The 1,153,433-nt window shown below is 41.3% G+C and overlaps 3 protein-coding genes across 3 annotated transcripts in view; 2 read left to right on the top strand and 1 right to left on the bottom strand.

The window, feature by feature from the left end:
- The window catches only part of GRIK2 (glutamate ionotropic receptor kainate type subunit 2), a 591,009-nt gene extending 535,053 nt beyond the window's left edge, over positions 1-55,956 (bottom strand). The window contains exon 1 of the mRNA XM_065402064.1: positions 55,842-55,956. Within this exon, the coding sequence (XP_065258136.1) occupies positions 55,842-55,956 (115 nt within the window). The remainder of the gene's footprint in view (positions 1-55,841) is intronic.
- Positions 55,957-302,296: 246,340 nt separating this feature from the next.
- On the top strand, positions 302,297-827,822 carry ASCC3 (activating signal cointegrator 1 complex subunit 3). Its single transcript, XM_065400559.1, has 42 exons — positions 302,297-302,335; positions 322,344-322,494; positions 337,750-337,900; positions 343,695-344,278; positions 381,502-381,622; positions 390,241-390,448; positions 391,081-391,222; positions 391,857-391,982; positions 436,043-436,243; positions 436,703-436,843; positions 500,617-500,781; positions 547,776-547,952; positions 553,284-553,355; positions 607,989-608,123; positions 669,217-669,408; positions 669,722-669,946; positions 683,296-683,415; positions 687,129-687,293; positions 688,107-688,193; positions 689,010-689,186; positions 691,940-692,165; positions 695,967-696,121; positions 699,578-699,676; positions 700,271-700,439; positions 708,012-708,232; positions 717,165-717,250; positions 719,030-719,196; positions 719,320-719,465; positions 719,585-719,705; positions 721,553-721,695; positions 732,847-732,984; positions 733,077-733,197; positions 738,620-738,752; positions 741,598-741,723; positions 752,377-752,488; positions 752,896-753,030; positions 792,467-792,691; positions 814,992-815,143; positions 821,059-821,221; positions 825,325-825,534; positions 827,403-827,578; positions 827,675-827,822. Exons 2-42 carry the CDS (start codon positions 322,405-322,407, stop codon positions 827,820-827,822), a joined length of 6,651 nt encoding a protein of 2,216 aa, XP_065256631.1. The 5' UTR covers positions 302,297-302,335; positions 322,344-322,404.
- A 38,323-nt stretch (positions 827,823-866,145) lies between these two features.
- Positions 866,146-923,533, top strand: SIM1 (SIM bHLH transcription factor 1). Its single transcript, XM_065401746.1, has 11 exons — positions 866,146-866,320; positions 877,895-877,977; positions 879,200-879,289; positions 879,575-879,683; positions 879,805-879,890; positions 881,106-881,305; positions 881,415-881,521; positions 882,556-882,703; positions 908,404-908,569; positions 916,306-916,711; positions 922,803-923,533. The coding sequence occupies exons 1-11, from the start codon at positions 866,146-866,148 to the stop codon at positions 923,531-923,533; spliced, it is 2,301 nt and encodes a 766-aa protein (XP_065257818.1).
- Positions 923,534-1,153,433: the final 229,900 nt, after the last annotated feature.

Genomic DNA, 1,153,433 nt, shown 5'->3' with positions numbered 1-1,153,433 from the left:
GTTTAAGCATTGGCCTGCTAAACTCAGGGTTGTGAGTTCAATCCTTGAGGGGGCCACTTAGGGATCTGGGGCAAAATCAGTACTTGGTCCTGCTAGTGAAGGCAGGGGGCTGGACTCGATGACCTTTCAAGGTCCCTTCCAGTTCTAGGAGATAGGATATCTCCATTAATTTAATTTATTTATTTATAATTTATAGGGCTCTGGTAGCCGCTACTGCCCCGGGCCCTTTAAATCATCCCCGGAGCCTGCCGGAGCCCTGGGGTAGTGGCGGCGGGGCTCAGGCAGCGATTTAAAGGGCCAGGGGCTCAGCCACCCCTACTGCCCTGGGCCCTTTAACTTGCCACCGGAGCACCGCCGCTGCTACCCCAGGACTCTGGGGACAATTTAAAGGGCCCGGGACGGTAGCAGCAGCCGGAGCCCCGGGCCCTTTAAATCATCGCCCGAGCCCCCGGCTGCCGCTGCTAACCCGGGGATCTGGCAGCTTGGCTCAGGTGTCCTTTTAAAGGGCTCGGGGCTCCCACTGCTACTACCCTCCGGGGCCCTTTAAATCGCCACCTGAACCCCGCCACTGGAGCCCTGGGGTAGCAGTGGCGGGGCTCTGGCGGTGATTTAAAGGGCTGGGGGATTTAAAGGCCCTGCCTCTTCCGGTAGAGGCCATGCCTCTTCCGGTTGAGGCCCCGCCCCTCCTAAGGACTCCAGAGTACCGGTAAGTCCTTTAAGTTACTTTCACCCCTGGCTATGACTCTTCATAGAGAAGTTCAAAGAAAAGAGAAGGCAACTGGATATGATCTTGGTGGACCTGGAGAAGGCATAGGATCATATAAGCAAGAAAACTAGTTTGGTGGAATTTGCAATTGCCAGGTATGCCAGAAGAATATGTCCATCTTATCCAGGATGTGTATGATGGAGTGACTACTCAAAACTAAATGGGGCTAGAGTAGAGAATTTCTAGTAAATACTGGCCTACATCAGGGGCTAGGGTTGAGCTCCTTTTTGTTGGCAGTGGTCATGAATGTGATAAGTGAGAATATATGAAGTGAGCAGCCTTGATATATTCTGTTTGCTGATGACTTAGTGATATATGCAGAAGATTGTGAGACCCTGCAAGCAAACTTTGAACAGTGGCAACATAGTTTGAGCAATCTGGGTTTAGAGTCAATGTTGGTAAGACACATACAGTGACAACTGAGGGAGGAGGACTCACCATAAAGGATATGTGATGGTGCCATTCACCTCCTGAACGACTCCTATCATCTGGGTTTTGTGCTGCAATCTTTTCTTCCCTGCTCTTAGTGCCCCCTGTATGTTGCTGACCTCACTAGGTGGATCTTTAGTGGCTCATCTCACTGGCCAGGTCAAATTGTCCAAAAAATTTACTTCTGCCAGGGTAGCTAACAGTTCAACAAACTGTCTGCCCTCATCAGGGTCTTCAGCCATGTCTCTGGGCCATTTGAATACAGCCATTCACTCAGGCTTCTAAAGAAGCCTTGTCCCCATCTCAGGGCTTAGACCACTTTGCCAGTGACCAGTGAGGGAACTTGGGCCCATCCCAGGGACCCTATAAACAGCAGCCACATACCGCTCCCTTCAACCAGTTGTTGCTGCATTCCCTGGGTCTCTTCCCGCCTGGTCCCTTTACTTTCACCTGTTACCTCAGGGTTACAGTTCTCAGGTCCTCTCGCTCCCAGGGCCAGTAAATGTAGCCCATCAAACACCTCTGGCCAGAATGGAGCACCCTTCCTTGCCCCTCTGGTCCCACCCAGGAACTGACCTGCTCAGGCCCCAAAACTCCATTTATCTAAGATTTTTTGGTTCTGATTGGCTGCCTTCATGAGGCCTCTCTAGGCAGGCCTGGAGTACCCCACTCCATTACTCCTTCCTGGGGTAGGATATAGTAGGACTACAGGGCCTCCAGCAGAAAGCCACAAAGAGCCAGGTATAACCTATCACAGGATATCACAAGCAACGAGTTTTGAAGATTGAAAGAATTTAAATACCTAGGATCAATGGTTGCTGACAGTGGTACCATCCTGAGTGATGCCCAACATTATAACAAAGCTGCATGGTTTAAATAGGTGGGGGGGTTGTTTCCAATTCTCCATGACAAAGAAATGGCAATAAAATTAAAAGGTAGAATGTATAAAACTGTAAGTTGACCCATATTAATGTATGGAACCAAGAGTTGGCTAGCCACAAGAAAGGAAATCAGTATGCTCTCCACCATGGAAATGGAGATGTTGAGATTATCAAATGATTAGACATTCCATGATAGGAAACAAAAAGAGGTGGGTAAGGGGCTAATCTGGGTTGCTCCAACTGAAGACAAGTTGAGGGAGGACAGGCTATATTGGTATGGCAATATCCAGCTGAGCCTGAAGTGTTATATCAGTATGATGACTCTTTTAATGGATTGTAGGCCGAAGATGACCAAGGAGGAGACCAAAGATTTTTTACATGGACCAGATATCAGCAGATCTCAGAGAAACTAATCTATATGATACCTTGGTGTACCATCATGAGTTTGGAAGAAGGCTATAAAAGTCACCAACCCCAAATAGGGAAGTAGCAAGAAAGAAAAAGAAGATACATATCAAGTTACTCCCAAAATGCTGCAGTTAAAATAAGATATTGAAAACTTTTATTCCTAACAATGCTTCTAAGGAAACATTAGGTAGTTGGACAGGACAGACCATGCCCACCCATGGAAATTCTAGGCTCCATTAAAATCTTTCTGCTGGTCACTATTGGTTTATAGTGGCCTTCTCTCTGTTTTATCATTGTAAATCAGCAGAACAATAGACCTATTACTGTTCCTGGTTGCCAACACTAGGAACAAGTTAAAATCTTTCACTAAGCTCCAACGGGCCCATTGTGCCTATTATTTGAATGTTTTTATTTTATGCAATAAGGTTATATTACTGATTTATAGTAAATTATCATTATTTCAACATACACCTCTACCCCGATATAACACGACCCGATATAACACAAATTTGGATATAACGCGGTAAAGCAGCGCTCCGGGGGGGCGGGACTGCGCACTCCGGCAGATCAAAGCAAGTTCGATATAACGCGGTTTCACCTATAACGCGGAAAGATTTTTTGGCTCCCGAGGACAGCATTATATCTGGGTAGAGGTGTACCTTGTTTTTAGACTAAGAGGTGATGCATTAAATATTATGGGGAAGGAGACAGTCTCATCACCAACAGATGGGTCGTCTTTCTGCATCTCCAGCTTGGGTGAAGTTTTACTTCTATATTTAAACTGCTTTTAACCAGCTCATACAAATCACTGAAACGCACATGCTTAAAGTACTCCTGTTACGCTTGAAGTAAAAATTAAGCCATAAAATGGACTCATTTGAAAGATCGGAGCTTCAAAGAACAATGTTCCAAGACATCATCTTGCTCATCTCCCTGAGATTTCTCTTCAGAACTTCTCCAAGTGACTCTTCTCCAAAATTGATTTTATGCAGCTTACTCTCTCTACCGTGGGGAAGAATCTTGAAGATTTCTCTTTTAAAAGTTACTAACTTGAAGGGCCATACTGTTGATAAACTGAATTTGAAGAATGCTTAGGAATCTCAGAAAATGACCAATGAACTAAAAATGCTTAAGAGAGCACTCACAGAGTATAGCCTAATTTAAGATCACTGGGTGGATGCATGCTCGGGGTAGAGAGGAAGGGACATGCACCACACATCTGAGAATTTTTCAGATGCAAAATATCCATTTCTCCTTTCCCCATCAACATACACAAAGAGTATTTTCAGGAAAAAAAACATGCTTCCTAAGGACAAATATAGAAGAGGTGAATGCATGATCCATGGAGAGGAGTTACAAGGTTAGATTTATATGGAATAGAAGGCTGTGCTTTAATTGTTTCATTATCAGAGATCTAGAGAAATGCAGAGAAGCTTGGCAGCATCTAGCCAAAAAGATTGTACCTATTTTTAAAGGTGATCCAGGAAACTACAGGCCCATTAATTGGACCTCAATTGTATGCAAGGTCTTGGATCAAATTTTGAAAGAGAAAATAGTTAAGGACAGAGAGGTAAACAGTAGTTGGGATAAAATACAACAAGGTTTTACAAAAGATAGATCATGCCAGACCAACTGATCTCTTTATTTGAAAAGATAACTGATTTTTACAAGATCCTAGGATGCATCAGGCAAACTATTTCCAGTAGAGATAGAGAAGTGTTATTGCCATTATACAAGGCAGCAATGAGAGCTCATCTGGACTACTGTGTGCAATTCTGGTCTCCCATGTTTAAGAAAGATGAATTCAAACTGGAGAAGGGCTACTAGGATGATCTGAGTAATGGAAAACCTACCTTATGAGAGGAGACTCAAGGACCTTGGCTTGTTTAGCCTAACCAAAAGAAGGCTGAGTGGAGATATAATTACTCTCTATAAATACATCAGAGGGATAAATACCAGGGAAGGAGAAGAGTTATATAAGTTAAATGCCATTGTTGACACAAGAACAAATGGATATAAACTGCCCATCAACAAGTTTACACTTGAAATTAGATGAAGGTTACTAACCATCAGAGGAGTGAAGGTCTGGAACAGCCTTCCAAGGGGAGTAGTGGGAGCAAAAAACCTAACTGGCTTCAAGACTGAGCTTGATACATTTATGGAGTGGGTGGTATGAGGAGACTGCCCATAAAGGCACGTGGCCCATCTGTAACTACTAGTAGCAAAACTCCCCAACAGCTGGAGATCAGCATTAGATGGGGAGGGCTCTGAGTTACTACAGAGAATTCTTTCGCTGGTGTCTGGCTAGTGAGTCTTGCTGACATGCTCAGGGTTCAACTGATGGCCATATTTGGAGCTGGGAAGGAATTTTCCCCCAGGTCAGACTGGCAGAGACCCTAGCGGGGTTTTGCCTTCCTCTACAGCATGGGGCACAGGTCACTTGCAGGTTTAAACTAGTGTCAATGGTGGATTCTCTGTAACTTAAAGTATTCAGATCATGATTTGCGGACTTCAGTAACTCAGTCAGAGGTTAGGGGTCTATTGCAGGACTGGGTGGGTGAGGTTCTGTGGCCTGCAATGTGCAGGAGGTCAGTCTAGATCATCACAATTGTTCCTTTTGGTTTTAAAGTCTATGAATCTATAAGTAAATTAAATATGGCATAGAATATTTCTGACCTTGTGGATAAGCAGATCTAAGTTTATTATAGTTTGATCTATAGACATGAGGAAGGGGGAGAACCTGGTTGGATACAATCAGAACATTTCTCTCTCCCCTCCCTTACACATCTATTGCCCAACACTCAAGCCAAACCATTTTAAAGAAAAATCAGTAAGCTTTTTTCCCTGTATTTTGTGTCACCCCCCACACAATCTCTCTTTTTCAGCCAGGTCAAGAAGTGGAACTGTTCAATTATCACAACAAAGGCTGTTCCCTTTGTGTGCCAAGTCTAATCAGAAGTATCCGTTTCCAGAGATATAACAACAACAACAACAAAGCAAGGTCCTGTTCTCATGAGAATTCCAGGCCAACTTTGTAGAAGAGGTTCAGTATATAGGGCCTGATCCTGCAAGACTCTGAGTGCCTTCCACTTCTACTGAAGCAAATGGGAGTTGGGGACAGTCAGGATCCTGCAAGAGGCATCTCACAACGTCAGGCCCAGAGTTTACATAGCATCTGGACTTCAGGCTGTTTATCCTTTGGTTTGCCCAACACTAGTATATACAGCTGTCACAATTAAAAATAAACATTATTATATTATTAATTATTATCATTATTGTTATTCTTATTTATTATTTACTATTTATCACTCTATAGTATCTGAGATATTTCCCTTTACTTAGGACAGGAAGTAAAAAAAGCCTCACAAATTATCGCTATGTATTTTTAAGAGTTACCACTGTACAGAGTTCTACGGTGGTTCTGTTCTTGATTTTTTTAAAATGAGCACTTTCTTACCGAGTTCTCTAAGCTTTCCAGCCTAGATCCATGAGATCCAAATATGTAAAATACCAATATACCACAGCCGTATGATTTCATTACACATCACCACGGATTAAGACTCAGAGGAACTAGGAGCCCTGGAAGAAAATGTATTTATTTATTGCAGTTAAGAAAAATCTTTCCAAAGACACTAAACTCCTTTTCTTTTCTCCTTTAATTGTCCACTCAGAACAGTGAGTTATTAGGATAGCACAAGGAGCAGCTTAGATTTGGCAGGTTTTCCCTCTAGCTTGGAAAGCCTCAGGCAAGCATGGGTAGTCCCAGTTTGCTCAACTCTGCTGCAGTTCATTATGCATTTTAACCAGGTTATATCACTGAAAACATTTTCCTCTCTGATCCAGTTCCTAAAATCTGTGTTTCTTACAGCAAGATGTCTACTTATGTTTGGGACATGCACTTCATTATTGGCCTATCTAGTTTACTTCAGCTTCTGGCAGGTTTACAGGCATGACTAAAATATATTCTTAAGCCTTTCATAAATAAATAATTAAGTTTGGCTGTACTAAAAAAAGCAAGTGTTTTCCTGGCTTTTCTTCTTGTACAGACTTCAATTATTTATGCACTGTTGTTTTCCATTCACATTCTCTTTTTTGCTGGTTCAGAAACAATTTTTTTTAAACATATATGTCATTTACATAAAATTTAAAATGGATGATGCTTCCAAAACTACATTACTAAGGATTAGTTGCTGTTATTAGAAAAAGATCAGTGTAAAGTATCTGGTCTGATGTGAGTTGTTTAGACATCTAACACTAAACTCTTTTACATCACAACTCAAGGGATGGAGGCTTTCAGTAAAATTATCAGCATGTGATTCTAAAAGGAATGAGTAGGTTTAACAAAGGTTATCTTGCAATTACTTGTATTCTGAAGCAATAAGATGAAGTGTTAGTGGTACTTAAGTAAAATATCTGTGTGATGAAAGGACCACATTTCCATGAGAGTTTTGAAGGTGACAAGTGAATTAGAACTTCATTTAAAATTACTTTCACCCACACAGTGCAACCTTAATGAATATAAAACAGGAAAATATATTACAGTACAAAGACTTTCTCTTCTCTTTCATACACACTCAATTTACACGTTTGAGATTTCTCTTTTATGGTGCTTTACTACCCAAACTTGATTAAGTTCTAAATTGCAAAAATACACCACGTCCACATATGTAAAAAATATAACTGGTGAACAACTACCCCATTCCTCCTTTATTAATAACCGTTCCCAGTTCCTCAGACTTCACTTGTGGTCCCCCAATTTCTGAGTCAAAAACAACTGGACAGAAATAAACAATACTGTTCCAAAGAGATAGTAATGTCTATAGCTGTTCCAAGGGGTAGAGAGAACCTTAGAATTCTTTTCATTTTTGCAACCTGCAATTACTGGCATTCAAATTCTCCTGCTAAGGGCAGGAATGTGGATTATAGTATTCTCCTAACTCCTGCTGAACTGGAATAAAAGGATTTTCCCTGCACCTTCATTCTCCACCCCCTTATTTATTTTTCATAAACTAATTGGTTCCAATAGGACTGAGTCACTGTTTAACCAACTGAAACCTAACTGGTATCAGAATCAACATTGACTTTGCCAACCAAAGTTATCTTTTCAGGTATTCTCAGTTGAGATGGTATTCTTCTGCAGCATCATATTATATCACTGCAATTGGTGATACAATATAAGTAATACTGGCAATATAAAAAGTAAAAAATTGCATCTGAACATAGTAACATTTCACAGTCAACTATCTAACAATCCTAGTCATCTATTTGGGAGATCAGAGTAGATGATCACAAGGCCCTTCTGGCCTTGCAATCTATGAATTCCATTAGGCAAGGGAAAGGTGCAATTTTTTGTAATCAGTGCCTCTCTTAGTGTATTTCCTGCATTTTTATTAAAGGTGATTCTACAGAATTAAGCCCAGATCCTGAAAACACTTCTGCTCTTGCTTAACTCTCTGCATGAGAGTGGTCCCATTGAATTAAATGGGACTACTCAAACACGATCAGGGCCCTCCCTATTCACTCATTAACTTTATTTGTTGTTTTGTAACAGCTGTGATTGGGCCCTATCCTACTCTTCCTATTCACTAAAATGGGAGTTTTGCTTGAGTAAAGAGTGGAGGACTGAATCCTTTAAACTGTGAAGTGTATATTTCTCTTATCTCAACAGATGTCCACCATATATGCCAAGAGGAAATTTCATTGCAGATCATATAAATGAGGCATTTAAATCAGTCACCTTTCTTATCCTCTACATGTGATGGAATATATCTGTGTCCACTATTGTAATAATTTTTGTTCATAGTATGCCTTATGAGGTATCATTTGAAAACTCATAGTTTGCTGGTCGTTATTATCCTGGTAAAATATGTGTGGCCACATTCTGTAAAGTTATAAGATTCCACTGTATGGTGTTACTAATACAAGTTCCAAGCTGGGGAACAGTCAAACCAGTTCCTCAGCGACAAAGGGCAAGCTGACGACTCAGCCAGGTATAAACAGGCCAATGGGCCATTACCTGCTAAGTGGCCATTCTTAGCAAAGAAACAGCATGAGGTTCCTGTGCCATAGAGTCTGCCTTTCACCATGCTCTCAGCTGGAAATGCTTCTCAAAGGGGGTTAGAAGACTATAAAAGGGAAGGGGAGACACCCCCAGAGACTCCCTCTATATGCATCCGAAGAAGTGGGTTGTAGCCCACGAAAGCTTATGCTCTAATAAATTTGTTAGTCTCTAAGGTGCCACAAGTACTCCTCCTCCTCCTCTTTCTCTCTGTTCATCAATTCACTGCACCAGAAGAAACAAAGGAAGCAGCCATTAACTAGAAGAAGGGGTCCTGGCCTAAGAAGTTTGGCCAGTAAGACTACTTGAGAGCAAGTGGTGAGAAAAACTGCTTTGAATTGTTGAATTGAGTTTAAGTTAGGCATTAGTTGTGTTTTATCTTTATTTTTCTTGTAATCATTTCTGACTTTTATGCCTCGTTACTTGTATTCACTTAAAATCTATTTCTTTGTAGTTAACAAACATGTTTTATTGTTTTACCTAACTCTGTGTGTTTAAATTGAAGTGATTGGGAAACCCCATTTGGGATAATAAAATGTGTGCATATTATTTCCATTGATGAAATACCAGACCTATATACATTTGTATTGTCTAGGAGAGGGCTGGGCACTACAGGACACACATTTCTGAGGGGAAAATCTAGGTATGGGGATGTTTGGAATGTATAACTCAGGCTGGTAAGAGCCAAGGTGCAGCACACACAGAGACATAGCTGGGAGTGACTTACATGCTGGAGGCTCTTAGTGGGCAGTAGAGAATGGAGGCTATAGCAACAAGCCACTGTAAAGGGCACCCCAGTTTAGAGGGTAGGGATGACACAGCTATTCTTTAGTGTATGATACACTATAACAGATGTGAAGCAGATTATTTCAGGATGACAACAACATTATATTCTTTTAATATGTTCTTGTTTCCTATATTAAGAAATTCAATACATTATTTTCCTTCACCTAGATATACTGTTGTTCAATGGATGATAAAAACTGAATGGATGAATCTGGATACATTTATAGATAAAAGCCTTTTCCAACAAATAAAGGGGGTCCAATAGGCAATTCTAAGGACTATTATTTGGAGGAATCTGGGCAATAATTGTCTATAATGCTTGTCACATTTCAGATGAAAAAAGGAAATACTGTCTACCATTTCACAAAGTCTCATCCCCTCTCCACCAACACAGGATTTTTCTCAACACAAACTATCTTAATGTTCAACAAGATGAAAGTTAATTACTGACACAAATTAAATTACAAGTAAAAAAAAAGAGAGAAAAATATGATCTAAAATAGGAATCTACAGTGGATGCCATTAAGAATTCAACATTCTCTATTCTTGATACTTGCAATAACCTTGGTGTCTTCCTATCCTTAAGACGGGAGATACTATCGTATCACAAACATAGTTGTTGAGCTCTTTAAGGTATGTACTGAATATAACTTTCTTCAACGGAGTCATGGAACACTGTATAATTTGGATCCCATCTTGCCTGCCCTGAGATTTCAACAAGACAAATATATTTCTTGTTGGAGAGTCCATTATTAGTTCCTATAGATGATTTCTTTGAGGAAATTAAGCCATGAACAGTGAAAATTGAAGATTCACTACAGGCGGATAATACCTGCTGTTCATAGATTGCACGCAAATTCAAACAGTAGGAGGTCGCCTTATCTCTCAATATGAAATTATCACAAAACATTGATATCATGTTCATCCAGTAGTAGGGACAGAATGTCAAATCAAAAGTTCATTCCGTTTATTTGCAACACTACCCACAAGTGTTAAAGTTACATATTGCTATGTGTAATATGTCACACACAAAAAATCTATATAGTATCAACATGGTATACAACAGACTCAGTTTGTAGTTTATTCTCCCATGAATACAGATGTAGAACTGCCTTTGAGACTAATGGGAATTATGCATGTATATCAAAAGAAGAACAGACCAACTTAAGTGAGTAGCAGCACCTGTTCCTACACAGCTAAGAGTTCTCTGGTGCCAAAGCATCATCAAAGCTTAAACTTATGCTCATGCTCCGAGCATACTAGTCTACATAGAGAGGTATTTTGTTGTTGTTGTTGTTCTTGTTAAAAAAATAATGAACAACTTTGCTATAATCCATATTTTAAAGTATCTGACATGTTAATGTGATACCATAAGTATTTCTACAGTACAGAAGCTTAATAGTTTGATGTCCAACTGAAATCAAGTCCATGTAAACCAATACATATAAAGTAAATTAATTTAACTTTAAGTATAATAAAATTATTTTCAAGTTCAAAACCTGACATTCCCTGATACTGTAAAGATCATACATTGACAGTTTTGCAAATGTTTTGGTCTACCATTTTGCAAATGTTTTGGTCTACCATTTTGAAGTACTAATGACATGGCACAAAATCAAAGAAAATGATTCAACATATACACACGCACAAAAGACAGGTGATTTAACATTTTGCTTTCTAAATCAGGTGTATATCTTTATGCTGCTAAATTGGAAAGTATTTCCATATTATTTTCAAACTGCCAGGTCAGGGTTAAGGAACATTCAGTGAAGAGAAACGTGTATGTCAACTGCCTCTGGTAGGCCTGATATATGGAATAACTGAGGCCTTCAGTTTTCAGGGCTGTCACTAAGGTAACTTTCCCTAAGAGTACATTAAATTCATAAATAATTAAAAATAAAAAAAATAAAGTGTAGTTGGATTCCTTTTTAGTTAATTCTTATTTTGATTTTTAACTATTTAGGTGCCATATAAATGTGTATGTTATGTGACAGACCCAGACCAGTGGGGTACAGGAGTCTGGTAGAGGGCAAATATACTGGTCACTGGATGAGTAGTTTTCTGTTCCCTGAGTGACCAGAGAAGGGGCTGCACTAGAGTAATCAGGAACCTGCTAGAACCAGTTAAGGCAGGCAGGCTAATTAGGACACCTGGCGCCAATTGAGAAGAAGCTGCTAGAATCAATTAAGGCAGGCTAATCAGGGCACCTGGGTTTTAAAAGGAGCTCACTTCAGTTTGTGGGGCGAGTGTGAGGAGCTGGGAGCAAGAGGCGCAAGGAGCTGAGAGTGAGTGGGTGTGCTGCTGGAGGACTGAGGAGCACAAGTGTTATCAGACACCAGGAGGAAGGTCCTGTGGTGAGAATAAGGAAGGTGTTTGGAGGAGACCATGGGGAAGTAGCCCAGGGAGTTGTAGCTGTCATGCAGCTGTTACAGGAGGCACTATAGACAGCTGCAGTCCACAGGGCCCTGGGCTGGAACCCGGAGTAGAGGGCGGGCCCGGGTTCCCCCCAAACCTCCCAATTGACCTGGACTGTGGGTTCTTCCAGAGGGGAAGGTCTCTGGGCTGTTTCCCAACCCACATGGTGAATCTCTGAGACAAGAAAATCCGCCAATAAGCGCAGGACCCACCAAGATAGAGGAGGAACTTTGTCACAGTTATTAATCCATAACAACAAACAAAATCCAGATTTAACCTAGCCACAGGCTTTTAGACAAGTCCATATATTACTAAATACAGAGGCTTTACTTCAGGCAGTATACATTCAGCAAGAGATTCGAAATCCTGGGATTCACAACACCCTGTATCCAAACCAGAGTAAGCTCAAAGTGGAAACTATGTCCTACCTGTGAAGGTGTAAAAACAATATTAAAAACATCTCCCACCCAGTTCCTGGCCGGAACTTGTTTTAATGCTGGAAATGTTGATGTATACACCTTATTACATTTCCAATTATATTTTCTTGAAATTGTACATTATCCGCATTGAGTTTTATTAAACAGGAAAATGGAATCATACCCGGAATACATTTACAAAAGTGGAAAAGTGACTTGGAAAAGAGCAAAATAATTCCTCCGCCCCCTGCAAGGTCACTGGCAAATGTATTTAACTCTTAATAATGAAACAATAAATGGTTTTTACCACCAAAAAGCACAGAAATATGTGCCTTGTACTTTACTTCTTCCATGGAATGAATCATCAGGAGTCAAAATGAGATACCCCTAAAACCTCACCCTTTGAATAGTCCCATTGGATTTCATTACTTGTGAAATAAGATACCAATCAATATAAGTAGACTATCACAATATGGCCTAGAGTTTTAGCCAAGTAGTCCAGTTAGCTAATGTAATGCCAATATTTAAAAAGGGCTCTAGAGGTGATCCCGGCAATTACAGACCGGTAAGTCTAACATCGGTACCGGGCAAATTAGTCGAAACAATAGTTAAGAATAAAATTGTCAGACACATAGAAAAACATAAACTGTTGAGCAATAGTCAACATGGTTTCTGTAAAGGGAAATCGTGTCTTACTAATCTATTACAGTTCTTTGAAGGGGTCAACAAACATGTGGACAAGGGGGATCCAGTGGACATAGTGTACTTAGATTTCCAGAAAGCCTTTGACAAGATCCCTCACCAAAGGCTCTTACGTAAATTAAGTTGTCAAGGGATAAAAGGGAAGGTCCTTTCATGGATTGAGAACTGGTTAAAAGACCGGGAACAAAGGGTAGGAATTAATGGTAAATTCTCAGAATGGAGAGGGGTAACTAGTGGTGTTCCCCAAGGGTCAGTCCTCGGACCAATCCTATTCAACTTATTTATAAATGATCTGGAGAAAGGGGTAAACAGTGAGGTGGCAAAGTTTGCAGATGATACTAAACTGCTCAAGATAGTTAAGACCAAAGCAGACTGTGATGAACTTCAAAAAGATCTCACAAAACTAAGTGATTGGGCAACAAAATGGCAAATGAAATTTAATGTGGATAAATGTAAAGTAATGCACATTGGAAAAAATAACCCCAACTATACATACAATATGATGGGGGCTAATTTAGCTACAACAAGTCAGGAAAAAGATCTTGGAGTCATCGTGGATAGTTCTCTGAAGATGTCCGCGCAGTGTGCAGAGGCGGTCAAAAAAGCAAACAGGATGTTAGGGATCATTAAAAAGGGGATAGAGAATAAGACTGAGAATATATTATTGCCCTTATATAAATCGATGGTGCGCCCACATCTCGAATACTGCGTACAGATGTGGTCTCCTCATCTAAAAAGAGATATACTGGCACTAGAAAAGGTTCAGAAAAGGGCAACTAAAATGATTAGGGGTTTGGAACGGGTCCCATATGAGGAGAGATTAAAGAGGCTAGGACTCTTCAGCTTGGAAAAGAGGAGACTAAGGGGGGATATGATAGAGGTATATAAAATCTTGAGTGATGTGGAGAAAGTGGATAAGGAAAAGTTATTTACTTATTCCCATAATACAAGAACTAGGGGTCACCAAATGAAATTAATAGGCAGCAGGTTTAAAACAAATACAAGGAAGTTCTTCTTCATGCAGCGCACAGTCATCTTGTGGAACTCCTTACCTGAGGAGGTTGTGAAGGCTAGGACTATAACAGCATTTAAAAGAGAACTGGATAAATTCATGGTGGTTAAGTCCATTAATGGCTATTAGCCAGGATGGGTAAGGAATGGTGTCCCTAGCCTCTGTTTGTCAGAGACTGGAGATAGATGGCAGGAGAGAGATCACTTGATCATTGCCTGTTGGTCCACTCCCTCTGGGGCACCTGGCATTGGCCGCTGTCAGTAGACAGGATACTGGGCTAGATGGACCTTTGGTCTGACCCGGTACGGCCGTTCTTATGTTCTTATGTTCTTATGATGGTAAAAACTCAAAAGAGAAAGATTTTGCATTACGTCTTTCTTTCAGGTGAGCAGAAAATGGAACAGCCTTCCTCACAATCATGCACCACTTTCACTGTTAATCCCCATCCATAATTTAGAAGCACAGAGGAGAACAAAAATGTAGAGTAATCACACAAAAGTTAATTGGACATTAAATGTTTAGTTGGGAACAAAGATGTAATGAAGGCTTGGATGGAATAAGAGGGTCTTATTTTATCCACTTAACCATGGAGTGTACAATATCTTTTATAGTGATCATGATTCATCTAAAGTAATAGTGAAACATCTGCTACTAACATGCACTTTGTTTTTAGCTTACTTCTGCTACTGTTTGATGGATAGCACACCTTCCCTCATTAATGCTTTTGTGATAAAAAGGGAGGAGGAAGACATTTATTTTATAGATGTGTAAAAATATATCACATATATATTAATTGGGCAATTGCCAAATTAGCTAGAAGGTCTGTGCCTATATTTCATATTCCAAACCCAAGAAATGTTTAGCACATATACTAGAAAGTGGCAATTAAACCGCAGGGCTGTCTTTTCTCACTTTAGCAGTAATATATCAAGCTAGCCTAAATCAGCAAGACTGATGTGATTTTGTGTGCCTTTAAAGAGGCCTGATTTTCAGTAGGCAAACACTCAGCACTTTCTCGTAAACAGTCCCCCTTTAAGGTGCCCCAAGTTGGACACTCATAATCGCTAGTCCCCTTAAAAATGTAGATCACACATATTTATCTCTTTATACTCATATAAAACAAGCCAAGGACAAGAGAGATGAGCAAAACAAAAAATAAAACCTAATGATAAAGTCATGTCTAATACTTCATATCTCCTCACTGAGCCTGAAATTATATATTTACTTCCAGATAGCATATCAAATATAGGAAAACAGTACTCTACAATTAATGGATAATAAATCTTGACTTTCTGTAAATAGTGAAAGGTGAATCCTGATAACTTCTTAAGTTCTCTTTGGTTTGGATCCTTCTCTAAATTCCCTAAATCTTTAAAGTCAGCAAAATTGGGATATAAATCTCAGCCTTTCTCAAGGTATTCGGATCAAAACACAAACATACCAAAGTACACAGTAATAAATGGCACTTGTAACTGCACACTGTACCATGCCAGGACACTGGCTGAAAAGCGAGTAGCAAAGAGCATCAGCTATTCAATCATTAACATCACTTCTACCCTGTGTTTTCTTGGAAGGTCTTTGTGAAAGAGTTCACTCACCACAGGTGTCCCCTTGCGGCTAGATGTGAGCATAGCAGGCATCCCCTGTGGACAGCCACTCTGGCCCTGCGATGGTCTTCTCACGACTCAGCCCCTCAGCTAGGTCATGTTTTTATGTCCACCCCTTTTGAGATATATAAAAGAGTCTGGCAAAGGATAGGCCTAAAGTCATGTGAAGGGCTCCAAGCCTCCGCTGAGCCAAGGTCTCAGGGTCTTGACCATTCTGGCTGCAGGATCTTCTCTTGCCTAGATTCCCTGTCAGTGGTAGACTTTCCACCTTCTGTCTCATCTAGGCATTGGTTGAAGAATCTGGACTCACACTCTCCACCAGTTTCCAATCCAAAATGCCCTGTGGTAGGCAGAGAAGGTCTAAAGCCAAAGCTGTGGTACCACTGCTTCCCTGAATTCCTTACCAGTCTTCTACCAAAGGAGAGTAAAAAGACATTAAACCAAAATAAATCAAAGATAAATCTCAGACCTTTTCTCCTCAACAGATCTGGTAGAGTCCCACTTACCAGAGGTCCCAAGCACCTGGACCTCACACAATGCTCCCTCCAGTGAGCTAAGAATTCACCTCTACTGACTGGCTTCTCCTACATGCTTTGAGTGTTCAGCAGGAAGGGAGCTGTTAAAGTAGCTCTTTAACCCCTTCCTTTCCAGTGCAGGGTTTGTACATCCCATCACTGTCTCCCATCAAAGTGCTGAGTAGGCCTGACCCCACTTTGTTCATAAGATTTGATAAGAACACAGTACTTTGGAGCAATACAATGCAAATAGAAACTCAAACATCATGCAAACTATCTTCACCATACTTTAGGCAGGTTTTATAATACTTTTGGGTATCAGTCAGAATAGCCATCTTGTTCACTGACAACAAAAATATGAGTGGTGGTGGGGAGGGTTGGATTTTTTTTTTTTTTAGTCAGGATTGCACTTCACGTTTATGAAAACCAGTGTGTGTCTTTGTCTCCCACTACTGGTTGGTCCACCTAAAAGAATAAGAGATTACTTCAGTGGCCAGCTAGAGGAATTACTATTTTAGTGCCAGTGGTATAGGTTCACCCCTGAATGTCTTGAGTATAAATCCTATTGATAACCCAAGCTGATTAATTATTACAAAAAGTGGTACCTGAACAGGTATTTGAATGCTGGCAGATGCTCAGGATTAGCTTCCTCCAAGAGAATTTAGTGTATAAATCACAGGAAAAGTGTGTGGCACTTCCCCCTATAAAGGCTGCTCCACTGAGGATAACAGACTTCTACTACTAACAGATAATACAATTACTCCCTTGATTTAAGTAGACATTTGTGTTGTGGCATCTGGCTTCAAACCATGCTCATAACTCAGGTCAGGGACCATTAAACAGAAAAACCAAATTACCTCTTACCTCATTTGCATATAAAAACCTTTATGACAAACTAACAATACAGAAAGGTCTCAAAATTTAAAAATGGCTAAAGTAAGAAAAGCTACTCACAAGAGACCAGTCTGCATTTAAATCTTTTCACTTTCGCATTTTATCACTCTCAAGTTTGCACAAAGAAAGTGAGATTTTCTCTTTGCTGTAAGATCAGCATTTGGTATTTTCAGGTCTTGTTTGCAGAGGACATTTTCATTTTAAAATTTTATTTATGTTTTTTAAACAAACAACTGGATAGACATAATTTTCCTTTAACATTGATATAACTCCATTGACTTCAACGAAGTTATTCCTGGTTCACATCTGTGTAAATGAAAAAATCCAACTATATTATAAGCAGAAACATTATAATATACAACTTCTAATTTTGGTTAGTTCAGAAGACCATTTCTCAGATCCCTTCCCCAAAGAGAAAAATCTCTTCTCTCTGAACAACTTGTAATGGATGTTGGGTAAGTGGTTAAGGTGGGCAGGAAATTAGGATAGAGAAATGCTAATATTACTAAGCAGCCCATAATGTCCAATACAAACATTTCAGTGGTAAAGCTTTAGAAATAAATCACTCAAAATAAAATAACAAGAAAGTAATGTTGCAAAATATATTTAAATATTTAATCCCACCTACATATAAAATGTTTATTATTTCACAGTCACTCTGATGACTGATCTAAGATCTTTGAAAAAGCAGGTTAATTCTTAACTGGTACTGAGAAATGTAAAAACTATCATGCAATCAGTTTAATATTTGTTTCAGAAGATTAATTGCAGAGGACATTTTCAAGTCCTCTAAGAAACTAAAATTGGAATCTGAACTTGAAAACAACAAATATTTTTTTCTAGTACTTGCAGATTGGGAATTTCATTTCGGTTTCAAAGATCACATGGACCTTTATGTCATTCTGGATTATTGTCAGCCTTAAATGTGTACATTGCAAACACTATAGCTATTCACTTGTATAGAACATTTCAGAATAACCTTGTAGAGAGCAGTAAAAACTCCAGGGATACTGGGAGGAAGCTTTTATTGTTAAATAAATGCATATAATCTGGTCTGGACTGAGCATCAGAAGGATGCTGGAAATTTTATTTCTCTTATAATTACAGGATGTGCAACACAGAACGTTATCGTCCATAGGTTCCATTTTATATTTTAGTACATATCTAGAATGAAGTCCAAGGTTTCCCAAAATGGCTTTCAATATGGCAGAAGCAAAGGGAATGTGATACTTTTATCTATAGTTTTACCTAAGAATACAGTACAGTGAATCTGAGCAGCTGATGTATATTTTACTATTTATTAATTTAGCATGTGCATAGTCATCTAGCCAAGCGATGGCATCTTCAGTGGCATGAACCTAGTTAGCAGGCATTCATCAACAATATGCGTCATCGTCTGTGTTGTGTCGCAGCTGCACAAAGAGCTATCACAAAGGCCCCAGCGATACTGATTGGCTGCACAAAGACCTTGCCTAGACTGGAACCTGTTCAACAGGAACCATTGGCTATCGGCGAGGTCAAAACCAGGCAAGCAAATTGTGGGGTCGGTGACGAGGGGCTGGTTGGGGATAATTACAGATATCCATTCCTCGCGACAGAATGTTTCTGCCCTAACATCCTGGCGTGGCGGATTTTACTCATCCCTAAAATCTACAATTGGAAATTCTGTCTCCGAACAAGGCATGAAATTGATTAGTATATTGTCAATGTTTAGTGTAACAAATCCCTTAAATAATAATGTAGGACATTTTATGCTAGGTGGAAAACTTTTAAAGATTTTCTGAACCCAAATATGAGAAACAACATAATTTTTCCTTAACTCCCTCATGCGTTTATATGCTGACCTGAGGAAGAGCTCTGTGTAAGCTTGTGTCTCTCACCAACAGAAGTTGGTGCAATAAAAGATATTACTTCTCCCACCTTCTTGCTCATGTGTTTATAAGTAAGTTTTACACCAGAGGTGATTATACTTGTTGCTTCCAGTTTTGGTTCCTAGATTTCTTTTCTTTGGATTTTGTGTTGCATAATTTTATAAGATTTATTTATATGGTATTTTTATGTAGGTCAGATTCAGCTCAGTGGCTGAAAGTCCACCATGAAAACCAGACCTTCCTAGCATCAGTCACTAAAAGAATGGGCAATCTGGGCTGGGCCAGCTCAGTGCATCTCTGATTCTGTGTATCTCACATGGAGTCTCTCCCATAGCCAGAACTTAAATATGCTTCCCCTGTTGGAATCCCCAGTACAGTGGAGTGGCAGCACCACTGACTACTCTCCTCTAGGTAGGGTGACCAGACAGCAAGTGTGAAAAATCGTGACAGGAGGTGGGGATAATAGGGGTCTATATAAGAAAAAGACTCAAAAATCAGGACTGTCCCTATAAAATCGGGACATCTGGTCACCCTACCTCTAGGAATGAATTACATCTTCAGTGCAGCTGGCCCATAGTAAAAGGAAAAATTCAACTTGCACATCCCCACCTCACCGGCGTGAAACTTGCCCACTATACTGTAATTTTAGCTATGGGCATTTGATCAAAATTCTGCTGTTTAATATTGAAAGAGACAAAGAATTAATGTTCACAATGACAGTCTAATATATGGGTTTTGTCAAGGGTTTCATCATTTTTAAGACAGCATGATTCTGATTAATCTCTTTTTTACTTTGTATACCTATTGTATGGGGTGAAAAGTAGAGGAAAATGTGACTGCAGCTGCTAACATTCATCTTCAAGAAACATGCTAATGAGACAAAAAGGAGACAAACCAAATCATAACACACACACCTAACCCAACAGGAATTTCTAAAAAAAAAAAAAAGCAGTAAAAACAGTGACTATGCCACACTTGTTAACAGACACCAGTCATATTCAATTGCTGCCAACATTCTGGCATTCCTTACAGTAACACCACAAGTGTAACTCTTCATGCCTGACAGTGACTCAACCATTGATCAGCAACACAACAAGAACAGAACCTTGAACTTGGCAATCAGATGAAATTTCAGAGACAACCTGCATGGAACACAAACGAACAGGTCAAAACATCTAACAGAAATATAGACATGACACTAACAGCATGAATGTAATGTTCAATCAACTAACACACCCTGGATCTAATAAATGTAATGTTTTGTTTCCTCTGGGTGACCTTTTAAGTTTCAATTTTTAGCACCAACCTATGAGATAAGTTCCATGGAAGGCTAGAGAAGTATTTTACAAATATTACAATCCAACTTTAAATACTAAACATTTTACACCTCCTCCACTAACTTCAATTTGCATGTTAATTTTACAAAGTAGCTTGAAGAAATTGCCAAAACACTGTCTTTAAACAAAGAAATTATAGAAGAACATGCTTATGAAAGCATTTACATTCTATTTATGCTGTAACTTTTTTTATTGTTCTTTCAGTTTAAAACAAAAACAAAAACCATGCCCTGGATTTTATTTCTTCAGCCTGCAACCACAGGCTGTTAGGTATCTAGTCATTCTGTGAAGAATGACTAGATACCTAACTAAATGCATGTATTCCCAGAGCAGAACACCCTCATTTCCCACCATTACCCTTATGCATCAAAAGTGACACAGATACAAAATATACACCTATAAAGTATTTTTTAATACGAGATGAGAAATGCATCTTCTAGGAGGCAAGAAAGCTATTACAGAGCTCTTCAGGAATGAGGAAGGCTTGAAGCAGGTATTTAAGAATTTAGAAGTACCATTATCTTTAAAGGGAGAGTTTGCTTTTAAATAGAATAGATGCAGCCTAAGCTCTCAGGTGGCCTAAGTTTCTGTTGCAAAGCATCTGTAGGCAAGGTGGTTCTGAGGCTCAGCATGGGGAATCCTGCCAATTGGCTCAGCATGCATCCTGAAATCATGTGCATTTTGATGTGTTTGGGGAGGAGTCATAATCACAGAGTTTGAGATGCAAGCTGAACACTCAGGGACTGATTATCAGAACACAAGAAGCCCAAGGGCATATGTAAATATGTGAGTGCAGCTACATGTTTTGTTTGAGCAGTTATTGTGAGTAGACATGTAAATCAGGAATTTTCATATACAAATGGTCAGTTACATACAAATTTGAACATTTGTCAGTGCACATTCATATCTTGCATATCTGATGTTTTGAAAGTCAGGTCCATAGGGATACATCCTGCTGTTGATATCAGCAGGGTAGGGATGTTCTGATTAAGTAAGGATGGCAGGATTGGAAACTAAAAGAAGGGGGGAAGATGAGTTTGTAAAAGCAGCTTTCTGATCTGTGCTGGGAGCAAGGATCTCCCAGAATAGATCAGGGAGACTTGCAGCCAGGGAACTTCCACTGACACCACTGGAAGTGATGCATTCACCTGTCAAGGCAGAAATGGGAGTCTTGCTGGGAGCTGTGTTGGCTGCTGTTAAAAACATTTGTCTTATTTCAAAATCAATATAGCTGCATAAATGTTTTAATCGTAAAGAAAAGTAGTTTAAGTTAATTTCATTTTGCTGGATCTGCTGCAAAACTCAGTTTCTCTTAAAAGGATTTCCCGCTCTGACTGGCAGGTACAGAGGGCTCTGTTACCTGCAATAGACCCACCACGGCTGTGCACCACAGGGGAGACAGAATGTGGATGCACAGGGGGATTTTACATCCTGTGTTCCAGGGAGCCCCGCTCCAGAGTGCCTCTCTCAGGGGGAGCATGGGGAAACAAGTGTTGTTGGCATGGGGGAGGCAAAAGGGATTGCCAGTGACATACACTACTGCATGGATTCACAGACCTAACAGATTCCCCACACATTAGGGGCGTTCGTGGCTGCAGAGTGGCTGCAGAGCTAGCTGCTCATCTGATCCACTCCAAGCCATTAGAGTGAGGGAGCATGGATTTTTTTTCACATTAGTCCTCCTTAGATCTTCAGGATTTACTTGGGCTTAGCATAGCAAGAAAAAAGGGGCAGAATTTAGCATAAAAGAAATAGCCCCTACTCTAGGTCCCAGGGCAACCAACCATTCAGTACTGAGACAATAATAGTGCACACTACTTCAACCAGGCTTGATGGCATAAAACCCCTAATATGTAGTTGCAGGAAAAGGAAATGAGTGATTGTCTCCAAAGAGTAGTTAAAGGGGAACATAATATGAATAGATCAAAAGTTCCTTTAAGAGATGCTAGGCCAATTCTGCCCTCATTTCCAGTGGTGCTATTGCCATGTCTTCAGTGAGGTGGCATCAGTATAAATGAAGACAGAAATTTGACCGATTGAACATATGCATTCATTTCTAAATATAGAAAAGACTGTTCATATTTTTCCTTATTTACTGGTAAATTGTAATTTTCTAATCCAGTGTTACAGTTTACTTACACATAGTGTAGTCAGTGTGGAAAGGATCCACCCTCCCCACTTTGGTGGCTTGGAATGAGTCAAAAAATGTGCACTTAGCTCATCTGCAGCCACTACTACTTTTAATGGACTAGAGACCCTCTGCACTGTGAATGTATAGGGCATGTGTGAGGTGTGTGCATCCAATCAGCAGTATATGTCACTAGTAATCTGCTTTCCCTCCACCACAGAATGCACACAAATATTCTTTTAATTGATAATGAAACAAACCATGTTGATTTTAGAACTCTATAACAAAAATGACCTTAGCTCTAAGTCTATGTTCTTTGGTTCTACCTAGTTTCATTATATAATTATTTCAAAGAGGTAATTATAACCAAGTCATTTTCAGGCCTGTTTTCCTAAAAGATATTCATCAATGATATTAAGTATTCTGCATTTCTTTTATCAATGTAGTAATAGTGTTTAGAATATTGATTCAGAATATGTGCTCATGTTCCAAAGCTTTTATGCATTAAATTCAATATCTGACTTAATGATTCTAACTAAAACTCATTGGATCATATTATCTCATTTACAGCCATACGGTACCATTGATGGTGATTTTACCTATTAGCATAAATGAGGACAGAATTTGGCCCACTGACCTTAGAAGAGAGAGTCTTGTTTAAAAGGGAAACATTGATGTCTAATTCTAAATGCTGAATACATTAAGGTTAGTGTATTATTTATAAGGTTTCAAATCTTATGCTAGACTTCCTTGTGCATTATAATAGCGAAATGGTGTCTAACAACTATCAGAATTGGAATATTTGAAAAGATATTCATACTATCAAGGTGGTAAGATCAAGAACGTATAAAGTAATTAATGTCATAGGTTAGGAATTACAAGGACACACACCTATAATAATAAACACTTCAGAACACTTTTCATTGCAATTAACAGCCACTTTGATAAACTAATTATTTTGCTATTTTGATTTTATATAATAACATACCTGATTATTTTCTTTTATAAAATAAGATATATGTAGCCATACTTGCAAGACAATGCATCTCATTTTAACATGCTGTAGACTTGCTATTCTAAACTCTAATTTGCACAGGTGTATTCTTAGCACTCAAATTAAATCTTACTCCCTCTGGAGGCATTTATTTTAGTCCAGTACTTGCCATATCTGTAGGACATAGGGCTTGATCCAAAGCTCACTGAAGTCAATATGAGTCTTTCCATTGATTTCAGTGGGCATTAGATCAGGATCATAATATGTAGTTATGTATGCCTCTGAATCATCAGTAGATAGATTGAAATTTAGATACAAAATAATGGAAATTTATATATAAAATCTAAAATGAAAGGATATTAAGATTCTAGAATAAACAAAAAACCAAAGACATTTGCAGGATCAGATTATGTTCTTTTTTAAACCTGTACAAATCCAGACTAATTTAACTTCAGTGGAGTACTGCATATATACACCAGTGTAATTGTCAGCAGAATTTGTCCCATAGTTAGTTCTGCTGTAACAAGTTGTGACACACACAATATATTTTGTCCATTACACAGGCACAACAATTAATATCGCCTCCTCTCAGAGCATGTAATAAATGTTTTGAAGGCAGAGTTTGTATTTTTAAAATATTACAGATCAACTCCAGCCATAGAATTTGGACCCATATTTCAGGAGTACCTGGTATTTGGATTACAGTTTGACCCATTATGGAGATAGGCTCAAACTGAACATTTGGATTTGGATTGAGGTCCTGAATTCAAACCCCTCCAAATTGGGTCCATCTTTAATTAACCTGATTTGATTATACAAAGATGGATTATCCCGCAATAGAGGAAAGGAGTGTAAGCTTTAACTCAATCACACCAACATACGTTTTATCGTCTTTTGAATCCATATAAACTTTGATTACGAGTGTTAAGAGACCTTCTCTTGTTCTTTTGTTTTGTTGTTTGACAGTACATAAAATGGTGTTATTTTACACTGTAACATGATGTGGCATCTCAAAAATGTAAGTAAAACCTTTTTCTCCCAAGTTAATACTCACACTAAGCCAAATCCTGGAGCCTTTATTTAGTTTTACTATGGTCCTAGATTCATAAATTCAAAGGCCATTGTGATCATCTAATCTTACCTCCTGTATAACACCGGCCATAGAACTTCCCCAAAATAATTCCTAGAATGTATCTTTTAGAAAAACATCCAATCTTGATTTTAAAATTGCCCATGATGGAGAATCCACCACGACACTTGGTAAATTGTTCCAGTGGTTAATTACTCTCACTGTTAAAAATGTATATCTTATTTCCAATCTGAATTTGTCTAGCTTCAACTTCCAGCTATTAGATCATGTTATACCTTTCTCTTCTAGATTGAAGAGCCCATTATCAAGTATCTGTTCCCTATGTAGATACTTACAGACTATAATCAAGTCATCCCTTAACTTGACCTTCTTTAATCTAAATACCTTGAGCTCCGGAGTCTGACACTATAAGGCCGGTTTTCTTATCCTTTAATCACCACTCTTGTGACTCTTCTCTGAACTCTCTCCAATTTAACAACATCTTTCTTGAATTGTAGACACTAAAACTGGACAAAGTATTCCAGCAGCAGTCACACCAGTGACAAATACCAAAATAAAATATCCTCTCCACTCCTACTTGAGATTTTCCTGTTTAAGAATCCGAGGATCACATTAGCCCTTTTGGCTACAGTGGTGCACTGGAAACTCACATTCAGTTGATTATGCATCCTAGCCCCCAACTTTTTTTTCAGAATCACTGCTTCCCAGGACAGTCTCTCCCTCCTGCCCCCCCTCCCTGAAGTATGGCCTACATTCTTTGTTCCTAGATTCACATTTAGCCATATGAAAACACATATTGTTTGCTTGCACCCAGCTTACCAAGCGATCCAGATCATTCTGTGTCAGTGACCTGTTCTCTTAATTATTTACCACTCCCCCAATTTTTGTGCCATCTGGAAACTTTATCAATAATGATTTTTTGTTTGCTTCCAGATCATTGATAAAAATGTTAAATAACATATGACCAAGAAGTGAGCCCTGCGGAATCTCACTGGAAATGCACCCACTCAATGATTCCCCATTTACAATTACATTTTGCGACTCATCAGTGAGCCATCTTGTAATCCATTTAACATGTGCCATGATAATTTTAAATTGTTCTAGATTTTTAATCAAAATGCTGTGTGGTGCCAAGTCAAATGCCTTACAGAAGTCCAAGTATATTACATCAACACTATTACCTTAATCAACCAAACTTGTAATCTCATCTAAAAAAGGTATCAAGTTAGTTTGACAGTACACCTCTACCCCGATATAACGTGACCCGATATAAAACGAATTCTCATATTACGTTGTAAAGCAGCGCTCTGGGGAAATGCTCGAGGCCAAAGCAAGTTTGATATAACACAGTTTCACCTATAACTGTAGGGATATAAAAGAAGGTACTAACAGTGATTCCCCCAAGTGACAGTGACCCCCTCATAATTTGTCCCCCACACTTTAAAATCCAACAGTTTCACCAAGTACAAAAATCTCTTGGGTCTTCTGTTAAAACTTGTAAGCTACTGTCTGTAGAAACCATTGATTGTATCTATCCTGTGAAAGATACTTTATTACTTTGTAAAACTTACAAACAAGTTAATTGACTTTGTTCTTGAAGTAATTGATACAATGTAAACAAACACTATAAGCCCTTAAGTGACTTTCACTTCATTGTAATAGCAAGGGCTCCTAGGACAGACCCCCACCCTCTGTGATTAAAGGGCCGGGAGTCTCAAATGAATTAGCACACACCCTGAAAGTGGTGGAGACAGTAAATTAAAATATGGTTAAGATATGGAATGTATGCTGATGAATGCTTGATATACATGAATGGTTAGGGAGGTGCCAGCCTAGAAAGGGAGTATCCATCGGCCGAAGAATGTGTCAAGTAGGACCACCAGACAACCCCTTGAGGGTAAACTGGGATCCATCCCATCACCTGGAAGGATGAGAAACACAAACTTTGGACAGTGTGGAGCCACCAGGAATGTGCCACTTTGGACAGGAATGTGCCATCTGCTGATTGAGTCAGCAACAGCAGGATGAAACAGCTCCCATAGACTAACATAGGAATTAATTCCTATAAGAATGGACTCTAAAGACTGATGACTTTGAGTCTCTGGTTCTGCTGCCAACCTCCAGGAGCATCAGGTGCACCTGACACAGACTCGGCTCCATCCTCATGACCAAGATATCTGGCCAGTAACTTGGCATGAGCAACTTCTAGGCTGGTAACTATAACACCTATACAGAACTTGAATGAATGATCGTGTGAATGAATCTCTCTCTCTCTATATATATATATATATATGTGTGTGTGTGTGTGTGTGTGTGTGTGTATAAGAAATAAGTAGTCAAACAACGTTATTTACTTTTATCTTTTGCTTTATCAGTATATTTACAATAAATGTGGCATCTTTGCCTTATCCCTCTTAATAAGATCCTGCTGGTTTTTATTCTATTGGTATAACATAACGCGGTAAGATTTTTTGGCTCCCAAGGACAGCATTATATCGGGGCAGAGGTGTATCTATTTTCCATAAACCCATGCTGATTGTCATTAATTATATTAACCTCCTTTAAATCTTTTTAATTGAGTCCCATATCAGTCACTCCATTATCTTGCCCAGGATTGATGTCAGACTAACAGGCCTATAATTACCTGGATCATCCCATTTACCCTTACTAATATTGGCACAACATTATCTGTCTTCCAGTCTTCTGGAACTTCCCTGGTGTATCAATTATTAAAAATCAACATTAATGATCAATCAGCTCTTTTTAACTCTTGGATGCTGACTTTAAAATGTCTAACTTTTAGTAGCTGCTGTTTAACATCCTCCTGAGATACTACTGGAATTGAAAGAGTATTATAGTTAGCATATGATATTGCTACATCATCTGCAAATACATAATACAAATATTTATTGAACACTTCTGCCTTTTCTGCATTATTATTGATAATTGTGCCATTTCTATCTAGTAATGGACCAATACCATTCTTGGGATTCTTTTTGTTTCTAATATATTTTTAAAACTTGTTAGTATTTTCCTTAACTCCACTGGCCATAGATTTTTCCTTATGTCCCCTGGTTCCCTTACCGATTTTCTACAGTTCATAGTTTTTTTATTTATATTCATTACTAATTCTATTCTTATCTAGGCAAATTCCTATTGATTTCAATAGGAGATTATCTATGCAAGGCCTGGGTAAAAACTGAGGCTCTGATCTTAGAAATAGTTACCTATGCACTGGTTAATCCTCTGCCAAGTCAAATTGACTTTAACTGTAGCAGTTACCCATTGGGGAACAGTTAGTTACACACATGTAACTGCAAGAGAGGGGCTGGAGTAAGAATCTAACTTTCTATGGGTCCATCATGGGCCATTTTGTAGGCAATACATATCCTTTTATTGTTGACAAATAATGTAGCTGCCTTAAACATTTTGTTTTAGAGATAAATGTTTTAAGGCAGATGCTTCAGGGCTTCCTCAGAAAGAGTCTTTAAATGCCTGTTGTTGTTTTTTTGTTTCCATTACAGGAAGTGATCCTTCCCAAAATCCCCTAAATATTTAATTATGGCTACTTGAGAAATTTGTAAATATACTGATTTTTCGTTAAACATATTGCTGACTATGAAATTGAAAGCTCCATGCAAGAATTGTAATGCATAAAACAGATGTATTTCCCCTTTATCCATAATTATATCTGTTCAAAATATAAAAATATGCCTTTTCCCTGCACTGTTTTCAATCAAAATGTTTAACTGTACCAATGTAAATAATGTGTTTGTAGTAGGCCACTGTGTAGCAAATTTCAAATGAATTCAACATTTAAAATGTATCATTGCTAATAAGACAATGAAACCATTTGCTATTAGACAAAGTTAATAGTGACTATCAATTTAGGCTATATGCCTGACAGTTCAAATATATTTTCTGGCCACATAACAGGTTTGCAAGTCATAAATGGTTTCACATTTCTCTAAACCATACTAAGAGCATAACATGAATATTTTAAGCAGCTTAGCTTTGATTTAAATATATTTGCTCAGGATATGCTGGCAGAAACCCAAAATGCAGTGTAATACCCTCAAAGCTGGCAATCCCAGACTCAATTTAAGAAAGCAGATAATATGGACTGGCAGCATTAAAGCAAATAAAGTCAATTAACTCATTTTTTTCTTAATTTGTTTTCTCTAGCTTGAAATTGCAAAGGATGGATAAGGCTGGGGGATTAATGAAGAAAGAAATTAATGGAAAGGGAATAAAAACAAGAACAACAATAAAAAGGAATAAGGAATTCTAACAGCTATTATTTATTACTCAGCTGTTACTAACGAGTTGCATAGTAATACTCATCTATTTAAGGTCACCCCAAAACAGAAAGGAAACAACTCTCATGGAAACTTGTAGATATGTCAGTACCATATTCTAAGAAGCAACATGCTAAACTGAAAACCTTCACTTTCTCTTTTAAAAAAAGAAATACTCTGAATCATTTCATATTTACTGTAAATGTTATATTTACTGTAAATACCCAGTCTGCCAAATTATTTCTTCTCCAGCTTCCCCTCATACAAAGCAGTTTAATTCAATCCATTGTTAAATCAATTATGCAGGCTGCTGTATTTTGAGTACATTGAGATGTTGGCACTTAGGTGTTCCAAGATGGGATAGCAGTGAAACAGCCAAAATGGGTTGCTGAATACTAACACATTTTGCAATGAAAACAACTGGTTTGCATTATTCAGTTATTGCTGGAAGGTATTTCAATTTTTGATGCCTAGAATTCACTCAGCTTAAGAGTTGAAAAAACAAGTACCTTTTATGTTACACTCACCACACTTCCACTGGAGATGTTCATGAAAAAGTACTATTGAGTAGTAGTAACTTTACAATGTTTATTGATCTCATGTTTTGAAAGTAACCTTTTATTTTTAAGTAACAGTATTACTGAAGGTCAATAGCCTTTAATTTTTCTGCCAGAGCATGTTATACTTCGTGTCAGTTACACAGTGGGTTTTTTCCATTCTGAAGTATTTTAACATATGGAGAACCATATATTTTGCTTCTACATCTATATGCTTTGATTTGATGTATATGCTTCAAAATAACATTTATTTTTAGCATAAATATTAATTTTGTAGGAAACAAAAGTCTACACATTATCTATTTTGGTTAACAGGGATTTCTTTATATCATTTTTTTATAAAATACATTGTTGCAAACTTGTAATGAAAATCGTAAACTCTTTTCCCTTTCTGAAAGTGGTGAAATACTTTTAATCCATTATTATAGGATTCAAACGTAAAGCAAAATTGTCTAAAACTACACAGACATTTTGTTAACTGAAGCCATCTCTCATATGCTCTAGGCTCTCAGATAGTATGGTGATAAGAGCCATATAAGTACTTACATAGCTTGCAAGCTGTCTGGATTTAAGCAGGAATATGAGTCTTGCATCACAGTTTGATTTACAGTAGTGGAGTAAGTCCAGGTGTCCAGCATAATATTGTAGTGCTGAGAATCTATGTTTGAGCCTCAGTATCTGTATTCCTTCTTGGGCTGTGTGGCTGAGCATCAGGGACGTAGTGCTTGCAGCTCTTATAATGGCATGCTTTGCAACAGGAACACTTTCTGTCCATTTGATGACGTGAGATGATGTACCCTAAGCAAGGCTCATGTCTGGTCCCATGATTGTGGGAATGAACCAGGGGACGCTTATGTTAGAGGATGCGAATATTCTCCTGTTAGGCAACACAACTCCTCGAGAGAGGTTTGGAATAAGGAGCAGCAGGTTTACGGTTATCATCCCAGCTGCCACAATTCCAGGACAGCAGACATAGACTAGTTCCATCATTTCAAGTCTATCCAGACCATAAAGAGAGACTCCAAAATTAAGGCAAATCCTCAGGGAAAACAGATATCATTGGGGCTGGAAAAGCATAGAATTGGCCACTAACAACCACTAACAGCCAATGAAAATATTAATTACAGTATATTTAAATACTATCAAACCTATGCATTTAGGATTACATTGTCCCTCTGTGCAACAAAAACCTAAGTAAGGGAGAAGGTACTGCAACTCCCACTGACTTCCTTTGTAAGGGCATAATTTTGACAACCAGCAGAATGCCTTACATTTTTATGCCACTACCAGTAACTGGAATGTCAATTAATTTGCTCATTGCTGAAATCAGCTAAGCTAGCCAGTAGGCCTTTGCAGGAACTTTAGCATAACTAAGACAAGTCAGAGGGGAGGGGGAGGGTCACAGAGCAACTGTGAGAAGTGAACATGACCCTGGGTCTTTCCTGATAAGCTTGCTTTTGAAGTTTCCAGGGTATGTGTTTTTGAAAAACAGGAAGTCTGGCTATATCTTTAGGACTGCTGTTATGGGGAAATGCAGCTGCAAGACTAACAGCTCAAAATTGCTTGCCTGACTTTTTTTTTTAAGTGACATGAGGTTTTTTGTAACACCTGCTTCTTGCTCAATGGTTGGTTTTGATTGGTAAGCTACGTATCACTTGTAAGGATAAAAGGGAAAAGGGGGCCTGGGTCAAGTAAACTCTTCTGTGAACCCATCTTAAGGTCCCCACCAGCAGCCAAAAGGCTCACCACTGAAAATATGTCATTGGCCATTCCAGACCACTGGATAGTTGAATAGTTACCTTTGGGGTAACTATTGATTTGGGGAGATCTATAACTACTGCATTTGTATCTGCTTGAAACTAAATACAGTAGAAGCTTTAAGTAAAAGCACTCCTGTGGGGGTGCTGGAGACTAATAAAGTAAAGGCTTTAAGTGAAAGCACTTTTGTTTGTGCCAACCATCTATCAGACAGACGTGCTGTGTCTCCAATGATTTATTTCCTGACACTGCCTCACAAAGAGTAAGTTACCAAGAGCTTTGGGTTCAGAAAACCCCAGGTAACAACGTGGGCACTGCAGAGACTCAGTACCCTTGAAAATCAGGCCAAAGGCACACAATTCAGCAAAGTACTTAATCACCTACTTAAGTCCTATTACTTCCTGTGACATCTTGCTCAGGTCACTCAGCACTGTGAGACATTGTGTTACCATTCTGCCCCAGCAAGAGCAAGCATTGCTGCTGCTCAGCTCTGTGTCATCTCCCTGTCTCATCAGTGTGTTGCCTGGCCAGCAAACTCTTGAGGACTCTGCCAGTCCAAACCTTGCCTTGCAGATAACATTCAGTGAATGCCAATTCCCAAGTTCCCCAGAGTCGTCTCCCTGCAGTGTCCAGTCCCTTCCACTGGACGCTCACAGAAATTATTAAGTTTGCTGTCTCTAAAAAGACAGAGAACACACCAACCTATCTTAGCTGAAGACTCACACTTCACTTTAATATAACAGCACTGAGATGGTTTTGTAACAAAACAAGAATAAGTTTATCAGCCAAGAACAGAGGTTTAAATGATTTTGAGCAAGAGTAAAAGAGATATGAAAGGTTATAAATAAAACAAACAAAACACACTTTCTAGTGACTAAAACTTAACTTCAGTGAGTTATAATCTTCGTCTAAGCAGGTTTCTTACCTACAGTTAGTGCTCAGAGATCTCAACCCCTTTTTTGGAAGGATCCACCTTTCTCAAATTTTAAGAGCTCTGGCCTTCTGTGCCCCTCAGGTGATAGATGCCAAAATGGCTTTTTGCTTCCACTTATACTTCCCAAAACTCACTGTTTTGTTCCCAGAGTCAGGATGACTACCTGCTATTCTTTGCTTCCTGATGACTTCTGATCCCCCTGATGATTCGTATGTAAATAGGGCTTCCGTTTTTTCAATTCCATAATGCTTAATTTACAAGGGAAATTACCTTCCCTCCTGTCTGAGAGAAAAACTGCATCCCCCTTTGGTCACAAACTTTAAAAGCATAATATCACTGAGTATCCATAATTCCCAATGATATTAATCTCCAATGTGTCACCAGCTTTTATAAAAGAATGTACTCAATACACTTTTATAATACATTAATACTGTATACAATCAGTTGATTCAATTGTATACAATCAGCTTACCCTTTGGGGTTCAGACCCCCCTGTTCTCCCCTTGGAGTATCTGGACCATGGTTCTCACACTTCTTGTCTCCTGTAACACAATTCTTTCTCTTGTTGGGTGAGATTCAAACCTTATGTGCCCCACTGACTTCACTTGAACTATACAAAGGATTAATTTGGCCCACTGTGTCTAGTGACTGTAAAATGAGAGGAATAAGTCTAATTTATGCTCAAGTTTTCATAAAACAGTCATGTTGTGGGAGAATAGAATAGATATAACTGTCTCAGAAGGGCTAATTATGCCTATTGGCCAAATTAATTTCTATGGTAAAAGGGAGTAACTTTAATTAAATTAATAGAAGTAAACACATATACATCAGATCTGAATTTGTCGAGTTCTGATTTTATCCTTGCACTTTTTGGCTGATGTGCATTCCTCTCCCTGTGTACATATAATTCAGCTCATCCTACAGACAAGCATTCCAGTGGCAGAATTCTGCATTTGTATTTTTAGAATTAGATATTTAGTGTGCTAATGTAGATAATCTCAGCTACCATCTACTTTAACATTTTGATTTGCCAAAAGATTATTCAAGGCACAAACATAGGTTGATTGCTTATTCCTGTTTAAAACTATTTTTTGTTAAATTCCCTTAAAATATTTAGATCAAACTAATATTTACAGATCAAAAAGAATCACAAGAATAAATACTGGAAGGGATTTCAAATTACCCAGTTAAGTAAATCCATATCACATGTCATTACTTTTCCTGACTCCATAATACAAGGTGAAGAATTAATCCTTAAGCACTTTTGTACATTACTTAAAAGATATAATTGTTGCACAATTAAATCAAAATTCTCCTGGCATTGACTCTCGGAGAAGATGTGTGCTGTGTGTTGACCTTTCTGTTTACTGCTCTTTACTCAGTTATAAAATCCCCTGAGAGAAGGCTGCCTGCCTTTGAGGTAATTGCAGCAAAAATATACTCAGAAGTGTGATAGAAACCTGGTCTACTGCTATTCAAAGATATCATATAATATCATATAAAAAGAAAGTGTTACAGTAAAAGCTTTGTTTCCTCATGTTGGGGGAATGAGGGGTGCCAGTAAGTCAAAAATTCCGGTTAACTAAGAGGGAGGAAGTTTGGGTGCGGGAGGGGGCTCAGGACTGTGGGTTGGGGTGTGAGGCGTGGGCTCTGGGAGGGAGTTTGGGTGCTGGAGGGGGCTCGGGGCAGGGGGTTGGGCAGCAGGAGGGGTTTTGGGGTGCCAGATCCGAGCAGCGCTCACCTTGGGCAGCTCCCGGAAAGCAGCAACATGTCCCCGCTGCTCTTAGGTGGAGGCACAGCCATGGGGATTTGCGCACTGCCTCCTCTTTCAGGCACCACCCCTGCAGCTCCCAGCCAATGGGAGCTGTGGAGCCAGCGCTCGGGGTGGGGGCAGTGCATGGAGCCCCCATGGCCATTACTCCACCTAGGAGCAGCAAGGACATGTCGCTACTTCCGGGGAGCCATGTAGAGCCAGGTAGGTAGCCTATCGGCCCTGGGCCAATCGGACTTTTAATGGATATCAGAAATGCCAGTTTCTAGAGCTTGCCAGTTGGTAAAGTGCAAGATAACACAGCTTTTACTGTATTTGTAACAGTCACTCCAATAACTTTTTCAGACTACTCTAGGACAACAGTAAGTTGGTCTAAGTTGTGGCTGTGCCTGGGCAGGAATACAAAGAGCCCCCAAGCACATGCTTACAGGAGGGAGACACTCAATAGACTCAGTGTTCCCTTGAGCGCTTAGGATATTTGGCCAGCCAATGGTCATGGAGAAGTATGTCCATTGAGGCAGGAGCCATGACCACTGCCCCATCCCACCCACCATGTTCCAGCTGGAATAGAGTATCGGGGGTGAGGCAGCATTCATTGCTCCTCTTAAAAGCAGAAATAGTAGAAGACAGGAATGAGGCTGCCTGTGACATTCTACCTGGATTTGTTCTGCTAAGGCAGATTTTGCAAGGGGCCAGCACTCAGCCATAATGGTGATAATTCTGATCTTGGCATAAAGCAATGAAAATCGGGACTAGCTCATTTTAAATCAGTGGAGTAACACTGGTGTAAAGGCACTGAGTTTACTCAGAATCAGGCCCTATCTCTGTACTTTCTTTACCCCACATGGCTGCAAAAGAGAGAAATTAACACATTGCATTTAGTTTCTCTAGACCAAAATAGACAGATATAACAATATTACCACCATTACTACAATGCAGTAGTAACACCTAGCTCTTATATAGCACTTGTTATCCATAGAGTCCAAAGCACTTTACAAAGAGGTCAGTATCACCATTTTACAGACATGAAACGGAGGCATAGTGATGTAAGTGACTTACCCAGCAGAGCCAGGAATAGAATGCAGGTTTTCTGGGTCCTAATGCACTGCGCTATACAGAGCCCCCAGTATCACTTTATTGTTTAGGCTCCAAAGCCTCAATCCTGCAAGGTGCTGAGCACCCTCAATTCCTATTGACTGCAAAAGGAAATGAAGGTGCTCAGTACTCCATAGGATTGAGCCCCAGTTGATCCAGGTACTCAGGCCTGTACCTAACCAAGTATGTGCATAGTCCTATTGAATTCAATATGAGCACTGGAATAGATCCACTGTGGAGACCTGGGTGCTATTCCTGGTTTTGCCATTGGCCTGCTGGATAACCTTGGCTAAGTCACTTCACCTCCCTATGCCACAGTTTCCCTATCTGTACAATGGGGATAATGACCTCTTCTGTTAAAGTGCTTTGGGATCTACTGGTGAAATATGCTATATAATATTAATACCTATTTTTATAAAGTGCTTTTCATCAGTAAGAGTTAGATATTATTATTAATGTGACTACTCATGCTCAGAGTTAGGCATGTGATTAATTACTTCGCAGAATCAAAGTCAGTGCATTACACACAAAATACTCATGCTGCATGCTCTTATCTGATTTATGGGAAATATAGATTTATTTCATCCATGAAGTTTGGATGAAATAAAAAAAAATCTTTAAAGTCAAAATACAACAGCACCACTTCCCTCCTGAAATGGCGAAGTATTATTTTAACTTTCCATCCTGGGTAAAGATTAAAAGGTTTATACAAGGCACCCACTTATTACAAGGTAAATAGAATATAATTAACTTATACGGTGAAAAGAATAAAAACACAAATTCAGTGTGTCAATTTCTGAAACAAATGACTGTTGTTGAATAATGAAAATAAGGAATGGCAGCCATTTCCTTTAAAATGGATGTATGAAGGCAGTAAACATGTTTTCATAATTTATACAGTGAAGCAGAAATTACATGTGTGATTTAGAAATAAAATTTCAAGATCTCAAAAGATGCTTTGGTCATTTGAGCAGGAAGTAGGCAAATGTTGCTTGAATATTCAAAGCAAATGTAGATTTCACTTGTTATCCAGATGGCTTGATTGTGTGGTAAAAGGCTAAAATGTATTGTGATTCATCAATAATAAATTATTAATACTTTCCATTTTGCTACATTCACAGAACCTCAGTAAAATGGCTGTCCCTCTTTCCTTTAATGTAATCTTTCATTGTGTTATAAATTGTTAATTGGGAAGAGGAAGCAAAGCAAAGGGGGAGAAATAGTTTATGACCTTCTTCAAAAGAAAAATAATTGAACCTTAAAACCTAGAAGCAATATGCCAGTTTATGAGTAGCTATATTTTCCTCTTCAAATATTAAAAGAACTGCATGCAAAAGATAACCCATATTATCCTGTTATGAAGTACAAATAAATCTGTTTAAACTAGTCAAATAAAAAAGAACAATTCTGCTAAGAACTATAGCCTTCTTACTACGGTTTTAGCTAATCATATTATTTTGAAATTCTGAGCAACAAATGATTAGACTAGCTATATATATTCCCATCATGTTATGCAATCTTAATAGCAGGATAGATTATTTAAAATAGTCACTCTAACCACTGGGTTGATAGAATCTCTCTATTCTCTGAATCTTGTGCAGCTAATGGCACACCTTTACCTGATGCATAATATCACAAAATAAAACTGTTTTTATTACAATTCTACAGAATTAGCCTTAGGTCAGGAAGTTTCTTTCCTTCATGATTTTTTGTTTTAAAAATTGTGACAAACGTGTAAATAAACAATCAAGTCTACATAGCCCTTAGTGTCAGACTCAGACCCGTAGATACTTAGAGATGTAGAAAAGCTATGGTGGAACATGATAATCACAAAGTCAGGGTTCCCCAAATGAAGGTTGCTAGCTGGATGAAAACACAGAATTACCAAGGAAGAAGTGGGAATGTAAGAATTTATGATATCCTTACAGGTACTGAAGAAAAAGAGACTGTGGATTTTATTGAAAAGTGACTTGATGTTACAGGTGACAAAGAGTCCTGTGGCACCTTATAGACTAACAGAAGTATTGGAGCATAAGCTTTCATGGGTGAATACCCACTTTGTCAGACACATGTAGGTATTCACCCACGAAAGCTTATGCTCCAATACGTCTGTTAGTCTATAAGATGCCACAAAACTCTTTGTCGCTTTTTACAGATCCAGACTAACACGGCTACCCCTCTGATACTTGATGTTACAGAAATCCACCCAAAGCCAATTCCTGGGAACCGCATCCAACAATGAAATTATTATGGCTTTATAATGGCCGCAAGATGAAGAGTAGATTTTGGGCACATCTAAAGTAAAAAGAGACAACAAACATCAAGGATAAAGATAATGATCTTTCCAGACGCAAATCTTAAGACACAAAATATAATAGAGGAATCAGTCGAACCTACAAAGGGATCTTGATGATCTTAATATATCAGTATCAGCTTTATACCCACCAAAGCTGTGAGTGCTTCATAAGAATAAAACATTCTTTGGTTTGCTCTCTTGGCAAAATCTAGCAGGGTGTATCTACGTAGAAACTTGAATACTGCTCCAGCATTAATTTGGGTTTTGGTATATATAAAAGAGCTACCAAGCTTCCCCTCTCTCTTCTCCTCCCGCACTACAAATGATTGACAGACAACGATAGATGATAGTGGAGCATATTGCTAAGATTTTCTCTTTTCTAAATAAATTTCTTGCTCTCTTAACTCATTACATGTGACATCATTAGACTTTCATTGGTTAAAATGTGATAATAATCTTCGGCAAAGTGCATTCCTGAACATACAAAATGACCAATAATTACTGAAAATTAAACATCGTTACCTTATGTGTCAGTGCCAAAGCAGGCCTCAGACTGTTTACTAAAATAATCCAAAGTAGTGACTTCTCGTTCTGATGCAGAAATCTTTCCAGTAGTGATCCAACAATGTACTGTGTTGTAAAGGTGCACAAACTTCCTGTGATAGCCCTTTCTTTACATACCTTTCTCATTTCTTGTACCATTTCTCAACAGGTTTTTGACATCCTAAACAAGAGAAATGCTCATATAATTTATAGATTCCTAAGGGTCAATATTCTTATGATAGTGATGCAGATAAAGAACTTGCTTAATTTTTTTGGCCCTCTAAAGCTGATATTTTAGAATCACATTAGCTTCAATTTCTCTGTCAACCATTTTAACAATTCTTATTACATTTCTAGATGCTTCCATCATGTCTGGTAAGTTTTAATTGTGGTATCATGCTCCAAGAAATTTCAATCTGACAATAGCTAATACCACAGGATCCTTTTGCTAGACTTCTTGAAATTCACCTATAATTAATCTTTGTAGAGTTGCATCATTCAGTTCACAAGCAGCTATACAGTAGTAGTAAAGTTAATTGTACTTTTCCAGTTTATTGGGTCTGGAGGGAAATGTTTCCAGAATTGGCACATGAAGAATTTTGGCATTCTGATAAAAAAATATTTATCTTTCTTGCTCATGCAGTGTTTACAATCAGTGTCTACATACACTGTGCGTAATAAGGCACCAGCATCCCCATGAATTCCCCTGTGAAGATGCTAAATGATGAAATAACACTGTTTTACTTTGTGCAACCAGTGAGCCAATTGTCCTTCAGGGCTTTAGGGTTTCAATAGCTGCTGTAGAGCTGTGTGATCATTTTGAGTAATAAACTTTCTCCTATAGAGGTAATGATGAAAGTGATCTATTGATCTTACAATGGCCAGTCGTTCTTTTCTTGTGACACAATAATGTTTCTCAGCAGCAGAGAGAGTTTAATTATAATATAAAACTCCTCTCTCTCTAGCTTCTGTGCTCCTAAAATAGTACTGTTCCCATTCCTAAATCACTAGCATTAGTGTCCAGAAGGAAAGCTGTCTTTTTAGGATGGGTAAGCTAAGATTGGTCCTATTAGTAGTGTCACTTTCAGCTACTGGAAGCCCCTTTCACATTCTTCAATATAGTTAAATAGATGTCCCTTTTCAGGAAACTGGTGGAAGAAATTGACACTATTTGCAAAATTATGGAACAAACTTGTAATATTAGAAATATTGTTGCCCCAATCCATGCACATCCTTTAGGCTGGTAAATGCATCATTTTGGGCTTTAATCTCAGATGATTTATCAAGCGAAATGGATCAGGCCTGTGAAGTATTTTAATTGGAAACCTCTATCAAAACACCCAGATTTATTAGGCAACACTGTCCCTTTTGCAAGGACATTGAAATAATGTGCTAACAAGATGTTATGGGTGCACTGTGTTCCTAGGGATTTTCAGATGACATTTAAAACAGAGCTGTTGTGTTGACCGCTGTGGTCACTGAAGATCTCATGTCAATCTTTTCAAAATTAGGCAGATTAACTCTGGTATCTTGTCCTTGTTCCAGATCTAAGTATCTGGTGCAAGGGAATTTCTTCCTATCCTATTCTTAGCTCATTATTTGCTGCATCTTCCATTGTATACTCAAGATCCCAAATGCATTCACCTCTGATGTTGGCAACCAAAACCCCTGAGTGCTTTCTGTCATGCCAGCATTTATTTTTGCTTACTGTGGAGCCTATTCACCATTCATTGTTTCTTGCATTATCTAAATGCACTGTCTCTGGCATTTGACTTTTAAATTCTCTTTTTATATAACATCTTTCATCCCAAAGGGTCCCCAAATATGTCACAGGCTATACACAAGGATAACATTACATCTACTTCCCCTGCTTTCATAAGTCCCTAGTAAAAGCATAGTAGTTCCCTGACCCATGGGGGCAGGTATCATAGGCTTTACATGCAAAGTAAAATTGGCAGACTTGAGAATTTGATCATGTATATTGTAGCTCAGTCTCAAATCTCTGTCTCCTAGCTCTTCCCCAACACCCTTGATCCTCAAGATTTGAATGATTTTTTTAAAGTGGGGGCTTTGGCCCTAGATTCATCTCTCCTCTAGTCCTGGTGTGTTTTTGACAAGCTCCATCTCCTAAACATTTCTTAATAGTTTTTATGTGTGTTTGTGTGCTTCTTATTCACAGGACAACTATAATTAGCTTTTCTTTCTGACAGCATTTCATTTAGAACTGTTCTCCTTTCTTCGTGTGTAATTTGCATTTATTCTCTCACTTGATTTCTGCTGACTTTCATACTGTCTTTCATATGGCCCTGAATGGTTATTTCCACCGAGACTGTGAAAATACTGATGAGGTCCTCACGATGCTGTAGCAGAACAGTTTCTGCTACCTTCACAACTTTTTTGTTATCCTATTTTCACACCTGTTGTCATGAAACAGATATATAGTCCCATAAGTCTTTTCATGAAGACTCAAAGGTTTAGCGTTGCGCAGTTCTTCCTTTTCTTCCAACTAATATTTTAAAGAATACTCAGACAAATGGGAGTTATTTTGTTCTGCATAAAGGTTGCAGGATCAGGAACATATTTGCGCATGCACATAGGCATGAGCATACATGACTATTGCCAACTAGTGCCTATCCTCAGTTTATAGAGATGCTATGTTGCTCTGTAGTGGTTGCCTGCAGCCAACAATTAAAATAAAAAGCCCAACTAAAGCTAATACAAACTGTTAAGGGAGTGTCTCCTTTATCTCAAGTGGTAGAGACCTGTAGTTTTTGGAATAAATAAATCCAGCATTCTATTCATGTTTTTTAGTGTATATTTTGTTGTTTAGGTCTATGGTATTTTTACACCAGACTGAGTAGATAGTCAGAACTGGCAATATCTATGATTCAGATGGTCTAAGTAGCTTTTAATTCTTTGTTGTTATGGCTGGTTCTTGCTGGCTATAGTAAAGCAACGAAGCAGATACAGAATGAAGGAGGCACAGTGAAATGTTCTACAGTACTTAACATGAAAACACAGTATATTTTTACCTTAACCTCCAATAAAAACAACATTTAACTAACAGTAAGGGTCTGCCCGAAGGTCACAAAAACCTAGACATTCATAACTAAGCTTCAGACCTCCAGTGTCTAGACACAAGAGGTCACAACTGGGTGATGCTGGAGATGATGTCCTGTTGTGACTAGATAATGTTGGTTTGATCCCTAAATGAGCTTTTCCTTGCTTTGGTAGGTTTAAGACAGACCTTTTAATGTCTTTTTAATGCCGTTTTGTTGAATTATTTTTTTCTAATTCATAGCACAGATCTCATACTAAGTTTACTGCAATGAATGATTGACTTTGCCAGGATCTGAAAACATAAACTTTATTAAGAGTAATATTATACATTTTTGTAGTGCTTTTCAACCTCAAGGATCCCAAAGCAATATATAAACGATATGTTTATCATTGAATATAATTGAAATCCAGCCACATGCATCTCCCAGAGCTCCCCAGCACACCGGCGTAGCATGTACAGTGCTGCGTCCCTTTGTGAAGTGCAGCATACTCTCCTGTACACCAGTCCTGGCTCCCTCCATTCAGGGGATACAATAATGCCTGTCCCTTACATGGACAAGGGTGAGAGAAGACTGCATATGGCCTTAATTAGCAGGGCTATGTACCATTATGTTTAAACCTGCAAAAGTCAGTTATGGAAAAACCTGACCAGTAGGAAAGTTTTCTCCTAACTCCCAAAGGTTGGCCTAGGCTGAATAGCACAATAATTTATATCAACTCCAAAGCTCTCCATGTTTTAATCTTTAAAATAACAACTCTGGATAGAAATAGAAATATTAAATCCTATTTTGAATCCTGATAAACCCTTGGCCTCAATGATATATTGTGGCAATGAGTTCCACACTCTAGTGTGCATTAATTGTGTACGAAAAGCATTTCCTTTTTATCAGTTTTAAATTTGCCAGTCTTCAGTTTCATTGAATGTCCTCTTGCATTGAATGTTCCCAATTTACCTTCTCTATACAATTCAATATTTTGTGTACTTTTATCATGTTTCCCCTTATTAATTTTCTTTCTGAGATAAAGAGTTCCCTATCATTATACTCTCTCTTCATATAAGATTTTTTTTTATTATCACTAATCATGGTCATCAACCTTTTTATAAGTGATCATCATCATTAAGGTCTTAAAACTGATCTACATTCTGTTACACCAGCAATGCTCTCAGAACATCATCAAATTGATTCCAGAATTTTTTGAAAACTTTGTGACCAGAGTGGGTTAACCAGTGGCCATTTTCAGGCACATTTAAGGATCTCAGTGGAAAATCAGGCACCAAAAAGTGTCTCAAATTATGCACCGAATAACTGAGGTGTCCAAAATCAGGTCACTTTTAAAATCTTTACCATTTTTTCTTATTTGTACCAAAGAAAGGTTCTTCATATAATCTACCAGCCAAATTCTAATCTCAGTTACACCAGTGTAAATTAAACATAATTTTAGTGAAGTAGATGGAATTACTCTGCTTACATGCTGATATAAACTAAGAACAGAATTTGGCTGTACATGTCTGCTTAATTCAACTTGTCATATACAGTAATTTTTCAGGTGCCAATTTCAGGAGATGTGATACAGACAAAGTATTTGAAGTTCAGTTTGATTTGTTTGAATGACAGTGACAGGGTGACAGTAACTGACTAGTTTTTGTGTTAATCAGGAATGCTTACATTTTTATGTACTTCTTGACAGAAAGACAAATAAAAAGTGTTTATGGGTCCTCCTTTGCATGCCACCAAAAAGTGATATGCATGAATAGAGGAAAAGGTTTTTTTCAGACATTACAGAGAAAGGGGGACTTTTGTGAAGATACTAGGTCATGAAAATGCTAAACAGCGTAGAACAGATAAAAATCAGAGAAGTAATAATGCTACAAATTAGCTTCCCTAAGGTTCTGAGTCCTGATATTGGTCCTTGTTAAGTGCTATAACGTGCAGCGAAAAGAATGAATTATTTATATAATACTTTAACTTATTCTATGAATTTCTTAAAGACTCCAGGAGAAGAATATGATTATCTTTCTATTGCTGAGATGAGCAGAATGTATCTGATAGCCAGTTGAGTATGTGTGTTGCAGTTAAGAAATGTAAAGCCTAAATGTAACAGATATAAAAATGTTAATTACTTTTAAAGAACAAATAATCTTGCTGATTTTAGGTAAAGAGATGCTTATATTATAAAAAATATATATATTTCTTAACATTCTCACATATGGTTTTTGCTTTTCTCCTTGAGTTACAGACAATGTGGAATTCTGGAGCTGTAAAATTTCATGTAGAGATTTCCTGCCCTATAGGATAAATTTCATTGAATAACACAGAGTTCTTGCTTTAAAAGACACTCTCTTGCTACAGACAATGTGGTATTTTAAGGCTCCATGACTATATTAGTCACTTTCATTTTACATACTACAGGAAGTGTCTGATTACATATGAGTTATTGTCAGTAAAACCAGTTGCATTTATTACTACTGTGAGACCAATTCTAAAGCAACAGGCATAACCTTTCCAATTAATGTAATAAAGATGAAATCACTAAGAACCAAACCATTACCAACCATTCTCCGAAGCTTTCCCACCCAATATTTTAAGGTTTCGCTCCATGACTTTAATGTTCTTTTTTATGGTGTATTAGTTAACAATACCAATGGCTAGAAATTAAAGCCAGACAAATTCAAATTAGAAATAAGGTACTTTTTTTAAAAAGGGAGGGTGATTAACCAATGGAACAAATTACCAAGGGGAGTGATGGATTCCTCATCCCATGAAATCTTCAGATCAAGACTGAATGCCTTTTTGGAAGAGATGCTTTAGTCAAACACAAGCTATTGGGCTCAATACAGGGGTAACTGTATGAAATTTTATGGCCTGTGTTATACAGGTCACACTAGATGATCTAATGGTCCCTTCTGGCCTTAAAAATCTATAAAATTATTAATAAATTGTCATTTATTACAACAGAAACACTGAATGTTTCTTGGCTAAGTATCTGTTTTGGTTAATGCTCACTGTATACTATTTACTTTTGTTTCACAAACTTTAGTGCACAAATGAGCTATATAATGCTTAGATAGACTTACAGAAAGCATGAAAGCACAATCCAACCTTTTGCATTTTTGTTTCCTTATATATAAATAGGACCCACATACAGATCTCATGATATTACAAATAAACAGAAACAAAAAAACACAGTCCTTTAGCCTCACAAATATATAAAATTAAATTCTACCAGTATAAGGTCTCACACTACTTTAAAATACCATCTGATCCAAAGGGAAACCCCTGATCTATGCTGGTGTGAGACCAGAATCGGGTCCATAGTCCATACAGCCAATGAAGAAGACTAACAAAGATAACTGGCAGAGTTAATTAGCAAATTTTGATCTCAGCTACACTGGTATAAATCCCATGACTCCTAAGGGATCCCCAATCTGCACAAATATTTTGTTAAATGAGTAAGACAGAGATAAGATGAGAAAGAGACTAATTAAAAGGGATCACAATTCATGTCCATACCTCCTACAATCTTCAGTGAAATAGTCCCTGTTGTAATACTGTTTCCTGATAGGAAAGAATTTACCGTAAAGATAGATGGCAAAGGAAAATGACCAGAGGAAATTGCCAGACTGATGGCAGAGGAAATTGACCAAGTTTGGGGGTATTGTTATTTGAAGTGGGAGCTGGGAGAAAGCCCACAAGTGCCAAAGAACAGTCAGGTTGGACAAAAAAATCTTTCTACTTGGGTCGTTAATGATACCAAAGTTTCAATCTCTGTATCCAGAAAAAGGTAGGGCAGAAAATACTGCTGAACTGGAGGGACAGACTGATATCATAGACATTAATTCTGGAAAAGGAATAGGGTCTGACTCTGGAATTCAATAAAAAATGCCAAAAATGAAAAGTACAAGTGTATTTTTAGGAATTAAACCACAATACAGCATGCTTTTTTCAGGAGATATATATTTCTTGCACAAGGCCCAATCTGACTCTTTTTTTACACAGGCAAAACACCCAGTGAAATTAATGTGAGTTATGCCTTTCCAAAAAATGCACAAATCACACCCAAACTGTTGATTAATTAGATAAGTAATAATAAGTTTGTATAATTCTTTCAAGATAAAAGTGCTACATATTATTACATTACAGATGTTGGAAATTCTGAACACTGACACAGAGTTGCAAAGGCAAGCACACACAAGCGCATGCATACTGTTAAACATGTCTAATTATGTATATTAGTAATTGATGTGTACTTACAAATGAAGTGTTTCTGTGCACACATGACCATTTATATGCCCTGGTCATGGAGGGGAGGGGGGCAAACCAGATATTTGTGTTCAAAGCTTTGGCCATGCAACTGTATACATTTGGTTGCAAATGCCTACCTTTAAAATATGGATGTGTGTGTGTGTGCGCGTGCGCTTGTGTGTGTGTGCATGCATGCGTGTGTGTATACTACACATGTAATAAAAAGATATAATATAAATGTACACAAATTCAGTAAACACAGCTGCTGAGTGGATACTAAGTCCATGGAAGTCTGTGGGCCAAATTCAGCAGTATTGTATTCAGTGGTGTAAATCACGTATCAGGAATAAATTGGTCATAAAACAGTTATAGTGGGGGTAGTGGCAAAGAAGCAAAACTTACACTGACTTAGCATTTAGTGACTGTGTAAAACATGCACCAAGGCGGCAGAAGGAGTATGCAGCAAGATAAACAACTGACAGGAGAATATAAAATAGAGCAACATACTCTCTGCTCCAAACACACACAGAGTCCAATCCTCAGCTGGTGTAAACAAGCATAGCTCCATTTACTTCAAAGGAACTATATCAATCAATTTACACTTATGCCTACACTATCCCCAACATTGCCAGGCAAAGTCGAGACCTGGAGTGAACAGGTGCAATTTTCATCGACTTTGGTCTCACAGTACTAATGTGGTTTCTCAGAATCACTAAGTGCCATAGCAGTGTAATTTACACTCATTTTAAAACTATCTTACAATTTGCAGGTCTGATTCTGATTTCATTTACTCTGATGTAAATCAGGAGTAATCCCACAAAACTGAATGCAGTTACACTCATGTAAAAACAGTGAAAGTAAAATCAGAATCAGAGCCTACCTATAATATATACTGCAAATTAGGTTACTGCTAAATTTGGTCCATAAAATGCAATTGTGAATTATGGATAAATTAAAAGGTGCACCCAATTGATAGTTACACCTATAGCTATGGCATGAAAATAAGACACACTAAAGTGACCCCAGCAGCACTGAGCTATCTCACACAGCTAAAGAAAATGTATTTCTATAATAATCTAGACAAGGTGCTTGCTACTGATGGATGATGCAAAGTTAATTATGAATATAAATCAGTATCCCCCCCCCATTAAAATAACCAGTTTTTCTAGTTACGGTACTCCAATCTGAATAGTTCAGGCAGAAGTTAAAATTATCTTAACAATACAGTTGATTACTTGCGAAAAAAATGATGAAGGCCTCAATAAATATGAACACAATGGGCTGTGGACTTCACACATTTCTTGTTAAAGTAATGTGGATACTTGATTATTTTTATTATGGTATGTTCTATAGCCATACCATAATTGTGTTACTTTAAACTAGCAGTATAAATATAGACATATATCAGTTATAAACTATAGCAGAACCATAAAAGCCCAAATGGATGGCAACTTCAATTACAAGTATATCCTTAATAAATATACAGTACTTGAATTATTCCCTATTAGAGTGTATATACATGAGTGAATATTTTAATAACAGTATTTTGAATACACCAGCAGTCAGTTTATTATAAAGACAGCTTTAAAGAAAGCATTGTTTTTGTATAAACACAGGATAATATCTTCTTTGAAAATCAAGATTACATGCTGTCCAAACATCATTTTCTCAGTATGGCCTAATCATTGACTTCAGTTGGAGCTTTGCCATAGAGTTAGGCCCCAGTTCATCAAGGCTCTTAAACACATGCTTAAGACTATTCTTATTCAGCACTTATGTATGTGTTTAGCTTTAACCACATACATAAATTCCACTGAAATCAGTGGGATTTATTATGCATTTAAAATTAGGCATATACTTAAGTGCTTTGCTTATTAGGGACAGTTTGCTGAACTAGGGCCTTAACCAAAACAGGACTTCATTTTATAGGCCGAGTTTGACAGTCCTTCCTCAGCTGCATAGTCCTACTGACTTCAGGGGGACTATATATATATAGGCTTCAGAATCAGGTCCTTACCCAGTAATCTCAATTAGTCCAGTAAATGGCAGGTTCTAATTTGCTTGTCACATTCAAATGTATTGTTATACTGAAAGGAATAAATATTAATTATATCACTGGGGAGTAGGGAAGAGCAAGTTTATAAATCCAGGGCCTGATCCTGCAATCACTTACTACCAGGTGTAGTGCTTACTATCATTAGTAGTCCTATTGGTATTTTTGCAAGTTAAAGGTCTCAGCTCAATTTTTTTCAGCCTTTAATTTAAAGACAAGGCTGTTGAACGTTCAAAAAAATCTATCTTTTTCTTTAAAATGTTTTTCCCCCTTAGGGAGTTTGAGGTAAGTAGGTGTAACAAAAACAAATAGCTTTAAATATTCTGATATAAAAATCACGTATTCTCTCATTCAGATTTCATTTTTTTCCATATAGCTGATGTCATAAACTGATTAGTTTTCCAGTCATCCATGGAGTTTCTCATGAAAGTTAGGAAGCCCAAGACCTTGCAAAAAAGAAGTAAAAAATATTTTTAATTTTTTGTAAACAACAAAGGAGAGGGGGAAAAGACACAATCCCACTTTTCTTTCCTTTGCAGTTCATCTTTAAGATTATTTTGTGACCATGTAAGACATATTGCTGCTTACTGCTGTAATCTGTGTAAAAGTACAAATCAGTCATCTGATCCTGTAATCTTTATTCACATACATTGATGTCAGTTGCATTATTTGTGTAATAAATTATTGCAGAATGGGCCTAATAAATTGTTTCCATAACAGCAAAAAGGTGGGGGAGGAGGAAATTTAATATTTATATTATATAATAAATGACAAAAACACATATTTGGAAAATGTGTTGTGCCCTCGATGTAAAGTGCATGTGTCCCTAAGTTGTTTTAGTAACCATAATAAGTAATAAAATCTTCCTTTAAGCAGTGGTTTTCATCCCAAAAAATTTAAAAACATGTAAAAAGCAGGATTTGCTTCACCTACCTTTTAAATGCAATCACCTCTGTGGTGAAATGCAACAAGTTTAACAGAGTTCAGGAATAAGAATAGGAGTACTTGTGGCACCTTACAGACTAACAAATTTATTTGAGCATAAGCTTTCATGGGCTACAGCCCACTTCATCAGATGCATAGTATGGAACATATAGTAAGAAGACATATATACATACAGAGAACATGAAAAGGTGAAAGTTGCCATACCAACTCTAAGAGGCTAATTAATTAAGATGAGCTATTATCAGCAGGAGAAAAAAAAATTTGTAGTGATAATCAAGATGGCCCATTCCAGGCAGTTGACAAGAAGGTGTGAGGATACTTAACATGGGGAAATAGATTCAATTTGTGTAATGACCCAGCCACTCCCAGTCTCTATTCAAGCCCAAGTTAATGGTATCTAGTTTGCAAATTAATTCTAGTTCACCATTTTTCTCGTTGGAGTCTGTTTTTGAAGCTTTTCTGTTGCAAAATTGCCACCTTTAAGTCTGTTACTGAGTGACCAGAGAGGTTGAAGTGTTCTCCTACTGGTTTTTGAATGTTATGATTCCTGATGTCAGATTTGTGTCCATTTATTCTTTTGCGTAGAGACTGTCCGGTTTGGCCAATGTACAGGAATGAACATGAAGAATATCAAAGTAGCAAACTGGAGGAGAATTGTTGTGGGCAGAATGTGGTTAACCAAACTAGACAGCTGCTGCTTATAAAAATTTGAAATCTTGTTGACCCAATAAATGAAATGAGCTTTCTGTTGTGTGGATGCTGACATGGTGTTCTCTACAAAGATCACAGTATAGTTACATGCTGAACTACCCCTCAGCTTGCTACAGACATCCAGTTATGGGTCTGACATTATGCAGTGAGAAATGCAGCTACTGTATGTTCATTTAAACCAAACTAACCAGGAAGAAAAAGCTCTGCGCCTTTTGAAACATCTGGAAATTTCTCTCCCAAGCCTATGAGATTCACTTGGAATACATGGGTCAGAATGGATTCCCAAAAATCTCTACAGAAGAGTGAAGGCTTACCCAAGAAGAATTCTTAGGTAATCCTGGATGCAAAACTACCTTACTATTTACTTGCAGATTTTGATCCAAGTGTGCCTTTTGGATGAGATGTAAAAGTGCCTTTGGCAACTTTAAGATCCATGGAACACATTGAATGGGAGGCATGATGTCTTGGTCACGTTCAAATACTTGTATTCCAATTCCAGCCTAAATAAAATCTCCCCATTAATTCAATTGAATAAGATAGTCTTCTTCATTTTCTGCCCTGAACTGCTGTTACTGTATGCTGTTAAAATATCACCTTGGTCAATGCAGAGGTGGCTGCACTCCAGTGACAGACAAAGTGATCACTACATATAATGTAATTTTTAAATGCAATGATTGCAAAATGCTTTGAATTTTTTTAAATTAAATTTGTTTTACAAACATAACACTATTATTAACATTATTGTTACTATACATTATCATATCACAAAGAATCCAAAACAACTAAATAGTCAAAACAATACAGGGAATTTGCAAGCACCTTAACATCACACTGGCCTCTGATTCCCAAAGTTTCAGTTCAAATGTGACCGAATAATGTTATGTTGTGCATTGTTTAATCTAATCTTCTAACATGCATTACAGCACATTTATAATAAGATTATTCAGCCAACATGAATTTGCCTTGCAGATTGGAGAGTATGAAAATAAGGTACTTTCTAGTTTCTCCTTTGCATTATTCACTGAACATATAATAATAGTTTCAGTAGAAGAGATTAAGGGAAGGAAAGATTAAAACTCTGAAAAAATAATGTATGTAAATCTAAATATGAGACATCAGACTTGCAGTTGTTTGCATTGACTGCAAAACATTTGTTAGTTTCTGATGGGAGTGGGTTTTCTCCTTGTTAAAAGGAAAATCCTTAGTATTCACATTTAGAAAAGACAAGTAAATCTCTTTTTCTCTGGTTTCTTATCTCCAGTAACAGAAACCATTTCACTCATCAACCACATTTACATTGAAAGCATTACTTGAACTTTCCATGCCTTCCAAAGATCAGTAACAGTCAATAAAAAAGTAAGTTATACTTCTGATCACTTGATTCATGGGACAGTTGTGTGCAAATCCTTGTACGAGTGTGCTTGGTTCTAAACAGTGGAGTAAAGGGATCCAGGGATGTTCCAAAAGCTCAGCATAGAAGAGAGCTTACTTAACCTGCATTCAATCTTGATAATGTAATAATGAGTCTTTTAAAAGGATAATTTTAATTCCCCTATCTACAGCAATAAAGACTGTGTGCAGCTAATCTCGTTTGCCCTTTCAATTAAACTTGTTCAGGACGTTCTATTTAGTCAGCACCCTGAATGGGTCATTAAAATTCTTGTTCTGTAAGAGTTGTGTGCAGTGCACTGTTGTTTTTAAATTCCATTAAATCCAAATGGTCTTTATCGCCCCATGACCACTGCGACTTCAATCAGCCAGTTTAATTACCTTACAAAATTGTCAGCAGAAGCAGCAAAGACAAACAGGAAGGGCTGTGACGTTATCAAATTGAAATCTTCCTCTGTGCTGTTTAATCTGGACCAGTCAATAACAATGCTTCTCACCTCCTTCCTTTCTTCCCGAGGCTCTTAACCTTACTCTTCCTCCAAAGATTGCTGCTGCTGTTGTTATGTTTAAGACAGATTTTGAATACCTCGCTCTGAGGACTTTAATACACATTGAAGGCTCCTTGCCCTTGGCAAGTAAAATTTTCACGAGCTCCCAATAAACAAAGAAATACAGCAGTCCAGAATCTTTAAGGGTTGCTGAACCCGACAGCTCTTTTCCAGATTTCACCATTTCCCTGATCTGAAGACAGATAACACCCCCCCACACACACACACACATACACACACACACACGTGCACACGCATAGATTAAGTACATGTCGAAAGATGGGTAAATAGAATAGATCCTTCCAACTCGGTCTGACTTTACCTTCCCAGTTTGAGGATTGCAATAGCAATGTACAGTACAGTCATGTCGTCGGAAGAGGAATCAAATGGAAAGAAACTCCACACTCGAGATGCCTAACACAGAGTACAAAGCAGTAAAACACTATTGCCCGAGAGGTATAAATGTATGTCTGGGGAGCCTGCAAACTATATGATCCCAGTGTCCAGAAAGCCAGCTTTCCCTGTATGCTACCTAGTGTCTTTGCTAGTTTTAACGATGGTCTGGCAAAACGGTCGGTAATACATAGTTGGCCATCCGCGATGGCATTGGGAGCTAATTCCAGTTTCTGGCCACGTAGTGTCTTATTTATTCTGGCGCGTGGTAAAAGTTTCTATGAAAAGAGACTCATTTGGCTCAGTGGGAATGAACATAACGAAGCAATAACGGAGATGAAGCCCAAATGCCAAATCTTCATTGAAGAAGCCCCTGCTGTGCAGTAATTCCTGTCACTGGGAGCCATTAGAAAAGAGACCAAAAATAAGGTGAGTTTTCCTTCTTATTTTTAAGACAATAAAACCACTTTCAATTGTTTTCTGGACATATTTCCCCCAATTTGATGAAGGGCAAACAGGCAAATGTAACACTTGAAGGAGCTGATAAGGGAACGGATCAATATTCCCTATGCTTTCCCGGTCTCAGTTTAGTTGCTTTTCAGAGTTCAACCTGAAGTTCTGACAGTTCCTAGTTCTACCGCATTCCCTTAGAGAGAGAGTTGGACCTTCCTTTGCTTTTGCACCCACAGGGGAAAGAATTTGTGCCATTAAGTTTAGAAGAGTAACTAACCACAATATTCAGCTAACTCTCCCCATAGGCTTGAAATCTGTTTTTATTGGAGACATCCACAACATCTGAGCAACAAAAGGTCACTTTCTATAGGGAGTTGTAGTCCTGATTCTAAGCCTTCCTTTCTTTTGTGTATGTAGAAGTGGCATTTTGTGATTTCATTTTCTTGTAGGTTTGTTTTTACACTGATATTGAAAATAAAGAGGAGAGAGAGGGAGTGACATAAAGTCAAGGGACTAGTCATGGTTCAGAGCTTTGTATCTTCAATATACATTCACGGACAGTGCTTGTAATTAGGGGAAATGTAAATTAATCCCAAGTGACCAAATTCTAGCCAGTTGTCAGGCTGATGATGTCTGGCTTCAGATTCCTGCTCTTAAATATAGGAAGGGCCTAGCATGAATTAGAAATCCTGAAAGGTGCGATTTAAATAAGATGGGGCATTTTAAAATGCTCAAAACATCTAAAATAGGTTATTTGAAGTAGCCAAAGGTTTTTAAATGTTCCATTATCCCATACTACACTGAAGAGTGTTACTGTTATTATATACTGTATATAGTTTTCGTATTTAACCTCTTAGCACTAACAGTACTTGCTGAGCGCTGCTTTTACACCAGGATTTCTGCTACCTCCTAGCTCCTTTGTCCTGTTTTGTTTTGTTAGAACCAGAGGACTCTGATTCTTAAACACTGCTTGTTTCTGATCAGCTTGTGGTGCTTTGAAGAGGGGACCCGGGGAGGTGAATGTGCACTAGGAAAATATCGTGGACATTTAAAAAATCAGTAGTAGATGCATCTAAACTCAGCACCAGCCGAAGTTGCTTATCTTGGTCCTGAAACGCTTTGGTCTGGGGCTCTCACTAACGCAGTAACCCCACTCTTGCGGGAAAGTAGGCTGCTGTGAGCAAACAAATACAGGTAAATATAGTGATGGAAAGACCATCGTGTGTGGCGGTGAGGGCGGGCTAATTTACGGAGTGGCTTAATGATGTGCATAGAGGTGTGTTTGTTTCAGGTTATGGGACTGCTTTTCTTATAAATCAACAGCACATTTAAAAAGTGATTCACGGACCGACTTACCTTTGCATTTCTGCTTTTGTGCAACTCCAAGAGCTAAGGTATGGATTTCTGCCAGGGTTAGACTTAACACAGCGGGGACAACAGTGATGCAAATGATAAGACACCGTCCTGGCCTCTCCTTTTATTCTAAGTCTAGAACCTCGTGTTATAATCACAATAATATTTTCAGTGCCTCGCCTTAATTCTCTTTCAAATCCTTGACTACCGTGGGTGCAAGCCTCGTGCCTATTGTTTTCCGGGCTTGTGTATAGGAAAGTATTCGGGAACTGCAAGGAGAGAGTTGGCTGTATGCCATTTACAAGGGATCGCTTTATTGCTGTGCCAAAATATCAGCTGGTCCTGCTCCAGCAACAGGAGTCAGAAATCCACACAGACATTTTTCCTGCAACTGGACTGGGTGGGTAAAGACTAGGTTGACTTAATGTTACTAGAGAGTTAGTTATGGTAGCACATCAGCCTTTCCTGGGTTCGATCCAAAGCACGTGGGTAAAAATGAGTCTGCCTATGACAAATAACCCGGGCGTTCGGCTTTCCTGTGCTGTTGCTGAAAGGTAGCTTGAAGAGAGAGAGAGAGAGAGGCTGACAGGACAGGCCGGCTAGTCTCAACAATGGCACAGCAGTGGGAAGGACAATGCGACTCCATGGTGGGTTCATTTGCACAGGAGGAATGAGGGGGCTGGAGCTCTGGCAAGCTACAAGATCTCCCCTGTTGCCATAGCGCTGCTAGCTGCGAAGGATAAGCGGGGGCTGGCAGGCTGCCTTTAAAAGGGAATCTTCTGCGCTCCTGCCTAGACCCAGGAAGAACTCCCATGGGCAACAACAGACGACCCATCAGTTCAGTAGCAAGGACATTTCGGAGTGGCATGTAGCACGCTGGGAACTGGGGCCGGGGAGGGAGAAGGCGGGGAGAGGGGGGCGCGATATGATTACCACTTGAAATCATTCATATTTTCAGTACACAATTGTTATTCCCGGCTTCCCCCAGCCAAATGATCTAACCCTCCTGGGAATGCACAGCCCTTCTCTTACATTAAGAATAAGAGCAGTTTTACTCCTGGACTAAATTAAAAGCTAAACTCGATCACAATGAGAGACATGCAACAGGCCACTCTGACAAGCAAAAAGAAGCCCTTTCCCTCCCTCCCAGGACTCCACGCGAGAAATAAACAAAAATAACTTTGCCGCCCCTCCCCCAACCCGCAGAGACCGAGAGGAAAGGCGACTTTTTAAGCACGGAAAGGCACCAAATGGTTCCGAAGTGTCTTTCTAGTTTGTTGCAACAAACCAGTGTGAACACCAACCATCAGAGTCTAACCCCAAAACCGAGATTTATGTCCCGGAGACAGACCGGGAAAGGAAGTTAGTCTAGAAAAACACACTACATGCCGCCAAGTGGCAGCCCTTTGGGAAAGGAACCCAATAAAAACCCCGCTGTGACCTTAAGATTCTTATTTTTCTAATATAAAAACACAGGTTGGTCAATGATATTCTAATAAGTGTTCCAGCCTCATAATTCAACACTGATGCTGTTACTGACGAGGACAGCTTGAATTAACCCACAGATCAGCGTTTGGCAATGGTGGGGATGGAAGGGTGCTTGTTTTCATAGCTACCTCTGACAGTAATTCAAACGCATAGATACCAACGCTCAGCAACAATTGTGAACCTGTTTCGGGTACAGACGGATAACTGAGCAGCGCCAGACGACATTCAGTCATTGCATGATTGCACTGCAATGGCAACGGAGCCGATTCAATGCAAAATAAACCCCGCGATGATATATGGACCTGTTTAGCCGTGTCCAAAGAAACAAGCATTCCTGAAGATGGTTGCTAAGAGCAACGGGCCTTAAGCACCACCTTTAGACCAGATGAAAGCAGAAGAAAGTACACTAGGAATTCAACACAGGAGATCAATAACAACCCGTCGCCTTTTTAATCATTACCAGCCTTCCATTCAACATGAAAATGATTTTTTTAAAGAAATGCAAGACCTACCCAAGCAAATGAGAGCTGTTAATGGCTCCTGCAATTGCTACAGTGTAAACAATGCAGATACAGAAAAGGAAAAGCAGCATTTTCTTTTGCATAGGTAACAAGCTGGCACACAGGATGCCGCTTGCTTGGCACCGCAACTTTTCCAACGCGTGTACAATATGAGAGAGTAAGTCACAAACACTAAGGTAGTACCACTTAGGCTGGCGATTGAATTGATCAGTGCTCTTCGCAATTCTCACCACCTTAACTCTTATCTACTTTGCAGAACTTTTCATGCCCAGCTCTGCCCCAAAGGCAGTAAACAACATGAGCTTCGAGCTGTTGTTGAATATTCCTCTTGCTTCTGCTCCCCTAACCAACCCTATATGTGGGAGGCTTTCTAACAGAAATTTCACACCCGGTTTTTAATACTAGTTTCCACGAGACGCTGAGGGTTTCTTTGATCTGGGAAACCGCTATGCTTGCTTTCACTGAAATTTTCACTGATCTGCCTATGACATCTCTCAGTCTCTTTGTCTTACAGGGGAAATAATTACCAAGTCACTTTCCTTGATGAGTGGAGCTTTTCTGAAATGTGTCATAGCCCTGCATCGATGCCTCTTTGGTATCCCACTAACTGTTGATAAAGAATCTGTTCTACTACAGCGGAATCACCACTAAAGTAAACTAAAAGATCTTTCAAGAACAACAGAACTGAAGGTCTCTTCCAGGGTCACATTAATATTGAATCTGCCCTGAAGCTCCGACTGGAAAAGCTGGAGGTCGAAACTTACCAACTAGTCGTCAGATTTTTAACTAATCAACAGCTATTTTAGCCGCGTTTCCTACTGCTATGGAAACAAAAAAGGCACAGCACGAGGAAGCCACACAAGCTCTGATCACCCCGCAGAGCTTCCGGGAAGCACGTTTGCCAGTCATTTCCCCCTATTATTATTTATTACTATCATCGGCGACACAAAAACAAACATTAGTTTAGCCATGCGGACACAAAATAAAGAGGGTCTTCGGTAACTGACTCCAATAGTATCCCCCAGAGCCTCGTCTCTCTCCCCGCTCCCCATCTATTGACATAATTGTGCATATAACTATTCAGCCTGAAATACACAATGTAAAGTGCGGGGGAAATCTTACCAAATCTTAATACATGTGTAGTTCCTTGAGAATATCCAATCCACAGTAAGCAAAGAAGGAGTCTAATGGTGCATCTGAAGACTGGATTAGTTAGAATCGGGGAAATAATCTTCATGGTGTTTCTATGCACACACGCGCTGCCTTACTTCCCCCTTATAAGCGTCAGGTTCCCCGGTAGGGTAAGAATGAGGATACGTAGACTGTTAGCCCTCAGACACGATCACGGCATGGTCACAGAGAGAGGAGAGAGTCTACGCTTCCCAAACCCATTAGCAATCCCTGCATGTTCTTCATTCACTGCGCCAAGGAGCAACCTTCAACTGCAAGGAATGGTGGGACATCCATGTTAGTCGGGGGAGAATCCTTGCGAAATCCAAACACACACAATGTCCAGCCGGGTAAACCTGGGAGGCAAGAAAGGAGGCAAATCAATAAGTAATCCAGCTCGAGAAATCGCTGAGCTATCGCCACATAGCGAGAGTCAACGAGCTCCAGGCGTTTTAGTGGCGAAGCTTTTGCTGTGCTCCCATTCTACTGCACTGCTGCACAGCTTCTGACGTGAAGCCAAGATTAAGTGAGAAAAATTGAGATAGCTCTTCGCTTCTTAAGGCTGTCTGCCAGGCAGCCTTCCCAATTTCTGCCATGCAACCGACCCGATCGCCTCGCGTTGTTGAAAAATGAGCTCCGTTTTATTTACGTGCGTACAATTATTATTTGTGTTTATTTTCAACAATAGCTATTTTCCTGCAAAGGGGCAGCTATGGTGTACGTGCGCGCGCGGTTCTATCAAAATCAGCTCATGAATTTTAACAGCTGACTAGCAAGGTGGAAATCACTTAGCCTCGGAGTTCTGAAAGAGGAGGTATTACAAGGGGGGACAGTATGTCATGAAGGGTATCAGTATCAGGCTAAGGCTTAGGCTAAAAAGGTCCCAATAGTTTAATTCGCTTTCTATTACTTATGTACATTTAATGCTATTAATGTAAACGTGATGACTTGTATACTGACTATCTTTTGGCAACTTGTAGCGGACTCTGATCACCGAACATCCAAGCTTTAGCAAAGTACAGAACAATTTTGCAGTGTTCAAAAAATAAATCAATCTAATGCTGAATTGAAAGTCCTACATATTCATTTCGCTCAGTTTGCTTGAAACGACCGTGCTATTTGAAAGAGAGGATGTGTGGATTTACATGTTTCATGTTCTACACTCCAAAATGCCTCTCTATCTTTGGCACTAAACTCTCTTTCACTGTGGTTTTATTAAGGTTCTGCTTTTTATACTTGCATAGCGAGACCTATGGTTAAAATGGGACCGTAGTCTAAACACATATAATAGTCCACTATCCTTAGTAAGTATAACAGTACTTGGTAGTTTGCTTCTGGGACATTTAGTCTGCATTCTGAAACAGCTCTGGACTTTTTTCTTTTCTTTTCCTAATGTATTCCATATAAAGGTGCACTCATTCTCGGCAACATTTCAGATTTTCCTTGGTAATACAATCAAGATCCTTTAAATTGTGTATTCGCTCCTATGTGCATTCATTAAAACACATTGGTCGAGAATGGACAGCAATTTTAAAAAAAAATCTGAAAATGAAGCTTTCACTGAAGCTATTTGAGGTTTTTTATTATAGATATTAAAAGACCATTCCTAGTACCCCACAAGGAAAATGAATGCAGATTAATCTGTATTCTGCTTGGGGTCTGCCCTCTCTTTATTGCCGAAGAAAATCTCAGTGAGAGAGATTTTTATCACAGATGAAGACAGCATAGACTTGGCTTTACAGAACATCAGACTGAAGAAACACATTCTTGGATCTATCAGGAGAGTAGCAACACAGACGTGAGGTATAGTTAATTCTTAATAATGCTCTGCATACTTTAGACATGCAGAATAAGTGATATTAAAATTGAAATTGCCTATAATCTAGAGACCATGTGTTCCTAAAAGCGTTAACAATTCACAATAACTTTCTACCCTTATGGGTTACTGATTTTCTCTGACCATATCTTCTTCAGATATTGTAAAAATGCTGATGAAAAGAAATTTATATTCTGCGAGGGGATTATTAAACATTACTGATTTCTGGTCTTTAAAATGGAGGCATAACTGCAGTGTCAAAAATAAGTATCATGAATGGCTAGTTCTGCAGTCTAGCAGGCAATTCAATCAAATGATTTGACTATTGGAGTACTCTAAAAAGAACACCTAGTGCTAAAAGCAAGGATATCTAGCGACTCCTTCAGTTCCCATTTAGAATCTCTCTCAGGAAAATGTGCAGTTTGAGGTGCTCTTTCATGTATTTGCTATTTCATTTACTCTGATCTACTTGTTCATATCTTATCTTGGTCCAAGGAGGAATAAAACTGACCTGCGTCGTAACTGTGCATTCTTAATTTTGCTACAGTGATGAATTAGCGGAGGTTAGGCATCTTCAAATGCTCACTGTGTTGCGAATTATCAGAATGTAGCACTGTTTATAGACTGAACTTTTAAAAAGCATGGAAAATTATAAGATTCATTGTCTTCTTTTGCAAATGTAGCGCATTAATAAAGAAATGAAAATAAACTATTTTAACCATCTGTTATCCAAACTTATTTTCTACACTACCTGGATAAATATGCAGCTACCTGTAATAAAAGACTAACAAAATTCCCAATTTGCCAAGGCTCTTATACAAGCACTGAAACTTCAAAACCATCTATTATAAATGGCTTTTAAAATTAAATGTTCAATATTCTACATTCCAAAACCTGTGCACATGCATGACACTCAAATTAACTTTCTTTTCACCCTCAATAACCGTCCAACACTAACCTGACAGCACTCACCACCATGGACAGCGACTGGACCAGTCCAGCTGAAATACAGTGGCGATAGGAGGGCTGCATTCCCTTTTCAGCACCACGGAGAGCACCACTCCTTAAGCATCATTGCTCTTGAGCTATATTACCTAAGCCGTGTGTCATTTTAAGTGTCAAAATACATTTCCCCCCTCCAATGGTTTCCCAATACAGAAAGGGAATTAATGTATTTTATTCACACTTTTAAAGATGCACTCTATTCTTTACTATGTTGGCTGGACTGTGTTTTTATTGGTATTTCACAGGGTTGCCTTAAGTATCTCCTTTATTATGTCCTACCACACATTTCTCTAGTATCTTATGAAAATATCTTTTTCTCAAGGAAGATTGTGGTTAACTCAGAATTCTTACATGGCGCCCTTACTTTTTGGTAAGGAATGTCTTGCAAGCCACCAAATATTTAGAACTCGGTGGAAAAAAAATGCCTACATTTGATGGCTAAAAACTATTTATAAAACATATAATTAGCTAAAGCCTCAACTCCACCACGTCCAGATTCCCATCTGTTAAGAGGATTTCAGTTTCCCTTTATTAAACACCTTTTAAAACCCTTTTTTTCTCTTCTAAAATATTTTAGGATGAAAACTGAAAAGTGCCATAGCACCCCTCATTGCATTTTCCTTCCCAGTATTGTACACATCTAAAGGATTTACACGGCTAATTATACAGTATTTTACTGAGGGAGCTGATCTTGTCTTTTCAATGTTTGTCAACCCTGCTACTCAATTCTTTTCGGATATAGGGCTAGCTGAAGCTGGTGTCCACTGGGATCCTATCCTCCACATACCAATAATCTGCCACAATAAGGTTGAAATATTCAGTTTCCTGTTATAAATCTTGATTTGTTCTTCAACTTCACCGCCTGGTAGCTACATGTTTTTAGTGTCCAGGGCCAGCGCACAGGTGAAGCAGATATGAAAATTCATGTTTCAGCTACAAAAAAAAATCTAAGTAGACATTGCATAGGTTCATTAAAAACTATGCTGGGTATTAAAAGCCTACTGATTGTGTGTTATGTGTGTTCCCTGTGTATACAATGATCTTATGTAAATAATGTTTCTTTAGGAAAAGGGGGATTCCTTTAAATTATCCATTTAAACGATTACCTTAAGCGATTACATATAAATGATTACCTTTTATACAAAGTCTTTCTTCTTCAGAGCATATTTTATGTCCTTTACTTATACTAAAAGTTAATCTAGTTCCACTTAGCTGCCACCTGCTGGGTTATACATTTTTACCACGACAATTTAAGACAATTCTTTCTATTATCAGGTCATAGCTACATATCTAAGAACTGACCACAGAGCTTGTATCATGGGCCTTACATCACTTAACTTCCTGATTGTTTCCCTCCTAAGGATAACAGAAAGAAATGTAGAATCGGCATATGACATATGGTCCTTGACTCTTTGTTCCTTGGACATTTTTCGGTGAATCGTTGCAAACGCCTCAGACTTGTCGGCCACCAAAGTCCTCCTGCTGTTGCAATCTGGTGAGAGGAAAGCAGTAGCCTCCTGCAACACCTGACCAACCCCACCAGATCTGTACACAGAAGTTTTGCAGATTTGCTGACAAATCAGTAACCTGATCCACCCCTTTAAACGTTTGCCAAAGTACTAAAATGAATGTTGATGTTATCAGTTAAAAACACATTGTGGCCCACTTGCACTCCACTCCCACAAGCTATAAAAACGGTAGGTCCCCCTTGTCTGTTATTAGCTTAGTCCAGATTTATAACCAAGTTTCCGCTGCGCCGATGATTAATGACATTTTAAGATGGTAATTAATTTTTTTAGCTGCTGGAGAGACGTGCATCCTAATTAACGAACTGAGTATGTGATAGATTTACTTGTTCAGGCACTTTTGGACTTCACAGCAATGCACTCCTTGGCATATTTTTAAGCAGCAAAAGCAAACATTTATGGCTTTACCCATACATCAGCTTTCTCCCCCTGTTACTGTGGGGGGAGGAGGGAGGTATCTGGGAAAGGTGGGGAAAGGATTTTTCTTTATTCCACCAAGTTTCTAAGAAAAAACGGAAGGGAGCTTTTTCATTTGAACGCATTCCTTCCTTTTCACTGCACACGCTGTATTAGCAGTCACGACTACATGATACCGAAAGGAATGTTTCCCATTGAATACAGAGAGCCTCAGACACTAGCCAGGTTAACAATGGATGGCTTCTCAAAGAATGAATGTGGAATTTCATCTTTGATCAATAACGACAGGACTGTCTATCATAGAGTAGACGGTTGGTTGTATAATGTAGTAAATGACTGGACGGAGGAAGGGAGGAGAGAAGGGGGATGAGACATCAGACGAAGTACAGACTATTGTCCACCAAGATCTCTCACTATTAAGTTAGAGCACATGTCTCATCCTTTCTCCTCATATGGCTAGTTTTCTAAGGAAGGCGACTTGATGTATTTTTAAGACAAAATCGTGACCCCGGAGAAGGAAGTAAGCAGGGTCACAAGAGGAGACTACACCCCTCAAGCTTTTGAGGCTAATTCGGATTCTGCCCTGGCATATCGTGACTATATAGCGCCGGAGAACCAAAGCAACAGATATCCCCTAACCTGGGGGACTGGGTTTGCCAGCTGGATGACTGATAACTAGACAGTCCGTAGGAATCTGGGAGACAGCAGTGCCCAGCTCAGCCAGCTGCAAGCCGGTCTGGATTTGTTCAAAGAAACCCCGACAGTGCCACTTACAACAAACCATGCCAGGTGCAATCACCAGCCCGGCGGCTCTCAGGTGCCATCTCTCCCGCCCCCTTCTGCTCGCCCCCTTCCAAAGAGAGCAGGAGAAATAACCAAGCACGACACTCAAAGAGGCGCGAGCCCCTAGAGCGGCCGGGGTCCTGCCCCGGAGTGGAGTTCTTACCTTGCGCTGCGGACAGGTGCTCGGCGGGGCTGGCCGTGTGCACGGGGCAGGCAGAACCCGGGACTGATGCTGCCCACAAAGTAGCGCAGCAGTTGGCCGGGCTGTGGGAGCGAGGTGCAGCCGGCGCGCGGAGCTCGAGTGAAAGCAGCGGCGGCAGCTGCAGCCCAGCAAAGAGACACGCCTCCTGCCGGGAGCTCTGCACAGCGCCCTTTAAAGGCACAGAGCTCCTTTTCCTGCTCCACCGCCGCCGGGCCCCGAAGCGCCCCACACACACCGCTCACACCCCCAGCCGAGCCTGCCTCAAGCACAAGCCAGGCGGGTGGCTGCTTGTGACCCTGCTCTTTTGGCCCAGTCCCTCCCCCGCAGGCACGTGCAAGCTATGCTGCAGACACCTCCTGGGACAGAGCTCTGCTCTCGCAGCTGGGGCCAAAGGCAGCCGCGAGCCGGATGCCACATTTTGGCTTGGGGGCACCGCAGAACCATAAAGCCGACCCCGTTCACAAGGGAGATTATACCACACGTCGGGCTTGGAACCGCCAAGATTTGAACCGCTGCCAAAGGGAAAGGAGAAGGTGGGGAAGAATCAGGGGGTTGAAGAACTAAGGAACTCAAGCTGTCCTTCTGTGCAAAATACCAGCAGGGAAGCTGAGTTACCTATAGCCTGTTGTGGGAATAGGATCTGCATTTATTCTTCAAGAGCAGCTGTCTTGGGGTTTAGGAAGGTATTAACATGTACAAATCTAGTTCCCTTTGGCAACATCCCTATTGCTGCCACATGAGGGATTCCTCTTGCCCTCCCTGCTTGAATTCCCAGTTCTAAAAGCGGGAAGGAGCTGAGTTCTAGCACTCCCCCCTCCCGCTCCGCAGGAGCTGAGGCCCAGCACAGTGAGAATGTAAGGGGCGTGGAGGCGAATTTCTCGGGCGGGAACAAAGATACAGAGGCTAGAAGAGTGAACTGGGATGTTAAAGGCCATATTACTGGAAAGGAAGAAACAAAAAGAACAGCTAATGGGAAGGTCTGATCAAACATCTACTATCTCCCTCTCTGACTTGCTCTCTAACGCGACCTGACCCGTAACATTACCGGAGTTCGCTTCTGATATGTCTAAAGCTCAGAAATTAACTGTAGAAACAAAGGAGCCTTTCCGACTTGCCCAGTCAGCAAGCCCGAGCCCTGTCCTGCTTTAAAGCAGCGCTGCAGGAATCCCATGCCTTCTGCTCTCGCCTGTTCAGGTCGCTATGCAGCATTACAAGAGTTTCCCATTCTCCCTCTGTTTTCTGCCTCCCACTTGAGACCTGCGTGGAAGTATTACAGGAATTCTCCTGCTTTTCTAGCTGTAGCTTCCCCCTGCGTTCTTGATTTCCAGCTCAGCTATGCCTGGAAGCTTTAGAGGAATTCCCCAGCTCTCCTATCTCCCACTGGGTTCTGCTTCCTACCTGGGGTGCAACCTGCAGTATTACAGATGTTGCCCCGCACCAAGTGCTGCTTACACCCCAAAAAGAGCTGCTTAAAAATTGCAAAAACTTAATCTCCAGCTGCAATCAATGAGATGGTTTCCAGGGGGCGGTGGGACCTCAAAGTGCATCAAAGAGTTAGTTTTTGGGAGCTGAAAAGCTCCTGTAATTAAGTAAACAGCAGACTTCTTGTGCAGAGTAAATAAATAGTCAATGATTCCATTGTGCAGCAAAAAGCCGGCAGTACAGACGCGCGACTGACTCGCTGCGATTGGGCTCGGGTTGCTGTGACTTGCAGCTTAATCGGCCCCACAGTACACAGCTTAATTACTTGCTGCACACTTCCATGGCCGACAGAAAATTCATTAGCCGCTTAATTTGCCCGAGGCTGTAATAGCGATAACTTGTACACAGACCAAATACACTCGCGTAGGAAACCACTCGTATTAACCGTACGAGGATAAAAGAGGTTGGGGATGAGGGGTGACCAGAAACGGGGAGATCAGGTTTGGCAGAGCTCCCCGTGGGGTGGGTTAGCGGAGAAGCTGAAGACATTGGAACCCTGAGGTCAAAGAGAAAGGAACCCGGAGACACTGACGAGATCAATTAAAAGATCTCCACGACAATGCAAACTGCAGCAAAAATGCCTGGGGGTCAACACTTCAAATCAACGAGGGGCTGGGGGGGGGTCATGTTAAATCAATAGAAAAATTAATATTTTGATCTCAAATGACTTGATGGTTCAACCTACTTTGGTTTATTATTTATGATTAATTATAATCTAGAATCTTATCTCAAAATATTGGCTAAGAAGTGCATATAAATATGTGACTCTGGTATATGTTTTTGGGAGGAGAAAAGGGGAGAGGTATAAAGGTAATGTGGCATTTCAGTCCTTAAAAGGACATTCCAAATTGACAATGGGTAGTATACAGGTCAGTTTCACCTCTATTGTTTCTTTGCAGAGAGATTGGTTACTTCACATCTCCTTTTATTACCCAGGATGAATTAATATGCCCAAGAGATCTATCTCCTGCCCTTTCCACAGCCCAGCAATACCTTTCCCTAAATCTGTCCCCCCCATGAGACATGAAATATCAGATTCCCAAAAGCCTAGGTAATATTATTAACACTTATCATCCAGAGATCTTAAAGTACTTTACAAAGATGTCATTATCAGCATTTTCCAAATGGGGAAAGTTGGGATGGGAAAAGTTAAGTGACCTGCACAAAGTCACACATCAAGTCAGTGGCAGACTGGAAAGAGAACCAGGGTCTCCTTAGTGCCAAGTCTTTGCATACTCCAAAGTGGCATACCTTTCCATCTAGCTAAAATTCCTATTGAAGTAGTAGTTGTATTAGGGAAACAATGGGCATCGGCAATATGGAGAGACTCCGAAGGGTTATCAGGAAACCGTAGCTCAAAGTTATCAAAGAAAGCTAGGTAATGGCATAAATCATAGCATATAGAATCATGGGCAAAAATTCATTAAGCAGAGCTCATTGAAACTTTTCAAAATTTGACTTCAGAATTTCAAATTCTGACACCAGACCCTCCCCATCCCCCCCAAAACAGGATGACTTTTTCACACACTAAAATCTGATTTTTTTTACTTGCTACAAAGCAGTTAAAATTGAATTTTTGAAGTTTTGACTAAAATTATAGATTTAAACAAAATGGATGATTTTGGCAAATATTTACATAAAAATGTTTTCTATTGTTTGTCCAGTTCTGCTGTTAAGAACTTTGAATGGAATTACATGGACTCCCACATAGCTATGTCCTATTGCATTAATCATAAAATAGTACTACTCCCCTCACATAGAAAAGTACTGTAGTTACTCATCATAAAGTGCACAATGTATTGTATACTTTTTTATCCCTGATATACATTTTTTAAATATTACAATTCCCACTGACTTCATCTAGAGTGTGAAGGGTGCACTGGAAGACAATGTCAAGAGTCTTGCTTGGTTGAATATTCAACACACTAATGTCATTTTCCTTCTTTCTCCTTTAATGCCACTGTAAACCTTGAAAGGTTCATGATCCCTCAAATAGGTTTTCTTGGAAGTTTGTGGACAGAGTTTAACCTAGTCAGGATAAGAGTCACAAGAGACTGGCAAGAACAGCCATTTTGGAGGAGTTCTGATTGATCTCAGAGGGCTGACAAGGCGGTGAGGATTATAGATCCAGTGTAATGATTGATGAATCTAGGGTGACCAGACAGCAAATGTGAAAAATCGGGATGGGGGTGGGGGGTAATAGGAGCCTATATAAGAAAAAGACCCAAAAATCAGGACTGTCCCTATAAAATCAGGACATCTGATCACCCTCGATGAATCAAATGCAGGGATTAAATTCAGGACTTCTGGATGTAACAGCATAGGCTTCCACTTGAGCTAAAGGACCAAGTCCATTAGCTCAGGACCAGTAGCAGACTCAAATCTCCATACTTGGTCTAGCTACTAGAGAGAACAAAGAGACATATTGTGTTAGTGTGGCTACACATTCCATCTCAACACAGAAATTCCTCGCAAGCTTCAGAGACCTACAATTGTTCAAGTCCCTGTATGAGCCACCACTTGTAATACTTGAAATGACACTCCTGGTCAGGTTGTGTACAAGGACTAATCCCTGGGCCTCGGTACAAAACATGTGTCTATACAGCTTCAGCTAACAAAACAGGTAATTTAGCTTAGATGCAATAGCAGTCTCATAAGTCTCCAGACATGAGCTAACCACTAGAAGGGGACAATAAGCCACATTGTGTTAGCATGGGTTATACCAGGAGAGTACTAATGCAGAATTGAATTTGTAATTGATTTTGTTTATGTCCATTTGTTATATGGTACTGTTAATTTAAAAAAAAATTCTGCCTGACCACCTGATATCTTCCCTCATTTATTGCTATAACTTAATTGTAACAGATGGCATCAAAAGAGTTTTAGTAAAGCATTAATATATTTAACGTGTCCAGAAGAGATGGCAGTTCTCTTGGAAATTCATATGTTTGGGTCATTATATGATTTAGGTACTGGCTGTCTGGGAACATGCTTCTCTTCCCTTGCACTGTCAAGGCAGATAAGTTCATCAGATAAGCTTACACTAAAGTTCCTATATCTGAATGTCTGGGGCAGGACCTTTCCAGCAGAGGGCCCATAATTCTAGAAAAAGAAATGCTTATTTACCATAACTGTGGTTCTTCTAGATATGATGCAGATGTGTATTCCAAATAGGTGTGGGCACACCCCGCATGCTGAAGTTGGAGACTTTTGCCTAGCAGTACCCATAGCGAGGCGGCACTCACTCCTCATTCCTGTAGCCCCTCCCCTGGCTATATAAGGCGGTGCTGCCCCATCCCCCTTCAGTGCCTTTGCACTGAATGGCCAGGGGAAGACTCCATCGCAGAGGGAACAAAGGGTGGGTCTTTGTTCTTGCGAGCCTTACTCAGGTATACTCCAAGGTCCGCTTCTGGTGGGGGGTACTGCTTGTGAGTCACCTACTTGGAATACACATCTGCATCACATTTAGAGGAACCACAGTTACAACAAGTAACCATCTTCAAGTAGATGCAGATGTGAATTCCAAGTAGGTGACTCACAAGCAGTACCCCCCACAAGAAGCGGAGCTCGGAGTGTACCTGAGTAAGGATCGCAAGACCAATCTTCCGACATTAGCATCTGCTCTGGGAGAAACAGTGACTGCATAATGGTCCATAAATGTATGTATAAATTACCATGTGGCCACCATACAAATGTCCAATATGGGAATATTGAGGAAGTCTACTGACATTGCCTGTGCTCTCATCAAAGGAGGCATAACTGACAGTATCTCATATGCAGTCTTGATACAAGATGTTATCCATCTAGAGATGGTCTGTGCAGAGACTGCTTGTCCCTTCATGGGATCCACATATGATACGAACAGGTGAGGTGAAGCATGAAACCGTTCAGCCCTGTTCAGATAAAAGGCTAGACCAGGGATCGGAAACCTTTGGCACGCAGCTCACCAGGGTAAGCTCCCTGGCAGGCCGGGCCGGTTTATTTACCTGCCCCATCCACAAGTTCGGCCGATTGCGGCTCCCACTGGCCATGGTTCGCTGCTCCAGGCCAATGGGGGCGGCAGAAAGCGGCGGCCAGCACATCCCTCTGCCTGCGCCGCTTCCCGCTGCCCCCATTGGCCTGGGATGGTGAACCACGGCCAGTGGGGAGCCGCGATCGGCCGAACCTGCGGACGCGGCAGGTAAACAAACCGGCCCGGCCTGCCAGGGGGCTTACCCTGGCGGGCCGTGTGCCAAAGGTTGCTGATCTCTGGGTTAGACAGTATCTAACAGATGGAAGTGTTGCTCCTCTGGGGAGGAATGCAGCTTGGGGAATAATACAGGCTAGTACATTGCCTGTTTCAGAGACCACTTTGGAAACAAACTTCAGGTGTGTTCAGAGCGTTACCTTGTCCTTGGAGAACTGCATGTAAGGAGGCTCTGCCATCAGGGCCTGCAACTCACCCACCCTCCTGGCATAAGTCATGTCTATCAAGAATGCAATTTTCTGAGACAGGAAGGGCAGCAGACAGGAAGCAAGGTGTTGAATGAAGGCCCCATAACAGCTGCTAAAACCGTGTTCAGTTCCCACAGATCAGCTCTCAGACCAGAGAATGCAGGCAGAGAAGTCCTTTCAGAAATCTCATCACCATGACACTGGAAAAAAACAGTTTCCCTTGGATACAGGGATGAAATGCCGATATTGCTGCCAAGTGCACTTTCAGCAAACTAAGCGCCAAGCTCAGTTCCTGAAGTTGTAGCATGTACTTCAAGGTGTCCTGGATGGAAGTCCAAGCCAGATGGGCCCCTTGTATCCCTGTACAAGCACAAAATAGTGCTTCTCCAAGTGCTTGGCCACTGGCGTTACTGAGGCCAGCATACTCCAAAAGTCTCTTGCGGGTTCAAGGTTCATTAATTGGGAGGGCCATACTCCCTGGGACAGAGGGTTGGAGAATGTTCACAAGTTTATGGGTATTCTCCTGAAGAAACTCTGCTTGAAAACTGAGGGATGTGGCCACCCAATGTAAAAGGTCCTGGTACACACTGAAGTCCTCTGAGATGGAAAGGGAGGATGACCCAGACAGCACTGCATCATCCGGGGACTAGGACAAGGCTGTTGGCTGAAACATAGATGGGTCCTGCTCCTGCAGTAGCATCTCCAGACAAGGAAACTCCGGCAACTTCACAGGAAGAGGAATCGTGAGTGCCTGGGCTTGCAGCCAATCCACAGCTGCCAGTGCTGCATGAGCAAATGATCTTGCCTTTGACTTGGAAGATGAGTGAGACCTCTGGGAGCGGGGAGCTTCCCATTGAGCCCAAGGGGGCCACTGGTATGGGTAAGGCATTAGTGGCAAGAAGGTGCCAGGCCAGGGGTCAGCCTCAGGGAACATGCTTACCTTAGTAGCCATAGTGGTTTTCCAGTGGTCTTTGGACCTCCTCTGGAGAAGTGGAGCAGGAGGACAAGGATCCCAACTCTGAAATAGAGGAGTCCTGTGACCTCGGAGACATGGGGGGGGGGGGCAACCCTAGAGGGGGCCAACAGGCGATTCAACTCCTCTGTGGCCCAGAACGAGGTTGGAATCAGCATTCCTGATGTAGTCAGAGCCACTGGTGCTCAATATGTTGGTGCCACAGGCAGGGTCAGTCCCGGTGCAAAAAGTGGTACCAGAGCACCTGAATGCCTCAACATTGACAATTGTGTCAGTGCCAAGGAAGGGTCTGGTACCAAAGACCCCTGTACTGGCTCCAGTGCTGCATCCATGCCAACCACCGGGAGGGGTGCTTCCTGTTGTGGTGTGGAAGAGCCTGAAATTTTGATGGCATGCTCCAACTTGGGGGGCACTGCAGATGCCAGCCGTGCAAAGTCTTGGATCATTGGTCAAGATGTGACCAAAAGGCAGATTAGGTCCACTGCAGCCCGGTATACTGATGCCACAGACTTAATCAGTACTGACATTGCTCCAGTTGATACCAAACTCAACAGACACCAAAACTGGAGTCGACAGTATGGGATTTCTGCCCTCTCTACCCTGTACCGAGGGAGAGTCAGAGGTACCCTCACCATCCCACATGCCCAAACCAGTCCCATGCCAATCGGCATTCTTCTTAGGGGAGGCAGAACAGTCACTCCAGAATCTGGAGTATTCACAATTTGTCTTGTGAGATCTCTTCTTTGGTGCCAACAATGGAGAATGGCTCCTGTGCCTCTTTGAAGAGGCCCCTGCTCCAGAAAGAGAGGCAGCAGAACTTTCTGAGCCTGAGCACAATCTGTGGCCTGGGGAAGGCCTTGGTACCGGGTCAGGCCACATGGCCTATTCAAGCAGGTGCTGCTTGAGGCAAAGGTCCCCTGCCACCTGAGTCCTCTTCTTGAACAATCTGCAAATCAAACAGTGCTTTTAAGGTGGGCTTTGCCAAGACAGAGTAAGCACCACATATGGGGGTCACTATTGGAAATTGCCACTCCACACAAAGGACAATGCTTGAACTCCAGTGAGGGCATCACCAGAGAGCACTATATAACTTTTTTTTAAACTAACACTAGCTAACTAAACTAACTATTATCTATATACAGGAGCTAGGCTAAGAGAATGAATTTGAGGTTGTGAAACAACAACCACACAGAGCTCCGACTTCAGCCGACGGGCAGTGACAAGAAACTGAGGGAGGTCAGGGCAGGATCTTGTTCAGACCCACCCTTAAATACTCTATAATCTATTTTGCGAGGAACCTACATTTTAGTTATTGAATAATGACTATGTTTAATACCCTGGTTCCAATGAGGCTCCCTTCCCAGAAAATATTCTTTTTGAAAGACAGTGAAGAAAATCAGTTACTTGGGAATATGGCTCTCTACAGATTTAAAGGATGTGTATTAACATAACTTGGCAACTGGCAAAGGTTAAGGAAGGCAACAACTTCCTGTCAGCATCTGTAATGCCCCAATCCTATAACCAGTCCTTCATGGATGGCCACATAAAGGCCCACTGAAGTGAATGGAGCAATGAATCAGTGCCAGGATCAGGGCCTAAATTTATACCTGGCCCCAAAGACAACCATGATGGGCACGTGTTTAAAAACGTTTTAAAAAATGAAACAAGTAAGTCTTAAAAACACAAATCAATAATATAATGACTAATGGGAACACAGATTCTGGACATCAGACAAAAAACAGGAAAACTGCCCTTTTACAGGACACTTGACAAAATTTAACAACTTGTAGTAAAACATAAAACTGCAACTGGTGAGAAAATTATTTATCAAGTGTAAGGTTTTTCTTGGAATTTAATTTAATAAATTGACAGTATGTAGATTAAAAAGTATCTCCAAAGTAAGATGATGACAAACAGAGGAGGAAATCTGGATCCAAAATATTAGAGTGCATTTTTAATAATGAACAGTCCAAAATACAGAACCTTTGGTTTTAATTTGCCATTGGCATAGTGTTCCAATAAAATTCAAACTCTAATAATAATTAATGTACAATTGTAACAGGTTTCTTGGATCACTGCTCAACTTTTGCCCATCTCACTCAGAATACCCATACTAAAAGATTAACAGTAATAAAGCATCAGTGAACTGCATCAATTGTTTATATAGTTGATCAGATTAAATTAGTTGTATACTTAACATAATCTCTCCAGATTTTGGAGACCGTGGGTTTGTTGACCACATTTACAATATGTAACGGGATTTTTTAAGTGGATGGAAGTAATTTATGCTCTGAGAATTTATAGACATTATTGTCAGGGGGAAAAGACACTAGAGAGACAATTTATGTTATACATTGTTCCAGATGTCTAAACTTGAAGTAATAATATGAGCATGATTGATAGTTGATATGTTTGTGTTTAATGTAGTGGTAAGAATGGCAGTCTATGCCCACATTGTGACATCTTCAATATCCAGCCTTCCCAAGTAAGCCATTTGTTATATATTCATATCAATTACCATTCATCCCTCCCCTCTCCCTTGGACTTAGAAATCACCAAGAAGCAGTTGTCAGGATCCAGATATATGGCATCACACATCACAAACATAGTTACAGTGTTCAAAGTCAAGCACTAGGTATTAGCTACTCATAAAGCACAACTGTCAAGAACAGGACCTTTCAACTGACTTTTAGTTCTCAAAGTCAAAAGGTGAAATTCACCCTGTGCAGAGAGCTGGCACAAGGTCTATGTACCATTTAAGTCTCATTAAAGATTTTGAAACTAGACTGAAGTGAAATTCAAGTGGTGCATAGACCTTGTGTTGAATTTTGCACAGGAATGAATTCCACCCAAAGTGAGCATAAATTTCTAATCTACCTTGATAATTATTTTACCTAGGCTATCCAAAGTAAATTTTGGTTCATTTCAGTAGGGCAAGGAAATTACACAACTAATTGAACCTAAGCAGTTTATCAGTTATGTAAAGTTTTCCTAGTATGAGAAAATATTCCTAAATCCATGTTCCTCCTCAATATGTTTTTTATTTATACAGAAAATCATATAACGTGACATTACATTTAAAAAAATAATCATGTTTTTTCTTAGTAAGTGATGTAATATGGAAAAATAAAACATTTTAATTAGGTCATGAAAACTCCTATTTATTCAATATGTTTTCACGTTTTCTTAAGCATTTTTAAGTTGTCCTTGGCTTCCTTCATCTCTCTAATGTCTCACTTATTTGCTGATTGAAGGAATAGAAGATTCCATTTTATTTGGATTTTTTGGTGCTCCAATAGAAAAGAAACCCCCAAATGTCTGAGTTTCAGGGGAAATATCTACACCATTGAAATTAATTAGACAACTATATGCTTAAAGTTAAACATGTATTTACATGCATTTCAGCAATGTATGGACATTTTTATCTGAAAAGTATTTCAATGCTCTAACAGAGGCTGGATGTGTGGACCACATTTCAAAGACAATGTTTGTCTGGCTATGTACCAGTTTTGGCCAGGCTTGAAAATGACCTAGTTATCTTGATTATTTATGTCCTCATATTGTCAAAGGTTTCATTTTTCAGAATAACTTTCTAAAGCAGCAGCATGGGCGAAGGGCCAAGAAAGGAATTTTTTAATGGGTCAGTAGTAATGTAAATACTGCTGAACTTGAAGTTTTAATCTTTGACAAAACCTGTTTAATTGTTTTAAACACACAGACACACAAGACACACACACACACACCATTAATACTTATGACATTTTGAAATTCTTTTAATCCTGATTATTCCCATCAGAAGAGCAGATCCATCAGAAGAGCAGATACGGATACAAATTTTGACTATTTAATTGTTTTTCCCCTCTAAAAAAGCAATCTAAGGACAGAGATGCAAATACATCCCTTTTGTAAAACTCCATTTCAGGATGAATTTGCCCCACTGTCCCAAAGAGAAAGTAACTTAAATTTTTGACCCAAGAAAGAGAAATGAATAAGGTGATAAGAAAAAACTATGATTTTCCATTGGCTCTTGGGGCAGGGAGGAGGAATCTTGCTAAGAGTATAATGTGGAACAAGATTCTTTTGAGACCCGGTGAGGGAGTTACAGGTGAGTGAGGAAAACCAGACCAGGCCTGTGAAATTTTGAAGATGGCAATAAAAGATGAGATAACCCCATTGTGCTATCAAGGGAACTATTCTATTCAGGTTCTTATACGACACTCATCACCTTAGTATTTGAAGATGAACACCAAAGCATTCTTATTAACCCTTCCACTGAGAAATGGGAGGAGAGAGATTCACTACTCAAAACTTGACAGACAGAAGCAGAGTTACAGGTCAGCAATTTATTTTATATGTTTTCCTGTTTTCCCCCGCTCTCAAAGGCTGAGGTTGTAATTAGCTCTTCCTCTGCACAAGAAGAACTAGACACAGCTTCACTCAGAACTTAATAGTAGCCCAAAAGAGGTTGTTCAAGAGCGAAAAAAAGGCACTCTTGTCTCATGCCACAAAGACTGAAACTGTCACCCAAACTTAGATCCTCTCCCTGTGGTAAAGAAAGATATTGCCATTAGACCTATTAATCCTAGCAGAGTCATATTTGGTAGGGATTGGGGAGATTGAAAGATGGAGAATAAAAACTGAGGTTAGCCTGGTTTACACTTTTAAAGCAATTTTAAACTTGTAAAAAAAAATGGTAAAATAACACCAAACCCTGTGTTATAAGTTATGGAAACAGTTGCAGAGAATATCATTGGTATGTTAGCAAGAACATAACCATGACTAACATTCATCTAGCATGCACCATATGCAAAGTAGTTTGACACCCTCTAATGAAGGGCATTGTGAGCTGGTCTGTCAGTGCATCAGTGCCCCCTCTGGCAAAGCGGAGCTTTGCACCTGAGTTAACAGTCTGGCAGGGCTGTCAGTCAGTTACAAAATATCCCCTATGTTCTTAAGTCCTAGGGAAATTTAGGCCTGCCCACTCCACTGGCTTCCAGCTCATGGCCCTTGAGCTAGCCAGGCAAAATCAGGACTCGACGACTCCAGCTGTAACCTGAGCTCCTTCCTACCTCCTCTGGTTCCTGTAGGCTCTTCAGTCTGTTGGCTGGTTGCCCTTCTTATGGTACTGTCTCTGAGTGGCTTTTCAGCAGCTTGCTGGCAGGAATTTCCTTCTCCAGCCTGTTCACTTCTCTACCACCTGCCCGCCCCTCTGCTTTCCAGCTCTTTTACCCTCCCCGCTGCTGTGAGGCTGCCAATCAGCATTAGCTGTCAGTAGCGGCATTTACCCCTTAGTAGTTGCTGGGTGAGCATGGGGTATATTCACCCCATGACAGACTTACCCCCTTTGGACAGAAGTGGGAACATTCTCTGCAGAAGCAGTGATCCCCCTTTTCTGTATAAGATGTCTGCATTCTTTTTGTGACCGGGACAGTGTTCTACTGAGAAGGAATACAGTTGTAGGCTGAGGTACCACCTCATTGTCCATGCATTTGTTCAGCCATTTTAGTGGAGCATGGTTGGTCACCAACATAATGTGGTTGCCTAGTAGAAAATAGCTTAGTGTCCGGATAGACCAGTTCACCACAAGGCACTCCTTTTCAATTATTACATATGCTTTCTGTAGGGGGAGTAACTAACAGCTTAAGTATAATACCACATGTTCTTCACCGTCATGTTCTTGGGATAGTACTAGCCTATGGTGACTTTACAGGCATCTGTCTGGAGCATGAAGGGCCTCTCAAAGTCAGGGGTTCATAGTACCGGTTGGCCACACAGATACTCTTTAATTTTTTGGAAGGCCTCCTGGCTTTTGGTAGTCCATTTCACTTTCCAGGATCCCAAGGCTTGGGGTGCCACCAGCATTGTGAACATAACCTCACATTTTCTGTAATAGTAGACTAGACCCAGAAACAACCAGACTTATTTTTTGGGGTCAGGAGTCAGATAGTCTCTCAGAGCTTGTACTTTGTCAACTAGGGGTTTGACCATTCTGCCCCACAGCAGGTACCCCAGATATCATGTCTCCTTTTTCTCCGATCGTAAACTTGGCAGGGTTTGTGGTTGACCCAGCAGCCTTTAAGGAACATAGAACAGCAATCACCTTCTGTACATGTGTCTCCCAGTCCTGACTGAAAATCACCATGTCATCTAAATAAGCATCTGCATAATCATTATGGGGCCACAGGATCTTTCCCATTAGGTATTGAAAGGTGGCCACTGCACCCTGTAAATTGAAGGGCATGACTCCGAACTCACAGTCCCCACAGTGCAGAGAAAGCGAGCTTTTCCCAAGATGCTCTTGTTAGGGCGGCATCTGCCAGTGCCCATTGGTCAGATCTAAAGTTGTTATATACTGCACTTATTCCAGACACACAAGGAGGTCATCTACTCAAGGCACTGAGTAGGCATCAAACCTTGAGATTTCATTTACCTTGCACAAACCTATGCAAAACCTGACTGAGCTATCGGACTTGGGAACCAGGACTATTGGACTATGCCATGCACTTTGAGACTCTAGAATGACCCCTAGCTTCCACATCTTCTCTAACTTCTCTTTGACTATCACTTTCATCTTCTTCAGTATGGGCCATATGGCCTCTCTTGTCACCTTCCCTGGCTTGGTTTTGATGTGGTGGAATATCAATTTGATGTGCTGGCAGTTTGGCCTGGCACTTCCAAGAGGACATCCTTGAACTCGTGGATCAGGAAGTTGGCCCATCTATTTTGCCTGGGGGGTCAAGTGTTCCCCCAGCTGTACTTTTGAATCAACAACCGACAATCCTATCTGTGATCCTAACTCTGGTTCATAGGGGTATGGTGCTATTAGGAGTCCTTCTTTAGCTATCCATGGTTTTAACAATTTGACTTGATAGTTCTGTTTTTCCTTTTTTCTGGTCTGGCTGATAATTCACTGGACCGACACAGTGGATAATCTTGTATGGGTCCTGCCATTTGGACATCAATTTTGACCCAGAACTGGGTAATAATACTAAAATGCAGTCTCCCGGTCCAAACTCTTTAATCTGGTCCCCTTCTTGTAGTTCCATTCCTGGGCTGCTTGACACCTTTGTGGGTTTTGTTTTGTGAACTCTTGCAGAGCCTCCAGTCAGTCCTCTAGCTATAGAACACACTGCACCATGTTGGGTGTTGTATTGGCTTGTTCTTCCCAGCCTTCCTTCACTGGGCTGAGTATTCCCCTTGGTTGCCATTCATAGAGGAGTTTGAAAGTTGAGAAGCCTGTCAAGGTTTGTGTGGCTTCTCGTACTGAGAATAGAAGGGGGAAAGAGTGTCTCCCAGTGCCAGAGGTCGGTCTTCATGAATCATTTGAGCAATCTCTTCAGGGAACCAAGCCATCTGTGTGTGGATGATATAAGGAGGTGCAAAAGTTCTTGATTCGTAGTAAACCACACACCACCTTCATCAGCCTGGAGATGAATTTTGCACCATGGTCCATCAGGAACTCCTCGGGTAGTGCTACTCTTGCAAATACTTTTAACAATTCCGTTGCTATCACTGGGGCCATAGTGTTTTGTAGGGGAACCACTCCAGGGTAGTGGATTGCATAGTCAATGACAACCAGTATATACAAGTAGCTGGCAGAGCTCTTATCTGTGGGTCCTACAAGGTCTACTCCCTATCCACTCAAATAGAACTTCCACTAGTGGAAGGGGAACCAGTGGGGCTGCTTGTACCCATTTAGGGGCTACCCACTGGCAGTCAGGGTAGGAAGCACAATAATCTTTTACTTCTTTGTGAACTCCTGACCAAAAGAAGCAGGGTATCAGACACGCAAGGGTTTTCTCCCAACCCACATGGCCTGCCATCAGTATCTCATCAGCTAGCTTGAGTATTTCCTGCCTGAATATGTGGGGTACAAGGAGATGTGTATATTGTTCCCCCCTCCAGGGTACCTCGCACCTGGCGATAGAGTAGGTCTCCCCATAGCTCAAAATGAGGCACGTGGGTCGCCAGTTCAGGCCTCACCACTTCCACATCTCTGAGAGATGTGCCTTCTTCATAAACGCTCCAGAAAGAATCCTCCCTTTACAGTTTGACCCGCAAGTTGGATGATCCCAACAGCCTTCCCATATCTACTGGGTCTTGTTCAGGGTTCAGATCACTAGGAGTGCCCATTCCAGTGGAGTTGTCTGATTCACTGAGGCAACAACTCCTGCCTCATTTACGTAAATCCCACCCCTCATGTCCAGTGGCACATTTCTTGTCTGGTCCAATGTGCCTTCGTCTGGGATAGAAAGAGGTCTTCATCCTTGAAGGGAATGTTCAGCTTCTTTAGTCATCCTCAACATGGTTTGTAGCAGTGTCTTAAAGTGGGGCCAGTCCCATCACAACAGAACTGTGTATGGCAGATTACGTGGTATACCTACCATGGGATGGCCTGTTTGTCCACCTGCCATTAGACAGACTTTAATACAGGGATAATCCCTCACGTCCTTGTGGAGGCATGTCAGTGACACCGTGCCTTCTGAATGGACCTCAGCCTCCCTCAGAAGGTCTTCTCTCACTAGGGTCTGTTCGCAAGTTGAATCCACGGGGCTAGTGGCTCTAGGTTGTTGATGTGCACCTATAGTGGTTAATTTCAGGCTGCCTGGTATTTGGTCAAGGCTGGGGAAGGCCTCGCTGGCCCCAAAATTACACTCCATGGTCGGGCAATCTTTTTTTGATGTGCCCTTCTTGGACCCATTTAAAACAGATCAATCACCCTTTCCAGTGAACCCTCAAATGGTGGGATACTCGGGGCTTCAACCTGGCATGGCCCCCAAGTTCTGGCCTTCAGAGAATGGGTTGGAGAGTAAGCTAGGACCAGCATGAGGTCTTATCTGTCAGAGGTGAGGCTGGTCTCCATCCTGTGGCCTCAGAATAGCCATTCCCCCTTTGGTTAGCCCTCATTGACTTAGGAGAGACAAGCTCTGTCCTCCTAGGCCAGGTTGGTGGGGCGTCAGCCTCAAAATAGTTTTCAGCTAGCCTCACTGCTTCTTCCAGAGCCTCTGGTCGGTGTCTCTGTACCCATTCACACACAGGAGTGGGGAGAGCCCAGAGGAAGTGCTCAAAGACAACCATGTCAGCTATCTACCTGCTCGTCCTGGGCTCAGGCCTCATCCACTTCCAGACAACATCCTTGAGCCTGTGCGCCAGAGCTTGAGAGGCCAAATGGACAGGCTGAATTGTTGCCCTCTGAAACAGTGATGTCAAATCTCTTCACTTAATTGCAGCTGATCAAATATGACTGCCTTCACCATTGGATAGTCAAAGGCAGACTCTGGGCCCTATTAGCAGCTTGTGATTCTCCAGTCAAAAGAGGTGCTAAGCAGATGGCCCGTGTCTTGGGGTCCCAGCAGGCATGGGTGGCAAGACATTTGAAGGCCACCCAGAAAGGCCTCTGGGTTATCATCTGGTCCCATCATGGACAACACAGGGTTTCCAGACCAACTTGTCCCATCGACCCTAGCTCCAGGCGGGGATATGGGGGGGGGGGGTGTGGAGCCATCTAAGTGGGTGCCCAAATCAGTATGTCTAGCTGCTGTTGCTGAGTGGCTATTATGTCCAACATCCGCTGGCTCTGTTGTTGAGCCATGGCCTAGGCCTCCTGCTTTGCCACTTGCACCTTGTGTTGCCATTGCCATGTCTGTAACAACTATAGTGTCAAGGTCTGCATCTTTGGTTGCTGCTCCTGTGCCGCTGCTTGCTAGTCTAAGGTAGTGGCCTACTGTTAAACTAGCAACTGGAACGCTTCCTCCATCTTAAGCCTTGCATATCGGTGTTATGGTTCTGTGGGGGCAAGGGCACAGCAAGATTCCCACTTCTGGTACCACATGTGAGCTGGTGCGTCAGTGCAATAGTGCCCCTTCTGGCCAGGCAGAGTGTTGCACCTGAGTTCACTCAACCTGGCAGGTCTGTCAGTCAGTTCCTGGTACCCAGGGGGTCTAAAAAAAACCCTCTGTTCTTAAGTCGCTCAGGGGGTTGGTAGCCTGTCCACTCCACTGGGTTCCAGCTCAGGGCCCTTAAGCTAGCCAGGCAGAATCAGGACTCAACAACTCCGGCTATGCTCTGAGCTCCTTTCTACCTCCCCTGGTTTCTGTAGCCTCTTCAGTCTCTTGATCTGGTCATCCCTTCTTAGGGTGCTGTCTCTGAGTGGCCTTTCAGCAGCTTGCTGGCAGGAGTTCCCTTCTCCAGACTAATAGGGCTTACTCTTAAATAGAAAAAGAATTTAACAAGATGACCCTGGAATGCCTACGTCCTGATTCACCATTGCACTACACTTATGTAAAGTAATTTATACCAATGCAAAGTGTGAGGATAATATGCTGTTGTTGTGATTTACTAGCATTTTGTACCCACTTTGTACTGCTCTAAATGACGACACAAAGTGCAAGACAAAGGAGAACCAACCCCCTGGAATCTGAGGACAACCCCCAGAAACAGAATCATTCTTTGTCAGAAACAACATCCAGTCTAGACACAGGCTGAAAAGCATGACAGCTTCCCAGATTTACCAGAAGCAACAACATCCAGTTTAGACACAGGTGAAAAGCATGACAGCTTCCCAGATTTACCAGAAGCAACAGAGCATGACCCCTCTCACATCCATCCTTTCTTCCAATATCCACTTGCTTTGTCTTAGTATCATATGGCTGCATCTCCTGCTCCAGGCTCAACATTCTCTTAAGTCCTTTGGTAAGAGTACATAATTCAGACATATGTAGAAACAAACCTGAAAGCAAGCATTTATAATAGGGATAGGGGAGGAGACAGCATATCATATCCAGACTACTACTTAAAAGTCTGATACTTCATTTTTGTCCATTCTTTCTTCCTGATCAAGACACACATCCAAGTAGGAAGAAGAGGAAATTATGATGTTCCACTCTTTCCTGCTCCATTAGCAGATCTCTTATAATTAAAGTAGATCAAAATGGAAAAAAAGAGGAAAGAGGATGTACTGAGATGTTATTTGAGATAGAATCAAGCCAATTCAGAAACAAAGTGGCATGAAAAATGGCTTACATCTGCAATAATTTCTCAGTGATCACCATACATAAGCATGGCAATCAGTTAAAAAGTAGCAGGGACTCTTGAATGTTTGCTCTAACTCATTTATTTTCATTTGGAAATCTGCAAATTTCCACAAATAATCACAAACTTTCATGTAACTCCCTGCATTTTACAATAGATAATACTGTGAGTCAGATGGTTAGAGAAGGTTCAGGTTTTTAAGAAGTCGGTTGTCCCCCAGGTCTTGGATATATAACAATGGAGATAATAGCTTCATGTAGATTTGCCTATGGCAGGGGAAAGCCAGAGGAGCCGTTGCCTTATACCAGGGATCAGCAACCGTTGGCCCGTCGCGGCCCGCCAGGGTAAGCACCCTGGCGGGCCAGGCCGGTTTGTTTACCTGCCGCGTCCGCAGGTTCGGCCGATCGCAGATCCCACTGGCCAAGGTTCGCCGCTCCCACTGGCCGAGGTTCGCCGCTCCAGGCCAATGGGGGTTGCGGGAAGTGGCAGCTAGAACATCCCTCGGCCCGTGCTGCTTCCCGCAGCCCCCATTAGCCTGCAGCCGCGAACCGCGGCCAGTGGGAGCCGCGATCGGCCGAACCTGCGGACACGGCAGGTAAACAAACCGGCCCAGCCGCCAGGGTGCTTACTCTGGTGAGCCGCGTGCCAAAGGTTGCCGATCCCTGCCTTATACTGTCTTAAAATGGCTGATCCATAATAAACAGAAGACCAGAACAGGTGGGGAATAAATCACCTATATGGTACGGATATGAAACTGAGAGAAGCATCTGCTGAGGTTAATGACATCAAGTTTTTTTCAGTAGAGAAACCTAGTATGCAAAATGAGATCAATTGCTACTCCACCCTTCTATACAACCCTTGCAAAGCAGGTAAACTGCAGTGAATATTTGCAAAGACATAGTATTTCTAATATTGCACTTCAGGCAACTATCAGTTGAAATTTTCCAATTGTGTGTGTCTACAAACATGGAAGCCTCTTATTACATGTATGTGGCTGGTAGTTTCAAAAGTACCTGATTGATCTGGGAGCATAAATCCCATGGATCCAACCTATTATCATAAAATCATAGAAATCTAGGTCTGGAAGAGATCTCAAGAAGTCATCAGGTCCAGCCACCTACACTGAGGCAGGACCAAGTAACCTCGACCATCCCTAACAGGTGTTTATCCAACCTGTTCTTTAAAACAGTCAATGACAGGGATTCCACAATCTCCCTTGGAAGCCTATTTCAGAGCTTAACTACCATTATAGTTAGGAAGTTTTTTCTAATATCTAACCTAAATCTCCCTTGCTGCATATTAAGTCCATTACTTCTTGTCCTACCTTTAGTCGACATGGATCACAACTGATACTGTCCTTTTTATAACAGCCCTTAACCTATTTGAAGACTATCAGGTCCCCCTCAGTCATCTTTTCTCAAGTCTAAATATGCCCAGCTGTTTAATATTACCTTGTAGGTCATTATCATTTTTGTTTCTCTCCTCTGGACTCTCTCCAATTTGTCCACATCTTTCCTAAAGTGTGGTGCCCACAACTGGACACACTACTCAAGGTGAGGCATCATCAGTGCCAAGTAGAGCAGGACAATTATTGTCCGGGTCTTGTATACAACACTCCTGTTAATATATCCCAGAATGATATTACCCTTTTGGGAAGTTCATTATATTGTTGACTTGTATTCAATTTGTGGTCCATTATAACCCCCAGATTCTTTTCAGCAGTACTACCACCTAGCCAGTGAGAGCCCATTTTGTAGTTGTGCATTTGATTTTTCCTTCCTCAGTGAAGTACTTTGCACTTATCTTTATTGAATTTCACCTTGGTGAATTCAGACCAATTCTCCAATTTCCAAGGTCATTTTGAATTCTAATCCTATCCTCCAAAGTGCTAGCAACTCCTCCTATCTACATTGGTGTCATCTGCAAATTTTATAAGTATACTCTCCACTCCATTATCCAAGTAGTTTAATGAAAATATTGAATAGTACCTGACCCAGGACTGACTCCTGTGGGACCCCACTAGATATGCCCTCTCAGTTTGACAGCTGCCATAAGTGCAAGAGAGAGAGAGAGAGAGAGATTTTGACAGAAAACCATTGATAACTACTCTTTGAATGTAGTCTTTCAATAGTTGTGCACCCATCTTATAGTAATTTCATTAAGACTGCATTTCCCTAGTTTGCTTATGAGATTGTCATGAGGAACTGCGTCAAAAGCCTTACTAAAATCAGGATCTATCATGTCTACTGCTTCTCCCTATCCACTAAGCTAGCAGCCCTGTCAAAGATGGAAATTAGGCTGGTTTGGCAATATTTGTTCTTAACAAATTCATGCTGGTTATTCCTTATCACCCCATTATCCTACAAAAGTGTGTATGTGATTATTTAAATGAACAAATAAGGATGATATGTGACAAAGTGTGATATGTCTAAGAAAGTGTGAAAAATTCAGTGTGTGTATCTATGTCATTTCATCTGCTGCTGTGCAAAGTTGCTTCTTGATCTCACTTTCACCTCCTAGATTTTGTATGCTTCTTGAAGGATGAATATTTTTGTAACTTCATGTGTTCAGTTATTTTTAGAGCTGTTTGGAACCTTTCTGGCTAAATTAAATTTTGCTGAAGTGTACTTTTTCATGTTTTGCAGAGATGTGTTGGTTTTGACTGAGTTTTTGTCAGGAAGATGTCTTGGGTCCAGGATTCTCTGGGTCACTTCTGAGCAGAGACAGTGTAAGAGACCTGAATGAAAAAGCCCAGCTTTTCAATCTTAAAATGGACATTTTGACATATTCCATTTTGTGAAAACATCTGAAAGGTTTTGGTTTTATTCCAATGCAGAATTAAAACAATTTTCAAAACATCAAAAGTTTCCACATAAAAAGCTTGTCATCCTCTGGGCAGCTCTTTGTATTTCTCAGATACTCTTTTATTGGCCACCAAGATTCTACATTCAAGTTATTTCTTTGTCTATGAAAATGTACTCACTGTAAATGCTCTCTTAGGCTGCTTTCTGTTAGCATGTTTAGTATAACAGGTTGAGGTAATTTTATACATTTAAAGTGAAGTCGGGGATTTAACTACATAAGCCACATTTGTCAAATTTGGGTGCCTAAAGTTAGATTCCTGAATCCACACTTAGATACCTAAATAAAAGTGCCTGATTTTCAGTGGTGATGAGCATTTAGACCTCTAATTGACTTCAGTGGGATTAGGAATGCCCAGCACTTCTGAAAATCAGGCCATCTATCCAATCTAATCTATCTATCTATCTAAGAATCTTATATAGCCCCCATTACTGTAGTATCTGAGAACCTCACAATCTTTAATGTATTTACCCTATCAAAATTCCTGTGAGATAGGGAACTATTATTATTATTCCTATTTCCAGATGGGGAATTGAAGCACAGAGAGACTAAGTGGTCACATTAGAAGTCAGTGACAGAGCAGGGAACTAAAACGGGTTTCCTGAGTCCCAGGCTTCCACAGAAACCTAGACCATCCTTCCTCATATTTGGATGATAAACACAGATTTGTGAACTTATTTGTGTATCTGAAGAACAAGAAAGTTGCTATATTTTTGTCATGAGTCTGGTTCATGTAAAACATGAAATATATTTGGAAACTGCAATTACCTAAACATAGCAGAAAGTTACATAACGCCAGTTGTCTACGCACAATTCAAAACTCTGTGTCATGTCATGGGTGTAATCATTAGCAGGATGGGTGGAAGAATAAAGGTCATAACTTCTTAATCTTTCATCCTGCAGGAGGAATTAATGGTTGGGAGACAAACAGAACAGGGCTCGCATGTGTATTTTTGATGTGTATTTTAGATAAGGGTGGGCTTTTGAAGGATTTATTTAAAAAACTATATGTCTGAAGATCCACGCATTTAAGGCTAAAGATGAATACTCAGATTGTGCATCTAAGGGTATGTCTACACTACAGGATTAATCCGAATTTATATAATTCGAATTTAGGAAACCGATTTTATAAATTCGAATGTATTCGGCCACACTAGGCACCATTAATTCGGTGGTGTGCGTCCAAGCTACCATAGTAGCATCGATTTCCAGAGCGTTGCATTGTGGGTAGCTTTTACATAGCTATCCCATAGTTCCCGCAGTCTCCACCCCCCTTGGAATTCTGGGTTGAGACCCCAGTGCATGATGGGGCAAAAAACATTGTCGCAGGTAGTTCTGGGTACAGCCTCCCCCTCCCTCCCTGAAAGCAACGGCAGACAACCATTTCGCGCCTTTTTTCCTGAGTGAACTCTGCAGACTCCATTCTGCATCAAGCATGGATCCCGTTGTGCTCCAGAACGCAGTCTTGAACATTATAAACACCTCGCGCTTTCTCGTGGAGTTTATGCTTACACAGGACCAGAAAAAAGAGGCGAGGAGGAGGAGGCGGCGATTGCAGCGCAGCGACCAGCGTGATGAGGACATGGACACGGACACAGAATTCTCTGAGACCGCGGGCCCCGGTGCTTTGGAGATTATGATGTTAATGGGCCAGGTTATAGGCTTGGAATGCCGATTCTGGGCCCGGGAAACAAGCACAGACTGGTGGGACCGCATAGTGTTGCAGGTGTGGGACGATTCCCAGTGGCTGAGAAACTTTCGCATGCGTAAGGGCACTTTCATGGAACTTTGTGACTTGCTTTCCCCTGCCCTGAAGCGCCAGAATACCAAGATGAGAGCAGCCCTCACAGTTGAGAAGCGAGTGGCGATAGCCCTGTGGAAGCTTGCAACGCCAGACAGCTACCGGTCAGTCGGGAATCAATTTGGAGTGGGCAAATCTACTGTGGGGGCTGCTGTGATGCAAGTAGCCAAAGCAATCACGGAGGTGCTGCTACGAAAGGTAGTGACTCTGGGAAATGTGCAGGTCATAGTGGATGGCTTTGCTGCAATGGGATTCCCTAACTGTGGTGGGGCAATAGATGGAACCCATATTCCTATCTTGGCACCGGAGCACCAGGGTACCCAGTACATAAACCGCAAGGGGTACTTCTCAATGGTGCTGCAAGCACTTGTGGATCACAAGGGACGTTTCACCAACATCCATGTGGGCTGGCCGGGAAGGGTTCATGACGCTCGCGTCTTCAGGAACACCAATCTGTTTAAACGGCTGCAGCAAGGGACTTACTTTCCGGACCAGAAAATAACCGTGGGGGATGTTGAAATGCCAATTGTTATTCTTGGGGACCCAGCCTACCCCTTAATGCCATGGCTCATGAAGCCATACACAGGCAGCCTGGACAGGAGTCAGGAGTTGTTCAACTACAGGCTGAGCAAGTGCAGAATGGTGGTAGAATGTGCATTTGGCCGTTTAAAAGGTCGCTGGCGATCCTTATTGACTCGCTCAGACCTCAGCCAAACCAATATCCCCATTGTTATTACTGCTTGCTGTGTGCTTCACAATCTCTGTGAGAGCAAGGGGGAGACCTTTATGGCAGGGTGGGAGGCTGAGGCAAATCGCCTGGCTGCTGATTACTCGCAGCCAGACACCAGGGCGATTAGAAGAGCACACGATGAAGCGCTGCGCATTAGGGAAGCTTTGAAAACCAGTTTCATGACTGGCCAGGCTACAGTGTGAAATTTATGTTTGTTTATCCTTCCTGAAAACCCACCCCCTTTATTGACTCATTCTCTGTAAGGAACCCACCCCCCCCCTTCCCCCAGCTTGCTTTCAAAGGAAATAAAGTCACCATTGTTTAAAAATCATTTATTCTTTATTAATTGATTATAAAAAGAGGGAGAGAACCTGAGTGGGGTTTGGGAGGAGGATCAGCGGGAAGGAAAAGCCCAGTAAAAAAAGGTTAAGAAAATGGCAGCCTTTTGCTTGGGCTGTCCACTGGGGTGGAATGGGAGGGTGTACGGAGCCTCCCCCCCCCCCCCCCCCCCGTGTTCTTAAACGTCTGGGTGAGGAGGCTATGGAACATGGTGAGGAGGTAGGGGGGTTATACAGGGGCTGTAGCGGCACAGAACCTGAGTGGGGTTTGGGAGGAGGATCTGCGGGAAGGAAAAGCCCAGTAAAAAAAGGTTAAAAAAATGGCAGCCTTTTGCTTGGGCTGTCCACTGGGGTGGAATGGGAGGGTGTACGGAGCCTCCCCCCCCCATGTTCTTACACGTCTGGGTGTGGAGGCTATGGAACATGGTGAGGAGGTAGGGGGGTTATACAGGGGCTGTAGCGGCACTCTGTTCTCCAGCAGCCGTTCCTGAAGCTCCACCAGACGCCGGAGCATGTCTGTTTGCTCACGCAGCAGCCCCAGCGTTGCTTCCCGACTCCTCTGATCTTCCTGCCGCCACCTCTCATCTCGAGCGTCTCTCCTCTCCTCACGTTGGTCCCTTCTGTCCTCACGTTGGTCCCTCATGTCCTCACGTTGGTCCCTCCTGTCCTCACGGTCACTGGCTTCTTTCCTATACTTGCAAACCGTCTCCTTCCACTCATTCAGATGAGCTCTTTCATTCCTGGTGGATTGCATGATTTCGGAAAACATCTCTTCTCTCGTCTTTTTTTTACGACGCCTTATCTGGGATAGCCTTCGGGAAGGAGGAGGGAGGCTTGAAACATTTGCACCTGCTGGAGGGAGTGAAAAAAGGAGAGAATTTTTTTAAAAGATACATTTTTCAGAACAATGCTTATACTCTTTCACGGTGTATACTATTCACATTACATAGCACATGTGATTTCTGTGCAAGGTCGCATTTTGCCTCTTAATATTGAGTGCCTGTGGCTTTGCTGCTAGAGATCACAGACGCAGGTCCGGGCAACAGAATTCACCTTGCATGCTGCCATGGTAAGCCACTGTCTTTAGGCTTCTGCGCCCTGCTTTCCCACATACCAAGCAAAGCCCGTTGTGCTGCAGTTTTCCTGTTAGCTTGTTTTCTGCTGCTGAAGGTTAACACCCCCCCCCCATCCAATTCTCTGGGATGAGTGCTTTCTCCCTCCCCCCACCGCGTGGCTGGTATCAGGGAAGATCCCTGCAGGAACCAAACTAACAACCCCCCCCCCCCCCGCCATGAATTCTCTGGGATGAGTGCTTTCTCCCTCCCCCCACCGCGTGGCTGGTATCAGGGAAGATCCCTGCAGGAACCAAACTAACACCACCCCCCCACCACCCGCCATGAATTCTCTGGGATGAGTGCTTTCTCCCTCCCCCCACCGCGTGGCTGGTATCAGGGAAGATCCCTGCAGGAACCAAACTAACAACCCCCCCACCCCCACCCGCCATGAATTCTCTGGGATGAGTGCTTTCTCCCTCCCCCCACCGCGTGGCTGGTATCAGGGAAGATCCCTGCAGGAACCAAACTAACAACACCCCCCCCCACCCGCCATGAATTCTCTGGGATGAGTGCTTTCTCCCTCCCCCACCGCGTGGCTGGTATCAGGGAAGATCCCTGCAGGAACCAAACTAACACCCCCCCCCCACCCGCCATGAATTCTCTGGGATGAGTGCTTTCTCCCTCCCCCCACCACGTGGCTGGTATCAGGGAAGATCCCTGCTAGCAAAACGCGAAAAGCTCTGGGCCAATCCTCCCCCCCCCCCCCTTTGCACTTGGCTAAATGCAGGGAAGGATTTCTTTTCAGCCACAGGCAAACAGCCCAGTAGGAACGGCCATCTCTGTCCCCTTAATTAAATTCCCTTATTTCAACCAGGTTACCCTAAGCGATATCAGTCTCCTGAGGATTACACAGCAAGATAAAGAACGGATGTTGCTTGAATGCCAGCAAACACCGGGACCATACGCTGCCAGGCTCTGTCAGGCAATGATACCAGATTACTTGCTACTAGCATGGCGTGGTCAAGTGTCCTACCATGGAGGACGGAATAAGGCTGCACTGCCCAGAAACCTTGTGGCAAGGCTTTTGGAGTACCTCCAGGAGAGCTTCATGGAGATGTCCCTGGAGGATTTCCGCTCCATCCCCAGACATGTTAACAGACTTTTCCAGTAGCTGTACTGGCTGCGAATGCATCCCAAGTGCTCAGGGCAAATTAATCATTAAAAATGCTTGCTTTTAAACCATGTTTTATATTTTAAAAGGTAAACTCACCTGAGGTCCCTTCCATGGGGTCATGGTCTTGGGTGCTGGCTTGGGAGGCTTGGGAGGGTACTTCAGTCAGGGTGAGAAACAGATCCTGGCTGTTGGGGAGAACGGAGAGCTGGGTGCTCTCTGCCAGCTCGTCCTCCTCCTCCTCCTCTTCCCCTTCCACGGAATCATCAGGTGTACCTGATGAGATTATCCCCAGCTCGGAATCCACAGTCAGAGGTGGGGTAGTGGTGGCGGCCCCCCCTAGAAATGCATTTAGCTCAGCGTAGAAGCGGCATGTCCGCGGCTCTGACCCGGAGCGACCGTTTGCCTCCTTTGCTTTTTGATAGGCTTGTCTGAGCTCCTTGACTTTCACGCGGCACTGATCTGTGTCCCTATTGTGGCCTCTCTCCATCATGCCCTTGGAAATTTTTTCATAAGTTTTGGCATTTCGTCTTTTCGAACGCAGTTCTGCTAGCACTGAATCCTCTCCCCATATAGAGATCAAATCCAGTACCTCCTGTACGGTCCATGCTGGTGCTCTTTTTCGATTATCAGCCTGCATGGTTACCTGTGCTGATGAGCTCTCTGTGGTCACCTGTGCTCTCCACGCTGTGCAAACAGGAAATGAAATTCAAATGTTCCCGGGGCTTTTCCTGTCCACCTGGCCAGTGCATGCGAGTTCAGATTGCTGGCCAGAGCGGTCACAATGGTGCACTGTGGGATAGCTCCTGGAGGCCAATAACATCGAATTGCGGCCACACTAACCTTAATTCGGATTAACAATACCGATTTTGACGCTACTCCTCTCGTCGAGGAGGAGTACAGAAATCGAATTAAAGGGCCCTTTAATTCGAATTAACTGGCTTCGTTGTGTGGACGGGTCAAGCGTTAATTCGAATTAAGGCAGCTAAATCCGAATTAAAGTCGTAGTGTAGACCAGGCCTAAAAATCTATGCAAGGATTCTTTAGAGATGTGATTTTATAATCTTCATCAATACACTAATGAAATATTTTTAAAGCAAATTTTAAATTAAGGTCCTGTAGACTAACATGTTCTGAGTAAATATTACAGTAATGCACAACTGTTTTTGTCAGTAAATTCAGAAAATGACAGTATATACCTGGGGGTTGGCAAATGCCTATTAAATTGCTTCATTACCACTTGAATGGCTCTTTATCAGTTTCAATGTTGAACTAATAGGTCTGGCAGGCTGGAAGGCTTTTTCACTTTTAAGTACTAGGTCCCCTCCGGAGGAAGACTCACCAGGCTGCAGCAGCCAGCAGTGGTAGGAGCCTGCAGGAAGGGTCAGAACAGGGCTAGGAAGAGGCACTAAGACCTAGGGTGCCCTATGCAGCTGCCTATGCTGTGTATGCCTAAGGACGGCCTTGCCCTGAGGTCTGATTTGCAAAAGTGCTGAGAACTCACAGCTGCAACTGAAGTCAATGGGAGCTGTGCTTGAAAACATGAAGTGTGGTATAATGCTAAGAACTCTAGAAAATCAAGTCCTAGTTATCTCAAACTAGGCACACAAAATAGGTTGGACCCTTTTGACCTCAATCTCTCTGTGACCCCCCCACACACACAGGTTCCCCTCCTTTCTGTGACATATCCTCGTTTTCCTACACCTCTGCCATGAAAAGTATTAATATTTTCTGTGGGGGGAAAATCACAGCCCATGTCCTCACAGGAGGGTGTTGTGGAAATTCATTAATATTCATGAAGTATTTGGATGCTACAGTGAGGAGTGCAACAGAAAATCCCATGAGGAAATCAACAATTCTGTCTTCTGTCTCCCCTCCTGTACCCGCCCCCTTTCTCCCCTCCCGCACTGGCTCCTAGTCTCAGTTTTCTTGTCCAGCCAGTCCAATTCTCTCCTTGCTCGCAGCTCCTTGTCCAATCTGTGTCCCCAACAACCAACAGGTTTCCCAGTCCCCCCCCCCCACCACCCTGATTTCTCTCACCAGTTTCCAGTTCCAAGCTTCTTACTCAGTTAGTCTCAGCCTCCCCTCCCCACAACCCTGGCTGCAAGTCCCTGCCTCCCCTTCTTCCCAGGCCCCAGACCTAGTCTCCTTGCCTAGCCAATCCCAGTTTCTCTTCCCCCATTCCAGTCCCAGTCTCACCAGGCTTCTTGTCCCAATCTGCTCCTTTCCCCCTTCCGTGTTCCGCCTTTGGTTTCCTGTGCATCCAGATCTGAAGTCTTCCTTCTCCATGCTGCCTGGGTGCCAACAGGGGTGGTCACTGGGAGACAGACTCTCAGTTCTGGGGCCTGACTCTAGCCTAGCCCAAAGGAGCTAGCAGCAGCTATTACAGGGAAAGTCGGGCTTTGCCCATGTTTCCCTGGGTTAGAATAAGCCTGCTCAGTCAGTCTGAGGGGATGGATCTGGTCAGATGTAGGAGTTGTGTAGGGATGGAGCATGTTCAGTGAGGATGGAATCTTCAGAAACTAACTGCTAAATTAAAGAACTCTGACCTGAACATGTGCAAATGGTGAGTTTTCAAAGGCTTATAACTTGGCCAGACTTAGATATGCTTTTTGCCATCCAGACATAAAAGCTACTCACCACCACCATTAAATTTCAAGTACTTGCCCCAAAGAATGAGGGGGTGCTTCAAAGTAAAGGTCAGCAGAATACTTTAGCATGGGTTAAAAAACATATTTTCTCCTAGCTTCATTTATGGAAATGATTAAAAATAGTTTTGGCTGAAATAAAATACAATAAAAATAAATCCAGCCTGAGGCAGATGACCATCATGGAAAATTTTAGTCCAAATGATTACAGTTTGGCAAATTTATATGCAACTGAAAGCAGAGTCTTATAATGGAAAGTATCAGGCAACCTTAATAGGTGGCACTACCAGCCCTGCCCATAATAAATATTTTTGTTGTAATGTTTTAAAGAAAGGCAGACAAACTTGGATAGCTAAGCGTTTTTAAATTAAGTACTAAGAGTCTTTAAATCATGGAATGGAAGAAGTTTTCTCTCTGGTTTTTTGGTTGGTCATTGCATGATATACACAGCCTATATAGCAAGAAAACCTACAGTTATGAGATCCTTGCAATGCCTTCACCTAAGTAAGTAAATCAAGGCATCCTGCACTATGAACCTCTTTGCTTATATGGTTTATAATCTTTATTTTAAAAGTACAGTGTAATATCTTGTTACAGGGTTATGTCAAATTGTACATTAAAAAGGAATGTCGGTAATGTCAGTTTTTATATGAACATTGCAGTATAGTTAAGTCTGTACCACATTTAATCTGTTTATATATCCATTTTTCTATTATCAACATGTCTGCTTGGTGTATTTTTGTTGTACTGTATTTGTTTTCAGTGTGGTTAAATTGCTAATGACATTTTATTGCCGTGAAATTTATCAGGGTACCAGTGCTGTGACAGCTTTTGAGATAAATTCTGCAAGACTCAATTTATTCAAAAATATTACTAAAAAGTGGTTTACAATTAGAGAAGTGCTTTAAAAAATCATCATAATGTAAAACCCCCTTTAAATTAAAAGTCTCCTCATGCCTTAACTTGCAATAATTTTGCAACTTGAGGTACCATCACATAGTATAGTAACTCCAAAACAAAAAAAAACTTAAGCGCCCAGTGCTGCAGTCCTATTCTAATACAATTTAATGGAAAACAAAATGACCAAATAAGACTGCTGAAAGTTTTTGAAAATTGATATTTTGTGTCAATTCAAACCTCTGCCTTATAATAGTCAACTATCAAAAATGTAGTACTATGGTATTCATAATGTGCATTCTTTCTGCAATGGCAGCTATTATGACTACCTATAATCCCTGTGATGGGGTAGTAATTAGAACAATACAAAAAAAAATCATGAATGTGCTCCAATGCCAGGTCAGAATAAGATATAGATGAATTAGTTTGACCACCAGGCAGTTTGGATCATTACTACTTATTTGACTGTTACCAGATGAGTTGTTTGCAGACTGCAACATCAGATATGGCAAGTCACTGTATCTTCACACTGAAGTGCTCTACACATTTTCAGAAAATAACACTCAAGAAAATAATCACAACATTTTATAACATAAGTACAGTTTGTTCTATTTACAGCTTATGCAGACCTGCCTCTGGGAGGGCTTGCAGGATTAGGTTTTACATTAGCAAACCCATCAGTCATGTTAACTATAGCTTCTATGGAGTATTTAGTTTTTAAAGGGTTGCTTGTAAAATCTTCCATGAGTTCCTGTGCTTTTCATAGGGAAAATCAAGATAAAATTTATTGCAGAGCAGCAGGCTTATGTGTAATAACTTGGTGTTTTAGTACTGTTTCTATTGGAGATGTGTCCACATCACAAGAGCACAGTTAGTGGGAGAGTTGTGCCTTAGACACCTTTTAGTCCATCTTTAGTGCACCCCTCAGGTGATGGGCCTGGCTTCCTGAACCTCACTCTGGGGGGAACCACATGGTCTAACAAGGCTTAGACTGATTCTCTGGGCTTCAGCCTCCTGGTTCCCAACCGTGGTAACCCAACAGGCCCACTGGTGTACGGCACCTGTAAGCTCTTAACCACTGGAAGCCTGTGACAGTGGCTGACTAGTGACTCAAAAACAGCTTCTTCAGAACAAAGCATTATTTATTCTTTAACCCAAAAGTACATAGCATGCAGAGCAAAGGGCTAACACAACACAGTCCCATAGACATGTTTCTCCTTACCTAGCTCTAAATCTTTCCTTGAAAGCATCTGTAAATTCCTCAGGGGTGGGGGAATTGGGTTGTCAGACAGAAGTTGACATTCAGATTGACTGAAACACAGAGACAGAGAGAGCATGCCATGAGCAAGGAAGGATGCCTACGATGGTGGTTAGCTGGACTGAGAGGAATTTACAAATGCTTTCAAGGAAAGATTAAGATTTAGGGAAATAGGTGTACAGGACTCTTATCATAGTGTCTTATCTTTGTCACTGTTTAGTTTCCTGTTGGTTTCTCCCTTATAGCCTCCTTTGATTTAACTCTGCATTCAGGTAGGATAATGTCACATAGGTAACCTGAATAAAAATACTACACAGCTCTCTCCTGCACCACACACACAATACATTTGTTGGCACTCTCCACAGAGAGACCAAGTATTGCTGAGGCAATGGTGCTGGCCCATCTTTTACCCCCAGAAGCAGTTCCTCCACATCAGGAGTAAGGCACACTGAAAGAGCAGTTTGAGGAATCTTGCACTGCACCTGCCTCCATTCTACTTAGTCTTCAGAAGAGAAGAATGAGGGGGGATTTGATAGCTGCTTTCAACTACCTGAAAGGGGGTTCCAAAGAGGATGGATCTAGACTGTTCTCAGTGGTACTAGATGACAGAACAAGGAGTAATGGTCTCAAGTTGCAGTGGGGGAGGTTTAGGTTGGATATTAGGAAAAACTTTTTCACTAGGAGGGTGGTGAAGTACTGGAATGGGTTACCTAGGGAGGTGGTGGAATCTCCTTCCTTAGAGGTTTTTAATGTCAGGCCCTGGCTGGGATGATTTAGTTGGGGACTGGTCCTGCTTTGAGCAGGGGGTTGGACTAGATGACCTCCTGAGGTCCCTTCCAACCCTGATAGTCTATGATTCTATGAAGTATCAGAGGGGTAGCCGTGTTAGTCTGGATCTGTAAAAAGCAACAGAGAGTCCTGTGGCACCTTTAAGACTAACAGATGTATTGGAGCATAAGCTTTCGTGGGTGAATGCAACATCCGACGAAGTGGGCATTCACCCACGAAAGCTTATGCTCCAATACATCTGTTAGTCTTAAAGGTGCCACAGGACTCTCTGTTGCTTTTTATGATTCTATGATACTCTTATGTCCATAAATAGCAGAGCAGGATCCAAACCAAAATACCAGGTTGAGGTTACATAGGCTTTATTCTCCTCTCATTTTTACCAGTGTAATCAGGAGTAACTCCAAGGCACCAGTGAAGTTTTACACTGATGTAAATTCAGTGTGAGAGGAGAATCAGACCTCATCTCTCTGTAATTTACTAAATCACTTAGATTTATTTTAATAGCACTTCTCCAAAGCTCTAAGTGCTTGTAAAAACAACAAAATATATAACACTAAAATCAATAGCATAGTACACAAATTTACCCATCTTTTCCCAAACTACCCCCATTTTTCCAATAAAGCATCTATGAAATCCAATCATCATAAAATAACCTCCCCAAACCCAATACCACACCTCAACAGGAAATGTCTGAGAAAATAGACTGGTTTTCTAGCATGTCCCAAATGTCACCAAATCCAGGGTCTATCAGACCAAGGAAAGAAAGTGAGTTCCAGAGGTAAGGACACCAGCGAGAGGATGCCTTGCCATCATCTCCCTCCTTCTTAAACTTCTGGAGTGAGTTTGAGCACCTCCACTGAAGATAATTGCATGACACCACATAGGCAATGAAATGTGGTAGGTCCCAAGCCACTTAGGCTTTTTAAAAGGTCAAAACCAACACCTTAAATTCTTCCAGAAACTAATGGAACAAGGGGTAAGCTATGGCACACTGGTGAAACATGCTCATTGTGTGACTTTTCACAAACAGGCAACCACATTTTGCATGAGCTTAAATTTTCTAAAACTCCCCAATGGTTTGCCTTCACTGCCAGTTAACTCAGGCCATAACTCAAGTGTTGCCCCTAGTTTCTATATAATAATATGATAGGAAGAAAGAATCCGGACAGGCAAATTGAGGTCCATTATCAGTAATAAGTCTCTGGAATTCAATGCAGGACAAACAGCGTTTTGCAACAACCAATAACAGAGGTTCTGTTGATGTATATAAGGGAACTCTTTCTCAATAACCTGAATTATCATCAACCATCAGAAGATATACTTGATTTCTCACTATGTATAAACTCATGCCCACCTTGTTCCACAGCTGATCAGATATTTTGTGCCTCATGAGTTGATTTGTTAGGAATTCATTGCAGGTACTGCAGTGCCTTATAAAATCTTTGACCTCTTTGTTCATGTTTGGCCAGCATAGGACACTTCTGGCCTAGTCATGTGTCAGTACCAATGACTCTAGCCTATGCCTTCTAGCATGTCTTTGGGTAATATGACCCCATTGCCTTTATAAATGACACCATATTGTACTTCAGTTGTTTCTCTTTATGTCCAGTACTCCTGAATTATCTTAAATATCTGGAGATATTTAAGAGTAGATTAGATAAATGTCTATCAGGGATGGTCTAGACAGTATTTGGTCCTGCCATGCGGGCAGGGGACTGGACTCGATGACCTCTCGAGGTCCCTTCCAGTCCTAGAATCTATGAATCTATGAATACTAAGTGGCACCTTTTTCTTCCTCTCTGGCCATCCAGTCATAACAACCGTTTTGAGTGCTAGAAGCACAATGTCTATTTGGGTAGGTTTTTGTATCTGCAAAAGCCACCTATGTGTCACAAAAAGGAATTCTGCCTGGTTGATGTGTTCAACTTCTTGATGAAGCTTCTTTCCCTTTGGCATATGTTGAGGATTTCATAATCCAGGACCTCAGCAGTCATTTTTATTTGGGCACTACTGCTCTGGACAAAATATCTGCAATAAACATCAGAGACTCTTTTGTACTATACATCCAAGCAATATTTTTGATTTTCTATTACAATTCTTTGGAAGTGTTTTGGGGTTGACAACAAAGACTTTTTGAAGATGGATTCCAGAAGTTTGTGGTCTGTGTCCACATGGATATGTTCCCATCCCAGGAGACACTGTTCAAACTTGGTGCATGCAAAATCAATGACTAAACATTCTTCCTCTGTTTGAGCATAATTTTGCGCTGTTATAGTGTCCTATAGGCAAAATTCTACAGGCTGATTATTCTTCAATAATGCTGCTCCTAATCCAAATTCAATGACATTACACTGAATTATCACAGGTCCCTTTCCACTGCAATATTTCAGGACTGAGTGGAATAGAGGTGAGGGGACAAGAGCTACAAGTACTAAGTGCCTGATCCAAATCCCCTTGTAGTCAACAGAAATAGTCTTTTGACTTTAATGGGCTTTGGAGCAGGCCCCAAATGAGGCTGCAATACAAGGCATCTCTGGTGGGAGGTTGACCTGGGGGAGGATTCTTTCCCTGCAACCCTTTGAGTAGCACTTTGTGCATGGCCCATATTCTTGGGCAGCATGATGGTTCCAGGATTTATCCCCAAAGGAATTGTCAGCATTCAAGTATTTAGTGCTTATGGGGTTTCTGTGAGCTTGGTACATTTCTAAAATGAAAAAAAATACACAAAATAAAATTCATCTAAAACAAAAAAAAGTTCAGTTGAGAGATGGCATGCTGATGAGATTCAAACAGCTGATTAAACGTCTCAGATGCAGAATTTATGTTGAGTGACACAATCATTCTATACAGAAATGGAATGTACATTCAGTGCAATTTTCCTAACATGACCCCGTAGTGATTCTACTCAAGCTGAGAAGGGAGGCAGTTGGTTTAAAAACAACAGCATGAGTAGGTCAGTATTGGTTTGCTGCTCAGTGTCCCCTGCTAATAAACATACAAGAGCCACAATAGAAAACCTGACTGTCTGGGCCCCCATATACAATGTTCAAGTTATGGTTTTAAAAGAAGGTAGCAGGAGAGTTGGATGATATTTTTTCAGTTAAATTTATTTGTCAAAAAATGCATTTTTTTGGTCAAAAAAAAACTATTTGCAAACTCAGGTTGAATTCAGCCAATAGGTTCAGCTGAATAAAAATGGAGGACAATAGATTCTGAAATGTTGCAACTTTTTCAGTTCAATATTTTCTAAATGAAACATACTGACTTTTGGTTGTGAAATGATATTTCATTTTGAAATGTAAGTGATGCTTAAAAAAAAATCACAAAATAAAGACTATCCCTCCAATCTGAAAATATTTCATTCTGGGTCAAATGTAACATTTCATTTAACCCAAATTTAAAAAAATGACTTTTCATTTTGCCAAGAAAAAAAGAATAGTTGTTCTTTTGGGTCAACCCAAAATTCAATTTTTTTTTAAAGTAACAGGACCATGTCTTACGACTTTTTATTTTGATGTTAACTTCTAAATCAATTATTCACCCAGCTCTTAGCCAAGCAGAATTCCTTTGTGTGACACACAGGTAGCTTTTACAGATACAGAGAACTAATCATAGAGACACTGTGCTTATAGCACTCAAAATAGATATTATGTCTGGACGGCCAGAAAGGAAGGAAAATGTGCCACTTAGTATTAGGAAGGAGTGGTAATTATGTCAATCAAATAGTCAAAGAATTAAAATAAAAGGAAGAAGAGGAAGTTATTTATCCTATGGACTAACTAAGAGATGAACAGCTTTTAAGAATCATGCTGAGTTTATCAAACCAAAGAAAATAGAGTGTGGTAGAGCCATATATACAGTAGCAGGGTATTAATTCAAATCTTAATATTAAATTCAAAGAACAGCAGATCAAAGAACTGTGTAAACAAATCTGGTACAGTTCTTCTCCTTATAATAGGTTTGTCTGGATTAGTTATTGGCAAACCTCGAAGGTTTGGAAGTTCAGCTCTGATATGCCTCCTAAATTTTAGATACTTAGCTAAATTTGTCCGAACACTTTGAGAACCCATAGTAAAAACAATGTGATATAGAGGTAATGGTAAGTGATTGGTTTTATTTCCCAGACCCACTCAAAGGAGATGGGCCTGAATTACAAAAGGATTTCTCTCACATAGAAGTAGCTACTGACTCAAATGACTACTGTTTCAGGAAACCTGTCCTTCCATCTCTTACAATCTTCAGAGGGACCTCCAACTTCCTCCCTCCATTGCCCTCATCAACATAGGTTTCATCTCCACCTTCCTAACTATCACTATCTCTCCTCTACTTTTCACAAGCTGAAAGGTTTGATGTTTCTTATAACTACTGAGACAAGTAAGAGTCAACTTCAGCTCTGTGATCCATATTGCATTTCTCTGTTCCAGTATCATGAGTCTGTAGAGAAATCAGCTCTCCTATTGCTGTAAATAGGAATTTCATGCAAATATATAGCGGGATATTGCCGTCAGGATCTAGAGTGTGGAGCTTAAAGCAAAGTTTTGTTCTGGGAATTCACATTTTGGGCCATATCCTCAGTGGTTTCAATCAGTTTAATTTAAATCAGTTTAATGGTACTATGCCAATTTACACTAGCTTATGGTCTGGCCTGTCATTTTCAGGACCGCATGCACCTAACGTCCATTTGCCAGTAGTTATCACATTTATAACAGTAGTTATCTTAGCCTACAAAAGGGGGAGTACTCCTGTAGCACTATGTACTAACTTCTGGCAAATACTGACTTCTCCATGGTGACCTCAGCAAATAGCAGCAGGGTTTAAATCTCTGACTAGAATAAAACATTCTGAACTTTGAGGAATAATTACATTCCTAGCCAGAAAAAAAAAAAAGCAAAGCAGCTTTGTTTAATCCAGTGATAAATCTATGGGTGAAAAAAATGGAAAGTTTCAAAGTGTGGCTAACACAGTATGTGAGCAGCCAAATGTGTGATGCTTAGGGCCAATTACAAATATATTCAATACACTGTCTGTTTGGACTGACAAAAAATTAGATGAAGTAGAAAATGAACTATAAGAACTGGGTATTTCATTTCTCAAAATTAACACTCTTGGAGGCATACGCATATCTCACTTTCACACTGATGGAATGCACCAGTAGCTTCCAGCAGCAAATGACATAGTACATATCAAACAAAGGAACTGTACACTTCAGCTATTTCTTTAAAAGAAGAACCCTTTATAAATATTACGCTATTGTAAATTTAACTGTTATTGAGACAGCACCAGATGTAGATTTATCCTAGAGGATTTTATGTGTTTTGCAGCAGCATGTCTCATAAAAACTGCAATAAATATGCTAATTTTTAATGTCTTTATAGTTTAGTTTCATATTTTATCAACATATAAAACAAAGATTAAATATATATGGATATTATATTCTTGGATATTGAGAATATCCAGCTTAATATTTCAGTAAGGGGTGCACAATTAATTATCATTTGTTATTTAGAATGCCCAAGTCTTTGGCCACTAGATGCTATTATCAAGGGACATTAGTGGAATTGATCTGATATGAGGTTTTCACCTTCACTTTAATCTTTTGGCACCAGTTGTTCTGGATCATCTGTGAATAGCTTTGCATGAAGGCATTTAGCATTCATGCTTAGTGCTGAGAAATCCTGATTCAATGGCCGAGGGTTAAGAAGTGACAGAATATTTAACAGAGGTGGAAGGGTGATGTACAGAGGTGTTCTGTTTATCTTTCTAATTATTGGCCATCTGAGGAGGCAAATGCAACTTTGACCTTTCAGGTGAACCAAAATGCAAAGTATTACATGGATGTAATTAACACCCACCATACACTTTCACAAACAGGTGGCAGGAAATGTCAGGCACAGCGTGTTCGTAAACCTTACCTACTAAGGCCAAACTTCAACTTTGCGATGCCTGAAATTTGTGACAAAGTTACTAATATGCATAGATATTTACACATTACACTAAAAAAGTAAACCTTTACAATCATAGTATTTGCTTGTCCCTTTATTTGCCTTGATAGTTGAATAGAAATCACTTGTTGGATGAGCTCATCAGTAATAAAATCAAAAGTCGAAGGCATTCACATTGCTATTTTACAGAAGTAACAGTCATGAAGCTGTTATTGCTTTGTGGAGACCAACATCAGGAGTCTCAACCTAACATGTATGCGTTATAAGTTCATTTCTCAACTGTTTGCAAAACTGCTGGACAGAGGCTACTGGGTGTGCTGTGAGTGCCTGACTCTGCTGCACCAGCCAACCACTGCCTCAGGGCGACAACAAGGCCAAAAATGTCCATATTTTGAACACCATTTCTGCACATTTTATCTCTCTGAGGTTATCACTCTTGGATGCTCTGTGTCTGATGGTGTGGATATGGGCATACAGGAGCTTTGCAGCATTTGGCATATAATCTCTGCCTACGACAACAGGAGCAGCCAGGTGATAAACACTGCTTCAGTTTATAGAAGCACCGAATCATTGTTATTTGGTCCCTCTCCCTGACGTGAAACCTTTGTTTAAGCCACATCTTTCTACCTCCCTCCATCCTATTTCTGCATTCCACCCCCACTCACCATCCTCATCTTACTCCAGTTACACTTGCTTACACTGGCTCAGAATTCCATATGGACAGATGTTTTTCCCCTTAGCCCCAAATACTTCACTTTACACTGACATGATATTTCAATAAGAAACACATTCAAGATTGTAACCCACTCTGATACTACAGTAATGGGGGTCATGTTTATATAAGGCCTAATCTACATACAAATTTTGTACTGGCCCAAAAAAAATAATAATCACACCCTTAACTAAAATAGTTATACTGATGCAACTCATAGTATGGATAAATTATAAAAGTGCCTTATAGCAGTATAGCTTACTCTCCTTCCCATATGGGAATAAACTACCCTGGTATAAGCACTTTTACACTAGTATAACTGCTGTGACAGACCCAGACCAGTGGGGTACAGGAGTCTGGTAGAGGGCAAATATACTGGTCACTGGATGAGCAGTTTTCTGTTCCCTGAGTGACCAGAGCAGGGGCTGCACTAGAATAATCAGGAACCTGCTAGAACCAATTAAGACAGGCAGGATAATTAAGACACCTGGAGCCAATTAAGAAACTGCTAGAATCAATTAGGACAGGTTAGCTAATCAGGGCACCTGAGTTTAAAAAGGACCTCACTTCAGTTTGTGGTGTGCATGCGAGGAGCTGGGAGCAAGAGGCATGAGGAGCTGAGAGTGAGAAGACATATTGCTGGAAGACTGAGGAATACAAGCATTATCAAACACCAGGAGAAAGGTCCTGTGGTGAGGATAAAGAAGGTGTTGGGAGGAGGCTATGGGGAAGTAGCCCAGGAGGCACTCTGGACAGCTGCAGTCCACAGGGCCCTGGGCTGGAACCCGGAGTAGAGGGTGGGCCCGAGTTCCCCCCAAACCTCCCAACTCCTGATCAGACACAGGAGGAATTGACTTGGACTGTGGCTTCTACCAGAGGGGAAGGTCTCTGGGTTGTTTCCCGACCCACATGGTGAATCTGTGAGGCGAGAAAATCCGCCAATAAGCGCAGGACCCACCAAGGTAGAGGAGGAACTTTGTCACACTGCATCCACACTAGGAGGGTTGTACTGCTTAAAATACACCAATCTATTTAAAGCAGTTCAGCTTTCGTTAGGTAAATAGTTAAAATACGCTTAACACAAAATTGTGCCATCTTCTGTGCTGAACCTTGTGTGCCAGTGGAGGTTCCCACTAACAGCATGCTCAATGGGGACTGGAGAGGATTGCTGCAGCGCAAAAGGTGCATATGATGGCAGAAGCTAGGATAGACTCAAGCTAGGATAGACTCACTATAAAATCTGAGCTCATTTTAGCCCTCCACTACCCAGCCACAACTGCCATTGATTGCATTCAATCCCCATGAACCAAAGTTAGAGAGAAAGAGAGTGTATATACAAGACACATACACACACACACACACCCCTCTTGATTCATGGGGATTTAATGCTATGACTATGAAGTTTGGTTGCCAGACAGTACAAGCTTCTACATAGGAGGCATCTGTTAACATTTGCTACAAATAAAGCTTTTAAAATTCAGGTACCTCTACCAATCATGGAACTCCACTTGGAAAAAATAAAAAGTAACACTGACACATGAACAGGAATACTACATTCTGGGAAGTGCTACATTTTGATTGTAAAATTTCCCTTTGTGCAAACAGAATCTAAATGCAGACAATAGCACAGGCATGGGTTTAAAGGACACCCTTATTTGGAAAAGTAACCCAAAAAATGGCATCATTGTGCTTCTATGGTTATTGTGTGCCAGTGACTCCAAATCAAATTTGCTCAAATTACCAATAAAAAGATATTTTCCCCACAACTATCAACCCTGAAAACTCACCCTAGGATCTGAAAATCAAACTGTGTTCTTTCCTGCTCACACATCTTTACCAGTTACAATGACCCTTCTGATTTATATACCCTACTGACTTATATTCGGGTGTAGTTAAGGTGCAACCAAAGTATACACTTTACTACAAATGAACAACTTTGATAAGTATTGATTTAGAGGCATTAAACATGGAATCCTACAATGAGATTATTTTAAACAGTCTCCTTTCAGAGTACAAACACATTTTAAAGGGACAAATGTTGATGAGATAAAATCTTAAAGAAAAAACTTAAAAACATCTGAAAGAGAGACATATGAAGAGGGATTTGGGGATTTTTTAACTGACGGCTGATCACTAACTAAAAAGAGTTTTAGTGACTCCAGTTTAAGGAGTCTTTTCTTCCCCATCCTCTTCTTGTTGCCATGACATACCCATTACATTAGGATTTAAATGACATTTAAAATGGGTTTATTTTAACAATTCATTAGTTTACTGTGGTAATCGAAGGAATTAATTTTAACTGTTAATTGCTCCCAGGAGATTTCCATCATACTTTAAATCTGGGCCCATGATTAAGTTCTTATTAAGAATAAATATTCATTTAATGTATGTATATGTATGGGAAATAGTTTGAGGTAGAACAGGTCGGGAAGTTAGGAAAAACCCTTCAACCTCATTTTTAAATTGTTTGGACTTTAAAGAAGTAACTGGTGGAGTTAAGTTGCTAGGCAGTGTTCCCTCTAAGCTGCATGCCTGCGAGGCCACACAACAATCCGTCAAGTTGTGCGCACTTGATTATTACAGCCGTGCACATCCTCAGCGACGGTGACTTGTGTTCAGGTGCCCCTCCCCCCGATGCTCTGCTGCTGCGCTGCTCCTGCCTTCTACCTTGGAGCCCCTGGCCAGCTGGTCCTGGGAGCCTCCTGCTTGCTGTGCAGAGCAGGGAGGAGGGGGGATGCTGATGTCAGGGTGTCCGCCTCTCTCTGCCTACAAATGTACCTCTCTCTGCAGAGCGGTGTGGGGGGGAGAGGGGACAGAGCTCAGGAGGAAGATGGAGATGCTGGTGGCTGCTGCTGTGTCTGAACAAGCTTTCAGACTGGTGAGTACTGCTTGGCTTAAAGTAACAGTGCACATTCTCTCATACACTTCCCCTGCACAAACACAGTCTCTCACACACATACACACTCTGTCTCTCAAACACACATACACATGCACACTCTGTCTCTCACATACACACTGTCTCTCTCTCTCTCTCTCACACACACACACACACACACACACACACACACTCTCTCTCTCTCTTTCACACTCACTTCCCAACACATACTTGTATTATTGGTGTTACTTCTTGGTACTTCCTGCAATGCTCATATATTCTCTGTAATTTTATTCTTTTAATGTGCTGTTATTGTAGTTTTTTAACTGGTCTATACTGAAACTTTAGTACTAATACTGTGCAGCCTCTCAGTATTGTAATAGCATTTTATTATTAAATATGTATTCAATATTATTTGACTACTCTGAATATATTGATATCTACAGAAATATAGGCCCAGATTTTCAAAAGAGCTCAGCACTCCGAGTGCACTCATCATGATGAGCTCTTCTACAAACCTCACCACCTACTTTTGTACCTAACTGGGAGCTGTGCTCTTTTGCAAATCAGGCCATGGAGAACAGATAATAAATACAACATTTCATAAGGACCAGAAAGAACCATCCAGCTTGACGTAATGGTTAGCTTAGCTTTAGAAAAAAATGCTATAATTTCTCTTAGTTGCCTATTACCAAGCATTCTCTTTGAGAATATGTTTGCTCCTACAAGCGGGAATATTTCCAACACTACATTCTCATGCTGATTCTTTTTTTAGCTCCCCAAAATCCCCACAATGTTTCAAGTATGAAACTGGCAGGTAAACCACAACAAGACACCACAAAATGAGAAAAGAACAAACAGGTATTTTGTGTACAGCATTGTCATTTATCAAATGTTTTAGATACAGTCACAATGGACTAAATCATCCATTCCCGCAAACAACACACATACAAAACACAGCAAGAAATCTGGCCCTAAGCCACTTTCCAATTCCATAGATGGCTATTTGTGGGATAAGGAGTTTCTATATAATACTTCACTGTGCACATGTCTATACGATAGTTATTCTTATTTTCATTTCCTTTTTAAAATCACAAAACCATTGATCAACAGAGGGTCCTGTGAAGACTAACAGAAGTATTGGAGCATAAGCTTTCGTGGGTGAATGCCCACTAAATACTAAACTTACTTGCGTCTGATGAAGTGGGCATTCACCCACGAAAGCTTATGCTCCAATACTTCTGTTAGTCTTAAAGGTGCCACAGGACCCTCTGTTGCTTTTTACAGATTCAGACTAACACGGCTACCCCTCTGATACTTAAAACCAATGATGTAATTGTGTTTCTATTAAATGAAACCTCTGAAAAATAATCTTGTTATCAAATTAACTTTTAGGACACAATCTGCTTCAAGCCAAAGGGACAAAACACCAAGGAGAAGTGTATATTTTAACATAGAGTGATAATTGAATCCCCATGGACTAAAGAATATCACTTAGAAGCCTGCACAATATGAGAGGCTAAAAGCTTTTCATTAGGCTCTTACTCAACAGTGGTGAAAATATAATGTAAAAGACTCACAGCTACAGCTGAATGATTAGTTTTAACTTCTAACACAATGAAGTTACAATTAGACTAAATTAGTTTAACTGCTTGTTCATTAGCCTTCAACAGAAATGTGGATACAAAATTACTCCAAGTATTTTCAAGCAGATCTTTAATTAGTGATTGGCAAGATGTTTATCTAGTTCAAAATACAGGCATATACAACAGTTTACATGGCCAAAGTGTATAAACTTTTGTATAATCTCAGTTGTTCTGCTAGGAAATTAAGATTTCATGTGGTCAAAATACCCAAGTTATATTAATAAAATTAGCTCTCTTCTATCTTGATCTTCAAAGTTTAACACAACAGTATTGCCACGTTTTTATTTAGATAGATTAGTAATACCTAACATGTAGTAGCACTGTGTGGACCACCCACTCTCATGAATGTTAGCTATTATAATATTAAGCAAACAACATTTGTAACTGTGTATTTCCATGCATCAAGAGAAATTATGTACTAGTCTAAATTTTCTGTTAGACTAAGACAAACTTCAATAATAAAAGGACAAAAATAAAGTCCCTATGAGAGAGGAGTGTGTGGGCCGCCACATTACTAGGCTACACTCATAATGAACAAAACCCACCTGCTGTTTCTGTAAGCAGGAAGTGTTCTCCAGAATGTAAAGGTGCAGTATACAGAAAACAAAGGCATCACATTCCCATGGATGTACCTATCACAGAGTCAGATACTTTGCCCCCACTGAATTCAATGGCAAAACTCCCATTAACTTCAAGGGATCCAGGATTTCACTCTGGGTATGCACAAAAGCCAAGTCAGTTCTTCAGTGCTACTTCCTCCACTGGTTCCACCTACTTCACAGATTTCCTCAAAAATGTGGAAGAGGAGTCTGATCTGGCAAACAGCTGCAGTTAAGACTTAGGTGCAGAGTTCAAACTATGGGAAACCACTGGAGGCCTTATCCTGCATTCTTTGAACATTCTGGGGAGTGAGGGCCTGCTCCTGTTGCCATTGAAGTCAGTGATGTTTGAGGCATGCAAAGAATGCAGCTTTCAGCCACTGATGTTTCTAACAAGTAAGGAAATAAAAGAAAGCAAAAGTAGAAATAAAATCAGAAGCCAAATAGTGCCAAGATATTTTGGAAAAGTTCCGTAGTAAACCTAACCCATTAGGATTGGTTCTTTATGTTGGTGATTATTCAGAGCCAAATGAAGGTTTTACTCAAGCTAAACTCCCATTGGGAGTCTTACCTGAGTAAGAATTACAGGATTTGGTCATAGGTAGGTGTTGACTTTTAGCTTCTCGTTGTATATGCAGCCTCTCTCTCCATTTTGAATTTCTTAAGCCCCATCTTTTATTTCAATAGTATGAAGTTAATAAAGCAATAAGCATTTCAGAAATTATGATACTTAAATCCATTTGTGTATTTTTATAGTGTAATGCATCCTGGGGATAGTGAGTTATGACTCAAGCTACACCATGCTTTACACTAAAATGCTGGCTTGTAGAAAAGAACATACATTGTGTTTTAAAATATGACAAGTTGATTTCTCTTTCACTCATTCTGAAAGTGTTTTTAAGTGCTGGATAGGAGCAATCTCTCACAGAAAAGCCCACGGAGTAATACTGAATATATCAAATAAGAAATCAGAATCCAGCAGCATTTATTAGCTTCCCTTCCAGCATAGTGAATTAGAACCGTCTAGCTTGAAGTGTCCATGCAGTCCACAACCATCTCCAATACAACTCTATACCATTGTGCAAACTGCAGGCTTGAGGCCTGATCCAAGGCCTGCTGAGGTCAATGAGAGTTTTCCCACTGATTTAAAGGGCTTTGGATGAGGCATTTGATGCACAGTCAGTAGAGAAATTCAGTAAAATATAGCAAATGATGACTGCCAAAATGTATTAAATTATCAGAAAGCTTTAGGTTAAGCAGAAATATGCCCATGGCTCCTGTAATACTAGCTTATTATGGTAGCCTCCAAGGCTATCCTGCAGCAGAAACTGTTCCTTAAATAAAGTATACTTTATTCTTGTTTGATGGTAACCTTAATCTCAGTTATCTGAGCGACTGCCACAGCATTTATTTCCTTGTGCATTAGTTCAGATTCAAAGCTTAACTCACTGCTGTCAAACTTGCCCCACATTTATGTTCATTCTGTGCAAATACTGTATTCGGGTTTCACTTGCATAAATACTCACAGGACGTGATGCAGTTCCCATTGAAGTCAGTTGGAGTCTTTTACTTGACTTTATAGGAGTTGGATCAGTCCCATAGAGAGCTAATGCAAACTTGCTCATTCAAATATTTGCACCAAAAGTGATTTATGTTATGTGGTATAGGAGAACGCTTAACACAGCAAGAGGACGGGATTCCCCAAAGCACCAATGAGAGCTATGCTGCAGAGGAAATTAAACAGACAAGGATCTAACAATACCTTTAGCTGTAGGACTGTGTATGCACATGCAACTTTTTTGTGCCCATGACTTTCATGAAGACAGAAAATTACTATCAGCACATTCAATCCACTTGGCATGTTATTCTATATAGGATGTTTGAGACACTGTTTAACAAAGCTTGAGGACAGTGTTCCCAATACACACCACCCCAAGACAGAGTCTGAGAAGGATCTGATTAGATAGTTCACAACTAAGATTCAACATAAATAAAGTTAAACTGAATTTTAACTTTGTACCCAGGCAATAAATCTTACACTGGTCTAGTTTTACTAGGAATAATGCCTCAGACAATGCCTGACTAAACCAGCAAGGAAAAATGTTCTAAAATTCACTAACACTGATTATCAGCTACATCTCCCTAAGTGGCTGCCTCTCCCCAAGAAATTCAAAGATCCAGTATTTTCATCAAGGCCTCCTCCTGACTGTAAGTTACTCTCATCCAATCAAGTTGTGATAGACAAATCTGCCTCTGTAATTAATCCTAGGAAAGCCACCATTGAAAGGTTAGCCCAGTAGAATGCACTACCAATAACAATTGCCTTCCCTGTTGTCTTATATGAAGTCCCATACAACAGCTAGAGAAGAAATCACAGCTGAAGGTGAACTGTTCATTTTAGAACTAGAATCACACTTCACTTTAGAACTAGTTTTTTTCCATTCTGCTCCATTTAAGTTACTGTTGGAACATGGGCACCTTTACCTTAGGAGAGTATAAACTGGGCCTTCTCTTGATCCAGGAGTCCAGAAGAAGTCACCAACCAAGATGCTGAAAGATGCCATCTTGGAATCACCTGTGGGCCTGGGAATGTTGCTGGTTTATAGACTCCTACAGCCCACAAGGTGGCAGAAATGCAGTATTGCAGATTCCTATGCAGTTGAATGGGGAAACTACAAAACATTGGTTCATGTCTGTTTTTATTTTTCTATCTTTGAATGGCTGGTGTTAACCCATGTTGGATAGTGGAGATTAGCTTCATCTGGATAAAACCGAACAATCACATGCACAAAAATATGACAAAAACCAGGCACTATTAGGGAAGCAAGGCAAGGGAAACTGAATGGAAAAGGTAGAGAGGGTAGGTTGGCAAAAGCTAAAGGGAGGTGGAGATCTAGTAAGAGTTTCTCTCCATTGGTTATGTAAAGGCATTTGGGCCAGAGCTCTCAACCAAACTTGGTCCTTGGAACCAGTAATTGTTACCTGAACTGATGTGCAGTAGTAAAACTATATTGTTTTTAAGATATAAAGGAGTCTCTGTCCTCTTTACCCGTGCTGCACAAGTGATTCCAAAATCCACAGTTCTGACTTCCCAGCTGTAATGTGAGAGAGGAAACAGAAATGATACTATGTGACTTGTGTGATCAATCACAACTAACCAGCACAACTCAAATTTAACATTAATACTAGATATTCAGAGTGAACTGATCACAATGCACAGTAAAAAAAAAATACTTTAAAGAAAATTTGAATCTACTGGGAGATGAGACTGCTCAGTACCCATCAGGAGGTACTCAACACTACGCAGGATATAGCTCATAAAATCCAACTAAACCTGAAGCTGAATAAATAGAGGTCAACAATAACAAAACACACACACACAGAGGAAAATCTGACAAGGGAGAGAGAATTTAAGTTAAGGGATGGAAGATGATATTACCTCATTGGACACCTGATGCCTGGTTGCTCACTCCTCCCAGCCACAAAATGAATTCTGTGTTCATGTGGATGTGCTCAAGATGAAGAACAGGGTGTTACTGAGGGGGGAAAGAGAACAACAAAACAAAACAAACAGGCTAGAATGAAGCCTCTGGCCCCTACTTAGTTTCTGCTTTTGGATGAAGATGTAAGACCCTTGTCTTACACCTAGATCAGAATCATAGAGCTTGTCTACACTAACTGGGGGATCGACGAGCAGCGATCAATGCATCAGTGGTAGATTTAGCAGTGAAAACCTGCTAAATTGACTGCAGATCGCTCTCCCGTTGACTCCTGTACTCCACCGGATTGAGAAGAGAAGGGATTGAGAAGAGTAGGGAGAGTCGACAGGAGAGCGTGTCCTGTCGACATCCCGTAGTGTGGACCCCGTGGTTAGTAGCTAAGCTACATTGATTTGAGTTATGTTATTCACGTAACTCAAATTGCGTAGCTTAGATCGAATTTCCCCTGTGGTGTAGACAAGGCCATAGAAAGTGTAAGAGATCCTATGCCCTGATACAGTGAGCTGCGAACTGCAGAAATAATTGTTGTGAAAGTTGTTGTCTTGTAAATCAGAGGATTATGGAGCTTCATTAATAGGTAACCCAACATATCTTTCATTTATAACAGATGCATAGGACAAATATGCAAATATTTAACATTTTGAGGTCCTGATCTTTTCAAGTCACCTTAGTCCCACTGTTTGAGATATTTTTAATGATTCTGGCAATAGATGAAGAAAAAGTAATGTTCTTCTAGAAAATACTTCCTGTTACAAGCGAGAGGCCCAAAGGAAATGAAGTGCCTTCCATTTGAAAATAAAATAATAACATAATAGTAAATAATAAATAATAATAAAGTGTTGTGAAATTCCTAGTGTAGGGGACACTTTTCCAGAAATTATCAAATGTGCTACTCCTGTTTTTGTACTCCAATATGAATGGTTGAAAAAATACTGATAGAAGCAGGAATAGCAGCAGGAACTCTGACTTAAAATAAATTTTAAGAGTATCAAAATGTATATCTATTCTACTCTTGAAGCCTCCTGTGATGCTGACAGAGCAAGTGCCAGCTCATGCCAAGGCCACTGGGCCTCATTCACCACTGCCAAATGCATACCCATGTGACTGTTCATCTGTTAATATTGTTAAAATAGATATCAGAGTTATAAGAATACATTTAGTGTTTAGACTTTATGGAATGCTTGTAGGATGCTGCATGTATTAGTATCACTTTTAATCGTTGCATTCCATGTTATAAGGTAAAGTTTAAGTGTTTGCTCTGTGACTATACAATTTTTTGTTAACACGGTAAACCCCTGCAGTCAGGGAAGAAGCATTACTAAGTGTGAAATACTCGTTTACCACAATAAATGTTATCTCCTCCTAAACAAATGAAGGCCTAGAGACACCAGACAAGCCATTGTGGAACATCAGTAGACAAAAGACTTTGTTGATTGCTTCCCCCACACTCCTGAAGAAGGTACCTGCACAAGTCCTCGTCCCATCACAGCTTGAACGCTGGGAGATAGGAATATAAATGCCTGTTAAGGAGAAATTGTTATCCCTATGTTGCTTGAACTTTGTGGGGTGAAGATTTCTAAGCATAAGGAAAGGGTCTCCAGCTGTTTAGCTTGGGTTAGCCCTAAATGAAATATAGAGCTTGCATATTATAGCAGTTACTATCATCTTTAGGAACCTAAAACTGTATCTCATTTCTGTGTGTATATTTACCTGCTTTAACCTTGTGAATAACTCTTATTGCTTTTTCTTAGTTAATAAATCTTTAGTTAGTACTGTAGGTTTTGTTACAGGCATTGTGTTTGGTTTGAGATCTGAGGTACACTTGACCGGGGGTAAGTGACTGGTCCTTTTGGATTGAGAGTAAACTGCATATTGTTGTGATTTTTGGTGTAAGGGAACATCTATCATAAAGATAGGTTTGCCTGAGTAGCAAGATAGACCAGAGTATCCAAAGGGACTGTCTGTGACTTCCTGTTAAGGCTGTTATAGTGCTTTAGGAGGTCACATTTGTTACTTGGTTGATAAACTCTAATGATAGAACATACAACAAGTTTGGGGTTTGTGCCCTGTTCCTTGACAATCTATCCTAAGGTTGGCACTCACACTTGTGAGCCACTCAACACAGCTTCACATTCCCCATGAGAAAAAATAAAATAAAGAGGAAAAACTCAGTCAGCTGGATTCTCCTCTAACACTACCTTTATTCCACTATATAGCTATTGACTTCAGTGAGATTGCTCCTAATTCACAGCGGTGTAAGTGAGAGTTGGGAGCAGACTCAAGGCAAGGCTATATAAAAACTAGGGCAGAGCAGGGGCCTGGTGGTTATGAAAGACAATGACTAGAAACAGGTACTGGCCTCTGCTTTACATAAAGCAACCATTAAGTTGCCCTAACTACAAATTGAGCTTCACCTAGAGAAAAGGGCCAAGGGCATGTCAAAGGGAAAAGGGCATAGTGTGCTGACTGTCCTTGTCTGCCAAAATAGTCCTTGGGGTCCCAATGTACTCCAGAGAAAGTTAGAGGAACCTTGAGACTGCTCTAAGTTATACTAGGGGACATTTGGCCCTGGTAGCCCTAGGAATCAGGAGATCGCAAAGTTGATGTACAGCTGAGTAAAACTGGGCCAGACCCCAGGACAGGGACTGTTGTCTTCATCCAGAATATCACTGTGATATGAGTTACATCAACTTTATTTAAAATAATCAGTAAATTGTCTGGAAAGCAAACAGGCAACAAAAGTTATTTAGATTACCATGAGTAAACAAAGAAGCAAGCAACCTAATTAGAACAAGATATAATGCATTTAAAGTACTATTGTTCCATAGTTTTTATAAGTAAAAAAAACCAGAATATTGCTGCACAGTACCTTTTAGTCATTACTTTGAAGCATTAAAATACAGCACGATTTAAAATATTTTCTGTGTTAACTATAGTTTTACCAGCCAGCAAAATTAAAAGTGAATTGTTTCTATAAATGTGGCACAATTTGTATTTTTCTTAAATGAAATTGCTAGCTACTCACAGCACAGGAACACTGTGAAACTATTGACTGATAACTATACACTGATTTCTCAGTCATGCAATCCCCTGACTAGTTAAGGCATCTGATTTGTACAATAACTGCATGATTATTAATCAATAACCAAAAAGGATGAAAAAGTATCTAATCAGAAAATTTGTGGGGGCTATTCTTAACCAATAACTCACTATCATAGTACAAATCCTCCTCCTTGATTGGCTACTGCCCTCAGAACTCCCCATCCACCTGCCCACAATAAATATTGTCACCTCAGCTCTGCTACCCCTACTCTATCGCAGCAGCTGACCCCTATGAAATGCACTTTAATTCTAAAAAAATGATAATAACTTTCTCATGGGGAGGGAGAGGAGCAGACAGCCAGGGCTGGCTCCAGGCACTAGCATTCCAAGCAGGTCCTTGGGGCGGCAATCTGCAAGGGGCGGCAGTCCGTGTCTTTTTGCCGCCTCAAGCAGCATGCCGAATTGTTGCCGCGGATGGCGGGGGCAGTCCGTGTGCTGTTAGAGCGGCATGCGCATTTCCACGGCGGTGGCAATTCGGCGGCAGCAATTCGGTGGCTTCTGTCTTCTGGCTGAAGACAAGCTGCCACCGAATTGCTGCCACCGCAGAAATGCGCGTGCCGCCCTAAGGGCACACGGACTGCCCCCACCATCCACTGCGGCAATTCGGCGCGCTGCTTGGGGCGGCAAAAACAGTACAGCCGGCCCTGCAGACAGCCTTGTTCTAGAAACAAGGAAGAGTAGGGATTGAAATATTGAGAAGGGTGGAAGGTGGGGAAAGAGGGTCAGAAGTTGAAGCATTTGTGTTTGAGTAGGTATTTGTATGGGTCATTACGAGAATAGTAGTCAGTCAGAACAGAGGGACTGATAGCAGAAAATCAAAGCTCAGGGAGATGAGGACAGAAATTAAGAATTTAAATATTATAATTATGACAATTTGAAGAGGCTCTGTTAAGTGTAGCTCAGTTTATAGCCCGAGAACTTGTTTAGCTTAATATATCTTGTAAACTGGAAATAACTATAAGATACTTATATATTGATATGATTTACCAAGAGGGTATTATCTGAATGATGGCACATAAGAAACCACTGTTCTCCTTAGTTTCAGTAGTGTGAGAGTAAGAAACTATGTAATTAAAATAAAATTGTAGTTTTTAATCAGTGAAACCCAATGATGTTGGAAAGTATACTACAGTTAAAGGGAAGAGATAGCAATGAGGAGGGGAGTAAAAGGAGAATGGTAAAAGGTGGTGGAGAAAGTAGCTTTTCCTTTATTGCACTGTGGACTTTCTCCTACGGCACCCCAATGAAAAGCAAGTGGTATATGGCCTGATGGCATGTTGGAATCCTTAAGCAACACAAGACATCTGGCATCTAGGTGTTTGATTTTTGTATTTGCCAGCTAGCTAGCAGACACATTTTTCTGAAGTGGATTCACACACTAATTCTTCATCACAAGCTTATTGCTTTATCTTCTTGGTTCATCTTCGCACTTCTACTGTGAGTCATAAATAGATACTATACCCTGCCTTGCAGCTATGTATGAGGTTGCTTTTGTTGAAGTTAGCTGACTACTCATCATTGTGTTTCTCCAAATGTAATTCCCTACAGTTTATTTAGGTTTTGCTCATTGAATGATTTATTGAGCAGAGGAGGGCTTTTTGGACTTTTGCACAATAAAGGTTCAAACCTACAGTCAAAGAGATCTTACTCAAGTCCCTATTTTATAATAAATCTCTAAACACTTTTAGGATTGCTTAACTTTTACTAAATTTTTGCATACCACAAATATAGGAGAAAAAGGTGGTGATGCTGGTAATTCAGGTTGCATAAGACTTCCCATTATAAGACCCTGTTTTCAGTAGCTTATAAATTTAGTCAAACTCTAACTGTGTGGGTTGAAATTTTTCATGGTGAGTGTCTGCTTTAGAATTATTATTATTTTAAGTTTCAGCATAAGCAGTTCAGCCATTTTCATAGCAAGAGTAGGGAAAAATATTGTACTGCCATGTTAAAAAATGTCTTACCACAATCTATTCTGTGCACTGAATGTAGCAGGGGACTTGTGGAAAAAATAGTATGTGATCATGTAAATAAAGACTGTATCATATTGCATATATATGTACAAGGGGAACAAATTAAGGCTGCATAGGCAACCTTAATATTGGCATTTCGAGTGCTTGACTTTACACCTTTAATGTTCTTTTAACATAGTCCTTTTATATTTTGTTTGTAATGTATTTATAAATCTAAAATTGCAGACCTTAGGACTGCAGATTCAGTCTCACTAGCATATGGGTGGTTTTTAAAAAATGTACATATATTTTGTGAATCTTATTCAGTTTACTATTCATCTGATAGTGTAGGTGTTAATGTGTTGGCTTCTCAAGTAGAGCCAAGTTAAGTAACTAAAGGTATATCTACACTGCAAATAGATACCTACAGCTGGCCTATGCCAGCTGACTCCAGCTCACAGGGCTTGAACTAGGGGGCTGTTTAATTGCTGTATAGATGTTGGGGCTTGGGCTGGAGCCTGGGCTATAGGACCCTACAAGATAATAAGGTGATAAGTAACAGCATTGATTTGTCAACAACAAATCATGTCAAACCAACCCAACAGCTTTCATTGACAGGATAACAAGCCCTGTGGCTAGGGAGGAAGTGATAGATTTCATATATCTTGACTTTAGTAAAGCTTTTGATACTGTTTCACATGACCTTCTCATAACAAACTAGGGAAATACTACCTAGATGGAGTTACTATAATGCATAACTGGTTGGAAAACCATTCCCAGAGAATAGTTATCAGTGGTTCACAGTCAAGCTGGAAGGACATATATAGTCATAGCCTAAGGCCCCAATCTTGCAAAGACTAAAGAACTGCTTGACTTTATACACATGAATCATCACATGCATAAAGTTAAACATGTGCCCAAGTCTTTGAATGGACCTCTTAGGCATCTCTAGCTCTCTCTGTCTGTCTTGAGCTGAGTACTAGACTTACTTTGGGGTAAGGGGAGATGCTTGCTGTGAGAAGCCCATTTAACTTGATTTACTGGACTCTGGATACAGCAGACCTTTTGCCTTCATGTATCTCAAGTCGAAAGCTTCTGTTTTGCCTCGCCTCTGTTTAAATGACATCCCATATGCAGTTATTCAAATTAGATCTAAATGACAACAATTTATCCTATGGTAATTTGAATAATAAAATATATATGGAGATGTCATAGGACAATTATGCAAACACTAATAATTTATGATCATTACATGATTGAATATTATTAAAGATGTTTTTACATTATGCATGCACTAAGTTAGATGATTACTCAAAAAATGTTTAAAAACCAATCATCTAAGCACCAGCTGGTGTTAAATTAAAGGTAACACAATAGGGTGGGAGATTGTAAGACTCTATGTATCTGTTGGCTTATCCAAGGTGCTGAAATCCTGCATTAGATTCAGGGTAATTACTGAAGAAGCATGCTGGAAGGTGGATTGCTCCAAACAAAAAATAAAAGGGATTGGAATTTCTTCATTAGTCAAAGAAACTGCTGTGAAGAATCCCAAGGAAAAACCAGGCTTAGGGAGAAATCTTAGACTGAGGTTCATGATGTGTTATTGCTTTTGAGTCGCTGAGAAAGCAAAACTTCAGGAAGGGAATGAGTTTAGATATGAACTCAAGGTCTGTGTGCTATGTTATGGAAAGGGACACAGCCTGTTCACAGATGGCAAAAAAAATATTAAAGCAATAGAAAAATGTTTGAGACCTAACACTGAAAGAAGATTCAACTTCAAACCCATGAGAGAAATATTCACATCATAAAAGATAATTATTGGTTTGGAAAATAAACTAAATGATCTAAAATACAGACCATACTTCAATCTTTTTGATTGATTATTATTCTCACCTATTTGCATAGCCCAATATTTTTTGTTTAGGATCAAAAACTGCGGAAAACAGGAAGAAAATGAGGTGCACAGGGGTCTCCACCCCAGAAAGGAATAAAGAAGAAATTCTCTGGATTTTAAAACATTTTTTTAGTTGTAGTCAACCATTGATTTCTTGGTCTGATTTCTGTCTAGTAGAGAAGGAGTATAATACTGAAAAATTGACTGTTAATATTTTATCCAAAAATATACGACAAAATATATATTTTACAAAATGAAACAGGTAACAAAGTAGCAGATAAAGGAGATTTTATATTAACACTACTTACCATTTTAAAAGTGCTTTTCATCTTCAAAGAGCTCCATTAACATTAACTAATTATTGAAGCTTTTGATAAAGGCTTTTGATGAAGTACCTTACATTTGGTTATTAAGGAAGCTTGATAAATGCTCAGTGAAAAGCAAAGACTGTTCAAGGATTATAGACTGCCTATGAGACAGGACACTAAGATTAGGGATAAGGGCCAATTTGCATTGTGGGAAGAGGTTAACAATGGGATCTGCTAGAAGATGTATAATTAGACCAGCATTGTTCAATACCATCTTGTCTGGAGGAGACCAATGCATTTTGAGGATATGCAAGAAAAAATCCAATACATTATTTCGTAAAGAATTCCAAAGGTTTTGGGTTATTGGATCACAAGAATATTTTATTGCTCATGTCTAAAGAGGTTAAATAGCAGATGAATGTAATCTCCAACAAGACTGCCTTCTAGATACCCCTCTTGTGTAAAGAAAAAAAGAGTGTTCCTCTCCTGAGATTGAACTAAGAGGGACAGTGCAGATGCCTGCTCCAAGAGACTGAGTGAACTAAATTGAGAACAGGGAAGTAATATACCTCATGTGACAGATTCTCATGTTAACTGAGTTTACATTAACAAGGTTATTAATTGTGTGAAGTATTTCTTTGCACTGTAGGATTGTTTGACTTTGTGAATTATTGTAATATCTGAAGGGAAACACATAGGCTAATGGTCACAAAGCCTGCCCTGCACAGATTAGGAGAGGATGCAATAAAATCCCGGCCATCTCATCTGAGATATTCTCTCGGGATACTTCTGTGAAGATCATAGATTAGGAAGAAAGTGGAAGGCTGTTTATGACAAATACATTTATTTGGTGGGCTGTAGGCTACTGAAATGACAATGAGGTTAGTCATGACCTGTGATGAGTCCAAGGAACTCTAGAAATAATGTAACAAGGCAAGGAAAGCAAGCAACCCAATGATAGACAAAAGTGAACTTAATGTACAAGGAACACTATTATACTTGCACATAGAGACATATCCTGAATGTAAATGTAACAAAAGATGTAGGAGTCATTACTATACATCTTTTAAATATGCACAGGGGTCAAAATTTAAACAAAGCATTATGGAGACAGAGAATAATATAAATATATTGGTGCCTTTATACAAATCAATTGCATACTCTTCTCTTGAATATCATGTTTTGTTTTTATTACCTTCTGTCAAAAGGGAACACAGCCAACATTAAAGGTCAAGAGAAATGGAACAAAAATGATTGGAGAGATGAGGGGATTACCATTCAGAATATGGTAAAAAAATAATGAAGGCTTTCAATCTGTATGATTCAAAGCATAATTTCTTCACTGCCTTCACCGACAGAAATTTCACAGAGGGACAGTTGTACTCTGGGAATTTTTACTTTCCTCTAAAGCATCTGAATGGTATATACCATGTCAGAAACAGGCTATCAGATGGGATGGACTTCCTTGTTCCACTACAGCACTTTTTGTGCTACAATATTAATATCTCCAGAATTTACTTCTGGGTTCAAGCTTGCCTTGGGGCATGAAAAGAAATTAAGTGTTTGGTACTTAGGACTGGTTGGCCATTGGATTGAAAATAGGGTGCTGAGTTTTTCATGTCCTTGTTATTGGTTCAAACCAGACCAGCTAACCAATGGCCTATGGGAATTGTATCCTGTGCCTGACTCCAACGCATGCTATCCATTTTTTCTTCATTACTGCTATCTATATTTAATAGATTAAATATATAATGCAGATTAAAACTGATCTGAACCATAGCTAGAAAAATTCATATGAGAAGGGACTACGTGGGGCTTTATCTCTCTATTTCCCTTGATTGTGCTGACACTTATAAACTAATGAGCTATTTCTATTCTTCCTCCCTCCACTGAAGACCTTCCATAGACTCCTTTTGGTAATATACTTACCATAAAATGATAACTAGGAGGGAAAAAGCAACAGCTAAAAAAAGATGACTAAATCCTTTACCTCTATTAGTTTTTGTTTGTTTAATTTTCAGGGAGTGGAAGCGAGGAGTAATCAGGAAAGTAGTGAAGTTTCCTGAGATGTGAAGACATGGGTTAGAGGAGCTGAAGAAGCAGGTCCAGCTATGGGCAAGGGAAAAGAGGTTGCCTTGACCTGGAGCTTCAAAGAAGAACTGAAGCTTCATCGGGAATCAGGAGATGAGGCCACTATCAGGAAGAAACGGGAGACGCAGCTCAAAAGAGGAGGAAAATATTTATGTCAGGCAAATGATGAGCAGGAGAAATGATCCAAGGTGGGAGGATGATACAGAGAGAGGAGAAGAGCTTGACTAGCGAGCGAGATTGTGAAATCCAATTGCTGCAGTATGAGAAAGCTACAACCCTTTCCTTACAGAGCAGAAGTGGCATTTCAGGTTTACAGAGCTAATAACTTTGTTTCTAATGTGCTGGAAAATCTCCAGCTACAATATTGGTTGTCATATTTAAGTATAATAGCTATTTACAGAAGTAGGACGCGGTTCACAAGCCTGCTACAGCTGCTCTGCACCATTCTAGAAACACAAAGCAGCCATATACATGGATCAACTCTCCTAGTAAGTGGAGTTTACACATTCTTTGCATCACTGGAGAAGTGGAAAGCACCTGGATCGTCCTGGTGAATCTGGTTCTTAGGTTCTCCAACAGTTGTGCTACCTAGCACTCTCTGGGCCTGATTTTCCTCTCACCTAAATTGCTGTAAATGAGGAGCAACTCAATTAAAGTCAATGGAGGTAGGCTCATGTAAAACTAATGCAATCAAAAATAATCAAGCCCCAAACACATCAAAATCACATTTTAATCACTCTCTAGGGAGTAGTAAAATAATATGTATTATAATGGTCTAAGGACTATATATTAGTTTAAGGAGATAATGTATTGTTTAAGTTTGGTTATCATATCTGAAGTTAGCTACTATCTATTTTCTCCCCTTTTCTAAGTTTCTGAGTTGTCAAACAGAAATGTGTATTGCTGAGCTTCATTCTTTACTCAGTAGGGTGTTTGGTGAGGAAGGTTTGTTTCTGTCATCTCTGGGCCAGACACTCTGAACAGACTTTTCTAAATAGCCAGACTTAGCCTTCCAGAGGTTGGTGGAGTGCTATCTGCATGTGTGTGATATGTAAACTACTTCCTTTTGTCTTGGCAATGAGTACACGCTACACAAAATTTGTGCTGGAGAGCTGAGAGGGTGTTTGTCTACTTTTCATCAAGCAGTTTCAATATGCAGAGATCCATTATGCAGCATGATGGAGATTGGACTGTGGGGAACTAGAGAAGTAATTTATCTGATTTTTATAAGACCACAGAAATAATGGTTCATTAAACCCTCAGCATGGGCTTAGGATAGAAGGTCAGCGACACCACCATACATCCTTCCCCTACTGGGGTTTAAATACCATTTTGCATGTATTTTTATAAGACAAAAGTTTCTGGGTAGTTGCATAATAAAGACAAGGATAAATGGCAAATTCTGTGTGTGCGCACACCCCCCCCCCCCAAGAGCTTACAGATTAAAGAGAAACAGAGACTTCTGGTGACCACTGCTGTGAATTCTGACAGCACAATATTATGGTGCTTGTCTTAAGACTAAAAGGATATTTAAATATCTTGTGGAAGAGGGTGGAGCAAGGTGGGTTTGTGGGTGAAAAGATCTTGTTTCCTTAGCCTTCAACTCCTAAAAACACCTTTTTGGAAATTGCAATTTTTGATCAAAACTGCAACTAAAAATATCTAAAAATAAAAAAAGCCATCAATACAAAGCTTCTCCAAAAATCAGCAGCCTGAATGGAAGGGACTATTTTTCATAACTGATGCAGGGGCCTGCATACCCCAGCACTCCTCAAACAGTGTCTGGTAATAACATCCAATATTTGCTAGCAGAATTTGGTATTGGTAGAAAGTAGTCATAACCTATTTGAGTGGCCAAAGACTCCCAAAGAAGACTCTTAGAGTTATTTCCTCAAAAGTATTCAGGCACCTAACATCCATTCAAATCAATTTGGCACCTAAATACCTTTGAGCGTCTAAGCCCACGTGTCACGTGAAAATTCCATGGAACATCAGAGCAGACACTAGCACAAGCTGCAAGTCATCTTAAGGAGCAAAGAAGACAAATAATTCAACTCGATACACTATATAAAAGCATTTGCTTTATCGCTATGCTAGATCAGGACTCTGGTGAGGGACTTCAGCTTTACGCATGGCTTATGAGATTCGTATCATTCTGTTTCTTTGAGAGCTACTCACTAGAAACTTTGAAAAATGCCTGTTTACTGTGTAGCGTTTGAAGAAAACACAGTAGCAATTATAATAATTTTTCAGCAAACAAAACAAATGCTTATTACAGTATTGCTGCACAACTTGGAAAAGTAAAATTAAAAAGTTTTAAAAATTTTCATTTTGAGCTCTATTATGTCAAAAGCTACTTCACTGGCAATAACCTCTTTTTCAGTTAAAATTATTTTCATTCAGTATTTCTAGTTATGGAAAATCTATTTTACAATATAGTGTTATTATGGTGCAATTTAATAAAATGCTAATGTGATTAAACCAGTTACATATATAATTTGTAATTTTATAGGACAAAATCATTATGATTATTGTTCTTGGTAATTACAAATGTTAATTATATTTGAAGTTACCATAAAAACTTGAAGCTCAAAAAACAACAAATAACTATGCAATTTTTCTGCTAGCATGCCAGCAAAGTAGTTTCCTTATAGTACCAGCCAATTTCAAATCCGTTAACAAGTTCGGTATAGACAATATACTATATTTTCCAAAGGCATAAATGAGATTACATAGCACTCTTTATAAACCAGAAAAAAATAATTTGCTCAGGTTTGATTTATAAATCAATTTTACTGTACAATTTCCTAGTTTTCTATGCTTTATATATGCAAAGGAACTAAATCTTAGTAAATTAGCTCTAACATTGGTAATGTGAACTGAATATAGCATACAGGCAAAAGAAAATATATTCATTCATTTTATTATAGAAAAATCACAGGATAAAAATATTTGAATTATGTAGGTGATGGTAGAACATCAATTTTTCAGATGTCTCATATATACATGATATCTTATTGAACATTTGCTTATGAATGGTAACTGTGTTCTTAGAGTATTAGATCTGCAGTATGTATACTTCAAGAGTTGTCTTGGTAGGAATAACATGTCCTCAAGATGTAGCTTCCTCATGTTTGTTGGTACAATACCAGCTGAAACAGAAAATGTAAATGTTCTTGAAAAAAAATGCATACACAGCAGCACTAGAGAAGATTAAGTATTTAACAGATGGCTAGTTCTGTAGAGATGTTTTAACAGATGGTTGGCATGAAGGTCTGAAAAAATAAAGGCCATTTGCTAGAGTTTGGTAGTTAGATTCTTACTGAACAAGAGTTTTCTATGTTCCCATGAAGCCAGTAGATTGCATGGCTGCTGTACTGTTAGAATTTGAAAGTATGTCATTTGAATGATATAATTCTGGCACTGTCCAAATCCCCGTGAAAGAGTAAAAATTATGGTATCCATTCCATCTTCTGCTTTTGTGGCCAAAATGGAACCCATATCTGCATCTGCTTGCTGAGGGTGCTGCTTCAAGAATATGCTCCTTTCTTCCTCAACTCTCATGGAAGTCCTCTGTGGGCAAGAAGGAAACAAAATGCTGGAGGACAAACGTGATCCATCCAAACAGACAAACTCCACACTCTTCTGAGATATGTTCCTGGGGCACCATGACTGGGGTTGTTCATAGCAGCTATGCTGTCCAAAGCCACATACGGATAGACTTCAGTTTGAAAGCCCCTTGCATCCATAAGATCCTCTATGATCTGAAGATTTGAGTGGGCCAGATCTTCTGCCACTGCCACAACCCACACAAATGGGAAGAATTAGATGGACACACTGAACAGTTAAAACACAATGAGTTTGTATTCTTCTATTCCTTCTGCAGACCCTCAAGGAGGTTATTGCTGTGTGGAACATAGAGCCCAATCCTCCACTCTTTACTTGGCAAAATTCCCTTTGAAGTTGATGGAAGTTTTGTCTAAATAAAGTTTGCACTAATGTGCCCTTAACAACTGTTGGGTGACAGAAGTAGAGTGGTGAGTCTATTTCAGCCTGGATAAATGTGATGACCAATGTAACAGAAATGGAAAATTATTTATCCAAAAACACCTATCAGTTAGCACTTGATCCTGCCCTGTTGACAAGGGTTTTGCCATTGACTTCAATCAGAGAACAACCAAGCCTTATTTACAGCTGCAGTTAAGAAGTCCAGTTACTAAACACTTGATCCACGCAATTTTGATTACTTGCTGGTCTTGTTAACCAGTTATCCAAGGATATAGTAACAGTAACTTCAGGTAGTAGGTATTTCCAATCTGACCTTGCTCTCTCTAAGAAAAACCTGCACACTGACTTTGCTTCCTGTCCACGGGGTTTTGAAAGTTATTGCTTTTTCATTTGTGTCTGAGACACAGGAAGTTTTCAGTAATCACTGCTTCATTCTTAAGGGAGATAGACGCTTTACAGTTGTGGGAGGTTTAAGTAATTTTGACAGACAACTTAACCAAAGGAAGGTAAAGAAACATTATGTGGCAGGTGAAAGATTGATGAAGGTGATTAAGGAAAACTCTTTTAGACCTAATGTAATGGGCAAGATAACAAGGGCTCATTTCATTATATGATTTGAGTATGGAGATCCAGGTGGATCCACATGGACAATCCAATTCCAAATGATATTTCTTCATGAATGCTAATGTGTTCTCTCCAATGATTTATTGTTTACAATAGAGTCAGACAGTGAGGATGACATAATTGATGAGATCTTTGATTTTTTTTTTTTAGCCAACAATAAATTACCATTCAAATGGTAGAAATGTGGTGACCTAGTAACACATCTTATACTTACACAATGAAATGTAATTATGGACCATGATAATTAATGAGAGATAGGATCTTGCTGTATGAAATATACCAGAGATAGAATTAGTGTTTGCACATACAATAAAATATTTGGTTTTGTTTGTAGCATTATTAAAATTACAGTAACGTATGGAATCTGAAATAAAAATCATCCTATAATACATGTATTGTTTTTAAATACATATGAAGAAGGAAGGGCACATTTTCACAACATATAACTTGAAAATGTTGCTTTCTCTTAGTCAGGAAAGGACATCCTTTGCATACTGTTGTAGTTAGCCAATGTCAAACTATGACAATCAATTTAAAAAACACTAAAATAACAGACAAGCAGTATATGGACAGCACAGAGTGAAGGTATAATGGCAGTACAGTGGTTTTACAAATACTAAAGAAGCAGAGATTTGAAAAAGACCTGCAACAATGAGTCTCACTCTCCCAGATATTGGTACTGTGTGTATGGAGGCTGCAGACAGAGAGAGATTAACCACAAATAAGACTCTAAAACAAGAAATCAGAGAATGCTACAATAACATTGCATGTAAGCGATGAGGTTTAAGATGAAGCTCAAAACTACAAGCATGGGAAGAATGATAAATACAATATTTTCCAAAGAAACGTCTGAGGAGGGTGTTTCTAGTCAAATTTAAAAAGTTTAAATCAAGTTATTACCATCATCTCAGAACCATTATAATCCAAAATACATAGGATTAGATTCCGCTACCCTTACTCCCATTGATTCCAAGGCCAGAATGAGAATTGTAATAATCTAGTCTGTATAATACAGGACAGAGAACTTCACAAATACTCCCACTGAATGAGCTCCCTCTATGCCCATACTTATGATTATGCATGTGAGTAGTTCCTTTGACTTCGATGGTTGAACATGTGCATAAGTGTTTCCAGGATCAGAGTCTAAAATAATAGTTACTATGAGTAAGGTTACCAGGATGTGACCCACAGTGATATTTTTAATACATTCAATAGTCAAAGGGCTTATGATCTTTGAGCGCATTTTTCATCAAAATTTAATAGTACCAATGTTAATTATAAAGCACTCCTTGCTGAGGCACTGAGCACTCTGCTACAAAATAAAAACATTAAAATATGATCAAACCATAATAAAAATTAAAAAACCTTACTGTTACTTCATTTCATATGAAACTAATATTATACATAAACTACAGAAAAGCACCTTTTAGATGATGATCTCTAAGTGCTTTAGAAATAAGGAATGACTGAAGTCTCACAAACCCCTGTAAGGTACGGAGGCCACTATTAGACTCAGTAAGTTATATACTCAGGCCCTTTTTTACTCACACCCTTCTAGTACAGGGTATGCACAATGTGCAGAGTACAGAGAAAAAGATACCTTGTGTTTTAAATTCACTACCTTTCCAAGCAAATAGACAAAATGGTGTCATGAAAGTTGCAAGTAATGAGTTCTTCAGCTCTCCTGAGCTTCTGGCAAGCTATCAATGGATGAATAGCAAGATAACTTAAGTAGCCCTTGAAAACTACATGTCCAAAATGGAAAAAAAATAGTGTTTTCCCAACACATTTCATTTTGTCTATTTCCCTCTCTTAGGAGAAGCTGGATTGGAGTAGGCAATGGGTCTCAATGTTTCATAAAAATAATCGTACTGTTACTTCATTCCACTGAAAATAAAAGAAAGTGTATGTAACAATATGAATAATATACAACACTAACATTTTAAAGCACCTTGAATCTGAGAACCTTAAAGTGCTTTACAAATATTTACTACAAAGAGGGGGCTGAAGTAACAACTTGCCACTCTGATGACAGTGATTGTAAGTGAAGCACACTGAAGCAGGGATTTGTGTTCTTATTTCTTAAGGTAAAGGAAGGATTGCTCAAACAAAACTTTCCCTCTCTCTCTCTCTCTAGGTTTCAAGACCATTAGAGATGCTTTGTAATAATATTGAAGCTGAAAAAATCTCACATACGCACAAAATCAAAGGAATCAATTAAAAAGAATAGAATCATAGAAATGTATGTCTTGAAGGGATCTTGAGAGGTCATCTAGTCCACGCTCCCCCACTCCCAAAGTAGGAGTTGGGACCAACTATGCATAGACTATCCCTGACAGCTGTTTATCTAACCAGTTCATAAAACCTCTAGTGACAGCGATTCCACAACCTCCCTTGGAAGCCTATTCCATTATTGAACTATCCTTAGAGTTAGAAAGTTATTCCTAATATCTAACCTAAATCTCCCTTGCTTCAGATTAAGCCCATTACTTCTTGCCATGGCGAACAATTGATCACCAACTTCTTTATAATGGCCCATAACATAACATATTCAGACTGTTCTCAGGTTCCCCGCTCAGTCTTCTTTCCTCAAGGCTAAACATGCCCAGGTTTTTTACATTTCTTCATAGGTCCGGTTTTCTAAACTTTTTAATCTTTCTGTTTTTCTCAGAAGGCGGCACGCGAGCTAATTTTCAGTGGCACTCACACTGCCCAGGTCCTGGCCACTTGTCCGGGGGGCTCTGCATTTTAATTTAATTTTAAATGAAGCTTCTTAAACATTTTAAAAACCTTATTTACTTTACATACAACAATAGTTTAGTTATATATTATAGACTTGTAGAAAGAGACCTTATAAAAATTTTTAAATGTATGACTGGCATGCGAAACCTTAAATTAGAATGAATAAATGAAGATTCGGCACACCACTTCTGAAAGGTTGCCGACCCCTGGTCTATAATATCTGTAAGATATAATGCCTGTTGAAACCCGTTGCTCTGTTCATCCTGAATTCAAAAATATTATTAGTCATGAATGAAAAAGTTTACAAGTTCAAGCTTCCCCATTTTAGTGTCTAATTGGCTGATTCAATAAGAACCCAATGCAATGATTCAATGCAAAATCCTCACAAAAAGGGAGGGAAGGCCCTAGCTTCAGCTCCCTTTGATTAATTACTATGTGTATGCCCCCCCCCCTCGCCCCCATGTGCAGGGTCTCGATAAGCAACCCTAAACCGCCTATGAAGTCTGGATCCTCATGTGGATGTGGCTGTCCAGAGGGCAAGGGGCAGGACCTAAGGAGCAGGGCTCAGGAGAGGTGGCAGGCATACAGTGATGAGGTCAGAGTTAGAAGTCAGAGGCTGAATTCATCTCTGTATGGTGTAGGGTCCATAACAGATGGATGTGAGTAGAGAGCAGTTGGTGCCCTGCTCCTTACACCTAAGCACTGCCAAAACTGAGGGCTGCCCCAATTTGCACCCCAGTTGCCATGGCTCTTATGGGCCTTACCACAAGCAGGTAATAGAAAGTCATGTGGCCACATGACTGACATCCCCTGCCAGACCCTCGGCATGACCTCTGCTCGAGGGACTCTGCATCAAGGGAGTCTCATATCACCTCTTTGTGACCATGTTGCACAGCCATCAGAGGCACAAAGTGGCCACAGCATAGGGATGATTTCCTCCCTTCCCAGCCTGCAGTCCTGACTCTCAGACTCTACTGTAAACCATTAGAAAGCACTCCCTCCCTTAATACAATGTGACATAGAAACAACTGAAGATTGAGGGGGGTTTGTTTTCTGACCTGCTGCATATGATACTCGATCCAATCTATTTTATTCTCTTGTCACTACATATGAAGCTCTAGGGAGACCCCATTGGCTGTTCTTGCTACTTACAGTACTTTACCCATAATTCTGCCAGTGCGCATCTCACTGTGTGAAATTGATTCTGATGAGCAGAAATTTTAGACCATCAATGAATTAAAAATGAAGGAACAGTAAGAATATTACTACCAGGTATAAAGAAACAGTCAAAGTTGTAATTAAAATATGATACAATTTATTGCAACCAATGCAAGCCCAAAAATGTACAAATGCAATACGAATTTATATTGTGACATTTCATAAAATTTATTCACACAACAGGATTCCTGTCCAGAGAGGTGACATTTTCTAGAGACAAGAGCATCAAAAATCATCAGAAAGTAGCCTGTCCCAAACAAAAAGGGGAAATGATGAAATGGAGACGATGTATCATATTTTTAATTTGGATATTATGAGCTACATCCACAAAGGGAATTTAGACTTAGCATTGCAGCACCTAATGTTTAGGTGCCCTGCCGCCTAGTGGAATCCATGGCCCTGAGTCAGGCATCCATGCTCCCTATGCAATGTATGGAGAAAGTTAGGCACCTAAGAAGAGATTCACAAAAAGCCAGCAAGCTGATCTCGGAGCCACCTAAGCTAGCCAGTAGAAAATGCTGAACAGAGGGGTATGTCCACAGCCCCCTCTCAGGCTATGTCTACACTACCCCCCAGTGTTGGCAGCATGTGGGGTATGTGTATCTACATGCCACCATGAAAAAAAAAAAGCTGTGTCCACACTGCAGTGTGTTGTTACACGTCAGTGAAAGGCATACTATGAGCAGGTAGGGCCCCCAAGTGAAGAAGGCAGGGGAACACCTAGTCTGAGTATCCCACCAGCGCTTAGGTGCCTAGCTACTCAGTGGTGTCAGGACTTAAGAAGCTTTGTGAATGCCTGCCACTAGAAATTTAGGCAGCTACAGGGTTAGGTGGTCAATGAGCAGGGGTTTTGAGGATCTAAATTTTGGACTAAGGTGCTTAAAGAGTGGCAGTTAGGACCAAATCCACCAAGGGATTTTAGGCACCTGTCTTCCTCCATGAAGCAAAGAAAAGGTTGACTTTAAGACTGGCGATTTTATTTTCTAAGTGGTGATGAATTCTCCTGTCACATCAACAGATGAGTGTTCAGCTAGTATCGACTTAAGTTCTGGGTTTATTTGTTTTTATGACTTCTCACATGGAGCAAGTCCAATCCTGAATTTTCAAATGCAGTTCATGTCTTGCAAGTGTAATTGTTGTTGAGGGGACGGTTTTAGGCATAAGCCTTATGAAGTACTCTTTTCTTATGCCTAAAACCGTCCCCTCAACAACACTCATCTGTTGATGTGACAGGAGAATTGTTTTGGACTAAGGTGCTTAAAGAGTGGCAGTTAGGACCAAATGGGGAGGAGGGATAGCTCAGTGGTTTGAGCGTTGGCCTGCTAAACCCAGGGTTGTGAGTTCAATCCTTGAGGGGGCCGTTTGGGGATTTAGTTGGGGATTGATCCTGCTTTGAGCAGGGGGTTGGACTAGATGATCTCCTGAGGTCCCTTCCAACCCTAATAATCTATGATTCCTATTAAGAACGCCACTCCTCATGGCACAGAGCTCTCCATCTGGATCTGTCCAGTGCAACAAGTTCCCAGGGTTTAATGTCTATTTTCATATATTCATATAACCAACTGACCAAAGTCCTATGTTGATGGGGAAGTGGCGACGGGGACTGGCAGAGGATGCTGCGGGCAGTCCTTAGTAACAACTCTGCACACATGCAGCTTCAGAGTGATGGTCATTCTCCATTCATCAGGGCAGATTTGGAGTTCATATCCTCCTGAGGTGACAGAGCCGGCCTTTTTAGGCACAGCACTGCTCTCGCAATCCAGGGAAAGGGGATTGAAAAAGAACCCTAAACACAGCTTGACTTTTACACACAGGTCAGGCTACCACTCCTGGCTGGTCATCAACTCAGCGGCCAAAATAAAACAGATTCACAGACTGACATTTAGGTCGTGGAACATCAGCATTCTTGACAATAACCAAAGACCAGAACAAAGGGCAGCCCTTATTGCCGAAACATTGAAGAAGTATAACATAAACATTGCTGCTCTCAGTAAAACCAGACTTGCTGATAAGTCCCACTTTGAGGAGCTGGGAACAGCCTACACCTACTACTGAATTGGCAAGCCTAAGGACGAGTCGAGACAGTTGGGGGTCAGGTTCACCACACGGTCTGACATTGCCCGCAAGCTTGACACGCTCCCCAAGAGAGTCAATGACAGACTTATAGTGCTCCGCATAAACTTGTCCAGAGACCAGTACGCCACCATTATCAGCGCCTACACACCAACAATGATTTATACAGATGAGATCAAGAAGGCACTTTATGAAGATCTCAGCAGGGTTATCACAGGGATGCCACACCAGGACAAAGTCATTGTCCTTGGAGATTTTAATGCTCATGTGGGAGCTGACTCTGAGACGTGGAAGCGGGTACTAGACTATCATAGCATTGGAAGGTCAAACTCAAATGGCCAGCTGTTTGTCTCCAAGTGTGCCGAGTTCAATTTCACTATTACCAACACAGTCTTCCAACAAGCCAGTAAATATATAATATATTTTGTAAGTACAGTCCTGAAAAATACTAAAATGAAGAGGATAATTGTTGAAACATATTGGATTGATTGTGCCTCTATGTAAAAAGAATGTCTGGTAGAATACATTTCCAGTGCTTGTCCACTAAACCATTCAATCTAGCTCCAAAAACTGTGTTAAACTATATGCTTGGATAATCATTTAAGTTACACAGCGTACAGATCTGAAATATCTGTGGAAAGTCACCCTAACTTATGTTCTTATCAAAGAGTGGACAGTTAATATGATCAAGCAAGTCTCATTTAGTTATTTCAGAAAAAGAATTTTAAAAAGGCCATTTCGGTGATAGGGTACAAACTTTAAAGCAATAGTAGGAGGAGCTTTTAGTGAAGCTGTTACAAATTACAAAGCAAGCTAGTATCCAGCACATAAAACAAATAATTTATTAAAGCAGATTCCACCAGTGAGAAGACTTGTTCCAATGGCACTTCAGGATCAAGCTGCTTAGGTGGCACTTCAGAGAGCAGCTGCTGACACAGTGCTTTGGAACTAGCAATAATTTAAAGAGAGTAATGCAACATGGGCATGGTTTATGATTTCAGAATCCCTTGCCAGAATCAAAATAACAAGCTAGTTTTGAACTATGCTGTTATGTCATCTATATATTTGGGAGAAAAAACATTTCAGATAAGGACATCATCATCCAATATATTATATATATTACACATGCACACACATGTAAAAATCAGAAACATGCACAAAATAGAAGGTGAACGTTTGTTACACTGATTAGTGACCCACATCATTTTCAAAAAGGTAAGAAATTATGTGAGGCAGAAGGGACTCTTAAAAAAGACTGATATAAAAGTGTCAGGGATTTTTCTAATATACCTAAAGATATAAATGTAGACTGCTACCATTTGAATTATTATTCAACTCTGACTGGCAAAATCATGATGAATTACAAGGGACCAACTAAAATACTTTTCATAGTTTATATGAACCTTTTAATTTATGTGCTATGCATGTGCTCTCCTCTGTAGTCTTAAGCTAGCAGGGTTATCACTGTTATAAAAATTCAGAACACTTTAATTACTCTAAAGATTTACAATTAAAGTTCAAGGTTATGAATCTGCTTTGATGTTCCTAGTTACGAGTTCTCTCTAAATGGCTGCATTATTCCAAAAGGAAAAATCCTACTTCCAGCATTATCAATTTATTTTCTGTAATTTCAGTTAATTTGGATTTAGTCTAGGTACAATTTAACAAATTCTTTGGATAATTAGTAATCTGCCCAGTAGAAATTCTGGAATTACACACTTACAACTCTGCAATAACCATTATACGGGATAGACCCAATCCTCCTCCCATTGAAACTTTGCCATGAAAGTCAACTGAAACAGGAGTAGGTCCTGTTAAAATATATATCCTAAAGCAACAATACAATGGCAACATTGGAAATGTTACTGAACATCGCTTAAAGGCTAAAGTAAGCATGACTATTTCATGCTCTAAGTAGCAACATGTGAACCAGTCTAATATAATAAGAACCTATAAACAAAACCAGAGGAGTTTCTGAAACCTGAAGAATTCAGTCCAGTTTATTTTGGAATGGAAGTGGATATACCGAAAGACTGCTCTTCAGGTATTTCTGGCCTGGGCCATATCAAAACCTTTGAAGACTGAAAAAAGTCTTCTGAGAACACCTGATCTTAAGAGATTTAAAGGCCAATTTCCTGATCAAACTGGCTGGCATACTGCATATTCAGATAATGCTTTTAGTTCTCATCCTATGAATTTTCTATACAGAGTGATAAGGGAAAGAATTTTTTAAAATTCTTTAAACATAATTTCACTGATTAAAAATAGGATATTAAACTTGCTAGTAAGATAATTAACTCCTTTTTACATCTTCAGTGTATATTCTCTAATCATTACTGCGTAATTCACTTTAAAATACAAAGCCTGTCCCTGCCAGCCTTACTTACCCAATTGCCACAAATGTTAGTCATATGATGTACTGTCCTCAGAGAAATCTTCAGTCCTGTGGAGGGTCAGCCACTTGGCCCCAATGGCAATATTCACATGAGTAAGTCCAGCAGAATTTGACATAGAATACAAAGATTTTCTGTCCACCAAACCAACCAATCAACTGTAGAATGATGGAAATCTTTAATCTAAAGCATAGTTATTTTAAATTAAGAGGTGAGTAGGATATGACAGTTCTTGGTGGCATAAAAAATAAGCTTGCTTACTTCTTTTTTCTCTTTACCAATAGTTGGCATAGACCTAGGTCACAGACCTGGTTGAGCTCCCCCTGCTGGACACGTACCAGGCAACTGTATGTTTGGATCCACACACTGGATACTGCATATTTCTAAGTGTATTCTGAGTCTGAACAGTGTCCAGGTACTGTCTCTGGCCTCTAGTCTCATTCCCTGGGAGCAGAATCTCTGCTTGGTATCCTTTCCTGGAAGTGAGATCCAACAATCCAGTTGCCCTAGATCCCAAGACCAGTGATGACTCCCACTCCCTCAAGTCTCCCCAGTAGCTGAAGCATACCCTACCCCAAAACTCTACCCTTGTGAGTATTCTGATTTACAGCTTAACCCTTTGGGGACATGTGACAGTTGAAGCCAGGAACTCAGAGGCTTTGCAAAGTAACTTCGTATGAAGTGGAAATCCATCAACTTCATGGAAAAAAAACTCATGCAGATACAGAGAGACATCATCTTCCTTTCCAAATTTCACCACACGGCTACCCTTCTTAAACTCACACACACTTCATTCTCAGAGGAAAATTAAAGACTTGAAGATCCAGGCAAAACCAACAAAACATGTATGCAAGAACCCTCTCTCCAGCGTTCTCTCCACTCAGAGCCCTTTAGGCTTTTGGTCAGTCCTTGCAGAGTCCCCAAGCCCTCCTTTCCTCCTGCTCAGCCTTCAAGTTCAAGTTCTCTCTAACTTGTTCAGGTCCAGTAGTCAAATGGTTCCCCTAGCTCAGTGGTTCTCAAACTTTTGTAGTGGTGACCCCTTTCATACAGCAAGCCTCTGATTGCAAACCCCCCCCCCCTTGTAAATTAAAAACACTTTTTAAAATATTTAACACTATTATAAATGCTGGAGGTGAAACGGGGTTTGGGATGGTGGCTGACAGCTCGTGACCCCTCAGGTAATAACTTCAGGACCCTCTGAGAGGTCACGACCCCCAGTTTGAGAACCCCTGCCCTAGCTCATATAGCAGGTGTTTTTTTCATTGCAGCTTCTAACACCCTTTCCTTTGTCCCCCTTTTCTGTAAGGAGAATTTCTATTGCTCCAACCTCCCTGCATATACTCGTTCAAACTGGATTCTCCAGAGTAACAAATCAAGAAAGGACTTTTGGATAAATTGCCTGAGTTCATACTGACTCAGGGCCTTCTGTCTGAGCCAGTAAATGGACAGGGCCTCTGGTCCAAGGGGTGGCCCCAATCCTCTGTAAGAGTTGGAAAGACTTTGGCCCACTGAGGCCCTGTAAGACAAGTGGGGGAGCTCTGGTAAGCGGTTAGTGTGTGTTTTGGAATATTTATTTATTTTTCTCTGTAATGCTTTTACCCGAAGAATAAATATGTTTGATTTGTAAGAGCTGTGTGCTAACTTATAACTGTGGTCATAGCCTATGGAAAGAAAGCAAAGTGAGGACACCGGCCTGTTTAGGGAGTCTGCCTTGAGGGGATATCACAGTGCAAAGTAGGGAACTGGGCAACCTTAGAATCCCCCTTCAGGAAGGAATGAGACACGGGAGAGGAGGGAGAGAGGTAATGGCTGCATGTCCTTGATGGAACGCAGAAGGGGAATACAGCTGCAGTTCCCCTAAAACTGACACAGATCACCTAGAATAACCAGTTTCCTTCATCTTGGACAATCTATTTAACATATTGATTTTGCCTGGTAGAAAAATGATTCTGTGTTAATGACTTTTTTGATAGAATGTGTGAGATGTAACATGGTCCTTGTCAGCAAATGGCTTATTCAATACACAAAGGGATAGTTATACACAGATTCATAAAATCATTCAGAATTGCTAAGCTGTATATGGACAGATTTCCCTATCATAGTCATATCCTATCCTGGATTATTAAACATTTGACTTAAAATGTCTCAATATATAGTCATCTGTAGAACAAAAAAAGTATAATTAAAATTGTGCTGTATGTAGCTATTTAACTGTTCTGAGCTTATTGTGTGTTGTACCTTTAAATTTCTAGGAATCTGCTGTCTACAGAGTCACCTACCATTGTGCGACGCAGCCTGTTACATAATGTGCTCTCTCAGGGAGACATTACTTGTTTTATTATTTTCTTTAATATGAGAATAAATACAGATCATTCAGGCTGAAAGTGGATAGTTCTATATATGAAAAAAAATGAGGAGTTATCTGTATAGAAGATAGATAAAATGGCATTTGCAGCCATTGAATTCAATAGCAGCAAATTCTTATTTTGAATGAGGAAAAGATTTTTGGTCAGGCTAACTACATCAGCCACAACCATGTAAGAGCTGAGTGCGGAGGGTGCAGCCTTATTGATGGATTAGTGATTGATTGATTAATATTAATTATGGATTAATTTCTTAGACCACAGTGATCAATAAAGGTTCAGTCTCCCTGACAGGTGTTTATCCAACCTGTTCTTAAAACCCTCCAATGATGGGGATTCCACAACCTCCAGTGCTTAACTATCCTTATAATTAGAAGGTTTTCCTAAAATCTAACTAACTGGTGTATCTACCCTGCACTGATCTAGCTAGGACGGACCATACTATGTTGGCTGAAGAGGCTATGCCCTGTCGCCCCTGCTGGACATGCTCCAACTGGAGAAAGGATATAAAAGGAAGCAGCTCAGCTCAGGCTGGCTGAGGACGAGAGCAGCCACATGTTGCAGGTTCCTGTCAGGGAATTGCTGGAGCTTCAGACGGCGGAGGCTGAACGGGCTGAATCAACGGCAGAACCCACACCAACCATGGAGTAGGAGAAGGGAGACAGAAGGCCCCCCCCCCCCCCCAGGGGAACTGATGAAGCCAGAAATAGGGGTAGGAAGTGGCTCAGGGAACATGACTGTTGAATCAGGAACCTGAGCCTAAAACAAAGATTACTGGTTTCACAGGGCCCTGGGATGGAACCCAGTGGAGTAGGGTGGACCCGGTCCTCTTACACCAACCTCAACTACCGCTGGATGCAGGCACTGCACAAGGGGTGAGGCACGACTGCCCAGAAGGCAGCCTTAAAGACTCTGGCAGATAGGCCACACTACCATGAAAACAGGAGGTGGCCCTACCGACTTTTGCCACTCAAGCTGTCACTTCCCAATGTTGGGGTCTTCCTCCACTCGCCCTGTGATAGGGTGAATCTACCCCATGACCTATATCTTCCTTGCTGCAGATTAAGCTAATTACTTCTTGTCCTACCTTCAGCGGACATGAAGAACAAGTGATCACCATCCTCTTTCTAAGAGCCCTTAACATGTTAGACTGGTTCCCCCTCAAGTCTTTTCTCAAGACTAAACATGCCCACTTTTTTTAGCCTTTCGTCCAATGTCTCCCTCCCTGTGCATCTGCACAATCAAGATCAAAATCTGGTCTATTTTTTTTTTTAATAAAGAGTTTTTATTGTAGAATTGATATCTGTACTGGAAACAAAGGAAAAACAGGACCATTAGTATCTTCCCACTGTAGCAAATCCTGAAAAAATCTCACCATTTTACATCTTGAAACAAAATTGTATTATTTTAGTCACCTGGCATATGGATATCGTTCATTTTAAGCCTATAGACTTATTTTCCAATACACTCTCAGTTTCATGGACTCCACTTTTCATGCAATTTAAATGAGGACTCAGGATTAGTTTCTTGTTTAAATTATGCAAACCATTATTCACCTATCTGAAATACACATCTCTGGTTAGGGAAGAGTGCATTACTGGACAAAAATTGACTCATTTTCAGTGTATTCACCTCTAAAGCAGGGGCTCCCAAACTTGGTTTGCAGCTTGCTCAGGGTAAGCCCCTGGTGGACTGTGAGACACTTTTTTTACCTGAGCGTCCACAGGTACGGCCGATCACAGCTCTCAGTGGCCATGGTGGGCTGGGCCACCACTTCCCACAGCTCCCATTGGCCGGGAACGGCGAACCACAGCCACTGGGAGCTGTGAGTGGCTGTACCTGGATGGACACTCAGGTAAAAAAAGTGACTCGCAGTCTGCCAGGGGCTTACCCTGAACAAGCTGCAAACCAAGTTTGGGAACTCCTGCTCTAAAGAAAACCACAAGAAACTAGGAAATGCTTCATCATTTAGAGTTATGGCAGGGAATATCTTGTTTATCCAGTCCTTGTTTTCACATTGCTTTATGCTCCTCTTACTAATCAACAGCAAAATATTTCTGTAGCAAAAAAAGCTCCTCTGGACTAGCACAGGATAAAATTTTGCTTCCATTTTGAGAAATTAAATCAGTTCCTCACAACCCAAAGTACTTTAAACTAAAACCTTGTAAGCCCTTTAAAAATATTATTTAAAAATCAAACCAATACACCTTCCACCGTTTACTGTTCCAGGCCAATGGGGGGTGTAGGAAGCGGCAGCTAGCACGTCCCCTGGCCCGCCACTTCCCGCAGCCCCCATTGGCCTGGAATGGCGAAACGCAGCCAGTGGGAACTGTGATTGGCCAAACCCGTGGACGGCTGCAGGTAAACAAACCGTCCTGGCCCGCCAGCGGATTTCCCTGATGGGCTGCATGCCAAAGATTGTCGATCCCCCATCTAGTCTGACCTCCTGCACATTGCAGGCCACAGAACCTCACCTACTCCTGTAACAGACCCCTAAACTCTGTTACTGAAGTCCTCAAATCATGATTTAAAGACTTCAAGTTACAGAGAATCTGCCACTTGCACTAGTTTAAACCTGCAAGTGACCCATGCCTCATGCTACAGAGGAAGGTGATAAACCCCTAGCATCTCTACCAATCTGACCTGGGGGGGAAAATTCCTTCCTGACCCAAAATATGGCAATCAGTTAGACCTTGAGCATGTAGGCAAGACCCACCAGCCAGACACCTGGGAAAGAATTCTCTGTAGTGACTCAGAGTCCTCCCTATCTAGTGTCCCATCACCAGCCACTGGAGATATTTGCTGCTAGCAGTCACAGATCAGCTACATGCCATTGTAGGCAATCTCATCATACTATCCCCTCCATAAACTTACCAAACTCAGTCTTAAAGCCGATTAGGTTTTTTGCTGCCACTGCTCCCCTTGGAAGGCTGTTCCAGAACTTCACTCCTCTGATGGCTAGAAACCATCTAATTTCAAGCCTAAACTTGTTGATGCCCAGTTTATATCCATTTGTTCTTGTGTTCACATTGGTACTTAACTTAAATAACTCCTCTCCCTCCCTGGTATTTATCCCTCTGATCTATTTATAGAGAGCAATAATATCTTCCCCTCAGCCTTCTTTTAGTTAGGCTAAACAAGCCAAGCTCTTTAAGTCTTTCTTCCCCTTCTCCTAAAGGTTTTTTCTTCAAATTCCATTGGCCAAATTCTCAGTTGGTGTAATCTGGCATAAATCCACTTAATTCAATGGAAGTACACCAGTTTACTTGAGCTGAGGACCTGGTTCCATGTTCTCATCATCAGTACTCTAATTAGAAAAGACATGTTTATTTATTTATAAGGTCCACCTATCAAGGAACTACAATGTACTCTCCTCCCATGGAAACACCCTTAGAAGTGGGCCCAGACACTCCATAAAATTTATCTCATGGCATTTCTTTCATATTATCCCAGTGGGGGCAGATCCCAACCCCACGGATCCACAGAGAAAGGAAACCCAAGACTGATGGTGGGTCAACCCTTCTGCTGCTTCCCTTACCTAGCTTACCCCAGATGCATTGGATAGGCAGTCCTTACCTATGCTAAATCCCTCTCTGAAGGGAGTACAGGTTTTAAGTCATAGTTAATGCTGCTTTCAAAAACATTAAAATAGCTGAAGTTATTCAACTGGTATCCTGCTACCATAGGAGTGGAACATACTGTGGAGAGTAGCTTAACTGCCTTCCACCCAAACCTCACTTAGCCTTCTCCCTGCTGGGTACCCACAGAGGTGTTTTCATAGGATCAGGAGTAGGTGGGATTTTCCCCCCCACAGGTATCACTCCCTTCCATCACAGCCATCAGATTCAAGAGGTAGCAGGTTCAAGGACTTCTTCTGTTGAGTCATTCTGAAGTCATGTGCTTGAAACCTGTACAGAGGAAGAGAATTTTTTCATGTTCCTGTTAGCAGATACAAGTTTTCTTCAGCCATGAAGTAAGAAGGGCTGGAGACTCTCCGAGGCAGAGGGAAGTAGGAGGTTGGACAAAGGGGCCCTACAGAAAAATCTCTATGAATAGCTAAGACTGAGGGGAAATGTTTTGTTATTATTTGAATTACACTGAAGCCAAACCCCAGGAATGGGCTACATTTGGAGCACAATCAGGTTGCCTATCCTTTGTGTGGGTGGGAGTACCCTGCTTACACCCACTTTTTGCTGATATGGTGGATGTATACTATAAAAAAAGTCAGTTAACACACACACACACAATCATTGCCCCAAAAGAACCTTGAAAAATCCATAAAAGCCTGAGTGAACAGAAAGGCCTTTAAGCATGCTCTAAAGTTTAACAAATCCTGTTAGGCCAACAGGGGAATTAAGTTCTAGACGTGAGAGCCCCTCATCAAGAATGCCTTTACTTCTGTACCCAAACATTTAAATCTGGGAACCATTAGCTTTGAGCACCATAGATCATTTCAGGTGTCAGTTTAGAACACTAGGCTGTCATGGATGCCTCATCACCACCACCACATGGGTCTCCAGCCTCACCAATCATCTCTTGGGAGGATAGCCAGACTCAAAAAGTGCTGCTGCAAGTGTGGGAATACTCTCACTGTACAGGGGACAACTAGGAGTGTAGGGACTGCCAGCCCCTCACCCATTTGACCAAGCAGAAGCCCAAGAGAACCCTCAGGAGAGATGAGCGGTCACCCAACATGGCCTCTAGATTCCCCCAATGCAAAACAAATGGAAATTACTCAATCTCTGTAAGGGTTTGGATCTGTGTCAACAAAAATTTGGTCAATAGTACCAAAGGAATTTGACAAACTTAAAAAAGCAGCCTGGACAACGCGGAGCCAAATTCACCCTTAATGTATCTCATTTGACTGTAGGGGGTTTGCACCAGTAATAGAGTTGGCCCTTGTCTTGTCTTTTTCCTTTCCAGGAGAAATCATCAACCAATGAAACTTGTGTTGTGTCTGTATCATATCCAGCTCTCTGTACTCCATCCAAGTCTAAAACTATCATTTATTTTTATACATGTACATAGCACTACATCTTGAATGAGATGTGTCTAACATAAAAGAGCTCCTGCAATGAAAAGCCTACATTAACTCAACTTCTCCAGCTTGTAGGAATCAAGTGTACCCTTTCCATTCTTACCCAAATACAAAGACATGCCGTATACATGCACTTAAGAAAACAAGCATCTCCCAAGAGGGTTTTACACAAAACCTCTTCACATGGATGAGAAAAGAAAGATACATATATATTCTCCTTCCAAGGCTGAGATTGAGATGAATTTATTTTTTACACTAAAGCTGTATCGAACTGCAACACAACAGTAAATCTTTCTAAATCTCATTCTACTCCAGACTCAGATTCAGCACAAAGGGATTACAGTTTGTACAGTGGTAGCAGGTGAGATAACCACAGAAACATAAGTTTGTCACAATATACAGTAAAGGGGCATGCTGCTTTAAGATGCTTTGTCACTTAGAATTTTCCAGGCTGTGGCATGAGAGATGCTAAGGCAACCAAATGGATGATTCAGGCTTAGTTGATCTTGCAGAAAGTGTAGTTCTCATATGAAAGTAAACAGTGAAGTAAATACAGTACAACTATTAAGCTACTGTACACAGCCTTTTATGAAGATTCTAGTGGTCTACTGGATGCATCATAAGTGGTGTTGACCTATACTAATTCTCCAGACTGGTGCTGAGCTCTCTAACAGCTGATTCAATCTTTACTGTAGGATGTCAGCTACCCCATCTGCTATATTTCTTCAGTTTCACTTACCCTCCTTTGGTATATAAACAAATTAGTTTTTATATCCACAAAAGGGCATATTCTGAGATTCTGACATTAATACTGTCCCAGGCATGTTGCTTCTGCTTCCAGGTACAATATACGTGTCAAATGCTTGTCGGTCTTTGGTATAATCTTGTTTTGCATTAATGCTAGACAAGATAATACATTAGCTTTTTGCTCCCAACAATCACAAAGTGATTTAAAAATACTAAATGATTCCAAATCAAAACTCTAAGATAGAGCAAAGTTTGCATGTTTCTTAAACCAGAAGAACCACATTAGAAAAGCTTTGTTAGCAAACAAACAGGTTTTGGAAAGCCAGGAAATTTGGAGTTAAAATTCCATAAAGCTCTGATTCCATAAGTGGTAAAATATTTGAGATCTAGAACTGAGGCTGGGGAGAGCAGCTTTCTCAACTCCTTTCTAGGTGGCATGTTTCCCAAAGTCATCTCTCAGGTTCTGTCTTCTTAATCCTTTCATACTGAGAGTTTGAAAGGAGTAGAAGCAAGATGAAATGTCTCAGACCCTTTCTGCATTGGGGTTTGATGACCAATATAACTACTTGGGTGGAATCTGTTTTAAAATGCACTAATGCAGCATGCCTACACTGGGATGAACTCTGGGCCCCTGGAAATCAGTGATTTCATTGACTTCACTGGAGCTATGATTTCACCCTAGGGCTTTGCACTCATGCAGCCAAATTGGAGGCTACAATGCTAGTATAGACAAAGCTTTAGTTACTGCTGTGATTCTAACAATTTTCCCAGGAGCCGGCGAACAGGGCTGCTAACAGGGAAGTTTGAGTGGGAGTTCCATTGGAGGAGAAGGTATCTGTATTTGCGTCTGTCTTTGTAGTGCTTGTATGTGTAGAGGCCTGTAGGGGCAGCGTGCTGGGAGGGCAGCTGAGCCCTGATTAGGGGGCAGAGCTTGGCTGATTAGGGGGCCTATAAAAGTGGCCACCCAGCCAGGCAGCGGCACAGGAGCCGGTGAACAGGGCTGCTAACAGGGGAGTTTGAGTGGGAGTTTACAGGGGGAGGTGGAAGGGGAGGCAGGAGGGCGTGGTGCCCCATGTGCTGTGTTCCCCCAGGTGCAGAGGGCACAGGTGAGCAGGCGAGCACAGACAACAGCAGCCATGAGCCAAGCAGCAGGGGACACAATGCAGATGAGTGCATGTGGCAGCTGCGGTATGTACATGGTCCTAGCGGGGGTGCCTGAACAGAGGTATGTCTGCATGAAGTGCCGCCTAATAGAGCTGCTGGAAGAAAAGATCCGAGGTGTGGAGATGCAGGTAGATACCCTGGTAGAGTTTAGAATGGGGTTCGAGCAGCTGATGGAGCAAAGGCAAGGAGTGGCAGAAGGGGAATGCTCAGGGGTACAGGTGGAAGCAGGGGGAAAGGCCTGTGAGGGGGGAATGCCGGGGGGAGAACAAGGGCAGTGGAAGCATGTGACCCTGAGAAGCAGGCCAAGGAAAAGGAGGGCCAGTGAAGGAGAAATAGAGCTCAGGAACAGGTTTGGGTGTTTGGAAAATGAGGAAGGGGTGCAGCAGGTGGTAACTGAAGGGGGGAGGGTGAGGAAGAAGAGAAGAGCGGCTAGTCCCATAGAAAGAGGGGAGGAGTTGATGGAGACAGCACCAAATCTGGACCCCGGGAGGATACAGGATGGCATAAGGGGAATTACAAGGGAAAATAGGAATGGATAGGGGTTGCAACTAGAGGGAACAGGGGATAGATTAGTAGATCGCACTGTCACCAGGCAAAGGCAGGTTTACGTGATTGGGGACTCCTTACTGAGGAGGTTAGACAGGCCTGTGACCAGGGCGGACCCAGAGAACAGAAGGGTGTGCTGTCTACCGGGCGCTAAGATACGGGATGTGGACCTGCGGTTGAAAAGGATCCTAAAAGTAGCAGGTAAGAACCCCTTGATCATCCTTCACGTAGGAACAAATGACACGGCTAGGTTCTCGCTGGAGAGAATCAAGGGAGATTATGCTAGGCTGGGGAAGACACGTAAGGAAATTGAGGCTCAGATCATCTTCAGTGGGATTCTGCCTGTTCCTAGAGAAGGGCAGCAAAGGGGTGACAGGATTGTGATGATAAATAGTTGGCTAAGGGAGTGGTGCTATAAAGAGGGCTTTGGGATGTATGGCCACTGGGAGGCTTTTGGGGACAGAAAAACTGTTCTCACAGGACGGACTTCACCTAAGTAGGGAAGGAAATAGACTTCTGGGAGGGAGGCTGGCTCATCTCATCAAAAGAGCTTTAAACTAGGAATTTGGGGGAGACGGTTGGGAGATGTCCAGTTAATCTCCACACCAGATTATAACATTGAGAGGGAGGTCGATGAGATAAGAACAGATACAGCCGGGGGGAAGAGATTGGACATAAGGAAGAGGGGGGGCATGGATACTAGACTAATAGGTCATACTGACGGGACGATGTCCGTACCAAATTGGATAACAAATGGGAGAGAGGCCAAACGGCATAAATTAAGATGTTTATACACCAATGCGAGAAGCCTAGGTAACAAAATGGAGGAATTGGAGCTCCTGGTCCGAGAAATGAAACCGGATATCGTAGGAATAACCGAAACGTGGTGGAATGGTAGTCATGACTGGAGTACAGGTATGGAAGGGTATGTGCTGTTTAGGAAAGACCGGAACAAAGGTAAAGGTGGGGGAGTAGCATTGTATGTCAACAATGAGGTAAACAGTAAAGAAATAATAAGTGATGGAATGGATAAGACGGAGTCTGTCTGGGCAATACTCACACTGGGTAAAAGAACTACTCGAGCCTCCCCTGGGATAGTGCTTGGGGTGTGCTATAGACCGCCGGGATCTAGCCTGGATATGGACAGAGAACTCTTTAATGTTTTTAGGGAAGTAAATACTAATAGGAACTGTGTAATCATGCAAAAATAACAGGAGTACTTGTGGCACCTTAGAGACTAACAAATTTATTAGAGCATAAGCTTTCGTGGGCTACAACCCACTTCTTCGGATGTTTCCGAAGAAGTGGGTTGTAGCCCACGAAAGCTTATGCTCTAATAAATTTGTTAGTCTCTAAGGTGCCACAAGTACTCCTGTTATTTTTGCGGATACAGACTAACACGGCTGCTACTCTGAAACCTGTGTAATCATGGGAGACTTTAACTTCCCGGATATAGATTGGGGAACAAATGCTAGTAACAATAATAGGGCTCAGATTTTCCTAGATGTGATAGCTGATGAATTCCTTCATCAAGTAGTTGCTGAACCGACGAGGGGGGATGCCATTTTAGATTTGGTTTTGGTGAGTAGTGAGGACCTCGTTGAGGAAATGGTTGTAGGGGACAACCTAGGCTCGAGTGATCATGAGCTAATTTGGTTTAAACTAAATGGAAGGATTAACAAAATTAAATCGGAGACTAAGGTTTACGATTTCAAAAGGGCTAACTTTAATAAATTAAGGCGACTAGTTAGGGAAGTAGATTGGACTAACATATTTATGGATCTAAAAGCGGAAGGCGCCTGGGATTATTTCAAATTGAAGTTGCAGGAGCTGTTGGAGGCCTGTATCCCAAGAAAGGGAAAACGGTTCGTAGGCAGGAGATTTAGACCGAGCTGGATGAGCGAGCGTCTCAGACGGGTGATTAAGAAAAAACAGAAAGCGTACAAACAGTGGAAGAGGGGAGGGATCAGCAAAGAAACCTACCTTATTGAGGTCAGAGAATGTAGAGATGGAGTGAGAAAGGCCAAAAGCCGTGTAGAGTTGGACCTTGCGAGGGGAATTAAAACCAATAGTAAGAGGTTTTATAGCCATATAAATAGGAAGAAAACAAAGAAAGAAGAAGTGGGACCGCTTAAAACTGTAGATGGAGTGGAGATTAAGGATAATCTAGGCATGGCACAATATCTAAACGAATATTTTGCATCGGTCTTTAATGAGGCTAATGAAGGATTTAGGAATAGTGGCAGCGTGACGGATGGGAATAAAGGAGGGGGGGTTGACATTACCGTATCCGAGGTAGAAGCCAAACTCGAACAGCTTAACGGGACTAAATCGGGCGGACCGGATGATCTTCATCCGAGAATATTAAAGGAACTGGCGCGAGAAATTGCAAGCCCGTTAGCGATAATTTTTAATGAATCTGTAAACTCGGGGGTGGTACCGTTGGACTGGAGAATAGCTAATGTGGTTCCTGTTTTCAAGAAGGGGAAAAAAAGTGACCCGGGTAACTACAGGCCTGTTAGTTTAACATCTGTAATATGCAAGGTCTTGGAAAAAATTTTGAAGGAGAAAGTAGTTAAGGACCTTGAGGTCAATGGCAATTGGGACAAATTACAACATGGTTTTACGAAAGGCAGATCGTGCCAAACCAACCTGATCTCCTTCTTTGAGAAAGTAACAGATTTTTTAGATAAAGGAAATGCGGTGGATCTAATATACCTCGATTTCAGTAAAGCGTTTGATACGGTACCGCATGAGGAATTACTGGTTAAATTGGGAAAGATGGGGATCGATATGAAAATCCAGAGGTGGATAAAGAACTGGTTAAAGGGGAGACTGCAGCGGGTCGTACTGAAAGGTGAACTGTCAGGTTGGAGGGAGGTTACCAGTGGAGTTCCTCAAGGTTCGGTTTTGGGTCCGATTTTATTTAATCTATTTATTACTGACCTCGGAACCGAATGTAGGAGTGAGCTGATAAAGTTTGCGGATGATACAAAGTTGGGAGGTATTGCCAATTCGGAGAAGGATCGGGATATCCTGCAGGGAGATTTGGATGACCTTGTAAACTGGAGTAATAGTAATAGGATGAAATTTAATAGTGAGAAGTGTAAGGTTATGCATTTAGGGATGACTAACAAGAATTTTAGTTATAAGCTGGGGACACATCGGTTGGAAGTAACGGAAGAGGAGAAGGACCTCGGAGTCCTGGTTGATCGCAGGATGACTGAGTCGGCAATGTGACGTGGCTGTGAAAAAAGCTAATGCGGTCCTGGGATGCATTAGGTGAGGTATTTCTAGTAGGGATAAGGAGGTGCTGGTTCCGTTATACAAGGCACTGGTGAGACCTCATTTGGAGTACTGTGTGCAGTTCTGGTCTCTCATGTTTAAAAAGGATGAATACAAACTGGAACGGGTACAGAGAAGGGCCACTAGGATGATCCGAGGAATGGAAAACCTGTCGTATGAAAGGAGACTCGAGGAGCTCGGTTTGTTCATCTTAACCAAAAGAAGGCTGAGGGGGGATATGATTGCTCTCTTTAAATATATCAGAGGGATAAATACCAGGGAGGGAGAGGAATTATTTCAGCTCAGTACTAATGTGGACACGAGAACAAATGGATATAAACTGGCTGTCGGGAAGTTTAGGCTTGAAATTAGACGAAGGTTTCTAACCATCAGAGGGGTGAAGTTCTGGAACAGAACTTCCGAGGGAAACAGTGGGGGCGAAAGACCTCTCTGGCTTTAAGATTAAGCTTGATAAGTTTATGGAGGGGATGGTTTGATGGGATAACGTGATTTTAGTCAATAGGTCAATAACGTGCCATCGCTGGTAATTAGTAATAATGGTCAATGATGGGATATTAAAAGTTACTACAGAGAACTTTTTTCCGGAGGGTCTGGCTGGAGAATCTTGCCCACATGCTCGGGGTTCAGCTGATCGCCATATTTGGGGTCGGGAAGGAATTTTCCTCCAGGGTAGATTGGCAGAGGCCCTGGAGGTTTTTCGCCTTCCTCCGCAGCATGTGGCAGGGGTCGCTTGCTGGAGGATTCTCTGCGACTTGAAGTCTTTAAATCATGATTTGGGGACTTCAACAGCTGAGTCAAGGGAGAGAATTATTCCAAGAGTGGGTGGGTCAGCTTTTGTGGCCTGCATCATGCGGGAGGTCAGACTAGATGATCATAATGGTCCCTTCTGACCTTAAAGTCTATGAGTCTATCTAAAGGAAAGTGCACAAAAGGTGGAGGTTTCTCCACCTGTCTCCTTGGTGCACGGCTGGATACAGAAGGAGCATTAGTCATGGACTAGAGTGAAGTCTCTGGTCTAACAGTTGAAGACAAAGGGTTGTAACTCAAATTAACTGCCAGTTAACAAGATTGTAACTAACACAATTGTAAATGCTAGTGTAGTGAGTCCATAAACGTGTGTGCTAGGAGACAAATATTTGTTCCTGGCCATGGTGAAGAACTACAACTATGGCATGTCTAGAGCCTTATGGTGAGCCATAACCAAGAACAAATATTTGTGTTTTGGAACAAATATTTGCGGAGCATCTATATTAACACCTATAATTATGTTAATTGATTCAAGTTAATTTTTTTTAAATCTTGTCCCCCACAAAAGAAGGCCCATAGACACCAGTCAAGTGATACCAATCAACTCTGGGTTTTTGGGAACCAGGGCGCAGTATCAAGCCTGTCGGACTCATGAAAGACACCCACTCCCCCAGCAGTCTCTGCTTGAACCAAAGCCAATCAGAGAAAAGGCTTGCAGAGAGCAGTGAAGGGTGTTGGGAGACACACCTAGACCCCTCCTGAGAAGGGTGGCAAGATTAAGACATCTCCATTAGTATACAGAATAGAGAACAGAGAACCGCACTGAATTCTGGGACCAGAAAAGCGGGGAAGCACTGCATCATGGGGGATCTCTGCTCCAGATGCTAATGAACCTACACCTGCACACTCCCAGCTCAGCAGTTATCAGACCAATTCTAGTAATGAATCCTTGATTGATATCCAAAATAGTGAAGCCACCTAATTGCATTGTGAGCTCCCTGGAAGAAACCACCACCCATAGCCAAGAGTGATCAGCTCCTATGACATCTTCATCATATGGACCCACGGAAAGGAGGCCCTTGAAGAATTCCACCTGGACTTCAACAATTTCCACCCCACCATCAACCTCAGCCTGGACCAGTCCACACAAGAGATCCACTTCCTGGACACTACAGTGCAAATAAGATGGTCACATAAACACCACCCTATACCGGAAACCTACTGACCGCTATACGTACCTATGTGCCTCCAGCTTCCATCCAAGACACATCACACGATCCATTGTCTACAGCCAAGTCCTAAGATACAACCGAATTTGCTCCAACCCCTCAGACAGAGACAAACACCTACAAGATCTTTATCAAGCATTCTTAAAACTACAATACCCACCTGGGGAAGTGAGGAAACAGATTGACAGAGCAAGACGGGTACCCAGAAATCACCTACTACAGGACAGGCCCAACAAGGACAATAACAGAACACCACTGGCCATCACATACAGCCCCCAGCTAAAAACTCTCCAGCGCATTATCCACGATCTACAACCTATCCTGGAAAATGATCCCTCACTCTCACAGACCTTGGGAGGCAGGCCGGTCCTCGCTTACAGACAACCCCCCAACCTGAAGCAAATACTCACCAGCAACTACACACCACACCACAGAAAAACCAACCCAGGAACCAATCCCTGTAGCAAACCTCATTGCCTGCTCTGTCCCCATATCTACTCTGGCGACACCATCAGAGGACCCAACCACATCAGCCACACCATCAAGGGCTCATTCACCTGCACATCTACTAATGTTATATATGCCATCATGTGCCAGCAATGCCCCTCTGCCATGTACATTGGCCAAACCGGACAGTCCCTCCGCAAAAGAATAAATGGACACAAATCGGACACCAGGAATGGTAACATACAAAAGCCAGTAAGTGAACACTTCAATCTCCCTGGTCATTCTATTACAGATTTAAAAGTCACTATCATTGAACAAAAAAACTTCAGAAACAGACTTCAAAGAGAAACAGCAGAACTAAAATTCATTTGCAAATTTAACACCATTAATCTGGGCTTGAATAGGGACTGGGAGTGGCTGGCTCATTACAGAAGCAGCTTTTCCTCTCCTGGAATTAACACCTCCTCATCTATTATTGGGAGTGGACTACATCCACCCTGATTGAATTGGCCCTGTCAACACTGATTCTCCACTTGCGAAGTAACTCCCTGCTCTCCATGTGTCAGTATATAATGCCTGCATCTGTAACTTTCACTCTATGCATCTGAAGAAGTGAGGTTTTTACCCACGAAAGCTTATGCCCAAATAAATCTGTTAGTCTTTAAGGTGCCACCAGACTCCTTGTTGTTGTTGTAGATACAGACTAACACGGCTACCCCCTGATACTCAGCTCCTATTGTCTAGCCTAAAGAAAACCCTTGAGTCATCAGTTTACCCTTAAACAAATCTAGTGTTCTCCCTTGAACCATTGTTGTTTCTCTACAAAAACCCCTACCTATGTTCAAGTAAGTGTTCTGATGCATGGACTCAAACTCTGCATCAGTTCCATCTCCTGACTGATCATGCTGGGGGGCTCTGCCTGTCTCCAGGACTCAAGACCTTGAGCTACCACCATCACCTGGGAACCCCGACCAGTTCAAGCCTCATGGAGTGGGTGAGATCCCTCTCTCGGTTTTCTTTTTTACCTCAGGTATTAACCTTTAATAATGTAACTGTTATGTTTGTTTAGCCCTCCTTGTGTAGTTATCACTATTATTCAATAAATAACTTTTATGGTTAAGCTGGTTGCATTTCTCTCTCGGAACTTTACTCTTTTGTGTTTTTAGCTTGCCCATTTTTACTTTGCAGCAAAACTACCTAAAGATCCCTGTAGCGTCCAAAAATACTGTGGGGTTTGCTCATCAAGTGGGTTACTACCAGTACAATTGTGATGTGAAAGTGGGGATAGGGACGTGCTGAACCTGTGACATACGAGGGTGACAGCTTGGAAGTGCTGTTCGACCCAGCTTGCTCAGGCTTACTCTATTCCAGTGTAGTACTTGTGGCATATAAGGGTTGCAGCTTGAAAGTGCTGCCTGGCCCAGCCTAACGAGCCCAGGGGCATATAAGGGTGACAGCTTGCAAGTGCTGCTTGACCCAGTCCGCTCAGACTTGCTCTGTGTGTGTGTGTGTGTGTGCGCGCGCGCGCACACGCATCTGGTTCTGGGGCTGGAGGAACCCAGCCCTGGGGAACCTAGGTCCTGCAGGATAGCTCCATTGGGAGGGGACTTGCAGAAGGGAGGAGTAGAGCTGCATATGAACACACAAGTAACATAAGCAATACATTGATAGAATTACAGAAACATACCCCCACCCCAAAAGAGTAGCCCTAATAAATAAGCATACTCCAAAGTAACGGGCAAATCTGAAAACAAATGCCATTGTGCAACATTTGTGGAGAAAAGACTGTTGATTGTTTTCCTCATGCCCCTGCACAAGTCTTCATCCCATCAAAGCTTGAATGCTGGGGAAAGGAATAAAAATGCCTGTTTAAGAGAAATTGTTATCTCTATGCTGTTTGAACTCTGAGGGGAGAAGATTTCTAAGTATAAGCAAGGGGTCCACAGCTGCTTAGCTTGGATAAGCCCTAAAGGACATATAAAGCTTGATAACAGCCACTATCATCTTTAGGAACCTAAGACTGTATCGTGTGTGTGTGTGTGTGTGTGTGTTTATTTACTGTAACCTCGAGAAATGACTAATTTCTTTTTCCTAATTAATAAGCCTTTAGTTGGTTTATTATAGGATTGGCTACTAGCTTTGTCTTTGGTGTGAGATCTAAAGTGCAACTGACCTGGGGTAAGTGACTGGTCCTTTGGGACTGGAAGTAACTTGAAAACTGATGTAATTGTTGGTGTAAGGGACCATCTATCACAAAGGCAAGCTTCCCTGCATGGCAAAATATCACAGACAGTCCTCTTGGGCACTCTAACTTCATTTTAAAACTGATATAGTGCTTAAGGAGTTCACCCACGATACTTGGTTGGTGAAATCTAAGTATAGAACACACAACCGATTTGGGGGTTGTGCCCTGGTTTGTGGTAGTCTGCCCTAAGGTTAGTACACATGTTCATGAGTCACTCCAGACAGCTTGACACTAATTTTCTTTCAGTAAGCGTGCTATGGCCAGATATGATGGGTCTGTCTGGGTTCCCTCATTTGTGTATTTTGGGAAGCATGTAGAAGGTCCCTGGGGTGGGTTTGTGAGGGACAAAGTTGTTGAGTTTCCCTTGGGGTTGATTGGAGAAGGATTTGATGATATCCTGGGTGAATTGTGGTGTGGGGTCTTCTTTGAGCTCTTTATAGTAGGTGGTGTTGGAGAGTTGTTGGTTGGCCTCACTAATGTTGCCATTGCAGTTGAGGAATACAATGGCTCCCCCTTTGTCTGCTGGTTTGATCACTACCTGGTGGTTGGATTTCAGGGACTGTACAGCTGTCTTCTCCCAGCAGTGGAGAGATTGTGGTGGATGTGATGTTTGTTAAGGATTTCATAGTCAGTTTTTTTTCCTGACTCAATCATTGTAATGATCAAGAGTGTGATTTTGTCCGTTATGGGGTGTTCAGCCAGACAACTATGTATAAAACCCACAGATCACCACACATACCTTCACAGATCCAGCAATCACCCCATGTACACCAAGAAATCTGTTATCTGCAGCCAGGCACTCAGTTACCACACAATATGCTCCAGGGAGAAAGTCCGGGATATACACCTCAAACACACTTAAAACTGTTCACCAAACAAGGACACTCCACCAGAGAAGTAAATCACATCATGGAATTGGACATCCAAATACACCAAGATAACATGCTTTAGTACAGAAATAAATCCCCCTCCAACCTCACACCTCTAGTTGGCACCTACCACCACACACTGAAACCCACATAGGTGTATCAAGCAAATAATTACAACCCATACTCAATGGGGACCACATCCAGAAAGAAATATTGCCTGAACCCCCTCTTGTGGCCTTAAAACAACCCTCCAACCTCATCGTCAGAAGGAAGATGCCCACAGACCAGGACACCAATTCAAATTCAAAGCAGCACCAAACCCTGCCAAAACAACATATGCAAAACCTGCAGATATATCTCTACTGCTACTGTGATCAACACCTCTCACAACACACCTTTCAAGATCCATGGGTCGTACACATGCCTATCGCAACATGTGGTATACCGCATCCAGTGCACTAAATGCCCCAACAACTATATGGGTGAAACCAGACAGTTACTATGATCTTGAATGAACTCACACAGGAAACTGATAAGACAAAAACAATGTAGGTGAACACTTTTCACAGAACAATTACTCCATATCTGACCTCTCAGTCTTCATCCTCAAAGGAAACCTGCACAACACCTTCAAAAGATGAGCCTGGGAGTTTAAATTCATAACTTTGCTAGATACCAAAAATCATGGACCGAATAGAGACACTGGGTTTCTGACTTATAACAATCTATAACTCACTAACTCCCACAACCCCCAGCTTTCCCTCAACACCTCTCCAGTCATGGGGAGGATGAATGAGCCATTTTACCTTGAATGGTCCCTTGATACATATATTAACTACTTGTGCTAAAACACTCTGTTCTACCTTGTGTTTAGTTATGACACTCTGAAGGTATGTCTACACAGCAAAGAAAAACCCATGGCTTGCCATGCCAGCTGATTCAGGCTTGCAGGGCTCAGGCTACAGGTCTGTTTTATCTCTGTGTAGATTTCTGGGCCCTAACTCTGGAAGCCTCCCCCAGCAGGGTCAAACCCCAGGCTTGGCCTGGAAGTCTACACAGCAAAGAAACAGCTCTGCAGCCCAAGCCCCGCAAGCCTAAGGACATGTCTATACGTTCAGCACTGCAATGGCTCTGCTGTACCGATACAGCTGCACCGCTGCAGCATATCTGGTGAAGATGCTCTATGCTGATGGGAGAGCACTCTCCTTTCAGCTGAAGGATTTAAAAAAAAATAAATAAATAACCATAAGCATAAGCTATGTTGGTGAGGAAAGCTCTCCCACCGACATAGCACTGTGTATATGAATGCTTATCTTGGTGTAACTTACGTCACTCAGGGGGGTGTCACCATGCCTCGTGGGTCACAGCTGAGGATGCCAGATTCAAGATGAACTGCTGAGAAATAGGGCAGACACACCCCAAACTGGTGATTATTCTACCATCAGATATACCAAGCCAGTAGCAAAAGTAAACTTCTGTCGCACCACACTGGTTAACAAGTCAAAACTGCAGTCTCCTGAAGCATTCCAGCCCTTGCTTTACCACCCAGACACTAGACTTTATGATGAGTGGTTATTTAAAACCAATTTCCTCAAACAAAGGGTCCTTCTAATCCCAAGAGATCAGCCACATAGCCAGGTCAATATATAACTCAGCTCTTACACGATAACCACACTGTTGCCAATCCTTTAGTATCCAGTATCTAAAGGTTTATTTATAAAAGAGAAAATAAAAAGTTACAATGGTCAAAGAAATCAAATACATACAATCATTGCAAAGTTCTTGGATCAGGTTTGTAGCAGTGATGTTTCAGACTGCTGGCTTGTAAAGTCTCTGGTAACTTCCAAAAGACTGGAAGGTCCTCAGTCCATTGATCGAAATGCTACCTTTAGTATAAGTCCATAGTCCAGACATCAGAGCAGGAAAGAGGCCAAATGGAGATGCGTCCAGGGTCCTTTATACCTTTTCCCATGTGGAGGGAATGCTCTCACGGGTCTTAGTTTGTGGAAAATTACAGGCACAACATGGAGTCCAGGGTCACATGAGCAAGTCACATTCCCTTGCATGCTTGGATGGCTCATAGGAGCAGCATTTACCCATATTTTGGCTAAAGCATCCATAGGAAGACTCACTGGGCGGGGACAAGCTTCTTCTATGACCCATCGTGTTCTTTAATAGGCCATCAACTTGAATGGTCCATTCACAATGTGCTGGCTGGATTAGATGTAAATTACATTCTGGATGTTGCCCCAGAAGCAAACATTTGAAATACTGGTACACATTCAATATTCATAACTTTAGACACAAAGATAATACATACATACAAACAGGATAATCACATTTGATAGATTGTAACTTTTCCATTGATGCCTTCTTACATGACATACTTTGTAAAAGATTTGCTGCAACTGTTTAACAGTGGCAATATTAATTATATAAATGGTCATATTTCAATCATACATCATAGGGGCTGGAATATTCACACTCCTGAGTGAAATAAGTTTTGCAGACAGTCTATGTCTACACTAAAGCTTAAGTCAGCTTGCACAAGTCAGTCTCAGCTGTAGACATACCTTGAGTGCCTTTCCCAGACCTGAAGAGCTCTGTACGTTCGAAAGCTTATCTATCTCACCAACAGAAGTTGGTCCAACAAACAATATTACCTCACACACCTTATCATTTTCTCAGTAGTTACTTCAGATTATGGCAGGTACTGTTTATAAAGTCAAGATTTTCTAACACTTCTAATGTTGACATTTTGATGCCCAGTATTCCTGCAGTACTAATCACTTTCCTGCTGGTTCTCTTTTCTTTACAAATAAGATCATACTCTGGCTAGTATATTAGCCTAGGAGATAAGAGCCCTAAATCACACAATTATTAAATAAACACACTTTAAATTCCCACTGGCATCAAATGGAAGTTGGGATGAGCAAGATACATAGGCTAGAGCCTGAAGAGAGAGAGTCACAATGGCTTTCTTGGCTTGCTTTTGTTGCTTTAAATGCTTTTTATAAATATTTGAGAAAAATACTCTTATGAGTGAAATTAACAATGGTCCAAAATTCACAAGGCATTTCCTTGGGGTGGTGAGCATTCTTGAATTATATTCCCCAGGCAGGGTCTGGAGGAACAAGGGGAAGCAGGACAAGCTAGTAGGCACATCTGAACTCTTGGGTCCACTACAAAATTTATCCATTGCTTGGAAAGAATGTCAGCCATAGGAGCAGCCGAACTAATGTAAAACATTATTGAACTGCAGATGTAAAGCAGGACTAACTATGTTCTACACCGTGAAATGCTTATCCATGCTTTCTGAAATTGTGCTTAACATATTTGCTGGCCTTGTCCACACTTAGTTAAATCATTCCAGCACCTGTTCAGCTGCACTTGTGGTTGACACTAGTTGCCAGCATCCGGTAACTTTTCTAGTGTATACAAAAATAGAAACTTAAAGCATGGAAAAATACCAGTTCATTGCATTGCAGTGAACATTGTTATTTGAAGAGAAACAGAGTTCTATTGTGTTGTAAATACGATTAAACACTGCCAGATCAAGCAAATCACTTGTTAATGGGGCTATTGTCTGTTTTGTAAAGTAATGTGGGTAGTTACCACATGCATCATCAAAGCCATTTATAACCATTCATCAGCATTAACTGTCATTGTGGTTTTAGAAGCAATAGTTAAAGATATATATATATATATATATATATATATATATAAATAAATAAATAAAAGGCAGGAATTTCAAGCTCTGATCAGTTCACTTCTGATGTTTATTGTGTACACAGTTGCAACTACTGTATTGTTGCTTTGGAACTCAATTGAAATAATGGCCTGAAAGATGAACAGGACTATAATGATACTACCACAGAAATTGAAGATCTTTAAAAGCTTGAATAATTATGCCATAAAGCTATATTATGTAGCTGCTACTTGAAACATCTGTACAATTGTGAAGGCCAAGGCCAAAATTCTACTTCAGTGTCAGTAAGGATGCTGTTATGAGTGTGTGTGTCGGGGGGGAGGGGGAGAGAGGAAGATAACAGGTTGAATAGAAGTGTGAGGAAAAAAAGAAACCCTTCTGCTTGTATTTCATTGTGAGACAGAAAAAGGAGAATGTTCGGTATTAGTGAACAAGCCAAAATATTTGCTAAGATGTGCCTTGAAATTTACCTTTGTAAAAATTAAGCTTGAATTGTGACTAGCAGTACTTGCTGGCCATTCTGAACAGGAATTCCTAGCAAGGACCTTTATTTTGGCTCCCTGAAGGGAGAGACCCCATAGTTTCAATGTGTAGGCTCAGATAATTTGGCAGTTTTCTACATATAGCTGCTTCATGGACCTCTAAAAGATACAGTAAGATCTAATATACACTCCTAACTCTGAAAAGAATTTATTGTGATTTACTAACCAAATACAATCCTACATTATGCACATAGTTTTGATCAGTACAAATAATACAGAATTATAAGTGTAATCAGGAGCATTTCCAGTAGGCAGCCGTAAGTATTTAATAAGATTTTAGCAGTAAGAAAGAATCATAATAGCTCCTCGTGGTAAAAAGTAGTAAATAGTGACATATCTCATGTAGAGGTGGTCAACAAAGAGAAAAGCATTTTGACAAAAATATCAACAAATTTGAAATAGGTTTAATTCAATAGGTTTTTGAGAAGGCATGCTATTTTTTTCTCCCCGTTTATCTTACTTTTCACCAATTTTTTTGACATTTTGTCACTGAAAAAAGAAAGTCAGAAAGAAAAACAAACAAAGGGGTAAAAGGAAAAACTGAAAATTCTGAGTTTCATCAAAAGTACTATTTTCAAAAAGAGGCCATTTCTGACCAAAATAACGTCATTAAAATTTTTCTACATTCGTAGTTCGAAACATTGGTACCATGACCCCATGTACTCTCTGGCAAGCTAGACATAAATTTGCAGCAAGGTCCCAGGATTCTGCATAGCTCTAGCAAAAATTCTGACTCAGTTGAAAATAAATTTTCAAAACTGAGGTTTATTTTAATTAAACATTAAAACAGAAACTACAGTCAATAAAGTAGCTCCTGCATTATTTATTTTTATATTAAATTCAATTTATTGTCAGCTGTGGCACATTCTCAGTTTTCAATATGCCACAAATTTTTGTACTGACAATATCTAAATTGATATCAAGTTTCAGAGTTAGCACAGTACTGAGATGATTGGGCAAGTTCATACCTCTTAGAGTGATTGAGGCTGTCTGCAGACTTGTGCAAATATCATTGTCAGTTGTCAACGTTCTCAAGGTTATCTTTGCAAGCATAAGGACTAGAAACATTTTTTTTTAAATAAAGGGTTAAATTATGGAGCATGATTTTACTGGAAGAGGCGAATTCTACTGTTGCAGAATCCTGATTATAGCTTAGTAGAGTGTTACTATAGTGTTTAGGAACATGACTAAACAATAGTGTGTTTTATATGAAGGAAGGGTAATCAACGGGTCCTCTGCTATTAATGACTAAAAGAAGGAAGTGGACAGGAAGTTGTCAAAATTTGCAGATGACAAACTTATTTTAGTGAACATATGAAGAAAGTTTGAGAAAATCCTGATGACTTTCAACACCATGAGGATTGAGCAGCAAGAGGAAAAATTACATTTAATTTTGGTAATGGATAAATGTTTATATGGATGGGCTGTAGAGATAAGCAAAAATGGAGATGATGTGGGATTTGGTTTTGCAAAGTTGCATTGACCCATAGTGTCAATGTAGACTGGGGTTTCAGATAATTAGTTCTGGGTTTATCCCCTTGTAGTTAAAAAATTGTCAGGTGAGATTTTGTTTAAAAAAAAAAAAAAAAAAAAAAGCATAATGGCATCCCCAATCAAGATTATAGTTTCCAGAAACTACTACAATGCAAATAAATAAAATTAATATTATTAATCTCCAAAATACAGTTCTCATGAGTCTGGAAACAGACAACCTTAAACACTGGGATATTATCTATGATCTAACCAGATATGTTAAAATAGTTTATAAACTATTTGATAATGCCCATTTATTTCATTTGAAAATCTCAGCAGGTACCCATCTGCATTTTTAGGCACCTGAATATCTTTAAAAGTCTGGTCCTGTGTCATTGAAAGTCAACATCATTTTGGCTCCTAAATCACTTAGGTCCAGGTTTTCCAAGGTATTTAGCTGCCTAAATATGCAGGTAGGGACCTAGTAGGATTTTCAAGTATGGTTAAGCAGGTTAGGTACCTGCACAAAGCTCCTATCTCCATCTTTATGTTCCTAAATATCTTTCAAAAGCACCTAAAGGCCAGATTTTCAAAGTGCCAACTCTGACAGCTCAGTTAAAACCTCAGGGTAGTGTACAAAAGCACTCTAAAAACCAACACAATATTAGGCAGTAGAAGCAATAGAAAATTCTAAAAACATTGTGCTAGTGTTATCCTTACTTTACTGCCACATTGTCCCTGAAGTGTGTAAATAGGAAACCAGAGCTCCCACAATCAGGTAGACTCAATTATCAATGGCACATTCCTTATGTGGAATATTATATACATTTCATTACTTTATGGACAACTTTTTGATAATTATCCACTTCAGGTTTCCTTGCACCTACCTCTGAAGCATCTGGCATTGGACACTATCAGAGATGGAATATTAGACTAGATAAGTTGCTGGTGATAAATGATAATGATAATTTCTCTGTTCTTCAATATTATACATTTTGTATAATATAAATATTCTTATTACTCCTGTACTAGGAACTTGCTTCACTTCTCTTCCTAACCTTCTATTTCTCTTATTATTACAAATATATTTAATTTATATTGATTTTTTAAACTAATAAATATTTAGCAAGAGCTACACATTGGAGAGACCTATACTGATCAAATATACTTTAACAGCCCCAGAGAAGCCATTGCTGTTTATCAAGTCACTATATGAACTTAAAGTTTCTAAGTAGGTCATGACACAAGAGACTGTGTTGGCTAAAGAGAGCTGTTATAATTTAATCAGATCTGGACTCCTCTGGAGTTATAACCTATGACAGGAATCTGAGTTTTTTTTCTAAATCCCTGCTTGTGTGTTTCTCTAACACATATGCAACACATTAAAAAAAAACACAACCAAAAAACGGAAATTGCAGTTGTTACCCAATAATCCATGAAGATAATCGTGTATTCACTTGGTAATTTGGAGGAATCCGTAAATATAACAAGTACAAGTACATATAACAAAGCAGAATTTCCAAAAATAAAGTCAAATAAAGTATTCTTTTTTTTTAATATTATTCTAGCTCAAATATTGTTGTATGCAATGTTGTTGAAGCAGTGATGGTCTCAGAATTAGGGTGACAAGGTAGGTGAGGTAATATCTTTTATGGGACCAACTTCTGTTGGTGAGAGAGACAAGTTTTTGAAAAAGCTCACCAACAGAAGTTGGTCCCATAAAAGATATTAGTTCACCCACCTTGTCACTCTAGCTCAAATAGACAGTCATGTACATATAAATAATGCTAGTGGTCTGATGGAAACTTGTAGGAAGTAAGGAAATTTGGAGCTAGGACAGCAAGAGTCAAGGGTGATACTGTCCTTAATAAGCAACAGAGTCCTGTGACACCTTTAAGACTAACAGATGTATTGGAGCATAAGCTTTCGTGGGTGAATACCCACTTCATCAGACGCATGTAATGCACTGTCCTTAATGCACCTCATTGTCCCCACATACTGAATCATGCACTCATCTCAGACAATAAGGCAAGAAAGCCTGATCTTGCATTTCTTACTTAGGCAAAACTCCCATTGACTGTAGGATTGTGGAATTAAGCCCAGAGAATTGGCCTGCATTTTTATCCTTACCTATGTTTCTTTGCTTTGTGATTTGCATTAGGTCAGATCCTTTTTATTTCCTGACTGCAATTTTCTCAGATTGCTGTATAGCTACTGTTTTCTCACAATCACTATGCCTAGAAGATACTGTACACAGCTGGGATTAGATGAAGGTATTCTTTAAAACTAACTCTTAATCATAGTTTGGTTCCTTAAAGTGATGGAAGGAAAATCTAATGAACAAATCTGTATGCTAGACTGTATGACAGGTAGAGATAAAGCAAAGCTTTTGGTTATCAAAAAGTAAAGTAGAAAGCCCTAGTGCTTAAGAGAAATGAGCTGAAATTTGCTGTCTGTAGGCGCTACAGCAAATGCTAAGGTATGGATGACAGGTTCCATTTTCACTTTCTGCTTGCAAAAGATTGATGACAAGTGCTATATGAAAGAAAGAAAAATTGTACCAATCCTAGATATGTGCACAGTGTATCTGGATGGCTCCCTGAAAAAAGGTTTAACTTATTCTCCTGATACCTAACAATGCATTATGACTCTACCAGGTGATCAAAGAGCACAACTCTAATCAGCATTACAAAGGGTAAGAGATAATGAGGACCCAGTTTCCATGGTAGTGTTTCTGACACGATGGTCTGAAACACTACCATGGAATTCAACCGTATATGTTTAGATGTAGGGTGAAAAACTGAAATCACTTCTATCTACAGAATTTCCATATTAGAAGGTGACCATATTTTCCATATAGTTTTACAAGTGTAATTGTACTATAATCCATGCAAGTATTCATTGCTTTATGAATTCCATATATTTAAAAATCCTAATAAGGCACAGATCCCACCTCCACGTGAGCTCCTGGGGTGGCAGTATGAAGGACTCTGAAAGGGGATGGGCCACAGGACCCACCACTCCCTAGAGGAGAGACCCTAGGAATGCAGAACAGCTGATCAGAAGTGTTGGAAGGAGGAGTCATACTCCTTAGACACAAATACATACCCCCGCCTGCCGTGGATCTCTAGCGTCCAGCCCAGCTACTTGGGCTTGACACTAAGGAGAGAATTTCTTTACATTTTCAATAATATAGTTTTCCTATCCCCATACAATTGCTACTAACTTTAGCTTCAGGAAAATATTCTAAATTCCACAATCTTTTCTAATTCCCTTTTGGACTGACTTGACTTTCATATCCAAAGGATTAAAAAAATCACTGGGCCACTTATGAGACCCTGACACTGTAAAGAGGGATAAGGAAAGAGCAAAGCTGTTAAACCTACTTTACAGTTGGCTGCCCCTCTCTGTAATGGGGTGAACTAAACCCCAAAATCTGAAAGCCCTGGATTTTGGATCCAGATTTTATTTATATATATATAGCTATATAGATTTGCATATATAATTGCAGATTTTAATTATTAAACTTATGGGTACAACCTTCTGTTCCAGAGAACTATTAGCTTACCTGCTTTGCACTCTTGATACTAGGAAGTATTTGCAAATGGCTTAGGCTCAATTTTTGGTTCTGATTAATAATTTTAACCCCAAGAAGCCATTTTCTATAGCAGGGATCGGCAAGCTTTGGCACACGGCCCACTTGGTGGGCCGGGCTGGTTTGTTTACCTGCCGCATCCACAGGTTCTGCTGATCGTGGCTCCCACTGGCCGCAGTTCGCTGCTCCAGGCCAATGAGGGCTGTGGGAAGTGGCACGGGCCGAGGGATGTGCTGGTGATTTGATACACTCACCAAATCCCACGTTCCTCTAAGCCCCCTGAGTCTGGGCAGTAACTAGTCACTCTTCCTAACTTTCAGAGTAGCAGCCGTGTTAGTCTGTATCCGCAAAAAGAACAGAACAGGAGTACTTGTGGCACCTTAGAGACTAACAAATTTATTTGAGCATAAGCTTTCGTGGGCTACAGTCCACTTCATTGGATGCATAGAATGGAATATATAGTAAAGAGATATATATACATACAGAGAACATGAAAAGGTGGGAGTTGTCCTACCAACTCTGAGAGGCCAATTAAGTAAGAGGGAAAAAAACTTTTGAAGTGATAATCAAGATAGCCCAGTACAGACAGTTTGATAAGAAGTGTGAGAGTACTTACATGGGGAGATAGATTCAATGTTTGTAATGGCTCAGCCATTCCCAGTCTCTATTTAAGCCTAAATTGATTGTATGTTCCATTCTATGCATCCGAAGAAGTGGGCTGTAGCCCACGAAAGCTTATGCTCAAATAAATTTGTTAGTCTCTAAGGTGCCACAAGTACTCCTGTTCTTCTTCTTAACTTTGGATCTCTCCCAACGGGTATTAATGAACATCTCATGATTCTATGTCTTAGGCTTAGTAACCAGTATGCCGTGGTCATCAGTGCGTATGCTCCCCACTTGACAATGATGAAGACAACAAGGAGCACTTTTACTGTGCTCTTGATGCAATCCTAACTGCCACAGCCAAGGAAGACAAGCTGAACCTCATGGGCGACTTCAATGCAAGAGTTGGGCGACTCATAGAACTCTGGAGAGGCACCATTGGGAAAGAAGGGTTGGGAAAAGTCAACTCGATTTGCTTATCACAAATACCATCTTTAGACAGAGGGACAAACATAAGACCACTTTGAAACACCCACATTCTGGACAATGGCATCTTCTTTTATTATGTTCCTGCCTCATTCCACTCATATAGCACATGTTATAACAGGCATTCCAGAACTACTCTTGGGGTTGGAAATCGGTGGGGGGCACAATTTATACTTGCACCTCTTGATGGGCATGCAAGGCCCTGATGTAGGGACAATATTGCTCTGAAAATCTAACCTTTGAATCCTATGACAAAGTTATGGCAAATATTCAAGAAAAATGTTCAACCCATATTTTGATGAGCCTTTAGGGACTGGATACTCTCTTTAAATGCCATGGCCAGATGATACTTTGGGTAAAATGGTCAGTGATAGTTTGGAGAATATGTCTGTGTCGAATTATGAATTCCATTTTGCCATTTATAATTGTAATCTTCATTGTGGATAGAGCATCTATTTTTATAGTAGCAGCTTGACACCTTGTGCACAGACTATGTCTGAGATGCTGTGACAAAGCAATTACGGGCCATCAACATTGTTCCAGTATGGAAGAGTGATTCAATGTTCCACCAGCACAGCTTTAGATTTTAAATGCAGCAAAGAGTCCTGTGGCACCTTATAGACTAACAGACGACGAAGTGGGTATTAACCCATGAAAGCTCATGCTCCAATACGTCTGTTAGTCTATAAGGTGCCACAGGACTCTTTGCTGCATTTACAGATCCAGACTAACACGGCTACCCCTCTGATACTTAGATTTTAAATGTCTTTCTGTACAGAAGGCTGGCTGGGGAAAGGAGCTGCAGTTCCTCAGCAACAGCACATAGGCAGAAATGGGACAGAGATGGGCTTAAAACGTGGCTGCTTCTCAAGTAGGAGGCTATTCCAACACCATTTGCAGAAGACCAGGTCAAGCAGGCAGGAAGAGCTGCCTGGTCTGAGGACTTGAACCAAACCCAGGACTCCCAGGGATGGTGAAGACACACTAAAGGAGATTGTGCTTAGTACAGGAATTTTTTGTTTTCCATAGATCTGTAACTCTACTGGTTGTTTAAGAGTAAAAGTGTTTGTGGTTAAGACATTTCTTTGCTAGGCCTGTGTTTTCCTTGTTTTACTGCTACATTGTCCCTGAAAGCAGTAACTAGATGGCTAGCAATTTTGTTCTTGATGGCAAAACCAATCCTATTAATACACCTCTCTTCAGATGACTTTCCTTTCCAGAAGAAGGTATAGCCACCTCCATCTTCTTTCAGTTGGCCTTCATCTGCCTGATGGATCTCATTTAGGGCAGCAATATCGATGTCATATCTTGCAAGTTCTCTAGCTATTACTGCACTTCTTTCAGGACAGTCACCGCCCAGGGAATCCATAAGATTGCGAACATTCCAAGTGGCAGACTTCATTACTTTGAATCATATGTTCTGACCGTAGGTAAAGTGATCCTGCTGGACATGTTGAAGACATCCTTCTGGAATCCCAATGTGGTTTCAGACCATCTTGAGGCACCACCGACATGATTTTTGTTGCACGACAGATCCAAGAGAAGTATAGAGAAGAACACCAGTCATTGTTTATGGCATGTATTGACCTAACTAAGGCCTTTGATTCCACCAGTCCTGAAGCATTATGAAATGTTCTGTCTAGGTTTGGTTGTCCATTGAAGTTAATTCATGTTCTCAGACTACTTCATGGCCATCAGGAAGTTTAGACTTGAAATTAGAAGGGGTTTCTAACCATCAGAGGAATGAAGTTCTGGAATAGCCCTCCAAGGGGAGCAGTGGAGGTAAGAGACATATCTGGCTTCAAGACTAAGCTTGATACGTTTATGGAGGGAATGATATGATGGGATAGCCTAATTTTGGCAATTAATTGATCTTTGACTATTAGCAGTAAATATGCCCAATGGCCTGTGATGGAATGCTAGATAGGGATCCGAGTTACTACAGAGAATTCTTTCTTGGGTGTCTGGCTGGTGAGTCTTGCCCACATAATCAGGTTTTAGCTGATCGCCATATTTGGGGTTAGGAAGGAAATTTTCCTCCAGGGCAGATTGGCAGAGGCCCTGGGTTTTTTTTGCCTTCCTCTGCAGCATGAGGCACAGGTCACTTGCTGGAGGATTCTCTGCACCTTGAAATCTTTAGGATTGAGGACTTCAAGTTGAGGACTTCAGTAGCTCAGACATAGGTCAGGGGTTTGTTACGGGAGTGGGTGGGTGAGATTCTGTGGCCTGCGTTGTGCAGGAGGTCAGACTAGAAGATCCTTCTGACCTTAAAGTCTATGAGTCTATGAGACCACAACTGTCCTCTGTAATGGGTTGGAGATGGACCTGTTCACCATCCGTATTGGTGTTAAGTTCCCCAACTCTTTTTGCCATCTATCTTGCCGTGATCTTGTTTATTATTCATGACAGCCTCTCTTTTGGAATTGAGATTGAGTATCATGTGGGTGGCAAGTTCTTCAACTTGCGGTGTCTTCATTCTAAAACTAAGGTCACCAGGACTTCCATTACTGACCTTGAGTATGCTGATGACTGTGCCACCCTCACGCACACCAAGGCTGACTCGAAATCCATCCTATATCTTTTCTCAGGTGCCTATCGTAGCCTGGGATTTTCCCTCAACATTGGGAAAACTAAGGTGCTCCACCAGCCTGCCCCAGCACAAGTTGCCCCCCTCCCCTTCTCCCACAAATTATCATCAGTGATGAACTCCTGGAAAACATTGAGCATTTCCTTTACCTTGGTAGCCACCTCTCCCAGACAGCCAATCTTGATGGGGAGATCAAACATAGGATCCATTGTGCCAGTGCATCCTTCAGAAAGTTGCTTCATCATGTCTTTATTGGCAGAGATCTACAGATGGAAACTAAGATTCTGGTTTACAATACAGTAGTGATCCCCACTCTTTCTTTATGGGTGAGAGACATGGGTGACATACCAAAGCTTATCTTAAGCATCTGGAATGGTACCCACCAGCACTGTCTTAGGAAGATTCTCCATATCAGATGGGCAGATCATTGCACCAATGCCAGCATTCTCTCTGTAGTTAATATCACCAATGTTGAGGCGAAGATTATGAAACAGCAACTTTGCTGGGCTGGCCATTCATAGAATCATAGAATATCAGGGTTGGAAGGGACCTCAGAAGGTCATCTAGTCCAACCCCCTGCTCAAAGCAGGACCAATCCCCAGACAGATTCTTGCCCCAGATCCCTAAATGGCCCCCTCAAGGATTGAACTCACAACCCTGGGTTTAACAGGCCAATGAAGTAAGTTCTCTTTTCTCAGCTTAATCATGGTAAGAGGATTTGCAGGGACAGAGGAAATGCTACAAGGACACCCTGAAAGTGTATCTTAAGAAGGGAGGCATTGACCCCACAAATTGGGAAGAGCTGGCTGGCAGTAGACTGCAATGGCGTGGCATCATGCATCAAGCCTCAGCCTGTTTTGAAGAGAATCACCTTGCTCAAGAATCTGAGAAATGGCAGAGGAGGAAGGAAAAGGCGTACAGCATCCTGGCCAGCAGTTGTGCTCTCTCCAAGCAACCACCTGTCATTTATGTGGCAAAACCTGTAGAGCATGGATTGGAGTCCTCAGCCATCTTGAGCCTCATCAATGGCTTCGCCCTCCCTCCGCCCCTCCAGCAGACATCATCTTCATATTGAGGGATAGCTCACAACTGGATCAGACCGATGGTCCATCTATCCCAGTATCCTGTCTTCCAACAGTAACCAATGTCAGGTGCTTCAGAGGGAATGAACAGAAAGACAATTATTGAGTGATCCATCCATCCTATGTCGTCCAGTCTCAGCTTCTGGCAGTCAAAGGTTAAAGATATCCAGAGCATGGGATTGCATCCCTGACCATCTTGGCTAATAGCAGTTGACAGACCTATCCTCCATGAACTTATCTAATTCTTTTTTGAACCCCCTTATAGTTTTGGCCTTCACAACATCCATGTTTTTATAGACCTCTGTCATATTCCCCTCCTCAGTCACCTCTTTTCAAAGTCCAAGTCTTTTTAATCCCTCCTCATATGGAAGCTGTTCCATACCCTTAATCATTTTTGTTGTTGCTGTTCTCACCAAAGTTAATTGTCATGGGCCAATTTGTGATTGACTTGAACAGGGATAGAATGAGCCAAGAAACCTCTTCCCACAGCATGCCCCAGGTAGGACCAGTTACAACTGGAATCAGTTCCCTCAGGGGAGCATAAAGCTCCTTCCATCTACACCCAGGTTGCAGATTGCCATGTGCACTCCCAATCCTCACCAGCCAGCAAAGCAGGGAAGTTACTTTGATTCTGCCAGTCCTCCCATTCTATATGATGCAGCCTGCATGGTCCCCCTCTGTCATGGGCTGCTTGGGAAAGGACTTGTGCCTCCTAAGGCATTCTGTATACAGCTCAGCTCTCTGGACATGCTTTGCCTAGAAGAGCTTGTGAGACTCCTGATCTGTTGTATAAATAACATAGACTTGATATGTGATTATCCTCTGCTTGGGTGGTAGGGGTTTGACTCTAATATCCAGGGATAGGAAGACAAAGATCACAACTTTTGAGGTACCATAACCACCTCACAAATAAGGCAAAGCACCCACAATGGATCACACACACACACACATTACTTTTTATGTGTTTTGTTGCATCCTTATGTATACAGAAGATAAAATGATTCCAAACACAAAACTGTGCCTGCATTAGAAATATGCCATACATATATAGATTGTAAGACTAGAAGGGACCATTGGGATCATTTAGTCTGACTTCCTGTCTAACACAAGCCATAGAACTTCCCCCAAAAAATTCCTTTTTAACTACAGCATTTTTTTTTTTTTAATTCCAACCTCAATTTAAAAATAGCCAGTGATGGAGAATCCACCACAAACTTTGGTAAATCATTGTAATAGTTAATTACCCTCACTGCTAAACATTTACATTTTATTTCCAGTCTGAATTTATGTAGTTTCAGCTTCCAGCCATTGCACTGTTATATCTTTCTCTGCTAGATTGAATCGCCCATTATTATATATTTAGTCTATATTTGGGGAACAATCAAGTCACCCTTTAACTTTCCCTTTGTAAAGCTAAATAGATAGGCTCAAGGAGTTCAATCACCACAAGTCATGTTTTCTCATCCTTTAATCATCCTCATGGCTCTTCTCTGACCCCTCTCCAAATAGCAATAACCTTCTTGAATTGTCAACACCAAAACTGGACACGGTATTCCAGCAGCAGTCACGCCAGTGGCAAATACCAAGGGAAAGCAATCACTCCATTCCTACTTGAGATTCCCCTCTTTATGCATCCAAGGCTTGCGTTAGCCCTTTTGGTTACAGTCTAACACTGAAAACTAAGGTTCAGCTGTTTATCCACTGTGACCCCATATCTTTTTCAGAATCACTGCTTCTAGAATCTTGCATCTTGTATATGTCTTATGGGAAATGCATGTGAATAAGTAAATATAAGGAGATATACCTATCTCATAGAACTGGAAGGGACCCTGAAAGGTCATCGAGTCCAGCCCCCTGCTTTCACTAGCAGGACCAAGTACTGATTTTTACCCTAGATCCTTAAGTGGCCCCCTCAAGGACTGAATTCACAACCCTGGGTTTGGCAGACCAATGCACAAACCACTGAGCTATCCCTCCCCCCTGTGTCTACAGTAATTATTTAAGAAAAGGGGTGGGCGGAGAGGAGGCCCAGGGGGCAGGAAATGAATTTTCCATGATTGGTTGGGACAGACTCAGAGAATTTATTGATCATCTTGTCTAAGGCATATGTGGAAATAAGGGAATAACATGTTGCATGAAGCAGAATTGGGGTTTGGCCCTTTGTACTCTGCATCTTCTGCAGAAGCGTGAGAAGATAATGAAAAATTATCCAACATTTTAATTATAAATGTTTCCCCCAAAAGAGCACCTATTACATTGATTTTTGTATGTGACTTTTGCATTAAAAAGCTGTACTAAAAAGAACCAAGTTTTAATGCTTGGTAATTCCAGAACAATATAATAAACTTCCTATCAAGTTTAGTCAAACAGATAAACAGCAGATCTACTTTGCAAATTTGGCTTGAGTCACTACCACAACTCTCAGTACAGTATCTGTTTAGGCAACACACACCAGACTGTAATAACCTGCTCCAAGGAATGATAAAAATGTGAGTGGGGGGCGAAGGAGGGGGGAAATCAGTGAAACTCTATGACATTTTAAAACATTTCTTATAGTGAAAAGAAATTCTCAAACTAGAAACTTTCAGAAATATATTTACGTGATCAGAAGTAACTAAAACAGGAAACTCTAGATATTAATTTAACATGAGAAAAATCTTCAAAACAATTTCATAAGGAACTTTGCAGGAGAACACCTAGAGAAGTACAGATTATGGAGTGCAAGCATGGATTCTGCAGGTGATTGTCATGCTTATCTAGCCTGTTGGTGTTCTTTGAAGATGTTGCTGCTAAGAGATAAGGGGAATTTAGTGGACATAATATACAGAGACTTTCAAAAGTATTTGACAAGGTTGCACACCAGGGATTAATGGGTAAGGTAAAGAGCCATGGAATAAGGGGTAAAATGGGATACTGGATAAAAAACTGGTTTGAGACTAAAGTTTAAAGTAGAGCTATAGATGGAAACTTTTTCCAGTTGGAAAGAGATTTGCAATGAGTCAGTTTTAGGAGTGTGCGTAAATTTAGAACTACACAATTTTTATGTGGTTTACAGTACCCTAACTACCAAGATTCTAGAGGATACTAAAGGCAGAAACAAAACAAATAATAAGAAAAAATTCACCAAGCTTTGAAAGGGTTAGACCAGCGTAGCAGATAAGCAAATGAAGTTCAATTGAGAAAAAAGTTCAATAATTTAAAAAGGAATCAGAAAGCAACATGAGAATATCCTAAATCATGCAGCACACCCACTGGGAAAAGTTAACAGGGCAAAAGTAATTGAAAATATAAATAGATGTGGGTGAGGGGGGAGAAAAGCAAACAAGATAATGCTACCACCACTGTAGATTTTATTACCAGTGGAATAGAATACAACATTACAGTGCTTATACTGTTGCTGTATAAGGTACTTGCCAGTGTCCTTCTGGAGTTCTGTACATTGTCATCGTAGTAGAAGAAGGATATCAGTACCTTGTAGGAGTTCATGCTTAAGACAACAACAATTACAGCAGGTCAGGAAAAATATGCAGGAAGGGAATTGTTTTTGTTCTTAGTGAAGAAATAAGGACTTCGAGGCGAATACTTGTTTTCAAAATTCAAAAAAGGATTGACAGAGATGGGGAGGTGAGAAGTACATTTTTACACCACCAAAGAGGTTAATAAACTAGGGAACTGTTGCCATATAAGCCTACGAGCTTCCAGCATCCCTCACAATTATGTCAGGGAGCCAAGCAATATATTTGGCTTTGAGCATATTAAACTTATATAGGAGGTGCCCTACAAGAAATGGAAATATGTCTAGGGCATGACCTATAAAAATATAAAAAATAGCTGCTTAAGGTTGTTTTTGTGCTTGTTATTTCAGTCGTCAGAGCCAATTACAAATTAAGAGATAACTGAAACCACAAGAAATGAATACGTTTTGCAGATTCATAGGCTATTCTGCCTGCAAAGAGCAAAACAAAATCATTGGTTAAAAAAAAAAAAGTGTTACACAGCTAATCATAGTATTGTCTTTATTGTTTAGCAGACCAAAATGTTATGAGCTCTTGTAAGTACTGGTATGTTAAGTTGGAAGCTTGAATCCTATGTTGTCCAGATCATGAAACACAAGGGATAACATTTGATGGTGAATGGATGGTGCTAATTATGCAAATAACCGCAAACTGTAGAAAGAGGTAGACAAGCAGTCTATAAAAACTGTATACTTGTAAACCATTCCAGACTAGTATGAGCTGACTGGCCTGGACCCTAGATTGGTGACTATCATTTTTCTGCATCCTGCAGAAAACATTATTTTTAGTTAGAGCAATCTGGTTTAATAAACCCAATAGAGCTTGGGTAGCTGATGTCTCATTAGATTATTAATAATCTAACCTGAACCCATTATTACAGAACAATCTAAAAACTAGGAACCTGAAAGCACATGGGAAAAAGTAGACAGAAGAAGTTGATGTTAAAAGGTACTACATGTAAAGAATTAGTCCCAGGGAAAAATCATTGAATCAAAAAAAAAAAAAAAAAAAAAGCAACACCTAGTTTCTGGAGAAGAAAGGGATTGAAGGGATATAATGATAGAGAAGAATGGTGATATTAAGGCCTTGTGTACACTGGGGATTTTTGCCACTGTATGCTTGGTGTGCATGGAGTGTACCAGGTTAAACTATGACTTTTACTGGTGAAGCTTCCTCCAGTTAACTATGACAGTATCTGAAAACCCAATTGTAGACAAGATAAACACACACACCACAAGTTGGGTCAGTTGGCTTGTAGCTGTTCTTAAATTTATTGTGTTCCACTGCTTGGGTTTGTTTGTTTTTTTCCCCCCTTCTGCATTTGCCAACCATTTCCTGTTTCAGCTACTAGCTGTGTAAAGAAGTTCTTTGATTCCAGGAGGCACAAGTTCCTGGCACAAATTACTTTACTTGTAATGGGACATGCTGATGCCAAAGTGCTAACTGCTGCAGAAAACCTGAAATAATTTTGCAAAAGTTAAGTTGTAAAAGGAAGGGAACGCTGGCAAATCTCTTCAAATTTTCCTTTGTACTCAAAACTTGCATTGTAATTGTAAAATCAAGAATCATTTTGGCTGCCACCTGTTGTACTTTAAATTTCTCCTGTGTCCTTTCAATGATCAGAATGGTCCAGAAGTATTGCAAATATGATCATAGTAGCATTTTATAAGCCAAGAAGTGTAAGGAAAAATAGAATTTAGCCTATACAACGTATAAAAAATCATCATTTGCGATCTTTATTTATATCATAAATTCATTGTATGCCTCTGACTTGGTAGGTTTGAAATTCATTCAGCTCATACTTTGCTTCTATAACTAATATAAATATTGGCTTACACCCCAAATTTTATGGCATTCTACACAATGCATTCAGCTGCTATTTGTATAGAAATGGTTTATAGTCCAAAACACAAATTTTAAGTCAAAGAAAACTCCATGTCATAATGTGCTCAGAAAAGTGACTCCATGTAAATGACATTTTAGGACTACTTATTTATTTCTCACAATGATTTCTATATTGAATTTGTTTAGTTAACATGTGAAAGGTTTTTGTCTTTTAAATTGACGGTATAGAAACAACCTAGCATCTGAAAAAAGTCGCACTGTTCTTTGTCAATTACAGCATCGTTTCCAGCAATAATGATGTTCCAATTAACATTTAGCTGATGATATATATGTGAGGCACAATAAAACCCAGCTCATTCATCTATAGGTCTGTTGACTAACGTGAACAGACATGCCTTTTCAGGCCACTGAGGCCAAATTGTTGAGTAAAAAGGAGTCACCTTTATATATGGTCACTTTTCTAATCATAGCTATAGTTCAGTATTATATCTCCAGTAGAAATTGATGAAATACACATTTTATTTTAACATTAACTGAGAATTTAGCACACTAGATTAGATAATTGTACTATCAAAAGTCTGGAATCCTGCAAACAACAGTGATCAATACACAATGCTTCAGAAGAAGGAAACAAATGGGGGTGGGCCGTGCTCTGTAAAAGACAGATGTCAGTATGTCTGCCCATAGTTTGTCATTTGATAAGGTGCCAGTAGAGATGGCTGAAACACAAGATTCGTGGTTGTGGGATATGTTGCCTTTTTTGAAGTTTTGGATTGTTATGGATCAGAAGGAATCCACCCCCCCCCCCTCCCCCCCAAATTTCCCATAAATTGGAAATCCTAAAGAAAAAAGTGTTTCAGAAACACTAACTGTAACAGGGTTATCACCCACCTCTCACAAGCGCCCCCTCTGGTTGGGTGTGTCTGCAGTCTTTAAACCAGTTCAGCCCTGGTATGGAGTTGTATCCCCAGGACTTCCTCCCTGGAGACACTATCTTCCTATGGTCCTCCCAGGGCTCAGTCCCTACTCAGTCCTCGCAGCCAACTAGGAGCTTCTTCATTGCTCCCCTGGTCCCTGCAAGCAGACTGTCTTTGGCTCACTCCCAGCAGCCAGCCAGGAACCTCTCACTCCCCCAGTCCCTGCCAGCAGACATAGCTCTCCATAATCCTGCTACTCTTCTATCCAGGCGCACAGTCCTTTCTTCTCCAGCTCTAAGCAGCAACTAACTACTGCTCTGTTCTGCAGCTCCTTTTTATAGGATCCTCCTGGCCCCTGATTGGGCATTCCAGCAGCCCCTCTGGTTGGTTGCTTCCTCACAACCACTCTAGGCCTCTTGGAGGACCTCTCCACTGCTTCTTTCCTGGGATGGGTGTGGCAGAACTCTGAGGCCTCCAGCAGGGGGCCTTTGGGCATAGTCCATCACACTAACACTTGCTGTTTCTGAAACAAAATCTGCTTTCTGGTTGTTGGGTGAAATTTAGTCTTGTCAGAAATTAGCAGCAGTGAAATGGACAAGAATCAATTTTAGTCAACTGCTTGCAGGATCTGTGACTGCAGTGCAGCCCTGCCACATGAATTGCCCTGGAACAAGGACCCCAGGGCTTCCAGACTCCCAGGCCAGCTAGCTCCCCAGGTTATCTGATTTGTGAGGCTGTCTGCATGTCTGTTGACCCTGGGAGCCTGTCCCAAGACTTCCAGGCATCTGGGTCTGCAGCCTCTGGCATGGCTGGCTGGCCCAGAGCCATGGATCCTGGAAGACTGGGCACCTCAGCACAGCAGGACTGCTTCAGAGCCATGGCCCTGATAATCTGGGCTCCTCAGCAGTCCAACAAGCTAGCAGGTTTCCCATAGAACCCTGCCTCTGATTCACCAACAGTTCAAACACAAAGTGCTTTTGCAAAGCATTTCAGATGCTACATGTTGGTATTTTTCCCAATGAAATTGTTTCCTCAGAAAATTTCTGAATTCCAGCTACCTCTAGGTGTGAGTAGATAGAAACATAGAACTGGAAGGGACCTCGAGAGGTCATCTAGTCCAGTCCCCTGCACTCAAGGCACGACTAAGTATTATCTAGACCATTCCTGACAGGTGTTTGTCCAACCTGCTCTTAAAAATCCCCAATGATGGAGATTCCACAACCTCTCTAGGCAATTTATTCCATTGCTTAACCACTCTGACAGTTAGGAAGTTTTTCCGAATGTCTAACCTAAACCACCCTTGCCGCAATTTAAGCCCATTGCTTCTTGCCCTATCCTCAGAGGTTCAGAAGAACAATTTTTCTCCCTCTTCCTTGTAACAACCTTTTATGTACTTGAAAACTGTTATCATGTCCCCTCTCAGTCTTCTCCAGACTAAACAAACCCAGTTTTTTCAATCTTCCCTCATAGGCCATGTTTTCTAGACCTTTAATCATAAAATTAAAGCAAGGATAATACTAAAATTAAACAAGGATAATACTAATCTTTTAATAAAATGCCTTAAAAGAATAATATAGTTTTAAAAAAAGTTACTTTAGAAATCCTGGAAATCCAAAGCTCAGTCTCCACTTAAAAATGTGAAAGTGGAAAACCTTGGAATGTACAGTTATCAGCAAAAATCTGTAATTTGGCCCCCATTTCACATGAGAGCAACCAAAAAATTAGAGACAATCTGGCCCAGGTGGGACACACAGGTTCACTTAATCCAGACTCGAAAACAAACAAACATTTTACTGAGCTCCCTTGATCTTACCTCTAACAAGGCCACATTTCATACAAGTGATTTGCTCAGAAAGGAGACTTCTGTCTCTCTTTTTCAGGTGGTTTTGTATTGCAGCTTCTCAACTTGCTACCCTGGTCTCACTGCTTTCTGCCTAGATCCTGGACAGGCTGTCAGGGGTCAATTCTACATCTAATTTAAACCTCCTAAAACTTGAGCCCTAAATAATGACATTTGCATGGTAAGAGTACCGAGAGTGTGGTGGGCCAGGAACACATTTAGGCCATAGCCTGAAAAGACTTGTGTCACACAAACATAGTTTTGACTTTAATTTGGACTACTCACATACTTTAAGTCTCAAGAGGATAAAGGCTTTAGTATCAAAGGGCAGGTCTACACTACCCGCCTGAATCAGCGGGTAGAAATCGATCTCTCGGGGATCGAATTATCGCGTCTCGTCGGGACGCGACAATTGATCCCCGAATCGACGCTTCTACTCCACCAGCGGAGGTAGGAGTAAGCGCCATCGACGGAGGAGCCGCGGAGGTTGATTTGCCGCCGTCCTCACAGCGGGGTAAGTTGGCTCCGATACATCGAATTCAGCTACGCGAGCGTATCTTAAATCGACCCCCCCTCCCCAGTAGTGAGGACGTAGCCAAAGACAGACAGATATAAACTCAGTATACTGTATAACACATTTACTATACTCCATGTGAAAACAGTACAAATACAATGGCTCTTTCAGATGTAAGAGACCCACAAGTTATTGCTGCAGAATTCTTAGAGCCCCGATGAAAAAATAAAACATCTTTAATAAAAATGGTCAGACAAAATCCATCAACAAAAAAGGTTATATCTGACAAAGTGCTAGATATGATTGCAGATCAGTGGTGGTACTGGAGAAATGTTAAGGGTTTGGGGGTAACCTTAGATGTGCATCTCCAAACTCTCCAGTGTTTGGTGGGGATTTTGGTTTTAAGTGGAAACCTCAAATTTTGGATTTCCCAGCTTTCCAGCTTTGTGTTCATGTTGCTGTTTAATCTGCTTTGTTTTTTAAATGGCAAAATTATTTTCTGGCATTTTTCAGAAAGGCTAGGGCTATGTCTTAATTTCATTTTAATGGACTTTTCTCCCCCTTTTGGCCTGTTATATGTACTATTCTGCTCACAGCCCTTTACAGAAAACATTTCAGAAAAGATTTTTCACTTTGAGTGCACAGTAATGCTTCCTGCGCCTTTACCAACAGAGACATTATCATTAGTGCTCAAACAGTGAAGCTTTAAAAGCTATCAAGCCCCTACATGGAGAAAAAAAACAACATTTATGAAACTTGCCTCCTGCATTTCAATTCTGCCGGCGCCCACTCAAGGAATGATTCATCTTGGCAGAATGCTTTTTGAGGAACATCAAATAACAGACTGCGGGTGGTCCCCCAGATAACCTCTTCTTTAAGGGATGTGGATAAGACTGATAGTTTTTGTTAATGAAGAAAAAAAATCTTTTCTTTTGGGAAGATAGAGATCCACACACACCATTCCCTTCAATTATGGACAACTTCCCTCCTGATTGAAGAAACCTGCTAGATTTCACTTTAACTGATAGAGAGGTTTTTTGTTTGCAGAGTCCTTTAGCTGCTCAGAAACTGTTAAACATTTGTTTTGATCTCCCAGGAAAACAATCCTATCAAGTAAATTCTATGGAGGATTCTCTCCCTAGTCAAAAATTGCTCTAGATTTATTCAGTACCAATAGGAAGAACATTTAGGAACTGATTTTCTCTGGAAATATGGTCAGTTTTCAGTAACAGTCTTTTTGAAGTAATGTTAAAAGTGTATCGGTTCACGTGCAATACAAATAATATTGCAGGCAGCGGCTACAGAAGTGGCTGTTTAAGGACACCACCCTTGTTGGCTTTTTTTGGTACAATATCTATCTAAATTTCTTTTCTTTTTAATTTCAGCAAAATGATATTCAATTTTTTTTTAAAGGAAAGTTCCGTTCCTTATTTTCTGATCTCCCGCATCAGTCCTGATGTGGTGGCAAAGGCAGAATATTAGCCAATCACTTCATAGTGTTCTGACATCTCTTATGCAGCAGGTGGGGTCTGTTTCAAGTTAAGAGAAAAAAGTATTATGATCATTTTGTACAAAAATGAAAGCCAAAGATACTTGAGTTGGTATTTAATTCATTTTCAAGGAATGTCACAGACTGCATGATGGAAAGAGATCTTCAAAAAGGCAGCTCAGAACAAATGGGGATGCATAAATCAGACCACTAAAATAATTAACAAAATTTAAAGAGTAATAAAAGTGGTAAAAATACCAAATGAAACACAGATTTATTGTTATAACTTGTGTTTTAGATCAAACCAGAGCCCATAAATGGAGTTAATAGGCACTATAGATGAATCTAGCTTGGCATGGAGTTGGAATAATTGGCAAGGACAAAAGAAATCTTTAAAGGTGATGGGCTGATAACAGCAGACACTTAAGCCTTTGATCCTCTTCCTCAACCAAAGACTTGAAATGGCTTCTTTAAAAAGTGTGCGCGCACGCGCATACACGCTTCCTGCTTATTGTTCCCTATTCCTATATCTATTTGTCTCCTAGTTTCTGATCCCTGAACTCAGTGTTCCAGGTCCACACATGGCATTGGGAGTATGCAGTTACTCAGGGCCTGCTGCTACATATCTGCCATTTTGATTGCTATTATGTTTTGTTGCTGACTTAACTGGTTCATGATTATTACATGTTTTGCTTGACCACATACCTGCATGTCTTGCTTCAATTTCCTTGTGTTTTGGGATTGCTGTTTTGGAGCTCATCAGAATGTAACATACACCATATCCCCTGACACAGTACTTAAGGATTTAAATATTGAAATAAGGAAATTCACTCCAGGCCTGAAGTTGGCCACAGGAGATAACTCTTCAGTTCTATTCTTTGGTTGTTTGTGAGATTTTGGTGGTTCATTATATATTAATGTCTGTAAAGAGCTTGGAGAGATTCTTAGGTTACCATTAAGTCTTCATCTACACTACAAGTATACCCATATTTCTCCAGCCAGATCATGATACTCTTTTCTGACCCAGTTACAACAAACATAGCTGACTTGTGTGCATATGCCAGCATTTTCACAACCCAGTCATGTTGGTGTGTGCATACTACCATGCTGCCTAACCATGGTTGGGGAAGTCTGGATAGCTATTCCATACTGGCTTAGAGTGCTCAGAGGACTTGACTACAGCACAGCACCAGCAGCTAATGGAGCAATGCACTGTGGGATCTGAGACTGTCCGCAGAAGTTTCCATTGAGTTTCTCCACCTTCTGAAATAAAAAATTTTCTCCAATACATTCCAAGAACTTGAATAATCTGTGCCCTGCTGTATTATTTTCCCAACAGACGACTGGGTAGTTGAAGTCTCCCATCACCACCAAGTTTGGATGATTTTGTTAGTTGTTTAAAAAAAAGCCTCATCCACCTCTTCTTCCTGGCTAGGTAGTTTGTAGTAGATCCCTACCATGACATCATCATTGTTTTTTACCCCTTTTATCCTTACCCAGAGACTTTCAACAAGTCTGTCTCCCTATTTCCATCTTAACCTTGGTCCAAGTGCATACATTTTTAATATACAAGGCAATACCCCCTCCCTTTTTCCCCTGCCTGTCCTTCCTGAGTAAACTGTACCCTTCTGTACCAATATTCCACTCATGCACATTATCCCACCAAATCTGTGATGCCAACTATGTCATAGTTGTGTTTATTAACTAGCATTTCAAGTTCTTCTTGCTTATTCCCTATACTTCTCGCATTAGTTTACAGACATCTAAGATACTGATTTGATTTCCCCCTATGTCCCCCCCAGATTCCAACCCTTCTCCCAGGTCTCCATGTTTTGGACTTACCTGTGGGCTTTTGTCATCTGCCCTGTCGAACCTAGTTTAAAACCCTCCTCACTAGGTTAACCAGTCTGTATCCAAATATGCTCTTCCCCTTCCTCAATAGGTAGACCCCATCTCTGCTTAGCAGTCCTTCTTCCCAGAACAGCATCCCACGATCAAGGAAACCGAAGCCGTCCTGGCAACACCATCCTCGCAGCCAGACATTCATCTCCAGGATGCATCTGTCTCTACCTGGGCCCCTACCTTTGACTGGAAGGATCCAAGAGAACACCACTTGCACCCCAACTCCTTAACCCTTATTCCCAGAGTCCTGTAGTCGTGATCTGCTCGGGGTCACACCCATTGGTGCCCACATGAATGAGTAGCATGGGGTAGTAGTCAGAGGGCCAGATGATCCTCGGCAATCCTTAAGTAAGGTCTCAAATACAGGCCCCTGGCAGGCAGCATACTTCCCAGGATGCCATACAATACAAATATTAGTGTAAATTTTAATAAACACTTGAAAACTTACAGTCACAGATCCTTGTAGATAAATCATGTCTCCATGATCTCCCAGGGTATATGTGTACTGCAGTTGGGACCGTGCCTCCCTGCACAAGTAGACAGACTTGTGCTAGGTTGAGCTAGCATGCTAAAAATAGCAGTGTGGACATTAAGGCTCTGGTGAAGGCTCAGGCTACCCACCCAAGCTCAGATCCAAAAAATTGGGTGGAGTTGAAACCAATGCTGCCACCTGACCTACAGTGTCCACAGTGCTATTTTTATATATATTTATAATTTTTTATTAATTTTTCCAACTACAACATATACCAAAATACCAGATTCATCATAATACACAAAATAAAGAAAACAGGATTAGGATAAAGGGAAGGGAGAGGAAGCAACAGATTTATATTCGGGGTCTACATTAATCATAGCTGTCTAAAAGGTCAGCCAAATTGCTCTGAAGTTTTTGGATGTTCCCCTTCTGTGGAATGCCAGTCATTCATTAGCTGCACGTTCAGCCATATCACTGAGTCAGGCATCAAGGACTGGCAGGGCTCAACACACGTCTATTTTTAGCACACTAGTCCGGTCTGTTTACCCAGACTGGAAGGCTCATTCCCAGCTCCAGTGTAGATATGCCCACCAGTTTTTCAGAGCTGTTTATCTTTTACTAAATTATTTGAATAACCAGTACATATTTCCAACATCTGGGTTGGACTGTGGGTAGAACTTGAAGAACCACAACCTTCTGCACATTGGCAGAATGCAACCAATATATACCCCAATATATGTGGCCAAAATTAAGGATATTTTGTCACAAAATGGGTTGCTTAGTTATTTCATTATTGTGCATGGCTTCTCAACAAAGGAGTATTCTCAAAATGGAAGATTCAGTCTACATTTTTAAATTTGTGTACCTACATCCACATATAAATGCCTAAATCCAAGTGGCCTGATTTTCAGAAGTGCTGAGCCCCCGGAACTCCCACTGAAGTCAGAGGGGAAAAAATCAATCCACTTTTATCCAAGTGCCTAAGGGTGAATTTAGATGCCAGAGTTTGAAAATGTTGGCCACACACATTCATATTTAATGCAGGGTTGTTGTTGTTTTTTTCAAATTAAAAAAATGTTTTGATACTGTTATAAAATTGTCCTGCTCTGTCATGTATATCACTATGTTGGACTGATAGAAAAGGAGCAACATTTTATTATTTATTTAAATTTATAACAAAGAGGGGAAAGCATCTATGCTGGATGCTAGGTGCCTGTGAGCTCATTTTGAAAAATGCAAGATCACAAAAAATAAATACAGAAAACCAGCTGCTTCCTTAAAACCAGAAATATACCAAACAGATTTGAAATCAAGCAATATTCTGACAATACCCTACAGAGTCATTATGCCTCTTCTTCCCAAAAGCTTGCGTAAAAAAATGGCCTTATGGTGTACCCTGAAGCTCAACAGATCTTGCTTATTTTGGAACAAGTAAGGGGAGTGAATTTGAGAAGTTGAAGGTTCAAGTGGATCACACTATCTTATATTAAGGACGGTCCAGTTCAAGTGACTCCACTGCCCTCAACTTCATAAATATGGCCTAGGGAGACAGATAGCCTCTCAAATAGGTTGTTCCGCGATTGTCTTACAGTTTTGTAGGTCAATGCTACCACCTTAAACTCAACCAAGATCAGAGCACTGGTGACATGTACTCCTGGAGAGATATATTCTGCTTACCAAGTAGGCCACCCCATTCTGCATGAGCTTTTTAACCAAACCAGCCTCATTTTGGGAGTCACCCATACATCCTTTTGGAGCACTGCCATCTGTAGCATCCCAGACACATGATGTTGCACTTAAGCACATTTAGGGTTTCTGTAAATTCCCAATTAGCATCACTCAAGTGCTTCAGCCCATTTCCCCAAAGTTAAATGCAAATGGCTGTGGCTGTAAAATTTCACACTGTTTTTTGTTGCTAAGTTGAATGTTTTATTTAAAGCTTGATTATGAGCTACTGCTGAGATGCCAATCAGAAATGCACTATACCAGGAGGACACACACAACAACTATGAAAACAAAAATGAATACCTACTTTCTTTAATATCATTAGTTGGCTGTAAAACCGTTTCTTAGATTTTTTCCACTTTATTCCTGAGTGCTCATATCATCAATATTCAGGTATGTTACTTTATGACACCAATCCACAATTTTCTTTTTAAGCTTGTTGCTTCTACAGGTAGCGTCTACAAACAGTTTTTAAAATGCTATGATGGAATAGAATAATGTATAATTGTATTAACAAATATTCTTCAATGAATGCTTAAGTAAAAGTACTGTTGTACATACACAGTTATAGGAGTCTGATTTCCCCTTCTTTCTTGAAAATAACTTTAATTGCTTTGAGGGAATGGGATCTCTAAGTATTCAGTATTCTATGCAGCAGCCCTCACCACTGATATATCTCAGCATTGTTCCAAAAGTGAATTAAAGCAACATGCCTAGTATCTGTCATGTGTGGGGTTTTTTCTCTATTTCCCTCTCCACGGGAAATTTGTGTGTTGAATTATTTAAAAAATTTAATATATGTACATTGTGTGATAGCCACACACATTATTATACATGTGAATTGCACTGAAAGAGGGAAACAGACTAGAGCCCAGGTGGTGGAAATTTTGGGGTGAAGCTGATCAACTATACCCTAAAATAAGTGTGTAATTCTTATGATATACCCATGTGGGAGACACAAAAAATACCAAACTTTGATTCCATCATAGCATCAATAAAATCTTGAACAAAAGATTTGTTTTGAGTAGTGGCTAGCTTTGTTCATACTATGAACAGTGTTGCTCAGTTAATAAAGCACTGGATCGGGACTCAGGATAGGAGACCTGGGTTCTGTACTTGGCCCTGCCACTGGTCTGCTGTGAGACCTTGGGCAAGTCACTTCTCCTTTCAGGCCTCCATTTCCCCTTGTGCACTTCATATGCCTTGTCTATCATGATTATAACCTCTTTGGGGCAGGAACCATCTCTTACTAAAATTTTGTACAATAGATAGTACAATGAAGCCACATATCCCGTTGGGAACTGTAGGTGCTACAATACTAATACTAAATAATAATTACTGGCTGTATCCATTCTGTGGATGATTAGAGCTCCTCTTATTATGAGGAAATTGATCATTTTCAGAGGGGAAAAAATCACTTGGATTTGACTCAGACTGTCTGCTACCATGAAAGCAAAACAATGTTGTATGAGGACAAATGCTAGGTCTTCTCTATTTCTATTTCAGTCAACTGTGGTCTCTGAAATACTGAAGGTGCTGGAAAAGTTTCATACCATAAACTGAAAGGTATTCAGTGCCTCTTGTGAGGTGCTGAGTGTTCTCAAGTGCCATTGACTAAAAATCATTTACTGCAATGGGAGCTAAAAGAATTCAGCACCTTACAGGAAGCCATTCAGCATCTCGTAGAACTGGACTATAAGACTGTGAAGTGTTTATGGCCAAGGAACATGCATGACACTTTGTATAGCACCATACACAGTAAGTTTACAGAACTTCCATAAATATTAATCATACTGCATAATGAAATTACTTTAATCTGAAAACTTCATATTCTTGGTCCAGGTGCAGAAGAGAATTACTTTGGAAAATTTGAAGAAAATTGGCTCAGCCATTTGTGAGGCATAAGGTAATGAGAATTTAACATTTCTGTCTTTTTGCAAAAAGTTAACCTTTTCTGATCACTCATAACTCAAAAAGGACTGGTTTTGATTTCAGGCTAGACAAATCCAGTTTGTCTACAACAGCTAGGATGACCTTTTTTGCTCCCTCTCATTTAAAGAAAATATTGATTTGTTCAGCAGTGAAAATAGAACAGACATCTACTGCATATTATGCAAAGAATAAAGGACACAGAATGATGATGTCTGCATACAAAACACAGGAATCAAGTAAAAAACGTACAGGTTCAAAAGAGTAGCAAAGACAACATAATGGTGACATATATCAGTTTAATTAAGGAGTGATCATAAAGTGGAAGAGAAACTTTCAAGTGTTCTCATTTAGCAACTGTAATGGCTGGGGCGTAGGCAGCAGGGACAATAATGTCCACTGGGCGGGGGTTGAAAGCAGGAGTCAAGACTAGTTACCAAGATGCGTCAGGAGACAGGTACCAAGGTCAAACCAGGCTGGGGTTGAAGGCAGGAATCAGTTGCAAGATAGGGCAAAAGATGAGGTCTGCAGTAGTAGCAAGCTAGAATCTACATTGTTGCTCAGACAGCTCCCTGAGGCAACTCCCTGGTTTAAATATTTGGTGTGGAGAGTTCTGTCACTCTGGTCAGTTCAGACAGTACTTCCTACAGTGCCTAACACTCCAGCAATTGTTGGATGCTACTTTGCCAGGCCCACTGGTGTTATGAAGGCATCAATCATCCAAGATGCCATAACCCTGCATTCTAGACCTGTGGATCCTTACAGTGGCATGCTGTTATCCCATTAACATTTAAGTCAATAGACAGAATTGGTTCCCAGCAAAATGTTTCTAAGTTGTTATAATCAGGATTGCTATTAAGCAGAATCTACTGTATTATTACGGTTTCTTATACAGATAAAGGGTCATGAAGAAATCTTGTGCCTGTCCTCCTTAATGATATTCTTTTTCTAATGAGACTACATTGAGAACATGAAGTAATCCAAGTTTTGAAAGCTGGCCGGTTTGTCAAATTTCCAGTATTTCGTAATATTTGTTTTGGCTGCCAATAAAGCCAGATGTATAAATTTCCTGAAGCATGTGTTGTGTGCAAGCTCATTTATACCTTGAAACAGGCACAAGAGACAGGAAGGAATGATGGTAGAACTCAGAATCTGACTGACAGCACAGGCAACAACATTCAATACAAGTCCAGTTCTGGTCCCATTAAAGTTATTGAGAATTTGGCTGTTGACTTTAATAGGCACAGGAATGGACCCTAGATGAGGCCATACCACAGCTCCTGAAAAAAAGGGCCATTTTATATTTTGAACATTTGCACAACTTATAATGAAATGAGGTTGTTTTCACTGGATTATAATATGTGCAGATAATAGTTTATCACATTGTGCCCCATTCAATAGCTGAAACAAGTTTTCTCATTTCCTGCCTAAAGTGTTTACTGTATTTCAGCACCTCACAATATAGGTCAGGTCAGGTCCAATTACGCAAGTCTCTTTTTTCCTAGCCACTATTTTGATCTGGTAGCTAAGCTTAACCCCCATCCTCTCCTCCACCTCCACCCACTTTTGCTACATATGAAGCTATAGAAAAGACTTTTCAAACACTGTCATATTAGAATTATGTCCAGAGTTACAGCTAGTGTTTTGTCAAATGTGGTGACCAAAATGTGTCACAACTGGTCATAAAGGGATAGACCCTTTGCAGAAAGACTAATCTTTACTTCCCTGTAAATTATTTGATCTTTGCTCCTCGTTTTATATATATGCTGTTAAGATGCCAGGGTAAACCTTGAGGGCCACCCAGTCTTCTTTTTTTTGTTTTTATTAGAAGATTTGCCCATCACCCAATCCCATATTTATACCCTCTCCCTCAGAGCCCCTTGTCACAATGATCTTGCTTCACTCAGGTCAAATAGAATATACTTCAGAGTCTCTTAATGCTACTACCTGGAGCAGCTGCTCAATCCACCAAGGCAATCTCTGCATTCAGATATGAGTTTTCCCATACCTTTCAAGCCAATCACCTGAAGTTGAAGTGGCCTTGCATTTAGGACCCTCTCTCAGCTCCCCACTACTCCTCTCCCCTCTCCAGCCTGCTGATATCTCTGCACAATAAAACTTCATAATTTCACTCTCCCCTTGTGCTGTAGCTCTGGAGAAGAGCAGAGATTAGCTGGGTTCCCCTGAACTCTGGCTCCAAGGGATAGTGAGACATTAGTGATTAGTTTAATTTTGAAAACCTGTTGTGTGAAGAGTACAGCAGTGAGGGACACAGGCAGATTCAAAGTGGGGAAGAAGTAAAAAAGAAGAGGCAATGGAGGGGGCTAGTTACCTTCAACCTTCTCTCAGCTTTCTAGCACTTCAGGAATGCCCTAGTTCTTCATTATAAAATCATGACTGGTGTTATAAAATCATGACTGGTGTGGAGAAAGTAAATAAGGAAGTGTTATTTACTCCTTCTCATAACACAAGAACTAAGAATCACCAAATGAAATTAATAGGCAGCAGGTTTAAAACAAACAAAAAGAAGTATTTTTTCATACAACGCACAGTTAACCTGTGGAACTCCTTGCCAGAGGATGTTGTGAAGGCCAAGACTATAACAGGGTTCAAAAAAGAACTAAGTAAGTTCATGGAGGATAAGTCCATCAATGGCTATGAGCCAGGATGGGCAGAGATGGTGTCCCTAGCCTCTGTTTGCCAGAAGCTGGGAATGGACGACAGGGGATGGCTCACTTCATTCCCTCTGGTGAACGTGGCATTGGCCACTGTTGGAAGACAGGATACTGAGCTAGATGGACCTTTGGTCTGACCAGTATGACCATGCTTATGTTCTTCTGTTCATTCACTTCTGCCCTTAGTACTCTGCTTTGCCTGAAACACATGGCCAGAGCAAGGAGCCAAGCCTTCAGCAAGGAAGAGCTCTGCATAACACATACACACCTATTTAGCTCTCAATTCAGACCATCTGTTCCAGATGGAGTGAGAAATGCTTATGAGAGGAGTAACTGGGGAAGAAAAGTACAGGCAGTAAATGGCTCTCCCATAGCATTGCCAGGGTGAGGTGGGTGAGAAAAGGGAGATCTGGGCAGGACTGGAAGTGGGAGGCAAAGTAGAAAACCAAATCCAAATTCTCCAGTATAGAGCAAGTCTCCTTCAGTTCTATGGCTGAAATTTAGGCCCTTTGAATTCCCTCCTGCAAAGGACTCAGCACATTTTTTTTTTTACCAGTGCTCCCATCCCTTGCTGGCCAAGGGACCAAGACCAGACCCAAATAGCTAAACCCAGATCTGATAAGATGAATCCCCTTTGAGTGTCAAACTTAGGGGCCAGTCCTGAACCACTCTCATCAATGAGAGATCTGCTATTGACTTCACTGTGAGCAGGATCTCACATTTACTTTGTATTGAACCCCTCCTTCTGCACTCACTCTGTCACATGTAATCTGTCCACTCATCCTCAATTATCTTCTCCACACAACCTTTCCATCCTGCTTTTTCCTCCCTGGCTCCCATCCTCCCACACCGGTTATCACTTCCATCTCTGCCTCCTCACTCCCACTTATACATGGATGCTGCCCACCTCCAAGGATACCAATCTACCCCTACTATCTAAGATACTTATAGAGCACCTATCTGAGCACATAATCTTTTAGAGTATTTCTCCTCACAACATCCCTGCTAGTATCATCTCCTGGGTGAGTGCCCTAATCACTGGGCCATAGGATATTCTGATGTAGGCCTTCCTCAGTCTCTCCTGTTGAAGTCGTTCTACTTTGTATTAAATAATTAAATATTAATTGGGCCAGATACAGAGTGAGAATGACTCTTCAACCCACAGGTTAGAGAATGTCCCTGAGAGTTGGGGTATCCCTGTTCAAATCCCATCTCCTCATCAGACAGAGGGAGGAATTGAGCTGGGCCTCCCATATCCAATCCAAGTTATAAAGGGGAGGTTGCCTCCACCCCACCCTCCCTTGGCTGTTTTGTGTGGATAGACATGCTCAGACCACACCTACTGGATCAGACCTGCAGGCTAGTTAGGTAGGGCAACACCTCCAGCTGGTTTGAGGATCATGCTGGGGCTTAGGTGTGAGGTAGGCATCTAGATGCCTGCCTGAGGCAGCAATGCTGTCAGGGTTCCCTCCCCACTCTGAACTCTGGGGTACAGATGTGAGGACCCGCATGAAAGAACCTCTAAGCTTATATTCTACCAGCTTAGGTTAAAACTTCCCCATGGTACAATTCTTGTCCTTGGACGGTATTGCTGCCACCACCAGGTGGAGTCCCTATTTCACCAAAATATTCCCCCAAATCCCTTCACCCCCTTTCCTGGGGAGGCTTGAGAATAATGTGAGTACTGACCAGACCCTTTGTCTTTAGGACACTGAAAATCAATCAGGTTCTTAAAGGAAGAACTTTATTTAACGAAAAAGTAAAAGAATCACACCTGCAAAAATCAGGATGGAAGGTAACTTTACAGGGTAATAACAAGATTTAAAACACAGAGGCTCAGCTTCAAAGTTACAAAAAACAGGAATAAAACTCCCTCTTAGCATAGGGGAAATTCACAAACTAAAACAAAAGATAATCTAATGCATTTCCTTGCCCTTACTTACAATTTTTGTAATCTTAGATGGATCATTTCAGGTATGTTTTCAGGAGATATTTTACCTGCCAGGTCTCTCTCTCCGTCTGGAGAGGGAACAAACAAAGAGAGCCCAAACAAAACCTTTCCCCCACCCTGCCAGATTTGAAAGTATCTTCTTTTCCTTATTGGTCCTTTTGGTCAGGTGCCAACGATGTTATTTGAGCTTCTTAACCCCTTACAGGTAAAGTGATTTAGAACAGCTTCCCAGGAGGGATTCTATGTTACCCTTATCTCTATGTTTATGACAAATGCACATGCCCAGAGGCAGAAATTTAGATGCCAAGGGACCTTTTTCAGCAAAAAGTTGTGCATCAGCTGAGTGTGTGTGCGTGGGGGGGGGGGGAGGGCGGGTTGTGGATTACAGTAACTCCAGCCAGGATTTAGGCATCTAAGTAACTTGCAAGAGGTCACCCAGGAAGTCTGTAGCAGAACAGACACCTAAACCTACATCTACTGAATCCCAGACTAATGTTCTAATCCCAGGACCATTCTTTCTCTCCGCTTCCTCTTTATTACTTAAACTGGGATGGACCAACCGCCTCCTTTTCTCCACACAAACCTGGTAGTTTGAATACTTGTGGCAGAGACAGCACAGCATGCATCCATGCATGCCTAAAATGTGTCACTCCTGATGTAGGAGAGTTATTAAGTAAGGGAAGGAGTTCCTTTGGGTTGAAAGGTGACATTATTTTATATTTGCTTGCCATTGTACTGGAGGTTTTGATTGTTGGTTGCTGAGGTTTTGTAATTTGCATAAATAAAGTTCCTTAATGTTTGCACAGCAGTTGTTTGATGTAAAATAGTAATAGTCAAAGGGCATTGATTTCCTGAAAGCTATATGTGCTTTCAGAGAATATTGCAGTGAAATTGTTATATTTATTTATACCTTAGCATCTGCTGACCTTGAAAAATATTTTTAAGATATGCATTTTAAATAAAGTTATATGTTGTTACCACAATTACTATTTTCCCTTCTTTACATTTATTGTCTTCCACAAATAAATGTTTCCTTCTGATTTTTAGGTGTCGTCTCGTGAGTATATATGCGAGAAGAATGCCATACATGCATTACAGACTAGAAAGATCTCTCTACCTACTGCTTCCCAAATCCTGCTCTATCAGCATCATGCACTGGAATAATCTTGCCAGGGTGTCACTGTGAACCAAGGTAAAATCATGATATGGATATGCACAGCCACCACAGTCATTTTGAATCCCAGATAAGATTTAAACTGATAGCACTGACAACAGAATTTTTCTGCAAGAAGATATAATATTCAGGGCATAACTGGAATCTGGGTTATATTTTGTTAACTGTGTTCAATTTACTGATGATATGTCCCTTTTATGAATTCCATTTGTATTTTTAAGGATCCTGTGCCACTGTACTTGTTACCGTTGTGTGTAATGGAGTGTGTATGATTTATAGGACAGAATATTTATACTGTCTCATTGTTGGTATGCAGAGCAGAGTACCAAAAGAAAAGAGGGCTGATGTATGTATGGCGTATAAGAGAGACAGAGAAAGAAAGGGAAAACACTACTGCCTGCCTGAAAAGAGAAGGTGGATGTTCCTGCACAAACTGTTATTTTGTATAGTATTTTCTGATAGCTAAATATGCAAGTCTGTATTGGTACTATGTTACTCGAGCAAATCCATCCAACACAAGATCTATAAAACTTACCTTGTCTATATAACGACAGTATATTAGTGCCCTATAATCATTACTTATACAGTGTCATAAAGGTATATGCCCCTTTACAGTCAAATATAAGACAAAGTCTCCACACTGACTAGTTTACAACCTATGGCCCCAATCCCATAACCTGATGAATGTAAATGAACCCTGCCTCTATGTGGAAACCCATTAACTTCAGTACAAGTCCACATGGAAATAAGGTTCCACACACCAGATTGCAGGTTTGAGGAAGGGAGTATGAGGAATCCAGCAATAGGATCACGAGGCTGCTTCTATTAGTAATGCAGGCATCTTGAGAATTCCATAATGGGTTAATGCTTTTTTACTGAGGTAAGACTAGGACTTACAGGTTTCATGGAAAAAGTGTGTTTTAATGAGAGATTAAAGCAGAAAGAAAGTGAAGACAGGGAGGGACTGGGTCAGGCAGAGGGTTTTAAGCACAGCGTGTCAGCTAGAAGAAGGCACAGGGATGGGAATGGGAGAAGGAAACAAAGATGGTTGGGTTGAGTGAAACAAAGCAAGTGAGAGGAAATAGAAGGACGTGAGAACACCGAAGCTGATAAGAGCTATGTTGTAAAGACAAGAATGAAGAATATAAATAAGCATTTATAGAGTGTTGTATCTCTCTAACTTGCTAAATCTATGTTAAATGCACAGCTCTTGCCACTGGTCCAAAGAAGACATGGGGATTCATCTTGACAGGTGCTTAAAGGTGACCCCTTATGCTACAGTCAGAACAATCAACAACCATTTGCTTCCAGAAAGAGGGGTCAGCTGTAAGACTGAAGATACCGATACCATAGGAAGGAAACAAATATCTTCGGGATGATACCTCACAGAAAATATTCCAGAACAGCTTGTTTCCCTTTTAACTATATGCTATGTGGGAATGTATCCAAAAATTCACCTGATGACATCTCCCATACTCACTATCTGAATGTCATTGGGGACAGATATTTGATTCTAAGAAAGAGTTTTACAATTTTTCATTTCATCAGTGTTTTCATATATGAATTTTATTACATATCCAAATTTTGAATATATTGAAAATGTTGCCAATTGCAGCCCAAGACCCGAGGTCAGAAGATGATTCCCCCCCCCCCCCCCCGCCACAACTGTTCCATCTGACCCTTTATTTGCAATGAAAATTAAAGCTGAAATATATTTGAGAATCCTCATGCACATAGATAACGCACAAGTTCTGTTGCGTAAGTAGCTTATTTGTGACTAAGCCCTCATGCACTAATGTTTGGTCACTTTCCAAAGGTCGTAGGCCTGTTATGACACCCTAGGTCTATACTGCACAAGTACAGCATATCCTCTGGAAGTCCCAGACTCCATGACTTCAGCAAGACCACAGTGTTGTATCCACCAAGCAAAGTATTAACAACTTCAACAGAACTTTATTTACAATGGAAGTCTCTTTTCCAAGCTGTAGCTGCACACTCTGTAACTCTCCCAGTCTCCTCAACTCCTCCCCCCTCCTTCCTGTTTCCTGTCCTTTCAGACTCCCAACAGCCAGTGCTCCCAGTTCTAATAATCACATGCAGCATATAAACACCACATTCCCTCCTCTCTTAAGAAACTTTCCAAATTAAAATAAACATTGTTGTTCTAACCACAGGAACAAATATGAAACAAGACACTATACTGTTGGCAGGAATATTACACTGTAAACACTGTAGATACTACATAACATAGTCTTTAGTCCAGGCAGGTGGTCGTCTGAGTCTGACAGGCTGTCTCTCAAGTCCCGGTTCCAGTGCAATGTCTTGTTGTGTTGGTTCTACAGTGAAGTCATCCAATGCAGACTGGGTGTTGGCATAATCTCCTCTTGGTGCATAGGCAGGTGCAAGATAAGAAGCATTCCATACCCGCCCATCAGAAAGTCGATAGGTGTAAGGTCCCTTCTTCTCCATGATTTTAAGAGGAGCTGTGAATTTATGGTCCCCTTTGCGTAAGAGTCCAGGTTTTCGTATTCTAACAAAGGAACCACACTCAAACTTTGGTTCCTTAGCACCCCGCCGTTTGTCTGTGAAAGCCTTAGACTTTGCTTGGTTCTGTTCAACTGTCTTTCTCACATCATCCTTGTGTGGGGCATCAGGTCGTGCCTTTAACAATCCAGCAATGTTCAGTTTAGTAGTCATCTGTTTCCCATGAAGTAACTCTGCGGGTGATCTTTGCATTGTGGCATGTCGTGTAGCCCGGTATGCTTGCAAGAAATCAGTAGTGAAGGGTATCCACAATCGCCCTTCCAGTTTAGCTGTTTGTAAACTCTCTTTCAAACTTCTGTTAAACCGTTCGATTTCCCCATTGGCTTGAGGGTAATATAGGGATGACCTCCTGTGTAAAATGTTCCTCTCTGCTAGAAAAGTTTCAAACTCCAGGGAAGTAAATTGACTACCATTATCTGAAACCAGTTCTTTGGGGTTACCTTCCTGGCTAAAAACTGAAGAGAGGAACTTAATTACTATAGCAGAATAAATTTGCGATGTAAACACCACCTCAGGCCATTTGCTGAAATAGTCTATTAAAGTGATGGCATAATGATAGTCAAGTGGAGCAGTATCAAAGGGTCCTACAATGTCAATCGCCACTTTTTCCCATGCAGCTTCAGGAAGAGGAACAGGCTGTAATGGAGGGGTACATGTCACTGCTATCTTATCATGCATTTGGCAAGTGACACAGGATTTTATGAGTGCTTCAGTTTGAGAGTCCATCCCTGGCCACCAATACAGATCCCGTAGTCGTTGTTTGGTTCTGACAATTCCTTGATGAGTATCGTGTGCCAGGTGTATGAGTTTTGACTGTAATTCTTCTGGCACAAGTAGCCAGTGTGTACCTCGTAGCACACAGCCACCGAGCAAAGAAAGTTCATCCCGAACTCTAAAATAAGGCAGCAAAACTGGGTCAAGGTTTTTAGGGTTACTGGGCCATCTCTTTGTCAGAAATTCCCGTAATTTTTGTTGAATTGGACACGCTGAACAAGCAGCTTGAAATTGTTCTCTTGTAACTGCAGTAAGAGTGCTTGTAATAAGCGCAACTACTACATCCTCATCCTCCGGTGGACCATCTGGTGAAGGCAAAGGCAGGCGAGAAAGGCAATCAGCTACCATATTTTTGTTTCCAGGCTTATATTCCAGTTCATAATTGAAAGAGAGTAGTCTTGCAGACCATCTAGCAATACGATATCCTGCTCTTCCCAGTCCTTTTGTGATGAGCAACGTTGTCAAAGGGCTGTGGTCTGTGCACAACTTGAACGTGTGGCCCCACAGGTAAGATCTCCATTTTTCAGTAGCCCAGACACAAGCAAGTGCTTCTTTTTCAACTGTAGAATATTTTCTCTCAGCATTACTTAGTGTCCTTGAAGCAAATGCAACAGTCCTCTCTGTGTTGTCCTCATGAAGTTGTGTGAGGACAGCCCCAAGTCCATAATCAGAAGCATCAGTAGTTACAATTGTGGGCAATGCGGGACTGAATAATGCAAGTACTGGACTATGTACAATCAAGTCTTTCACCCTTTCGAAACTAACTTGTGCATCCGTTGTCCACACTAAGGTTGAACTTCTCCATAGTAATTCTCGTAACGGTTCAATGACAGAAGCATAATTGGGAATGAATTTTGCATACCAGGAGGTATGACCCAAGAAGGAACGTAAGGTTTGCAAATCTGTTGGAGGAGGAGCATTTGAAATTGCCAGGATATGATCTGGATCAGGTTTTAGTCCAGCCTGTGAAATTGTATGCCCCAGAAAGGAGAGTTCAGTTTGTCTAAATTTGCATTTGGACCTATTGAGCTTGAGGCCTGCTTTGCTGATGCAGTTTAGTACAGACTGCAGATTATTGTCATGCTCCTCAGTAGTATTTCCAAACACAATAATATCATCCAAATAGCACTGAACTCCATGTTGATTCTTCAGAATCAATGACATCATTTTTTGAAAGGCACTTGGGGCTGATGCGAGACCATATGGAACACGTTTAAAACGAAATAGTCCCTCATGTGTAATAAATGCTGTGAGGTCTCTGCTATCTTCATGCAACATAACCTGGTGGTATGAACTCTGCAAATCAAGAGTAGAAAACATCTTTGCTCCACGGAGTTCTGCAAATACTTCTTCTATGTGAGGAAGAGGATGGGTGTCAATCACAATAGCTTTATTTGGCTCCCTTAAGTCCACACAAAGGCGAATGTCTCCACCCTTCTTCTGCGTCACTACTATAGGGGAAACCCATTCCGAGAAGTTAATCTCTTCAATAATATCCTTTTGAACAAGTTTTCTAAGTTCTTCTGAAACAGCTTCCCTGACTGAAAATGGTAAGCGCCGTAATTTCTGTCGTACAGGCAACACATTATTCCGCATTTTAACTTTATGCAGAAACCCATAAGCACAGCCAAGTTTCTCCTCAATCTGGAGTTGGGTCCCAGCTGAAACTGGTGTGTGTACTGCAAGAGTGCTTTGCTGAGGAAGATCAATTCATCCATTAACTACCCTGAGATTTAAAGCAGCTAATAAATCTCTGCCAAGGATAGGAGTGCCTTTGTGAACAATGTAGAATTCCGCAGTTACACAGCGATCACCAAAAGTAACTATTGCTGGCAAGCAGCCATGTACTGGAATATGGTTTTTCAAATAGCATACCAAGTGAAGTTTGGGTTCAGTAAGAGGCACATCTTTAAAGTAATGCAAATAGATGGAATCAGGTAATATAGATACTGCTGAGCCAGTGTCCAACATTAGCTGAATAGAGTGTGATTTGCCTGAGGGTATGGCAGAAACATTTACAGTGCACTTTATCTGTTCTGGAATATGTGCAGTAGTGATTTTGTCTACACTCAGCACAGTAACATCTGGTATTGTAACTGCATGCACCTGTTGATTGAACTGGCTACTGCGACATACTTTAGCAAAATGCCCAATCTTTTTGCAATGATTGCACTGAGCTATTTTTGCTGGACATCCTGTGTAGCTTGCAAGATGTTGTGGGGATCCACAGCGAAAGCATGCTTTTACTGTATTTTGCATTTGCTGATTCAGTGGCTTTTTATTAGTTTTCCTTTTGCAATTGTTTGTCTGCAGTGATAGTGAACTTTTCTGCAAAGGAGTCACAGCCTGGACTGGGCCTCCTGTACCCTGGCTCATTATTTTGGCTTCAGCTGTAGCTGACTCAGTCTGAGTAGCAATGGTTATTGCTTTTTCTAGTGTAAGTTGTCGTTCTAGAAGTAAGCGTTCTCTTACATGAAGCATTGTTGTTTTCTCAATGAGCTGGTCTCTAATCATCTCATCTGCCATATTCCCAAATTCACAAGTTACAATCAGACTCCTCAGGGAAGCCATATACTGCATTATAGTCTCCCCTGGTTTCTGCTCACGCTGGCGAAATCTGTAGCGATTAGCTACTACATTCACTTTTGGCACAAAAAAGTTCTTTAATGCAGTGAGTGCAGTCTCATATTTATCATCTGTAAGGGGAAAAGTGTAAAATATACGCTGCCCTTCTGCTCCAAGGCAATGGATTAGCAGAGCACGCTTTCTTACTTCAGAAATCTCTGTAGCACTGATTGCAAGCAATTAAGTCTCAAACATACGGATCCAGGCAGTAAAAGCAATTGGAGGCTCACCTGGGCTTTGCAGAAAGGGTGCAGGTGGGTTCAGAGGCAGAAGATCCATCCTCGTCGCCAAAATGTCGTATCCACCAAGCAAAGCATTAACAACTTCAACAGAACTTTATTTACAGTGGAAGTCTCTTTTCCAAGCTGTAGCTGCACACTCTGTAACTCTCCCAGCCTCCTCAACTCCTCCCCCCTCCTTCCTGTTTCCTGTCCTTTTAAACACCACACACAGATGTATTCATAATTATAGGTTAGATGCTATCTGAACTGTTTGTCTAATGGACACACCAATATTTGTTGTACAGCTAGATTAGAGAATATTTATTTCAAGTTTACAAATGCTTGTTTAATCAGAACCCAAAATCATCATCTGAAATTTGGCTCAGCTCTATTTTCTCTTTGATGACCGTCGGCCAGCTGGGGATCAGTGTCAATAAAGTATTTTGCTGTGTTAAAATCTCTTTAATAAGGAGGAGGAAGTGATTATTACACCATTCCAAGTGATGTGCCATTTTGCATCTGTTCCTTCTTGTTCAGATCATTCACCCCACAGTAGTTAGTGTCAGTGGTTAAAAGAACAGATGAGAAAACTGAACTATTTGAAACTATGATCTACCAAATGCTGTCTCCCATCATAAATTGTTCCGTTTATTTTCATCTCATACAGTTCTTCTGATTATTCAAGATGACACAAGCTCCCCCAGTGGTCTCCCATACATGCTGACTAGGAAAAGTGACATGGGTTTAGCCCTAGTGATGAGAACGAGTAGCTGCTTATCTTAACACTTAAAGCTCCACTGTATAACGGGTGTCATTTGCTAGGGGGCAGTTCACCAAAGCCAACTTTTCATAGATCCATATGCTCCATTATGTCTTCCACTTTTTGTCCCTTACTCCCAGACTTAGCAGGATATAATATTTGGAATCTCCCATTGTGGTCGATGTATGAGAGTCAATTTGTTTCAATGCATCTTCTTGTGTGACTGTAAACCGATGAGGAATCTGCAGATGCATCCACACATCAGCAGACATGGCTGCATGTTTTTGCCACAGCCTGCTTTCTTTGCTCATGCTTCTTGTTGGCTATTTCTGTTCTGCTATTCTTGGTGGTTTTAACCGCAGACCAACAGGTCTGCCAGCATCCTGATCTGTCAGCAGCAGCAGCTTCCTTTGTGTTCAGGTCAACTTGGCAAGCATTTAGGTGAACTTTAAGAGTGTTCATTGGCCTCCCTGCATATGTGCTCCCGTTTTCAACTGTCCATATAATATGGCTTTGGGAGTCACATATCATCCATCCATACAAGGTGACCTGCCCAGCAAAGTTGCACCTGTACGATTAGGGATTCAATGCTAGTCATGCAGCACTGGTCCAGGACTTCAGTGTGGGATATCCTGTCTGACCATTTGATGTTACAGATGAGATGCAGACAGTGCATGTGAAAATGCTCCAGTTATTTTAAGTGCCTGCTATAGAGAGTGTCCATGTTTCACAGCTGTAAGGAAGAGTGCTTAACACGACTGCAAAATAGACACTAATCTTGGTGGGAAGCAACATGACTCTCACATTCCACAAGTGGTGACAGAGTAGACATTAGGCAGAATTAGCTTTAGAAATGTACTGCATGATTTCATCATCAAACATGGCATTATTAGATAAAGTGCTGTCAAGACAGCAAAATTTTTCTACTGCATTAAGCAGTGTGTCATTTCAGGGGCAGAATTCACTTTTCCTGGAGAAGGCAGTAAACTACCTTGGTTTTCTTGCAGCTGTTAGGGAGTTCAAATCAAGACAAGCAGTCAATTAGATGCTGCATGTCTTAGATCGTATGTGCCTCAAGTGCATATCAAAGAAGAATTCCCTGATGAGCAAGTTGATCACTTGAGTGCAAGTATGAAGATGCTGGAGACTGAAGATGCTGCCATCTGTGCAGAATTGCATGTAAATATCCCAGTTGCAGTCTTTGAAGGAATCTAACAGCATATCACCAAAGAGAATGGTAAATAGTGTCAGTGCAAGCACACCGCCTTGCTTAACACCATTTGTGACAGAGAATGATGAAGCACAATTTTCTCTAACCAGCATGACATCATGGAATGAACACACAGTGGTGATGAATTTATGTGGTCACCCAACTTTGTGCAAGATCTGCCAAAGACCCTCATGACTAGTAGTGTTGAAGGCCTTCGTCATGTCTGCAAACCCTATGTAGAGGTCATGATTTTGTTCCTAACACTTTTCCTATATTTGGCAAGCAGAAACAATCATATCCACTGTTCTGTGTCCCATACGAAAGCCACACTGACTCTCTGAGATGTTGCTGTCAGTGATGGTGGAGAATCTATTGAGCAAGACATGCCAAAATCTTCTCAATAATGGAAAGAAGCAAAATACCACAATAATTATTGGAGACTACTCGGTCCCCTTCGCATTTGTATATATGGATAACTGAGGCATCCTTGAAGTCTTAAGGCATGATCTCGTTCTCCCAGATGATGTTGAACACCCGCATGAGCATTCAAGACATGCAATAACCACCATATTTACAGACTTCTGGGGTATTCCATGTAAGCCAGGTTGGTGTGAGCATTTCAAACATTATATGTGCTTATATTATAGCAGGATAGAATATAATTACATATAATATTTGATATGCTCAGATAACTTTCCCTCCCCTCCCTCCAATTTTTTCTGAAATTATGCCCCTGCTGGATAAGAATAAGTGGATCCCATCTAATAAAACCCTGGTGTAATAGGGTCCTTTGTGGACTGGATATCCTTGGAGTTAACACCCACCTAGTTGTGGGGGAAGTGGTAGGGCAGCCCGGGCCCACCCACTCCACCAGACTCCGAACCAGAGCCCTAGTGAGGTCAGCAGTGTTTGGTCTCCAAGAGGGCCCTCTGACCTACCCTCCCAGGGACAACTCCTACCACTGCCTTCCTCCCTCAGCTTCCAGTCCCAGAGAAGTAAAAAATGAAAATGAAACCAAACTGTCAGCCCCAGTCAGAATCAACAGACAGTCCTGTTCCCTCAGGGAGGCTTCTCCAGCCCCTTTTGTCAGCAGCCTTCAGGGTAGGTCTGTCCTCCTCCCCAGCCTCCCTCTTCTGAGCTGGGTTTCTCCCTTTTCAACCCTGTCTCCAATTAGCTCATGTTCTGCAGCATTGGAGAGGTGGGGCTACCTGGGCCCAGTACTCTTCTTTCATAGAATCATAGAATATTAAGGTTGGAAGAGACCTCAGGAGGTCATCTAGTCCAATCCCCTGCTCAAAGCAGGACCAACACCAACTAAATCATCCCAGCCAAAGCTTTGCCAAGCCGGGCCTTAAAAACCTCTAAGGATGAAGATTCCACCACCTCCCTAGGAAACCCATTCCAGTGCTTCACCACCCTCCTAATGAAATAGCGTTTCCTAATATCCAACCTAGACCTCCCCCACTGCAACTTGAGACCATTGCTTCTTGTTCTGTCTCCTGCCAACACTGAGAACAGCCTAGCTCCATCCTCTTTGGAACCCCCCTTCAGGTAATTGAAGGCTGCTATCAAATCCCCCCTCACTCATCTCTTTTGCAGACTAAATAACCCCAGTTCCCTCAGCCTCTCCTTGTAAGTCATGTGCCCTAGCCCCCTAATCATTTTCGTTGCCCTCCGCTGGACTCTCCAGTTTGTCCACATCCCTTCTGTAGTGGGGGGACCAAAACTGGACACAATACTCCAGGTATGTCCTCACCAGTGCCGAATAGAGGGGAATAATCACTTCCCTCGATCTGCTGGCAATGCTCCTACTAATACAGACCAATATGCCATTGGCCTTCTTGGCAACGAGGGCACACTGCTGACTCATATCCTGCTTTTTGTCCACTGTAATCCCCAGATCCTTTTCTGCAGAACTGCTGCTTAGCCAGTCGGTCCCCAGCCTTTAGAAGTGCATGGGATTCTTCCTTCCTCGGTGCAGGACTCTGCACTTGTCCTTGTTGAACCTCATCAGATTTCTTTTGGCCCAATCCTCCAATTTGTTTAGGTCACTCTGGACCCTATACCTACCCTCCAGCATATCTACCTCTCCCCCCATTTTAGTGTCATCTGCAAACTTGCTGACAGTGCAATTAATCCCATCATCCAGATCATTGATAAAGATATTGAACAAAACCGGCCCCCGGTACCAACCTCTGGGGCACTCCGCTTGATACAAGCTGCCAACTAGACATCGAGCCATTGATCACTACCCATTGAGCCTGACAATCTAGCCAGCTTTCTATTCACCTTATAGTCCATTCATCCAATCCATACTTTTTTAACTTGCTGGCAAGAATACTGTGGGAGACCGTATCTTGCAAAAGTCAAGATATATCACATCCACTGCTTTCCACATATCCACAGAGCCAGTTATCTCATCATAGAAGGCAATCAGGTTGGTCAGGCATGACTTGCCCTTGGTGAATCCATGTTGACTGTTCCTGATCACCTTCCTCTCCTCCAAGTGCTTCAAAATGGATTCCTTGAGGACCTGCTCCATGATTTTGCCAGAAACTGAAGTGAGGCTGACCGGTCTGTAGTTCTCTGGGTTCTCTTTCTTCCCTTCTTAAAATATGGGCACTATATCTGCCTTTTTTCAATTGTCCGGGACCTCCCCCGATTGCCACGAATTTTCAAAGATAATGGCCAATGGCTCTGCAATCACATCAGCCAACTCCCTCAGTACCCTTGGATGCATTAGATCTGGACCCATGGACTTGTGCACGTCCAGCTTTTCTAAATAGTCCTTAACCTGTTCTTTCACCACTGAGGGCTGCTCATCTCCTCCCCATACTGTATTGCATAGTACAGCAGTCTGGGAGCTGCCTTGTCTATGAAGACCGAGGCAAAAAAAGCATGTGTACTTCAGCTTTTTCCACATCATCTGTCGCTATGTTGCCTCCCCCATTCAGTAAGGGTCCCACACTTTCCCTGACCTTCTTCTTGTTGCTAACATACCTGTAGAAACCCTTCTTGTTACCCTTCACATCCCTTGATAGCTGCAACTCCAGTTGTGCCTTGGCCTTCCTGATTACACCCCTGCATGCTCGAGCAATATTTTTATACTCCTCCCTAGTCATCTGTCCAAATTTCCACTTTTTGTGAGCTTCCTTTTTGAGTTTAAACTCACTTAAGATTTCACTGTTAAGCCAAGCTGGTCGCCTGCCATATTTGCTATTTTTTCTGCACTTCAAGATGGTTTGATCCTGCGCCTTCAATGAGGCTTCTTTAAAATACAGTCAGCTTTCCTGGACTCCTCCCCACCTCATATTAGCTTCCCAGAGGATCCTGCCCATCAGTTCCCTAAGGGAGTCTAAGTCTGCTTTTCTGAAGTCCCATGTCTGTATTTTGCTACTTTCCTTTCTTCATTTTGTGAGGATCCTTTAATGCTTTCCACCCCAGTGTGGGGCTTGTATACAGCATCACACCTGGACACTTATGCTAAATCATATACAGGCCAGCAGGACCTCACACTAAATGGTTTCAAAGACTGTTGGTACATCCAACAATGCTAGCATGGGCATTTGACTTTCATCTATACCAATGAGGAGATCGTCCATCAGAATGACAGCCATATTTTCCATGCCACTTCCAGGCCTAAAGTCAGACTGGAAGTGATCCAAGATGTTGTAGGGTGTAAGATGCTGCTGAAGTTGGCCCAAAGGAATCAGAGTGGAAAACAGTGGAAGATTCTAGGACCCTATATGTGGACTCTGATATTGAACCCTGCTGCATCTGTCCCAGTTGGTTAGAAACAGGAACAACAGGTTGAATGAGCAGGAACAGTAAAGAGAACCTCACATTCCCATGACAAAGAACAATCATTCTATTCAGGTTCTGACACCACACCCATCGCCATGGCATCTGAGTGTCAAACTATTATTCATTAGCAGATGTCTGACAGGGTTGAAAGAACAAGACCAAGCCCCATATCTTCAGCATGGGTTGGGGCTACTATAAGGCAATTTAAAGTAAAATAAAAAAAATGATACTGAGCAAATACACTCATGTTCACTATTTGTTCTGTTCACTTCTACTGTCCATACACGTCCATTTGATTTTCCACTACACTTCCCCTTTTGTCAAATGATTTGATATATATCAGCTGCTCCAATCACATCACAGTCACTTCATTTCACAATGCAACACAGCATGATGTAATGGAGCGTAAACAATTCTACTCTGTGTGGCTGTACAAAGAAGTTCTATAGTAATTTTCAAAGTGGGGCTGAATGACTTCCAAAGTATCCATCTATCCTTTCTGTTTGTTTCTCTAAAGCCATCCATCAGAGAGATATCCTCCCCATCCCCAGAAGGAGAGGACAAGACACTCTTCTCCTGCCCTAAGCAGCTGTAATAGAGTGAAATAGTAGTGGTTTTCCACTGGACTGAATTATATAGTCATCTGAATCTAAACAAAGAGGTTCTAAAGAGTTTCAATAATGTGTCTTGAATGACATACAAAGTGTTATTTAGCAAATGTATTTTTAAAATTGTTTTTCCAGACACATGCCATCAATTGCTGGGGTAAGAGCGAGGAAAAGAGGAAAACAGCTATATTCACATACAGGCAGCTGTACAAGGCATGTGAAATAAGACTGTGTAACTGGGCTGAATTATTTAATTGTTTGCTAGACACTGGACCAAATTCAGACCTGGTGTAAATAGGCAAACTGAAATGGATGGCAGTTTGGATCCCTTTTACACAAGGGTTGAATTTGACCCATTGTATGCATTAGGTCTTTGGAGCTGTTCAATTCAAGAATGTTGTCATTGTTGTTGGAGCTGTTCAATTCAAGAATGTTGTCATTGTGTTGAATGTAAATTTGTGGGTGTGTTTTGGATGAAATATTCCATGAGTCAATAGCGTTATTCAGACAAAATAGTAATCAATCATGCCTGGGTGAAGGAACTTGAATGGCCAACACAGTCACCACTTGAGAAGTCTGTCAAAGATAACATTAATATCCAATTGTATTTTCAGCAACAGATTCTATCCTTTCTCTTACCACTGCAAAGGTTTTTTATTACAGATCCAAAGCTTAGCATGCCCCATAACATTAACCTACTTTTCTTTAAATGTACTTTTAATGTAATAGTTGCATAATAATTCCCTTCTTTCAGCAAAGCCAGCCTCATTTTTAACTAACTCCACCCCTTCTACACATATCACTCTTCAAAACCACAGAAATAAGATTGAAACAATTGCACATAAGGAGTGAAGGGCTCCTTAGGGAATGTAAATGTATAAAAATATCACATACAATAGGTGGATTTTGAGTGTAAATGGTGTCTAAATGGTTTGTGAATCAACTCTTACTATATGAAGTCACAATGCTAGCTCTGCTAACGCAAAGTTAATGGTTGACTGATCTAAGCAGGTGTATGTGTGTTAATATCTGTTGTAGTTTCTGTACTGCTTTGTACTGACTGCTGTGGTTTCTGTACCATATTCCATTATTAATTTTATTTGCTTATATTTTGAATGATATCTTTTTACTCTCCTTTAAAAGACCAGTTTTTGCTTTCACCTCCTCATTAGCTGGAATAATATAAAAATGTATTTAAGGAAAGTAAAACTTCAAAAAAAGTCACTTTTTGAACTCTTTCCAATCTCTTCACTTTTCAAGAGAAACCAAACCCATACATTTAAAGTATTTCCATTAAAATTCTACCCCACAAATTTTATATCACTTTTATAATAATATTTGTGCAGGATATTTCAGAATGGTAGGGTTACTTGAACATAAATACATACAAATATATTTATATAAGGTCTTGTCCCACTGCTAGAACAGTACAATAAAATGCAATATATATATATATATATATATATAAACTTCCAGAGTGAAACCATGTGAAAAACATGGAAACTGATTACACTGAGTCCATGAAAAATTAAAGCATTGCAGGTGGAAATGCATAAAAGTTTTATGATGGTTCAGATTAAGGAAATATATGACAACTGCTCTCAGTAAGCTGATCATTTAAATGAGATAAAATGGTAAGAATAGGTAAACTTAGTTCTGTCGATGGAAAAAGCTATTTGCTAGCAGGGTACTGGACATGAGGTATTGTAGAAGTAAATGGAACTGTTGGTAGAACATTTGTATCCTAATACGCAGCAGGCTCTCTCACTGATCCATAGTGGTACTTAGAGCCAAATAACAGGGAGAAAAAAATTACAAAAAATTGGCTATGATTATCTGTGCACTGAAACAAGAATTGTGGAAGGCTGTCTTTGTTTATAGGGGTAACTTTTGAGAATACATAGGGACTTATGAACAAAGTTCCTATTTTCATAAACAATACTAAATTGATATTCATCATGCCAGACATGAATAAAGAAAAAACTAGGTGGGTGAGGTAATAACTTTTATTGGACTAATTTCTGTTAGTGAAAGAGACAAGCTTTTGAGCTCCTCCAAACTCACTAGATTCCTTATTCTGGTCTGAAGATGAGCTCTGTGGATCTTGAAAGCTTGTCTCTTTCACCAGCAAATGTTGGTCCAATAAAAGATTATCTCATTCACCTTGTCTTTCTCATATCCTGGGACCAAAAGGATTACAACACTGCAAACAACAATAAATAAAGAAGTTGGGCAGCTGCTCCTCCCCCTTAAAAAAATGACAACTAGTATCATATGCACTCTGGCAACCAAATTTGATCCTATCTTCTAAGTCTTTGAAGAGTCCAATTTAGAAGAAAGTCAGTAGAAGCAGAGGTGTTGAGCTAGCATCTTCAGCCAAAAGATCACCAAGCTAAACTGTTGACCAATCAGACACACTGACATAAGGATATGTCACCAGGCTGAAGAAATGCTGATTGAGGATTGTGTGAGTCAAACCAACAGGTGAAGAGCCATATGAACAGGAGGAGAGACCAAAGAATGTTGGGGAAAAGAAGTTTGTGGGTCAGAGAGAGAGAGAGAGAGAGAGAGAGAGGGAAGAAACAAGTGTGTGAGAAGATGAAAGAAAACTAATAGAACAGGAAGGAGGAAAAGAACAAATGGGAAAGCAAAACAGAAGGGTGAAAATGAGGAGAAGGAAACAAACGGGGCAAATATAAGGAAGATAAAACCTGGAGAAGCCCAAGGGGAAAACAAATGGGCTAACCAAGGAAACAACAGTCATAAGAAAAGGGACAGATTACACTAAAGTGGGAGACAATAAAGTGAGAAAAATACAATAGATCGGGGGAAGCAACGGAAAAGAAAACAGAGTAAGGAGAATGTACCGGAGAGACAGTAGATTAGAATGAAGATTTATTAAAAACAGAACCCAATGTGTTAATTATATAAACCATGGCAATCATTTCCCAAAATTCTAGACTAACCTTGGCCTTTGTACTGTTTAAGGGTTTTCCATTTTTTTTATACTGAGACACTGGATACTTATGCTATTATTAGTGTCCACTGTCCTAATACTTAGATAGTAAAATTATTGCCCAAACAACTACAAAAATCAAAGTCCATGAAACTAGTGCTCAGCTCCTCGCAGGATCAGATCCTTAATCTCCTTGTAGTTAGATATGTGTAAACCAATCTGCTTTTTTAATTTGATTCACTGATGAGAGTTCAAACTCACTAGATTCCCTCACAAAATTATGCTTGATAGTGGAGATTCTGAAGATTGTCATTGACATCAATGCAGCAGCAGTAATCTCAAGATTTTATACCATCCTGTAAATAGTACCTGAAATAGTAAGTCCAAAGTGCTACATAGCCAGTTGAATAAAAACCTTCTGGCATATTCAATACATGACTAAAACAATTGGTTTTATATGTTCCCTGAAATGTCACTTTGAATCATGCAGTAATCATTCAGGATGTACATTCATTTAGACATGAACCATATCAATAGAGATCTAGATTCTTAATATAGGGTAACTTATCAGAATTCTGTCCATAATGATAAGTACAAAATTCAGTACAAAATGGTTGGACTTTTACCTAATTATTTACAGAAGTCCAATAGCACTGTCAATTGTATTTTAAAATAGAAAGGTTCTGTGGGTGCATGTCTGGGATAAAAATCAGTTCTACAACCACAAACAGTATTGATATAATTCAGCTTGGTATGTCTGTCCCCCTTGTTAAAAGCAATGAGTCACCTCTTACAGGGTTGTGGATACTTGTTCTTGCTAATGAAGACACCATGCCTTACCAAGGTTTGAATCACCCAGTGTTCAATCCATGGTTAACAGTTTGTTTTCTCCTCATTCATCACCTTGAAGAACAACCAAAAATGAGGTTATGACTGTTTCATCTAACCTTGAAGTGACAAGGGCAGCATTAACAATTTAATCTCCTTAAGGAGCTGCGCCACTAATCATTTAGCTTGATATATGGGAAATTCTATCTCAAACACAAAAAAGTCTCAGAGTTTTTATATTGATTGCCAAGTAACACTTTTAAAAAGAGAGCTTTACCTGGTTGAATTAGCCATCCCTTTGGTGGAAAAGCTGGATAGTCTAAATAAGGGAGTTTAAATTCCTCATAGTAGCTTTACCTTATTAAAGAGGCATATTCTCCTCAGTTTCTTTATAAAAGAAGCTAATCTCAGACTCATTGAAATCTTTCAGAGCTTTTAAGATACAGTAAATTGCCACTGGAATTAATATGTACCAAATCTTTAAGACAGGAAACACAAAGTCAACGGAATGCATAGAAGAAAGTCAGTAGAAGTAGAGGTGGATTTTTCTCCACATTTAAAGGTTCCTTTGTATGAGAATACCAGGTATCCTTTTCATGATCATCTGTTACTGGGTATTTGATGGACATTTTCCTTAAATTATTATGGTCATGATACATTTATGACTGAAAAATCAGAAAATAAGAGATCATGCATCAATCTGACCAACTACATAAGAACATAACATAAGAACAAAAGAATGGCCGTACCGGGTCAGACCAAAGGTCTATCTAGCCCAGTATCCTGTCTACCGACAGTGGCCAATGCCAGGTGCCCCAGAGGGAGTGGACCAACAGGCAATGATCAAGTGATCTCTCTCCTGCCATCCATCTCCATCCTCTGACAAACAGAGGCTAGGGACACCATTCCTTACCCATCCTGGCTAATAGCCATTAATGGACTTAACCACCATGAATTTATCCAGTTCTCTTTTAAACGCTGTTATAGTCCTAGCCTTCACAACCTCCTCAGGTAAGGAGTTCCACAAGTTGACTGTGCGCTGCGTGAAGAAGAACTTCCTTGTATTTGTTTTAAACCTGCTGCCTATTAATTTCATTTGGTGACCCCTAGTTCTTGTATTATGGGAATAAGTAAATAACTTTTCCTTATCCACTTTCTCCACATCACTCATGATTTTATATACCTCTATCATATCCCACCTTAGTCTCCTCTTTTCCAAGCTGAAGAGTCCTAGCCTCTTTAATCTCTCCTCATATGGGACCCGTTCCAAACCCCTAATCATTTTAGTTGCCCTTTTCTGAAACTTTTCTAGTGCCAGTATATCTTTTTTTAGATGAAGAGACTACATCTGTATGCAGTATTCGAGATGTGGGCGTACCATCGATTTATATAAGGGCAATAATATATTCTCAGTCTTATTCTCTATCCCCTTTTTAATTATCCCTAACATCCTGTTTGCTTTTTTGACCACCTCTGCACACTGCGCGGACATCTTCAGAGAACTATCCACGATGACTCCAAGAACTTTTTCCTGACTTGTTGTAGCTAAATTAGCCCCCATCATATTGTATGTATAGTTGGGGTTATTTTTTCCAATGTGCATTACTTTACATTTATCCACATTAAATTTCATTTGCCATTTTGTTGCCCAATCACTTAGTTTTGTGAGATCTTTTTGAAGTTCATCACAGTCTGCTTTGGTCTTAACTATCTTGAGCAGTTTAGTATCATCTGCAAACTTTGCCACCTCACTGTTTACCCCTTTCTCCAGATCATTTATAAATAAGTTGAATAGGATTGGTCCGAGGACTGACCCTTGGGGAACACCACTAGTTACCCCTCTCCATTCTGAGAATTTACCATTAATTCCTACCCTTTGTTCCCGGTCTTTTAACCAGTTCTCAATCCATGAAAGGACCTTCCCTTTTATCCCATGACAACTTACTTTACTTGAGAGCCTTTGGTGAGGGATCTTGTCAAAGGCTTTCTGGAAATCTAAGTACACTATGTCCACTGGATCCCCCTTGTCCACATGTTTGTTGACCCCTTCAAAGAACTCTAATAGATTAGAAAGACACGATTTCCCTTTACAGAAACCATGTTGACTATTGCTCAACAGTTTATGTTTTTCTATGTGTCTGACAATTTTATTCTTAACTATTGTTTCGACTAATTTGCCCAGTACCGACGTTAGACTTACTGGTCTGTAATTGCCGGGATCACCTCTAGAGCCCTTTTTAAATATTGGCGTTAAATTAGCTAACTTCCAGTCATTGGGTACAGAAGCCAATTTAAAGGACAGGTTACAAACCTTAGTTAATAGTTCCACAACTTCACATTTGAGTTCTTTCAGAACTCTTGGGTGAAGTCACTGGTCCCGGTGACTTGTTAATGTTAAGTTTATCAATTAATTCAAAAACCTCCTCTAGTGACACTTCAATCTGTGAAGTTCCTCTGATTTGTCCCCTACAAAAGCCGGCTCAGGTTTGGGAATCTCCCTAACATCCTCAGCCGTGAAGACTGAAGAAAAGAATCCATTTAGTTTCTCCGCAATGACTATCGTCTTTAAGCGCTCCTTTTGTATCTCGATCATCAAGGGGCCCCACTGGTTGTTTAGCAGGCTTCCTGCTTCTGATATACTTAAAAAACATGTTATTACCTTTGGAGTTTTTGGCTAGCCGTTCTTCAAACTCCTCTTTGGCTTTTCTTATTACATTCTTGCACTTAATTTGGCAGTGTTTATGCTCCTTTCTATTTGCCTCACTAGGATTTGACTTCCACTTTTTAAAGGAAGTCTTTTTATCTCTCACTGCTTCTTTTACATGGTTGTTAAGCCACGGTGGCTCTTTTTTAGTTCTTTTACTGTGTTTCTTAATTTGGGGTATACATTGAAGTTGGGCCTCTATTATGGTGTCTTTAAAAAGCGCCCATGCAGCTTGCAGGGATTTCACTTTAGTCACTATACTTTTTAACTTCTGTTTAACTAACCCCCTGATTTTTGCATAGTTCCCCCTTTTGAAATTAAATGCCACAGTGTTGGGCTGTTGAGATGTTCTTCCCACCAGAGGGATGTTGAATGCTATTGTATTATGGTCACTATTTCCAAGCGGTCCTGTTACAGTTACCTTTTGGACCAGCTTCTGCGCTCCACTCAGGACTAAATCTAGAGTTGCCTCGCCCCTTGTGGGTTCCCGTACCAGCTGCTCCATGAAGCAGTCATTTAAAGTATCGAGAAATTTTATCTCTGCATTTCATCCTGAAGTGAAATGTTCCCAGTCAATATGGGGATAATTGAAGTCCCCCACTATTATTGGGTTCTTAATTTTGATAGCCTCTCTAATTTCCCTTAGCATTTCATCATCACTATCATTGTCCTGGTCAGGTGGTCTATAATAGATCCCTAATGTTATATTCTTATTAGAGCATGAAATTTCTATCCATAGAGATTCTATGGAACATGTGGATTCACTTAAGTTTTTTACTTCATTTGATTCTACATTTTCTTTCACATATAGTGCCACTCCCCCCCCCCTGCATGACCTGTTCTGTCCTTCCGATATATTTTGTACCCCGGAATGATTGTGTCCCATTGATTGCTCTCAGTCCACCAGGTTTCTGTGATGCCTATTATATCAATATCCTCCTTTATCAGGAGGCACTCTAGTTCACCCATCTTATTATTTAGACTTCTAGCATTTGTGTACAAGCACTTTAAAAACTTGTCACTGTTTATTTGTCTGCCCTTTTCTGATGTGTTAGATTCTTTTTTATGTGAATGTTTATCATCTGATCTGGCCCTTACATTATCCTCCTCCATCCTCTGCTCCTGACTATAACCTATAACTATTGATGCTAAACTCAACCCCCTACTCTTCTACTCCTCCCACAAGTATGCTAACACTTTCTTCCAAACCAGACAGGAATGCCGTCCCTGCAACATTCTGAAAGGCTACTTCCTATCTCCGCCTCCGAAATCCTTCACAAGATCTATTTCTACCATATGACACAAGAAATTGGCCAATATTTAACAGCAACAATGAATCTGAGACAGGTGGCTGAAGGGTCACTGGAGAAACAATATGTGTTTGTTTATGTAATTAATGAAAAACAAAAGTTAAAAATAGTAAGCGTATACAATGTATACAGAGATTGTATTAGAAGTGGAGCTGGTAGCACCACCTAATACAAGGGTCAGCAACCTTTGGCACGCGGCCCATCAGGGTAACCCACTGGCGGGACGCAAGACATTTTGTTCACATTGACCATCCGCAGACACACTCCCCCACAGCTCCCAGTGGCTGCGGTTCGCCATTCCGGGCCAATGGGAGCTGCAGGAAGTAGTAGCCAGCACGTCCCTGCGGCCCGCGCCGCTTCCCTCAGCTCCCATTGGCTGGGAACAGCGAACCGCAGCTACTGGGAGCTGCAGTGGGCCGTGCCTGCAGATGATTAACGTAAACAAAATGTCTCATGTCCCGCCAGTGGGTTACCCTGATGGGCCACGTGCCGAAGGTTGCTGACCCCTGACCTAATATTAAAGTTGGCCAACACTTCCCATTATAAGACTGTTTCCATATGCTTATAACTTTACCAAACTTTTATTGTTTTGACTCAAATTTTCTAAGCAAGGTGTCTCCTTCAGGCTCATTTTTAATTTTTTTTTTTTTTTTTTTTTTTTTTTTTTGCGGAGTGGGATGGATGAGGACAAGGGAGAATTTCAGCCAAAACAATTCAGCCATTTCCAAAAACAAAGCTAAGGAAAATAACGTTTTTCAGTGTTAAAATCTTGTGACCTTTTCTTTAGAAAGCTCTAGTGCTCTTGTGCTTTGGAACAGGGACTTGAAATTTAGCAGGAGGGTGGCCTATGTGTCAGGAATGTGCATTTTGTTGTCCCACATGTTGGCCACATTTGGCCAAGTTATAAGCTGATGAAAAATTGCAATTCAGACATGCTTGATAGAGACTTGCAAGCGTTTAACAGCTAAATTCTCTGAAGATTCTATCCTAACTGAGCATTCTCAAGCCTCTCACAGCTCTAGTGCTGGCCCGACACCAACCCACAGAGTGAATACTGGGGAGTTGGGGAGACTGGGACTGGTTTGAGACTAGTACTTACAAGACAGAGAAACTGGGACTGAGGTGAGGAGCCAGTGGTGCAAGAGAGACAGGGACAAGTTGGAGGGGATGAGCCGGTGCAGCTTTGCTACCACCACCACCTCTTGCTGTTGCTGCATTGCTGTGTCCTTGGTCTGGTCAGATCCTGTCCAGTTTCACAGCACCACAACCACCTAATACAGCTATTAGTAATCACTCCATTAGAACTTCCTGCATATGGGATCACCTTTGCTTCTATCTCTCTTACCACACTGCCCTTAGCCACAATACCGTGTTCTGAGGTTCCACCACCTAGCGATTTCATCTTAGTGATTTCATTAGGTGGTGGGGAACCTCACTGCAGCTGCTCTCTATGGGCTGTCTTTCACCACAACCCCTGTCTCCACATCAGGTCTAAGGCTCAGTTCATAGACCAGCTTATCAGTTTTCAGAGTAGCAGCCGTGTTAGTCTGTATCCGCAAAAAGAACAGGAGTACTTGTGGCATCTTAGAGACTAACAAATTTATTTGAGCATAAGCTTTCATGGGCTACAGTCCACTTCATCGGATGCATAGAATGAAACATATAGTAAAGAGATATATATACATACAGAGAACATGAAAGGGTGGGAGTTGTCCTACCAACTCTAAGAGGCTAATTAATTAAGAGAAAACACTTTTGTAGTGATAATCAAGATAGCCCATTACAGACAGTTTGACAAGAGGTGTGAGAATACTTAACATGGGGAAATAGATTCAATGTATGTAATGGCTCAGCCATTCTCAGTCTCAATTCATCTAGATATTTGCCTAGTTTTACAACAGGCTACATAAAAAGCACTAGCAAACTAAAATTTCATACAGACAATGATTTGTTGATACTGCTCTATATACTATACACTGAAATGTAAGTACAATCTTTATATTCCAATTTATTTGTTTTATAATTTTATTGTAACAATGAGAAAGCAATATTTCAATAATAGTGTGCTGTGACATTTTTGTATTTTTATGTCTAATTTTGTAAGCAAGTAGTTTTTAAGTGAGGTGAAATTTGGGGTACACAAGACAAATCAGACTCCTGAAAGGGATATAGTAATCTGGAAAGGTTGAGAGCCACTGCTCTAAGAAGCTTGGTTGAGGGAAAATGGGTTACTGTGTAGTCATGCTGCTGTGGGAGATCCTCCAACTACAAGGATCTTTATAAGGGGCATGCCCTGACTCTAGTAGAGAGGAGGCTAAAGAGCTCTTCTGGACTCAGCAAGCACTAACCAGACACACCTGTAAGGCTTGCTCTGCCTCGAAGTGGGGAAGCTTAAAAAGGGAAAGCCTGTCTCAGGAAGGGGTGGTGAACAGGAAGAAGATTGCTGTACCTCAGAGACTGCTGATCACAGAGACAGATCACCCAAGAGGGAGACAGTTGCAGGCCTCAACACCCGTTTCCGCTTCCATGGAACTGCTGCAACTTTCCAACAGCTTATGAATAGAATCCTTAGCCCACACCATCAGTATGCTGCATCCTATCTAGATGACATTGTCGTCTGCAGTCCTACTTGGGAAGATCACCTGCAACACTTAAAGGCAGTGTTAAAGGCCCTCAAAGATGGCGGTCTTATGGCCAACCCTGCAAAATGTAGACTAGCCGTGACTGAAGTCACCTATTTGGGGTACTGCATAGGCAGCGGCCTCAGGAAACCAGTGGTCCACAAGTTACAGGCCCTAACATCATGCCCAATTCCCCAGATGAAGAGTCAAGCGAGGCATTTTCTCAGCATGGCAGGGTATTACTGAAGGTTTATCCCCAGTTTTGCCTCAATCACAGCCCCTCCCCTTCATAGACCTCATACAAGGTAACAACTCCAAAAATATCTGATGGGATGAGAAATGTGGGGAACCTTTAGTGAACTGAAAGCATGACTATGCCTGACGCCCATGCTTTTCAGCCCCGATTTTTCCCATGAATTCATACTTCACACGGATGCCTCAGAAGTCTGACTTGGTGCCATGTTCTCACAAAACTTCATAGGAGAAAAACATCCAATTCTGTACCTCCGTAGGAAGCTATTCCCTAGAGAAAAGGCCTACTCAATTATTGAAAAGGAGGCACTAGTGACCAAGTGGACCATCAATTCCCTTGATCACAGATCATGATCTCCTACACTAGATCCATACCCTGAAAGCCATGAACCTATGTATAATGTGATGGTGCCTTGCACTTCAATCTTATTGTTTCAGAGTGCAACACCGGGTGGGAAAGGACCATACTAATGCCAATTTCTTTTCACAGGAAATCAGAGATGGAGACAACCTGCCCCAGGACTGCCTTTCCAACTTGAGGGTTGGGGTTTGTGAAGGGGCACACCTTGACTCTTGTAGAGAGGAGACTAATGAGCTCTTCTGGACTCAACCAGCATTAACCAAGCCCACCTGTAAGGCTTGCTCTGCCCGGAGGGGAAAAACTTAAAAAGGAACAGTCTAGAACAGGAAGAAAACTGTTGACCATAGAGACAGATCAGCCGAGAGAGAGACAGTTGCAGGCTTCACCACCCCTGAGACTGCATAGATGAGGTATAAAGTGAGGTGACCCAGGAGGAGGGGGCTGGAGGACTGGCAAAATTTCCAGTGGGAAGCCTCTCAGAGCAGATGCGGGTCATCAAAAATGGTCATGAAGACTTGAAGGAAGGCATCCAAGTCCAGGAGCACTGAGATGTTCTGCTCCAAGAGTGGGGAGGCCCAATCAAGAGCTTCTCCAGAGAGCAGTCTGACCAGTAGCCCCACCTTAGTCTGGTCTGTGGGGATGGAGCAGGAAGAGCAGCCTGCATTGGTTCAGAAACCCCAGAATTCTACCTATTCCCATTAAAGCGTTTGGGCAGTGGCACTGCAGGGGCTAATTCAGACAATGAATGGTCTGTTTGGGCACATAATGTCTCCGCTTCAGCATGCCATCTGCTTCCATAGGGTCTGTGCACCACCCGAGCCTGCAACCGGACTAATTGCTCTCACAGGTGTCTGTACTTTGCATGCACACTGCATAGCTTGGGTCTGTAGTGTGACGTATGCATGCATCTGAGCAATATATAAATTTTGGCAGCTGTATGATGACATAACTTGTGTCTACCAAAGTTTGTAGCATGCATAGATACAGCCTTATTTTTGTCCAATCTAAGGTAAAATGTCCAAAGTGATGATACTTTTTTCTAAATTTATCCCACACACTAACAGATAGGAATCATGGGGCTGAAAGGATCCTTGAGTTCATCAAATCCAGCTCCCTAAGGCAGGACCAAGTAACCTGTCAGGGATGGTCTAGGTCGTTTGTCCAATCTGTTCTTAAAAACCTCCAATGATGGGAGATTCCACAACCTCCCTTGGAAGCCTATCCTAGTGCTTAAGTATCCATATAGGTAGGTATTAGGGAAAACTTTCTAACTAAGTCTCCCTTGCTGCATATTAAGTCCATTATTTCTTGTCCTATCTTCAGTGGACAAGATCAACAATTGATCTTTATCCTCTTTATAACAGCCCTTAACATATGTGATAACTTATCTGGTCCACCTACCCACCCCAGTCTTTTCTCAGGACTAAACATGCCCAGGTTTTTTAAACCTTTTATCATTTTTGTTGCTCTCCTCTGGACTCTCTCCAATTTGTCCACATCTTTCCTAAAGTGTGGTGCCCAGAATTGGACACAATATTCCAGCTGAGGCCTTACCAGTGCTGAAAAGAGGGCCAATTAGCTCCAGTGTCTTACATACAACACTCCTGTCAATATACCCCAGAATGATATTAGCCTTTTTCTGTCTGAAATAGTTAGACTTCCTGGAACCAGAACTCCATCATATTGTTGACTCGTATTCAATTTGTGGTCCACTACAACCCCCAGATCCTTTTAGTAGTACTACCACCTACCCAACTATTCCCCATTTTGTAGTTGTGCATTTGAATTTTCTTTCCTAACTGAAGTACTTTGCCCTTGATTTTTAGTGAATTTCACCTTGTTTATTTCAGACCAATTCTCCAGTTTATCAAGGTCATTTTAAATTCTAATCTTGTCCTCCAAAGTGCTTGCTACCCCTCCCAGCTTGGTGTCATCTGCAAATTTTATAAGCAGACCCTCCACTCCGTTATGCAAGTTATTAATGAAAATATTGACTGGTACCAGACCTAGGACTGATCCCTGTGGAACCCCACTAAACACCCAGTTTGACAGCAAACCATTGATAACTACTCTTTGAGTATGGTCTTTCAACTAGTTGTTTACCCACTTTATAATAATTTTTCAAATCATTGAAGAGCTCCTGCTAGAAAGAATAATAAGAGGTCAAAATTGTTCTCTTTCCTTCACATTGGGAGAGTTTGCAGTTGTGCCTTTAATATTGCCTCCTTGAAGAACTGTCATCTCTCCACAACTCCTTTATTTCTTTAATTTTCTTCCCATGGGACTTTACTTACCAGTTTTCTGTGTGTGTTAAAGTCTGCTTTTTTGAAGTCCATTGTTCTTATTCTGCTGTTTTCACTTCTTCCTTTCCTTAGAACTGTGTTTCTCAAACTGGGGTCGCCGCTTGTGTAGGGAAAGCCCCTGGCAGGCCGGGCCGGTTTGTTTACCTGCCCCGTTTGCAGGTCCAGCCGACCGCGGTTCCCACTGGCCGCGATTTGCTGCTCCGGGCCAATGGGGGCTGCTGGAAGCGGCGTGGGCTGAGGGACATACTGGCCGCCGCTTTCAGCAGCTCCCATTGGCCTGCAGCGGCGATCCGCAGCCACTGGGAGCCGCAATCGGCCGGACCTGCGGATGGGGCAGGTAAACAAACCGGCCCGGCCCGCCAGGGGCTTTCCCTACACAAGCGGCGACCCCAGTTTGAGAAACACTGCCTTAGAATCACGAAATCTGTCATTTCATGATCACTTTCACCCAGATTGCCTTCCCCCATCAGATTTGTAAGCAGTTCCTCCCTGTTGGTCAGAATCAAGTCTAAAATGGCTGACCACCTGGTTACTTCCTCCACTTTCCAAAACAAAAATTTGTTCCGAATACATTCCAAGAACTTATTAGAAATGTTGTGTTTTGCCTATTACTTTTCCAGTAGGTGTCTGGGTAGTTAGAGTCCCCCACTGCTAGCAGGTCTTGTATTTTAGATATTTCTGTTTGTTCTGGAAATGCCTCATCCACCTCCTCTTCCTGATTTGGTGGAATATAATAGACATCACCATGACATCACCCCTATTTTCCTTCCTCTTTTATGTGAGGATGGAAAGTAAGTTTTCCCTCTCTTAATCCTGTTGCTTCCTTGTTCTACCATGGCAAAATAATGCTGCTCCATTGACATTTCAGATATTCCTAGATATATATTTGTTGCTTTTGCCTGAATCCCTCACACTTGTATCATATAGGGATGGTTTAGTCAATCTGAAATAGTTAGACTTCCTGAAACCACAATCAAGTATTTAAAGCTCATTGAAACTGATGCAGTGTAAGCCTTGCCTACACTTACAGACTGATTCTCATTTACACTAAGGCCTCATCACACCATCTGGCAACATAAAGGGACATTGAAATGGATATAAATTACATGCCAGTGTGATGTAAAGAGACCTTAGTGTCAGTGAGTCAGGATCTGGATTTTTTTTAAACTACTGGTTTAGTTGTCCCAGTGCAAACCCTAGCATAGATGTAGTTTACACCAGTGCAATGCAGTTTGTACTGGTGCAGCTTAGAGCTTGCACAGACAAGGCCTTGGAATAGTTCAGCAATATTATTTAATATGAAATATACAGCAAGAGGGAAACTGCTACTAATTGATTACTTATTTGTAAAAATAAATGAGGAAAGTATAGCATACTTTGTTTTAATGAACAGTCATGTCATTAATTCCTTACTTATCTTGTTCAGTAATAAACTGATAATAGTTTACTAAAAAATTAAAACAGAAAATTTCTTAATTGTTTAAGGATTTCAGATAAAAAACTGAGAATATCAAAGACTGGAGAACGAAGGAGGAGTAGTGAGTACTGATCAATCAGTTGTTTGTGCAGCACTTTGAAGATGTGACACTGTAAAAAGTACTAATTATTACAGGGAATATAATTAGTTATGTAGTAGTTGCACAGCCAACCATTTTGTACCAACCAGTAGATGTTATACCATATTGTTAATAGCAGAAGTAGCACGTTGGGGTAATATGTTGCCATGGATTTGCACTTGCTTCCACCATTTATTTACTGTGAAATATTCTCCAGGATACAGGAGCTTTTCCTGAACACAATGTAAAGTTTTGGAAGATGAACTAGCATGTATTGAGTTCCAGTATGTGTTGATATCAGTACTGGAAATCAAACATAACAGTCAACATACAACACAGCTCAGTATTTTTATTATTAAATGTAGCAAGCTGAATACAAGTAGTATTACATATGAAAAGTAATTATTAAAAGTAATTATTTTAAGTTAATACTTCATTTTTCCTAGCTATTCACTAAATACATTTATACTGACAAATATAAATTTAGTCATCTTAGATGGAAAACATATTGACTTCAATTTAACTATATTCTGTCATACCCCACTATCACTATGTAGTTTAAAACTGTTTTTCTTGAAACTCACTGATTCATTCAATACAATGCAGTGTATTATAATATTCACAATGCTCGGCCGTCTTTTAAACTGGCCTTCAACAAGAATTACACTGCTTTAAAGTGTTATTTTTGGAAAGTTCTACTCATTAACTATATCTGTTGCAAAATATACAACAGTGAATGGCACCTTCTACTCACAATGCTCAGTTGAGATGATCATGTAAACATTTATGCATCTGTAAGGATCATATTTAAATGATCATCAATTAAATTTAATTACAGTATGTCAGATGGTATTAAAAATATTTAAAGTAATAGATTATCTTTTATTACAAAGTAATAAATATGTCTATATACAAAATTGCCTGAATTATATTATTAAAAGTCTAATCTAGAAAATGAAACAATAGATTTTAATAAGGGATTGATGATATTATAACCACATGAAGTATATGAAAAGATCTAGCATAGCCTCAGTATATACTCAGTACCAATTCACAAGCCTGTGCAAACACAATATAAAATAGACACTATCTTAGGTTACAATGTTATGAAATATTGCTATATCCTGGAATATCATTGGGTGAAGTTCAGAGGTAATGTAAGATACACATCAGTTAATCAGTGTGAATAATTTTTTTTAATTGATGTAATATGTATACTGAGGATGGCAAGGGGTTAATTTGGTCTGTCCCACCCTGCCCTCTCTCTCTCCCCCTCCCAGCCTCACCCTCACCCCATCTCATCCTCACATAATGTAATCTCACATCAAAAAGCACGTAGAGCCAGAATCACATGCCTAGCCAACTCTTTGTGGACAATGAGTAAGGCTAAGATTTTTGTCACAGATATTTTTTAGTAAAAGTCACAGACAGGTGACGGCCAACAATGAAAAATTCATGGAAGCCTGTGACCTATCCCTGACTTTTATTTAAAATATCCATCACAAAGTGGGGAGCCTGGGCATCTGCCCATGGTCTGGGAGTTCCAGGGGCCCCCACCACCCATGGGGGCTAGAAGCTCCATGGTCCCCCTCCACTCGCAGCTCCAAGTAGCAGGGGTCCCCCCTGCCACTTGCAGTGGCTGGGAGCAGTGGGTGGTCCACCTGCTGCCCACAGCTGGCCGGGAGCTGTGGGGGTACCCTGTAGCTCCTGGCCTCTGCAGGCAGCAGGGGACCCTGCAGCTCCCAGCCAGCGCTGGCTGAAGTCACGGATTCAGTGACCTTTGTGACTAAATGGCAGCCTTAACATTGAGCACATGCTCCACAGGCCACAGATTAGAACCCAATATGTTTTAAAAAAAATTCCTCCCAATGGCAAGTTACTTTATTCTATGTACAGTACTAATTTCTTACATCTTTTGACTACAAGAGAATGGATGGATGTCCCTGTACTCATCTTGGCAAATGATCATATTACCCCCACTCAAGCCCAAGAAAAGGTTTTCCTCACTTTGACTCATTCTCAATTTGTCATAACCTAACAGTCCACATAGTACTGTAAAAGTATTACAATAGGATTGAGTGTATTGGGAGTCACAGTAAAGGTGTCTTCAATAGGGCAGGCTTGCAAAGGAAGTAGATTTTTTTTAAAGAGACTTTTCACTTGCAGTTTATCCCTCTTCTTCCCCTGGCTGGTTTTGTGCAGTGACCTCAACTAGCAAACCACTTCAGCAATCTTGTCAATCTATTATGAACTCTTTGGAGTGGAGGCTTTCTTTTATTGTGTATTGGTACCAGTATCTACTATGATGGGGTTCTGATTTCAGGCAGGACTTTTAGGCACTCATGTATTACAAATAATTGAAGTAAGCATATGGTCTGAATGAACTCTCTGCTGCCATCTATTGAGGAACTGAAAGAAAAGACCTCATGAACAGACTTTATTTGTCTTGACATATATGCTTTGCCAAGGTGACCAATTCTGGCTGTTTTGGGTTAAAATTCACTGAAATCTTGGATACAGTAATGAAATGTTGTTATCCTTACTGTATGTCTAAAGGGCAACAGAATTGTACTTAATATGACCTAACTGAGTGTGTTGGGGTATGGAAGGGTTAAGTGAAGACCTGGGTAACCGCTATCATGGTAATAGGGAGTAAGGCACAGGCAAGCACTATTTCTTCGCTTGATAAATAAAGTTGCAATCCTTTTCCCTTCCATTCTGCCTCTTAAGGATAGATAAGCATTGTAGCTGCATAAGGAATATGGTTGTCTGAAGGATAACAGCCTTTGTGTGAAGAAGTATCTCCCCCCTCCCTTCCTCTCCCAGCTACATAAATGAGCTTGAGGTCATGGCCCCTTCCTCCCTCCCATGTGAACTGCTGATTAAGGGAACTTGTGGCTACAATTACTGCAAAGAAATGTATCTTCAAGGTAAAAATGTCTGTATAATATGTTTAATGCTGTAAACAGGGGCGGGTATAATTATATTCAGTATATAGCTATTAATATTCATTATATGGGCATTCATATTATTAAATAAGGGTTTGGGGGATGTTGAAGTAAATGTGGGTATTTACATATTAACTTAGATAAAAGAGTGTGATGTGATTAACTCGGGGCTTACTTGACAATTGGGTCGAGGGGAACAAATATCACAATAAAGAAGTCCATTCACTCAATCCGCCTCTGGGTCCTCCTGCTCCTTCTTTCCATCTCTAACAGAGTGGTCACCATAACATTAGTCTCACTTGCTAAGCATGTGGTAGCGATCCAAAACCAAAGGAGGTGGGAGACAAGTGTTTATATCTGGTGGGTAGTGTTGGATGGTAGCAGCTGGCAAAGCAGCAGCGGTAATAGTGGTACAGGTTTCACTTCCATTAGAAGCTGAAGATGAACCCACCTGATGTACCCCTGGACTTTGGGACTTGTCTGACCTCCAACAACAAACCATTAGTGATATTCAGCAGAGGGAAAGGGGACAAGATGTACTGAAGAGACATTTGCCTGTTGGACTTTCATACTGCAAGGTGGGAAACTGAGGCAAAGGGCACTGCCTAACATACTGTGGGAGAGAGTTTGCATAGTTTTGCATTATTGTTTGTTTTCCCAGATTAATGTTGTGCTCCCTTTCCCCTGAATAAAAGTTTTCTTTTTGTTATGCACAGACTCAGTGCTTACTAGCAGGGACATACTGTCTATTAGAGGTGTTCAGGGGAGGTATTTACTTTTTGCAGGTTTCTGGGTTGGGGCTAGAGCAGGTTCTCTCTTGTTATTTTAAGAGAAATCCCTCGATATTGAACCCAGCCCTTACTGCTACCAACACCATCTGACAGAAAGGTTGTATTAACAATAATTAGTGTGAATATATTTCTGTGTTCCTCCATTGTAAAATGGAAAACAGTGTTGCTACACAACCATTGGTGAGACAGTGAGTTGACCCCTCATCAGTCTATTGGTGAGACAGTGAGTTGACCCCTCATCTCACCTTTCCACATGGTGGGACTGGTATTCAGCCAGAAAGCCACTTGCTCTCCCAGCTGGCTACATCCACTCTCAATGTAAAATGTTATGACCACTGACCTAGATTATTAGTTGTCACTAATTGAGGAAAGAGGGACTGTGAGAGGTTAGTGAGTGAGCAAACAAAATGAATTAACATCTTTCAGCAGGAGGGACCAACTCCAGGCATCCTTACCTATAACCAGAAAAACACTGAACATCACCTCTCTAATTTCAGGATAACCCAAGCCCAAAATCCTGAATACATTTTGGACATGAGGCCCAAACTCCAGGCTCATCAGATGGTAGCTATAGAAAACACAATTCTGTCCAGAAAACTGAAAAACTGCTACTGAATGAGAGGACGTATCCTTGATGTGCCAAAACATCCCTGTCCTGACACTTGGTCAACCAGTTAAGTAGTCCCTAAGTGCTCAGACCAGACAGATCAGTGATTTGACTGCTCTTCCCTGGGGTTAGTTTTAAAGCATATAAAGTGGTTCTCCATATTAAAAAAAAAAAATCCAATGTGTTTCTTAAATCTGCCCAAACTCTTACCTGAAATTGTCATGTTCTGCTCTCTACTCCGTACTCCCCACCAAAACGAGAGGAAACCATCCTAAAAGGTGAAATGGGACAGAACTCACTTGAAGCTAGGCATAGATTCTGACCAATGTCCACATTAGCAAAGGAAACAGGAGTTTATGGTTTACCTGTAATCCAGATATCTACTCCTTGTGCCAGCCTTCTTCCATTCTGTGAGTAACAAAGCTGCTCACTGGATAAGAGTGAGCAGTAACTGTTATTTATTTATGAATTAGACTGACATGGTGTTTTACAGAGTAAGACGTGTTCCCTGCCCTGAAGCATTTATACAAGACAAAGTGAAATGCCACCAACTAAACGGCAATGGAGAAAGGAAACAAATCGTGTGTCACCAAAGCCACCATAAAGCTCTGGATTTGGTCCTCCAGTATCAGCCAAACACACCTGCCAATCTTCTCCTGGAAGAAATGTGTTAATTATTGCATCAGCCACATTCCATTTTCTCTGACCGATGGAATAACCTATCATATATCATTCATTTACCAAGGTCTCTGTGAAACCAACATCTGCCTCAACCTTATCCTGAAGGTACTAGCAATATACCTATTAATAACAGATCCATGAACTCTGAAACAAATGTACTGTAACAAGCACTGCAGAACAAATATGCATAACAGATGCACAGCCTCTGGGGACTTAGACATGTGATGATAGTCAATATGTACAACATAAGGCTTATCTTTTCTCCCACCAAAAAAAAAAAAATCACTATTTTGTTCTTGAGATTAACGGTCTATACTGTATCATAACCAGAATGGGAAACAATTAAACAAGTATATCCCATGTTGCTCATAGGACCACACATGTAGTGATTTCCATTTGTAGCATACCCAGGAAAGACTGACTAGATTGCAGGTCACAGAAGGATAAATTCACACACCACTAGATAACTCCTCTGATGTCACAGGAGCTACATCAGGGATGGGTTTTGTTCAGAATGTTTAAAATACTTGTTTTTGAAAGTGTGTGTCCTTTTTAAAAAAAACCCCACAAATACATTAAGAGTGGTATGATCAAAATTACTCGATAGCTGATTACATCTCATGAATTTACATTGTCATTAACAGAAATAATCACAGACAACTAACAACATTTAGGTGATTGACTATATTGCAAAGAAAAATAAAACATTCCACTAATTGCATGCACAATACAGCATGTATTGGATTTCAGTAATTTTGGAGTGTTTTTCTTATTTGTAATTCATGTGATAAAATGCACACATTTTTCATTAGTTATAAGGTCCATAAAATGCAACTTTTGATGAAATACTCTTGCACAACTTTAGCAGGTTTTCTATCAGGAGAATCAAAGATATCAGTGAACTCATCAGGCTTGGAAAAATGAAGATTAAATGCTCTATTTCTTGTGGATGAGGTAGGTCTTGGTTCATAATCCATGAGTCTATTAAAACCTTATGACAAAGAAAATCAAACAAGTCTCAAACCCTTCCTCAATTGTGTAGAATTATGGAAGTATGCATTATAAAAATTAAGATATCAGCATGCCCCTCAGCCTATTTCTGTAAAGCTCAGCATTTAATCATTTATTTTGATAGCGCTTTACCAGCAGAAAACAGTATAGACTGTCTTCGGTTCAGATTCTTATACCACTGTAGTATCTGAGCACCTCCCAGGAGTGTACTGAACAAAATAACTAACATCTGACAAGTGTGGTTCATTCTTTCTTACCTTCTATACCTGTCCCCACCCCAGGAAAAATTGTATGAGGTACTTTTTTTTAATTTCCATTTTTAAAAATAGCGCCATATATTGTATTTATACTATGCTATGTGTACCTGCACCCTCACTTTACAGACACAAACACCCAGATATCACCTCATCAAGAATTTTAAATAGTTAATATCTTCATGGCCCAGGGATATACTAACATCTGCATAGGTTGTGAATGGCCTGAGTCCCTACCCTACCCCCAATACCACACATGCTGTATTAATGTTCAAAGCACACACACAAACCTGTCTCCACCTGGGTTTTTCCTTTACTCTTACTTGAACAACTAACACATTTTAGCCTGAGCTTCCTCATAAGCTGGATACTTCTAGGGTTATTCCTTACAAACCCTGCTCTCACACCTCTTACTCTCTCTCTCTTGTCTTGTACTCTCCACCTTTTATCATCCTGAGGCCTGGTCTACACTACGAGTTTAGGTTGACTTTAGCCGTGTTAAATCGAATTAAGCCTGGACACGTTCACACGACGAAGCCCTTTCTTTCGACTTAAAGGGCCCTTTAAACCGGTTTCTGTACTCCACCTCCGACGAGGGGATTAGCGATAAAATCGGCCTTAGGGGGTCGGAATTGGGGTAGTGTGGACAGAATTTGACGTTATTGGCCTCCGGGAGCTATCCCACAGTGCTTCATTGTGACCGCTCTGGACAGCACTCTCAACTCAGATGCACTGGCCAGGTAGACAGGAAAAGCCCCACAAACGTTTGAATTTCATTTCCTGTTTGCTCAGTGTGGAGAGCACAGGTGACCACGTAGAGCTCATCAGCACAGGTAACCGTGATGGAGTCCCAGGATCGCAAAAGAGCTCCAGCATGGACAGAACGGGAAGTACGGGATCTGCTCGCCATATGGGGAGATGAATCAGTGCTGGCCGAACTCCGAAGCAGTAAACGAAATGGCAAAATATTAGAAAAGGTCTCCAAGGCCATGAAGGAAAGAGGCCATAACAGGGACGCACAGCAGTGCCGCGTGAAAATTAAGGAGCTAAGGCAAGCCTACCACAAAGCCAGAGAAGCAAACGGAAGGTCCAGGGCTGAGCCGCAAACATGCCGCTTCTACGCGGAGCTGCATGCCATTCTAGGGGGTGCAGCCACCACTACCCCAACCGTGTGCTATGACTCCCTCACTGGAGAAACACACAGGGAAGAGGGTTCGGAAGAGGAGGATGGAGGAAATGTAGATAGCTCACAGCCGCAAGGAAGCGGAGAAACCGGTTTCCCCAACAGCCAGGATATGTTTGTCACCCTGGATCTGGAACCACTAACCCCCGAACTCACCGAAGACCCTGAGGGCACACAGGGGACCTCTGGTGAGTGTACCTTTGTAAATATTACACATGGTTTAAAAGCAAGCGTGTTTAATGATTAATGATTAATTTGCCCTGGCAATCGCGGCCAGTACAGCTACTGGAAAAGTCTGTTAACGTGTATGGGGATGGAGCGGAAATCCTCCAGGGACATCTCCAGAAAGCTCTCCTTCATGTACTCCCAAAGCCTTTGCAAAAGGTTTCTGGGGAGGGCTGCCTTATCCCGTCCGCCATGGTAGGACACTTTACCACGCCAGGCCAGTAGCACGTAGTCTGGAATCATTGCATAACAAAGCATGGCAGCGTATGGTCCCGGTGTTTGCTGGCATGCAGACAACATCCATTCCTGATCGCTCTTTGTTATCCTCAGGAGAGTGATATCATTCACGTTCACCTGGTTGAAATGGGGCAATTTTATTAAGGGGACATTCAGAGGTGCCCGTTCCTGCTCTGCTGAACAGAAATATTTCCCGCTGTTAGCCACGCGGTGGGGGGAGGGGTGAAGTGATCATCCCAGAGAATTGGGTGTGGGGGAGGGGAATTAGTTGGGTTTGTGCTGCATGTTAACCCTGAAACCGCAGCCCCTCCTTTTACATTGCAAACCCATTTTAAATGGCCAACCCAACGGGTGCTTGGTATGGGAAATGAGAGCACTACTGTTTGAAACCATTCCCACATGTTAAGAAGGTTAAAAAAGCCAAAAGACTGTGTCTTACCATGGCTGCCTGCAAGCTGAAATCTGTGGCCTGGCACTGCGTGAGTGATCTCTCACACCAAACCGGCAGGCCCTCAATATAAGAGGAAAAATGCGACCTTGTAACGAAAGCACATGTGCTGTGTAATGTGAACAGCAAAATTTAACGTGAAAGAGTGTACCCATTGTTCTCTAAAATGTGTCTTTTTTAACCACCTCTCCCTTCTCCTCCACCAGCTGCAAATGTTTCTCCTTCACAGAGGCTAGTGAAGATTAGAAAGAGAAAGCGAAGGACACGTGATGACATGTTTACAGAACTACAGATGTCCTCCCACACTGACAGAGCACAGCAGAATGCGTGGAGGCAGTCAATGACTGATTATAGAAAAGCCCAATATGAACGAGAGGAGAGGTGGCGTGCTGAATCGCGGGATGAACAGAGCAAGTTGCGGGCTGAAGATGATAGGTGGCATCAGCTTGCAGACAGAAGGCAAGAGTCGATGCTCCGGCTGCTGGAGCATCAAACTGATATGCTCCAGCGTATGGTTGAGCTGCAGGAAAGGCAGCAGGAGCAGAGACCGCCGCTACAGCCCCTGTGTAACCAACAGCCCTCCTCCCCAAGTTCCATAGCCTCCTCACCGAGATGCCCAAGAACACGGTGGGGGGGCCTCCGGCCACCCAGTCACTCCACCCCAGATGATTGCCCTAGCATCAGAAGGCTTGCCTTCAATAAGAGTTAAAGTTTTAAACTGCAGTGTGTCCTTTTCCTTCCCTCCTCCTCCACCCATCCCGGGCTACCTTTGCAATTATCCCCCTAGTTGTGTGATGAATTAATAAAGAATGCATGAATGTGAAGTAACAATGACTTTATTGCCTCTGCAAGTGGTGCTCGAAGGGGGGAGGGTAGGGGAGGATGGGGTGGTTGGTTTACAGGGAAGTAGAGTTAATTGGGTGGGGGGGGGAGGGGCGGAGGGTTCTTCAAGGAGAAACAAACAGAAGTTTCACACCGTAGCCTGGCCAGTCACAAAACTCGTTTTCAAAGCTTCTCTGATGCGCACCGCGCCATGCTGTGCTCCTCTAACTGCCCTGGTGTCTGGCTGCGCGTAATCAGTGGCCAGGTGATTTGCCTCAACCTCCCACCCCGCCATAAATGTCTCCCCCTTACTCTCACAGATATTGTGGAGCGCACAGCAAGCAGCAATAACAATGGGGATATTCTTTTCGCTAAGGTCTGAGCGAGTCAGTAAGCTGCGCCAGCGCGCTTTTAAACGCCCAAATGCACATTCCACCACCATTCAGCACTTGCTCAGCCTGTAGTTGAACAGGTCCTGACTACTGTCCAGGCTGCCTGTGTATGGCTTCATGAGCCATGGCATTAAGGGGTAGGCTGGGTCCCCAAGGATCACGATAGGCATTTCAACATCCCCAACGGTTATTTTCTGGTCCGGGAAGAAAGTCCCTTCCTCCAGCTTTCGAAACAGAGCAGAGTGCCTGAAGACGCGAGCATCATGTACCCTTCCCGGCCAGCCCACGTTGATGTTGGTGAAACGTCCCTTGTGATCCACCAGGGCTTGCAGCAGCATTGAAAAGTACCCCTTGCGGTTTATGTACTCGGTGGCTTGGTGCTCCGGTGCCAAGATAGTGATATGGGTTCAGTCTATGGCCCCACCACAGTTTGGGAATCCCATTGCAGCAAAGCCATCCACTATGGCCTGCACGTTTCCCAGAGTCACTACCCTTGATATCACCAGGTCTCTCATTGCCCTGGCAACTTGGATCACAGCTGCCCCCACAGTAGATTTGCCCACTCCAAATTGATTCCCGACTGACCGGTAGCTGTCTGGCGTTGCAAGCTTCCACAGGGCTATCGCCACTCGCTTCTCAACTGTGAGGGCTGCTCTCATCCTGGTATTCTGGTGCTTCAGGGCAGGGGAAAGCAAGTCACAAAGTTCCATGAAAGTGCCCTTACGCATGCGAAAGTTTCGCAGCCACTGGGAATCGTCCCACACCTGCAGCACGATGCGGTCCCACCAGTCTGTGCTTGTTTCCCGGGCCCAGAATCGGCGTTCCACGGCATCAACCTGCCCCAGGAACACCATGATTTCCAAATTGCTGGGGCCTGTGTCTTGTGAGAGGTCTATGTCCATGTCCATTTCCTCATCACTCTCGTGGCCGCGCTGCAATCGCCTCCTCGGCTGGTCCTGGTTTTGCTTTGGCATGTCCTGGCTCTGCATATACTCCAGGACAATGCGCGTGGTGTTCATAGTGCTCATAATTGCCGCAGTGATCTGAGCGGGCTCCATGATCCCAGTGCTAGCTATGGCGTCTGGTCTGAAAAAAGGCGCGAAACTAGTATCTGACGGACCAGGGGAAGGAGGGAGGGAGGGAGGGGCGAGTGACGACATGGCATACAGGTACAGGGAATTAAAATCAACAAAGGTGGCTGTGCATCAGGGAGAAACACCATCAACTGTCACACAGAATGCCCCCCCCCCCCAAAGATTGAACTCAAAAGCCTGGGTTTAGCAGGCCATTGATTTCACGGAGGGAGGGGGGAAGCAAATGAATACAGAACAAATCTATTTTTTACATCTTAAGACGACGGTGCAGCATGACTGATAGCCCTCGGCATCTTCTGGGTACTTGGCAGCAAATACTGGGCGCTTGGCAGTTATGATGACGATGGCCTTCAGGCCTATTGCACGATCTGCTGCTCAGGGAAGACTCTGCTAATGTGCAATGATCCAACAGGGCGCTTGGCAGAAAATGGCATACTACGACTGATAGCCATCATCGTCATTGTGAAGTCAGCAGAATATGACTGGGGGGATGGGGGACATACGGAGTTCCAGCCACTGCTGTACGACGAGGACGGTTACCAGTCGTAATAAACCATCTACTGCCAAAAGGCAAAAGGCAAGGGCTGGTGCAATGCAGCCCTACGGCTGCCAGCCCCACAGCTGCCAGCACCCAGATCGCCGATGAAGGCTACCAGTCATGCTGCACCGTCTACCACCAAAAGGCAGTTAGCTGCTGCTGCTGTGTAGCAATGCAGTCCCACGTCTGCCGGCACCCAGATGACATATGGTGACGGTGAGCTGAGCTGAGCGGGCTCCATGCTTGCCGTGGTATGTTGTCTGCACAGGTAACCCAGGTTAAAAGGCGCGAATCTATTGTCTGCCGTTGCTCTGACGGAGGGGGAGGGGCCTGACAACATGTACCCAGAACCCCCCGCGACACTGTTTTGCATCATTCGGGCATTGGGATCTCAACCCAGAATTCCAATGGGCGGCGGAGACTGCAGGAACTGTGGGATAGCTACCCATAGTGCAATACTCCGGAAGTCGACGCTAGCCTCGGTACTGTGGACGCGGTCCGCCGACTAGAGCACTTAGAGCATTTTATGTGGGGACACACACAATCGGCTGTATACAACCGATTTCTATAAAACCGGCTTCTATTAATTCGACCTAATTTCGTAGTGTAGACATACCCTGAGTTAGAGCTAATGGGACCCACCTGATCTGGCTGCCAAACAAACAGAAAAGACCTCAGTGGAGGGTTCTAGAACCTGACATCCTGTCACAGACCCCAGTGTGTTTTGGGTGGCAATTCTAATACTCATGAGCACACAGGTACCTAGGTCCCCCATGCATGAGACGGGGCAGAGGAAATGGGAGCCAGATGGGCTTCATAGTGAGGCCTAGCTAGATCTCCTCCCTCTGGAACAGGATCTGGACCCCTTCTTTCTCAGCATTAAAAGGGAGACAAAATTACACTAATGAAGTCTGCAAAACCACCACAAAAATGACAGGAGAACTCAAGAAAGAAAAACAGGAACCCAATAAAATATTAAATTTTAGAGAAAATAAATAGAGTAATAATAACAAACCCCCAACCTTCTTACCTCCTCAGGCACTGCCACCCAAAGATAGCTTTCCTCATTGCAACAGACTCTGGGGTTCCAGGCACAGATTCCATGCGGCAGAAGCTTGGGGTGAAGTGGGTGACCCTCTACCATAGCACCTGTAACTTTAATGTGTAATCATAGCCCCTGTCCCTGGTGCAGCACAGAGACATTCACAGCATCGATCAGAACAAAGCAGAAGTGTGAACTAGTGCAAAAAATAATTAGTTCTTATGCAATCTTTTCATCCTTGGATCTCAAGGCCCTATACAAAGGGAGGGAGGTGTCACTATTCCTTTCCTACCAATGGAAAAAACTATAGGAACAGAGAGGTAAAGAAATATGCTCAAGATCATAGAGAGGCTAGTATCAGAGCCAAGAACAGAATCCAGACCTACTGATTCCCAGTCCAGTATCCTAGCCACTTGTCTATGCTGACTCAGGTGGTCTGCCTATATAACAAATATTGTATATTGTAGATGTCATACACTGCTGCAGGAAGCTGTACTGAAAATTTTGGGATAGATGCAACAACCTACAGAGCCTGCAAAGCTTTGAGGAAATTTGTGTGTGAATACACTGCATTGGATGCACCCCACACAAGATGGATAGTTGGGCCATTACATTGGAATCTTGGCTGTTTCCATCATAGCAGTGCCAGTTGAAAAATAGCAATTCCTTGGTGTAGCCAGGGCTTATCTGTCCAGTGACTTTTGCAAGTCACCCAAGTCTTGCTCAGTTCCTTAGATATTAATACATTCCAATCAGATACCATACCAAATCACCTACAAGTGTCAGCAAAGTCCTATTATTCTCAGCAAAGTCCCATTATCTCCACAACTGTAATAAAGAAAGGCAGAAAAGAGCTAGACTTTTTTAATTAGACTATTAAAGGAAGGAGACTGGGGAAAATGAACATCATTTCTATTCTTATTGCCTTGTTTTTTGATGTACACATCTTCCAAGTATGATACACAATTGCAGTCCATTAACAAAGTAACCTAATTAGCTTCAACTATAGCAAAGAAACAATTAAATATGTGTGCAGTAAAACATCTTGTTATATACATTTCAGTTTCAAATTTAACACAAAGGAGTTCCTCCCTTGAGTCTCAGCTCCGTCAAAGGTTCTGGACCTATGTTTCTTATTGAAAGAAGCGTGACTTAGGATCAGTTTTATAAATTTTATTAAAATACTTACAAAAAAACCCAAGAAAACCTAAAACCAAGCTTAGCTACTATTAATAAACTAAACTAAGAACAAAGCAACACAACATTCAAATAGCCAATCAAAATAAAAACAAATTAGTCTCAATATTGAATTGGAACAAAATCAAATTAGTTAAATCACCAAATTTATACCCACAAATAATGAATCCTTATGCATTCTAGAAGTGGATGACTGATCTTTAAATCCCAACTAAAGAAGTTTACCAGTCAATCAAATCTATAGTTTGAATGGTTAAATATTTTAATACTGAAACCAAATTATTATCTAATGTCTGGACCATAACCTCAGAGCCAATTATAAAACTTCCCTGTTAGATTCTTCTATGATAGCTAATCTTTCCCTCCCACTCCACCCCCAAACCTGCACAGAGATACTATAATACATAGTTTTTCAGAAATCTCCTGCTAAGTTTAACACCTCTTATTTACCAGAAATTGCAGATGATAATTGCAAGCTTCTTAGGACTTTTTGACATAGGACACATTCTAATGAGCATCTTTATGAGATAATATTTAGAGCTGTTCTAAGCTGGGGAACTTCTTCAGGTGCCTTCCTAATGTGGACTTTGAGTGTGCTCACATATATGTGCATGCACAAAGCTGCACTTTCACATCTGAAAAGTATCTGGGATATCTCCCAGTTAATAAAAAACAAAAGACAAAAAATAAAATGAGGGAAATAAGACACTTAAGATACCTGGGGTGTGGCAAACTCCTCACCTCTTGTAGTTTTCTGAACTCTCAGAGTCAGAACTGGAACTTCAGTCAAAGAGCCACTTAGTGATGTTCTGCTGCCACACAGCTTCTTGCTAGTGGGCCTCCTTCGGGTGCTGCTGGAAAAGACTGGTCAAAGACTGGAGTGGCCTGGGTCCAGATCCTCAGAGTTATTTAGGCTCCTAAGTTTCATTGAAATCAATGGGTGCTAGGTGCCTAAATACCTTTGAGGAGCTCGACCCTGGTGGTTGATGTCATGACTTTCTCTCCCTACGGTGATGAGTCTTGGAGATTCTGGAACATGAATCTTCCCTCAGATGGCTTGTTGACCTGAAAGCCAATACTTCTCAGCCTTAACCTTGATCCTCATGGTTTAGGAATATCACTTGTGCTGCCTTACAGCACCTCCCTCCAAGGTCTTTGGACAAATCAGGTGTGAAGTCTATCTTGGAATTATGCAACTTAGTCCAATCAGGTTTGAATAATCGTCATTAGCACATCAATTTGGAAAAGTCCCATTTAACCCAGCAATGTGAAAAATATCCACATTGCATACCACAAAGATTAGTAAGTTTGTGACACCCCTCCACTTCCCCCCCAAAATGATAAAAAATCTGGGTTCATGAGACCACTTTTGAGGAAGCTGGCATGGTCTAATCTGGGTGAAATGTCTTAAGATGACATCAGCAATTTATGGAAAATTCAATATAAAAATCTTTCTAAAAATAGCTAGTAGGAAAAACCCTAGCACAACAAAAGCACTGACTCAACATTCATTCATCAGCAAAATTAAAATAAATTCATACTTAAGATACTTTTAGTCATCTCCAGTCAACATTCTTATTCTTGTTGCAAACAAGAATTACAGTAATGTTTCTATTTTGGAACTGGACTATAGGTCAGCTATTCTTCTGAAATCTAAATCTTGATAGAGAAAAATGATTTTACAGTTCAAGATTAAAGCCATTTGAAATATAAAATGTAAATGTTATATAAGGTCTGTATATCCATATATACTGTTCTCCTCACAGGAAACTAAAAATGGCTTTTGGGGATTTTCCACAAATCCATAGATTCTCCAGTCATGGATGCACAAAGAAATTGCATGAGGAGAATTGTGGAAAGGTCCCATTCCCTACATCTACAGTAAGAGGTGGGAGGGTTAAGTGAAACATTGAACTGGTGGCAAATAGCCATAGGGAGGGCCATATGATCCTCAAGATGTGGACAACATAAGGTTTGTACTGCAAAGCAGACATGGAAATCCTGGTCTTTTTGAAGTCAATAGCAAAATTCCCATTGATTTAAATGGCATCAGAATTTTACCCCTATTCCCTTCATTAGCACATAATCAGCTCTGGTTATTATCCAGGGACTGATGATGGAACTGGACCAGCTTCAACCCTTAAAGAGTCCCCCGGTGGCTTCAGATTGTACTGCACCCTATAGTTTAGCACTCCCACTACACACTATGTGGTGTCTTCTACAGTGTGGTTGACAGCTGGGGCATTATTGGTGGGGTTTAGCTCCACTAGCCCATAGTGACCTGGCACTTCCAGTAGTATTGATATCATCTTCACCAGCATAGTGCTGCACTGATTCATGCATTTCAGCAATGCGGTGCCACTTTGCTCTGATGCTACCACTCTTGCCCTCAGAAGCAGTCAATCTTCTCTCAACCACACCTTTAACTGCATCAAGACTATAACATGAAAACAAGCTCAGAAGTGCTTGGGCTTCATAGTGTGGCTCTGTACTGAAACTACTTACCTTAAACTCCAAGAGCTGAGGTGAAGGGCTGCCTTTGTGTCAGGCTTTAGAGAGCAGTTTTGAGGTGCAGTTCTGTGCCACTAGTCAATATTGTTAGGCCTTCCACCATCAAATCTTCACTACTGTAGAGAGATGAAATTTGGATACTGGGTCCACAATCTGCTCTGAGGCAGACACTTTCCAAGCACCCCAGACCCAGAATGGCTCAGACTTATTAGACTCTCTTTTGGAGACCTCAGGGCATGGACCTCTCTGCACAGAGAACTTGAAGTGATGCCTCCAGGACCGAGTGATACCCCAAAGTAATCCCTAAAGGCTCTTCATCTCACCCAATACATCTAACAGACAAGAGATAAAAGCCATAGAAAAACAATCTCCAGACAGTGAGAAAATGAGTCAAAGGTAATTACTTAGCTAGGGAATTCAGTATGTCAAGGGATGTGCCCAGACCACTGACCATCAGCCACGCATTGAGGCTACTGAAATGCTGTGCAAAGAAAGAATATCAACAATGAATGAAAAAAAGGCCAGTGACCCACAATGTGCCAAGCAGTTCGAAGCACATGAACCGTAGCAGCAGAAAAACCCTCCTTTTCTTAGGAGGGGCACTGACAACACAACAACTTCAGCTACTCAGTTAAAAGTGTTAAAAAAAAAAAAAAAAAGACAATCCGAACTGTGAAGAGCCACTCCAGAGCCCCAGGAAAATAAAGAACAACAAGCAAAATCAAGTGAATTTAGAAATGGCATCTAAACCTACATAAAAATCCAAGGAGGCAGCAATGACTAGAAGCAGCTGTGACAGCCACAACTCCATGTTGTTATCCTCAGAGAGCCCAGTCAGAATGGGGGAAGCTCTGACACATGGGCAGTTGATCTCAGGCAGGGCCGGCTCCAGGCACCAGCCGAGCAAGCTCGTGCTTGGGGCGGCAGATTTCAAAGGGCGGCATTCCATCTAATCCTTTTTTTGGGGTTTGGTTTTGTTTTGCTCTTCACCGCTTTGGCCGCCCCTGCAGGTTTTTTCTTTTTGGTTTATTGCTCCCGCTGCCCTGTAGGGAGCGGAGGAGGGGAGTGCCCTGCATCAAGCCCGTTAGGGCAGCCCGCGTCCTTCCCTGCCTGCCGAACGGAGCGGCGCGGAGCCCTCTCAGCAAGCGGCGCAGCGGGAGGGGCCGCGTGGCAAGCGCCCCGCTTAAGGAAGCCCTGGCCGCCCCCTTTCTCTCTCTCTCCCCCCCCCCCCCCCCCGCTAGCCAGGGTGCGCACTCCGCTGCCCGGGGTCTGCAGGGCCGGGAGTCCCCCTGCACCCACGCTCCCGCCGCCCCGCAGGTATTTTTTGTTTGTTTTTATTTTTTCTTTCCTTCGCCGCTCCGGCAGGCGGGCCAGTTTGTCGTCCCCCCCACCCGCCACTCCGGACGGGGGCAGGTTTGTTTCCCCCCCCCCTTTGCTGCTCCGGCCGGGGGCAGGTTTGTTTCCCGGGCCCACCCCTCCTTTTGCCGCTCCGGCAGGTTTGTTGTCTCCACCACCCCCCTCCGGCTGGGGGCAGGTTTGTTTCCCGCCACTCCCCCCCCCCCTTGCTGCTCCGGCCGGCTGGTTTGTTCTCCCCCCCCCTTCGCTGCTCCAGCCGGGGGCAGGTTTGTTTTCCTACTCCCCTCCCTCTCCCCCCCCCCCCCCCGATGCTGCTCCGGCCGGCCGGGCGTTTTTTGCTTTGGGCAGCAAAAAAAGCCAGAGCCGGCCCTGATCTCAGGATAGTGCTAAATGAATGGTGCCTCATTTGGCCAAAAATCTGAACTAGACAACTTCCATCTCACCCTACACAGCTGATAAAAAACAGTGGCAATCCAGTCAATATGATTTCTTTAGCGGTCACTTAACAATAGCAACATTTCCTTTGAACTGGACCAGGGCATTTCTGTTGGTCCTTTTTTTAAAAAAATAAGAGAATATCTGACTAAAATTACAAAGAAAATTTATACAATGCAGTGAAATATGGTCTGGATCTCTATTGGCCAATGAATATCCAAGAAATTCACTTTTTGCATGTTAACATCTCTATCTGGCATTAGTTCAGTCACTGTGTCTTCCGTTTATTCCCCCAAGATAAATAAAATAGTGTGTGTTTCAAAAGAATAGGAAATATTTGGCTTAGAACTAATATCCGTAACTTAAGGATGAATCAATCAGCATTAGTGCTAAACAGGATGATGCCCGCTAGCAACCTCTCCAAATGTCTTTTACATTTTTGGCTTTTGACACGAAGCTGCTCATAACAGGCGCACAACTTCCAATATCCTCTGCCACATCATATTCATTCACCGAGCATTGAACCATTTTGAGTAATTTCACACATATCAGTGCCTATAATTGTGACAGGCAGTCCAATAGCTCATGCTTCACTGATGTGTGCTAATCCAAGATGATTGTTTTTAGTCAACACATCCACCACAAAGAATGGCTATCAGCTTTAGTAGTTATTTTCACTGCTCTCTCTTTCCCTCTCTCTCTCTGTTGACTGTTTTTTTAAGTATCTTGGCATGTCAAGCTAAGCAGGATAGCTATTGAGCCCACAACATTGTTTTATGTAGAGTGTAATTCTCTCTAATATACTGTGTTGCCATGGCTGTTGATACCCATATTTCCCTGACCTGGTTTCTATCTTCAAGCATAGAGTTATTTGGGGACACATGAGGAATCTGAGGTGTACTTTGCTGCTCATATTAACAGTGCCCCTTTGACCTGAGTGGTTAGCCAATATTTGGGGCTGTAACTGGGTGGTCTTCTTCTTTAAGGGTCAAGAGGTGATGAGCCAGTCAGCCCTGTTCTATTAAGCCCTGTCCTGCTACAACTGTGCAGGGTTGGATTTAAGAGGAAGGAAGCCCAGAAGTGAAGGCTGGCTGGAGAGGAGAATAGAAGGTTCTGAGAAGCCAAAGGAAAGCACAAGGTAGGCAGGTCCATGGAAGATGCCAGGCAGAAAGGCCTGGCTTTGGCTGCCTGGGAAGGTGCCCAGGAGGGTCTGAAGGGAGACACAAAAAGGAGCCTGGGAAGAGTGAAAGCTGAGCCTGGAGAGTCGTCAGAAGAGTGCTTGAATCAGAGGAGAGAAGACAGACCTCCTTGGGAAGGAGGGGCTCGGCCCAGTTTGAGACTGGGACAAAGACTTTGTGTTTTGTTTGTTTTGAACGTGGATACATCAGAAGGGGTTGACTTTTGTTAATGGCTTGGCTGGAGGGCCAAGTCACTGAGGGTAAACTGAGGCAGAGCTGCTGTAATGCCCCACTATGTCATGAAGGGGCATTCTGGGACAATGAGGTTTGTGATAGGGGCCCTGTTGGGTTGTTTCCGTTAGGAGGAGAAATGGATTATAAAGTCAGGTATATTTGGTGCAAACTTGTTTATTTAAAAAGAATGTAAACAGAGTCCTGTTTCCCTGAGCACATTGGAAACAAATGGCAGGAAGTTTCTTTGCTCACTATTTCCAAGTCTGCACCTTCCCCCAAGTCAGTTCTGTGTCCCAAGAAGCTCTGTTTTGCTGTTCCTTCTCAGGGACACATTTGTAGCTGCTTATCTTGCTGTCTGCTCACTTTCTCCACCCAACACACACACACACACACACACACACTGAGATTGCCAAACAATTCCCTAGCCCATTCAGAACCCCACAGCTTAGGTTCTGATCAGGCCTTGCCATGCAGCCCAATGCTTTGGACAGTGGCTTCTACTGTTCCAGCTATCTAACTTCATAAAGAGACTTAATTTCGCCTTCCATTTAGCCTGAAAAAGTGATGCTTAGCACTCCCACCAGCTTTACCAGGTCTTTAATAGCCTATAGATCAAGAACCTGCAGGATGGCGGCCATTCATTAACATTTTCCAGCAGAACATTAACTTTAGTCAGTTCTGCTGTGCAGGAGGGGACATTAATATTATTTTCCACAGAAACACTGCATTCTTCTCAGAGGCAACAATAATATAATAATCCTGTAGCTTAGTACCTCCTTATGTGTCTTATGAGGCATCTCTTGCTAATCATCTAAAGGACCGTGAGTTCTTTTGTCAAAGCAAGAGTGTTCAAACACTGATGACATTTTGAATTTACTGCAAAATATTTTTAAGATTTAATAATAAAAGGATAAAACCTGCAAGAGTTCATGTGTTTTTTCCCCCTTTCTTTAAAACCCTCATTTTATTCTTATCTCTTCACCTTAGTAATGTGGAATTTCACAGCCATCCATAGCAAGGGTAGTACTTTCAAATGCAGTTCATTCTATCCTGCAGAACAAAGGACATTTCATTAGTTCCTGGCAACCTCCTCTTCATCCCTTTTGCCTTTCATTATTGGTCAGATTACAAAGAATTGTACAACTCCTACTACCACCATGCTACCAGCTGTGCATCCCTTTGAAGTCTTAGTCCATTACCCCTACATTTCAAAGTTTCAGCAGGACTTTAGCAGCAGACACTTGTCTGTTCCAGAGATCCATTTATCTTGGTCACAGCACAGACATTAGTGGATCTGCATATATAGGGACAACTTCTTTACATTTATGCAGTATTGCCAACCTCAAACATTCAAAAAATCATGAGTCTGACTACCCTCCTCATAACATTTACTTAAAACATCTTTGGCATTCTTTTTATTTATATATGCTGTCAGAGTCTTTAGGGTTCATATTTTCAAGTTTTTTTCCATAACCATGAGGGCTAGTAGTCACATGAATCCAGGAGCTGGAGATCTAAAAGAAGCACCAAATATTAAGAGACTTGCACAAATCATGAGAGTTTACATCCCTTTATTAATAGTGTTGCCAAGATAGCAAAGGAAGTCTTCTCATCTCTCTCTCTCTCTCTCCCCCCTGTTGATTGTGAGACTGTGTAGCTATGGTGCAATCGGAAATGAGATTGCAGCTCATGTAGCCATACCTATGCTAGCTTTAAATTAGCCAACACAGCTAAAAATAGCAGTGTAGTAGTGACAGCACAGTGGCACGGACCCCAGCATGGCCTAGGAACACAAGCATGTACCCAGCGTTCTGGGTAGGCTCGTACAGCCAGAACTGAAGCCCTCACTGCCAGGGAGATTACTAATGAACCCAGGAAGCTGAACAGCACATACTACCTCCTCAGCCGCCCCAGAACCTGCATGGGGCATAATAAAAAGCAAAAAATTCCCCCACCAAATCCGCAGTGGCCTGCAGCAGCAGCTGAGCTAGGCCTATTATACCCGCTGCCCATGTTTGGTGGCATAAGAGACACCAACTTATCAACACAGCTTCAGTTCCACCCAGATCTCACATTAGCAAAAACTGTAGCAAAATTGAGAATGGAAGAAACAATAAAAGGAACAGTAATGGGCTTTACATGCTAGCAGCATAGGGGAGACTGTATCAGGCAATATTAACACAGTAAAGAGGAAAGACACAAATGTGAAAAGAGCAGTCAGACCAAATTTACAACATAAGAATAGTGAGAGTGAGAGACCAAATCACCTTAATAGGGAGGAAAGATTGGAAAAGCTGTACTCCAGGTCTACACTTAAAAGTTAGGTTGTCATAGCTACGGGCACTCAGGGGTATATGAAATTCACACCCCTGAGCACGGTAGCTATACTGGCCTAACCCTAGTGTAGACGCGGCTAGGTTGATGAAAGGATATTTCCATCAACTTAGCTATCATCACTTGTGGATGTGGGTTATATGCAGTAACAGAAAATCCTCATCTATCGCTGTAGGAAACATTTATATTACAGGGCTATACAACATTGTAGCCTTACCACTGTAGTGCCTGTAGTGTAAACAAGGCAGTAGAAGATGTGGCAAGACACCAAGCCACAGCTGGCAACAATGTCCAGTAAAAGATTCAGAATGTAGGAGGTACCACAAATTCAGATCTTAGTAGAGGGCTGCAAGGTATGTAAGAAGAAAAAAAAATTAATCACCAGTGCCATTACTCTCTGCAAAGCTGCCTGGCAGACCTTAGCAGTGGGTAGCAACAGATTTGCTGTTTCTGGAGAGAATCCACATATTATTGTAGTTGATTACTTCTCCAGTTATATTGACGTGGCTATACTTACACAGACCTCATTGGCACTGTTCATCCAGAAACTAAAGTCAATATTTCCAAGACATGGAATTACTGAAGTCTTCATATTAGATAATAGGCCTCAATTTACCTCTGAAACATTCCTAGCATTTGCACAGGATATACTAATAGTCCACATTACCCGCAGAACAATAGGGAGGTGGAGAGGGCACTGCAGACTTTAAAAATATGTCTGCAGAAATCAGAGGACCTTTATAAAGCACTCTGTCATATCAGCCAACACAGCTTCCAGACTTTCAACTGTCACAAGAAGAACTTCTGATGGGAAGACGACTAAGGATGCCTTTACCTGTTACACCTGCAGATATTGCTTAAACCTAAGTGGCCCAACTTGAAGGAATTTCAAAAATGGGATGCTGAAATAAAAATTTTGCAGCAACAAAACTTCAATGTTCAGCAAAGAAAAAAAGTGTTACCTGAACTGAGACCAGAGACCTATTTTTGGCTCAAAACATTTGGCTCACAGATATTGGGATCTTAGCAGAAACTCCCAGATCCTATCTAGTGGAGTCTCTGAAAGGACTTCTCTAGAAGAATTGGGTTCACCTTCAATATTGCCCAACACATCAAAGACAGACTCTGGGACCTGTGGGTACTCTGTCAGGAAGTGAACCCCTCCACAGAGTACTCCACATGCAATCTCAAAAGAAGTGAGAACATTATCTGGAAGACTGATCAGACCCCCCTCAACAACTTGATCTTAAGAATACTGCTCAGGACTATTTAAATGGAATTAATACAGGCACATAGTAGTGTAAATAGTCTTAAGTAATTTGAAGTTGTATTTGAATTGTTGTGTTTATCTACAATGTCTTATAATTTAAGAACATAATGACCATGCTGGGTCAGACCAAAGTATCCTGTCTTTTGACAGTGGCCAATGCAAGGTGCCCCTGAGGGAATGAACAGAACAGGTAATCATCAAGTGATCCATCCCCTGTTACCCATTCCCAGCTACTGGCAAAACAGAGGTTAGGGATACCATCCCTGCCCATCCTGGCTAATAGCCATTGATGGACCTATCCTCCATGAATTTATGTAGTCTTGGCCTTCACAAAATCCTCTAGCAAAGAGTTCCACAGGTTGACTGTGCGCTGTGTGAAGAAATACTTCCTTTTGTTTGTTTTAAACCTGCTGCTTATTCATTTCATTTGGTGACCCCTAGTTCTTGTGTTATGAAAAGGAGTAAATAACACTTCCTTATTTACTTTCTCCACACCAGTCGTGATTTTATAGACCCCTATCATATCCCCCCATTAGTCATCTCTTTTCCAAGCTGAAAAGTCCCAGTTTTATTAATCACTCCTCATATGGAAGCTGTTTCATATCCCTAATCATTTTTGTTGCCCTTTTCTGAACCTTTTCCAATTCCAAATATCTTTTTTTTTTTTTTTTTTGCAATGGGGCAACCACATCTGCATGCAGTATTCAAGATGTGGGCATACCATGGATTTATATAGCGGCTATATCATATTTTCTGTCTTATCTATTATTTCTTAATGAATCCCAACATTCTGTTTGCTTTTTTGACTGCCACTGCACATTGAGTGGATGTTTTCAGAGAGCTATCCACAGTGACTCCAAGATCACTTTCTTGAGTGGTAACAGCTAATTTAGACGCCATCATTTTATATGTATAGTTGGGATTATATTTTCCAATATGCATTACTTTGCCTTTATCAACATTGAATGTCATCTGCCTTTTTGTTGCCCAGTCACCCAATTTTGTGAGATCCCTTTGTAATGCTTTGCGGTCTGCTTTGGACTTAACTATCTTGAGTAGTTTTGTATCATCTGTAAATTTTGCCACCTCACTGTTTACCCCTTTTTCCAGATCATTTATGAATAGCACTGGTCCCAGTACAGACCCCTGAGGTACACCACTATTTACCTCTCTTCATTCTGAAAACTGACCGTTGATTCCTACCCTTTGTTTCTTATCTTTCTTGAGGTCTCCACTGTAAGGAGCACCTCAATTTATGCCTCCTAAATTGTGGACAACTCAGTTAAGATCTCCTGAATAAAGAACACCGTTGTTTAAGGAGATAACAACACCATAGTTATTTATTTATACTACTTTAATTTGCTGAGGGGGTAAACAAACAAAAAAAATCAATGGAACTGGGTGGAGTGACTCTGCTGGATGGGCTAGAATTATCCAGAAGTTGGGTATGGTGGGCACTAGGCATGCTCATTAGCTGTTTGAAACTATTTGGGTCCACTGTGCACAAGCACTCTGGCAGGACACACCCAGAGTCACACTCTGGGTCTGGATCCGTTGGAAGGGGAGAGAGTTTATTAATAGAAGTGGGAGCCAGTCTGGAGGATTCAGCAGTGAAGCAACAGAGGGACCAGAAGGATGTGCTGAAAGGATTGCATTCCAGGGACTTTGCCAGTTTGTTGGATTTAAACAGCAGACTTTCTCACCCCACAAGAGAGGAGGTGGATTAGAATTGCTGCAGCTGTGCAAATTGCAGACTGTTGTTGTAGAGACTCAAAGGGATTTTAAAGGAGAATGCAGGGCTATCACTTGTTTCCCAGATTTTAAGGCACTGGTGTGCCCTTCAGGAGGCTTGGACACCATTCCACAGAGACTGAGAAGGGTAAATCCTCCCAGAGAAGAGCCCTAGAGGAATGTACAGTTATATTTTGCATAATTATATTTTGAATTTGAACATGTGGTAGTATTAAGTACTTATGAAACCTCCCTTGAAAGTCTTGTCTTTAAAAGAGTTATTGACAATATTTACAATTGTTTCAAAGGTTATAAGTAATTGTCACACATTCATATATAGAGGGAGATTTAGTAAACATTTTCCTTTAGAGATTGTCACTTTCCTAACAGAGGTTTAACTCATAATAATAATAATATATATAAAGCCTGGTCTGTTCTGCAGCAGAACGGTAAATTGAAGTACAGGAAAGGAAAAGAAACATTATACCTGAGCCATGACACATCCACTGAGGACATAGCACAGGCTATTCTGTCAACCTCCAAACTAGAATTCCAGATTTTTGTACCTCATTTTTTTTAACCCTCACATTACATTTTATGTTTGTTTTTTCAGCTGAATTCAAAACAAGGCTCAAAGTTCCCTTGATAGAGAAATAAGGTCTGTCTGTTGCAGCGGAAAGAATGAAAGGACGGTTGATGACTTTACAAATGCTCGGGATCTTGTTGTGAGGTGGAGAACTAGTTACTAATAGTGAGTATTTGAATTGGGTTGGGTCAACAGTCTGGTCCTTTTGCTTTCCTGAGGTTTCAAACATGTTCTTCATGTCTTCTCAGCTTTCATTTAAAAAAAAAAAACTCAAGTCTTCATGGCTGCAAGAAAAACCTTCAAAACATGAAGCAACTGTAACCAATGCAGTTATGTCCACCTGAATTAGCACAAAGTTGAAGCACCATCTCTGGGAAGTGTGCACTGCTCAATGTTAATAAAATTAACATTGTAATAAAAAGATACCTATTCATGATAATTGTAGTTACCAACATGTCATTATCATTGTTACTTATTTCACTACCGATCAAAGTACATGGGAAGGAAAAACAGGATCATATTGCAAAAGTCAGCTCAATTATCTGACTGAGACTGACACACAGGTATCTCTCATTTGCACATGAGTGGGTGGGTGGTCTTTAGAATACCACAACTCCCTGCTCCCTCTAGAGCAGTGGTCCCCAACCTTTTTCCACCGAGGACCATGGCTGGCGGACGAGCATCCGCCGAAATGCCGCCGACAAGCGGCAACGTCAATAGGTGTCGCCGCCGAAATGCTGCCGACAAGCAGCGTCATCCAGAGGCGTCGCTGCCAAAATGCCGCCGAAAATCAGCAGCATTTTGGCGGCGACGCCTCTGGATGACACTGCTTCTCAGCGGCATTTCGGTGAATGCTCATCCGCCGGCCAGTACGTGGGCGCACTTAGACACCCCGGCGGGCGCCATGGCGCATTGGGGACCACTGCTCTAGAGTTACTGAGCCAAGAGACCATAAACGAGGAGGTGCTAATCTTACAACACCATCCAGGGCACCAAAGCTTCACCAAATGGGAACAAAACCCAAGGATCCCATCAGAACCTGTGGGAGGGTATCTAAAGCCCATTGATGAGGAGCCAACTCAGTCAAGCCTGAGGAGCCCTGTAAAATACACAATAAGAACAGCTACACAATCTACTGTAAGTTCATCTCATGTTGGTGTCTCCAGTAAATGGAACTTAGTGATACTCTGCCCTCAAACCATTTTTCCTCCAACTCAAGCCCTACTAATTATAATTATTAGACTCATGATAGAAGTTATTATAATTATGTTTACTATGCCAGTGCCTAGGAGCCAACCAAGAATACAGCCCCATTGTGGTACACGCAATACAAAAATAGAATAATAAAGAGACTACAGTCCAACTAGACATGGCAGATACAGCGTAGGGGAAAGGGATAGAACACACAAGCTGAGCAAACAATACAATGACTAAACTCCATGTTAGTTCTGCAATATTTTGGTTTTGTTTTGTTGTTTACATCATTTAAGTGGGGTTGTGTTAGAAGAGAAATAGCTAGATGGAAAGACAAAGGGGAGGGGAGAAAAGGGGGTAAGAGACTGGGGGCAGAGGGTGAGACTGGGTTGGAGCAAACAGCCTGTCAGCACAGGGGGGGCAGAGGGTGAGACTGGGTTGGAGCAAACAGCCTGTCAGCACAGGGGAGAGAAAGTTCAGGGTGAAAGCTGCAGAAAGTGTGAGGACATCATCTTTGTCTGTGAGTCAATACTTGAACTGCCTCCTGCAGCTGCTGTGCCAGCTTCAGTACCTGGCTGGCTCTTCCCTGCAGTTTCTTTTGCAAAGGTCACATGGCTGGAAGAAGAAAGATAACAAATGAGTCCTACTGCCCCCAAAGGTCAGGGGTCCGAGCTGCACGATTTGGGGTCTAGAAGGTCCTGGGTGAGGGGATAGCACCAGCTCGGTCCCATTTTATGCCCTTCTCTACAATGCAGAAGTACCTGTTTGAACTGCTTTCTGACCTCCATGTAGAGGCTCAGCTATTCAATGGGAGACTGACACACACAGGCCCATTTGTGGGTCACTATTCTATATCAGCAGCTCTTATCAGGCCTGACATACTCCCTACACCTAACATGCCATTGCCATAATCTGTATCTAAAAGGTGTCATGTAAGATATCATGTACAAACTAGTAACACCCTGGTCGCAAAAATTACTGCATGGTATATGTGCAGGGTGTGCACAAAGACTTAAAATAGGTGTTAGAATTATATTCTTAAAATATGTTTGGCAAGCAATGCATAAACCCAGTCTGCGCTAGACAAAGGAATGTGTATTTGCTCGTCATCAGGCACAGATAGTGAAGGCACATTTACATAAAAGCTAAACAAAGCCATCAACCTAACAAGGGGGGAAGATAGCCTGCTGTCTGACGTCTGAATCTTAAATAAGTAATTGAATCAATGGACTGTATACAATATTACTGTGTTACAGTAGCGGATTTACCATGGAGCCACTGGCCCACTCTTCTCCGCCCCCAGCTCTCTCCTGCGGGGGCAGAAGCTTGGTGCTCCTGGCACTGAGGCTCCTGCTGCAGTAGGACAGCCAAGCTCCCTCTCCCCTGCCTCCTCTCACAGCGTGCTGCGTCCCGCCCTCCCTGCAGCCGATCAGCTGTTTGCCGGCAGGAGGGTGGGGGAGGAGCACAGCCGCAGCATGCTCACCTGGGGAGAGGAGGCAGAGAAGAGGCGGGGTGGAGCCTTGGGGAGGGGGGTGGAATGAGCAGACCTACTCTGACTGCAGAGCTGCACAGACAGTCTGAAAAAAGAAGGTGCTGCTCAGCTCCCAAGACTTTGCAGCTGGACACCACCTTCTGGGTCCTAGTGCTGGTTGAGCTCCCTTCTGTGTGCTGGGAGCCATCCTTCATCTTGTACAACAGTGAGTGCCCATGGTGGGGCAGGCAGGGCAGCGAGACAGAGGCAGTGGGAAAGGAAAGGGGTGGGATGGGCAGGAGATGGAGTGATGGGGAAGAGAAGGGGATAGGCAGGGATTGGCAACCTTTGGCATGCGGCCCGCCAGGTTCGGCCAATCGTGGCTCCAGGCAAATGGGGGGCTGCAGGATGAGGGATGTGCTGGCCGCAGCTTCTCGCAGCCTCCATTGGCCTGGAGTGGCAAACCACGGCCAGCGATCAGCCGAACCTGCGGACGCGGCAAGTAAACAAACCGGCCCGGCCCGCCACGGGACTTACCCTGGTGGGCCACATGCCGATGTAGGGATATTAATAAGGTACTAACAGTGATTCCCCCAAGTGACAGTGATCCCCTCATAATTTGTCCCCCACACTTTAAAATCCCCACACTTTCACCAAGTACAAAAATCTCTTGGGTCTTCTGTTAAAACTTGTAAGCTACTGTCTGTAGAAACCATTGATTATATCTATCCTGTGAAAGATACTTTATTACTATGTAAAACTTACAAACAAGTTAATTGACTTTGTTCTTAAAGTAATTGATACAATGTAAACAAACACTATAAGCCCGTTAAGTGACTTTCACTTCATTCAACGGCTCCTAGGACAGACCCCCACCCTCTGTGATTAAAGGGCCGGGAGTCTCAAATGAATTAGCACACACCCCGAAAGTGGTGGAGACAGTAAATTAAAATATGGTTAAGATATGGAATGTATGCTGATGAATGCTTGATATACATGAATGGTTAGGGAGGTGCCAGCCTAGAAAGGGAGTATCCATCGGCCGAAGAATGTGTCAAGTGGATAACCAGAAAACCCCCGGAGGGTAAACTGGGATCCACCCCATCACCTGGAAGGATGAGAAACACAAACTTTGGACAGTTTGGAGCCACCAGGAATGTGCCCAGGAATGTGTCCAGGAATGTGCCATCTGCTGATTGAGTCAGCAACAGCAAAATGAAACAGCTCCCATAGACTAACATAGGAATTAATTCCTATAAGAATGGACTCTCAAGACTGAGGACTTTGAGTCTCTGCTGCCAGCCTCCAGGAGCATCAGGTGCACCTGACACAGACTCGGCTCCATCCTCATGACCAAGATACCTGGCCAGTAACTTGGCATGAGCAACTTCTAGGCTGGTAACTATAACACCTATACAGAACTTGAATGAATGATTGTGTGAATAAATCTATCTATCTATCTATCTATCTATATGTGTGTGTGTGTGTGTATGTGTGTGTATAAGGAATAAGTAGTGATAGGAATAAGTATTCAAACAATGTTGTTTACTTTTATCTTTTGCTTTATCATTATATTTACAATAAATGTGGCATCTTTGCCTTATCCCTCTTAATAAGATCCTGCTGGTTTTTATTCTATTGGTATAACACCGAAGGTTACCGATCCCTGGAATAGGGGAAACAGAGGCCCAGCATGCGGATCCCCTTGGCAGCAGCTGGGGCTCCCCTGCTAAGCAGACCCATCAAACCCTCACCCTGACAAGCCCCACCTCCCCTGCATCTGTACTACCCCGATGAGCCCCCCCTCAGACACCCTCCCCACTGAGCCCCAACCACCTACACCCCCACCCAAATGAACCCTGTAGATAAATCTCTGTATTAAGCATCTTCACATACGTTTCATACGACTTTGTATTATGCCTCTCTATATAACCATGTATTAAGTTTATCCATATATAACCTCTAACTTTCATATGACTTTGTATTATGCCTCTTCATATAACCCTACATTAAGCTATTTTCATACAACTTTGTATCAAGTCCTTTGATATAGGAACTTTGTATCAGATCCCTATGTAGAAAAACGTATAGAAAACTTTGTGTTAAGCCTTGGTATAATGTTATAGCCCCTAAGGATAGTTAAAGTAGAAGAAAAATGTCTTTTTGCTAGGAGTAGAATAAGATTTCCCCCTCCCCATACTCCCTTAATCAATTGGCATGTTGAATGAATGAGGTGTGAATGAGCAAGGTGTGGAAGGCAAGCACCTCCAGACGGCTAGTTGGAGAGGGGATGGAAGCCAGACCCAAGACAATCAAACTTGTCAAGTGGGCTCACTAAAGAAGAGCAGACATATTGACGGCCTCGGGAGGTGGTTTAGAATCAAGCACCTTCTTTTGGAAACACCCTCTTTGAACAGCAGTGGGACAACACCCAGAAGGAAGCAGCACAAAGGACCAAGGGACACAGATTTTGAATCTGGTATAGATTTGCATAAGAGGGAAGCTGCCATAAATGTGAGGTGTCTTGCAGAGGACCCTGGGTCTTGTCATCATCGGAGCATTGATCCAGATCGGCAGAAGCCTGGCTACACCCCTCCCCCATCTAACTCACCTGGCTAGTGAAGTTAAGGGGAGCAACTAGTTGGTAACAACAACAAGACGGAGTGTGTTTGTGTGTGTGTATGTGAGTGCATGAGTGTAATATAGATCATATGCATATGATGCAGTGTTGATTGATGCATGTATTACCAGTGAATGTGGCGTTTGCCTTATTCCCCCTGAAAAGATCCTGTGCAGTACTTTAAGTACAACAACCCCACCTCCCCTGCACCCAGACTCCCCCCCCCCCGCCCACTGAGCTCCAACCACTTTCACTTGGTCCCCCCTGCAGACTCCCATTGCCACTGTACCTGGCACCTCCCTGAGCATCCAGATCCCCCACTGAGCTGCCTGCACCCAGACTGCCCCCCACAGAACCCTCTTACCCCCCCCCAGAACCCTCTTACCCCCATCTGGATACCCCCACACTAAGTCCCTCTGCACTTGGATCCTGCTGCCAGGCTGTGCCTCCCTGCCCACATCTGGTGTGCCTGGCACAAAAGGGGCAGGGCCCCAGGGTGTTTCTGGGGCAGGCCTGGCCCTTGTGCTGTGTCAGGGTCAGGTTCAGTCTCACTGCCAAGTCCCTGTCCCAGGGGGGTGGGGGAGGCTGCAGGGTATTCTCCCACCTCCATGCAGCCAGTGGCCTGTGCTCCCCACTGCCATGGTGGAGCTTCCACATTTATTTATTATAAAAAAAAATCAGAATTTAAAATATTATGCACAAAATTTTATGCAGAATTCCCTCAGGAATATGGGGCGCTGTACAGCTGTGATGGTGGGACTGTGAAGGGGGTGCTGGACAGTAGGGGATCTGTGGGTGGGGGAGCTGGGCAGGGGGTATGGTGTGCAGGGTGCTGTGTAGTTGTGGTGGGATGTCAGCGTGAGGGGTCTCTAGGCAGGGGATGCTGGGCATAGGGATCTGTGGGGGAAGTCTCTGGGTGAGGGGGCACTGGCATAAGGGCAGGGCACTGGGCAGGGGGCAGTGTGGAATGGGCACGCTGGCAGCGCAGGGCTGGGCGGGCCAGTGTGTGTCTAGCAGTTTGGGGTTTGTAAATAGTGCCCTTGTGCTGGGCTGAGTGGGGCCACTCCTGCTGCGCTGCGTCTCATTGCCCCCAACCGGCCCCTCGCTCTGTGGCCCACCCCCCATCACATGCCCTATTTCCCCAATGGGGGCCCACAAATATGTTTGGCGCCGGGCCCACAAAAAGTTAATCCGGCCCTACTGTATTATACGGGGGTATAGAGTGACCTCTTTTCTGAAAGCTAATGACACACTGGTGATTAATATCATTGTGAAATGTATTAAAGCTATATGGGAAAATATGGATATTTAATGATACCATGCTTTGAAGTCTCTGACCAAACACAAGGAGAAACAGGTTTTTCCCCAGACGGGAGGGAAGGGTGCTCTCTCCCTGTCTACAGAGACATTAAGCAAGGTGTGACCAAAAACAGTGGAAGCTCCTTTTACATACGAATCAGCAGGGGAATGGGAAGTCCACCAAAAAGGAAGAACAGCATGAGCTCATCCTCAGTCCGGGGACAAAACAGTGAGTGTGGGAAGATATAAGGAAAGAGAAGAAGTCATCTTCGTATCCATCACTAGACAGATACAATGGGTGAGAGTTCTTGCAAGCTGAGAAAGATGGATCTGTGAACCAAGGGGGTTGAAGTCTCTGGAAACAAAAGATTGGTAAGAAATCTACCCAGAACCAAAGCTGTAGCTTGTTAAGTCTTAGCTATTAGAACAGCGGTTCTCAAACTGTTGGTCAGGACCCTAAAATGGGCTGTGACACCATTTTAATGGGGTCTCCAGCTCTGGTGTTAGACTTGCTGGGGCCCAGGGTGAAGTCAAATCCCAATGCTCCCCCCCCCCCCCCCACCCAGGGCTTAAGCTGAAGCCCGAAACCCGCTGCGAAGGCTGAAAGTAGGGCTCGAGCTCAGGCTTCGGTTCCCCCGCCTAGGGTCATGTAGTAATTTTTGTTGTGAAGGGTATGCTTGTGTTCATTTTAAACAAAATGTGATTTAGAAGGTATTTATACATAAAGAAGCATGCCGTGGCTCACCACCCTAGGAACATTCTAGAAAAGGCCAAGGGGAGGAGGGCAAGCTCAGCATGTGGAGTGGAGAAGTATAAGCATGTGATGAATAAATCCATATATAGAAAGGTTAAATATGATTGGTTAGAGGTTTGTGTTATGTAACTTGTTATGTAACTTGTTATGTGCTATAAAATAGCAATGGGAGGGGCTCCTTGCTGGAGGGACTCTGGCTGATTTTTGTAGCGGGGCTCTCCCTTTGTGCACATTGAATAAAGTCTTGTTGAATTGAATTGAATACCCTTGATTCTGCCCGGCATCTGACTCATTTGGTTATTATTTGGAACCACAAAATCCCAACAGTTGTCAGAAGGGGGTTGTGATGAAATGAAGTTTGAGAACCGCGACATTAGAAAGTGTATTTTTACTTTTGTTTGTTTGTTTGTAACCCTTTCCAACTTTATTTCTTTTACTTGGCATCCCTTAACCTATGTCCTTTTCTTTTACTTTTAGTCTAAACCAACCGTGTCCTGTGTTTGAATGGAAGTGATTGTTAACTCCAATTACTGTGGCAAGCTGCTGGGTATTATCTCTTTAAAGGAGCAAACAAACCTTATTCCTTTGAAGGGTCCAGGAAAGGACTGGACATTCCAGAGCACACTGTTTTGGAAAATTTGTGACTGGAGGGTGTTGGTGTCATCTTGACAGGTGCATCCAAAGCTAGTGGAAACCAGAGTGGGGCTGTGGTATTGTAGGCAGGCTGCTCAGGTCAGAGCATTGAACCAGGGTTGCACAGCACACAGACACTCAGGATACTGCATGCTTGTCTGCTGGCATCTGGGCTGTGAGCCTCAGCAGCAGCGCAGTTAAGGAACCCAGAGTAACAGGGCAAGTGGTGGCAGAACCCTGCACTGGTCTGGATTGCACCTCAGAATGTGACAGACTGACACCCAGAGTCAAACACCCCCAGGGATCTCTGTAATGGGAAGTTAGGAAAAGACCTTCAGGAAGCTCTCCAGGAAATTCACCCCCTGAAAAACATCAGCTGCCATGTCTAATGAAATCACAGCCAGCAGGGATGGTAGTGTCATCAGCTGTCCCTTTCGAAGAGACGTGCTATTTTGTGTGATTTGGTTTTGGGTCAGCTGATATTTAGAGGTAAATTTTTAGTCACTTAAAGAAAACCAGGTTATTTATATGCTGATAATTCAAGGGCAGGATATGCTGTAAAGACCCAGGGCCCACACCTGTTTCTAAACGGCTGCTTTTCATGGGGAGCCAGAGCTATGATCTAGGGGAGCCCAAATGCAGCGAAGCAAGGGGTCTGGTAGTCTTACTTGCCCTAATTTCCTTGGTGGCTCTACTAAGGCTTGTGAAAATCCATAAGTTGCAAGTTTTAAGGGCATCCACTGTATAGATATACATTTAAAATCTTCTGTAAGAAATGCTGATTTACAAGAATGTTGAAATCTAATAGATAAGATAACCGGATAGATTAATACCTCATCTGGTAAGGATCAAATACAGGAGCCATCTTTCTGTTATGTGTTTGTTCAGTACCCAGCACAATGTCACTGATCCTTGACTGGGGTGGCCCCTATGCTATTTCTGGCTTAACTCAAATGATTCAATTTGTCAGTTGTATGGAGTTTTTATATGTTGTACATGGTCCCAAAATGGATGAGTGTATTTTAAAATAATTAATATAAGTTAATAATACTTATCTGTTATATAGCAGTAATTGATCTCAAAGTGCTTTCCAAAGGTCAGCATTCACTTTTTACATATGGGGAAACTGAGGCACGGGGCGTTGAAGTGACTTACCCAAAGCAGTAGCAGAGCCGGGCATACAATCCAGATCTCCTGCCTCCCAGTATCTTGTCCTTGGGCCACGCTGCCTCCTAGTCTGAGAAGATCATTGTTGATTGCATCGAAACTGTCTCTGGATACCCAAGACTTAACATGTAAAATATTGGAAGGACTAAACTAGCTGGTTCCTCTGCAAATATTTCAGTTTCAGTAAGTTGTTAAATAAATCATGGTTTGTCAGGTAAAGCACTGAGTAACTTATTGTGATTAGTTTCAGCTCAATGCTTGTAGCCTGCAGAAATAAAGGTACTATACTGTGTGTACACTTTAAAAGCAATTTCATAACCTTAAAATGTCACTGGTTTGCCATCCATGTTGCTATAATTATTTCAAATCATTTTATAATATTTTAGGAAAAACTGACTAAAAAGTAATTATGTTAGGTCCAAGTTCATTTTGCAGGAAACAATTGCCTGACCCTGAAGCTGTTTCTTTTTTTATTCAGGTACCTATTTTACACTTAATATTTATTTTTAAAGTAACAGTCTTCTGGCCATTCTGCACAGATTTAGAAGTTAAATGTTACCAAAAAAAAAAAAGGGTAATGCAATAAGGTTTACAAATTTCAAAGTAAGCAGGGAACGAGATATGAATGTTCTCAGAGTAACCTTAACCTGCCTGTACTTCCCCTAAGTAATAGCCATGAATACGAGTTGGACTGTTAAATGTATGCATATAATAGACATGCATGTACCTCCCTCAACAAATTGACTAGATATAAATCTTATTTCTCATTCTCTGAGCCGTTGGTGGTACACTATGGTACACCCCACCCATGGAGTGACCAGGTCATTATTTACTCAGAACCAGAGATCAACTGGAGGCCCATTCTCTTTATATATCCTTGTGTCACTATGCCTGCTCTGTGGTCTTCTGTACCTTTTACAATAGAACCAAAGTTTTCAGGGCCTCCTCCACTAGTGGATGCCCCTAGAAAAACTGCCTCAAGGGTTTAGGGCTTCCCCAGAGTGGAGGGGTCACCATGGTATACTGCTGGTGTCCATGAGCTGACTGTGTCCTCCTGGTCCCTCTCAAATACAAATCACTATCCACAGTGGTTGGAGGAGATGGTAGTGTGGAAGATTCTGAGCCCCCTCTACAAGGAAGAGTGGATATCAACTCACAGTAACCTCAACAGAAGCAAAAGCTTTTAAAATGGTGTCTGCAAAAATATATATATATATATATCCAAGCTGTATTCACGTTGATGAAATTTTATGAGGATATTCTATTGACTAGACTTACAGTTGCAACTAGACAATACAAACTGATATCGTCAGAGAGCTTCTGCCAGAAAAATGACAGACCTTTTAGTTATTGCATTAACATTACACTTTTTCATGAATGACTTTTTAAGAGTAGACCTGCAAATAAAATCAGTAAATCACACAAACCTCATGAGGATCCAAAAGCTGCAGAAGTTAAGTAATTCTTTTAGGGCTCTGCAGCTATGTACTATTGATACTATAGTAATTTTATTCTGCTAAATGAGTTATTACTATGCCCAATTCTATTCCATTATTAGGGACTGATAAAGACCCAGACTGTTTTTCCAAGAAGTTGTGTTCATAATTTGATACATCCAGCTACCAAACAACACTAGAAAGAAATGTTGGCCCTTTATGAACAGACATGCTACAACAAAATAAAAAGTTTATTTTAAAAAGCTATAGATGTTTCTTTTTCCAGACAATAAGCATTACCCAGTAGAACTGTGCAAATAACTGATTGTTTTGGTTCACTGACAGTGCTGGAAAATAAAATTTTTTTAGAAGGGTTGACCCAAACAAAGTTTTTCAGAACTTTAGGTGAATCAAAAAGTCAGAAAAATTTTGTTTCGCGTTGCTTTATTCTTGTGTATGGTCCCACATGACTGTGCATAACAAGTGCACAGTGCCCTGCCCAGATTGTCTGGGAAATTCAGCGTTAAAAGGCAACTACCCTCCTCTACAAAATGACACAGTTTATCAGTGGTAAACGGCAGACACCAACAAACACTCTCATCAGGAACAAACAAAGACATCTACTAACAACTGAAAAGGAATAAGAAATGCACTGGACAGAGCATTTCAAAGAATTGCTGAACAGGGAGACACCTATAGAGGAAGCAAACATCCAGGAGGCAGAAGAAGATCTTGATATCAACACAGACACCCCAACTAAGGAAGAGATCATTCAAGCCATCAAATCCTTAAAAAATGGAAAAGCTTCTGGCAAGGATAACTTGAATGCAGAAATTGTTCAAGGAAAATCCTACATTAACAGCATCTAACCTGGCCCCTCTTTTATATCAGTCTGGGAAAGGGAAAAAGTGCCAGATGAGTGGACCAATGGGATTATAGTGAAGATACCAAAGAAAGGAACTCTCAGTGACTGTAATAACTGGCATGGTATCACACTTTTATCTGTGCCAAGCAAAGTATTGTGTAAGATCATAGTCCAGCATATATCAGAGGCAGTTGATAGCGTTCTCAGAAAAGAGCAAGCTGGTTTTTGGAAAGAGCATGGATGCACAGACAAGATCTTCACTCTACAAAACATAATAGAACAGTGCTTAGAATGGCAATGACAACTCCTCATACATTTCATAGACTTTGAGAAGGCCAGCAAATTGGACTGAAAATAAGTCGCAATAGGATGGACATTTTGACCTTTAATATTGCCTCACCATCACCAGTAGGGGCAGAGGATTAAGTTCTCACCAATGTAGAAACATTCACATACTTGGGCAGCACCATCAGCCAGGACAGTGGAACAAGCAAGGACATCCGGAACAAAATCAATAAAGCCAGGAACACCTTCAGGAGCTTAAATACAGTCTGAAAATCATCAAAATACAACACCAAAACCAAACTCAAGATTTATCAGAGCTGCGTACTTTCAATACTACTTTGTAGTGCAGAATGCTGGGGAATGAGAAAGTATGACATGTCCAAACTGTCTCCATACAACCTGCCTCAGAAAAATCCTCTATATCTTTTGGCCCAGAACAATCTCAAACCAAGATCTATTGACACAGTCCAGCCAAGAGGATCTGAGCACCATCATTGCAAGGAGGTACTGGAGATGGATTGGCCATGTGCTTTGGATAAAAACTGATTCCATCACAGGGTAGCAATAAGATGAACACCTGAAGGCAAGCGAAAACGAGGCCACCTGAAAACAACATGGTGAAGAGCTGTGGAAGCTGAGCTGAAAAACCTGGGGCATAGCAGGGGAACCATTGAAAGACTTGCCAGACAAGACAGGAGTGGAGGAGCTTTATCACTGCCCTAAACGCCAGAGGCATAATGGGAACATGATGATGATGATGAGGACGACCCTCCCCATACCACAATGTGCACTTTAGAAAACAGCACCACATGAGAATTGACCAACAAAAACTGAGGAGGTTTGAGTGGTATGACTGAGATCACATTTATGAAGCTGACTGTTGCAAGGTGAATTATCTGAATGTAACTCTGTATGATGCTTGAACAGTATTCAGAGGAACAACATTCCTGAGAATATAAAAGCTTTTAGGAGTTTGGTTCAATTGAGTTGTTTCCAAAGCAAACTGTACAAAAAGTTATACAAATGTTTCTGTTACAGATAATCTAATAGAGATGTGAACTGTCCCCATACTGGGCTAAATGCTGATAGGCTGTCAAGTGGGGTGCACAATTCAGGGGAAGACACAAGGAACTTTCACCCTTCCCTGGTGTCCCCTGTGCAGAGACCAATCACATTCCCCATTCATGAGTTTATCTGAGCCTATGGACTGTTCCCTCTTAGGACTCCTGGAGGTGGAAACCACCTCAAGAGGACAAAGAAAGGGGAGAGGACGCGGGGCCATAAATCTGAGGGTCCCCCCTTCTGCACATGTCAACAGAACTGACTAGCCATAGTGAGGAGCACACTGTATCTTCTCCTTGAATTCCCTGGAGTTCTGGAGGGATTGTGCCTCCCTAACACACCATCCCTCCAAAGCTTCCTCAGAGCGTTGAAGCACCAGAGCATTGAAGTGCCATACTGTTCCCAATGCAAGGCAGTATGTAAATTGCACACTCTAGCCCAGAGCGTTATTCTGTGCCACAGCAACAGAACCAGTGCCAGTTAGTGATCCCAGCCTCAAATTCTTCACTTCAGCTTTATGCTGGTGTAAATGCATTGATTTCAAATGGACTTGAAGTGGATGTGAAGCTGGTGTTACCGAGTGGAGAAACAAGCCCAGAATCAGAACGGAATGCATTTGCCCAGTGGTTACTCTATTGTCCAAATCCAAATAAATAAATATTTACTTCATCTAGATGTGACGTCTTTCACCTCCTCTCCTGGTTTTGCTTTTATGTTTTTCTCTTTCTCTTCACTGACAGACACTCTGCTCACACACCAGAGGAATGCAAGCTGGGAGAACCTGCTACTGTTGGTATGCTCCTGCGGGAGCAGGAAAGAAGCTTTCCAGGCAGTCTCCCAACTTGTCTGACAAAACAACACCATGGGAGCATGAAGAAAAGCCAGAACTATTATCTGCTCACTTCCTAGCTGCATCCCCACCTAGAAAACACTACCCATAGAGTCACAGTTTTTAAGGCCAGAAGGGAACATTACAGTCATCTTGTCTGACATCCTGCGCATGGCATAGAACTTCACCCAGTAATTCCAGCATTGAACCCAATAACTTGTGGTTGAACTGGAGTCTAGCTCTTAGGAAGACATTTATTCTTGATTTAAGATCTTTATGTTGTAGAGGATCCCCACATCCCTTGGTATGCTGTTCCAACAGTTAATAACAGTAGAGGCAAGAGTGTAGAAGTTTCTTCATTCCCCACTGCTCCCTTTGTCATCATTTCTGTTGACATTTCCTACTACTTTACCCACCTGCTCTCCCTCTTATGGGCGGACAAATGGGCCAACTCTTGGAGATCCCTTCATTTAATTTCCTCTACTGGTGTTGCAGTCTGAGAGGCACTGATGGTCATGTGGAGATGGAACTGACACATTACTGAAGTATTATTATGCCCCATCCCATTCCCCTATGAGGCCATAAAGGCGGGAACCAGAACCTCTAAAGTTCCCTGTGTAATGCTCCTAGAACATACTCCTCCATGAGCTGACCTGTCACCTTGTTCAATTCTCTCCAGCAAGGATCCTGTGCATTGTTCCCACTTCTCATTTTAGATATTCTCTACAAGAATGCCCTTATGCCAAGTAAATTTGTCTGTCTGTCTGATGAAAGCACAGACAACTCCCCTAAGGCCTGGTCCACACTACCCCCCCACTTCGGACTAAGGTACGCAAATTCAGCTACGTTAATAGCGTAGCTGAATTCGAAGTACCTTAGTCCGAACTTACCGCGGGTCCAGACGCTGCAGGCAGGCTCCCCCGTCGATGCCGCGTACTCCTCTCGCTGAGCTGGAGTACCGGCGTCGACGGCGAGCACTTCCGGGATCGATCCGGGATCGATTTATCGCGTCTAGACAAGACGCGATAAATCGATCCCAGAACACCGATTGCCTGCCGTCGGACCCGGAGGTAAGTGTAGACGTACCCTAAGATACTCTACTCCATTTTACTGAGACGCCCTATACACTGCCCCTACCTGAACTCCCAACACGTTCTCCAGAAACAGAGAGGTTCTTTCTATTGCATGATAGATCTTTCCTCTCTATCAACAATGAGCTTCATTTTACAGTGAACTAATGAAAAAATATAATTGTATTTGTTGTAAATAGCAGTACAGTCTTAATTCTGTTGTCTGCTTCCCATATTTAGGATATGACTAGCTTATGAAAATATTCTTATTGCTTTTTTTTTTTTAAATCTCCCCAAAGTATAACACAAAGATAAAAAGGAATGCTCACATTTACATGGTACAAATAGCTCTCACTGGAAGAATAATCAAAGCACTCTTTACTATACACAATGATAATTACCTCTAATAAGCTTACTAGATACAGTAAGTTCATAACAGAAACTATCAAATGGCAGACTATTAGAAGGTAAGGCTGACATTTCTTGTATTCTCACATAAGCAGTCCAGAATAAAAATCTGCCAGCCATAAATGCAAGGGGATTAGATTATCAAGTTATATCACAAACTTGATTTTTTTGGTGCATTGCTTTTTGTAGCTTATTTAAAAAACACATTTCTTATGGAAGGCTGTAAAATGTTCCTCAGTCACTTACCCAATACACCAGAATGGCTCCTCTGGTACCTGTAAATATATACTTCAGCAATTTTTAAAAGCAGCTCACTATAAGCTATTTTTGGCCCACAGAGGGAACATGTGCCCATGTACATACACACTTTTAAATACACGTGTGTATGTATTATACAAAATCATAGATATTTTCTTTTTAAATCATATATGATATTTAACCGTGAAATAGCATTAAGATATTCTAATGTACAAGGTAAGTATTCAATTAATTAGTATTTCTTTTAAACATAATGTATATTACAGATAGGCTAAAGTCCAGTGCCTACAGTGCCAATTCACTCCTGGGTTAACACTAGTGGCTCAGAGGGCTAGAGGGGAGCATGGTAATCACAAACTCCCCTCTGCTGGGGGGACCCACAACCAGCCAGTACAGAACCCAATCTGAATGGTGCTACCTGGTGTGGAGGAAGCAATCATGAAATGTTATGATTAAGCACATCAACAGGAGAAACAGCAAGGGAGAGACAGCAGGGATACCAGAGAAATCCTTCCTGGGGTTAAATTTGCATCTTCCTATACCAGCTGGGGGTTCTCACAACAAAATTTTTGGTGGCCTCAGAGTGCAGCCACCAACTCTTGCTGGTGGATGCTCTGACAATTTTTCCTAAAATACGTAATTAACTTAGGAAAAACAAATAAATATGCACATATACATGTCCAAATTATTGTAATTTATTTATGTAGGGTTTTTTTTGCAGACTTGACAGCCCTAATCATATGTTTATTAATAATTGTTTATATGGCATTTCCTAGGTTTTAAAAGAAAAATGATAAACCCAAGAAATTTTATCCTCTGAAGTGCTGTGCCCTACAGAAGATGATCACTCAGGGAGGCAACTGGACCTTCAAGCATCAGATGGAATGAGACTTTTGGAATGATCCCACATTCTGTACACACCTACGAATGCACCATTAAACACTCTAGAGACTAAATGCCATATTCACCTCAGTGACTGAAAATCCCATTCCAGTTATACATGTACCCATGTGCAGTGTTATCAGAATATTGAGAGATCATTAATGAAAAAACTCATGTGGTTAGTAAAACATGAATGCACCTTCTGACCTACTCCAATCAAAGCAGATTTTCACTGGAATACAAAAAAAGCACATACTTTTTGAGGCATTCAAACTGTTCAGAAATGGTGAAATACATTATTTTAAAATATGACAAAAGTATATTTATTTATAGTCTTCATTTTTGCTTAGACGTTTCCTAAAAAAAAAAAATATGTTATCTTGGGCAGAGACCTGGCCAAAAAAATTTCTGACCAAAGGATTAAACTTAGCGAGAAATAAACAAACAAAAAAGCACTTTAGAATGCATCCGACGAAGTGGGTATTCACACACGAAAGCTCATGCTCCAATACGTCTGTTAGTCTATAAGGTGTCACAGGACTCTTTGCTGCTTTTACAGATCCAGACTAACACGGCTACCCCTCTGATACTTGACACTTTAGAATGAAAATTCATGAAACTTTCACGACAGGGGTCAGACATTCTGCCTATAGATACGTACGTGAGTGTGTGTAAGAAATAGAAAGTGAGCTTTTTTCTTGTTCACTGAAACAAATGGCATCAGTGTTTATCCTAGTCTCAGACTGTATTCCAAACACACAGCTTCCATTTAGTGCAAAGAAAAATATTCTCTCCTTATTGAAACAGCTCTCATTTCAGGCATAAAAAAAGCACTGAAAGCATATGAAATACACAGGATTCAAGTGCCATAATATCTCTGTTTTATGTCTGATGCCGGTACAGGCAGAATACGTTGGCTGTAGTGAAACTATAGGGCATATTTTTATCCTATCTGCTCAGCATCTGAACAGATTTGTTTCCATATGACAGGTAATCTGCAATAAATACAACACAAATAAGTGGCTAAATTTTGGGCCTAGATCTGGAAACTGTGTACATGTAATTTCCATTGAGTTCAAGGGCAGTTCTGTACACAGACAGCTTACACGAGCAGACTCTACAAACCCAGATTTTCAAGAGAGGGGTGATTTTGGGTGCCCAATTTGAAGCATGTCAAAGGAATTTCAGAGCACTGAGCAGCCACCCTCTTAAAATCGAGTCCCTCTAAGGCAGAGGTCCCCAACGTGGTGCACGCGGGTGCTATGGCGCCCGCTGGGGCGTCTACATGTACCCGCGTACTGGCTGGCGGATGAGCATTCGCCGAAATGACGCCAAGAAGCAGTGTCATCCAGAGGTGTCGCCGCCGAAATGCCGCCGATTTTTGGCGACATTTCGGCGGCGACGCCTATTGACGTTGCCGCTTGTTGGCGGATGCTCGTCCCCCGCGGCTCATCGTCTGGCACCCGCCAGATGAAAAAGCTTGGGGACCACTGCTCTAAGGTGTCACAAGTTGGAATCCAAAAATTGAGATGCCCATATTCATTACTCTGCTTTTAAAATTTTAGCCTACAGTGAGTCCAGGTCATTATCACAATAGGTTCTAAAGGCTTTCATGGGAAGTAGGTAGTAATAAGAATATAATTTAAGAGGAAAATCTACAAGATTTATTTTAGAAATGGAAATAGTGGAATAAAAGAATGTGTCTGTAATGTGGTTAGAGACTGATGGTATGCTAAGTTAGACTAGCACTTCAATTATTAGTTCATAGAAGTGAGAGCTGATTAATCACCCAGTCCATCTCCTCATCAAATGTGAGAATGTCTCAGCAGCACATTTTTTATTCTGAATCTTTTAATTGTCCCAAATGATGGGACTTCCCCCACTTACTTTGGGAGACTATTCCACAATGGAAAGCTTTGCATTGTTAGGAAGTAATTTATGTTATTCAGCCAGAAATTTCCTTTCCTTTATTGCATCTCATTACTTCTAGTTATTCCCCATGTACCACACTAAATACAAAAGAGGGAGAGGACATGAGATTCTGTACTTGCTTGAAATAAATTATGCCCATACTATTAATAATATTTGACATTTGTATAGTGATAGCACCTAGAGGCCGGCTAGTTTGGGGATCCATTATTGTAGGCACAAACACAGTAAGCGATAGACTCTGCCTCAAATAACTTACACTCTAGAGAGCTATTGCTTAGACAAATGATAAAAATTTAACCCTTTGTAATATTTTCTCATGTCAATTCCTCTAGCTTCCTCATCATTTTTATTTTGCTTTGTTTGAATTCCCTCCTCAAGCTTGTTAATAACTTTCTAGTAATGTGGTGCCCAGAATTGAACACAATATTCCAGGAGTATACAGGAGCCACCCTTCTCCTTGACTACTCTGTAATGTAAAAACTTTGCATAAGTACATTGCCTCTGTCTGTGGCTAAGACGACATCATTCCCTAGTACTGTTTTAGTAAAGTTTCGTCTTCTGAAGCCTGAGCGTGATCAGTCAAGGATATTAGCAGAGATCAGGTACTGCTGGAGTTATTTTGCCACCAGATTCTCTATTACTCTACCCAAGAAATGGAGGATAGAGATAGGACAGCAACTAGTGAGATCATTTGTAATTTCATTAAAAACAACGAGGAGTCCTTGTGGCACCTTAGAGACTAACAAATTTATTTGGGCATAAGCTTTCATGGGCTAAAACCCACTTCATCAGATGCATGGAGTTTTTCATTTTAGCCCATGAAAGCTTATGCCCAAATAAATTTGTTAGTCTCTAAGGTGCCACAAGGACTCCTCGTTGTTTTTGCTGATACAGACTAGCACAGCTACCACTCTGAAACCTGTCATTTCATTGTAGCTAGTCAGCTGCCCTCCCTGAAGGAGATATTAACCACCTTGGTTAACCAAAAGTCCAGATTTCATGCTCTGATTTTCAGCAACCATGAGGGGCACCGGTCTTCTTCTCCTACAATAGCTTAGACATCGCTCTGTGCTTTGTAAATCTCTGGTTACCCAAAAGCACCAAAGTCAGGGATATTTTGAGTTTACTATGCATTCCTCTGACTCAGATTTATTGGACCCTAGAGAGAACACGATTTCAGATACAATTGAGCTTTTCCACACACTAGATTGGGAATTCTTCATAACTTGTGTGTGAAGGCAGTCAGAGTTGATTAGACAGATCACTATTCAGAGAAGTTCTATGGATCAAAACTTCACAGAAGCTATAGCAGAAAAGGCTCTCTTAGCCTCTCTCACAGCCATTGGACTAGATTTCATTAATTAGTTTAGCTGTAGCTGATTGGTTTCAGAACACATTAAATACACCAACACTCTAATCCCCTGCATTTGTATATTATCTAATGTTCATCATCAGTAACCCAAGGGAATCTGTAGGGTCCATGCAGTCTTGCAGAAGGTGGGAGTACTTCAAGGTTACCAAACAAGCAGTTGTATATTACAAGTGATTATAGTACCCAATTAGTATATAAATATACTGATCCCATGGCTAAAGAGATTTGTGCTGTAGACCCATTTAATCTATGAATCTTCACGGATAGACCAACACGTTCTGTTTCACTACCTATAAATACTACACATATAAAATGATGGGGTCTAAATTAGCTGTTACCGCTCAAGAAAAAGATCTTGGAGTCATTGTGGATAGTTCTCTCAAAACATCCACTCAATGTGCAGTGGCAGTCAAAAAAGCGAACAGTATGTTAGGAATCATTAAGAAAGGGATAGATAATAAGACAGAAAATATCATATTGCCTATATATAAATCCATGGTATGCCCACATCTTGAATACTGCGTGCACATGTGGTCACTCCATCTCAAAAAAGATATATTGGAATTGGAAAAGGTTCAGAAAAGGGCAACAAAAATTATTAGGGGGATGGAACAGCTTCCATATGAGAAGTGATTAATAAGACTTTTCAGCTTGGAAAAGAGATGACTAAGGGGAGGATATGATAGAGGCCTATAAAATCATGACTGGTGTGGAGAAAGTAAAGAAGGAAGTGTTATTTACTCCTTCTCATAATACAAGAACTAGGAGTCACCAAATGAAATTTGGTTTAAAACAAAAGGAAGTATTTTTTCCACACAACACACAGTCAACTTGTGGAACTCCTTGCCAGAAGATGTTGTGAAGGCCAAGACTATAACAGGGTTCAAAAAAGAACTAGATAAATTCATGAAGGATAGGTCCATCAATGGCTATTAGCCAGGATGGGCAGGGATGGTGTCCCTAGCCTCTATTTGCCAGAAGGTGGGAATGGGCAACAGGGGATGGATCACTTGATGATAGCCTGTTCTTTCATTCCCTCTGGGGCACCTAGCATTGGCCAGTGTCGGAAGACAGGATACTGGACTAGATGAACCTTTGGTCTGACCCAGTATGGCTGTTCTTATGTTATGTACCCACAAGGGAAAGGGAATAGTTGGTTCAGGGTAAAAGCTTACTCCACCCTCCCATAACATACAGAGACACACATTGAGGCAGTGGGTCAGCATTGTGTGCAAGTCTAGAGACAACTTGGACAAATCACAAGCGAGGCAAGACCAAATTGAGTTCTTAAGCCACATGAGTATTGAAGTCTTTCAGGAAATGAATTTAGGAGGCTCCATTACCAAGGTGGAGAGCATCTTTGCTAGTGAAATAGTGCTAAGATTTCCCCAATGATTGACGTTCACATGTCCATATCACCCTTAGAGCTCGTCTGAAATTTTTCCAAAGTGTTTTTTTTTTTTCAAATGGAAAATGCTGATTTGTCAAAACCGAAACTTTTCACATGAAAGGGTAATTTTCTATTAACATCATTGGTGTCACAGTGTGACACTGGCCCTTTAAGAGGGAGCAGACACAGTGCACCTGTGACTAGACAGCTGATGTCAGTTGAGCTTTAATAAAGGACACCATGATTTAGACAGAGAATGACCTGGTGAGGTAGAGTCAGGCTGAGAGCCAGTCAGGAAAGGGGTGGAGAGAGTGGGTATGGGGCTTTCACAGTTTGCTCTCTGATAATGGGGTGCCTTGGGGAGCTAGGCAGTGCTTAATTTGTGTCAGGGCTGAGCTCTGGAACCGCTAGGCTTAGCAGTTCATAGCCCTGGCACCTCTGGGCTGGTCGCCTCAGTTATGAAAGTATAACAATTGTTTTAGCTCCAGAACCTCTTTTACTACAAATTAAGCACTGAGCTAAGCCAAGTCCCCTGCAAAAGGAGGCAGGAAAGCAGGACTGCTAGTGTCCCCTCAGAGGGGAGGTGGAAGGAATCTAAAATGGGGAATTCTTGGGAGCTGTAGACCGGGGCAAGTTGAGAAACTGTGTTTTTGTTGTTTTGACCTAACTTTGGATAATAAAATTGCATAAAGGCAACTGTGGGTGTGGCAGTGAGCCCTTAGCAAGCCAGGGAGAAGCCCTGCCTTGTTACAGTTAGTCAGGAAGATTTCTGTGGTCCAGGATGAAATTCCTGGTCAATCCCAGAGAGAGACTGAGACCCACCACAGAATAACAGATATCACAGGGGAGTGTACCAAATATCAGCTTATGTAAGACCCAGAGTCAAGTCCCTGCTCTAACCATGGGGCTATATAGTCATGAGGGCCCTAACCATGGGGCTGTATAGTCACTGTGTTTCATGGCCTCAAGCAATATTTAATTATACAAAGTGAAACAGCAACAACAAGAGACAGACTATATAGCCCAGCCTACCTGATTTGGAGCAGGGACATGAATATGAGTCTTCCATATCCCAGATGAGTTTCTAAAACACCAGGGGTAGGTGCCTCTCTCTGGTTTGGACCAATTCAGACAAGGATATGTTTCAAACATTTGAATGTTATCCTGGGACAGGAAAACTCTTTCCTAGCCAGCTCTAATCACCACCAAATAATAAAAAAAAGTCAGGGGAGGGATTTAAACATCACTTAAATGACCAGAAGGAGGAAGCCAAGGCTTTCTCTGTATATAAAGTACAGGTTCAACTGACACAATCATATTCAGAGAAATAGTGTTTGTGTCTTTGTATCTCTGTATGTGTTTAGTTAAACTATGTTTGGTAGCTATGGGGGGCAGGGACTCTCTCAAGTCCCCTCTAGACTCTGCTTCCACTCCTGTATAATATCTTCCTCCCCTCTATCACCACTCCCACCAGACACCCCAGGGCAGGGGTGGGGTTCTTCAAGCAAACAAAACAAAGGTTCTCTTCCTTCCCAGAGGAGAGCCCACAGGAAAACAAAGAGAGGCAAGGGTGACCTGGATCTCAGGCAATCTTCCTGGATCAGCCCCTCCTCTTGGGGGATACTGCTCTGAGGCTGGGTCTTGCAGCTTTGGGAGCAGTGAGGGCCTGCTGCTGTCTCCCTCTCAGGGGGCCTGTCTCTGCTGTCTGAGGCAAGGCAGCCTTCTTCTTGGGGCAGATTTTCCCTTTTAAGCTCCCCTGTCCTCCAAGTAAAACAAGCCTTGCAGGTGTGCCTCTTTGGTGTTGAACAGGCCCCGAAGAGCTAGTTAGTCTAGTCTGGCAGGGTAAGGGTGTGTCCCTTCACAGCAGGAAAACTTAAAGTAGCCATAAATCAAATAGTCTTGAGATCCTTTGATCTAAAATAAAATTCATATTAAAAATTATAATATATATACACAACAAATTTAAACTGACCAAATGCTATTTAAAATCATTGAAATATTCAAATGGTTCAAAATAACATTGACTGATTCCAAAGATGACTCAGGGTGTGACTTTTATTCCTGCTATGTCTACTCCTCACTCTTGAACATGAGAAATACAAACTGAGAATAATCCCCACTGATTAGCTGGTGAGAGACTGAAGTTTGCATTTGCAAGATTTTTCTGGATTGAAGTCCAATGTTATCAGCACCTCCAGCCTCTGCATTTATCTTATACTAGAATTGCCTCAGGGCTGTATTACTACTGCAGACATATGCCACACAGGGAAAAAGTTAGTGGAGCACAAGTTTGCTCTCAAATCAGAGCCTCCTGCTGTGCAAGCCTTGCAAATCTTAATGCTTTAGCTTAGTATCAGCTCACTGCAGAAAGAGCAGGAGGAACAAAGTGGTATATTTCATTCCATCTTAGAGAAAAATCAATCAAGTCACCTATAGGCCTTAGAGATCCAGATGTAGGATCTGAGTAATAATTTTGACCCAGGCTCTTGGGAAACTCATGGATATCTCCAATTCCCAGCAACCAAGCGTGTAGTGACTGCCGTATACAAAGCTGTTAATGACTTTTATGCTGTGAATAATCATTGCAGATATGCAATATGAAACACTCCACCAAAAGGGGTTCAAGATAGAGGGTCGAACCCAAAGGACATAGTGAAAACTGGCCAGAGCAACTATATCAGAGGAATTCCATGGGTTAAGCATTCTCTTTTGTCTAGATGGACATTAGCAAGCGAACTAGTTCCCATGGACATTTAGTGTAACCCAAGAGCCAATGGCAATAACAAGGCCTAGGTTCAATCTGTCTAGGGGGCTACTTTCTGAAATAAATAAAACTATGACCCACCTAGAGTTGAATTCCTATTTCTGGTTCTGAGAAATTAAATTAAAACCTTCCTCACTACTTTTGCAGGGGGTTCTTCCCCACCCACAAGCACTCAGCTTTGGGAATATGGAACCACAAGTATCTTTTTATTTGGGGAAATGGAAAAACAATCAAAAGACATGAAAACCTAGTATATATTTACATACAGGAAAATGAGCAACCCATATCAGTGTATTCAGGAGTTTGGTCAACTCCATAGGTTCAAATAATTGTCTGGCTTATTGAGATCCAGAATTCTTAGCCCCACCACAGACCCCATATAAGACCCCACTCACAGGCCCAGTTAGACTCAATGGTAATCAAGGGGCACCAGTCTCCTCCAGTCCAGAATGAACTGCTCTGCCAGGTCCTGCTCCAGTGTTCAGCTACCTGGTCCTTTGGCCATGTGTGCCAGGCAACTGTGAAGGTTGAACTCTGATCTGGCTCTGATCCAGTTGGGCCTCATTACAAAGTAAGCTCGGCCCAGCTGCTGCTGGACTAGCCCTACAGATTCATTCTACAAAGAGGCACAGAAACTCCAGGTAGGGAACCCAAAGTAAAATAGGACCCTTAGACAAGAGGAACAGACAGTGTGCTAAAAACTTCAATAGACTCAAGGAAGGGTGGCTACAATGCTACCAAATTATATTCACTCACATAGCTAAATTATGAGGTTTGTCATGCTCCTGACTTGTGTGAGTGTGTGTTTGTTTTTAGTATAAAAAAATGAAAATTACATGGAGACATGGAAAAGTGACTCATTACCGGTGGCCTAATTATCTCTTCATCTGAGAATATAAGTGTCACTTTTTCCTCCAAAAATGATTGTTCCTGATGCTGAATGCACTTTCAGAAGTCAGATACTGTCTGACTGCATGGATCCAAAGCCCTAAACACTTGAATAACAGTCACAGCGTGTGCCACAGTTGTTGCTACAATCCCATAATTGCAATAGCAAACACATAGGGTATGGAACACTTGTGCAGCCCCATCCCTCAACTAAAGAGAGAGAGAGGTTTTTCCATCCCCCTCCCCTCTATATAGGCCATATAATTACTAGTATTCATTTATATGTAAACTTTGTTTGGTTTTAAAGAAGGTACATACATCTGTGCAAAAAGTTCAGTTCTATGAGTTAATCATTAATGCACAGAGTTTGGGTAGGTTTAATAGTTACTCAAGCACATTCTCCCACCAGTTTAAAAAAAACATAAAATTGTTCTCCTCCAGGCTTCACTTCACTTCACTACAGGCTCCCAGCATGTAGGTGAGGAGTGGGGTAGGGGGTGTGGAATCAGTGAGGTGTGATAAGTTTCTACAATGTGTTTGTATGCTCTTATCAGGTTTCTCAGTGCATGCGAGATAAAAGGAAACACATTCATTCTCTGCACCACCACTACTAACAGAATCTGAAAATTAAGGTAATAGGGGTCTGATCCTATAAGGTGTTGAGCACCCTTATCTCCCCCTGCATAAATATCTCCCACAAGAGACATTCAGCACCTCAATGTCAGACTCAAGAATGTGTCATTTCTGAGGTAATTTGACAGAAGGTTAATAAATGTTACCAATGTAGTGAAATGTGCTTTTAAGGCTATGTCTACACTTGCATACATATTCAGCTAATTGACCATATACATGTTCACACATGTTCCCCATACAGTGTCCGCATGTGCTGTGTACACATGAATGCTCATGTCCGCACTGCTGCATTTGTTACACATTGTCAGCACTACCATTTCAGGAGTGGTATCTCAGGGTTCTGTGCATCACAGGAGATGCTCTAGGAACCACTTTGCTGGGTGGTGTTGGTATTGTCCACATTTACTGAAGGTACTTTCTGCTCACATCTTCCTCCTGCCAAACTGGGTGGAAGACATGGAGCAAGTGAATGATGATGTGATTCTGCTCATGCTTCTTATTGAGGGACAAATGTTTATGGGGTGCAGTAGGTGACTGGCAAGACACTGGATGGAATCGAGGCAGAACTTACTGACATGTAGAAGACAGCTGACCATGAGAGTGATGACAAGCCGTTCTGGTCCCATGGAACAGATACAGTGACTGCCAGTATTGCCATGGTATGCCCAGGGGTGGACCTTCACTTCTGGTCTAGCAGAACCAGCACAGTGTTGTAGGATCATATCATTTTGCAGGGGAGTGTATAAAAAGAATTTCAAAGTGAAAAATCAAGAGTGAATGGGTTAACACCTAGAATTGATGCAATAACGCATGGAGTTGCCCAGAAACAGTTAACTGCAGCAGGAATGGGCATTCCTGTAACCCATTTGACATGCAGAGAAAAACAACAGACACTGGGGGAAAAAATTCAAGTTTGGCAAGAACAGATAACCCCCACTATCCGCTCAGAACCAGGATAAAAACCAGGGATACGTGTTCCCAACTGCCTTAACCCACGGAGCCCCACTCCTTGTTCTGAGCTAATAATATAGCCTTCTTTCTCAAATATTTTTATGTACCAGTTAAGTTTTTCTTTATATCCTCTCTCAGTTTGCTAAACTTACTGCTGCTGCTGCCTGTATTTTAAGATTAATTAACACTGTCAAGTAATCTCTCTCTTGGCTCAAGTCTCCTTCCCTCTCTAGGTTCCCCCCTTCCCTCCCATCTGCTCTCTCTCTTTGTTTTAAAAGTTATAGATATTATAGAAACCTCCATCACCGAAAAAGACAAAGTAACAACAAACAAACAAAGAGAAAACAAGGTAAATTCTTTACTCTAAGTAAATCCAGTAAATTAATTATTTTAACCCTTCAGGAATGCAACAACTGGAAATATCCTAACTTTCTTGAAGATATGGTTGCCAAGCAACAGAAATGTAGACTTCTAATCCTAACCACTGACTAAAATTTGAAACATGGGTTTTCCTTATTTCCATATAGCAGAGTTTTTAAAATAAAGCAATGTAAAGTAATGGAAAATGCCTTAAGTTATTGAATTAATAGGAAGTGGGCAAATAAGTTAATCTGAATTTTTATTAATACCTATTAAAAGTTTTAAATAAAAAGGTAATAACTTGCTTATTTAAATGTTAAACTCTTTTGTTTACCTGTCTGTTTTTGAAAATACATCGCCTTCATAATTTTGAGCTCTTAATGCAATATCTAGATTAAGCAGTTTTTCTCACCCCACTGGATACTGCAGTCTTTAATATATAGGTTTGTTCCTTAAACCTGAGCCAATCTCCTCTGTTGAAGTCTTGTCTTCTTCTCAGTGTCTTAGTTGCTTGCAGCGAAGGTGGAGGCAGGAGAAGGGCCCAGTATGTGTCCACTCTGTCTGTTTTATACCCTCAGTCCATGTGGAGCACAAGTCCAGGTATGTCTGGGGGGCATTGCTGAGTCTTTCCAAGCAAGGTTGAGCAATTCCCCTGGTGTGGCCTCATGCAGGTGAGTCATTGCGTTGTTGCTCCGTTGCTAGACGATGGCTGTTGATGGGTTGTTTGACACCCTGCCCGGGCATTGATTACTTTCCTTGCTGTTGCCTCTGGGAAGCTGATATCTGGCTGATTCCCCAGTTTACAGCATGTTTTAGTGACCACCATACAACACAATTCTCATAACATCATATGCATTAATGATACACATATATGGATAGAGAAATGATTTTCAGCAGATCATAACCTTTCCCCTGATACCTTACAAGGCATGCTTTATATGTAAGATCATGATTATAAGAAAATGAGGAATATGGGAGTTACAGTATGCTCCCCCAAGGTATAGAATGTCGCACTCATATTGATTCCAATTAGGTGACTCCCAAGCCTTACCTAGGCGGTGGGGTCGGAGTTAAGGAAATGCTGATTGGAGCACCACTCTGTCGAAAGCTACATCATCTCTGGCATGCTGGATGATGGCGTAATGAGAGGTGAACGTATGTACCGAGGACCAAGTTGGTGCTCTGCAGATTTATCAGGACCTGGGCCAGAAATGCTGATGATGAGGCCTGAGCCCTCGTAGAGTGCGCCATAAGAGCCAGGGCTGGTATTCTGGCCAGCTCATAGCATGTGCGGGTGCATGATGTGATCCAGGAAGATATTCTTTGAGATGAGACAGGGAGTCTCTTTCATCCAGTTTGCCACCGCTATGAACAACTGGTTCGACTTCCTGAACGGCTTAGTGCACTCGATGTAAAAGGCTAGTGCTCACCGAACATCCAGGGAGTGTAGCCTCTGCTCATGGCTACTGGCATGAGACTTAGGATAAAAAACAGGCAGGAAAATGTCCTGACTAGTGTGGAAGTGTGACACAACCTTAGGAAGAAAGGCTGGGTGAGGTCTGAGTTGCACCTTATCCCTGTGGAAAACAGTATAAGGTGGGTCTGAGGTAAGGGCCTTTAACTCATACACCCTCCTTGCTGATGTAATGACGACCAGAAAGGCTACCTTCCACGACAGATAGAGAAGGGAGCAAGTCACCAGCGGTTCAAATGGGGGCCCCATTAGCCTGGAGGGGACTGGGTGTCTGATCTGGGGATGTAGGAATTCCAGACTCTTGAGGAACCGACCAACCATAAGGTTGGTGAAAACGGAGTGTCCAGATGCTCCAGGGTGGAAGGCCGAGATAGCAGCAAGGTGTACCTTTATGGAGTTCACTACCGGCCTTGCTGTTTCAGGTTCAGAAAGTACTTTAATATAAGAGGTATAGGTGCCTCAAGAGGGGGTGTACGACGCTGGTCACACCAACAAATACATCTTTTCCACTTTGCCAGATATGTGGAGGGCTTTCTGCTGCCGAGTAGGACCTCCCTTACTTGTTCTGAACCCAGAAGCTCCATGGGGTTCAGCCATGAAGCTTCCAAGCCATGAGGTGGAGGGACCGCAGGTCGGAGTGATGAAGACGACCATGGTCCTGAGTGATCAGGTCAGGGAGGAGATGCAACATGACCGGGATGTCCACTGACAGTTCCAGCAGTGGGGTGTACCAATGTTGTCAAGGCCACGCTGGTACAACCAGAATTATCTCTGCCCCATCCCTGCAGACCTTGAGTAGGACCTTGTGCATGAGAGGGAACAGGGGAAAGGCGTAGAGCAGGCAGCCTCCACAGGGTAGCAGGAATGCGTCCGTGATCGAGCCTGGGCTGTATCTCTGGAAGGAGCAGAACATTTGTCACTTTCAGATCGACCTGGGGAAACCCCCACCTTTGGAAGATGAGGTGTATGACATCCGGATGGATGAACGACTCGTGATTGTGGAAGGACCTGCTGAGGTGGTCCGCCAGTGCGTTCTGAACTCCTGGTAGATAGTATGCTTCCGAGTGAGTGAGTGAGTGAGTGAGTGAGTGAGTGAGTGAGTGAGTGAGTGAGTGAGTGAGTGAGTGATGCAGAACTCCCACAGCCGGAGGGCTTCCAGACATAGGGGAGAGGACCGGGCTCTGTTGATGTAAAACACGGCAGTGGTGTTGTCCATCAGAACTGCTATGCACTGACCCTGTAGTCAAGCCTGAAAGGTCTGGCATGCTAGTCGCACTGCCCTCAGGTCCTTGATATTGATATGGAGGGAGAGCTCGTCCTGCGACCAAAGGCCCTGTGTTTGGAGGTCTCCTAAATGCGCAGTTTGCCATGTGGCTGAGGAGACTCAGGATCCCCTTGCTGTAGTGGTCGGGTATTGCCTGAGGCCTCGAAGGATGTGTGTCATGGCTTGGAATCGGGACTCTGGCAAAAGTGCTCTTGCCTGAACCAAGTCTAACACCGCCCCGATTAATTCTATTTTTTGGGTTGGTGCGAAGGTTGACTTGTTTAAGTTGAGGGGGAGACCCAGTCTCTCTAATGTGGATCTCACCAATCAGACTTGAGACGCCACCTGCCTCCTGAGCAGCCAGCTGTCGAGGTAGGGCTATACCTGCACCTGCCTCCGACAGAGGAAAGCAGCCATGACCGACATGCACTTGGTGAACACTTGGGGGGCTGTTGAGAGGCCTAATGGAAGGACCATGAATTGATAATGTTTGTGATCGACCATGAAGTGTAGGAATTGCCTGTGTGCAGGCCAAATAACTATATGGAAGTACGCATCTTTCATGTCGAGTGCGGCGTACCAGTCTCCCGGATCCAGAGAAGGAATAATGGTGCCAAGGGAGACGGTGAGGAACTTCAACTTTACCATGAATTTGTTGAGTCCTTGCAGATCTAGAATGGATCTGAGACACATACACCCCTTGGCCTTATGGATTGGGATGTATTGGGAATAGAATTCCTTGCCCCATAGCAAGAGAAACCTCCTCCACTGCTCCCATGGCGAGGAGCGCCCGCACCTCCTGCATGAGGAGTTGCTCATGAGACGGGTCCCTGAAGAGGGACAGGGAAGGGGGGTGAGAGGGAGGGTCAGAGCAGAACTGGGGAGAATATCCCACTTCTACCATATGGAGAACCCAACGGTCTGAAGTTATTTGGGACCAAGCATGGTAGAAGTGGGACAGACGATTCAAGAAAGACGGGGAAGGATCCGGAATTGAGGCTGGTGCACCATCCTCGGGCACACCTTCAAAAGGCCTGCTTTGAACCTGACAATGGTTTAGTCGGGCCCTGGCCCTGCCCGGGCGTGAGGTTTGAAAGCTTTCGTCTGCCATTCCTGCCCCTTTTCCTATAAAAGTCCTGCCTTGACTAAGGAGGATAGGAGCGCTGCTGTTGCTGCTGGGACTTGAAATGTTTATGTTGGGTTGCCAGGGTGTGCATACCCAAGGATTTCATGGTAGCCCTGGAGCCCTTTAGGCTATGCAGCCTAGAATTAGTCTGCTCCGCAAACCGACCTGCCCCATCAAAAGGCAGGTCCTGCATAGTCTGTTGAATCTCGGGTGGGAGTCCCGAGGCCTGCAGCCATGAGCTACACCTCGTAGCGATTCCGGAGGACAAGGTGCGCGCCGCTGAGTCTGCAGTATTCAGTGAAACCTGTAAAGAGGTCCATGCCACTGCCTTTCCCTCCTCCACTATCGCTCCAAAATCCTCCTTGGACTCTGTTGTCACCAGCTCCTTAAACTTGAGCATCGAGTTCCAGGAGCTGAAGCTGTATCTAATCAGAATTGCCTGATGGTTGGCAATCCTGAGTTGCAACCCGCCCCCCATAGAATACACTTTGCACCCAAATAAATCTAGGCGCTTGGCATCCTTGGGCTTAGGCGCTGGGGCTTGTTGTCCCTGCCTCTCCTTTTGTTTACTGCAGCCACCACCAATGAGCAAGGCTGCAGGTGTGTGAGAGGTATTCATACCTCTTAGATGGGATGAAATAATTCCTCTCCATACCCTTCGCTGTGGGAGGGATGGAGGCCGGGGTCTGCCAAATGGTCTTAGCATTGGCCTGTATAGTCTTGATGAGGGGTTGAGCCACCCTCGACGGGCCTTCCAGGGCCAGGATGTCAATCATTGGGTCTTCCGACTCCACCACCTCCTCAGCCTGCAAGCCCATATTTCACGCCACCCTGTGAAGGAGGTCCTGGTGGGCACAGCTGTCTATGGGGGGCGGTCCAGAGGCGGAGGTGCCTATAACACCTCATCTGCGGAGGATGACGAGGAGGCTAATGGGGGAACAGGGTCCTCCTGATCCTCTTGGTCTGCAGGGGCCTCCTGTCCTTCCTCTCTGTTGGAGCCAACCACACATGGATCAGGCTCAGGAACTGGGGTTGGTTCCAGGGGAGGTAGAGCGACCGGTACCTCCTCGGCACCCCTAGGGATGGGGCGACTGACTGATGCCTCCAGCACCCGTGGTTCAGAGGTCGCCAAACAGGAACCTTTGGATTGGGTGCCCTGGGCCTGGTGGTACACCCACAGGGTCCAAAATGGCCACTGCGCTGGTCCCTGCCACTGCGCAGGCCATGGCCATGCCCCCACCTCAGGCCTTCCACGGTCCGACTGGTGCCGGCCCCGCTCTAAATATCTAGACCCCGTTTCCAAGTCCAAAGACAGGGACCAGGACCATGATGGGCAAAGCAGTGCTGAGCGGAGCGGGACTGGGGAATGGCGCCACAGGTGTCATGATGCTGGGGTGCAGCGCCGCAAGGCTGGGGAGAGGTGCCGCAATCTGGAACGGTTCCGCGATCTGGAGCGGTACCGAGATCGGGACCTGTGCAGGGATGCTGACCGGTGCCGGGATGACTAGTGCCAGAAGTGGGACCTGCTACTCGACAGGAATCAGCGTGAGGATTGGTGTTGCGATCGGGAGTGCTGGCACAACCCGGAGCGGTGGCGCGAGTCCGACCGCGACCGGTGCCAAGATTGCAAGCGGTGCCAGGACTCTGAGCGGTGCTGTGATTCCACCGGCGGTGCTGAGGGACGGAGCATTGCTGGTTTGCCTCGAGACGGTGCCACACGTGCGGTACCGGAGGCTTGGCTCGTAGGGACCGTGATGCCGTCATGACGATGTAGTCCCTCACGGCCTCAAAGGTGTCCAGGGTAGATGGCAATCCACCTCCTCAATTACCTGGCTCAGGGAGTACAACAGCACCAGACTCGATGGTCCCCCTTGCAGGCCGAAGTCAACAGTGCCAACTCCAAAGTCTTTGGCCCTGGGTCCTCCTCTCTGGGACGCACCCCATTGGCCGGCTCCAAATGGTGGGTCTCTGAGTCGGAGATCCACTCTTTCCCTGATTCCAGTGCCACTTCTGCGTTGGGGAATGGGACCTGTGCCGGGTCGATCCCGCCGGTTTCGGCCCCGGGAACCGCGGTGCCGCGGATCTCTCCCAGAATCCTTCCACGGTGCCGCTTCTACCACTGCCGCCGTGGCGCTGTACACCGATGAGCTCGGTGCCAGGTCTTGCCACTCGTGTAGGTTGCGGTCTAAGTGCCGCCTCCATAAGGAGCTGCTTGAGGTGAAAGTCTCGCTCCTTTTTTGTCCTGGGGCAAAACCCTTTACAAATCCTGCACTTGTCCATTTGGTGTGCTTCCCCCAGACACTTTAAGCAAGTGTTGTGGGGGGGTGCCCATTGGCATTGGCTTGTTGCAGGACTTGAACCCCTGGGACTTAGGCATGGAAGTCCCACAAGGAGAACGCAGTTGGGGTGGAGGGGAACCCCCCCCAGCCCAACAGCTAAGTACTAAATACAAACAATCCAAATAGAAGCTAGGGAAAGGTGGAGAGCTTGCAAAGCAAGACGACACAGTTCTAATGACCGTCACTGGAACTAAGGAGTCACCGGGTCGGCAGGGTCATATATTGAGCGCCATGAAGGTGCCACTCCAGGGGGCTCCATAGCCAACCCGACGGGTGCTGCTAGGGGAAAAACTTTCTGACGACTGTGCATGCAGCGTGCGCACACCTACTTGGAGTCAATATGAGCAAGAAGAATTATTCATATTTATTCTACTGGGACTTTCCACAGCATCCAATGCCATTGATCTTGAAGTAATCCTGATCCCACCTCCAACAAGCTGCAAGGCAGAATGCAGATTTCCTGAAATGGTGTGTGTCCTTCCTCTCAGACCTAACTTTACTTACCTATTTACTTAAAAGATAAACATTGCAAATATTTTAAACACCTCTCTCTTTTTACATTTTATCATTTCTTGTGGTCCTTTATAGTTTCTAAGAGTGATACTAATTATCAGCCATTGATTTAGGGTTTCCTGACCATACACCAAATGCAACAGGTTTTCCTCCTAGGCAGAAAGAGCCTTTCAGTTGGTCATGGGGGTGTAAGCAGAGGCCAGACGTATGGCAAGGCCCAAGAGAGGAGGAAGTTGGGGCTTGGACTGGTATTGAAAGTTATAGTGATTTGGGAGGAGCCAAAGGTGGCATAACTTTTCACAGGTCAAAAGAGGTGGGCTCAAGTGTGGTGACTGAAGTCCAGGGACAGAATGGCAATCCCAAAGGTAGGCCAGATGACAGAAGGGAATAGATTTATGGGACTGACATCATGAGAACAAGGATAGCTTATCTGATCTGTCCTATCAATCTTGATTTGACACTTACTAAAATCAAAATACTACTTTAGTTTTTTTCCAGTTAAACTTTAAAATGTTTCATGGGCTAGGGCTTCCACCATGAAACTGTTATGAGGGAACATAAAAAAAGACTTTTTTTTCAGTTTATGGGTTGTGAGACTACCTGGCTACATGTCTGAGAAGAGGACCAACAAACAGAAACTTCTTACTCAGTAGTTTGCAAACAAAAGAATTCAACAGAAACTTAATTATAAATACTTAGTACTTATGCAGTGAAAATAGATACTGTAAGAAACATCAGGACCATCTACTGAATGAATTGCAAATAGAAATTCTAATCAGGATTAAATAAGAAAAAATTCTTGAAATGCGTAGCTAACTCTATGAGGAAATAGAATATATTCTGTACTTTTTCCTTATTGTGACATTGGACTATGGCACATGTGGTATGCATCAGCAGTGTGGAAAGGGTTTCTGGGCATCATAATCCAAAGTGAACAATGATTATCAAATTTTGTGGGGAAATGGATATTTACTAATGCAGGCAAGTGCTAAATATTTAAACCACAGATGTGTTGGTGACCCCCATAAGATAAATTGCATATATCAAGCTATATGAATTCCTCATTTGCACTCTACCCACCAATTAATCTATAGCTGAACTACTTCTAACATTACAAGCTTATAAGGCACTACGGTAATACAAATAATAAATCATATTATTAAGCACCTTCAAACCACCATCATATTTTAAATGCCATAGACATATATCCTGCCTTCTTCCTACATGTAAAATTCTTCTCCCTAAATTACAATGTCCCACAGCCAAGGCTGGGCAATATTTAACTGTACACTAGTGACAGGCTTGAAGCCTTACATGCTTATACCTCATAGGGCCTAGAAGTTTTATCCCATTGGAAAAGTATGATCTCCCACATTCTATTGACACATTAAACACTTGCCTCTATTCTTTGCGGATTCCATAATATTAGACCTTAAAATTGTGATATTATTAGGTAGCTGTTTTAGAATATTTGAAAATATATTTCCAATCATTTTTAAACATATTGCCAATAATTCTTCACTCCCTCACAAGACTGGCTGGTTAGATGCACGGCAACAAAGGGAGACTGGTGGAGGGATAAGAAAACCAGTGCCATTTACAGAACTGGCCGTTAAATTCATGAAGCCTGTGACCACAGTCCCACAACCCCTGTTTTAGAGAAGCTAAAAATGTAAAGAGAATCATAGCTGTCTAACACAGTTCTAGTCCTATTCCTTGCAAAGAAAACCTGTAAAATGATATAAACCCAAGTAAACAAATTGCTAGTTTTAAAATGCAAGCAGTTGGACTCCAGCAGCAGGATGGAAGGTACCTAAGATAAACTCAATTTATTATGAAATTAAATAGTCAAAAGCATGATGTAATGATTATTATTTATATTTAATTCAATAAAAACCTTCATTTTATTTTTTCCCCCTGAAGTTGCTACACCATCAGAAGTGTCATGAAATGCCATGTTCGTGCCGAAGAATGTAGGTCATAATTGCCATGGAATGCAAGGGGCTTTCTTTGTGTCTATAATCTGTTATTGGATGTATAAAAGATATCATTCTGCATTTCTAGGCCTTATCCCTCACTTCACACTCAGCAAAAACGCCTGTCTAAAACAGAGGGCAATTTACTTTATCAAGGACTGCAAAAACAGGCTGACACTTTGGGGATTGACCCAGACTGGTAAAATGTTCTGTTACCACCTGCCTTGTAATCCTGGGAATCTCTGTGCTCCCAGACACCAGCAGCATGCTGACAGCACAGCGGTTTCACCCTGGCTTCAGCCCAGTTATTCCTTTCAGGGTGACACCAACAATCCTCCTGGTCTCAAGTCTCCCCAAAAACCATCTCCCCTGCAGTGTCCAGTCCTTCTTATTGGGCACACACAGAGGTAACACTAAGTTTCTTGCCTCCAAAGAGCCAGTCCGTACAACAGCTTGGTAGTTCAGCTGGGGTTATACACTCCACTTTAGCACACAGAGGGGGGAATTGAACCTGGCTCTCTACACAATAAATAGGCTTAAGCACCTAAAATGCTTCTTATGGGCATGTTAGGCACTTGCTTCACTTCATATGGAGGAGGCAGTGGTGAGGGCACTCTGTACCCTATAATTTGTAGCCTCCTGGTTTGAGCACTTGATTAGGATGTGGGAGACCCAGATTCAATTCCCCTCTCTATTGTAGAGGGGGAAAGAATTTGTAGAGGGTTTTTTCCCCCTCTCAGGAACATGCACAAACCACTAAACTATACAGAATATTCTGATATGGGGTCTCCCATTGAAGCATCTCCACTGTGGATAAATAAATAAAGAATGATGGGAGCAGGGGGATTGGACCCAGAGTCTTCCAGATGGGTGCTATAGCTACTGCAGTTCTAAGTCTCTCTCTAAAGACTGTTCCACTGAGTATAAATACTTAAATGATTTTGTAGTCCAGAGAGGTTCTCCCTCAAGGTCTGTCCTCTTTATACTGCTGTGGTAGCCTAAGGAGCTATGAAAGCCCTATATCCAGCCAGGGAAGAATTTCTCTGGCAGAGGAATTGAGTAAGATAGCCACAAAAGGCCTCTGAGGCCTCCTCTGCAAGGCTTGGCACAGGGTGTGCTGAGGGCAGGGTTGTAGTGAACACTGCTGTGGTGATTTTGGGTGGTACTGTACACAGAAGCAAATGAATTTGGGCTGCTGTAACTTAAGCAGCTGGGTGACATTTCAGTTTTCTCCAAGAGACACAGCAGAAAGCTTCACCCAGATTGCAAACTCCGCTATTTTAGTACAGTTACATAATATATCCATAGAATGGACTATATGATTAAGATGATGACTCACACAACACTTATAATGAATAGTGACTTTATATGATGAACACAATTTGCAGGCAACACATAGGCTGAATTTTGTTTCCATTAAACACTCAAACATTTACAAATGGCAAACAAATTAGTAACAATCAAATTATTTTTTGTAAGGAGGAAATATGGTCATATTAAAAGAGTGAATTGTTCACTACAAATAGTTTGCCCAGCTCTACTCAGTTATATGAATCATATTAGCCATTTGAACAAGAAAACTTCAGAAAGACTTGTAGAGACTTGATTTTGTTGGTAATAATGAGACACCTTGAAATGGCACAGGTAGTAGAAGCAATGGCTTCCCCCAGGTTTATTTAGGCATTCAGAAGACAAAAATCACTAGACTTATTAAACTGAAAAGAATGTTGCTTGCAGTGTTTATTGTAGCTGTGTTAGTCCCAGGATATTACGGAGATAAGGTGGGTAATATCTTTTATTGGACCAACTTCTGCTGGTGAAAGAGACAAGCTTTCAAGCTTACACAGAGCTCTTCTTCAGGACTGGGAAAGGTAGTCAGGGTGTCACAGCTAACTACAAGATGGAACATAGCATAAGGAGTTAACATGTAAGAGACTATTCAGGGCAAAGTGGGCAATTAGCACCTCAGCAGTCATAGGTCAAAGAAGGGTTAGTGGGTTATAGATTGTTGAAATGGGCCATGAATTCAGTGTCTTTATTAAGTCCATGATTTGGGATGTCTAGCAGAGTTATGAATTTAAGCTCCCAGGCTCATCTTTTGAAAGTGTTGTGCAGGTTTCCTTTGAGGACGAGAACTGAGAGATCAGGTACGGAGTGATCATTTTATGAAAAGTGTTCACCCCTGGGTTATATGCTGTTTCTATCCTTTATCATTTTTCTGTGAGAGTTCATACAATAGCATAGTTATTGTTTGGTTTAACCCATATAGATGCTATTGGGACATTTAGTGCACTGGATGAGGCACACCGCATGTTGTGATAGGCATGTGTAGAACCCAGGGATCTTGAAAGGTGTGAGGTGGGGATTATTTATCATTGTAGCAGTGGAGATATGTGTGCAGGTTTTGCATCTGTTGTTATGGCAAGGTCTGGTGCCACTTTAAGTTTGTGGGTTCTGGTCTGTGGGGACCGGCTTCTAATGATGATGTTGGCAAGGTCGGAGAGTGATTGCAGGCCAGAAGACGGGGTTTGGGAAAGATTTCTTTCAGGATGTGGTCCCCATTGAGTATGGGTTGTAATTGTATAATGATACCCCATAGGAGTTCCAGTGTGGAGTGGTAGGAGACAATGAGGGGCATGAGGTCAGAGGGTTTTTGTTTTTCTGTATTGAAGCAAGATATTTGGGCGGCCTGTTCCATGATGCGATCTGCACCTCTGGTTGAGTGTCTTTGTCTGGTGAAGGCAGTTTTAATGTGTTGAGATGTGTATGCCAGATTTTCTTCTCAGAGCATATTCTGTGGTATCTGAGTGTCTGGCTGTAGATACCAGATTTCTTGTTAATGTTGCCTGCATTCTCTCAAAAATGGTGTTAAGTCAGGGGATGCTCAGCTTTCTTGTATATATATTGTAGCATTTAATTTCCTCATAGTAGCTGGCATAGATGGGTTCAAGCAGTACTTACCTAACACCTGGAGCTTGTTGAAGTATTACTGCTTTGAGAGATAAGAAGTGTTCAATGCCCTCAATACATTTAGTTGTTTTGTGTTTGTTTGAAACAGCTGATAAGAATTCATTCACAATACAGTTTAATGACTTAAAATAAATAGGGTAAATAGTGTGCTGGATGGCTAACCAGCAGAAAACATGCCAATTCCAAATGTGTGTCACCTGGGATATTTGAGGCAGCTTTATGTCTGGGAAGAAAAACAGATTCTGGCCTCTGGGAGGATGGGCCAGGTAGTGCAGCTACACTACCTTCTGCTGCCAGTAAAGCCTTCCTCACCAAACCAGTTTTCTCAGTGTGACCTGCTTCCCCCTGCTCCCAGGTCATGATATATCTCAGAGATTAGGAAACAGCAAGCTGGTAGGCAGGTCATGTCAGGAGATCAGATTGCAATAAAGAGTGAAGAAAAGAATTCTGAGTATCTTAGGCCTAAATCCACAAAGGTACGTAGGTGCCTAAACCCCAGATTGGGCACATAAGTCCCTGTTTTCAGCACCACTGAGATCCACAAACCCCCTGCTTGGCTGTTGCCTACCCCTGTAGGTACATAAAGTCACTTGGCACCAAATTTTTCACTGTATAAGTTCCCTGTGTGCCTAAGTTTCTGTCTCTGGGCATTCACACTGTTGTATCACTCTACACTTCTGGATGCCTAAGCCCCAACATGATCCTCAAACCAAGGGAAAGTCTCTCTTGCCTGTGGGGCCTAGGGCCCATTCAAAATCCAGCTAAAGGAAGTGGTGGTGGGGTACTTGCTTTTGTAACTTTTAGCCCAGTGGTTAGATCATTCCCCCAGGATGTGAAGGCTTGGGTTCAATTCCTTCCTCTGCCTGCTGGAGCAAAATGATCTGAAGAGATCTCCAACTGCCTCAGCAAGTGTTCTAACCATTGATCTCTGGGATACTGGAATGTAGGGACTCCCTCAATCTCTCCTGTTAAAGCTGTTCCACTGACACTTAATAGCTAGGTTTGTGGATCTTAAACTGCAAATTTGTATAAGGTGTATCTCAGGGTAGATATTTACTCATTATGATTGCCAGACATCGAAAAAGGCAATATAAAGTCAAGAAAAGCACATTTTCAACCAGAAGTAGGATTTAGTATATAATATGAAAGAAAATTTGTTTTTTATTTCCAGTGCAGCTTTATTCTTAAGTAGGGCACAACATAATTGATGGTGAGAATAAAAATACTTAACCCTGTAGAGAAAGCATCCGTGACAGTGTTTTGGAAAATGGATGTGTTGGAAAGAAGCATTCCATCCTGTGAAGGATGGTAGGTTCCACTTATTAATTTTGGGGCTTTTGAAAAACTTGAAATAAAACTTTTGATAAGTTGATTAAATCACCAAAGTACAAATACAATCCAAAGCCATAGTGGAGCACATGAAGTTACGCAGTTTATATTCAGAACACTGGGAAAACGAGGTCAAATGCATTGCTGGCACAAATAGGGATAATTTCATCCAAGTTAAATTAATGGAGTTGCGCCTGCTTATATCAATAGCGAATATGCCTGCTGTTTCTAGGTTCATGGCCAAACTTGGCAGCTTGGCTAAACATTGTAGTTATCTTATTTCACTAAATGAATTGCTGAGAGATTTTCTGGTATAGTATGAGGTACTGATGAGAACAACAATCAAAGCAAGCTGGTTTCAGAGTCTACACGGGATTTTACAAAAGCATTTGAGATTGTTTGGTCTGTGGAGTCAGCAACAAGTGATGCATGTGAGGTAAAGGAAATGGCACCATCTCCAGTGCCTGCGAGGGAAATGCAGTAGCCCACAGGAGGGAAGTATATTGATTGGATGCTACCATTGCAGAGGGAATCACTGAGTTGTAGCATTTTAAAGATTTCAATTGGCTTTAGTTCTTTTACCAAAAAAATAAAAACTGCTTGTAGGAATGAAGAGAGAGAGACACAGAGAGAGAGAGAGAGAAAGAGAAACAACAACAACTGCTGCAATGGTAGAAGTAGCCAAAGCTTAACCCTCCTCCCCAAAAATCAAGGCGTGCTAACTTAGGTCTGGGAATCTGATGATGCCTATGCCACATGAATGACCTTAAAAACAAAAGCACACAGATTAATCATGTCTTGGGTGATTACTGCAAGAGGTACAGATGACTGGATATTGGTGTCTCTCAGACACTGTTAATGAGGCAATTATGAGTAAACAAGAGGATCTCACAAGTAAAAATAAAGCAGTGACAACACTGCTTAACACAGACACTGGGGAATATATTTCTGATTTAGGGAAAACAGTGTCCAATTTATCAAATTAAAGGGGATTTGTTTAAATTCACCAGTCAGGGCTGGCTTAGTGGAAAAATATTCAGACTTTAAAAGAATGGTAGTTCTCAGCATTTCTCCTGAACTTAAGTATTTTCCAGGGCCGCCCAGAGGGGGGGCAAGTGGGGCAATTTGCCCCAGGCAACGGGCCCCGCAGGGGCCCCCACGAGAATATCGGAGGCTCCCCCCACCTTCGCCTCCGCCTTCCCCCATCCCTCGGTGCCTCAGCGTGCCGTGTCCAGGAGCAGCCCTGGACAGCACTAAAGCCACGTGGCCTGAGCTCCTCCCGCTCAGAGCCGTATGGTAAGGGGGCGGGGCTCCGAGCTCCAGGCCGAGCGGCGGGAGCTCAGGTCCTGTGGAGCCACGATGCTGCAGCGCTGTCCAGGGCCACTCCTGGACGCGGCGCGCTGAGGCTCCGGGAGAGGGGGGAGGCGGGAGTAAGCAGCATGGTAAGCCCCTCTGAGCCGGACACCCCCCTGACCTCACCCCCCCGACAGCCCTGACCCCCAGCTCTGAGCCCAGCCCCTCTGAGCTGGATATCCCCCGACTCCATCCCCCCCACAGCCCTGACCCCTAGCTCTGAGCTCAGCCCCTCTGAGCCGGGCACCCCCCGATCCCCAGCTCCGAGCCCAGCCCCTCTGAGCCAGGCACCCCCTGACCCCATCCCCTCACAGCCCTGACCCCCAGCTCTGAGCCCAGCCCCTGTGAGCCGAGCACCCCCCCGACCCAGAGCCCAGCTCCCCACCCAGCCCTGGGCAACAGCAGCGCCACCCCCAGGCAGCGACAGCCCATTGGCACCAACCATCACCATCACCTAGTGACAGCCCATTATGTAATTGCAAATGTATACATACCATTAAAGCATTTAATGTTTTTAAATAATGTATTTTGTGTATTTTCAAATTATTAAAAATTAATTTTTGAATGTATTTCACTGGTTATTTTTTACATTTCCAAATACATGTTACTATAGTATTGCAACTTTTTTTTATGGAAGGGGCCCCCGAAATTGTTTTGCCCCAGGCCCCCTGAATCCTCTGGGCGGCCCTGGTATTTTCCTGCACAGTAAATGAGTCTGAATAAGCCAAGTAAGGGAAACATGCATTTGAGCCAGTTCAGTTCTCATTGGCCATACCTATCATATCTGTGGTGAAAAAGGAAGGAGCTACTTACAGCAGTAGCAATAAAAACTCACAGTGAATAGAATCTGGATATATGCCTAATAACAAGGAGAGGCAAGCCTTATTTCTTCATTATCAAATAGCTGTATTAGTGAACTTGACAAAAATGATGTATATCAATGATAGTTTCTTGACTAGAACTCCAGCTAATGTTTATTTACCATAATCATAGTCACATTTTATAAAACATGCTTTAGGTACATGAACAAATTCTTTTTTTTTTTTTAAATAAATAGAGATTCAAATTAAACCGATTTTAATTAGCATCCTCCCCACCCTTTAAAACTGAAACCTTCTACCCACCCAGGAAAAGTTTAGGAAGGTGGACAGGCTTTGCAATTGGAGAGCTGTGTAGAGCCTTTCCTCCACAGAAAAGCTCTGATTGGTTAAAGGTGAGGTAGGCATCCATCTCCTAGTTTCCTGATGCTGGCCCACGTCTCATTGTGAGGGTAGAGTAGCAGCAGGAGATTGGCTACAAACTGCCTAATTCCCATTAGAGAGGAGGAATGTTACTCCAGGACAAGGACAGGGAATTGGCAGTAGGCCCCTGGTTGGCTCTGGGCCAGTCAGCAGACACAGACATGGAATTGGCAAGAATGCTCCTGTGACTTGCTGTAGTTTTGGTTTGTACTAGACTCTGGTGCCCAAACTTTAACAACCTGTGAACCCCTTTCACTAAAATGTCAAGTCTCGCGAACCACCTCCTAAAAATGAATCTTTCCAGGGATTTTCTCCTTTACCTGAGTATAAATTATAAAAGCAGTGATCTTGGAAATATAAAATATGTTTTTATGGCATGCTTATTACACACTATTTATTATTAATTATTATTTATCATTACAGTATTTTTATTACATTATGAAAACGGCAACACTCTTCCAAGATCTCACTCGTAGCTTGTATCACTTTGAATGAGCCTGTTATAAGACAAGGCTACTATGTTTCATCAAGGAGTATCAGATGTGAAACAGCATGAAGGTATTTAAGAAGCCAACTCAAATCGTTCCTCCTACACGAGCATTCAGTCTTGAGCAGTCCAGGCAAACAACACACGTTACAACAAAGCTTAAACTTGTTCTTCATCATAATTTTAAAAACAATACTAGCTGCCTATTTAATTTTTAAAACAGCAAAAAATATCCACCTCCCTTTCTAATTCTTATAAGGAGTCTTGAAGTTTAAATCTCCTCAGTGTGATAGATATGCTTGCTTTGATCTGCTTAGCTCTTGGAAGTCCAGGGGCTCCGGGCTGCTGGCCCCGTGCTGCCCGGGGTCCCTGGGGATAGCTCTGTCCACCATTAGGAAATTTTTTCACAAGAATCCCCGGTAACATTTCGCGATCCCCCAGGGGTTCATGAACCCCAGTTTGGGAACTATTGTACTAGAGGAGAGAATGAAAACAGAGTATGTGGCAGAGTGGTCTGACCCAGGGAGCAGCTAGACCTACCTGGGAAGTCCAGTCCAGCAATGTTGGAGACGGACAGTCCCGGCAGCAGAAATCAGAACTCAGGACTCTGAGTTCTAATTGCACTCTAGCATACAGTGACAACAGCAAAGGGTTGGTTTGTACTATGTATGGGGAAGAACAGGCTGGGCAGTGGATGTTGGGGCTCAATCAGTTTGGAGAGCATCAATTTGTATATTTAGGCTCTGAGAACTGGGTATGTTGTATTATTGCGTCACCCCTGATACTGATAGCTTACTATTCAGATAAATATTGCTTTATTAGTGAGAGCAGAGTCCATTCTTGGGGCCAACTTCTGCCTTTCTATGGGGAGAAGGGAGGCTGGTTCTTAGTCAAGGACAAGGGGGATTTGTCCTACTCATATAGTCTAGGATTTGAGAACCACCCAACCAAACCCAGCATACCTCCACTTGACAAAGACATATCTTAATGTTCAACAAATTCAGGGTTCCTCAGACAAACAGGGGGAATTATTCCAGAGACAAGGACCCTTCACTAAAGATGTTCTGCCATCAGTCTCTCTTGTTTAAATCTGGGGGGCTGTTTCCTAGACTAGAGCAACACTACTGCACAAAAGAAAGGAGGTGATTAATGAGGTTAAGGACCCAAACAAATTGGAGCTTAAAAAGGTCAAAAACACCTCAAGTTACAACCAAAATCAAACTGAAAGATAATATTATCAGTGATCACAGAGGCACATTATGTTACAATCAGTTGTTGTCTGGGTCTATTTTACTTCAGGAACAACCAAATAATTGTAGCCCGCTGACTCAAAGACAGTTCACAGAAATAGTCTGTTTAGGTGATTAAAAGTCCTCATGATAATTGAGACAAGTTATTAGAATACAGCACTATTGTTTCTACCACTACAACTCATGAGAATATAAGAACGGCCATAATGGGTCAGACCAATGGTCCATCTAGCCCAGTATCCTGTCTTCATATAGTGGCCAATGACAGGTGCTTCAGAGGGAATGAACAGAAAAGGTCATCATCAAGTGATCCATCCCCTGTCATCCATTTCTAGCTTCCGGCAGACAGAGGCTAGAGACACCATCCCTGTCCATCCTGGCTAATAGCCATTGGTGGACCTATCCTCCATGAATTTATCTAGTTCTTTTTTTTAACTCTGTTATAGTCTTGGCCTTCACAACATCCTCTGGCAAAGAGTTCCACAGGGTGACGGTGTGTTGTGTGAAGAAATACTTCCTTTTGTTTGTTTTAAACATGCTGCCTATTAATTTCATTTGGTGACCCCTTGTTCTTGTGTTATGAGAGGGAGTATTTATTTTCTCCTTATTTACTTTCTCCACACAAGTCATGATTTTATAGACCTCTATCATATCCTCCCTTAGTCGTCTCTTTTCCAAGCTGAAAAGTCCCAATAAAGTCTAAATCATTTGGGGTGTGGCTTTGGCAATACGAGCCCCTGAATTCCAGTCATTTTATGGGGTTTTGTTGTTGATTTGGGTTTTTTTTGTTTTGTTTGGTTTGGTTACTTATTTATTTGCCTACTTACTTATTTGCAAAGCCAATCAGTCCAATACAATGCATACAAAAATAAATTTTCCTGGCTAATGTGAAGTGACTAGTTTATGAAAGTATATTCATTGAATTGTTACTTAATTCACCGGACTAATATACGATTAGACTTGTTCACATAGATCCAGATAGAACTTTTAAGGAAATTATTTGAACATCAGCCCTAATATTGAATTGTAATTAACTTGCCTCCTTGACATTTCAAATACTGTATTTTTCTGTTGTAAAATAAATTCCCCTAGTTCTAATGAAAAAGATTGTATAACCCAGTGAATAAAGTTACTACCTCATTTTGAAAAGACAGTATATTGAAAGCTGTGGCTAAGCTGTTTTTATGAGGAAAAAATCATAAGATTGCTCATTTTTAAATAGATCGCTAGTTTCCAAACTTAATTATCTTTACCTTCCCCAAATTCTCTGCATTTAATAAAAAAAAAATTCTCTCTGATGAATAAAACTCTATTAGACTATAGTTTCAGATTATTTAAGGCTAGAAAGAACAATCTGATCATCTTGCCAGACCTTCTGAATCTCACAGGCCATTAAATTTCACCCAGCTACACCTAAATTGAACCCAATAGCTTGTGTTTGAAGAAAACATTGCTTCCAGAAAGGCACCCAGTCTTGATCTGAATTCTCCTTCTCTTCATATTTTCATCATTTCTTTTGGTAGTTTGTTTCAATAGATAATCACCTTCACTGTTAAAAAAATTGTGCCTAATTTCTCATTTGAATTTATCTGGCTTCAGTTTCCAGCCATTGGTTCTTGTTATGCCTTTTAAAGACATTTTTGGTATCCAGTCTCCCCATGCAGCTGCTTATACATTAATCAAGTAATTTCTCAATCTTATTTTTGATCAGCTAAAATGATTGTACTCTTTAAGGCACTGTAAGGCATTTTCTCCAGCCCTCGAATCATTTTATGGCTCTTTCCTGCCCCTTCTCCAATTTTTCGACATCCTTTTAAAGTGTTGACATGAGAACTGGACTCAGAATGGTATTGTCAGTCTCACCCATGCTGTATACAGAGGTAAAAATCAGCTCCCTACTTTTTCATGCTGCTCCCCTGTATATATATCTAAGCATTGCATTAGCTCTCTATATATCTAAAGATAGCACTGTACATACGGTATATCTAAAGATTGCATTTGCTACAGTATTGCACTGGGAACTCATGTTGGGTTGCTTGTCCACTATGACCCCTAAATCCTTTTTAGATTCACTGCTTTCCAGCTGAATCCTTTTTAGATTCACTGCTTTCCAGTATACAATCCCCATTCTGTTGGTATGGTCTGAGTTCCTTGATCCTACATGTATAACTTTGCATTTGACTGTATCAAAATGCATTTTGTTTGAATGAGCCCAGCTTACCAAGATCATGCTGCCCTGTCTTCATCATTATTCACCATTTTGACAGTCTACGTCATCCACAGATTTTATTAGCAATATGTTTATGTCCAGATTGTTGATGAAAATGTTGGATAGCATCAGGCCTAGTACCCATCTTTGCAGAACCCACTAGAAACACCCCCTTTCATTGATTACTACTTTTTGACATTACTTTGATATTTCATAGTGCTAATTTTTTAATCAGAATATTGTATGGTATTAAGCCATTATTGATTGGCATTAATTACATTCCTATCCTTTAATTCTTTATCAGTTGAATCCCCAAACAGCTTTTTCATTATTTTACCATCCTACAGTTACCCAGGTCTTTCTCCTTGCCCTTTCTGAATATTGGCACAACATTAGCATGCTTCTAGTCTTCTGGAACTTCTCTGGTATACCAATATTTATTAAAAATTAAAATCAGCAGGCCAGAGAGCTTCTCTGAGAGTTCTTTTACAACTCTTGAGTGGAAGCTATCTTGAACTACTGATATAAAAATGTTTACACCTAGTAGATGTTGATTTATCTCTTCCTTCATTACTAATGGACTAGAAAGTACTTCAGCATCCTCATGTGATACCAGGACATCATTTTGCTTTTTCCAAATACCAAACAGAAATATTTATTGAACACTTATGTTTTCTGGATCATTATAAACAATTTTTCCATGTCCATCTAGTAATGAGCCTTTCTCATTGCTAGGTTCTCTTTTGTTCCTAAATATGCTTAGTCCTGTCAGCCATGGCTTTTCCCCGATGTCTTTAGCTTCTCTTTTCAATTTTCTGTCTTTCATAACTTCTAGTTTATCTTGATGGCTATTTATTTCCCCTATTTTTTCATTTGTTATATACTGCTGCCTTCACTACACTAGCAAACCAGGATAGGCTGTTAGCCAAAGTTTTCCTCATTCTTGATTGTGGAATTGTGGCTTTTTGGATATCTAATAAACTCTTCTTAAAGACCTCCTAATTTTCATTCATATTTTTCTGTCTAAATTTGTCTGCCCAGTTTTGCTTATAATTTTCCTCAGCTTTGGGAAATGAGCCATTCTGGAGCACCAATGTATATTACTGCTTAAGACTGTTCTCTGTTTGCCGGTAATCAGGTCATGATTAGGGAACCACCAACTTCCAGTCCAGTGATTATAATAGATCAAGATGAATTAATGATGTCCAAAATAGAATTACCTCATCTGGGTACAATACCTTTTATATTAAAATTATAGATCATTTTTAGAAACTCTGATGATGTTTTACTACTGGCTGCATGAAATCTCCAGCATGTGTCTCCCAAACTGAAGTCCCTCAGAACACAACAATTGCTCTTTCCACACATAAAACAGGCACTTAAGGAGGAACTCATTATGCTTCTGGTTTAATTCAGTGGTCTATAACAGACCCCCCCACCAGTATCCTCTCCTGGACTTTGTTAGTTAGCATATTGGTCCACATGCATCCAGTGATTAGGACTTATTCATAATTCTAAAACAAGTAACGGTGAGTTCTGAACCAGGATGTGGGCAGCCTAGCCTAGTGATTGGAGCAGGAACCAGGCCTAGTGGTCAGAGCAGAGCAGTATATTCATGCCAGGTGGACAGCACCCCATCCTGAAACCTTTGCTGAATTCTCTGTCCATTCTCCTTAATATGGAGTTGCTGATGATGACTGCTTGCCTTCTTAAGATGGTTGAAGAACCTATCTTGCTAACTGCTTGCTTAACACCACAAGAACCACCACCAGATATGTCCACTGTAGCTTTGTATTCCATTCCTCTAGATACATATTCTTTGTAGTTAACTTGCTGAATATCTGATAATGATTTGACACTTTTAGCTGGGTTGAATGCCTTTCCAGACAAGGAAACACACAACATGTTAATACTATAACCTTAATGATGACCTCAGAAGCATTAGCAAATACTCATCACACTGACCTATGGGTTAAATGTATGGTGCCTTATGTTTGTGAGTGAAATATGAGGTCATACTTAACATATTGTACTACAGAGAGAGGGAGAATAATGTGTTGTGTGTAGTGTTTTCTTATCTGTTGAAGGCACAACCAAGAGTATCACCTCTTGTGTCTCCACTATCATATGTGTTCTTCTTAATTATTATTATTCATAAATATCTATCTTGTGGTAGTGCCTAGAGGCTAACCAGATTGGGGCTCCATTGTGGTAGACAATGTACAAATATACAGTAAGTGGCAATACCTGTCCTAAAGATCTTAAAGTCTAAAAGACATGAAATAACAGGTAAATGAGACAAAGAAGTGGACATCTACACTCCAGGTACTAATCATACCGAAACCTGATTTTATGAGATCTAATGGGAATACAGCAGATAGTGGTAAGGCTGAAGGTATAGAGCATAACAGATATAACACTTAGCAATTTTATATAGCATTTATTTTTCAAAGTTCTTTACATACATTGCCAAATCCTCACTGCACCCCTCTGAAGTAAATAGCAGTAAGTAGTTTCCAATACCAGTGTATCAGAATTCAGTAAGTAAATTTAGCATCACAAGAACTGATTTTTTGTTGTTGTAGTGTACTCTGTGATTACCTGCAGTTATATGATTAAAAATAAGAATCACATGAAAACACAAGCATAAATATAATCTGAAAATACTTGATATTATTAAGTCCATTGCTATTTTCAAGAGAAACATAGCAAGAAACATAAGTGAGCCACATGGCACAAGAGTACACTTTAATTTTATGTTCACACAGTCAAATAAAAATAAGATAGTAATACTCACAATCTTAAATAGGAGCACTGTACCAAAGCATCTTTATTATTCAGCTCACATGGTAATAGTTCTTTTCTTTAGGCTACTAACTGGTTCACTACACAGGCTTCAAATGATGGAAGAATCATGATGATCATACTAAAATGATAAACATGCTTATTTTGTGTAATAAGAAACATCTGAACAATCGTTGAGTACTTTATGGGACACCAAGAAACAGTCTTAGACATGGACATGATTTATATTTTTGCAATAAAAGAGTCTTATGAAAAGTGTTTGGCTGGTGTTAGTTTCTAAAACTGCACAATTATTGTTTGATACTTAGGGCCAAACTGTGTATACCAAAGGACAGAATTTGTCATTTTAAAACATATTATATTCTCAATTTCTCCCCCAGGATTCTGATACCCAGCTTATAGTGACATTGAAGAGTTGGGGGAAGCAATCCAAAGAGTTTCCAAGCTGATATCTGCAACAGTGTTTGAGGAAGGGCACTCATATTTGGGACCCACATTCAGGCCAGGTCTCCACTACAGACATATATCAGTATAACTGCATCACTCAGGGATGTGAAAAAACCACACCCCTAAGTAATATAATTATACTGACCTATCCCCCTGTGTAGACAGTACTATGTTGAAGGGAAAGCTTCCCGCATCAATAGCTACTGCCTCTCAGGGAGGTGAATTAACTATGCCGATGAGAGAAGCTTTCCTGTCAGCGTAGCAGTGTTTTCACTAAAGCACTCCAGTGACACAGCTGCACTGGTGCAGCTGCACCACTGTACTGCTGTATAGGAAGACAAGCCCTCAAAGTCTTGGAGGATTTTTTTAGATCAATCAAGGGCTGCTTTAGAAAGACCCAACAGCAGCTGTAGCCAAAAAGAAATTTTGCTGTCTGCATCTGACTAGAAGAGTATAACCTTTTCTTTCTGGTGCATACCTTGCTACCATCATCTGTGTTTTTGCCACTACAGGACTAAGGTAGGCTAACTTAATGTGCTCTACATGAAGACCACTTAAGTGAATACAGAATGCAGCCACCCAGGAGGGCATCACACAGGGAACATATAACACCAATACACTGAGATGGGCAGTGCTAAGGACTATGGCCCTGTTTCTCCAGTGAGCTCCCAGTGGTGGACATCGGTGCTTGTTTTCAACCCCCTGAAGTTACTGGGGATATGCAGGAGGTCACCCACCTATAGCTCACTGCAGCACTGAACTTTGGATAGTACTGTACTATGGATAATTGTGTTGACATGGCTCAGTTTGGGGTTGACATGGCTCCATGGCTGACATGGCTCCATGGCTGACATGGCTCAGTTTGGGGTTGGCCTGGCTCAGTTTGGGGTTGACATGGCTCCATGTCTAGTTGGCAGCTGGTTTCAAGCAGAGTGCCCCAAGGGTCGGTCCTGGGGCCGGTTTTGTTTAACATCTTTATTAATGATCTGGAGGATGGAGTGGACTGCACTCTCAGCAAGTTTGCCGATGACACTAAACTAGGAGGCGTGGTAGATACACTAGAGGGTAGGGATCGGATACAGAGGGACCTAGACAAATTAGAGGATTGGGCCAAAAGAAACCTGATGAGGTTCAACAAGGACAAGTGCAGAGTCCTGCACTTAGGACGGAAGAATCCCATGCACAGCTACAGACTAGGGACCGAATGGCTAGGTAGCAGTTCTGCAGAAAAGGACCTAGGGGTTACAGTGGATGAGAAGCTGGATATGAGTCAACAGTGTGCTCTTGTTGCCAAGAAGGCTAACGGCATTTTGGGCTGTATAAGTAGGGGCATTGCCAGCAGATCGAGGGACGTGATCGTTCCCCTTTATTCGACATTGGTGAGGCCTCATCTGGAGTACTGTGTCCAGTTTTGGGCCCCACACTACAAGAAGGATGTGGAAAAACTGGAAAGAGTCCAGCGGAGGGCAACAAAAATGATTAGGGGTCTGGAGTGCATGACTTATGAGGAGAGGCTGAGGGAACTGGGATTGTTTAGTCTCCAGAAGAGAAGAATGAGGGGGGATTTGATAGCAGCCTACAACTACCTGAAGGGGGGTTCCAAAGAGGATGGAACTCGGCTGTTCTCAATGGTGGCAGATGACAGAACAAGGAGCAATGGTCTCAAGTTGCAGTGGGGGAGGTCTAGGTTGGATATTAGGAAACACTATTTCACTAGGAGGGTGGTGAAGCACTGGAATACGTTACCTAGGGAGGTGGTGGCGTCTCCTTCCTTGGAGGTTTTTAAGGCCCGGCTTGACAAAGCCCTGTCTGGGATGATTTAGTTGGGAATTGGTCCTGCTTTGAGCAGGGGGTTGGACTAGATGACCTCCTGAGGTCCCTTCCAACCCTGATATTCTATGATTCTATGATTCTATGACATTGACCTAATATGGCAGACCACCTTGCTTTTCCAAAAAAAGCTACGACATGGAAGTCAAAAACTGAATTTTTTCTGGCAACATCATGACCAGTCTCTGAAGAATAGATAGTGATACCTGTTTGTGATGAAGCGGAGAAATTGCCAGCCAGTACCACCGGGGTTAAAGAACCTTGGGGACCAGCTAGTCCAGGCCTGGATGGGGGAGAAAAGAAGAGAGCCTGGCTCAGTTTGGGGTTGACTGGCAAAGAGTCAGGAGTTAGCTGTCTCCATGCCTGAGGGGAAGGAGCATTAACCTGCCAGCCAAGGCAGCCAACAAGAAGCAAGCACTGGTTCCCCAACCAAGCCTCCAGCACTGGAAATAACAGAGTGAGTGAATCCCAGAGACACTGTGGGGCTTGTCCTCACCAACTTGCAGCTGCCCTGCCCAAAGGAGCCGGGGACTGTGGCAAGGCGCCACCCAAGGGAGGAGCCTATGGGAAGCAAGTGGCCCAGCAAATTGGACTACAGGGGCCATGCCCCAAAAGGAACAGAGTGGTAGGAAGTAATCCAGGGCAGTGGATTTTGATTCCCTGCTAGGAGGGCTTCCCCCATTCAGGGACTGATGTACACAGAGCCTCTGGCTGGGACCCAGTGGAGAGGGAGAGCCTGGGTCCCCCTAGCCTGCCTGACCTTAAAGACTGAGGCTCCTCGACCAAGCAGTGGGCAGAGAGCCAGGTGCTCTAACCACTAGGTGGCCTGGCCCTCCAAGATGCCTGTCATACTGTTTCTGTACAGTTTGCATTACTTTGACAAACTTAAAGGAAAATTGATAACAGTATGAATTTTGGCAATAACAAACCAGAGATAAAAATGTAATTCTAGAAGACACACAAAAAAGGAAAAAGAGAGGAAAGAAACAAAAAGAACATAAAGTGACAGGTGAGGTCTACCCTGCAGGTTGCAAATCATATTGTTCACTCCACAAGGATATGAACTTCACCATAGTGACAATGAATCAACAATTAATCAAATGGCTAGATTTCTGGCTCCAAGATTTTTTTATGTATCTCAATTCAATCCTCCTCAAACACAGGTGTTGGATATACATAAGGCCAGATTGTTATTCATGGAGCAGTCCTGCCAATTGTTCCAAAATTAGAGCGAGTGATAGAAAGAATGAGATGTCTGCAGAAAAGTGTATATTCTAGTAATGATCGCTACTTTCCAATTTATGTTTGTGAGCAGATGCCATTCTCAACCTGTTCTTAAACACAGTCCACACACTACGTATAGTTCAAATGCAGAAATTAACAACATAACACGTCAGTTCAAATTTTCTCCCTGGCTCAGTTCCTACTCAAGAACTCTTCAGCCTGTATCTTAGATCCTCTTGCCACAGAGTGCTCCTTGTACAGCACCTGTATATTCAGGTAGGGTAAAGAGACACCTACCTCAGTGAATCACCAGACCCCTCTTAACATTCCCCAGAAGGATTCACTTCTGCTAACAAGGGGCGGTGTTTCAGGCAAACACTGACAGCTTATTATAAAGTTGTTTTCTATCCATTATTAACCATACAAGTTGCAAATGGTGATTTTCTTAAAAGAAAATATTTTTTGTTTTCAAAATCAGATGATGCTCCCATTTGTTTTGCTTTCCTTTTTCATTCCCCTCTGATACAGGAACTGGCAAAACATGTCAATGCAAAGTCAAGAAACATGACAGTGTACTCGTCTTGAAAATATGCAAGCATAGTTCAAGCGAGAAACATGACTGAGATACATAAGCACTACGGATCAAGGAAAGCTGTTAAGAATTCAGAGTGAAAGCCAACACTGGAGAAATGCCTTAAAACATTTTCTGGTATTCACTCAGCCTCGTCTCCTGTTGGATACAACATCTAAGTTCCCATCAGAGGGTGTTGGGTGGGTGGGTTGTTTTTTTGGTTTTAGGGGACCAGTTAAAATGTCATGGTTCTGTGACAGAGGAGAGGAAAGAGAATAGGGTAACTATTGATGTAATCATTACATAAGGAAAAATACTCAAATGAGGTGATAATTTCTTTTGCCATAAAAATAATAATATAGCAAATAATCACAGAAAATTTCAATATAGTACTGAATTTAAAAAAATAACAAAGATTTGTCTAACATTGTTTATACTATTTCTGTCTTAGGCACCTAGCACACTGGCACTTTTGAAAAAATGTAAGGAAAGTCAAGGATATTGCACAATCATAAATGGACACTAAGTTAATCAGATATATTATTTGTTGTGAGTTATTCACTCTACTTTAGTAACAATGATATTCACCCACTTCACAGGAGTATTGTGATGATTAATTTTTAGATCCTTTGACAAGATATATAATTGCTATGAAGGTGTTCTAGGAGTTAAAGTGAGTGAGTGAAGCACAGTTAATGGTAAATCTAAATATAGTTATACTCCGTGGAAGACAATGTTAATAGATTGAAACTAGAGATCAATCTAGAGAATTAATAATTGAGATGATATATTATCTTTATTGTATCCAGTATAAGGATGAAAAATAATCAAGTCCCTAATAAGAAATTAGAATTGTGACTTGTTATGCAGTGGTGGATACAGCAATATACTGTTTCTCACAAGAAGATATTAAGTTTCAAGGACTGACAGCCACTTACAATCTCTCTGTGACTTTTAAATAAAGTATTAAAAGCCATGGGAACAAGAACACTAAAGAATTACAGCTGATTTGAATGACAGAAACTCAGTTAGACACAGGAGCTTTTGCAAGCATTGCAGTTGTTGCCATGATCAGCATGATTGCTTCATAATCATGGGCAATAGATGTTGGATGTTTTCTGAGGAAGTCGTATTATCTCCACATAATAACATTGATTTGGGATTCTTCTCACAATTTCTGTAACAGTGGCATCTGCAGAGAGGAGTTTTGTTTCCATCGCTTGATACTCTCACAACAGAGATCAACAACGAGTCAAATACGTCTGTCATGTTTAGCCTGTAACTTCAGCTGAGGATGAAATTGAGTCTTCTTGACTACAGTGATTTAATAAATAAGTTTGCTGTGATTTAATAAGTTTGCTGCTATCAAAATAAAGAGAATTATTCTAATTAGTAGTCTTTCACTTTTCTGCATCTGAAGTACACTTTAGTTAACTATAAAATGTATGGTTCGTGTGTTAAACTTACTTTTTTTGTTTATAGTTTTGAAAGAGAAACCAAAGAGTCCATTTAGAACCCTGTACTACTGTCATGGTAAAACTGTCACCAGCTAGCAGTGGTCACAGTGGCTGGGAACGAGACAGTAGTACTATTAGGGACCTATTGTTCCCTAACTTTCATGATGCTTTTCACATGAGAACTGTAAAAATCAACTGACTTGTATACCTTTCCTGAATGTGATATTACCTGGATAAGGAATACAGTATTAGAAATAATGTATACATTATTTCTATGATAAATCTACATGGCATATTGCAAACATGTTTCTTGCCCCAATGATTTTTCCAATCTAAGGACCTGTTTTTGTGAACCCTTACTCATATGCATAAGTGAAGACTTCTCATCTGAGTAAGGGTTTCTAGACCAGAGGCAGTGCCAGCCCCTTGGGGATCGTAAGCAGGACTATTTGAGGGGGTGGTCTCCCCACACACAACACATACTAAAAAAGCAAAGAGGGGGTTCCTTGAGTTGCTCTGGGCCCTAAGCAATTGCTTAGTCTGGTTATGTCTAGCGCCGGCAGTCTTGTAGGCTGGGGCTGTAAGAGCATCCGGAGATAAGATGAGAACTTACAATTCCTTTTGACTTTGTCCTCAGCACCTCTCAGGAACAGGCTCTAAATAAGACACAACAAACACACACAGGACAAGACACGGTGGTGAGTAGTTTTAGATAAGGAAGATTATTGATATACAGCTAATGAGGTCACACAAAAGGCAATAAAGGGGGAATGGGATTAAGGGTCAACATCATCAGAAAAACTGAAGGAATTTTTCCTGAGGAACAAGATCCTCATAGGCTCATCTCAGAATTTACATTATTTGGCTGTTTTAGCTTATCACCGCAGTTTCCTTTAATACAGAGTCCCCTTTCTCCTGCTGCTACTTGTCCATAACTACTTTATCCAAACACATTCAAACTTTAAAAAATAAAAACTGAAAAGGTTATATAAATAAATTAACCACTTCTTAAATGACCCAGTGTTCATTTAGGAATCTTTAGTTTTCAATTTGCAGGTTTGTGTACTTAATTTAACAACTGTGCTGTTTGAAGCAACAGATTCAGCATAACATGGCTCTTATCTGCTTCTTATTCTAGAACATATGAAGAAAATTGGCCAAGCTGTTTCTGAAGTACAGATCATAACATTTACCTATAATATGGAGTCACTGAGAAGCAGCTCCAGCAAAAGTATTTTTTGTGATTACTTTCAGGGTACACTACAATTTTTTTTGGAAAGCAAGAAGGTAATTGATCAAACCATTCCTAAATGAGGATACATAAAAATGACATTCTTGAAATTTTACTCAGTGTCTTGTGTTTTTGGTTCTACTTGGAGTCTAGCTGAAAAACAGCTTTATTGTAAACCTTCAAATTATACATACATATGAGTGATAATAATACAATTTAGGGTGCGGGCTAATTAATAAAAATCAGTTACAAAAATGGGCTTATAATTTGGTAGAGTCGATGCTTCATAAAGTAAGTGTGACCTACTGTTCACTTTAGATCTTTGAGGGACAGGGAGAAATGAGAGCTCAGTGGCACACTTCTAAGTTCTGCTGAGCAGTGCAAGGCAGGGGAAACTGAAGACCCATAGAAAATACAGAGCTTCAAAGCACAGCAAGATAAGAAGCAGGATGAAATAGAGTCTCTGTGAACTCATGACATCCAGAAAGCAGTGTGAGCTCCAGGGGAACAAGAGACTTTGCACAGCTCCTAAATCTTTTACATATACATATATACACACGTAATGAGTCATATATTATTGAATATTCCAAAAATAACCTTAACTCTGTCCCTGAATAGCTGTTTACTATCCCTCTAACAAGAAGAGCATTATATGATAACATAACCACAACTTTAGAACATTTTTATATTATTGACTACAAAAGTGGAATACATTCTGCAGATGTATGTACTTCATTCTTTCCTCTATGATAAATAAGCCTCATTTATGGCAATATTGGCCAGGTTTGATGAGAGACTTACTGAGGCCAGTGACTTGTATGTGCAGAATAGATTGGATGAAGGTAGACATATGGTATCTGTAGTGAGGTCTCTGATTCATAAGGGAAGGGTGACATGCAAATGTATAATGGAATTTCCAATCTAGTTAAGTAGGATAGATGAGGTGGTTTGGTTTTTCTGACTTATAAGCTATTCATGACAGGAACCATGTTTCCTGTGTGTTTGTACAAGAGCCTAGCATAAGGCCCCAGTCCTGATTAGGTCCTTGGATTCTATCACAATACAAACGAAGAAAAAAATTAACCATACTGGATGCAGGGGATATAAGAGCTTGCCTCTGGGCTGTGCATGGAGAGTACAATGTAATCAAGTTTATGATATATATAATGAGGGTAATAAGCAAGATGTCGGTGTTTCTAAAAATGAGAGGGTAAACTGAAGGATGGACTGTGGTTGGGTGTATGGATTGTGTATAATAGTTTGTAGCCTATATTGAAAATATGAATTAGGATAAATGAGGGGTAAGAATTTCAGGTCTATAGGATGAGGCTGGGTGGGAAATACAGGGACAGAGTTAAATTTGGTTTTGGAATAAGCAATATAATTTTCTTCATACCTAATTTTTTAAGAGATCGTATGAACTGTGATTGTATTTTAATATTTACCTACCTATCCCTAGATGCTCATTCTTTTTCTTGTACATTTTTATTATTTTTAAAACTGTATAATTTCTTTGCCTTTTTAGGGCTAGTGCAATCTCCAGTAAAATAATGCATCGGTAGTCACAATAGAAGGAAAATCTGTTATTTGACAGATTAAACTAATTTTACATTCAAACATAAAAAAATTGTATCTTGTATAAATTAAAAAGTGATCATGTCAATATTTATAGCATGCACTGTGCTGTAGAAACAGAACAGCTCATAGGAGGATAGCGAATATGCCTTCTTTACCAACTCTAAGTGATGACATTTTATGTGTGGTTTAGTCACACCATACTGTTGATATATAAATTATTCCATTTTTAGAACATACTTTTCTGTCTTGATCATTTGCTCGTTATGAAGTTACATGATAAAAAGTGAAGAGCTAGCTGTGTCCATCAAATGGTATCCATGTAAGTATTCTCACACTTCTTATCAAACTGTCTGTACTGAGCTATCTTGATTATCACTTCAAAAGTTTTTTTCTCTTACTTAATTGGCCTCTCAGAGTTGGTAAGACAACTCCCACCTTTTTATGCTCTCTGTATGTGTATATATATCTCCTCAATATATGTTCCATCCGAAGAAGTGGGCTGTAGCCCACGAAAGCTTATGCTCAAATAAATGTGTTAGTCTCTAAGGTGCCACAAGTACTCCTGTTCTTTTTGCGGATACAGACTAACACGGCTGCTACTCTGAAACCTGTTATCAAATGGTTGTGGATCACTGATTTTGAGGCTCATTCTGTGCATACTTGGCATACTTTAAACCTACAAATTTTATAGTATGATAGTTAGATATAGGCTCTAAGGGACCATATACAAATTAGAGATTTCTAGTGATTGGTAGCCAGGGCTACAGGGATGTGTAGACTACAGTCAGCATAGCAAGCTCTATGATTAGGGCCCTACCAAATTCACGGCCTTGAAAAATGCATCACAGACTGTGAAATCTAGTCTCCCCCAGTGAAATCTGGTCTTTTGTGTGCATTTACCATATACTTTATAGATTTCAAAGGGGAGACCAGTGTTTCTCAAATTGGGGGTTCTGACCCAAAAGGGAGTTGTGTGTGTGTGGAGGTTGCAAGGTTATTTTTTTTGGGGGGGTCACGGTATTGCCACCCTTGTCCAGCTCTGAAGGCAGCGCCCCACCTGCAGCAGTGCAGAAGTAGGGGTGGCAATACCATACAATGCCACCCTTACTTCTTCGCTGCTGCCTTCAGAGCTGGGCGTCCAGAGAGTGGCAGCTGCTGACTGAAGGCCTAGCTCTGCAAGCAACAGTGCAGAAGTAAGGGTGGCAATACCATACCATGCCATCCTTACTTCTGCGCTGCTGCTGGCGGCGGCTCTGCCTTCAGAGCTGGGCTCCTGGCCAGCAGCCGCCATTCTCCAGCTGCCCAGTTCTGAAGGCAGTGCTAGCAGCAGCTCAGAAGTAAGGGTAGCAGTACCACAAACCCCCCTACAATAATCTTGTGACCCCCCCAATCCTTTTTGGGTCAAGACCCCTACAATTACAACACTGAAATTTCAGATTTAAATAGCTAAAATCATATAATTTATGATTTTTTAAATCCTATGACCGTAAAATTGACCAAAATGGACTGTAAATTTGGTAGGGCCCTATCTATGACACTAGGGAATCTCCAGATAGCGATCTGGATGCTTTAGCAATGTGACAAAGTGACTCACCAGATGATGTGCCACCTTGCAGCTAGATGTGGTTGTAACGCTGTATGAAATATGGGAGACACTTAATGATATTATTAATACCAATATTATAAATGCAAGGAATCTGACCAGATATGGCATGTAAGGTATCTGTGAAAATGTTATGATTTGCCAAGTATGATAATCTTGTTTATATATTTGTATCACCTTTGTATTGTGAGTTATAGATATGTATATCTGTATTTCAAAACTTGTGCTGTGTATCTGGGTGACACCCCCAGACAGATTGGCATCAGCACTAGCTAGCCTGTTCGATGGCCCATCAAGAGTCATCAGCTGTACAAAGAACCCATTGAAAGAAGCCAGGGGCTATACCTTATGAGTCAGCAGGGCTTTGTAGGGGCATCCCTATGGGCAGGGGACTCCAAGATTTTTCCATGCCATGTGCTGTGAAGCTTGCATTTGGGACAAAGGAAGTACAAGCCATGTGGCAAAAGGAATATTAAGGGCAGCTGCATCATCTCCATTTTGTCTTTATTCTTGCTTCTTACCTCTGGAGTAATTTTCTACAAAGGAAGCTCTGAACAAAGGACTGAATGACCCATCCAAGCTTTGGATGTATTCCAGAGGGAATTTCAAGCCAGCAACTCACCAACTCTGCTAAGAACCTGATATATGGACTTCTGTATGTATCTGATTACTTTACCATTTAACCACTCTACTCTCTTCTTCTTTTTTCTTTATAATAATCCTTTAGTTTTAGACACTAAAGGATTGTCTGGCAGCGTGGTATTTTGGGTAAGACACAAACTAATATTGACCTGGTAACGTGACTGACCCTTTGGGGTCAAAAGAACATTGTGTATAGTGAACAGAGTTTTTAAATAACTTCTCACTGTACTGGATTTAGGTGCTGACTGGGAGCCAGAGAACTGGAATGGAATAAAGGAGGCTGTGTGATTTCTTTTTTTAGCTTCTTGATAACCAGTGTGGGGGATCAGAAGCAGAGTTTGTGACTGGTTGGTGAGTTTAACTTCAGTGGTAACCACCAGTTTTGGGAATATCTGCTCCCCCTTTAGCAGCCTGCCCTGACCTTGGCATTTTCAGTTAGGGCTGCCCCAGGCATACCGGGTCTCAGTGGTGTCACAGCGTTTTTTCTCTCTGAACTCTGGCCATCTAGGTCCACTGGTGGCCAAATCACCTTGTGACTCAGCCCTCCAGCCAGTCCCTTTTGGGGTAAGCCAGGGTTTTAACTCAATAGTCCCAGGACCTTACATCAGGTCAGCAGCCTAGGCCCATACCCAGTAGGCTTTCCAACCATTTTTGTCCAGCGTGTTCAAGCTGGTCTGCACAGTGGGGCTGTAGAAGAAGCTAGTCCATCACTCCCTCTGCCCTGGGTTCCAGCTCAGGGACCCTCATAGCAAGCAGTTAAGACTTATCTTTCCAGGCCTCTTGCTTCTTTCCCAGGAGGGCTCATCTCCTCAGCAGGGGTCTGCTCTGAGGTTAAGGCCCTGTTCCCAATTCCCCACATAGCAATGGAAAACAAAATTAACAGAAATAAAAAGCAGCACCAGCCCTTCTGTCCTAGCAGGGTCCTTCAGTTATCTGTTCTACTGCTCTGTGCTCACAAGCACCTAGGCAGTCTGCTGTGCTCCTCTCTGGGAACTGAGAATGAGAAGTCTGCCCACCTCCCTAGGGCCCTCTGAGTTGGGGCTCCTTTTAAGGCTCCTCCTCCAACCCCAGGTGGCCACCTGACCCCAGAGCTGTTCTTTAACCTCTTTGTTGCTGGCACTGCTTTTTAGACTTCAAGACTGTCGGTCAATGTTCAGTGACCATGTTGATGGCACTGGTCTTGCTGTAGCACTTACCAGGGAGAACCACATGAAGATTGCCATTTCCTTCCCCAAAATAAAAAGAAGAGGGACAATACAATCCACAAAATTAGCTGGGGCCAGTTGGGGAGCAGATGCTCACAACTTGAAGACAGACACCTTGGCCCTGGTCTTCTCAGCAGTTGAATACCGTGTGTTAGTATGGGCAGGTAGCATACATATGAAACTTGTTACCATGCAATTGAACACTGCTATGAGATTTATCACAGGAGTGCTAACGTCAACTCTGACAGTCTGTCTGCCTGTCCTCACACATATTTTATCACCATGCCTTCAGAGATGCATGATAGAAAGACTATAACTGCATGATAATGAACCCAAACTTGCCCATCTATGAAGATCTCCAATCTGAGCCCCCTGCCCCCACCAAGCCCGAAGATGCCTCCTTAAATCCAGGAACCCCTTCTGCTTAATGGCCAAAGCTCTCAAAACCTTAGGCCTGTTACCAAAAGACAAAAGTGGTGGAGGCTGTGAGAAAATAGTGGGATCAAGAATCAAGACTGGATCACAGATCCTAAAGACCAACCACCAGGCCTCACCATGCCACTTAAAATATGGATCATGGTGAACTGCATAAAAACCTCACACAGGCATTACAATTACCTGGCTACACAAATGAAAAATGAAGGACAGCCCAATATGTGAATGTGGAGAAAGCATCCAATTCATGGAACATCTAGTGAACCACTGCCTTCTAAGATCTTTCTTTGGAGGGATGGTCTTGGTTCATTTCATGTCAATGGAAGCCACAGAGTCGATGACAAAAGTGGACATAATCCTTTAATGTTGCTTTTCAAGAAGAATCCCTCTTGTCTAGCCCGTCACAAGCCCCTTGTGCAGATGGTTTGTAGCAGAGTCTAGTCCTTTACCTGTGTGCTTGGACTGTCTTTCTATATCTCTCATGTCTATACAAGCATATACATATAATACATCTGCATTTCAAGAACACAGTAACTGTCATAACAAAACAGACAAAAGATGCATCTTGTCCACTATCCTCTGTCTGACAGGGGCAATGCTAAATGCTTCAGAGGATGGTAACACTGAAGACAGAAGTAACTAGTCTAACTCTGAGTGTTAATATTTATCCAGCTAGGTCAGAGGTGGGCAAACTACGGCCCGCGGGCCACATCCGGCCCGTGGGACGCTCCTGCCCGGCCCCTGAGTTCCTGGCCCGGGAGGCTAGCCCCTGGCCCCTCTTCCACTGTTCCCCCTCCCCCATAGCCTCAGCTTACGCCGCTGCCTGCACAATGCTCTGGGCAGCGGGGCTATGAGCTCCTGGGGCAGCGCAGCTGCAGAGCCCGGCCTGATCCGGTGCTCTGTTCTGCGCGGTGGCGTGGCTGGCTCCAGATGGGCGGTGCGGCTGTAGAGCCGCCAGACACCAGTGCTCCAGGCAGCATGATAAGGGACAGGGAGCAGGGGGTTGGATAGAGGGCAGGGGAGTTTGGGGTGGTGGTCAGGGGGTGGGGGTGTGGATAGGGGTCGGGGTGGTCAGAGGGCATGGAACAGGGGGGGTTGAATGGGGGCAGGAGTCCCGGGGGGGCAGTCAGGAAGAAGAGGAGGGGTTGGATGGGGCGGCGGGGGGCAGTCAGGGGACAGGGAGAAGGGGTGGTTGGATTGGGCAGAGGTCCCGGGGAAGGCAGTCAGGAAGGAGGGGGGGTTGGATGGGGCGGCAGGGGGCAGTCAGGGGCAGGGGTTCCAGGGGCAGTCAGGGAACAGGGAGAAGGGGTGGTTGGATGGGGCAGGGGTCCCGGGGGGGGCCGTCAGGAATGAGAGGAGGGGTTGGATGGGGCGGCGGGGGGCAGTCAGGGGCGGGGGTTCTGGGGGCGGTCAGGGGACATGGAGTGGGGGGGAGTGGATGGGGCAGAGGTCCGGGGGGGCCATCACGGAATGGGGGGGGGTTGGATAGGGCAGAAGTCCTGGGGGTGGGCGGATGGGGGGGCAGGCCACGCCCCCCCTCCCCTAACCGGCCCTCCATACAATGTCCAAAATCCGATGCGGCCCTCAGGCCAAATAGTTTGCCCGCACCTGAGCTAGGTGCTTCTTATAGTAATACGAGTTTGCGTGCTTGTATCCTGCGTTCACTTCCCCCACCATAATACATCTAATTGAGCATTATTATGGGGGGCGGGGAAGATATTTCTTCTTCACCCTAGCTAGGTTTTTCCCTAAAGAATGATGACTGACCATCCTTGAACCTACACCTGTACCCTACCTATGGTGTGGCAGTGGGGACAGTGGATAGCGGGAGTAGGGTACAATGTGGCAGTGGGGACAGAGGATAGTGGGGGGTGGTGTAGAGGTGGGGCAGTGGGGACAGTGGATAGTAGTGGATAGGGAACAGGTGTGACAGTGGGGACAGAAGATAGTGGGGGGTAGTGTACAGGTGTGGCAGTGGGGACAGAGGATAGCGGGGGGTAGGGAACAGGTGTGACAGTGGGGACAGAAGATAGTGGGGGGTAGTGTACAGGTGTGGCAGTGGGGACAGAGGATAGCGGGGGTAGCGGACAGGTGTGGCAGTGGGGACAGAGGATAGCGAGGGGTAGGGGACAGGTGTGGCAGTGGGGACAGAGGATAGCGGGGGGTAGGGGACAGGTGTGGCAGTGGGGACGGGATAGCGGGGGGTAGGGGACAGGTGTGGTAGTGGGGACAGGGACTAGCGGGGGGTAGGGGACAGGGGATAGCGGGGGTAGGGGAGAGGTGTGGCAGTGGGGACAGGGGATAGCGAGGGGTAGGGGACAGGTGTGGCAGTGGGGACAGGGGATAGCGAGGGGTAGGGGACAGGTGTGGCAGTGGGGACAGAGGATAGCGGGGGTAGGGGACAGGTGTGGCAGTGGGGACAGGGGATAGCGAGGGGTAGGGGACAGGTGTGGCAGTGGGGACAGGGACTAGCGGGGGGTAGGGGACAGGGGATAGCAGGGGTAGGGGAGAGGTGTGGCAGTGGGGACAGGGGATAGCGGGGGTAGGGGAGAGGTGTGGCAGTGGGGACAGGGGATAGCGAGGGGTAGGAGACAGGTGTGGCAGTGGGGACAGGGGATAGCTGGGGTAGGGGAGAGGTGTGGCAGTGGGGACAGGGGATAGCAGGGGTAGGGGAGAGGTGTGGCAGTGGGGACAGGGGATAGCGAGGGGTAGGAGACAGGTGTGGCAGTGGGGACAGGGGATAGCGAGGGGTAGGGGACAGGTGTGGCAGTGGGGACAGGGACTAGCGGGGGGTAGGGGACTGGGGATAGCAGGGGTAGGGGAGAGGTGTGGCAGTGGGGACAGGGGATAGCGTGGGTAGGGGAGAGGTGTGGCAGTGGGGACAGGGGATAGCGAGGGGTAGGGCACACCAGGGGGCAGGGATAGCGGGGTAGGGCACAGCAGGGCAGTACGCTTTGGAGAACACTGCACGGAGCAGGGAGGTCTCTCTTTGCGAGTCGGGATCAGCAAGCAGGGGACTGCGCGTCGGGAAGGGTCAATACGGGATGAACATAACAGTGCGAAGGGCCGGGCCGGGGGCGTGGCGTTCCGTCGGATCTACCCATCGCTCTCCCTCAGCTGGCCCCTCCCGCTCTCCCTCGCTTTACGGCAGTGTCGCACGTCTAGCGCTGTGCTCTTCGCGGCAGCCGAAAGGCAGGTGAGCGGTCGGGATCTCGTGGGAGGGGGTGGCAGGCAGTGCCTACGTGGCCTTGGCGGCTGGGCCCCGCCATGGGTCTTCTCAGCCCGGAGCGGGGACGCGCTGGGGCCGGGTGTCCTGTTCTCCCGGGGGTGGGGGCTTTATTCTCCTGCCAACGGGGCGGCGGGGGACGCGGCTTTTCCCGGAGCCCGCAGCCCTGTGGCCGCCTGGCTGGTGGGGCGCGCTCGCTCCGCAGGGCTGAGTATAACCGGCGTCACCGCCCCTCCCCGTGCCTCAGTTTCCCTAACTGCAGTGGCGCTGGTGACCTGGGCCCTCGCTCGCTTTCTGCCCCTCCTCCCCCCGCCCTGGGCAGCGGGGATGAGCTCACCCGGCCGGTGCGCAGGGTCTGGGGCGCTCTTTGGTGACGCTCCCCGGAGCTTAGGGGCATCGGCAGCGGCTCTCGCTCCGCAGAGCGGGGAACGGAGCCCGACCGCAGTTGTCCCAGTGTGTCTGTGTGCTGGGCCCCTGCGCCCCTCCCGGCCGCTCCTTGCCCAGCCGCCGGCACTGGGCTGTCAGTTTCATGCAGCCTGTGCTGGGGCCTTTGCTCTGTGTGTAGTCACGGGTGTCTCGACTGGCTGCTTTCTGTGAGCTTTTAGTGCACCTGGCGTCCAGATTCATAGAATATCAGGGTTGGAAGGGACCTCAGGAGGTCATCTAGTCCAACCCCCTGCTCAAAGCAGGACCAATCCCCACTAAATCATCCCAGCCAGGGCTTTGTCAAGCCTGATCTTAAAAACCTCTTTGCTTGCTTGCTTTCCCCCGCTGGCATATTTGTGGGGGTAGGATGTATTATAGGGACACTGTCAACAGAAAATCATTTGAGAACAATGTCCTTATTAAAATTGTTAACAAGTATGGATTATTAGACATTAAACATTTTAAAAATCCAGTTTACAGCTCTTACTGTTTGAGTATCCTTTCTCCTGGCCATGATAAATCAGTTAAGTCAGTTTCACTTTCGAAACTGTTGTATGAACACTTTGGAGTTCTTAGTGTTCTCATGTTTGGATTTCAAACACTGCTGGGGAATATGCAATTGGAGCTTAAAACAAAATAAAGATTTGTAAAACCTGACCAAGTTTTTTTTAAAGTTTATAAATAAAATTTGGGTTTTATGCCAAATGTAAATTTATTTGCAATGGTGCTGAAGTCCTGTTGGTCCCAGGATATGAAAAAGAGAAAGTGAGTTTGGTGTTTATGAAGGGGACAGATTTACTCAGAGCTCTTCTTCAGGTATGGGAAAGGTATTTGGCTCTGACACTGAGCACAAGGTGGAACAGATTTTTAAGCATAAAGAGTTAACATACGTTGCAATAGACCAGGGGTCAGCAACCTCTGGCACGCGGGTCCCCAGGGTAAGCACCCTGGCGGGCCGGGCCAGTTTGTTTACCTGCCGCGTCGGCAGGTTTGGCTGATCGCGGCTCCCAATGGGGGCTGCCGGAAGCGGTGCGGGCCGAGGGATGTGCTGGCCGCGGCTTCCCACCGCCCCCATTGGCCTGGCGTGGCGAACCGTGGCCAGTGGGAGCCGCGATCGGCCGAACTTGCCGACGCGGCAGGTAAACAAACTGGCTCGGCCCGCCAGGATACGTTCTAGAGGTTGCTGACCCCTGCAATAGACTGTTTAAGACCAAGTGGGCAGTTAACACTTCTGCAGTTGTAGGACAAAGGGCAGTTAGTGGGTTATAGATTGTTGTAATGAGACATAAAATCAGTGGCTATTGAGTCTGTGATGTTTGGTGTCTAGCAAATTTTTTTGAAGGTGCTGTGCAAGTTTCTTTTGAGGCCAGGGACTGAGAGGTCAAACATGGAGTGATCAGTCTATTAAAAGTGTTCATCTACAGGTATATGGTGTATTTTGCCTTGTATTATTGTTCTGTGTGAATTCATTTAAGAATGTGTTGTTTGGTTTCACCCACATAGTTGTTGTTGGGGCACTTGCTGCACTGGATGAGGTATACCACATGTTGTGATAGGCATCTGTAGGACACTTGAAAGATATGTTGCGGGAGGTGTTGATCATTGCACCAGTGGAGATATGTGTGCAGGTTTTGCATCTGTTATGGCAGGATCTTGTGCTGCTTTGAATTGGTGTATCCTATAGTTTTTCAAGACTCATTGATCCTACATGTGACTATCACAATATGTGGCTGAAGTTAAAACTTCCGGAGTTGGGCCATTTAAGTTGAGCTATTAATGTATACATATTTATTACCTTTTGGAGATGAGGGTTCCTAAACTTGTTACCACTGCTTAAGAAGGTAAAACAAAACACATTAAGTTTAATATTTAGGGCTTTTAGCAGGTGTTCTTAATTGCTTTGTATGGAATAGAAGTGAGTTTGTAGTTCCTAGCAGACAAATTAACTTAAATTGTAGTGGAAATATCACTTCTCTTAATGCAATATTAGATGCTCTCTTCCCATCTATCTTCTTTGTTTAAAGAAGCAGTGGTGACATTCTGGAGGAACCTCATCCAGTTCTCAGTAAGTAACAGGAGAGAGTCTGTAACATGGGACTTTTAACAGTAGAGAATATAAGACAACTAAAAATGTTAGGAGACCAAGCCAAACAGTTTTCAGGAGGAGGTGGAGGGACCTCTGGGAGACATTAAAGCAGGGTACAGTAGAACCTCAAAGATACAAACACCAGAGTTATGGACTTACCGGTCAACTGGCCACCCTGTGGATCTGGAAGTAATCAAGCAGCTAGGGAGACGGAAAAAACAAAACAGCAAATACTGTACTGCATTGGGGCTTTAGTCCTGGGGTTCAGGGCTTCAGCCATGGGGGGTTGGGGCTGCCGCCATGGGGTTGGAGGGAGGGATTGGGGCTTCTGACCCTCAGGAGCAATGGGGATCAGGGATTTAGGCCAGGGCAAGCGCCGGGACTCAGGGCTTCAGCCCCATGTCTCTGTTCCCAGCTTGAGCCCTGGTGCACCCTCCCCTGGCTGAAACTGGGAGTGGAGCCATGGGGAGCCCTGAGTCCCGGCCCACACTGTGGGGCAGAAGCCAGGAATGGAGCCATGGGGCTGAAGCCCTGAGCCTCAGCGCTCCCCGTGAGGCTGAAACTGTTGAATATTGTAAACTGTACATCATGTTCTAATAATAATATTAAATATCATGGAATTATCTTTCAAGGCAAACAACAAATGATGCTACCTATTTGTGTTTTAAAATATCTCTGATTTATGTGCAGAAAAGGGGAATGGACTTTTTCCACAACCAACATTGTAGAGGTAATGGGAAACTACATGCAGGGCAACTCTGAAGATCTCGTCAGCAGTCTTAAAACAATCACCATTTATGTCAGCCTCATAAATTCTAAGGAGTTGTTCTTGGAATATAGATGCCAGATTCCATTGTGCATTGAACCCCTTTCTAATTTGCGTTAAGTGCTCTGATTCCTTAAGGCCCATTGTTACATCATAAATTGCTGCCAGAGAAGTGCTTTTTATGAGTAGATAAACATTTGAAATAGTACATTTATTGATATTTAATTAAATTCCATGTAACTAGTAAAACATCTGAATTAGCTAAAGGAATGACAAAGAATAAAGAGCACTTATAAACAGAGCTAGAAAAATCCACTTGTACAGAACAAATAGGAGACTTTCCCTGGATGAGTGCCAACAACTGCAGATTTTAAGTTTTTTCATTAAAAAAAAAATCATTTTAGCCTTTTGAAGTTAAACTTGTCCACTGTTTTTCCTACACATTTGTACTCTTGAAATGTTGTTAAAATAAGACCCACTTCTTTTGTTCATCATACAGTATCATCTGCTGAATACTTGCAGTGTAAACTCGCATAAGGTAATAAATATTATTTCAGAGAAATATTGACTTTATTGTTGATGCTAATGCATTGTGCAGAGAGAAGTGCTGAGTAGCATTATTTTGATTTCAGTACATGTGTTCTTATTTAAAGAATACATTGGTTGATTACCATATCAAATTGCTGAGAACAACTTATTTTATTTCACCAATTGGGACTACATTTACCAAGCAATGTGCCCCAAATGTATGGATGTGTAGAAAGTTTCTGAAATAGTAGTGACATATTGTTAGAGAAGTACTGAACACAATTTAATGTAAAAACAACAAGGAGTCTTTGTGGCACCTTAGAGACTAACAAATTCCTGTGTAGCAATACGATATGAAAAAAACGCTAGAACTAACACATCATGGAAAATCTTAAAAATATTATAACCACTTCTCGTTTGGCGGATTGCCAGAAATAGTACCAGAAAGAATATTGTAACTGGAAATTGGAATTAATATCACTGAATAGCAGAGTACTAACTGATAAATGCACTTTTTAATAAGCTTTTTTGGCTAGTAAGCGCCATGGAACTAAAGTTTAAATGACATGCATCAAGATGCGTTTTAGATTTTGGAATGCATACAGTCTATTTCATGTAACACAACAAAAATACACAGTATTCAAATGTTAAGAAAATCTTAAATTGCAGTTGTAATATTGAGGGACTACTGTTCTTTTGAGTACAGTTAAATACTTGATTAATTGTACTTAATATAATTTGAGTAGAAAATGGAAATATTTAAAGAAAATTGCTGGAAAACTTCATTACGCCAAATAATAGCATAGACATTCTCCTGGTAAATTGCTTTTGGTAGCAATATTTGAGCTTTCCTTTAAACACTTTTTAACTATCATGTTTTTATTGAACACGAAAGTGGTCTTTTAAGTCAGGGCAAAGAAAAAAAACAACAACCCTCCACTCCAGATATGTATCCTATTACAAAGCAATTTAAGATAACACCTATTAATGTACAGTGCAAGCTGGTTTGAAATGAGCTACACCTCTACGTCGGTATAACGCTGTCCTTGGGAGCCAAAAAATCTTACCGCTTTATAGGTGAAACCGCGTTATATCGAACTTGCTTTGATCCACCAGCCCCCCCCCCTCCCCCCCCGAGCACTGCTTTACTGCGTTATATCCAAATTCGTGTTATATCGGGTCGCGTTATATCGGGGTAGAGGTGTATTTGTGTAGTCTGATCAGTCCTCTTTGAACTGGTATCTGTCAATTTGATTCAGCCATTTATTAGAGTCTTGCAGGCCAAACCTCCCCATAGCAGCAGGCTACTGGAGCCATCCAGTCTGGTTGCCTTTCTGCTAGCCCCTGACATAGTCTTTCATGTTCTGTGGTGCAGTGTGTGAAACCTGCAATTCTGTCTTTTACAGTAGATATTCCCTCTTGGTTTTCAGAGGTATAATGCCCTCTAAGGTGTACAGAGAAGAGGAAGGATGGTCTGGTGGTTGGGGTGTTAGTTGGAGGTGTGGGAGACCCAGGTTCCATTTCCTGCTCTTCCACAGACTTCCTGTGTGACCTTGTGCAAGTGACTTGGGCCTGGTCTAAGCTATGAAGTTTAGCTGGCATACTGTGTTGGCTAAGAGTGTGGAGAAAATTGCACCCTTAGATGACGTAGCTCCGCTGGCAGAACCCCTATTGTAGATCCCTGATGTTGTTAAGGGCGGTGATGTAGCTATGCAGGCAGAGGAACTTCTGCTGGCTTACGTTGTGTCAACACCTAGGGGGCTCTGCCAGCATAGTTATGTTGGCCAAGGCTCTATAGCAGGGGTCGGCAACGTTTGGCACGCGGCTCGCCAGGGTAAGCACCCTGGTGGGCCGGGCCAGTTTATTTACCTGCTGACGCGGCAGGTTCGGCCGATCGCGGCCCCCACTGGCGGCAGTTCGCCGTCCCGGGCCAATGGGGGCAGCGGGAAGCGGCGCGGGCGAGGGATGTGCTGGCTGTGGCTTCCCGCCGCCCCCATTGGCCTGGGACGGCGAACTGCCGCCAGTGGGGCCCGCGATCGGCCGAACCTGCCGCGTCAGCAGGTAAATAAACTGGCCCGGCCCGGCCCGCCAGGGTGCTTACCCTGGCGAGCCGCATGCCAAACGTTGCCGACCCCTGCTCTATAGTGTAGACTATAGTGGTTCTCCTCCTTTCCAGACTACTGTACCCCTTTCAGGAATCTGATTTGTCTTGAGTACCCCGAGTTTCACCTCACAAAATCAGACCTAAAAATGCAAAAGTGTCTCAGCACACTATAACTGAAAAATTGCTCACTTTCTCATTTTTACCATATAATTATAAAATAAATTGATTGAAATGCAAGTATAATATTTATATTCCAATGTGATACTTGAGCCTGTTTTTCACTGTGAGCTTTGTCTGAAACCTGAGTACTTGGCAGCTGGGCTGAAACATGTAACTTAGCTTCATGAGGCACCCTGTGGCATGGGGCCCAGAGCGGTTGCCCTGCTTGCCACCACCTAATGTCGGCCCTGCACTTATGACTCCCCATAACCTGTCCTATACCCCTCCTTTGGAGCTGCAACCCCCAGGTTGAGAAACACTGATCCAGATGAGTTGAATACCCCCGGAAGACCTCTGAGTACCCCCAGGGGCACACGTACCCCTGGTTAAGAATCACTGGTGTAGACAAGCCTTTAGTCTTTCTGTGCGTCAGTTCTGCAACTGTAACATGAGGATATTACTTCCCTCCCTCACTGGGGTGTTGTGAAGATAAAGACACAAAAGACTTTGTGGTGGTCTCATACCATAGTAATGGGGGCTGAATAAGTACCGAAGATAGATATTTCCTTGTACTGTGGTGCACTCATAAAAATATTCCCCTGCCTTTCTGAAAATTATTATATCTTGTATGGAGAGTAGTAGTAAATTCTTGTTGGAAATTTTCTAATTTTGAAATAGGTATGTGTTGTTAAGGAATGAGCATACAGCAGTCAATGCAAAATATACTTTGACACATATAGAAATAGCCATCATGCTAGCAAGTTGTACATGCATTCCAAGGAGGCATCAATAAATGTCTAACATGCACTTCAAACATTTTACAAATGAAAATTGTTGATCTGACTCTGTGAGATCCCAAGGGGCCATTTCTCCCTTAGTGTGTCAGCCATTCATAGTAAATCTAGACATTCCCCTTTTCCTGGAATAGCTTTATTTCCTACATTTAGCAACTGTGATCAAAATGTAATGAAACCTTTTTATATGAGAAATTATACAGGTATCTTTAAAGTGTTCTCATGAGCATATTGCCAGTGATGCAGGCAAACTGCCCAGGAGGAGTGGGCAGCAGCTGGTGGATTTGTTTCCAGTTAGCACACATTGCAATGTTTGAAAGAAAGCTGCACTTCCTTTCAGTACAAAGAAGAGTAAATCAGTGCTAATTTTAAATTGTCTTAAATATAATACAAAATAACGAAATAGGAAGTTGCCATTTTGCCAGTCAGCTGGCATGTTATGTGATGAAGGTGCTGCTCAGCCTGTCAGTGCCATAAAACAAGAGGAGACAAGGGGACTCTAACTTAGTCTGTTTATAATTTTGGAAATCAGGATCTATACAGCATGCTTGCAAATACTGTTTAAACCTATTTCAGATTAACAGTTGCTTCTGGTGAATCTGCTCAAAAAGAAAGTGCGGAAGTCTTCAGCCTGTTGCATGTCCACCTGTTAAGCAGCATTGCTAGTGGTTCCTTTGTCACAAACTGTCAGAATAGATTTCTTGGTACCATGTAACAGTAAAATAACAATGTTGAGAGATGTTAGAATCTCTGAGTCTTAGGGCACATGCACTTGTTACAGCCCTTGGGCTCTTTAACACTGGGAGATATCATGTGTCTGCAGGCAGTTGCATATAAGTAGTGCCCTACCAAATTCAGGGTCCATTTTGGTCAATTTCACGGCATAGGATTTGAAAATTCCATGTTTCAGATGTTTAAATCTGAAATTTCAGTGTGTTGTATCCGTGGTGGTCCTGACCGAAAAAGGGGCTGTGGAGGGGGAGGGAGGAGAAGGAGGTTGCAAACCTGTTGTATGGGGGTCATGGGATTGCCACCCAAACTTCTGTGCTGCTTTCAGAGCTGGGCTCTGAAGGCAGCAGCCGCGTAGCTTCCTGTAGCTGCAGGAGGTTCCTGGAGATGGAGATGGGTCTGATCTCCCCTGTGCTGCTGGGAGTGCCCCAGCTAGGGAATACTAGCTGCTAGTCCTGGCTGGGCCGGCAAGAGACAGGACTTGTCCTTTCCCTTCATGGCTGCTCTCAGGTAGTGGATCAGACCCACCTCCGTGTACCTCTTCATGCTGCAGGAAGCTCAGGGGCTGATCTCCCTGAGAGCAGCCGTGCAGGAGAAGGACAAGTTCTGTCCCTCCCCAGCCCAGCTGGGACTAGCAGCTAGGAGCCCCTGTCTTGGGCACTCCCAGCAGCAAGGGAGAGATTGGACCACAAGCCTCCTCCGGCTGCAGGAACTTCTGGGCTGCTGCAAGCACCGGATCTTCCTGCAGCAGGGGAGGTACCTGGAGGTGGGTCTGATCCTCCAAACCCCCACCCCCCTTCCAGAGTGGCCGTGCAGGGGAAGGACAAGTCACTCCCAGCAGCTCAGGGGGGATAAGATTTTAAGAGCTTATTTCATATTCTGTGACACGTTTTTCATGGCTGTGAAATTGGTAGGGCCCTAGATATAAGGTTTCCTGTTTCTTGAACAGTGGGTGAGACAGGAGAGAGACAAGGTCAGTGAATGGATCTCTTTAACCATCTCAGGTCTTCTGCCTGATAGGGGTACCTTCCTGGAGCAGCCTGGGGAAGGTTATGAAGCTCTAGAATAAGGGCTGTAGGGATAATACAGTCCTGGAGATGAGGGCTAAAACAAGTCCCTGTGGGGTGGCAAGAATGTGTTCGGTTGCATTTGTTTTGAATCTGTTAGAGAGCCCAGAAAAGGAAACTGGAGAAATGTACTACTGTGTGGACTGTGATTTCACCGTCCCCACCAAATGAAATGGTATTTCTTAACATCTTGAAAATTTTATGTAGGTTTGTTATAGTGTGCTAATTCTGAATGTATCTATAAATGCTTAACAACTTCAGCTAAAGGGAGCTGAAAATCATGCTATCTTTAACTGGGAAGGTAAATTTACCTAGATTTGCAACAAACTCTCTTTAATACCATGTGACCTTGATGTCTTGATGTGTTCTTTGAGGGTTTGATCTAACTTCCAGTGAAATCAATGGGAGGAGTTACACTTATTTCAGCATTTGTCTTGATTTTTAGGGTACTGGAATAGTCTCTATCTAGCATTGCAAATACAGTTAGTAAGACAGCTAAAATGAGATTTGTCTTTTCTGAGAAAAGAAACTCCATGCAAAGTCACAGAAAAAAGTGTCTGGTATAGAAACTGATCAGCTTAGTTTTCAAACATGCACCTGTGCTATTATACTGCTTTTAATGTTGGATGATTACTTCCCATTTCCATTTTCTCACTTTTAAGCATTACAACTATTTTAGTAAGAGACATATGTTGTTGTTTTTTTTGCTAATTTAAGATGACTAGTTGAAATACCCAGAAGAATAGTAATTTTGTTTATAATTTATTAAATAAATCACCAGGAGGAGCGTGTTTGTTTTTTGTTGTTGACACTTTGTCCTCTCACTGGTCATGGGTCAATGCTCAGAAATGTTTCCTGTTCCTGAAAGCATTTGTAATTTGTTGAGGTATTTCTGGTAATAGCAGTTTATAAAACATCACATCACACCTTTTAAAAATAACACTCCTTTCCTAACGTGCTTTGCTGCTTTTCCTATTTCAGCTCTGACATTATTGTAGCAGCTGGCATATCAGGAACTGAGATTACTGTCATATGCCATTCGAAATCGGTGTTTGAAGCGCTTAACAATCGACAGTTACATCATTGTTGTTTTAGCTCTAGCTGCTCTTGTTATAAGAGCCTTTGAAAAATCATTTTGGAATTGCTGGGGCTGGGTCAGGAGAAAGTAAGAGAGCAATCAGAATGTGCTTTTAAGGCCAGGCAACTTGCTGGGTACAGAAACAATTTCTATAAACTACTGAGAAGCAGAGATTTTATACCCAATGGACTGAGAGGGCTGAGGTGAATAGAGCTCCAGATCTGGCCTTTTACTTTTAGTCATTACTGTAGTTTATTGGGGATATACTTGTGAATCTGGTGATTGGTTTTAAGATGCCAGAATAAGATCTGGCTAGCTCAAGACTTTTGTTTCCTGTCTTTCAGAAGGTTTGGGGGGGGGGGCAGAGGACCCCCAAACCACACAGTTTCCTTTTAGAGAGGTTTCAGAGGGGTAGCCGTGTTAGTCTGTATCAGTAAAAGCAACGAGGAGTCCTTGTGGCCCCTTAGAGACTAACAAATTTATTTGGGCATAAATAGCTTATGCCCAAATACATTTGTTAGTCTCTAAGGTGCCACAAGGACTCCTCGTTGCTTTCGGAGAGGATTACACATCTGATTGCAAAGACCAACCACAGCACTAAAGAAGGGGGTGCCTTTGAAGAAACAAATACACTTCTACCCTGATATAACGTGATCCGATATGACACGAATTCAAATTTAATGCGGTAAAGCAGTGCTCGGGGGGGGGGGCACTCCGGCGGATCAAAGCAAGTTCGATATAACGTGGTTTCACCTATAACGCGGTAAGATTTTTTTGGCTCTTGAGGACAGCGTTATATCGGGGTAGAGGTGTACCTAGAGAGGAAGGATGGCCAGTGGATATGTCATTAGCCTAAGACTTTGGAGATCTCTGCTCTATCTCAAGTACAGTATCCCTGTACTTCAGCAGGGCCAAACTGGAGCGGGATGGGTTTTGAGTGCAGTGGGTAGTGGGAATCCACAGTGCTGGACTGTGAGGAGGGAGGAGTGGAATGCTGCGGGTAGAGAGTGGAGCCAGGAGGTTGATAACAGTGTGTGGGGGTAGAGGGTGGGGTGGGGGTAGGGGGCGCGTGTGAAAGAGTTTTGCAATAGCGGCTGCGGGGGAGGGCAGGTGTGGAGCTGCTCGATTTGAAGAGCTAGTATCGCCTGCAGTGTGTCCACTTGGTGCTCTATAACGTTTAAGAGCCGCTCCGTGGCTTCTTTCTGGTGTGCCGCACTCTCCTTTCGGTCCCTCTCATCGCTGTCCTGCCACACCTTCAATTCCTGTTTCTCGGCTGCGGAGTGCATCGTAACCTCACAGAGAAAGTCCTCCTTAGTTCTTCGTTGCCGCTTTCTAATTCTGTGTAGCCAGTTCTGCCACTGATAACAAAGAGGGAGGCTGGGTTCCCAAGGTCATCTCTGTGAAGTTTCAATGCTACATTTTACAGAAGCAGTATTGTTTGCAACACAGACAACAGTGATTCAGTGCTTTAAAACACAGCCAGTACTCTCACACCTGTCACTAGCTGGCTGACCCCAGGCAAGCACACATGAGCCACAAGACCCCCAAAATGGTGAGTAGCCGCAGGGGCAGGGTAAATCACTCTTCCCGGACCCTGCTGTACACTTGAACATGGCTCTTGGAGAGAGCCAGCACTGTGGGGGGGGGGGGGGGCTGATAATCATTCCTATCCGCACACTTTCCAGAGGATGTGATCATTATGGAAGATATCTCACTGCTGAGGGTGAGCAGCGAATCAAGGGAGGGTCTTCTCCAAGCCTGTGGCTTCCATCCTGGCCCCTATGTGATTTGCCTGTGTGCAGCAATGGTCTCTCCCCCACCCCCGTGATGGCACAGTGGCATGGGAAAGTTACCGTTGTTGGGGCAAGAAACAAAACAGCTCTGCTGAGGAACCTGTGGCAGTGGATTGCCCAGTATCTCCACGAGAGTTTCCTGGAGATCTCTGAGGGAGATTCCCGTGAAGTGAGGGAGTCTATCAACAGCCTGTTCCGCTGCTCAGTCTAGGCATGAGGTGGGAGACAAACCTGCTTTCTGCAACCCTCCTGCCCCCAAAAATTACTTCAGCAATTCCTAAAATCAGATCCACTTACCAGGAGCCTCCTCTCCTGTTTGCGCTTCGGCAAGATCCGACTGCTGTGACTGGTTAGGGTCCTCTGGGGTAGAAAAGAGCTCCTGACTGCATGCATCTCTGGCCTCCCAGTCATCTTCTGCCTCTGGGTCCCCCTCTCCCTCTTCATAGAAGATTTCCTCTTCCTGGCTCGGTCCACTGTCAACTGGCACGCGAGCCAACAAAATATCCACAGGGGCCTTCACAGTGGAGGTGGGGTCGCCACCAAGTATCGCGTCCAGCTCTTTGTAGAACCGGCAGCTCGTGGGTGCAGCACCAGAGTGGCGGTTTGCTTCCCGCGCTTTGTGGTAGGTGTTCCGCAGCTCCTTCACTTTGACCCTGCACTGCAGTTTGTCCCGGTCATGGCCCCTTTCTATCATGCATTGTGAAATCTGTCCGTAGGTATCATAATTCCTACAGCTGGAGTGCAGGTAAAGTTTTCTATACAGTAGGTTATCTTATGACACTACATATCACTATGGGCAGTGCATGGCGTACACCCAGATCACTAAAAATACACACAACACTAAAACTATACTGAACATAATTTGATGATTCAGAAGGCACTTCAAGATCTTGCAGTGTCTCAGGGTCATCATTATCAACATCAATTATCATTGTAGATGTAGAAGGTATAGGAGATTGGGCTGAATCTGTAATGATCCTATGACACACCCTGGAAGTTGCTTTTTTGAATAAATCCCTGATATTAGCTTGCTTGCTTGTCTTCTGCCTCTTTTGCATAAAAGTAGAGTGCAGAATGTGCAATTGCATAACCTCCTGGGCAATATACTAGATTGAAGATTTGTGTTGGGAGAGATCAGAAATGCCAGTTAATAGAGCTTTCTGGTTGATAAAGGGCCGGTTAAGACAGCTTTTACTGTATTTCCTAAACATCACTGGTAATTTACCTTATGTTAATCCATGTAGTTATTATCCATTAAGCAATTTATAGACAGTTTACCACAAACTGTGAAGAGACATATAGACAATGACATTATTACACCCAAGATTCATCTAAATGTTAATATTTCCTTTTGATCTATGAATTAACGGAATACAGGAACCATTTGGTTACATTGTTAACGTCTAACAAGATATAGGTAAACAGACCACTACAATCACTATCTTCTTCCAATTCTTTAACAATAAAAGTTTACATTTCAAAGCTCTAGTCTGTCTAACATGGCTATGCTAGGTATTAATAAGGAATAACCCTAATTATCATTTATATACTTCTCTAATATGTCTTTAAAGGTTAAATTTGGGTTTTTAGCCTGCAAGTTGCTCAACTCTTTCTCGCCCTGTCACAGACCTGAAAGAACATAAGAACGGCCGTACCGGGTCAGACCAAAGGTCCATCTAGCCCAGTATCCTGTCTACCGACAGTGGCCAATGCCAGGTGCCCCAGAGGGAGTGGACCTAACAGGCAATGATCAAGTGATCTTTCTCCTGCCATCCATCTCCATCCTCTGACAAACAGAGGCTAGGGACACTATTCCTTACCCATCCTGGCTAATAGTCATTAATGGACTTAACCACCATGAATTTATCTATATTAAAATATAAATATTTAGGGTTAAATCCTGGTCCCATTGAAATCAGTGGTAACTTCACTGGAGCCAGGCTTTCACCATTAGGCTAGGTCTACACTACAGACCTATACTGTGAAATTGGAAATTAAATATATTTAGAATTATCACAAACAATGTAAACAAAAGGCTGGACTTGTAGCATAATCCTTGATTTTTCTGTTCTTAACTCGAAATCACTTTAAATGTCATGTTTTTCAATAGCTAAGACCAGGGGTCGGCAACCTTTCAGAATTGGTGTGCCGAGTCTTCATTTATTCACTTTAATTTAAGGTTTTGCGTGCCAGTAATACATTTTAACATTTTTTAGAAGATCTCTCTCTATAAGTCTGTATATTATATAACTAAACTATTGTCGTATGTAAAGTAAACACGGTTTTCAAAATGTTTAAGAAGCTTCATTTAAAATTAAATTAAAATGCTGATCTGACGCTGCTGGCCCACTCAGCCCGCTGCCGGCCTGGGGTTTCATTCACCTAGACCGGCAGCGGGCTGAGCGGGACCGGCGGCCGGGACCCCAGACCGGCAGTGGGCTGAACGGTTCAGCCCGCTGCCGGTCTTGGGTTCCATCCGCCGGCTCCTGCCAGCCAGGGTCCCGGCTGCCGGCCCCGCTCAGCCCACTGCCGGTCTGGGGTCCTGGCCCTGCTTACATAGAGTGGGTACCTACCTTCTCCCTGGTTTTAGCCCATTTTATTCCTCTCTCTCTGCACTGAGCTGAGGGTGGGAGTGCACTGAGCACAGGGCTGGGGGTGAAGGAGCAGGCTGGGGATTGGGGTGTAGGGTCTGGCCAGGAGCTAGAATGAGGGAGGGGGCTCAGGGTTGGGGCAGGAGGCTTGGGTGTGGAGCGCTTACCTGGGCAGCTCCCATTTGGTGTGAGGGGTGCAGGTGGGAATGGGGGGCGGGAGGGGGGTGCAGGAGCTTCCGTTTGGTGCTCAGGGTGAGGGTGGGGATGTGGGAGGTGCAAGAGTCAGGGCATGGGGTGTGGGGGGTGCAGGAGTCGGCAGGGGAATGGGGGTGTGTGAGGAGGGTGCAGGAGTCAGGGCAGAGGGCTGGGGGCGTGTGAGGGGGGTGCAGTAGTCAGGGCATGGAGTGTGGGGGAGCTGGGTATGTGTGGCGGGTGCCGGAGTCAGGGCTGGGGTTGTGGGGGGCGCAGGGGTCAGGGCAGGGGCCTGGGGGTGTGGGGGATGCAGGACTCAGGGCAGAGGGCTGTGGGGGGTTCAGGAGTCAGGGCAGGGGGCTGATGGTGTGGGCTGGAGTCGGGATGCTCCCAGCCCCCTGCCCTGAACGGCTCATGGCAGGGGGCTGGAGGGGATATGCCCTAATTCCACCCTCCAGCTCCACTTCTCCCCCTCCCTCTCCAGGGCTATCAGCTGTTTGGCCACAGGGAGGGAGGGGCAGAAACCCAGCACGCAGGGGGAAGAGGTGGGGGAGGAGGGAGCTTGGCTGCTGATGGAGGCTGCCCTGCAGCAGCAGCCGCTGGACCAAGCTTCTGCTCTCTGCCCCCGCAGGAGAGAGTGGTGGGTGGGGAGCGGAGAAGAGCAGACTGGGCCGGGCAGGATTTTTAATGGCACGCTGCTGCCTGCCGGGGTCCCGGCCGCCGGCCCCGCCCAGCCCGCTGCCAGCCTGGGTTTGGCAGCGGGCTGAACGGGGCCGGCAGCCGGGACCCCGGCAGGCAGCAGCATGCCATTAAAAATCGGCTCGCGTGCCATAGATTGCCCACCCCTGGCTAAGACAGTGGGACTGAGTTGAAGTAGTCTAAACTTTACCTGTGCATTGCCTTGCTTTACACTTAATTTCATCTATTTGTGTTGTAACCTTAACATTTAGGAGTGGTTCATCATTAGCGAGTAAAGAAAGATTTGAATTTACCATAACTTCCCTATAAGTTTTGCTCACACTGAAACTTAAATATGCATGTTTTAATGTTTAAGAAATTGTTTCAATTTACACTGTATTAATTGTCTATACTGGTCAAATAGTTTGCCTTCTGTGGTTCAGATATACACAAGAGTCAAAAATATAGTTGTCCATACACAGAGACACACGAGTAGGGGCAGAGGAGGAAAGTAGGTGTGCTATTTGAGGAAAAGGCAGAAGTGGGAGGGAAATTAAATAGCCAGCTGGACTATAAAGATGAAAATTTCATCCACCTGTAATGAAATCTACCTGAATTTCATTTTTCTTTAAGGCTAAAAGCCTGCTAAAATTATGGTCCAGGCTTACCATTAAGGCTTCCCTTTAAACCAACAAAGCCTGAAAAGTTTCCTGCCTGGTGCTGATCGTAGTTAAGAATGTAATCTTCTATTGTGGCTTCCCCCCTTCTTAAAAATTTTCAAAGGTAAAATCACATATATTTTAAAAATAAGTATAATAAGATTTAAAGTACTCAGACTTTATCTGTAGATTTCACAGAGCTTTACAAAGCTCTCTGAATCCCTTTATTACAGATGTAGAAATTCACGTGTCGAGTAGGTAAGTGGCTTTTTCATGGTAACATAAATCAAGGTACAGAGTTGGCCATCTCTTGAGTTTCAGTTCCTTGTCATAAAGCATGCTGCCTCTAGTAACATTAAGATTTAAAATGTTTAACAGAATATGTATGTCAACTTCACGTCAAATGGTGACTTTTAAAACAAAGTAATTGAAACCAGTTGTTTCTTCACTTATTATAATTATTTGTTACAGTAGCACCCAGAAGCCTCATTCAGGATTGGGTCCTCCGTGCTTGTCACTGTACAAACATAAAATAAGACAGTAACTGTCCCAAAAAGCTTAACATTTAAAAATGCGAATTTTACTCTTGCGTCTTTATAAGTGAGCCTTCCAGAATAAGGTTGAATTTCTGATACCTGCACAACACCTGACCAGTGACTAACTTGTCAATAAGCTTTGACTTCTTTTGGAGGCTGTCAGGAGGGAAACTGAACTATCCTTAAGTCTATATGTTAATTCTATGGTCTCTCTGAGACCATCTAAGACAGTGTTTCCTAATGTCCTTGGGAGGGGAGGGACTACATGGTGAGGAGGGAGAGAATACGCACATCTATCAGTTGTTCTGCAGAATTTTGGCTTTTATTATTTATTTTTTTAAGAAAGCTGTTTGGTTGTGAAAACCGTCAAAAGGTGAGGGTAGTGTAACCAATGCATCAGGACTTGCCTGAGTTTTCAGAGAAATGATAGTTCTGAGGCGTGAGCGGCCACATTTATTTCAATGAGTGCTGCCTCAGATGCAGAGGTTTGTGATACTTGAAATTGTTAATGTTGATCTTTAACTGTTCATTATAGCATGTAAGAATAAGAAAGGAAAGAAAGCATCATATTACAAAGATGGACAACTGTGTTTTCCAAAGTACAGAAGTAGTGTGAAGGACTAGTTAGGGATGTGTGTGTGGAAGGTGAAAATGTTAAGATGGGATCACCCAACTATCAAGCTGTCCAGCAATGGCTCAAGAGCAGGAGTACCACCCAAAGGGCAGACTGTCAAGAACCATGGCACAAACCCCAAATTGGCTGAGAGTTCTATACTTAGATTTCAGTAACCAATTATCAAGTGTAAACTCCGCCGGCACTGTAACAGCCTAAACAAGAAGTACCCTTGGGTAATCTGTCTTGCCACCCAGATAAGCTTATGTTTGTGGTAGGTGATCCCTTATACCAAGAATCACAGTAATATTCAGGTTACTCCAAGTCCCAAAGGACCAGTCACTTCCTCAGGTCAGTAGCACTTTAGATCTACACCAAAGCCAACTCCTATAGCCAATCCTTTAATAAACTATGTAAAGAGTGATTATATAGGAAAAGGAAATGAGAGTTGTTTACAAAGTTCACACAGGTACACACACACACACGCACGCAAATGAGTTCCAGTCGTAAATTTCAAAAAAAAGGTCTATAATAAGCAAGCTCTCTGTGTCCTTTAGGGCTAACCCGGGCTAAGCATTGGACATCTTTTGCTTATGTCTAGTGATCCTTGTCCCAGAAAGTCCATGCAGCATAAAGATCCAGTTTCTCCTGTTAGGGGTTTTTATTTCCTTTCCTCCTTCCACTTCAAGTTGCAAACTCAGTTGACGGGTAAATCTTATGTCATCTCCATGGAGGTGGGGAGAGTAAACAACAAAGTCTTTTGTCCCTTTTAGTGTTTCACTCTAGTCCATCTGGTGTGGATGGGCCTTCCTTGTCAGACAGGACTGTAACAACTTCTGTTGGAGACTAGTATTTCACACTAATTAATCATTCTCTCCTGTCTGGTGACTTACAATACAGATGGTTAAATATTACTGTACAGTATGGGAAACAGATGTTATATGTGAGATTAATGCATGCAAGAATTTAAAAGCATTCAATCAAGTCTAAACACTAAGCAAATTTTTATTCCTCTAATACCTATTTTAATACTAACACACAGGTGAGTCAGACTGGCTGACCAGCTAGGTATTTGTCAGTGTTCAGTGTAGATATGGGGATCTTGGCATGAGTTCGCACCTGCTCTGCCAGTGTCACACCAACACATGGTGAGGTTGGGGGGAGGGAGGAGGGCCTTGATGGGTACAATGGGTTTATTTTCTTGAAGTGAGCATTCAGTTTTTTTCAAAAGTTCGGGACGCACTGGTTGTTAGCTAAATGTATGGTATTTGTAATTATGGTTTTAGTGATGAGAGTGCCTTTTCACTAGGAGCTATGCTGAGATGACTAATTTATGTAAATCACTAACCATCTAACAGATTACATCTTTTGGTGGCCTCGGCTGGGATTTGAATTAGAAGTGAAAGGCTTTCCTCAGTGTGTTTTTCATTGAACTTATTTGTTGCTTGAAATGCTAGTTGGTCGCGTGACGAGAGACCCTATACTCAATTTGATGGCATTTCTCCATTTGTCTGTAATGTAATAGTTTTTGAACACTACACTTGGGTTTACTTTAAGACTGACCTGTAAGACTGGTGAGAAAAATGTGGATGTAGCTGTAAAACATTGATGAATGTTAAGGAGACTTGGAAAACTACCAGTACCAAAAGAAAAATACTATTTATTTTTCAAGATAATACACGACTAATAAAAATAATGCACATTCACTTTATCACTTTTGCTGCTCTGTTTCTAGACTAGATCTCACTAAATAATGTTTAAAAAAAATCTAAATGGCTCTTTAAACATGTTTGGAAGGATTGTTGTGTTCAGACTATTAGATCAGTGGTAGCATTAATAAAATTTTAAAAGCAAATCTAAAACAATGTCCCTCTCTTATCACTAGTAATTGTGGTTGCAGGCATTGGATTGGAGAAACTTGAAGTTAGGATTATAAAATGAGGAATATAAATATATAGATATGAATCCACACATCACATTGTAAAAAAGAATGTACACAATATAAAAACATGGTGTTCCTGAGACACTGTAGAGACAGTGGTGCTGCAGAAAAACAGAAGTGTGTTTTCATGCTTGTAAGTGAATGTAGCCTGAGGCATTGTCTTTCTAGTTGTGCAGTAACATTTTGCTTTTCCTTTTTCTTTCATGAGAGTTTGGAAGGGTGACTATTGTGAACCTCATTTTGAGTAAAAGTGACACTTTTTAATTACTTTGTGTGATCCCTTGATTGCCTGTCTAAAAATGGTGGAGTCATTGCCATGGGAGAAGGTACAAGAGAGCAACAGTGCAATGGTGAAGCACTCTTTTTTCATTGCTGGAAACAGTTGAATGAACTGAAATCTGCCGAAACTTGCTGATTGAAAATGAATTCCCAAATAGATAGTAATTGTTTGTCATTATGTTAGTCACATAGATTTACTGTAATACCTTTTGTGTTGATAATGATAAAGAAATAATTTATGCTCTTATCAATTACTGGTAACTTTAGTTCATGTAGGCAAGAGGGGGGAAAAAAGCCATCCAGAGTAACCCCATCATCATATTTTATTATGATCCTTACAGTTCCTGTCCCTTTATCTGTTTTCCCGTTTCTTTCTCTATACTTCTTATTTTTGCCTGTTCGTGACCCTCGCTTGTGGTGTTTTGAATCTATGCTTAAGGAAAGGACCCTGCTTTTACTTGCTTGCACGAAGTCCCTAGCATAGTTCTCAATGCTCAAAAATAGCGGTTCTCAAACTGTGGGTCAGGACCCTGTTTTAATGGGGTCGCCAGGGCTGGTGTTAAACTTGCTGGGACCTGGGGCCAAAGCCAAAGTCAGAGCCCGACTGCCTGGGGCCGAAGCCCAAGAGCTTCAGCCCTGGGTGGCAGGGCTCAGGTTACAGGCCCCCCACCTGGGACTGAAGCCCTCGGGCTTTGGCCACCCCTGCCCGGTGTGGCGGGGCTCGGGCTTTGGCCACCCCCGCCCGGGGTGGTGGGGCTCGGGCTTTGGCTTCGTTCCCCTCTTGTGAGGTCGTGTAGTAATTTTTGTTGTCAGAAGGGGGGTCACGATGAAATGAAGTCTGAGAACCCCTGCTCAAAAATAATGAATGTCTGTCTCTACCTGTATGAAGGTAGACTTATATTAATTTGTTTTTAAAGTATCAGCAAAGTTTAATTTTGTTCTTTTTGTTCTCTTTTAGGTTTCTACAAGTTGGAGTGTGACTTAATTTCTCATCGTATGGATCACTGAATGAGTAACAGATGGCCTTACCTCGTCTTACGGGAGCTTTACGCTCCTTTTCAAATGTCACTAAACAAGATGATTATAGTGAAGAATTGGGTGACTTAATGGTAAAGATACTAAGTTTTATCTTCTTAGTTTTTTTGTTTTAAATTCTAGTGTATGTTGTAAGAGTCTATTAATTCTGTTTCCTTAAGGTAAACTATTTTGTTAATGTCAAGATCAGGAAGACTATTTAAGTATAGATTCCTTGTGCATGTCCTGCGTATCCCATTATGTTCATACATGACTGAATTTACCTTGGCTTGGAGGGTTTGTGCAAGGCCCTATTTTCTGCTTTGTACTGATGGCTACCCCTGTGGGGCAGGTTGGCTGTATAAAAGGGCTTTGAAACTCCATGCAGGAGTGATAAGAGACTGCTGGCCAGACATGGCAAACCCATGAAAAAAATGCTGAAATTGGGCTTGTTTTTGGCTGAATTGGCTTGAGAGTTGCTTGTTGGCTAGTTTTTGGCTTGTTGCTTGTTTGGCTTGTTGCTTGTTGTAGCTTGTTGCTGCTTCTTTTTTAGTTTGTTTGTTTGTTTTGATTGGCTCCCGACAAGCAGAGGCAAGAGCGGGAGAGTCGGGTGCACTCGGGGCCCTCCACAGTCCAGACTGTATGCCATGGGGATCTAGTCACATAGAGTGTTGGGTTCGTAGGGATTGGCTTGTTTTGGCCTTGTTTTGAAATGGGATTAACTTGATTTTTGGCTTATTGTGAAAGTCGGGGTGCTTATTTACCACGTGAAAGTTGGCAACTGTGCTGCAGGCAGAAGTCCAGCAACAGACTGGGGGCTATGGACAGGTGGCATATGTGTGCATTCGGTGCAAGGAGCTCCTAGCCCTCAGAGACCGGGTATGTGCTTTGAAGACCAGAGTTGCTGGACTAGAGGGGCTAAGGGAGACAGAGAGGTACATAGATGAGACTTTCCGGGACACAGTAGAACAGTCTCACCCCTGATCTGACAGGCAGAACTGCAGAGTATCAATGTGTGGATGAGACGGTGGTGTAGAGAGGAGGGATTTAGATTTATTAGGAACTGGGGAAACTTGTGGGAAAGGGGGAACCTGTACAGGAAGGATGGGCTCCACCTAAACCAAAATGGAACCAGATTGCTGGCACTTAAAATTAAGACGGTCGTAGAGCAGTTTTTAAACTAAGGACTGTGGGAAAGTCGACAGGTGCAGAGGAGCACATGGTTTGGACAGAGACATCCCTTAGGAGAGGATCTATTAAGGGAGATTCTCTATGTCCTAGTAAGGAGGAGAGGATGGAAGATGATAAAATATGGGTGGGATCTGATGAGAAACAGTTTAATGAAAAAGAGTCCCATTAGTTTATATCGCGTAATGGCAGACAGCTTAAAAGGGAGAAGTTTTTAAAGTGCTTATATACAAATGCTAGAAGTCTAAATAATAAGATGAGTGAACTAGAGTGCCTCGTATTAAATGAGGATATTTATATAATAGACATCACAGAAACTTGGTGGAATGAGGATAATCAGTGGGACACACTAATACCAGGGTACAAAATATATTGGAAGGACAGACCAGGTCGTGCTGGTGGGGGAGTGGCACTATGTGAAAGACAGCATAAAATCAAATGATTTTAAAATCTTAAATGAACCAAACTGTACCACAGAATCTCTATGGATAGTAATTCCATGCTCAAATAATAAGAATATAGTATAGGGCAGGGGTCGGCAATCTTTCAGCAGTGGTGTGCTGAGTCTTCATTTATTCATTCTAATGTAAGTTTTCGCGTGCCAGTAATACATTTTAACGTTTTTACAAGGTCTCTTTCTATAAGTCTATAATATATAACTAAACTATTGTTGTATGTAAAGTAAATAAGGTTTTTAAAATGTTTAAGAAGCTTCATTTAAAATTAAATTAAAATGCAGAGGCCCCGGGACCAGTGGCCAGGACCCGGGCAGTGTGAGTGCCACTGAAAATCAGCTCGCGTGCCACAGGTTGCCTACTCCTGGTATAGGGATATATTACCGACCACCTGACCAGGATGGTGATAGTGACTGTGAAATGCTCAGGGAGATTAGAGAGGCTATAAATATAAAAGAACTTAGTAATAATGGGGGATTTCAACTATCCCCATATTGATTGGTACATGTCACCTCTTGGAGCAGCTAGATCTGGAACCCACAAGAGAAGAGCAATTCTTGATTTAGTCCTAAGTGGAGCGCAGGATCTGGTCCAAGAAGTGAATATAGCTGGACCGCTTGGTAATAGTGACCATAATATAATTACATTTAACATACCTGTGGTAGGGAAAACACCACAGCAGCCCAACACTGTAGCATTTAATTTCAGAAAGGGGCACTACACAAAAAATGAGGAAGTTAGATAAACAGAAATTAAAAGGTACAGTGCCAAAAGTGAAATCCCTGCAAGCTACATGGAAACTTTTTAAAGACACCATAATAGAGGCTCAACTGAAATGTATACCCCAAATTAAAAAACGTACTCAGAGAACCAAAAAAGAGCCACTGTGGCTAAACAACAAAGTAAGAGAAGCAGTGAGAGGCAAAAAGGCATCCTTTAAAAAGTGGAAATTAAATCCTAGTGAGGAAAATAGAAAGGAGCACAAACTCTGGCAAGTGAAGTGTAAAAATACAATTAGGAAGGACAAAAAAGAATTTGAAGAACAGCTAGCTAGAGACTCGAAAAGTAATAGCAAAATTTTGTAAGTACAGCACAAGCAGGAAGCCTGCTAAACAACCAGTTGCAGAGGAACTAAATTAATTCTTTGCATCTGTCTTCACGGCTGAGGATGTGAGGGAGATTCCCAAACCTGAGCCATTCTTCTTAAGTGACAAATCTGAGGAACTGTCCCAGATTGAGATGTCATTAGAGAAGGTTTTGGAACATATTGATAAATTTAAACAGTAATAAGTCACCAGGGCCAGATGGTATTGACCCAAGAGTTCTGAAGGAACTCAAATGTGAAATTGCAGAACTACTAACTGTAATTTGTAACCTATCATTTAAGTCTGCTTCTGTACCAAATGACTGGAGGATAACTAATGTGACGCCCATTTTTAAAAAGGGCTCCAGAGGCGATCCCGTCAATTACAGGCCGGTAAGCCTGACTTCAGTACCGGACAAACTGGTTGAAACTACAGTAAAGAACAGAATTGTCAGACACATAGATGAACATAATTTGTTGGGGAAGAGTGAACATGGTTTTTGTAAAGGGAAATCATGCCTCACCAGTCTACTAGAATTCTTTGAGCGAGTCAACAAGGGGGATCCAGTGGATATGGTGTACTTAGATTTTCAGAAAGCCTTTAGCAAGTTCCTTCACCAAAGGCTTTTAAGCAAAATAAGCTGTCATGGGATAAGAGGGAAGGTCCTCTCATGGATTGTTAACTGATTAAAAGATAGGAAACCAAGCATAGGAATAAATGATCAGTTTTCAGAATTGAGAGAAGTAAATAGTAGTGTCCCCCGAGGGTCTGAACTGGGACCAGTCCTATTCACCATATTCATAACTGATCCAGAAAAAGGGGTAAACAGTGAGATGGCAAAATTTGAAGATGATACAAAACTACTCAAGATAGTTAAGTCCAAAGCAGACTGCAAAGAGCTACAAAAGAATCTCACAAAAGTGGGTGACTGGGCAACAAAGTGGCAGATGAAATTCAGTGTTGACAAATAAAAAGTAATGCACATTTGAAAACATAATCCGAACTATACATATAAAATGAGGGGTCTAAATTAGCTGTTACCACTCAAGAGAGAGATCTTGGAGTCATTGTGGATAGTTCTCTGAAAACATGCACTCAATGTGCAGCGGCAGTCAAAAAAGTTAACAATGTTGGGAATCATTAAGAACGGTATAGATAATAAGACAGAAAATATCATATTCCCTCTACATAAATCCATGATATGCCCACATCTTGAATACTATGTGCAGATGTGGTCGCCCCATCTCAAAAAAGATATATTGGAATTGGAAAAGTTTCAGAAAAGGATAACAAAAATGATTAGGGGTATGGAACGTCTGCCATATGAGGAGTGATTAATAAGACTGGGACTTTTCAGCTTGGAAAAGAGATGACTAAGGGGGGGAATATGATAGAGGTCTATAAAATCATGACTGGTGTGGAGAAAGTAAACAAGAAAGTGTTATTTACTCCTTCTCATAACACAAGAACTAGGGGTCACCAAATGAAATTAATAAGCAGCAGGTTTAAAACAAATAAAAGGAAGTATTTCTTCACACAACGCACAGTCAACCTGTGGAATTCTTTGCCAGAGGATGTTGTGAAGGCCAAGACTATATAAATTAATGGAGGATAGGTCCATTAATGGCTATTAGCCAGGATGGTCAGGGATAGTGTCCCTAGCCTTTGTTTGCCAGAAGGTGGGAATGGGCGACAGGATGGATCACTTGATGAGTACTTGTTCTGTTCATTTCCTCTGGAGTGCCTGGCATTGGCCACTGTCGGAAGAAAGGATACTGGGCTAGACAGACCTTTGGTCTCACCCCGTATGGCTGTTCTTAACATTTAATGAAGTTGGCATCTGCACTGGCCCAGAGTAGTCTGGTGACCACTGAGATATGTAGGCCTCAGATGTAAGCCCTTTCCCCTCTACCTCCAGATAGCATACACATGCTATTGGATGGAATCGATGGTTTTCATCTCTTCATACCACTACGGTGGTCCCTCCATGAAGTCTGATTATATAAGGTTTGGAAGCCTGTGTATATGTGTGTCTACGGTGTATGCCATACTTTAACTAGACAATTCTGTTAAATTGGATTTTTCATATTGGTAAAATTTAAGAATTGAAAATAGACAAATAGGAAATTAAGTGTGAAACAAAATAATTGCTGTGCATAATTAATGAACAAAAAATGAGCTGAACTTCTGGTACTTGATTGCTGAAGAGTAATTCTTTTTCATGAATTCACTGAAAGGTAACCAACTTTTGAAATGCCTTTCCAAGTTTGTTTTTTCCATAGGGATTTTTCTCCATCTCTAGTATTTTTCCAGATGTAGTCAAGCCAGAGTGGTGTTACGGGAGAACATTTCCTTCTCCCACCAATAATTGGAAACAGAACATTTAGCTGTAATAAAAGTGGGTTGCTGATTCTTACATTTTGCTGAGATAATTATACTCGTTATTTACACACATTTTAAAGCTAAATATGCTCTTGGTTGAGATTAGGTAGAGGTGACATCTCATAGCAATGGAACATAGGTAGTTGTTCCCTCCACTTTGAGTATTTTTTAAAAATTTTAGTACCATCTCTTAAATCTCCCTGCAGTATGCCCTTGTGACATTTTCTCCCCTGAGCAGTTGGACAGCCTGAGAATGGCCTGCCAAACTTACTGGCCTCCCAGGGGGCATGCAACCTTTCCAAAGCCAGAAAATTGTGCTTTTTGGAAGCAAATTGCGTTTAGCTAACCAAAACTGTGTTCAAGACATCTCATCTCTATTTGTTATCTGTGACAATCTCTCAGTAATTGAGTGATATTAAAAGAAAATAACGATTACATTTTACACACTTTTTTGTGCGTATGATACAGTATGTCATTGGACTGGCTTCGGAGGGAGAACCTGTTGGACCTGTAATTGCTGTGTATCTATTGTATCATCACTCTTTTAATACTAAAATAAAAGTTTTATCAACAACTATGATAACCATTAAAAATATCTGAGTGAGATGTTAGTGGCCAGTTTATTTGTTACCCAGAAAGGTTAGCCATAGCCTTGTATCTGTTAAATAAAAATCTTAATCATAGTTTTGCTATCCTGAAAGATGAATTTCTACTTGCAACATTTTTATGCAGCCCTTTGTGAGAAACTTCAAAATAAATAAATAAATAAATAAATATATGCCTTATTAAACAATTTTATGGGGGCTTAGAGGCTGACCTAATTAATAGGACTATTGAATGTTAGAGGAGAAATTGATTCTACAGATGGGTGGAATTACCAGATTTAACTTCACAAATGTTAGTAACGATGTCTAAAAAATTACCATTTTTCTGAAAATGTTAGCATTGTAATCTGGCTGCAGACCTCCGGAAACTGTAGTTTGGGTGAAAAAACACATGGAACTCTGAAAACGCTAACAGAAGTAAATTAGAAGTTTTTCTTTTGGTTGTGTGGGAAGCAAAAAGCAAAGGAAGACTTGAGCAAAGCAATACTAACTTAGAGATTGGTAATGGTATTGTGGAAAACCAGAGTCTATGCCTGCAAACTGATGACAAACCATGAAACTCAAATCAAACACGTTGTTCAGTGGTCACATATCTTGAAACGTATATGCTTATGTTCTTCCATCAGCAGGGACTACAGATGTGGCTCGTCCTGGGTGAATTAAGTAAACTTGTTATCTTAACTCTGCAATAACTATTATAAACCCAACATAAACTTATTTTTAAGTCACCGAGGTTAAGATGGATGAAATCTTAATTTTTCTAAACTGGTGGGCCCTCTAAAAAGGGAGACTAGGCTGCTTCCAGTGGCTGACAGGTCTGTCTCCAATGCTACAAGTAAGCTGAAGATCAAAGGTTAGAACAGGGGTCGGCAACGTTTGGCACGCGGCTCGCCAGGGTAAGCACCCTAGCGGGCCGGGCCAATTTATTTACCTGCTGACGTGGCAGGTTCGGCCGATCGCGGCACCCACTGGCCGCGGTTCACCGTCCCGGGCCAATGGGGGCGGCGGGAAGCCGCGGCCAGCACATCCCTCGGCCCGCGCCGCTTCCCGCCGCCCCCATTGGCCCGGGATGGCGAACCGCGGCGAGTGGGGGCCGCGATCGGCCGAACCTGCCGCGTCAGCAGGTAAATAAACTGGCCTGGCCCGCTAGGGTGCTTACCCTGGCGAGCCGCATGCCGAACGTTGCCGACCCCTGGGTTAGAATCTATGGATTTTGCTACTTGAAAAAGGAAATGTTCAAGTGAACAGAGGTAATTTTTCCCTTTTAGGTTTGTACAGAGAACAATGAGTGCTAATCTTGACTGGACCCCTTGGGTGCTTGTGTATGACTAATTATAACTAATAATTAAGATCAATGCAAGGCTGATTAACTGTACAAGTGTAACAGCTATAGAGGAAACTGAACCTTAAGACAATCCTTATAAAAGTCCAAAGGAGTAAAAGTTGCTGACTGTATTCAAGACCAGCAACTTATAAAATGAAAGGTAAAGAAAAAAACCTATGGCATGATTTTTTTTTCTTTAAAATGTTTCTCTAACCAACCAGATATTTCGTTATAGCAAATTGCTAGAAATAAATTGGTATCTGGCACTTTGGATCTATGTGAAACTCCCACGCATAGGAGAGCACACGAAGCCAGATTCTGAATTCATTTACACCTGTGTAAACGCAGAGTAACCTGACTGACTTCAATTTACTCTAGATTTCCCCTACTGTAACTGAGATCAGATTTTAGCCTTCTATTCCTCTTGTTTCTAAGGTATTGCACTATTGCAACTAAGTGAAACATTAAAAGAAAATCCATCCATTGAACCAAGCATTAGCAACAACTAATACAGCATAAATTGGAGGGAAATATTGCAGTGCACTTTATTTAATACTTTTTTCTTAAATAATCTCCAGTGCTGAATGTCATAGAATAATCTGAATAATAAACATGTTTGTTATATTACCACTGCTGCTACTCTTCATCCAGGATGATGCCACATGAATGAATGGAGCTGGTAAAGGAGAAAGTACTTTTTGAGGAATGAGATGTTTATATATTTTAAAATTCCATTCCTTTTATCATTACATTTTTTTTCCTTAAAAAAGAAAAAATAGAGACGGACACTGGTAATGACTAGAATGAGGGATGGTTTTGGTGGTGAGGGTTTTCCATTTCAGGAAAGCTTACGAAAACTGGTATTGGTGTATTTAGTTGGGAAAAGAGAAGATAGAGAGCAAATAGAATTTATAAATAGGTGATGCAGATAGCAACGCCTCTAGTGAGGGTTGCCCAATGCTTCCTGTTATAAAGATCCTGTTTTCAGTAGGTTATGATTGTGCCAAACTTAAATCATTCAGGTTGAAATTTTCCATGATGGTTGTCTGCTGGTCACCCTAACAGCATCCCAAAACAGCAAGAGGCTCACTGATACCTGGTAGTAAGTTTCAGTTGGCCTCACCAGTTCAGTGTACCCCAACTCACTGATGTATCTAGAACAGGGGCGGGCAAACTACGGCCTGGGGGCCACATCCCGATGGGGAGCGGGGTCCGGGGCTTGCCCTGCTCCGTGTGTGCCATGGTGCTGCGCGGCTCCCGGAAGCAGCGGCATGTCCCCCCTCCAGCTCCTACGTGGAGGCACAACCAGGTGGCTCTGCACGCTGCCCCTGCCCCAGGTATTACCCCCACAGCTCAAGAAGCTCCTGGAAGCAGCGGTATGTCCCTCCTCCAGCTCCTACGCGGAGACACAGCCAGGCGGCTTGGTACACTGCCCTGAACGCAGGCGCCGCCTCTGCAGCTCCCGCTGGCCATGGTTCCAGGCCCATGGGAGCTGTGGGGGTAACACCTGGGGCAGGGGCAGCGTGCGGAGCCGCCTGGTTGTGCCTCCACATAGGAGCTGGAGGGGGGACATGCCGCTGCTTCCAGGAGCTGCTTGAGGTAAGTGCGGCCAGGAGCCTGCACCCCTGACACGCTCCCGCACCCCAAACCCCTGTCCCAGTCCTGATCCCCCTCCTGCCCTCTGAACCCCTCGGTCCCAGCCCGGAGGACCCTCCTGCACCCCCAACCCCTCATCCCCACCCCAGAGCCCGCACCCCCAGCTGGAGCTCGCACCCCAATCCCCTACCCCAGCCCGGAGCCCCCTCCCACACCCTGAACTCCTCATTTCTGACACCGTCCCAGAGCCTGCACACCCAGCCGGAGCCCTCACCCCCTCCCTCACCCCAACCCCCAATTTTGTGAGCATTCATAGCCCGCCATCTAGAAGGTGTCATGTAAGATACCAATAGAAAGCTAATATCATGCTAAAAATCAATATTATTGTGTGGTGTATGTACAGAGGACAAATTAAAACTTTGAAAATTATTATTAAATTATGTCTGCCAGGCAGGGCTAAAGCTATCCCACTCTAGACAAGAATGTGGTTCTGCCACCTTAAAGGTATTTCCAAAGGACATTAGGAGACAATGGAAATGTAATTTACATAGATGATAAGCAGGATCAACAAGCAGAGGAAATGACCTTTCAGCATCATTGCAGGGGGGGAAGGAGATTGAGGGAAACAGATCAGTTTGTATTTTAGCAATAACCATCAGGGGAAGAAACCAGCCTGGAACTTCCTTTTGCCACCAGACTCCATGTCGCTTTCCTCACAGCTTGAATGAACTTTACCTCCTCCCCAAAGTAATCTTCAGAAGAATCCATTTCAAAGGTCCACTGGACTATAAAAGAGCGGCAAAGAACCCCAAGTGATCTTTTACCTAAGAAGACAAAGGAACCAAGCACTTTTGACTTTGTGGGAGATCCTAACCGGAGGGGGGGAGGGGTCAGCCATCTTGCTGGAAGGTAGATTGGTAAAGAAACTATGTTGAACAAAGGCTGTAGCTTGTTTTGTTAAGTCTTATCTGCTAGAAAGTGTGTTTCAGTTTTATTTGCTTGTAATTATTTTTAGCTCTATCCTTTATACTTAGAACTCCCTTAAAATCCTACCTTCTTTTGAGAATAAACTTGTTTTACTTCCAATATAAACCAACCCAGGGCTGTGGTTGAGGAAAAGTGAATGTTAACTTCAATTAATGTGGCAAGCTGCTCGGTATTGTATCTTTAAAGGGACAAACAAACATCTCTGAATGGTTCAGGAGGGGGTTGGACATTGCAGAGCACATGGTTTTGGGATTAGGGGATTTTGGGTAATCAGGCCAGAGGGTGGCAGTGGTATAACAAGCAGGCTGCTGAAATTGGAGCGCTGAACCAGGACTACGTAACAAACAGACACTCAGTGCATTCTTTTATGATGGCTGGAAGTGTCCAGTGAAGAGCGCAGCAGTCGAGCATTTTGAGGCACTACAGGACAGGCAGTGATACCCGCCCTTGCTGGTCTGCATTGCACTCCAGAGCGTGACACTGCCTCATGCTGAACTTTTTTTTGCAAAGATTCAGCAAAAATGGTTCAGTCCATTTGAAAATTTGGATTAAGGAAAAAGACGTTGATTTGCTCATCATAATGAACTAGTTGTAAGAAGTTATTTTGAGAAGCTCTAACACCTCCAGGCTTTGGAGCAGGCAATTGACATTTGGAGTTCATTACGGTGTCAGGGATTTGCCTTTTACTGTTGTGAAAATTTTTCCAAATTTGGCCAAGTTATAGGCCTTCACATGCTTGTTAGAGACTTACTAGAGTTCAGCAGCTATATTCTCCAAAGATTACATCTGCACTGAGCATGTTCTAGCATGGGGCTGTGGGAGCTGAGCAAGGCTTTCCTTGGAATTGCTGGGGGGCTGATCACAGGGACTAGAGGGTAGAGATAAGACAGATTGGATAAGAAGCTGGGTGTGCGAGAGAAGTAGGGGACTGGAACAAGGAGCCAGGGTGGGGATGGGAGAAGGAATGAGGTCAGTTGAGGAGCCTGGGGTTGGGAGACTGGGACTGGATAGGGGTAGGGGAAAGACAGATTGGGTGAGGAAACAGCTTTGTGGAGTGGACTTGACTGATTGGATAAGGAGCTTGTTGTGGAGATTGTGACAATGAGCTTTGTGAGGGAGAATGGGACTGGGAGGAGAGGTTGTGGTGTATGTATGGGGCGGGGGGGGACAGGGGCAGAGGCTGATGACTGGAAGTTGGATGAGGGTGCAGTGGGAAGACAGATCAGACAAGAAGCCTTATTTTGTTCCTGTAACAGTGTAGCCTGCCCCTTTAATGAACAGGGCTGGCTAGCTCCAAGCCTCTGGACCTTAACTGAATGCAACTAAGGAGAGGATAGGTGTTCCTTTATAAAGAGCCTGTTGTCATTAAGGAGAGGTGAACAGGAAGCAGGGGCAGTGGAATGGTTTTTGGGAGAGGCTGACAGAGTCCCGTGGGAGGGGAGGCAATAGGAACTTGCTGGCCAAAAAAGGCTCTAGGGAGGAAGCCCTGGAAGGTCGTGCTTGATTAAAACATCAGGTAAGGACTCTGCAGAGCCTGGGAGTATTGGCAGATTATGTAGAAGAGGTGCCCAGGAAGGGAGGCAAATTTATGTTTTCTTGTGTTTAGTAAGAACCTGCTCTGAACATTTATTGAAGGTCAGCATGGGAGAGGAGCCTTGGTGTTGGCAGAGAGCCTACGTTTCTGAGTCTGTTGGACATTGTCAGTTTGGACTCTGAGGAGTTTATCTTTGGACTTGGAATATTTTGTTTGTTTTAATAAATGAGCCCAAACAAAGGTGTTACTGAAACAGAGACTTTGTGAAGTCCCTATTCAAGATTCAGAGGAGGGGGAATACTGAGGCAGAGCACTGCAACGCCAGGTCTCGCTGCGAGAGGGTGTTCCAGGCAGAGAGTCTTGTACAATTTTTTTTCTCCACAAGACCCCTGTCTTATTTAATGTAGAGGATGGATCTGCTCTGGGGGTGAATCAGGGTTGTAATGAAAGAAGCAGTTGTAGGACCCCGCCTCATTGGTTGCAGAAGTTGGAAGATGTGTAGTGAATGAGGCAGGGAATTGCAGGAAGAGAAAGGATGGTCTCATGGTTAAGACAATTGAATGCTGCCCTGGAAAATTAGATTCCATCCCTACCTCTACTAAGGAATTCCTATATGAAGGTAGGCAAGTCACTTCAGCCAAACTTTTCACAAGTGGTCACTGTGTGTTTTCTTCATGTTCTAGTTGCCAAATGTGAGATTCCAAGGATCTGATTTGTGGAAGTGTGGAGTGCTTACAGGTGCAACTGAAGTCAAAAGCAGCTGTGATTTGATTATATAAAATCTCACTGTGTCTTAGTCACCCATCTGTAAAATGGGGCTAGTAATAGCCCTTCTCATCACAAGGATACTGAGAAAATAAATTCAATAATCCTGTGAAGTACTCACATACTATAGTGATGAGCACTATAGAAGAGCCCATGATCTATCTTCTGACCAGAGTTTGAATAACGTGCATTAAATAAGGTCTTAGCATCACATATTGAACAAAGAGAATTAAAAGCAGCTCATTAGGTGGGCACCATCCATCCTGTGCACTGAATGAGGAAGGTTCCTGTGGAAAATAAATAGTATGTGATCATGTAATTAAAGACTGTCACAATATACACGCAAAAGGAGGCCAAATTAAGGTTGCACAAGCAACCTTAGTTTGGGACTTCCAAACTTTTTGAATGCTTGACTTTGCAACCGTAATGTTCTCTTAACATAGCTTTGTAATAGAAAAATATTAGTGAATGATGTAGAGGGGCTAAGCTGGTGTTGCTCTTCATTTTCTAGTTTGTGTGTGTGTGTGTGTGTGTGTGTGTGTGTGAGAGAGAGAGAGAGAGCGGGGTTCAGACCCAGTGCTGGTGGCTGGGTAGTAGTAAGAACAGAGACAGTTTCTGACATGAGGCTGATTAGATTTCGAACAGGTAAGTATCACCCAAACAGGAAGGGAAAGGACTGAATTGATAATCAATATTTACAGCTTTGGGCCATTCCAAAGAGAATACGTATCACGGGGAAAGTGGATACATTAGGTTGCTTCATGTATGCGGTAAAGTATTGCACCCGCACTAACTGGAAAAATAGTAATGAGAATACAGGAAGAACAGCTAGTACTTACGTTCAGAATCCCATCTCATCTCTTGAAATGTCAGATAAAACCTTTGTATACAACATATAATTAACCTTCGGAATTTACTGAAGTTGGATATTTGAAGCAAATAACTTTAATAAGATTTTAAAGCTTAGAACCTGTCCTGGTATGAAGAAGTCTAAAAACTGCAGTAACAATATGGCCAGTGATCCTTCTGCTTCAAGGTATAAACTGACCAGCGGGGGTCAGTAAGGAATTTCCCTTTCTGGTATGAAATTGCATGATCAGGGGAATTATTTCATGCCCTCCTGAAGCATTCGGCTTTGGTTACTGTTAGAAATGCAGTAGATGAACAGTGGTCTATTTAGGTGTGCATGTTCTTATGCCTATCATCCTCTTAAAAAGCTTGGGGCTTTTTGGTAACATCTTACTATTCCTCCTTTGTTTACTCTTTTTTAAAAATGTGGTGCATCAGTGTGACTGCTTAATATGTGATGCATCCCATATTCCAGTAAGTACATCTTCAAGAACAAAAGCATAATTCTTGTAGGGAAACTGTTTAAAAACAGGTGGTGCTGCAAATATTGCTGAAAAGGAAAACTTATATTAGTGAAAAATGTCTATTGCTTGGCCATTCTGATTGTAGTGTTTAAGGCACAGGAATCCATTGTGATCTGTAAAAGGCCACTTTTTCTAATAAGGTGACTTACTTTAACCCCATAACCATCCAGATTCTGTGGAAGTGAAAAGTGCTATAGAAGTGCAAAGTGTTTTTATTACTAATGCTGAAAAGCTTAATTTGAGAGGGAAGTACACTTGGGCTCTTGGTGGCAGTGTGAATTGTTTTCAGCGTGAACACACGTATTACCTTTTAATATAAAACCGTTCTCAGGAGTTGATGTGTTCAGAGTATGTTTTTTTACAAAAGTTACCTGTGTGTCCACATGTGTGTAGTGCTTGGATGTACAGCGAAAGTTAGGGTTGCCAGGCGTCCGGTTTTCAACTGAAACACCTGGTCGAAAAGGGACCTTGGCAGCTCCAGTGAGCACTGTTGACGGGGCCGTTAAAAGTCCAGTTGGCGGCTCCTAGAAGTGGGAGGCATGTCCCTGCGGCCCCTAGGTGCAGGGGCGGCCAGGGAGGCTCCGTGCGCTGCCCCCGCTCCCAGTAGGGTTGCCACCTTTCTAGTCGCACAAAACTGAACACCCTAGCCCCGCCCCTTCCCTGAGGCCCTGCTCCCCGCTCACTACATTTCCCCCTCCCTCGGTGGCTCGCTCTCCCCCACCCACACTCACTTTCACTGGGCTGGGGCAGGGAGTTGGGGTGCAGGCTCTGGGTGGGGCCAGAAATAAAGGGTTCAGGGTATGGGAGGGGGCTCCGGGCTGGGGCAGGGAGTTGGAGTTTGGGAGGGGGTGAGGGCTCCTGCTGGGGGTGCGGACTCTGGGGTAGGGCTGGGGATGAGGGGTTTGGGGTGCAGGAGGGGGATTCAGAGTGTGGGAGCAGGCTGCAGGTTGAGGCAGGGGGTTGGAGTGTGGGGGGGGTGAGGGCTCTGGGCTGGGGGTGCTGGCTCTGGGGTGGGGCTGGGGATGATGGGTTCAGAGTGTGGGTGGGGGCTCTTGGCTGGGGCAGGGGGTTGGGGTTCAGGAGGGGGCTGTGGGTTTGTGGGGGCTCAGGGCTAGGGCAGGGGATTGGGACTAGGGGTTGGGTCATGGGCTTACGTCGGGCGGCTCCTGGTCAGCGGTGCGGGGGGGGGGGGGGGGGGCTGGGCTGGGCTGGGCTGGGCTAAGGCAGGCTGCCTGCCTGTCCTGGCATCCAGTAGCGCTGGAACATTTTTAGTAGTGGGGGTGCTGAAAACCAGCTCCCTTCCCCCTACCTGCCCCCCTTCCTGAGGCTGGGAGCAGAGCTGGGACTCGGACAGATGTAAGGGGGCTGAGGCCACAGCTGGGGATGGGCATAGGGTCAGGAGCAGAGCCCCAGACAGGAGTCGGCAGCCGGGACCCCATGTGCGGGGTCGGGAGCGGAGGCCTGGGAGCAGGGGTGGGGCCGGCGCGGGTCCCGGGCTTGTGGCCAGCGGCCAGGGCCTGAGCCCCAGGTGAGGTGAGGGGTTGGGGAGTGGAGTGTGGGTGGAGGGCCAGCAGCAGGGCATAGGCGTGGGGAGCACCTCCAGGTTTTATGTGCGGAGCCAGTGGCTGGGTGGTGGGGCTGGTGGCCCCGCATAAAACCTGGGGATGCTGAAGCACCCCCCGCACTCCTACTTCCCGCACCTGTGCTGGCACCGCGCTGCGCGTGCACTGGAAGCAGCCATCAGGTCCAGGTCCTAGATGGGGAGGCCAGGAGGCTCCATGCGCTGCTCTCGCAGGCACCTCCCCCACCCAGCTCCCAGGACAAGTAGGTACTAGCTTGCCTTAGCGCCGCAGCACCACCGATTGGCCTTTTAACGGTCTGGTCAGTGGTGCTGACTGGAGCCTCTAGGGTCCCTTTTCGACCGGGTGTTCCAGTCGACACCTGGTCATCCTAGTCCCGGGCACTGGCTCCGCAGCTCCTATTAGCCTTTGTTTTTACGAACTGCATGTTAATTCTAAACAAAATGCCCTTATTTTCTCTGATTATTCTTTTTCAGAATAAAAGGTCAAAATTACATAGACAGTTAATGAGCTCTGAGCTTACATGGAAGAAGATACTAAAATTTGTTGAAGATAGTTTGGACAAGAAAGAACAGCAGTCTGTAAATGGACATTTAAGAACTATATTACAGGCTGCAAAACAAATAGGTAAGTCTTAATTTGTTAGTAATCTAATATCATCAACCTGAAAACCAAATTTTAAGTTGATATATATGTTTTGTACTCTTTTTAGTTCTTCCCTCAGATATACCCTGGAAACTAAAGCCAAACTGAGTTACATATGCATATCTAAGGTTGGAATTTGGGCCTCAGGACGTCTTTTAAATTTGACTTAATTTTCCATTTTCTGGAATTGTTGCTTCTCATACTGTTAGAGTGCTGTCTCTTACTGCACTTTAAGCAACCTCCAATAATTAAGGTGTTACAGTTACTTTTGGCACATCAACAAGTGGAGAAGAGAACAAGTTTGGTGGTATCTACTTCAGTGCAGAAATAGCTGTAATAGTAGAGAATGGATTTTTTAATAACTTTATCATTCTGAAACTAGGCACTTGGGAAACGAGACAGAGAAGAAGCCTCTAATTTTAACCTCCCCTCCACCCCTTTTACCAGTGTAGGGGACGGAGTGGAGTTATTGTGTGTGTGTTTTTTTTTTAAGGGGTGGGGTGGGAGGAAGAGGAAAATCCCAGTCTGTCAAAATGAAAATGTTTTAAAAAAATTTGAATATTTTTCAATAAACCAAACTTTGTGAGACAAAATGTGTAGGAAAAATTTGTTTTCAACAAAACCCCATTTAAAAAAAAAAATCTTTTTTGTTGAAAAAATTTCAATTAGCATTATTGGTGGGTTGAGCCCCATTAGCTCCTAGTCACCCCTTGTCAGCATGAGGGTCAAGGAGATGTTTTGTAGATAGGGGGTGTTCTTTGTTCATAGTTGATGCTTGGCTAAGGATTATCTCCCTGAGTTTGATGGTGGTAGGCTTAAATTTTCCTGTATTTTTTTCCTGGTTACTGTTTCAGAAATCTCAAACAGCAGCCACAGGATAAATATGACTGGTGGGGATTAAGCTACGTAAACCTGTTATATGTGTAAATATGGCAGTCCATCACCTTGATAGTCGTATGGGATCCAAGATGTACATGCTTGCACGTGACTGCCTGAATGACATCTGCAGAAAGAAACTGCTTTGCTGTGGTTTGAGACATTTTGCTCCAAAGTAGAAAACCCTTGGCCAGGCTGACATACCAAGTGACTTTCTGTCTGGGAAGCAGTGTCAGTTTTTGCCAGTATCCACTCTGAGTCTAGCTATACTGGGCTATTTATTTTATCAGAAATTGATGCCAGGTATCAGTAGCCAGGACAGGACATGTGGGTGGGCCCCGACTTGGGGTGGGCGGGCAATGATGGGGGTAGGAGTCATCAGGGCTGCCTTCCCCTCCTCCTGCCAGCCCTGCGGGGAGGTGGAGGAATGATGCTCTGGTCAGGGCCCCCAGAAAACTGGGGGAACCTGTAAAAATGTGTGCCCTATGCCCCCACCCACTCCGCCCCCCTGCCTGGTGCTTAGGGCTTGGCCTGCTCCACCTGCCCGACACTCCCGCCGGGGAATGGGGTTGGGCAATTGCCCCGCTCCACCCGCCTGGTGCACCAGCAGGGGAGCGGGGGTTGGGGCCTTGCAAGCCCCCGCGCCCTGCTCTCTGGTAGGAGTGCCTGGTGGGCAGAGCGGGCCAAGCCCCTGACCCCGCTCCCCAGCTGGAGCATTGGGCAGGAGGAGTGGGGCAAGCACTGAAGCAGGAGCAGAGCCGGGGCTGCGGAGTGGGTCTGGATGCTAAGTGGGTAGGCTGTGGCCCACCTGTGGCTATGCCCCAGCCAGCTATACTGGTATTAAGCTAAGGGACAGACTTGATTGCTTCAGAGAGTAATGCTCCTGTACAAAGCCTACATTGTTTCCTTGCCCCGGCATGATGGTGAGATTCCTTAAAGGACTCTCGCATGGTTTTCCTCCTGATCCAGGAACGCTTTCCTTCCTGGGACCTTAACTTAGTGTTATTTGGACTGATGGGTCTCCCCCTTTTGAGCCACTGACTATTTGTATTTACTGTCTATCAACGAAGACAGCCACGAGTGAGGCAATCTCATCCGCTAGGCCCTCATCCAGGTCCTCATCTTGTGCCTTCCTTACATGGCCTTTCACATGGACAGAGTCACTCTTGGGCCTCAACCTGAAGTTTCTGCCAAAGATGGTTTCTGATTTCCACATCAGTTAGTTTATTCATCTCCTGGTATTCTTCTCTAAACTGCATTCCATCCTGTGTACAATGAAACTTCACATCTTGGATGTTGTGAGAACATTGTCGTTTTATCTAGGATTATCCTTCTGTGTTGCTGCTGGTGGCAGCACTGCTTTCAGAGCGGAGCACCTGGCCAGCAGCAGCTGCTTTCTGGCTGCCCAACTCTAAAGGCAGCAGAGAAGAAAGGGCGGCAATACCATGAACTGGGACCCCCAGTTGGAGAAATGCTGAGTCTTAAGGGCTTTATGTGTTTATATTTTGCCATTTTAAAATACGTATTCATGTTTTGTTACAACACCGTGAAGTTTGATTTAAATATCGGAAACCATGAAATTCAAGATTTTTAAAATGCTAAATAAATTTATGAAAATGGACTGTGAATTCTATATATAATGACCAATTTTAACTTACTAAGGCTTGGAATACCCATAATAGGGCAAAGATTTTACTAAAATTGTTGGGTCCAACAATCCTCCATATCCCACTTACATGTTTCCTGTTATATTTCTGCTACTTTCAGACCAGTCGGAAAACAAAACTTGGCTTATATATTTCTCGTACACCCATTGTTTTGCTCTACCAGCTGTCTACCGAGGTCGTTGCAAACTTAACTGAATCCTTGGTATAATCTTTTGTTGAGGCACACAATGAACCGCTACCCAATTGTATCCGCCTCATGGCTCAATAATATTAAATAAGGCATTGCTTATATTGACAAATATGGGCCCATTTTAACAATATGGTCTCTTTCTTCTTTTGTCCACTTGGGGGCATACCATGCTATAAAAGCACATGAGGGATTCTCCCTCAAAATGTGTGTACAATTACTAAACCCTCTATACTTATATGCCCTTCCACCGTCAAACCATATCATAAGTTTATCTTTTCCTGGGCCGCTATTTATAATCGTTATGTTCTGCCGCGTTGATGTTATGTTGGCTAGTTATGCCCACTTTTCTCCGTTTCTTGTCCAGACCCATTGACATTTTTATCCACTTAAGATTAGAGATTTTGATGCTCTCCCCTTCAACCCATGGGTTGGGTAAGGTTACCCATTAGGTATTTAATGTTTGGTTACTCCTATTTGGCACTTCAGACTGATTGGCTACACTCTACCCATCATCCCTATGGACCACTTGCATGACATTGTGATATTACTTTTCCCTTCCTTCGCTTGGATACTCCTTATTGATGCTGCAGCTTTGGATTCACTCCACCATACCAGGATCCAGCAAGCACTAATTCCCAAAAGAGTGTTCATCTTGGCTCTTTCTGTAAAACAAATAAAGAAGAAACCTTTTCCTCCCTAGAGAGTTTTTTTTTTTTATAAACAATTTTTTATTTAAGATTTAATAGGAACGATAGTATTTTCCTTTTCTTTTAATATATGAACTTTAATCAACTTATATACACTTGCTAAAAATGATTATTTAAGGCATGTTTCACAGGATTTTAACTGCTCTGTCAATAGAACAATTAAGTGTGTTCGTTCCAATAATTCCATAACCCCTTTTTCCCACAAACTAGGAACCAGTAGCTTAGTTTATGAAGACTTGCAACACTAAGTTAGTTTAAAATAAATCAGAAATGTGTTCCCCAATTTTAGTAACATAAATAATGAGTAGTAGAACTTGTTAAATCTAGCCATCTTATTGAGTTAAATTTACCTTATTTAAGCAACAAGAATGATTTAAATAACTATTTTAAAATTACTTTACTAATGTTCAAAGTAACTTCAATCTTGCTTATTTTGAATATGCATTACTCAGTTGTGGCCTGATGTTTCCAAAGGTGCTGAGTACCATTGACTTCAAGGTTTCTTAGCATCTTCTAAAACTAGTCCATTAAATACTTGTGCAGAAAATCAATTTATTTGTAATTACTTTCTTCTTATATATGATGACTATTTTAAATCCTGGCTATTCAGCTCTATATATACTATAACAACTTCTTTGTGTGAACAGGTGGTGACATCACAGAACTAGTTACTGAGTCTTCATCATCCCAATTCTTGAGGTTTTTTTTGTCTTCATGTCCAGTCCTTTTCTGAGGAGGAAGTGAAGTTAAAAGTCGATATACTGTCCCTGAGATCTCAGAATTAATTTGATTGAAACCTATTGGAATTCCTAAGGATATTTTTTCAATATTTTGGTGCTGACTAGATTAACTCAGCTTGCATTGCTGAGAGAGCAAGGAGAGATCTAGCTTATTCTACCCTAGATATAGAGAGAAGTTCAGGCTGGCCTGCTACTGTGCTTTAAACTCAACAACAGTGTCTTCAGTCAAGCACAGCTGCTATCACTTTTAGTTAGCCAATCATCAGCATTCAGAGTTGTCTTAGTTCTGATTAAATATTTCTAACTTGCACTGTGAGTGACAGCATTATTTGTTCTACTGGGATACAAAGAAGTAATTGCTCTATAGCCTATGAATGAAAAACACCTGAAACTTTTCAAAGATATAGAGCAGCCTTAATATTCTTGGTGACTTTAAGGAACATGATTTGTACTTAAGCATGAATATTTGAGGAGGTGTTCGTGGGTAGATTATTTTTTTTGGCATTGGATTCCTAGGATATCTGTGTCTAGTAATGAAACACTTTTAAAAGGATTAAAAGTAACCAGGGAGCAGCCCAGTATTGAGTGCACTCATTAGAAATTATTAAATTAAATTTATTGTTTGCCCTTTTGCTTCCCAAAGCGCCTGATGTATTAACGCTAATTTAGTACAAAAGATGTTTTGGGTTTCTCTTTTTTTTGTTTTTACCCCAGTACAGCAGTAAGCAAATAAACAAAATGTAGGGGTATACAGTGTCTGTCAAAATTACATAATTCATCATTTCACCATAAATTAGTATATTTACGTATTACTTATAAAAAGAGACAAATCAAGAACAAGGCAAATGAAATCATCAGCAAAACCAGCAACAACTAAGTTAAAGGTTCTCTTGGCACTTGGTTCCCTAAGAAGCTCTTATTGACACTGATTTATAAATATAAATGGTAAAATTAATATTCTATATGCTTTTGTTGATTTGAGCACACTGTAAATTTCTGTTTTTGTCCATAGACAAAATATCTGTATCCAGCATTAACTGATACAGATAAACATGATGTTGCATTAGTTCTAAAATTAAAATGTATGTATTGTACAGTATGCAGTAAATGTCTAGTGGCTGAATCGAGCTAGAGGAGCAGAGAAGAGCTTTGGCTTGATCTTGTGTTCTAAAGTAATTTAGAACGTTCAGTCAGGTTGCGTGATTTACATCCTCAACACCTTCTCCAATTTTTAAAAAATGTTAGTTTGTACAAAGAATATTGATGGTGTGAAAATAGGTGTTTTTTTGTTTTTGTTTTTTTTAAGTTCATAAAGGATACCAAGGTGATAGACATAGAAATACTTAATAAATAAAAGTACAACTAAAAAGAGTAAAAGCTAGATGCTTTATTGCTACAACACCTTTGTAACTGTAAAATCCTGCAACACTTATTCTTATTGTTTTATTCTTATTTTAAAGATTCATGTCACTTTCATTGCTCATATGACACTGTTTGGAGCAACAAATTGAATATAGTTATGTGATAGGCAGTAAAAGAGAATTATCTTAGTTGTTAGAATTTATGTAGTAAAGTTTCTTTTGTTTTTGTGCACAGTAGGAACTGAAAATGGACAAGAAGCAATTGAAAGTGGAGCTGTTTTTCTCTTTAAGACGTTTCACATGAAGGAATGCGTTGGTCATGATGAAACAAAGGCAATCAAGCAGATGTTTGGGCCCTTTCCATCGTCATCTGCTACTGCCGCCTGTAATGCCACGTGCCGGATTGCTTCTTACTTCACTGAAGAACAGCTTACTGCACTTATACGGATTGCTGAAGAGCAAAATGGTGATAACAGAGTATTCTTTGGTAAAAATATAGTATTTTCATTTGACATGCATGACCTGGATCACTCTGAAGAACTGCCAATAAATGGTGAGGCTGCTGAACAGAAAACTATAAGCTTAGATTACAAGAAATTTCTGAATAACCATTTGGAAAACTTCCAGAATTGCTATGGCAATAACTCTGATCTCAAGTCATTGGAAAAAGTGGATGATTCTTTTCTGTGGTATGAGGTTGGGAAGTTTCTAAATGAATCACTAAAAGGAACCCCTGGAGAACCAACAACAGATGAACTCTGCTGCACTTTGTATGAGATGCTTGCATCTAGTAAAAGTGGTGACGAGCTTCAGAATGAGGTACAGTAGATATATTAGTAATACTGTAGTAGAATTTATTTAAACGTGACACAGATATCAAACTTTCCTTTTTTTACTCATTATTTCAAGTTTTCCGCCAAAAAAATGATGTCCACTTGACATTAACAGGCTAGAGGCAAGTTTCTTCTTGAAGGTAAAAGGCAGTGACTATTCTGGTAGCTTTTGAGACTTGGCATATTGCTAAAGCTATAGTTACAGCTGTCATGGGGCAATAGCTGAGTTGAGTGGTATCAATGTTTTTGTCTTTGTTAATAAAAATGAAATCACAATATCTTAAATCACTATACACAAGTCTGTATAATGGTTTAAGATATTATAGTACGCTGGGGCAGAAAGAAAACATTGTATACATGTTTTTTCTGTTTATATACGGAGACCGTTTTCTTTTGAAAAAAGAACAGGAGTACTTGTGGCACCTTAGAGACTAACCAATTTATTTGGGCATAAGGTTTTGTGGACTAAAACCCACTTAATCAGATGCATGGAGTGGAAAATACAGTAGGAAGATATATATACAGGGAACATGAAAAGATGGGGGTTCCCATACCAACTCTAATGAGACAAATCAATTAAGGTTGCCTATTATAAGCAGGAGAAAAAAAACTTTTGTAGTGATAATCAGGATGGCCCATTTCAAACAGTTGACAAGAAGGTGTGAGTAACAGTAGGGGGAAAATTAGCATGGGGAAATAGTTTTTAGTTTGTGTAATGACCCATCCACTCCCAGTTTTGTTAGGAAGCAACTGTTTTAAATGAGAGACTGTATTTTTATTATCTTTAAAGATCTTGCTTAACTTCCAAATGTTCATTAATTTTAAGGTGTAGTTATACTTTCTAACTACACTTTAAAATAAAAAAATGGTACTTTCAAATGTGGAAAAAAATTACCTTTTAATTCTTTTTCTGCATTTGTGGTCACACTTCCTGTTGCAGACCCTCTTTTGCTGCTGAGGCAGGAGAGAGAGATCTGCTTTCAGGTGGAAGTAGGGGCAGGCAGCTCTGCAGAAAGATTCATTATAAATCTGCTACCTATTTCCGCCTTTGGAAAGTAGTCCAGGAACTGGTGGAAGCTAGTAGAACGAAGGAGTGACTCCTTCAGAAAGACAGGGGACTGCTGTTAGAGTGGCTAGTGGTGATGGGGTCAACAGCAGACTTCTTTGAATGTGAGTAGTGGCTACTAACCTGGAACCAGAGGGAGTGGGACAGGGGACTAGTAATGTGTTAGAAGGAAGATGAGTAGAGATGGAGAGTGGAATTGGGTCCTGTAATAGGACAGTGTTGGGTTGGGGAGACATGGACCTGAGGAGGAGTCTGCTGAGCAAGAGAGAGCAGACAAATTCAGCTGGTGAAGGTGGCTTACCCATCAGACAACACTGGTGTGGAGTACAGAGTGAATTTTGAAAAGCAAACTACCACCTCTTCCTTCCTTTTTCCAACATAATTCTTCAGTACTTCTTTCAACTGAACCTTTTAACTTTCTTTTAGAAAATCGACTTTTCAAACTACTTAAAGATTCCTCTGTAGTTTTTCTGAAAGGGAATAGAAACACAGAAGTGGTGCCACAGAAGTGGTGCTATAGGTAGGGGTGGGTAGTCCACTGAAAACTGAATCCTGTGGACTCAAGGTGAGTTTGCTACTAAAGACAATATTTATTCTTTTAAAGATAATAATTTTTACATTTAGATAACTGGCTTTGGATACCTATTGTATAAATGAGGGCATGCTCCTGTCTTGTTTGGTATTTAAGTATGGCTATTATGATGACCAGTTGAACATTTTAAAGGCACTAACCATGTGTGGGTCAACCAGTGTCTTAATCATATGACTTTCTTTAATAGTTATTTTTTGCCATATTTTTTTCTGATTTTTGTTTTTTTCAATTCTAAGGACATCCACTAACATGAAGCCTGACCAAGCCAAAATTATATTCAACATAACCAACTATGTAAAAGATAATAGTGTAAATAACCCCTTCCCCCCAAACTTGACATATTTTGCAAACAGTTTCACACCTTGGGTAGTTGAGACACAAACAACATTATTAAAGATTGCCCACCTCTTGAGAAAGGGAGGAACTTGCATGTAAAAGAGAAAACTAAGTAATCCTTATCTTCCTCAAGAGCCCGCAATGTTCTTAACAGAAAAAATACAGTATGGGGACCTTGACTTCCACAAGGTTTCTTAGATGGGGAGGAATATTTATTTACATCTAACGGAAATGGGAGAGAGAAAATGCCTCCCACTACCCAGAGTATTACTTAATTTATCCATGTTTAATGCTTAAGATATTTACGTAACAGGTTTAAAAATTCACTTAAAACTAGCTCCAGTGAAAGGGGATTGAGAAGAATAGCCATCTTCCATAATAAGTCTTAATGATGATAAAGAAGTCTTTAAATCAAGTATAAAAACCAAAAGCATGCTGCTGATCTGTTTGAAAATGCCATCCTCTAACTTGTTTTGCAGAAAAAAATGTTGCATTTCTTTTTCAGGAAATGTTCTTTGTCATTGTGGTTAAACTTGAATTTTGATTAGATAAGAAAAAAGACTGCTCTCCCCCCTCCCCACTCCCCCCGCTTCCCTCTCTCCTTCATGAAGGTTGTTTAGCAGGGAAGAGTATCTTTCTTTAGATTAGCATTTTGGGACTGCCATCAGGGGAAAAATATGGCATTTCCTTTGGTGGATTGCAAGCAGTAATCTCAAGGAAGCTTTTAAAATGTTTAATCACCTGTCTTAATAATAATTAAGAAATACATTCACTTCTCTCCTTGTTCTGTTCATTCCCTCCCCATTAACTCCCACAAAACCCTTCCCTACTTAATACAAATATTAGGTGGTTGGCATGTCACCTTTTATCACAACAGTCCCATTAGTTCATTGCCCACTGGGTTGTGTTTATGTGGGGCCATTGAAACAGTTTGAAATTCAGCAGCTTTTGCGAAATGCTAGCTTACATTGGTGTTATATCCTCCATTAGGGCAGTGATGCTTTGAAATTTATTGCTAGTTTTGGGTTGTGCTTTCATGCAGTTTTTTCATTGGAGTTGTTTTGATGTTTGCTACTGGCATAATCTTGTGTCTTTATGCGGATGAGTCTCTTTAACTTAAAATAGACCTTTTGTAGAACAAAGTGTGCAATAGACTTGTAATAAGCATTATTGAGATGGTGTGACAAGTGGCTGATTCCATGTGCATGCTCTGAGGATGCATTGAGTGGGTTGATATTTGTCTGCTGAAGTCGCTGTGCTCTGTAAAATTCTCTCATCATTTATACACTGGGAAATAAGGAGTATTTGTATGAATAGTCTGGAATCCCCCACCTAAGAACAGGTTAGACAAACCTCTGTCAGGGATGGTCTAAGTATACTTAATCCTGCCTCAGCACATGGGGCTGGACAAGGTGGCCTTTTGAGGTCCCTTCCAGCCCTACATTTCTATAATTCTTTGAAATAAAATGGTGCTACTTTCTGGCTAGATTATAATAAATCCTGTTTTAGGTGTGGTCCCTTAACAGTCATTTACAAATATATCAAATGAAGGGCACGTTCACATATCCGTTTCAACCCATAACAAGGTTTCTCTCAGCTCATAACTGTAAGAAATCGGCTTTCATTAGTTATTGCCTCACTCTTACTCTTTGAATACATGCAGAAGTGATTTTCCACTATGAACAAGTCTAGTCAAATTAGATTATATACATTACATTGCAGATAAATGATTTTAACATATTTCAGATTGTTGATAAGTTTGATAATGACATAACTGGTGGTTGACATGTAAGAAGCCAATTACCTGTATATGAGAATAGAGAGCCTGACATGGTACATACAGAGTTTAGCCATGATAGCTGTCAATGATTTTCTCAAGATTTAGTATGTGGTATATTATTCTTAATATCCCATTCACACACACAGCAGCCACCATAATGGCTCTTTCAAAACAATTAATTAAATAATAGGAGTGTTTTAACAAACCTGATTTTCTTAGGATAACTGGAGAATGCTTTGCTCAGTTAGATTTTAAAACAGAAATCTTGCAAAATTACTGCATCTGCTCATGACTTATTGAATGTTATTCCCACAGAGAGATTCTTTCTCTAATTAATATTTAGAAGTCATAAGTAAAATATTGATTTTTTTTTTTTTTTTTTTTTTGTAAATAGTCACTTCTATTGTAACACCATTAACTCAGGGGACCATTGCAAAATAATCTTTAAATAAAAAGACAGACAGTACACTTCCTGCAATTGCTTACATGTTAAATACAGGTACAGAGAGAAATTAAGTGAACACTGGAATTCAGGAGAAAAATGTAAAGAAGCAGCTTATATGAAGGTTCATTGTAAACTTTTATTTAATTCTGTTTTCCACGTTATAGCATGAAAAAGGAAACGTCTGAACAACTAAAACTAAGAAGCTTGAGTGTCATTCAGTATGACAGCAGACTATTCAGCATGTCACATGTACACCTCTACCCTGATATAACGCTGTCCTTGGGAGCCAAAAAATCTTACTGCGTTATAGGTGTAACTGTGTTATATTGAACTTGCTTTGATCCGCCGGAGTGCGTAGCCCCTGCCCCCCCCCCCCGAGCACTGCTTTACCGCATTGTATCCGAATTCGTGTTATATCGGGTCGTGTTATATCGGGGTAGAGGTGTATATCTAGACAAAAAGTTAAACGTTATATAAAATATGAGTAGGAGGGAATTCAGTGATTATATGAAAGAATATCTATAATACAAAAGTATATTATCGCCACTCATTCACAATGTATGATTGTTTGTATCTAGATAAGCACATGAAATTCTTACACTTTTGCCAGTCTACTAATTTTTGATTGTATATGTATGTGCATTTATAAAAATATGTAGATAGGTATTTACAAGCACATAGACTAAGAATCCAAAAACTATATTTATCTAATTTGCACCAGGCATATCTGTCATAAATAGACTGATTGGGCCAGTTTTTTAGTATTATACAATGGAAAAGATAAATTTTAAAAAAATGAAATGTCAGAAGAATGAAAGACTGATAAGAGAAACTTATCCTGATGTTTTACCATTAATCAGTAGATAAACAATCCCAAGGTACCTTGGTATATTGCCTTTGAAGTTTATGGTTTTCTAACCAGATCAAAAGAAGGTTAGAGGATATACACAAGACATGTGTTTTTGTTCTGTTTTTTAAAAATAACTTTTCAAGATTGCACTACTTTGTTTGTCACAGTCCTAAAGAGAACCAGAAGACTGAGGACTGATTTATGAGCTATTTGTTATTAGCAAATGCTTTTTAAAGTAACTATTTTTTGTTTTTTTTTGTTTTTTTCCTTTCCCTTTAGCCCTAATATTAAGTGTATTTTCTCAAAGAGTGCAGAAGACTTTCATGGAGCAAGTTTACCTGGGTCTGGTGTAGGGGGAAAATGTGAGCTCCTCTTTGCTCCTCCTTCTTCCCCCAACCTGAGCTCCGCCTCAGCCTTCATTACCCTTGTTCCGCATTCTTCCACACATAAAAAAGTTATTTCGACCCTTGCCTGTCGACAAGGCTCTTGCTAGTTGTGTTTTTTGTTTTTTTTTAAATACAGTACTCTGATAAACAAACAGACCCAGGAGTTACCCCAGTTCAAATCAGATAAACCACTGACAACATATTTATAACCAAAATTAATCAACGCTCCCCATTCAATCCCCAATAAAGTCCCACAACACCTCTCCCCATCCCTAGGGGAGCCTTGTAGTATGTTCAAACTTAGACTACTGTGGGCCTGAGGAGGAACTGCATTTCAAAAGCCAATGGTCCTTATGAAGAATGGCCTACTTCCTTTCTCTCTCTATTCCCCCCCCTCCCCCATCTTCTACTGACTGGGGCTTCAGGTAAGATGCTTCTGCTGACAATTACCATGGCAGTATGTCACAGGGGGAGAGGCAGGTCCCAAGTCAGTTAGGGCTTTCGAGGTCAAAACTGCTGTCTCAAAATCAAAATGGAAACCATCAGGCAGCCAGTGTAGGTTGTAGAGCACAGATTTAGAATGGACCTATCTTCCATTAACTTTAATGTGAAGGTTAAGTATGCTCACAAAAAGAAACACAACTTAAGAATCAGGCTGCAGAATTCAACACCAGCTGCATTTTCTGAATAGCTTTAAGTATTAATTATAGGAGCTACTGGTTGCAGCTTGGTAGTTAAAGTTGTATTCTCAAATAGGCCTAAAAAGGGGTCTAAATTACCATTTTTTCTTCCTGTAGTTGGTCTTTGTATATGAAATTTCAAATAGTATTAGTTTTTATGCCCTTTGAATTTTCTGTGTAGCAACTGGCTTCCCGACAGCCCTCTTGCCACATAGCATTCAGGCACAGCTCACATGTGGTTGAAAATCTGATTGAAGCCTGTGATTGATTTTTTTATTTTTTCTTCCTAAAAAAGCTTATGATTTTTAAGTCAGTTTGATTTTTGAATGCTTCAATTTGGCAGTTCTGCTTCTGTTGGCTTCCTGTATTCCTCTTACCATAATCCCAATTTCTTTCTTTTCTTTGTGTCTTAGCTCAAACTCTACAGGGGTAGGAGCAGAGGGAAACTGATGAGCAGAAACTCCAGACAAGTGGAATTCCAGGCTCCATTATTGAGCTGGGTCTGACAAACATCCTACAGTTAATCACAGGGGAAGCTCTGAGTCTGCTGTCAGCCATTCTGAGAATGGGGGAACAGAACGATGAAGTGATTGTGAGGCTTTTCATGTTGGTGCAATATCTCATGCTTTAAATATTTAAAAAAAACAAACAAACCCAAATTAAATCACCCTAGGAAACTAATATACAAAAAAATAACAAAACTTTGGTGTGAAGCACGTAAGACTGTTAAGCACCCAGTATACTTGACACAGAAGCAAGAAAACAAAAAGTTAAGCCACCTAGCAGTACATCCTTCTCTACTCCTCCACTTGTTCGGCCCACACACCTTACCTCTGGTTGGAGGTTGCAAGAGGTGACTGCGGAAGCATGATATTAGTGTTGTAATCTAATGTATTGGTCCAAAGATTCATCCGATGTCTGCCGATATGAGGAGGCTGGGGATGAGGGGGCACATGGGGAGTGGGTCCCTGGCCCTGGGAGAGTGGAGGAGGAGACCAGGTGAGGATTGCAGGGGCCAGATAGGGAATGGCCCCTGTCATAAAGATACAGCTAAGGGTAGCATAAAATCCCTCTTTACCCTCTAAAGGGTTAATTCCTCTTTTACCTGTAAAGGGTTAAGAAGTTCAGATAACCTGGTTGGCACCTGACCAAAAGGACCAATAAGGGGAGAAGATGCTTTCAAATCTGTGGGAGAAGGTTTTTGTTTGTGTCCTTGTTCTGTTCTCTCGGAGTCAGCAAAGGAACCAGGCAGGGCAAATAGATCTCCCTAAGCCATATCTGGACTAAGCATCTAGTATTGCAGAAATAGTAAGTAATAGCAAAGAAATGCGTTAGATTATCTTTTGTTTTAGCTTGTGAATTTTCCCTGTGCTAAGAGGGAGGTTTATCCTTGTTTTTGTAACTTTAAAGTTTTGCCTAGAGGGGAAATCCTCTGTGTTTGGAATCTTTTTGTTACCCTGTAAAGTTATCTTCCATCCTGATTTTATAGAGGTGATTCTTTTATCTTTTTTTAAATAAACTTCTTTTAAGAACCTGATTGTTTTTCAGTGTCCAAAGACCTAGGGGGGTTGATCTGTGCTCAATTTGTAACCATTTGGTTAGGATATTATTCTCAAGCCTCCCCAGGAAAGGGGGTGTAGGGACTTGGGGGGATATTTTGGGGGAGGTAGGGCTCCAAGTGGCCCTCCCTGCATGTTTGTTTAAATCACCTGGTGGTGGCAGCATACTGTTCAAGGACAAGGTGGAACTTGTGCCTTGGGAAAGTTTTAACCTAAGCTGGTAAAAATAAGCTTAGGGGGTCTTTCATGCAGATCCCCACATCTGTACCCCAGAGTTCAAAGTGGGGAAGGAACCCTGACAGCCCCTGATCAGAATTAATCTATTTGCTACATTAGAGTGTGTTTCTCATAACTAAGCTAGTTTCAGTGGGACAGTGTAGCTCCTATTTAACATTTTTACAATGGAAAACCATTATAAAGCTGGTCTACTCAGGCAGTTAAATTAGGTTTATGGAATAGCCCAGAATAGCTGGAGCATACCAGAGAGTCTAGCCCCATGTGCGGTAGGATCTAATCTTATCTGAAGAGTGTGTGTATCTTAACAGTAATTAAATATTACAGATCTGTATCATTTCTATTCTATGGAAGCAGACATACCATAAGTGCCTGACTTAATTAGTAATGTAAAATGGACTAGGTATCATGATCTTTGAAAAGTGCCAAGGATTTAATTGTTTTAATAGTTTAACTGCATGACAGTATATATCCTTGTATTTGGTTTCTGTGATACACAGACCACTCTTTCAAGAGTGGTCTTTATATTTGTGACAACAGTTGTTTGCATTTGGTACTCAGCCACATGATTGGTGAATCCAAAGCAAATGCTTGCAATTTGATCACAAACAGTTTTTCCATGAGCAAAATTGTGGGTTGAGATATAAAGATTTGTGGTTTGATGTCCCAGTTACAGTACTTCCCTTTTATGGCACTGTAACTCATTTCATTTAGTTCCAGTAGAGCAGTGATTTTCAACCTTTTCTCATTTGCGGACTCCTAAAAAACTTTAAATGGATGTGCAGACCCCTTTGGAAATCTGTGGAGAGGTCCCCAGGGGTCCATGGACCACAGGTTGAAAACCATTGTTCTATGGTAATGACAACCTTTCGCGGACCTCTTAAACATAGTCTGCAGATTCCAGGTTTGAAACCGTTGACTCAATCCTTTGGGCTTTTTGACTAATTACATGTGTTCTTTGGATGTGCGTTGCTATTTAGTTTAAAGTTTGGAATATAAATGCTGAGTTATTTGTGTTTAAAAATATCAAAACAACTGAATGGACCTGCTAAGCACAAGAAACAAAAGGAGACCAGTGAGCAAATTGTGAAGTTGCCAAAAAATGTTTTTTTTTTTGTTTGTTAAAACTCTCACTACATCAGATACACCCTCAGTCTCTTCATCAATCACTGACAAAATATCAGAAAATTGGCAGTGCATATTGAAAATGTTTCAATCCTGGAAGCCCCAAAATATTCAAACTAGATAATGTTCAAGGAGCAGACTCTGTTCAGAATGGAAATATTTAATACCTCTGCAAGAACCAGTGATACCTTACTGACTGATTCCAGTGACGTTCAAACTGAGTTGGTTAGAGAAAATTCCACTGACAAGTAAAAATTTAATGTTGAAATTTTAAGTTCAGAACAGAAATATTTTATTGTAAAACATGGCCCTTGCCAAACTGAGGGACTAGTCCCACAGTACTCTAAGACAAATCAATGCTCTTCGGCATCTTATTATGAAACAGTGTTGAAAGCCGGACCCAAACTTAAATTAACCTGGTTGTGTGGGGCACAAAAGTTACTGCAACCCTTTTGGCTTTTTGGGGATTGGGGAAAAAAAATTCAGATGACATGGTATGGATAAGTGAAAAGAGAGACTGGCGGTATTTTTCTCAAAATATAGCAGTACGTGAAACAGCTGATTCATTTTGGAGCTTGCTTAATATGTGATCAGTGGTATTTGCATAGTATCATTAAAAATCTCAAATTGAAAAGAGGACAGTTACTAGAGCAGAGGTTGGCAAACTACGGCCCGCAAGCCACATCCGGCCCGCGGGACCCTCCTGCCCTGCCCCTGAGCTCCTGCCCCGGGAGGCTCACCCCCGGCCCCTCCCCCACTGTTCTCTCTCCCCCGGAGCCTCAGCTCGCCCTGCCACCGGCGCAATGCTTTGAGCAGTGGGCTGTGAGCTCCTGGGGCAGCGCAGCTGCAGAGCCGGGGCTGACCCGGTGCTCTGTGCGGTGCAGTGGCGTGGATGGCTCCAGGCTGTAGTGTCACCAGCCACTGGTGCTCCAGGCAGCACGGTAAGGGGGCAGGGAGCAGGGGGTTGGATAATAGGGCAGGGGAGTTCGGGGTGGTGGTCGAGGGCGGGGGTGTGGAATAGCGGTTGGGGCGGGGAACAGGGGGGTTAAATGAGAGCAGGGGTTCCGGGGAGGCAGTCAGGAAGGAGAGGGGGGATTGGATGGGGCGGCGGGGGGCAGTCAGGGGTAGAGGTTCCGGGGGCAGTCAGGGGACAGGGAGAAGGGGTGGTTGGATGGGGCAGGAGTCCGGGGGGGCCGTTGGGGTGAGAAGCAGGGGGAGGTCGGATAGGAGGCGGGGGCCGGGCCACGCCTGGCTGTTTGGGGAGACACAGCCTCCCCTAACCGGCCCGCCATACAATTTTGGAAACCCGATGTGCCCCTCAGGCCAAAAAATTTGCCTGCCCCTATACTATATAGGTGCCCCTATACCACCTCAATTGTGGTATTAACAGTATATTCACTTGGGCTATGTCTGATCTTACATTTAGAGTTCATAGAGATTATTGGTGAAGGAAACAGTGGCAATTTTTTTTTCTGTTGAACTATTGGCCTAATATAATCCTATTCTCGAAATCATAGGGAAGCCAAAAGAAAAACAACCAAGTCCAGTAATTGAAAATAATTTCATACAGTTGCTTTCAGGACACATTACAGAAAGTATTGTTAATGACCTTAAGAACGGACTGTTTTGCTTAGTGATAATGGACATAACCCAGAACTTATCCAAAGTTGACCAACTAAGCCAAGTTTTCTGGTAGGTTACCAAAGAAAAAGAAAAGGCAATCCTGCCAAAAATAAATATTAATTAGTTCTTTAGGATTTCATGAAGTAAGTGGTCAATCAGGTGCTAATCTTGAAAGCTATAAAAAAAGCGTATTGAAGACAAAGATATAGAACCATTGAAAGGATGAGGATAGTTGAAAGTAAATTTCCAGTTTATTGATTCCCCCCCCCCCCCAGTTTTAAGTGATATACAAAATCAATCTAGGAAAATGATACAAGTGTGAGGAGGTTTAGATTAAAAAAATGAAAACAACTTGAAAAAAAGGTTCAGTAACCTTCACTTAGTGCAAGACATTCTGTATAAAAACCAAGTTTGTTTTGTTGATACATCTGCTGCATTAAAATGACTACAAATTAAAGGATATTGCCTCACCTGCCTTGTATCTTAATATCCTGGCACCAACATGTCTACAACAACACTGCATACAAATTAATTGTCCCTCTGATTCACACACAATCAAAATCAGCATATGTTCTTTAAGATCAGGAAACCTGTCAGTTAGTAAGGTCACACAGTAAAGAAAATGTAGAGTTGGGTTTTAAATCCACTAAAGTACCTAGATTTAACCTTACTTACAACACATCTAATTAATTATAGTATGAAGGAAATAAATAGTCCTCACATTTCAAGTCATCTTAATTAAGTTGTAAAGTGACCTTGTCTTCAGTTTTTTAAATTGGTCCACTAAATTAAGTATGTGTAAATAATGGGCATTCATTATTCAGAGCAGTCATTCATTTAGTTTGCTCCAAGAAACAGTAATCTGGCTTGGACACATTTTTTTAAGAGAAAATAAGTGCAGTCTTAATTTACATGGCCAAATTGTTAATGCTATTTAAGAATTTAATTTAGAAGTGTTAATATTCAAAATTATTCTGTATGGCAAGCAAAATTAAGACTAATGTGAGAAGTGCTGTCTGAGTGACACTCTCTAGTTTATGAAATTACAATAAAATACTATGCCACAAGAGATGGTTTTAGAATTTATATTTGCAAGTCAATGGTTAAAACCAATTTTAATGTTTTGACCACTCAGTACACTCTATGCACATTTGCTCTATGTTTCATATAAAGCAGCACAAATGCAAATATATTGCATGAAGCAGCATTTTCTCTTCAAAATACAATGGGAGCAGTTCAGATCCCCTTCTGGAGGGTTTATTGCTGTAAGCCACTATGGGGGGTGAGGGGGAACCTGGGCCCGCCCACTACTCTAGGTCCCAACCCAGAGACCCTAAGAATAGCAGCTATGTGCTACTGTTTCCCTTTAATGAAACTGTCTTCAATTCTCTGTGCCACTTCCCCATGGCTTTCATGGATGCTTCACCTTTAGCTCAGAGCAGTCATGAGCTCTTTCTCACTCCCCATGTCCCTGCCAGCACTGAGCTGTCCGTAGTGCTGCAGGTTCCTTTGGCCAGCCAGGAGTACCACCTGCACTCCTCGGGCAGTTCCTTCCTGAAGCCAGTCTTTGGCTATGCAGCTCCTTTTTATATGGCTCCTCTGGGCCCTGATTGGCTGCTCTCTGCAGCCTCTCTGATTGGCTAGACCTTTGTAGCCTTTCTAGGCTTCTCGGAGGACTTAGCTCCACAGCTCCTTTCCTGGGACGGGTGTGGGCCTCTGAGTCTAATCCATCCCATCACATGTTCCCTTACAATATATGCCATCTGTTCTATCTTGCATTTTTCTGTGAAGCTGGGAGCGCTTTTCCCAGACTTGAAGAAGAGCTCTGTGTGGCTCGAAAAGCCTGTCTCTCTCACCAACAGAAGTTGGTCCAATAAAAGATATTACCTCACCCACCTTGTGTGTCTAATACCCTGGGACCGACATGGCTATAACTACATTGCATACAACTGTGTGGATTCACAGGTAATATATTTAACTATCCTGCCCTTGCATTTAGGGTCTGATTTTTAGAAGTTGATGAGCACTTCCTGAGAAGTTCTAAGCATTCTTAATTCTCACTGATTTAAGTGTTCAGTTTAGCACTTCCTTGGCCTTAACTAAGGATTATTGTGGACAGTCTGAATGTTTCATTTGTGTTAAGTCTCTCCTGTGCCATTGCATTATAATATATAAAGCCCTCCTGGGCCATAGTATTACAGTGTTTGCCACCAAAAAATAGCTATAGCTATTAATTTTTTCAACACTAGTACATTCATGGAACATTCTTTTTCAAATGACACTTGTCATGCTTTATCTATGTCCAATGGTGATTTTTTTTTAGCAAAATCCTTCTAGCTGCTTTTGAATTAGGCAAAGACGGGGGTAAAAACATTTCCCCTATGTTTTAATATATTTTTAAAAAAAATCTAGCCATACTTTTTCTGATAGGGTTACTTTAGGAAGACTGATGCCTTAAATTCAGTACAGTTTTTGTCAAAATTACTATTAAATAAGTGGCTCAGACTATTTGATCTATTAAAAATTTACTATGATTTTTATTCTGTTTGTAATTTTACTTAGGTCTTTCTTGTTTTTGGAGGTTTGATTTAGGTTACCTGTTTTCTTTAAAAATTCATTCTTAGTGAACTTCTTTCTTTGTGCTGATACGGAAACCTAATATGCGTTTAGTTTTCCATCTGAACAATGTTGAACATGCTTAGTTCTCAAGTTCCCTGCAAGTTTCTTTCAGAATCAGACTGTCTCTCCTTCCACCTAGGTTGAGACACATTTCTGTTCATTAGCTCTCAGGGCCATGAAGTTCTTCTTTTAAAGAGAGTTGAATTTCTGACAATCATCTATTGTATTAATATTTTACAGATCCAAGCAAAGGGAAGAAACTGCATTTAAACTGTGTGTGTTATCTAAGTGGTCAGGTTGTGTATCTCTGAAGTATGTAATGTTCAAGGTCTGTCATGTTACAAAGGGATCCAAGTCTGTTCCACGACGGGAACACATTCTGAACAGAATAGATCTTCAAAGCTACCTTATGTTTTTGCCTGTTCACTGCGCTGCTGGGCTTTATAAAGCAGAATTTTATACCTGCAATGCTTCTTGTTGCTTCTAGTCTCTCTTCTTGAATGTAATTTCCCATAATTTATAGAGAGATCTCATCTAACTGAAGGTTGATTTTTGTGCATACAGACAAAACAATTCTTTCCTGTTAAATAGTATTTACATAGAGGACAAGTCAGTGTAATACTGTGCCCTCACTGTTGTGTTTTTAATACTACAGTAACTCCTCACTTAACGTTGTAGTTATGTTCCTGAAAAATGCGACTTTAAGTGAAACGATGTTAAGCAAATCCAATTTCCCCATAAGAATTAATGTAAATGGGGGTTCCGGGGCAGCTTCCCCTACTCTGCAAGCACCAGGGGCGGGGGGCTCAACCCTCAGCCCGCCCACTCCACCTCTTCCCCCAAGCCCCTACCCTAGACCCGCCTCTTCTTCCCCCCACACCACCTCCCCCTTTACTTCACACGCTGCATCCTGGCTCCTCTCCCCTCCCTTCTAAACGCTGCAAGCCAGCTGATTGCTGTGTTCGGGAGGCGGGGGAGGCACGCCGAGTCCTCGCTCCTCCCCCCTCCCTCCTGCCCGGGGCAATCAGCTGGCTTGCGGCGTTTAGGAGGGACGGGGGAGGAGCGAGGACTTGACACAGGCTCCACTTACCTCCCCCCCGCCTCCTGCCCGGGGCAATCAGCCGGCTTGCGACATTTGGGAGGGAGAGGGAGCCTGCATGCCGAGTCCTCGCTCCTCCCGCCTCCCCCCTCCCCTCTCCCTCCTGCCTCCAAAACACCGCAAGCCAGCTGATTGCCGGGGGCAGGAGGAGGGGGAAGGTGCTGATCCGCAGGTGGGAGGCGCTGGTGGGGTGGGCACAGGAGGCTGCCAGCTGTGGAGAAAGCAGGCAGCCAAACAACGTAAGAGTGGAGCATTGCACAACTTTAAATGAGTATGTTCCCTAATTGATCAGCAACGTAACAATGTTAAGCGGGACAACTTTAAGTGAGGAGTTACTGTAGTTAAATGATGAATACTCTGTTTCTGATATCCTGCTTCTAAATTTTGTATCTATTTAGGGAAGTCTTTGCTAGAGTTTGTACTTGATGGATAAGATACGCTTTGCAGTTATGTGAGAATCGTTTAGTTTTCTAACTAGGTGTGTCTCAGCTTCCAGCTTGTAAATCTGTTTGGGTACTCCAAATACTATTTGTCTCTTTGAGACTTTTTCATAATATGGACCTTATAGAGAGACTGTCTTGCAGATTCTCTCTCCTCCCATTGATGAATGTGAGGAAAAGCAGACTGTGCATTTGTGACCGTGTGGCAAAAATAGCAACTGCTAATGTGGCAAATTAATGTTGGGAAAATATTTAATGTCTTTTCAGATGTCTTCTCATGTCATTTAGCAGACAGAAACAAGGAAGAATATAGAACCATATGATCAACTAGCTTTCTGCAGATCACAAGTGATTACAGACCACGCTTTGGAACCATTGTGCTATAAGATTAGTACAGGGGGAGCTAACCTGAACTTTGAGAAAAATATGGGTGGTGCTAAGAATAAATAAAAATCTGCAATATAATTGGTGTCATGCTGACTGAAGTGTTACTTAAGCAAAGGCTCACCTAAGTTATAACTGGCCTTTTCCATAGGAGAAATATCACGTGCAGAAATGTGTTGTTTTTTTCTTTTATTCTAGACAAAACAGCATATAAGACATCAGCACTTCACTGCTCTGTTGGATATTTAGTTTGAATTTTGAAGATATTGAGGATTTAAGAATATGGTATTTTGTAATGTTTTATTTTTGATAGATTGTATTAGTGCAATCTGTTCCACTAGTACTGGATGCTGGCAGTAATATAATGGACAAAATAAATTTCCCAAACCAGAGTTGTGGAAAATAGCATGTGCTGTCATTTACACTAGCTAGAAAATCAGTTTTACTCATCACTAACCAGATGCATCTGAGTCCCTCACACCTTCATCCTCTCAGCTGGCATGCTGCTCTCTAGCTGAATCCAGGGCTTAGTTTCTCAATATAAGCTGCTGCTCTTCTTTCCATAGTGGAATCCATATCCAAGATGCCGAGATGCTTTCCAGCTGCTGCTTTTCCCCCTGTTTGAAACAGAACCAAAGGTGCCCTCAAAGGTCCGTGTTCACAGCTGCTTTCCTCCCTGTCCTGCGTAAAGCTTCTCATCCATTCTAATCAATCAAGCCATTAAGTGAAAGAAATGTCAGGTTAAAATTGGCCCCAAAATTAGGCTTTGTAAGTCCTAGATTTTTATCATAGTGTCATAGAAACGTAGAACTGGAAGGGACCTTGATAGGTCATCTAGTCAACGCACTAGCACTCAACGCAGGACTAAGTAATAACTAGATCATTCCTGACAAGTGTTTGTCTAACCTGCTCTTAAAAACCTCCAATGATGGAGATTCCACAACCTCCCTAGGCAACTTATTCCAGGACTTAACTAACCTGACAGTTAGAAAGTTTTTCCTAATGTCCAACCTAAACCTCCCCTGCTGTAGTTTAAGCCTACTGCTTTTTGTTGTATTCTCAGAGGTTAACGAGAACAATTTACTTCCCTCCTTCTTGTAACGACCTTTTATGTACTTGAAAACTGTTATGTCCCCCTTAGTCTTCTCTTTTCCAGACTAAACAAACCCAAATTTTTCAATCTTCCTTCATAGGTCATGTTTTCTAGATGTTTAATCATTTTTGTTGCTCTCCTCTGCACTTTCTCCAATTTGTCCACATCTTTTCTGAAATGTGGCACCCAGAACTGGACACTATACTCCAGCTGAGGTCTTACCAGCACAGAGTAGAGCGGAAGAATTACTTCTCGTGTCTTGTTTACAACACTCCAGCAAATACATTCCAGAATGATGTTTGTTTTTTTGCAACCGTGTTACATTGTTCACTCATATTTAGCTTGTGATCCCCTATGGCCCACAGATCCCGTTCTCAGTACTCCTTCCTAGGCAGTCCTTTCCCATTTTGTGTGTGTGCAATTGATTGCTCCTTCCTAAGTGGAGTTTTTTACATTTGTTCTTATTGAATTTCATCCTATTTACTTCAGACCATTTCTCCAGTTTGTCCAGATCATTTTGAATTTTAATCCTATTCTCCAAAGCACTTGAAACCCCTCTCTGCTTGATATTGTCCGCAAACTTTATACGTGTACTCTCTATGCCGTTATCAAAATAATTCATGAATATATTGAACAGAACCGGACTCAGGACCGATCCCTGCAGAACCTCACTCAATGTGCCCTTCCAGCTTGACTGTGAACCAATGATGATTATTCTCTGGGAATAGTTTTTCAACCACTTTTATGCACCTGCCTTATGGTAGCTCTATCTAGTTTGTATTTCCCTAACTTGTTTATGAGAAGGTCAGACGAGACAGTATCAAAAGCCTTAGTAAAGTCAAGATATACCACATCATCTGCTTCCTCCTTCCGCAAGGCTTGTTATCCTGTCAAAGAAAGCAATTAGGTTGGTTTGATGCTATTTGTTCTTGACAAATCCATGCTGACTGTTACTTATCACCTTATTATCGTCTAGGTCTTTGCAAATGGATTATTTGCTCCATTAGGTTTCCGGGTACTGAAATTAAGCTGACTGGTCTGTAAATCTCCAGGTTGTCGTTATTCCCCATTTTATAGACTGGCACTGTATTTGCCCTCTTCCAGTGGTCTGGAATCTCTCCTGTCTTCCATGGGTTTTCAAAGATAATTGCTAATGGCTCAGATATCTCCCCAGTTAGCTCCCTGAGTATTCTAGGATATATTTCATCAGGCCCTGGCAACTTGAAGACACATAACTTGTCTAAGTAATTTTTAACTTGTTCTTTCCCTCTTTTAGCTTCAGATCCTACCTCATTTTCACTGGCGGTCGCTATGTTAGACATCCAATCGTTACTAACCTTTCTGGTGACAACTGAAACAAAGTCATTTAGCACATCTGCCATTTCCACATTTTCTGTTGTCTCTTCCTCCCTCATTGAGTAATGGACCTACCCTGTCCTTGGTCTTCCTCTTGCTTCTAATATATTTGTAGAATGTATTCTTGTTACTCTTTGTCTCTAGCTAGTTTAATTTCATTTTGTGCCTTGACTTTTCTAATTTTGTTCCTACATACTTTTGGTGTTTTATATTCATATACTTAATTTGCATTTAAACAGTAAACAGAGTCATTAAGCAGGAAGGGAAACAAAGGAAGCTCAAATAGGTGAGGGGAAAAGCAGCAAGAAACATCTTTTCCCATAGACTTTTTGTCTCCTGGTACCCAGCTGGGAATATTTTTCAAGAGGAGGACTGACGCTATAAAAAGGAGGGACAAACACCCAAAGGAAGCCCTCTTTCTACCTTCCTATCACATTAATGGCATCTGAAGTGACAAAGGGAGCATTTATTGGATTCTAGGAGAAGAGGTCCCGACCTAAGAAGTTTAGTCAGTCAGACAGCTAAAAGCATGTGGTGAGAAAACTTTGCCTTGATTTTAACAAAATTTAAATTAGGCTATGTCTACACTTTCCAGTTTTTGTGCAAAAAACATGCTAGCATCTTCACTAGAAATCCACATTTTGTGCTGAAACTGCTGAGTTTCAGTGCAAACATAAAACCATCATAACGAGAGTCTTTTTGCGCTGATGCGCCAGGGAAGACTCTTGATTGTTTTTACCTGTCTGATTGCCCTCCAGAGCTGTCCCACCATTCAGAACAGGAGTGGCTGCTCTTTGAAACTCAGCAGTCCTGCCTGCAGGTATGTGCCCCACCCCTTTAGCTCTGTTCTGACAGCTGGTGCTGTCAGTGCTTTGGGACACAAAACAAATAATTATTGTGGAATGCTGCTGCTGCCTCCCACGATGCGACAGAATGTTCTGAGCAGAGTCAGGGAGGGAGGCGGGGGCTGAGGCCGGGGTCTCCCTCTCCCCCGCCTCAGGATTGGTTGCTTCCGGTGGCTGTCTCTCACACACACATCCACCCTGCCACAATAATGATTTGCTTTGTGTCCCGGAGCAGGGCATAGTGGGATAGCTATCACAGTGTGCTCCTCTCATCTGCGATGCAAGTGCTGCATATGTAAACACGCTCTGACGCCTGTGGAAAATAATTTGAACACAAACCAGCGCTTTTCTTTTAGCGCTTTTCTATCACCGACAAAACTGTCAGTGAAAAAACTGCAAGTGTAGACATAGCCTTAGGCACCAGTTTTGTTTTATCTGTATTTTTCTTGTAACCATTTTTGACCCTGCTTGCATTCACTCAAAATATCTCTCTTTATAGTTAATAAGCTTGTTTTATCTAATCAGTGTATTTAAATTGAAGTGTTTGGGAAATGCCATTCAGGGTGGCAAGTTGTGTGCATATTATTTCCATTAAAGAAATAACGGACTTTATATAAACTTGTATTGTCAAGGAGAGGGCTACACAGTGCAGGACATACATTTCTGGGAGGAAATTTAAGACTGGGAGTGTGTTGTGGTCACTCTGCAGTATAACCAAGGCTGGTGAGAGCCAGAGTGTAATGAAGGCTGGAATGTTGCAGTTATGCACATACACTAAGGATGTGGCTTGCATTCTGGAAAGCTGTTTGTGAGCAGCCCAGGTGGGAACTCCTTCAGCAAGGCATCATAAGACACCAAGATTTCAGGGCAAGGGTGGCACAGCTGCTCATTAGTCTAGATTGTACCTGGAAATGTCAGAAATACATATTTAATGACAGAGGAAAATAAGCCCGTAGATGGTTATTGGGATTAGCTATGTGGAACCTCAAAGTAAGAATGGTAAAAAGAATATGAGATGATACACTTGTGTTGCACAAATGTCCTATTTACTTTTTTTCTTCTTAATATTAAGAGACTTTTTTAAAAATAAGAATTGCAAGGTACCTGAGTCAAGAGATATTTCCGTAGGGATCTGAAAGTTGAGTTTGAGATAAAAGAAACCTCACTGACTCTCCTGCTATCTTCTAAGGGTGCATCTTAAGAAGCTGCAGCACATAAACATGCTATCTTGTATGCTAACACATAACCATTTTCAAAATGAAAACATAATATTCTGGGATGCTAGACAAATGGTGTACTTCAAAGGTTGACAAAATGTTGCTGAAAGCACTTAAAAATGGACATGCACACAGACATGCAGATACCTTTTTCTTAAAAATACAGCAACTTCATCTAGGCTGGAAGCAATCCAAAGTCAAATCAACTCTGTTTATATCAACATATCCATCTGTAAATAGTGGCATAAAGTGGTGACGAGTAATTAGATTATTAAAAGCATATGCCAATGAATACTTTTAGCAGTGATTATACTTACAAAATTACATTGGTGTTCCATCAGATGTGAAGAACCTTTTGACACAGGCTGTCTAGTATACTTGCCTACACAAGTATAGGCAAGCCATTAACAAAAGGAATATATTAACTCCACCTTAGCCATTCATAATGGTAGAGTGAGTTTTAAAAATTGCTAAAAGGTTTGCTAGGGTTTTGCTGTATAGGGAATAGAATGTGATGGGGATAGAATGTGAAATGAAGGGCAGAAAAACTGATATAATTCATCAAAGTGCTAGTCTGTCCAGATGTAGAGTATCTGTAGTACAAAGTAATAAGCAATGTGCGGCATACTTAGTGTGGGAGTGACACACCAACAGAATACAACTTTGAAAAAAAGGCACACTAATAGAGGGAAAACAGCAATACAGTGTAATACAAACTGTTGTAAATATTGGCCATTTTTGTTAGCCAAGAAAACATTGTGAACATCTTTCAGATTCTAGGCCAGGGTTTTCCAATTATATCATAGCCTTGCAATAACTGAGTTTTTAATTACTAAAGTTAATGGCAATATGTGAAAACTTCACTTCCCAGAACGCTAATAAACTTGGTCTGAAAGATCTTTATTATGTGGAAATGTGCTTGTTATGACCCTAGACAAGTGGCCTTCAGACTTGAAGAGCTGGAAAGCTTATTGCATTGCAGTGTTAACATTGATTGTAAACATGCCTGAGAAGCATTATAGTCATACAACATCATTATGAACATATTGCAATACAATTTCAGAATGATGTTATACTTGTCTAACGGCTATTCTCAGACACATGGACTCACAGAGCTTGAACGAGAGATTGGGAATCATAGGTTGAGTATCACTACCAGAGACATTCAAGTCAAACTATTTTTATACACTGTATAATTGAAGAGGCTTCCAGTGTTCTCTAGAAGTGGAAATTGGCACATTTTGTGTTATTATCGTTTCTGCATCTCTGTGCAATATATATTAATATAGTTTTCTTTTGAGACGTTCTGGTTCTGGCTGCAGGCAACGAGATTTACCATTGGGCCGTTTAATTTGACATCTTTCTTCTAGTAGTGTCTAATGCCTGATGAGTCAGAAAAAAAGATTAAAAACTGCACAGTGCACTTACAGTGTTGTATATGGTTTAATTGTGATGGTGGGGGAGAGGAAAGGACAATAAATTTCTGACCCCCTAAAGATGACAAACTTTTTTGCTGCAGCAGAACATTTGATCACGCTTTTAATTTCAGCTTTCATAGCTACAAATTTTAGTGGACTTAAAATTATCCAGCCCTTTATGAAGTCTACATTCAGTATTTGTCTCAATGACCACCTATGTCAGTGAATTCCATGCTTCAGCTCTACACCATGTAAGTGTTTCTGTTTAAAAAAAAATATGAAAACGTATTTCTTAATATTTTTAAAAGTTCACTTGTTCTTGTAGCTGAGACATAGTAAGGAGGAGGGATTGCTCATGCTCATCATTTCCAAAAACCTTAATTCCTTCTAATGCCTTATTTTCAGGATAAACTATTTTTCTTTGCAATCTCTTATCTTCCAAAAATCCCACCATTACTACTCTCTATCTTCAGAGACCTTTGTGGTGAATAAAATTGGCAAAGAACTCCAGAGACAGTTACATCATTATTCAACAGTGTCCTAATATTTTCTGTTTTTTCTATTCTTGTTTTAATGCTCATTATTTACTTTTTTAAAATTACTTCGGGGCACCGTGTTGACATTCATATTCACACAATTCACAAATCTTTTCTCTTAGAGGATCTTGATAAACGGAGACAGTTTAGGTCTTGAGAATTTAGATTATTTTTCATGTCTTACTGTATTTATTCAAGTTAAATTTTGTCTGCTGTTATGCAACCCTATATATTTTAATTTCATTTGTATTTCTCAAATTCCTGTGTCCTTCACAATTTTGTCAGTTCACAGCCCACTTCCTGTGTTAAATTATTAATCTTCTCACAGCAACCATTTTCAAGTGCTGATTCCCAGTGGAATATTAGTACTTCAAAGTTACCTATTTGCTATACCATAAATGACAGTACTTGGAACATTTCTCTACACAACTGGTACATTTGTGAAGCAGTCTAATGACTATTTACAATTTTAAATATTGTGTCCAGTTTATTGACATCCCTTATTCTTTTCCTTTCATTTTGAGACTATTTCGTGTTGCTTAACCTGTTTTTAATTCATGCCAGACCTTTGCACCTTGTCATGGCTATTTTCTTCAACACTCTTATTAGAGACATTTTATAAAAAGCTTTTGAAAATCTAAGTAAGCAATACCGACAAGCTTAACGACCATTTTGAAGTATGGATCTCACTAATTTTGGCTCTAGTATGCGTATTTATATGATCAGACATCTGTAAATAGTAAACCTGTTTTTTTTTTTTAAAAAAACCACAAACCCTTTAATTTAACTTGTTTAATTTTATATAATTTTTTCTCTTTTCCTGCTTCTGTCATCTTATTTGAAGGCATGGGCTGAGTGTGATGTATGAGGAAGGGATCAGGCTAGGCAACTGACAGGCAGAGTCATGCTATTAAGCAGATAGTTTGCTTTGCAAGTATCAGGAGGGTCCTCCCATCTCTCCTCCTAAGGAACCAAATTAAGTGGTGCTTGAGTGCTAAGTATTGAGGGCAGAACTCAGGAGTGAGGGAGCCACAGTGAGAATAGAGAGAATGTGTTCACCTAAACAGCTCTTGGGCCGGTGGTGAGAGCAGATTCCTTTTATTTCCAATAACTTTCTCTTCTTCCCAAATGACAGCATCATTTTAATATTGTATAACAGAAAAGAGAGAGTTTATTTTCAGTTACAACTTTTGTAACAGTTTGACCCCTTCAGGATATACTTAACAAAATTTTATGCTAGTTTTATATTTACTCTCAGTCAGTTTTTCCCAGAATGAGTTGAGACATGGTAGATTCTAACTGATATTTCGCTAGGCTCCTTTTTCCCTGGACTCCTTTTTTGACCATGAACAATTGTTTCCAAACCTGACTGGGGACAAAACAAATTACACAGATACATACTTCAATCTTGTGATACCTTCTAGCAGCAAGATTCAAGTACATGATCACCAATATGTTGTAAAAACAAATAACTGGACTAAAAAAATCTCTACTCAATCTTATTCCATGATCAAAAATGCAGTCTATCCATAACTGAAGTCCCATTTTAACCCTGATTTGTCCCTGTGACAGGTCCTCTGTCATGCCCCTCGTTCAGAGCCTGCTGGCTGTCCCAATAAAGTGCAGAGAGGGTTCCAGTTATGCAGCACCCGTGGCTTTATTTACACACACAGTTCTCCCACCACCAGTGTTGAGCTATTTACAAAGCTTACAGGGTTAGTTCCCTCTTTTCCTGCCGTCAGCCCACAGCTCGGAGACTGACCTTTCCCTGGCTGGCTTTTCTTCTGGCTCCCAGCCCTTATAACTGCTGGCTTGTCAGGCCCACAGGTGGAGCCAATAGCCAGGCATCAGGTCTGTTTCACCAGCCCCGATCTATTTCTCTTGATTGGAGCTGGCTGAGCAGGGGTAATTAGGTGCTTTTGCACCAGCACCCTGCTACAGTCCCCTTCTGCTAAAATCCACAAAGTTGCATCAAATCTGTCTCAAAATTGGCATGCTGCAGGTGGGGCTGTAGAATGTCTACAAAAAAAGTGATTTGGGCAAGAGGTTCTTGAACTAGGAACTTCCCAAATTATATTGGGTGAATACAATTTGACGATAATTAATCCTTATTTAGCACTTTGTATTTATTAAATTAGCCTGAAAGAGAGGTATATAATGGAAGTTTTGCCATTGACTTCAATAGGTGCCAAGATTTCACCTTACTGCCTTGAACCCTAGCGTTGAATGGTGACCTAATCTATGAAAAGTTGTTACATTTGCTTTTTGAGAAAGAGCAAGGGAATATCTTTTCTATCCATTTTAGGTTTGCTCATTAGGGAACTCCTTGAGTGTAGAGTTTCTAGGTAAACAAAATAAATAAAACCCTCAAATAAAAGAAATCCAAAATGGAAATCTGTAGTCCTTTTCTCTGCAGATAGCTATCAAAGTATAACCTAATATCAAGAAGCTACAATAATGGCAAAAAGAGTGACCAGAACTGAATAGAACAAATTTGAGGCAATGTAATTTTCATTTTCTGGTGGTGGTCAGAGTGGTACAAATTGGGCTCTTTTCAAGGTGCCATGTAGTTTATTGTAATGCAGGAACACTTATTCTTGGTTGCCTAGTAACAAATTATTGTAAAATACAGGGACTCATTCTTTTTTCTTAGTTTTAGAATAACATTTTATTGGTACTTTTAATGTTCAAAATAGCAAATGCTACGTAGTGAATAATTCTGTAGCGTTTAAGGCAAAAAGAAACAATTAGATCATAGTCTGACTGTATATTGCAGTCCATTATATTTCATCCAGTTACCCTTGTATTGAGCCCAATAACTTGTTTGACCAAAGTGTAATTTGTGTTTTGGCTAAAGCATATCTTCCAGAAAGGCATCCAGTCTTGATCTGAAGACATCAGGAGATGGAGAAACCACCACTTCTCTTAGTACACCTCTACCCTGATATAACACTGTCCTCGGGAGCCAAAAAATCTTACCGCGTTATAGGTGAAACAGCATTATATGGAACTTGCTTTGATCTGCTGGAGTGTGCAGCCCCGCCCCCCTGGAGCGCTGCTTTACTGCGTTATATCCGAATTCATGTTATAGCAGGTTGCGTTATATCGGGGTAGAGGTGTAGTTTGTTCCAATGGGCTATCACCCTCACAGTTAATATGTGCCTAACTTCTCATTTGAATTTGTCTAGTTTCAGTTTCCAGACATTGATTCTTGTTATGCCATTCTCTGCTAGATTAAAAAGCTGTTTACTACCTGGTATTTTCTCCCTCTGAAGGTATTTGTACACTGTAATCAAGTCATCTCTCAGTTTTCAGTAGTGGAGAGTTTTCCATTCAAAACCTTTAAAAATAGTTTGTAGCTTTCTCAGAAATTATGCTTTTTTTGCTGAAGCCTAACAATATACCTCTTCTTATGCCAGGGGTGATTTTTATATGTATAAATGTCTGAGAAAAATAAAAGTTGTTTTTGAGTTGAGTGGAGAAAAATCTTTTTTTAAAGACAATTACCTTTGTGCTTAAGTAACTGAAAGAGAAGTGAAAACTTCTGGTGTGGAATATGATCAAGCCTCTATGAATACTATTTCCCATGCTAAACTTAAGTAAAACAAATATTTGTGTATGTACAATCCATAACTCCTTGTTTTTTGTAGCGAGGAAATGGAACACTGTTGGTCCGATCAAAAAGCCTGGAAAAAAAGCGAAAGCAATTAAATGGGGGAGGGGAGCAAAGCCTCCAAACTTTGTTAAAGTAACATTAGGGTTGAACATTTAAATACACAACTCAGGAAGTTCCAAAAGTAGAATTAGGGCCATGCAAATGTGGTCTTTTTAGAGTTTTCTTTGCAGAATCAGGATTTGAACATGCTATAATTGCAATTTATAACTTGTCAGACATTCCAAATGTTTTGGATGCTTTTAATGTAACTAAAGAACTATCAGTGTTAAAAATTAAGACTACAGTCCTACAAGTTATTCCATGTAGACTCACAGGCTGAAATTAATGCCAAAGGAATATATATGCCATATTGTGAGGCTAGTTCAGCAAAGGCCTAATCCAGGGATCGGTAACCTTTGGCACACGGTTCACCCAATGGGGGCTGCTGGAAATGGCAGCCAGCACATCCCTCAACCCGCGCCGCTTCCCGCAGCCCCCATTGGCTTGGAGCGGCGAACCGCGGCCAGTGGGAGCCGCGATCGGCTGAACCTGCAGACGTGGCAGGTAAACAAACTGGCCTGGCCCGCCAGGCTACTTACCCTGGCGGGCCGCGGGCCAAAGGTTTCCGATCCTTGCCCTAATCACTGAATTGACAAATAAAATTCTACAGAGGAGCCATGGCTCAGTTTGCTGTTACCGATGTCTTCTTTAAATGTAACTTACGGAATACTTTTCTAACGATAGGTGTTTTTATGAAGTGTCTTATGTCATATTGTGTTTTGTCTTAACCGTGTGTTTATATTTGCTATGGCAAATAAAGCCATTAAAAATAATTTTTAAGCTGTTAAGTAAACTCTCCTGGTTTATAGACACCATTGATTTTTTTTTTTACTATATAAACTTTATTGCTTTTGCTAGACTCATAGACTTCAAGGTCAGAAGGGACCATCACGATCATCTAGTCCAGGGGTTCTCAAACTGGGGGTTAGGACCCCTCATGGGGGTCACGAGGTTTTTACATGGGGGGTCATAAGCTGTTAGCCTCCACCCCAAACCCCGCTTTGCATCCAGCATTTATAATGGTGTTAAATATATTAAAAAGTGTTTTTAAGTTATAAGGGGAGTCGCACTCAAAGGCTTGCTCTGTGAAAGGGGTCACCAGCACAAAAGTTTGAGAACCAATGAGCTAGTCTGACCTGCTGCACATTGCAGGCCACAGAACCTCACCCATTCCTGTAATAGACCTCTAACCTCCGGCTGAGTTACTGAAATCCTCAAATCATGGTTAAAGACTAAGTTACAGAGACTTCACCATTTACACTAATTTAAACCTGCAAGTGCATTGTGCTGCAGAGGAAGGTGAAACTAGTTAGTTTTAAAACTTAATGTTGTATAAGACTGGGGGGAAGGGGAGGGAAGGAGAGGATCTGATTAAAGTAAATTTGGTTATGCAGAGACAATTTAACTATACCAGAATTTGATTCGTTGGCTAGTTTAATATCCACAAGAGAGCTGATTCAAAAAACACTAACAAAATATAGTTTTAATTGTAATGTGCTGATTTGGCAAAATCAAGATGTTTTACAGAGACAGTTTGATTTTACTGAAGCTCCAATGGAATCCAGGCAGGTTTCCAGTGGAACTCTGCCTGATTTCCTGCCAGCTTATCTTTCCTAGGTCTGTGGACTACCTTGAGGCCAAGGGACTCCAGGGCTTCCAGAGTCTGCATCTCTGGAGAGGCCTGCCATGTGGACTGCCTTAGAGTTGGGGAACCCAGGGCTTCCAGAGGTTGTAGCTCTGGGACAGCCCACCATGCAGACTGCCCCGTTGATGAGATTCCATTCCCTTTCAGAGAGAATTTTGAAATTTTTGTTACTAATCAGAACAAAACCAAATGTCAAAATATTGCAGCAAAATGCAATTATCTTTCCTCACCCAGTTCTAATAAGCCATGTGAATCAGATGCTTGACCTATTTTAAATAGTTTTTCTAGGCACTCTCATTTCATCCTGGAATAACTAAAATAGCTATAGTCAGCTAAATCTGTCTGTTAAAGTTGTATTTAGTATTATTCCATAGTTGCCATTGCTGTTAGTTTTGTAAGGCTTTTTCTTGTCAAGATGAGCGGCTGCATTTGTGTCTTTCTGGAAAAATTGTTGCTATGCCTACTGTAGCTGTTTCTAAATTTACTTATCCCAGGATACTAACAGTTATTATGGATGATTGATTCTGACCACAGTCAAAAACTTACTTTCACCTTTAATGGTTATTTTGCAAGAACAGTCGCTTGCTTGCTTTTCTATCTAACTAAACATTTGTCCCTGCCACATAATGAAATTGGTATTTGTCTCCTAGTAACAAAGTTTTTGGTGTGTCCAGTTTTTTCTTTGTGGGGATCTGGAATTTGTATTGTATAGTACTGATTCAGGCATCTGTGCAGTACCTTTCCAAATAGTCACTCAGTAGTGCCAAAATAGCTGGCAGCTTATGTAGGAACTGCACCTGCTCTCAATGCTGGGAAAAATGGCAAGTGCGATGGCTAGCTAACTTTAGAGGTTTTTCAATGTTTATAATCAGCTGATCCCTAGGATAGTGCTAGGGATACTTCATGGTAGAACAATGAGTCACATTATTGATAACAGAACAACTTTTCCTCCAGTTTAAGTCTTTAGGGTTTTCTTTTTAAAAAGGTCATTGGCACTTTGGCACTCAGCTTTTTCAGCTGCGATTGAGAGATTTCTAATTCCGATGGTCTATAGGCTCAACATGCTGCTGGGTTAATCTTGTGCCTATATTATTTCTAGTACACATATATTCAGTACTCCTGGGGGAATTCTGTACCAAAAAATGAACACTCGGCACAATATTTTAAAATTCTGCGTATTTTATTTGTTAAAATAACACAATATAATCACCCTGGTTTCAATTATTTTGGTAATTTATTTAAACTACAATACAATGGATGGAGAATGGGAGTGGGGAGCATTGGAGGAAATCCCCAATCCCCCTTGCCTAATAGTAATGTAGCTAGGTTTGACCCTTTATTTCTAGTTATTAGTCAACAAATATATGCAGGCATATGCTCAGCGTTACATCATGGGGAACTGAAGAGCAAGTGAGGGCTGGGGAATCAAACTCACAATTTATATTGGCTACTGACCGTCTCCAGAAAGGTCAGTAGCAAACAGTTCATGGAGCACATTTTGATAAGAAATTTTTTCAGTCAAAAAATTTAGACCATTCTAATCACAAAAGCACCATAAGTATTTAAAAGGCCAGAATGTCCTTTACACCCCTCTGGCAATGGGAAGGAGCCTTAAAACTTTTACACCTGTTTTATACTCCTGAGGAAATTCACAAAAACAATGGGAACAATTCACTAAGCAGGCAGGCTGCTACATTCTGCTCTGCCTGAGGGGACAGAGCCTGCCCCATGCCTATCTCCTCAGAAACACCCTGAAGCCCTGTCCCTCCATGCTGAGCATGCTGCAATAGCGAGCAAGAAGGACTGTGTGTGTGTCCGTCTGTCTCACTTGCATGACTGCTCAGCCCCCTCTCCTGGTGGTGACTTACCTCTCTACCAGCTGCTGCAGGCACCCAAGCCACCCTGGCTGTGCTTCTGGTGAGGGTCGCATGATCATTCTTGCAGCTTCCCTTTGCTTCCCCGTCAGAAATAATTTTTCTGCGGGGAAGCAAAGAACTCTGCGGAGGACATGAATTCTGCGTATGTGCAGTGACACAGAATTCACCTGGGAGTAATTCAGATTTCTAATTTGTTTTATTGGCTAGTAGTTAATGTTAGAAGAATGTCTCCCTTTGCTTATCTTCAACAAGAATTATAAGTATTAGGACTTTTTGTAGACTTTCATGGATCCGTTAGCATCTTATTGTCACATACAGCAAGATATTTTCATGTGGATTTGTTGAAGAAGCTGGAGACACCTTAGAAACAAATCTTTTAAAGTTGTTCTGAGACACATTATTCCATTTGGTGACTGTCAAAAGGACACTGAAAAAAGGTATTGATCTAGAGCAAAAGGTATTGGGAAATAAAATAAATTTGTTATTTCTTTCTACTTATATTGAATAGTCTCTCATATAAAAGTCTTGTGCTGTAGGTCAAAACAGTCTATCCAGTTTTTCTGTAACTGATTAATTTATGGTGGTTTCAGTTAAACTTAAGAAACTTTCCCTAAGTTGATGTATGCAAGGAAGTCTACAGAATGCAGTTTTGTCTAAATCATCTAAGAAATGTTATCACTGTACTTTTAGTGAGTTTGTCATCCATCAAATTGCAAAGTGTTCCTTAAGTTGTTACTTGTTCTTTTTTATTTAAATTCTGTATTTGACATACAGTGCTATGTGTGATGGGAGTAAAAGTTATTTGTTGCAGGAGCATACCCTTCCCTCCACTTTAAATAACTTGTATTTTCTGGGGGAGGGCATTATGTGCTTTTATAAATTACATAATAATCTATGGATATGGAAATACAGACCAGCCTAGGGGCAGAATCCCATGTGTTGAAGGGGCAACATTCAGAAATAGAAAGTTGTTCTGAATAGGCTGTGTAAGAGATACTGCAGTCAGTTGTTAAAATTTCCATAATCAAACTCTGGTAGAGATACCAACACATATTTTTTGATCATTTCTTTATTCTGATACTTGTTTTTTAACCAGGTGCTGTTCTTCTACACTTCATCAAACCCAAATTTAGACTAATTCCAGGTTACGGTCACTTTCCAGACATAGTAGTAAGTAGGGCTGTCGATTAATCACAGTTAACTCATGCAATTAACTCAAAAAAAATTATCTGTGATTAAAAAAATAAATAGCAATTAATCGCACTGTTAAACAATAGAATACCAATTGAAATTTATTAAATATTTTGGATGTTTTTCTACATTTTCAAATATTTTGATTTCTATTACAACACAGAATACAAAGTGTACAGTGCTCACTTTATATTATTTTTATTGCAAATATTTGCACTGTAAAATAATAAAAGAAATAGTATTTTTCAGTTCACCTCATACAAGTACTGTAGTGCAATCTCTTTATCATGAAAGTGTAACTTACAAATGCAGATTTTTTTTGTTACATAACTGCACTCAAAAACAAAACAAAACAATGTTCTTGTTCAGCCAATTGCTAAGACAAACAAGTTTGTTCACATTTTCGGGAGATACTGCTGACTGCTTCTTATTTACAGTGTCACCTGAAAGTGAGAACAGGCGTTCTCATGGCACTTTTCTAGCTGGCGTTGCAAAGTATTTACGTGCCAGATATGCTAAACATTCGTATGCCCCTTCATGCTTCGGCCATCATTCCAGAGGACATGCTGATGATGTTCGTTAAAAAAATGATGCGTTAATTAAATTTGTGACTGAACTCCTTGGGGGAGAATTGTATGTCTCCTGTTCTGTTTTACCCAAATTCTGCCCTATTTCATGTTATAGCAGTCTCGGATGATGACCCAGCACATGTTCCTTTTAAGAACACTTTCACAGCAGATTTGAAAAAACGCAATGAAGGTACCAATGTGAGATTTCTAAGGATAAATATAGCACTCAACCCAAGGTTTAAGAGTCTGAAGTGCCTTCCAAAATCTGAGAGGGATGAGGTGTGGAGCATGCTTTCAGATGTCTTAAAAGAGCAACACTCCAATGCGGAAACTACAGAACCCGAACCACCAAAAAAGAAAATCAACCTTCTGCTGGTGGCATCTGACTCAGATGATGAAAATGAACATGCATCGGTCAGCTCTGCTTTGGATCGTTATCGAGCAGAACTCATCATCAGCATGGACGCATATCTTCTGGAATGGTGGTTGAAGCATGAAGGGACATATGAATCTTTAGTGCATCTGGCACGTAAATATCTTGCGATGCTGGCTACAACAGTGCCATGCGAATGCCTGTTCTCAATTTCAGGTGACGTAAACAAGATGTGGGCAGCATTATCTGCTGCAAATTGTAACCAAACTTGTTTGTCTGAGCGATTGGCTGAAGTAGGACTGAGTGGACTTGTAGGTTTAAAGTTTTACATTGTTTTATTTTTGAATGCAGTTTTTTTATGTAATTCTACATTTGTAAGTTCAACTTTCATTGTAAAGAGATTGAACTACAGTACTTGTATTAGATGAATTGAAATATACTATTTCTTTTGTTTTATAGTGCACATATTTGTAATAAAAAATAAATATAAAGTGAGCACTGTACACTTTGTATTCTGTGTTGTAATTGAAATTAGTATGTTTGAAAATGTAGAAAACATCCAAAAATATTTAAATAAATGGTATTCTATTCTTGTTTAACAGTGCGATTAATCACAATTAATTTTTTTAATCTCTTGACAGCCCTAGTAGTAAGTCATAAATTATGTATTCTCTTTTCTGCAGATTCAACTTGGTGTTGACTTTTCTAATGCAGCAAATCCCCTATGTTTCTCGTCACTATGTCTTATATGCAGTGCCTCAGATTTTTTGTTGTCTGCCGTGGTGCTTTCTGGATCTGATCCAAATGCCATTGAAGTAAATGGAAAGAATCTAACTTCAGTGGGCTTTCGATCAGGCCCAAGAAATGTATCCAGGTTTTTCCATATTGCATTAAAGATATCACTGAGATCAACATGGACAATAGAAGATTTATGAAGAATTATTAAAAATCACTCCCTTTCTTGACCAGACTACCCCTTTCTTTCAGTGGAGACTGGGACACTCCCTGTTTCCAGGCAGGAGGAACCTGCCGTCACGAGCTTCTTGGGAGTGTAAGGAGGAAAATGAGTCATATGTCCACTCAATTTAGGCTTAATTTTCACCTTTATTTATGAAAAATTAAGACAAAATTGTCACTTAGTGTCTGAACATACATTTGTGACAGATGATAAACAGATGAGATGGAATAGGTAGGGGCCCAAGTTACTGCATTCCAAGGTACAAGGAAGTTCTGTACTTTATGATGGTCATCTCTGCCTCTGATTCTCCAATTTGCCCCCTCTCCCCATGTGGATTCTTATGCACTTCCACATTACATATTTATTAGCTTGTCTGCAATCAGCATTTGTGTTGCATAACCTGTGCAATGAACATACTTAAGGTTCAATTTACACAGTTTTTGCTGTTCATGTGTCACTTTTGTGTCATTATGTTTTCATGTCACCTTGCCCTTTTCCCCCCCCCCCATTTAAAGGCACTTTAGCATTACTGGTTGTGTATTTTATTATACCATTTAGCTCTTCCTTTTACTCAGTCTTCTAACGCAACATATCACCTTTGTTCTGTCAGCAGTAGAATTGTTCAAGCAAATCTGCGTAAGAGGAAGCAACTGGCAAAACAGAACTCGTGCCAAGCAAAGTTAGGCTGCGGCCTTTGCCTAAATGATACCTCATCTAAACTCATTCACCATCCAGAATTATAAATGATTAAATTATAGCTAAAAGAGCTCTAAATCTTGCCACTTCAAAAATTCTTCATCTGTATGTTTCAGTATCATAATTCTCTGTGTGTGTGTGTGTGTGTGTGTGTGTTTCATAACTAAGTTTTATTTTGCGTGTGGGGGAGATAGAAAGCACCATGACCTCAAAATGTCACTCTTTCTTTATCATCTTCAAACATTGGTTTTCAAGAGATTTTTTTACTCCAAGTCCAACATTATGTTTGTGAATCACTTAAAAAGGCTTCATCAGTAATTATTTTCATTACATTTTGAGAGGGGCTCTTTATTTTAGAATCTTCATAGTCCTTGTTCTCTAATGATCTCCCCCAAAAGCTGAAACAGATTAGCCAAGATACTCTTCACAAATCATTTACTTTACTATTAAAACAAAGTCCAAAAAGTTAGAACACAACCAAGGTACAAAGCAATAGTAGAAATAGTGAGATACTTGGACCATCTCAGTATCTTCGACTTTTTCCATTTGAAGTTTCAGGCAAGAACATGGAATAGGCATTCTACGAACAAGAAGCAAACATCCATACTGATACTATTGGAACTTTGTGACATTTGTTGCTTTTTACTTTGGAATGCTACTCTCCTGCTTTAGAGATCTGATAGGGTTTGTAAACATATGCTAAGATAGTTCTGATCCTTCCAATTAACTACTGCTTTGTGACTGGAGCCTTCGCCTATGAAATTTCATCATAATCCTTTTTCTTCAGCTATACAGGAGTGAGTGGGTGAGATTCTGTGGCCTGTGTTGTGCAGGAGGTCAGACTAGATGATCATAATGGTCCCTTCTGACCTTAAAGTCTATGATTCTATATGAAGCCATTCCTGGAGATTACAAGCTATGGTCTCACGTGCCAGCAATATATAGAAGACATTCAACGCCATTTCCTTTATTTCAAATGCAAACAATACAACCACTAGGCTATCCTGGTGCCTTGAGGAGCACTTGAACAGTGATTCACATTAAATTTGACCAGGATTGAGCACGATTCTGTTTGGTGCCAACCTGAAAAATGTTCCAGTTGGTGTAGAATATAGTGATTGGCCCTTTAACGAACATAAGTTGCCAAGAGCACATCATCCTGGTCCTCCATTTGCATGGGGAATAAAATGTTCACTTTGAAAAACTGACTTATCCAATATTTCATTCCTGATCTCTAAACCCATCCTTCATGGAATTGGCCCAAGCTACTTAGTCAATCTCTTTTCTCAGTCACAGTCTCTGTTGTCTGCTGCATTCTTCAGGACGAATAGAACTGTCAACTCCAAGGAGGAGACTAATGTGTAAGAGATAGCTCTCTCAGTAGCTAGTGAGCTGTGGAGCATCCTGCTCCAAGATAATAGAATTACCGTGACTCTCATTGTCTTTAGAATGAAATGTAAAACTCAACACTGCAACTAAATTTTTGCACAATAATAAAATAAACAATTGGAGGAAGAGGAAAAGAGGTCATTGCTAAACTTGTTTTATAAAGCACTTAGTATGGTAATGAGCACAATATATAAGTACATGTCAGTTTCATTCTGCTACATACAAATAGAAAAAAAGTTTGACACCTTTTGAAAATTCTGGACCTTTACTAAATCCAATAGATTTATACACATTTGTACATGCTATGCTAGCAGGAAGCGAAGAGAGTACAAGCTATATTATTGTCACTTTTACTAAACTACATTTTTATTAACTTACATTGTCTCATGGAAGCTTGGGCTTGAAAAACCCACTAGGATAGTAAGAAAGAAGCATTCAGTGGATAGTGGAGGCAAGGAAGGGAGCATAAGCTATCAGGCTTCAAACTTATATATATATATATATATATATATATATATATAAGCAAGCTTCTAGCCCTTGTGGTTGTAGAGAGAACTTTTCCAACATGAAAGTGCTGCCTTGCTTTCCTAAGCAACAGAAACTGGCAAGACTCCAGTAAGTATAACTGTTTTCCAGTCCTGTGGTCAGCAGTGGCTCTGACACGAATCATGCCAACTTCACTTTGCTGCTGCTTACAAAAGTGAGAAGCACTGGAGCTATTCTTAGGAGAATAGTGTGTGTGTGTGTGTGTGTATGTGTGTGTGTATGTGTATATATAGATAGATATAGATGGAGCAGGGGATGTGTGGAAGACACACTTCACCCACATTCCCCACTAGTCTGAGAAGGAGGAGGGTTCTTATTATTTTTACTCAACTGCCAGAGGGCTGATTTTCAAAATTGAGATGGTTACTGACTAGCAGCTGATATGAAAGAAGAAAAATGTTATTCAGTATGTAGTGTGAATTATTCTAAACATCTGTTTTCTCCTTCCTCCCCATTTAGGTCCTTTGAAATCAGACAGCTGTCTCCCACCTTGTTTGTTGGTCCAGCGTGGTATCAACAAACAAGGTAGCTCATAGTTGAGTGGAGGACACCCAGCTGTGACTTTTGGGACCCAAAATAGGGAAAAATGTGTGCTGGGTAATATGTTTAGCATAATTTGTGTTTGAATTTCATTCTTATCTTTCCTGTCTGAAATATTTAATACACAAATTAAATATGAATAGGCCACATTTAATTATGTAGCTATTGTTAAGAAAATGTGTAGGAAAGTTGGGGGAATTTATGGGGTTGGGAAGGCGATAGCCCTTACTTAAGATGAGCATTGTGACTTATTTTAGTGAATAGAAAATTTAAGACAGACAGAATCTAATTTTACAGCATAACTATCGTGGGAAAAGTATTGGCAATTTAAAAAAGTTGATGATGAAAGATTTAAAAAATGTTGCGAGTAGGTGTGTTGAAATTAGATATAGGCAGGAAAATGTGTTATGGTTTGATGCCTTAAAGGATAGAGACTTTATAAATTTTTTTATAATTTATTATTTAAAGTAGAAAGTATTAGTCTGTGGTTATGAAGTTTTTTCCCTTTCAGCACTAGCTCCACAAATCTACATTGGGTGAACCTATGCAGCTAGGAATTGAACTGAAGCTGTGTGCAGTAAACTAGGTCATGTCACATAGGGAAACAACACAGTAAAATGGTCGCTGACCCCTACTTCGGCAAAACAAAAGGGTTCTAAGCTTTACCCTATACTTGACTGACAATTTTTTTCACAATTGGCCAATTTTACTTTACATAAATAAAATTTTCTTTAACTTTAGTTCTAGTGCTGTTTCTGAGGCATTATTGGCATACTCTGCTGATTTGTTGGGCAGCCACCTTAATGATGGTAATGAAAGAAGCCTGTGTAATGTACAAGAAAATGTCTCTGTCCTGTGTAGAGAGTGATGTTCGTATCTTGCAAGTAGGAAAATCTTCATAGGTAATCACTGCAGTTCCTGTCCCCCAAGTCAATGCTCAGACATGAGACTGGATACTTGACGCAAGGGGTGTTTTGGGCCTTCCTGGTGCACAGTTTACCCACTCTTTTGGAGTATGTCAATATTGAAATTAAAAACCCATGGCAGGCCCATGCCAGCTGACTCAAGCTTGCAGGGCTTGGGCTAAGGGGCTTCATATTTGCATGTAGACATCTGGGCTGGGGCTGGAGCCAGGGTTCTAGGACCCTGTGAGGTGGGAGGGTCCCAGAGCTCAGGTTGCAGCCCGAGCCCAAATGTCTGCAATTTAACAGCCTCTTAGCTTGAGTCCCACCAGCGTGAGTCAACAGGCATGGGCCATCCACACGTGTCTAATTGCAGTGTAGATGTGTAGTCTCAGGTGATGAGATATAATGGTGAATGGACCCTGTATAAAAAATGGATTAAAAAGTCTTTCAAGCTTTAACCCCACCTAAGATAGTGCATGGGTGTGGTCCCCATCAAATTGAGGGGTTGGTCACCAATGCAGACAGAAGGTTGTTGCCCCAAATCATTGCATCAAAAGAACAGATTAAGAGAAGTACTGTAGATGAGAATGTCAGAATTTAATTTTTTTAACTCTCTTGGGTTAACCATTAATTCGCTATCAGGGCCAGATCTGCCACCCTATCTCACATAGAGTAATACAGTACTCCACGTTGTCCCATTGAAGAAAATTGGACAAACTGTGGTGTAATATACTTCTTAGTGCAAGTGTGGCAGGGTGTAGCCCTTAGTGTTTCTTGAATCAGGTGTCCTCTTTCACCTGTGAATTTAAATTGGCTCTATTTATCCCTGGAGAGGTAGGGCAATTTTGTGTCCAGGACAATTCCTAATCCTTTCTCCCCTCTTTGGTTTTATATTGCCACTAAACATAAAATGTGAGTGCTTTCTGTTGTAAAATTGATAGTATTCATCCATCACTTCTAGGTGTGAACAGTTTTGGGCAGAATTACTTTTGTTTAAATCTCCAACAAATACACTGTTACCCAGGACAAAATTATTATAGACTCTTGGTTTATAAACTCTTGTACTAATTTGGGGAAAAATATTTTAGGGGTATGATCTTTTTGTTTTCTATTTTTCCTTAGTTATTCGAGCTGTTAGGCCCTGAGGGCTTTGAACTCATAGAGAAACTCCTACAGAATAGGTCTATGATTGTGGAGAGATCTCTGTCCTGGCCAAATGATGACAAGCTGCAGGCTCTACAAGGTAAGAAACTATTGAATTTTTTTCAAAACCGATAGAAGCCAGAGTTTTTGAATAACTGCCTGATTAGATAAATCAAACAAGATTTCTTTATTCTATTAAAAAGTTTTCACTATATGCATAATTGAAGAAGGGAGTATGATTTGCTTGCCTCTAAGTCTGAATTAAAAAAAAATAATTTTTTTTTTTTTTTTTTTTTTTTTTTACTCTCCAATGCTCATTTTTTACCATAGACATTGTGTTGCTCCTTCTTCACCAGATTGTCATGTAGCTGAAGCCATGTTTGGTTATTCTTCATGTAGCTTACTGTTTTGCTTTCACCGCATGCTCCTATTGCTCAAATACAAGTCACAGGAGAGTAGCACCTTTGCATTAGAGCCACCTTTCAAAAGAATGAGATGTGAAGAAAGGTCAAGGTGGCATACAAGGATTTGTTTTTATAAAGTACATTGCCTTGCATTATAAATAATTAATTTTAAATCAGTGTTATACACTTAAAAAAAAAAGTAAAGAAAAAAATGTGTGAGCACTCAGGAAAGACAATAATCCATGCTATGACACTAACTCCACCCAAACTATCGTGGGACAATTATGCTAGAAATGACAGAGAAGCAAGAGACTGAGCCAGCCGGCTCCTCTAGAAGTTCCTCAACTGTATGGAGGTTCCAAGCCGCCACCTTATTTATCTTCCTTCAGATCCTTCCTCACCTTTCACCTCTATTGCAATGAGTACAGAAAATTGCCATCTGGTAAAGGCTAAGCAGGTGACACGCTTTGATTGCAGCTACTAATTGGCTAAGAACTGTGAACACTCCTATGCTGTCCTAAAACATCTTATTGTTTTTGTTACCCTGTTTTCCCCCATCTTCCCACTTGTTTCTCACCCTCATGTTATGTCATCTTTTTTTTTTTAAATTGGAAACTACATGGAATGGAAACATTAATTTTGTATATGTCCGCACAGTGTATAGCAGAATGGGGGCCTAACCTGCTGGAGGCCTTCAGGTCCCACGACAATATAAAGTTAATGACTGTGCTGCTCAGTTGAGAACCCACCTAGTGATCTACTGGTTAAAGACTTGGGAGCAGGAAAAGATACCTCAGTTGGGGAAAAAAAGTAGAGCAGTCTGCCAAGAAAACAGTGGTTTTTCCAAGGCCCTGTAGGCATTATAAACTGTACAAACAATGGAGACACTACTAACTGTCCTGCAAAACCTACATGCAGCAGCTCTGTCAGGCCACCAGGAGCAGATGATGGTTAGATTGGTGAGAGAGAAGCTGCTCATGCATGGGCTTCTTGCACACTATCTATTTAAGTTCACTTGTTACCAAGTCAGTTACAACAGTAGGAAGCAGTACTTGTTTGACTGTACTGCAGATTATATTAATAAATATGTGCCCAAAGTGTCCATCCAGGGATCCCAGTATGGCAGGAGCTGCCAAGAAATTTAAACTGAAGGATTTGGCAAGATGACCTAATAGTTGGAGAAGGTGTTTTCACTCCTCTTTTTAGAATGGGAAACCCATGAATAGGATCATCACAATTAAATTACACTGGTCTACAATTTTTGAGAAGTCGTCTGCTTCAGAGATAAAATGTGCTATTTATTATGTATTTTGATGTGCTGAATTCAAATATGACAATTAAAACAACGGATTGGCTACTGTTTCTAAGATATTTAAGTTTTTACATTTTATGTCTATGTATATTGTGTAGCTAGTAGAGTTTTAATCATAAATTGTAAACCTAGGTCTTTTCATGTGTTTATGGTTGCTTTACATGATAATATGTCACCTGTCCTGTTTATGTAACAGTTTAAAAATCAGCAAAAGGGTTATATAAATAAAATGTATTATGAAACAAAAGGCAAAAAACTATTCTGTACATAGTTTAGTCCTATTCAGCGTCTACTCGGTGCTTCTTGGCTTGTCTCTTGTATTCATTAAATGGAGCATCTCTTGTCACTGTCCAGCAATAGTCTGCGAGCATTGATGGGCTCCATTTGCCCTGATAGCGTTTCTCCATTGTTGCAATGTCCTGGTGAAATCGCTCGCCGTGCTCGTCGCTCACTGCTCCGCAGTTCGGTGGAAAAAAATCTAGATGAGAGTGAAAAAATGTATCTTTAGTGACATGTTGCAACCAAGGCTTTTGTATGCCTTGAGGAGCTTTTCCACCAACAACCTGTAGTTGTCTGCCTCGTTTCCGAGAAAATTTATTGCCACTAATTGGAAGGCTTTCCATGCCGTCTTTTCCTTGCCACGCAGTGCATGGTCAAATGCATCACCTCGAAGAAATTCACGAATCTGAGAACCAACAAAGACACCTTCCTTTATCTTAGCTTCACTTAACCTTGGAAATTTTCCACGGAGGTACTTGAAAGCTGCTTGTGTTTTGTCAATGGCCTTGACAAAGTTCTTCATCAGACCCAGCTTGATGTGTAAGGGTGGTAACAAAATCTTCCTTGATTCAACAAGTGGTGGATGCTGAACACTTTTCCTCCCAGGCTCCAAATGACTGTCGGAGTGGCCAATCTTTCTTGATGTAGTGGGAATCTCTTGCATGACTATCCCATTCGCAGAGAAAACAGCAGTACTTTGTGTATCCAGTCTGCAGACCAAGCAAGAGAGCAACAACCTTCAAATCGCCACAAAGCTGCCACTGATGTTGGTCATAGTTTATGCACCTCAAAAGTTGTTTCATGTTGTCATAGGTTTCCTTCATATGGACTGCATGACCAACTGGCATTGATGGCAAAACATTGCCATTATGCAGTAAAACAGCTTTAAGACTCGTCTTCGATGAATCAATGAACAGTCTCCACTCATCTGGATCGTGAACGATGTTGAGGGCTGCCATCACACCATCGATGTTGTTGCAGGCTACAAGATCACCTTCCATGAAGAAGAATGGGACAAGATCCTTTTGACGGTCACGGAACATGGAAACCCTATCACCACCTGCCAGGAGATTCCACTGCTGTAGTCTGGAGCACAACAGCTCTGCCTTACTCTTGGGTAGTTCCAAATCCCTGACAAGGTCATTCAGTTCACCTTGTGTTATGAGGTGTGGTTCAGAGGAGGAGGATGGGAGAAAATGTGGGTCCTGTGACATTGATGGTTCAGGACCAGAAGTTTAATCCTCTTCCTCTTCCTCGTCTGACTCAAGTGCAGTCCTTCTCCGTGGGGTACTGGGCGTATAGCTGATGGAATGTTTGGATAATGCACAGTCCACTTTTTCGTCTTTGACACACCTTTCCCAACTGGAGGCACCATGCAGAAGTAACAATTGCTGGTATGATCTGTTGGCTCTCTCCAAATCATTGGCACTGCAAAAGGCATAGATTTCTGTTTCCTGTTCAACCAGTGGAGAAGATTTGCTGCGTAAGTGTTGCAGCATATGTGTGGGGCCCACCTCTTGTCCTGATCTCCAATTTTGCAGCAAAATAAAGGTGATAGGCTTTCTTAACCATAGTGGTTATACTGCGCTTTTGTGATGCAAAAGTCACTTCACCACAAACATAGCAGAAGTTATCTGCACTGTTCACACAAGTACGAGGCATCTCTGCTCACTTTGGCTAAACAGAAATGTGTCCCTTTGCAAAATCAAACACTGACAAATAAGAGAGCACGACACTGTATGATTTCTAGAGCTGATATATGGCAATTTGTTCAGCAGAGTGATGTAAGCTTCGTTATGATTGCATCATCCATGACGTCTAGGAATAACATGATGCAATTCATATCATGTATGACGCAATACCAGCTTCAGATTGCATCATTCATTGTTTTGCCTAAAAAGCAAGTACTGTCCAAACCCAGTCATAAATTTATTCATAGATCCAGTCAAAGATGTATTTTAGTCATTTCTGGTTTAAATTGAGATCCCTTCCCTTTATTACTCACTTATCCTCCGCCATTCCCAAGTCAAGGGTCGTATATACTGACCCAATAGCATATCTTGAAAACTAGAGCCAATCAACAATTTTAAGCATCATTTTTGTTCTCAGTCACCCAGAATTAGTAAAGTTTGACTACATTTATTTCAGAAGCATTTTGGCTGTAGAGCAGTGTTATCCAGCAGTAAATTGCTTGTGTTCTTCAGTTTTACAAACCCTAAATAGAAAGTTTTGCTAGCCCGTAAAACTTATGGCTGACAGTAGTAGACTGCAGAGTGGTGGTAGTTAGAGAAGAGTGGATTTATGTCACAATGTATGCCAGCCTTGTGGAGTTGGTAACCCATGGGGACTCTCAAATGGTGAGAGAATACTGTATTTTTCCTCAATGTTCAGTCTTTAGTTTGCTAGTTAGATTGGAGCCTGAGTGTGCAGAAAATAATTTTGTGCCAATTAATTTAATTGTCTCCCAATACATTAATTGCAAATATGAAGGAGTTTTTTGGCAATAGGGTGGGCGGCACATAGGGTACGTGTGCACAGCCTGTGGCAGCAAGCCTCTCAGTCTGGGTTGAGTGACTCGGGCTTGCGGGACTCGCCTTATTGCACTAAAAATAGCTATGTAGATTTTGCAGCTCGGGCTGGAGCTCAGGCTCTGAAGCTTAGGGAGGTGAGTGGGTTCTGAGCCCAAGGTTCAGCCTGAGCCTCAATTTCAATATGCTGTCTACACAGCTATTTTTAGCATGGTAGTGCAAGCCCTGGGAACCCGAGTCTGTCAACCTGGGCTGGGAGTAGGCATCTACAGACTGGACCGTCTAGATCTTCCCAGAGAGAAGAACGGCAATAGGTGGAACATGTGAGAAGGGCTCATAAGGGTGGTCTACAGTTTTAAATGTTATATTAAATAACAGAATTTTAAACATTGTTCGGTGTAGAGAGCCACTCTGGACAAATATGGCATCACAATCGTGTTCGGAAACTAATGTTTTTTGTCTGCAGTATACATTAGAATTCCTTTATCTGCTATTGAAACACAGCTATGTGTAGTATGAATACAGTGTACGGCAATGGAATGTGACAGTGAAGAGTGGGATGTTCTGGGTTTTACAAATGCATCCTGGGAATTTCCGTCTCAGATGAATTCCTAGTCCCTCCCCCAGTTTACCAAAATGCTGTTTTTCAAAGGTTGGCTAAAGTTTTATATTTGCAGAATGTAAAGTTTGAGGAGTCCGTTGTAAATTGGAAAAATTGTTGGAAGCAAATATGAGATATCAGGAATTGTAATTGTATGTAATAATTTCAGACCTAACTTACCTAAAATCATTTTCCTTTTGAAAGTTACATTTTAAATGAAAACAACTCTAGTAGAAGATTGACAAAAAAATTATACTACTGTATTAAAAAAGCAATCATCAAAGAAATGAAATCCAATCTCTAGATCACTAAACACCTAACATGGATAGATATTTTTCCAGTCCAGGTATACCAAATAATTACTGTTGATTAAATCTGTTGATGCCAAAACATTTCTTTACAGAAGAGTAATAGTGTTAAATCAAGATGAGTATATATTTTAACTGCGCATGTCTGATTTTTCTGTCAGAATAGCATAGTGGATATTGCACTGGATTGTGACCTAGGAAAATGGTTCCCAACCTTTTCTCTGCCATGGCACACTTTGATACCTTGAATTATTTTGAGGCACAACACCATATTGTCTCCAAATGAACTCATGAATATTCACGAGCCAATCCAGAACGAGGCTAGTGGGTTTAAAATCAAAACAATCATAGCGGCTAACGTTAGATCACAATCTGTCTTTTGTGCCAGAATTAACATTTTCAACGGTGGAAACTAACAAACATTAAAACTCAGTGTAAGAACTCTGGAAGAAAACATGCTCAGTGGAGAAAGTGACATCCAGCCCCCACCTCTGCAGTTCAGCCCCCCCTCACACCACTGACCTCTACTTCTCCTCCTGGGGTTCTTCCCCTCTCCCAACCCTGGGGGGCTGCAGCGGGATCCCCACTTCCCTTCCAGGCTGGGGGGCGGGTGGCGGCTCCAGGGGCTCATGCATAATATTTGAAAGAGGCCTCGTCCCGGAGAGCAAAAGTACAGAATGCAATACGGCTCCGACACTAATTCAGATACAAGGGAAGGGTTTTTTTGGTTTCATTCTCACATGTAGTTTTTCAAAATATTCTGTATCATGCCTGTTCAGGCCCGACGGCACACCGGTTGGGAAACACTGAACTAGGAGACCTGGGTTGTATTCCTGGCTCTGCCACTGACCAGCTGTTTGACTTTGGGCACAACACGTCTCCTTTCTGTGCATCAGTTTCCCTATTTGTTAAATGGGGATAATAATATTGACCTAATTTATAAGAGTGAGGAGGTTTTATAGATTGTGGCCAACATTTTCAAACCTGTGTGCCTAAAGTTAGGTTCTTTTTCGAGTGATTGCTCATGTGTATTCCACAATAGGTGCGCGTGCTCGCCCTGTGAACCGGTGCTGGAAGTTTTTCCCCTAGCAGCACCCATGGGGGGGGGGGGGGGAGAGAGCCCCTGCGACCGCTGGAGTGGCATCTGCCTGGTGCGGTATAAGGGGAGCTGTGCGCTCCCCCCACCCTCAGTTCCTTCTTGTTGCTAGTGAAGGTGTGTTGGAACTGCTCTGCTGCAGCTTGTCCCCAGAACTGTTCGTTCGTTCAGCGTTAGTACCTGTAGTTAGTTAGCTGTTTAGTTAGTTTAGTCAGTGAGCCCGGGCGCCCCAGGGTTTAAGTTGTGTGGCTCTTGTAGGTGTTCTATGCCAAGAAGTGACTTGCACGCAGACTGTTTGCGCTGCTTGGGAGAAACCCATATCAGCGAAAGGTGCAAGATTTGCAAGTTGTTTAAGCCTTGGACCAAAAGAGAAAGGGACATTAGGCTCCTGGCCATCCTGATGGAGTCAGCACTGACCCCGACCCGCTGCTCCGAACCGGTACTCGGCACCACGGCGTCCGTACGCGGCCACCCTCTGGTGCCATCGACCAGCCGGCACCGCTCCCTGTCCATGGGGCACGCCAAAAAGGCCAGGAAGAGACTCCCTCTTCACAGTGTCACCGAGGGAAGTCTGGGACAGAGGCTAGGCCCATGTCGGGCAGTCCTCGATCCCCACTGGGCCCCAGGCCTCTGACTCAAGTTGAGCGGAGTAACCTGGCCTCTTCGGGACAGGCCTCTCTGGCTGTCCAGATGCCGTCCATGCCTGAAGCCCTCCAGGCGGCCCGGGACGTCATGTCCATGCCGGTGCCCGGAGCGCTGCCGATGTTGGCCCTCCACAGTCGCCTCCGGCCTGGTACCAGTCTCGCTCGAGGGAACGTTCCCGACGCCAATCACCGCCCAGCGACCGCTCGGGGCAGAGTCCAGGTGGATCGCCCTCGACGCCGACCAGACTGTCTGGCTGGGTCCTGTCCGGCTGGGACTCGCGGCACCGCTTGTCCTCAAGGAGCGAATATCGACGGGACAGCATCTCATCTCAGAGAGGGTACCGCAGTCGGTCATGGCACGGTCATCGATGCCGTTCCCGCTCGGACTCCTGCTCCAAGTCTCTGCCAAGACATCGCAGGCCCGGGCGTCGATCGCCGGTGTCTCGCCGTCGCAGGCCCGCCCGTCGAGGCCGTTCACGGAGTAGCTATTACCGTTGGTACCGGTCCTTCACGTCGAGATCGTGGTCCCGTGGCCGTTGTAGATCCCGACACCGCCGTTCCTCTCGGTCCAGAAACAGCAGCAGATCTTACACCAGCCTGGTCTCCATTCGTAGCAGTCCTTCGATGGGCCAGGCCAGACAACCTGGACTGAGTTCAGTCTGAATTAATACAGTGAGGGATGGCAATAGATACAGGAAGGATGAGGATTACAACAGTAAGAGATTGAGAGGTGATTAATATAATGTGTGCATCTTGACAGTTTCTCTTTAATGAATAATAACATTCAGACTTTGTCCAATATAGATATTGAGAGAAGTGGGGGCTTAGTCTTTTGGATGTCAGCGTAGGTGGAAGGTATGTGCTGCAAAACTTTTAGCCCAGCAATCAGAATTTAACTCCTGGGTTTAGTTGTTGAAGCTGAATAATCTTCTGCAGAGCCAGAATTACCCAACCCCCGTGCTCACAGACACAGACTGCTTAGGGAAGTAATACATTGTGTTGGGTCTGTAACCTAGTAGAGCATCCATTATCTATAGCAGGTATATTGGCTGTACATTGGGGAGGGGTAGACAAAGGCACCAACCAGTTTCCATCCCGTTCTGCCCACCTCGGGCACTGGGTTGTGGGGGAGGAGTTAGTAGCAATTTTGTGGATCTTGCTCACTCCGATGGCGTGGGTTTATGTCTTAGGGTAACAAGGGACTAATTCCCAACCCTGTACACCTGTTCACCATCATGCTAGGTGTTTCACAATTTGGCCCCAACTGCTGTTGAATGAAGAAGTTGAGGGCATGAAGTGAAGCATAATATTTTCCTAATGATAACATATAAATTGTTTTCTCTCTGGGGCATGGGCTGTGTCTTTTCATGTGTTTTGAAAGAACGTAGCACATTTGCAATCTAAATAATGCTAAACAATTTAGGCATTAGTAAGCTGTCACAACTTGTGTTATATTTTGAAAAAATAAACAACCTTTTAAAATCATGTAGAAAAATAAGTCCGTCTCTAATGTTCACAGAGAGCCATATCTGTTTCCATGTTGCAGAACAGTGTAAAAAGCTTGCAGGTGACAACACTAAACCCAATTATGGTTGTCAAGTCACAATTCAGTCTGAACAAGAAAAGCTGTTAATGAAACAATATCGTCGGGAAGAAAAACGAATTGCCAGACGAGAAAAACGAGCTGGGGAAGATGGAGAAAGTTTTGGAGAAGGACTAATGTGCTTTGATCCCAAGGAGCTGCGGATGCAAAGGTAATAAATGCCAAAAGTTGAAAAATGCTTGTGCTGTAATTGCAACTTTAATGTATCATAATCATTTATTTTCTTTTAGTTCACCTTTGGCGATTAGATGATTCTGACTTCAAGTCACGTTTTATTACAAGTCTAGAATTTTTTTTGTATGAAACCTAATTTTCTGGGATAAGAAAGCAGTCATCTGCTTAATTAGAATCTTCTTGGTCTCATCCACATAGGTTAGAGATGTAGATTAGGGAGGTAAGCCATCTTCCTGAGTGCTGTGCACACACCACTAGCTTAAGATTTATGAAGTCTATACCAAATGTATCAAAACTCCCCCCCCACCCCCCACCAGATTAATGGGTATTGTTTTCCATGTTGTCATGTAAAAGTGGAGTTGGGGGAGGGAAGGCAAGCAAATAAGGCATTGCATTTGGTATTGAGAAAAACAGCAGTTGGAATTTTAAATATGGAGAACCATAAATTTTGATACACATTATGTACCTGGGAGTGAGAAGAACAAAAACATCAATAAGAACATTCTGTTACTATGATATTAACATACTGTATTTGTTTTTTGTTGTTGTTTTTTTGGCAAGGTAGGTCTGTGATTGGCAGAATTACTTCAGTTATTTTTCTCCTTACAGAGAACAATCACTTCTGAATGCTCGAACTGTGCCGGTCCTAGGCAGGCAGAGAGAGATGGACTTTGAAAAAATTTATTATCCACATGTTTATGATTCCCAGGCTGAAGCTATGAGAACATCAGCATTCATTGGAGGTGCAAAGGTACACCTTTGGTATCTGACCTTTTCTGAACAATGCATTTATCCTAGTAAATAATATGCAGCTGGGTTTCTTCTGTTCCCTCAGAGGTTTTACTACTAATTGAAGCACTGTACCAAATTTTGCTTCTGCAGATGGTTGAGTATTTTCAAATATTTTATTTTTACTTAGACAATAATCTTTCTCCCGATGGGTTGGTTTTCACTTCCATGGAGACTTAAGTTATTAAATGTATTTTTTTCTTCCTCGATTGTTTTTCAGAAGCTGTTGAACTGATTCTAACAAAATGTATACTTCCTGAAAAATCCAGGATTTTAATAACTTTTGCCTTAAATTTAATTAGACCTATCATTTTTAATAGGAAACAAGTATTGTCTAATTCCTCTCGGTTTTATGAACCAACCTCTGGATAGTAAAATGCCTGTTCTCCCCCCCCCCCATTTTTTGATTCTGTTGCCACCTGTACAATTAATAAACATATAGGGATTAATTTAACTTCAAGTTCAGTCACATTAGTTGTTAACTATGTATATGTGAGGACAAGAGAGAAATCATTGGTCACTCAATTATTTCTAGCATATTTTGATGCCATTTTTTCTTTCTTCCAGTAACTTTTTTTCCCCCCAAATTGTTACAGATGCTTCTACCGGAGGCGATCCAGAGAGAAAACAACAAAATGTATGAAGAAGTAAAGATCCCCCATAGTGAACCAATGCCTATTGGCATTGAGGAAAAAATAGTTTATATCAAAGACTTAGATGAGGTGAGTAAAACACTTGAAAAGGTAATTAAATGATAGTTTTCTTATTTTTTTTATAATTACTTGTTTGAAGATACATTGCTACTGAATTTTGCAATCATCAAATTTTATTTAGTAGGTTGTATTTAAATGTTAATATTGCAAGGAAATACTAGTCAGTGGTGAAAGCACAGGGCTCAGTCAGTAATTTAGAGCTGTCATTCCATGCTAAAAAACAAAGCAAAACGATTGAGTCAGGAGTACAATATAGTTGCTTACGGAGTCAATGAAAATGTGGCTGTCACTTGTAGTGTCAATGGTAACAGTAACAATGCTCCTGATTGGATTAAAGTCCTATTGAAATGACCACTCAGTCCTATGTGACTGTGGGCAAATCACGTAGCTTCTCTTTGCATCAGGATCCATATTAGTTTAAAAAAATATTTAATTGAGTCACAAGGGTGTTGTGAGATGTTACTCATAAACAGTGGAAGACTGCTCTGGAATCTCAGTGACAATACCTTCAGAATGTAACGTAACTATGGTTTATTCAATTACTATGGGATCTAGATTTACTGCTTATCCTTCATTCATGTCTCATCCTCCCCCCGCCCCCAATACCCCACATTAATGTTTACTTTATGGAAGGAGGTGCCATATGGAACAGTTCTGTGAAGTTTATACATAGTACTATAATTACTCAGAACTAACATGACCTTTCACAATTGAAAATATAACTAAAAAGATCTTCTTTGTTAATAGGATGCCAAAAATTGACCTTTCCGTATCATCAATTGGTAGAGTATGTACACTATTGGAAATACTATTGGAAAAGTTACTGAAGTGGCATATTATATATATCCTTTGGAAATAAAGTACTACAGTTGTGAAAAGGATAACAAAATTGAGCTATTGGAACATGCAGCATTATGTCCACTGCTAGCTGAGGGAATGGTGAATTATGTTAAACATAGTAAGAGGACCAAAAAATACCACCATGGCTAAACAACAAAGTAAAAGAAGTGGTTATAGGCAAAAAGACATCCTTAAATCCTATCGCAGAAAATAGAAAGCATCATAAACTATAGAAAGTCAAGTGTAAAAGTATAATTAGGCAGGCCAAAAGAGAATTTGAAGAGAAACTAGATAAAGATTCAAAAACTAACTGCAGTTTTTTTTAAAGTACATCAGAAGCAGGAAGCCTGCCAAACAATCAGTGGGGCCACTGGATGATTGAAGTGCTAAAGGAGCACTCAAGGAAGATAAGGCCATTGCAGAGAAGCTAAATGAATTCTTTGCATCAGTCCTCACTGTAGAGGCTGTAAAGGAGATTTGCACACTTGAGACATTCTTTTTAGGTGACATATCTGAGGAACTGGCCCAGAGTGAGATACTGATAGAGGAGGTTTTGGAACAAATTTATAAATGAAACAGTAATAGGTCACCAAGACCAGATGGTATTCATCTAAGAGTTCTGAAGGAACTCAGATATGAAATTGCAGAACTACTGAGTGTGATATGTAACTTGTCACTTAAATCAGCTTCTGTACCTGAACTGGAGGATAGCTAATGTGTCCCCAACTTTTAAAAAGGCTTCAGAGGCGATCATGGCAGTTACAGGCCAGTAAGCCTAACTTCAGTACCAGGCAAATTGGTTGAAATTATAATAAAGAACAGAATTATCAAACACCGAGATGAACATGATTTGTTGGGGAAGAGTCAACACGGCTTTTGTAAAAGAAAATCGTGCCTCACCAATCTATTAGAATTCTTTGAGGGGGTCAACAAGTATGTGGACAAGAGTGATCCAGTGGCTATAATGTACTTGGACTTTCAGAAAGCTTTTGACAAGATCCCTCACCAAAGGCTCCTAAGCAATGTAAGCAGTCATGCAATAAGAGGGAAGGTCCACTGATCGATCAGGAACAAGTTAAAAGACAGGAAACAAAGGGGTAGGAATTAAATAGTCAGTTTTCAGAATGGAGAGAGGTAAATAGTGGTGTTCCTGAGGAGTCTGTACTAGGACCAGTGCTGTTCAACATATTCATAAATGATCTGGAAAAAGGGGTAAACAGTGAGGTGGCAAAATTTGCAGATGATACAAAACTACTCGAGATAGTTAAGTCCAAAGCGGATTGTGAAGAATCACCAAGAGATCTCTCAAAACTGGGTGACGGGGCAACAAAATGGCAGATGAAATTCAATGTTGGTAAGTGCAAAGTAATGCATATTGTAAAACGTAATTCCCAACTATACATAAAAAATGATGGATTCTAAATTAGCTGTCACCATTCAAGAAAAATATCTTGGAGTATTGGGTAATTTCTGGCTGTAAAAAGAAAGGAGAAACACCTAAGTAAACCAAATATATCTGCTTCTCTGAATCCTAGTGCTGATAAATCTCATAAACCTGAGGGAAAGGGAGAGAAAATGATTTTGAGTGTGAATTTAGAAACAGTCCGATTTGTCTCTTGGCAAGGAAAGAAATTGTTTCAGGGCACACCCCAGTGCAACAGATGTGGGAACCCAACACCCTCCCCCCCCAAAAAAAAAGAAAGAAAGAAAGAGATCTAGTGCATCATCCTTCTCAGTGGGCAAACACGTCAAAGTATATATTGGAAAAGTGGGATATTGTGGCCTTTTGGCTTTTCATGGTTTTTTTTATTGTTATAGGTTTTACTTTTAATGTTTTGTAAATACACTTGCCTATTCCATAATGTATCTTAAAGTATATTTTAAATCAAATTAATTAAATATGTCGCATTTAAATCTGCCACAATGCATACAGAACACTGCCATCTGATAATGGCTGGAGAGGTTGTGAGCGATTAGTTTACCATGTTTTTGAATTGTGCATGCAGCTATCTCTGCTAAAAATTCCTGTTATTGTTAACTCCATCCTCCCTCCTCTCACTCAATCCTCTCTCACTTATATCTTTTTTAGCCTGTAAGACCGTAATTGCTTAATATATATGTGTACAGTGGCTAGATCCCTGTCCTAGTAAGTCTGCTAGGTATTACAATAATGGATGATAACCTAGACAAGAGGAATTCTTTAGTGCTATTTTTGAGGCACAAGCACTTTAGCTTAAGAAAAAATTCTTTAACCAATCTTATTCTAGGACTAAACGTGTATGTCCGAAATGGTATAAAAGGGCAAATACTCACACCCTTACTCAGTAGAGTGGGGCTTCTCACAGAGTGAGGTGCTATTTAACTACCGGTAGATTAAGGGTCATGGAAAATCTGCTAAAAGTTGGCAAGCAATGCAATGAAAGTTTGATAAATGGGGATGACTGTTCACAAATTTCTTGATTGCTTTTGAAGTTGGACACTAGAGGTTTTTTTTTTTTTAAAACCTATTATAAAACTTGTTGTAGTTAAAAAGCTTTGTTTGAAATATTTTGGAATAAATGAGAGACCATGTACGCGGAAACTTAAATTAGTTCCTTTTTTATATATATAAGGTAGCATTTTAATCTATACTTGAAAATACAAATTCCCTGAAGATACGCACTTATTAAAAGGAAAAATTAAATGCTCTGAAATATTTGCATAATTGAATAATTTCAGGGCTCATTTATTTTAAATGTATTATATGTTTTGAAATCTGGAAACAGTTTTCATTAGTTAATTTTGGTTGAGCTAATTTATCTGAAATATTATGAACTTCTCTCTGAATTTTAGAACTTGTATTGGAGGATTACAGATTTGCAGAAAGGGTTTAGCTTTGTGCTTGGATAAGATTTTTCACTGGAAAAAGTTTTATGCTGAATACTGATATTAAAAATGTCACATTTTATGGCTGCAGTAGCTCAATTTTTCTCTCCATTTATGCTGTCAGACACTTGATAAATATGGCAGTAGGTATTAACAGCCAAGATTACAAAAGAATATGGTTAGATTCTAATTTTAGCTGGCTTCTCTTTAAAAGTGTGTGTGTGTGTGTGTGTGTGTGATTTTTTTTAAAGATATTCCTGAAATGTTCTGAGTAAAAGCACTAGATTAATACTCTTCTCCTCTTACCCCTTAGAAGATAACTATACAATCTTTCCATGGTGTACATTGGAGGAAACCCCCTCCTCCCCAAAAATCCAAGACTTTCTATCTTTTAGTATCCGTGTGCTTTTCACTCATTATGGTGACATTCCTGCTCCTATTGAAGTGAATAGCAAAAGTCCATTTATCTCAGTGGTGCAGGATCAGTCTCTCTCTCTCTCTCTCTCTCTCTCTCTCTCTGTGTATGTTTGTGTGTGTGTGTGTGTGTGTATATATGTATATGTGTATATATATATATATATATATATATATATATATATATATATATATATATATATATATATATATATATATATATATGTAATAAAATACATGAGTGGTGTTCATGCATATGTGCTTGAAAATAGAAAGTCCTGGATTTTGTATATTAATACTGTGGCAAATGGTAGTGATCTTAGTAGAGATTTTTATGTTGGAAATCAGTTTTTCCTTAAATAAATAAAAATCAAATTTTAAATAAAACCAAACTCAAACACCTTTCTGTAGGAAAAAATGTTTTCACTTTTCCATATTCTCCTAGCAACCATTCAGAATATTCAAATTTACTTTATTATTTTTTAACCTCTGAATTAGCTATAGTTTTAAGGGGAGGTTATCTCTGGTTAAAGGGACAAGAAAGGAAGAAGTTGGCTAGAAAAACATACAGACATAGACAGTCTATCATACTGTAAATACTAGAAACGTTATTGCCCAAACCCCAAAGAGATCATTCAGTTAAGTATGGTTTTTATAGCCTTTATATTTCTCAATTTTCCAAGAAATCCAGCATGTAAGAGAATCGAGCTTTGGCAATTGCATGGCCAGGCAGCAAAGGTCCTGACAAAATCTCTGTTTTTGGATAAGGGAGGGGAAGTTAGAGCTTTTGCCTACATTTCTGGGATGATTCCCTTTGGGACTATGTGTCTGTCTAACTACTTTTTAAATATACTAGCTAGGGCCCTAGGTCTGTGGAAATAAAGCTAATTTTTCCTGACTTCATTACCAGCAATCTACCGGCTTAGGGCTGGATGTTTTTAAACCCAGAATGTTATCCATATCTTGGCTGGGAGATGCCAATTCCAATGAGCAATGAGCAAACTTTCGTTTGTCCCAAGTTCCATGATCTCTGAGGCTTTGAGTCATTGATTTGGTGTGCTTGCCTGGTGTGAAAGGACTGAAATTTATGTGCTAATGTGGGAAATTTGCAGTTGAATATACTACTGAGCTTCAGTTATAATCTTCTGTAAGCGATTCCTTCCTACAATGGTAGCAACAGAGGAGTTGGAACTTGATGATCAGCACTGCTGCAACCAGACATGGTGGATTGCTGGCTGGAGTTTAAGATGTTGGGGATAACCTATAAAGTCTAAGGCCTGGTCCACACTACCCCCCCACTTCGGACTAAGGTACGCAAATTCAGCTACGTTAATAACGTAGCTGAATTCGAAGTACCTTAGTCCGAACTTATCGCGGGTCCAGACGCTGCAGGCAGGCTCCCCCGTCGATGCCGCGTACTCCTCTCGCTGAGCTGGAGTACCGGCGTCGACGGCAAGCACTTCCGGGATCGATCCCAGAACATCGATTGCCTGCCGTCGGACCCGGAGGTAAGTGTAGACGTACCCTAAATGGGCTGGGACTGGCCTGCCAGAGGCATCACCACACTCCCTAAGCTGCACTATTACAGCTGACGGGGAGCTGGATTTCCTTGTTGTAAAATAATGGGTGGCTGGCAGGCAGGCAGAGTGTTCTTTGTGAGTTCTTTGGGACTCTAGAGTGTGCTTTCTGAAGCCTTAGTCTGGAATTGCCTGAATTTGGTGACCTGGGTGGCATGCTACAAAAGAAATCTGTTTTTGGATAGGGCCCCAAAGATCTTACAATCTAAATAGATAAGACAGACATAGCAGAATGAACAGTGTGCTGGCAGCAAACATTATGTTAGTTCCACTGTTTTATTTGATTGTTCATTTAGACTAGAGGATAAACTAAACAAAAGGAAAAAGGGGATGGGGTGGAGTGAAACTGGGATGAGGAGACTGAGGAAAAGGGAGGGAGAGAGTTGGAGAAAACAGCCAATCAGCACAGAGTAGAGAAAGTCCAGTCAAAACTGTAGAAAGTTCTCTGAACGATTGAAGGTCCTTGCTCTGGCTGCTTCTGCCCTAGAGATTGAATTTTCTGGCTGGCTCCTCTCTGATTCAAGGCCACATGGCAGGAGGTTCAGCTTTATTGCATTGAAATTTGCACTGCTCCCTTTCATAATTTTGGGGGTTGCTCGGGTTCTGCAGTGTAGTTACGTCACTGTTTCATATGCATTCTTTTGATATGAAATGTAACCAGATGTCGTCAATATGTCGCCTGCCTCATCTGTCTTTTAGGCCCCCCATTATTCTGTTATCTGAACACCTTACAATCTTCAATGTATTTATCTTCACAACACCTCTGTGAGGTAGGGAAGTGCTATCATTCCCGTTTTACAGGTAGGAAATTTAGGCACAAAGACATTGGGTGACTATGGTCACACAGGAAGGCCATCTCCCATGGTACACACACATTTATGTGATACTCATTCTTACTGACTATCCTTGATGCAACCTTGTGAACAGGTTTAACCCCATCATCTGCAAGGCTAGTGAATGCTCTGCATCTGGGAGATGAGTAGCTAATTGGCTCCTGGCCAGAGGGGCAGATCTAAGCCATAATATGTGGAGGTGCTAAGTTGTGGGAGAGACTGCAGAGGAGACAGGTCTCTCTGGCTGAGAGAAACCCAGAATTAGAGTAACAGACAGATATAATGGCAGCACAGGCTCCTGCCGGGGAAGCCCTGAGACAAGGTTTTAAGAGGAGAAGACTTCAGGAGCCCAAGGAGACAGGAGAACTATGCAGATTCATTTGGACTGGCTCATGATACCCCAGAAGGGGTGTGAACTTTGTGACTTGACTGGAGGGCTGAGCCATAGCAGAGTGCCAGCAGTAGGCACTGGAGCCAAGGGTCCTGTCGACATTATGCCTGGACACAAGGGGCTGTACCCCCCCTCCCCCTCACACCCCTAATAGGAAACTGCTTGAAGTAGCCTATCCATTTTGGCTCTGCTGATTTATGAAAAGATAAAGCTTCTAGCAGGGAACACAGGAAATATTAAGTCAATTTTTATTGAAAAATTACTTGTTCCAAAAATCATTTATACAGTTGTATCTGTACACTTAAGGCAGCTTGTACTTTTTCCATCTCGCGGCCCCGGTTGTGTTGGCCCCTTCTTCCCTTTCTGTTGTCCTGGGATCTCAGCTTCGTTGGTGCATCTGCTCTGGTTTTGGCTTTGAGCCCAGTTCTTCAGCTGTCTCTTAATGGAGTTTACTTTTCTCCATCCTGCCTGCTTGTCACTGAACTGGGGCTTTTCTTTGGTCCCACAGACATTCTTAGACCCATACCTCTTTCTTCTCCCAGTTTTGTGTTGGCAGTGTGCAGCCTGTTTGGGTTGAGGACAGACCCTCCTCTCTTTACACAGGCATATTGCTTACATTACTCTCCCTGCTCCCTCTGTTTTCTCTTCCTTTTGGAAGTAGGATCCAGCTGGTATTGGCACCGTTTTGTTTTATGGTGCTTTAAGTAGGTCTAATACCGACCATTGAAAGCCCCCCCACTTTTTTTCCTTCCCCCTTTTGGTCTAACCTTTTCATATTCAGCCAGTCTTTCCCTGGGAAGCATAACCCTATGTTTAGCCTCACATGCCTTAGGGAGATTTTCCACATTGTCACGTAACCTGTGGCCTGGTTGGGGTGATACTAACTGAGAGAGCCCAAGAAGCACAAACTCCATCCTTTACTGGCTGCCAATAGCCTCCCTAACTTGTCTCATTGTAAACTGCATTCATTAGTCTGAGGTTAGACCATAATGTTACTTTCCATATATCAAAGACAAGGTAGGTCAGGTAGTATCTTTTAAGACCAACTTCTGTTGGTGAAAGAGAAGATTTTTTTTTTCTCTCTTTCACTAACAGAATTTGCTCCAGTAAAAGGTATTGCATCACCGCCCTTGTCTCTCTAATATCCTGGGACCAATACAACTACAGCAACACTGCAAATTTACCATATATGGCACATTAGCAAAATGTGGAACACTGTTCTAATAGGACAGGTTAAAATGAGTCATGAGTTTGGATTTGTGTGCTTTTGTTTGCTTGATATACAGCCTGAACAGTACTTAAATATAGTTGTGTACTTATAGTAAAAGTGTTGCTTCCCCCTCCCCCTCTTTTTGGCAACTCTTCAACAAATATATTTTTAAGGTAATGAAAATTATGTAAGAAAAAGGTCTCCATCAAGATGGAGAAAAAGTGGTTCTATCTAACAAATCACTATTGCTGATAAATGGCTCTAGTGTTTCACCTAAAGTGGATGCTCAGGATAGGATTTATTTCTTTGTTTCATGCTATTTCCATTTCCTTTTACTTACAGTACTTACTGGTCCAAATAAAAAATAGATTTTTTTTGTTGCATAATGCTTAGGAATTATTAGAAAATCAATATTCCACTTTTCTTGCTGTAATGCTCTATCGCTTTGATAATTTTACTGAGTAAGCAAGGGTGGGTGAAGGTAGAGGCATTAATGTATAAATTATACTTCTCACATTATCCTTAAGCATGTTTAGCTATTTATTCCACTGTTGATATGGTGGTATATTACATTTGTACTTTTTCAACTAATATTTGACAGTTGGGCTGCATTGATTAGTTTTTGAATTATGTTTATTTTTGGCAGTCTTACCATCATCTAGTCAGTAAAAAATATAGTACAAATTTCTTTAAAAAGTTTACCAAGTACAAAATTAATACAGTCTAAAATTGGAAAAAAAGTTGGACTTGAGATGCATTACCAGCAGCTTAGACTCTTGTACCAGTAATTGCAATTCACTCTTACATTTTATGTGCCAACCATGAAGGATAAGTCCATCAATGGCTATTAGCTAGGATGGTGAGGAACACAACCCCATGCTTCAGCTGTCCTTAAACATGTTTCTGACTGCCAGAAACGGGGACTGGAGGACAGGTGATTTATCACTCGATAATTTCCCTGTTCTGTTCACTCCCTCTGAAGCATCTGATAGCAGCCTGTTGGAAGATAGGATACTGGACTAGATGGACCACTGGTCTATTACACCAATGCAATGCCAAATTACACAACAAACAAAAGTTAAGAGTTAAGTTGATAAATGGCTATCAAAGTTAAAAGAGCATTACCGGAATATTGTAGTTGTAACAAAAGTAATTTGAAAGTCAAGAAATTCATAATCGAAATAGCTTTGAAAGTTAGGAAACTTGAAAATTGAAGCTCAAAAAACCAAAACATCAAAAAATGTGGAAATACTCTGTCTGGTTTCCAACTCAAAAGTACATTCTACTCCCTACGATTACTTCCAACTAAACACACACATGCATAATTTCAGTAATACTTGTATAGTCCTACACATGGACACCTCTACCCCGATATAACGCGACCCGATATAACACGAATTTGGATATAACATGGTAAAGCAGCGCTCCGGGGGGGCTGGGCTGCGCACTCTGGTGGATCAAAGCAAGTTCAATATAACGCGATTTCACCTATAAAGCGGTAAGATTTTTTGGCTCCCAAGGACAGCGTAATATCAGGGTAGAGGTGTACTTACAAGTTTGCAGGATCATAGCCTAAATTTCATAAGTAACAGAATCTCTGCTATTCCAGGCACATACCTACACGGTGGCATGCAAACTATAGAGCTATCCACTAATTAGAGGCTGGTGTTCAAACCCTCCACTGTTCCAATGAGAGAGGTTTGTTATTCATACCATATTACTCCCCCTTTTTTTCCATACAAACACACACTATTCCTTACCACATCACTATGGGCTGGATATCCAGATCTATCTTGCTATCCATTTCCCCTCCTGATACTTTCTGGAGACTCCATATGCAAGTTAGTTATGAACTTTTCCTGCGTAGATCCTGACCATGTAGGTCACAGATATCCCCCATTTTGCAATATGGAATGTGGTTTCTTCCTGTACTTCACATAGGTTATATTATCATACAGTATAATACCATACTGAGTACATTATAGTTAATAAATATTATTTATTTCATGTTTCTGGTAGCGCCTACCGTGTACTAGAAATTGTACAAACACAAAAGCACGTGGCTGTTTCCTGACTAGTTTAGACTCTACATAACCATACATTCTACTACAACTCAATAAGCAATATTAAAATTCCTTTGAAGTGGCTGGTAGTGGCATTCTACCAATAACTGGAGGACAATCAGGGTGAGACAGCAAAATTTAAAATGGAGTGAGAATCCTAACTCTGTGTTTCTTAGCATTTGTGTTTTTGACTTACAATGCATCCTTCTAATTTCTGGATTTTGAAAAATGTGTGATAGCAACAACATTCTAATATTTTTTTCTTTCTGAAAATAGAATGCATTTATGCATATGTATTTTTCATGTTTATTGATGTCCACTGTTCGGAATATTAAAATTGTGATTTATATAGAATGTTTTTTGTACCTATGTTTTATGAAATGTAGATTTAATAGACTTTTTTTTCACTGATGTATCCTGATGCAATATTGTAATTTGTCTTTTTGTTTTAAAACAGCAATATAGTTGTGTGAGTAGACACACTTAGGCCATATAGCTGAAACATTACATTTTTTATGTACCTTTGCAATCATATTCATTTTAGTAGGCATATCTGCTAATCCAACCTCTGTGGTCATCCCATTAGTTGTTAGTAACCACTAAATTTAAGGTTGAGTAATTGCTTGTTTGTATTATCAACTACTACTTTCATATAACCAGGCTATTTCTGTTTACTTCAATTTCTTTGTAATATATATGATTAGAAGGGTATTTTGTTTTTATTCCTCATTTAATACTAATGCAATATTTAAAACTTTTTTCTGAAAGATCAATCCTATGCAAATATTGTCTAGTTCAATTTTGTGCATTTGGATTTTGCATACAGGATAGGAGTCTGTACTGATGAGGATTTGCATGCAAGCACATACTGTAGATATAAAGTGATATATTTTATCTCAAAACAGGACTTTTAGTGTAAAATTATTAGTGTTTTCTGCTACAAAATTTTCATGAAAATGCCTCTACAAATATCATACCAAATAGATCTGTTGCTGTTCTATACAACCTGTGAATGAAGAATGCAGGTCATTAAACTATCTATACTTCAAAGTGGGGAGAGATGAGAATGTGTAGTACTGGATCATGATTGCTGAATTCATACAGTCAGCAATATTACAGAAGGCACCAGCTGCCAATTCATAATTGAAGTAGCCTTATTGCTCTTTAATTTTTAGAGGACAGAAAGAATTTTCTCTCGTAGAGACTGGAAGTATGCTAGAGATTTCTGGGTTTTCCTGTCAAGTTTTTTTTTTTTTTTAATCGTCTGAGGACAATTTTGATAATCTTACTACCTTCTGCCTATTTTACTTACTATTTTCATGAACTATAATTTTTCATGAAAACTATAACTTTTGTGCCAGCGGCTAAAGTAATTATTAAAATCCTGGGTCTGTCATGATATATGCAAAAAAGACTCCAGTGCTCTGATCATGGTAAAGTTATGACCTTCACACAGCATTAGAGAAGGTAAATTGAAATAACAGGTTGTGGCTTATTGTTAAACAAAGATGATAAAGATATTATGGTACAATATCATCTCAGCTAATTATTATTTTATATTGGGGGGTGGCTGGTAATCCTCTGTTCACTGTCCCGTTAGAAGACTGGTCATCCCAAGGCCCTTAACCCCGGGCACATGCTCCATAACCGTTTCCTTAGGAAATACTACATCAGAGTCTCTGGGGTTTACATCACTTCATTAACAGTACATAATACAACACAGGTTACATTTGTCCTCTCATCAGTGTTTCCAGTTGTTTCCTTTTACAGATAAGATACGATAGGTACCCATTCATTGAGCAGTGACCTATTTATATTAACATGCACCTCACCTATTTGTGTCTTTCCTAAATTCTCAACCCACCACTTATAATGGTATCCTCAATATGAATAAATGTTCTTCTCAAACAGTCAAGTAAAAAATACTTATCATTGAGTAGCAAGAACTTTGTGCTACTTTCACTTATGAACCAAACCAATAAAAATCTTTAATTTTTTCGCACAAACTGAAAGTATTTTTTCATTATCGAAAGAAACGATGGAGTGTATAATTTAAATACAGTACAGTATATTTACAATTCACAACAACCTTTTTCTAGATGAACTGCCAGTGTGCTTTTTTGCATATAAGAATTTTCTCCTATAAATGTTCCCCATTTGGGGAAAGTTAGAGGCCTTTTGCTCAACAATGTTCTATGGCTGTTAATTTTGCAGTTTCCCAAAACTGAGAAACAGATATTAATTCAAGTTATCTCTGTAGTGTTTTTAATAGAAAATATATTTAAATAGTTTAGAAAGAGGAAAAAAGGTAGGTACAGGGACTCATAAAAATACGGAAAAAGCGGTACAGGGTAGACTGGAGCAGAAAACTTGTAATTTAAATACATATACATTAAAGAGATAGGAAAGATTTTATGAATGGGGTAAGGAAAGTATTTGTGTGAATTAATAAAGAGATGAAGCAATGAAGATTTTCATGTGAGATTCGAAAGGGGTGGTTGAGTGGCTCCTAAGGAAGGAAAGTGTTATGCATCCTAGAGATGGTGATACAGGCAAAGAAATGAAGAGGAAAAGGTAAAATTGGCAATGGAGATTATTCCAGACTTTCTAGCTTTTCTGGCTTGGAACAGCCTTGATATATTTGAGGAGACTGACAAAAAAAAAAAGTGAAGAAAAATGGTACTGAACAAATTGTACACAGTGGAGGTAGGGTTTTCATTGCTGAACAAGTATCAGACATTTATTTAAGTTGAGGAAATGTGGCTTGTAGCTGGTTTTGGGCCATGCTTTAGATAATCTTTAATCTCCATCCTCCATGCTTAATGGTCCCACTTCTTTCCTTCTTTTCTTCTTATTTATATGGCTATAGAACCTTTTACTCCTGGTTTTAATTCCCTTTGGAAGGTCCAACTCTGCTTGGCTTTTGGCAGGTCTCACTTTCTGACCTCCAAGAGGTAGCTTTCCTTGCTGATCCCTACCATCTTGAATTCATGGGCTTTGTTTTCCATTAATCACGTTTTGAGATGCTTGCTCATCCAGCTTAGTCTGCAACCCTTCCCTAAGAATTTTTCCCCCTTGCTTGGGATGCAGGCTTTAGATAGCTTCTGCAACTTAGACTTAAAGTAATTCCAAGAGGTGGGGGGGGGTAGAATCGATCTAAGTTGCGCAACTTCAGATAGGTGAATAACGTAGCTGAAGTCGACATACTTAGATCTACTTACCGCAGTGTCTTCACTGTGGTAAGTCAGTGACTGACGCTCTCCCATCAACTTCGCCTGCACCTCTTGCCCTGGTGGAGTCGATGGGAGAGTGCTCGGCAGTCGATTTAAATCAACCCCCGCTGGATCAATCGCTGCCTGTCGATCCAGCGGGTAATGTAGACAAGCCGTAATTCCCTTAATTTATTAAAGTTAGCTCTTTGAAAATCAAGGACCATTGTTGCAGATTTATTTGTTTATCCTTGCATTTAGTTTAAACTGAATTAACTCATGATTAAGGCTATGTTTTAATCACAGGTATTTTTAGTAAAAGTCCATGGACAGGTCACGGGCAGTAAACAAAAATTCACAACCCATGACCTGTCTGACTTTTACTATATACCCCTAACTAAAACTTGGGACGGGGGCCCTCGGATGCTCTGGCGGGGCGGTCCGGGGGCTCCAGGGTGCTGGGGGTTGGTGGCCTGGACCCCCCGCTGTGTTGCAGGGTGGTGGGCGGCAGCGGGCAGCCCAGGCCCCTCGCTGGTGCTGGTGGAAGGCGGGCAGCATGCAGCCTGGGACCTGTACTGGGGGTTGGGGGCGGGGGTGGTTGTAGCGGCGGTGGCAGCAGCACATGACCCGAGACCCCTGTTGGTGCTGAGGGCTGAGGGGGGTGGCGGCACGCAGCTCAGGACTCTGCTGGGGTGGGAGGGGGGGAGTGTTGGCGGTGCTGGCAGGCTCCCTCCCGGCTCTGACCAGCATGTCCCTGCAGCTCCTAGGGGAAGGGGTGTCCAGGGGGGCTCCGTGCACTGCTCCTGCCACAACCGCAGCCAATGGGAGCTGCGGGGGCGGTGCCTCCGGGCATGGGCAGTGCACGGAGGCCCCGGCACCTCTGCCTAGGAGCTGCAGGGACATGCCAGTGTCAGGAGCCAGGGAGCCTCTCTCCCCCTGAGGTAAGCACTGGGCCCCACTCCAACCCCCTGCCCCCTGAGCCAGCCACTGCAGAAGTCACGGAGCTCACGGAAAGTCACGGAATCCATGACTTCCGTGACAGACATGCGGCCTTACTCATGATTACTCGAACCAAGGTTGTCCTCTACAACCAGTTCTTCTTTGATGTGCTCACTAGTCATCAAGTCCAATTCTAAAATGGCATCACCTCTTGTTGGTACGGCAACTATTAGATGAAGAAATCTGTCAGCTATCACCTCCAGGAAAATCTGGGCCCTACTATTAATAGTAGCATTTGTCCTCCAGTCTATATCTGGGAAGTTAAGGTCTCTCATAATCACAAAATTCCCAGTATTATTTATTTCATTAAAAACATTAAGGAGGTCTCTATCCATATCCAAATCAGATCCTGCAACGCATCCCAAGCACTGTATCAGAGGAACCTCTTGTAGATTTCTTCCCCAAAGTGATTTTGTGCCCAAACAGACTGTCTATTCCATCACTTCTGATTTCTTTACAGTCTACCTCATCATTAATATACAATGCTACTCCACCATCTTTGCCTTTATTTCTTTGTCTTTCCTGAACAGCACATTCCGTTCAATACCTGTACTCCAGTCATGACTACTATTCCACCATGTTTCTGTTATCCCTGTGATATCTGGTTTTAATTCCTGCACCAGTAGTTCTAGTTCCTCCATTTTGTTACTGAGGCTCCTTGCATTGGTGCACAAACATCTTAACTGTTGCTGCTTGGCTTTGCCCACATTCCTCACCCGATTGGATACAGTCATTCTACTGCCTGTGTCGACTTTCTGGCTGGTATCAGTGCTAGCCTTCCTCTTAATGTCCATTTTCTCATTTTACGTGAGCATCTCCCAACAGTCTCTGCTGAGTTGCTAGCTTAAAGCTCTTTTAATGAGTTGTGCGAAACCACCATCCAAGAAGTCTATTTCCCTCCATATACAGGTGGAGTCCATCCCATGAGAACTGTCATCTGTCCATGCATACCTCCCAGTAGTCAACCATCCCCAAACCCTCTCTATAGCACCACTGCCTGAGCCATCTGTTGATGATAATGTTGTCTTGCCTTCACTCTCCTCCTCTAGGGACAAGCAGAATCCCACTGAAGATCACCTGAGCCTCCATTTCCTTAAGCATCTTCCCCAGCCTGGCATAGTCTCCCTTGATATTTTCCACAAGAATCTAGCTGTCATTTGTTCCCACATGAAGGACAATCAGTGGATTCTTTCCTGCTCCCATTAGAATCGTCTTCAGCCTCAGGTCCCAGCAGACAGCACAAGCTTCTGTTTTCCGATCAGCTCTGGTTACATGCCTGTCTGCGCTTCTTAATAGGGAGTTCCCAATCACATAGACCTGCTTTTTGGTCTATGATGGTGTGATTCTCTGGCCATTCTCCTGTTCTTTCTGGCAGACTTTATAGGCCCCCTAATCAGGAAGCCCAGCCCCCTAATCAGGGCTTTGCTTCTCTCACAGCACACTGCCCCCTAAGAGCCTCTACAAACTGAACAAGGGGGGGAAAAAAACCCACACAACACCCACAATAAACTCACTCACTTCCCCTATGAGCCAGGGATTTGTTCCTCCCTTTTCCTCCAACAGAAGGAGTGGGAGGCAATACACGTTTGCTGGATTTTTGTGCAAACCATGCCCTCTTCCTCAAACCACACCTACCTGGGTCCTAGTGAATGAATATTACCTGTAGCTGGGTGTATCTGCTACTCCTTGGGGAATCTTGTGCCAAAAATTAAAAATTCGGCTCACAATATTTTAAAATTCTGCATATTTTATTTGTCAAAATAACACGGTATCATAATGCCAGTTTCAATTATTTTGGAAATTTATTTCAAAATACCTGTCAACAAGGATGTCTGTAACAATAGAGACAGCAAAAAAGATTCAGGAAGTGTTTTTTGACAAATAGATTCCTTACTAGGCATATTAATACAGAAATTTGAGTAATTCATTTAAACTACCATACAGAAACATTTCTTGCACCCCTCAGAAGCAATGCAAAGGCTTGGGGGAGTCAGGAGTAACAGAGGAGCCGAGAGAGAGGGAAGTGTTCGTTGTGAAGGAGCTTGGGAGTGAACCTGTAGGGTTGTTGGTGGGAGAAATATGGAACTTTTTTTTTTTTTAGAAGGGAGGGATTGTTAGGGAGTTGAGGAGCCTCCCCCATGCAGACCCAGGCTGACCCCTAGCCTCTCCAATTTAGTTAGGCACATCTGCCCCCGTCCCCATGTGTCTTTGCACCCCCACACAGCGCCCCAACCCCTATCCCCATGTGTCCCTGCACTCCCACTCAGCCATTCCCTGCCTCACCCCCATGTCTCTGCAACTCCCTGTCCCCATGTGTCCCTGTATCCCCACTCAGCCATCTCTGTCCCCATGTGTCTCTGTGTCCCCGCTCAAGTCTACCCCACATTAGCCCTTCTGAACTCCAGTCTTTGACTCCCCCAGCAGTCCCGTGTGTCCCGCTCTGTCTGCCCCCCCCTCCCATCCTGTGCCTCCTCACCTGGCCCCACAGGCAGGGTGCTGTGAAGAACGCAGCCTCTGCTGTCTCCCTATTATCTGCTGACTGCTATGGCCAGTGAGCCGGTTGCCTCTTATGCCCTAGTGAGCAAAAGAAGTAACTGCAGAGCCTCTCCAGCAGAATATTTTCTGTGGAGGAAAAAAAAAAAACCTGTGGGACACATGAATTTTGAGTGTGTGCAGTGGCACAGAATTCCCCCAGGAGTAATCTGCTAGTTTTAATGTCTTACTGTGCACCATGACAGGTATTTTGTGGGTAATCCTAAAGCATACACTGCTTCTACAGCAGTCTTGTAGCTGTTAACACCCCGTTTTGCTCTTTCCACACTTCCACAGGCACAGATAAGATTTAGCAATGTCTTGTTGCTTTTCTTAAAAAAATGCATGTGTATTTTGTGGTCTATATTTTGTACTGGTAAGCTGGAGACAGCCAGTCAAAAGCTTCATTTACCAGTATGTAACCGTTCCAACGTCATTGCACACTTGACCTTCAAAGCATTCCATGGCTCATGTATAAATGTATTTAACTAAGGAATATGCTTAGGAGGGAAGGAATACTATTTAAAGTCTTGAGGAAAAATACTCATGTGAACAGTAGAAAATATTTTAGAAGTCTTGATTAGTGTCTGTACTGTAAGGCTGATTCAAAAAAGAAGCAATGTAGTTGTGTAATAGCATGTGGTTGGGGATTTAGGTGAACATCTAGTTGAACATAAAATTATGCATTTTCTCTTAGAAAAATGGATTGATCATGCTTGCTGTCTTCTTTAGTAAAATACAGTTAAATACATTTTACATCTACCCTCAAAAATCACTTTCATTCTGGTTAGCAGCAACGTGAAATGAAATAAGAGAAGGAAGTAAATTGAGTCAAAAAAATTCAGAAGATCACGACATCAGTGTTTATTCCTTTAGGAACGTTCTTTCCATTTGCAGATGTCTCATTTTTACTTGATGGGTTAACGTTATTACTACTGTCAGCTATAATTAACTTTAAAGTAGTCTGTTAGTTCTTCCCCCTTTTTGTTAAGTAGATATTGTAACACCAAGCTTGAAGAGGTGGTTTATATCATATCATGGGATAAAATGCATGTTAAATATGTACTTTGAAAATTATTATTCTTTAGAGATTGAGAGATTTTCAGAGATTGTTGTTGATCGCTTTAACCATGACTCATACATGAGCAGTCAGAATTCATGGCATTAGCTGGTGTCCATAAAACAGGGTTGGATTAACTAAGTTTTTCAAAACAAATACAAGTTAAAAGGTTGTGGGTATTAGAATTAACCTAAAGTTTAGCCCTATTGCAACTTAAAAAAAGAGAGCACCAGTTTAATTCAAAATTCTCTTTTAAAGAAAAAAAATGGAGATGTTTCAGGCCCACAGTACTGCGAGTCACCGTAGTGATTCAATGTACATTTAGAAAAAGAGCACTGCTGCTATTGTCGATATATGAACAAATCAGGGGAAATCTATGTTGGCTTGACAGTAACAGATAATTATATTTCACATAAATGTATAACACAACCTTTCATCAAGAAAGATCCCAAAGAGCTTCAGATATACGTATTCTGCCACTGAAGTGTATACATTTTTGGCCTAGAGGGTGCCAGCCTCCGGTTTACAGCACCCTGTGGTTTTTTACACAGCCTTATTCATTCTAATGTTTTAACAGGTGCCATAAATGAATCTAGAAATAACTAGGTGACTTTGTTTGAAGCTGTTGTTTATTGGTATTGATAAAAGGAGAATTGTAAGTAAAATATTTTTGAAGATGAGATGCTCTCCTGAAATCCTTATTTTGTATGCTTTTAGAAAAAGTTAGTTTCATGTTACCTAAATACAGAGTTGCTCTTCTAGCATATGACACACATCAGGGTCTGTAATGTCCTGTGTGTGGGGAAAAAACAGCTAAGATAATTTTAGGGATCCTGGAAACTAGTAAGCTCCATGATACTTTAATCAGGACATCATTGTAAAACTTAAAACAGTGTCCCTGTTGTTTTAATCATTAATATGGCAATGATATGAATAGTGTGAAGAGAACCTGTGCTCTCCACACACCCTGATTCCTAAAAATGAATGAAGTAAAACTCATGGTATTAGAGACCAGGATTGATTTGTAACATAAATCTTAGCTGCTGTCAGCCAGAATAACAGAAACTGACATCTTAGCTTTGGGCAACTGAATAGCTGGAGAGTTGCTAATTCGCTTTTGTTGCATCCTGTCATGATCCAGAAGTGCAACTAGTCACCAGTCAAGGTTTCACAGTGAAAATGTGAGGTTCCGTAGCTGCTAGTACCAATTGCGGAAAGAAGAAAACAGCCAAATTCTGCAGGGCATGCCAGGTTGACTTTAATAATAACCCCGCGCAATCATTTGAAAGGAGAATTTTGTCCATCGGAGTGTTCAATCTTCAATTTAAGTAGAAATGTAGATTGATGTAATTTTAAATTCTAATTAAAATTCTACTCAAGGATATAAAATAGTTTGGCCAAATACAATTTTTTTTTTTTAAGTTTAATTTCCATGTAGGTGAGAGATTTTAAATGAGGGCAGAGCATACACTAAGGCTTGCACACTACTGCCTTTAAAAGCCTAAATCTTATTAGCAAATCTTATTTAACATTAATCATGCAGTGCCTTAATTTAAGGGTTTGTCTTTAACTAATACAGTTTAAGTGCATTATTTTGGACACTGAACTTTCCTTTTGTGATGCTGAGATTTCTTGTTCATTCCGGTGATAGAAATGGGACTTGTTTTGATTGCCAGAGCCAAGGGATTAATTTAGAAATTATCAGGCAGTTTTAAATTTTGTAAAAATTATTTGAGATAAAGAAACTAAAGAGATGTGATTGGCTAAAAGGAATTGCTATCCACATGAGATTTATGGTCTTCATTAATCCCCAAATCACATGGTAACTGCAAACAGTAGAAGGTCTAAAATCTAGAAGACAAATAGTTATAGATGTCACCAAATCACAGAGAAGCATGTAGTACCTAGGCTGAAAGAGAATGGCATGTTATCAGTAATTTTGCTTTCTTCTATATTTTGAAACCTTGTTAAACTAATAATCAAAAATGAACTGTCTATATTCATCTGATGATTAAAATGATTAATCAGTGAGTTTCATGAATATTACAGGATTTACCTACCCTTTCATCCAATTTGGAATTAAACTAGAATGGGAAATCTATAAACCTTTCCCCAACCCATGAAAGCAAAAAATAAAGCAACTTATTTATAGTCTATGTTCTGTGGTATCTATTTTATAAAGTACTTGACATTTCTATACAGTATCTTTCAAATTACATTTTCAAATTCCACCATCACAGTTTTTTGTCTATTTCCTCTTCCCTTGTTTTTCAGTGGATCAAGTAGTGTGGTATTTCTCCACTTCTTAGCAAACAAGTAATTGCAGAAGAGCCAGCATTTTCCCTTCCTCCCTAGTCTTTTGTTGTTGTTGCTGCCTTACCTGGGAAGTGCGAAACCCATATCTCAACCTTCTGCTTTATTTTTCCATTTCACCTTCCCAGAAGCAGTCGCCTCTCTCTTCCACTCTCCTAGCCTTGCATGACATAAAATTGTTTCCAAATAGGAATTCACAAATTCTGTACTTTCTCCTCTCCTACTGGTGTGACTTGAATGAAATGTGAACTTCTTTAGTTAAGCCCTATGCATCTTGATTAAATTCTAACTTTTGAAGTTAACTGTTAGGAGCTGCTTCAACTGCCACGCTTTTGCTCCTCAGAAACTTGTTAGCTGTGTAATTCAGTGTAATTTTCTTGCATAAATTAGGGGGCTATGCCACAGAGTACAAGGAGCCATAATAACAGGCAATATGCTGATCTCAGTTGCACTGATATACATCTGAAGTAATTCCACTGAGATCAATGGAGTTATTCTAGATCCACATTGATGCCACTGAGATCAGAACCTTCCCTAATATGTCAAATTAGATGCCAAAGCCTATGTGATGCAGTGGCACATTGTACAAACAATTAATTTATTTTAAAATACTCTTTTTGAAATGCTTTATCCTATTACTGGGAGACAGTGACAAACCTACCATTTCACTCTGTCTGAAATCTGCTGCCTCAGTGTAGCTAGTATCAGGAGTGCCGAGCCCACTGTCCTTGGTTTAACAATATGCCCTTTTATTCATTCAGGGGATGAGACTCTCTAAGCTCCCAGGACATATTTCCCATCAAACTTATGGCCATGCATCACTTTTGGTTATTATAGATTAAAATAGAGAATATTGTTTAATAATACTTTAATATTATAAAAAGGAGATAAAAGGTAGAACAGTTCAGAAAGAAAATTATAGAAGTTAACATGTTGTTGCGTTAGAATGTCTAAATCATAACAAAAGTAAGAAACTGAAATATATACATATAAATATATTTAGCTTTAAATAAGCATATTTAAATATGAGGGATGAAATCTTGGCCTCACTGAAGTCCATATTAAAACTTTCACTGACTTCAGTATGGCCAAGTTTTTGTCCAATATCATTTGTAGATGATGTGCAAATATGCATCTCATTGGATGACAGAACTCTCCTGAATACTTGCTAAAAGCCCTTGCTGCCCAATTAACTTCCTTCCTACCCCTTTTTGGGGAGAAAACATCAGCCCTAACATTCTTTTGTCTCTTATATTGATGTATTACTTTTGATCCTCTTCCTCTGTTTGGGGGGGCTATTAGAAACAAAGCGCTACACTCTATACAAACCCAAAATAAGGCATGGTCCCTGTCTGGAAAAGCTTGTTGTGTGAAAAAAACCAGACAAAGGATAGGGAAAAGAGGTGCAATATACAAGTACATTTCATTGTAATTTATTCTTTAATTAGACTTCTTTGCATTCGTTCCCTCTGAGTGGAGAATGGCTTTATTGTAGTATAATGTTCCTCTTTGTGGAAAAACACACATTATATGAGCCACTCAGGATTTTTCACTGCTCTGAGAACTGCTTAATTGCTTAGCAAACTGAGTACTTTGGAATTTTGGCAATCATGAGTACTGAGAAGCTGGTGAGGACATTGTTAATCAGTATGTAAAAGCAGTGGTCCAAAATGAAATAAAACCTTGGCTCTTCCTTGAGGGACAGGTTGATTATAGTGATTTCTGATAACTTTTTTTTTGTTTTCTGATGGGCGCATAGACTATCCTTCAATATGCCAATCTACTGTAAGGACATTCATCTTTTCATCTGTAAAGGCCACAATTTCTGTTAAAATGCTCTTTGTAGATTTTTTTTTCTTGTAACTATCCCATCAAACTCTAAATGAAGTATAGAGTGCATGTTTTGAGGTTAATGCCTGTAACATATTACCTAGAACTAAGAAATATTCCTGAGTTTTTAGTGGACGCACTTGTTAGTATCCTACTCCAGAAACAGCTTGAATGGTGCTCCTTTGCAAGGTCAACTACTCTATTCTCAGTCCACACAGCTAATTTTGCTCTGAACACAAGTCTTTGGACTTCTGTTCCCTCCTGTTGTTGCTATCTAGCTGCCTTTTTATATTGTAGAGTCACTTTACAGCCAGTAGTTCTTCCAGCTGCGCCCCCACCCCCTCAGGGTGGGACATAATTTGTGGAGCAACTGCAATGCTGACGCTTAAATTTTAATTAATATCCATCCTTTCTATATCTGTATGTATCCTGCCAGTCCTCACAAAACAGTTGTCATGCTGTCTGGAGTGGCTCACAACTGTGAGTGCCTACCTCAGGCAGACTGTCAGAAAACAGGGCAGACACCCCAAACTGTTGATGTGTTCTATAATTAGATTTCACCAAACCAATAACAAATGGGAACTCCTGAGTCACTATGCCAGTCTTACCATAGAGTCACAGAGAGTCCCCTCAGACTCTCCAGTCTATCTTGCCACCCGAACATATTGGATTTTGTGATAATAGTCATTTAAACCAAAAATCACACCACATCAGGTTACTCCCAGTCCCAAAAGCCCAGTCACTTGCTCCAGATCTTATACCAAAGACAACACTGGCAGCCAATTCTATAGTAAACTAACTAAAGGTTTATTAACTAAGAAAAGGAAATGAGAGTTACTGAGAGGTTAAAGCAGGTAAAATATATTTACAGGTGAATCACAGTTTGTAACTCCAAATGGTGGCAGTGATGTAGTAAATTGCCAGTTTCCCAAAAGTATTTTCAGGGTGCCCAAATTGTCTGTCTGGGGGGGATCTCTGCTTTTCATCTGGTACACTTCCCCGTAAGAGTCCAGATATGAAGGATCTTTCTTTGAATCCTTTCTTATAGCTTCTTCTTGCAGAAAACAAGCTGACAGTCTCTACCAATGTGGGCTTTTCCTTTGATGACTATGAGTGAGGAAGCACTCTGGTCATCACACACATGGCCGTGTGCTTTGGAATTAGCACTTTTTCTGATAAAGTCCTTCATTAGCATTCCACAAGGCTTCTTTGATGTCTGTTGAGTTATTTAGTTATAGGGGTGTTCACAATGTAACTGTTTGCTACTGCATCATAGCAGGATATACATAAGAGAAAACAATGCATGTAACGTCCCATTAGTTTTATGAAGTTTAAACACCCACTACACTTAAACATTTAACAATCACTTTGATCTATACTAATACACAAGTGAATTGACCTGAATATACTCTAGCATGACCTGGTCTGCCAGTGTCATGCCATTCTTAAATTGTAATTGACATCCATTGTTATAATTTCTATATCGGTATGTATCCTGACAGTCCTCACAAACCTAGTCCCTTAAAGCCTATCAGAAACTCAGTGATGAGATTGTAATATCGGAAGTAACAGATCCAGCCATCCTTCAGTTCAGTTCCTTTGCTTAAAGGAACTATCTATTGCTTAAAATGCCTATAAAAGTTTTAAAATTGATTTTTTTTTTTAAGGTGAAGTTTGCGGCATATACATCTATAGCAGGGGTAGGCAACCTATGGCACGCGTGCCGACGGCAGCACGCGAGCTGATTTTCAGTTGCACTCACATTGCCTGGGTCCTGGCCACCGGTCCGGGGGGCTATGCATTTTAATTGAATTTTAAATGAAGCTTCTTAAACATTTTAAAAACCTTATTTACTTTACATAGACTTATAGAAAGAGACCTTCTAAAAATGTTAAAATGTATTACTGGCACGCGAAACCTTAAATTGGAGTGAATAAATGAAGACTCGGCACACCACTTCTGAAAGGTTGCCGACCTCTGATCTATAGAAAATGCAATTCAAATAATATACTCACTCAACCAAAACAAGATGATAAAGCAAAATTACTTCACAATACATTTGTTTGTACAGCTGTAATTTTTGTCCCCACTATGTTGGTGGTTTTCCTTAAGACAGTATTATTAGGTAAGTAATTCTCATTTAAGTGCTTTATTCTTTTCCATATTTTGGTTGTAATTTTAGGATTCATGTTGGGTTACTCTTGTTCAGAGGACCAATTGAAATGATACAGTTATTGAAAGGATGATCTGTTGGGGGACTCCGAAGGAATTAGATTTGCATGATTATAGAAAAATATAAGATGGAGTAATGAGGGAGATAGTAACTCCGGACAGTATGGCTAAAGATGAGAAAGGATATATTTAGCTTGGCTAATATAAAGAAACTTTTTTTAAATGGTACAGGGGGACTGTTTGCCTCAGGATCCCCTGCTTCTTTGAAAATTGAAATTTTAATACCAGCTTTGTTATGGAAATAATATTTAACAATGAACAGAATTTTTTAAGACCTCATTGCAGTTGCAAAACTTCTCTCTCTCAAAACTTCTATTGCAAGTTCTGACAGATGGCGCTCTCTCTCTCTCTCTCTCTCTCACACCTCCTTTCTAATGATTTCACTTTACTTCTCAACTCCTGTCAGGATTCCCTCTGCACTACGAACTCTAGGGTACAGATGTGGGGACCCGCATGAAAGACCCTCTAAGCTTATTTCTACCAGCTTAGGTTAAAAACTCCCCAAGGCACAAATCCTTCCTTGTACCTTGGATTAGGTAACGCTGCCACCACCAAGTGATTTAAACAAACATTTAGGGAGAGCCACTTGGAGCCCTACCTTCCCCAAATATCCCCCCAAGCCCCTACACCCCCTTTCCTGGGTAGGCTTGAGAATATATCCTCACCAATTGGTACAGGTGAACACAGACCCAAACCCTTGGATCTTAAAACAATGAAAAACCAATCAGGTTCTTAAAAGAATAATTTTAATTAAAGAAAGGGTAAAAGAATTACCTCTGTAAAATTGGGATGGTAAGTACTTTACAGAATAACAAAAGACTCAAGAACATAGAGGATCTCCCCTCTAGGCAAAACCTTAAAGTTACAAAACCAGGGATACCTCCCTCCTCCTACAAAGGAAATCACAAGCCAAAATAAAAGTAAATCTAACACATTTCCTTGCTAAATACTTACTAACTCTATATGAGTTGGATTGCTTGCTGCTTTGATCTTGCTCCAGCGAAAGCCACACGGAACAGACAGAACAAAAGCTTCCCCCCCCCCCCCCGATTTGAAAGTATCTTGTTCCCCTTATTGGTCCTTTGGGTCAGGTGCCAGCCAGTTACTTGAGCTTCTTAACTCTTTACAGGTAAGAGGATTTGGTGCCTCTGGCCAGGAGGGATTTTATAGTACTGTATACAGGAAGCTTGTTACCCTTTCCTTTATATTTATGACAACTCTTTTTCCTGTTTACACTGGGTTGGAGGTGGCCACGATTCTTTGTCACTCCTTCCAGCTCATAGGTCTTTGAGTTCCAGTCCTTTTCTCTGCAAACTTCTGACAGACTTTTTCAAAGGGGGAGACCAGCGTTTCTCAAATGGAGGGTCCCAAACCAAAAGAGGGTTGCAGGGGGGTCATAAGGTTATTTTGGGGGGGGGTAGCGGTATTGCCACCCTTACTTCTGAGCTGCCTTCAGAGCTGGGCAGCTGGAGAGCAGTGGCTGTTGGCTGGGCACCCAGCTCTTAAGGCAGCGCCCGCCAGCAGCAGCACAGAAGTAAGGGTGGCAATACTATACCATGCCAGCCTTATTTCTGCGCTGCTGTCTTAAGAGCTGGGGGGCCAGATAGTGGTGTCTGCTGACTGAGGGCCCAACTGTGCAGGCAGCAGTGCAAAAGTAAGGGTGACAATCCCATACCATGCTATTCTTACATCTGCACTACTGCTGGTGGCGAGTCCAACTTCAGAGCTGGGCTCCCGGCCTGTAGCCGCCACCACTCTCCAGCTGCCCAGCTCTGAAGGCAGCACCGCCGCCAGCAGCAACACAAATGTAAGGGTAGCAGTACCGCACCCCTCCCTACAATAACCTTGTGACACCGCCCCCCCCCAACTCCTTTTTGCGTCAGGACTCCTACAGTTACAACATCCTGAAATTTCAGATTTAAATAGCTGAAATCATAAAATTTATTATTTTAAAAATCCTATGACCGTGAATTTGGTAGGGCCCTAAATATATGCAAGTGTAATCTTTCAAAGGTTCATGATAATGTAATGTGAATGCCATGGATGCTGTTTTTTAAATTCCATAATAGAATCACAACTGAATTTTTTTCAAAGAGAAAGCAAATATTCTTTATTCAGCACACCAAGTACTGTACCTGCCATGTATGAAATTATAAATCAAATCTACTTTTGAGTTAACACCATAGGAACAAAGGAGTCCAGAAAGGCACTGGGAAAGATTCTTAATGATTTATAAACACATTTTATTGTTTGGCTTCAAATAACTAAAGAATACCTGAATATTGTTGGTTAACTTTTATTTAAAAAAATAATTCTGGACTGAGACCAAGCATTAGACATTTCAGCCAAAATGTTTTAAGGCTTAGCTACACTTGGACATTAACAGAAATAGCTATTCTGGAATAATTATTTTTCAGTGGTTGTTTCCGTGAAACTCCATATAAACACTATTTTTCTGGAATAAGAGTGTCCACATGGGGGTCTATAGAAAAATAAATATTCCAGAAAAAATATTCTGGAACAGTTATTTCAGTAAATGTCTAAGGGTAAGCTGTCCTTAGTGACTGAATATATCAGTATATAGTGGCATTTTTTGTTATTGCTAAAGGCTGTGCAGTGCCACTCCACAGTACTCAGCGATTTATTTAAGAAGTTTACAGATTTGCCTGTGGACCACTTAAAATTGTGAGAATCGGAGGGTTTTTTTGAGGGGGTGCACAAGTGCAAACTTAGTAACTAACTGTTCCAAAATAGGGCTATTCCAGGTCAAGTTATCCTGAGAGGAGTACATTCAGAGCTGATCCAGAGCTTGCTTCAACCAAGACTCTAGCAGGTTGAGAAACTTTGAAGATGGCTAGGACATCAGATAGGAAGATGGAGAGGCAGGAATAACCAGCAAACTGATTTGATTGGCAGTATTTATTGAGAAATGATTGACTTTAGTGAATCTTCTGTGCCACCTGACTTTTTTTTTAAATGCTTTTTATTTGAACTTTTGCCAGTATGCTGATGTTGCTAATGATTCATAATGGTAAACAATCAAATAACAAAAATAAGCTGTGTACAGCATCTATGCATAACCTAATGCTTAAGTGTTCAGAACTAATTAGTGTATAATTGCTCCTTGGACTAGAAACTGACACAAGTGGCTTTAAAAATATCCCAATTCTGAAGTGGTGTGGGTAATTCCCCCCCGGCAATCATTGTGCTCTGGGGACGGACGGATGGACAGACGGGGACACACGGACACACACACACACACCTTGCTCTTCCCCAAGTCCCTGCCCTGCCCCGTTCACTCCATCCTCCCTACTTCTGCCGCTCACTCTCCCCCACCCTCACTCACTTTCACCAGGCTGGGGCAGGGGGGGTGGTGTGGGCTGGGGATGAGGGGTTCAGAATGTTGGAGGGGGCTCCGGGCTGAGCTGGGACAGAGGGTTGGGGTGCAGGAGGGGATGTGGAGTGCAGGCTCGGGAAAGGAGTATGGGTGCGGGAGGGGGCTCAGGGCTGGGGCAGGTGTGTGGGGGTGAAAGGGGTGCAGGCTCCGGCCAGGAGGCGCTTACCTTGGGTGGCCGGCATGTCCCTGCGGCCCCTGGAGGGAGGGAGTTGGGGGTTCCTAACGCTGCCCGTGCCCGGAGGCACTGCCTCCGCAGCTCCCATTGGCTGCAGTTCCCGGCCAATGGAAGCTGCGGAATTGGAGCTGGGGTGGGGGCAGCACGCGGAGACCCTCTGTCCCTCCCGAGGGGGGCGCAGGGACATGCTGGCCGCTTCCGGGAGCAGCACGGAGCCAGGGCAGGTAGGGAGCCTGCCTTAGCCACGCTGCGCCATCAGACTTTTATCGATCGAAAATCTCCCTGTTTGGCTTCAGTAGCCTCCAGGAGATAGAGCCTGATTCCGGGAGGATTGGCAACCCTAACATGTGCGCACACGTGCACACACTGCTTTATCAGAAATATATGTATGTATTACCATTTTCTGATAAAACATCAGAGGATAGATTTTTTTCAACACTCATCTCTGCTTGCATATGCTGAATGGTGCATGAGCCCTTATGTGCCTGTGCCCTTTGTAGGTGTAACATGTCTGTATTAATGCTGGTCTGCACTCTGTAAGTAATCTAAAACCTGTGACTGTTCAAGTATTAGATTTTTTTAGCAAGTTTGAGCACTTGCGCAGAGCATGTGTGAGTCTCAGGTACATGCCCAATTTTGTATGTGGAAAAGTGGAGTCCAGGTAGAGCACTGACTGAAAATTCCTATTAACCTAGTTAACTTTCTTGGATAAATCAACCGGGTGGGAGGAGGACAACATAGCATAGAGATTACTTAATTACGTGGCTGAGAAATATCCAGATCTTGCTGAGGTTCATAGGCTTGCTGTAAGATTACATGGGTAAGTCATGCTATATTGGTAAGATTAATTATCTCCTACCTCAAAGTGCAGTAAGACAAGTGAATACAGGATGGGGCTTGTAACATGTAAAAGGTCCATTGATTATGGCATATATTCAAATCAAACCAATTAGCAGGGGAAAAGCTGCATGTTTAAATTTGTGATCTGAGCTAAATGTATAACACCTATGATGTAGGGTGGCTAGGAGCCTTTTTTTATTTTTTTTACAGGAAAGTCCAGTTGAAAATGGGACCTGAAAATGTCCGGTCAGACCTACTGACTGGACACCTAAAGTCCCGTTATTGCGAGTGGGGGAGGCGCCGGGTCATCACATGCGCCAGCCGCTACTCAGCCAGCGCCGCGTCCTACCTTCGTCAGGCAGCTGCAGCTCCGCAGGCCAGTCCCTCCGGACCCAGGCATGAGGGGAGAAGCTGCGAGCAAAGGGTGGTAGAGGGGCAGAGGAGTGGATGGAGGTGGGCCTCGGGGGAAGAGGTGGGGCAGGGTTGGGACTTTGGGGGGAAGAGGCAAGGCAGGAGAGGTTCTGGGACTCCTACTGGAGTGTCCGGTTTTTAAATATTACTAAGTTGACAACCCTATTATGATGAATGAGTAATAAACTCTTTAATTTGTTATATTAAAATAACAGATGTTAGCACTGTAGGACATTTATCTTAATTAGATTATTGTATGCTGTACAATTAAGACACAATGACTAAATTTTTCATTTAAAATAATAAAAAATAATCTGAGTCTAGTATTGGGTGAAATCCATCCAGAGAAATGAAATTGATGAATGTCAAATACCTACTTTTAAATTAGAGATGTTGAGTGTGCGCTACGAATAAATCAAAGTACTCACACATTTCAGAAAACTAGTACTCAAATCATTGGCTCTGGGAGAGTAGTAAAGCAAGGGAGAAAGTGAAGAAATTTGATCTGCCATTGTTGCTTCAGATGGCTGTGTGAAGACTTGTTATCTTAACTCTGTGCATGGAAGCATTACAACTGTGAGCTGCTGTTAAAGTACTAGCATAATAGCTTTAAGCAGACTTAGAAGCATACTGAGCCATCTAGTGAAATTTTTTGATATTAGAGTTGACTCTGTGACAAATGGTTTCTGTTAACTATGGTATTTATGCACTAGGTGTGGAATTTAGCAAAATGGAGAATGCACACAAGGCCCTCTGCTGCTAATGATTGTAGCAGTGGTGTTCTGTTCTGGGCAGGAAGGGGTCTATGCACAGACCTCAGAGGCCTGCATGAAAGACGCTGTGGGGGCCTATTGGAACTATGCTTATGTGGATCCAGTAGTCCTACAAGAAGGGAGGCACAGGAGGCTGATGGATCCAGTGCCTAAAACCTCCTGCATGGCAGGTGCTGAGGAGCTGTGGCTTTTATTGCAATCGGTAGGCATAAATACTGACTGGTGGTATAGATGTTTTCCCTCCCTGTAACTTGATCACTCACTGGAGGGTGGATTTCTCTCAATCACTGCAGACTTTTCCCATATGCAGCCCAGTTGTTCAGATGGTTGTGCATCCCTATGAATTTCACCTTAGATTATTGACTTGAATAAGATTTTCACACTTAGCAATTTCTGGTTTGTTGTTTATAAATTAGCATCAAAGCAACAAAGTGAACATCTTTTGCAGTGAATTGACTATCCTGACTGTCTTTACCTAATCTGTAACCTGGAAAGCAGTGATTCGTAAAAGGATGTAGGGGTCATAGTGGACAAGAAACTCAGTTTAAACTCTCAATATGACACTGTGGCAAAAAGGGCTAATGTGTTCCTTGGATGTATAAACAGGAAGGTGTTTTTACCTTTTATATGGCATTGATGAGAATGATCTTGGAATAGTTCATCAAGTTCTGGTGCCCACATTTTAAAACAGATATTGAAAAATTCAAGAGGATGCAGAAAAAAAGCCATAAAAATGATTTCAAGTCTGGAGAAAATGCCTTACAGTGATACACTAAACAGACAGAGATCCTTAAATCTATCAGAGAGAAGACTGAGAAGTGATTTTTATTACAGTGTACGAGTACCTTTGAGGGGAGAGAATATTGTGTACTAAAGGGCTCTGTAATGTAACAAAGGCCAATGGCTGGAAGTGGAAGCCAGGCAAACTCAAATTAGGAACCTTTTTTTTTTTTTTTTTTTTTAATAACAGTGAAGATGATAGACTGTCAAGGGAAGTGATGGATTTCCCATTTCTTGGCATCTTCTAGTCAAGACCATCTACCTTTCTGAAGGATATGCTTTAGACAAACATAAGTTGTGCTTTAGTTAAACACAAGTTATTGGGCTGAATACAGGGTTAACTGGATTATACAGGAGGTCAGACTAGATGATCTAATGAACCCATCTGGCCTTAAACTCTATGAATACTAGTATCAGAGGGGTAGCCGTGTTAGTCTGAATCTGTAAAAAGCAACAGAGGGTCCTGTGGCACCTTTAAGACTAACAGAAGTATTGGGAGCATAAGCTTTCGTGGGTAAGAACCTCACTTCTTCAGATGCAAGTAATGGAAATCTCCAGAGGCAGGTATAAATCAGTGTGGAGATAACGAGGTTAGTTCAATCAGGGAGGGTGAGGTGCTCTGCTAGCAGTAGAGGTGTGAACACCAAGGGAGGAGAAACTGCTTCTGTAGTTGGATAGCCATTCACAGTCTTTGTTTAATCCTGATCTGATGGTGTCAAATTTGCAAATGAACTGGAGCTCAGCAGTTTCTCTTTGGAGTCTGGTCCTGAAGTTTTTTTGCTGTAAGATGGCTACCTTAACATCTGCTATTGTGTGGCCAGGGAGGTTAAAGTGTTCTCCTACAGGTTTTTGTATATTGCCATTCCTGATATCTGACTTGTGTCCATTTATCCTCTTGCGTAGTGACTGTCCAGTTTGGCCAATGTACATAGCAGAGGGGCATTGCTGGCACATGATGGCATATATAACATTGGTGGACGTGCAGGTGAATGAGCCGGTGATGTTGTAGCTGATCTGGTTAGGTCCTGTGATAGTGCTGCTGGTGTAGATATGTGGGCAGAGTTGGCATCGAGGTTTGTTGCATGGGTTGGTTCCTGAGTTAGAGTTGTTATGGTGCGGTGCGTGGTTGCTGGTGAGAATATGCTTAAGGTTGGCAGGTTGTCTGTGGGCGAGGACAGGCCTGCCTCCCAAGGTCTGTGAAAGTGAGGGGTCATTGTCCAGGATGGGTTGTAGATCACTGATGATGCGTTGGAGAGGTTTAAGCTGAGGGCTGTAGGTGATGGCCAGTGGAGTTCTGTTGGTTTCTTTTTTGGGCCTGTCTTGTAGCAGGAGGCTTCTGGGTACACGTCTGGCTCTGTTGATTTGTTCCTTTATTTCCTTGTGTGGGTATCGTAGTTTTGAGAATGCTTGGTGAAGATCTTGTAGGTGTTGGTCTCTGTCTGAGGGGTTGGAGCAGATGCGGTTGTACCTCAGTGCTTGGCTGTAAACGATGGATCGTGTGGTGTGTCCGGGGTGGAAGCTGGAGGCATGAAGGTAGGCATAGCGGTCGGTGGGTTTTCGGTATAGGGTGGTGTTAACGTGGCCATTGCTTATTTGTACTGTGGTGTCCAGGAAGTGGACCTCCCGTGTAGATTGGTCCAGGCTGAGGTTGATGGTGGGGTGGAAGCTGTTGAAATCATGGTGGAATTCTTCCAGGGTCTCCTTCCCATGGGTCCAGATGATGAAGATGTCATCAATGTAGCGTAGGTAGAGAAGGGGCGTGAGTGGACGAGAGCTGAGGAAGCGTTGTTCCAGGTCAGCCATAAAGATGTTGGCATATTGTGGGGCCATGCGGGTGCCCATAGCGGTGCCACTGGTCTGGAGGTATATATTGTCACCAAATTTGAAATAATTGTGCGTGAGGATAAAGTCGCAGAGCTCGGCAATAAGTTTTCCTGAGAAAACTACAATGCATTGGTGACCTCCCAGAAAACACCATCCTAGCCACCATGGATGTAGAGGCTCTCTACACAAACATCCCACACACAGATGGAATACAAGCTGTCAGGAACAGTATCCCTGATGATGACACAGCACCAAGCATTCTCAAAACTACGATACCCACACAAGGAAATAAAGGAACAAATCAACAGAGCCAGACGTGTACCCAGAAGCCTCCTGCTACAAGACAGGCCCAAAAAAGAAACCAACAGAACTCCACTGGCCATCACCTACAGCCCTCAGCTTAAACCTCTCCAACGCATCATCAGTGATCTACAACCCATCCTGGACAATGACCCCTCACTTTCACAGACCTTGGGAGGCAGGCCTGTCCTCGCCCACAGACAACCTGCCAACCTTAAGCATATTCTCACCAGCAACCACGCACCGCACCATAACAACTCTAACTCAGGAACCAACCCATGCAACAAACCTCGATGCCAACTCTGCCCACATATCTACACCAGCAGCACTATCACAGGACCTAACCAGATCAGCTACAACATCACCGGCTCATTCACCTGCACGTCCACCAATGTTATATATGCCATCATGTGCCAGCAATGCCCCTCTGCTATGTACATTGGCCAAACTGGACAGTCACTACGCAAGAGGATAAATGGACACAAGTCAGATATCAGGAATGGCAATATACAAAAACCTGTAGGAGAACACTTTAACCTCCCTGGCCACACAATAGCAGATGTTAAGGTAGCCATCTTACAGCAAAAAAACTTCAGGACCAGACTCCAAAGAGAAACTGCTGAGCTCCAGTTCATTTGCAAATTTGACACCATCAGATCAGGATTAAACAAAGACTGTGAATGGCTATCCAACTACAGAAGCAGTTTCTCCTCCCTTGGTGTTCACACCTCTACTGCTAGCAGAGCACCTCACCCTCCCTGATTGAACTAACCTCGTTATCTCCACACTGATTTATACCTGCCTCTGGAGATTTCCATTACTTGCATCTGAAGAAGTGAGGTTCTTACCCACGAAAGCTTATGCTCCCAATACTTCTGTTAGTCTTAAAGGTGCCACAGGACCCTCTGTTGCTTTCTATGAATACTGGAACCTCAGACCTCAGGTTATGAGGAGTTCCTGCTTTATGCCTAAAGTAGTGTGTGCCTGACCATGTCTGGTCAGATATACTGACTGTATACATAAAAGTCCTAAATGTCCTACAGATTTGGGGGCACACTGGATTCAAAATTTAAGTGGGAGATAGCTAGAGAGTCCCACTCTACAACTGATATCAAGCCCGTCTTGAAGATGGCTGTCTCTCGGCTGTGGAGAGAAATTAGAAGTCACAGTGGTCTTTTATATTATGGATAATGACTATGTAAAAATGGTCCCTTCTTACAGCAAAGATCTGCTCCCTGTGAGCATTGAGAGTAAATTTTGTTGGATTCAGTGGCAACAATACTTTTTTTACCACTCTGTATCTATATAAAATTACAGAGACAACACAAGTGGACCCAGTTTCTTCTCATGCACCTTCAGTCAAAAGCCAAAGTTTGCCCGCATATGTCTTTGCAATCCCATTGAGCACAAATGGGTTGCATAGGTCTAGCTGATAACAGAATTTTTGGCTTGCAAAATTTTTTGCTGCAGATGATTTGCCATAAGAGAAGATCCCTGTTTGACTTTTAGACGAGTTTAGGTTTGCAGGGCTGGCAATAAAAACCTAATAAACAGGGCCAATTTTGTATAGAAATCACTGACACAGTAAGCTTGGAACTCCACAATACTATTTTAGTCACTTATTAGAGCCAAACCACATTAACTTTTTCTGAATATTCATGCTCTTTTATCCATGCTTGTAGTTTAACAAAAAAATCAAGCTTATTTCTGTGCAATTCTCCTACATTTTGTTCAAGCATAATTTTTTTTTAAGAGTTAGTCAGTTTGGAGAGACTGTGATCTACAGTTAAAAGTATTATTGTATGCTGGGTGTTCAGCATAATTCTGTGATTAAGTATTCCTTAGTGGATGGACACTGTAACTAGGTTGCCTTCCCAGACCTTCATCAGCTACACTACTCCCTCAGTTTCCCCCTTCACTCCTTCCTACTGTACCCTTCCAGTTCTCTTACACAACACAAATAGTGTTTCAAAATCCTCATGTAAGACTTTGACTGCTCTGTTTAGCAAGGCCTCCTGCTAATCTTTCTTCTGGGCTTGTGTCCCAGCTCCCTCTGCACTTGCTCCACTGGTCGCGTTCTGGACCCTTAGCTTCTGTTCTTTCACAGACAGCCGTCCTGCTGCTGCTATCTGTGGAGAGATGCGCAAAAGCTCGCTCCTAGTCCACAATCTCTGTTTCTGCTGGTCCCAGCCTCAGAGACAGGAAGCTTTGCATCTTGTTTCCCGTCAGTCACATGCCTGCTTCCAGTCATGTGCCCTGGGTCTACAGCTGCCAGTCTTACAAGGCCAAAGCCCCTAATAGATATGCTGGGTCACACATGCACCCAAATGACTAGTGTTCTGTTAGACTCATTTGCCAATGGTTTACCTTCTAAACATTCTCATGTCAAACCTATTTAAAACCAGTCTATTTTTTCCCCATATACCTCTCAAGGTTGCTAAATATAAACCTCATTTTTCATATAGGTGTCTAAAGTTACTTTCCCTTGTGTGTGCTAGCAAATTCCTATGAAAGGTGTTCTAGTATTTCCCTACAGCAGTGACGATGGTCATATGCCTATTTAAGTGAACCATATGTCATGTCTTAAAATATTATTATTGTTGATTTGGATTTATAAACATATAAATAAGCACCAACTGCATGCCATCGGGGAACCCTTATATATTTCACAATAAAATACATGAATACAAAGAACTGGCCTGCTTACCCTGTTAAGTAAATGCAACTGAATAATACGTCTTCCACAGAAGATATAAAAATCCCTCCCCGAATGCCAGGGGAAAAAAAGATGAACCTTCGTTGTGTCCTGAATGGTTAACAGACTCAGACTTAATATAGTCTTACAGGCCCTGATTCAGCAAAATAGTAAGCACATACTTAACGTAAGTATGTGAATAGTCCTACTGATGATAATAGGTGTACTAATGCACTTAAATACATGCTTAATTTCTTTGCTTAATCGAGGCCATATTCTTTTTTTCACCATACTAAAGGCTGTCTCCACCTAAACTGTTATATTACTTCTGCCTTTTTAAAAAGACATTCTGGTAAAATAATGTAAGTTACCTGAGTATTTTATTCAGCTTTATTATTTATGTGTGGTGTTCTCCAGTAGTTCCTTCAATATGACCTGAAAACAGTTTGTACAGTATGAAAAACCTAATTAAATGGAACTTTAAGAAACAAAGAAAAAAATGCAACCATTTTCAAAGGTGTTTTAAGAATTCCTAAAATTAAACAGTGCACAAACTGGAAACTCAAGATAAAGAAAAAGACTTTAAAATACATTGATCGAACCCTGTATGGCTGTGCAATCATTGCCTCTGTAGGAAGCTCATTAACACTTTATTATAGCCCCATTGATGAAAATGAAGAGACACCAAGTAAATGTACATACGGCAGTTGATGGGAAACAAATGGCTTTCCATCTACAGTTTTGCAGACAAAATAACCTATAAAAGTATATTACTAGCGAAGATTGCTGCAGTGTTGAAACACAACAACTTAAAGATAAAAGGAGACCTCCTGAAAAGTTCTGGAAATACTTTAAAATAGATCAAGGCAGAAATAAACATTTTTCTGAATCACAAGATTCAGTGAACTATAACAGACATTCAGATACACATGGGATATGTATAGAAGTTTGAATTCAAATGCTGTAAACAAAAGTACAGACTGGGTTTGAGTAGCACTATTGTGCACAAGGGAAAACTAAGATAATTTTCATACACAAATTCTTTGCTAATTAATTTGTGTTCTTGTTCCATAATCAGTACATTTATAAAAGCATATTTTATATGAAGTTTTTGTGCCATGTGATTTTCATTTACAATAGCATTATTGCTTAAATGTTTAGGGCTTATTGTGATGAAAAGGCCACATATTGCCCCTTCGATTAATCAGGCATTCAGATACCACAGAATATATTCTGAGGAGAAAGTCCGGGGTATACATCTTAAAACATTTAAACTGCCTTCACCAAACAAGGACATTCCACCAAAGAAGTAGATTGTATCATGGAATGGGCCACCCAAATACCCTGAGAGAATCAGCTTCACTACGGGGGGAGGAAGGGGAGAACCACTTGATATACCAATAGAATAAAAACCAGCAGGATCTTATTAAGAGGGATAAGGCAAAGATGCCACATTTATTGTAAATATAATGATAAAGCAAAAGATAAAAGTAAACAACATTGTTTGACTACTTATTTCTATCACTACTTATTCCTTATACACACACACACACTTATATATATTTTCATTCATTTACACAATCATTCATTTAAGTTCTGTATAGGTGTTATAGTTACCAGCCTAGAAGTTGCTCATGCCAAGTTACTGGCCAGGTATCTTGGTCATGAGGATGGAGCCGAGTCTGTGTCAGGTGCACCTGATGCTCCTGGAGGCTGGCAGCAGAACCAGAGACTCAAAGTCCTCAGTCTTGAGAGTCCATTCTTATAGGATTTAATTCCTATGTTAGTCTATGGGAGCTGTTTCATTCTGCTGTTGCTGACTCAATCAGCAGATGGCACATTCCTGGGCACATTCCTGGTGGCTCCAAACTGTCCAAAGTTTGTGTTTCTCATCCTTCCAGGTGATGGGGTGGATCCCAGTTTACCCTCCGGGGGTTGTCTTGTCATCCATTTGACACATTCTTCGGCCGATGGATACTCCCTTTCTAGGCTGGCACCTCCCTAACCATTCATGTATATCAAGCATTCATCAGCATACATTCCATATCTTAACCATATTTTAATTTACTGTCTCCACCACTTTTGGGGTGTGTGCTAATTCATTTGAGACTCCCGGCCCTTTAATCACAGAGGGTGGGGGTCTGTCCTAGGAGCCGTTGAATGAAGTGAAAGTCACTTAACGGCTTATAGTGTTTGTTTACATTGTATCAATTACTTCAAGAACAAAGTCAATTAACTTGTTTGTAAGTTTTACATAGTAATAAAGTATCTTTCACAGGATAGATATAATTAATGGTTTCTACAGACAGTAGCTTACAAGTTTTAACAGAAGATTTTTGTACTTGGTGAAAGTGTGGGGATTTTAAAGTGTGGGGGACAAATTATGAGGGGGTCACTGTCACTTGGGGGAATCACTGTTAGTACCTTCTTTAATATCCCTACACACTGACCTCACACCCCTACGTATCATCTACCACCCCACACAGGAACCCAATGGGGTATCATCAAACAATTAATTATAACCTATATTTCATATCCTGAAAGAAATCTTTCCCAACCCCCCTTGTATGCCTTTCAAACCCTGCCCCTGCCCCCAACCTCTCCAAGCTCATCATCAGAAGCAAGTTGCCCACAGACCAGGACACACCAACTCAAAGTAGCACTGTACCCAGTGCCAGAACAGATGCAAAACCTGCAGCTACATCTACACTACTACAATGACCTACATCCCCCACAACACACCTTTCAAGATTCCTGGGTCCTACACATGCAGCATTGGTGTACCTTGTCCAGTTCATCAAATGCCGCAATAACTATGTAGGTGAAACCAGATAATCTCTACCTTCTCACAGAAAAAATAAGACACATTCCCATGGACAAACACTTTTTTCACAAAAGGGCTGGGGGAAAGCCGACAGGTGCGGAGGAGCACATGATTTGGACAGAGACATCCCTTAGGAGAGGCTCTATTAATGGAAATTATCTATGTCCTAATAAGGAGAAGATGCTGGAAGATGATAAAATACGGGTAGGATCTGATGAGAAACAGTCAAATGAAAAAGAGTCCCATTCAATTACATCACGTAATGGAAGACCGCTAAAAAGTGACAATTTTTAAAAGTGCTTATATACAAATGTTAGAAGTCTAAATAATGGGTGAACTTGAGTGCCTCGTATTAAATGAGGATATTGATATAATAAACATTACAGAAATTTGGTGGATTGAGGAGATTCAATGGGACACAGTAATACCTGGGTAGAAAATATATCGGAAGGACAGAACAGGGGGAGTGGCGTTATATGTGAAAGGAAGCGTAGACTCAAATGAATTAAAAATCTTAAATGAAACAAACTGTACCACAGAATCTCTATGGATAGTAATTCCATGCTTGAATAATAAGAATATAGGAGTAGGGATATATTGCCGACCACCTGACCAGGATGACAATAGTGACTTTGAAATGCTCAGGGATTTTAGAGAGGCTACAAAAATAAAAAAACTCAGTAATAATGGGGGATTTCAAATATCCCCATATTGACTGGGTACATTTTACCTCAGGATGATATGCAGAAGTAAAGTTTCTTGACACCTTAAATGACTGTTTCTTGGAGCAGCTAGTCCTGGAACCCACTAGAGAAGAGGCAATTCTTGATTTAGTCCTAAGTGGAGCGTAGGATCTGGTCCTAGAGGTGAATATAGCTGAACCGCTTGGTAATAGTGACCATAATATAATTAAATTTAACCTGGGATGGGGAGGGGAGACACCACGGCAGCCCACCACAGTAGCATTTAATTTCAGAAAGGGGGATTACACAAAAATAAGGAAGTTAGTTAAACAGAAATTAAAAGGTACAGTGCCAAAAGTGAAATTCCTGCAAGCTGCATGGAAACTTTTTAAAGACACCGTAATAGAGGCTGAACTTAAATGTATACCCCAAATTAAAAAAACATCGTAACAGAACCAAGAAAGTGCCATTGTGGCAAAACAACAAAGTAAAAGAAGCAGTGAGAGACAAAAAGGCATCCTTTAAAAAGTGGAACTTAAATCCTAGTGAAGAAAATAGAAAGAAGCATAAATTCTGGCAAATGAAGTATAAAAATATAATTAGGAAGGCCAAAAAAGAATTTGCAGAACAACTAGCTGAAGACTCAAAAAGTAATAGTAATTTTTTTAAAGTATATCAGAAGCAAGAAGCTTGCTAAACAATCAGTGGGGCCACTGGACAATCGAGATGCCAGAGGAACACTCATGAAAGTAAATGAATTCTTTGCATCGGTGTTTACGGCTGAGGATCTGAGGAAGATTTCCAAACTTGAGCCATTCTTTTTAGGTGACAATCTGTTGGTTCTGGAACAAATTGATAAACTAAACAGTAATAAGTCACCAAAATCAGATGGTATTCACACAAGAATTTTGAAGGAACTCAAATGTGAAATTGCAGAGCTACTAACTGTGGTATGTAACATACCATTTAAATCAGCTTCTGTACCAGATGACTGGAGGATAGCAAACATGATACCAATTTTTAGGAAAAGGTTCCTGAGGTGATCCCGGCAATTACTGGTTTGTAAACCTAACTTCAGTGCCAGGCAAACTGGTTTAAACTACAGTAAAGAACAGAATTATCAGACATATAGATGAACATGATTTGTTGGGGAAGAGTCAGCATGGCTTTTGTAAAGGGAAATCATGCCTCACAAATCTAGAATTCTTTGAGTGGTCAACAAGCATGTGGACAAGGATGATCCAGTGGATATACTGTACTTAGATTTTCAGAAAGCCTTTGACAAAGTCTCCCATCAAATGCTCTTAAACAAAGTAATCTGTCATGGGATAAGAGGGAAAGTCCTCTCATGGATTGATAACTGGTTAAAAGATGGGAAACACAGGGTAAGAATAAATGTTCAGTTTTCAGAATGGAGAGATATAAAGAATGGTGTCCCCAAAGGGTCTGTACCAATGTTCCCTCAAATTTTTTACAACCATGTGTGGAATGAATTTTGCTATGTGCAACAATATGGAGGTGATGTGTGGCTGGGGGTGGGACGAGGGGTTCAGAGTGCGGGAGGGGGCTCAGGGCTAGGGCAGAGGGTTGGAGTGTGGGAGGGTGAAGGCTCTGGGGTGCAGCCGGGGATGAGGGGTTTGGTTTGCAGGACGGGACTCAGGGCTGGGTCAGAGGGTTGGGCTGTGCGGGGGTGAGAGCTCGGCTGGGGATGAGGAGTTTGAGGTGCAGGGTGCCCCTGGGCTGCGGCGGGGATAGAGGACTCCCCCCAGCCCTCTCTCACCCCGACAGCTCCGAGGATGAGACCAGGGGAGAGACGCCTCTCCCTGCTTGCGCAGCCCTTAATAGCCTGCCGCACGGCTGTGCAGCTTAGAGGGAACTTAGATCTATACTAGGACCAGTACTGTTCAACATATTCATAAATGATCTGGAAAAAGGGGTGGCAGTGAGGTGGCAAAATTTGCAGATGACACAAAACTACTCAAGATAGTTAAATCCAAAGTAGACTGCGAAGAGTTACAAAGTGATGTCACAAAACTGGATGACTGGACAACAAAATGGCTGATGAAATTCAATTTTGATAAAAGCAAAGTAATGCATATTGGAAAACATAATCCCAACTATACATATAAAACAATGGTATATAACTATACATATAAAATTAGCTGTTTTCACTCAAGAAAGAGAGCTTGGAGTTATTGTGGATAGTTCTCTGAAAATATCCACTCAATGTGCAGCGGCAGTCAAAAAAGTTAACAGAATGTTGGGTATCATTACGAAAGGGATAGATAATAAGAGGGAAAATATCATATTGCCTCTATATAAATCCCGGCTATGCCCACATCTTGAATACTGCATGCAGATCTGGTTGTCCCATCTCAAAAAGGATGTATTGGAATTGGAAAAGGTACAGAAAGGGACAACCAAAAATGATTAGGGGTATGGAACAGCTTCAGTATGAGGAGAGATTAATAAGATTGGGACTTTTCAGCTCGTCAAAGAGACAACTAAAGGGGGATATGATAGAAGTCTATAAAATCATGACTGGTGTGGAGAAAGTAAACAAGGAAGTTTGCTCTTATTTGCTCTTTCTCATAACACAAGAACTAGGGGTCACCAAATGAAATTAATAGGCAGCAGGTTTAAAACAAACAAAAGGAAGTATTTCTTCACACAACGCACAGTCAACCTGGTGAACTCTTGCCAGAGGATGTTGTGAAGTCCAAGACTATAACAGTTCAAAAAGAACTAGATAAATTAATGGAGGACAAGTCCATTAATGGCTAATAGCCAGGATGGACAGGAATGCAAAACCATGCTCTGAAGTGTCCCTAGTCTCTGTTTGCCAGAAGCTGGGAATGGGTGATGGGGGATGGATAAATTGATGATTACTTGTTCTGTTCATTCCCTCTTAAGCACCTGGCATTGCCCACTGTTGGAAGACAGGCTACTGGGCTAGATGGATCATTGGTGTGACCCAGTATGGCCATTCTTAGGAGATCATCCTTTCTCTTCCTGCAATCCTCTGCCTCATTGACTAGGCACCCTCCAACTTCTACCATATACGAAGCAGTGGTCCTCCAGAGTATGTCTATATTGCACTTGAAACCTGCATCTGTAGGGACCTGGGCTTGTAGACTCGGTATTTCCAAATAAGTGTTTAAACATCCACACTGCATCATAAACCTGGGCTTGCAGTTGCTGGACCTGGGTCTCATAGCTGTGTTTACATGTCCATAGTGCACTACACAGACTTTCTGACTCAGATCTGCGGCTTGAGCTGCATCCACGCTGCAAAATGACCGGGCTTGGACCAGAGTCACAGCAGGGTCCTAGGACCTGAGCTTGCTCACCCGAGTCAAACTGATTTGTATGTCAGCAGAAAGGGGTCTTGGGCTCGAGCCTGGGTTTAGTGTGCAGTGTATATATACCCACAGACAACAGTTTCCACTGCATAACCCTGACTGCTGTGCACTGAATAACACAAAGATCCTGTGGGAAAAGTAGTAGTACTGTCTGATTTTTACCAAAGGAGGGGGAAAAAATCCAAAACCCCAAACACCCAGGTTTTACAAAAAACATTCATTTATTCTGATTTTCACCCTACTTTTGTATCATTCAAATATATAAAAATAATTTGTTTTATTAGGAAAGTATGAGATATTTCATGAGATATGTACTGTGATAATACATTAGTCTGGGTGTATACGCAGAGCTGTCTGTTGAAGTAAGGCTATGTATCAGTCTAGAAGATGCACACAATAAACAGGCTCCCACGCAAGCTCTGAAGTTCATGTGCATCTTAATGTCCTGAAGAATCTCACTCCCACCACATACGTATTTCAAGCTGTTAGCAGAGAATGGTTTAAATATCTGACACAATGGAAAAAAACAAAAATCTATCAGAATACTTTTCAGAACACAAGGATGTATTTGAAAGTTTTTAAAAAAACAAAACAGGAGAAAAGGATGAAGTTGAGTATATGCGCTGCAAATGGTGTGGCCCAATTATTAATATTTATAGGCTAATAGTTCTAAGTCTAAACAGTAAACTGTTTTTATTCAAATGAAAAGTTTTATTTGGGGATTAGAGAGAGATTGTTTTCTTAAACTCAGAGTGACATTTTGTTTTTAGTTCTGCAAACCACATAGAATCCCATTCATCAAAGCATTAATCTACTGAATACTTTTTTCCTTTGTCCTTCCGTCCAACAAAATAAACCCGGATTATTTCCCCAGAAAACTTAATAGTTTTTTCCACCAATTTTCACCTGCTTTTGTTGTTGTAGTAATAAACACCGATAAATTCCTGGGAAAAATTAAATAAAATAAAAACCGAAAATGAAGGGCCCTAATCATATTGCATACGCTAAAGGGGCCCAACATAAGGCAGTAAGGCAACTTTAATTCTGGCATTTCCTAATTTTTGTGTGATTGACTTTGTAACCTTAATGTTCTCTTATTGTTGTTTTTTAATGTAATATGTTAGTCTATATTTTGGACTTTTGTTTAGCTATGCTATACATAGGTAGTGGCCTGACAATGCCCTAAAGGTGTCCCTCCCCATGAGAGAGGAGGAGGATATTGTTTCCTCTTTATGCCCTAGGATGGCTTTAGAATGTCAACTTAGTACATCTTTCCTAATTTATAAAGCACTATAAAAGTGTACATTTTCTCACTGATAATTATTATGTTTAAAATACATAACAGTCATATAATCTATTAATACTGTTTTTATGCTAATATTCATTAACTGTTAATGAAGTTTGGTCAGTGTGTTTTTGGTAAAAGTGAAAAACAACAGTGGTGTAGTTAAAAGTAACTTATGTTAATGTTTTAAAAGTTATCCTACTTGGAATACATAATAAAAGAAATGCGAAGTTTCCAGCATGGTAGATTTAGCCTTTTGGGATCAAAGGCTTGTGACTAAGAGGATCCAAAAATTATCCCTCTAATTTTGCTGTCCTTGTATTTTCATTGCAATACTTTTGTTTTCTTTCAGATTGGGCAACTTGTATTTAAAGGCATGAAAAAACTAAACCGAATCCAATCAATAGTTTTTGAGACTGCCTACAGTACAAATGAGAACATGCTGATCTGTGCACCCACCGGAGCTGGGAAAACTAACATTGCCATGCTAACTGTCCTGCATGAAATTCGCCAGCATGTTCAGCAAGGAGTTATCAAAAAGGATGAGTTTAAGGTAGGAATTCAATGAACCAAGACCAGATTTTGTAACTCGTAAGATAAAACCCATTATACAGTTATACACATTATATGAAATCAAGAAGTTTTCAAGGGTATTATACTTCTCCAGGTCTCCTAGAAAATGCTGGTGATTTACTTCATTACTGTTAAACCAATTTCTATTTGTGTTCTGAAAATCTTATTACCCATGTGAAAAGCTATGAAAATACATTTAGCTTTGATGCAGAACCAATTCTCAAAGTAATGAGGCTGTATAAACAAAATCCATTGTCCTCTAAACAGTGGCACACTTAGCTAACAAAGATAACTACTTTTCATATATCACTATTAAGATTTTTCACTGTAAGTGCCTAGAATCATATTTCACAATAAATTGTGATTTGTATTGGTTGCCATGAAACAAATGACATTGTGCAGTTTGCTCATTTATCAAGCTAGTGTCCTTTTGGTGCAGATTGTGTATGTTGCTCCTATGAAGGCTTTGGCAGCTGAAATGACAAATTACTTCAGCAAGCGTCTGGAGCCACTAGGCATCAGTGTGAAAGAGTTGACTGGTGATATGCAGTTGTCAAAGGGTGAAATTCTTCGAACACAGGTATGTTTTGTTTCAGATGAATAGTGCCTGTGTGCACGCATGTGTGTACACTTTAATTTCTAAAAAACTTCATTGTCAAATGTTGTAGTAGTTGGAATGTAACATTGTGCTATTAATTATACTGTGTGTATGTTTAAAATGTGACCAAAGTTTGGAACACAGTCACTATGGAGAAAACTTTCAGATAGATCTGAAAAACAAACCTAAAATGATCTATTTTTTTCACTGAAATTTGAGTAACAACCCTATAATACACCCACAATCTTCCTATCACTTCCCAGTTTTATTAGGTCCCTGGGTAGACCCATGGTCTCTTCATTGCTTATAACCATTAGTAGAACCAGATCCCTTACTTCTGGATTCCAGCCTTTTAATGGATTATTATTCCTACCTTTTAATGATTGTGTCAGGGATTGTGGTACTAGGTACTCGTTTAAAAACAAACAAACCCTCAGCTCCCCTCAACACCCCTCTCCAAAAAATACCCCCCCCAAAAAAAACAACAACAAAAAAACAAAAACAAACCACACACCCACATCCAAAAGTCAAGTAGGGTCAGGTCCTCAGATGGAAAATGCAAAAGAAGTTTGAAATATTACTACAATATTGTTGTTGTGTAAATGAATATTTTGTCAGACCTCTTTTTAAAGTATACAGTGTTGGTGTAGCTGTGTTGGTGCCAGGATATTAGAAAGACAAGGTGGGTGAGGTCATGTCTCTTATTGAAAGTTGGTCCAATAAAAGATATTACCTCACCCACCTTGTTAATCATCTTTTTAAAGGGTTAATAAAATTGAAGATTCTGCTGATGACTAATCTCAGTATATTTCCTCTGATAGAGCGTTTAAGTGATGAAAAGTATCAGGTATCATTAATGAAGTTCTTTTGCCTCTTGAGAAATTCTAGACATTTTAATAACTGAATTTTAAATACCTGACTTCATGTATAGTGTTGCGCAGCATGTAGATTTTTTGTTAGCAGATATGACTATTCCCATATTGCCTTATTTGTTTAGAAAAGAGGCTTTTATCAGGTATACATTTTGGGCAGTCTTTCAGCCAGTGATGTAACACTTTTCCACAATACAGAAAAGTGTTTGTATTTTTATGCTTAAACTCCTTGTTGTTACCCTTTTGTTTCCTAATTTCATGAATCCGAATAAGCTTTGGCTGTATTGATTTATGTATTATGAACACTTGTGTCATTAATCCTGTAGTAATTAACACTGATTCAATTGAGAGATACTTTTTTCTTCTTAGTTTTGATATGCTTTAAATCTCCATTATTACATTGGAGATTTCTTTTCCTAAGTTAAAAAGAAAATATAGATTTATGGATTATGAATCCAGAGGGGACGATTGTGATAATCTAGTTTGACCTCCTGCATAACACAGACCATGGGATTTCCCTGAATTAATTCCTGTTTGAACGAGATGTTTTTAAAAAAACATCCAGGCTTGATTTGATAATTTTGCATGATGGAGGTTCCACCACAGCCCAGGTATGTTGTTCCAATGATTAATTACTGTCGTTAAAAATATACACCTTATTTTTAGTTTGTCAAGCTTCAAGCTCCAGCAATAAGCTCTTGTTATACCTTTGCTAGACTGAAGAGCCTTCTCATCAAACATTTATTCCCCATTTTCATTGCAGACTGTGATTAAGTCACCCCTTAATCTATTCTTTGTTATACTAGACAGATTGAGCTCCTAGAATCTTTCACTATACGTAGGGCTCAATGTCTGTTACAGAGGTCACCGAACGTCGCAGATTTCGTGACTTTCCACAACCTCTGTGACTTCTGCAGCGGCCAGTGTGGCTGAATCCAGAGCTGCCCAAGCATCTGGCTATGGGGCCAGCTGCTCAGGTAGCCCTGGGGATAGCCACACCGGCCGCTGCTGGAGCGGCTCTGCATCCAGATTCTTGGGTGGACCCACAGCCAGCCGCACCGGCTGCTGCTCAAATGGTCCCGGGGTAGCTGGAGCAACTGCTGCTGCTGGCCCCGTCACTGCCCCCCCGCAGTGGACCCCTGGCTTCCCCCGCAGCAGCGGCCCTTTGTGGCCTCCCCTCTTCCCCCCGATTTAGTAAGGGGTATTTATAGTATAAATCATGGACAGGTCACGGGCCGTGAGTTTTTGTTTATTGCCGGTGACCTGTCCATGACTTTTACTAAAAAATACCCATGACTAAATCATAACCTTAACTATCTGGCATGTTTTCCAATCCTTTATTCATTCTTGTGGCTCTTTTCTGAACCCTCTTCAAATTTTCAGCATCCTTCTTGAATTGTGGACGCCAGAACTTGACACACTATTCCAGTAGCGCTCACACTATTGCCATGTACAGAGGTAATATAACTTGTTTGCTTCCCCTAGGTATTCCCTGTTTATACATCCACAGATTGCATTAACCCTTTTGGCCATAACATCACATTGGGAGCTCATGTTCAGCTGATTATCAACAATGGCCACAAAGTGTTTTTCAGAATCATTGCTTCTCAGCTTAGAGCCCCACCATGCTGTACGTATGGACCACGTATGTGATTCTTAAATATATGACCTTACTTTGACCGTATTGAAATATGTTTGCTTGCGTCCAGCTTACTAAGTGATCCAGATGACTCTATATCAATGTCCTGTCCTCTTAATATTTTACTACACCCCAATCTTTGTCATCTGCAAACTTGATAAGTAATTTTCGTTTTCTTCCAAGTCATTGACAAAAACGTTAAACAGCATAAGCCGATATCCACCAGATCCCTTTACAAACACACCAGCTTGATGATGATTCCCTATTTACAATTACACTTTGAGAGCTATCAGTTAGCCAGCATTTAATCCATTTAATGTGCACCATGTTGATTTTATATCATTCTAGTTTCTTAATCAAAATATTTTGTGGTACCAAGTGAAGTGTTGTATAGAAGTCTAAGTATATTACATCAACACTATTACCTTTATCAGCCAAACTTGTATTGTTAAAAAAAATCAAGTTTGTACAACAAGATCTGTTTTCCATAAACCCATGTTGACTGGCATTAATTATATTACGTCATGGTTTTTCCCAGTGTGATAAAGAGCACAGCGGGCTGCTGGTGTCTCCAGTTCTTTCTCACTGCTGCATGGTCCCTCCTCTCCCAGATCTGGGTACTGGATTATGCTAAAGATGCTGAAGTTGAAAATCTGTGCTTCCTGCCCCTGCTTGTTTTCAATCAGTGACGAGCACTAGCATTGTTTGTACTGCTTGGGGGAATCCCATATCACATCCAGGTGCAGTATCTGCCTCTCCTTCCCTGCCCATGCTTTAGAAAACCAGGCTCTCTGCCTCAAGAAGCACCTCTTGGAGGCTGTCATGGGACCAGCATTGGATCCTGGTCAGGGAACCTCCCCTTATATCAGCCTGAGTAGGCGAAGAGTGCTTCCCCTACTGCAGAGTCTCCATTGGGTTCCGCCAGTACCAGCACTAAGGACCCCACTCCGGTGCCTAGCCATAAGCCAGGGAAGCATGCACATAAGCATGGCAGTAAGTTTTCATCCACATCTAAGAAGGACTTGGTACCATCCACGATATCCGACAATGAAGGAACCACGCGTTCCAAGATTCAGAAGAACAAGAAGAGGCTGCACCGATCACTGGATCCGTTGGTACTGACCACGGATCCTGTGACTCCGCCAGCGCCCTGGGAACCATTGGTCTCCAGGCAGATGCAGTTACCAGTACCGGTCCTCCAGTGGAACAACTATCATTGACCCCTAGGGCCGCTCTGGGTCCCCAGGAGGAGTTTGCATTAGAAGGGCTGCTGTCATCATGAGCCCCGATCTGGTTACCTGCTCACATGGATCCTTCCTCCCGCTATGTTCCTACCATCTCCCGTTCTGGTGGCTCCAGCAGCACCACCATTTGGGGAGGTCTCTGACTCCTCTGATTCGGATGATACAGATGTCTGACGCAGTCCACTGCTCCCATTCCAGAAGCATGACTATCGCAAGGTTCCAGTGGCACTGAGACAATTCCCCACCAGTCAACTCCAGCTACCTCACATCTTGCACACATCAGTACTTGTGAGAGTGGCCCTATTGATCAACTATGCCATCCTCTAACTGGCACACACGGTAGGGCACACCATGGCCACATGTGCGCACACTCTGAAAGGGGCTGAAAAGAGGCACTATGTCTCCGCAAGGGGTCAGAGTTTTATTCTCTCATTCTCCATCCAACTCACAGGTCATCTAGGCAGCATCAGAGCGATCCAAGCAGCAACACCTCTGCTCCACCCCATCCAACAGAGAGGGCAAAAGACTAGATTTCATGGGTAGGAAGGTCTTCTCCTTGGCAGGACTCCAATTCCATATTTCCAACTACTTAGCCTTGATAGCCAGATATGACTTTATCAACAATGGATGAGGGGCTGAGATCGCTGACAAACTACTACCGCAAGATTGCAACCAATTCCAGGTGGTTTTGAAGGAAGTCAAGTTACTCGTCAGGTCCATGCTACAGGTCACAGTGGATTCAGCAGGTGCAGCAGGGCATGTGTTGGCAATAGGGATTGTCATTAGGAGGGAATCCTGGTTACACTCCTCAGACTTCCCCAGGGAGGTGCAAAACATTATAGAAGACCTTCCGTTTGACAAATCACACCTTTTCAACCAGAACACAGATGATTCCCTACACTTCTTAAAGGACTCTAGAGCCACATTAAGATCTTTGGGCATCTGCATACCAGCACCTAAGAGAAAGTTTTACCGCTTGCCCCAATAAGAACACTACAAGGTCCCACAGCTAGGCCACCAATGTAGCTACGAGCATCCTCAAAAATGCCCTAAGGTCCACAGAACCTGGCTGCCTACATCGACTGCCCAATCATCCATGCAACGCAAGCAATTGTCACATAAATGTTGTCTGAGTGTCATTAGAGAGCCATCAACCATTCTGTACATCAATGCTACTACTGGCTACCCCCTTTGGGGGCTGCCTCAAATTCTTTCTGCCAGTATGGAAAGCCATAACAATAGACAAGTGAGTCCTAGATGTTATGCAAAGTGGCTACCTCATAGAATTTACAGCGATGCCCCCATCATACACTCCACTGCGATCCACACATGGAGCACTTACACAATGACATTCTCCAACTAGAGGTGGACTCCCTCTTGTGGAGGGGAGCTATGGTGCCCCTCCCGGAACCATTGCAGGGCACAGGGTTCTATTCAAACTACTTCCTAGTACCCAAAAAGAATGGAGGATGGAGACAGATCTTGGATCTCTCATGCCTCAACTGTTCAATTTCCAAACCAAGATTCCGCATGATTACACTTGCAGCAATCATTCCCTCCATAGAAAAAGGAATGTGGTTTACGGCTCTTGATATGCAAGATGCCTACTTCCATATCTATATACACCTCTCAGAAGGTTCCTGGGGTTCAAGGTGGGACCTCAACATCTTCAATACTGGGTTCTCCCATTCGGACTTACCATTGCCCCATGAGTGTTCACAGACGTTTTCTCTGTGGTCGCAGCTCATCTCCGATGTCAGAGGATCCTTGTTTTTCCATATCTAGACGACTGGCTGATAGCAGCAAGGTCCAAAGAAGAGGCCTGGGAATCAATGTCCCAGCTGCTTCTACACCTCTTCTCCCTGGAACTCAACGTCGGTGTGGAAAAATTGACTTTTTGCCCTACACAATCCCTGGAGTTCATCGGAACTCACATATACACGACATCTGCCCGAACTTATCTGCCATGGGACAGATTGCAGACAATGCGAGAGCTGATCACTTCGGTGACTTTCCAACCCTTTGGTTTGGACAAGATCTGCCTTTCTCTCTTGGGGCCCATGGTGACCTGCACATACATCACACCCTTTCCTCATCTGAACTTGCTCTGTCTACAACTATGGTTACAAAGCGTCTACTTAATCGTTTGACAGCCCTAATAGATATTAATTAGTTTTATATAATGAAGCAAAGGAGGGGGTGTTGATAAAAGCAGTGTGTCATCTTGGGTATAAAAACTATACTGAAACTTAAGCTTTGTATTTGTCAATATGAATATAGCCAAACCATAGGCCTGTTACACTGCAGCTGATCACCGGGTGTGGCATTCTGTACCTGTGAAATAAACCTGTTCCTTGGATTTGAACTCTGAGTTAGAAGTTGTTTTGTCTGCTACAGCAAGCAGAGGTTGTCTGCTTTGCTGCATTTGTAAAGTAATGTGGGTCTGGTTGATGGTCCTGAAACATCCTTACACTATATACTTTTGAACAAATAGATTTTAATTATAAAGATCAATCATAAGAAATTCTAAACCAAAAAATATTAGTAAGTGGCAAACAGTGTATACACTTGTGGCATAATATACAAAACCAAAACTCTTGGAAGGCACATTTTGATCGGCCTGAAATACAAGTACACTAATTTAAATATAAATCAATGTTAGGCACTTTTCCTATTAATCTACATATACAACATTACTCTAAAGAAACAGCAGGTAAGTACTTGAGAACTTTTATTAACTGGTAGTTTCCACTTACCACCCATGAAAGCAAAATATTTCAGTACAGAAACTGAAATAAAAAATCTTCCAATACACCTGGTCAGAGTTGAGGTTATTCTGCTGAGGTTCAGTGTGCATCTCTCTCTACTTCAATTTTATGGGCGTATATTATTGATCACACGTTGAGCCATTTATTTGCATGCTTTGAAGTACTTAGATTTTGTAAATGCAGTTGATATGTAAGTACATTGTTTTCCACTTAGCAGCTTTTACTGGTTTTTGAAACAGTGTTAGGTTTGGAATATATAAGAAAAAAACATTCTTTTATAAATTGAAATTCCTCCATGCTGTGTACTCTTTAGTTACTTAAACATTTTAAAACAGTTACAAATTAAGATCCTCTTTAGGATAAAAGAATTTTAAATTGTTCTTTTACTCTGAATTCCACAACCCTGCTGTGTTTTTCACATTAGTTGCACCCTCAGCGTATGATGAAATGTCCAACACTGTAGACAAATAAAATATTTTCAACCTACTCATTCTGTCTGCATACTGAAAAACTAAAGTCACTGTGACAAAATAAAACACGTGCATGCCCAAAGTATAGGGACAGTTCTGAAGAACCTGAATTTTAAAAAATGTTCTTCTCCCGCTGTTGGCTGTACAGCAGCAATTTACGAACTCATCTTATTTCTAGAGCTGTGTGACTATCAAGCAAGGAAGTAAATAAAGAAGTCTTATTAATTTTAAGCTTCATTAGAAATGGAGGGAGGGGGGAAATCAATGCTTAGCAGATGTAAAAGGGGAAAATCGTCAGTGAAAGACACATTATTCAGCTTCTTTTAAAGGGTTTAAAGAACTGAAAGTCAAGTGTCTTTTTAACAGTAGTGAACAACTGAGCAGTAATGTTCTAAGTGCTAATTTAGAACAATTTAGTAACATAAAATATATGCAATAAAACTTTGATTCTTCATGGTCCCCTTGTTGCTCCAGTAACATCCTTTCTTTTACAAAGTTTGCAATTAAGTTTCTGTGGAAGAAATCAAGAAACAACAAAAATCTGCTAGTGATGTATATAAATGGGCAAAGAGGAACAAACTTCACTTGAGAGATACTTGTTCTTTTTGTGTGGAGATAGGTTTAGGATCCATTTAATCTCTTCACATTGAAAGAACAATGAAAATGCAGACTGGTTAGGTAGGCAGAGAATGATCCAATCGAACTATTGTCTAAAGCAACACATTTCCAAGTAATATAAAAGTTTAGAATTCTAAGACGAGGCTTGTTTGCCCAACCGACACCATACAGAAGCATTCAGCTATTTTTTTCTAGCCACAATCCTCCCTGTATACATTCCATCTGAATTCTCTGTCTCCAAAGTACTCTGAAGGATAAAATTAGAAAGCACAAGGTAATCCCAAATATCCTAAATTTACTAATAAAACCATGTTAATCAGACCAATTAGAGATGTCTGTAGTCCAAACCTGCCTCTACTTCACAGGCTAGATGCCCTATTTCATGGTCCAGTTCTACATGCAAAATCAACATACTGTGACGTTGTACTCCATATGCTTTATAAAAGTATGATTATGAATGTGGATATGATTTAACTGGAATATGCTTTATGCAAAAGGTCTCTTGTAAGATATCATTACAAAGCTTATAATCATCTGAGTGTGTCATTCCTATTTTTATGCATGTATCGTCCTTGTATCTGAAGCTAGAAATATGAAGTATAACTCTGAGGTCCTATTGTAACTATGCAAAGTGTGGGCCATTAGTGGTGGTTTAGAATCTTGATGGCTCCCATTGACTAGTACAATTGGTTGTAAATGGTTTGTTTACCTGCAAGCCTCTCTGTGTACTTGTGGGCCAGCCCCTGGGTAATGAAGAATGAGGTCTCACCGGGATATGTGACCATGTCACCTGATAATGAAATCCATCTTGAACCTGGTACTTTTCCATTTAGAAGGAGGAGTGGGGACCCAGAGAGACACAAGATTCCTGCCTTGTGCCAAAGCTATAAAAGGGAGTGGAGCAGGACAAAGGGGTTCCAGTCATGGAAAGCCTCTGCTTTCTACCTAAGATGTCTACTGGAACTAACAAGGACTGTACCAGGGGAAAGGATTGGGCCCAGACTGGAAGGAGTCTAGTCTGTAAAAGAAGCTTATTGGAACATCTCTGAGGGTGAGATATTACCTGTAATCAGTTTCTTAATGTATTAGGCTTAGACTTGCGTGTTGCTGCTTTATTTTGCTTGGTGACTTACTTTCTTCTGTCTGTTATTACTTGAAACCACTTAAATCCTACTTTTTATACTTAACAAAATCACTTTTGTTTATTAATGAACCCAGAGTAAGTGATTAATACCTGAGGGAGCAAACAGCTGTGCATATCTCTCTATCAGTGTTATAGAGGGTGGAAAGATTATGAGTTTACCCTGTATAAGCTTTATACAGAGTAAAACGGATTTATTTGGGGTTTGGATCCCATTGGGAACTGGGTGTCTGAGTGCTGGAGCCAGGCAACATGCTGAGCTGTTTTCAGTTAAGTCTCCGGCTTTGGGGACCAGACCCTGGGTCTGTGTTGCAGCAGGCTAGCCTGTCTGGCTCAACAAGACAGGGTTCTGGAGTCCCAAGCTGGCAGTAAAAACAGGCTCAGAGGTAATTCTTCTACGAGTGATTGCTCATGTGTATTCCACAGTAGGTGTGCGTGCTCGCCACGTGCACCGGTGTCGGAAGTTTTTCCCCTAGCGGTACCTGTAGGGGAGCGCCCCTAGCAACCCCTGGAGTGGCGCCTCCATGGCGCGGTATAAGGGGCGTTGCATGCTCCCCCCACCCTCAGTTCCTTCTTGCGGCTGGTGAAGGTGCTTTGGAACTGCTCTGCTCCAGTTTTGCTGCAGCTCTTCCCCAGAACTCTTGTTCGTTCAGTGTATAGTACCTGTAGTTATTAGTTTAGTTTAGGTTAGTTAGTGCGCCTGGGCCGGGGCATGCCCCGCGCCCCGGGTTTTAAGTCGTGCGACACTTGTAGGTGACCGATGCCAGTGAGTGATCCGCACGCGGACTGTTTACGCTGTTTGGGTGAAACCCATATCAGCGATCGCTGCAAAATTTGCAAGGTAATCTCTTTTATTAGACCAACTTCTATTGGAAGAGATAAGCTTTCAAGCCACACAGAGTTCTTCTTTGGGTCTGGGAAAGGAACTGCCAGTGTCACAGCAAAATGCAGGGTGGAACAGATTGTTTAGCGTAAGTAGTTAGCATGTATTCTAAGGGACTACTCAAGGTAGAATGGCCCACTAACACCTTTGCTGTCATAGGACAAAAAGAGGGGGATAGTGAGTTAGTTTGTTGTAAAAATCCATAAATCCTGGTTTCACCACCCACATAGTTGTTATTGGGGCAGTTGTTCACACACTGGTGATAGGGTGTTCTTGTCTGTTATCATTTTCTTGTGTGAGCTCATTGGAGAACAGAGTGATTGTCTGACCCAATAAATATGTGGGTGAAACCAGGATTTATAGTTTATTACTACAATCTGTAACCTACTAATTCTCCTTTTTTGTCCTACGACTGCAGAGGTGTTAACAGGGCACTCTACCTTAAATAATCCCTTACAATATGTGCTAAGTACTTGTGCTAAACCATCTGTTCCATCTTGCATTTTGCTGTGACACTGGGAGTTTCTTTCCCTGACCTGAAGAAGAGCTCTGTGTAGCTTGAAAGCTTGTCTCTCTCACCAACAGAAGTTGGTCCAAAAGAAGATATTACCTCCCCCACCTTCTCTCTCTCAGATCTTGGGACTAACACGGCTACAACTTTGCTGCTTGGATCTTGTAAGAGAGTTAAAAATTGAAGCAGTCTACTTTCAGGATATGATCCAAATTCTCTTTGCTTCTAGCAAAAGATCCACCTCACTAGAGTCCTCCAAACAATGAAAAAGGTTACAAAGAGCAAGTATCAAGTTCAATAATTCTGGGAGTCTAAACATCCTAAAGTTTCTACAGATGCCCTTTCCTTACACTTAATGTAAAGATTCCTAAAGGAACTTGATACAAAGTCTTCGCATTCAGGGACTTTATCCTCATTCCCCCCAAAACTTCAGCTGGCTTCAATCCACCTGCAAAACTTCTGGTCTCCCTCCTCCCCATTATAACTTCTACAATGTAGTTGTATACTGTCAATGCAGAAATCTTTGCCACATTGAAAACTGAATGTGATGACTGTGAAAAATAAATAACAACAAACGACTGTGCTCGTTCTATTGCTCATTTTTGTAATTATTTCAATTTTAAAAATCAGGGGTTTTAGTTTAAATAGAGCTTCACTATTTTTCCATTTTGCTTCTCCAGAGTGCAGAATTTAGAGACTTTGGTACAGAATTTAAGTCCAGATTGCTATGGAGTACAAGTTCCTTTCTTGTGTACAGTTGACTGACTGTGGCTTTCAGTCTATTCTATTCTTTACAGGTTCTTTTACCACCTTTATCACCATAGTATCTGAGTGCCTACCAGTGGTGCATTAAGTGACATAACTAACATCTGCTACATGTGATTTGTTGTTTCCTCATCCTCTCTCCAGGGGGAAATGGCAGTGTAGTAGGATTTTTTAAAGTGTACAGGCTGTTTATTGTTTATATTACAGACTATATACATAAGGATGGTATGGGGATATCGGCTATCATGGGGTGTTGTCTTTTTGTCAGATGACTGGTGACTTTCTGAATGGTTGTTCATTTGGGCTTTACAACAGCTTCAAAATGCTTTTGTTTTATGTAATCGAAAAGAATGTATGCTATAGCTTTGAACATGGTTTATCAACCCCTCCCCCCCCGAAGAAAACTATCCTTTTATAGTTCTATCCAATATCTTACAGTAAACAATTACAAATATCTTTGAAACCCTCTAGACCATGGTGAACATAAATGGGTTTGAACTAGTACAGATTTGTTTGTAAATCACTAGGCTAGGAGATGTAACATGTTTTTGTGACACTGGCGTATGCTGGCATTTTGTATTATAAACAGATGGCTCTGTTAGCATGATGTCTTAGCCTGTGGTAGACAGCTGTAACCTTTAGAGAATCACAGAAATGGCTTCCTGGCCCCCAAGCATATTAATGCCTAGAGGGAGATAGCATTGAATAATATGATTTGATACATGTGTGGCTTCCACTTTAATTGCATTTATGCTGAATTGTGCTTTTATTAAGGATGTTTTATTGCTGTATATGCAAAGGAGCTGGCTGTTTAAAGATAAGTAGGGAAATCTATGACATTGTAATAACAGGAAAACACATTTAAGATGGCTTCATGTTCACACAGTAGAAACATGGAATTTCTTTACTTCTCAAGAACCATCAAGTCATTTGCTATTTTGAGTGTGAAGGCCACATTTGCCAAGGGAGGTGCAACTAGTGTATTCACAAAAATGCACATACCTCTGCTGCCTTTCCCATGTATTTATGTTTGCTGACAGATTTGGTGATGCATATCTGTGGTGGTAGTGGTTGTTGCAGAAAATGGCTTGTTAGATAATGGTTTATCAGTCTCAGAGTTGTTGCAGTCATCTTTTTATGGCTGCTGAATTAAAGTGTTGATTGTAGTTTGAAAGTTGTGAGGAAAGGAACTTTTACTTGGTTATCACAGCCATATTTATATAACTCATTTTAAACACAACAAAAACAAAACAGAAAAGTAAAACATTTGGGACTCAAAAGTGGAATGAAATAATTAATTCTGAGAAATTTCCCCTTTTTGTTTAAAATGTCTTTTACTGGTAGCAAAAGTTTCCCTTGGAAGAAGTCATTTTGCTATTGGATTTCAACTTCAGTTATTATTAAGACATTTCTTGCTCCTTAGACACACGTGACAAACATATACAAGAGGGAGAATGAAATAATAAAAGGAAAGGAAAACTTCTGCCTGGCTCATTCTTGCTTCATTCAAGTGCTGTAGGCACGACATGGGACACATAGTTCAGACTAGCACAGATTCAAGTCAGCTGCTTGAACCCATGGTGCTTACACTTTCTGGGATGAAATCTAGTGGGCATTGTCTAGTGTCCTCCCGGAACAGGTACTGCTTCATGCTGGAGGAAGGCTGCCTGTGCTTGTTTTGTTGGTAAGATCATACAGTTCAACTAATACAGAATCTGGTCAAGCTTGAAATCGTTTAGACAGAAGACAATAAGGATAGGAAGGAGAGAAAGCGGGGACAAAGTGACAGCAGAAAGCTTAAACCTTGCATCCTAGTTTAGGATTTAACCAAGCTGATGGTGATTGACCAATATCCATGTGTGGCCTGGATTTATAGGAGAATTTCCCCAAAATATTGTCTTAGATGAGATAAGATAGCAAGGTTCCTCAAAACTAAGGAGCTGTTTGGCTACTTAGCCTCTTGTATGCCATAACTTTTTATTCACATTTAATCTGAGAAATTAGAACACTCTTAAATGTCAATAAGGTCTGTAAAAAGTGTTTATTAGCTCTGAATATGGTCTTCTGTGCTTTAAAATATAGAGTTCTCATACCCATATGTCTCCTAATTTCATTTTAATCCCAAGAAATGCGGTTTTACCTCCTCAAAAGGATAAGATTGTGGTGGATTTGGATTTGTGCTGTTGCTACTGATGGAAAATCATGACTCCTCGAATGAGATTCCATATTTTCCAACGGCATAAATCACCAACATTTCTCTATGTATTTTATTATTATTATTATTATTATTATTATTATTCTATGGTGTGGGAATTTGGAATGGTATTTGCCTTGACCTTCCACTTCACCCTTCTACATCTATAAATGTCAGTCATTTTTCCTTAAAAATGTGCAAGTGATGTGAAAATGGTCAGAAAAGAGGGAATTTAAATATCTTGATGTGACTGAGCAAGCAGTGTTTCAGTTGCTTATAAGTGTACCAAACGTTAACAGTTAGGGGTGAAATTTTCTATGCAACACATTAGGCTTGGCTTAATTTAGTTTAGGTTTAGTTTCAGCAAAAGTACTTTAGCCATTTTCTAGGACTAATTATGGAAAAAATACATTTTTGTTCATGTTAAAAAAAAATAAAAATCTTACCTCTGTTTCATTGAGCATGCTTTGAAGCAGGGACTCGAAATTTGTCAGAGTGGGTTGTCCTGGTGCCCTGGATGTGTTATTCCTTGACTTTAGCAAAGCTTTTGATACGGTCTCCCACAGTATTCTTGCCGCCAAGTTAAAGAAGTATGGGCTGGATGAATGGACTGTAAGGTGGATAGAAAGCTGGCTAGTTCGTCGGGCTCAACAGGTAGTGATCAATGGCTCCATGTCTAGTTTGCAGCCGGTTTCGAACGGAGTGCCCCAAGGGTCGGTCCTGGGGCCAGTTTTGTTTAATATCTTTATTAATGATCTGGAGGATGGTGTGGACTGCACTCTCAGCAAGTTTGCAGATGACACTAAACTGGGAGGCGTGGTAGATACGCTGGAGGGTAGGGATCAGATACAGAGGGACCTAGACAAATTAGAGGATTGGGCCAAAAGAAACCTGATGAGGTTCAACAAGGACAAGTGCAGAGTCCTGCACTTAGGACGGAAGAATCCTATGCACTGCTACAGACTAGGGACCGAATGACTAGGTAGCAGTTCTGCAGAAAAGGACCTAGGGGTCACAGTGGACGAGAAGCTGGATATGAGTGAACAGTGTGCTCTTGTTGCCAAGAAGGCTAACGGCATTTTGGGCTGTATAAGTAGGGGCATTGCCAGCAGATCGAGGAACGTGATCGTTCTCCTTTATTCGACATTGGTGAGGCCTCATCTGGAGTACTGTGTCCAGTTTTGGGCCCCACACTACAAGAAGGATGTGGAAATATTGGAAAGAGTCCAGCGGAGGGCAACAAAAATGATTAGAGGTCTGGAGCACATGACTTATAAGGAGAGGCTGAGGAAACTGGGATTGTTTAGTCTCCAGAAGAGAAGAATGAGGGGGGATTTGATAGCTGCTTTCAACTACCTGAGGGGGGGTTCCAAAGAGGATGGAGCTCGGCTGTTCTCAGTGGTGGCCAATGACAGAACAAGGAGCAATGGTCTCAAGTTGCAGTGGGGAAGGTCTAGGTTGGATATTAGGAAACACTATTTCACTAGGAGGGTGGTGAAGCACTGGAATGCTTTACCTAGGGAGGTGGTGGAATCTCCTTCCGTGGAGGTTTTTAAGGCCCGGCTTGACAAAGCCCTGTCTGGGATGATTTAGTTGGGAATTGGTCCTGCTTTGAGCAGGGGGTTGGACTAGATGACCTCCTGAGGTCCCTTCCAACCCTGATATTCTATGATTCTATGAGCCTTTTGCTGTACCTTTGTAAAATGTCAGTTTGCACATGCTGTGCCCCTGGGGGGGGGGGGGGGTAAGGGAGGGAGAAGTCTTTAATTCCATGATCACTTATTATCAGGAAGAGGTTAAACTAATAGCAGAAAGGGAGGGTAAAAAGAGTAAGATATGAGCACTCAGCACAAAATCAAGATGCTGAGACCAAATTAATCAAGGAACCAAAGGATGTGAACACAAGAAGTTCTTTAATTGCCTATACACCAACGCTAGGAGCCTGAGTAACAAACAAGAGGAATTGGAATCGCTCACTTATGGGCATAAATTCAATGTAGTTGGTATTATTGAAATCTGGTTGGTTGATTAACATATTTGGAATATTAAAATAAATGATTATAACCAATTTAGGAAGGGGGAGTGGCACTCTGTCAAAAGCAAAAGGTATTACCTATTTCGAAGTCAATGATAATTCAGAAGAAAATGATCTTGAATATTTATGGATCAGTGTCCTAGCAGATAAAGCACAATGTGGGGTATGAGTTGGTGGCCTGTGTTATATACAGGAGATCTGACTAAATGATCACAAGGGTCCCTTCTGGCCTTGGAATTTATGAATCTATCATAATGCATATACATAAGGGGGACAAATTTATGTTCCATTTTCTAACTTTGAGTGCTTGACTTTGGAACCTTAAATTTCTTTTAATGTAGTTTTTTAATGTATGATGTTTTCATTGTCTTTTGATCAACAAACAAAGCTTATAAGATGTAAGGTTTTTTTATTTCAAATGATCTGTTTTACAGTTCTCTTTAGTGTCCAACACTTTAACTTCTCAGTACTTAGAAACTAACAGCTTTATGTGTTTCATTGTAGCACTAATTGCTTAAGGAGAGTATTGTCACATACTCTATGGGGAAAAAAATTGCAGATCACAGCCTCCAGAGTGACTGATAGACTCTTGCATGGGTAGACTGGGAAGGGACAAAGTGTTGAGTGGGAAACCTACCAATGTACCAACCAGCAGAGCCTTGCTGGCATAGAGGTGGCAATAATTCACTACTGGCATGGATCCAGTGGCAGATTAATTCTTTCCTAGAAGTTACAGTTCTTTCCTTGTGCTGTCCCATCCCAGGAATAGAACAGCACCGACATAATTTCCTCTCTTCCCTCCCCAACAATATAAAAATGCCATTTTTATTGAGTGTATTGGCAAATTTAACAGGGCAACATCGAATGTCATAAATATTTTCATGCTTGATATGATACAAATAATTTTAAGGATCCCTTACTCTGAAAAATTCCAAGAAATTTCAATACAATCAACAAATGTTTTAGGGAAATTCTTTGGTTTTATGCTCCTGCGTATTTTGTTTCAGTGCAGCCTGCTGCAAAAATGTCATTTTAATCACTTTCATTGTTGACTAGCACACAAAGACAACTGACTATCATATTTGTTCTCTGCTTCCTTGCCAAAACTAAATAATGATGATGATACTTTGAGCTGATTTCTTAAATTTCCTAGAGTTATATTGTAAATGTTTCTTTGTGGAGATATTATCCTCAGTGGTTTTATTGCTGGAACAGAGCTGATCATCAGGAAATGCAAGGGTAGGAAACATTAAAGGATTTTAAAACTTCTACTGCTTTGCAACTGGCTGTTATAAAATAAAACAAACAAACAAACGAACAAACCCCCCAAGCATTCTACAATATAAACTCATGTAGTTGCTGAGCATACTCTGACAAAGCATTTTTTGTAGCCCTGTGTTTAAGAAGCTTCCCTTGTGACTAACACCGTAAGGTAAAGTGTCAAAGACTTGCATTACATCATTCAAGAATCTTTTTTTATGTGCTGTGCTCCAGAGGAATTATAATATGGATGCCATAACAGTGCTGGTTAGTTAAAGTTATCATTTTCACTGAAACTTTGACTTGGGTTGTTCGAAACTGCAGCATACAGTTTGCCATCTTGTCTATATTAATTTTTGTAAACATAAAATTTGTTTAACTTTGAGCAATGTGGAGCTTGAAAATCGCAATACATATCATTTTAAAGAAAAGCCTTTTCTTTAATATTTTTTTTTTTTTTTTGACTGGTGAAAACTGAAATCTACTATCCTCAGAACAGATACAGCTGTGTCATTGCAATGCTTTTTCAAAATAGTAGAAAAGCTGAGTAGGTAAATATTGGGTTTATTTTGAAGTTAGTTTTAAAAGGATTAAGACACTTTTGGTCTAGCACTTTGCTTTTAAAGTTTTTATGGAAAGAGAAATATTTTTTGTTGTGCAACTGTAAAATAGCCAAAACACACACGAATGATTTGGATAATTGCCATATTAAAACCATATATGAAAACAATTGTGACTGGCAATGTATGCCACAAAGGTCAATATTATGTAGTTTGAAATGGAAGGGAGATTCTTCTTGAAAATTAGAAAAGAGAAAACATTGATCTCCTCAGAAGAGCATAGCTAATACAATACTGATATAAACAATTTATTTTTCAAAAAGCCACTTTTGAAAAATAAAAACAGAATTTATGCAAGTGTGGTTTTTAGTGGCAAAGGTACTTGTTATTGGTGCAGAGATGATTTTTCTTGGGCAGAAGAAATAGCTTAGAGGACTGAATAGAGTCTGACATCTTAAAGATTAGTTGATTAATTGTACTTGTGATGACAAAGCAGAAGTGAGAAGTGAAGCAGAGACTATAAGAGTGTCAGAGCTGATAGGGTGAGTGGTTGAGGATGGCAAATGGCATCAGAATCTTTGAGAAATATGGATGATTATCCTGATGGGTTTTGTCAGCTGATGGACTCTAATATTGAGTCATGAAGGCTTTATTCCCTTTGAAATTGATTCTAATACAATGGAATCATGTTTTTTTTTCTTAAGCTCTTGCCTGCTAAATAAAACTAACCAGCTCCAAAACTACTTGAAGTAACAGAGAGAGCTATAAGTCTGCAGTGTCTGTCTCTTTGTCTGTGATCTGCAGTGTTTTACATATCACGTACAATTCTCATGATTTTAATAAAACAGATTTAGTAAATTTGAATCCTATTGTATTTTTCTCTGTGTAGGAGATGGAAAATGGAGACTGCACATTTGTTTCTGCACTGAGTTATGCTGGCAGTATACTGTGTTGAACACACATGCTACTAACTACGTGAATGGACTTACTACTGAAAGGTGTGTGTGTGTGTGTGTGTGTGTGTGTGTGTGTGTGCAGTATATTGATGAGGTAGTGACTCTACAGAAATGGAAATTGCACTTTCTGATTATTTTTTTGTCATATAAATTTCTCCAAACATTAACCATTGCTTTCAGATTCTTCATGCTTAGATTCAACCCACAAATAATGGGTTTATTTAAAAAAAAAAAAAATCCAGACTTCAGGAATTATTTGAATTTGAAGTATAGCTTTAAAAAAATATATTTTATTAAACTTATGAGGTGGCAAAAATTAGTGACAGAATTGTTACTAAGCCATTCAAGACATGGATACCCATTCATTGATCTACTTCTGGACCTACTCAACTGTGTAACTACACATGTAGTTTGGATTGAGGACCAGTGTCTCCGTTTGCTTGACTAACTTGTTTTTAAGTAATTTCTAGAGGTTTGAAAATGATAGTGTGCATTAGTAATGCATTATTTTCCTTAACCTCAGAAAGATGTACTAAGCTACGGTACTCAAAATGTATGATTATTCTAGAAAAACTATATGAGTGATGTGGATTATTTGGGGTTAGGGTGGAGGGGTTAAATAGTGCAGTGCTTCAATATATACTAATTTAGATACAGTGCAAAAATAATAGCTTGGAGAATGATACTTTTAGTCTGAGAAAAGGTTTGCTTGCCTTTTGTATATCAGCGCCATCCTTTTATAGATCATCTCGGAGCTTTGGTCATAGCATGAAGCATGCGGAGGTTTCCTTTGGAGTAGGAATCAAGCAGCAACAATGAGGATGAATGCACAGGTTTTCAGAGTTGCTGTATACCACAGTATTAAGTAACTCCATTTTGTTGGTGTCCTAGGTGAAGTCAGTGAGTGTGAAATTCCACTTCCTGTTGGCCAGTAGGGGAACATCCAATATTATAGGACTCAGATTATTAAATAGACATTAGATCAGTCATTTCCTTGCTAATGAATTTCCATCCCTGATATGATTCTGTCTGAGAATACTTGATACACAATACTTTTCTCAGGTTAGGAATAGAAAGGAGAGAATCAGAATAATTTATCAAATTGTATTCAGGATCTGTCTTGTCCATGTTCCCTCACTGACTGTCATGGTTGGTGGAAGCTTTGTACCCTATATCCTTTTGGCAACTACAGCAATTGTTTACATTGAAAAAATATTAGGTAAGATGTCATTGGTTGTTCTGTTGGCTCTTTAATATATTGTGTTGTACACTTCTGTTCTCTGTATGCTCCATTTCTTCCCTACTTTTGCTGCCTGATTGTTAGGTCCTTATCTAGCCCTCATCTCTGTAGTGTCAGAGACCCTGGTGTTCACCTTCTCCAATGGACATTCATTTCTTGATGGTGACTCCTTTATCTTCCAACTGGTAAGTCTCAGGGTTTGTTGAACGCACCAGTCTTGCTGCTGACACCAGACTCTAAGGGTATGTCTACCTTTCAATTCAACAGCTGCTTCTGGCTTGTGTCAACTGACTCGAGTTGGGCTGCGGGGCTGTACAATTACAGTGTAGAAGTACTGTACCGCTTCCCTTACAAGGTCCCAGACCCTGGGCTTCAGCCCAAGCGTCTATGACACAATTTTACAGTTCCACAGCCCAAGCCCCATGAGCTTGAGACAGCTGACATGGGCCAGCCATGGGCGTTTAATTACAATGTAGACATACCGTCAGAGTGACTCCCTTTCCCCCTTTCTTCCTCCTTAGGTTACAGCATCCCCTAAAGGAGACAATTAGACAGGCTCCTCTTCCTTATTTCCCATGCTTTACAGTTACTGGGCTCTCTACAATGAAAACTTTAGACATCTGTAGAAGCAGCTGAAGCTAGGAAGACAATCATGAGCTGATCCACCAGCTGTCTGCAGACTATCAGAAATGGTTCTTGGGGCACAGGTGAGGACCACACAGTGGCTACCCTTCCACAGCTTTGCACTTGAAAAGAAGAGTTAAACCCAGTTAACACTTCTAATATTTCTTCCATCGTGACTAAAGTGAATGCACTGCACAGCCACAGAGCTCCAGAAGCAGAATATCCTCTTTTGATCAGCATTTGGACTGGGAGATGTAACTTTACCAAAGGGCATCAAAGTCTAATGCTAATAAAAGTAGTAAGAATTTTTTCTTCTCCCACAACATTTTTCAGTGGCATAATCATGCTGAAAGAAAACTTCCTTTATTCTGAATGTTAAAAGATCTATTTAAAACCAGATTTTCCCCCCTCCTTTTAAATGAAGTACTAAAAACTTCTATCTTTCATATGAGACACAATGTTCCAAAAGATTGATGTGGTGTTCAGAGCTGTGAGATACTTTCTAAAATGTATAGGTGTCTTTAGGAAGATCAAAATCTCTTTATACCATATTGTTTCTGTAATCCAAAGTCTTCCCCATCTCATGCTGTGTCATTTTCTTATGGATTTTGCTTTGTATCAGGTGGATTTACACTCCACAGAACAAAAACTTACTTCCCTCTTCATTGTTCATTCTGCCTTTAGGGCAGAACTATGTATTAGAAAAGCACCCCATCTAGAATATCTTTTAAGACAGGTAAGACTTAATTTGATACAGAGTCTGTAGATTTTTCTTTTGCCTCCTTACTTATTAAAGCATCTTTTCTATAAAAAGATAAGGAGACCGCTTGGTCAGTCTTCAGATCAGATATTAGGAGCCTTTTTAAATAAGAAATCTCATAAGGTATTTTTATTTGCTTATATCGATCTATCTGCTGCATTACATGATGGAGTACAATAGCAACAAAGAATTCTAATCTATAAAATATAAGTATATGCACAAAAGCCTATCCATGTTATAGGCTGCAATTTCTGTAAAAGACTTTAATGGACTACAGGCTTAATAACGCAATAAATCAGTACTTCTGGACCTGTGCCTCAGTGCACGATTAGGTTCAATAGGGTTGCCAACCCTCCAGAATTGTCCTGGAGTCTCCAGGAATTAAAGATTAATCTTTAATTAATGATTATGTCATGTGATGAAACCTCCAGGAATATGGCCAACCAAAATTGGCAACCCTAGCTTCAGAACACCCTGTTTTCCAGAGTTCTAAACTGGCTAGTCTTTTCATCAGTAAGTGGTGGATGCCCACCAGGTGTAGTGACACAATGACCAGTAACACTCACAACTGTTAATTCATTTTCTCCTTCTGAAAAATGAGGGAAATTGCACTGCTTTGCCACTATGGTGTCCTGGGTCTGTCCATTCAGTGTAATACTTACCATTTTGAGGCCTGGTGCCAAAAAAAGTTGTGACTACACTGTTTTCTTAAATATACTGTGTTCAGATTGCTGAACTCCCCTTCTGTATTCTCCAATTCTATCAAAGTAGTGGCTGTTACTGCTAAGCATTTGCTAAAACAAAGTACAGTAAAAGCTGTTTTATCTGGCATTTTGGGGGCATGGGGGTGGCGGTAAGTGAAAAATGCCGGTTAACTAAGAGGGAGGGCGTTTGGGTGCGGGGGGAGGGGGGGCGGGGCTGGGGATTGGGGCATGGGCTCTGGGAGGGAGTTTGGGTGCAGGAGGGACTCAGGGCAGCATATTGGGGCATGGGAGGGGGTGCAGGGTGCCGGATCCGGGGGGGCGCTCACCTCAGGCGGCTCCCCGCAAGCGGCAACCTGTGCTGGCTGCTCCTAGGCGGAGGTGCAGCAGGCGGCTCTATGCGTTGCCTCCGCAGCTCGTATTGGCTGCAGTTCCCAGCCAATGGGAGCTGTGGCGCTAGCGCTCGGGCTGGGTGCCGGCCCTGCGCCAACCAGACTATAAACCAGAATTTCAATGAAGATCAAAAATGCCAGATTATAGAGCTTTCCGGTTGGTGAAGTGCTGGATAAAACAGCTTTTACTGTAGTGATGCAAGATCCAAAGGTAACAATTTGAATCAGAAGTGCTAGTCCCCACATTAGGAATTGGAGATACTTTTTGTGGCCTGTATTAATCTCTAACTTTATAAAAGCATCAATCAAATCCAGTACAAGTAGCTACCTTGTTTACTAACTGCTACTAAACACACCTTTTGAATTTTATATGTGGACTGATTTCTTTTTCAAACAGTGAGGTCATGGTTTATTAATATTATGGTATGTGCAGTTCCGCCTAAGACTTCATGGAACATTCATATACAGTACACAAGTTATCTACTTTGCCTTTAATAATAGATGCGCATACTCTGAGAAAATACACTATTAAAATTGGTATTTAATATTCTGTGTTTTACGGAAATCTTTCTATCTGGATTTTCTCAATTTGTCCAGGAAGGGGAGGAGGGAGTTAATTTATTGCTTTGTTTCTGAAGAAAAATTCAGTTGAAATGATGCCAAGTAAAATTATAGTAATTTTGTACAGCAACAACTTCTTCCACTCAATTTCTGTAGTTAAATTATATGGGATTCTTTTTAATTACATACTTTGTTGTGCATTCTTGTTTATTGGAAGTAAATTTGTTCACACCTGATTACTCTCGTTTCCTAAAAGTTTTTCTAAACCTGTCTGAAAATAAAGTCTCAATCTCATTTTTATTAATAAATGTCTATAATCTCTGTCATGTATTGTATTTCAACACTAAAATCAAACTATGCATAAGTTCAGTTTGGGTGAATAACCCTTGCTCTGAATATATATGTATTTTTCTACAGTGTGCACCTTTTTTCATTTATTTTAAACTTTATCTGAATAAATTCAGTTTTTAATATATCTGAACTTGAAGCACTTGCATTAGTCACTGTCTCTGCAGAGGCTGGATATTACAGTAGAACTTTAAAGAACTAATGTACAAATATAAGGAAAATAATTGTGTTTTGGATACATGATCGATCCAGACTGCAGTTGAATATATTGAGAGGAAATATTTACTGCTTGTGGCTTTTTGGTTGTGCTGATAAGCACAACAGTGTCACCTGCAGGTGAAACAAAGAGCTTTCTTAATCCTTCAGATGGTAAATCTGAGATATATACGATAAGGTATTTATTGAAAATCAGTTAATAATTTTATAATGCATATTTTTAATGATTCTTGCCTTTTATTCTTAGCATCAACTGCGAACAGATTGTAATTTTCTCAAATTAATTTGCTATTAAAAACTGTGAAATAATTTTTTGAAGCAATTTGTTATATTTCACTTGCAAAGAGTTCATTTTGAATATTCAATGAGCCTGACTGTTAGAATCCAGTGTCTGGAGAGAATATAGGCATTTTTCTATTAATATTCTGCAATATTTCTTTAAAATTCATTTTTAGTGAATACTCGGTTAATAAATTCATGCTCGGATATTTGCAGAAAACAAATAAAAATGGAATGCACAACATGAAAGTGTGTTGAATTTGTGTTGAAATTCAAATTAATATTCACACAACCTTTTTTTTTTTTTTTAGTATTCTCCCAATTGTAGAAATATCTTGGAGAATCAACTTTACTTACAGAAAAAAAAAATGCTTAGAAAAGATTTATTTCAATAAAAACGGGAACAGCTTGCATTTGGATGAAACTAATGTTCATTGTAAGATTTTAGGAAGAAACCTAGTTTAACTTTAAGTGTTACCAAACTACAATGTGGTGTATTTTGTTTGAGAAGTTATAGTACGTAATGAAAGCCCTTTTTCATTCTAAGAATGTAAAAATATATTGCTATTAGCTTAGTAAATCTGCAATTATAATATGACGTGGTGTACTATGATTGCATTGTGGCTTATACTCTAAATCCTTAATGTTAGGGTTAGAATTATGTTTTTGGTGAGGGGGTGGGGAGTTGGTTATCTTTGGAGATTCTCTCAATCCTTAAAAGGACTTTCCTTCCCTATTTTCAGATTTTAGCTACGTCACAAAACTCTTTTTTAATGTGTTGTGGGATTTTTTTTTTTTTTAATTTTTTTCTTTCCAAAGGTATTCACCTTGGGGAATGTAGCTAGGAAATATATGTAGGCAAGCATAAGGCTAAACAACAATAGACTGTCCAAGGGCATGTTTAAGACAGGAATACTTGATCAAGGAAGTAGCAAGATCAGCAAAGCAATGATGCATTTATCATTAATACGGCTTCAGTATAAAGAGATAAAGTTTAATTTTTTGGGGGGTGTAATCATCTAAAATTCTTCTCTTCTTGAAAGGCAGGCATGTAGTAAAAAGCAGCACAAACTAAGGCCAGGTTCACACTTAAGAAGTTAGGTCAACCCAGCTACGTCGCTCAGGCGTGTTTCATGACTGTCTATTTGGCCAAGTGTGGCCACACATGGTTCAATCCTGAACTCAAAATTTACATCCATTTATTATTTTTTATTTGTATTGTAGTAGAAACTATCAGAGGGGTAGCCGTGTTAGTCTGGATCTGTAAAAGGCAACAGAGAGTCCTGTGGCACCTTTAAGACTAACAGATGTATTGGAGCATAAGCTTTCGTGGGTGAATACATCTGACGAAGTGGGTATTCACCCACGAATGCTTATGCACCAATACATCTGTTAGTCTTAAAGGTGCCACAGGACTCTCTGTTGCTTTTTAGTAGAAACTAGAGGCTCCCAACTGCACTGTGCAGACATATAATGCAGAGAATGTCCCTGCCCTGAAGAGCTTACAGTCTAACTATAAGATGAGATAACAGGTGGACACAACAAACAGAGGATAGCACAAGGGTGACCAGGATGATAAATAACATTCATAGCACCTCATCTGCCTAATGAGCATTGAGCCGTTATTCTGCTATTAGAGTACTGGTCCGGTCTTTGTTTTATATAGTGTTTTTAAAGGAGATTATATGTTCTTTAAAAAGTTTAATGCTTTATTAAGAGGACTTGAAGACTGAATAGCCCCCATGAAATAGTGACAGACTAATCAGCTTCCTCACATTGCCCTCCCAATGTGTCCCCACACTTATCTAGAGGGATCATGAAGTTGAGGTAGAAAGAGGGATAGTTAAATGCCTATGACCAACATTATTATCTTTGTCCTCTCATTTAAAACTGCCGGACACAAAGTGATTCCTAACATGGTGTTGGCTTTCAGGAGGAAAATATCTGTCCATAGTGAGTCAAACTGAGGCGATCAACTCATTTCATATAGCTAATGAATATGTTTTAAATTATTTTAGATCATTACTGACCTGGATTGTACTTTAGCATTTTACCTATAGGTACAAAGCTCAAATAGCCCATTCAACTTATTCTTTGAGCCTTCCCAAAGTCTGCTAACTTAGGCTATGTCTTCATTAGAAACGCTGTAGCAGTACAGCGGCAGCACTTCAGTGTATATGCTCACTACAGCAACGGGAGAGATTCTCCCATCGATGTACTTAATCCACCTCCCCGAGAGATGGTAGCTAGGTTCTGTCAGTCTAGTGCTGTCTACACCAGGGGTTAGGTTGGCTTAACCACATCATTCAGGTGGTGTGGATTTTCAACACCCCTGAGCGACTTAGTGGGGTTGACTTAAGGGTAGACTTGGACTTATTTAGTGCTGCTGTTTACTACATATCTGCTATTCAAGAAGAGATGAATTTTAGATGATTACAGCTCCCCCCACCCCTCTCCCGAATTGAACTTTATCTCTTTATATTGAAGCCGTAGTGATGATAAATGCATCACTGCTTTGTTGCTCTTGCTACTTTCTTGATGAAGTATTCCTATGTGAAACATGCCCTTGGACAGTCTATTGTTGTTTGGCTCTACACTTCTTTACATGTATTTTGTAGCTATGTTGCACAAGGTGAATATCATTGGGAAACGCAAAAAAACAAACACAAAAAAACACCCTCACCAAAAAAAGAGGTCGACCCCTCTCAAGGGAAGAACATTTAAAAAAGAAATCTTTATCATGTTATGGTTTCTAATATAATATTAACAATTCTTATAACCTTATTGCTTTGTAGTCTTTTCAATAAATGGCTGTTGAGTTTTTATTAAAGGCCTTAGCATTAGATCTGTCTCAGCGACTTTCATTACTTTGTTTACTAGAAAGTAATAGAAAATTGTCCCTTAACCATGTACCTAAACATGAATACCATCCTAATATTACACCTGTAATACTACAGTGTATATTTAAAAGTTTCTGCTGGTAGCTTCCTTAATCCTTTTATGTAGGTAGAATGATTGTTAAAAGAACAGCCCATACTACACTATTCAGACATTGGGAATGCCTCACTTGCCACTTGCTTTCCTTCAGGAAATGACATTTATGCTTTATAAATTTTTGTCTTTATACTTCCATGTGAATAATCAGCAATTTAGTGGCCAGCAGTTTTCTCTCTCTCATTGGAAATTAAGCAAGTTACACATTATTTTAAGCCAATTGTATTCTAAAGAATGACACACAAGAAATATATCCGTATGGAAGGATATATTTTAAATTTCTGCATTTTGTGAAAATCTGCGTGGTCAGATTTGTGATTCAGGCATGCATTACTTAGGGCACCTAAAATAAAATACAGTTATACACCTCAATACAGTGCTGTCCATATTGCTTCATAAATCAAGGAATGATGATGTAATACAAATCAATTCAATTACAGTTAAATAAGCCACTTCAGTATTAGATTTATTATAATCTAGATGGAAAACACCAAAGCTTTTGGGTTTCAAGAACACCCAACAATTCTGTCAACTATTATAGTTAATCCTGTTATTCAACATTGGTATTTATACCTGTGTTTCCAGTTTTAGATTTTTGCCTTTCCTAGTTGAATTGCATGTGGTGTTGACTACTGTGTGTAGCAATAAACATGAACACTACAAATTAATTTAGACACTGTCCTGCATGTGGAGAAGTTCCTTAATTTTGGGTCTGTTTTGTGTTTGCAGAAGACACTTTATGAAATGTATTAAAAATTCTAGCCAACACCAGAGATAGTAGAGAGGGTGTGGGGGAAAATACAGCTGTGATTTTGTATTTTCTAATTTAAGATCAAGGCTGGAAATCCTAATGTTAGCTTGAAAGCCACAGTAAGAGAAGTTAATAAATAGTTCCTGAATTTCTCAAAAGAAGATGATCTAAAAAGATTTAGAATTCTTATATAAAATGCTAATAGATTGAGGCTTGAATAACTAGTGTTATGAAATGATGTTGCTCATAGGCATATAGTTAATGAGATCAAGCAACTTATTTAAAGCACCAAATATAACACAAATATTTTGATAATGTTGCCAAAGAAAGCCATTTGTCTGCATAGAAGGCATACTATTAAGAAAACTAATACGAGAGTCCCTTTTTGAAGAATGTCTCATTACTTTTATTGATAGCTTAGTTAAAAAATAGTTGTAGCACTGTAGATTCCCTGGTGTTGGTTATTGATTATTTTTTACTTTTGCAAGATTTAATGGTCGCTCATAAAATAACTTAAAATGTTCTGTGCAAAGAAATCCACATATGTCTATAAAACTACTGTATAACTGTTTTGTGCTTCCTCACATACCAAAAAAACCACTATAAATTTTAAAGGATAAAAAAGCAGACTTTATAGTTAATGCAAATGATGCATTAAGCTAGACCCTTTTCCCAGAGTACAATTTAAAGGTACTCACAAGTCCAATTATCTTTGATTTAGCTGTAAAAATTGCAGAATAACATCTGTGCCTGCTGAGTGAATATTCCTCTGAAGAAAGATGGCTTATTTGAATGGAGTGGAGGGGGTGGAGAGGAAACATGTTCTGTTAGTATTTGCTTTTTCTGGCTCTTTACCAAATTTATTTAACATTTTCTGGCCTGTTACGTGTGTGGTCATCTCTCATAGACTTAAATTAAGAAAATAACATTAAAGCAGTTTATAGGTTACATTCTCTAAGTTAGTTTGCTTTTTTCCACAATTACTGTATTTTTCTTTAGCATTTAATATGATTATTTATGGAAAAGGAATAACTGTACCTTAAATAAGACTACAGATAAATGTCTGTACATAATTCCTATTTATTTTGTAGATTATAGATATAAAGTGTATTCTGATTCCACAACACCATCACAGTGAAAGTCCTTAAGAATCATTTATAGAAATCACAATATTTACAGGCTATTTCAGTAATTATACCTATGTAAAATATAATCATGCATTAATGTTAATTTATTTCATGTTTGTGACTGAAATAAGTGTGCATAGAATTAACGTTTGAGAGGTTATTAAAAATAGTACCATATTTCCAGAGAGATTTTTAATCCAACCAAACAATAATTTGTGAGCACTCGTCGATTAAATGTTGAATTAATTGGTGGTCTGAATTGTGAATACTGCAGTTAAATTGCAATTTAAGGTTGCATAATAAACGTTTGCTATGGCCAGGTAGCAAATCCTGCAGGAATGCAAATGACTGATTTTCTTTTATGCAGTGGTGGTGTAACTGTGTTGGTCTCAGGATACTTTCTAGTAACATTTAGGCTTATATTCTCCCAGTTATGAGTTGTTCTGTACTGTAGGTTCACTATTTCCCATTAGCTGATCACTTGGTAGAGTGCAGATTAATATATAGAAGTAAAATATTTAGTGCTTGTATTGTAGTTTTGTGAATAAGTACTTTAAGAGCCTTAATCATTGCGATATCTGTTCTTCCCCTTCACTCCACCCCTGTGGGAGAACAGCAGCCTTCCTTAGTTATGATTACAGTGTGGCATTCCAAAGTAATCGTATTGTGACACTAACTCAGAAAAGCCAATATTGCAGGACCCTATCCCGGGAGTATGGTTAAAGAGAGGAACAGTTAGCCAAAAAAAGCGCCCTGCACTCTAAGAGCAATTCCTGGATAATTGAGGAAAAAAGATGGATACTTACATTCCAGAGAATGGGATCCCACTATATTTCGGGCTGGCATTGCAGTGTAGTGATGTCCTGAAGCAATTTGAGAAAGAGATTTTAAACTTGTTTTAGTACCAACTTGCTGGGACTGAACCCACATTTCTTTCTGGCATAAATTTAAAAAATTGGCAACTAATTAAGGATGCTTGGAACTTAACATTAATGGCTAATTATAGATACTCAGGAACACAGGGTATCTCTCTATACTTCAGCTGGGAATAAGTCTCCCAGCCTACGTAGACAGACTCACACTAGCTGGACTCGAGCGAACATACTAAAAATAGCAGTGTGGACGTTGAAGCTCAAATTCTCAAGCCCACGCAACCTCCTGGGTCTGAGATCAGATGGCTAGCCCCAGTCTCTGCAGCATCCACACTGGTACTTTTAATGCGCTAGCTCCAGCCCTGCTAGCCTGAGTCTGTCTACCTGGGCTGAGAGGCTCGTTCCCAGACACAGTGTAGACATACTCCTAGATGATATTGTGATGAGCCCTGGAGAGATGCCCATAAACAAATATTTAAAATTACGTAGCAAACTACATAAACTTCTAGTGGGATTTTTGCTTGTATTTTAAATTACACTGTTGAATAACTGTATTAGAAGTCATTGTTGGCCATTTTGTACTTTTTGAGACAGTCCCTATTGTCTCAAAAGGTACAAAAATTGCCGTTCCACTTATATTTGATTAAGGAAAAAGGCATTTTCATAGTGCTTTCTCTTTTGCATTATTGCTAATTAAAACAGCCCCTTATTATTGAATGTATAGGAAAGATAACTATAGGAAAGGAAAAGTTACTCTGAAACAACTTCTTTTTAACATGGTCTGAGATAAAGGACAAATGGTCATCTTAGAAGTTTCTCATAAATGCCAGTAGATTTCCCAGCAAATACCCTTGTACTTGAAATCTTTCCTGTTAATAGTAAATTCTTATCCAGTAAATGGAAGTTGTCATTCTTGAACCAAATACAATCATGATCATGCTTCAAAGTGCATAATTATGTACATTCGTATTTATTTATGTATTTGAATTTTATTGCTATTGCAATATAATGCATTTATTCTGTAGAAGAGGGAGCAGCAAAAGGGAGAAAAAAGGAGCATAAAAAAGGAGCATAGGGAAGACATTAAAGTGAACAGGTTGGTTGGTTGTGCCCCAAGAGACAGACACTAGCTGAAAGTTGTCAGATCTGATTAAAGGGGCTATTGGCATCAATCAGAGCTGACAGTGGTATATCTGAGGTTAGTATAACCATAATTAGTGAAGCAATTGACAGCAAAAAGAAAAATAAAGTAGGGTAGCATTTGGAATTCAAGCTCCCGTTTAAAACATTTAAATCTTTATTTAAACTTACAGGTTGTGATATATTTTATTATATAAGAGCTGAACTTAACAAAGCATACAAGCTGTTCTTTCATCTGTAGCCCTGGCTGTTAACATGTAATTTGTACTGACTCCAAACAGACTGTTTTTACCCCCAAAAAATATATGGAGCAGGTGTGCTTATGATACTACTTTTCACTGCAGTAAATATGACCCTAATGCCTACTGCTCTGCATAGTTTCTCCTTAGAGTTCATGTAACTAGGTTGTATATAGAACATTATGTTCTTCTGTTCAGAAGCACAGCTTTAATGCTTTCACTGCACGTGAGAAAAGGAATTATCCACCTGATTGTCTGCATTTGATTTAATTCCAGTTTATTATGATTATGTCACAGTCCACTAAATCAAGTTTTAAATGGAATACCTAGTATTTCCAGGGGGATGTTGTAATCCATTTTATCTGTCTCTTATCAATATGAAATTGTGAATCCTCCTGTGTAGGATTGTGCTGTACTTTGTAAGTCATACCTAGGTTGTTTTTAATGTATAACTATCTGAAATGTTAAACATACAATTAACATAAAAGATAATTATCTAAATTTTAAAAATCTGTGGATTCAGTATTTTGAATTGATCGTGTTACATATATGTCATCTAGACACCATGGAATTCTTTACACATGGCCTGTACAGAACTACAACTTTATTTCAGTCAAACAGAGAGAATAATTTTATAGCCAGGACTATGGAGTTTTTCTGGTATCAAACAACTTCCTATACATTCATGTTAATAGGAAATCCTACCCTCTGTGCCAAACTGTACTAGCAAGGTTTAGTGTAGGGGTGGTTCTTCCACTCCCAACTATGAAGCACTAGTGGAACTGCTCTACAGCTGCTATTACAGCTTCATGTGTTCAGTGGCCATCAGTTTTCTCATTAGCCTATTGGCTCTTTCTGTGAATTTTTATCTAGCTGCATGGTTGTAGCTTGCACTTGACTTCTGTTAGGCTATTTGTCTGCACGTGATGTACCTTCCTGTTCATTCTGGCCTTTCCATTGGCCTCATTAGGGCAATAAGCCTGCAAAATATATTTTTTGGTTAGTAAATTTTTTACATTTCTCCCTTTTAATTTATAGCCTTCGTATATCATATTGTCCTTTCTGACTGATTTTTTTCATTGAACTCAGCTCTGTACAGACTTTTTTGTTGCTATCTTTCCAGGGTATTCTAATACTTTAGATGAAGGAATCAGCTGTTTTCCTTTCCTCCACGCTTCCTATTTTAATGGTTTATACCAGGGGTCGGCAACCTTTCAGAAGTGGTGTGCCAAGTCTTCATTTATTCACTCTAATTTAAGGTTTCGCGTGCCAGTAATACATTTTAATGTTTTTAGAAGGTCTCTTTCTATAAGTCTATAATATATAACTAAACTAGTGTTGTATGTAAAGTAAAAAAGGTTTTTAAAATGTTTAAGAAGCTTCATTTCAAATTAAATTAAAATGCAGAGCCCCCCGGTGGCCAGGGCCAGGGCTGACCAGTGACCAGGACCTGGGCAGTGTGAGTGCCACTGAAAATCAGCTCACGTGCCACCTTTGGCATGCATGCCATAGGTTGCCTACCCCTGGTTTATACCATCTCTAAATATGGTTTGGGGTAACTCCTATACAACTTGGGTAAAATTTTCAAAAGAATTTAAATCAGATTGTTGGAGTGACTTTGTGGGTATATCTACACTGTATACTGTGCCTGGGTTTGTGGGACCTGGGCATGTGTACTTGGCGTTTCCCAGTCTGGGCTTGAGTGTCCACACTGCATTATACGCCTGGGTTTACAGTTGCCAGACCTCGGTTTCACAACCATGCTAACGTGTCCGTAATGCACTATGCAGACCAGTGGTCCCCAACGCGGTGCCCAAGGGCGCCATGGCGCCTGCCGGGGCATCTATGTGCGCCCACCTACTGACAAGGGAGCACCCCGCCGCCAAAATGCTGCCGAAAAGCAGCAGCATTTCGGCGGTGGCGCTTCTTGATGTTGGCGCTTCTCGGCGACATTTCAGCGGCGACACCTCTTGATGACGCTGCTTCTCGGCGGCATTTCGGCGGCAATGGTTCTTCGTGTTGCCGCTTCTCGGCGGCATTTCGGCAGCTGCTTGTCTGGCGGCTGCACTCTTTGGCGGTTAGTCGATGGGCGCCCACCACACACAAAAGGTTGGGGACCACTGATGCAGATCTTTTGACTAAGATCTGCAGCTTGACCTGTGTCTACACTGCAAAATGACAGGGCTTGGAGCTGAATTGCAGCGAGACTTGGGCTCTCATCCAAAGCACTGTGCTAGGACCCGTACGCTGGCCACATCAATAGCAGCAAGGAACAATTCAACTACTGAATCAGCCGGTGCAGAATGACAGTTGAATGAGCTTTGTCATTTGAAGGGTCGCTGGCATTGTTTACTCACAAGATTGGACTTCAGTGAGAAAAATATCCCAATGGTTATAGCTGCCTGCGGTGTGCTGCATAATATATGTGAAGTACAGGGGGGAGTTTCCACTGGGGGTCAGAGGTGAAGTAGACATCTGCTGAATATGTACAGCGAGAGACAAGGGCTATTAGAAGAGCTCAATGTGCAGAGCTATGCGGCTCAGGGAGACTTTGAAAGACCATTTTAACAGTGAGCCAGAGTAGTGTGTGGGCCTGCACTTTTGTGGCCTGGTAGGAATTGTATGGTGATTGATGAATATGTAGGAATATAGCATTCTCAATGCACCTATTAATTTTGTTTGTGAATGATCCTATGAGTTGTGTGACATTGTGCAGTAACAGGTAATTGGTTGCTTTCAGAACTAGTGAGCACTTGGCAGCATATGTTTTGAACTAATAAAGATGAATTATGTTCCAAATGGAATTTTGTTCTGTAACAAAATCAATACAGAAAAAACCCCAATGCAATTTTAAAACACATACATTAAAAACTTAATACATGAAGAGAGGAAAGAACATTCATGTCCATTTCAGCTACCCATAAACTAACTGTGGCTTTCACTGATCACTGTTTGTGAAGCTGTGATTGTCTTTAATGTCCCCCGAGGTGGAGTGGTAGGGGTACTGCAGTGACCCCGATGTCACGTGGAATATTGCGGGGGGGGGGGAGGGCGGCTGTTGGGAGATCTCAATATTGAGTTTTCAATGGGCTGCAGAGGGAGGCAAGCCCAGGATTTTTGAACGTGCAGGTTCACCAGCGTCTGCAGCATCTGTTTGCTGACTGAGAAGCCATTATGTCCTGGTGCATCTCCCTCTCCTTTTCCTGCAGGGACTCCTGTGCCTTTCTCCTCTCTGTCCTTTCCTTCTCCAGGCCATCCTCCAGGCCCTGTGCTCTCACAGGCCCATCTGCAATATTCATCCTCCAGGCCCTGTGCTCATGGTCCACTGTAGGACTGGCTTGCAGAAGCTCCTGGAACATGTCATCCCGAGTCCTTTTCTTTCTCCTCCTTTTCTGGCTCAGGTATTGCGCGGGTTTGGAGCGGGGAGACCCTGAAGGCTGCAGTGATAGCAGCTGAAGATAAAACACGCAGAGGTACCATTTGTCAGCACATTCACGACAGAAAGTGAAACTTAAGATGCTGAATTCACTCCCCAGAAATTTTAAGCACCACATTGTCACTTCTGCTTGGGATTACTTGTGCACAGCACCAGTCACTGCATCAACCCTGTTGAGTATGGCCTGCTGGGGGTAGAGGAAATGAGAGAATTGCTTGGTTGCATGATTCTAGTAGTATAGGGTAGTGACACCGAATACTGGGATCGTTTTCCACAGGCGGTGGTGATTTTTAGCTGGTATCTCACTCCTGAGAGTAACAAAGGCAGAGAGAGCACAGCTGCTATTGTTGTCCCGAAGTCGCCCAGGCCTGTATGCTGCTAGCCTGAGTTCTGCAATGGTGCCTTCTGAAGTTATTGCTGAGTGGCATGGGAAAGTGTCCCACTGTGGAGGAAGAAATAAGGCAGCCCTCCCTAGAAAACTTCGTCAGAGGACTGCAAAGTATATCCATGAAGGTTTCATCGAGATCTCTCAGGAGGATTCAAGGGACCTCCTTTGTACATAACAAATTGCTTCATAGAATCATAGAATTGGAAGGGACCTCGAGAGGTCATCTAGTCCAGTCCCCTGCACTCAAGGCATGACTAAGTATTATCTAGACCATCCCTGACAGGTGTTTGGCTAACCTGCTCTTAAAAATCCCCAATGATGGAGGTTCCACAGCCTCCCTAAGCAATTTATTCCAGCGCTTAACCACTGTGACAGTTAGGAAGTTTTTCCTAAAGTCCAACCTAAACCGCCCTTGCTGCGATTTTAGCCCATTGCTTCTTGTCCTATCCTCGGAGGTTAAGAACAATAATGTTGCTCCCTTTTCCTTGTAACAACCCTTTATGTACTTGAAACTGTTACCATGTCCCCTCTCAGTCATCTCTTCTCCAGACTAAACAAACCCAATTTTTTCAATCTTCCCTCAGAGGTCATGTTTTCCAGACCTTTAATCATTTTTGTTGCTCTTCTCTGGACTTTCTCCAATTTATCCACATCTTTCCTGAAATGTGGCTCCCAGAATAAGACACAATAGTCCAGTTGAGGCCTAATGAGTGCGGAGTAGAGTGGAAGAATTACTTCTTGTGTCTTGCTTACACTACTCCTGCTAATAATTCCCAGAATGATGTTTGCTTTTTTTGCAACAGCGTTACACTGTTGACTCATATTTCCCTTGTGATCCACTATGACCCCCAGATCCCTTTCCGCAGTACTCCTTCCTAGGCAGTCATTTCCCATTTTGTATGTGTGCAACTGATTGTTCCTTCCTAAATGGAGTACTCTGCATTTGTCCTTATTGAATTTCATCCTATTTACTCCAGACCATGTCTCCAGTTTGTCTAGATCATTTTGAATTTTAATCCTGTCCTCCAAAGCTCTTGCAACCCTTCCCAGCTTGGTATCGTCTGCAACCTTTATAAGTGTACTCTTTATGCCATTATCTAAAACATTGATGAAGATATTGAACAGAACCAATCCCTGGGGGACCCCACTCTTTATGCCCTTCCAGCATGACTGTGAACCACTGATGACAACTCTCTGGGAATGATTTTCCAACCAGTTTTGCACCGACCTTGAAGTATCTCCATCTAGGTTGGATTTCCCTAGTTTGTTTATGAGAAGTTTATGCAAGACCATATAAAAAGCCTTACTAAAGTCAAGATATTCATGTGCCAACTAAAAAGGGCAATGAAAAGCAGATAGATGCTCTACCTCTTATGCTTGCACCGCTACCTCTTCTAATACAAGTAAATGAATGAGAAGTCAAAAGATTGTGTCCTGCTACTTTGGGGGCATCTCTGTAATTGGAAATTTATCTACACACTTACCCCAGTTGTTTCCACTGCATCCGTGTTTAACTGGCTGGACTGTGGTGGAGTCAAAAACAGGTCCTGACTCTCTGCGCAGCTGGATCCCTTGGTCACCTGTCCCCTATACTTCTCCTTCCTCATCCACCATCTTCTGCTCCTTGCTGTTCATGGCAGGGGCTTCTTACTTGGGCTCCTCGGTGGTATCCAGGGTGCTTTTGGGGGTGGTGGTGGGGTCTCTGCTGAGGATGGCATGCAGCTCTTTGTAAAAGCAACAGGTCTGCTGCTTTGCACACTTTTGGGCTTCCCTATCCTTCTGGTATGCCTGCTGCCGCTTGTTGGCTTTCATGTGGTGCTGCTGCTGGTCCCTGTAGTACCCTTTCCCCTGAGCAATCAGCTCATAGATGTAGATGTTTTTATAGCTGGTTCAGAGCTGTGCCTACACAGCTTCTTCTCACCACCAGCCCAGGAGATCCAATATCTGCTGTCTAGTCCTGGCAGGTGTGTGTCTGGAGCATGTTGCGGGCACGTTCAGCTGGGCAGGTGCACTCAACAATGGAGAGCAGCTTGGTGTGCTCGTCAAGCTGGACAATCAGGAAAAGAGATTTCAAAAATTTTGTGTGGCTTTAAAGGGCTGGGGTGGCTTCTGGTCTCCGTGACCGCTGGGCAGTGGAGTTCACAATGGTGACCATAGCGATCAGTATGTGGCAACATAACTAAGGTTAAGATTCCGTCATGGTTATTTTTAATAAAAGTCATGGACAGGTCACAGACAATAAACAAAAACTCATGGGAGCCCATGACCTGTCTGTGAGTAAAAATAACCGGAGGGAGGGCTGAACAGTGTGTGTGGTGGTGGTGGCGGGGACGGGACGGGGGCCTGACAGCTGGAGCCCCACAGTCACAAGAGGATTGGGGGAGACACAGTCCCGGCTGCAGCTGCTGACAGCTGAAGCCGAAGAAGTCACGGTAAAGTCACGGATTCCGTGACTTCTGTGATCTTGGTGACTAAATCCTATCTTTAAACATAACTGATGCAGTATCTACACTCGCACTGCGTTGACCTAAGTACATTGACCGTTTCTCTATGCCACTCGGGGAGTTGGTGGTTACTTTTTTGTTGGCATGGGGGGTGCTTAGAAAGGTGGGAGACCAGTTGGGGTGTAAACATGTACACAACTAGGTTGACATAAGCTGCCTTGCGTTGACCTAACTGTGCAGTGTACACCAGCCCTAAGTCTCGCTGAAAGTTAAAGGGACATAAGCTCCTAAATCCCTTTGGCACTCCTAAACATTTTGTCTGTAATTTTTATATCTGTTACTTTACAGTATTCCAGATAATTTCATTAAAGTAAAATGTATTTGAATATTCATTTTCTTAACAAGTGATTAAATAGTTTCCAGTTATCTTATCTGACCAAGATTTTATGTTTGTTAAATATCTACTTTTGTTTTGTTACCAAGTATTCAAATTATTCCATAATGAGTAGGATACAAGATTTTACATACACCTATGTATAGATAGGTTATATACAGGATCCCAGCCCACATTGTAGATAAGACTTATGACCAGGAGGGCCTTCATGGAGGTCAGCCATGGGTCAGAACCTCTAGTGCTGGAGTGAAAATTGCATAGAGAGATCCCACAAGGACGATATCTTTTTGGCAATGTCTGGTGGGGCATGTAATGGTCAGAATCATGGCCAGCCTGTTTATCTCTTGCTTATTAGTAGGCTTCATTAGATTGCTTGGTCCATTTGGTGGAGGGCTACTTTTGAAATAGTGCAGTGTGAAGCTAGTTGCCTAAATAAAAGAGATGGTCCTATTTTCCCTGACATTTTATTTATTCTGGTTTCATAGAATCATAGAATCATAGAATATCAGGGTTGGAAGGGACCTCAGGAGGTCATCTAGTCCAACCCCCTGCTCAAAGCAGGACCAATTCCCAACTAAATCATCCCAGCCAGGGCTTTGTCAAGCCGGGCCTTAAAAACCTCCAAGGAAGGAGACTCCACCACCTCCCTAGGTAACGCATTCCAGTGCTTCACCACCCTCCTAGTGAAATAGTGTTTCCTAATATCCAACCTAGACCTCCCCCACTGCAACTTGAGACCATTGCTCCTTGTTCTGTCATCTGCCACCATTGAGAACAGCCGAGTTCCATCCTCTTTGGAACCCCCCTTCAGGTAGTTGAAGGCTGCTATCAAATCCCCCCTCATTCTTCTCTTCTGGAGACTAAACAATCCCAGTTTCCTCAGCCTCTCCTCATAAGTCATGCGCTCCAGACCCCTAATCATTTTTGTTGCCCTCCGCTGGACTCTTTCCAATTTTTCCACATCCTTCTTGTAGTGTGGGGCCCAAAACTGGACACAGTACTCCAGATGAGGCCTCACCAATGTCGAATAAAGGGGAACGATCACGTCCCTCGATCTGCTGGCAATGCCCCTACTTATACAGCCCAAAATGCCGTTAGCCTTCTTGGCAACAAGAGCACACTGTTGACTCATATCCAGCTTCTCGTCCACTGTGACCCCTAGGTCCTTTTCTGCAGAACTGCTACCTAGCCATTCGGTCCCTAGTCTGTAGCTGTGCATGGGATTCTTCCGTCCTAAGTGCAGGACTCTGCACTTGTCCTTGTTGAACCTCATCAGGTTTCTTTTGGCCCAATCCTCTAATTTGTCTAGGTCCCTCTGTATGCGATCCCTACCCTCTAGTGTATCTACCACGCCTCCTAGTTTAGTGTCATCGGCAAACTTGCTGAGAGTGCAGTCCACACCATCCTCCAGATCATTAATAAAGATATTAAACAAAACCGGCCCCAGGACCGACCCTTGGGGCACTCCGCTTGAAACTGGCTGCCAACTAGACATGGAGCCATTGATCACTACCCGTTGAGCCCGACGATCTAGCCAGCTTTCTTTCCACCTTTCAGTCCATTCATCCAGCCCATACTTCTTTAACTTGGCAGCAAGAATACTGTGGGAGACCTAGCAGCGAGCAGCGGCCCCCAGGAGCCGGCCAACAGGGCTGCTAACAGGGGAGTTTAAGTGGGAGTGAGTCTCATTGGAGGAGAAGGTATCTGTACTTGCGTCTGTCTTTGTAGTGCTTGTATGTGTAGAGGCCTGTAGGGGCAGTGTGCTGAGCCCCGAGCCCTGAGTAGGGGCTCCGCCCTGATTAGGGGGCGGAGCTTGGCTGATTAGGGGGCCTATAAAAGAGGCCTCCCAGCCGAGCAGCGGCCCTAGCAGCGAGCAGCGGCCCCCAGGAGCCGGCCAACAGGGCTGCTAACAGGGGAGTTTAAGTGGGAGTGTACAGGGGAAGGGGAGGCAGGCGGGCGCGGTGGTCGGTGTGCTCTGTTTCCCCAGAGGCTGCAGGCAGAGACCATAGCAGCCATGAGCCAGGCAGCAGGGGACACAATGCAGATGAAAGCATGTAGCAGCTGCGGTATGTATATAGTCCTAGCAGGTGCACCTGAGCAGAGGTATGTCTGTATGAAATGCCGCCTACTTGCCCTGTTAGAGGAAAAGGTTCGGGGGTTGGAGATGCAGGTAGAGACCCTGGTAGAGTTTAGAAGGGGGTTTGAGCAGCTAATGGAGCAAAGGCAAGGGGTGGCTGAAGGGGCATGCTCAGGGGTGCAGATGGAAGCGGGGGCTATGGTCTGTGAGGGGGGAATGTCGGGGGGAGAACAAGAGCAGTGGAAGCATGTGACCGTGAGAAGCAGGCCAAGGAAAAGGAGGGCTAGTGAGGGGGAAATAGAACTCAGGAACAGGTTTGGGTGTTTGGCTAACGAGGAGGGGACGCAGCAGGTGGTACCTGATGGTGGGAGGCAGAGGAAGAAAAGAAGGGCAGCTAGTCCAATACACAGGGGGGAGGAGTTGATGGAAGTAGCATCAACACTTGGCCCCGGGAGGATACAGGATGGCAATAGGGGGACTATAAGGGAAAATAGAGACAGACAGGAGTTACGGCCGCAGGGAACAGGGGATAGATTGGTAGATTGCGCTGCCCCCAGGCAAAGGCAGGTTTATGTGATTGGGGACTCCTTACTGAGGAGGTTAGACAGGCCTGTAACCAGGGCGGACCCGGAAAACAGAAGGGTGTGCTGTCTGCCGGGCGCTAAGATACGGGATGTGGACCTGCGGTTGAAAAGGATCCTAAAAGGAGCGGGTAAGAACCCCTTGATCATCCTTCATGTAGGAACGAATGACACGGCTAGGTTCTCGCTAGAGAGAATCAAGGGAGATTATGCCAGGCTGGGGAAGACGCTTAAGGAAGTCGAGGCTCAGATTATCTTCAGTGGGATTCTGCCTGTTCCTAGAGAAGGACAGCAAAGGGCAGACAGGATTGTGAGGATAAATAGCTGGCTAAGGGAGTGGTGCTATAAGGAGGGCTTTGGGATGTATGGCCACTGGGAGGCTTTCGGGGACAGACAGCTGTTCTCGCGGGATGGACTTCACCTGAGTAGGGAAGGAAATAGACTTCTGGGAGGGAGGCTGGCTCATCTCATCAAAAGGGCTTTAAACTAGGAACTTGGGGGAGACGGTTGGGAGATGTCCAGTTGATCTCCACGCCAGATTCCAACACTGAAAAAGAGGGCGAGGAGAAAAGCACAGATATAGGTAGGGGTAGGGAATTGGACATAAGAAGGAGGGGGCAGATGGACACTACAGGGTCCGTACCAAAGTGCATAACTAATGGGAGAAAGGATAGACAGCATACGGTAAGATGTTTATACACCAATGCGAGAAGCCTAGGTAACAAAATGGAGGAATTGGAGCTCCTGGTCCAAGAAATGAAACCTGATATCGTAGGAATAACCGAAACGTGGTGGAATGGTAGTCATGACTGGAGTACAGGTATGGAAGGGTATGTGCTGTTTAGGAATGACCGGAAAAAAGGTAAAGGTGGGGGTGTGGCATTGTATGTCAATAATGAGCTAAAATGTAAAGAAATAATAAGTGATGGAATGGATAAGACGGAGTCTGTCTGGGCAACAATTACACTGGGTAAAAGAACTACTAGAGCCTCCCCTGAGATACTGCTTGGGGTGTGCTATAGACCGCCGGGATCTAGCCTGGATGCGGACAGAGAACTATTTAATGTTTTTAAGGAAGTAAAAACTAATAAGAGCTGTGTGATCATGGGGGACTTTAACTTCCCAGACATAGATTGGGGAACAAATGCTAGTAACAATAATAGGGCTCAGATGTTTCTAGACGTGCTAGCAGATGAATTCCTTCATCAAGTAGTAGCTGAACCGACGAGGGGGGATGCCATTTTAGATTTGGTGCTGGTGAGTAGTGAGGACCTCGTTGAGGAAATGGTTGTAGGGGACAACCTTGGCTCGAGTGACCATGAGCTAATTTGGTTTAAACTAAATGGAAGGGTTAACAGAAATAAAACTATGACTGTGACTAAGGTTTACGATTTCAAAAAGGCCAACTTTAATAAATTAAGGCAACTACTTAGGGAAGTGGATTGGGCTAACATACTTAGAGAGCTAAAGGCAGATGAGGCCTGGGATTATTTCAAGCTGAAGTTGCACGAGCTGTCCGAGGCCTGTATCCCGAGAAAGGGGAAACGGTCAGTAGGCAGGGGAATTACACCCAGCTGGATGAGCGGGCGTCTCAAAGGGGCGATTAAGAAAAAACAGAAAGCGTACAAAGAATGGAAGAGAGGAGAGATCGGCAAAGAAACCTACCTTATTGAGGTCAGAGCATGTAGGGATGCGGTGAGAAAGGCCAAAAGCCGTGTAGAGTTGGACCTCGCGAGGGGAATTAAATCCAATAGTAAGAGGTTTTATAGCCATATAAATAGGAAGAAAACAAAGAAAGAGGAAGTGGGGCCACTGAAGCTTGCAGATGGAGTGGAGATTAAGGACAATCTAAGCATGGCACAATATCTAAATGAATATTTTGCATCGGTGTTTAATAAGGCTAATGAAGGGCTTAGGAATAGAGGGAGCGGGACAGAGGGGAATAAAGGAGGGGCAATTGACATTAAAGTATCAGAGGTGGAAGCCAAACTTGACCAGCTAAATGGGACTAAATCGGGTGGACCGGATGATCTTCATCCTAGAATATTGAAGGAGCTGGCGCGAGAAATTGCAAGCCCCTTGGCAATAATTTTTAATAAATCTGTAAACTCGGGGAAGGTACCGATGGACTGGAAAATAGCTAATGTGGTTCCTATTTTCAAGAAGGGGATAAAAAGTGACCCGGGTAACTACAGGCCTGTTAGTTTAACTTCTGTAGTATGCAAGGTCTTGGAAAAAATTTTGAAGGAAAAAGTAGTTAAGGACCTTGAGGTGAATGGCAATTGGGACAAATTACAACATGGGTTTACGAAAGGAAGATCGTGCCAAACCAACTTGATCTCCTTTTTTGAGAAAGTAACAGACCTTCTAGATAAAGGAAATGCGGTGGATCTAATTTACCTAGATTTTAGTAAAGCGTTTGATACTGTGCCGCACGAGGAATTACTGGTTAAATTAGAAAAGATGGGGATCGATATGAAAATCCAGAGGTGGATAAAGAACTGGTTAAAGGGGAGACTGCAGCGGGTAGTACTGAAAGGGGAACTGTCGGGTTGGAGGGAGGTCACCAGTGGGGTTCCTCAAGGTTCGGTTTTAGGTCCGATTTTATTTAATCTATTCGTTACTGACCTCGGAACCGAATGTAGGAGTGGGCTGATAAAGTTTGCGGATGACACAAAGTTGGGAGGTATTGCCAATTCGGAGAAGGATCGGGATATTTTGCAGGGAGACTTGGATGACCTTGTAAATTGGAGTAACAATAATAGGATGAGATTTAATAGTGGGAAGTGTAAGGTGATGCATTTAGGGATGACTAACAAGAATTTTAGTTATAAGTTAGGGACGCATAGGTTGGAAGTGACGGAGGAGGAGAAGGACCTCGGAGTCCTGGTTGATCGCAGGATGACTATGAGTCGGCAATGTGACGTGGCTGTGAAAAAAGCTAATGCGATCTTGGGATGCGTTAGGCGAGGTATTTCTAGTAGGGACAGGGAGGTGCTGCTTCCGTTATACAAGGCGCTGGTGAGACCTCATTTGGAGTACTGTGTGCAGTTCTGGTCTCCTATGTTTAAAAAGGATGAACTCAAACTGGAACGGGTACAGAGAAGGGCCACTAGGATGATCCGAGGAATGGAAAACCTTTCCTATGAAAGGAGACTCGAGGAGCTCGGTTTGTTTAGCCTAACCAAAAGAAGGCTGAGGGGGGATATGATTGCTCTCTTTAAATATATCAAAGGGATTAATACCAAGGAGGGAGAGGAATTATTTCAGCTTAGTAGTAATGTGGATACGAGAACGAATGGATATAAACTGGCCGTGGGGAAGTTTAGGCTTGAAATTAGACGAAGGTTTCTAACCGTCAGAGGGGTAAAATTTTGGAACAGCCTTCCGAGGGAAACGGTGGGGGCGAAGGACCTCTCTGGCTTCAAGATTAGGCTTGATAAGTTTATGGAGGGAATGGTTTGATGGGATAATGTGATTTTAGTCAAACAGGCATTAACGGGCCATCGCGGGTAAAATGAGGGTCCGGCTGTAGAATCTTGCCTGTATGCTCGGGGTTCTGCTGATCGCCATATTTGGGGTCGGGAAGGAATTTTCCTCCAGGGTAGATTGGCAGAGGCCCTGGAGGTTTTTCGCCTTCCTCCGCAGCATAGGGCAGGGGTCGCAGGCTGGAAGATTCTGTTGTGGGTGAGTCAGCTTTTGTGGCCTGCATCATGCAGGAGGTCAGACTAGATGACCATATTGGTCCCTTCTGACCTTAAAGTCTATGAGTCTATGAGTATCAAAAGCTTTGCTAAAGTCAAGGAATAACACATCCACTGCTTTCCCCTCATCCACAGAGCCAGTTATCTCATCATAGAAGGCAATTAGGTTAGTCAGGCATGACTTCCCCTTGGTGAATCCATGCTGACTGTTCCTGATCACTTTCCTCTCCTCTAAGTGTTTCATAATTGATTCCTTGAGGACCTGCTCCATGATTTTTCCAGGGACTGAGGTGAGGCTGACTGGCCTGTAGTTCCCCGGATCATCCTCCTTCCCTTTTTTAAAGATGGGCACTACATTAGCCTTTTTCCAGTCATCCGGGACCTCCCCCGATCGCCATGAGTTTTCAAAAATAATGGCTAATGGCTCTGCAATCTCATCCGCCAACTCCTTTAGCACCCTCGGATGCAGCGCATCCGGCCCCATGGACTTGTGCACGTCCAGTTTTTCTAAATAGTCCCGAACCACTTCTTTCTCCACAGAGGGCTGGTCACCTTCTCCCCATATTGTGCTGCCCAGTGCAGCAGTCTGGGAGCTGACCTTGTTTGTGAAGACAGAGGCAAAAAAATCATTGAGTACATTAGCTTTTTCCACATCCTCGGTCACTAGGTTGCCTCCCTCATTCAGTAAGGGGCCCACACTTTCCTTGACTTTCTTCTTGTTGCTAACATACCTGAAGAAACCCTTCTTGTTACTCTTAACATCTCTTGCTAGCTGCAACTCCAAGTGTGATTTGGCCTTCCTGATTTCACTCCTGCATGCCTGAGCAATATTTTTATACTCCTCCCTGGTCATTTGTCCAATCTTCCACTTCTTGTAAGCTTCTTTTTTGCGTTTAAGATCAGCAAGGATTTCACTGTTTAGCCAAGCTGGTCGCCTGCCATATTTACTATTCTTTCTACACATCGGGATGGTTTGTTCCTGCAACCGCAATAAGGATTCTTTAAAATACAGCCAGCTCTCCTGGACCCCTTTGCCCTTCATGTTATTCTCCCAGGGGATCCTGCCCATCTGTTTGTCTGGTTAAACAGGTACACAGTTTGCCTTACTGTTGTAAAAGCAGCATAAGTAGTGGAGCTGCAAGATGCATATTTTTATGTTGTAGTTACTAACGTAGTGCTGGACTACTGTGGTAGGATTTTCATAAATGCTCATTGCTGGCCTAATTCTGCCCCCGTTGAAGTTAATCCCACCCTTATTCTAGTTTCCCCACTAGCTCTATGGCAAATAACTGAAGTCTTTTGGTGGTGTAAATACAATAATTAGGCCTTAATGTTCAAAAGTTCATATGTGCTTTTGCATGCACCCCAAACTTAAGATATTTTTGTACATGCATATTTGGGTGCGTTTACACAGCTGATGTGCAAGGCAGGTGCACACACTCTTTAATGATCTTGGAGATGGAACAATATGTTCTACAGCTAGTTAAGGTTAACAGAGACATTTGGGCTGCTCTTTGATAGGGATTGTTAAATTTCACCCTCACAAAATAACAGCTGCCCTCAACAGGTGATAGTTGGGCTTGATACTCAGGGGAAAAACAACTTCCATTCTAAGTTCAAGGCACATTTCTTCAACCTTGCCTTTTCTAATATAAACATATGGAAAAGTAGGTATTAGTTTTATTTGATAACACAAAAAAAACCAAAACATTCTACTGCACGCATACCTACCCTTGGGAAAAGAATGAGAAAACAAACACATGTCCAATGTTAGTTATCTTGCTTAATGCACTGTTGGAAGGTGCTCAGATACTATAATGATGAGTGTGATATAAAACCTATATACAGTGCAGTACAATAAAACAGGATGTTAACAGTCTTTCAGGTTACTGATTTGTTTTAAATGTATGCTTTTTAGGGGAGTTTGTCAGGAAAGGTGTGGTAAAGTTGCTCCATCAAAACTTGGAGGCTATATATTTCTAGAGTCCTCCTTCATCTGGTTTCAGACCTGGGTATGGACTAAGTCAGTTACTATTAATAGTGATTTCCTCCAGGTAGTGGAGCAGAATAAGATGTTGATGTTGATTTTAATAAATCTATTAATTTTTATATCTTTTGATTTATAAAAGATTATTAACCTCCAGTAGGGACTGATACAATGATCCTTCTATTGTTTGTTCCCCCCCCCCCTTCCTTTGTGAGAGATCCCAGACAGCAGTGTTTTGGCTTATCCTTCATGAGGGATTGTACATAGTCACACAAGCTTCCATCTGTCACAAATTCTGTTCAACATCTATATGAAGCTGCTAGGAAAGATGTTTGGGGCTGACATATCACCAATGTGTTCCTGACACACTGAGGAATAAGTCAGCAATAACATTGTTTTAGTAGCAAAATGCTGCCCAAATTTATCAATATCCTTAGAAGAATAATGCATTGGCAGGACTAAAATCTATATTTGCCTGAATAGATAGAACTTCAGAATCTTGACTTATACTGAAGAGCACAAGTTGGTAATTTTATTTTCTGCAGAGTCAAGCAAAAATATCAACCTTATTAAGTTAATATATAGCTCTCATGGCTTTTCTAATTCACTTTAGAGCGACCATATCTGAGCCACTTAGACCATAATTTCCTTGAAAAAAGAACAGAAGGAATGTGATGCCTTTGACCCCAATGAATAAAAGATGCAAACTATGAATTTTACAACTGATTCATTAAGAAGACTTGTTGCCAAATATTCCCAAGTTATCAAGAGGCTGGGGAAAATGTAATGTAAAAAACTACTTTTCATATCTTGTATTGAGAGTTCACAGTTGCAGAAAAAACATTGGAGATGAGCATTGGCATCAACATGAACAGAAGATGAGTAGCTATGCCATTTGTTTATGTTCAGGTGGAGAAAGTTCTCCAAAATGGGTTCCTCTGAATTTTCATCTTGTGTTTCAATCCTTTGGAATTTTCAATACTTGTGATGTACATACTGCCTTGCTAAACTGTTCCTTTTCTAGCCAGAGCTTTTATCCAGGCTCTCAATGTAATCATCTAGGCTTATTTTCTTGGGCATTTTTTCAGTCTGCATGTGGGAATTGCAGCTCTTCTGGGTGGACTTATGATCTCGTAGCTGCTTTGACATTGAATCTGTGGCTCCCTAATATCCTCTGCTCATAGTAATGCTGAGCTCGCCATGCTGACCAAACAGGAAATTAAATTCAAAAGTTCCCGGGGCTTTTCCTGGGTACTTGGCTAGTGCATTGGAGTTGAAAATGCTGTCCAGAGTGGTCACATAGCTCCCGGAGGCCAATACCGTTGAATTGCACAACGCTGCGTCTGCACTACCCCAAATTCGACCCAAGGTCGATTTTAAAGCTACTCCCCTCACCGGGGAGGAGTACAGCAGTCGATTTTAAGACCCCTTTAGGTCGACGGAACGGGGTTGGTTGTTAGGTCGATTTTACAAGCAATGCGGCTAAATTTGAGCTAACCTCGTAGTGTAGACCAGGGCTTAGTTATATGTTTTGGCTACCTAGCTTACATACCCATTGTTCCAGAAAGGCCTGAGCTGAATGTGAGGAGAGTGATTAGTCCTCATTTTAAATCCAAGTAGATTATAGTTTGAAATTTCATTTTTCAGGATAATCGTTGTTTTCCTACTGTCCTAATGATTCACAACCTACAAAAAGGAATATTTCCTTCTTTTTGTTGTTGCGGCTGGAAAGACATTATTTTATTATAAACCAAAATGGTTCCCTTTGTTTGGATTTTAGAGGTGTGTTTACATGGTGCCAAACCTGAGACTATGAATTTATAGTCAAACAGTGTTGAATAATCTTTCTGTGTGCATTTTCCATACAAGCTTAAAGCTGGAAGCTTTGCCTCCTGCCCCCAACAAGGAAATACATCTCTGTGTGGTGAATAATTTTGTACATAAAAATGCACTGTTGTATTTATCTCTACTTTCAAGAGCCAGACTTTATATTATACTTCGGGATGGTAGTTACCTAAGCAGGTATCCATTTGCTGCAGTATTGAGGAACATGTCAGCCTACCTGTGCAGTCCAGCAAATGTTGTTACACAGTATTCAGGTGTGTTGGTGTGGTTACATTGCAGCTTTGGAGGCATTTGATTCTCAGAGGGGTTCAAGCTTCAGGGCTCTGGCGATAGGCATGTTATTTCTTATGCCCACCCTGTAATGCGGACTAGCAGGACAGGGGGAGAATATGAGCTAAATCTTTTGTGCTTACAGTTTTCTGGAAATCTCAGAAACAATGTGGATATCTGGGTTTACAGGCATTAGAGTCCACCAAGCCCACATAAGGGTAGGAGAACAGCAAATGTGTCGCCACTTGGCTTCGGGGCTGAAGTTGTCCATCCTCAGTGGTTTGGGAGAAGGGCATCTTGTGGGACCAGTTCCAGCTGATTCTGGGCTACCTGATGGGTGAATCACATACATGTTATTCTTTTAGGGGAGAGCAATCTTAGAGTTTGTGCTGGAGTGAATTTGAGAGTCAGAATTTAGCAGGAATGTATGTTGGATTACAGTTATGGCTGGATATCAATTGTGCTTTGGTCTAAACTGATCATAAGGTCTTGCTTGTGTGGATCAGGCCTGGAAGGTTGTGAACTGAAATGTCACCAGAGTCATCTTGGACACTGGCGGTGTGGTGATCACATACATGAAAATCTGGGAGGATGATCCTGAGATTTACATGAAAGATGAGCACATTTGTCAGACATGGGAATTGATATGTTGTTGGAAGACCTTAGAGATGGGATTGATGGGAGGCAGAAATTAGCTACTGAGGTGGAGGTTGTGACCAAGCTGTTTACTGCCATCCTGTGTGACTGATGTCAAAGGGGCCAGCTCCCAGAGGTAGACATGAAACTCAGAAGGATAACTGATTGACCCTACTAGCCTGGAGGAAGAAGGAGAGTCCCTACGTTTTTGCAAACTGAAGTACCTTTCACATTTCTCATTCTCTGTCATAGGGGAAGGGTTAGAGGATTCAGAGGTGGGCTGAATGTTAGGGATTAGTCTGAAGAGGGTCCAACATGAATATTGATTATTTGGTATGGAGGCCATCTAACACTAGACTGAACCAAAATAAAAATAAATGCCTGATTTTTGGCAGGGAGATGGGGGGAAGTGGGGTGTTAGTCCTTCACCCCCATTAAATTTAAAAGATCATTAAGTTGTGGTCTTCCACTTATATATCTATCCCCTTGTCTGTGTTTCATTGTTTTGCATGTCCTGATCAAGTTTCAAACCCAGCTGTTTGGGACAGATAGGGAGCCCTGGGACAAAAGACAAAAAATGAAGATGATTTTGTCCAAAATGACAGTTGTCTGTGTGGTGCTTTTTCTTATAATCTCTGGCACAACTGAAATCTAGGACCACTGGGATCCTAAGTATTTTCACACCTTCAGGTCTGCGACCATTTTTTCCTCCATGAGTTTTATTAGCCCTAGTCTGCCAAAATTCTGAGGTTGTTTCTCTGGTTAGGAAAGCAGGTGAAAGATAGATGCCTGCCAAGAGACAACAGTTTGTGGATTGACTATCAGGATATTACTGTTCTGAGCAGTTGTTGCTGTCCTGGAGCATGAGCATGTTATATCTGTGAATGCTGAGCTCCATCTTGTTTATCAAGAGACAAAAGGCTGATTTGGTTCTGAGTATTTCAGGTTTCAGCTTTGCTCCTGAACTAAATTTAACTGAAAGTTTTAAAACATTTCCATTTTATGGTCATTTGTATTAATATCAAATTGCCACACGCTCCTAAACTCAGTAAGCAAGACCTTTTACATAATTCTGATATCCATGTGTATCTGCTTTGTACATTTCCCAATGGGCAAGTTAAATCTGGAATGGTTCCTAATAATAATTGGAACACTGCTGGAAAAAAAAATTACATGGGCAGAGAGAAATGTAAGTTGACAGTAAAAATATTGACAGTTAACCCATTTCTATTCAGCCATGCCCTAATATGAAAGCCAGATTGAAATGTCTTGCTTGAGTTCCAATTCATTAAGTAAATGTGACACTTTATTTTCTCGCCATTTCAGTGCTGAGAGAAATGAAGTGGTGAAATAGTGATATAAATGAATGCACTTCTCATTGTGCTGATAACTGAAGTCAAAGGATCAGAGAATGCACAAGAAAGACATTTTAAGATTCAGTTTGAATTTTTGCAAAGGATAAGTAGCACAGCTTTCTGATGACTCAAAATTTAGAGTTTATAATTTAATGGATGAAACATGTCATTGTCCCTGAAAGTTAATTATAAGAGAAATGCCAGTGCAGCATTTAAAACTAATTATGAGGTGAATAGTAAGAGTGCTTGTTTATTATTTTAATTGAAAAGAGTAATCTCTAGTTTTAACATTTGCTAGTAGTCAACATTTTTATTTCCACTTGTATTTTTAATTAGCATTTTATATTTTTGAATTTAATTTAAAGTTTAGTAGTCTTACTGTTTCAGAAACAGGTTTTTTTTTTTTCCAGAGGAATTTTTATCATAACATTGCTTGCTACTTTCAAAATAAATCTAAGAAATAATCACAATTGCTGGCAAGACATTTGCCGGAGGTCTCCCAGCTTCCTTAAATATGACTATATCTTATGTAGTTTTTTTATTTGGGTCATTAGTTAGCCATTATTTTAAAATAAGATTCAAAGACATAAAAGAGCATTGTAGTGCGTGGTGAATTTTTAGACATATTTCAAAAACAGGAAAAGAAAGAATAGACATCTGTTTATAATTAAAATTTCTGATAGCAAGACTATGGCTTAAAAATTAGTGTGATCTCAACAGTACCAATTTAGCTTTAGCAAATTAGTTAAGTAGCTTGCATTTGTAGTATTTCGCACCTTAAATTTTTAATATGCATTGCTAAATATATTTCATCACAGTTTGCTAATTAATGTTATATGGAAATACAGCTGCTAATTTTTGTGGTTGACATGGCTCATTTCAAAGTGATAACAGCTGCATCTGAAGTTGTGTCACAATTTAGTTAATAAATTATAGTTGTACATTTCTCCACCTTGAATTACCGTGGAGGTCCTTAAAGTCCACATTTACAACTGCTAGCACAAAGTAGTATCTGAATAATAAATAAATAATTCTAAACATAATATCTATGCTTAGATATTATTGTATGGTAAATGTTGGGATAGCACAGACTTTCTTGTGTCATATGACTCTTCAGAATCAGTTTTAGAATAACTAGCAATTGATAAAACCTAGTGTACTCCAAAGGCAAATAACATTGCACTGGAACAATATCTGGAGGTGCTCTAGGGATAACTGTCTCTGGGAAACATGGCTAAGTAGTACAGGGATTGGCAACCTTTGGCATGCGGCTCACCAGCGTAAGCACTCTGGCTGGCCGGGCCGGTTTGTTTACCTGCCACATCCACAGGTTTCGTCGATCGCTACTCCCACTCTCCGCGGTTCGCCGTCCCAGGGCAATGAGGAATGCGGGAAGCCGCCGCTTCCTACAGCCCGCATTGGCCTGCGGATGCGGCAGCCCCAAACCTGCGGACGCGGCAGGTAAACAAACCGGCCTGGCCCGCCAGGGTACTTACCCTGGCGAGCTGCGTGCCAAAGGTTGCTGATCCCTGAAGTAGTATCAGGAGAGAGGGAGGGGAAGAGTGAAGATTTTCAAAAGTGGCTAGTGATTTTGGGGTGTCTAGCTTGAGAAATCTTAAAGGGGCCTGATTTTCAGAGATGCTGAGTCCTTGCCCTCTTGAAAACCAGGCCACTTTAAAATGGCTCAGGTTAAGCAGTCATGGCAGAGGTGCTTAATGATTTCTTTGTTTCGGTTTTCACCAAGAAGGTTGGTTGCGATTGGACATCTAACATAGTGAATGCCAGTGAAAATGAGGTAGGATCAGAGTCTAAAATAGGGAAAGAACAAGTCAAAAATTAGTTAGACAAGTTAGATATCTTCAAATCACCAGGGCCTGATGAAATACATCCTAGAATACTCAAGTTGCTGACTGAGGAGATATCTGAGCCATTAGCAATTATCTTTGAAAAGTCATGGAAGACAGGAGACATTCCAGAAGACTGGAAAAGGGCAAATATAGTGCCCATCTATAAAAAGAGAAATAAGGACAACCCGGGGAACTACAGACCAGTCAGCTTAACTTCTGTATCTGGAAGGATAATGGAACAAATAATTAAGCAACCAATTTGCAAAAACTAGTGATTTTTGGTGCCTCAGTTTATCATAGAATCATAGAACTGGAAGGGACTTTGAAAGGTCATCTAGTCCAGTCCCCTGCACTCAAGGCAGGACTAAGTATTATCTAGACCATCCCTGACAGGTGTTTGTCCAACCTGCTCTTAAAAATCCCCAATGATGGAGATTCCACAACCACTCTGACAGGAAGTTTTTCCTAATGTCCAACCTAAACCCTCAATTGCCCTTGCTGCAATTTAAGTCCATTGCTTCTTGTCCTATCCTCAGAGGTTAAGAACAATAATTTTTCTCCCTCCTCCTTATAACAACCTTTTATGTACTTGAAAACTGTTATCATGTCCCTCTCAGTCTTCTCTTCTCCAACCTAAAGAACCCCAATTTTTTTCAATCTTCCGTTATAGGTCATGTTTTCTAGACCTTTCATCATTTTTGTTGCTATTCTCTGGACTTTCTCCAATTTGTCCACATCCTTCCTGAAATGTGATGTGCAGAACTGGACACAGTACAGCAGTTGAGGCCAAATCAGCGTGGAGTAGTGCGAAACAATTACTTTTCGTGTCTTGCTTACAATACTACTGCTAATACATCCCAGAAGGATGTTCTTTTTTTTTTTTTGCAACAGCGTTACACTGTTGACTCATATTTAGCTTGTGGTCCACTATGACCTCCAGATCTCTTTCCACAGTACTCCTTCCTAGGCAGTTTGTGTATGTGCAACTGATAGTTCCTTCCTAAGTGGAGTACTTTTGCATTTGTCCTTATTGAATTTCATCCTATTTACTTTAGACCATTTCTCCAATTTGTCCAGAGCATTTTGAATTTTAATCCTATCCTCCAAAGCACTTGCAACCTCTCCCAGCTTAGTATCGTCCACAAACTTTATAAGTGTGTACTCTATGCCATTTTTGAAATAATTGATGAAGATATTGAACAGAACCAGTACTGATCCTTGCAGGACCCCACTCATTATGCCCTTCCAGCATGACTGTGAACCACTGATAACTACTCTCTGGGAACAGTTTTCCAACCAATTTTGCACCCACCTTATAGTAGGTCCATCTAGGTTGTACAGTAACTCCTCACTTAACATCCTCCCGCTTAACGTTGTTTCAAAGTTGCGTTGCTACTCCACTAGGGAACATGCTCGTTTAAAGTTGTGCAATGCTCCCTTATAACGTTGTTTGGTTGCCTGCTCTGTCCACTGCTTGTAAGATTCTGCGGAAGAGCAGCGACTTTACAAGGGAGCATTGCACAAGTTCCTCTTCTCCGCTTCCTCCCCCTCCCTCTCAGCACTTCCCCCATTGCCAAACAGCTGTTTGGCAGCACTTAGGATTTTCTGGGAGGGGAGGGGGAGGAGTGGAGACACAGCGCTTCCCCGCTGCTCGCCCTCCCTCCCAGAAAGTCCTAAGCATAAAGTGCTGGGAGGGAGGGGGAGGAGCGGGGAAGCACCGCATCTCTGCTCCTGTCCCTCCCTCCCAGAAAGTCCTATGTGCCGCCTAGGATTTTCGGAGGGGGCAGGGGGTGGAGCGGGGATGCAGCATGCTCTGGAGAGAAGGTGGAGTGGGGTTGGGAAGAGGTGGGCCTGGAGTGGAGCGGGGACAGGAAGAGGCGGGCCAGGAGCAGCCCCTGGCAAAGTCGGCGCCTGTTCTTCTCCGGGGAAGCTGCTGCTGCGAAGGTGCTTCCTAGCGTCCTTGCCTGCAGCAGGCTGTGCCTGTGTGAGGTAAGCCAGGGGCACTTCCCAACCACAGTACAATACAGTACTATACAGTATATAATGCCTTTTGTCTGCCCCCCAAAAATTTCCTTGGAACCTAACCCCCCGCATTAACATTAAATCTTATGGGAAAATTGGATTCGTTTAACATTTTCACTTAAGGTTGCATTTTTCAGGAACATAATTACAATGTTAAGTGAGGAGTTACTGTATTTCCCTAGTTTGTTTATGAGAGGGTCACGTGAGACAGTATCAAAAGCTTTAGTAAAGTCAACCTATACATGTCTACCGCTTCCCCCAATCCACACGGCTTGTTACCCTGTCGGAGAAAGCTATCAAGTTGGTTTGACATGATTTGTTTTTGACAAATCCATGCTGACTGTTACTTATCACCTTATTATCTTCTAGATGTTTTGTTGATTTAATTTAAATTTAATGGAAGGATAATCAAGAACAGGTCAGTAACCAAGGTTTTCAAAAGAGCAGACTTTGAAAATTTAAGGGAAGTAGGCAGTGAGATCATCTGGATTGACTTAAATGTGGAGGAGGCTTGGAATTGCTTTAAGTTAAAGATGCAAGGACTATCCATATTTTGCATCCCAAGGAAGAGGGAAAAACATGTAGGGAAGGGCTCCTTCTAACTGGAAGAATAACCACTTCAAAAAGGATATTAGGAGTAAACAGAGGGCCTACAAAAAATGGAAGAAGGTATTTATCTGCAAAGAAAGCTATAGCTTGGAGACCAGAAATTGTTGGGATAAAGTGAGAATTGCCAAAAGTCAAGCTGAGTTGCATCTAACAAAGGATATTAAAAAAAAAAAAGAGAGAGAGAGAGAGAGAGAAAGAACACGAAGAAAAGAAGTGAGGATGCTAAGCAGCAAGGATGGGGTAGAGATTTAGGATAATCTGGGTATGGCTCAGAAAGTAAATAAATACTTTCCTCAGTTAAGGATGCTAATGTCAAACATGGGGGGTAAAAATAGGAGAATGTATGAGAATGAGTGTATAAAAATGGAAATGACTACATCTGTCGTGGAAATAAAACTCAGAGTTTAATGTGCTCCAATTGGAGGTACCAGATAATCTCCATCCCAGAATATTGAAAGAACTGATGCATGAAATTGCAAAACTGGTAGAAAGGATTTGTAATATATTTATCAAGTTGTGGATAGTACTGTATGATTGGGGAATAGTAAACATAGTACTTATATTTAATAAAGGTGGGGGGAAAGGATCCAGGCAACTACAGACCTGAATAGTATGCAAAGCTTTAGAACAAATTCTGAAGGAAAGAATAACTAAGGGAATGGAGGTAATTGGAAAACGGGATAAAATGCAACATGGGTTTCCCAAAAACAGATTGTGCAAAACTAACCTGATATCTTTCTTTGATAAGATAACTGTTTTTTTTTTTTTAGCTAAGGGACATGGAGTTAGATCTATTCTATCTGAACTTTAGTAAAGCACTTGATATAGTACTATATGGGCAATTATTAGGTAAACTGGAGAAGAATGGGATTAGTATAGGAATTGTAAAGTGGATAAGGAACTGAATAATGTGGAGACAATGGGTTGTGCTGAAAGGAGAACTGTTGAGTTGGAGGAAGGTTACTAATGGACTTCCTCAATGATCAGCCTTGGGACTGATATTATTTAATATTTTCATTAACAGTCTTGGCACAAAAAAGAAGGTGTGTGCTAGTGAAATATGCTGATGACTCAAAGTTGGGGGGCATCATCAATACAAAGAAGAATCGGAGTATAACCAGGATGAACTGGATGACCTCGAGGACTGGAAAAATAGAAGTGGGATGAAATTTAATAATATAAATGCATTCCTAGCACACCATGGGCTCTTGCTTTGTTGACTCAAAGTTTGTGGATCTCCCATAGTCCTACACAATAAGCCATGCTTTGAAGTTAACCTTCTCATCTGAAGTTCTAAGGCTTCAGTCCTGATGGGCCATCTAGTTAGAGACATACATAATACATTTAGTTACAGACATCAAGACAATTAGTTTCCATGAACAATGTGACAGCCAGGAACAATACTTCATTAGCTAATATGCAGTTTACACATCAAATAAATTCACATCTAAACCCTAAACATCCTTTGACCTAGGGTCAATAAAGCAGAAAGATAGTAATCACAGGAAACAGATAGGTGAAGACAATAACCTTATCATGTTACTAGCTTTCATGCATTTAAAGCAAATGTAATTACTGGGCACATGCCATATACAGATAATGTGATAACATTCCCTTTTGTTCTATTCTAACAAATGAATTGGTACACTTAACACTTCCTTGAGGTTGTGATCTGAGCTGGCTAGCTGTCAGCACCACAACTAGGATGTGCAACAGTTGAGAATGGCCCGTGGTTATACAGGAGGTCAGGCTAGATGATAATGGTCCTTTCTAGTCATATACACATGAAAAAATGGGTGAAAAAACAGACTCCAATGAGAAACTGCAGAATTGGAATTAATTTGCAAACTGGACACCATTAAATTAGGCTTGAATAAAGACTGGGAGTGGATGGCTCATTACACAAAGTAAAAACTATTTCCCCATGCTAATTTTTCCCCCCTATTGTTGCTCACGCCTTCTTGTCAACTGTTGGAAATGGGCCATCCTGATTATCTCCTGCTGATAATAGCCCACCTTAATTGATTACTCTCGTTATAGTTGGTATGGCAATACCCATTTTTTCATAAGTGTATTCTCTATCTCATAATCCATGAGAATATCAAATAGAACCAGATCCAAGACAGATCCGATGAAGTGGGTTTTAGCCCACAAAAGCTTATGCTCAAATAAATTTGTTAGTCTCTAAGGTGCCACAAGTACTCAATAATTTTTGTAGCTTTCCTAGCTGAGTAGGGGGGTTGAAAGGAAGAACGTATTATGAGAGCTGGGGAAAGATATTCAAGAAGCTGTGGAAGAAAGAGGTGAGGGGAAATTGGAAAGAACAATCTCTGAAGCAGACCCCAACATTTTGGGAAGAGGGAACAAAATTATTGTGGATCCCAGCCCAGCTTAATCTTAATCTACCCTTACAAGTCTCTCTGAAAAAAACATTAGCGAGTAATGAGAATATTTGATATATCTTCCTTGTTTGTATCTAGGAAGTGGAGTACTAATTTTTAATAATAGTAAGCAGGCTATTTCTTCCGTTACTGTAGGATATTTCAATTATTATAAAAGTGGACAAGACTGAACCTAGCATTCTGTCACAGGAAAAATCTTGCAAACAGGGCTGGCTCGAGGCACCAGCCTGGCAAGCAGGTGCTTGGGGCGGCCGCTCCGGAGAGGGGCGGCAGGTCCAGCTATTCAGCGGCAATTCGGCGGACAGTCCCTCACTCCCGCTCGGAGTGGAGGACCTTCCGCCGAATTGCCGCCGCACATCGCGATCACAGCTTTTTTTTTTTTTTTTTTTTGGCTGCTTGGGGTGGCCAAAACCCTGGAGCCGGCCCTGCTTGCAAAAATGGATTGCTAGGAGTCTTACTGTAAAATCTTTTCTTTAGATTACAGCAAAATTTTATAGGATGCAAGTAGCTGCTATGTGAGCTTTTCTAGAGACTTTTGCTATTCTTACATTCACTCTGGAGACACTGTCATCTGCAGAGATGATTGTCAATTTATTCTTCATGATGTTTCAGTTCTGAGCTTCTGAAAAGCTGAGATTCAAAACTGCATCCAGTTTTGAAAAGTAGGTTTTAAAAAAAAATTTTTTACAAGACCCTGTAAGGAAATTGCAGAATGTTTTTTCTTGCAAGACCTTAGGGTTAATTCTAATTTCTGGTGTGAAGCATTGATTTTTTAAACACGAAACACTAAAGTGAATGTGGCTTTTTTTCCCCCCAGTTCAAAGTTGAGAAGGATTGTTTTGCTATATGTACTGAAAAATTGTTAATATTTTTTTTATTTAGATGTAAATAAATGAAAATGTCCTTAAAAGTTCATCTTCTGTTTTTACTATAGCTACATTTAATATCAAACTCAAACTAGAATGACTCGGTATCCACTCTCCAAACATATCTCTTTGAGAAAACCATGTATTCAAAGAGGATTCAGCTTTTAATCATAGATTGATTTTCATAACTTGCAGATAAATGTTTCACAAATATATGATGTATTCATAATATATGATACCCATTTTTATTGCAAGCTATTATGCGAATTCTTGGTCGTTTGAGACTGGCAAGGGGGTATGGATCTTACCTTCTAGATCACTGGCGGAAATCTGGCCCACATCAGCAGTAAGCGAAAGCAATCCCCAGCTACTCAGTGGCATATATAAAATAATTAGTGGTGTCAGTCCAATTCTTAGAGGACAAGTGTATACATTACTAAAATCCCATCACAAATTGACAATCTTATTAACAGTCATAGCAAAGGGAGCAAATTTCAAATACACTGCAGACTGAATTATCCTCTATTTGAGAGAATCCTTCCTGGTTACGGGCAAGATGGAAAAATGGTCACTTCTATCTATTTTCTATCACTAAATAGCAATACAATCACTAATAAAAAAAAATTCTGAGCCTGTGTTAATACTGTAAAGTTAATCAAAGAATCCTTATGCCCCATGGTTCATTAAAACAAGAAGAGCAGTCTTAACTTTATTCATATGATTTATAGAGCAAAACTTTCTAGTTTCTTAACTCTTGTAATACAGTCTCAATGAAATATCCAGGCCTGAATTGTAATTATTCTCTTTAGTTTACAAGTTGCTTTTCAAATATAATGGTATTACTGTAAGCTTTATTTCAGTAGTTAAAAGTTGCTTTTCTACTGAACCTAAAGAAAGAGAGGCAGGTAAGGTTTCTACATGTCCTTGAAGTCTGAGATTTATGACTATCAGGGCAGTGATTTATCACATCATTTATAAGGATAAAAATAAACAACAAATGACTGTCCTGAACTCACAGTAGGGTGACCAGGTGTCCAGTTTTTGACCAGAACACCTGGTCGAAAAGGGACCCTGGCAGCTCCAGTCAGCATCGCTGACCGAGCCATTAAAAGTCCAGTTGGTGGTGCTGCTGGGCTAAGGCATGCTAGTCCCTACCTGTCCTAAGGCACCGGGCTGCACTCCAGAAGCGACCAGCAGGTCCAGGACCCAGGTGGGACAACAAGCTGGTTTTGGAAAAACTGTCTTTAGCCACTGGTCACAGCTCCTGAAGGAAAATCTCGTGCAGGGGCCAAGCCCAACTGGATCTGCTAGAGGAGCCACAGTTGGTGAATAGAGGAGCTGCAACCCAGAGGTCCAGATCTGAGTGGTTGAACAGTGGGGTTCTACATTGGAGAGAAGTAAAGGAAGAAAATCCTGTCACCTGAGGAGTACCCTCAAGAGGGGCTGCAAAGGGGTCTGAAGTGCCCTGTGACAGGTGGTGAAAATTGGAAGCATGCTAGTATTTTATTTATCACTTGTATCATTCACTGAGGGCATGTCTACACTACGAGAGTAGTTCGATTTTACTTAAAGCGAATTTGTGGAACCGATATTGCAAAGTCGAACGTGTATATCCACACTAAGGACAGTAATTCAACTTTGTGAGTCCATACTAACAGGGCAAGCGTCGACATTGGAAGCGGTGCACTGTGGGTAGCTATCCCACAGTTCCCGCAGTCCCCGCTGCCCATTGGAATTCTGGGTCGAGCCCCCAATGCCTGCTGGGGCAAAAAAATGTGTCGAGGGTGGTTTTGGGTAACTGTCGTCATTCAACCCTCACTCCCGCCCTCCCTCCGTGAAAGCGCCGGCGGGCAAGCAGTTCGCGCACTTTTCTGGTGATTGACAGCACGGACGCCACAGCACCGCGAGAATGGAGCCCGCTGCGATCATCGCTGCAGTTATGGCCGTTGTCAACACCTCGCACCTTATCATGCACCTTTTTCAGAGGCAGATGCTGAGAAATCGGGCGAGGAGGCTACGGCAGCACGGTGAGGACATTAAGTCTGAGAGGGGCCTCTCACAAAGCACGGGACCCCGCGCCGTGGACATCATGGTGGCAACGGGTCATGTTGTTGCTGTGGAACGGCGATTCTGGGCCCAGGAAACAAGCACGGACTGGTGGGACCGCATAGTGCTGCAGGTCTGGGATGAATCACAGTGGCTGCGAAACTTTCGGATGCGTAAGGGAACTTTCCTGGAACTTTGTGAGTTGCTGTCCCCTGCCCTGAAGTGCAAGGACACCCGGATGCGAGCAGCCCTGACTGTCCAGAAGCGAGTGGCCATAGCCCTCTGGAAGCTTGCAACGCCAGACAGCTACCGGTCAGTCGCCAATCAATTTGGAGTGGGCAAATCTACCGTGGGGGTTGCTGTGATGCAAGTAGCCAACGCAATCGTTGAGCTACTGCTGTCAAAGGTAGTGACCCTGGGAAACCTGCAGGTGATCATAGATGGCTTCGCTGCGATGGGATTCCCAAACTGCGGTGGGGCTATAGATGGAACTCGCATCCCTATCCAGGGACCGGACCACCAGGCCAGCCAGTACATTAACCGAAAGGGCTACTTTTCAATGGTGCTGCAAGCACTGGTGGACCATAGGGGACGTTTTACCAACATCAACGTTGGATGGCCAGGCAAGGTTCATGACGCTCGCGTTTTCAGGAACTCTGGTCTGTTTAGACGGCTGCAGGAAGGTATTTACTTCCCGGACCACAAAATAACTGTTGGGGATGTGAAGATGCCTATAGTCATCCTTGGGGACCCAGCCTACCCGCTAATGCCCTGGCTCATGAAGCCCTATACAGGCGCCCTGGACAGTGAAAAAGAACTCTTCAACTACCGGCTGAGCAAGTGCAGAATGGTGGTGGAGTGTGCTTTTGGACGTCTCAAGGGGAGATGGAGAAGCTTACTGACTCGCTCTGATCTCAGCAAAACCAATATCCCCATTGCTATTGCAGCTTGCTGTGTGTGCTACAGAATCTCTGTGAGAGCAAGGGGGAGACGTTTATGGCGGGATGGGAGGTTGAGGCAAATCGTCTGGCTGCTGATTACGCCCAACCAGACACCCGGGCGATTAGAAGAGCCCAGCGGGACGCGCTGTGCATCCGGGAAGCTTTGAAAGCTAGGTTCCAGAGTGAGCAGGGTAACCTGTGACTATTATGTTTGTTTAAACAGAAGCTGAACCTGCCCCCGTTTCTTTACCCAGTTAATGTTGACTATCCTCTCCAGTTACCAACCCCCTTCCCCCCCTTCCAACACACCTTTAAAAATAAAATAAATGAAACTTTGTTCATTAACACCGTTTTCTTTATTAAGGATTTCGCGGTAAAGGGTTGAAACTGGGACGCAGACTGTGGTGGGGAGCGGGTGTAGTGATGGAAAGGATGCTTCTAAACTCGAGGAATGACAGGCTCCTGCTCCTAGAGCGGTCCGCAGTGGTGGACTGGTTGTTTCAACGGAGCCTGCCACCCCTCCTTTTCGGGACTCTGTATGTGGGGGCTATGTGACTTTGTGGCAGGGGAGGGCGGTTACAGATCCCCTGCTGCGTGGCTCTGTCATCCAGGCTGAGGACCGCTGCATAAGATCTGTAACCGCCCTCCCCCGCCACAAACTCACATAGCCCCCCGCACAGAACATGAAAACCACCTCCCAGACTGACCAGTGTGCCTAGTGACTGCAATGTGTGTGTGACCTTCTGCTGAACCTGCCCCAGTGTCTGTACCCTGGTAAAGGTGACTGTGCTCTCCAATTACCAACCCCCTTTCCCCCCTTCAAACACACTGTCCTCTAAAAGAACATGATGGAAACAGTAATTAACAGAAACGTATTTTTTATTAAGAACTACACAGTTGGGGATGAAACTGGGACGGGGGGTTGGGTGAGGTGCATTTGGAGGGAAGGAAAGGACGTATCAAATCTTTGGGAATGAGAGCCTTCTGCAATTTGAGCAGTCTGCAGGGGTGGAGTGACTGTTTTCACGGCCCCTGCCGCCCCTCCTTCTTGGGACTTTGGGTGAGGGGGGGATGGGACTTTGTGGCAGGGGAGGGCGGTTAGAGATAGAATGCAGCGGGGCTCTGTCCTCCTGCCTCCGGTCCTGCAGAACATCTATAAGGCGCCGGAGCATGTCCGTTTGCTCGCTCATTAGTCCAAGCAGCGTTTGAGTCGCCTGCTGGTCTTCCTGCCGCCACCTGTCCTCCCTTTCACTGTGTGATCGCTGGTATTGCGACATGTTCTCCCTTCACTGGGTCTGCTGTGCCGCCTCGGCTCGGGAACAGACCATAAGTTCTGAGAACATCTCGTCCCGTGTCCTCTTCTTTCGCCGCCTGATCTGCGCCACCCTCTGGGAGGGGGATGCCGGGGTAGCTCGGGAGACACTCGCAGCTGTGGGATGGGAAAAAGGGAGTGAATTCCTCAAAAAGATACATTTTTGCAAACAATGAATATAGTCTTTCTCTGTGAACAAGACCAAGCACAGTACCTGTCACATGTGCACTCAGTACAAGGTCGAATTTTCTGTCTTCACCTTGAGTGCCTGGGATCTTGCTGTACAGATCACACAAGCAGGGCCGGACACCGGAATTCTGCTAGCAGGCGGCCATGGTAAGCCATAGACTTTTGGCTGCTTAAAGCTTAATTTACAGCAGTGCTCTCCTTTCATGTTCCAAGCAATGCTCCTAGCGTTGGCCAGTTCCTGCTGCCGGCGATCTGGCCGGCATGAACTCTGCCCCTGTCCCACCCCCGTCGCGGCTGTCCCCGGGAAAGATCCCTGCATGCTGCCGGCGAACTGCTCAGCAGGAATGGTTTGCCTCCCCGCCCCCACCACGTGGCTGTAAACCGCCGGTTACAGTTATTTAAAGGAACAGGCAATCAGTCCCCATACTAAAATTCCCCTAATTCAAAGCAGGTCACCATGAGTGATATCACTCTGATGAGGATTACGGAGGCAGAGAAAGACCGCATGCTGCGTGAATGCCAGCAAACACCAGGGCCATATGCCGTCATGCTTTGCCAGGCAATGATCCCGGAGTACCTGCTGCTAGCCTGGCGCGGAAAAGTTTCCTACCATGGAGGAGGCAATAAGGCCGCTCTCCCCAGGAACCTGATGCAAAGGCTTTCACATTACCTCCAGGACAGCTTCGTGGAGATGTCCCTGGAGGATTTCTACTCTGTCCCCAGACATGTTAACAGACTTTTCCAGTAGCTGCACTGGCAAGGACTAAAAAGTTAAGCGCCTAGGGCAAACTAATCATTAAAAACCCATTGCTAACATACCATGCCTATTCTATTCAAAATAAATGTTTACAACACTTACCTACTGATGTTTTCCCTGATTCATGGTCCGGGTTACCACCTTGGGAGGGTTGGTAGGGGATCTCTGTGAGGGTGATGAAGAGATCCTGACTGTCGGGGAAATCAGCGTTGAAAGCGCTGTCGACTGCCTCGTCCTCCTCATCTCCTTCCTCATCTTCCCCGTCCACGAACAGCTCCGAGGAAGTGGCCGTCGACAGTACCCCATCGTCAGAGTCCACGGACAGTGGTGGGGTACTGGTGGCGGCCGCACCTAGAATGGAATGCAGTGCCTCATAGAAACGGCATGTCTGGGGCTGGGATCCGGAGCGTCCGTTTGACTCTTTGGTCTTCTGGTACGCTTGTCTCAGCTCCTTGATTTTCACGCAGCACTGCATTGCATCCCGGCTGTATCCTCTCTCCGTCATGGCTTTTGAGATCTTCTCGTAGATCTTCGCATTCCGTCTTTTCGATCGCAGCTCCGAAAGCACGGACTCATCGCCCCACACAGCGATCAGATCCAAGACTTCCCGATCAGTCCATGCTGGGGCCCTCTTTCTGTTCTGCGATTGCATGGTCATCTCTGCTGGAGAGCTCTGCATCGTTGCCAGTGCTGCTGAGCTCGCCACGATGTCCAAACAGGAAATGAGATTCAAACTGGCCAGACAGGAAAGGGAATTCAAATTTTCCCGGGGCTTTTCCTGTGTGGCTGGTCAGAGCATCCGAGCTCAGACTGCTGTCCAGAGCGTCAACAGAGTGGTGCACTGTGGGATAGCTCCCGGAGCTATTAGCGTCGAATTCCGTCCACACTAACCCTAATTCGACATGGCCATGTCGAATTTAGCGCTACTCCCCTCGTCGGGGAGGAGTACAGAAATCGATTTAAAGAGACCTCTATGTCAAACTAGATAGCTTCGTTGTGTGGACGGGTGCAGGGTTAATTCGAATTAACGCTGCTAAATTCGACATAACCTCCTAGTGTAGACAAGGCCTGAGACTTCGTGTATGTCTACAGTGCAGTTAGACGCCCGTGCCCGCTGACTTGGGCTTGCACGTCTCAGGCTAAAGGGCTGGTTAATTGCAGTATAGATATTCAGGCTGGGACTGGAGCCTGGGCTCTGGGACCCTGTGAAAGGGGAGGGTCTTAGAGCTCAGGCTTCAGCCCGAGCCTGAACATCTGCACCTCAATTAAACAGCCTGTTAGCCCAAGCCCTGCAAACCTGAGTCAGCTGGCACAGGCCAGCCCCGGGGTTTTAATTGCAGTGTATGCATACTCTTAGTCTCCTAAGTCACTTAAATGCTTTTGAAAATTTCACCCGTAGTGTTAGATCGCTAGAATTGTTGGTTTTGGATGTAGTTGGCACAGATTTTCCTTTGTGGATGCTTAGGATTCTTTTTCCTGTTTGACAGATGCTCGTTACCACTCCAGAGAAATGGGATGTAGTGACAAGAAAGAGTGTTGGGGATGTAGCACTCTCTCAACTTGTAAAGCTCCTGATTCTTGATGAAGTGCATCTGTTGCATGAAGACAGAGGACCAGTGCTAGAGAGTTTAGTGGCACGCACCTTACGTCAGGTAAGAGTAAGAATCTTCACATTGACTTTCAGAAATAATTCAAGAATAAATAGAATTCAGAGGTAAGAAATCAAGTATTTTAAAATATTACATCATGGTACTTTGGCAGCATGTAATTCTTTTAGTTGTAATAAATACTACAGTACAAAGGAAGCAGATGTATATTTCATTTTTGTCTAGCAATGTGACTTCCCTAATCGTATCATATTAAATGACTGGGAAGGGATGTCAAAAATTATATCATATAAATTTTATTTGTACTACTTTTGGCTACCAGTGTAAGGGGAAAATCAGAGTGTTTTTCATAATTAAATAAATATTATATGTGAATAACGTTTTTAGAATTAATGCTTCATTAATGAATTATTAGTGTCTTAGTTTAGCCAGAACTATGAATGGAAACTTACATTTTACTGGGATTTTTCAATACGAAGCGAAATATGCTGATATGATACTGTTTGTGGCAAAGCATGAATGCAAAGTAGATTGAAACTAAGAAGATTTATAGTGCTGCTGGAAAAGCATTATCTAAAGGAGTAGTAGAAACAAAATATGTGATACTCTGGTATTTTCTAAATATCAGAGGGGTGTGTAGCAGAGGGGGGAAGGAGGGAATGGAGAGCATAGAAAAATACCGGATTCTCGTGATCCATTACAAACAGAAGAGGTTCAGAGATGGACAATGAATATGATTAGAGCCATGGGATAGGATTCCATATGAAGAGAGATTCGAAATTTAGGACTGTTCAATTTAGAGAGGAAGTGAATAAGAAGGACATGATAAAGTAATGAATGATATAAAGACGATAAAATGGAGTTCCTATTTATCCTTTTTATAATACAAGAACAAGGGTACCTACAATGAAATTATCTGGCAAAACAATTAAAATAGATAAAAGGAAATATTGTTGTGCTCAACACATTGATCTGTGGGGTCAAAAAAGGATTAGACATTTCTTTGAACAATTAGCGCATCCACAAGTACACTGTATAGGACAACTGTTTTAGAAGGACTTATAAACTCTCACGCTTCGTGGCTGAAGTCAACCATTAACTAGCAGGGGCTAAAAAGAAACTTCCTTATAGGCAGGTTATTCCATAAGAGCCAACTGAATGTTGCTTGCATGTTCTTCTGAAATATCTGTTTCTGCTCACTGAGGGACAGGATACTGGACAAAATGGACCACTGGTTAGATCTAATATGGTAATACTGATATCCCTGTGTAAATGCAATATAATTATTACCATTGCTACTGCTACTACAAAATGTTGGAAAACTCTACTTTGTGCTAAGATCCCTTGTCTTAATACAGCTTTAACCTTCCAAATCAGTGGATTTTTGATGAGTTCTGTGCAATTTTGCGTACAGTGTTTTTTTTTCTTTTGCGGGAGGTATTGTTTGTTATCCCAGATGTCTTATGAAAAGGACCAGATATTCTAGTGTTGATTTCTCTATTTCTACTGTAGAAGATCAGCATCTACATACTCTTTTGTTCCTATGAGACTTGCAGCATCATTTTTTCATAGCACAAAGATATTTTGTTTCAAATTGATATCACTGGAATTTTAAGACAATCAAAACTGAACTTGAATCACTGTTGGACTTCAGCTCATTTTGTGTCCAGTAAATATGCAATTAAATAACCCTCCCTCCTCCCCCCCCCGCCCAAAAAACAAACAAACAGAAAGGAAAAATCTTAAACCAAAAACAAACAGAAGAACACACCACCAACCACCATAGTTCAGCAGAAATTGTAGCATCAGAAATGGAGCCCTCATGAATTGCCACTTGCTTTCATAATGGCAAGAAGAAGGAAACAATGGAGAGTACTGCAAATCTTTATAACAGAATTTGCAAAATTGTGGGGAAGGGAAGAGAAATGAATATCAAAATATTGAGATAGAAGGAAACCTCACTATGATAGACACATTCCAGAAGAGAAGGATAATCAACAGAGAAAACAAAACTGTGTAAACAGAACTGTTTTTAAAAGATTGGAAGGTAAGCGGTAGAACCAAAAAAAGATCAAAACATTTAAGAATAATGAGCCCTCCAGAGGTGAAGGACAAACAAGCTGCATCTGTTTTGAACAATAGCTGCCTAATATTCTTAAAATGGAAGCAAAAATTTGTGAGTTTGCAATCTGCTTTTTATAAAATTAAAGAATTAATTGCTGCATGAGGAGCTACAAAGGAAGAAATGCCTATTGTTTCCATTTATATTTTGCTTTAGACACATTAAAGCAGGTTACTGCCATTGACTTCCTTTTGGTCAGGATTTCACCCTAAAAATTATAGAATAGTTGTCTCAAGACAATCATATATCTCTTATGCCAAAACTCTGTTTTATTTAAAACAAACATAAAAAAGACTGGCTTTTTAAGAAAGAGAGACTGATGTGGACTTGAAAACAATGAGACAAGAAGCCAATATGGAACCTGCAACTTTATTAACTATCAGGGACTTTTCTCCTCCCCACAACACATGCACAAACACACACACACTCTGTCTCTGTCTGTCTCTCTCAGATTACCAGCAGGGCCATTCCAGTGCAGGGCACTAAAGACACAGGGTTCTACAAACTTGTGGATGATATGAGGGCAGTGCCTCCTCTACACCTCCAGACCTGGGACCCAGAGTACCAGCCCTACTTTCCTTCACGCAGGAAGTAAGAGAGATGAGATGACAGGAGCCATGTGCTGTGTGACAGATGGATGCATGCCTCCTCACTATGCGATGTCATGCTCTGGGCCCATGCCCAAACAGCATATTGGAGAAATATAGTCTAGACGAACTGTGACTGAAAACATCCCTGTATTCACACCCTAGACGCTATTGTACTAATCCTTATACAAAATATGCCTTGTAAGGTATAATTTGAAAATTAAGAACTCACTGGTCAATAATATCATGGTGAAATGTATGTAGCAACATTTATATGTAAAGTTATTAAATCCCCTTGTATGACGATCTTATCACATGTTCAAAACCACACAGCCCTGCCCAGGCAGAAGTGTCCTGAATGAAGAAATCTGTGTTTACCTCAATTTACATATAAGCAATAAACAGGGTTCTCATGTCAGCGGGGAGAGGAGATGGCAGGAGACAAAGCAAATTTGCAATTCATCAAACACAAGTGAGAAGAACAAACATGGAGCCTCCTTCTCAACCAGACTCCATTTCACCTTCCTTACTGTGGGAATAAAACTTTGCTTTGAGCTGTAATTCTTGGGAGAATCCACTTCAAAGTTAACTGGACTATAAAAGAAAAGGGCAGAAAACCCCAAATTCATGCTCTCTCTTTGACATAAGAAGACAAAGGAACCAGCCCTTTGACTTCAGGGGGACATTCTGATCTGAGAATTTGGTTAGACATGTTGCTGGGTACATGTGGTAAGGATTTTACCTTGAACAAAGTCTATCTTAAGTTTTAGCTACCAGAAAGCATTTTATCTTTTTTTCTCATGTAATCATTTCTGACTTTAATTCTGATACTTGAATTCACTTAAAATCCTATCTTCTTTTGTTGTTAAACTTGTGGCTCACAATTGAGCTGGAAGGGCACATCAAATGGGGTCTTTCCGAGATCTGTCTTGGGTCCAGTTCTGTTTGATATTCTCATGGATTATGAGATAGAGAATACACTTACAAAGTTTGCAGATGATACCAAGCTCGGAGGGGTTGCAAGTGTTTACAGGATTAAAATTTAAAATGATCTTGACAAAACAGAGAAATGGTCTGACAAATCCTAAGAACTACACTTAGGAAGGAATAATCAGTTGCACAAATACAAAATGAGAAATGACTGCCTAGGAAGGAGTACTGCAGAAAAGGATCTGGGAGTTATAGTGGATTACAAACAAAATATGGGTCAACAGTATAATACTGTTTGGGGGTGACCCTGCCAGCAGGTAGGGGATCTTGGGGGACAACTACTGCACTGGTGGGGTGCAAAATAAACTTTATTAAGAAAATGCAAAAACAGGGAAAATTCAATAGTGAGGGGTATGGGGTTTTTTAAGGTAGACAATTGGGGAGGGGTTTCTTTTAGTAAATAGGATAGGGGGTTTCAGTAGTGGGGTACAATACAGTTGGTAACCAATTAACACTGAAGTATAAATGTAACAGGTAGCTAACAGTTTCTATGTAAAGGGTGTGTCACAGCAGCATATAACCAACTAACAGTTATGGGTAAAATGTGTTAAATAACCAACAACTCTAGGTAAAAATATGTCACAGTGGTGTAAATGTAAAATGTGAGGTGTGTTAGAAAGGAAAAGGGTAACCAATGGGGGTTTATGCTAGACTTTAGTAATACAATTGAGGTTTGGCAGCAGTAGGAGCGTGGTGAGCATGTGGGGGAAGGGATTAAAAGAGAGAGAGAGAGAAAGGCAGTGTTAGAGGAATGAGGTTGGGGGATGGGGGAAGAGGAGCACGTGGTGGAGCAGAGACCAAAGGCAGAGGCGCTGCGGAGGGAGATTTAAACTCAGGGAGACACAGAGAGCAGACAGGCTGCAAGTTTAAACAGCAGAGAGACTGTTTTGACAGGATGGAGTACAGCTATCCAACATGGGGTGATTAAAAACAAACAAACAAAAAAAGACCTCAGGCAGCAGGTGGATGCCTTTCTAGCTGCCTGGCAGGATTCAGGTAGATGTGTAAGCTGATTACTGCTCCTCGGTGGCAGGTTCCAGTGCAGTTGGGAGGTCAAAAAGGGACCAATTGGAGGTCCTTGTAATCATACAACAGTAGGACTGGAAAGAACGTCAGTAGGTTATCTAGCCCAGTCCCCTGCTCTGAGGTGGGACTAAATATCATCTAGGCGATCCTGACTGGTGTTTATCTAACCTGTTCTTTTAGATGGATCATTCCACTGATGGAGATTCCACAACCTCCATAGGCAATTTGTTCCAGTGCTTAATTACCCTTACATTTAGGATGTTTTTCCCAATGTCTAACCTATATCTCCCTTGCTGCAATTTAATTCCATTACTTCTTGCCCTGTCCCCATTGGTTAAGGAGAACAATTTATCACCCTTTTCTTTATAACAAACGTTTATGTACTTGAAGACTGTTATGTCCCCCCTCAGTCTTCTCTTCTCCAGACTAAACAAACCCATTTTTTTCAATCTTTCCTCCTAGGTCATATTTGCTAGATCTTTAATCATTTACTCTCCTCTGAACTTTCTCCAATTTGTCCATATCTTTCCTGAAGTGTAGTGCCCAAACTGGACACAATACTCCACTGCTGAGTAGAGTGGAGGAATTACTTGTGTGTATTGCTAATACATCCCAGAATTATGTTTGCTTTTTTCCCCCTGTCTGTTACAGCTGTCTCCCTGCTGCATTCCTTTCCCCCCCTCTCCTTTCTGTTTGTCCTGTGTGGCCGCCCCTCCCAGCCATTATGCTAACTAAAGTCACAGCCCTATTCACAGGAATGGCTTGTACAGACTAACTGGAGCCATTGCTCTGCCTAGGGAGGGGGCTTCTTGCTTCTTTGTTTGGTTCCTTTGTTCAGACCCCGGCTCGGTGTGGGGGGCGCTGCCCAGAAATGCAAGACCTGAAGTGGCCAACTAATTAAGCATATGAGTCATACCTGTGGCTCAGAACATGCCCAGGTATGCCTATGCTTACCTGCAGCCTTTCCCTGCCTTCTCTCCTCCCCTGTATCAAGAGGAGCCAATCAAAAGTACTGGTGGGAAACTGCCTGAGTTTGCCTTTAAAGCCGGACATTTTCTGATCAGACCTCGGAGAAGGTCCTTGCTTTGCCACCTGGTCTGATCAGCTAGGGGTCTTTGGGGGGCCCTCTCCCCGCTCTCGTTTGTTTTTGAGCGTACCCCCGTTTTTAAACTCCCCTCCCATGAACAACGAATTTGTGCCTGGAGATCTCCTGATTATTGTAAGCGAATCGAGTCCTCTCTCCATCCTCCGATGCTACTGCCGTTCCTGTCTCTGTGCTTGCTGCTGTCCTGGGGAATGGTAAGAACTCCCTCTTGCAAACTCCCCCCTGTCCTAGCTGCTGGCCATTACTCATATAGTAATTTAAAGGTGGCAGAATCTGGCCCTTCATGTCATGTTGTCTCATTGAGCAAGATGCTGCTCAACATGACTAAAGATGGTAGACTAAAATGAATATATGGGATACATTTTTAGACTGCATACATGATGAAACATATTGGTTAGATGGCTTGTGATAAAAGAAAAGCTAGGGGGTATTACTTAACAATAGGTAACATTTATGCCCTTAATGGGTATCAAAAGCACTATGAAGCATAGCAATATGATGGCTGCTGGTGAGTTTAATTACACTGGTCTACAATTTTTGAGAAGTCGTCTGCTTCAGAGATAAAATGTGCTATTTATTATGTATTTTGATGTGCTGAATTCAAATATGACAATTAAAACAACTGATTGGCTACTGTTTCTAAGATATTTAAGTTTTTACATTTTATGTCTATGTATATTGTGTAGATAGTAGAGTTTTAATCATAAATTGTAAACCTAGGTCTTTTCATGTGTTTATGGTTGCTTTACATGATAATATTTCACCTGTCCTGTTTATGTAACACTTTAAAAATCAGCAAAAGGGTTATATAAATAAAATGTATTATGAAACAAAAGGCAAAAAACTATTCTGTACATAGTTTAGTCCTATTCAGTGTCTACTCGGCTCTTCTTGGCTTGTCTCTTGTATTCATTAAATGGAGCATCTCTTGTCACTGTCCAGCAATAGTCTGCAAGCATTGATGGGCTCCATTTGCCCTGATAGCGTTTCTCCATTGTTGCAATGTCCTGGTGAAATGGCTCGCCGTTGTCGTTGCTCACTGCTCCGCAGTTCGGTGGAAAAAAATCTAGATGAGAGTGCAAAAAATGTACCTTTAGTGACATGTTGCAACCAAGGCTTTTGTATGCCTTGAGGAGGTTTTCCACCAACAACCTGTAGTTGTCTGCCTCGTTGTTTCCGAGAAAATTTATTGCCACTAACTGGAAGGCTTTCCATGCCGTCTTTTCCTTGCCACGCAATGCATGGTCAAATGCATCATCTCGAAGAAGTTCACGAATCTGAGGACCAACAAAGACACCTTCCTTTATCTTAGCTTCACTTAACCTTGGAAATTTTCCACGGAGGTACTTGAAAGCTGCTTGTGTTTTGTCAATGGCCTTGACAAAGTTCTTCATCAGATCCAGCTTGATGTGTAAGGGTGGTAACAAAATCTTCCTTGATTCAACAAGTGGTGGATGCTGAACACTTTTCCTCCCAGGCTCCAATGACTGTCGGAGTGGCCAATCTTTCTTGATGTAGTGGGAATCTCTTGCACGACTATCCCATTCGCAGAGAAAACAGCAGTACTTTGTATATCTAGTCTGCAGACCAAGCAAGAGAGCAACAACCTTCAAATTGCCACAAAGCTGCCACTGATGTTGGTAATAGTTTATGCACCTCAAAAGCTGGTTCATGTTGTCATAGGTTTCCTTCCTATGGACTGCATGACCAACTGGAATTGATGGCAAAACATTGCCATTATGCAGTAAAACAGCCTTAAGACTCGTCTTCGATGAATCAATGAACAGTCTCCACTCATCTGGATCGTGAACGATGTTGAGGGCTGCCATCACACCATCGATGTTGTTGCAGGCTACAAGATCACCTTCCATGAAGAAGAATGGGACAAGATCCTTTTGACGGTCATGGAACATGGAAACCCTAACATCACCTGCCAGGAGATTCTACTGCTGTAGTCTGGAGCCCAACAGCTCTTCCTTACTCTTGGGTAGTTCCAAATCCCTGACAAGGTCATTCAGTTCACCTTGTGTTATGAGGTGTGGTTCAGAGGAGGAGGATGGGAGAAAATGTGGGTCCTGTGACATTGATGGTTCTGGACCAGAAGTTTCATCCTCTTTCTCTTCCTCGTCTGACTCAAGTGAGAATGATCCTGGTGCATCAGGAACTGGCAGTCCTTCTCTGTGGGGTACTGGGCGTATAGCTGATGGAATGTTTGGATAATGCACAGTCCACTTTTTCGTCTTTGACACACCTTTCCCAACTGGAGGCACCATGCAGAAGTAACAATTGCTGGTATGATCTGTTGGCTCTCTCCAAATCATTGGCACTGCAAAAGGCATAGATTTCCTTTTCCTGTTCAAGCACTGGCGAAGATTTGTTGCACAAGTGTTGCAGCATATGTGTGGGGCCCACCTCTTGTCCTGATCTCCAATTTTGCAGCCAAAATAAAGGTGATAGGCTTTCTTAACCATAGTGGTTATACTGCGCTTTTGTGATGCAAAAGTCACTTCACCACAAACATAGCAGAAGTTATCTGCACTGTTCACACAAGTACGAGGCATCTCTGCTCACTTTGGCTAAACAGAAATGTGTCCTTTTGCAAAATCAAACACTGACAAATAAGAGAGCACGACACCGTATGATTTCTAGAGCTGATATATGGCAATTTGTTCAGCAGAGTGATGTAAGCTTCGTTATGATTGCATCATCCATGACTTCTAGGAATAACATGATGCAATTCATATCATGTATGACGCAATACCAGCTTCAGATTGCATCATTCATTGTTTTGCCTAAAAAGCAAGTACTGTCCAAACCCAGTCATAGATTTATTCATAGATCCAGTCAAAGATGTATTTAGTCATTTCTGGTTTAAATTGAGATCCCTTCCCTTTATAACTCACTTATCCTCCGCCATTCCCAAGTCAAGGGTCGTATATACTGACCCAATAGCATATCTTGAAAACTAGAGCCAATCAACAATTTTAAGCATCATTTTCATTCTCAGTGACCCAGAATTAGTAAAGTTTGACTACATTTATTTCAGAAGCATTTTGGCTGTAGAGCAGTGTTATTAACTAAATGGGTAGACAGACCATCTCTTCCTCAGCTAACTCTAAAGAATTGAAAGATACCTTAAAATGTTTTAATTGGAGTAATATATTTAGGGATCCCCCAACATATAAAGATCGAGTTCCATTCCAGCCCTTCTCAAACTAATTCTGGAATGGATATTTCTTTTCATCTTAGACTGTTTAAACAATGTAATCTCTACAAACATAGCATTCATAATTATATCTAATCATGCACCAATGTTTTGAGGGATTAATAGCAGTGCTACACACACACGATAAGAATGGAAAGTTCAACACTGTTATTAAAATACATTCATTTTACACATGCAGATGATAAATCTGCTATCCATATTGTTGAAACAATAACTACCCATGGAACAAATCACACATTGCTTCCTATAAAATAAGGAAAATCTTGCAGATAAATAGCCTTGTATATTGGGTTAATGAATCAGAATATTGATTACTATTTACCAATTCCTATTGAAACCTGTTTTAAAATATTTAATAATATGGTTATATATATCTTCCTTCTTAATGATTTTACACTGAGGTCTTAAGGAAGAAAATGTGTATTCTAGAATTTCCTGCCTAGTCATACTGTCATATGTATTACCTATTTTGCATACTACTTTTGTAGCTATAACCAAGTTTCAAAAATAGGCGGGGTTTTTGCTGTGGGAGGCGCGCACGGGAGGCAGCAAGACATTCTCAGTGCATAGACATCAAGGAAGAAGTTGTCAAAATTGTTCACTGATTTTGTTGCCAAACTTGAGACAATTTGGATCTAAGGTTCAGAGGCAGCTTCCATTGACTTAACTTGGAAATGTAAGTGATTAAGTACTTATTGTCTGAAGTTGGGTACCCAGGAATTGGGGATTGAGGTGTGAACAAAATTAGAGGGCACTTGAAAATTTGGACCCTAATGTGTGTAGAGGTAGAAAGAGGAGGGGAAGGGATGTTAATTGTAATTTAGAAATAGGTAATGGATTTTTCTTTTGAAGTTTTACACATTAGGCCAAATCCCTTTCCCTGCTAGAGCTACTTTGTGCCAGTCCATCAGCGTAGAACATCTGCAAAGCTGACTTGCCAGGCTGTCGAAAGATGGTGTTGGTGTGGGGGAATCCCCAGGTGGGGGTACACTGGAGAGTAACAGCTGTACCCTAAGTTACACCTAAGGCTAGAGAGGGTGTAGAAGAGGCTTGTGGCCATGTTTGGGGGCCCCTCCTTACCAGGTGCGCTGGGTACCAAACCTGTGACACTGAAACACCTGAGAAAAGATAGGTATAATAGAATTGCTGACATAATCTTAGCTCTAGTAGCGTGAACAGCTCATTAATGCACATTTTGCACTTTTCAATTTTTGAAGAATGTTTTTGCAAGTGATTTAAATTGACTTTACTAAACTTTTTTTAGTGGAAAAATTGCTTTGAGCTCTGCTGATATACTGTGGATATAACATCAAAAGAGTTCTTTGAAACTAATTTGTAGCTTTGATGTTTAAAGTTATGTAGTCTTGAGCATAACACAGATGTAAAATCAAAATGTTTAAACCTTTTTAATCAAAATTTCTACAGCTCTGTAATATCTATTTAGCATATTGGTTTAAAAGACCAGTTGAACTGTTTTCTGAATTAGTGATGCATATTCTGAAGTATCTGGTCATCATTAGCCAGAGATGTTGATGGCGTCTTGACACTTTTGCTACTTAGGGAGGTAGCTCCCTCACAAAAGACATACTGGATATTACACTAGTTCTTAGCTGAACAGTGGGAATAGCATTTGAGTTTTTGTGATTCTCCCTCCTTCCCCAATGAATCACAAATTAAACAACTAAAATTAAATCAGTTATAAAATTCTGTCAATAATTGAATGAAACTGAACACAAAATACCTAGAATTGGTCAAAACAGTTTTGTGAAAGAAACTTGTCCCCTTTTTTGACCCCCCTCCCCCCAAAAAAAGAAGTTTAGAAAATTTTCAGTCAGCTTTAATACAATGGAAGACAAATACAAATCTCTTTAGGCAGTTTATTCTATTTACAACTATTAGGTCACAATCATCAGTTGAGACAACTGGAATAGACAGTATTCGTGATTTTAGTTGTAGTAAAGGAAAATGTCAAAGATGATGCTTTTGGGTGAACATTATTCTACCCCTGATATCACATCTGTATTATGTTCATAACATTTAGAAAATTTATTTTCTAACATTTATTAGGAGTTTACTAATTTATTAGGAGTTTATTTATTAGGAGTTGGTCCTCAGGCCGGTTTTGTTCAATATCTTCATTAATGATCTGGAGGATGGCGTGGACTGCACCCTCAGCAAGTTTGCAGATGACACTAAACTAGGAGGAGTGGTAGATACGCTGGAGGGTAGGGATAGGATACAGAGGGACCTAGACAAATTAGAGGATTGGGCCAAAAGAAATCTGATGAGGTTCGACAAGGACAAGTGCAGAGTCCTGCACTTAGGACGGAAGAATCCCATGCACTGCTACAGACAAGCGACCAAATGGCTAGGCAGCAGTTCTGCAGAAAAGGACCTAGGGGTTACAGTCAACGAGAAGCTGGACATGAGTTGACAGTGTGCCCTTGTTGCCAAGAAGGCTAACGACATATTGGGCTGTATAAGTAGGGGCATTGCCAGCAGATCAAAGGACGTGATCATTCCCCTCTATTGCACATTGGTGAGGCCTCATCTGGAGTACTGTGTCCAGTTTTGGGACCCACACTACAAGAAGGATGTGGAAAAATTGGAAAGAGTCCAGAGGAGGGCAACAAAAATGATTAGGAGCCTGGAGCACATGACTTATGAGGAGAGGCTGAGGGAACCGGGATTGTTTAGTCTGCAGAAGAGAAGGGTGAGGGGGGATTTGATAGCTGCTTTCAACTACCTCAAAGGGGGCTCCAAAGAGGATGGATCTAGACTGTTCTCAGTGGTGGCAGATGATAGAACAAGGAGTAGTGGTCTCAAGTTGCAGTGGGGGAGGTTTAGGTTGGATATTAGGAAAAACTTTTTCACTAGGAGGGTGGTGAAGCACTGGAATGGGTTACCTAGGGAGGTGGCGGAATCTCCTTCCTTAGAGGTTTTTAAGGTCAGGCTTGACAAAGCCCTGGCTGGGATGATTTAGTTGGGAATTGGTCCTGCTTTGAGCAGGGGGTTGGACTAGATGACCTCCTGAGGTCCCTTCCAATCCTGATATTCTATGATTCTATAACAGGCAGGCAGGCTCCCTATTTGACTCCCTTGACTCTCAGGAGCACCTGTGATTTTTAGATGTTAGGCAGTACTTGCTGTGTTTTTTCCCCCACAGGAAAAAGGGAAATAAGCATTCCCAAATCCTCCAGAGTGAGCAAATCCTTAAAACTTAAATTTCCTAGGTTTCTAATAAAGCCAACTGAACCCCCTCCCACCAAAATTCTATTATGTGGCATCATATTTATACCCACCTGGGCTATCAGCAAGGCTGGAACCTTGAGATTCACCACTCAGAACACTGCTATTTGAGTTAATGAAGTAACTGATAGCAGTAGTAAGTTATGTTTGTGTGGACCATCGTTAGAGTAGGATGAGACACATTGCCCATGGGTTTCACTAATATTTACTGAGAGTAGAAGAATGGTGATGCACAGCAATCTCTGGTTCTGGAGGGGAGTGTGTTATAGTGGTCACAGACCTTTCTGCCTGTATCCCATAAGTTTGACCCATTCTGTCCCATCCTCTCCAACCTGTCCTTGTCCTAGTCTCTCTCCTCCACCACTTGCTCCCCTTATCCCAGTTACCCCTTCTTCCTGTGCCATTTTTTTTCATCCCAAACCCAGTCTCTTTGCCTACAATTAATATAAGGCCACCCAGCCTGGGAAATCCTCCTTTCCCTTTTTGAATATTGGCCCATTAGCAATCTTCCAGTCTTCTGGAATATTCCTGCTATTCTAAGGAAAGAAGGAACACAAGCTAGAATAGGGAAAGAACAGATTAAAGAATGTTTAGATAAATTAGAGGTATTCAAGTCAGCAGGGCCTAATGAAATTCACCATAGGGTACTTAAAGAGCTAGCTGAAGCAATCATGGAAACATTAGCAATTATCTTTGAGAACTCATGGAGGACAAGTGAAGTTGCAGAGGACTGAAAAAGGGCAAACATGACACCTGCCTTTAAAAAGGGGAACAAAGAGGACTCAGGGAATTATGGACCAGTCAGCCCAACTTTGATACCAGGAAAAATATTGGAACAAATGATTAAACAGTCAGTTTGTAAGCACCTAGCGAATAGTAGGGTATTAAGGAATAGCTAACATGGATTTGTCAAAAGCAAATCATGCAAAACCAACCTAATTTCCTCCTTTCACAGGGTACAAGCTTAATGGAAAGGGGCAATCTATAGATGTGATATATCTTTGTTTTACTAAGGCTGTTGACACAGTCCCATGTGACATTCTCATAAGCAAACCAGGGAAATGTGGCCTAGATGAAATTACTGTAATGTGTGTGCACTACTGGATGAAAAAACCATACTCAGAATAGTTATCACTGGTTCGCTGTCAAACTGGGAAGATGTATCTAGTGGGGTCCTGAGGGAGTCTGTCCTGGGTCTGTTAGAAGTCAGTATTTTCATTAATGACTTGAATAATGGTGTAGGAAAGTATCAGAGGGGTAGCCGTGTTAGTCTGGATCTGTAAAAGCAGCAAAGAGTCCTGTGGCACCTTATAGACTAACAGACGTATTGGAGCATGAGCTTTCGTGGGTGAATACCCACTTCGTCGGATGCATCCGACGAAGTGGGTATTCACCCACGAAAGCTCATGCTCCAATACGTCTGTTAGTCTATAAGGTGCCACAGACTCTTTGCTGCTTTTACAGTGTAGGAAAGCATGCTTATAACATTTGTGGATGACACCAAGGTGGGAGGGGTTGCTAGCTGTTTGAAAGACAGGATTAGAATTAAAAATGACCTTGAGAAACTGGAGAATTGGTCTGAAATCAGCAAGATGAAATTCAATAAAGACAAGTGAGAAGTAGTACAATTAGTGGATCACAAATTGCATATTTGCCAACAATATGATGCACTTGCAAAAAAAAAAAAAAAAGGTTAATATCACTCTTAGGTAAGTAAGTCACTTACTCTTAGTAAGTCACTGGAGGTAATTGTCCCACTCTAGTTGGCATTGGAGGGCTTCAGCTGAAGTACTGTGTCCAGTTCTGGATGCCACATTTTAAGAAAGATGTAGTTAAAAACAAACAAACCTCAGCATGTGTAGTCTTGAGAAAAGAAGACTGAGTGGGTACCTGTATATAGTCTTCAGATATGTTAAGGGATGTTATAAAGTGATCAGCTGTTCTCCAAGTCCATTGAAGGTGGGCTTAATCTGCAACAAGGCAGGTGACAGGAAAATCTTCCAACTATAAGGATAGTTAAGCACTGGAACAGGATTCCAAGAGAGGTTGTGGAATCCCTGTCCTTGGAAGCTTTTAAGAACAGGTTAGAAAAACACGTGTCAGGGATTGTCTAGGTAAACTTGGTTCTGCTTAGTGCAGGGGGATGGACTTTATGACCTCTCAAGGTCTCTTTCAGCCCTACATTCCTATGATTCTAAGATGTATTAAAAATTAAAATCCAGATCCTGATTAGGTTATGTGTTTTTTGAGAAGACCAATATATTAGACAGTATTTTGCTACTTATAAAAATGAGTCTGAGACACTGGGGTTGCATTGCATCACAGAGTCCATCGTTCCTTTTTGTTCACAAGTTAAGGAACATACTCCATCTGGTAGGGGAAGAAGCAGCTAAAATAGGAACTGCTGTAGTGGAAAAGCACTCCTCCCCCCCCCCCCCCCTTTCCAGCACCACTCAGACCCAGAATTTTGCAGAAGAGATACCCTCAATGCTCAGGGTACTAGGATCAGTTGGTAGCCAGAGAGGAACCAGACAGAGGTCTTACCTACATAGTGGTCTAATCAATGCTCTCTACGGGGGTGTGATTTCTAAGTGCATTAATATGCTGCACATTAATTGGTCTGAGCTATGTTAAAGCACACCAGGGAACCCTTTAATGTGCACCAGCAAGATTTACACAGATCAATTTATGTACAGCCTGTAAGTGCACTTCAGAAATCACACCCCTGAAAGCATATTACCTTATCGTGAAGACAAGCCCAGAAACTGCAGCCAGTAGGGGCAGAAGCAGCAAAGGAAAGTATTTTTGGAAATGTAGAGAATTTTCCACAGTTTGACTAGACATTCTCTCTCCTCTGGTCCTGGTGAGGGATCCAAACCTCCTGCTCCCTCTCCTTGACTGGGCCTGTTTACATGAACATTTAGTTTGCGGCAAGCTAGGGTGTAAATCTACCCCTCACTAGCCTGCTGCATACTAAGTGTCCATGTGGATCCTGCTGATGTGCCCCAACAGTTCCGTAATGTGTTTGATCTATCCAACTTTGAAAACAGGAGTTAATCTAAATGCACTAGGGTGGTGGTTATGAAATGTATTTAATCTGGCCCCCCTTCTTTGTGCCTGTAATCATTTAATCCCGCCTTCCCGAGTATATTTACTGCCACCCAGCTCTGAAGGCCACGCTGCGGCAGACTTAGTGCCCCATTGCCACCCTTACTTCTCTGCTGCTGCTGCCACCCTATGGCTAACTGCTGGAGCCCTGCCACCACCAGGTGAGGGATTGGGGGTGGGGGAAGGAGAGCCCAAGCCCAGGCTGCCTTCTGGTGAGGGATTGGGGTAGGAGGAGGAGAACCCAGATGGCGGTGCTCCAGCTGTCACTTCCGGGTCGGTGGGGCTCCAGTTGTCTCCTTTTTTCCCCCACCTCCTGGATGTGCACAGCCCTTCTGCATGAGCCCCAGCCACCTGAGCTCTTTTTAAAAAAAAAAAAAAAAAAAAAAAAGGGGGGGGGGGGGAAAGCACACAGCTCACGCCTTCCTTGACACATTCCCATGCCTCCCTTGGGAGACTCGTCCCACAGTTTGAGAACCGCTGCACTAGTGAACTGTTAATGTTTGTCAGCAGGGTCCAAGTGCATGGCAGGTTAGTGCTGGGTAGATTTACACCGTAGCTTGCCACAAAGTAAGTGTTTGTGTAGACAAGCCCACAGTCTCTTCACCTTAACTTCACTCCACACCTGACCCTCTTTTCCACTCCCTCCCCCAATCCCCTTCCCTTTTCTTTCCATTAATTGATACCCTCCTAAGTAAACCCATCCAAAAACCAAAACAATGTGGAACTAAAGTGACATTTGCTGCCATCACATTGTTCTGTGCGTGTTATACCTCTTCCCCATCTTGTGTTTGTCATGTCTATTTAGATTGTAATCTCTTTGGGATGGGAACCATAGACTACTATGTGAACAATGCCTAGCATAATGGGGCCCTCACTTTTGGTTGGTCCATAGGCACTTCCACAATAAACATGTTAAGGAACAACTATAGGCTTACCATGTGTTTTGCAACTTTGTCATTCGGGAGTATTAACATGGGGTTGCAGACGACTGTGATACTTCTCTAATTAATATTCAAGATTTAAGCCTTTGAGAGGCAACATAACACATACTTAGCATGCTGGCTGAGGGAAAATTATCATGGCTCCTAAACCATGGCAAGATAGTATGAAAACATCGTTCTTCATTTTTTTTTTTTTTTTTGTGCATAATTCTTGATTTTTGGAAAATTGCTGTAAGTAGAGAATGGTGAGATCAGAGTATTTTAAGCCCTTGGAGTCAGCGGTGGCAGAATTAAACTCGTTTATAAAATTACTTAACCAGGTGGTTGCCTAGTAACAAATGCATTCTGTTCTGAATACTTAAGGGGCATAGATTTTTAAACTGAATCCTACATAAGACTGATCTTTTAAAAAAAGTTTTTATAGTAATATGCTTTTTGATTTTGCAGTTGTAACATTTTCTTTTTGCTCTCCCATTTATGTTTATTAAAGCCAAGAAATTATATACATAGACTGATTCATTGTAATATTACTAACCTTTAATGGAACCATAATATATATTATTTCCTATTGTTTAGTAATGGTGAAAAGGAAACTGTTGCTAACAAAATGGAAGCTTTGTACTGAAACTTTTAACTCCTTTAATGTATGGCTTGGGGTGTTTTGTTAAAAATCACTCCTAAAAGATTTTCATGACTCAACAGTTAATTTTTTTTTTAAAGTTTCCATTATAAACCTACTGTTGATCTCCTCCCCACCCATCTTTAAAACCAAACAAAAACAAAGCAACTAACCAAAGGGGGGAAAAAAAAGACTATTCTTAAGGTAGGTTCCAAGGGAATTTTTTTATAAGAGATTTGATGTTAATTAGATGATATGCTCTGAGACAAGAATTAGGGGGGGAAAGTTAAATTATTTTTTGAAAAATTCCCACCCTTTTCTGTAATATCACAAGGGTGGCAGGGCGGGAGCAACTTGGTCTTAAAAACTCCAAAAATGTTTTTCTCAATGAGAAATAATTAAAAATATTTTTTGCAAGTTACGGTGATTAATTTGGGAGTTTTGAATTCCATAGTGAATAACCATTGATAGGTCTTTGAGGAGTAGATATACATCTAGGTAGGTCATGCAGAATTACAAACTTTAGGCTTGGTCTGTGAAGTTTTTAAACTCCTTAGAAGTTCCTCTCCTCCTTCCCCCCCCCCCCCCAGTAAAAAGTAAATGTGAGAGTTCATGAATTGGGATTGATGCTATTACCTGGTGACCAAAGTAGAATGATAAGGACTGACCGCGAGAGCACTAATGTTGGTAATAGACATGAACAGAAAAGAGATTAAGACGTGAACAGTATAAACCAATGTAAATAGCCAATAACCAGGAAGACGTGGAAAAGGAGAAACATATGTGCATCCGAAGAAGTGGGCTGTAGCCCACGAAAGCTTATGCTCAAATAAATTTGTTAGTCTCTAAGGTGCCACAAGTACTCCTGTTCTTATATGTAGTGCAGTCACTGTATAGGAAAGTACAGAAATACTGCCCATCACAGTGACCAACCCAGCGGAGTTGGTGTTTCATGACCTGCGCTTCTACACTGCTGATGTTGGCTGCAGAGAGAACGCTGTTGTTATTACTTTAACACCTGGTTCGGTTCCTGTGTTTCTTGGCATTCAATGGGGGTTTCATTGGGCCTGTGTCAGTATTTCTGGTACTCCAACACCAGATTGTTTTGACCTTACTTTCTTTTTTTTTTTTTTTTTGCATCTGGGACCCCTGCTTGAATCTTGAGGCCTGTGTCTGCAGCAGTTCTGATGATTCACCTCAGCACTTTGTGTTCATAGGATGCCAAGCTGATCACACCTAAGAAGGATGGAGAACTGTTCTGTAGCTTACAAACCATGTCCTTGTGGCTGGTTTATGTTGGTGGCAGACAACCATCTCTGTTGCATCATTTGCTGGGGAGTTGGCTGAAAACTCAAGGGAGGCTATAGTTACTTGCAGATGTCACTCAGGATTCAATGGGAATGGCTCTCAAGTCATCCTTCAGACATCCCAAAGAGACTCCTCTGCTCAGATGTGAGAGTGGCCTGTAGTGTTTCTAAGGATAAACCCTTGAAGCAGAAGCATGAGTCAGCTGAGGAGAATGAACTCTGAGGCAGTGTTGTTTCCACTTATGTAGGCACAAATTCATCTCCTACTCTGCTACCTTTACAATGAAGGGCTCTGTCAAGTATCTACTCCTTGACACACTTGGGATCCCAGGTATTAGGGGGTAGCCGTGTTAGTCTGTATCTACAAAAACAACAAGGAGTCTGGTGGCACCTTAAAGACTAACAGATTTATTTGGGCATAAGCTTTCGTGGGTAAAAACCTCACTTCTTCGGATGCATAGAGTGAAAGTTACAGATGCGGGCATTATATACTGACACATGGAGAGCAGGGAGTTACTTCGCAAGTGGAGAATCAGTGTTGACAGGGCCAATTCAATCAGGGTGGATGTAGTCCACTCCCAATAATAGATGAGGTGGTGTCAATTCCAGGAGAGGAAAAGCTGCTTCTGTAATGAGCCAGCCACTCCCAGTCCCTATTCAAGCCCAGATTAATGGTGTTAAATTTGCAAATGAATTTTAGTTCTGCTGTTTCTCTTTGAAGTCTGTTTCTGAAGTTTTTTTGTTCAATGATAGTGACTTTTAAATCTGTAATAGAATGACCAGGGAGATTGAAGTGTTCACTTACTGGCTTATGTATGTTACCATTCCTGATGTCCGATTTGTGTCCATTTATTCTTTTGCGGAGGGACTGTCCGGTTTGGCCAATGTACATGGCAGAGGGGCATTGCTGGCACATGATGGCATATATAACATTAGTGGATGTGCAGGTGAATGAGCCCTTGATGGTGTGGCTGATGTGGTTGGGTCCTCTGATGGTGTCGCCAGAGTAGATATGGGGACAGAGTAGGCAACGAGGTTTGCTACAGGGATTGGTTCCTGGGTTGTTGTTTCTGTGGTGTGGTGTGTAGTTGCTGGTGAGTATTTGCTTCAGGTTGGGGGGTTGTCTGTAAGCGAGGACTGGCCTGCCTCCCAAGGTCTGTGAGAGTGAAGGATCATTTTCCAGGATAGGTTGTAGATCGTGGATAATGCGCTGGAGAGGTTTTAGCTGGGGGCTGTATGTGATGGCCAGTGGTGTTCTGTTATTGTCCTTGTTGGGCCTGTCCTGTAGTAGGTGATTTCTGGGTACCCGTCTTGCTCTGTCAATCTGTTTCCTCACTTCCCCAGGTGGGTATTGTAGTTTTAAGAATGCTTGATAAAGATCTTGTAGGTGTTTGTCTCTGTCTGAGGGGTTGGAGCAAATTCGGTTGTATCTTAGGACTTGGCTGTAGACAATGGATCGTGTGATGTGTCTTGGATGGAAGCTGGAGGCATGTAGGTACATATAGCAGTCAGTAGGTCTGGGGATCCCAGTGCTTCAAATCTGTTGTACTGAACGCTGGCTTATCTGATGAGACAGAATCTCCACAGAAAGTGTTGAGCCATTGAAAGAGAGCCAGCAACTCATTGTCGCAGATTTCTCCCTTCTGCGTTCCATGTTTTTGCAGCAGAGATGAAGGCAGTTATTCCAGTATATACTGGGTTACCTGCTCATCACATTGTGTCCTCTCTGAGGCTTCCATTAAGTCGTCAGTGTTAAATTTGAAGCATTCATCTAACTGAATGAGGAGTGGTTGGAGGTTTTTTGGCAAAGAAATTAGCGCTCACATCTAGATAGTGGTAGTAGAGGCAACAATGGCTAGAAGGAACAGTTGCTGCTCACATGGTAATTATCTGTAGTGTTGGGTTTCTTTGTAGTTATCAATCTACAACTGCCACCTTTAATAATAGATAATTAGGCTTTCATGTCCAAGGGGATTAAATGATCTTAAAGAAGAATACCTACCTTGGTCAAATCTCTATCCAACAATAAATGCCAGGAACTTTGAAACTTGGTGGACAAAAGTGTAGGTCTGGTCTGGTATCAGATATATATAGGTTTTGATGCAGATGGTACAGCAGCAAAAGTTAGTGCCTTGGGATTAGGCTCCCGTAGGTCTGCTTGGTTGCAGCCTTCCTTGTTCTTCTGTTAGATCCAGAGAGAGCTTAAAGAGCTTCCTTACACAAGAAACATCTTGTTTGGGAAGCAGGTGAAGGCTCCATTGCGAAAGGCTAAGTCCATGCTGAGTTCTCCTGGGCCACTGAGTCATCACTTGGACCCTTTCCACAAAGGAAGGCAGTCCTCTTCATAAGTGGACTTTCACATCAGCCACTGGCTTCAAGGTGACACCACACGATTGGATGGTCTGAAATTCTGCTGCTCTGAAGAACTTAAGACACTCATCCACACCTCCTTTCAGTGTCTGGATGTTACTTTTTGTGATGTTTGATTTTTGGCACATGACTTTTTGGCATATTTTAAATTTAAATTACTTTTGGAATCTTTGCCTTCTGTGCAATCCATATTTAACTGGAAGTCCAGCAGTTCACTTGAGCAGATAGCATATGATTGGTAATAGGGGGAGGGTCAGAGGCTTGCATCCCATTCTGCTGCTGTCACCTTTTTGGGTATTCATTTTCAAAAGCACATGGAGTTCTCACTGTTTTCATGCTAGAGAGCTGACATCTAGGACTGAGAGTCCCATCAGAATGATAACAGGTCAGTAATTTCTCCGTGCCTCTGCTACATTTGGAATTTACTGATATGCCAACATGCTTCTCACGAGATGGACTTTCATTTTCAGCCTTTATTATTATTATTTTTTTAACCTGTAGAATCAAAAACTGAACTCTGCGAAATTTTAGTTTTAAATTTCTTGTAATAAAAATTTGCATCTGGCCTATAATGGTTAAAAGTACTGTTGCAATGCACACTGTGGTAAAACATTCTTACATTGTGCTTCAATCTATAACTTAAAACATGTCTGGAGAAAACAACTGATGAGTAAAATGATGTCTGCAAAGGTAATTTTTATGCTAGAGAAATAAACTTTAAATCAGAATCCCCAAATAAAGAATTTAAATCAGAAAGATAATCAAGGAATCATTAAACCAGTGATAACTAGATGGGCTAGATTCACAAAAGGACTTAGCTGCCAACATCCCAGAATCCCCACTGGGATTCAGAAAGCTGCTGTTCATCGACCCCCAAACCCTGAGGTGCCTAAACCTGCCCAATGCCTAAATTTTTGCAGCAAAAGTTCCCTAAGTGTCTGTTTCTACCTCTAAGCTTCTGCACTGCAGTCCCATGTCAGGCAGCTAGACTCCTAAGCCTCAGTGCAATGCACAAACCAGAGGAATATAGGCAATCCTTCACCTAACTTGCCTGTGGTGCCTGATCCAGTAAGTGTGTTCAGACCTCACCTGCTGGATCGAGCCCATATACACAAACTTACGTGAAACACTAGAAATGTAGTGGGGGGTGCCAGAACTTCCTCCATAACTTTTAGCCAAGTGGTTAGGGTACTCACCTGGGATGTGGGAGACCCCCAGTTCAAATCCCCCCCTCTACCTGTGGGGGAGAAGGGATTTGAACTGGGATCTGCCACCTCTCAGGTGAGTGCCCTAAGCACTCGGCAATAGGAGATTCTGATGTGGGGCTCCTTCAGTCTCTCCTGTTGAAGCTGTTCATGGTGGATAAATGATTTTAAAAAGTAACTGGAATAGTGGGACTGGATTCTGGGCCTTCCACCTTCCTGTTGAGTGCTCTAACCATCAGGCTACTGAGTCATTCTGTTTGCCCTCTGGCCTAATGATTCTTTTATTATTTATCCACAGTGCAACAGCTTCAACATTGGGCCAGAGCGAGCAAGCAAGCCCCATCCTCCCCCTCCGCCCGCACCTCTTGCTAACATGGTTTAGTGTAGCCTTTAGACCTACCCCTCAATTGGCAACTCCTCTTGGCTTTCTGTAGTCCGGCGTCTCCTACGGTTCTGAACATCTGGGCTGCTCTCCTCTCTGCAGCTCATGGAGGCAGAACAGTGTTTTGGCATCCATGGTCTGGCCAGGTCCCCTCTGCTCCTATTTGCCAGCAGATTCTTTGTCTCCACAGCAGCAGACAGTGGCAGTTTCTTTTGCTCCTGCCCTTACTCCTCTATTTTAACTTTTCAGCCCAGTTTTTTGGTCAGTGTTCTCCCTCAGTATTTCTCCTCATCCCTGGGTTGGTTAACCCCTCAGCGGTTTAACCCTCCTTGAGCCTTGGCTGCAGTGTCTCCCTGCTGGCTTCTCTACCCCTTACAGGGATGGCAGAGCAGTCAAGAAAGCAGTAGGTCAAATCCAAGCTCTGCATGTGGGGCAGCCTTCCCAGACTTGGCAGATAGTAAGTTGTGCCCAGTCTGCACCTAGCCTACTGTCCTCAACTCCGTTAGGTCCCAGGGCTGCGAGTCAGATGGGCGGGTAGGTTCCTCTACACTCTGAAGCAGCCAAAATTCCAGTGGGGAGAAAATGGACAAGGAACTTCACTGCAGAGCAGGGAGATATTCCAAATTTAAGGAGAACTCATACCACTCAATTTGGGAAGTAAGTCCCAGGGGACTCTGGAAGATCAGAAGGGAGAATTATAGAGTCACAAATCCATGTGCCCCCCCACACACAGCGGGTCCTGAGTGCCCTGGGAAAAGAAGCAGGGCTTCTAATTAGTCTCCTCCAACCCTCCTTTGCAAGCCAACTAGGAAGGCTCTGGTAATAATTTACCCTCACCCCCATCCCAAGGGGAATTGGACCCATTGGAAGATTCTAAGACAGATCTCTCAAGAGGGCTCCAGGCCCTAAGGAAGGCTAGTCACAAAAGGCCGCAGCAGAGCTTCTACACTCCCAAAACGCTCAAAAAATGTTAAAAAATCTAAAAAGGAAAAGAGAGAGGACAAATATTCCAGAAGATATGAATTTCCTCCTCCTCCACTGAGGAATGTGAGCTGTCTGGCTCTGAAACCGGAGCAGCCTCCTGTGAGTAAGCCTCAGAGTAAATTTCTCCCTTCAAAATCCTCCCCTGAGTCTGCAATTCTCCTTCATGCTTCCTTCAAGGAAGTGACTAGAGTTGAATGGAACAAGCCTGTTAAGGACAAGCACATTAACAAGAGCAACCTTAAGCTTTATAACAGTCAAGAACCAAAGAGCTCTATTGCTGAAACATCAAAAGTTGATGCCACTGTAGCGTCCCTCTCCAAGGGATATGGTTATCCCCTCAGAGGGGGAGTTCTACCCTAAGGAAACCATGGATAGCAGGATGGCGGCCTCTCTCAAAAAGAGCTTTGAAGCCGCCTCCACCACCCTCTGAGTGTCTCTGGCAACTAACTGCTATTCAGGAGCATCTCCTTCCTGGCTAGGAGACCTCAAAGCCCTTAAGGATAGAGATCACCCTTTGGATCATGACTTTGGCTTCATTTAAAAAAAACAGCATTTGTAGCTGATTCCTCAGTGGATGCAATGATGTTCTGAGCCTAAGCCATGACTTCCAACTCACTAGCCAGGTGCCACCTATGGCTCTGACCCTGGAAGGTGGATACTCACTGTAAGAAGTCATATGCTCAGCAAAATTTACAGGCTCCCTCCTTTTTGGAGAACAGCTGGATGAGATGGTGGCTGACAACATGCCAAAATCCAAACAGTCTCTTCCTGCCTTACCAAGGGCGCTCACTAAGAATAAAGTCTGGGGTTCAGAGAGGGGCACTCCTTTTGATCTTTCTCCTCAGAGATACAAGTGAAGAGACAATGGATTCCACCGTGAAATGGAGGTCCTGTAGGACAGTCCAGAATTTTCTCAGCCCTTTCGCGCCCCCTACCTGTCCCAAAATCTTTGACAAAGATCACATAGAACTCCATCCAGGGCTGAAACGAGGGGGCAGGATTTCCCATTTCCTGAAGGAATGTTTTTTTATCTATCACAAACAAGTGGGTCAGGGAAATAGTGAACTAGGGAGACTCCCTCGAGCTAAGGGCTCCCACCCCATCCATACTTCATCCAGTCATCCAGCTCCAACAAACCCTGTAAAACACAATTTGATCTAGAAAGAAATATCTCATCTTCTGGATATGGGAGTGAAAGAGAGTATTCCCTCAGAAGAAAGGCTCTATGGGTTCTACTCCATCTTCTTCCTTGTATCGCCTTGAGCGAGGAAGAAAATGCTTACAGCATAAACCTTCTAGTTGAGAGTGGTCAAGCTAACTCTGCAAAGGTTCCAGCCCTCCCTAAGGGGGAACCACATCTTGATATAATCAGACAGTACAACCATGGTCACATATTTAAACAGCGGGGAACAAGGAGTCCTGCACTACACATGGAAGCAATGCAAATAATGAGATGGGCAGAACCGCTTCCCCTTTCCCTCAGAGTGAGTGATCCACATCAAAGGGGCCGGAAGTAAAAAGCAGACTGGTGCAGCATGCTCAAGGTCAGCAACTGAGTGTTTCCTGCATTAGGAGGTTTTTTTGTTCATACATTTGGCCTCCCTTCAACCAGCCTATTCATGAATCGTACTAATGCAAAGTGTCCAAAATACTTCACAAGGGAGGCAAACCCCAGATCCATGGGGACATGTGTCTTATCACACAATTGGTCACAGGGCCTCCTTTACGTGTTTCAACCCTTTCCACTACTGGGGAAGATGGTCCAACAAATAAAATGAGAAAAATAATACTGATAACTCCTCGTTGGCCGAGGAGACGTTGGTTATCAGACCTGATGGAGCTGACACTGGAGCCACCACTTCAGCTTCTGAGAAGACCGGACATCCCCTCACAAAGGTTCTCTTCTTCATCCAGACCCAAAACAGATTCAACTATCAGCCTGGCCATTGAGAGAAAACACTAGAAGGTCTTAGTCTATCCTCCATTATCATTAAGACATTGCTTTTGTGTAGGTGAGTATCAGCACTGAAAACATATGTCTCATCTGCTCCAGATTCAACAACTGATGCCAAGAGCACAATGAAAATCCAGAAGTTCCAACCATTCTGGATTTTTTCCAAGAAGGCATAGACAAAGGTCTTCAGCCCAGTACCATGGTGCATCAGGTGTGTCTTAATAGCATGTTATTTGCAGGATTCTTAGGCTTTCTGACAGACAATCCACAGGTAGTCAGACTCCGAGCATTCGGATTAGCCAGATTGGTGGTCAGCCCGTTTTTCCTAAAATGGGACCTTCCACTAGTTTTGAGAGCCCTGACAAAGTCATCCCTTTGAGCCTCTGACTTCAGTGTTAGCCTTTTATCTATGTATTAAGACGTGTTTCTCAAGGAGCTGTCACGTCTGCCAGGGAAGTGTCAGAACTGGCGGCCTTAGCTGTACGGAAGCAGTACTGCATGTTTCCCAAGAACAAGGTGGTGCTCAGGACACTAGAATCCTTTCTTCCTTAAGTAAATTCCTTCTTCAAGATTCCCCAAGAGGTGGTGCTTCCTTTGTTCTGTCGAAAACTGCAACACATAATTGAAAAGGTATGGCAAACCTTAGATGTCAGACGAGTATTGAAAATCTATCTTAAGTGTACAGAATCTACTCTCTATTCAGACTCCCTATTCCTGTCCTTCCATCTGAAATGCCAGGGACTCAGACTTCTAAGTCCTCCATCGCTAAGTGGTTTAGACTATGTATTGTAGAAACCTACAAATCCTCAGAGGCTCCTGTCCCAGAAGGATTCAAGATGCATTCCACAAGATCCTTAGCAACTTCATGGGTGGAATGACCCAGTCCGTCCACTTTGGAAATTTGCAAAGTAGCCACGTGGCTGTTGACCAACACCTTTATTAAGCACTACAAGATGGACCTTCTGTCTTCTTCAGAGGACTATTTGGTAGGAAGGTGCTGCAGGTGGTATCTCAGGAATAATAGACTTTTGAGCAAGCCCACGAAAAAGGGGTTACTTTTTTCCTACTGAACTTTTGTTTCATACCTCTCCCTATATCTGTTCACTGCTCGCTTCTTCCCAAACATCCAGAATTGTGGGAGATGCTGGGCTGTAGAATGGAAAATTTCTTACCCATTTTCATTCTGCTAGCACAGAAAGTGTCTCCACATCATGCATCACGTGTCAAATATTAAGAGGAATTCTTACCCGTCTGACTGTCTTCCTCGGTCTAATGTGCATAGTGAATTAGTTATCTCTGGAATATTTTTAATAATGATGTTATGTACGTTTTACAATTTGGTAATAACTCCTCTTGTAGCAAGCAGAAGCTGGGGTTGGGTGTGTCATGAGCAGCACCAAAACCCAGACATCCAGAATTGTGGGATGTGCTGCCAGCAGAAAGGAAATGATCAGTAAGACTGATGTTAGGACAGGCACCACCTGGTGTGCTGGCTTTTATGAATCCCATTCTGAGGCACCTATCTTTCCCCATCATATCCTTTGTGAATCTCAATGATTTTTCTAGGCAACTAAAAGTTAGGTGTCGGTGACGGTCAGCGTTACCACCTTTGGTTTCTTTGTGAGTCTAGTGCACAGCTGACCCATATAATTGCGTGATCACCTTATTTTTACTCTTGTTCTCCCCTTCCTGTGCTGTTCATTACACCTTGTCTCAGTTAGATTTCAGGGAAGAGATCAAGTCTCCCAGTGTGTGTGTGTGTGTGTATGTGTGTGCGTGCAACACCGAGTGCCACAAAGCCTGATTCTCACTGGGACCTTTGGTGCTACCGCAATTTAAATAAATAATTATAAAGACAAGACATTAAATAAAAAGGAAGTTAAAATGGAAAAGAAGAAAGAAGTTTAGTGATCTTTCTTTTTAAAAGTTTTTGTTCAGTAAACAATGTTAATGTTTGCACAAAATTTATTTGTTGTGACTATTCTGTTAATGTTAAAAAAGATGCTGTATTTCCTAATAGCCTCTGGGTTATGAGTTAATTAGTTTTAGCAATCCAGTAATATTTCATGTGCACACTATAAATGTAGCTAACACGACTGTTTCAACAAAATAACATACTACAGTTTATTTTTTGATTAAAATGATAAGAATTATTCTAATGTTCAAGTCAACCTAATAAAACTGGGACTTGATTCATGTGGCCCACTTAGGTTATTTGATTTTGGAAGAAAACATATTTTTCTATATTAACTTCAAAATATTTTTGTGGTGTTTCTAGAGTCTCACTGAGGTTTTTTACATATTCCTGGGCATCTTTCCTTATTCTCAATATTTCATCCAAATAAGACATGATTTAATCTTGGCAATACTTGATCCTTTATTTTCTGAAACACTGCAGGTATACTGGATGTGCATAGCAGTAACCTTTCCCATATGAACAGCCCTTTGTGTGTGTTCACAGTAAGGATTTTTTTTTTTTTAAATGTGGCTCTAATGCCATCTCCTAACATGTTTGACTAATCAAGATTGATACATTTCCTCCTTCCCGCCATATAAGCAGAAAAGTCTTGAGGCTTTGGAAGTAGATACTTATCCATCTCCATTCGTATGTTTATGGTGTCTTTTGTGATGTCCATTAATATTTTCACTGCTATCATTTATTGGAAATCATATGCAACTGATGCAGCCTATCCATTGAGTGTCACAGGTAAAGTTATTCATTCCGGCTTTTCTAACTGCAGAGTTTAATGCATACAAAGAGACTAAAAATTAAGCATGTTGTCTTCAAAAACACACAGTTTTACTGTTACATCTTTTACTACCTCCATGCCTGTTATAAGACATACATATTTTTCTTTTAATTCCCCCATTGTATGCAATGCAGTACTACAATACAGATTAAACAATTGGTCAATTTCTGCCAGTCAGTGAAGGCCCACTTTCTTTAGTCAGTATTGGCTGCAGTGATAGGGAGGTACTTTTATTAATTTACAATAAATTAAGGCATCCTAGTAATATTTTCACTCCCTAACTAGAGTTTTTCAAAACTACATCAGTTTCTCTGTGGTATATTGGATAATTTTGGTTGTTAACTGTTCCAGAAATCAAAGCTACTACTCTGCCTATACCAGTTTTCATTATCATTTTACTTCATTTATATATGCAGTAATCCAGTATTCATCATTTGAGTCCTGTTTATTTTATGCCACATATAATTCTTAGAAATGATCTGATTCATAAGCTGTATTGTCATGGGAATGTTCAGTTTCCGAGACTGGTCCCTCCTTTGTCAAAGTGAGCTGATACAAGTTAAGATATTGAAAACAAATAAAATATTTCTAATTTTCTGTGCTAGAAATAATAAAAATTGGAACATTGCTTGACAGTCACTTGCTAAGATTTTAGTGAAGCTTGATAAAGCCCTGCCTGCTTTTACTTGAGTTTTATAACATATATTTTTTCCTTGCTTCACCTGACTGGGGCCTGGCAGCTGAAGGAATTTTCGCTCTGAGGCTGCTGGTGAAACCGCTTTCTGGCTGGTGGTAGTGTTACCTGCACAATCTAAAGCACCCCACCTTTACCCTACCATGGGTTCAAGGCATAACCTGGTTAATTTAGGCACCCCACCCTTGCTTGTCCTGGGCTCAGGGCATAACTTTCTGTGGGTTTGCGGGATCTTTTCCCAGAGAAAGAACATTACACAGTAATATCCTTAACCTATATTTATTAACAATTGATCAACAGAATACACACGCTAAGCATACGATGGTCACCACTCCCAATAAGGCCAGTCAGGATCAGGTCGTCTGGGGCTCCAGCTTCTGCACGGTATGGTTGGCAGGGTGTGATGGTTTTGGCAGCTCTGATCTTGGTCTGTGTACTGGAGTTAGGTTCCAAAGAACTTCCTTTTGAACCCCAGTTTATATAGTTAAAACTTGGGTCCTACCTAGCCATACCTTAAACAAAGCACTACCAAACAATGTTTTTCACCAATCCTAGGCCATTACAAAACAATTCTTTAATCCATCCTCGCACATTACCCCCTATATACAAGAGTCAGTTCAATTTGTAGTGAAACCAGTTTACACAGCAGACAGAAATAATTAAAAACCAGACTGGATCATACAGGTAAACAATAGCAAAACAATAGAGAAGTATAGATTTCACAATAACAACTGTTGAGAAGTGATTTCTTGCTAGACAGAATGTTATCAAAGTTTTCTTCAAACACCTTAAGATCTGTTTCTTTATCTGGTGATGGTGGGTACTATTAGGACAGAAGCAACTTCTTAACAGCCTGATATTACATTGTTTTGATGTAATTTAAATGGAACACAAGGATGTGATTTTCTCAGCAACTTAGCTCTCTGTTGTTTTCATTGCAGGAAAAATGCCTCAGACCTTAAAGTAGGACAATTTTCTGGATGGAGATTGTATTATTGAAACACAGTAAAATCATGCAATAAACCTACTGTCTTAACATCAGGTACAGAATAAATACAAACACAGGTGCTGACATAATTGCAGACTATAATATTTGAGGGACTTCTGCAATGTAACTGCATTCTGCAAATCATTTTTTAGTCTCCTCCCGTTGCCAAGAGAAATGATGTGGAGCTGTCTGACTACACTATGCTTTAGAAGTGTTTACTGATAGTGCTGCTCCTAAAGGCTCACTAGCATAGGAAATTTATCAGTTCTATTATGATCTGATCAATTCTCTGCTCTTGTCTGTGGCCTTGTCCAAGAAATCAGTTTCAGTGTAATCAAAGATATGAATTTATACAATATGATTATACTGCTGTAGCCCTCGTGCAGACCTTCTTATTCCAGTATGAGTGCCTTCCCCTCCCCCCACCCCAGTTTATGTTGCTTGGGAAAAGGTTTAAGCTACACCAAAAAAAGACACACTTATACTTGAATAAGATGGGGGAATTATACCCGTATAATTATATCAATATAACTAGTAAAACTGTCCCATGTAGACAAGCCTTATAGCTAACCTAGGCATTTGTATGGACCGTATTACTGCATTGTCAGAGTGCCATAAACACAAGCTGAAACAAACAAGAGAGTGTTTTGGTTACAGCATTAATACCTATGGGACTTCTTTCAGGTAGGAGTCCAACTAAAGATTTTGCACCTATGCACTTTGTATCTTGGGTGTTCATTAATATCTTCAGTTTTCATGGTAAGGGAATGCTTTATAGATGCATAACTGAGCTGCCCAGGACAGAAGCCTGTATGAGGAATGACAAAGTCAGAGGCATTTAAAACCAGATTAGATGTCTGTCTAGCTGCAAGCCTCAATTACTGTAGTATCTGAGCAGCTCATAAGCTTTAATGTATTTATTCTCACAACTCCCCTGTGTGGTAGGAAAGTACCATTCCCATTGTACAGACAGGGAACTGAGGCACAGAGAAATTAAGTAACTTGTCCAAGGTCACCCTGGAAGTGTGTGGTAATTGACCCACAAGAGGTGCATTCTATTTTTATCAATATTGATTCTAGGAATACAGTGTCTTAGTAGGTGGAAACAGGAAACTTGCTAAGAACATGAAGTCTAGTGAGAAGTTTGGAAGGCAGATAAAATGAGTCTTTCCGAAGACTTTCCATAGTCTCACAGGATGTTGTTTATCTACTTAAATTGTAAGCTTCTTGGGGCAAGCTTAAATTGTAAGCTTCTTAAGAGTTCAAAAAAGAACTAGATCAATTCATGGAGGATAGGTCCATCAATGACTATTGGCAGCGATGGTGCCCCAACCTCTGTTTGCCAGAAGCTGGGAATGGGTGACAGGTTATGGATCACTTATTGATTACCTATTCTGTTCATTCCCTCTGGGGCACCTGGCATTGGCCACTGTCAGAAGATAGGATACTGGGCTAGATGGACCTTTGGTCTGACCCAGTATGGCTGTTTTTATGTTCAGGGACCTTCTTTTTATTCTGTGTTTGTATAGTGCCTAGCAGAATGGAGTTCTGGTCCATGAATAGAGCTCTTGGGCACTATAGGAATACAAATAATAATATAATGTGATGTTGATTTAAAGACACAATAAGAAAGAAAGACATATCTACTCTGAGCAATCTACAATATAAAGTACATATAGAGTTATAAAGGATCAAGTGTGAGCATAAGAGCAGATAGTGCTGGAAAAGGGTGCTTAGCAATGGGTGACGAATATTTACCTCTCTCTTTATATAAGTGTAGTGTGTCATACACTTATAAAAAGATACAGTGTCGGAATCTGGGGGGAGCATTGGCCATTATAGCAGGGATAAAGGAGGGACAAGAGAGCATGGGGGGGGGGGGAATCAAATCAGTATCTTAGATATCTGTATACCAATGCAAGAAGTATGGGAAATAAGCAGGAAGAACTTGAAATACCAATTAATAAACATAACTATGACATAGTTGCAAACAGAACTTGGTGGGATAATATGCATGGAATTGGAATATGGGTATAGAAGGGTACAGCGTGCTCAGGAAAGACAGGTAGGGAAAAAAGGGAAGAGCTTTTGCCTTATATTAAAAATGTATGTACTTGGACCAAGATTAGGATGGAAATAAGAGACAGACTTGTTGAAAGTCTCTGGGTAAGGATAAGAGGGGTAAAAAAACAAAACAAGGGGGATGTCATGGTAGGGGGCCTACTACAGACCACCAACCAGGAACAAGAGGTGGATGAGGCTTTTTTTAAACAACTAACAATATTATCCAAAGCACAGGACTTGGTGGTGATGGGGGACTTCAACTACTCAGACATCTGTTGGGAAAATAATACAGCAGGGCACAGATTATCCAACAAGTTCTTGAAATGTATTGGAAACATTTTTTTAGTTCAGTAGGTGGAGAAAGCTACTATGGGAGATGCTGTTCTAGATTTGATTTTGACAAATAGGAAGGAAGTGGTTGAGAAACTGGAAGGCAACTTGGGTGAAAGTGATAATGAAATGGTAGAGTTCATGATTCTAAGGAATGGTATAAGGGAAAACAGCACAATAAAAATAATGAATTTCAAGAAGGCAGACTTTAGCAAACTCAGGGAGTTGGTAGATCCATGGGAAGCAAGTCTAAGGGGAAAAAACAGTTCGAGAGAGTTGGCAGTTTTTCAGAGAGACATAATTAAGGGCAACAAGGAGTCTGGTGGCACCTTAAAGACTAACAGATTTATTTGGGCATAAGCTTTCGTGGGTAAAAACCTCACTTCTTCGGATGGTTTTTACCCACGAAAGCTTATGCCCAAATAAATCTGTTAGTCTTTAAGGTGCCACCAGACTCCTTGTTGTTTTTGTAGATACAGACTAACACGGCTACCCCCTGATAATTAAGGGTATAAGAGCAAGCTATCCCACTGCAAAAAATATATATAGGAAGTATGGCAAGAGACCATAGTGGCTTAACCAGGAGATCTACAATGATCTGAAACTCAAAAAAGAGTCTTACAGAAAATGGAAACTCGTCAAATTACAAAGGATGAATACAACCCCCCCCCCCCCCCAAGTATACAAGGACAAAATAAAAAAAGACCAAGGCACAAAATGAGATTAAACTAGCTAGAGATATAAAGGGTAACAAGAAAACGTTCTCTAAATAAATTAGAAGCAAGAGGAAGACCAAGGACAGGGTAGGCCATTACTCTGTGAGGGGGGGGAAACAATAATAGAAAATGTGGAAATGGCAGAAGTGTTAAATGACTTTTTTGTTTTTTCACCAAAAAAGTTAGTAGCAATTGGGTATCTAACATAGTGAATGCCAGTGAAAATGAGGTAGTATCAAAGGCTAAAATAGAGAAGGAACAAGTTAAAAATTACTTAGGCAAGTTAGATGTCTTCACATCACCAGGGCCTGATGACATACATCCTAGAATACTCAAGGAGCTGACTGAAGAGGAATCTGAGCTATTGTTGATTATCTTCGAAAGCTCATGGAAGACAGAAGAGAGTCCAGAGGACTGGAAGAGGGCAAATATAGTGTCAATCTATAAAAAGGGGAATAAGGACAACCCAGGGAATTAGGCCAGTCACTTTAACTTCAGTACCAGGAAAGATAATGGAACAAATAATCAAGCAATCAATTTGCAAATACCTAGAAGATAATAAGGTGATAAGTAACAGTCAGCATGGATTTGTCAAGAACAAATCATGTCAAACCAACATAATAGCTTTCTTTGACAGGGTAACAAATCTTGTGGATAGTGGGGAAGCAGTATATTTGGTATATCTTGGCTTTTGATACTGTCTCACATGACCTTCTCATAAACAAACAAAGGAAATATAACCGAGGTGGAATTACTATAAAGTGTGTGCATAACTGGTTGGAAAACCATTCCCATAGAGTAATCATCAGTGGTTAGCAGTCAAGCTGGAAGGGCACATAGAATTGGGTCCCGCAGGGATCAGTTCTGGGTCCAGTTCTGTTTAACATCTTCATCAGTGACTTAGATAATGGTATCAAGAGTACACTTATAAACTTTGTGAACAATACCAAGCTGGGAGGGGTTGCAAGTGCTTTGGAGGTTAGGATTAAAATTCAAAATGATGTGGACAAACTGGAGAAATGGTCTGAAGAAAATAAGATGAAATTCAATAAAGACAAATGCAAAGTACTCCACTTAAGAAGGAACAATCAGTTGCACAAATACAAAATGGGAAATGACTGCCTAGCAAGGAGTACTGCAGAAGGGGATCTGGGAGTTATAGTGGATCACAAGCTAAATATGAGTGAACAGTGTAACACTGTTGCAACAAAAGCAAACATTCTGAGATGTATTAGCAGGAGTGTTTTAACCAAGAAATGAGAAGTAATTCTTCTGCTCTACTCTGCGCTGATCAGGCCTCAACTAGAGAATTGTGTCCTATTCTGGGAGCCACATTTCAGGAAAGATGTGGACAAATTGGAGAAAGTACAGAGAAGAGCAACAAAAATTATTAAAGGTCTAGAAAACATTACCTGTGAGGGAAAATTGGGGGGGGGGGGAGTTTGTTTAGTCTGGAGAAGAGAAGACTGAGAGGGGACCTGATAGTTTTCAAGTACATAAAAGGTTGTTACAAGGAGGGGGGAGAAAAAATGTTCTCCTTAGTCTCTGAGAGGACAAGAAGCAGTGGGCTTAAATTGCAGCAAGGGTGTGTGAAGTTCCCCTGGTGGTATCTGGACCGGTGATCTGCTAGGTCACTCCAATCCTCGACTCTGGGAGCCAGCCTTACCCTGCTCTGCTGTGAGAACTCCCACTTCCGGGTTGTTCACGCTCAGCCTCTAGCATTTATTAACTGCAAAGATAGATTTTAAGTGATTATAAGTCAAAGCACAAGAAATCAGATTTGGTCAAATTCAGTCTAAGCTGATCTTTACACTCTTAGTGCCCTTACAAACTTAGATGCTTCTCACCACGGGCTGGCTGGTTGCCATTCAGCCAGGCTCTCCCCTTTGATCAGTGCTTCAGTCGCTTGGTGGTGGTGTCTGTAGCTGGAGGTGGAAGAGCACGAGCATGGCAAACGTCTCTCCCTTTTATCATGTTCTTTCTTCCCTCTTGGCTTTGCGCCCCCCCCCCTTCAGAGTCAGGTGAGCATTATCTCATCGTAGTCCTAAATTGACCAAGGGAAGGGGAGGTGACTCACTCAAGAGTCCAACAGATCCTTTGTTGCTGCCTAGACCAGTGTCCTTTGTTTGTGAGGTTGGGCTGGGTTTGTCCCATACATGCCCTGATGAGGTGTGAACTATCCCTCTGCTCCTAGAGAGTTTTGCCTGGGCTTGTTTTAAGCCATGAGGACATATTTTCAGCCTCATAACTATATACATGAAATTGCAACCTATAACATTCCTATAACAACAATGCTCAGTGCATTATCAGCCTTCCGAAGACACCCGGCATGACAAACTTTACATTGGATACCACACAATCATATTATAAGGATGAACATGGGGGTGCTGGGTGTTCCCCTGAAGTACAAAGTGTCACAGGGTGGTTTAGGTTGGACATTAGGAAAAAATTCCTAAGTGTCAGGGTAGTTAAGCACTGGAATAAATTGCCTAGGGAGGTTGTGGAATCTCCATTATTGGAGATTTTTAAGAGCAGGTTAAACAAACACCTGTCAAGGGTGGTCTAGATAATACTTAGTCCTGCCATGAGTGCAGGAGACTGTACTAGATGACCTCTCGAGGTCCCTTCCAGTTCTATGATTCTATGACAATATTGAATAAACGAAGAAAAGATTGCTATTTATTCTTCAAAAGGAAATTTTGTAACTGTTGAGGTTTTATTGCAGATTTTTCTTACATGAGATCTTTAGCTCAAGATTATGGAAGACATCCTCCATCTAAACCCCAAGATTAAACTCTTCAAGGACATGTTTCAGTAGATGAAGAACACAGTTAAAGTGAATACCAAGGTCAACTGGTTTAGATTCTAAATTGGAAACTGTTTCGTTATTTTTAGAAATGTTTAGATTTTATGACACTCAAGTAATTTCAGTAGTACAGGTGTGTACAGTGCTTAGTACAGTGGGACCAGAGTCTCTTTCTAGACACAACTGCAATAAAAATAACGAGGAATGACACAGGAAACAGCAAAATACGAATTTTTATGCAGCGTATGTATATAAAGTATGCAAATAGGCATTAAGACAGACTTTTATAAACATACACAGGCAAATATAAACACAAATTAACACTTGCAGAGATTACAAACGAAGACACAGTACACAAAATATACAATCAATTTTGATTCCCACATTCTAAAAATCTGTCTAAATCATTAGAAAAAAATAAAGTTCACATCTGGATATAAATCACTGAAAGGATAAAACTATAATTACAGCAGAAAAAGTGGGAGGAGAGGAGGAGAAAAGGATATACAGTTAACTTTCTTTCTCTGGCCTTTTAAGATGACCATATCAGCATTAGCTTGGCCACACTGTATCTCCTGGGTAATAGTAGTGTATTTTATTTATACAGAACTATAAGCATGCATGAGACTTTACCCTATGACCCAAATAACCTTCAATTCAAATTACATATACAAGCACAAAGTAGTTGAGAAAGGAGAGCGATGACTGTCAAGCAATTTGGATCCGACGAAGTGGGCATTCACCCACGAAAGCTTATGCTCCAATACATCTGTTAGTCTTAAAGGTGCCACAGGACTCTCTGAAGCTTGTTTAGGTTGAGCAGACTTCTTGTTGCTCCCTGGTTCTTTAATTATTAAAAAAAAGTTTGTAATATTTTGAAGGAATAGAAGGGCAGAGTGGTGGAAGGCAAGTGGACCAAAGTGAGTTTTTAGAAAAGAGTTGGAGGTGAGCAAAGAGTCTCGTTACATGATCGAAGAGGGATTCCAGGGCACAGTGTTAAATATAGGGACAGGAGTGGAAGAAAGGAAACAATGAGTCATATTTTATAGTATTGCTGATTTGACATCAAAGTTTTGGTACAGTGGCAGTTATTAAAAAGTCAACATTTTCCATCAGTTGCCACACAGTGTTTTCTGAGATTCCTATGGTTGGCAAATATTAACTTTTCTAATTACTTTTACTATACCGTAGAGCAACAGCTTCCATAGTTAAGGTACTTTTAATTAATAAGCCTTATGTTGATAATCTCTAAATCTATTTTGGTAAAGGAAGGATTAGTTTCTGTTGAAGAGCTCACATTAAGACCTCTTTGCACATGGGAATGTTTTGTGTAAATTTGATGTTAATCTGCCAAGATTTTTTTGAGATACGTGTGTTTTGTACATCCCCCTCCCCCCTTTTATTTTTAAAAGCACTCCTAGTTCTGGTCCTGACTTTGAGTGCTGAGAACACTTTTTGGGGAGGAGTCTGGTGTGGTGTGTTTCGTTTTGGGGTGGTTGGTTTTTTTTGTACCCAGTGCTTAAACAGTTCTCTCTCACCTATTTTCCTTCTTTTAGGTCAGGATTTAGGTTACTTTCTCTTGGGAAAGCCCAGTAGTGATTAGCTTTAATGTAGCAGTCCATACAATATACCACATCATTGCCAATAACAAAGATGTGAACTCACCCACCCCAACCCTGAAAAATAATCTTGATGACCTAACAAACTCCATGAAGCCAATGAAATTCCTAGTCGAGGCTCCTATTCTAATGTGTCTGCTTTAAATACTGTTGACAATACAGAGAAATCTGATTGAACATATTGTGATGCATGGTATTGGAGAACACTGACATACTGAGGGATGATTTTAAAAAGCATCAGATTTAATGTTGAATATTCTGTCACTTGTGGCTTTAAACTAGATTATTAACAATATTTCAATGAATATTTTGTTTATATCTTTATATTTAAATAAAAAAAAAACCCCAAAACCTGTGGATTTATTTGAGAACTTTCAAATATTTTTATGGGTTAATGTACATGAAACAGAAGAATCATGGTGCTAATAACTTTAACTTACAGATATTTTAAACATTCTTTTATGTAGAAAAGGAAATTCCATTACTGATGTTTGATACTTTGAGTTATGCTTGCATCAATGTTAACCCTCCCATTTTAGTTTCATAAGGAGTTAGAATTCAGGACAGATTTTTTTTTTTTAATCTTCTAATTAGAGATCAAATTAACTCATTTGCCAGATGAATAAATTTACAATGGTGTCACCAGTGAAGCCTTGCAAATTACAACTGGTATTTTCAAGCTAAAATGGCATAGTTTGAAGACATGGGTTTACTGGACTATATAGCACATAGCTGTATTTGATGTGCAAGACAGTACATTGTTCCAAACTTAACATGCAGTGTTTTTGTTAAATGCTTGGTGTAGTTTTACTGTGTGTTGAATAAAAGGAATCCACAACTGCATTTTGAAGCTAATATTTTCTTACTTTAAAGGTCATATGAAAATTAATAGATAGTAGTTACTTGTCTAAATCTCAGTTTCTTTATGGATTAGAAGAAAAGACTTCCAGATTAACATGATGATGTCACCTTGCTGGTGCCTGTGAACAAGCAGCAGAACTAATATATCAGCAAATGCCTACTGGTCTTACAGTTTCAAGACCAAAAGAGTTGTTTAAATAGAGAAAAATGGAATTGATTTGAAATGAGTTCACATTTTATGCTTCTGAGGAGTTGTTAGTAGCAGGCATAGCCAGTGCAGGTTTTTAAACTATAATTTGTTCCTTGTGTTGGGGCATTCACCTCTCGTGAAAACCTTCTGTCAACTAGATGCAAGGCTGCAATCTTTCTTGGGTCTGGCACCTCCTGTCGGCTGCTGATCTCACTAGTCAGGTCTTCAGTGGCTCAGCTGTCCAGCCAAGCCACACACAGTTAATATGCATGAATAAACCCCTTCCTGGGTAAAAAAGATCCAACAAGGACTATCACTGTGCCCTTGTTAGTGTCTTCATTCCTGGGCTCAGTTCTCAGCCTCTTCTGGGCTAACTTTAGGTCCTTTACTGCTCTGTTATAGAACACTGCCCCTAGGACTTTCTCCCTGGAGACTCTTGTCTTCACTGGTTCTCACTGCCTCAGTTCTCCAGCTAGGTCCTCTCTCAAGCTCAGGGGAGAGGGGTAACCAAGAGTTCACCAGACTATCTAGCTGCTGTTACCAGGGTCTTCAGCCCCGTCCCTGAGTCCTTTAAATTCCAGCCCTTTGCTTGGACTTCTAAATGAGCCTTGTCCCCTTCTCGGGGATTAGGCCACTTCCCAGTGGGGGAACCTGGGCCTATTCACTACTCCAGGTCCCAACCCAGAGACCCCATAAACAGCAGTCATATACAGCTCCCTTTAACTCCTTCCATTAGCTGGTACTATTTTTCTTGGTCTTCTTCCCACCGGATCTCTGCCCTGTCACCCATTCTCTTGGGGTTACAGTTCTCAAATCTACTCTATCTTTGCAGAAAGCAAAATGCAACCAGAACTCCATTTCTGGTTCTCTTGAGCTTCTGTGGTCAGAGTGGAGCACCCTTCATTATTGCTCCAGTCCCAGCCAGGAACTGAACTACTAATGCCCCTGCAGCTCTTTTAACTGAGACTGCTGGGCTCTTATTGGCTGCTGCTTATGAAGCCTCTCTTGAAAGGCATGGAGGACCCGCCTTCGCTGCAGTAGAGTCATGGGGCCTCCAGCAGGGGACCTCAAAGGGCCTGGTACACCCTTTCACATACCTTTTCCTGCAGAGAGGATGGTGGGGGGGGGGTGCTCTATTGAGGATAACATCCCCTACTATACAGTCTTTACCCTGCTTGCTCAGGGTCTCCTCTCCCAGGCTTCTCTTGGTGCAAGACTTTTGAATGTAAAATCTCCCTTTTCACAAGGTGATTGGTCCTTGAGGAGGAAATGGGTCCAGCCTTAGGTATGACACAATTAGCTCTACTCCACAGGTGCAGAAAATAAGCAGTGCCACATAACAAGCAGATGTGTGGCTAAATCAGGCATGGAGTGTAGATAAGAGATAAGCCAGTACAGTCAAAGGGGAACTCTGGGTACGAAGTCCTGGAAGTTGAGAGACTCCAGGGAGCAGGAGGATTGCATGAGATATTCTACAGAATGACTCTTCCTGACTCTTAGACGGAGGGCTGGGGATGCAAGTCTGCAGGCAGCAGGAGCCAGCTAGGAAGACTGTAGTGTGGAGAGCAAATCTGCTAGAAGAAAGCAGCAGGGATGGAACTAAGAACCCTGCATAAAGGGTTGTGAACCGGCTTGGAAGGCTGGGTGGGAGTTCTTGTGTTTCCTTTTAAACTTTGTTAGTAAACCTAGGCCCCCAAGGAGAGGTGTTACTCAATACATGAAAGTCTATGTCAAAGTTATTGAGGTGCCTAAGAACGGGAACCCGAGGCAGTGGGTGGGCAATGCTGCTATAGGCCTGAACCACCAAGCCCTTATTCTGGAGATTTTTTGTGTGACCTCTAATAAAGGTCAAAAGAATAAAGAATTAAAATAAGTGTGAATTCTCCCTGTGCACATCTGTGAGTCTCTGTTCTTCGTGCTTTATAGTGTTTTATGAGAACAGTTAGCTAATGTTACTGTATTCCTATGCTATTGAGTGGATCACATCCACTGTCTAATCATCCAAGTTGTGATCACTGCACTCACATTACCATACCACTTTTGAAGTACACTTTGACCACTTGACAGCTATTTCTCCTTATGCATGTTTGTATTTTTGATGATCAGTTACTGTGCTTGTTGTAACGGTCTCTGCACACAGGTTTTCAAGTTTGGGTTCTCTGTGCATCAGAAATTGTTCCTCTTCATGTCCCCTAAGAAGCTTGTCCTCTCTTTTTTTCTCAAGAACATTTAATCCTTCCACATTAATCAAGACATCACACTTTCTTTGCTTTGTCTTTATGTAAAGCACCCTATGATTGAGTCCTTTACTCTCCTGATATTCAAGACATATTTGATGCTCCTTTGAATAGGACATAATCAGGCAGAAAATCAGGCGCTTTGTTCATCCTTCATGCATTTCAGAGAGACTAATTAGGTATCTAGTGTGAGACTTCCACTCTACTGCACCAATATCCTTAGATTAAATCTATGTCAGTTATTTGGAATTAAAGCCACACTAGCAAAGCAGTTGTGGTTCAGACCACAATGATCTTGTTATCAATGGTTTACAACTTTTTAAAATGAAAACATTTTGGGATGAAATCTCTCATATTTCCAGGTCCCAAGTACTGGGTTTGGTGTGTGTGTGTGTGTGTGTGTGTGTGTGTGTGTGTGTGTGTGTGTGTGTGTTGGAAATTTGAAGGAAACCTAGTGAGTTGTTATACAGCAGGGAGTGTTTTTCAGTTGGTGGGCCGGGGGGACCAAAACAAAACTACTTCTGCAGTTGAACATTTATATGGTGGTCAGATAACTTAAAAATATAGTTTCAGTTTAAGATACCACACTTGGCATAATACAAAGACTTCAAGAAACAAATTTGTTTGAGAAATAAAAGTTATTAATGAGTGAAAACAATATGCTGCTTGAGTAATGTTCTTTCTTTGACTTAAATGCACACACAATGAATTATCCAAATATACAGTATACATTCTGTAAACATACAAAATAAGCTGCCTAAACTGGACTAAATGGGCAATAGAGATTGTTTTGGAGGAATAAATTAAAGTGCAATGAAAGCATCTTACTGTACACAAATAATTGTTTTTAATATGTTCTTTGTTCATTATTTGCTTGTAGCATACTTTTCATATTATTTTTAACAAATTTTGCTTCCACACATTTGCACGATGATTGTGTTAATAAAAGAGAACTCATTTCCTGGGAAGCTGAAAAAATGTCTTGCTTAAAGGCAGTCTTGCCTGTATATTATTTCTTGTTTAGTCTCTTGTTTTTTTTACTAGAAACCAGACTGTGGTACTTGTCATTTCATCTGTTTCTATGTTATATTCCCTAATCAGTGTATTCAAATTAGCAGTTTTCCATCTATTACAGTTTCCTTAAAAGACAAAAATCTTTATGCAACAGTTGGTGACATTTTAGATGTGCTGCTAATCTCAACCAAGCCTTCCTAGCAGCATCAATTACAGATTTGTCTCATAGGTACTTAAATACATCAACATAAACAACAAACTTGGGAAAGATTGAAAGAGTTCCCTTTATATGTGTAGCCAAGCTGGGGAACTCTCTATTATTTCTTGGTGCCACAGTAAAGCTTGTAAAACTAACAAACAAAAACAAGAAAAATCTAAGCACAATTTGGGGGTTGAGAAGGAAATTCTCATTTATTGATCGAAAAATTGTTAGTGGGATTTGCACACCATTATCTTCTCCCTACAGAAATGTTTTAAACTGTCCCTGCCTGGATATACAATCCTGTTTTCTGACACTGTCATCATCTCTATACCAATGCATTTGATGTAATGAACAGGTATGATCCCATTTAAGGCATAAGCAACAGGACCAAGTTGGCTCATTAGAGACAAAAGTCTAGTTTTCATATAAGGTGCCCCAAGTAGTTTAGAACATGGGAATTTGAGGTAAACCCAGGGATCCATCACTTACCGTGTGATGTCCCTGATTGTGTGTGTGTGTGTGTGTGTGTGTGTGTGGACAATGAAAGAACACTCTGGATATTAGACATTTTCTTCTTAACCCCAGGCATTTTAGTGATTGGATTATGCCCTGAAGTATGAGGGATTTAGATTACTTAGGGGACAGGTCCTCTGTGTGTGTGTGTGTGTGTGTGTGTAATTTTCCATAAACAATCATTTTATATATATGTGTGTACATATACATGCATATTGTGTGTATAGATACACATGTGTATATACGCATCTGTTATTTATGGGAAATGTGTGTGTGCATGCATATATATACACAATGTGTGTATGTACACACACACACACACATATATATATATATATATATATATATATATATATATATATATATATACACACGCACGCATAAAGTATTTGTGTGTATACATTTTCCATAAACAACTTTATTCAAAAGGATTTAAGGTAGTCTGTGTGACATTTCTCCCATGCAAACTCTAAAAAGCAAGGAAATACCAATTTATGGGACATCTCTTCATTGACTCTTAATGCTCACACAGTATATTTTCACTGTCAGTGACAGACTCCTCACATTTTCACAAAGAACTTTTTTCTTCCTCCAACAAATAAGGAAACATGCTACACCCAACACATTAATCTCCTTCATACGATACTGCAAAACTGAGTGCAGCCTGAGTTACATCATCAAATAGTCAGGTTTGACATATCCCAAGTTAACTGTACTGCATGTTATGTGTTTATGGCGGAAGCATGAGACTGGTGGGATAGAGAAGTGAAGAGAGCTGTTAGTGAGGCTAGAGAAGGAAGAGTAGAGGAGGTAGGAATGCATAATTGTTACTTTCACTAGGAAGTAGTAAAAAATGATAAAGGACAAAATGAAAACTTGGCAAAGCACATAGAGCGTCTGCCAGCTTAACAGATTGTGGTCCTGAGAGTCGGAGCAGAGTTTAAGTTAAAACCTGGGATGGGTGCAGATGAAGGCAGTCACCTGGAACATGTTGAAAGCTTGTGATGATGAGACCACTGATTAAGATTATTGAACTTTTCAATAAAGTATGGGACCAAGAAAAGCCTCCAGAACAATGGAAAAATGGCACTGTGATCAAAATACCAAAATAAAGGTGACCTAAGTAATTATATTAAATGGAAAGGTGTTACATTCCTTTCAGTGATAGACAAAGTCTTCTGCAGTATCATCTTCTGTAGAATAAAAGAAGCAGTTGTAGCAAAGCTAAGGGAAGAGCAGGCTGAGTTTAGAATGAAAAAAATTGTGTAGATCAGATTTTCATTCTGACTAGTCATTGAAGAGAGCATCAAATAACAAAAACCATTTATTGTAAACTTCAGAGGCATTCAGAAAGCGTTTGATGGCCTCCATCACAATTCACTCTGGAATATCTTGAAATGTTATAGTGTACTGTGGGGAAAAAGAACTAGGGGGCCTTCCTTTTAGTGACCAAAGTGATTCTAAAGGCCCAAATTCAGACCCTCTAACAGAGGACTGTTATGCTGACTGCCTTTACAAAAAGCAGTACAGGCCAGGGCCTGAACAAGACTGGCCTGAACAAGACTGAACTGCACAGTTCTCTGCCAAATTCGGTCAAGGGTTGTGGCCAGAGGAGGGAGGGGGAGTAAACAATGCAAAAGACCTCTGCACATAATAACCGCTTTGGCAACATAATAACCGCTTGTTTATGAAATATAATAACCGCTTAATATGAAGAAATTGCTTTGCAAAGGCTAACTCCTCCTGTAGTTCCAGCTATCTGCAAATTCAACCAATCATATATTTTCTTTGAGCGTCCTGTGTTAACTCCCTATGCCCATAACCGTAAAACCCCGGAAAGATGATATGTACTCTAACGAGAAATGCCCCAAAATTGGTGCCAAGTAACACCCCTAAAGGAAAACACCAAGTGACCCCTTACCTAATATGTACCCAATTCTCGTAAAATAATAAGGAAGGTACCGGGAATAGGGGGGCTGACCCTAGCTTTAATTTCTCGCAAATGACGTATAATTTGTACTTTGCTTGCGGTTTGACGGAATAAAAGCCGCCTGCGTGCGGTCCTAGGTGTGTCAGTTTTCGGACTGTCACCCCAACGCGTTTGGTATGTATTGCAATAAATAAAGCCTCGGGCTTGAGTCTGTAAACTAAAATCAATGCGTGGGTGATTCTTTCCATGACAGTACCAATAACAATAATTGTCATCTAGGCTTTATAACTTCTTTTGCTGTGTAGACTTACCTAACGTCTGCCATGGCAAGTGTGCCATTGGGCAGCTGGAAGAAGACCTAAAAGGTACCGACTGAAAGAATCCCTCCATGAAATGGTACTTAGGGTATGTGTACACTACAGTGGCTATAGCAGCATAGCTATGGCACTGCCACTGTGCCACTATAGTGCCATAATGTCGATGCTTCCTATGTCGACCAAAGGGTTTTTTCCATCAATGTATTTAGTGCACCTCTCCAAGAAGCGGTAGCTAGGTCAATGGAAGAATTCTTCTGTTGACCTGTGTTTACAGTGCTGTTAGGTCAACCTAACTAGGTTGCACAGGATGTGAAATTTTTCCCCACCCTGACCCATGTAGCTAGGTTGATCTAATTTTTTAGGTGTAGACCAGGCCATAGAGGAGGAAAGGTTTTGAGACTTACAACACCGAGGACAGGCAAAGAGTGGCCCAAGATAGACAGGTATGACAGAGCCTTTTTCGTGCCCTAAGTGACATCCGACAGTGCGGAAAGGATCAGATTCTGTCAGAACAACTAGCAAAGTTGACAAAAGAGATAGGAAAGGTGTGAAGTTCACTTTCGAAGAGCGAGAGTTTCAAATGGAGACTGGACATCCAAAAAGATGACGGTGGGGTACATTCAGATGAAAGATTGGAAGTGGAGAGGTATTATTACTGTTTAACTATTATTTAACTCCCCAAAAGTGTGCTATATGCTTCAGAGACATGCAAATGACAAGTGGCATGTTTTGAAGAGTTTGTGTTATGTTTAATTACAACATGTAATATGATGAGTGATAGCAAACAAGTTGGAATGGGAAGATGCCAATAATATTAGCATTGCGTTTGCCAAGTGCATATCTATATTTAGGAACACAGGAATTACCATACTTAATCAGACCCAAGGTCCATTTATACCAATATATTATGTTTCTGATAATTCCAGAACCAGATACTTCAGAGGAAGATGTAAGAACCCAGAAGTAGGGAGACGTGGGATAATCTGCCCTCTATATAGGTCTCATTCTAGACTCTAGTAGTTAGAGATTGATCTATGCCCCAAAACACAGAATTTTTGTCATGAATTATATTATTATAACTCCTGGATATTCTTGATATCCATAAAAATATCCAATCCCTGTTTGAATCCTGTTAAGTTCTTGTCTTCAGTGACTTCCTATGGCAACAAGGTCTTCATTTTAATCACGTGTTGTGTGAAAAAGTATTTCGTTTTATTGGTTTTGAATTTCCCAACTTTTAATTTAATTGAATGTTCCTTTATTCTTGTGTTAAAAAACTGGGAACTTCCATTCTGCCTGTCAACCTTTTCCGTCTCATTCTTTATTTTATACACTTTTTTATCATGTTCCAGTCTTGATTGTCTTCTTTCTATTTATTAGTGTACTATTTTTTAAAAAATCAGGTTAATTTCTTAAATATCTTTTTTTATTATGGAGCAACTGGAGGGTAAAGGAGACTAGCTGGAATGTGACAGCATGAATGTGAAAAGATGAAGGGGAAAGGTGAGGAGGTAGGAGGGATGAGGAGAGGAAGATGATGGAGAATGCTGAAAATTCTCTCCCACTCTGGTTTCTCAAAGGCCTTGTTTTCTCGAATGCTCTCTCTCATGAGAGGAACTTTAACGTACCTTGTCTTTGAAAAATGGAAGTCGTCATGTGTCTGCTGCATTGAATCTCTGGCAAATTTGTCTCAATTTGCCATGGAAGATCGAATTAGAGATTTCGCCTTAGCTTGGATTTCCTCAACAGAATAATGCATGTAATTGTATTTTTCTGCACCAATTTTACTCTTCTTACAAAAATCATAAAATCTCCACTGTGTACAGGGAAGAAAATCAATTTATGTATCAAAAAGAAATCATAATGCAAAGGAGATGATACAAATTACACAATTAAAAAGTGATTATTTTACAATGATTTGATACTCTAAAGATTGCCTTGAGGTTTATGCAAACTAAACTAGAATAATAAGAAAAAATATATTTGAAAATGGTTTCTATCTACAAGTACAGGTAACATACAAACTCTTACGTGAAAAGAAATAGCTCATGCAACAAAAGCTTATCTGAGTGTATCTGATCAAGACATTTCATACATAATGTCATTACATTAAAAAGTTGTTATATAGTCATAAGTAGACTTTTTTTTTTCCAATAGAGACTGAATATCAGTACAGAGGGCAGACGGCAATGTTAAAAATGAATTAACCTAATTATACCATTTAAATAGCTATCTTGGTATTGTCTTCAGCTTCATAAACCTCATATTTGTGGTCTGAATTAGAGTGAGGGAGCCTAATTATCTCTTCCTTAACTAGACCCTGCAATTGACCTTTTAAATGTGGCTGTTATTACAGATTCAACTTTTTTATGCCAGTACAAAACTATTAACTTTATTGGGTGAAGTAAAATATTGTAATAAGAAGAGGTATTAGAATGTTTTAATGGAGATGAGTGAAGAATAGACAGGAACCACCAGTCTCCTCCTTTATGTTTAAACTATTAACTGTTTGTATCACACTATTGTCTTGCGCTTATTTTATAAGGTATGTTTTAATCCTTTTCTGTATCTGATTTATAAAACTCAGATTATTTACTCATATCTAAATCATTTTTTTTTTAATTTTTTGATAGGTTGAATCTACACAGAGCATGATCAGGATTTTAGGCCTTTCGGCTACATTACCCAATTACCTTGATGTTGCCACATTTCTACATGTTAATCCCTACATTGGACTATTCTATTTCGATGGCCGTTTTCGACCTGTACCACTTGGGCAGACATTTATAGGAATTAAAACAACAAATAAGGTAAATGACTATGGAAAATCTGAAAGATGTTTTTTGGACATTTATACACAGTTATGGAGTCCAGCATGTGTCTTTATAAATGCCTTCCTACCTATCTGGGCAGTGGCGGATACTCCAGATTATATTATTCTTTAGTGCAGGAGCCTCCTGCATCATAAGTAGATCTCTTCACAAACACACAGGCTCAGAAGTTACTTTCAAATTTTCAGAATAATACCATCTTGTATAATTTAGACTGGAACTTAGAATTTTCGCTGTGGTTAAACACCATTTTATCTCCTTTGTACTCTCCCCATTAAGCACAGTGTTTGATAACAAAGCTCTATCCTGATTAAACAGCAGTGATTGTCATCAGTTGGTGAGTTTCCTTACCAAAGTCTTGTTGTGAAGTGTGTTTTCAAAGCAGATTGTTCTGTCCAGTTCTCTCATTTCAGTCCTTATCTTTGGTGGAAATTATGGAATTAGGTTTGTTTTGCTGTTAGGATACATGAGAAGTAACAGCACTCAACTCGGTGGAAAGTACTCAAACAGTTTGGACATAAACGTTAAAAATATGATTTGATGTTCGGGTGACCAGGCAGCAATTGGGAAAAAGTGGGACGGGGGGAGGTTGGGGGTAATAGGAGCCTATATAAGAAAAAGACACAAAAGTCGGTACTGTCCCTATAAAATCGGGACATCTGGTCACCCTATTTGATGTACTGAATGCCATATGAGTAATTATGATCAAAACCTGTCATAGGACAAGCTATCAGCTTTGATGCATGCAGTTTTGATAGCAAGAGACATGAAAGTAGTCTTTAACCCAGTCTTTCATATTCTTTTCCAAAATGAGAAATAGAAATAGAGAGAAAATATAACCCAGGTATACACATCATGTAAAGGTAACTATATTTGTATTAGAATTCATTACTGCATATTAAATCAGTCTGAGATAAATGTACTTGACACTTAAAACAAATACTAATTCTGCAGTTAAATACAAGTTAAATATACATCTTTCAGTGATTTGGCTTGGAAATAATTCCCCTATGTTTTACTCTCTGATTGCTAAAGCAAAGTAAGATAAATCATATTTTATAGCCCAACTTGTCATACTACCTTAGAATATCCTACTAGACTGTATGTTGCCTATTATTTTTAAATTACGTTTTCAACCAAAAGTTAGTTTCAGAGCTCCATCGATAATATGGTATGTTTTTAAAACAGTGAAAAATGACTTTCTCATTAGGTTCTTTAAATAATTCACTCCATCCGCAATGAAGAAAAGAAAAGTGCCTTAAAACCATAGGGGAGCCATTTCACGTCTGTGCACACAGGGATAAGTTTACCATATGGTACTCATTATGATGTGCATATTTTAACCTTCATTAATTGTTTCAAGTACCTTCAATAATATTTGCTGTTGCCTTTCTTTAATCATTTCTTAATACTTCATTTGAATGTTTAGTTTATTCGTACTGTGTCGTTAGAAAAAGGCAAAGATGTAGTTTCCTAATAGCAACTTTGGAATAAGCTTTATAACTTTTAAATTAAAGGAAACAACTATGTCAAGTATGTCACAAAGTATTGTTGAAATGACCATGAAATAACTAGTTCTTCTCCCTCCCTTTCTGCTCCCCCCCCCAAAAAATGCTAAGTGAAATGATCAATGAATTACCCCTCCTCAGATGAAAAAAAAGGTAGACAGATGAGATGCTTCCATTAATACCATAGGCTAAGAAAAAGTCCTTGTATTGCTAAGAAGAATGTCATCAGAAATTTGAGATAGAAAAAACATTGTGGAGTCAATTGAATGTGCCTTACAGCAGCTGGCATCTTCAATGAAGAATGCAGAGTATTGAATCTCCATGTCAGAAGATTTCTTCCAGGACAATATAGGAACCGAACCTACCCAAAAACAGTGTGAGACCTTGCAGAACCAGGTCTCTGTCTACACTCTCCCATCTCTCCCATGACCAAGGAGACAGCACAAATGTGTTTGTGGGGCCAACAAGCAACTCTTGACACAACCCACTAAAGCAGTTGTTAGGTCTAATATTAGCATTGTTATTCCTTGGTAGGAGGAGATCATCAGCCAACACAATATATGCAGTGTTCATAGCTGGTCTGGCAAATATCAAGGAGCTATGAGGCAGCTAGATACTGTGAGAGTTGCCTTGCCACAACCTTCTCAGTAACCTTATCCGAAAAAGTGAAGATTGGCCAATTAGCAATCTGTTTCCAGATTGTGTGCATAGACTGCTCACAAGGCCCCTTCAAAACAGACAGCATCCTCCTCTCTTTAGTAGAAGCAGCCATAATAACTAACCATAAGGGGCCCTGTCATTTCCCCACATACTTTCAGGAGCTAGGAGGCACATGGGTCTAAGGCAGGGGTTCTCAAACTGGGGGTCAGGACCCCTCAGGGGGTCACGAGGTTATTACACGGGGGGTCGCAAGCTGTCAACCTCCATCCCAAACCCCGCTTTGCCTCCAGTATTTATAATGGCGTTAAATATATATTAAAATGTTTTTAATTTATAAGGGGGGGGGGGGGGTCGCACTCAGAGGCTTGCTATGTGAAAGGGGTCACCAGTAAAAAAGTTTGAGAGCCACTGGTCTAAGGCATTGGTCTGATGTTTTTCAAACACCTCTCCTACCTCAGTGAGTAATGAATGCCAAAACTTAAACAGAAAACACCTTTGCATTTGTCCCCCTCTAGTTATTGTTCTGTTCAAAAGGGCAGATACATCTCAGCCCAGATCGGAAGGTTCTCCCTCTCTTCTTCCCCCCTCCCCCTGCCCCGAAAAATACCTAATGGTTGGATTGGAAAAGCTTAGCTAAAGTACTTCCTTGTTGGCTGGAATTGTTTTTCACTTAACATTATCTCAGTTAAGTAGGATTTGTGCAAAAGAGCTATAGAATAGGAAACATGCATCAGCTTATACGAAAAAGTAATATCCAGTGCCAAGAATGTCTCGATCCACTATTAGTCATTTTAATTAGGTGCTGAAAGTTTGACAGTCTGGGATGGGGTTTTCTCATTTGCAACATAAAACAAACTGTTTTTGTGTCCCTAGTGTAGAAGGTGGATAAAATTTTTAGGTACATGAGTTAATGCATATTTGTTTCTTTGCTGTTCTTAAGTCCGGACACTAGATCAGGGTTAGGCAACCTATGGCACGCATGTCAAAGGTGGCACGTGAGCTGATTTTCAGTGGCACTCACACTGCCCGGGTCCTGGCCACCAGTCCGGGGAGCTCTGCATTTTAATTTAATTTTAAATGAAGCTTCTTAAACATTTTAAAAACCTTTACATACAACAATAGTTTAGTTATATATTATAGACTTATTAAAAGAGACCTTCTAAAAACGTTAAAATGTATTACTGGCTCGTGAAACCTTAAATTAGAGTGAATAAATGAAGACTCGGCACACCACTTCTGAAAGGTTGCTGATCCCTGCACTAGATAATGACAGTGCTTTTTTTCCTCTGTTTTATTTGATATGGTTAGAGAACCATTAGCCACAGTGTACAACCTGGCCTGCACAAAACTAAAATTGGCCAAAGAAAGTACAAAATAATTCTCTCTCCAAATGATGCTCTTCTGTTTAAGTGAAAACAGAACACACAATTTCAAAACTTACTGACATTTGTACAAAAGTTTGGTTCCATACCAGTGTTGAACATCAATTAGGCAGAAATTCCAGTCAGAGATTCTTTCCATCTCCTAACATGGCCTGAAGCACAATTTTGCTTGATAGGACTTTAAATGTAGTATATGGTTAAAAGAAAGATTGAGACCATAATAAAATCAGTTTATGTGAACAAATGACTCTTCGACAAATTTGAGGTAAAAATAATAAGATCGATTGGATGCTGTGAATTTACAGTATGGTTTGAGCTCACTAGCCTTATACATGCCACCACTTTTTCCTTTTCTTTTTACTGATAGTATGTTTAAAACATTTCTGTAGGGAGAAGATAATGGTGTGCAAATCCCACTAACAATTTTTCAATCAATAAATGAGAATTTCCTTCTCAACCCCCAAATTGTGCTTAGATTTTTCTTGTTTTTGTTTGTTAGTTTTACAAGCTTTACTGTGGCACCAAGAAATAATAGAGAGTTCCCCAGCTTGGCTACACATATAAAGGGAACTCTTTCAATCTTTCCCAAGTTTGTTGTTTATGTTGATGTATTTAAGTACCTATGAGACAAATCTGTAATTGATGCTGCTAGGAAGGCTTGGTTGAGATTAGCAGCACATCTAAAATGTCACCAACTGTTGCATAAAGATTTTTGTCTTTTAAGGAAACTGTAATAGATGGAAAACTGCTAATTTGAATACACTGATTAGGGAATATATATTCTGTCCCAACTAATACAAAAGGATCGTTTAAAAACTCATCTGTCAAATGTCTTTTTTTCCCCCTGAAATGAACAAAATGAGCTATAGACTGAGTGTCAGCTCTGACTTTGAATTTCCTTGTTTCATTTTGTCACAACCTTCATGTTGTATAACCTTTGTTTGAATGTAAGCAGTGATATTGAGAGAGTCACACAAATATGTGCATGTTTATCTAAATTGCATAGATCTTCAGTTTGCAGTGGTTATATTTAAATGACGTACTCATCCCCAATAGACTGTAATACTCTCCTACAAGAGCTAATAAGATATGGACAAAGTTACTGGCATAATACCTTAAATGTTTTTAACTAAAGCCACATTTAGTGATTGAGAGTCACTGGATAATCTTATTTTAATGTTACTCTTTACATCCTTGCGCAGCACTGTCTTCTCTCACTTGCATCATGTCAAAAATTTTGATACTAAGATCTTGGTGCGGAATTACTGATAAATAATAACGCGATGGATTAATAGAACACTGTGTAAAAAGGGTCTGCTACTCTGCAAAATTGTTTCCACTTCCCATGACATTATGTACACCTATAGAGAATCATTTTAATACTAGCTGGAATTATTTGAATTTATGTGGGGGAAATGAACAATGACTTAGAAAGCTGATCTTATATCTGTGGATGTTACTGTATGGATAGCAAATAAATTTTGCTTTATTAACCAATTCTTAGATGTGGTTGATATTCAAACACTTGTATTTGATTTTGTTAGACCCACTATACTATGTGCATATGCTAGTAGGACTTCAGTATGACAGGAAAAAAACTAGGTGTTTTTATATTGTATTTTTTATTAGATGTTAATGTTTGTTTCTAATAAGTATTTGGGTGGATTCCTTTAAATTGATTTAATATAAAGTATGTTTCAACTAGAATGAAAGACTGCCTTTTACTTTCAGTTGGTAATGTGTCACTTATTACTATCCAGGTGCAGCAGATGAATAATATGGACGAAGTATGTTATGAAAATGTTTTGAAGCAAATAACAGCTGGACACCAGGTATATTTATTTTTTATTGTGTTTTTACTCAGAATCTGTTTCTTGAAAAAAATCTGAACAAGAATATCTAGTCTGTATTTTAAAGAAATGCTTTATTTTCCTCTTCTGTGTTCTAAGACAGTTAACTCAGAGGCTTGATTTCTGAGTTCTTCTAAGCAGTAAAGTATTTTAATGAGAAATATTATCATGCATGAAAACTTACAGACTAAATGTTAACTTTTAACTAAGAAGCATAAGGCTGGAAAATACCTAGTATTTTGGAATAGCACTTTAAAACAACTGTTGTTATTATTATATCAAGTGATTATAATTAGTTTTGAATCATAATGCATGGTCTAGATTTTAGACTTATTACATTTTATAATAAAAATAAAATAGAAGTTATAGAACTCATCATGAAATTGTTTCTGAAGAGATTCCCCATACCAGCTGAACAACCTGCTTTTACTAGGGTTTGATGTATCAATAAATCAGCCATAGACAATTGGGGGATGTGTAAATATATTTGCTCTTATAATGGTAGTAATGCAATCTCTCGATGATGCTGTTCAAAGTTTGCTGTAAATTGTCACTCAGGAAAGAGATAAACTATTCTAAAGTATAGTTTTAAATGTAGCTAAATGTAACTTTAGTGATCAGAATTTCTTTCAGCCTCTGGCCTACTTCCTAATCCCACCTACGTTTTTAAGAGGTGTACTATCCGAGATTAATATGTACATCACAGGCAAAGAATTTGGGGGGAGCATTGGCCTGCTAAGCCCAGGGTTGTGAGTTCAATCCTTGAGGGGGGCCATTGGGGGAACTGGGGTAAAAAATCTGTCTGGGGATTGGTCCTGCTTTGAGCAGGGGGTTGGACTAGATGACCTCCTGAGGTCCCTTCTAACCCTGATATTCTATGAATTCCATTGTTTTTTACATGTTTAGCCGAGCATCTCCTATCTCTTGCTCTTTGAAGTGTCCCATCTAAAAATCACAATTAGTCCTCCAGTTAAGTCTGCAATGGAGGTTTCTGAAGTGCCTTTTTAGGTTTCATGCTGATGTCCAGTCAAGATGCAGTTTGGGGTGTGGTGTGGTTATTATCCACATGTCTGAATTGTTTATCACTCTTTTATTTCCTGCTTCTGGATCACCAGCTTTTAGAGCCTCATCTCCTCCTTGGTGCATCTAGGACAAGTCGCCATGGTCCTTATGGTGCATGGCCAGTGCAGCAACAAATGCTAGCACGTGCTCAATCCCTCCATAGTAACTCCAGTAAAAGATCTAGAGGTAAAAGAGATTTCAGTTCCCTTCCCAAAAACATCTTTGGGAGGGATTTCAAAGTATGGTCTGTTTCTCAGAAGAAATATTTGGTCAGGACTAGAGGAAATGGATGTTGAAAATGAGAGAAATTACCTCAAAGGTCCTCAATCTTCAAGGTCCCATAATGAGTCAGTGTCAACCTCCTATTCTCCTCCTCCTGATGATGTATTGTCAAGAAATGGCACCACGGTCCATATGGCCGAAGCATTAGAGAAATGATTTTCAGTCACAAGTAATGCACACAGAATCTCTGATCTCATCAAAGTTAAAGTAAAGGAGAGGTAACCCATTTTGTTGTTACAAGCAAGGTGGATTTTAACTCAGTGTTACCCACAGTGTATCAGATGTAAGTAGCTTGAGGGATATCTCAAAAAACAGATGTGATTGAGAAAACAATCTTACAGAAAATGGTAAAATGCATATTGAAATTACCAACACATTTTCATTTTTCTTTTTAATTTGAAGATTTAAAATATGCTTGTTTCTATATTAAGTACTATATAGAACTATATGGAACAGGCTGATTGTCTGTGTAGTCTGGCATCCTGCCCCTGACAATGCAGAATGCTTCAAAAGAAGCATAAACCTGCCCATAATCCACATGACATTGCAATAGATTATGATAGCTTGAAGATGAAGGAATTTTTTTAATGACTCTAGCAGGTGATTGGTGTGTTCTTTCTTTTTATCCTAGCCTAGTGTAACTGCAGAGTCTATTCTCTGAATATGTAGTCTTTTATAATTCTTACTAATCCATTTGCTGTCATACTACTCTGCAGCAGTGAGTGCTGTAGATTAATATGAACCATGTTGGGCAAATTAGTCACTCTTGCTATCAAACATTATATAAAAATGTGTAGTAAAAATGTAGACATTAATGTGTCTCTGAATCCTCTGCTCCCAGGTGGGAGGAGAGAGAGCACCCCTGAAAGGAATTTTTGAATCCTTTGAGAGTAGCATTTGTTTTTCTAGAATTGTCATTGAGTGACAATGTTTTACTCCTTGTTTTACAAATGTTTTTGCATCCAGGTTGGGCATGAGCCTGTTTCTTTAATATTGCCTATTATGTTTTGCCATTCTATATTTTTAGATATGCCTCAAGCTACTTACTTCCTGAGAGTGTGAATTATGTGCACATTGTATCTGCAAATCGTTTCCTCTCCTTTACATGTAAATCTACTTTCTTGTAAGATATTTTAGAGGATTATTTCACCTAGCTAAGGGTCATGCTTTTTGGAATATTTCTTTACATCCTTTAGGCTGTCTATGTGCAATTTAGTAACTAGCTGGAAGGTTCTAGGTGCTGAGGTGGTAGTGTATGACTGTCAGAAGAGGGATATCTCATGTTAGTCTCTACTACAGGGGTTGGCAACCTTTCAGAAGTGGTGTGCCGAGTCTTCATTTATTCACTCTAATTTAAGGTTTCGCATGTCAGTAATACATTTTAACGTTTTTAGAAGGTCTCTTTCTATAAGTCTATAATATATAACTAAACTATTGTTGTATGTAAAGTAAATAAGGTTTTTAAAATGTTTAAGAAGCTTCATTTAAAATTAAATTAAAATGCAGAGACCCCCCGGACCGGTGGCCAGGACCTGGGCAGCGTGAGTGCCACTGAAAATCAGCTCGCATACCGCCTTTGGCACGCGTGCCATAGGTTGCCTACCCTGCTCTACTATCACTACTTCAGATGACCAAAAAGCTGTATGCTCTGTCTCACACTGGAACACAAGACGCAATAGTGAGAATCCTGTGTGACAGAAGCAGAATTAGAGGGAAATAACTATCCTTTTTTAAAATCCAGAACAGGAATTAGTACTTCCCTTTTGTGGTTATCAAGTTTCCTCAGTATGGTCTTGTGAGAGTCTTTACCAAAAATGTTGCTAGTTGGAAAGGCTTAGGGCTGGTCTACACTACTGCGGTAAGTCTATCTAACTTACGCAGCTTCAGTTACGTTAATAACGCAACTGAAGTCGACGTAGTTAGATCCACTTACCACGGTGGCTACACTGCGCTGTGTTTACTTATTTTATTTACGTAGACTGAAGTCACGCTGGTTTGTCCGAATCACATTATTATACTACGGTTTGCAGTGTGATATTCAGCTGAAGTTGTATGTTCCTATGTTTAATGGATGCAATGTGCATTTTCATTTTTAAAGAGTAAGCACGGTAGGAGGTAGTTTATTCTACATAGGCATGTGTTATGACAGATGGAGAAAATCTTTTCATGTTGATTTTTCAACAGTCATACTCTGCAAGACTTCAAGCTCTTCCTGGCTACTGGGAAATTAAAAGTTGGTGATTCAGCCTTTAATTTTGATCCATCTGCTCAAACTAATGAGACGTCTCATTTGTAGGCTTCACTTTGAATGACCAAATGCAAGTTGAGCTATATAATTCCTCTGAGTGACCTCTTCCTTCCCCCCCCCCATGTAACTTGTGGAAAATGATAATAATGGATGATTTAGGCCTACCATGTTTTGTTCCTGTTATGTAAACTTTCTTACAGCTACTAAGAAAACAGCGATTAGAAAATGGCTCAAAAGTTGCCATGTGCTTTTTAAGTTAAACTGCTCTTTCTGTAGTTGACTAAAAATGTAGATTTCCATCACAAGATTTTTTTTATCAAAATACCCCCCCTTAAGACTTCAAGTGACAACTCTTGAAGCCATGAAAATTGAAACATAATAAAGGTTTTCTGAAAACGTTGATACATGCTTAGCATCAGCTGTTGTATCTTTGTTCCCCATGCACACACCAAACTTACTCTGTTCTCATTTTTGTATTGTTTTTCCCATATCCACCTGTTGGTTAGATCTTCCTGGCAGATTTTCTTTGTTTTTAATAAATGATTGATTCTTTTAAGAAAAAACATTTGATAATACACAGATGGAGATAGAGTATAGGCTGTAGCATCAGAGAGGGAAACGGCAGTCCTACTAACAGCGATTACCTTCTCAGCCAGTGTTAGTGGGATTTCATGAGAATGGCACGCAGTTGCTTTGTTCCCAAAATGTAAACCAGGCACAAATGATCCTAAAATTGGATGAAGTAATTGAATTCAAGTACAGTGATATTAGTCTTAATATGTGTTGCAACTGAAGTGAGAAACCATGTACATTTGTTTTTTCTAGTTTACTTCTAACAACACAAATTCTGCTTTTCTTATCTTTGCAACTTAGCAAATCTTTCTATTTCAAAACAAGTTTTATGTTTCTCAGTGTTTCATCTGGAAGCTTCTAGTTACTTTACACATGCCGTTACTTACGTCTTCTAGAAGAAATCCCACAAATTATCAATCATCTGCCTTTGCAGAAATCTCTCAGCTGCTCAAGCAATCAAACTGGTGTTTTACCATACCTTCCCTCCTTCCCATTGCCCTTCCTGTGCCCAAGAGCTGATCATTTCTGAAGTCCCTGGTTAATATCATAGGAAGCCATTTCAGTGCTGTTGTTATAGATTATTTAATATATTACCAATTGAATGGACAAGAAGTTTGCTTTCACATTTCTTTTTTCTTTATTCTCTTTGTAGTCACAATTTTTCACCATAACTACATTTTCTGTTTCATAACTTCACAAGCAGTGCATAGTTGCATACTAAACAGAACCAAATAAAAAAAATGAGGAGGACTTGTTGCACCATATCCTTACATTTTTTACATATTTTGGACAGATGTCAATCTCTCTGTCGTTATTACATGGATTTTGTTTTAATGAAGGTATTCTGCTCCATCTCCGTTCTCCTACAAATGATCTTTTTGAATCAATTTCATCCATGATATATTTACAAGATACAATGAGTAGAACAGTTTTTGTGAAGTTACACAGGATATATGAAAACAGGCTGAGTGGCATATCAGGCTGTATGACATCCTTAAGACTGTGACAGATGTTGCAACTCAATGCAGTATCTTTGGAAGAACATTCTGTATTACGTTTATAAATGGTTTTAATGGGCCAGGGAGTACATGCAACTCCAGAATGGGAGGGTTGCCACAGCTCCTCTAGGAACTAAAAACTATGAGGCTAGGGGGTGATTGAGGTGAATTACTCAGGTTGTAGCTACCTCCAGAGAGAGAGCACCTTTTGGAAGGCTTGAATATACTGGTTCAAAGTGAGTTTTCCAGAGACAATTGAAAAAGAAAGTCTTTTAGCATAAAGCCCAACCCTTCTGGATCAGTCTGGGTCAGAAAGACTTTGATCTATTAGGGCCCCATAAGATTGATGGGAGACCTCTGGTAAGCTTTTAACATGTATATAGGAATGCTTATTTTTATTTATTTATTTATTTATTTATGTATGTATGTATGTATGTATGTATTGTGTGTGTGTGTGTGTGTTTTCTCTAATGCTTTTACCTTAAGAATAAATGTGCTTGCTTAGAAGGAGCTGAATAGTAACTTGTAACTGCTGTCAACGTAATATACTGTTCATAGTTCTTGGAGAGAAAGCAAACTGCAGATGCTGGCCTTCAGGCAGACTGGCTTGCTGGGAATATCTCCATGTAAGGCAGGGAGTTGTGAAACCTTAAAACCCCTGATCAGAAGGGAATGGGACAACGGTCACTGACCAGAGACAGATGACTGTTGGAGACCTGACTGGGCACTTTGGGTGTGGACCACAGAGGGGAGATACAGGTGCAGTTACCCTGAACACATCTGTAGAAAGAGATTGTTTAATAAGGATTTTATTCTCTCTCTCCTTTTACATAAAGAATCCTCATAGAGCAGGGGTGGCCAAACTTACCGACCCTCCAAACCACATACGACAATTTTCAGAAGCTTGAGAGCCCCTAACCCCACCACCCCGCCACACGATAGAAGCCCTGAGCTTCTCCTCTAGCCCCAATCTGCTAGGCGGAGAGTGGGGGTAGAGGCAGGGAAAGGCTCTGCGAGCCGCACTTCAATTGTAAAAGAGCTATATGCGCTCATTAGGTTTAAATCAACTTTTGGAACAACTCATTTTTGTCATGAGTTAAAGGAATGGTTATATAAAAATTACTGGAAGTTCACAGTGAACTCCGCTTAAGAATGACAATACAAGGCCAGAATATATGATTGCTGTCAGCAATGGTTCTCCAAACCTGTAACATATCGTCTAGAAGTGAATGTTATTCCAGTCTTTATCTGCCAACAAAGTGCTTAATTAAAATAATGCATGGTCTGCAATGTGTTTTAAAGACCCAGAAGGAGCACTGCAAGGGAAATTTTTGTCACTTCATGAGCTTGTGGTGGAAGCCACATTTGTCTATTAGCTTGCTACTTTAAAGAGGAATGCTGTCCTGATTAGTAAGGAAGAGAAGAGGCAGAGCTGAATGAGATGAGTGGTTGTAAATCCCTTATCTGATATTGTTGAGTTTATTGGTAAGGATAGTATGTTATTAAGTGAGAGCCTTATAAGAATTGGAGGGATGGATTATTTTGTATGCTAATGTCTTAAAACATTTTGGATGCAAAGATAGTTTCTGACCCAAACTGAGGAGAGAAAGTAAATTAACAACAGAGGAGTAAGTGCTGCTATCTACTGACCCGTCTTAAAGGTCTTTCAGAATATTTTAAATACTGTTGTTTGTATTAAATGTAAATATTTTCATACTAAGTAATTGTGTGATTTTTTTTTTCTCTGAATGTGACTGAGAGGTGTTAAGAACTACATTCAGGGTTTTAAATACGGTAGCCTTTGGTTTGATTCTGTATAATGCTTTCTTTCTTGTCTCTGTTTCAGTAAAGATTTAAACTATGTTGCAGAAAAGGCAATGTACAAGTAGTTGTATATAATTTGCCTGCAATAGTCCCAGTTACATATGCTCCCCATCTGTGGCCTGACTCTCCTGCTTCAAGGGAACTTGGGCTTCTTCCAGATGTTTTGCGCTCTGCTTTTTGCTGTCCTCTTTCCTGTAGGTGGCACAACAAAGTGTGGTTCCCTTAAGCCTATCTATTAAAGTTGGTCAAAAAATTTTTGTCAGTCTTTTAAACAGAAGTTTGGGTATACAAATAAAAAAAATCTTTTGTGAAAAGTGTTTGCTTTCCTAAAGAATCTTTGATTTATTTTGTTTGATTTTTTTTTTCTGTTCTCGATTTTCACTTGCCAAAACTGGGTGGGGTGGGATCAGTTTTCAGGTTTTCAATGAAAAGTTGAAAGTTTCTGCCAAAAAAATAACACTTTCTGACCAGCTCTATCTCTGGGTTGCACTGGATGACGATGAGAGAATGTGTGGCATAACTGGGCATGGAATATGTGGACACTTACAGTCTGTGGAGAGCTGGCTGGTCTTACTGTGTTGGCCAAATTACATTTAAAGATAAAGTAAAGCCCACTAAATACTTACCTAATATTATTTTTCTTTGTAAGCAACTGTAAGCAGGGAGAGGGAAGTGAATAACGAATGGGAGGGCAGGTGGGGCATGAAACAATATCTGGATTAAATTGTGGACCACACTCTGAAAACATTTGCCAATGCATTAGGAGTTCTCGATTTCTAGGGTAGTGTGAAGATACCATGGCAGAAATGGTGCTGATTAACTTTGCATTTCTGTATTTTTATTTATTTTTGTAAATGTAATGAATTTCTTAGCTTTCAGGGTTTTATTGATTTGGTTTTAAAGATAACATGGTTTCTTAAAGACTCTTTCCTTTAGGCAATTAATACATATTTGCAACCATAACACCAGTTTAAGTTCTTTTGCCTGGAAAAATGTGTTCTTGCACTCTGATCAGGTTCGGATGTCTAAGTAACTTCGTTCCCAACTCCTTTCCACTCAGATCCCATTTATTTTTTGTGTGGTCTTCTTTTCTGTCTCATGCCATCGTTGGCCTCTTGCTATGTTATCTCCTTGTCTCTGTACTGAGCAAGAGCTGATCTCAGATTGTCCCCATCAGCTCTGAAAAGGCTTGCTGCTGAGAATTTCAGTCATATTGTCACTTAAATACATAGGTGATTTGTGGCTGACAGGACTTTCTTTGTAAAGATTGTATACAAAAAACTAACAGAAAATTTAAGTTTCCTGCACCAAAACATCGCCTATAAATAGTTTATAAAATATGAAATAATGGCATCATTGAAGTTTTTTATCAAGGCCTTTTGAGAAAATAATGCTTTCCCCAAGCTGCACTTGTGACCTTTTCTAGCTTTTTTCTGAAGTTCCCCTGACAGCTTGAAGGATCCCTCTGTTCCTGCAGCCTTTTTTGTTGCACAGGTGACGCTTTCTCTTATGTTACTTAAGTAGAGTTACCATCCGTCCGTATTTCCCCGGACATGTCCAGCTTTTGCGTCTTTAAATAGCCGTCCGGGAGGAATTGGTAACAAGGTTAAAAGGTCCGGGATTTTTCCCCCTTCCCTCCCCTCCCTCCCTCCCTTCCATGCAGAGTGTGGCGCGGCTGATTGGGCAGCTGGGCCTGATTGAACCGCTCTCATTGGCCTCCAGCAGCCAGAGCCCTTCCCCTGCTCCCCACTGCTGCCTGCAGCCCAGTGTAACGACACAAACAGCCCCACCGGCAGCGTGTTTTGCCTACACGTGGAGCCAGCATCTGACCGGCATGGGCATGGTAAGGGGAGTCCCGGAGGGCAGTCAGGGAGCAGGGGGAGGGTTGGATGGGTCCCTGGCCTCCACCTGCCACCCCCCCTCCGCGCGTCCGCCCCCCCGCCTCTCCCCTGCCTGCTTGTGCTGCTGGAGTAGCACATTCCTACGCCCTCCCGGCAGCAACTGCTGTCTGCTGCCCCAGGGTCCTAGTGCCCCCCATCCACTAATGGCAAGGCAGGCTGCCCTTACCCTGCCCTTCCACCCTAGCCCTGAGCCTCTCCAATGCCCCAAACCCCTCATCCCCAGCCCCAGCCCTCATCCCCCCGCACCGTAATCCTCTGCCCCAGCCCTGAGCCCCCTCCTGCATCATGAACCCCTCAGCCCCAACCCTCATCCCCCCGCACCCTAATCCTCTGCCCCAGCCCTGAGCCCCCTCCTGCATCATGAACCCCTCATCCTCAGCCCCAACCCTCATCCCCCGCACCCTAATCCTCTGCTCCATCCGTGAGCCCCCTCCTGCATCATGAACCCCTCATCCTCAGACCCTACCATCATCCCCCTGCACCCTAATCCTCTGCTCCATCCCTGAGCCCCCTCCTGCATCATGAACCCCTCATCCTCAGACCCACAGCCCTCACCCCTGCACCCCTTCCTAACCCCAAACTCCCTCCCCTTTCCCACACACCCCCTCCTGCCCTCAAACTCCCTCCCAACGCCTGCACCCCCTCCCTTTGTACCGCCTCCCACCCCCAAACTCCATCCCAGAGCCTGCACCACTCACCCCCTCCTGCACACCCACCCCCTGCCCCAGCCCGGAGCCTGCACCCATCACCCAAACTCTATCCCAGAGCCTGCACCCCTCCTGCACCCTAATCCCCAGCCCAGGACCTGTACGCCAGACCTCCTCCCCCCACCCAACCTCCCTCCCAGTCCTCTGTTCCCCATGCCTCCTATACTGTTTCAACAGGCCTCTGATATCTACTTCTCTGCATTATACTCTATTGTTTTCTGACTCTTACTGAACTTTGTAATGTTTTCTATTACTTCCCAACCGTAGGGATTCTGTTGCTAGCTTTTCTGTTCCTTAGCCACCACTGTTTAATCCTTTGCTATTTGACTGTTTCATAGGTCCTAACCTGGGCTATCTGAAATTCTGCCTTAGGTGCTCTCTTCTCTTCTCAAGTCCTTCCTTTCTTTTGGAAAAACTTTTAAGAAACATCTTGCCCCAGTTCCTGCCCATGACCTTGTGAATGTTTTTCATGCAGCTCTGAAGTTGCTGAGTCTGCTGCTCTTTTGTATTACAACTTTTCTCCCCCAAGCTCTGCTACCCATGGGCACCATTGGCCTTTCCTACAGTATAGAATTGCACTTACAATTTTACTGAAATGCTGTGATTTCTGATAATGCAGTTTGTTCTCACTAACTTTGGCTCATATAAAATTACACAGGATATCTACACTTAGCACCCACTGTCAAGGTTACAATACTGGTATATTATTGGTACCCATCCCACAGTTCACAGCATAGGGCTGCAAAAAGGAGTATCAGTTCCTAGTTGGAGAGTTGCTGTACCAACATTTGTTTTAAATGTGAACTGCATACATTATGAGGAGTCCGGTGGCACCTTAAAGACTAACAGATGTATTTGGGCATAAGCTTTTGTGGGTAAAAAAAACCCACTTCTTCAGATGCATGAAGTGAAAATTACAGAAACAGGCATAAATATACTGGCACGTGAAGAGAAGAGAGTTACCTTACAAGTGGAGAACCAGTGTTGACAAGGCCAATTTAGTCAGGGTGGATGTGGTCCACTCCCAATAATTGATGAGGAGATGTCAATACCAAGAGAGGGGAAATTGCTTTTGTAGTGAGCCAGCCACTCCCAGTCCCTATTCAAGCCCAAATTAATGGTGTTAAGTTTGCAAATGAATTGTAGCTCTGCAGTTTCTCTTTGAAGTCTGTTTTTGAAGTTTTTTTGTTGAATGATGGCTACTTTTAAATCTGTTGTTGAATCTCGAGATTGAAGTGTTCTCCTACTGGCTTTTGTATGTTACCATTCCCGATGTCTGATTTGTGTCCATTTATCCTTTTACGTAGAGACTGTCCGGTTTGACCAATGTACATGGCAGAGGGGCATTGCTGGCACATGATGACATATATCACATTAGTAGACGTGCAGGTGAATGAGCCCCTGATGGTGTGGCTGATGTAATTGGGTCCTTTGATGGTGTCACTAGAGTAGATATGGGAACAGAGTAGGCAACGGGGTTTGTTACAGGGATTTGTTCCTGGGTTAGTGTTTCTGTGGTGTGTAGTTGCTGGTGAGTATTTGCTTCAGGTTGGGTGGTTGTCTGTAAGCGAGGACTGGCCTGTCTCCCAAGGTCTGTGAGAGTGAGGGATCGTTTTCCAGGATAGGTTGTAGATCATTGATGATGTGCTGGAGAGGTTTTAGCTGGGGGCTGTACGTGATGGCCACTGGTGTTCTGTTATTTTCCTTGTTGGGCCTATCCTATAGTAGGTGACTTCTTTGTACCAGTCTCGCTCTGTCAATCTGTTTCCTCACTTCCCCAGGTGAGTATTGTAGTTTTAAGAATGCTTGATAAAGATCTTGTAGGTGTTGGTCTCTGTCTGAGGGATTGGAGCAGATGCGGTTGTATCTTAGAGCTTGGCTGTAGACAATGGATCATGTGATGTGTCCTGGATGGAAGCTGGAGGCATGTAGGTAAGTATAGCGGTCAGTAGGTTTCTGGTATAGGGTGGTGGTTATGTGACCATCACTTATTTGCACTGTAGTGTCCAGGAAGTGCATTTCTTGTGTCGACTGGTCCAGGCTGAGGTTGATGGTGGGGTGGAAATTGTTGAAATCCAGGTGGAATTCTTTAAGGGCCGCCTTCCTGTAGGTCCATATGATGCATAAATTAGCATTTTTAATAAACAAGGGAGTTGTGTTTTATTTGTTTGCATCCTAGGATTCATACACAGTTTGGTCTTCACTAGAGAATTTTGATGCTGCAGGCACTTGGTATTCGTCTAACAACTCATGGCTATTTCCTACAGGGCTTGCAGTAGTGCTCAAGCAATTGTACATGTTCAGGAGAAAGCTCACCATTGCCACATCCAGGAATGGATCACTCTGCACACTGCGTGCTACTGCACACAGAAATAGATGGCATTGCAGCTCTGTGCAATGTCTCCTCTACTACTGATAACTTTTTAGTTTTTTGCTGCTACAGCTTAGGTAATTTCATACATGTGCATTTCTAACATCCGGTGCATACAATCTTCAGGCTTTAGATTTTAAAAAATATAATATATATATATATATATATTTTTATGCAGTCCTAATTCCATTTAATACACCACTAAATAGCCACCTGATCTTAGTACTGCATATTTGGAGTCACCCAGTTAAAATCAGCGAGAACTTGGACTTTTAAACCCCCTCCTCTTTCACCTTCACCCAGTGGTCCTATTGCTTTTATGACTCACCTGTTCAGGCTGAAAAACTTGTGATGATATGAGAAGAAGCCTCAAAGCCAGGGCCGGCTCCAGGCACCAGGCAACCAAGCACATGCTTGGGGCGGCACCTGGTAAGGGGCGGCCAATCTTGGAGTGGCGGGGGGCAGCGCGGCGCGGCATTCCGCGGGGGGGGGGGGCGCTCCGGCGGCGTGGCGCTCGGCGGGGGGGCGGCGCGGGGCACGGCGCTCGGGGGGGGGGGTTCCGGCGGCGCGGCGCTCGGGGGGGGCGGGCTCCGGCGGCGCTCGGCGGGGGGCGGGGGGGGCGGGGGGCGGCGCTTTTTTTTGCTGCTTGGGGCAGCAAAAAAGTTAGAGCCGGCCCTGCTCAAAGCATTTCCTGCTCAGCACATCTGAAGGCTTAAGTATGCTTTTCAACTGACTGAAACCAGATGACTTGTTTGCATGTTTTTAACAGCCTTCTGTGTGTTAGCAGGTGGCTGCCTCAACATGTGTGTCAGCTGGGAAATATGCTGTCTGTAGTGTCCTCTGGTGCTTTGTAAATTCTCTCATCCTGGCAGTTGCAATCATGTCTTCTATACTGTTATTTGAGCCTTCCATTTTGCTTTCTTAGCGCCATTCATAGGCTGTTTCTCTCATTGTTATCACTGTTCACTCGGTCTAGTAATCTTCACTGTCTTTTTCGTGTCTCCTCTGTACTTTTTCAGCATTTTCTTCCCCTCTGACTGGTTTCAAACATTTCCAGTAAATAATTAAAATAATTCCTTACCTTCAGTACCAGAATTCACCCTCTTCACCCAAGAAAGAAATCTGAGATCATGATCCTGCCTTAACCTCTCCTGCGATGGAATTCCACACTTATCCCACTCTTTGACTGAATCCTGGTCTACAGCACCTTGAGTATCTACAGGACTTACTCAGCAAGTCCAGCTGGATTTGGCACCTGCCTTTCTTCCCCACCTTCTGGGAATCTGTGAACTATGGTGTATATAGTGACTAGACAATCTTCTGAAATCAAAGTATTGTTTAATTGTTACAGTACATAAGAATGGCTATACTGGGTCAGACCAAAGGTCCATCTAGCCAGTATCCTGTCTTCCGACAGTGGCCAATGCCAGGTACTTCAGAGGCGATGAATAGAACAGGTAATCATCAAGTGATCCATCCCCTGTCACCCAGCAGAAACAAAACATTGAGAGAGGATTTTAAAACAATAATCCACTAGGAAGCCTATCTTACCCAAAGGCTTACCATCCCCTGATGGTACTCTAGGTAGGCCTAAATTCTTTGGACACTCCAGTGGGTACCTATGTGAGTGCCACAACAACTACCTCCCACTTGATAGAGAGAATTCCTTTAAATCCAGCCAAAGTTCCTTTGTTCATGTCAGTTTCTGTGCTTTGGCCCTGCTTGTCCAACCCATTTTGGTAGGTTCTGTAGGAGATTGAGGCAGACTTTTCAGAACCAATGGCTCAGTCATTTTGCTCTAACAACCTTCAAAGTTTACCATGGGATGACTTATCTTAAGCCATTGTTTCTCTCCTACTTGCTTTTACTTACAGCCTTCTATAAAACTAAGCCAATATATTCTAAGGCTACTGAGTTTTTTTAATTTAACCCTCCCTCCAAAAAAAACAAACAAACCACCAATTAAAAACACCCCACTTAAAAACAAACAAACTGTTTGTCCAGTAAAAAGAAGAAAAACAGCAGAAATGGTTATTTTTATCTAGTCTACACTGAGCAGTAAAGCCAACTATGGGAATGTAATTTCTAAAGTGCACTAACGTGTTGCACATTATTTGGTCCCAGTACACACTGCTGATGCAAACTAAAGGTTTTCTAGTGTGCTTTAACATAGTGATGATTGAAACAGTACTATGTTAAAGGGCACTAGGGAACATTACAAAGAGATTACTGTTTACGGTGTATACAAACAGGCTCAATCCCCCCTGATTTTTGGATATTACATAAAACTCAAAAATTGCTAGAAATAAACCTCACAACATGAAATTAATAAACCCTGAAATACAGAAGCCTTATCTTTGCACAATAAATATTCCAATAATCTGGTTACCATAACAATATGCATGAATTATTACAGAGCAGCACCATGTCCACCATACTCACTTTTATTGTTGCAAATAGAAGGGCAGTATTAAATAACTGAAGTAAGAAAGTAAAAATAGAAGACAATGTTTATTGTATATTTAAAAACAGGATGAGGGAGCAAATGGGAACAGAAGGGAAAACTTAAATGTCTTGAACATGGCGATCATTGTAAGATTGTATATCTGCTGAGGATGTAGGGTGAACTGAACAGGTTGATGGTTGAAAAAGACTTTGGCAAAGATTTTTATTTATTTGTGACTGATAACACTGTGGGGAGGGTCAAGTGCAATTGAATAACTGGAAGGGGATAGAGGGAACAGGTTTTGAAATGATTGAAGACACATTGGCAAGCATAGCCTTTTAAAATTATTTATGTGGCATTTCAAGTGCAGAAGATAAGGATGAATAGTTGGGTTCTGGCACATGGAATTGAAGGAGAGAGATTGGTTATCTGTTCATGTTACTCACATTTTTGTTTGGATGCATGTATCATGAGAACACTAATATTAGAGAAGTCTATTTGTGGGTTGGGCGTGAAACTGAGTGCAATTAAATACCTAGCAAAGCTTTTCATTTACTAGTTTAGCATTAGACTTCTTTTTCACTGCTATGCATGTGGTCTCCTGCTTGTTAAACATTACATTGACATTAATTTTGAAGGGTACAGAAATAATGATACTTACCAAAAACAAATAACTTCCATCATTGTCTTTCATCTTTATTGGTAACAATTAATGGGGTAATATTTCTACCTTCTGTTTTATATTGCTGACTAGTCATCATTCAAAGAGATGAGAATGATCTAAAAGTGAGATGGGGCACAAGGGAGGGGATCAGAAAATGGAGTAAGAATCGCCTTTTGCAGTAGATGGTTTTAGGCACCTTCTTGGATCCCATTTTTACTGTCAGTGTCTGCAAAATAAGGAGTCTGAAAACTCTCATCAACAGTAAACAGCTGCAACCACTGAAGAGCTCATCAGACATAAATTACTTAATTTTTCGCCATTTTTCCCTTCCAGTGATAAAAATGTATGCATAGCTCACACTGCATTTCACAATACTAGGAGATGCTTACAAACTTATTTGTATTTAATATGTAGGGATTGCACTTTGAATCTGACATTGTTTCTACATTATTGTTTTTATAAAAGTAATCCATATTTGGGTTGCTTAATAAAAAAATGTTGAGATTTTTATAGCAGAGCTGGAGGCTAGAGCACTGAAACCTAACTTTATAAATTTCACAGAGGTTAGCTCTCTTGGGAAAGTAGATGTCAATGGGCCTTTGGTCCTTTTGTAAATCCCACTACACACCTATCTATGTTTTAATGTGCCTAAATACCTTTTTAAATCTTGCCCTACATATCTAACAGCAGTGGGATATCCTCTTTTCTGCCATTGGTAGCTAGTTAATAATGTTTTTTGTTAATCTTTCACATACAATATGAAACTCAACATTCTTGGGTCTAAAATATCTTGAGAATCCACCCAGGACAGACCTTTCCCTATCACAGGGAGTGCAGCATTATGAACACATGTAACTGCAGAGCCAATTATTCCAATGAATATATTGGCTCATGGTGTTGTGACCCGAAAGGTCACTGTGGTATCTCCAGTCATCACTGAATCTCAAGCAAAACTGTGCAAGATCTTGAAATGAGATTAACTGGAAGAAACGAGGCCTTATTTTAAATCATTTAAAACAAATTGACACCAGTGACCCCCTAAAGTAACAGCAGAGATGCTGCTAAAAATACATCAGTTTCTACACAAAACACAACTATAATGAACAAAAAATATGTAAGCAGAGTTAACATAAAAGGAAACAGTAAATAAATGCATGAAGGTGCCGTTTGAAAGTTTCAAATGTACAGACGAGTTAAGTGTAGAGCAGGGGCGGGCAAACTTTTTGGCCTGAGGGCCGCATCGGGTTTTGTAAATTGTATGGAGGGGCGGTTAGGGGAGGGGGTCGTGGCCCGGCCCCCACCTCCTATCTGCCCCCCCCCCCGACTCCTGCCCCATCCAATCCCCCGTGTTCCCTGACAGCCCCTCTGGGACCCCTGCCCCATCCATAGACCCCCGCTCCCTGTCCCCTGACCGCCCCCGGACTCCCACCGCTCCATCCAACTCCTCCTCTCATTCCTGACGGCCTCCCGGGACCTCTGCCCCATCTAATCACCCCTTCTCCCTGTCCCCTGACTGCCCCCTGCCTCCCCATCCAAGCCCCCCTACTTCCTGACTGCCCCCCCCGGGACCCCTGCCCCCATTCAACCCCCTGTTCCCCCCTCCAACCCCCCCGACCCCTATCCACGCCACCACCCTGAACTCCCCTGCCCTCTAGCCAACCCCCCCTGCTCCCTGCCCCCTTACAGTGCTGCCTGGAGCACCGGTGGCTGGCGACGCTACAGCCGGGCCACGCCGCCGCTGCCACCACCACGCAGCACAGAGACCGGGGCAGGCCCGGCAGCTGCAGCTGCACAGCCCCACCGCCCAGAGCATTGCGCCGGCAGCGGAGCAAGCGAGCTGAGGCTGCGGGGGAGGAGGGACAGCAGGGGAGGGGCCGGGGGCTAGCCTCCCGGGCCAGGAGCTCAGGGGCCGGGCAGGACGGTCCCGCGGGCCAGATGTTGCCTGCATGCCGTAGTTTGCCCGCCTCTGGTGTAGAGTTAAGATTAGTTCTAAAGTTTGATGTAGAAGAGCTTTAAAATGATGCCCAGACAAAAATGCACATTCCTGTATGCAGTATGTATCTAATTGGTTTTAATTTGTGTATTTTAGTGTGCCTGGTGCAAATGGCAGCAAATACAACTTTAAGCTTCATTCTTACAGTATCAAGTCTATATTTTCTACCCCTTAGTGCACTTGTGTGCCGTAGGGCTCTCTTTTCTTTCAAGAGTGATATCCATTGAGAAGAAGACTCACCAGTCAATGTTGCTAGATTGTGAGGTATTTGACCGGTCCAAAAATAATTGGTCAGTTGACCAGTCAGATATTATCAAATAATAATAAAAATGGTCAAGTATTTTAAAATACTAATTTATTTGAATAGGAACCAAAAAAAGTAATACTTTGTGGTCTCCAATGGGCTTAGCCTTTGGCAACATCTACACTGCACATGACTGATGGTAGTGTGTAGGGCATGTATAGCTGCACGCTGCAGTGAAAAGCAGGCTGTGTCCACACTGGTGTGTGTAGCTACACGCATCAGTGAAAGGCTGTGGGATGGGAGGGGAGAGACAGCAGGAAAAGGCTCTGGAGGTAGGGAACTGCCGAAGACTTCCCCTGCTGCCTCCCCCTGCCAGAACCTTTCCCCGCTGCTGGAGTCTTTCACTGAAGCAGGAAAAGGCTCCAGCAGTGGGGAGCTATTGATTCCCATGCTTGGTCCTTCTCAGTGTTAATACCATTCTAAAGATTAAACTGCCCCAGTACAGTTGGAGCTCCTGAAAACATTGTGTCTCAGGGCTTATCTAGACAGTGCGGAAATGCGTGACAGTGGTGTGTGAATTCTAAAGTGCACCGACATGTTGCACATTAACTGACCTCTATAGACCCTGCTGGCATACCCTGAAAGTTCCCTAGTGTGCACATTGGTGCACTTTAGAATTCAACACCCTCCCCAAGTGAATTACTGCACTGTATAGACAAGCCCTCAGTAAAGCACAAGGTCTCCAAAAGCAGATTATGATAATCACCACTGTGCTGTCCTTAGACTTGGTGCAGCATGCCTGCCTCCCCCCAGGGTAACTTCTGAAGTTCTGATTTTTTAAATGCATTTATACTTATTATCTTTTTCAGTTATTTTCTACATTGAGTCGACAGTATGCAGTTTGCTTGCTGAGATTGGGCCTGCTGGATTATTTCATCAGAATTTACATACTTAATTACAATTTGCTACATTCCTATGCTCCTGTTCTGCATGCAGACTTTATATTAAAATGCTTCAAATTAGTTTAATAATGCATTAGAAGAAGCTGAGGGTTTAGTTAAATTATCACCTGGCACTGATTTTAGTCCTTTATTCTGACCTCAATCCTGGGGTTATCAGTGTCATGGACCAGGCCTACTTATCATAAAAGGTTATATTTTAAATTCAAATATACAAAGCTGCTGTTTGTGTTACATATATTGTACATCTTGGATTAACTTAATATCTGTAATAGCTTTCTGTTTACCATAATTAACTTGAACGTGGCAGTACTTAGAAATTACTTCTTGTTTTTCTTACAACAGCTACCTTAGACCAGAAAAAGAAATCTAAGCAGCTATTTTAAACCTATTATAGTAAATTGTCAGAAGTGAATTTGACAGATATTAATTTCATCTGTAAGAATGATGGATTGAATTTCTTTATTATCTGGTTTCCAGCTGTTATTTGGGCTCAGAAGCCATGGGAAGATAAAAGTTTAATAAGCTTAGTTACCACAAGCAACTGTTGACAACATTTTTATAGCTGTGTCATTAGATAAGATTTAATAAACAATATATTCCTAGGAGGTCTCTCTAGAATTTGGTGCCTTGAGGATTAAATTTTCTTTCAGGGAGACTACTCTACTTTATACTCACACTTGTGGCTACTTAATAATACTGAAAGATTACCTGATTATTCAAATTTATATTTTCTGTTCTGGAGTTATCATCAAGACTCTCATTCCATAACCATAGCTAGAGGGCTCATATCAATCTGTCCTTCTTTTTGCTTTCTTGTCCTCTTACATTACTTCTACATTGCTTCAGTTTCATTTTATTGTGCAAATAATTTGTGACACTCTGCTGGGGTTACTGTGTTATCCCTCTCAGCATCAACAAGTGAGAGCTGCTGCTAAGCTATGTGTTAACTCCCTGACACATCAGCTTGTCTGCCTTGCCAGCAATCTCTTCAGGACTCTGCTAGTCCCAACCTTGCCTAGCAGGTACAATCAGTTGAACCCCATTTGCTCCTAGAGACAGCACACAGCAGCTTATTGCCTTAACTGGGGTAAACAAACACTCTGTTTCAATCAAAGCACTCAACTGGCTTGTAGTAAAAGTAAAATAATTTTATTAATGAAAGGACATAGGTTTAAGTTATATCAACTATAAGGAAATAAAGATAGAAATAGTTATAAACAAACAAGTAAGAATATGTTCCTAAGACTTCAATCTAACTTAACAAACTAGATAGGGCCAGGTGATGATCGAGGCATGTAAGGAGCACTCAAAGAAGATAAGGCCGTTGCAGAGCTAGTAAATGAATTCTTTGCATCAGTCTTCACTGCAAATGATGTGAGTAAGATACCCACACATGAGCCATTATTTTTCGGTGACAAATCTGAGGAACAGTCCCAGATAAAGGTGTTAATAGAAGAGGGGTTTGGAACGAATTGATAAACTAAACAGCAGTGAGTCACCAGGACCAGATGGTATTCACCCAAGAGTTTTGAAGGAACTCAAAAATGAAATTGCAGAACTATTAACCGTGGTATGTAACCCATTGCTTATATCAGCCTTTGTACCAGATGTCTGGAGGGTAGCTAATGTACCAGTGATTTAAAAAAAAAAAAAAAAAAAAGCTTCAGAGGTGATCCTGGCAATTACAGGCCTAACTTCAGTACAAGGCAAATTGTTTGAAACTGAAGTAAATAACAGAAGTATGAGAACAGATGAACACGATATGTCAGGGAACAGTCAACCTGGCTTTTGTAAAGGGATATCATGCCTCACCAATCTATTAGAATTCTCGGAGAGTGTCAACAAATACATGGACAAGGGTAATCCAGTTGGTATAGTTTACTTGGACTTTCAGGAAGCCAAAGGGTCTAAAGCAAATTACGCAGTCATGGGATAAGTGGGAAGGTCCTCTAATGGATAAGTAACTGGTTAAAAGATAGGAAATAATTTTACTTATTAGAAAAGCAACTCCTAACCAAAAGAACTCATGGTCATAGACACCCAGATTTCCACACTTTCTTTGATTTTTATTAATAAGTTATGTTATTTCTTTTTATTAGCAACATTGTAGCTGTTCAGATATTTTGTCAGCTAAAGCAAAGGTGTAATCCTGACTATGTGGTGTTCTCGCTTTCAGCTAATGGTGGCTGGGTACACAAAATGGCTGAGGTTATGTCAAGTCCAGTTTTCTTGTAACACCCTGACACCTATGCTGTTCAATTTATTCATAAAGAATTTGAAAAGGGGGTGGTAAAGTTTGAAGACAATATTAAATTACTCAGGGTAGTTAAGTCCAAAGGTGACTGCAAAGAGTTATAAAGGGATTTCACAAAACTGGATGACTGGGCAACAAAATGACAGATGAAATTCATTGTAAAGTGCAAAGTAATTCATGTTGGGAAAAAATAACCCCAACTATATGTACAAAATGAAGGGGTCTAAATTAGCTGTTTCAACTCAAGAAAGAGATCTTTAAGTCATTGTGGATAGTTCTCTGAAAACATCTGCTCAATGTGCAGTGGCAGTCAGAAAGGTTAACAATGTTAGGAACCATTAAGAAAGGGATAGATAAAAAGACAGAAAATATCAGCATGCCACTACAAAACTCCATGGTACGCCAACATCTTGTATACTGGGTGTAGTTCTGGTATCCTCATCTCAAAAAAGATATATATTAAAATTGGAAAAGGTACCAAGAAGGGCAACTGAAATGATTAAGATATGGAACAGTTTCCATACAAGGAGAAATTAAAAAGACTGGGACTATTGAGCTTAGAAAAGAGATGACTAAGGGAGGGATATGATGGGGTCTATAAAATCATAAATGGTGTGGAGAAAGTGAATAGGGAAGTGTTATTCACCCCCTTCACATAACACAAGAACCAGGGGTCACCCAATGACATTAATAGGCAGCAGGTTTAAAACAAACATAAGGAAGTATTTCTTCACACAGTGCCCAGTCAGCCAGTGGAACTCATTGCCTGGGGATGTTGTGAAGACCAAAAATATAACTGGGTTTAAAAAAGAGCTAGATACATTCATGGAAGATAGATCCATCAATGGCTGTTAGCCAAGATGGTCAGGGACACAACCCTGTGTGCCAATTGTCCCTAAACCTCTGACTGCCAGAAGCTGTCACTGGTTGATGGGATGTTTCACTCTTTAATTGCCCTATTCAGTTCATTCCCTCTGAAACATCTGGCATTGGCCACTGTTAGAAGACAGGTTATGGACCATTGATCTGACCTAGCATGGCCATTCTGATGTTCTTATGTAAAGAAATTGTTCTCACCAGTCTTTCTTCCAGCATGGATGACCAGGCCCCTTAACCCTTCTCCGAGCTCAAAGTGCTCGGTTTCTTTGTCTCCTCAGGTGAAGGATAAATTAGGGGTTTGCTCTCCCTCTCTTTATAGTCCAGTGAACCTTTGAAAATGTGTCCCCTGATAAAGTTCCTTTTCACTGCTGGGAGGGACATCATGCTGTCTGGTATAGCCTCCATGCTCGTTCCTTCCAGCTGGTGATTCTTTTCAATGTAAATGATCTCTTCCTGTAACCTCTGATACAAATGAATAGCCCATTGAATTTCACCACACCTGGTTTGAGGTGTCGGCTTCTTTCCTTTGTCTGGAGAAAACCAGTAGATCAACTCTCCCTACTATGCCTGGTTAAACACATTTGTCACATATTTCTAGCACATCTGTAAAATTCTTTGTGGGTTAACTGTACATACAGCACACAAGAATATTGATAATCAGTGAGTTACTAGTTTTCCAGTGATAGATTACATGCCACGTTTGGGGTAAATATAATGACAACAATGGTCCATCTGGCCTTGGGGTGCTCGTAGGATTGTAATATTATATTGCAGTTTAGAAGTAAAAATACAAAACTGAGAAAAAGCAGCTTATAGCCAGCACTAGGTTATAGTGGAGGGCAGGCCATACCCCCTGAATGGCATTGCAGGGCCTGCTGGCTAATTACAGCTGCACTTACTATGAATTGCTATTGATAAGTTTTGCTATTTTCAATAATTTTTAGAGAAATTAAGTAGTCAGTTTCAGAGACACATTTTTATTTCAATTTTTAAACATGGTATTCTCACCAAATCCTAGACAATATTATCTAATTATGATATAGGACTCCTAATTATCCATTATCCATAATAGATCCTTGATACAATTTTAAATATAGTTATGGTAGGTAACAGAATTTTCTGTCTAAAATAACCCAAGGTTTGTATCTGCCTTAGGGTATGTCTACACTATGAAATTAGGTCGATTTTATAGAAGTCAATTTTTAGAAATTGATTTTATTCAGTCGATTGCATATATCCACACTAAGCGCATTAAGTCGGCGGAGTACATCCTCAGTGCCGTGGCTAGCATCCACTTACAGAGCAGTGCACTGTGGGTAGCTATCTCACAGTTCCCGCACTCTCCACCGCCCATTGGAATTCTGGGTTAAGCTCCCAATGCCTGATGGGGCAAAAACATTGTCACGGTTGGTTTTGGGTACATGTCGTCAGTCGCCCCTCCCTCCGTGAAAGCAACGGCAGACAATTGTTTTGTGCCTTTTTTCCTGGGTTACCCGTGCAGATGCCATACCACAGCAAGCATGGAGCCCGCTCAGCTCACCGTCACCGCTGCTGTTGTGGGCAAGTCTACTGTGGGGGCTGCTGTGATCCAAGTAGCCAATGCAATCAATCATTGACATTCTGTTATCAAGGGTAGTGACTCTGGGAAATGTGCGGGCCTTTTTGATTTTAGGTGCATCATATTCCTGACCTTTGTCCTGGTGAAGAAGTCTTGCAGCCGTACATTCCAGTCCGGTCGGCGCTGTAACACCCCATAGCACTTCTGTGGTTGACACATGTAACAGCTCCAGGGCTCTTGCTCTTTTGCCTTGGCCAAGGTACCTTGCCCTACCTCCAAGCATTCGACACAGAAGCACCTTCAGCAGCTAGCATTGCTACACAGCAGCAGCTCCTTGCCTTCGCAGCAGAGGTGCTAACCATCCTTAACGGACATGTAGCTTGGCCGGGGGTTCTGGGAACGTCTTCCCTGCCCAGCTCCTAGCAACCTCCAAAGCATGGTGTACAGCTCCACTGCTTCCGCTGCAACTCTGCTGTCCTGCAGTTCTGCTCTCCTGCTTCCCAGTGACGAGCTCGGGGGATCCGTTCTGGTCCTCCTGGGTGCTTCTGGCAGCAGACGGTGCAGTAGGACTGCTAACCATCCTCATCCACCACTTCCGCTGCAACTCTGCTCTGCTGCTCGGGGGTTCCGTTCATGAAGCCTGGACAGTAGTAAGGAGCAGTTCAACTATAGGCTGAGCGAGTGCAGAATGGTGGTAGAATGTGCCTTTGGACGTTTAAAAGCTCGCTGGCGCTGTTGGTCAGTCCTCAGCGCAACCAACATTCCCATTGTTATTGCTGCTTGCTGTGTGCTCCATAATATCTGTGAGAGTAAGGGGCAGATGTTTATGGCAGGGTGAGAGGTTGAGGCAAATTGCTAGGCATCCGATTTTGAGCAGCCAGACACCAGGGCGATTAGAAGAGCACAGCAAGGCGTGCTGCGCATCAGAGAGGCTTTGAAAACCAGTTTCATGACTGGCCAGGCTTCGGTGTGACAGTTGTGTGTTTTTCTCCTTGATGCAAACCCACCCCCTTTGTTGATTTTAATTCCCTGTAAGCCAACCACCCTCCCCCCTTTGAAATAAAGTAACTATTGTTTTGAAACCATGCATTCTTTCTTTATTAATTAAAAATAAAATGAGATAATGGACAAGGTAGCCTGGGTGGAGTGGGGGAGGAGGGAAGCACAAGGCCACATTGCTTATTGTAGCCACACTAGAAATCAAACTGTTCGAATGACAGCCTTCTGTTGCTTGGGCCATCCTCTGCAGTGGAGTGGCTGGATGCCGAGAGTCTCCCCCAACCCACGTTCTTGGGCATCTGGGTGAGGAGGCTATGGAACATGGGGAGGAGGATAGGCGGTTATACAGTGGATGCAGAAGGGGTCTGTGCTCTTGTTGGCTTTCCTGCAGCTCCAACAGACGCTTCATCGTGTCCGTTTGCTCCCCCATTAGCCTCAGCATCGCATCCTGCCTTCGCTCTTCGCGCTCACTTAATTTCCTGGTTCTGCCACTGAATGCCTTCATGCATTAAGCTGTGCCCTATCAGTGCGGGAGAACTGCATGAGCTCAGAAAACATGTCACTGTGTGTTTTTTTCGCCTTCTAATCTGCGATAACCTCAGGGACGGAGACGATAGGGGGAACCTAGAAACATTCTACACTCTACGATTCTGGGGGGACTGCATGGTCACCTGTGCTGCTGAGTTTGCCACACTGACTAGAGCGGTCACAATGGAGCACTCTGGGATGGAGCTCCCGGAGGCCAATACCGTCGATTTGCGTCCCCACTATCCCAAATTCAACCCAGCAAAGTTGATTTTAGCGCTACTCCCCTCGTCGGGGAGGAGTACAGAAGTCGATTTTAAGAGCCCTTTAGGTCGACGGAACGGGTATGGTTGTGTGGACGCAGTCATTTTTAAATCGACCTAACGCAGCTAAATTCAAGCTAACCCTGTAGTGTAGACCAGGCCTCAAAAGAAATATTTATTGTAATTTAAAAAAAAAATCCATACCAATATATCAGCTGTGTAGTCAATATCATTCAAAAACTATATTTAATATATATTAATAATTCAAAGAAGCTACAGGGGAGGGGTAATGATATACAAATACTATTTTTCACTAGCTCTCCTTTCAAATCTAGTACAAGTTCATGCTGACTGAGAATAAGGGATGATTCATGCCTGCTGATAGTGGGCAGGTGGAATAAGGGCAGCCTGCTTCAGCAGTGTTATTGAGCATGCTCAGTCTGTGTGAGCATGCTCAGTACAAGCCAAGCAGCAAATCTGGAGTGGTGGGGGCATGTGACCCTGCATATCACTTCTGCTGAGAGTTATTACTATCTGAGATGTGGTTTTGTTTTCTTAATACAAAGTTGTAGCATGTTGGTGGAAAGGAACAGGGGAACCTTGAGTTCATTCTGAACTTAATAAATACCAGGACTATCAATTTTAAACATTAAAATAATTTATTGGGGTGGTGTCCCTATGGTCTTATTTAGGTATGCAATAATTTCTTCGTTGGAAATGTTAGTGCTTGAAAGAGTAGTTTCACACAGTAGGAACTGTTCTGCTGTTATGCATGCCACACAGAAATCTCTTTTAAAATCCTCATCATTAATTTAATTAGGTTCAGAATTAACAATCACTGTCATCTTCCTCTATGTGCACATTTGTGAAATATCAGGAATATTTGCTCTGTGGCTGGCTGCTAGGCCACCTCTAGACATGTTTAAATTTTCAAATGTATGGCTCTAGACCAGTGGTTCTCAATCTTTTCTATAAGGGGGTACCCTTACCCCTCCCCCCAAAACAGCCCTCCCATTCATCCAGGACTTCCTCACATTTAGCCATAGGGTAGGGGAAGGACAGCATGACCCCAGTCTTCCTTCCTGACCTCTGAGGTTTTGCAATCTCCAGATTAAAAACCTATGCTCTAGACCAGTGGTTCCCAAACTGGGGTTCGCGAAATGTTACAGGGGGTTCTTGGGAAAAACATTCCCTAATGGTCGACAGAGCTGTTACTAGGGACCCGGACCCCAGGCCCCATGGGGCCAGCAGCCCAGAGCCCCTGGACTTCCAAGAGCTAAGCAGATCAAAGCAAGCAGATCTATCACACTGAGGAGATTTAAACTTCAAGACTCCTTATAAGAAATGGAAAGGGAGGTGGATATTTTTTGCTGTTTTTAAAATTAAATAGGCAGCTAGTATAGTTTTTAAAATTATGATGAAGAACAAGTTTAAGCTTTGTTGTAACGTGCATTGTTTGCCTGGACTGCTCAAGACCTGAATGCTTGTGTAGGAGGAGCTCTTTGAGTTGGCTTCTTAAATGCCTTCATGCTGGTTTCACATCTGATACTCCTTGATGAAACATAGTAGCCTTGTCTTATAAGAGGCTTATTCGAAGTGATACAAGCTACGAAAGTGAGATCTTGGAAGAGTGTTGCCGTTTTCATAATGTAATAAAAATACTGTAATGATAAATAATAATAATAAATAGTGTGTAATAAGCATGTCATCAAAACAAATTTTATATTTCCAAGATCACTGCTTTTATAATTTATACTCAGGAAAAGGAGAAAATCCTTGGAAATATTCATTTTTAGGAGGGGGTTCGCGAGACTTGACATTTTAGTGAAAGGGGTTCACAGGTTGTTAAAGTTTGGGAACCACTGCTCTAGACCATGTTCCAAAGCTCCTGTAGCCATGGAAGAAATATAATAACCGTATATACTCGTTCATAAGCCAAATTTTTTTAGTAAAAAAGGGAAGCACAAGAGAAGGGGATCAGCTTATGAACGGGTATAGAGAGGGAGAGGTGGGACACAGCCCCTCCCCCCAACAGAGGGAGCCAGGAGAGGCAGCAGAGCCAGAAGGGAAGAGACGGGGCCAGAGTCTCTCTCCGCTTCTGGCCACACTGCTCTCCCCCCAGCCTCCAAAGCAGCTGCAGCTCTGGGGCTGGCAGGCTGCAGCCGTGCCGCTCGGCCCCACCCCCCAGTGCAGGCTGCGGCTGCGCTGCCCAGCCTCCTGGAGCAGCTCCAGCCGGGCCAGAGACATCCTCCCCTGGCCCTCCCCAGATAAGGTGGGAAGGGCTGGGATGGGGAGTGTGTGGGGGTCCCGAGCTAAGGCTGGGGTCATGTGGGGGGTGGTCACAGGGGTTACTCTCCTGACCCCCAGCTTCCCCTCCCCCCCCCCCCAAATTTCCCCACCAGTTGCTGTCCCGGCCCATCAGGGTAAGCAGCTGGCGCACCAGAACACTTTGTTTACTTAGGTCTACCTCCGTGCCTGTGGACACTCGAGGTAAACAAACCATCTCGGCCCGCCAGCGGCTTATCCTGATGGCCCGGGAGCCAGTTTGCTGACCCCTGAATTATAGGGTCGGCTTATGAATGGGTCATAAAAATTTTCCATTTTTACTTATCCATCTTGGGGGGGTCGGCTTATAAACGAACCGGCTTATGATCGAGTATATACGGTATGTATGAAATTGTTCCTTTAGATATTGGTGAATGTGCGTCAGCAGATAAGCTTGTAGGACCATTATTAAACCTCATGCAAACTTTTAAAAATAGTCAACCTTCCATTTTGAAGGAACAGATGGTGGTGTCTTCCAAAATCCTATCCTCAAATAAGTATAATCAAATGATCCAGATACGATGATGGTTTTGAATTGGAAACTATACGAGTTGACAGAATTTTGTAAAAACAGCAGAGTCTGTCTGGAGAAGCCAGTGAGGCTGGGGAAGAAGAGATACCTTTTGGGATGCAAGAATGTGTCAAGGAGTGCCTTAGCACATTCTTTTGCATGGCTAAAGACCACTAAACTGAATAATGCCTTTGTATCTGCAGACAGTCTAAGCATCTATTTGTGTAGAAGCAGACCACACTCTGTGCCCATTAGAGGCAGTTCCAGCTTCATATGTGTATTAGGATATGTGCATTTTACCATGAACGTGCATGTAGGATAGGAAGACAGCCTCTTTCCTGGAGTGGGTATTGTAGGAGGCAGTCATCCCCTATTTATCCCCTTTTCTATGATTATAGGGTGAGTTGTCCACTGCTCAGATGGGGCATGGGGCATGCTTTCATCCTATAAAATTCAGACTTCCTCCACTTCTAGTTGAGGAAACCTCCCTCCCACAAATTTCGGACAGTCCTCTTAGTAACTAGGACAAGCAATTGATCGCTGATTATCAGCTGCTGAAATCTTCCTAAAGTTCATCACTTTCAGTGGCCAAGTGCCTCACTATATAATCATTTTATATAGTCCAGTGTGATATTATGACTTCCATAGAATGCATACATGTTTGCAACTTTCCAGCTTGGGAAGATAGTCTGGAGTTAAAGGAACAGAGTCTTGTTTACCTGGTGGAGTCTTGGGTTTGTCAGGTGTTTTTTAATGGAAAATGTAGTAAAGATGAGACAAGAAATACACCAAAAACTGATCTTTTACTAATTAGCTGTATAGTAACTTAAAAGACTGACTCCCTGTGCTCAGTGAAGAGGGGCTGACCTCACAACTGTGATGCCTTTTTCTGCTCATTGGAAGCTAGAGGGGAGAGGAGGGAAATGGGATCAGGATGGCTTCCGGTCCCACCCCTTCCCTTTCCCTTTCCAATGAGGTGAAGGTGGTAGTGTATTTGGGGCCAGCCTACATAGCACAGCAAACCAGTACCTATGTTTACAAGCCGTGGACCTTGGGGACCACAGCGTGGGGCTGCACCCATTTTTAGAATCCTCACTGTAGAATGAAGACTGTCAAATACATAATTTATGAAAACATAGAAATGCATAGTGATTTTACTGTATTTAGTCAGAATGGCTAATGTCAGAAGAAAAGAAACACTTGAAACAAATTCTTGCATGTTCTCGTTTTGCAGAAATTAGATTCAGTCCACAGCTTCTTATAATGTTGAATAACAACTGTCCTTCAAGTCCATTGGCATCGCAGAGATGCAATTGTTAGTTGTCTAATGACTTATATTTGCATAGTAATAGAGTAGCTGCTCTTGCGTAATTTGCTGTACAAGAACAGACACCATTATTTCTATGCTGTCAATAACAATTCAGAGTAATTTCTACTACCTCTAGGAGTCAGTCAAGTATTAAGTATTTGTGTTCATCCTAGTAAAGAAGCTGCCTTCCTTGTTGACCTTCATTCTGTTCATACTACCTTTCAGTTCAATGAGGACGGCACCTCACGTTATTTTAGATTAGTACCTTTGGTGGGTTCTTTTGTATTTTTTTTCCCTCATGCAGTTTTCTTAATCTATAATGAATGCTCTGACGTTTCCCTCTTATCTAGTTTCATTAGGAATATATATAATATCTCATGTTCTGCTTATGTCCTTTTTAGGGGTAAAATCAATGATCATGTACATCTAATAAAGTTACAACAAGATGTCAAAAACTATAACTCAGCATGGAAATAGTATTTGAATTTTATATGAATTTGTTTACAATTTAAATGTGGCTTACTAGTGCTTCAAATTGAAAATAGCTAGCGTATATCTGCTTACCCTTTACTTAAGAAATAACTCCATTATAGTTACAGGTGCACAGAGGAATAACTGTAAGGGAGTGGGGGGTAGGCAGTCTGGCCTACCAGTCACAGCTGGGCTGGGGTCTGTACATCAGGGATGGTAGTCACTGAATGGGAGTTGGAGGAATCGCAAAGAGCTAGGTTCAGTAAGCAAGAGTCGAAGTCAGGTTGGGGTCGGAGATTGGAGAATAGTAGCAGGGTGTAGTCTGGAGGCAAGAGTCAGGGTCAGAATCAGGCTGGGACTGGAGACTGGTGATCAGGAGACAAGGCAAAGTCTTGAGTGGCAGCAGGCCAAAGTCTGTGTGGTTGCCCAGACAATGTCCCCAGGGCAACCTCCAGGGTAAAATAGGGCGCTTGGCTAATCAGAGGGCTGTAGGGTCCTATCACTCTGGCCCCCTTGGGTGGTACTTCCTGCAGTACCTACACTCCACAGTGCTCCCTGGTTGTGGCTCTGCATGGCCTCCTGGTGGCACTGTGGGAACATCAGGCTCTCCAGACCCAGGTTCTACTCCATAGATGCTTACAATACCCATAGCCCACACTCATGCATTAGTTTATTTTGAAATTCATACCGTGTCCCTGTTGGGGTTATTTAAATTAGAATAAAACAAGAAAATAGGCATAAATTACTGTAAACATGAATTATTTTAATACCAATTAGAACTAGATGGCATAAATGTTATCACGTAAGCCAGTCAACAAATGATTAGTAAAAAGTGTGTTAATTATTTCTATTATACAGTTACAAAGGAGAAGTCATGGGGCTAATCATTGAAAATTTTACATACATAAATAATAATTAGTCATTTGAGACCTCCCATTGATTTTATTGCAGCTACCTGTGTGGGTATGGACTACACTCCTGAGTAAGGGTTTGTAGGCTCAAGTTGTATAATAGTAGTTCTGCATTCTTACAAACAAAAATTTCACATTTAGTAAAATTCTTTTATCTGTGGAAATTTAGGGTATGTCTGCACTGTAATTAGACACCCACAGCTGGCCTGTGTCAGCTCACTTGGGCTAAGGGGCTGTTTAATTGTGGTGTAGATGCTTGGGCTGGAGCCCGAACTCTGGGACTCTGCGAGGGGGAAGAGTCCCAAAGCTCAGGCTCCATCCAGCCAAAGCCCAAATGTCTACACCACAATTAAACAGCTCCTTACCGTGACACCAGGCCAGCTGTGAGTGTCTAATTACAGTGTAGATAGATCCTGAGATGCTATCTTGGGGCCCAGTCCTGAGAGGGACTGAGCACTTTCTGGAAGCTGTGGTTCACCCTCACAGTTGAAGGTGTTCAGCACTTCATAGTGATTGTGGGAGAAATCTTGGCTCCATTGAACTCAAAGGGAGTTTTGTTACTGACTTTAGTGGGCCAGGATTTCACCACAAGCTCTCTGGGTTCTAAAAATGTATTTTTCTTTATTCCATGTACTTATGTAATTTTTCACTTACAGTAAATGCAATATGCCTGTAATACTGTTTTATCTATTTATGAAGACAATGGCTGCAAAAGTAATATTTCTGTAGTTCTTAAAACACGCTTTTTTAATTATTTTTATTTTTTATTTTTGAGAATGGACATTAAGATAAATAAGACACTGACAAAAGTGACAGGGTAAAAGCCAGTTCTGGTCACATTTAAAGTTTACCAGAATATGACATTGTGTGCAGATCCTTCCTCATGGCTCGCTTCCTCCACAGGAAGTACTGTAAGAAAAGAGAAGTAAGAAAATAAACTTCCAGCAAAGCTATACTCTTTGCACTTCATCTCAAGTGTAAGATGCTTCCTGATCCCAAACAAAATCTGTGTATGTACATCTTGTATGTGCGAGATGGAGGGGTTAAAACAGGATTTGTTTTGGTGTACAGTTTGACCTGATGTCTAGTGGAGATAGAGTCATGGATGTGAATCAGCTAGCTGAGGCTCAATACAGATAGGTAGAGCACTACCAATTTCACAGTCCATGAAAAAAATCATGGACCATGAAATCAGCCTTTTCCCGTAAAATCTGATCTCCCCTGCTGTTGGGAGCTCAGGGCTCCTAGCTGCTAGTCCAGACACACTGGGGAGGGACAGGAGTTGTCCTTCCCCTGCATGGCCACTCTTGGTGGGGAGGTCAGACCCACTTCCAGAGGCAGTGCAGAAATGCAGCGCAGAAGTACACACTCACTTCTGCGCTGCAGCAGTCCAGGAGCTGGGCTCCAGGCTTCCATTCCCCCTTCCCCCCTCGGCTCTGGGTTCCGAGCTCAGTGCTAGTTTCCCCCAGCAGCTCCTGCCAGGCTAGGGGCTTCTGCTCCCAGCAGCTGCAGCCGGGGCAGCCTCAGCTCTGGGCTTCTGCCCCCCACCTTGCGGCTCCTGCAGCAGCTCCAGGCACCAAGCTCGAGGCTTCCTCCTCCGGTGGCTCCTGCTAGGGCTCGGGGCTTCCGCCCTTCCCTCCACTCCAGCCGGGGCTCGAGGCAGCCCACGCTCGGGGCTTCCGCCCTTCCTCCCAGGCAAGGCATCCCAGGCTCTGGGCTTCTGCACCCCGCTGCTCTAGCTGGGATTTGGGGCAGCCCTGATTTGGGGCTTCTGCCTCCCCAGCCGGGACAGCCTGGGCTCAGGGCTTGCCCCCAAGCCCGGGGCTTGCGGCAGTCCAGGCTCAAGGCTGCCCGGGCTTGAGACTTCTTCTCCCAGGGCTTCTTCCGGGGCTCTGGTGACTCGGTCTGGGCTTCCACCTTGGGGTGGCTTCTGGGGCTGGGGCCCTCAATTTGGCCGAGGGGCCTTTCCTTTATCTGTCACTGGCCTGGACTAGCAGTTAGGAGCCCCCGGCAGCAGCATAGAGGAGATCCTAGCCACTTCCACCAACTTCCTCTAACTGCAGGAAACTCGGAGTGAGGATGGAAATCTTGGAACCCCCCGCAAATCCCCTCCCCCCCGGATCCCATTTTGGTTCGGGACCCCAAGGGTTACAACATCCTGAAATGACCAATTTGAAAACCCTCTGGCTGTGAAATTGACCAGAATGGACCGTGATTTTGGTAGGGCCCTGCAGATAGGACTGAGGTGGTGCTGTTAGGTTGGAGGAAAGAGCATGAAGATATGGCACAAATTATATCCACTACTTGAGTCTGGGAATGTGACTCTCATTTTTCACTGAAGTCCATGAACTAAGTTTTATTAGATGCACAACTGCTTATAGATGATTAGTTAACAGTGGTGACCAGGACTTTTTCCCCTTTGTGTCTGGTTGGAAGGCTGAGGCTCTTTCTTTCACATATTGATCATGTTATCTATGTCAAGAGAATATTATACCAGAGCTAAACAGTCTGCATTAGCTTCCTTTTGGTTTTCTCATGGAATTTGTGGTGTTGGTTTTAACCTGTAACATCATAAATTATGTGAGACCTGTCGTTGTGAATATCACCTCTTCATATGCCATACTTCTGCATTTGTAATCAGTGAAGGAATCTGAATTGGAACCACTTTGGTTTGGGAGAAGGCTGATGACAGTATTTTCAGGGAAGGAATTCCCTGAATTTCTTTGGAATTCATTTCCTCTCTGTTTTTCCCACCACCACTTTAGTCTGAAATAGTCCAAATTTGTTGATCTACAGCAGTAGTTCCCAAACTCGTTCCGCCGCTTGTGCAGGGAAAGCCCCTGGCGGGCCGGGCCGGTTTGTGTACCTGCCGCATCCGCAGGTTCGGCCGATCGCAGCTCCCACTGGCCGCGGTTCGCTGCTCCAGGCCAATGGGGGCTGCGGGAAGCGGTGGCCAATATGTCCCTCGGCCCGCGCTGCTCCTAGTAGCTCCTATTGGCCTGGAGCAGCAAACCACGGCCACTGGGAGCCACGATCGGCCTAACCTGCGGACGCGGCAGGTACACAAACCGGCCCGGCCCACCAGGGACTTTCCCTGCACAAGCGGCAGAACAAGTTTGGGAACCACTGATCTACAGGGTTCATTACTAGGCACTTTCTTTGTAACAATTCAAAATAAATAGCACAAATAATTATTTTTTTAAAATCTTGATGGTACCTTCTAGTAATTCATATACCTAACCTGAGTAATTGTGTATTCTTATTTGTTCTTCTTTACTTCATCTCCTCTTTAATGTTTTACCCCTGCTCAGCATGTAATGTCTAACAAGATAAGATTTTTAGGGCAAGGGCTTTGGCCAATATTTTCAAGTGACTACTGTTTTTTCAATGCCTCAATTATATTGGTGTTTAACTTGACACAATTTAATGGGGCCTAATTTTCAGAGGGTGCATGCTCAGCACTGTCTGAAAATCAGACATTTTTAAGTTGTCTCAAGTTGAGCACTCAGAAATTGAGGCACTCAAAATTACTAGCCACTTTTGAAAATCTTGCCCAAGGCTTGTCTTTCTGTTTCTTCTGTCAAGGGCTATGGCTTGTTTTGTTGCAGTATAATAATAATAATAGTTATTTTAATTGCCTTTGATGCAGTAGGCAGGATTCACTGTCTGGTTTTCACCAGTGAAGCGCAGACTGAGAGTGCCTTGTGGTAGATGGTCTGACTGGAATAGGGCATATGTTGACCACTAACCTTGCTCTAGATAGCGACCATGCGCCAGCCAGCCCAGACTGCAAAGAGGGCAGGGAAGGGACAGGGACAGGGACTGGGCTGTCAGTTAATGTAGTGATTTACAACCCAACCTAGACAGCCTGCAGATCTGACTGGAGTTGAAAGATGCCCTCCTCTAGTAGAATTACCATCTACTCACCCTGCTACGGGTGAGTCCTCACTATGACTCGGGAGTGCAACTGCTTCCATGAGGCCGAGTCAAGCCCAGATGTTTAAATATGCATTATAACTGTTAAATATTTTATTTTCTCTTGACAGAGAATATGAGAATTTAAATGAGCAGAAATTAGGTTAGTTGCTTGGTGCAATAGAACTGTTGCTTTGACTGGCTTTGCTTGCAAAATGTGCAAGAGCAGTTCGTCTCTAAAAGAAGTAAAATGTCAGATGAAATCACATGACATGAGCAAAGAAGAAAAAGGAATTTAAAATTTGTCAAAAAAAAAAGAAAAGCTTTATGTTTATGGAGAGATTATTGTCCAAAGCATGAAACTGTGGTAAATAAAACATACATTTCAGCTATTCAGAGTAGCAGCCGTGTTAGTCTGTATGCATCCGAAGAAGTGGGTTGTAGCCCACGAAAGCTTATGCTCTAATAAATTTGTTAGTCTCTAAGGTGCCACAAGTACTCCTGTTATTTCAGCTATTGTACTTTTATATAAGAACCTAATTATCAGAAGTGCTGAAATGCCTTATTTCTGTATACTATATAGAAATACTGTACACTATTCAGACCCTGCTCTGAAGACAGACTTACTAATTTTCTCAGGGGCTTTTTCTGTGGTACTCATCACTATAGTATCTGAGTGACTTTGCAGATATTATTGAATTTTCCTTCACATCACTCCTGTGATGTGAGGAGGTGGTATCCCTGTTTCACAGATGAGGAACCGAGGCACAGAGGAATTAAATTCAAAAGTTTCCACCAAGTTTTGGTGCAGTAATTTCGCCACACACATTATTAAAGCTTGTTTTCTCTTTTTGTTTTTGCTTTCCCCCCCCCCCCAAACTCTTCCTGTTGTTTATCAGGTATTAGACCAAAGGCTTTGCTATGCTAGCATCCGTCCTCTGTGCCTCTCATACCCGTAGAGCAGGGGCAGGCAAACTTTTTGGCCTGAGGGCCGCATCGGGTTTCAGAAATTGTATGGAGGGTCGGTTAGGGGAGGCTGTGCCTACCCAAACAGCCAGGCATGGCCCAGCCCCCGCTCTGACCCCCCTCTGCTTCTCGCCACCTGACAGCACCCTCCCGTACCCCTGCCCCATCCACCCCCCCACTCCCATCCATCCCCCCTGTCCCCTGCCACTCCATCCAACCCCCCTCTCCTTTCTGCCCCCTGGGACCGCTGCCCCATCCAACCACCCCTTCTCCCTGTTCCCTGACTGCCCACAGAACCCCTGCCCCTGACTGCCCCCCGTTGCCCCATCCAACCCCCCTCCTCCTTTCCTGACTGCCCCCCTGGGATCCCTGCCACCATTCAACTCCCCTGTTCCTTGCCTCTGACCGCCCTGACCCCTATCCACACCCCCGGCCCCCGACCAGCCCCCCAAACTCCCCTGCCCTCTATCCAACCCCCCTGTTCCTTGCCCCCTTACCGCGCTGCCTGGAGCACCGGTGGCTGGCAGCGCTACAGCTGTGCCGCCCAGAGCACCAGGACAGGCAGCCGTGCTGCCCGGCTGGAGCCAGCCACGCCACTGCGCACCACAGAGCACTGGGTCAGGCTGCAGTTCTGCAGCTGCGCTGCCCCAGCAGCTTGCAGCCCCGCTGCCCAGAGCATTGTGCCAGCCTCGCAGTGAGCTGAGGCTGCAGGGGAGGGGGAACAGCAGGGGAGGGGCCGGGGGCTAGCCTCCCAGGCCGGGAGCAGGAGGGTCGGGGGCTAGCCTCCAGGCCAGGAGCAGGGGGCCGGGCAGGAGGGTCCCGCGGGCCGGATGTGGCCCGTAGCCTGTAGTTTGCCCACCTCTGCCCTAGAGTGTCCTTGGAGGATGTGCTAGGGAAAGCCAAACCTCATTTTCCAAAGAAGAAAGCTCAGGAGGTGAAAGGGGATCCCTTAACACAGGGGTTCTCAAATTGGGGGGTCAGGACCCCCATGGGTCATGAGGCTATTATATGGGGGGTCATGAGCTGTCAGCCTCCACCCCAAACCCTGCTTTGCCTCCAGCATTTATAATGGTGTTAAATATATAAAAATGTGGATTTAATTTATAAGGGGGGTCACACTCGGAGGCTTGCTATGTGAAAGGGGTCACCAGTAAAAAAGTTTGAGAACCACTGCCTTTGTAGATTGGGAGGGCAGGCTCTGAAAGAGGAAGTCTGCTATCTGGCCAGGTGGTCCTGAGGATGTGACAGCCAGAGGGGAAAGAGCCAAAAATAGCTGTATTCAGGTGAGATACCCAGGCCTGTGACTGCTACCCTGGAAATGTCAGGTCCACCACTTCAGGAAACTCCTAAGTCACTTGAATCCCCAGGACAAGGAATGGACATCAGCTCTGACCAAGAAACCATCTAGCCCTGGGAAGAAAAGGGATCACATTACTTTCTACCCCTAAGAAGGGGCTGGAGGAAGCAAGAGCTCTGCAATACAGCTGTTCAACCCAGGGGTCTCCCAAGTGACAAAGTTCTGCCTGACTTGTTCCTGGACTTGGCACTGCTGCTGCCGAGAGTTCCTCCAAGGTGTAGGACTCAGAGAATAACCTCAGCTCACTCGGTAACTGAGCATAGTAAACCAGCTCTTGCAGAGCCCAGACCTGAAGAAGAGCTCCGTATAGCTTAAAAGCTTGTCTCTTTCGCCAACAGAAATTGGTCTAATGAAAGAAATTACCTCACCCACTTTGTCTCTCTAAGAACCCATTGGCTATTTCTTCCCAATAAATTATTTGTATTGCTGTAGCACCTAGGAGCCATGATAAAGACTCCAGTGTGCAAAGCACTGTACAGATGCTTAACTGAAAGACAGTGCCTGTTCCAAAGAATTTACAATCTGAGTATAAAATGAGACACAACAGCTGGATACAAGAAACAGATGGGGGGAACACTAGGTAACAATGAGGCAATCAGGGACAGTGTGATAAGCAACAGTTGCAGCACACCAGTTGCCAAGCCAAATAAGAGCTTTTCTCAAAGATGCATTTGCATTATTGAAGTGGGGACAGTGTGATATCTCCCATCTGCACCTCTGAGAGAGGAAAGTGAAGTGTTCTAGATAAGTGGCACTCAACCTTTCCAGACTACTCTACTCCTCTCAGGAATCTCATTTGTCTTGCGTACCCCCAAGTTACACCTCACTTAAAAATTACTTGCGTACAACATCAGACATTAAAAAAGTGTCATAGCACACCATTACTGTAAAATTGCTTACTTTCTCATTTTTACCATATAATCACAAAAAAATAAATTGGAATATAAATATTGTATTTACATTTCTGTGTATAGTATATAGAGCAATATAAACAAGTGATTGTGTGTATGAAATTTTACTTTGTACTGACTTCATAAGTGCTTTTTATGTAGCCTGTTGTAAAACTAGGCAAATATCTAAATGAGTTGATGTACCCCCTGGAAGACCCCTGTGTACCCCCGGGGATATGCACACCCCCTGGTTGAGAACCACTGTTATAGATTTTTTTAAAATATTAGTTATAGCATATAGTTGTGAATTGGGGCAAGCTTCTATTTGATATGTAAATTGTTTGTTACAGGCAAGTTCAGCCATATTTTCTAACCAACAGCCATTTAAAAATGTTCGGCGCGAGGAGGTGTCAAGGATATAAATCATATAATATCAAGATGCTTGTCATTGACAGAGAGTCTGCTATCTTACTTCTTATCAGCAGCATCAATTAGCCTTTGGTGCGTTGTGGCATGATCAAAGAATATACGTGATACAAAACCCACTGTTCTCATACTGCTCTAATCAGTACTGGACCGTCATATTCTGGACCTATTACATTGCAGAAGAGTCAAGCACATCTTATAAAATATTTAAACTGTATGACATTTTTATCTCATTTGACTAAAAGCATTTGGGCAATTTTAAATCTTGACCAATGTTATAGATTCAATTTGTACTCCAAGTGTTTCGCTTTTTCCTCTTAAGCTTTTGAATTGCTTCCAAAGAGAAATTTACTTTTTGGTAGATTTTTGTATTATTTGAAACTAGATATGATTGTTTCAGAATTCATTATGAAATTTACCAACTTGAAGTTTTGAGTTGGTAACTGGAGCATTAGGGTAAGAGAATTGGGTATCTGTTTACATTTAGGTTTCTGAGAACACGGTAAGATACATTTTTCTTCTAAGTTTTTGAAAGACAGTGATTCAGCATCACTCTGTTGCGACGTCTGTACAATATGGTTCCTCTCCATAAGGTCTTCTAAGTCTGCATTTATATTAACACTTCTCCAGATAAAAAATTAACTAGATAATTGGCATGTTTTGTGGTACAACCCAGACCAGTGAGAGATTGTCACTGCTTGTTCTGGCACCCTGTATGCCTGTATGGATCTCTGTGGTGTAGATCCCTGACTGGATTCTCCCAGCCAGCATAGAAGCATGCACTGAGTGTCTGTATGGATAAACAGACCTAATTCAGCAACTTTTACTCCAACATGCTGCTTGTTACACCATGGCCACTTTGGTCTCCACCAGCCTTGGTTACTACTAGCCAGGTGTCCACAACACACCTCCAGTCCTGAATTTCCCCAAAACCATCTGCCCTGAAATGTCCAGCCATATCCTGGAACATAAGGTCTGTTACTCTTTTAAAAGGATAAAAACACAGCAGTTTGTTGCTCTAACTGGAGTTAACAATGACTTCAAATAGAGCACTAGGTTGGTTTAGATTAAAGGTAAAACAGGTTTATTAACAAAAAGGGAGAGGATTTTAAATGAGTTCAAGTGTAAGGTGTAAAGTCAGAAATGGTTACAAGCAAAGAAAAGTGAACAGCGCTTTCTAGTGACTATCACTTAACAAAACTGCAGTCTTGGGTCAAGGTAAGTTTCTTACCACATCTCCTTTCAGCAAGGTGGCTGACCTCCTGCAAAGTCCAAAGTGCGTAGTTCCTCTGTTAACTTGGGGTTCTTTGCCCCCTCTCTTTTATAGTCCAATGAACATTTGAAATGTATTCTTTTGAACGGTTCCCCCAGATAAGTTCATTAGTTCATGATGAGTAAAAGGAGCCATGAAGTCTGGAAGATAAGGGTTCCTTGTTGTTCCCTCCCCTACTGGTGGTTGCTACTGTGCAAATTCTCTCTCCCTGCTGCAATCTCCTATACAAATTAATAGTCCATTGAATTTGAGCCATGCCTGATCTGAGGTGTCAGCCTCCTTTCTTTGTCTTGAGAAACCCTGTTTATCAACTCCCCCTGAGATGCCTGGTTTAAATTCCTTTTAGTCACAGATTTTAAAGCATGAAATTAGTGAGTATCCATAATTTCGCATGCGGCATTGATACATATAAAATACATTATTGACCAGTGTGTTACTAGTCTTCAAATGATACCTTGTTTTTTTTATATAAAAATTATTGCAGTAGTGTGTAGGGTGTGAATACAGAGGTGCTTAGGGTGGTAACAATTCTAGGATGTTTTTGGATATTGGATTTGAGTCCACATTATTTTATTGTATTTTAGAAATGAATTTTCCTGTCTGTTCACTGGGGCAAAGCTAAGCTGTGTATTAGCTCAGTGGTTTGAGCATTGGCCTGCTAAACCCAGGGTTGTGAGTTCAATCCTTGAGGGGGCCACTTAGGGATCTGGGGCAAAATCAAAAACTGGTCCTGCTAGTGAAGGCAGGGGGCTGGACTCGATGACCTTTCAAGGTCCCTTCCAGTTCTAGGAGATGGGATATCTCCATTAATTTAGAATTTATTTATTTAGAATTTAGACTAATGCTAATTTATTAATACATGCTTTTTCTACTGCTACCTCATCCTTCCTCCATTTGTTTGTTTTTGTTCAGGTGTTGTGTTCTGTAGTTAAATGGATCATAAGTTCTTTGGGGGCAGGGGCAGGCTTTTCATAAGTGTGTTTTGTACAGTGCTTAGCACAATGAAATTCTAATCCTGAAAGTGGCCTTTATGAATTACAGTAAAGCAAATAGTTAATCTTTGTGGACACTGTTTTCAAACTCAGGGTTGTACAAATATAAATTACATCAGGACAATGTAAAAGCTCTCTTTGGATTAGTAACTGTGAAAATAAATGAATTCCACTGCTTACTGCATCTCATAAACTTTTTGTTAATACTTCAGTTGCTGATGTAAACAGATTTTTTTTATTTATTTTTCATTTAGATTATTAAACTTCTATATGCTGTACATGCAGAATAACTTTACCCCTTTCCTTATCGTACATATATATTAACTAGAAATGCCCCACCCAATGGATATGTTGCTACTCTTTGTAAAGGATGTTTTAACTGATGAAGAATTATAAATGAAAGAAAAATTTAAAATATATCAAATATCAATAGAAATAGGTTTAAATAAATATGCGTTATGCTAACTATGAAGTGTGTTCAGTGGGTTCCCCCGAGGATGGGCACACTCTCAGAAATCTAAATTCATTTTGTTTAAGCGGGAATGATCAGCAGTGGATTTTTTTTTTTAAACTATTGAGTCGACATTTGTGGGAGACAGCAGTGAATTGTGATATATAAGAATTAAAAATGGATTATAACATATCTGATAGGGCATTGTGGATTACTTTACTATTATTGATGGCTAATCTTTTCCTTTAAAATATGACTGCTGTTGCATACCTCTGTTCTACTTCAGCAAATCTTGGAGAGAGTTTTTCTTTAATTTACACATTTCCGTAAAGAGAACTGTTGAGTGGTCAGAAAACTAAAAAACTTAAGTCAGTAAGACCGTTTGAAGGAAGATTTCCATCTTTTAATTGGACATGAAGAGTAAGTGTAGCCTGCTTTTTAACTTGCCAAGATTTTATGCTCTGAAGACCAAGAAAGTTGTATAGAATATATACCATTATCTCTAGCTTGTATGCTTGCTTGGCAATTCATCAATTTTCTAGATTTCTTTTAAAAATAGGCGCTTAATTCAAATTTAGTTTACAAGAAATATTCCCTGAGGTATTTTAAATGTTAATAAAATGGTTGGAAAATGCATTTGGATTTTGGCATTTTCTTGTTGTTTAGGTAAGTTATAGAGCCTACTTCACTTCCCACCAACCTCCATATTCTTCTGTGTTTAAAGGGTTAAGACTTGACATTGAGTTTGATAAGTAAAAGACTGAAAGTCAAATAGAAAATGAGGATTAAGAAATAAATTCAAAAGGAGAAAGCTTCAGCACATATCACAGATGGAATGAGAGTGTGATTTGTTTCTGTTCCTTTAATAAATTTTTCAGTTCTAATCAGACCTTCATAAGTTACTAAATTGTAGTAAGAGTAAGAGGAAAGCGGGAGCCCCATTTTCTTTCCACTTTCCCACCAACTTCCCTTATCCTTCATTAAAACCTTCCTTGTTATAGCCCCACCCACAATTCCCAGTTTTTCACTTTGAAAACATGATCAACTTGTGGGGTAGGGAAGTGGGAATGTATACTGTACTTGCAGCCCCGCCCCACCTTTTTCAGCTTGGCTAGTTATGTCCAATAATAGAAGGCTGAAAATAAAGTTTCTTATTGGATAAAGTATGTGAATATATATAGTATAGGATTTTAGCATTTTGTGGAAACTGTATCCAATCATCTTGTTCTTTTTGTTTCTGTCATTACCATCAACCGGTATATAGTTTGAGATATTTATATTATGCGTATAATTTTTAGTTTAATGACTGAAATATAGTAACCAGTCCTGCAAACTTGCTCATGTGAGTAGTCCCACGCTTCGTAGTAATGATGTTCACTGTGTTATTTCTCACATACTGTGAATAATACACTTTTCAGTACTTTGGTAAAGTACTGCTACTTGTTATAGGGAAACTACAGCATGTACAATATAAGGTTTTTGAGGTTTAAGCATATATAATTGAGAAGTTGAACCAATCTTCAGTAAAAGTGGTTTGTGGGTTTTTTTCACATACTCAGTATAAAATTCTGCAGTATTAACCTAGGGACATTAGCTTTGTGCTTACTTTGTGTATTTTGTCATTGAAAAGAGCTACATGGACTCTCAGCACTAGACACCAGAGCTAGCTTTGTACTGCAGAGTACAGATCTAATTACCCAGCTTGTAGCTGTGGAAACACTTCTCTATTCTAAATTACTTTCCCTAACTTATTTGCATAATTTAATGCGCAGAGGTTAGCCACTGAAATATAACATTCTCTGACATAGCTAGGACTGTGTTCTATTTCCACAAAATAGTTGGTAAATGCTTACCCTGTTTGTTGAAGAAATACACATATTTAGTGAGGTCTTTGTATGGTGACCGTTAATCAAAGCTGATTTTTACAATCACATTTGGTAATGTACAAGAATTAAAAGTAATCAGTTGTCAACTCTAGCATTAATCATAGTACTGTGAGCCTGTAGTTAGCTAATAAAACTGTCCTATTTTTATTGCTGAAATTTGATGCCCATTCTACAGAAAAATAATGTGGAGATCTTATGTTCACTTTCAGCAATTGCACCAGCATCTTAAATTGCTTAAGAGTCTGGTCGTAGAATAGGCCATCATAAAATTCAAATGTGAATTATTTGGTGAGCATGGATGGGAGGCGAATTTCATACAGAAAAGGTGATTCTTAGCAGCTAAATACATAAGTACTGTAGAAAGATTTCCGAACAAAGGGTAATTGTGCACATACTTGCTTTTCTTTTAATTATAGTTTGACCCAGTAAGGTCTCTTGAGTGAACGATTGCTGTAATATGATATCTCATATAATGTTCCTTCCAACAGAAACTGTACAGCAGCTATACAAAAATAGTTTCAAATGTGTTTCCAAGATAATGAATCTGGTATGTTTGCCTCATTCAGTGCACAAGATGGACAGTGCTCACATAATGAGCAGCTATTAAATCTTTTGTTTTTGCCTTGTTCAATGTTTGGCCCCATACATTATTTACTCCACACTATTCAAACCTTGATCTGAAGACAGAATTACTAATTTCCTCATGGGCTTTTCTACGATGCTCATCACGAGAGTACCTCAGTGCTTCACAAATATACATTAATTTATTTTCACAACATCCTGTGAAATGATGGAGCATTACTGGCAGCATTTTATAGATGGGAACCTGAAACACAGATTCATTAGGGTCAAAAGTTTCCACTAATTTTGGATACCCTAGTTGGAGAATTCCTAACATTATATAGCCGCTCAAAGTACAGCTCCCATTGACTTCAGTTGCAGCTTTGAATACTCAGCACTTCTGCAAATCAGACACCAGAGTCTCAAGTCAAGTGAGGAATTCACAATTAGTGACTACTTGTGAAAAGTTTGGTTTAATTTACTTGCCCAGCATCAGGTGGGAATCCAGTTCTCCAGGACCACATTTAACTGTCTTAACTTTCTCTCTCTGCAATCCCCTGCCTTGTTCCTCAACAAATGAGGCAGAAGTCCTACAGAAAACGCTTAACTTCATAACCCTGATTCATCAGGTCTTCCATTCCAGGCTCTGGAGAGGAGTGGGCTCTAGCTGTCAGACCCCAACCTTGACCCCTACTGCCCCATCCCCTCAAGCCTGTTTCTGTCCCAATCCTCCCTCTCTTCCAACCTTGGCTCCTCATCCCAGTCTCCTTGCCCCATAAATCCTACTATCTCCCCTCTAGTCCCTCCATCCTAGCCTATCCCCACTTCCACTCGTAGTCCCAGTCCTGCGTATATCTGGTTTCTTGTCTCCAGACTCCTTATTCTCCCCCCCTCCCAGCTCTTTGTTCCATCTCAGGAGGTATGTCTTCCACTTCTTGTCCCAGTTTCTTTGTCCAGCCAACTTGGCTTCTCATCAGATGTCTCCCCTTCCCTCCTACCACCTTCTTGTCATCCCTTGGCTGTCACTCTTCTTCATCAGACAGTCTCGGTCATGCACTCCAGCTCCCAATCAGAGTTTCCCTTTCCCCACCCTATCAGCCTCAAGTTCCAGTCTCCCCCCACAAATTCCTTTTCCCAATCTTACTCCACGCCTCTTCCCCTCCACCTCACCCCAGTCCAGCTTTTCTCCCCTCTGTATTCAAATCAAGCAGCCTCTTCTTCCATGCTGCCTAGGCCCAGTGAATGGGGTATAATCCAAGAGTCCAGGAGAGACAGGATCGCTGCAGTCATAGCATCCTAGAGCTGCAGTGGCAGGGAAGATCCTACTAAGCTCCAGACTGGATCATGCCCAGTACAGATTGAATCTTCTGGTGTTTTAGCTGTGAAGCTCTAGCACAGTGGTTTTCAATCTGTGGTCTGTGGACCCCTGGGGATCCGCAGACTATGTCTAAGATTTCCAGAGGGGTCTGCACCTCCATTCGAAATTGGTTAGAGATGCACAAATGAAGAAAGTAGAAAACCACTGCTCTAGCAAGTCTCTACTGAGAATGTGTACCACAATTTTTCCAGTTTTATTACTTGGCCAAATCTGGATGGATTTTCATGGCAATGGCAAAGGGCACATCGCTGATGCAAAGCCCACACCCTGCCAAATTTCAGTTCCCTGCTCCAAAGAATGGTAGCACTAGAACTTCACAGAGAAAATGCCACCAGAAATGTTTTTTAATATAGGCAAAGCAACATATTTTTCCCTAGCTTTGTTTTTGGAAATGACTAAACAGTTTTGGCTGAAGTTCTGAAAAAAATTAAGCCTGTGGCAGACACCCAGCATGGAAAATTTCAGCCCAAGTGGTTAAAGTTTGGTGAGGTTATAAGCGACTGAAAACAGGATCAAATAATCGAAATGTCGGGTACCCTTAAACATATACAGTATTATCAATCTCACTTGTAATAAGGGTTAAACTCCAAAAGCGTAAATTAGATTAATTTTACTAACCATAGCTATATATATGTATGTCTTTTAGTGTAAAGATAAAAATATTTGCAACTTTAATAATCTGAACTGGTATATGCAAAAAGTTAAAAAAAAAAATGATTCAAGGCCATGAGAATATTGTAAGCTACTATAAGAGTGAGGAATACATGGATCCTGGCTTTTGCATCTTCCCAATATGAGCATGGGGTGTAACTTTGTAATATTTCCTTGTTAGTAGTCAGTATTTTCCTTCCAATTTACATACTGTTAAACTATTTATCATTTGAGTTAAAATGAAAACGTGCAAGAAATGTTCAGAGTCATTTTGGATCGCAGGCTGGTTAGAATTTGTATGAGATGTGGAAGAGGAATTAATATCACGGAAAAGTGAATAACAAAAGCCAATGTCACAATATTTAAGTTTTTTTTTTTTTAAATGGGATTGTTTTGCCGAATTTTGCATTTCCATAATAACTCATCTGAGATTCTGGATAACATACACATGAGCCCATGTAGCATAGGTATTAAAGTACTGTATTGTCCATAAAGAGAGTCAGAAATAACTAGAGCAGTACAGGAAATAAGACCACTAAAGAAGTTAAATTGAAATTTCCTAGTAAGACATAAACTTTGATAGGGCTGCCAAAGGTCCTTGCAAAAGAGTCTAATTGGTGAAATAAAGTTATATAGTCTGATGTGTTGGGCAGGGAATTGATGCCCAATGATATATGGATTGCACAATGACTGTAGTTAATATCCAAAAGGATATTCTGATAAAGCAGCAGGATTATTGTTATAAAATTGAAAACCATAAAGAAATTGTTTAAAGTGCTTGTTAAGAGAAGTGGAGCTTCCTTCCTTGCATTGGGGCAATGTATGCTGTGCATGGCAGAATGGTGCCAGGAAAAGAGTTTGGCAGACAGGGGTAATTCTTCCCCCTCACTTCATGGGAATAATGACATCTGGGCCAGAGGGGACTTGCCAATTATTGTTTAATATCAGCTCATGTCCATGAAAGTTCAGTGAAACTGAGTAAATGTCAGGGTCTTTTGAAGAGGTGCTTCATAGCCAGTCACCCATCTTCACTCCTCTGGAGGGCTCCACTAGGCACAGCGATTGCCTGCAAGTAAGCAACTGGGAGGGGATGTGGGGACCTCCTTTCTCCATTTCCAGCCACCTGCTAGACTAAATGGCAGGAGCAAGGCTAACTATGAGCTACATACTAGGGGGTGCACTAGTAAACCTGTCACTTATTGTAGAGGCACTTCCAGCACTTCCGGTGCCCTGATGCCGGAAGTGCTGGAGACTGAATGTCATTGGTAGGAATTAGAAGACTTTAAACCTGATGGTAATCCAGGATTGGCTTTTGTATTAGTGCACAGGAAATTAAGGTAGTAATCACTGGGAGAGGATTAGAGTCTAGATTTGATTATAATTCTTTTGAAGTCAATGGAGTCATGCTGGTTTAAAATTGGAATCATGCAGTGGGGAATCAGCTCCTTGGTTTAAAAGGTCTTTGAGTCAGAACTTTTTTAATCTGTCACTTCTAATTTCATATACTCTATTAGATTTATTTATTTGATTTTTAAAGTTCCTCTTACCTTGGTATCCAACAAACTGTATAACAGTAAATGGTTCTAGTGTCCATAACAAAAATGATGGGTTTACTTTGCATGTACTCTGTGAATTGAGGTGTGTATATTTAAGTGCCTGTTAAGTGCCATCTGCATTTATGGTTCTATATAAATAACAGTAAATAGGAATCCTCACTTAACAGCCTGTTTTCCTCTACCCTCTTGCCTTTATCAATGTAATTGAGGTGGGGTCCATGTTTAGGCAAGAGGCTCTCTGCTCTTCATCCCCTAGTCTCAAAGCTACCCGGGGTAAACCAGGTCAAGATACGTTCAGTGTTTTGGACTGATGGTCCCAGTTTTCACACAAAGGGGTAAGCCAATTGTAATGTTGTGGATATAAGAGAATTTTCTCCTTGTGGCATATACTGCTGAGTTTTTTTCCAGCTTCCTCTCATACGTTAGGCAGAAATTGCAGTAATAGACAACTGTTTGCACCTTAGGTCATGGTGCAGTGTTTTTTTATTATTATTATTATTATTTGATTGCTGTCAGCTGCCATGTTTTATTACAAATGCTCTTGCACATGTTGGGGGTGCTGAGGAGTGGTAATTTGACACTTGCTAATTTACAATTTTCAATCAGTTTTCAACTGTATGATCAGTTTTTGTCTACTCTTACTTTACCATCTATAGTCTTACACTACACCCACCGCTTAAGTTTGAGGGTGGATGGGACTTTCACTTTAGTACAATTAGAGTAGATGAAGCTAAAACACATACTGAGGTCATGTGTCTTTCATTCCTATTTTAACTCGTTTCGGCTTCAGGTTAATTTTTATGCTTAGATTTGCTCACAAAACTAAGCCTGCTAGTAACTGGGCAATCTACTCTGACCTACTCAATAACTGTACTTTCACTTGAGGCTAGAGAGTATAATTTGTCAAAGTATTTTCCTTAGTTTAAACAGATGTGCTACAGGAAAGATCATACCAGTCTTCAAAGTCTTACCTATTTTTTATATATATATATATATATATATATATATATATATATATATATATATATATATATATATATATATATATATATATTTTATATATATAAAAAAATAGGACACAAACACACATTATTATATCTATATCTATCAAAGTCTTACCTATATATGTATATATAAAGACTTTGATAGATATAGATATAATAATGTGTGTTTGTGTCCTATTTTTAAATAATTAAATACCAAAAGAACTTGTAAACAACAAAGGGCATGGTGTACCAGGTCCCCTAGTTCTGCGTCATCTCTCACTTATTTGTTTGGCTTATGGCTACATCCAACTTGATTTCCTGCTGCTGCTTTGATGTGTGAAGGTTACCATAGTATTATACCCAAATCATATTTGGGAAAGTGTGTTTTGTGTAGTTTGTTTTTGCTTCCTAAGATCCCTCTCTCTTCTTATTTTATTAAAACTAGCACAAATGGCAGGTCCTGGTTAATTATGGGGTCTATTGGATTTAAATATATACTTGCTTACAGACTTGGGCTTGTTTTTGATATTCTTATCCAGGTGATGTCCCTTTCAAACTTTAAAGATTTCTTTCTTGAGCTTTCTCTTTCTCCTTTTCCTCAACAAAATCATTTTTGTTCTAAACCTGCCTTCGTGTCACAAACCTTGTAGCAATTTTAGGGAGGAGGGGAAAACAAAGTCACAAAACAGTTCGCTGGTTATTGGATTATGAGTTTACTAAAGATGGGAAGAACAAACCACGTGTTATCAATATCATGCCAAAGTATGCAGAAATATTTATTTTAATACTTGTCAACTAAATAAATTCTAATGCTATATAAGTGTCATGTGAAACACAACCTTTTTTGGTTTCGAGCTCGAAATAGGCCATTCCAAAATTGCTGCAAGAATGAACGTTAAAATTGAGTCTGAAACAGATAAATTGTATGTAAAACTAGTGAACAAACCCATTTGGTGGTTAAATCATAAAACAGAAATATAGCTAAAGCATCTGTGACACTTTTTAAGCAACCAACATGAAAATGTCAAATACTGTTATATTTTCTTTTAATTTTAAAGCTCCTCTCCCCCCCCCCTCCCCCCCAAATTACTTGGCTTGAAGCTACAGTTCCTGTCCTGAATTAAGGCCTTATACCTACTTCACTTGCACTACTTCTCAGCTTTCAGTGCTATCTTACCGAGATTATTTGCAGGTATTTTTGTCAGATCAGATTGGGTTGTTTCATTGTGTAGATTCAAAAGTTCATATTGCTTCTTTTAAATAAGGAAAATCAAGTACATTTTTAGATGTTCAAAACGTTGCAGTGTCTTAAAGTGAAGCCTGTCAACACACAAGCCTATGATATGAGATCTTAGTGTTTGTGGTGGGAGTGGTGAGGGGCTGTAGGAAATAGATCCTTTCATAAAAGGAAATTGTTGTTGTCCAGCTATGCTGGAAGGACAGAAGACACTGGATATGGTTTAATTAGGTCACAACTTTATTCTTAAATGCCTGGGAATACCCAGCAGATAAAAGTGTACAGTGAAGGTAATTCATAATCATTTCAATATGTACCTGGGGGGCTTCATTGAGTCTTCCCCATCAACCATCCTGGTCCCGCTGCTGGGACCTCACCACCCCCTGCCCTCAAATGTGTGTGTGGGGGGGGGCCCTTTGGCCCCTGCCTTATCAGTCATAAGAACCCTTTTTCTCCTCAATTAAACCCCCCCAAAAATTCCACTGTGGAGAAGGTGGGGGGGGAAACTTCCCCTTGGCCAATCTGGTAGTGAGGGAAAAACTCCTTTCCAGCCCCCTGATAAAGGAGCAACTAGCACAATGCCCACAGTGGAGCCTGCCAAAACCTGCTGTTTCACCACTTCAATGGGTAGGAGGATGGATGCTGCTCTGCCTAGTCCAGGTAAAAGAGGGCTTTTCCTGCCCTGGCATAGACCTACCTAGTCCTCCCTCTCTTCCAGTCACCTGGAAGTGGGGATGGGTCAGCATCCCCATGCTGACCTGCTCTGCAGCTGCATCAGAAAATCACTCCCTGGCTCTCCAGTCTTTAAAAGGGCACACACCCTTTCCAACAAACCAGACAAGGGCCCTCGCCGTTTAATGTGCTGCGAGATCATTTTAAGTTCTAACGTAGGTTTATCCAGGCTGTTCTAGAAAATAAATCACAAAATGATTAATTGACAAGTCAAACTGAAATGATTAATGAAGATTTAGGGTCATGATCTGCTCTCCCTTACAACTCTGCATGTCTCCGATTTTGGAGAAATTTAAACAAGATTATGCCATTATGTGGCATGTAAACAACAGAAAATTGGTATGTGGCCATCAATGGCATTTACCACATCCAAGAATGTTTGTAGTTAAATGAAAGGGTATAATTGCAAGAGCCATAATGCTATAAAGGATTATTATGTAATCATAAAATAATTAACTAAAATACTTAATTAAAATAAATGTATAATTGCCATCATGAAGCATGCATGACCAACCAAAATAACCACCATGTTATGCATGCCATCCCATCCCCTTATCGATCCTATGGTCTGACTTCACTTATCCATTCTTAAATTGTAAACTCTTTGAGACAGGGACTGTGTATTTCAACACATATAGCGTTGAATAAATCTTTAATAATAATACTCCTTCAAGAGACATTAATAATGTTTTGAGGTTTGGTCTTAAAGAATTAGGATGAAAGTTGTTCTCAAAGAATCAAGTTAAACTTAATCTCCTTATTTTCAAGGGCAATTGAAACATTCTTCCTCCGAGTAAAGGAGGTAATACAGTGGGCAAAAGAAAGCAATATCATTAGCTTCAAGGGAGAATGGTCTAAAAGTACATAGGCAAAATACTGTTTTTCTAGTACTGTATTTGACCTACTGGGTATAACACAAAATAAACTTCAAACTGTAAGAAGGAATTGTATACTGTGTTGAGTAGTATGAAGATATTTTTGCTTTGGATGTTATCCTCTAGCTATCAGCTCACTAGTATTTTGAGAGGAGAGATGTGATTTTTAGTTATTTAGCTATTTGAGGGAGGTGTTTGGATTTTTTGCAGAACAATCTGTTTGAGACTGAAAAGGAGTTAGTCGCTTCCCCATATAACTTTTTTCAACATGTTTGGATCACATCAATTGAATATTTTCATAAATCTGTTCATTTTGTACATTTGGAGCCCATGAGTTTGCCATATAGATTAAATGGGTACATTATTGAGTATTCCCCATACTATTAGGTACCATCTTGAAAAGCAGGGAGTTGGGGATCATCATAAATAATCATGTCACATGAGCTTTCTCTGCAATGCCATGGTTAAAAAGGGTTTATGCAATCCTTGAATATATAAAAAGTGGACTATCTAGAAGAAGTAGGGACTTGATCTTGTCTCTTTATGCGGCAATGGTAAGAGAACTACTAAAATACTGAATCCAGGTCTGGTGTCCACAGTTCAAGAAGGACATGGAAATATTAGGGTTCAGAGAAAGGCTACAAAATTGATTCAGGAGCTGGAAAACAAGCCTTACAACATGAGGTAGCTTAAGGAGCTCAATTTATTCAGCTTATTGAACAGAAGATTGAGAGTTGACTTGATCACTATGTATAGGTCCTTACACAGGCAGAAAATAACTGACAGTGGAGAGGTTTCAAACTTGCTGACAAAGGTATAACTAGATCCCGTGGCTGGAAGTTGAACTTAGACAAATTCAGCCTTGAAATAAGACGTAGTTTTGAAGCTGTGAGGGTAACTAAACACTGGAACAGCATACGGATGGTGGACTCACCATCACTTGGAGTCTGTAAAATGAGATTAAATCATTAAAACGTATACTTAGATCTAGGCTCTGGGCAAACATCTGCAGCCTGTGTGTGTACGCGCCCTGGATGAGGAGGTTCAGCTGGATGGTCAGGGTGGTCCCGTCTGGCCTTGGAATCTGTGAAACTATTAATTCTCCTGTTCATTCCCTACCTTCATGGGGATAATATATGAAGGGTTAAAATCCATGTGCATGTTATATAACAACCTGGTATATGAATTATGCCAGCTCTTTTCCAGACCCAAAGTCCAGAGTTTGGTCTGGAGACCAGAGGCCTAGCTAATAGTGATCAGCTAAGAGAAAGCTGGGGTAAACAAAATAACATTGCCTTTGCTAAGATATGCTTGGTCAGTAGAAATGCCAGATGTTAAGGCAATAACTGAATAATTATGTTTCATCCAATGTTTCAAATTGAACAAAGGATCCCTGTTCCTATTGTGTTTCTCCTGAAGGGAAAACAGTCTTCCCACAGATCCAACCTTGAGTTTATGAAAATTGGCACATGTCAGTATAATGATATGGCATCCTTCCACCTCCCTTCCCAGGGACCAATGCCCTGCATTAAGGCATAAAGGAGACAATCTGTATTACCATATCCTTTCACTGTTTCTTTGCTTTAACCCCTAGGAATGTACCTGTTGGACAATCAAAGGAGTTGCTCCATTCCTATGGACTCCAAATCAGAATTCAACATATATATTTTATACTAATAACATTTTATCAAAGTATTAATTAAATGTTAACTTGCTAACTTGAGACCATGGGCGGAGACATTGTGTAACCTTTTAACCATTGGCTAATGTGCTATCTTGTCTTGCTGCAAAACCTATCCTGGGGTGTGAAACTGCCTACCCCGTCACTTTCCCCCGCCCATGGAAAATCTATATATTTCATTGTAATCAATTGATTGACAGTGTCTCTGAGCCTAATAAGCCAGGTGACACTCCGCCAGCACTGTGTGTAATAAACCCCTATGCTTTGACCTCTACACGGTGTGGATTTATGTCCCTCAATATATAACAGTTGAGGGGGAGGATTTCAAAGGTATAAACTCAGTATAGAGTTTAATAGTCTGTGATATACAGGAGGTCAGACTAGATGAACGAATGGTCACTTCTGACCTTAAACTCTGTGAAACTATGAAACATACATCTTTCTAGTTGTTGTTGCAAGTTTTGAATTTGCATACTGATAAGTAAGGTTACTCAACTGTCTTGTAGCATTATATATTCTCACACTAATTTTGCTTCATTTTAAAATGCCCCCCTTCTACCTAATGTATCTTTTGTATATATTACCTGAGTTGTTTTTGTAAAGATATATATGTTGATGTCTTCAGCCTTTTAGCAATGTTATCCACTCATCTAATATTCAAGGTTAAGAATGTACAGTATTGTATTATCTTATTCCTACTGTAGCCATAACAAAAAAAAATTCTTGGATTAGCAACTCTTATGGATTCTACAAGATCTGGATATTGAGAGAGTTCCTGATTGATGGTTTTAAGTAACTTTTTCTCTTGTTTTATAACAAAGCATATAAACTTTTATTTTTCACCACTCCATTTCCACCCCAAATACAGCAACAGCAAACCCAGTAACATGAACCTTAACTTGTGATTTCATAATTTTTTAATGCGCTCAGTAAACTGCTTTTTTTTCATTGTCACCTTTCACAAAACAGTTGGTTCCATCTGCAGCCATTAATTAGCAAATATTTGGATCCAAAATTCAAATCAGCATCTTTGAATAATCTCATTTTAGATATCAGCCTTTCTTTGCTATTGAGTGTTCTGTTGGGGTCTTGATGAAATGCCAAGCTTTATATGTTGTTACAAAGTAATTGAAAATTATTTTCTAGTTAAATTCTCAATATGCCTGGATGAAGCATTGTATCTATGAACTTCTGCTCCTATATTTTTCTTGTGACACCATCAAAGGAGTGCCTTTCTCATTTGAATTTTTTGACCAAAAGTTAGGAAATTACCATTTTTTCAGATTTTTCATAAATCCATCCAGTTTTCGAGTTTACAAATGAATGCGAAAATACAAAAGAGCTACAGTCATGGGGGGGAAATTGAGATTTTAATCAAAATCTAGGATTGCACGGCAGTTTTCTTGATCTGTCACCATTTAAATATGCATTACAACAGGTAATCTTTCATTACATGAACACACAACATACATATGGTACTACAAAATCCTACATGCCTATATTTAAAGTTATAGAAGATAGTTCAGTTCTTTTGTAATAATGTTGTATATGTTCTTCCCTGCCTATTGAGGTCACTTTCCTTAGTGCATGATGATGAAATGTGTACACCCATTATGTTTCCATATTCCTCTTAATTTAGAATTTCCTGATAGCATGCTTAAAATTTCAAATTTGCTGTTACGTGAATGTAGATGTTTGTGTATCTGTCTCTTGAAATTATAGTAAAGAAATTGCCATTAATTTACCAGTTTATTTACTAATTTAATACAAAATATGCAGACAATGCATTTCACCAATCTAGGGTCTGAAAGATATTCTAAATTGTGATGGCACTGCAGCAACAGCTCCCAAAGAACTGTTCTGGCAGCAGTTGACCCTGGAGTATAGGCAGTATTTTGGCTACCCAATTTACTCACAAGAGCTCTTCCTGTGTTGAGGGGTGTTTGAAGCCTCTCTTGTCACTTGGGATTCCTCTACTACTCGAAAGCTATGCTCAGGTAGCGAGTTAAGGCTACATATAAGGCTGTTTTGTGCAATGCAAAGCAGCCTTTAGTAGACATCAGGATTTGCTCGAGAAATTAGAAAAATCTTTTTTTTTTTTTTTTGACTACATATATTAGAGTTGAGGAGGAGGTTTCCAAATGTATAAAGAACTGTTAAGCACCCAATTTACATTGGAAGTCAATGGGAGTTGGGCATCTAACCCTCTCATCTCCCTCTTAAACTTTCAGAGAAACCCTTCCTCTGTTTTTTAGGTATGCTGCTTAAAATAGGTAAACATTGCACTTGGTTGCTGTTTGAAATTGTTTTGATATTTTTGCAGGCTAATAAAGAAGGGTTAGTATAAATTTAAATGGTTTTGCAGAAGTATATGGGGTGAAGCATTTCTAATCTTTTTGTATTACTCAGTAAAATAGAGATGCAGTTATTTCAGCAGAAATAACTCCATTACCACTTGGAGAGTTTCATTATTTTATTAAGCATTTTGTTATTTATCAACAACTCTTTCTTTTTATCTTAAGGTGATGGTGTTTGTTCATGCTAGAAATTCCACTGTACGAACTGCCATGGCTCTTCGAGAGAAAGCAAAAAACAATGGTCATATTTGCTACTTTTTGCCAACCCAAGGACCTGATTATGGGCAAGCTGAAAAACAAGTAAGTGATACATTAATTTGTGGCTGATAATCTTTAAAGCCCTGATTGTCTGGGACTCAGCAACCTGAGAGACTGTTTCTCTAACCCAACTGTTCAGATAGACTTGGATTTTTCTAGCTATAGACTTGGATAGATTTAGTTTCAGGACTGTAGCACAGCAGGCTTTTCAGTATCGAGGGATATTGCTCCATTTGCAGTTCACCAGAGCACAAATATGTTTGCCATCAGAGTGAAATGTAAGGTGTAATAATTTATCTTAGCATGCTATTTTGGTGTTTCCTGGCATAATGGCTTGCAGAGTTAGCTGTGACTTCAGTACTCTCCATTTTGGGTAGTGTTGTATTTGCATACTTTTTACATTTTGTTTGGATGCCAGGTCTATTGAAGGTCTGTGTGTTCATATACTGTATAGGTGGAATATATTTTATCATAATAGTATGTGATTTTAATATAAGAATGTACATAATTATACAATTTTCATTTTCAAGTTTGAGACAGCTTGAGCTAACAGATGCTTGTTTTCTGTAGCATAGGTGAGATTTTCAAGAGAGCTCATTTTACAGATTTATATTGTCATCATTTGACATGTTTTTCTTAAGTAAAGTTGCATTTGAAGAGTTCAACAATGACATATGTGTTATATTATCCTGCGGTTATTTATTCCGTGTTGATTGCACTTCTCTAAAAATGGCAAATGCATCATCACTTTTGTCAGTGCTGGCATAATCTCAGTTTAATCCAGGTTGTCGTTAAAACAGTATTTCAGATTGTTTTTAAAGAGGTGGTTTTTACATTTCCTGAATGCTTATCTTTTTGAATATGTGAAGTTGAAATGATTAGCTCATTAATATTTTTTGGCTTCAGATAGACTGCTATTTAAGGTTTACTTTTAATAAAAACTAGGACAACAATGCTAGGTAATACTTCCAAATAAAAGTTTATTTAGTATAAATGTCCCATACAAACTGGCATCAGTAGAGTGATATTGAAACCCTTGTGGCCTATATTTATATTGAACTGTTTCCTAATGAAGGCATATCCTTTTGGAATTTGATGTATATTACAAACACCAGGTAACTTCAGACTTCACCACCACCACCACTGTTTTTGACCAGTGCAGTTAAAGGGAGACCTGTGAATGGATTAAAGAACCATGGAGCAGGCAAGGCCAGGGAAAGGTATATGCAATATTCTTCACCCATTAACTAAAAACATTACACAGATCTGGCACTCTTTAAACCCAGAATGCTGCCATTCACTAAGTACTTGTAGGGCATTGTCCATAATATATACAAAAGGTATTGGCCCAGTCTACTCTAAACATTTAGATAGACATAGCTATGTCACTCAGGGGTGTGAAAAATTCACACCTCTGAGAGCATTAACTATGCCAACCTAACCCCTAGCTCAGTCGATGGAAGAAAGCTTCCACTGGCCTAGGTCTGGTCTACACTTAAAAAGTAGATCAACCTTTGTCACTCAGAGCTGAGGAAAAAATTGTGCTCTGAGTGCCTTAGTTAATTATGTAACCCCCACTGTAGATGCAGCTAGGTTAATGAAAGAATTTTTCCATCCATCTAGCTCCCACCTCTGAGAGAGGTGGATAAACTATGTTGACAGAAAAACTTTTTCCATCAACATGCATCTACACTACACATCTACATTGTGCCGCGATAGCCTTTCTAGTGTAAACATAGCTGTAGCTACTGCTGCTCAGGGAGGTGGGATTCCTATAGTAATGGAAAAACTTATTCCAGCACTATGTGATGCATCTACCCTAAGGTGGTTACAGCTATGTCCTGGTAATCCCCTTAGTGTAGACAAGCCCATTGTGTTTGTATGAGTAGGAACTTGTCCATCACACTTTCTTTGTGACCATTACATTTGTAGATAATAAGCAGTGGACACGACTATTACAGCAAAACTTTTGGAGGAGAAATGAGTTCATGGTAATGATGAATAAATTTGAAATGGCTTGGAGTTTGGTTCAGCTTGTCTAGGCATCAGATTTAGATGTTCATCTTAATCATTCATCTTAACTTCCAAAACTATGGAGGTTCCTCATGGCAGCTCAAAATGTAAAACTGCTCCAGCCTGCACATCTGCACCCATTCACACTGCATGACTTTCCCTCTAGGTCACCTGTTGGTGAGCCGCCAAACAGTGGCTGACTTGAGAGTCAGGGATGGGAAAACAATTTGAATCTTACAAGAGCAGACTCTCTCCCCCAACCCTGCTTGATGTTAGCTGTACCATTAGGCTATAGATGAACGCTGATCAGGTTTCAGAAGTATGCATATGGCTCACAGGACAATAGTACTTTCAACAGTAATTGAATATTGACTAACTGAAAATATATACAGTACATTAAAAACTGACAGTAACTCAATATCTCTGTAATAGCGATTGGTGCTTGTCTCTAGATCCCAAAGAAATCTTTTGAAAAAAGGAAAACGTTTCCTAAAATATAATAAATAAAACTTAGGCAAAAGACTTTAAAAGTTTTTGTAAACTTTCTCATGCATTTAAATAATGACCTTGTTTCTATGTCAAGACAGTGTTTTCCTAAATGATTGTTAATTTATTATATATATATGATACTTACATTTTTGGTGATATAGTCTTAGATCTAGTTGTTAGAATAATATTTAAGTTGTGTGAGTTTTCCCTTAGGAAATAACTTCCCTCTGCTACCCAACGTTAAATATCTGTAAATGAGGGACATGTTCATTAATTATATTTTTACATGTTTGATATACATATAAGTTAACCTCTGCCACTGAGATTATTCATAGCCCCCCTGTGGAGTGGAAATTTTGTGTTTTAGGCTCTACGCCAGCGGTAGGCAACCTATGGCACGTGTGCCGAAGGCAGCACGCAAGCTGATTATCAATGGCACTCACACTGCCCGGGTCCTGGCCACCGGTCTCGGGGGCTCTGCATTTTAATTTAATTTTAAATGAAGCTTCTAAACATTTTGAAACCTTATTTACTTTACATACAACAATAGCTTAGTTATATATTATAGACTTCTAGAAAGAGACCTTCTAAAAACGTTAAAATGTATTACTGGCACGCGAAACCTTAAATTAGAGTGAATAAATGAAGACTTGGCACACCACTTCTGAAAGGTTGCCGACCCCTGCTCTATGCCATAGTTCCATTGGAATAACTATCTTGTCTTTGAAGTGTCCTTTGAAAATTACTTTATATTGTGTTGAAGGATATATGGAGAGTTTTGTTCCGACCAGTAATTTTTAATGGTACTAAGGTGTTGTGGGTGTTCAATTCATATTTCTGAACGGCCAAGAATATCTTTACAGAGAATCTGTACTGGATTTTTTTTTTTAGTATGTTGTTGTTTACTGCCAGATTTGTAAGCGAGAACTATTTTATCCATAAAAGTTGACAGCATTATAAACAGACATGCTGAATATATTTCACAAAGTGAAATATGTAACACACTACAAAATTTAATTTCTGTTCCTAAGGGTTTGCTAATGTGCACAGAAGTTTAGAAATTAGTCCCAACTTTGAACTTTGTTTCCTGAACTATTTAAACTAGAAAATTGTTCACTTCAAATTACTTAAGCCAAAAATGTATTTATCATGTATATATTGCTAAAAAATTATATTAATAGGCAGATTTGTACTTTCATAATTTCCTGTCTGTGACCGGTTTTCTCTGTAACACCCCAAACTGATCTTGTGCTTTCTGTGGTTAGATTTGTACAGCAAAAGTCATTTAGGAAATGTGAAGGGATAACTAGAATGGGGTTTTTTTATGTTAAATTTTTAAAATATATTTGCTTATGAAAGGTGACAGATTGACAGCATTTGAAAATGGAGTTCATCAAACTGGACAGACAACAGATTAAAATTACTATTTATAGTGTTTAATCTACAATATATATATTGCAAAAAACTACATTAAAAGAACATTATTAAGGTTGCAAAGTCAAGCACTCAGAAGTTAGGAAATTCCAAAATTAAGGAATAAGCTTGCCTGTGCAACCTTGGTTTGCCCCCTGGTGCATCTGTATCATGATACAGTCTTTAATTACATAATCATATTCTATTGTTTCCACAGGACTCCCTGCTTTCCCTCATCACGTCTCATCTCCTTGTCAGATCTCTCTTCCCTCTCCCCAGACTAATTCCTAGTCCCATTCTCCTTGCCCAAACAGTTCCAGCCTCCCCTCCCCCTTTTAGCTCCCAGTTCCAGTCTCTTCAACCCACCATTCCCTAGTTTCTCTTCCCCTCCAGGCTCCCCACAGCCCTTGGTCACCATTAGTAGGGTTGCCAGGCGTCTGGTTTTTGACTGGAATGCCTGGTTGAAAAGGGACCCTGGTGGCTCTGGTCAGCACAGCTGACTGGGTCACTAAAAGTCTAGTTGGCCTCAACGGGGCAGGCAGACTCCATGCCCGGCTCCACGAGGCTCCTGAAAGCGGCGGCATGTCCATCTGGCTCCTAGGCAGAAGGGTGGCCAGGGGGGTTCTGCGTGCTGCCCCCGCGTACAGGCACCACCCTGAGTGCCAGGTCCACAGCCTCCATTGGCCGGGAACCACAGCCAATGGGAGCTGCAGGGGTGACGCCTGCGGACGGGGGCAGTGCACAGAGCCACCTGGCTGCCCCTCCGCTTAGGAGCCAGCGGGACATGCCAGTCACTTTCCGGGAGCTGCCACCACCAAGAGCTCGCACCCCAAACTCCCTCCTGCGCCCCAACCTCCTGCCCCAGCTCGGAACCCCCTCCAGTACTCAAACTCCCTCCCAGAGCCCGCACCCCCTCCCACACCCCAAACCCCTGCCCCAGCCCAGAGTCTCCTCCCACACCCTGAACCCCTCATTTCTTGCCCCACCCTAGAGCTTGCACCACCGGCCGGAGCCCTCATCCCCTTCTGCACCCCAAACCCATCATCCCCAGCCCCACTCCGGAGCTATCACCCCCTCCCTCACCCCAACCCCCTGTCCGAGCCTAGTGAAAATGCATGAGTGAGCGAGGGTGGGGAGGAGTGAGCGATGGAGGGAGGAGGGATGGAGTGAGTGGGGGGCGACGGCCTCAGGGAAGGGGTTGGGGCAAGGGTGTTCAGTTGTCTGCAATTAGAAAGGTGGGAACTCTACTCACCAGACTCCTTGTCCCAATTTACTTCTCCCCACCCCCATCCAATCTGGCTTTTGCCCCCTTTACGTTCGAATCAGCTGGCTTCTTCCTCCTCCTCCACACTGCCTAGGGCATGAGCAAGAGGGTCACTGAAAGCACAGGAGAGACAGGTCCCTGCTCTCAGTTCCAGTGCCCAGTCCCAGCCCAGTTTCGAGCAACCGTTACAGGGAAAGTCCAGCTTTTCTCTCCTCTAGGCCTAGGCCGGAGGGATCATGTTCAGTTGCTCTGTTGGGATGGCACGTATGCAATCTGGTCTGCACTAGGGATTTAGAGGAGCTGAAGCCTGTGTGATGCCGGTCCTCTTGGCTGACACACTAAGGTTTGAACGAGGGACCTCCAGAGCCAAACTGATGAGCTGCTACAATTTGAGCTAACAAGACAAGATTCTGTAGCTTGGGGCTGTAACAAGTTATATCCTGTGTGGATCAGCACGTGCTCACCAGTGGTTACACACTCGTTTGGTCTCTGGGGATGGTGTATGCACAGTATGCAGCACTAGGAATTACAAGAGGTACGAGCATGCTCAGTCAGGACAGAATCATCAGAAACCTTAGCTAATATTGAAGTCTCTGCTGAGAATATGCGAACTGTGATTTTTTTCAAAGGCTTATAACTGGGCCAAATTTTGGCAGGTTTTCACAGGGACAACAACAGGCACATGCCTTACACAAAAGCCACCCCCTCTGCCAAATTTCTGGTCCCTGCTCCAAAGCATGGAGGTGCTAAAGCTGTTCAGAGTAAAGGTCACCAGAATTTTTTTAACATGGACAAAACATATTTTCCCCTTGTATAATAGAGTTTGTATAGTTCAGGACATGCAACTTTATTGTGAATGGAAGTTGGAAGATAATTTGCCAGGTTGAGGCATGCTCTATTCATTTGGCTGAGAATGCTCACTTGTGCACCCAATTCTGTAGCAATTTTTTCAGTGAAAATCATTGCTCTGTATTAGACCTCCCTCTACCTCCTTATTGTATAACCTGCTTCCTTTTTCAGTGATTAGTATAGGAAAGTTAGAGACTAAACAGTTGGGTTTTTTTTATTTGGAATATGTAGTAGTGCAGATGGAGTCAATTGAGCTTGTACAGTCTGTTAAGGTGACCCCTATGATATAAATTAACAGTGGTAGATTTAGATCAAAACATTTGTGAATGCTGATTAGAGTTAGGTGGTTGGTGTAGTATCTGAAATAGCTCCTTCTGTTCTCTCAGGGTATTTATCCATCATACTTAAATACAGAAGACACTGAAATAATTTGTGATAGCAAGTCCTCCTGCTGTTTCACTGTTTAGTTGTTCAATATGCATTTGTTTGGACTGAAACCAAACATCTGTTTTAAATCAAAACTTGAATTGTTTGAGGATTGCAGCCCCAAATGTTTATCTGTGCAAAAAGATTGTAGATAAGCTGATTTTGTTTTAAAAGATTTATATGAAAGTGCTTGTACATGAATTCGTTAATTTTTGTAATAAAGCAAAAAAATGTTCTTCATAGTGATTAAAAATCTGGGACGTCCTTTTGTGATGTTTCATATGACCCTCTTATTTCATTGACTCTAAGATAGCATTATTGTAGTAAGGAAAATATTTCTTTCTCTTGTCTTTTCTCTGAAGGCTTATAGGAACTGTACAATACAAAAAGTAATTGGTAAAATATATGAGTCGTATTATGAAGATTCATTTTACACATTGTAGTTTAACAAGACACTATGGCTTTCATTTTACTACCTCAGCTTTTTGAGAAGGTAAATTAATAAAACAAATACCAAAATATGAAAGAAACTTTATCAAAATTCAACTATTTTATTTTGGTGCTCAGTAAATTTCAATGGACGAGGCTGGGAATTCTCGGAAGTATGTAAAAACCTGTCACACAGTGACTATCATATTAAAGGTATTATTAATCATCCTTGGAAATCTGTTTGAATATTTGCATGCAGTATTTCATTTTAAAGCTGTGTGATGAATACAGATTGTGACAGGAAGTGTCTAGACATGCAGAATAATATAAGTGGTCTAACAATATCAGGTGATTCTTTATTTTAGATAGTATTACCTACTATAAAAATGAGTAGCAGATTTGAAATATCTAAGTTTTACTATTAAGTTTATTATTGTATGATAAACAGCACTGTTAAATTTAGGAAGGAATTAATTTGTGAATTCATACAAATATACAGTTGCTCTTTCAATTGTATGAATATGTCAAGACCCATCCTGCAACCATTACTCATGTAAATAATCCTTTCTCACGTAAGTGTTTCCATTGAATTCATGTGAATAAGACCGGGTACTTAATGCAGATGTGGGCTGGTATGTTTCCAGATTATGAATATAGTAAACAATAGCTGAAAAATGCAATGCATCACTTCTGCCATATTTTTGTGTGTGGCATTTACTGTAAAACATAAAGCAAAGCTTATTTATTTATTTATTTAAGAAAACATACTGTAATTAGATAAATGGTTTAATAAAATATTCACAAACTTTATAATGTCTGTAGCTAATAATGAAATTAGTGAACACATTTTATGCTGTCCGAGATTCAAGTGCATTTCCATAATTGGCTCTTCTTTCTACTTATGCATATTAGTTTTTATTAGTAGACGAACAAGAATAGTACACATTTTTAATCTAATTTTAGGAAACTAAAATGTAAATCTTATGCAGATTTTTAGGTATAGGTGTTTCAGCTCATTGCCTTCATCTTCTTGGAATGGTCATTCCCACTGTTTGATGTACAACTTGTAGAAGAATTTGGAAATATATGTTAGTAAAACCATGTATGTTTTCCTTTCTCCAGTTGCTAAAAGAGGTGTTTTCAGAACCCAGAGAACACGTTTTACTGCCCTGTCATATTTGTTCTTCAGTAAATATAACTTGGATGTAGACGTAGCCATAGAATACAGTATAAACCACTGGTGTCAGCATGTAGGGTATGTGTAGCAACACACCACAGTGAAAAGCAAGCTGTGTCCATACTGTGGTGTGTAGCTACACGTCAGTGAAAGGCTTCAGCAGCTCCCCACTATCAAGTTTTCCCTGATGCAACGAAAGTCTCCAGCAACAGTGAGTTAGTGGAGCCTTTCCTCATTGCTGAAGTCTTTCCCTGCAATGGGAAGTGAGGGAGGGAGGCAGCGGGATACTGCACTGCTAAAAATAGCAGTGTAGACAGGGACTCACTGCATGGGTGTGTTAAGAGCCATTTAGAGCATGTAGTCTGGTACATAACCACATACTTCAGGCATGTCTTTACTAGCCTAAGTTATACCTAGTGGATGTATGCCGCTATTTAAACCCATGCTAGAAGGGCTACCTCTGTGTATATGCTACATACTGCTGGAAGAGGCATGCAGTGTAGAAGAACATAAGAACGTCCATACTGGGTCAGACCAATGGTCCATCTAGCCTAGTATCCTGTCTTCCGACAATGGACAATGCCAGGTGCCCCAGAGGGAATGAACAGAAGAGGTAATCATTAAGTGATCTATACTCTCTCACACATCCCCAGATTCCTTTTTTTAATTAAAAAAAAAAAGTGTGTCATATTAGCTATCCTCCAGTCATTTGGTACAGAAGCTGATTTAAATGATAGGTTACAAACCACACAGTTAGTAGTTCTGCAATTTCACATTTGAGTTCCTTCAGAACTCTTGGGTGAATACCATCTGGCCCTGGTGACTTATTGCTGTTTAATTTATCAATTTGTTTAAAAACCTCCTCTAATGACACCTCAGATCTGTCACCTAAAAAGAAAGGCTCAGGTTTGGGAATCTCCCTCTCATCCTCAGCCGTGAAGACCAATGCAAAGAATTCATTTAGTTTTTCCGCAATGGCCTTATCATCCTTTAGCATCTCGATGGTCCAGTGGCCCCACTGGTTGTTTAGCAGGCTTCCTGCTTCTGATGTACTTTAAAAAAAAAAATTGCTATTACTTTTTGAGTCTTTGGATAGCTGTTCTTCAAATTCATTTTTCGCCTTCCTAATTATATTTTTACACTTCAGTTGCCAGAATTTATGCTCCTTTCTATTCTCCTCACTAGGATTTAACTGCCACTTTTTAAAGGATGCCTTTTTGCCTCTCGCTGCTTCTTTTACTCTGTTGTTTAGCCGTGGTGGTTCTTTTTCGGTTCTCTTACTATGTTTTTTAGGGGGAAAACATTACTGCATACATTTTACCTACAGCAATGAATAACTAGCAAAGCAGATTCCTCCAGACATATCAAGTCTTCAGATGTCTCTGTGCATTTGACTCTAGATGGCGCTGTGCATTTTGACCGATTTCTGTTAAGCTTGAATAGCATTATACAAAGCCATTGCTAGCTGTACGTTAATACGTTTGTTATGCCACGGTGTGCACATTTAATTGTTAGCACTGACCACAATCGCAGTTTTGCTTTTGCTCTTATTACAATGGATTGTTGGTCCTGTTTGAATCAATGCCTTACTGTTTTTAATATTTAGTGAGAGTTACATGTTGATTCTTTTTATCGGTACGTGTGCTTGTATGGCAGAAGGGGGGGTATAAACTATTACAGACACAAAGACGGGGGGCATCTGTGATCAAGTGAGTTTGAAAACCACTGATTTATAGGATTCAACTTGTTAGAGAAATGGGAAGGAAGAAGGTGGAGAGGAAAATAAAAATAGATTTTCTTCTTAAACCTCATTTGAATTTAAAGAGCTCTCAGATAGAAAAACTTTCAAGAAATACACTGAAAACTGAGTGTTTGTTAACTTAAAACAGAAGTAATACCCGCATCACTCATCTTCCAGTCTGGACCAAATAGGCATAGGTGAACCTTACTAAAGGATACCAACCGAGCCGGAATAAGTAGAGTCTATAGCATTTTGTACCCTTTGCCCTCCCCACCCTTTAAAATGCAAAAGCAGTCCCACTAATTCACTTAATTATCTCTCAAATGTTTTTAAATTATTAAGAAATGAATTTTTAGAGACCATTCATCAAATATTTTATATATGCCCATTTGTTTGACATGTAATTATTTCCGTGCAAATTCTCATTTTATTTTATTAATAACATCCAGCATTTGATGTTATTTAAAAACGATAAAATAAAATGGATTTGTATCCAAATACATTAGGCTGTATTAAATCTCAAATGTACAATGAATATTTGAAATTCCATATTTGTTTTATAATTATTACAATTTTCTTTTTAGTTTAGAAATTAAGGTATTTTAAAGTTCTTGCAGTCAAAATGGAAGTTAAGAGTATTTGACTTAAACATAACCCAGTAAAGACAGCTATTAGGTAATTAAGAAGGGGAACAAAGCTCTGACTTCACCAATGATCTGAAGCACGAAGCCATAGATCATCTAGTTGGTGGGAAATCCTGGAGTCATGCTGAAATCTTTTCTTGTTATAGACATGCAGTGCCACAATAGCAAGGAATTCTTCTTCAACTGCTTGTCCCAATGGGTATTCACTGTGGGTGTACATGCGCTCCGGGTGCCCAACTTCGGAAATTCTTCAGCAGCAGTATCCTTAAATGGATTAGTGAAAATCAGTATACTATCCCAAAAGATAGGAGATTTCTGTCAATAAAGCTGTCAGATGAATAAAAAAATATCATTTTTAGAGGCTTTATGATGAAATTATACTATGAGAGCAAATCCCATTTGAAAACTTAGCATTAGCCATTCTGTTTTATGAAAGGAGATTACTACTCTTACCACATGATCCAAATATTTCCATCTTCTTTTCTGGGTAACTTTAGAGTTAAGGGGCTGTTGAACTTTGTTGAATCTTGACATTTGTTATAAATATATTCCATTTAATACCTACTGTTTTTCTAAGGCACTTGCTTTTGTATGTATTTAGACATCTGTGCATACCTTTGGTGGGTTTCCAGCTTTCTCATCCATATGTTAAAATGAAAATAACATTCAGTTGAAGATTCATAGTTTGGTCTTTAAATTATAGATTTTCAATGACCAAATCTTATTTAAGCTAGTAAATGCAGCTGCTGCCGTGCCAGTTCATGACATTGTGCTCACCGCAACTGAATGTGGTTGGTCTTTCTGGGTGACAGGAAAAAAAGGGGTTGGGGCTCTTTTAGGGGGTCCCTACTGCATTTGGGTTATGAGTGAAGTGAAGGGAATGGGGTACTTACCAGAGCAGAGTTGAGGCTGGACCACGTGGGTGGGAAATTGGCAGACCTCATTTGTCTTACATAGAGCTGTGCAAATTTATACTGTTAGAGAAGTTGGCTTTATATGGTCACATTGCTTAACAAGGTCTGCAGTTGGTTAATTCTAAATTAGGAGATGTGGTGAGGTTCTCTCGCCCTTGGAGTGTTCGCTTGCACTTCATGTTGCTGCTATCTCCATCTTCAGTGCTTTCTGCAGGCTGCCTGCCTCTGACTCTAGATCTTCTGTAGCTCAGTTCTCCAGCCAAGCCACCAAGTTCAAACCTCTTCTGGAATATCACAGACAAGACCAAATGAATCTGGATACTTCTCCTGCCCCTTTGGGCTACTGAAGCCCTTTCCTCATACTTACACCAACCCTATCTTGGGGCTTCCCCTGCGGGAGCCTACACTCCCCCTGTAGTGTGCTACCCACATTATCTCAAGCTGTTACGCTAACACTAGGCTTCTCTCAGCCAAAGACCTGTCTCTTCTGGAATCTCTCCCTCAACTGAGCTTCTTAAGGCTTAGTTCCGCTGCCTCTGGCAGGGAGCCAGTTAGCTACCGCTCTCCCCAGATGCAAAGTATGACTAATTGGGTCCATTTTCTATCTTTCCAGGTGGTAGGGGGTAAGCCCCATCACAGATGTTTATATTCCAACAAATTGCAATTTAGTACATTAAAGATATTAATCTAATTACTACCTGATAGCAGCAGTGTGCTGTATAAGTTAGAACCAATCTGTTAACAAACAGCAAGTCTTTACTAAGAGGAAATAATATTTTCCTCAATGACAATTTGCCTCTGAAGTTACTCAGTTGTTCCTTCATTAGTAAAAATTTAATGACATTTTCACTGCCCTGGGAGACAAAGGAGGAAGAAAAGAAGCTTTGGTGTGCTGAAGTATGGGGGAAACTTCTATTTTTGCTCTTGTATTCAAAGTTTTAACTAACACTTAAGAAAATAATAAAACATATATCATAGCAAAATATATGCGCAAAACAATGTGTCAAAGACTTCACTCAAATATAACCTTGTTCCGAAGTGCAAGAGTTTAATGCTTCTAGTAGCCTTAGTACATTTTCACCTCTGCACTTTGGTATTTTAAATGCCAAGTTTTAGCTGGATATGAAGTTGTAATGAATTCTGTCATTTCATAGTGGTTTTAAAAAAAGTGTTCTCTCTCAGGATGAGTGAAAATGGAAAATAAGGATTTTCTTTATAATCTTTTCACTTTGCTGAATGAGAAAGAGTTAGCAACATACTTTTGGAAACTTAGAATTGTTTAATTTGAGGCTGAGTGAACAGATCAGCAAAGAAAAGCTCCAGCTTGATGATGATATATTTAATTGTTTGTTTTAAGAAGGGTTGTTTTTATTTTGCTTCGTAACTACTTATCTAATTTTACTACTGTATATTCTATAACGTGCTATTGAAAAAAACATTTCAAAGCTGAATAAAAATCAAATACTTGCTGTGACAGAATATACCTGTGTCCACTATTGTAATTATCTTTGTATAAAGTTTGACTGGTGAGGTATCGTTTGAAAACTCATAATTTGCTAGTCATTATTGTCCTGGTAAAATAAGTGTGGCAACTTTGTAAGTAAAATTATAAGATTCCACTGCATGGTGTTACTAAAACATGTTCTAAGTCTGGGGAGTGATCAAACCACTTCCTCAGAGACAAAGGGCAAGCTGATGCCTCAGCCAGTTGTAAACAAGGCTAAAGCTTCATTACCTGCTAAATGGCCATTTTGGGAGGCAGGAAAGGGGGTATGGGTGAAAAATCTACATTTTAGAGACTGTCCAGAGACCGCCTATTGCCATGCTCCAAGCTGGGGATGCTTCTCAAAGTTGGGAGAGGATTATAAAAAGAAGGGGCAGACACCCCAAGGGACCCCCTCCTCCTTGTATTGTCCAGGAGAGGGCAAAGGCAGCACAGGACACGCATTTATGGGGGGAAATCTGGGACAGGGATGTGTTGGGGCCACCCTTCAGTATAAAAAAGGCTGGTGAGAGCCAGACTGTAACCCAAGTGTGGTTGGAAGGCTGCATTTACACACACACACTCAGGGTGTGGCTTGCATGCTGGAAGGCTATTTGAGTGGCCCAGGTGGGAGCTCCTTCAGCAGGCATTTTAAGGCACCCAAGATTGCAGGGCAAGGGTGACACAAATATTCATTAGTCTGTTTTGTACCCTGGGTATGTCAAAGTTGCTCATTGGTCCTTTATACTCCAATGCAATTTTATCCCTGTAGACTTTTTTTAAAGTAGTTCCTCTTATGAACTAGTATTTTCTCTGCTTTTCCCACTCCTGGATCGGTGGCCAAGATCCTCAGTGACTAGGAATAATTAGGGTGCACATTTGCACTTTTTAAGGGGTATAATGTGTGCTTATTAAAGTCCTTTGTGCATAAAACTATATATGTTTAAAATAAACAAAGGATATGCTTAGCTTTTCAATAAAGGAATAATCACATATTTATGAGAAACATTTTTCATCTTAAATACAGTCTGTTAGATATAGGAATTAAATAATTCTGTATAGACAAAACATTACAGCACCATTTATTTGTTTTTAGTTGAAACTAAGGGTATGTTTTTCACACCATTGTTTTCCTTTTCCAAAGAGAGAGGTACACAAAAGCTCCTTATCCTTTACATCTCCATGGGTGATCTTATAATGTGTCCTAAGCAATGTGTTTCTTCATCACATTAAAATAACTGTTGTAAGAATCTAATTCAAAACTCAAGTATGCCAATTTCAAAGTGTTTTTTTGGGGAACTGCTTTTCCAGCTACATTCAAATCAATGTATAAAGCAATAATGCAGTATTTTAAATGTAAATTGCCCTGAGTTTTAATGTCCTAAATTTGTATTTTGTGTAAGATTTTAGTATATAAAATACTATATAAATTTTCAGGGAGATCATCCAAAACATGTATGTTCTAAGAATCACATACAAACAGTTTGGGAAATTCAGAACAAAGCCATTGTTCTTTTTAACATATTATACTGTTCCTCTATAAATTAAGAAACAGCAAGGAGCTGCCCAAATAAGTAGCTTGATTTTTAGAGTTGCCGAGCATCCCCAACACTCATTGATTACAGTGAGAATTATGATGCTCAACATCTCTGCTAATCAGGCTACCCATTTAGCTGTGTGCATGATGATTTAGGTGCCCAATTTAAGCACCAAAGTTAGACCTTAGTAGTCTTAGCTCACAACATATGGCACATACTTTTTCGCCCCTGAGTCTTTTTCCTATGCTCAGGATTTTTGCAATTAGGGAAAGAAATATTTCTTAAATATATACAATTGACTAATTGGGCGATTAAAAATGTAGATGATGTATATCTTATACTAGTCTGTCTTGTTTTCTTCATTCCTTAATATTAAGATGAAGTTGTATCCAGTTTTAATAATCTACAGAAGTCAAACAAATATGGATTCTGTTATGATCATCTACTCTGACCGCCTACATACCACAGTGATTCTGTATCAAGCCCCAAAATTTCTGTTTGAACTAGACCACATTGTTAGGAAGACCCTGACTTGATTTAAAGACTTGAAGTAATGGAGAATCTACCACTTCCCTTGGTGAATTGTTTCAATGAGTAATTAACATCACTGTTAAAAAAAAATTGTATCTAACATCCAGTTTGAATTTGACCACTTTAATTTCCACCCATTGGCTCTTGTTATGCCTTTTCCTGATACTTTAAAGAGCATTGTTTTTTCAGAAATCTTCTCCCCAAGTATGTGATCTCTTTTTTTAACCTTCTCTTTGCTATATTAATTGAGATGCTTAAGTCTCTCACGTAAGGCACATTTTTGAGAACTCAAATCATTCTTGTGGCTCTTTGCTGAACCCTTCCTAATTATTCACCATCCTTTTTAAATGAACAGAGTATATATTACTGCAATTGCTAGTCAATAATCTCCTCCTAGGAGGGATATTTAATTAGTTAAGTTGCTTCTTAATTCTTGTAGAAATCATATTTCAAAATTTGAATTCTTGAATATGGGGATTAGAAAAACCCAAGATTCAGAGACAAAAGGGGCAGATTGTATACCAGTACCTAAAAATCTTCTGTCTTACACAGTGCATCAAAATGATACTATATATGTAGTAAAGAGAGTGATTCCAAATAGTCCTTACTGTCAGCATCCTTTTACCTGACATGAAGACAAAAATAAGTTTTTTAAATGTTGTTTCTTCACAAAAATCTCTCCCCCACCCCAATGGGCCTGCTAGGCAAGGCTGAGAGCTTCTTAACAAGGCTGTGATCCCTAAGCCTTTTAGCACCCATCAACCCTTAACCAGGGGGCAGGGCTACTCAGGGAGACTAGGGCTTTGCGAGGGAGTTTACAGGGGGAGTGTGAGCAGGGGCCAGAACTCAACATTCTTTAAACTTAAAAGCCAATCACACCCCCTTGATATAAACAAAAGAACAACAAAGGAACCAGCTGCAGGAGTAAAAAGAGAAGCAGGCAGAAGTCCAGCAACAGAGTGGGGGTTACCCAGTTTATTGTACCCAATGCAGCATGTATTATTACCTGCCCTATGGGCAGTTGGCATATGTATGCATTCGGTGCAAAGAGCTTCTGGCCCTCAGAGACCGTGTACGGGCTTTGGAGACCAGAGTGGCTGAACTGGAGGAGCTGAGGGAGACAGAGAGGTACATAGATGAGACTTTCTGGGACACAGTAGAATGGTCCCACCCTCTGGTCTGACAGCCTCTGTGCTGTTGAGGAGGATGAAAGACCCAGGGAAGGAGAGCATCTAACTGGAGCAGAGAGAAACAATCCCATAGTTGGGACCCTCCTTCCAGATCATGAAGTGGTATCTTCTCACACTGAGGATAACTCTCTGGGGGAGGGAACTCCAGCTATTGGGAAGAGACAGGTATTAGTAATGGGCGATTCGATCATTAGAAACATAGATAGCGGGGTTTGCGATGACCGGGAGAACCGTGTGGTGACTTGCCTGCCTGATGCAAAGGTTGCAGATCTCTCGAGACGTCTAGATAGACCTATGTGTAGTGCTGGGGAGGAGCCGGTGGTCGTGGTACATGTAGGTACCAATGACATAGGGAAGGATAGGAGAGAGGTTCTGGAGGCCAAATTTAGGCTGCTACATAAGAAATTGAAGTCCAGGACCTCCATGGTAGCATTCTCTGAGATGCTCAGTTACATACGCAGGGCCAGTTAGACAGGCAGAACTGCAGAGTCTCAATGTGTGGATGAGACGATGGTGTAGGGAGGAAGGGTTTAGATTTATTAGGAACTGGGGAAACTTTTGGGGGAGCCTATGCAGGAAGGATGGGCTCCACCTAAACCAAAATGGAACCAGATTGCTGGCACTTAACATTAGAAAGATCGTAGAACAATTTTTAAACAAGGGGCTGGGGGAAAGCTGACAGGTGCGGAGGAGCACGTGGTTCGGACATCCCATAGTGGAGAATCTATTAATAGAGAATCACTATGTCCTAGTGAGGACGAGAGGATGGAAAATTATAAAATACAGGCAGGGTCTGATCAGAAACAGTAAAATAAAAAAAGAGTCCCATTCAATTACATCGTGTAATGACAGACAGCTAAAAGGAGACAAGTTTTTAACATGCTTATAAAGCCAATGGTAGCAGTCTAAATAAATAATAAAATGGATGAATTAGAGGGCCTCGTATTAAATGAGGATATTGATATAATAGGCATCACAGAAACTTGGTGGAATGAGGATAATCATGGGATACAGTAATACCAGGGTACAAAATATATCGGAAGGACAGAAAGGTTGTGCTGGTGGGGGAGTGGCATTATATGTGAAAGAAAGCATAGAATCAAATGTAGTAAAAATCGTTAATGAATCATGCTCTGATAATAAGAATATAGCGGTAGGGATATATTACCAACCACCTGACCAGGATGGTGATAGTGACTGTGAAATGCTCAGGGAGATTAGAGAGCAAGGCCGGCTCCAGGCACCAGCTTACCAAGCAGGTGCTTGGGGCGGCCACTTCGGAGAGGGGCGGCACGTCCAGCTGTTCGGCGGCAATTCGGCGGACGGTCCCTCACTCCTGCTCGGAGCGAAGGACCTCCTGCCGAATTGCCGCCGCAGATCGCGGTCGCGGCTTTTTTTGTTGTTTTTTTTTTGTTTGGCTGCTTGGGGCGGCCAAAACCCTGGAGCCGGCCCTGTTAGAGAGGCTATTAAAATAAAAAACTCAATAATAATAATGGGGGATTTCAATTATCCCCATATTGACTGGGTACATGTCACCTCAGGACGGGATGCAGAGATAAAGTTTCTTGACACCTTAAATGACTGCTTCTTGGAGCAACTGGTCCTGGAACCCACCAGAGGAGAGGCGATTCTTGATTTAGTCCTAAGTGGAGCACAGGATCTGGTCCAAGAGGTAAATATAGCTGGACCGCTTGGTAATAGTAACCATAATATAATTAAATATAATACCCTGTGGCAGGAAAAACACCACAGCGTCCCAACACCATAACAGAAAGGGGAACTACACAAAAATGAGGAGAACAGAAATTAAAGGGTACAGTGCCAAAAGTGAAATCTCTGCAGACTTCATGGAAACTTTTTAAAGACATCATAATAGAGACAACTTAAATGTACATCCCAAATTTAAAAACATATTCAGAGAACCAAAAAAGAGCCACTGTGGCTAAATAACAAAGTAAAAGAAGCAGTGAGAGGCAAAAAGGCATCCTTTAAAAAGTGGAAGTTAAATCCTAGTGAGGAAAATAGAAAGGAACATAAACACTTGCAAATGAAGTGTAAAAATACAATTAAGAAGGCCAAAAAAGAATTTGAGGAACAGTCAGCCAAAGACTCAAAAAGTAATAGCAATTTTTTTTTTAAGTACATCAGAAGCAGGAAGCCTGCTAAACAACCAGTGGGGCCACTGGACGATCCAGGTGCTAAAGGAGCCCTCAAGGATGATAAGGCCATTGCCGAGAAACTAAATGAATTCTTTGCATCGGTCTTCACAACTGAGGATGTGAGGGAGATTCCCAAACCTGAGCCTTTCTTTTTAGGCGACAAATCTGAGGAACTGTCCCAGATTGAGGTATCATTAGAGGAGGTTTTTGAACAAATTGATAAATTAAACAGCAATAAGTCACCAGGGCCAGATGGTATCCACCCAAGAGTTCTGAAGGAGCTCAAATGTGAAATTGCAGAACTACTAACTGTAGTCTGTAACCTATCATTTAAATCGGCTTCTGTACCAGATGACTGGAGGATAGCTAATGTGACGCCAATTTTTAAAAAGGGCTCCAGAGGTGATCCCGGCAGTTACAGGCCTGTAAGCCTGACTTCAGTACCGGGCAAACTGGTTGAAACTATAATGAAGAACAATATTGTCAGACATATAGATGAACATAATTTGTTGAGGAAGAGTCAACATGGTTTTAGTAAAGGGAAATCATGCCTCACCAATCTACTAGAATTCTTTGAGGGGGTCAACAAGCATGTGGACCAAGGGGATCCAGTGGATATAGTTTATTTAGATTTTCAGAAAGCCTTTGACAAGTTCCCTCACCAAAGGCTCTTATGCAAAGTAAGCTGTCACAGGATAAGAGGGAAGGTGCTCTCATGGATTGGTAACTGGTTGAAAGATAGGAAACAAAGGATAGGTATAAATGGTCAGTTTTCAGAATGGAGAGAGGTAAATAGTGGTGTCCCCCAGGGGGTCTGTACTGGGACCAGTCCTATTCAACATGTTCATAAATGATCTGGGCAAAGGGAATAAACAGTGAGGTGGCAAAATTTGCGGATGATACAAAATTACTAATTCACAGGCAGACTGTGAAGAGCTACAAAAGGATCTCTCAAAACTGGGTGACTGGGCAACAAAATGGCAGGTGAAGTTTAATGTTGATAAGTACTGCACATTGGAAAGTATAATCCCAACTATACATTTCAAATGATGGGGTCTAAATTAGCTGTTGCCACTCAAGAAACTCTGTTGTCAACTGCAGGTGCTTAGCATCTCTGAAAATGAGGCCATTTATTTAATTCTTAATTAAATAAAAATTAAAAATTGCGGCCCAAGCGTGTCTGGGCCACAAGGATGTCTGGGAGCACTGACTTCCACAGCACTATGGCATAGTGGATATCTTTTCTACAATATGGTTTGAAAGTTAGAATGGAGGAATTGTTTTGTCATAGTCAGGTATCCTAGAAATCTATTTGCCATGGAAAAACACAAAATTTGCGTTTTTACAGAGAATCTTTAGTTTTTACATTTTGTGAAAAAATAAAAACATATATTAACTATTAACTAAACTTTACTGAAAGCACCAGTGTCACTTAATCAGTGTGTGCAACCTCCCCTTCTTGTGGTTGATTTTTGAATGTGCTTTAAATGTATATAGGCTAAACATACCCCCAATAAACTGCTTCTTATGTATAGAGGTTCGTATTTTAATGCATCTCAAATTTCACTTCAGCCTCCAGACATGAGTAATTAAAGTTATAAAAAGATGCCGAAAACTGTCAAAATCACCCTCTAAAGACTGTCACTGAGTTTGGCGAGGACAAATTTCATGTTGATGTTAATGTACTGTATGCAGCAAAGCTATAGATTACAAATTGAAATTCTATTAATTTTATTTTATTATAATAATTGATGTCATTGGTAAGCTTAAAAATTGTAAATATATCCATGAAACATTGTGTTCAACTGATACCTATATATATTGTGGCTAGGGAAACTAAAGTTCAGCATTTCATTTTAATCACGGCTTTTTATGTTTTTCTTTATCTGATCATTTCTTTTTAATTATGGAAAACTAGGATCCCTGCTTATAATCCACGGGCCTGATCATATATTCAGTTTTACCCATCACAAGCTACTATAAATTGCTGTGCACACATTCATTGCTGGGAACCTGTCCCATGAATATCTGTTCTAATTCTAAAAGCGGTGCTGTATCAGTAATGGGACTATCAGAAGCAAAGTGGGATTGCAAATCTCTTTTTATAATGTTCTTGCAGACCACAACTACATCTGTTTGATAGCAGTACTGATGTTTGAGTTCAGGGAACAAACCGAAAGCTGTTTTATGCTTTTGTGTGCAGTTTTTCAGCAAAATGCTATTCAGGCTAAACTCTGTATCAATTCTCTACACTATGATTGGACATTAGGATTATTTTAAATCTTTTTTTTTATAAATCCTCAACAGAAATATTCTGTTCAAGTATACAATAATTCATTGCTTATAGCATCCCCTTTCATTGTTCGCAAAAATTCTCATTAAATCGTAAACACAGAATATGCTATGGAGCTTTGTAAAATTGTTAGAATCAGTTGTCATCTTTATGTTTTGATTAAGCTTCTTTCCTTAAATTGCATCTACCACAACCCCCTCAGGATATCTATGTTTACTAGTCCTCCTGTGATTGCACATTTTGTAGTAAACATGTTACTAAAATATCTACTTTATTTAGTGTGATTGGAAGTATAGAGGTTGAAATCCAAAGATCTGTTGTTTTTAAAAGAATGTTATTAACCTCCATATTTATAAACCGTAAATCTCTTTTAAAACTATACTAAAACTTCACTTTCTCCCTCCCTCACATTCATGCAATTTCTCTGGTCTGGACTGGTCAATGGCTGATGGATTACCATGCCCATACCATGCCAGTCAGTTCCAAGAAAAGAGGGGTTTTCTGTGATGAGGAGACGTATTTGTGTTAAAATCAAATTACTTATTACTGTAAAATCTACAAAATATTGCCATTCTAATCAAGAGGAATTAAGTGTTGGTGAGTTTTTTATTAGTTACTGAAACTATTTATTTTCAGGAGTTCCTAGATGCATCATATAGGGACAGTCCCGATTTTTGTGTCTTTTTCTTATATATGCTCCTGTTACCCCCCCACCCTCATCCCGATTTTTCACACTTGCTGTCTGGTCACCCTAATCATTTCTAGGATGCAAAGGCTTTGCGTACAGAGATGCAGATGGCTGTCTCTACGTACTTGCAATTTTAATTTACATTGGCACCATTCAAAATGTTACATGAATTTTAAAGCTGTATTACTTGTTAAAGACCCTTTAACTTATTTTAATACCTTGTGTATTTAACCAGTACTCTTTCTGTGTGTATTCTCAGACATGCCTTACAATCTGAATTGTTGAGTTACTTGGTTTTGTCTAGGTTATAACCTCATCTTTATGGGAGGCAGAACATCTTGTCTTTTTGACCGTTCACTGTGAAACTTTCCTGCAGTTATCCTTCAGAACATATGGTCTGTTATAGCACTTAAAACAAGCTAGTGAAAAAAGTGTTTACTGCTGCTTTCAAGAATTGCTAATGACTCGTACTGTATAATAGTGCAACATCCAGTTGACATTTTGTTGTATAAATCTTTATTTGGAACCAAAAGTACTGTTTTCCTGTTAATTGCTTGTTAAATATGTTATTAGTAAAAGTAAGTTTATTTAGCAGTGAATACATTATTAAACATTGTTTGGAAAAACAAAAAAAGCTTTAATCCTTGACCATCTAATAACTCATAGTTGTTGAGTTTACTCTGTGGTATAGCCACCTGGACATTCTCAATGGAGGGGTATAGTATTATCCTACCACTGAAAAAGCATAAACTGTTAGCCTCTATTAGTTGTTAGCACTAATTAGTTTCAGTTCTTATGCAGTCCAGTTCATGGTAGAGATGTACTTATCGTAGCCAGTTCATCATAATGCTTAAGAAAACCTTCAGAGAAAAATGGACCAGATTCTCTCCCGTTTGCACTATCTGGAGGTGTCAGGGGTCCAAAATCTGGCGATATCTGGCAGTTGTGAATCCACCCAGGGTGGTGGAGTTCTTGGCTGGTATGAAGGCAGTGTAGCTGTTTTCTGCACTTGCCCCCTTCCAGCCCCAGCAAAGAGGTCGTTTTGGGAGCAGGCTTGAGCTCAGATGTGCTCTGGCTGCTATCAACTAGTGCAGATTGTCCCTTTGGAACTGTTGACAGCTGTTGTCGTAGGTTTACAGCAGCCATGAGGGACTTCTAACCAGAGTCAGATCTGGGGTTGAGCCAGACAGGTTCAGAGAATCATAATTGGCTCATTCATGGCCTTCGGATCTTATAAACATATACATGCCCCATGATGTGCCAAGCAGATTTTGGCTGCAGCAGAGATCCTTGTGCTATATGTTTCACAATCAGATTGTATACAATAACCAAACTCAGACCTTTCTTTTTGTGACACACCAGACCACAGTGGCAAATACCTCTTGTTGTCTGCAAACCGAGTTTAAAGGTACAATGCCAAGTTGAAATTCATATTTTTAAAGGCACACCATATACTTGAAAATCACAGTTGTCTGAAAATGTAGCTACTGTAATTTAAAGTAATAAAGATTATAACTGAAAGAACTTATCAGGAAAAATATTTTTTTCTGTTTTTCCAGTTTGCTTAATTTGTGCATATGACAGCCCTTAGTGTATAGTTGTTTCACTGATGTGTTGATGATCAGCTGGATTTCGAATCTCATGGATGATTATATTGCTCACATCCAGACTTGCTACTGCGTGCTGATTGTTTGGCATATCTATTAGCAATTCTGTTACCCTTCTCAAGCTTATTTTCTTGGTGACCAGCAGCAGGTAATACTCTTTTGGGACCTGCTGAGTCACACTAGATTTGAGTTTTATTCAGCATAGTGTTTGATTGATGAGGAAGCAGTGCAGAAGTGTCAAGTCTGGTCAGATTACTGAGTGGGGCTGTATAATTAAGTAGATTATACATTTTAAGGTTGATTTGGGGGTGCAGGCCATCAATTCAGTGATGCAAGTTACCACAAAGTAATACTTGCTTCTGCTGGGGATTGGGGTGCAAGGGATTCCCGCACCTAGGGTGACCAGACAGCGGGCTACCCGCCCGGCGCTTCTGCTGAGGGTGAGGTGCCCATTTTTCCAGGGCCCCCCAATTGGCCGTGGCATGGGCACCATCAGCCCATTGGATAATCCACCACTCGTCATTTCAGTTCTTTTTATCTTGTGTTTTCTTCATCTGTTTTTTAAATGCTACGGGTGAGAACTAGAGTGCTAGAAACATCCTATGGGAAGAATCTGAAAGCTGGAATTTTACTAAACACTGACACTTTGTAGTTGCTTTCATTTTGTTCTATTTTTAGTCATCTTATTTTCTCAGCACATTTCACCATTGTGTATTCCTTAGCCGGGTGCCGTGATATGCAATGCAATTTCTTCATAATAATTTTGTTCCACAGATGAAACTTACGGCATATTGGTAATTTCAAATTACTTAGACATCAGAATCACAAGACAGTCTTCAGTTATGTTAAAACAAATTCATAATGAAACCTGTACCACACTGTTTAGGCACCTTTGTACCCCCAAATATAATGAGTACAGTTCTGTTTAATTTTTTTCTCAGAAGACCACCTACATTCAGTGACTATTTTTCCTCAGTCCCTTGCATCGGTCACTTGAGACAGTTTTCAGTGTATGTGCTTAAGTAAAAGGAATACACATGGTCTTATAGGCTGTTATCTCTTGTGGAAATGATGTATTCTACCACTGATCATTTCAAATGGTGCATTTTCATAGATATCCAACTTGATGGTTATCTTCCTTTGTAGTATTGAACATTCTTTTCTATTTAAAGGCATTATTAAAGTAAATACAGTAAACAAATGCACACTGTGACATGAAATATACAGTAGGCAGATAACAGAACAAAATATTTTATCCCCCTGCTTAGCACAGACTGTGTAATGTTCGATTTTTTTCTAAAATACTTTTAGATTATTTTTTTGTTTAGAATACATAGTTTCAATAACAGTTGAAATAAAACCACTAAATTTCAGATCACCTTTTGTTCTTAAGATCAGAAATCTTCTAAAAATATAATGGAATTGGATAATCACGGAATCATAGGACTGGAAGGGACCTCGAGAGGTCATCTAATCTAGTCCCCTACATTCATGGCAGGACTAAGTATTATCTAGACCATCCCTGACAGGTACTTGTTCAACCTGCTCTTAATGGTTTGACAGAATTGTTTAACTGTTTGTATTCGGTGACTTGGATTTTAATTGTCTTTCCATCTCCTCCTTACCTCCCAGAAAAGCAGTAATTTAAGCAAAGCTGAGTGGGGTTTATTTTTTTTTATTTTTTTATAGTTACTTTCTTTAGTTTATCTGCACAATATTCAGAGTAAACCATACCATCAATTCAATGCTTATTGGTACAGATTTTGGCATCTGGATAAAATGAATATACTGCAAATATGGTTAAAATGAATGTTTTACATAAAGAACTGAAAGTTTATTCATGAAAGAGGGTCAGCTTACTTATGAAAGTGGGTGAGCTGGATTTGGCTCATATTCTGTAAATAGTGCATGCTGAGTGCCAGTATTGCCTTTGGGGGAAAAAATTGAGGCTAACCCCAACAAAAAAGAGGGGGAGGGAAGAGAGATTGTTGTGCTCTCTTACTATTTCATTCCTTTAAAAAAAATTTACTGATTTTAACCAATTAATTACCAATAATTTCCTGGATTTTTAAACAGATTTTAGCAATTTTGGGGTGTAAAGGGAAGGTAGGATTGTAATTTTGGTATTTAACAGGGATTTTATATTTGTTTGCCATAAGCAAGGTGGGAAAAGAAAACTTCCCTATGGTGGTAAAGCATAAGCTCTGAAGGTGTTTTGGTGTTTGCGTCTTTCGGTGTTCTTTTCTGTTTATTTTAAATTCATCTTACAATCCATATGGGCCAAACTGCACAAAGATAGAAGAGAAGCTCAACTTGAGTAGAATCTTTGCTTCCTGGGTATCAAAGTGCTCTGAAAAAAAAAGTTTGCTCTTGCAGCTTAAATACAAGTAAATGTTCTTTTTATTTTTTATTTACCTGCTCAAACTATAGGCACTTCAAAACTTTTCAAACAATAATATTTACATTTTAGAAAGCCAGACCAAATTTATTGATTTACCAATACATAAAACAGATCTGAACTACAAGTTTTACATTTTACTTAATAAAAGCAAATCTATGATACACATATCTTTTGTATCACAATATCTTTTGTAGTTGATAGTGATCTTAACAAAATTTTATAGATCATATTGTTTAGTCTTAATGGGATTAAAGAAGTGGATCAGAGAGTTTAGTGACTGCTGAGACTGTTCCACTGGACTACTTAGTGACATCTGTGATCTGTGTGATCAAGTAAGTGCATTGAATGCTTCAACATTTCATTTTAACAGTTTGAATATTTCAAAAGTCACATATTGGTCACAAACATAAGCCAATGAACAATTATGTTCAAGAACGTCAGATTTGTTGTTAAAAAAAAAAAGAATCTCAAATTGATAGTGTGGCAGGTTAGACCCCACCTTCTGGGATGCCACCTGATGTACTAGGATTTCACTGAGGCAGCCTGCTCCACTAGCCTGGGCTCCCTTTCCCTGTTTTGCTGAATCAGACTTTCCAGCCTCTGGCACCACACACATACAGGTAGGGAGCACCAGCTGTAGAATCACACAGAGACTGCAAACAGCTCTCTATGGGAAGGTTCAGCTAGGAAATTGCACTCAAGTGCAGCTTCCCTCTGGAAAGTACACCCAAGATAATATTGTCTTGCACTATATAGAAAGAACTGCACAGTGCAAGCTCATAAAAATTCGCCCTCTCCCACAATCTGAAGGGAGAGATGCACAACTTCTTGCCCCTTTCCCAGTTATAAATTGCACAAACTGGGTTATTGTATAAACAAGAAATAAGCTTATTATCTATAAAAGGTAAATTTTAAGTGATTATAAGAGATAGCAAACAGAACAAACCAGATTACTAAGCAAATAAAACAAAATACGCAAACTAAGCTTAATTCACTCAAGAAATGTAATTTCTTACCCTAAATGTTGAATTAGGAGTTTCTGTAGCTCAGAGTTCACTCTTCTGTCTCAGTCTGGACTCAGCTCTTGCCTTTCCCCCCCGCTCTGTTCCTTTTTCTCTTCAGGTACTTTCAGCAGTCTTTCTTCTTGGGCAGGAAGGCAATGGAGAAGAGTCCTGTTTGCCTTACTCCCCCACCTTAAATAAGATTTACATAAGGCGGGAATCTTTTGTTTCCCAGTCTTGACCTCTCCCTCCTTTTAGTAGAAAATTATTAGAAGTCCAAGATAGTATTTAGTACCAGGTGACAGTACCACCTGACCTAGTAGTGTCACAGATATGTCCCAGGATGCCTCTCAGGAAAGAGATATATTAGTATCTTCAAAGTCTTATTGTTTCTTCCTAATGGCCCATCAAAGCTGATGGCCTGTTGTCTGGTGGGTATCTCCCTAATACACAGTGTTACATAGTCAATATTCCTAACTTTAGATACAGAAATGATACATGCATGCAAATTGGATAATCACATTCAGTAAATCATAACCTTTCCAGTGATACCTTACAAGACCCATCTTGCATAAAATATATCTTAGGCCATATTCATATCATAACCATATTGCTATGAAAAATATGGGGTGTAACATGACAGATAATGGTAAAGGCAATGAGAAAATGGAAGATTAAGAAGTTTTGCAGTTTTGGATTCAAGAACACAAACAAAAGGAAGATGATGAGCATCTGAAATGTAGCCCCAAAATGAGATATATGATCTTGCTGAGAGTCCTGAAATTATATCATTCAGTTTATACGTACATAGTTTTTTGCAGGGCAATTACTTTGTGGATGACAGCAGGGTACAAAAGTAAAAAAAAAAAAAAAAAAAAAATCCAGTTCATCAGCCAGAAAGCTACCAAGGAGAAGGTATCAGGAAAATAATTTTAAATATTTATTCAACACTGTACTTTTTAAAAGTGCTATACAAGGGATCAGCAACCTTTGGCCCGTGGCCCTCCAGGGTAAGCACCCTGGCGGGCCGGGTCGGTTTGTTTACCTGCCGCATCTGCAGGTTCGGCCAATCGCGGCTCCCACTGGCCGCGGTTCACCGCTCCAGGCCAATGGGGGCTGCGGGAAGCAGTGGCCAGCACATCCCTTGGCCCGCGCCACTTCCCGCAGCCCCCATTGGCCTGGAGCGGCGAACCGCGGCCAGTGGGAGCCACGATCAACCAAACCTGCGGACGCGGCAGGTAAACAAACCGGCCCGACCCGCCAGGGTGCTTACCCTGGCGGGCTGCGGGCCAAAGGTTGCCGATCCCTGTGCTATACATACTTACTTCACAGAAGAATTGTGAGAATTAATGTATTATACCCATTTTACAAAGATGTAGAAGTCAGTGAGAGAGCCAAGATTAGAAATCAGCAATTTCTGGTTTCTGGTCCTGTACTCAGACCATTAGATGATGCTATCCCTCAGAATATGTAAATAAAAATGATATAAGCATTTGGAAACAAGATTACTGAGTGCTGATGAATTAACATGGTATCCAGCTTAGTTTTTGATGAATCAGCTCAGGATGTGCATTTGTTATTCATTTTTGGTTTTCCTTGTCCTGAAGCCAGATTTGATTTCTGCAATCATGTATGTAATATTTGCATTAACTGAGACCACATATGCTTGTACATAAATATTGATGTCTGTGTATTGTCTTTCCTGGGACTCTGTTATCTCATCAAGCCTAATTATGGCAAAACATGTCAAATCAAGTTGAATTAGGAAACTAGATCTGCTAAAATTGACTTGTCTTGTCCATTTTGTATATGTCTGTCATTACACCACCCCTTGTAAGAAACTATTTATGTTAGTCTTCCAAGCTGCATTGGTACATGTCAGCAGGAACACTGCATAGTTCCAGGAAATGAAAGAGAGAGCCCTAAGTTCTGTAACACATTTCCTACGACTGTGTCATGTACTATAGATAGGCGTGGAAGCATTAGATTTTTAATGGCAAATGTAATAAACGTCAATTTCACTATACACACAGACTGAGGAACAAATATTACCATTGATGACGAATGGAATTCACAGATGGGCAAAGTATGGAAAGTGCTGCTTGAGAACTACTTAGAGTTTTATTTAAGGATATTTGTTTTGTATATTTTGACTTGTGATGTTGACAATTTATGTTTTAAGGATTATAAAGCTTTAACTTTTTGAATCTCATCATCTACTGTCATCAAATAATTGTCTGACCCCCACACACATCATGTCCTGCAATTTCCTGTGAAAATTTAAATAGATAATTATTTTAAAAATGCTTTAAAACCATAATGTTGCACAACTGTGAAAATTGAAATAGATAATCTTAAAAAAAAAAAAAAAAAAGTAAAATAAACATTAATATTATCTGTCAACATTATATTTTTAAAAAATCCAATTCTACCAAGCCTAACTGTTGATGGGAAAACCATTCAGGTTGGATATAATGGAGAGTTCTAATGCACTCAGAACATGAGGTAGATGCTAAGAACAAAGGTGATAAGCCTAGAAGAACATTTGGAGACAAAGGAAGCAATTGGAATCCTCAAGTCCCAACAGAAGTTCTCAAATACAGAAGTTTTCAGTCTTTTGTCAGCTAACATCTCTGCCAACCTCTAAGCAAAATTAGAAAAACAATATTATGAAAGCAAAACTTATTTATTTTTGACATAGTAATAGAAGATGTTCCGCATATGGCTTGGAAGTTTTTCCAATAATTTTATACAACACTTAATATGAAAGTACTTTAATCTCAAAATGCACATGTCATGCTATGATTCATTTTAGAATACCATTCTAACAGAAGACTGTGCCTATAAGCTGACCTTTTTGGCCTCATACTAATATTATCAAAAAGTACTTAAGTCCTTTGCTACTTCACAAGAGTCAGAAAACCTCAGTGAAGAATTTTCTGCATATAAATCTCCCATGTTTGAAAGTGACATTTTTAATCTGATTGTAGAAACTTCAGTTTTAAAATACTACCTTGTTTTAGGCACATTGCCCTCAGAACTCAGTGGGTTTTTAAAAAAAATATTATGGCCATTATTATTTTTTACATAAAATATTCCATTTATAAATGGTTTATAGATGTGAAATTATAGACATGAATAGCATCTATTGTAGATGGTTATAAGCATTGAAGGTGTTATAGGTGTTTATAAACTACTGCTATAAACAATCCATTGGTCTGTCTACAGCAATTGATTAATCATTTAATAAAACATATGTTACTGATTTTGCACTCAAGAAGTATGTATTGAAGAACAGTAGAGTAGAGATTCAGGTTAGAACTACGTGACAAGTATTCCATGCCACCAATCTGGCACAAGGCTCAGAAAGCACGGTTTCCCATGTTAGCCTTGTACTGCCCACTGCAACAGAGATCAAAGGACCCATGTCATCCTAACCACTCCAACTACGCAGGTGATGTCTAACCCTCTCAATCCACTGAAGGGCCTCATGAAAGATCCACAGCCGGTTGACCAAGTAAGGGCCTCCAGAGTTAGAAAAGGCTAGCTATCTGCAATGTATCTGTTACCCGCATACTGCACTCCTACCCTACCTGTCCTTGTGAGTACTCAGGGTGAAAGGAACCCAATTTTACCCCTCTGTGGCTCAGGGCTCTACCCCTCCATGGGCTCAGGGCAAACACCCATTCCCGATGGACTCAGGGCTTTACGGGTCTGTGAGGCCTTTTCCCAGTGAAAGAGTCTTCATACAGTGAATATCCTTAAACATGTATGTATATTTATTAGCAAATCTATCACTAGAATACACACACCAAGCATCTAATGCTTACCACTCCCAATAGAGCAGACAGACCTCTCCCGATGGCCAGTCAGGATCTGATCTCGTCCAGGACTCCGGCTTCTACACAGTCTAGTCATGCAGGGGTTAAAAATCCTAGCAGCTTTAGTTTTGATCTGTACCCCAGAGTTAAGTTCCAGCGAGCTTATATTCTGACCCTCATTATATAGTTAAAATGAGGATTTCTCTTAACTGTGCCTTAGCCAATTATTTTACTTAAAATGTAGTTATGCAAAAAACACTAACCAATCAATTTTTACTATACAGGGGATCACATGCCTACAGCTGCCTACTCATTAGCTTTTGCATTTTTCAAAGTTAGTAAAACTTCTCAAGGTTTACTTATCTTTATGCTTCGTTAGGGGGATATACTTGCAACAGCAAAACCTCATACTTTTTATTATCAGGAAGAAGCTGCAGAAACTCAAGGTTAGCTTGTCCATTCACTTCCCATTCTCATTACTTTGTGAATATGTATCTATCCCTGTTAGTAATGCGGCCGCTGAGACTTTTCTATCTGCATGCCTACTTCAAGGCTGAATTCTCCTGACTCTATAGTTTTGTTTCCAACTTATGTTGGCTGTGCATACAAGACGGCTGTGGGTTATGCTAAGTCCATACACAAGATGGCTGTGAGTCATGTCAAGTCCAGGTCTCTCGTTACATATCCTCCTGTAAATCTTAGGAAAAACTGAGAGATGAACCAAATCAACACAGAATATGAAAGTCTTGCAAAATGCTCAAAGTGGGCAAATGGTGTTCTGTGATTATGGAATTTATTGAGGCCAATATATCTAATAGGATCAAGACAATGAACTGAAGTTTACTCCATGCTGGAGTAAATCATTACAAACCCTGCTAAAAGCAGTGTGCGTGTTATGGTTTGGCCTGAAACTGAACTGTTAATTTCTGGAGTAGCTGACTATCAGTAAGATGATACAGAAGTTATAGTACAGCAGTCTTCTCTAGTATCTTTGTCGATAAATGGAAAAATCTCTAAATTTTTATACTAACTGTTGTCTACATATTTTTATGGAGTGATAGAACACTTCTGCCTAAAGATGGATTTTTTTTATAGATTTTTCAAAAAAAGAAAAGAAAAAGAAATATAAGTTATTTAATAGAAATAGAAGTTATTTGAATGGTGACCTAAAGAAGCCACATTGGACACAGTCCTAAAGAACATGTTGCTGGATATATTCTACTAACCACAAGGACAGCTAGGTCCATTACTCTTCTGAAGGTGTTAAAGTGTGATCAGAGAAAGATGCAATGTAGGCAAAAAAAATGTAGGAAGACAGCTTGGCTGTAGATGATTAATTTGGGATTTCTAAAATATCAGAGAACTGCTGACATAATTATAAAAACCTATCAGTGGATGGGAAACCCATAAGACCCTAGGTTTTAGAATGTCAATAGTTTGAAAAAAAAGGCTTGCCTTTCTTTGCCCTTTATAATCATACTTGAAAAGTAATTAGCTCTGGAATCTGCAGGGGATTTCCAGTAGCATTACATGTGTGATTACTATATTGAACCCAAAATTCCTCCATAGATGGTAAAACTTGCAACTTTTTAACTTTGATGCATTTATTATTTTTACACAGTTTTACCATGGGGAGTGATCAGAAACTGAAGTCTGTGACTGGGTTGGAACCATTATTATTACTGATATGGTTCCATAAATGTACATGGCTTTGTTTGAAGTGTAAAGATTTTGTATAAATGAGTGAGCCTCTGCCAGAGCTTACAGCTGAAGGATCTAATTGAAAAATGCATTGAAGTCCATGGGAAAGACTCCCATTGACTTTGGTAGGCTTTGGATCTGGCCCTGACATTACAGCTTGGTGCAATATAAATTAGTGCATGGTAGAGAAAACACAATGTGGAGTTTGAATGGTTCCCAGAACAGGTGGATTTTCAAGGGATTTTTAGAAGGTGAAGGAAGGGCAATTGGAAAATGTTGATTTGGGAGGCTGTTCCAACCTTCAGGAGTCAAGAATTCCTGTATAAATGGAATAATATTTTCCATAATATCTTTAATCACGTCTAAAAATTTGAGATCATTGTCATGTAAAAGTACACGGATTGGGATTTTCTGCATGGTTTAAATCTTGTTAAACTCTTTGAAATTTGAAACTTCAGAGATGCAAGCATCCTGGTGAGCACACCCACTGCCAACGGAAGCAGCCAAGTAGGCACTCGGCTGTACAACATAGCTTATGTCAACCAAAGTCTGTAGAGTATGCATGGCCTGGGTCATAGTAATCAGGGAAAGACACGGTTGAGGGAAAAAAAGGTGATGTTGCAAAATACAAATTACATTTTTTCAGTGAAATCTAAAACTGTGGAGGATTTCTGGTTCCATCGGGTTCAGTTTCTAAGGAGTCACACACAGTTATTGGAATTGGTCCTCAGATTGACTGAGTTCTTTAAAAAGTGGCCACAGGATTACTCATCTGAGGAGCAAATGCAAGATGGTGGTTGTGGTAGGTTTCTTTGGTCCCACAGAGTCCTACAGAGGTTTGTAGAACTTTCCATGGATGCTGTTTACAGTCAGTCTCTCTCTCTCACACTCTCTCAAAATATGGCTTTTTGTTATTTTCAGTGAACAGGTTAATGGCATAATGCCAAAGTGGTGGCTAGTGTGTGTAGTCTTCATTGTTTGTGTGAGATGGGTCTTAATGTAGGGAATTTAACTAGTAGGGAAAACTCATCTCTTGCCTATTGAAACATTGTTTTGATTTATATATTAGTATAAAAACAGAGTAGCTTTGTACCTGTTAGGGATTCTTCCTTTTTTTTTTTTTTTATTATTAGGTGGAAGTTGAAGATCTCACTATGGGGCATTGCTATATCACATAGTTAACAAAGTTTTTGTTGCTTAAAATATTCTATGTCTAATGAGTTAAACACGTGCTATTTGTATTTCTATTTAGAAGTTATAACTAACAAAATTCAATAGTTTGTCACTCATGAAATAGATCCCTCAGTAGACCCAGATTCCTCCTTACTTTTAATTCTGTCCTCCTGTCTATATCATTAGGATATATTCAGGGGACATACCGCTAGTTTCCTCCACCCTCCTGTTTTTTAGAGGGCTCAGCCAGGCTTACTCCCATTTCTGCCCACCACCATATTTTCCTTCCCCAAGATAAGAATCTACTTGAAAGGCGGCACTGGAGTGAGCCAAACAACATTCCCAACCCCAACCATTCAAAAGTCATGAGTCATGCCCCAAAAATCATGAGATTGGCTTAAAAATCATTAGATTTTTAAAATTATAATGTACGGGTTCTTTGCTTGCTGTCTAGTTTTTGAGCCTTTAGGATTCATGTTTTCAAGCTTATATGAGTGTTAGAATTTTTTAATGAATGCAGAGATCCTCACATAAGTGACTCTAGAAAGCTGGGGTGTGAAGAAAACCATCAGATACCACAAGACTCTCGATAAAATCACAATAGTTGGTAACACTAAGGAAAACTCAGTGAAATTAGACACATTTAGCTTCTGTTGCTATGGGGTGGCTCTCTTCAAAAGTGTCACACAGGAAAATGTGGGAGGACACTAGTGGCAGACACTTGCTTTTATACCCATCTAATAAGGAAGATAAGCACACAAGCCAGTGCCCCATAAAAATGTGGGGCATTAGAAAGGGGCCTTCTAGTGACCCACCAAAAGACAGAAAAAACAGATGACAAAGGTAAGGAATATAGTTTGAGCATATTGGGAAAAGGCAGGATGCGTGAATTAGGAAGAGTTCCAAGCTCCCCCTTGTTTTCTTCAAAGTACATGGTTTTAATGTGAAAGTTTCACCATGTTGAATTATGATATAGAACTAATTCTCGTAAGTAGTTGTAAATTCAACAGAACAATTGACTTTGCTCTAATTTTGTACATACAACATCCAACTAACAGTAAGAATGTTAGCATTCTTTCGTACAGTTTTATTTTATGAAGATGGTGATACAGCTAAGATGCAATCTGCAAAGGCTCCATCTACATCTTTTACAAAAAGGTTTGATAATATTTTTAATTTATTTTGTTACACGATTTTCTAAAGCATTTTGCTATCATGGGAGTGAGAGGGGAAGCTTCCAAAAATAATTAAGAAATGCTTTTACTGTGTTTCAACTTATTACAACATTTTTTAAAGTTCAGTTGTTAATAGAAATTTTAAATCCTGAAAATAAAATTCAGATTAGAAGACTTATTTTTTATTCAGCTTCAAACTGATTAACTGTATTTTTAAATGTTAAGCATTGAGAGCCACCTTGTGGATCTCTCGTTATTGCACAAATATTGTGATCACTATGTTTGTAACTTAAATGTTCACAAAAGTATGGGTAACTTCAAGGCAGTCTTGAGATGTTTTGCAATTGGAGCATAAGTACTTGAACTGTGTTTTCAGAAGTTGTTTTCACTGTTCAGCAAGTTACAGTACTGTTTTTGGTGAACTCATGTGGTACTGTATTGAAATATAATGAAAAGACTGGGAAAATGGAAATCCTTGAAGGATTTTAGCAATATCTGCAGGGATTTTATTCCTGAAGTCTATGGAAATCTGCTGGGAATTGGGGACAGGTTCTCTGAGATAGAAGAGAAAAAGAAGACTCATAACAGAAATTTCACACCATTTGTCACCTGCTCTTATGTGTGAATAGCAAATAGAACTGTAAAACACAAGTATTATATATAGTTTTGTTTATTAAAATGGGCTACTGAAACAAGTTATATGCAACTTCTCAGTGTCTAACAAAGTACAGCAGTTTTTAGCTAACAGCAGTTTAAATAATTGGTTTTAACATAATCCCAGGAGAAAATGTTCTGACTATCTTAATAAAGGAGAATTTTCATTAGAATAGTTGACTCTTTTCGTATTTCAAACTCAGTTTTTTTGCTCTGTAATGTCAGAATTAAATGAGCTTCAGCCATTCAACCAGAGGAAGTTGGAGGGATGGGAATACTACCTGGCCCCGTGTAGTAGCTAATTGTCTTGGAGAAAGACCTATCAAGGTTTAAATGTGACTCAAAAACAGACCTAGGGTAAGAAACATAGGCTAGTGGTAAGGCCAATAGCCTACAAGTTGAGACTTGGGTTAAATACCCTGCTTTGCAGAGGTGACATGTGGGGGGAGCACATGGGATCACATGCCTGTCCCCAGATTTCTGCAAGCACCAAGCTGCCCTTGCAGGGCTCCATGCGAACTGGTTCCAGGGCCCCACAATAGCCAGGCACTGAGTGACGTTGCATGGGCCCAATGTGCCCAGTGCTGTTCCCTCGCCAGCTCCTGGCCCTTCACCACAACTCAGCGGCTGCTTCTGGGCTTGCTCTGGTTGGGCTGCCGGGAGTGAGGGGAGGAGGGTCTATCTTCACGTTGCGTTCTTCCCTGTCACATTTCTGATTCGCTCAGCCCCTCTTCCCAGCCCGGGCAGAGGGGGCAGGATGGAGCTGATTCTCCTACCAGCTGAGGTGAGCCACTTCAGGTAGCTGCCTCTGTGCAGCACGGTAGCTGCTTGCTAGAAAGCAGCTGGTGGCAGCAGCCCAAGCGGCAAGTAACCCTGGCGGGCCGGGCAGAGCATGCTGGCCCAGGTACAGGGTGGGGGGTCACCAAGGAAGGCGCCGGGAGCAGGTTCCATGTGCTCAGCCTGAGCTAGGGGCATTGCCCTCACACCATCCCGGCTAAAGTGTCCATGAGGGTGTAGGAATTCTGAGGGAAAACTTTGTTGCTGTGAGTTCCCCACACAGAGCCAGGGCTGACCCGGCAGCACATACTCCCCGTTCCTATGGTCCCGCCCCCCAGGAGCTGGTGGGATTGGTTACCCTAGGCCCAGGGAGGTGGGGTTCCTGCACCCAGAGGCAATGTGGGGGGCAGTCACATGCCCCGCTCCCCGAACCTTTAAGTTGTGCTCCCTTACTATTACAATTACGTGTCACGTGTGCTGCTCTGCACAGACTTCCTATGTGGCCTGGGGCAAGTCACATAGGGTATGTCTACACAGGAAGCAGGATCCCATGGCAGCAAGTCTCTGAGCCAGGGTCTACAGAATCAGGCGGTGCTCTACGGCACTAAAAATAGCTTTGTAGATGTTTGGTCTTGGACCGGAGCTCACTCCCCTCCCTAGGCTTCAGAGGCTGAGCTTCACCTCAGGCCTGACAGCTGTTTTTAGTGCTATAGCATGAGCCCCTCAAGCCTGAGTCTGAAAACCGGGGCTCCTACACACACTGCCCGGGATCTTATTTGCTGTGTACACATACTTAGTCTGTGCTTCAGCTCTCCATCTGTAAAATGGTGATGATAGTATTTCCCTACTTCACAGTAGGTGTTGTGGGAATAAATACATTAATGAGTGTGAGGTGCTCAGATACTACAGTAATGGGGTCATGTAAGTACCTAAAACACACATGGTGTGTCTGCACTGCAATTAGATACCTGTGGCTGGCCCATGCCGGCTGACTCAGGCTAAGCAGCTGTTTAATGGTGGTGTAGACATTCAGGCTCAGTCTTCGTCCGGACCTCTGGGATCCTTCCATTTTTCAGGGTCCTAGACCCCAAACTCCAGCCCAAGCCGGAGCGTCTACACTGCAGTTAAACAGCCCCTTAGCTCGAGCCCCATGAGCCTGAGTCAGCTGGCACAGATCAGCCACGGGTTTCTGAAGAGTAGACATACCCCTAGATAGCTCTTAGGATTAAACATTTGGTTCCTTGAAGGCTATGTTTGGACTTCAACCACTGGAAATAACTAAGGGTTTCACACATTAGAGTTTGAGTTTGTCTAGCTGGCAGAAGATACTTACTGGTGACAAGATACAGTTCATGTGAGACTTCATATTCTTTTAGCCTGAGAACCTGTTGTGTGAGTATGAATGAGGTTTGAAGATGTAAGAAGTGAAAACTGGAGGTATTAACGTTCTGAATATTATGTGGATCAAACCACTTTGCTAATTAGTCAAGGTAAGGACTTCTGCCACTGTTCTTTAATTCATGGGTGATATTTTCATTTGACTGTGTCTTCATGGAGTTCTTTCGTAGAGGATAGATCCATCAATAGCTATTAGCCAAGATAGTCAGGGATGCAACCACATGCTCCGAGTGACCCATGCCTCCGTGTGTCAGAAGCTGGGAGTGGACGACAGGATGGATCACTCGATGACTGCCCTGTTCTGTCCATTCCTTCTAAAACACCAGTCATTGGCCACCGTCGGAAGACAGGATACTAGCCTAGATGGACCACTGCACTTAGCAAATACAGTTGTTCTTCTGCAGTGTTTGAATCAACAGGTATGTCCTTCCTCATTAGACAACTATATCAGCTAGATATTTATAGCAAAAGCATCGTTAGTAAAATTGTTAATGCTGGCACTTAAAATTCATAATTAGGCTTCAAAATTAACAATCTACTCAAGTAAATGGGAAACTGTTCACATCTCTTTGCTGTTGGTACAGTCTGTTTTTCTGAATTTTTCAAGCAGCTTTTACCAGTGCAGTTCCACAGGCACTAGCCCTGCACAAAGCAGATCTAGATAACATGCTGGTAAAAATAAAGATGGAGAGTTTACACTTTTCCTCTTGGAATTATTCTGGAGATAAAGCAACGGTGGGAAAATTCAGAAAATCCTCAGTATGCAATCAATAAAATCACTGGCTCTTCACTGCCTCTCTGCAGTTGGCTCAAGATGAGAGAATATCTCAATGCTGGATTCCGCTATAAAAAGCCCTCCCAGATTTTTAAAATGTATTCGGAGTAAAATGTACAGCATGTTTAGCTTTTAATTTGTTTGTTCAGTTTCTGCACGATGGGCGGTATTAAATGCTCAAGAAGCATCAAAATAAGCAGGGATCAGCATGAGGGCTAATGTTAAGAACATAAGAATGGCCATACTGGGTCACACCAATGATCCATCTAGCCCAATATCTTGTTTTCTGATAGTGGCCGGTGCCAGATGTTTCAGAGGGAATGAACAGAATGGGGCAATTATCGAATGATCCATCCCCTGTTGTCCACGCCCAACTTCTGGCAGTCAGAGTTTTACGGACACCCAGAATATGGGGTTGCATCCCTGACCATCTTGACTAATAGTCATTGATGAACCTATCCTCCATGAACTTATCTAATTCTTTTTTTGAACCCAGTTTATTTTTGGCCATCACAACGTCCCCTGGCAACGAGTTTCACAGGATGACTGTGAATTGTGTGAAGAAGTGCTTCCTTATGTTACTTTTAAACCTGCACTCTAGTGCAAAATATCTGTGTCATTATACAGCTGCTTTTCTCATTCCCCAGTTTGCACATTGTTTTGGAAGTGTTGTTTACATCACTGAGGTGTGTTTATATCTTCAAAGGGACAACCACCAAACCCTCCTCAGAGAGAGATTGCTCATACAGGGCCATGGGGGGAAGGAATTTTTCACTGGGGATCTTTATTATCTCCTACTTGAAGTTGGTTATGAATTGAACCTACCCGCAGTTGGTGTTTATGACTGATAAGAGAACCAAGCTACCAATTGATGTTGTTAATAAACTATGACAGCAGGGCTCTCGTCACCTTTGTGGTTAAGAAATTAGAAGACTTACTGTCAAGATTAATAGTTGCAGAGAGAAAGATTGAAGATACGGAAATAACTGTTGATGAACATAGAGCTATTTTAACAAAGAATAGTATGCTGTAAATCCATATGCCTTCAAACTGATGACCTGAAAAACAAGTGATAATAAAGTAATAATAGGTTGGCTGTACTGAAACCAAGCCATCTGAGTGAGCCATAATGGAAACTTATAGAGCACTAGCAATTTCTGGAGTCAAAAGTAACACTACTAAGGTAATGGAACCTTTCACCTCTATGTCACTGGTCTGAATCAGGAACATGTTAGCCCTGACCAGGTTATTGCCATCTGATAGCTGTTTGACCTATCTGAAATTGTGAGTTGGTTATCTTAGGTCCAAGTTGACGTGTTGACATCACAGAAAGCACCCCAGCAGGTTTTCTTTAAACTATATTAGGGGGAAAAGGTGTGACATTGCACTCCATATGATTTTATGAAAATATGCTAATGAGTGTGATTATAATGTAACTGGAATATGCTTCATGCAAAAGGTCTCTTGTAAGGTATCATTACAAAGCTTATAATATACTGAGTGTGGTCATCCTATTTGTATAAATGTATCACTCTTGTATCTGAGACTAGAAATGTGCAATATAACACTGAGGTCCTATTGTAATTATGCAAAGTGTGAGCCACTACTGGTGGTTTGGAATCTTGATGCCTCCCATTAACCAGGACAATTGACTGTAGATGGCTCTGTTTACTTGCAAGCCTTCCTATGAGTCAGGCCGGGAAGAGTGAAGGCTTGGGGTCTCACAGGACATGTGACCATATCACCTGGTACTGGAATCCATCTTAAACCTGATACTTTTTCATTTAGAAGAAGGGGTGGGGACCCAGAGAGACAAAAGATTCCTGCCTTGTGCCAAAGCTATATAAGGGAGTGGAACAGAACAAAGGGGGCTGCAGTCATGAGAAATCCCCTAGCTACCACCTGAGCTGGAACAAGGACTGTAGCGGGGAAAGCATTGGGCCCAGACTAGAAAGGAGTCTAGTCTGTGAAAGAAGCTTATTGGAACATCTCTGAGGGTGAGATTTTATCTATATTCAGTATTAGGCTTAAACTTGCGTGTTTTTGTTTTATTTTGCTTGGTAACTTACTTCGTTCTGTCTGTTATTACTTGGAACTACTTAAATCCTACTTTTTATACTTAATAAAATAACTTTTTGCTTATTACTGAACCCAGAGTTAGTGACTAATACCTGGGGGAGCAAACAGCTGTGCATATCACTCTATTGGTGTTATAGAGGGTGGACAATTTGAGTTTACCTTGTATAAGCTTTATACACAGTAAAACTGATTTATTTGGGGTTTGGACACCATTGGGAATTGGGTGTCTGGGTGCTAGAGCCTGGAACACTTTCTAAGCTGTTTTCAATTAAGTCTCCAGCTTTTGGGGGACGTGATTCAGACTTGGGTCTGTGTTTACAGCAGGCTAGCGTGTCTGGCTCAACAAGACAGGGTACTGAAGTCCCAAGCTAGCAGAGAAAACGGGATCAGAGGTAGTCTCAGCACATCAGATGGCAGTCCCAAGGGGGTTTCTGTGATCAAACCCATCACAAATGGATTCTGACAATGGTATTTGTCCGCTACTAGATGGAAATGGTAGAATATCAATAATACAGAAAAGGCAAAAGTGTTCAATAAATATTTCTGTTCTGTATTTGGGAGGGGGGAAAACAGATGATATAGTCTCCTCATATGGTTATAACACACTTTTGATTTCTCTAGTATCTCTGGAGGATGTTAAAAAGAAGCTGCTAAATTAGACATTTTTAAATTAGCCAATCCAGATAACTTGTATCCAAGAATTTTAAAAGCTGGCCTAGGAGCTCCTTCAATTAATAAAGAACTAAAGGAGGGTTATGTAATTAATACAAATCAACATAGGTTTATGGAAAATAGATCTTATGAAACTAACTTGATATCTTTTTTTTTAAGAGATTACAAGTTTGGTTGATAAACGTAATAGTATTGATGTAGTATACCTAGACGTCTATAAGGTGTTTCTCTTGGTACCACATGACATTTTGATTAAAAAACTAGAATGATATAAAATTAACATGGCACACATTAAATAGATTAAAAGATAGGTCTCCAAATGTAACTGTAAATAGAGAATCATCATCAAGCAATTGTGTTTCCGTTGGTGTCCTGCAGGGATCAGTCTTGGCCTTATGCTATTTAATATTTTTATCAATGACCTGGAAGAAAACATAAAATCATTACTGATAAATTTTGCAGATAACACAAAAATTGAAGGACTGGTAAATAATGAAGAGAGCAGGTTACTGGTTCAAAACAATCTAGATTGGTTGGTAAACAGAGTGCAAGCAAACAATATGGGTTTTAATGCAGCTAAATGTAAATGTATACATCTGGGAATAAAGACTCTGTAGGCCAGATTTACAGGATGGGGATCTCTATCCTGGGAAGCAGTGACTCTGAGAGAAATTTAGGGGTCATGGTGGATAATCAGCTGAGCATGAGCTCTCAGTGAGACTCTGTGGCCAAAAGAACTAATTCAATTCTAGGATGCAAAATCAGAGCAATCTCAAGGAGGAGCAGAGAAATTATTTTACCTTTGTAATTGACACTGGTGTGACCGCTGCTGGAATACTGTGTCCATTTCTGGTGTCCACAATTCAAGAAGGATGTTGAGAAATTGGAGAGGGTTCAGAGAAAAGCCACAATAATTATTAAAGGATTAGAAAACATGCCTTCTAGTGATAGTCAACCAGCTTGATCTATGTAGCTGGAAGGTTAAAGGGTGACTTGATTACAGCCTATAAGTACCTAAACAGGTAACAAATATTTAGTAATGGACTCTTCAATCTAGCAGAGAAAGATATAACAAGATCCTTTGGCTGGAAGTTGAAGCTAGACAAATTCAGACTGGAAATAAGTTGTAAATATTTAATGGTAAGACTAAACAGTTTACCAAGGGTTATGGTGGATGCTCCCATCACTGACAATTTTTAAATCAAGATTGGATGTTTTTCTAGAATATATGCTCTAGGAACTATTTTTGAGAAGTTCTATGGCCTGTGTTATATAGGAGGTCAGACTAGATCATCACAGTGGTCCTTTCTGGCCTTAGAATTTATTAATCAAACTGGCCATAGCTGGCACCCTTATTTTCAGGTTTTGCAAACCAGGCCAAGGGTTCAATGAGCAATAGTGACAGAACTACCCACTCACCTCTGGCATCTCTCTTTAGAAAAGGGTTGAGGCAGTTTCATACAGAGGACTAGGAGATCTTTCATGATTGCTGCCGTGCAACTGAAAGACCTGGGCAAGGGGTATATAAAAGAAACCAGCAGTCTACTTCCATTAAGCAAAGTATTAATTGCGAACTATGAGGGAATAAATGTATTTCCCTGGTTTTTGTGCTTTAATCATAGAAAAGCCAAAGTGAGCTCAGTGGGTTTGATTGCCTTCCAGGGCTGTTCCTATAATAAATGATCTGTGGTCTCTACAGACAAAACATGAAGGAACATGAAGGTAAAGATACCTGTGTTTCTTCCAGTCTAAAAGGATCTTTTTAACATGATTAAAGCGTTGTCAAACTTTTAACTTTTGCATTGATATGCTTGAGTGTTTTGTATTTATTCTCAGCTGTAAAGTAGTTTTTAAATACGTTTGAGCAAAAATATGGAGTCATTTTTGAATATACAAATAATGGGGAGAAAAAGGAGGTTTGCTATTAGGAAAAAATGTTTAATAGCTTGTGTGTGATTTCAGTGGTTTGGGTGCGAAAATTTGAAATTGGGCAGTGATGCAGTCTTTGGGTTGCAGATATACTTTAGTGAAAATACATTTTCTGATTTAGCCAAGTTATAAGGGTACCCACTTTTTTACTACATAACAGGATTTTCTTTACTAGATCTTTCAGTGTCCGTTTGGCTTCCTACGTGTGTACAAAATAAATCTGAGTGGAATTACTAATTTAATATATAATGGTGTATGGCATATGATCTCTGACAGTGTTTATGAACACTCATTCCATAAGATATTTGAAGATTTGTATTACAGTGAATCTGACATTAGACCTGAAAGAACCTGAAATGTTACCAGTCCCCTTTTTCATTCTGAAAGTGGTTTATAACCCTAGAATTACCACTGTAGCAGAATTGACTGCTGGCATCCTAGTAACACCATGTACTACAGTCAATTTGTTCATGATGGTAGCACTTAGTTCTGTTATCTTAATGTCCAACCATTTTGCTTCTGGCCATCATATTAGTATTAGCAATTGAATTGTAGTACCTGTTTAAGCCGTTGGGTCAAGTATTCTCTTGTGTTTGAAAGATATTGAATACATTTTGTTTGATGCTGCTACATAATAATTAGGGCTGTCAAGCGATTAAAAAAATTAATTGTGATTATTTGAGCTGTTACACAATAATAGAATACTATTTATATACATATTTTTGGATGTTTTCCACATTCCACAGTGCTCACTTTATATTTATTTTTGTTATAAATATTTGCACTGTAAAAATAAAAAATAGTATTTTTAGTTCACTTAATACATGTATTGTAGTGCAGTCTCTTTATGGTGAAAGTTGAACTTACAAATCTAGAATTATGTACAAGAAAATACCTGCATTCAAAAATTAAACAATGTAAGACTTTAGAGCCTACAAGTCCAATCAGTCCTACTTCTTGTTCAGCCAATCGCTCAGATAAACAAGTTTATTTACATTTGGAGGAGATGATGCTGCCTGCTTCTTGTTTACAATGTCACCTGAAAGTGAGAACAGGCATTCGCATGGCACTGTTGTAGCCGGCATTGCAAGATATTTACGTGCCAGATGCGCTAAAGATTCATATGTCTCTTCATGCTTCCACCACCATTCCAGAGGACATGCGTACATGCTGATGATGGGTTCTGCTCGATAACAATCCAAAGCAGTGCAGACCAACGCATGTTCATTTTCGTCATCTGAGTCAGATGCCACCAGCAGAAGGTTGATTTTCTTTTTGGTGGTTCGGATTCTGTAGTTTCCACATTGGAGTGTTGCTCTTTTAAGATTTCTGAAAGCATGACCCAGACCCTGTCCCAATCAGATTTTGGAAGGCACTTCAGATTCTTAAACTTTGGGTCAAGTGCTGGAGCTATCTTTAGAAATATCACATTGGTGCCTTATTTGCATTTTGTCAAATCTGCAGTGAAAGTGCGTTCTTCAAACGAACAACATGCTGGGTCATCATCCGAGACTGCTATAACATGAAATATATGGCAGAATGCTGTAAACACAGAGCAGAAGATATACAATTCGCCTCCAAGGAGTTCAGTCACAAGTTTAATTAATGAATTATTTTTTTAACGAGTGTCATCAACATGGAAGCATGTCATCTGGAATGGTGGCCAAAGCATGAAGAGTCATACAAATGTTTAGCATATGTGGCACGTAAATATCTTGCAATGCCGTCTACAAAAGTGGCATGTGAATGTCTGTTCTCACTTTCAGGTGTCATTGTAAACAAGAAGCAGGCAGCATTATCTCCGTTCAGTGATTGGCTGAACAAGAAGTGGATTTGTAGGCTCTAAAGTTTTACGTTGTTTTGTTTTTGAGTGGTTATGTAACAAAAAAAATCTACATTTGTAAATTGCACTTTCACGATAAAGAGATTGCGTTACCATACTTTTATGAGGTGAATTGAAAAATACTATTTTGTTTCTTTATCATTTTTACAGTGCAAATATTTGTAATAAAATAATATAAAGGGAGTACTGCACACTTTGTATTCTGTGTTGTAATTGAAATCAGTATATTTGAAAATTTAGAAAAACATCCAAAATATTTAATAAATTTCAATTTGCATTTTATTGTTTAACAGTGTGATTAATCGTGATTAATTTTTTTGAGTCAATCACGTGAGTTAACTGTGATTAATCAACAGCCCTAATAATAATAATAGACCTTTTTTATGCAACTAAAGTAAAGAGGATATGGATTTTGTGCCGCCCCTAAAATTTAAATATATATATATATATATATATATATATATATATATATATATATATATATTTTTTAATTTGTGACTTCTTTGTATTTTTTTTTTTAGTTCTGTTTGGTTAATTATTTCAATTTTTTTTTAACTTAAATTGAAGCCATTCAAAAAAATTCAAAACATCAGCTGAGATTTCAAAAACTTAAAATTATTTACCCTAAGCCTTCTATTATACGGTTATAGTCATTTTAAGAGAAATTTTGATTACTTTAAGGGTTTAGTTTTTGCCTCCCTGTGCCCCCAACAATCCTTTGAACAGACATGATATTATAGAAGCACAGATTCTGGTTTTAGACAGGAGTGCAAGTAGGGGGGTACCCACTGGTATGCAGCACCAGCAAGAGATTTTTAGCAGGTACAGGTTACTGGAAAGACTTGGGGCTAGCCCCCCCCCCTCCAGAGGGGGGGTAGGGGGGGTCTGCGCTCTGTTCCATAAAGGAGCAGAACATGGCTAGGGAGGACATTCATTCTTTGTATGGCTTTAAAAGCACAATACATATGCTAACAGACTTAAACAAAGATTTTGTTTGTTTGTTTGTTAGCATATGTATTGTGCTGTTACCTTGGTCAGGAGTCCTCAAGGGGCGGGGGGGGATGGAAGATGTTTAAACGGTGTTTTTTATTCTGTTTCTCCCCCATTGAATTATCCATGACATCCATACTGCATCACATCAAGTCCAAATCACTAGAGGAATGCCTCTGCTTGCACTGACAGAGGATGTTTGGATTCTGATGTCAGCCCAGTTCCGCAGCCTGACAGGAATCGGGTGTTGTCCCCACTGTACATAGTATTCTTCTTTGCAGCCAAACTAGTCTAACATGCATTTTAACTGGAACTGGAGCAGCAAAACTAAGAAAACAAATGCCTCATTTTCCAGCTTTGTTGGTGAGAGAACTAGAAGTGAAGATTATAATGCCAGACACTGATGGCCTTAAACCATCAGGCCTCGGGAATCTGCCAAGAACTTTGCTGAAAATATGTTCCTCATCTTAGCAACGGAGCTAAAACTTTTCACACATCTGCCCACCTTTATTCGAATGAAGCTCCTTCTGATCTGACAGCTCAGGCATTGTCAGTTTCATCCAGAATAATTTACAAACTTGGAACCTAATCCTGTAAACCCTTAATCATTTGATCAATCCCATTGAAGACAATGGGACTATTTGCATGACTATGGACCACTTTTGTGGACTGGTAAGAGTTTCAAGAGTCTGTTCCTATAAAGGAAGTTGAATCCCCCATTGAAATGCAACGTTTGGGTACAATACCATAAAGCAGTTTAGGATACAGTTCTACTTAAAATTTGTCTTTTAATAAGTCATACATATGCTGAAATGGCTCCTCACCCAACTCCCATATTCCATATAAACAGACTGAATACTACATATGTGGGGGGAAAGTGAGTAGTTAAGCATGTTGATGTCGGAGGGGATGGGGAGAGTGTGTGGGCCCTGGGTTGGGGGCAGGGAGGAGTCACATGGAGGGTCACATGGGGAGGTCATGTGCCCCCGCTTGTGTCCCTCCAATGAGTGCAGCACCGGCAAGAAATGATTTCTACTTGCACCACTGGTTTTAGATGACAGAATTCTGCAGAGCCTGTTGGGGAAAATGTGCTGCACCCAAAAAGTATATTATTTGGAAGTGAGGGACTGAAGATAAAAATATTCTTTGAGCAAAGATAGCATATAAAAGCTATATGCACAACACTTTCAAAAGACGAATGTGGAAGCTTAAATTCATTACTCTGCAAGAAACTAACAGGGACTGAACAGAGACATTGGATTTTGGGCTTATTACAACAATCTGTAACCCACTAACCCAGCTTTTTGTCCTGTGCCTACAGAGGTGTTAACAGGTCACTCTACCTGGAATAAAAATAACGAGTAGTCCTTGTGGCACCTTAGAGACTAACAAATTTATTTGGGCATAAGATTTTTTGGGCTATAACCCACTTCATCAGATGCATGGAGTGGAAAATACATCTTCATCATCTGGACCCATGGGAAGGAGACCCTTGAGGAATTCCACCTGGATTTCAACAATTTCCACCCCAACATCAACCTCAACTTGGACCAGTCCACACAAGAGATCCACTTCCTGGACACTACAGTACAAATAAGCAAAGATCACATAAACACTACCCTATACTGGAAACCTCTCCCAATGCATCATCAAGGATCTACAACCTATCCTGAAGGATGATCCCTCACTCTCCCAGACCTTGGGAGAAAGGCCAGTCCTCGCTTATAGATAGCCCCCCAACCTGAAGCAAATACTCACCAGCAACTACACATCACACAACAGAAACACTAACCCAGGAACCAACCCCTACAACAAAGCCCGTTGCCAACTCTGTCCACATATCTGTTCAAGGGACACCATCATAGGACCCAGCCACACCATCAAGGGCTCGTTCACCTGCACATCTACCAATGTGATATATGTACATGGCATGTGCCAGCAATGCCCCTCTGCCATGTACATTGGCCAAACCGGACAGTCTCTACGCAAAAGAATAAATGGACACAAATCAGACATCAAGAATTGTAACATTCAAAAACCAGTAGGAGAGCACTTCAATCTCCCTGGACAGTCAATAACAGACTTAAAATTGGCCATTCTTCAACAAAAATCTTCCAAAACAGACTTCAACGAGAAACTGCAGAACTGGAATTAATTTGCAAACTTGACACAATCAAATTAGGCCTGAATAAAGTCTGGAAGTGGCTGGGTCACTACAAAAATAATTTTTCCTCTGTTGATACTCACACCTTCTTGTCAACTGTTGGGAATGGGCCACATCCACGCTAAATGAATTGGTCTCGTTAGCATTGACCTCCCACTTGGTAAGGCAACTCCCAGCTTTTCATGTGCTGTATATTTATACCTGCTGTGACAGGGTCAGGCCAGATGGCTACAGGAGAGAGATAGAAGGCAGATATATTAGCCTCAGATTAAGCAGATCCCTTTTCCCTGGGTAAAGTAACAGGGGCGATTCCAGAACAATCAGGAACTTGCTAGAATCAGTTAAGGCAGGCAGGCTAATTAAGACACCTCGGGCCAATTAAGAAGCTGCTAGAATCCGTTAAGACTGGCAGGCTAATCGGGGCACCTGGTTTAAAAAAGACCTTCCTGTAGTCAGTGAGGGGTGTGGGAGGAGCTGGGAGCAAGAAGCTGAGAGTGAGTAGGCGCACTGCTGAAGGACTGAGAAGTACAAGCGTTATCAGACATCAGGAGGAAGGTCCGGTGGTGAGGACAAAGAAGGTGTTGGGAGGAGGCCATGGGGAAGTAGCCCAGAGAGTTGTTGCTGTCACCGCAGCTGTGACAGGAGACACTAAAGACAGCTGCAATCCACAGGGCCCTGAGCTGGAACCCGGAGTAGAGGGCGGGTCTGGGTTACCCCATGCCCCCAACTGCCTATTTGATATAATAGGAGTTCATCTGGACTGTGGGTCCCACCAGAGGGGAAGGTCTATGGCCTGTCCCCCGACCCATTAGGTGGGCCACAGAGATTGCGGGGATTGTTCTCCTCCTTTTCCCCATGCTGGCCAGTGATGAGGTTAGACGAGTGAATGGCAGTTTTGTGCCACTAACAAAGGGACTGCCGAAAACCTCTGAGGCGAGCAAATCCACCAGAAAGCGCAGAACCCACCAAGACAGAGGAGGAACTTTGTCACACTGCTTACTGTATTTTCCACTCCATACATCTGATGAAGTGGGTTATAGCCCACGAAAGCTAATGCCCAAATAAATTTGTTAGTCTCTAAGGTGCCACAAGGACGCCTCGTTGTTTTTACTGATACAGACTAACACAGATACCCCTCTGAAACCTGTCTACCTGGGAATGGTCCCTTAGATGTGCTAACTACTTATGCTAAACAATCTGTTCCATCTTGCCGTTAGCTGTGATGCTGGGAGTACCTTTCCCAGCTGACGAAGAGCTCTGTGTAGCTCGCAAACTTCTCTCACCAACAGAAGTTGGTTGAATAAAAGATATTATCATCCACCTTGTCTCTCTTGAAAAAGTAAGCCTATTAATCTTTATGGGGCAAAGCTGTTAAAATAATTGCAAGATTGAAATAATTTAAATTCATGGTATGGCATCTTGTGCTTTCTTCTAACCATCAGCACATAATGTGTGTATTGGTAAATAAATATAATATTCAGAGGCTAACATGTACTTGAGCCAAATGTGACACTTTCTTAGTTTTCCATAATTTCTATGTGCTATTTGGAAAAGAAATCTGAAATTAATTCATTTGATCGCTAAAGTATCTGTTTAACCTCCTTTTAAAATCATAATGTATGGATTATGATGTCTTGATAACATAATGCTCCGTAGTTTTGATAGGGAATTTTGAAAAAAAGGATCAAGCTTACAAACTTCAGACATGCAGATTATATACTGGTTATGAATTAAACATTGAGACAGTATTTTTTACCAAACACTGTTTAAATATGTAATACAAAAATAATTTGCACAAGAAAAGAAAATGCTCTGTGCCAGAAAAATCAGCCTTAAAAGAGAGCATCATGTATATCCACAAGAAAAATGCTTACAGAATTACAGATATAGAAAAGCATCCTTCAAAGGCAAGATTAATTATGCACAATTGTTTGTCATTGTGCCGTCTCTGGAATTTTCTAACCAGACCTTGCAGGCTATATTAAATATAAACCAAATAATACTAGAACTCTCCAGTTAAAATATTAGAGATTTAAGATTTTCCTTTTAAATACAATAATTGTATTTGAAAGTGGGGTTAATAGGTAAGAAACCTGTCATTTTATTCCCTTTCAGGATATAAAACTGGAGGGCATATCTTATTTCAGGCCAGATCAGTGGTGGGGAAATTCCCTAAATCTGAATTGAGTCCAGCTGCAAGGAGTGTTCGGTCAGCTCTCAAGAGGTGCCACTGAAGAGTTCCTCTTCCCCTTCTTGAATCAGCTGAATTCCTCTTCATTCTAGCAGTGGGTCTAGCACAGCTGCCTCAGGCTAAGTGACATCCTGACCCCAACCTCCTATCCAAACAGTGTGAGGTAGAGTCATAGATTCCAAGGTCAAAAGGAATCATTATGATCATCTGGTCTAAGCTTCTGTCCAACTTCCCTCAAAATAATTCCTGAAACATATCTTTTACATGAGGGGAGGAGCAGTAATGTAAATATCCTTGACTCAGTGTTTCGTTCACTGCTGGGCATGAATGCATGTGGAGATATAATGCTCCCTTATATGCCCAGAAGGATCATGTCACCATGTAGACTGACTTTGTGCCCAGTACTTGACAATCCACAAATTTCACTGGTCTACACTTGGTCTAAAATGTGCTACTTTATAGTGTGAGCGCCGCAGCACTTTATTTCCTTTCCATAAACATCCACTTCTCTGTGAACTAGAGCCTGCTGTTTCTGGTGCAGGGTGCAAAAGTAAACAAAGTATTAAAGGTGCAAAAGTAAACAAAGTATTAAAGGTATTGCTGGTGGTTGAAATGCAATAGTAGTGATCAAAATGAATCCAACAGGTGTCAAGTCCAAGAAATATTTCTATCCAGCTCAGAAACTGGATGCCTGGGGTATCTTTTATGATTCTTCTTATGTCATACCAAATCATGTGTACAGTATTTGCATTTTATATCATAGGCTGCACTTTAATGCATCGTTCATTTTTGCATTTTGACATACAATTCAGCATTAACAATTACAATTGTAACACTACATTTCCTTTTAATAGAACATGTATTTTTCTCTTACACAACCAATTTTTGTTAAAAGTAGAGTTGCAGCACCATAAAAATGTTAGAATCTGTTTATACCTACACACACACACAAACTACAGTTGATAATTAATTCATTTTATCAAATGAGACTATATGCAGGATGTCACATAGAAACACAGTTACACATCTAGTAAGGTTTGCCCTAAGGACTAAACATTCTGACATCCTGCGAACTGCAGAAATAAGAATTGTTGAGGCACTTCTTTTAAATACTGCCTTAGAGTAGCAGTAACATAGTATTTTTTGTATAATTCTGTTTATTTTTGGCTTGAAACAAAGAGTTTAAGTTATTTTTTGGCGTTTCCAAAGAAATATACAAGCTTTATAAATTAAACAGAGTTGTCATTCATGTGTAGATCATTGGAATAGAACTGGCTCACCTGCAAAATAAAATAAGGACCTCTGGGCTGTACTTATTTAGTACACCTCCTAAACAGCCTCCACTCTCAGAGCTCCTATGGAGTCCCAGTACCTCTATTCTCTTCTGTTCTTTATAGGACCTTATACAGTGCTCATCGCTTTAGTATCTATGCACCTTCCAGTAGTACATGAAGCAGTGTGCCTAGCATCTGTCATATGTTTGTTCTTTCATCCTGTCCCTAGGAGGGGAAAAGTATGTTCAGTGGAGTTTTTTGTTTTGTTTTTAGATATATATTTGTGCATGTGTACACACGTGTTTATTAGAGAAGGAAAGGACAAATAAATACACCTTTCACTTAGAGCAGAAGATGGTGAGGCCTGTGATGATCCTTATTATCTGGGGGAGTTCATTCCGTAGGCTTGGGTTGGCCTCCAAGAAAGTATTGTCTCTTGCACAGAGCTTTACCATTATTGTAGAAAGTTACATTGTGCTAGAGGAGCAAAATTGAGAATTAAAACTCCCATCATCCAGGAACACAACTTGGGAGAAAGTAGTAGCATCATCTTCTTGTCCTCCCTCAGAGTAAATCTTCCCTGAGGGTCAGGAGGAGTAGCCTGTGCAAGGAGGTATAAATTATACCCCACAGAGCACCATTCTCTGTAAATATGGGCAACTAATTTAATTTTTCAAGTTACTTTGCTTTACTTGATTCTTCAAATAATATTATTTAGTATATGAAGAGGAACTCGTGGGTATGAGCCTAAAATGGAATTTTATATTATTAAGGCTTTTTATTTGACATGTTATTCAATTTTAATGTGTGTCCTTGAATTACTATCATGGGGCTTGGTTATATACTCATAAAATTCAGTGGCAAAAATCCTATTGGCTTTAATGATGAAGGATTGTGGCAGAGTATTTGGTGTTCTGGTTAGAATGTCCTATTGCCTCATTATAGTTTGTGTTAGTATATTAATGTCACCTACTGTGAGTCACTAAAATAATTCTGGTTGGCACCTTAGCTTAGAAACATATGCAACTTTTATTTCATTTACTTCTGTTTATCTTTTGTAATCACTGTTTCGTCTATAAAATTTAGTATTTATCTGTTTTTAGAATTTTTCCTGAAGTGAAATTCTAAAATCAAAAGACATTTAATCCTGATATTTTATATCCCTAAAAGGAAACAATTATTTTTTGTTTACGCCTGTCAGAGCTTTGATAACATCCAGTATATGTCATGGTCATACATAGTTATACCAGTCTAAAACTATACAAGGCCTACAGTCTGTTGATTTATATACTGTTCAGTTACCTTCACCAATAAAGTAACTTTGCATGGCTGTTTTTCTCATGAATAATATTTGTGTGTCAGTTAGTACTCCTGGGGGAATTCTGCACCAAAAAAATAAAAATTCTGTACACAATATTTTAAAATTCTGCAAATTTTATTTGTCAAAATAACACTACATAATCACTCCAGTTTCAATTATTTTGGTAATTTATTTTAAAATACCTGTCAGCAAGTATACCTGTAACAATACTGACACGCTCAAAAATCTCCCAGGAGTAGAGTTAAAGAAACTCCTATGACAACCCAGTTCCTGTTTCTCTGCCCCCTCCCCACCTCCAGAACACAGCCGCATTGTAGATGATAATTAAATTATTACATATTTTGCAAAGTCACTAGCAATAATATGGAAGGGTGTTAATCCAAGCTATAAAATGTGACTTAGCCTCTTTTACCTGCGAGCTATTCCACATTTTCATTAAAACAACAAGGAGTCTGGTGGCACCTTAAAGACTAACAGATTTATTTGGGCATAAGCTTTCGTGGGTAAAAACCTCACTTCTTCAGATGCCATCACTTTTTCAGATGGAAAACCACATTTTCATTGTGGTTTTCCATCATTGTATTTCTATATTTGTTATTCCAAATTAGTCAAAGATCAGAATTTTCTATGTCTGGTTGTATGAACACTCTCTCCAATTTTACACTCTTTAAAGCAACTCCTGAGAAAGCAGTACCCTTAGAGTGATCTTCATTTATCATTTTCTGCTTCCAACCATAGCTTACCATGCAATCATACTGCACAAGCTGTCTTAAAAGGAATTAGGAAATTGAAATCAGGCTGTAAATTGAATATAGTACTTTATCTTAGGGTTTGGCTTGTACTGAGTTCATTAACAGAGGCACCTCTCTTCTGAGTCTTTGAAATCTATGGACTTAAAATATCTCTTTTGGAAAATAACCTTCCTACTGGCTATAACCTCAGTAAAGTGGGGAAGCTGTAATTTCTAATGATAAATGAGGCCTTTATAAGTTTCACTAAACAAGCATCCTGAAAGAGAGAAACTGCATCATCTGGTAGATGGCACTGCTTTGATTTTGTCTAGAATGCACTCTTTCTGGAAGACACTTTTTTTGTTTCTTCAGCATATTAGATGTAATAGTATCCATTACAAAACATACCTTACTGAAATAAACAGTCTCACATATTAGAGGTTTACAAAGTTCAACGTAAGTACTTTTCTTCACTTCTTCATGCTATTCCACAAAAGGGTTAGTAATGGTGTAGTGTCTTAGTCATCTTTAAGACAGCTTCCAGGAAATCTAGTCAGACCTTTTCCTCTCATCCTAAATGTTCCTTTTCCTAGTTCACTGTTCTCTTCATTTTGCTTCCATCATATGACACTCCTAGTTCATCCTTGTCCTAGGAACAATTGCTTGGCAAATTTACTCATTGTGCAAGTAAGGAGGAATACAGGGAATAGCATTATTCCATGTAAGACAGGTTCTCAAGTATAGCCAGCTCAGAAACGTTGCTTTCTTGGTTTTATCCCTTTATCTCTTAATATTACCCTATTTTTCTGTGTTTTCACTAGCATTCATAAGGTGATGTATAGTGTCATAACTGAAGACACTATTAGACAACTTTCTCTTGCCATCATGTAGTTTCTTAAATTTTTGTTAGATAAAAATGACTATGCATGTTGAGTAAACATTTTTTACATGAAACATCATAATACATTGAGTTGAAACTGCACCTACCAATTGCTGTGATTTTAGTGTCTTTGTTCTACTTGTTCTCCAACACTTTAATGGAACAGAGGTTTCAATTAACTGAGTGCTCTCTAGCTGCCCCTTTAAAACAGCAACTGTAAATTGAATATAAATAGTCCTGGCTGAAATTTTTGTTTTTTATAATTTTGACGGATAATGCTGATGTTTGCTTTTTTACTATTTTTATCAATTTAAATGTTCAAAGTTGCACAAAATCATGGGTTTTAGGATTCAATTTTTACAGTTGTGGGAAAGTAAGGGAGTCAGACAATAATTATATAAGGACAGTAGACATTGAGATTCGAAAAGTTAGCTTTATAACCATTAAAACAAAATTGTCAATATCATATATCTAAATATACAAAGTAAATAGCCTTAAATCAAACTCTAATAAGTTTTCAAGCAACATTAAATCAAATTCAAGCAAAAAAATGTCTTTGCCTATATGTACATTTTTATTCTCAGTGGAAATATTTTTCATGGGTTTGTGTGTTTATTGTGAAATTGACATTTATCAATATTTACCCATACAAATCTAACCCATCCTAGCCTAAATATAAAATAAATGGGTAGAAATACTGTGTCAAAGGTGTCATGAGCCAATAGGGACAATATTACATTGATTAATATACTTCTCTCAACCACTCAGTATTACACTGTGAAAAACAGACGCCTGTAGAGAAAAAAATAAAATGTTGAATCTTCATATGTGGGTCAGGTTTTTTTCCTTACTTTGGGTCCAGTCTCATTTGCTCTAGTGAGAGCAGGAATGAGACCATTGGCTGTCGTCTTCCCTGTCCTTTTTCCGCATCTCTTCCATTCAGTCTTTCTGTGTTGCTCTCTCCTTCTTGAATGGCTCTCTGTCCCTTTCCTCTGTTGTATAGTGTCATAGCTATATATCTAAAAGTAGAAATCTCAGAAGGCTTAAGAGTTACTATTCACACACATTTAGAAAGGTTATTACATAATTATTTTAAAGATACTGAATTTGCAGCCAGCACTTCAATTTCAAGGGATATGTTAAGAAGGATACAGATGATGGAAGCATTCACACTTATTAAATCTACTACTAATAGCATATTAAACTTCCTTTATTGGAGTCTGCAGCAGGATTAGCTTGTTTTGGTGGTTGGTTTGTTTAGAAGTTTTTAATTATATTTTGTAATTGGTTCAAAAAGTCTGATGGTATATGAACACAAATACGCATCAGAGTGAAGCTTAAGTGGCCAAAACTACTAAGGTCTTTCAGCTAATGAAGAGTGAAGTAGAGAATGAGAAGGGTGGACTTAAATTGCTCACAGTTGCTCAAACCAGTGAAGAAATATGATGCTGCTCTCTGAGAAAGCTAAAACTGATGCCCTGTTGTGAACCCCACAAGGAGGAAATTACAATAATTCAGCCTTGTGGTCTCAGGGACAAAGTTTTGCTGTAACAAGGTAACTATGAGATAAGTAGGGGAGTAGCCAATGCCATTTATGTAGCTGGAAGAAAATACTTACATGTCAATCAGAAACATGGCTTTCTGTAGGAAAGAACCAAAATTCAAAGTGACACCAAAATCCTTGACCTGACTTAGCTGCAAACAAATCCAAACTTCTAACCTTGTTTTCCCCAAAAAGATCAGTCATCACAGAGTTAAGACAAGCCAATGGTGATGTACCCAGCCTGTCCTGAACCAGTCTAGAGAAGGAAGATTGTAGAAATCATTGTTTTATGCCATTTCACTTTTAATTCTTAATAGGTTGGCCTATGCTTCTTTTTATCAAGCTCTGTTTGAACATCCAAGTGAAAAAGGTGCTAAAGTAAGACAAATATAACCATAAGCCTGTTGTTACATTTTCATTCTGCTCTTTATACTTCATATAATATTGTTTGTTCAAACAAAAAGCAGTTAGTTTGTATTTTTCCATGAATGATTATATCTCTGTACTATCAGATGAAAGGAGAAGGTAGGGAAGTCTGTCATGTTATGCTTTTTATCTCTGTAGTTGAAAGACACCAATGCATGAAGAAATCTTTTTTCATTTTGTATGCCTCACTTCTCATTAAAATTAAGTGGCACATTTTTCTCTGAGTCACTGTAGACCACTCACTGTACTGTTTGTAACACTGCCATTTTTAATGCACCCCATAGAGAGCATCATGAAATTCAAGACTCTGAAAGGAGAAATATAGACATTGCCATGGCTATCTTAGCTGTGAAGTTTATTTAATATCTTCTATCTTTTATTTATTTAGTACATACTCTTATTGATGCAGACACACATGAAGCAAAAGGTCATAAATTTGCAGCTAGTTGAGCAGTGGGGGTGAAAAATCAATTGTAATTAGGACACTGGAAACAGACCTCGTAATAAGGTTCTTCGCCATCCACCTTGAAACACTTAACATTTCAGATAAATTGTAACGTAAACTCTTTAAAACCATGATAAAAAACAAGAAGATGTAGGTAACACATCATTTCATGTTTTACAGCTTCACTTTTCATATATATTAATCACTGGTTTTGTTGCTTCTGGAATAAAGTAAATCGGGGAACAGTGCTATAATTAATGGAGATGGTGCTTAGGTTTGTCTGCAAAGGTGCTGTCTTTAAAAATTACACACTGGCTAAGAACATAAGAACGGCCATACCAAAGGTCCATCTAGCCCAGCATCCTGTCTTCCGACAGTGGCCAATGCCAGGCACCCCAGAGGGAATGAACAGAACAGGTAATCATCAAGCGATCAATTCCCTGTCACTTATTCCCAGCTTCTGGCAAAATAATCTTCCAAAGGATAATTTAATAATCTATCCACTTAGTTTCCCTTTGAAAATGACAACTTGAGAAATGCATGATTTTTCTTACTCTAAGGTGTGTAATTCATAGGGATTAAATGTAGAATTCAGCTGCTCACTTGATCTGTAGCATTTTTTTTATTAAAAGTGACCATGACCTTAAAATGGGGAAATACTGAATTTCTATGTGTAATAGTTAAATAGTAATAAAAAACCAGAAGCTAAAGTGACTAGATGAAAGCAGTTACCTTTAAATGAAGTTTGAATACTGTGAAAAAGTGAAATTCAGATTGCAAACTAAAATCAAAAGAAGGCCACCGTGAACTGGAGCATGATTTCATTTATGTATTAGTAATATGTTCCAATTGATACTGTTTTCAAATCATGTTAGAACCTTTCTGTAGAACTCTGCAAAGCCTATTACTAATCATCTAAGCTTCTGAGTGTGTTTTTGGATGTGCTGAGCATGTTCCACTTGAACCATACTTGCCAACTTTTAAAAAAAATTCTGTGCATATTTTTTTTAGAAGCTGGTTATCGCTAAGGGGCAGAAAATGTATCTTTATTCTGGTGAATTTCATATTATTTTTACTATGACTGTGTTAATTATCAGGACCTCAACAAGTTGGAAGTTCAGATCAGTCAGTGTCCCCAGCGTGTTTTCTTGTTTGGTTGGGAGGTTTTTTTTTTTTTTTTAAATGGTGGTTTTATTTTGTAAAAGCTAATAGGAATCATTCAAGTCCCAGAAACAAAAGTGATAATTCAGTTGTATCACTCATTTAATGACTGGCACATTTTCATTCTGTTTGGCTCTGCTTGTTTCTTTTAGCTGTTTATATTTAAGAATCTCTGTGGCCTTGATAGAGCAATGTGCAATCTTTCAAACAGAGATTTTGCATATGTTACAGCCGCTGAATATTTTTGCATATTATATGTGTTTTTTCTCTTTGATGCCTGTTCACAGTTGTTGTTTTTAACACCACTTGTTTGATTTGATTCTTTTATGTACAACAGAACTCTTTGCATTGGTAGTTACAAAACCACTAATGCTATACATATCATTTAATTTTTTCAGTGCCGTAGAGAGTCTGAGTCTAGCCATCATTATTATTTTTCACAATAGCAAATGTGTACTGTGAACTCTGTAGCATACTATTGATAATCTTGCAGTAAAATACAGTTAATCTCTTAAGTACCTGTTAAAAATATTGTGTTTAAGATAGCCAGCATTCTTCAAAAATTTTATTTTACGGCTTTTGGTATATTTTGGGTGCAAATAAATATTTAAATATATTATAAAATACTCAAGAATGCTCACCTATTTGGAATTCTTGAATGATTAAACCTTTTCTCTTAATTTTTGTCTTTCCTCACAAACACACTTCCCATGCTCCTCCTTTGGTCTCCATTAAGAGCCTCCCTCTTCTCTTAATCAAATCTAAAAGAACTGCATGTCAGCACCTGGTCTTTCTTATTAATAGATTATTTTCCCAATATTAGTTTGATTGCATCGCACCTGAAGTGGGGGAGATGTTGTCCAGGCTTGCCAGAGGAAGGGTAGCAGTGCTTTACGGGTGAGGGGAGGCAGGAGGTCTGAAGCTGCTGCAGGAGGTCAGAAGCTGCTGCTGCTTTACGGGTGAGGGGAGGCAGGAGGTCAGAAGCTGGGGGTCAGCGTGGGCGACACCGACTCATCCACTGGGAACATAAGTGCAGAAGACTTTAAAAGGGGCAGGTTTGGGCATTAAAATCCCTTTCTCCATGTAGCAGGGAAGGCAGCACCCATCCTCCCTCCCCTCAAGATAGCGAATATCAGATTGGATTGGACCTGCTGTGGGCTTTGCACTAGTCACTCCTTTTTAGGGCGATTAGGAAGATATTTTCCCTCACCACTGTATTCATTTAGGTAGAGTGGGGTTTTTTTTGCCTTCCCTACAGCTGGTTTGAGGGAGTGCTTACTATGGTGAGGAGGAAAGGGGGTTAGTTGTTATGTCGCAACTCATTTTGTAAGTTTTGGGCAGATATTCAGTGCAGGTACTTCATAGAGAAGGCATCCAATGACTGGATAAATGGCCTGGTAAAGGACTTTAAAAGGAGGTGCTGGTTAAAGGAATGGAATGGGGAGGGGCTCCTATGATTGGTATGGCAGGGAGCAACCCCCCCTTACTTATAGCCCATCTTACCTCTCCTACGGGGAAGAAGAGGGTGGATGGTAAGGTCCCAGCCATGGGCTGGCTGGGGGACCTGGATGGAAAATGAAGTGGGGTGGGTGGAAGCCCCAGATAGTTATTTGAATGAACATGGATTTGCCTGCACTACATTTTTTATCTGCTGGGTAGTCCCAAACATCTAATAATAAAGTTGTGGACTACTTAAATCCATATCAAGTGTCTCCTGTCCTTCTTTCAGTATATCTGGACAATGATTTTTCTGAAACTGGTTGGGCAACTGTTTTAATATCAACAGCTGCTCTTGTTCACTATGGTTACAACAATCTCTCAGGTTTTGACTAGAGATGGAATTAGGGTTGCTACCTCTGAGGTGCTAAAAAAGAGACATCCAAGATGATCCTGAGCCCACAAAACTACACAGCTGGCTGGCAGTGTGTACTCCGCACCCATGTAGGTTTTCCAGGACAACTTCATCAAAAAAAAAAGTGTGATCCTGGGAAAACATTGACAGGTAGCAACCCTAGATGGAACTCAGCCAAAATCCTGGATTTCTCTCCTCTGGTCTGTGGGGATTTGAGATCAGGATTTGAATTTTGCAACTCAGGCTAGTCTCTAGTTTTTAACCTTAGCCTTAAACTTGTATAACAATGGATAATTAAATGGTCTTCCTTTGGCTAAATAATTATGGTAATACAGTAAATATTTTTGGTATTCGACTATGTGATACTTAAGCAATATTTTATGAGACAACTCTTTTGATCCAAAAGTACAATAACCTCATTTACTTACATGCAGTGAGAGGTATGAGCTAAATACAGTGCATAATATTAAGGAAGTGAAATTTTATTTTGAATTGATACTTGTGGTTTGTGTTTTCAGTGGTTGTCATACTGTATAATCTAACATGCAGAGAGGTTACATTTTTTCAAACAGAAGTTAATTACCGTACATTGTAAACTCTTTAGCACTGAGGTTCACTGTATTTTAAATCAGATCGGAAGTTCCTTGGTTCTAGTATTCTCAACTTTGACAGTGAAGCAAATTCACATTTTGCCTGCATTAAGAAGACCGGCAGATGAAGAGATATTATTTTTTGGAGATTGATTTACTACATACAATGCCCCTTTTGCTCATTTGTGTATTTCATAAAATATTTGGTTTTCCTTTTCTAACTTTCAAAGAATAGTTCCCATGAAATGCATTGCTTCATATTTATTCATTCTCAGTTTCATATTTATTCATTCTTGAGCAATGCAGCAGATAAGTTAAATAACATAATGTGATTTTTCTACTGACTTACATAAAAATCCTCGTGAACACTTCACCAATTTGAAGCTTAGTTTGGTTCCCTTCAAATGAATAAATAACAACTATTGAGACAGTAAAGCTCAGGTATTGAGAAGCTTTGTCACCCTTTCAGTCTCTCATTAGCCCCAACATATTTTTCCCCACAAGTTCTCAGAACCCAAAATTATTAACTCTGGAAAAAAGTAGATGATCTGAATTGCTTTAATTAAGTATTCGTTTTCCTCTTCCCCCTTCATAATTGCACTCCTTTCGCTTGCAGAGACTGATTGTGTGTGTTTGGCAACATGCCAACATAATGATCCAAATTCTGCTCTGCTTTACCCACTGTGCTACTCTATGGGCTCTTGGTAGACATGCGATGCGTACGAGACAGCAGAACTGGGACTAATATATCTAATGATAAAGCAGAAATTGACATTTGCCACAACTGAACATAGAATAAATTAGTTATAATACAGTGTATAGTTCTGAAAAACTGTAGTGTTGGGTTCTCTAGAAATCCACAGATAAATACAAAGATTCTCAGTTGGTAATAAGATGTTTATAATAGCGGGAAAGTAACAATCATTCTTGCCAATAGAGCGAGTTTATGTTAAAAGGGAAAGAGAAATTCAGGCTTTCAAATAGCTTTTCATACTGTGAATCGGTAAATCTGGGCCATCAGCTTAAATGAAGCCACTGTAGTATAATGCTCATCTGGCTTCTCTGGGTCCCAAGTAAGTGAATTCTTTTGCAAGTAATTATAGGAAGCAATTTGATTCACTTACAGTATATAAACAGGTGTTTGTATGTACTTAAATTTCCCCATTAGTGGAAAGGGTTCATTTTTATATGGTTCATAATAGTACTGAGTAGTCTTTTTTCCTTCTTCTTGAAATGGTGATAATTCAAATCCTTTTTAAGTATGGTGCTTCCTGTACTGTAGTTCTAAGCGAATTAATATGTTTCCTTTGCCCATTGTAGGTACAAAGGTCCAGAAACAAGCAGTTACGTGAATTGTTTCCAGATGGATTTAGTATTCATCATGCAGGAATGCTGCGGCAAGACAGAACTTTGGTTGAGAACTTGTTTTCTCATGGACATATCAAAGTCCTAGTTTGTACAGCCACATTAGCCTGGGGTGTCAATCTTCCTGCTCATGCTGTTATTATTAAGGTAAGTGCTTATCCTGCTCTGCAAGTGAATGTGTCTTAAAACAAACCTGTAAAAATGCATGAATAGCAAGATCTTTGTTGTGGTTTGGGGGGGTCTGATTGACTTGAAATTTTATTTATATCTCGTTAAACTGATTCTCTCCAGTCAGAATCCAGTTTGTATAGTACAGATTTAAATATATCGCAGATTATGAAAGGATTAGTTCAGGTACACTTTTGAGATCATGCTATATTTGCCTAATTTCAGTATTCAGCTCATCAGGATTATATTCGTGTGTGTTTATGGTAATTTTTATTAACTTTTCCTCAACCAGGGAACACAAATATATGCTGCAAAAAGAGGCTCCTTTGTTGACCTTGGAATTTTAGATGTCATGCAGATATTTGGTCGAGCTGGACGGCCTCAGTTTGACAAATTTGGAGAAGGCATCATTATTACAACACATGATAAACTCAGCCATTACCTGACTCTGCTTACTCAGCAGAACCCAATTGAGAGCCAGTTTCTTGAAAGCCTTGCTGACAACTTAAATGCAGAGGTAACATTTGATAAGTTAAGAGAAACTATCTTAAGATGACCAGTTTTAATCACAAAAAAATGCAATATTCATATATTCAACATGTCTATAAACCAATAGAAACGCCACCCAATAAAGGGATTTTACAGGTCTATATTTTGATTTAAGAGAAATGAACAATAAGTAACACTTTGCACAGGCGCGTGGTAAGTATCACAAAGCATTACAAGCACAGCAGAAAGTAATTATAGATATTACAAGTCAAAATATGGAGAGTCAACATAACAGATATAAGCCCTAGGTACAGAAGAACCTATAATCTTTTTTTATATTTTTACACAGAATTATTTTAGGAGAATCTGGATTTAATTAGCATAACTGGATTGTTCCAATGCTCTGTATAAAGTTTATTAATAAAGGCAAAGTATAAAAATATTTCCTTTTACTTTTATACTGTTATACAGTTATATATATATATATATAAAACAAACTAACAAGAAATTTTCTAAAAAATAATAATTTTTTGGAAAAGTTATCCTTTATTTGTGAAAACTTTAATATTTAATTTATTGAACCTTGAGCTAGGAAGTGTAACTCGTATTCTGGTTTGACCTGTTCTTTCTCTTTGATATTAGTTTTACAGTAGTAATTGAAACAGATTTGTTACAAACAGCAAGTCATCAGTTTGCTTAAATTAAAATCTCAAATGAAAATCTATTTTCTTTGAAAATGTCATAGTTATTTGCAGACTACATTTTTCTTTAATCATAATAAAATATAACTTTTCAAAGGCTAGTCATTATAGTAACCAATTAAAAAATATTTTTTCTGGGACATTCGGAAATCTAAGTATGTATTCCAAATCAAAAAGGGTAAATCACTTTTCAAAAGCACTTAAACTTTTTTCCAATAAAAGTAAAGAAATTCAAAGTTATATTTAACTTAAATGCCCTTCAGTAACCTATTGAAACCTTGAAAGCCTTAATGACTTTATTAATGGATCACATTATGTCTTGATGTTTGGGTATATGTTTCACTCTTTTATCCATGTATTTCTTTGCTTTATTGTTTGTCATTACGTTAGTCTTTTGTAATTGTTGTTTTGTGATTGGAGGGCCAAGTTATATAAAGAAAGGGAAAAAATCTGAGTATTAGTTAAAAACCAAACATAAAGCTAAAACAGATGTAATAGTTTCTGAAAAGTTCAGGTCTACTTCCTGGTACCACTTTTCATAGAAGTGTGAGGGTCAGGGTGAGCAAATGGCCAGATTTGGTGTGTCTCAGTTTTTGATGTTTTGGGCTCTCTTGATTGAGACTCTCTTTTCAATCCCTGTTTGCAGGAAGAATCCCTGTCCAAGTAGATTTATACATCAGTACAGCCCAGGGGATGGGTGTAGTTGGGGCTGCAGCACCTGCCTGAAAAGGCTTCAGCTACTTCAAAGAGCATTAGCCATAAAATACTATGGAAGGGTGAAAATGTTCACATGTGCTTCCCATCCCTCTCCCACACCGCCATACAATTTAAAAATATCTGGAAGTTTTGGAGTGTAGCAAGGGTTCTGGACAGGAGCATCTCCTAGTGGTGCCCCCCAAGGAACCTGGTGAGGCTTGGGGGCAAAGGGAGAGAAAATCCCCTCCTCCCACACACCCCAGAATAGGAGAGAGAGACAGGAGAGTTAGAAAAGGAAATGCCTGTGACCATCTGCTATTCCTCTTTGCCCAAAAATGAGGCAGAGCAAAGGGAGAACAACACTGGAGGGAGCTTGGTGGATCAGCTACTGTCCTGAGCACTGAGTTCCGTAGGCCTGCTGCTACAGAGCTGACAGCAGCCCTGCTGTGCTCTTCTCCCAATACACCTTTGATCTGCTTGTGGGAAGAAGAGGAGATAGGGCCTGTGAATCTCCCACCATTTTCCCCCAGAGCAAGATTTCATAGAATCATAGAAGAATCGGGTTGGAAGAGACCTCAGGAGATCATCTAGTCCAACTCCCAGCTCAAGGCAGGACCAACACTAAATCATCCCAGCCAGGGCTTTGTCAAGCCGGGCCTTAAAAACCTCTAAGGACGGAGATTCCACCACCTCCCTAGGTAACCCATTCCAGTGCTTTCTCTCTTTCTCTCTCTCTCTCGATGAAAGACCAAGGTTAGTCAATAATATACTTTAATAAAAATTGAGGGTCAGGAAAAGAAAAGGGGGAAGTGAAGCTATAAATCTAATAGCCGTGGTAAAATAGAAATGAAACTCTGAAAAGAACATACTGTAGAACCTATCAAGTCTTTCTGCTGTGTAGGTAGATCAAGCATTTTTACTGATTATTTCTAACCCAGGCTTAAAGAGTAGGTCAATACTCTATGTCCATGCAAAAGAATTTAAACAATATGTCTAATAGACTAATTTATGCCTCAGCTAACTTACATTCCAATAAATTGGGCAGGTAACACAATATCCAAAATAAAAAATTCAAGAAATACTGTACCTGCAAATAGCAGACTTGAAGTAAACTGAGCCATTTTGTCAAGAACTTTGTACCAGAAACAGCCCCTTGATAGATTTCTAACATATGTCACATTGTGTTATTACCACATTTGTATATATTTGACATAATTAGGTTTGTTGTATCGAAAACATCCTGTATGCATATCTGGAGGGACGTGTGCACAGTGAAGCAAAAATTCCAAAACTTAATGCAAATGGAGATCTTCTCTATACAGGATTGACTGGAAATCTGTCACCTCAGCGCAAGTTGCAATGGAGTTTTTTCTTGACGCCAGTTCATGAGTTGAGAAAACAGTACCTAACAATTTGAGTTCTGTGCAGACAGATTTTCTCTATTTCTTTTGTATTCTGGGGTAAAAATTTCAAGTAAGTGAAGCTACTATGCTCCACTTTAAAATTGCAGTTACTATAATGATAGGGTTTATATCATAAAGTGATTTAGCTAATGTTGAAATTTTCAAAGCCAGCTAGGCCATAACAAAGTTATTAAGATAGTCAAGTTCATAAAATACTATGAGGAACTTCAGAAGGACTTAATCAAGGTAGCTGAATGGTCTACACGATGGCAGATTAAATCCAATGTTGATAAATACAATGTATTGCACAGTGGAGGGGAAATTTTGTAGTAATCATAAACCTTACAGGGTTCTAAATTAACTGTACTAATACAGGAAAGAGATCTGGGCATCATTGTGATCCACTCAGTTAATAACTACACTCAATGTGCGGGTTTGGTTAAAAAGAGTATCCAAGATGCATAAGGGATGGTATGGAGAACAATACAGAAAAAAAAGTATAGTATTATAAAACTATATTAAAGATGCAGACTCGTATGGAATATTGCGAACAATACAGATCACTCAAAAAGGATACTGCAGAATTAGAGTGGGGTTCAGAGAAGGCAAGGAGTATGATTAGGTGGGGAAAAACTCTCATATGAAGGCTAGAAAGATTGGGATTGTTTACCTTAGAAAAGAGATGAATAAGAGGAAACATGATAAAAATATGTATCAGATGTTCTCCCTGTTTCATAATGCAAGAAAAAAGAGATATTCAATGAAATTGAAAAATGGCAAACTAAAAACTTACAAAGGAAATACTTTTTCACACAACATGTATTTAGACTGTGGAATTCATTGTTGTATGATGTCATTGAGGCCAAGAACTTATAAAGATTCAAAGAGGAATTGGACAAGTGTATGAATAACAAGACCTGCTGTTAATACTAATGAAAAGAACAATGGAAGGAAGATAAAATCTCATGTTTCAGGGTTTAAACGAATCTCTAACTATTGGATCAGGATGAGACCTTAATCAATGGCAGATTACCACATATCTGCTTCTTCTGCAGTTTCTTGTGCCTTCCTGTGAAGCATCTGGTACTATCCAGTGTCAGAGACATGATAGTGAATTAAATGGACCACAGGTTTGACCCAGTATGGCAATTCTTATATCTCTGTGCATTTTGATACACAATTTCCATTAAAATATACCCTCAGTTGACTTTGAAAACCGCAGTCTAAACCTATACCTTAATCTTTGATTTAATTTAGAAAATACGGAGACATGGATCACTTCATATCCATAAGTTAAGGGGGTTTGAGTGTCCCACAGCACACTAAGGTTTAAGTGAGTAAGCCAATTGGTAGTTGTGCAGAAAAGGCAAAATCCATGGAAGGAGACAGTCCTGTTTTGTGCCTCTGTCAGAAGGAAAACAGTGCAAAATTAAATAGCTGTAGTATTGAACAAAAGATTGAGCCAACTAATAAAGGGCTTGAAAGTTTCCAACTCAAATACCCAGCTTTTGTGTCTGACTACTGTCCTTTGAACAAAAGTTGAAGAAAATCCTATCAATTAGCTGTCTTACCTTATAATATCTGAATACTACATGCCAATAAAAAGTTCAATTTAATAGGTATGGATAATCCTATGACTGAAAAACTAGGATTTTAGCCAAGATTTTTATATCTGTTAAGCATTTATTCATCTGTTTAACTATAAAACTTATTTTTAATAACTAATTAGGCTACCTGGGGTCTTTTCTGGGGTAGAGATAATAATATTAAAATAACAAAACATAAATTATATATGATTGAGAGGTTGGAAAGAGAACTTGGAGAAATTTCTGACAAAAACTTTTGGACAAGAGTCTTCTGATTTCTAGAAGAGTGATGGGTTCCCTCTAAGTGCTCTGTTTTCATAGAAATTGCAGTAAATTACAAAATCAGAGTTACTGCAATTTTTTCTCATTAATGGCCTCAGAGCAGAGAAGTGTCCATCTTTATAGAGCTGTCTTAACACCAACATCGGGTCATAATGGTTATTGCAAAAAGGACATTATCCCCATTTGGAAACATGCCACAAGTTATTGCCAAAACCACATCAAGTTTTCTTATGTAAGTGATAGTGATAGCTTTCTATCTTTGTGATTTTTAAAGAAACAGACAATTGTATTGCCTGTTTTTAAGCAAGTTTTCTGGTATGGACTTATCGTAAAAGAGTAGCTGGTTGTGCATCTGTCTTTCTAGAATCTGCCTTTTTAATGTACGGGGAGCTATGTTAATGTATTTTTCCTATCTTGAAGCATTATGCAAAGACTTTATTAATGAAGCTTTGCCTTTTTTCCACAACCAGCAATGGATGTAGTTTAATTAGGCCTCAACTCTCCTCATTTAACTTATCTGGGAATACTCGATAAGAAATTGTACAGGGCTTTTCTCAATCATTTCCACTTATTTGCGAGTGCCGCTGTCAACTCTCCCCTTTTCTAACCTGGTCCAAGCCTGTTGCTGGGACCCCTCCATCCGCCTCTCATAGGAGGGTTAAGAGGAACTGGGAGGGAAAGGGGGGTGGGTTGTCTCCCTGTTGTCTGACTTTAGGAGCTCCAACCTTCCTTTTCCCAGCTTCTTTAATGGATGACTTCCCCTAAATCCCCTTCCAACTGCTATTTATTAGGGAACTGTATCGTCTCTGTAACAAGTACTGCACTGGACACCTGGTACCTGCTAAATTGTGGCATCTTGGCTTAACCTCCTTACCTACCCCCACTGGATCCCTGACCTGTGAGCAAGGCAAAAAGCCCACCCCACCTCAGCCAATTTGGCAGTGAGGGGAAAATTCTTTCCCAGCCCTGAAAGAAAAACAATGACTAGTGCAATGCCTACAGCAGATCATAAAAACACAGTCTTACTCTGATCCCATGGTTGGAGGGTGGGTGTTGCTGATCTCTGATTAATGAGAGAGAGGGTTCCTTCCAGACTGCATGGGATATAAATGCTTTCCTCTTGACCGTCCACTTCCTGTTCCCCCTTTGGTTCCACTCAGGTAAGTCCCGTGTAACTCAAATTTAGAAGAGATGCTTAAAGGAGCCCCAAACTCTTTACTTCCTCCTGGCCAGACAAGACTTTCAGTTGCAATGAGCACCTTTGGAAAACTTAGGTGTGGAATTGGCTTAAAAAACTCATGTTTTCAAAAGCCTATATGAGAAGTAATTTGAGAGTTCTTTGGCCCCTGGAGAAGTTCACAAAACTGTTACTTGGCGTAGCACAACATATAGGATATGCCAGTTTAGCTCCTAATGCCAGTGTTAATATGACTGATGTCATGACTCATATATTCTAGTAGAGATAGTAATTACTGGTGGAGGTGAGGAAGAAGGTAGAAGATTGTAAATCACATTGACAGATGCACAGTTCTTCCAGGACAATCACTAATTAATGTATTGTACAGCTATGATATAAATCTTTAACTGTGATGGATGTAGGAGGATCCTTTTGATGGAATCTAATGAAGGTAATTGATAACACCATGTAAGTCTCTCCCCATCTTATTTTCTAGAGATACTATTTTTAGTTGATATAATTTTATAAAATTATATAGGAATTTTGATTTAAATACATAACACACTATTGCTAATTAGTACTTACGGAACAGAGCAATGTTAATTATAGTTAGTTTTTTCCCTATTAAATCAAATGATTATTTTTTTATTTTTATTTTTTGAATATAAAGCAGGCAGAACTTGTCCAGCTGAACTTTAAAATCTTAGATACGTTCTGGCAATTGGTACTGTTGCAGAATGAATGGGTGCCCGCCTACCCAGACTCCACACACACACACGTTATATATTTATTTATCAAAACATACAAATTAGAGCTCTAGCTGGTGATAAAGATTTTGGAATGCATGCAACCACCTCCAATGTGAAATAAAAACATATCCAGACATGGTAACTAAAATAATTCTTAGGCCGGTCAATGGTTCTGATCCAGCGGTTCTCAAACTGTGGGTCAGGACCCCAAAGTGGGTCGCGACCCTGTTTTAATGGGGTCACCTGGGATGGCGTTAGACTTGCTGGGGCCCAGGGCTAAAGCCAAAGCCCGACCCCCATCGCCCAAGGGCTTCAGCCTGGGGTGGCAGGGCTCGGGCTTTAGCCCCCAACCTGGGGTTGTGTAGTAATTTTTGTTGTCAGAAGGGGGTCACGGTGCAATGAAGTTTGAGAACAATAACATATTAACTGGTGCCTGCTAGTGTCGACAACAGTAGAAGTTGCAAAATGATTTCTGTTATAACGCTGTTTTCACATTCATAACTTCCTAAATATTGGCTTTTTTAAATGAAATTTTACATGTTTAGTCTCTGCTGTAATTGATTTTCCTTTTTAATTCACCCATGGATGAGTTAAATAATACATGTTTAATTAAAAGAAAATCTAGCTGTACTCTAGTAAATAGAGCTAATGAAGAAACAGTGTGGGCCAGATCATCACCTGGTATAAAGAGAGCATTAGTGGCACCAGTTGTCCCGTTAAGTTTGAAACTTTGCTTCAACATAATGTTCATTGGGGATTAGTGATTTTGCTTGGCAAGGGAAAACTTTTTTTTAACAATATTTTTTTTTAATTGGAAAAATAATCACTTCTGAGCATCGCTGTTTACCATCTACTAAGATTTTTAGAAGAGCCCTAGCCCTGTTGTGACTTCTCTTCATGTTCTTGGGCTGCTCAGAGGGCTTGGATTAACATAGGAGATGATGCTCACAACTCTGCTAGGACAATTTGTGTTAGGAATAGTTTCATTGGAAAAACATACAGCAAAATCCTGAAAGATTTCATAGGAAAATATTGGGTTTATGCCTTTTATTTGTTTCTTATGATGTATGAAGAAGGCCTGAAAGGGTGATTTAATTTTTTTACTATTTTTTCCCCTTCCCAAAAAGTATTTATTTTTCCGCTTTATTTTTACATTATAAATTCAGGTTTTCTCTGTCCTTGGACAAGTGGGGAACTAGTGAAATGATAGCATCACAAGCATTTATAATAATTCAGGAGGGAAGGGACCTTTAGTTAGAATGTCTAAAATTTTGGGGTTTGTTTCTTTTTCTTAATGTCTATTTAATTCCAGTGACTGACTAATATTTTGGAGAAGGAACATTTTATTAGAGCATCAACACCTTACCTCTTCAAATAAGGTATAATAGCACAAGATTCTTGTGCTTTTTCAGCAAAACCAAAGACCATACCTGACGTTGATATTTCTATGGTTAAAACAGAGCAAGCAGAAAACCTATCCTTTTTGAGGGAGAGGAGGATTAATTTTTGCAGGCCTTCTTTATAGGGTAAAGAAAAGAAGGGCAAAAGTCCAATTTTTTTTTAAACTTAATTTGCACTTTTAAAATCAGCTAGGTAAACATCTAGCTTCATATCAAGGATAGGTAAACATCATTTTAGGGACATTCTCATTTTTGTTTGCTGTTTTGCTGCATTCTAGAATATTCTGCAAATTCACAGTTTCCATTTTAAATGTTTGTTTCGTTCGTTGCAAAGACGAAGCTAGTGCCTACCATTTATTATGATTTATTATATTCTAGCGTAACAACACCCAGAGACTCCAGTTAAATCAGGACTTCATTGTGCTACGCATTGTACAAACACATAACAAATCAATGTACCAAGCTTCCGCTAACCCAGACTTGCTGCAGCTGTCTGTTGTTAAACAAATGTGCCGTTAACATTGTTTTTGGAACCCTAACTTTTGCATTTTCTGGGTTTGTGATTTTAACTGTGATGCTTTAATGTAGCATTATTATTTGTTTTTCTTCCATTTAATAATAAATTATCTACATTTCATTAGCTTAGACACCATCAAACAAAACTAATTACAGAAGACTTGGAAAGGTAAATATCATTCCATAGTACCAGCTGAGCTGGTATGTATCCAAATGGGCACTTAATCCTCATGTAGAATAGTCACAAGGAAAAGGAGTATGTAAAAGCAAGACAGATGTGGGAGAAAGTGCTCTGTAATGTTGGAATCGTACTCATCTGGAGTAACTGCTAAGCACCAAAATATTTAAATTTTAAAAAATGGAGTGCAAGTATTTCATATTCCTAGTAAGACTAACATCCATAACAAAGTTAGCCTGTTTATGAAGAATTGTAAGTAATCTATAATATTGTGGCTTCAGATCTATAACAGAGAGGAATATGATAATATTTTACTAAATAGGCATTAAAATGTTCAGTAGCATAATTTAATGTCCTCAAACATGAATGAAATCCATCCTAGGCCCAAAGGTGGACCCAATGGAAATTCAAATGATCCTTAACAGTAACCAAATACCCAAATGGTACTCTGTAAAAATGCTAAGGCTTTTTTACCTATTGCAAAGACAATATTGTAGATCACACAGTTACCTTCAGTATGAAATGTAAAGCAATGCATTATAAAGTCAGAGAAGTTAACAACACGAGCGGGAGTTGGGGAGTAACAATCACATAGTATATATACTTTAGTAGTTAATAAGACTGACCAGATCACAAAAAAATTTAGAGAATATGCAATATGCTAAAATATACTCATTTTAATTTTTATTACACTAAGTTAAAAACTGGGAGTGAGAGGGGAGAAAGAAAATTGGCAAACTAGTGTAGAAAGGAATATGTTGTATGCCAAATTCCCAAAATAATAAACAAGCATGACTGTCTTTTTGTTCTGTGTTTGTACAGCACCTAGCACAATGGGGTCCTGGTCTAAGGCTGAGGCTCTTAGGTGCTACAATAATAAAAAAAGAATAATGAATAATAAATATTGTGTTACTTAAATGGTTAAAAAAAAACTAAGAAGTTGTGATATGCTGCAACACTAAACCGTTTAGAGTCTCTTAATTATTGGTCCACCATATAAATAAGCAAAGAAGTAGAATGAAATTCTGAAAGTCTGATTATTTTTTTAAAAGACCAATGTATTGTAATGTAATTGTAATATTGTACTTTAAGGGCCAGATCCCCAGCTGGTGCATGTTAATGAAATTCCACTGGCTTCAGTGCAGCTAAATCAGCTGAGAATCTGTTGAGAAGTGTGCTAATGATTGTTTATGAACATTTTAGTGGAAGTAGCAATACTGTAGATTAACTGAAAATGCTGAAAAGCCAAAGTAAGGCATTGACAAGACCATGAAACAACAATTTTTTTATGGTATCTGATATGCAGGACATGATTTATCCTACTGTCATGACAAGGCAGGAAAGATTGGTGTTCGCTTGATTACAGAAAATCAATAGTAAGTCAAACCAGTTACAGTAGTCTATTGTTTTTCTAGATGGCAACCTGATCATTTATCTCTTTGAGTTCAGCAATAGTCATATACTGATTAGATCTTCACATATATACTGATTAGATATAAGCTTGAAAAGTTGTAGGAATCATCATAAGTAGCAGAATACGTCTCCAATAGGCCAAAAACACTTTGGAGGAAAAAAATAAAATAAAATAAAATGCAAATGGGATACCATTACACTGAACAGTGGCACACCATCATCTGAGGTAGTGTGTTCAGTTTTGATCACCTCACATAGGCTGTGTCTACACTGGCTTTTTTCCCCTCAGAATCACCCAACTATTGACTGTGGCAGAAACAATGGGAGTGGTTTTGTAGAGCGGTCACCAGCATATTACCACCAGTTTTCAAATTCCTTTTAGATCAAGTCTAGAAGTTATGGTGTCTTGAAGTCCTGATGGCCACCGGCACCTTCTCTATACAAGAGTCTCCCCCATTGCTAACTCTGTAAAGCTGCACCAGTGCTAGCAAGATTCGCAATTTGTTTTAGGGACAATGAGATGAGTGTAGACAAGCTATTTAGGAAGATTCTAACTGAGATAGAATAGGTCTAGAAAAGTTCAGCAGTGGTGGATCTTACGTTTCAGAGGAAATGACCAAGCCTAAGATTATTTAGCATGGAGGAGTGAAGAATTAAAGAAAATTTGATTCTGATAGGATTTATTGAGCTTTTCTTTTTTATCTCTAGCAAAGAGACTATGTTTAAAAGATAGCGAATTGATAGGTTGTCTTTATTTGATCTTTGTACAGGGGATTCAAAGAAATTATAAGAAAAATAGTTCTTACTATATTTACAAAATAAAAACCTACTATATTCCTGAACTTAAATAGAATGCTTCTATAGTTCAGATTTATTCAGTTAAATTAGCCCTCTTCAGTGTGTCTTTTCCTTTTACTCAAGTTCTTTACCTTTACTGAAGAATGATACAGCTCCCTTCTCTTTATTGGGGTAGGACAGTTTCTCATTTTATAGACCATTTGTTTCATAATTACTCTTAAGTGTTTGCAGTAGAAAGTACTTTGTTGTTAGCCTATGTTGACCTTATCCAACAATCCACAGGAACTTTAGGTGGTCACTAGATGGCAGCAAATATTCAGAAGTATCTTTCACTGTTTTCTCCATATGGCATTCAGTGAGTACAGTACTTAAAAAAATGATGAGCATTAATAGGTTTTAAAGCCTTACAAACATTTACAGATTTCATCTGCAACCCATCTATACTACACATTCTTACTATCTTCCTCCTTAGCTTTGCTTTTAACTATGGAAATATTTAATTTTGAACAAATCTAAATGCAAAATGAGTAATTAAAATGAATGAGGCAGAAACAGTGGTTTGTTTTTGACTCGCGTCAGACTTTGCTATCTTCCAGAATAAGAGCTTTATACCTTGATGATTCGAAATTAGATATTTTCAGGAGGGGTTTTGTAATATTGAAAGATGTCATTATGCTACTTCAGGTTATGTACCGGAAAGGGGTTTATTGAGTCATGGGGAGAAATCAAATGCACAAATTAGTTTGGGTAGCAAATTGATAATAAGCTTATGCACTAGATAAGATGTCTTCCCTCCCTTTCAACTGAGTTAAAGTAGCTTAGGATAATTGTGCATTCTTAACCCATTCAGTGTCCCATGAATATATGCACTTATCAAAATATTACTTATTTGGTGTCCATTTCTATCCTATTGGGAAACAAGCCAGTCTTATGAAGCATAGCCCTAGCTGAGATTTAAGTATGAACATTCATTATTGAAGTCAAAAGGGATTACTCCAGATTTAAACTGATTTAACTAACAGTAGATTTGGGGTGTCAGTATTATTTTTAGTGTAAGGTTGGGCTTTTTGTTTGTTTCCTATTTCATAATAATGAATTTCCCTATTATTAACATAGATCTGTAGATCTGAGAATTAGAAATTGCTTACCATTGTGTGTGCTTTTTTTTTTTTTCCAAGTAATTGAATGGATTTATTTGAGAGACAGACCATAAAAGAAAATTGATCTTTTAACATTAGTCATTGTTAAGGAGTTTGCCAGACAATATGGAGAGAAACAAAGCAAAAGAGTATATTTTGTTTGAGTAGTATAATGGAAATCTTGAATTCTCACAGCCAAGTAATATTAACATGTTAGAATAAAAACAAAAATAATTGTCTTTTGTGACTAGAACTGATAGAGAATAGAACTGAAGTTGCCTTTTTAAAAATGTAAATATGTAATGTGTCAATACTGTACCACTAACTTACAAAAAGATTCCTGAGTGAGATATTGTTTCAATATGGCTGCATTAATAGTCTACAGAAATATATAAAATCACCCACTCAACTTTCAGTTACATTCTGATATTACAGCTGTGTGCTAAAGGCAGGAGCAGCCCTAGCCATTTTGCAGGCTAGGGTGAAAAATGTTTTTGCAATCTCTCTTCCCTCCACACTGGTGACCGAGCCAAAAAAATAAATAAATAAGCTGGCCAATCAGCGGAGCAAAAAATAACAATAATAAAATAAAGGCTGGCCAGTCATAGCGAAGCAAAACAAAACAAAACACCCAGCGGTATGGCACCCCCGGAAGTTACCACCCGGGGTGAGCGCCTTTCTCACTCGCCCCTACAACTGGCCCTGGCTAGAGACCATGTGTATGTGAATCTTCAAAGATAAAAGGCAGGTGAAACCTATTTTTAAAGTGATGACAATATATGGAGACATGGTAAAAAGCCCGGTGTGCCAATTTGAAAAATATCTATAGTCATCTTATTTCCACAATTTCAGGACATTTTCCCTTATAATATGGCTTCTTAAACACATATGAGGATATAATTGAAACATTTTCTATTTAAGTCAGGTTGCAAACATCTCACTTAAACTCAGACAGGAAGGTAAGTTTATATGGTTTAAAAGGTTTAAAATATGAATCTTGTTCATAGAAGAATTACAAATTCCTTGTAGTAGAAGCCTGTATTGCGTGATCTTTTTTACTGTTTATAATTTTTACATTAAAAGATCATTTAGGTGCTCAAGTATCTGAAATCTACTGTGAAAAAAGGTATCATGGTTATTCATGCTTTAGAAATGCAGATATATAGGTGGTTCAGAAGAGATTGTTATATGATTATTATTTTAGTATATTTAAAATGGAAAACTACGGACACTTTCTCTAATCTAGTGCTAATGGTCTGAATTCAGTATATTATGAACTTAATGCTTGTGTTTTCCTCTAATATGAAAGTTCAATTTTTGTCTCTCTTCCTACTTACAGGTTGCTCTTGGAACAGTAACTAATGTGGAGGAAGCAGTAAAGTGGATAAGTTACACTTATCTTTATGTACGGATGAGAGCAAATCCATTAGTATATGGCATCAGTCACAAGGCTTATCAGGTAGAAAATACATTTAAAAAAAAATCTAACCCGCTTTCTGGTTCTGTAATCCTTTCCTGATGTGAGGATAAATATTTGCTATTTCTGCTTTACCTGACATCAGCAATTCTTTAAGTGTTTGAAAGGAAGAAGATATTTTCTATAGCAGAGAGTTATTGTTTTTTTAAATAGTAAGTTAAAAGGTCCCTTCTGAGTCGTCCTGTCAAACACTTTTACCCACTATCATACAAAATACGTTTTCAATGGCCAAATTAGCCATCAACGCATAGCACTCATTCTTATCAAAACAGCTATCATGCTTTAGTCACTGTCAGCATTTCAGTAGTGAAAGTCAGACATGAGTTATACAGTCAAGGTTCTTGAAGCCGTAGCTCTGCTCTACACACGTTTTTTCCTATGTCAAGTATTTGTTTTAGAAGATCTCACCATTTGCAGTATCATAAATTATTAGACAGCATATTTGTTAATTTAACAGGTTAATAAAATCAATCATTCAGTCATATTTGAAGTCTTTTTCTTCTTGGGATCCAGTCATTTAAAGAGTTTTATTCCTTTGTTTGATGTTGTTTTTAGATATTATTTTGTGTATTGGAATAAATCAGAACACAGATTTTTTTCATAGTGGAATTCCTTATTTTTACTTTTTGGTGTGTTTCATAGTTTACAGGAAATGTAAGTACCTATTTTTCTTTAACACTGCTGTATATGTCTACTAGAGCCTTCAACAATAGTAATTCGATAGTCAGGAGAAGAACATAAACTGGTAGGAGGAAAAATCGAAGGAAATATTTCTCTGGAAGATTTTTTTTTTTTTTTTAATGACAACTGTTTGAAACTGCTTAGAGGTTTTCAGGGTAGGCATAGTCCTGTTGGATGTGGTTTAGTGGTCAGAGTGCAGATGAGATGGTCAAAGGTTCATGATAAATGTAATTTGTTTCACGTCTCCACAATTTGTTGCATGGCTTCATAGTTTTTCATATGACTATCAACACTCAGGTTTTGAGTATCTACAACGTTCCTTGCAGTATGCCAGTGTCAGGTTTCAGGTCCAATATCTTTGTCCTTTGGGTCTGGAAGTGGGATTTAAACCATAGGGAAAGTGGGTAAGAATTCCATAGTTCTCAATACATTATAGTGAGGTGTAGTTTAAATATTTTATGGGCACTCACTTAGAATGGCTTTCTGAGTTCAGTCATCCCAAATGCATATTAATAAAACTCTCATACTACATTATAATGTATTTGTATATGGTTAGCCAAACTCACATAGCCAGGTAAATGAAAAGCATAATCTATTCTAAGGTATCATCAAATACTAGATCTAGCTGGGGCTCAACAGTGGGAGTTTTGACATATCCTAGCTCTGTAGAATTCCTTCGCACTCAAAGACCCATGTCTCTGGCAAGCAGTACTGAGTTCTGTGGCAAATTATTAATTGATTTAAGCATATTGGATAATTAATGTAAATATGTTTGGTAACACTGAATGATAACATTAAAACACAATTAACTGGAATAATTTTTAAAATAAAACTAACAAAAATATGTTTGTGACATTCTTCAGCCAGACAAGCAAGTGCCAATCCTGAAGGTCCACCAGTGCTCTGCCATTCCTGCAGCTATCTCCTTTGCTGCCACATCCTGTACTGAATCATTTTGAAGTGGCCTTTGCTATCTTGTGTTAAGATAGAAACAAGATATACCTATTAGAGGTGTTGTTTATTAATGCCTTTGAATAGCAGAGAGCAAGTAGGCCTGCAGACATAGATATTCTCTTCTTTCTTGGAAGCATCTGATATATGTTTTTATATTGTCGTGTTATGTTATACAGCATGCAGGGCAGTTGTGCAGTTTCAGGTGCAGCATAGCTATAGTTTTATGAGTTATGCAATTCCTTTTCCTCCCCATCCAGTTGTAGGTGTTTAATTTTCATAATCGGTATACAGTTATTTCTTAATAATCTTGTGATTTGCCTATTTATATATCCATATTGGCCAGCCATTATTAGCCAGTCTAGCCATTCAGAGTGCATTGATTTGCATAATCACTTTTGGTCAGATTGTCCCCAGATGTATAGTGGGTGTGGGTGTGTGCAAAAAACCTTCTCTCTTCCCCCCTGCCCTTTATGTCCTGTGTAAGAGCCACATAGTATTGCAGTCCCTGCTCCCATGAGGTGTCTCAGTACCACAAAAGGTGCAGGAAGGAGGCAAGGCAAGGCCAGGCTTCACACCGCCCCACCACCCCAAGGAGCAGGCCTTGCTCCCCAAAGGGGTGTAGCAGCTCTGGCTGTAAACCAGGAAGTCCAGAATGTCTCTCAGTGCTCACCCTGGGGTAATGCTTTTCCACACCCAGCCTTACTTGGGGCTGTGCCTAATAGTCGTGATCTAGACATGTTCAGTCAATAACCATTCAGTAAATGTGCAAACCTCTCATCTTTGTTTCTTTGATCAGCAACTTTTCTCAAAAATTCAAACTGTTTGCTAGTAGCAGTGATGATGTCTGAGCTTCTCCCTCCCTCTTGCTGAAGCAGAAAGTCTCAAAAAATTACATTATAAAGAGAGTAGGAAAGAAGCAAAGAAAATTAGGTTGTCATACTGCTGAAAAAGAAATACTATTTTTTTGTTGTTAGTTTGTTTTATTTGAAGGGAGTTTTTTAAGGTAAACCCTTTGACTTTTTCCTTCCTTCAATCCCTCTCCTCTACCATCTTTCACCCCTTGCTTCTCCTTCCACGGGTCAGCGAAGCTTTTTGTCCTCATAACTTCTATATGATGGTGTTTATAATGCTTCTAAATTTTAGAGAATCCCAGTCTCTTCCCTTTTGAGTCAGCTTAGGAAAACTGTAAATAAAAATGTATATCGGTTATTCTGAAGGAAAGACCTTCCTTCTTAGGAATATGGGGAAATAAAGAAGAGGATGAATTATATAACCGATTAAAGCGTTTCTAAAATAACATCCTTTTCAACAGTTTGTTGACAGCCCATATTTGGACTTTGTGATTTTTTTTCTCTTTAATTTTGGTTTTGAATATTTCATTAAAAATATCAATATGAGAAGAAACTGAGCTTTCTTCTGATTAGGGCCTTGATCCTGCAAACTTACACACATGCTTAACTTTATGTACATGAATAGTCCAGACCTATTCAGTCTCTTGTAGCGGTATCTGAGCAGTTGCAGGTGCTTGGGAGCTGAAATTGTCTGATTTGGTAAGGGTCATTCTAGGCAGGATCTCTATTGTTGAAGTCCTTCGGGATTCCTAACTATAGAGACACAGCCATGAGGACTCTACAGAGGCACAGGAGGCAGTGGCAACCAGTGCTGGATACCCAGCTATGGGCCAGCAAGTCAGCCAAAGCTATATTTTAGTAATAAATACAGCAACACCATCATTAGTCTTTCACTGCTATAACTGTCCAGGGCCAAGTAACTTCCCTGATTTTGTTGTTGTTGTTGAAATATAGTATAATTTGAGGATGGACCAGTATATAGGCTGCATTTTCTCATTTTTATTCACGTTTGGTATGTGTAGCAACTTTTTGTGGACTTAGTGTCAGTATAACTGGTATTAATGAGGACTGAACTAATTCTTGGTGTGATAATCATGGCCTTATTTTATTTGTTTTGCAACTGTATTTTGTTTCTGACTTCTAGAAAACCTGAATTATCTCAGTGAAATGCCTCATTTGTCACTTTTGTATTTTGTGCATGGTCTCTAGATGGATCCAGGGCTAGAGAAGCACAGAGAACAATTGGTGATTGAAGTTGGCAGAAAGCTAGACAAAGCCCGCATGATTCGTTTTGAAGAGAGAACTGGATTTTTTTCTTCAACAGATTTAGGCAGAATTGCCAGCCACTATTATATTAAGTATAATACTATTGAGGTACAATAACTTGTTCTACTTCTGGTATACTTCTCTCTTTTTAACCCTTTATATAAAATGGTCATGAGAAGATTTTATAGGACATGTAGCCAATTTAACACTGATATCTTTTTCAAATCATGGTTACTAAAAGAAACTATCTAAGCATATGGCAATAGTGAAAGCATTGTTTTGGTCAGATTTGGTTTTGGATGATGATTTCCACATTCTCTGCCCCTTCCTAAGACTTAGATATCTTATCACCTGTATATCCATTTGCAGGAAATAGCACTTGCATGCACAGAGCCCACTAACAGAAATGTTTCTGTGGGTGAAAAGGCTATCACCATGTCATTCAGGTGATAGAATTTATCAGTGCAGTACAGGCAAGAGTGCACTGAAGGGTGTGTAGATGTGCATATCTGCCCAAAACTGTTCCTGCTCCATTGGAGACTGGGAGCTGAACATCTGTCGCATCATCCTTTAATTGGACATATTAACGTACACATTCAAATATAGTGTGGACAAGATTTTCAAAAGTGACTATGGATTTTGGTTGCCTCCATTTTGGGGTCCCCAACTTGAGACAACTTAAAAGCAGCTGTTTTTTAGAAAGTGCAGAAAAGGCCCTCTGAACATTTGGTCCTCTTTAAGTTGTCTGAAGCTGGGTATCCAATAACTGAGGCACCTACTTACTTTTAAAAATCTTAGAGACTCTCTTATTTGAGTTGTTACTGAGAGCAGAATTGTCTTTAATTTTAAGTTGGTAGGTCAAAATTATTGTTTTTACATTTTTATTTTTAACAGTAAATCAAATCATTTTATTTTTGATAGACTTTCAATGAACATTTTGATGCTCACAAAACAGAAGGTGATATTCTTGCTATAGTATCTAAGGCAGAAGAATTTGAACAGATCAAGGTAAGATTGCATCACTTCATCCAGAAGGACACTTTTAATGGAAGTAGACCCTAATCCACAGTATCGGGTCAATAAAATGCATGACCAGTGGTTAGAGAATGAGTAGGGCTTTTAACCCTACTCTCTGAGTCCTCTGGATGTAAGGTAGTCAGGGCCTGATGGAAATGGCCCCCAACTGGTTCCCTGTGAGGGCCAAACCTTACATACATAAATAAGTTTAATGTCAGTCTCAGTAGATTTATGGTGTGTTTTGCATTCTCATCAGTGAGAATGTAAAATGCAATGCATTATTCAAACTGTAGATATGAATATTTCTTTACTTGTATTAAGACTTAATCTTATTAACAGTGAAAACTCTAATATCATGAATCATAGTACTTTACAGTTTTGATCTAAGAATATATTATGCCACATGCAAACTATATGACTATAATGAATGCATTTAATGTTAATTCAAATTTGCCCTAATCCAGATGGACAGAGGTTTTACTCTGGTCAAATAAAAAATGAAATCTCATCAGATGGAGGATGGTAGGGTCAGAAGATTCAATTTTTGTGGCATATCAAATTTTTGTGTGTCAATGGCAACCTTAATAGATGGTGATGAATAATAAAATGTAATTGTGTCACTATTAAGATAGTTTCAATTAAGTTCTATTAGCTACAGTCTGGAAGACTTGTTTTTTTATTATTATTATTTTGTGTAAAACTAGACTCCGTTTAAAATAATGTTTCTAAGAGAATGGAAATTTAATTTAGTGTGAAAGTTTTTACCAAGTTACTCCAACCTCTTCAAACCTATTAATTGTGTTTTAGGTAAGAGAAGAAGAAATAGAGGAACTGGATGCCTTACTGAACAATTTCTGTGAACTTTCTGCTCCTGGAGGTGTGGAGAACAGTTATGGGAAGATAAATATCCTCCTTCAAACATATATTAGCCGAGGAGAGATTGATAGTTTCTCCCTTATTTCAGACTCTGCATATGTTGCACAGGTAAAAAAAAAATCTATAAAATCTATTCATTTGTCTTTCTTCACATCTTTCATTTACCCAGATGTATGGATAGCTATGTGGGCCCAGATTTTCAAACGTATTTGCACATATGATTTGAAAATCTGAGCACGAGCTTTTAAGATTTCAACACAGAATATTTTTGATTTAGTGGAAAATAATTGCTAAGTGTTAATTTAGGAGGCCAGGTTGTACTTTTTTAGTTCAGTTTGAATTAATTTTCCAGTATAGTAGCCATTAACTGTTGTTTATTCAGCTTTCATAGTTTAAATTGCAATTGCATACAAGATGTTAGCCTTAAACCTTAGTGTTTCCTAAATTTACAAAAAAGTTTAAATGTATTTAACTTTTTTGCATTCTAATTTTATGTTTGTTTTGCAAAGCATTATAAAATTGGTTTACACCAGAATATGTGCTATTAATATTGGTCTTACAAATCTTAAATAGGCTGCATGGGGTTTGCACCAGAATACAGACGCTCCCCCAGTTACGCAAACCCGACTTACGGAAATCCGCACTTAAGGAAAAAGTTCTGTAAGTTCCGTAAGCTTTTTTTTTTTTTTTTTGCGTAATTGCCAGGTATACGTTCCCGACTTATGCAAAATTCAACTTACGCAAGGCGTTCCGTTCCATCCCTTTCGTAAGTCGGGAAGCGTCTGTATGTGCTATTAATATTGGTCTTACAAATCTTAAATAGGCTGCATACACACTGGTCAGAATTGGCTTTAAGTTTACACCACATACCATTAAACAGCTAGATTGGCCCTAGAAGTTCACCAGTCATATACAGATTGGCATTTGCTTAATTTGAACATTCACTTATTTGAAAGGGACTAGCCTGAATGATCTTGCAGAGTGGCAAAACATAACTTCAAGCTGATTGTGCATTGTGACTGGTAGTGTTTGGACTTAAAATTTAAGAAACCTGAAAGGGGATACCAAACTTTATGGAAAACCTCTCCACAGTTGGGGGACTACACTAGGTTGACACCCACAGGGTAATGGCAGACCAGTCCATACTCTTGATTGATGGCTCAGTTTAACACCCCAAGCGGTCATCAACTTGATGGGATGTTTAGTCATCGCATGGATACAACAGCACTGGAAATCTATGGAATATTGCTGCTTCTTCACAAGTCTAGGGTCCATCCCAGCAAGTCAGGTGGCCACTTGAAATTCCCCTTAAGAAGGCATCTGTTTACTGGCTTGAGCCCCCTAAAAGAGGCGAATGACATAATGCACAGCTTATAACAATTCCATATGTCAACCAATATTAAATGTATGTAGTGGGTTATAAGGTTGTGGCTTTGGGACAATTTAGGAGTATTTCTGTCTCTTCATTAATAAGCAGCAGCATAGTATGTTCTGACATTATGCTGTCACATCCTGCCAAACCATTTTAAGAAGAAATAATAAAAATTGTATTTAAATGATATTAAGGATGAGAGTGAAACATTTAAAAGCATAGATATTCTGAGTTAAGATCATCATGCCATCTTAGCTTATTTCCTTGTGTTCAGGTTTTATAGCGCACATGGGCTTGCTGAGATCATTATACATATCATAAAGACTGTGATACGTGCACAACAAGATCATTTTAAGAGAGGTCTCTCAATTTCAATTTATAGCTTTTATTTGTCTCTCTCAACTGTAGCATTTTAAAGGAGGTGATGTGGTCCCATACTCAGGTGCTCAATTTATAAATATGTGTGATAATTTACATGGGGACATGAGTAGTAGTGTTTAGAATCACAATTTTTAAATTGCAATTCTACTCCAAAAGGTGACTATTTTAAAAAAAAAATTGTTCCTTCTACCTCAATAGAAGAGTTGTAGCTGCGTGCTTTAGTGGCAAAATATTTTTAGTACCTTTTTTTTTTTTTACTCCTGTTAGCATTGCAGAGCCAGCACAGAGTGAATGCTATTCTGCTCAGTGAATCATCAACAGAACTGATAGCTAATTTCTCACTATAAAGTCAGATTCTTCCCTCAGTTACATCTAAGCAATCCCACTGAAAACAATGGGCTTGCATGGGTGTGTAATTGGGCAGAAATGGGCCGGCAGAATATTTGTCATTGCCATGTTAGATGAGTATGGGATGGATAAATTATTTTTTATGTAAAGTCTACGAAGAATTAATCTTGATGTTCAGATTCTAAGTTAAATTTGTAAGGAATTTAAATAAGAAGAAAGCAAACATTTTTGTAAACTAAGTAAATGTGATTGAGAAGTCATTGAGAGACAGTGAGCAAAACCCCTGAGTGCTGGTGTAACTATGATCAAAACCAAGGACAGGAATCCTGCAGCAGACCTAGCAATTGAACCTACTTCTCCTGACTACCAGACTTGGGCTTTAACCACAAGACCATGTTTCCCCTCAACATGAATATCCAATTTTAAATTTTTGAGCACGGTCAAGGTTATTGTAACAAGAAAAAGTATTACTATCAAAAATTGTTTCTGTTCACTACAACAGTATAGCTTTAATTGTTTAATTTGTATTTACTGTCATCATCCCATTAAGTACTGATGAAGCAGTTTTAAAAGATGCAATTAATCATTAGGTAGAAACTGAAAAATAATTTTTTCAAGAATATTTTAGCTAAAACTTAACAATAAAAATATATTTTGGGGGGAGTCTGATAGGAAAAAACATACTATACATGCTGTATCCAATAAGAAATGTTTGATCTGAATCTAATATTTTTCTTCATCTTGATGTTTCACTCTGTAGAATGCAGCTCGTATTGTTCGAGCCCTTTTTGAGGTTGCTCTTAGGAAACGATGGCCTGCAATGACGTACCGGCTACTGAACCTCAGCAAAGTCATTGACAAGCGGCTGTGGGGCTGGGCCAACCCTTTGCGACAGTTCTCAGTGCTGCCACCATCAGTCCTCACAAAGCTGGAGGAGAAGAATCTCTCTGTAGATAAGATGAAGGACATGAGGAAAGATGAAATAGGTAAAAAAACATAATAAGCAATGTTCTCTTTAAATATTGGGCTCTATGTTCTCCTCTTTACATTGAGTAGGAACTTGCTATTAATCCTATTGATTTTTGATAGTTGACAAATCAGGTCCTTCATTACTTGCAACTTGAATACTGTTTATGTGAAAAAGAATGAAAGTGGGGAATTATAACAAAGGACACTACCAATAAGTGGTTCATGCCTGCTTCTGAATGATCAAATTCATTTTCATTTAACCTGAGGAGTTCATTGCCACAAGATTATCATTCCAGCCAAGAGCTTAGTGGAGTTTAATAAAGGATTTGATATATATCAGTAATGAGGACTTCCACAATTACATTTATAGGAATAAAAACAGTATTAGAAGGTGTATATAAATGCTTATGCATTAGCTAGCCACCAACTGATGTGGTCGGGGGAGAGAGTTAAGAAGAAATTTTCTTTATTTTGAATACTTTTTAACTTCTTACCCTTACTTTGGAGGGATATTTTAGATCCTGGACTTCAGTCTGCATTTTGAGGCCTCTGGTCCAAGGTGATACTTTTCACAGCATTTTTGTTATACAATAATCAGGGTTGGACCACTTTCAACTCTGTCTGTTACAAAAAATGTAGACGGGAATTTTCAAATAGTTCCCAAACGTACAGTGAAAATAGACATTCAGCATCTTTTCAATCTTGGACTGGCTTGACTCAACAACCAGAGATGACCTGCATACCTGACTTGGCAGCAATCTGCAAGTGTTCAGATCACTTCCAAGATAAGGCTCCAATCCCACAAATACTTGACTCATCTGAGTAGTCCCAAAGTTAAGCACCATGCATAAGTGTATGCAGGATATGGGCCTATGTTTTTATTTTCAAAGTTAAATCAGGTGCTTAAAAGAAATCTCCAAAGGTTTTGTATCATCCCTAAATATAGTATCTATGTATGTGTGTGTATTCTGTGGCTTTTCAGATCAGCATCTGTACCTTATGTACTATAATAAATCAATTTGTACTTTCACAGTATTATGTCAATGCTTAATACTAGTATAATATGGCAGTGAATGGCCCTGTGCTTTTTTTTTTTAAAGAAAGCTGTCCTATGATTTTTCTGGAACATATAGGATGTTGGATTAGAAGACATGGAAAGAGTTTCACTCCCCTCAATTTCAAGTGAATGGCACTTACCATTGAATTCTGAATTTAGATACGTTTCTACACGTATATAGAATATGCATATTTATATTTTAAATGGACTACTTTTCGTGTGCAAGCAGATGGAGTCTAGTATTTGAACATGGCAATAGATTATTAGTGATTAGATACTGTGGTAATGGGTGTCCGATAGCCCTATAAATGCCTAGGAAAAATACAAAGTGCATCCCTGAGAGCTGTTACTTGTTTAATGTCCTTCTCCCTATCTGCTTTCTTTCTGTCTCCCTTCCTCCCTCCCTCCAAAACACTGGAGAGAGAGGGAAAGCATTTGCTGGCCTGCCAGCCATCCTTTTTCTTAATTTAGAATTCAGTGCCACATTGAAATATGGAAAGAGAGCATTTTCAGGCTGGTAGCTTGTTTTCAGCACCTCTCCCTATTAGTTTCAATATGAGCCCTCACACCCCTTCTAAGTAGCATGGTGACTTGAAATAAAAAAGAGAGGAGTTGGCTGGCAGGGAAACCCTTCCAGCATCCCTATTCTAATGGGAGATAGAGAAAGACTTCAGATAGGTGCCGGCTCTCAGTTTGAAGGCACCTAGAGGATAATAGGGTAATAAGAGAGAGCCAGCATAGATTTGTCAAAACAAATCATGACAATCCAACCTTATTTCCTTTGACAGGATTATTGGGGGGAAGCTGTAGACATGATGGATTTTGATTTTAGAAAGTCTTTTGGCACAGTGTAACAAGGCATTCTCATAAGCAAACTAAGGAAATGTGGTCTAGATGAAATTACTTCAAGTTGGATGCACAACTGGTTGAAAGACCATACTCAAAGAATAGTTATCTACGGTTCACTGTCAAACTAGGTGAATGTATCTAGTGGGGTCCTGCAGGGGTCTTGTCTGTGTCCAGTACTATTCAATATTTTAATTAATGCCCATATTTAGTCTTGAGAAAAGAAAATTAATTGGGGACCTGATAAGTCTTCAAATATGTTAAGATCTACCATAAAGAGGACAGTGATCAATTGTTCTTTATGTCCCCTGAAGGTAGGAAAAGTAAGAAGTAATAGGGTCAAGGGAGATTTAGGTTAGATAATAGGAAAAACTTTCCAACTATAAGGGTAGTTAAGTACTGGTGCAGGTTTCAAAGGAGATAATGGAATTCCCATAATTGGACGTTTTTAAGAATAGCATAGATAAACTCCTGTCAGTATGGTCTAGATTTACTTGGTCCTGCTTCATTGCAGGTGTCTGGTCTTAAAGAACTTTTGAGGTCCTTTCTAGCCCTACATTTCTATGATTCAGTGGGAATAAATGCTGCACTTTATCTTTATGTGCAGATCCTGGATCCAATCTGCCTAAAAATTAAACAAAAACAAGTTCATTTAAAAAACCAAAAAGCCTTCACGTTGAAACAAAAGAAGTAATGAAAATTAAGTGTCTTCCCTTGGAAATTGATGGGCAGTTTTTTTTACAGTTCAATTGATTGTCGTATTCTCTGAAAAAGTATGTTAAGTCTTTGTGGAATCAAGTAAGTTTTATACTTCTTTTAGTTAAAAATGCCTATTTTTAAGCAGCCAATTCCTTAGGTTAGCAGATTGTATGATTCTGACATTTTGAGAAGTCACAGAAGTCACAGATATTTCTTTTAACATCCTCTTGATGTAACTCTAAAATCACCACCACCACCAGAGCAGATAGGCCCTGATTCTGCAATGACTTGTGCAGGCAGATCCCTGTACAGACCCACATAGGGTCTTCACACGGGCTCAAGGTTTCACCCACATGCATCACATTGTAGAATTGATCTGCCTGTATAGCCTTATTGAGCTAACTGAACCGTAGGAACACCAATATTTTATATGCCTTCGGAAGTTTTGCTTTTGCCTGTGAAAAATAGTGACATTATAAGTAGAATAAGGGCATTTCTGGACTGGAGAAGTTGCACCCATTTAAAGAAATTGATTTAAAATCAATCTATTTAAAATGGTGCACTCCTAATGTAGATGCGCTTAATTTACAGATGTAAGCTAACTGATTTAAGCAAGGGTTAAACCTGCTTGTGTCTACCTGAGGAGTTTGCCTTGCTTTAACTAGATCAATTTTAAAATGAGTAAGGCCTAGTCTACGTAATAACGTTATACAGTTTTAACTAAATCCATTTACATACCGCTTTAGTTAAATCAGTGCAACCTCCATGCATAGATATCAGTTTAAGTGTCTCATATCGATGCAAATTACGTAGTCATGAATCAACTTAAACAAAATCATATCATCTCATAAGTTAGTATTTATGTGTATAGAAGAGACTATATGTTTTTCTAACTAGCAGGTCAAAAAGTCATTAGAAGAAAAAGAAAACTGCCTTGAAATAGCAGATTATTCAGCATGAATTCTTAATAGTTATTTTGACCCATTGGTAAAAGCCAGCAGAGGAGTTAATAATGTCTTTTTCTGAGCTGTAAATTTGCTAATTCAAATTAAGTATTACAAAATATTCCAACATACCAGGTCAAGAGAGTCATTTACCCACCAAACAACAAAACAAGCAAGCAATAACATCCCTCTCTAAAACCCTAGTTAAAATTCTGATTTGTATTATTTTTCCTGTAAATGCACATTTGTTTCACCTGGTGTTTTCTTTGCAGGTCACATGCTGCGTCATGTGCATATTGGGTTAAAGGTCAAACAGTGTGTCCATCAAATTCCCTCCATTACAATGGAAGCAGCTATTCAGCCAATTACACGTACTGTACTCCGTGTTAGGCTGAACATCACTCCTGACTTCAAGTGGAATGATCAGGTAAAAATTAAGTAATTAAGGTGAAGATTATCATGAGAATTTAGCTATTTGGATAATGTAAAAAGGTGATTTTAACTATCTATAAAGACAATGTGATCTACAGAGATGAATTAATTTTGAGGTGCCTATGGAAGAATATATCTAAAGAAAGTATCCTTTTTTCATTCAAGTTAACTTAAATAAGACTACACTCTTTTGTAACTTCATAAAAAATTGTTTAGAGAACAGATGTTAATAGTGGAAAAATTTGTATTTTTACATTTGTAAACTGCTCCAATGTATAAGGACTTGTCTACATAGGAAAATTATATTGCTATAAGCTGAAGCTTGTATTCACAGGTAAGCTAACAAGGTGAAAATTTAAACTAATATTGTTATATCTGTATGATCCCCCCATTCACCACCATCGCCCCCCAAGTGGACACTTTTATTCCATTTAGCTTATGTCACTTGGGAAGGAGTTTAAGATAAACCAAAAAAGACAGTCTTACAATGGAATAAGAGTGCCCACATGCAGCTGTTATATGGGCATATGGTAAAACTCTTCCATGTCGATAAGGCCTTGGGCACAAACAGGCTTTTTTCCTCCGTTAGGCACATATCTCTCATTCTCTTCCACCTTTAGGAGATTGGAGAGGTTGTACTTCTGAAAACTAGCAATTAAATGCCTGTTCTTGGATTAAGTTTCAGGTTCTAAAACTCCATTTTCAAAGCCTACCCCTTTTTTAAGCAAAAAAGTGCATGTATCAAATTGATTTTGACCACAAAGTGAATGTAGAAGACTTTTGTTCTAAAAATAGATTTACACCCTTTTTTAAAAATTGTTTTCCCTGGTCATAAGGGCTTTTACTTTTTCTTTTGGAAAGTTTTTCTGTCTTAGATTGTGAATACAAGGAGTGGTGATCAAGATACGTGCAGTTTCTTTCTAGTCACTTCCTTGACTGATTATAAAAATATCTTTGAATGAATTCCTAACCTAATCTTGCACCAACTAATTTTGGTGACTTAATTTTGTCCATGTACTGTTTTATATTACAAAAGGAGATAATTTGAAAAATTTAGTTGAGTCTCTATCTTGCATCAGTATTACCAATACAAAGTTCAGTACCGATGAGCTAATATATCATTAAGGACAAAACAGTTTAACGCTTGTTCTTTAACTTGAATCTGTTTACAGCAGTGCCTTCCCAAGGCAAACCGTCAAGTATACCAAAGAGGTCTGTACTTGGAAAGAGGAAGCATTGGGGACAATAGATTTTTGCCCTAGCTTATTGCTGTGACCTTTGACACAGTATCTCTTAATGGTTACTTTGGAAACATTACAAACATTGTGTCTGTTTGTACAATGGAGCTCTTAAAATGTGAATACATAGATTTGTATTAATCAAAACCTGAAAATGTTACTGCCTTTTTTGCTTTGCTTTGACTCTGTTTGTATCCGGTGAGCTTATCATTAATTACGAAATAGTCTTTATTATAGTAAATAACTACAATGATTTTTAATTATCATTAAAAATGAATCATTATAATTTTAAATTTAACAGTTGACAAACTATTAAAGAATTGCTTTCCCATCAGCATGCTACTACTATGCTGGTAAGCTGCCCAGAAGACGACAGTGGCAGCTGTCGTCAGCACAAAAACTGACTGCAAGGGAAGCCCACCCGTAATAAGACTAGAAATGCACCAGCAAAATCAGAATTGTAAAAATCCAAGTACTTAATTGAAATGCCATGCCTAGCTAAACATTTCTAGTGCATGCACCATGACAGCATCTAGGTGCCAAATAAAACAAAGTAACACAAAACTGGAATTGACGTGGTTTGATCGTATTTCTGGGATTGTTCTAGAGGTAGGTGAAGAAACAATCTTGCTGTTCATTTTGTACTTTACTTTATTGGGGGAAAGCCTGTGCAAAGGAAATGTTTTACATTGTGTTCTTGAAAAGGTGAGACATGAGTTCATTCTTATCTTTAATTACAGCAATTTCCAAAGTTAAGAGCCCTATAGTTTGGCTACGAAATTTTCCCTTTACCCTACTCCAGCGGAGCAAGGGACTATGAAAAGCTGTCCTAATAGGGCAGGTGAGCATTCCTCCATTATGAAGGAATGGAAGGGTAATGCAAAGCCACACAAGGAGTATGGGAATCCCTGGGTGTTGTAGCACTGGCTTAAGTAGTGTGCCACAGAATATGGCTCTGGAGTAGGGGGTGCACAGAGCACTGTTACACTCTACCAATCCCCAATGGTCTTTAGGGGTTGTTATTGCCAGTACTAGTTAAAGCAGCCTTGAGTCACCTCTGCCCCTCTTACACTATAGCTGGGCAGCTGGAGCGGCGGCTGCTGGCCAGGAGCCCAGCTCTGAAGGCAGAGCCACTGCCAGCATGAGTGCAGAAGTAAGGATGGCATGGTATGGTATTGCCACCCATACTTCTTTGGTGCTGCCTGCAGAGCTGAGCCCTCAGTTAGCAGCCGCCATTCTCCGGCCACCCAGCTCTGAAGGCAGCAGTGCAGAAGTAAGGGTGGCATGATATGGTATTGCCACCCTTACTTCTGCGCTGCTGCTGGCAAAGCACTGCCTTCAGAGCTGGGCGCCCGGCCAACAGCTGCCACTCTCCGGCCGCCCAGTTCTGAAAGCAGCACAGAAGTAAGATGACAATACCTTGCCCAGGGAATGGAAAATTCCTTCCTGACCCAAAATATGGCAGTTGGATAGACTTAATGCATAGCTGTGAAGACTCCCAGAGCCCTAACTCTCAACACGATAAAGTGGCAAGACCAGAAGCATGCTACAAGCCAAATGGGAAGATGGGGAAAAGAATTGCTCTCCAATGCCAAAACATGGAAATTGTCCCTGGCCAGGTATCAAACCCTGTTAATACTCTTTCCTCCCACCCAATCCAGAATCAGTTACTGATGGCTTATCAACACACCATCTAATGCAAGGCCCAAAGAGGATGGTAGTCATAGATGTTCTTGCCTGAAAGATTAGTGGGGTCCAATAAAAACAATTTCCACTGTAGCAGCCTGCATGGAACTTGGAGGGAGGATCACAAGTTGCAGGAGGAAAGAGTTTTTGGAAAAGTCTGTCTGTGTGCACATGGCTTGAATGCTAGCTGCAGTTGCAGCACCTGAAAATAGTTCTCTTAATAAAGAGACAAGTTAGTTTTAGAAACATGGAGGCCTCTTATGTTATTACCCAGTATTTGGTATTCGAAATACCCACAGAGACAGAACATTCACTCCTGCTTATATAATATATAATGTATCAAACCGGTACAATTATAGATGACTAATTTCAGATGGAAGGGTTTCATCAAAAGTTTTACATTGCTCCCCTGATTTCGTCATATTTTCTTTCTAAAAAGTAAACCCACATCTTACTGAAAAATATCTGGTGTATTCTGAGAGGTCTATGGGGTACTTGTAACGAGGGAACCTTTTCTCTTCTTTTAGGTGCATGGCACAGTTGGAGAGCCCTGGTGGATCTGGGTGGAAGACCCCACTAATGATCACATTTATCATTCAGAGTATTTTGTCATTCAGAAAAAGCAGGTAACTGTGTCCTTATGCAGAATTTCAAAGCATGTAAGAAAAAAAAGCTGGCAGATAGTTTGGGAATAATTATTATAAACCTCTGTGTTGTCCCAAATCTGAAATTTATACAATAACATCACCAAATTTTCAAAATCCATTGTCTGCCTTTCAGTTCTTAGCATCTGCTAAAATTGGTCTTTGACATGGGTGTTCACTAATATTGTTACAAAAATAAAATCTATTAAAGGATTTGCCTCTTTCTCTGGCTTCTCTGGTGGACAGTTACTTGCGGATGAAAAATCAAATCTATAATGCTTGTTTTTATTAGGATTGTAAATACACATTACTCACTGCTGTTCCATCCCAACAAATAAATAAAATAACTTAATGACCAAGAGCCTTATCCTGCCCTTTTTGAAGCCAATGGAAGCAGAATCTTCTCCTGAAGTTGAAAAGGGAGGGATCATCTACCTGTTATCTATGCTTTCTATACACATACATTAACATCATGTTGTGCATGTACTTTATTTCCTTGTGTTGCCTGTGCTTGTGAGAGTATGGCAAGCTGTTTTAGCTGTTCTAAAATGATTCTCTATTCTTTGTTTACATCAGGTCATTCCTAAAGAAGCTCAGCAGCTGGTGTTCACAATCCCTATTTTTGAACCTTTGCCTTCCCAATATTACATTCGAGCTGTATCTGATAGATGGTTAGGAGCAGAGGCTGTTTGTATCATAAATTTTCAGCATCTGATTCTACCAGAGAGACATCCACCTCACACAGGTAAAGTTATAACTAGAAACCTTATTGTTTTGTTTCCTTAAAGATTTGTTTCAATTAGTCTTGTTAATACAGATTTGCATTATTTCTGTGCAATAATAGAAATCCAACTCTTTTAGTTTTACTGAAAAAAATGTGTGTAGGGAAGGGTTCATTTTTTGTCATGCATTTGTTTGTATTTTTGAGGCTAACAACAACCCTATCACTAACTTTAAATATGTTTGTCTTCACTATCAAGAAGCTTAATTCTTCTTAACATATTCCTGCTTTTTAGTGACTCCATGCTGAACATCAAGAGCAGGAGAAGTATTATTGTATCATATAAAATAAGCCAAATTGTGCATTCTCATTTTTCTTAAATTGAGATTATATTTTCCATATGAGACTGCAAAATTATTATCTTATGTCTTAATGTTTCTCTAAAATTAAGGGTCTTTTATGGATCCCCATTCCTCTAACATTTGGCAGAGGAGAGCAGTTTATGCTGAACTTCTTTATAAATTAATTTCATTGGACATACTATGCCTGTCTCAAGGTTTATTTATTGGCCCACCTGTTCATTCAGCCAACAGTTCCTTTTCTCCTTGACTGTCTGTGGAGCTGAACTATCTGTTGCTTTAAATACTGGCTTGTCAGTTCTTCTATTTATTTCCCATCATAGATAATGGTTTTAAATGGTAGCTCAAACTTTCATACAAGGCTTAAGAAATATTTGGTAAAGTATTGAGTTATTTATTTTTCAATTTTTCTCGTGCTCATTTAGTACAGTAGATCTCTGAAATATTTTAGCATCATCAAAAGATGATCATTATTATATTGATGTATATTTTCAGGTAGCATGGTCTCGTCGTACATATTATATAGTCACACCGATGAGTCCCTCATATACTCTGTGTTCATTCCATGGCTATGTCTACATTTACGGCGACACGTAGAGTACAGGCACTGCACACCCTAGCATGGGTATAAATAGCAGTGTACATAGTGAGGCACTGCTTAGTGAGTAAGGAAAAGACACGCCTGAACCTTAGAATATATATCCTACACGGTTGTCTACATGCCCAAGCAATACTTTCCACATCTACCGTACTATTTTTAGCAGTGTAGTGTCCCACTGCCTTCCTGCTGCCAGTGTCTTTCCCACCACAGGGAAAGCTCCAGCAGTGGGGAAAGGCTGTAGCAGGAGGAAGGTCCTCGCTGCCAGCCTTTCCTTGCCGCAGGGAGTTGCTGCAGCTTTTCTCCACTGCCAGAGCCTTTCACGCCGCATGTAGCTACACACTGCAATGTGGATGCCAGCCTACTTTTCGCTGCAGCGTGTAGCTACACATACCCTACACGCCCCCACAAGCGTAGACAAGGCATATAACCAATTATCTGGAAGAGGGAGTACACAGCGCCTTAGTGAATGATTCATACTAAAGTGGATGTAATTTCAAACTCCAGAGAGGACAGGGACCTGAATATAAGCATAAGTACTCTATACAATATGATTTATTTTGGAAAAATGAAAGGTTAATATCTCCAAGGGAAATTAATTTAAAACACAATGGGGAAGAGTAAGCTGAAAAACAATATTACTGAAAGAAACTTAGGGTATGTCTATACAGCAATGTAAGCTTCGGGTTAGTGTGACTCGAGTCAACTGACCCATGTCAGGAAACTCTGGGCTTGAGCATCTGCACTGCATTTTAACCCAAGGTTAAGGATTTTCTGACCCATGATCGAACCTAGGGCTCTGGCATCCATACTGCAGTGCACAGACCTGAGTCAAAGTAACCCTATCTCAGAGTGCCTAGCGCCCCGCTCCCATGTTGACACTGTAGCCCTCTGAATGTGTTGCACTGTGGGAAAACTCTACTGCCCACCTTGTCTCCTGTGACAGTGCGATTGGTGGGACTTGGGTGCCCATAAGGAGCACATGATACATAAACTGCATAATTAGCTTCTTTGGTGGCTGTCTCAGTAGAATGACAGCAGTTTGAGAAGGCTTTAAACTGAACTACCATCTAATCTGTGAATCAGGCTCTCCACCTCTCAGCTGAGTCACCCTGGCAGGAAAATGCCCAGGTGGACCTGTTCTGAGGCTAATTAGAACATCAGTCTCCAGGGCTGTCAAACCAGTAAAATGAAACTTGGCAATTCTTAATTTTTGAAATGGGCTGTTCAATAAAGGTGGTTTTGGGTTTTTTTTTTTGTTGTTTATTTTTGTCTGTCTGTTTTGAAGTTTGACATAAAATGTAGGTTTCAGCAGAAAAACAGCTACTGCCATCTGTGAACTGGTGAAGTGCATCCCCAGGGACTGGAGTGCAGTGTGTTCTAGCACCTCCCAGAGGTCCCCATGAGGCTGTGGGGAAGTTTTGGGGCTGGCTCCCACTCATTGCCCACATACTGCATGTTGCATGAGAGCTTCTGCACACACAGCCCCACTGATGCGGGGGGGGGGAGAGCAAGGGACAGAGAGCAGAGCGGGATCCTGGCAGGGAAGGGGAGCAGCTGGGGTATTGAGGGTTATCCTCTCCCAGCCATGTTGAACCAGGAGCTCTGTTGCTCCCCCTCCCTGCAGGGCAGCTGCTTAGTCCCTACTCCATTCTCTGGCCATTGCTCCTGACCCCTCCCCCTGCCCTCCCAGGGGCTGTGTGTGCCACCCCAGTCAGTTCTCTTTGCAAAAAGCTTCTTCTGTTTGAGAACCCTGCAGGCTCTCTGATAATGTGCTTGCCAGACCAGTGTGCAGCAGGCAATGGGTTACACTGACCACAGCTGCTGCTGTTTGCAAAGGGAGGTATGGCTTCCATTTGGAATAGAGTGCAATTGACTGCACCACAGATTGTCGGTATAGAGAGGACTAAGGAAGTTACCCCAAGGAACTCTGGGATACATCTAAAAGACTTCTGGGACCCGAGTCAAGTTGTGTGTACACAGGAAAGCAATAGGGTTCAGACCCTAGGTCCTGTTTTAACACAGACTCGGACCCTCCAGCCCTGCGGGGGCCCTAGATTTGAGCCTTGGGTTAACACAGTTGGTATGTGGATGCAAGCGGGGGTTAGGCTTGAGCTAAGGCTTACGTTGCTGTGTAGACATACCCTGAGTAGTGAGAGTGGGCAGTAAATTAGACATGAACTTGTACTGTGATATTGCAACAAAGGAGGACACTGCAATTTTAGGCTGCATAAACAAAGACATCACATCTGTGTGTCTCCGTTGTGGTCATATTTTATGTTCAGTTCTAGCCACCTAAATTTGGAGTGAGGAGAGAGAAAAATAACAAAAAAGATCAGGAGGCTAGAAGAATTTGAGGAAGAGTCAGATTCTGCCCACCTTACTCAAGCTCAGTGTGGGGTAGAAAGGAATAATTATAAATTATTGGGTGCCAAGTAATTTTATGTTAAAAATTACTAAGAATATTTTGTTTAGAGAAGCAAATGGTAGGGGCCAACTCTTATTAATTGTTTCTCTTACTTCCAACTCAGGAGTGTGACTCCTATTGTTTTAGCTACAGGGCTTCTGTTGCACACCCTGGGTGACAGCATGACTGAAATAAACCAAAATCACAATCATTAACCATGGCTATTTTATTAGTAAAGAAGGAAAAAATAAACATCAGCACAATACAAAGTTATTTGCTGTCATCTTTCTATTGACATGCTGTTGAAGATTGGCTTAGATGACACCTTCAGCTTCTGAATATGCAGTCTGTCATGATTATACAACATTTCTAATTGCCTTTGCATTACTGATGGGAAAATCTCAAATAAGCTCTTAAAGTTAGAGTTTAACTTTTTTCTTTTTATTCAGTTCCTTTTCTGAAATATTCCTTCAATTTTATTAGAGTTCAACAGGAGATGAAATTCTGTTTTCAAAAAGTCTAAATAGTCCTATTCTTTACATACAAGCTTTCACTTTTTTTAGAAGTCTTTTAAAATTAAATCATTCTTAGAGGGTCTTTAGCTTAAAGAGTTATTAAAGAAGTTATTGATTCTACATGACAATTTTAGGAAAGATGAATCTTCTTGTCTTCCAGAGTTAGGTTGTGGGAATTTCTGGAGCACTGCCAGTAATTAATTAGTTTCCCACAAATATAAATATTTTATACTTAAATAACTTCTTATTTTAGTAATTAGTTTAGCAAGGGCATGAGATTCCATATTGTTGCATAAAGCATTTAATCATTTACATAGCAATGATATTAGGAGCTTTACATTTAGCTAACATATTTGCAAATATGCATTTCACAAAGATGTTTGCCATTTCAAAACACTTACAAAATAAATAAAATGTTCAAAATATTTCCAGCTGCACATGTTTTTCCTATAGGCTTTAAGTTTTTAGAGTAATTATAAAATTCATTTCAACAAGGATATTTCTAGACTTCTTTGTGTGGGTTTACTTAGAACTTTCCTTGGAAGGATGAAAAATCCCATGCTTACATCTAGATTTATTGTTCTGATAACACAACCCTACATTCCTTTTTCACAACTGGGTCTTATCCTAAAGCATGAATGTTTTACATAGTTTGTTTTCTTGAGATAAGGATTACATTTGTACAAAACTGGTATCTTATACAAAAGGAGAAGTCCTAGTCTAGATAAGACACTCTTAGGGGTTTGTCTATTGACCACAGCTCCTTAGAGTTACAAACTGTTTATTATAGCAGTTACACGTCTATTAAACAGCTTGTACAAAAGCACAAATTTCAATAACAAATGCATCTTTTAAACATGTCACAAAATAATATAATAAAAAGTTAAAGCAAAGTAAAGTTTAAAATGCAGCTTTTTTTAAAATTCTTTGAGGTAATAAACATGGTTTTATGGCTAGGGAGGGATTATCTTCCTTACATTGGCTTGTCCTTTGGTCTCAGAAGCCTCCTAGAATTTCTTTGATTAACTCGAACATTTGTCACATAATCAGGTAAACATCATGTATATAGTTATGTTTTCAAGCATTCTGGCTATAACATACTTCTTGTTATATCTTAATATTCAGTAGAGATACAGACAAGTTTGTAATTACCTAATATCAAAAGAAAATAATAGTTTTATTAATATCATTTTGTATCAATATTGAGGTCTCTCCATTACATCAGTAATACCTTATCAGTTCCCATTGGAAAAGATGGGAATACTCATCAAATAAGGTACTACTTCATAGGAGTAAGAATCTATCTCTTAATCTTGCCTCATATATTCCAAAATTGCACTGACATATTGAATAGTACCTTCGTGTTTGAATTGTCCAGTTGAAAGATATGGAAGTATTCACAAAGTAAAGTGCTACTGGGTGTGAATAAGAGTGTCAGAATGTGGCTCTAAGAAAGTTAAATGTGGCAAGGAAGTGATTACAGGGGGGCGAGATAATATTTTACCTACTGATGAGAAGTTCAGAAACCAAAGAAGTAAAGGATTATTTAGAGAGATGCTATACAAAGGGATTTAGCTATGAATAATGAAATGAAATGAAACAGAAAATTGAAGATGTACTGACAAGAGTTGTCAGGTGGTGAAATGGTAACCCTAAGGAAGTAGTGGAACTCCCATTGCTTGGGACATGAAAACTAGACTTCACAAAACATCGGTAAATGTGCAACAATCATGTGTTGCCATAAAAAGGGCAACCTTACGTCTTTTCTAATTCTGATTTATGAGATTCTTTATTTCTGAGGAGACCTGCAGGGGAAGATTTGCATATGAATGAAATAATTCATCTGCTTGTTAGCTTGATCAAAGAAGTTCCGTTGTTTATAACAGAAGTCCAGTCAGTTTCCAGGAATTTATTCTTGAGCATAGAAAGCACGGGAATATTCCTTGGAAACTAGGTTTTCGGTCCTCAGCTTCATCAAAACCTAATTCCCATAAGCAAAGCATAGGTGTAAACAAATTGAGGGCATGTAGGCTTGATCACGTTTTTGAGAGGATGCCTTTGGGACTTACAATATTTTTAGCATTTAGTCTTTCACAGCTAGAAATTTAACCTGGTTGTAAAATTATTACTATTATTTTTAACCAAAAAACCTCCAAAAAACAAACAAACACAAATAAATAAATAAATAAAATTGACTCTTTTTTTCTTGAAAAATATCTTGTTGAAAATTGGAAACATTTTGACCAGCTCTACTAAAAGTGTATATATTATAGCAGAGAGATCTCATACAGCATCGTGCATCCAATTTCAACCTCAGCATTCATGATTGAGTCATGATTTTTGGTACAGAAGCATATGTTTGTTTTTTTCTCCATACTTAAAATGCCTTATACATTCAATGTGCCTGATGTCATTGTAAAGCCCTTCCACTGTAATCACATTTGGCTCATTTAGAAGTCTGTGAAGTGGGAGCATTCAGAAATATTCACTTCCAGTACAGTGTTTTCTTTTGGCATACATAAACTCACATGTGTTTGTGAAGTGTTCAGCTATTGTTATAGTGTACCTGTACTGTCTGGAAAGGCATGTGTAACCTTTTTACCTAATTGACCATTGACTACTATTCAGAAAAAATAGTAAGATATTTACACATCCCCGGTTATGGAGCCCTTAGGATTTATGGTAATTGATTTCAATTCCCATCTGGTTCCCACTCAGCAGTGAAGTACGTAGAGGCCCTGTTGAGGGGGATGGGGGGGAACCTTTTCTCCTCTCAACAGACCCCAAGAAATCACCGATTTAGTGGGAATGATAAAACAGACATAAGGTATCAGTGAAAAGCATGTTAAGAATATTAGGCATCACAACCTCAGCAGATTTTATGACTCCTATGGCATACCTTAATGGTGGGGCACCCTGAAAAGACAATGAGATCTCCAACCACAAAAAAAACTTCAAAGAAAGCATCTGCATAACAGAATCATTTCAAGTCTCTTTAATTTTGGTAGGAATCTAAATCTAATCTGGTTATATGTATCAGCTTCCAAATTCCACAGTCTCTAATTGTTTGGATAGCGAATATCTCCAAGATATGCCAAGAGTTATATATTGAAGGGATGTTTGGGTTTTGTATGTGTGTTTATATCTCCTTATCTATCTCTCTATCATTTTAAATAACTATATGTAAAACATATATGTATCCTTCGTTCATATTATTTCATCAGCTGTGGAAGTCCTTAGAGGATCCTTACTCTTAAAAAAACAGAGAAATGTGTTCCTTGTAACTGGAATTTAGGAACTGTGGTGTCCTCCATAAATCATTTTCACTTATCTTTGTCCTCATAAGAATTTGGATATGTTTTCATTGGTATAGTAGCTTTAGATCTAATTGGGTATAATAAAAAAAAGCTTTTGATGAACAGATGAATCTATGTAAATTGTAGACTTCAAAGCTTCCAGAATGCTTAACAGTGGTACCTTGAGGGGAAAATGTCAAACGGCAAACCAATTCATCATTATTGCTCTCTGGAGTCCACATGATCCCAAATTAGAGCTCCATATAATGTAAGAAATTACCTATAAATAGTTCAAAAATAAGTTTTCCCATCAAAGCACAAGTTCATACCTAACCAACATCTGATTACTTTAGTCTTATAATACAATATTTTATAAGGCTGCATATTTTGATATGTACTAATGATTACTCCATAATTTTAGAACTATTGGATCTTCAGCCTTTGCCTATCACAGCTTTGGGATATCGAGAGTATGAAGCCCTCTACAAATTCACCCATTTCAACCCTATCCAGACGCAGATATTTCATACGCTCTATCATACAGACTGTAATGTTCTTCTTGGAGCCCCCACAGGCTCTGGAAAGACTGTCGCAGCTGAGTTAGCCATCTTCAGAATTTTCAACAAGTATCCCACATCTAAGGTTTGTGAAATGTTTACTAGAAATATGCAATGTCTGTATACTTCTTTCAGCAATCCAAAACTTTACAAAAATGAGGAGTATTGCTCTGCTATATAAATAAGCATATTCTACCATGCTTTAAATGCATATTGAGATTATTTTTCCGGGGAGTCCTCTGCATCCATGATGAATTTTTTAGTGGCTCTTCGTATATCCTTTCATCTCCTTCCATCAGCAAGGTCTTGCTTCCCAACTACCACATCCTTCCAAGTGAGGATAGCTGGCCAGATCTCCTCCTTATATGAACAGATGAGTTTCAAAAGCAGTAATTCAAGCTGATTCTGTCTTTTCAATCTGATTTTCAGTTCTTCTTAGAATATGTGAGCTTCAGTGCTTAACAATCAAATGCACTTGGCTTTATATGTGAAATTCACCTCTCATGCATAAACTAGGGGTGGAGGTCCCAATTTGTGCACCTAGACGTGGACTTGACCATTGTGTCTTAGGCATCAAAGTTGGAAAGTTGGGTTCTCTGGCTAAAATTTTTTAAGATGGAGCTCCTGGAAGGTGGGTGCATAACTGGTTGGAAAACCATTCCCAGAGACAGTTATCAGTGGTTCACAGTCAAGTTGGAAGAGTGTATCAAGTGGAGTCTCGCAGGGATCAGTCCTTTGTCTGGTTTTGTTCAATATCTTCATCAGTGATTTAGATAATTGCATAGAGAGTACACTTATAAAGTTTGCGGACAATACCAAGCTGGGAGGGGTTGCAAGTGCTTTGGAGGATAAGATTAATATTCAAAATTATCTGTACAAACTGGAGAAATGATCTGAAGTAAATAGGATGAAATTCAATAAGAAGAAATGCAAAGTACTCCACTTAAGAAGGAACAATCAGTTGCACACATACAAAATGGGAAATGACTGCATAGTAAGGAGTACTGCAGAAAAGGGATCTGGGGGCCATAGTGGATCACAAGCTAAATATGAGTGAACAGCATAACGCTGTTTCAAAAAAAGCAAACATCTTTCTGGGATGTATTAGCAGGAGTGTTGTAAGCAAGACAGGAGAAGTAATTCTTCCACTCTACTCTGCACTGATTGGGCCTCAACTGGAGCATTGTGTCCAGTTCTCGATGCCACATTTCATGAAAGAAGTGGACAAATTGGAGAAAGTCCAACAGAGAGAAACAAAAATGATTAAAGGTCTAGAAAACATGACCTATGAGGAAAGATTGAAAAAAAATGGTTTGTTTAGTTTAGATAAGAGAAAACTGACGGGGGACATAACTGTTTTCAAGTACATAAAAGGTTGTTACAAGGAGTGAGAAAAATTGTTTTTGTTAACCTCTGAGAATAGGAACAATGGGCTTAAATTGCAGCAAGGGAGATTTAAGTTGGATATTAGGAAAAACTTCCTGTCGGAGTGGTTAAGCACTGAAATAAATTGCCTAGGAAGGTTGTGGAATCTCCATCATTGGAGGTTTTTAAGAGCAGGTTAGACAAACACCTGTCAGGGATGGCCTAGATAATACTAAGTCCTGCCTTGAGTTCTGGGGACTGGTCTAGAAGACCTCTTGAGGTCCCTTCTAGTCTTATGATTCTATGAAAGTCAATTAGATGATTTAGCCACAAAACTCCCACTGAAATTTGCTTTGGAAATCTCAACCAGTATGTGTAAACTTGTTAGTAATAGTTGAGGTGGACAAAGAGAGAATTGTAAAATACTGATAAAATATAAGACTTGAGTGCATCCATAGTTTATCACAGGGATCGGAAACCTTTGGCCCGCGGCCCGCCAGGGTAAGCACCTGGCCACTCCAGGCCAATGGGGGCTGCGGGAAGCGGCAGCCAGCACATCCCTCGTCCCGCGCTGCTTCTCGCAGCCCCCATTGGCCTGGAGCAGCGAACCGCAGCCAGTGGGAGCCGCGATCGGCCGAACCTGCAGACACGGCAGGTAAACAAACTGGCCCGGCCCTCCAGGGTGCTTACCCTGGCGGGCTCGGTGCCAAAGCTTTCCGATCCCTGGTTTATCATATTGGACCTTCATAGCACAATAAGCAGCTATTAAAGGAATATTAAGAAATCTTGCTTAATAAATCAGTCTTCAAAATTTATAGGCCAGATTATCTAAAGTGCAGCTGAACTTTTCACACACTCAGTACATGTGTATCAGTTTTCGTACGTTCAAATGTATACTCATGCTTTAGAAAACCTGACCCTAAATCTTTAAATGAATACTGTAAAAACTATGCTCGTGTACTTCAGCTCACAGAAAGTACTTCTCTGGGGAAGTCTTGTGAGGTTCTTTAAAAGTAGAAAATTTTAAAATTAATTTTAAGTGATTTTAGTGATTAAAATTAAAGAGATGGAAATCATGTAAGATGATATTATACTAGCAATTCTGGTTATTTTTGTTTGGATTTGGTGCATTAATTTCAGAATCTTAGTTCTTCTTCGAGTGATTGTTCACGTCCATTACACATTAGGTGTGCGCGTGCCGCGTGCACGAACGTCGGAAACTTTTTCCCTCAGCGGCTCCCGTCGGGCCTGCAGGGTCTCCCCTCCCGCCAGAGCGGCGCCCCGCTCTAGCGTATATATATCCCTGCCGGCCCGACCCTCCCTCAGTTCCTTCTTACCGTCAGTGGCGACGTTGGAACAACTCTGTCTCTCATCTGAGAGTGTCCCTTAGCATAGTAATTAGTGTTACAGTTATCAGTTCGTTAGTAGTTAGTAGTTAGTGTTAAGCTAGCAGTTATCAGTTCTTTACAAAGGCTTAAACTCTTTGTGTTAGGTGTTTGGCTAACCCCGGCACCGGCCCTGGGCGGCGGGGCATGCCGCACGCCCAAGGCTTCAAGGCTTGTGCCACGTGCCACAAGCCTATGCCATTGAGTGATCCACACGAATCGTGTCTCCGTTGCCTGGGGGAAGCACACCAAAAGGAGCGCTGCAAGATCTGTAAGGCTTTCAAGCCCAGGATTAAGAAAGAGAGAGACTTTCGCCTTAAGCAGCTGCTCATGGAGTCGGCGTTACAGTCCTCCACTTCTACGGCACCGTCAACCTCGGTGCGGAGTGCCCCGGCATCGGTTCGGGATCCGACGCCAGCGGGGCAACCTAAGCCTACGGCACCGGCTCGGAGGGAACACCCCCGGCACCGGTCCTCTTCGCCGGCTAAGCCGAAGGGCCAACCCAAGGCCCGAGGACGTTCCCCGCACAAGAGGGTAGCGCCCGCGAAGACCGCAAGTGCCACTAAAGCCATTGCGGTCCCAACACAGATCCCGGTGCCAGTGGCTCCGGCGCCGAAAGGCCCGTCGAGCCCCGGGATAGGCGCGTCGAGTGAGGAGGAAGGGCTGGAGGAACTGTTGGAACAGCCCTCCACCCCGGACACATTTGAGGCAGCAAAGGACCTCATTGAAGTGTCCGCTGAAGGCACCCTCCGCGCTAAGGACATTCCGCCGAGACTGCCGTCCAAAGGCAAGCCGGCGATGATGCGCCCATCACGGTTGCCATCTCGGCACCGTTCGCGGCGCCAATCCCGGTCGAGCTCCGCCTCGGTGGACTCCCAGCTTCCCTCCGCGCAGCGGGCCGCACAACCGTCGGGCCCCAGCAGACGTGAGGCACCGGCCCAGCAGCCCTGCTCGAGCAGGCACCGGGACGTTTCGGTCGCGCGATCCCTGAGACCGTCCTCCCGCAGCCGCTCCCGGTCCCAGGGCCACCGGTACCGATCCAGGTCCAGGTCGGCACGGCGCTACTCCCGGTCCCGGTCATGAAGGCACCGCTCTCCAATTCCGGACCAGCACCGCCCCACGGCACCGCCCTGGCCCTCTAGATCACCGTCCATAGTTTCGGAGGTGGACTCGGGCCATTCCAGCAAATATGCCAACAGAGCGCAGGCCAGTAGGGAGCACGAAGCCTCTTGGCAACCACAGTGGTGCCACCCAGGGCAATGGCCATTCCGGACTCCTTGGGCCTACCATCAACAAGGCCCCCCGTCCAGAACCTCGAGATCGGGCCCCTCAGGACACCGGTCCCGCTCCCCACGGTGGCGCCCACCCTCCCGCAGGGAGGCCACGGTATCCAGGCCGCCAGAAAGGGAAAGGGCCGACTCGGCACCGAGCCCGGCACTGTCCCAGGCCCACGTCAGAGAACGCACTCCGGAGGAGCGCCCTGCTGATGAGGAGTTACAGGAGGAAGAGGACGCACAAAAGGCCATGACCTCCTCCTCCTCACCAGACGAAGCCGTGGCGGGCACAACAGTGTCCGGTCCTCCCCCGATTGACCATCGGGCACACCAGGACCTGCTCTGCCGAGTAGCCCTCAATTTGGGGTTGCAGGCAGAGGAAACCGTAGAGCAGGAAGACCCTATGGTCGACATTCTAAGCCCGGAAGGCCCCTCCAGGATTGCGCTCCCGCTCATAAAAACAGTCCAATCTAATTACAAGACCGTATGGCAAACACCAGCCTCTGCGGCGCCTACGGCAAAGGGCGTAGAGAGGAAATACTTCGCCCCATCCAAGGGGTTTGATTTCCTATTCTCCCATCCAACCCCATGTTCGCTGGTCGTCTCCGCGGTCAACGAACGGGAGCGACATGGCCAACAGGCCCCAGCCCCCAAGGCCAAGGAGGCAAAACGCTTGGACTTATTTGGGAGAAAGGTCTACTCGTCCGGAGGCCTACAGCTGCGGATCGCGAACCAACAAGTGATCCTGAACAGGCACAATTTCAACTCCTGGGCATCGGTGTCCAAGTTCAAGGAAGCCTTGCCTCAGGGCTCGCAACCCGAGTTTGCTGCCTTAGTAGACGAAGGGAAGGCGGTGGCCAAAACCTCCTTACAGGCCTCACTTGACTCCGCTGATGCAGCCGCTAGGACAATTGCGTCAGGAGTGGTAATGAGACGCTCGGCATGGCTGCAGGCTTCCGGCCTTCCTCCAGAGGTGCAAAACACCCTCCAAGACCTTCCGTTCGAGGGTTCAGGCTTGTTTTCGGACCAAACGGATGCCAGACTGCACAGCCTTAAGGACTCTCGAGCTACCCTCAAGTCGTTGGGGATGCATACCCCAGTGACGCAGAGGAAGCCCTTCAAGCCCCAACCTCCGCAGAGGCAGTACCACCCTCGTCCTAGACAGGAGCCGTACCGCAGGAGGGGCAGGGATAACAGGCGTAGACGCAACAACACGCCCAACCAAGGCCAAAATCAGGGCCAAAACAAACCGCAGCCGGGAAACAAACAAGGGTTTTGAAGTTGCGATCGAGGACAGTGTACCAACCTCTATTCCGGATCCCCCCCTGTGTTTCAGGGACCGCCTGTCCCGTTTTTACCGTGCTTGGTCATGTATAACATCGGACCACTGGGTCCTACGCATGGTGGAGGCAGGATACACCCTTCAGTTCTCCTCGCCCCCTCCCTCCCACCCCCCAACCCCGTCCCTCTTCAGGGACCCCTCTCACGAGCAACTCCTCTTGCAAGAGGTGCAGGCCCTCCTCACAGTAGGAGCGGTGGAAGAGGTTCCTCCGGACCTCAAAGGGAAAGGGTTCTATTCAAGATACTTCCTCATTCCCAAAGCAAAAGGGGGCCTTCGTCCTATTCTGGACCTACGCAAGCTAAACAAATACTTGCTCAAACCACGTTTCCGTATGGTCTCCCTTGGTACCATCATTCCATCCCTGGATCCGGGGGATTGGTATGCTGCCCTCGATATGAAAGATGCCTATTTTCACATCGCTATCCGACCGGCCCACCGGCGGTTCCTGCACTTCACTGTCAGCCAGCGCCATTTCCAATTTACAGTTTTGCCCTTCGGCCTGGCAACAGCCCCGCGCGTATTCACGAAATGCATGTCCGTGGTAGCAGCTTTTCTTCGAAAAAGAAGGATGCGCGTCTACCCATACCTGGACGACTGGCTCCTAGCGGGCCGGGCGGAGGCCGAGGTTCGCTCCCATGTGGCATTGACGCTACAGGTGTTCCACGAACTCGGTCTACTGGTCAATGTACACAAGTTATCACTGGTCCCTACGCAGAGACTGGACTTCATAGGGGCAGTCCTGGACTCAGTGGCGGCACGGGCGAGTCTCCCCATGTCGAGGTTCCTGGCCATTCAGACGGCCGTGAGCTCCATCCAGCAATTCCCCACGACCACGGCCAGATGTTGCTTACAACTCTTGGAGCACATGGCGGCCTGCACCCACGTAGTCGGACACGCCCGCCTCAGACTCAGGCCGCTGCAGTTGTGGCTGGCCCAAGCATATCGCCCCAACAGAGATCCCTTAGACCTGGTCGTGACTATCCCGGCTCGGGTGTCGAACGCCCTCCGTTGGTGGCTCGATCGGCAGCAGGTTTGCGCGGGAGTCCCTTTCGCCGCCCCACAGCCCGTTCTGACGTTAGTAACAGACGCATCGGACCTGGGTTGGGGGGCGCACCTGGGGGACCTGCGCACTCAGGGCTTGTGGTCCAGGGAAGAAAAGTCGCTTCATATCAACCTGAAGGAGCTAAGGGCGGTTCGCCTCGCCTGCCAGACCTTTCACGCTACCATAAGAGGCCACAGCGTGTCGGTTCTGACGGACAACACTACCGCCATGTTCTACATAAACAAACAGGGCGGGTCCCGGTCCTCTCCCCTCTGTCACGAGGCACTCCGCCTCTGGGACTTTTGCATAGCCCATTCAGTCCACTTACTAGCGACATATCTCCCGGGGGTCCAAAACGGACTCACGGACCACCTCAGCCGGTCCTATCTCATGCACGAGTGGACTTGAAGCAGGACGTCCTGCGTTCAATCTTCCGGAGGTGGGGGTTTCCCCAGGTGGATCTCTTCGCCACCGAGAACAACAGCCAATGCCCCCAATTTTGTTCATTCCAGAACCGCAGTCCAGGCTCATTGGCAGATGCCTTCGCAATCCCGTGGGGCGGGAGCCTGGGGTATGCCTTCCCCCCATTCCTGCTCATCCACAGGGTCCTCCTCAAAACCCGCAGGGACAAGGCGACAGTCATCCTTATTGCCCCGGCGTGGCCACGTCAGCACTGGTTCACGGCCCTGTTGGAACTGTCCGTGTCCACTCCGATAACCCTCCCCCTCCATCACGACCTCATCACACAAGACCGAGGTCGCCTGCTCCACCCGAACCTACCGTCGCTACATCTCATGGCGTGGTTTCTCTCTGGCTAAACGATATGGAGCACGGGTGCTCTCATGAGGTCCAGCAAGTCCTCCTTGGTAGTAGAAAGCCCTCCACAAGAGCGACCTACCTTGCCAAATGGAAACGGTTCTCCCACTGGTGTGAGCCTCACCACATCCAGCCTCTGCAGGCCTCAATCCCATCAATTCTAGACTACTTGCTACACCTCAAGCATCAAGGGCTCGCCCCCGCCTCAATTAAGGTGCATCTGGCTGCCATATCGGCGTTCCACCCTGGGGAGTTGGGGGGTTTCGGTGTTCTCCAACCCCACAGTAGTCCGATTCCTCAAGAGGTTGGAGAGGTTTCCCTACTCGCGCCCACCGGTCCCCGCGTGGAACCTCAACCTGGTCCTCACTAAGCTCATGGGACCGCCCTTTGAACCCCTAGCCTCTTGCTCCCTCCTGCACCTCTCATGGAAGGTAGCGTTTCTCGTGGCCATCACATCGGCTAGGAGGGTATCGGTATTGAGAGCCCTCACTTCGGAACCTCCTTATACAGTTTTTTATAAGGATAAGGTGCAACTGAGGCCGCACCCCAAATTCCTTCCAAAAGTGGTCAGGCACTTTCATATGGGGCAGGACATTTGTTTACCGGTGTTCTTCCCCAAGCCCCATCCGGACCACAGCCACCGCAGCCTGCATACCCTGGATGTCCGTCGGGCCTTGGCGTTTTATCTAGACCGCACCAGGCCATTCCGCAAATCGACTCAGCTGTTTATTGCCATTGCGGAGCGAATGAGAGGCCAACCTATTTCGACACAATGCTTGTCGGCATGGATTGTGCTTTGCATACGCACGTGCTACGAGCTCGCCAACGTACCAGCCCTGGAGATCAGGGCTCACTCAACTAGGGCCCAAGCGTCCTCGGCGGCCTTCTTGGCACAGGTTCCGCTCCAGGAAATCTGCAAAGCAGCCACCTGGTCGTCGGTGCATACATTCACAGCCCACTACGCGATCCATCATCAGACCAGAGAGGATGCGGTTGTCGGCAGGGCTGTGCTTCAATCAGTTATTCCTTGACTCCTACCCTCCTCCAATGGTAAGCTTGTGAGTCACCTAATGTGTAATGGACGTGAACAATCACTCGAAGAAGAAAAAACGGTTACTTACCTTCTGTAACTGTTGTTCTTCGAGATGTGTTGTTCACGTCCATTACACTTCCCACCCTCCTTCCCCTCTGTCGGAGTCACCGGCAAGAAGGAACCGAGGGAGGGTCGGGCCGGCAGGGATATATATACGCTAGAGCGGGGCGCCGCTCTGGCGGGAGGGGAGACCCTGCAGGCCTGACGGGAGCCGCTGAGGGAAAAAGTTTCCGACATTCGTGCACGCGGCGCGTGCACACCTAATGTGTAATGGACGTGAACAACACATCTCGAAGAACAACAGTTACAGAAGGTAAGTAACCGTTTTTTTTCAGGTTTTATGTTCTCAGCAATAAATGGTAATACTTTATGTAGGTCATTTTATAATGACACATTTGTTTGCTTTTTATAGGTGTAATGATAGTGTTACAGTTTTATAAATTACTTTTTTTTTATTAATATATATGAATGTTATTGGCTCAAGGAACAAAAGAATTTTTGCAAGTATTAAATCTATCTTAATTAGAATCCTGTTGTAAGTTACTAAATGTAATTTTAAGAATTATGCCTTAATCATTTATACTTAATAAGTTAATTCAAGTCCTTAGAGGCATAAAAGAAAATAATTCTTTGTAAATTAAAATTTTACACAGTTTTTTTTTTTGTTTAATTCTGCTTTTGTGTGTGTGTGTGTTCGCAGGCAGTATACATTGCCCCTTTAAAAGCACTGGTACGAGAGAGAATTGAAGATTGGAAAGTCAGGATTGAAGAAAAACTTGGTAAAAAGTATGTTTCTCCCAGAAGAACAGTACTGCAAGTGTGGAGAAACTCTGTTGAATATTTTGTAGTATCTAGCTATTTAGTCAAATATGTTTTATCTTTCAAATTGTACCAATGCTCCCCATAAAAAGTCTGAATGTATCGTAGCAAACACACACTACGTAGAAAAAAAATAGGTGACACAAAAATGGAAGTTAGTTGAATACATTGCCGATTTTCCTTGTTTTCTCTAGTTGGACAAGCTAACAAATAAGTTCAGTTTCCCTTTCTATTATCTTTGTCTTTTTGAAGTTGCAGTTCAGAATTAGCCTTCCTTCAAAGATTTATTTACAGGATCTCTTATAAATTGCGTAACCTGTCTATAACAGTGTCCATGTATGACCTTCCATTCTTGCATTCCTCCATTCTTGCATTTTTTGTGCACCTATAATTACCATTGGTTTCATCAGGAGTTTGGTATACTCAGGAAGTGCAGGATTGCCATCTGACACAAAGGGTATAAGCGTGGTTTTAGTCCTTTCTAAAATTATCCATAATTATCAACAACTTTCAAGTGTGGATTATTTATGGCCAGATTTTGCAATCCTTACTCATGCTGATTAATAATTTACTCCTCAAGTAGTTTGATGGATTTAAATAGAACTACTCTTAGGAGAAGGTACTGCTCTGTGTGTAAATATGTCAGAATCTGGCCTTTACTAAAAGGCAGTTATTTCATTATATTTTCTTTGTGGTTTCTTTTAATGGGGTATGTGAATAAATTAATTGTCCTGATGATTTCAAAAGCTTTTTTTTTTTTTTTTTTGAATCTCAAGGAATTATTATCTTTGTTAAATTAGCCCTGTAGCTGATGATATAAACATTGATTTGGGGAGATAAATTTTACTACATGGAATTTTTAGGAAGTGTGAAATTAGGCAGTAGAACTGGCAAAGAAGTTGCCATAAAAATGTCAAAATAAAAGGATAACATTCAGTCTAAAAGAACCAACTATCTCAAGGTTAGCCTGACCTAAGTCAGTAAACTGGCATAGAAGAAATGGGATAGGTGTCAAACCAATGAAATGTCAAGCTAACCCCCAACAGCAAGAATTGACTCCAAACTAGTGCCAAAAATGCAGAAAAAGAAAAGGAGTGGCAGATTTCAGAAAGAAGAGGAGGGGACCAAAACTTGGTTAGGAATAGAGAAACAAATAAATGGCATTTTCAATGGTAGCCATTAAAAAAGAGTGAATTTAAGAGCCAAGGACTGTCAGGACTACCTTGACTGTCCCTGCTGCAGAGTCCTAATGGAACCTAACAACTGAGAGCAGAGGTGCTGCTACCTAACCTCTCACAGACAGTCATCACTGCAAGGCAGGTTGTACAGGGCAATATACAGCCACTAGAAGATCTATAGGAAGGGCTTAACATACAGGTTATGAAAGGCTGTTTTGACTTGCAATTAATATCCATAGTAATATTAATTTATTATCTTTTTTGCGTCAGGCTTTGTCTTACAAAGTTATGAATAGTTTTGGACATCCACGTAAACTTTTCTTTCTCTATTATATTGCTAAGAAAAGTAAAATAATTAGAAGGTGAAGAAGATTAAAGGCATACTTACTTAGATTTTTTTAAAATTTGTTTTTGTTTGCCAGGACCATTCAGCCAGGAACACCAATTTTATTTTTTATTTTGTTTAAGGGTTAATATTTGGACACACCTAACCCAAGAGGTTAGAAAGCTTCATTGGTTTAAAAATTGAGTTTTATCCAGTCACAATGACCATTTCACTCAATTACAGGATAGTAGAATTGACAGGGGATGTGACGCCTGATATGAGAGCTATTGCCCAAGCTGACCTTATTGTAACTACACCAGAGAAGTGGGATGGGGTCAGTAGAAGTTGGCAAAACAGGAGCTATGTTCAGAAAGTTGCCATTCTCATCATAGATGAGATCCATCTGCTAGGTAAGCTTCGTTTTTTATCACAATTGTTGCTGAATTTGAAAGTGTGTGCTGACAATAGACTTGTATGGAATTCTAAACATTTGGACTTATTAAATTTTAATGCATATTTCTCTTATTACCCAGGGGATGAGAGAGGCCCAGTACTGGAAGTTATTGTGTCTCGAACTAACTTCATCTCATCTCACACAGAAAAGCCTGTAAGAGTAGTTGGTTTATCGACAGCATTAGCGAATGCAAGAGACCTTGCTGACTGGCTAAATATTAATCAGGTATGTGGAAAATTTCTGAAGAAGACATTTGTAGACATTTGTACATATCTGTGCTGTACATAGTAATATTTCCAAAATAATTTAAGCTTCAGCTAAAAGTGTTTATATTTTCACTTTAGATGGGTCTGTTCAACTTCCGACCATCTGTACGTCCAGTTCCATTGGAGGTACACATTCAGGGCTTCCCTGGCCAGCATTACTGTCCTCGCATGGCTAGTATGAATAAACCTGCATTTCAAGGTAAAAACCAAGACATTTCATACATTCAGTTAAAAAAAAAGGGGGGGGGATTCTAATCATTTTTACTTAGGCCATTTGAGACACATTTACAACATGTGCTACTATGTTTTCTCGGGGTGTTCAGGGGAGATCTGTTTCTCTTGATGACCCAAAAACTATTTATTTCAAATATCAGGTATGGTGTTAACGCAGCATACATCAGAGGAATGTAAACATATTTGGAACAGAATCAGTAAACTTTGTGATTATGAAGAGAGAGATGTTCTAAAATGAAAATGTATTTTCTGTTAGGGTTCAGCACTGTAAAAACACATTTTTGTAAAAGTATTTGAGATTTAGAAAGTAGTAAAACCATTCACAGTATTAATCTGATTAGGTATTTTCTTACAGATCACTGTATGTAAGATTTAAAAAAAATTGTGAACAGACGTTACAAGTCAAGCTTACCTCACATAATTCTAATTTCAAGGCAATAACCATAAAATTCAGAACTTTCCATTCGTCTAGATATGCTTCTGTTCTCAATTTTTTATTCTTAACAAAGCTGTCAGGCAGGACGGATCTAAGAAAAACCCTCATATTTTATTGAAACGTGTTTTGTTTTGGTTACATAACGAATATTTATTATATCAATTAAAAATAACCTCCAAAATAAATTTTGTAATGTGAACTGCTGTTGATTGTGAGGTGACAGTTGTGAGGTGACTTTTTAGCTGCTCTAATTAGCCTTATGACAGAAGCAAAGTATTGATTGTGGACTAGAGACCAATTTTGGCAGTTCATATTATTTACACCTCCACAGGAGTATTGTACAAAAACACTAATGAACAATAAATCTGTCTTGGGCTTTTCAGCCACACCTGTTCCTGAAGCAACAAAAATCCATTAGATGTCGAGCTTTTAAAAAAAAAATAGATATATCGGCATCTATAATTGTAAGACATACAAGTTATACTATGCATTTATATAATCTTACAATGATATACATAGATGTCTGTAGATGCATACACATACACATAGAGAGTATTACCAGCAAATTGAGAGACGATATGTTATGGTGGGTAGTATAGCGCACTTGTTTTTCATATATTAGGGATGAATGTGTAGTACTAATTGGTAGACTGAAGATTATATAGGAAATAAATCATGCATAAACATCTCAAACATACGTATAACATCATACATATAACTTTCACTCTATGCATCCGAAGAAGTGAGGTTTTTACTCACAAAAGCTTATGCCCAAATAAATCTGTTAGTCTTTAAGGTGCCACCAGACTCCTTGTTGTTTTTGTAGTTACAGACTAACACGGCTACCCCCTGATACTTGACATCATAGAGAGACTATCTGAAGCTATACATATAAGCTGTTTGTTTACTTCTAGTAGCTCATATTATTAGAAGACCTATAGCAATTTGATTTATTGAAGATTTGCTTTTCCAACGTGTTTGACAGAGTATTGTCATGGCTGTATCAGCATTTCCATTATTATCCCCATTTCTGAGGTCATAAAAATTTACAGTAATCTGAAAATTGTCAAATGTAGATGTTTAAAAAAAAAAAAAAAAAAACATGGTTGGTTTAAGTAATTCAAACTAGTTATTCAAGTGCAGAACTAATGCTCTTTTACTCCACTGTGGCTAGGTTTTGTAGCAACTATGCAATAGTTACTTTCTGGTTTAGAATTCTTGTCAATGCATAGGCACAAAATGTAAGTGAAGGATGGATTTAAATCCTCAGCACTTTTAGTTGCAATGCCATCCGTTGCTAGCAATAGATGCTGAATTGGGAAATTTTGGTTTCTGGCATGGATGGATTCGCTCTGAATTTTTTTCTTTTCTAACAGCTATTAGGAGCCATTCTCCAGCCAAGCCTGTCCTAGTGTTTGTTTCATCCAGACGTCAGACTAGACTCACTGCCCTAGAGTTGATTGCTTTCCTGGCTACTGAGGATGATCCAAAGCAATGGCTGAAAATGGATGAAAGAGAGGTACATAAATATAATGAATCTTAGTTGTGTTCATTTCATTTTTTCAGTATCAATTTGAAAGGAAAGTAAACCTAAAACACAGTAGTTTTCCTTGACTTTTTTTTTTAAGGCCCAATCTTGAAAACAGTTGCACATATGCTTAATTTTAAGCATGTGAGCGTCCCACACACTTCAGCGTTAAGCACATGCATAAATCTTTGCAGGATCAGGGCCTTATGTTGTAAGCTCTTTTATTTTTACTTATTTTATGTTAGCAGTAGTACAGTTGAGATCAGGACCTCATCATGCTAGGCATTGTACATACATATGAATTTAATGCCACCCTTGAAATTGAGTTTGCTGGTGAAATTCATTCAATGCAAACTCTGTGAAATTCAGTACTTTGCCATTTACACGGTTGTGAATTTTCTTAAAAAAAATTAAAAATAAATAGTGATTTACACAATGCCTTAATTATTATTTTTAATTTTCATTATTATCCTTAGTTACATGTTCCACGGGACCCCTGCCTCATTCAGTGCATAGGATGGATGATGATCAGTTAATGAGTAGCCATTCAATATTTTGTTTTATCCTCATTGTTCAGTGAATGGCCCCACACCTTAATTACTACACACTATTCAAATCCTGTTCTGAAAACAGAATTATTAATTTCCTCATGGGCTTTTCTATGGCACTTGTCATTATAGTATCCAAGTGCTTCACAAGCAAACATTAATTTAATTTATCTTCACAACACACGTGTGAAACAAGGGAGTGGTATTATCCCCATTTTACAAATGGGAACTGAGGCAGAGAAATTAATGTAATTAATTTTGAGTGCCCAATTTGAGATGCCTAAGACCTGATTTTTCAGAGTACTTAGCATTATATAGTATTTTTTATATTCAAAGCACAGTGCCCATTGACTTAAGTTATATCTGTGAGTGTGGGCACCCAGAAAATGAGGAACATACAATTAGTTGTGCCACCTGTGAAAATTTGATTTAAGTGACTTACCTAGTATCACATAGGAACTGTTTGACAGAGACAGGGATAGAATCCCATTCTCCAGGACATAATTCAACAGCCTTAGCCATGAGACAATTCTCTCTCTCCCTGAATCCCCTCCCTACTTCATTGACTACACATCTGCCAACTTTTGCAACAAATGAGGCAGGGTCCTACAGACAACTGCCTCCTTCAGTACATAGACCTGATTCACTCCCCTGAGGAGGGTCCTATGGAAAAAATAGTATGTGATCATGTATTTTCCACTCCATGCATCTGATGAAGTGGTTTTAGCCCACGAAAGCTTATGCCCAAATAAATTTGTTAGTCTCTAAGGTGCCACAAGGACTCCTTGTTGTTTTTGCTGCTACAGACTAACACGGCTACCAGATGCACAGTTGGGGAGAGGGTCAAATTAAGGTGCTTGACCTAGCAACCTGAATGTTCTTTTAATGTAATTTTTGTGTGTACTTTCCCTGGTTTTTAAAAAACAGAAATTTCATCATGCGGCATCATATGGACACCCACCTGCATCATCAGCAGAATTGGAACCTTTCAGTACACTACCCAGACCTCTGCCAGTTGAGCTAACAGAGTAAATGATAGCAATAATAGGCTGACACCTTCTATGTGCACCTGCACTAGAGAGGATCAGACATACACTGGTCCAGTGGGTTTCACAGATATTTGCTGACAGCAGAGGAATGATGAGATTCAGGAATCTGATTTACAGACTATGGAGGAGTGTTTGCTGTAGTTGGCACAGACTCCTGTGCTTGTTCCACTCGAGCTTGATCCCCTTCTGTCTTATTCCACCAACCTGTCGCTGTCTCAGTGCTCCTCCTCCCAACTCCTTGTCCTAGTGTCACTCTCCTGGCCTATCCCGTCTCCCATTCCTAAGGCTTCTCATCCCAGTCCTGGTTTCTTTGCCTCGCCAGTCCTAGTCTTCCCCCATCACCATCTCTCCCCTCTCTATCCCCAGTCCCAATCTCCATGCTCAGCCAATCCTGATTCCCTCCTCCCATCTCCTTGTCCAAACGCTGTCCCCTCCTCTCCCAGCCACCAGTTGTCCCCCACACATACCATTTTCCTTCCCCAGTGACTCCCAGACCCAGGCTCCTCGCACAGTCTGTCTCCCCTTCCTCTTTGGCTTCTTGTTTGAGTTTCCTTATCCAGCCAGTTCCCTGTCTCCCCACCACCAACTCTTCATCTGATCTCAGTGTTCCTTCCCCTGCCAACTGGCTCCCCGTCATTCTCCCTACCCACCATTCCCTCAGTGTGGCTCCCAGTGCCTGTCTCTCACCTCAGCTTTCAGTCCCAGTTTCTTGCTCAACTAGTCCAAGTCTCCCCCACTCTCCAAATTCCTAGTCACAGTTTCTCTCTTCCACCACTCCCTTCCACTAGGCTTCTTGTCCCAGTCTACTTCTTTATCTTTCCCCAGTCTGGCTCTAGTCCTGTTTATATCAGAGTCAGGTGGCTTCCTCCTCCATGCTGCTTGGGTGCCACCAGGGAGGTCACTAATAGCACAGGATGGGTTCCCTCCTCTCAGTTCCAGTGCCAGAGTCTGCCCTGGCCCGGCATAGCTGGGAGCATGGTTAGTTGCTCTGTGGTGATGGCAGATGCACAGTCTGTTTAGCACTAGGAGCTGTGAAGGGATGGAGCATGCTCAGTGAGGACAAAATCTTTGGAGATTATATCTGCTGAATTCAAAGCATGTGTCTATTCAGCAAAAGCTGTGCATGGGCTAGACTACCCAAGCTAGTTTGAATCTAGCTAGCATGAATAACAGCAGCAGGGAAGACAGTGCAGCACAGGCATCAGCATAGGCTAGCAAGCCAAATAGGTGCCTAGGGTCTATGCCAGTCTTGTACTGCCTGCACTGCTCTGTCTTCACTGCTGTTGCCCTAGCTGTATTCAAGCTAGCTGGAGTAGCCCATGTGCAGCTTTTGCTGTGTAGACCTACCCACAGTCTAGTGAGCATGTGCAAAATGAGATTTTTTTCAAAGGCTTATAACATCCAAATCTGGGCTGATTTTCACTGGAACAGCGAAAGGCACCACCCTGACACAAAGGCCCCTCCCTTTCAAATTGCAAGTCATTGCCCAAACTGCAGGAGTGCTAGAGCTTCTCAAGGAAAATGTAGCCAGAACTTTTTAACATGGGCAAAACAGTATATTTTAATAACATTATTCTTTGAGATGGCTGAACCTTGTTGGCTGAAACATTCCAAAAATTTTCAGCCTGGCATGGCAAACACCTGGCATGGAAAATTTTAGTCCATATTTTTTAAGTTTGGCAAAGTTATACGCAACTGAACACAGGGTCTTATATTGGTAAGTGTTGGACAACCTTTATAGAATGTTCTACCAGCCTCACCTATAATAATTTAATAAAATTAAAGCTGAGGTAAAACAATTTCAAAAATTACCAAAAGGTCAGGTGTGCTAATCCTAAACTCCAGTAAATGTAAATGACTAATGAGAGAGCCCCCTCACATTGGAGTTCACGCCATAATCACTGGAATCAAGTTCTGCCAATCTTCACCAATTGCTCAAAATGTAATTTGGACAGAAAAATATTTTCCTGCATTTGGGAATAATTTGGTTCTACCGGTGCTGGGAAATGGGAATCTTAACTGCCTTCTAATAAAGTAATATCTAAAACACATCTACTTTTGATACTGCTTTTCTGCAGCTGATGACTAACTCACTGAACTGCAACTTTTGTATGGTTTGTGTTACAACCTTAACTGTATTTTAGACCAGCATAACAATTCCATTTCACTAGAAGACAGTGAGCAAGACAGCAACACAAAAGGCTTAGCTCAGTGCTCCTGCACTATTTGTGCCAGCTTCCTGCCCTTTGAGGAAGCTGTGAGATTAATTGCAGTTTACACAAGAGAAAGAAGAACAAAGAAGAAATTCACTCACAAGTGGAATATATTTTTGGCCCTAAATGGTTGGTACTGATTACCTTTATATTCTCCCTCTGAGTGCAGTTGGAGTCACTGTAGGCACTTGCATTAAAACATCATCTTTCATAAACAAGAGGGACCTAGTTGGAGGATTATCTAAGAAGTATCTTTGACTTTGAAACTTGCTCCTGACCCATTGGCCTATCAGGGCCAAAATTTCTTTGCATGCTGTGCAAAGCCATCTCCTTGGCTTTTAAATAAGGGGTGGACGGGAGATTGGCAGAGTTTGGGTCTAGTTTATTATCCTTCTATTCACTGTTGGACATTTATTTGCATATTACTTTATGAGGTAAGTGCTTGGAGCACAGAATAGCCATTTATCTATGTTTTGTTTTTCATTTTAGTAAATAAATATTGTGAATGACTGTGGGCTAGCCCTATATTTTTACATCTCACCACCAGAACACAGAAGGCAAGAGTTGTGTTATATGTTACAAAGAAGGTTTTGCAAAGTGTCTTGACATTGGTGATGTTCTTAAATGAGGGCAAAAATGCAAACAAGCTCTGTTGTGATTTATTTTTTATAATGTTGGATCAAAATATATTTTTTGAAATTGAGCAAGATTAATCTGTAGTTTTGATCTGGTAAAAAGACATGCTGGGTTAGTCTAAAACTAATGAACTAATGCTTGGAGCAAAACAAATCCATCTTGTAGCACTTTTTTTTTTACCCAATTTTTGGGGGGGTTGTTTTTTTACTTGAGAATTCTAACTTCAAATTTAGACTGAAATCAAACCCAGATTAGTGAAATTAGGCAAAATGCTATCCAAACTGCCATAACTTTTTTCTGAGTATTAAACAAAGCTAGAACTGCCAAATGCCTAGTTAAGCCTTCCTCAAGTGTTTCACAAGTCCACCTATAAGAACAGACTACATAAAAAAAAGAAATTGTTGTCCACTGGCTGAAAGACTGTCAATTTTTCATAGGCTTGGAAGGATTCGATTTTTATTGGTAATGGTTGGTAAATATCAATTTCACATCACGCCCACAAACTGCAAAAAAAAAATTCATCAATAATAATCAAAATTTATAGTAGGCAAAGTAAGAAAAATGCTGTGTGAAAACTTACTACAGTTTGATTTAAGAATATTTACTTTGTATATTTTGACATGTGATACTACAATTCTGCCAAGCCTATTTATGCATTGCAAACCATTGTTTCTGTAGTAGCTGCTTGCCATCTAATAGCTTTATTTTCAATGAATTTGCAGTTGGTACAAGTGAAGTATCTTGTGAGATTTAACAGGAGAGTATTAAGTGGGGAAAATGTAAACTACCCATTTAAGTAAACAATTGACATCTTCAAAGTTTACCCTAGACTTTAGTCGTTTTCTTTTGCCTTCAGCTGGATAGAAAATCTTATTTGTATAATATTTACTTTAAAAAATACAACAGCACTCTCAGAAAACTCATGGATTAGTTTTGTTTACTGATGTCATTGGTGCTGCTACATCAGAGCTAAATACTGGGCTCCATTTGCCAGTCAATAAACCCCATAAGACTGCTTAAACTGGCTCCACACCAGTCTGACCAGTTGCAGGGCTCTCTTGCCTGAAATGCAAGGGAGACAGTGAGAATCCATGCCTGTTCCATGGACAGGAAGCAGTGAGAGCCTCACCTCCATTACCAGCTGATGCCCCTCTGTTCACCTAACAATGGATCCACAGAAATTGGCTGCACTCACTCTGGCAAGCTTCTTTTGAATGGAGAAGGTGGGGGTGGGGGCGGTGTCAGGATCGGGTTCTTCATCTTTGTGAGGCAGAGAGAAGTACACATTTGTTTTCCGGATCTATGGCTGCAACACGCTGTGTAAGAGCTAGGTATTATTAATTGTTGGTGATGAGGGGGTAGGCCAGAATGGCCCACTGGGAGATCAAAGCCTCCTTCTCACTCTGCCCTCCTTGGATAGCCATGGGATGATACACTGCCTAGCTAACAGCTCTGGTTTGTAGCTGTCAGCCAGGAGTGAATTGTTCAAGCTGATGGCCCATTCACTCCTTTTAACTGCATAGGAGGCAAACCCACCGTTGAGATTTTGAAAGAGATGCTGCCACCTCAAGGTCCCAATTTATCATATACAGCAGTAGGACTGGGTGGCACCATGGATTGTTACCCAAGGAGGAGGTGGGGTTAGGCAAGTGCCTGGGGGATGGAGGGAAGGCATGGGGAAGGGACCAACCTTTTCCCCCTCCTCCAAATTGTACTCATCTCTGTGGAGATGTAGCAGTGCTGCTGTTTCCATACAGCAGAAATTATTAGAATCAATTTGTATCCCTTAATTTTGTTAGCTCTTCTTTTCTTTTCCTTTTCTGTCATGTTTGTATTGCTTTTTGTCTTAAGGACAAAATAGAAAATTAAAACTAATTAAGAAAGTGGCACATATTATTATTGAGCTACTATATAATTAGATAGTACTTACCCAGCAAAAGAAAGTGAATTTAATATTTTCTAGGATTTAATCCTGCCCCCCTCCCCTTGCCAGACTTTTGAATTTCTTCTCATATTTAAACATAATGGGGAACAAACCAACTACCAATGTACACCATTTGAACTACAACCACATTTTAATGTCTTGCATTTTGTTAAGATTATTCATTATTAAACCTCTAGATACAACTAAGTTCCCAAACACAAACATACCTTCTGTAAGTCATGATCTTTAATAATATTCATACAGGGCCACATCCAACTCCCACTTAGGTCAGTAGAAAGACTCCTTCTGTTGATTTCAATGGGAATTCGATCAGACCCATAATGACCTCTGTATTCCTAAAGAGAGAAACTGTGTGTGAGAGAGATAATTGTATGTATATTGCGTGTGTGAGATAATTATGTGTATGTATATTTGGGGGGGGGGGACAATATATATATAATATAATATGGAAAAAAAATAGGAGAGATAAAAGGCCATTTGGCTTTTCTACCTCTCACCCTTAAATCAAAAAATCTATCCTCATAGACTCATAGATTTTAAGGTCAGAAGGGACCATCATAATCATCTAGTCTGACCTCCTGCACATTGCAAGCCCCAGAACCTCATCCACCCACTCCTGTGACAGACCCCTAACCTCTGGCTGAGTTAATGAAGCCCTCAAATCATGGTTTAAAGACTCCAAGTTACAAAGAATCCACCATTTACACTAATTTAAACCTGCAAGTGACCCATGCCTCATGCTGCAGAGGATGACAAAAAACCTCCTGTGTTATTGTTTTGAAGTAATGTTATGCTATAAAATGGGTAGAGAAATCTTGGACAAGCATATCGCTGCCTTTTAAATATTTTAGTGCTAAATGTGTAATTTTATTAAGGTATCTCAATTGTGGTAAATGCATATACTTGAAAGCACTTTCCCTGGTTAATCTTGTCTGGGATTTTTGGTGTGAGGGGGAGGAGTTTTGTTGGGTTTTTTTTGGGGGGGGGGGGGGGGGTTGTTTCTGTTTTGGAATACCAGCACATATGAATACCTGGTCCAAAATAATAATAAGAGAACTTGATTGTGTGTCTTTAGCAATTATCAAGAATGTTCTCTAAATGTTTCTTTCGTTATTGAAGTTTAACTTCCTTCTACAAGATGTTGTTTTTATGACACAAAAGTGTGTCATAAAAAATTAACATTTAGGTATAACAAGGAGATGTTTTTATTTCATTTAACATCTGTAGCAGATGTGAAATATGTAATTATTTTTGTAAAAGACTTCATAACTTTCACGATTCTTTTGTTTGGCACATCTTTCTTTTATTGGGCATTTTAGACAATTGATAAGCATTATTCAGTGGCATATGGTCTGAGTCTGACGTGCTTTGAAAAGAGTACAGAGTACTAATAATGAGGATTCTGTGAAAATGGGAAAACCAGCACAACAGATATGCTTTGAGAAAGTATGGGTTTTTAGCATCTTGAAACAATATATCACACTCAAAGGGACAGAATTGGGCTGCACAATCTGTTAGCTCATTCTTGTCCAATCTGGTCTCCTCCTTTCTTTTGGAGCCAGCATTGTCATCAACTTGCTGAATTATACTCTGACTGGAATGTATTTCAGGCACAGAGTAATGTATCTACTTAAATGGAATCCTATCTTTCTACAAAAGCTTTTTAAGTATAATAAATTTTAAAATATAAAAAACAGTTCTATTAACTTAAAGTAAATGGTTCAACAGTTTACATATGTGCAGGCACAGAGAAAATGACTACTTACTAGTTTCAAAAAAATCTAGTGAGTTTAGAGAAAAGTTTATTTCTGCCATTTATAATCTTTCTTTTTTTTTTTTGGTAATTAATATTTTACAATGATTACAGACTCCAGTTCAGATTTCAGAGGTGTTTATTAACAGCTAGCTTCTTAATCAAGCTACAGTATGGGGAAGAATGGGAGGGTTTTGTTCATATTTTAAAAATCTATGCAAGTTAGCCCAGGTTACCCAGCATGAGCCCAATTCTGCTCTCATTGGAATCCAGAGAAAAATTCCCCTTGACTTCAATTGGGGCAGGTTTGAGCCCTAAATTAGTTTAATATTAACGTATGTTAATGTGTGTATATATGCACATACCCTAATTTCAATATAGCCATGTTGCTGTATTTAGAATGTTCCTTTTTCTATATCAGAGTTTAAGAAGAAATGTATTACTTTTTTAAACTTTTTAAGAAGGATGATTACATTTATGTTCAAATATATAGTAAAATGTAGAATGATGTAGAAACTTTGATGCATCTCACAGTATGTCATGTTAGTGTTAGTGTATTTTTTCTGACTGAGTAAAAACTATTAAATTTACCTAATATTTATCTTATTATGTAGAGATATTTAATACTTATGTAATAAATAGGCATAGGGAAAGGAGTTCTGCTTTAAAATAAATTGTCATCAGAATTTTAAGCCCTGAATTGTGCCTATGGGTAGAAATAGTTTTGTTTATTGTATTGATTTATGTAAAAGTAAGGGGGTCAGCTAGAAGTGACTAGGATTCCCTGCTGCTAGAATGACAGGATAGTAGTGCGTGTGCCAGCTCTCCTGCTAAGGGTTCTTCAGTTTTCCTGTGGTAAATTATACTGCTTTGCAGGTATGACTAACATCACCACAGGACACTGCTGTAATACAAGTCAGGAGAAGAAAAAAATAACCACCGCAGATTGCAAAAAGCAAGAACAACTCCTCTGAATAAATTCCCAGCGGTGTGAATTTGGACTATTTTATGCTGGGAAGTACATGACCAAAAGGAATAGCACAGGTTCTCAGCTGAAAATAACTAACATTGTAAAACTGTTATTGCTGAAGAAATATTCTGATTGGGTGTAGACATTATAATCAGCCAATTTAATCCCTGTTCTTCATGGAAGAAAAAGATGCCCACATTCTGTATTAACCTGGTATCATAATATAATGTTCATATTAACCATGAAATATATGTCATTAGACTAATAAAAGAAAATAAATCAGTCCAAAGCACATAGTTATCATGAGATAATTGGTACTAGGAACCAAAATGTTAACAATATTTTAGTACATTTTGGATTCTCTATTACTTCCATCATTGCTAAAGTAACTAACACTTCAACCAAAACTCCTTTAAAATTATTTGAAATGCTTTGCTCTGCTTCCCAAACTAGATTGCCTAAGTAGGTAAAATATATCAATATTCTATAAAGTGTATTTTTATTCTCAGGCCTTTGTAAAACTTATTTTTTTTAAAGTGATGTGTTTTCTATCACATTAGGAGGAGTCTGTGGAACTACATTTTATGTGTTTGCTAGATATCCAAATCATTTTTATTTACCTTAAGAATATAATAAAGATAAATCCCAGAAAACAGTTTTCAACAAAATTAATGTTCTGAGCATCAGAAACAGAACATTTGAAAGGCTTTGCAGCAGTGATTAGTAATGTAACTAATGGACAGCTGCTATTGTCAAAATTTCACCTCAGTATTTTAAATTATGTAGATATTTTTTATTAATTTTCTCAATCTTGTATTGTATTGTTTCACTGATCCTTTTGTTTTGTTTGTTTGTAGAGCTAGACACTAACTGGCTGTGCCATTTAGTGTTTACAATTAACAATATTACCATGATTTGTGGTATAATATTGTTGATGGTACTTACGGTGTCATCAAGAAACCATTGACTAGTGACTTGGTTTAAAAGCCACTGGCTGTAATTGTATTAAAACAACACTAAACAATAAATAGCATTAGCAATAAAATAATGGAACAAATATTTAGAGACAAATCAATAAGCATTTGGACCAGAATGTGAAGCCTTTTCTTATATTGATGAGCTGTTACTCATAGGAGTAATCCCAATGAAGTAATTGGGATCATTCATGTATGTAATTAGTCATCTAGGCAAGTAAGGGGTTCACAATCTAGCATGAGAGGTTAATGGAATCATGAGCAGTAAGCAGCATGAATTTGTACACAATAAATCTGTCCAGAGAAACCTGATCCTTTTTTTTTTTTGCTAAAATTGCAAAATCGTTGAATAAAACAAAAGTAGTAGTTGCAGTGTGCATGGATTTACTGTAGGATTTGGTACTATAAACTACAAAATCATATTTGAAATATTAGTTGAATTGGATTGGATAGGAACATACGAATTAGAATTGAAAATGGCTAATATAGCTAAATAAATGGTGTAAATAATTTATTGAGTTGAGGGAACATGTCTAAGTGGGTTACTTCGAATCTAGGTTAGACCCAGTTTTATTTTCATCATAATTAATGTTCTGGAAGAGGAAGTAAGCAGCACCCCTCAGTACAGAGCTTGAACAGTTGTCTTTCTGATACTGGCACTTATAATTGAAAACTGTGCCAGGCAGACAGGGCACAGACCAGGATACTTTCAGCATTCAAAATGCCCCATGCTAGGTTGCTCCTGAGCTTACTATTAATTCATTTTGTTTTTAAAATTAGATAATGTATATATTATATTAATAAAATGGCTATAAAACTCTATTAACTTTAATTATTTCTCTCCCCCGTCCTTCATGTGTTGCTTGTTTTTTTTAAACTGTAAACTGTTCAGGGCAGGAACTGTGTGTCTCTGTGAATATAGACAATGCATAGCACATTGTGGTTGCAGATAGAAAACAGATAACTTATTAATAACAAGAACCCTAAAATGTTAAAAACTTCTCAGAAGAATATTTAGTACTGTTCTAAATCATGTAACCATCCTCTGTTGCAGATGAACGATGTTATAGTGACAGTAAGAGATTCTAATCTGAAGCTGACTCTTGCATTTGGAATAGGCATGCACCATGCTGGGCTACATGAAAGAGACAGAAAAACTGTGGAAGAACTATTTGTGAATTGCAAAATCCAGGTTAATTTTTGTTTTTAGTAATACCAAAATGAGATTTATATGCAGTTTTAAAAGTTGTCTCTTTGTTACATTAATTTTTCTTTCTGTTTTAGGTTCTTATTGCCACAAGCACATTAGCCTGGGGTGTAAATTTTCCAGCTCATTTAGTAATTGTTAAGGGAACAGAATTTTACGATGGAAAAACAAGGCGTTATGTGGATTATCCCATTACAGGTATTCACGTTAATCTTACAAATACCTAGTTGCTGAAATGCATTTCAAGCATATGCAAATATGAACTTGAATAATTTATAGTTTTAGGAACTGAACCTTTAAAAATCTATAATAGACACATGTTGGGATAGATTATTTGTTGTATGTTTGTTGTATAGATGTGACTCATGAGAGAACTATTCAGTGTTTTTCATATATTTGTTTTTCCTTTTTTGGAAACCTTTCTCTTGCAAAACTACTGAGTTGGTATCATCCTAAGAGGCCATTAAAAAAAAAAAAAAAAAAACTAAAAGCAAAAGACAGTTTGAACACATACAGTACATTTTGAAGGAACGCTGTAAAATCAAATTTGGCCCGCAAATAAATTATATAAAATAAGTTCTTAAAAAAACATGTGAAAAGTAAATTGTTTCCATGAGTTTATTTTGTTATTATCCACTAAAAAAAGGTTTTTAAACAACTATACATTCCTCTACAGTGTTTGCAGTCGAAACATTGCAGCACTCTTAATGGATGAGACTCTGAAATTCCAATTGACTAATCTTGACTGTAAGAAAACTAATATAATTTTATTGGCCAAACTGAGTGAAGCTAAAAAGTAAAGAAAAGCGTAAATAGTGAAAGCTGAATAAACTGTATTTTAACTTCAGTTGTGATATAGAAATTCTAATTTTATTTCATGTCTGCCTCCAGTCCACCCAAATTTTGATAAACTGTGTTGCAACCATTTTAGAAAACTCCAGAAAAGTAAGACAGGAACAACTTTGAAAAGTTCAGACAAGGGAGAATATTAATTTGAATGGTACTAAGCTTGGAGAGCCAAGACTAGCTAAAATTATTACAGGTTTCCTGGCCCATTTTATCTGTTACACTAAAGAAAGATAGTTTGATTTTAAACTGTCTGAAGCTTGGCCAGAAAAAGTGTGTTCCTAGGAATAATCTGAATGTTATTTGTAACATAGAGATTGATTGCTTTTAACCAACCAGTGTCCCTTTGATAGAACACAGTTGGAACTCAATACCTTATAGAGGATGCCCATCCAACTCGTCCATCATAGAGCTTAATTTAGTGTGAATGCTCTACACTCTTATGCAGGAAACTTTGGATCAATTTCCAGGCCAAGTCTCTTGCTTCTGAGTTCTGGCATGACCTGGGGGTATAGCCATCGCAGCATGCTTTACACTTTTGAGAGTCCTTTGTATCGTTCTTTGGCTGCTCTAACGATAGTACTAACTGTCTCTGGATAAGGACACATCTAGCCCCTCCTCAGGTGTAAGAATAGTGATACTTGTCTTTAATACTGGTCATGAAGAATGAGCAGGAAAGAACCCAATTTGACTTTCAGATCCCTGGCTGAGTCTGCAGGACTGAAAGTTAGAAAACCTTTTTTAAAAGTAAATAAATAAATTGAACAAAATCAATATGGAATCAGTGAGGCACAATAAACACAGAGCCCCACTATGCTTTTTTTATAGACTTGCTTTTCAGAGTATAGCTGCACACTTAAGTGTATTGTGTGTGGATTCTCGAATAGGCTTTGGATATTGTGGGTCTGTTGATCCTTGAATAAGCTTTCAAGGGAAATGCCACATTCTGTACAGTAGCATTTTCCCCCAATTTTTGTAGATTTAATTTTGCTGTCTGTAATTTCACAGAAAATTATGGTATGGGAAAAGGCTAGTTTTAAATAGATCTAATAATGCTTTCACATGGTCTGGTTTGAAAAGGTATTTTTTGTTGTTGTTTTAACTTTCTATAAAATAGTGTTCAGGGTATTTGAAAGTTGTGAGGAAAAGGGATTTTAGTTTTGCCGATCAGCAGTTTGATGAGCAGTGTGTTCTTTTTGCACTTCACTCAAATTATCATATGTCCCTGGTCTTGTCTGCAATACAGGGTTTGTCTACACTGCAAAGAAAAACCTGCATCACTGAGTCTTAGAGCCCAGGTCAATTGACTCGGGCTCACGGGGCTTGGGCTGCAGGGCTAAAAATGACAGTGTAGATATTCGGGATCAGTTTGGAGCCTGGACTCTAAGACCCTCTTCCCTTGCAGGCTTTCAGAGCATTGGCTCCTGCCCAAGCCTGAACGGCGGCACTACTATTTTTAGCCCCACAGCCCAAGCCCTGTGAGCCCAAGTCAGTTGATCTTTTCCTCTGAGACTTGGTGCAGTGGGTTTTTTCTTTGCATTGTAGACATATCCACAGAGCCTTTGCTGGCATCGCTTTGCCAGCAGAGCCCCCTAAGGAGATTGAGCGTATTCTATCAGAAGGAGGTTTTTTCTACCAGCATAGCAACCCCGCCTCCATCAGTTACATTATGTATGCTGACAAAAGCACTCTGATGTCTGCATAGTTGCATCTACACCAGCAGCTATGTCAGCTGAGTCCACACTCTTAGCCAGCCACTATAGTTATGCCAGTAAAACTTTGTAGTGTAGACCAACCCCATGTCTCACTTTCAGTTCTGCCCTTAGGTATGCCTGTTTAACTTCTGTTTAAAATCTAATAGGAGCGTAGAACAAATTCAGATGTGGTATAAACTGATTCATTTCCATTAAAGTTACCTGCCTGTGCTAGGGCTGAATTTCATGGCTAGTGTACAAGTCAGGGCAGAATGAGGTCCTTCAATTACTTGCACATAGGCCAGTAGTTTGAAAATAATAGCAGAGCCTACGTTCCTAAGTTCACATCTGAATTTAAGCATGGTTGGAGAGAGTACAAATCTGAGGTTTTGGGGTGGGCCAATCTCTGATACAAGACGTTCACTCAGCCAGTTGGATTGCTTTTGGCATGTCAATAGTTTAATCCAGTAGTTAAGAACAATCCAAGCAGTGTATAGTCAGTAAAGAAAATGTTGGGTTTGGCTAGCTATACAGTGGATATTGGCAAAAATCATTTCCTGACGCCTTTTGGTAAATCCATTTCATATGCATTATCGTACACTATTTTAATGCACTATCAAATAGCAGGAAATATTTCATCATTCTCCCTTGTAGGCATCTATTTATAAATACCATTTGGGGATCCATTTCATTTCATAGTTGAACATCAGTCTTAATTTAACAATGAACAAACTGCATAAAGATTATTGTTGTTGTTTATATAGCTCATAGAGAATACAGAACAGAAAATATAAAAAAGTTAAAAGGTAAACAGTAATTCATGCTTGAAAACTATTTTCTGGTTTCATTTATATTTTTCATATTGAGGTAGAAGCTAAAGGCCCCAAACTAAGCTCAAGGCTCTATTGGGTGTGGTGTAATACCACTAGTAAAACAAAATCAGTGCTTGCTCTTGAGAACTCGCAATCTTAGCTAGTAAGGCAACACAAACAAATGGATAAACAGACATACAGGGTGGGGGACCAGGTAACAACAAAGACAGATGTGTTTGTATAATTTGGTAACCTTAATGCTCATAATAGTCACAACTGGGCGCCAGCCCAATCTGTATCCAACAGTGTGTTTTATAGACATCACAATAGAAGTGGATTTTAAGGAGGGATTTGAGTCTTTTCATTTGAATGTTACTGTACCTGCTTAAATTCTTATCATAGGGGGAGCTAGTTGTGACCCCTATATTTAGGTTGTCTAATACTTTCCATTATGAAGGATTCTTGTGACCTTTTCTTTAAAAAACAGCAACATCTCTATTGTTTGCAGTTCTTTGATACGCCTCAGGAAGAAACGCCTCAGATGATAGAAGATGCCTTTTCTTTTCCTGTGAAATTCCATTCAGATCTAGCTGAGTTGTAAAGTGTTAAAAATCACAATGTCCCTTCTCTCACTTGCATTCCTCAGAACATTTTTGGCAGCTTGACAAAACTACTGAATGTTCTAAAAATCCCACCACTTGCCAGCGCCAATGCACCAGCAGTAGAAGAAGACACTGCACTGGCAATGCGGGGGAGCTACCAGAGCAGCTGTAGTAGGAGCATGGGGCGGGGGAAAGCCAGAATGGGCTTTCCTGACCGTCTCTTTCTCCCCCACCAACCTAGCATATTTCCCTAGTGTTCTATTTCCCAGCATGGGGTCAGGTATTCCTCCAACTTCCAGGGTGAGGACAGAGAGAGAGAGAGTGAGCATTGAACTGGGCTCCCCTGTAAGAACCAGGGATCCACTGTCATAGCTCCCCCCCACACACCTTTGGACATGGAGCAAGAGCACCCTCCACTCCTGGGGATAGGGGAGAAGCAACAGAGAGAACAAAACCAGGCTCTCTTCCATAATGTTCCCTACCATGCCTAGTATTTAGCCCCAGCACCCCATCTATCCTGTGGGGCCCCACAAGAGGCAGGAGCTACCACCTCCTGGCAGTGGAAGAGACAGATCTACCAGGTACTTATCTGGCCCCATACATTATCATAATATCATAGAGCTTCACAATCTTTAATATGTTTATCCATACAACACCCCTGTGAGGTTGGGAAGTGCTTTTATCTCTGTCTTACAGATGGGTAACTGAGGCACAGAGAAGCTAAGTGACTTGGCCCAGGTCACACAGAGAGTCTGCAGCAGAGCAGGGAATTAAACCCAGATGTCCCTAGACCCAGGCTAGCACCCTAGCCACTGACCTTCAATATGTGTGGGAGGCTTCTCTGAGCATCCTTTAGACCAGTATGTGGCACCATTCCCCTATTCTGGCATGCTAATATAGCTAGTCCTGAAGCTCAATTGATAGAAGTCTATAGTTGTTCCCACAACTCTGGAAAATTACATTTAAAAAAATGTTAACAAAGCATTTGCAAAGTCAAACACTGGAAAATTAGGAGCTGCTAAATCTGTGGTTGCCCATGAGTCCTTAATTGAGCCCTCTTGTGCAAATGCATTATGGTCTTTGATGCATCTGATGAAGTGGGTTTTAGCCCACGAAAGCTTGTGTCCAAATAAATTTGTAAGTCTCTAAGGTGCCACAAGGACTCCTCGTTATTCTTTACCATAGTTTTTCATGTGTAATTATTATTAATTACACGGGGGGGAGGGATAGCTCAGTGGTTTGAGCATTGGCCTGCTAAACCCAGGGTTGTGAGTTCAATCCTTGAGGGGGCCACTTAGGGATCTGGGGCAAAAATCAGTACTTGGTCCTGCTAGTGAAGGCAGGGGGCTGGACTCAATGACCTTTCAAGGTCCCTTCCAGTTCTAGGAGATAGGATATCTCCATTAATTTATTTATTTATTATTAATAATTTATTTATTTATTTGTATTTGAGGCCTCAGTAAGGTTTGGGGTTGCATTGTGGTTGGTGCAGTGCAAACACTTAGAAACACATAGTCCCTGCCACAAAGAATTTTCAGTCTGATTTTAGACAAGATTTAGCCAGTGGGAGTAACAAACAAGGAAGGGTAAATGAGGTTATAGAGAAACAATATATCCTATGCTGTAAATTGTATCGAAATAAATGTATTTATTATCTGTTTTGTAGATGTACTTCAGATGATGGGACGTGCTGGTAGACCACAGTTTGATGACCAAGGCAAAGCTGTGATTTTAGTCCATGATATTAAGAAAGACTTCTACAAAAAGTTTCTTTATGAACCTTTTCCTGTAGAATCAAGGTAAAGTTTGACAGGAAAGAAAACAGATAAAAGTGCATACAGCGAATGTGAAGTAGATGAAAGTGAAGTGGGACATAGATGCACCAAAATATTGAGACCTCTAAAGACAGTAGTCCTTCCATGTGTTTAGTGCATCCCTAGATAAATGTTACTCTGTGTCTGGGTGCTTTCTCAGATGAAAGCACTTCTGGGTGCTTTCTCAGGCTGTTTTGAAAGCGAATGTAGAATAATTATTTATGCTCCCGACAACTCCAACAGAAAATTTGGTCACAAAAGTACTTAGTAGGGAGAAAAAATCAGATAAAGCTTAAGTACTTTTCACATGGGATTTTCATACTATTCTAGACCTGTTAAAAGATATAGAGATATCAAGCTCAAAGGGAAATGTATCTTGTAAACAATTGCTAATACTTCTTTCAAAGTGGGAGCTGCAAGATTTTTGAAAAATAGGAAAACAAAGAAATATTTCAGATTCTCTCCTAACCTCACTAGTTAATCCATGATCTATCATTTGTTAGTCAATTCAATGCATGTACATATAACAGTAGCTAGTATAATCCCCTCTATCATAGACAATCATGTACCCTTTTTTTCTTAAGGAACAACTAGGGTTTATAGACCTTTAACCAATCAGATGTTACCTGCAGATGTGCTTTGTTTCAAATACTTATGCTCAGTGTTTGGCACACTAGGAAAAATGCATAGAAAAGTATATTATCAGTAGAAACAAAAAGAAACTGAAGGAAGTCTTCAGTATGATGTAATTCTAGACAAAAACCAGGGTATTAAAATGCAAATTTTTTACCCAGACCATATTATTTTGGCAATAAACCAGGCAGCCTTTCTATCTGATTCCTAAGTAGTATCTCTAAAAATAGAAACATTCTCTTAATCAAATACACAAATGATCATCCTAATTTTTTCATTGAAATATTATTGAAATGTTCTTCATTAGGTTATTTAATATAAACAGATAATATGCTGATAAATTTCGAGACAAAGACTTAGATGTTGACCTTAATCTTATAAATCTCTGATTAGTTGAGACACATCTTGGTCTTTGGTTATGATCATCAAAGGCTTTTGAGCTAGAGGCTCTCTGGTTTAAAAGAGAGGTTGCCATTGGCATGTGTTTTTTCTGAAGGTTCCTTAGCTTTGGAACTCCTTCCCTCCTTTTGTATACCAAAAGGTTGTATTATATGTTATTCCCTTTTGGTTGCATTTACCGTTACATTTTCAGTAAACATTTTAAAAATAAATTGATATTTCCATGGCACAATTACAGGAATAGCTGCACTTCTGTCCCCTGTCTGGTCTCTCTAAGCACCCCTCCTCAGGTGTCAGGCTTTGTCTTGACCTCTCCTAAGTTGGAATTCCAAGCCAGCACTCCCTATCTTAGATCGGGCCCTATGCTACAGTACTCAGTAGGAGTGTCTACACTGCATTGTAAACCTGGGCCTGTGGAATGCAGGTGTGTGGACTTGGTGTTTCTAAGCCCATGATTGAGCATCCATACTGCACTGTACACGTGGGTTTACAGTTGCTGGGCCTGGGTTTCACAGTTGTGCTAACATGTCCATGTTGTACTATGCAGACCTTCTAACTTGGGCCTGCAGCTTGACCTGCATTCACATGCAAAATAACAGGGCTTAAGCCCAAGTGACAGCGGGACTCTGTCTCTGATCCATCCCCTTAGCAGGGTCCTAGGATCTGGGTCCTGAGTACTTGCTGACCTAACTCAGACTGATTTTTGTGTGTACACAGAAGGGGGACCTGGGTTCAACCTAAGTGAGAGCTCGGGCTTAGTGTGCAGTGTAGACATACCCAGTGTATCAACCATGTTTATCCAGCAGGTCCAACTGAGTTCAGACATCTATGGTTCTTCCCTTTGGGAGTCTATAGTCAGTGATGTACAGTTACAAAACAGCCATTATAAAAACCAAAGTATTGTTTATTTTAACAGTAGGAGCAAATTATTTAGAGGAAAAGAATTTTAAAGCAGTAAACAGATTACAAACATCGTCTCACCTAAAGGTTTACTATCCCCCGATGGTAACGTAGACAGGCCTAACTTCTTCAGACCCCGGAACCAGGTGCCTGTGTTTCTGGCTGGCTACCCCAAACAACTCCTCCCTCGCTTGAGAGAGAGAGAGATCCTAAAGGGCTGTAACTCAATTAGTTGACAATTAAATCCAAAACGCAGTACTCTTAAACTGCCAACGTTCTTTTGTTCTGCTGCATTCCTGGGCTTTGCCCCTTCAGGCCAAAACTAGTTTTGCAGGTTGGCTCCAGAGAAAGTAAAATCTTCAAACCTTAACATTTGGGCATTGTCTCTTAACAATCCTCAAGTGTTTGCTTCAGGGATTGCTTATCTTGAGCCATTATTTCCATGTCTGCTTGTTTTTCCTTACCGCCCGCTATTAAACTAAACCAGTATATTCATACAGTAAACATCCCAACAACAAGGTAAACATGCAGTATCCATAAATGATTCCAGACGGCTACAATTCCATCCCATTCCAAACATGTCCTAAGAGTACTGCGTTTTGGATTTAATTGTCAACTAATTGAGTTACAGCCCTTTAGCATGCACAAGTTGCATCCTATTAGCATGAGATGGTTGCTCTAACCTGTAATGATGATTGTGACATTACAAGAACATTTCCCACCCCACCCCCATGGGAAAAAAATATTTTTAGATTAAAAATTTTAAACTCTTTTTAAAAAGGTGTTTTTGCTTTTTATAGACAAGGGCTGTGTGTGTGTTGGTTATGTTCGACTCCACAAAATACAATTTTTGTCCTTTGTAAAGTTAACAGATGCCTTTTTCCATTGTGTCCTTTAGTTTGTTGGAAGTGCTCTCTGATCACTTGAATGCTGAAATTGCTGCTGGAACTATTACTTCCAAGCAGGATGCGATGGATTACATCACCTGGACTTACTTCTTCCGTCGTCTTATCATGAACCCTAGGTGAGTGTAAAATGAAAAAGTCATGTAACTAAGTTTCCATTGTTTATAATTAGAGTCCAGAATACTCAGCTTGTCTGACAATCAGGCTAATACAGACTCAGTCCTAGGAAAGAAAGGCACATGCAAATGGTTCACAACATTTCTCAAAATATGAAAACATCTGTTGGTAGATAACTTAGACTTTACATTTCAGTAACAATTAAAAAGTCATATTATTAAGAGGGCCTAATCAAAATTGCTAACAGTATCCCTAAATTAAAAGCCCAGATGGTCAAATTGCTTTATATATTTCTCTTTATGGTTTTAGTATTGTTTTTTAGTGATCACAGTGACATGTTATGCACAGCTTCCTATCGGCAATCTATCATCAGCTGAATTGCTTAGTCATTGATGGAATAGCTATCAGCTGTTTCTATGTGATGTTTACCTTCTTTAGAAGAGATTGGGAAAGATGTAGTTGACCATTATTGTCATCTTTCTTTGCTCCAGCTGGTATGCAAACCATTGTGAGCTGTTCTAACCATGTAGCTCCCCCTTTGCTTCAACATTGTTTTGAGTATATGTTCACCAACCAAAATATTGTAGAGAACAAAGGATTTGCCATTTCATAAATACCATCTGACTTACGCAGGATCATAATACTCACATAACCACATAGCAAATTCCATAGCACTTGGCAGCATTTTTAATCTGAGTTCCTTATAAGCAGTTGCGACTGCTATGTTCACAAGTGGAAATAGTCAAATAACAAGTTGCCTTAACTCCAAGTTTAGTTCTTCATTAGTTCTATATTCTCCATCTAGGCCTTCACCCTGAATCTTTCTTAAGCAACCTTCGCAAGTGCATTTTGAAAATGGAAAATACAGAAAGTCTTTTCTTGTATGAGTTTGTTTTTGTGCTTATTAAGGCTACTGAGAGAAACCAGGTTGTGGATTTGCATGCACAAATGCTAATTCAGTATAGTGAGTACTCATAGGAGAACTTTATAAAGAAATGAATTCTAATACTGGATTTTCATGTTTAAATGATTTAATTAGTGGATCTAATTTGGCAAGTTTTCTGTCCAGCAGTGTCAAGCTCCAATGTAAGTCTCCTTTGTAGAGAGGTTTCTTGAATACAAAATAGATTACATAGGTAGATATAGATACAATACAGTTATTATTTGACTAATGTGTAAACTGTCTAGATTATACAAAACGTTCCTTACCTGAGGTCAATATTTACTGATGCCCCTTACTTCTGAAGCATTTTTCTAATGATGGTACATAATATGAAATCTTACATTTCAAGTAATAACTCAACATTAATTTTTAAGGACAAATTGCTGCTTTGAGCCAGAATCCCTGAATAATCTTGGCCAGGAGAGCAGCACATGTGATAAATGGAATGCAAAGTTTTCTCAACAGGTGCTGAGGGAGAAGGTGAATAAATCTGACCTGGAGTTCTCTGTGTGTAGTGGTGGTGTGGGTGGGAGACAGTCAAGTGGATGCAGAAGTGGAAGGGATAGGGATACTTACAGAATGGTTTTGTGGGGGAGATTAGGATCTGATTGTATGGGGAACACAGAATGATGTGGAGATGTGAGGCAGATAGTCCAGAGTCTTAAAAGGGTAGATCCGCTGAGCTGGTGGGGGCCACTTCAGAGTGGAGTCTGGTAGGCGTTGCTAATGTGGATGATGGGACAGCAGATTGTGAAACAGGAGTCCTGCATCAGTTTGTGTGAATGCCACACATGGAACAATACAGACGCAAGTTGAAGCCATCAACAGCCTGCTTCTTATTTCCTCCCTCCTCCACCTGCATTTATGCACACAGTGTTCTTTCTAGATTCAGAGAGGCCTCAGAGAAGGGGCAGGGCAGGGCTAGGGTGTTCAGTTTTGTGCGATTAGAAAGTTAGCCTAGTCAGGCTAGTCAGTATTTCATTGAGAAGCACCTAAGGAAAACTCAGGTGCTTCAGGAGGAGGACTCCAGATTCATTCAAAACCACACTTTTCCTTCTAAGCTAATTCCCAGTATAGTAATGGAGAGTACTGTGCCATAGAGGAGCTTCATTTTTTGAATGGCATAAAACCAAGGTCCTAACCACTTGTAGTCCTTAAGGATCTAATATCACTTTTCACACTAGTAGAAGTGTTCTGGCTATATTCCAGTTTTGATGCTTACAGTTTGTCCACAGTGTCTGAATTCCCCCTGCAGTTTCAGCTGGCTATATAATTCTTCTTCACTTCTGGCCCTAAGCTGTTTTGTAGCCTTCCTCTCCACTGTGAAACAGCTAATGCTTTTCATCCAACATGTGTTTGCATGGTGGTGAGTGAAGTAATTCCTACATGCGTGATTTGTAGAGTGTTTTGTGATTCTTTGGGTTGAAAGGTATTATATAAATGCACAGTGATGTCATGTTTCCAAATGAACAGACTTAGATAGTATGTAATAGACTTAAATTCTCATTTATTTTATTGCCTATTTTGTGCTACTGCTGTATAAACAAATTTAGAATCCGTCGAACTACACCTGCAAAGTCCAATAATAAAAAGTCATTAGTCTTATTGAAAACTCATGACTATTTAAACCATATTAATTTGATTTTTACCTTTTCTGAGAGAGAAATTAAGATCAAAACAAGTATTCATTTTAAGTATCCAGGTATCTGATATAGTTTAACCTCTCTCTTTCCATTGCTGAATAGCAATAAAAAGTTCGTCACAATATTCAAAATGTTAAAATAAATCCCAAAAAATGAACTAAGAACTTTTCATTCTTATTCTAAATTTGTGGGGCACCATATCAGACTTTAACATCTCAACACTTTAGAATGCATAAAATAGATATAAGAAAATGTTTCTGCAACAAATTTTAAATAATCTGTCATACCTTCTATATTAATATGTTTAAGTTATGGCATTGCAAATATGTAAATATTACATTATTTACTTTTACTGAGTTATTTTAGTTTCCCTGGTCTGTTGAATTGTTGAATCCATCTGTCCTGTTATCTGTAAGCGGGGTTCCTAACTTTATTGATAAAAAGAGTAATTGAACCCATGATTAGGAGGGTGGGGATGTTGGCAGCTGGTATTGTTCAGGGGATGCTGAATAGTAGCCACTTTGTTAACTAGATCATGAATAGGCCTTGATATATAAATGAGAGGGGCAGTCCAAATGAATACATCACAACATGCCAAGTTTCCAGTCCATTGTTTATTTTACTAAGAGCCAGTCATTTTTAAATATTCTAGGGATTTGAAATTTGTGTTTTGAGTTAAAGCTTTTATCTTGATTGCAAGCAGGTACTGTGCCATGCCACAAGGTGCTTCCACATCAATCTTTATTTATAAGGCTGTGGCCAGAGAGAATGAGACTGGCCAAGAGTTCTGTTCTGTGAAAAAAATAATAATGTGAGATTAGCCTATCACAGCTGGCAGGTTGGAGACCTAGATAAAGACCACATCTCATCAGTAAGGAAAGGAGATCCTTGGCTTTGGGTGAAATTAATAGACTCTGTCCATTCTATTAACCTTGTGAAAGGATAGACTTCATTAGTCCAACTTTTTCTTCAAAAGGGAGACAACCATTTGAAACATTTTTTGAAAATCAAGCTCCAATATGTTATGCTACACACTTAATCAGAAAAAGAGGGATAGAAACCTACTACATATGTGACGCTAAGCAGAATTAACTTTGCAGTTGGAACATTAATGTGGTGATAAACTTTCTCTCCATATAGCTACAAATTGAAGTGAGGAATTGAAATCACTTCTCTTTATGTAAATTGAATGTTCAGTAATGACAGATTTTATTGTTGATTCATTCAAAGATTGTCCTTAAAAGATTTTCCATTTTGTGACAACCTTGGAGAATTTGCCACAGTGAAAGAATAGTGTAGCATAAATTATAATAAAATGGAATTGTCTCAGTCAATTAGATGTTCTTATTAGTGCACAATTTTTCATTATATCTCACATATGCAGTTTCTTGCACATTGATTGGCTAAGTGTGTCTAATTTGCATATTATGGTTATTTCTCCTTCAAAGTGCTGATTCTATTACTAGACTGAGGGCTATTATTAACCATTCAAAGTAGCATAATTTTCATAATCGATCCATAGTTATTTCTCAGTGACCAAATAGCAATTATGCAAAACCCTCAGCTTTCAATGACTACTGCCTTCATGCTACCCATCTATATGCCCACAAGTTGTAAGGGCACCTAAATTTCTGACCCCCATCAATCCTTTTGCTGCAGATAACTCTAGAAATTAAATACAATGATAATATAATACTCACATTTATGATGCATATAGTCCAGTGATTTATGACATTGGCCAAAAACAGATTCTTCAGAGGAAGGTGTAAGAAATCTCATAATGGACAATTATTAAATGATCCGTACATAGAAATTTTCTTCATCACCACTTAGTTATTGGCATGTGCTCTTTAAATAGGAAGGTTTGTTTTCTTTACAAATGTGGTTTAACTGTGAATGTTCTTACTAGTCACATAACTCTGATATTTTTAAAATCCTGCTAAACTCTTGCCCTGAATAATACTTTGTGGTCATGAGTTCCACTGGATAATTTTTATTTGTGTGACTAAACATTTCCTTCCATCAGTTTTTAAATTTGTTGCCTTTTTAATTTCATTTGATGTTACTTTGTATTAAGAGAAAAGATAACTCTGAGTACCAGAACAGTCTTCTCTATACCATTCACTGCTTTATGCAGCTCTTTCATGGCTCCTCTTATTCATCTCTTCTCTAAACCAAGTAGTATTAGGGCTTGTCTACACTTGGGATTTTTGCACTGATGTAACTGCACTAGTGCAACTCCCTAATATTGGTACGTGTCAAAAAGATAGGTGACTTTCACCAGAATGATTTATGCTGGTGTCAATCTGGGGTTAAGTCATGCTGGCAAAAGTCATTTTTTACACCCATATAGTGAATCTACACTAGAGGGTTGCAATAGTACAGTTGCACCAGTACAAAAATTCTCAGCGTAGACAAGCCCCTAGGCTTTATTACCTTTCTCTCTCATTTTACTTTAAAAAGGAATTGTTCTTAGTAAAGAGGAGCTAATCCTTCTTCAAAGGAAAAAGAGGTGTGTATCAGAAGGTTAGGTGAAATGAGAAGAATGGAAGGGAAGAAGACTCAAAAGTTGTGGTACCCATGTTTGTTATGAATGGGGAAGTTTAAGGGCAATAGCCAATCAGAGTAGAGGGATTTATATTAATGAAAGTCCAGGGGTAAGAGGATGGGACTACATTGCAGCATAATAATTTATTAATACCCATAACCAGGACTAATAGACCATGCTGATAAACACCTGTTTATCTACTTTGTGCTTTTGGCCTCTGAGTTTGTTTAGTTCCGGATGTTGGTTTTTACGTCATAAATATGAAGCACACTTACGTCACTATTTAAGTAGTGTAACGAGTTTATTTTTCCCAATTACCTTGGGAAGCACAGAAATATGATGTGACTCATAATTCTCTGGGATTGTGTATGTAAATGTAGTACTTTTTATTGACAGCATGTTTTGAGATTATGAAGTTGGTTCATTTCATTACCAAACAAAAATTATACTGTATATCAGTTTAGCAAAACATTAATTTCAGTTCAATGGGTAAAGAAGGATCATGGAGTTGATAGTGTTAGTCAGAAATCTAGATAATGAGGAATTTCTGCAGTACAGCCTTGTCTATTGCTCATAAATCTTGGCGTGCTGGGAGTTTGCACAAGCATGACCTTCCTTCTCTTCCCTAATCTATTGTGAATGGTGAGTTCTTCTCTGAGAATGTTGTTAGACCCCAGCACTTGCACATTGAGAAGCCAAATCACGTGATCCAGCTGCTCTTCTGGATCATGCTTTGTCCAAATGGACTGTGCATCTAGGCATACAACAGGAAAAGTAAGTAAGTGCCTCAAATGTACAGGTACCCAGTGTTTCTGAATTTGTGGTAAAAACTCACTTATGTAGCAAAACTACTTGTGAAGGTCTGAATTAAGGCAATAAACCCACTAGCAAATTCCTTTCTGACCTCCGAGAAAGTGGGATCTGATATCTTGGAGTCCTCTGATGAACATAATCCAAATCAAGAAAGTGAGACATAGCAGAGTTCTTGCCGCCATGGAATATAAAGGAATACAATAAAATAAATATATAACCTGCCAAAAGTAATTTTTATTAATTTTCAGTAAGTAAGCAAATACGAGACAGTAATAAGTAGACACATGTACTCATAAAGATTATAACCTACACATGCGATGGTAACATATCAGCCCAATAGTAACAGGCTCCAATGAAGCTGGACAGTTCCCTTCCCAATCAAACATACTGAATCACAGCCACTTCAAGAGGATGCCCCCAATACAATATACGCCCACAGACACTGCTGGGACTTGCTTACTGTGCTCCCCCAACAGTGATGTGCTCAATAACATGGATTCACCACAAACATCTCACTGCCAGGAACGTTTTCAGAAGATGCCATTCCCAGTGAATTCCTCTGGCTGCCTAGGGCCACAAGCCAAGGGAAAGAACATATGAAGATGACAATGAATGCGTGTCCCATATTAAAGCTTGTACGTAAAGGGTATTGTGTTTTCAAAATCGTAAGTCTCAAAAAGCATACATTGAGTTTGGTATTCAATTTAGCAGATTTTGCTTAGAAAAAAAAATCCTGAGAAAACCTTCACAGTAGCAAGATTATTTGTGTAATATTTTCAGCTGTCTTTGCAACTCGCTTTCATTATGTGTGTCATTATTACTACCGTATAACCTGAACATAAAAAACATGGGGTTGTAACAAATGACTTCACAGCATTGACAGTTATAGCAGCACCATTTCAAGCCTGATGAAAAATTTCCCAGAGAGATCTCAGGTCAGGTTTACATAAGCTAAACAGGAAACGATTGCCACTATCCACATTAAATCCAAAATGTTTTGTGTAACTTCATCTACATTTTATGTTGCTACACGTCTCTCTATCACTCTCAAATGATGAAATTCCACACTTGCTTAGATTAGATAAATAAGTTCATGTTTCATGGTTTATTATTCTTGCTAAACTCTACTAGATTTGGGGATTTAAATATATTATTTTAAAAGACAATAAAAAGTTAGTTCCTTCAGTTTTTGATTGTTTAAATTTTATGTACTTTGTACATTTTTATGTTACCAAGGGGTTTGTTGTTGCTGTTTCCCAGTGGACTACTAATGGAAGTTAGCCTGTCTAGCCCATGTGCTAGATGGTGTTAGTATAAAACTGCCTTTGACTTTCACACCTCTCAGGGGACGAGTAATTGTTGTGTTCAAACAGCCTGTAATTGTGATCCCGCTGGCTTTCTCAGTACGCTTCTGGCTATTAGAATCATTAAACAACTCAGCACCTGTTAACAGCATTGTAAATATTCAACCCTGCTTGTGTGCAGGTTGAGCCCAATATAGGAAAAGGCTTACAGAGCCCAGCCTCATAAATTAGAGCTTCTGACAAGTCAATTATTGTGAAACTGGGTTTCACAGTGAAATAAATGAAATGGTGTGCTGATAAAAAGATAGGCTGTCTGTTTATAGCAAAGGGAAAATAATGACTAGATGGTTCAATGCAGTGAGCATGAAACGGCATTGTTTTTATTCTTTATCTGTAATTAAATAGTTAGGTAATATAGCTTCATAGCAGAACTGATGTAAAGTACAGTTTGTACACTTTGAACATACTAGCATGCAAACAGATCTGCATTTATCAAAATACTATATAATCACATTCATAAAATCATTGTTGAAATCAAAGTAATATGGTCTTTTCAGTTGAATGGCTACACTATTTATTGGGATAAAAGTGCACTGAATGACTGAAGCGCCCTTGGGTGGGGTTAATATTATATTTACCCTATTACAGATACTAGTTAATATACGCTGACAGTACTTCACTCCAGATCACAAATAAGTTAAAAATTCTCCTTTTTGAAGTAGATTTGCATTGGGAACTTGGAAGATTTTTCCCTACAAAATTGCCAAAAGTGTAGATATCAGCAAATTTAGAAAACATCTGAAAAGGTCTGCAAAAATATGATGTTTTGTAGGGTTCTCAGAAGAAATTTGCCTATCATGATTTCTTGTTAAGCTGTAAAGAACGGCAAATTAGGCAAAGAACATGTAATACAACAATAGTGACAAAGCTACTTTCAAGAATTTGCTAAGATTAAATTACTAATATAGGGCCTGATCCTGAAAAATTCATTACATAGTGCTGTACGTTCCTCATTTTTAAAATAACATCATTACTAAATTATCACTTCAAGAGGACTCCACACAGCAGTACTGAAAACATCCTAGTTTTTGGTCCGAGCTTTCAAACACTACATACTACTCTGCGCCCAGAAATAAGCATTACCAGGATCAGGCACTAAGCTGGGATCATTTTATTATTGCTGTGTGCAATCTGAAAGAGAAATTTTAAAAAAGTCATGTCAATGAAAATAAAAGATAAAGATAAGTAAAATGCTTTCCATTTTTATCAATATAATATTATTTTGAAAGTTCACTGAGATAAGTTAATGATGTGTTGCGGAAAGGAATACAGGAATAACTTTCTTGCAAATTACCTTCTCTTTGGACAGGTCAGTTGCTCTGAATACATTATCACCTATGATACGCAAGTTTTTATCTAACACGCATTAAAGGTGGTTGGTTTGTTTGTTTGTTTTTACTTGGGCAGCACTCTTGCTTTGAACACAATGTAAGATGAGTATACTGAAAATATTAGGGTCTTGTAGTCATTTACACCTGTGCAAAAGTAGTTGTAATATGCTACCAATTCCGAATTTTTCACTCACTGACACTGGGTTTTACACCCACTTTGCCCAGGAGTAATTGAATATGCAAGGCAGCAGAGAATCATGCCCCTAATTTGTGTCTGTGTATGATTACTAGAAAAGAAATCAGAAGATGCTTGTGTAGCTATTTAACATGCTGTTTCTCTCAGGTAAGCTGCTTGAAGTAAAAACATGTAATCAGATAAAGAGGCTGCTAAAAAGTCAGTGTTACAGAAAATGATATTTTAAAAAAACTTCTACAGTCTCTGATGCTAATGCTAGATTAAAGGAAACCTGTAGCAATTAACTAAAGAGTGTGTGGAATGAGACTTATTTTTCCTTATAAATTTTCCCACCTATGCTAACACCAGTGCATCAGCAACAGTCAGAGCAGTAGTGGAAACAGGGCTCTAGTCTGCTACTGGCATTCTAGGCGCCCTGTTGTCTAACTGCTCAGAAGAGATGTTCAAAGCACTAGTAGCAGCAGCAGCTGGACTACTCTAGAACTTTCCATTGTAACCAGTGGTGGAGCTGAATGGGTGGTGGCAGTGCTGGGAAATTTTAGGAAGAGTTCTAATGTAACTGAAGCAAAAGTGTGAATGAAAGAGCATCTTTATTTAACTAGCATCCATTTCATTGTGCTATTTTTGAATGACACAAAAAAAATCAACTATTTACAGATTTAAGAGGCATAAGTTCACAGCAACTCAGTGTCCTCTTTTTTTTATTGTGCTTTTGAATTGTTGACCTTTTCTATATTAAAAATGTTTAAAATAGTGTTTTAATTGCACTGCTTTAATTGCAGTGTTTTATTTTAGAATTTATTTTTAAATGTTTGAAACTAAAATTTAAGAATGTACTCATTTCCTTTACCAATTGTAGAGTCAATTCCTCACTTTCTTTCTTGAGTGGTCGTATGGGGCTGAATTCATATGTCCTTACTCCAGTTTTATTTGGGCAAAACTCCTGTTGAAATCATATTAATTTTGTCTGAATAAGAACCTGAGGTTTTGGCCCATAGACTTCAGTTCTGCTAATAACGAGTGCAGGAGTTGGTCCAAAATGTCCATGAGTCTTTTATCATGCATAGCTATAGTAAAATGTTCTGGCTCATTTAGAAATATCTTTCTTTAGTTCAGATAGCAAAGAAATATTATTACTGTACAATGTGATAAATGTACATAAATAGAAGAACCAGGAGAATATACACTATAGTGTGTACTAAATACTCCTCATGTAAAATGCCTTTTTTGATTAATTTCAGTTTTGTGAAAAATTAGGCTGAAAAATATTAGTGTTTAATAAATCAAAACTTGGGTGTTCCATGTGTTTTCAAAATGTATCAATCCAGCTAGCTTTATTATTATTATTATTATTATTATTATTCCAAAATTACTAAAACATTTACTTCTCCGTCCCTTCGCTGATTAAAGGAAATATATCCTTACCTGAAATAATATTGCATATTTAAGCTTGTAGCCATGCAAACTGAAAAACACTCCAGTTTACAGAATAAAATATTTTATATTGTTTGATTTATCCTCAGCTGTTTAATACTTAAAATGTTATATTTTCATGTATAGATGCTAGTATTGTTTTGGCTACTCCCAGAATCCATTTAAGAGTCACCAAAAAGAAGCATGGATTTCTCTTTAGACTCTAAAGGGGAACAATTCTATGTTTAATTGCATGACCAGTGTGGATTCTTGCTTCATCCATGCTGCTTGTGCATGTTTCTAGAACGGCAGTCTAGTTACATTCATAGTCTTTCTAGAAGATATCTTTATTGTTAAATATTGACAGTGTGCTTATGTAATTAATCTGTTTTAAATTTATCTAGTTACTATAATTTAGATGATGTGAGCCATGACACCATGAACAAGTTCCTTTCAAACCTAGTTGAGAAATCCCTCATTGACCTGGAATGTTCCTACTGTATTGAAATTGGGGAGGTAAGATTAATTTATACTTTCTTAAGAATCAGTCAGTAAAAATACAGTAGAGGTAATCTTTAATGCCAATCTGTTATTTTTTTCAGCACAGTTTTGTTTGTTCGTGTATTGCTTTATCTAATTGTTATCCAATTCCATAGATTTGCCCTGCATTAACCCAAAACTCCTGCAACAACTCCCGCTCTTAGATCTTGAAATTTCATGTCTGACTTCAGAAATAGAGCCTCTCACAAGACTATCAATGCTGAAAACTGGGTTTTTCCAATCAGTTTGGCAACTGGACTAGTATCATGCTGTTGAACCATTTTGCAATCTTATTTTCATCGCTGTCTATTTTAAAATACAATCTTAAAAGCTTTACACGTGTTTTTATATATTTCATGGTATATTTTCTTCCCTTCTAACAGGATAATCGTAGCATTGAACCTCTGACATATGGCCGCATTGCTTCTTACTACTATTTGAAGCATCAAACTGTTAGGATGTTCAAGGATCAGTTAAAACCTGAATGCAGTGTTGAAGAATTGCTCTCAGTTCTGTCAGTAAGTGATAACTTTTTCTTCATCTTAATATATATGTCTTAATTTTAAAAGGCACAAATAACTTTAGTGAACCTGTACATGTGCATGCACGCACACAAACATGATTAAATAGCATTTCTACCCTGTCCTTGAAGTATTTAATGACCTACATTGTTTCCAAAGTTTGGTAGCTTTCCATTGCCTCATGTTGAACTCTGTCACCTACCTTGTTAGCTGAATGTTAGATAGAAATATGCAAGGCGCCATAGCTGGATGTCTATCTTATCTGATGATAAAGACAGGTCCCAGACTGACTAGGAGAATATTGGAGACACCATGTACTCTCACATGTGAAGGTGCCTTCTGAATTGTCGTCTTGTTTCTCTAAGATTTCACTGGTGTAGATTGTGAACAGCAAAATCCAGTCATCCAAGGGTTGAACTGTCTGAGGATTTCTGGGCTCCTCCAAGTGCGCCATGAGCTTTATTAATAGAGGTGCTCCCTCCTCCTTACTCAGAAAGGGGAAAATATCCATGAATGACTCCTCCGTACAGAAACACAGACATTGTCACATTAGATGTGATCAGTTGTCTGTATTTTAGAAGAAGATGTGAAATCCTCATAATCCAATAATAATAATCCACGCCTAAGGGAAAATTTTTCCCATAATGCGAGAAAGTTAGTGAATCTCTTGTTTAACGAAAAATGAGGTTTGAGAGTCATTATATAAATATGTAAATAAATATTATTTTGGGTATTGTAACCGAGGATGATGTTCTTATAGCCAATATATTGTAACCGTCTAATCCTTTATTGGATGCTATGCTCTTTGCCACTTTGGGGGGGGGGTACTTTTATCAGTTTTATGTTTATTATCTTTTAATTTTATTGGAATGTTCCCTTGTTCTTGTGCAATGAGGGAGAGTTTAAAAAAAAAAAAAAAAAAACAAGCCTGACTGACCTCCTCTTTAGTATTTATTATACCTCTACCATATACCCCCAGCAGCTATGTTCACACTGTACACCACTGGCAGCGGCATGTAGGGTATGTGTAGCTACACACTGTTGCGAAAAGCCGGCTGTGTCCACACTGCAGCATGTAACTACACACATCAGTGAAAGGCTCTGGCAGGGGGAAGGCAGCAGGGAGCTGCGGGAGCTTTTCTCTTCTGCCTTCCCTTGCCAGACCCTTTCCCTCTTGTCAGGGTTTTTCCCTGCAGTAAGGAAAAGCTCCGGCTGCAAGGAGGCAGCAGGACACAATACTGCTAAAAATACAGGGAAGACGTTGCTTGAGCGTGTTGAGAACCATGTAGGGTTCAGGCGTGTCTTTTCTCACCTAAGCACTGCCTCACTGTCTACAGTGCTATTTATATTTGTGCTAGTGAGGTATGTAGTGTATGTACTGTTAGTTAGCTTCTCTCTCAACGAGGTAAACTTTTAAAGTCTCTCTTCATATGGCAAGCTTTTCATGTCTCTTATCATTCTCATTGTCCTTCTCTGGGCCTTTTATTTCTGAGAAAGAGATTGTATTTACTAGGAAACCCAAGAGAACACTGTTCCAGATGCGGGCATACCATAGATTTACCTAACAGCATTATAATATTTATTGTTATTAGTCTCTATCCCTTTATTAATGCAGGCTGACTTTTTGTTTGGTTTTTGCCACTGTTGGGCACAGAGCTGTCCATAGTGTTGCCTGTGTGTTTTTCTCTAGTGATTACAATTAATGTAGAATCCATCAGTATTTAAATTTCTCATTCTGTGTGCATCAGCTAGTACTTATCTATATTGAATTTCATTTAATATGTTAAATAATGCTGGTCCTACTACAGATCCTTGTTGTTTGCCAAGGTGCTGGTAGTAAGGGAAGTTTCTTCCTAACCCCAGGAAGTTAGTGATGGATCCAGTTTCAAACATCTTCAAACTCTGGGGAATTTCAGACCCAAACTTTGTGGCTGAAGCCCATTCCTACATAAAATTTTTGCTAAAAATCCAAGAGACTGCTGGAACTTATAAAATGTTTGTTTACATTCTTAAAACTAATTAGACTAAAATAAAATCAATTAAGGTCCAAATTCTTTCATATGTAAACTTGAAAAGATAAAACAGAGCAAGGGAAGTGTGGAATCCTTATTATGTTAATGGTGAATAACCTTTATAGCCTACAGTTTTACTTATTTTCATGCAGATGTGAGTTTTCATAATTGCTAGTTAAATTATTATTCCATCTTTCTTTATTAAAGGTGTAAAATGAGGTTTTCACAATCAGATGCTGTCTTGAAAAGATTAGGCATTTTAACAGAATTATCGCCAAGTTTTTTCTCAACACTGAATTAATGAGCTCTATAATTAAGGCAGTTGCTTCACACCACTATTGTTAACCAATAACATTACATCTGTCTTGCTCCATTGATGCCCTCTTCCTACTTATTGAAACATTTAGCAGTTTTGGCAACAGGGAATTACATGGCATGGGGTAAGTAGTCTAATTAGATGTAAGTGAAAATCCTAGGGGAAAAGGATATTTAAAAAGTAATTTGAAGAATCTCTTAATGATGCTGGCACTGAAAGCTGTAGCCCATAGTAGAAAAGGCATGTCAACATTGCAAAACATGATTATAATTTTAATTGTTCTGCTGATGCGTCTTACTTTTAAAGTTTTGACTTCCTTTGAATACATTAATTAAAAATAACTTCCTAAACTCTTCTAAAGTGTGTCTGCAAAAGTCTGTAGCATTGAAGTATAGGTCCTTCAGAACTACAAACTTTACAAAAATTAATTCTATTGAGTGAAATTCAGCAGCGACATGTATGGTGGTGCAATGTAGACATCAAGCAGCATTGGTGTAATTTGCAGGCTGTGAAAGCAGAAGTGTGAGATTGTAAGAGGGAAAGTAATCAACATGAGGGTTTAGGATGGAATTTACACTGATTCATGCCAAATTACCAACATGTAATTTACACAGCTACTTGTCACCTGAATGCAGAAATTACTGGGTGAGGTGCTTTGGCCTGTTTTATTCAGGAGGTCAAACTCGGTGACCATATTGATCCCTTCTGGCCTTAAATCTGTGAATTCCACCAATTGTATTTAAGAGCTTCAGGGGCATATTTTCCCACAATCCAATATTCCATGCAAATGATGATAATTCCGAATTATGCACCAGACAGCTACCACTGGGTACCTGCAATTTATCTTGTGGTAAACTGGTTCAGATTCACTCAGACCATAACACTGACAGTCTCCCTTCTCTCAAAATAAAAATTCATTGGCAAAAGCAAGATTTTCTTCAACTTCCTTCCTAGTGACCAAGACAGTTGCTTTCCTGTGAGCCCTGCATCCCACTCTCATACCCTGTTTTTTGTCATCTGCTTGGGTTTCATAAGAACATAAGAATGGCCATATTGGGTCAAACCAATGGTCCATCTGTCCCAGTATCCTGTCATCCAACAGTGGCCACTGGGCATGCTTCAGAGGGAATGAACAGAATGGCAATTATCGAGCGATCCATTCCCTGTCATCCAGCCCCAGCTTCTGGCTGTCAGATTTATAGGGACATCCAGAGCATGAAACTGTGGCACTGACCATCTTGGCTAATAGCCATTGATGAACCTATCCTCCATGAACTTTTCTAATTCTTTTTTTGAAGCCAGTTATACTTTTGGCCTTCACAACATCCCAAGGCAGTGAGTTCCACAGATTAACTGTGCATTATGTGAAGAAGTATTTCCTTATGTTGTTTTAAACCTGCGACCTATTAATTTCATTGGATGACCCCCTATTCTTGCACTATGTGAAGAGGTGAGTACTGCTTCCTTATTTCCTTTCTCCACACCATTCATGAATGTATAGACCTCTATCATATCCGCCCCTTAATGTCTCTTTTCTAAGATATGGAGTCCCAGTCTTTTTAATTTCTCCTTTTATGGAAGCTGTTCCATATCCCTAATCATTTCTTTATTTGTCCGTCTCTGAACCTTTTCCAATTCTAATGTATCTTTTTGTGAAATGGAGCAACCAAAACTGCATTCAGTATTCAAGGTGTGGGTGCACCATGGACTTACATAGTGGCATTATCTTCTTATCTATCCCTTTCCTAATGGTTCCTAACAATCTGTTAGCTTTTTTGACTGCTGCTGCACATTGAGCAGATGTTTTCCGAGAACTATCCACAATGACCTGAAGATCTTTCTTCAGTAGTAGCAGCTGATTTAAACCCCCATCATTTTGTAAGTATAGTTGGGATTATGTTTTCCAGTGTGCATTACTTTGCATTTATCAACATTGAATTTCATAGATTTCAGCTGAAAATGAGTTGGCTTTGTTTCCAGGAGACCTGTAATCTAACTTGGGCTGGGAGATGAAACTCAGATTCTTGTCCTTACATAACTGACCTTTATTGGCATACCTAGAGTTTTTCTGATTGCCACGATTGGGAATGAGAAGGAAGTTGCCCTGCAGGGTTCCCCCCCACACACACACCTTTCCTGTGGTCACATTTTAGATGGTGTCAATCCAAAGTAGCTCAATTGTGAACATTGCTGGGTTATGGTGCTTGCTACATTGTTTATTGATGGGAAAACATTAATGAATTATGACTGAATGGCTGGAGTCCTCTCTACTGGTGTTTGGAGATTGTCTCCTTTTATTCCCAAACAAAGGTGGAGAGGGTGTAACAGAGATCTAAGTTTGGATTTAAGGCATTGAGCTATAATTCTATTAAATCATTTTTGTTGCTGTTGCTGGATCCAGTGCTCAAGAGCAGATATGCGGCTTCTCTGTATATGGGCCTGATTCTTCTCATGGGAAAATGTCTGGCTGGCTGATTCCTGGCTTCAGGGGCAGATTTATGACAGAGAAATCAGGATACAGTGATTAGAGTCTTTGTGTCCACTAGTGCTAGTAAAATTAGTGATTAATCACTGGTACTTAAGAGTGTTGCTTGGTAATTATTAAGATTAGTTAAATATGGGTGTGATCCTGCAGCCTTTACTTACATCATAGGTTTTCAAACAATGGGCCATGGCCCTGGTCACAATGAGGTTATCAGGGCGCGTGTGACCTGGGGAGGATGGATAGGAAGAGTCTGGTCCCAGAGTCTGCCTCCCACCCCGGACACCTGTTACCATTACCCAGCACAACCAGTGCTGTGCTGCCATCTTGCTGCCTGTAGCTGCTGCGCCCCTCCCGTTTGCTGTGCACTGCTTGCGCCATGTGCTCTCACCAGACAGCATCTCCCTGGCTGAGATCTGACTCCGCCTCTTCCTATGGGGCAGGCACCCCCCATCCTTCAGGGTACACTTGGCACCCACAACTTTGAGGCCATGCACTGCAGAGCCAGGAATGGGGGGTGGATAACAAGAGGAGGGCTCTTAGAATAATAGAAGATTAGGGTTGGAAGAGCCCTCAGGAGGTCATCTAGTCCAATCCCCTGCTCTAAGCAGGACCAACACCAACTAAATCATCCCAGCCAGGGCTTTGTCAAGCCGGGCCTTAAAAACCTCTAAGGAAGGGGATTCCACCACCTCCCAAGGAAACCCATTTCAGTGCTTCACCACCCTCCTAGTGACATCGTTTTTCTTAATATCCAACCTAGACCTCCCCCACTGCAACGTGAGACCATTGCTCATTGTTCTGTCATCTGCCACCACTGAGAACAGCCTAGCTCCAGCCTCTTTGGACCCCCCTCACCCTTTCAGGTAGTTGAAGGCTGCTATCAAATCCCCCCTCACTCTTCTCTTCTGTAGACTAAATAAGCCCAGTTCCTTCAGCCTCTTCTCAGGGCCCCCTAATCATTTTCATTGCCCTCCGCTGGACTCTCTCCAATTTGTCCACATCCTTTCTGTAGTGGGGGGCCCAAAACTGGACGCAATACTCCAGATGTGGCCTCACCAATGCTGAATAGAGGGAAATAATCACTTCCCTCGATCTGCTGGCAAACTACTAATGCAGCCCAGTATGCCATTGGCCTTCTTGGCAACAGGGGCACACTGTTGACTCATATCCAGCTTCTTGTCCACTGCAATCCCCAGGTCCTTTTCTGTAGAACTGCCGCTTAGCCAGTCGTCCCCAGCCTTTGGCAGTGCATGGAATTCTTCCATCCTATGTGCAGGACTCTGCACTTGTCCTTGTTAAACCTCATCAGATTTCTTTTAGCCCAGTCCTCCAATTTGTCTAGGTCACTCTGGACCCTATCCCTACCCTCCAGCATATCTACCTCCCCCCTAGCTTAGTGTCATCCGCAAACTTGCTGAGGGTGCAATCCATCCCATCATCCTAATGAAGATGTTGAACAAAACCGACCCTAAGACTGACCCCTGGGGCACTTCAATTGATACCGGCTGCCAACTAGACATCAAGCCGTTGATCACTACCCGTTGAGCCCGACGATCTAGCCAGCTTTCTATCCACCTTATAGTCTCCTGGGAGAGTGGGGATCTGGTCGTGGTGGAGATGGGGGCTGTGCTGGGTGAAAACAGGCCAGACATGGGGAGCTGCCATAAGGCAGGTGGTAGCTCTCTCAGGGAGAGATGGGGACCAAAGGAGAGGCAAGGAAGTTGTGAATCTGCTAAGAGGATCCAGACTGGACATTGTGCCAGGGGGTGGGGGCAAGGAAGGGGGCGCTCCCTGGGGTTGGATCTGGCTGCCCACTGAAGGGCCCAGATGCTGGATTTGCCTCATCCAGTCACCCTGGACTTCCACAGATCTGTGAGGCTGAGGAACTGCCCCTGCCCTAAGGACCCCTTGCCCAAAGCCGAACCTATGGGATCCATGCACACGTTCCCACAGGCCCCTCTGCTTTAGCAGTTCCCCTCCTCTGCAGGGGAGGAGCCCTGGAGCTTTCTTGTCATATGGGGATTTCCCTCCTCTTTCCTTCCCCCATCCCACCCCCTTGCATGGACTTCAAACTCAGCACCATGAAGGGTTCCCCTCTTTCCCCTGTGCTGAGGGGGGTCCCGCTCATGGGACATGAATCTCCAAAAGAGGATGCAGCAAAAATAAAGTTTGGGAATCTCTGACTTACATGAATAGTTCCAACAGCTGCAGGATGGGGCTTAGTTATCTGACTTAATGTGATTATGCGGCTGGGCAAATGGACACAGGTTTTACCTTTTTGTAAAGACATCAGATCAGTTTACACTACATAACTTCAAAAAATGACGGTTTTCTTGCCATCTTGTAGCTCCTTTGCTTAGCTGCCTGTCATTTGGCTCTTTCATTTCTGTTTTTCTCTGTTTTCCCCACAAGAGGGAGCTCATTGGGTTCTCTGTGCTTATTCCTATACCTTAAATGTAGGCTTGGAAGGATTAGATTTTTATTGGTAAATGTTAGTGAATGTCAATTTCAGGATGCACACACAAACTGAAAAAAAAAATATTTCCATTGGTGGTTATCAAAATTTATAGATAGTCAAAGTAAGAAAAACGCCAATTGAGAACTTATTGGAGTTTGATTTAAGGACATTTGCTTCATATATTTTGGCATGTGATGTTGAAAATTTTTGTTTTAACAGTTGTAACATTTTAACTTTTTGAATCTCAGCATCAACTGTCATTAAATAATTGTCTATCCTCCCCCAATTGTCTGACTCCCCCATAATTTCCTGCAACTGTGAAAATTTAAATAGATAAAAAAGCTTAAAAATAAATATTGATATTTGTCAAAATTATTTAAAAAATCAAAATTAAAATCTACCAAGCAAATGCAAATTTTGCTCAGAGCGGGCTTTTTTTTCCTTCTACTTTATACCTGGAGGTTTATAATCCTAAGAGACCACAACAATGGTTAGGAACTGTGCTATACTTGTGGGGCTATAGCCTTTCTTCCCATGATCTAAGCATCAATTCATCCTCCAAGTGCCCACATATCCAACCCTTATATCTCTGCCTGAAGTCGGCAATATGCTGTTGCAGTAGCTTGTACTGGATTCCACTTCTTGGAATTAAACAGAAAACTTGGCACTGTCTGTGGTACCAGATTGGGTGGGCTAGTGAGACAGCTATTGTACTTCCTGGTATGTAAGTACCAAAAGTGGGTGGGAAGTCAGTTAAAACAGAAAAGGTCTATGATCACCTCCCCCTGTTTCAACAACTGCTATGACTTTCTGTTTCTAGGGTTTATTTCACTGACTTTTTACGCCATTCTTTATATTCTTTATGTCACCATTAGTGCATGTTCTTGGCAATCTTATTCTAGTCATAATTAAGCATTTGTGAGTGTTTGCAGGACTGTATTAGAACAGAGTAAGTTTTCATTGTAGAACTGGAACCTTACTCTGTATCAATATGTAAGTTATTACTGCCCATGTCCTGTTTTAGGCAAGAACCTTTTGAAGCTGGTTTCACTTAGTTGGGAGGAAAGAAATTAATGATTTGTGAAATAATTTTCTACAAAAAAGTGGAAATTTTGTGTTTTGCTTTCTCCACAAGACGCCATAAAAACATTATTGGTCCCCCCCTGTTATTAGCAAGTAAAAACGCATGAGGCATTAAGGTTTTAAGGCAATAAGCCAGATTTTTATTAAATCATTTCTGCTTCTGTTCTCTGAATCTATTCATGAAAAATTAGATCACTTCTACAAAACAAGTCAGGTTCTAAGAGATGCTTATTGATGTATTGATCAATTTCAAAAGAGGTAAAGGTACTATTGTGAATTTTTCTTAGGGATATACATCTAAAACTGACTATTTTCAGCATGTTGTTCTTTTTAGGAATGGATTTTGGTGTAGGGAGCTGTTGGTTACATATATTTTACCACTCAAACTTCATTTCACATGAAAGAGCAATCAGTCATGTTAGGCCCTAATCCTGTAAAAGTTTATGCATATGCTTGACTTCATATACTGGGAGTTAATTCTAATGACTTCAATGGAACTACTCACAGCACATAAAGTTAAGCACATACATAATCTTTTGCGGGATCAGGGCCTTAATTTGTATACATCATGTTCTCTTCATATCCTTTCATTAGGTGTTCACCTATGCAGATCCATTTGTAGGCTCAGAGGTTTAATTTGTAAGCATATCTTTTTCCAAAGCTCATGACAATAAATGATTAATAATTAAGGCTACAGTTTTGTCATGGACGTCTGTGGTGGTGTATGCACACCCTGCCCTCCTTCGGGATGGATTGTGGGTGTGCTGACACTGTGGTTATAGTCTACCAAACAGTCTTGGGCCTCGCAACATTGCAGCCCAAAGGCCAGAATCAAAGCAGCGACCCTTGGGTTCTGGCCTGGTCCGAGACAATATGGCCACCAACAAGCACAGAGCAGTGTGGCCTAGTGGCCGGAATCAATATATCGGCCCCCAAGCTCAGGCCTGCATGTCCTAGTGGCCAGAGTCAATACAGCGGTCCTTGAGTGCAGGATAGCACAGGCTTAATAGCCACATCCGAGGGCCATCACCAAAGTGGGTGGCGGCCAGGGTAGGGAAACCCGGGCCCACCCAACTCTGGCCCAGGGCCCTAACAGTGGCGGAGTGGTCTGCCATTGGGTCAGCTGGGAATCCAACCGCAACATGCTGACCTTACACGGGTGGGAGATACCACTCACTCCACTTCCCTGGGTCACTTCCTATTGGGTTTCCTGAAGCTGCAGTCCATATGACGTCTGGGTCTCCGGGCTCCTCGATGCAGCTAATTCCCTTAAACTCTGACTCCAGCCAGTCAGCTGTAGGCAAGAGGTCTCCGGTCTGTGTCTCGGGAGCCTCCACCGAGCATCCTTCCTCCTTGGTGGTCAGCCCAGACTGAGCTGGGCTGTTCTCTTTTAAACTAGCACAGCAGTTGGAGCATGCCCAACATGGTCTGAGGGGCGGGACTTCCTCCACCCATAGTGTGGGATTAACCCTTTCCTGCCTAGAGCAGGGTATGTATACCCTGTCACAGAAGCCATAAAATTTGAATAAAGTCCATGAAATGGCCCCAAACTGAGCGGTATTGTGAGCTAGTGCATGGGGTTACAATGCCACTCAAATCTGGCCCTCCATCTCTACCTACAGAGGGGTGGACATGCCAAACCTGAGTGATGCTGCAAATCCCTTTCCTAGGTCGCAATGCCTGGATTGGGAAGCCGGGTCCAGCTCCACAGGACAGAAACCCCCATTGTAGGGTGAGCATGGTGTGGGCTTGCTCTCCAAACCCCCTCTCCCACCAAAACCTGTGGGCTCCCTGCTTCCCCTTTCCATGGCATTTTCGTTGTTTTCCCACACCTCTGCTGTAAAATTTATTAAAAATTTATGTGACAAAATCAAAGGCCTAATAATAATATGTAGCAAATGGGGGAGATAATCCAAATAAGGTATTTATGGGAAGGGATAGCTCAAAATAGACCTGGATTTGTTATATGTAAGAATCTTTGCAACAATATTGACTTGTTATATGCCAAACTTTATGCACTTCTTTCATTTCCTGTGCTATAATGATAAAACATAATAGAATTCAGATGACTAAAAGTTAAGACTCTTAAACATGGGAACTAGCAAATAATAAATTTTCAATATTACTAACAGACAATGCTATGCAGACAAGTTGTATATTTTTACAAAATTTCACAAAAATATTTACAATTTTGTTGGAGGCCATTTCAACAAGCAAACAAATTGTCTTGTGCAATATTGAAACTAAATGACTGCTTTTTGCATTTAATCATATAGTATGTTATATTGCATGTTCCAGTGTGAAATGTGATGTTCATAAAATGAAATTTTGCAATACAAAATTGTTTTAAAAATCCAAGTGTTTATTCATAAATAGGACCATTTTTAATGTAGTTTGGCCATCTGTGACTATTTTGACCAGGAAAACTGCTTACTTATGCAAAAGTACCTATCTTCACTATTATCTTGTCCATTGTTTGTCTGCCCTTCCATCTGTTGCATATCGTCATCGTCCTAGACACTCTGAGGCTGATCTTTGTTTTACTCAATTGTGCAGTGCCTAGTGCAGTGGAGACCTGATCCCTGATTGGAGTCTGTAGGCACTACCCCAATTATATCTACATTAATTACTTAATGAGTCCATTTTCACTAAAACAAAAAAAGTCCTATTCTCAAGTGGAAATAAATTTAATCACTCTCATGAAAGGAAAACAAAATACTACAATTTCTATATTTCATGATTTTCAGATCTCATTGGCGATCTCTAGCTCAGCCCTAGTAACATATACTTTGCAGCAGAAAACAGGGAGTTAATTCATAAATGAGAATTACCTTGTTTTTCTCTAGTCCCAGTAGATGGAGCAGCTTGGAACACAGCTCATTCTGTAGTACTTGAACATAGTCATTTTTCCAAACAAGATGGCATAGTGAATTTTTCACTGCAGGCATTCTAGTCTGATGACCTCAATTCTGAGTGTCTCCCCAGACATAAGTAATACCATCATTGTTTGATTTTCAGTTCTGGAGCTAACTTTAAACTAAAAACACCTGGTGCTGCTTGCCTTCCCAGCAAAGCACAATCAGTAGGTAAATCAAAGTGACAATGCCCACCACTCATGGCTGGCTGACTGTGGCATATTGTATTTTTTCTTATAGCACAAGGAGGGAAGAGCTAAGTTAAAAAGCAGAAGAAGAAATCTGACATTTGTGAAATAAAACGTGAGCCCCATTACTCCTATAGACATTCACTCTTTCATCTATGATAAACAAACTTTTTTCTTCTGTTACAATTATGTAATTCCATATCTGTTTCTACTTGTCAGTTTTAAAAAAACTAGAAAGAATGCTCAAGCAAAGTTAAAATTAAACCCACAGAACCAATTAAATTATTTGTTTATAGTGAAAGATTTGTACTATATGCTTCCTAGTACCTAGACAGAAGACTTGTAAAATGGATAAATTTTCCCCATTACTATAGCATAATTTAATTTAATGTTTTTGTTTTTATTGTATTCTAGTGTTTAAGGGAAAAAATCTTATGAATGAGAATCATAGAATATCAGGGTTGGAAGGGACCTCAGGAGGTCATCTAGTCCAACCCCCTGCTCAAAGCAGGACCAATTCGCAACTAAATCATCCCAGCCAGGGCTTTGTCAAGCCTGACCTTAAAAACCTCTAAGGAAGGAGATTCCGCCACCTCCCTAGGTAACCCATTCCAGTGCTTCACCACCCTCCTAGTGAAAAAGTTTTTCCTAATATCCAACCTAAACCTCCCCCACTGCAACTTGAAACCATTACTCCTTGTTCTGTCATCTGCTACCACTGAGAACCGTCTAGATCCATCCTCTTTGGAACCCCCTTTCAGGTAGTTGAAAGCAGCTATCAAATCCCCCCTCATTCTTCTCTTCTGCAGACTAAACAATCCCAGTTCCCTCAGCCTCTCCTCATAAGTCATGTGCTCCAGCTCCCTAATCATTTTTGTTGCCCTCCGCTGGACTCTTTCCAATTTTTCCACATCCTTCTTGTAGTGTGGGGCCCAAAACTGGACACAGTACTCCAGATAAGCCTCACCAATGTGGAATAGAGGGAAATGATCACGTCCCTCAATCTGCTGGCAATGCTCCTACTTATACAACCCAAAATGTTGTTAGCCTTCTTGGCAACAAGGGCACGCTGTTGACTCATATCCAGCTTCTCGTCCACTGTAACCCCTAGGTCCTTTTCTGCAGAACTGCTGCCTAGCTACTTGGTCCCTAGTCTGTAACAGTGAATGGGATTTTTCCGTCCTAAGTGCAGGACTCATATCACATCACTTTGTTAAATTACTATACAGTCTTATTGTTGATATGTGAAAATCACTGTTAAATTTCAGTTTGTTCATTAAAACAGTAATATCCATACAATCTCAGTGGAAGTAACATACAGTATGTTTTATCGTATGGCTCTGAGGGTTAATCTTCCAGGTCATCCAGGTCAATCATTTTATTTCAGTAGCTTGTGATAATGAAGTCTTTTTTTTCTGTCTTTCTTTCAAATCAAGGATTTTAATGCCGTGCACCTGTGTGCACAAATAAGGCAGTGGTCGGACTTGATGGGGCAGTCATTGCTGTTTTCCTGGCTCTCCTCTTTCTTATAGTGATCCCATAATCCTGAGCGTGCTACACTTGTCCTGCAGCTATCTATTCAGTTTCAGGGAAGGTATTTCTTCCCATTTCAGTGGTTAGGCCTGTAACAATGCTCTTAAATGGAGGGAGAATTAAGATGAAGTGAGAGTTGGTCCTTTGTGAGTGGCAGCTGTCCGTCTGGAAGCCAGCCAGTGGGCTAGTTTAAATGGCCAGGGATTTCCCTTGCAGAACTACTGAAAGGGGCCTTGCTAGATTAAACAAACTTCCTTCCTGCTCTCATCACCTGGGAGTTTTTCCTCCACTTGTTCTCACATCTGTTGTGTTTTCCTTCGTGGTGGTGTGTGCTTACCAGTGGGTAATTTTGGTGGTTTTAGAAAAAGGAGCTTTGCTCTCCCTCCCTGGCTTGTTTTCTTTGTGTTGTGTTTCCCTCAAGCACACCTGGTATTAGATTCCAGCCATCTCTGAGGTCAGGAAGGAATTTCTCACTGTCTGCTGTCCTCATTTGGCAGATTTTGGATCGTTTGCCTCATGAGCAAGTTTTCACTTTCCTGAGGGAGTTCCAGAGACACACTGCACCTTTATACTTGCGTCACTGTTTTCATGCTGTGGTGTATGAGTTCTTTTATGCCCAACAGATTGTCCTTGTTGAGGAAACATGATCCAGAGAAGCTGCTGAATCAAATGACTTACTATCGCAAGTAGCATATGCTCAGTGGATTTGTATGTACCAGCATTCGCAGGGGGCAACACCATTTGCAACAGATTGGAGGAGTATATCTGTACAAATACGCACGAAGACTCAGCTTACCAAATTGTGCCATTGCCTGGCCACAGATGGCCAGTGTATTACTTTAGACATGAACCATTTTTCATTTATTAACTTCACCTTAGACTTTACCAGTAGCTGCCAGCCATGGCAGATCATTACAGGGACAGGTCATCAACTCAAATGTTCTTGAGGCAAGTTCAGCAAGGACTGGTTTGGTTTTAGTTGATTTGGTTCAACTGTCTACTTAATTAAACTTGCAGACAATTTGACCCTACGTAGGTTTGTGTTTGTATTGTGTATGTCTTTACTTACAGTCTGGCACTTGGCATTGCAGTTAGTTATAATTAAGGTATCAGTGTAGGTACAACGGTACCTTGTCAAAGCATTGGGATATAATTATTAAAAATGGAATGGGTTTCCTTTGGTAATCGACATGTGGCCAGAGTGTCCTGGCAAAATATGAGTTTTCAAATGTCAAGTATCTTTTTTAATATAGGGCAAAAATCATTTTAAAAATTTCTGAGGCCTGGTCTACACTGGGGGGGGATTGATCTAAGATACGCAACTTCAGCTACGAGAATAGGGTAGCTGAAGTCGACGTATCTTAGATCGACTTAGAATTACTTACTTTGCATCCTCGCGGCACGGGATCGACGGCCGCAGCTCCCCCTTCTACTTTGCTTCTGCCTCTCGCCGAGCTGGAATTCAGCAGTCAACGGGAGAGCGATCGGGATCGATTTATCGCGTCTACACTACACGCGATAAATTGATCCCCGATAGATCGATCGCTACCCGCCGATCCGGCGGGTAGTGTAGACGTACCCTGAGAAACTTCTTAAAGGCAGGTGAAAGAAGAAAGCCTCTTAAAATGCAGTTTTACCTCAAAAACTGATTGAAGAAATGACATTGTGGGTCCTATTTCTCACTGACGTCATATCAGAGGTCCTCAGCAGTTTATAGGCAAAAGATATTTTTTTCCAACAGCTAGTCTCGCAATCTCAGCCTGGACTCTGCCGGTCAAGCTAGGTTCTTCCTGTCTTGTACATCATCACGAGTATTTAAAGTTCTGCAGGCCAGATTAGACCCTCAACTACACTTGTGCAATCCTGTTGTTGTCAATGTATGCCTTCAATTTTTGCCTTTGCTTTTGATGGGGTTATACAGGTGTAAGTGATTGTAATTTAGCAAACAATTCTGTTTATTATGAACTAGCTTTAATAGAATCCAGGTCACTTAGTGTTAGTTGTGTGAACTCTGCATAGCTGACAGGAGTGAAAAGAAAAATATATTTTTTGCTTTATGAAGTAAGCAGCTATTAGTCTGAATACATACAAGGAGCCGATTTGTTAAGAAAGAAGGTGCCATTTTTACAGTCATTTTTCAGAGCAGAACCTCACTTTTGGCGACAAAGAAGCTAAACTAAGTTTGCTCAAATAATTACAACTAACATTTATACAAAACTGATATCCTGTATGTGATCAATAGTTTAAAAGGTATCCATGAAAGACGGATTTTATAGGAAATGTTCATTGGCCCTTAATTAGAGGGTCAACTAAATGATGCTAATATTGTCTTTATTTAACATTCATATTTCTCACTCTTGTTCATTTGTTACCTTTTCTTATTCAGCCTTTCTGGCTGCGGGGTTGTTTAGTATCAGAGACAAAATTTTGAAAAAGCAATCTTTTCATTGTTGTTGTTTATTATTATGATATCACATAGGGCCTGGTATTGGGAGATGCCCTCGGTTCCCCAGAATTCCTAATAATTTCAACACTTTTCACCATTCATAGTGTTAAAATAAAATGTAGACCATTTCCTGCAACCAAAAAGCAAAAATTCTGCTTAAGGTTTTAAAATATTAATATAGAGTTTGTGTATGGACCTGTGAGAAGCACATTTTAGTAAATGTGCTTTTAGTGAACAAACAGATCCAGATTTTGCTTCACCTCAGCAGCCTTTCCACCCACCTGAAATGTTTGTTCTTCTATGTCTGTCAAAGTAATTTTTTTTAAAGAAGTGCATTATTATTATTTCATAATTTGATGTAGTTTTAAGGCCGTAACAGACATTGGTAGTGTGGATAAATCTGGCACTCCCAGCTAGAAGAATTGGTTTGGATGAATAGATATGGGTACCCTAATCTCCTGTGCAGTCATTTCATCTTACTGATCAAACAGATTATGATAATAAATTAGAAAAATCTTTACTAGACAGGTGTCATCATCTGTTAGCAGATGGGCAAATAAATGTCTGGGCTGGCAATGCATTCTGATATGTGGGACCCTGGTTTGGGTTGTAACCACCTCACTTCTTGGAGCAGTGGTGACTTGAACAAATACAGAGAAGAAAGACTGGTTAGCCCATAAACTGAGTATTCTGTGAGTGCAGTAAATACAAAGAAGGAGGGATTGCTATTTGGAAAAAATCGTATCTTAGGAGAAAGTAGTATAAAAAATCCCAAGGTCACTGCTCAGATTGACCCGATCTAAGTACAAGTCCATTTGCTGAGGAATTGAAAACCAGTTGGCATGTACCCAACAAAGTTAAGCGGGCTGGGAAGAGACAGGACTTTGATGCCTTCGGCCCTTTCCAAAAAAATAACAAACTGTGGGCCTGATTTTCAGTTCTTAGTGTCTAAATATCTCTTTGATGTGAAACTAGGTAACTTGTGCACACAACTAGATAATTTTGCGTGAAAATAGGTATTTGTGAGCATATTTCTTGGAGTAGGAGCAGATTACCACCCACTCCGCCTGGCAAAGACACACCAGCTGTCAAAGGAGCAGATCCAACTGGCCCTACTGGATATGGATTCATTGTGGCTGCCCCTCTCTTGCTTCCCCTCAGGGGAGCAGGACTGGAAACAAGACAAGCATCTACCTGCCACCACTGTGGATACCTCTGCCTGCGCCAGCATGAATCTTGAGGGCAGTGTTTGGGCCTGCCTGCACAGTCACTCCTCAAAAGGCCGCCTGCAGGACACCACTAGACTGAGCCAGAGCCCTACCAGGTTGGCCAGCCTGGGATGTGCAAGGGAATCCCCTGAGCCAGTTGCTGTGGCTCTGTCCAACTCACCCTATATTTGCTGCTTGCAGCATCACAAAGAACAAGAGTTTAGGAGTAAAATGCCTTCTTGCCCTGGTTGGACAATTTATATCCACTTCCAGTGGGAAAAGGTGGGGAGCCAATGGAGAGACACAGTGTTCAAATTTGCCAACCTTCAGGGGGAAGAAAATATCCCATCAAGTCTCTCTCTCCTCCCCCCCCCCCTCCCGCCCTGGAAGGGTGGAGGGATAACTAAATTCCCTCCCACAGTAGGTCTTATCCAGCCCTTTTCCTGTTGAGGTGAGAGAGGCATTTGTACTTGCATGTGTTTATTTAATGTGTATGTGAGCACACTCCGTGGGAGCACACATACATTTGCAGGTACAACTGAAATACAAAGTCTTGAGAAATTTCATTTTATATCTTAAATCCCTTAATTTATGATATGCTATAGGTTACTAACATGAAATTTAAGCTATGTTTGTCATTGTTAAAAGTACTAAAGAAAATATAAACAAATGTAGGTGTAAGTAGTGGATTAATTTATTCTCTTGTATATGATTATCTTAATATTTACTATACATGGTGCTATAAGGTGTTAATGGTGAATGCTACTTTAGCTATAAGAATGCATGTTTGCTTTCTCTTGATTCACACAGAGCAGATGGATGCTTGACTGTCTGCTAATCCACAGCTGGAATGGTTTCAGCAGTTTCCACGTTGCTGGGTTAGAGTGGCTTTTCTAGTGGACTGAGAGGGCAGCAAGAGAGGGATATCATTATTCATCAGTATCCCAGTGGGATTGCTGCCAGCAGAGATTAATTTTTTCTGTTATGCTTGTAAAACAAGCTCAGGTGGAGTCTCTAATCCTCAGGGCACGGGTGGCAGATCAAGGAAGATGCTACAAAGCTAGTTAATTTTCAGATTCTAGGGGAAACAGAAGCTCTGTTAGATGTATAAATACATGATTGCAAATTTAAGTAGCTCAAATCCAAATGGGATCTTCCCAGACATCTGGTATGGAAAATCTCTATTTTCTTTGTCTTTTAATAGAAGTTCTTGAAACTTTACACCAGTGCCAACATATTTGTAACTCTTTTAATTCTTAGTTATCTTTCCTTGTCAGTTTTGGCAGATGATACCCTTACAATTTAACTCTGTTTCTTCATATATTTACAGGCTGAGAGAAACACACAATAGAACAGTCTTCCCCTGACAGTTACCCCACTGCCAACTTCAGTCTCTCCTGTCTCAGCATTAGTTTGCATCTCATGAGTTCTTCAAAACATTGGGCCAGATCCTCAGCTGTTGCAAATGTACATAGCTCCATGGAAGTTAGTAGAGATATGCCAGTTTTAACCAGCTAAGGATCTGGCCCAATAAATTTAGTTGAAGCAGCTGTCACTTCCTCTTACAGCTTTTGGTGTGTTTCTTCTTACTGTTTTTTTTTTTTTTTTAAACTATTTTTGGGTAAATTTTGTGCGCCTGTAAGTGAGAGCAGTAGCGCTGACTTGCTAATCAGACACTGTGCAAGTAAGTACCTTCCAAGTTTTCCATATATTTCTCCCAATTTACATTGTTCTTCTGTTATTCCAGGCATGAGCCTCCCTTGAACAGAGGCTGCTAGTCACTTTACCACATGATGACAGGTACTCATGCTTCTGAACCTTTTATTCCCTTTCTTCTCTGATCACGTAGTTGTCTTGATCCATAGAGTTTAATCTTGTAGAAAAATGCACCAATGTGAATCTGTGGCTCCCTAATCTGGAAGCTGCCACAGGTCAGCAACTCTGAAATCCATTTTTCAACACATAGAGCTTTTACTGATTAACATTGGTGTATAGAGTGTGTAAGGCCCCAAACCTGCATCAGTGGAGATCTAATGCAGATCCCTACCTCTAAGCAGAGTCCCACTGACTCAGGGATCTACACTGGAGGATCCCAGTGCAGAATCAAAGCCTAAAACAGAAAATGATTGATCACTTTTTTGGAGACAGCTGCTAGGAACGTTCTCTTCTGCAGTTCTGCTATTATGACTTATTACTGGCATCATCTCAGTCAGCAGCTCAGCTAAACCTGAGCCAACACAGTCAATTCAGCCAAATTTATCTTCAAAATGTGGACAAATCTCAATGGAACTAGAGAAATTTACTTGTCTCATGACCATCATATTTCAATGCATACTCACAGAGAATTTCTTAGTTGTGTATTATCACATTGTCAATGTCATGCACTGAAATACTTTTGAATATTAAGGCTGATATTTCAAAGCTACTTGAACTTCTCAGCCTTTTTCATGTTGCAAGCCTCCATGTTACAAAAGGAGAGAGTTTCAGGTCCCCATCCTAGCTGACCATAAAAAGGGAAGGGTGGTTGCGACATCCCTGGTTTTATTTACCACGCCAAAGTTGAGAAACCATGGAAAAGATTTTGCTGTTCATTTTCCATTGAAGTCATGGGAATTAGTGGCCAGATCCCTTAGGCAGCTTTGAAATGTTCATCCTAAATTTGCAATGACAAATGTAATACCTTGCAATAGAAAGTTCTCTTCTTACATCAGCATTTTTAAAGTTCCACAAATATATACATTCACAACTATGTAAATGTTTCCTGGATGATTTTGGAAAGGAGTCACTTTATCAAAGTTGGCTATCAATTTATACCATGTTGTATTGTCTTCAGTAACTGTGATCATATTTATTTGCCATGATTTGAATAAGTGTAACTAATTAAGGGCATACATACATGCTGTATCATTCTGATGTTTGCTTTCATGGTTTTATCTTAATTTAAACCATTACAAATACTTGCTCATAAACTTACTGATACACAATAATGCAACTTCAAGTTTTTAAATTGAACTACAGCATATCTTTCACAAAGACATACCATCTCGGTCCTGTGAAGGGCATTGCTGAAAGGGGCAATGTATGGGGAGCAGAAAGGGAATTTTAAAGTCACAACCCCGCCATAGTATTATAGTTCTTCTTTGAGTGACGGTCCCTGTATGTATTCCAATTATGGGGGATGCGCATGCACACTATGCGCCAGAGCTGGAAGTTTTCAGCAGCAGTGTCCAATGGCCCGCATGGGCGTCTTACGTTGCCACGTGCTCCAGGCGAAGTTATCAGAGGCCGTGTGAGGTGACGCGCCCTCAGTTCCCGCTTACCACCACGTGGAGGGTGTCAGAATCTTCTCTCCTCACACTCGTAGCTTTTACAAGAGCAACCATCTTGTTAATTGTCTTCCTCATCGTATACATACCTGTAGTTAGTGTAGAGAGTTGCCCCTTTTGGGGCTCACCCCAACTTTGTCAGCAGCTATGTCCCGTGTCCCAGGATTTAAGAACCGTGCTTCATGCCCTCGCTGATTCTCAGCGACAAGCACAGCCACTGCCTCTACTTCCTAGGCAGGGGCAGCTCTAGCTTTTTTGCCGCCCCAAGCACGGCAGGCAGGCTGCCTGCCGGTCCCACGGCTTCGGCGTACCTGCCGCCGAATTGCCACCGAAGCCGCGGGACCGGCAGACCTCCCGCAGGCATGCCGCCGAAGGCTGCCTGACAGCCGCCCTCGCAGGGACCGGCAGGGCGCCCCTCGGGGCTTGCCGCCCCAGGCACGCGCTTGGAGCGCTGGTACCTGGAACTGCCGCTGTTCCTGGGGGAAGTGCATCCAACAGACCGTTGTGACACCTGCAAGTCTTTTCCAACACAGACCCGTGAGGCTCATCTCTTATGCCTCTGCAAATTCCTCATGGAGGAAGTGCTCTGGTCCCCTGCTGCATCCGATCCTGGACCGGCGAAACCAGCAATACAATGCCCTTCATCAGCAGTGAGCACCCCACCCTCTACCTCCCACCCAGATCCGGCAGCACCACCGAAGCACAACAAGGGCAAGAAGGAGAGCCACAAGCGCTCCCATGAACATCTTAGCAAGTCCCCGTTGAGGACTGCTGCGACGCACAGCATTTCCTCCCTGAGCCGTGCCCAGTCGAGTGAGATGTTGTGTGCGGAACCCACCACACCACTCCCCTGAACTCCACACATGGGGGGGCAACACCAAGCGGAAGAAGGAGGCTCCAGCACCATTGACTCCCGCACTGGCCGTGCAGTGCGGCAGCCCTCCGAGGCGTGCTCCTCCATCTCAGTGGGAGGCCCCATGCTCTGCTCCGTGCACCCTCGTTTCTGCTTTGGCAGGTAGCGGGATGTGCCCTGGACATCCGGATGGGCTGAACCATTGATGGCGCATCTCGACCTGCCCTACCCATCCTCCCCACTTCTCTCGGCTCCACGACCACCTACACCAGCAGATGCACCACTTCTCTTGGGCCAGGATCTTCACCCAACCATTGCTGGACTGCCTGCACCAATGGCCCTGCCGCTGCTGGAGGCTTCTTCAGACTCCGAAGACTTTTCTGCAGAGCAGCTATCATTCTCCCCTGTGTCCTGCGCAGCTCGGACTCCCATGTGCATCCGCTGTACCAGATGGGCTACCCCATAGTCCTGCCGCAGTGGTACCCTTGTTCCTGGGGCCTGCAGTATCCACTGGACCCTACCCCATGGCCACATTGGCCACGTGGGATACATACCACTGCCTGTACCCGCCTCCGCCAGCCTCACCCATTCCATCCATGCCCCTCCACCAGAACAGTCAAGAGGAGGACCCAGAGCATGCCCTGGTCCCAACAGCAGCATCCTCCTCTCCAGGTGAAACCCGGATTCCCGTCTCCCCACCCCAGAACCTTCTCCCCTCCTGACGATCACCACCAGTAAAAGGAGCTGCTACAGAGGGTGGCTCTTGATCTTGGTATTCTCTTGGAGGAATGTCCAGGACCAACCCCATCAGCTGCTGGACATTCTCCAGCCTTGGGGGCCAGCACGCATGGCTCTGCCCATTAACAAGGCCATCCTCCACCCCCCATGGGAGGTCTGGCACATGCTGGCATCCTGTGCCCTAACAGGGCAGAATGCTGTTATTTTGTGCAATCAAAGGGAGATGACTTTCTTTTCTCCCACCCTGCCTCAGCCTCACTGGTGGTGCATGTGGCAACAGAAAGAGCAAGACAGCACTCCTCCACCTCCACCCTGCCGGATAAGGTGGTGAAACACCTGACCTGCTTGGCCATAAACTCTACTCCTCCGCAGCTCTGCTGTTCCACATCTCAAACTATCAGGTTCTGCTGGCAAAAGTACGATTTTAATAATTATGCCAAGCTGGCAGTGTTCTTGGAAGACCTCCCGCAGGACAAGCAGCACAGGTTCCAGGCCCTGGTGGAAGAAGGCTGCCTGATGGCCAAAGTCTGCCTACAGGCAGCAGTGGATGCAGTGGACACACCGTCCCGCTCCCTGGCCATGGGCAATTTTGCAGATGACACTAAACTGGGAGGAGTGGTAGATACGCTGGAGGGTAGGGATAGGATACAGAGGAACCTAGACAAATTAGAGGATTGGGCCAAAAGAAATCTGATGAGGTTCAACAAGGACAAGTGCAGAGTCCTGGACGGAAGAATCCCATGCACTACTACAGACTAGGGACCGAATGGCTAGGTAGCAGTTCTGCAGAAAAGGACCTAGGGGTTACAGTGGACGAGAAGCTGAATATGAGTCAACAGTGTGCCCTTGTTGCCAAGAAGGCTAACAGCATTTTGGGCTTTATAAGTAGGAGCATTGCCAGCAGATCGAGGGACGTGATCATTCCCCTCTATTCGGCATTGCTGAGGCCTCATCTGGAGTACTGTGTCCAGTTTTGGGCCCCACACTACAAGAAGGATGTGGAAAAATTGGAAAGAGTCCAGTGGAGGGCAACAAAAATGATTAGGGGGCTGGAGCACATGACTTATAAGGAGAGGCTGAGGGAACTGGAATTATTTTGTCTGCAGAAGAGAAGAATGAGGGGGGATTTGATAGCTGCTTTCAACTATCTGAAAGGGGATTCCAAAGAGGATGGATCTAGACTGTTCTCAGTGGTAGCAGATGACAGAACAAGGAGTAATGGTCTCAAGTTGCAGTGCGGGAGGTTTAGGTTGGATATTAGGAAAAGCTTTTTTCACTAGGAGGGTGATGAAGCACTAGATAGTGGAATCTCCTTCCTTAGAGGTTTTTAAGGCCAGGCTTGACAAATCCCTGGCTGGGATGGACTGGGGATTAGTTGGGGATTAGTCCTGCTTTGAGCAGGGGGTTGGACTACATGACCTCTTGAGGTCCCTTCCAACCCTGATATTCTATGATTCTATGATATGCTGAGAGACCTGGCTACAATCCTCAGGCTTTCCCGGAGAGGTCCAGTCCACCATCCAGGACCTCTGTTCTCTGACAGGACACTGAAGGACTCAAGGGCAACCCTCCAGTCTCTGGGGATCATCAATCCGCCCCCAACCCCTAACCAACAACCTAACCTGTCATTCTGCCCGAGCCTCTACCCCCCATACCTGCCCACCTACACCCAGGTCCAGGAGCCGGCCCGACGGCGCTCCGATTCCAGCACCTGCACCCTTTGGCCACCACTATCTCCTCCACCATGCCACAGCACCACATAAAGGCCCAATTTTGACACATCAGTCGAGAGCTACGAACCCCCTGCATCATCGCCTCCGGTCCCTCCTTACCACCTTCGGGGTTCATCTTGCCCTGTTTTCCCACCACTGAGGCAAGATCACCATGGACCGGTGGGTCCTGGAGATCATATGACATGGCTACTCTGAATTCCTCACCTTCCCCTCCCACCAGAGCACACACACACACACCCCCCGACGCCTCCTGGGAGTCTCACCCATCACACCCTCCTCCAACACAAGGCGGACGCCCTCGTAACGAAGGGTGCAATCAACCCTCACTGAGACAGTGGTGACCGTCACCGCTCTCCCCTCACCTCACTGGGTGTCTGTGTCAATGAGGAGAAATTCATTCTTCTCCTGACACAGACGATCCATTTCATCGGATTCTGTAGCAGCGTGAGCCTTTCTCCCAGCAGACCGCTTTGCCACCCTCGTGGCTCTTGTGGTAGCCCTGTGCTACAACCTGTGCACAACGGTGCGCTGCTGTCTCTGCCTCCTAGGACTCAGGGCAGCCTGCACCCATTGATGCTGCATGCGCTCCTCACCATGCGGTGTCTACAGCTGTGGCTTCTCTCAGTCTGCAGGCCCCACATCAGGCACCTGGACTCGCCCTTGAGTGTTCCGAGTTGGGTCCGCGCCTCCCCCACCGGGCAGATCGCTCCCACCAAAGTGCTCCGCTGCATCCCATTCGCCACTCCTGTCCCTACGGCCACCCTTGCTATGGACACCTCCCTAGCAAGAAGGGGCACACACCTAGATGGCCATGCCATGCAAGGGACGTGGACACCCCAAGAAGCACATGCACATCAACATCTTGGAGTTGCGCATTGTCTAACTGACTTGCCACATGTTCCTGCCTCTTGTCCGCTTCCACGCCGCACCACCCAGCAGGATCACAGCACACTGCACATGCAACCACCTCTGCTTCCCTGGCGGACGTCCCCTGGTATGAGATCTGCCATGTGGCGACCTGGTGCTCCATCCACACCTTCACAGTGCACAGTGGGCGGCTGCAGACTTGACTGTGGGATGTGCCATCCTGCAGCAGGCATTTCCTATCATATTCTCGTACTCAAGCGCATCACTGCTCCTTAGTCACCCGCGTTTGGAATTCATATAGTGACCATCACTCAAAGAAGAAGAGAAGGTTACTTGCCTGTAACTGGAAGTACTTTGAGGTGTGTGGCCCCTATTTGTATTCCAATACCCGCCCACCATCCCTTCTGCTGCAGACTGTGAGGGTGACTGAGGGTGTGTTGCTCCTCACGGCCTCTTGAAACCTTGCCTGGAACATATGGCAACATAAGATACAGGTCAATGGACACTGCTGCTGAAACGCTCCAGCGCAATAGCGCACATGCGCACCCCTGCATTTGGAATACAAAGAGGAACCACACATTTTGAGTAACCTCCTCTTATGAACCCAGGGGCCTGTTCTGGGATCTATTTTATTTAAAGATACAGTTTACTTATGTGAGAAATTATTTTACTAATTTTCAGCTGATATTCGAGAATACATTTTAGGAAAAATATTTCCTAAAGACTTAACAGGATCTTCTAAAGAAGCAGCATTGAACTGTCTTTTTCCCCTCACTTTTCATGGTGATCATTCCCAAATTTCCATGAGAAACATTATAGACTGTGAGAACCAAAAGTCATTGAGCTATCAATAGTTCATTCTTCATTTTTAATATGTTTTAACAGTGTGTGCATTTTACAGTAAGAAAGTCTTTTTAAAATACAGGTAATTATTTTTAATCAGTATTCAATTTACCCAGCTGTAAAAAAAAGTACAATAATTACAATATTTAAGTTTCACAGCACCAGTGAAATACAGTCATGTTTGTAATGTGCTTTGAGGGCTTTAAAAATGCACTAAATAAATTCAAATTCTTATTTCAGATGTCACTAGTATGTGCTAAACACATCTTTTTTCAGATATCAGATCATTGTTTTGCACGCCAATTTCTTTCCACTGTGTTAGCACTTTTTTTCTTAGCATCTCCATGCTGAAGCAAATGTCTGTAATTTAACTTTACACTTTAGACGTATTCCAAGCTGTTGAGTCATTCCCCAATACTGGTAGCTAAGATAGCTGACCTTCTATTGCTCTGTGCACAGTGGCAAAGGTCTTTTAGACTCCTGACCTCTGGTCATCAGAAATGCCATTAGTAATTTGTAGCTTGGACATTTAAGTAAGAGGTGAACTTGTGAAATCTAAACCCTTCATGCAGTTTTAAGCAATCACTGAACTGTTTCACTGCTCCAGCTTGTGCTTCACATGAGATTTCCCTTATTATTTTTATGGCGTTTGTAATTGTACAATGAATGGTGTTTATCAGATGCAGCCATTTAAAAAAAATCAAACTGTGCTGTGTACTCTTCTTTCTTCATTGTAATTCATTTAAGTAAGAAGCCTTGGAATTCAGATATAGATTATTTCTCCTGTAAATAGAGCCCACTGCTGAAATTTGTGGTGCTTTAGAGCCCAACACTTAGTTACAAATTAAACTTTAAATATTTCTTTTCAGAAAACAAATTAAGGAAAAGATTTGCATGATTTGCAAAAGATAGATGTGTTCCACAGCTTCTGGTGTTCCTTAGAGGTCTCCCATCCTATCCCTGTTAATTTTTAAAACCAGGTGAGGTGAAAAATATTCAGACCAGCACTGCCCCACTCAGGGGCATGCACAAGGGGGAGCAAGCAGGGGCACGGCCCCACTAATAATCGGCGGGGACACAGAAGTGCCCCGGCGCTGCGGCAGGGAGAGTGAGCTCCTCTGGCCCCGGGGCACAGCAATGGTAGCTGACAGCTCCTCCGGTGCCACAGCGGGGACAGCGAGCTCCTCCGGCCCCGGGACCGCAGCAGGGGCACAGAACATGCCCCTCCAAAAGCTGTCCCCTGGCCCCCTCGTTCAAACACTCTGCTACTGCCTTTTAAATTGTAATGTATTTTGACTTCCACAAGATATGTTTCTATCATTTATTTTTTAGCTATAAAAATGTATAAACCACTACTCAGATGGCAAATAGAAAGGGTACAGGAGAACATTTGTTTCAGAAGAAGGACATTGAGCAGTGCTTGTCCCTCTGTTAAAGGTCCAAACACATTAGAAGATTAATACAACTAGTTGTGTTGCCAGTGGCATGTCTGAAGGACTCTCCTCAGCCCTCACCACTATCCTTGGGGACACCAGAACACCTGAGAAAAATCACACACCCATTGTGCTTACCCTGAGGGCATTAAACTTAGGGCAGGTCTTCACTACGGGGGGGGTCGATTTAAGATACGCAAATTCAGCTACGCGAATAGCGTAGCTGAATTCGACGTATCGCAGCCGACTTACCCCGCTGTAAGGACGGTGGCAAAATCGACCTCCGCGGCTTCCCGTCGACGGCGCTTACTCCCACCTCCGCTGGTGGAGTAAGAGCGTCGATTCGGGGATCGATTGTCACGTCCCGATGAGACGCGATAATTCGATCCCCGAGAGGTCGATTTCTACCCGCCAATTCAGGCGGGTAGTGTAGACCTAGCCTAAGATGCGTGTTTAAAGCAGTAAAGAACCTTTACAGTACTGTGTATGCACATCACTGTAAGACACAGCGATCAGTTGTTAACGTTATTTCAAACCAAATATTTTCAATTATAGCAAAGCAACTCTTCTTCACTCTTTCCCCTTTAAAACAACAGTAAAATATATCCCTTCCTCTGACTCTCTAACGCCAAAGCTGTTGTTCATTCTTTTGTCATCTCTCAGCTTGATTCCTTCAACCGCTTCCTTTGCAGCCTCCCTGCTTCCATCCCTCACCTCCATTCAAATGCTGCAGCTAAAACCATCTTCCTGTCCTACTGGTGACTGGTCAGACCATGTCAGTCCTCTGTTGGAATCCCTTCACTAACTTCTCCTCACTTTTCAGATCTAGTTCACACTTTTTATGCTCACAGTCAGTGTGTCTGCTCTCATTTCCTTCTCTGTCTCGCTCCATCCAATCCTGCCTCCTTGATCACTCCCTTTGTATGTATTATCTAAGGTATGTATATGATACCATCATCACAGCACCTGAATGTCTCTCAAATGTATTTATCTTCACAACACACCAGTGAGGAAGGAAGGAAGGAAGTACTGTTTTACCTATTTTACAGATTAAGTGATTTGCCCAGGGTCACCCAGGAAGTCTGTTACAGAGCAGGGAATTTGAACCTAGGCCTCCAGAACCCCAGGCTAGCACCCTAACTATGTTTACTTTCACTTTTTTATTCCTTCTTCACTGCTGCTTCTATTCTTGGAATAGTCTCCACCTTCTTGTGCACCAAGGGATCATACTGTGTTTATGTAAATTCATCCTCAGGACTGGCTTTTTCTGCACAGCCTTTCCACAAAAGGAAATTCTGCACTGCTTTCAAAGGTAACCTTCCTGACTCTAGCCATCCTGTGGCCTTAGTAGCACAAAGCTATAATAGGTGAATAAAACATGTGTGCTGTGCATGCGAACAGACATACATTCTACATATATGGAGGTGATATCCATGTGATAAATGTATCTTGCACCTTTCCTAAACTTGCCTCCAGTCTATTTCCTTTGGTAGTTAATCTTACATTCCAAGCGTGCACCAAGCTACTATTTAATAACTTCCCCGCAAATTTAGAGCTTTGCCCCTCAAAAATTACCCCTTGAAGTCAATGGAGTTATACTGAGGTCGAACGAATATAACAGAGTGAAGAAGCTCTCTAGCCCAAAGAGTTAGTCTAATTAAGAGTTTCCATTCTAAATACAAATGTGTAGTGCAGGGACTTCAGCAGTCTGACAGAAATGTCTTTTCTTTTGCCTAGAATGGGAAGCTGGAAAATGTGCATGATATTTGTCCTTAAAACAGCTCAGAACTAATAATGCCCGTTTATTACTCTCTTTAATTGGGATACTGTCCTAGACCCTTTATATCTGTAAGAATGAAGAAACATCTAAATGGATTTTTTAAAACTTTAAAAACATAAATTATATCCTGTGAAACTGAAACCAAAGAACAAACTTTTATGGGCTAGCAATAAACTCCTTAAAAATAGCATCGCTAATGCTGATATAATTTTAGCTACAGCGATGCTAGCGGGTACTTTTCTAATCTAATTTTTTGATGTAATCTAATTTTAAGGATACTCCTGAAATCCAGCTGTTAACCATGTGGTCAGTTTTGGCAAGGGTAAAAAAGAGGTGTTTCTTCATGCATATATTAGATTTCTGCACATAAATCTGTGCTTGACTGAATTCCAGCTGCTTGCACATCTGTGTAAGTTTGATGTTTTCCCTTATAAATCTGTTTTACACTTGTAACAAAACAAAGATATGAAGATAAAATATACTAGTATTGGTCATATGACTATATTTTTCATAAATTAGACCCAAGGTGAGAGATGTTTTAACTGTCTGCATGTAACTATGGCCTGGACTTTGGGAAGAGCCTGGCAGTGGAAGAAAGCATCGCCAAGTAACTTGTGGTGTTTGTGTTACTTTGTATTATTTTGTATTGTTTTAATTATAATTTAGACAACTGTAGAGGATTAAAAAACATATGTTTGAGATTTTTAAAGCAAATTAATGGAAAATATGTGTCTAAACGCCCCTAGACTGCTGTGAAAATCAACTTATGTATATACCTATTGGTAAGCTAAACAGAGGTATAAACAAACAGGAAATGTGCAGAGAAATAATAAATTCTAAAAATCGGAAATTAGCAGAAGAATAAACAAAACAGAAAAAAGCACAGGTTTTAAAACAAACAAAAATATGCTGTAAACTAGCATAATTTATTAAAACTAATTGTTGGAAATAGACATGGGTTTAACAATAATAATAATCTCTTGTAACTGACTAGGAAATCAAGGTGTGTGCTCCAGCTTCCTATGTAATTTCATATTATCACTATTACTCTTGTTCCTTCTCTCCCCCCCCCCCCCCCCCATTGCTTGGTAAACCTTCTTGTTCCGTCTTGTTTTAAATTGGGCCCCTGATCCTGCAGCTGAATCTGTGTGAGTGGAGCTCTGTGCCTTTGTGGAGCCCTAGGGACTACTCACATGAGATAAGTTACACACAAGTGCTTAAGGCCTTATCTACACGGGCAATGGCGTGTAGGGTATGTGTAATTACATGCCTCAAGGAAAAGCAGGCTTGGTCCTCACTGCCATGGGGGCTTCTGGAGTCTTCCCCCACTGCTGGAGCCTTTCGCTGCAGTGGGGAAAGGCTCCGTGAGCGGGTACTACACTGATAACAATAGCAGCATAGACCGGTGAGGCACTGCTTGGGCATGGAGAATATATACTCTAAGGTTCGGGCGTGTCTTTACTCGCCTAAGCAATGCCTCACCAGCTATACTGCTATTTATTCCTGTGCAGGGGGTGGGGCGGGGTGTATGTTCACTATATGCTGCTGTAAGAATAGACATAGCCTGTGTGTTTGAAGACCTCAATCCTCAACTTACTTATACAGGCAGACTGCAGCCATCCATATGGAGCCCCACTGATAGACCAGATACTGAAAGTCTTTGGGGTAAGAGCAGTCGTTGCACAATCGAACCCCAGGCTTGACTGGGGCCTCTAGGTATTGTTACAATATAAATAATAATAGTACCACAGTGAATGTTAATTTGTTACCCCCATTTCTAAAATGTACAGGAATTGATTTGTAGATAGAAATTGAAAGTATTTTCACCTGGAAAAATCTTCCTGAAATTCAATATTGGCTTACCTTTGAACCTTAAGTTACATGGAAACAAATGTGCAATGGAGTGTATATGAGTGATAATTGCAGAATACTGTACAATATGACGATCCCTATGAAAAAAATAGTTAAAGTTGTAGCATGTTTTATTTTTTTGATTCCAGGCAGATTTGTATAATTTGTACAATTAATTAGAAATGATTACCTTTATTGAGCCAACTAATGGATTATGTAAAATAATGTAAAAATTCCTCTATCTTTTTAATTTTACATAATAGCGAACATAATATACTTAAATTTAATGTCCTTCTAGGCAGGGAAATACCAAAAAAATCCATCATAGTATCATTTAACTTCAAAAAGGGGAACTAAACAAAAATGAGGACGTTAGTTAAATGGAAATTAAAAGGAATAGTCATAAGAATGAAATGCCTACAAGGTGCCTGGAAACTATTTAAAAATAGTAATAGAGGCTCGAACTAAAAGTTCAGGATCTATTCGAGCCGTATCCTCTCCGTACTGCTGTATGGTTGCAAAACATGCAACCTCTCAGACTGGGCAAAGCTGGAGGCTTTCTACACAAAATGTCAACGTCCTATATTGAGCATAAAGTGCAACAACTTCATTCGTAATGCAGACTTTTACAGTCGCTCCGGTCTACAGACTCCTGGGGCCATTGTCCGCAGATAGCTTCTTATGCTTTTTGGACATGTCGCCAGAATGCCACAAGATGTTCCGGCAAACACCATTCTCCAGGTGGCTTGTAACTTCTGGATAAAATTCCACCAACTGCAGGGTGTAGGTAGCCCAACGTCAGACCCCCTATTACATGTGTGCATCAAGTCCGTTCCAACATTGGACTCTTGGCCTGTCAACCCCTGACGGCCCCGCAGGAATGGATCAAATGTCAAATTATCTCTATGGCCAACTGTTGGCTAAGCATTGAAGAAGAACTAAATGTATACCCCCAATCAAAAAAAAAAAAATTAAGAGAACCAAAAAAATGCCATCATAACTAAACAGAGTGAAAGACAGGTTTCAGAGTAGCAGCCGTGTTAGTCTGTATCCGCAAAAAGAACAGGAGTACTTGTGGCAGTTAGAGGCAAAGAGACATCGTTTAAAAATTGGAAGTCTAATCCTACCAATGAAAACAGAAAGGAGCATAAACTCCGGCAAGTTGCGTGCAAAAGTTTAATTAGTCAGGCCAAAAAAGAATTTTAAGAGCAACTAGCAAAAGACCAAAAAAACTATCAGCAAAAAAAAAAATTCTAAGTACATCAGAAGCAGAAAGCCTGCCACGCAATCAGCAAAGCCATTGGACAATCAAGCTGCTAGAAGAGAATACAAAGCTGTTGTGGAGAAGGTAAATTAATCCTTTGCATCAGTCTTCACTGCAGATGATGTGAGGGAGATTGCCACCTCTGAGCCACTCTTTTTAGGTGACAAATCTGAGGAACTGTCCCAGATTGAGGTGTCTCAATAAAAGAAGTTTTGCAACAAATTGATATGTTAAACAGTAATAAGTCACCAGGACCAGATGCTATCCACCCGAGAGTTCTGATGGAGCTCCAATATGAAACTACAGAACTACTAACTAGGGTATGTAACCTGCCGCTTAAATCAGCCTCAGTGCCAGATAACTTGAGGATAGCTAATGTAACTCTGATTTTTTTTTTAAAAAGGCTCCAGAAGAGATCCTGGCAATTACAGGCTGGTAAGCCTAGCTTCAGTACCAGCCAAATTGGTTGAAACTATAGGAAAGTACAGAGTTATCAGAGAGATGAACACAATATGTTGGTTTTTTTAAAGGGAAATCATGCCTCACCAATCTATTAGAATTCTTTGAAGGTGTGAAAAAGCATGGTGTAGTTGATATAGTGTACTTGGACTTTCAGAAAGCCTTTGATAAGGTCCCTCACCAAAGGCTCTTAAGCAAAGCTAGCAGTCATGAGATAAGAGAGAAGGTCCTCTCATAGCTCAGTAACTGGTTAAAAGATAGGAAACAAAGGGTAAGAATAAATGGTTAGTTTTCAGAATGGAGAGAGGTAAACAGTGGTGTCCCCTAAGGATCTGAACTGGGACCTATGCTGTTCAACATATTCATAAATGATCTGGAAAAGGGATTGAGCCGTGAGGTATCAAAGTTTGAGGATGATACTAAATTATTCAAGATAGTTAAGTTCACAGCTTGACTTGCAAAGGGATGTCACAAAATTGGGTCACTGGGTAACAAAATGGCAGATGAAATTCATTGTTGATAAGTTCAAAGTACTGCACATAATCCCAACTATACATACAAAGTGATGGGGTCTAAATTGGCTGTTACCATTCAAGAAAGAGATCTTGGAGTCATTGTGGATAGTTGGTGAAAAACGCCTGCTCAATGCAGCAGCCAGAAAAACTAACAGAACATTAGGAACCATTAGGAAAGGGATAGATAACAAGATAGGAAATATCATAATGCCATTATATAAATGCATAGTGCACCCACACCTTGAATACTGCATGCAGTTCTGGTCACACCATCTCAAAAAAGTTATATTAGAATTGGAAAAGTACGGATGAGGGCAACAAAAATTATTGGGGTATAGAACAGCTTGCATATGAGGAGAGACTAAGAAGATTGGGACTAAGGGGTGATATGATAAGAAATCTATAAAATTATGAATGGTGTGGAGAAAGTGGATAAGGAAGTGTTATTCACCCCTTCACATAACACAAGAACCAGGAGTCACCCAATGAAATTAATAGAGAGCAGGATTAAAACAAACAAAAGGAAGTACTATGTCACACACAATGTTCAGTCAACCTGTGGAACTCATTGCCAGGGGAAGCTGTGAAGGCCAAAACTATAATTGGGTTTAAAAAAGAATTTGATAAGTTCATGGAGGATAGGCCCATCAATGGCTATTAGCCAAAATGGTCAGGGATGCAACCCTGTGCTCAGGATGTCCGTAAACCTCTGACTGCCAGAACCTGAGACTGGATGACAGAGAATGGATCACTTGAAAATTACTTTCTTCTGTTTGTTCCCTCTGAAGCATCTGGCACTGGCCGCTGTCAGAAGACAGAATACTGGGCTAGATGGACCATTGGTCTGGCCCAGTATTAATTAACACTTAATAAATTAATGAAGATAGCTTGATTGACATGTGACATTTAAAAACTTTCCCCATCTTTTTTTTCATCATAGCAGTTACTCCTTTATTAATTTGCTTTAAAATTTTAATACTGGGTAATTCATGGCAATTAATAAATAGTTATTGGCTTGCTTAGACACAACAAAATGTATGTCAGGATATTTTTAAAAAATATTAAAGATATGTAATATTTGTGTTCACTTGATCAACCCAAATAAAATGCACACATTTGGTTAGTCAATTCCATGGTATTTACCAATATACTATTGCTTAAAAAAATAATAAAATAAAGACTACAACTTCAGTCCTGGAATGTGAGAAACTAATTTTGGTTTCTTTTAGATCCTCACTGTTACAAATTAATCAACTGCTACTTAAAGTCTAGAACTCATTAACTTTTTAAATTTTACTGTTCCCATGACTGAACTTAAATTAAAACATAAAGCTTCTTTTTTTGTTCATATTGATCCTGTAATTGTCTACACTGCACAAGCATCCTCTTGTCTCTTAGTTAAATGTAGATGGCAGTGTGTGCAGCTGCTTAAAAATAAAAAACTTTAATTTTACGGAAGATGTGCTAGCAGTGTAAATCCACATTTCATCATTCATTTTATATCAATGATTTAAGCAAAATATATTAGTAATTCTTGTGGGTTGAAGAAGAATCTGAAAAAAATAAATAAGGGCCCAGTCCTACAAACACTACTAAGTTTGGTACTTCTTATTTTGAATAACTACCATAAAGCTCATTGGGGCCACTCAAGAGCCTATAGATGATAATGTGTGTTTGTAGGATCAGGGTCTAACTCAGTAGCAAATGCTTGCAGGATCAGGCCCTGGGAATTGGCTGAGACTTTGATTTAAATGGGCCTTAGGTCTGGCCTTTAATAATTGTACAACTATCAAAAGGATGAACTGGCTGAGAAACTCTCTGGCCCATTAATGTTGATTTTCAATACATCTTGGAACACTGGGGAAGTTTCAGAGGACTGGAAGAAAGCTAATGTTATTCTAATATTTAAAAAGGCTAAACAGCATGACCCAGGTAATTATAGGTCTGTCAGCCTGATATTGATCTTGGGCAAAATAATAGAATGGTTGATAGGGGACTTGATTAATAAAGAATTAAAGGAGGGTGATATATCTAACACCCATCAACATGGGTTTATGGAAACTAAAGTTGATCAAACTAACTTTATATCTTTTTTTGATGAGATTACAAGTTTGGCTGATGAAGGTAATTGTGTTGAAATAATATGCTTAGAGTTTTGTAAGGCATTCGCTTGATACCACATGAAATTTTGATTAAGAAACTAGATTGAAACAAAATCAACATGGCACACATCAAGTGGATTAAAATCTGGCTAACAGGTCTCAAAAGGTAATTAAAAATGGGGAATCATCATTGAGTGGATGTGTTTTTAATGAAGTTCCCCAGTGCTTAGTTCTTGGCGATATGCTATTTAATGTGTTTATCAATGACTTGGAATAAAACATAAAATCATTACCAATCAAGTTTGCAGATGGCACAAAGATTGGGAGGGTGATGATTAGTGAAGAGGACAGATTACTAGTACAGATGATACGGATTGCGTGGTAAACTGGGCAAAAGCAAGCAATATGCTTTTCAGAATGGCCAAATGTAAGATCATACAACTAGGGAAACAAAATGTAGGCAATATTTACAGGATAAGTGACTCTATCCTGGGAAGCAGTGACTTAGGGCTGTTCTACACTGGGAGGGGGATCGATCTAAGATACGCAACTTCAGCTACGCTTAGTTCGACTCACGGTGTCAAGTCGACTGCCGCAGCTCCCCCGTCGACTCCGCTTACTCCTCCTGCCGAGGTGGAGTACGGGCGTCGATTCGAGGATCGATTTATCGCGTCTAGACGAGATGCGATAAATCGATCCCCGATAGATCGATTACTACCAGCGAATCCGGCGGGTAGTGTAGACGTGGCCTATGAAAAAGAATGGGAGGTCTTGGTTGATAATCTGCTGATCATGAACTCCCAGTGTAATACCGTGACCAAAAAGGCTAATGGGATGTTTGGATGTATAAACAGGAGAATATCGAGTAGGGAGGTTATGTTATCTCTGTATTTTGGCATTGGTTAAACTATTACTGGAATACTAGTATTCAGTTCTGGTGTTGAGTTTTTCAACATTCTTCCTGAGCTGTGAAGAGGATTCAGAGAAGAGCCACAAGAAAAATTAAAGGATTGGAAAACATGCCTTATTGTGGGAAATTCAAGGAGCTCAGTCTTGAATCAGAGAGAAGGTTAAGGAGTGATTTGATTGCAGTCTGTAAGCCCCTACATGGGGATGAGAAATTTGTTAATAGAGGGCTCTTCCATGTAGGAGAAAAAGGTACAACAAGAGTGAATGGCTGGAAGTTAAAGCTAGACACATTTAGACTAGAAATAAGGTGCACTTTTTTAACAGTGTGGGCAATTAACCAGTGGAACAATTTACTAAGGGCTTTGGAGTATTCTCAATCACTGGAATGAAGATTGGATGTTTTTTCTAAAGGACATGCTCTGGTTCGAAGAGGAATTAATTCAAGGAAGTCCTATAGGCCATGTTATGCAGGAGGTCAGATTAGATTATCATAATGGTCCCTTTTGGCTTTATAGTCTATGGGTATAACATAACTGTGAAGTTTTGTGCTGTTTCAGATGTGACATTTCCCACTGGTGAGAACAAGTCACTATTTATAATCCCTCAGAAGCAAGCATGGTATTGCGGGAACCAGGACAACTGGTCCATAGAGGTGATGTGGGGGAGGGGTTTAGGAGAGTCCCGGGCAGGGGTTGGGAAGCTAGAGGAAGTGTTGAAGTAGCCTGAAGTTGGTAATGGTGTTGGGGGTGTTTCTGATGTGAGTCTGGGGTTTACGGGTTCAGGGAGCAGTTAGGAGATCTTGGGCCATCCTGGGTAAGGGATCTTGGAGCAGCCTTCCCTCTTCCCTGCCCCTTTCAAATTGTTCCATGCCTGCTGTGATGCCTTTTTGGGCCCTGATCTAAACTGTCCTCCCCATGCTGTCCCTTCAGCCCCTGCCACCCTTCCTGCCCCTTGCTCTCTAACCAAACTGTTCCTGCCACCTTCCTGTCTCACCAATATCCTGTCCTTTTGATTGCGGGCTGCAGCTGCCGCCTTAACCTCCTGGCTGATACCTTGTGTGGGTCCCGCAAGGGGACCAGTAAGAACAGAGGAAGAGAGGGAGGCAGCTTGGCTGCTTGAAATTCTTTGCCACGGTAGTCTCTAGGGCCAGAGAAAGATATTGTGGGTGAATCCATAACGTTCCAGCAGGGCTGTGGGAGGTGCAACGGGGCTGCAAATACATGATTGTAGAGTACACAATTAAAATCTGTAGTCAACTGCTGACTATCATCCAAGCAGGTTATGCTTTACAACAGGTGTTCATATAGATAATTATATAGCATGTGAGCTGTAAGCTACAATAGGGCTGATTTAACACAACATCAGAAAAAAACAAGGAAAGGAAGACCATTTATAGCAATGCTTTTTGGTCTAATTGTAAAGTTTGTACTAAGAAGTGTGATAACATTAAATTGTTATGCAACTTAATCCATTTCATCAGACCCTGAATTATGTACAGTATTCAGACGAAATGTAGTAAAATACATATTTTTGTACATTGCTTGGCATAGTTGAGTCTATAGCATTTGCAGAACAGATTGAGGTTTGTAATGAAAAGGGAAACGAAAATGGAAAATACTGAGTGAACAGCAGGACACATTTGAGGTGATTACGAAGGATGTTTCTTTATTCTGTCCTTTCTTGTGCTATCTGAAAACAGTAGCAGAGGGTTACAAGCAGAGTTCATCATAGGGTTGTCAATCACTGTCATTTAACATTTGCAATGGAAGATGTCTTTATTCAAGGACAGCTGGGCAAATCAGAGAAACAGATTTGCAGTTAGTAGTCTGTCCAGCCTACACTAAACAAACAAGGACAGGGCAGACATACCGGCCTCTCACATAAAAATATAATGGACTCTGCTGACCTTAGTGCCCTCCATTCAGCTTCATTCCCAGTTGCATAAAAGCTTCGCTACCCATTCTCAATTTCCTTTAATTACCTACATGATGCAGATAAGAAAATGAACCTCACTTACTTACAGTCACAGGAAATTAAGTAGGCAAGTTGTTTGAAATAAGATGACTGTTTTGGAAGTAAATAAAACACATCATACTGGGGAAAAACTAGTGAGAACGTATTTTCAGGAATACCAGTCGGTCTGGAATCGCTCAGCTGATCCTGCTTCTGTCTCCTGCTGCTGCTTGAAACTGCAAGGCAAAACTAAGTAAAAAATCTCCTTGGTAAATATTCTTTAAAATATCTTTGAAGGGGATGTGAGCTAAATAAAAGAGCAGAGCAAACATGCAACATTCTATAGGGCTTAAAAAGATTGTGACCTTAGGTTCAGAGAATAAATGACCGCAGTTTTCACAAGAGATCTGGCAGAGACATCAAGGATTAAGCAGCAGTTGTCTTTAGTCAGTCTTCACTTTTAATCTGCTCTCAAAGTATGAAATAAATAATGACACTGCTTTTATTTCTAATTATTATTAAACTTTCTAGACTCAGTCATTCTTTCACATTTACGTTACACTATGTAAGTGTAATTTCAGTGTGCCATAAATGTAACTTGAAAATAATATTAGTGGTGTTTATTATTAGACAGACTAACAGTAGAACGTTTATCAAAGAAGTTCCAAAGGTGTCCTATAAATTGGGACATAAATCAGGTGTTAAACTACTATGAATTATGGTAGTCCACCAAGGTATACTAAAAAGAGCATTTTTTTTCTATATCTCACTCTGAATTACTTACCATTGTGAACATTTAATTAATATGGATTTGCAGGAAGTCTGATTGGAGATTGGAGACTAAAGCCCATAGTATCAAATATGTAGTAAAAGATAGATACAAAACCCTGAATATTTTATCTTTAATTTAACAGTCTCTTTGCTGAATCCACGGTTATGAGGGCATTCTCCTTTTATAACAACATTGTCTTTCAGACTACCAAAATTTTCAGTGACCCAGTTGGTAAAAGGAATCTGTTTGCTTTAATTACAGGCACAAAAGACATTACATATTGATGATTTGATTTGATTTGATTTGATTTGCAAAGTTTCATACTTTTAGGAAATTATGAAATCCTTCCCACACCAAGCCAGAGTAGACACGCTTGGTGCATGTGAACAGTGAAGAAAAGGAAACCTCCCCAATTCTAAGTCCTAGAACTACAGCAGAGCCACTAAGTGGCCAAAGCTACAATTTGGAGGATGCAGTATTCCTGCTGCTGTTGGATTCCCAGTCCACATGGGGCAGTTGATTAGTACAGTACAAGATTCACCAGCTCTGCCCTTGCTACTAGCCCAGCCTGTCTCTATCTCATCCCCAAAACCTTACATGTGGACACACAGGGAACTCCCATTGTTACTCAGGCCCCCTGTGTAAATTCCAGAAAGCCCTTGCATACGCATCAGTTGCAAAGCATAGCCAGCATGTGTGCCCCTCTGCAAGGCACAGAAGACAGGTAGTGTTTAATCCCGAGTAATTAGTTTGCAGTTTTAATAATCTTTTAGACATTGATCGTCTATTGCTTGGACATTAAATATTTGTAATATTTAAAATAAACAGACTAGAGTTGTTAGACTGATTTGAAACCCACTGTGTGTCTTGAATGTGTAAAGAAAAGCAGAAACATTTGGATATTCTCTGAAAAATGAAAATGTGCATTATTGACTGCTTGCTTTAAGTCTAAGATTGGCTTCATTACATCACTTTATGGGCCATTTAGAGTGATAGAAGACCTCTGTTAGGTCATGTAGTCGATCTCAAATACTGTACTTGACTAATGGGCATATTTCAGTACTTACTATGAAATCTGTGCTATTCTGCCCTAACATAAAAATCAGATATATAAAGAGTATTTCAAACACTTTAATAGTTCCTGAATATTTTAACAAACTACAGTTTTTCTTACTAGCATCTATTGTTTTGATAAATGAGTAAGAAAAAGGATGTTTAAACATCATTAGCCAAAATGGTTGTTTTTAGCAAAATCTCAGCTATATACTCTGATTTCCATGTCGTTTGTTGTAAACGTCCTAAAAAAAGGACAGTGCAAAAAAATGCTACTTAATTGCAATTGCTTTCTTGCATTTTATGTACTAAAAAAACCTATTTTTCCTCCTGTTAAGGATGCTGAAGAGTATGCAGATCTTCCAGTGAGACACAATGAAGATCAGATGAACAGTGAACTGGCAAAACATCTCCCCATTGAAGTCAATCCTCATTCATTTGACAGTTCCCACACAAAAACACATCTTCTGCTGCAAGCCCATTTTAGTCGTGCCATGCTGCCTTGCCCAGACTATGCTACTGATACCAAGACAGTGTTGGACCAATCTATAAGAATATGTCAGGTACAGTAATCCATTTCATACTTTATCTGCTGCTTTACTCTTTGGCATTAATGTGTTGTAATATTTTTGGTCCAGGAAAAATTCACATTGTTTTCTGGAGATGTATTGCAATATGGTTTTGTTGAGGACTGGAACACCTAAGACAGACACAAATTTTTTTTAGAAAGTGACCAAATGCCCACAACATTACAGAACTAATGTAAATAAAGATAAAACTGAATGGCAATAGATATTGGTACTGGTTTGAAGGAGGCAATTAGTGGGTGCTTAGCACCCATTGACAGCCAGCTCTTCCTCCTCCCTCCACCAGCACCTCCCGCCCACCGGTAGCCCTGCCAATCAACATCTCCCTCTCACTCCCAGCACCTTCCGCTCACCGCGATCAGCTGTTCTGCGGTGTGCAGAGGCCCTGGGGGGAAGGGGAGGAGCAGGGACAGGGCGCGCTCCGGGAAGGGGGCGGAACTGGGCAGGAAGAGGCGGGAGTTGAGCACCCCGGAGGCAAGAAGGAAGCTGGTGCCTGTAGCTGAATATCCTCACTGTACTACCTGAAACTGGTCTGCAGTTCCCTACAAGTGAATGTGCTTTGGAAAGCCTAGTTTTGCACTGAGATACGTGCTCTCCTGTAGACCCAACCTCTGTGAACAATTCTTGTTTTTGTTATTTATGAACTGTCTTTCACAGGACCCAAAAGTGCTCTAGACATTGCAGAGCTCAAATAAAACTTACCTGAATATGTTAACAATCTAATTTTAGATGAGATTTTCAGTTGCTATATTCCCCAGTTCTCAACTACCACAGAGCTCGAAGAGCAGACTGCCAACTATTTCACATTTGGGGACAATATATACCTTCAAGTCAGCGGCACTGCTATGGGTACCCGCATGGCCCCGCAGTATGCCAACATTTTTATGGCTGACTTAGAACAACGCTTCCTTAGCTCTCGTCCCCTAACGCCCCTACTCTACTTGCGCTACATTGATGACATCTTCATCATCTGGACCCATGGAAAAGAAGCCCTTGAGGAATTCCACCATGATTTCAATAATTTCCATCCCACCATCAACCTCAGCCTAGATCAATCCACACAAGCGGTCCATTTCCTGGACACTACTGTGCTAATAAGCGATGGTCACATAAATACCACCCTGTACCGGAAACCTACTGACCGCTACACTTACCTACATGCCTCCAGCTTCCATCCAGGACACACCACACGATCCATTGTCTACAGCCAAGCTCTAAGATATAACCGCATTTGCTCCAATCCCTCAGATAGAGACAAGCACCTACAAGATCTCTATCAAGCATTCTTAAAACTACAATACCCACCTGCTGAAGTGAAAAAACAGATTGACAGAGCCAGACGAGTACCCAGAAGTCACCTCCTACAAGACAGGGCCAACAAAGAAAATAACAGAACACCACTAGCTGTCACCTTCAGCCCCCAACTAAAACCTCTCCAGCGCATCATCAGAGATCTACAACCTATCCTGAAAGATGATCCTTTACTCTCACAGATCTTGGGAGACAGACCTGTCCTTGCTTACAGACAACCCCCCAACCTAAAGCAAATACTCACCAGCAACCACACATCACTGAACAAAAACACTGACCCAGGAACCTATCCTTGTAACAAAGCCCGATGCCAACTCTGTCCACATATCTATTCAAGTGACACCATCATAGGGCCTAATCACATCAGCTATACCATCAGTGGCTCGTTCACCTGCACATCTACCAATGTGATATATGCCATCATGTGCCAGCAATGCCCCTCTGCCATGTACATTGGCCAAACCGGACAGTCTCTACGCAAAAGAATTAATGGACACAAATCTGACATCAGGAATCATAATACTCAAAAACCAGTGGGAGAACACTTTAACCTGTCTGGCCATTCTTTGACAGACCTGCGGGTGGCTATCTTAAAACAGAAAAACTTCAAAAACAGACTCCAACGAGAGACTGCTGAGCTGGAATTGATATGCAAACTAGACACAATCAACTCAGGGCTAAATAGGGATTGGGAATGGCTGAGCCATTACAAACATTGAATCTATCTCCCCTTGTAAGTATTTTCACACTTGCTTCTTATCAAACTGTCTGTACTGAACCATCTTGATTATCACTTCAAAAGTTTTTTTTCTCTTACTTAATTGGCCTCTCAGAGTTGGTAAGACAACTCCCACCTGTTCATGCTCTCTGTATGTGTGTGTATATATATCTCCTCAATATATGGTTCACTCTATATGCATCCGAAGAAGTGGGTTGTAGCCCACGAAAGCTTATGCTCTAATAAATTTGTTAGTCTCTAAGGTGCCACAAGTACTCCTGTTATTTTTGCGGATACAGACTAACACGGCTGCTACTCTGAAAACTATCCAAACTGATTTTAAACCACTCTCCAAGTTTGTGACTTTTGCAGTTGCACAAAAAGTCCATACCACTAGGCATTCTAATTTGACCATCAAGAATATCCATAACACACAACCACGCGCACAACTGTCCCCATCAAGGACAATTTAGAGCAGCAGTATAAATCTGGAGTAGAATTACTTCAACTGCTAAAAGGAATATTTACACAGTTCTGGGAGGCAGGTTAAATGCAGCTGTAGTTTGAAGCAGAAATAGCCTGCTTCTACCTGCTACTGCTAGAGAGGAAGAATAGTACTGTGCTTACAGTACTGGACTGGGACTCAGGAGATTGGCATTCAGTTCTTGTGTTACCTTGGGCAAACCTCTTAATCTGTCTCTGCCTCAGTTCCCCATCTGTGAAACATAGGGATAGCAATATTTTCCTTGTCTTGTCTACTTAGATTATAAGATCCTGAGGGTCTTCTTACTATTTGTATGTACAGCATCTAACACAGTGGTGAGCAACCTGTGGCCCATGGGCTGCATGCGTCCCATCAGGGTAATCTGATTGCGGGCCGCGAGACATTTTGCTGATGTTGACCATCCGCAGGCATGGCCCCCCCTGCAGCTCCCAGCGGCCGCAGTTCACTGTTCCCGGCCAGTGGGAGCTGTGGGAAGCAGCGCAGGCTGCAGGGACGTGCTGGCTGTCGCTTCCCACAGCTCCCATTGGCCAGGAAAGGCGAACCGCGGCCACTGGGAGTTGCGGGGGCGGGCCGTGCCTACAGACGGTCAAAATCAGCAAAATGTCTCGTGGCCCGCAATCAGATTACCCTGATGGGCTGCATGAGGCCGGCAGATTGCCCACTACTGACCTAGCATAAGTAGGTCTAGATCTTCATTGTGCCTTTAGGCGCTGTTCTAATACAAATAAATAATAGGAGTCATTTTACTGGCTGTGCCAAGCTGCTAGTCTGTAAAACCAGTTTATGAGAGAGGTCCCATGGCAACATTCCTCCCAAAAGAGGTGTGCCATTGTCTGATGGGCAGCACTGCAGTGCCCAGAGGCTGGAGTGGGTCTCAGGCCTTGCCCTAGCAAAACACACCACCTGTTAAGGGCAGCACCACTTGTAATATGATGATTGAACCAGGTGAATTAAAAATAAGAGTAATAAGCAAATCACATCACGGATATTTTTATTTCTGTAGCCAGAAACTTGGCAAACAGGTTTTGAAAGGAACCCCACTCCCTATATTTCTAATTACTAAAACAAAGGCGATGAAGATTTATTTTAAGGAGAAATTCTTTTTTTTAAACTTTGATTATGAATGGAGTTCACGTGATAGACATCATTAGTAAGGTCAGACATTTCACTTCAATTTCATGTAAAGCACCTAATTCATTTAAATAATAATTTGTCACATCAGTGGGCTCTTACTACATAGCAATAGTTGAAAAAGAAAAGTGAATTAAAGATCTTTTTAGTTATTTTTACTACAAATATTTGTACTAATGTTCTAATACCTATTGCAGGATAGGGATTTTTAAAAACTGTTATCACTTTTTAAAAATGAAGTATTCAGTTACATTAAGCGGAAGAAAAAGTTCCTGAACAATTATCTTACTATAACAGAACTTGTTTGTGCCTTTGTCCTCTACGAGTAGATATTGGTATATACACAGCTATATGAGCAGGAAAGAAAGAAAGGGGGGGGGGGAAGGGAGAAAAACATTTTTGTGTTTTGAAACTGTCACCTGGTTTACCTCTCTTGGGAGAATATTTGCTTCATCTTATTAGTCATGCTTTCCAAACAAAGGTTAAAGTTCCTAAAGCTTAAACAATAGACAGGGTTACACTTTCCGTATGGGTTGTTACCTTTTTCCCTAGCACTGACCTGTTGATGAACTGTGGGTCAACTGGGGTGGAGAAAAAAGATCTTAGTTGTGAGAAAGGAACTGGTCGGAGAAGGATCAATTGATAAATGTGTGTGTGTGTGTGTGTATATAGATGGATAGATAGATATAGTTCTGTGCGTATGTGTGTGTAACATTGTAGGGGGGGGGAGGGCAGAGGCGACATCAGGAGTCAAGCTGGTCAGATTGTGACAGCTCAGTGAGCCAGTATTTTTTCCTAGAGGCTTTCTTCTTGTGTTCAAGATGCTAACCTTTTATTTATTTACTTATTTTTAAAAAGTCTCCAGCTGTTAAGTTTGTGCAGATAACCTTCAAGATGTGAACGAAATGTAAACTGATGCAGTGAAGCCTGCCAATGGGCACATCAAAGGTGGGCTCCCGACAGCAGTGCTGCCTTGGGGCTCAAGGCAGCACCATTGGAGGAGAATTTCAAATGCTTATGCCTCAGCAGAGAGGCCCTGAACTCCCACCCCATCTCATGCCCACTGCAAAAGTAGATCCCTACTTTTCACCCCGACATACAAGCCTCTTTACCCTCCAGTCCCCCACATATTTCTCACCTACTTCATCATTCCTTCTGCCTCTGAGCCTGCCCCTTGTCTACACTACCGCTTAAGTCGATGTAAGTTACGTTGCTCAGGAGTGTAAAAAAACCACCCCCAAGCAACGTAACTTACATCAACTTAACACAGTATCTACATCGTGCTATGGCAGCGGGAGGCACTCTCTCGCCAGCATAGCTTCCGTCTCTCATTGAGGTGGATTAATTACGTCGACTGGAGAGCATGCTTCCGTCAACATAGCGTGTCTTCACCAGACGCACTAAATAGATTTAGCTGGAAGAGTGAAGATAAGCCCTTAGTGTCTCTGTGCTGAGCAGAGCTAGTGATGAGTCAGGGAAGCATGCTAGCAGTGTCAGATAACAGAAATAGTTGACAGATCTGAGCAGTTCTATCAGCTAATCTTGGCAAAATTAAATTAAGTTATTTTTAAGTGTTCCTTCTGCAATCATTAGTCAACCTTTTACTTAAAAAATCTAGTTGTCCTCTGAAAATTTATTGAGCCAAATTTGGAGACTAATTTCACCAAATTCATTTCACTTAATTAAAGCATAAAACAGGGATGGGGGTGGGGGGACTTAATCCTGACTGAAGTTCAAATCTCAACACATTTACTGGTGAATTACTAGTAGTTCCTTCATAAAACACATGCATGCGCACACGCACACACACAAATGACCTGCACACACATTGTGCATGCTTGTTATACAAATACCATGCTTTGTAAAAAGGAAAATACTCGTCAAATACTGTCATCTAAAATTCATATTACTTTCTTATGCGTACACCTGAAGTCCTGAAACTTTTGTAAACATAAATGCAGCATAATCAGACAAACAGGAACTGTTCATAGGCTAATCACATAAACCTATTTAAATCACTAAGTTTATTTATTGGGGCTTCCAATGCAGAAATCCTCCTAAATTTTTCTTCTCCTCTTTCAAGACAGGTCTCTTTAAACAAAGGTATCTTATTTACTGGTCATTATATAGATCCATAGATTCTAAAGCCAGAAGGAACCATTGTGATCATCTAGTCTGACCTTCTGTATACCACAGGCTATGGAACTTCCCCAAAATTATATATATTGCAATTCCCATGAGTCTGCTGTTTCCTGGATCCTTCAGGGACCAACAAATGTTCACTTCCATCTTGGAATAACTTCTTTTAAGGCTGAATGTCCCCTGATCTCTTTTAAAGTTTAATCTCTGTTACAAACGCCTCTTTCAGAGTAAGCAACGGTAAATATGTTCAAACAAGCTTATTTTCATTTGGGTACAGGTCTAAAACCCTTCACTCTCCCAATCCAAAGTGCTTGCAGCCTTTATCATAAAATTGCTTTTCCTGAGACAGAGATTTCCCCTGCCCCTTTAAACGTTTTGTTTTTTATATTACAGCTCTATATTGAAATATGCTCAAGATGGAAAACAAATTCATAAGCTTAAATGTCAAATGTCAGTTAAAGAGCTTATTCCCCCACCGTACAGAACAATAACCTGGTTCCAGCAGTCTCACTGCTGTCCCAATAAGGAAATACGATTGTTGCCATAGAAAGGGGGACAAACATGCTTCACTATAGCCTTGCTATGATTAATATCACTTAGACATGGGTTTTGTTCATTGTAACAAGGTGTTTGTTACAGTGAAATTTGTCATATACTTACCTGGGACTGGGGGAGGCGCATGTGGTGTCCATTCCTATTTGCTGCACAAATCACGGGAATGTTGTTGTGTGGTCTTCCTGGCAGCTGAGTGACAGCTTTGGCAGTTAATAGCTTTGGAGTCCTTAATGGGGCTGCAGGAATTTTCTGTATGAATGGCTGTGCCCCACATTGAAAAATAAGAGACAAGGACTAAGGAAGGCACTTCCAGTGAGAGGAAGGATGGACTTACGCTTAAGGCATAGGACTGACGCCTGGGAGATCTGGGTTCAGTTTCCAGCACTGCCACAGATGTCTTGTTTGATCTTGAGTAAGTCACTTCATCTCTCTCTGCCTCAGTGTCCCAGCTGTAAAAAGGGGATATTACTCCATTTTTCCTACTCTTTGTCTGCCTTTTCTATTTAGATTGCTCCTGACCCAAAGAACTCAGTCTTTTGCTAAGTGTAATGCACAGCACCTAGTACAATAGTAATTAATTTCAGCTAAGTCTCTGGACACTGTCATAACTCAAATAATTGTTTTAAAAGTTATCTTTGCATGGTCTTCATAAGTCCCATACTCCACTCCCATCCTGCCTCACTAAAAGAGGACATAAGGCTCTGTGGAATAGCGCTGAACATGCCAACAGTTGCATGATTAATTGATATTTCTTCAGAAAGACAAGGGTGAGGGTAATATCTTCTATTGGACCAACTTCTCTTGGGGAGAGAGACAAGCTTTCGAGCTTACATGGAGCTCTTCGTCAGGTCCCGTGCCTGCCAGGTCCTGAAGGAAGAGCCCTGTATAAGCTCGTAAGCTTGTCTTTCTCACCAACAGAAGTTGGTCCACTATATTACCTCACCCACCTTGTCACTAATATCCTGGGACACCGACATGACTACAACTACACTGCCTACAACAAAGGATGATATTTCTTCAGTCTTGTGATGAAGACCATTATAGTAGAAGACGAAATTTGTGTTTGTTCTGACTAAATGATTCATCTAATATTTTGATAGTGTAGTAGTAGTGCTTATTATTTTAAAAGCAATGCCCCATCTTTGTTCCTATCCCTGATTTAATAATATCTGAAACAGAATAAATCTAATCTCTTTTTTGCTTCTCTTATCAAGCCCTATACTTTCTGGCTGTGTACTGAGCGATCAGCTCTTATTCTCCTGTTCTGAAACTACCTACTATATTTGTATTAATTGAAATGGATAATTGAGATAGTAATACAATCCATCTCACATTCAGCAGGGCAGTCACTTTCACTGAGAAATAACATGACAGCAGCTGGCTTTGCATTTGGATTGGCTACGAGCCTCCACTTGTAGTATAATCGTTGATAAAACATTTTAGTATTTCCAGGGAGTAGGACTGCCATGGAGCTCAGCCTTAACCTTTGAAGAGTGTTTGCCTATGGATGTGTTAAGCACATCTCAGTAGGATACCTGTACATTGAGAGAAGACAGAAGAGACGTCAGATCTGGAATTGTAGACTGAAGTACAGTTTGCAGTGAGAAATATGCACATCCCTTAACTGAGTAACCATGAGATTGTAGTGCTGTTTATTGCTGTTTTGTTACCCCTTTGCTATCTCGTGTCCAAACTTAGAGTGTAAGATCTTCAGGGCAGGGACCTTAACTCCTTGTTCGAACTGTGAAGCCTAGCACATTCTGGGGTACTGTAAAATAATAAATAGTAATAAGCTTATGGTAAATGCACTGGATCTTTTGCATTAGCTGTCTCAGAAGGCACCTTAAAAATATGAGAGAAACAAGTATTCTTCCCCATTTAACTATATTTAACATATACCCTACATTTGTACACACAAGTATCTTGTGACTGACCGGACTCACTGACGTGCTTTAGAAGGAGCTATGTCTAGCACTCCTCAGCTGGAAGATAGGTTGCTGTCATACCAGCACATCTGTGATCAGCAGAGGTGCCTGAACTACAGTCCTGCACATATAAGACAGAGAGTGTGCTCCTCCATTTTAGAGCTTGCTTCCCCCATCACCTTCATCGTTAATAGCCCTAGTTTCAGAGCATGTTCCAAAGTCCATTTGTTTTCCCTAGCTGTGGAGAAGAGGGAAGGCTCTGATGGGAGATCTTAAGTATGTTTATAGCTGCTGTGTTATTGCTGGTTGCTGTAGATAATGTGATTAATGGATGAAGAGAGTCCGCTACAGGAGCAGTCTATTTTATGGTTGTATATTTAAGAATTGTTGAGAAGCGCCTGGAGCAAGGGATAGTCACTCCATTTTAATGGATGTGTGTATTACTAAAAATAAACGGAGCCTTTGAAGGAGGGAAAGGAGAAGAAAAATTAAATAAACTTTAAAATATAGACGAATCTTCTGAAACACATTAATTTAGCCAGTACATACACTGTGTATGAATGTGTGTAGCACACTGATGGTGGTAGCCGAATTCAGTCACAATTGTAATACTAGCTGCTTCCACATTTGGACTGATATTATCCTAGCTCAGAAGGGCAGAAGCAACAGAGTAATCAAAACCCTTTACCTAGGATATGTGCTGCACTGATCGTGTTCATTTGCAGATAATAAACACAGATGTGTAGTGTTGTAGAGGGGGAGTACCTATGCATACTAGATGTTCAGGGGAACTTACATGCCAGCTCTCTTTAGAGAGGTAATTTATTTTGTAGGCCTATGGTTTTTTTTTTTTTACTTGATTTTTTTTTGGGGGGGGGGGGGCACACCATAGATAAACTTGTAAACTGTTGTATGGCAGCACTTGGTGACAGTTTAATGATGATACGGTGCTGCTTATGTACAATCCCTCCCCCACCCATGACAAACCTTTTCCCAGTTGGGGCTGGAGGAAATGACTAATGCTTAACCCATTTGTGTGATCAATTCACTTAAGCAGCTACTGTGAAATGTTAATCACAACTTTAATTTGTACTGCATTAGCATTTTGATTAACTTGTAGGCTTGCTAGCACACTTGAAGCACTTTTACTCATAGTTACTGCTCGGAAATGACTTTTTGATTAATTAAGTTTGTTAGACAGCAGCTGAGCTTCCTGAATGCTAACCTTATGGGGCCAAAAGTTCAGGAGAAAGTTACTGTGAACAACTGCTGCTGTTGAAAAAAAATTCTTATAAATACACTTAAAATATTTTAATTATTGACAAAATATAGTACTATTAATTGGAAATTGACGATAAACTTTAAAAAGGGCATATTTATCTTGAGAAAATGGCTGTAGCTTTTTTCTGCATTCGGTAGACTGATGTAAGCTTTGAAATTGGATATAATGGTATCTTTAAGAACTTGGAGCTTGTTTATATAGGTGAGAGTGGGTTTTCATTGCCATGGGAATTTCTCAAAAGTACTTTATTGTGCTGTAGGGTTGATAAGCATAAGTATATCAATTTATAAATTAATAACAATTTAAGAATAAATTGGATTTCTGGAGCTTAACAAATTTTTGACCAGTTGGATAAAATACTGTAATTTTCATGTTGCCAGTATCGCAATCTGTGGCTGGTTCTCTCTCTGTACAACTGTTTAAAGCAAAGTAAAAAACTTAGAGAGTTGTGCTCAACCAAATATATACAATAGATGATCCATTCTTTCCATAGTTCAGATCACATTGATAACATTACTTTAGAGACTGAAGGAGCAACAGAGAGGGTCTTATAAAGCATCTGGGAAGGTCTTAGTTTGCATGCATCAAAGAGACTTTCAAGGGGTAGGGGATGGAGAAGAGTGCGTGTAGTAATGGGTGGCGAAGCAGTGGAAGAGGGAGGGGAAAATGTGTGAAGGAGAGGGGTTACAGAGAATAATATAAAAGGAGTGTCATCTGCCCTACTGGCTGCATTCCTATTAACTGCAAATAAGGTAAGCCGTCTTTTCCTCAGAGGTGATAGCTATACAGGGATACAATTCCGATTTACTGCATTTGAAAAAAAAATTTATTTAACTTTTGAAGAGCAAAAGTAATTACATTTTTTTCCTCAAAAGGTATCTTCCTAGGCCCAGTACTCTGAAGTAGAGCTGTTCGAAAAAAGAGAATCCCTTTCTGTGAAAATTTTCACGCTTGAGAAAGTTTTATCCTGAAACAGGGCAAAACATCAAAAACCATGAAAATTTTCACAGGAAAAATTCCATTTCAAGAGAACTGAAACAGAATTTTTTAGTTTCCAGGGAAGGCTCTTGTCAATTTCACAACGCCTTCCAGCCCAGCTGCTGAGGAGAAAGAAAGCCCACCACTCTGCCTCCCTGACAGCTCCGGAAGCCAGGGAAACATTGCCCATCTCCCAGACCTGGGATGGTGAATGCAGGAAAGTAGCGCATCTCAGTGCTCTCTCCATCTCCCAGAGTTGGCGGATGAGGCGGTGTGCTTTAGTGCTGTTTCAATAAAAGTTTAGTCAAATGTGCAGATGTGGTCGCCCCATCTCAAAACAAATATATTGGAATTAGAAAAGGTTCAGAAAAGGGCAACAAAAATTTGGGGCATGTAACAGCTTCCATATGAGAAAAGAGTAGTAAGACTAGGAATTTTCAGCTTGGAAAAGAGACGACTAATGGGGCATATGATAGAGGTCTGTGAAATCATGACTGGTGCTGAGAAAGTAAATAAGGAAGTGTTATTTACTCCTTCTCATAACACAAGGGGTCACCAAATGAAATTAATAGGCAGCAGGTTTAAAACAAACAAAAGGAAGTATTTCTTCACACAACACACAGTCAACCCGTGGAACTCTTTGCCAGAGGATGTTGTGAAGGCCAAGATTATAACAGGGTTCAAAAAAGAACTAGATAAATTCATGGAGAATAGGTCCATCAATGGCTATGAGCCAAGATAGGCAGGGATAGTGTCCCTAACCTCTGTTTGCCAGAAGCTGGGAATGGGCAACAGGGCATACCTGTTCTGTTCATTCTCTCTGGGGCACCTGGCATTGGCCATTGTTGGAAGACAGGATACTGGGCTAGATGGACCTTTGGTCTGACCCAGTATGGCCAGTTCTAACACTGCCATAGTAATAAATAATCATTATTAAAAATAATCAAATGCTTATTAATGTTTTAAAAGCAAATGTTCGTACTTATACAGTTTGTAAGGGCTGTTAAACATCTGTATTCTTAAATACTTTGTGAGGTGTGTTAAACCAAATGTGTCCTATAAAAAATGTTTAAGGTACAAACATATACATATATGCATATTATTATATATGTATTTACATATATGTATGCATACCAACTATCAATATTACCCATATATTATCATTTATCACAAGTTATATAAAAATATAGTTGGTATTTAATTCAAAAAAATCATGTAATCCCTTATATATATTAGTATACATACCCATAATATTCTGTAAGGTATAAGCACAATACACTTATAATCCTAACCAAAGCCCATCTCATCGACCACCAACTAAGTATAAAGGCCTCTTTATGTCACCCACAGGTTATCAAAGCACAACTCTACACCCCACGCCTCAGTCATGGTCCCGGGCCTAACATTCCCAGGCTCACTATAAAAAACTAAAAACAATTAAAAAATAAAATGTGTCCATCAGTCCTAGGAGGGAATGTGCAAACTAAGGAACAAATGGGGCATTAATGTGTAAATAAAAAAGTAAGATGGCTACATAACAGTGTTTAGCCCACTGGGCCATCTTCAGTCTATTTATTATGCTTTTTCCGGGACAATGGGTAAAGCAATAAAAAGACAAAAATGGGGGAAATGTAGTAGGAAGAGAGCCTGAAGCATAAGCCAGGTCTGAGGCCTGGGCTAAAGTGGTAGTCAAAGTTTTACTAATATAAAGCAAAGACAAAAGGCAGGACCTGCTCACAAAATCTGGCAAAAACAGAACTAATATTGCAAAAATACACATTCCTAAGAAGTGCTAGGCACAGAGTACTCACGCAAACACATCCCAATATCAAGTGGTACCAAAACATCCCAATATCAAAAACATTCCCCAAGAATAACAGAAGCACACTGACCCCTCCTAAAAGATAATGTCAGGATAACAGTACGTAATAAAAATGTTTTACTCAAACCAACATGTACAAGGTGATAGGTGATAACTAGCCATGTCCGGGGGCAGTAACTGACTATGTCAGAGGGGCAGTACATAACTTGTTTGTATCGGGATATAAAAATGTATCTCAAAGGAAGTGTCTTTGTCTAGCCTAAAAAGGAACAGAAAGTCCCACCGTTCACTGAGCTGGTCCATTGTTACGGGCAAACATGTATTAGTGGTCTGGTAAAGTCTGCAGGATACTAATACCATGCTTTGCCGACAATCAATCTGGCCTGGTGCCTTTGTACCTTGACGAATCTTGTGGTCATTGGCAGTTCGCTCGAAGTCTGCTGTGCCAGCTGTCTGCACAGAGCTGGGGCAGCACACAGGAAAAACACAAAAAGAACACACACGCAGCCAAACATCTAACCTCACCTGGGTCTGTGTGCAGCCTATATAATCGTAGCAATGAGATACAACAATCATTAATAATGTAGTTTAATTACTGATTAATTTATTCAAATATAGCCCATGCACAAGATTTAAATCAATTTTAGCTATAGGAAAAGTTTGAAGAGTCAGTGTTGTTCTATTTTGTTCAAAAAAAAGAAGAGATTTGACAGAAATGTTATATCTCTTGAAGGACCTAGTTATTAACATAAAATCATCACTGACAAAGATTACAGATGACACAAAAATTGGGGGCATGGTACATAATGAAGAGGACAGGCACTGATTCAAAAGGATCTGGATTGCTTGGTAAATTGGAGGCAAGCAAATGATATACAATGTAATATGGCTAAATATAAATATAGGAATGATGAATATAAGCTTTACTTACAGGATGGGGGACACTATCCTGGGAAGCAGGGACTGAAAGAAGATTTGGAGGTTGTGGTGGATAATCAGCTGAACAGGAGCTCCCAGTACAATGCTGTAGCCAAAAGGGCTAATGCAATCTTTTGATACATAAACAAGGGAATCTTGAGTAAGGGTACAGAAGTTATTTTATCTCTGTATTTCACAGAATCATAGAAATGTAAGATAGGAAGGGACCTTGATAGGTCATCTAGTCCAGCCCCCTGCACTCATGGCAGGACTAAATATTATCTAGACCATCCGTGACACGTGTTTGTCTCACCTGTCCTTAAAAACATCCAACAATGGAAATTCAACAACCTCCCTACGTAATTTGTTCCAGTGCTTAACTACACTTGCAGTTAGGAAGTTTTTCCTAATATCTAACCTAAATATTCCTTGCTGCAATTTAAGCCCATTACATCTTGTCCTATCCTCAGTGGATAAGGAGAAAAATGTATCATCCTTCTCTTTATAACAACCTTTTATATACTTTAAGACTTACTTGAAGACTGTTATCATGTCCCCCCTCGGTCTTCTCTTCTCCAGACTAAACAAACCCAGTTTTTTCAATCTTTCCTCTTAGGTCATGTTTTCTAGACCTTTAGTCATTCTTGTTGCTTTCCTCTGGACTTTCTCTAATTTGTTCACGTCTTTCCTGAAATGTGGTGCCCACACAGTACTCCAGCTGAGACCATATCAGTGTTGAATATAGTTGAAGAGTAGAGTAGCACTGATAAGACTGCTTCTGGAAGACTGTGTCCAGTTGTGGTGTCCACAATCTAAGAAGGATGTTGATAAATTGGAGAGGGTTCAGAAAGAGCCCTGAGAATAATTAGTAGATTAGAAAACATGCCTTATAGTGATGGACTCAAGCAGCGCAATCTATTTATCTTAACAAAGAGAAGGTTTAAGAGGTGACTTGATTACAGTCTATAAGTAACTACATGGGGAACAAATATGTGATAATGGGCTCTTCAATTTAGCGGAGAAAGGTATAGGTTAGAAGTTGAAGCTAGACAAATTCAGACTGGAAATAAGGCAGAATTTTTTAACAATGAGGGTAATTAACCATTGGAAAAAACTACCAACGGTCCTGGTGGATTCTCCATCACTGGCAACTTCTAAAACAAGATTGGATGTTTTTCTTAAAAATATATGCTCTAAGAATATTTTTGAGAAATTCTGTGGCATGTGTTGTACAGGAGGTCAGACAGGTAATCACAACAGTCCCTTCTGGCCTTTGAATTTATGAATCTATTAATTTTAACTCATAAAGTAATTCACTGATTTACTTATTTGTAAGTGCTGTACTTTTTCAGCGGATACACTGTATTCTTCCTACTAAGGTAAGAGGTTGAATCTCTGCTTTAAAGGCAAAACAGAACTCAACCTTAATTATGAAGTCACAACCACTACCTCACAGTCACAGTATTATAAAGTGTAACCATGGCGAAAACAAGAGATTCCCAAAATGTATATGAGAAGTAGACCTTGCCCTCTAAGGTCCAAGATACTAGACTCTAACACTTCAATGTCACATGTAAAAACATGTAAGTCATTTTAGAGCTCCTAAAATTGTATTAATTATGCAGTTTCTCTTCCACCTAAGCCTGTTCAGTTGGACTTGAGTTACAAGTGGCAAGATATGAAAACTAGTACCAAGAAAAATTTTAAAACTCTCCAGAATATTTCTAAATTGACAGATTTCAAAGTAATCGTCATGGCTCCTATGACTGGATCAGTTTTATAAGTGTGTGTATGTTTGTTTTCAGTATGTAGTTTATTTGAACATACGTACTGAAACTGTCTCGAAAGTGCATGGGTAGAAGCTTCTGCCACTGCCATTTCTTCCCATGTTGCATTACTTCCTCTTTTAAATATATGTATTAAAATAGCGTCAGGGGGACTTCTATATTTCTCTATATAAAAACTACTAAGGAAAGAAGACGATGTATTTTAGGTCAAATTCCCAAGGGTAGAAGATAACATCCACTTTGACCTCTAAAAGGTGCCAGACCCTGTAGAACAGTTCCTGTTTCCTATTTCCTGTTCCCATTCCCCAGATTAGAACTGACTGTGAATCAGCCAGTTGGCTCTAGAGTTCAGAATCCCTAGTATGAGTGGCTGAGAGAAACAAATGTATCCATCCACATCAGGAACCAGCGGACTTTGAAGGCACAACAGGGCAGCATGTCCTCTTGATGATTGACCTAAACCTCTATGATGGAAGTTTCTATTTAGATTCTCACTGCGTTGCCCTTCAGATCTTGCTAGAAGTGACAGCTAACTTGTCAAACTCCTCTGATGTTTGAGACTGATAATTAGCTTAACTTTCAATGTGAGAGACAAGAGCCCCTGTCACCTACATAGACTCCACTCTACAAGAGATTTCTATCTATATTTACCACCATTAATCATGGAGGAGCCAGGGGAGCCTTGTGGGAAATATAGGACATCACTGGTCTCTCTGATGTAGCATAGAAGGAGCAGCTGAAAGGGTTGGCAGAGAGCCAGGAAGAGAAGAGGCAACTCCCTGCTGCCTTGCACCATCTGCTCTCAGCATCAGTAGACCAACCTAGAGAAGGGGGCATCTAGGACATAGGAGGCACCACAAAATAAGATACATATGGAAGAAAGGGAAGAAGCCTCGCTTGGTCAGAGAGAAAAAGAGGAACCTGAGGAGGGAAGGAAAATGAAGACACCCAGTGGTGACAACAGAGTGGACCCTATCCAAAAAAAATTGGGTTTAGAAGGCAGACTCTATATATGGCTTGCCTTCCTCCTCCCCTTACCCCCCTACCCTCCCCCCCAGCCAACCACTGACTGAGAAGCAGCCACCCAGTGCCCCTTGAAAATTCCTTGGAGGGGGCAGAGTCACCTGAAGTGAGCACTGAGGCTCTCATACAGGAGGCATTCCTGGGGAAAAGAGAAATAGTCAAAATCAATATCAGAATCAAAATACCACTCTGAAATCTGAATATCAACTTAATATAAATATTTGCTCATCCCTAATGACTGATACTATCTTACTCTGCACCTGCTTTATTACAGAGTGAGCCAGAAGTCCCATATATCGAACGTCTACAGTTGATCTTTATAGCAAATGAACTTTCAGTCCCTTGGATGTTTTCTAGTCAAGCTGTGTGATATGAAGGCCAAAATAGTGCTGTAGTACACCTCATTAATTGTTACTGTGATTATTTATATAGAATCATTGGAGCACATGGCACTTTAAGACAAGAAGCACTTAAAAAGCTTACAAGCTAAGGCCTTAATCCTGCATTAAGAGCCATATGAGTGCATCCGTGTCGGATAGGGGCCAAAATAGTGCAGGATCGGGGCCAATATATGATTTCTACTTTCTTCCTTTATTTCTCTGTCATTCTTTATAACAAAATCAAGAATAATACATATTCTCTATACTCCCAGGTTCCTCCTTTCAGTCTATCTTCTCTTCCATATCAAAAAAACCAAAAGATGCTTTCATGTACTTTTTAATTTACTACAAACCTTTTGTTTTACTCTACTACAAGCAAATTTCTTGCATGATCTGTGTCGCTTTCATCTAATGCTATTCTTTTTAAAAATCTCATAAATTTAATTAAAATATCCAGCAGCATCATGAAATCTTTGTGAAGTTCAAATGAGATGCTCCAGCGACCAGATTTATCCATGTGCAATTTTTCACTCTGGAACAACATTCTTAATCTAGCCTAACCTGTTATCAGCTGTAAGATATTTATAAAATTACATACTTAAAGGTTTGGCTAACAAGAATTAAAATTATAATGCACCATGTATTTCGGCAGGCTGTTATAACATTGTAAATGACTTATGGGACAAAAGATCAGGTCAATTAGAAGAATTGTTTTTTGGAGCACATAAACAACCATCAAGTTTAACTCTGCCAAATATTAATAACTCATGAGTTGGTGTTGAGTGAGGTGAAAGAGAAAGAGAAAATGGTGGGATACAGGAGATCTGATTACACAAATAATAAGTAGTAGTAGTAATTATTATACTTGGAAATAAATCTGTTGAATTTTTTTCTAATTTTTAGCTACTAGGTTTTATATATGGCCAATTTGGAGGAAACTGAATGACTCAATTTGTTATCTTGAGTATTTACAGGAATTTCAATTTCCATTGAGTATCAAGCATGTGTATGTTGTATACTTAGCTAAAAATGAAAATGTGTGTAGGTTTCCAAGATAGCAAATTAAAAAAGCAAACTTTACCATTGTACCAACTCCTTCACAATGTCACTGTCTTGTATTTCACATCAAGACGGAGATGCTGTAAATAAATTGTATGGGTAAAGGAGCAAAATATTAAAGAGGAAAAGAGGATTTGCTATGTGGATTCCTAATAATAATCTGGAGCACACAGTCCCCCCCACACAGGTTTTTGGTACCCCATAGGGGATATCTGTAAGTTGGCCTCTGTCAATTTCTATGAATGGTCTATAAAAAAGGATCCTTCAGTTCATTCTGTGAACTTTCTCTCTTTACCCATCTGCCCCGCTCCCCAACCCTCAACAAAAATCTACTTTATTTTAGGTAAAAACAAATGTTTACAATTGTCAACAGAAGTAGATTACAAAAAGAAAACCAACTCAACATACTGGAAGCATAAAGAATGTCATGCTCATATAAGCAAAAGAATAACTGCTATTCAAACAGTTGGTGGCTATCCTTTGATACGAGCATGATGTCTGCCATGGGGAAAAGTCATTGATGAGACTTAAGGTGGCTGAGGAGTCCAATCTGTGCTCTTTAGGTTTTTTCACATATGTGACAGATGGTTGCTTAGAGAGAGCACAGCTGCTGGCCAGGATGCTGTACGTTTTCCTTTTCCCTCTGCCATTTCTCAGTATCTTGAGCAAGGCGATTCTCTTCAAAACGGGCTGAGGCTTGATGTATGATGCAACGCCACTGCAGTCTATTGCCAGCCAGCTCTTCCCAATTCGTGAGGTCAATGCCTCTCTTCTTAAGATATATTTTCAGGGTGTCCTTTTAGTGTTTCCTCTGTCCCCCATGGGTCCTCTTACCACGACTAAGTTGAGAAAAGAGAACTTGCTTCGGAAAATGACTGTCAGCCATCCACACACAATGACCAGCCCAGCAAAGCTGATGTTTCATAATCTTTGCCTCAACACTGGTGGTGTTAGCTGCAGAGAGAACTCTGGCATTGGTGTGACAATCTTCCCATCTGATACGGAGAATCTTCATAAAGCAGCGCTGTTAGTATCACTCCAGACGATTAAGATGGCTTTGGTATGTCACCCATATCTCGCACTCATGAAGAGTGGGGATGATTACTGCATTGAAGACCAGGATCTTCATTTCCATCTGCAGATCTGTCAATAAAGTTACAACGATAAAGCAACTTTCCAAAGGATGCACTGGCACAACAGATCCTATGTTCGATCTCCACATCAAGATTGGCTGTCTGGGAGAGGTGGCTACCAAGTTAAGGGAAATACCCAACTTTTTCCAGGGGTTCACCACCAATGACAATTTGGGGGTAAAGGGGTGCAGCTTGTGCTGGGGCAGGCTGTTCTTCCCAATGTTAAGTGAATGATAGGCACCTGAGAAAAGATCTAGGGTGGATTGCAAGTCAGCCTCGGTGTGCATGAGGGTGGCACAGTCATCAGCATACTCAAGGTTAGTAATAATAGTCCTGATGACCTTAGTTTTAGAATGAAGATGCCGCATGTTAGAGCTGCCAAATTGCGCATCTGTCTCACAAGTCCAAGTGCAAGATGACCAACACACAGCCGCCGCCTGCATGCAGATTTGTGACTAGGGACTCCCAGAGATTGCTTCTCCTGTGCCCATCACCACAGGACTTTTAGTGTGAGATGTTAACACCCTTGGCAGAATTTTCAAATTTCCACCATTGGGGTCTGTTAACACAATAGACAAGGTAATTAGGTATCACTTTGTTGCCCATGTATGTTAGCTATTGCGAATTGGGGGGTGAGGCAAGTGCATAGGTAAAGATTAAGTAAGAGTAGCAACAAGAAGAAAGGAGTGAAGGGAAGGAAGGAAGAAGAGTGGGAAAAGAGAAGTGGCCATTCGAGGTATGACTGTCTGGGGAGAGCGTTTGATGTAGCTACTCTTTGGTAAGTGAGAGTTACAGGCTAAGACATACTTTGTACAATCTACAAGCAGGAAAATTATTAATTTACCAGTAAGTTGATTTTTGAAATGGCAGTCTTCTCCTTGATAAATACTGAGGGTATCTCCTCCTTCCATATGAGTAGAAATCTGTGTGTGAACAAACACACTAGCTGGTAGGCTATCTGGTTACTCCTTTCAAATTTGGTTTCCAGCATCATCAGACTTTCTATAGCAAAAAAATGCAAATCAGCTTGGGGGTTCTTATGAGAAGATCATAACAGTGTCAACATTGATAGTTTTGCCTTTACAGGTATTTATAGGGCAAATGGAAACATTTCAGATTTACTCACCAAAAAGATTCCTAGCATGCAGAATATTAACAACTGCAGGACACTTTCCCACATCTTTCATGAGAAATGGGGCAAAACCTAGGCAATTCAGGACAACATTTTAAATATTTTTCTATATGTCAGTGATTCTATCACCCTGGTCTGGAACAAAACCTGTTGAAATTGCAATGTAATCTACTAATGTAAGATGTGTGTCTGACCATGACTGAAACCAACTTGTGTGTTTTTAAACTCAGCATTTCTCCGGAATCAGAGCAATTTAATTGAAATAGCTCAGCATGTGTAAACAACTCCTTTGTTTAAAGAAGATTTCACTGTTTAGTTTGCCTTAAGTAAATGCTGCCTTTTGTTTGTCTGTAAAACATTTGATTAAATGTACAGGCTAATATACACAGCTCCTCATTATTCCACTAGTGGGCTGTAAAATGAGCTAGAAGTATTGCAAGTAAGTACACTCTTGAGGAAGCATCAAACAATGTCATTTGTCTTGAAAAAACACAAATAAGTCTTAAGCATGTTCTTTAAAAGGAGCCTGCAGGATTCTAGTATCAAAACTAAGAACCTAAATTTAAAAAATGTATGGAAACTGTCCAGTACTCCCAAACATTCCAAACTGAAATGATTACTGAACATTCCTGCTCTTTTTTTTAACAATTTTCCAAAATTTTAATGAAATTTCAAATTTCTTACCCAACTAATTATTGCTTTTGAAAATACATCTTTACATGAAATTAGCACAAAGAATCTGATTTTATTGTTGTTCTAAGTGTTTCTGCAGTTTGCAAACCAATAAATGTATTTTAGCAGAATCCATTACCAACTGAAATGTCCCAGTAAATTCTAATAATTGTTGTAATGTACTGTGCACAGTGTGAAAACTGTATTATATATTTAAATATTTGTATTCACTATAAAAGTGTTATATTGAAACTAAACATTCCTATTTTGACTATGTGTTCTTTTGAAAAGTTCTCACATTCTCTTTTGGTTCAACAAGAAAAAACTTAAGCACACCGTTACAAAGGGTACGTCTACACTTACTTCCTGGTTCGGCGGCAGGCAATCGATCTTCTGGGATCGATCCCGGAAGTGCTCGCCGTCGACGCCGGTACTCCAGCTCGGCGAGAGGAGTACGCGGAATCGACAGAGGAGCCTGCCTGCCGCGTCTGGACTCGCGGTAAGTTCGGACTAAGGTACTTCGAATTCAGCTACGTTATTAACGTAGCTGAATTTGCGTACCTTAGTCCGAAGTGGGGGGTTAGTGTGGACCAGGCCAAAGACTTACACATACACTTAATTTACGTGTTGTGAGCAGGGCCGGCGCTTCCACTAGGCAACCCTAGGCAGTCGCCTAGGGCGGCAGGATTTGGGGGGCAGCATTTTGCCACCCTCGGCGGAAATTCGGCGGCGGGGGGTCCTTCCACTCCGGGTGTTCGGCGGAAATTCAGCGGCGGGTCCTTCACTTGCTCCGGGACCCGCCGTCGAAGTGCCCCGAAGACACGGAGTGGAAGGACCCCCACCGCCGAATGCTCAGAGGAGGAGCACTGCCGCCTATGGTGGCAAAAACCCTGGCGCCGCTCCTGGTTGTGAGCAGTTTCATTGAAGTGAGGGGACTGCTCACTGTGCATAAAGTTAAGCACAAGTACCCATCTTTGCAGAATTGGTCCTCAGTCATGCTACTTACGCATACATTCTATTTTGATTTCCAGTTTCTATTAAAAAATCAACTAAATAAAAATTAGAAATGGGCCTGAAAATTAGTAATGGCCCATTTATAGTATTGAGAGGCAATGTTGTCTGAATGAAGAGGTGGTTAGGAGTCAGGAACCTTCTGAGCTTAAATCCCAGTTCTGACACTGACTTGCTCTGTTCGCCTTAGCAAGTCATTTTACCTCTGGCCTTCAGTTTCGTCATCCATGAAATGGAACTACTACTAGTAGCTAATGCGACGAACTATCATTAAATATTCATTTTGGGGACAAATTTTTAATATTTATTTTATTTATTTGAATTAGAAGTGTTTTCAATAATTCTGCAAGTATACAAACTCTTTCTTATACAGAAACCTTCAAAAACAATATTGAATTTAGCTGTAACTTTTCATCCCTTTAAAGCAACCCCTTAGATGTGTACCTTAAAGACAATGCTTGGACTGTACTCTAAGTCACATTCTAGGCTGCTGTAGTGCCCCAAACCAGTGATTTGTTTTTAAAGGCAAACTCGGAAATGGACCACTGCTGTTACATTTTGGGATACGTTTTAGTGATGATTTAGGGCCTAATCCAACTCTCATTAAGGTCAATAGAAAGACTTCCATTGACTTCAATAGGAGGTGAGTTAGACTCACAGTCAAACTCCCATTTTATGTGCAGTAAGTCCCTGTGCATTTAACATTAAAGAAATGTTGTTAGTTTGTCTCTGGAACACAAAAGAAGAGGTAGTTGCAACTGTATTCCTGTATTTAATGTCTTGTTTGTTTAGGCAATGCTGGATGTTGCAGCAAACCAGGGTTGGTTAGTGACTGCTCTGAATATAACCAGTCTGGTACAGATGGTTATCCAAGGCCGATGGAAACACGACTCTTCCCTGCTTACTTTGCCCAATGTAGAACAACACCATCTTCACCTTTTTAGGTATGTAATTATTCAAAATGTTTATAGTTCTTTCCGACTCTTCATTTTCTCATATTGATTGTCATTGTGTCCTGGAATGTTAATAATATAGCAGAATCTAAGCCCATCCCACGCTTGCTATTTCTCTCCCAACAACTTGTTTGTTTGTTTGTTTGTTTGTTTTAATTATTTCTAAGTTCACCCACCTCTGCAGAGTTCATTAAATATTTCAGGCAACCCTGGATTGTATTTTAAAGGAGTGTGATTTAAGACAGTGAAACAAAGGATGAATTTTTGGAAGGATTCCCAATTCCACCAAATCTAACTCTGTTTATATATTGCATCTTTACTTTGGTCCACCGTAAAAGTATACCCATACTCAACTTGAGTATGCCTATCTCAACTTGTCCATGCAGTACTGTACATCAAACTGATGTACTGCACAGGTAATGTAATAATTAACACAATGCAAAAAGAAATTACTGGTATTTAGTATCAGAGGTCAGTGTTGAGTCTTAATATCAAAATACAGAAAACAAATATTCAGCATCTCCAAAGAATATCCTTTGTAGAAAATCATTTCTAAATAACTATAAGAATGAGAATTTGAGTCTTCTGTATCAATTGAGGCTGCTTATGATACTGATAAGACTGCTGCTCCTGTTTTACTCAGGGTATGTCTACACTACGAGAGTAGTTCGATTTTACTTAAATCGAATATGTGGAATCGATATTACAAAGTCGAACGTGTGTATCCACACTAAGGACAGTAATTCGACTTTGTGAGTCCACACTAACGGGGCAAGTGTCGACATTGGAAGCGGTGCACTGTGGGCAGCTATCCCACAGTTCCCGCAGTCCCAGCTGCCCATTGGAATTCTGGGTTGAGCCCCCAATGCCTTCTGGGGGAAAAAATGTGTCGAGGGTGCTTTTGGGTAACTGTCGTCATCCAACCGTCACTCCCGCCCTCCCTCCCTGAAAGCGCCGGCGGGAAATCAGTTCGCGCACTTTTCGGGTCAGTGACAGCGCGGACGCCACAGCACTGCGAGCATGGAGCCCGCTGCGACCATCGCTGCAGTTATGGCCGTTGTCAACACCTCGCACCTTATCATCCATCTTTCCCAGAGGCAGATGCTGAGAAATCGGGCGAGGAGGCTACGGCAGCGCGGTGAGGACCTGAAGTCTGAGAGTGGCACAGACCTGTCACAAAGCACGGGACCCCGCGCCGAGGACATCATGGTGGCAATGGGTCATGTTGATGTTGTGGAACGGAGATTCTGGGCCCGGGAAACAAGCACGGACTGGTGGGACCGCATAGTGCTGCAGGTCTGGGATGAATCTCAGTGGCTGCAAAACTTTCGGATGCGGAAGGGAACTTTCCTCGAACTTTGTGAGTTGCTGTCCCCTGCCCTGAAGCGCAAGGACACCCGGATGCGAGCAGCCCTGACTGTCCAGAAGCGAGTGGCCATAGCCCTCTGGAAGCTTGCAACGCCAGACAGCTACCAGTCAGTCGCGAACCACTTTGGCGTGGGCAAATCTACCGTGGGGGTTGTTGTGATGCAAGTAGCCAACGCAATCGTTGAGCTACTGCTCTCAAAGGTAGTGACCCTGGGAAACGTGCAGGTCATCATAGATGGCTTTGCCGCGATGGGATTCCCAAACTGCGGTGGGGCTATAGATGGAACTCACATCCCTATCCTGGGACCAGACCACCAGGCCAGCCAGTACATTAACCGAAAGGGCTACTTTTCAATGGTGCTGCAAGCACTGGTGGACCATAGGGGACGTTTTACAAACATCAACGTCGGATGGCCAGGCAAGGTTCATGACGCTCGTGTTTTCAGGAACTCTGGTCTGTTTAGACGGCTGCAGGAAGGTATTTACTTCCCGGACCACAAAATAACTCTTGGGGATGTGGAGATGCCTATAGTCATCCTCGGGGACCCAGCCTACCCGCTAATGCCCTGGCTCATGAAGCCCTATACAGGCGCCCTGGACAGTGAAAAAGAACTCTTCAACTACCGGCTGAGCAAGTGCAGAATAGTGGTGGAGTGTGCTTTTGGACGTCTCAAGGGGAGATGGAGAAGCTTACTGACTCGCTCTGATCTCAGCGAAACCAATATCCCCATTGTTATTGCAGCTTGCTGTGTGCTTCACAATCTGTGTGAGAGCAAGGGGGAGACCTTTATGGCGGGGTGGGAGGTTGAGGCAAATAGCCTGGCTGCTGATTACGCCCAACCATACAGCCGTGCGCTGTGCATCCGGGAGGCTTTGAAGGCTAGGTTCCTGAGTGAGCAGGGTAACCTGTGACTATTAAGTTTGTTTACAGAGAAGCTGAACCTGGCCCCGTTTCTTTACCCAGAGAATGTTCACTATCCTCTCCAGTTACATACCCCGTTCCCCCCCTTCCAACACACATTTAAAAATAAAATCACTTGAAATTTGTTAATGAACACCGTTTTCTTTATTACTGTTTTCGCGGTAAAGTGTTGAACCTGGGACGCAGACTGTGGTGGGGAGCGGGTGTAGTGTAGTGATGCAAAGGACGCTTCTAAACTCGAGGAATGACAGGCTCCGCACTGGTGGACTGGTTGTTTCAACGGAGCCTGCCACCCCTCCTGTTCGGGACTCTGTGTGTGGGGGCTATGTGACTTTGTGGCAGGGGGAGGACGGTTACAGATCCCCTGCTGCGTGGCTCTGTGATCCAGGATAAGGACCGCTGCATATGATCTCTAACCGCCCTCCCCCGCCACAAAGTCACATAGCCCCACCCCACACAGAACATCAAAACCACCTCCCAGACTGACCAGGGTAACTAGTGACTGCAATGTGTGTGTGCCCTGCTGCTGAACCTGCCCCCGCGTCTGTACCCTGGTAAAGGTGACTGTCCTGTCCAATTACCAACCCCCTTCCCCCCCTTCAAACAGACTCTCCTCTAAAAGAACATGATGGAAACAGTAATTAACAGAAACGTATTTTTTATTAGCAACTACACATGAAACTGGGGGATGAAACTGGGACGGGGGCTTGGGTGAGGCGGGAAGGAAAGGACTTATCAAATTTTGGGGAATGACAGCCTTCTGGTACTTGAGCGGTCTGCAGGGGTGGAGTGAGAGTTTTCACGGACTCTGCCGCCCCTCCTTCTTGGGACTTTGGGTGAGGGGGGTATGGGACTTTGTGGCGGGGGAGGGCGGTTAGAGATAGACTGCAGCGGGGCTCTGTCCTCCTGCCTCCGGTCCTGCAGAACATCCACAAGGCGCCGGAGCGTGTCCGTTTGCTCCCTCATTAGGCCAAGCAGCGTTTGAGTCGCCTGCTGGTCTTCCTGCCACCACCTCTCCTCCCGTTCCATGTGTGATCGGTGGATTTGGGACAAGTTCTCCCTCCACTGGGTCTGCTGGGCTGCCTGGGCTCGGGAGCAGCCCATAAGTTCCGAGAACATGTCCTCCCGTGTCCTCTTCTTCCTACGCCTAATCTGCGCTAGCCTCTGGGAGTGTGATGCCAGGCTAGGTCGGGAGACAGTCGCAGCTGTGGGATGGGAAAAAGGGAGTGAATTCCTCAGAAAGATAATTTTTTATGTGAACAAAGAACATAGTCTTTCTCTGTGAACAAGACCATGCACAGCACCTATCACATGCGCACTCAGGACAAGATCGAATTTTCGGCCTTCGCATTCAGTGCCTGGGGTCTTGCAGTGCAGATCAGACAAGCGGGACAGGATAGCGGAATTTGGGTAACAGGCTGACATGGTAAGCCGTAGACTTGTGGCTGCTTAAAACTTTAATAATAGCACTGGCCTCCTTTCACGTTCAAAGCAATGCCAGTCCCTGCTGCCAGCAATCCGGCAAGCATGAACTCTGCCCCTGTCCCACCCCCTCGCGGCTGTCCCAGGGAAAGATCCCTGTATGCTGCTCCTCTCCCGCCTCCACCGCGTGGCTGTAAACCGCCGGTTACAGTTCTGTAAAGGAACAGGCAAGCAGTCCCAATACTAACATTCCCCTACCTAATTCAAAACAGGTCACCATGAGTGACATCACTCTGATGAGGATTTCAGAGACCGAGAAAGAAAGGATGCTTCGGGAAAGCCTGCAAAGACCAGGGCCGTATGCCGCCATGCTCTGCAAGGCAATGATCCCCGAGTACTTGATTGTCTCCTGGCGCGGAAACGTTTCCTACCACGGAGGACCCAATAAGGCCGCTCTCCCCAGAAACCTGATGCAAAGGCTTTCCAATTACCTCCAGGAGAGCTTCGTGGAGATGTCCCAGGAGGATTTCTGCTCTATCCCCGGACATATAGGCCGGATTTTACTGTAGCTGCACTGGCAGGGACTAAACAGTAGAGCGCCTAGGGCAAATCAATCATGCTAAACCGGACATTGTTAGATTTTTTTTCAGTAGTTGCACTGCCAAGGACTGAAACGTTAAGCGCCTAGGGCAAACTAATCATGAAAAACCCATTGTTAATATTGTTAATATTCCTGTTCTGTTAAAAATAAATGTTTACATGTTTAAAACACTTACTGACTGATCCTTCCCCTGATTCTGTGTCCGGGTTAACGCCTGGGGACGGTTGGTAGGGGATCTCTGTAAGGGTGATGAAGAGATCCTGGCTGTCGGGGAAATCAGCATTGTAAGCGCTATCGACTGCCTCGTCCTCCTCATCTCCTTCCTCATCTTCCCCGTCCGCTAACATCTCCGAGGAACCGGCCGTCGACAATATCCCATCCTCAGAGTCCACGGTCAGTGGTGGGGTAGTGGTGGCGGCCGCACCTAGGATGGAATGCAGTGCCTCGTAGAAACGGGATGTCTGGGGCTGGGATCCGGAGCGTCCGTTTGCCTCTTTGGTCTTCTGGTAGCCTTGTCTCAGCTCCTTGATTTTCACGTGGCACTGCGTTGCATCCCGGCTGTATCCTCTCTCTGCCATGGCTTTTGAGATCTTCTCGTAGATCTTTGCATTCCGTCTTTTCGATCGCAGCTCGGAAAGCACGGACTCATCGCCCCACACAGCGATCAGAGCCAAGACTTCCCGATCAGTCCATGCTTGGGCCCTCTTTCTATTCTGAGATTGCATGGCCATCTCTGCTGGAGAGCTCTGCATCGTTGCCAGTGCTGCTGAGCTCGCCACGATGTCCAAACAGGAAATGAGATTCAAACTGCCCAGACAGGAAAAGGAATTCAGATTTTCCCGGGGCTTTTCCTGTGTGGCTGGTCAGAGCATCCGAGCTCGGACTGCTGTCCAGAGCGTCAACAGAGTGGTGCACTGTGGGATAGCTCCCGGAGCTATTAGCGTCGATTTCCATCCACACCTAGCCTAATTCGACATGGCCATGTCGAATTTAGCGCTACTCCCCTCGTTGGGGAGGAGTACAGAAGTTGAATTTAAGAGACCTCTATGTCGAACTAAATAGCTTCGTTGTGTGGACGGGTGCAGAGTTAATTCGATGTAACGGTGCTAAATTCGACATAAACTCCTAGTGTAGACCAGGCCTCAGATTGGGGATTTCCTATATATAAAGTGTAAATTGTAAACTGAAAATTATTAACGTTAAAGATTTTATCGAATGGTGAATATCTCTTTTCAGTTTATTAAACTGGTTTTAAAGAAGAATAGTAACTGTTTAATGATCTTTGACCCTGGGCTACCACACAATTAGTGTCACAATTGATGCCATTTTTCAATACTATGTCCAGCGGCAGTTCCAACAGTCTTAAACTTTCAGATTCTAGTATTTATAATTGATTAACAAGAAAGATGTTTCATTCTCATCATGCAAACTTTCAAGACAATAATCTGAGCAAAGGGGGGTCAAGCACTTTTATGTAATTTCTATCTTCTTTTTCTTTCTTTCTTTCCTTCTTCTTACCACCCTTTGCAAATCTCTCTCTGTATAATGATTTGTTAACTCTGCACTGGAAATATGTTCTGTTGTCTTTATCAGGAAGTGGAACCAAGAAAAAAGGAAGGGCTTGTGTGGAGGTTACCGTGGAGGTTATCAAGGACCTATTGAGTGTCTTCCTGAATTGATCGCTGTCTCTGAAGGAAAAGAAAACATTTTTGCTTCCATTGTAGACCGTGACTTGCAAACTGTACACATTACACAGGTAATGCTTTCTATAGTGATTTCAGAGTTCATTGTAAATGTGATTGGGAAGGAAAAGCAGATGGGAGAAAGAGTCTTTTTATATCCTTTCAGCAAATATCACATTATTTTCTGCAGAAAATATGTATAAACTGCAACACATTGTTACTCTAATTTAAAGAAAGGCCTAATTTTACAAGGGTTTCTTCCCCCCCCCCCCTTCTTTTCTAGTTATTTTACCCCCTTCCCTGTTATCCAGCAACACCAATATGGTTCATAGCTGATGTTAATGCTGCTCATTAGCCTGTTGAGGTATTTCCCTAGAACATTCAATCTGCTGATAGTTATCCACCTTTTTTGTAGTCAGCTATGCAGTAAGAATACATGCATTACAAATATCATTGTAGCTGGTTCCTGAAATATTCTTTCAAACAGAATACTTTTGGGGAATATAGTTGGTAGAAGATCCAATGTTCAGTTTCTGTTTGGAAGAGGAAAAGCATATGAGTTTTCCCCTCTTCTTAGTCTCAAAGTATTTAAGATACTATTGCTTTAAGCTGTTTCCAGTCTAAAGCATAGCAGTATACCATAGTATTCATCACATGAGTGTATTGATTGCAAATACTCACATAAAGGAAGAAAGCATCAAAAATGTGTGTTGTGGATTTTTTTTTTAAAATCTTCATAATTGAAAGTGAAATACTGAACTTGACTGTTCAGATTCTGTTAAATCTAACACTGGCATGCAAACAAAAAGGAAAGTATTTAAATGTTCATAACAGACATCTGCATTTCTAACTAAATTACCATCAAAATTTTGAATTAAGGAAAGTTATTTAAATCAAAACAAGGCCTCTTTTAACAACAACAGATTTCTAACATAATACACATTGATTGCAGTCCAAGTTTCAGATGTGATGAAAAATTAGAACATTGTTATAATTAGTTCAGGGAGAACTCAGAAGTAAACTTACTTAATTTATTTGCATAAATTGCCATTCTGTTATCTTTAAAAGCAAATGCAAATTGGCTCTGATATGATGATGGTTATTTGGCTCAAAAGTGCTTCAATTTGCGTAGCAATCTGGTGTCGTCTCTGCAGTGAGGCGATCCCAGGTAACATACAAATCCTGAATTATTCCAGAAATTAGTATGTTTAAAGCATCAATTTAAGTGCTAATTGCAGTAGTAATGAGAAAAAGCAGTACTACTGTGAGATTTGCATCTACTGCCCCATCAGTATGCCTGGAACGGCTGCTGACTGGCAGAGGATTTGGCTGCTAATTAAATAATTGTATGCATGGCAGTGTTCTCGTCTGATTCAATAGATGAAGATTAATCCTCAGATAAATATGTTTGGCTGGTATTGAAATGTCTTAGCAGTTTCTTCAAAAATAGCTTGTGTGTATGTGATGTGTACATACCGAGTGTGTGGGGAAGGAGATGTAAATATAGATACATATAGAGAGGGGATATATGATGTGTTACAGTGTAAAGGAAAAGTTTCAGTCACATGAGTTTGGGGTGGCCACATAACTCATGTATGACAGAAGTGTGAACAAATCATGCAGGCCATCTCAAATATTGGCTGATAAAACCTTTCTATCGTATCATTATGTTTTCTGTACATACAATACATCTTTCAGAACAACTATTTCGGAAATGGTTTAGAGATTTTTGGGGTTTCTTAATTCTATTGGGATTATTTTTGGCACTCCATCTGTAAAGTCAAGTGTCTTAGTTATGCACAGGTGTCAAAGGAAATGAAAAAATACTAAATGTACAACACTTCTTAAAAAGACCAAAAATTCGTTTTCTGGACATAAAATATGACCAATTTAAAGTCTGATATCTTGGAACCATCCAAAGCAAGTGATAAGTGTCCCATGGGGAAGCCTAGAATATTCCCTTTCCAGTGGTACAAAGCTCTTACTTCTGGCCAGGATGGATTGTAAGTTCATAATAGCACTTAAACCTGCCATTAATGCAGACCCAAATAGTGACCAGCCTGAGCTTTAGATGAGTGAAATTTTGGGGGGAGGGAAGAGGAAGAAAACTCTTCATCTCGGGAAAAGAAAAAGATTGATAATTTGGCAGCCCTTGAATCTGGATTTGAAATGCTAGAATAAATCCTGGAGATGAGGATTATTGGTAAAAGTACCAATGATCATATCAAAGGTTCATGAAAAATTACAGTACAATTTTTATGTGGTTATCACTATCCTATATGGGGTAGGTGCATGTGTTAGTGGGTGCAGGTATTGTACATGTATATATACACACACAAATATACACGTTCTTCATATGTATATATAATATATGTGTAAAAGTGTGTGTAATTTTGCATAGCAAAAGACAGAGTAAAATTTTCAAAAGCATATGAGTGACTTAGGAGCCTAAGTTCCATTTTGAAAAGTGCTTTACGCACTTAGGATACTGAGTCTCATTGAAAGTCCTAAGTGCCTAAATCTCTTTTGAAAATGGGACTTACGTTTCACTTAGACACCTTTGAAAATTGGGACCTATTAGCTGTACAGAATAGGTCAGAATGTTAGCTAATGCCAAAAATATTTTTTTCTAATGAAAAATGATACTCCACCCAACAAAAAGGAAGAGTTGCCATATTAACACCATATGAGAGATCTAGAAAAGCAAGTGATTTCTCAATTCATATCAAAAGTATCTGCTCCACAACCTAGTATTAGCTACCTTCACTCTGGAATTTATTTTTTATGGCCCTGTCCCCCCTTTTTAGCAACCACCACTTGATATTTTTCTTGAGCATTATTTAATGAAGAGCATTATTTGAATCTCTCCTCATTACATGACTGAAACAGATGGCATGTTACAGTTGTCATCTCAATGATCTAGGAGCTAATCTTGTCTAGAACATAGAATTTTCAAAACCATACCACAGGTCATAACTTCAGAAAGCAAAATCGGTCTTTAGGTCTGGAGATTGATTGTACTAAATCTACATTGTAGTTAGTTCAGTTTTTCACTCAGTGCTACTTTGTTACAATATGCTCCTGTCTGCACAGTAAAAACCTACCATACTGTGGAACTAGATTACCATACAGTAGCCTCTGACACAATCAAAAACATGGTCAGGTCACACAATATATGCAGGATCAACCTATGTTCTTGAACCATAATACAGTTATGCAAAGTTCCAGGCAGTAACACAGTTAAAACAAGGTTTCTACAGAATTATTTGGATTGAGCTGGAAATCTTTTTTAGCCATATTGTAATGAGGTCCTTGGACACAGTAGTTTTAACATGTAAATGAGACTTCATGTGTAATTAAATGGTAGGATGCTCAGTTAGTAAGTGTCAGCATATCTTCACTGAAGACAATGGAGCTATGCTGATTTACCCGAGCTGAGGATCTAGCTTAGTAGGTCTAAAATGTTTCTACAAATAAAAAATAAAGCAGAAAGCCATCACATGTGGGGCTGAAGGAGCACTTTGTTCACCCACACAGTTTGCATGTCCCTAGTACCAGTTCAAAGTAGAGAGATGCTGTGGGAGAGAAAACTGAGAGACTGTTGCAGATTCGTGAAGTGATAAAAGGAAGACTTGAGTGTCTTTAGGAGGACTGTAAGGACAAGGAAGCTTCATGGGGATGGATGCAAGAAAACCTTAAGTATGGCTAACTTTGAATAAGCATTTGAACTTTTGAATAATTATTTGAACTGATCCTCTGAACTCGCTGAGGTTTGCCCATCACTAATTAGCACTGCACTGGTTCACTCGTTTTGGATTATGTTGAGGAAGTTTAATTCAGACCTTAATTATACTAGCTTTTAGTGGCTTATAGAAAAAAATACTTTAATCAGGAGTAGTAAGGATTTTTCCTTTTGTTCAGAAATACCATAATCTTGGTGAAGCATGTATAGTAGTACACTTGAGGAAGAAAGCATTTTCTGGAATGATCTTTAGTTATATCATTTAAAATACATCAGACTTGTTAATAACATAATAATAATAAGTTCAAAATGTACATGAATGTGTAGAATACATCATGACATTTTTACGGTTATGACAGCAGAATGCATTTTAGAGGTTTGTGTTGTAGCTGAAACTGAACTTTGTCATTTTGTGCATGATCTGTTATTCCACAGGCTTGGAATTTCTTGTCCCATTTGCCAGTTATAGATGTTAGTTTGAGCATCAAAGGATGGTGGGATGACTCATCTCAGGAGCAGAATGAACTACCTATCCCTACTTTGGCAACAGATATGCGGGATGACAAAAAGTGGATCAAGTTACATGCTGATCAAGAATATGTCCTCCAGATAAATTTGCAGAGAGTCCAGATGAGGCATCACAAGGTAGGGTATTCATAATTTACATTCTGTAATACACCAGATTCTGATATTCAGGCACTGAGTTATTAGAAGTGTAGTATACCATATAGTAAGTTTCTGTTGGACTATTAACGCTTTCACATAAATCATTAGTTCTGTGGTAGTTTCTTTGGCAGCCTGGCTCAAAGACAGGAAATGTTAGTAGTGAGGCTGGTAATTTTTCCAGTACTGTAGGATAATGGCTCAAATATATGGAATATTTCATTTGTTTGTTTTTGCCTCGCTAATTGGTTGAAAATCCTAAATGAATCAATATTTTCTATATTTTTCTGACATTTAGATTAACTTGATTTCCTAGGGTCATAATAACTGTATTTAGTTTTGTTTTTAAAGCATTATGATCCTCTGCTAAGTACTTCACTATTTTTCTGTAATGTGCTTAATAAAAATTTAACTTGCTTTCCATTTTAGTCCCTACTTTGGATTCTCCTTGTGATCTTCCTCTATCCATAACAAACATACAGTGATGTCATTAAACTTCATTAGGCTTTGCCCCTTCCTTCTTACTCTTACTCTACATTTACTCAAGTGTTCTGCACTCTTTGAAAATCAGGTCCTTTTAACTAATCTGAAGTTTGACACACTCAAATTGAGGTACCAAAATCATTCATCACTTTTGAAAATACAAGCCATTTTCTTTTGGCTTTAAATCTTATACCCAAAAGCACAGCAGAAGATTAAGTGCTGCAGTAGCCCTTTCATCATGATTCACATTGCAGTTGTAGAATATCTGCATTCATCCATGTACCATCAGTAAGTTCAACATCTAGGAGAGCCTGAACCTTCAGACTCTCAAGGAATTTCTTAAATAAATGCCAAATAGTTGTACACCAGGGGTGAAATTCTAGCCCCATTGAAGTTGATGGCAAAACTCCCATTGACTTAAATGGGGCCAAGATTTCACTCTAGTTTTCTTTTGCTAATTATTTTTGGGGGGAAATAATGCAGTTGTAAATTAAAATTATCAGCAAAATTATTGTTCATAGTGTATGAGCAAAATAGTTCTTGATTTCTCCTTTAGGAAACTTTGAGACAACCTTGTTCTTGTAAGCTTAAGTGTAAAACAAGAATAACAGAGGCATATATTTTAACATCAGGGTTGGATTTATAATAGTATTAGAAGTTGTCATTCTTGCATGAATAAAAGTTATCCGAAAAATACCTTTCTTTTCCAAACAATAGCCCTGACTGCAGTGGCAGCATGATCAGTCTCTGTATGAAGCTTCGTTGCTCTGTTAGTGCTTTTCTTTTTTCCTGTGGATCTTTAGTAAAACCGTTCCATCTACAATACACTAAATGAATGCTGATTGAGTGTGCATCATTATTAGTACATTCAACTTTCAGCAATAAAGTCAATCTTAAAGAATCACTGAAATAATCTTCCATTTTGCTACATCAACCTAAAATAAAGACTTCAACTACTGTCATTGTCTTTATATTAATCTGGAACAATGTAGCTTAATATTATTTAAAGATGCTAGGAATACAATTAGCCATTCTTGAGAAAATAGTGTTCACTGTGATTTAGATTAAATTATCAAAAGGAGCAGATTTTTCATTCATAATTTGATTTGCTTAGAAAATAAAGAGAAACCTATGCAACAATATTTGGAATAATATTTTGTTTTCTGTTGTGCATGTTCCTGTAGCTCACATTTTTTTCAAAAGGCTTTGTCTAGAAAACTGATAAAAGTGTTCTAGTTCTAGTTCAGTTCTAGTTTTCTGTACAAATTTATCATCTTGTCCTTTATGGTGTGGTTACCATACAAAGACAAATGATGGTTTGGGTGGGAGATTCCCAGTTGCATTAACTTGTATTTTCTGCCTAACAGGGAAGGCAAGACAGTAAAGCAGTTGCTCCTCGATTCCCCAAAGCCAAAGATGAAGGGTGGTTTTTGATATTGGGGGAAGTGGATAAAAAAGAACTCATTGCCCTGAAAAGAGTTGGATATGTCAGATATCGAAATGCTGTCTCGGTTGCTTTTTATACTCCGGAAACTCCTGGAAAGTAAGATGAGCTTTGACTTAAAATTATCCAAATGTTTAAAATTAAATGTTGACTTCTTTGAAAAAGAAACTGATGCTGCTGCTATTCTTCTTTTAGGTATATCTACACATTGTATCTCATGAGTGACAGTTATCTTGGCATGGACCAACAGTATGACATTTATCTGAATATCAAACCACCCAGCATCTCAGCACAGATCAGCACTGAGGTCTCTGAAGCTGTGAGTCACTTGGCTCTGAAGTAACGTTACCTGAACAATCCATTTGAAGGAAGTGGTCTTGAAACCTGGATGTTCAGTCACTCTGGACAAGAGAGAAATTATGTTTGCCTTAGTCGAATCAACTTCTAACCTCAAGACACCTAGGAAATTGAAAGTGACTGCTGTATTGACTCTAGTAACACAGAGTTAGCCACAGTGGCCTTAGCCTTTTACAAAGTGTTGCCTTTTATTGTTTCATCTTTGTACGATTCTTGAAATGTAAAATGGATCTGTTGTATTATTAATGTAAATGCCATAATTTTATGTTGGCAGATCAAAATAAGAAAATAGCTATTTTAATTTGTATACATTTAGTGCTATAGTCTTCATTTGAAAATGATTAATGTGTAGCCACTCTGTTGGTATTGTTTAAATGGTCCTTTTTTCTTAATTTATGAGGAGAATTCAAAACTTGAGCCAAGAACTGAGAGAAAACATTGCTGATATATAATAGTGTATAAAAGGACATATCTGTAAGAAATTTGCTCCACTAGACTTTTCAATGTAAGATGTATAAGATATTTCAGGGGTCGGCAACCTTCGGCACGTGGCCCATCAGGGTAATCCACTGGCGGGCAGCGAGACATTTTGTTTATGTTGACCATCCGCAGGCATGGACTCTCGCAGCTCCCAGTGGCTGCGGTTCACCGTTCCTGGCCAATGGGTGCTGCAGGAAGCGGTGCCGGGCTGCAGGGACGTGCTGGCCGCCGCTTCCTGCAGCTCCCGTTGTCCGGAAACGGCAAACCACAGCCACCGCGGATAGTCAACATAAACAAAATGTCTCACTGCCCGCCAGCAGATTACCCTGATGGGCCGCGTTCCGAAGGTTGCCGACCCCTGGGATATATAGTGATAAAACTGAACTCTTAAGCATACCCTATGTTTTGAAGGTGATGAACATTCTCAAATACTTATGCTCATTATACATTTAATAAATCTGGTTGTGAAATCATGCCAAATAATCAAGCTGTTGATTTCAAAATGAACAAACATACAAATACAGTGCTTATAGATATACATGTCTCTTTTCCCATTAATATACCAATTTCCTGAATGTTAATGTTTTTCTGAATGAAGAATGAGGCACTGAGCTGCTCATTAGTTACTTTATTTTGCCAATCTAGTGTAAAGCAGTCACTGCAGCTCACAAAAATAAATTATGGACACAATACCCCCAAAGGCAAATAGAATCTCATATAGGTTTGTAAATAAAATACCTTGTTAAAAAGTCTTAAGATTGAGAGTGGTTCAGGAAAGCCTAGCCAACACACAAAAGCCAATATTACCCTTTGTTACAAAAATTCTATACCTTTAAAAACACACACATGAATGTCTGAACACTCGCACGATATACCTACCTTTGATGTTTTGCTTAGACATTGTGTGAATGGTATTTTGTCTTGTATTTAGATTGTAAGCTCTTTGGACCAGAGACTGTCCTATGTGTTTATATTACACCTCACACATTGGAGGGTGCTGCAGTATAACTGATATATAATCCTTCCTTGCTTCTCTTTTGGTTTTGCTTGTCACCTTGAATGAAGAGTTTTGCTGTTTCACTCATCAACTTTGCCGCACTGCTTTTATAAATATTTGGGAGCCGTAATGCTTCTTCTTTTTCTAATGTTTCCTGTGTGTTACAGCACAATACATTTAACTATACCTCGTGGCCAAAATTTTCAAACCTGTATCCCTAAAGTTAGGCTTCTAAATCCCATATTTATTAGAAGTAGCCTGATTTTCAAAGATATTGAGCTACCCCCCCTTGGAGTCAACGCCTTTAAAACATCACACCACTTCTATTTAGGTGCCTGAATATGGATGGGGGAGCCTAACTTTAGGCACTCAGGTTTGAAAATGACAGTCCTCACTTTTAGCTAAAAGTAAGTGGTATCCCCTGTGGTTTTGCTGTCACCTTCATTGTACTTCATGTGCCCAAAATGCAGTGAATGCAATGCAGTGAAGAGCTGCTGCCTGCCAGCTTCCCGAAGAAAATGATGCAGGCTGTGCTTTAGGCATGAGACTGTGCCTGCAGTGCAGTAAAGAGAAGACCAGCTGTTCTTGAAAATCCAAATGGCATCCTCTAAAATTTAAGGGAACGGGGAGGGGGGGAAAAGATTCTTATCCAGTGATTCAAAGCTCTTCAGATCAATGAGCCTCTCCTATATTCAGTTTACAACTAAACGGTAAATTTAAATTGTTTAAGAAAGCATGATTATTTCCGTTTATATTTGAGTATTTTTAGGTATAATGTTAAATGAAATGTAATTATATGTTTCACTAATCCAATGCAACTTTATTGCATAAGACCTCAATCAGAGTGATGGTGACATCATTATGACAGGAAATCCAGTAACGCAATGAGGAGTTTATTAGCATCTTTAAGGTAAGATTACATCCCGTATAATTTTGGGAAAATAAAATACTTAGGCAAAGCTTCACTCATTCACCCAGATACTTCAGAAAAATGTATTTCTGTGAAAACCACATTACTCTGCACGTGACTTTCAGAGGAACTGAGACACAGTTCTTAAAGGAAATCCTTGGATTACAGCAAACAACATTTTCCGTCAACAGTTCTAGTTAATTAGAAGAAGTACAGCTCTGCCATAATCATATAATATACCATGGTGATGATCTTGGCTCTTGCCAACTTTGTAAACTGCATGTCACAAAAGTGTGTTCTGCATCTGTGTTATACGTCTTTTTCATAAGATCTTCAATCTTCTGTCTGAACTGATTGGAGTTTTTCATGCTGGAAATCAGTTGTACAATTTGGATTTCAGTTTCATCCTTTAGTTGTGATTCTCTACTCTGTTAATTGTTTATGGATAGTTCAGACTGTCTCTAAATACTATATTTGAAACACTCCTGAGAGTTCATTGCAAAAATATTGGATTTGTAAGGACAAGAGTCTGAAGTAATGCAATATGAACTGAAGCAAATTGATTGGAATCCGCTTTTATCTAAAAAAATCTGCTAGGGGAAATTATGCAGTATTTAAAACAGCTGCTCAGAAGGAACAATCAGTATATTCAATCCAATGATATCTAAGAGTGAAAAGTGAGAGCAGCCGTGACTTGTTTTAACAAGAATGTGAAAATCAGACAAAAAGGAACAGAAAACAGGTACAAATTACCTATGCTGTTCTGTGATGTGGCTGATTTTAATGCCCAGTTTCTTGTTCCAATTTATAGGCAGGCTTCCCAATTGTTCTCTGCTGAAGTGCCGTCTTTCTTCCAGGCACAGAATGACATAGGACGGAATAGAACAAAGAGAATTTCCTCCTAGAAAAATCCAGGGAACAATCACCAAAATTACCACCACGTGGGTCTGTCCTTCCCATCTTCCTCTGTTGTAGCCTTGTGTGGCACCATTGTAACCAGGCCTGTGTAGGGATAGTAGAGGCTCTGAACCAACTCTGCTTCAGAGGGTATGTCTCCACAGCAAAGAAAAGCCCACAGCTGGCCTGTGACAGCCAACTTGGGCTCGCTCTGCACAGCTGTTTCATTGCTATGTAGACTTCCAGGTTTGGACTGGGGCTCGAGGACCCAGTGGGGTGGGAGGGTCCCAGAGCTCAGGCTCCAGCCCGAGCCCAGAAGTCTACACAACAATGAAATAGCTCAAGCCCTGTGAACCTAAGTTAGCTGGCACAGACCAGCCGTGGGTTTTTCTTTGCTGTGTAGACATACCCTGAGTGCCCTCAGAGGTCCCACAGAGATGGAGGTCCCATCTCTTCTTAACCAGTTTCCTTAAGGCATTCTCGTATCTTAGGTTCTTTATTAAATCTCTTGTTCCAACTTGGAGCCTGTGCCTGGTGATAAATGCAGTCTGCTTTGAGATGACCTTTGCAGTTCCAGTCTTTTCCTGCATTGATTGTCATCTTTTCAGGGCCACCACCTCAGCCAAGAGAACTGAGGAGCTTGCATCCCTGATTTGCTATCCCCTGTACCTCATTTTCCATAAAATAGTTCTGAATGTACCTGAGTTTTCTCACAGAGATGGTCTCTACCCTTCCATCTTAATCAGGAGATCTTGTTCCACAACTTCTGTCCCAATCCCAAGGCCAGACTTGAGGTCCCTAGACGTGCATCAAGTGCCTAGGGTCTTCCTTCCCTGAAATTCATCTTTCTACAATTCCAGGTTTCTCTACTGTCTGAAGGACCTGTGTGATGGGGTACACAAACCCCACATTGAGATGGAAGAGGTTAAAGGACAGTACTCAGCCCAGCTAGCCCTGCCCCTCTAGCCCTGCAGAGCATGCTCCAACTGGAGACAGGATTTAAAAGGGAGCAACCCAGCTGTGGAGGTTGGGGAAGAGTAGAGACCTACCCTGAAGGCCCATGCCAAAAGGGGCTAGAGAGACCACCTTAAAGTACCTGGACTGTATGCTAGCAGCGAGCAGCGGCCCCCAGGAGCCGGCCAACAGGGCTGCTAACAGGGGAGTTTAAGTGGGAGTGAGTCTCATTGGAGGAGAAGGTATCTGTACTTGCGTCTGTCTTTGTAGTGCTTGTATGTGTAGAGGCCTGTAGGGGCAGTGTGCTGAGCCCCGAGCCCTGATTAGGGGGCGGAGCTTGGCTGATTAGGGGGCCTATAAAAGAGGCCTCCCAGCCAGGCAGCGGCACAGGAGCCGGCCAACAGGGCTGCTAACAGGGGAGTTTAAGTGGGAGTTTACAGGGGGAGGTGGAAGGGGAGGCAGGCGGGCGCGGTGGTCGGTGTGCTCCGTTTCCCCAGAGGCTGCAGGCAGAGACCATAGCAGCCATGAGCCAAGCAGCAGGGGACACAATGCAGATGAAAGCATGTAGCAGCTGCGGTATGTATATAGTCCTAGCAGGGGCACCAGATCAGAGGTATGTCTGTATGAAATGCCGCCTAATTGCCCTGTTAGAGGAAAAGGTCCGAGGGTTGGAGATGCAGGTAGAGACCCTGGTAGAGTTTAGAAGGGGGTTTGAGCAGCTAATGGAGCAAAGGCAAGGGGTGGCTGAAGGGGAATGCTTGGGGGTGCAGATGGAAGCGGGGGCTATGGTCTGTGAGGGGGGAATGTCGGGGGGAGAACAAGAGAAGTGGAAGCATGTGACCGTGAGAAGCAGGCCAAGGAAAAGGAGGGCTAGTGAGGGGGAAATAGAACTCAGGAACAGGTTTGGGTGTTTGGCTAACGAGGAGGGGATGCAGCAGGTGGTAACTGATGGTGGGAGGCAGAGGAAGAAAAGAAGGGCAGCTAGTCCAATAGATAGGGGGGAGGAGTTGATGGAAACAGCATCAATACTCGGCTCCAGGAGGATACAGGATGGCATTAGGGGGACTATAAGGGAAAATAGAGACAGACAGGAGTTACGGCCGCAGGGAACGGGATAGATTAGTAGATTGCGCTGCCCCCAGGCAAAGGCAGGTTTATGTGATTGGGGACTCCTTACTGAGGAGGTTAGACAGGCCTGTGACCAGGGCGGACCCAGAAAACAGAAGGGTGTGCTGTCTGCCGGGCGCTAAGATACGGGATGTGGACCTGCGGTTGAAAAGGATCCGAAAAGGAGCAGGTAAGAACCCCTTGATCGTCCTTCACGTAGGAATGAATGACACGGCTAGGTTCTCGCTAGAGAGAATCAAGGGAGATTATGCCAGGCTGGGGAAGACGCTTAAGGAAGTCGAGGCTCAGATTATCTTCAGTGGGATTCTGCCTGTTCCTAGAGAAGGACAGCAAAGGGCAGACAGAATTGTGAGGATAAATAGCTGGCTAAGGGAGTGGTGCTATAAGGAGGGCTTTGGGATGTATGGCCACTGGGAGGCTTTCGGGGACAGACAGCTGTTCTCACGGGATGGACTTCACCTGAGTAGGGAATGAAATAGACTTCTGGGAGGGAGGCTGGCTCATCTCATCAGAAGGGCTTTAAACTAGGAACTTGGGGGAGACGGTTGGGAGATGTCCAGTTAATCTCCACGCCAGATTCCAACACTGAAAAAAAGGGCGAAGAGATAAGCACAGATATAGGTAGGGGTAGGGAATTGGATATTAGAAGGAGGGGACGGATGGACAGTATGGGGTCCATACCAAATTGCATAACTAATGGGAGAAAGGATAGACAGCATACGGTAAGATGTTTATACACAAATGCGAGAAGCCTAGGTAACAAAATGGAGGAATTGGAGCTCCTGGTCCGAGAAATGAAACCTGATATCGTAGGAATAACCGAAACGTGGTGGAACGGTAGTCATGACTGGAGTACAGGTATGGAAGGGTATGTGCTGTTTAGGAATGACCGGAAAAAAGGTAAAGGTGGGGGTGTGGCATTGTATGTCAATAATGAGCTAAAATGTAAAGAAATTATAAGTGATGGAATGGATAAGACAGAGTCTGTATGGGCAATAATTACACTGCGTACAAGAACTACTAGAGCCTCCCCTGAGATACTCCTTGGGGTGTGCTATAGACCGCCGGGATCTAGCCTGGATGCGGACAGAGAACTATTTAATGTTTTTAAGGAAGTAAAAACTAACAAGAGCTGTGTAATCATGGGGGACTTTAACTTCCCAGACATAGATTGGGGAACAAATGCTAGTAACAATAATAGGGCTCAGATGTTCCTAGACGTGCTAGCAGAGGAATTCCTTCATCAAGTAGTAGCTGAACCGACGAGGGGGGATGCCATTTTAGATTTGGTGCTGGTGAGTAGTGAGGACCTCATTGAGGAAATGGTTGTAGGGGACAACCTTGGCTTGAGTGACCATGAGCTTATTCGGTTTAAACTAAATGGAAGGATTAACACAAATAAAACTCTGACTAAGGTTTACGATTTCAAAAAGGCCAACTTTAATAAATTAAGGCAACTACTTAGGGAAGTGGATTGGGCTAACATACTTAGAGAGCTAAAGGTAGATGAGGCCTGGGATTATTTCAAGTTGAAGTTGCACGAGCTGTCCGAGGCCTGTATCCCGAGAAAGGGGAAATGGTTAGTAGGCAGGAGAATTAGACCTAGCTGGATGAGCGGGCGTCTCAAAGGGGCGATTAGGAAAAAACAGAAAGCGTACAAAGAATGGAAGAGGGGAGAGATCGGCAAGGAAACCTACCTTATTGAGGTCAGAGCATGTAGGGATGCGGTGAGAAAGGCTAAAAGCCGTGTAGAGTTGGACCTCGCAAGGGGAATTAAATCCAATAGTAAGAGGTTTTATAGCCATATAAATAGGAAGAAAACAAAGAAAGAGGAAGTGGGACCGCTGAAGCATGTAGATGGAGTGGAGATTAAGGATAATCTAGGCATGGCACAATATCTAAATGAATATTTTGCGTCGGTCTTTAATAAGGCTACTGAAGGGCTTAGGAATAGAGGGAGCAGGACAGAGGGGAATAAAGGAGGGGCGATTGACATTACAGTATCAGAGGTGGAAGCCAAACTTGACCAGCTAAATGGGACTAAATCGGGCGGACCGGATGATCTTCATCCTAGAATATTGAAGGAGCTGGCGCGAGAAATTGCAAGCCCTTTAGCGATAATTTTTAATGAATCTGTTAACTCGGGGGTGGTACCGTTGGACTGGAAAATAGCTAATGTGGTTCCTATTTTCAAGAAGGGGAAAAAAAGTGACCCGGGTAACTACAGGCCTGTTAGTTTAACTTCTGTAGTATGCAAGGTCTTGGAAAAAATTTTGAAGGAGAAAGTAGTTAAGGACCTAGAGGTGAATGGCAATTGGGACAAATTACAACATGGGTTTACAAAAGGCAGATCGTGCCAAACCAACTTGATCTCCTTCTTTGAGAAAGTAACAGACCTTCTAGATAAAGGTAATGCGGTGGATCTAATTTACCTCGATTTTAGTAAAGCGTTTGATACTGTGCCGCACGAGGAATTATTGGTTAAAATAGAAAAGATGGGGATCGATATGAAAATCCAGAGGTGGATAAAGAACTGGTTAAAGGGGAGACTGCAACGGGTAGTACTGAAAGGTGAACTGTCGGGTTGGAGGGAGGTCACCAGTGGGGTTCCTCAAGGTTCGGTTTTGGGTCCTATTTTATTTAATCTATTCATAACTGACCTCGGAACCGAATGTAGAAGTGGGCTGATAAAGTTTGCGGATGACACAAAGTTGGGAGGTATTGCCAATTCGGAGAAGGATCGGGATATTTTGCAGGGAGACTTGGATGACCTTGTAAATTGGAGTAACATTAATAGGATGAGATTTAATAGTGAGAAGTGTAAGGTGATGCATTTAGGGATGACTAACAAGAATTTTAGTTATAAGTTAGGGACGCATAGGTTGGAAGTGACGGAGGAGGAGAAGGACCTCGGAGTCCTGGTTGATCGCAGGATGACTATGAGTCGGCAATGTGACGTGGCTGTGAAAAAAGCTAATGCGATCTTGGGATGCGTTAGGCGAGGTATTTCTAGTAGGGACAGGGAGGTGCTGCTTCCGTTATACAAGGCGCTGGTGAGACCTCATTTGGAGTACTGTGTGCAGTTCTGGTCTCCTATGTTTAAAAAGGATGAACTCAAACTGGAACGGGTACAGAGAAGGGCCACTAGGATGATCCGAGGAATGGAAAACCTTTCCTATGAAAGGAGACTCGAGGAGCTCGGTTTGTTTAGCCTAACCAAAAGAAGGCTGAGGGGGGATATGATTGCTCTCTTTAAATATATCAAAGGGATTAATACCAAGGAGGGAGAGGAATTATTTCAGCTCAGTACTAATGTGGACACGAGAACGAATGGATACAAACTGGCCGTGGGGAAGTTTAGGCTTGAAATTAGACGAAGGTTTCTAACCGTCAGAGGGGTGAAATTTTGGAACAGCCTTCCGAGGGAAACGGTGGGGGCGAAAGACCTCTCTGGCTTCAAGATTAGGCTTGATAAGTTTATGGAGGGAATGGTTTGACGGGATACCGTGATTTTAGTCAATTAGGCATTAACGTGCCATTGCGGGTAAAATGAGGGTCCGGCTGTAGAATCTTGCCTGTATGCTCGGGGTTCTACTGATCGCCATATTTGGGGTCGGGAAGGAATTTTCCTCCAGGGTAGATTGGCAGAGGCCCTGGAGGTTTTTCGCCTTCCTCCGCAGCATAGGGCAGGGGTCGCAGCCTGGAGGATTCTGTTGTGGGTGGGTCAGCTTTTGTGGCCTGCATCATGCAGGAGGTCAGACTAGATGACCATATTGGTCCCTTCTGACCTTAAAGTCTATGAGTCTATGAGTCTAAGCCCAGTTGGGTCTGATAGTTTGGGTTTCCTTTTCCTTTTTCCTTATCTTGGACCGGAAGCAATGGGAAAAAGTGACCCAAGGAGGGTAACTCAGAGGGTGCTCCCTAGAAGTCAAGTGTTGCCGACCCTCCTAGGGCCCTGGGTCAGAGCTGGTGGAGTGGGCCGGTCCGGGCTCCCCTATAACTGCTCCATGACTGAGTGGAGCTAGGCCTCGCAGCCCACCGAGGATCCTATTACAGCCTCACGAAGAGGAGAATGTATCCAGGTAAGTCTCTTCCTGCTGGATGTGTGGCTGAATCCTGCATTCTCATACCCTTACAGGCCTCCCCTGCCCAGAGAAATTTCAAAGACACTTTACCCAACCAGTTGCCACAATATCCAAGTGTGGGATGGCTTTAGTGGACAAGCTCTGCTACACTGGTAGTTAGTGCTCAGTCTCTACCATGGCAAGACTGCTGGCTGAATTCACTCATGGGAAGCTACTGCTTTGGGAAGAGGTCCCGCTTGCTGCAACAGGCTCAAACATCTCCTTTCCCCAGTTTCTTCCCTACTGAACTCCCACTTAAGTTCCCCACAGTTACTCTTTCCCTTCCTGGTATGGTCACTGCTAGTCAGACACATTCATCATACTGGTGACCGCCACATTACAGAAAAATAAAACAAATCTTTACCTCACTAATTGTTTTCCATGATATGGCAAAACCAGTGCAGACACTGTTCAAGGATGCCCAGTGGGTCACTGGACTCAGGCAAAGCATCCAGGGTAGTGTAAGCAAACACAATTTGTCTCCAGCTTTAGAAAGTCTTGGGGGGGGGGGGGAATCTGAAAGCAGGCTGCAAGGAGGAAGAACTTGGCATGACAATCCTGCATCCAACCTGGTTACCTAACTGACCTGAAGAGAACTTACCCATTCATCCATATTGGTATTGTACCTCACCTATCGCACTTAATGTAAGTGTAAGAAAATTGGACAAGTAGTTTAACAACTATTTCATTTTAATAAAATAATTGACACGCTAAAGAGGAAAGGGGGACTCTGAGAATACCCCAAAGAGCTGCAGTAATAGTAATAATCCACAAGCTGTGCAGCCAGAGTAGATAAGGGATAAAAGGATCATTCCCACTAAGAAGAAAAGTGAGGGACACCGAGACAAAGGGAAGGAAATGTCAATTATAATTGCATCCATTTTTATAAAATGATGGGGGAGGAGAGTTTGTCTAAAACAAAGCTTGGATGTCTTGTGATAGAAGTTGAGGATTAAGAGCATTTGCAAATGACACCAAGGATGGGAATTAGGTTGGAAGGTCAGAGGTTCCTAAAAATGACATCCCATCCAATGTAGACAACATAGAGCCAAGACTCCACATGGATAGAAGCAAAGAGAGAAATTAGAAATTCTTTATTAAACAGGAAATCTCAGGGTACTGCCAAGTGTCATTATTTTAAAATAGTTGTTTAAATGCAATTTAGAAAGAAGGCAAATTAGCTTCCGTCCATTCTTTAGAAATTCCTAGGAATGATGGCTTATATAAAAAGTTTACCTAAAACTTCAAACTTGGTTTCATTGAGGGATGGTCATTTTATAAATAACTGGCATTCTACTGCCTGATTAAAGCAAAGAGGACATACATTATAAAGCTTTCCAAAAAACTATTAGAACTCTGCAGTGGAGGTGAAGGCTTAAAATATGAACTCTGGTTGAAAGAATCTTAATTCAGAAATTCACTCTGAGGTGGAAGGGTGGTATATGGCCCACTGCATCACTTAAACCCTTCATTGGGACTGTACAGAAAGATCACAAGTGCTTCAACACCTCCTCTGTGCTGTAGAAGGGAATCCTGTGCCAGCTCTGAATATACCAATGAGCAGGGGTGATTTGGAGATGGAGCCAGGGAATATGCACCTACATGGATCAAGTGGGCCAAAACTCCCATATGGAGTGATGAAAAACTGCACCTCTACCACTAGATCCTTCACTTGTGTAGTTCCAGAAGGATCAATTCTCTTTCCAATCCTTTTCAACATCTACATGCAACCACGAGGTGAACTGGTCAGATGACATGGACTCAGGTGTCAGCAATATGCAGCTGATACACAGCTCTACCTATCCTTCTCCATGTACAACCACACCACTATCACCAAGATAGCCCAGTGCTTGGATGAAATCAGTCCTTGGATGAAGAGCAGCTGGATGAAGCTGAACCCAAACAAGACAGAGGCTATGCTGGTGGGCAGAGGAAAGTATGCTGAAAAGCCTGCAACCACCGTGCAGTTTCCATTGGTGGAAGATACACACCCACAATTGGTCAGTTCAGTCCCTAGTCTAGGAGTGCGCTTGGATTTCTTGCTGATGCTGAGTTCTCACATAGCAGCATCCGCTAGTAACGATTTATACCATCTCTGTTTGGCTAGGAGACTCCATCCCAGCCTATCAAACAAATATCTGGCCTCAGTTGTGCATGCCTTTGTCATCTCTCAATTGGATTACAGCAATGCAATATATCTGGGCATGAAGCCTTCAGTACTTAGAAACTCAAACTAGTATGGAAGGCTGCAGCGCATCTCCTCAGCAACACAGGCTACCACAAGCACAACACATCTGTCCTTTTCTCTCTGCATGGACTTCCCATAGAATTTCAAAACAAAGTGAAGGCCTTAGTCCTTATGTTCAAATCCTTCATGGCAGGGGCCCAGGGTGTGTCAGTTCAGGATAATGCACCTATATTCCCCCTCTATGGTCCAGCAAGGGCACGCATTCTATGCTCCTCAGCTGTCACCTCTCTTGAGTGGAGATACATATCTCTCTCCCTCCTGACAGGGGTTTTTCCAGACTTCACAGTTCCCAGACTATACTGATATTCCCAGCAAACCAGACTAGCCAGCATCTGCACTTTGCTTTTTCTCCAAAGGTTATGAACAGCTGTAGTTGCAAGCAGTCACACCTACAATACAGCTCTTTCTAAGCAAGCACATTTATTCCTAAAGTGAAAGCATTATGGCTTTTAATATACATATTAAAAACAATAAAAGTACCTATGCATATATTAATAAGCTTACCAGAGATCACCCTCTAACTCCAACAAGTGCTCTGTTGGGTGATTAGTCCTTCAAACCCCACACAAAGGTTTTTCTTGTGGTCACCAGTTCAGAACAGCTGTTGCTCAGAACTAGCCCTCAAATTTTATGGGGCCTCAGTGGGCCAAAAACCTTCCAACCCTTCCCTAAGGATTGGGGCCTCCCTTGGACTGGAGGCTCTGTCTGTTTGCTGGATCAGAAAGAAGGCCCTGAATCAGTTTCAAATCAGGCTATTTAACCAAAACTCTTTTCTTTGTCTGCTGCCTGGAAAATCCAGTTTGAACCAGTGTATTTTTTAACCTGTCTCCAAGTGGTGGTAGCTCTCTAGAGATGTTACAACCTAAGTGAATTTGCCTAACCTACACCCTACTGTTCTTAGTTCCTGGAAGGCTGTGGTCCCCTCCACCATGAAAATATAAACAATCCCTCAATTGTACATAAACATTTGCATTTTTATTACAAGGAAAACTCCTAAGATATGTAAACTTAATTCAACAAGGTTTATCTAGGATATTGTCAGAGCTGTCACACAGGGTATCTGAAAGACCATCTAAAGCTCCAAGACAAAGACCATGATTGACAAGTATTCTCCTCTGGCACAACAGAACTCTCAACAATAGTAGTACAGCTCGTTTGTGTGGGAGATAGAACCTTCTCCAAGGGCAGTCCGAGAGGATGGAATGAACTCCCCCAAGAACTAAGGATGTCCACAAACCTCCCCACTTTCTGCTCCAAGTGCAAAGCACATTTCTTTGATCTTGCCTTCGCTAACATAAACACATAGCAACAGGTATATTTATATAACAGCAAAACTCCTACCAAAACAAGACACTGCACGTGCTTTTCCCTCTGGTGAGAGGAGGAGAGAACAAGCAACATGTGACAGCTCAGTAGTCACATTGCGTAACACACTACTGGAAAGCCACTCAGATATTATAGTGATGAGTGTGGTATAATAACCTGGATAGAATAGAGTCCCAGCACAGGGACAGCAGCTGACTATTCCAGCCAATAGCTACTAAGTAAGAATTTGCAAGGGGCAGGGGGAGGAAAGAAAGCTTACGATTAGGTAAGTGATTGGATAATGTGTGGTAGATTGGGAAAAATCTCTCTCCTGTTGAATGGTGGATGACAAAGCAAGATGATAAATTAATGTAATTGAGGGGAAAGATAAATTGTCTTGAATGCCTATAGGTTGCACAGAAAGGCTTTTTGTGCTGCTGCAGTAGTAGGCTAAGCAGAGCCTTTACTGAGAATAGCCCTCATGACGTTCCGTTTCCACTCCTGCACAATAATGTCCATTCTGTCAGCTACCTATGACTCTGCTCCTGTCTATCTAATATTCAGGTTTAATAAGTTAATCTATCTTTTTTAAAGACGTGATCTTACTCATAGTCCTTAGCCCAGAGACTACTCGCTTTCATGGGTGCTGCACAGATATAGCACCAAATTCTCTACTGCTGTAATGCCGTTGACCACAGTAAAGTTACACAAACAGATACTTTGGCCACACAGTTTTGTGAAGTACTTTGGGATATTTGGGGATGAAAGATGCCTTATTATTATTATTAATGTCACATACTGGTGGCAGTGTGAGGTTAAACATCTGTGTCTTTGAACTTTTATTCCAAGAATAACTTTTGGAAGAAACTGTAGTGTTTTCTACCAGTTAAATCTCTGTGTAAATAATTCCTATAAAGGATTCAATCTAGAGAGAGGTAACAATCTCTGTAGAGGAAGGATTCTCCATAGTGATTATATCTCACAGCAATTAAATATGTTTACAAGAGTCTTGCCCTCAAATCTCATAATGAGTTCCATAGTCCTTCAATGTAATTTGAATCCAGTACTCTCAAAGTTAATGAGTCCTAATAAACCCTTTCTTCTGATTTTATAGACCTGGAAAATCACAGTCTTTCCTGCTCTGGGTGTTTTAAAACTGAGATCAACCCTTTTCCTACAATTTTACACTGTCTAATCATTTTTGTATTTAAGGAATAAAATTATCTCTCACCCTCATACTAAATATAGACCAGAAGTATGAATATACTATTTTGTTACAAGATTCTATTCTGTTATTCACTCAGCAAGAAGAGCCAAATAAAATTTCTCTTAATAAACCCAGAATACCTTGATGGAGTTTAAACCCTAATTGAGAGTATGCAGCAGACTTCACTACTCTGATATTTTTATACCCTCGCAATTTCTTCTTGTCTCTCCTTAGCTCAAAGCTTGTCCTACAGAAATATTTGGAATATAAAATACTGAATAAAATGTAAACCACTTCTTCCCTTGGTGGTGGTTCGGTTAGGGCCACATCCATCCCTGTTTTCAGTGTGGCAGAATTTCCCTAGGCACCAGAACTGGTGAGGTTCTGCTGCACAGTGGAAGAGCTGGATGGGAAGGAGTGCAGAATGTGTGTAAGTGAAGGTTTTGGATACACGAGGCTGGGCTTTGGTGGGGAATGGAAATCATCGCTGTCTCAACTGGGCCATCACTGTGTGGATTCTCTAATTGCTGCCCAACACCCGATAGGCCACTTCAGCCAAAGGGTGACCACGTTTAGTTGAAAAAGCTGTGCAGATATTCTTTTGCTGAGTCACTACCAGAGCTTCATTAAAATATCCAAGCTGTCTGTCTTTGGAAGGTGTATAAGGCCAGGAAGGGGAGAAGCCTAACTCTTCATTGTAGTTGATTACAAGGTACAGCGTCCATTTTCACACTCAGGTTGATTTCTTTCCAGCTCAGACTTGTTCTTGCTGTTCATTAGTTATATTATTGAAATGCTGAATCATGAAAGTGAGATGATGGAATGTATTAAAGAAATGAAATTTGCTTGAGTTCCGGTATGTCCACATGTGTTAGTCTTTTGGGTCATCTTCAGACATTTTGTGCTTGGCAGGTTAGGAGTTATGAGAGAAAGCAGATGGGTATGGATTGAAGGGTTAAGGCCACTCTACAACAAAATATTTAAGCACGTGCATAAGTTTAAGCATGTGAACTTCTATAGGCATGTCTACACTACCGTGCTACACGGGCGCTGCTTTATCAGTGCAGCTGCACTGCTGTAGCATGTCTGGTGAAGACGCACTATACTGACGGGAGAGCATCTCTCACTGACATAGACTTGGAGGATGCCCAGACTTCACCTGCAGGAGTCACAGTAGGAAGTAGCTTAGGGAGGGACTAACTAGTGTCCTTGCAGCAGTTGGCGTGTTTCGGGCAGATTCCCCGCCAACTTAGTGGTGAACCCATTCATCACTACCAGGCCTTGGACTGGGATCTGGTAGAACAGGGAGGACCTAGGTCCCCCTACACGGCTGCCCCCCTTTGGGCAAGTGACCCTCCAAGCCCCCTCCTATTGACTCTGGCCATTAGGCTGCATTTCCCTGCAGGCAAGGGGAGTCCTATTGACTCTGGCCATTTGGGCCACACCGCACTGCAGCTGAGGGTAATCCTATATTGATTCTGGCCATAAGGCCGCGCAGCCCTGAGACTAAGGGCAGCCATATTGACTTAACCACGGGGCTACCATGCCCTTGCCCCAGCCCAAGGGTGTACGTACCCCACGACACAAGTGAATAAGAGACTACAAAAAAAGGAGGAGGCCTAGAAAGGGGAGATGAGAGCAGGGTTGGCTAGTGGGGAGAATTTTCTCGTACCCTTAACAGGAAGGATTGCAAACATTTTAAAAAGTAAAAATAACAAAGGAGCTCAGCTTGAGAGGTGCAGAGCAGCTACCATTAGCTTCAATAGGAGTTCGGGGTGCTTAGCACCTCAGCATTTCACCCAGCAGTGCAGTTCATTTGGGAAGTGTCAATAACAGCAATCCTTTTAAACTCGGTGGTGGTCTGATGCTCTCTGCCAATCAATGGTTAAAACCTGAAATGGGAACTGGACAGGGCTGTCTGAACTTGTAAGATTCTTTTTGAAGAGTCTGAGAGATGCACAGGTATGCTGTGCACTGTATGCACAATGTTGTCATAGGGAGCAGTCCCCACAAGTTACAACATTTTTGCTATTGAAGCCACTTTTCTAAATAGCCGCTCTCCAAAACCAGCAGATTCTTCAATAAACCCCAAGTGCTGGGCAACCCCCAGTTTTTGTGTCAATGTGAGTATGTTGGTTTAGAAACAGACATAACCATTGGTGTGGACATAGTTATACCAATATAAAGTGCTTATATCAGTGCCGTTTTTTCAGAAACTGAACGTTGGTACAAGAGCTGTGTGCAGACAAACCCAAAGCCAGTGAGGCTGCACAGAGATGCATACAGAAAATGTGGTTGATATTAATGCTATAAATCAGTATATATACCTACCCTTTGTTTTTAATGGTGCTCATGATATACTCAGCACTGTGAAACTACAAAAGAAAGTCCAGCCCTTGCCCTGAAGAGTTTATGTTCTGCAAAAAGAGAGCTGAAGGGCAGGAGGGAGGGGAACAGCAAAGAAGTGCATTGGTCAGGGAGAGACTTATCTCTGTTTACTCAGATTGTGGTCAAAGTTTTGGGTTTGTTGTTTGTACATTCTATGGTGGGGTTTTCAAAAGCACTCAGCAATGGCCTAGCTGCTTCCACTGAAGTCATGGCAAAACTCCCATTGACTGTAATAGCAACACAGTTAGGCTGATACTGAGCTCTTTTGAAAATCCCATGCTCTGCCTCTCTCTCTCTCTCTCTCTCTCTCTATATATATATATACTATGATCCTAAGTTATCTTACAGCCATGCCATTATAGTTACTTGTAACCAGGGCTGGCTCCAGGCACCAGCTGAGCAAGCTGGTGCTTGGGGCGGCAGATTGTTCAAGGTGGCATTCCGCTCAATCCTAGGGCGGCACGGCCGCCTTTTTGTTTGTTTGTTTGTTTGTTTGGGTTTTTTTGTTTCGCTCCGGCTGCCTTGTAGGGGGCGGCGGCACGGAGAACCAGAGCGCCCTGCAGGGCAGTCCTCTTCCTTCCCTCCCCGCCGACCGGAGCGGAGCCCTCGCGGCAGGCGGCAGGAGGCGGCGCAGCGGGAGGGGCCGCGTGGCAGCGCCCCTGCTGTAGCCCTGGCCGTCCCCTTCTCTCTCTCTCCCGCCCGCTCCCTTCCCCTCCCCCCCCCCCCCTCCCCAGCCGGTCCCCCTGCTCCCGCGCTCTGGCCGCACCGCAGGTTGTTTTTTTTTGCTTTGCCGTTCTGGCCGCCCCGGTTTTTTTTTTTTTTTTTTGCTTGGGGCGGTCAAAAAGCCAGAGCCAGCCCTGCTTGTAACTGGCACAGTAGAGAGGTGGGTCTTCAACAGGGTAACATGAAGCACTGAATGTTTTTTCTAACCACATTTTAAGCCATAGTTTTAAACAGCATTCTTCACCCACTAGCATATTAGCACCTTGGAGCTGAAATAACTCATTCATTAACTAGCATATCTTCCTAATGTGGGGAGGGGAGACTGTGCACTTTCTCATTTAGTTCCCTGAGATGCTTTCCCCCAGTTCATGGGTTAAACTTGTTTCTGATGCCAATAACACATGGCGAGTTCCCTTCACACAACTCAGTTTATTTGACAGCAAATCCAGCTCATTAGGGACTAATTATATGTAATATTGCAGCAACATCAAACTCTGATAAATGTTCATCTTTGTCATTGTGAGGATTCTGCAATTAAGCCTTATTTTATTTTCTTAAATGATTTTGAAGTAGGAGCTTGGAGAACAGTGAAAGGACCCTTACATCTAGAGAAAGAAAAAACTTTTGTATTCATCAAGCCTAGGCTGGGATATTTCCCTAATGTACCTTTTCTAATGCTTTGTCCTTTCTATTGTAAAGTGCCCCATGCCATGGGTTTCCACCCCGACCATGGAAGACTTTGACAATCTAATAGAGCTTACCATCAAGCAGTTTTTCCAAATAGTCTGAATTATTGTAATTTGATCCCATTGCTTCTAGATAGACCCCTTTCACCACCTGAAATACTGCTTTTCACCCTGATGTTTACCCTCTTCAAATGTTTGTAGAGGCTTATCATTCCCCCAAACATGCAAACTGTACAGGCCCTGCTCCAAAGCCCACTGAACTCAATGGAAAAAAAAACCCATTACTTCAATGGACTTTGGATCAGGCCTTGAGTCATTGCTTAGCCAAGCTACATTGTACATCCTCACTAATTAATCAATCCCTCCAGCCCCCAAATCACTGTATGTCACTCTTCCCTGAATTCCTTCTCTGGTACTAAAGTGCCCAGAACTGAACAATGTATTAAAACTTCAGCCAATGGAAGATTAACACTAAATGGGGCACAGATCCAGTCTAACCAAAGCCCCACCCACAGTACTTGTGGCTCATGCTTTTCTAGCTGATTCATGTACAAACCACCTCTTTCAGAATGCAGCTCTCATCCCTGCAGAAATGGAGAAAACACAACCACCCACATAGAGCAGAACCTCATTAGTCTGCACACTATACAATTTGCACCAAAAAAGTCAGTCTCTCCCCACTGCTCCTCAAAGGTTTATTAGCAGAGGGTTTGTAGTGCCCTCATGTATTATTTTTGCAAGGCATATTACAGTCTATAGAGGGCTATATTCTGAAATGTTATCCAATAATTAAAAATAAATTACACTTGGGTGAGGATGTACAGAACAGTTTGCTTTACTGTGTTAGCCTTCTATTATGGATTATTTTTCAGAGTGGAATGATACATTGCTTAACCCTACACTGTTGCACTCCCTCCCACTCACTCATGAATCACTCATCTATCATAATGTATTTTTTTCTTTAAATTGAGCCACACTCTAATAGCAATAACCTACACCTGAGGGGGCATTAGCACATGATTGTTGCATGTCTGAGGTGGTTGTAGGCACTCTGGCTTTGGCATCACACTGCCCGATGTACCTGATGCAGTAATGGCTTTCTAACGTGCACCCCATTGAGGCTTATTGCTACACTGGTCATGAACTTAAAACTTGAAGGAAAAATGAGAGAGCTTGCTCAACAGGTGGGTTTTTCTAGGCTCTCACAGCTGTATTCATTAGCTGATTACTGCATTCTCATACTATAATCCAAGGACCTCTGAGAATTGGTGAGAGTTTGATTTTACAACACATTTTCTGATCCTGTCACACTGTCTCTGTGAGGGGGAAGCAGGAGGTAAAAAAAGAAATATCACAGGAACCCTGAAGACTTGACTTAGAGATCCAATTTGCAAGGCACTTAATTTTCCAGTGGGTATCATTTTACAGCAGCTACCCGCAGAGGAAGAGAAAGAGGGAGGGACGCTGGCAGTTTAAAGTTGGAAAAAAGGAGGAAAAGTATATTCTAGGTTGTACGCTGAGACAAATGTTTAAATTGAACAAAGGCTTGTTTAGGATGAACATTGCATGTCCTTTGGGGAAGGTTGACTGGGTTAGAGTAGCATCATCCAGCCATCTGGATGAAATTCCTTGACTTTCCTGTTCTAAGCATCTCTAGAATTAACCAATCTGCACTATAAACCATCCATCTCATGGTATTCCAAATGAATGTATGAATTTATTATCCTTATTTAAAACCCATGGTTCAGGTAAGAGAAAGCTCTAGTGAGTCATTTAAAAAAAGTAAATGATGATTGAAAGAATTTTTGTTTGAGAAAGGACCTGAAATATTAGTGAACTACAATAAATCAATAATTCCCTTAATCCAGCCCCACAGAGCCAAGAAATGTTACCAATTTCTTGGGATTAGGTTTGTCCATTCAATAAAGCAATGAGAGATAAAACGATATTCAAAAGTTATCACAGTAGTAAGAGAAAATAATTATGTGGTTATGGAAGCTGATTGCAATGTGACTGTAACATCACTTTAGAAAATCATTAGCAAACTCAAATTAATTATCTTATGTGTAGAAAATTGTCTTTACATATATTCAGTTTGTGATGGAAAAGGCAGATCCTTCCATGATATCCTTGGCAGTAAGACAGAGCTGGTTGAAAAATGGGAGAATTGTCACAAAAACTTTCAAGAATAGCTCATCCTTTTATTAATTATTAGTATTGAAAAATGTAAATGGCTCTTTTACACCAGGATTCCACTCCTAGGGCCTGCTCCAAAGCCCACTGAAGCTAACGGAGAAGCAAAATTTCCCAAGGATTGATGCTTAAGCCCTGATCCTGGGAACACTCATGCACATGCTTAACTTTGCTGTTATGCGCAGTCCCAGTGATTTCAGTGGGACCACACACATCAGTAAAGTTAAGATTGTGCATAAATGTTTGCAGGAGCAGGACCTTAGTCATTAGTCTTCTATTTCCAAACAGTTCACTTTAAAGGGTGTGGGGAAGGCATTTGTATTCAGGAGCATCCTATTCTTGTTGTAAATACATTGCCTATTGGTTTCCTTCATGACAAACTGGTGTTGCCACCAGGCAACTTTTGCTTGTTGTCTGAAAAAAGCTGCAAGACCAGCTTTAATGAGGAACTATGCTTGTGACTCACAAATAGGATGGATGGATTTTAGAGGCCTTGAACATTCCGGTTGTGTATTGCTGGGTTTGAGACAACAGACCGTAGGCCGTGTGATAGCAAAGTGGCTGTACAATATTAGAAGATCTGGGCCAGAATCCTCTACATCAGGGGTAGGCAACCTATGGCACGCGTGCCAAAGGCGGCACGTGAGCTGATTTTCAGTGGCACTCACACTGCCTGGGTCCTGGCCACCTGCATTTTAATTTAATTTTAAATGAAGCTTCTTAAACATTTTAAAAACCTTATTTACTTTACATACAACAATCGTTTAGTTATATATTATAGACTTATAGAAAGAGACCTTCTAAAAACGTTAACATGTATGACTGGCACGCAAAACCTTAAATCAGAGTGAATAAATGAAGACTCGGCACACCACTTCTGAAAGGTTGCTGACCCCTGCTCTACATAAAACCCTGAACAGTTTAATTCTAAAAATACAGTGTGGTTTTTCACCTTGTATAAACGCAAAAATATGATGATTACTTTTTTCTTTTTTGCCCTTAATTCCAAAATAAATTAATAAGAAAACAAACCAACTGCCCCCCACTCTGCCCATGACTAATTTTTTTGAACATGTTTAAGTTATTTAGCAGGAGGTTTACTCTCCTATGGTCTGAGCCAAAGCCTATTGGTGTCAATGGAAAGATTCACCCATTAGCTTCGCTGGGCTTTGGATCAGGCCCCATGCACAAAATCCTGGGAGGTGTAAAATGCAGCAGTGCTCAGAGGAGACCCTCTGAATCCCATGATGGGATAGAGCTGCTCCAAATATTTCCTATTTAAATGTTTCAACAACAACAAAAGGGATGAGCTACTTTGAAAACTCTTGTGGCAATTCTCCCATTTTTCTGCCATGTTAAACATTAAAGAAAAAGGAGTTTGTTTCAGTCTTCCCTAGAAATAATGAAAGGGTCCAAATGGGGTACTTCAGAAATCAATTCCGTACAGTTGAAACAAATGAAAAGAAAGCTCATTTGCCAAGCAGACACTAAGGGGTAATCCAAATACTTTGTTTTTCAATTAAAAAACCATGTATGGGAAAGTCTTAAGGGACAGCTGCAGTAACTTAGTGAGTGAGTCAATGGGGCTCCATCTAGAAGTATGGGTCCATGTATACAAAGCAGTTTCCAGGATCTGGCTCTAAAATTTTCTCTCCATCACCACCTAAAGAAAAGTAATTTAAAGAATATGGCAAAGCTCCTTTTGTGTTGATGCATTACCCTTTGCTAAAACTTGAGAGGCCAGAAGATGAAATGCATTCTCAACATATGTTGTTGGTGGATCAAATTCAGTTTCTAATATCACTTTCAAAGGATTTGGCTAATAGACAACAGCATTAATCTAAACATCTAGTCCCTCGCTCAGACCTACCACTCACAGATTAACAGCTGCAGATTTATTTTCTAATATGTCTTCTTTATGATCAATAACATTTTCTTAAATTTGACAGCTTGCTAATGTTTTAAAATTATTTCATACCTGACAGTCATTGCCGTTAAAGGAAAATTGCCACCAGGAAAGTCAGGCCAAGAAAAAACTGCTTTACAAAAATAACTTTATAAACCAAGTGGATGAAAAAAAAAAACGCTGTTAACAATAGAACAAGCATCCCAAGGGGGGGCATCCCCAACAAGGGGGGAAGTTTGGACTCACCCCAAGAATGCTATGGGGCAATGACCCCTTTAAAAGGAGTCCTGGCTGCTTTCATTGCAGCAGGGATGATGTTCTTAACAGTTGTTTGGGAGTTGGACCCATTGTAATCTTCAGGAGTGGCTGCTCCTGCTTCTTAGGAATCCTGAATATTATTATTTATTGTATTGTTTTATTATTGATTTGTAAATGGTGACGCCTAGGGGCCGTCAATTAACTCAGGGCCCTATTGCACAAAGCAATGGACAGTTCTTTTCTCCCAAACAGCTTACCAATGTACGCTGGGTCCCCATTCCACCTGCACCAGAAACAGCTAGCCACTGTTGTGATATTAACAAATTTACCCTAACTGGGAGTTCAGCTATAAAAAGTGAATGAATGTTTATAAAGTGTCACAATAACCTATAATAACAAAAGTTGTTGGGAAAAGGTGCAAAAACGAGGCAGTCTGAATATGTCCGAACAAAAAGTCTGACTGATATAACTCAAGGACTCTATTAAGATCAAGATTGATAAGTGTGGAACTGGAAATTAGAGAACCAAAATCAGTGTGTCAGAAACTAGGCCTAATTGGTGGACAAAATGATGAGGAAGGGCTACTCCGCCCATTACTCCCCTCTTGGGATCCTCTGAAAGAGATGCTGGGGGGGGGAAGCTGGTTTCCAAGATGCTGGTTGACTGAAAGGAGAAGGAAGGAGCTGCACCAATGGTTGCCACATCCACCATTTCCTGGCACCCCGACCTTCTTTGTCCTAATCCTAAGAGATGCCCTGGCCAGACCTGGCCTGAGAGAGAGACCTAGACGACACATCTAGCTCCAGCTGAATCCTGAATACCACTGGGGATGTGAGACATTATGTCTCTGTACCCCACATGCGTCCTTTTTCTTCCCACCTTATTTCTTCTCTTTCCTATCTCTCTCCTTTTTCCTTCTGTCTGATAAGAATCTGGGTTAGCCAGCCAAGACGGTATACTTTTCAACACCACTGTGAGCCTGTGACCAGAGAGGCAGTTAAAAGCAGTGCCCTAAACAGCTCAATGCTGGTACGAGTTTGCCAGGTCTCAGTGTGACTGATAAGACCATGTGCAGAGCCTGTTTTTTTTTCATGCAGTGAGATTGCAAGTGAGAGTCAAACCAGACCTAGCAGCTACATTTCCTATTTTTGCTGTTCTTTCCTCTTCCCTTTCGTGTGTGTTTGTCTTCTAAGAAACGGCAGCAGACTGAACAGCAGCATAAATGATAGGTACAGTTCATCTTAACTAACTTCTCTTTTCCCCAAAAGGACAGTTATTACCATCTTTAATACATTTTAAGTGACTGTAAAGGAGTTTATTCCTTTTAAAAACTCTCCAGCTGAAGAGAAAGGGAACAAGGGTCGTTGTTGCAATGAAAACCTCACTTAACACTGTAACTGTTTTTCCTTCTTTTAATAAAAGGTTATTAGGATTTTGAATGGGGTTCGCCATGGAACTAAGCAGGCTGAGGTCTCTGTACACCAAGCCCCAGACCCTGTTTAATACTGTTTAATGTTGAACAAGGACTTGGTTATGTTAACACCTTTAGCACTTTGGGCCCATTTATTTCGTCCAAATTAATACACCACCACAACCCCACGCACACCTGTTGAGGAGAAAACCCCACTCTGCAGTGAACAGTGGGTTCAAAGATTCTGCACTACAATTAGTGCAGCCTATTTAAAGACAGCAATCCGTTATGTTGATCAGCACTACCTTCGCTGCCCTTTTGGGCTGGGAAATGCTGAGAAGACTGGGTAATTCCCAGGGGATGTAACTGAACTTTGCTCCAACAGGAGCGTTAGTAAATCAGGTTAGTGCCATATATTATTAGCATAGCATGTAAAAGAGCTTTTCTCATTGAGAAACCAGAGCCCCATATGTGAGGAAGGAAGTGTGATCTTTAGCACTAGGCTGAACCCCGGGAGTCTGGACTGACCTTCTGCTTAGAGACTCTCAGATAGAGGCAGAAGAAGAAAGGCTTGATCTTGAGAGAACTAGACCTTTACAGCCTCTAGGTTCTATGACACTGCTAGAACCTGGCACCTTGTGGTTTTGTTCCTGGTCACCTGTAAAGACCTCCTCATGCAGCCAGAAAGACCAAGTGGACCCAACTGGTATGACATGAAGCAGGAGTCCTCCTACCATCTTCCGGGTAAGTGGGCACTTAGCCCTGGAAGGGGATTTTAGTGGGTTAGTGGGAGTAGAGGAGGATTTTGTAAATAATGGAGAATGTTTTTGTAACAAGACTGTGTGACCTTTAGCTTGTAAATCCCATCTTCCCATGCTTCTGTTTTCCCCACCAAAAGTTGTAGCTCTTGCATGTTGCACCATGCCTTCTGGTAGCGTATGAACTATCCAAGCCAGGGACTGTATCTTCCTATATGGCTGGGAAGCATGTGGTATATTTGGGATGCTACTGCAATATAAACACTGTCAACATTTCTCAGGGGAGGAAGAAGAAATGGGATAATGTCAAACATCTTCAGAGGGGAAATAGCAAGGGCGCAATGACATGGCTGCAGGAAGTCTCTTCATGAAACTTCTGCTGTTGCATGGGCTTAATTTCAACTATATCCCTTTGTCCAAAGTTAAAACAGTACTGCAAAAATTATTGCAGTACAAAGATTGCTCAGCTCATACCTATGTAAGGTAGAGTGATACAATTGCCTTTTCACTTGTTTATAAGCAAGAGCACACATTCTCCCCTTGAAATACAGTAGTGGTGAGGTGGGGTTGATCTGTATGGAATCACAAAGGGATTAGACAATTAGATGGCTAAAGGAGGAAGTCCACAGTCACACTAGGTAGGATAAAAATATATAAGAATATACCCTCATGCTTCAGGTCATGTCTGATGGGGGTTAGGATACAACTCCCCGATGAGCAAATTGGTTTATAATTGACTGTTCCAAGGTATCGCTGATGTATTTGCTAATGTTGGAGTCGGGACACTGGTCTGATTTGATATGGTTATTCCTGTATTGTAAATGCATCAAATAGAGCTGAAGGTAACTGTGTAACAGTCGGAACCTTTGACATTTTCCTGTGCCTCTGTTCTGTCTTCTACCATGCCCATATACAATACCGGGGTTTTGATCCTATGCAGTACTTCCCCAGAAAGTCAGTACATTTCTCAGTAAATATTTCATCTTTGAGATGGATCCAAAAATATGAACCAGACCCAACTGAAAATAGCTTGCCTAGGCACATGTTTAAAGTAGACACAGGCACCCCTTCATTTGTGCATAATCATGAACCTATACTATACATAAAAGCTCAATTTCTGTGATTTAAAATGAGGAAAACCCCATATAAAGAACTGAAGATAACACAGACAATCTCTAACATAAATGCTAGTTATTAGGTGTCATGTAGAGTCAGGAGTTGCCATGGTATCCATTTGTTTCTAAACCAGCTCCTCCTGCTGGAATACTTTCTCATTATTATTTCTTTCTGTAGCACAAAAGGAGCTGTCTGCACAAGACATGTTACTTTAGGGGGAAACTTGCTATGCTAGGTCTGGACTCAGAAAATTAAAATCTAAATATAAAACTATGTTTCAGCTCCAGTTTAGAGTGATCAGAAGAACGAATTTGTGGTCAAGGAGTCTTTTTAGAAACACCTGCTAATACAGAGAGAATAAATGATGACTCAGGTCTGATACAACATTTATCTTCACAAATGAGTTTTCAGATGTCTTTTCGTCAGTGACAATAAATGTCATATCATATGCCTATTAGGTACATTTCTCATGTACATTCTCATGTACATTTTTATTTTTGCTTAACTTAGTATTAAAATACTTAAATATTTTAATACTAATTATGTGCAACAGTAGCCTAATTACCATATGTCCCCTTTTCTTGATCTCATGGTGGGTGGGATGTTTATGTTCATGCCAAACTATAATTGGTTAGACCATGGCCCTCGTGTTGTTAGTTAAGATTCAATGTTTTGCTTGGTGGATTGTAGAAATAGGTGTGGCCACCTCTGTAAACCAATATGATAATCACTGGGTTTCAATTTATTTGGAGAAAATAACATCAGTGGAATTAATCAGATGAGATGAGAGAAAATATTGGAAAGTAATTGATGATTTAACTGTAGTGTTATCTGCGGTGCAAACATTATTTATTTATATTATTTTTTATTATTTAACATGTTTACTATGATTGTACCAAGAAGCCCTAATCAGGATCAGAGTCCCATTGTGCCAAGTACTGTATAGAGGTACACAGAGTCCCTGACTCAATGAGATTCTATTCTGTGTCATTTTTATACTGCACTGATCATCACTGTACTATCTGAGCACCTTCCAGCATTGTATTACGCAATGTGACTACATATCTGTCACAGCACTCCACGGCACCATTCCTGCAAATGGATCTGTGTAGGTAGACGTCTGTACTTGAGCAGAGTTCCATTGTCTACCCACATGAACACAGTTTCCTATGAAATCCTCAGATTCAAGGAGAAGGGACTACAAAGTTCCTATGAAAGCTGCAGCCGTCTCGGGTAGACATTTCCTTTCCTTGTTGCTCTGGTGCTCTTCAGCCCCTGGCAGCAGGTCTCCTACAATAACCTTCATTCAAGTGGCTGGCCCTCATGCAGCTGCTCAGCAGCAGTCACTCCACTAAATAAGGCATAAAGCCACACACTGAATGATGAGGATGAACAGAAGTATTGAACAGCTGCCTCATTGCCTGAGCACTGGTCATCCTGGGCACTTAATGAGGCAGGGGTCCTGTGTGTGTGGGGGGGGGGGGGGAAGTAGTATGTTATCATGTAATTACACACTGTAATTGCATGAGCAACCTTAATTCTGGATATTTCCTTATTTGGCTGTGCAACCCAAATAACATTATTTTAATGTGTGTGTGTGTGGGGGGGGGATGTTAAATGTAATTTCCATGTCGGGGTTTAAAGGAAAGATCAATTCTATGATGTGCAACTGCAACATACCCTCCTACCCCAATAATGTATCTTCAACAGGGTCTGAATCCTGAACCCTCAGCACCAAATGGTATCACTTGAGCTATTGGACTAACTATATTAGCTGGCTGTAGAGTAAGCTGTTGCCCCCGTGATCCAGACTTTAGAAGCGAATGCATAACACATTGAAACAGTGGGCTACCTATAAAACGGGGCTACTCGGTCACAAACAGCACAGCCAAAGACAAAGTGGCTGCTCTATACAGTACTTAGCACGTGGGATTCTGATCCTAATTAGGGCTTGTAACCATGCCTCAGTGGGTCACAACTGAGAGTGCCAAACTCAGGACAAACTGCTGAGAAACAGGGCAAACAAAACCCAAAACTGGTGGTTATTCTTCCATAAGATATACCAAACCAGCAACAAAAGTAAACTTCTGTTTCACCACACTGCCTAACAAGAAGTCATAAAATCAGTTTCCTTGGCCATTCCAGTCCTCGTATTACCACTGAAACCACTGGATTTAAAAGTGAGTGGTTCTTTACAACCAGTCTCATCAAATAAAAGGTTCTTCTGATCCCAAAGGACCAGCCACACACCCAGGTCAATATATAACTTAGATCTTACCCAAAAATCACACTGATACCAATCCTTTAGTATCTAAAATCTAAAGGTTCATTCATAAAAAGAAATAAAGAAAGGTGAGAGTTAAAATTGGTTAAAGGAATCAAATACATACAGTAATTGCAAAGTTCTTGGTTCAGGCTTGTAGCAGTGATGGAATAAACTGCTGGCTTGATAAGTCTCTGGTTGCTTCTAAATCAGGGATCGGCAACCTTTGGCACACGGCTCGCCAGCGTAAGCGGTTCGCCGCTCCAGGCCAATAGGGGCTGCGGGAAGCAGCGCCCAGCATATCCCTCGGCCCGCGCTGCTTCCCGCAGCCCCCATTGGCCTGGAGCGGCGAACTGCGGCCAGTGGGAGCTGCGATCGGCCAAACCTGCGGACGCGGCGTGTAAACAAACCGGCCCGCCGGGGGGCTTACCCTGGCAGGCCGCGGGCCAAAGGTTGCCGATCCCTGTTCTAAATCATTGGAAGGTCCTCAATTCCTAAATCACTGGAAGGTCCTCAATAGAAAACACTATTTCAGTAGGAGGGTGGTGAAGCACTGGAATGGGTTACCTAGGGAGGTGGTGGAATCTCCATCCTTAGAGGTTTTTAAGGCCCAGCTTGACAAAGCCCTGGCTGGGATGATTTAGTTGGTGTTGGTCCTGCTTTGAGCAGGGGGTTGGACTAGATGACCTCCTGAGCTCTCTTCCAACCCTAATCTTCTATGATTCTATGAATTCCTTGGTTAGAATGCTCCCATTAGTATAAGTTCATAGTCGAGAGGCTTGGGCAAAAAAGAGGCTGGAGCAGGATAGAGGCCTTTAATATCCTTTGCCAGGTGGAGGGAAACCCATTGTTTCAAACAAAAACCTCAGCACAGCTAGTGGAGAATCACCGGTGACCAGATAGTGTTTGGAGTCACATGGGCAAGTCACATGTTCATGGTCAATTTCGCACAGTCACAGCAGGAAATTCCATTAAGTGTAGATGGGCATCTCCCATGGTCCATTGATGGGCCACTCAATTTGAATAGTCCCTCCAAGATGTGCTGGCTAACTACTTTGTGGGCATTACCCCAGAAGCAAACATTTGAAATCCAGGTATAGAGCCAATATTTATAACTTCAAATACAAAAATGATATATGCATACAGATACACCTCTACCTTGATATAACGCTGTCCTCGGGAGCCAAAAAATCTTACCGCGTTATAGGTGAAACCGCATTATATTGAACTTGCTTTGATCCACCGGAGTGCACAGCCCCGCCCCCTGGAAGCACTGCTTTACCGCGTTATATCCAAATTTGTGTTATATCAGGTCACGTTATATCGAGGTGGAGGTGTAGCATAATTGTAACCAGCAAATCATAACCTTTTCATAGACATCTCACTTGACAACCTTTGTTGCAAATATACAACAGTGGTTGCAACAATGATCTACATGGTCATATTTTAATCAGATACTGTCACAGGGCTTGCAGGCAGCATCATAGCATAAATGTTAAATTATACAGCTTGCTCTTTCCAAGAGGCAGTGTCTAAGTGAATGGGATTTGGGGTTCCCACATTAGAGAACTGTGTCCTCGTCCCTGGTTAGGTAACCCATCAGAGTGGTGGGAGGCACTGCGTAATAATCAGAGTTGTGAAGGGTAAAGACTGATTAACATCAGTCAGCAGCAGAGCTGAATGTCAAACCCAGGCTTTCCTGATTCCTAAGTACTGGTATTTGTGTCTGCTCTGTGGGTTTTAGAATGTGGGGGAGGGGTGAGCTCTATACCATGTGATGCCCTCAGAGGGAGAGGTGTTGGGAGAATGTGCTGAGTTCTGGCTGGAGAATACCAGCCACAGTGTGTCCTTGCCCTAAGATTGTTATATGTTCTATCTCCTAGGATGTTCTATAACCTACAATTCACTCCTTCCTGCCCCACCTGGTCTGAGGGAGATTGAATCTACTATAGGGGCTATTTATTTCCCCAGGGTTTTTCTGAGGTGGTGATTTTGGAAGAAGGGATTTTATGGGGCAGGGTGGGGGAGAAGGTGTACTTGGTGTTCCTGAATTAATGTAAAATGGCATGTGTTTATACTTAATACAGAATGTGTGGACCCCATTCTGTGTAGGCTGCTCTTATTCATTGGAATAAGGAAATGCTCTAGCATAATGTGTCTATTGGTGAACTCTAATTATCTGCTTGACCACAAGAACAGCCCCTGGAGCTGTTCCTGCTTTTTCACATTACTCTTTGGGGTGCTGAAATTTACACACGCTTCTGCTGACAGATTCCCTCCCCCCGAGTCCCCAGCTAATGTAATCATTTATTTGCTAATGAGAGCCAGGCCCTGGGAAAAGAGATTTCAGTGATAAGGAAAGGCCAGGCCCAGGAGCAAAGCTGATATGTGGCCGCAGTTGTACTGATGCATATGAATGAAAGGAGCTTGTTCTAGAGGGCAACTACATCTGGATCAGAGCTTGGTAAGGAGCCAAGGCCTGGAGGGAAACACTTTCCCCAGCAAAGTGACTTGTTCCTGCTCCCTGTAATGTTCATGGGCAATAAGTGAGAATTGTCAGGTCCCTGGAGCCAGGGGCTGTTTTCCTTCGGTTTGAGCATGCGCCAAATAGCAAGCCCACGCCCCAGATCGGTCATGTGCTCTCTGTCGCCTCCTCTTCTTGAACAGACCGCAACAAACAGCTGCCCTGCCTAAAGGCCAGCGCCCTCTCGCCTACCAGCGTGGCCCCACGGCCACCTTGCGGGCAGCCAAATGAGGCCTCCAGTAGAATTCGGCTTGGTATGAAAGTAGGGGCCTTCCCGAGAGAACTGGGCCGAGAAGGCAGCTACAAGGAAAGACTGGCAGCAGCTGGGATTGTGTATGGAAATGGAGCCTCTAGACAGAGTCCCGTGGCAAGGAAGGGATAAAGGTCCCGTTATTCGCAGGGGTGTCCCTTTTCTGGCTACCCCCCCCCCAACCCCGATCCCACCCTCCTTGCCAGTATTATCATTATAAGCGGGTAACAGTATCTGTACCCGATCAGAAATTGGTTCTAATATCTGCGCCCCACGAAAACAGCAGCCACGGCTGGGTTTGGGGGCACTCTTGTCACGCGGCATCTCCCCTGCAACTTTGACCCTTTCGCATGTGATTAAAATATTTTGCTTCCACGTGGCTCAAAATTACGTGCTATTAACATCGATCAGGCATCGCCGGAGGAGTAATTATCTTATTTACTCCGCGTTAATTTTGTTCCCCTTTCTCCGTTTAATTGAATCTCTCTCTCCGTGGAAATGTGGAGTCCAGTCTTCCTGCAAGCGCTGCTCCCCCCAGCCGATCTGATTTCTCCTGGTCCTCCCTTGGCTGCCGGCTAATTAGCACCAAAATCCCATTTTACCAAAAGTGAAAGCAGCGTCGGCCCATTGCGTGCAGGCCACTCTTCCCATCTCATTAGCGTCCTCCGAGCCGCTCTGCAGGTGAGGGGAGCACTAATTGTGACCGCGCAATACGGAGTTTATGAAAGTGACGCGTTTGTGTGTGTGCAGGGAGCCATCACTGTCACTGTTGCAGAGAAGCTCACGGCACAAAAGGCACTTGTGTGTCCCCCATTTGCTCTGCGCTTCAGATGTTCAAACCTTGGCTACGCTGTGTTTTGAGCACACAGTGCAGTGAAATCGTATACATCGTATATATGTGTGTGTGTGTGTTTGCAATGTAAAAATAAGGGTATGCACGTGGCTCGGCCAGTACTAACTTTGGGGAATTCTGCATGCTCAGAAAGCGTATACAGCCCCTGGATTTCCGAACATGTCTTTAAATTTCGCTTCTCCCAACCACTCACTCTAAATACTTCAGGGGATCAGTCAACTGTTCTCTATAGCAGCTTTGGGGAACCGTGTTTTCTTACATGTAGAGTACACTGTGCAGACGGCACATGGAATAGGAATTCGGAATCATGCTCATCGGAAGGCTCTGGAACAGGATCTCGAAATTTTCATGAAGAATAATCGCAAGGCCGTTTCTTTAATTTTAAAGGAGAGCGAGAAATGGTCATCAGACCCGTTGCTCAGCATCCGGGCTAGTGCATTTTTGGGAAGAGGGACATAAATCGTAAAGGAGGACAAGCCATTGGCCATCCGGAAATAAACACCTCTACAAGGAGAGCTAAATAGCGCCAGGAAGGGCTAAAGGGAAGAGGTCATTGGTAATCTAAATAAAGGGAATGTACACTGAAGAGAGGTGGATTTCTCACGTGTGTGTTTGTGTATCTATGCATATCACTTGGTTTAATTCCTAAAGTCCATCCAAGCAAGAATCATCTAGTATTTGACTGAAGAATCTCACTCTATGTAATGAAGACAAGAACAATCATCTCGGGATACAGACTTTCTCTGAGCGCACATACAAGAATGTGACTGCAGTATTAGGCAGTGAAACATTACTTTAAATTTCGTCACCTTCTAGTTTTGGCATCTGTTCAACAGAGAGAGAGAGAGAGAGAGAGAATGTCCATAAATTGGTACAAAACGCAGAAGTGTAACGCAACAAAATGTCTGAGTGTGAGATAGAGAGGGGAAGCGGATACTGTCTAGGTTTGTAGCAGTAACTTTATTCAAGTACTCTCTACTAGGAGTGTTTCAGCTTCTACCTTGGTCTTAGAGTCAAACAGACAGAGATTAAGTGTAAACATAGAGATTAAAGTGCGTGGGTGTAATCTGTACTAACATAAAATAGATTTTATGTTCCCTCCCTTACTCAATGCAACAATCAAATGTATAGAGTGTTAAACAGATCAGCGCCAAGAAGAATTGAGTCAGGGGAAACATGAATGTAAACTATCTTGTTACGTTGATGCTAAAGAAGAAATAAAAGCCAGGGGCATACACGGTTAAGAGAAATGCCCCATAGCGGCATTGTGGAGTTTTTTGTTTGGTTGGTTAGTTGGTTTTTTGAAAGGGTGTATATAGCCCAAATGTTGTTTAATAAGGTGACAAAAATGCCGTAGCATGTTTATAGTAGCTAATCTAATTTCATAATAGTCCTGTAATTATTTTAAATGATACTTACAGAATCACCTAGAGCTACAGGCTAGCTTTCTAGTGTCTATCAACTGTTACATGTGTTCTTAAAGAGAATCCGCTTTCTCACTTTCCTACTTGGCTGGACAATCTACCATCAGCTGAAAAGGAGGGATAAGTACCTAGACCACAAGGGGGAAAAAGCCCAGATCAGTTAAACACGTTAATTGCTTCTGAACGGATCAAAGTGCATTCACTAGGTATATTTATTTCAATACAGTCTTGAATGAGACACGTATGAAAACACACATAATATAAGGAGTTCCTAAGGGTATCTGCTAGTTCTGTATCCTCGGTAAATTATGGGTCTCATAAAACTGGACTTTCCATGGCCATGTGTGCCTAGGTTTTCAGACAAGCGCACTAATACAAGCGTCCCTGAGGTGATGCAGCTCAGCGAAAGGAAACGTGTCCCTATCTTATTAAAAACAGCGTAGATTCAGGGCAACGTCTTTAATGCTCTAGGACCAGACAAGGGTGGGTTCTGCATTCCTTGATCAGTGTTTTGGGAGCTCAAAATTCGGCCAGAGGACAGAGGTACCAGAGGCTATTTCTTTAAGCAACCCTGGGACTGGCCAGAGCGGTTCCCTCAAAATCCCTACCCTATGAGTCGCCAGCAATAAATAAATAAACAAACATACCAGCAATTTCAGAGCGTTTAAAAGACTTTATTTGCATTAAAACCTGCCCCCTTGGTCCTTTTGGAGTTGCAACACGGTTCCCTAATTCACAAACCAATCAAAGCCCTAACGAATCCGCTAGTTACGGAACAGTCATGCCCTAGGGGGTCGCGTCCAGCTCTGATTTCTGTGGCGTTGTATCTAAAGTGATGCAGGGTACACCGCGCGTTATGGTGCCTGGGTACACACGTTTTTGCCTGCATACGTTTAGAAGCCCGTTTGTGAAACGAGCTTGTTATTTTCCCGCAAGCCCCTCTTAAAATGTTCCCTTTTACAGTGACCGCATTGCACCGCAAACTGGGACCCACAACCTGCTCGTTCAACTGTCCCCTCACTGGCTAATTTCCCAGCGTAGGCTCCGCTGTGAAGTGTAGCCAGCCCCCCCTCCCCCCCCAGTCTGCGCAGGAACTGACGGCAAGAGCCCCGCTTTTGTACTGACCACCCTTGCTGCCAATTCACAGCGCGACTGCCCGCCCAGGGCAGTACACAGGGCGCGTGGCGAGGCTTACGGTGAACCGGAAAGAGAGATGTATGTTAAATAACCCGTTTCTTTCCCTTTCCTTGGGCTTCGAAACTTAGCCTCACAGGTGGGTCTTCGAGTGTTCATGCTCTCTCCCTTTCGCAAACTGTGTCCCAAGGAGGAGTTGTATGCTGAGGATTTACCGTGGTACAGTATTGCATTCACTCTGTTTATTAAACAAAATAACACGCTCCTTTCTTGGACAAATGAGCTTCATTGGGACATTAGAACAGCCTTGCTTAGCCCACCATGCCATCGGTCTTTCGATTGTTTTGAAGACCTACACACTAATTTTGGAATTGTTGACGGATTGGATTTCTCTGTATACCGACCCTACAAGCACTGATACCAACATACAAAAGTCACTTAGGGCACAGCTTATCTTTAATCAAAATATTTCTGTACAAAATATTTCAAAATTGCCTGATTTTCAAATAATTCGGTAACTGACTCTGAACTCTGTTGGGAAAAATATTAGGGATGATTAGAAATGTTCTTGTCCACTGCGGTTCATATTACTCTGAAAGCTGAATAAATATCCTTTATATGCTGCTCCTTTTCCGAACTTTAGTTTATCTACCATAGCATTTATTTTTAAAACTTTTTTAAAAAATGAATGAGCGTGTTTAGGACTCATCTACTCACAGTACTGGGGCATTTATCCAAATTCTCCCCCCACCCCCACAGCGACAGCCATTGTAAATAAGAGATTGGGGCCTGTGTCCTTTGGTAAACTGTTTGTGTGCGTTACTGTAAACGCTGATGCTATATGCAATTTTCTAGGGTGGGTGCCCATGATTTCCCCATTTAAATCTGAAAAATTCTGACCAACTGAATCTTTTTCAGAACCAGGGGTGGCATGAAAGGAGCTTTATGCGGTTCAAGCTGCCATATAACTCACGGGATACCTGGCAATGCTAGTCCAGTTGTTGCCCAGATGTCTAAATAGCCTCCAAGAAATGTTAGTGTCATTCTGCAGGCTTATTGCCCTCAAATGGAAACCCGGAGGCAGATGTCACTATTTTTGAACAAACATTTGAACACTCGGCCATAGCAACAGGGGAGGCAAATGTTTAAAATCAGACATTTCCCCCCCACCACCCTAGTCTTTCCGCCTCCCCTCCCCCAGCAGAGAACCCTTTAAAATGTGCGTCTGTTTGTCAAATCCCTACCTGCACTGGATGTATTGAGTTTGTGTTTGTTTAGTAATGTGTTGCTGCAATAGACCCCAAAAAAACAAAAACAAAAGAAAAATGGAGACTATGATAGAAGAAAACGTCTAGCTACTCAAATGAGTGTCTGTTCTTTTTCTTTCTACTATTATGTTCACTTTATTTACCAAAATGAATAGAGGGAAAGCTTTTAGTCAAAGGACGGTTTAAAGCGTTAAGCAGCGACCAGTAATCCGCACCTAGAAGATGAAAAGGCTTGGAGACTTGAAGTGGTTTATGTATTCTGGGGGATGTTTTGCAAACACTTTCGTTCGTTCGAAAACATAATCGTTTCGTTTTGGAAATGTTTTGCGTAGACAGCAAATAGTTCGCTGTAATTTAATTTAAAATAAATAATTTTCTTCATGAAATTCCTGGATTGATCTTTGGTGTTTATTTTGAGAATTTTTTTTAAAAAGAGTTTTCACGTGTGTCTGGTTTAAACGAACTATTTCCAAGTCCCCATGACCCCCCCCCCTCCGCCCCCAGTAATGAACAGGGAGAGCTGCCTGGCTTTCTCAAAGAAGTTACCAAGATCTCCCTGTTTTCAATTCAAGCCCCCATGATTTGAATTCACTTTCAGATAGTTTTAAAGTATCTAAGTCTCGTGATGAGGGATTCTGCAGAGTGTGTATCGAAGAACCCGCCCTCATCGGTGTTTCTCCCCCAGCCTCAGTTCATGTTGTCACCGAGCCTGACAACTCTGGACTCTGCTGGATCCCAGTTTGTGCGGTTAAAAGGTAACATGCCCGCTGCACTTATTTCCCTCTCCCACCAAACACGGCTGCTGGCAAGAAGAAAAGTGGTTTGAACTACTGATCAACATCATACATCATAGGAACCAAGCCCCTGGAGCCGGAGTGCTCCTTTCCTGCGGGCTGTTGCTGAGTGAGCTCAACAGGGAGACCTTGCATCTTGCAGTCGAGGTGGTCAGCGGTGACTGCGAGGCGGTGGGTCTCTCCCGCTGCTCAGCGCCAGCACCAGCCCTGGGACTCAGGTGCGGGGCTGGACCAAACAGGCTGGGAGCCGCAGCGAAACATCCTTTCCCGAGCACACCGTCACCAAGGCCCGGCCCCAGGACAGACATAGCGCTGCTCCCGCAGCAGCAGCCTCCGCGCTAGACAGAGCAGTCCCCGCCGGCGGCTGGGTGTGTCTCGCCCGTGGCAACTTGCCTTTCCCAGCGCCCGCTCATTAAGGGCGCCAGGAGCCGGGAGGTCAGAGGGCGGACGCTGCAGACCCAGCCCGGCACAAGGGTAAAGGGGTGTGTGTCCGGAACGCGGTGGCGTCACCCTGCCTCTCAGCCAGTGGGAGACCGACCTTTGGGAGACCGGGACCAATAGGCGGCGAGGTGGGCCTATGAGTGGCACTCAGGGAGAGAAATGAAGTTGTGCTAAAAGCCTTTTAGCTATAAAGAAGTTATTAGGCATTTCTCAGCCTCAAATTAGGGCTTCTTCATTAATATCAGCTTCATACCCATTACGGGAGAGGGAGTCTGAAACCACATAAAGGGGATGGGAAGGAAGCAGTATCTGTCTACCCATCCGTGCGAGAAGCAATGAGAGAAGCCAACTTTTCCTCTGCTGATATTAATGGTTTCAATTAAAGAGTTGGGCTCCTCACCCTGAGAGAGCTTTCTGCAGACTGCCGGGTGCAGGGACTGAAGGTAGGTAAAAGAAGATCAGCCTCACAGACCAGTGGCAATGTTACCTGTACAAGGGAGAAATGATTCGTGTCTGTATAATTTTGTTTTGCTTCCCCCTTCTGTGATTGCTTTTTGGCTAGTTCTGTCTGTGCGCCGGGTCTAGTTGGACACTGTGCCGCTCTTTGTTTAATATGCTGTTGTTACCTCAATCCCTAGGCAGGACGGGGGGTAGCATGCGTCCAGAGAATCTAAAAATGTAACTTTCATTCACAGGTTAGAGGGTGGATTTAGAAATCAGACTCCGGCTTACACAACGATGAATTGAGAGAACACACGGAAAAAGTACAAATGCGTTGGGATTTGAACTGTTTGCACGTTTCAATGGACGTAGTAATGTATTAGGGGCTTCTGTTCTGCAGTCCGGGCACTAACATTTAAAGAGGAAGAAAGAAACAATCTAGTTTAGTTTGCAATGGAAAGAGCGCAGAATTTCCCTATTCTTTAAATAAAAACCTGTAACTTCATTTTGGTCATAAAATGTTTGTCTGTGCAGCCGAAATGTGGGTGGAGAATATACGAACATTTATTTTTTCTACCCATTCTCAGCCGCTACTCACCCAGAGATGCAAAAATACACTTTCCATTGTGAGCCCAGTTGAGAAAATGGTGCAACTCGTAAGAGGCTGTTTCTTGATGATTATTTATTTAAGATTTAATAACATGGTTACGTGTGGCATTGTGTAACAGATCTCTCATCCCAGGAATGCTGTTGTCTTCACAGTGGCACGAAGGAAGTAACCTGTACCTGTTACCCACTGAAGGAGCCGAAGGCCAATCATTTCGGGCATCGGATTGACAGCAGGGAAAAAAAGAGAGGATTATGTCTCTTTTTCGAGAAGCTATGTTTGCAGCATTGAGTAGAAGAAAAGGACAGAATACCTTGATTTGGTTGCTGTGTGGTGCAGGCATTTAGCTCTCTCCGCAGTTACTGGGATTCTCTGAGCTGCATTGGACCTTTTCCTATCCATTTGCATTGTTAATGTTATTTTTAAGTGAATATTTTTTTAAATTATCACTCCTGGTCTTGAATCTTTTTTATACCATTTAAAGATTTAGAAGAATAACCCTCTGCGTTCAAAAAACAATGTTTGATGCTTCTGGAAGATGAATTGTAATTGAAAGTTTCTCCCCTCTTTGGATGAATCTGGGGAGTTCAAATTGTAAGAAGGAAGGGGGAAAAAACCACAATGAAAGAGAAGTCCAAAAATGCTGCCCGGACTAGACGGGAGAAAGAAAACAGTGAATTTTATGAACTGGCTAAATTACTGCCTTTGCCCTCAGCTATCACCTCTCAGCTGGATAAAGCCTCAATAATCAGACTCACCACCAGCTATTTAAAAATGAGGGTGGTTTTTCCTGAAGGTAGGTGACTTTACTGAAAATGAATATTTGCCTCCATTCTAATTCCAGTCCAGATGATCGTTTACTCTTATGTAAATTTCATCTGGCAGTGTATAATTCCTGAAGGAAGGTGTCCTGTGTTGTCCCTTTTCTCTGCCATAAATACTTTCACTTCACTTCAGTACATATGGGACATGTTTGGTTGGGGACCAACAGTGCTTTTGTCAACACTTCAAGATACTGAGCTCAGCTGCGTATTCCACTAAAACAAACATGACTTTTTCTTTTCTACTATGTAAGATCTGCATCCCTTGCGAAGCACGTGTATAACAAAAAAGGGCAATCCACCCATATTTATAGCTATATGAAGGGGAGTTAATATATGGGTAAATATTTACATAAGTCTATGCTAAGTCTTAAAGCCTTAGTTCAAGAACTGAACCACAGTTTACAGGTACAACGCTATACAAATAAATAACAAATCCAAATAAACCTTGATTGCATTATGAATGTGGTGTCTCCTGGTCTGAAAGTCATTAGGACGGTTGGGTGATGTTAAATGGTCTCCGAAATATTTAATAATAGTTCTACACTCAGAAGAATTGAAAATCCCTGGGACCCTATGAAAATAGGGTCCAAGTTTGGGCCTGATCCTATTCCCATTGAAGTCAATAGCAAACTTTAGGTTGATATCAGTGGAAGAAGGATCAGTCTAGTCTGTTTAGTAAAATCAGGGTTCGGAGTTCTTATATACTTTAAAAAGTTTTGCCGTTAACCAAATCTAGGATTGAAAGTTAATGTTTAAAATGTCTAGATCCGCTGCCAAGCAAAACAAACACCAGGAAAAGTTAAGAGGGACTATTCATCGGTAAAGAGGGACTACACAAAGTTCGCTTGTATCTTGAATCTATTTCTTTTAATGTGAGAGAAAAATTAGTGAAAAAGCCTGTACGAATATTTTATGTGGATTCACCTGAATGGAGTATCCTGTATGTGGAAGAGAAAACTATGAAACGGGAAATTCTTCCAATCGAATTAATAACATGACTCACATATACAGCTTGAACAGCTCCCAGGATATTGTGTTTTACAAAGGAAGACTGGCTATTTGATCGAAACTGTTTCTATCAGGAGATGGGAAAAGTAGGGCAATAGATTAGTCTTCGCATTTTTAAAAGTCTGATTGAAAATCGAAGTTGTTCGTTATTAAATTATACTTTTAGTGTAAGTATGTGAGGGGTGATATCTATATTTGGATACGGGAAGATTTTTTTTCTGTCAGATTGTTTAAAACTGCTTTTTTTAAAGAAAAAAAAAAAAACCTTGACAGTAACTTCTAATCTATTGCATGTTGAAGTAATTTCCTTAAGCAATAAAATCCATCTCCTAATAACTTGAAACCAAGCGAGGAGATGAATCAAAGCTGTAGCACCTGAAAGGTAACAACATAAATGAAACTGCACATTCCTATTGTGGCTGTGATTTGCCGGCTTGAATATCATTAGACGAGTCTGCCTTCTGTTTAAAAAGAGATCGAGTTGTCCTTTATACTGTCAACGCGTACTTTATAAAAATAAAGCTATTGCAAACTCTGATGGCCGTGATGTTCCTAAAAGGATTATTAGCAATGATTTGTCAACTCCTGCAGTCTCAGTAGGCTACCTTTCTGCGTGATTTCGAGCAGGTCTCGTCAATTATTGGTGCCTCTGTAGCGGGTTGTTTGATCAGAAGAAGCATATGGTGTTTCTTGTAGGCTGTGAGTAATCATGGGAAGAGAAGAATAGCTGATCCCAGTCCCTCAGTGCCAAAGCAGAATGTTTGAATGCACTAGGGAATTGTGTGGCAAAGTGCACCATAGCCAGAGCTGCTGCTGTCCAAAACATATGCCAATTTGTGCAGAGAGACCAGGGAGGAGGCTAAATGGGATTTTTAACGCAGCAAACCCCTCAGAGTCTAATTAAAGGCAAACTGAAAGTTAAAATAATAATAAGGAAGCAGGGACCGAAGCCCTGTTCAGTGTAGTTCTCAAAGAGCGCGGATATTGTGTGGGAGAGGGACAGAAACGAGCACACGCCCGTTGTGAGGGCTTGATTTTTGTAGACAGAGCCACACGGCATATATTCCTCTCTCTCTCTCTATTTGCCCCTCCGTCTGTGTAGGGCAGGCGCAAAACCACCGAAACAGCAGCACAAACGCGCGCGTTGTATTAGCGGTGCTTGTTTCAGCAGCCAGCGCCACGCAGAATATATTCTCCCTCCTGCGTATTTTCTACTGATTCCTTGTGAGTGAGCAAGAATGGCAGACACGCAGTCCCACACACGCACTGTTGCGCTGAACGCTGCTTGTTTCTGGAGAGATGAATACGGAATAGAGTCTGCTCCTACCTCCAACTCTACGTGTCTGCGTGTGTTTATGCAGGTGTAGAAGCGGGGCCCCGACTTCGGGTACATCGTTTATTTCCCAATTTATTGATGACCTCGAAACTCACCGGCCCTTGAGCAGAGCGAAGCCACTGGTGAGTTCTGCCAGGCCATCAGTAAGGAGTGGTGGGTCCACCCTTTCCAGTCTGAGACAGGATCAGTCTAAGTTCGGATCGGAGCTGAGGGACAGTTTTAGGGCAGTTTGGGGGGAAATCTAGGGGTCGGTCTCGCCAGCAGAGGCAAGAGTGTGAAATTAACGATGGGATGTGGGTAGGAGGCAAAGAAATTATGTACCAGTAGCAAAGGGGTTACTGAAGGAGGTGGCAGGGTACAGAGAAAGGGTATATTTAAAGGTGGGAACCTTCTCATTATATTTCCCCCGGGAAGGGAAATGATACAAACTTTTGGGAGCGAGACAGACTACTGACTAAAGCCTACGGATAAGAGGCTCAGGGAGATAGAGAAATAACGTGTCACCTCAAGGCTTTCTACCACAAATGTTGGAATAACTTTACCTGTATCTAACTAACAGCTCTTGTGCAACTGCTAAAACAACTGCCCTCTTAAAAGAATGAATTCAAATCTATCTGGGCCGTGATTATATGTGAACGGATTAAAGTGATTATATGTAGAAAGATATAGATACTATCTGCTCAGGCACAGAGCTGTGCATAGACAGAAAATGTGTGAACATCTTTCTGTGTATAATTCCTTTTAAACAGCTTTTATATAATCAGCATGCAGATACATTTCGGATTCATTATTTTAAGAGAGAAATTGTTTTACGATTAAAATAAAGAGAGTGGGTGGATGGATAAGCATAGCGTTATCATGGTGCAGTTTCCTATGCTTATTTGAAAAATAGGAATAATTGTATATTGAATACAACTCAAATTTCTAATGTAAGAAAGAAAGCGAACATTAAATTACAGTAAGCAAAGATTTTAGATGAATTGTATCATTATCCTCCTTGGTTCATGTTTAAGATACAATTGAATTCTTCAATACCAATAAAAAAGCTTGGTTAAAATACTTTACATTTCCCGTTTTCCCATTCACAAGTCTGCTGTAAATTAAACCTCTCAAGGGGGAATTCTATTATAGTTGAAAACAGCGGCTTGGTCAGCTTGCATCCTTTTGGTCCAGGGAGTTAAACCTCCATGGAGAAGACAAACAGGAGCTTCCAGTGGCCAGCTAACTTTTGGAAGGCCTGCAGTTCTGGTAAATCACTAAGGGGCCGTACCGTGCCATCAATTTTTAAGCACAACTCCATGTTGAATTCAGTAGGGAGTTCTGCTTTTAAAACAAACCGACGACAAAATATGGCCCTGAAATCGCGATTTACCATTAAAGAGTTGAAACGCCGAGTCTAATACAGCTTCAGAAAATTGTAAGGAGCAAACATCCCCCGTGTAGCAAATAGCTCAAAAAATTTCCTTGATTTTTTTTTCAGGTATATGCAGCCAAGTGTGTGTGTGTGTGTAAAAATATATTTTTTTTCGTAGAAAGAGAACTAGTAGTTTAACATATTTTGATAAGCCCATGCTATTGTCTCGTTGCGAAAATAGTTTAGGAAAACGACCATGAAAATTGCTGTACGTTTGTAGGTAGTCTATACAGAAAGGCGCTTAAATTCACAGACTCAAGCAAAGGGCACTGTTTAAATAAACCTTTACAGAATAATAATGGCTAGCATTTCAATACTGAAATCTTTAATCTTATTTTATTTTAGGGGCTAAACGACTAACCGAAAAAAAAATCCGTTTCCCACGTGGATAGGTGATTTAATGCTGTTTTTCTTACTGCTAGGGGAAATGATTGAGCATTAGGTTTCAATGTTTATTTTCTTACAGAAGTTTTTCTCATTTAAAAGCCTTTAAGCTTCAGTTTACTCTCCAGGCTGCCTCTCTGTGTTTAAGTCTAGTTTTGAGTGGATTTAAAATGTGAAGTGCAGAACTAAACTTCTTGCATAACAGTTGCAAAAGCAGATTTGTGTGCCAGAAAGCGCATATCAGATCACTGGTGAAATATTTTCTTCAGCAACACCCCCTCTCTTTTGCTAATAAAAATTGGTTTGAAAAAAAACAAAAAAACAAAAAAACTTGGCGGATGCTTTTCAGCATTCATATGAATACCATGTGAAATAGCGATTTGGTACAATCGTTGTCAGGATAGCTACCTGTGAACAAAATAACTTTGATTTGGATTATTTGATAATACCGATCTGCATGAAATTCCAAAATTGTGGCTGCCGTTTTAGTTTGGCATTGCAGACCGTGGCTTACATTGTAAAGTGTCATTACATTGCCTTGTGTGTGTTAGAAGCAAAATGCTGGTATTTTGTTGTATAGTGAATCAGCGCAGGCAGCATTTCTCTGTTGTTCCCCTAGCATTGATGCTTATGTAGGCAATATTTCTTTAGGGAATAAATACGGATATTAACTAAATCTTTGTTTCAAATGAACGCATTTGGTTTATCGGGCTAATAATTTTTTAGAAAGCTTTGGTAATGGCATCCGCAGACACTTCGAAATGAGCAGCAATTTTTTGTAAATACTTTTTCATTTCATCTGGACCCTCCAAGGAAGAATTGATGCTTATTCGCAGTCTCAAATGTCTGGGATTTTAGTTATCGTTGACTAGTGCCTGTAGGATTAACTAAGAAATCATCCATGTCAGGGCTATGCTAGGAGGTAGCAAAACAGGCCATGGATAGTAAACCAATTAAACGGTTAATAAACTCAGGTTGATTCCTGCATTCAACACTCTGTGCCTTTTTTGTTTTGCAGTGAGTAGGGCGGGTGGGGTTTTACCTTTGAGAGTGGAAGAAATGACCCTCTGGTTAGCTGGTCTTCCCCCAAAGAAATTACAGTAAGAGAGAGAAGAAAGTAGCCCTGCTGGTGCGGGGCGATGAGGAAGCACGAAAGGTGCTGCTTTAGGAGCTGCATACGGACTCTGGGGTGAAATGCCTGTGCACTTATAAAGCTTTATGAGGGGCTTCACCTGGCCGGCTGCATGGAGGCAACATATGGGGAGGGGAAGGGAAGGTGCTGCTGCTTACATGGGTGGGCCACGCAGTTTGCTCCGGCAAACTGCGCTGCGCCCTGGGCTTCCGGGCCCCTAGCGCAGCCTTCTTCCTCTTCGCACACAGCCTTTCGCACCCATTTGTAGGGTCCCGCTGCAAAGACGCTGAGACTCCGGATGCCAAACAGCGGGCAATTGGGAATTCCCTCGAGCTTGAGCTTCACTTGTAATGGCTGCCTGTGTCATTTCATTTCCCTGGATATGTGAGTGAGTGTGTTGCCCGTCAGGTTTGCAGAGGAAAACAAATCCGAAGCAAGAACATTACGTGCCCAAAGAGAACAGCACAAATCGAATTCAGGTGTGCTGTGCTCTCCTCCCTATTAAAATGTTCGTTTAATTACATCATATCACTTTGTTGGGCCTGATTTGCAGTCCTCCCCTAGGCAAAAAATGACCTATTGAGGTCCCTTCCGGTCCTACACTTCTATGAAAAAAGCAGCCCTTTTTAGGTCAGTGGGCGAGTCCACTGAATGTATTTATTTATTTTACCAGAGTAAGGACCACAGGCTAGATGGATCCTATTCTGTAGTCTTTATTTAGGCAAAACTCCCTATTAACTCCATGAGACATTTGCCAGGGTAGGCGGTGCAGGATCTGGTCGAGGGTTGAAGGCTAGATAGATATATTTTATTCAGTGTAAGTACAGAAAATCAGAATCAAGACCTGCCTGAGGCAAAAGCGCCTGCTGATTTCAAGAAAAGTTTTGCCTGAATAAAGATTGCAGAATCGGAGCCCAATGCTATAAAATAATCTCGGTATTTCTATTCGAATTGTATGTTTGGTCCTATTTTAAATAGGTTTAACATATCGCTGGTTTATTTATATGGCTGTAGACCCCCCACATCTAACTAAATATATATTTAGTGCACTTTTTTTTATGAGGAGGGTTGTGCTGGCACTGCTTAATTTTGTACTCAGCATTACAGACTTCCAGAGCGCAGCCTGGAAATGCATTCCCCACCAAAGGCCAAACACTCTTACAAAGTTTAGTGTAAACGAGGATAAAGGGCATAGCAAAACGGTGCCTAATTTTTCAGGTAGTGACCAGCACCACTCCTCTGAAAACAAAACTCCTTCAGGCGTCTGAGAATGGGAACTTCAAAACTGAAGCATTCACAACCCCTAGTCACACCTTAACCATTGTTTGTACTGGTCTGAGAGTGATTTCCAAACTGGAGCGCAAAGTTTGTTGTTTGTTTTCTCTCCGCTGAATCCGGATTGTATGACCCATAGTTTATTGGGGAAATAATCATTTCAAAAGCCAGCAAGTGAAAACAAAACAGATAAGGGCTTGCATCTCCAGCCACCCTCTCTTCACTACTCCCAAACAAAGGAAGGGGAAGAAGGTAGCGAGTGCTTCAGAGCTGCAGATGCTCACAGAGAGCTTCCTGGCCTAGCAGATCTGCCAGTGCTAAAGAGTTGGATGTGCCTTTTGGAATCACATTCTTCCTACCCCTCTCCCCGTTTGTTTAATTAATTTTATTTTTCCTAGATCAAATTAGAAACTATTGGAAGGGATACCTTCTTCCATTCCTTTGCCACCGTTGGATGGCAAATAAGCGACCGGGTATTGCAGCCAAAATGCTATTGGGCAGAAACTACACTGTATGTATCAGCCCAGTTTTGCCCCTGGTTGCTAGCATTAAGGACTGAATCAATCGAATGGTGGGGGTGGATATGGTTAGATCAAAGCTGTTGTTTCTTAAAGCGTTGGGGAGGGAAGTGTCCGTGTGAATTCCAGTGGTCTGGGGGTGTATGGATGGGAATGAAACATTTTAAAGCCCAGAAAGGTCCCTTGTGATTCAGCTGATGTGGCTAATGCACCGACACCAGAAAAGGCAAAGAAACGTTTTCTGTGGCCTTTAATTTGTGAACGTTAAATGCATTTCCACAGAGAAGTTATTAAAATAAAGAATGAGTCAGCGTCCTCAGTCCCAAACATGGTAGCGTCCTATGATATATTCCTGCAAAGCGCTGAAACTGGTTTAATAGCCGAAGCAACATTCTAGGTTGGCTAAAATGCCTTCTTCTCTCTCCTAAAGATAGGCAGTTCCTTGTAGCCTAAATTGTTTATCTTCTTATAAGAAATAACCTCGAGTGGAGGAGGCTGTTATGTAGGGGCTATAATCTATATTTTGTCAAGAGTAGAAAATTCATTCCGAAGGAAAAGCTCGATCAATTTATTTTTGCTGCTTGCAATAACACAGCTGGATGATGCCTTGAGCCCACGCTAGACTGTGGCTCATCATTCATTCGCCAAGAACTGGCCTAAATGGTGCCTGTGGGATTAGGTCAATTTTAGTGGATCTACTTCGCCTCATTTGGTTACTAATTGGTTTCTTGTTTTATAAATCGAAATCTCATTTTCAGGAAATTACAAAGCCCATGCAGCCAGTCCATTGAGGTAATCCGTGGGTCAGGGGGTATTTTAATACAATGCATCAGGTATAAAGCAACAGTAAAACTTCGCCTAGATTTTCAAATGAAATGTGAGCCAGCTAGCGCTTTAGATCCATAATAGATACATGCCTTCTAAGGCTACTTATGTAAATATGATAAACCAGACTTTGATGGAGGTGGGGGGCTCGGGGAGGAAAGCAAATTTTATCTACTAAGGTTAATGTGGCATATCTTGGAAATCTTCCAAAATAGATTATGTTTTGCTTTGTCTTCGGCCACTTTAGCTGGGAAAATCCTTTGCCTAAAAGCGCTTTAGTTATCCTTCCCCTCACAAAGCTGCTTGTTTCTATTCCAAACCTATTATTCTGTTCGCCTCTCCAAATTACAAGAGAATCCTTAGATCTTGTTTCCAGTGTAATCCTGAAGCAAAAAGGAAGCTGATTTCCTTGTTTTGTTTTAAATAGACAATCAAAGGATTTGTAGAATTTTCTGCGGTAGGTCAAGTGCAAGAAATCACAGTTTACCCCCCTAGCTAAAAGGAAATTGGGTGTTAAAACGAATAGACAGACAGATAAAAAAAGTTACATCAATGAAGAGTTTTTTCTGCATAACCCTTTAAAAACAGAATTTTAAAGGGCATCAGGATAGCAATAGGCTGGGGTGGTCGGAAGGATTGGTAATGAATAAAAATAGTCTCTAACTTGAAAGCACTGAAACACCTGGAAAATACAAAGAGCTGTCTCATATTGTGGGGTTTCGAAAAGCCGGTTCTGGTAGACAAGTGAAAACATTTAATTATAAAACATTAACTTAGACACAGCTAAACAGCGAAAGGTTTCCACCTGACACATAAAAAAAGGAGTGCAATGCTCCGTGAAAAAAAGTTAACCTGTAATGTAGATGGGCTATTCATTAACCCGCAAGGGTAGGGCTATTTTTCCTTTTAGGAGCAGCATAATTAGACCCGTTAACTCGGATTAATAAACAACTTAGAACCTAGGCAAGCAATTCAGCCGCTGTATTAAATACAGAAATCCGTCTTCCTGATTCTCCGGGTAGGACATTTTATGCAGAGTGGTGCTTTTGTCTCACTTTTATGGGCTTTATTGTTAAGCACTACCAAACCAAACCTCCGAAACGTGTACTTAATCAAAATTTCATAGGGGAATTTTCGGTCTTTCTCTGGAAACGATGCAACCTTTGCAGGATAATGTTAGTGCTTGTTAATTTCAAGAGGAAATGTGGTGCCTGTTAATTTGACCACGCGCTTTCCACGGTGTATATGCTTTCCAGTATCTTCCCCGCCACCATCTCATGAATGAAATCGTTTACTACTGCATTTGGGTAGTAAAAAGGGTTAGAAGTCAGTGCGTCTGTGGCTCGCTTGCTGTCTAACGGGGAGATGAGATGATTACTTTCGGGGGCAGCACAATTGTCAATTATTATAGAAGCGCGTAAGGTGCAGACTTCTCCCATAACCCTTTACCCCGGGGCTCTGGAAAGTCACTGGGAACCTGCTATTGAGCAGAAGGAACTAATCCCAGGGACCCTGCTGCCGGCCGGCATTTGGCGAGATGAAGGATCAGGGGATAGAGGCAGAGGTATATGTATTGGGGGGCGGGGGAAAGGCAGTCTATTGAGGCCCCTGGCCGAGGGAGAATTGAGGAGAGGAGGGGTATTACCCCGTTTGCAGGGGAGGAGAGAAAAGCGTAGAGGCAGAAAGGAGAAGAGATGCTGGCATGGGGAAGAGGGGAGGGATGTAAACAGAAGAGGAAGAAGTGGAGATTTAAGGAGAGAGACTCTTGTGGAGAACTGAGAAGGGGGTAGGAGAGAGATGGTGAGCGAGGAGGGGCTGGCGCTGCTAAAAGCTCTGGCCTATTGAAGGAGGGATGGAGAGGAGAAATGGAGGAAAGGATGGCTGAAGAGAGAGAGAGAGAGAGAGAGAATGCACGGCCTTAGAGTGGGCGCTTCAGTGTTTGAATAGCGGTAGAGAAATCGTTAGCTTTATTTAGACGTGTAAACACCCAGGTGAGCCCGGTCAATACTGAGAGGGAGTTAACTGCTCCACATCGCCTCCATTCCCATCCCTTGTTTGTTTGCATCTGAATAAACGAAAAACAAGCCGCGAGGAGTTTGTAAAGGGCTAATTCTGCGGGAAGCTGTCCCTGCTTGGACCCCGTGTTCGCCTCATGGCGATTTGCTCTGCGCAGCCATCAATCACTTTTTTTTTATTCACTGCTAAGCCTTGTTTAATGGTGTAAGCATAAAAGGTTTTAATCGCTAAATTGAAATTATTTCAGCAACAGCATTGTTAAACTGTTTATGGGAAATGCCTTTTAACTCCGGCACAGTCCGTTCCATCCGGCTCCTTTCCCTAGCCTTTTGCATATAGGAAAACAAGCACACATTGAAACATTAGCCACGTCCGGGGAGATTCCTTGTTGAATCCAACTAGACAGAGTATTTGGAAGCAGATCATTCACAGTGAAGAGAGTTCGTTCCTTCAATGGGAGAGAGAGGTCCTTGTATGTTGTGGGGAAGAGGGTTTGATTGGGAAGAGAGGAGCTGGTACCTTGGTTAGTGAGTGACTCCGACCGCTTCGGAAGTACATTTATGCACTGCCTGGTGCGTCTTTGTGTTGTCGTGACACTGCAGCGACACTGCAGCTATGGAAAGAAGTCGGGAAAGGTAGTTTACTTTTAGTGGCATACGCTAAAGTGGAAATAATTTTTAATAAAATGCAGGGACCCGATCTTGCATTCCTGGAGCACCCAAAAGCTCCTATTGAAGTCGATAGATAGATGAGGAATGAAGGATCGGGGCCTTATTCGGGATTTACACCATATCGCTGATCAAATCAGAAAGTTATCTTGATGGCCAGGGTTACATTTTAAAGCCATCCCAATATATAGCCTGGTCTACATATTCAGCTTGTTAATTTCTTGGGAGGTTGTGCACAAACAATACAAAGCATTGTTTCTGGGAGAGTCGGCAAACACACTAAATAAAATACTCACATATCTGAGTTATCCTTCTCTAATCGAATAATACTGAATAACAGCAATGCTGTATTTCATTGGCTTTACAACACTTAAATCATTCTGAACTGTATTCAAATCCTGTTAACCGCATCATTCTGTTGAAATTAAATATTTCTTTTTGGGTCTCATTTTGATACCTCGCAATGTTGTTCTGTAATTTTTCAATGAGGTCAGAAGCAAAGATATTGTACTACCTTTTCTTCCGGGAAGCTACTTTCTTAGGGTGACCAGATAGCAAGTGTGAAAAATCGGAACAGGGGGTGGGGAGTAATAGGAGCCCGTATAAAAAAAAGCCCCAAATATCGGGACTGTCCCTATAAAATCAGGACATGTGGTCACCCTATACTTTCTAGAAACCATTGTCCAGGTTGAATAGCGTTTTATCTGGAGCGGTTCCCTGGCTTAGTTGAGTTCACTCAGTTCTTATTAATGAATTTTACTGGTAATTCCAACATAGATATCCCCCCCAAACAGGAATTAGATTTTAAAATAATCAACAAGGGAATTATTTCCGCTTATTCAACTACTAGAAAACGTTTTAAAGTGTTTGAAACTAAAACAAAGAAAACTAAATAAACCATCCCTGACAGGCCAATGAGAATTTGTATCTTGTCGTCTCACCTTAATTTTTGTGTGTCTTAAATAAACAGGACTTGGCGAAGCCTGGGGCCATACTAGTCGAACCAGCCCTTTGGATAATGTTGGACGGGAGCTGGGATCCCATCTTTTGCAGGTACTGGCCTGGAAACGCGAGCTATTTGGTATTAATGATTAAAGAGATCGTACCATATTCTGAGCTTTTAATTATTCCCTTGTCTAATCTTTAACTGTTCACGTGCTTCACAGAAAGAGAGTCCAGAATTGTGAACAGTGTGGCGGAATTTATCTGTCACGATCCTTTGCCTCTATCACGGTACAATGGGCTGCGCAGCGCAGCTCAACTTGCTGGAGGCCATTCTATGTGTCCGAAGGAGAAAGTGGTAGGTTGATTTGGTCCCTAATCTCAACAGCCTTGTCAGTCAGCAGGGTGACAAGATTTGTAAGTGTAGTTGTCTTGTTCTGAGAAATCTGGTGAGCACAAACACGTGTCTTTAAAGAGGTGCAAGGTGACAAGAAAAGTGGGAGAAACCGTAGAGAGGATTCAGGGGGCTATTTTGAGGAGCACATATAAAAGGTGCAGCAAACGGTTAGAAAGCCTTGATCCCATGGTAGTTAGAATAAACATTGATTAATTAAAGACACAGAAAACATTAATTCAGCTATGACACAATTGAAAACTCACTGTTGCCTAAAGGATTAACAAAGGAGTATTAGTGATTACAATCCTAGCTATTCAGGCATTTGGTACTGTGGGGTCTTGCAGCATTTTATATCCGCCTCTAATAAACAGAGGCCTGTTCTTCTCTCAGTGCACACAAATAACGCTTATTAAATCTATCTATCTATCTATCTATCTATCTATCTATCTATCTATCTATCTATCTATCTATCTATCTAATCTTAACAAGCCTTTTACATCGTTCTGCCCGTTTCAAACGTTATTTACATTGTGGAGAGTTTTAGATCGTTCCTTGCTCGCTGAAATCTCTTAAGCAAATATGTAACAGTTAAAATCTCTACTGAAATCGTAGATGGGGGATGGAAGTGTTCAGTATTTCTCCATTGGGAACGGTCAGCAAAGCCCAGGCTGGGAGCTTCTGTTCTTGCTGCTTTGGAGTCTTAGGTTGATTCATTGTCACATTTTATTACAGAGCCATTTCAAACAGGTCCCCTGTTTTGAGGTGCGTTATGTTCATATCCTGGCCCCGTTAAGCGGATCTATTGAAAGGATGTTCCAGCTTCCTCCCACCCTCCAACTCTTTTAGTAATGAAAGCCAGGCTGGAATCCCCGATCTGCTAAATCAATCCCAGGCACACGTAGTTCACAGATATGTGGTGTCTTCTTTCCCCTGTAGACGTTGGATGGCTTCATATTTGTTGTGGCTCCAGACGGCAAGATCATGTACATTTCAGAGACGGCCTCCGTTCATCTGGGTTTATCACAGGTAAGTGGACAGGTTGCCCACTAACGGCTTATGCGTGCGTGTGACAGGGCATAATTCCCCTATCTATATCCCTGTATTTTCCAGAGGAGATGTACAGCTGCCTCTAAGCGATTTGCTTAAACCGGAGCTAGTGTGAATGGCAACCCAGACAAAGCCAGGACACTGTAATTGTCTGTGTGTTTATAGAGCTGTACCACTGGAGCAGATGGCCGCACATCCAGCACCAGCTACATACGCACGCTATGTCAATGGCGAGAAAGATGAAATCCTCCTCTTCCTTCACAGGTAGAGCTGACCGGAAATAGCATTTACGAATACATCCACCCTGCTGATCACGATGAGATGACCGCGGTGCTCACAGCTCACCAGCCCTACCACTCTCACTTCGTGCAGGGTAAAGTACATTCTCTCTCCCGGCTTGGCCTCAGCGCCTGTGCGGATGTGGAAGCGAAGCCATCAGGTGCCACCAGGCCCCGCTGCCCTTTTCTCACTGCTGCCTCTGCCTTTTCCCCTAGAGTACGAGATCGAGCGCTCCTTTTTCCTAAGGATGAAGTGCGTCTTGGCTAAGAGGAATGCGGGGCTGACCTGCGGGGGCTACAAGGTGCGTGGACAGGAGTCACCAGCGGTTCCTGCTCAGAAGGATGGGAAGTGCATGCTAGAGAATGTCTGTGCTTGGCTAGGCCGCTGGGTCTTGCGGTGTGAAAGCAGGGGACTAGCAGTCAGAATGAGACCTCAGCCCATTTGAGAGATTTCAGCTGGCAGGACGTTTCTAAAGTGTGGGTTTCGTGTTCAGGCCCAAAGTTTCTCTTCGGGTTGCAGATACATGAACACACACCACAAAGCCAAACTCAGCCAAATCCCCCAAGTTTTGCCAGAATTTGTAGTAGAAACCAAGCAAAAACCACTGAAGTTCCCGTGTTTCTGTGGAAACTGTGAGCTGACCCATTGCAAACCTTTGGGCGAACTTGGATGGACTTTTAAAAAAGTTTGTAAAGGCTCTTCAAATTAGGTGAAGTTCTCCTAGTCTAAGGTCCTGTCAGGTATCTCCTCCGAGTCTTAGTTTTATGTACCTCTGTTCAGGACTCCTGGGTTCTATGTCTCACAAACATTTTATGTGACGTTTGCCTCTCAGCATCTCTCTTTGCGTCAGCCGACTCGTCCGTAAAATGGGGAAGAATAATGATTGTGAGACTAAATTCATTAATACACATACATCGCTCTGAGTTCCTGCAGGAAAAAAGCATTATAATAAAGTATTATTATAACATCAAAATATATATACTATGTATATGTGTGAAATGTGTATAAATCTATATCCACATACATATACCATACACATATGGTGTCTAATACATATCTATGTAATGAACACCTTACACATATTTATTTACGTATATACACGCACCTAATCTACACTCACATACATGTTGTGTGGGTGAAATTACAAATATCAGTTGTGAACAACCTGGCACCACTTCGTCTTTCTGACTGTTGCAATGTTTAGAGGAATAATAAAAGCATAGCTAGGCCTTGATCCCAATCCCACTTGAATCCCTGGAACAGCCCCCACTGACTTCGATGGGTTTTGGATCAGGTCCTGACTGCTGAATTGTTCTATAGAGAAAAGAATCTCTCTCTGTCCAGGACCATGGTAACAGGCAAATTCCTATGACACTGCGCTGCTCTCCAGTAGGCTGTATATTTTGGGTGCTGGCCACCTTTAAGGTGCCCACCCGTGTAGTATGTGTGTTTTCAAGCGCGAGCTATTTCCCTGATGTACGCAGGGCGTGAAGTGTCCCTGTCTTGTGTCTGGCAGGTCATTCATTGCAGCGGCTACCTGAAGATCCGCCAGTACAGCCTGGACATGTCCCCCTTCGATGGCTGCTACCAGAACGTTGGCTTGGTCGCTGTTGGCCACTCGCTACCTCCCAGCGCAGTGACAGAAATCAAGCTGCACAGCAATATGTTCATGTTCCGGGCCAGCCTGGACATGAAGCTCATCTTCTTAGATTCCAGGTAGCCGGTTTGCTTTTTAAACTCAGACTCCGGCCCCGCTCTTTCCTGTCCGGCTTCGCTCTCTGCCCGGTCACTTATTGGTGAATGCTTCTGGCTCTCTCTTCCACAGGGTGGCTGAGCTGACGGGTTACGAGCCGCAGGACCTGATAGAGAAGACCCTTTACCACCACGTCCATGGCTGTGACACTTTCCACTTGCGCTGCGCTCACCATTTGTGTAAGGAGTCCTGTTTGCTAAAGCACAAGGGAGTAACCGCCCCCCCCCCCCCCGCCGGACAGCTCCTCTGAGGCCTGATGTTAGCCTTCTCCCTCTAAACCCGGACTTATTTGATTTACACCTAGGACGAAATCGGGGCTGGGGAGTGGACAAGGAGCAGTTGCATTGGGTCTCTAACTCACCGATGCTTTCCCTCAGCAACCCGTTATGAGGAAAGAACTAAAGCGATCAAATCTCAGACATTTCAGTTGGGAATCTTTTCCCGGCTCCAAAAGGGCCTGCCAGTAAAATCCAGACTCCCTTTCTCCAGCCTCACAATGCCACACGAATCCTATGTACACATTTCTTTGGAACTGTCGTATTCCGAGTCGTAGATCCGATTTTTATTTCAATATCACGCTGACATTAATACGGGGGAGTGGGGGGCGAAGGGAATGAATAGAAAAAGATATTCGTTTCCTGTAAGTTTTCTTCCCATTTATAGAAAATGTAACGGGCACAAGTAGACGCAAAACCCATTTTAAATATTCTTTATCAGAAAAAATATCTCCCCCCAGTAGTGGACTGTGCATTATTATTTATTATTGTGAAACAGTTAGTGGCATGTAGTTTCCTTTGCACTCCGTGAACATTGTTTTTTTGTTAATGTGCTAACATGAATTGGTTACCCCGGAGATACATAAGTGATGGGATCAGTTGTTGTTTGGAAATTTCCGGACATGAATTTATCTGCACTAAGCCCGCACCTCTGATGTCAGTGGGAGCTTTCTCATTAACTTCAGTGGGCGCGGGATCATTGTCACCAAGACACACACACACACAAATCTGTATTTTTGCCTTTACTAAAGCACCCGTTTGCCCTGAGCCAGCCTCCTTGAGAAGTAGCTGTAGCCCTTTATCTGAGCTCCCGCTAACAAAAGCAACTTGGGCTTCCCCAGTGAGTGGTAACCCTTCTCGGGGCGGGGGAATGCAAGGAGCAGCAGTACTCCACTGAGGTCCTTTTCTTTCCTTTCCTTCTTTTGTATCTTCCGCAGTGCTCGTGAAAGGGCAGGTGACCACCAAATACTACCGCTTCCTGGCCAAGCACGGCGGCTGGGTGTGGGTGCAGAGCTATGCCACCATCGTGCACAACAGCAGGTCCTCGCGGCCACACTGCATAGTCAGCGTCAACTACGTCCTCACGTAAGTGAACCCAGGGGCTGCTCTAAACTGTGCGGAGCGAGGCGCGCCAGACGGGAAAGGCCTTGTGGAAACGCATGGATAAAAAGGGGCCCTGCCCCACCATAGCGAAGCGCGTTGCTTGGAACAGACCTAGCTCCACAATCTCTCCCTTCCTCTTAGCCTAGGTCTGCTAAATCCGCTCAGTGCTGCAACTGACCAGGGCAGACACACTGGACTGGCTGGGAAACCCAGGGAGCACTTTCATCTCGATGAAAGGTTCCCGTCTGACTTTTCTTTTTTCTCCTCTTTCGCTAGGGAAAAGATTTAGAGGTTTGTCGCCCACATATTCGGCTCCCTCTCGCTCTCTTTTTACAGTTTAAATGTACCCAGCTTTAAATAAAATTTAATGCAGCGTCAGAAAAAAAAAAAGGGTAGAATGTACGGAGTTATTTATACTTAACAAACAGGACATCTGTTTTTCTTTTCAAAAATCTGGGGTTTGAAGTTCTTAATATCATCCAGAGTCTCTATCAAAGCTCTGAGATTTCTTTTTTGTTCCGAGAGAGTGAGCCTTATATTGAACCACAAATAAAATTTAAGTGACCAGAAGGTTCTCAGTTTAACCTATCCCACCTCCCCCAAGGCAAAAAGGTTCAGAGTTAATGCTGAAAATCTTGGCTGTACTTCTTAATTCATCCCATTGTACTTGGGTATTGCAGGAGTATCAGGCCTATGGTACCTGCCGCATAAACTGCAATACCTAGGTCCAATGGGTGAGTTATAATTATCTCTGGCAGGTTGGCTGGACTTATTTATTATGATAATAGTAATATTATTTTTATAGAAATAGTGATTGCTGCGGGCAGAAGTGATATGTCATTCGGATCATGTGACCTTTGTGTTTGTTTTGGCAGTGAAGAAAACATGATTACTGTAAGTGCAGTATACCTGCACATGTACATACTTATAGTCCAACGCTGATTTTTTTCATTCTCCACTCAAATGTAACTATTGAAAATTGATAAGCTAAAGTTTCCTCCCCCCAGAATGGATGAACATTCAGCAGACATTTATAGTCTTAAAGCAGAATTATCTTACTTTTTTGGGTTTAATGTACACATAGGCAATTTATTGTTTTGGCAGTTAATGTTTTAAGGCAGACATAAAAATGAAGTTGTTTATTTGGTAACAGTGACTATGGTCTTTCAAATGGTACTCTTCTAAGGAGCGTCCACTTAATTGGATGGGGGAGGCTCCTTTATAAATAAGAGTGCCAGTATTACAGAGTTAAATCTATGATCATTAGCAATTGTACTCGACAATAAAAGTATGTATTCTCTGCTTGATTCAATATGGAGACTTCCGTGCTCATGGAGGAATAACATACATTCGGTTTGGGTGAGCTTTCCTGTGTATGGAGAAAACCCTGGTTTTCCTCCGTAGATGGACTCCTAGGCTCACAGCTGGTAGTTAGGAAAATCCTAATCGCCTTAAAAAACAACAACAACAACAAAAAAGCAAAGTAGGAGTAAACAGCAGCGGCAAGACTGAAGAAGGAGGGAATTGACACATCACACACATTACAGCCTTTCCATACATTTACATCTCTACACTCCCAAAGCGTAAGTCCCATTAATGCCTATATTTCACAAATGTTAGACTTCTCAACTAAACACAAGGTGAGAGGCCCAAATGTATTTCACAGATTAAAACACTCGTAAAACATGAATGTTGAGCAACCAAGAAATGTGTCTGTGTATTGTAACCATTTTTCAAAGAAAAAGAAAATAACATACTAAGGTGCTTTGTATGTCAGAGGCTTCACAAGTACTAGGCTTGTTTTCCTGTGGGGGCCAGTGGTTAGCAGTCATATTTTATCCAGAGCACAGACCTACCTTAAATGACCTGCATGGAAATGAAACCTTCCACTGGATAATTAATTTCTGCTTTTGGTCATTTTGAAAAAGTCTGTTTTGTTTGCTTGGGAATAACTGGATAGCCTTTTCCTATTGATTGTCACTTGTTTGCTCTGCGTAACAACTATTCCAGTGTGTAACGGAAAAAGGACAGCGATTGTGAAGGAAAGCATTTAATCACCAGAATAGTTACTTGCTTTACTGGGCAAGAGAGGAAAAAAGAAGCTGTAAAAATGGTGTAAATCACATTGGGACCAATCTTGCAGTCCTTTCTCAGGCAAAATTCCCAATGATTTAATGGGCATACTGCCTGCGTAAGAACAGCAAGATTGGACCTACTGTTAAATCCATATGCAATTCCAGTATCTTTAGCTGTATGCAAATGCTTTGATCACTAATAATGTGCCTAAAGCGGTGGGTAATATACCATCGAGTGGTTCAGGGTCTGTTTTTTACAATGAACAGGTTGCAGTTTGTTTGCTGTGGACATCCTACATCTGGTTGCAAAGGGCTGATTTACATTGTTTTAGCCAATTAAGTGGATTTGTATTGATTCTCCATGGTAGCAGTGAATCTGAGCATAGATGTGTTCTGTATGTTCCTTCTTTCTAAGGTGATAGAGTGATAAGTGAGTTCTGTTCAAATACACACCTTTAAATACAGCGGCACAGGGAGAACACCCAACAGTGGTTCAAGCAGGCCTTGAAGCAGAGGCTTAAAATATTCCCAAACTGTCAGATGTTGGAGAACACTAGGGGGCCGATCTTGCTCCTTTTGAAGTCAGTGGAAAAACTCCAGTTGTCTTCAATGGAAGTAGATTGGGCTCCCTGAGTACAGTGTGTGTGTGTGTGTGTGTGTGTGTGTGTGTGTGTGTGTTATGAAAATAGACAGTGATCCCATTTCTTTAGTTTCAATTAATGTTTCGGTATTTTTTATGAGGTGGTGTCTTCCTTTTTACTCAATATAAAATATGTATTTTAAGTACATTTCTATTTTGATATATTTTCAGCCAGCCTGCCATTTATTGGAAAATTATTTATTAAAAATCCCTCAGATGTTTCCTTTAAAACAATGGATTATGTAGCAACTTTACGATGTATCGAGCTATTTAAGAATCTCCTTTTGCTCTTTAATTAATTGTCTCAAGTGCAGAAATAGAAAGAAAAACCAGCTTATGTCAAAGACAGATGGTAAATGCTGTGATGTCTATTACTGGCTACTACAACTGCCATGTGCTGTAGAAGACTGAAATTCGCAATGCAAAGACACTATGACTACATTAAAACCTTGTTTTGGTATGTCTAGGTCCCTGAGGTTCAATCAAGTCTGACCATCTCTTCATTAGTGCTCTGTCGAACAAGAAATCATGTAATATTTTTCTGCAGTAAAGTTACCACAATAATAATAACCACAACAGATTCCCAAGACACGCGCATCATTTATTGTCCTTTTTAGTCTACTGATAGCCTGCAGTTTGGAAGCTAAGTGATAAGAACAGACAATATTCTGTTTCATAGTACTTTGCAGGTAGATAAGTGGATGGCTTTTTAGAAATGAGATATAGCCAACCTCAGAAACAGCAGATAACACTGTGACTATCAGACAGAAGTGGATGAAAGCTATTGTAGAAGAAAGTTCACATTTAGAAGAGTCAGGGGGGTTTGCTGAACTCATCTTATGTAGAATTCAGTTAATTGTCTCTATTAGCTATTCATAGTTACTCCTGCCTGTCAGCCTTTAATCACTCAAATGTGGAACACAGGGACTGAAAATATAGGGGGGAAAGAGAAACTTGGGACACCAGACTCCCATTGACTTCAATGGACTTTGGATCTGATCCATATTATAGATCTTGTTTTCAGGAAATCAGAATAAAGGTTCTTCTGTTGCTCTTAAAGTATGCAATTTTTAATATTATTTATTCTAATATAAATTCTGTAGCTACTAAAGTTCCTTAAGGATGGCACTGGATTAGTCCACTAAACTAAGAACAGCTGTGACGTATGTGTGTATGGTGTGGGTTCTTTTCATGCTTTTGTTATATAGCATTTGATATATGGAAAATCACTTGTACAGATGCAGTTCTTGGCAGAGACACACTGAATAATGGTATAAAATCAGTTAGGAGAGATCTGCTTAGAAGCGAAATAGGAACGTTTCTTGACTTGTTCCTTGCAAATAAATTGGTGTACATTTAACTCAAAAATATAATGAGAAATGCAAACCAATTGATTTTGTGTCTCGAAATAATAACACACCATGGTTAGGACTACAGAGTGATATGTTAATTTCAAGTGTAGAGGTTACTTTGGAAATATTCTAGCTGCTCTTTCTCACTACATATTGATAAAAAGTAATCAAAGAGGGATCACAGCTTTACAGAAAGGTATTTCACACTATTTTGCCCTTACACTTTGAATAATACTTTATGCCTGGAATGGACCAACTGGTTTCAATGGGAATGTTGAGTGAGTAAGGTACTACTATTGAACATGAGTAAAAGTATTACAGTCTGGCCCTAATGTTTTTAGTCTAAGAGTCATTGACCCGCACAAGTGTTATCCTTGTGAAAACCAGAGCAGTGTCAAAATCAAGCAGTGTAATAAAAGGCAGAACAAATATAGACAATTTATATCACCAACTGGTACTTGCTGTGGCTGAATACCTAAGGTCGTGTAAAAATGAGAGAAGAAGAAAGATAGAGGTAGGGATCAGGGGTTCTCAAACTTAATTGCACCGTGACCCCTTTTGACAACAAAAATTACTTCATGACCCCAGGAGTGGGGATGGAAGCCTGAGTCTGCCCAAGCCACCACTGCCCTGGGTTGTGGGGGGCAAAGCCAGAACCCCACCGCTCTGGGTAGGGGGGGGCAAAGCTGAAGCTCCAAGGGCTTCAGCCCTGGGCAGGGGGGCTCGGGCTTCAGCCCTGGGCCCCAGCAAGTCTAAGCCAGCCCTGGCGACCCCATTCAAAAGGGGTCGCGACCCACTTGGGATCCCGACCTACAGTTTGAGAACCGCTGATGGAGATGATAAAAAACTGTTTGCTCCATTTTAAAAAAAATCCAAAATTGCTATGGTCCATAAATCTCTAGCTTTGAAAAAGTGCATTCTAGGATTAAGAACAACTGCTTTTAATAAGTGTAAATACAGAACTATTTGCAAAGGATACTACAGTCAGGACCATTTAAACAAGATTTATTTTTAATGACTGTATCAAAAATAAAAATAGGGCCCTTGAGGTTTATTTTAAAATATACAGATTTACTGTTCTTTTGTATTTCAATTGACATAAGTAAGATCTGATGTAGAAATATTTGTTTCTTATTTGTTCTATGTACATAGTTTTCATATTATTATCAGCTGTGCATGTTTAGCTTAAAGACAATTCAAGTATGTTTCAATTAATATGGACTGCAACTGCTGAAGTTTTAGTTTTATATTTAAATTGAAACAATCCCTTTTAAAACAAATGGGTAATTTAAAGTGAAGATCTTTTAGCTTTTTGAGCAGCAAATATTATAATAATTTATCCCTAGAGAATGTTGGAGAGCTTTTGCTGCATATGTTTAATTTTTTCTTTATAATTTAAAATAGCAGCTGTAACACTAACATATACAGGTAAATTGGATTAGATGCTTAATTGCACATAATCTCTGTTATGATACTACAGTACATAAAAGTCCCAGTTGCCATCTTCAAATTTTCTTGTATTATGTAACAGGATGATTAGAGGCACAAATTGAAGTATGCAATTTGTATAAAAGATAATTTCAAAAATAACATATAAACAAAAAAAATAGTTCATGATAGATTAAATAAAGTTTAGGGTAAATTAACTGTTAATTGCATCTATAAAACATGCCTTTTAACTTTAGTGCTTAGTACATTTTATAGTCTTCTGTCTTACCAGATTTTTAAAAATTAACTACATAATCAAATATGTTATCACTTTGCATGATGGATGAAATTCATGAAATCCATAAAAAAACAGAATAAGTGGGCTTTAAGTGTTAGTGACCCTGGGGGCAGACAGCTTCCCATTGCCTTTACTTTAGCCTCTTCCTATATGGGATTTCCCATCAGTTGGATTTACATTACTACAGCCCCAGTGGTTCCTCACCATCCTGCTTCAATGTTCCCATCTCTACTAGAGTATTAGGAGCTGGTGCAATGTCCATCTCCCCACCATACTGTGTATATATATTCCCTATAACATGGTGTACTCCCTATGTCAATCAAGTGTCCAGGTGAAAGAGTATATGGCATAGGGAATATACAAAGACTTTTAAAATATTGTTTAAAATTTTCTGGGAATTTCAGTGTTTATTACAAAAACAAAAAAGGATGAAAATTTGTGCAAAAATTAATTTCGCGGTTTAGGTAAATATAGGGGTTAACACTGGGGAATGGGAGGACAGGAAAAAAACAACAGATAATGAAGAGATTGAAAGTAAAAGCAATTTAATGCTGTAGTTTATTTCATGAATTGTGTATTAACTGTATGTACACATGCACATGCACCTACACGTGTGTATATCTTCAGTATTTTCAGTTAAAAAAATAAGTAAAAGCTGAAAATGGAGGGCCTTAGGAATACAATAGTAATGTTAATTACTTGCAGATAACAGGCTTAACTCCTTCATTTACACATATGAGCTACTTTATTTATGAGTAATACCACTGAGTTATGGAACTACTGATGTGAGTAAGGCTAGGTCTACACTGCGGGGGGATCGATTTAAGGTATTCGACGTATCCTATTCGACTTACCCTGCTGTGAGGATGGCGGCAAATCGACTGCTGCGGCTCCCCCGTTGATGGCGCTTACTTCTCCTGACGAGGTGGGAGTACGCGCGTCGATTCGGGGATCGATTTATCCGTCTACATGAGACGTGATAAATCGATCCCCGAGAGATCGATTTCTACCCGCCGATCCGGGCGGGTAGTGTAGACTAGCCCTAAGTGTTTGCAGACCAGGCTCACAGTTATATAGATTTAACTGTGGACACTGTATTTGCCCCCCAAATATTTAAAACAGTAAGGTGAGCATAAAAATTGTTGCTTTACCTAACTATTCCTTAGTAGGAATGGCGCAAACCTGTTCTTCAATAAAGCCATTGGAAGTTTTGCTATTCTCACATTCCCTGCCCATTTTATTTACTCGTATTATTTGATAGATATAAAAAGACCCCATTGTCATTCAACTGATGATTTGATTAGAAGTGTAAAGAAATCACGTAACTGGATACTGGTCTTTACTCAACCACAGCAGTTTGCAGGTACATACTGCAGACAAAAAAATAAAAATATTAAATTTAATAAGAGTACTGTTGAGCTACTCTCTTCAGTATTTTGTTTGTCCACCATTAGCTTCATGCTACTTCAGTTCTTTGTGCATGAAGGTTTTCTTAGCTACTGTTTTCTTTAATTCACTACAAATTCCTTTTCGGGCTTTAAACCATTTTACATTAATGGCCAAGACACTAAAAATTGTGGGCTAAGTCCTGAAACTCTTTCTGATACAAAACTCCCATTTACTTCAGAGGATTTTCACTAGGAAGGTGGTGAAGCACTGGAATGGGTTACCTAGGGAGGTGGTGGAATCTCCATCCTTAGAGATTTTTAAGGCCCAGCTTGACAAAGCCCTGGCTGGGATGATTTAGTTGGTGTTGGTCCTGCTTTGAGCAGGGGATTGGACTAGATGACCTCCTGAGGTCTCTTCCAACCCTAATATTCTATGATTTTTTCTCTTTCTTTCATTTTTTGGTGAGCTTTTGACCAATGTCATATGCAAAATAAATCCACTCCCATGCTTCCTTCCCAAGGGAATCTTTTTTTGATGCTAATAATAATAATATCCCCTAATGCACTTCACTGTCGATTCTACCATCACGGAAACACAGATTGCCAACAGGTTCAGAAAAGATTCAGTCATGCTTCATGATAGTACTTTCACCAGCTGTATAATAAGGGACCAGAGTGGTGTTCTTTTAGAATTTCTCCTTCATGCTTCCATATACAGTATAAGTCTTGTCCTCAGAGTGCAGTTTGTTAGCTTGTGTTTCATCAGATGATAAAACTTGAACATTCCATCCAAGTTGTCTGGAGGAGGCTGCAACTGCTTTGCATTGTGCTGCCATGTCAGACAAGGTTCCTTATTTGTTACTCTTCCATTCAGATCCTCACTCCTTATCACTCCTCTTTCTGGGCCAAATGGTACAATCCCCCCATGCCTCTGCAGGCAGGTAGGAATAGAAAACCCGAAAGAGCATGTCAGTGGTCCTGCTGCTTGGGTGGAATGGGAAAGGACATAATGTACAAACTCTGAACGTCTCAGAGCTATGTGTAATGGAGCCTCTCTCTGTGGCAGTGCAGCAAGGGCTTGATGGTGGCGGCAGGCCAGGTGGAGGAGCAGCCAGTGGATTTGCCACTATCCATATACATAGCTCTTCCCCACCACATGCTGGGCTCCAACTGCTGCTACATTCTATGGCTTGCATTATTGGCTGTGTACCATCTTTATGCCAAGCGACTGAGTTGAGTGCTGGAAGACTCCTTCCAGACCAACCCTTCTTGATCTCTTGCACAACGTTTGTTGGGTTTTGTGTGGAAGTGGCAGGAGGAAGGCAATTGGCCCATAGCTCCTGCACGGATTTCTGCAACACTGTATTCCTTAAGCAATTTTACTAGTTTGGGTTCTCCTGTTTCCTTAAGTCTCCTTCATGCTTCACTCTGCTGTGTGTCTTGGTTCAGTAGGTTTCCCACTTCTTTGTTTTGCATATAGTTTCATTGTAATTTCCATGGGTCACTTTCGGTATTCAAAACTAGTGGCTTATTTTTTTTCAAAGACAAACTATTATTCTGCTTCTGATTTCAGGCCTCAGCTCTTCTGTCTCCCTCATGGCACACACTGTCTCGATGTGTGTGTGTGTGTGTGTGTGTGTATGTATGTATATATATATATATATGTATACATATATATATGTATATATATATATATAACATTGTCAGTGACTGGGGTATGGGCAGTTGTGCCTCGTGGTTGGAGCAGGAGAGAGTAGTCAGGAATTGGAGCCCAGGGTCAGAGTCAGAAGCCAGGCCCAGAGCCAAGGGTCAGAAGTCAGGTATTGAAACCAAGGGTCAGGATTGGGTTACCTGGAGAAAGGCAAGGCAAGCGCTCACACAGCCATGGGTAAATCATTGTGTAAACAGCCATTGAACTGCTGCTGCTGGGCTTAAGAGCCAGTCTGCTAACTCTTCCCAACAATCAGGTAGTGTAGCCCATCAGGCAGCTTATTAGGCTATGTCTACAAAGCAAAGAAAACTCTGCGGCTGGCCAATGCCAGCCAGCTCAGGCTTGCAGGGCTCAGGCTACAGGGCTGTTTCACTACAGTGTAGAATTCCAGGCTCAGGCTGGGCTCGAGCTCTGGGACCCTCCCACTTCACAGGGTTAGAACCCAGGCTCCAGCCAAGCCCAGAAGTCTACACAGCAATGAAACAGCCCCACAGCTCAAAACCCGCGAGCCTGAGTTGGGTTTTTCTTTGCAGTGCAGATGTACCCTTACAGGCCAGCTGCACTCATTAAATTGCCTGGAGATTGGCTCTCCTGCAGGCCCTGCTTCCTGACAAACATGCCCTAAATTAAGTGCTAAGTAACTAATCTCTTTTCTCCTTTCACCCATGGCTAGTACGTGCTTCAGATGAGATCTGTTTTCACTTTTCAGCATGAACCAGATTCTGACACCCGTACTCACACTGAATAAGCTACTCCAGAAGTAGCCTCATTCACTTCAGGGGGACTACTTGTGGAAGCTGGGTGAAGAAGGATACAGCATCTGGCCCTTCTGAAAATGTTTGTGGTGACTATAGTCAGATGTTAATCCCATGATTTTAAAAATGGTTAAATGCCTAATTAATTGTTGTTGGTATCGTTTAATATCAGCCATTTAGTACAATTAAGCAACATGGATAAAATAACAGTATATAGCGGTCAGGCCTCAATTTAGCAAAGCACTTGAGCATATAATCAGCTCTTAACATATTTAAACTTAACTTTAATTTAAGCATGTGCTTAAATTCCAATGATGTCAATTTTGCAATCAATGAGACTTAAGCACATGCTTAAAGCTAAGCACATTCTTAGAAGTTTTGCTGAATAGGGGTGAATTTAAGCATGTTGTTGTTGCTTTGTTGAAGCCTAATAAAGAACAGCCATAGTTTTTATCTTCAGCCCACAGTGTGTAAATCTTTGGGGCAACCATATACTAGCAATATTGAAATTAACTGCCATTATATTGCTGAAGTGTCAGTACAGCTCTGATAATTGAAGTGTCTGATTAATCAATGTTCAGCTATATCTCTTAGCCTTATGTGGACACTTTGAGTTAACCCAGAGTTCTTTAAACCCACCCATCATTTTTGTATCTGTGCTGTGCCCAGAGTTGCAGCCCTTTCACAACTAGCCTCTGGTAGGGGACTTCCTGTCCTCTCTTTACTCTGCTCTGGGTTGGGGGCCTGCAGTGCTGCTATTTTAAAACTCTCAGGCTGGTTCTCTCCTCCATCTAGAGCCCTGTTTATCCAAAATCCAGCCAAAAGCTTTGCACAAACAACATTGTACTCTATTTCCAATTTCTGTTGTATATACAGAACAAAATAATATAGTCCTCATTCAGTCCTTCCTTGGGTAGTTCTCAGATGTTGTGCCTGAGTAAGGACTAATAAGTTGATCCAGCTCTCCTTATTCAGGGAAAAGTGCCATTAAAGTCAGTGGGACCTTTTGCCTGAGTAAAGCATGCAGGATCAGGGGCTGGGTAAGGCTTCAGGACTGAGTCTCTGCATTTGAAATAATACTAGCTACTAATAAAGTTTGAAATAATGCTCGCAGAGGGCTAGATCATAGAGTTGCAGTAATAGAACATTCCACCGTGCAGCCTGACAAGTACACTTCTGAATCCTAGAGCTACAATTTGTACTGCATGTGTCAATCAGACTCTTCAAAGACTGTTCATCCAACTTGGGTTATTCTGTTGATATTAAATCAGGTTGATTTGGGTTATTCTGTTGATATTAAATCAGGTTAGCGGAGTTAAAGAAAAAGTAGCAAAGTACGAAGTGCTGTTCGATAAGGACTTGATCCTGCCAGGTTCTTAGCACTCTCGACTCCCTTGTAAGATTGGGCCCTTAGTGTGCTAACGAGAAAACTCGAACTGAATTGAAAAGGACAGAATGTAGCTTGACATTATCATGATTTTTTAAATTGTATTTATTTGCTTGGAAAAGTGCACTAGATAGTCCCCATACCTATTATCTTGTAAATGTTTTATTACCCAGTATCTGTACCTTTTCACCTGTTCAGCTTCCAGTAGACTTACTTTCAGTGTCTCAACATAAGTTTTAAGTGCTGTGTATGTTGGTGAAGCTGTATAAATTCTTGTTATTATTTTTAATACTAATTTTATTAGGTGAATTGTAAAATAACCATTGTTGACAAAAAAAAATTGTTTTTCTGTGTTTGGCTGTAGGCATAAAGGGCTCACTTCAGGGGTGATATGCTCAGTGGTGTAAGTTACACAGTGAGTCATAAAAGTGAGTGGGTAATAAAGCCAAGTATCTTGCACCAATTTTGACATTCAGTGGGTGTGCAAAAAGAATGTAACTTACAGTCCCAGTATGGCTGGTTTGAAAACAAGAATTCCATTTAGCAAAAATTGTTGGGGTTTCAACATTTATTTCTGTTCCAATGCAGAACAAAACCAAAACCTTGAATGAGAGAGACTGAATCAGAGAGAGTGGGGACTTGGCCTGGGTCTTTCACATCCTACATGAGTGCCCTAGCCACTGAGCTGTTGACTATTCTCGAAGCAGGGTATCTCTCTCAGAAATTGCATTCTGGCCCGGAGAAACTTTTCAGATGAAACAAATACTTAGTTAGAAAATTCCCAACCAGTTCTAAGTCTGAGGCGACAGAAAAGGTGTATAGCAGGAACAGCAATTAGTAGGAGGATGTAAATAAAACAGGAGATCCAGCTTTATTTCATAGCCTATATTACATGTCTTGCCACATCTCTCTTCTGTTCCCTCAGCATGTGCGTTACACTCATTTTGCACACCCATTGAAGGTCCAATCAAAATCAGTGCAAGTTACATGATTTTACCAAGTACACCTGACCAATCTGCATATGCTGTGTAACCTACAACACTGTTTTTGCCACATCTGAATTTGGTTAGTAGACTTCTGTGGGAGCTGCATCTGCTTATACCAGGCCCAGCATTATCAGAGACTTCAATGCCATGTGGTGGTTCTTATTTTCTGGAGAGTGCTCTGAGGTGAATGCAGAAACTATAAACTATAGCATTTCTCTCTTGGCTAGGGGCCAAAGGCCAAGAGTTTAAAAAATAGGAGCCTGAAGTTAGAGTCTTCAGTCCTTATTCAGATGCCGAGGATCAGAGTCTGTGCTGTGACTCTAAGAAATGCAACACAAAACTCACAGCCCAATGGTGGGGGGCTAGCATGGCTTTACGCCAGTCTGGTGCCCTCCCAATTTTTGGCTGCTTCTGGTGCTAAAGAAGCCCCTGGAGTAACTTAGATAGCTCTGGGGGCATGTTAAAGTGACAGCAGCCTCCCCAGGCTGCAATATGGACTACAGTGCTGTGAGGATCTTCTGCAGTGGTGTGGCCCTGCCCCTGGCATGTCCCTCCCATCCCCAGCCTCACCCTCACCAATCCTCCTGCAGCCAGAACTGAGGCTTTTAGCACTTTTAACACTGCTTCTGCCCAGGGGTAAAGGGGCCAGAGTGGGGGGTGAGTATCTCACCTCTAAATAACTGGGTTGGTTTTAAAATAGAAAGCACTGAGCATGCAACATCTCCTATTGAAGCCAATGGGAGCTTCTGGTTGCTCAGCACTTTTGAAAATCAGATCAATTTATTTAAGTTCCTTGCTGTAGACTTAAGAGCATAAATGTAGCCTCCTATTTCTGGAAATCTTCACCAAAAAGTCTAAAGCAACAACTCTGAAGCCTTTTTTTGCATAAGCATCACAAGTGCTTATCTATTGAGTTATTTCTAATAATTTCTGCTCAGACAGGTACATAATAACAGTGGTAATACATGTGTTCAATCAAGTACTTTTATTCATAGAATACATCTCAAATTTATTTTGGCAGTTTAAATAGGAGAGTTTAATGTATATTTAGTCAAGCATTACAGTAGTGAGAATTTAAGCAGATTAGAAATAAATGAATCCAATTAAGGAACATATCTCTGAAATTTGATATGTCATAGGTGTGAATGAACTGTTTGCACAGCAACTGTAAAGAAATCATTAATGATTAACTATCTAGAAGAGGTTTAATCAAGGATAAATGATATAGCACAGAGTCAAAAACATTTAGGTTAAATATATGGAGATTCTCAAATAATAAGAAACACTTGGCATCAATAGTGGCTTTGGTACTGCTTTCTGTAAATACACTTAATAATAATAATAAAATAATGTGCATTACTATAGCACCAAGGAGCCCTGGGTTCTGGACCAGGACCCCATTGTGCTAGAGACTGTACAAAGACAGAACACAAAGATAGTCCCTGCCCCATAAGACTTATTATTTGTGCTACAGCAGCAAATGGAAGCCACAAATGAGATCAGGGCCCTGTTTTGCTATATATCATGCATACTGATAGTAAGAGACAGTCTCTGCCTTGCAGAGCTTATATTTTAAATAGACTAGTGAGACAGAGGATGGGAGAAAGGAAATATTATCCCCATTTTCACAGATGGAGAGCTGAGACAGAAAGATTACAGGTGGGATTTTCCAGAGCTCCCAATGCGCTTAACTTTGCTCCCATTGAACTAATTGGTAAAACTCCCATTGACTTCAATGGGGGAAGAGGGTTTTTTTTCCCTTTTATAGAACTGGAAGGGACCTTGAAAGGTCATTGAGTCAAGTCCAGTCCCCTGCCTTCACAGCAGGACCAAGTACCATCCCTGACAGATTTTTGCCCCAGTTCCCTAAATGGCCCCCTCAAGGATTGAACTCACAACCCTGGGTTTAGCAGGCCAATGCTCATGCTGAGTGCTTTTGAAAAATCCTCACACTTTGAGACTTGGCAAGGTCATACAGGGAGTCTACGGGAGAGCTGGGGCTTGAACCCAGATTTCAAGGGTCCCAGTGCAGTGTCTTAAAGGTGTCAGTGGTACTAAAACAAAATAATTTCAGCATATAAAAATGTCATTGATAAAGATTGAGGTGAGAAGTGTAGCCTGGGCAACAGTAAAATGCCTGTAGTAATGGGAATATTCTCATGCTGATGTGTGAGAATTTATATCTGTGTGCCAGTGTGCCATTAATACTAATAGGAATTACTGTGCATGCATAAATCTTGACACACTGAAGTGAGAATATAACCAAAGATCAATTTCCAAAGGAAGCATTTTTTAAAGAGAGAAAAATTCCATTTTACCCCTCATCTAGCAGGGTTGTAGTTCATTCTAGAACGTGCTTTAAAAAAAAATACGAATTTAAAGTAATGGAAAACAATGATATAAAAGGTCAATCAATCCAACAACATATCCAATGCTGACTTTGTAGGGGTGGGCCATCAGGTTCTTCACTGTTAGAGTTGCTGTCAAATGAAATGTGGAACTAAGCTCCTTTCTTTATGTATTTGGTGACTGTCCAAGTAGACATTAGAGTTCTCATGGCACTTTTCAAAAAGCTTAGCAGACAGCCTTTCCCTTAGCCAACTTTATCATTATCAAGCAGGTTCTAACATCCAAAAGCCTTGAGAGCTATACACAAATACATTTTGCTCCATTTACTTACACAATCATTGGATATATACCAGATGTGATTTTGGCCCACTGTGTTCTGAGACACCTTACATTTGAAAGATATACTTTTTATAGACTCACATCACAGAATGAAATTAGTGTCGTCGTATTTTGTTACATTTATTTTATGCATTCTACATTTTTTCCAAGTTACATGTGAGTACAGATGTAAATGATCTTTGTATATAATTATCCTAAACTATCATAAGAATTTTATTTATAAAACAATTATAGATCTTTGACACACGCTTTAATTTGGGCAAAACCTCGTGAATTCAAGCATACAAAGTGTTGCTGTTTGGCCAACAATCCTACTGCTTCTGTGTATACATGTAGCTGGGAATGACAAGCTGCATCTCCTAATTGTTGGAAATGCAGCTGTACTATGATGCTCTAGAGGCCAGAACTCTCTTTTATTTAACTATCAGACCAATTTGACAGCAGGAGTGACTGTTAATGTGGTGCAGTAGTATGCATGAGTGTGTGTGGGGGGAATTCTAATGCACACTAACTGGCCCATGTAGACCCTGCTGACCTGTTTCAAACAGTACTACATGAACGCACAGTAAGGAGTTTTTAGTGTGCAATAGCAAGGTCCGCATGGGCCAGCTAGTGTATGATACATTGGTGTGCACTAGAATTCACACCCTTCTAATGCACATTACCACACTGTGTAGACAAGCCCTTAGTTTGGAGATTGTTCAGTGTTTGAAGGTTTGCTGTGATTTGCAGTGTGGGACTCTTATGATGGGAGAAGATGTCTGTGACTCCACAAGCTGTATGCTACCCATGCAGACTTCTTAATGCCGCTTATGAGGAAAGAAATGCCTGGAACTCAGAACTATAGCTGCTCAAACTAGTTTTATTATTAACCATAATAGTAAGTAATCTCTTGAAGGGCCTAATCCAAAGCCCACTGAGTCAGAGGGAGCCTTTTCATTGACTTCAATGGGATTTGGATCAGGCCTGTGTAATGCTTTTCATCTAAAAGTGTTTTGCAAAGGAGGGTAAGTATCATTATCCCAATTTACAGATGGGGAAACTGAGGCACTGAGAGGTGAAGTGATTAGCCCAAGGTCACACAACAGAACACCAATGAAGTCTGGTAACAGGTGATGGGGGAACTGCAAAAGGTTCAGAGGTTCTTTTCAGTTCAGGTAAGCATTGTAAAGTTTGGATACACCTCTACCTCAATATAACGCTGTCCTCGGGAGCCAAAAAATCTTACCGCGTTATAGGTGAAACTGCGTTATATCAAACTTGCTTTGATCTGCCGGAGTGCACAGCCCCCCCCCCCCCCAGAGCACTGCTTTACCGCGTTATATCAGAATTTGTGTTATATTGGGTCGCGTTATATCAGGGTAGAGGTGTACTTACTGAAATTAAACGAACCCCTTGAGTATCCAAAACTAAAGTCTGCTCTTGATCTCACTGATTTTTGCCATTGGCGTAAATGGGTGCAGGACTGCGCCCTTAGCTTGGAAATCTCACCAGAGCTGAGCTTCTTGCAAGATGTTTGATAATTCCTGCTTCTGGTTAGGCAAGAAATGCCAGAGCGCAGCCTTTCTCATTGTATATTGGCACGTCTGTTTCTGGTCCTGGCTTGAACTTGGAAGTACAGAAGTGTATTAAACTGAAAACTAAAGGGAAGGTGGGTAGGAAACTTCACAAAATGTTTTTAAACTTCAAAAAGAGTTTGCTTTACATTTAAGATGAAGGGAGTAGAGGGTGGAGAAATGTTTTGTATTTTATCACCAGTGGTTCACCCATCACTACTAACAGCATTAAGGAAGGTTACATGAATTCCCCTCCTTACATATCTTGTAAGCAGACTGTGGCTTTTTTCAGCATTGCTGAGATACTTTGTACAGGAGCATAGGACATAACAGATGAGAAAATTGTCCAGTCTGTTGTGCCACCTGCTGCTTCAGAAAGTAATGGAGACAACAAAGAGCAAGAATCTGTTTTCCTTTTATTCATCAGCTGAATGAGGCTTTGTCAACACTGAGAGGGGGTAGAAAGCAGCAATGATACAAGTGGACATTTTTTCAAAAGTAGAAAAATGATTTATTATAGCACTGTGCTCAGACACAAAGAAAAGTTACAGACTTCTTTTCTCGCTCCTGGCGTAATTAAACTAAATGGCAGGAACTCAGTGAAACAGATTGAGTATGGATTACAGTGAACTTCCAGCAGTAGGGGTTTTCTTTATTATTTCAGTTTAACATTCCAATTTCTATTCCATTTTATGTCAGATTGGCAGAAATAGTTCTTTAGCGTCACTAACCAACATAAATGCCAATTGCAGAAATATGTTATTTTAAAAATAACAATACAATACCTGTGTATAAGCACAGGGAACGATGACTATATGTAATAAGTGGATCCAACCCATGGCTCAATAGTTTGAGGACCAATAGCTTGAACAATTAAAACGACAAAACGCTTTCTACTGTGGGGACAGATGCTTGCTATGTCTCCTCAGTAACATTACGTAATCATGTTTACAATGCGTAACCCTATTGTATAAATATCCCCTTACACTCACATTTATGTTCAGATAATACCAAAGTCACATTGTACTGTGTCAATGACCTTTACATTGTATTAGTAGTGGATTAATGCTAATTCAAGGCATTGCTATTAGAATATGATTGTGTAAAAGGGCATACTGTCCCTTTAAGATAAACTACAGGCTCTTTTCTTGCTTCAGCTTAGGTTAGGGAAATTCTGGAAGTTGTAGTTCCCAGAGCTAATGGGAATTAGAAGCTGTTACAGCAAGAAGTGCTGGGACGAAGTGCTAGATGATATAAACATCTCCCTTTCCTGAAGAACAAGAAGAGGCTGTAGAAGGAGAAAAGTTCTGGGCCTTTCTAGTTAGGGCCCTGGAAGGAGTAAAGAGGTGTAGAGGGCATAGAGTTTGGGCCTGGTCACCTTTGGGGGCTCAATGCCAGAACTTCTGGCAGAAGGTGGAGAAGGTTCCTTCCTCCAATTCTCTGCGGCAAAGGTGAGAAGATTTGCTGTTGTATTCCAGAATGAGTGGAGTCTGGGTTGAGCAGGATGGATAAATTACCCAATGAAGGAAACTAAGACAGCAGCCACAGTACCACAATAGAGAGGTAAGCCACTGCCACAGATTGCCAAGTACTGATATGACAATATGCTCATATCGTCAGTGTGGTGTTACTGCTGTTAAGTTAGACTCCCATGGTATATGGCATAGGATTATCATGTATTGATACAGATGTGTATCTGTAAGAGCTGATGAGTTAGAACCTTCTTAACTTTTGTGAGCAAGAGTTTGTCCCAATACTTTTATATGTCTTCTGCATAAATTATTAGGCTATATTCTGTTTTTGACAGAGCACTGATGGTCCTCAGAGATGCTTTCATCACCATGGTGAAGCACATTCAAATGAGGCAAAAGGAGGCCCAGTCATGAAAGAGTCCAGCAAAAGGCTGGGTTTTGGGATCCATTGAACTCTTTTATTTCATAGGCAATAATTTTTCTGCATGAATCTCCCTTCTCTTATGTCACTGCAGGTTGTAGCACACTGCCTATCTACCATACCATGGTCTCTTCCTTCCCAGTGGTGTGTGCAATCCCCAGCTCCAGCCTTTTTCCTTGCACAGGCTAAGTAATTCAGAGCCTCAGCTGGGGGAAAAGGAGGCTTCCTGTCTCACTCTCAGAGTCCAGTTGTTCCCTCTGGTCAGGGAGAAGGAGAAAAAGGAGTGGGTCAAAACCTAGCCTAATCTTACTCACAGTTTCCGTCCTGCCCCTGTAGATTAATGGGGAGGGATAGCTCAGTGGTTTGAGCATTGGCCTGCTAAACCCGGGGTTATGAGTTCAATCCTTGAGGGGCCCATTTGGGGATTTAGTGTGGGATTGGTCCTGCTTTGAGCAGGGGGTTGGACTAGATGACCTCCTGAGGTCCCTTCCAACCCTGATATTCTATGATTCTATGATTACTCTGCTTCAGCAGCTACCGCCTGTCTGCTTTCTTGCAGCCAGTCTCTCCTTCACTCTCCCCCTGCCTGCCTGCTAGAGCTCCCTTTCAAGCAGGTCCTCCACAGGGAGCATGCCTGGCAACTGCTCAGTGACAGGGCCTTCTTGGCCCAGAACAGTTTCAACCACCTTTAACCTTAGTTTGGGGTCGGTGAACCCCATCACAGGGGATTAATAGCACCTTGTGGTCCACTCTGTCAAAGGCTGCAAAGAAGTCCAACAGCATGACCATGGAGGTCTAACTTGAGTTCAGGGCCAGGAGGAGATTGTCTTTGGTGCCACTAGAGCCATCTCTGTGCTGTGCCCTGGTCTGACCCTTGATTGTGAGGTATCCAGGATGTTGGCTGACGTCACATGTTAGAGTTTGGTGACTACAACATTCTCACTTATTTTGCCCAGGAATGGGAGGATGGAGACAGGACAGTAGCCGGAGAGATCTTCAGGGTATTGGCTTCTTGAGGACCTGGATAACGATTGCATTTTCCAAGGAGTTTGTTAGTTGTGCTTCTCTAAAGAAGGCATTGACTACCTCCGTTAGTTGCAGGCATAGTTTTTCACTGGCTATTACCAGCCAGGAGGGGCATGGAGCTTTTTCACAGGGGCATGGAGCCTTTCCACTTGTAGCTCCTGTATTTTTCAGAGCATCCTGAGCTTTGGCATGTGTGATGGGACCAAACTTAGTTGCAGTAGTGGGATGGATAATACAACCTGGTCAGAGGTGGAGTTTTCCCCCAGTTAGCTCAATATATATTTGGTTGATCTTATCAGTGGAGACAGCTCTTCATAACAATCAATGCTTGGTCTGGTGTCTGGGTTATGCAGTCTGGGCTGACTAGCCAGCTCACTATGCAAAATAACTTGGCTGGCCATGATTCTGCAATGCTGATTGGGGAGGGGTAGAAGGCTGGTTGTTTCTCCGTTATGGTAGTGGTGTTGTCCTGCAGGTGTTTGTGCTGCAGATGGAGGGAGTCAGAATGTATTTTTGCACCACTGCCATTCTAACTTTGTGCCTGTGTGCTTAATCTGCTGTAGTTCATCTGTGAACCACTGTGATCTTCTTGGTCACTGTGGGTGAGTGGCTAGCTTGGGGCCAAGGCATCAATAGTAGTGGAGAACAGTGACTGTAGTATTGTACTAACTCATTGGTGCACTGACCTTGTATTTGGATGACTTGTTCAAATAGGGTGAGTTGGAAATTGAGGAAGTTCTGGAGTTTCTCAGGAGCAGACCAGCTTTGGCTGCTCACTATCCTAGTGGGAGGGAGGGAAAGCTCTGACCTCTGCCTGGATAGATGGTGACCAGACCAGGACAGTGGTATGTTGGTCTCCAGTATCCAGTGCTAGGCTGAAGATAAGATCCAACATAATGTCTGGCTGCATGTGTAGGTGAGAGACTGACTGGGAGAATCCTGTGGTTTTCATGTGGGCCATGAGATCAAGTGCTACTGTATCACGGATACAGTCTATATGAAGGTTGAGGTCATTGAAGACAAGGAATCTGGGGGATTCCAATACCATGGAGGGCAGCAGCTTTGTACATTCCTCTATGAAGGTGACAAAGTTTCAGCTGCAGTTATGTACCTCACTAGCAGTCTGATGTTCCTCTTATCCTCTGCCTCACAGATCATATGGATTCAATCAAATGTTGTTGTGTCTGAGATGAAATGTCTTCTGCATCCGAGGATGGAGGGGAGCAGAACTGCTACTCATGTCTTGTCTTTTTTCTGGTGCATTCTGAAATCTGTCTTGAGTTGCGATGTAGAGTATCCTGTGGGGACTAGTGGTGCCAGGGTAGGGTTGCAGGTGGCATTGAACCATGTTTTAATGATGTAAGCAGGGCCATGTGCTCCATCGAAAATGAGATGATAGATGGTGACCACTGACTTTGCATTCAGCTGCAGGAGCTTCAGGCTCTTATTTTCTTCTTCTCCTCTGTTTACTGAGGTTACTGATTAAGCAGTTAGCTTTAGGATTTATTGTAGCGTACGGTGTTCTTGTGGGACATCTTCTCAACCCAGTGATAGTGGAGATTAGGGAAGGGGTGGGATAGTGTGGTTCAAGGTCGTTTGAAGGTTCTGGTGTTACAGTTCCCCAGATCCTGAGGGCCTGGCAGTGTTGTGCTGCATTATAGTTTGGAAGATTTATATGTTGGTCCTTAAACAGGTGCAGCTGACAAAGGATAGTATTGGAGTAGTGGATTGTGATGCAAGTAGTGGTGGGGGGCCATTTCTTCCTGTCTCCTTTTAACTTCTTCTTTGTTATAATTAAGTGGTACTTTGCATTCGTGTGAAGGCTTCTGTTCCAGGGTGGAATTGGAGCTGAGAGGGCTAAGTGGTAGTAGGAGGAGTGGGTAGCCAACAAGGTTGGATTATCCATTTAAATCATATAGATACTGCGGGAGAGGGAGCAGAGACACTAACAAAACAAACCCTGGTGATTACCAGCAAAGTTGTGAACATGTTGTCTCCCTAGTTTTGTCCTAATAATTTTCCCTGCAGTCTTGTTGCCACAGGAAAGGTGTTGGGTCAGAGTTGGAAGTTATTAACATTTTTTGAAGATCAGTTATAATACATTGTGATGTGTTAATAATTAAACGTAAAGACTAACTACAGAATGTTAGCATCCTTCATTTTAATATTGCATTTGGCCTTTCATGCAATCGAAGAGCAAATTGGTAGCACTCAACTGTGCAGAAACAGATGCCTTGTGCATAGAGATAGGCCTGCACCACAACCCTGAATCCAATCACTCCCAAAATTAATGAGGATAAAAACAGGGCTCCAAATTTTGTTGCTGGGCTTTCCTTGTCTAATAAGCCAAACCAAAATCCTGGATCCAAACACTCACATTATTGTGAGGGTTTGAAACACAGATCCAAATATGGCCCAGTCCCATCTCTATTAAAGCCAATGTTTGGAGAAATGAATTCCTTAAAGAAATAGCTAAGCATTACAAAACATTAATTATACACTGTGGAAACATCTGTCTGTTGTAAACGGGAGATACTGTACCCAGCTACTGCTCTAATTACAGTGGCTCATTTATACTGTATGGTATGTTTCTTGTCGGAGAGACGAGGCCTTCAATAGGAAATCTGTTCTACTAACAGGTTTCTTGATTACCTGGTACAAACAAGTTTTAGTCTGGAACAGATGTATTGACCATAAATTAATTTGTCTGTTCAGCAGGTTTATTTGTGTAGTTATTCAGAGATTCATCATATTTAATCATTTGAATATATGGACGTTTTCAGTCATTTATCAGGTTTGTCCCTGCAGCCATGGTTTTTATTTGAAAGAGTTTCATTGTACTAAGCAGAGAAATGCAGAGGCTGGGGCACAGTTTATGTATATTTTTAACCGGCATGGCTTACATCAATGTACGTATGATTATGGTTCAGGATATGGTAGGTAGAGATTGTTGAATGATTTGTTATTAATAGTTTTCATTAAGGGCTAGACTGAACCTTTAGATTCAGTCCTGAGTATGAGGCAACGTGCAACTGCACTGCCCCAGAAAAGAATTGTGAGTCACAATTCCTCCTCTGTCCTCCTCTTGCTCTGTTGACTGGCACAAAGGAGAGGCAGAGCCATGGCTCCTCCCACTTCGCTGCTGGGTTGTGGGAGGCAGGTTGCAAAATACAGCTTCTTACTTTCTTCCTTCTCCACAAGCCATGATCAGAGTAGGTTCTATGAGATCATCAGGGGCGGCTCTAGGCACCAGCAAAGCAAGCACATGCTTGGGGCAGCCCATTTGCAGGGGCGGCAGGGATCCAACAGGGGGCCCTGGGAGCTGTAGTTCCTTGGTTAGCTCCCTGCCTATAGAGCCAGCCCTGGAGCAGGGAAAGAACTACATTTCCCAGCATTCCCTTGGCCACTACCAACAGGAAAGAGGGGGAGGGAGTGAGGTAGCTGAGACCTCATGCTGCAGCCTGCTGTGAATGGAAAGCTGCACTGTGAGTAGGGATACTATATTTTAACATTCAAAAAATAGGACACTCCACAGGGAGAGAGGGTAGCCCCACCCTGCCACCATCCACTCCCTCCGACTGTCCCCCACAGAAACCCCAACCCATCCAACCCCTCCTGATCACCCCTGCCCCTAACTGCCCCCCAGGACCCCACCCCCTATCTAAGCGCCGCTGCTCCTTGTCCCCTGATTGCCCCCATCCCGGGACCCCTGCCCCTAACTGCCCCTTGGGACCCCACCGCCTATCTAAGCCTCCCTTCTTCTTGTCCCCAACTGCCCCCTCCTGAGACCCCCCCCAACTTCCACCCTAGGACCCCACCTGTCCCCTGACAAACCCCCGGGACTCCCATGCCTATCCAACCACTGTCTGTCCCCTGACTGCCCCCCCAAACCCCTGACCCATCTAACCCCCCTTTCTCCCTGCCCCTGACTGCCCCCCCGAAGCTCCGCCCCATCCAACCCCCCAGCCCCCTTACCGTGCCACTCAGACCAGCGTGTCTGGCTCCCCGCAGTGCCAGACACACTGCTGCATACATGTTGCCGTGCTCCCCCGTGGAGCCACAGCCCCCCCCCCAGCACCTGCCTTCCAGATTTGAACACCTCAAAATTCAGGAGTGCTCAAGCTCAGTTTGGGCAGCTGTTACTTCATTTCTCCCAAATCAAATATACTGATCCACTGTAACTTGCTTTAGAAAAAATAGGATAAAATTGAACAAGAAATGCTTCCCAGTGGTTAGGACTGGAATTGCTATTTTCAACAGCCATTGCCTTTTTTGTTTGTTTGTTTGTTTAAAAGGAAGACAGTGATATTGCATTGGCAAATTCCCCATAGAAAGAAAGAGTGGAACAAAAGAATAATAAAGGCACCTCAACTTTTCCTCATTTATGTAGGACAGTCTTATAATATGCATCCAGATATCCTCCAATCACACAAGCTGAAAATTGTTCCACTTTACTGCAGTTCTGTAACCATATGGGAACCAATCCTGTCTGTGTTCTGTGCACATCTAAAATTCCTGCTGAATAACCTGCCCTGGGAGCGAGTTACCAGTGACCCAGGGCTATGGCGGAAGGAGGGTGCAGGTGGCGGGGGGGAGAGAGAGCCCAGGGCTGGGGCGGCAGGGGGTGTGTGCGTGGGTGGGAGAGCCCAGGGCTGGGGCAGCAGGGGGGTGCGGCGAGGAGCCCACGGCTGGGACGGGGGCAGCCAAAAATTTTTTTGCTTGGGGGGGCAAAAAACCTAGAGCTGGCCCTGGTGATCATGCAGAGAGATGGGGGCTACTCACTTCCTTTTCCCCTCACAGAGTCACATAGATTAAGGGTATAATTCTATTCTAAGAATTTATCCCCTGTTTTGGTTAGCAAATCATTATGAACTATTGCTGATTTTCTTAGAATGTATTTGTATAAACTATTCACTAAAAAGTTTGAATGAGTAACCTGATTTTGTGAACTGCTATTTTTGGCTACTCAGTGATTGGTCATTTAAGTTTCACGGTATTTTTTTTTTTTTAATTCTCCCTGATTGGATTACTGAAAATCTTTAAATGAATAGTAAATTTTTGGATGGATAATTTATGAAAGATTTGCAAACATATTCACAAATATTCATCAATTGCCTGAATACTTGGGAATAATGAATGATATGATCTCACAAATCACAGCAATCTGAATTCAGAGATTGCCAAAATAATATTAACAAATCCCTTGATTTACTGTTCTGTCGCTGGTAGTTGTATATGTGTCAGTTTAAAAAAACAACAACCCATCCACATCCCTTTAACTGCATAGTTACAAACTCACTGCCTTGTAATATTTTCAAAAGTCCCCATCATCACTGATTTGTATTACTGAAGAAAGTGGAGTGCCAAGATGGGGAGAATGCGGTGTATAAGGTAACCATATTTTCAAAATAAAAAAAACAGGAACACTTTTGTGTAGACATTTTTTAGGGTCATGAAATAGTCATAGGAAAATCATTTTTTAAATGTGTGCCACTGTAGCTACTGCCAGCTTCTAGCTAGACAGTGAAATATGCAGGATTTCCCCCTCCCCCCAGTAACATAGTGTTCTGAATGAATTTATCATGAAACATTAAACAAGTGTATTTAACATTCACTTTGAGCAAAGGAACAGCTTTGTGTATGTGTGATCATTCAACTTTGAAGAATTTGGCCCCCTCTGTCACTTTTTTCTCTGATACAAATGATAACTGCATAGCACAGCGTTTGTTACTTGTCTGTACATCTTTCGAGTAATGCTGTGCAAAAGATGGGAGTTCCGTTTTGTAAAGATTTTTTTGGCTCTGAATCAGAGTGAAACCTGAAATTTTGGAAATGCTCTGTGAGGGAAAATTCCAGAAAAAAATTCATTTTGGATTGACTGAAATATTTTGTTTCAAAAATGTCATTACAGTCTGTTTCAACACTGGCAGAACTTTTATTCTATTTTCCTTCCAAAATGAAATTCTGGAACCAACCAACCAATTTTATGAAGCATTTTGGTTTCAAAGGAACCATATATTCCAATGGAATATGGTTCTGTCAAAGTTTCTCTGACCAGCTCTACCTCTGAGTCCACTATTTCTCTGTATAATAGAATGAGACATTAGTTGCATTTTTAGGCTTTTCTAATTATACATATTGTAGAGAAAAACTAAAGCTATACAAAGCAACAATGAGTCCTGTGGCACCTTATAGACTAACAAATGTATTGGAGCATAAGCTTTTGTGGGTAAATACATGCATGCATCTGACGAAGTGGGTATTCACCCACGAAAGCTTATGCTCCAATACATTTGTTAGTCTGTAAGGTGCCACAGGATTCTTTATTGCTTTTTACAGATCCAGACTAACACGGCTACCCCTCTGATACTTAAAGCTATACAGTTGTCCTGGATATCCCTCCTCCAGATACTAATTGTATCCATCCCCCACCAAAGAGGAAAACATGTCTGATTAAGATATAAAGTGAGTTTATGTCTTCTACTTCTGCCTTTAATAGGGATACTGAATATAAAGGACTACAACTCTCCCTGGATCAAGTGACAGCAACCAAGCCATCATTCTCATACGCAAATTCAACTCCAACCATAACGGACAATAGAAAGGGCAGCAAATCACGGCTCGCAAGCACGAAGTCAAAATCAAGGACATCACCGTATCCACAGGTAGCTGTCTTTGAACAACATGTTTATATTACAAAGCTTTCTTTACTGCATAACTTGATTTTGGCTGACTTTCAAGCAAGAAATTAGAATGGGCTGAGGAAAGTACCCCTCAATATGAGTAAAGGGTGGCAGAATTGGGTCCTTAGACTATAAGATCTTGAGGGCAGGGATGTGTTGTTAATTGTAAAATACCATGTACAGCATGGTGCAGTATCAATAAATCATCATCAATAATATATGGTGGGGATTTCATGGGGGAGGGACAAGTAGAGAGTTGAAAAAGCTTTTGTTATATTATTTTTGTTGTTTGGTATCTGGGGACTTTGAGTTGTGCCCATTTGAATGATCCAGTTATGGTATGGTCCTATTTTTTCTTAAACTGTTTTTCTAGCCCTACAATTATCAGGAGAAGGAAAGGCAGTAGGAAGCACATGAGTGGAGTGCTTGTGAAATGTGGTGAAATGTTTGCTAAAAGAAGTGAGTTTCTAAAGGGGTTAGGATGATATGGCTTGGTGAACTGGAGGAAGAAGGTTCCTCCAGGCACAAAGTTGTGAATGGGAAAAGGAAACACAGGCAGATGGTGTTAGGTTTCAATAGACTTTAATTCCCTTTTTTTCATATTCAGGCTTATATTTTAAAAAAATCCCCTGACTATTGTATGGGGTCAAATTTCCAATGGATCTCCAAAGATGTGCTTGCAAAAATCTGTTCATACAACTCTTTGGCTGCACAGAACCCCATATTTGATCAGGAAAGTATGGTTTGTTGAGCATACAAACTGTTGTGGCTACCAAACATTGAGCCCAGTCCTGTGGGCCTTACTCACGTGCCCCAAGTGGAGATAGTTGCATGAGTAAGCGGTGATAGTCAGATAGTTGTGGATGCCTGCAAAAAGTCCAGTTGAATACTTGGCCCATAGTGTTACCTCTTGATATGATCTCCCTGCAAGACCAATATTTGCAAAACTGGGTTCTTAAACTGAGGAGTCTGAGTTCATACTGTGGTGCTTAAATAAGTGGCCTGTTTTTCAGAAGTGCTGAGGACCCAGTAGTTTTAACTTACTGCAGTGAGAGCTGCTGGGTATCAAGCACTTTTAATAATGGGGATACTTATTTGGGCACCTCAGGGCACCTCCTAACTTCGTGAAGCCAGTTTTTAAAATGATCATTATAGTTACTGTTACTTCATATTTTGATCACATTACACTCTTGTGTGTTACTCAGGGCTTGGCCCAGAATAGCCTTTCCTCCTGAATGCTCCACAATGAACAGTTCTAATAAAATGTGTTTAAAATTTCTCAAAATTTTAATCTACAAAATATTCCCAATGAGGTGTTCAACTGTTTATCTTTTGGGCATCTGAACTCATCCATTGTTTTGCATTCTCTTGATAGGCCATGTTCACTACTGTTAGTTTCATCCAAAGCTGCTCCCCGCCGCCCCCCCCCCTCCACTCTCTCTCTCTCTCTGTCTCTCTCTGACCTGAGATTAGTATCCATACAGATTCTTCCTCCTTGCCACCAAAATTTTTCTTTTGCTAGCACCTTTAGCAACCCTCATGTATTTGGGCTTTAATTTAGTAGCAGTTGTTGCCTGTATGGTTAGTCTCCATTTCAATTTACATCCTTATCACCAGTTAAACTGGTAGTAAAGTAATAGATTTTGTCATACGTAAAGCGGCAACAGTGCTGGTTGCCAGTTTCTTGAAAAACGGTCATATTGTACATTGTAGCACCCCACCAGAAGCAATGCTGGCAGCTTGTCTGTACCTCATCCCTTCCAGTCACTGAATAAACTGTTGAAAGACCAACTAAAGCTGTTGTAAAGAACTTGCAGCAGGTGGTATTTCCTGTGCCCATCAGTTTCCAGCCCACATAATCTGTCACTCAGTTGTGGAGAATTGGAGAGTGACTCAAAAGCATGGCTGTAAAATGATGGTAGCGGTTTTGGCTCACACGCAGAGCCTGTTTTTTTGGGGGGGGGGGTATTCTTACTAAAATTAGTGCCATTGGACATGGAGATCCCTTGGGGTTACCCAGCTGTCAGTGGGTATTTTGGTGGTACCTGGGGTTTTTAACTGTGTGCACTTTTTTTTTTTTGCCTTGCTTCCTTACTCTTAGAAGAAAAACAGGGAAAAAATATGCTTTACTGAGCGATGCCTGAGAATCTACTCCTTTGTCAGCTGTGTACCACTAGGGCAGCTACATGAGATGTGGACTGTAAGAAAAACAGATTTTAATAAATCTCAGTTGCATGGTCATTACTTGGGTAGGAGGAGTGGAGCTCGGCTCACTTAACACAGTGTTTATATTTTTCTTAAACCTCATATAACTGCTGAATAAGGTGGACCAGGGTATTTGCAGAGCAGAATCCTTCTACTAGAATCTCTTTCACTAAAAGTGACTTTGTCGAATTGCAAGTGCTTGTCAGAATTTGTTTAATTCAAATTGATTATAGCAGAACAGGGACCTGCAAAGCCTGCCTCAGGGTGGGAGAAGGGACTGCCAAATTCTAGGGCAGACCAATATTCATTATGTGATTGTGGGGTTTGCTGCTATCTGAATGCATTGATCTGCTTGTGGAGCCTGATTATACAGGTGGAGAGATTAAATACAGGAAAGGGGATAGAAGAAGGAAGGGATGAGAGACTGATGGGGTTATTAGAGAAAGGAATGACTGAGTTGGCGAAAGGCTGTCCCTTTCCTCCTCCTCTGCCCCATTACTATAATTCTATTTGGGTTCTCCCAAAATCTAGCTCTGGGCCTCATTTATTCTGTACACAGGAAATAGCAACAAGATTGGCAAAACATTTTAATTGTGATCGTCTGAACAATTGCTTTGGAGTTTAATCTTCCATTAGTAATGATCATTTAAAGGAAAAGTTGAAAGTTCTCAGCCTCTGATGGAAACCTTTTATGGTCAGATTTTGATCAGCCTTTATTGCTTCATCTAAACCTCTTCCTTAGTTCTCTTTGGCGAAGACTATATTCAATAGCTGTTGGGTTTTTAGTAATTATTAGACCATATACTTTTTTACTGTAGCAATAACACTGCCCTATAAGTGCACATTAATTATTGCTAAGTTGCTATGCAATTGATGTCGATGCCAATTTTGCTCTACGTTCACTCTAAAAGGAATTGTCGGGATTTGTTCTGCAGCCCATACTCATTCTCACTCAGCCAAATCACCCACTGTTTTAAAGGGCTATGTAAGGACATTAGGATTGGGGCCCATGCTAGACAGCCTCTCATTTGTTTACTGTTTCTTGCTGTAGCCTAAAGCTTTGGCAACTACCAATGTATTCCAAACAGCAAAGCAAAACCCTTTTTTATAGTAAACATAACTCCTGATCTGGTGAAGACTCACCAGCAGTGGGGGTTATTTTAATGGACATGCTGTATTACTTTAATCTAAGCCTTTCACCATCTGTTCTGCCTATAATAGTGAATGCAAAAAGAACATATTTTACATTTCAGGGTTACATTAGTAAAAAGTAAGATAAAAGTGATTTAAAAGCATGCATATGTTCTTAGTACAATGCAGCCCACATCTGTGATGTTTTTTCTCATGGCTAAGACACAAGAGGAAAAGCTACTAACGCCTCATCTAGTGAAAGTTTTTCATGGAAAAGAGGACTCCACTCTGAGAGGATTTCACTATATATTTAACAGTTTATAATGATAAAAACCTGAGCAGGCTGCCAGGAAATTAGATAACTGTAACATCCATTGCATGAACATCTGGCATTGTGTGTAAAGCTGGCTGTTGTTGCTGTCTATGGAAGGATGAGGGCTGAGGCCAATGGGACACTTGTATTCAGTATTATGGAATGAGAGGTCAGGTGTGTGTGTGGTGGGAGAAAGTGGCAAAAAATATTGTAGCCTAATACATTTTTATGGCCTTTCTTAAACTAAGCTTTAGATAGCCATGGGAGGATTGATTTCTTCCTCTTTCTACCCCCAAAAATAAAACCCTCCCGAAAATTCTCCTGGGATAAAAGGAGCATCAGTGAGTCCAAATGATCCCTCACTGGGTCGATGCTAATCCTCTGATCACTTCTCATCAGGCTGGCACACTGAACTAGCACTTTGGAAGACAGCTCTAGTGTCTGGAAGTGCCAGGTCAGTCTGTCAGGAGCTGGCAGCCCAGCAGGAAGCAGTTGAAGGACTGGAAGTGGTCTTGAAATAGATCATTTGAATTCATTGTTGTTCCTTTTCTGCCAACAATATTTTTAGCTTTGGAAGGTGTGATTGATTTCAGGCGTTGCCTCAGGCCAAAGAAGTCCTTCATCTTGTCCTAACCTTTATCTCCTAATTTGATTAGACAAGCCACATGTCTAAAAAGTACTGCCTGAGAGCAGACATGGAGAAAAATGAGCAAAGTTGAAAACTTTCAATTATGCAGGAGCAGTTTCTTTACAGAAAACAATGGTTTCTCTGCTTGTGATTGGCCAGATTGCTATTGAAACCAAATTCAGTTTTCTGTGCCCTTTCATCACCTGGGCTAATTGAGCCTAATTCTAATTTGAGAGGAGCCATTTTCATTTTTGTTTCAACAGAGCTCAGAGCTGCTGCTTTACAACCCCACTAAAACTACCACTGAGGAAAGTCACACTTACCCACATAAGTGATCCCACCTGTGAACATCATGTTCCCAGAAGACATAAGGGTGGGAAGGCAGCAGTAGAGACAGCTTGACAATGCCAATTGGAGAAGCTTTAAAAGAAAATGTTTTAGGTTATGTCTGTCTGGGCTGTGGACTGAGGATATGCTGTCATATACAGGCAGGCTTTCTAGATCACAACCACAAACAACTCATTGTGTTAATTTAATTTGGCCCAGGGCCTAGCAGCTCCAGGTCAGGTCTCAGATGACCACCTTTTACATCAAGTACAAAGTCTTGCTATTTTTGGTTACTTGGCTATATGGCCATTACCTGGTGCATTTCTGATACATTGGATATGTGCCCTTTGGGATGGTTCCCTGCTCTGTGAGATATGTGTGTGAGACCTGTTGAATTCACTCTTATTTTTACCTATGTGAAGAAGATCCCCACAGAAGTCAAACAAATTTTCATTGCAACCTAAATATATCATTAGGGACAAAAACTCTTTCCATGTTGGTAGCAATGTAGCTGCATAATAGAGCCATGAGAAAAAAAATGCCCATCAAAGCTGAGCAAAATTTGGAATGTTCATCCTGTGAGAAATTCTAACATTTCAACATTTTATTGTCATCCCAAATTAGAATGAAAAGTTGAAATTTCAAAAACTTTTGTGGAACAGAAATTCTGAAAAATTGCTATTTGGAAATATTGAAATGTAACATTTTGACATTTTTGATTGAAATGAAACAGTCTGAATTTGGGAATGTCAAAACACTTCATTTCTAGTCAGTACAACATTAAACTGCATTTTCCCATTGTGGAGCATTGCCTCATGGGAGTAGTGGTTTGGGAACCTGATGCCCCTACTTCCCCTTCCTATGGAAAATTTCAGTTTTCCATTGGAAATTCATTTTGACAAAAAATTCCCAACCAGTTTAATGCCAATTATTTTTCATGTGAAATCATGTTTTTTTCAAAAAAGTATCTTTTTTTAAAATTAAAACACTGAAACCATTCTATTTTTGGTAAAAAAAAAAAATCAGTTTTTGAAAACCGCAATCCAAAAACTGAACCGAAAAGCATTTTTTAAATTTAGTGAAAACTTTTACCAAAGCATTTTCAATTTTTTTGGTTTCCATTTTTGTGTGGGAAAAAATGAAAAAAAACATGACCAAAATAAATTTTTGTGTGAAAACTTTTGTTTTAGTTGAAAAGCCTATTTTTGTCAATTTATTTTTTTATGAAAAAATTTCAAAACAAACTCTATGTCCTTGTCACAGAAAAGTTTGAGGATGTTCGTCCTAGGAAGAGCAGAGAAGAGTTTATTTACTAGCTTGGCACACAATGCTACATCAATTAACAAAAATTCACAGCTAACTGAAGTCCATTTATGTGAGCTAAGGTAGGGTAAAGTATAATATGATATTATATCCCAACTAAGGGCTGATCTTAGCCAACAAAGGCTGAGAATCCTATATCCCCGGCTCAGAATGTTGGATGGTTTTCCAGACTGGTTTTAAAGGGACTAATTTGTTGCCTCTTCTTCCCTCACCTTCATCTAAAACCCTATATATCTGAAAGGGTTTGGTGTCCCCTAAGACTGTGAGATAAATAGGGTTGTACTGGACTGTTAGTCATTTGCTCCACCCTGCATATCTTCTGCCCATAAGTCTGTATGTAGGTCTTTTGCATTGAATTTTCTTTTGTGAACAAATAACAAAACATGAGTGGGCTATGAAAAGCTGCTAGCATTTCTTGGTTAGACTCATGTTAGCCTTTTTGTCAGCAAACAGAGTTCATAACTCAAAATGCTGCAGAAATAAGCAATTAAAAACACACACACATCCCTGCCCCCTTCCCTGACCAAATAGTTCCACTGCTGGAGTTGCACAGATGGTTTAACTTTCCTGAAGTCAAATATATGGTCAGTAGTTTTGATTGGTAAGTGCATTCACCTTGATTCTGTTTGATAATGAGGAGTTTCATAGCAACTCAGTTTAATGAAAGAGAAGGTAGCTTATGTTTTTAGGAAAGAAATTTGATTTGTACCAAAAGAAAGGTTACTGGGTATTTACAGGGGGAGTGAGAGGAGTTGAGAATTACAGGTTCTTTTAAGCATATTGATGTAGGGCATTGATATGCAGTACTAGAGAGATGAGAGTTGCATGTTTTGGTCCCATCCCATCCCATTCCATGATCTTGGCAATAGCTGATGTAAGAAAATGATCCACAAGTTTTTATGGCAAAAATTAATAGAAAGATACACAAGCTGTAATAAGCATTACTTATTCAGAAAAGCATCCAGAAATTCATATGCTTATCCAAAATTTAGCTTTACCTTTAACTCCCTCCAAGCACAACCCTCCTTGCGCCAACTGGCCCCATATCTCTTCCTCCCCCTTGATAGGTCCTGATTCTGTCTGCCCTTTGTGTTCTCCCCCACCATCCAGTATTGTTCTCAAGTGGGGATGACCAGATAACCCTCTTCCCCTGCTCTCGTAAATGGTCTCCTCTTCTGGTAAATAGTCTCCAGTAGTTTGTTTCCTTGCTCTCATGCAGGAGGGCAGTGTAACCCTTTGGGGTCCTGCTGATCCACTGCTTTAAAATTGAGGAGCACTCTGGAGCTTTTCTCCACAGTATTTTGAAATCCCTGAGTGCACCGGAACCTTCCTTTCCATCAGCAGTAGGTGAGAAAGGAAACTCTGAGAAGACCTGCCACCACAGGTAAGAAAGTGAGATATGTGGAAGGGACAGGGATCATGACATAGGAATTTCAAAACAGGTTCAATTTTGGTTTGGAGATGAGCGCGTGTTCAGGGTGAGAGGTTATTTCAATCCATTTTAAAACTGCTTTTGAATGGAAGAAGAGAACTGAATTATTGAACATCAGTGTTGAATTTGGTGAGCTAGACTTTACATGTCATAAGAGGGCTTTTTAAATGGGGGAGGTTTTTTTTCCAGACTTTTCTGATTTCTGCCTTGTTGGGTATGAGCTCATCACAGAATGCTGTACAGGGAAAGACTGTGAGATGAGTCCCCATCAGAAGAAGAGCAACCTTTCCCCCAGTCTAGTTGCTTATGTTGTCTTGTTCAGGTTTAGTTATGCCTCTGCCTTTCCTTTTGTGTTACAGTATTCTGGATTTCACACAGAAAGATCTGAATCTGACCATGAGAGCCAATGGGGTGGAAGTCCACTAACTGATACTGCCTCTCCACAATTACTGGAACCTGCTGAAAGGCCAAGCTCTCAACACCATGATGTCTCCTGTGCCTATAGACAGTACTCAGACCGCAGCTCTCTCTGCTATGGTTTTGCACTTGACCATTCCAGGTTGACTGATGATAGACATTTCCATACTCAGGCCTGTGAAGGAGGCAGGTGTGAGGCTGGTAGATATTTCCTGGGCACACCGCAGCCTGGAAGGGATACTTGGTGGGGTTCTCGTTCAGCATTGCCCCTGACAAAAACTTCCCCTGAAAGCAGAGAAGCATATGAAAACAGCATGCCCCACATCACTTCAGTTCACAGGATACATGGTAAGAGATAATTGCTGAAATGGTGCTATAGCAGTATAGAGGCAGATTTTCAAAGGACTGACTTAAACATGCCCAACTTGTATACGTGTGACTCCTGATGTGTGTGCTCAAGTCAGGGTTTATGTGTATGAACTGGGAGTTGTGAAGGTGCAAATCTGGGTTTTGATGATCTAGCCTAAATAATAAAATATTCTATTTGTTCCATATTTTTTTAACTGTGAAATTTAGTTAGGAACACATAATAAGTGAAATTTTAGCAAACGTGAAGAGGTGCACTTAGCATACGTATTTTATTACCTTGAGTGAAGGCTGTGCAAGTTTGGATAGAATAAGAACTAACCCAAATTTTTATCCAGAACCAAACCTAAATTTAATATGTTCTGTGGTTTGGAAAAAAATTGGAGATTTCCCCCCGCTTTTTTTACTTTTTAAACTTTTGATCCCTTCCACTGGTCCTCTCTTGGACTAGAAGTAAATATGCTGGGGAAAAAAAATAACAACAACCAAGAAAGACTGTTTTCCAAGTAATTCCAGGCAAGGAGTATTGGAAACTTCAAAAGAAGCCCTGATCTTGATTTGATAGAGTGAAGAGGTTTGGATAAAATTCACATAAACACTCAGAATACCAGGTGCTTATCCAAACCAAATTATACTTCCAAACTTTTTGAGCGTTATCCATCACAACCTACCTTGTGCTGCAGATGTTTCATATACAAATTAGCAAAAAAAAAAAAAAAAAAAAAGCCATGAGAAGCATAGAGATCATTATAGACTATTTGTGGCAGTCCAATGTAGCAGTAGTTGTGCATATTGAAAAAAGAACTGGATTGCAGCACTAGGTATTACCTAAAGAACCCATGAGAGCACTGAGCCAAATCCTCAGCTATTGTAAATTGGCATAGCTCCATTAACTTTTAGCATGTGGCATTATAAGTTTAGAAAGAATAGGTACTGTTTCATTCCAATAAGAAAAAAAATATGCTGAGAGAGAAAATGAAATAGCAGATTCAAGGAAATACAGTCTGAAAGAAAGAGAAGGAAGAATAGAGGCCTCTAATTTGCTTTGGTTAGTACTGTTCTGCGGCTTTCTCTTTGTGATAAGCTATTGCACTTCCTTGTATTCTGCTCCCTAATACTGATATTCATGAGTTCATCTAGCTTTTTCTTCCCAATATGAAAACTGAGACGTGTGAGTTGATTTCACAGTTATAGACTGTGATATATATATTTCTCATGTTATAATTGTTGGTGATCACGCTAATGGAGTAATGTAAAATATTATTTATGGACATAGTGTAGTTCTTACAGATATGTTAAAAATATATTTATCACTTTTTTACCACAGAAAATCAAAGAAAGCCGAAAATAGAGCTTGGTTTTGATTTGCTTCTTAGTTTAACTTTTATTCCAGATGCTTCAGATAATTCCTCATTGTATGAAGCTCCACAGATCTATTACAGTGGATCTTCAGCCTGCATGTAGCTTTGGGGGCAGAACCAGACCTGTCAGTCACTATCAGGAAGGGAATGTCCCATGTTCTGAAGAACCTACCAGTTTCATTCTGCCTCCACAGTTGCAGACAGGCAGTTCCAAACCACACTACTGCAGAGCATCACTCTTTCCCCAAACAACCTCCCTTTGAACTGACTGGACTTAAAACATTTGAACTTTGCTTCCAGAGCTGCTTCTTTGGGTAAGAATGTGATTTTTCTCTTCTCTCTTTCTGAGGTGTACTTGAGTGGTGCAGTGTCACCCATGCACAGGCTAATAATGGTGGTCAAAGCCAAGAAGGGGAAAGCAAAATTAATGTGCCTTCTACACTTCTCCCCTCTTTTTGTGGGCAGGGCCCTCAGTAATGGTTCATTCCAGGCAGGAGTCACCTAGGCCTCTTGTGACAGGGCAGGCCATACTGGAGAAATAGCAAGTGGCAACTCCACATCTACTCCCCACAAAGATCAGCACCAGAAGACCAGAGCACTGAAGGAGGCAAGGAAAGGTACTTCCAAACTACTGGAATCAACCTCTTACATCTCCTCAGAAAAGACCACACAATATTTCTCCTCTGGATCTAAACTGGAACCATACATCCCTCTTCATGAAGCCCTGGAGGATGTCACAAACAAGACAAAAGGTTCTAAAAAGTCTACATAAAATGTGTTGTTTCTCCCCCAAATGAACTCAGCTCTTTTCTTTCTTGTAAAGGACATAGCAATTCCCACAAAGGGAGATTTTCTTCCAAGGGTTCCATGGACTGGACAATTGATTCATGCCTTAGAAGAAATTATGAGGCCAGTCTGGCCAACCTTGAGGGCTTCAGCTGCCTCCAAATATTTTGCCTGCTCTACCTTTTCATGGACAGATATGTTTTAGCATCTCATTTTCCTCAAGACCAAGGAAGCTTGTGGTCTAGGGACCTTTGTCTGAAAAATCTTCTTGGTGACAGAATTGGTTTTAGATGCATCCCTTGATGCACTACATTTCTCAGCAAGAACAATAGGTTACAATACAATGTTCTGCTTCTGGTTTTCCTTGTAGAAAGCACAAGTGCAAGAGAACATCTCTCATGTGTTTCAAAATACTCTGTCAGAAAGCATTTTGGAGAACTGACAAACTACGGGGGACGGGGGGGAAGAGGGGATTGGAGTATTTGGAGAAGACAAAAGAACATTAGCCTTTCGTAGGCAGTAAAGAAGAGAGAAAAAGCCACATTTCAACTGTAAAAAAGCCTTTCCTTGTACAACTAGAGGGACAACCACTACAGCAAAGAGAGAAAGAACAGACTGGAGGAGGTTGTAGTTTATCAGACAATAGCCAGCCTCCTTAATATCATATCCTTACCAGTGTGCAGAACTGGTCACTGTTCATATTGGATAAACATGTCCTGGACCTCTCCAGAAGGAATACTCATTAGAATTTCATAAGAGGCCTAGATACAGATTCATTTTCTACTCTAACTCAATCTATCCAGGAAAGAAATGGGACAGGAAGAAGCTATTTACACCTTCTCCCTATAGATAAGGGGCTATGGAATCAATCTCCTCTTACGAGGAGGGCAAAGACCTATACTCCATCCTGGTCAAAAAGAGTCAAAAAGAGATTGGGCAGAAGCAGAGAAGTGCTGGATTTTAAACATTTGAACACATTTAAAAAAAAAATGGAAATTCAAGATGGAGACTCTGAAATTCATCCCAGCAATGATCAGCAATAATTTTCTGTTGCTTGTAGTCGAAAGGAGACATAAGTCCATATTCCACCATTACCATCCCACAGAAAGTTATCATGCTATGCCAAAGGATAACATCACTTCCAACACAAGTCCTTACCTTTTGGATAGTATGCAAAGACACGAGTGGTCCTAATAATAGCTCTCAAACAAGAAGGGGGGAACCATATTTATCCCTTCCTCAGGGTCCCATCCAGAGCTAAATTGATACTAGATGCTCAGTGTAAGATTTGGATTCCAAATAAGCATAGGGTGATATTCTTGGAGGAGTAGCAAGACAAACTGTAAATACTCATACAGGAAGTGAGTTGTACTACAGTGCCTCTAGTACAGTCATTCATGTTCCTCTTGGACATGATAGCATTGTACATAGATACACTACAGTGGACCACAGGCAAACTGAGAACTCTCCAGAATTTTCTTCAGTCCCTTCCATATTCCATATTATCCCACCCATCAGTGAAAGTGGGAAAAGTGCTTCATAAATCAGACACAGTTATGACAATGCTGCCAGCCTGGAAGTATAGGGCACTTCTTTGGGGGTCACAGACAATCCAGGGAACATGGCCCTGGCAGAAGATGTACAGCATGAGAGCTCAGAATTATTTGTTATGGACTCAGGCAACTGGCTCTCTCCATGGACAATGAGCGTATATTGGCCGCAACAGACAATATATCCACCAAGTCTTTTCTAAACAAGTAAGAACCAGAAAAGGCAAAGCTACTATTGTCTTGGGCAGAGAAAAACTCTCAGACTTCTTGCGGGACCTTGGGCAAGTTACTTAGGGCCAGATTTTGAGCCACTTACCCTTGAGGATGAACACTTATACAAATAATCCCTTTGGGACAAATTCTGATACCTTCACTCACTTTGAAGGCTTTCTCCATAAGCATCCACGTGAAGCCTATGGGCCCATTTGAGAGGTAAGGGGCTGCTCACTGTGAGCAAAGGGATCAGAATCTGGTCAATAATTTTGCTAAATTTCAGTTCCCAATCTATAAAACGGGGATATTAATTTTAAGAACTTTGAGAAAGGACTATCTTCTATTTATTCTTTGTACAGTGACCAGCAGAATGGAGTCCTAATCCTGACTGGGGACTCTGGGTGCTACTGCAGTACAGATAAATAATAATTCCCTGTTTCAGTATATTAAGGCTAAATTAATGTTTGTGAGGCGCTTGGATACTATGGTGATGGGCCTACAGCTAGCTGATGTTGCCTTCAGCAGAGTGCTCCACAGTATAGTATCCCAGATATACACAGAGAATGGAGTGTATATAGTATTTGGCCACAGTTATTAACTTTATCACCCACACTAGAGGCACACTGGTGATAACATCCCACTCTCATTGATATGTGGACCTTAATACAAAGACGAATAGAAAATTTTATCTGTGCTTACCTGAAAATTTTCTTTCTTTGAGTAATAAGGTCCACAAATCCTGCCCTCCCAATTAGACAATATCGTTTATATAAGCTGAGGCAAAACATAGCATTCAGTAATTTGCAGAAGTCCTTCTTGTGCTCTGCAATGAACATGTATATTAGCAGGTGTTTTACCAGTTACATTATTATATTGTCTCTGTAGTTGGGTATTATCCTCCTTGGCTGTGGAAATTCTTTCAATTGTTAGGTTCTTCAGGGGTAGGGTTACTCCCCTCCTGCCAGTGATGGATGGGTCTGGTTCCGCCCCCTCCACTGCATGCCAACTTGAACACTCACTGTAGCAGATCTGTGGGCTTTATTACTTGAAGAAAGGGAAACTTCAGGTAAGCACGGTTACATTTTCCTATTCTAAATGTTTGAGACAACAATATTCTTGCATTACAAAACTAAGTACAGTGCTAATTTGCTATATCTGTGAACACAAAGGCAACTGTTTTGTTATTTCTCTTTGTTATTGCCAGGCAGCATGTATAATGTGCTATGTAAGGCCACACAAAAACCCAGTGTCTGGATTTATAATATACTTTACCTACATCTTAAAGCACAGAAGGGGTTAAAAGGACACAGTCTAATAATAATAAATAATACAAATTTATATAGCCTTTTGTGGGCCTGATTTTCAGATGAGTCTCAATCCACTTTCTGATTTTCTGGATGCAAAATGGTACTTAGACAGCCAAGTGCTGCCAGCTGTACTTGTAATTCACTGTAGGTGCTAATTACACCTCCTAATTACAGACTATCATTGAAAATCAGGCCTTTATGTTCAAAATTTGATCAAGCAGACTTTCTCCTCAGAACACCCCTCTGAAGAAGTAGCATTACCTGCATATTAGAGGTGAGGGTGGTAAATGTACATTGGTTAAATCAAGGCTAGTGGTGTTAGACCCAGGACTAGAACTCAGAAAGACTGAATGGCAGTTTTGTGCCCAATTGATGTTTTATATCCTTTGCAGAAGAAATATTGCATTAAGAGCTCAAGCACAAACATTTGGGTCAATTAGCTCAATTGGCCTATCTTGACAACAACACTTATGTGGTAGGAAGAATGGTCTTAAAGTTTAAATCACTTGTCTGGGTCTCAGGGACCCGTTTTGAATTCCTGGCTCTTCTCTGGGCTTCTTTTGTGACCTTGGGGAAGCCACTTAACCTCTGCTTCTGTTCCCCATCTGAAAAATGGGGAAAAATAGTACTTATATTGCCTCTTGTCTACTTTTTGTGTCAGGGACTGACTGTCTTTTATGCACAATGGGGCACAGTTTGGGTCTCCAGGTGATACTGTAAAGCAAACAATAACCAGAAAGACCAATACAATCCATTGTTACATTAAAAAGAGGACTTTAGATTGTTTACCTTCTTTCTGAGATCCACACACAAACCAAAACTGATGACTTGTTCCCTTTCTTTATCTGCTCTGCAGGGAGAGGACACTGGGATGAGGACAGTGTTGTTAGCTCCCCAGATCCTGGCTCTGCTAGTGAATCAGGAGACCGATACCGTACTGAGCAGTATCAAAGTAGTCCACATGAGCCCAGCAAAATTGAAACTCTAATAAGAGCTACCCAGCAAATGATTAAAGAGGAAGAAAACAGGCTTCAGCTACAGAAAACAACCCCTGATCAGCTGGTCTCTATTAACGGAGCAGGGAAAAAGCACTCTATTTGTTTTGCAAACTACCAGCCACAGCAGTTGACAGGGGATGTCTGCCGTGTTCCTACAGTTGCCAACACCTCTCCTTGTGAACACATCCAGCAACGAGATGGAAAGCTTATGAGCCCACATGAAAATGATTATGACAACAGCCCCACAACACTGTCTAGGATAAGCAGCCCAAATTCCGACCGCATTTCTAAATCTAGTTTGATACTAGCTAAAGACTACCTGCATTCAGACATGTCCCCCCATCAAGCCACAGGGGACCATCCAGCAGCTTCTCCAAACTATTACACCTCCCACAGGCAGTACTTTGACAAGCATGCTTACACGTTAACTGGATATGCTCTGGAGCATCTATATGACAGTGAAACCATTAGAAACTATTCCTTGGGCTGTAATGGATCACACTTTGATGTGACTTCTCACTTAAGGATGCAGCAAGATCCAGCACAGGGACACAAGGGGACATCTGTTATAATAACCAATGGAAGCTGATGTTTTTTCTAAAATATTTTGTGCTCTAAAAAAATCTTTGAAATATAATTGGAAGATATATAAGTTTTAATGCCCTTGTTGTTACCAGCATTTGATATACCACACTGCACTAGAGAGAATAACCTAAGGTACTGGGGATGAGTGTGTTGACACGTTACTGTAAAAAAAAAAAATGCACTGGCATTCAGGGTTATAGTGAATGGAGCTAAAGTCAAAATTGCTGCCACATTATATAGAAAAGAAGATAGAGGAGGTCTGTGTTGGGAGCACATTGTGGCAGGCCAGCTGAGCAATTCATGCATGTTGTGTTGGAGTCAGTTGATGAAAATACGGCCAAGGGCAGACTCTCTGAATTGCATGTGCCCCACAGGTCTTAGTCACCAAAACAGCTATGCATTCTTTACATGCAAAAATGTGGATCATATATCTTTTCAAAATACACATAAAATGGGTACATTAACTGATTTGTTTATTCACTAGACTCTAGCCATGTTATGTTGCTCAGTGTCAGAAAGCATCTAGGACTAGCCAAAAGGAAAAGAGAGAGAGAGAGAGAGAGAGAGAGAGATCTTCAGAATTATTACTTTATTGAATAGCCACACACATAGTTACACACTTGCTTGACTTGAAAGACATAAATTGAGCAACATAGTTATGACTGGCTACTGGACTGCTTCCTCATGCAATATTTAAAAGAAGAAACCAGAAAGGGGGGATTTCTCAGCCTGGTTTTGAGTAATGCAGAAGATATGATTGTAACAGGAAGATACTTTGAACTGTGATCACATTCTGGATGAGGGCATGAGATGTCTGGTAAAGTGAAATGGAAGAAAATTAGTGAAGGGAAAGGGGGAAAAGGAGCTGAAATAGAGAGTGGTCCAAGATGAATTAGTTTAATCTCATAGTGATGTATACCATGTAACCAAAAATATGCTGTGAGGAAAAAAGTGTTACAAGTGGCTGAACTAATCAGGAGTGAGTTAGAACCATAGGAGGAATTGCATAAAATTACTGGAAATTTGGCTGTAAGGACTATAAAACACAACTATATTAATGTAAGGATATAAGAGACAAAGACAGACAAAGTGAAGACTGCAGGGTGACTGTGATAAATTCTGAGAAAATCTTTGGGAACATTAAGAAAGTGAAGGAGATTGTAAGGACTCAAAGTTGGAAGAGGTAACCTGTTGACTGAAGTGATGGGTGTGATTTTGAAAAAGGCATACATTCTTGTCTTGTTCACAAAGGAAAATAGGGAAGAGATATCAGGAACAGTCATGTAGTAACCAGGGGAAGAGAAAAAAAAGATACTAAGGGAAAAATCAGGGTCTTGAGAGAATATGGGGAATAAGAAACCCCGGTGTCCGATGACTGACTACAGCATCAGGGCCTGCAGGGACCTGCCTTAAATTAAGAGATGTGTCAAAGGAGGTAAGTAAATATATTTAAAAACCTTATGATCAGGGAGATACTGTTGGACTGGAGATGAGCTAATATAACACCTGCACTTAAAAAGGCAGCTAGGGAAGATCACAGTAACAGTCATTGGCACAATCCTTCAAATGATTTCAGTGGGAGCTGGACCAGGCCCCTTCTGATTATACCAACCTAGAGTATGGGCAAGAGGGGGGAATGTTGTAAAAATGAGCTGAGCACTACAGAATGGCTTGATTTGTAATGTAAAAAAGCTAGATGTATGGGAGTTTACTTTCAATGGTCATAAGACACAATCCACCAAGTAGAAGGTTGCTCGGAGAGTTTGGATAGATTACAAAAGTATCAATCTTCAAAGCAGGGCTAATCAGTAGCAAAATAATAATAATCCGGGTCACCAAGTAGAGATTTACTTGGAGACCGAGAAAATCACATAGCCAACTTGGAATACTGTTATATACAGTTCTGATCACTTTGAGGCAGATTCTGATACTCTTACACCACAAGCAATCCCATTTGACTTCAGAGTGATCATTCATAGTGAAAGATACTCTTCCAGAAGAGAAAGATGTTACAATCTGGCCTTTTTTATCTAAAGCTCATAATAGAAAAGGTAGAGCAGAACACAAAGCAGAAAGATAAAGAGAATGAAAGATCTAATAAGTGTTTAAATAAACTGGGTCTGTTATCTTCGGATAAGGAAAGATTTAGAGGGAATGTCACTGATGTGCACAAAGTTCTGCATGGAAGAGAGATTAGATAACAGTATAAGGTTATTTGAATTAGTGGCAGATATGAGCCAAGGGGCATTAAATGTTAGCCAAGAAAAAATGAGAACAAAACAAATTTGGAGAGAATTATATTAAATGAAGCCTAATAATCTGAATGAACTATAAAGGTCATAAACAGGAGCAGCTAGTATAAATAATTTGTAAAAAAGATAAAAACAAGGCAAGTATTTAATGTTGTTGGGAAAAATGCTAACAACTGCTAACTCAAAGGGGTGGATGGACCAAAATGGATTTCTTTCAGCCCAACGATTTTATATATTCCTAAAAAGTTAGGAATGAGAGGGTATTTTTGATAAGTCTAGTTCTGGATACATCTTTATTTAGTTTACACCTATGAATAGTATTAACTTTTTATTTGGAGCCTCATTGTACAGTATTAAAATGTGATTTGCTGAGTAAAACAGAATAGAAATACATGCTATCATATGTCCCTTGGAAACTGCTAGTACATTACAAAAGTGACTCTAAGTAAATATGAATATTATACTAGATTACATTATGAAAGGCACCTTCATAAATGACTGTACTTCTAACACAGTTTGTTTATATTCTTCATTTAGGAAAAAAGCAAGTAAGCTATGCAATAAAGATTCCCTGTTACTATTTACTGTGATCCCATATAGAATAAAAGTTTCTAAGCAACTATTGCTAAATTAAATTTCTCCTATGCTGAGATTTTCCATAGTTTCATTCCACTACAGGGGCTAATGCAGGAAGGTGCAATGTAATAAATATAATATTTAAAATAACAATACAGTGGTCTGGTGCCCTCCACCTGCAGCCATGTTGTAAGACAAGCAAGACTGACACTTGCTCATTCCCCATGCAAGATGGCAGCAACTATTGCTCCTTCTTAGTTCATCACTGTCATTGACTGGAGGCACTTGCCTGTTACGGGCTATCTGATTGGCCATCCTGCTCCCTTAAATGGCCAGCTTGGAGGGAACAATTTTATCTTAACTTCAAAGCTGGCAAGGAGCTTTTAATGTGATTTTGAAAAATTATTACAAATTATTTGTAAGCATAATTATTATGTAAGCTTAGGGACAGTTTGCAACCCTTAACTGTAGCATTCATTACTGCAAGTGGCATAACATGTACTTTCCTGTAGGGCACAAAGCTTACACTTGTTCATGACATCAGTGCTTATTGTATGACATACTTTAATGAACTTCATATTTAGTTCAACTCCCCACTTAACCTCAATGATAAAATGTAAAAATCCTCAACATCCTTCAAGGAATGTATGTTTTAAAAAAAGAGATGAGCAATTTTGGAAAATTTGAAAATGCAAGATACAGTATTTGCTTTGATATTTTTCAAATGTTTCATATTAGATCATTGGTATCACTTTATACCTGAGACATTTTAGGATATGTTTCAGTTCCACAAGTGCAACTAATACTATACTGATTGCACTGTAGTATGCTACCATTTGATATCATAATAGCATTATGTCAACAAACATAACAACAAGTGAATATGCTAATAAAACTGCAAACTACTTATGATGACCCTTATCAAAAGTTTGTTGAAACCAATGGGAGTCTTTTCATTGAATTCAGTGGGCTCTGGATCATGCTTTCTATGTCTTTATTTGATGTTAAGAAAAGAATGGAACTGTCTCTCACTTATACACAGTTGCACTCAGTGGGCATAGTGTACATGTTTAAGGCCAGAGGCTTATACAAATTCTTAACTTAGGGTAAGAAACAGTCCTATTGGTTTCAATGGATATATTTGTGGAGTAAGGTGCTAATCTAGCAGAATCTGGCTCCTAGTGAGTTGGCACTAGTTTTTTTGGGTATGTCTACACTACAGGATTAATCCGAATTTATATAATTCGAATTTAGGAAACCGATTTTATAAATTCGAATGTATTCGGCCACACTAGGCACCATTAATTCGGTGGTGTGCGTCCAAGCTACCGTAGTAGCATCGATTTCCAGAGCGTTGCATTGTGGGTAGCCAATAACATCTAATTGCCAATAACATCGAATTGCGGCCACACTAACCTTAATTCGGATTAACAATACCGATTTTGACGCTACTCCTCTCGTCGAGGAGGAGTACAGAAATCGAATTAAAGGGCTCTTTAATTCGAATTAAATGGCTTCGTTGTGTGGACGGTTCCAGAGTTAATTCGAATTAAAGCCACTAAATCCGAATTAAAGGCGTAGTGTAGACCAGGCCTTTGTGCACCTGGAAGATGTAACTATGAAAACTGTAAAGGGAAATGCCCCCCAAATGACATGTATTACTAATGCAGATTGTTTTTTCTATACATGCTTTGAATAGGTTTAGAAAAATGTGGGCAGCTCTGAACATTGGCGGGTGCCAAAGACCAAGAACATTTTGCTGTGCTTTCACCTTTTGGGGAATAGCCAACTTACTTTTTTGATGATGTTCCCACAAGTACTATCACTTGGTGTAGTACAGTAAAATCCTATTTATCCAACACTATTTAATCCACAAAGCCCTCCTCTTATCTGAATCTCAGTTATATCTCTACTGGCATGAAGCACTTATTCAATAATTTTCCTGATTACCTGAACCACCATTTATCTGAAAGGTATTGCTAAGCCCCCAAAGTATTCAGATAAATGGCCCTGTGTGGTATTTCTGCAAAACACATGGATGCACTGGAAAAGCTGACTGTCTGTTGAAGAAGCACCAACTTTTAATTGCAGCACCAAAGTCCAACAAACTCATGGCTATCAGAACGGGCCTTCAGACCTTCCATATGAAAGTTCACTTTGGCTTCAATTGGGGTTACTGCTCACAAAACAATACCAGGATCAGACCCAATTATGGGTATTTTGGAGGCAGTTATGGTTATTGTCTGGTAGCAATGTATTTCAATTCAGGTTTTTCCATGGAATTCTCTTAAATTTACACTTAGCAGCATAGGGTCGAATCCTGTTCCTATTGAAGGAAATGGAAGTTTTGCTACTGACTTCAATAGGAACAGGGTTGAGGAATTTACTTCCACACAAAAATGCATGCTGGTTAGCCCCAAAGTAATCCAGACTGCGATATTCAGGTAACTAGAACACCTATTTTATATATTGTTTTATTAAAAATGGCTATTAAGTAATCTGAGTGTCTGCAGTAAAAAAACCCAACAGTGCTGTACTATCACTCTGGTACCATATACATCATTCTGTTTGTTGTGAATAAGGCCCCTGGAGCTCATGGGTTAGCAAAATATTTTTACTGCTCAATGCTCCAAAGGGAATTATTATTTTGGACAAGGAAAATTAAGTAGCATTTTCTGCAGAATGATGAGTGACAGTGTAGCTCCCTTTCACAGAAAGCATCCTTGGAGTGTCTGACAGTGAAAAATTACATGCAAGGAAATTTAACTCTGGTGTTCAGTTCATGCACACAAGAGTTGTGTGGATAAATCTTGGCTCCAACTGGTAAGAATGCACCCCTTTCTGAAAGAAGGGTAATTTATGGCTCCTGCCATGAGACTATACATGAAAGGAAAGATCAAATATATAGGCATTATAGGAAGAAACAAAGGTTTTTTGGCAGGTTGTATCCACTATTTAACCTCTCCTTTCAAATGGTAAACATAGGATTCTAGGGTTTAAAATACAATTTTTAAACATTTTTATTTATTGAAATTTTGACTGCATGTGATTTTGCTCTTAGACACTAAAAAAGTAGGACGTTTGGAAACACATAAAATAATCTTAACACATTATAAAACAGTACAGCAGTTCCATTTCTAAATAAATAAAGTCAATGGGGAAGAGTTCTTTTAAAGCACTGTAATTTTTTCCCAATGGTAAATATTTCAGCACATAAAACTAGAAAAAGGCACTTCAGAAACAATGACATGTTCATATTTGTTTTGACGAGCATATTTAAAAAACCCAACCAAACCTCAACTCCCCAAACTCAATGGATTATATTTATGAAAAAAGACACAGGTTGCCAACATTTCAAATGCCATGCCTTGCAATGTATAGGTTCTAGTGACACTGTAGCATAACATCTGTAATTTGAAGTTTTCCTTTGGAATGTAATGTAGGAAACACAATTTAGCTATGTTAACAATATCTTGCAAAGTGTTCCCATTTATAATTATTTATATTGTAAATAGCTTTCTGAAGTAAATTTGAAGTTAATGTGCATAAGATGTATTTATTATGTGAAGATTTTTTTGGTTTAAAATATAGTTACCAATATGCAGTTTTTGTCTGGTTTCATGAGTTTTTAAGCAAAGGACAATCCTTTACATGGAAACATTTTCAAGAATGAATTTTAATCAGCTTATGAATACCTCAGAATTTAAAGGCTGTACAGGAGAAATTACTTAATTGGATTCCATCGGCTTTATATTTGAACAAAGTGTATTGAAATGGTACGTAGCACTGTTGGCACGTGCCTTTGCAATTCATTGAATCTGAATGAAGCATAGTTACGTTTTATTCTTCATTTATAATTTGCAGTTTATAATCCACTTAAAATACCAAAACCAAGGACCACTGGACGCTAGGATATGGCGAGGCTGAGACATACCAATAACTCGCCAGTTATTTGCAATATTATACACACTGTTTTAGCATTTGTATTATGGCTGATGTACTGAAGTGCAATCCACTGCCAATGCCCAATTCCGGGTATGATTGGGTCTTCCCCTGTCCCTGGAAGCTTTGGTGGCTGCAATCCACCTGTCTCACCTTACCTGAAGTCCCTGCAGCTGCAAAGGGAAGGCACTATTGCAGGCCTTTATGGGGGTAATTAAGATTAGTTGCACAACATCTAGGGACACATGCTTCCTGCAGCTACAATCCCCCCATGCTACCTCTGCTTCAAGCCCAGCAATGGTTGTTCTGGAGAATGGCAGTTCTGCAGAAAAGGCCCTGGGGATTACAGTGGATGAGAAACTGGATAAGAGTCAACAGTGTGCCCTTGTTGCCAAGAAGGCTAATGGCATATTGGGCTGCATTAGTAGGAGCATTGCCAGCAGATTGAGGGAAGTGATTATTCCCTTCTATTTGGTACTGATGAGGCCACATCTGGAGTATTGTGTCCAGTTTGGGCCCCCCCCCCCCACTACAGAAAGGATGTGGACAAATTGGAGAGAGTCCAGCAGAGGGCAACAAAAATAATTAGGGACCTGGGGCACACGATTTATGAGGAGAGGCTGAGGGAACTGGGCTTATTTAGTCTGCAGAAGAGAAGAGTGTGGGGGGATTTGATAGCAGCCTTCAACTACCTGAAGGGGGGGGTTCCAAAGAGGATGGAGCTAGACTGTTCAAAGTGGTGGCAGATGACAGAACAAGGAGCAATGGTCTGAAGTTGCAGTGGGGGAGGTCTAGGTTGGATATTAGGAAAAACTATTTCACTGGGAGGGTGGTGAAGCACTGGAATGGGTTAACTAGGGAGGTGGTGGAATCTCCATCCTTACAGGTTTTTAAGGCCCGGCTTGACAAAGCCCTGGCTGGGATGATTTAGTTGGTGTTGGTCATGCTTTGAGCAGGGGTTTGGACTAGATGACCTCCTGAGGTCTCTTCCAACCCTGATATTCTATGATTCTATAATGGTTAAGTTGGTTTATTAGTTGGGTATCAAGTAGGAGGAAGAAGGATTCTGAGCCAGAAGGTTGGAGTGGAAGGATAAAAACCTGAGGGTGGGGAAAAAAGGTTTCTGAGCATGAGATGGGAGGAGTTGTGAGCTTGGGGAGGGTGGGAAGAGGTGTCCTGAAGCATGGTGCTGTGGGGAGAGTTAAGAGCTGGGGAGAAGGGTTCTGACCTATGAGAAAGTTGGGAAGGAAAGGTGGACATTCTAAGGTAGGGTTTGAGGGAGGGGCTAAACTTTGGGGGTGTGGTTGGATGAGGTGTTTTGAGTAGTGAGTGTTGTTTTGGAGGTAGTCTAGAAGATTTAGGGGGCTATGTAGCTGGGAGGAGGTGATGGATTGAGTGAGGTGAATGGTGGTATGTGTGAATGAAGGGACATGGGTGAGTGGAAGCTGGTAGGATCGGAGCTACCTTGGAGTGGGCCGGAGAGAATGCTGGAATTGGAAGAAAACTGACAGTCATAGAGGGTGGACACTGTTTCATCCACTCCCATTCTAACTGTAAAATGTCACAACTTTTCAGTGTGGGGAGTGGAGGAGCTGGGGAAAGAAGGAGGGGGTCTTTTCTTCCATTGTCCCCATTAGCTGCCCTCATGCCTCACCAAAATCCTTTCCCAGGACACCTCTCCCTGGTGCCCCAATTTTTTTACTTTGAAAATCTGCTTGCATTAGAAAAGCAGCTTGCATTAGAAAAATAGGATACATGAGAGTGAGGGCTGCTGGTAAGGAGGCAGTGGGGCCTCTAGTTCCTGCAGCCCCATCAGTTATTTTGGGCACATTTTTTTAGGTTACTACTTTGTGAGACATTCAAATAACAAAAGTTATGAGAACTCGGTGACCTTTTACTGTCATATTCTTACCTCTGGGTGTAAGCTGAGGGGGCACTTAAGGCTGCAAAATTATCTCAACAAAGTGTCTTGAGCAGTTACAACTGTCCTGTAAAACCTAAATATTGATTTATTTTAATAGGAAAGCAATTAATTTCCTGTGGTTTGTCCCTTTAATGTGGCTTTTCCAATCATTGGCAGCACCCTTAAGCTTGCAAACAGCCTCCACCTTTTTGTGTGGCCCATGCAAAGGTCTGTCACAATTGCAGTCCCTACGGTTCGTGGAGCACAGGGACTACTTTGATAGTGTGGTATGGGGGTCAAAGAGCACCCCAAAGGGAGCAGAGACAGGTGGAGAAGTGGCCCTCTGCACAACAGCCAATGGAGTAGACCAACTACAATGGCACCATCCTAAAGAATGTACCAGACCTTATATAACTCACCATATGGTATGGCGACTCTGTAACACCTGCTACTTGGACCACCTGGTATTTGCCACAATTTGGCCCTCTGAAATCTAAAAAAGTATCTGGTTCTATATGCAAAGAGAGGAAATAACGTTAAGTGCAAACCTTCCACAAACAACACTTTAGTTCTCTTTGTAGATGTGACAAATGTGCATTTTTTTTAAACAGTAAGTGTTGGCTTTTCTGAAGTGCTCATCATTGACCATATTCTGCTTCCATTGAAGTCAATGGTAAAACTCCTGGAGTATGTCTGCATGGAACACTAAGCCCTAGGTATGACTCAGGTATAAGCCCAAGCTTCCACTTCCCTCCACACAGAAATCAGTCTGACTTGGGCCTGGAACTCCTCTGGACTTGGGCCTGTGGATCCTGTTAGGGGAGTGGGTTGGAGTACGAGTCCCACAGTGTGGATGCAGCTCAAGTCTGGGTCATGAGACTCAGGTCTGGAGAGTCTGCCAATGCTATCCTAAAACCTGCTGCATTTCCCAGCCCTTCCATCCCCAAACTTCCCACTCACGTCCCAGGAACCAGAAGCAACCTCCTGGTTCAAATGTAGCTGCTTGGCATTTAACCCTTCATTTCCATATGGACTGCTCAACTTGAAACAATTAACCTTCATGGGTATTAGCTATGGCCAGTATTAAGAAGAAGTCCAGCATCAAGTGTGCTGCTCGCTGGCCAGAGGAACACAGCCAGATCCTGGTTACCTCTGATCTGAGACAAGAAAGACTCAATTTCAGCAAGAGCACAAGAAATGGACATTTCTACAAAGCTATATCTGAGCAGGTAGGGGTGTTGGGGATTGACCAGACAGCTGTACAATGCAGAGCGCAAATAGAGTGGCTGAAGACAGCCTACTGTCTAATGGCACCTTTGGGAATTCCCCGTCTTCCTGCCTTGTTTATGAGGAATTTGACCAGATACTGGGAACTATAGTGAACACTGAGCCCACTGTGTTGCATGACAATGTGCTGAGCAAGGATGGCATCCTTATAACCTCCCCATCACAGGCAGTGCCAGAGGAGAGCCAGCCATTGGATGAAGGGCAAGAAGTGACCCTCGTGTTGCGTCTGGTAACAGAAGAGGTTATACTGCTGGAGCAGCTACAGCACATCCTCAGTCTCTTTGCTGAGGAGCTGGTTGGGGCTGGCTCTGGGGAGCAGCCTGCTGCAGAACTGGCATCAGAACAAGCATTGGAACCAGAGTCAGAGCTGAAGCCTGGTAAGTTTCTGCTGCCCTGTTTGTTGTTGTTAATATGTGGATGGGAGAGATCTCTAGCTTGTGACCTTATTAAGTTATGAATACAAGCCATGGTTTTGGTCGGCTTCCATTCAGGCTGGAGCCCACACCATTTTCCTCACGTTCCCCACCCCCTCGCTTTCCACCTGACACCACGTGGGGTTTAAAATGGACACTGTGAAATGAGGAAAACAGTTAAACATGCAGTTATGAATTTTTTTATTAGTTAATGGCTGTTTGTTATAAGTAGGGGTTGGGACTCCTCAATTAACAGCCTCACATTCCCCTCCCATCTTATACAGCACACCCTATAAATCACCCATGCCTGTACTGTCCCACACAGCCTATAAACCAGTCCCCCAAAATCTGCCTGTTATGAGTCCAAACAAAACTGAAGTGTGTATTTGGTCCATAGGTGGCTTAAATATATGAGTCCAAATTACAGTGGAAGTTGGCTGTCTGGCTGTGTTAGCAGTCACTAGACGCAGTAGTTGGGTCTCTGCCTGGACACAGGGTGCTAGTAAGGAGGCTGTACTGTGTCTCCATGCTAAAATCAGTATCTTGTTGATTTTACCATGAATTTTCACCCTTGCTGCCTGGTGCTGAAAGAAACTTCTCACAAAGTAGGAACTCCAAGAGCATGGAATACTTATTAGGGCCAATTCTGTAACTCATGAGCCTCCTCCACTCTGAGATATGCTGGCCAGTCAGTCACTAGTTACCTAAATATCTCCTTAGCATAGACCAATAGTGGTCCTCTGATGATTCCACTTGGGGACATCCAGAATATCAATGTTCTCCAAGGCTTGCCCAGCGTGAAAGGATTGAAAAGCCATAGTTAGTGATTAGATCCATTGTAAGTCCGTCCCCCGCCCTCCCACTCCACTCCAGAAGAAAACAAGGGGGGGAAGTAGAAATCATTTCAATTGAATTTTGTATATATATCTTACCAGGATGTGTGATGGCTTTCAGTGCTGCTCCAAAGGACATCTGAAGTGGCTGGTGTTTTTTGTGTGTGAATAAAATTAAGCCATTGGATAAAAAATATCATATTTGACTGTGAATTAAAGCAGCATCTTTGATAGAGTGGAAAATGTAATTTTGTGTCAAGGTGAGACAATAATGGGCACCTTCATTTTCCTTTCAAGGCCTTTCCACCTCCACAAACACACAGCACCAGGAGTCTGGGAAGCAGACCCACTTATTGCAGGCAAGGAGAAAGAGAGTCCAAGATGAGTTGATGGGAGAGATTGTAGATAAAACAAATCAGCAGATAGTTCCAGAAGGAGCAGATTGAGTATCAGAAGGCTAAACATGCAAGAAGGGTGGAAAGAGAGAGAGAGAGAGGCTGCACAGCGTGAGGAGAGATTCATGGAGCATGACTACAGATTGAGGGAGGACAATACTGTGTAGCAGAAGGAGCTATTTGAGCAATTACTTGCACTCATGGCTACCAGACTGCAGGCTCCACAGCCAACTTCAGCTCCTGCCCCATGCCCTGAGTCCCTTCCACACTCTTGTGTCCTGCAGACGATGCAGTCTTTGGACAATTCAGGGGTTGGTTGGACTGTGTCAGAGGCAATGAACAGTACCCTGAACATTCGTCCACTCCAGTCCAGTCATGGCCCACACATATAAAATATACCAGAAACTCCAAGGAGAACATAGGGACAGAGGACACTTAGAAATAGTTGTCCTTGTCATTTGGTAACATGCACCTTTCATTGTTTTGGCACTGAGTTTGGTTATTGTGTTGTACATTTTGATTGCAGCTGGTTAGCCTTTCTGATTTTCAGACTGGTATGTAAATACAAGTGTAAAATAAAGCATTGAATTTGCTAACAAAACTCCAATAGCAAGTTTTATTAATAATAAATGTTAAAGTAATGTTAAATATTAATAAATGTTAAAGGTGGCACAAACTTTAATGCCATCACATCCCTATTCTCAATACATTTCATAATAAAAATGTAATAATTGTCATCACAGTAATTCATAAAGTGTGAGTTGAAGTACATGGCCAGTATTTACAAAATTCATAATACATAGCACCAACATATTTTAAAAAATCCCACAGCCACCTCACACCCATAAACAGCACCACTGCAAATACCATTTCATTCCCCCTCATGCACAGGACCATGCAAACCATTGTGTGTGTGGGTCCGGCATCAGTCATGACAGGCACACTGGTTGGTTGCACTGTCAAGTATGGTTCCATAAGCCATGGCTACAGGGGGTAAGCGGGTCCCCTAGAATAACAATGGGGACAGTGACTCTATTTATAACAATGTCATTTGTTGGGAATGTTCCAGCTACTCCATGAAGGTGAAGTCCCAATCTCCAGAACGTCCTGGCATCATCACCCTGCTAGTGCATCCAGTGTCCATGAATCTGCCCCTGTGGATGACCAGGGCCTGCATGATGATGGAGTAGTACCCTTTGAGGTATATGTACTCATGTGCTCCTGGTGGTGGGCAAAAAATAGGCACATGAATCCCATCAATGTCCCCAGCACAGTTTGGAAAGCCCATTTTCTCAAAACCAGCAAATTCTTTCAGGAACATTTAACAGCTGTTAAAAGTCCGGTCGGCAGTGCAGCGGGGGCCTTGGGCTAAGGCAGGCTCCCTACCTGCCCTGACTCCGCGCCACCCCCGGAAGTGGCTGCCAGGTCCCTGTGGCTCCTTGGCCCTGGGGCGGCCAGGGACTGGGAGGCTCCGTATGCTGCCCCCGCCCCTAGATCCATCTCTGCAGCGCCCATTGGCCTGGAACCATGACCAATGGGAGCTGGGGGGGGCGGCACCTGCAGGCACGAAGGCAGCACACACCGCGCAGCGCTGCCTGGTTGCCCATGTGCCTAGAGGCTGCAGGGACCTGGCGGCTGCTTCCTTGGAGCCGCAGAAAGCACCGCTGGGACCCTACAGCCCCTCCTTCACCCCAGCCCAAAGTCCCCTCCCACACCCCAAACCCCTCATCCCACACCCCACCCCAGAGCCCACAGCCCCAGCCGGAGCCCTCACCACAACCTCCTGCCCCAGGCCAGAGCCCCCTCCTGTGCCCCAAACCCCTCATCTCCTGCCCGACCCCAGAGCCCACACCCCCAGCTGGAGCCGTCACCCCTTCCTGCACTCCGAACCCCTAGGCCCCAGCCTGGAGCCTCCTTCTGCACTCCAAACCCCTCATCCGCAGCCCCACTCCAGAGCCAGCAGCCCCACCCCAAAAGCCCATACCCCTCCCGCACTCCAACCCCCGCCCCAGCCTGGTGAAAGTGAGTGAGGGTGGGGAAGAGTGAGCAACGGGGGGGGGAATGGAGTGAATGGGGGTGGGGCCTCAGTGAAGGGGCAGGGCATGGGCGGGGCATGGTGAAGGGATGGGGCAGAGGGCAGGGCAAGGGTGTTCAGTTTTGTGTGATTAGAAAGTTGGCAACCCTATTTGGGTACATCACAGTCCTGATTGCCTCATAGACCTCTGTACAACCCCCCCAACAGTTGATTTGCCAACTCCAAACTGGTTAGTCACAGACCTGTAGCAGCTTAAGGTAGCCAGCTGCCAGATAGCTATATTGACTTGCTTCTGGCCAAGCATGGCCTCCCTCATGTGGATTTCATGGCATTAGAGGCATGTGGGTTAGGGCAAGTTGATTACAAAACTCTAGGAACGTCTGCTTCTTTATGCGAAAGTTCTGGACCTACTGCTGGTCAATACAGATCCGCATGATGACATGATCCCACCAGTCTGTGTTTGTGGCCCTGCTCCAGAAGCACATATCTAGTAGGGAGAACGTGCAGCTAAGGTAACAAGCATGAGCAGCTGGATCGCAGCTGGCATGGCAGCATCCCACTCTGAAAGTTTCCTGTGACAGGTCAAAAACAGCCACTGAAATGTCCACCAGTGTCTTGCAGATGCTGTGACAGATTCCAGAACTAGGACTGACAGCATGAGCTGGAGAAGGTCTTCCACCAGATAGGGATTCTTGTTGATGGCTCTAGCTGCTGGGAGTGTGTGGACACAAAATGGCTTGGCTGGATGTGTAGGTGAGCTAAAAACCACTCAAAACCCTTCTGGTTGACTCCTGAGGGATAGACAGACAAGTTCTCACACAACCCATCATGAACCAAGCCCTAAAGCAGGTACAGTCAGCAAGGGCTCTAGGAACTCTGAGATATGATGGTATATGCCTACAAAAGCTGAAGTTCTGACTTGGGGCTGCATAGTGTAGTATGAACACGCCCACATGGTTGTTAAACCTTGGTTTCCAATGCAGCTCAAGCCTGGACTTGGAAACACAGATTCTGCAGGGGTGGGGAGTCACACAGATTCAGGCTTCCTATGCTGTGTAGACAAAAACCTAGTGGCTTCAATGAGAGCAGAGTTAGGTGAACATTGAGCGCGTCTGAAAAAAAATCCCACTATAAATATTTTAGAAATATTACAACACTCAGGGTCAACTCTGCAGCATCCAGCCTGCTTGTTGGTGAATCTGGTGGTACAAGCCACCTTTTACTTTCTTAATCATTTTTAGATGGTCTTAAAGGTGGTATAGAACTTCTGCAAGTTACACAACAGCCACCATTAGATAATGTTGCAATGCTATGGTGCCCAGGGCTTGTACTTCAGGGAATGAGTATATCATAGCACTATTATCCAATGTTTTCATGTAATTCCCAGAAGCATCATGTCACTAGTTTTTAGGAATGCGGCAGAAATAAAAGGTGGCTATTAGCAGATATACCTGCTGATTGGTTGGATCCCAAATGAGGGAATGCTATAGTCAGCTGAGTGCTTGAAGGATGTCAACACTTGCTGCTCACTATTTCTAGGGCCTTATTTTTGAGAAAAGTCTTCCCATTTTGTACTCACCATTTTGCTGATGCAAATAATAAAGAGGAAGTGAAAAAAATTTGGATGCAACAGGAACAATTTTCAGATCCAGTCAGGTAGACATCACTTGCATCCACATTTATTTGCGACCATAGTGAAATTTTAGGCACAAAAGGGAAGGGAAGGTTAAGGCTCCTTTTAAAATCAGGTACATAAGTTCAAATGTCCCCCCAAAATTTAGGGCTAGAGGCTCAGGTCACTGAATGCACTTGCAAGCGGGGGAGACATAGGTGGCCTTCTGCCAACTTTCCCTCTCAGTGATCCTGGCGGCAGCAAAGGACCAGTTTGGCCCTGGCACAAATTAGAGCAGCCTTGAGGCTGCTCTAATTGTACTAGCTATAATGGCCCTTTAGGTGTCCTTCAGCTGGTTCTGGATCAGTGAAATGAAATATGTTCCAGATATGCCTTTTCTTGCCCTAGTATGTCCACTCTGACTGCAGGGAGGCCAAGAATGGGTAGCTTAAAGTAGTGCAAAGGGGATGAAATGAGGGTCAGGATCCAGCCCTTATTTTTTTAAAAATAAAAATGTGACTTTTTAATTTAAATATTATCTGTTTATAAGGACAGAACAATTTACATTGCATTCATGCATCTGTCTTCATACCTATTAGCCTCACTACCCAAAAAAGGGTGGGCAGGAGCAGGGAGAATATGAGTCCATGTTCCCTTCACCTCCAACATTGGCCAGCAGAACAGACTGACTGAAGCAGAGAATGCACACTGCACTTTCTTGATGGGTGTAGCAAAGGGTGCACACTCCTTGAGGGGCAGTGCTTTGAAGCCACAATCAATCCCTAACTAGATTTAATTAATTAATATAAATATAACAAGCACTGCACCCATCCCAAAGGAAAAAAAATTCCTAATCCCATTTCCAGATACTAGATATGTTGTCAATTATTTTACAAAAATAACCTAGCACCTTGACACTATGGTAATGATTCTAGCTGGGATAGTTGTGCAATTTTTTTTAGTAGCAGATGTTTAGCACAAATTTTTAAAGGGTTCTACATAAAGCTTTTACTTTCAATGTCATCAGATGTGGGTGAAAAAGAGAGTATTAATGCATACAAGTACCTGAGTTAAGGACATAATCATGTATTTAGCTGTCTGATTTCTGTCATTTTTACCCACAAAATCAGAGGTTTTTTTCATGTACCCCTTTCTGTCTAATCTGCCAATACAATTGAAAAGTATTAAAGTGATTACTGTATTCTCCCCAGTATGAAAATGTCCTTAGCTCAAGAGAAAATGCCCGCAGTTTCGTCAGGTTGGTTATCATCAGACAGACCGCTCATAGAAAACAGCTGATTCTTATTTTTCTAGCTGAACTGAAGCTTTGGCTTCCTGTGATCAATCTTCCTGGTCACAGCAGTAAATATACTAAACTGCAGGTGCCAGCAAGTTTTGAAACCGCCTGAGCGCGAATACGGCACTACGGTTCTGCTTTGTTTTGTGTGTCATCAAAATAGCCAACCTTGTGTACAACTCCTTGACCTTTTTATAACTATGCTTTAGAACTTAATATGTGTGGTATTTACTGATGGAATTAGATCTCATGTGGGAGAGATGCAAAACAGCCAGTGGTTTAGGAGTATAGTAAATAATCTGAGCTTTGTTCAGCTTTTGCTGTATAGTAAATAATCTGAGCTTTGTTCAGCTTTTGCTGTAGGTCAGACTCTCTACATGGAGTAATTCCATATGGCAACCTGACTTGAGCTTACTGAAAGGAAACCTTAAAATGGTTCTTGGCAAAATCCATCCAGGCATCAGGAAACCATTCTGTTTCTGGTGAGGTTTTCCTAGTAACTTTCTTTAATTTAGTTATTAAACCAACAAGCAAACAAAACACCACTTAAAACTTTTTTATAGGGTTCACTTAGAAATGTAAAAAGAAAGCTCTAACTCCTGTCAAGGGCTGTAGACCCCAAGAAGTGCGCAGGTGGTTTAAGCTACCTTTGCTTTGTTGCCGAGATGCACTTTCTGTGCTGTAGTTTCTGAAGGGTGTAGCAGAAAGTCTAGCCCAGTGTGTCTCATGAATGTGTTTGATGGGTGTGGCTTCTTATTCATGCTCTTTCCCCTTCTCTTGAGCACCCACACAGAGCTGGGCAGAGTATGGCCCCTAATGAGCTCATCAAGGGAATGCTGCCAAAGGAGTGCTATACCTTCACTAATGTTGAGTTAATTGGACCAGTTATTGTTTTTTTTAAAGAGTTTTACACAATTTTGCATGGTTTGAGAGTCCTCTTTAGTGTACCCCTCTGCATTTAAAGGTCGGGGTGAAATCCTGGCCTTATTGAAGTCAATGGCAAAACTCACCTTGACTTCAGTGGAGCCAGGCTTTCACCCACGATGAGTAAAGTTTTGGAAAGTAGGCCCCTGAGACAGTGTAATATGCCTCTCCAAAATAGAACAGACAAACCAAAGTCTGAATAAATGGAGAGGGATCTACTCATACTCAAAACAAACAGAATTAAAAAACGTGTGTGGAGGAAGAAATAAACACATATCCAACCCTACTCCCCCCTCCATGTCATTTAGCTGAATGGTTTCAAATACGAATAAAAAGCCTGTGATAAAACTTTGGATAGACATTCTGACAGGGCTATTTTTGAAATGAGGCTCTGAGGAAAAAGCGTCTGATTAAAATCAATACAGCAAGACCTGGAATTTGAAAAGACCATTTCTAAGACCTGAGAGGGTCACTGAACAGAAGTGTCAGTTGATGGTATTCAGACCATGCAATTGCCTTCACCAAGGTGCTTCACTGTTTGCTTAAGTGACTTGTATTTGGTGGCTGAGCATATATTTAACAATTCTACCTGAGAGTATACAGCAGGGGATGGGTAGGTTTTAAAAGTCTTCTGTAGTTTAAGGGTATATAATGCTGTGAGCTGCGGAGCCCCTCAGCACCTCACAGGCTCTAGCCCTTAATGAATAAAGTTTAATTAATATACTGCACAAAATGAACTGAAGAGATTATTTTTCTGGAGAACACTGTAAAGGGCTTGGATCCTGTTACATATTTCAGCTGCTTTTCTTAAAACATATTCCTTCACTTGGGAGTGTCTGTTTTAAGAAGTTGTAATTTATCACAAGAAACTCTTTTGGACAGACCTCAGTTAATGTTTCCAATTTACCTCCAGGCACAAGGAATCGTTTATTTTTGTATAATGTAGCATTGCGTTTGGTAACAGCTTCCTGGGGAGTGGTGAAATACAGTTGCTTTCACATAATTTGAAATTTCTTTAAACAGCAGTTGATGGTTAATTTAATTATCCTGATTAAGACAGAGCAGAGTATAGAAAAAAATAAATAACATGCGTTTTAATTTTTAAAGAATGCCATCAGTGTTTCTGTACTGAGATCCAACAACTGGATGTTTTAAAACCATTTCAAAGGTCAAGGGTGGGCAGGTGGGAAGGAGATAATTAGTTTCCTGTTTAGTCCAAAATGAATGCATGGCACTTTGAGACTCTTAACACCAACTATTTTCACAGTGATTATATTTTTGGCACTATTCATGATATTCATTTTAAGTTTACCTACTTTATGAAGGTATCAGGAACTCATTCAAATTCAGTAATAGTTTATTAGTCTGACAAGGAAGTGCAAAAGAGAAAGAACCCTTGGTACAGTTTGACCAGTCTAGGGCTTCACAGTGTGTTGTGGGGTTTCCTGTGTCCATTTTTAATTATTGTTGGTTGCCATAACTCCATTGATATAAATGAAGCTATGCCAGTTGAAACCATTGGAAGATCTGGCCCTAAATATCTGAAGCTATCTTGGTGATACTTGTTTTATAAAAGCCTAAAGCAGGATAGCAGATCATTTTATGTGGCTGAGCCTTGCTGAGGCTGTTAGCCTTCCATGCGAATCCCATGGGGGGGATTCTCAGCTAATTGGTCAAACTGACTCTGTGAACCATTTGAGGTACCGGAATCTGCAAAATAGCAGGAGCAAGGCTGAAAATCTGACACAATGTACATTTTACATCACTATTTACATCACTATTGAATGTGAAACCGATTTCAGAGGAGTTACGCTGGATGTATGCCAGTGAAATCAGAATCTAGCCCAATTCCATTGGGTCTCAGACTGCTAAATATGGGTAGCCACTGATCTTAAGCTTCCCTTTATTGGATTTGTGGTTTTGTTTGAGGCTAGATTTAAGACACATTTGTTTGTGGATTATTGCATTTCAGTTCAATTGATTTTTTAAAAATTTATTGTTACATGACTTAGGATGTGTTGCTTGATAGGAGCTACATAGGAGAAGATTTTCTGTGTGTTTTGTTGCAATGGCTTTATTTTACTAGAATCCTTTAGTTGATTTTCACTACGTGTTGGAAGCTGTATATTTAAGGATTTATTTAGGGGTGTAATCAAGAATGCCATAATATTGTCTCCAGAAACAGACCAATTTAAAATCCAATTGTAATTAGCAAGAAGATATTCATTGTGTAAACCAGACATTATTATAATGGCAATATAAATTCCATGAGGTGAAACAGAACCAGGAAAAGAGGCTTCAAATTCATCATGGTATAATGCGTTTGCAATATGGATTGCACTTATCTTTTTATTTGCTACAGACAATGTAAATTATGTGCAACAGAATGGAGATTCAAATAATTTAGCATCTGCATGACACTATAAATTATGGTGTATTGCATACACTAGAGGAAACAGGAATTTACTGATATCTGACTCAAGTGAAATGATATAAAAGGAAGTCTCCAAAATTGGTGATGAACTGACCCCAACAGATTCAGTTTGGTTGAGATAAATTTTAGGGGTGGGATTTTCAGAAATGCTCAGTGTTGGCCTACCTCTGCTCCCACTGAAGTCAATGGGAGTTTTATTGTTGAATTCAATGGGAGCAGAATTAGACTAATGTTGAGCACGTCTGAAAATCTCACCCTCCATATTGGGGGAGATTGCACGAATATATCTGAGTTCTTTAAGATCTTCAACCTTCTCCATCCTTCGCTGTCTCTCATCTTTTCCCTACGCTTCTTCTCTGCTCCCAACATTATCCCCTCTCTGTCCTTCCACCCCAACTCAAGTCTTCCCTTATTCCTTCTTCCCCAACCTAATCACAAACACTTTCTCACATTCAGCTCTTTCTCATAGAGCAACATCCTTGACTGTATCTGATGACTTCTGTAATTCTTTCCTAACATGTGGGTTTTTTTCTTCTGCTTGCCTGATCCCTAGATCCTGATTGTTTCTTTTCAGTTCCCAAGAGGTTCACTTTCCTTGCTGATATTCCTGACATGGATTATCAGATTCTCAGCAGATCTGGCAGTTTTTTGCTAACCTGAGTTTGCTCCTGTATTCTAACCTTGCAATCTTTAGGGCTTCCTCAAATCAAGAGAACCCTAGGATGAATTGCTCGGCTCTGACTCGAAGAAGCCACAAACTGCACAAATTTGAATACAAGCTGGCTTTGGTCCAGTAGATACTTCTAGAATATAGAGTGCTTAATAGGGAGAGAAAAGTATATTGACTAAGGTAGGAGTCATTTGGATGTTGGAAAGGAATATAAAGAGGTAAGGGGAAGCAGAGAATAATTGTACTTATAGGTCAGGCTGGAGATTGACTGATACTACTTTGAGACAAGTAGAGGGAGGGACAAAAAAGGAAGCTGGGAAGGAAGTTATGCATTTAAACTTTTTCAGATTTTAAAAAGAAATGTTCAAGGGCAGGACCAAGACAGGATTTGTTTGTTTGTTTGTTTAATTTTGGTTGAATCATTGTACTCCAAGCTACAGATTCATTTACGATATAATAAACCTGCACAGTTCCACAATCCTTACTCATAAAACCTCCATTAACTCCAGCAGCAGTTTTGCCTGAGTAAGGAGTACTGGCTCAAGCCCTTAATGAAGAGAAAAGAAAATGTGCAGCACTGAACTAAATGGCCTTTGTCTCCACATGAAGGTACTATACAGCCAAGTCTGACTGTCTAAGAAAATATCAAATAATTTCTGTTTTGGTCATAATGCATATCACAGGTTCTATCAGAGGTGGTAAAGCATTTCATTTAGGTTTCAGTAAGACAGGGTTACTCACAAATGATCTAGAAAGAAGGATGCCCTTTGAATTCTTTATATTTTTGTAACCTTTCTCATGTGATAGGTGATGACATTATTGTCAATTTTTTTAAAATGATGGCCTTATGGTTACCAGAGAGCAAAGAGAGCAATCAAGGTAGAAATGGCAAATGCTGCTAAACTTGTCTGTGTGCCCAGTGCATGGTTAAAGCCCAGTTTCGCTGTCTTTGGTGCTCAGTTCATCATCATCATCATCATAATCATAATCAAGGCAAAGGGACATAGCCAGCTTGTAAATTGAGCGCCATCTGGATCAATCTCTAGGTAGGTTCTTAAGAAGATCTGGCTGGGTAGTCAGTCTACATCCATCATTGGTGATCTTCTCATATGACTGAAGCTTTTGGTGACCATATGATCACTGCCTATGTAGCAGCATCCCTTGGTAAACAAGCTTTGTCATTCACTGGTCTTCCATCCTAATAACATGTCGGCATCAAGAAAGCTGCCAAAAGTGAACCAGTGCTGATGGAGGTAGTTGCTGAGTTTGATCATGAACATCTTCATTGCTGATCTTGTCCTGCCACTTAGCAGGACAAGTTGATGAGTAGCTGATGATAACAAGAATCACAGTTGATATAACTGTGGTTCTATAGCACTATAGCTTTTCAGAAAGCTTGATGTCCCTGCATCTCCACAGAAGCCACTGAAGGGCCCAGAACATGGAGCAACTGCTGCTCTGTGAACATCACATCTTTAGAACATCCACCAGTGATGTCTGTGACACTTCCCAAGTCTTTGACAGTTGTCACCTTTTCAAAAGCCCATGTAGACAAGGTTATTTCTGAGCTGTTTGTTATCTAGAGTTGGAGGCTGCTTGATGGTAATGGCCAGGAACTTAGTTTTAACTGGATTGATAACGAAACCACTGTGCGCTCCTTCTTGCCCAACCAGATCAACCAGCTCTTCTTGCCCAAGCAGCATCTGGAGCGATTCACCAAACTGAGCCAACAAAGCAGTGTCATTGGCATATTTGAGATCTCAGAGCAAAATGGTGTTCAACTGAACACCATCGATGGCTGCCTCCTCAAGTTTATCCATCAACCAATCAGTGCCAATATTGAACAATGATGGTGGCAGCATGAAACCTTGCTGAACTCCTGTGGAAATAGGAAACCCTGCCATGTATCTACCATTGACTCATACACAACTTTCTGTTTCATTGCAGAACTCTTCTATCAGTGACATTATCTTTCCAGGGTTGCCAAGTTGCCTCATCAGATCACATCAGCTTGTTAGATGCAAAGGCCTGAAGGAAGTCTATAAAAGTGTTGCGCACAGCTTATTACATTTTCAGTCACCTTCTCAAAAAGCTGTTCCAAGGTAAAGATCTGGTCAGTAGTAGAACAACCAGGACTAAAGCCACATTGCATATCCCAGCTTTTTGCTATGAAGTGCATCGCTGATTCAAGACATTAACACAGAAGCAAAGATTTTTCTCTAGGACCAGCAACAGAGTGATACCTCTATAGTTGCTACATTCAGCTTTTACAGTCTATAAGTATGTATATAGGGGAAATATTTAATAGTGGGCTCTCAAATTTAACAAAGAAAAGTATAATATGATTGAATGGATGGAAGTTGAAGTTAAACAAATAAGGCATACATTTTTAGCAGTTAGAGTTAAAAAAAAAGGGACAATTTACTAAGGTTAGTGGTATAATATTCTCCATCATTGTCAATTTTAAAATCAAGATTGGATGTTTTTCTAAAAGATATGCTCTTGTAATAATTTTGGGGAAGTTCTATGGTCGGTGTTATACAGGAGATCAGACCAGATGATCACAGTGGTCCTTTCTGGCCTTAGAATCTATGAATCTGTTAATAACCTTTTTTGAACAGTCGCTGGGGAGGGTATTAGTGTAACAGATGGTCTGGCTGAACCTATGAAGGCATGGTACAAAAATACTCTTACCTGTCTTCAGCAACTCAGGGATGATGTTATGTATCCCACGTGCTGTCCGAGACTTCAGGTTATGTACTGCAATCTGGCTCTCTTCGTGGCTGAGGGAAGGTGGCCCTACTGGAACTTCCCACCCAACTTCAAGCAGAAGAGGGGACCATCAATACAACTGATCTTGCAGATTCTGTCTAATACTGCCACCCCAATTCTAAACTGGACAAACCGGTGCTACATTCTACTACAGACACCACAAAGTTGAACAAAGGCTGTAGAAATAGTGCCCAGCTACAATATGTTCTAAACTGGCTGTCTGAGTCAACCACCAGAATGCCTTATTTTTCTTACACAATAACTTGATGACATTTCCAAATCGAACCAATTGTGCCTTTGCTTTTGCACTCCACAAATGTGTCTTTGAAGATTCAAATTATAGCCTCACTTTTTTCCTTAGCTCCAGCTGCTGTTAGCATCTCCTCACTGATCCATGGTTAATATTTGGAGGGCTAAGGGACATAGCACTGAGCTGACAGCAATCAGCAGAGATGATTTAAAACAATGCCATTCCTTATCAGATGACAGAGGAAATGAGATTTCATTTGATCTCAGTTACACTAATGTAAACCTGGACTAGCTCCACTGATTTCAGAATCCATTCTCCTAGGTACACTTATGAACTGATTCACCTCTGAGACTGGTTTTATTCCAATCTAACTCCATTGACTTTAATTGAATTACTCCTGATTTAAGCTTGTAAGAAAAAAGTAACTCAGATCCAATGTGTGTAATGCACAAGGACTGTAAAACCAGCCTTTGACAACAACACCCACTGTGCACACTAATTTTGAGATGTTGTGTAGTCATTGTAAATCAAACCGCAGCTGGTTTTAGTTGATCAAATTATCCTTACTAATTTTTAAGCTGTCACGGGTAGATCTGAGGCAAGTATTGTGGCCAAGTTAGACTGATGGCTTTTCTTAAAAATGTACAAAGCATTCTGTCTTCAGTTCTAAAAGTGGAAACATGACTTCTTCCTGCCTTGCCTGGCTATGCAGAGCTTTCTGGCTCAAAGGTGAAACAGTCTCTGCTTTGAAAAAAATAATTCCAAAAAGGTCAGTTCACATATTCTCCATAAGATGTGTAGTGCTCTTTATAATAATAGAAAGGAATAATTCTCTCAGTTCTTATACCAATCTCTAAAAGGCAAACACAGATGAATATTAATAATATCTTCCAAACATTTTCTCTTACAATTGGTTATTTAATTACTTATATTCCACAAGAGAGCGAGCGAGAGAGAGACAGACAGTGAACCAGGGATTGCATTAATAATGCAGCAGACAGAGAATCTATAAATAAGGTTGTCATGAGGGGGGAGAAGGGGGAGCTGGCCCTTTAAAGGGGGTTGGGGCTCAGCTGCACCTGTGTCAGGCTTAGCCCAGGTGAAAGCAGTAAGTCTACATGATGGGAGCATGTGATTCAGAACCAGGTCTCCTGGGAGATATAAAGGGCAGCTTGGGAGCTATGAGAGAGAGTTCAGGTAGAGACTTGAGTAAGGGCTGTGTGTGTGATGTTCCTGCTGGAGGAAAGCTTGAGTAGGGATAGGACTAGGGGTTGTGAGCCAGCTAGGAAGGCTGGGTTGAAGTTTTTGGTGGGGTTTTGAACTTGACATGAATGAACCAGATTTCAGAAAAGGGGAGAGTTATTGAGAAAATGCCTGCAATATGAAGTTCCTTTCCTTGAGGAAGAACAGCAAGAGGATCTGAAGCCAGACTGGATAAGACCTGCTACAAAGCTATTATAAGAAAGTGGAGGGGGGAGTTTTTAACTTATGGACCAGACTCTGATCCTCTTTCTCATTTTGGGTAGCACTTTACTCCATAAGTAATCCCACTGAAATCAGTAGGACTACTCTTGCAGTAAGGTACTATTCAGTAAGAACAGAGGTTTTAGAAATAGGCCTTGTGTGTTAAATTCTTAGTGAGCACTGACATCCTTGTCTAAATCAAAATAAATTATTTCCTGGGTCAGTCTTTTTTGGCCAGTTTGTTGAGGGCCTTGATCAATGAAACTTACCTGCTACAGGCATTTAAACACATAAGTATGTCCGTACTCTTAAGTATACACTTAAGCCCCAATGAAGTCAATGGTAAGCACCTGTCTAAGTACTATGTGGACTCAGAGCCTTAATTAAAGCAGATACATTTGAACTAGGACTAGGAAAATCCATTTGGGTAAAATAAGAACAAAACCTAACTTTTTCCAAAACTTGAAGTGAGTCTTTTTTGAGGTTCAAAATAGTTATTTCTTTTTCTCTTTGTTTGTATGGGTGCCTTTCTTCTTCCTGGTGACAGGTTTCAGAGTGGTAGCCGTGTTAGTCTGTATCAGCAGAAAGAACGAGGAGTACTTGTGGCATCTTAGAGACTAACAAATGTATTTGGGCATAAGCTTTCGTGGGCTAAAACCCACTTCATCGGACGCATGCAGTGGAAAATACAGTAGGAAGATATATATACACAGAGAACATGAAAAAATGGGTATTGCCATACCAACTATAATGAGATTAATCAATTAAGGTTGACAGCAGGAGAAAAAAAATGTTTGTAGTGATAATCAGGATGGCCCATTTCAAACAGTTGACAAGAAGGTGTGAGTAACAGTAGGGGAAAAATTAACATGGGGAAATAGTTTTTACTTTGTGTAATGACCCATCCACTCCCAGTCTTTATTCAAGCCTAATTTAATGGTGTCCAGTTTGCAAATTAATTCCAGTTCTGCAGTTTCTCGTTGGAGTCTGGTTTTGAAGTTTTTTTGTTGGAGAATTGCGACTTTTAGGTCTGTAATTGAGTGACCAGGGTGGTTGAAGTGTTCTCTGACTGGTTTTTGAATGTTATAATTCTTGATGTCTGACTTGTGTCCATTCATTCTTTTGCTCAGAGACTGTCTGGTTTAGTCTCTAAGTGGCTTTTCTGTATGTTATCCACAGTTCAGTGGAGCTTTGTAGGACAACAACCCACTAGTGGACCACAACTCATTTTGGCAAGCCATTTTGTGTGCATTATTGACCTTTTCTTACTGTCCATAAATCCTTGACAATGCTGACACAAATACGCACCAAATGACCTTTCAAAAATGTTGGAAATAATCTGTTCCAGCTGAAGATGGAGGACAATGACCATCTGTACCATAGAGTGCTAGCAACAACAGCATTCATATGCCCCACTCTGATTCTCCCCACCCACAGGTCCAATGTCACTAAAAAGTAGGGATTTCATTGGCTGTCAACAGAAAAAGAATCAAAAGCTGATTAGCTATTTTCCCCTCACCCAACAAGAAGAACAGGAGTACTTGTGGCACCTTAGAGACTAACAAATTTATTAGAGCATAAGCTTTTGTGGGCTACAGCCCACTTCTTCGGATGCATATAGAATGGAACATATATTGAGGAGATATATATACACACATACAGAAAGCATGAACAGGTGGGAGTTGTCTTACCAACTCTGAGAGGCCAATTAAGTAAGAGAAAAAAAAGTTTTGAAGTGATAATCAAGATAGCCCAGTACAGACAGTTTGATAAGAAGTGTGAGAATACTTACAAGGGGAGATAGATTCAATGTTTGTAATGGCTCAGCCATTCCCAATCCTTATTCAATCCTAAGTTGATTGTATCTAGTTTGCATATCAATTCCAGCTCAGCAGTCTCTCGTTGGAGTCTGTTTTTGAAGTTTTTCTGTTGTAAAATAGCCACCTGCAGGTCTGTCATTGAATGACCAGACAGGTTAAAGTGTTCTCCCACTGGTTTTTGAGTATTATGATTCCTGATGTCAGATTTGTGTCCATTAATTCTTTTGCGCAGAGACTGTCCGGTTTGGCCAATGTACATGGCAGAGGGGCATTGCTGGCACATGATGGCATATATCACATTGGTAGATGTGCAGGTGAACGAGCCCCTGATGGAATGGCTGATGTGATTAGGTCCTATGATGATGTCACTTGAATAGATATGTGGACAGAGTTGGCATCGGGCTTTGTTACAAGGATAGGTTCCTGGGTCAGTGTTTTTGTTCAGTGATGTGTGGTTGCTGGTGAGTATTTGCTTTAGGTTGGGGGGTTGTCTGTAAGCGAGGACAGATCTGTCTCCCAAGATCTGTGAGAGTGAGGGATCATCTTTCAGGATAGGTTGTAGATCTTTGATGATGCGCTGGAGAGGTTTTAGTTGGGGGCTGAAGGTGACAGCTAGTGGTGTTCTGTTATTTTCTTTGTTGGGCCTGTCTTGTAGGAGGTGACTTCTGGGTACTCATTTGGCTCTGTCAATCTGTTTTTTCACTTCAGCAGGTGGGTATTGTAGTTTTAAGAATGCTTGATAGAGATCTTGTAGGTGCTTGTCTCTGTCTGAGGGATTGGAGCAAATGCGGTTATATCTTAGAGCTTGGCTGTAGACAATGTAACGTGTGGTGTGTCCTGGATGGAAGCTGGAGGCATGTAGGTAAGTGTAGCGGTCAGTAGGTTTCCGGTATAGGGTGGTATTTATGTGACCATTGCTTATTAGCACAGTAGTGTCCAGGAAATGGACCGCTTGTGTGGATTGATCTAGGCTGAGGTTGATGGTGGGATGGAAATTATTGAAATCATGGTGGAATTCCTCAAGGGCTTCTTTTCCATGGGTCCAGATGATGAAGATGTCATCAATGTAGCACAAGTAGAGTAGGGGCGTTAGGGGACGAGAGCTAAGGAAGCATTGTTCTAAGTCAGCCATAAAAATGTTGGCATACTGTGGGGCCATGCGGGTACCCATAGCAGTGCCGCTGACTTGAAGGTATATATTGTCCCCAAATGTGAAATAGTTGTGGGTGAGGACAAAGTCACAAAGTTCAGCCACCAGGTTAGCTGTGACATTATCGGGGATACTGTTCCTGATAGCTTGTAGTCCATCTTTGTGTGGAATATTGGTGTAGAGGGCTTCTACGTCCATAGTGGCCAGAATGGTGTTTTCTGGAAGATAACCGATGGATTGTAGTTTCCTCAGGAAGTCAGTGGTGTCTCGAAGATAGCTGGGAGTGCAACAAAGAACCCAACAAGGTTCAAGTAACCACCACAGAGAGTATTGTGTCTTCTGATTGCCCCTTGAGAGAGAAAAGGGACCCATTGGCACAAAAGCATTGTTTCCAAGGGGAGGAATCTGAGGCCTAGCCTACAATTAATACTTAGACTGACCTAGCTCACACCCCTGAAAGACATAGTTAAGCTGACCTAAGCTCCAGTGCAGACAGTGCTAGGTTGACGGATAGATGCTTCTGTCATCCTAGCTACTGCTTCTTGGAGAGGTGGATTTACTACAGTGATGGAAGAGCCCCTTCTGTCACTGTAGTAAGTGTCTGTGCTAGAGCAGTGCAGCTGCAGCATTGCACCTGGTCTGTTGTAGTGTTTCTAGTGTAAACGTGCCCTGAGAACACATTCTTTGTTTGGGGACTCTCCAGGGCAATATGGGACTTACAAGAGGATACTAACCAGGTCGGTCTTTCACAGTAACTAGTTGGGAGACCAGGTAAGGTCATAAGGCTGTTATCTATTCTGGGGAAGCACATCTAGGTTAGGGAAAGCAGAGTGACTGATCAAAGAACAGATATTCAGAAGTGGAAGATGGTGGTAAACTGTAAGCATAGGAAGCAGCATAAATCCAAAAGGCATCTAGATTAAAAACAATATCCAAGTAAAACAAAAGGACTTGTGTAGCTCAGGCTTGCCATGCTCCAGGATGTTTTTTACACAGATCATTGGGCCTCAAAATGGTAGGAACTCAGTCCCTTTACTAGAAGCTACTTTGTCTCTAAATACTTGGCCACCACTGGACTTATGAGTTCAGTCTCTAATAGGAGCCTTTCCCATCGTGTTTTCTGTCGACAAGCAGTAGTAGTATACCATAAGGGTACTTCTCTTTCTCTTCCAGCCAGTGAGAATTTTTCTCTTACTCCCAAAGATATGGTATATTTTCACAGGGATCATCGGTATGAGAAGCAGAGCATGGGTGAGTTTTGGAAGCAAGCATGAAACATTGCCATGTGTGAATGGGACTAGTGAGACAGCAAGATAGAAAATAAAAGAATTCAGTTTGGATAAGGATCTAAATGTTTTCCATAGATTTTTAAGGCCAGATGGGATTATTATAATAATCTAACCTGATCTCCTCCATAAACAGGCCATAGAAGTTCACTTACTAATTTCTCCACTGGGCTCAATAACTTGTGGTTGAAGTAAAGTATATTTTCAGAAAAATATCCAGTCTTGATTTAAAGACTCCAAGGGATAGTGAATCTACCACATTCTTTGGGTAAGATGTTCCAATGGCTAATCACCCTAACTGTATTTGTGGGTTTATTCAAACTTTTCTAAATCCTAGATGATTTTCAGGTTCACCCAGCCCTAGTTACAGATCTAGTCTCACTGCCCTTATACTAAATCCAAGCAAATGGATTCAATTTTTCTGTTGTTGAGAAAGGCACATATAACTTTAGGTCTGTTTCAAAGGACTTCATCTGAAGACATCATGTCGCATCTGCGCAGATTTGAGAAACAAATACAAAGGTAACTATAAAGAAACATTTTTCCTCTTTGTAGATACACTAATGAAAATTACTAGTTCCCTTCCTGCAGCAAATCTATTAAAAGTGTGCTAGATAGTAAAAAAGGAATAGCTCTTTCTTTAATATATAACTTTTCACGGTGTATATACTGGACAACCTTACATAAACAATGCAAGCAATCTAATACAAGCTGGCTGCTATTTAAAGTGGGGTTTCATGTTTATCGTGCCTCAGTGATTCTAAATCAAATTCACTATGTTTAAAACTCACCCAAGATCTGAAAACCAAGTTGTGTTATTTCTGTATCTCACATCATTGCCAGTAATAAATATTCTACAAATGGAACTTAGTTAACAATTCTTTTGAAGACATTCAAACAAGAATAAAATCCAACTCCTTTTCTTTTGGCTTTATTGGCATTGCAGAGCTAACTTGAGTGTTTTATCAAAAAGTAAGCAAATTGGTTTCAGAACAAGGCATTTATCTGTTAAGTGTAAAGATATTTTTGCACAGTCACTTTTCTGGCCATATAAGCAATTTTAAATGGAAAAGTCTAGAAATCAATAACAGACAAGTTTATTAGGGTATGTCTACACTACGAGAGTAGTTCGATTTTACTTAAATCGAATATGTGGAATCGATATTACAAAGTCGAACGTGTGTGTCCACACTAAGGACAGTAATTCAACTTTGTGAGTCCACACTAACGGGGCAAGCGTCGACATTGGAAGCGGTGCACTGTGGGCAGCTATCCCACAGTTCCCGCTGCCCATTGGAATTCTGGGTCGAGCCCCCAATGCCTTCTGGGGGAAAAAATGTGTCGAGGGTGCTTTTGGGTAACTGTCGTCATCCAACCGTCACTCCCGCCCTCCCTGCCTGAAAGCGCCGGCGGGAAATCAGTTTGCGCACTTTTCTGGTCAGTGACAGCGCGGACGCCACAGCACTGCGAGCATGGAGCCTGCTGCGACCATCGCTGCAGTTATGGCCGTTGTCAACACCTCGCACCTTATCATCTACCTTTCCCAGAGGCAGATGCTGAGAAATTGGGCGAGGAGGCTACGGCAGCGCGGTGAGGACCTGAAGTCTGAGAGTGGCACAGACCTGTCACAAAGCACGGGACCCCGCGCCGAGGACATCATGGTGGCAATGGGTCATGTTGATGTTGTGGAACGGCGATTCTGGGCCCGGGAAACAAGCACGGACTGGTGGGACCGCATAGTGCTGCAGGTCTGGGATGAATCACAGTGGCTGCGAAACTTTCGCATGCAGAAGGGGACTTTCATGGAACTTTGTGAGTTGCTGTCCCCTGCCCTGAAGTGCAATGACACCCGGATGCGAGCAGCCCTGAGTGTCCAGAAGCGAGTGGCCATAGCCCTCTGGAAGCTTGCAACGCCGGACAGCTACCGGTCAGTCGCGAACCACTTTGGCGTGGGCAAATCTACCGTGGGGGTTGTTGTGATGCAAGTAGCCAACGCAATCGTTGAGCTACTGCTCTCAAAGGTAGTGACCCTGGGAAACGTGCAGGTCATCATAGATGGCTTCGCCGTGATGGGATTCCCAAACTGCGGTGGGGCTATAGATGGAACTCACATCCCTATCCTGGGACCGGACCACCAGGCCAGCCAGTACATTAACCGAAAGGGCTACTTTTCAATGGTGCTGCAAGCACTGGTGGACCATAGGGGACGTTTTACAAACATCAACGTCGGATGGCCGGGCAAGGTTCATGACGCTCGTGTTTTCAGGAACTTAGGTCTGTTTAGACGGCTGCAGGAAGGTATTTACTTCCCGGACCACAAAATAACTCTTGGGGATGTGGAGATGCCTATAGTCATCCTCGGGGACACAGCCTACCCGCTAATGCCCTGGCTCATGAAGCCCTATACTGGCGCCCTGGACACTGAAAAAGAACTCTTCAACTACCGGCTGAGCAAGTGCAGAATGGTGGTGGAGTGTGCTTTTGGACGTCTCAAGGGGAGATGGAGAACCTTACTGACTCGCTGTGATCTCAGCGAAACCAATATCCCCATTGTTATTGCAGCTTGCTGTGTGCGCCACAATCTGTGTGAGAGCAAGGGGGAGACCTTTATGGCGGGGTGGGAGGTTGAGGCAAATAGTCTGGCTGCTGATTACGCCCAGCCATACAGCCGTGCGATTAGAAGAGCCCAGCGGGACGCGCTGTGCATCCGGGAGGCTTTGAAAGCTAGGTTCCTGAGTGAGCAGGGTAACCTGTGACTATTAAGTTTGTTTACAGAGAAGCTGAACCTGCCCCCGTTTCTTTACCCAGTAAATGTTCACTATCCTCTCCAGTTACATACCCCGTTCACCCCGTTCCCCCCCTTCCAACACACGTTTAAAAATAAAATCACTTGAATTTTGCTAATGAACACCGTTTTCTTTATTACTGTTTTCTCGGTAAAGTGTTGAACCTGGGACGCAGACTGTGGTGGGGAGCGGGTGTAGTGTAGTGATGCAAAGGACGCTTCTAAACTCCAGGAATGACAGGCTCCGCACTGGTGGACTGGTTGTTTCAACGGAGCCTGCCACCCCTCCTGTTCGGGACTCTGTGTGTGGGGGCTATGTGACTTTGTGGCAGGGGGAGGATGGTTACAGATCCCCTGCTGCGTGGCTCTGTGATCCAGGATAAGGACCGCTGCATAAGATCTCTAACCGCCCTCCCCTGCCACAAAGTCACATAGCCCGCCCCCCCCCCCCCACAGAACATGAAAACCACCTCCCAGACTGACCATGGTAACTAGTGACTGCAATGTGTGTGTGCCCTGCTGCTGAACCTGCCCCCGCCTCTGTACCCTGGTAAAGGTGACTGTCCTGTCCAATTACCAACCCCCTTCCCCTCCTTCAAACAGACTCTCCTCTAAAAGAACATGATGGAAACAGTAATTAACAGAAACATATTTTTTATTAGCAACTACACATGAAACTGGGGGATGAAACTGGGACGGGGGCTTGGGTGAGGCGGGAAGGAAAGGACTTATCAAATTTTGGGGAATGAGAGCCTTCTGGTACTTGAGCAGTCTGCAGGGGTGGAGTGAGAGTTTTCACGGACTCTGCCGCCCCTCCTTCTTGGGACTTTGGGTGAGGGGGGTATGGGACTTTGTGGCGGGGGAGGGCGGTTAGAGATAGACTGCAGCGGGGCTCTGTCCTCCTGCCTCCGGTCCTGCAGAACATCCACAAGGCGCCGGAGCGTGTCCGTTTGCTTCCTCATTAGTCCAAGCAGCGTTTGAGTCGCCTGCTGGTCTTCCTGCCACCACCTCTCCTCCCATTCCATGTGTGATCGGTGGATTTGGGACAAGTTCTCCCTCCACTGGGTCTGCTGGGCTGCCTGGGCTCGGGAGGAGCCCTTAAGTTCTGAGAACATGTCCTCCCGTGTCCTCTTCTTCCTACACCTAATCTGCGCTAGCCTCTGGGAGTGTGAGCCAGGCTAGGTCGGGAGACAGTCGCAGCTGTGGGATGGGAAAAAGGGAGTGAATTCCTCAGAAAGATAAATTTTTTTGTGAACAAAGAACATAGTCTTTCTCTCTGAACAAGACCATGCACAGCACCTATCACATGTGCACTCAGGACAAGGTCGAATTTTCGGCCTTCGCATTCAGTGCCTGGGGTCTTGCAGTGCAGATCAGACAAGCGGGGCAGGACAGCGGAATTTGTGTAGCAGGCCGACATGGTAAGCCGGAGACTTGTGGCTGCTTAAAACTTTAATAATAGCACTGGCCTCCTTTCACGTTCAAAGCAATGCCAGTCCCTGCTGCCAGCAATCCGGCAAGCATGAACTCTGCCCCTGTCCCACCCCCTCGCGGCTGTCCCAGGGAAAGATCCCTGTATGCTGCCCCTCTCCAGCCTCCACCGCGTGGCTGTAAACCGCCGGTTACAGTTCTGTAAAGGAACAGGCAAGCAGTCCCAATACTAACATTCCCCTACCTAATTCAAAGCAGGTCACCATGAGCGACATCACTCTGATGAGGATTTCAGAGACGGAGAAAGAAAGGATGCTTCGGGAAAGCATGCAAAGACCAGGGCCGTATGCCGCCATGCTCTGCAAGGCAATGATCCCGGAGTACTTGCTTGTCTCCTGGCGTGGAAACGTTTCGTACCACGGAGGACCCAATAAGGCCGCTCTCCCCAGGAACCTGATGCAAAGGCTTTCCAATTACCTCCAGGAGAGCTTCGTGGAGATGTCCCAGGAGGATTTCTGCTCTATCCCCGGACATATAGACTGGATTTTACTGTAGCTGCACTGGCAGGGACTAAACAGTAGAGCGCCTAGGGCAAACCAATCATGCTAAACCGGACATTGTTAGATTTTTTTTCAGTAGTTGCACTGCCAAGGACTGAAACGTGAAGCGTCTAGGGCAAACTAATCATGAAAAACCCATTGTTAATATTGTTAATATTCCTGTTCTGTTAAAAATAAATGTTTACATGTTTAAAACACTTACTGACTGATCCTTCCCCTGATTCTGTGTCCGGGTTAACGCCTGGGGACGGTTGGTAGGGGATCTCTGTAAGGGTGATGAAGAGATCCTGGCTGTCGGGGAAATCAGCGTTGTAAGCGCTGTCGACTGCCTCGTCCTCCTCATCTCCTTCCTCATCTTCCCTGTCCGCTAACATGTCCGAGGAAGTGGCCGTCGACAATATCCCATCCTCAGAGTCCACGGTCAGTGGTGGGGTAGTGGTGGCGGCCGCACCTAGGATGGAATGCAGTGCCTCGTAGAAACGGGATGTCTGGGGCTGGGATCCGGAGCGTCCATTTGCCTCTTTGGTCTTCTGGTAGCCTTGTCTCAGCTCCTTGATTTTCACACGGCACTGCGTTGCATCCCGGCTGTATCCTCTCTCTGCCATGGCTTTTGAGATCTTCTCGTAGATCTTTGCATTCCGTCTTTTCGATCGCAGCTCGGAAAGCACGGACTCATCGCCCCACACAGCGATCAGATCCAAGACTTCCCGATCAGTCCATGCTGGGGCCCTCTTTCTATTCTGAGATTGCATGGCCATCTCTGCTGGAGAGCTCTGCATCATTGCCAGTGCTGCTCAGCTCGCCACGATGTCCAAACAGGAAATGAGATTCAAACTGCCCAGACAGGAAAAGGAATTCAAATTTTCCCGGGGCTTTTCCTGTGTGGCTGGTCAGAGCATCCGAGCTCGGACTGCTGTCCAGAGCGTCAACAGAGTGGTGCACTGTGGGATAGCTCCCGGAGCTATTACCGTCGATTTCCATCCACACCTAGCCTAATTCGACATGGCCATGTCGAATTTAGCGCTACTCCCCTCGTTGGGGAGGAGTACAGAAGTCGAATATAAGAGACCTCTATGTCGAACTAAATAGCTTCGTGGTGTGGACGGGTGCAGAGTTAATTCGATGTAACGGTGCTAAATTCGACATAAACTCCTAGTGTAGACCAGGCCTTACAGTATGGTTCCCTAACAAACTCATTAAGTCTGAGTAATGAAAATAACTCCTTCAATTGACTGCTAAAGAGATGAGGACGACTTATGTGATAACATCTGTTAGTAGGGTACCCCTCCCAGTAGCGTCATGGGATGACAGTACCCACCCCAAAGTTCAGAGGTACACAAATATTGGAGGGACTCATAGGGTACATTATGTACTTTATTCAAACGGAACAACTGATTTATGCAGAACCCATCCCTATGATGATGGGCACCAAATACATCTGTAAATAAATAAATAGGTGGCTTGTCTGTTTTATTATGGCCTGTTTGCTTGAATGAAGTACTACAAGCACTGAATGTATTCCGAATGCTCAGTTGCTTCAGGACTGCTCCTTTATTCAGTGATGTTAAAGGGGAAACTGTTTGGCTGGATCAGGTTGAATACTAGAAAAATTATTTAGGTCATTTATTTGATGAATAATGACATTTTCCAAAAATGTGCTCACAGATTAATAATATTTGGCCAGACCTACTCTTCATGCTGATGGATTGCACAAAATCACAGCCTGGTGATGCAAGAAGTGCATCTTACCCACGAAAGCTTATGCTCCCAATACTTCTGTTAGTCTTAAAGGTGCCACAGGACCCTCTGTTGCTTTTTACAGATTCAGACTAACACGGCTACCCCTCTGATACTTGCCTACATCTAAGGTTTCTGGATACTTTGCATTATAAGACTCTGTTTTCATTTTCCAGGCTGGGCATCTGCCTCAGACTGAATCTTTTTGGAAAGTCCAGAAAAAATAGTTCAGCCATTTTAGAGAATGAGATTAAGGAAAAATATATTGTTTTGCCCATGTTAGAAATAATTCTTACAACTGTTTTGTTGAAGCCCTAGTGGCCCTACGTTTTGGAGAAGAGACTTGGAAGTTGGCAGGGGTGTTGCCCTGATGTCAAGGATTTGCTTTTTGTTGTCCTGGTCAAAATACTTGCAAGTTTGACTAAGCAAAAAAGCCTCTGAAAAATCCCCTTTCACACATGCTTAGTAGGTGGTGTTAGAGGCTGGCAGTAAAAGCTCCTGCTGTTCTGTCTGCACTGGGCATGCTCCGGCTCAGGCTGCTGGGACTGAGCTGGACTGTCTGTGCAATTGCTTTACTCCTCCGCCACTGTTGTGGGGCTGGGTATTGAAACTGAGAGCAGGGAGATTGTCCCTCCTGTTCTCTCAATTGTCCCCTTGCTGGGACCCAGGCAGTGTGGAGGAAAAGGGATAGCAGTGGAATGCAGAGGGTATAAAAGAGGGATGAAGAAGACTGGGAGTTGTATGCTGGAGGTGACAGAGCAGAGGTGAAATAGGAGCATGGGGAACAGGGACAAAAAGAGTTAAATGGAAGGGGCATGCTAAGAGCCAGGGACAGAAGGGAGCAGGCTAGGGGGCCAGAGACAGAAAGACAGACCACGAGGGCACATTCCCCTCCAGAACCTGGAACAGAATCCAGAATTCCTGAGTCCCAGTATTCCTGTCCTGCACAGAAAATAGTTGTGAAACCCACTGACCAAGTGTGTGTGTCATCTCCCTCTAGTGCTGGTCCATAGAGAGGATGACAATCTACTGGTGCTATTAGTTACTTCATTAGCTCAAGTGGCAGAGGTCTATGTGGCACATCTAAATGTTCCAGCCCTACTGATGACCTAGCTGGATGTCAATATTGTTCCACAGAATGGAATTTCTGTTTAGTTTTTTTAGTTTGTTTTTTAAAAAACAGAAGAAATTACGCACAAAAAATACATGAAAGGAACAATAGGTTGCAAAGTTAACCATTCAAAAATTAGGAAATGCCATAAGGTTGCCTGTGCAGCATTAATTCACCCACCCTGTGCATACACGTTATGATATAGTCTTTAATTACATGATCACATGCTACTTTTTCCAGAGGACCCTCACCTCATTCAGTGCAGTGGATGGACGGAACACAGGCAATGAATCAAGATTGTGTAGTGAATGATGCTGTTGTCTGTTAAATCCCCTGCCTTATGTGTTGTTAGAAGAGAAAAGATGGTCTGGTGGTTATGATAATTGAATGCCACCTTGGAGAACTGGATTCTATCCCTGTCTCTGCTACAGAATTCCTGTAGTCAAGTAAATTAAACCAATGTTTCTCCAGGCGGTCACCAATTGTGTGTTCCTCATTTTCTGCTGAACTTGAGACACTGTAAGCTTGCCTTGCCGAAGTGTAGAGCACTCAAAACTGCAACTGAAGTCAACTGGAGCTGTGCTTTGAACATATAAAATCCTATAAAAATACCAAGTACTCTGAAAAATCAGGACATAGGCATCTCAAATTCAGCACCCAAAACTAGTGAACACTTTGGACAATTTTGGACAAAATGTTCTTTCTGTATCTCGGTTTCCCCATCTGTAAAATGGCAATAATACTGCCCCCTCCCACACTTCCCAGGGATGTTGTAAAGATAAATTACATGTTTGGGAAGCACTCATAACTAATGTGATGAGCACCATAGAAAAGCACAAAAGTTCATGAATAAATCTGTATTCTGAGCAGAGTTTTGCTTGTGTGCAGTTGATATGGCATAGGGGCTGTACACTCAATGGGAGGGATCTTATGGAAATAATAGTATGAAATCATATGATTAAAGACTGTATTATAATGCAGATATATAAGGGGGCTGAATTAAGGTTGCACAGGCAACCTTAATTCTGGCATTTCCTAACATTTCAGTGCTTGACTTTGCAACTTTAATGAACTTGTAATATTGGTAGAAAGAAATATGCTACACTTGATCCTACTGAAGTATATATTATATGCAAAATTTCCCCTTTATTCCAAATAAAACAGTACCAGAGTAGATTCTCCAAAATCCTTTAATTGACCCTCACTTCAAAAACCTGGCAGTACCTAAAAAGAATGTGGTATATGAAAATTCTATTTCATTTTTAACCCCTGATTCAGAAACTCTGATTTTTCTCCCTGTGGAGCCTTATTGAGTCCATCAGAGCTGGCACCAAGTCAATATCTCACAGCTGAAACACTTTATTTTTCATTATTATGATTTTATATCCCTTCCAGACTTTAAAACTTTTTCCATCTTGCAGACCATTTTTTGTTTTTCTGGTTGGTGGATCAACCACTAAGTCTTTAGTGAACATAGCTTACTGTTCTTTAACTCCTAGTGAACAAAAATTAGATGAAGAAACATCCTTTTTCCGCAAAATAAATACTGGTGACTTTCCTAATTCCCACCAACAAAAACCTATGTGAAGCTCTCAGGAAATGTTGGATCAAAAGCACTTGATACATATTTCTGAAGATGAGTGGCTGTCCTTTGGGAACACATTTTCTGCATCTCACGTTTCTCTGGATTACATGGTGAACAGTAGTGTTTAATAATACTTTTTGCATATAAAACATAACTCCTTTCAGCTGGAAATCTCAAAATAAAGTCTAAATATTAAGATACACACAACATCTCTGAGATGTAGGTAAAGTATTACAGTACAACCCTGATCTAATGACCATGAGTTAACCAAAAGTATGCATACTATAAGGAATAACTGATGTATCTGAGATACCACTGTGTGTGCTATTTGTGGGTTAATGTTGACTTTTAATGGTTGTCTGTGTATGACACAGTGGGTGATGGTACAAATTCAAAGTGGTGAAGAAATCTTGCTGAGTTCATCCTTCAAATACATTGCTGGAGGAGTACACTTTAATGCATACCTAGCAAGGGACTGATCCTACCGCGGTTGTCTGTACACATAATTGACTTTCACAAGCATTATGCACACATAAGGCTGGGATCCTAAATATGTACATGTATAAGTTCTGCGTTTTCTTTATGGAAGCAGGGTGTGAATGAATGCTTCCCTGACAGCTAGCTGGGAGGGGTAGAGACTTTGGGTGTGTTTATGTAAATAGAGTTTGCTCCTGCTCTGCTTACATATTCAGCAGATACAGCGGTGTCAAAGTGATCAACTTTGGCTGGTGTTGGGTACAAATACCCTTAGTACTGAATGCAAGGATAGTGAAATATGGTTACCAATGTTGTAATTACTGTAGGAATACAGGAAATCAGGATTGTGCTTAACCTGTCCCAAATGAGGGGGGCCACCTTCAGTTGAAAGAACCTCATTACGCCAGGGGCTCGAATATCAGAGCCCTGTGAAAGTAAGAGGTGGGGGGACAGATATCCTAGCCAGGAGGCTGCACACCCTCAGTAAAGGTCTTTCCTAGACTGGTTTAACCTGTTCCTCCACACTGTTCAAAGAATAGTGCTAAATAGGCTTCATTAGGAGCATCTTTGTTATTTTAATTGCTCAATCAGCACTGAAACCAGTTGTGGTAGGACTGTGTTTCTGCCCTGCCTGCCCAGAGCTAGAAATCACTGAGAGCTGAAATCACTTGTGACAGGACTGTATTTCTATCCAGAGCTGAAAATCACTGAAAGCTGAAATCACTTGTGGCAGGACTATGTTTCTTCCCAGCCTGCACAAAGCTAAAATCACTAAGAGACTGATATGCAGAGGTTACAGCAGAGAGGCAGGTGGCAGCAGAAGGTGACTGACAGACATCTGGTGAATGAGTGGCTGGTGAGGTGGAGAGGCGCAATGAGCGGCCAGCAGGGTGGCAGCAGAGAGGAGCAATGAGCGGCCAGCAGGGTGGCTGGTGGAGAGGTTCCGTGAGCAGGCAGCCAGCAGGCAGCGAGTGAGCGCCAGAGCAGCGGAGTGAGTAAGTGAGTAAGGTACCTCTTTACCGCACCGTGTGTGTGTGTGTGTGTGTGTGTGTGTGTGTGTGTGTGTGTGTGAACTCTGCAGATGCACTTCTGAACTCTGGGTCTGCATTGACCAAGGACAGCAACTGTGAGTGGGGTGCAGAGAAGGGTTGGGCACGTGAAGGGGACTTTTGGGTTGCTGTATTTAAGAACCTGAGGGGGAAAGGACACTGCCTACTCATGGTTTCTGTTTACTCATGGTTTCTGTTTATGAACCCTGTTTTCGGTATTTTCCCAAATTAATGCTGAGTTACTTCCCTCCTTTTATTAAAAGTTTCTTTTCTACACTCAGACTCTGTGCTTGTGAGTGGGGAAGTATTGCCTCTCAGAGGTGACCGGGGTGGTGTGTAAATTTACCAGGTTACTGGGTGGGGGCTCAAGCCGGTTCTGAGTTGTATCGATGGAAAGGGAACCCCTAGATATTGGCTGCTGGCTTCACCTGGCAGAAGGGTTGCATTTACAAGTTTCTAATGTTTCTTTTCCAAGAATCAGTGATATCCAAATACATGAATTTACATATAACATGAGTGTTACCATTTTCTCAGGAATAAATATAGTATAACTAAACTGTCCTGCAGAATGGCTATTTTAAGACATATTATGGAAGTAATCTTTAAAAAAAACCCTCAAATATTTAAATGGTAAGTTCCTTGGGGCACGGAGTGTCTTTAATTATATGTATTATTAAAATAATATTGTATCAATGTCTTGGGATAAATTAAGTTGCCAGTAATCCATTTTTCTTGTTTTATAGCTATTTTATTTTTCTTCCTCTTCCTTCATTTATAAAACAAATTACATAAGCTCCCACTGCAGGCAGTAGAAGTAAATTCTGGAATATATGACTGTCCATGAGGAACAGTTTAAACAGATACAGTGGAGATGGTATAGATTTTTTGGAAGAGAAACTGTCCTGGCCAGAATGCAAACCTAGCTTATGTACACATAAAAGACTATTTAAAAACATGTATTATATCAGTCACAGTATTAAAAGAGGGTTCAAAGGGACTCATAATAAAATCATATGGGGCTGTAGACCCGCCCAGCATTCTGCAGAATTTTACTAACAGCTACTCATTATACTGTAGGGGTCAGGTAAAGGCAAAATGGGGTAGTGCCAGACCATGAGACAGAAAGGTGCTAATCTGCAGAAAATGTGTGGAGGGAAGTTTCTGTGCATCTCTCATGGTCTGGTGCCATGCTACTTTTGCTAAGGAGTAGCATTTTCTGCCTGTCTGAATGGAAGGACAAGTTGGGAAGGGAGCATTGTGAGAGCTATATACCCCAAGGAGTATGTAGTAGTTGCAGCAGCTGCTGCTATGAGTAACATATGGCAAAATACTACAGGAACCATTCATGGAAGGGAGGAAAACTACATAGGCCAAATCAGCCTATGTAGTTAGCACCTTTTGATGGCAGTGAGAGTTTTGCTTGGCTCTGAGTCTGGGCTGCAGGATTTGATACCATATAATTGGAGAGGAGAAGGTCGCTTATCAATTCAGGCCATCTGTAGCGCTTCTTTTGTTGAGGAACAGCATAGCGTGCATTCTGGTTCACTTTGTGTGTGTGTGTGTGTGTGTGTGTGTGTGTGTGTGTGAGAGAGAGAGAGAGAGAGAGAGAGAGGGAGAGAGAGAGGGAGCAGGGGACTAGGAGGAGAGGGGACTTGGTTACTACTATGTGACCTTAAACTGAGATGCTGCTGTGCTACAGCTATAAGTCTCAGTAGCCCTACCACAGGATAACATATGGCTTGCCCTCTTACCCTCCCCCAACCCTCATTAGAAGGGCCAGTTCCATTGCAGCTGTCCACAGTACTCTTATTCCTGTGCCCCATCACCTATCAGTGTATAGCATGGCTTCCTGTCTTTGCATTCAGCATCAACATCCTCTCCTCTCCTCCCCTCCCCAGGACTTGATAATTCAGCATCTTTCTCTTTCCCCAATCAACCTATGCTTTCCCCATTACCTACAGTCAGCTGAACTCTCACTACCTCTTTGGAGGTTCACCACTGCATGCTGGTCCTCCATAAGCCCTCCTCAAGGAGATGTGGGTATAGTCTTTGTGACACAGTAGCTCCTTGGCCAAGGTGCTCATGTTCTTTGCAAACATCTCTCACCTCAGACCTGACAAACTCACCAAACCCATGTTTTACAGAATATTTATCCATAAAGAGTAACATGTAAGGTATTTACAGAAAGACTCATAATTGTCATGAGATGTATGTAGAAGTAATATTTATGGAATAGCATATTTATAGTGCAAGTATGCTTTATGGGCTTGGAGTAAAAATTAGGCACCAGAGGTAGTGTGTCACAATGATGGCCCATTCGGATGGGATGGGGCATTTGTTACCCTGACCTGTTTAGTCAGTGAGATACTGCGAGGCTCGTTATCTAGCCTTGCTCCCTCCCAAGACTATCAATGGAAAACCATCCGAGGCAATTACAAACAACAGAAACCACTTGGAGCTGAAAAAGGAACATTACAACAGACAAAGGTTCACACTGTCTGTGAACAGAAACAAAAGGCTGCTTTAAGTATAACACAGAGGAAGGAGAAGCACTTTGTATCCATTCACTGAGGGAAACCCCTTTAGGAGCAAGGGGCTTCTTCCAGGAATGTTTGGATCCTGGTTCTTGTGACCAGCCAGCTCTGAAATTGACCAGACTTTGGAGGCAAAGCCCATTTATTATATAGGAAACAGGGCCGGTTCCAGGCACCAGCTAAGGAAGCAGGTGCTTGGGGCAGCCAATACAAAGGGGCGGCACTCCATCCGCTATTGGGGCAGCCCGTCCAGGTCTTTGGCGGTAATTCGGCGGCGGGTCCCTCAGTCCCTCTCTTTCTCTTTGAGCTGCCGCCGAAGTGCCGCCGAAGAGGAAGAGAAGGAGTGAAGGGCCTGCTGCCAAACTGCCACCGAAGAATGGAGCGGCGCAAGCTTTTTTTTTTTTTTTTTTTTTTTTGCCGCTTGGGGCGGCAGAAAACCCGGAGCTGGCCCTGATAGTAAAGGTCACTATTGATAAATATAGACCCAGGTTTGCATTTTATGATTTTATTCTGAGCTGTAACCAGCTGTTTCCATCACCTTTTCTCACTTCTTTTTAAATGTATCTACTTTTGTTTTATTATAAGTGCTGTGTGGTTTACAGGAGCGGTGGTTTAAGGTTAGTGGAAGTACACAGCACCTCTGGGTGCAGAAGAGCTGGAATACTTGTGAGTAGCCAGTTTAATAGACCCTATATCACAGGTGGACGATTCAAAGGGGCTCAGGGATTGTGGTGCACCTACTGTTAACCTGCAAGGCTAATTTATGGCTGGCATAGCTCAGAGGAGAGTGCTTGAAAGGCTGGTGGTGTTAGGGAACCGACACCCAATTACCACAGGAAAGATTCCCTCTCTCTGGAGGCACGGGTAATGAGAAGTCCTGGATGCCCGAGAACTGTTGCAATGATCTCGGGCTTTGCTCATAACTCCTATTCAAACATAAGTTACATGTGTGGGGAGGACCATAGCTTTGTGGTGCAAAGGAACACATACTGAAAAATCAGGCATGACAGATATAATTTATGCATTGGGCCAAATTCTGCCCTCAGTTACACCTTGCAAACCCACCAAAGTCAGCTATATCAGGGCTGGGTGCAGAATGTGGCCCGCTATTTGTATTATAAAGTCTTCAGTCATAGTTCTAAGGTGGCACTTGATGATTAAAGAAAAGCTTTTTTGAAGATACCTCCCATTGCCATTTCTGTTCTTTGCTGTCAGCTTTCCTGTCATTCTTCTCCAATGAATACTTTTTCTTTTAGTTTCGTGATACAGGTGGCTACCATTTGTAGTTCTATCAATTCCTCTGCCTGCTCTAAGGCAGCTATTATTTATGCCAGGCCCTGCTTATCCTCCTTTTTATTCATTTAGACAAGAACAGCTACAAAACATTTTAAACAGCTTGAGGTAAGGGTTAAGCATAAAGATCACATGTTATCAGGCACAGCTTCAGGATAAATGGGTTAAGTCTGCTCCAACCCAATGTTCAGAAATTGTGTTTTTAACGTGCATTTAATTTGTGCCACTCTTTTAGATGTAAGAAATGTGAAAACACAAGCCAAGTTATAAAGCTATGGCCCATAAAGGGAATCATCTGCAGTAGCTTAAAAGGTACACGGTGCATTTTTTCCCCTTAGTCCTTTTATGCAGGATCACATAGAATTTTTAAAAACCTTTTAAAAACAGTGTTTATAATGGTGTATTTTACTGAGAGGGTATGTGTCTTTGGTATCTGTCTCTCCATAGACTTGTGATTGCAGGGAGTCCTGTATTTATCCTTCAAATAATTTTTTTAGAAGTTTTCACATTAGAATTAATGGCTGGTTCACAGCCCTTGTTACAAACAATAAATTATCACTACATGTCTTTCTATTGAAATATATTACTTAGCCATTCGCGATTTGCCATGGGATGCTCTCCAGATGTGTTGCATATGAAGTTCTCTGAATTTTTCACTTGAGTGCTATCAAGTTAATCTGTTGTTTAGCACACCAAAAGACTTGCTGAATATCTATTAAACATCATATGGGTCTGCAGTGTTCAGTTGTGAAGCTTTTTCTTTTTTTGGTGCTCTTTCTTCCCTCCATTTCAATGATGATCTTTAACAATACCCCACTGTTGCATTGCTGTACTTTTCCTCCTTCAAAGTATAATTTTATGCTAATCCTTGAGCTGCTGAGGGCATTAGCTTTCAACTGGTTTGCTAGCACAACAACTAAGAAAAAAACGTAGTTACTTACAACCTGGATATCGTATAGACATTACCTATTGCTTGCATGGTTTAAACACTTCTTTGAATTTGGTAGACATTACAGAATAAGGATGTATGGTTCTTCTGTCTACTATATATCTCACGATCCAATTGTTGAGAGAACTGAGCTTTCATCTCTATGTTGGAATATGGCCCAGATTCTAGATTTCAAAGCGGCTAAAAGGAAGACAATCATTAAGACAATGTTCCCTCAAATCCCAGTTCAAATAATCTTAAAGTCTATGCAAAACACAAATGTTGACCCTGCAGAACATCCCAATCTCCAGAATAAACCACAAAGCTTTGAAAACACTCCCAACATATTTCTAAAACCTTTTTTTATTGTTGGCAAAATATCCTTTTGGTTGCCATTAGTTTTGCTTAAATCCTTTGGAAATATTCAGCGCTCCATGGTGTATTCAACAGTTCAGAAAAATGGCTCATCATCTCAGCTTAGCTCAGTCTGCACGATTGCTTGTGTACTTAGTTCCCACTTATTTTTTTCAGGTTCACTATCAGACTAGACAGCTCTGTCAACTCGATAAGACATTCTTTTTTCAAACTATTGATCTCTGTTGCTCTTCCAAATCCTTTAGTATTGGCTCTTAGGATTACTATAATGCTATAATCATTCTGTTAAGGATTCAGATTCGTGGTGGACTAAAAGATGGTAACATCAAAAGGATTGAAATGCCCTTGAAGCAATCAATTTTTGTTCATCAAATACAAATGCTGAGAGGCTGCTTTCAGCTAATAATTTATAACTGAATTAATGACACATGGCTTCCGTCAGTAATGGTTTCTCTCTCTCTCCCTCTCTCTGGGATCTTTTTTTTTTCTTCTGTGATCTGATTTCATATTCTGGGAAAGGAAATCGGAGTGCTAAAGAATTCCATCAAGAATGAGGACTCTCTGAAGTTAAAAGCTTAGTTTCCTTGCTTCAGACTCACAGTGCTGCTGAAATCTTTCTTTCTGTTTTAGCAAACTTGAATTCTTAAACTAATCCCACCCCTTCACTTTTAGTAATATTCCCACTTCTTTCTTGGTTATGTACAAAAGCTAGAAGAGTTGTGGGTAAAAAAAAAAAATATGAACACACTTCAAATGTGTCCCTGTTGAGTTTGCAGATCTTCCATCAAAAAGCTGTGCTTCATGCAAAATTTTTCATGTTACCAAAAATGTCAAAAGATGGATGCAAGGTTTTTCCCTTCCTTTCTGAAAACTGCACCACCACCATTTTTGGATGTCAGCAAAAATTTCAGAGAAGCTTTGTGCAGTGTGTTTCAAACTTGAATGGTTGGGTTTCATCTCATGGTCAAAGTCATATTTCTTCCAGTTCCCTGATTACTTGAGCTTACTCCATGTGTTCAGAAGGGCCATTAAAAGCCCTTTACAGTCTTGTTATTTCAGGCCTCTGTGGAAAGAGGAATATTCCCTGAAAAGATGACAGAGTGCCACATATTCTGGACAGGGATAGGATCAAGAAGACAACACCAGGTAGGGGAGAACTGAGGGATGTTGGGGGGCAAAATCTTTCACAATGCCTGTTGTGGAGTGGGGGATGTTTGGAGATGGAGAGACATGAGCTTGAATAGGCATCAACATTTTTGGATGCTTTAGATAAACCAAACTCTGAATCTTTTAATGTTTCCTCATCCCTGGATTTATTACTGCATTTTTCCAACATTGAGGCTGTTCTGCTGTAAACTCTGGTATGTAGCTTTGCTATGGTGAGGTGCTGGTTTTAGAGTGCTTCTATGTATGTAGTCTTGTTCAGTTAAAGAAGTTTTTTTTTTAAATTCCCTGTATTACTAAAAGCAGACTAAAAGCAGCAAAGAGTCCTGTGGCACCTTATAGACTAACAGACATACTGGAGCATGAGCTTTCGTGGGTGAATACCCACTTCGTCGGATGCAATGAAAGCTCATGCTCCAATATGTCTGTTAGTCTATAAGGTGCCACAGGACTCTTTGCTGCTTTTACAGATCCAGACTAACACGGCTACCCCTCTGATACTTAAAAGCAGACTAAATATTATTTGTGGGACAGGGGAAGAAGAATATTTTTGTGCTGTGGTGGAAGTATGAAATTCCCTATGTTCTTATGGCCTTGAATCTAAAACAAAACCAATTTATCCTCCCACTTTATTTTTTCATGAAACAGAACAGTTGTAGAATTATGCAAAAAATTTTCATTCAGTTTTGCCTCTTTTTCCATTTGGGAATTGTCCACAGGAAGCTTATAATTTTCTTGAATGTACTATCTGGTGAATAATTGGTATGAATAATCCTTGGGCGGTAGATCATTTACAAAATGTTCAGTGTGAGTATCTGCCATTCAGCATTCAGAATTTGAGATGTGCTGATTGGTTTTGGTTGGACACTTAGGACAGGTGGCATGTTTCAGTTCCCTGAGCATAATTCTTATAAATTAACGTGACAACCCTCATTCATCCTCCCAGGTAAATTATCCCCAAATGTGGACACTCTGTCCCCACTTCTTCCATCCTCAGCTGCATCCTCAGCCACCTCTTCCACTCCATTCCTTTTATCCACTTCCCTACTACTATCTTCTTTCCCACTTCTCCATCACTCATATTTGTGTATATATAATTTCTTTCTTTCTTTCTTTCTTTCTTTCTTTCTTTCTTTCTTTCTTTCTTTCTTTCTTTCTTTCTGTTGATCCCAACAGGATCAAGGTTTTTTTAATGTAATAATGAAAAGTACAGAAATCCATTCACATTTTAAAAGCCACCTGTAGTGAGCCGGTGTGGCACCCCTCCATCTCTGACAGGGCCGAGCTTCCTCCAACCCCAGCGTGGGCGGAGCCACCGGGTCCGAGGCCCGCCCCTCCGAGGTCACGGCCCCAACCCGGAAGTACAAAAGCCTGCCAGCAGAGCTCAGTGAGAGCCAGACCGCCAGAGAGAGCAGACGTCCCGGGCCGAGCTCCCGCTTGGGAGACAGCCGCGAGCCGCCTGCTAACGCCCAGCGCCGGTCAAGCCTCCCTCTTGCCAGGTACCCCGAGGCGGACTGGCCCAGCCTGCCCCGTGCCAGCTACCCTGAGGAGGACTGGCCAAGCTTGCCCCGGACCAGCTGCCCCGAGGAGGAGTCAAGCCTGCCCCGGGCCAGCTACCCTGGGGGAGAGCTGCCGGCCCGGCCCCCAAGCCCCGCACCCGAGGAACCGATGCTCCTGGACTGGCCCGAACCCAGCATCGCCGCCGAGGTAAGCCCCGAGGGGGAACAAGGAAGTAGCCCGGGGATAGCCGACCCCGGTCAGGCTGCAGAGGCCTGTGAGCCGATGTCAGTGTGTTTCGGTCAGGATACCCCACTGACCGGCAGCGACAGTAACCGCTGCTAGGGCCCCGGGCTGGAACGCAGTGGAGTGGGTGGGCCTGCGTTCCCCCCTGCCACCTCGCATGGGTGGCAGGCTTCCCCCTCGCCCGACGCTCAGGTAGGAGCCTGGGCTTACCTTAACCGCTTGTCTGCTCAGCCCCTGCACCAGAGGGCCTGGGCCCCTTAACTGCAGGTTTGCTCAACCCCTGCCCCAAAGGGCTTGAGCTGTGACTGTTTGTGCCCCGCCCTGACCCAGAGCCTGGGCCCCTTAACTGTTTGTTTGCTCAACCCCTGCCCCAAAGGGCTTGAGCTGTGACTGTTTGTGCCCCGCCCTGACTCAGGGCCTGGGCCCCTTAACTGCTTGTCCGCTCAGCCCCTGCACCAGGGGGCCTGAGCTCCTTAACTGTTTGTTTGCTCAACCCCTGTCCCAAAAGGGCTTGAGCTGTGACTGGTTGTGCCCCGCCCTGACCCAGGGCCTGGGCCCCTTAACTGTTTGTTTGCTCAACCCCTGCCCCAAAGGGCTTGAGCTGTGACTATTTGTGCCTCGCCCTGACCCAGGGCCTGGGCCCCTTAACTGTTTGTTTGCTCAACCCCTGCCCCAAAGGGCTTGAGCTGTGACTGTTTGTGCCTCGCCCTGACCCAGGGCCTGGGCCCCTTAACGGCTTGTTTGCTCAACCCCTGCCCCAAAAGGGCTTGAGCTGTGACTGGTTGTGCCCCGCCCTGACCCAGGGCCTGGGCCTGCTTAGACGGTTAGTTAGCGCTCAGCCCCTACCTAAGGGCCTGAGCTCCTGAACTGTGAGCCGCTCAGCCCTTGCGTAAAGGGACCTGAGGTTGGACTGTCTGCACTTTAGTGAGCCGGTGTGGCACGCTACTACACGACCCATCTAAGTTTTAAGCATACTACACAAAGCTTCTCTGAAATTTTTTGAATTTTTTGAATCTCAGACAGAAATCAACTGATCAAATCCTGCAGGTGCTGAGTGCCCTCAATTCCCACTGAAGTCAATTACTACTCAACACCTTGCAAGATCAGACCCTATATGAATAATGAATGTTAGATGAATTTTTTATATACCAAATTATAAATAGATTTTCAAAACTTAAACTATATACACCAAACCAATTCCATACACTATTTATATTACTTGAAAAAACTGTACGGTATTTTTTCAGAACCCTTTAAATAAATCTAGACTTATTCCAAATAAAAGTTACAAAATAACTAAATTATAATAAAAATGAACAATAAAAAAAGCTTTTAAACTAATTGAAAACATCATAACATTAAGCTTTATGACAACCATGGGTTTTTTAAAAGCAGCCAAACACGCAGTCTTTGGCAAGAAACCTTTTGTTTTAAATTCCCTCCCACTGAACATTTAATGCAGTCCAAATGTCTTTGCTGTTGTCTTTGCCCCATTCTCAACAGTAATTTTTGTTCTTCATGGGATGAAGGGGTTGCTGGTGGCTCAGTGGCTCATATATGACTATCTATAATTTTTTCAGCCAAATAGTCAGTGACTTCCATCTTCATCTCTTCCATCTTCATCCTCTTTCCAGTGTTTTTAAGGGGATGAGAATAGGTTGCAGGTTAGTCCTCATCAGTTGCGTAGCTGGGAGTGGAAATTTGGGTGGATGGACTGTGCTAGCTCAGCTTCTTCCCCAACACTGTGCCCTCTTCCTAGCCCTGGTGCCCCCAGACATAGGGCTTCACCTACTGAGCTGGGCACATGTATGGGGCGGCTCAGAAAATGGCAAGGCAGAGCTGCTGGAGAGTAGCTTTCTGAAGGGCGGGCGCATAGATCTGTCCTGTATTTTAGGTGCCCAAGCGATGCTCTGGGCCACTGTGGCAGCACTGCACCCCTCCTCAGATCTCAGTGGGCCTGGATGCTAAGTGGGTGGGCCGCAGCCCACCCAGCCCCACCTGTGGACACCCCAGGTCCTCATCCAAAGAATTGTGAAAGAGACCCTGGAGAGATCCCTGGAAGGCCAGAAGATGTACAACAATCCTTGGGTCCAGGGCAACAGAGAACAATGGCTGTTCCTTCAGTGTGTGGTGTTTAATGATAAGGTCCAATGTCTCTGGGCTGTTTTCATTGGTGGTGAAGGGAGGAATCAGATTGTGTATGGTACCCCTCACTGTAGTATCTCTGTGCCTCACAAACATTAATAAATGCATCCTTACAACAGTCCTTTAACAGAAAGGCACAGCTGGGCACAGAGATACTAAGTTCCTGATCCTGCAAACACTTGGAAATGCACTTAATTTTATGCACAGGAGTAGTACTGACTTCAGTGGTGCTACCTGCATGCATAAAGTTAAGTTTGTGTTTGCAGGACTGGGGACTAAGTGACTTGCCCAGGATTTCACAGGAAGTCTGCATCAGATCCAGGAGTAGAACCTAGATCCCATCAGTCCTACAGTATTTTAAACTGTTCCAAAGGTGGAATCATACACCAAATATTAGGGGAATAAGATGTGTGAATGCATATGACTTGGAGGCATGTTATGAGGGGCATCAACAGGATAATAAAAAGTTGAATGACATCCCCCATCCCCCCAAATGCTGAGTGATTGCTCCTCTGAGATCTTTCTCACTATGACAGTATTATTAACTAGAGTATTTCAGTGATGACTGAGCCACTTTTAACGTAGTTTACATCAACAAATAATGTACAGAGTAAACATAATATTAACATGGCTATTTATGATTGTTCCTGCTTATAAGAGTTTTCGGCCCTGTCTTGGCTAGCAGAAAGGTTGTTTTTCATTTGTGCTGGGTCAATCAGATTAGTTTAACATGATTGAAAGGCATCATCAATAGCTGGCTATGTTTTAGTCTAAATTCCCCCCCCCCCCCCCCCCCGAAGCAACAACATTTTTGTTGTCCTGTTGCTGACCCATCAACCCTGCTGCAAGACTAATCATTCTCACACGTAGCTCCACCCTGGGTTTTGTATGTGATTGCGCTTTTGGAAGAGCTTAAATTACCACACATGTTTAAAATCTAAATTTTTTCAGAAGGTCAGTATTTGCATACACATATGCATGCCTAATTTTTGTATGGCTATTCGCATGCCCATAAACTTGATTTATGTTTGTAGTAATTGAGCACAAATTAGTCACAAAATGCACAAGCATTTTTGCACTGTAGTTGCAGCCCTCAGTTTTTGAAAAATCAGAACCCTGACACTATTCACATTTGCAAAGAAAAATTAATATTGGTGGAGTTCACATTGAAAAGCAAAAATCCCCTGAGGTTGACTGAAAAGCACATTGCTCTTGAAGAAATTGGAGAAGAGTCTTTCAGGTCTATCAAACTGCCATCCATGTTCATACTTATCATGTTCTTTGCAAGCCATGCAAAGAACTAGCTTGAACTATTGCTAGGAAGCATGAGATCATGTGTTACAGAATCATAGTTGCTAGCCAATGGAAAACGGGCTTGCAATGAATAAATCTTCTTACAAAGTGGAGTTTTCCCATCCCTATCCTAAACAATATAAGGTCAAATTGTATTGTGGTCTGAAGAATGGCTTATCCCTGGATCTTCTTCATCCAGTAATGGTATTGTAAGATGTGATCACTTATCTGGAATTATTTGGGGTATAAATTTTCATAAAAAGTACACTCAGATGAATAGGCTATGAGTCAAATCCTGACGTGTTTACTCAGGCAAAACTTCTTTGACATGAATGGGCATTTCAAGTGAATAAAGTTTGAAGGATTTATTTATTAGTAATATTATTTATTACTAATATTGCAGTAGTGTTAGGAGGCCAACAAGCTCAGGGGCTCCCAATGTGCTAGGCACTGTACAAATACGTAGTGAATGTGGTCCCTGGCTCAAAGATCTTACAATCATTTGTATTATTATTAACAAAACTGTGCTAGTCATATTCAGCGACAAGCGAGCATATTTCAGTGAGATTTGCCAAATATGTATGAGCACAATATTATCAAAATATTTAAAAACATAGCATATGAGGTAATTAATAGAAAAATATAATTGGTCCTTCATGGGTATGCACTGTTTCTGATTTGGATAGAAGCCAAGGTATAAATATTAATCCCAACTCAAGGGGAGACTCCTGGTGAGACTCCTGAACACCTAAAACAAAAAGATTCAACAAAAGCATCAGTATTTTTATTTTTTCCATTTATACTGAAATGAGGTCCAGGAGGTGATGTCATTTTCTACCACGTGAGATATGATCACTTGGGTTAACCTGAGCAATTCATGTGTGCCTTGCATTTTCTCACCAGTTAATAGAAACTGACATGTTCCATTCCAGCCCGCCCTCTATAAAATGCTTTTGAAAGTCAGCTGAGCTCAGGACTTAAATCCACTGCTGGTAGCATTTTAATGACAACCAAGAACATGGGGCTGATTTTCAAACTTGCTTGCATTTGCTCCAAGTTATTTTTATAAGGATTTCTTCACATAGAATTCATTCATTTGTAGCTTTCTATTGATTTTTCCACAACTGATGTGAAGTAGAATAATCTTTTAGGCTCTTTCTTTAGCTGCATTTCCCAGTGTTTTCCTCCATTAATCTTTGTAAACTCAGATCTTTCTGAGACTACGTAGTGTGTTTGCTATCCTTCTTTGCCATCTGATATTTATCTAGCTGTGATTGTGATACTGTTGGTGTTTCTGAAATAATCTTAGCTTCCCCAGCTACCTTTTTGCAGGTGGATTTTCCTTTCTTAAAGAAGTTTTGATGTCTTCATTTAGAATAGTTGTAATACTTTCGGTATTTGGCTACGGATGGCTCTTAAAACTAGCATGCCGGAGTGCTACTGATATCGTGTATGTCACCTTTGTGCCATTAAGTTGTCCTATTGTGTACATAGTTCTCAATCCTCTTACAGAATTAAAATAAAAAAGCTGGAAAAAAAGAAGCTCTCTTAAAAAGTAAGAGCTTTTGCTGTTCGGTTGACTATTTCAAACAAACATTTAAAGCTACAAAATGCAAAAAGAATCTGCTATTACAACACTATGGGGTCCGATCTTGCTGTCAGTGAAGTCAGAGGGAGTTTTGCCATTGACCGTATTTGGAACAGTCTATTTCCTGATTAGCCAAAGTACAAATCATCAGACTATAGCACTTTAAATGTGGTTTAATTTCTCAATATGAAAAAGACACTAGATGAGGCTCAGGCATTTACAAGCCTCTACTTTTTCATTAGAGGTAGGAAAACTTAAGGAACACCCACCCTACAAGTGTGCTTGTGTTTCTAATATATACATTGAAACTTGTTTTAGGCGACCACCCAAGGGTCCAGCTTAGAAGAGCTGGCTTTCAACTGAAGGTTGAACAAAATTGTAACCTTGGGGATATTTTAAGGAGGTTGTTTAAAAGTGGGAGTAGCCTATTGGATGTGGTCCTTAGTGCAGGTTTTACATAGCACATAGAAATCTATTCTCTAGACACAGATCTTTGGCACTTTCTCCTATTCTTTTTTGACTACTGAAGGTACGTTCCGGCACAAAAGTTCACCTGCAAGCTTAATTAAAATAAAAGGGGGAAAAACAAACCTTTGAAAAGTGGTATTTTGAGAATGACTGACCTTGAATAATGTAAAATATCAAAGGTTCAGGTAATCTGGCTGACAGTTAGATTTGTGGATATTTTATAGCTTGATCCATCTCCCTGTGCTAGCTATTTTCAGTCTTCGGGGAGCCTTTTGAAAACAAAAATAACATTTATAGTATGATTTTGATGCTTAAGGCTTTCTTTCTGTCTTACAGATGCCAACACAATCAGACTCAGAACAAATTTCACTCTAGATAGTACCTGTTAGTCAGTCATGCCACAGGTCCCCCCTTCCAAGCATGCAAAAGTTTGTATATTCTGCTGGCCTAAGAGCAGTCTGACTTCAAACACATTTCCTACTGATCAAAATGCTTATTTCTACACAACATGCCTATTACCACCCAGCTGGCTCCTTGAACTCGAGAGAGAAATAATGTTGTTATGTGAGTGGAGAAGAACATAAAGCTGCTCATATTGTAAATTTTGGAAGCACATACACACCTTTAGTTTTGTACTGGGGGAACGCTAACGTGGTGTTCTTGGTTTGAGAGCCAACTTATGTGGATGACGTTTTATAGAAGTAGATGTATGGCTGACAGATTCTGTATAATCATATTAGTAAAACTACTATTGTCACTTACTTTAAGGTCTGTACCTTTATCCTGTCTGTTGGGTTTAAGCCCAAAGGGTCTTATTTGTGGGCAGACTGTTCCTGTATAAACTTGAATCTCATGCAAGTTCAGTGGAAAAAAATGCTCTTCCTTTCCTCCTTGAGTAACTCACATAAACCTGGTATTTACCAACATGTCATCCATATCAACCGCAGAGTGGAAAATGAGATGGATTAAAAGACTGGAACAAATCTAAATGAACAAAGAACGCACATTCTTGAATGAAAACTTTAATATTTCTGATAAATTTGGCTCAAGATAGGTCTGATTTACTCTACTGGCAGAAATGTCTGGCAAAGCTGTGGTGGTATGCCTTTTGTCTGTCTCTTAGGTATTAATGCCCCCTTTATCTTAGCATCTTTGTCCCCTTCCCCCTCCTGAAGTGGTAATAATAGCAGAAGATAGGGAGACAGCAGTTTTTAGGGCACCAGAAATGGCAGCATGAAGATCAAACTACCCTGAAAAAATGAAACAAACTGATTCCTGTTACCCACTGCGCCAACTGTAGCTGTGTTAGAGCTAAATCCTATGGCCATCAAAATCAATGGCAAAACTCCCACTGTTTAATATGGCAATATCAGACTCTTAATAAATATAGTGTAAAATGTAGCATTTGAAGTCAATTCTGCTCTGACTTACATCTTCTGTGAGCCCAGTTAGTATAAGTTAGTCCAGAATTTGGTCCTCTGTATTAAGTGGCAGAGATGTCATTTAGTTATCCAAGCACAGGATTTGGAGACAGGAATTTGAGGGCAGATGTACCAGCTGAGAATGTACCATTTTATTCCTTCTCTGACTCTAACTTGTTTGTTGGCTTTGGATAAGTCGCTTTTTCTCTCTGTCTTTTCTTTTCCTCCCTCTGTAAAAATAGGGATAATAATGCCTACCTACAACACCTCGGTGGTGTAAGCTAAGTTTAACATTAGCGTATAATTAACATTGTAAAGTATTTTGAAGATGCTAAATGTTGTTATGACTTACTCTACCACCCTCTGTACCCAGGAACAGTCAAATGCTATTTGCCTTTATTGAAATATAACCTCAAATGGGCAGTCAGTCTTAGCTGCCTGTATGAAGCAGTGTCATTTTGAATATTTAAGGGGATGAATACTATACATCACATGTACCAGTCTGGCAGTCACGTGCAACATATTTTTTCTGAGTCAGTAAAATATTGATGAGTTAAGTGCTAAATGTCTAGGTGTGTGCAATGAAGCATAAATTACTCAGCCATTAACCAAAAATCTCTACACGCTCCTGCTTACCTTTGTGAGAAGTATGACACATAGCAATTGGCAGAATTTTGTCAGGGGGAAATGTGCTGCAAAATAAGTAATTTTTAAAAGGTCAGTTTTGCAAGCTGAACAAAAGATAAACTAGCAAATGGCAACTGGGCCATCTGGCAAAGCTTTAAAAAAAGGTCCAACGGAGAGATTCCCACTCTTGGGAAGCAGTGCAAGTCAGAAATGTGCTGTATGTCACAGAAGCAAAAATTCCCAAGATACTATTTAAGTATCATGCGCAATTAAGAGTCTCTGAGGAGCAGCTTATGGTGATAAGGAAACAAACTGATTTGAAAAGATAGTCACGACAAGCACTGAGGGAGTCCTTGCTCTGATACTCTGGATTATTTATGGACGATGGGGCCAAATTTACAGGTGATTTGAATGCCCTTGTAAGTAACACATCTGTAGGTGGGAACAAATGGGTGTAGCTACAGCAAAGAGGCAAAGTGGTAAGGCTGCATTAGGGAAAGCAGCAGAAGGATGTGAGATGGTATAACATAAATAGCCCTGTCTCTCATGACATTGTATCTTACACTATTTTGTTAATTGCTTTTCCTTCTGCCGCCCCCTACTTGATTCTGCAGTAGAGCTCTGATGCTTAATTTGTGATGTCACATCAATTTCTGCAACAACAGGCTCCTGTCGCTGATCGAAGAGAGCAGGAATGGTCCTGCAAGTCCCCACACAAGACACTCTTTTTAAAGTCATTGGCAGTGCTGTGATCTGAATGCTCACTGGTCCAAACTGCATGACTTTATTGCAGGATCCAGCAAAAAGAGTAGATGGGTTGTGGAAGCCCTTATTCAATTGTAAAAAAAAAAAAAAAAGAAGAAGAAGAAGAAGAAGAAGAACCAGAAAGGGAATAAAGATGATGTCTAGCCAATGGCCATATAAATGGCTTCTTGAATAATAGTTGTCTTTTTTTCAAATTTGCACCAGTGTCAGAGCCCCGCTAGTCTGGAGAAGAGAAGAATGAGAGGGGACATGATAACAGTCTTCAAGTACATAAAAGGTTGTTACAAGGAAGACAGAGAAAATTTGTTCTCCTTAAACTCTGAGAATAGGACAAGAAGAAATGGGCCTAAATTGCAGCAAGGGCGGTTTAGGTTGGACTAACTGTCAGGGTAGTTAAGCACTGGAATAAATTGCCTAGGGAGGTTGTGGAATCTCCATCATTGGAGGTTTTTAAGAACAGGTCAGAGCAGGGGTGGGCAAACTACATCCGGCCCGTGGGACTGTCGTGCCCGGCCCCCGAGCTCCTGGCCCGGGAGGCTAGCCCCCGGCCCCTCCCCTGCTGTTCCCCTTCCCCCGCAGCCTCAGCTCGCTCGCTCGCTCCGCCAATGGCGCAATGCTCTGGGTGGCGGGGCTGTGAGCTCCTGCAGAGCCCAGCCTGACCCCGGTCTCTGTGCTGTGTGGTGGTGGCGGCGGCAGCGTGGCCTGGCTCCAGCCGGGCGGCGCAGCTGCACCACCAGCCACCGGTGCACCAGGCAGCGCGGTAAGAGGGCAGGGAGCAGGGGGGGTTGGATTGAGGGCAGGGGAGTTTGGGGTGGTGGTTGGGGGGAAAACAGGGGGTTGAATGGGGGCAGGGATCCCGGGGGGGCAGTCAGGAAGGGGGGGGGGGGTTGGATGGGGCGGCAGGAGGCAGTCAGGGGACAGGGAGAAGGGGTGGTTTGATGGGGCAGGGGTCCTGGGGGGGTTCCGTCAGGAATTAGAGGAGGGTTTGGATGGGGAGGAGGGTGTCTGGGGGCAGTCAGGGGACAGGGAGCGGGGGTGTATGGATGGGGCAGGGGTCCCAGAGGGGCTGTCAGGGAATGGGGGGGTTGGATGGGGCAGGAGTCCCGGGGGGGGCAGATAGGAGGTGGGGGCCGGGCCACGACCCCCTCCCCTAACTGGATCTCCATACAATTTATGAAATCGGGCCAAAAAGTTTGCCCACCCCTGGGTTAGAGAGTCACATGTCAAGGATGGTCTAGATAATACTTAGTCCTGCCTTGAGTTCAGGGGACTGGTCTAGATGACCTCTCGAAGTCCCTTCCAGTCCTACGATTCTATGATTCTGCACGGATTTTTTGACAGTAATGAGGGCCAGGTTCAAATGTCTAGGGGTTCCTTCTGAACAAATAACACCAGCTTGAACCCCTACTCAGAAACCTGAGAAAGACTAAATATCTTTTCTGGGTGGCCTTGATAAGCAATACTTCCCCTCTCACAAGCAATAATTCCGTTGTACAAAATAAAGCCAAACAAAAAACTTTACTGGGGAGAAAAGGGAACACAGAATAAACTTGGGAAAGCCAAGTTTAATTAATCAGTGAAGTATGGCAATAAGGCACCCACCCCCTTAGCAATGGTCTTAAACTCAGTCCTCCACTGGCGGTCTGAGTGTCCATTAAGATAAGGTATTCCTGCAATAATCACTTCCCACATCTCCAGCACCCTCATTCACTGTTTGTCTAGGGTAAGCAGAGTCCAGAGTTGGGCAGGTCTGCCAAGGACTGGCCTGACCTGCCTCGCGCCAGCTACCTGGAGGAGTTGCCGAGCCAACCCCTCACCAGCTATTCCGAGGAACCCATGGTGCTGGATTCCCCTGAGAACACCACCCTGACCCAGGTACCTCAAGAGGGGGAGTCTGGAAGTAGCCCAGGGGCAGCCGACCCTAGTCTGGCTGCAGCACTGCCGGAGCCCATGTCAGTGTGTTGTGGCCAGGATCCCCACTGACGCAGCAGCAAGTCTTCGGCCGCTGCTAGGGCCCCGGGCTGAGACGCAGTGGAGTGGGAGGGCCTGCGTCCACCCTGCCACCCAACTCGCGGGTGGCAGAATCCCCCTCTCCCAGGCCTTTCGGACCCAGGGCCTGGGCTTACTGTTTATATACTGTTATTGCTCAGCCCTTGCCTGAGGGCCTGAGTGCCTGACTCACCATTGCCCCGCCCTGACCTAGGGCCTGGGTTTACTGTGTTTATTTCTACCCTCACAAAGGCCGCAGAGGAAGACTCCCGCAGCTGGACTAGTTCCCCGCAAGACATCTTCCTGAATCTAGTGAGGCGGTGTGGTTCCCCGCCGCCCCGGAGAGAGACGAGCCCCAGCTAACCTCTCTACAGGCCCTTACTGGAGTTCCTCAGTGATGCTGCTGCCTACGTGCTGCCACACTCTATGAAGGCCTCCGAGAACGATCTGTGGTGTACAGGATCCTAAGCAGAGTCCTTACCACCTGGGATGCACTCCCAGCGGAAGCCCAGCTCCTTCCCTTCCAGCTCCACAACCCAGCAGTAGAAAACTGAGGCTTTGGGCAGGGTAATCCTTCACCCCAGGTACATGTGGTGCAGTTCTCTTGTCCTTTAGTTACCTGACTGAGAGAACAACATTCTGTTACTCCCAAACTTAAAATTTCATTGATTTTTGACCAAAATGCCCCAAACAAAAATGCAAATGAGCACTGGCCCATTCAGTCATCTCCCCTTGCTCATCAAAAGATGCTGGCAGAGAGCTACCGCCCCTGTGGAGCCTTTGTCCATGTGGAGTTCTAAAGCAACTCTGGGTGCTCTTCTCCCTGTTCACCAACAGGTATCAAAATCGAGCTCCTTACTTACTAGGGCTTCAGGTCACAGGGCTTACACAGAAAAACTCAAATAGATATTGGACTAATGTTACCCATCACAGAATTTGCAAATACCCCTGAAAACTCATCAGTTATTTAATTGTTTCTTGCAATCTTGTACATCAGTTGAGGACAGAAGTAAAGCATACCATATTCCACTTCAATTGTAAAGAGAATTTTATGTAGGCAGAATATAATTACCAGACTTCCTGACTTAGGGCAGGTTGCTTGGGCAATTGCTGGCATAACTGACTATGAACATAAACTTAAAATGGGAAGTGTTCAAGGAAATTCTACTGGATGCCAAAAAGTCATGATTGCACACAAATAGAAAAAGCTACTCTGGGCAAGACACCATCTTGGTTAAAAGGCAATGATAAAACAAACAAACAAAGAAAGGATAGAATAAAGGGGAAATAAATGGTAATAAGTTACAAGTTAAAAATGTAGGACACTGATAAGGGAAGATAAAGCAATCAATGAACTATCAATGACCAATAGGGTTAAAGAGAACAAGAAGGCATTTTAAAAATATACTAGGAACAACAAAACAAATAACCTAGGTCAGATATAGGTCCATTGCTTGATACAGATAGTAAAATTGGAAATATTGATGTAGAAAAGGCAGAGATGTTCAATAGACATTTCTGTTCTGCATTGGGAACTGTATTATATCCCGTATAATTATGTGGATGACAAAGAAACTTCACCTCTGTAACAAAGGAGGATATGAGACAGAATCTGCTAAAATTAAATATTTTCATATCAACAGGTACAGATAACTTACATCCAAGAGTAAAAAAGGGACTAGCAGTGGAACTCTTTGAACCACTTACATTAATTTTTAACAAATGTTGGAAATCTGGGAAAATTCCAAAGGATTGGAGGGCCGCCAATGTTGTTGCAATATTTTAAAAGCATAAAAAGGATAACCCAGAGAACTGTTAGCAGGTAAGCCTGATGCTGATTCTGGGTAAAATAATGGAATGGTTAATTCAGGACTCTATCAACAAAAGAATTAGAAGCTAAAATTATAATTAATGACATTCAGCATGGTCTCATGAAAGGTAAGTCTTGTCAAACAAACCTGGGGGCGCGGTGGGGGTGGGGGTTTGGACCGGATTACAGATCTGGTTGATAAAGGCAACTGTGTTGATATAGCATACTTGGATTTCTCTAAGGCAGTTGGCTTGAACCACATGACATTTTGATTAAAAAACTTGCATTATATGGGATTAACAGGGCATTCATTAGATGGCTTGCTGATAGATGTCAAAATATAGTTCTTAATAGGGACATATCAATGAAGGGGCTGTTTCTATCAGTGTCCATCAAGAACTGGTTCTTGGTCCAAGGCTATTTAATATTTTTATCGACCCTCTAGTTGATGATAAAATATTTTGATTGGTAAAGTTGGCTGAAGACACAACGATTGATGGGGTAGTAAATAATTAGGAGGATAATTTACTGTTAGAGAGAGATCTGAATCACCTGGTTAAATGGTCACAGTCCAACAAAATGCATGTTAATACAGTCAAATACAAGGTAATACCTCTAGGAACCAAGAACACAAGTTATACCTACAGGATGGGAGACGCTATCTTGGAAAGCAATAACTCAGAGAAAGACATAGGGGCCATTGTAGATAATTGTGTCAACATGAGCTCTCAGAGCAATGTTGTGGCAAAAAGGGCTAGTGCCATCTTTGGATGTCTAAGAAGGGCATATCATGTAGAAGTAGGAGAGCGATCTTGCCTTTGTACGCAGCATTGGTTAAGACTACTACTAGAATGCTGTGTCCATTGCTGTTGTCCACACTTCAAGAAGGATGCGGGAATACCAGAATGAGTTCAAAAGAGGGGCACAAAATGATCCAGAGGCTGGAAAACATACCTTAATAAAATGTGAGAATTAAGGAGCTCACCGTATTCATTTTATTGAAGCAAAGATTGAGAGGTGACTAGATCGTGGTGTATAGGAATTTACACTTGTAAAAGATATCCAATAGTGAGGGGCTCTTCAGTCGTCATTCTGACACAGGCATAACAAGATCCAATGGCTGAAAGCTGAAGTTAGATAAATTCAGCCTTGAAATAAGATGGAGTTTCCTAGCGGTGAGGGTAATTAAATATTGGAACAATTTACCAGGGCTGGTGGTGGATCCACTATTGCTTGGAGTCTCTAAAATGAGATTAGATATCTAAAGAGATGCTTCAATCCAGCTTCTGGGAGAAGTTCTATGGCCTGTGTTCATGGGCAGTTGGGCTGGATGGTTGTAATGGTTTCTTCTGGTCTTGGGATCTATGAATTTATGAATCTCCCTGTTCATTCCCTTCTTTCATAGGCCATAGCAAAAACCAGATTGCCTGCATTGCCCCCAACACTGCAGCTCTGCATTAAGACAATGATTATAATGTAATCTCATGCTTCAGGGCCTTAGTCGGTCACCTGGAGGGATCAGGAAGGAAATCCCACCCGCCCCCAGTACACAATTGGTCTGATGTATTTTTGTTGTTTTTGTTTTGTTGTTGTTTTGCTTTCATCTGAACCATGAGCGATTGGACACAACTGGAGATGAGATAAGGTAGACCAGTGCTCTCAGGAGGTATAGAGAATCCCCTTTCTAGATGCCTATTGATGGATCATGCTCAGGGTCGAACTGATAGGCAGATCTGGGGTCAGGAAGGAATTTCCCCCGAGGTCATATTGAAGGGTATTTGCCTTCCTCTGTAGCATGGGGTGTGGTTTGCCGCTATAATCACCTGGGTATATCTCAGCTAATCAATTCCCTGCCATTACAGGGACCTCAGGCATTGGTGATACCCCACTCCCTCCTGTTCTCTCCCTGTGACACACAGTTTAGTCTCCTGAGGACTGAAATACTTTAGACTAAATAAAGTCATTGGGCTCAGTATAGGGACATCTGGGTGAAAAGTAATGGCCAGTGCTATACAGGAGGACAGATGAGATGATCTAATGGTCCCTTCTAGCCTTCAATTCTATGAAATTATGAAACTTAATCTATCCTGTGCCTCAGTTTTCCATCTGTAAAAATTGGGGATAACACAAAAAAGATATTGTGAGGGATAAGTTACGTTAACAATTGTGAGCAGGTACTTATATGAAGGACAAATAAGTACCTGCTTAGATTCAAATGACCACCCCTACTCTTGTGATACCATAGAATTTTTAATAACTGTTAAGTGGTCAGGACTTTGGCTTTGCATCTCATCTATATGGTGCCAAATCTCTACTACTTTAGTGTATATTTCTATTACTCGGGCAGTCATTCCCCCTGCTGCCCCTCCTCCCAAATGAAACCTATGATACTCAAATAACATTTATAATTGCAAACTCAAAATAAAAACATAAGCCATCTGGAAATGATCAAAATACTATGTAATAATAATGATACAATGTACTATATACAATCAATGTAGCACACCTATATATATATGTTGTTGGAAGTTTGTATATATAGGGAAAAATAGTGTGCTTATCTATCTATCTATCTATCTATCTATCTATCTATCTATCTATCTATCTATCTATCTATCTATCTATCTATCTATCTATCTATCTATCTATCCAGAGAGAGAGAGTGAGAGAAGCACACTCTTCTTTTCCATAAAACTTTTCATTTAAATTCTGCAGCCATTGTTCTGGAGTAAATTTTCTTGTCAAAGCGATATGGGCTTTTTATTTGATTCAATCTTATTGCATCATTAAAATATTGGTATTTTTTATGTTTTGCAATCATTTGTGGACACACCATTAACCAACATGAAACAATGCTGTAACAAATGCCAGTTTTATGACTGCTGTCAGACTATATATTGTCTAATGCTCTAACATTATCAGCAATCTAAACCTAAATTATCACAACCAAAAGTCTATGAAACACAATACACATATATAATCTCCAGGAGCCCATGTATTGAAACATTAGAATTAAAGACTTGGGCTATCAATTCAGTCAAAAATGCAATTTTGCAAAGGAATTTTTCACTCAGGCAGCAAAAGAAAAAGGAAAAAAGCCGTATGCTGTTATTGAAAGGAACGCCCAACCCAAAGAAGATATAGTTCCCTGGACATTTATGTACTGTGAGAAGGAGAAAAAAATGCTGACAGAGCAAGGAAGGAATAAGTTAGGAAAGGTGCAGTGTGTGTTTTCTTATTACTTTTAATTGCAAATATATTCTTGTTTAATTAAATTGTTCCATTACCAGTTTGCAAGACTGATTTGTGTTGTTCCCTGACAGGTTTTGCTTGGCTTGACAATTCCACTATGTCTGTATAGGAGCAGAAGAATTTGAGGCTTTAAACTAGGATGACAAATTACTAACAACATATGGTTCATTGCAAACTGTGTGCAAATACTCTCCATGTTCCTGAAGAATGTTACTGACCAATGTGTGTTAGGAACTCTAGATTTAGACTGTGATAAAGTGCAAGGTGTTTTGTTATGTAATTAGGCATAGTTGGCAGAGGTCTGTAGTAAACACATACCAAGAATGAATTTACTTTTTGTCTGACATCCACGTTTGACCCATTGTTAAATTTCTACATCTCCTTTGTAAACCCTAGAAATGAACTATTTTTTTTTCTGGTTGTCTTCCTTTTTCAATGGTGATGACAGGATCAATTTCATTGACTTAAAATGACAATATTAATCATAAGGGGCTGTCAGGAGCTATAATGGTTATGTATATAGGGAAAGAGACTCAGTAGAATACTCTGCCTATTATAGTTCTCCCTTTTATTGTAGTCCTTGACAGCAGCAGTTTAAGGAGTAAAAAGAGTGCTCCAAAATCTGGGCACCAGAGACAGACAATGTGGAGAGGAGGGAAAAAAAGCAAACATGTTTGAAAGAAAGTGTTCAGACTTTCAAATGCATTCCTAATCAAACAACAAAAGAATTTTGATTTAGTGAGACTCTAAAGTATGCCATTTACTTTCCATTAAAAGGGTGTTTTGGGGGTTGGTTTTTGTTTTTGTTTTAGTTTTTTCTTTCTGAACTAGAAAGGTAAAATGCATACAAAGTCTGCTACCTAAAATGATTTTGAACACAAAGGTTCAGTGTTTAGTTTGCTTTTTTGATTAGATGTGTCAGTTCCAAGAACCCCAACTAACCTATGCTCTTGTTTGTCCTGGTTTTATCTCCTCCTCCTCCGTGCAGAGATTAGATCTCAGCCATTAGAATCTCTCTTTTCTTAATTTTTGTTTTCACTGCTTCCCCAGCTTCCCTCCAAAAAGGTTATTCCACTTTGGGAGATCCATGTCTTTGTCATTTGTTATCATGTTTTACTGAAAGCAATTTGTAATAGGGTAGTTTTCAGAAGTTTCATAAAATAAAGCGAAACAAAACAAACATAAAAGAAAATATTTTTCTTTTCCTGCAAAGAAAAAAACAGATTTTTTTATTTACATTATATTTTGCAGCTCTTTTATTTAATACATTAAGTATCTTGTCTTATTTTTCTTTCTGTCTATATTTGTATTTTGTAATGAAATGCAAATAATTTCATCGTAAAAAAACCCTACTCTAGACTAGCTTGTGCAAGTCCTAATTGTTCTCACTTTGTAGGTGTTCACAATCCATAGTATCATGCTTTAGTATTATATGCAACCTATCGTTGAGCTCTTTGGATCTCTGCAATAATGTACAAAACTGTTTGTTTAATGCTTCCTTGTGTTTTCGTAATTGATATTTAATATAGTTTTACTCAGAAATAAAATGAAGATCTTATCATAAAATCAGATCCTCAACTGTGGCAAATCAGCATAGTTTTACTGAATGGAGATACACTGATTTGATCGGACCCTAAAGGGATGGTTCATAATAATCTGGTTTTGGCTAATCCTTTTTTTCAACAGTGCAGTATAACCCAGATGATGCACATTTCCCTAGGAGAACTGGAAGGATGGTGTTTCTTAGTATATCCCATAGGCCCAATTCTGCAGACTTTATTTATGCAAGTATTGCTGTTGAGTTCAGCAGTACTATTCTCTGACTAAGGTCTGATCATTTGAGCAAGGGTTTTTAGGATGAAGCCCCCTTTCAGTATTCTTTATTTTAACTGGATAAATATCTTACCCTCCTAAGCAGATTACCGACACTATCAAAGCTAGAAGCTAGGTAGAAAGGGCAAAGGGAAAAATACGGGTAATGTATAAATAGTATATCATGCTGCTAGAGTTCTTAAGGGCAGCATCATTTAGAAATCAGATATAAATACAACATTCTTGTGACAAAGAATACAATAGAAATATTAACTGGTTTGACTTTTTCATTATAAAAGTTTTTAATTAAAATGGGGAAGAAACAGAGATACTCTGCAGGCTACACAATAAAAAATAAGATTTCAGTTTGAAACAATGCAAAAGTACCAAGTACAGTTGGTTAAAAAAGGCCTGTCATTAAATAATTAAATAAAAAAATTTAGCAGAAAGATAGAATTTCTTTAGAATCATTAATCTTTCCTCTTTGTTATGTTTTCCATGTTTTGCAGTTTACATAAAGCTAAAATTTTGTCCTTTCATGACTGTGCAATGCCCGTTGAGTTTAATCAAAGTTGCATATCTGAGGGGAGAATATTGCCCTTTCTTTATTGTACCATTCCATAATATTCAGATTATATGCCAGTTTATGCAGTTTTTGAATTCCCTCTTTTCAAATGCAGATGCTTTCAGTAAGAACTATTCTTGAGGATTGCTTAACCCTTTGTCAAGTTTCCTCTCCTGCACTACGAATGTCTTTGGATCTGCCAGGTGCAGTACATAAACTGTTTAGAACTGTATTTGTCTTTCTAATTTCTTCTAAATACTTCTGAGCAAAGCCATGTTAAATGTATAGGATTCTCCTTTCACCTTTTAGAATTCCAAATGCATCTACAGCTTGATTCTCCACTCTCTTACACCTGAATTACACCGGTGTTAGAGACAGAGAAGAATCAGGGTCTCCTTAATGAATTTTTTATTCTACCTGGTGTCCAGCAAGTTCCAAAGATGACCTTCTGCTTTAACGGAATGTTGTTGTATTTTTAGAACTCATTGAATTATGTTTTGTGAACAGTTTATTTGATTATTTTAGGCCATATTTCTGTTTGCAAATTGTCCCCAAACACTTCAAAAATGTTACAAATAATTAAAAAAAAAATTTGTGGATGAATAGTTTATTTGAACAAATTTCACCCTATGGATGGTTTGAAAGTTCTCCTTACTGAGTATTTATTCAGTTATTTGGTATTTGGACTTCATCATTTGACTTGTGTGATTGGTCACAGAAATCACATGATGTTGTTTCTGTTCCCTGTTTTGATGACCCAATATTCTAAACTCCTTCCACTTCCATCTTAATCAAATTCTGTGTTGTCATGAATTGAATTTTGTTTCTTTATTAAGCAATTTTCATCTTCCACCCTGAAATTCTCATTTCTGGAACATTCCTACAAACAAAATTTTCCTTGCATGGAGGTTGATGAAAAAGTGAATATAAAAAAGGTGTGAATGTGATGAATTAAAATGTTTGAGCGAGTGTTTCCTCGCTAGTCACTCAGCACTATGTTTTTTAGTATTGCCAGAAATGATTCCTGATCCTCCTTTCCCCCACAGCTGTCATTGCTCCGCACCAAAGAAATTAAGAGGGAAATGCTGCTTTTACAATAATGGGTAGGGAAGGTCCAATAGGCAGCTAAACTGGAATGAGTCTGGCATTGGGAAAGGGGTGTTGGTGTGTGGTTAGCCTGCACAGTGGCTTTGCTACAAAGATGTGTTTTGTGCAGGCTTCTCATACCCTGGGACACAGGGGTGTTCGAGAGACACTGTGTTGTGACCACTATATGCTCATCTACAATAGAGTGATTTCACTGCTGCTCTGTGGCCTAATTTAGCATCTAATATTCATTTTATATCATTTTCTGGCTGAGATCTTGAAAGATTTGCATTTGATATTTTTATATTATTGAACAGAATGGCGATGGCATGTATGCCTCACTGCGGTTCTCCGCTCACTATGGAGCCACCATCCAGCATGAGGTTTTTTTGTTTTTTTTAAAAGCACATATGGAAAATCTCAAAGTGACAACTACGAATGATGGGTGTAGGAAAGTCACCAATATTGTGAAATAACTACGAAGTGTCTATTAGTCATCCCCAGCACAAACAGATCTGTGGCTTTTGCTATAATGGTCAAATTAAAGCTAAGTGACTCCAGTATAGTCTAACAAAATGATAACAAAGGGGATCTTTTGGATTTCGGTGTAGATGATATAATAGGTCAGGGGTAGGCAACCTATGGCAGGCGTGCCAAAGGCGGCACATGAGCTGATTTTCAGTGGCACTCACACTGCCCAGATTTTGGCCACCGGTCCGGGGGGGCTCTGCATTTTAATTTAATTTTAAATGAAGCTTCTTAAACATTTTAAAAACCTTCTTTACTTTACATACAACAATAGTTTAGTTATATATTATAGACTTATAGAAAGAGATCTTCTAAAAAGGTTAAAATGTATTACTGGCATGCGAAACCTTAAATTAGAGTGAATAAATGAAGACTCGGCACACCACTTCTGAAAGGTTGCCGACCCCTGTAATAGGTAATTGTGTTACCTTAAGAAAAACAACACCCGTGGCTAGTTAATCACTAAAAGAGACTGAATTTTGTACGGGGGATTGAGAAACAGGGGGTTCTTTAGGTGGAATAAGTAGTGAGGGTCTCCCAGTGAGCTGAATATAAGCTTTTGGAGATGGACATGGCTTTGTTTGCTTATCTTTAAAGGGTTGTTTAGGATCCACTATACGGAGAAAAAGAATTACAAATAATTCTCTTTAACTATCCATAGTAACTTTTTATACCTCAGTGAGTATTTCTTAAAGTTTTCAGGATCAATTATTTTCTCTGGTTTTTTTTATTTAAATAATAACAGCATTAATGTAAATGGTGGCATCCATCTCTTTGAACTGTGTCTTTGGTTTCATTTCAGTTCATTTGATTAAAATATATATATCCACTTTGCTTTAGTGGATTTCTGTTTTGTAAGGCATATTTTGATTGTTACATCTTTTGTTTTTATAATGTAGGCAATTCTGGTTACTTTTAAAAGATGTATTTTGTGCCACGCAAATGGGAAAATCTGGATGGAAAGAGCCTGGTTATTCATTTTTAACTTAAACTCATCATGGACAGCAGTGCAATTTCTTTCAAGGATACAATTGTTGCTATATATGTGTGGCTCTCCGAGGATTTCAGATTTTCTCTGGTTTGGCATTTTTGTGTATTATTCTCCAGAGTCAGTATGCAGTGTGATAGCTCTGCTATGGATATCAATTGTTCCTCTATCCTAAGTGTCCATTGAAATTCAGTCTGGGGAATAGCAGACAGGGCCGGCTCCAGGGTTTTTGCCGCCCCAAGCAGCCACCCCGCCCCCTCGCAAAACAAAAAACAAACAAACAAACAAGCTGCGATCGCGATCTGCGGCACTTCAGCAGGAGGTCCTTCGCTCCGAGCGGGAGTGAGGGACCCACTGCCGAATTGCTGCCAAAGAGCCGGACGTGCCGCCCCTCTCTGGTGTGGCCGCCCCAAGCACCTGCTTGGTAAGCTGGTGCCTGGAGCCGGCCCTGATAGCAGAAGTAGCAAATATCATTTAGCTGTTCCTTAGAGTTGTCATTTGTCTAGTATGGAATCAGGAAAAAGGCAATGACAAATGTGTTGTATTTTCTTTTTAATTTTTAAAACATAGCCATGATTGTATTTCCTTATACCTTGAAGAAAGTAATTCCTTTTAAACAGATGAAGTTCTGGTTAATTCCTAATCTGTTTACTTTGCAAGACTCCTGGTTTTTAGGGGAAAGAAATCCAAGCCATCTCTTTGTGAAGCTTCTGTAGAACTATTTAACTTAAAGAAAGAAAACTATTTAAAGTTATTTTCATGATGCTGATTACTGTTATACAATACAAAAAAGGAATCAAGTGGCTTTATAGATACTTTAAGAAAGTGTTTGAGAGAATGTTATTTTAGTTTTTTCCCCACTTCCAAATTCACCCACGTATTCTCACCACAAAAAGGAAAATTGAGAACGGAGTTGGCTGGGGAACCCTCCTAAAAAATCTTGATACTCAAATGGAAAAACAAAAATCCTCAAGTCTTCTTTTAAAACGACAGGCCACTCTATCACAATAATGCTCTATGAAATTATGAAATTAGATTGCATTTTAAATTAATTTAGGATTAATTAATGTTTGTATAATTTTTGGAAATACAAAGTACAATGAATGCTGAATATTTTTTCCAATCAGAATTCTACTGCAAAGAGAATGGTTGCAGTCTAACTACATGTCGAGTTGTGACGCAGAAGGGTGAAATAATTTTTGTGATAAAGAAGGATGTTAATCAGACTTCAATCAGCTTTTTTTGTAACTGTCTATTTAGAAAGTATAAGGAGTTTTACAAATCATCATCATGCAAGGACCAGAAATGCAATATTAACAATTACAAAATAAAACATCACTTTTTGTTTGAAACACACTTTGCAATGATATAGTTAAGTTCTCTTAGGCAGTGTTAGAGAGGATGAACACACTAGATGGTGCAACTGGTCAGAGTATTATGCTGCAGTCTCAGTGTTTAATAAATATTTTAAAGCAACTTTTTGTTATTTTACAAAGACTCCAATTTAACTGTTTGTCTTCTTCTCATTTTCTTCCACCACAATCATAATTTTTTCCAGTATTGGGCACATGATATAGCCTGGGCTATAGCCCTGATGAGATCTTCCATGGTGCACAGTTCCGCCAGGAGACCAACGTGTGTTCCATGGTTTGTGTTCCACCACAGTCACATGTATCTGGATTGTTGGAATAGCCTCACTTCCACATGTTGACTTTTGACTTGCCATCTGTTGTGTGGAGGCGATTTAAACATCTCCAGGTTGAACAATCCTTCTATATGCCTAGAGGAAGGCGTTCAGCAAAGTCAATGTGTATTTTGATGTCCTCGTCAAGTATTTTGAGCTGTGTGCACCACATTTCCAGTCATGTAGCCATTGGTGATTTTTAAGCAGTTCAGTTACAGCTAGGAAGCTTGTTTGTGATTTCAGAGAGCTAACTGCTGTGCAGGGCCGGCTCCAGGCACCAGCTTGTCAAGCAGGTGCTTGGGGCGGCCACTCCAGAGAGGGGTGGCACGTCCAGCTATTCGGCGGTAATTCGGCGGACGGTCCCTCACTCCGGCTCGGAGCGAAGGACCTCCCGCCAAATTGCCGCTGCAGATCGCGATCGCGGCTTTTTTTTTTTTTTTTGGCTGCTTGGGGCGGCCAAAACCCTGGAGCCGGCCCTGCTGCTGTGGTATGCCCATGTAGCAGATGTCTGATATCTCCGACCTATTGCAATTGTCCCATTTTGCCTGTGAATGCTCTCCTAATATCTAGTGGAATGATTCTGGCAAGCATATAAAGACTGTTCATGTTTGTTGGTTTTAGACATCCTGTGATGTAGCAGCAGCTGTCACTCAGCACAGAATCCATCTTCTTCATGTGAGCTGATCTTTCCTACACCAGGCATGCGTATTCAGCTGTTGAATAGCAAAGCGCAAGTGTGATGGCTTTTGGAGTTGCTGGATTGATTCCCCATTTTGAATTTGCAAGGTTCCTGGATATGTTGTTCTGGGCTCAAACTTTTCACTTTGTCTTCTGTGCCTTGAAGGAGAGAGTGCGGTCTAGGAGGACTCCAAGGTAGACAGGATTCCAGTAGTGGGCAAATGATAACCCATTCCAGATGACGTTGAGTTGTCTATTGGCCTCACAATTCTGAAGATGGAAGAGACTCACTTGAGTTTTGGCTGGCTGGCATGCAGTTGGTTCTTGGTGTAATAGTATGAGAGCCCAGACAATGCCAATGTTAACATAGCTTTGATCTGGGTGAGATCCTTGGCTTGGGCAGTGTTGCATTAGCTGTCAGCATAAATAAAACTTCTTGTGCTGAGATGGACTGGTTGATCATTGTGTAGATATTGAAGAGTATTGGCAAGAGTATGCTCCTTTGTGATAGGCCATTTTTCTGTTGCCGTCATTGGCTCTGCTCCCCATATAGCTTGACATAAAAAAGTCATTTCTCTAATAGAGATTGTATCAGTCATATGAGGTGGCGATCTTTCATCATGTGGTATATTTTTAATGAGGAGCCTTCGGTGATTCACTGTGTCATGTGCTGCTGATAGGTTGACAAACACTGCACCTGTTATCATACCCTTTTCAATATATTGAATGATGTTCAGCACTTGACCAATGCAAGACTTGTCTGGGCAGAATTCAGCCTACCTGAGGATTAGATGTGTTTTCAACAAGTGGTGATAGGCCGATTAAGATGAGATGCTCATACAGCTTGTAGCGGTGACATAGTTGTGATATAGGCCTGAAGTTCTTTGGCTTCATTGCATCCTTCCCTGGCTTCAGGAGTGCCACAACATGTGTTCATTGCGAGGTCTTGGATACTTTATATGTGCTTGAGTATGTGTTAAACAAGTTGAGTAACCAATTCTTTGTTGCTAGTCCAAAGTGTTTGATTTGTTTGGTGCAAATGTCCTCTAGATCAGTGACTTTGCCATTGCTCAGGGGATTTAATTCTGGAGGTTAATTTGGTCATTTTGTATTGTGCCCCAAAATTATAAGTCTGCTGGTCTTCTGGTCACTTAAGCCATGTCTGGGGTTGTTTGTTAAGTGGGCTGCCATTTTATAGAAGTTGGTGTGCGACCTGGTCTACAGTAACATTGTAATGTTGCTCTGCCTTCGTTGGGTCATTGTTAAGTTTCCAGATGGTTATCCATGCTTTGCTTGGTGCTGAGGGTCATGTCCATGCTCTCAGTAAGATTCTGCCATGACTTCTGTTTTTCCTCCTTTAGTGCAGAGACCAGTTCTTTGCTGGCTGAAATCAGGACTGTAATCAGGGTGGGACGAGTAGGGCGGCTGCCCAGAGTGCAAAGCCATGGGGGCAAAAAATGGGGTGGCATGGGGGAAGCACACGGATCACATTCCCCCCAGATTTCCGCCTTCCATTTTGCACTGAGGTTTTCAAACTGGGCACCGTCACCTCCTGTTAGGAGCCAGTGGATCGGAAGCTTGTGGGAGCGGGGGTGCTGGTTGGCAGCTGCTCGGCAGCCCTCCCTGTCCAGCTTTCCTAGCCAGGCCACCTCTGCACAGCTGGGTGCTCCCCAGGCAGGGCAGGTGGCGCAGCTCTGAGCTGCACCCCTGATGCACTCTTGCCTCTCTCTTGAAGGAGTACAGCGCCGGCCGGAGACACCACCCAGAGTTGGCCTCTGCCCAAGGAGCCCAGCTGCCATGAGATGCTCCCCAAGGTGCTCACTCACCACTGCCCTTGTGCTCCTGGCTCTGGAGACTGGCTGCTAGCGTACCCCACAGTTTGAAAACCCCTGTGCTAAATGGAAGGCTGAAATCTGAGGGGATACGTGACCCCACGTGCCCCGTCATGTATTGCCTGCAAGTGGCTCAAATATGTTTGCTCGTCCCGGGGGCTAAAATGCCTAGTTACAGCGCTGGCTGCAATGCTGTCCTCAGTGAATGGGTCTGCTCCAAACCTCGGTTTGTATGTTGTGTACAGATCTGTTTACTTGGATGTTAGTCCTGGCACATAATTTGTTCTGCAGCCTGATGGAATATGCTTCTTTGAGGTGGGCTGTTGTATGTAAAGCTAACTCAAGCCCATGATGCAATAATTTTATTCTGAACATCCCCTTAATAGCTTCAGCTGTTCCAACCAGCTTGGTGGAATTGTAATTTTTTCAGGCAGCTTGGTGGCCTGATTTTACCTTTAATGCGAATCAACAGGCAAATGGCAATGAAGTCATGATCCTGGAAAAATACATGTTCATCAAAGTCAACTTCTGGTAAACAAATTGCTGAAGCTCTCTTAAACATGTCAGTTTTATGTTCCCATCTTACTCCCTTCCCCCAATCCAACTTAGTAGTGTCACATGCTGTATCTGCCTTCTGTCAGCACAGTGACATCTGTGTGAAGAGAGACAAATCAATCCAGAACTGCTACATTATTGGAATGATTTTCCTGTATGGCTCATTGTCAGTGAGCCAAATAGTTACATGTCAGTGAAAGAGCATTAGACTATTTTTTCCCATTAATATGCTTTCTTCTCAATTGTGTTTATATTTTAAGTTTCAAAAGCAGCGTCTCAAACTGCAGACTCAGTCTCTTGCACTCAAATGCATGTGTGTGATTTTCCATGACTAGGGCATTTATATGTAAAAATTGGTAGGCTTTTTTTTACATCCTTATTAGATGACTGCATTATTTTGCACATGTAAATACAGTTCACACAAATCAGAGTATTCGCATACACACAAGCACTTGTGGCAAATGGCATGTTCATTTTACAGTCTGTGCTCCTTTTTAGAATTTGGTTCTGTGATGTTAAAATTGATTCCAGATCTGCAAGTTTTCATTTTATGAAAATATTTTGGCCAAAACCAGAGAATAAATCTGGGGCTTTTTCCATGCGCTTTCACATTTTCCATTTTAAATGAAAACCAAACCAAAACAAAAAAGCCTTAAGTAGAAATTTTGGGTTAAAGCCCAAATGGATAACCATCCGTTTTCTCACTAACTTTATTTTTTTCCAGCAGCTGGGGGGGCTTCTCTGGTTTTCACTGTTTGCCAGGCCCAGGTCTTCCATCCTACGGAGCCCCACACCTTTCAGACAGATGTGTGTACATGAAGATCAGATTGCGTGTCTCTCTCTCTCAACACACACACACACACACACCCCTACCTGTTTACAAGGGGCAGCTTGTATGACGTTTTAACTTTGCCCCATTAGGGCTAGAGTAGGAGCTATTGGGACTGCACACTAAAGAGTAATTTTGCCAGACAGTGCTCTTGTGAACTGTGGCAATGAACCTGTGCTGGGAGCAGTGTCCCAAGCATTAATAATGTAATGGCTGTAGAACTGCAAACAACAAAGCTCATTTCACCTCACTCAGCCACCAGGTGAAGACCAGGGCAGGTGTGTGTGTATGTGGGAAATCTTACAATAAATTTGAACATTGTGCAAATGCCAGGTGACCCCAAGATTTCCTGGCACTTTGAGTTGTTCTAATGTCTATTAAGGCTGGTGCCAGGCCTCCCTATCTCTGGGAGATGAACTGTCACTTTCCCCCAGTATTGGCTTGTTTATTTCACAGTGCTAAGTAGGAGGCAAGGTTAGTACAATAGCAGTTTTAAGCACTTAATGGAAAAAAGTCTCTCACTTACAAGGGGTGCCCACTTCTAGGTTCCAGCATGGTGTCTTTTTAAGTGGAGAGGATCCAGAGTACTTTATATGTATTGTATACATTTAAATTTCTCCACTTCCTTTCATGCTGACTTCTGAAAATGGTTGCCTATGATATTAGAGGGAATAGAGATGGGAAACCTTAGGAGTCAACCATGAGAAAAAAGAGCAATGTTAGATATTCCCATTACACTGTAGATTCAAAAGAGAAAATTGCTAAGCAGTACAGCATAGCTATCATGAGAGCACTGCGAGAAACAATGGAAACACCACTTTGGTGACATAGAAGTATGAAGATCAATATAACTCTTACTGTCTAATATTGTACTATAGACTGTTTATTCCCAGAGTTCCTTCCCAGTGGCAATGCAAGATATTTGTATGTTACCAATTCCTGTATTTGTATCTTAAACAGATTATATAAGTTATAACTGATGAAATATGAAAAGATATATTTCCATACAAAAAAAAGAAGTTTACTGTAGCTTATTTTAGCTAGAACTGTAGTTAAACAACTGCTTTCAGTTAGTAACTTTTACATCATGCATACCAGAAATATGACAGCTTTGGTATTAAAAAATACTCTCCAAAAATGGTCACTTGATTTTTAAAAAAAAAACCTATTTTAAGGAAAATATAGTTTCATGTCTGTAACTACAGAAATACTTATGGGCCCAATTCTTATTTGCACTCAGGCCACTTTACACTGTCAGAGCAGTGGAAAGCAGCCTGAGTGCAAATGAGAATCTGTCCTTTTAGAGATAAATTAGTTGAAGTGAAAAAAGGCCATGATCCAGTTTAAAATATATGGAACTGTATAATTATTATCCTAACACCAGTTTTGGTTAAAGAGGGTCAAATTGTGGTATCCAGATTTAAACATGTCTAACAATTTGTTGTTTGGGTTTATCGCGGGTTAAAAGCACTGTCTGTTGTTTTTTTTGCCAGCAGTGATACAGAACATAAGTAACTCCACAGCTAAAAAATTATTTAGATGGAAAATAGAGTATCCCTTTTTGAATCTGTAGAATCTGAGCACCAACCATGCACCTTTTCGAAGGAAGCCTCCTTGCCAAAGCAACCATGGAAGCTGTGGATGGGATTGTAGCACTGGGATGTTTGATGCTCCATCGGTCATATTCATGCCATTAGTGTTCTGTATAATCAGAATGTTGCCGGCTTTGAGTAACAGGGGGCTGTGGGGTCTGAAGAGCTGCCCCGGGGTTCTTCAAGAAAGTAGAATCTACTAACAGCCCACTACATCAGCCCATACAAACCCCTTACAATCCCTGTTTGGGGAGCAGGCCTGTCTGCTACCACCAGGTCCCATTCTCCCCTCACTGGTAGCACAAAAGAGGCTTTTGGTACACAGGCCAGGAGTACTCTTTGGCATCTGTGTAGAGAAAAGATGAGAGTGAGGTTGTTCAAAGCTATGATGGAGAGGAGCTCATGCAAATAAACTCTTGTGACAGACCCAGACCAGTGCGGTACAGGAGTCTGGTAGAGGGCAAATATACTGGTCACTGGATGAGTAGTTTTCTGTTCCTGAGTGACCAGAGCAGGGGCTGCACTAGAGTAATCAGGAACCTGCTAGGACCAGTTAAGGCAGGCAGGGTAATTAGGACACCTGGAGCCAATTAAGAAGAAGCTTCTAGAATCAATTAAGGCAGGCTAATCAGGGCACCTGGGTTTTAAAAAGGAGCTCACTTCAGTTTGTGGTGCGAGTGTGAGGAGCTGGGAGCAAGAGGTGCAAGGAGCTGAGAGTGTGTGCTGCTGGAGGACTGAGGAACACAAGCGTTATCAGACACCAGGAGGAAGGTCCTGTGGTGAGAATAAGGAAGGTGTTTGGAGGAGGCCATGGGGAAGTAGCCCAGGGAGTTGTAGCTGTCATGCAGCTGTTACAGGAGGCACTATAGACAGCTGCAGTCCACAGGGCCCTGGGCTGGAACCCGGAGTAGAGGGCGGGCCCAGGTTCCCCCCAAACCTCCCAATTGACCTGGACTGTGGGTTCTTCCAGAGGGGAAGGTCTCTGGGCTGTTCCCCAACCCACATGGTGAATCTCTGAGGGAAGAAAATCCGCCAATAAACGCAGGACCCACCAAGATAGAGGAGGAACTTTGTCACACTGGTGTCAGGGGTGGGATCTTGGGGTGCACAGCGCGGCGGAAGAAGGAGGGTGATTAAAAAAACAAAACAAAAAAAACCCCCAACAACAACAAAAAAGGGAGAGGGTTTATTTTTTTTCCCACCACAATGGATGACGTAGTGCGGGCACTGATACAAGCTATGGCGGCCCAGCAGGAGGCTACCCGTGTCCAGGCAGCCGCCCAACAGGAGGCAGTGCGGCTGCAGCAAGAGACTAATCGCCTGCTGATCGACCAGGCTGCTCAAGACCGAGCTATGCTGCGGGAACTGGTAAACCAGGTAAAGTTCCTTACAGAGCTGAATCGCGGCCATGAAGGGACACGGCTCAAACGGGCCAGCCATTGGCTGCAGAAAATGACACGAGAGGATGATGTAGAGGCATACCTTCTGGCCTTTGAGAGGACAGCCCTACGGGAGGCCTGGCCTCGAGATCAGTGGTCTGACATCCTTGCCCCATTCCTGTGTGGGGAGGCCCAGAAGGCCTACCATGATCTGCCTGAAGAGGCTGTGGCAGACTACCCCCAGCTGAAAGCAGAGATCCTGGCCAGATCTGGGGTAATGACAGCAGTGCGGGCCCAGCAGTATCACGGTTGGAGGTATCAGGAAGAAACCCCCCCCGCGGTCCCAATTGTATGACCTCATCCATCTCGCACGAAAGTGGTTGCAAACAGAGTCCCAGAGTCCGGAAGACATACTAGCAGTTCTGGTCATCGACCGATACATGACGGGACTACCACCAGACCTTCGTGCCTGGGTAAGCCAGAACGAACCCTCCACCTATGATGAGGTTGTCGCCCTGGTAGAGAGGCGAAGGACAGCGAGGGAGCTGACCCGACCAGTTAAGGAAGAGGCACCCCGGGGTAAACTAGCAGCACCAAGCCCTAAAGTTCGGGTGACTGGGCCACCAGGAGGGCCCAGGTGGAAAAAGAGAGAGACTGAAGGCCCATCAGAGGCCACAAAGAGTTGGAGCACTGAGGGAGAAGAGGATCGTGATGTTAGACTGCCCCAAAACCAAGAGACCGGGGAACGCCTAGAGCTCCATACAGATGTTATGCCTGCGGTGAGTGGGGACACATAGCTGCACAGTGTCCCAATGCTGAGGAGCCTATGCAGTGTAACCTGGGGAACTGGGCAGATCCATGCTTCCTAATCCACCTTGTGGGGGTCTCACTAACCCCACATATGTATACCAGACCAGTGAAACTAAATGGGGTAGGGACCATGGCACTGGTTGATTCGGGGAGTGCTATCACGCTTATCTCAGGGAAGCTCGTGAAGTGTAGTCAGCTGCTGCCGGCTAAACGTATGGGGATAACATGTGTCCATGGGACAATTAGTTACTACCCCACCATCCCAGTAAAAATCGAGATCCAAGGGAACACTACTGAGGTAGCAGCAGGTTTAGTCCCTAAACTCCCATACCCGGTGCTCATAGGGAGGGACTTCCCAGGGTTTGGAAACTTACTCCCAGTAGGGGGATTGGAGAAAGATGGGGACCCTAAAATTGGTGAGGCATCCACAGCAGACTGTCAACCCCCAATCTTCTCTGAAATATCCCCAGATTTGTTCTCCACTCCCAGACAGGGTAGAAAGACAAAAAGGGAAAGAAGGGCAGCTAAGGCCTTGGGAACCCGAATACTGACCCAAAGCCAGAGGGTCGCTCTTGTAGGTAGGCGGACCCGCGCAGCTGAAAAGGAGGCCACGCAGGAGGGAGAAGCACCTGAGTCTGACCCCCACCCTAATGCTTCTGAACCAGTAGAGGCAACAGAGACTGGGCCCCTAGATCTTGGGCAGATTAGCCCCGGGAGAGGAAATTTTGGACGGGACCAGGCAGAAGACCCAAGGTATGACAACATTAGGAAGGAGGTGACTGAAATAGATGGGGTCCCCATGGAAGGGAAAACCCAGGGACCAGGACCCTACTTCATAATGAAGAAGGATCTCTTATACCGGGTTGCACCAGTACAGGGGCAGAAGGTACAGCAGATCCTAGTACCTCAAAAACACCAGAATGCTGTATTAAGTCTGGCTCATAGCCATCTTTTTGGGGGGCATTTGGGGGTAGAGAAGACCCTTGCACGAGTCCTACGATGGTTCTTCTGGCCCGGAGTACATGAAGAAGTGAGGAGGTACTGTGCCTCCTGCCCGGAGTGTCAGCTGCACAGTCCCCGTCCCCACTTGAGGGCACCTTTAGTACCCCTTCCCATCATAGAGGTCCCCTTCGAGCGAATAGCCATGGACCTAGTGGGACCCCTGGAGAAGACGGCTCGGGGCCACCAATATATACTTGTTGTTTTGGACTATGCTACTCGCTACCCAGAAGCCATCCCCCTGCGGAACACGGCCTCTAAAACTATAGCCAAAGAGCTGGTGGGGATCTTTGCCCGAATGGGGCTACCGAAGGAGATATTAACTGACCAAGGAACCCCATTTATGTCGAAGCCAATGAAGGACCTCTGTACGCTGCTCCATATACATACCCTGAGAACTTCGGTCTACCGTCCGCAGACTGATGGGTTGGTAGAAAGGTTTAACCGAACCCTCAAGGCTATGATAAGGAAGGTGGTAAGTCAGGACAGGAAGGATTGGGACACCCTACTACCTTATGTTCGCTATCTGGGAGGTACCACAGGCCTCAACTGGGTTTTCCCCCTTCGAGTTATTATATGGGCATCACCCCCGTGGCATACTAGATATCGCCAAAGAGATCTGGGAAGAGGAACCCAATGAGGGGAGAAATATAATAGAGCATGTAATGCAGATGCGAGACCGGATAGCCCGGGTTACCCCTATTGTACGGGAACATTTGGAGAAGGCACAGGAGGCCCAGCGAATCCATTACAATCGTCAGGCAAAAGTGCGACCGTTCCAACCAGGGGATCGGGTTATGGTGTTGGTACCCACGGCAGAAAGCAAGCTTCTGGCCCAATGGCAGGGGCCCTATGAGGTGGTTGAACCCATGGGGGAAGTAACCTACAAGGTGCGGCAGCCAGGACGCAGAAAACAAGAACAGATTTATCACGTTAACCTTCTGAAACCCTGGCATGCACAACGGTCCAAAAAGACCTAACCCAGGAAAATAAGCCTTCCAAACAGGTGAGAGTGTCTCCCGATTTAACACCAGACCAGAAGAATGAGGTGTCTGAGATGATCTTCTGGAACCAAGATGTGTTCTCGACAAAACCGGGTCGAACAACCGAGACATATCACCACATCGTCACGAACCCTGGGGCCAGAGTAACAATGAGGCCCTATCGGGTGCCAGCGGCAAAAAGGTAGGAAATAAAAGCAGAAGTAAAAAAAATGCTGGAGTTGGGGATCATCGAAGAATCCCACAGTCAGTGGTCCAGCCCAATCGTGCTGGTGCCCAAACCTGATGGCATCACAAGATTTTGCAACGACTTCCGGCGACTAAACGAAGTATCCCAGTTCGACGCGTACCCCATACCTCGCATAGATGAGCTAGTGGACTGTCTGGGTAATGCCCGGTACTTGACTACCCTAGACTTGACAAAGGGGTACTGGCAGATTGACCCTTGCAGAAGACGCAAAGGAAAAGACTGCGTTCTCTACACCAGAGGGTCTTTTTCAATATACTGTCCTCCCTTTTGGACTACATGGGGCCCCAGCTACCTTCCAGCGCCTCATGGACAAGCTATTATGCCCGCATAACAGTTATGCTGCTGCCTACTTGGAAGATGTGGTCATTCATACCCCAGACTGGGAAACCCACCTGGAGAAGGTGGAGGCAGTCCTCGATACCTTCAGGTGAGCTGGCCTTACAGCAAACCCTGCCAAGTGCGCTGTAGGGTTTACAGAGGCCAAATATCTTGGCTACATTGTGGGAAAAGGTTTGGTAAAACCCCAAGTGAACAAGTTAGAGGCCATCCAAAATTGGCCCCGACCAAGTCGCAAGAAACAAGTCCGTGCGTTCCTAGGTGTGGTGGGGTATTACTGACGATTTATCCCCCACTTTGCCACAAGGGCAAGCCCCCTGACAGACCTAGTGAAAGCCCGTGGACCTGATCTGGTGAGATGGTCTGACGCAGCAGAGGAAGCATTCACAGACCTACGGACTGCCCTCTGCAGTAACCCCGTACTGATAGCCCCTGATTTCACCAAGGAGTTTATCCTGCAGACGGATGCTTCGGAAGTAGGGTTGGGGGCCGTTCTATCACAGATGGTTGGGGAGGAGGAACACCCAATTCTTGCTTGTTTGTTTGAAAAGTGTGAATTGGGAGTGCTTTGTTCCAGGTGGGCCTTGAGTGGGCCTGACTGGTATATAAGGGCAGTCAGCAGCGAACCAGCTGAGCGGCGAACAGCAGAGGCTAACAGAGGGAGTTTGCCTGGGGAGACCTCACTGAGGCTTACATCTGCAGGTTTCTCTGAGTAGTTCCTGCAACAGCTGAGGAAGCTCTTAAGAGGAAGGTGATATGGAAGGTGAGCGATCTGCTGTTGTAACCTGCACAGGTTGTGCCATGTTTGTCTTTCTTCCACAGGACAGAAGCGACTTTGTCTGTACAAAGTGCAAGCTGGTCTCCATATTGGAAGAGAAGGTTCGAGGTCTGGAGAAACGAGTATCGACTCTGCGTTGCATAAGGGAAAATGAAGATTTCCTGGACAGACGTCAGGAGATGCTTCTACGGCCACAATGTACTGAAGATTCAGAGCAGGCGCAGCAGGGACAGAAGGATGGTGAAGAAGTTTGGCAGCATGTGACCTCCAGAAGGAGAAAGAGGAGCGTCCATGTACCAGCAATGGAGATGCAGGTGAGCAATCGTTTCCATGTTCTCTCCACAGGTACTAATGCAGAGAGTGGACTAGATGACCCATCTGAGGGAAGGGAGCAGAAGGAGACTCCACCGATTGGAAGGCAAAAGATGCACTGTCCTAGGAATGCGGGTTCCATGACCACCACTCCCAAGAAGAGGAGGAGGGTGGTGGTGGTCGGGGACTCCCTCCTCAGGGGGACTGAGTCATCTATCTGCCGCCCCGACTGGGAAAACCGAGAGGTCTGCTGCTTGCCAGGAGCTAGGATACATGATGTGACAGAGAGACTGCCGAGACTCATCAAGCCCTCGGATCGCTACCCCTTCCTGCTTCTCCACGTGGGAACCAATGATACTGCCAAGAATGACCTTGAGCGGATCACTGCAGACTACGTGGCTCTGGGAAGAAGGATAAAGGAGTTTGAGGCACAAGTGGTGTTCTCGTCCATCCTCCCTGTGCAAGGAAAAGGCCTGGGTAGAGACCGTCGAATCGTGGAAGTCAACGAATGGCTACGCAGGTGGTGTCGGAGAGAAGGCTTTGGATTCTTCGACCATGGGATGGTGTTCCAAGAAGGAGGAGTGCTAGGCAGAGACGGGCTCCACCTAACAAAGAGAGGGAAGAGCATCTTCGCAAGCAGGCTGGCTAATCTAGTGAGGAGGGCTTTAAACTAGGTTCACCGGGGGAAGGAGACCAAAGCCCTGAGGTAAGTGGGGAAATGGGATCCTGGGAGGAAGCAAGAGCAGGAGAGCGCAAGAGGGGAGAACTCCTGTCTCATATTGAGAAAGAGGGATGATCGATGAGTTATCTTAAGTGCCTATACACAAATGCAAGAAGCCTGGGAAACAAGCAGGGAGAACTGGAAGTCCTGGCACAGTCAGGGAACTATGATGCGATTGGAATAACAGAGACTTGGTGGGATAACTCACATGACTGGAGTACTATCATGGATGGATATAAACTGTTCAGGAAGGACAGGCAGGGCAGAAAAGGTGGGGGAGTTGCGTTGTATGTAAGAGAGGAGTATGACTGCTCAGAGCTCCGGTATGAAACTGCAGAAAAGCCTGAGTGTCTCTGGATAAAGTTGAGAAGTGTGAGCAACAAGGGTGATGTCGTGGTCGGAGTCTGCTATAGACCACCAGACCAGGGGGATGAGGTGGACGAGGCTTTCTTTCAGCAACTAACAGAAGTTGCTAGATCACAGGCCCTGGTTCTCATGGGAGACTTTAATCACCCTGATATCTGCTGGGAGAGCAATACAGCGGTGCACAGAAAATCCAGGAAGTTTTTGGAAAGTGTCGGGGACAATTTCCTGGTGCAAGTGCTGGAGGAACCAACTAGGGGCAGAGCTTTTCTTGACCTGCTGCTCACAAACAAGGAAGAATTAGTAGGGGAAGCAAAAGTGGATGGGAACCTGGGAGGCAGTGACCATGAGATGGTCGAGTTCAGGATCCTGACACAAGGAAGAAAGGAGAGCAGCAGAATATGGACCCTGGACTTCAGAAAAGCAGACTTTGACTCCCTCAGAGAACAGCTGGGCAGGATCCCCTGGGAGAATAACATGAAGGGCAAAGGGGTCCAGGAGAGCTGGCTGTATTTTAAAGAATCCTTATTGCGGTTGCAGGAACAAACCATCCCGACGTGTAGAAAGAATAGTAAATATGGCAGGCGACCAGCTTGGCTTAACAGTGAAATCCTTGCTGACCTTAAACGCAAAAAAGAAGATTACAAGAAGTGGAAGATTGGACAAATGACCAGAGAGGAGTATAAAAATATCGCTCAGGCATGCAAGAGTGAAATCAGGAAGGCCAAATCGCACTTGGAGTTGCAGCTAGCAAGAGATGTTAAGAGTAACACGAAGGGTTTCTTCAGGTATGTTAGCAACAAGAAGAAAGTCAAGGAAAGTGTGGGCCCCTTACTGAATGAGGGAGGCAACCTAGTGATAGAGGATATGGAAAAAGCTAATGTACTCAATGCTTTTTTTGCCTCTGTCTTCACAAACAAGGTCAGCTCCCAGACTGCTGGACTGGGCAGCACAGTATGGGGAGGAGGTGACCAGCCCTCCGTGGAGAAAGAAGTGGTTCGGGACTATTTAGAAAAACTGGATGAGCACAAATCCATGGGGCCGGATGCGCTGCATCCGAGGGTGCTAAAGGAGTTGGCGGATGTGATTGCGGAGCCATTGGCCATCATCTTTGAAAACTCATGGCGATCGGGGGAGGTCCCGGATGACTGGAAAAAGGCTAATGTAGTGCCCATCTTTAAAAAAGGGAAGAAGGAGGATCCGGGGAATTACAGGCCAGTCAGCCTCACCTCAGTCCCTGGAAAAATCATGGAGCAGGTCCTCAAGGAATCAATTATGAAACACTTAGAGGAGAGGAAAGTGATCAGGAACAGTCAGCATGGATTCACCAAGGGGAAGTCGTGCCTGACTAACCTAATTGCCTTCTATGATGAGATAACTGGCTCTGTGGATGAGGGGAAAGCAGTGGATGTGTTATTCCTTGACTTTAGCAAAGCTTTTGATACGGTCTCCCACAGTATTCTTGCCGCCAAGTTAAAGAAGTATGGGCTGGATGAATGGACTGTAAGGTGGATAGAAAGCTGGCTAGATCGTCGGGCTCAACGGGTAGTGATCAATGCCTCCATGTCTAGTTGGCAGCCGGTTTCAAGTGGAGTGCCCCAAGGGTCGGTCCTGGGGCCAGTTTTGTTTAATATCTTTATTAATGATCTGGAGGATGGTGTGGACTGCACTCTCAGCAAGTTTGCAGATGACACTAAACTGGGAGGCGTGGTAGATACGCTGGAGGGTAGGGATCAGATACAGAGGGACCTAGACAAATTAGAGGATTGGGCCAAAAAAACCCTGATGAGGTTCAACAAGGACAAGTGCAGAGTCCTGCACTTAGGACGGAAGAATCCTATGCACTGCTACAGACTAGGGACCGAATGGCTAGGTAGCAGTTCTGCAGAAAAGGACCTAGGGGTCACAGTGGACGAGAAGCTGGATATGAGTCAACAGTGTGCTCTTGTTACCAAGAAGGCTAATGGCATTTTGGGCTGTATAAGTAGGGGCATTGCCAGCAGATCGAGGAACGTGATCGTTCCCCTTTATTCGACATTGGTGAGGCCTCATCTGGAGTACTGTGTCCAGTTTTGGGCCCCACACTACAAGAAGGATGTGGAAATATTGGAAAGAGTCCAGCGGAGGGCAACAAAAATGATTAGGGGTCTGGAGCACATGACTTATGAGGAGAGGCTGAGGGAACTGGGATTGTTTAGTCTCCAGAAGAGAAGAATGAGCGGGGATTTGATAGCTGCTTTCAACTACCTGAGGGGGGGTTCCAAAGAGGATGGAGCTCGGCTGTTCTCAGTGGTGGCAGATGACAGAACAAGGAGCAATGGTCTCAAGTTGCAGTGGGGGAGGTCAAGGTTAGATATTAGGAAACACTATTTCACTAGGAGGGTGGTGAAGCACTGGAATGCTTTACCTAGGGAGGTGGTGGAATCTCCTTCCTTGGAGGTTTTTAAGGCCCGGCTTGACAAAGCCCTGTCTGGGATGATTTAGTTGGGAATTGGTCCTGCTTTGAGCAGGGGGTTTGACTAGATGACCTCCTGAGGTCCCTTCCAAACCTGATATTCTATGATTCTATGATTCTATACCTCAGTCGGAAACTCCTTCCAAGGGAACAAAAATATGCAGTGGTGGAGAGAGAATGCCTCGCTGTAAAATGGGCCATGGAAACATTGCGCTACTACCTGCTCGGGCGCAGATTTGTCCTCGTGACCGACCATGCCCCTCTTCAATGGATGCAGCGGAACAAGGAGAAGAACACAAGGGTGACCAGATGGTTCTTATCCCTCCAACCTTTCCAGTTCCGTGTGCAACACAGAGCAGGGAGCTGTCATGGCAACGCCGATGGCTTGTCACATGTGCACTGTCTGGCGTCCTAAGCTGCCCAACCCCTTGGCGTTGAGCAGGGGGGAGGGATATGTGACAGACCCAGACCAGTGGGGTACAGGAGTCTGGTAGAGGGCAAATATACTGGTCACTGGATGAGTAGTTTTCTGTTCCTGAGTGACCAGAGCAGGGGCTGCACTAGAGTAATCAGGAACCTGCTAGAACCAGTTAAGGCAGGCAGGGTAATTAGGACACCTGGAGCCAATTAAGAAGAAGCTTCTAGAATCAATTAAGGCAGGCTAATCAGGGCACCTGGGTTTTAAAAAGGAGCTCACTTCAGTTTGTGGTGCGAGTGTGAGGAGCTGGGAGCAAGAGGCACAAGGAGCCGAGCGTATGTGCTGCTGGAGGAATGAGGAGCACAAGCGTTATCAGACACCAGGAGGAAGGTCCTGTGGTGAGAATAAGGAAGGTGTTTGGAGGAGGCCATGGGGAAGTAGCCCAGGGAGTTGTAGCTGTCATGCAGCTGTTACAGGAGGCACTATAGACAGCTGCAGTCCACAGGGCCCTGGGCTGGAACCCGGAGTAGAGGGCGGGCCCGGGTTCCCCCCAAACCTCCCAATTGACCTGGACTGTGGGTTCTTCCAGAGGGGAAGGTCTCTGGGCTGTTCCCCAACCCACATGGTGAATCTCTGAGGCAAGAAAATCTGCCAATAAGCGCAGGACCCACCAAGATAGAGGAGGAACTTTGTCACACTCTTCTGGGTCTTCATGTGCCATAACTGTGGAGTAACTCAGTTGCCATTTCAAGCTCTCCTCTAAGCTGTTATTCACCTTGCTGAGGATTGCTCTGGTGTGCTAATCTTCTCCTGGAGAGTAGGATGGCGCACCTTCAGACTTAAGGAAAGTCTCTATTACATATGCTCAGTATGGAGTTTTAAATGCTCATAAATTGGCTAAATCAAAATCATTAATTTTTCAAACCAAGCAAAGGTCCTTGTCCTCAATGAGGACATTGTCCAAGCTTAAGGTTTCAAACTTCAGCCATTTTTGCTGTAGTCCTGCCTGAAAAATGTTTTTAAAACAGGAAAAATGTGTTTTCTTATCCTGATTGAATCCAAAACAGCTGAAAGGATTTTGTTCTCTTTCCAAAAATATTCACCTTCGTGCAAAGATCAAGTATGGAATTTTTTCAGCATGAATGTTTGTGAAAGAAATGAGCATGTGAAAACAGGACATTATAATGGAAGCCATTTTATAACCTTAGCTATCAAGGGCCTGGTGTAGCAACCATAGATTGCTAGTTCAATTCTTAAAGACGTAGGAATAGTGTGGACTCAGAAAGAGCATTTAATGCCCAGAAATCACATTGCAATTGGTTACAGCACATTACTAGTTTCTTATACCATTGTGCATCAATCTTTTACCCAGTGAATGTTTGGAATGTCAATGCCTATTTTTGGTAATAAAGATGAGGAACTGTCACAGATGGATATAGCAATAGATGTGGGACTAGATCCTCAATGGGAGTTAGGTGCCTAAATACCTTTGATGATCTGGACTGTGGTGGCAGAACAGACTGATACTTTAAGAAGACGCAAATTACCAGGACCAGATAGTATCCATCCAAGAGATATGAAAGAAGTTAAAAATGAAATGACTAGTCTGCTAGGCAAAACAAATACAATCATTAAAATCAGCTGCTCTATTGAATGGACTAGGGGTGACCTGAGAATACCAGTAAGCTTTACATGAGCAACAGACAGATTGGTTGATATAATAATTTAAAATAGTATTTTAAAACACTTAGGTGAACAAGATATGATGGCGTAAGCCACCATAGCTTCTTCAATGGAACATTAACCTATTAGAATTCTATAAGAATATTAAAAATAATAGATAAAGGAGAATTGGCTGACAGTTTATTTGATTTCCGAAACACTTTTGATAAAGTCCCTCACAAGCAGTGTTCCCTCTAATTTTTCCCACCCATGTGCAGAATGAATTTTGTTATGTGCACCAATATGAAGGTGATGTGTGACAGGGGTGTGAGGGCTCCGGCTGGGGGTGCAGGCTCTGGGGTGGGGCCAAGGATGAGGGGCTCAGGGCTGGGGCAAAGGGTTGGGTGCAGGGGTCAGGGCTCCAGCTGGGGGTGCGGGCTCTGGGGTGGGGCCGGAGATGATGGATTTGGGGTACAGGAGGGTACTCCAGGGTTATGGCAGGGAGAGAGGACTCCCCACAACAGCCCCCTGGGCTGGGGGGCAGAGGCGCCTCTCCCCGCCGAGGCAGCTCCGAGGCTGGGGCTGCAGGATAGGCGCCCCTTCCCTGGCCCCAGCAGGTCCGGGCCGGGGCTGGGTTTGGGCCGGGGGAAGGGTGTCCCAGCCGCACCTGGGACTGGGCTGGGCCGGGCTGGGCCCCTCTGGCTGTGCCTGGGGCCGGGCCGGGCTGAGATGCTCCGGCTGCACCTGGGTCTGTGCTGCCTCGGCCGTGCCTGGGTCTGGGCCGGGCTGGGCCTCTCCAGCCGCGCCTGGTTCCATGCCACCCCAGCCATGGCTGGGGCCGGGCTAGGTTGGGGCTGAGGAAGGGGCGCCCCTCCCCTGGACGGTCCCCAGCTGTGGCAGGTCCCCGGGCGGGGTCCCTGAACATCTGCACGGCTCTAAATAGGCTGTTGTGCAGCTGCGCAGCTTACAGGGAACTTAGCTCACAAGGCTATTGGGGAAGTAAATAGTCTCTGAGTGAGAAGCAAAGTGCTCATATATATTAGAAACTGTCTGAAAGCCTGAGCCTTGTCTCACTGGAGTCAAAGACAAAACTTGCAGGAGTATATCTCCTCAGCTGGTGTAAATTGACTTTAATGGAGCTATGACAATTTACAGCAGCTGAGACTCTGTCCCTCCATGGCCTTCAGTTGTGTAGGATCAGGACCTGAGAGACAAAGAGTAGGGATAAATGGACAACTTTCAATGTGGTAAAATGTTAACAGTGGAATATCCCAAGGTTCCTTACTTACTTACTGGGGTTTAATTTATTTATGAATGACCTGGAAAAGGATGGGAGTAGTCAGGATTCAAATTTACAGAAGACAAAAAAATAATTATGCTAATCGAGACTAGATAAGACTGAGGTACATCAAGGGAAGCTAACAACACTTGGCAAAAGTGTAGCATGATGGCAGGTGAAATTCAGTGTTGACAAATGCATTGAAAGGAATAGCTTGCACTACTCATGCAGTTTACTAAGTTCTAATTTTACAATAGCCACTTAGGAAAAGAGATCTGGGTGTCACAGTAGGCACCTCAATAAAAATCTCTTCTCAGTTTGCTGTGGCAGTCAAAAAATGTACACAAAATGGTGGAATAAATAAGGAATGGGATAGATCATAATACTGCAAATATTACAGTGCCATTATATAAATCAATACTATGCCCTCATCTGGAATATTGTGTTCTGTTCTGGGTATCCTAATCTGTATCTAAAATAATATAGAAGAAATTGATGGGATTCAGAGAAGGGTGAGGAAAATGATTAAAGAAATGGAAAGACTTCCACATGGAGAGTGGACTGCTTAGAGGGTTGATAATGACAATGATATACATAATAATGAATGGTAAAGGGAAGGCAAATTGTGTGCTCCTAGTTACAAGGACAAGGGGACATTTAATACAATTTAAAGGCAGCAAATTTAAGTGATAAAAGGAAATTTCTTTGTACAACATGTAATTAACTTGTAGAACTCATTGTCAGGATTGCCTGTGACAGCAGGCAGCAGGACTCAGTGACCCAGGAGGCCCCTTCCAGTCCTATTTTCCCATGTCACAAAATACCATTGAGTCTGAGAGCTTAGTACATTCAAAAAGTATTTGATTCTAATGATCTGAATTAAATATAATTCATAGGCACATTAAAAAAAATTAAACAAAAGAGATTGGGAGGGGATATAAAGTCTCATGTTTCTGAGCAAAAATCAACCAATACCTGAAAAAATTAGGAAGAAAATTGGTAGGTTGTTCCATAATTGTCCACTTCAGAGTTTCTTGCATCTTCCTCTGAAGCATCTAGTATTGGCCATTGTTGGAGACAGGATACTGGACTAGATGTACCACTGGTCTAATCCAATGGCAGTTCCTATGTTCCTAAAATAATGATCTTGCCCAAATAGGCCACTGCAAAATTTGTACACCCTTCCAAGACCATGTCCACAAGCCTCTGGACTGTGGCTGTTGCTTCATGCAGAATAAAAGGCATTACAGTGAACTGAAATAAATGCTCAGGCATACAGAAGGGTTTGTATTCTCTGGATTTAGGTGCCAACTATTCCTGCTAATACCCTTTCCATAGCCCAAGGGATATGTGAGAAGCTCAGCGTGGTTGTTGTGGTGGTGGTATGCAAAATGAAAGAATGGCAGCCATCTGTCCCAACCTTCCCCTGTCTTATCCACAGATTTCTGTAATGTCATTTTAAGTACCTGGCAAATCCCTCAACCAGCCTGTCTTTTTGATGATGGCAAGGTGACAACTTAATACTTTGAATGGCCACTTCTTTATATAGGAGGCACCTGTGTGCAATGGGGAAGTACAATCCTGTTTTATAAATGGTAAACTTGGAAGTAATTTGGCCAACGCTAAATAGGAAGTCAGCAGTTGAGCTCAGGTCTCATGAGTCCCAGTCCCTGCCCTAGCCGCAAGATCATCTAGCTTTAGTTTGGTTCTTACACAATTTCCTTAATTCCCTGAAGACATTCCCCTCTAGCTATGGATATATTGGGGGGCCTACCCTGTTTTGCCTGTGACCTCATTGCTATAATACTGTAGACTGAAGTCAAGACAGACATTCTTGTAGTTGGGGATATTTGTAATGGGATATATGATTCTATATAGGATATATTTTCTTGTCCCAACAGGATTATTAACTATTCTCCTTCTATTCCAAAAGGATTATTAACTAATCTAGCTGATTTTGACTTTTGGTAAAAATAAAATAAAATAAAATAATAAAGGTCTCCTTCTCTATCCCCAGTGGCTTTATTATTATTTTCAGTTGTGCTGAGTATTCCAAGTAAGAACATTCAAACTCCTCCTTGACTGAATGAGTCTACATTCCCTTCCGAATTTAGTACAGTTTCAACAGGACATTCTTCTGTTTCCAATCTAAATTCATTGTTTAGTGTTTTTTTGGCAGAACAGCCAGGAAATGAACCAGAGCAAAAATATATCATTTAAAAAATCAAACTTCCTGTTATAGATACTTTCTCTTTGTAGCCAACTTGATGTCAGGAAAATATGAAAAACAATTTATATTCAAGTGCTTAATCAATGTTACAATCAAATGCCTGAAAATAGAGTAACACAGTAGCTCACATGTCAAGTTACTGTAATTATTGGTGTAATATAAGAGTTTGTCTTGTATTAAAAGAGGGATGCTAGGCTTTTCGCCCCTGGAAAACCTCCTAGAAGAGAAGAAGCTGCTTTTAATGAAATTAAGTAAAATAGGCATAGCAGAAAGATACTTATCTGATAGATAAGAGTTCATTGGATCCTGACGTATCTTCTGTTATTCCAGTTTTATGATGGTGTAAATATATAAATTTTAGTGACTGGAGTAACATAATGGTAATTCAGGTCCAGAGTATTTTAGTCAAAGAAATAAAACAAGTTAACTTTGAAATTTCTATTAGCTCCTGTGTAAAAATGAAAAGAAATGGACAAATTCAATCCAGAATACTGGAGCTTGAAATCTTGAAGAACCAGAATGCTTTAATTAATGCCTCTGGGCTTTCTTTCAGTTCTTTAGCTTTATATCATGTCTGTAATTTGGATCTGTGGCCAGACAGTCTGCACTTCGAATAGTAGAAAAGTGCTAGCAAGGTTCAGGGGGAAAGCTCTGCAAATTGTGAGCTCACCTCTGAGCACTAGCCTGGATTATAGGATCACAAGTCATTAAAATGGAATGGTCTGTTTGCTGTTACACGAATGGAAACTATGTTTACTGTGCAGAACATTTGGTGGTTGGATTTCACCCTGGGAGTCACAGGACTGTTCACATTTCAGAGTGACATTCTGAACTGGTTTGGAAGTTTTTGAGTATCTCTGGGTGTAGGTGTTTAGGTACCCACCTATCCACAGGTGAGTTGGGTAATTTACTAATCATTGGCCTACAATTGCAGACTGAAGACAGGTCAAGCAGGTTGGATTAGGGAGATGTAAATACCTTCTCTTTGCATTTTCTGTGTGTGTGTGTGCACAGTTTGCTGCACTTTACCTAAATTTTAGCAATACTATCTTTTCCTTTTGTATTTGTCTTCAAATGCTGTATCCATCAGTAGTATCTGAGAGCAGATGAATTGAGGGGTGGAGCAGATTTTGAAAAGCACTGGCCAACCTCTGCTCTTCTTGAAGTAAATGACAAAACTCCCATTGATTTCAATTTCAGCAGAGGTAGGCCAATGCTGAAAACTTTTGAGAATTCTGTCCTAAGAGTTCAGTAATTAGGTATTCCATTTTGCTAAGTAGGGCAGTTGGCAGGTCTCTTAGGCTACGTCTTCACTACCTGCCTGAATCGGCGGGTAGAAATTGATCTCTCGGGGATCGAATTATCGCGTCTCGTCGGGACGCGACAATCGATCCCCAAATCGACGCTTGTACTCCACCAGCGCAGGTAGGAGTAAGCGCCGTCGACGGGGGAGCCGCGGAGTTTGATTTGCTGCCGTCCTCACAGCGGGGTAAGTCGGCTCGGATACGTCGAATTCAGCTACGCTATTTGTGTAGCTGAATTTGCGTATCTTAAATCGACCCCCCCCCCCCCGTAGTGAAGACGTAGCCTTAATCTGTGAATTAAGCCATACTAGTAACAAACGTGTTGGTATAAAGTTAACTATTTAGCCAGTATTATCTCAATGCAGAATTAAACCAAATGTTGAAACCTCAATTTTTATTTTTTTTATTTTTTTGCAAAATGGAATTCTTATTTTCAGTCAGCCCTATGGAATACAAAACATTTCATTTGGAACATGTTGAAAAGAGATGTTTGACAATTTTGTTATGTTTTTTTCAAAGCTTTTTTAAATTAGGAGATTTGTCAAAACCAACCCTTTCCTGAGGATAGTTTCAATGAATCTCCATTTTCCAACAAAAACCATTTTTTTGGATAATTCCTTACCATCTCTCCTCAAAAGCAATAATGTGTGGACTAGAGTGTCCAGCAGTGAAAAAGGACCCTGAGTTAATAGGTAGTTCTGAAAAATGGCAAAATGGCAAAAATCAGTAGGATACTGTTTCTGGGTAGAAGTTATATAGGAAGGATAAACTAGGTCTGGTAGGTGTTAGAATAGCACTGTCCCTAAAAGTTTACATAGACTCATAGACTCTAATATGGTAAAATCTCTGAGTGGAGAGGACAGGACAGTAGAATTTGCATGGATACAAATATGCTCTCAGGATGATACTATCGGCTTCCAGATCAGGAAAAGGTTAGTGGGCACAGTACAGTAAAGCATTTTTTTTGACACCTTAAACAATAGCTTCTTCAAACAACTAGCTTTGAAGCACACTAGACTTTAGAGCTTTAGATAGAAAGGGGCCATAATCTGGCCACAGTTGCCCAGCGGTGAATTTATTCCACTATAACATTGTATACTAGTTCTGATACCACTCACATCACTATACAGGTTTCAGAGTGGTAGCTATGTTAGTCTGTATCAGCATTAAGTGACAAAACTACATCTGTCATATGTGTTTCATTCTCTTTGATATCTTCCGCTCAGGGAGAATTGTGTGTGCAGTGTAGTGTTTTGTTTTGGTAGGGTTTTTTTTTTTAAATGTACATGATATCACAGAAGAGTTCTGAATAATCATTACTTTTATATTCACATTTCACTCCAATGAAAGCTTTTGCGTTCATTAATACAGTTGTGTGAAAGCAGTGAAAATTTTGGTTGTTTTGGATGATTTTGTACCCCTTAAATGCATCTTTTATGCAAAAATCAACAACTGAACAATTTTTCCATCACAAATGTGAAAATTCCCATTTTATTTTTGTATTTGAACTTTAAAGCTGCCTTTTGTTCGGGATAGACTCATTGCTGTATTGTTTGGTGAAATAGGCCCATTTTTGAGTTCATAAGACAATGAGAAGTCAATTGGATTGCTCATGTGCATAAAATTAAAAACATGGGTAAAAGTGTTTGCAGGATCAGGGCCCGCCTTAATAATCTATTTAATCAATTTAGGAAATGGCTAAATATATAAAAGGAAAACACAAGCAAAAGAGTGAAATACAAATTTTCCATTGTTAATGGATCCATTCTTTTGACATATAAAAGCTAGTGTTTCTCCCGTTGCTTGTTGCAGGAACAATGCCCAGAAAAATATTTCTCAGTCCTTTCCTATACCCTACAGATCATGGGCCAGATCCTTAGATGGTTTATGAACGTTTTCAATGGAATGATGCTGATTTATGCCAGATGAGGATCTGACCCTGTGCTTTTATTAACCAGTAGGTTCATCCACTTGTACACTTCCTGAAGACCTCCCTCAATAAGGACTGCAGGATTTGGCCCAGTCAGTCTTTCAAAAATCTGAACTCCTACTGACTTCATTCCGGAGTTGAATACACAGAGGGACTGAAGGATTGGACTCATTTAATTACTATGTATGCTAAAAATCCCAAGAGGTATCAGCATTGCTGACAGGTATTTCTGGCACATGTATCTTTTAATGTGATTAATAATTTCTCTCTTTGTAATGAAGGTTTATTTTATGGCGGTCTGGTGACGTTTGAAAACATTGTTTCTCAACCATCATTCAAACTGTACCTTTGTCAAAAGAAAATAGACTGATCTAGCTAGCTTTTCCTTACTTCCCTTTCATTTGTACACTTACTGCACACCCTCTAAAGACCTTTTATTCTTCCTCAGGTTTTCAGAACTAATGTGCTTGGATTCTGATGCTCCTGCTGGTTTAAGTAAGAAATGCAACACTAATAAATTATAATAAATGGTCAGTCTCCGCAGGTCTTTGACCCTCAGTCGGTAGGGGGTTATATGCAACACTTCATTTCCCCCTTTTTTAGCTCTAGCAGTTTCCCTTGCTGTTAGCCAGTGCCCTTGATTTATGGGTGGGCCACCAGCAGGGCATCTCACCTGCAAAAATATTTCACACTGTGTTGTTTATTGTACTAAGTAGGCTTCATGCTGGCTGAGGGTTTTTACAAGGCAAAGGAGATGCTGTCAGACCTTCCATCATCTGAACAAAACTGGCACCAAGTTCTCTCAAGTTTCTATATGAAATTGAGGAACAAGAAGCCAAAGTAAGTTGCAGGCCTGTCTTCAATGCTTCAGCCTCTGTTGATTTGTCTGATTTCGAGTTCACTAGAAAAACAGAACAAACAAAAGAAAAATTAGGACATAAAAATAAACCACCCACTACTGCCTACAAGGAGAAAATGTAAAAGAATAATAGTTTGCCATTTAAAAAAGCTAATTTTCTAGTGTTTTAAATTAGTACTCACCTTACGGCACATTGTCTTTTCTGAGGTTTTAAAACAAAATATTTGGGTCCCAGGAAAAAAGAAAAAGCCAGTATGAGGCAATTACAATAAAAACATAGCTATCGCATGTAGTTACCGATGGAAGGAACTTTAAAAATAAAACAAAAATAATAAACAGATCGGTAGAGCTAGTTGTGTGTTGTTTTTATTAGTGTTTCATATCAATGAGCTTTTCATGGCAAGAATATTCCACATTTTACCAGCACAGCATCCCAGAATAAAAATGGTGGGGTTATACCACTGGCTGTTTACTTTATATTTCTACCCTCTTGAAGTCACCTTTACGCTGCCAGAGTAGGGCCAGGCTCACTGGATCTGGCAGCAATCAGTAAAAAGTGCAAAACTTCAGTTGGTGGGTACGCTTGAACAACACTTAATACAGGAATAGGAAATACTAGTTTGGAATGGAAATGCTTCATTTGCAGTCCCTAAAAATCTGGTTCCAAATTCTCTGCCTCTCTGTGGTTGCTCTGGTGGTAAAATACAGCCACAGAAGCTGTTCATCGGAATCCGTGGGGAAATCACTGGGCGATTAAAAAGCTGTCAATAGCCATTTCACAACTCACTGCTGATGCAAATGGCATGTCCTGGGGATAAGAGGAATAGGCTTAGATGGGTTTTCCCTATGTACTAGCAATCCCCAGCTCCTAGAACAGCCCTTTGACTGCTTTAAACTGTAAATTAATAAACCCTATAGTAAATTTTAAAAGTTTCTGGTTTTGCTGGGTTTTTTTGTAGGTGTGTATGGTTGGCAAGCGAATCTCCCTGTCTATCCAGAATGAGGTGCACACTAAAACTGGAACAGCAGGGACTTCCCTTCTGTGCAGTGAAAAGATCATTTCTTCTTTGCCCATCATGAAAGTTAGATTGGGGCATGAAGGGTCCTGGAAAGAAATCTTAGTGTAGTTCATTTTATTTATCTAATTGCAGATGAATTAATGTTGATCTACCTCTCTATCTATACCCCTTTCCCAATGCAATCAGGCAGCATTACAGTAGAATGGATAGGTGGATAGAAAGCTGGCTATATCATTGGGCTCAATGGGTAGTGATCAATGGCTCCATGTCTAGTTGGCAGCTGGTATCAAGCAGAGTGCCCCAAGGGTCGGTCATGGAGCCGGTTTTGTTCAATATCTTCATTAATGATCTGGAGGGTGGCGTGGATTGCACCCTCAGCAAGTTTGCAGATGACACTAAACTGCGAGGAGTGGTAGATACACTGGAGGGTAGGGATAGATATAGAGGGACCTAGACAAATTAGAGGATTGGGCCAAAAGAAATCTGAGGAGGTTCAACAAGGACAAGTGCAGAGTCGTACACTTAGGACGGAAGAATCCCATGCACTGCTACAGACTAGGGACCTAGTAGCTAGGTAGCAGTTCTGCAGAAAAGGACCTAGGGGTTACAGTGGACGAGAAGCTGGATATGAGTCGACAGTGTGCCCTTGTTACCAAGAAGGCTAACGGCATTTTGGGCTGTATAAGTAGGGGCATTGCCAGCAGACTGAGGGACGTGATCATTCCCCTCTATTCGGCATTGGTGAGGCCTCATCTGGAGTACTGTGTCCAGTTTTGGGCCCCACACCACAAGAAGAATGTGGAAAAATTGGAAAGAGTCCAAAGGAGGGCAACAAAAATGATTAGAGGGCTGGAGCACATGATTTATGAGGAGAGGCTAAGGGAACTGGGATTATTTAGTCTGCAAAAGAGAAGAATGAGGGGGATTTGATAGCTGCTTTCAACTACCTGAAAGGGGGTTTCAGAGAGGATGGATCTAGACTGTTCTCAGTGGTAGTAGATGACAGAACAAAGAGTAATGGTCTCAAGTTGCAGTGGGGGAGGTTTAGGTTGGATATTAGGAAAAACTTTTTCACTAGGAGGGTGGTGAAGCACTGGAATGGGTTACCTAGGGAGGTGGTGGAATCTCCGTTCTTAGAGGTTTTTAAGATCAGGCTTGACAAAGCCCTGGCTGCAATGATTTAGTTTGGGATTGGTCCTGCTTTGAGCATGGGGTTGGACTAGATGACCTCCTGAGGTCTCTTCCAACCCTGATATTCTATGATGCTATGATTCTAGAAGAAGGGGATGGGCTAAAAACCAGCATCTGATCCCTGCAATTATCCCTAGAAACTGAAGAGATCATGGATGCTAGTTTGCTCTGCAGGCAGTTTGAGGTAGGTGAGTTACAATACAATAGAGTGCCAGAAAAACATTTTGCTAGTTAATGATGGTAATATTGTTAATGCTAGTTTTGTACTTTACCTACCTTTCATTAAAGCATCTAAACTTTCAAGATCCATACCCTTTGGTGTGCTTTGGGAGAACTGGCCTCTTAAAATCTGTTAGCACATTGTGTCATATTCTCCATCTTCTGTAAAAATCCTCACTGTCAATAAATAAGAGGTTTTTTGTTTGTTTGTTAGTGTATTTTTGAAAGGTGGTACTTTTAAAAATTTGTTCTGGATTATAACAGAAAAAGAAGAGTAAAAATTACCACATTCCACTTCTCTAATTAAAGATTTGCTTTCACCTAAAGAATCCTCTGACGTAGGGGACAGTAATGTGATTTCCAGAAGGCTCATTATGACAAAAGGGTGCTTCCAGAAAAGTTCATTTCCAGCTGATCAACACTTCCAATGCAGTAAGGTTAAATCTGGAAGGTCTTATCATTACTCCTGGGGAGGATACATCCGGGAAGGTGATCTTAGCATACCACAGAAAGAGTTAGTGGTAAGGGTAGAAAATTGCCCTACTTGAACAGTTGTGAATAGATGGGCTCCCCAATTATCAAAGATGCCTGAATACTTTGTAGCATGATGTGCATCATTCCTGTTCTGCTATGTCTGGCCCTGCCAATGGTGCAAAGGTGCCTCAATGTATTTTTTTAAATGTTAGACAAAATGTAGCAGAAAGAAATGCACTTTTAAAACGATACTGGCTGGGGGATTAAGTGATGTATTGCATTACTGAACTAGACTTTAATCTCTGGAGACCTGATTTTAAATCCTGGTTCATAGTATGTCAACAAGTGACAATACGCTTATTGACCTAATTCTAGATGCCAAGGGCTTTTGCACATCAAAAATATCTGCACAATTTAGCATGATTGGCAGGCTGTGCTCAAGAGAGGGCAAGGAATGAGGGACATTGGCAGAGCTGTGTGGGAAGTTGACACAGCACCTACATGCATTATGTCTGGCTCCATTATGTAATGGATATAGCCATTTTATTACTCCCTCACTTTCATGAATTGCAAATCTAATTTTAAACACGCACAATAACCAGCTAACCCCAAGAATGTGCTATACTTTAGTAAGATTGGTGAAGTTTGCTCACCAACTTCAAACATGATTGATCAGCATTTTAGACAGACCACATTAAAGTTTATTAAGACTTTCTCTCCTTCTTGACCACTTTCACTTTGTTAGTTTTATGAACAAAATATCTGCCCTGCACTCTTGGACTATCTGATTATTTGATGGGTATTCTGTAGCTCCATGTGAAATGTTTGCATCAAACTGTCTATACTTGCTCAAACTAAGCCTTAGTTTCAAAATCCAATGCATCTGCACACCTCAGCTCATGTTGGCAAAAGGTTGGCAATTATGGGTTGATACAGACATGCAGGAAAGTGGCAAAACTCTTCACCTAATGGATGAAATGGTTGAGTTGGAGTCATGGCATATCTTGACCGTTGTTATTGTCTCCTTTGTGAACTGCCCAACAACTGCATCGCTCTCATCTCTCATCCATACAAAACCAAGCTACTAAGATTATCTTCTTTGTTTTTTTACTTTGACAGTGTCACTCTTCTCTTTGAAACTGTCCATTGCGTCTCTGTTGTCCACAACATCACATTCAAACTTTTCTTCCTCGCCTTCAAAGTCTTTTCATGTATCTGCCTCCTTGTACTTATTTCCTTCTCTATTTATACACTTCTTCCCCAATCACCTCTGTGATTTCTTTCTTGCTGCCCCTTATGCATGGAATGCCCTCCATAAATGAATGTGTAAAGCCAGTAACCTGCCCTCCTCCCAATCCCACCTGATGACTGGCTTCTGCTGTGATGCTATGTAAAAAACAACCAAAAATGATGGCTAGGTTGAATGGCAGCTGGAGATTGCAGACATATTTTTGTTTATTTTCTTTATAAATAAATAACCAAGAACTCTGCCCCCCACACCATTTTCAATTATTTGGAATCATCAAGGTGTGCACATAGCTAATATATATAACTGCATGATCTTACTGGGCGACCCTTAACTGATCCACATGGGCAAATATGCATTGACTCCAGCTGAGGATTTGGTTCCTTATTTTTGCACTCATCGTCCTTCTCCATCGTTTCCTCTTATTTGTTCTATTCACTTGTGTCTTGCCTTACATTACATTATAAATTCTTTGTGTCTGTAACCATGTCATGTTTGGGTCTATAACCATGGGGCCATCTCGCTATATGTTTGCACAGTGCCTGTCACAAGAGGAATCTGACACTGATTGTGAATTTCCCTTTTTTCATCAGAAAACTCAAAATTCAATTTTTTTTCAACCAGCTCTGAAAATATTGAATAATATTAAGAATAAAGGTTGAGTTTCTTCTGCCATCTTAGCTCAGTTCTTATGTTTGCAGATCATTGCAAGATATAAGATATCCCAGGAGTGGATATCTGTTCATGTGGATAAGAAAATAACAGCACAGCATAGCTTAAGTTGCTGACAACTACACCTGCAATCAGAACTGTCTAGACAGTCCCTTGCATCATTCTGGAGCCCCAGTGAGCACAAATGTCTACAAGTGCAACTGGAGGATCTGGGCCTTATTTTGAAGCTTTCTAAACTGAGCTACATGAAGACTAAAAGTGGTTATGATTAGTGAAAAGATTATTTACCAGGCAGGTATCATGTTGGTTTGTTACTGTCTAGGAACACTAGACTGCTGAGAATGATTTTTTTTAAAGGAAAACAATAATACTTATCTCATGTAGCATTTTTCAGCTATAGATCCCAGAGTTCTTTGCAAAGGAAGGCAAGTATCATTACACCCATTTTAAAAGCATTTTGTTTTGACTGCCATCCTCCTCCCCTATTGGAATAATGCCAGTTTACACCAGCTGAAGATTTTTCTCCTAATGTATAATATTTTTATAATATGTTGCTTATTCTTCTCTGAATTTGGCTGTCAAGCAACAGAGTCAACCGGGAATCTAGAATACATTCCACCCTTTTTCTCATTTTGTCTGGATTCAGCAGGTTGAGAAAGATGAAAGGGACTATGGCTTGAATGTTTCCTTTCTGTATTTTCTTGAACCGTGAAAATGATTCCATTTTTTCACTCACTCATTTTCCGCTAGCATTGTGAATAGATATGATTAGAAAATGCGAACTTTTAAAATGCAAAATGTCTTTCTCCCCTTTCTTTTGTTGTTAAAATATTTCTAAATTTGAAAAATTTCACCCAAATCTATAGTTCAAAAAAATGGGATGAATTTTTCATGAAAAAATTCTCAAAAAAGTCTGTTTCTATATACGTTTTCATTTAAAATTTAATATTTTTTGATCAGCGCAAATTGTGAGCTGCTTTACTTATGTGACTTTATATGACCACACGGTGTCTTATGGAGTGATGCAATACTGCAGCGTGTTTCTGCTTATGTTTTATTATCTCTACAACACTCAGTTTTTACATTTATTATGCCCAATTAAATAAATAATCTCAAGGTAAACATGTGGTATGCATATATTAACGCATGGTCACAGTGTCTTCTTGTAACTGTGAAGAACCTAATGACGTTGTCTGTGAAGTATTTTCTATGTCTTGTTTTGTTATTTAAGTTGGACATTGCACAGTTGTGGCTATACAGTAAGTACCAAATTGTGATCAGACAGCTGTGCACATAAATCAACTGACTGACTGAATTTGCAGAGACATGATTAAATATATGAAATGTATCATGAATTAGATGTGTGTAAGTGGTTGGGAAATTACTTATTTTTCCCCAGCAAAAATGCTTGCTTGACAAACGTAAAAAATGCTGCAACTGAAATATATTAAACACACACAAACTTCAACACAACACTGAAGACTTAAGAAGGAAACTAAATCCCTAACCTTCAGGAAACACTGCTTATTAATTACATTGTCCTTTTTCATTTTGCAAAGCATATGACATAGAATTTTTTCATTTATCTTCATTTCCTTTCTGTTTTATCTATGTAGTAAATGAAATAGGAAAAGACAATTGTAAAAGTTCTAATGCTATCTCTCTTTCCCCACCCCCAGGTCGAGTGTAGACTATCATTTCCTATAATTGCGCAAAGATAATAGCAGCATGCAGTTCTGGAGCCTGACTGGCAGGTAGCCATCTCTAGCTCAGCATTGTGCAAAGGATTGTGTTCGTACATGTCAGTCATTGCTTGGCAATTTATAGCTAAGATGAATATTTTTTTCCTCTTCCCACTACTGTAGGAATTTGTAATCTACAGAATGGAAAATCCACAGCACGCATATTAGTTAACAGAAGGCTGTGACTACAGCTTAAATCTGGACGCAAATCATGAGGCCTCAGAGGACCTAATGGGTTTTAATTCATTTAAACTGACTAGCCTTGGCTTAACTACTCTACAGTTGTGGGCCTTTATCATCTAGAATATCTATTACGCTCTATCAGGCTCAAGCTGAAAAGAGAAAACATACTTCCAAATATTTTTTCTTTGTTAAGATTTACAGCCAAAAATGTAGTTTTGTTACATGCTTACTAGTTTGACACATTTTTTTACAATACTTGGACAAAAACCACCCAATCCAACAGAATATTTAAATACAGAATGTAACTCTGAAGAAGTAGTGGAAATTCAAATTGTGTAATACATTGATGCACAACTAAGAAAAAACCCACAGTAAAATGTGAAGCGGGGCACATAATATAACAATAGGATTGAATGAAGTAAGCAAGAAACCTTGCATAGGGCCCTTCCTCTTAGATCAATGAATTGTTTAATAGAAGACCATACGATTACATTAGAATAGTGAGAAAGACAATGTCAAGGTTGGTAAACCTAAATTTTCACATACTTTTCTTATATCACACAAAATCAAATCAAGGACCAGTTAGGGTATATTGATAAAATTCAAAATACACCATGGCTTGAGGTTCAATAGACTTCCTACCCATTAAACCCATGATTTGAAGCAGAAAAAAATATATAGTAAAGGAAAGAACAGACCCAAAACAAACACACCAACTCATCTTTCCAGGTTACTCTGGGTTTTATGTTCCGCAGTCTAAGGACAATTACCAAGCTGTTCACAACAATGCTTCCAGAATTCTCTAGTAGTAGTTCTAATCCAAACATCTTAACTCAAAACCAAAATAGCTGGGAGTAGTCTCAAAGCATATCAAGAAGAATCCAGTTCTCAAAACAAGGTTCTAGCATACACTGGGTTCCTCGCAAGATTGTGGTTAAATGATTTTTAGGCTTTTTCCAGAGTTTAGTGAAATAGTGCATATTCTGTTGGCCTGTCTATTCCTTAGACTGTGGCAGGTCTCCTCTGGAGGAAGACCTGGTCACTCCACTATCACAACAGTAATGCTATTAAGTTAAATGGGAATACTCGTGCAAGTAAAGTTGCTCATGTGCAAACAAACCTTTTTGGAGGAACAAGCCCATTTGTAAACATCCACCAGAAAATCCAACTTTTCAAGTTTCTAAGGTTCTGCTTCACTGATGGATCTGTTTGGATTGCTGGTATTCACAAGGGTATTTTTCCTGAAGGTCTGGCTTCATGGTACTATTTTATTTCTTATATATTACTAAATGCTGCAGGCCATTTTAAATCCCTTTGCAGCTTGCAGTAAGCCAAATAAATATCTTGAACTGGAAGCTGACCAAGTTCCTTGATTATCCCAGAGTGCAAAAGGAGCTAACCTTAGCTAGATAGATTAGATAGATAGAATTTCTAAGGCGCCTGGCACATTTAGGTATTTCTCTTGAATTGGAAGTTGACCAAGTTCCTTGAATGTCCCAGAGTGCCAAAGATACAACTTATCTTTATTATGTCCAACACACCTAAATATTATTATTATTCACCAACTAATGAAAAAGTAAAAACTATATTAATGGTTCCAGTGCAAGAACAGCTGCTAGTTATACAATATTAATGCAGTCATGTCATTTCAGAGGACTCCACCACATTCACATTTCATCATTGTGCAGAGCGTGACAAGATTGTCCACGCAAACTCAGTTAATGGAATAATGTAAGTCTACAAAAATGTGGGCAGTCTCTTTTGTGCATTGGGAGAAAAGAAGTCTGCTAGGGCAGCCTTTGATAGTAATTCCTTCTTTACCTTAGTCACTCATCCTTTATCTTATGCTAAGCAATACAATGACTCTTGAGACATTGTTACCAACTATGAGTACAGAACTCTACCACGTTCAGTCAGTGTTGAATGCTTACTTGAGAAACATATTACACGTATTGCACATCCATATTACACACCTGCCCTTGAAATTTATATCTTATAAGGCCAGACATAGAGACAAGCTGAAGAGGATTACTCAGCTACTGTGTTCTCTTTGTCTCTCTCCGTCTCCCAACACAGGATGCTTGGATGAAAGCTGGCAAATCAATTAAAATAAACCAAAAGCCTGTGGTGAAATGGTAGCTACCTTGCCACTATAGATCTAGCTACAATCTATTTTCTAAGGAGTAGCAGGAAGAGGGATTAATTAGAAAAATATCACAGTTTAAGTGGTTTATTTTCTTCCTATTTCTTCCTTTTATCACTTCCCTTGATCACGTTTTATGTTGTGTTTCTTGCATGGAATATTTCATACTGAATATCAGTTAGACATTTGAGGCAGTTTTCATTGGGTTATTAGCTAAAATGTTAATAATCTGCTCTGCTTTTTTTCAGGTATATTCTGGGTAATTTAATCAATGACCTATCACTACACTGAGCAGAGTGTATATTATATTATATTATATTATATTATATTATATTATATTATATTATATTATATTATATTATATTATATTATATTCCTGAACTCATCCAAAGAGTGCAGGTATTGAAAACGAGGGGCAAGATTCTTATCTGTTACATCACTGTAAATCTAAAGTCCATCGATCAATGGACTTGTTCTGGAGTTTTACTGACATAAATGAGATCAAGGTACTATATGGCCTCAGACTCCAAGATGAATAACAAATTTGAAAAATGTAATTAAATATTTTATAGGAAAACCAAGCTTACATATTGCTTACAGAAGTGTCACCTATTCAAGAAAATATTGTTAGAGCTAAGTGAATATTGCAAACTATTTTTCCATACGCTCATTTGATGTGTTAAATAAATTTGCTTTGACTGTGTTCACCAGTTTGCTGGCAGGAATGTTTCTAGAAACAGTAAACAAGCCAAGTGTTATTTTTCTGAAATTCCAATAATGAATCCATTGAGACAGCTGTAAACTGCTTGTCAATATTTTGTACCAGAAAAGGAGGGACTATTAATCAAATAAATGACTTACATCAAATTCCAATTATTTGAACATTACAAACTCCAGGGTAATTTGTTACGTTGTTTTCCACAAAAAAAGTCTGAAACAGTTACAGTATTATGGTACTTCTGAAAGTAATAATCACTCTTGGCTGGACAGAGATTCCATTAAACCAATGGCAAAAACCTTCTTAATAAAAAACATATATTTTTATTTGAATCAGTGGGAACATTATTCAGAGGCTTAAGTTAGCATTAGTTTAACTTAATAGCATATCAGTTCAGAGCATTACACAATTATTATGTATGTAGTTTTGTATGCTTGCATGTGCATTTAGTGAAATTAAATACTGCCTCTTCCCTTACAGTAGGTTCTATTTTATTGTATTATGTTCTATGCATTATAAAAATAATAATTTATATTATATATATTTATATTCATAGTTTACCTTCATTATTCTGTTTTTTACCTCCTTCCGCAAAAAGCAAAATTAAGAAAATCATGGAGAATGTTGTCCTATTCGAAAACCAAACACTACTAATAGGGCTGGTGAAAAATTTTCCATCAAGACTGGGAACAAGACTGAGACACAGGATCCCAAAGTGGGTGTCTGAGGACCTGAGGCCTGCCTAAGGCCAGGTCTACACTACAGACATGTATTCATATAACTATGTCGCTTAGGGTGTGAAAAATGCATACTCTTGCACAACACAGTTGTACTGACCTAACCCCCTCTGTAGACAGCGCTATGTCAGCGGGAGAGCTTCTCCTGTCAACGTAGCTACTGGTTCTTGGGGAGGTTGATTAACTAGGCCGATGGGAGCAGATATCCCATCGGCGTAGGAGCGTATTCACTTGTTGTGAAGACAAGCCCTAAATCACCATTAGAGGATGGTGAGACATTAGGTAAGATAAATATGGGTGTAGACTGTTTGTTGTTTTAAAATCCTTTTTCTCTTTGTTCCTACTGTTAAAATAAACAATACACTGGTTTTGAGAAGCCTGTCTGGTTGCTCTACACCCGTGGTCACAGACTTCTGAAGGGAAGAACCTCAGGTGCCCAAACTCAGTCCTCACCCTTCAGGGAAAGAAGGGTGGATACACAAAGTTCTGTTGCCGAGGGCCTGGTCTAAGAGTGGGAGAATTATAAAACTCCACCCTATGCCGAGATAAGTAAAAGCATGAGGACTGACTCTTGAGGACTGACACTCAGAGAGACCAGAAAAGGAACAGAGGTATAGCCAGCTCTCTAACCATGACACTGCCCTCCATGACTCATTGGGAGTTGAAGTCTGGTTGCCTCATATCTCCATTCTCTAGGCCAGGTTCCTAACTGCACTGTATCTCTCATGAGGCACCACAGCCAGGGACTCCCAGGACACACTGCCTCCCATCTCCAAAAGGGGAGAGCATGGTGCATTATGGGAGATTGTCTGACTAGGGATCCTGGTCTATAGAGGAGAATGAGAGCATGAGGCACCTAAACTACAACCTCCCATAAGGCATTGTACAGTATTTCCAAATTGAAATAGTTTGGTTTTGCCCCCCCAAAATCAACATTTTCCATGGAACTTGCCCTCATTTTCTGACTAGTTCTAATAAGTAATTGTGACACAGAGAAGGAGAAGTAACATGAAAAGGAAAAAAGACAAACAAACAAACAAACAAAAAACAGGACACAATGGGAAGCTCAAAGGACAGAATAATAAGGGCTAACTTATTTTTTTGTGCATCACAGAACAAGAGAGACGTTAAGAGTGAATTGAAGGAGAGGGTAGTGGTTTGACAGACAGTAACTGGCGCGGGTGAGGGGACAATGTATGAAAGGGAATGGCACAGAAAAAAGACATAGTGTTGTTTGTGGGGAAAGCTGACTGTCAAGGCTGCTTCCCCACTTTGAACTTTAGGGTACAAATGTGGGGGCCTGCATGAAGACTTCTAAGCTTAACTACCAGCTTAGATCTGGTCCGCTGCCACCATTCCCACAAGCTAATTCCCTTCCCTGGGAAGCCTTGAGAAACCTTTCACCAATTCCCTGGTGAATACAGATCCAAACCCCTTGGATCTTAAAACAAGGAGAAATTAACCATCCCCCCTCCTTCCTTCCACCAACTCCTGGTGAATACAGATCCAACCCCCTTGGATCTTAAAACAAGGAAAAATCAATCAGGTTCTTAAAAAGAAGGCTTTTAATTAAAGAAAAAGGTAAAAATCATCTCTGTAAAATCAGTATGGAAAATAACTTTACAGGGTAATCAAACTTAAAGAGCTCAGAGGACTCCCCTCTAGCCTCAGGTTCAAAGTACAGCAAACAAAGATAAACACTCTAGTAAAAGGTACATTTACAAGTTGAGAAAACAAAGGAAAACTAACACGCATTGCCTGGCTGTTTACTTACAAGTTTGAAATATGAGAGACTTGTTTAGAAAGATGTGGAGAACCTGGATTGATGTCTGGTCCCTCTCAGTCCCAAGAGCGAACAACAACCAAAACAAAGAGCACAAACAAAAGCCTTCCCCCCCCCCCCAAGATTTGAAAGTATCTTGTCCCCTTATTGGTCCTTTGGGTCAGGTGTCAGCCAGGTTACCCGAGCTTCTTAACCCTTTACAGGTAAAAGGATTTTGGAGTCTCTGGCCAGGAGGGATTTTATAGTACTGTACACAGGAGAGCTGTTACCCTTCCCTTTATAGTTATGACACTGACAAATGGGACATTGAGGCTGGCTTTGTTGACTGACTTCCATTAACTTCAGTTTTGCTGCACAAAAAATGCAGGAACAGGTCCTTAGTTGTTATTTTTATGCATAAAAATTAAAAACATACAGAAACATAAAATAAAAAAAAAGTTAAACCAAATAAATAAATTTGTCCTGAAGTTAGACTCTGGGTCTGAAAGGCCAGCAAATGGAGCAAATCCCAGAGTTTGGCATCCACAAGAAAAAATGCCTTACTGCACACCCTGGCCAGAGAGTTCAATGCAGGGCACCAAGAAGAAGAGCCACCCAGCTAAACATAACTGAAATGTCAATCCATAGGATGAGCGGAGGTCTCTCAAGTAACCGTTCCTGGATCATGTTCAGGGTATCACCCTGTCATAAACATATAGCTAAGGGTAGCATAAAATCCCTCCTTACCTGCAAAGGGTTAAGAAGCTCAGATAACCTGGTTGGCAGCTGACCAAAAGGACCAATAAGGGGAGAAGATACTTTCAAATCTGTGGGGGTTTTTGTTTTTGTGTTGCTTTGTTCTCTCGGAGCCAGCAAGGAACCAGGGCAGGGAAAATACATCTCCCTAAGCCATATCTGAACTACGTATCTAATATTGCAGAAATAGTAAGTAATAGTAAGGAAATGCATTAGATTATCTTTTGTTGTAGCTTGTGAATTTTCCCTGGGCTAAGAGGGAGGTTTATCCCTGTTTTTATAACTTTAAAGTTTTACCTGGAGGGGAAATCCTCTGTGTTTTGAATCTTTTTGTTACCCTGTAAAGTTATCTTCCATCCTGATTTTACAGAGGTGATTCTTTTATATTTTTTAAAATAAATTCTTCTTTTAAGAACCTGATTGATTTTTCATTTTTCTTAAGATCCAAGGGTTTGGGTCTGTGTTCACCTGTACCAATTGGTGAGGATATTATTCTCAAGCCTTCCCCAGGAAAGGGGGTGTAGGGCTTGGGGGAATATTTTGGGGAATAGGATTCCAAGTGGTCCTTTCCCTGATTCTTTGTCTAAATCACTTGGTGGTGGCAGCATACTGTTCAAGGACAAGGTGGAATTTGTGCCTTGGGAAAGTTTTTAACCTAAGCTGATAAAAATAAGCTTAGGGGGTCTTTCATGCAGGTCCCCACATCTGTATTCCAGAGTTCAGAGTGGGGAAGGAACCCTGACACACCCTCACTGTGAAGCTCTCCCCATTCAGGAGGCAGGCAGCTGCATTCTGCATTAGATGTCTGATCCAAAGCTCTGGGCGCTCAGTGAAGCCTGTCCATTTACTTCAGAGAGCTTTGGATCAGGGCCTCGCTGGAGCTTATGCACAGAAGTGTTCAGTTTGAAAATGCCAAATTCGTCATTTAAAGGAAGTTATTCCATTTTTTATCTCATCCCCACTCCTTGCCCCCCTACTCTGCCAACAATGCCAGCTTTGTCCCCCATTTCTCCCTCTCCTTTCTATATGCATTGTTCTGTGTTGCCTTCTATGCCTGGAACATTCTCAATTTGCTAAGCCACCACCTCTTCCTCATTCAAAGCCTTCTTAGAACTCCACTTCTTCTGCGGTGCACACAAGAAGTGAATTTATGAAGGAAAAGGAAGCATTAAGTTAACCTTGCCTCAGTGTTTCCCAGGGGCAGGGAATAGCTTTACATATGTGTGTTGTTCTGGACTGAGGCACTGTGACTACTAAACAAATGAAAGCTTATGCCCAAATAAATTTGTTAGTCTCTAAGGTGCCACAAGTACTTCTCGTTCTTTTTAATCGATATAATGTTTACTACACCCGAGCAGCTACACTGCATAGTATGGACACCCGCCCCACACTCTCAAAAATTGTGTTTCAGCCAGTTTCAAGTTTACTCATGTTTCAACAAGTACTTACCCTAAAAATAGTTATCTGTTTTATGCTTCAGTTGCTTAAAGCCTAGTGCTAAGGCTTAGCATATTTTCTTTAAAGAAAATAAAATGTATATGATGCATTTTTCAGCACAATTAAAAATTAGCCCCTGAGAGAAAAATACCATTAGAATGAATTAATTGCTAGTGCTAGTTGACTGCCAGATAGGAAGAATCTGTTTTTCATTGTGTCCCTCTAGTGAAAATGCTGTGTTATAAAAATGACAGCTCAGAGTCAGTATGCATATATATATATGCTGCGTTATAACTTCTATGTCATGTTTGCAAAGTTTACTGCTTCTATGAAATGTATTGCTGAACTCAGTCCTACTGCAACTGAATTAAATTATGAAGCTCAAGCTGGCATAGAAATAATGGACTCAGAATTCATACACTGCAATCTGAGAATCTTCCACACCCCTCCCCATACCAAATAAATGGAAATATCTTCTCACTATTTCTTTTTTTCTTTTTTTTCTTTTTTTTTCTTTGCAGATACTACAAGGCAATGTAAAATTCTTGTCTATTTTTGCAATTATTTTTTCCTGACTGGAGGCATGCCCAGGCAAAAAAGACCCACCTTTACTTTGTAAAATAATACATATGATCTCTTTGTTATGATTTTATTTTTAAAACATTTTAACACTACAGTATTGTCAACACAGATGTAATAATACAGTATAATATGCATGGTAGGAAACATACCCCCTCCTCAGAACTGAAGCTCTGACAACCTGTGATAAGTAAACTCCAAGGCACTCTTCATAACAGCAATGCCCTGGCCATTTTGAAAGTGGGTAGCATTCTGCCTACCTACATTCCCCCATTGTCTCTGTTGGACAGCATATTATTCAATTTCTGTCCTAAACTATTGTGTAGTGCAGTGCTTCTCAACATTTCCCATAATTTGGACCCATTTTACAAAGTGAAAAATGTTAATGACTTACCCAAAATAGTTTCAGGATCTCCCTCCCATTAAATCAAAAGAAAGGGCCGCTGCTGAAATGCACAGTATAATGCGTTATGTGCTGTTAAACAGCTACCTTGTTCCATTATATTTCAGTGGTGGATGAAATGATTCACTATATAACATTTACTTGCCTCACTAGGCTTTTGGAGAGTTAGTTAACCAAAACGTGTAAGGTGTTTTAGATGTCCAAGTATTAATTAATATAGTCTGTTAGGCAAATTCATCCTGAAGTAAGTAGTTGCAGTTCCCTTGGAAGTTTCTGGCTATATTCACTGGTGACATAAGCGGTAGGGAAAGTTGCTTGTCAGATTGGAGGTGATCAGAAAAATGGCTGTAAGTGGTAAATCAACATAACTTTCCATGATCTGGCATTCTGTGGGTATGTAAGCAGGCCGCCCTTTCAAGGGAATGTCCCCTGCTTACTCCAAACTAAATACAGCACATCTAAGAGTATGTCTGCATGGCAGCTGGGGGCGAACCTCCCTGCCCAGGTTGACAAACTTGTGCTAGCATGGCTCGAGCTAGCTCACTAAAAACAGCTGAGTGGATGTTGTAGCTCTGGCAGAGAATGGGGCTAGTCATCCAAGCTCAAGACCACCTGGCCCAATAGGCTTGAGGTTGGATGGCTAGCCCAAGCCTCCGCTAGAGCCACAAAGTTCACACTGCTATTTTTAGTGTTTTAGCTAAAGCTCATTAGCACGAGTCTGCAGTGCAGACATATCCTAATTGGCTGGATTGCTCCTTTCTGTGGAAAAAAACATGGAAGAGGCCTCACGAGGAGAAAATTTCTGTGAGGTTCCTTCACAGAGTTACCCCCACATTGTCCCATCAAGGGGTAGAGTCTGGCCCCCGGGGAATAGGCCATGGAGCTTGGACAGAAACCACATAGGTCCTCAGGGCTCCATGAGAGGCCACAGCCATCCACATGGAGGCCGCATCTCTCAAGTGTAAGTCTGTGCCTCTGGCTCCCAGTCTAGTCCACGGATGTTTCTGGGATCCCTATGGCAAAGAGGGCTCTGTGGGAAAGAAAATACAGCCCCAGGCTGTTTTATCTTTTCTTTGAATCTCCTGGGGGCCATCCTGCTCTTTCCTCCCTTGGTATGCTCATTCCCTGACTCTCCTCCTGTGTAAGTACCTGGACTCAAAGAGACAGCTGAGCACCTTCTTCCACACAGGAGGAAAACCTCTGCATGGAAAGGCCCCATCACACATGGATCTGTGAGGCATCTTCCCCATTTTATTACTGTTATTTGTTTAATTGTATTTATCCAGTGTCTAAAATGTGCTAGGCTCTTCTCACAAACAAACAAACAAACAAAAAGTATCTGCCTGAGGAGCTTGCAGTCTAATTGTAGTCATGACACAGTGAATGTGTTTGTAGAATGGGGGTGGGGGGAACGGAGCAGGGAAAATGAAGATTATAATAATATGATTAGAGGGTTAATTAGGCACTGTTTCTTTTTCTCCTTTTAAGCTGCCGGAGGGAGTGAGGGAGGCAGGGATAGTAGTAGGAGGAGAATGTCGTTATGCCTTGGCAGCCAGGATCAGGGAAGAGGTCACCAGCAGAAGGAAAGGGCACATGAAGACTTGGATGTGGGAGAAAAGAAGGAGATACTCCTAATGTGAGATGAAGTAGAGTTAATGAAAGCAGACTATGGGAGAGGGGAGAATGGACTGGGAGATGATGATGGGTAAAGAAAGAAGTGGCATCGGAGAAGGTAAGGGAGAAGAAAGGGCACAGTGCGTAGTGAGAAGAACAAGCATTGCTGTGGTCACCAGTGAAACAAAAGAGTACAGAGTGCCGCTAATGTCACTGGGGTGAGGAAGTTATGAAAGCTGCAAGCTCAGGTTGTGTGAAGAGGCCATTGGATGTACTTCTCTAGCACCTTTCATTCCAAGATTAACAAGGTTCTTTACAAACATTAGCCCCACAACATCCATATTGTAAAAAATATAGTGAGAGAATATTTTCATCCACCATTGAAAGACAGTTACCTCTGGCAAGGATGTTTGACAGTGCAGAGCAATTATATGTGGCTAACAGTTTGGGAGAGAAAGAGAATACCACCCCCTCCAAAATTAAAAGCAGAGGGATTTAGAATGTAAGTAACAAAATAATGTAATTTGCACTGATTTGGCATTCAGTGGATGTAATGTATTTACAAGCTGAGGTGGCAAACAGCAGGTAAGCATCTAAAAAGGAGGGATAGGCATGGCTGTTTAATATTATGTTCCTCTGAGTGGCCTTGCCTGCTACTCCCTATCTCTGCATGTAATTTACACACACCTACCCTTGTTAACTGACCAATTTTCACCCAAGCATAATTTCATGTCACCTTCAAATTTTGCCCTAATGGGCATCAATTTCAATGGAGCTAAACCAAGGATCAGGCTGAGCAAATATATTTAAAGACTGTTGGTGGACACATAAAATGTTTAAATGGGAAGGATACTTTATTTAGGTAAAAATACAGGCTGAGAACATGAGGATGTGTCACTTCTTTTTCTGTTTCTGCAGGCATGTATTGCCTCATTTGAAAACTGATCTCCCGGAAATCTGACTTATTTTTGATCAATACCATCTATGCAACCATCTGTATCAGACTTGTTACAGGATATTCTTGTTATCCTGTAAATGTCAGATCCCTCTTTGAATCTTGGCTTCAGCAACATCCTGTGATAACTGTTTTGTTTCACAGCATACAGACAGAGAAAAAGATGAAAACATAAAATACTCTTGCGAACACTACTTTATTTCTTAGCATTCAGAATGTGTAAGAACCCCCCAAAAAACTCCAGAAAGAGACAAAGCAGGCTGCTCCCTAAAACAGAGAGACTCAACTCACCCCACCTTACTCTAGACTGGCTGTCTGCAAACTGCCTGGGCTCTGACACTTTGCTACAGAGACAACACTCCACATTCCACACCTCCATTCTTAAAGTGATAGCTTGCAATTCCACCAGAGTCCTCAATACACCACAAGTTCTTCAATCTAATTATTTGTTGTGTGGAAAAAGTATTTAATCATAATAGTTAAATATATTGTTGTCACAGGCTGATAAACAATATTATACAACTGCTATATATTGTTTTCTTTTCTCTTTATTCTTTTTAAAGGGATTTGCTTTTAAAGCTTTAACTACATTGTTTGAAATTGCATGCAAGTATGGCATGTGGCATTCTCCCAGATATGCACAATTCGATTTCTCACTGCAAAAAAGTCCATAGCTTGCAATATTATCATGAAAATTTTGACACATCAATATTAATTATTTTTATAGCTGTGACAGTGTTTAAGGACAAAAATCACTGGATGTATTTTCATACATTTAACCAAGCAAAATATATTTTAAAAAGGGAGTGTTTGTGCATTGATAGATTTTTTCCCCCTTATTTACTCCATATTATAGAGGATGCAGCTGTTGATATCAGAGCATGGAACTGAAGGGGTATATTTTCAAAGCCTTGTATGAGTTTTTAGTGGCATCACTTCTGTTAAAGCATATTGGAATTGGATGACTAAAACTCACATAATTTTCTTAGGAAAAAGTATCCAATAAGTAGCCAACAACTTTGTATGAAGGTAGTTAAATTAAAACAAAAATATGTTGACGAGTTTAGACCCGGTTCTACCCCCATTGGATCAGGAATTTTGTCACTGACTTCAGTGGGGGTGGGTTCTGTCTTGTTGGACTTTTGGATGTTGAAAATAGGTATAGATTGCAGTTATTTAAATGTTTTAAGCTTTGTGCCAACAACTGGAACACAGATTTTGAGTCAAATTTAGCAAAAGTATAAAAGTGGAAGTATTTTTCTTGTTTATAAGAAAAAGTGTTGTCTTGTTAATTATATCTTTTTCCTTACTGTGGATTCTAACATATGTTTTATATAACATTTTCTTAATAATTAATTATATTCCCTTCAAAAGAGAAGGATTTTATTTATGTTGTTACTCTGGTTTTGTTAGATGTCCCCTTCAATTTATAACTTAAAATCATATTTGATTTTACTATATATTATGTAATACTTGCTTATAGAATCACAGGGATTTATTAGGACACTGCAAATACCAATTCCAGTTTACACAGGCAGAACTGAACTTCCTGCTAATCTTCCACGTCATATCAACAACCTAATAATAAAGAAGACTACAACTTCACACTAAGAAAGATATAGCACCATCTACTGCTGGTGGTGCTATCTGTACTGATCATTACAATCGTTTAAATTTGGTGCCACATTCCAAATTCAACTTTCCCCTCTCTAGTTAAATAAGAATTTAAACAGAACTCCTAGAAATCCAGGTAGTCCCACGCAGGTTTCCATGTTCGTCTGCCAACTTAACTCCATATTCAGTCATGGACACATCACTTGTATTTGGATCTAGATTATCAGTGAATGCAGGGTTCATGTCCTTTAGGTCAGGCCTATCTATTGTGGACAGACTGTTGAAGACCACAGTGTGTAGAGATCCTGAGAACCCCCCCAGCAATTCCTCCTCCCCAACCAGTCTCGCATTATGACCACAGGAACCTTCTGGGGTACATCCAAATTGCCAAATAGTTTAGCATTAGAGGATACTTCACCTTGATTGGTCCCTTAGAATATGTGCTAAGTACATATGCTGAACTATCTGTTTGGTCTTGTATTTGGATGTGACACTCTTAATACTTTCCCCAGACCTGAAGAAGAGCTCTGTGTAGCTTGAAAGCTTGTCTCTCTCACCAGTAGAAGTTGGTCCTATAAAAGATATTACCTCACCACTTTGTCTCTCTAATGTATATTCAAACAATTTGTACATCCCTCTCCACAGGTGTCTTTCTGAGTGGTGCTTCATAATAAGCCACTGCAGGGCATTGTGTTCTGTGTATACTGTAAATTCCATACCTAATAAATAGGGATGATAGATCGAGGGCCTTCACAATAGCCAGGCACTCCAGTTCTGCAGATGAATACTTGGTTTTCATCTCATTTAACTTGCAATCTCCAAAAAGCCAACAATCTGTGTCTACCAAGCTCTTCCAATTTGTTCAAGTGCAAATCTGACAGCAACCTTTGAAGCATCATAGGTTACTAAGAATGGACAGGATGGATCTAGGAACTCACAGACTTTTTGGTTCTCTGTCCTGGCAAAGTTGCTTTTAGTTAGCAGGTACAAAGGTGCTTCCCACTTTTGTGAAATTTTTTACAAATCTCCTGTAGAATCCAGCGAAGCCTGTAAACCACTGTATCTCCTCCAGGTTTGTAGGAACCTTCCAGTGCATTATAACTTTCAGTTTCTGGGATTAGGGCTCCAACCCATTCTCACTGACTATATGTCCTAGGAAGGTTCCGCAACTCCATATTACTGCATGAGGGGCTGGCTTCACCACAACTTTATTCTGAGCCACCATGCAGAGCAGTTCCTCTCTGTCACCATGTAGGCATGGTAGAGGCACCTCCAAGGCCCCAAGAGTTGCTCCCCACATTTCCTCCTACTCATATCCAGCTGTGGTGTTTAAATATTGTCCAGGGACAAGTCTATTCTATTAACACAACAGGAGTTCTTGTGATGCCATTAGATGAAATCCATTCCTAATACATCAGCACTAGAAATATTGGTCACCACAAATGTCCATTTAGCATGCAGAGACCCCAAGTTCAATGGGAGCTGGAGTTCTCCTGTTATCTGCAATGATTGATGATTAATAATCACTTATTTAAGTCCTGAAGAACAAATTTTCTTCCTTTTCAGTGCTGGGTGCTCACCCTGGTTCAGACTTATTTCAGATTCTGAGTCCAACAGCATTATGGTTTTCCAGCCGTTGATGTCTCCAGAAACATAGTAACAGGTATCTGGACAGCTCTTCACATGGGCCATTCTAATATCATCAGCAACTTCTTGATGTGGCTTCCCTCTGTTGGGGCAAATTCCATTTCCAATGGCCTTTGCCTCCATAGCCCAGGCTCGCAAATGGAATCTGGCAACACCGATTCAGTAAACAGTCTCTCCCTTCTGACCCCTGGGATACCTGTGAGTAGATTGCACTTGGGCTTCCTCCAATTTTTTAACCAATTCACTTGCAATTATTTCTTGAAGTGCTGCATCTGGTATAATGGAATCATCCTGAGGCTGGAAATTAACAACTGATACCTTTAAGGACACACTAATTTCTTTCACATTTTGAACTTTGTGTATAATCTGGTCCACAGGTTTATCCAGTATGTTATCCTCCTTCACCTGCAAATGATGAAGATCCTCTGCTAAACAAATTATAAACTGACTTTTCACCTAGGATTCTCTCATGGCTTGGCACTGGGCATATGTCTCTGCATTGCCAGTTCCAGATTTGGAGCAGCAGGTTCTGTTTCACTTAAGCCATCTCCTGGATAGGGAAAGCCCTATCAAATAGTATCCTCAACGCAAACAAATATCTATGCAGGTGTTCCCCTTCCTGCATCCTCCTTGCTTGCCATTCCTGCCAGTACTTCAAAAGGGCCAATCTCCACTCATAGTAGTCGTATAAGTGTTTGCGTAACTGTCTATAGACTCATGATCTACACTGGAAAGCTGCTAGTAAAATGTTCTGGCATCATCATCCAAAAACTTTTCTAGGTACTGTGCTGCTTTCTCATCAGTCCACTCATTCACAGAGAACAACAGCTCAAAGTCTGTCAGGTACTCAGAGTCCAGTCTCCTCTGCATGACCAGTAAATTTACTCTCAGGCAAAAGTGCTTTTGCCAGCTTGAAGCCACTACCACCAATGATAATACTCACTTATAGAATCACCAAGAGTTATTAGGACATGGCAAGCACCAACTCCAGTACACACAGGCAGAACTGAACTTCCTGCTAACCACTAAGGGCTAGTCTACACTTACGCGGTAGTTTGACGGCTGCGGATCGAAGTTCCGAGTTCGATTTATCGCGTCTGGTGTGGACGCGATAAATCGAACCAGGAAGTGATCCCCGTCGACTGCGGTACTCCAGCTCGGCGAGAGGAGTACCGCGAAGTCGACGGGGGAGCCTGCCTGCCGCGTGTGGACCGCGGTAAGTTCGAAGTAAGGTATGTCGAATTCAGCTACGTTATTCACGTAGCTGAATTTGCGTACCTTACTTCGACTTGGGGGGTAAGTGTAGACCAGGCCTAAGGGTCAGAGTTGCAACATAATAATATACAAGACAACAACTTAACACAAAGATAAATATATAGCACCATCTACTGATGGGGGTGCTATCTGCACTGATCATTACAATACAGGACTTTGAATTTGGTGCCATGTTCCAAATTCAATGCCCTGCTGTACACATGTGTGAGAGGACCATGTCCAACAAAATGACAATCAAATTCTAATAGACTCATCTTAAAAACATCTCAACAGGTGAGTGGAGGAAGGGAAGAGGATGAGGCTTCAACAAGCCAAGCCAAGACACATTATTAGGACAGGTGATCCTGTCCCCTGTGGAGTGGTAATGTGCTATGTCCACTATGTTTCAGATCTTGTATGCTGGGAATGAAGTTCATGAAGGAAGATAGTGGGAAGGATTTGCTCCTATATGAATAAATAAGAAAGAGGCAATGAGATTTAGGACAGAAAAGCTTCACTAAGAAACAATTCCTCCAGATTAGTTGTGAGGCCATTCTTTCAGATAACTAGGGAAGAGAATGTAAAGCAAATATATAGATACTACATATAGAAGGGAAAAAAATCAACTAACACCACACAGCTTTATTGATCTGGAGGAGTATTAGTTTGGTTGGACATGCATTAGTATGAGCAAACACATATCCATTTATCTTCAATCACATATTTATTGATTAGTTATTTTATCAGGTTAGGGTATTATATCAGTTTAGGTGCTCACTTTTATTGGCATATATTGGTGCAAACAATACTGGTTCTAGCAAAGATAGAGTGGGATGATCAAATAAATGTGATGAATACTTTGAATAAGAACTCGTTTACTTAAAATTGGATTTTTAATAACATTTCCTGAAGGTCTTGATTATGATTAGATAGACAGATAAGATGGTAATTCATTGACTTATAAAGCTCCCATTACCAGAGTACCTGAAACTCCAAGCAGGTGGTGGGAAGAGGTTTGGCACCAGGCTAAGAAAAACTGTATAGAAATAACTGAATACAATTTCATTTTGTCCCAGACCTTAGAATTGCTAGGACCTGAGCAGAATTCATTACAAAGAGGAACAAGAGCCATTCTGTGGTCTCCACTACTTGGGGCTCACTTTATAATTGATGTAGAATGGTACAACCTGAATTTGTCTCATCTGAACAGTGTTTATAGAAGGGCGGAAAGCATCATGATGGAAAAAAATGACTCATTTTATGAGAAACATTTCTAATACCTAAACATTTGATCATACTTCATTATATATTCAAAAAAAATAACTGTGACCCAGGCAGAAAGATTCCAGTGTTAACTGAGACCAGTCCTGCCATGTGTACTCATGTGAATAACCCATAATTACTGCTCACCCAGGTAGAGATTATTCAGGTAAATAAGGAGTGCACGCTTTGGCCTCTATTCTCTGCCTTTGGTTCTATATGGCTAATCTCATTTACTGTTCAGTCATAAATATGCTACACAAGATTTGTTTAACTAGATAGTAGGCCTGATCCTGTACTTCTCACTCAGGCACGAGGAGTTGCTTCACTGTGTGTCTCACTAAGTGAAGTCTCTGAGACTAAGCTCAACATTAAATGCCTATTAAATGAACAGCATTATATAAATGATTATTATCATTGCTGATTTTTGTACACTCTGAGAACTGCCATGAGATTTTTTAAAAAAAATCCATGATTATAAAAAGAAATCTTTGAATATTCATGTGACTTTATTGATTTCTGTAAATAAAGGTGGCCAAATAAAGTAAAATAAAATGTTCATAGTAGAAAAGAAAATGTAATTGAATGAACAAACGTATTGGTTCAGAAGCATTGTCAGTGAACCCCCTAGCCATTCTCTCCAAAAGCATGGTGTTTTCACCAGTTTTATTAAAAAAAACCCCAATTTAAAAATCCCCCTTCCTTCCAAAAAAAAGTGAAAGATATTAATTAGCTTGTTAATTTGCTAGAACTGAATTCAGTTCACGTCATGAATCATCATCCTACTATGGACCCACTATCCACTATGGCACTATCACAGACATATGTGTCAGTTCAAGCTGATCATGTATATTCTTGGAGCATTAAAAACTGCTTTTGTTGAAATAAACACATTTTATTCATACCAATATACATACAATTTTGTGTATAGTGATACATGTTCAACTGAACTAATGCATATTTTACCAAATCAAGGAAGCTGTGTGACATCGAATGATTATTTCCTCCTCTGTAGATTCTCAACCCCAACAAAGTGTCAGGTACTGTAAGCACATTACTGTCTCATTTTTCAGCACCAAAGCCAGGTCTTGTGGCTCCTCCTACTCCTTGTGAGGAGGGCTGTCTATCTGATTTTGGAGCTCTGGCAAAAAGCCTGAGCTCATTGATTACAGATCACTGTTAATAAAGAGCATTTGTAATGCAGCAGTGGTGATACAATCTCCACACGCCAGTTCATGATGGCCCTTCAGTCTCCACAATTAAGTCGTCCAGCAGGCATGCCCCCTGTTGCAGCTGCTCTGTCAATCTCATTTTGTAGTACAAATGATCTTAGACCCAGTGTTTGACATGGGGTTTTAACACCAAAGAAGGCAATTCTGCAACTTCAAATGAGCCTAATTGGTTGTGCGCTCAGGCGTTCACTCAAGCTGCTTCAGTCCATCAGAGAGAGATTTCCAACTAATTGAACAGCTCAGAAGAAAAAGAACCACAGAAATCACAATGCTCTGAGCCATTGGAGAGGGTTTTTCTTCATGATAAAAACCTTCAGAATAAGATTTTTTTTTTTTTTTAATCAGCCACCTGTCAATCTAGAAAGAAGCTTCATTGGTACAGAAGCTCTCAATGAGCTCTGGCCTAAAAATCAGTGGTTATTAATAGCAGGGTCCACAGGCACACATGCATTTTGTTCTATTAAAAAAAACCTAAATTTCTAACATGTTGGATTGCAAAAGTATTTTATTGAGATTGGAAAGCTTTTGAATAATGTACAGCAAGTACAAGCCTCAGGCCTGATCCTGAACACTCTGATGACTTCACTTATTCAAGCAGTGCCCCTGAACACAATGAGACTACTCTGCTGAGCAGAGTTATTGACAGGTGCAAGCATTTGCAGGCTCAAATATTTGCAAATATTTTCTTTATCGCATTTTTCTTATTTTTAATGCAGCTGAGTTTAAATTAATATGTTTTCTCTGTTAAATCACAGGGCCTGTTTCTCCACTGTATTATACCAGTTTTACGCTCATGTAACTCCATTAACACTATAATAACTCCCATTCAAAAGGCAGCTCACAAAGGCTTTTAGTCTGCTACTGCTTACAAACAGCATGTGTGATATTGTAATGCATTTTTCATGAGTGATTTGCAAACATAATTTATGCCAAAATTTATTGTCTGCCCTCAAGAGGGTGGTTTCTCCTTTAAAAATATGGAAAAACTAAGGGTACGTCTACACTTACCTCCGGGTCTGATGGCAGGCAATCAATGTTCTGGGATCGATTTATCGCGTCTTGTCTAGACGCGATAAATCGATCCCGGATCGATCCCGGAAGTGCTCGCCGTCGACGCCGGTACTCCAGCTCGGCGAGAGGAGTATGCGGCATCGATGGGGGAGCCTGCCTGCAGCGTCTGGACCCGCGGTAAGTTCGGACTAAGGTACTTCGAATTCAGCTACGTTATTAACGTAGCTGAATTTGGGTACCTTAGTCCGAAGTGGGGGGGTAGTGTGGACCAGGCCTAAGGATACATTCCTGCTCCCACCAGTGAGTAGGAGTTCTGAATTTCATTTCAATAGGCTTGTTCCTGGGAGGAGCTCAGTACTTTAGCCCCAATCCAGGAAAGCACTCATGTACATGCTTAACTTTAAATATGAGAATAATCCCATTGACTCCAAACACAAAGTTACCATGACAATTATTGCAATAGCACCTACAGGCCTCAGGAATCTGGGCCACATTGAGCTATGCACTTCCACCCATATCATCAAAGAGTCCTGGCCCCCACGCGTTCACAATCTAAACAGATTAAATTGCAAATCTGCCAACATTTTGCAACTGGACACACTAGCAAGTTCCTAGGAATGCCTTTTTGTAGAACTGAGGCCAAGTAGTGTAGAAGGATGGTCTAGTCCTTAATCTAGACATGGGAGACCTGAGGTCAAATCTCTACTCCACCACAGGCTTCCTGTATGGCCCCAGGAAAGTCATTTAAGCCCAGATCCTCAAAGGTACTTAGGCGTCACTGTGCTCACATTGCAGTGCTAACCCCTAGGTGGCCTGCTACGTAGCGGAATCCTCAGCCCCAGGCTAGCTGCCCAGGCTCCCCATACTATGCATAGAGAGAGTTAGGCAGCCAAGAAACGGATCCTCAAGAGTGAAAGGCCAAGAAGAGGGGGTTTGGCACCTAAGTAGATGACCTCCTGCATCTCACTGACAGGCTGAGCTAGGCACCTCTCTCCTCTTGGGATCTTCAGCCACAAACCCTCTCCTGGAGTTAGGTACCTAAGCCAGATCAGCTGCTTAGGTATCCCATACTTTAGCAGCTGAAACAGTCTCTTGCTCATGCTCAATTCCTGTCTTACTCCTAGATGATTGTTGTGTGAGTGCTGTGTTGCCCCCCATCCCCAATATATTGATGGCCTGTTTGCAGCCCTCCTGCTATGGGGTCTGACAGGTATTAGGTCTTAAGCATGCTCAGAACATGCCTACAGGATCAGGCCCTGTTGATGAGTTAGTCATTCCCCTGCCTAGGGGCTTTGGCTTGAGCCAGGGCCCTTAGGTGTTCATTAGCTGTGGAACAGCATCAGGGCTCAGACAGATTTGCAAATGCCAATTAGTGGAAACCTAGGTGCCATGGGGACTTAGGTGCCCATGGGGTTAGGCAGCTGCTGACCCACGAAAGCTTATGCTCCAATACGTCTGTTAGTCTATAAGGTGCCACAAGACTCTTTGTCGATTTTGAGAATGTTAGTGGTACCTACATGGTGGAATTAGGCTCCTAACAGGAAGATAATCACCTAAATACTTTTGAGGATCTCAGCATGGCCTCTCTGTGCCTCAGTTGTAAAATGCAGATAGCACTTCCCTACGTCGCAGGGGAGTTGTGAGGGTGAATACTTTAAAGATTGTGAGGTGCTCCAATATTACGGTAACAGGGGCTATCTGAGTGCCTAACAGAGATAAAAGAGGTGACTGGACATGTAAGGAGTATGGATAAAACATTTCTGATCTGCCAAAATATTTGAATTATGAACAGAAAAAATAAAAAATAAAAACAAGAAAACACATTTTTCAATGATCAGGCTTCAATTTTATTTCATGCCCTTAAAAATCCTGGATTTCCTAAAATAAACTAACAGCTCAACCCCGCAGGCTTGCTACCCTGATTAGTCCCATTGATTTAAATGCTTGTCAGTGTTTGCAGAATTAGGTCCTAAAATGGCAGTTTACCCCCAGTGGGCCAGGGCTTTATTAGCTCACTACAGGAAACAAGTAACTCATTGAAGTTGATGAGAGTTACTTGTATCCTGTGGTTGGGTAATAATAAATATTTGGCATTTATATAAAGCTTTTCATGTTCAGTGCATTGGACAGATATTAAATGAAGCCCATGGCTCTGAACTTTTTGGCTGATACATCTGATACATCCTTCCATTTTATGTGGCTGCTCCAGCTCCCCCTGAAATCAATAGCAAAACTCCCATAGCTGTCAATGGCAGCAAGATCACACTGTATATTTTCAGGAAGACTGGATTCTTTGGGTTAAAGTGAAAGGCAGGAAAGAATATCGGTATGTTCAGATCTCATTTATTATTCTGGTGTTGAAACATGACAAAGAACCTTAAAATTCAAGCATATATAACAGTTCTGCACAAACTTAACTTTGTTACCTAAGTGAAATCATTATACTTTAGGAACATTCACTAAATTTCATTAAACCATCAATGATGGTTATTTCACAGGGGATGTATTTCCATGTAAATTACACTTCAAGAATATCTTTCCATAGAATCTGTGGAATGTTACTATAGGATGCTTCATGCACCAGTAATCCTATAGTAAAGATTGTAATTGCTGGGTCCCCTAACAGTAGGGAGGAGCTGTAACTACAGGCTTCCCTGCTGCTGAACTTAGCAAACAAGCTGCCCATGTGATTCCAGATGTTTCTGCTTTATTTAGGGCAATGGACCTCCCAGCAACAAATGCCAGCATGAGATATTGAAGCCACCCCTTGACACTAGGAACACAGCATTACTAACCCTATAGCTTTGCAAAAAAAAATGATCTTGGGTCCTCCGGGGCAGGTGAGTGAAACAGACCTATGTCATCAACTTTCGTGGCCAATTGTATTGCCAAAAAGCTCAGGTTAATTTGGACACATTGTAAGTATATTTCTAAAACAGTTTCTACAGAAAAACAGCTGTACTAATTTGAGGCTGTGAACAGGCGGAGCCAGTCCTTAAGCTGAGCACTAATGGATTCATGCACGCGGTTTGTCTGTGAAGTGATAGCAACAGACAGGAGAATGGACAAGGTTGGGGTGGAGGGAATGGTCTCAGGCTAAGAGGGTGGGTGACACCTGGAGAGGAAGACTGATGACAGCCGATTGAGTAAAGAGGACTAAAATAATAGGCAGTCTGCCAGAGACAGAAAAGGAAAGGGCTGGTGGAGATAGTCATCAGGTGTTTAGCATGATGAAGTTCATTGTCTACCCTGTTTACTTTGGTATTCAGCCTTAATGTCCATTTGGAGCCCACACAGCCAGGAGCTTTGTTGAAATAATAAAGCCTTCATGTGAAATGTATTGACGGAATCAGAACTTCACCCAAATGTTCCTTTCACAGTGGATATAAAATCTTAATGGCATGTCGGTTTCAAGAACTGTGCCATGGAAAGAATTGAATAGCCTGACGTTCTCTCACTGCTGTTCCAAAGACACTCTACATCCGTGCTTAATACAGCATCCTGCAGTGACAACTGTTTAAGTGGTTGATGTCTGAAATGATTTTCTTTCACTGAAACACTAGGTCATTCTGACAGCACCTTAATTTTCTATCTAGGATCCAATGGAAACGTGGTCATAGTAAACCAGTTAGTACAGTAAATTAGGAACCATAAGTATAAAAGTTCTTCCTTTATTTTGGGTATATATTGCATCTGTGCTGTGAGAGGGGAAAAAAAGTAGTAAATAATGTATAGTGTTTCTCTGGTTGCATTTCATAAAATATTCTGAATGACCCTAAGATAAACATTTATTATTTGATAAATGTGTGGTGGGTTACTTTAAATCTGCACTTCTAGTGAGAGTTTTGATATTAAATAAAGAGAAAGGGAAAGAAGAAATCAAACAAAAACATTCTGCAGTGTTAGCAGGCACTCTTGAATTCAATGAAGGCTGTGGGTTACCAGGACCTCTGAAAATCAGGCCCCAGATGTCTCAAGCTGGGCATGGAAAACCTATAGATTGCAAAATCAGAGACCACTTTTGAAAATTTTGTCTATAATAAACAAGGGGTAATATTGCTTCTGCCCCACAGTTCTGGGAGCTCCCCTGGCAGTGGTGCAATTCTGACATACATGGAGGGTAGAGTTCTGAGGGTGCATGTAGGGAATATACCACCCCCCACACACACACACCTTGTGCAGCGTCGAGTTCATCTCTGCATTGCTCCATCCAGGTTAGTACAGAGGGCTGCAATGACTACTTCTGTCCATAGGCAAGTTAGTGGCCACAACCTTATCACATGAGTACCCCACACCCTGCTTTCAGTGTTGAGGAGACAATTCCATTCTCTCACTCTCCAATACTGGGGTTTTGCACCCAAATTAGACCCAAAATCTCCAAAGGAAATATGTCTTATCTTGACTTTTCAAAGTCCCAGCCCCTTACATTCCTCAATCCTCCAGTCCATTCAAGATGTTTTTAGTATGATTATACTGATTGATTATAATTTGGTGGTCATTTTGTTGATCATGGCTCAGTTTTGCAGTCCTTTCACACATATGCAGAGGCATCCTGTGATTGGGTATACCAGCCCTTTAAAACTGAAGAGAAAAGATTCAGGGGTTGCACTACCCCTCCTGAGGAGTTGTATCAGAAAGATTAACCTGTGGGATGAAGAAAATGACTGCTAAGAAAGAAAGAAAGAAAGTGGTCTTCAGGTGCCTGTTTGTGGGTTGGAGGAAGCCCAGGCTACTGACACTGTCTAGGGCCCTGTCTATGTTAGAGAAATGTATCCTTTTGTAATAGAGAGGGAGCTGGCACTCTACATCAAAGACACCTGCTTTAGAGTTATTGATTAATAACTCAATTACAGACCTAAAAGTCACAATACTCCAGCAAAAAAACTTCAAAAACAGACTCCAACGAGAAACTGCTGAATTGGAATTAATTTGCAAACTGGACACCATTAAATTAGGCTTGAATAAAGACTGGGAGTGGATGGGTCATTACACAAAATAAAACTATTTCCCCATGTTAATTTTTCCCCTACCGTTACTCACACCTTCTTGTTAACTGTTGGAAATGGGCCATCCTGATTATCACTACAAAAGTTTTTTTCTCCTGCTGATAATAGCCCACCTTAATTGATTAGTCTCGTTATAGTTGGTATGGCAACACCCATTTGTTCATGTTCCCTTTGTATATATAGCTTCCTATTGTATTTTCCACTGCATACATCCGATGAAGTGGGTTTTAGCCCACGAAAGTTTATGCCCAAATAAATTTGTTAGTCTCTAAGGTGCACAAGTACTCCTCATTCTTTTGACTATATCTAGAAATCTATATTTATATATCTATATATATGTATATATGAGTGTGACGGGGCTGAGCAAGAACTGCTGACTCAGCCCTCTGTCACACCAGCTCCCATTAAGGGAAGTAAATTGGAGATGGCTAGCGAAAACCTGCACCTAACTGGGGAATGGGAGACAGCTACCCACCCAATTAGCCTGGGACTCTATAAAAGGCCGGGAGGAAGGAAGATGGGGGAGGAGGAGTGAGGGAGTGGGTAGCTCTTTCCTCCTGGGTGCAGACACTAGAACCCAAGCTGTGTATGGTAAAAAGATGGTGGGAGCACAACCTGTAAATAAACGGCACCAATGGTTACTGAACCACAGGGTTTCTGAGTGACTTTGTCAGCACAGCAGGGGCAGGAGCCGAGAGGGCCCTGCTACAATATAAAATGTAAAAATAAGGAACTTGATAGCTATGAGTACAAATCAGCAATTAGAAATGCAGACAATTGATAAGAGAAGCTAAAGGAATCAATGAAAACTCTAATGCCAGTATCATTAAAGATGATAAGAAGGAATTATTTAAATACACCAGAAGCTAACAAAATCCTAACATTGTTATAGGTCACAAGGACAGCAAAATTGTCACTCATGATGCACAAAAAGCAGAAGTATCCCATAAGTATTTCTGTTTTGTATGTGAAAAGAAGTAGGATCACTATTCATATCTTACAACAATAAGAAAATACTTTCTATGCCATCACTGAGGATGTTAAACTATTATAGTTAATATTTTTAAATGAAAAGGACTGGATTATTTGCACCCAAATTATTGAGTTGTCCAAGGATCTCTCTGAACTAATAATGTTGATTTTTAATGAATCTTGGAACACTAGGGAAATTCCAGAGGATTGGAAAAAGCTAATATTTTGCCAATATTTAAAAAGGATAAATGGGACAACCCAAGTTTCCTTTAGGCTATGTCAGGTTAGCCTGACACCATTCCTAGGCAAAATCATGGAAAGCTTGGTATGGGACTTAATCAGTAAAGAATGAAAAGATGATAGTATAATTAATGTCATAACAACATAGTTTATGGAAAGTAGTTCTTGTCAAACAAATGATAATGTTTTTTTAATTAAATTAAAAGTAACTGTGCTGGACTGTGTCAGGCATTGGACTTAGTCCTGCATGACATTTTGATAAAAAATTAGCACTAGACAAAATCAGTGTAGCCCATATAAAATGGTTTAAAAAATGGTTAAGTAATAGATCTGAAAAAGTAAGTGTAGATGAGAAATCTTCAGTCAGTGGGGGCGTTTCTAGTAGAGTCTTTCAGAGATCTGCTCTGGGCCAAATGCTATGCATTATTTTAATCCATGATCTGGAAGAAAATATTTAATCATTTCCTGTAAAATTTTCAGATGATACAAAAATTGATGGGAAGAGGTCCATTATACAGACTTATTGGATCTCTTGGTAAGATGGGGCTCATTTGAACAATATGTGTTTTATTTAGACCTGTGTAGAAGACAGAAGTTCTATTTCACAATGGATTTTGAAATTTTGAAATTTAGCTTAATTCTAAATAGGAACAAACCCTCCAAATTTTGAAATTTGCCACAAAGAAAAGTCCAATATTTTTTTCAATTCAGGTTAATCAAAAGAGTATGTTTCATTTCAGTTTTGATTTTTAAATTGTGTATTATAGAATATAATAAATAATAAACAATTGAAAAAATGAAACAAAAAGTCATTTCAAAATGAAAAATTGGAATGGGAAAATGAAATTTTGGCAAAATTGACATGATTTAATGAAGTGTTTTGATTTCAATGGAATTGCGTATTCCAATGGAATATGGTTCCTTCTGACCAGCTCTAGTTGTATTACAGCCAAATGCAAGGCCATCCATCTAGGAACAAAGAATGTTGGTCACGCTTACAAGAAGGGAGATAATATTTTGGAATGCAGTGATACTGAGAAGGATTTGGGAGTCCCGCTAAATAACCAACAACTGAATATGAACTTCCAGTGAGATGCAAAAACCCCTGGATTCCCCTGCATAAGATGGGGAATATCAAGTAGGAGTATGAAGGTAGTATTATCTCTGTGTATGGCATTAGTGGGACCATTACTGGAATACTTACCAGTTCTGGTGTCCAGACTTCAAAAAGGATATTGAAAAATTGGAACAGGTTCAGAAAAGAGCTGTAAGAATTATTGAAGGTCTGCAAAACATGCCTTATAGTGAGAACATAAAGAAGCGCAATGTTTAGTGTATCAAAGAGCAGGCTAAAAGGACTTGATTGCAGACTACAAGCCACTAGTTGGGGAAGAGATTTCTGAGAGTGGAAAGCTCTTCATTCTAGCAGAAAAAGGCATAACAAGATCGAATGTTTGGAAGCTGAAGCTAGACAAATCTGACTAGAAATAAGAAACAAATTCTTAACAGTGAGGGAAATTAACCACTAGGGACATGGTGGCTTCCCTGTCACTGGAAGTTTTGAACTCAAGGCTGGATATCTTTCTAAAAGGTATGCTATATCTTAAACAGAAGTTATAGGCTTGATGCAAAAATTAGAAGGTCAGACTTGGTGACTATAATTACCCCTTGTGGCCTTAAAATCTATTAATCTAGTGACTGGCCTGTAGGTTGTTGCAGATGTAAATAGAGTCACATTAAATTAGCCCTGCTCTTTTAGACCCTGATCATACAATAGAATCCATGTGGGGCAGACCAGTGTGCCTATGCAGAGCCCCACTCCAGTAAAGACCGTTTTTTGCAGTCAGTGAGGTTCTCTGTGGATAAGGGGTCTGCCCATAAGGATCTCATGGCAGGATTAGTCCCTTAGATATTCCCAAGAGTGATTCTAGGAAGTTACTCATGGGAGTTGGCAGATTTACTGGAGATTTTTTTCCTTATAATAATTTTCTTCCTAATAAGCTGCAGCAGTGGCACCAAACCACCAAAGAACTGGGAGTTGGGACTCTTGGGTTCTGTTCCCAGCTGCAACATTAACTTGCTGTATGACCTTGGATAAATAACTTAACCTCTTTGTGCCTTAAAGTGCCTGCTACCTCCTTACCTCGCTGAGGTGTCAAGAATGTTACTTAATGTTAGCAGAGCACTTTGAGAGCCTCACATGAGCAAGTGTTGTACAGCTGCCTCATATTTTTTCTCATCTCCTAAGTGGTAGCATATTCTGGGGCTTTGCAGTAGGTCAGCTTCCCATTGGTAAAGAACTCAGTGACACAGAAACGGGATATTTTCTAATGTCATTTATTTATTAACAAATTGTATACTAGTCCAGTTTTTATATTGACTGCACACAGAGAGTTCCCTTCTGCAGCAGCTTCACCCAAAATACCACTGCCCTGCTACCAAGAAACAGCTGCCTTGGCCACTGTTCCTCTTCATCTCCAATTGCATTAGTATACTCTGCCCCCTTTTAATCACTAGTTAGTGTAGAGCACTCGATTCTCTCTCCTGCCCAAAGCTCTGTATCTGGGAGACCCCAAGTCCAAAGCTTAAGCATTATAATAACACCTCTGCTATAACAGTATTACTATAACATTAAATATTTTTCTCCTAGGAAAGATTGGGTCCTCTTTTTTTTATAGCAAATGATTGAGTCCTACAGCTGGTCTTACTCATCAGTTTTAATACCTTTAGGTATAGTGAGCAAAGTAGCCTTGGCAGGCACTTTGCTGTGCTGCCAGTTTAATGCAGCATCCCACAGCTTGCACAGCTCTGACAATAAGGTTGTCTTTTTCGGTGCCTGTGATGGATGGGGACTGAGGGGAGCTGGTTGACCGTCTCATAGCAGTGAACCAGTGATATGCAAAGCCCTCACAAAATTAGGACTTATGCTTCACTTTCTGTCTCTTCTAATATCCTTTCAAATTGTGTGACAGGGTTGGGAGACACGGCAAGAGAAAAGGGAGTTAAGAGGTTTACAATAGTTTTTCTCTTTTCCAGGAGCAGCATTAACATGAAAAGACCACGTTCCTGGCACAGTCCCATAGTGGACATTAATCTCAGCCCTCCAGAATGGTAAGAAAAAGGAGTGAGGATTACTAAAAACTCAGTGGTAAAAGGGGCCAGATCTGTGAATTATTATTTACTCTTTCAGCTAGAGTGACCCAACTGAATTCACTGTGGACCAATGTAAGAAAGAAATGTCCTATTAGAAATTACCAGCTATGGCTACTGTACTTTATTTTTTCAGTAAAAAACACATTTCCAATTTTTTTCTTACCATGTAATAATTTTTATAAGTTTTTGCATAAAGTATAAGTGATCATTTGTATACCACTTGAAGGCCAGGTTTCTATTGCATAGTACTGGCAAAGGTTTATTGGCATTTCTTGGGAGACTGTTGAGGTAAAGGAACTCAGTACTTTCAATAACAACAGTAGTGATAATTTCTAAATGCTGAGAAGATTTTCATTCTTGGTAGATCTGGAAGACAATATGACAATGGAAAGGTTATTGGTTACATAGCATTGCCGTGCTGAGTAAGTCAAAGTTGAATGGAGGGTGACTATTATAGGGTCTGACTGTCAGGGCCGGCTCCAGGCACCAGCTTAACAAGCAGGTGCTTGGGGCGGCCAAGGGAGAGGGGCGGCATGTGCGGCAATTCGGGGGCGGCAGGTCCCTCACTCCCTCTAGGAGCGAAGGACCTGCCGCCGAACTGCCGCCGCCGATTGCGGCTTCCCCCCCCCCGCCCCCCAATTGCCGCCGCCGGTTGCGATTGCGATCGGGGCTTTTTTTTTTTTTTTTGCTTGGGGCGGCAGAAATGCTGGAGCCGGCCCTGCTGACTGTGCCTCCCTCTCTCTCTCTTCATTTCTGTGTCTGATACCACTAATGTTGATGTTGTTCTTAGTAACTGGCATAGTTCCTTCCCACTCAACTCTCCAGGTATTTGCTTTCCTGCTTTCGCTCCTACCTAACTGTTTCTTATTGGTGACTAGCAATGGAAACTTATCTATCACTAAATCTTCCTACTGTGCTGCCCTTTGGATTCTGAACCTTTGCCACCTAACTTCTGCCATAATGCAAAGTTATTACTTCTGTCGTCCAACCCAGATCATATGACTAAGGCAGGGAATTAAAAGCATTATAGGCTCCATCATTGGTCCTCTTCTGTATCTATTAACCTTTCTCCTTATTGAAGTCAAAGCCAAAATTCGTATTGTCTCATTACTGTCAGGATGCATGAGAGAACTCAGTGCAGAAGGAAAAGGTGTATAGAAAAATAACAATAACAACAAAATTCAATTTACAGTATGTAGAAAATGCATTCCATACATACACAAAGTGAAATACAAACCACCTCTATGGTTTATAGTCTCCCTTTTACAGCAAGAAATCTGTTCTTTACTTCTATTCCAGTTTTTAAATCTCCAGTTTGGCTACTAGTGAGGATTTGCATTGATTGCAAAATGTTGTTGCTTACTTACAAAGTCCTTAATAATATTAGGCCCAAACATTATTCTAACCCACTTTCTATGCATTTACTTGGTTGCTCAAAATAAAATTGAAAGGTTTGCAGGCTTCACTATGTAGGGTCAAATGTTCAAATCAACATACAACAGGTGAGATGTTCAAATGAATGCAAAGGTAATCTCCCATTTTTACATACACAAATCAGGTAACTGTGTGTGCAAGTACCTATTTGCATATGCAAAAGATAGTTTACATATTCAAATACTATTGTTTCTTGAGTCCCTATGAAAGGAACATTGAAAATGGTCTCTTAGTGTTTATGTACAGGTAATATCTTTTTATGATACTACATATTAGTGTAAGCAGAGTCAGGATGAGCTCTACCCTGACATCTGGTGGTGAATTATGGCGAGTGTGGAAAAGAACTCCAGGGGCTGATCTTGTTTGCATAGGCACACCCACTCGCCTGGCATGGAACAACAGCAACTGAAAGTGGTTACTTTGGCTGGTGTGGGATCCCCAGTTTCTCTATTATTGGGGCAGGAAGAATAAAGTTTTGTTACCCTGATTCTGTGAATCAAGGCCAGTGGAACTGTTGTATGACAGAAGGACTGAGTGAGTCCTTCACCATTACCTAAGTAGCACTTGCTTGACAAGGGGCATGGGTTACAAAACCCAGTGAATGGAGAGAGGATGGGGACAGGTATTTGTACCTGATGGTATGGGCCCCCTTGGAGGGTTTGAAACACCAATTGCACCATCTCCTCTCTCTACTGTTGAATGTCAGAGCTAACTTTGATTCCATTAGGAGTCTAGTTACAGGCTGCTGAGCTGAATTCACTTCGGGCCAGTGGTGCACCAGCACTGGGGCTCCCCTACTATTGAGCTGAAATCGCTAAGAGCTGAAATCACAAAAGAGCTAAAGTTATTAAGAGCTGAGATCACTGAGTGCTGTGTTAACTAGTGGGGGAGCCTGAAGCTATATTGCTCAGCAGCTGGCGGAGCAATTTGTGGGGACGACTGGAGGAGCAGCGAGCGGCGTGGAGCCTTGTGGGGCCGGTTGGAGTGGCCCAAGGAACGGCGAGCGGAGCTGTTTGCGGAGACGGCTGGAACAGCTCACAGGTCGGTGAGCGGAGCGGAGCGGAGTGGAGTGGAGCAGCTTGTAGAGCGGAGCAGTTCGTGGGATGGCAGGAAAGTGGACTGGCTCGTGGTGAAGGCTGCGGCGGAACCCCCACGGAGAAACAGACGGCTGGCCAGCCTCGGATCACGTAAGGTGCCCCTTAACAACCTGCGTGCCCCCCCTTTTTGCTCTGGGGCTGCACTGACCAGGGACAGAGACTTTGGGGGTTGTTGGACTTTTGGGACTTTGGGTGGTTGCTGGACCCAAGAGACTTTGGGGGTGTTGGACTTTGGGGACTCTGGGTGATTTTTGGGTTGTTGGATTCAAGAGCCAAAGGGAAAGGACACAGCCCAATTTGCTGGGGTGGGTTTTGCTCATGGTTTGTGTTATGAATCCTGTTTGTGGTGTTTTTCCAATTTTATGCTGATGTCGTTTACCTCATGTTATTAAACATTTTCTGCTACACTCAGACTCCGTGCTTGCGAGAGGGGAAGTATTGCCTCTTAGAGGTACCCAGGGGGGTGGTATGTAATTGTCCCAGGTCACTGGGTGGGGGCTCGAGCCGGTTTTGCATTGTGTTATTGAAACGGAACCCCTAGATACAGAACCCGGCCCTTGTTGCTGCCAACTTAGATGGGCAGAAGGGTTACATTAGCTTTACATAGAGAACTTAATGTGTTTAGTTTTTTTAAATCAAAATTGAAAAGGTTTTGGTTTGATGCTGATTTAAATTGTAATCCATTTCTAAAGCACAGAGTGATTTTTGTAACGGGTGTGATGAATGTATGATGTTATTGACCTCAATCATCCATTACCCATGCAATATTAAAAGGAAAACCAAGGAAGAGTAATCCATTGCTGGTCAGTGGTTATGAGAGCCATACTTTTCACTTTTTCATTTTTTTAGTTTTATCATATCCCCTTTCCTTACATGGGTTGCTAACAATATAGTTTCTATAGCAACATTCATTGGCTGTTGAAATAATGAAAGCCACAGCAAGCTCTCCTGCAGTGATGCTCATGCTGACAGCTCAACTCCTATTTTCTTTGTCCAGTGTTTACCATTACTTACAAGAATGACCCATTTATCAGGATACACAAGATTGCCACTAATTAGTTCTGAAATAGACTAATATAAGCTATACGACAGCTAAACCTTTTTGTATCTGCAGGCTAACAGTTTAGTATTATTTTAAAATATGAATCAATTTCCTATACTGTAAATATAATTTCTTACCATTAAAAACATTTAAACTATGTATTTATAATATTTAAAATAAAGGAGAGTTTAGGTTTTTTAAAACAAATTAAGCCAAGTGTAGCCTATTTACTTAAAAATTCATTCTAACTAATAATCATTCTGGCCTGCTGCATCTATGCCACTTGTGTTTGATCCCATCAGATTTCTCAAATTAAGCACCACCACCAAACAGACTCAATGCCTGGAGGAGAGACCTCCGAGAAATATGTAGGTGCAGCAGGAAGTGGTTCTGGTCATTCAGTAGGTGGCACTCTTGTCTATGAATCACTACTGAAACAGTGCCTCAGCACATCAGTGAGCACTTTACTGTTGGAGGAGCCATCTTTCAGATGAAATATAGAACTAAGCCTAAGGTCTTCACCATTTGTAGTAATTAAAGATCCCGTGACACTCTTTTTAAGTGTGTAGGGTTAACCCAAGTATCCTGGTCACATTCCAGTGTAAGTAATTATATTCTGCCTAGTTGCATTTCCTACATGTACAGTATGTAGTATATAAAGTAAATTCCCAACTGGATATGTTATCCTTCTTCACTTCTCCTCCTAAATTGTCATGTAGTGTTACTGTGAGCTGTTATACAGTTGCTGCATTCCATGTCAGAGCCTGGATGAAGTGATCCCACTATTGTCATTTACCTACTTAACAAGAGTTTTGTGTGGATTAATTACTGATGGCTTGATTTTAAAGGATGCTGAGGACAATAGGAGTTGTGGTGTTCAGCCTGAAAACCAGGCTGAAAAAATCAGGCATTAAAGCTGTAGAGCTGCTTGAACTCTTTTTAAATAATTTTTTAAAATTCAAAAATAAGCTTTTTTGAAACTGGAAATATTAGTGATTTTTTGTCTTTTTCAATACTTTATGGATTAAACTGGAAAATGCAAAAATACTGTTTTGATTTTTTATATCATTTCCATCTTTTCCATCCCTTTTTCTTTTTTCCTTTCCCCAAGTAGAAAGTAGAAAAAGTAGGGGAAAAAAGAGGGGAAAGGTGAAAAAAGAGGAAAAAAAGAGTTGCGGGAGGGGAGAGAAATGTAAAAACTGAAAAAGTGAATACCAAAAAGTCGTAAAACACTTTCATGAAAACTTGTGAATAAACAAAGACATCATTCTTTTCTTAAATCTCCAGAATCTAAACTTTAAGTCACTGTTGACCAAAGCAAACTTGGCTAGCACAAAGAAGTCCTGAGAGCAGGATGCATGACTCATGGGAACATAGCATTGAGTTCACAAGACTGGAGGATACTGTGTTCTCCACAGAGTTACTCTCTCTTATCAGTAAATTGATTGCTCCTCTATTTGATAGCCTTTAATTTTTCTGTTCGTCTGACTCATTCCAATACAGGGAGCAAAGCATATTGGTGGTGTGTGAAATCACAACCTTTGATTCAACCTTAAAATGCCCTCAAAATCAGCCTTGGTTCAACTTGCAATGATGTTCATGAACCAGAATTGGTTATCTCAACTTTTGGTCATTTCCAAGAGCTTTTAATTGAACTGGATATGAACTTTGTTTTATCTGGATATCCATGCATTTTCTAAGAATTCAGATTACCAATGGAATTTGATATTGAACTGTGTTCTCTGGAGAAATACACGTGGCATTTTCCAATATATCCACTTCTGGTTCCTGCAAACTAACAAACCAACAATCTCATCTGAATTGGTGTAAACTTGTTAAACTTGAGACTTGCCTATACAATTGAGTGCCATATACCTCCCAGATGATAGATCAAGGCCAAAGAACCTCATCCAACAATTTCTGCATCAAGTTCATAACTTTTATTTGAGCTATAACACATCTTTTAAAAAGACCTCCATTCTTGATTTAAAGACTTCCAGTTGTGGTGGAGAATCCACCAAATCCGTAGACCTTTTGAATGTATTTGGGATAGGGTTAAGGCACACAAAGATATCAAAATGGCGGAGGAAAGGCCAAATTCTGTTCTCAGTTACTCTGATTTGAATTAAGAATAAGTGACTATATTGACTGCAGTGGAGTTGCTCTGGATTTATGCCTATCTACAAGAGGAAACAACAAAACATCTGTCTCTTTCTGCTTTAAGATTTCAATCCCTCCTTTGAAGCAGTTTGTATAATGTGTTTTAGGCAACATAGAAGTAAGTGGTAATATTTGGTAATTTCATTCAAACCAAAGAAAAAGCTAATGTGTCACATTGACTACTGGGTAACATGAGGGATCTAAAATTATTCTGCTGGATTTGTGGGCAAATGGTTTGCTCTTTAGTATTTGGCATAGCACGCAAAAAAAGAAAGTCTTCAGATGAGCATCTTGCATGGGGAAGAACAGGGCTTAAATATACTCCGTAGTAGTGCTCTGAAGGCAACTAGTCATTGTACTGGAGATACTAAGCTTTTCAGAATTTAAGAAACCACATCTCAGTGGGTTTAACTCTTTGAAGAGCATAGGGTCCAGCTCTGCACTGGCTTGGGTGCAAACCTATGGAAGTAAGTAGGATTGCATGGGTGTAACTCATCATAGAATTTGACCTAGGTGGCTCACATCTTCCGTCACATCCCATTCAGTGCATGCTGGTCTCGATTCAGTAGTGAAATCTGGAGTAAAGCCATTCATATAAATGGATCTACTCCAGATTTGTACCATTGTAACTGAAATTAAAATATGGTCCCTTCAATTAGGGTTGCATTTGGACAGAGCTTGACTTTGGGTTGTTGCAGGAAAAATGAAAGCTTTCTGTACTTTCTAAGTGTCCAAATGTTGATGGCTTGTAATGGAACATCAAAACTACATAAGTTTTCTGAAGTCATTCACTGTGTTGAATTTGTTTAATAAGTGTTACAGATCTGTTGCCCTCAGTTAATGGATATAATCCTAATGGCTGCATGGACACATTCCTGTACAAGAGAATTCACACCACTGTAGTGTGCTGTTGGAGCAATCATCTCCCAAGACTTGGATGATAACGATTATATATTTATATTCATTCATAACTCAGAAACAACTTACTAGTTCATGAAAATCCAGACTTCCCTTTTAACTTTTTCAAGTGAGGTTGTCAAATCTGTATATTTCACTGTGGAAATTTATGGGCTCAGATGCCTTGGTTTGTAAATTATCTATATGTTTGAACTTGCTTGAAGCCAAGTAAAATACATTCTATGCTTTGAATATTAAACCTTGCTCAGTATAGTTTTGTGAGACTTTTATTGAACAGAGAGGTCTATGGAGCTGAAATAAACATACATTTTAGGCTAGAGGTGGTGACACATTAAACGTTAAATCATTTTTGCCTTTATTTTTCTTTCTCTGTAAAATGTAGAACATTTATTAGACATCTCATACAATAAAAAAGTGAGCTGAATATTGGTTTAAAGATTGTGACTTTGCTTTAGATAGATTATTGTGACCATTATGGTATAATATTTCTAATCTATATTATTTTGAACTTTATTTACATTACAAACAGGACTTAATTTGACCTACTGTAATTTTGACATGTACCAAAAGCTTTTTAAAAGCTACACTATGTTCAATTGATCTAGCAAGCTATTTGAACTTTGTTCAAAATCTTTTCTTGTGTGAAGTTTGTATATATCACAATACAAACAATATATGATGGGTACATGCAATGGTAACTTTTATTATATAAAACAAACAATAGTACATATGTCAGCTGTACTTTCTCCACCTGGGGGGTGAATACAGTTTTGATTTCTTCCTTTAAATCAGATGAATATTTTCATAATGCCTGATGGTCAGGTTGCTAGGGTAAAAAGAGGAAAAGACTGGACTTGTGGCTAATGTGCATGATTAGAAGGCAGGGCACCTGAGTTCTGCTCCTTCTTCTGCCTTTGACTCCCTGTGTGATCTTGGGAAAATCACTTAACCACTGCTTCAGTTTTGTTTTCTGTGAAATGGGGATAGTAATGGCACCTTACATTAATGCACAGGTGCCGGCTTTCTCCAGGCCTTGGGGCTGCTCAACCCTCTGCTCTGCCCCAGGCTCCACCCCTATCCGACCCCCTTCCCTCAAGCCTCCACCCCCCACCTCTTCCTTCCCCTGCCCTGCCCCAGGCTCTGCCCCCACCCCACCGCTTCTCCCAAGCCCCAACCCGCCTCTTCCTGCCCTTGCTCCACCCCCACCCCACCTCTTCCTGCCCAGTTGCTCCCTCCCCCGAGTGCGCCCCGTCCCTGCTCCTCCCCCTGCGCCTCCTGCATGCCGCAGAACAGGTGATCATGGTGGGTGGAAGGGAGGGGGAGGAGTTAATTGGCAGGGCTTCCAGCAGATGGGAGGCGCTGGGGGAAGGGGGGCAGGAGCTGGCTGCCACTAATTTTTTTACTTGCCCTATGCTCACAGGCCCTGAAAGAGCCTTAAGATTCTTGGTTGAGAGGTCACACGAATGCCAAATATTCCGTTATGTACTAGGGACCCTTGTGCATGTGAGGTTCTTCTGAAGTTAAGGGAAGGCTGAAAGATTTAAGTGCAGCAAATAGTCAAAGATGGATGAAGCAAATGCTGAGGAAGGTTATCAGTTGTCCATAGTGAGAACATTTTTAATTTAAGAGAATAACATTTAAATATGGATGGTTTTCTATAATATAATAAGATTTTCTGTACTTCTGTAGGACAGGCTGGGTCAGAGTCAGTCAGTGTCCTGTGATTCAAGCCACAAAGTGCAGTGGTTCTAGACTGGCATTAAGGGCAAATCCAGCTTTTTAAGTCAAGTAGTCTAACAACACTGGTAGAAGATAAGGAGACTTTTGAGAGATCCAAGAGATCTGTGTGCCAATATTGTCTGGCCCAAGCCTGATTATGACCTAGGCTCTATCTCATCATATGTTTTCTGACCACCAGTGGAATCGGTGTGATTGCTAGAAAGTCATAAAGGAGCCCTTTGTTCAGGGACATAGCACAACAGGAATAATTTCTGAGTTTCTGTCCATCTCTGCTCCAGAAGAAAACTGAGAATACATAGCATTTTTTATTGGTCGTTATGAAAAACTCTATTGATGTATGGCCCCACTTCTTGACTAATAGGTCCACTAATGCCTGTTTCAAAGACTGGTCATACTGGCAGGGCCACCCAGAGGATTCAGGGGGCCTGGGGCAAAGCAATTTCGGGGGCCCCTTCCATAAAAAAAGTTGCAATACCATAGAATACTATATTCTCGTGGGGGCCCCTGAGGGGCCTGGGGCAAATTACCCCACTTGCCCCCCCCCTCTGGGCGGCCCTGCATACTGGTCTCATAGTCTGTGAATAAGCCTGTCTGCTAACGTTTTCATATCCTTCCATACAGGGAGATTGCCCACATTTTGTCACTCAGATTCACGCCCAAAAGGTCTTGTTGGATCCTTGACTTCTTCTGGATATTCAGGTACAAGAATTTTTAAATCTGTTCTTGGCAAGGCAATTTCAACCTTTCCTTTTGGGTATAATCTTTGCCACAGTGACACATGTCCAATAGGACTACTCTCAAATAACTTTAACTTCTGCTGGTGCAAAATGCAACTGCCAGTTTGCTAGCAGAACGTCTTTCAGAAAGCACATTAGAGCTGTACTCTATAGTCTTTTCCAGCTATAAGTCTATGTCTGGCCGCAATGGAAAATGTTAATTTTGCTCCCTATTTTCTTAGGTCCTGGCAAGCTCTTTCCTCTTGTGGTGCTAAATGAGAAGGGAATAATGGCAGACGTGCACACACATGTAATATCTGTTCTTTTAGCCCAGATCCTAGAAACTGGGTCCTGGTATGGCCAAATTTGGTAAAGATTTATAATCCTCTAACTAGTTTTTTGGAGTAAGTCAGATAGATGACTTTCTACATCTCTTGATGACTTCATAGCAATACTGGATGCCTTGAATAGGTTCACTATGACCTGTTTCAGAGACCACATGCTGGTCTTCTAATCTATGAATAAGCCTGGAAGATATACTTTAATCAAACACAAGTTATTGGGCTCAATACAGGTGTAGCTGGGTGAAATTTAATGGCCTGTGATATACAGGAGGTCAGATTACGTGATCTATTGGTACCTTCTGGCCTTACACAATCTGGATATATGAATAAAAGTGCTAGAAAAAGCATTTTACCAGAAAATGTACCACTATATTAAGAGTTAATACTGGCTTTTTATTTAAAAATAAAAATTCACACTAAAACTTACATAAGGGACAAATCCTTAGTTTTTTGTTCAGTTTTTACACAAACTCCCATTGATTTCAGTGGGAGTTTGCCTGATAAAGGAATGAATAAAAGCTGAGGGACAGATTCTGCCACTCTGATTTATAGTGAGTAGGAGAGGTAGCCCCATTGAAGAAAATGGAACTAGCCATGGAGTAAAGTATTGTTCAGTTAATAAGGGTGGCAGAATCTGGCCCAGAATAAGGACCTCAGGATTTGGCTGTAAATATATTGAAAGTGTAATAAAATTCTACCATATTTGATTGATTTAATCTCTGAATGACATCCAATTTATTCTCTTCTGTCTGTTAACTCTGGCCTTCTGACAGTTCCTAGGGTTAATCAGAATTCTCTGGGTGAAATAGCATTATGAATACTATAGATTGCAGCCCGGGATTCTTTTAGAATTACAGAAGAATGATTTGTAATTATTTTACTATCAAAACATGCTCTTTTAATTTTGTCTGTGGGTAAGATGTACTTCGAGGGTTAATCTTATGCTTTTTCTTTTTACTATCTTCTTTCATAGTTTTATCGAGATTTTCATGGCCATTTAAATGGTTGACTTTATCTCTTAAAGAATTGATTTATTTTGGGAAGTTCTTTCTTATAGATACTGTTTTAACATATTTATATTAAAAGCAGCTCACATAAAACAACATTGCAATGTTTTACGTTATAATTTCCCTATAAATTTCCTTTTTCCTCAATCAGATCACATGAAAGAAAGTCTCTGTGTTTGGTATTATCATTTTTCCTGAACCTGCTTGACATTCCAGAGATGTCAGGCTTCCAAGGAATACATCTTTGATAGTCTGCCTAATGCCCATGTTTCACAAGGGAGCTAAGCTGAGCAAGGATTTGTGGTTTTTAGTTCTAGAAATTGTATAAAGAAATAGATAATCATCCCACACAGAGTTCTGTATTAAACTGTTGTGGCTATTCAGATCAAAGGGGAGTGTTTCTTTCTTTCTTTCTTTTCTGAGCCACAGTTTAAGGGAACACTCCTCTAAATGATTTTGGAAAAAGAACATTTTCATAGCCCCTTGCTGCTGATACAAGTATTGTTGCATCTAATCAACTAAACATTGTTCTCTATCATAGGTGAATGTGACAAATATACATTTCCATTGATTCTTACAACTTTAAAAATAATATTGGGACCATTTGATTTTATTTCTCATTTTTTAGTCATGAAATTTGATGTTGAAATTCTCTCAGAGCTGAGCTCCATTTACAACGTTGTTCCAGCATACAATTTTTTTTTTTTTTTTTGTTCAGCATTGTCTTAGGTAGCCAATTTGTCTTTGTTTTCATGGAGATAAGCTACTTTTTATTTCCTCTGTAAAAATTCAAAATTTCGTGAACAAAGATATTGGGAATAACCAGAGATAATGCAAATTCAAATCATGATAAAATACATGGTTAAAAATAACATGCTAAAATTATTTACCATATTCCAACTTTTTCAGACATGTTTTCTTCTTTCAGCAAAAAAGTCTGCAGAACCTCAATATTAACTTCAAGCCAATAGGAAATTTACCCTTTGCTATGAAGCCAAATTAACCCCACAACCTTTATAGTAGTCATATTAAAGGGAGAGTAGCAGTGTATGAATAGCTACAAAAATATCTTCTTTGGATGCCAGTTCTTTATTCCCATCAGTCACAATCTTCCTTCCTGGAATTTTTTTAGTTTCGATATAAATAGAAATGCCAAATTTCCAGTACTTTTGCTTCACCTTTCCAAATTAAAAATAGTTGCACATCAGACACGCCAAACCCATGAAAAAAATGCAGAAATCAGGCTTGTTTTTGGCTTAATTGGCTTGTGAATTGCTTGTTGGCTAGTTTTTGGCTTGTAGCTTGTTTGGCTTGTAACTTCTTTTTTTTTTTTATCAGCCCCAGCAAACAGGGGCAAGGGGCAAGCAGGGGTAAGGGGGGGGAGAGAGTCGGGGATGCACAGAGGGCCAACCACAGTCCCAGACTGCAAGCTGGGGGGATCTAGTCACACAGAGTGTTGGGGTTCTTAGGGATTGGCTTGTTTTGGCCTTGTTTTGAAATGGGATTAGCTTGATTTTTGGTTTATTGTGAAAGTCGGGGTGCTTATTTTACTACGTGAAAGTTGGCAACTGTGTTGCACATATGATATACTGTCAGAGGCAGTATGGTGTGCAACTGAAAGAACAAAGCTGGAGATGAAAGAAGCAACTTACAACACTCCACAAGATGAAAGAAACAAAATTAATTATGTCTTTTTCCCAACTACCTAAAACTAGCTAAAGTAGAGTTTAATTACCAGAAAGGGATATAATCTGAAATGTTAAATTCGTAATGCATTCCCCACCACCAAGAGGTGCAGAGAGGATAGAAAGAGTACAAATACTGGCCAAATCTGATTGGAAGCATGGAGTATACCTTGAAGAGGCATCAGAGATGTCTTCCCCAAGAGAACAAAAGCAACTCCGCATGACTAATCCCACTTGCTTTTGTAGGGAGTAGTTGACTGGTCAAGAGGGAAAAGATGGAGAGCTACTCTTCTAGGAGGCTTTATCCTATGGCAAACCCATAACATTTCCAATAGATTCCAGTAAGAGTTAATGCTACAATGAGCAGCATTAACTCCCACTCCACACCTTCTAGTCCTTGTGGAGACTGAAGTGAACAGTTCACAAACATTTCCAGTAAAATACTGTCCACAGACTCCTGAGTGAGATATGCTGCTGGTGAGTGAGGAAAGGACATCGGAGAAGGATAGAAGGGAGTGTTTCTGCATAGATGTTGGGAAATATGTGCAATTAGGACCTAGAATCTCCACCCACTCCATACAGTGGTAAATCCTTCCCTCCGTGGAGAAGATGTTTTGTGCTTTACACAACTTCAGAGCCACGCAAATATTTTATCAATTTCCCCTTCCGTTTAGTTATGCAGATGGACCTGATTATACCCTCAAATTTTAACTAAAGAATAAACAGTTTTTAAGAACTTAAATAATTATAAGCCTGACTGTATATGTCCCACACGGTGGCAAAGACATATTGTGCTACAGAATTTACATGCATTAATCCTTCTATCTGCATTTAATATTGCATTTAAATGATGGACTCAATAAAGGCAAAGGTTACATTTTCTTACCAATCTGCTAAAAAAATTAATCTAGACAGTGGTGCAGGAAAAATTTGCATAATGGAGGTGCTGAGAGCCATTGAACCAAACTATAAATCTTGTATATGATGGTAACAACTTCAACAGGGGGTGCTGCCACACCCCCAGTGCCCCTAGTTTCAGCACATAAGAATCTAGACCACACACACCAAATTATAAATATACATTTGACTAAATTTAATAGACACTTTCTATGCTGAGGCAAAATTGCTTCTAAAATTGTAGGCACAATATTTTGTTCTCACGTTTTTGCATGTACAACATTCTGCAACTAAGTTTTAGCACTTGCAAAATCTGAGTCGTATACATAAACTGCATTTTGTGTGTAGTCAGATGTCTATTAGATGACCTGGTTGGTGTATTCAAATACTAGGCCCGGTCCTTACTCAGGCAAAACTCCCTTTGACATTAAGACTGTAGGACTGGGCTCCCCATTTGTAGGAACAAATGTGGTACATGCAAAAACAGTCATGAAAAATTGCATTCTGAATTTCACAGGTGAAAGGCCTGATTCTGCAGACTCTCATGAAAGCAGTCATTCACATGAATAAACCCTGACTCTGATCTCACACTGACTTTATGCTGGTATAGCCCCTTTGACTTTAGTGGAGAGGCAAAGCTGCTTTTGTAGTGAGCCAGCCACTTTCAGTCCCTATTCAAGCCCAAATTAATTCTCTCCTGGAATTGACACCTCCTCATCAATTATTGGGAGTGGACCACATCCACCCTGATCGAATTGGCTCTGTCAACACTGATTCTCCACTTGTGAGGTAACTCCCTTCTCTTCATGTGTCAGTATATAATGCCTGCATCTGTAATTTTCACTCCACACATCTGAAGAAGTGGGTTTTTTACCCATGAAAGCTTATGCCCAAATAAATCTGTTAGTCTTTAAGGTACCACTGGACTCCTTGTTGTTTTTGTACACTAAAGGAAAAGAATCAAAATGAGGTAAAGAGTATTGAAAATGAAATTGATGGCTTATGCAGAACAAGCTTAATCAAAACCTACCAAAGTCCCTTTTTGGATACAGTGAATATTGGTTAAAGTCTGTTTTTCAGTCAAACAGTACTTTCTGATGGGGATGAAAGAGGTTAGTTCTGTTGTTTTGAGTTGGGAATGATAGTTACTTTCTTGCTTTAGACAGACACAGAAGGGAGAGAAGAGGTAGGATAATAAAAATGGAGGAAATACAGCATTAGTTGACGTTCTTAGGCTGCAGGGCGACTGGTAAGTTATGGCCGGATGCTTTGGGCTGACAAGTCAGCCACAATAGCTGCTACTCTGGACCCTTGGTCACCTCCCTTACCAGGGACATCATCTGGTTGGTCTGGTCAGGACCCTCTCCTTCACTGGTCCTTCTTAGGATGAGCAGAGCTGGATGGGCAGTTTCATCCAGTCATGCTGGTATTGTACAGTATAGTTGATTTCAGGATCAGATGAAAAAGTCGAGAGAGAGAGAGAAAGGACAGATGAAAGATGGGAGGCAGGGGGACAGAAAGGAGCACACAAGGGAGGGAAAGAATGTATCAGGTGGGAGTCCTTGCTGGTGCAGCGATGATGGTCAAACATCCCCACTGAAGTATCAAGGTCTGGCAACCATCTGTCCCATAATGATGGTAAAAGTTGTTGTTCTTTTTCCTCCCCCAAAGTTTTTTTTTTAAGGGATACCAAAGGGGCGATGGGTGGAATGGTCCATTCCCTCATTATTTTGCTCACCAATTAGCCCTAATTTCTAAAGCACCAGTTTTGGTCTATTACTTTCTGGTCCTCTACCCTCTTGTTTACCAGTCATAATTTTAACACGGGGTATCAGTAAACTTTTTCTGTTTAAATTAATTTGATCTTTCTGCCTCCTTCTTACAACTTTTTGTAAATAATTGTATATAATAGATTATTGTGACAATTTACACTTTATGCACTTTTCACCAGGTAACCTAACAATTAAAGTAGGCTGCCTAGGTCTCAGTTATTATAACACACCACCATCCCTTCTATCTTTCACACATGCACAGAAAGATATAGTTGGAATTTGTTAGTTTGTGACAAACTATGGAATCACAAAACACATTTATTTTCACTTCAATTTTTACAGAGTTTAGCATATAATTCCTTTCCATAAATTATAATATAGACCAAGAGATGAGATAACAAAAATTCTGAAAGGATATCATCTATGTTTCCAACTGAACATACTTGTTTTTCAAAGCAAATAATCAAATTATTTTAGTAATGGTTTTACATTGCATGCTTAAATGTTACAAATACATTTAAAGATTCTAAAGCTGTACCTGGTTTATATTCAGATTATGAGTCTGAGTAAATTAAAGCTGGTACAGTAATAAGGAAAATGGAAATCATAATAATCAAAACAAGATTAGGGAATAAAACTGATTAAAGCGAAAATGTAACTTAGCTATATAAAATAGTGCTAATGGTAATAACTGAAGCAAGGATATTTAAGATCTAAGGATCTTGCATTCTTTTTTTATGATCTAATAGAAGCTACTATTACAGCACTATTGTTTTGTAGCTAAAAGGCCTCTGACTAAATGGAAAAAATATTCTTTCCAAAAGGATTTTTCTAAAAGACTTAATAAGCTGCTTTAACTGAAAAGGCATCTGAAAAAAAAAGTCCTTAGATTCCCATGATAAGCCAAAGTTGCCTCTTTAAAAACTCTCTTTTCATGAATACCATTTAATCCGTTATGCTAACATTCAAATACTACAGCATAAGCAACTGGGTATCACAGCACTGTTACGAGTTAAAGCACTAATATTTGGCACTTATGTGTGTAACTGAAATAATGTTTCAGCCTCCATAACAAGGGTGTGCTTTTCATCAGAGAGACTCTTTGTCTCTGGTATAAGATTCCATCTGACGATACTGGGACAGCCCAAGTGTGATGGCAGCAACAGGAGAGGCTTACTGTGAATGTGCGACTTATCTTCTTTAGCTATAAATAATAATAATAAATAAATGAGTGATACTTCTTGTTAAAGAGTATTTTGGAGGAAGGCCCCATCTGACAAGGTTCTCTTGAATGAAATATAGTACAAGTTCAATTTTGTAGACTTCAGGTACCTCTGACCTCTTGATCTTTTATGTCTCTATTTTTTTGGCTTGACAGACCACATGCCAACGTGCAGCCTCAAATTCCTCACCCTCATGATTTATTGTTTACAGCTGTTCTAGCATTTCAGACATGGCAGCTGCTTTTCAGATGTCTTCAAATTAGAATGAAAGTCTTAGAAAGAGGTTTTAAGGCAATAACCTGAGTGCCTGCAGAAAGAAAGGAAAAAGTTGATGAAAAAATCATCTGAATTCTGCTCTAAAAGCTCTCCATTGATCCTAGCCTTCAGGGCAAAGGAAAATGTTTGGTTTATTTCACAAGCTAATTAGGTGTGTGCGAACCTATTTGGCATTCACTATTGACTGGGCCTGAGCAAAAGTGATCAGTGGCAGGGTGCTCAATAATGGATCAATAACAAGCATGTGATTGGATTAGCTACTTGATCAATGCTTTGTGCTAATATATTAACAAGCAAATTACCAAGCAGCCCATAAGAGCAGAGTGCTGACTATAATTGCATTACAAACTATCGTGATCTAATGACCCTTGAAGTGCAAAAGGTTATTTATACAGTCAAAAGACCTGAAAATACTTTGTGCTGCACTGCATTCATATTTCAGAAAGCAAATGCTTTTCTAAATTAGCTCCCTATTCAGTCATATGATAAACAATGTGATTTGTTTTGTGCTTGCTTCCAAAATCTCCAGGCAAACTATAGCCACTTGGATAAGAAAGGGGGAAATAAGACTATGGAAGAATTGGAGGTGACAGAGAGCAGTGAGGAAGGTTGTAGGGGAGCCTAAGTGAGTAATAAACTAGCTCTGAAGAATACAAAGGGAACATTGTCAAGAAGCAGAAGGAATTTTAGAGAGGACCAGTGGGACATCAGATGGGTGGTAAACTGATACTGAAGAGAAGAGAAATTTAAATATGAATCTGAAGATTCTGGGCCAAATTTAGAAGTAAGGTACCTTATACACATTAAGATACATTCTCAAAGGGAGTCTAAACAGGTATAATTTATATGCCAAGGGGCCACAAGAAGGTTTAAATGTAACTGCTTTAACTTACACCTTTCTCTGGCTCCTCAGCACATAAATTGTTTTCGTTAGATTCCCAGAAAGAGCAGTAGAGTGGGTCTTATCAGTATAAAGTGCATCTGATTTACACCACTATATGTATCTCTTCTGAATTTGGCCCTTGCAATTTAAAACTAATTTGAAAGAAAAATATGGTCATTCACTGGTTTATTCTTCTGCCTATATTTTATAGTACAGATATACTGGACCTGCTTCTGCTCTCAGACCCGATGCATGGCATTTAACTTAAAGGCATTCCCCCTGATTTATGCTGGTGAAAGTGAGAGCGGAAGCAGATTAGCAATCCATATAACAAAAGCAGTAGTTTTAAAAATAACCACTTCTGAATCCCTTTTCATCATTGTGCAGCTGATGCTGCTATTCCAGGTCTCCAAGGCACAGCCTGCTTTTTCCCCCCTTTGCTTTTCCTCTGTTCTTGGGGGAAGTTGAAATGATTGCAGTGAATTCTCAAATGTTATTTGCAGACAGCCGAGGTCTCGTGGGGCCTGAATGCTTGTTGCTCTACTGAGAAGCAGAGGCTGAGCTGTGTATCAGCTCAGGCAGCCTGTGAGGTGAAAGGCCTCAGCTGGGATCCCTGCAGAGTGCAGCATCCCTGCTCAGACTGACAAGCAGCGGCCCAGCAGCCTGGCTGTAGTGAAAGCTGCAGCTGACAAAACAACCTGCATGGCTGCTACCCTTGGAGTTCAGTTCAACGGAAGAGGGAACACTGTCAATCAATAGTCACACTGGTACAGTGGGAAACATAATAGCCAATTTAGCAGCTAAGTTTCTGGTGGGTGCTTGTCTGTTATTTGTGACTTTAAGGTGAATGATGATATTTAGCCTGGAGGAGCCAAGTTTAGGCTCATTATCTGAAACATCAGAGCAGGCTGAACGAGCATGTATGCCCCTGATGAAAGGAGAATTTCTGACCACTTTACATCTCTGGATGTCTTTTTTATTTTACACGAGGCGGTTCTACTAGATGTGAAATGCTGAAATGTGGCTCCTTGGCGATAATGATTCTGAACCAGGTGTGACTCATTTGACTTATTTCCCTTTTATTTATAGAATTGCAAAGTGACCCTCTGAAAGTGATTGTTTTCGCAGCAACCAAAATCTTTACAAATTACCTCACAGCAATCCATTTCTTTTAAATGCCACAGGTTAGGCCTCTGTAAAAATTGCTGCAATTATCCATTCAAAAACAGAATCGGATTTAATTCTTTTTTTCCTTCAGTCTTAGGGCCTATGTACTTATATTTAAAAAAAATAAAAATGTTTAGGTCCCAGCTCATATGATAAAACTAACTGACTGTGACAGAACAGTGTAGTCAATGGATCTGCCAATTGTCAGATCACTACAAGAAATCTTCTCAGCACACGCATGGTACATTATGCCCCCATGAGGAAATTGCTCAAAGGAGGATTTCACCCTCCCCCCTTCCTCGCACATCAGAATCCAGCTTTGCAATTTTAAATCCCAGTTTGAAATTGAGGACAGTAAAGAAACTGAAGAAAGGGCATAATTTCAATATAGAGTTGAGCCATTGCACCAGCCATAATTTTTTTATACTTTAATTGGTTGTTGTTTCACAGGGTGAAAGATATACACACTTGTATCCACCTGCAGAGAGAGAGAAAGGAAGCGGCTACATTTTAGCTTGTCAATTTGCCTAGGGTATATCCACCTTAAGCTTGGGGCCTACAAATCCTCTGGAGACTTTTTGTTAAGAAATAGTTACTGCTTCCCTGAAACGACTGGATTTTTGCTTGTGTTTTCCAGTATTTGATCTTAAGAGATCAAAAATCATGACTCAGAACCCCCAAAAATCCTGAGGTTGGCCTAAAAAAAAAATCACAAGATTTTTCAAAAAGTCAAATCATGGGTTTTTTTCAGTCTGTCTTTTGACTTTTTAACTCCCCTCTATTCCTCTGCCAGTGTGTGTGTGTGATAATTTCAGATTGAAAAGTCATGGGTTAATGCCCACAAACATGCAAGCCTCTCCCTAGCTGCTCAGATAGGGACTTTACTTACTATTCTCACGCCTAAGATCCATTTCCTATTACTATCTTGACCAAGCAGCTACAGTTCTCTGCCTCCTGCTGCCCTGGGACTTCTCTATCTAGGACCTAGGAGTACCATTTCCTTGACTCCTCCCTCCCCTGCCGTGGGACTTCTCTTCTGCCCAACCCCGACCAGCACTACTTACCTGCTTCCCCCCTCCCCTGTGTCCTGCTGCCCCAGGACGCACACTCTGCACTAGGACCATACATGAAGGGAGGGCTCAGTGGCAGGGCAGGTCTGTGTCCTCAGCTCTGAGGCTCTCACACACAGCTCTGCCCAGCCCTGGAAACTGTGGGGTTGGAGGAGATTCTCACCTCTTCTCCTGCAGGTGCCAAAATTCCATGACTCATGATCACTTTGTGATGATTGGAAACACTGCCTTCTCCAGGCTGCTTGGAGGGGGCACTTACCTTAGCCACGACTACCCCCAGACTGGGGGAGCTGCCATTCTATCCTCTCTCCCCATCACTGTCCTCTGCACCCCCCCGCCTTACTCCTTCCCCCACACCTCTCTGGCCCTCATTCTTTCAATCCCTAAATGTACTTCCTGCTCCGCGCAATCCCCTCCTCCCCCTCATTCTCCACATCCACCTTTCCATAGGGTGTCTGATACTCCTCAGAGCCCCTGTGTCGTGAAGCCCTCTGAACCAAAGAATTGCAGCCATTTTGCCTTTACACATGGCTTCAATTTCATTGAAAACGATGGGAGGTGGTAGCCAATTTTATTAAAGGCAGCCTTTCCTGCACATGTAGATTGACTGTAGGGAAATCACCCTCTTATTGGCTTCAGCCCCGTTCACAGTAATAAGAGCTGCTGGCCATTTTGACTGAGGGAAAATTCACAGGTTGTCAGCCTTTCATGAGACAGGTAACCCCCAACCCACACCCCAAAAATCGCTAAAGCCATGATAAAATGGTGAGAGTTGGCAATACTGGTTTTCCCACAAAAGATTTAATTACTAGATTTAATAATGTCAATTAGTTGCCAAATTTTATCTTTTCTATCCAAGACATTTGCAAAGTTGCTAGAGGCACAAAGACTACCTGATACTGGTAAATTTCTTTTACATGTATATAACTTCAGAATGGCTAAGCAGTTTAAAATAAATACTAACCCACCCACCCTATTGTACAGAAAACAAATTTCCCTTCAACATTATTAATAATAAAAACTTGGCATGACTGAATCCAGAGCAAAGTTTTAATGACAACTTATAAATCTTTGGAAACTTTAGCCCACAGTGTAGTGGCAAAAAACATAATGTATAATGCAGCAGCAAAATGCAATTAATTCTTTCATTCATGAATAATTATTTCTGTTGTGAAGCATAATACATATTTAATAAATGGTAAAAACACCATTTAATTCCAAAGTTTCCATAACTCACTCATGGGCTTATTGAATGCTTAAAAAGAGTGCTTAAAATATTCTATTTCTGATCAAATAAACGAAAAGTTCCTGTATAGCTATTAACTCTTCTTGTGATGCTGCAAATAAACACTACTAGCTCTGTTTCACATTGTTTTCAACGTTGCTAGTTAAGGTTCTGAGTAATACTATCATAAACATTTCTTCCTAGGGGATCCAGCTGTGTGGATCCAACTCTGCCTTCTTCAAATGAAAGCTGGTTGACTGAAGTCTTTAAAGAGCACATCGGTTGTTTTGTGGATGTAACAGGCTGGCTGGTGAGTCTGAATTGGGAATGTGAGGAGTTAGCAACTATATGTGAGAAAGAAAAAAAAATAGCAGACAATGTCAGTTCCTGAATGTAATGAAGGAATAGTGGATGACAAGCTGGGAAGATTACTAATTGACTGCTGAGCTATGCAGATGATATCAGTATGCAGAAACTTTGCAGTTTTGCAAAAAACATTTGCAAGAGAAATTGAATTTTTTTAAAAAGGTAAAACACAAAATAAGTTTTTCTAAGTGCAAGTGAGCTTGTTTAATGTCCGTGTCTGGTTACTGGTTAATGTATTTGTTTTACACAATAGTTGCCTTTAGAACATAGTCAATTATGTACCCAAGCAGCAGTGGCAGATTAAGACAATACAGGATCCTAGGCAATCATGACATGGGATACCTTATGGTCCTGCCCACATGGGCCCCCCAATGTCATGGCCCTGCTTCCCATTTGGGGCGGCAATAGCAGAGGGACTCCTTTTTCTGAAAGGCAGGGACAGCATGAGGCCTCCTTCTCCCCTCTAGGAGGACCAGCAGGGCCCCCAGGTTCTTGAGAACATCAAGTGAACATTGAGTGACATCAAGTATGTTCTTTCCTCCTTGGCATCTTGGGTGCTTGTGCAGGGCCTGCTTCCCCCTTCCCCGCCTGTCACACAAAGTCCTCAGCTGGGATGATATTGGCAACCCCCCGTCCCTAGAGCACTGGGGCTGCCATCTGTTGAGACGCATGTTCTCCCCACTCAGAGCAGTCAAGTTGCTTTAAAATTCAAATAGGCATAGTTACATGGATGACGCATCAAGTTCTTCTTTAAAACTATAAGAGTTAGAAGCTAATTTTTCTTTTAAAATGAAAGCTGAGAGTCTGACATAATCACATCGTGTTCCTTTCAAACATGGATTTACAGCTTTATATTGGCAGTAATTGGGTTTTCACATGTGTAGTTTTAAAACTGAAGCTTCAGTAGCTTTTGAGCACTTCCTGTCCTGCAGAAGGGGGGGAAAAGAATTGTTACTTACCTTACTGTAACTGTGGTTCTTTGAGATGTGCTGTCCATGTGGATTTCACTCTTGGTGATCATGCACCTCTTGCACACAAGACCAGATTTTGGGGGGCTAGAATTGTCCATTGGGGCAGCACCTGTGCCCTAGATGTCCTTCCACCCATGGGCATAAAGGGTGGAGCAGACCCTACTGTCCTTTTCCAAAACAGAATCCCAGAGGAATAGGACTCCATACAAGCATGGAAGGAAGGGGGTCATGGAATCCAAGTGGACAACACATCTTGAAGAATCATAGTTACCATTGGGTACATAACCATTCTTTCTTTTTTGAATGATTGTCCACATGGATTCCATTCTTGGCGACTACCAAGTTGATATCTGTTTGCTTGGAGGTGTCCTATTTAACCAATGACTGCAGAATAGCCCTCCCAAAGTGAACATCCAATCTGGAATCCGCTGCCAAAGAATAGTGTCCTGTAAATGTGTGGATCAAGCTCCATATTGCTGTCCTTCAAATTTCAGAAACAGACAATCTTCAAACAGGAAACAGTTTGCCTCAACTCTAGTGCAATGAGCTGTAATGTGGCTAGGTGGATCTAACCTGGCTAACTCATAGCATCTTTGTATGCAGTTGGAGACACACTTAGATAGTTTCTGTGAGGCTAGTGCCTGACTCTTAACCTTCTCGTTCTAGGGGAGTTCTTGAATGATTTTGTCCTGTTAAGGTAGTATGGAAATGCCTTTCCTACATCAAGTGTGTAAAGTTTAGCTTCTTCTTGAGTTGAGTGAGACTTGGAGAAGAAAACAGTGAGTTGAATAAATTAGTTCATATGGAACTCTGAAAGAATTTTGTGAAGAAACTTGGTCACATGCTCCTTTTAGAAAACTGTATCGGGGATCCACCATGAGTTGCTGAATCTTATCTTCCCTTCAAGCTGATGTAATGGCTACTAAAAAGGCAGCCTTTATTGATAAGCGGTAAAGGGAACAAGTTGCTAAGGGCTCAGAGGGAGGACCCATCAACTCTGTGAATATTATATTGATGTTCTAAGAGGCACGGGGCTCCCAAACTGGGGGGGAAACGTGAATAAGGCCATTAAAGAATCTAGCTACTGTAGGGTGAGAAAATATAGTAGTGGCCAGGATAGGAGGGTGATATGCAGTCTTTATGGAGCTAATAGAAAGTCCAGATTGTTTTGGGGCTAGTAAATAGGCCAATATTGCTGAAATGGATGTTGTCAGTGGGGACAGCTGGTGCTGAGATGCTTCTTGGATTTTTAAGTAAGTCTAGTTAAAGCTTTCCTGTTTGGAGCAGAATGTTCTGAACAGCTTCTTTCACTGAATATCAGCCCACCACCATCCAGGATGTCAGATGTAAGGAAGCAGGGTCCAGGTGTAGGATCTGACTGTTGTTCTGAGAGAATATGTTGGGCAGGGCTCGTAAGGTGATGAGGGACTGCATCCAAATTCTAGAACTGCCTGTCCTTTGCTGAGTCTATCATAATCATAGGGGTATAGGCCCAGATACTTCTGAATGTCTCTAGATGATGGCATCAAAACTGCTGCCATGAGCAAGATGGGCAGCACAAGAGGAAGAGGCACAGGACCTCCTGCACTGGAACCTCTGCTACTTCTTTGGTCGCTCTGGCATTTTCTATTGTTTATAATAATAACAGGTAGAGGGCCTCTGTCCTTTGGAATCTGGCCTGCTTTCTGTGACGGGTTGGATCACAGAAACCCCCTTGGGAGCTGCCACCCGATGTGCAAAGACTACCCCTGTTCCTGTTTTCCCTGCCAGCTCAGGACTCCAGCACCCTGTCTTGCTGAGCCAGACACTCCCGTCTGCTCCAACACAGACCCAGGGTCTGAATCACTTGCCCCAAAGCTGCAAGTTTACCTAAAAACAGCTCACAGAAGTGTGCTTGTCTTTAGCACTCAGATGCCCAACTGCCAATGGGGTCTAAACCCAAATAAATCCATTTTACCCTGCATAAAGCTTATGCAGGGCAAACTCATAAATTGTTCGCCCTCTATAACACTGATAGAGAGATATGCACAGTTGTTTGCTCCCCCAGGTATTAATACATACTCTGAGTAAATTACTAAATAAAAAGTGATTTTATTAAATACAGAAAATAGGATTTAAGTGGTTCCAAGTAGTAACAGACAGAACAAAGTAAGTCACCAAGCAAAATAAAATAAAATGCACAAATCTATGTCTAATCAAACTGAATACAGATAATCTCACCCTCAGAGATGCTTCAGTAAACTTTTTCTCAGACTGGACACCTTCCAGACCTGGGCACAATTCTTTCCCCTGGTACAGCTCTTGTTGCAGCTCAGGTGATAGCTAGGGGATTCTTCATGATGGCTCCTCTCTCCCTTTGTTCTCTTCCACCCCTTTATATATCTTTTGCATAAGGTGGGAACCCTTTGTCCCTCTGGGTTTCCACCCCCCCTCACTGGAAAAGCACCAGGTTAAAGATGGATTCCAGTTCAGGTGACATGATCACATGTCACTGCAAGACTTTATTGCCCACTTGCCAGCACACACATATACAGGAAGACTAACAGGTAAACACAGTCATCTGCAGACAGTGGTCCTGGTTAATGGGAGTCATCAAGATTCCAAACCATCATTAATGGCCCACACTTTACATAATTACAATAGGCCCTCAGAGTTATGTTTTATATTTCTAGTTTTAGATACAAGAGTGGTACATTTCTACAAATAGGATGATCACACTCAGTAGATTATGAGCTTTGTAATGATACCTTACAAGAGACCTTTTGCACGAAGCATATTCCAGTTGCATTATATTCACTTATTATCAAATCTTTATAAAACTATCCCAGTTACATTATATTCACTTATTATCGTGTTTTTATAAAACCATATAGACTGCACAACGTCACACTTTCTTCTTGGGGGAAGTATGTATTGACTTAAGAGCAGAGAGTGGCTCTCAAATACATCAAAGAATGAAGGGTTTCAACAGGTTGTGTACTGAATAGATCACAGCCTTCTAACAGGAAATCCTAAATTGTCCAATGTCCAGAATATTGGAGCCATAAAGTCCATCATAATGGAAATGCCCACTGAATGTGCTACCACATTCTAAGGCAGCCTGCAGCAATATTTGGGCTACTATTTGTCCTTCAGACACTAGAAATTTTATTTCTTCTCTATGTTCCTACGAGAGCTTTTCTATAAATTGTGACATCTTGTCCCAGTTAAAATAGTCTTATTTTGGCAGAAGCACTTAATAATTTGAAATGTGCATCTGAAGACACGCAGATGAATATATCTTTCTTCCAAATAAGTCAAGATTTTTAGTATCCTAATTCTTGTGTGTCATCTTTGAAGGCCCTTGCTACTTGGATTTTTTGTGCACCTCCTCCTCCACTACCAGAGATCCCAGAATTTGGCAGGTGTAGAAATATTCAAAAATGTTAGAGAGAACTTGATAGTGTCAATTGGCTTAGACATGGGTGCCACAGTTGCTGGGGTCTGCCACAGATCCTTAATCAGTTCCAACAGCCTCTTATTGATAGGGATGGTAAGGCTACCAGGTATGGATGAGAGCAGAATGTCCAGTAAAATGTGTAGGATTTTTCTTTGCTGCAGTTCCTGAACTGGAATTTCTAAGGTATCTTCCATGCATTATAAGAGATTTTGGAAGACCATAAAATCATCTGGTTGACTTGGAGTAGAAGGAAATGACTGCCTCATCCGGTGAGGCAGAAGATATTGTTGCTGGAATTAATTGATCTTTATTTCTTCCTGCAGGAACAGAACCTGAAAGAAATGAAACTGTCATACTCCTGCTGATGCTGGCTCTGAGGCTGTAGACATTGACCCACTTGAGTAGATCTATGACATCATGAAGGGGTGGGGGATCTAACTTGGGGGGCCCCGGGTGAAGGTTTCCTAGCTGGTTGCCCAATATGACAAGACTGAATGTTGTAAAGGTAAGAGACTGGGGACCAGGGGGATGGAAATCAGGGTGAATATTCCTCTTGAGACCTCTGAGATCTGTGTTTGTAAAGGCGATCCCAGGATTCTCTCAGACCCATATGGCTCATAAGGGTGAGAGTGAGGTGAATGGATGAGGGAAGTCCTCCAAGCTATGTTCAGAAAGGGAGGAAGAAAATGAATATATTATATAATAATAATAATAATATATACTGTATAATGTAGAGGTGAGATGGCTACCCTGGTGACTGTCCTAGGGCACTCTCGAATCCCATACACAACCTGAGCAAGAAAACTCTTTGGTAGTATGGTAGGATTAGTAAATGGTACCAAGGCATAAGAACCTCTAAGGACAGATCATGACAGCATGGGTGACTCCATTTTTCAGTCACTGAGAACATCTTGCGCATTGAGAACGTCAATCCATTAAACATCTGCACCATGAAGGCCGAAGTTGGAGTCAGGGGCACAGAGGTCATTGGTACCAAGTGCGTTGGTGCCAACATTGGGACAGTTGTGACAATTGGGCCTATAACTTTTTGCCTGCTTGGAAATTAACCATGAAAAGTACGGCAATTTATTTTCAATAAAGAAGGTTATGAACAAGGGCAAGAAAACCAGATAGAGATTAAATTAGCTCAAACACAAAGGGCCATAATGATATGATTCAAGGACTGTTGAAATCATGTTTGTTAAAAGCAGAAGATGAGGAACCAGAAAATTAATGGACCAAATTGGTCTGGCAGATATTAGGCCTAACTGTTGGACAAAATGAGGAGATAAGTTACACCTCCCACTTTTCTCCTTTTTAGGGTTTTTAGAAAGGAAGTTTGGAAAAAAACATCTGAAGCCAACTTATCTTCTTATCCCAGCACCCTCGCTTCATCCCATCTCATCTCTCACAACATCTCAACTCATCTAATTTTTCCCAACTCCAAAGCAGAGGAAGCAGACCAGACCAAAGGATTTTCTTCCAAAGAAGGACACCATCAGACCCTGCTCTTGTTTAAGGAATGTTTTTTTCACCTGTGAATCCTAAAAAGTCATCATATCATCATGACGTCCAGTCCTCAGTCTATCAGTGAAGGTAGCTAATATCCACTACTGCAGAGGCACATAAGGTCCCGTTCTGTCTCCTATCCCTGTTGTGTTATTTTCTGCTCCCTTCTTTCCTCTTGTCCTATCTTTCACTCTTTGGCATTTATTTGAATGCTGCACTCAACTGCACAACAATGCAAGAGGGACACAATCCTGCCCTGTCTAAAGAGAAAAGACCCAACCAGAGGATGTCCCTGACTGGAATGTAAACCAGGGTCCAAGCAACAGGTGTTGTGGTCGACCTGCCAGTCAATCCATTCATAATTGACCAGCCATCCAGTGTTCCAAAACCCCCAACAAATGCCGTATTTTCACCCACCTTTTCTATCCTGTCTGTCCTCCACCTTGTGTCTGTCTATTTGTTAGAACCTGGATAAATGAATACACTTCACACATCAAAACTGAGAGAAAAAAATAACCCTTCCACTTTTATCAAAGAAAGGTTGTTGCTTAAACAAAAGAGTCTCTGATATTTTGCCTCCAAAAGAAAAGAGTCTTTCATAGATTTTAATGAAGTTTGTTTTGCATAATCAGTTAATTCCAGTTTCAAATATAAATGCTTGTTTTAATTTTTTGTTCTTTCTTGTGTTTAATCAATAATTTTTCAATTTTAAAATAAATGCTTTTGGATGTTTGCCAAGAAACCATGTAAACCAAACCTCTGTCAAATAAAACCTGGAACCTAAGTATCACTGTTTTAATGTTGGACTGTGGAAAAGTTTATATAAACACTTCTAACTCTTTTGGCCCTTGAGATCAGTACAATAGTACTGAGGAGTTGGTACCGGAGAAAGTGTGGGCCTGGTTTCACGCAGGCAGGGACCAGCTGAGGCTGAGGGTTCAGAGGGATCTGACTGGGGCTGTCATCTGCCTTTCAGCTGAGGGGCCTGAGCTGAGACAGAGATACGTTGGATCTTGTGGCTCATTTTACTGGCAAGAGTGACCTGTGTCTATGCTTACTGTGGGAACGATGCTTCTTCCTGCCTCTTTCAGATGATGATTGAATGGATGTGGTCTTGACTGCTCTGCCAGACTCAGTAGTTGAAGGGTTCAATCTTATCACTGAAGAACAAGCCAGGGAGTTCAAGGTAGAACTCTGGCTCATAGAACTAGTTGGAAGTGACTGAGCACGGTTGTTGGTGGGCTATTTCACTTCAGGGTCTGAAAAGGCCCTCACTGAGTGCTGCTGTAGAAGGAGCTTTAGGTGAGCCTCCCTTGCTTTCTGTGTCTTCCTGGAGAAGGAACAACAAATTGAGCATCTGCCAGGGATGTGTCCCTCAGTGAGGCAAAAAAAAGCAGCTAAAGTGCCCATCATTAAGTAGTATAGTAAAGCAGCCTCACAAGACGGACCAATTTTAAATCTGGGGATGTTGCTTTAGTCATAGCAGCTAAGATCTTGGTACAGGGGATATTCCCATTTATTATAAAAGTGTCGTCCTCCCCTTTTTTCCCAGTAGGCATCATACAAAAACTAGTAACTATACTGGTGACATTTAACTAGTAACACTGCAGGGATTCCTTCTCAGTGTCACAGGCAGAGAGAAGGAAGGTTGGATTCATATTCCCTTTATGCTTTCAAGTGGGGTGTGTGTGATGACATCTAGGGCAGCAGTGTAGCCTCAATGGACACTGCTGACCAAAAAGAATCTGGTCTCACATGCATGGAGCACATGTGCCTCAAGAGTGGAATCCAGGTCGACAATCACTCAGGGAAGAAGCAGTATTCTCCAAGGTTCTTTCTTTACATTTATTCTCTGGATCCAACAACAGCTGGATTTCGGGGGGAGAGGGTGGTCAATGTGTATCTCTGTGTTTCAGATGTTGTTTCAATGTCTTTGGTAGCCTACCACCAAATCCATAATAGGTATTTTCTGCACTGTAGCTAGGTTTTGAAAGTTGAAAGAAATGACAGGACACTAGTACCTTTCCTCCTCCAGCACCCACCAGCTAGCTAGCAGCTTGACCTGAAGTGTTTTAGAGATTTTCTACTGGAACTCACGGTCCTTTCTGTCCTTCATCCACCTTCTCCCTTTGCTCTGCCCTGGGAATTCCCATACTAACTATAGTATTAGCTGTACAGTAACTTGGGTTTGAAACTGCTTTTGTGTAGAGTGACCAGACGTCCCATTTTTAAAGGGACAGTCCCATATTTAAGCCCTCTTTTTCTTAAAAACTGGCAAATTGTCTCCCCCCCCCATCAGTTCTGGTGGGTCCTGCTGCTAGCCAGATCCCTGCTCTCCAGCTGCTCTCTCACCAGCAGTGAGTTGGGGGGGGGGGTCCAGTGGCCGACGATGGGGGTGGTGTGCAAAGATGCAGCACGTGGAGTTGGCTGCTCCCCCGGCTGGTCCATCAGCGCAGCCCCAGCTGCGTGCTGGCTCTTGGCCAGCAGGGCCCTGTTCCTCGTCCCATTTCTGGCTGGCACTGGCTGCGCACTGTGGTGACTGGTGAGTGCGGGCAGGCGCCAGGCAGCAGCCAATTATGTGTTCCCTCTGTTGCCCACCTGTGACAGGTTGGGTCACAGTAACCCCCTCGGAACTGTCACCAGATGTGCTGGAATTACCTCTGAGCCTGTTTTCCACTGCCAGCTTGAGACTCCAGAACCCTGTCTTGTTGAGCCAGACATGCCAATCTGCTTCACCACAGACCCAGGGTCTGAACCACGCCCCCAAAGCTGCAGATTTAACTGAAAACAGCTTAGCAGGTTTCCTTTCTCCAGAACCCAGACACCCAGCTCCCAATGGGATCCAAACTCCAAATAAATCCATTTTACTTTGTATAAAGCTTATACAGGGTAAACTCATAAATTGTCCGCCATCTATAACACTGATAGATATGCACAGCTGTTTGCTCCTCCAGGTATTAATTACTGCCTCTCCACCCAAAAGAGATGCCTGAAAGAAACTGGAACAAAGGACTGTAACTACAGGGGTGTGAGTGATTGCTGGCCCCAGGCCACAAACCACAACATTGGTTTGAAAAAGATTGGACCTAGACTAGGAAGGAGTCTAGTCTGTGAAAGAAGCTTATTGGACCATCTCTGAGGGTGAGATTTACCTGTATTCAGTTTCCGACTGAATTAGGTTTACACTTGAGTGTTTTGTTTTATTTTGCTTGGTAACTTACTTTGTTCTGTCTGTTATTACTTGGAACCACTTAAATTCTACTTTTTATATTTAATAAAATCACTTTTGCTTATTATTAAACCCAGAGTTAGTGACTAATATCTGGGGGAGCAAACAGCTGTGCATATCAAAATTAAGAACTCAATAATAGTGGGGGATTTCAATTATCACCATATTGACTGGGAACATTTCACTTCAGGACGAAATGCAAAGATAAAATTTCTCGATACTTTAAATGATTGCTTCTTGGAGCAGCTGGTACGGGAACCCACAAGGGGAGAGGCAACTCTAGATTTAGTCCTGAGTGGAGTGCAGGAGCTGGTCCAAGAGGTAACTATAACAGGACCACTTTGAAATAGTGACCATAATACAATAGCATTCAACATCCCTCTGGTGGGAAGAACATCTCAACAGCCCAACACTCTGGCATTTAATTTCAAAAGGGGGAACTATGCAAAAATGAGGGGGTTAGTTAAACAGAAGTTAAAAGGTACAGTGACTAAAGTGAAATCCCTGCAAGGTGCATGGGCGCTTTTTAAAGACACCATAATAGAGGCCCAACTTCAATGTATACCCCAAATTAAGAAACATAGTAAAAGAACTAAAATAGAGCCACCGTGGCTTAACAACCATGTAAAAGAAGCAGTGAGAGATAAAAAGACTTCCTTTAAAAAGTGGAAGTCAAATCCTAGTGAGGCAAATAGAAAGGAGCATAAACACTGCCAAATTAAGTGCAAGAATGTAATAAGAAAAGCCAAAGAGGAGTTTGAAGAATGGCTAGCCAAAAACTCCAAAGGTAATAAAATGTTTTTTAAGTACATCAGAAGCAGGAAGCCTGCTAAACAACCAGTGGGGCCCCTTGATGATCGAGAGACAAAAGGAGCGCTTAAAGACGATAAAGTCATTGCGGAGAAACTAAATGGATTCTTTGCTTCAGTCTTCATGGCTGAGGATGTTAGGGAGATACCCAAACCTGAGCCGGCTTTTGTAGGTGACAAATCTGAGGAACTGTCACAGATTGAAGTGTCACTAGAGGAGGTTTTGGAATTAATTGATAAACTCAACATTAACAAGTCACTGGGACCAGATGGCATTCACCCAAGAGTTCTGAAAGAACTCAAATGTGAAGTTGTGGAACTATTAACTAAGGTTTGTAACCTGTCCTTTAAATCGGCTTCTGTACCCAATGACTGGAAGTTAGCTAATGTAACACCAATATTTAAAAAGGGCTCTAGAGGTGATCCCGGCAATTACAGACTGGTAAGTCTAACGTCAGTACCGGGCAAATTAGTCGAAACAATAATTAAGAATAAAATTGTCAGACACATAGAAAAACATAAACTGTTGAGCAATAGTCAACATGGTTTCTGTAAAGGGAAATCGTGTCTTACTAATCTATTAGAGTTCTTTGAAGGGGTCAACAAACATGTGGACAAGGGGGATCCAGTGGACATAGTGTACTTAGATTTCCAGAAAGCCTTTGACAAGGTCCCTCACCAAAGGCTCTTACGTAAATTAAGCTGTCATGGGATAAAAGGGAAGGTCCTTTCATGGATTGAGAACTGGTTAAAAGACAGGGAACAAAGGGTAGGAATTAATGGTAAATTCTCAGAATGGAGAGGGGTAACTAGTGGTGTTCCCCAAGGGTCAGTCCTCGGACCAATCCTATTCAACTTATTCATAAATGATCTGGAGAAAGGGGTAAACAGTGAGGTGGCAAAGTTTGCAGATGATACTAAACTGCTCAAGATAGTTAAGACCAAAACAGACTGTGAAGAACTTCAAAAAGATCTCACAAAACTAAGTGATTGGGCAACAAAATGGCAAATGAAATTTAATGTGGATAAATGTAAAGTAATGCACATTGGAAAAAATAACTCCAACTATACATACAATATGATGGGGGCTAATTTAGCTACAATGAGTCAGGAAAAAGATCTTGGAGTCATCGTGGATAGTTCTCTGAAGATGTCCACGCAGTGTGCAGAGGCAGTCAAAAAAGCAAATAGGATGTTAGGAATCATTAAAAAGGGGATAGAGAATAAGACTGAGAATATATTATTGCCCTTATATAAATCAATGGTACGCCCACATCTCGAATACTGCGTACAGATGTGGTCTCCTCATCTCAAAAAAGATATACTGGCACTAGAAAGGTTCAGAAAAGGGCAACTAAAATGATTAGGGGTTTGGAACGGTCCCATATGAGGAGAGATTAAAGAGGCTAGGACTCTTCAGCTTGGAAAAGAGGAGACTAAGGGGGGATATGATAGAGGTATATAAAATCATGAGTGATGTGGAGAAAGTGGATAAGGAAAAGTTATTTACTTATTCCCATAATACAAGAACTAGGGGTCACCAAATGAAATTAATAGGCAGCAGGTTTAAAACAAATACAAGGAAGTTCTTCTTCACGCAGCGCACAGTCAACTTGTGGAACTCCTTACCTGAGGAGGTTGTGAAGGCTAGGATTATAACAGCGTTTAAAAGAGAACTGGATAAATTCATGGTGGTTAAGTCCATTAATGGCTATTAGCCAGGATGGGTAAGGAATGGTGTCCCTAGCCTTTGTTTGTCAGAGGATGGAGATGGATGGCAGGAGAGAGATCACTTGATCATTGCCTGTTAGGTTCACTCCCTCTGGGGCACCTGGCATTGGCCACTGTCAGTAGACAGGATACTGGGCTAGATGGACCTTTGGTCTGACCCGGTACGGCCGTTCTTATGTTCTTATGTTATGTTCTTATATCTCTCTATCAGTGTTATAGAGGGTGGACGATTTATGATTTTACCCTGTATAAGCTTTATACAGAGTAAAACAAATTCATTTGGGGTTTGGATCCCATTGGGAACTGGGCATCTGGGTGCTGGAGACAGGAGTACCTGCTGAGTGGTTTTCAGTTAAAGCCTGCAGCTCTGGGGACATGGTTCAGACCTTGGGTCTGTGTTGCAGCAGGCTTGCGTGTCTGGCTTAACAAGACGGGGTTCTGCACTCCCAAGCTGACAGGGAAAACAGGCTCAGAGGTAGTTTCAGCACATCAGATGACAGTCTCAAGGGGGTCTCTGTGACCGAACCCGTGACACCACCCATCAGCCCTTTACATGCTCCCCGTCTCACTGTCCTCTCCCTGCTTTGCCCCTTTGCCCCCCCCCCAGCCCTGCTGCTCCTTCATATCCCCACTGGTGGGGCTCATTCCGCTCCCAGTGCTGTGCAGAGACCCAGCCCCTGGTCAGAGCGCTCAGCTCACCAGCTGCCTCGCTGGCAGGCTCCTTCCTTCCCCCACTGCCTCTGGCTGGGCAGGTGCCCTGGGGAAGCCATGAGGTACTGAGACCTGCATGTGCCAAAGCCCCACACAGCGCTGGCACGGGGAAGCCTCTCCGCCCCTCAGCTAAGCTCTGGATTGGTGGTGGGGGGAAGCAATTTCCAGCCTGTTCACACCCCAAACCTGCAGACTCCACATCAGCCTCCTGGGTAGGGGCTTAGCACCCTCTTCACCCCCCACCTTCCTGCCCTGGGTCCTGCCACCAGGGAGCATGGGGCTGCTCCATCCCCTAGGCAACCTCCCCTGCTGAGCCACCACTCTGGCCAGTTCGGTTCACTGAAGGCCCTGCAGTCAGGTTCCCTGGGCCCTGGTGCAGAATGCATCCTAAGGGCTTAACCCCTTCCTGCCTGCACTGTAGCTGGGGGTGGTGCAGGATGCAGCTGGGTTATGTCAATGGCCAGCAGCAGCCTGGAGATGTTAGCTGCCTTTCAACACTGTGTGGGGAGGAAGGGACAAGCTGCTTCCAGCCACGGGGATGGGGGGAGAAGAAGACATGAGCTCTGCATAGGGTGACCGTATTTCCCTATGCTGAATATGGGACACCTAGTAAAATTACTCATATTCAATCGAGTTCAGTGGCAATCAATCAGAACTATGCAGTACAAACATTCAAATTAACATCAAGTTGACTGAGGGCTTGTCTACACTGGCAATTTACAGCGTTGCAACGTCATGCTCAGGGGTGTGAAAAAACACCCCCCCTGAGCGCAGCAAGTTTCAGCGCTGTAAAGTGCCGGTGTAGACAGTGCACCAGCGCTGGGAGCTACGCCTCTCATGGAGGTGGGTTTTTTAGAGCGCTGGGAGATCTCTCTCCCAGTACTCTGTCACGACCACACAAGCCACGTTAAAGTGCTGCTGCGGCAGCGCTTTAGTGTTGCCAGTGTAGACTAGCCCTGAGCCCCCGTTAAAAAGAAATACTGTGTAGTTGGATTCTTTTTTTTAACCTTATCTTTAAGTCTTTAGGGGTCACACAGGGAAGGGTGACACACCCTCCCCCCACACACTTGTGTACACCTCTTTCACACAGGGGTTTGACTAACCCGCCCGGATTGGCGGGTAGAAATCGATCTCTCGGGGATCGATTTATTGCGTTTCGTCGGGACGCGATAATCGATCCCCGAATCAACACGCGTACTCCACCAGCCCAGGTAGGAGTAAGTGCCGTCGACGGGGGAGCCACGGTGGTCGATTTGCCGCCATCCTCACAGCGGGGTAAGTCGGATCAGATACGTCGAATTCAGCTATGCTATTCCCGTAGCTGAATTTGCGTATCTGAAATCGATCCCTCCCTGTAGTGTAGACGTAGCCTGGGACACCAACAAGAGAGCTTAAATACGGGACTGTCCCTTTAAAAACATGATGCCTGGTCACCCTAGCTCTGCGTAGTGTAGCAGCAAGAGCCAGAGGAGCAGATCTGTGCTGGGAGCAGAGCCGCAATCAGAGCCACTGGGGCCATAGGAGCAGCCCTGGGAGCTGGAGCCAGAGCAGCAGCAGCAGCACTGGGGCTAGGGCTAGGGCTGGAGCTGGGGCTGGAGCAGTCTGGAGCCAGGTGCGGTGAGCAGCTGGGGAGAGTCAGGGGGACTCTGGGCAGAGGGCAGGGAGATGCCACCAGTCAAGGACAGTCAAGTCTTGCAGGCCAGACTTGCGGGGAGGTGGGGGGGCGGGATCGTAAGCCCAACAGGGGGTGGGGGGCAATGCTGGGAAGAAGCCTCAGAGTGTGTGGCCACCGCCAGAGTAGGGTCCATCCCGCAGCATCCATGCAGCACAGCCAGCGCCTGGGCAGGAGGTCTGGGACGTGTGAGGAACAGACTGCGAATTTCCCTTACATTCCAGATACAGCTTTTTGTGGCTTCCACTTGCCCACAGAGCGGGGTTACGTGTTTTCCTTTAACCTTTTCCATTTTTTCCTTATTTTGAATTAGTTGCTGTTTAATAAATTGTATTTGCTTTGAACTATATGTAATGATGAGTGAGTCAGAGAAGCATCCAGAGCAGAGACAGTACCCTGGACACTCTAAGTGACCACAACAATATTGGGGGTTGAGGCCCCCCTAGGAATCCTGGGCCTTGTTGGGGTTATGAGGACTCTGCCACCCAGGAGAGTGGAAGGGGAGTCCTTAAGGTCAGGCAGGACTCTGAGTAAAGGGAGTGGGAGCGAGGACTCAGATCCTTTCACTAGCCAATTTCACCTGGGTAGAGTATAAGCCAGGAAAGTTCCCAACATTCCCCTGCTTACACTTACTTACTTTCTCCACGCCAGTCATGATTTTATAGAACTCTATCATATCTCCCCTTAGTCGTCTCTTTTCCAAGCTGAAAAGTCACAGTCTTATTAATCTCTCCTCATACGGAAGCTGTTCCATACCCCTAATAATTTTTGTTACCCTTTTCTGAACCTTTTTCAATTCCAATATATCTTTTTTTGAGATGGGGTGACCAGATCTGCACACAGTATTCAAGATGTGGGCATGCCATGGATATATAGAGAGGCAATATGATATTTTCTGTCTTATTATCTATCCCTTTCCTAATGATTCTGTTTGCTTTTTTGATTGCTGTGGCACATTGAGTGGATGTTTTCAGAGAACTATCTAAAATGACTCCAAGATCTCTTTCTTGAGTGGTAATAGCTAATTTAGATCCCATGATTTTATATGTATAGTTGGGATTATGTTTTTCAGTGTGTATTACTTTGCATTTATCAACATTGAATTTCATTTCCCATTTTGTTGCCCAGTCACCCAGTTTTGTGAAATCCCTTTGTAACTCTTCGCAGTCTGCTTTGGACTTTACTATCCTGATTAGTTCTGTATCATCTGCAAATTTTGCCACCTCACTGTTAATCCCTTTTTCCAGATCGTATATGAATATCTTGAACAGTACTGGTCCCGGTTCAGACCCCTGGGGGATACCACTATTTATTTTTCTCCATTCTAAAAACTGACCGTATATGCCTATCCTTTGTTTCCTATCTTTTAACCAGTTACTGATCCATGAGAGGACCTTCCCTCTTATCCCATGACAGCTTACTTTGCTTAAGAACCTTTGGTGAGGGACCTTGTCAAAGGCTTTCTGAAAATCTCAGTACACTATATCCACTGGATCCCCCTTGTCCACATGCTTGTTGACCTCCTCAAAGAATTCTAGTAGATTGGTGAGGCATGATTTCCCTTTACAAAATCCTTGTTGATTCTTCCACAACAAGGCAACTCATGGTGGGGGGGACACACAGGGGTAAGTACCCCTTAGCAGGGAGCGGAAGGGGTGGGGCCAGATCTGGAAGAGAAGGGGTGGGGCCAGAGCTTCTTCCAGCCATGCTGCCTGGGACACTACCTGGTGCAGTGCAGCATCAGGGCTAATTGGGAGGGTGCCTGGCTGCGGGAGCAGCAGCCTGCCCCAGCCCAGGTTCAGTTTCTGGGGACAGCAGCCGAGTGAGCCAGAGCCCCCCCCCCTTGTTTTCTCTCCTCCCCCGCCCCCCCGAGTTGACTCCTGTCCGTGGAAGCTGAGCCTGGGCAGGGAGCAGGCTACCGCTTCACCACCCCCCCAGCCAGGCTCTCTCCCCGGCAGTTGCTGCTGCTGCACACAGAGCATGCCGGGGGATAGTGGGGAGGGCGGGACTCCAGCTCGCTCAGCTGCTGTGCGGGAAGCCGAACCAAGGCGGGAGGCAGCCCACTACTGCCACGGCCAGGCACTCTGCCAGGCAGCTGCTGTGCTGCACCAGGCAGCGTCTGGGAGCAGCTCCGTCCCAATCCCTGCCTGGTTCTGGCTGCTGCCAGAAAGAGCAGCTGAATGTGCCGGGAGTGGGGGAAGCTGGTGCAGCGAGAGGACAGAGTGCCCTCCCCCCAGGTAATGTGGGGTGGGGAGGAGGCGGGGAGAGCATGGGGACCCCAGGCTAGGGGTGGGGCGGAGAGGAGTCATGTGGAGAGGTCACGTGTCCTCCCCTTTAGCTGGTGCCCCCCATACTGGGGGGGGGGCACCAGTCATTTAGACATGATGTGTCTGATAATTCTGTTCTTTACTATAATTTCAACCAGTTTACCTGGTACTGAAGTCAGGCTTACCGGCCTGTAATTGCTGGAATCACCTCTGCAGCCTTTTAAAAAAATTGGTGTCACATTAGCTATCCTTCAGTCATCTGGTACAGAAGCTGATTTAAATGATAGGTTACATACCATAGTTAGTTGATTTTATTGTTGTTATATTTTCCAATAAACAGCATAGAGATTAGTACAATGAAACATTAGAAATCCGTAATCTAAAGAGCCCTCTTTTATGAATAATTTTTGGTACCATAAAATCCCCCAAATTAATGGCCTCATTGTCAATAATGTATATTATTCTCATTCTCCACTGCCTCACACCTTTTGTGTAATCATTTGCACCTGTGCAAAGTGGGCATAGAATATTATCATTACGTTTGGTAGTGCTCTACTCCCACTTTGTATAGACGTAGATGAGCACATATAAGGTGTTAGGCAGTTAGATTTTATTTTGGTGAAAGACATTTCTTACACCTATTAGTACTTCATAAAAATAAACTTGATAAAAATTGGCAAACCACTATATCTGAACACACCAAACAACATTTCAGTATTGTTAACGGTATGAAAATCATTGATGGATCATTTACAAACACCACACACAAAACGGCCACCATAAAAACCCACATGCCTTTGATCAAATACCTTGGGAATATACCTTAATTCACTAACAGTAAGGTATAATAGTGCCTCAGTCATTAATGCACAGTTAACTTTCAAAATCACATACAGATTTTTTAGATAAAATAGAGTTTCTTCTGCTTTTTTTATTTTGGCACTGATTTGCACCAAGATAAAAGTTCAGTTGCTTCACAAATTGGTATGACACTTTTACAGCCTGGCTTAAGAGTTGCTTTTCTGAAAACACTGTAAGGCACCATTTGTATCACTTTAGTTAAGGTTTTCTCAGTATTTTCACAGTAATTTTTTCAGGGCTTTAAACATGGCCATAAAAATATGCACCAGGCTGAACCATGCCTGTAGACAATGTTTCAGCCGAGATGTCAATTCCTTATTTTACACATTTAAGAGGGTACCGCAATAACCAGTTACAATACTTTAGATAGCTATAGTAAAGAAAGATGTAGTGATGGAGGCCCAATCCTACAGTTCATCCATACCCAAAACTCCCTTTACATTCACATGGACTGAGGATCTGGCCCACTATTTTCCACTGAGTGGTCTCAACATGGTTTACAAGCACTAATTAGTTAGGTCTCACAACATCTTTGTAAGGTCAGTAGTATTATCTCCATGAAGAAAACAACAGGTTTGCTGTTAGCCACAAGATTTTTCTTCATTACATAAAATATAATGACTTTTACTTAGTCGCTTTTCTGAACATAATCAAACTCTAAACAATAAACATCAATGCACAGGACACTTCCTGGGGATTAGTAATGGATGATGTTGAGCCAGTAATATTACTATTACTGTTTAAGCTGGTGTTGAAAAACCTGGCTATATGGATTTTTCTATGAGTGATGCAGTTTCAGTTTGTACGTACAGGACATTTCTAAAGAATTAATACCATGTACATTAGGCAACAAGGTGGCTTGAGTCATCTTTCAACATTGACTTATTTTAAAATTCTTTTAGCTGATACTAAAGTGCGTTGGCTTATTAAATATGGTAAATTGTTGGTACCATTCCGCTATTCACAGCAGTAGAACTGACTAAATCATCATCTTGAACATATTAGTCATGGTGCAAATTTTCCAAAAGTCCTCCTCCCAGTGTCCATTTGTGTGTGCACAACTTTGTACAGGCAAATCATTTGCACATGCTACTTTTGCACAAAAAACAATAGAATGCGCATGCATAAAACCTATTTGTGGTTGATTTGCATGTGTAAATAACAGGGCTGGCAAAAAAAAAAAAAAAGCCGCAGCAGTGCGATTGCGCTGCTCCACTCTTCGGCAGCAATTCGGCGGCAGGTCCTTCGCTCCAAGAGGGACTAAGGGACCCACCCCCAAATTGCCGCCAAAGACCCGCACGTGCTGCCCCAATAGCGGCTGGAGTGCCGCCCCTTTGTATTGGCCACCCCAAGCACCTGCTTCTTTAGCTGGTGCCTGGAGCCGGCCCTGGTAAATAATGTGTGAATAAGTTGTGCACTCAGTAAGCTTAAGACCCTTTGAGTTCACAAATTGTTCTGGACAGAACATTCTACTGATGTTGAGCAAACTTGATGGAGTTACTTTTATTTTCTCATTTTTATTTTTGGAACCCTAGAGAATTCCATTAAAATGATATTAAAAGAATGTTAGGTTACAAAGTGAAGCAATTAAAATGCTGGAAGGCCAAAGTTTAAGTTGCTTACACAACCTTAACTCTGCCCCTTTGTGAATATGCATTACAATATAGGCTTTAAATATATGGTCACATATTCTTTCCTCAGGACCCTTGGCTTATTCTAAGTACAGATTGGAGGGTTAATGAGGTAGGGTCTTGTCATGAATGAAGTGACAGTACAGATATTCCCTCCCTCTGTCTTGTTGACAGGGTAAGTTGGTGTGCAGTGGCTAAAACAGGAAATTGCTCATATTGCATAGAGTAGATCAAAAATTACATATTGCACTGTTGCCTCATTTCTGATCTTTCAGCCTTTACACTGACTGAGGCAGGGACTATGTGCACAATATATAACTGCAGTATTGTGCAGCTAAGGACTGTGTCCCCTCCATTAGAGTTACAGCAGTGTAAAATTGGAGTAACACATTCTGAATCAGGGCCTGGATCATAATGCATACACACAAACGGGCAAAGCTAAGGATGTGCAGGTAACTTCCACTTTGGCATTTCCCAACTGCTGAGTGCTTCACTTTGTAACCCTAATGTTCTTTTCCTGTAGTTTTCTATGGAATTTTCTGTGGATAGGCAGATAGATAGGCAGAAATAAATGTATTTGTGCATTTTGTATTGTAAGGACAATTTCATTTTATCTGAGGGGATGGGACATTGGGGATGAATAGACTGCAGGCAAAGGTTCTATTTTGTTTTGTGGGTTTGCTATAGACTTAAATGTTGACATTAATTCAATTTCCATTGTATTTTAAATGGCATTATGTAAGCACAGCTTTGGGGCAAGTGCTTTTTCTAAGCTGAAATATCCACATTTGTATATCTCCAAATCCTGAAGCCATTACTCAGCTTTTGCTCAGTTTTTACGTAGGAATAACTCACTTTTGAGGGAATCCCGAGGGCCTCACCTGCTCCTTACTCAGTTTTTACCCTGGGAAAATAGGGAGTTTTCCCTGAATAAAGACTGTGAAAAGGCTTCAGGATATGTGCAATAAAATAGTTTATAAAGCACTATGTACTGGGTCCAGATCTTCAAAGGAATTTAGGCACCCAATGCCATGGGAGTTAGGCACTTCGAGGATCTGGGCCTGGGATCCTTTGGAATAGTTCCAGCATAAGTAAACAAATCGTTCTGGAATGTCCCTCAAAATGTATTGGTATGTTCCAGTCTTTACCCAAGTCCCCCTTTCTTTCACATTTTTTGTCCCTTATAAAAATCTGGCAGGTGGGAGGAATGGAGGTGTAGCATAACCACTGATACCCCCAATTAAATCATGGCTTCAGGATGATAGGCACTAAATAAAAGCAAGATGTTTATTATTAAGTATTATTTTTATAATTGTTTTATAACCAATTAATTTAGCATGGCTTAAGGAAACCTGATAAAATGAGAGAAGAATTATTTCATTGAATCATATGGCCATGCAGTAATATTGTTAACTGGTTTGCTACAATTGGTTGACAGCGCCCAGTAGTGAATTCAGATCTTATCCAATATTCCTCTCTAAACTGTGAAGGAAAACACAAATCATCTGATGCAAATACATGTTCAACCTTTTTATTTAATTGAGTTCATGAGTCACTCTCCTTTTATATTTTTATTTACTTATTTGGTTATTTTAGGCAATTTCTCCATTGCATTAACCACCTTAAAATCCTTCTTCAGAATAAGATCAACATCTGAGGCTAGAATTTAAACCTCAGAAAAGGTAGGAGAATCTTTAATTTCTGAAACTGAACAAGTAGACTTATCCAAACATCTCCAGGGCTTTAATGGAGGATATCTCTAATTCTCTGAATTGTATTCCTTTCACAGTGATATTTTGTAATTCCATTCTATTACCCTTGCTTAACATTAATGAGATAAAAAGATCACATTATGGCGATTGATGTTCTTCAAATTAAATGCACGTTTCCATGTACAAAGCTGTCTGCTAATTTAAAAAACATAGCATGTAACATAGAATCATGACCATGGTCATCACTCAGCTGGGATCAGATAGCATTTTTTATCTATTCATTGGATTTAACAAGGCATGAGATGGAAGCAGAATACAAAGTGTGGATAGATTATCCCATATCCCCGCTTTTGGCCACTTCTTGGCAATCTCAGCAAGGAAACTGAGGCTTCATGTTGCCATGGCAATAAACCTCAAGGTCAAAGGGGCATATGGAAGGTCAGGCAATGACAAAGGAACATCTGAGAGGCCATCTGGATGAGTGACCTGACATAATTAGTCATTAATCCCACTCTTGGGAACAATAGAGTTAGCCGAGAATGTGTTTGGACTTTGATCGTGGTCAGGGTGATCTCATGGGGAAAGGGAAAGAAAGCTCCACTTGGTAACTAAGCAGATTACCCTGGCATGCTGTTAACTAAAGAAGAGTAGGCAGAAGAGGCCAGTGGGATATGCATTTTACATATGCTACGTTTTCCCTTTAGTTACTAGAGGCCTCCCTAGAGCCATGTGGCTCTCGGATTAGCTTTTGGGTAGTGGGGTTTTATTTTTACAGTTTTCAGTGAAAAGAGAGCAAGAGTCCCAAAATACATTACTTAAAATTCTCAGGCAACAGATGGGAAGAGAGCTGAAGAGCCAAAGGCATCAGCCAGCTTGGTTTACAGGTGTCAATATTTACTAAGCAGAGTTTGCCAGGGTGCCTTTTGGGAAAATGGGAGAGAATGGTTAATCAGTAAAACAATGGCAATCAGTCCCGTTGTCTGTTTTAAATAGAATGGTTAGAATTATAAGATGATCGAGTGGATGGCAAGAGCTACCCATCAGCATCTGTCTTTCCTTTTCCCTTCCTCCCCCCTTCACTCCCCCTTTATGTCATGTTTTATTATGCAGACCGAGGCTTTGATCACAAGATATCCCTCACATGTAGTCGGGATTCTTCTACTTGAAGAGTTGGTGATGTTTTGTGATTGATCACCTACATTTTAGTAGGATGTGAACATGATAATGGACTATGCTAAATGCATGCAGTCTAAGACCCGCTGAAATAATTTTTCCCCCTTGAAACAAATGATCATTTTCAGTGTGTCAACAAGGCTATTCAAAGGAGGTAATAAATGTAATAGACTAAGGAAATGATCTGGCAATTACAGGAGGAGTTTACAAATAGATTTTTCAAAGCAATGAAATGCAACTCATAATTTGTTCATTTTCAGATCACGGAATTTGTTAATTTTAATAATTTTTTTAAAATAAAAACACCCTTTGAACAACAATTTTATTTTATATATATTTTTTGTGATCTCTGCCTTCATTGAATGTGTTTGCCTATGACAGAGCTGGCACTACATGTTCAAAGACTTTAGGAGCAAAGGCTAAGCCACGGACATCCAGCTACAGCCACATTTATCTAAGTCCTGTGCACATATGCAAACCAAGTGCAGCAGACAGCAGTTGGCGTCTGATCCCTTCTCTTCCCTGTATGATGGAAATCAATTTTGCAAGCACATTTCCTCCACTGATAGGTTTCCGTACATTTCAGCCTTTATCAGTAATGCTAGCCTCTAGAAATTGGCCAGAAGCAGCACTTCTATGCTGTACTTTGTATAATGAATTTTAATACTGGTATCAGCACTAATGTACATATCAACAATACCTTCTCTCTGAAGAGGGTAAACTCATAGCTTCTTTGCCATGACTGACACACCAAGGACTACTGTCTTTTCCTTGATCTATTTCTTTTATCTGGTTCTGCAATAAACTGTATTTGGGGGAAAAACAGTAAAATACATGGTTAATCTGTGAGTATACGTTCAATCCTTAGAATGTATGGATTTTCCACGTTAAATTATCTTCTTTTCATTTTAGATAGCTGTGCCTATTTTGGTGTGGAAAAGAGTTTAGAAACAGAATGGTAAAGAAGGTACGTAATGTTCTGAGCAGTGTATATGGCTCCAATGGCACCGCTCTTTTTGGGTGGAATCAGACCTTTTCGAGTGACTGTGATGATGTCACTTTCTAATGGCTGGCGAACAGAGAGGACAAAAACCTTAATATGCCTAACAGCTCACAAAAATGTGCTCAAATGGCAGATGTCTGTTTTTTGGAACAGAAGATTCAGAGTAAAGCTGGTCAAAAATGGTGACAATTTTTCATGAGTGAATTTTGTGGAATTTTTTTAAAATTCAAAGTTCTCCAGCTCTGATCCTGAGCTCTGTTCCCCATCCTGTATTTGTGGTTTAGTTGCTGATCATAGTGTCAGTATACAAGTGCTCATGGTACAGGAGGTTTGTGGTAGAGCAGAAGACTGTGATGCTGAGTCCTTGTTGCTCTTGTTTTGAAGAGATTCTCTAGCAGCATAATAAAACACAAGAAAAATGGCAAAGGAGAAAGACTTGGGTGGCGGCTGAATAAGGGGTGTGAGTTATACTCCTCCTTCAACAACACGTCCAATTATTGGCACTTCATCGTCAATAAAATATTTGAGCCTCACCTGCAGTCCAAGCCCCATGAGCCCAAGTCAGCTGTCCTGGACCAGTTGTGGCCATGCCACAGGTCTTTTATTGCAATGTAGACATACAGGCCACAATAGGAGGACTGGAGATCATGGGGAAAAGCCTTTGTAATGACAGAATTGATACTGAGAGCCTCTAGACACCTTTTTTGTGAGAATATGATATATTAATAAGTCATATCCAGATCATATGTACTATGTTACTTGCCAATTAGGAAAAGGGGGATGTGCGAATAGGTAAATATATAAGCCATTGCCAAATGACATTGTTGGATTGCATAGGATTCAGCTTGAATTGTTAAAATATTTGTGTTTCAAAATGATTCAGCCAATGCCACTGGTAAAATTCAGCAACTGAATTTACATTTGCTTTAATGTATTGGTACTAATAAATAGAATGTCTGTTTTGTTGTGTTCCTGTAGCTGCCTAAATAATACAAAAAGGACAGTTTTTACTGTTTGTTTTATTAATTCTATATCATGCATGAATATGTTGTTTTCATCCTCTCCATTTTGTTATTCTTGCTTGGGACAGTTTTGCAGGCTGACATTGTCTTCTTCAACATTATCATCATGGGAGGGTTCAGAGCATGCATTCCTTGGTCTTTACTCCTTGTTCTTGAGGGAGGGTCGCATTCTTTCTCTTTTATACCGATGGCCAAATTCTCATGTTGGTGGAATAAATAAGAACAAGACAGATGACTATTCCAAGGTGCTATGATTCATTTTGCTCATCCTTCTAAAACTTGTTTGGGGTTTTGCCCCTGTCCCTTCTCAACATTATTTAACACTCAGGTGTGAGACATTCAGGTCCTGATTTTCTCACATGTGTTGAATTGCAAGATCAAGCCCTTGGTCTCAAACATCTCTTCTGGTATACTTCCAAAGCCTCATACTCTTCCATACTTTCTGAGTTACTCTACATATTTTCACAATTATTACTGATCAAAAAATAATGTTGACATTTCAGTGAAATGTGCAAAATGGCTATGACATATTAGAAATATGCTGCTGATAATCAGAAAACTAGATGACTATTGGTATTATGTTATCTTGAGGAATTCACAGCATTGGGTGAAGACTTCCAGGCTTGCTATGTGTTTCCACAAAATAGAAGCCAGAGATTATTATTGGATTTTCTGTTACCTCTATAAAAGGCGGTCCCACACATTCTAACCACAGACAAAGACGTGGTGGTAAGATTATAGTCTGAATTTACTTCTCCTGCAAATGGGAAAAAACCCAGAAGATTTCATTTTTTTGTTACTGGTCTCTTAAGCTTGATAAACTTAAATATTAATTTTTAAAAAGGTGTGGTAGAAGTGCAAATAAGTTCTCAAAGAACTCTCTCTATTTTTTTCAATTATTCCTTTATAAGAAATAGCAAGAGGCCATCGCATGGTACAAATTTTAGTGTGGCATTGTTTTTGAAAAAAATTCTAATGATACCATGCATAGTAGCAGTTTACACATATCTGTCTGTCTGTCTATTTAGTGTTGTCTAGACCATATATAATAAGACTCATAAAAGACTCAGATACTAGGTTGATGGGTGACCTCATAAACACCCTGGATAAATAGATAGTGGGTCATGTATCAAAGGTATATCACAGTGCTTGTAGTTCCATATTATGGTCCTTTTAGTCAGAGTGGGAGTGGAAGTGACAGCTATAGCTAAGGTTGAAATGCAACTGTCATTAAACTCCAATTGTATAGTTGTTCATATCTCCAGGAAATAAATTCCCTTAAGGCTGAATGAGTGAATGATGGAGCAATAGAAGGAAACCACACTTCAGTCTTACAGTTGACATTTCACAAGTATAGACGAATTTGCAACAGGATTTACTGTGTGATTTTTTTTTCTTAACAGTTGACCAAACAAGAAGGAAAAAAACAAACAAAGCAAAATTTGAACAAATCTCAATGTGCTTAGATATTCAGGTAAATCCTAGCAAGCCTTAACATATTAGATAATTAAATATCTGTGCACTGTAGAATTTATCCTCATATTTCTGAAATCTAATTGCAAACTATTGATAAATTGACTTAGAATCCTGGCTGTAGACTGGATAAACCAGTTAGTTACCACTACTACACAGCCTTCATTTAGCCTGTCTGTAAAGCATTTATGCTGATGGTGCTATACAAATAAATAAATAAATAAATAAATAATTTGATTGTACTAATTAAAAAAAAAAACAGGAGTACTTGTGGCACTGTGGGGGGGGGGGGGGAAGCATGGGGAAATAGTTTTACTTTGTGTAATGGCCCATGTATTTCCCCATGCTTCCTCCTCCTCCCCCCCCCCCACAAATTCCTCACATCTTCTTGTCAATTGCTGGAAATTGGCCATTTTCATTACCACTACAAACAGTTCTTTTTCTCTCCTGCTGATAATAGTTCACCTTAACTGATCACTCTCCTTATAGTGTGTATGGTAACACCCATTGTTTCATGTTCTCTGTGTATATATATATATATCTTCCTACTGTATTTTCCACAGCATGCATCCGATGAAGTGGGCTGTAGCTCACGAAAGCTTATGCTCAAATAAATTTGTTAGTCTCTAAGGTGCCACAAGTTCTCCTGTTCTTTTTGCGAATACAGACTAACACGGCTGCAACTCTGAAACTAATTTTTAAGTGACTTTCATAGTACAACTCCACTTTAAGTAAATGGTCCACAGTTGATGAACAGTTCTAAAATCAAGTAAATGCCAAAGAATGCAAACCATTATGATCTATTGCATACCTTATATACTGTTTATAAAACATTAGTAAGTACATATTTATATAATAAAATTGAAGGTTGCTGAATCAACTGTTCCAATTAGGTAAATAGCATACACTGTACTATTTTGTAATACATATGAATGTCTAAGTAGGCATAATATATTAAAAATATTTCTAAATACATATTTATCCAAAAGACAAGTATTATCCCTAGGAAATGTTGATGAATTCTCATTAATAGTCACACAGAGTATGTTGAAGGGCTCAGGATCGGCAAAAATCAAATATATTGGGGTGAAAAGAAAAAGTTATTTAAAAAGCTCCATCAGTAACATAACTGCTGCTTATCATTTAAATAAATAACCATTGGGTAAATTTTTTGAAGATTACATTATTTAGGAGCTTAAATTCTGCTGTAAGTTAATGGGAATTAGACACTTATGTCACTTGGGTGTTTCTGAAAATTTTACCCATTATAAATTATTTTATATGTATTTATACAGTACACACCACCATACTATCTGGATGCCCCACTAAATTTAAAAATACAAAAAAATACTTCTAGCAGGAAGAATGAACCTCTCCCCATCTTTCAAACAGATTTCGGACAGTGACCACATGCTGGTAGCTGATTTCCACACGGACTGTGTCCATTGCCTTATGAGATGGTACTTTGAGGATACACATACCTAAACATGTGCACCTTTCAATGTTCTCTGCTGGTGGCGAGAGTGAGGCTTGGACTGATTTCCAATGGAAGTGAGTTTCATAATCGTCCTTTGAGAATACCCTGATGTTGGCCATCAGGAGGTTAAACCAAGACTCCATAAAGCATCCCCTTGAGTGTAGCTGATGTGCGGGGTAGCAGAGAGAGAAACAGCTGCTGAATTAGCTGGGTTCTGTCCTATTTACTGTGTTGTTGATAAGGATGAAGACCTTGAACTGGACCCACAATTTGACCAGCTATGGCAGTGCAAGAGCAGAATGATGTTTCCTCATCAGTCTACTCTGCTTATCAGGTAGGTTGCTCCATGGTGTACCAGCTGCAGATTCTGGGTGAACTTTAGGATCAGATCCATGTCCAACAAATTTTAATAATCCAAGTTAGAGGTGAAAAAAGTATGACTATTTGATACAAGACAAGCAACATTTTTGACCATTGCTGCTATCTGGGGACCTGATTTTCCAGTGCCTTGTACCTTGGTAGAGCTTACACTCACTTTGCACGGGTGTAAAGGTTACACAAAGTGCAAGGCATCAGAGAATTGGGGTTATGAGTCCAGCAGGACCACAAGATTGTGTCCACGTTGATCACTGATCAAGAGGGAGTGGTACCTTTTCTAAGAGGTGAGGTCTCTCTTTCAAGCAATCATTAGCATTTGGTGGCTGTTCAGCTGCGTGAGTAAAATGTGTTTGGCAGTCTAACTCCATTTCCTATTGCATAAGTGTCCACATCACAAAAAACACTTCAGCAATTGGCACCTTTGTTGGTAGTTTTCCCTCTTGGTCCCTTGCAATAGTTTCCCAAATCCTGCATTCACATGCTGAGACCAAAAGTTTGACCCTTTATATTGCAAGAATTCCACTGTGTTGTATGGTTAGCATAATATAAATGAAGAAATCAATGAATGATACATACAATATTCAGTGCTGAAAAAGTACATAACAGTCAAACAGTGTGGAGCTTTAGTCTATGCCTACACCACATTTTAAAACCCATTGTAGTGAGTCTCTGAGCCTGCGTCTCTGGACTGGGGCTCATGGGGCTTCGGCCACAGCACTAAAAACAGCAGTGTAGACATTGTTGCTCGGGCTGTGTAGACATATGATTGAAGTCCCAATGTTGTTAAAAAATCTAATTGATGGAATTGTAAAACATTCTTAAATTCTTATATCAAGAAAAAGGGCTTGCATATTTTCTTGACACTGTTTACTTGAATGGGCTCTAGTCCTAAAGGGAAAGAAAAATAGCTGAAAGCAGCTTGCAACACTGCTGTAGTTGTCACAAGATAATTAAATGCTTTCAGCTGTGTCTATATTGTGGCACTGTTTACTTGGCTTGTTTACACTCAGCTGTAGGTAGCTCTACCAAACATTCTTGTATTTATTACTTTTCTCCTCCTTCTGTGTGGTTTTCCAAGAGGCGCAATATTGACAAACAGGCCAGACTTAACTTTCACACCTTGTCTTGTAAATAAATGGCTTGAAGACATGCTGATTAACACTGTAAGAGAATTTGCAGAATGCAGAGGGTAGCCTTTTCTTTGTCTGAATGGAACAGAATGTCCCTGCAACTACTTCAACTCCAAAACCAAGAACTGCTTTCAGCACCAAGTGTGTTATTAAAGCTACATAGCTTCTTCTGGGACCATGATATAATCCTGAATACCAAATTCATCTGTTTCTTTTCAGAACATCAATATTGTGTATATTACAGCTTTGTGGCAGCAACACTGTAATTATGGAGCTGTCATATCCATCATAAATCCCTACCTTCAGGTGCTTATAGCCTTCAAAAATATATGTATATCTTTTGGACTGAAATTTCTCATGCTTATTCTCACTTCAGACATGAAAAGTTTTGGAAAGTCTAATAAAAATCTGACTGTTTCTGAGTTATCCAAAACTGACAAAAAACTGATTTTTAAGACATTTCATGGATGTTTTTTGGCACTCTAACAACTCAAATGTGATTTTAAAAGAATTAACTTAAAAGAATAGTATATATAATATGTAGTCCTCAATTTGAAATAGTGGATTTGCAGCCTTGATTCTTCATTGGCCATTTTGCCTAGAATTGTGCTTCAGAATTGGACCTACCCTAGTGTGAAAATAGTCTGGTTTTAAGCCTTTGAAAATTAGCCCATGTACAGTATTACATGTTACTTTCCTTAAGTTCTTAAATGGCACTTCTCAATCACATAGGAAAGGAAGTATGGAGAGCCACAGACTGAGTACCCAGCACTCAAGTGCTGATTGTTCATTGTCTTGCATCTTGTGTGATCACTGCTATCTGGACTATAAAGCAAGTATAATGTGGATGTAGAAGCTACCAAATCAGAATAGTAGTTTTTTACACCCACTTTATTTTTGTATGTACTAAATGGCAACCGAGGGCAGTGTTTCTCAAATGCAGACACCATGGCCGCATGTGGCTACCAAGGGGTTTTCCTGAGGCTACGACAGCCTCCTGGGCAGAGATGAGGGAGGGGGCAAAGCAGCGGCCCTTCCTTGCAGCCCTCTGCCTCCAGCTTCAGCTGCGGGACTCTGGTGGTGGGCCTCAGCTCATGGCAGTGGGGCTTCAGCAGGGCTGGCCTTACTGGGTGCTGTGGTCAAGCAACATAATAGATCTTCCTGGTTCATAACAATTCATTGCCTTTGCAGAAACTTTGGGCCTGCTTCTTCACTCACTTACACTGGTTTTACACATTAGTGTAGTGTCACTAATCTCAGTGGAAATATTCCTGATTACACTGGTGTGAGACAGTAGAAAATCAGGCCCAATAAGTGAGTTTCATGCCCTGTTCCATATGCCATTATTTTACATCCCAGGATACAGTGAAAACATAAGTGGCCAAGGAAGCATCCCAAACATGATGCCAATCGTCCAATTTTAACCTCATCACAACTTCAAAAAGAAGACAACAAAACAAAAAGAGCATTGGAGAAATTTTAACATCTAACAGTCTGCTGTATTATCAGTATAGTCAGCCACACTGCCATTGACATAGCATTATGGGCCAGATCCCCAGCTGTTATAAATCGGCATTGCTCTATTGACTACCCTAATCACACCAATGGACGATCTCGCCCTGCATGTAAAGAACAGTTTAGTGAAAAGAATATGTAGACCATAAAAAGTATTAGCATTACATTATTTTTTTTCTAACATCTATTGAATTGGCCATAAAACATCCCACAAATAGAAGCAAGGAACTCATGTTTTTAAAATGCTATGCATTAAGAAACAAAGTCAGAGGTTAGTATTATATGCAATTATATAACCTGTGAAAAAAATGGATATACATTAAATGTGTAGTTAGGCTGTAAATTCACTTAAGCTCTTAAAATTTACAGAGGAATACAAAAAATGCAAATTCAAAAAGAAAATCTTATTTATTTCTCTGTTTGCATGGTAATTGGCTGCTCATAATGAAATAATCTGATGCACAGACTCCTGCTAAATTAGACAACCTATAATGTACTGTCTTCAAGTAACTTCACATTCTCATTATGGCCTCCCTAATTTCCAAAGCAAAATTAATGTAATTAAGGATTAGATCAATACGTATTGATCTTGAGGTGCTTCAATGGAATACAAGAATAACAGATTAAAATGAAATGATTTTTGTTAGCATTGATTTATGCAGAAACAACAGCTCTGAAGAATTAGATTTAAAAATATTTTCTTTCCTGAATGATATCCTGTAGTCATCTTTATGCACTCTGAGGGCCAAGATTATTTTTGTGTCCTTTGTTTTAAAGAAATGCAAAAGACTGCATTTTTTCATATTTGTTCGCCTGTTGTGGATTTTTCTCCTGGTATAACTCTAAATAGTAAATTTTCTTTTCATGGAGAAGAATTTTAGATCATGAATTATTGCAGAACAAGTTTCTTTTCCACATGTAAATTAAAACTGGATGCATGGTGGAAAACACCATCTGAATATACACCTGGTGGTATACTGGGAAATAGTTAAGTAGATGCAGAAAGGAACTTGAAGCTCCAGAATAAGAAATAAAGAAAACATTCATAGAAATCAAAGCAGCATTGCTTTTCTACATACTAATCAGCTTATTTCAGGCTAAAGAAAAATGACATTTCCTAGTGAAAGAAGGAAATTAGTTCTGTGCATGCCATCCAGTAGACAGACATATTGCTATTCAATTGTTTTGGGTTGACATTTATTACTAAGGTGTGAAGGGAAAATAATAATGTGTTGTCTTGACAGCTGAAGTTCATGTTCTAAAAGTTGCAGCTGGACTTAAGCTTCACATGGAAATATCTCAGATGGATCTAGACAAAGGATCACATTGCTCTATGTCTCCTCTTCAGCTACTGTAGAGCAACAGGCTGCTATTGGATGTAGACCTTGTCCCAAACTCATAAGACCACGTTGATTGAAGTTGTGGGCAGTTAATTTGCTTTCCACATCTTAAGGTCTCTGTAGAGCATAACCCCTAACTCATATTTCATCACCATATTTCACAGAAGCTTTATGATATGTGAATAAATTCCCTTGCTGCAGGTGATAAATCTAAATTGCTTTGTTTAAAAGGGTAATTAATTTAGAGTTTTTCTTTCAATTTTCACACCATATGAACACGAATAAAGCTTTTCATGGCGTATAAATTTATATACAGTGATTACCTAAATGATTGGCAGAAACAGGTGCACATTTAATTCTGTATAATGAATATTCCTTCTTACTCAAAGTTGAAGTTGCAGCTTTTGGTTACATTTCAGCCATTCATTTATGTTAACTGTTTGGGGAAACAATTTTTGTACTTATTAAAAGTGCTAACATTATTTCGGGGGGGGAAAAAGAGGAAGAAGAGCTTTTATTCATTTTAGTTGCAAATATAAAGTTGCTGATCAACAGGTCAGGCCTATTAATGTTTTTATGCTGTATAATTTTTGTTGCTGAAAAGTGTTCTATGTTGGAAGAAAAGCTGTTCCAGCATGTAATAGTGCTCTCTATGAAAGAGTACACTGGTATATTTCTGATGCGATGAGTTGCATAGCAGTTGTACAATATGTGCCTCAAGAGCATCTCTAAGCCTTGTTTGTGAGGGGAGAGAATTGATCCCCCTCAGGCTTTGTCTTTAATGACAAAAGAGGTGTGTTTTTTACATCAAGATGGCTCTCTTCATGTAAAATCCTAGTGGAGACAAGGCACTGTAATTTTTACTTCAATGTAGCTAGTCATGGGGGCAGGTATGGGGTTGATGTTGACTAGCTACATTGAGGTAAAAACTACAGTGCCTCAAGATACACACATCAAGATAGTGATCTCAAGTACACCCTTCTTTTTGCAATGAAGACACAGCATCCATCATTAATTTTCAACTTCCCTTTTTCTTTTGACCCATTTACTTGAAAAAAAAACTCAAACCCCCTTCATTTTGAAAGCAGCATAATGTCATCATAATCACAAAACTGGGCCAAACTGTTTGCTAGTTTAAGTTGGTACTACCCAATGGAAATCAGTGACGTTTTACCAATTTATCTGGGTTGAGAATTTGTTTCCCCCAACATATATGATTACACATCCCGTTTGATAGTATCATTTTCCAATGATCAAATGCCATATATGAAGCTGCACGCGTTTCCAGAAAGAGGCCTGAAGAGTAGCAAGTATTTAAAATGCAACTGGCTAATACTACTATTGAAACCATGAGTGAAATCCTAGCCCCAATGGAATCAATGGGAGCTTTGCCACTTACTTCAATGGGGTCAGAATTTTGTCCCTTAATTTTTATATTTCCTGACTTTTTATGATTTTTGACTGTGCAACCTTAACATGATATTTTGCATTTAATATTCCAGGCTGGTTTAATGAAAAGAGTGGCAAAACAGGAGGACAGGACAGGGAAATCCAGGATTATTTGACTTGTGGAACTTCATCCTTCACTGGCTTTGCTAGCTGGACTGATATTTCCTTTTGGATTCCAAAGGTTTTTTAGCTCACTTTTATTGTCTCTCACAGTATCCAATACAGATTTTCACAATCATTGTTGTTGGCCTCTGTTACGTGGTTGGACAAATCTTTCCAAAACTCCTTGTTCTGAAGCTATTTGGCTTGTGAGCTATACAAGCGCTACCAATTTTGCCTGTAAACACCTTGCTCCAGAGCTATCTTGTAGAGTTTATAATCTCCACTTGCTTTATTAGACTGGAATGTAAGTTTGTTGAACCAAAACGTCTGCACTTGGGCCCTGCTTCAGCAAAGCACTTAAGCATATGTTTATCTGCTTTGCTGAATTGAGGCCTCAGGCTCAGTGCTTCAGATTTGCCACTGAGGGCTGTGAGAGGTCACCCAAATGGGAGCGAGGGGCCTCCTCAAAAGACTCCTACAACAGCAGCCAAATTGCAGAATTTGTATCTGCAGATCAATGCCCAAAAGTTAACTGCAGCTCTAACTTCTGTTCTAACTCACTGCACCAGCTAGACTCCCATGTCCTCATAGCATTTAAAAAGAACTGCAGTGGGACCTGTTTATTTCCTAAGGCACTAGTATAATGGGTTCATGGTGCATTCAGGAATCAGGCCCCAAAAGTCAGATTGTCCACCTCAGCGGAGTTACTCCTGATTTACACTTGCAGGAATGAATTCAAAATAAACACGTTGGTCCCTTCTATCATAAGTTAGGCAGAAGACACAACCTGTGTTTTGCTATAAGTAATAACTCAGTAAATTGAACTCACAAGGCAAATATAAGTGAGGTAGTGTCAGTCACAGAATGGAACTGGAGAGGTTGGCTAAAATATGAGAAGGCAGCTGAAAGATTGTCCCATAGTATAAGAATCCAGCCAATCACAGAGAGAGAAGTGACCCACAGTACACCAATCAACTTGTTACATTGTTAGCTGACAAAAAGGCTGGATCCAGTGCCATCAGTATGTGTATGTGCCAGTGAATGGAGATTCTGGCTTGTGGACAGAAGAAGGGATAACTCATCTGGTATTGAAATGTTCCTCAGAAGGACTGATTTCAAAAGCAGAGAAGATTGTGGGCATGGGAGGGCAAAAGTATTTGCCAGGAAGGAAAAAGTCTCAGTCTATCCCTGAGCATGACGGGTCTTGGTAGTTGGTATTGTCAGATCTGGCACATCTACAGGCCTCATGGTTGCTGGTCCTTATGGGACTAAGCCAATACCATTGGGGGAGAAGGGTCCCACCTGGAGCTCTTGGTCAGTACTTGTGGATGTTCGTTCTTTGGCATACTAGCTAGTACCAGAGTTGATTCTGCTGGATCTTTGCTCCTGCCATCTAACTCTTGTGGTCAGGAGGCTTAAGTGGGTGTAAGTCTTTAGGACCTGAATATGAGGACTCACCTGATTTGGAAGGAGACAGGGAGGATCCCTTCTCTTGGGAGCAGATCTGGAGGCGGGTCTGTCCTTGTGTCTGTGAGAGTGTCCCTTACTCTCATGAGGAGCCTAACACAATGGATCTTTGCATTTATCAGATCTGGCCTCCGCTCCAGAGCTCATGCGTGGAGGGGCACTCAGCTTGATGTACAAGAGAGTCTCCCCAGCCTAGATCTAAATGGGGTCTCATGGCTCTCTCCAGGTGGTACTTCCCTATCAGATCTGGGGAAGGAAGGATGCTGTACCTGGCAGAAATATGTGCCTCCCCAAGACAGTAAAGATAACACCAATGGTTGTTGCTGAGTGAGAAGTAGTGAGGAGAGGAGACAGCCCACATCTCTGGGCATAGTCCTTCTTTATGGGTGGGCGTGTGTGTGAAGAAGGCAGGTTTCGGTCTTGGGCGCATGGTGTGCATGTGTATCCACATGTGGAGTACACATAGGGCCAAGCATTCAAAAAGAACAGCTTTTCCCATCCAGTTTATTTTCTCCTTAAAATCTAAAAAAAGTAAAATGTGATTAAATTAAATGCAAAAACTATTATTCAACATTAAATCTGCATAGCCAAAGTAAAAAAAAGTCAAGAAAAGCAAAAGTTTTCAACAATCACTCGGTCATATTCTACAAGTACTCTGTTTTGTTCTTGTTAAATTTAAATCCTAAGAGATGATTGATTATGTTGTAAAATGTATACCATAAACTATACAAGATGTGCGTAATGTGTCTGAGGTAATGTTGCAACAGCAATGTTAATTTTTATGTTTCCTGACTATCTGTGATTTTTAATTGTAACTTTAAAGAGTACATTTTTGCAATTAATACTATTATGTTCATATAGCTCTCACTTAAATAAATTGCACGTACCCTTGACAGATTTTCCTTTAGGAACATATGACAACTGTCTTTTCATTGATAAATTTGTAGTGACAGTCATGACAAACATATGGATAGTAACAGTCTTTCCAGCAGAATGCTTATCTGTTTTACTAGTTCAGAAGGGTCTGATTGATGAGAAAGACCAAGGTCTCTCTAAAGATAATTTAGCCATTTCCATACAGTTTACGCTTGTGTTAGTTGTATCCTGCAGGGGAACTCCCAAGAGGTTTTCTCTGACCTTTTCTCTAAAAGGTAACACATAGGAGATTCCTAAAGGAACCATCATCTAACAAGAGTAATGATAGCTTCCATGCCTATTATCATTCAGAGAGAGAGAAAAAAGACTTTAAAAATGCAGTACCACATTCCTCCCTTGATGTTTCTCATGATCTATTAAGGTATTAGATGCCAGATAAATTAATCATTAAAAACTTACAGTTAAGTCTTTACAAATAATAACCATGTGTATTTTCATTATTTTTGATCTCAAAAATATATATTTTCTGTCACTAAACACGGATGATACATGACAGCTTGCTTTATTAACGGCTAATGGCCAGCTAAAGTTCATGAAAGGGGTTATTTTCTTGAGCATTTCGACATATTAAAAAGTCAGAAGGACTAGAACATACCATCAGTTCTTCATTTCTGCAATAGCTCATGATTTGTCAATCCACTTTCCTTTCATGTTCTTTCTGGGGGTGTGAGCTATTGTGATGACTATTTATTACTGCATGTAACCCTCCATTTGATTTATTTTTCCTGATCATTACTACTTTCTGAGATGAGATACTAGAGAGCATTTGCTAAGGAACTAATTTTTTTGAAGCAATTTTCCATCCTTAACCAGACAGATTTTATAGTAGTATAAGCAAGAACCAAAATCCATATTCAAAAAAACCTTTTCACATATTTAGGAATATACTAAAAATTATTATTTTTAAAAAAAATCTGGAAATAAAATATTTTTAAAAGACATTTTAAAGATCTAATTCAGAATAGTGATGACATGTCTGAATCTCACTTCAGTCGTGAGGTCCTATATATTTTCTTCAGGAGCTGTACTGATTCAGTCCTATGAGGTACACCAGAATATCTCTGATGACCCCAACTACTTTCTACAGATTTTAAGCTTTCATTAAAAAAAAGAAGAAAAAGAAAATTTCTATTCCTCATGGTTACACACTTAAGTTCCCTGATGTGAACTAGTCCAGTGCTGTATGTCTAAGTATATAAGCAGACAGACACATAGGGTACAGCTACATCTGAATTGGGAAGCGTGATTCCCAGCTAGTACCTAAAAATAGCAATGTGTCCATGGCTGCATGGGTGGCTGCTCAGGCTAGCCGCCCTGAGTACAATCCTGCCCAACCCTTGGGTATGTACTTGGGCAGCAAGCCCAAGCTGCTGCCCATGGTGCTGGGGACACATTGCTGTTTTTCGTCATTAGCTTGAGACGAGCTGGCGCAGGTACCTCTACACAAGCTGGGAATTGCACCTTTCAACTTAAATGTAGACATACCCATAGATTCATAGATTCCAAGGCCACAAGGGACCATTGTGATTATCTAGTTGACCTCCAGTATAATTCAGATCATAGAACTGTCCCAAAACATTCAGTGAGTCAAGTTCATTCTTGGTGTACCTCCAACTCAAGGTAATTTAGAAGAATTAGGCATAGTAGCTGTTAGAGCAATATTAATTGTCCTTCATTCATTTCAGTGGGTGTTAACTCAGATGACCAAAAGTGTCAGTTAAATGTCTACACTGTTAACTGTTTCAGTGCTGATCATTCTAGCACGGACATCTAGCTTTTCTAGGATAGCGGGAAGAGTTAGAGTAGATTTTGTTGCTTTCTTCCCTGTTACTTGTGGAAATTTTGTAGACCCTACACTACAATCTATAATATCTCTTGAACCAAGGGAACAGGATGGTTCAGGTGTTTGGTAGCAGAGTATGGAACCTTGCACTTCTATGTTACCAGAATCAGGTTAGTAAATTAAAGTTGATACATCTGATGGCTGTTTGATGGCCTATGTGAAGTGAGCTGATGATCTCACTTCTGTTCCTAGTAGACATGTTTTTACATCAAAGAAAATATCACATTCAGCATCATTTTTGGCTATCTTAGCAATAAGATCAAGGGCTGAACAGACACTTAAAGAGGTGCTTCATGAAGAAAAGAGTTGAAGCACATGGATGGGTCACTGTGGGAAAGGCCTTTAATTACAGTCTTCAGGGCTATGAAACTGGCACCTTTCACAAGCAGTTTGTATGCTGAGATGTCACTATGGGGAAAAGCACTGCAGGATTTTCTTTTTCTTTCCATGGTATTTTATGTGGGGCTTTAACCCTCCTAGCTGGAGTAGTGTAACTTAGATCGACTTATCCTGGTAATGAAGACAAGCCCTGAGTCTTCAGACTCACGCATGCACTATGGCACTATAAACAGCTATGGTTCGAATCTGGGCTCTGATGCCTTGGAAGAAGGGTGGGCTTCAGAGCCAAGCTCCAGCCCAAGCTGCAACGCCTACACTGCTGCTTTTAGCACCATAGTGGGAGCCTCACAAGCCCAAGTCTGTAGACCCAGGCTCTGAGACTCGCTGCTGTGGGTTTTAAAACTTATATAGACATACCCACACAGGCTGGACCTAGTTCTGGGGACTGTCAACAGGGTAAAATCCTGGCCCCGCTGAAGTCAATGGCAAAACTTCTATTGACTTCAGTGAGGCTAGGCCTTCATCTGCTATGCCTAGATGAGGCACAATTTATCTAGGAACTCCCACTGGGACAGTGCACATCCACACTGCCCTCTATACTACCACAATTGAGCCCATCCTGAATATATACTGATGACATACAGAGTATATATATTCTGTGATATATACTCTGGTCTGTGATTTGAAATTTGCCAATAGTTTCCCATCATGAGGAACTTGTAAGAAAATATCCTATATACCAAATTTAAAATCTAAGGGGAATGATAGGGAATAGCAAGCAAATGCTGCATAGTGAATAATTTCTTCAACACATTTTGCTTCTCTTTCTATTTCCAAATTATCTGAACAGATTTTGATTTTCCTGTATTCTTCATCAAAATTATTCACCCAATAATTCCTAGAGATAATTCTAAAAAGTCATTGTGAGTATCTGATATTTGAAATCTGAACATTTTGATAATGTGTATTCCTGTTCCCTAAATGGATGAGCATAGTTCTTAGGTTTCTGATGTAAATACTCATGATAACAATTTCAAGATTCATTTTCTATGATTACTCTGAAATATTTCACTACCTGTTTGCATAAAGCCTATCACAATGGGCCCCAAATCCTGGTTGGAGGGGGTTTAATTTCTGTATTGCAGCAGGTACTCTCGGGGTATTTGACCTGTGTCATGAAGACAACTATATACAAGAAATCCATGGATCACCACACCTACCTTCATAGATCAAGTAACCACCCAAAACACACCAAGAAATCTGTTATCTACAGCCAGGCACTCAGATACCACAGAATATGCTCTGAGGAGAAAGTCCAGGATACACACCTTAACACACTCAAAACTGCATTCACCAAAAAAGGACACTCCACCAGAGAAGCAGCTCGCATCATGGAACAGGCCACCCAACTACCCTGAGAGAACCTGTTTCAATACAGATATAAAACCCCTCTGGCCGCACATACCCCTAGTTGTCATCTACCATCCATATTGGAACCCATACAGGGGTATCATCAAACAACGGATGCTCAATGGGGACCCCATCCTGAAAGAAATCTTTCCTGAACCCCTTCTTCTGGCCTTCAATCAACCCCTCTAACCTCTCCAAGATCATCATCAGAAGCAAGCTCCCCACAGACCAGGACACACCAACTCAAAGCAGCACCAGACCCTGCCAGAACAGCAGATGCAAAACCTGCTGCCATATCGCCACTGCTACAATGATCAACACACCTTTCAAGATCCATGGGTCCTACACATGCCTATCACAAGATGTGGTGTACCTCATCCAGTGCACTAAATGCTAAATAACAACTATATGGGTGAAACCAGACAATCACTATGCGCTTGAATGAACTCACACAGGAAAATGATAAAAGACAAAAACACCCTATCACCTGTGGGTGAACACTTTTCACAAAGTGATCACTCTATAGCTGACCTTTCAGTCCCTATTCTCAAAGGAAACCTGCACAACACTTTCAAAAGGCAAGCCTGGGAGCTTAAATTCATATCTTTGCTAGACACTAAAAATCATGGTCTGAATAAAGACACTGGATTTCTGGCTAATTACAACAACCTGTAACCCACTAACCCACCTTTTTTGTCCTATGACCACAGGAGTGTTAATGGACTATTTCACCTTGAATGGTCCCTTTAAATATGTGCTAACTACTTATGCTAAACTATCTGTTCAATCTTGTATTTAGCTGTGACACTCTTAGTACTTTCCCAGATCTGAGGAAGAGCTCTGTGTAGCTTGAAAGCTTGACTCTCTCACCAACAGAAATTGGTCACTCTGTTTTACATTGTATTAGTTAACATGCTTTCTAACAGGATTCATTTATCCAAGTCTAACATGAATTTTTTTTTTAAATTGTCGGAATTATTTTGCAATATTTCCCCATCTCTAGGATGAAGGTAGCATTGTTACTTTAACAGAGAAATTGAGAAGTTAATTCCCATCATATAGGAGCTATCTCACCTGACAATGATCTCACCACAAAACCCATTAGTTCCATCTTTCTGGTAAAACTATTTATCTTTTGTGCCTGTGGACTTTATTTATTGTTGGGTGATATAAGAAAAGAAGGGATGAGAAAAATGAAGACTAAACTTCCTGAAAATGATGAAAATCAGTTATGTTCAGGCTTGGATAAGCACCACAAACATCACTGACATTGGAGGGTACATGGAAGTTTAGAATTTGAAGGGGGACAGAAGGAGAGCCCAGTTGTCACAGAGACCAAGAAGCTGACTGATGCTTCTCTTGCTTTCCTCCTCAAGAACAGGATACTAGGCAGAGCTAGAGGATCAATAATCAGCTACTCACTTTGTCTGACTGTTGCAAGATTTGGCAACCAGGACCTGTCTGTCTTCTCCCAATATTGCACGAGAGGAGGCAGAAGAAAACCCGTGACATCCCCTCCTCTATCCCAGCAAAAAGGGACTGTAAAGACTTTAGACCTGGCTGCAGTTCTCTAACCAACCTGGATTCACCAACGAGATGTACTGTAGAGGGTCCTACAGCCAACTGCTGGCTGAGACTCAGATTGAGAGAGAAAAGAAGTAACAGAGCAACAGGTAAATAGAGATGCGGGAAGCTCATGGGGTATTCAGCAAAACTGAACACTGGGTGAAGTACCTAAACACACAGTGCATGACATTCAGCTAAAACAGAATACCCAATCCTTTCACCAGCTTCTGGTTACGAGCATTTTGTGTGTTGATTCAAAATTTTTGTTTTCTTTCTGTGCCCTGTAGTCCTTTGTAACATTTCTCATTTGATTTCTATTTTTTTGTCCACTGCTTGAGACTTTGGATTTGAATGCTTTAAATGTAGAAGTGAATTACTGTCCGTAGTATTTTCACCATTAAAATGTGCAATGTAACTTACTGATTTAAAACATTTTTATTACAGGAATTTAAAAAGGTGTGGTATGAAGGCAACATAAAACCATCGTGGGCTCTCTAGTGTGGAAATGATAGAGATGCAGGACTGCCAGGGGAAAAGAATGTTATGTGAACAAAAGGGAGTGGGGAAATGATGGAGAAGCACATCAGCGACTGATCCTCTTGCTTTGCAGACTGGGTGTTTCTAGGGATAATAAAAACTAGAGATATGAGGGCAATAAAACCTGTGCTAGACACATCTTAAAACAAACCAAAGAACAAAAGAAGCACTTTCTCCCCAGATGTTCCAAATTTCCCAGAGTCCATTCACCTACAGTAGCAATGTGCAAAGGTACTGATTTCATACATAGGCAGCTTGGATGGGGGGAAATATAGACATACAGCAAAAACATTACAGTTTGCCTTTTTTTCCTCTTTAAAATATCTGTATTACTATCAAATATTTGAAGATGGTATGGAAGGCTTCCAGTTTCCAATTTAGATGTGTGCACTGCTGGTAGGAGTCAGGACACCTGGGCTTTATTCCCACCTCTGACAATAGTATTGGTTTAATCAATTCACCTTTCTGTGCCTCAGTTTCCCCATTTATAATGTTTAACATACCTATCTCACATGACTGTTGTGAGGCATAATGAATATTTAAGCTGACATTAGAAATAAAAGTTACTATGTAAGTGTAAAGTCTTTTATTTTTATTATAAACTAGGGTTTCCCTTCATAATCTATATATGGTTTCTCTGTGCTACATCAATACCATTTAAAAACCTATTTTCAGCATGTAAATCCAAATATAACATTTCCTTCTTGGGGGCTTCATTCATATGTATCTGGACAAGGGCATTCTTCTGAGCAGCAGTCCTCAGGCTTTAAGAAGAAGACATGGGCCTAATAAACCCTATAGGGTCCACCCCGGAGAAATGAAGTGCCAGATTCAGGCATCCCAATGCCGCCTCCACCTTGGGAAATTGGACTTTTATTTCCCGCAAGGAAACTTTTGTGGGACACCCAGAGTAACTCACTTACACTAATAGAAGCAATGCTGATAATCTAAGGAATGTACAAAGCACATTCAAAGGGATAATAAAAGAAAAGGAGATGGGACAATCACCCTGAATGGCTTTATTTAAACTAACAAAGGTTCAGAAACAAAATATAGGACTGTTAAAAAGGTTGGTTATGCAATTCTGTTGCAAATAACATAAATCTTCATAATCCAACCTTCACCCAGAATGCCCTCATTGAATGGATACCCTTATGCAAAGACTAAAAACATTATGCATTAACTAGAAACAGAATATTCATTTACTAAATACACAGTCTTAAGTGCACAAATGTTGGCTAGCCAGTAGGTGGTGGGGCCCTACTTGTTACAGAATGTTGGGCTGCAAACAGGGATCTTGTAATAGCAACCCCATATCTAGCTTCTCCAGTGAAGGAAAGCAGCATCTGTCCAGGATGTGGGAAGCTTGGATCCATAAGAGTTTTCTCAGGTACTCAAGGGAAAGTGGTTGGACAGTGGCACCTAACTTTCAAAAAGGAGCATACAAAGAAGGTAGTCTCCAGAATGAGTTAGAAATGTTTCCCTTCTTCCCCCAAGGAAAATTTAGACTTTTCAGAATAACAGCGAAACCAGACCATTTTTGGACAAAACCTGAAAATTGGATTCAGAACTGCAGCTTCAGTGCCTTGTGTGAATAATAGTTTGAGTGCCTCATGCCCCAGTTCTTCTCCATGACCAAGTGTGATGATTTGGGAAATCTGTTTATAATATTTATTAATCCTGTGTGAGATTATGAACTCTCTGTATGTATCTTTACCAAGCTGTAAACAAGCTTGTAAAATGCACAGTGCCTTTGCTTTCGCCATTGTCTGTTTACCTCCATATTGGACTGAAATTCCAAAGGCTTTTGGCAAAAGAATAACAAAAGGGGGGTCACTGACTTAAAGTCAAGAAGTCAATCAGAAGGCTCACAGCTTTGGGTGGAGTTCTGGGAGAGGGTGTGTTAAAGCTACAGGGGGGTCAGCCCAGAAGAGTCAGCACCGAGCCCAGGGACAACAGTTGGACAGCAAGTTCCAGCTCTCGAGGGTGGGGGTGCCAAACAGAGGGTCTGTGCTCTGAGAATGTGCCTAGGGACTCCAAGACTGTGACAGTGGCTGGACTCCATTCAGGCTCCAGAGGCTTAAAACATCCAGGGAGCCAGAGTCTGGGTTCCTTCATAGCAGTCTAGTGAGTAGCCGAGAAATGGCACTTGATTAGGACCTGTGACTGCCAGACGACCTGGCCAGAATACCTCTCCCCTGGTACACCATAATCTTTCCTTTTGGTGAGCCACTACATGCATCATGGGATTCCCTATCCCTGGTGCATCATGGGAGATGTGGTCTGTCTGGGGAGCCAAGCCCGTAGAGTAGATCGGGAGCCTGAAGCCCCCAAACTACAACTTCCATGAGGCACTGCAGGAACATTTCTCAGTTGAAACTTTTCAATGTTCAGATGTTAGTCTTTTTGTTGAAAAATTCAAATTTTCTGCAGAAAGCAGACATTTTTTGCAAAAAAAAAAAAAAAAAAAGTGTTTAATCAAAAACCCAATTTTCTGCCAAAGTACAGTTTGCACTGAATTTTGATTGCTCAAAAGATGTCTGGTGTCCTTTCCAAGCCTCCACTAGGTATTTTCTGAATAAGTGAGGTCTAGCTGTGATGGTGACTTATGCCAGAACTAGTGCTGCAGTCAGAAGTCTGCGAGGCAGTCGCTTTCCTTAAGCCACTATTGCAAGTGGGATTGTATTTACAATATTTCAATGGAAGTTAGGCCCCTAAATAACTTTGAGGCTCTCAGCCCAAGTGCCTTTAACCACTTCCAGCAAGTCTTACTGTTGTTAAACTGATAGAAAGGAAAGGAATCCTGAAAAAGGAGCTTTAAAAATAATTTAAAAATCTGCATTCCGAGACCTAAATATAAACACTTCAAAACCAGCCTTTAGCATATGTGCAAGTATAGCTAAGAGTAGGCCACAGCCTTTTCATATTAATCTACACAGAAGGACATTCATGTTCTTTATAAACTTCAAGTGACTGATAAAAAGCAACACACACAGAGCGCCTAATCTTATTCACACTGAAACCAGTGAAAAGGTCCCATTTATATCAGTGGAATCAGAAGTGGAATCCCAAACTAGCCATAACAAAAATAATTACTAAATTTTAATCATTATTTTAATAATTACTAACTTTTATTAATTAATTTAATAATTACTAACTAAATTACAAACTATTTTTCTCAAATCAATCTCTGAAATACATTTTCAAGGGGATTTAACTATATGGAAAGTTTGAAGGCGTACTAACAAGTTGTTTCTTAAACCAGACAAAAAGATTAGACAAAAGTTAAAATTTCAAAGAAGATGATTTGCATTGACCTTTAATTCAAAACCAGTTTCTCTTTTGTCTTCTGTGAAAATCCAGCAATTTGAAAGCTAATGAGCCAAGATTTTCAGAGCTAACATAAATGAACTCTGTGGCTTCTTACAACTATCTTACATAAGGAGTAGCACTTACATCCAATCCATAACAATAGGTTGAAAACCAGCTTCCTTTACAGAGTTCTATTTTAGCCCTCCTGTCACTTTGGCTTGGAAAAGTCTTTTGAGCCAAGATCTTTTAAAGGAACTTGTGATTTCAGGTGTTTCAACTTTTGTGTGCCCAATATGTCACACCAGAAGGGGGACTGATTTTCAGTTTGTGAAAATCAAGCCCTTTTCATATGTTCCATGTACGGCATCCAGAAACTGAGCCCTCTCATCAGATTTCAGAACCCAGGCTCATTTTTGAGCTCAAACAATAATACCGCCATTTCAGCAGGCAGCAATCGATCCAGCGGGGGTCAATTTATTGCGTCTAGTATAGACGTGATAAATCGACTACTGAGCGCTCTCCTGTCAACTCCGGTACTCCACCAGAATGAGAAGCACAAGCGGAGTCGACGGGAGAGTGTCAGCTGTCGACTTACCACAGTGAAGACACTGTGGTAAGTAGATCTAAGTATGTCGACTTCAGCGTATCTTAGATTGACCCTGAGTGGTAGTGTAGACAATCCCTGAGTCAGTTGACCTGGGCTCTGAGACCTGCTACTGTGGGACTTTTTTTTTTTTTTGCTATGTAGACATCTATAGATTCATGGATTCCAAGGCCAGAAGGGACCATTATGATCATCTAGTCTGACCCCCTGTATAACACAGGCTGTAGAATTTACCTAAAATAATTCCTAGACTATATCCTTTAGAATGACATCCACTCTTGATTTAAAAAGTGCTAGTGATAGCGAATCCACCACAATCCTTGATAAATTGTTCCAATGATTAACTATCCTTGCTGTCAAATATGTATGCATTATTTCCAGCCTGAAGTTGTCTAGCTTCAACTTCCAGCCATTGGATCATGTTATTCTTTTCTCTGCTAGTTTGAAGAGACTATTATTATTTGTTCCCCATATAGGTATTATAGACTGTAATCAAGTCACCCCTTAACCTTCTTTTTGTTAAATTAAATAGATTGAGCTCTTGAGTCTACCAATATAAGGTAAGTTTTTTAATCATTTAATCATCCTCATGGCTCTTCTCTGAACCCCCTCCAGTTTATCAACCTCCTTCTTTAATTGTGGGCACAAGAACTGGACACAGTAGTCCAGCAGTGGTCTTACCAGTGCCAAATACAGAGGTAAATAACTTCTCTACTCCTACTTGAGATTCCCCTGTTTATGTATCCAAGGATTGCATTAGCTCTTTTGACCACAGCATCATATTGGGAGTTCATGTTCAACTGATTATCCACCTCCACCCTCAAATCTTTTTCAGAGTCTTCCATTGTGTAAGTATGGCCTACAAGAACCAGTCTCTGCGGGATCTCACTGGAAACACAACTGCTTGTGATGATTCCCCATTTTGAGACCTATTGTTAGCCAGTTTTTAATCCATTAGATATGTGCCATATTAAATTTATATAATTCTAGTTTTTTAATAAAATGTTGTCAGGTATCAAGTTAAAATGCCTTACAGAAGGCTAAGTATATTATATCATCACTATTAACATTATCAGCCAAGCTTGTAGCCTCAACAAAAAAAGATATCAAGAATTTGACAGGATCTATTTTCCAGAAACCCATATTAATTTGCATTAATTACATTACCCTCCTTTAATCTGTTATTAATTGAGTCCCATATCAGTGCACTATTATCTTGCCCAGGATCAATGTCAGGCCTATAATTACTTGGTTCATTCCATTTACCTTTTTAAAAAAATTGACACAGTATTAGCTTTCTTCTGGACCTTTCCCACTGCTCCAAAACTTATTAAAAATCAACATTAATGCCTCAGTGAGCTCCTCAGCCAACTCTTTTAAAACTCTTGGATGCAAGTTATCTGGACCTGATGATTTTAAAATGTCTAACTTTAGTAGTTTCTGTTCAGCATCCTCCTGAGATATTAGTGGAATGAGAAGAGTGTTATCACCATATGATGAGACATGTTTTTCCCTCAAATACAGAACAGAAATATTTATTCAACACTTCTGACTTTTCTGAATTATTATTGATAAGTCTACAATATAGTAATGGAATAATAGCAATCCAGTTATCTAGTAAGAGATTTCACTTTGTGTCCCTTTGCATCAATTTTCTACAATTCCTAATTTTTCATTTATATACATTACTATCAACTTCCCCTCTCTTCCATTTCTTATATATTATTATTTTTATATTTTATTTTTTACAGCTGCCTTCACTTTCCCTCTCAACCAAGTTATTTTTTTAACCAGCAAAGCCTTCCTCTTCAATTGTGGGATTGTGGCTTTTGGGGCATCTAGTAAGGTGTTCTTAAATGATTGCCAATTATCATTCACATTTTTCTGATTAAATACTTCCTCACAGCAGACTTGACTCTACATTTTGGCTAATTGTTTGTCCCTACTGAATCCTTCTGTCACTTTTGTTAAGTGCTACTAATCACAAATATGATTGTTATGCTTCTGGGTAAGGGGTTTGTGAATAGAAAGTCAGTATGTGTTAAGTTTACACGCTAGTATCCGAAACACCAGTTTCCTCCTATATAGAACAGGAAATAAAGTAACAGCAGTGTCTTAGGCCTGGTCTACACTAGGAGGTTATGTCGAATTTAGCAGCGTCCACACAACGAAGCTATTTATTTCGACATAGAGGTCTCTTTAAATCGATTTCTGTACTCCTCCCCGACGAGGGGAGTAGCGCTAAATTCGACATGGCCATGTCGAATTAGGGTAGGTGTGGATGGAATTCGACGCTAATAGCTCCGGGAGCTATCCCACAGTGCACCACTCTGTTGACGCTCTGGACAGCAGTCCGAGCTCGGATGCTCTGACCAGCCACCAGCCACACAGGAAAAGCCCCGGGAAAATTTGAATTCCTTTTCCTGTCTGGCCAGTTTGAATCTCATTTCCTGTTTTGACATCATGGCGAGCTGAGCAGCACTGGCAACGATGCAGAGCTCTCCAGCAGAGGTGACCATGCAATCGCAGAATAGAAAGAGGGCCCCAGCATGGACTGATCGGGAAGTCTTGGATCTGATCGCTGTGTGGGGCGATGAGTCTGTGCTTTCGGAGCTGCGATCGAAAAAACGGAATGCGAAGATCTACGAGAAGATCTCAAAAGCCATGACAGAGAGAGGATACAGCCGAGATGCAATGCAGTGCCGTGTGAAAATCAAGGAGCTGAGACAAGGGTACCAGAAGACCAAAGTGTCAAACGGATGCTCCGGATCCGAGCCCCAGACATGCCATTTCTACGAGGCACTGCATTCCATTCTAGGTGTGGCCGCCACCACTACCCCACCACTGTCCGTGGACTCTGACGATGGGGTATTGTCGACGGCCGCTTCCTCGGAGATGTTCGCGGACGGGGAAGATGAGGAAGGAGATGAGGAGGACGAGGCAGTCGACAGCGCTTTCAACGCTGATTTCCCCGACAGCCAGGATCTCTTCATCACCCTCACGGAGATCCACTACCAATCCTCCCAAGGCAGTAACCCAGACCGTGAATCAGGGGAAGGATCAGTAGGTAAGTGTTTTAAACATTTATTTTGAACAGAATAGGAATGGTATCTTAACAATGGGTTTTTCATGATTAGTTTGCCCTAGGCGCTTTAGTTTTTAGTCCTTGCCAGTGCAGCTACTGGAAAATTCTGTCAATATGTACGGGGATAGAGCAGAAATCCTCCTGGGACATCTCCACGAAGCTCTCCTGGAGGTATTGTGAAAGCCTTTGCATCAGGTTCCTGGGGAGAGCGGCCTTATTGCGTCCTCCATGGTAGGAAACTTTTCCGCGCCAGGCTAGCAGCAAGTACTCCGGGATCATTGCCTCGCAAAGCATGGCGGCATACGGCCCTGGTGTTTGCTGGCATTCATGCAGCATGCGGTCTTTCTCTGTCTCCGAAATCCTCATCAGAGTGATATCACTCATGGTGACCTGCTTTGAATTAGGGGAATGTTAGTATTGGGGCTGATTGCCTGTTCCTTTACATAACTGTAACCGGCGGTTTACAGCCACGCAGTGGAGGCGGGACAGGGGCAGCATGCAGGGATCTTTCCCGGGGACAGCCGCGAGGGGGGTGGGACAGGGGCAGAGTTCATGCTGGCTGGATTGCCGGCAGCAGGAACTGGCCAATGCTAGGAGCATTGCTTGGAACGTGAAAGGAGGGCACTGCAATAAATTAAGCTTTAAGCAGCCAAAAGTCTACGGCTTACCATGTCCGCCTGCTAGCCGAATTCCGTTGTCCGGCCCTGCTTGTGTGATCTGTACAGCAAGACCCCAGGCACCTCAATGGGAAGGCCGAAAATTCGACCTTGTACTGAGTGTGCATGTGATAGGTACTGTGCATGGTCTTGTTCACAGAGAAAGACTATATTCATTGTTCGCAAAACTGTATCTTTGTGAGGAATTCACTCCCTTTTTCCCATCCCACAGCTGCGAGTGTCTCCCGAGCTACCCCGGAATCCGCCTCCCAGAGGCTGGCGCAGATCAGGCGACGAAAGAAAAGGACACGGGACGAGATGTTCTCAGAACTTATGGGCTGCTCCCGAGCCGAGGCGGCACAGCAGACCCAGTGGAGGGAGAACATGTCGCAATACCAGCGATCACACAGCGAACGGGAGGACAGGTGGTGGCAGGAAGACCAGCAGGTGACTCAAAGGTTGCTTGGACTAATGAGGGAGCAAACGGACATGCTCCGGCACCTTGTAGATGTTCTGCAGGACCGGAGGCAGGAGGACAGAGCCCCGCTGCATTCTATCTCTAACCGCCCTCCCCCACCACAAAGTCCCATCCCCCCCTCACCCAAAGTCCCAAGAAGGAGGGGCGGCAGGGGCCGTGAAAAGAGTCACTCCACCCCTGCAGACTGCTTAAGTAGCAGAAGACTCTCATTCCCAAAGATCTGATAAGTCCTTTCCTTCACTCCAAAAGCACCTCACCCAAGCCCCCGTCCCAGTTTCATCCCCTAACTGTGTAGTTGTTAATAAAAAATATGTTTCTGTTAATTACTGTTTCCGTCATGTTCTTTTAGAGGAGAGTGTGTTTGAAGGGGGGGAAGGGGGTTGGTAATTGGAGAGGACAGTCACCTTTACCAGGGTACAGACACGGGGGCAGGTTCAGCAGAAGGTCACACACACATTGCAGTCACTAGGCACCCTGGTCAGTCTGGGAGGTGGTTTTCATGTTCGGGGGATGGAGGGGGCTATGTGAGTTTGTGGCGGGGGAGAGTGAAAAACAGATCTTATGCAGCGGTCCTTAGCCTGGATGACAGAGCCACACAGCAGGGGATCTGTAACCGCCCTCCCCCGCCACAAAGTCACATAGCCCCACAGTCTGCATCCCAGTTTCAACACTTTACCGCGAAATCCTTAATAAAGAAAACGGTGTTAATGAACAAAGTTTCATTTATTTTATTTTTAAAGGTGTGTTGGAAGGGGGGGGGAAGGGGGTTGGTAACTGGAGAGGATAGTCAACATTAACTGGGTAAAGAAACAGGGGCAGGTTCAGCTTCTGTTTAAACAAACTTAATAGTCACAGGTTACCCTGCTCACTCTGGAACCTAGCTTTCAAAGCTTCCCGGATGCACAGCGCATCCTGCTGGGCTCTTCCAATCGCCCGGCTGTCTGGCTGGGCGTAATCAGCAGCCAGGTGATTTGCCTCAACCTCCCACCCCGCCATAAACGTCTCCCCCTTGCTCTCACAGAGATTGTGGAGCACACAGCAAGCTGCAATAACAATGGGGATATTGGTTTCGCTGAGATCAGAGCGAGTCAGTAAGCTTCTCCATCTCCTCTTCAGACGTCCAAAAGCACACTCCACCACCATTCTGCACTTGCTCAGCCGGTAGTTGAAGAGTTCTTTTTCACTGTCCAGGGCGCCTGTATAGGGCTTCATGAGCCAGGGCATTAGCGGGTAGGCTGGGTCCCCGAGGATCACTATAGGCATCTCCCACATCCCCAACAGTTATTTTGTGGTCCGGGAAGTAAATACCTTCCTGCAGCCGTCTAAACAGACCAGAGTTCCTGAAAATGCGAGCATCATGAACCTTGCCCGGCCATCCGACGTTGATGTTGGTAAAACGTCCCCTATGGTCCACCAGTGCTTGCAGCACCATTGAAAAGTAGCCCTTTCGGTTAATGTACTGGCTGGCCTGGTGGTCCGGTCCCAGGATAGGGATGTGAGTTCCATCTATAGCCCCACCGCAGTTTGGGAATCCCATCGCAGCGAAGCCATCTATGATCACCTGCATGTTTCCCAAGGTCACTATCTTTGAGAGCAGTAGCTCAACGATTGCGTTGGCTACTTGCATCACAGCAACCCCCATGGTAGATTTGCCCACTCCAAATTGATTGGCAACTGACCGGTAGCTGTCTGGCGTTGCAAGCTTCCAGAGGGCTATGGCCACTCGCTTCTGGACAGTCAGGGCTGCTCACATCCGGGTGTCTTGCACTTCAGGGCAGGGGACAGCAACTCACAAAGTTCCAGGAAAGTTCCCTTATGCATCCTAAAGTTTCGCAGCCACTGTGATTCATCCCAGACATGCAGCACTATGCGGTCTCACCAGTCCGTGCTTGTTTCCCGGGCCCAGAATCACCGTTCCACAGCATGAAAATGACCCATTGCCACCATGATGTTCACGGCGCGGGGTCCCGTGCTTTGTGAGAGGTCTGTGCCCCTCTCAGACTTAATGTCCTCACTGCGCTGCCATAGCCTCCTCGCCCGATTTCTCAGCATCTGCCTCTGAAAAAGGTGGATGATAAGGTGCGAGGTGTTGACAACGGCCATAACTGCAGCGATGATCGCAGCGGGCTCCATGCTCGCAGTGCTGTGGCGTCCGCGCTGTCAATCACCAGAAAAGTGCGCGAACTGATTGCCCGCCGGCGCTTTCACGGAGGGAGGGCGGGAGTGAGGGTTGAATGACGACAGTTACCCAAAACCACCCTCGACACATTTTTTGCCCCAGCAGGCATTGGGGGCTCGACCCAGAATTCCAATGGGCAGCGGGGACTGCGGGAACTGTGGGATAGCTACCCACAGTGCACCGCTTCCAATGTCGACGCTTGCCCCGTTAGTGTGGACTCACAAAGTCGAATTACTGTCCTTAGTGTGGATACACACGTTCGACTTTGTAATATCGGTTCCACAAATTTGCTTTAAGTAAAATCGAACTACTCTCGTAGTGTAGACATACGCTTAGATCCTAATGTGTGGTGACTGTTGTTTTAATGACAACCACTGTATCCCTGTAAAAGTTTCAATATTTTTGAACACTATTAACTTGGCTAATCTGAATATTTTGCTGTCAATGACAGTCCTTACCCTTTCTTCCAGTTTCATGTTCATATTAAGCATCCTGATAACCAGGTTTCAGAAGGGGGGAGGGATAGCTCAGTGGTTTGAGCATTGGCCTGCTAAGCCCAGGATTGTGAGTTCAATCCTTGAGGGGGCCACTTGGGGATCTGGGGCAAAATCAGTACTTGGTCCTGCTAGTGAAGGCAGGGGGCTGGACTCGATGACCTTTCAAGGTCCCTTCCAGTTCTAGGAGATGGGATATCTCCATTTTTTTTTTTTTAAGTACCAAATGCTTCCCCATCTGGGAAAGCCATTTTAGTGCTGAAAATTTGGCTGTGCTGACATTAAAACAACATTTCTGGAAGAAAGGCCAGCTCTGGGCCAGCACTTTTGAAAATGGCACTTCAGACATAGGTATGGGAAATAGACATTTTATCACCCACATGTCTAACTGATAGAAATAAAATAGCGTATTAAAACACATTCTTCATAGTTTGTGTATTTATTAGTGTTGCTTTTCTTCCTTCCTTCTTGCTGACACCCAACAATTCTCTCCTAGCCAGGAGGATCAGTAAGTAGCTGCCTGACACGACAGCTTCTGATCTTGAATTACGTACTGCGGCCTTTCCCAATGGGAGCGATATATAGGCTCATACCTGACAACTACAAAAAATAAAAACAGGGCTGCATAACCACACAGAGTAGGAGGTTACCTAGGGTAGCAAAATATAATGGGCTGCAAAATGTTAAGAGACTATTTGCACACTGGCAGCCTACTGTTGCTGCCCCAGCCCAAACTATTTTATCTAGAAATTTAGTTGGTTCTTTTTGTTTTTGCTTTGTTTTGTTTTGTTTTGTTTTGTTTTGTTTTGGTAGGGAGGAAGTGAGTTCCCCCTTCTACTGCATACTCTGTGTTTGCTTCCTGTGACATGTTGGGTGTGCAACTTTACCCAAGAAAGGCAAACACTTTCCAGTTTGCCTTGAATAGAGGTGCCCTAAGTTTCTGAAATTGAGGGCTGTACTGGCTATTGTCAGGAGCAGGAGAGTCACATATAATGTGTGTAAAATGGAGTAAATTACAGCTAGCCCCTCTGTAACATGAAAGTTTGGGACATGGAGAACCCAATACTTTATCTAGATCCAAGAAAAGGGCTGTAGTAGGAATCAAGATGCAATTTAAGATGCTGGTATCTGTAGTCTTTAGGGGCCAAACTGATGTGTTTTAAAGGGGGTTGGATTATCAGTGGCAGCCCAAGGTGTTATGGAAGAGTTGATGGTTGCCTTGCCTCATGTAGTAGCCTGAACAAGGCTGCAGCTGTCACTTGGCCTTGGAATAATATGTACTTGTTAGGGCTGTGGGTATAAATGGGCTGGGGTAAGCCTGGGATATCTTAGGATGCTCTGAAGTTTAACATCTGAAGGGGAGGGAAGTGGCAGTGACAGTTTGGGGTGACTCTTACCTCCCTATCACTTCTGTCAGAACAGAAATTACCTTCAAGGTTTAATAAAGCTATGTTGTGTTGCTGTAGGTTTGCATGAATACCATCAGTGACATGCTTCTCACCCTTCTTTAGGTGTTGCAGAGTGATGCAATTAGCACCCTATATTGCAATCCTTAACATATAAATTACAAAGAAAAACACTGAAAAACAAAACTTTTAGGTAGATTTCCAAATAATTGTTTATAGCTAACATTGGTTGCCTCACACTTTATTCATTTAGAGGTAAACTAGCACATGGAAACCTATTACCTTCTGATTAATTGTCCGAGGGTAAGATTGTAACCTTCTATTTTTTCATGCTCTCCATACTAAAGGGTTCTTTATCTGGAATTAGTTCAGCCTTTCTCTTCAGATATGCTCTACCTTTAAAGGTTAAAGGGTGAAAGGTCCAGTTCATTTTGAAAGGACTGTGATCAGATAAGTTGTCATGATTTTAATTTTTTGGTGCACAGAAATGATGCCAATTCCTGAATAGTATGAAAAGACATTTACTACAAGAACAAGAACACAAAAAGAGCTTGGTGAATAATGCAAACCTTTTCCATCCATATTTTGTTCAAATTTTTAAAAGAATTTGTTTCAGCAATGATCGTATCTCTTGTGCTGGCTTTCTGCAAACAGTTGGAGCAATTGAGTTTGTATGATGCAGATATAAGCACATTTGAAAGCTGTATGTATAATTATTTACAGAAACAGTTTTTTTAAATTCATACACACAAGTAATTCATGCTGGAAATTCTTATGGGCTCATCCAATCAGGGAACAGAAGCATTACCATATGACTAACCTGAGCTATCGCAACTAACCAATACTGTTTTGAATACTTGCAAGCATGCTTATTGACACAAAGTTGGTGAGTGTAAATTTCTCTAGGGAAACATGTTATTTTATTGTAAAACATACCTAACCTTTAACATTTGCTTTGAGATTGGGAAAACCATCCATTGGTTATTTAAAAGTTTGGATGTGTTTTAGCATAAAACCTGCACAGGAAAAGTTAAGCTACAAAGAGAAAAGCGGCAGCCCAAACATAGAAAAGAGCAGGGGTGAAAGTAGCATTCATTTCTTACTGGTACGCTGCACTCATGGGAGGGACACAAGGGGGGCGGGGGAGCACCAGCTAAAGGGGGTGGCATGTGACCTCCCCATGTGACCCCCCCACATGACTCCTCCCCACCCTCCCCACAGCCAGGGGCCCCTGGGCTCTCCCCATCCGCTCCCCATGAACCATCCCACGTTACCTGAGCGGGGGGGCTCTGTTCTCCTCCCATTGCGCTGGAGATTTCTGAACCGCAGGGCTCTCTGGAACTGCAGCAGCAAAAGGAGCAGAACATGGGGCCACTGGGTGGCCCCACACTGGCAGCTCCTCCAGCATGGCTGTTCCGCCCCCAGCCCTTCCACGCAGCTGTGTCTCCCGAGTCCTGTCTGGGCTCTGTATAGCAGCCCCGCTGGATGACAGGCCTTGGGTGGGTGGGTGGGCCTGGGAACAGTACAGTCATGCTGGAGGAGCAGCCGGCGTGGGGTTGCCTGGCGGCCCCATGTTCTGTTCCTCCTGTGGCTTTCCGGTACGGAGTACTAGCTATAAATATCTTACTGGTACGGTGGACCGGACCAGACCGCCATACTTGCACCACTGGAAAAGAGGAATGTTGAGATAAAACACAGATACAAAATGTCCTTTCTTCCCACATCACAACTAGCAGATTGCTATGGTGATTATCCCTATAGGCACCCTTCTTTTTAGGCCCAAAGATTCTTGCCTGTCATTTAGGCCCAACGGCAATCATCGCTCTCATGTTGGGTTCACTGATGCCATTCTTTTTGGTGATCTTCTCTATTCTCTAGCCTGCCAGACCCCCTACAGCTCATTAGGTTGAAAACTCAAATGCGCTCCCTTCCATCTTCCCAATGTGCTGCTTACTGGATTCACTGGCAGGGCCATCCTTACCCATATGCAAAGTATGTAGCTGCGTAGGGCACCAGGGAATTTGGGGCACCACATTTGCTGGTGCCCTCCGCAGCTGCGTAATGCTCCAGCCCCTGCTCTGCCTCTTCCCCATGGCCCCCACCCCTGTTCTGACCCAGCCCGACCTCTTTCCGCCCCTACTCCACACCACCCCAGCCCCTCCCCCCCACTCCCCCCCTTTCCCAAAGCCCCTGCCCTGCTCCACCCTGCCTTTTCCCACCCCTGCTCCGCCCCAGCTGCACCCCCACTTCCCCGAGGACTGCTGCAGAGGACGGGCCTGCACTCACCACATGGTAAGTGGAGCAACCCGGCCCCAGCCTGCTCCACTCCCCTGGCTTCCAGCTGCACCGCTGGCGAGTGCTGGGGGGTGGTTCCACCCTGCCCCCCAAGGCTGGGAGCCAGGGGAGCAGAGCGAAGCAGGCTGGGGTCAGGGGGCGGTTTCTCCCCTGCCCCCCAGCCCTCTCCCTGCAGAGGCCTGAGGCCAGCCCCGCCCCCCCCCAGTGGCCTAGGGACAGCCCCCCCACGGAGGCCTGGGGCCCCATACAGCCCCCTGCGTAGGGCACCAAAATGGCTAGGGACGGCCCTGTTCATTGGGTCCACAAACCATGGAGTTTGGGGATGATCAAGCTCTCTGACTAGGCTCTGTGGGAGCACAGAAAGGAGGACAGAGGATTGATGAAGAAAAATGAAGAGTGTAAAATGAAAAGGCACATCAGGCCCTTTGTTTACCACACGGTAACTTTTAAAAAATCTTGTATCATTAGGCCTTGTCTATTATGTAATATAATATCATATGAAATATCTGATTCATCTTCACAGATGCTAAAATATACAGTTTCATATATTACTGTTAGGTTAATACAGGGCCGGTGCAACCATTTAGGCGACCTAGGCGTTCGCCTAGGGTGCTAGGATTTGGGGGGCGCCATTTTCTTCGGCAGCGACCGCGGCGGCCGGATCTTTGGCCGCCCCAGTTGCCGCCAGCATTTAGGTGGAGGGAGCTGGGGCAGTGGAGCGCAGGTAGGGCCGCCTGCAGCAAGGGGAAGGAGGGTGGCACGCAGGGGAACTCCCTGCCCCAGCTCACCCCTGCCCCGCCTCCTCCCCGAGCACGCAGTGGCTGCTTCACTTCTCCCGCCTCCCAGGCTTGCAGCACCTAAGCTGATTGGCGCCGCAAGCCTGGGAGGCGGGAGAAGTGAAGCAGCCACAGCGTGCTCGGGGAGGAGGCGGAGCAGGGGTGAGCTGCTTCACTTCTCCCGCCTCCTAGGCTTGCGGCGCCAATCAGCTTAGGCGCCACAAGCCTGGGAGGCGGGAGAAGTGAAGCAGCCACAGCATGCTCGGGGAGGAGGCGGAGCAGGAGTGAGCTGCTTCACTTCTCCCGCCTCCTAGGCTTGTGGCGCCAATCAGCTTAGGCGCCACAAGCCTGGGAGGCGGGAGAAGTGAAGCAGTGACGGCGTGCTCGGGGAGGAGGCGGGCAGGGGTGAGCTGGGGCGGGGGGGGGTGCCTCAGGGTGGGGGCTCGGGGATGGGGGGGGTGCAAGGTGGAAGTTTCGCCTAGGGCACGAAACATCCTTCCACCGGCCCTGGGTTAATAATTCATCACTAAAATACATTCATGAGGTTTGGCTTAGCTGACTTGGGGAACAATTTTCAAAAATGCTTTACTCAGGAGTGTAAATTCAGTTTTCAAAAGTGAATTAGGCCGGTTGGACTAGATGACCTCCTGAGGTCCCTTCCAACCCTGATATTCTATGATTCTATGATCCACAAAAGGATTTAGGCACTTAATTGCCGCTTTAGGTGCCCAAGTCCTATATTTAGGCATCACTGAGATCCTCAAAATCTCTGCTCAGCTGCTGCCTAACTCTATAGATTAGAGTTAAATTTCAGCTGTTGAAGTCTCCATGGTGCCTATGTTTCTGCCAGTGAGCATGAACAGAGCCTCCTGGGTGCCTACCATACACCTAAAACCTAGTGAGATCTTCCAACTAGGCATTGCCCTGGCTATCTTTAGTAGGTCTTCTCAGAACACACCTAACCCCACATAAAATGGCCACAGGAGGTGGTGCCTTCACCTTCCTTATAACTTTTAGTCCAGCAGTTAGAACACTCATTCAGGAGGTGGAAGATCTGGGTTCAAGTCCTCCCTCTATTTGATGTAGAGAAGGGATTTTAACTTGGATCTCTCACCCTGCCCAAAGTCTCTCTCAGTTTCTCCTGTTGAAGCTGCTCCACTGTGTATAAACAATTAAACATTCATTGGGCCAGAGGGAGAGTGAGAATGACTCTATAGCCCAAAGGTTATGGCATTTGCCTGGGAGACACAGGTTCCAGGCCCCCTATTCCAAAGAATATTTAATTATTTATATGCCCAGATGCTCAAAGATATTTAGGGTGCCTAAATACCTTTTGAGAATCTGGAACTAAGTCCATGGGTGGCAGGTGGAGCCCCCTTTGGGGAGGCTAGCCTCGGCTCTGTCCCTTCCGCCCGCCCCTGCGGCCAGAGCCCCGAGACCCCCTCCCCACTGTGGCCGGAGCCCCAAGACCCCCTCACCCTCCCACCCGGATGAGCCCTGAGGCCCCCCCCTTGGCCTGAGGAGCCCCAAGCTGGCCAGAGCAGCCCCAAACCAGCCGAAGCCCCGAGACACCCTTCCCACGTGGCTGGAGCTCCAAGATCCCCCAACTGGAGGAGCCTCGAGACCCCACCTTTGGCCAGAGGAGCCCCAAGCTGGTAGAAGGCCCAAGACACCCCCCCTTCCCGGAGAGCTAAGCAGAGAGCAATGTCTAAATACTTTTTAAAATGTGGACCACTGAAAATTTTACCCTTGGTCTAGTGAGCCAACATTTTGATTAAGGACTTTGTGTTACTATCTTTAACTCTGCTATGTTTTTATTTATAGAGTAGTTTGGTGAGGTGGTAGCAACTTTACTCCATTCATTTAAGTATTAATTGTGTTCCTCAATTTTTGAATTCCTTTCTGTGGATTCATGCCTGTAGATAGAAATGGACCTGACGCAAATTCTGGATGTGTTAAAAATCCTAACCTGAATTTAAACCTGAATCTTTAAATGGCTCCTACCTTTACAATAAACACTGTAATCTTACACTGGGATATGGTTGGGTGGCCTGTTTGGGGGTTTGTGATAAAATCTTTTGTACTGGAAATTGATGTTTCGAATTGGGATTATTTAAAATATTATCATCAGTGAATTTTAGATTTTCTAATGTTTTTTTTTTTTTAATTTTGGGATGTATCTAAAATCTTTGATAGGTGCCAGAGAACCAGAATGAATGAATAAATAAATGGACTGACTGAAAACCCAACTCAATATTCCCATACTCTGGGGTATTTTAAATCTAGATCCAAATTTTGTGTCTTGAGCTGACCTCTGCTATACAAAAACTATATAGGCCAAATTCTCCATTTAGATGTGTACACATTGCCTCTTTTGACTTCAGTGGAAGTAGCATGAGTACCTTCAAGGGCAGAATATAGTAGTACCACAATAGAATTAGCATTTACACTATGGAGTCCTCTTGGAAAAAACTATGGGAATCTAAACTTCTGTATTTTCTACATAGATAACATGGTGATGAGTAAATCGTAGAACTGGAAGGGACTTCGAAAGGTTATCTAATCCAGTACCCTGCACTCACGGGAGGACTAAGTATTATCTAGACTATCCCGGATAGGTGTTTGTCTAATCTGCTCTTAAAAATCTCCAATGATGAAGATTCCACAACCTCCCTCTGCAATTTATTCCAGTGCTTAACCACCCTGACAGTTAGGAAGCTTTTCCAAATGTACAACCTAAACCTAGCTGAAATTTAAGTCCATTGCTTTTTCTCCTATCCTCAGAGGTTAAGGAGAACATTTTTTCTCCCTCCTCCTTGTAACAACCTTTTATGCAATTGAAAATTGTTATCATGTTCCTTCTCAGTCTTTTCTTCTCCAGCCTAAACAAAGTCAATATTTTCAATCTTCCCTTATAGCTCATGTTTTCTAGACCTTTAATCATTTTTGTTACTCTTCTAAGGACTTTCTCCAATTTGTCCACATCTTTCCTGAAATGTGGCGCCCAAAACTGGACACAATACACCAGTTGAGGCTTAATCAGCGCGGAGTAGAGCGGAAGAATTACTTCTCGTGTCTTGCTTACAATGCTCCTGCTAATACATCCCAGAATGATGTTGCTTTTATTGCAACAGTGTTACACTATTGACTCATATTTAGCTTGTGGTCCACTATGACCCCAGATCCCTTTCCGCAGTATTCCTTCCTAGGCAGTCATTTCCCATTTTGCATGTGTGCAACTGATTGTTCCTTCTTAAGTGGAGTACTTTGCATTTTTCCTTGTTGAATTTCATCCTATTTACTTCAGACCATTTCTTCAATTTGTTCAGATAATTTTGAATGTTAATCCTATCCTCCAAAGCACTTGCAACCCTTCCCAGCTTGGTATCATCTGCAAACTTTATAAAGAGTACTCTGTATGTCATTATCTAAATCATTGCTGAAGATACTGAACAGAACTGGACCCAGAACTGATTCGTGTGGGACCCCACATGATATGCCCTTCCATCTTAACTGTGAACCATTGGTAACTACTCTCTGGGAACAATTTTCCAACCAGTTATGCACCCACCTTATAGTAACTGCATCTAGGTTGTATTTCCCTAGTTTGTTTATGAGAAAGTCATGTGAGACTGTATCAAAAGCCTTACTAAAGTCAAGATATACCACATCTACTTTAGCTAAACCTAAGATAGCCAACTGCATTATTATTACTGGGAAAATATTAAAGTTGCTTAGCTCATAATTTTAATTATGTATTTTTAAATTTTAAAACATAGGTATATACTGATTTGAAAACTTATGTCTTATTCTCTCAGCCAAGCCAGTTCAACCTTTAATAGACGCTCTCCCAAAAGACATAATCAAATGATTCTTCCCGTCTTCATTATTGCAGTAATAGCAACAAATGCTACTGGGACCAATCAGCATTCATGGACATCATTGATCTGACATGTTGAATTATAACTTAAGTTACAGTTAAATTCCCTACATATGGTAAAATGGAAATCCCATCACAGGGATTAGCATCTTAATATTACTGAGCAGAATAAAATGAAAGACAATAGATACATAAACCTCCATCATTTTATTCAGTTCTTAAAGCTGAAGAGGTTTACTGTAAAATAGTGTCTTCAATCAGAGCTAGTACTTTTATTTTTCCTTCTCTTATCTTCAAGAGACCCTTCTGCAGTGTGGTTTCTTCTTAACAATCTTGAGCAGACGGCACTTTTTTCCACCAGATTTTTCACCTAAGCTTTAATGAACAATTTATTCATTGTTTGCTTTTGTATTTTATTAGCAGTTGCTAAAGTTAATAATGCCTTAGTATTTTGTATTATAATGAAAGAGGAAAATTTAATAGATTTTGTGAATTTTGCAACAAGTCAGTGTGAAATATCATTCTACTTTGGCCCCAATTCAGCAATGAACTGAATGGGGTTTGTCTATACACACACTTAATTCAGAGCAAGCTAGTGTATAAATCTACCCTGTGTTAGCCTGCCACATACCAAGTGTCCATGTTGATTCTGCTGCCATGCAATTAAAGTTCCCTAGTGCATTTTGATCTATTCCTATTTCAAAGCAGGAATTCATGTAGAAAAGCCCTATCACTTGCTATACTTTAACATGTTTGTCCTCCCTGTGGGAGAAGCAAGGAGTTCAGCCTGCAAGTCTGAAGTCAGTGGAATTGCACCAGGGATGAATTCAGCTCCAGCTGTTCAAAATCCAGTGCACTGTTTCCAACATTTAGGGATTCACAAACTTCAGGTAATTTATAAGCAAGTGCCCAAATCATGTTGGAGACTTCACAACTAATAAAGAAAAAATAAATCTGGGAAAATAGAAGTGCAATTGATGAGAGGAAAGGGCTGTCCAAGGATAATATTGCTTGACTTCCAGAGGTCATTTCAAAACAAAAGTACTCCAAAATCTTTGGAAGTAAATATTTACAGAGCTGACCTTTTCATGTTTTTCCTAAATTCTGCATTGTTCAGAGATTATATAACCAAGCACATATCCATATAAACAAAAAAGGATATGCAGTCAACAATGCGTGCTTTTACATTTTACTTTCAGATGATTCCAACTCTCTGTTTTTCCAATGAATTTCTTCTCAGACCTGCCATTGAGCTAAGCAAACAGTGTCAAGGATGCTCTGATTTTACTTATTCCAGCATAATAAAAATAATAACACCTCATTGTTTTCTTTGGGTGGTGATAACTGGACCCAATTACATTCTCTGTAAATTTTCCTGTTTGCTAACCACTTATTCTTTGTCGATCTTCACTTATGTTAGCTTCAACATTTTTCCTCCCTTCCATTTGTCTTGCTGACAGAACTCTCTTTTATTCCTGAATATTATTTATATTCAACTCTTACATGATGCTAAAAAGTACATACACTTGGAGCCATTTAAGATGATGATCCTTTTCAAATCCTTTCCAACCAATCCCCCTAATTCATACTTTGTACAAACTTTGCAGTTGTTTGACAACTGAACTCTATCTGGATATGAATTTTGCAAATGTCCCCTGTCTCTATAATGGGTCAAACCAAAAAGCTGAATTCAAACACACCCAATCTTCAGAGAACTCAAATACAGATCTGAATTCTGTGGTCCATCACAAACAATCCTCAGATACGGTGTTGCTGGCAATTCTGAAAAGGAAGTAAATGTACTCCAAATATTGTACTAAATGTGGATAAATTTAAATTACTCAAATGCACCCATTTATCCTGTAAATCTCATCCTCCAAGGTGCTCAGCACTCTCAACTCCCATTAAAGTCAGTGGGAGACTATTTAAAGCATTGGGCCTCAGTTTAGCAAGCTACCTAGATATGTGCATAACTTTAAGCACGAGTAGTCTCGCATAAGTCAAAGGAATAATGCACGTGCATCACTATCTTTGTGAATTGGGGGCCTTGAAAACTAGAAATTAGAATATAGAGAATCCTGGACTTTGCTGGATGACAATGGAAATAAAGAAAAATACAAATAATATACACAAACTTGTATGGTTTGAAACATCTTAATTTAACAATCAGCTCTTATTGATTATCAAATTAATCATAAAAAATAATTATGAAAATAAATTTTAGAGGCAGCTTTGACATGAATAGAATTTTCAGCCTAACTGAGCTGAAAGCGAAGGATGAAAGATATTCCTCAACTGAAAGTCAAAGCAAAATAAGCAATAGTTACCATGCTTCAAATGCTAAAGTATTCATTTTAAGAATTTGAAGAGTTTTTGCTACCAGTGTAAAGGGACTGGAAATTCTACTTTAAACTAAGGAATCTAGTGCTCAGACCTTAGCCTAATTAGCAGAATAACTTCAGTTTAGAGACATGTAATTAAAAGAAATGAAAACTCATCCAAATAATTTGTGTAGATTTAAATAGTGAAGCGGCATTAGCATCAATGGAAAAAAATCTTTGCTAACGTCTACGTATCATCTGCATACAGATGAAAAAGTACATTATGATGACAGATAGACTCAATGAAAGGCCATATGTAAATTAAGAACTCAAGGACCACTGTCTAAAGCCCTGGAGATATGCACACAGCTGATTCTGCATGGAAGATAAAAAAACTATATAAACAAATTGTTTATTAATTGGCTACAATGTGTGGCAAAATCTTTTTTATTAATCCTGTAGCAGATGCTGGTGAATATTCAGCATAAGATAGAAAAGAGTTTATGTTAACATTCCTAGAGCTGCGATTATAGCCCATGGATTCATGGCCATAAATGGCCTCTAGGGATGAACTGTGTATAAAAGAAAGAATCCAGATTGGGAAAATAAGTCATGACCAAATATTAATACAAATTTGCATAATTTCAGTGTGTCAATTTAGAGAGAACATCTTAGTACATGTACTTTAGAAGAACAAATGGACAATGGTGGTAGCTAGTGAGTGGTTGAATGTTCAATTTAGTTTTGTATTTTGTTTTGATCAACACTATGACCAAATCCATCTTTATTTCTATCTTCAAGTCCTTTTATCTAGTAATGATGGACAGTATATGAAGGGAGAAAGCAATGCCGCTCTTTACTATAACAAGAATGATTTGTGTCCTATGTCAGTTGCATTAGACCAGCCAGAAAGTTATGATACAGAGCTATTACCTCTGACACAGCCAGCTGAGCAGCTGCCATTTCCCCAGCCAACAAAAATAACTACTTCTACACTAGGCAACAAAAACAATGATGACGCACCTGCTGCCCTAACCAGCTAAGAGGATGGTGGGCTATCATTCAAGCCTATGGAAATAGGGCCACATAAAGCCAACATATGCCTTTGCCAGCTCAGCTGTTATCCTATCTGGGCACAGAAATATTCCTGCCAGCTGAATTCCTCTTTGAGTTGCCTGACAGACGGTAGTCCATGGTGACAGCGTGAGATACAAGAAAAGAACATAAGAACGGCCATACTGGGTCAGACCAAAGGTCCATCTACCCAGTATCCTGTCTTCCGACAGTGGCCAGTGCCAGGTGCCCCAGAGGGAATGAACAGAACAGGTAATCATGAAGTGATCCATCCCCTGTCGCTCATTCCCAGCTTCTGGCAAACAGAGGCTAGGGACACCATTCCTGCCCATCCTGGCTAATAGCCATTGATGGACCTGTCCTCCATGAATGTATCTAGTTATTTTTTGAACCCTGTTATGGTCTTGGCCTTCACAACATCCTCTGGCAAGGAGTTCCACAGGTTGACTGTGCGTTGTGTGAAGAAATACTTCCTTTTATTTGTTTTAAACCTGCTGCCTATTAATTTCATTTGGTGACCCTAGTTCTTGTTTTATGAGAAGTAGCAAACAGCACTTCCTTATCTACTTTCTCTACACCAGTCATGATTTTACAGACCTCAATCATATCTCCCCTTAGCCATCTCTTTTCCAAGCTGAAAAGTCCCAGTCTGATTAATCTCTCCTCATACAGAAGCCATTCCATACCCCTAATAATTTTTGTTGCCCTTTTCCGAACCTTTTCCAATTCCAATATATCCTTTTTGAGATGGGGAGACCACATCTGCACACAGTGTTCAAGTTGAGGGCATACCATGGATTTATATGGAGCCAACATGATATTTTCTGTCCTATTATCTATTCCTTTTTTAATTATTCCCAGCATTCTGTTCACATTTTTGACTGCCGCTGCACATTGAGTGGATGTTTTCAGAGAACTATCCACCATGACTCCAAGATCCCTTTCTTGACTGGTAACAGCTAATTTAGACCCATCATTTGATATGTATAGTTGGGATTATGCTTTCCAATGTGCATTACTTTGCATTTATCAACATTAAATTTCATCTGCCATTTTGTTGCCCAGTCCCCCAGTTTTGAGAGATCCTTTTGTAGCTCTTTGTAGTCTGCCTGGGTCTTAACTATCTTGAGTAATTTTGTCACCTCACTGTTTACCCCTTTTTCTAGATCATTTATGAATATGTTGAAAAGGACTGGTCCCAGAACAGACCCCTGGGGGACACCACTATTTACCTCTCTCCTTTCTGAAAACTGACCATTTATACCTACACTTTGTTTCCTATCTTTTAACCAGTTACCAATCCGTCAGAGCGTGGGAAGTCCTAACATTTATATTTGGAAAAACAGAATGAACAGTTTTGTTCCCTGAGGCCAGATTCTCAGTTAGTGATGTAGCTCCACTGATTTTAATGGAGTTTTATCAATTTACACGAACTAAGAATCTGACCTTTATATCTGTATTTTATACAATGGGGATTGTGAAATGAGCCATCTTACTGGTTTATGAGTGTCTGCCTCTAGACGCATCTTTCATAAGAGCACAAGTCAGTACTTATTAGCTAGTTTGTTCTCTCTCAAATCATAAAGTCAATGGTAGGAGATGGGAAATTGTAGGAAAGTCCCTACAATTTTTATTTATTTATTATTGACAATAAAACCATGTACTACTGATAATGGATCCTAAAGTCTGCAAGTATTATTGGGAAAATGATAATTACATTACTCAGCTGTCAGTCATTAAAATGTACAACCAGTGGGAGCACAGGAAGGGGCTTTAATATAATCCACGTAAGCAAGAGAGCCTCTGCCTTGAGCCCAAATCAAAGGCTTAGTAATTGCAAAAGTCTGCCTTTGGCATTCCATGACACTCCCTTTCAGTACTAACTCCTCTTGCCAAATATTGCTAATGTCAACTGGCAATAATATAAAAGGGAATCCACAGCACCTAGAAAGGTTTTTTATGCCACACTGCATGTTTTCACAGCAGCTGAGATCTCCAATCTCCGGGTGATAGATACTGCTCCTGAATGTGGTTATCTGGTTAAACCTCAAGGTACTGAAGTTAGTACTTTCAGTGTATATACCTAAATTTAAAATAGCCAAATTGTCAATACATAATAATGATGGTTATAAATAGCTTGCACTATTGTTAAGATTGAATTCCAACTTTAAAATATAACGTAACTTCAAAATTACTCAACTGCTTTTCTTTAAACAGCACAATTTTTAGGTGTCTAGAAGCCCTGCAAAACTTTGAAGAAAATCAGTTTAAGAATGTTGGAGGTATGAACATTTGACTTTGATAATGAATCCTGAACTGGAATGACCATAATTACTGTTTCCTGAATGTTTCAATATGGCTCATCATTTGGAATGGGAAAAATTTGGGGATGACCAAAAGCTTGAGATAGATGAAATTTGGCTACTACAAGTCACATTGTTTTAATGAGCTAAAATCACAATGAAAAGAAAACAAAATATAAAGCCACCATAATCTGCCACACAATTGCCTTGCCATAAGCTTTTCTATAATATTTTCCCACCCAAAGAGAAGATTAGGGACAGAATAAAAACTGGTGAGCCCGTTTGCACAAAGAGATGGTTTAGTGAGGAGGGGTTGAACAATTACACATTTAAGAGACAATAGTGTAACACTGACACACCCCTATCATGAGCAGGTGGGATGAAACCTGGGACCTCTGCAGCTTAGTGCATGAGCCTCTGCTACATGAGCTAAAAGCCACATGCCTCTTAGCTCAGGCTGTAGCAGACTCATCGATCTCTAGCTGGGCTAGGTGCCACTAGAGGGGGACAGAGCGTCACACTAAGCAGGCATGGGTTACATAGGCACCCTGTCTTCCTGAAGGGAGGTATGGGCTAAAGGACCCAATAGCCTGCTCACAAATTCTACTGACCAATTACAGGTTGTGGTCCAATGTTCTCCAAATACTTCAAGGACCCTAGTAAACAAAACCTTTTGAAAAAGCAGAAGGAACTTTGCATTTGTCTCACTCCCATCTCCACATGGTTCAGAGAAGCAGCTAATCAAGAATGGATCTGAAGAATGTTATCTGTGAAGTATTTTCAAAATATTTTATAGCAAGAAATATTCAAAGCAGTTCTGCTGTTCAGAACATTCCATATACTCTGGTGGAGGGAGAACTGCTTTTTTCCTCCCCAGTAGGCCAGTGCATAAGATTAAAACAGCTCCTTATGGTGCAACCGGCCAGTTTCAGAATACGCCTTCCCTGAGAGCTGCACTCTAGTCCCCAGCACTTAGTGCTCCAGAACATTTTCTACCCAGGTCCAATCTGGAATGATTTGTTCATGGCAATTATTCATTCAAGGGGAAATCCTGGTCCCTTTAAAGTCAATGAGAGTTTTGTTGTTGACTTCAGTAGGGCCAGGATTTCACTTGCAGTCCCTGATTCTTAGCTGTCATAGGACTAGTTGGCATTGCTGGAAAGACAGTATTTTTGCAGAAAAATTCACATCTTTTTTTTCTGTATAAGCTTCCCTATAAGCAGATTCCCTTTCTTTCTTATAGTCCTTTCTCCATCTTCTCACTTCACTTTCTAAAGTTTCTCTTTAGTTCTAAATTTTCACATTTTTTTGCCTATTTTCAATTGTTTTTTTTAAAATTCATTTTTATAGTTACATACACAGTGGGCAGCATTAAAAAATAAATATTCAACATAGCATTGTAGAAATATATCACTGCAGTATACATACATTTTAAACATATGAAGTACTGTGGTAAAGGCAATGCCACAAAACAGTATTTGTTTACTTTTTAATGGATTCCACTCAGGTAGACTTTTTTCTATTTATTTGTGTCCCTTACACATTATTATTGACACTAACAACAAAATTAACAACTAAACCACACATTTTTAGCCATGTTTTCACCCAGGCTAAGACGTATCAGGTTTCTACATATCAACTTTCAGCTCAAAATGATTATTTTCACAGTTATACACATTTGAAAATAGGGAGTTCATATGGAACTGGTTTCAGAGTAGCAGCCGTGTTAGTCTGTATCCTCAAAAATAACAGGAGTACTTGTGGCACCTTAGAGACTAACTGGAAACAGGACTATTGGAAAGCTATAATTAATGAAATGGTTAATCTATTTTATAGTTATAAATAAAACCTATAATATTTTATATATTTATAGTTATAAATATATAATAGTTTTATAGTTATAATTTTATTCTAACTTTACAAACAATTATTAAATCATCAAAATACTTCTATAATATACATAAATATTAGAGCTGATTGTACTATTTGTTTTGAATATTTTTTTAATGAATTTTATCCATTTTATCCCTAGCAAATCATTCCCAAACCAGTCCTGATTTCTGTGAATGCATTTGCTGAACATAATTATTTGCCAGATACTTTCAGTGAATAATTTTCAGCCCTTTTTTTTTGGTTCATTTTTTTTACAATCTGTTTGTTTCACTATTCTGCATTTGTTATATTGTTTGTGAAACTGATCGCTTAAGTCATGTGGTATTGATTCTGTTACTTGATTTGGTGCCATGTGTTTAAAAAAGGGGAATAACAATTTTAGCAAACTTCTGGTATGAATTCTTGGATTAATAAAATATATGCTCAAAAATCAGTGAAACTTTCATGATTTGTGAACATTTCCAGCCAGCAGCTTGAAAGATGAAGGCTCAGGGGTCTGACCCCAAACCCATTAATTCAATGGAAAAACTTTCATAACTTCAATGTACTTTGGATTAAGCCTTAAATCACAAATGATTTACATTTTTCCCTCTAATTTGTGATCATAACAAAACATTTTCAATAAAATTATTAACTGAATCTGTGATTCCTGTTTGTACATTATCTGAGGTTACAACTAGTGATCCCTTTGCAAACACGCACCTGACTCTTCAGGAACTAGTTCTCTTATTTTTATTGTGTTTTTAACTAGATTTTATAGATTTGGGGGTATGACTAGGTATTCTGTAAAGATAATTTAAAAATTAAAAATATTATAGCTATTTAATTTTTAAATGAATGCCTACAAAATTTTATTTTTAGCTATTTTTATTTTGTTTCTGGAAAACCAATGAAATAACTTTAAAAATATCTAATTTTATACTGGATGCAAACAAAGTTTAAAATAGACAGCATCCAAGACATTCCTTGTTTTACACACAGACCTGGAACAATACAGCTGATTAAAATTTTCACACATTGTCCTGCCAATGTGACTTATTGCTGTTTCTGGTTAAAATACACCAAAGGTTGACGTTGAGACCACCACGTTGGTGACAATTAGCGACAGCATCAAAGACTGAAATTCACTGTTTACCCAGGGTGAGAGTTTCAAAATAATTTAGGGGAACAAGTCTGCTAAATCACTTAACCCAGATCCTCAAAGGTATTTAGACACCTAACTCCCATTGATTTTAATGGAAGTTAGGCACCTAAATACCTTTGAGGATTTGGGCCATAGGCACTTTTGAAAATTTTATAGTAGGGATGTGGTACAACACTTCTGCACAATGCACTGGCCAATGTGACTCAATGCTATTATGTTTAAAAACACATCTAGTGTGGTGTTGAGACCACTACAAGGTGACAATCAGTGCTGCTTCACTTCTTGACTATATTCATGGATAAATATTGTAAAATGTATTTTAAATAGTAGTATTGATTAGATCATGTTTGCACAGTGCTTTGAACGTGTAAAGGGCTATATATAAGCTAGGTGTTAATTATTATTATATAATGTAATGAAGACCATGTTTTGGTAGTGTTTTATTTGGTATAATTAATTAAGCCTGAGGAATTTAATGAGCTAGACAGTCTTGGTATGCAATCCCTGTGTTCAGAGGAAAATGAATTGTCTGTGGAAAACAACAACAATGCCTGTCTTATCTGTCTTGAATACTAAAGGACTGATAACAAATTGTTGACAGAGCATTGTGACTAGCATTAAAATTAACCTGCTTGCCTGAGATGTTTCTTTCCTTTTATTTTTGTTCCTAATCTTGATGCTGAGATTGAACAGCTGCTGTGTACCTGGTGGCAATGTGAGTTTGTCAGGCTAAAAGAAATCTTCCTCTTCTTGCACTTTACTCTATTGGGACCAAGACAACCAAGCTCTGTGGAGTAAAGAATAGGAAGGAAATAAAACATGTATGTTGACATCTAATGGTGGGTAACATATATCTTAGCATATGCACAACGTGCCTCAGGTGGCACATGACCAGGATTCATCACTGAATTTGGTCCGCTGGTTGGATCATTAGCTTCCCCGGCGCGGGCCGGGTACTGACAGGGAGTGCAAAGTGAACACTGATCCATGACCCCTGTAACATATATGAGATGAGCTGACAAACTCTGCTCTCTATCACTACGGCCGAACAAACTATTCAGGGATGTGGAGGATGCGTGAGGAACTCTCTGCTGGCGTGACTAATCCTGAGGCTACACAGGCTGGTGTAGTCACGGGCACCAAGGAGCTGCTCATCCTTTCCATAAGTCAGAACCAACAGTGTTCTGGAAGGCAATGGGGAATTCATGGCAATTAAGTCCCTGCCACCTTTGCTGGTCCTCCGTGGATCCTATTGACTTCAATTGGGCAGGGATTTCACCCATGATTTTAGGACTTTGGGCAAATGCCTGACCAAACAAGCAGCATACAGGATCTTAAGTCTCTTCAGTCAGCAGCAGGTACTGGAGCTTGTCTAACCTGTTCTTAAAAACCTCCAGTGACGGGAATTTCTCAACCTCCCTTGGAAGCCTATTCCAGAGCTTAGCTATCTTTATAGTTAGAAAATTTCTCCTAATATCTAACCTGAATCTTCCTTGCTGCAGATTAAACCCATTACTTCTTGTCCTACCTCTGGTGGACATGAAGAACAATTGATCACCATCCTCTGTATAACAGCCCTTAACACATTTTAAGACTGTTATCAGGTCCCCCTCTCAGTCTTCTTTTCTCAAATCTAAACATGTCAAATTTTCTAAACTTTTATCATTTTTGTTGCTGGACTCTCCAATTTGTCCACATCTTTCTTAAAGTGTGGCATCGCAAATTGGACACAGAACTGTAGCTGAGGCCTTACCTGCTGAGTAGTCCTGAAGTACTACCAGCCGAGAGAGCCACTGACAATCCAGTGTGATGCATCGGAGAAAGGATTGAATGTAGCTCTTTTACAGGAGCAGCCAGGGGCTTATGCCATCAGAGCCCTGCCTGAGACTGAACAGAAGTGTGCCTTAAGAGAAAAAGAACTTCTGCCTGTGGTATTTGTAGTGGAACGATTTTATCAATATACCTATGGCCACCCAGTAATAATGCAATCAGACCACAAACTCCTAGAGACAATCATGGCTCTTATTAGTGTTGCAGTGTATACTGATGCACCTCCAGCACTATCACGTAGAGATCAGATATTGTCCAGGAAGGTCACTGGTGTTAGCTGACACCCTGAGCAGGGTATATATACACCTAGCATCAGGGAGTGAGGGGAAAGGGATCAGACATTGGCTCCATTAACATGCTGCACTGTCTTCAAATTTCAACAGTGAAGCTGATGGAAATCAAAGAGGCTATGGAACAGGACATGCAACTACAGCAGTCAAGAGAGCGATACAAGCAGGGTGGCTGAAGACAAAAGCTAAGTAACCAATAGAAGGAAGTAGAACCTATAATTTCAAATGAAAGATGGGCTGAGAGTGCAGGATAGAATCATATTTCAAGGACAGAGAGCTGTGGTCCCTGCCTCATTACATAAGTATGTCATGCAAAAAATACATGTATCATTCACAGTTGTCTTAGACATGACATTCTAATTAAAAAATTACTAATGTACAATATAAAGAAAGTGTTAAATGGCTTAAGAACTGGCTAACTGACAGATCTCAAAGAATATCTGTCAATAGGGAACCATCACTGAATGGAGCTGTTTCTAAGGGGCTCAACTGGGATCAGTACAAGGCCCAGTGCTATTCAACATTTTAATCCATGATCTGTAAGTAAAATATAAAATCACTGCTGATAAAATCTGTGGACAACTCACAGATTGGTGGAGTGGCAAATACTGATGAGAACAGGGAAGTCACAGGGAATAAGATTACTTGGTAACTTTGGCCCGTTCATATAAAATGTGTTTTAATACAGGCAAATGCAAAGTCATACATCTAGGAACAAAGAATGCAGGCCATACCTGCATATTAGAAAGTCTATGTTGAAAATTCTTTTCAGGGTACATCTACACTTACCGGAGGGTCCGGCGGCAGGCAATCGATGTTCTGGGATCGATCCCGGAAGTGCTCGCCGTCGACGCCGGTACTCCAGCTCGGCGAGAGGAGTACACGGCATCGACGGGGGAGCCTGCCTGCCGCGTCTGGACCCGCGGTAAGTTCGGACTAAGGTACTTCGAATTCAGCTACGTTAATAAGTACCTTAGTCCGAAGTGGGGGCTTAGTGGGGACCAGGCCTCAGAGTCATACTGGACAAACAATTCAGCATGAGCTCCCAGTGTGATGCTGTGGCAAAAAGGGCTAATGGTATTCTTGGATGCATAAATCAGGTTGCAGTGAGTAAGCGTAAGGAGGTGATTTTACTTCTGTATATGACATTGGTGAGACTGATATGGGAACACCATCCAGTTCTGGGGTCTACATTTTTAAAAAAGATGTTGAAAAATTGAAGAGGGTGAAGAAAAGAGCCACACAAATTATTCAAGGACTGGAGAAAATGCCTGGCAATAAAAGACTTAACAAGCTCCATCTGTTTATCTTATCAAAAATAAGAGTGAGAGATAACCTAGTTATGGTGTATAAATACTTTCATGGAGAGAAAATACTGGGTACTCAAGGGCTCTTTAACCTAGTAGAGAAAGGCATAAACAAGAACCAATGGCTGTAAGTGGAAGCTAGATAAATTCATATTAGAAATTAGCCATAACTTTTTAACAGTGAGGTTGATTATTGGAACAAGCTACCAGGTGAAGTGGTGGATTCCCCATCAAGTGAAGACTGGATGCCTTTCTGGAAGGTATGCTTTAGTGAAACATGCTATGTTTTAGTCAGAAAGAAGGTGCTATGCTCAATACACGGGTAATTGGGTGAATGTAATGGCCTGTAATACACAGAAGGTCAGATTCTACGATCTAATGGTCCATTCTGATGTTAAATTCTATGAATATATGATACAGTCTTTAATTATATGATGACATACTATGTATTTCACAGGACCATTACCTCATTTAGTGCATAGGATGGGCACAGAAAAGGCATAATTAAAGTTGAATGGACAATTGTAAATCTAGGATTTTCTAATTTTTCAGTGCTTCACTTTGCAATCTTAATAACATTGTTTGAACTTAATTGTTTTATATATAATATATATTTATGACATACTATAGGACAGTAGGATTATAGGACAGCCTGTTGGACGTTGTATGAGAAGATGAGAACAGTCTCAATAAGTTAACTGTTCCTTTCTGTCAGTTAATTTTGGTTGTTTTGGTAATCCTTACACATCAGTAATATGAAAACAGATCCTGTTATTTAAAATGTGTACAGAATATAGGATACAGATGTACAGTGAAAGTGAAGTATTACTATATTGTACGAATGGACAAATAGGCAATTAAAGACTGTATTGAAATTAATTACATACAGGAGGACAAAGACAATCTTAATTTTAACATTTCCTGGCTTTTGAGTACTTAAACATGCAACTTGAATGTTGCTTTAATATAGTTATTGCATATTTAATATATATTACACAGAAAAACGACACTGAAAGAACTTTATTAAGGTTGCAAAATCAAGCACTCAAAAGTTAGGAAATACCAGAATTAAGGTTGCCTGTTCAAACTTAATTTGCTCCCTACTATGAGTATGCATTATGATACAGTCTTTAATTATGTAATTATATATTATTTTTCCACAGGCCAGTGGTTCATTCAGTGCACAGGATGGACCTGCTTTGGGAATGAATCAGGGTTGTGTAGTTAAAGACACTTGTCTGTAGGAATTGAAGAAGTTGAAAGTTGTATAGTGAATGAGATAGGCGATCGCAGGAAGAGAAAACATTGTCTCATGGTTAAGGCAGTTAAATGCTGCCCTGGAGAATTGGAATCTATTCCTGCCTCTGTCACAGAGTTCCTATGTGCTGCTAAGCAAGTCACTTAAACCAAAGTGGTGGTCACTAATTGTGTGTTCCTCATTTTCTGGGTGCCCAACTTGAGATGCTGGGGCCAGATTTGCAGAAGTGCTAAGTACTCACAACTGCAATGGAAGTCTATGGGAGCTGTACTTGAATATATAAACTGCTATATAATGCGAAGTAGTCTGAAAAATCAGGCCCTAGGTATCTCAAACTTGCACCAAAAATTAGTGGCATGAAAAATTTTGACTTTAATCTCCCTGTGCCTGAGCTCCACATCGTAAGTGGACATAATGCCTCTGCCCCCACTTCACAAGGGGTTTTGTGAAAAGAAAATAATTAACAAATGTAAAGCATTCAGTTACTATTGTGATGGGTTCTATAGACAAGCTCATGAAGAAATTAATTAATTCTGTCTTCAGAGCAGGATTTGAATTTTGTGCAGTAAACAGGGGTGAAAGTAACAAAAAAGCCTCCCCCGCCCAGCCCTTCCACGCTGCCCGGTCCATGCCGCCCGGGGCTCCAGTGGTGATTTAAAGGGCCCTGGGGCAGCTGCCCTTTTTGTCCCCCCCCCGCCCCCCGATTGGTGGCTCTGAGCGGGGCAAAAGGGGCAGCAACGTTAAAGCGCGGCCTGGCAGCTTTATATGGGCCGCTACTGGCGTTGTATATGGGCCGCTACTGGCGGCCACTTCTTACCGGTACGCTGTACTGGCCCACTTTCACCTCTGGCAGTAAATAAGGCCTAGGACCACATATTGAATAAGAAGATAAAACAAAATATTTAATATCTGTTCATTAATTGAACACAGTCCGTCCTATGCATTAAATGAGACAGAGGCCTGTGGGAAATATGTGATCTTGTAAATAAAGACTATCATAATGCATATTCACAAGGGGTCTGAATTAAAATTACACAGTCAGTCTTGATTCTGGCATGCCAAATCTTTTGAATTCTTCACTTTGCAATTCTAAAAATGTTCTTTTAACATAGTTTTTTGTGTGTGTAAAATACAATAGAGAAAAAATGTTCAAAAATGGTTGATTGAGGTTCACAGACAAAAATGCAGTTATCACAATTGCCTGTGCAGTTATCACAATTGTGTGAGGAAATCAGATTAATGTGTGTGCATATGGCTAGTTAGAAATTTAAATGTCCTCCTGCAGCACACACAAGCATGAATACACTTTGCATACAGATCTCTGTGCTCTATTTATATGAGCCATTGCACACACACTCAAAGGTTTCCCTTTGTGTGCAAACCTGCTGCCTCCATATTTGTTTGTCTCTACAGTGCTTTAGGGCATATATGAACCTTAACTATAACTAATGCAACATTAGCCATTATACCTGCATGGCTCATTTTACATTTACAACAACATGCAACATACTTTGTTACATTAATGCACAACATATTCCATAGGAATCCATGAACCAATTCTGATAAAAATAAGAACAAGCCTGAATCTTCAGCTAAAACTTATTTTCACGTTCACCTACCTCTACCTTTTTGGACTCTAGCCAGGATGAGAACCAAAAGTCAAAAGTTGCAAGAGAGGTTGTTCTGATATTTTGGCTCAGTTGCAGGCAGGAAATACTAGGAACCTCACCAAAAGCAAAATGAAAGATTATCTTTACATTTTTCAGCTCCGTTTTTCTGACACAAGAGCTTAGGTGGTTCAGATGAGTATTAAAACTTTTAGGTTTTTCTGAAAAATGAATCTCAGAATGTTTTGAGGTTAAACCATCACTAACATCTAGTTATTAATGTTTTCAGCTAATTATTTTGCCCAGTGGCAGCACATCACACTGCAAAGCACTAGTCCCAAATCCAATCTGGAATCAGACTTCTACTCTGCTGTGAGAAGCCAAGCAGCTACTAAGTCTCCTGTTGTAAGATGTAGGCCTTATCACTGCACATCACTCCTGCCAGGCAATTTGTGCACCAGCATGTAGCACCAGTTAAATGGAAAAGCCTTTAGGCCATCCACTGGAGCTGAAGGTGAAGCGTCTGCTGCATAGGAGGGGAAATTGAGAAGTAAAAATAAAAATGTCAAGGCTGAACAGGCAGGAAAAACCCATAATCTGTTTCTACTTTAAGAAGTGTTACAGCAAAGTCATACTGAGGGAACAGGTAGGGGTATAATTACAGCAAGAGCCAAGAGATGCCGCTCTTCTTTCTGAGCAGAAGTTGTCCTAATGAGAGGTTATCATCTGGAGGGCTGATAATAATCAATACAAAAGTTCGGGGCTAGATTCATAAGGGAGACTTAAGCCCCTAAATTCCACTTTAGACCCTAAAGTCAACATTTAGGCACCACTGGCATTCATAACTCCCCCTCAGCTGCCACCTAACTCTTTAGGTGACTGAAGTTCCCAGGCCCCTACGTTCCTACCAATAAAATCCCCTAGGCACCAAAGGTTAGCAGCCAAGCACACCCAGAGCCACCTCAGTCCTGACCCTGCCAAGCAGCTCAGCACCTGGCTCAAGTCTGAGCCCTGGCAGGATTCACAAGCTAGGCATTCCCCCACCTATCTCAGCTATACAGCTGATCCCATAGGCATGCTCTGAGCAAGCCTAAACCCATACAAAGGGCAGCCAGAGGATGGGCTCCCTTTTACCTAATAGGCCAGTTTTAACAGTACTCACGTGGGCTGTGGGAGACCTGGGTTCAAATCCCTCCTCTGGCTAACATGAAGCAGGGATTTAAATACAAATCCCCCATAGCCTAGGAGCATGCCCAAATCACTGGGCTAGAGGATGGATGAGACTCTTTCAGTCACTCCTGATGGAGCTATTCCACTTTGTATCAAATAACTATTCATTGGGCCAGAGACACAAAAAGCAAGAGTAGATGAGAATGACTCTCTAGCCTGGTGGTTAGCATATGCACCTAGAAGGGGGAGACCCAGGTTCCAGTCGCTGCCCCCATGACTATTTAAGTGTTATACACAAAGTGGAACAGCTCCAACAGGAGAGATGAAGAGAGCCTACACCAGAGCCCACTAATTAGAGCACTTTCCTGGGATACAGGAGATGTGGGTTCAAATTGCTGCTCCACATCAGGCAAAGAAGGGATTTGAACCTGGGTCTTCTGCACTCCATGTGAGTGCTCTAACCATTTGGTAAAAGGGACAGTGCACCTCCTTCTTGATATTTTCCACTGACTATCTTAAGAGGTTCCCTGCTCAGTTTCCTAGTTTCTGAGAGTCACTTTTTTAGCACTAAACTCTCTCTATGCATTGCATGGGGAGCCTGAGTGCATAACTCAGGGCTGTGAATTCCAGGCAGCAGGGTGTCTAAAAGTTAGGTGTTGCAACACCAAAGTCCCCATTGAGAATTTACCCATTATGTTTAATAACAGTTTTTCTCTAGAGGACACTGAAGTCTTTTTACAGACCCTATGTATAGGAACTTCACGCCCCCATGAAATCCACAATGCACTGTGGTAGCTCAGCAAAAGGGGAAAATGGGGTAAACCATGGGAAATTTAGTCTGGCCTGGAAGCCTGGCCTATAGAGAAGAATGGGGCACAAGGCACCCAAACTGCAGCTCCCATGGGGCATCACAGTGGGGTTTTTGGTTTTTTAGCCCAAAGTTTTCAGGTTTTGATATTTCACCAAAAAGTCATTTTTTTCCAAGGAAAAAAACCATTTGCTAACCAGCCCTATTTATAATGGGTCATGGCAAGGAAATGATGCTGGTTGCATTACATAGGGGGCATTCCCAGGAAAAAAAGCACCATGGCCAGGGCATTTCTCTGTCCCAGTGATTCCTTGCTGCTGAAATGGCCCCTTCGTGCCATAAGCAGGTGTGTACAACTTATACAGCTCTGCTTTAAGTTGTACTGGAGGTAAATTAGGCCCCCACCCAGTCCCCAAATTGGGGGAATGCAGAGGTGGCATTGAAGTCAACTTTGTCCCCACCCTGGTCCTGTGCTAAGTGCAGCTTTATCTGAACCAGAGGATCTTCCTTTTTCTCCATGGCATGTAACTTGCAGTTCTTTCTCATGTGAGCAGCCCATTAATAAACAGAAGTCACTAGTACTACTCATCTGAATCAGGGCAGCAAGATTAGGCTCATACCTCTCAACATAACTTACAGACACAACACATGTCATCTACTGGCAGCCATGAATACTGCGTTATAGTAAGTTTATATACAACTGTAATTTACACTATACCAGGTTTCAGAGTAGCAGCCGTGTTAGTCTGTATCCGCAAAAAGAACAGGAGTACTTGTGGCACCTTAGAGACTAACAAATTTATTTGAGCATAAGCTTTCATGGGCTACAGCCCACTTCTTTGGATGCATAGAATGGAACATATATTGAGGAGATATATATCCACATACAGAGAGCATGAAAAGGTGGGAGTTTTAAATTTTTTTAATGGAGATATTCTATCTCCTAGAACTGGAAGGGACCTTAAAAGGTCATCGAGTCCAGCCCCCTGCCTTTACTAGCAGGACCAAGTACTGATTTTTGCCCCAGCTCCCTAAGTGGCCCCCTCAAGGATTGAACTGACAACCCTGGGTTTAGCAGGCCAATGCTCAAACCACTGAGCTATCCCTCCCCTGACCACTGAACTATCCCTCCCCCAGAGTTGTCTTACCAACTCTGAGAGGCCAATTAAGAAAGAGAAAAAACTTTTGAAGTGATATTCAAGATAGCCCAGTACAGACAGTTTGATAAGAAGTGTGAGAATACTTACATGGGGAGATAGATTCAATGTTTGTAATGGCTCAGCCATTCCCAGTCTCTATTCAAGCCTAAGTTGATTGTATCTAGTTTGCATATCAATTGAAGTTCAGCAGTTTCTCGTTGGAGTCTGTTTTTGAAGCTTTTCTGTTGCAAAATTGCCATCCTCAGGTCTGTTACTGAGTGACCAGCAGGTTAAAGTGTTCTCCTACTGGTTTTTGAATGTTATGATTCCTGATGTCAGATTTGTGTCCATTTATTCTTTTGCGTAGAGACTGTCCGGTTTGGCCAATGTACATGGCAGAGGGGCATTGCTGGCACATGATGGCATATATCACATTGGTAGATGTGCAGGTGAACGAACCCCTGATGGCATGGCTGATGTGATTAGGTCCTATGATGATGTCACTTGAATAGATATGTGGACAGAGTTGGCATTGGGCTTTGTTGCAAGGATAGGTTCCTGGGTCAGTGTTTTTGTTCAGTGGTGTGTGGTTGCTGGTGATTATTTGCTTCAGGTTGGGGGGTTGTCTGTAAGCGAGGACAGGTCTTCGCTTCTACAACCTATTGATAGATCTACAACCTATCCTGAAAGCTGATCCCTCACTCTCACAGATCTTGGGAGACAGACCTGCCCTCGCTTACAGACAACCCCCCAACCTGAAGCAAATAGCAAGTGTGTGTAATGAACAGAAGAAGGTAAAGGGGGAAGGAGGACAAAGGTAACAATGATGGGAATAAGTGGTTATATAGACTAGTTATGTGCATAGATCAGTGGTTCCCAAACTTGTTCCGCCGCTTGTGCAGGGAAAGCCCCTGCTGGGCCGGGCCGGTTTGTTTACCTGCGGTGTCCGCAG

This window comes from Emys orbicularis, chromosome 3, assembly GCF_028017835.1.
Source record: "Emys orbicularis isolate rEmyOrb1 chromosome 3, rEmyOrb1.hap1, whole genome shotgun sequence".
In the NCBI taxonomy this organism is placed as follows: Eukaryota; Metazoa; Chordata; order Testudines; family Emydidae; genus Emys; species Emys orbicularis.
The sequence above is the reverse complement of the archived record's forward strand: the minus strand, read 5'-3'. Positions and strand labels throughout refer to the sequence as shown.

What these genes read in the sequence shown, in the direction of transcription:
- SIM1 (XM_065401746.1), top strand. Translation starts at nt 866,146, where the DNA reads ATGAAAGAGAAGTCCAAAAATGCTGCCCGGACTAGACGGGAGAAAGAA. An exon ending in CCACTCTCACTTCGTGCAGG is followed by an intron (nt 879,684 to 879,804) that starts GTAAAGTACATT and finishes CTTTTCCCCTAG; the next exon opens with AGTACGAGATCGAGCGCTCC. An exon ending in TTCAGTTCACAGGATACATG is followed by an intron (nt 916,712 to 922,802) that starts GTAAGAGATAAT and finishes TCTGCTCTGCAG; the next exon opens with GGAGAGGACACTGGGATGAG.
- ASCC3 (XM_065400559.1), top strand. Translation starts at nt 322,405, where the DNA reads ATGGCCTTACCTCGTCTTACGGGAGCTTTACGCTCCTTTTCAAATGTC. An exon ending in ACAAGTATCCCACATCTAAG is followed by an intron (nt 708,233 to 717,164) that starts GTTTGTGAAATG and finishes GTGTGTTCGCAG; the next exon opens with GCAGTATACATTGCCCCTTT. An exon ending in TCCAGATGAGGCATCACAAG is followed by an intron (nt 825,535 to 827,402) that starts GTAGGGTATTCA and finishes TCTGCCTAACAG; the next exon opens with GGAAGGCAAGACAGTAAAGC.